Here is a 1,035,714-nt window from a genome sequence, read left to right on the forward strand (position 1 = left end):
CTAGACTGGCTTGGTTGCTGCTATAGTCAGTAGCAGAGCTCATCACATGGCACCTCTTCCAGTTTTATCCCCTTTGTATTTTCTGCTCAAAAAATGATGCTGAAAACTTCCAGCTGGCACTCGATCTCCCTGCAGGTTGCAGCTGAGTGTGCAGAGAAGTTGCTGTTCCCTGTCACTGTCAGGGAGAGTTGCTGCTGGCAATGCCACCAGCCGTCCCGTGCTGTCTTGTCTGCCCCTGGGCTTGTGGGCTGTTGCAGCTTAGGGGGATTAGATCCTTTGTGCTGAGTCCCCCACTTCAATAGGTGACATCGGACATCTGTCCTCCTTAGGTTTCAGGTCACCAGGTTTTCAAGAGGGGCTCTTGAAGATTTGAGAGCTAATTCCTTATGTCACTCCTGCACCTCAGCATAATCACTGCGAGAGTCAATCCCTGCCGCATCCTCTGGTTTCTTTTCACCTTCTGTATTTTAAGTAAAATCCTCAAAAGCAGACAGAGCTAAACTCTGCTTTTCTGGATCCATGGATTGTTGCCAAATATAATGTTAGTCTCCTTTCCTACTTGCCTTTCTGGGTCACAGATAAAAGCCTCAAAACTAAACTGGTCATCTCCGTCAGAGGAGGAATTTCCTTGAGAGAAATCTAAGCCCTCTAAGATCTGGTGCTTTTTGGCAAAACCTTTGAGAACAAGCAAAGAAAGCAAGGACATTCTACATCTCATGCAATAGGGCGCAGCCAGTAGCACTTGTGTGTACAGCAATCAACCACGTATCTTGTATGATTTTCCTATCACTGCTTAAAAAGTAGAAAACCAGCCTTGAAGAGCTACAGTAGAAGCTTTCCCTTCAGAAAGCTGCTCGCCTCGCTGATGGAAAGGTCACCTGGATCCATACAGCTGACAGGTGGGTGAGCTTCTGTTGGCTTGGAATTTCTTTCTGAGATCCCAGGCTCCTTGCACTGCTCTGAGTGATTTTTTTTTATCACCTTAACTCCCTGTAAGACCGTGGTTCAAATGCTAGCAAGAAAGCTGAGTAGTACGGTTATAAAAACAAGTTTATGTTATAGGTTTAAGATAAGAAATTAGATAGCTTTCACATCATTAAGCACCAAATCTGCTGCATAAACACACTCTAACTCACTGCAAGGCTTCATTTAAAAGACAGAGAAGCAGCACATGCCTCAGCCCTTGAGGTGGAGGAGATGACTTTTCTGGTTTGCACCTGAGATCTTGCAGCCTCTGGAAACACAACCGAGCAGACAGCTGATGGAGCCACAGCACTCTGCAGGAAAGGTGGGTCCCAGAGAAATATCAGAGTTCCTAGAGCAGTGTCTGTAATGTCTTTTCTAAAGGCATAGAATCAGAAGTAAGATTTAGGTTTTCAGGAAGTTCTTGCCTGGCTTTCTCTCTTCCGTACTGCTGCATTCTGTACAGGTGGTTTGGACTGTGTGGGACTGATACTTGTTCAGCTTCACCTGATGGAGATACGCCTTGAAGCCCCACATCCTACCCCTGCCTCTTTGACTTTGCTGGTGCCCCTGCAATCACTCACCTGCAGCAAGGGATCAATGGGATTTCCTTCACAGCTTTGTAGGCTCCATCCTCTCTTTTACCTAGAGAATGTTTTTACCTAGAGATTACCTTTTCACCCTCGTATCCATTCAGGCCACCAGCTTGTCCAGCACCAGGCTTACAATGGCTGACCAGCTGTTTTTGTTTGGTTTTTGTTCTGCCCAAATAAGCTGATGTCTGTAAGAATTTCCATTACCAAAACAAACTCACCCATCATTGAGAAGACTCTGCACATTGCCACCAGCCTCAGCTGCAGCAGTTCCACCAATGCAGGCCGCCCTGTCAGATTCTCTTGGCAGCTTTTAGCTCTGCTGTACCTTTAATATCATATTTTGTGGGCAGACGATTGATGACGGCGGCTAAATTTCCAAATAGGCAATAAAAAAGAGATTATGTTATTCCAGAGGCAGCAGCTCCAATTCCATAATCTCATCACTCAATTCCTTCTCACAGTTAAGTGGCACTGAAAGCCCGATAAACCGCTTAATGTGACCGTGCTTTAATTTTATGGCTAGCAATCTTGGATTACTGTGTTGTTCTGGTGCTGCAATCCACGCTACATAAACCTGTGCCATGTTCTGAATTTCACTGTTTCCTCTCTTGCTACAAAGGCAGTAGAACCTTTTTCTGGCACAGCAGTGCCTCACCTGCTGCTGAGCAGCATTCACACAGCATCAAGGCTTTCCTTTCTTCCCACTTTCTGCCCGGTAAGAAGGCTGGGTCATCAAAGGGACATTCCATTCCACACCATGCCACGCTCAACAATAAAAGCTGGGGGAAAAGAATGAAGGTGGGAGAATGTTTGGCATTATATGGAGTTCAATTTCCCACGTACTCATTAAGCACAATGACACTCTGCTTGCCCCCAAAGCTGCTGGAGATCTGCCCACTGATGGGAAGTACTGAATTAACTCCTTGTTCTGCTTTGCTTGCACACACAGCAATGCTCTGCTAACTTTTTCAACTGTTTCTGTCTCAACTCACGAGTCTCTCCTCAGTTTGTCTCTCCTCAGTTTTACCCTTCTGACTGTCTGCCAGTTTGGACCAACTGACCCCTCGACACCTCCACATGTGACAGTCACTTCCCCAAAGTCACACTGCAAGTAAATGTGGGCACAGGCGGGACAGAATGTCTCACCTCCATGCGGTAAAGACCTTCTACATGACCCTACGTTGGCCTAACTCCCTACATCTGAACCTTACAGCCTCATCTGACTCCAGTGCAAAACCAGCTGCATTCTGCTGGATGCAGCATCTTCCCCCTTCTGAATAAGAATGCGATATTTCAGGATCTGACAGAAGTGAGAAAGTGAGGATGAACACCGTGTTTTCACAGATGTCTAAGTTTACTATTATCTAAAAACATTTACGATTATCTAAAAACACCAACATACTAAAGAGTAGGATCACAGCTTCAGCTCTGCAGCTTGTAAGAACTTCTATCTCCAATCACTGATACAAATAACTGGCATACAATGCAAGAGGCATATTATAAAACACGGCTCAGTATAAAATCAAAAAGCTAAGGTTTCCAAGGACCAAATAAATAACTTACAGCGACGGTGAGCAATGACAGAAATCCAACAGAGGTTTGAGACAGACCTTCATTTAGAATTTGCAGTCCTCAGCTGTAAGTTCAGGAGTCTCCTACGGTAAGACAGGCACTACGAAATCAATGTCCAAAGTTACATTTTACTGCTGGGCTGCTCAGAAGGACTGCTGCCATCCAAAGCCTTGGAGGAGCAATCTCGGAGAACTTCCAAGGAGCTGGTGATATCCAGGCTTTCAGAAGCAGCATGTCTGCAGCCTTCTGTGGAACTGATGATGTCCAAAGTCTTGGAGGATCGGGCACTGTAGCCTTTCATACTGGCATCTCTCACAACCACCTCCTGCATGGGCGTAAACGTCAATGGGACAAAGCCCTCGCTGTCTGCTGTGAGAACGATCCAAGATGAACCTGTGGAGATAGACAAGCACCTGTTCATAACCGCCCCTGTAATTAGGTATATTGATAGTATACAAAACCCATTTCGTCTCAAATGGAATGTTCAACACTTCTGTATGCTTACAGCTTTTGTAGCGCTAAAAGGGATGGGGAGATGCAGGTTGTGTAATCTCAAAACCAGAGGACTGATAGCAACCATGCAGAATTCAGCTTCCTGAATTCCTTGCCTGTGTTTCAAGTGTTTATTTGATTGGATCATTACAACGTACCATGCTGCATCTCCACCAGAGAGAGGCTGAAGATCTGCTGGACTACGCTTAGACAAAGTTTACCCTCACAAAGAAGAACAGATCGCCTCTCATCTGAATCATTTCTGGAAAGCTGCTTCTGCAAAGGCAAGAAAGACTCATAGATACAGCAATCTATTATTTGAGCAGAGATATTAAAGTAACGTCCATCAGAACCCAATCAGAAGTCTGTGAAGCAGCAAGTTCTCTCCCTCCCCCCCCTCCCTGATCCTCATCTTATGAAAAGGTAAGAACTCCCGTGCACAAACAGGGATGAGGCTGGTGAACCTGCACATAGCAGGGGGTTGAAACTACACGATGATTGTGGTCCTTTTCAATGCAGGCCATTCTATGATTCCATCCAACGAGGAACAGGCCAACAAATCAGCAGTACTTGTCTTTCTCACCTGTGATCACCACTGCTCTAAGCCTGAGATGCCAGCAAAGAATATCCCCCCCACGGCACAAAGCAAAGCAATTCTAAAAACAACAGAAACAAAGTGAACCCTGACTCCTCTTCCATGTCATGCACAGAGCTACCCATCCACCAGGAAGACATATGGTTTAACTTTACACCAATGATGTCCTGTCCTTTTTGCATATAATCCCACAGGAGCTTTAGTCCCGTTCTTTACAAAGACCACATATCCATACACAGATATTGCCACTAATGCTTCCAGCGTTAGAGTTACCTGATAGGTGATGTTAATAAAAGGAGGTTCCTGAGAAGATGGGTACATTGGAAGATTTCTCTTCCCCGCTTTTAGCAGCTCGGTTAATTCACAGACATGATGCTGTAGTTGAGTAAAGTTACCAGACAGTTTTTCTACATTTTTTGAAAAGTAACTTGCTTCCTTTTCACTTAATAGATTATTTTTGTAAGAATTTGGTATTTTGGAAGCTGTCTCTATCTGTCTTTTTGGAGACGTTGGCTTGTTAGAGAATGCCAGCGACGTGGACAGTGATGAAGACTGATTAAGCGGTTCAGCATTGAGAGACTCGACAGCCAGAGGAAAATTCAAGGACACCTTCTTTTCTTTGAGGTCACTTGTGTTCAACAAACAGCTTTGCTCATAACCAGGACTCTTAATTTCTTCAATAAGTTTTCTTCTGCTGGTAGGAGACTGGAGGGCAGCACGATCTGGTATCAGGAGTCCGCGACTGAGAGGGTGAACATCCATAGAGACATCGTGGGGTATGTTTGAAAGGTTCAAACTCCCATTGACTGACGCACAGCTCCCATTAACTGATGCAGATGTTGAAGGAGCTGCTTCAAATATCAGCTCCTTTATCATCAACCTGATCATATACTTGTCTGATTTTGAAGATGGAAGAAAAGCGGGATCGGTGAATTTCTGTTTCCCAACCATTATCAGTAACAATTTATTGGTCAAGAAGCACAAACCTTTGGGTTTTTCATTTTTCTCTAGCTGAATTTGTTGAATATTCGGCAAATTGGACGAAGTCAGCGAATAGACTAAAATAACGTTACAGGTATTTGAGGCGACCGATACGGTTTGAGTTTTGAGGTCAAAAGCCATTATGTCAGGAACCAGAATGCCCGGGATGCTGACTTTTTTGGTAGAGGTCACCTTTTTTTCAAACGTCACCAAAATGAGATGTGAAGAATCTTGGCCGCTTCCCGTTAAATAGTCCTTGGGCCTCAGATGAAGCAGAGGGCTGGAATCAGCACCCGGCTTGTTAGAGAGTATGTGGGTCAGATCCACGGGAGATGTAACCGCAGACATGGGCTTCTCAGCATCCAGCACCTTCTTCCCCCCATCCATGGAATACTCTTCCTCACCACATAAGCTGGACTGCGAGGGAAAGGATTCCGTTTCAATGCTAGCTGGGACTTCAAAAGCCACACCGGCATTTAAGCCACAGATCTTGTCCAGAGGAAGCTCAGTAGTGACAGCAATCTGAAAATTCAAAGTAGCTTCTACAGCACAGATGTATCCTCCCACATCAAAGATTGGGCAAAAAGTACAAGCATTGAGAGTCTTCTGAGTGTCATCCCAAATATAAGAATGAAGGGCACTGCCTACACCAACCACTAAGCGATTGCCTTCCTTAGTCCAACAAGCACAATGGATGAGACCGCTGCCTTTAATATCTGCTTTAATTCTACAGTTGTTGAGATGAACAGAGTGCAGGACCGAGGCATCCCGCGTCGTCAGCACGGCCAAGATCTCCTTATTTGGATGCCACACGCAACCTTGGGGGAGCACTGGAAACGACTCACTGATGTCACAGATCTGAGAAACCAAGAGCTTATTTCTGTCTGCAGCGTTAAAGCAGAGCTGCCAAACAGTGATATGCTTTTTGTGTTGAACAGCAAGCAGGGCTGGGGCATCAGGGGGACCCGGGCCCCAGTAGAGTCCATGGACGTGTTCAAACTGACCAATGACGCTCGAGTCACCAAATTTTGGCTCTCCATTCTGAAGGTGTAAGGAAGTTAATATGACCTGTTTCCCATCAGTCCAGGCAATCCCATGCACGGGGTGAATTGTTTGGTGTAAGGCATTAAGGCCTGTTCTCAGAAGCTTTGCCTTTCCAAGCTCCATGTCTTTTTGATACGAGACATCTAAACAAATTAAAGAATAAAAATGATTGCTTCTTTCAGCCAAGTCAATACGCACAATACTCATCTATGCTTAATCCACAACCCTACTTTTGTTATGGTTTTAATGTCTCCACAGTGAAATGCAATTTTAAAAGAAAGAGGTTATGGTATTTATATAGGTCCAGGCTGCTTCACTTTCATCACAAAAACAGTTTGCTCCTTCTAACTGATGGGTTGCTGCTTCTCAGAATATTTTCTAACAACTTCTAGCATTCCACATGTTCAAAATATTGCCCCTCGTTCTCAGCTTCATCAACCATTTGTGATCACATAAAGTAATCCCTTACAAGTATAACAGAGCATTAACGTATTATTTATAAATCTGACCCTGCATTAAGTGGGTAAGTAAGAGGCACTTGCCTAGTTATTTCAAAAACCTCCATAAAAGAGCAAGTGTAATTGTGAAGGAAGATAGTATCAAAGCAGATTTCTCTGAGGAAATATATGACAAAGAACTTAAAATATAACTTTACGAGAGGTGCCATACAGCAGGGAGATAATTACCCCATTACCCCTGAGCAAGCAATATCTCCACTGGCGTTTTGTGCCCAGTTCTGAGCTTCACAGTCCAATGTCAATGGAAAGGCTTTGTAGAGATCAAGGACCAGAGAAGGGTAAGAAATGGGTTCAGCTAGTTTGGAGAAGACCGCGAGACTAAACTTGCAAACACAAGCCAGGTTGTTGGTGAGAGAGCACTTATCAATTTTCTCCAAGTCCACTGTGCAAGGTAATAATCAGCTTAGTGTTAACAAAGGAGATTTAGGTCAGCTATGAAGGAAAAACTAAAAATGACAGCTCAGCACAGAAGCAGGTTACCTTGGAGAGAAGGTGCTCCGTGAATTTGATAATCCTGAAGAGCTACTAGGTAAATGTCTGTCAAGGACAAGTCCAAGTGGGCAAGTCTGGTGCTGGGTGGATGATAATCTACTTGATGATTTACTTGGTGACTATCTGATGATCTTAGAGGTCTTTTCCACCTTTAATGATTGTGAGATTCTAAGTATGCTGGATGTTTCCTCATGGTAAAAGAACAGCTGGAGGACCTGGGCTGTACCTCACCACCAACCTGGCTCTCCTCTAAGCTCCAACCACTGACCTCAATCAGAAACACCAAAGTTGATCACTGTAAGTAACATGAACAACCCCCTGCGGGCAGTACTTACTTAGGGAAAGGAGATGACAACTCCCCTCATGGGATACATCGAGACACTGAGCCTTGTGGCCATCTGGGCTCCTTCCTCCACCACGACAGAGGCTTCACAGCAGACCTGGGAAAGGAAAACGAGGCACAAGGGCCGGCGTGTTCACACTGTACCACACCCCCAGCCCACCACAAGGGCTCATACAACCCTTGGGACGCCGATTAGGCCGGGTCTCCCTGCAACCACCCGGCCTTCAGCTCTTACCCCAGCAGCCTCCAATCGCCCATAAGTCGTTGTGAGGAGCGCAGTTGTGTTGCGAGGCGGGGCTGTAAACGCGCTAAGAAAGAACACCAAAACGCGCCCGCCCGCCCCACAGCCCCAACGCCCCGCCAATCCTGCTCGGGCCCGCCCGCACCGATTTTCCCCCGTCTCCCTCAGCGATCCACTCGCCACAACCGGCAGCCTCACCCGCTCTGCGGCTCATACCGGCTCCGGTGAGGCGGTACCGGCGGTAAATCACGCCGTACCCGGTGTAGGACACCTTCAACCCCAGCTCGGTCCCGCCCTCCCACCGGCCCCGCCTGAGCCCCGTGACGCAGCGGGCGGCGCCTCCACAGGGAGGGCGCCTCCACAGGCAGCGGGGCGGGCTGTGACGTCATCAGCGCTCCACCAATCCCGCGCGAGGGCGGGAGTGGTCTCTTCCCTTCTCCCCAACGGTCGTTGTTCCACAGGGGGCGAGTTTAGACTCAGTGAAGGAAACACCTTTTATAGCACTAATGATGCTGTGACTTTGGTAGATTTTAGGGAATAAAACTTTTGGGACACATTACAGCACTGTGGTGGCCATCTGGTGTTGTACATCACGCCCAGCACCCAAGGGCTGCACTGTTCTCTCAGAGCTGGGCCAGCAGAGGGCTATAGCAGACATTGCTGCAGAGGAGCTGAGTTTATCAGTGCCGTTATAAAAACCCTGATTTCATTGTTTTCTCTATCTGTTTGAGTGTATCAGGTGTCAGGAGGAAAGACCACGTTGAAAAATGCCTTAGAAGATATTTTCGCATTAATAGAATCATAAAATATCCCAATTGGGACCTAGTCTTAACTAAGTTCTACAAACAAGCCAAAGACATATAAATATTGTAAGGGAAAAATAATAATTTGAAGATACTTGCTATTAACTTCATAACTATGTTTTATGAGATCTGCTTAATCCAGGCGATGGACGTTACTGAATGAGCAAGAAGATCTCATTATTTTTTAATAGGAAAGGTCAGTGAGGCACTGCTGTGTAATTTAGACCCTTAAACCAGATGTGGTAAAAGCCTAAGATCAGTAATTAAAATGCACACACGTTTGAACTGCTTTTTGCTATGACGGTAAGAAGATGCTTTGGTTACTTCTTACTTTTGGGAAGCGATTAGTAATAAAGGTTATAAAAGATGAGCAGTTTTGCAGAAAATGACCAAGACCTGGCTGAATATCACACTGTTACAAGAAGGCAGACATCACTGTGGGATGTGTGAACAGGATCATTGTGTGCAGTGAGTGAGATATGAGTAACTTGGGCTGTTCTGCTTAGCTGCTTGAAGCCAGAAGGGCTCATTCTGTGTTTCCAAATGCAGGAAAAATTGAATGTTTCTGCTCCATAGTGAAAGGACTTGCAAGGAGTTCCATGTGGCTCCAGCCTTTAGAAGAATAATGAGGGTTGGTGAAAGTTTGGGGGGATTAAAACAGCGACAAAGTGAGATGGAATTGCTGCCTTTTTCTTCAACAGTAGATACCAGCCATGTCTCTGCTGAGATTCTCTGATGGGAACTGTTCTGTTTTATAACTGAATTGGTTAAAACAATTATTTTTACATCATGATATGGCAGCATTCCTTTGGAATAATCTCTCTAAGGGTATCTGTAGACAAACTTCTCCAGAATCATTGTGTTTGCTTAAGTCAGACACGTCACTTGACCTGTGAAAGTGCTGTTTTCATCTTTGCTATGCTGTAGATTAATCCTGCTTTTCAGGCACCCATCTCATGAAGTTTTCTTTTATGTTCATTACAGGTACAAGCGTTTTGAGATCAATGGAGATCAGCCTAGATCCATTTTGTGTTGATAACAGTGCAGCACAGATGTGCTGCTTTTGTCTCCAGACATCTGATCACACCTGGCTGTTGACACACATGTGTCCAATAATAGTGGAGGAAAGGTAAAGTTCAAGGACAGCATTGACTTGATACAGACCAAGGCTGAGCTGCAGCAAGCACTTTGGACACAGCTGAGGCACCCAAATGCCATTAGCAGGGCAGGCAGCCCCCTGTTAGATAACAGCACCAGCAAGGACCACAAAGTGCATTTAACACAGAGATGGTGAAACTGCCTCAATCTGGCAGAAAGCTGAAGCAATAGTATCCACTAATTAACATATATAAACATATATAATAGCTAATGCTAATACAGAAGCTCATTTCTGCTGTGTGGGACAATAGGAAATAAGTTCATCACTTCAAATGAGATACTGAATAACCTCTGAGATTCACCTTGCCTGAATTCACATGCTTTGAAGTTAGGTCACATGAGCCTGAAGGACCAAAGTGTTTCATTTTAGCAATCCAGTACTATATGGTGGAGGTTTTTAAGAATAAATTAGGTAAACTGTTTATTTAGTGTTGCATCTTAGAATCAGAGAATCATTACAGTTGGAAAAGACCTCTAAGAAGACCAAGTCTGGAGCTTTATTCAAGGGTACCCAGGTCTTTAGTAATAGCAGAGGAAGAAGGGGAACTAATTGATTGAGGGTCTTGCAGGGTTCACTTCATACACCTACAGCGAACTCTGACTTTTTAGTAGTTGTGAAGAATACCAAGGAAATATTTAACTGTGCAAAGTCAGCATCACTGATTGGCCAACAGACATTGGCCACTGAACAGAGCCTGGTCCCATCTGCTTGACTTCTGCCCTTCAGCTTTTTGTAAGCATTGATCAGATCATCAGCCTTCTGTTTGACCAAGCACTTCCACGTGCCTTGTTCATTATTTGTGCAAAAATCTTCTGTACAGCTTGTGCTTAATAGAACAGCCTTCTATCTCTCTACTTCACTGATTCTCCATCTGTTCTCCATCCAAACCAAAGCTGAACATTTATCCTCTGCTTTGCATGAATCCCTTCTGCACTTCCTCCAGCGTTTTCATCACTTTCAATTGTGATCAAGATGTTGTTCAATGTGATCAAGAATGTTGTTCAAATACACTGTGCTTTTTCAAAGTACATTCCATCACCGAGAAAGCTGGCAGTACAAATACACCCAGCTACATCGCACACCTGAGCTTGCAGGCTTGTTAGAATGATGATCTCTTAGTCTCTGGGAAGACATTTGCATGAGAAGGACATATTACTTATTTCAATGAATGGAAACTGTTCTCAGAGTGAGGTTCATCCAAATAAATGTGAATGTCTGTATTCACAGCAGTCACACCAGCTTGCTTTGCAGCCAGTAGAAGGGAATAGGCACTTAATTACGTATTTAATAGGGATAGCTCACAAAGACCAGCATTAGAAGCTATGGTAGGACACAAATAATCTGCTATAGGAATGCTTTCCTTTATTTGTCTGATCATACAGGTGCCTGGATGGAAAGTTCAGCACAGACATCTGCATTTAGCCAAATGACATTTACACTCAACGTCTTTGATCTCTAATTTACGTGTCAAGTTGTGCTTTTTCCTTTCTTTTCAGTGTGCGTGTATAAATCTCCACGCAGTGTGAGACAGTGACAGGAGACAGTGACGCAGCCGTATTTGTAGCTGAACATTTTCATGTTGGAGTTATGCATTTCTGAAAATGCTGCAGGTTTCCATGGGACCCATAGGAACTCCATATAGAGCCAAGAAGTGCTTTCCCTTCTCTTTATGCAATTTTCCTTAGCATAAATGCTCGTTAGTAGCACTTTCTCCAGCTTTTGTGTAGGCTGTATTGGTTTGGCTGGTTTTTACTGCATGATTTTTAGCATACTGTTGTTTCAGAACATCCTGACCACAATTAGAGGCTTGTCACTGCTCCATTCTGCCAGCAGTCATTAATAACAAAACATTGTTAGTAACAATAACAGCGGCAAACTCCATTCTAGGTCTGATCATTCTGAAGAAATCGTAAGGGTGTAGTCAACCCTGGGACTCAGCTACTGTGTGACCGTGCCACAGATTTTAGTCCAAGTATATTGAAAGTAGTGAAGACAACTTTCTAATCACTCAGTGTCTGATACCACAGAACATCTCTGTATTGCTTTAGTTAAAAAAAACCCCACGATTATTGGTGTTCCTTGGTGAGCACTTATGTCACTCTGCTCGGTGGCTGCATTAAACTGCCCTTTTTGTAGGGGTGACGACCGCAGACTTCAGAACTGTCAGTTCCATCCCTTATGATCACGTCTTGTCTTGCTTTGAATATTAATGGCACAAAGCCATCCTTGTCTGCAGTGAGCACGATCCAAGAAGAGCCTACAAAAATTAAGCAAAAAAGGCAAATGAGTGTACTGCTCTGGTTATATATATGGTTATATATACAGAGATGTTTTAAAACAGTCAGCTGCCACACGAGCAGAGCAGGCTTCCTTTTGCACTAAGCCTCATTACCTAATGGCATTAAGGCCTGGCAGCCTGTGCTAAACACACCTTTGTGTAAATACAAGGGGAGGTGAAATGAAAGCCCTTGAAAGTTTTGAGGCATTTTGTCCCTTATGGAACTTAAGTGGAAAAAACAAACATATCTTTGCTAGTTCTGATAAACAATGAGTATCTCCATTTTCTGACACCCCAGACAACCTTTCCATGCCAGCTTTGATCCACCCCTGCTTCTCCCATTTGCTCATCTGCTGTACCCAAACAAGGAATCACAGACTTGCTGGGATTGGAATTCTTTAGCTATACACCACTGAAAAGAGCCTGGCCTCATCCAATCGCCTCCCACACTTTAGGTATTTATGAGCATTGATCAGATCCCCTCTCAACCTTCCCTTCAGATCCAGGTCTCCCAGCCTTTCCTCATACAGGAGATGCTCCAGGCCCTCTACCATCTTTGTCTCCCTCCACTGGACTCCTTCTAGGAGATAGTAAAGAAATTGTACTGTATTTATTCCAGAGGGAAATAGGAGTTTTCTTCTGCACTAAGCCAAGGTTGTGCAGTATGCTTACAAATCCATATAGCAAATGGAAGGAAGTTACATCTCAACAATTTACAGAATTGATACTATCACATTTTCTGTCCTTTAATTATTAATCAGAACTTTTCATAGATAAGAGAATGAACAAAATTCAAATGATGTTTTTAATGTTGTTGTTTTGGGGTTTTTTTCCCCTGAAAAAAAAAAAAAAAAAAAGAGACAAGATTACATGAAAAATACATCAAAATCATTCAGGTTTACTTTCTGTATTGCAGAGAAACAAACTTAACCCTTCGATTTTACCTTCCTTTGAACTCAAGTTTGAAACAGAAGCATCATGAACTATCTTTTCTCTTGTGATTTGTTTCCTGTTGGAGTGGATATTGCAGCTGCTACAGAAAATTCTGTCTGTTGTTCAGTTTGACACTTTGTGGAAAGGAAAAAAACTGAAAACAAACAGTAGCAGCTGGTAAGCACTGCGGGAGCCTTCATGTCACACACTGTTCTTAGAGAGTATGATCCTGTCATCTCTGGGTGCTGGCATTAGCTGGGATTTGAGGTAAAGAAACCCTTGTTACAGCTGTTGTTCAGATTTTTACTTTGGGGACATAAAACTGGTCTTAAAAAGGATGTGGAATAAGAGAATGCAGGGGGTATAAGCTTCATTTTTGTCATTCATAATGAACCGTGTTACTGGACTAAGCAAATCTCTCTTCCTTATACCATTAACAGAGCACCTTTCCAGGCTGCTGCACTATTCCATTCAGTCATGTCACCTGTTACATCATAAGAAGATTGTCATTCCAAACCATGAATCTTTAATCTTCTGCTCTTAATACTTTCTTATTCTGGACTGTCTTCAGATTCTGAAAACAATGGGCCTAGAGGTGGAAATTCTGCCATCCAAACTGGTAGTTACATTGGTGGTCAAGTTGATACAGCATATTCTTTCTGTCATACTTTTAGGACTTTTTATTTTCACCTGTTGAAACATTTGAACTTCTCTGTGTAATTGGTAACGCTTGCTTTGAAGCATGACCCACATAATATACATATTGAAGGTAGGAAAATCTTGTGCTGAATGCATTTTCCTCCTGTTATGCAAAGTTCTTACCATGATAACCTTCAGAAAATAGTGACTTAACGTGTGCTAATGCCAGGGCTCTATATGGCAGGTTATATTTAGTACAGGTAATGTTATTATAGTTCCTGGACTTAACATCCGCATGATGAGGCCAAGTTCACTGCTCTTATAACTGTTATGATCTTAATGGCTTTGCTGTGGGTATGAACTTGGTCTGCAGTTACTGGCTTCTTTATTTCGATATGTTCAAGTTGAAGAGTATATTCATAGTTAAAAAAATGCAGGACTGTCTCTGCAGTATAAGCACACTCTTGATTACATCCCTTTTAATTGCAAACTGTTAAAGGATGGGAGTGACATTTTTAAACACCAAATGTGATATTCAGGCCTAGTGGCAAAGGAAAGGTTTCGGAATTTAAACCTCTACTGGTCATAAGTGAATGAAGAGATACATAACAACCTCTGCCCAGAACCTGATAGTGCTTCAGGATTATGGTGAGTTTCAGAGTGATTCTAGATTCATTCTTTCTTTCTGCTGTCAACGGATTTGATTCCTGAAACACCGAGGATTCTGAAATCCAACTCAGGAGATTGTAGGGGTGAGTTCTACTAACTTAATATTCAGTCATCCCATAAAGCTGAAAACAGACATTCTCCATCACATCATTTTTCATTTCCATACTGAAAATCTGCAGCAAGTGAAGGTTTTTTATCATAGAGTCATGGAATGGCCTGAGTTGAAACGAACCACGGTTCCTTGATCTGTAGCCTATATGCAGCCTTCCCATCAATTAGCCTATTACACACCAGTCATTACTGATAACTGTCATCATTTGGAAAATTGCAGTGTATTATTACTGTCCCTTTCATTTTGCTTTCACCAAGAGACAAATTCAGTTCTCGTGAGACGGGGTGTAGTGATTAAGTGTCTCAGTCTGTCAGGGGCTCAGGGTCAAGACAATGAGCTATTTGTGGATCTCTCCATGTGGAAACAATGCAAGCAGATCACAATTACAGACAATACTTTGTACCTCAAGATCAAGATCTATCTAGGCTGAGATGAGAAAAGCCATTAGAAGTATTATGGAGAAGTGGCTAAGAAAAATAATCTGTATATTGCTGAGAAAGTAGAACGCATGAATAGACAGGGACAAGGTCATTCAGCGACCAGTATGGGGATAGGTTTTCTTTAGTGGTGTCTGCATTTAAAAGTTAATCAGTGGTGGTGGTAAACGTGTGATGGGAAAATTACAACACTGAGCTTTACTGTTTGTCTTAGCTTAAAATAATCTCAAACACTACATGATATACATGTCTGTCACGTTCTGAGAGTGAATTTTCCTCCAGCCCCTTCTGTATTGTCAGGTGTGGGACATGTTGTGAAGATAGAAAAGGCAGAATGCCAAAAGGTCTCATAAGGAAGAATTGCTATTTCCATATATCACAGCGGTCTGATTATTTTCTCAGCCTTCCTCTGCAGAAGCATTCAACATATCACTCTGGTAATAGGTAGTTCTGCAGTTACTTAGCATTTAAGGGAATTTAGCTATCACCACTTGCTACAGTATGGGATAATTACCACAACTGCCTCATTTACGCTAAAAATCTCAGTCAAAACCAGATACTAGAAATAGAAAGAACATACCAAATTTCATTTCAATAATGGTCAGGTCAAACAGCTGCTGGACTAAATTCAAATGGATCTTGCCATCACAGAGGAGAACATCCTTTGTTTCTTCAGTAATTGCTCCACTTGAAAAATTTTTCTTCAAACGCAGATATGTAAAAGAAAAGATCTTGTTAAAGGCTTAGATATTTTACCAGAGTTCTTTTAACCATTCCTCTCCTCACAGCCCTTTCAGTTCTTTAATATTTTTGCCTTTTTTTCCTCTGTCATTGCTACAGTTTATCAGTCACAGAATCACAGAATGACCCGGGTTGGAAGGGACCTCAAGGATCATGTAGTTCCAACCCCCCTGCCTGGCAGGGCCACCAAACATACACCTTTACTAGATCAGGTTGCCCATGGCCCCGTCCAACCTGGTCTTGAACACCTCCAAGGACGGGGCATCCACAACCTCCCTGGGCAGCCTGTTCCAGGGCCTAACCACTCTCCTAGTGAAGAACTTCCCCCTAACATCCAACCTAAATCTTCCCTCTTTTAACTTAAAACCATTTCCCCATGTCCTGCTATTGTCAGCCCTTTCCAAGAGTTTACTCCCCTCCTGGCAGTAAGTTCCCTTCAGGTATTGAAAGGCTGCAATGAGGTCACCCCGCAACCTTCTCTTCTCCAGGCTGAACAAACCCAACTCCCTCAGCCTGTCCTCATAGTGGAGGTGCTCCAGCCCCCTGATCATCTTCGTGGCCCTCCTCTGGACCCTTTCCAAAATCTCCATGTCTTTCTTGTACTGAGGGCTCCACACCTGGACACAGTACAACAGATGGGGCCTCACAAGAGCCGAGTAGAGAGGGACAATCACCTCCCTATCCCTGCTGACCACCCCTCTCCTGATGGAGCCCAGGATCCCATTTGCTTTCCGAGCTGCCAGAGCGCACTGCTGGCTCATGTTGAGTCCTTTGTCCATCAGGACCCCCAGGTCCTTCTCTGCCGAGCTGCTCTCAAGGACCACTCCTCCCAGCCTGTACAGGTGCCTGGGGTTCTTCCTCTTCAATGGCACAATCCCACGTGAAGAGGCATTTGCCTCCTTGCTTTTTGTGCTAACACAATTCAAAACTGCATGGTCTGTGATATGTGATGTATTAGGCCACGTCTACTTGAGTCCATTGGGCCCTTCTGCCCTAATGGTCAATCCAGGGAGAAGGAATTTATGATAACTAGTAGAAAGTCGCTTCGATCTCACATTGCCAAAGCGAGTGCTTTGCTCAGTATCAGTGCTATGTGTGGGTGTTTATGATAATCATCTTTCAGCTATTCCACCCCAGTAAAATCCCCCATTTCTGGCACAGAGAGAATTTCATGGAGACAATCTCTTTGAAAAGCTGTCACAGCAAGGTAGCTTGGAAACTACAGCTTTTTTTTTTTTTTAGAGAGAATATATGGGTTAACTTCCCTGGAAGCTGCTCTAACATTCACTAAAAAATACGCTTTAAAGAGAAAGGTGGCATAGTTGAGGTGGCATTCGTGATGTTTATCTGGTCTTGAGGATTGACACCATTGTGTTCTGTCATTCAGATTACTACCAAGTGCACCACAGGATAGCTGAGTTAATATGAGTACAAAATGAATATATATTTGCATTTACAATTTCCTGCTGTCTTTTGAAAGTCAGTCTTAACATTAATTTTCTCCAATGACTTAATGCCACTATAAAAACATTTGAGTCAGCCATTTGCGTCTAAATAATCTTGCTCTACTTTTGTTCTGCCAGTTCCATTTGGATCTTTCCACTGTCCATCAATATAACAGAACTTCTTTGTCGTTTTTATGTCTCTCCAAATTATATTCTGTTGAACGCAGGTACAGTTAAAATTCAGCGGACAGAACTTTCAGCACAAGCACATGCATTGCATTTGCACTCCAAAGATGCTATTTGCCTGTTCAGGTATTTCACTGTTACAAAGCTTTTTATCACTGCATAAAGTAGATCAGTATATCTAACAACTACTTCATTTTCTTAATCTCAAGATGAAATACCAGAGTTTATTCAGACTTGTACCTCAGTTAATGAATTATGAAAAGAGGTGGGCTTCAACTGAGATAGGTACCCAAGTGGTGTTTTTTTTCATTACAAATGAATCAGCTCAAAAATAATCAGAAAATGATCTAGCTGTGCCTCCACTGACTTGAAAGCAGTTGAATGGACATGGATGACTTTGTTCTAGTATGATTTCTACTTAACCATGCAAGTTATTTTAATGGCCTTTAGATCTGGAAGACATTTTTGCATATACAAAACTACACGGTCTCTCTTTTTTATCCTTTCCTGTGGTTTTACAGTTTTTCAAGTTTTTCAACATCAGAGCTCACATTTCAGAAGTGCTTGTCTTTCATCACTTTGGGGCTTTCATATTGTCTCTTCTTTCTTTGTAAAGCACTCCTGCTCATCACATTAAGCTTGATCACGTTTACATGTTATTTTTGTCTGCTGACAAATTCTCTCAGCTCAAGATTTCTTCTTTTTCCCTCTTCTTCTTTGTTAGTTTCTTTTGTTTAATGTTTGGTTTAAGTGATGGTAACATTTCACCTTGAGGAATATGTTCACACACGTGTGTTTTCTTGAGAGCTGGGTAACTGCTTTTATTCTCTTTTTATAGACGATCAAACTATTACACCAGAGGATTAAGAGATTTACTCAAGGTCATGCAGGTAATTTGTGACAAAGTTAGAAGCACAAATGAAATCTCACTTTAGTACCTGCCATTTTCATGCCTTTACCCAACAACAATTTTCTAGTCAAATCTAAATTCAATCATCCACTTCCTAAAATATGTATCTGTTTTGCAGTGCTGCTATTGGTCTCCAGCAGAAGCCAGAGGACTTGCAAATTTGACATGAAAAGCCCTTACTGTTGGTTGTTTCACTCTAAACCGAAGTTTATTGGTGTACTTAGCACACATTAACCACAGAATAAACAAATATATTTCCACATACTTGAGCAGATACTTTCAGATAAAGTTTCTGTAGCCAAATTCCTGTAGTCTCTCAGGTCCAACTCTCCCTCAACAAAAATCCAACAGAAACAAACCATCAATTCAACAATTGTTTTCCTTCATCTGTGTCAGCCTGTCCCTTGATCACTTTTTATAGCCTACAAAGGATCTTCTGGGCAGCAGCCAGCTGGTCACAGCGTTGCCAATCTGTCTTTCGGAATTCTTGTTTTGGAATACAAATATATATGTGAAAAATAATTTACTAAGGCAAAAAAAAGACAAAAATGTTCCTGGATTAGGTGATGCACACTATATGACTGCACAATAAATAACCTACTTTTATAATGTTTTTGCATCCTGCTGAGCAGCCAGCTGGTTCTGCCTCCAGGGCCTTCTCTCTAGATACCTTTTGTTTTCTAACAGCCTACAGTTACCTGGATGCAAAGATCATCTTTTAAATTCAATGACTGACAAAACTGTGATATACTTCATGATACATTACCAACCAAAAACGTTTTGTACTAACATTGAGTTAGTAATTGCACACAGTTTGAATGTGTTTTTCTCCTACATGGATGTCTAGAAATGGAAACTGGCCTCACACTGAATTTCTTTCTGTATGTACCTCCCCAGTGTATCAAAAAACTGCCTTTAATCTTTTCATAAACTTATAACCTTCCTGATTGATACTTGTCTTGTATTCACGTAACGCATGCAAGCCTTTTTCTTTCTCAGCTCCCAGCCTGTGAGTATCCAGTTTACAGCAGCTATTTTTGCTCTTAATACTGGTATTTCCACTATGCACTTCAAACTAGTTCATTTGAATCCATTTTTATTATTCTAGATATTAAGGTCATCAAATTACAGATGTGATATCTCGATCCTCTATTGAAATAAGTACCGACATTAGGCCATAAAGAGATTTTAATAGCTTATCTCAACAGTGGTTGATGTGGATGATGTGTGACCCTGCACATATCAGGGGGTTGAAAGTAGATGATCGCCGTGGTTCTTTTCAACCCAGGCCATTCCATGATTCTATGATTCTATGAAACTTTTAGATTAGCCTGAAGGTCAATCAGAGGCAAATCCACAAGTAAATCTGTTCCATTTTCTTTTATATTACCACAGTCATCTTTCCAGCCAGTTTTTAACCATAGAATCACAGAATTACAGGGGTTGGAAAAGACCTTGTGAGGTCAGAGTCCAAGCCCCCTGCTAAAGCAGGTTACCATCTTACACTTCTCCTGTTAATCCCAGTTCTTTGCTGTCAAACCAATAATTTTCCCTATGGCACAATTTTGAGTGCTGTGTTGAATCACAGGTATTTTAAATATTCTTCATATCTTTTGTGTTAATAATCTTTTTATAAAGGAAAAGCATCAGGTTAGTCAATCCTATCTATGCACTGTTAGATGAAGAAAGGTTGTAGTTGCCTAGAACTCTGTTTTCTTTTTCTCACACCCTTGATTTCAGCTCTTTGGTTTGTATTTCATTGTAATTTCAGTTGTGATGACTTAATGCCTCTTAGTCAGCTCACTCTTGCTTTGCCCCCACACTCATTGTGTGGGATGCAAGACAACTGTCAGATCATGTAGACATGAGGGATCTGACCAAGAAGAAAATGGAAGAACACTGAATTTCTGAGGAAGAGCACTGAAGAGGAATAAGAATTGTGATTTCTGAAATTCAGGTACTGCCTGTCTGGAAGCTTTGTGCAGCATTGCTACAGGTACCACCCATGAAGCTCAGCAGCCTGGACTGCTTCCCTTTCCTGTCATGGGTTCCAATTTGTTGGATCCTGATTTTATTTTGGTGTAGTTCTCAGTATCCCCACAAGCCCTTAAGTGGGACATTCCAACTGCAACCCTAATTAACCTGTGAGAGAAGTATAAGCCTGTCAAATGTTTAAGTTAGAAGAGATTTGAAGGTGCTCAGGGGTGCTTAAATCGCAGTGCAGTTTGCATTTATAGCACACAGAAGGACTTCTCTGCTCTTCCAATGATACAATGCTAGGACTTCTCTGCTCTTGGGCCCCTGTTGATAATTCTGCAATTAATGTGTTGGGCATCTCGTTATCTAAGATACACCTTATTCCCTCACACATGTGCTTCTGTGATCTTCCAGTACTGTCTTTTTAAGAAAAGAAAAATCCTGAATCTTAACTTTCTTTCAGTACGAAAACTAGACTGCATTTTTGACATTACATATTCCTTTATCTTTTGTGTTTATGTTTCTGACAACCAAATGATCTGGCCAAATAAGAAGTGTCCGCATCTCCTGTGCAGACCCTGCTTGTCTGCTATTGATCACTTTCACAGCAGTGTCGTCAGAATTTGTTCTTAACAGATTCTTCAACCTTTGCTCAAAATGTTTTCAGTGCATTGATCACACCTCGGCTTGACTACTGCAGGTCTTTTATGGTCATCCTAAATCTCTCCCTTCAAGATGCCTGTTCTCACTCTGGGGAGCAGTAAGACCACCTTCCTCTTCCATCATTTTCATGATTTTCTATTGCTCAAGTCGAGTCAAAATTGCCCTTTGGTTTTCATGAGGTTCATGCTCTTCTTACAACTGATCACTGAAGTCTGTTTTCTCTTTATGTCTTTGGCTCACTTCATTGTCACTATTATACAGTCCTTCTCCTTTATCTCTACTCCATATATTTGTATATATAAAAAAATAGTTGGTGTGTTTGGACCCCTTCTATTCATCTCCCAGCTCTGCATAAAAATTGTTTATTTCATAGCTGACCTTGTTAATAAAATTTCCTGTAGTGAATTATAGAAAGCCATTAGAAAAGGACAAATTGGTGTGTATACAATTGTTGGCCAAGGTTAAGAAAGGGAAATCCTGGTGACTAATTGCTGCAAAGAAATCTATTTCCGGTGTAATCATCAAATATATGCTTTTGGTGGTACAGATCTTTGACATAATACTGCTTGTGAGCAAAATGTAGGAGTTTTACGATACTCCTCAGATGAAAAAAGAATCTTCTTCCTTCTGGAGAGATTTGCCTAAATGCCATCATTTTCAAATCCAGATTGGCTTTATTTCCACTGTAATTAGCTTTTGAATGAGGCTAGTTTAAATATTCTGCAGCTGTTTCTTTTCTGGGAGATGGATGAGAAAATGGATAAGAAAAGTATCTTTTTTTTTTCTTTTTTTTTTTTTTCCCCAAAATGAAACAGAAATAAATTCTCTCTCTTCTTTTTTTTCTTGTTAAATAATATCTTCTTATTGCATCTGTCTGTCTGCCCTCCCACGCTAGCCTGAATCACAAGTCTGTATATGATGAAAGAGCAATAATATTTGCTTTTCAGGGTTGAATGATCAAATCACCTCTGGTGGCTGGATGTTATTACACAAGTGATAGTGCAGTGACATTTCCAAACTGTGAGTGATCATGTTTTTCTTTTATGGCCATAGGCTACAAAGCATATAAATTCTGGTGGTACTGCACGGACATGAATTCAGAGAAGTTATGGGCAGGCTAGCATTAACAGGATAAACAAAGGTTGTGAAGACTATTTAGTAAGCCAACGTTATGAATTATTAAGTAACGTACATCCTGGTTTATGCTCGGGTCTTCTAAGCAGAATCTTTCTCTGTGTCAGTGCTGCTTCTACACAGCAGTGTTCATAACTGACTGTTCATTATTGCTGCTTTTATATATATATACATATAAACTGTTTTAAACTTTTATGTTTGTAATGTTTAAATGTGGTTATGTAGTACTGATCATTATATCTTATAGCACAAAAGATTTCTTAGTCAAGATTGGGCCTCTGCTGTGCTTGGGATTATGCAAACACTTAAGAAGATGCAGACCTGGCACAAAAAGTTGACAGATAATGGCCATATTATTGACTGGACTGCAGTGTTCCTGAAGTTTAGAATGTTTTTCACTGCCTGATATTTATATCATAAGGCAATAAAGCTATTTCCTGACTCTGCACTGTGAACAGCTCCTGGCTGGAACCCACAGCCCAGCTGCTCTCTGAGCTCCCGGAGTGCTAATCAACTCCTGGAGGAGAATCAAGGTTCAGATGTCTCAATCCAAACTAATCAAAACAACTATTTTCTGGAAAAAAAATATTAGCTGCCTACGAAGCAAATATTTCCTTCTCTGTCTGGAGACCTTTCTGCCATCAGTCTATTTTTCATTATCTTTTGGCATCATTTTGTAATCCTGTTATAGTTCAGAAGAGGAGCGGAGCTATGCAAAGCATTAAAAGTGAGGCTCCAACAGAAAAGCTATGTGTTTTGGAAAGCCATGAAGTGGCACTTTTTCTGAGTCATTATTATGTAGTACTAGAGGGGCTTTCTTCACACTCAATGAGAAATTAACCTGCTTAGATAAATAAGTCTGCTTTTCTCAGTGCAGTTAGTCTGGCAGTGTCTTAGGCCCACTGGTTTTATTATCTTTGTCTCATTCCCAAAGAGAAAAACCGGAAAATTATTTCTCAACACGTGCACAGTGACTTCAGATCTTGGATTAATGTTAGGTGTCACAACCAGAACTTCTCTTGGGAGAGGTTAATCTTATCGAATCCAAGTGATAGAGCTGCTTGTAAAATGAATAAGTTGATTTATATTAAGAAAACAGAATTAATTTGAACAAGCTGGAGAATAGAAGAGCACACATCTTGGCAAACAAAATCCTAAATTATTTTCAAAAGGCATCTTGCTTTTTCAACTAGAATTCATATAATATACATATATAATAAGGTTACGATACTAACTCAGATCAAAAGCTTTGCTTTTATCCAGTCAACTTACTAGAATCTACTAAAATGCCTAACAAACAAGTGCGAAGAACTGATGAATATTTTCAAATGGAGTCACGATTCCCTTAATGAGTGCTTAAGGAAGGATATTTAGATGTCTGTATTGCCCCTCCAAGTGAAAGGAGGCTGTATAGCTGTGAGTCAAATCTGTTTAAGAAACAGGTACTTTGGCATCATCACTATGAAATAAATGTATCACTTGACATAATTCTGCTTATCTTGTAATAGATAAGAATCCATTTGAAACTGGCATCAACATCCTTGAAAGGAACCCCAGTTCTAGCAGCAACACAACTAGTATTAGCAAGACCAAAACTATTATCAGTATAATGTCAGTATTACTGCAAATAATAAGAATTATTATAGCAGGAAATAATTATACAGTCTATGTTCCCAAGTTGAAATTCTTATTGGAGCCAGTAGGAATGTTGCCAAAACAAGGGTGGGGTAGGAACATGGTGATTTGACATTTATATCTTCATTTAATGAAATGATAATTGCACACTGACAGATTTTTTTTTATTTTTTTTCCTGAAAATTTGAAGTGGTAATACTTGCAAATTGATTATGTCCAGCTGTGTAAAGATCAGCAGTGAGACAAGTAGAAATAAGCCAACTTGTATCATCTGTGTCTGAATTGTCCAGGAATTGAGATTCACTACTTTGTTTCAAACTTCATGAGAGTCTAGAGCTACCTTCAAATTCTGGATTTGCAATGATCAGGTTTCTAGTGGAGATGCCTAATTTTGGCTACTTGCAGGCTCATCTCTACACTAAATTAGCACATAAATCTTTTTTCTACATCAGTAACTGCATGCCTGTTCTTTTATTTGACCAAAATCAGCTACTATGCAAGACTGTTTTGCTTAGAAGTTGTGCAAAGAAGACACAGACTTCCTGTGTGAAATATCCTTTAAGTCACTCACATCATCCTTAGTTACTGTTTCAATAATAAATTATAATACCATTTTAAACTAAGCTTGATGCCAAACTAGGTTTACTTTTATCATGAGTTGACAAGAATCAAACTGCATCCTCTTGTTTTTAAGTGACACAAATAAAAGATAGTTTAAAACTTCGGTGCCCCACCACAGAGTTTTTAAGTTGATGAAAAATTTACCTGGTAAGTGATATGAATGACCGGTGGTTCTTGTGAACTTGGGTAGGCTAAAGATACCCTTCTCCCATTTTTAGCCAAGTCTGTTATTTCAGAAAGACTCAGTTGTAAGTCATTGAAACTGCCACAGAGCCTCTCTAAATTTCTAGATATGTGACTCATGCCTCTTTCACTTGGCAAATTGTTGTTTTTTGGAGAACTTGATGTTTCTTCAATTACATTGAACTGCACTTTAGGAGAAGCCGGTCTGCTGGAAAGCCTGGTAGCCGTTCCAAAACCAAGAAGAGCCATTGAACGATTGGTAGGTTCAGCATCCAAAGTTTCCAAGGCAACAGAGGGGTCACCTGGGAGCTTTTTCTCATCCAAGTCACTAACACTTGATGAAGAGCTCTGCTCATAACTAGGGCTCTTCACTTCTTCTATGAGTCTTCTCCTGCCGCTGGGAGACTGAATAACTGTACTTCTTGGTATTAACAGGTCTCTGCTCTGATGTTGGTCTTCTGTGGCAAGGTTTTCAAAGAACTTTCTTTTTCCAGGTATGTTCACAGACGATACAAAGTTATAAAGCATATGCTGCTTAGTGTCTGGCAGCGTTGAAGCATCTTCTTCCAGCATCAGTTCTTTGATCATCAAGCGCATTACATACCTGTCCGAACTTGAAGATGGAATGAGATTCGACTCAGGGCACTTTTGCTTCCCAATTAATATCAATAGGAGTTTATCTGTCAAAAAGCATAAGCCTTTTGGTCTTTCATTTTTTTCCAGCTGGATTTGTTGAATATGGGGCATGCAGGAAGAGGTTACTGAATACACCAAAACAATGTTAGAAGTATTAGAGGCTACTGCCACGATCTGAGCTCTGAGGTCAAAAGCCATTATATCAGGAACGAGAATACCTGGGATGTTGACTTTTCTGGTGGTGGTTACCTTCCTTTCAAAAGTCACCAAGATCAGGTAAGAAGAATCTTGACCATTTGTTGCTGCAGAGTCTTTGCGTTTCAGAGTAATGAGAGGACTGGGATCAGACCGACGGTGGTTTGCAAGGATGTGGGTTAAATCCAAAGGACCTGATGAAGAAGAAGCTACTGAATCAACAGTGCCTGATCTATCAGAGTCTGTGGACTTTCTTCGCAGGTCCATGGAGTATTCTTCATCACCAAGTGCTGTAGTGGACTGTGAGGTTAAAGAACTAGTTTCAGCACCAGATGGCATGTCAAATGCAATGCCCGCGTTCAAACCACAGATATTATCTAAAGGAAGCTCAGTAGCTACAGCAATTTGGAAATCCAGTGTGGCTTCTATAGCACAGATATAGCCTCCCACATCAAAGACTGGGCAGAAGGAGCAGGCATTTAGAGTTTTTTGAGCATCATCCCATATATAGGAATGCAGGGCACTGCCTATAGCGACTACTAAGCGATTACCGTCCTTAGTCCAGCAAGCACAATGAATAAGCCCGCTGCTTTTGATATCTGCCTTAACTCTGGTATTGTCCGTTCGAACAGTGTGCAAGACTGAAGCATCTCTTTTTGTAAGGACAGCCAAGACCTCCTTTTTTGGATGCCACACACAGCCCTGGGAAAGCAATGGGAACGGCTCACCGATTTCACAAGTCTGAGAAATCAAGGGTTTGTTTTTCTCCGCAGTGCTGTGGCCCAGCCGCCAAACGCTAACATGCTTTTTATGCTGAACAGCAAGCAGAGCTGGGGCCTCTGTAGAGCAACACGGGCCCCAGTAAAGCCCATGCACATGTTCAAATTGACCGACAACACTCGAGTCTCCAAACTTCAGCTCTCCATTATGATAGTATAAAGCAGTCAGTATCACTTGCTTCCCGTCTGTCCAGGCAATTCCGTGCACAGGATGGATGGCTTGGTATAAAGCATTGAGGCCGGTTCTCAACAGTTTTGCCTTTCCCAGCTCCATATTTTTAGGCTCTCTGTCTATTGGTGATTGTTCCAAAGATGAGAATCCATGGAATTCATTTGCAGATCATGAGGAAGAAAAAAAATATGACTTTTATTTCCTTCCTTTCCCCTGCAGAATGATGCTGTTTTGTTTTTTCCTTTTCTGCTAGCTGTCGAAGAGCCTGTCTTGTGAGCTCCTTCCCAGTAAGCCTGCAGCTGCTCTTCTATGTATAAATCCATGTCAAAGCTGCTTTTGCTACGTCTTTTCCTGGGAGGAGTTATCATCTTCATGTGATGCCTAACAAGGTTTAACCAATTACTGGACGTTTTTGTAGGTGTCTATTTTTAACTCTTTACTGCTGGGTGTATCTTTAAAAATAGCGTTCTAATACCTTGACCTTCACTGCATGAAGGTCTTTGGTGAACAGTGGAGAGAGATCATATACTGTTAACCCCAAGCATTAAGCTACAGCCTGAAATAATGACCTAACACTTCTTTCAACCAGACTTTGAAGGGTAAAAGAAGATTTAAATATATCCGAGCTGCACAAAGAAGATTGCAATCTCCAGTGGATAGTACCTGTCAGATATCTAAGACCTCAGTGGCTATGAAACGAAGGTAGAAAAGAGAAATTACATTCTGTTCTGCTAGTAATTACAGGAAGATGAAGAAAGGTGAAATTAAAGGGAAAAAAAAAATTAAAGGGCGTATATTCTCAAAGCAGACATCTGATGAATGTTCATTTTACTGGGTCAGATTCTGCAGCTGCAAAGAAACACTGATTTTGACTAATGTGAATACATTACACCTGGGCAAAGGTTTTCAGCTGGCAGATGTAATAACTACAGCTAGAGGTTTCAGACAACTATATGCATTCTGTATCTTTGTCTGAAATCTAGTACCATAGAGTCATTCAGGTTGGAAAAGACGTCTCAAATCATCTAATCCAACCATCCACCTACCGCCAACATTGCCCACAAATACTTCATATTTGAAGACAATTTGAAGACAAAGTCTCATTTCAGATACAGCCGGGGAGGGGGACTTCATACCATTCATCTATTTTGCTGGAAATGGGTAAAACATTATAATAATATTCCTGTGTCACCCTGGCATGCATAGATCGATATAATGCATGAAATAAAGGCTGGTAATTGAAAGCTGCCCTGGCAATACTTTAGTTTCCTTTGAGACTGAAGAAAGCAGCAAGAAGAGTAATCCATTAGTAATCTGAGTCGTTCATTGAGCAGTCACAGTCTCTGTGCTGGTACTGAGCTAGATTCTGATCCTACTCACATAACTATGCCTCTGATTAGCTTTGCTTTAACTAAGGTGTTCCAGCTGCTGGCACCTTTGCTGGCTCTGTCTACATCAGTGGTTGTCAGAAGTACCACACAAAGACTAAGACTGAGCAGTCCACTGATGGTGTGTTCGTTAACAGTTAATAGCACATAGCTGTTGAAGAGCTGGGTTAAGTTCCCATAGTTCACAATGAGTGCTGGAAAACCAAATCCAGCCCTCACAGTTACAAAGGTCACTATACTCTTTATATAGTTGTGATTTTACAGCGCTGTTTTCTCACATTGCTGTACCCATTATTCACCTTTCTCTCCTGGGAAATGGTGAATACTTTTTGTATTCAATACGCATCAGAGCTAATGAGATGCGGGCTCTTAAATATACCTACTTGCCTTTTTCCTGTCTAGGAAGGTACCTATGGTATCTAAGTATCTCTGTGGACTGGAGTTCAGTGCCTTGCTGGAAAAGCTGTGACTCCAGACTTCATTTTCTCCTTTATTCATGGTTAAAATTCCTTCTGGGCTAAATCTTGCTTCAAGTTAATTAAATTGATGTTAATATTCCTGGTGACTTCAAAAGAAGACAGATCCAGCTCAATATGTAATGAAAACATAACAGTAATATTTTTTCTAATATTAATTTAACTCAAATGTATAAAATATCTGATGCTTTGTGATATTTCTACTTCAAAAACATTTCTATTTAAAGCTACCCACCATGATTTCACCAATTTAAGCTGATGTGTCACTGAGTTCAATACTTTCAAGAAGCTTGAGTAATGTATTTATTTTTCCACACTGACATTTCTTTTCCTCGAGATCTGATTCTAAAAAACAGTTATCTGTCACAAGCTGACTGGAACAGAATGTGAAAATGATGTGCAGTTAATAAAGATACAGAATACGTAATCCATCAGAGCAGATCTACTGATCGCACTTTGTAAATCAGCATCCTTCTGACAATGCTTTGCCGGGGTGCTGTTACTGCTCTCCAAACAGGATTTCAGCTGCACTTTTTCTGCTAGCAAGGTACATGTCAGGTAGAGTGGGAAAGAGCTAATGAGCAACCACTCATTAATTTGTTCAAGCAAACCATTCAGAAGCCTGGTTAATTTCAAAACATTATGTAAATTATTATTTAAACTAAAACCCTGAGCTTTTCTATGCAGGCTATATTCAAACTAAGGAGACTCCAGGCAGGGGTCCCACCCAGAATGTCGGGCTCAAGTTCTTTTTCTGCCTTTCACAATGCTAAAGCAAAATAGATGAGGGATTAAGAAGGAAGGCTCTTAGAGGGTAGTTGTGCAAACACAATCACAGAGAATGATATTCAGCTCATTTTTAATTGTAGGGATGGGATTCATCTCCCAAATTAACATGCTGAAGTTGAGGTATACACATATAGCTGCCTACAAGAAAGTAGTCCCCAAGCTCCTATGGGGCAATTGAGCTGGGCCTCACCTTTCTGACAAAACTACTGCCATAAACAGCGTGATTGTCTGAGTCTGACCCTCTGCTTACTGACTCATTTAGAGATTAATAGTGAGAAATTGACGCTTTTAGGGCATGATTCATTCCACTCTAAAGTATCTAAGATAGACAAATGATTCTTGCTTTATGAGTCTAGCTGATGTACTTAGATAGGACATGGTTATGGGCAGATGAATGCCCAGACGTGGTTCAGTAGGTATTACATACATGCCTGTTACAGCTAACTTATTATATACAGCTATATATTATATACAGCTAACATACATGTCTGTTTGCTAACTTATCAGCAATCAGCCCAGAGCTGCAATGTTCGTGTGGAATAGAATCTCAAAGAAAGTGATAGAAACTCCAGAACTTATGTTATTAAAATTAGAGTGGGGAGAAGAGTATGAAATGTTCTTTAGAAAACATCCCTGTCTTGGCAAAGAGAGGGAAGGAATGATCTAATAGGTCTTTCCATCTGTAAGTCAGCATTCAGCTTCCAAATAGTGCCAGTCTTTTTCTTTCACAAGCATTACATCTATTTATTCTCAAGGAAATATCCATTAATATTTTCCATTGCACACAATGAAGCAAACAGAAGGTATATACTGGTCCTAGCTTGGTAATTTGTAAAGGCCTTTTAGAACGTGTCTGTATTGGAAAAGCAATTTATGGTCGTAACAGGACTCGGGACAGCAGGACTCTGATATAACCCTGTATCAAAAATGCTCCATTGACATTGCAGACCAACTCAAAGAAGGATGTGAACAAAGCTTCCTCCCAGCTGTATTTGGAAACCCTTGTAACAAATCACCTTTGGCGTGGTCTTCCCTAGAAAAGTTCCTGCTAATTCATCATAATGGGATTTCCCTATTTCTCCCAATCAACGCAGACAAATAGGTCAGTGAATGTCATCGAATACAAGCATAATAATTAAAGAGTGCTGACATCCTGCTGCTATCTATCTGTGCTGTTTGGACACAGGTCTGTGATAGACCTGGTGGGTCCACCTTTCTGCTTCCGGGCCTTTTCTTTATAACTTCAAATCACTTTGGTCTGGAGGTTCTAGAAGCTCATTAAACAGTGTTATAATTTCACATGCAGAATGAAGGAAAACAAATAGAGCCTTAATTTTCTGAATCCATTATTCATCTCCCTTGATTCATTTATCTGGAGGACTGAGAATGCCAGTTAATTTCTTTTCCTCGGTTACATTTTCCAGAATCATCAGAAGACTAATCAGGAGTTTGTAGCTAATATTTGCGGTTTGCTTGGTTTTCTCCTGTTGTTTGAACTGCTTCCAGCACGTCTAGCCAGTGACATTTCCTCACAATGCAGAATAAATACCAAAACTATAGAGAAAAGAGTTCTACTGGGAGAAAGCAGTAAATGTATTGCATTGTAAATACAAAGATCCTCGGTGATCCTTCTGTCGCTTCCATGGCAAGGAAATGGCAGATCTGGAATAACTGGTGTACTGTTTATAGATAGGATTCCAGTTCTGTTTTGTTCAGCGTGAAAGATAGACTTACATTTCTTTTTATCCCTTTTTATTTCTTGTTATGAAAGATTGGATGAAAGAGAAATGTTAATCCCCTCCCAGCCTGTCTGCTTGTGATATTGCTATTATGAGAAATTTTATCTGTGAGAGCACACTGCATGACCCCGGGTTTAGTCTTTGGGCCCCAAGCCGTTCCATTTATTTATTATAAAAGGGGACCTCTGCTCTTCAACTCTTTGCAATCTAAACAGACCAGGCAGAATTATCATCCTCATTCTATAAGGGGGATACGGTGGCACAAAGCAACTCGGAGTAGAACTTCAGTTCAGCGTGCTGGCTTCCAAATGGCAGGCAGTGAAGCACATCCATGCAACAGTCTACATGGTGCTAATTAGCTGGATGGATGCTGCAATTTCATAGTTATATGGTATCTGAAATGCCCACTACTTTTTACACGTACCATTGTACGTTGCCCAATAGACATATTAGCCAGTTTGGAGTATTATGCACTGCAAATATAACCAAAGTGATTTAGTGATGCAGTCGGTCTGTTCCAGAGCTGTGAGTTGTAATTGCATTTCTTCAGACTAAGATTAACGCCGTGCAGTTCATCTCACTACCACTGCTCTTCTTCCTCATTCTATAGGAAGAGCATTACGGGCTCATACAGCAGTTGAAGGGAAGGGATCTTTGGAGGCCATACGGTGCAACAGCTAGTTCCAAGGTTTGGTCAGGTTCCCCAAAGCTTTGTATGGTAACTCACAATGTGAAGACTTCCCTGGTGTTGGAAATTCCCTTGTGATTCGTGTCCATTACCTCTTGCTGTGCGCTTCCACCCACATGAGGGAGCTGCAGACAGCAGCAGAAGCCCTCCCTTAGCTTTGTCTTATGCAGAACAGCCCCAGATCCTCGTCCCCTCCACCTATTACATGTTGGTGGCCCGTTACTGAACTGGGTCTGCCATGTCAGGGTCTTGCATTGGGGAGACAGAAGCTTGGGAGAGAGTGAGTTCAGCTCAAGACATTAATCTTAAACCAACGTTTTTTGGAAGCGGTAAATTGTATTGACCTCTTCTCTCCCTTAGGTCCTGGTGGCGAGGGATATTTGCCTCCATTTCTAAGCACATACTATCAAATTCATTGCTCTAGAAACCAGTATGTCAAGCACTGAGAGCCTTGAAAGCTGAGGCTAGAGGGCTTTATGCTTGAGACACAGACCTCTGAGCAGAGGAGGAGGTGGATGTAATGCAATAGCTTTGAAAGAGCATTCTTTAAAACATTAATCCCCTATAACTTGGTTTTAGCCGTTCTCTTGGTCATTCAAACACTTTCCATGTTGGCCCTGTTGTTCTTTTTGCCTCTCCTCCAATCCTCTGCCAATACTAAGCCATTTTCTCTTGTATTTCAGAGGCTTTCCTGAAGATATGTGGCATTCATTGCTTCAGCCTTCTCTTCCGAGCTCTTCATCTGCTGTGCAATTGTTAACACCAGTATCTTCAAGGGCCTCTATAGCACTGTGTGAGTACCGTAAGGTGAGAAACAACAGCACTGTCTGCTGTTTGATATCTGTGACAACAATTTGTGCCCACAGGAGGTTCAGGTTGGATATTAGGGAACATTTCTACTCAAGCTGGTTTGATATTGGAGTGGGCTGCCCAGGGAGGTGGTGGATCGCCATCCCTGGAGGTGTTCAAGAACAACAGAGATGTGGCAGTGAGGGCAGCCCCAGGCACAGCCGGACTAAGCTGACCTTGGTGGTCCTTCCCACCTTAATGATTCTACCAGCACCAGCTGCAGTTCTCGCACAGGCAAATGAACTGGCGATCTCACATCACGGGAGCAGCTACGGAATACATACACACATCTTCATCTTTAAAGCTGAGGGCGGTACCTGAGGGCGGGGGTGCCGCTGCCCTCCCCGAGCTGAGGGGGCCGCGCTGCTGGCGGCCTAGCATAGCATGGCATAGCATAGCATAGCATTGCATTGCATTGTATTGCATAGCATAGCGTACCACCGCACTGCATTGCACTGCACAGCAGCCCCGCGTCCCCGGGGAGCTGCGGGCGGAGGCTGGCGGCCCCCCTCCCCTCCCCTGCCTCCCCGCCCCTGCCCTGCATTGGCTGCGGGCTGCTGACGGGCAGCCGGGGAGGCCCCTGTCAGCCGGCCGCGGAGGGGCGTGCCTGCACTGGGGGTCCGGCAGCGCCGAGCCGAGCCGTGCCCAGGGCTGCCGATCGGAGCCCAGCGCCGAGATGGGGGTGGAGATCGAGACCATCTCTCCGGGAGACGGTACGAGCCGCAGCGGGGAACGGGCGGCAGGGCAGCCCTGCGGGGTGGGGGGGTGGCGGTGCCCGGCTGCGGGGTGCTGCCGTCGGACGGAGCTCCGACAGCGGGGAGCGGCCGTACCCGGAGCGCCGGGTCCCGGGAGGAGAGCGGAGGGGGCGGCGCGGGGGCCGGGGATTTTGCTGTGGTATCCGCCGACAGCTGCACGACGCCGGGAGCTGGCAGTCAATGGGGATCGTGAGGCCGGCACCGCCCCGCCGCAAACTTTGCCCGGCGCTCTGCCGGCTCCCCCGGGGGCGGGCGGCCATTTGGGGCAGCATCCATCCCTCCTCCGGTACCCGGCTGGGAGCGGCATCGCCCTGCGGAGCCTCGCGGTCAGGCTGCTGTGTCGTTTCATGGCTCTGCTTTTTGTTGCCATGATTTCTACGAGCCCGCAGCCCCCAAGATCCCACCATCCCCATCCGCCTCCAGCCCACATTCACCCTCAGCTCAACGCAATTCGCCGAAGTCCGTCCCTGTGTAACTTTCTCGGCCCGTTCTCTCTGCTTCCTCCGTGTGTACCTTTAAACTGCCCTCTCTCTCCGTGCTCTTGTCCGCGGGCATCTCGCTGTGCCCCTGGATGGGCGCTCAGATGTGGGCTCAGAACACCGTGTGGGTACCTGGGCTCCCAGTGCAGCACTGCGTGTGAGCTCTTAGATCTTTGGAAGCCATCAGCTATCCCAAATAAGGAGATATCGATCATTTCTCTTGCTTGACTGTTGCACCCACAGCTGGAGGGGCTGCAGCCACACACAGGCTGATGCTCAGGGTGTTCCAGTGATGCTCGGAAGCACCATCTTCTCCATTGCATGACACAGATCTCTGTTTGTGGTAGCCTGTTCTCCCGCAGCTTGTTTGGTGCTTTGGGCATACGAGTCCTGAATGCACAGCTTGTATTGTTAGCCGATGATTTACACACGATTTTGCATAACTTGCTCTCCTGTTAAGTCAGACTAAGGAGGCCAGAGATCCAAGATACAAACAAACCTTAGTTTCTATCTGAATCCCTATTTCCTGCCCTTATGACAATGCTGTTCATTAATCATTTGTATCATTCATACTTCCTAAGTTCTTGAGTCTCCCCTTGCTGACCCTCCCCTGGCCAGCACTGCTTTAGAGATCAAGGTTAGCTGAGCCAGTGTGCAGCCAACACCTCTATGAGCCCAGCAGATCTTCCCCCAGCCTGCAGTGCCTGGAGCAGGTAATATGAAAACAGTAATTCCATCTTTCATTGAGGAAATAAGCTAAGCCTTCATTTCGGGGTGAACGTTTTAGGGGGAGCTGCCAGGCTCTCATAAGGATTCATGATCTCTCTGTTCTACCATTGCTCAATACTAGAACATTAACATTGTTAACTGAAGGAAAAGAGAAAATATACAATAACCCGTTATCCTTTTAACAGGGCGGACGTTCCCGAAGAAGGGGCAGACGTGTGTGGTGCACTACACAGGTAAGGCATGTTCTGGTTGTTGTGTCCATGCCAGCTGCATTATGCCCAACAGTGTTGTATCAGTTCAGTTGTGGCTGTTGCTTTGTGCTGCCGTTCACAATCGATTTAATTGTGTTGTGATGGATTTCCTGAATGTTTGACTTGTAGTTCAGGCTGCAGTATCGAGATGCGCGCGCCAGTGAATTTGTCAAGAGTGGTGTTTAGTGGGGACAAGTTGGCAGATGAATCTGCACACCTGATTCTTTAAGTCATTCCATGAGCAAATGAAATCGAGCATGAAGCAGTGCAAATGCCAGGTTCGTATTTTTCCAGCCTCTGACCTTGATACAGACAATTCATGATTGTTTATATCTTAAAAGAATCTGCGTGCTGCTGGTAGAATTCATTCCAGTTTGAAGAGATCCATTCAAGGTCTGGTTAACACCTGCTTTGTGGGTATGCATGAATCTCAAGCAGTGAGTTTGCTGGTGGAGCTGGTTGTGCTGTACCTTTGCACGGAGGGAAAATGTCCTTTAAGTCAGTTTGCAATGTTGTCTTGTGTATTTAGTTATGTAAATTGTCATAAGAATGCAGAGACTTCTGCAGCCTGAGTCCTCGGTTGTGACGTTTGCATCAAGAGCTGCCATTTCAGGAGGTTTTCTCCTTAGAATGTAAAACATCACCATTTTCACTAGATACAGTTAATGAAGTTATATGCATTTATATATATAAATATATACATTTGTATTTCCAAGAAGCTTTTTAACATGGTTTGAATAATCTTTCTCCTCAGAGGGAGCACTGTTAGCACACTGGCTTAGGATATGAGGGGTTGGGGTTTGCTCTTGTATACATTTATATGTTCAGAGTATTTTTATCTAGGGTTTCTAATAGGAGTTAGAACAGTGTGGAAGTTAAACACATGGATCTCCCATGCCAGCTTCAGCTCTTGCAGACATTTCCTTGCACCTTGGATCTGAAAATGGGTGTTTTGAAGCTGTTTTTGTGAAGGTGCTGAAAGATACATTTCTATTCCAGCCCCAAATTCAGAAGTTTTCCTGCAAGAAAACTGTCACCTCCCACCTCCAGTTGGATTTAGACATGTGAGTGTCAGAGGTGAAAGAGGCAAACTTTGCAGAGGTGGCAGTGCATAGCGGTGGTGGCAGTGGTCTATGGCAGCCACAGTGTGCTGGGTAACTTCAGAGGGAGTGCAGACAATGAGTGTGGAAAGAGAACAAGGTGCTGCATGCTGTTCTTGGCATTAGATAGATGACTTAGTTGAGGCTTTCGTAACTTGGCTTTTGATATAGAAGACTTTATGACAACTTATTAAATCAATCCCTGGCCTAAACTTTGCTTCCTCCATGCATGTTGCTGTTGGTGCTGTGCTCTCTAACTCCCAGATTAGAACAACACCAAATGAAGGGAACCCACAATTCATGGATAAGGTGTTTCCTTCCAATGGACTGCAAAATGCTAGGCCTCTTCTTGGATGTAACTAGAGATAGGATGAGAGGCGATGGCCTCAAGTTGTGTGCCAGGGGAGGTTCATGTTGGATGTTGGGAAACATTTCTTCTACAGAAGAGCAGTGATGCAGTGGCACAGCTGCCCAGGGAGGTGGTGGGGTCACCGTCCATGGAGCTGTTCCAGAACCATGGGGATGTGGCACTGAGGGACATGGGCAGTGGGCGTGGGGGGTGGGTTGGCTTTGGACTTGGTGATCATTGAAGTCTTTTCCAACCTTAATAATTCTCTGATTCCATGTGGGAAAATATGAAATATAAATGTCAAGTTTTAACTCAAATAATTTTATCTGAATGCGATGTGACTTTGTACTGATGTCCAGATATGTCTGGGATTCATCTTGGAATGATCTGTCTTGTTTGTGCGATCTCATTAAGCCTCGTGGTTCTTCATGTTTATCCTCAGCACACTCATAGCAGTCCAGTTTTACCAGGCAGGTGGCTAAGTTGCAGAGGTATCTGGGAAGATAACCAGAACATACAGCAGTGAAGGGGCACAGGGGTCATGGGCAAGAGGGTGACAAATTGGTTCAGGCATTTGTGAGAGTGCTGGAAGAGTTGTATTGCAGTCTATAGGATTCGGTTTGTACTTCTTTTGGCCCTTGATTTTCCCACACAGTGGTGCATCATCTTGACAGCTTGGTTTGCCACGTATCTTATTGCATTGCCCATCAACACTCCTGTACCTGTGCACATATGACAGTGATGCAGCTCCTTGGCATGCTGTTGGTTCATTGCTTCCCTGAGGAGTTATTTTGAGCAGAACAAAGCATTGTCTGCTAGTTATTCATGTTTTTAGAGTTTCTTGCAAGGAGGAGGAGACCAAGAAGGGGCTTAAGTTATGAATTTCCAAGGAGAAGTGCCACCTCCTTGGAAGCATTCCAGGCCAGGCTGGATGGGGCTGTGAGCAACCTGGTATAGAGGGAGGTGTCCCTGCCTACAGCAGGGGGTTGGAACTACACGAACTTAAAGGTCCCTTCCAACCCAAACCATTGTATGATTCTATGAGACTCAAACAAAGGAATGGACTGTGGGCTCTCTTGCCTTCCCTCAAGTCCCGCAGGTGCCCATTCCCCTCAGGATGAGGAGTGATGGAAGAGAGAGTACAGGCAGGAGCAGACTGCTGCTGCAGGAGTGAAAGGACTGCAGATTGATTCTGAAACACATCTGGGAGAAGGGGTTATAGGAGCAAGCTGTCTCTGCATGAGTTATCCTGACAGCGCATCTGCAGCAGGTGAGAGCCTGAGCATCCCAGTGCAATGCAGCAGGTGTCCAGAGAGGACCACAGTCTGCTATCCTGCATATCTGGCAGAGCTTCAGAGTCCTGGCTGGTCACCCTCTGTATTGCTTGATTTGTGCACCTTCAAGGTAGGGATTCAGCAGTGGAGTTTCTAGTCTGACAACCCTGAGAAGTGGGAATTGAGAGCTGGAATCTCCTCCAGATGAGGGAGAACTGTGAGTTTTACACTTCTTCTGCCAGCGCTTCAGCTATCAGGCTGTTACATGTGGCAGCTTTGCCACTTTCTCTTCTTCTCCAATTAGATGCATAACCCCAGGAGCAGGCATTGCGGTCTGACTCACAAATCGATTTCATTGTGGTGCCTCAATGAACAAGACTAAGTTCCAGTGGCAGCAGGAGGTAAGGTGCAACTTCATTAGGGAACAGATTAGAAGGAACATCCAGTTTAAGCAAATATTTTTTTTCATCCTCCCTTAGGAGTAACTTCTGGCTGTGTTCAATTAGAGCAGGATTTTTGGATTACCCTTCAGGAGTACCTAATTGCCCGTCCATAAGGCGCCTTAAAGCCTAGCTTGGTACTGTAAATAACCTGCTAATTTTTCAGCTTGGCACAGACTTAGTTAAGTACACACATAGGTGATTAGATAGGAAGACTGGGAGAGAATATGAAACCCGGTCCTGATCTTAATTGGTGACAAGAATATAATCAGATCCCCATATGCTTGTTGAGAAATATAACTAACACAACCACTTTTTCTGATCATCCAGCATCTACGTTGCGTTTCAAAAGCAACCTGATAATGAGTAATGAGATTAGTGGATATGGCAGTGAGTTGGCACCGAAATGCATTTCCAGCAGCGATGGTTTATGTCATGCTTTTGTCATAGATTTCCTTGAGCAAGCTTCTGAAAGCTTTTGGCAGTCTGCTCACTCCTTCTGTTTTCTGTCTGCAAAATGATTGTTGTACTTTGTCTGCCTTGTGGAGATAGATTGCCAGCAATTTGGGGTATGGGCTGCCTCCTTTCTCGTGCCTAATGTAATGGCTTCCTAATCTTGATTGGGTCTTCGGGTTCTGTTGCAGCAGTGATAGCAATGCCAGTAAACAAATTACAGTATCATTAGTCCTGGAGTGGATCAACGGAGCTGAGCCATTTGCTGCAGTTTTTTTCCCTGTGATTTTTTTAATGTGTTGACTCTGGGAGCAGCGATCAGCAGTGCTGAGTTTTCAAAGGTGGGTGAAGGTGATGCAGCACATGGCCCTGAAGATGACAGAATCTTTGCTGAGCTTGTGAGTGCTTTGAATGTGTGGTCAAACCTTCATCCTGGGAAGGTGATTTCTGGCCCTCCCGCTCTTGGTGTTTTGCCCTCAATTAAGATGCGTGTGCGTAGCTCCTCAACCTGCAGCTTTTCTCTCATTACTCATAGAATCACAGAATCATAGAATGGCCTGGGTTGAAAAGGACCACACTGATCATCCACTTTCAACCCCCTGCTATGTGCAGGGTCACAACCAGCAGCCCAGGCTGCCCAGAGCCACATCCAGCCTGGCCTTGAATGCCTGCAGGGATGGGGCATCCACAGTCTCCTTGGGCAACCTGTTCCAGTGCATCACCACCCTCTGGGTGAAAAACTTCCTCTGATGTCCAAACTGAACCTCCACTGTCTCAGTTTAAAACCATTCCCTCTTGTCCTATCACTGTCCACCCTCATAAACAGCCATTCCCCTTCCTAAGCAGACATTATGTGGTAGTTTGTGGTAAAGGTAAATTTGTAACCTCATCGTTGTCATCCTTGCCCACATGTACATCTGTGGTAATACAATTACCCTCTTAAAGAAGAAACTGGACGTTCAGCATTTGTAGCTGCAACAGATCTCTTGGAGTAAGACCATCAAGGCACATTAAGTCATTAATTAATTTCTTAAACCAAACTTCTATAAGAGAAGATTTTCCTTGGACTTCTTAGGTCCAGGCAGTGACCACAAAATTACACTAGATATCAAGTAATTGATTTTATGTTACTCTCTATTGGAGTGTTAGAATACTACTCTATATATTTCAGATATGCTGTACAGATGGATTCTGTCTTAGGAAGCAGAACAAAAGATTACTTGTTCTTTTCCTAACCATCTGGGGACAGCCTCAGATCATCTTCTTTTTTCCACATATTACCAAATTGCTTTGTGTTATTTATTTTTGTTTCTTCAGCTTCGCCAGTGCTGCGATGCTGTGAGAGTTATGCCTGCATCTGTGTAGTTGAAAGCCTTTTCTTTTTAGTACTTTTTTCTTTAATAACAAAAGCAGACTGCATAGATTTATAGAACATGCCTGATTTACTGTGATGTAAAATGCGTCTCCATTTAACTCGATACAAACATAATGCAATTCCTCTGCAATAACACTTGCCAAAAAGAAAAGAGATCTGCCTATATTTCTTGGATTGAAATCAACGCAGCGTAAAGCGTATGCAGTAATAGCCAGACATTTGCCAAAATGCTCTCAACGAGACTGATGTAAATCCAGGATAACGCTGTAGAGTGTCATGTTCTCATCTATGAACCTGGGTATCCGCATGGCTGGTGTACACCAGCTCATTGTGGGAGTGCTTTGTGTGAGGTGGGCACAGGGCTGTGCCATTTCCCTGGTCTCATGAAAATCTGCACAACTTCGGTGAGAGCCAAAGAGATCTGCGAGGAAACGACAGAAGGAATTCAATCAGAATTATTTGTCTCCAAAAAACTGTCGTGGTGGTTTTGGAAGGGAACAATGAACAACGCAATTAAGAGCTATCATTAAGAAGAACTTGTTTTTTAACAGACATTATAATTGAGTCTTGAATTAGAGCCAGCTAAATCTTGCTTACCTAGAAAGAATGTAATTGTTTCATCGAGCACGTTCACCAGATGCATTCTTCCAGGAGAGTGAGATGTCTGTCCATCCTTTGGGGCCTGCCAATGCCTGCAAGTTTTTGACTTGAAGCAATCTCTCCAAATTGCCCTGGTTTAAAAGATGAAAGCCTTTTACATCTATAAAGATCTCTGTGGCAGCCGAGCACTTAAAAACATGTTGGGTTTTTTTTTTCCCCTCAGTAAATCATAACTGCAAGAAGTAGGTTTGACTCTTCAGTAAAGAGCGTGTTCTTTTGATGTCCCGCAGACACGATTTGCAAGTCTTAAAGCTCTTGATAAAAGGAGTAAAATGTTCATCTTTGCTTATTTGTTGCAGATTGGTTACCTTTGGAAATACTTCAGTGGCATGTTCAGGCTGATAGCGATTGGAGAACTGAAGAGGGCAAATTTCTCTGAAGCATTTTGCTGCCAGCTGAGTGACTGCTTCCAGACACGTTACTTGCACCTTCAGTTTTGCAGTCTGACAGGAAAAGGGCCCTGCCTCCCAGAATGGTCTTGACATTAATGCTTACAAGTGCTGTGAGGCTGTCTATGAGAAGAGAATATTGATGTGAAAAAATGGTTTGATGGGGAGGGGAAAGGGTTCCACCATTTGTGAGGAGAAATGCGGTTGCTTCGGCAGTTAAATTAGTGGGTTTAAATTAAGCACATCAGATTATTGTGTGATGGAAAAGGATTGGCATACTAGCCTTGTGCTTCCTGGTTCCTCCTCTGCCATGAACACACATTGTGCCCATTGGTTTCAATGAAATTCCTTGTACTATTGGATGCTATTTAATATGGATTCATAAACAGCTTGAAATTATCCACTGCATTCTCACAGGCAACCTCAACAGCACAGCTATGTTTTCATAGAATGGCGTGGGTTGGAAGGGACCTTAAAGATCATTGAACCTTAAAGATCATTGAGTTCCAATATTCCTGCCTTAGGTTGGTTGCTGTCCACCAGCTCAGGTTCTTGCAGAGTATAGATTATAAAGAGACTTCTTTATGAAACCATGCACAGGTGCTTTCCTCACTGACAGACACTCTTCTATCAGTATGAGAGAAGCTGAATAACTTTGACAGCTGGCTTCTATAGGATTTCTTTTCATGGACACACTGTAGTATCATGCTCTATTCCTACTGTATGTAGAAATGAAATTGCTAGCAAATCAGATTTCATAGTTTAACAAAACTAGTAGCCACAGAGCATAGAGTTCTTAAAAGCTCACAACGGTCCCAAACACTTCTGTCTTTAAAATAAACAAATAATAATGGCTATTTTCAAACAAAGTATTTTTGCCCCATCCTCTTCACATGAAAATAGTGCTGCCTTTCTTACAGCTTGTGCATATATGCAATGACCAGGACCTGAAAAGTTTGCGTCAGCCCTCGATAATTAGAATTCCTGATCCTCACAAGGCTGAGATTTAAATTATTTTGCACGATTTATTAGAAATCAAAGAATTCTTCAAACAGTTGTTGGATAGTGGACTAAATAGTTAGTTCCTGTAAATGGACAAATGGTTACATCGTAATTAAATGAGAAACTCTATCAGCTGGCAACAACATTGATAGGCTTGTCTCCCTTTATTGACAAAATAGACCTGACATCACCGTATTTACCTAATTAAGAAGTCTAAATTGAGAGCTTAGTTACCTTATGCTACCTAAATATTTAGCCTTTGGACGTGCCTCTCTCTGTCTCAATTAGATAAAGAGCTTAATCAGGTTCCTAAGCCAGACAGCTCAGCCAGGCAGGGCTTGTGGAAAGGGGTGGTAATTTTAATTAGACAAGATGCAGTGTCATCGCTCTGAGGGGCACAGACAGCACCCACACTTCAAGTGGAACCCACCCGGCTACTGCATGGCCAAAGCCATCTGCAGGTTGGTGATGATCTGGGCTCTATGGGCTGCAGTCTAAGGGAGGATCACTGCCCAGGAGCTCGTGGGGTGTGATGGATCAGGAGGCCATGGAGGAGCCCCACACTGCTGCAGGAAGCAGTGACTGGGCTCTGGCAATGAGTTCTGCTGAGCCTCGCTGAACCAACGCCAGGGCCCTGCCGAGTGGGCTCAGTATTGAAAGTGATGTCTCACAATGGAGATATATTCTTGAGCTTCCTTTACTCCAGGGCACTGTAAATCTTACTTAATTTTTTTCATGAGCCTGCTGGCTGCAGAAGGTTGTACTCCCTCCAGTGCAGATGACATGGCCGTGGTGGGTCCTCATCACTGGGGCAGCAGCAGGTCCAGGCAGTCAGCAGAGTCCTCCAGCTGCCATCCAGCATCCCAGGGCTCCTAAAACTCAGTGTTGCAGCGCTGACTTGTAACTTTCCCTCTGTTTCTGTGCATGATATTCCAAGTCTGGTTTCCTCTCCCAGACCTTTCCTGTTAATCCTGTGTAGTTTTTGGTTCTCAACGCCTTGCTGCTCTAAATCACTTCCCTTTTAATGATGTGGCTACACTGATTTACCAAGACTGACCACTTCCACATGAAGAGTTCTTCTGATTGAAGAATTTTGTTTTGAAAAGGGAGAATTCTTCTTGGAGAGAGACTAACCTAACGTGTTATTCCAATCCTACTGTTGCTGTATGCTGTACACTCTCTAACACATTGGTTGTCTGCTTTTAAATGACTGAAGTGATAATGCTATTTCTGCTACATTAGTCATAGAATCACAGAATCATAGAACAGCCTGGGTTGAAAAGGGCCACAATGATCATCCACTTTCAACCCCCTGCTGTGTGCAGGGTCACAACCAGCAGCCCAGGCTGCCCAGAGCCACATCCAGCCTGGCCTTCAATGCCTGCAGGGATGGGGCATCCACAGCCTCCTTGGGCAACCTGTTCCAGTGCATCACCACCCTTCAGCTTTGTTTTAACTTCAGAAAACACACACACAGAACAATAACAAAGGATGGTCATTCGGAAAATAGGCTGTAGTACCACATAGGGATTGTAGTTACAGTAATTTACATTTTCATTCTTCTCCGTGAATAAGTTTCTCCTTATTCTACAAGCAGGATTTCCAGTAGAAGGGGAGGGTTTGGTACTTTAGGAGATGGAATTTAGCAATATCTGGGACGCATGAAAGGAAATAGGAGATGAGTCACACAGTTCCTGAGAAGTTCCCGAGGCATCACCATGATGTATCGCCATTTCCAGACTGGGATGCATAATTTTCAGCTTACAGAACTGGAGAGATATTTTGTTGTTGCTGCTGCAAAAACTGTAATTTTGGTTGAAAAAGCTTTTCCCACAAGTTTTATTTCGAAGGTTGAGGATCTGAGACTGAAATTCATAGGCTAACTGCCAAGTCTATATTGGTTTGAGCTGAAGTGTTGGATATTAACAGAAGTATGTGGCAGAATTTAAAGATGTGGAGCTGAATTTTACAGCTCAGGCTTTAATTCAGATCACAACTCAAGTTGTCTTGGTGGGTTCTCCCTATTTTCACTGCAGGATAAGAACATTCTTTCTTATTAAGGGCTTATTCATTCTGACCCTGCTGTACCCCATCCTGATCTTTCTTGCTTGAAAGTTATGCTGCATGTTGGTCAGGTTACTACTGTCCTGTACCACATTAGGAGCATGAAGCCATAGCTTTTGCAGGTATGGTGACTGATTGCTATCCAAACATGCTTTAATTACTGAGTAGAAGCAGAATTGCATGCAGTGTTTTTTTCAGTATGAAACTGTTCTCCCTTTTAATGGAAGAGAGTAGAACAGTGATCACGATGACTTTAACCCCCAGGAGAGAAGTCTTCCTATAGGATGCATGTCATTAATGGAGAAGAGCAGGCTTGACAACCTGACTTTGGCGTCAGCTTGAGGTCCCCATCTGGCAGTGTGTTTCCACTGACCAGGACAGGAGATGCTCCTGTCATGCTGCCCTATGACTTGCTCTCCCAGCCCAATGGTGGCCAGCTGGCAAGAGCTCTGTCACAGCACTGACTGCACCTGTGCCACCTTGCCAGGGGAATTTCTGAGTGCCAAGCCAAACCCATCAGGTAGCTTTCTGCTTATTCTCTGCTTTCCATTTTCTTCTGCTGTCATTTGTACCTTGTCTTCAGCCAAATAAATAGCAAGGGAAGCTTCACAGCTCCTGCTCTGTTCCTTAGGTCACTCAGCAGCGTTTCTGCACAGCACAGCTGAGGGATATCGTGTCGCTGGGGCTGAGCCCCTTCTGCAGTGTCCTGCCTTTTCCTGGCTCCAACTCAGAAGTCATGACCTTGTATCCAAACCCTGAGCACTTCTGAGGCTTTAACTGCAAGAAGAGATGTTGAAAGGGCAGTGAATCAGATTGGAAATGCCTCATTAAAAAATTACACTCACTTTTGCTGTTAAGACTTATTCCATGTGAGACCTTTTATACAGCTCACCTCCTTTTCAACATTTATTCCCATTCCTGGCTGGGAACGTAGGAGTGTCAGACACCTGCGAGTCAAATGCAAATTTATGCTTGATACCATAATAAAGAACTGCCATTATTGAACCCCTGTGGATAATTGTTAAAGTTGAGTCTGATCAAAATTCTATACCCTTCACTCATAGATCACTTTGGGAATGTCAAAGCATTGTTTACTCCACTGTAAAAGACAGGAAAATTCAGGAGGGAAATGATTTATCCGGAGAACACAGCAAGTCTTTGATAAAACTGGGGACAGAAATTTATTTCAAGTCCTTATCTATTATGTTTTCCACTAGGCTGTATCAACTCTGGAAGAGCTGTTTTTCTCCAGATCCAAAAAGTGCTTAACTTTTGAGAACAAACTATATCCGCTCAGCTAAATGTCAGAAAATCACACAGTACTGTGGTCTTTTATTAGGTTCTCTGTCTTTCTCCAACCAGTCCTGATTTCATTGGTTATACAAGCATTGTAAACAGATTAAGAGCTCAACCCCTCCTTGCTGTAAAGAATAGTAGGGGATGTAATGCTAACTCTAACTCAGCAAAGAAACTAAAGCTTGCCATGTGTTGGTTGGATAAAACTGCAGAGCCATTTTGAAGGGCTTTCATAAGGAAAGCACCTCTCCTGTGAAGAATGGTTGAGGGAACTGGGATTAAACTGGTTTTAAACTGAAACAGGGGAAGTTTGGGTTGGATATTAGGCGGAAATTTTTCACCCATAGGATGGTGACACACTGGAACAGGTTGCCCAAGGAGGCTGTGGATGCCCCATCCCTGCAGGCATTCAAGGCCAGGCTGGATGTGGCTCTGGGCAGCCTGGGCTGCTGGTTGGTGACCCTGCACACAGCAGGGGGTTGAAAGTGGATGATCAGTGTGTCCTTTTCAACCCAGGCCATGCTATGATTCCATGATAGGAATCATAGGACTGTAGGACTGGCCCATGTCTAGAGCACAAAGCATTTAAATGATGACAGCTGTATTAGGGAGTAATGTGCACAGTTATCCCACTGTGTTAATAGAGGGCAGTAAGATAAGAATAACTACCGGTCTTCAGTGCTTCCCACGTTTATTTTAGTTTTCAGACACCTCTGTACGTTTTGTGGACAAGTAGCTGAGTTGAAAAAGGTGGGGAAACCACAGCAATGGTTATCTTAGCTCTTGTTTTCCTTTGAGAAACTGATGTACAACACAGACCAAGAGGGTGTTGGCTGATAAAAGCCAGGCTGATGTGAAGTGTTGCTTGGATTTGATGTCAGGTCAAGGAGCTGAGAAAAACCGAACGGTGTCTGGAAGCACAAGGAATGAATGAATGAGTGAGTGAGTGAATGAATGAATGAATATCCTCACTCTGCCCTTCCACTGCACCCTCCTGCTGGCCTGGGCTCTCATTATGCACAGGAGCTCTTGTTTTAATTCAGCACATTGAGGTTATAATAGACTCTTGGAAAATTTTTCTAGCTTACTGCATACTTAGATATAATTTCACCTTCACAGTTCACTGAATTACTTCACATATCTTTGGAATTTTAACTGAATATTCATAGAGCTGTAGAGTCACGGAAGGATTTGAGTTGGAAGGGACCTTAAAGCCCATCCATTTCCACCCTCCTGCCATCAGCAGGGACTCCTCCCACCAGACCAGGTTACCCAAAGCCCCATCCTGCCTGGTGTTGGGCACTGCCAGGGGTAGGGCATCCACCACCTCTCTGGGCAGCATGTGCCAGCGTTCTTTACTGAGGTGCTGGAACAGGTTGCTCAGAGAGGCTGTGGATGCCCCATCCCTGGAGGTGTTTAAGGCCAGGTTGGATGGGGCCCTGGGCAATCTGATCTAGAGCTTGATCTAGTGATTGGCAACCCTGTCTGTGACAGGGACTCTGGGATTTCATGGTCCTTGAGGTCCTTTCTAACCCAAGCCATTCTGTGATTCTGTGGTCATGCAATCAGACTGATGCGTGTTTTCTCATTGCCACTTCAGAGGGAGAGGTGTGTGCTATGAAGTGTTTAACCCATCCGAAGTGTTAATCTGAACCTGAATTCCAGACTGGGTTCCTTAATGCAGACCAAACCTTGGCTCTTAAAACTTAGAACAGCCCTGCATTTCCAAGAACTTCTTATCTGCATCTCAATTTTGTAGCTTATTTGTTTGTAAATAGCCAGAATCGAAGTAAAGTGGGAGGAAAAAGGGACTGGAAGGCGTGAGTGTCTCAAGCAGCGCTCTGGGAATGTGTGATGTTCATCTTCTGTCCCTGATCTCAGGTACATCACCTGGCTGTGTTTCCTTGTTCATAACATCACAGAATCAGGAATCATAGAAATGGGAACTTGACACATGAAGAAGAGATTGAATGCAGGACAGTCAATTTCACGTGTATTTTGTGTTAGTAAATTGAAAACTATGTAAGCTCTGCAAGGCTTTGTGTTAGTAAATTAAAAACTATGTAAACTTTGAAAGGCTTGGGGCAAAAAAGAATGAGGTCATTGAGTAAGAGCAAAGCTTAGAAGAAGAATCACCAGGCCAGCAGTTGCAAACTGCAGGCTTTCTGCCCTCCACATTCCTCAACTCACGACACCCCTGCTTACATGAAGCTGTTTTGACTTTGGGGCAAATGCCTGAATTCATAGAGAAACTAAGTAGGAGAAACAAAGTCTGACAGTGAGCAGTACAGCGTTTCTTTTCTCATTTAGCCCTTCCAACAGAATCAGAGACCTAATTTTAGATAGTATCAGGGTAAATGTCAAGTCAGAGAGGGCAGCCTATTCTTCTGTTGTCAGTGGAGTCGGGGGTATCAATGAGAGCGTGTTATGCTTCTACCTCAAAAAAAGCAAGCAAGGAACCCCATGAGTGCACCCTGCATTTGCAGATGCTGCTTGCAGTGTAGCACAGTGGGTTCCCAATAGGTTCCAGGGGTGCTGGGATAAAGGTATTTAATCAGTGTGAGGCTAAAACAGGGCTGGCCAGAGCCATTTCTTGTGCCTTTGCACTGCTCTTTTCTGTGCACACAGACACTTTGCGGGCTGCAATGTGAGCTGCGCTAAGGATCTGACGCAACATCTGCGACAGAATTATTGTTACTAATGTGTTTATTAATACTGCATACACTGCTGTTTTTGGAGGACATGGTGCTGCCCTTCTACTGAGTGACTGCAAATTTAAAGCTTTATAATTAGCTTCTTATCAGAAAATAAATCAATGTCACTAGCTGAGGACGCTTCTGAACTTGACTTGCATAAACCTGTCATTGAGGAGGATCCACCACTTGTTCCCTATCAAAGAACAGCAGCAGAATGGACGTGACAGGTCCTACCAGGGTGAAGGATTTAAAGACCCCCACCTTACCCTGAAATGCTGCTCTTACAGCCCAGGAGCTGCTGGTGGAGTCAGTTGTCAGCAGGTTTGCTTGAGAAACGTTTGAGCTGAGTAAGAATGGACTCCATGACTGCCCACGCATATGAGGAAGAGACTTGGGGCCTTCCTACCATGAGAAGGAACAATTCATACACAGTCTTCTACTGCTGCTTGCCAAAGAGGGAGTGAGACATCTTAGAGCAGGTTTGGGGTGTATGGATAGCAGTTGTTGTCAAGATGGCTTTCCAGGAACAGGTATATGGACAACCAGACAATATCTCCAGAGATATAAAGTTTTCCATCATGCCCTGCACGGGACTTGCAATGCTTTGAGTAAGACACTGAAAAGATAGAAAATAAATATGCCAGTGGATGTAACATTGGCTTTTAGAGTAGGCGGCTTTCTGTTGGATATTAAAACGGACTGTAAGTGACACTGTAATAGTGGGAAAAGATGTAAAAAAGACTACAGGTGATAAGAAGAAATAAATACTTCCTAAATAAGGGATCTCATCCACATCGACACACAATAATAGGGATCACTACCTAAAACGGTCACAAGCAAATAATGTAGTTATTTCTATTTCTGTGAAACCTTTTGCTCTTACACATAGGACATTATAAAGAAGGTAGTCTGCACATATAGATAAGAGGATTTTGTCAGAGAAGCAACAACACTGACAATATCCTGGAGAGTGGTGGCTGATTATCAACTGAATGCAAACCCCAGAGCAGCTTTTATGCCAAAAAGCTGACTACAGTCCATGAGCATACATAAACATGAGGAACAGGGAGGAGGTTCAGGGCATCACACTCCTATGACTGTTTTGAAAACAAGTGGCTTAGTTTTGTAATCCACAATTCAGGAAAGAGACATGAGAGTGGTGGAGGGGTTGGGAAACTGGTTTGTTCAGAAGAGGTGAAGGGGTGTTTTGGGGAACACGGGGAACAAAAAACTCATAGGATGACTAAATTGTTCTGTTAGTTAACCAGGGTATCTTAAAAAGTCATGGCTGGAAAGTGATATTTTACAAGTTCACCTTATAATAAGGCATTTGTTTGAACAGGTAATAACGATTTATAATTGAGCATCGGTCAATAACTGTAGCCAGTTCATCACCCCAAAACATACTTAAATCAGCACTAGTTCAAGCAGGTGTTCTTTACTGAAAATCCTACAGCCTACTCTAAAGTAGGAAACCAGATGAAGAGATTGCAAGGAGCGTTTCTAGTATATAAGAATTGATAGCTTTGTCATGTACTTTGGAAGCATTGGTTGCATGCTCTTTTAATGCTCTTTTCCTTATGTAGGTCATTCCTGAAAGATTCAGACTTCCTGGATACATGGCTTTTAGGGATGGGCTGACAATTAGTCTGACTTCCCCAATAATACTGACATTGGAGCTTGAAATCATTTGCTTCTCTAGGCTTAATCAAGTCAATTATTTTTCCTTTATTGTGTTTCATTTTTTGCTTCTCCAGAGGATTGATGTACTTTTCTGTATAGCGATGCAGGTAAACCACAAAATGGAGTTGATAAATGTTATCTGCTTTTTCAGCTTCTCCTTGGCTTTATAATGGTCAGAAAAATGCTCTGGTGAAATTTACTGTCAGCAGAGGACAGTCAGTGCTCTGCAGGGGATGCTCCGTATCATGAAAATGAGTTGATACATAGCTCTAAAGCTGTTGGCCTCCTCATGTATTCTGGTTACCAGCCTGCACCAGGCACCCTTAGAATTGGTCACTTCCCTAAAAAGAACTCAGAGCATATTAAAAAGTGATTAACAAGATGGTTAATCGATTCTAGGATATAGTATTATGATACCCTCGAAGCCATTTTCTGTATGTAGCCAGAGGGCTTAATTAAGTTTTTACTTCCACTTTGGGTGTTGTATTAGGCGACGTAAAGCCTTCGTTTGGGTGATATGATTTTTATTAGATAGCTCTTCACGTGCATAAAAACCAAAATGATTGCATTCAAACAGATGGGTACATAATGTCAGGGTCCTTCAGTGCAGAGATCACTCAGCAGAAACCTTTGTGCTGTAGATGTGGCCAGGTCGTTCCTTTGGTAAGCACTGGTGAGCGTTAGAAACACCCAGCATAAGACTGCAGCCACCACTGGAGGGGAGGCTCTGTGTCACCGTCTGCAACGCACATAAATATTTGCAGTTCAGACTGACAAGCCAACATGCTGCATGGGGTAACTAAAGCCCTTTGCATAAATCCCCTTGCTGCAATCACGTCTTGTTTAATTGACCTCTTGCGGTTTTTGGTTGTTGGTTTTGTTTCTTTCTTTCCTCTAAAATTTGACTGAGCTCGCTGGAAAACCCTGCATTACCAATTCTAACACTTCTGCTGTGTTCAGGAGCTAATTTTAGCCTGGTGAGGCATTGTCCTGCCTTCAGTCCTGCCCTGTGCGTCACTGCATGCCCAGCCCTGGGCTCCCGTGTGCCGCGGGCCGTATCGCGTTACCAGAAAACCCTGCGTTGGCAAAAGGCTTTCACAGCTTATGCTGGTAAGTGTACCTCAAGGCCATCTGTGTATGGTAAAAATAACAACAGCCATGGGGCTGCAGAGCTGTGCAGAGGTGCAGCAGAAACAAACAGAGCCACAATGTCATTGGGTGCGTGGTTGCGCATCCAGCAGTGTTGAGTAGGAGAGGTGCAGGCCATGTAAGCCTGTGGAAATGCTAAGCCTAATAATGCCTACACATCTTCCCCAGCGTAGGCGTGCAGAATAAACAGCACAAAAAGTGAATTTCTTCCTCATCTCTAATCTCAAACTATCTTTCCTTAGTTTAGAACCGTTGAAATACTAAGTTCAAGCTTGGGGTGAGCACAAATATCTTGGAGTCCAGTCATAAAATGCAGCCTTGTCCTGTTAATAGTTTGGGTATCAGATTTTTCAACTGTAGTATTTTAAGCAGACAAAAATGCCTTTCTTGAATATTTAGAGGGGGAGGGGGGCTAGCGATCAAACTAAATGTACAGCAACATGTCTGTGAAAGATCATGGACTCTTAGAATGGTTTGAGTTGGAAGGGACCTTCAGAGACCACCTGGTTCAACTCCCTGCAGTGAGCAGTGACACCCACAGCTCCATCAGTGCTCAGAGCCCATCCAGCCTGACCTTGGCTGTCTGCAGGGACATCCAGCACCTCTATGGACTATGCTAGTGCTTCTCTACTCCTATTGTAAAAAAAACCTTCCTTCTATCCAATCTAAATCACACCTCTTTTAGTTTGAAACCATTCCCACCTTTCCTGTTACAACAGACCCTTTTCCCTTTCTTCTTACATCCCCCTTTCAGGTACTGCAAGGTTGCTCTCAGGGTTTCCTGCAACCTTCTCTTCTACAGGCTGAACAGCCCCAGCTCTCAGCCTGTCCTTTCAGGGGAGGAGTTCTATCTTGTGGATCATTTTTGTCTCTTATCTGTAATGTCATGCAATGATAACTCTCAGAGAGTTATCTCTCAGAATCATAAGCATGAACCCACCAGTATGCCCTGATTTTACTGTTCATCAGTCATGTTTTGCCTTCAGTAATTGTATTCTTCAAGTATATATTTGTCATTATTTTCCACACAATGCAATCATCCTTTATTTGTGTTACAGTAACCCCTAAAGGTCCCAATGGAAGGTTTCATCATGCTACTTACAACTGACATAATAAGGGTCGTTTTATTTAGTGTCTGTGGTTGTTTGTACCCCAGTGTTCATGATTCATCATTTCTTTTGTCAGTGAATAGTGAGATAGTGAGCTAGGAGGCTGACAAGGGCAGAAATAAATTCAGATTTACAATAACTGATGTGCCTTGTGAGCAAGTTCAGCTAAGGAGGACCTCCATCTGTTCGATGGGCATTGCTAGGTCAAAGCTGACTCAGAATCAGTATTTATGAATACTCTTTCAAAAGGTAAGCATAAATAATGACAAATGTCTTACTAATACACACATTAACTGATGGTTTCCACTTACCAATATGTTTTTAAACATCTATACCCTGGCATTGAAAAGAATAGTACTTTAAATATTGGCTCAGGATTACAGCTGCCTCTTGTGATGCACTGTGTTCTTCATTTGAGACAATCAGATTATGTGTATGTAGACATGATAGGATTTGCAATGTTCCTGCCTGTCCGTTTCCTCATTTTTAAGAACTGGGTTTTAAGTGATAAATGTTGTGGGGGTTTCCACACACTATTGCAGCTCAAGTTGCTGACCTTTCTTAATGAAGTGTAGGAGGTTGTGGTATTTATGTAGTCGAAAGCTGAAGAAAATGCTCGGAGCTGAACTGCCTTAAGAGTAATTTAGTTGAAATCAAAGAAAATAAATGCTCAGGTGCATTTGAAATTCCTGCAGTGTGGCCACTGTGTCTTTAGACATCTAAGTATCTTCAAATAGCTGCATGTTATGCTGTGCTTACATGCAAAAAAATGATGCTGTTTGTCATTAGTGTTGCGTTTTCTGGCATGAGCATCTTAATATATGTCATGTGATTATTCATAGAGTCATAGAATGGCCTGGGCTGAAACGGACTACAGTGACCATCCAGTTCCAACCCCCTGCTATGTTCAGGGTTGCCAACCACCAGACCATTATTGCAGAGCTATCGAGAGGAACTTCTATACTCAACCAGGGTTTTTGTATGATAGGAAGTGTGTGTGAGACCAGGTGTTGAGTTCTCCTATCCTAGTAGAGGGCAGGTTTTTAATCTAGTTGATACATGTGGCATTCTGTATACATTTGTGTTGAAGAGAAGGTCACATGATGCTCTATTGCAGTGTTTCTCAGCTTTTACTGGGCATTCAGTGCTATGAGTCATGGAGATGGGAGTATATAGCATTTCTGGCTACATTAAATGAACATTGCTCCCATTTGGCTTGCAACTTGAAGTACTTATTAGTTTATCTAATAAAGATTTTGACTGGCCCTTATTATGCCTATGCGTGCGTTTCACAGGCTTAGGAGACACGGCACGTTCAGCCTCCAGCTCCAGAGATCTACAGAGCAGGAGACAAGACAAACACATTGCAGCTCCTGAGCAACACCCGGGGCCATTTCCACCTTTCAGCAGAGGAGCCCAGGAGGGGCTGGGAGCAGGACGGCTGCATGAGCCATCGCTGCTGATCACAGCTTTGCCCTGCAGGCAGTCTGCAGACAGCGGGGTCAGGTGCACTGAGTTGCCTGGCAGAATATTAAAGTGCCAGACAGATTCAGACATAGAGTCCCTCGGGTTGTGCCGGGGGTTGCTTCGCCATCTGAATATAGAGTAAGCCTGATCCAGAGGGCAGCCTTTGGGTGACCCTGGAGTGTGATGTGAAAATACCCATGGTTTCAGAGAGCAGACAGCTCTCTAAGCTGGAAAGTCAGGTCGAAGATACACTGCTGTGAAGGAGAGAGAGAGAGAGCAAGCCATTTCAGCTGAGGAAACATCCATGACCTCTATACGCCCCAGCTACAATTCCGTAGCTCTCCACTGGTGATAATCCATGTTGGCTCAGACCCCAGCTGGGATCAGACAGGTCAGCTCTTGCTTCAAGACTTTTGACCGGGGAGCAGAAATACAGCTCTGAGCACAAGGAAACGAATGAAAAGCTTTAGAATGAGGCTGAGCGAGGTGACATGTGGCTTGGCAGTAGCGGTGCCGTGCATGCACACAGCTTGAGAGCAGCTTCCTGACCGCACCGCCTGTGTTGGTGCAGCAGAATCCAGGCTGCGTATCAGAGCATTTACAAATCTCCACTTGGCTCTAGAGCCAGCTGTAGAGTTTGCTACTGGTCTCACAGGGCAAATTATAGTTTCTTTTATTTGCTCTTACGTTAGACATAGGGAGAGCTTGATGACAAGAATGTCCAGGGCATGATTTAACTTCTGCAGATGGTCAGGACATTCCAGTCGAACTTGTTACACATAGGTGCCAAGGAGAGAGAAAGCAAAGAATTTAGTGTGCACTGTAGAGCAGTGGCAAGGAACACCCCGCTGGTGCTCTGCAGTGTAACCTCAGAGCTGCACCAGGCAAGTGTTGCTTTGTCTGTGAGGGCTCTGGGTTGTGTTTGCGTTATGGATTTCCTTGGGCCAATGTAGTAAGAGTATTTCCATGCCTTCTGAAGGCTGAGCATTGCTGCAGGTTGGGAGGTTTTTGTCAGTTATGCTGTTGATTTTATTTTTTTAGGAGAAACGGGTATAGAAATGGGTATGTAGGAAGAAGAGCCCAAGCTGCTTTTGAAATGGTTAAAAATAATGCAATTAAACCCCTGCTCCAAGGTACAGCTTGTGACCATTCTTTTCAAGGTCCTTTATGCTGTCCTGCTGCTGCCATCAACTGGAGGCAGTTCATGGGCTTTGGACATACATATTAGGGCAGGGACATCAGGATGGATCTTTTGAGTGAATTTAACTGCTTATCAGTGCTCAGAAAGTAAGGAATGAGGCAGCTGTTTGTAGCTGCTATCACAAATAACAACAATTTTAAAGATCCTTTCTTTGATTTCATGGCGAGTGCTATGAAGGGCAAGTTCTGCCCTCAGATATACCCCCATACTGTAGACATTCCCACTTTTTTTTTCTGATAGCATCATCATTTCCGGGAACAGAGAAAAGAGAATTTGATTATATTGGTATCATAGCGTCATTCAAGAGCTCCATTGTGCTTAACTCTGCACAAACAGATTAAGACAAACTGTTATTCCCAGACAGCTGAGGGAGGTGAACAGCAAAGAAGAAAGAAAGGATGCAGTCAGAGACATGCATCTATTATATTTACTGCCTATTTCAAAGCTATGCAAGGTAAAGGGCCAAGTCAGCCCCTTATATCTCATTTCTTTTTGATGTTAGGACACGTTTGAGTGCTGAGGGGAGCGGAGGTGGCCTTAGAGAGATGCTCAGAGAGAAAGAGAGCATTCAAGGCATGGATTGCAAGAATCAACCCCTTCCACAAGGTCTCCAAGATCGTCTTGTTTATTTTGAAAGCATTTTAGCCCACTGGCAGCCTCACCTTTGCAAGCTACAGAGGGAGATGGTTACACTGGAGTGCGTACAGTATGAACCGCTGCTATTAATACACCGCTGGGGAGAGGGAGGGCTGCCCAGTACAGTGTGTGTGAAAAGACATCTTGTGCCGGCAGCAGCACCGTTGAGTCATCCCAGCCCGTCTGCAAGGAGCACCCAGAGCTGTAAAGCCGCCGCCGTAATCATTATTAGAAGCACTTCAGGCACGGGCTGTTCTCCCCCTTCAGTCTCCAGCCACTCCAGGTCTGTAAATATTTGTGCTGTCCACACATCTATTGTTGGCACAGACGCATCAGAAGAAAGTTCTCTTCAGTCTTTGCTTGCATATTTGGCTTTGGGCCGGTGCAAGTTAAACCCTCTGCCTCTTGCTGCCCCTGCTCATTCTTTTTTCCAGTAGTCAATGACTCTCTTGAAGATAGGCTGGCATTTCCTGAGGGTGGGCTGGCACTCCCCCAAGCCGTCCTCATTTCATAGTATGTGCCAGCACAAGTCAACAGAGGGACGGAAGGGTTTTTCTTCCTTTTGTTCACACCATCCAATTTGTTCCTTGGCACTTTCCCCACTCCCAGGGAAGGATGGCTGTCTCTCTATGCAAGCCAGGGTTGGAATTTCTTATCTTTCTGTAACTATCTGCAGCAGGCGCACCACATCTCCAAAAAGGAAGGTGTTGATACAAGTATCTCTCACTGCCCCTGTCATGACATTGATCCCACTGTTATTTGCACGCTCCCCAAAATGAGAGGAGCAATTTGAATGAGTCAGGAGATCACTCTTACTCACATTGACGTGGGAGCATCTCAGGGTCATATATATTTCTATTAATACAGGGTCAAACTTGAGTAGGGAGCTCTGGTTTGATGTGCCTATTTTTAGCAAGGGCATGGCAATGCAGCAAAACCAGCCAAATTCAACGTAGCTGCAGTTTGCTTTCAGTTTGAGTGAATCAAAGGGACATGAGTTAGTGGGAATGGTGGGGATGGGTGAATAGTAGGACTAAATGATTGTAGAGGTCTTTTCCAACCTTAGTGAGACTATGAATCTATAAAATAAAATAAAATAAGCCAACAGAGTCCTTAAGATCTGGAGGCATTCACTTTATTCTGCGCTCAGCCAGCACACTCACCTAATGGCTGTGGTGAGGAGTTCTGTACAAAGCCTTCTTTCCTCCTTGCAGCTCCTGTCTGATGTGACCATCCAGCACCAGATGTGCTGCTTTCACAGTGACAGATGCTGAAAGAGACTTGTTTTTCTTCCTTCACAAACCACAGATCTCTGTGCTGAACTCTTCTGCTTCAAAAGTGTTTATGCAACGATACCAAGAGAGGTTAAATCTTTTTCTTTCCCTTCAGAAGGCACTTGATGCAAGGACAGATGAAGAAACCCAGCAAGAAATTTAGATACAAAATCCGGAAAGCTGAGGAAATTCTGTTTAGAAGAGTAGAAAATGGTTGTAGGAACTTGTGTGGTGGGAAAATACCTGTATCTGGAAACTCCTATCTCTGGAATGGCTCGCTCAGAATTCCTCCCAGGCTGGGGCAGATTGCAGTGCTCTTTTGACCTTCCCAGGGTTCAGCTGATTTACCCTGGTTTAAAATCTGCCCTTTTGTGTCCAGATAGCAAGGTGACGTAGAACTGGAAGAGCTCAGAGCAACACTTCCTAATCTCCATGGAGGGTTCTGAAGCAGATAAAAAGGTAACAATCCTGCTTTGCATTCTTTAACACTTTAGCAGAGCAAGAGGGATGTTGAAGTTGCTCTGAATGGGCAATGATTAGAAAATCTTATCACCGTAAATTGCAGGTGATGCTGATTTGTGGAAGCAGCCAAACTGAGATGTTGTCCATCGCCCTTAGTCTGGTAGCACTGCAAAGATCATATCTAATGGGGTTCTATGGATCGCTGAACACATTATAGGTCAGGTATGGTGTTCTGCTGGCCACTGGAACAAAGCTGTTTGCCTCAGAGTAAAAACAGAGTCAGCACTCTTGGAGCTCACCCAGAGGATGTTTGCTGTTCAATTTGAACATCCATAGCACATCTCTGAAATTCAGACTTGACATAGAGGCCAAGACAAATCCATTCAGGCAGACAGCCTGGACCTGCAGTCTGTGTTGTGACAGCCTGGTGTCCTGCTTTTAGCCTGTGCAGCGTTTGTAGCACGGCATTTGGAGCAGCCATCATCCTTGCAGCATCAGAAGCAAGAGCTTTCTGTTGATTTTTAATGCTAGGGCTTAATCTGCAGCCACTGTTAGATTATTTGATAAAGAACCTGACACAGAGCTCAAGCTAATGTGAGAAGATACAGCTGTATGGCTCTGCACATGCAGCACTTCTGAAGAATTGATATTGCTCATGTGCTTATTGGGGATAGATAGTCACGGTTCACCTTTATGCTGCACTGCAGCAATATGTGCATTTCTTCCTTTCCAAATGCAGTGTTGCAGTTCAAACAAAGCTGGTTTATAAGGCACTTGTCACTACTTTCTTTTAAACCCCCAAGAAAGCCCCGATGAATTTCAGATGTGCTGTGCAGGAGTCTGGTGTGATAATCTACAGAGTCAAGAGTTCAGGTTTTTGCAGAAGAGGCTGTTTACATTCAGGAAGCCACCGCTGTGCTAAGTACAACTCTCTGGGGGGTTTGCTGATTCATTTGCAAGCTGTGCAGAAATTTAGATGTAGATTTTGCCTGAAGAATTGGCTCCTAAATACCAAGCAGATTGGTCTCGGAAACACGTGACCACCTCTCTAAGAAGGCCATGAGAAATGAGTGAAAAAGTAGAGTTCTGCAGGGACAAGTAGAGTTCTACTGGGAGAAGTTAAACCCTGGGGCATGCACTGCATATGCAAAGCAAATGATGCTTTGACTTGTAATGGCAGTGTGCAGACAATGTAGAAATACGCATGGTTCTCATCGGTGTACTGTGTTCTGGGCAGGTTATTAAGGTGAAAGCAATGCGGTGATTCCAGAAGCAGCATTGGGTGAAAATGGTGGTTTTACTACCCAGTGCTGTTTCTTGTGCTGGGTGGGACACTTATAAGAGTATATGGTGCGCCATGTCTCTAGGATAATGCCTGAGCCCACAGGATACAGAGCATGCTTTCATGTGGTTCGTTCCTGTTAAAAGATAGTTATGGATTAAGAGTGCCCAGCTGTGTCCTTGGATCTTTGGACAGGTGAGCAGGCAGAAGCCCATAGATGTTCAGCTGTGTTAAAAGAACATGGATTACATATACCAAGAAATTTATATTCTCTTACCTTCTTTCTTGAAAAAAAAAAAAAAAAATAACAGTCCTACGAACAAACTTGTTTTTCCAGGAGACGGATTTGTACCTGTGTCAGTTTGGGGTCAAACCAGCAGTAGTTTTATAATTGTTTGAAAGTCAGATTACTTAAGTTCATTGGTTTTATCCGATTTATTTCCTTTCTTTCCTGGCAACTCTTTGCTAACACAAAATACTTAAGAGTTCTGATGAATGACTTCCAAAGACTGGGCAGTCTGGGTGATCATTGCTCCTGCGAGCTGGATGACTCCCAACTACCTTCACAGGCAGCCAGTAAATCTGCAGACTTGTCTTTAAGCACTGAAATGATACACAAAACTAAGATAGATTAACTCCCACAAACCTTTTTCTTTGCTCTGCAAAGCAGGAAAATGGGAAAAGTAGCGCAAAGTAATGGAGCTTTGCTGTCATAGAATAGTCATAGAATATCCCAAGTTGGAAGGGACCCATGAGGATCATTGAGTCTCCGACTCCTCCCTCCCTCCCTCCCTCCCTCCCTCCCTTCCTTCCCTCCTTCCTTCCTTCCTTCCTTCCTTCCTTCCTTCCTTCCTTCCTTCCTTCCTTCCTTCCTTCCTTCCTTCCTTCCTTCCTTCCTTCCTTCCTGCCTCCCTTCCTGCCTCCCTTCCTGCCTCCCTTCCTCCCTTATTCCTTCCTTCCTCCCTCCCTCTCTTTCTTTTTTTTCTCCTTATGGGTTCTGGTATCTTGTAGATTGGATGTGGCTTAAGCAGTATGTCATGTTAAATAACTGGAAAGGAGATGTTGTTCAAGAACTCCCCAGGCCTCATAGGAGTTGAATTTAAATAGTTCCTAAGAGTAATCTGAAAACAAAGCAGCGTACTCTCAGTGGAAGGAAACATTTCAGATAATCAGAAGGCACTTCTTTCATTTTTGAAAGCATAGTATTTAACTTTTTCATTCCATTTAAGCCTGAACTGTATTTTCTTTAGTGTTTTGCATAAAATTGAACAAGACAACCCCTTATTTTACTGCAGAAAAAGACTGTGGTTATGATGTGTGTATTTTGGCTATTGGATCGCTAGGAACAGATATTTACGTACTTCATATCCTAAGTTACTCACATAGGATGCTATTTTTTCAGTTCTATTTACTAGGATGATGAAAGATGGCCTGGCTTGTGACAGAAAGCTGTTTGGTCTGTAACAATTGCTGTGAGTTATGCTATATATTTAGCAGCTCTGTTTTTGCTTTTACAGATGAAGATATTGCATGTTTCACCGTAGTGTCTGAAAGCATTGCTGGCGTGATAATATATTTGTTTATGTAACGGTTCACAGTTAGGTAGTCTCGCGACTTGTATGTCTTGCTTTCCACTCTTGCGCTGTTGAGGCATTCTCGCCAGTGTTTGCTTTTGTTATTTGTGTCTATGGACTGTCTACTATTTTTATTCCTGGCGTCCAACCTGGTTTAATTTACAGTGTCTTTTGTTTGCAGCATTCCTAAGCATGAAAATGCTTCTTGGAAAAGTGCTATAGCCTATGCAGTCCATTGTCGCACTCCTACTGAAGTCAAGAACATTAGGTAAACAAAGTAAGGGCAAACTCTATACAAGGTTGCTACAGTCGATCTAACAAGTCCTGGCAACAAGGATCCAGGTCTTTGCCTTTCCCACATACCTCCTTACTTATTATTTCCTTACTCTTCTCTTGGCTTCATCATACTCTGTGCTCTTCCACCATATGGGTTCAAGTGAAGGTGTAGAGAGTGACTCTGTTGGGTGATTGATTGTCTGATGATGAAAATACCATCGGAGAAGGTGAAGAACATGATTTTATATCCAGACCTGAGGTGGAGTTGAACATGTGGTGCTTTAGGCAAGTGCTCGAGGTGGAAAAGGTGGGCAGAAATATGCTTTCTACCAACTACCCTTCAAAAACAATGAACCCTTCTCAGTTTTGTCGGTAAAATTGGATTCAAAACTCCACCTCCAAAGCAGATGATGATGCTAAATGCTATGAAGAGCAGAAAGTTGAGAATCTCCCTTGTACTCATCTTGCCCTACTGGTTGACTGCAAGCACTCAGTGCACAGGCTTTCTGTACCTCACCTACAAGTGTGTGTTTGTCTCCACTGCGTCTATAATAACCTTCTAGTTATTTGTCTGTCATGTCTGTTAACTCTACAGGGGGGCTCACAAATAGGCGATACTTGTCTGATTCTCACCTTATTCCTTGAGATGTTTCCCCAGAGACATTTATTTTGTGTTCTCCTCACTTCTTCCCTTCACTAGTCCAAGACTTGAGTGGCTTGTCAAGTAGATGAAAATAGATACAGGCACTTGGAAATTCCTATTGTTCTTCATAGAGACGACTGTCTAATGTCCAGCAGAGCAATGCCTGAGACCCATCTGTCAAGACAGCAGCTGTCACTTTTTCCATGGTTTGTTTGTAAGATTGTAGGGATCAAAACTTAGAGATGGAAAAGACCTATTTATAATAACAAACCGTGCTGTTAATAGCTCCTTTCCACTGCAGCTATGAAGATATTTTAAAGGCTTACTGAATGAAGCCTTTCAGGATTCCTAAGGCAAAGTATATTAATTAATAATATTATTCTTGGATATGCCAGCGACTGTCTGACCTTTGGGAAACCGCAGCCATCATTTCACAGGGAGTAAAATCAATCTAAGTTATACTTACGTAGCTGCCCAGTGGTTGAACCTATTTTTTTGACTTAGAGCTTTTTGTGCTGATCACAAATCAACACCACTCTGTTTTCACACAGGATTCTGCTCTGGAGAGCAGTTCCAAGTGCATCATTCAAATTACCTTTAAATTAATGTGATCCAGGTCTTAACCTGCGAGATATATTTTTGTACTTTCATTAACATCGGGACAACTGTCCCAACTTAACACCACTGGTGATCAGCAGCAATGGAAAGGATGGGCAAAATCAGGAAACAAACGTGACAAAAGAAGAATTTCATGGCTAATGTTTTTGCAGAGCACTCTCAGAGTTTACAACCAGGGCCAATTTGTGACCCTGCTGTGGTCTGCCTTGGAGCCCACAAAGCTGTTGACACTGAAAACAGTACTATAAAAATACTATTTTTTTGTGAAAGAAGGTACATATTAGTGAGAAGAGCAAACTATACTTCTATGGACAGCTCTGTTCCTTTGATGAGTGTTGCTCATAAACCTTTCGACAAGAAAGCCTAGAAAAATAACAGTGTCTGAATAAGATGTTCTTCACTGGAGTGCTGCAGCAAATGATAAAGGCTGTTTGCCAAAATGCTGTTTTTATCTGATCTTAATTGTAGGCTGCACTCTGACAACATAATGAGGGTTACCGAATACATAACTTGTTAATAAATCCTTTCCTGTGTTCACTTACAGGCTAGAACTGACTTCTGTCTCCTAATATTTATACAGTGTGTTTACTGCATGTGTTACTATACAGTAGGAGGCTTCAGGTAGATCTGCAGTCACTGAATCTAATGGAGTGTGGGCATCAGAATCCATGGGAAGGAGTTTGGTGTACAAAGCAAAATCAGCTTGGGTTCAGTTGGACTGGATGATCTTCTAGGTCTTTTCCAACGTGGATAATTCTGTGATTGATAATTCTGTGATTCAGACTGCATTTTCTCACTTATTTTGACTGTGATTAAATCATTTTGGGTGGAATCCACAGCAGCTGCCTTTAGCTACCTAAATCCATGATCTGTGTACACCAGTAGAGAGCAAGCAGCACGTAGATAGCTGTCCTTACCCACTCTTGACCGGGGTTTCTGTTTGCTGAGTGAAACCGCAATGTGTTTCACCTGACCACCCTGCAGAATGCCCCTGGTGTGGTGAGCCCCACTGAGCCCTGTTATCAAATTGGTGCCAGTGAAGTCATGTCTCATTTTCCCACGTGGAATCACAGTCGGGAGGAGACGATTCCTCAGGAGTTCTCCGAACACTTGTGAAGGGAAAGGTCATTACATAATGCCAGCCAGGAATGTCACGCCACACCTCGAAAATGAGACGCATTACAGAAATGTCTGGCCAGTCTGGATCAAAAAGTCTCAATGCCAAAAAAACCATTTGACTTTGGCGTCATGTATGTTTTGTGGACACACGAGATGGGGGTAGAACCGCGCTGTCTGCCTCTGACTTATTTAGAGTAAATGTAATCGTGGCGTATTGACCATTCCTTCTTACATGGCATAGTCAGCAACCATTTCAATAAACAGTGTTTATAAATATACTTCTTCATGTTCAAATTTGCTGTTTCAAGGTGTGTACAGACTCTTAATGCCATGCCCTACCAGAGATGGGTAGATATGTTACTACCTGTAGCCAAGGAAACCCAGAATCACAGGATATCCAAAGTTGGAAGGCACCCACATGGACCAAAGGTCCAACTCCTGGCTCCACACAGGGCCACCCAAAAATCAGTGTGTTCTTTGTGTTTATCAGCATTGCACTGAAAAATTAGGATTTCAGAGCTGATTTTATTCAGCGTGAAATACAGGCACATGCTGGAAATCTAGATAGTTTAAAATCAAAGAATGTCCAGTCTGGAAACAGTGGGACATGAAGACCACTGCTGATGGAGTGTTGTTAGTGGTCTGTGCTGGAGTGGTTGGCAAAGTGGTCCTAAGGGAGGAATTAACCCCATATGGAAAGTGGTCATTTATTCCCTGCTTCCTTCAGGAAACACTTGACCCAAAATCTTTCCCTCATGTGATCTCAGAACTGTGTTCAGAGCTTTCCCAGTCAATGTCTAAGATAGGACATAGATAGGACAAGAGGGAACGGCCTCAAGATGTACCAGGGGAGATTCAGGTTGGATATTAGGAGACATTTCTTCTCCAAAAGAGTGGTCAGAACACGCTGCCCAGGGAGGTGGTAGAGTCACTGTCCTTGGCGGTGTTCAGGGAACATGTAGATATGGTACTAAGGGACATGGTTTAGTGGGCAATGTTGGTGGTAGGTGGATGGTTGGAATAGATGATCTTGGAGGTCTTTTCCAACCTCTGTGATTCTATGATTCCACTTTATTAATTTTACTGTCCTAATACACTAGACTTGCCATAACATATTTTTTTTACCAAGTTGTACTTTATGTGTTTGGGTGGAAAAATATCTTCACATTCCAGTCATGCTCTTGATTTGCTCTTTGTGCATCTTGGCCGGTGCCAGAAGGCAGTGGCAGAAAGACGTAGCCTGGCCAGGAACAGTCCCTGTCCTTCCTGTGTTGCAGGATGTGGTGCTGAGGGGCAGAGATGCAGGAGGGGCCAAGGATTTCTGTAGTGACGTGTTCTTTCCAAAACACTACTTTAGACATCTGCTGTCTCAGTCATTAGTGTAGCCAGACTGGCCTGATTCTGCTATGCCTATTCAAATGAAATTTTCCTTCTGCTGCAGAGCACGTATATTTTACAGCTCAGTTCTATAACGGTAACAGAATCAGAGCCTAAAGTGAAACGTCTGTGTTAAAGCAATGGGGTACCAGAGGAATTGTTTTGGTCTCCTTACAATTCACATAGAATATGCTTATTGAACCTTATAGCTGCCTTGAGGGTAAGCCTACTTTTCTCTTTTAAAAGTATGCAAATCCATAAAGCCACTAGGACAGAATGATGCCTTTCAGTAGAGTGAGATAGACAATTGCATGCAACTTTGCTTGGCTGTGAAGTCAAGCTAAGTGCAAGGCTCAGTCATACTGTCTTGTAGTTGCACGCAGCGCTGACATATAGTTCACGGTAATGCATTATTGAGCAGTTGTCTGTTGTGTCTTCATTGCATGGTGTCAGCTGTGTAATAAATAATGGATAACATTGCTCTTACTCCACATTAAAGATATATGAGTATATAATACATGAAGAAAATGCAGCAGTAAGGCATCCTGTGCTGAAAAGATCACCCGTTCCAAAGTACTCTGCGGCAACTGGAACCGCAAAGTGACCACCACCACCATTTCCCATTTCTATACTTTGAGTCGATGATGGTTTGTCATGGCAACAAATGGCACGCTCAGACCATTGCTGTTGCTTTCTAAATGGAAGAAAAGAGAAGAGCTGATGTGCTGCAGTGCTGCATACCCAGGTCTCTCCAGTTATTATCCCTGTAGACTGAAAATTCCCTTAGAAAGATCTTTTCTCTCTTAAGTGGCTGTAAACTGTCAGAAAAATACAGTCTAAGCAAATCCTTTTTCCTCAGAAGACCATTTTTTGGGTTAAGGATAGGAAAAGTTTAGGGGGAAAAACTGAGTTTGTATCCACAGTGATGTTAAACCACCGATGTTGAACTGCTCCCCTGGAAAGACACACTCCCCTCCTTAAATCAGTGCCAAGGTCCTGTACACGACACGGTAAGATGTCTCGCTATGCAGACATCCTGTAAGAAGCAGAAGCTTTCTTCAGCTTACATTCAACACTCTTTTACTTCCATTACAAGAATAATCATTTCTGATGATAAGTTTTTTAATCAGTAAAACTGATGAGACAGATTTGTTTGGGAAAGGTGAGTCTGTGAGTCAGATCAAGGAGATCAGAAAGGAATGGGCTGTGTGGTTGTTTGGAAGGAGGCACAGAGCCAAGGGAAAACTACAGGTTACTGGAAGCTGTTATTATGGCAGAAAGGTGTAAAATAGAGTACTGTGTGTTGGGGTAATAACAAAACAACAATTGGAGATGCAGGAGGTGTGAGATACCCGGCTTGCACTGTGAATTCTGATGGAATGATCTGAGGAGCCAGAGGCATGTTAGCTCCTCCAGGCATGTCCCTGTGGATGGGAACAAGGCACCAACTGTTTTGACCCAGATAAGCATTGCCCAGTACTCTTCCTTTAACACTAAGGCACAAAGACAGAGAGAAACTGATAGAAAACTGCAAGTTTTCCAAGTGCATTAGACATGAGCTGCAACCACAAGGTAGGGGGAAAACCACTGAACACAGTGGAGCTGTTCTGCTTTACTGCAGTGTGTCAGAACAGAATAGTAAAGAAAACTGATCTATTATAACATGGAAATGTGAAAAACATCAGTAAAATCAGCAGAGTTCTGCTGGTGTAATCCAACCAGGGGTGTGATTCGTGCCTTTATGGATGTGTTTTTTCTGCTATTATATGTTTGTGCTGAACTCCACTTTGCTGAACTGCATCCACCTCTATATGCTGAGAAGGCCGTATGTGTATAACACTGTATATGTTGATGTGGTTTCCGTGCAGTTTCTAGAAACATCCCAGTAAATAACATCTTTCAGACTAAAAGTTTGTTTCAATGATGTTCACAGACTATAAATGGGAAAAATCAGAATTTCCAGCCTGTGTGGAATCGTCCTGACAGCTTATTGACATGTTTTGACATTAGAAACAATATATTTTAGGCAAAAAGAAATAAACTTGAGATTATAAATTCTTAGCCCACAGCAATACTAACTAGAGGAAACGCTGCTTCCAACAGTCCCACTTGTTTAAGTCTCTGTAAACCAACTAAAGGGTATGTTTATAGTAGCACAGATTTATCACAAGGCATAATTGGAGAGGTGATCGCATTAAGAGGCATCAGAATATAGTCCCTGTCCTGAAGAACCCCTGGTCTACATAAAAGGAAACAGGACAGCATCCTAGAAACACCTTCTAAATATCTGTCCTTCCTTCTGATACCAACAAATATACAGAAGATTACTGTCTTCAAGTACATGCATCAAGCTTACTTTCTGTATTGGTAATTGCAGAAGAGTAAGGGAATTCATTACATCTGTTTTTTGGAAGTCACTTGTTCAGGTCATCCCCTTAATACTGTTGTCAGGTAAGTGAATCCCATTGTAGATGCATAGTAAAACCAAGGGATTTGTCCTGGATTACAATCTCAGATTCCCAGAACATGACAACACTTTAAAGAAAACTCAGCAAACACTGGAGCTGTGGAAGCCTGGGATGCAATTTGGTCTGCTTTGTGTAGAAGGATGTGTAAGTTAATGCCTCCTCCCTTGGGCCCTCATGAGTTAATTCCTTAAAATTCATGTTGTCAACTTCTTAACTTTTTTTAAAGCTACACGAGAATATCCTGCAATTCCAGGAGGTCATTGCAGTCGTAAGATACATTTCTAGGTGATAGCAACATGTCTTGGTGATAGCAAGGCTGGATGTGGCTCTGGGCAACCTGGTCTGGTGGTTGGAGACCCTGCACACAGCAGGGGGTTGAAACTGGGTGATCATTGTGCTCCTTCAACTCAGGCCATTCTATAATTCTATACCACTCTTTCTCCACTGACTGTAGAAGTAGCCCAAGTGGCCAGCCGAGACACAGCTTCTGTCTCTGAGATGGCTGATATAAGCAATAGAATTAATTGTGCCTCAGTTACACCTCTGTTAACTAGCTTTAGGCTCTAGATTTGACATGGTATCATGGAGGGCTTTCTGTTCCCTCCATCTGTCTAATTTGTAGATAACAGTCTGCGCGTAGCTTTGGGCATGGCTTTGTTGGAACTATAGGTATAAATCAGGTGCCTAAGTAGCTTCCAAATCCAGATGAAATTCTGACAGATGAGTTTGTACAATTAATTATTCTTGTAGAGTAGATGTTACCTTTCAGAATCAAAAGTGAGGTAACTATAACAAGCATATAAGCTTCTTGGCGTCCTTGCTCAATGCAGCCTCTTGTTGATTGCCAAGGGAGTTTTGACTTCACAAAACCATGCTGTTGTTCATTCCTGAGTGTGGTTTTCTTTACCTCCCTGTTGTTAGCTAGAAAAATACAGGTGCTTCCAGGCTGAAGATGGGCATCCATCTTTGTTGAGGAATATTAACCGAATCAATTTTTTCATAGAAAGAGAGTCAATTGATATATATTTACAAGAGAGAAAACAAAACAAAGTGCTGTTTTAGCACCCAGGAGACCAAAGAGCCAGTTCTTAACTTTCAGGAATAGAGAGATAAAAAAGATAGGCTTCAAAGTTCAGATCTAAATTCAGATCAGAACTCCTCCAGGACATGTGGAGAGTCTGACTCATTTCTAATCTCGATGTACGTTTAAAGGGCTGTCATATAAAAATTGACCCTCTTGTATTCAATGAATACAGATACACCTGACTGCCTGAATCCCGATTTGCAAAGAGGTGGGGAGGTGGCAGGGGAGGTTGCATTTTTTGATTCATTGCTTGATGAACTTTTATCCATTGCTGACCACTGGATGTTGCTGTAAACAAACTTCTTTCCCTCTAAAGCCTTCTTTGATAGGCTTTTGATGGGGAAACAAGTCAGGTTTATTATGCTATGCATTAGACTAGGAAGCTCTCCAAAGAGTGTATTCTGGTTCAGTTTAATGTGTGGTATACAGTAATGCATCAGACCTTTAAGCTAAGTATTTTAGTAGGATATAGTTTCAAAAGAGACTAAAAACATACCAGAGTTTTGTGGAACTTTGCATCTGAGCTGAACTTCCATAGTAAGGCTATTTTACAATATCTTTTTCTACCTCCTTGGGCTGCTGGGGAGAACAGTTAATGTTTGCATACTACTTTGAACTTGCAGAATGTAATGACAGCACTAAGATTTAATATTTAAACTGTTAAATATTGAAATTCTCTAATAGTCTCCTTCCATTTCATAGAAACACAAGATTTTCAGGTGCATTTAAAATTGCTGTAAGAAAGGACTGCTATTAAATGTGAGATCAAATAGTTCAGAAAGGATTATATGACATGCCCTAGAGTTCTCCTTGAGCTGCTTCTTCCTGCCTGCCCTTCTCCATACGCATGCTGTTTTTCCACCATACAAATGAGCTTGTGTTTGTTTGTAACTGGATGGCCTCATGCCATAGGCATGGCTAGGATACAATTCCTTATGTCCTATTGTAGATCCCAAGATTTGGTTGGATGAATTGCCCCCCCAAAGTACTTTTTCTTCTGACTTAGTTATAGAGGGAAGCAGAGTAATTAGCTCAGAAGCAGCAAGATACATCTTAGCAGAAGAAAGATAGGGAAGATGGATCCTACCCTTCAGGTCTTTGGTTTTTATTCTGGCACATCTCTTTATATTTACATTCTTTAAATAAGACACGTGTTCCTTTTTTTAGTTGTTTGAACAATAATGAATGATTTTCACTAGGAAAAAAACTGTAAAAAAAAACTGTATCATGCTGGTCTATTAATGTAACAGCTTTAATTAGAAGGAACCAGAAAGACTGTATGTTTCATATTGAATCGTAAGGGTGGTATTTCTCAGCATTTTCTGTCAAAGCTGTGCTTTATAAAATTATTTGCAACTGGAAACCATCTCAAATATTAGCTTATTCACAGGCATTTCTTTTTACAGCACCTTGTACAGTAGAGTCATGGTACGTATCCAGAAAACTCTGGCATTACAACATTACAAAGAAGGTATTTATTCTCACATGGAAATATCTGCTCAGCCTTGCAATATTCAAAATGTAACGTTTGGAAAAAGCAATTATCAGTTACCCTTAAGGTTCAAGTTGTTATAAAAATCCCTTGCTTGAAACAATAATGAGAATACCTCAGGATACAGAGCTCTGTGAAAGCTTATCCATTTGCTGTAGAACCTGTGTACACATAGGTAAGTTGAAACAGTGTTTTGTGTTCATCAAAATGTAAGGTGTTCCTGTGGCTGTCTTGTGACTGGATGACAAGGGAAGGAAATACCATTTCTAACGACTCCTAATGGCAGAGAGTTGGTTTCATGACCTCTGGATAATAACTTGTGGTGATGATGGTCCTGCACATCAGCCCTCTCCCTGCGCTGATGTTTTCTCTCTGTTCCCTTTCACCGTTTTAAAGTGAAAATGGACATATACTTGTGACCAAGACATTAATCTTTCACTTCTTTCTCCCATACCCCCAGCACTTAAGTTTAGATGTAGCTCAGATTGAAACTGTGTCTCTTCTTTTGGCAGGAATGCTACAGAATGGAAAGAAGTTTGATTCCTCCAGAGACAGAAACAAGCCTTTCAGGTTCAAGATTGGCAGGCAAGAAGTCATTAAAGGATTTGAAGAAGGTGTTACACAGGTACAAAGACATTGTATTTCCAACTGGGTGAATGATGTACTAGGGCTTAGTGTCCAGTGCAATGTTGACGAGAGCAAGTGGAAATCACAGTGTCGAATCCTAAGTGGTTTTCTTAATGGTCTTAAGTTCTCTAGGGAAAGTTTAGATTGGATAATGGGGGAAGTGTATTTATGAGAAAGAAGGTCAAGAATTGGAACAGGCCGCCCACTGCAGTGGTGGTGTCCTTATCCCAATTGAAGAGATGTGGACATGGCACTGAGAGACATGATTCAGTGATGGGGCTCAGTAGGTGAGGTTGGTGGTTGGAATTGATGTTCTTGAAGGTCTTCTCCAACCTGGATAATTCTGTGGTTCTGTTCTGTGAAAACATGGCCCGTTCAAGGGCAGTATTTGCTGTAGTCCTCCACTAGCTGACTAAGACACCTCTTGCTCACAAGTCTTTACCATTGAGAAAGGAGAGGCAAGATCCTCTTGCCAGGTGTCACTGTGCATATAAGTCTTGCTTCTTCCAGGGCTAACTACTGCACATAAACCACAGCGACCTCTAAAACGATCCAGGTGGTGGTATTTTATGAAGTGGCCTCTATTCAGCTACTCAATAAAAAGCCAGGCTGTCGTTTTTGACAACATCTACGACTGTGCTGCAGATTTTGACCTTTACTGAGTAGGGCACCGTACTGCACTGTTAAACTTTTATGACTTCATACTCTCAGCTACAAAACTTAACATTCAGCAAGCAGCCCTAAGACATGAAAAAGGAAACTGCCCTCCGTTAATTACAGCTTGAGTGCCAGCACAGTAAAACCCTGAAAGAGCCACACAGAACAACTCCATGCCACCTCTATGTCGTTTCGTCTGCAGTGCTTGTGAGGACCCACAGTGTGAGGAGTGCAGTCAAGGTGCTCAGGTGCAAGTTACTCCGTTTCTGACTTCTGAAGCTCAGAATAGGAGGAAATGGCTTCAATGTTATTGACAGGAGCAAATTCTTACACTTAAATACAGAGAAGGAAAGGATGCAAAATGAGAAACAATCCAGTGATGAATGATGCAGCCAGGCTTGCTTGGAGAGGAAAGGAAAAGAACGTGGTTTCCAGCTCCAGGAGAAAGCAACACAAGCTTCTCTCCAAGCAGAGAAGGGAACAGGTCCATCTGAGGAACCCTGGAGTCTGATAAATATCCACCTTCTGCTCTAACATTTAGGTGGCACCCTTTGCTATTTGTTTTGCAATAATACCCAAGGAGAGCTCAGGGCCCCCATGTGCTGAGTGCTTGTAATGCAGAATCGCTGGTCTGAATAGAGGAGAACAACAAAAGGGTTTCAAGAGGGCCAGCAGCAGGACTGCTTGCAAATAGTTCCATGATTTTTCATCCACCTCTTGTTGACAAGGAGCCCTACAAAGGGAAGGAACCCAAAAGTGCATTTAAGTTCACTTGGGCTTGCTTTTATCCTATTCAGAAGCCAGTACAGGTAAAGCTCTGGCAGCAAGCTCTGTGTGAACTGGTCTTGTCTCTGCCTTGAATAGACTCTCACCAACCTCCTGTCTCTTCATTACTCTGGCCTAACTCTATTCCAGCAGTGTGGCCACATGCTGCCCTCCTGCTCCTCCTAGTGGATCACTACGTTAAACTCGTGGCTGTCTCCTTCCACCTCAGAGTTTTTGAGTCTTTGGGGAGCGTGACTGACACAAGGCATGTGGGAAAAGGTTAATTCACTGCATTGAGCATTTCAGTTTTCCAGACCTTGGTTTAGACCTTGGTGAGATGGCGGCAGCAGCTGCTATTCTGTGCTCAACTTCTGACAGCTCAAGGTTGCCCCGTGCTTAAGGTCTATTGGTGATGTACCAGCTATCTTATTGGTAGGGACCCACCAGAGCACCAGAGACCAGTGCCAAACCCTGCAGAGACCAGTGAGGTTATCTACTCTCACAACTTCAGCTGCATTCTGCAAATGCTGCCTTAGTGTGATGGAGGTTGGTGGCCCTGTCCGTGCAGTGGGGTTGGAATGTGATCCTTTCTTGAAGTGCTAAAAGATGAATTTGACCATCCTGAATATCCTCAGTTTTGTAAGTCTGCCACGTAGTGCTCTGTTCTGTCTACCTGCTAATACTGTGTTTTATCTTGTCTTCTTCTATCTCCACCATCCAAAAACCAGATGAGCTTAGGACAAAGAGCAAAGCTGACCTGCACACCTGAGATGGCCTACGGAGCCACAGGCCACCCTGGGGTCATCCCTCCCAATGCCACGCTCCTCTTTGATGTGGAGCTTCTCAGGTTGGAGTGAGTCTTCTAGTGGGAACTGGCTTGGAGGCACCTCTCCATAACCATCCCTTCCTTCTCACCCTCCCAGCAGCGGGGGAGATCTTCACTGGAATCCTAATCTTCCTGCTCAAGCTGTCATATCAGTAGCGCCTGCCATTAGGTTTCTTAAGCCTTTCTTTCTCCTTTCTTCTTAGACTTTGTGGTGTCCATATTTGCCTTTCATTGGAAGCTTTGCTTTGGGCAAGATGTCTGCTGTTGTAACATTCTCAAGTTGTACATTTTATTTAATCTGCATGTGATGAGAATTCACAGTGATGATTGAAAATATATATAAATATAAATATATATATATATACATATATTCCTTATTGAAAAACCACTGCCTTACTGTACACTTAAACCAAGAAAAAGAAAACAAAACACAAAAGGTGCTCAAAAACTCCAGTGTACGCCTTGTACATGAACGGGCATTAGCCAAACAGAGTTACCTGCGCTGCCACTTTTCTCAACTTGTACGTTCTGCTTGCTGCTGTTTTAAACAATACTGTCTCATTTAAGAATGACGTATATATATAAACAATAAAACCTTGATACTTTACAGTTTCTGTTTTCTTTCTTCCTGCTTTCCGTCGGCCATCGCAATTCGTTTTGGTGAAAGTTCTCCAGATAAACGTGAAGAGAGGTTGAGGGAACTGGGCTTGTTTAGCTTGGAGAAGAGAAGGCTCTGGGGAGACCTCATTGTGGCTTTCCAGTACTTGAAAGGAGCGTATAAACAAGAGAGGGAATGGCTGTTTGTGAGTGTGGACAGTGATAGGACAAGGGGGAATGGTTTTAAATGAGGGCATCGCTCTCCATTTCCACTTCTGCTGGGCTTCTGATCAGTGAGCATTGCGTTCCTGATGGGCTGTAAGAGCTGATCACAGCCCTTTCACCTCCATCCATAGAGCTGCTATGCACTCACCTTTCCCGTTGCCCTCAGCTTTGCAACGCTGTCATCAGGAGTCTGTAAAACCCTTGTAACAGCTGCTTGATGAAGCTCTCTCCTTCATCACTCTCTCCCTTCAGAGACCTTTGTTGGAAGCAGAGATTATTACATCTTTCCTGCCAAATTCATTAAAAAAAAAAAAAATGTGAAAGGAAAACTAATTGTGCTTTGTGATACTCGGGGAAATTAAGTCTTCAAGGAAATGTAATCTCCAGCTCTTCATTTGACTGCAAATGTGTTAATTTATTTAATTGTATCATCGATCAACACTGTACATATAATTATTGCCGCCATATAATGGATTGGGAAAAAATTTACAGTTGCCGCCTGTGTAATCAGATCTGCTCTTGTTACTGGTTTCTAAACAAGATAAATGGGTAAAAAATGACCTTCCAGGCTTAATTTCATGCCCTACTTCCTGAAAAATTAAATAGAAAGTGAGCACACACAAAAAACCAGCACAGATGCAGACTGTGAGGCTGGTAACATCTGCCTTATTTGCTGCCCCTTCTGCCATTCATATAACTGAACTCATTTCCTCATCCTTTGATATTACATTTCAAACAAAATCTTGAGCAGACCTCATCAAAACAATCCTCCGGGCATTCCATTTCCATTCCCTCTGTCTTGCAGGTACAAATTATGATTTCATTTTCCACGTATAGGGAAATCGAAAGCCCCAAACAGACACTAGAAGGAAAAGTATGAAATGGAATATTTAATGAAAGGCAGCAGCTGAGCTCTCGGAGATATCAAAAGCTGCTGATCTTGAGGATTCATTGAAGGAATTTTTATTAATCTTATTACCCTATAGAATTGCTTTTTAGATGTATTTTTTCAAGCAGCACCAAATCCTCATCAAAACAGGCGCTACAGAGCAGGCAACACGCTGTGTGCTATTGACAGATGGAATGCGCTATTTGCACATGATTTTAAACAAGGCCGACAGAACGGGTTCCCTTATTAGCACTTCAGTGGGTTATTACCAGCATTTATCATTATTTATTAAAGCATCAATCCAGTTCTTGTTACAGCCAAGAGCCGTCTAAACACCCAACAGCTTGTGTAAAGCACGTGTTCATGGGCCTCCCTCCAACCTTTACCAAGCTGTGGCAGGTCACACAGAAGTCTCCCATAAGATTTCATTCATTTAAACATTTTAAGGCGAGCTGGTTTTGCCTGAACAACTTAAGATTTGTGTTAACCTCACGGGTTGGACCACTTAACCAAGCTGACACAGGAGAAGTAACCAATTGTGTAAGTATGAAGCAGATGAAACAGATCGCTGCCCCTTCACAGTTAAACACATGCACATCACAGATGCATCGGGTGGGGAAGCAGGAGAGAGTTGAGCAAGTCAGAAAGCCACAGTGGCAGCAGGGATTTAGAATGAATGGCAGGATGGCTTGGGTTGGCAGGGACCATCCAATGAATGCTGATATTTCGAGAAATAATTAAATCCCCATTTATTTTCCCCCTGCTGGCTACTACAACCCTTCTACTCCACCTGAACTTTATTAGTCACATTTCATGTTATCTTAAGTTACCACCATTATCTACCGCCTTGCTTTGGTCCTGTGTTCTCTACTTAATATTGAAGGCATTAACTTCATTCCAGTTGCTCTGACTTCAGTGCAGAGCTGGTACACTTCCAAATCTCTTCCAGCATCCTCAGCCACACAGCAACGAGAGCTGTTAGAGCAGGAGTATCTCACAGCAGCTCACCTGCTCTGGCCTTATCACTGGGAACAAGGTAACTTGACAGACATCACCTAAACAGTTGGATTCCTTCACATGGCCACTCACTTTGCATTTGTAGATGAATATCCATTATAAATGTAGATTTAGCTTTGTTTCTAGCAAACAGCAGCCTAACAGGCTAAGCCTCCTTGTCTTGGTTTCAGCTGGAACAAAATTGATCTCTTCATAGGGTCTGGTATGATGCTGTGGTTTTGTTCTAGGAGAAAAACAAGCACTGATAACACACTGATGTTTATAGTCACTGCTAAGCAACACTGTACAGAGCCAAAGCCCTTCTCAGTGAAGGACCCAAGGAGCTGGGAGGGAACAGATCAATGACAGCTGACTGAATCCAAAGGGATTTCCATACCCTGGAACATCACACAGATGGAGTTCTGAAGGGGTTGGGAGTTTATCTTGCTCTCTGCCGCTGCTCAGAGGACCAGCTGGGCCTTGGTTGGCAGGTAGTGGACAATTGCTTGTGCATCACTTGTTATGTAAGTGCACATCTATGTATTTATCATAACTATTATCCTTTTCTGCAGCTTAGGATATACTTTTACCTCAATCCATGAGTTTTTCCTTTCGATTCTCCCCCTCATGTCACTGGGAAGCAGGGGGTGAGGGAACAACTGTGGTGCTCAGCCACCTGCTGGGTTAAACCTCAACGCTCCATCAAACATTTCCAGGAAGAAAAAGGCACCTTGAGTTGTATACAATATGTAAATATGAAGAAGAATCAAACCATACACAAACAGCAAGCAAAAAAGCAGGGTCCTGTTTACTTGCATTTAATCCATTTTTAGAAGTAGCAAGTGAAATACAGAGAGAGTTCATACAGAGCCCTTGAAACTCTTCTGCATCAGCTGGCTACCATGTTTAAAAAGTCAGCCCTGGAGGCTGGGGAGCAGCAGGTCAGAACTGCTTGATTTGGTCCCATCTTACAAGGCCCTGCCCTAAACAGGACTGTGGTTACACAGCAATTACCCATCCAAGCCCTTACAACACAGGGAAAGTTGTGTCCCATCAGGGGATTTAATCTTATAGCAGATGTTGTGATGTTTCACATCTATTCAACTGATCTAAAGATTCATATTACAGCCTATTAAAAACAGTAAGTTATGCTTCAATGGGAAACCTTACTTGGAAACCTTACTTAGTTTCAAAGCACAGCAGAAGGTCTGGAGAACAGTTTTTCAAGAACATCAGTTTATTTCGGTGGGTCTGTATTTATTCCATATTTTTCTTTGAGAAGTTTAAGCTGTTCTTCTTTCTTCTTTGTGTCCATCTTCTGGAATGCCTGTAAATTAAGGGAAATGATAAAATACATATGAAAAACTGCATCTTAAGGCATGTTATTTCCCATCAACTGCTGAACATCTTCAAAGGTAACAAAGAAAATCCAGTGCACTTACCCTGTTTGCATTATAGTACAAAACGACAAGGTATCTGTTGCACACGTTGAATCCCGACAGGTGATCACAAGCATTTTTGGCATCAAAGATGTCTTCATAGACTACATAGGCTGTTCCTCTCGTTTCTGGAGTGTTTCCACTGCAGAGCAAGTGTTAACAAGCATTAATATCAAACTCTATGAGAGAATGAACAGGACTCTATTAATATTCAGCACTGACTGAGACAGAACAGTTCTTAGCACAGTACAGATACACTGATGCAAGCTGGTTCAGCTGCACCACCATCACTTATCATCAGCCCATCAATTCAATTTCCTTTGCCTGAAGAGCAGGAGACACGTCTGGGCACATCACACTAACCAGCTCTGAGAAATGACAGAGCTTACACAGCCACAGGATCTCAGCTAAAAGACAGTTACAGCCAAGTCAGGAATCACAAGAACCTTTTCTTAGAAGCTGACTTAGGAATGAACCTCAACAAACAACATCACATGCCCACACCATGGTGTGTATGCAAACCAAAAGGATAAAAACTGCACAAAGGAGAAGAAGAATTACAAAGAGAGTTCACTACCAATAATAGGGAAAGAAATGATTGAGCACAGCCCTGCTGAAGGAGCCCAGAGGATACTGGTGGATGGCAGCTGCCCTCACAGCCCAAATCCCACCTATTTAGCCAAGCAAAATAATTAAGCTCTCTCTCTCTCATTCTTTCACCCTTCCCCAGGCCCTTTTCCTGTTCTTCCCTGTATTAATAAGACCCCACCAGCTTCATGTTCCAATACAGCATGCAGGAGCACACCCCAGTACTGCCCTCTGTTCATGCTTAATGAGACTAACTCTACACAGAGAACTCACTTTGTCCTTTGCACTGAGCCATCACTTTCTGCCTGAAACTTGGAACACAGCATTAACCACATCAAAGTACAGTTAGATCCATGGCACAGTGCTCAGGAGAGCAAGGAATATCAGAGCTCAGCTCATTCAGACAAGGTTTAAGCTTTTCCAACATACCTACCAGGACCATTCTGTCCACCAACAAACTGATGCACAACAGAAACACTATTACGTGCCCCTTCAGCACACAGGGATGCTGCTGAAGCCCACTCAGCTTCTTCAGCTATAAAAACCACTTGTAATAGGAATACTGACACCTGACAGCTCTCCCAAAGCTTTGGGATAAGTTAAATCCTCAACTTCTCAAAGAAAACTAACATTACTTACACTCTGATTTGCCGAATGGGCCCGTATTTCCCAAAAATATCATACATCTCCTCCGCGGTGATTTTATACGGCAAATTCCTGATGTAGAGGATCCGATTGACCTCTGGTGGCAGCCGGATCTGAAGCAGAAACAACACACGTTACATTACACACACAGAACTCACTTCAAGCCTTAACAGCCTACCTACCACATCTCAGCCCTATTGCCCATCACCTATAGGCTTTACGTTACTTTACCAAGCGAGAGCTCGGCCCAGAAGGGCCGCCCCCCTCCCACACCCCTCGACTGAGCACTCACGTTGGCTCGTTTAGCCGCTTGCATCGCCATGGCGCCGGGATAACGAGGGGCCTCGGGCCTGAGAGAGAAACAACAGCCCGCCCTGAGACGCCACAGTCCTTAGCGGGAGACCCGGATGTTGCGCGCCCTCCCGGAAGTGCTGCCTGCCCCTCCTCCCGCCCAAGGCCCCGCCCTCATTCCCGCCTTCTGTGGTGTGAGGGGAGCGGTGGTGGCCGCCATTTTGTTGAGGCGGAGCTGGCTTTGTGCCTTATGAATAGTAGAAATCGTGGGACTTGGAAAGCTGTGGAAAAACAGAATTGAGCCCAAAATTAGGAGTGGAGATGGATGTGTGGTGGTTTTTCCCTGTGTAAAGATGTCATACGCTGTTATCTGCGGTGTGAAATTCTTTATTCACGTATCTCATAATTATGGCTTTCCTTTAGCCCTCATTTTTTGACACTGACCACAGTAAATCATTTCCAGTTTGGAAGCAGGAATTGCAGAATCCCTGCTTTTAAGGCACCTGTGGTGCACCTGTGTGTCGAGCAACTACAGTAGGGAGCCTTTCTTTAGGGTGATTTCACTGGCATTTCGATGACAATTTTGCCAATGTTCTTGTTTTCTTCCATTTTCCTGTGTGCCTCCACAATCTCGTGCAGGGGGTAAACGCTGTCAACAAGTGGCTGAAGACGTGGGGAGGCTCCTCCGGAGAAATATGGCAGCACGTTTTCTATGAAGGCTTTCACCAGCTGCTCCTTATACTGGAGAAAGATAAAGAATTTTGCAGATCTCATTCACATTCACTGAACAGACTTAAGTCATCAGATCACGAGTTCTATTTCTTAGAACAAATCTTTACTCATTACTTTAATATACTCATTAAGTATATTTAAAAGTCCCAGGTATGCCCAATGTATCCCTCTGGTGCTCTAGTTACTGAAACAATGTGCTTCATAGAGGTAGAAAAAGGAAACTAATGTAATTTTGCACTGTTCTCTAAATTATGTAATAACAATTAAAGATGGTACTCTTTTTTTCTGCTTTAGAGCCAGTATCAAAAGAAAACTCTCAAAAATGTCACATATTTTAAGGTGAAACTATATACACGTTGATCATCATTACTTGCCTCCTTGTCTCGTGATCTTAATAGACTTGTATGGATGCTCCCTCTTTTGGAAAGCAGCCTTGCAAGCAAATCTCCGTGAACTTCACCTCCACTCAGTAGTCCATAAATAACCCACCGGCCATCAGTTCTTAAGCAGCTGAGATTCTTCTCCCAGTAAGAGCCACCGACACAATCTAAAATAATATCTACTCCAGAACCTCAAGTAGAAACAGAAAGAAAAAAAGAAACAGCAATATCATTGAGCTGTATTAAAGGTAGGATTACCTCAGGCAAGCAAAAGTAAAACACCTTTCTCTCTTTAGGTACAGAATTATTCTTGCAGGTCTTACAGCCTGAACAGGATGTTATGTTACCTGCAGTAACTCATGAGTAGTAAAGCAGATTTGATACCACTGGATTCCCAACCTCTCCAGCACCAAAGAGAGCACAGAAGATTGGCATGTTTCTTTTTGAAAAGATGATGGAAACTCCCAGTTGAAACTGAGTGTATGTACACACGCTTTAGAAGATACACCCTATTTCTTAACTGTGTCTTTCACTCAGAGGTTCTTACCTTGGGTGAAAGCCAAGACCTTTTCACTAAAGTCTTCATTCTTGTAGTTGAACCCTACAGCTGCTCCAGCGTTTGTTGTTGCTTTGAGTTTCTCCTCAGTTCCTGCTGTCACGATGGGAATAGCATTTGCCAGTCTGACCAGCTGAATGGCTGCCATACCAACCCCGCTAGCTCCAGCGTGGATCAACACTGTTTCCCCTTTCTGTATTTTACCTGAAGGAGGATATAAAGGAAACGATTACCCTTTGGGCATTATCTGTCAAGTAAAACATGATCAAAGTGGCAAAAACTGAATAGATAACAATAGTGAAATCTTACAGAGATGCCCTTGTTCACCGAGTCCTATTTACAACCTCATGTCCTTTATTAAAGCAATAAATCCAGAATGAACACAACTCCCAGTGTGCAAATAGGACTCCATTTTACTGACTTTGGTAAACTGCTGCCAACAGAAAACACGCTCACTGAACATTAATGTTGAGAAATTGGGCACTCAGAAGTGGAGAAATTCCTCAAGTTTTGGGTAACAAGGATTGGTTCTACTGAAGTCAGCAGATTATGGTGTTACGGGTCAGCATTTCAGCATGTGAGTTCATACCTTATTCTGACCAGATAGGTAAAATGTGAGTGGAATGACAGCGAAAAGACTTTTTGAAGGCAAACAACATTCAGATGGAGGCAACAATCGGTGGATTTAACAGCAGAAATGAAGGTGAGCTATTTTGACAGGATGGATTCACAAGTACACCTCTCACCTACAAAATGCAGCAGCTGAAAAGCTGTTAACCAGGCCTCAGGAATGGCTGCAGCCTGAATAAAAGTCATATCTTTGGGAACTGGCATAATGTGGCCTTCAGGTACTGTAACATATTCAGCTTGGCCGCCTCCAGAGAGCAGAGCCATCACTGCATCACCAATCTTCCACCGCCCGGTGCAGCCAGGTCCAAGCCCAGCCACACTCCCAGCTGCTTCTAAGCCTAAAATATCACTTGATCCTTTGGGGGGAGGGTACTTCCCTCTCCTCTAAAACAAAACAGAAGAGAGGGTAGGGAAGAAAAAGCCACACATCAGTGAGTATAACAACCTGTGGTATTTTATTTGCATACTTCCTACCTACATGCCTTTTTATTTTATCCTGAGTTTGGACTGGGCAAATGTTTCAGTAATTTAAGGACCTTTTGCAACACTTTTTCCTTAGTAAGTATATTTGATTCTTAAAACTGTGCAAATATGATTTGTTGCAAGCTCCCTTTGTCCACCCCAATCCATATTGGGGGTGGCTTTCAGTTCCTGATCACGGTTTTCTGCTCAAATTAGGGAACGGTCTATGCATCCAGGAAGACCAGAGCTCTCATTGTCTTGAAAGACAGCTGTCTTTCCATGTCTCCATGCATTGCAGGGACCAAAATAAAAGCATTCATCTACTCAGTCAACGCCTCTTCTTTCAGCCCTGTGAGCATTTCCTTGTAAGAACTGCCCATCCGCATTTTCACTGGGGCCAATCACTCTTAACTCTTCTGATCTGTCAAGACTTCAAATGGGGACTTCAGAAGTTGGTGTTTTCAGGTGCATAAACCCACTTAACATACACATACCTGGAGTAAATCAGCCCTATTCAGAGCACTGGCAGAGACCTTCACAAGAACTTCTCCTTCTCCTGGATGTGGTTTCATCACTTCTTTCACATAGAGATTTTCTGGGCCTCCTGGGCAATCAAAGTGGACTGCCAGCATCTTCCCTAAAAACCAGTGATGTCAACGTCATCATGAATGCAGGTATACTGTGTAGGTGGGATATCTCTACAATCAGTACAGCTAAGCTCCTATAACTCTGAAAGGCAGAGGCATGTGCTGGAGTGCAGATGGACAACACAAACTGTGAAGCCGTTTGAAGGTGAAAGACTTGCCTGAGGAAATGTTGAGTTAGCATGACTGAAAGATAAGAGATGCTTTGAAAACCTCCTGCTTATGTTCCCTGCCTCCTTGAGCAGGTGATTCCTGACTGCTGCATGCAAGATTCACTCCTGCAAAGGGTCCTACTATTGCAGAGCTTTTTAGGTAACACCTCACAGTTTTGCCACCAGCAGCTGTTGAGATGGGCTGAGATGTCAAGCCTGTTTCAGTCAAACTGGAGTAATCATCCCTCTGGGTACCGGGTGGAAGCAGAAGAGGAAAGAATTGAAAAATCTGTGTTATTTCCTGTACTTTGCAGCACATAAATGCAGTACAGATCTGCTGCACAAACATGCGCAGGATGCGCTGCAAGGTAAGTAGAGTTTCTACTCTACTCTTCAGGTAAGTAGAGTTGTCCAGATCTACTCTACTCTTCAGGTAAGTAGAGTTGTGTGATAGGGCTGCATGCCCTCTGCAAAGTCAATTGCATTACATTATCTGCACCACTAAAGTGCTTACTTAAACACTGGTTTTAAAGCTGGAAATGTGGAATGATAAACCTTAAAGCCCAGGGATGTAATTCCCCACAGGGTGGTGCTCTGTGGCTGCTTTATGGTGAGTTGAAAACTGTTACCAATCATTGGCATAAAATGTAACTTTAAGGTTTCTTGTTCTGAGACTGGCTGGTTTTTTGTTTGTTTTGTTTTCAGCTAAACCACTCAGTCCAGTCTGACAGCTTTCATCTGTCAGCATAGAAATGTAATGGGAAGGCCCCTAGATAGCACGCTATACACGTTTCTCCCCTCTTAACCTGTTCCACTATAATCAATTAAAAATCAGATGGTAAAGAAGTTTTCATCCCTCTTCCGACAGTCCACCAAACCCATTTGTATGACTGCTCTGTTGCTGGAAGCAGGTCCACCAAAATAAGCATGCATATAGATTTTAAAATGCATAGCAGAGATATGAATACCTACGTTGCTTTCAAATGCAGCACCTTCAAACGATCAGATCTGCCAGCGGTGGCCTGAAACAACAGTTCAGGGGTGCGTGGTTCCTGGCCGAGGTTTGTGACCCTCTTTTTCCTTCGAGGAAGAGGAGTTGTGCAATGGGAACAGTCAGCTCTGGTTCCCTCCTCCCAGGCCCTGCCTTTGCAATCAGCTATTCCCCAAGGGGTGCGATCAGATGAGGTCGTGTTTTACTTGGAGGGAAAGACCTGAACAGAGTCAGCAATATTAGCACATTTTGCTATTATTTCTCCCCATAGATCTGCTTTGTTCCATGGATTGAAGCAGAATTTGCTTTTCCGTTTGACATCGATGTAGAGATTCCACACACGCCCCCAGCGTGCAGGGAGGTTTGATGCCTTTACCCTGCTGCTGCTCTTCATTGATTGGCTGGTTGTGCGCATTCGGAGCTTCCTGGGCAAAGCACTTAAGTGCTCTTTGGATTTCTGAACTGTGAATAGCACAGACTGGATTTACTCACACTGTGTGAAGGGTACATGAACTGTGACAGCCCTTAATGATATAGATCTGTCTCTAGCTCCTGTGGGACTGTAGCTCTCAGAGCTTACTGGCTCACTTCCATCCACCCACTGCATTTCTACCTGCTGGTTCAGCCACCTTATCTCACCTCTCAGCTGAGCTTTGCCATTTCCCACAGTGGGAGATGCCTCAGATTATGTCTTTATCCACATCCCACCTGCCAGCTCCTGATTATGTGGGAGTTGTCAGGAAATAAAACTGTCATTTCAAAGTATTTAGATACAGTATCATTTTTCATGTCAGTTTGTGTGTGGAGTTATTCTGTGAGGCTTTTTTTTTTCATATTGATTGAAATTTTGGGATTTGGACACTTAAACATTTATTTGAAACTAAAAAATACATGTATAGTTAAAAAATTGTTTGAATCATAGAATCATAGAATGGCCTGGGTCGAAAAGAACCACAATGATCATTGAGTTTCAACCCCCTGCTGTTTGCAAGGTCACCAACCAGCAGACCAGGCTGCCCAGAGCCACATCCAGCCTGGCCTTGAATGCCTGCAGGGATGGGGCATCCACAGCTTCCTTGGGCAGCCTGTCTCAGTGTGTCACCACCCTCTGGGTGGAAAAAAATCCTCCTAATATCTAACCTAAACTTCAGTTAAAAACCATTCCCCTTGTCCTATCATTATCCATGTGTTTATTCTCACATGACTCCAAGAGCTATAAAATATTTGCTTCTGCAGATGAGAAGATCACGGGACCTGATCTTCAGCCTGTTCTTCATCTGGTAATACAGCCACAGCCTCAGTTGTCTTCTGTACCATTCAAGAACTGTGGAGATGTGGCACTGAGGGACAGGGTGGGATGGGTTGTGGTTGGACTAGATGATCTTAGTGGTCTTTTCCAACCTGAATGATTCTCCTCCTGAGTCTTCACAGAACTTCACAACCCACTGCAGGTTAAAGTATATTGTATAGCAGTCAGTGACAGTGCAAACAGACATGAAAAATGTGTACTGTTTTTAATATTCAGAGATGTACAGAGCAATCTGAAAGTCTGTGATGCTGTAGAGAAACACTATGAGTGAAGTTATTTTGCACAGGAAGATTCATAACCCTCTTATCTGGAAACAAACTAAAAGACAGCATCCAAGAGACTAAGGAAAGCATCTTAAGCCAAATCCTGTGGACATAACTCTAAACTCTGTTCAGAAACTTGGATGACACATGCAGAGGGTGCTCCTCTGGGGAGCTGTGAACCTTCAGGAGTTCTTGAAAGAAAAACAGAAGGAAAGGGCCTCCACTCTGCAGCTGGAATGAAGTAAAACAGCAGGTGCTTTATAAGTTGGAATTGGACAATATGTCAGATTTCTGCACTGGTTGTCCTGGTGAACAGTCCTTCCGAGCTTGATGGAGTTGGAGTTTTCTGCTGATTCATCTCCCCTTCTCCCTTAAGTAATCCGCTATAAAAACACAAGGAGATAAATTCAAAAAGAAACAATCAACAACGATGAAAATCACACACAGAACTGCTGTAATGAAAATGCTTCTTTCAAGTCCAAGCCCACCTCAGACTTTATTTGAAAGAACAGACTATTTATAACTGCACAGTCAAAATCCTAATGCCTGTAAAGATGTGGTATTTGTTCTACAAAATAAACACTGACCACTGCATACCTAAATCATCTGCAAAAATAAGATACAAGCAAAAGCTAATGCTGCTTTGTTTTCACAAAGAAATCATCCAGAAGAGAAAGAATAAACTCATGTTGTCAAAACCGCAGGAAATCTGGCCCTGGAAACACGTCATGAAAGTTTGATGAAGAATTTGTTACTGTCAGTCTTACAGCTCATGGCAGACTAAACAGCTTAGGCTCCAAAACACAAATTAATTCCACTTACATGTAGGCACCTAGACAAGAAACAGCGCTGATCACAATAGATCTGGAATCTCATTCCTATTCAGTGAAAAGAGATGGCTGTACTCATAGGTATAGAAATACCTTTCTTTCCATGATGAACATCAGGGCCACCCTGGGATCTGCTCTTTGGCATCTGATCCATCTGGATGATGTGATAAAATCATTTTATCCCTGATAGTCAGCCATACACTACAGCAATAGGATGTGCATCTGTTATTTATCTCCCTGGCATAATCCTTGCCAGCACCTCCACACGGTGAAAAAACTACATCTGAGGTGGAGAAAACTTGTCTGTGAAGGGCTATGTTTTGCTGTATTCTCAAATGGGGAACAAAGTATGAGATTTTAACCCCAAGTCTTTGAAATACTGAACCTGATAGAGGGGAATGTAAGAGGAGTCCCACAAAGGGAACTCTGGCAGAAGAGGGAAGAAAATAGGCATTGTTGTTAGAGGTGTTTTGAAGCTGTGAAACAAAACATGAGAGGAAGCAGCTGAATGATGCCTTCAGATCCATACAGACATGGAAGGAAAGTCTGAAACCTTTGGGGAAACTCATGGTTCTCTGAAGAAGTGGAATGTGAATCAGAGTATCGAAGATGATGCTCTTATGATGTGCATTAAGACACGGGCTTAGCATTAATTATATGAGGTCAAGGAAATGCGACTGCTGGGTTCCATTGTGTCTAAGAGTAACAAACAAAAAACATGTGCCACAAAGACCAAGGCAAGAGACAGTCCTGCAGCCTGTCTGTACCCATGAAGGCTTTGGATCATGGTGGGATGTCTGGAGAACAGTAACCCATGGCTGCATTCAAGTCACCAAGATGTTGAGGATTGATGCGCTGTCAGATACATTTTTGAAGCAAGAGCAGAGCCAGTCAATGGCTCCACTGACACACAAACACACAGGTACAGCTGTTTGTCTTACCGAGTTTCTCCACAGCCTCCACACACACACTGGCATGCATGCCCGCTCTGTACGTAGCAATCAGGATGAAAGCATTTGTCTTCACCGCTATGAGGCCTCCATCTGCCTAGTTAACACAGACAGCAGAGACAAAGTTAGGTGCATGCATGTACATATTGCCTTAAAATTTACTACTCATAGACATTCCCTTTGCCAATATACATGAGGGGAAAAAAAGACAAATACTCTCAAATCCTAAGAAAGGATGCAGACAGAACAGTAGCTGTGCATGTTCTGAAGACTGCTGCTCATTAAAGCAGGTCACTCAGATGCTGTAATGCCCAGTGTTGCTCCCAGTGATTAACGTATCATTGCACAGCAATGTCACTAAGTTTCCCCAACCCGCTGGGAAAGTGATACCAGGAGAAAGAAGGAAAGAAACACACGTGAAAGCAACTAGCCAGTAAAAGAAGGAAACAGGAGGCTTCCAAGCTTCTCAGGACTGCGGTAGCTGTCAACATACATTTTTAAGATAGATGGAATCCTCATCTGCTCGGACACACTTATAGTGCTTCTGCATGAAGTAGAGGCCTTCCTTTCTAACTTGCAGCAAGTTCTTGTAGAAAGCATAGATGAGGTTTATAGCGTTCTCTGGTGGCACCTGTGTGCAAACAGCACAGTGTTACGGACCGAAAACGTGTCTTCACAGTGATGAGCTGCTCTTCACCCACCCACTTACTTCGATAGGGGGGCTATGTTAGCAAGTCTTCTGACCACATCCTTCTGAGCATCCCAAGGGTAACTGTACATACCCTTGTAAGAACTGTTTGGCGGTGGTGCTGTCACAGACATTAGGAAAGCACGGCTCAGAGCCACACATGTGCTATCCTAGCACAGCACAGCTCCCAGCCCAGACCACTGCCTTGACCAGCCATCACCCCGCAGGTCGCTCCCATCTCTTACATGGAAGCCAGAGGTGGAAGCGCAGACTTCCCTTTCACAGATGCTGATGGCAGCTGCGTTCTCCACATGCTTTGTTCTGATGAGGCCTTCCCTCAGCAAAACCTGAAGTTGGAACATTTCGCCTTCAGTTCTGCGAGAAGAAACAGCTGTATAAATAACGTTCGTCCTCTTTTAAACTGGAAACCCAAATTCTGCGTGGGGAATTTAGGCACAATTAACGCTAACCCTCAAGGTAAGCCAACAAAAATCCCAAACCTCAGAGCAGCAGAATAGACCAGCAGTAGAAGGACCCTCTTTGCAAGCCTGTCAAACCCCTCTGAAGTTACTTGTACTTCTGGGTTCTGTTCCTCACAACCGCAGGAGGCGGGCCGTGCTCGGCTCCCGATTGGCTCACTCAGCAAGGCGCTCCCATTCTGATTGGTGGAAGGTCCTCCTGTTGCTATGTGTTGCCCTGGGTAGCAGGCGGTGTGTGCGGAGGGATCTGGTCGTTCTTCTGCCCCGCCTTGTCCTCTCCGGACCGGGGGACAGCCAGTGTGCCTGCCCTGCGGACGGGGACCCGAATTGCTGTCCCGAGGGGGTTCCCTCCTCTTCCGAGAGGCTGGAGGTAGTGGGGAGGGACTATTTTGTCAGGCGGAAGGACACACGGAAGGGGTGGTGTGATGAGAACGAGAGGGGCGGTGCCATTTTCAACCGCCCCAGCTCTACTACAGTTGAGGTGGTGCTGTGGTGGGGCCATTGCTGAGTCCTTCAGTGAAAGGTTTTAGAGGAAAGACTGTCATAGAACTTCATATGTTTTAAATATAGCGAAGTTCTCATGCCAGTGGGTTTGAATACATAAAGTTTTCTCCGTATAAGGAGTGTTTCTTTTCTCAGGGGGGTAAAAAATATACTTGAGCATGGCAGATTTTTAACCAGCAAATCCCCTTCTGTGTGAGGATTTGGCGGGTACACCCAAACACAAGTAATCTTACTTTACCACATGAGCAGTTATGTGTCAGGTTGTAAGTTGAATTCTTAATCCTCTATCTTCCTTTGCGTGGCTGACAGAATTCAGTGCATTGCTAACAAGTGTATATATGGTTTTTATAACGTATATCAAATGTGTTGTGGCTGGCCTTGATCTTAAGGGGTTTGGTCCAACCTAGACCATTCAATGGCTGTTTGTGAGCCTGCAGGTAGGTAAAGGCTTTTATGAGGATGGGCTTTTGAGAGAACTGAACCTCATGTATAAGGGAATTTGGGCAGAACTCCTGAAGCAAGAGGCAATTTATTAGTAGGAAATATTGGTGATAGGTGGATGGTTGGACTGGCTGAACTTTGATGCTTCTTGCAGCCTCCCCCAGCAATGCGTACTGCGGATTGCTCAGAGAAAACTCCCCGAGCTACGGGTCCATTACCTGTAGCAGAACTCGGTCAGCGAAAGCTGTGCAAGGTGAGCAACTCTGCATTCCCTCAGCTGTGAATTCTAATGCAAAGAACCAAAGTGAAACATGAAACCCGTGCATAACTGAGAAGCCAAGGCTGGGATATCCCTATCGCCAGTACTTCTGTTTCATGTGTATGAAATGATCTCTTCTGAAGTACTGCAGAGAACTGCTAGAATGATGTTTTCTTGTAGCTCCTGTCCTGGCAGAATGAGGTTTGCAAGGCAGTATGGTGTTCCTGTAGTCTGGAACCTAGATAAGAACCTGATCTTTATGAAGCAGGTAGATGTTTTTCATGCAGACCTTTTTATTATTATTATTTATTTATCCAGAGGTGCCCCACAGCACCAGCAAGGAGCAACACAGCAAATACTTTTGACTGCAGTAGATTCTTTGGGAAGACAAATACTAGCAGATACTGGCTGACACAGAAGGACTTCTATCGCGGGAAGGTATGAGTGGAGGAGTGGAACAGAATGGAAGGGATGAAGGGAGAAATAAAAGATGGTTGTTTGCAGAGCTCTGTATATCTGAGTTACGTTTGTCATGGGAGAGAACAAATAACTGAAAATATGAATCTGGTGGGTTTTACTGAGCACTTTGAGACAGCTTTATTGAGTCCCATGACATTCAGAAAGCTTTCACATGAAACCTACATTTTGGGGTTTATTTGATTTTGGGTTTTTTGTTGTTTGTTTTGGACACACTTGAGGAAGTGACCTGGATCAAGTGGTGGTGCAGCCCCAGTGAGGAGCATCCAAAGAGGTGTATGGGCTGATCACAATGAACATGAGCACTTTAGTCCTTCCAAAACATAACTTGAGTTTAATCTATCTGTTCAGAGCAAGGTTCACAGAGATCTGTGCTGTTCTGCCAGCAGTGGTAGGGTGTAACATGCCTTAAATCCCAGCACCAGTAATTATTTTGATCTGAGGTAATTCTGACTGCTGCTGTAACTCCTGCTTTTACTTCATGTGTTTTTGTGTTGTTCTGTCAGGTGGCTCCTGATGAAAGCAGAGACATTATCACTTCTGCTCAGTCCATCTTAGACAGAGAAAACTACTTTGTGAGAGTAAGAAATGAACTCTTTTCTCTTGCTTGCTGTTGGTTTTCTGTATGTAAAAGCCTTTATCTCCATCAGTGAATTATGATAAAATGTCTACATTCTCAGAAAACTAAATTCAGAAATACATCTTTCTGACTTCCTGAAGACAGGACTCCTAAATAGGAGTTTCGCAGTTGTCTCTTCAGTGGCTGAGTGCCTGTTTGCACCTAACTTTCGTTTTGTGGATGAGATGGATGGTGGTGAGACTGTAAATGATGGATAGCAGGGCTGACCCGATCCAGCAGACTGACTGCCACTGCTGGAGGAAGAAAATCCTTTTCCCAATAACCTGGTGGAAAAAGAAAAAAAGAAAAAAAAAAAAAAGAATAGTTTTCAGCCAGTACTGCATAATGGTTAAATAAACACAGAGTGTGGCTGCTGGAGCCCATGCAAGGAAGGGGTTGGAGCCAAGAGGAGAGAGGGAGGAGCAGAAGGGAGGGCTGGCAAGGAAGGCAGCAGCGCCCAATCCGATCAGGTCGGCCATGCTGCATAACTTTATCCATGGACTCATTAAGGTGTTTGTTTGGCTGATGTGTTGTGTGCTTATTTTTACACTTTTCATACAGGAGGTGGACAGCTATTTGAGGCACCAGGATTTCTTACATCTAAGAAAGAAGGAGCTTCTATACAAGAAGTGGCTTGAGGATGTTTCAGAGCCGTTGCTGTGGAAAATCAAGGACAAAATGGATAGGCAGTCGAGGAAAGAAATACAGAAGAGGATGGACGAACAACTTTCTCTCTATTTAAACTACTGTAAAAAGAAGGTACCAAGATACAAATTTCTGCCATGGGATGGGTTGTGGACAATACTGGGGCCATGGCAGCTATTTGCTATTAGTTGACCAGCTTGGTGTTCCACTGTGCCTTATTTATAACGCTGCCTGAGGATCTCTAATTGTGGCATACATCATTCCAGCCAGCTGTTCAAATTCACCATCAGATAAAAGCAATCGCTGTGCTCCGTGCACTGAGCACACACTGGGTTCTGAGAATGGTGAAACTGGATTTCATTCCATCAAAGCAAAGGCCAGCAGTCACTGTAGGAAATGCTTCTTCTTGTTGCTCCGAATTTCATATAATTCTTTAAGAGATTTCACGACTCAGCTTTCTGCATCTCCGACTTGGATATCAAGAGCAATAAGGGCAGTCAGATCATCTACCACAAATAGTGTAGTATTTTATATAGGGCAGGCTTTTGTTGTCAGTGGAAACCAGTGCACGGTGGATTTATGAGACAGTAAACAAGCTTTCTATCCAGAAATGAGAACACTGTGAGAGCTGTGGTGTTGAAATGAGAGCAAACAACCTATTCTTCAGAAGTCTGATGTGAAAGATCCATGCATTTAAACTGCGCTTAATGATGAGAGGCTGAATCAGTCTTTCAGCCCAAGTCCTGGTACTTGGATCTGTTAGGTGTACTGTGCACATCTGGCATCAGTGCATCTTGCAAACCCCTGTGTTGGGTCAGGACTTTGCTGGGAGACCTTTGAACACAGTGGCTGTTGCACTGGAGTGTTTTTTACCCCAAACAATCACATCACCAATGACCAAAAGTGATATACAGTAATTAACCAAGGGGTGGCACTAAAACTTCGCAAATCAAGGCATGTTAGGCCTTAAAGTTTTGCAGAAGGTGAGAGAAGCTGCTGTGTGACATGCCTGAGCAGTGTTTGCTTTCAGCAGCAGCTCAGGCCCCATGGGGCTGCCCAGGTGCTCAGTGAGTGCCTGGAGCAGCAGACCTGATGGCCTGATTCACTTGAACACTGCAGGGGCTTCAATACAGTGATTTCTTACACTTATTCTAGATCCCAGGGCTTTGGGGTGGTTGGTTGGTTTGGTTTGGTCTTACATTGCAGCCCCACTGACCTGTTCCAAGCATGACCTCCAAAAAGAAGTGTATAGGGCAGAGATCCAGAGAGCCAAAGGCTGCATCCCTTCCTTGCTGTGACCCCTGGCAAACTGCATCCACAGGAAAGCTGGAAACCTTCATTTAAAGGGAAAAATGAGGCTGGTGGGGCTTAGTCACTTTCTTTTTACTTTTTTTTCCCCTTAAGATCCATTTCCTCCTCTTGTCAAAACCTGTCCTTGAACAGAATTTCCACTACCTGGACTGCCCTAGTAATAATTAACCTTTTAGTTTGTAAATATGTCTGGATGCTTCATGAAAGTACTTATAATGTATGTATGCCCGCATTCAGTTAAAATGGATGGAGGTATTGCCTGTTACACTACAATGTAACCTGCTTCTCCTGCAGGGCTATGTGGCTTTGGAAACTTACGACCCATCAGAATATGACCCATTGTTCCTGAAGACGTGCACAGACTGCTGGAAGGTGGGGTGGTTTATGCTATAAAGATCATATCAGATGCACCAAAGCCTTGTGTACCGGGTGGGAGAGGTAGGAAGGACTCAGACACAAATCCACATCATGCAACTCTAAATCCTTCCTGGCTGCTGTGAGCCCCCAGGACCACCTGCATCTCATTGTTGGTGACAGTGCAGACTGTGATGTGGTCTGCACGAGGAGCTGCAATGCTCAGCATTTCTAAGAACTAGGCCTGTGCCTCATCTTTTTGTTCATAAAAACTGAAGTTGATGCTTCTCCCTGGTAACCAACAGTATCTCGAAGTTTACATTTGTCTGACTTTGGTCTTTGAGACACTCATAAAATCCTCGTCTAAGTGCTTAAACTTGAAATTTTTGTCTCTGTCACAGGTTTCAATCCCAGCTTTACAGGATCCTCTGTTACAAGATGTTCAGAAAAAGTTTATTGAGGCAGGCATTGTCAAGCGGTGTGAGACAGGTATGTTACATCATCAGTATCCCTTGGGAACTTTTCACACTGGGGGAAGCTCCCCCTCCCTTAGTGAGTATCTTCTGTTCCATCAGGGAGACCGTGCTCTATCAGAGAGCTGCAGGAGCTGCCCCTGCTTCCCCTGGGCCGGCAGCAAATGAATGCGATCGAATGGCTGAAGGTTCCATACAACTACATTGCTAGTGAGTTCCACCGAAAGAGGTAAGAGCTGGTGTGTTCTTGAGAGGAGTTACATCAGGCAAAGCCTCTCTTGTTTGGCCGCATAGTAAAGTATTTGACAAAACAGTGCCAGTGCTCTGATTCACCTCCTTTTGAAAGCTCTCTGGGCCTGCTGGTGCAGTGCACAACAGTTAAAGGAAGTCCTGCTCCACAGTGACAATAACATCAAAGCTCAGCTGGGAGCCAGATGTCCTTGAAGCGGGCTCACTCTCTCCCCTGAGCCCATGATGTGGAGCTTTATGCCTCTTGCTGGCCTGAGCCTTTGTCCAGCATAATTGTTAGAGCAGTTATGGGCTAACAGCAAGTTCTAGAAAGGAAACCCGTCACAAAGACAAACATTTCCTGGAGTAACTCAGTGTGGGAAAGAGCTACTGCAGGAAGCTGTGCTGGGCGATGGCAGCCTTGCTCTTATGTTGACTGACAATAGTTTTTATTTCTGTTTGAAGAGTCATGGACCACCACAAAGACAGCGAGAGCAAATGACATCGCCTGTCCTCCAGCTCACTGCAGTGGCAAGCACAGCCATCAGAAGGTACTGCCTGCAAAACACACTTCTGCCAAAGCAAGTGACAGTGAGCCAAGTCTTACTGCAGAACTGCAATAAACTCATTGTCTTAAAGCAGTGCTTCTGCAGTACTGTTACCCAGCAGTCAAAGAAATGTATGAGATACTGCTACTGTTACTTCCAGCAGTGGGCAGAGGAATGGCAAAGCCTGCATTTAGCTTCACGTGTTGCAATACTGCAAGGAGCTGCTGGTGCCCTAAAGATGCACGTACTGTTCTGCTGTGGTCCCCACCTCCCCATTGCTGTGACTGCACAGGAGCTCTGATGTCAAAGCCTGAGAACAGCAGCAGCTCGCTCTCCCACAGCACAGACAGGATCTCTCAAGCGTTGCCAAGATATAATTTTATTTAGGATTAGAAATACTGAACCACAGAAAACTGTTAAAAGTAACAGAGGTTGACTCAGCTCTGTAACAGGAGGGTACACAGATGGCAGTCAAGTGTAGAACTGTCAGACACCGGGAGGTATTGCGGCACCCACAGAAAACAAGGGCACCTGCTGTTGAGAATTGCATGCTGTGCTTTTTCAACAAAGCAACTGGAGGAGGCAGTACAATGGTTACCATGTATCAAACCCTTTACAAACAATCTTTAAATCAGCCCTCGTTTTGGTGCCCCCAAGGAGGTTTTTGCTTGCAGCCAGTCTCATCTTGCAGATGAACGCTGTGCTAACGCTTCCTCAGAGCAAACATTTTAAACTTTTAACAAACTTCTCTTGAATTTAATTCCATAAGTAAGTTTTTTTCTCATTATTTCACATTCCCTTGTACAATAAAATATACTTTTTAAAAGTCACTATGCATCAATAGACATCTGTAGACAAATTACATTAATAAACTTATATTTTACTCTCTATATACAATGTTGGCAATGTCAAAGCTTCAAGATTCACATGGAGGTCTGCAAAACCAAGGAACTGTACACAAATAACTTAGATTTAGGAAAACCAAAAGCTGGAAAGTATTTTTCCACCTTCTTGTGGGTCACAGTATTTAAGACATTGTTTCCAGTTATTTTCTTTACAATGACATTGTCTCAGCAGAGAACCGTTCATCCAACTGAAGCGGAAAGAAAAATCAAGTCGCAGTTACTGATTTCAGTGCAGAACTAAGTCAAGTGAAGAACTACACTTGATTCTTAAAGAATATACAATAAATTGGAGAACTCTCCAGTGCTAAGGCTTCATCAGCATTTCATCTTTATCATCCTGAGTCAGGAAGATTCCAGTGGATATCACTTTTCAGATTTCAAACAGAATGATTCTAGTGCAAAACTAAACCATTCCTCAGTCTGCGCGTTAGACTACCTGGTAAAATACACATATGTTTTGATGCCACATTTCTACCTAATACTTTTTATGGCCCTGAAAATGAAAACATTGGCATCCAAAAACAATATATTCCAAAGTAATAAAAAGGCACTGAGCTATAGTACTGTATACACAGTAACGTCTGTGTTTGCATAGATCAACGACAGCTTTGAACGCAGCAAGGAGCTAAATGCAACCAGTGACTGAGGGAATCGGAAAGCAGCAGGTATCTTGCTTAATGAGGAGCTTAGGGCAAGGAGTCTTATCCCAAAGTTCAATCCGTCAGTTTCATTTGTCCTTCATAAATTAAAGAAGTGCTTTCAGAGGAGTGTTTTCTGGTCAAAGAGCTGCAGGTCAAAACGGACCCAGACCTCGCCGGTTGGCACTTCATGCAGCAGTAAGTGCTTCGTTGTGGGGCCTTTGCTCTCCTGTTCTGTTCGGATTTTTGCTACCGGAATTTCAGTGCGACCCAAAAAATCTGTTGTACAAAAACAAGCACGAAATGTCATTAAGCACAGACACAAAGCCCAGGAAACCTGAAAGCACAACGTTAATCAGCAGCGCTACGTGCTGCACAAGGCAGCACCATGCGGCACCTGAAGGGGAAGCCTGTCAGAGGAGCTCAGGGCTGTGCAGCAGTTTTTCAGCATCACACAGATTCCTTACTGCGCAGACTTTGATTTCAGGCACTACTTTGGGTTATTCAGTTGTTACTTCCAGTGTTAACGTTTCTGTACTATCACACTTGAAATGTAATATCTGTAACATCTAAAATTTATGACAAGTTTCAACCTCAAGGTCAGAACTAAGTGACGGCACCTTTTTACATGTCAGCTGCACTGCTAGAAAGACCATAAAGAAATGAAGTACTCTGGCTCAGCCAGCTTTTATTTACGCTTCTGTATCACTTCACCTTTTAAAGGCTACCAAAACAACGTCTGGTTTCCAAGCAAAAGAAAGCTTATCAAGTGACTGCTGTGCAAACATAACCAAGCACTTTATTTTCAGGCACTCCCTACAATGACAGACAGAAACTTCCTTCAGTTTCTTCCCAGCTTGACAAAAAATAATTCTGTTCTTGATACAAAAGCCCAAGTGGGATCAAATCTGACTGTTGGCTCTGTGCAGCTATTCAGCTTCTTCAGTATGGAAGCATTCCTTTTTACACAACATTTTGCAGAAAGCAATTGTATCTGCAGACTGTTGGTGAAGATCCATGCATCCCAAGTCACAAGAATGCTTTATGTTCCTAAAAGGAATGTTCACGCACTTACCGTCAGGAGAGAACTGATCCCTGTCAAACATGGTGATACAGAGGACATCCTGATACAGATCCTTAATGAAGAACTGGCAGTTAAAGTTCCACTTGGGGTTCAAGGTGTCCTGCATGGTCCTCGTTGTGTAGCTCTGAGAGCCCATGCTGATTTCACAGTACGGGTTGCTCTTCCCTAAGCACAGAAGCAGCAGTGAAACACACCAGCAGCGCCAAAACCTCCCTCCCTGTCCACAGGCTGCTCAGACACACATATATGCTGCCGTCCAGAAGATGTGGGGTTACATATCCCTAGATCCTATAGCAGCACAGAGCTGTTTCTCCATTCATTCTTCTAAAGCTAAATACTGGCTGATTTGTCCAGGAGCTGCTGCTGTAACCACATTTCCCACATTGCCAGACTGCTCCCAATGAGCCTTTCCAAACCCTACAGGAATGTGAAATTATTTCCATCACTTACCATTGGGTTTACAGGCCTTCAGCTCTGTTGCTTCGATCACGTGCACCATCAAACGTCCTATTCCTGAGGTCTTCTGAGAGCGAGCTGGAAACAAAGAAGTCAGAAATTGGCTGCAACCATAAAAACTCGCAGTTTTTGAAGAGAGGACCCCCCCAGAGACATGCAGCGTCCTTCAGAACACACTGGTGTCTGGGTATGTGAGGGAAGAAGGCAGAACTCAGTACCTTGATATGCTTTTTCACGTTTCTTCTTCTCAGTTTCAATGTACTGCTCGGACGCTGCTTTGATTTTCTGGACCCAGGCAGTGCTGCAAAGAGCAATCCCAACATAAGAGTTGTACCATAGGCAGGAAATCCCTCAGCAGCAGCAACTCTGCCCCATCCTCTTTTGCCATTTTTTATTTACTGGATTTCAGAGGCATCACAAGTCAAGTTCACTTAGGGACTAAAGCTGCAGAGGTTTCACATTAATTTGTATGGCATGCTTCTATATGAATCTAAATGAAATTGGAATGGCAGTTTTATAACAAATTGCAGGGTCACATGGAAGACTGACCAGGACTGGGGAAGAATCCTAAGGGATGCAGGACATGGCAGCCCTAAACTATTCTTCTATACAGCCACAACATCTGGGAGCAGTAGATGCAATGCTATATTCAGCTGTGAGAGTTCTGCTCACCAAGCAGAACAAAGCCAAAGAAGACTTGTAATTCACAAGAGTTAGAGGAGTTCATGTCCTGATGGGGAAGCTAACGGAGCACAGCCCCCAGCCACGTTCAGATGTTCAGAAAGGTTCATTGCAAATTTGCATTTGCTCTACTCACCGCTCATTAATGTTGTCAGTTTTAAGTGTGTAAACTCTGTCAATGTGTGATATGTGGAAAACTGGCTCATCACTTGAAGGATCCGTGGGCAATTTCACTAGGACTTCATTAAGGAAAACAGGCTGAAAGAAAAGCAAACCTTGCATCATGGCCCCAACATTCAGCTGAAACTCTACAAAGATACTTAAGTACATGTTTTTTCTGCAGGGTGTTTGACAGTTGAAGGATACAAGAACAACCAGATCACCATGTAAAGGAAGCAACAAAGGACTGAAAGAAAAACTACTCCGTATCAACAGGACCACGGAGCACCACCTGCACTCACCATTTTGTACATTTTGAACTGGGAGTTGGACTTGGGGCTGAACAGTTTATCAGTGCCAGAAGAGACAAACTGTTTGACCATGTAGGTAAGCAGCAGGAAGTCGTTGAACAGGAAGCCATACAGCTCCTTGCTGCTCTTCGCCTTGTAGAGCTTGCCGCTGTGCAGGAGCTTCCGCGGTCCCAAGCAGTTTGTGAGGGAATTGAATACAGGTTGCTAGGAAAGACAATAAATGCTCAAGTCTGGACCAGCATTCACCTCATGGCTGCCTTTCTACCATCCAGAAGCTGTGTTTAAGAAGAATCCATCAAGTCTGCAGTCAGGTCACCTCTTATGGCTGCTGCACAGGGACACAAAGGCACCAGGACAGACCTGCTGGGCTCTGTTCTCTGTCCAACCCTGGCTCCTTATACAGTCAGTGAGAACTGGCACCGTACTTCATTTTGAAGGCTGTCTCAAAGTGTGCACCTGATTGCTAAAGGCAATCAAAGGCAGCACGAGCAGAACTTCAGGGCTGGGAGTTACTTGTTTGTTTAACTGTTTGAATGGCATTAATTATACATTAGTAAATGGAGATTCCCCACTGCTAAATAATACTTGGACAGTGGGTGCTCATCATAATACAGCTGTGATCTCTCTGCCAAGAGATCAGCAGTGGATCACATCCCAGTATGGGATATGGGCAAGTACTCTCATTTCACTGTATCACAGAGCTGTAGTGAATGGAAGGGACCTCTGGAGCTCCTCTAGTCTAACCCCCTTCTAAAGTAGCTTCTCTGCAGTAGGGTACACAATAAAGCATCCAGGCAGGTTATAAGTATCTCCAGAGAAGGAGACTCCCCTGTTCTGGACATCCCAAACCCAAAACAAACTGACACTGTCTCTGCCACAGAGCACTGCAGCTCAGCTACCTCAGCAAGGCCTTCACACTGCACGTGGGACTGTATCCATTCCAGCCGGTCCGAGTTCTCTTTCTCACGCACCCCTTCGTTCACCTGAGAACACAGCTCTTCTGCACGCTCCAAGGCAAGCTTGAGGTTACTGTGATCGGGGTGATTTTCTGGAGTGTTCTCTAGAATCTGGTGCAGAACAAAGTGAGGAGAAACCAACACAAAAGCAGAGGTAAGCACAGGAAACAGTTCTCCACACTCTTCCAGAAATCCCCATAAAGAGATAAGGGTTGTTTTTCTTTTGCTACAGAGACCAAAATCAAAAGCATTCTCATACAAGACATCACTCAGGGTACTTACACTCTTTATAAGCAGAGGATAGCGCGTTATTCTTTGCATGGGTTTCAGGAGGAAACTGGAGAGGGGCATTCCTTTGCAGCGAGGATCCAGAGCAAGTTTCTACAGTGCAATTCAGAGACATCACATTACTCATCAAGAAACAGCTGCTTCACTGCACTGAAAAGGGTCTGATTAATTTTTTCAGGCTTTCCAAGAAATCTCAGACTTTTAGGTTAGGAAACAATACAGTCCACTTGTATCTAGAACAAACAGGAAAGCCAGCACTGTCATTGCACCCAGATGCTTTGCCAGCACAGCACTGTAGCATCGTTGCCCATGCAGATCTGAGCATACAAAGCCATTCTAGCTTTTATTCTGACATAATATGCTCCACTCAGGTTGGAAAAAAAGAAAAGAATAAAAAAGAAGCAATGAAAGAAGCAAATGCCTGTTGTCAGCAGCTCTGGCATTTCTCCTTTCATGGCTTCAAATGCACAGAATCAGCTGCAATACAGCAGCGATCCCTCATTTATTTCTGCAGCTGCCTGTGACATTCACAATGCACAACTGAAGGCTCAGCCCCTGCTGCAACCTCAGCACAACAGCTTTCTTATTTTAACTCCAGAGACTCCACCCCCTTCCAACCACAGGGATTTGGGGAAGGTGCAGACAGGCTCTGCAGCTTCCTAAGGTTAACCACAACACCAAAGGAATGAGGGACAGAGTGGGAAATGGAGTAAATACTTGCTGAAGATGCATATAAACCTGCATTCCTTGGAAGACTCTTGCTTTATTTTTGCAAGATTTACTCCTCTGATCTGGTCGATGCTGGTTAGACAGGCTTCTGTCAGTGAAGAAAGGCAAAGGTACAAAGGCTGCTGAACAAGATACCTTTAAGTAGTCTTTGAAATCAGCTTCTTCATCAGTTTTCTGCTGCAGCAACGAAGCCCCGTTAAGCTGGCAGCTGCAGAACCGAATGTAGGCCTGCATGTGTGACAGCTCTGCTGCCAAGATGTCCCCAATCATCTGCACCGGCATTTTTTCTCCTCCCGTTTTCTTACGCACTCGCAAGGCTCTAAAGAGAAAAGAAATTATCGTCCAGCTTTGTATTCAGCTGTTCTGAATGCACACGTTGCACACACAGTGCATAATGAAGACACCAGCACTCACTTCAGTAACTTGGTATTTGACATGATGAGTTCCTTCCAGTTAACAAAGATCAGCCCCATTTCCCCTTCTGTGAGACAACCCGAATCAGCCATTGGCTTCTGGAAAACCTGCAATCAAAACCATCAGAAAGGTGAGCAGCTCTTTGGAGAAGACCCTTGGTCAGGTCAGTTTTGATTTTGCTTTGTCTTTCACATGATTTTTTAGGCCGTTGGACAACCACGCAACATTGACAAGGAGAGGGAGGTGCTCACACAACCTCCCTGCATTCCTCCAGCATTTCACAGTTCTTAAGCATCTCTTCACTGCTATTCTTAAGGACAAAGGTGGTGTTTTTGCAAAGACTTCCACACAAAGACATCTCACCTCCAGGACAAGCTGAAGATCATCCATATACCTTTCTTCTGTCTGAATGAGTTCGTGGATGTAGCCCTGCCTCTTCCTTTCCATGGGCTGCATGGTATCGAGGCTTTGGAGATCAGCGCACCCTACAAGAAGCAAGCCAGCAGTTCAGATACCATTCAAGCCTTCAGATGTGATGAATTCACAAAGCTACATCAACATACACCAGCCCAAGGGTCACACTACACACAGCACTTCCTCCTAAAGCCTCTGTCCACAGCAGCACTGGGTTTCAACTGATTGTGGTTTGCACCCTGCTCTCTTCATGGCAGTTTGGAGTCTGACACCTTTTCATTCCTGCAAGCTTCCCTTCTTGCCATGCTGTGATGCAGAATAAGGATTCCTGACTTCCTGTAACTTCCTACATCTCTTCTGCAGCAGTTTTTGAAGTCGTATTTTCCTCTTACCTTACACAACCTGTGCTGTGAGATGAAGTCATCTAGGATGTGTCTGGTGCTGATTTATAGCACGGCACCTTTAATCTCAACCCCGTTTCTCAAGTGCCTCAGCTATTAATTTATCATACAAACCAAAATCTGCAAAGCTGTGATGCATAGTTCTACATTTATTTTCTACTTTAGAAACCAAACAAGCCAGAGGTACATTGAATTATTCTGATGCGCTGAGTACCAACAATCCAAACCATGCATGAGGACACAGAGGACATTCGATGACACACATCCAGTTCTCTGTGGTAACATGCGGACTCTACGGTTTCACACTTGTTCTCCTCATTCTATGTGTTAGTGAACACGACAGCAGCATTTGAGGTTTAGTAACCAACCAAAAAGTGGCAAAAACGAAGCGATAAGTATGATTAGATGGGTAAAGGAGAGGATGTAAAGAGAAACTCTGATCCACCTGTTGGCCGTCATGTGCTAGCAGAGCACTGCAAGGAAGCGAGGGGTCCCTTGGAAAGGGTCCCTTGAAAAGAAACAATTACAGTTTATTTAAGAGTAGGCATCGATCACTTGATGCAGCTGCATCCAATTTTAATAAAGGCTACACCAGAAAAGGCAACAGCCAGATGTAAAATGAGGGCTTTTCAGTTCTGCTACCTACATCCAGAAGAGTCTTGAACTTTAAGCTTCCTAACAAGAACTATATAAATACTACTTCATACACAGAGCTCTGGGATTGCAGCTCTTCCAGCTGCAGAGAATGCTGCTTCGAGCCTTGGTTTCTTCCAAAGTTATAATGAGGATAGAATTAGAAGAAAAAAAGGAGTGAAATTTTAGCCTGCTGTGATTTCAATGAAGTCCGGTACTGACTTCATAACCCATCAAGACTGACTCTGGTCAATGTGTGCTGCTTCTGTTCTAGTGCCATTCACATACATAGCTGGATGTAAGCTGGTTCCTGACATGCTGCATTTTAGGACACAGCTTGTACAGTAACTGTACTTTGTTTGCCCACACTCAGACCTCAGATCTCAGCTTTGACAAAGTGCTTCTTTTTTCTATTGCAACATGCAGCCCTACAACAGGGACAGCAAAATACTGAAGCTCCTGTTGCTGTCTGCTTGTATCGTAACTGTTAGAAACACACGCGCTCTTGCATTTGTGTCTGTCTTGTTCCATATACATCAAGCTGAAGCAAACTCTGGGAGGCAAACACACCTTTCATACCACAGGATAGGTGTGGTTTATAAAGCTTACTGCCAGATACAGAACAACAGCTGATTCAGATGGCTGTGCAGTAACCCTGCACCTGGACCGTCACAGCTTTTGGCATCAGAGGATGAGTGCTGGTTTACATTTAAATCATCACTGCCCAAAAAGCTCTGACTTGGGATGGGTCTGATGATACCGGCATGAAAACATAGTGAGGAATCCATTTATCTGATTTCAAAAGGCCTGCGTAGGCACTGGGATCTGAAGGGAGGAAAAGCAAAGGAGAGAACAGATCAGCCTACCTAACATACTTGCCAATGTTTTCTACAGCAGCCACAGTAACCGCCTGGCTCCCTGGCACAGAATGGCGAGCCTACATCTCTGCCTGTTCTCCCACATTCCTGCTGCCCCTCTCCCTGCACCAGCTCTGGTACTCAGCTCACACCTGGCACAAAATGAACCGGGACTTTTCTGCTAGTTTAACAGCCAGGAGCTTCCTTCCTTGGCAGCAGAAAGCTTTTGCTTTGGCTTCTGGCTTGCAACTGCAAAGCAACACCAGGCTGTCCAAGGAACCCGGGGCAGGTTTGCCTTGTTCCCTCCTGAGCACATCTACAGAGCTGCTGTGGGCCCAGCACCTCTGAGACATGGACCCTAACAACAGAGCAGCGCACTACTGACATCTTTAAGATTTGAGGTAAGTTCTAGGGGAAGGAGACAAGCCAGATCTAAGCAAACCCAACAGTGAAGACCACATAGTGGTGGTCAATGCATAAACTGCACATGTAAGAAGTTTGGTTTGTTTAGGGCTGTGGGTTTGCTCAGTTTTGCGGTGTGCTGAATAGAGTGCGCTTTGCTGGTTGGTTTGTTCTTTCTGTGTGTGTCCGTATTATCTTTTTCTCCTCGGCTACCACAGCAAAAAATGCATCTTGTCACAAGTGCCACGGACCAGCATTCAGCAGTGCCTTCATTCCAGGCTGAGCACAGACAGGATGGTGTTGAACAGCACCCACACCTGCTGGCACAGCACAGCACTGTCCTCCTGCCAAACCTGAGGCGGTCGGACGCCTCTGTGCCTCCTGCAGACCATGAAAAGGTCAGTTTCCATCAGGCCCTGGGAAACACCACCAGAATTTTGCCCAAGCTCCCCTAACTGCTGAGAGCAGCGGCTCTTTCCACTGCAACAGCGGCAACTTAGGACTCATTCTGCAAGAGGTGAAAGAGCTCAGTCACTGTGTTGCATACCCAGGCAGCGTAAGGCAGTACCTGGTTATTCAGATGGGAAAAAGATGTCCCCGGGTGAACAAAAAACCACAACAGACAAGCTGGGTCCTTTTACGTGTCCCTTTAATAAAGTACATTTGCATAGTTATCTTACAACTTGGTTTCAACCCAAAGATGAACAATTGCCTCATGCTAAGCACAGCCTGCATTTGCATGTCCAGACAGTCATCCTTGCACATTAATACTCCAGCTCCAAGAGAACAACAGAAGATACTTTAAGGCAGCACACACCGTTCAGCAGCAGTTTATTGGTTCATTACATGGAAGCAGCGTCGCCCCACAGCAGCTCCCAACTGCAGGACACAGTTTGCCAGCGTTCCTACGAGCAGATCTATGCACAGGTGAACCCCATTCAGAAACATCACACAGGGATACAATCTGACAAAGCATCGGGATGGAATAAACGTTGGCTGGTAGGACACCCAGTTACACAACGGCCCCCATTTTCATAGCAAACAGCACTAGGTAAGTACTGCGCTGCAGGCAATGCCACCTTTTGCTCTCCTGGATGGCTTCAAATTTAACTGTTAATGCCTGGTTGCTCTGAGAAGCATTTGGGCTCTAAGGGCCAAAGGGGGGATCGGCAGTTCAGCCGGTATCTCTTGTTTTCAACCTGTCCTCAGCTGCTCAAAAATTCTTCCCCCAGATTAATACTGCTTCTATAGCTACACCTTGTTTTAAAACCCAGCCATTAATATACCCTCAGCACAGCCTTTCCTACTGATAACCTGATGTATTTGTCCAGCTCTTTCTGCTCCAGCACACGACAAGAACAGACAAGAGCTCTCAGGTGACTGCACCTGATGTGCACAAGGGCAGGGGCTGCGGTTTCTCCAGTCAGCATTAGAAAAGTCTGCTATTATAATCAGTAATAGAAGATCTGGGGTGTACTCAGGTAATACTGAAACATCAGGAGAAGCTGTGAAAGCCCCCAGTGCTTCATGGCAATGCTCAGCAGTTTAAAGTAGAGGGGCAGCTGTTTCAATGGTTATAACCACCTACATACCCAAACACGGGGCTGCTTGTGTGAGATGGTCCTCATACACCCCGACTGTACCACCCAACAATGGGTGCAAGGCCAGCTGCTTTTACCCAGTGCCGTAATGCTACAATTCCTGCATCATTCCAGATGGGAATGTAGTCTTCCTTTCCTGCCCTCCAAATTAGCAGCAGTTTGGCACTGAAGGAAAGCACTGAACGTTGGGGAGAATCAGCTGAGCTCCGATCCCACAGGAGAGCAGTGCCTTGTGGACATGGGGCAATCTGTAAGACCACCAGATAATTCAACCATAGGGAGGGATTGCTTGATACCATTCAGCAGCTTTTAGCAGAAATACTGAATAAAGTAGCTTCAAAAGGAAATCAAGCCAGGCAGAACACTGCAGAAATGACTGAGCACATCATCCTCCTACAGCAACGTGATCTCATCCCATAGCAAAGTACTGGCTGAGACAAAATACACCCAGAGTAAAAACCCACCTGTAGTTTTCTGTAGGCACATTGCCATGGTCAATATTGCACAAAAGAGATAACTTTGACCTAAAGGGCACATCCACACCATTGGATAAAGCATATTAAATACATTACATTCCGCTCTTTCAATAGAGAAAGGCTGTTACATCTCTGCAGTTTGATCTGATCGTACCTTCCCAACATTCACAGATACGTATGTGTAGGGTTGTAAACATTTCTGATTGCATAAGTGACCTTTGCTGTTTTGTTACCGAGTTCAGAAACCAACTAAATTAAATAGATTAATTAAATTACCTACATCTCTCCCACCCCTCAGACAAGCAGCCTGCTGCTGCCAACTCCTTTCATCCAGAGGGGCATTGGGGTTACAGCCCTCCAGTTCTGCTCCCTCCCTCCTCACACCAACAGTGGTATCATAGTGTAACTGTGCCCTCTGCCTTAAACCCAGATTCTCTGCCTTCAGGCTCCGGGTGTCTCTTAGTGTTCCTTTTCTGCCAGCGCCAGAGGGAGGGGGCTGACAGCACAGAGGCTGTGTAAGCGCTTACTGCATTAACCACTACGATTTGCTGTTGGCCAAAACTGAAAGCATCAGTGAGCTGTCAGAATAAAATGCTTAAAGGACGTTGGTTAAGGATAGGGCATATCGAGCCTAAACAACCTGAATTCCTGCCATAGGGCTACTGTGAAGGAAGATAACGAATACATATCTTCCATTCTATGCTTAATACCTCTTTCTCTGATATAAAGGTTACTTAAGAGGCACAGCTGCCCCAGACCCAACAGATCTCAACCTTGGATCATGTGGTATATTTGGAATCACAGTGACCACCAGCAAACAGGGAAGGTTTGTTTTCTGGGTGCACCCTACAGGCTGTCAATTTTATAGCTCAATATGTTATACATGAAATCAAGTAAATTAAAACAGCAACCAGCAAACATTTTAATTCTGCAAAGTATGTACATTACAACATCAAAAGAACACAGCTCCCCGTTCAAAGCAGATAAACTGTGCAAATAGTGGGTCTTTGTGTGCCTGCAATCCCACCACGCAAACGATAACTGGATATGCATGCTAATGATTATTAGCTAAGGATTATCAACGCCAAAGAAAAACGCTAAAGGAAACGAGAATGAGCAGCAGTGAAAGCCACACAAAGACCCACTATCCTTTCTTTTACAAATCAGTGGTAACTGTAGATAAGAAAACCCACGATAACCTAATTTCTTGACTGGATCTAGCATTCAAGCGAAGCGAAAGGATTGTTTCATTGATACGTGAGCAGGGCTGGCCACCCTGCCGCCACGCTACAGTCAAACTCGGATAGTGGGTCTCTGAGGTGCTTTCACACTGGAAGACAACATTGGGTCCTAAAAAAAAACAAAACAAAAACAAAAACAAAATGAAGGATAAAATGGACGTAAATTTGAAGAGTGAAACATGAGTTCTACGGACAGACAACAAGGAACGACCAACACAGCTTTCTGCAAACAGCCATCATGCACTTCTGCTCTGTAAGGCGGCAAGTTATAAACACGCACAGCACTGAGCAGCTGTGATGCTCATCACTGACTCAGAGACACGCTGCAGTGACTCAGCTGAAGAAAGCTCCTTCCCAAGGAAGCCTTCTGTTACCGCACCAAGCCGAGCCCTGGGCTCCTTGTAAAAGGCAAGGCAACATTCCCTGAGACTTCAACAAAGCCAGGATTCCTCCTAAAAAAAAACTTGTGGTGAGGCGTTAGGAAAGCAGAGTGTGGACTTGTAATGAAAAATCAAACGGTTCAACCTGCTCTACTCTGTGCTAAGGCTGGGATGACAAAATCGTGTCTCTGCTATTTGTTAAGATGATCCCCATCACTCAATTCTGATTCCCATCAGAAACCCAAAGCTGTGAGATCTAAGAGCAGGCACTGCTATGTCAGGGTAAAAGCTGGGTATGCCCTGGATTTATGGGCTCTCCTTCAGCCCACAGCCCAGATTCGGAAGCTTGAAAGACCTGACTGAGATTCACCGCGTCTTTTTAAACACACGGAATGACAACGTGACAACAGGGACTGATCTCACATTTGTTTCCTGGTAAAGAGGGGGAATGTTCTGTTGAACAAAACCTTACAGTGTCCTGGAACCCTCACATGTTAGAAAGTGCACTCAGATCTGTGGCATGCAGTGCTTCAAAGCCACTGATCCCGTCAGCTCTTAGTGCCGAACCAAAAAGAGATGTTCCTCAGCAATAACTTTGTTTTGACGTGTTGTCCATACACAGACACTCAAACACAGCCACCCCAAGCACATCAGTGCAGAACCCAGCTCTTCCCTATGAAACATCCTCAAAAATGGGTCAGCTTCACTAATCAGAGGATGGTGGGCAGGAATTATGAACTTCAATGCACAGAGAAGCTTCTAGGAAGGCAGCTCCTTGTTGAAAGGACAAGACTCAGCTCATCTCTCCAATATGTCACGTGTAGATGGAAGGTTTTAGCGGGGAGGGGGTGGAAATTGGGTTCTCCAGTGGTGTTACTAAAAACATCCAGGAAATTCACACTGCTGCCCTATGTGTGCCAAGAGCAGGAAGAACACGTGGCAGGCCTGCACCAAGGAGATAGCAGACGTGCATAAGATCTCACCCTGGATGGATCAACGAGCACTCAAAGAACAGAAGGGAACATATTCCTTTAGGTAAATCTACAACTACGTATGCTTTAAAGCCTCCTCTTCTTTATGTGGATGACTTGGGGCAGACATTAGAAAAAGGGCTAATGTTACTGAAACATGAACAACTCTTACTGACAACAAGGTCACTGAGAGCACAACCCAGTATTTTCTGGTCTGCAATGACCAAGGCCTGGGTTGTAGTAAAAGATGCTGGCAGAGCTACAGCACACTGAATTGTTTTTCCTCCTTGCAGAGTCCTATGCCAGAACGCAACCCAAAAAGAGGTTACCCTTGTCAGCATCATTTCTTCTGCCCAGAGAGCTACTGACACAGCTTGAGAGAAGAACTACCTAAGGAGAACCTTGTTAGGGAGGTCTGCCTCATGGGGATGACCAGTGAGCCCCAGGAGTACAAAAGGTGGTCCATATAACAGAGTTTACATTTGAGGGGAAAGCAGAATTGTCACAAGCCTCAAACCTCTGTGAGTAAACCCAATTTGTTCCCATTCAAATACCCTTACATTCAACTGGCCAGGAGAGACAGTGGGAGATGTGTTTGTCAACAGAAGCACTGCAATATTCACGCCAACCAAGTAGGGGTGACACCTGCTCTTCAGTGACTGCTGCTGGCTGGCCCTGTCAATGCAATCTCAAAGGACAACTCTCGTCACACAGCCACAATCCGAAGGCTGAGAACAAGACAACCTAATGATCTATCAGCAAACAAAGAGAAAGACTATCACGTCAAATGTTTCCAATTGCAGTTTGATCTCAGGACTGCTTCTGTTGAAAACTGATGTGCAACCATCCTGCACTCATCACATCCAGCTACTCAAGTCACTGATGTGATAAGCAAAGATCCTCCTCATTTTTGAAAAATTCTGGAGTGTTTAATCACAGAATGGCCTGGGTTGAAAAGGACCACAATGATCATCCAGTTTCAACCCCCTGCTGTGTGCAGGGTCGCCAACCTGCAGACCAGGCTGCCCAGAGCCACATCCAGCCTGGCCTTGAATGCCTGCAGGGATGGGGCATCCACAGCCTCCTTGGGCAACCTGTTCAGTGTGTCACCACCCTCTGGGTGAAAAACTCAGCCAGAACCTTAATTTCATGGCCTGGCTGGATGCAGTCCGTGCTATTTTATCCAAATTGTAAGCAAACAAAAGATTTCTAAAGAAATAGATCAATCTTTAGATGAGCCCAATCAAAAGTTGTTTAGGTTCAGTCTAAATGCAGCATTTTTTGACATCATCAAAAACATTTAGAATACATGAAATAAGAATGCGTTACCTGGAACATTAGCACAGATGTAATTTAACTACAAATAAAACCTGAATAGGGCATTCTAGCCAGGTACGACAGCTACTGGGGGGACAACCCAAGCTGGACCTACATCATCACACCTGGGAATTCTTCTCTAACAACCACACTAAGTTCATCTAATCTCAAGCGCAAGCTGCTCCCACAGACCAGCTGCAGGTTTTTAAGGGTATACCTCAACCAGAATTCCAGATGTATGCTTTTATACTGCAAAAAATGCGCATGATGCCTAGTGGAAAAAACAGCAAGGGAAAGGATGTGGCTTGCTAAGTGAAAGGGACAACTTTCACATCACCTACCCAAACCCTAAATGGGGCTCCGAAAGCCACGAATGTCGCGGGCTGATGGAACGCTGATTTAATTCAAGTGCCCAAGGATGGAAAGCTGAAGGAGGAGTAAGAGCAGAGCTCATTTTCTCTGAGGAAAGCTGACAAAAGAAACGGCAACTAAAAACACCCAAACGGGTGGGTGAGGAACCAGAAACATTTCCTATATTTACATGCAAAAAAAGATCTGACCTTCAGACAGGCAAATGTTCTGGAATTACAGAATATTCCTACAATGAAGCATAATACACCTGCACTGGCTTCTGGTCAGTACAAGCTATCAAACACGAGATAGCTGTACACCAGCTGCTCTTTAGGTGGACACCTACTGGATGTTTTGCTCCAGCTCACCCTCACACTCTCACTACTGCAGTCTGGCTGGTTGGTAATCTGATGGTTATTTGTAGGTTAAATAGAGTAATAAAGTATTTAAAAGAGCATTTAAAATCCCAATAACTTTGGTTGGTGCTCCAAGCTGAAAGCAAAAAAAACAGTAATGCACTTTGGAAAGAAAGAAGCAAAATGGTTTTTAATAAAATAGTTGCTTACACTGCTGACTCGGATCAGAATCTGTGGTCATCTTCACGTAGTTGGAAGGGAAGAGACCTGTCACACCATTGATTTCTCCTTGCCACCAGTCAGCATCATCTTTGCTCAGCACGTTGATGAGCTGCCCTTTGGAGAAGCTGAGCTCGTCTTCATTGTTTGCCATGTAATCATACATTGCTATTACTTGGCACACTACGAAGAAAAAGCAGAGTTAGCAGAATGCTGTGACATGAAGCATTAAGGCAGTTTTTCAGTATTTTGTGTAGATATGGCAAAGAAACAACAACTTCACATCAAGTGCTACAGAAAAACACCAGACATGATCACAGCTTGCTATGGAATCAAATGGCAAGAAGGGGCTTCCAAGCGAGGTGAGTGTGGCTCTGCAACGCAGGCAGAAAAGTTTAAAAGCTTTATAAAGTAGTATAAGGTGGGGCAGGGAGCCCATGAAGGACTGCTGAAAGCAAATGGGAGATTCTCCCTTTTGTGGACAGAAATAATATCTGAATGGACACATATGCCAAAAGACTCGGATTTGGACTAGGACTTCACCTTGTACAGCAAAGCACAGTCAGATAAGGCTATGAAACACAGTGTTAATTCAAATTAGTATGTGAACAAAGTAGTTCAATAATATACTCTAAACGAAATACAAATAAGACCATTTTTTTTTCACCTGAGTGGGCAGCAGATGTGGTTCGCTCGCTGCTCGGACCCAGTAACTTCACATGGCTGGCAGGGAACCATCCTTTCTGTCTCTTTTTCCCTCTTGCCTGTTGAAATGGGTATAATACAGTCAAGAAACAAAACAGCATAAGGACTGGAAAAGCACAACAGATGTATCACACAGTTCTGCCTAAGGAAAACAAAGCTGGTCTTCCAACAGCAATTAAGCACTAAGTATCTCAGAAGGTAAGATCTGACTGAAGGATGAAACAACCAAACTCAAATAAAGCTGCGTCTCGACTTGCTCTGACAAATACGTACATTCAAAGGTTTTAAGAGCAGCTAATCATTTCACAGTAGGGCTGCACATCTGCTCTAAGAAAATTCCACTTGCACATCAATTTAAGAGTCTCTAACGAGGAACTGCAGCTTTCCAAGCAGCTTTCAGTGTGCTCTACTCACTTGTTCATTTCAAGTTAAACCAAAGAACCCCTCAATGCTGCTTGTCAAGTCAGGATTCCTGTTCCTCCAACCACTCACCTGCAGCTCTCCTTGCCACCATCCACTAGCATTTTTCTTCAGGATAAGAATGAGCTGCCCGGGAGCAAGACTAAGTTGTTCACTTCCTGATGCAGCATAAGCAGTAGTTACCTGAGCAATTTCTGAAAAGAAGGGATATTAATTGTCTTTGGTATATTTTCACTACAATAAGAGCTATTTCTAAAGAAGAAAGTTGGTATTTATCTTGCAGGTAAGCACACTGGCAGACCTTAAAACACTTCCATGAACACACGTGCTTTATTAATCACTTCAAACACAGTCCAAAACGTTGAGAAGTTATAATGTACTCACCAGGTTTCTTATTTATTGTTCCAGCTTTGCCAGCATTACTAGAACCCTGTAACAAAGACACAACAATATTCTTTGCATGTTTAATAAAACCAGCAGAGTTTATTCAGGCTGTTTATAAGCACGTGGCATGTACATACATTGCAACTCTGAGCCCTAATTTAACAGAACACCAAGATCCAGCTGTGAGACCAACAGTGGGACACCGTGGTTACAGCACTGATCTGGAAGTCAAGTCCCCTAGGATTCTCTTTCCTGTCAAGCAATTTTATCTCTGCTTAAAATCAGCGTTTAACAGACAGGTATCAATAACAGAAATATACCAAAACAGAGAAAAAGCATCGTTATGCAAGACTCAAAGTAAGAACTCACTTCTTGATCCTTTGGTCTGACATAATTGGAGGGGAAGATCCCAGTTCTGTCATCGATGCTCCCTGTCCACCATTCCCCTTCTTTCTGGGTCACCAGGATTTCCTCGCCTTCAGTGAAAGTCAAGTCTCCAGGCTCAGAGCTTGAATATGAATACAGCGCAACGTACTCTGCACAAACAGTACATATAAAGGTGGAGAGAACATCTTCAGATGGGAAGATTAAAGTCCATCAGACACAAGAATCTTGGATGTCTGCACCCCTCATGGTGTCTGTAGTGTGGATCATGTCATAGAATCGTGGAATGGCCTGGGCTGAAAAGTTCCACAGTGACCACCTGGGTTCAACCCCCTGCTGTGTGCAGGGTTGCCAATCAGAAGCCCAGGCTGCCCAGAGCCACATCCAGCCTGGCCTTGAATGCCTGCAGGGATGGGGCATCCACAGCCTCCTTGGGCAACCTGTTCCAGTGCATCACCACCCTCTGGGTATAAAACTTCCTCCTAAGATCCAACCTAAACCTGCCCTGAATGTCCTAGCAAGCCTGTGAAACAACCCACCTTACAGCCTGCCATCACAGCTTGTCTCATGCTCACACCTCTGAGTTAAGGATGCACAACGTTCTACAGATACGAATTTGGCAGTGAGTTACCACACTTGGAACACACTGCAGATAAGCAGAAGCCTGAAGAACTTACACCCAATTGTACAAAGCAAAAAAAAAACCAACAAACAAAAAAACCCAAGCAAAGAAAATCAAACCCAACCAAACACCACCAACGCGCCTACGCTCAACCTGAATTAGTTACAAATATTACCTAAGTTCTCATTCTCAGATTCTCCTAACTATAGCTCAGCACTTGCACAGTATTTTCTGGTCAAGCACTAAAGGAATTGTTCAGACACGTCTCACATATTTCAGCTCCATCACGCACTGTTATGCTCTCTTACCCTCTCCTGCTGGGTAGGGCTGTGCACCGGACTTCTTCACTGCTGCATAAACAGCTTCTGGTCTGGAGACATGAAAAAGGACATTTGAATAATCAAAATGCTGACCAACGCATCCCTTTATTAGGATGAGCCTAAGCTCGCTCCAGTGTCTCCAAGTTGCTATTTCTTCATTATAAAAGCTCCCTCCCCTTTCAACAAGTGACATATCACTGGTTTTAAGAGCTGAGCAGCAGCCAAGAGCACACCACACCACACCACACTTCAAAAACAATGTCAGACTATATGACTGGAAGGTATTATTCACACCCATAAAGATTTCTGCCCAATCTTCTCGTTCTGAACTATTTCTAACAACTTTCATCACAACACGATGAGAACAATTCACACACAGCAGCGCAGCCACTCAAGCATTGATAAGACTTAAGTAACCACCCTAAGGAATAATCAGCCATCGCTGACTTCTCACAGGACTCACCTTGGAAGCCTGTTCATTTACACAGCCGTGAGCCCAACATTAATTGGCTTCCAAGAATGAAGTAATAAAAGCCTAAAACTGTACGGTGTAAATCAAAGAGCATCCAGGATCTTCACTGCAATCCTTTGGCACTCCGGAACACCTCTCTTTGATAACTACCAAATACAATAGCAGTCAAAGTTACACTTACTCCTCTTTCTTCTCACTTCCAGGTAAGAGCTTGACGTAAGACTTGGGAAACCAACCCCTTCCTCCATGCACCTCCCCAAACCACCAGTTTTCCTGCTGCTCCAGGACAGAAATGATATCGTTTTTGGAGAAGTTCAAGTGGTTATCTTTTTTTGCAGTCCAAGAGCAAAGTGCTTGTGCTTTCAAGTTCTCAACGGGCTGCCCCTGGTAAGACAGAAGCAGAGGTGTGTTAGCAGTCCCCTTCACTGGTGTGAGTGTTAAACATTCACTGACACTTCACTTATTGCAGTCTAAGCGAGTTCATTCCTAACTGCTGGATGCTTTTTTGTCATCTAGACAATGTTTTACAGAAGTGACTAAGAAACAATCTCCACTGTTTCCTATCTGTTACAAATATAAAGTGTTTAATTACAGATGAAAACTATCATGACTCAGAAATGCACTGCACGTGTCCTCTCGGTCCACAGTCCACTGGTGGATGGAGTCACATCAGAACACACAACGTACCTGTCCATGAATGGGTGACACAGACCCAGGGGACACAGTGCGGGTAAAAGCTGACTTCTGTTGCCACGCTGCATTAACGTTCAGGCTGGAGAAATGCACGTTCTGGTAATCTGACTCTTCTACAGATTTGCTTGGTGAAAGCGGTCTGCAAATCGAAGACAGACATAATAAAGACACAGCACTTTTTATTCTAAAAGCACTTCACACAGAATCACTACTTTTTAGAACACAGATACAAAACAAGGAATACTACAGTTGTGGATGCCCCATCCCTGCAGGCATTCAAGGCCAGGCTGGATGTGGCTCTGGGCAGCCTGGTCTGCTGGTTGGTGACCTGCACACAGCAGGAGGTTGAAACCAGATGAGCAGTGTGGTCCTTTTCAACCCAGGCCATACCATACAGCATGTTACCTTAACTTTGAACAAGCAATCTGAACACAAATACAACAGAACTCACTCTGAAGCAGCTGAGGTAGTAGACAAAGATACTGTAGGAGGAAGTAAGGCCTTCTTAGGAGATAAAGCTTTTTCTCCTTCTGGCATTCTTTCCACATAATTGCATGGAAACCAACCAATACGCCCATGGAAGCTCCCATAAAGCCAGCCAGGCTCTCCAACATTTTTTTCATCAACCTACAGACAGGAGGATAAACACAAAGAAAACACAATTTGCTGTGTGGAACAACAGGATATCTATCACATGTCAGCATCTGTTGGTAGAGCAAACAGCACAGGCAGCACTCGCAGGGTCAGCATTTGCAATTCTCTCTCCTTCCAGAATTGAGCGGATTACACACTGGTGGTGACACAGTTGTATTGTGCCTCCTGCAGCTCCTCCCCAGGTAACAAACCAACTCAGTGACTTGTGGAGGCCAGCAGAGACAGCCTTGGGTTGTGTGCTCCTCAAATAGGACACAAATCATGTGACACTGAGGGACAGATAACACCAGAAGCAATTCTGGCTTGCCCAAATTACAATGACTTGTGTTGCATTTCATTGACTGCATGGCCAAGAAGCAGAGGCTGGGTAGAGCAGCACGTGAAAACTAACACAGTTTTAAGAGCTGTGCTGCTCTTAAATGAGGAAGCCCAAATCTCTCTCAGTAATCTTAGTTTTTATTAAAAGACAAAACGTGCTGAGCCTCCAATTAACTTTGTTCACAACTCATCCAAAAATGTTATTTACTGTAACGATTAAGGGCGGAGCATTTGTGCTACACATCTATGTCAGTACAGAAGCTTCCATCATGCTGCATATCATCAAAGGCAGAGGAAGAAAAAACGGGCTAAAATTAGCAGCTAATCAAGTCCCAGCAGCCAGTTTAGCTTAGTTGAGGTTGGGGGTAGAAAAGGAGGTGGTGGCTGCTGGCGTATTTTTAAAATAAGACAGGAGCAGTTCAATGAGAAAGCCAGTTCTATCTGAAAAGGAAGCCAAAACAACACCAGCCTCTTTTGTTTCCTCTCAGGGTCAGAAGAAAGGAGCTGTTTTGTGACAAGCTAAATACAAATGGCAAATCTCACCTGAATTATATCTCCAGCATTAAAGCTCATCTCATCATGATTCCTTGCTTCAAACGGATATAAAGCTCTGTAATTTACAAAGGCAACAGAATTCCTGGATTCTGAATTACTGACGGCATTGCCTGAAATGATAAGAAAACACATCAGCATTGAAGGCCAGGCTGGATGTGGCTCTGGGCAGCCTGGGCTGCTGGTTGGTGACCCTGAACACAGCAGGGGGTTGAAACTGGATGAGCACTGCAGTCCTTTTCAACCCAGACCATTCTATGGTTCTATCTTTCTGCACCCCAGCTGGTTCTCATTTAACTCAGCAATTAAACCAGCTGATCAGAACTGGCACTAAAGAAAGCTGAATTAAAGACAAGTCATCTTTTGGGAAAATACTGTTAAATGAGGATTTCTGAAGACCACTGGAGAAAGTCAAGCTGACTTCAGTTCTACTTTTGTTAATCAGAGGTACTGAGTGGTGCAAAAATAAGTGGATTTCAGTGTTAATAAACCACTGAGGATTACCCTGTGCATCCACTCATCACCTGACAAAGCCGCTCCATGTTGGCCTTCTGCTTTAATGACAGAAAGATCAGATCTTACAGAGCACTACAGTATTTCTGTTTCCAACACCTACAATTTGTCAGCCATGATCACTGGAGGATTTGCCACTGGGGCCACAGGTGGTAAAAACTTATAAGAGACAAACTAAACCAATAGGATGATTTACAGCTAACTGAAGACACAGAACAGTGTTTTGTTCATAATAAGAGGCAGTAAGTCTGCCACAGAGTCACACTAACACACCTAAAGAATGAGAAATGACTTAGAAAAGCAAGAACCACCAAGGCAACATCCTAACTAAGAGTACCTTCGTTTGTCCAGGGTGGCTTAAGACTTTTGCCCTCTGCTGGTTTCAACAGATCTCCAAACTTGTCACTTATGTTTAATTTAGCAGCGTGTTTCTCTGTCTCGTGAGAGTTGGTGACTTCTTTCATCTTCTTTATTTCTTCATTCTGCTTACGCTTCCCCTCAGCTTCTTTAGCAATTTGTTCTTGCTTTCTTCTCTCTTCTTCCAGTTGTCTCTGCCGTTGCTCTGTTTCTCTCAAGATCCCGGCTTGCCTGTTTTTCTCCTCCTCTTCATGAAGCTTTTCCTGCACCTTTTCCTGCATTCTCTCTTCTTCTAATCGCTTCTTTTTCTCCTCCTCTTCCCTTCGGATATTTTCCTGCCATTGGTTCTCTTTCTCCCGTTTTGCTTTCCTAAAAAGAACAAAATGAGAGAGGGGTAGAACATTCATCTGAAAACGAAACAGTGACATCTTAGAACAGCAAGTATAAAAACTACTGCTTCTTAATCAGCAACACAAGAGAAACTATACTTGTTTGGAATGAGACCATGAGAAAGCAAGAGGCAACAACTGAAAAGCTTAATTTCTTGATACAAGCTGAGCAGTGCAAAACCAGCACCTCATACACGAATCATGATTAGCTCAAAGATGTAGTTCAACATTCTGGTCCTCATCCTCAAACAGGAATCAAACTTGCAGTTCAAAACCAGCTCACTTATTGAGCTCCCAAGATTAACACAAGCAGTGACACAGCTGCCCAGGGAGGTGGTGGGGTCACCGTCCATGGAGCTGTTCCAGAACCGTGGGGATGTGGCACTGAGGGACGCGGGCAGTGGGCATGGGGGGGTGGGATGGGGTTGGACTTGGGGGTCTTAGAAGTCTTTTCCAACCTGAATGATTTGAAGAATCAATACGTCAATGTCCTTCCTACTGTCTAAGTACCTATTCCACAAGTGAATTAATATACACGACAAAGAACTAGCAGCTATTCAAGAAGCATTTAAGGAGATATTTAAGAACTTATCAAAGGTAACAACAGAAATAGAAAACATGAGGGATTTTAGAAGTGTGAGAATTAATAACTGCAGTGCTGCACCAAGGCCTGGGGCCCTCAATACAGGAAGGACGTGGAGATCTTGGAACAGGAGCACAGGAGACCACTAAGATAATCAGAAGGAGGGAGCACCTCTCTTATGAGGAAAGGTTGAGGGAACTGGGCTTGTTTAGCTCAGAGAAGAGAAGGCTCTGGGGAGATCTCATTGCAGCCTTCCAATACTTCAAGGGAGCTTATAAACAGGAGGTGGGACAGCTGTTTATGAGGGTGGGTAGAGATAAACAAGGGGGAATGGTTTTAAACTGAGACAGAGGAGATTTAGGTTAGATATTAGGAGGAAGTTTTTCACCCAGAGGCGGTTACGCACTGGAACAGGTTGCCCAAGGAAGCTGTGGATGCCCCATCCCTGCAGGCATTCAAGGCCAGGCTGGATGTGGCTCTGGGCAGCCTGGGCTGCTGGTTGGTGACCCTGCAAACAGCAGGGGGGGTTGAAAGTAGATGGGCATTGTGGTCCTTTTTCAATCCCGGTCATTCCGTGATTATGATAAAAAGAAGCCAAAAATACTAATAGAAAGTGTTGCTTGGCTTATTTGCTCTTGAAACTTGAGTTTCTAAATTACACGAAAAGACAAAAATAGATCAGAAAAAGGAAATGCAGAACACCTTGTATCAGTGGTACTCCATTTAAACTGCTTTCTCAAGGCAGCAAACCAGGATGTATTTTTGCCATTCTACTTCCTGTCTATTAAAACCAGGATCTTTAAGACATCACGGCTCTCGTTTGCTTTAAAAGCTGCAATGCTGATGATTTAAGATATGGTACCTTGCAGCCTCATCTTCCAGCCGCTTTTTCTGCACAAGTTCAGCTCTTCTTTTCTCTACCTCTCTGATCTTGCTCTGTTTGATCTTATGAAGCTGCTCCAAGGCTAATTGCTGTGTGCTGTAGCTTTCTCTCAGGTCCTAATAAGGAAACACAACGAAGTACATCAAAAGAAATGAACCCAATCTTTTGGGAGAAACACCCAAGCACTGTAACACTTTGTGAGCCCAAGTACAATTTTATCCATACAAACGAACAACGTAACACTGAGTTATTAACAATCCCTGAAGGTCACTGTAGAGTCAGGTTTGCAAGTCCTTTCTTAGAACTTAGGCTTTCAAAGAGCCCTTCAGACGTACACCTGCTGGAAACAACAAACGTGACAGGAAACAGGAAAAGATAAAACTTCATGTATAAATACAACACATTGTAAGGACAAAGATGACAATGAAGCACACTCTGAAAAACCACAGAACACACCATTGAAGAGGCAGACTTCAACTGAAAGCCAACACAGTGGTTTATGATTCTATGAACACATAAAGCTGAGAATACATCCCCTGTGCTCCCCTCTGCAATGTTTCTGTTCATTCCCAATTGTAAAATACAACCACAAATTGCTGCATGGAAATGGAAGACTGAAATTATTCGAGCAGAATAAGAAGGAGCAGTTCCTTAACTCCATCAAAAACCTTAAGAACATCCTCATTAGGTTTACCACTGCAGGCAGCTACAGCCTAACACACCCACACCGCCTTCTTCCTCCTACTTTTTGGGGCACATTCTTCAGTTCCTATTCCACCTCCCTCTGATTATGGATATTTTCACAGGACATGAGCATGAATCTTTGGGATAATTACATTTACAGGAGACAAAACCAGCAATAATTCCAATACTTTGAGAACTTACTTTGTCACAGTACAAAGCTGGATGCCACGCTACTATGAGGCATCCCACTGGCACACACTGAGCTACGTGGTGTATTCTGACTTTCTGTATCTGATATGAAACGCAAATAAAGCAGTTATGAACGATCTGTTCCCACCACAGTAAACACCGCCAACAACAATCACAGTTCCTGCAATAAGGGCAAGGTAACAAGACTTCCATGCTAGTGAACGTCTCAAACAGATGCATTTGCTACTGTTCTTTCCCCCTAATGTGTTCAGTTGAAAACATTTTCTCATGCTACACGAAAACTGAGGATTACTATGGAAACAAACTCTCATTTCTTTGATTTAAGAAGGAAAAAAACCCAAGCCAGATTTCTGACACCAGCAGACAAAAGCAGCGTGGAGGAAAAACAGGAAGCAAGCTTTAGTAGGGGGTTAATCTAGAGGTTTCAAAGGATGGCCGCTGCTGTGCCATATGTCATCATCTGGGCACTGATACCATTTCAGTCTCAAATTCAGAATTCATATACCTGACTCCATATACCTGATGAGGTCCAGAGCACCTCCCCTACAACGACAGGCTGAGGGAGCTGGGCTTGTTCAGCCTAGAGAAACAAAGGCTGCGGGGTGACCTCACTGCAGCCTTCCAGTACCTAAAGGGAGCCTATAAACAGGAGGGGAGTCGACTCTTTACAGAGGTTAATGGCAGGAGAAGGGGAAGAGGTTTTAAGTTGAAGGAGGAAAGATTTAGGTTGAATGTCAGGGGGAAGTTCTTTACTATGAGAGTGGTGAGGTGCTGGAACAGCTGCCCAGAGAGGCTGTGGATGCCCCGTCCATCCCTGGAGGTGTTCAAGGCCAGGTTGGATGGGGCCCTGGGCAGCCTGAGCTGGTATTAAATGTGGAGGTTGTGTGGCCCTGCCTGTGGAAGGGGCTGGAGCTTTGCGATCTTTGAGGTCCCTTCCAACCCAACCATTCTATGACTCTATGATTCCCAGCTTCAGGTGTATGAACGTAGGCACAGTCAGACACATAGAGAGCAACAGATGGAAAGCTGGGAGAAGACACCATTTCCATCTTAGACAGTGCTCTTTTTGTTGATGTTACCTTAACTAAAAAGAAAATGTCGAATAAAACAATTTAAACACAGCCCATTAAGAACAAAAATAGCGATCATCACTTTGCAGTTTGGCCTTATAAGCAGGTAAACAAAATTGTACGTCTTTATGAGGATTTAAAAGCTAGCAGGAAGAGCAAAACTACTGGTTTTGTTTTAGGAAAATGTCTTTAACGTAAGTTATACATCCAAACAGAAAAGGTGAGCAGAGGAAAAAAAAAACACAAGTGAAGTAATTCAAAAAGCAAAAGAGCCAAAGATTAGAAAATAACCTTAAGTAAGAGGAAGAGGTGGTTGAGACAGCTTAGCAGAGACAAAAGGCACTGAAGAACAGAATCATCCATACTGTCACACTGTAAGATAAGGCAGATAAAAAGCTAATTAATCTTTGCACCGTATTTCAGAAAACATTTCAGGGAAGACTAAAGAGCGGATGCAGCCACTGAACACGGCAAGCCATGCAAGCACACAAGGAACTAAAAATGCACATGGCCAATGTTTCGTGCAGCCCGTTCTTTTGGCAAGAAAAGAAACTTAGAAATGCTTACAAATTCATCCCTGTTCTTTTCAATGGCGAGCGTAGAGCCCTCACATTGGCCCAGCACAAATGCATTGCACAGGAATACAGCTCACATCACTGCCACTGAGAGTAGGCCAGGAAATAAAGTTAAGCAGATGCATGCCTGAGCGCTGTACGCATTGTTAGGTACATTGAGAGTTGCTGCTGAAACAAAAATAGTTTTAGGGCCAGCAGTCAACATTTACCACCTTATCCTCAAAGAAGCAGCCTATGCTGACTTACAAACAGCAGCCAAGTCTGCTACTGGATCCTGTGTGATATACTGTAAAACCCTGCATTCCTTTCAACAAGAATTAAATGTTCACAAGTCAGAAATTGAAGCCCCATAAGAAAACTGTATAACCCCATAAGTAAAGAACCTCCAAGAGCCTAAGCAACCTCAGTTCCAAAGCAAAGGTTGAGAGTGAGCAACAGTCGATTCATGCAAAGCAACGATCAGCAAGATGTGGATACTTTAGTACATGAGCGATAGCTTTGAATGGGTTGTTCCTGTGCTACAAGACTTCTGGTAATTCTTATGTGACACTAAAAGTTGGGTATGACCTTTTGGAAGCGCCACACACCTTCACACAGGGATGAAGAAATTACTGGATGTATTGAGAGAACACACATACCTTAAGCTGACTGTTAAACGCATCCATTTCAGCAAGTTTAGAAGCAGTTTCCTTCTCAAGGGCATCTAATTGTTCCTTCAGTCTTTGGCACAGTTCTTCCTTTTCTAGAGACTTCTTTTGCACTGAAGCAACTCCTGCATCTGCATTAGAAGAAAGATAAGCAACCTGACAAGGATTTTTGCTCTCAGATTTTCTCCCCAATGTACATACATACATTCCCAGATCCATTCCTTACAAAAATCATTTGACTTACCCTCGTGTTGGCATACAGCACAAAGAAGGGGGCCAACAGCTACCTGACACGTACAGGCGTTACATGTAATACGGAATACTTAACAAATGGTTTTTCATATCATGTTAGATCAATTCACAACAAGCTTCAAAAGGCAGGAATTTGCAGTGTGCTTTGATACAACGTTCAGTGTAAACTTTTAATGACCCCCCCCCAAATTAATGCTATCAAGAACCCACTGTGTAGTAAGGATCACAGCGTCTGAGGATTGTACAGTCTACAGAAATGAATTTTTAAGCAAAAACGTGCTTATTTGCTCCTTATTTACAACATGGCAGAAGTAATGGAACGCAGATACAACAACTCTTAGGCAGTTCTCACTGAAAAAGATATTAAAACAAAGGTAGGACTGGCCCCCCTATACTCTACAGCTTGTTTTTTTCCAACAGTATGGTGTAAAATGACAAACACCCAGCAATGTGAACCACACAGAACTCATCTGCACGAACTTACTTTGAGCGCTGTCGAGTTGAACGTTTTTAATTCTTTCATTTAACAGCTGCTTCTCAGGAACTAAACAGGTCAGCTTGTTCTGATACTCCTGTAGAGATTGAAGAGAGCATAACAAATGTTTAATCCTGTTCATACAGCTGTGTGCAAGAACTGTCAGACATAACCCCAAGTCACTTTAATGAAGCATGGATGCAAGTTACCACTACAGGGCAGAGGAAAAACTACTTTTATACTCATTGTATGAACAACATTAACACCAAATACTTCTTAATCTTTAAATCTTTTCGCAGTTGGAAGAAAAAAAAAATTAACAGATTTATTAAAAGTAGAAACTATCATGAGAACTGAGCTACAGGCTCCTTAGAACTTTTTACATGTTCTGACAGGGATAGGTCAAAGGGGAATAGCTTTACACTAAAAAAGGTGAGATTTAGGTTAGATGTCAAATTATTTGCTCAGAGAGCGGTGAGGCACTGGCACAGTCTCTCCAGAGAAGCTGTGGTTGCCCCATCCCTGAAGACGTTCAAGGCCAGGTTGGATGGGGCACTGAGCAGCCTGAGCTGGTGGGTGACAACCTTGCCTACAGCAGAAGGTTGGAAGTGGAAGGGCTTTAAGGTCCCTTCCAATCTAAGCCATTCTATTCACTGCCTCAAGTCTAACACAAAAACCCTCACAAAAAAACTGAGGCTGGAACCATCACAGTAACGATTAAAATGTCGTCACTATTATCAGTTCAAAACAGTTCTGACTACTGTCTGCATTCAATTATCAGCTTCTTGTTGTACGTGCAATCAATTCTTTCGCACCAAAAATAAGCCTAAAAAACCTCTGCAGTGCTGACGGCCTTGCAGACTCAAACTGATACACTATTCCTCCCTGTTGGAGCACATAAAATTACTGAAACACAAAGCAGGAAATAAAGGAGAATTAAAAGCTTATCAGAAAGTGATCTACCTGAAGTTGCTGTTGTAGTTGCTTGACTTCCATAATTCCTTGGTCACATTTTCTATCTAAAGCCTCCAGCTCAGCCTTCCGAATCTGCTTTTTGCTTCGAATATCTTGCAATCTGCCTGAAATTTGCTGATGTTTGTCTGTCTAGAAAGAAATCAGAGTAATTACATATAGCAACAAAGCCTTTCTTTACTACATCCGCAGGCATGTTACTACACAATCAACTTCCTACAAGAACTCAAAAATACCTGGTTTAGATTGCTCATCCAAAGCAGAGTGAAGCTCCTAGCACACCATTCTCTATACTCTAAGATTGGCATACTTCAAAATATCACATTTCATTTCAAGTTGGCCAGTAAAATGCATATCTTACCAGAGCTTCTAATTCAAGGTTAAGGCTCTTCTTCTTAGAGGTCAACTTGATAATTTCTTCTTGTTCCCTGTTACGTTGATTAAGAAGTTCTTGGCGGCGAATTCTCTCCCATTCCAAACGCCGCTGGCGCTCAAGTTCTTGCTTTGCTGCCTACGGAAAAGTTACACTGCTTTAAATCACCACACAGATACAGAACACTAAGATCATGTTTTAATACAATGTGCAGCAACATAATGGATTGCTTTTCTCAAAATGATCTTGTAACTTCAGCATCGAAGAATGGAGGAAGCGATCCTCTAAGATCCTGTATGCCATGCTCCTATCCCTTATAAAGCTATTTGAAGAAAGATGCACAATTCAGAGAGGGGGAAAAAATTCAGCTTAGAAAACTGACAATAAACGAGCACACTGCATTACTCTTAACCCCTTCTGAGTATTTCACAGAACTCTATAAAACATGAAACGCTTACATATGCATTGAGACCCCAGCTAGAAGTAAATCTGCCTGAAGTTCAAAGAGCAAATTATTATCAATGATGAATTCGGTAGAGTCTTGTTAGGAATATAGATTTTTTTTCTTATTAAATCTAAGAAAACTGTCCAACAAGTCTCATCTGTTCTTTGAAGAATGTGAACGTCTTTGACTTACAACACCACTTTGTTCATTTATAATGGACACAATATTTTCAGACAGAAATGCCACTGGCCCCTCAATGAGTCAAAGTCAGTGCCCAAACCCTGAGTGCTCCATCAAGTGAATACCACATGTACATACATATTCCTTAAAACATTACAAAAATAATGTCAAGAAAACAACCTCCCGCCTTTCTATTTCTTTCCTCCTTTCTTCTTCCCTTTGCCTTTCCAGCTCTCGTTGTCTCTCCAGCTGCCTTTCCAATTCAAGTTGTTTTTTCCGTTCCTGCTCCTGCCGTTCCCTCTCTCTTCGTTCTTGTTCTTCTCTTTCCTTCTGAGCCTTACGTTCTGCCTCTCTCTGCTGCTGTTCCAACAGGACCTGGCGACGTTTTTCCAGCTCCACATTTCCTCTCTCATAGTTTGCTTTTCTTTTGTCCTCAAACGTCACTAAAACAAGGAAAAGTAGTTATTTCTGCCCTGTGCTAAACACTGCTCTCAAATAAGTGCCTCAGTTGTGCCACTAAAGATAGGTATCCTCTCTTTGGCAAGTTCAGGTACTTAGGTCATGGACGATGAGCACATTTTTTTTCTAGTATTATTTTTCTTCTCCAAAATACCCTGAAACTTTCCTAAGTCTATTCCAACTACAAAAACATTGCAATTTAAAACTGACCAAGAAAATGGTTTCAATTTTAGAGGTAACACAAAGGAACAGCTCCTACAAGCTGAGAGAAGTCAATATTTTGCTACAGAGGTTTTCCACTGAGCAAGAAATGCTAACACACACAGAATTAGCCTTAAAGGGCGTTCCCTGTAAGATCTCTTGGAGTTAAAAACAGCAGAAAACAAAACAGGATTAAGCTGAACTACAGCAGGGTAAAAGGAGTTTGAAAGGAATGACTCAGTTTCCCAGTAACCACTCTTTAAAAAGAGAGGCACATTGCTGCACACACAACAGACCTTTGCTTGTTGCATCAGGTAGCCAACAGCAGAATTTACTTCTGTGTGCAAATCATATCTCGTTTTTAGATAATTAAACAACACTGGGATCTCCTGTTTTCAGAATGTCCAGAACAAAGTACTGCCAGTAACACTCCACTGCAAAAAATTGTGCAGTAGCATTGCAGTAGTTGGAAATGAAAGATTTGTTTTCCAAAATACATTATTAATCAGCACATTTTTCCATTCCTACAGCTAATAATAGCTCTGTCTTCTCAATTTTATTAGATGTAATAGGCTGACTACATCCACTTAACAACCTTCCTACCATCCAAGTTAAAAGGGATGTAGCTCTTGAAATGAACCCCCCAGGGATTTGATTATGTCTTCCACTTTCTAACTGTTCCATAGTCCTTGCAAGACAGCTTTATTTACCAGCAACGAAACCATGAACTTAGTTTTACCTGGCTGTTTTTTCTGTGGCTCCTCCTCTTGCACAGGCTGGTAAGATGGCAGAGTCCCATTAATATTTTCAGTGTACTTTCCACTCCTGGAGATGGCAAAAAAAACAAAACAAAAAACCCCCAAAACACAAAACCCCATTAGACAAATAATAGTCACCTTGTTTGCACAAAAAAAATTCTGTTGAAGGTACAGTCATGTTTCATTGCCCTCAGCAGTTTACCTGAAGGAAGGTGGTACCAGCTCTAGAGGCAGAGTTAGTGGCAGAGGTTGCCCAGCTTTGGCCATATCAGTGAGGTGCATGGCCAGCACAAACTCATCTGCTTTCAGCTGTCCATCTCCATCAATATCCGCCAGTGACCTGCATAGTTTTAATGGTAATAATAATTAGAACTGAACAGCATGACCACTCACAAGCAATAGCTGAAGACTTTCACACCTGGAACTGTGAAATAAAACTGAAAACTCCTCTGAAATGATCTGGCAAAAATAATTAAAATTAGTAATACAAACCATGGATGGAAGGAGAGATTATTCTCCAAGAACCAGATATGGAGCACGTCCTTCGACACACTTAGACTGGACTTATGTGAGATGCTTAATAGGTGCCTGTGCTGTATTTTGTACTCAGAGTTGGACACACAAGAAAGAATTGAGCCATTTTAAAAAAGAATCAAAGAGGAAGCAAACAAAAAATCCACCACCCACTCACACACCACAGGGAAAACAAAAGCAGGAGATGATGAAATGAGCTTTTTATTGTGTTGACAGACCAGCACTATTCACACACTACTGTTATTTATTATCACATTGTTACTATTATATTACAGTAATTAAGAACATAATGCCAGTAGAAATATCAGTAATTCCTTACGTTGGGCAAAACTGTAACTTGGTCTGTTAATCGTCTACACGTGCACAGAGACAACCCTGCATTGGCTACTGATCCATTCAGGCCAGGCACCCAGGAGGAAAGCAGTAACTGTGTACCTGCTTTATTTCTCACACTCCAAAGTGGATGAACACAACCACAAACTCCATTTTCACCCTCACTGAATGCAATCAAATTAGTTGAACTAGTAGGAATAATGTTTCGGGTCACTGCTGATAATACAAACAAATGTCTGCCCCCCAAGACAACAGTGGAACTTCAGAAAGATCTATGAAGCACAATATTAATGTAAATTCCTCTGGAACAGTGAAGTTCAAGCACAACATCCAAGTTATGACTGAAAGCAAAGCCCAAACTATCATATCTAGAAGGTTAAAGGCAGATCATTCAAGCCTTCAGACAACTGTAACAACTTCCATCTCCACAGCAAAGACAAATCTTAAGAGCTGTTTGATATTCGAGTACCTTGATGGGCTGCTCCTTCCTTAAACTCTCCATATTCAAAAACTAACAAGATCATAGAATTATCACAGAACAGCTTGGGTTGGAAGGGACCTCAAGGATCACGAAGCTCCAACCTCCCTGTCCTCATGTAGGGCCACCAACCTCCATTTCTAATTCTAGACCAGGCTGCCCAAGGGCCCCATCCAACCTGGCCTTGAACACCTCCAGGGACTCACAACCTCTCTGGGCAGCCTGTTCCAAGGTGAGATGGTCTTTTGCTTTGCAACCCTGCTTTTTAAACCAACGAACCCTTCCCTCAGGTTAAGTAGCTCACCACTGAAATGGAAACTGAAATTAACATCTGTACTACTCTATGGAGCTCAAAAAACAAAGCGCGGATAGAATAGAATCATAGAATCCTTAGAGTTGGAAGAGACCCGTGGGGGTCTTCTAGTCCAAAAAGTGAGAAGTTTATTATGTTAAGTTGAAGTGTCTTTTCAAAATGCATCAAACACCAAACAAGTTTAAGCAGTAACTTAGTTTCTGGTTACAGTGTTAGATCTATGGTGTCCTTTCATCACTTCTCATTAAATAAAAATTACCTCTATTTTAACACCATAAACGTATTGGATGCATCATCAGTAACTCAACTTACCAAATAGTAGCCAGCTGAGTCTGTGAGAGGTTTGATTGCAGAAGGGCATTCCTTGCTTGAAATCCTTCATGCAAAAACACAAAAGAGATTAATAAATGCTATGAACAAAGATTCACATGTAGCAAAAATGGGTCATGAACCGGGGCATGTTTATTTCTGATGTTAATCTAATCCATTTTCATTAATCGCTGACAGTTGGCATTACTTCCAGGCTTAACAAAAGGCATTTCAATCTGAACACAATGAAGATGGAAGTATTTTTGTGTAATTCTCTTTTCATTCAAAGGTCAAAAGAGGAAAAACTGACATTAAAAAGGGGGTATTTATGGTAATCCCCACAGCTGTTTCAAGAGCACAGCTGATTGTCTGCTGAAGTTTGAGCTGGTAAGCTGGAAAACAGCCAGGTTTTTTAGGTTAACAGAGAACCATACACCTTTTTCAGGCAAGTCAATGAAACCTTCAGCTCAAAAATCAACCAAACAAGATAAAACGCAAAGAGTCCCTTTCAGGAAAGAAACAATTCTCCCTTTTTGTGTACTAAAAAACTGAGGCAAAGGGTTGGCAAGCAGTCCATCACAATGAGAAATCTGCTCAGCTACAGGGATACATTCTGACTCCAAACCTGCCTCCTGCTTTTTCAGCGTTCCACTCAGCGGATTACAGTTCATAATCCAGTTTTACAAGCACTTTCATTCATTTCAAATTCTGCTCTTGTGCTAAGTTGGTGGGAAGTCTTTCAAAACCACCACAATGCTGTAGCACAGCACGAATGTCACTGGAAGTCAATGAAGAATTACTCCCTTAAATTACTTTCCAGAAGTTACAAATCCATGCCTGCAGTACTGCCACAACCTTTCTCAACTGCTTTCTTTATGAAGAAGACAAAGCCCGAATAGCAAAGCAATTACTGATGGATATACACAGAAATGGAGCACATGGCACAAAAACAACTGTGTAGATGTCTCTCATTTTCACAGAAAGCACTGCTCCACTGCTTTCTCCCCTCTGTACCAAATGCCATACTCACCCGATAAATATCCACTCATACTTTTATCAAGGCTGTTAAATTTCTGTCTGTATTTTAATCTGGAAGCCTGAGGAACTGCCCAGTCTGAAGGTGCAATCTTTGGTGAATTCCCAGCTAGTGAAGCACTGGAGGAAGAATTCGAACTGTTCCAAAAAAGAAAGATCTCTATGTTAATCGCTTGGCTTAACAAACAGGCATTGGAATAGAAGATATACAGAATCATGTATATCTTGTGCCCAGATGAGGAGCCCAAAGCTGGACATGCATTCACAAACACTTCTGAGTCACCTTCTGGAACTGAGAACCCTCTGCACTGTCCTTTGGGAAACTGTTCCCTCAAAGCCCAACTGTACAGCAGGTAAACCCAAACCCTTCCTTCTGTCCATGACAAAGCTCTAAAATCAGCAAATAGAGCAGCTGATGACAAAGATTAGTAATCTTCTATTATTCATAAAACAAATTCACAGATAAACATTTACAACAAATGCTTTTCTTATGTGTCTGTTGGTGTTATCTATAATGAATGAGCACATCAATCCATAAACACTGCTTTTACAACCACTTGTTGTGCTTCTATTTGCTAATGCTGTACATTCCACTCTTTTTGGCACTGCTTTTTCTTTTTTGAGCTTTCTCATCTACTTCAGAAAGCTTTGTTAGAGTTAAAATATTAATTAGCCTATATAAAAACTATTTACTTTCAGATATGGTAGGCTGTTATTAATGAATAATACCTTAAAGATGTAAGTGCTTCATGTTTCTTATAAAGTGTACTACTCGAGACTAAGACATCGCCATTGTAAACTTAACTTTCATACCTGCTAGATCCTAAATCGATTAGTGACTGTGCCTTCTGCATGTTAGATCCACCAAACCCTCCTGCCACGGGACCTAAGGAACCAGTATGAGGCTGCACTGAAACAAAGAAAAACAAAAGCTGTAAAGAAAACAGGTACATGGTAGTGAAGTTACCTAAGTGTTTGAGAGAAATAAGAGAAGCTAACCAGCACCTTGCTTTTAAGGTTATTTAGCTATGAAAGATGTGATGAACACAAACTTTGGAAAGAATATGTGTGTACTGGGTGGCCAGAAGGGAGAGGGAGGTGACTGTCCTCCTCTGCTCAGCTCTTGTGAGGCTCTATCTGCAGTACTGCATCCAGGCCTGGGGCCCCCAGCACAGGAAGGATGTGGAGATCTTGGAGTGGATTCAGGAGGCCACTAAGATGGTCAGAGGGCTGGAGCACTTCTCCTATGAGTAAAAGTTGAGGGAACTGGGCTTGTTTAGCTTGGAGAAAAGAAGGCTCTGGGAAGACCTCATTGTGGCCTATAAGCATATAAACAGGAGGAGGAACAGCTGATTACAGGGATGGACAGTGATAGGACAAGGGGGAATGGTTTTAACCTGAGACAAGGAACACTTAGGTTGGATCTTAGGAGGAAGCTTTTCATACACAGGGTGGCAACGCACTGGAACAGGCTGCCCAAGGAGGCTGTGGATGCCCCATCCCTAGAGGAAACGAAGGCCAGGCTGGATGTGGCTCTGGGCAGCCTGAGCTGCTGGTTGGCAGCCCTGCACACAGCAGGGGGGTTGAAACTGGATGACCACTGTGGTCCTTTTCAACCCAGGCCATTCTATGATTATACGATTACGATGCTATACATATTTCTTTGTTTTTAAATTGCACATAGCATCAGTTTTGTCTCTGAAATTAGCCACAGAGAAAATGAGGTTCACATATCAAACTGAGCCATGGACTGCACTGTACTTACTTGAAGAGAAAGGTATGGCCAAAGGCTGCAGAAGGCTGGATGTTCCATTTGGCAGTGATGAGGTACTGACAGAAGGCACCAGGGGAGCAGAAATAACCAAAGGAGGAATGGATGTCATTGAGGTCAGAGACATTGGAGCTAATGGTGTGATCGTAGACATGGATGTTGGCATGGACAAATTTGGCATACTACCCATTCCTAGAGCAAAAACAAACAATGCATGATTTTGCATTGCAGAGACTCCAGCAAGAAATGAAATCCACTATGCTAAGTAAAAACTACACAAAGCAGCCTGCATCCAACAATGCAATAAATTAAATAGATGCTTGTGTAAAATATTTACTTTTCCACTCACACAACGCAGCTAACAGAAGGAAATATACCAAAGCAGATGAATTTTCAAAATGAAACCCAAACCCTGCTCCTTACAATTCATTCTCCAGGTTGACCTGGCAGATATTTCACAAAAGGATTAAGATGTCATTTTCTATAATTATCAACATAACTCACTTTTTAACAAGCCTTTCTGTGTCTGCCCCCTGAGACAGAACTAGAACAGGAAACCTGCAACAATTCTTTACAAAGAACAGCTCATGATATTTCTGAACTAAGTCTCTTCCTAATCTTGGTCCTGGAAGAATGTACAAGGGTGAAATCCATATTTAGGGGCCCATGCCCAGCACAAGGGCTTCTTTAAGGTAGTTTTTTGATTAGGACACTCAAATTACTGACTAAATCTTGCGGAGGAAAACAGGATGCAGATGAGGTGATGAAAGGTTAATAGTAAGTATTAATTTGCCAACCACAGCTATATATAAATGCATGCATTGGTATGCAAACACAAGGTTTACAGTTGGGCAGACATTTAAAATCACACGTGCAATTAATACACGCATACATTTAGCTGTATAAACACCAAAAGAAGTACATGCTGAATTTCGTAGCCTAGCTGAAACCAGGTGTATAGTTTCTCCTACAAAATACCCATCAGCAGACATGCACTGACACACATTCAATTTTAAAACATAGCAGAAAAGTTAAAAACAATTATATTTTGTTAATGATCGAGTAAACAATCTGATTCATCCTATATAAGTATTATATATAACTGATGTTAAAACTTTGACCGCTGGCTAAGTTTGACTTAAAAGGAAGAAAGTTAGGAGTGTAATCTCATGAGTGAATAGAGGGAGACAGAAAAAGGCCTTCAGTATGACAGCCTGCAAGTCAAAGGGCAGATGTGAAGGGCCCTCCTGAACCTCAAAATTCAATAGATGCTGCTTCTTTATTATTAAACGTCTCCAGAGAATGAAGTCATCAAAAAGGCCATTTGCTCTGCCTAAGTAAGAGGCTTCATGGATTTCTTGCATGGTGGTTTTTTGGTTTGAACTGACTCCCTCAGTGATGTGGTCAGATTAATGATACTCGTATTTGAATGCAGAACAACTGTGTGTTTTCTCTTTGAACACTAATTAACAATATATTAATAAGTACCGAAGCGAGCTGACATTAGAGGTGAAAGTACTGGAGTTTGTTTCATGACAGGAGGGAGAACCATAGGCAAGTGCTGTCCTTGTAATTTCAGCTTGATGAGTTTCATGGCTATAGAGAACTCCAGTTGATCCATTTTTCCATCTTTGTTCAAGTCTGACAGTGCCCTTAAGGAAAAAACAAAGAAAGAAAGAGTCCACATGAGAGAAATGTAACTTAAAGTTTTTCATAAATGAGAAGATTTATCATCAATTTTACATATTTTTATACAAGAAAACAACACACTGCAACCATCTATATGCTTTCTACTTATGACAACATTTAAATTCTCGTAAGTTTGCATCATTTCAAAGTATAATGCCTAACTGCATCCAATTTAATTCACTTGGTAGACTTCTCCTTACTTCAGTTTTAAAGTTACTGTGTATTAAATACTTAAAAGAGTAGGAAGATATTTGGGAAAATAGTCATCTCCTGCTTACTTGTTGCTACAGCAATGCTTCTTTCCACAATTATTTTAAATGAGCATGTCATAGCATAAGGAATTACTGCAAAAAAACATTACAATACATAAACCTGCTACAGGCATTAAAAGCCACTTTGAAAACTGCATTACTTCATGAATTCTAAAATCTTATTAATAATTAAATGTCTATGAACAGGCACAGGAATATGGATAAAATTAGTAGAAAATGCTGAGGTTAATAATGAGCTGCATGTTCCACTCCCAGCTTTGTTCTCTTACTACTCAGAACAAATCAGGGCTGATCTGTGCTGTCAAGTGTCAGAAGAAGAAATTAACTTCGTATTAGATCGAAATACATCCTTTCACGCTGTCCACTAGTGAGTTCCTCTTTATTATTATGGTCTGCTCTGACTTTCAGCACGCACACATCTTGATAACAACACCCACTGCAGCACCATGGATGAAGACTGAAGAGTTACAGAGAAGAAACGCTATCTTTTAAGTCTTGCAACTACCACATACGTGTTGCAAATAACAGAACTTTGTCCCATTCCTATGTTACAGATCCAGGTTGGTATCTCACAGTCCATTATAACTACTATGGAGCTTCAGATTGTTGTTTGTTTTAGTAGTTGGATGCTATGCACTTCCCATCTTAAGACAGAAAAATCAAATTAAAGCAAGAACCCCTTACCATATGTCAGCGAGGACTGAAGATGGTAGACCTGATTGCAAAAAAAAGGTACGTGCTTGATCACCTATGACAAACATGAAAGAAAGAGGATTTAAAACTAGAGATGTGGATATCGACAAGCATCAGGCATCTCAGATAACCTCAGCGCTCTCCTGTGGGAGCAGATCCTCAAAAGGAATCACCACACTTCATCTTTTCAGTCATGTGTCACTTAGCTCCTTCCTCTGTGACATCTATTATCAGATGGTCTTCTTGTAATCTTGAATCTGCTCCCTGAAGCACAGCTTCAAATAGCAGTAAGAAGCTTTAAAATGTGGGAGTAAAAAAGAAACCAAAAGGCTGCCAACAGTTTAACAAATGTACCATTTCAACAGATGTCGTACAAGTATAAATGGCCAAAAATGTAATCCTGACCTAATTAATTACAGAGGAAAGGATGAGCACACCATTTCTTTCCTTCTCCTTTATCAAACCTAACCAACTGACATTGACTGTGCTGTTAAACAAAGATACAATAAAACACTGACAGTGGTGGTTCTACTTCTCTACGAGCAATTTATAAATGCTTAAATCTAAGGCCTCAGGTTATTTTTTCAGCACCTTCTTCCCCTTCTATTCACATACAGTCTTTAATTTCAAGCACTCAACAGATAAATAACGAAGCCTGCAGACACGCATGTGACAGCCATGACATGGCCTCAAGGTAGTCCCTGGGACTGCACGCTTTCCAGCTGGTGCTAAAATAGCAGCGAGACATCAGTATTTGTTTGGTCAATGCAGGAGATAGTTATTCCCTTAGCCAACAGAAGGGCATACTCCCCACAGACAACTTCCCACTCTTTGTCCTTTTCAGACCAAAAAGAGGAAAAATAGGAGCACCAGAGTTAACAGACAGGGTACAGACTCAGCAGATAGTTAGGCAGGCAGGAGTGAGGGTTAATAAACTATAAGCAGCCATTAATGAGTTGTCAGCATCTCTCTCCCCTGCCTCCTACTCCAGAACAAAGATATCTAACAGCACAGTGTTCTCCAGCCCTTTTCAGACAGAAGAGAGCACTTCTTGTGTCCCTGACATCGCCTGCCACAATAGCTACTACAAGTGTTTTGTTGGCAGCTTCCCATCTCAATGCAGATTCAGCCCCTGATTCTGTTTTCTGAAGCCAGACAGAGTGACAGCACTTGACTGCTGGCTGCAGAAGTGATGGGGTTAATAACTGTGTGCTTCTGTGCCAGACTTCGACCCAAAGCTTGTACAAGTTTAGTAATAACCTGTGGCTGTTTGCCCGAAGTCTGCTTATTAGTCACACCACAAAGGCCTGAAATAGGATGTAGTTTTCAATCCGTTTCACAACACTACTTATGTGTACCCAGAAGTTAATGTGTAATGCAGAATCCCAGACTAACCTGTAATGTAGCCTCCCGTGGGCTTAAGGCTATCGAACTGCTTGTCGTGCTTGGCCCGCTCTTCTGCGGTGATCGCCCATATGTTTGGCCCTCCTAAAACAACAACACAACGAAAGCTTGAAGACTTTGACAAATCAAGCACGTCACTTCTAAAAGCAAAGCTTGGCTTCCCAAAGGACAACACAAAATCGAGGCACACCCAGCTCCTACCAGTTTGGCAAGGGCATTATGAAATGCAAACCTGCTTCCCAGATGTGAAAGTGGCAGCTGTAACAACTCCTCAGCCCTGCTGCTTTTTGCTCTGCTTTCAAACAAGCTGTCTTGTCTTTCCAAGGCAGTGCAAAGTAGTTGCCTGTGGCTGCTGTCAGCTTGCAGCTCGGGCAGGAAACATGCCAACCACAGAACTCTGTGTGAACCAACACTCCCCTGCTCCACCGGTGAACAAACAGGATTCAGTGTCAACTAAAGGGTCTCGTAGAGGAGGCTCACATCCTAAAGCTGCCCAAAAGACTTGCGCTTCATCTCACTGATGCTCTAAAATCAACATTGGGGCTGCTAGTAAAAACAGTCTGGTTTTGTATGGTAAAGGAGTAACATTCTGGATTTATGTCTTAAAATAGCGTGTGATTTCAATTGAGCTTTTTCAGTATTTACAAGGAAAGTGTTTAAAATATTATAGCCTCAAGGTAACATGGAGAAATAGCAAAGAATAATCATGTGCATAGAGATGTTCTGGTATACTAAATAGAATCAGGAGTGACTTCAGAATCACTGTATGAAGGTCTGGGCGTGTGCCTGGGCAGGAAAAGCAGCTTCCAAGTAACAGCTGATTTGGGATTCATGCAAGAGAAGTTTTAACTGGGAAGCCTTTAACAAAATCTCACCTTCTAATCAGTGAATATAAGAATGTGCCATAATTTTCAATGGAACCCCCAGTAGTAACGTTAAAAACTTATTAAAAACATCTCCAGCAAAGTCTAATCAGCATTACCACTTCCAAAGAACTCTTACAGCATCCTCCAAGGAATGGTATCACTCAGCAAAAAGCAGCCAAGGAAACAAATAATTCTTTTAATCGGATATTTACAAGGTTCTCTAAGGGCTATCATTCTCCTCCCATGGTTACACATTGACTTCTTTATGCTGTTGTTTTATATGGAAAGACAAATAGTCAGAAAGCAAACAAATAAGAGGAACTCAATGGAGATATGAATGACAAAATGGTGGAAGAATGTTAGGATATAACCTTGAAGCACCTGAATTTGGAGTTCCACCTCCCCATCCAGCAGCAGTTACCAAGGGTCTATGCTGAAGCAGCTGTTTCACACAGAGGAGACCTCATTTAGAGGAAGGAGAATGAAGATGGGACAAGGAACCTTTCAACTCTTTGAAAGGGTAGGTAACAGCGAGTCAAGAGGAAATGGTTTTAAGTTGAAGAAGGGAAGATTTAGGTTGGATGTCAGGGGGAAATTCTTTACTATGAGAGTGATGAGGTGCTGGAACAGCTGCCCTGAGAGGCTGTGGATGCTCCGTCCATCCCTGGAGGTGTTCAAAACCAGGTTGGATGGGGCGCTGGGCAGCCTGGGCTGGTATTAAATGTGGAGGTTGGTGGCCCTGCCTGTGGAAGGGGGATGAGTTGGAGCTTCATGATCTTTGAGGTCCCTTCCAACCCAACCGTTCTGTGATCCTGTGAAATGGAGAAAATACGTATCCTGAAAATAATAAATACGTATACCTGCCAATAATTCATTTTCCAAGGTAAGAATTTCAGATTTTCCCTGTGCCTGAGAGAGAAACCATAAATCCTTCATAACTCGTTCCATAAAGATACGCTCTCATCTACTGAGGGCTTTTGCAGGCACCAAAGAAAGTAATGCAATAGATCTTAAAACCCAAAGCCCAACCCCAGGTAACCTCAATATTCCACTCATAAGGAAACGTATAAAAATATACATTCATTATTCAAAGAAAACATTCACTTTCAATAATTTTAGCAGTATCCCTCCAGACTTGCCAACACTAAAGACGTTTAAGAAGAGATAATAAAGCACCTTGTAATTTAGAAGGTTGCAGGAAAACATGCCATAAATTCCAAATAGAACTGAGATAAGCAGGGTGGAGCAAGGAATACCCAAACAAAGTCCTCCCGGGGCTGTGATTCTTTACAAGCTAAGAAACAAAATTAATGGCAAAGCACATGAGGGAAGGTGAAAGTGTTGTGAGGGCTCGTTTTCAGCTTACCCAGGTGTCTGTGAGTCTTTTGATGTTCCACTTTGGAGATAAGAATAATGAGAACAAAAAAGCTTGTACTGAAAGCGTCATTAAAAATAAGATCCCTCCAAGCAAAGATACCAAATCAGCCTATCTGAAATCAACAGGGTTGAACACAAGGCCTTGGCAAGTCCACAAAGCGCCTCATGAAACCATTCTTCAAAGGAATTACCATGTTTATTTACGGTACAAATGAAACCATCACAATAAAGACTCATCACAGATGGTAATATTAGTTTGAAACTCAGCCCCCCTGCAAAATCACTATCAAAGCCTGATATGATCCTCAGGAATACTATGGTCATTATTCACTTCCCACTATTCAAGACCCACCTGGACGCCTACCTGTGCAATGTGGTGTAGGGAGCCTGCTTTGGCAGGGGGGTTGGACTCAATGATCTCTAGAGGTCCCTTCCAACCCCTACAATTCTGTGATTCTGTCATCTCCCAAAGCAACCATAAGCTAAAACTGACCTGTCAGCATTGCCTGGTAGACAAACTATCAAGTTTGTTGGGCCACCAAACGTCTTCCTAAGAGAACTTTAGGGTCTGTTTATGACAGGAACATAGACCTTGTTAGGGACAGTCTGTTTTCTTCAGAAGGTTATCAGCCTGACGCAGAGTCCTAATGGCATTTCTAAAGGGACTTGCTTTGATGGGCTGCCAACACAAAGCAGAAACAAACACTTCTTTCCTTAAAAGGGCGAGCTGCAAATGTAAAAGAGGGGAAGAAAGAAAGCGCAGTTCCAGAAGAGCAGAAAACAGCCTTCAAAATGTTGCTGTGAAACTACTGCCACTGGTTACCATTACCTATAGGTAAATGCAGCCGTGCATACTGGCGTTATTAGCAAAGCAACTTCTTCACTTGCAGAACAGTGCAAGGCATTATCACATTCTACAGAGAACTGTGTGTTTTTCACTGGTTGGTGCTGCTTGTTTGGTAATCTCTAAGAAAAACTATGCTCCTACGTGCTACAAAGTTAATTAACCGCACTGAGATAATAAAACTAAATTGGAAGAGCACTCCCTGCATATGTAAGTCATGAAGATGAGTGATTACACACCATTTTTTTAACCATCCAAAGAGAACTAGCAGTAAACTTCATAATGACCCTAAATAAATATTTATCCCTGTGTTTAAAAAGGGGGAAATTTCAGGCAGCAGCTTGTCTACAGCTTCATAACTAGGGACTTTCCACAGCTCAACCACGCAGAGCATCCATTGCTGCCTCCCATCAAGAGAACTGCTTGGTGTACAACAGGATGGGATAACTCTACTACAAATACAAACATAGGGAGACTGGAATTCAGCTCACCAAAGAAATATTCACTACTGATCAAACTGAACGACCCCAACTGAGGCAAACAAAGTGCGGAATCATACTTTTCATTTCTCTTTGGTATTGGATAAACATGCTAAGAGACTCAAGCACACAATACTTCAGCATTATTATGAATTCCCAGAGTCCCTATCAGCATTTCTAAGATTTTCAGTACTTGTTTCTCTTATTTTTTTTTGTTGATCTTTCTTTATTTTTGTAGCTTCTCTTCCCACCCCAAACACTACCTGCTCATCTTTGGCTCCCAGCTCCCCTAACCTTGGACCACAGCATGACCCACGCTCAACCTCCCTTCCCAACACACGCATTAACCCCACTACTACTTGTCCTACCCAAAAAGCACCACAGAGGCTCTGGGAGTGTGAGGCAACACTACAACGACTGCCAGAGGAAAAGGCCATGTCTGTGCTTAAGGACAACTCGAGCAGTTCCTTTAACACATGAGCTGTTACAAAGGAAACACCTGTAGCTGAAGCTCATTCAACAGTAGGAAAAAGCTCCTTCCATTTCATATTTTCACTGAAGTTCTCTGAATTGCATCCACTGAAGCCAAGAGTCGTTTCATTTTATTTTCTTGTAAGATTTTTTTTTAAAGTCTCTGATGTGCTGTCCAAAAATAACTGCTCCGCACAGCGAGGCTGTTAACAGATCTGGCCAAGAAACGCCTGCTTAACTCAAGGGCACGCTCACAGAAACGTGAAGGAAGAAGCAGCAGATGTTGCATTGCGAGGTATAATTCATACTCCCCCTGTTTTGTGCAGGGCTTCCACATATTGCGATGCATTAGAAATCCTCAGCTTCAGTAGTTCGCTAAAATTAAATACTGGGGTTGTTGACGCACGTGCCCTGTAAACAGGATCTCAATTAGAAATGAACTCCTTTTAGAATGAGTATAATCCCTACCACAACTTAAAGACACATCGCCTCGTGAAGTGTAAGATACATCACAGGATCACAGAATGGCTTGGGTTGGAAAGGACCCCAAAGATCCCAGGTTGGCCCCATCCAACCTGGCCTTGAACACCTCCAGGGATGGACAGGGCAGCCTACAACCCCTCTAGACAGCCTATAGCTGATGCTTACAGTGACGATCCACTTGTTATCTGAATTTAACAGTCCAACTTGATGATTCCAAATCACTTAAACTATCAAGTTATAACAACGGGATATGACTATACTTACACAATCGCAGTGTCATTTAGCTGATTGTGGCTATCCATTTTTAGAAGCTCATTTTTAATTCAATTATATCCAAACTCCACTGAAACACGATGCAATGCACCCAACAAAACATTTTAAAAGAAACAAATAAAGCATACAGAGCAAAGTGCATCAATTTCCTTTTTAAAATGTGTAAATGAAGATCCTTTTGGAGTTCTGTCAGAGCTCCACTAATGCGAGAATGGATGACAACATGAGTATAAACGTGATCATGCTCTTTAAGTGCACACTGGTGTGCTGCCTTTTATGATAGCTGGTTCTAGCATTTGTGTCAGCTCATCCAATGGTGTTTTATGAAGTTTTAACAAGATGAGATATTTTGAATAGCCTTCCCCAAATCTCAGCTCAATAGCAGCAATAACTACCAAGTACTTCTCAGTGGAAGGTATTTGAACATCTCATTGCAGCTTTTCAATACCTGGGAACTTACTCCCAGGAGGGGAGTAAACTCTTGGAAAGGGCTGACAATAGCAGGACACGGGGAAATGGTTTTAAGTTAAAAGAGGGAAGATTTAGGTTGGATGTTAGGGGGAAGTTCTTCACTAGGAGAGTGGTTAGGCCCTGGAACAGGCTGCCCAGGGAGGTTGTGGATGCCCCGTCCTTGGAGGTGTTCAAGGCCAGGTTGGACGGGGCCCTGGGCAACCTGATCTAGTAAAGGTGTATGTTTGGTGGCCCTGCCAGGCAGGGGGGTTGGAACTACATGATCCTTGAGGTCCCTTCCAACCCAGGTCATTCTGTGATTCTGTGAAATGCGATCACAACGTAAAATGGAGGGTCCTCTGCCACATTCTCCCATACCCTGGGAGGCAAAGCCTGCCTCCATCTGTTGCTGGTGTAAGCATACTTGCAGCTGGCAGCCTCTTCAACCTTCCTTGGCGCAACATGACACACAAGTTGGAAGATATGCTTATCCTTCAGTTTAGGGTAAGCCAGCAGCTCTTCTGGGTGAACTGCCATCAACCTGTAGACTCAAAGTGCTTAATAAGGAAAATAAAAGCTTTTCATCAGCACTGTTCAGAGGGAAAACCTGTCGGTGCTTAGATTAAAGCCTTTCATTACTCAAGGTGGATTCTTTTTATACTGCTGCCCACCAGCATTCAGAAAAACCCTACTAATTAATTGAAAAGTTACAAAAGGACAATTTGTTTAATCATTGTCTAGCAAATCTCTGTGGAATGCAGCAAAACTAATAAGATTCAGGTCAGTAGAAGATGCAAAACGATCCTTGAAATTAGGTTGAGGAAAGGAAACGATCCCCTTACAACAACAGGAGCTGACATCAAATGAGAGCAGGACTTTGTTCAAATAATATTATATCCTTTACAGCAACTTCTGTAGCTATTATCTTCATATTTCCAGTTTCTCAGACTGGAAGAGGAAGTGTGAGACTAAGAGGAAAAAAGAACCACCACCAAATTGAAAAAAAAAAACCCAGACAGGAAGGGTGAGACAGAAGGAAAAATGAAGAGGCATTTCCTGAGCAATCTGTGGAATAAAACAAATTAGGAGGTAATTTAAGAAACAAGCCATGGTAACGACTGCCAGCTCAGACCAACTATTCACCTCGCTAAGCAGCCAGCTCCCAAGCCCAACACCTGGCATGGAAGGAAAGCATGGAATGAGCCTGTGGTGGCATTTCCTCACTGTATTTTCTCAGTGTAGCCCCTGATCCAGTCGTGTACGGGATGAAATGGGATGAAAACGCATCTGTATCTAATCACAAGTAGAATCCAAGTCACCTTTTGGCATCCACAGCTTTCAGTGCTTAACTGACGCTGTACTAAGTGCTCTGTTTCATAGCTGCCTATGGTGTTTTCATTTGATATTGGTTAATTCTTCTATTATGAGAGATCAATTAACACTCTCTTGTCACCTTCCCAAGGTCATTCACCATTCTATACATATTTACTGTATCCATCACTCCAAGCTGGAAAGTCCCAGTCAATATAATTACTCCTCATATGGAAGCTGCTCTAACCATTCTTCCTACCCTCTTCTTTCTAAGTTCTAGTCATGGTACACAGCTAACATGCAAGGAAAGCTGGAAAAAAAACCAGAAAGGTAACAAAAGCAAGAACACAAGTTTGCTTAAGCTGTACTCATTAGTATGGTAATTAATAATTAGCAGCATCTTCAGCTACAGTCAGTATAAATAATGGTTTCTGGGCATGCTAGAGTTTGATTTTAAATATAATACATTTTAAAATGTCTAAATTAAGAACTTAAGACTTTCAGTACCTGATTATATCACAGTCCCTAATCATGTTTCCGTGGTGGCTCACGTTCACTGAAAGAAGAGAATCAGGAACAGAGTCCTTCCTTGGGCATTGTGCTCTGTTAGCTTTTAGATATCAGCAATCTGGGAGACTTCTGGAGCCAAAAGCCCACAAGTTTTGGTTCCAAGCACTTGGAGATTTGGGTTCCCTGGTGTTTTGAGACAATGAGTCCTCACCAAAAAGGAAAAAAAAAGAAATAACCACATCTTCTGAACTATAAGCTCAATAATTTCATTGTGAACTGGTAAGAAACTCAGTCCCACAAACATTTCTTGTTTAAGATCTCCAGCATTTCACTCCTTCCAGCTGTCTCGATTATGATTGAAGGCTGTTGTTCAATTGTAAGAAAAACAGCAGATGTCCTCAGCAACTGATCCAAGATACTGAAAAGCCCAAACCTAAAGCATCCCTAATTAAAGTAACACTGCAGCATTGTATAAATGCATTTGACAGACTATGGACAACGTCTAAAAATGGTTTATTCTTGCTATTATGATTAGGGGGCTAAACCTGAACTCATTCTGCCAATACCAATTAATATTATCTCCGGCCTGTTCAAAGTCCATAGGCCACAACAACTACAAGAAGACACAGTATTTAGCAGATGCTAAAAAGGCAGTTTGTCATAGTGTGAAATACAACCCCACGTTGTACCAACCATATGAAGTAGTTTATCAGAGTAGGAGTGCAATTCCCAAAATGCTGGAGCTCATCTTTCTATCAAGATGAGTGAAACATTCAATAGTCAAAGCCCCCTGAAGTTCTGCCATGTGGTTGATTGATGTTTGAGTCCCTATAGTGAAGCCTTCGGGTTCTAGCTTCATTTTGGGGAAGTATTTGTTGATGTCCTTACATTTTCTGCTTTGTCTTTTTAAGTATATGCTCTGAGGAACAACAGAACCACGAGGAAGTCTCACCGGCATCCAAAATGATTAAAGCAGCCTGAATTATAGACATATTACAGATGATGAATCCCCTGGTCCCCCACGCAGCGCAGTCTTACCTTACAGAAACTAACACGGTCCTAAAAGTAAAACCTCATCAAGGCAAGGTAGCTTAAAGTAACTCAGTGGATGATATTTGTCAAGTTACCAACTAAAGCTGAAGGCTGGTTTAGGACCACAAGAGACTTCAACATCATCATGTCCGGACTGCAGCTACTCTGAGGAGGTACAACACAGAACTCCTTCCCAAAAACCAAGCACTGTCTCATGGTGTTCAGATTCTGTTCAGATTCCTCCCTGACTACAGGGACCAGAACATCCCAGATCCATTCTGATTTCCATCCCAAAGCACTAACAGCTGATTCATAGGAGGTTGGAGCTTCATGATCCTTGAGGTCCCTTCCAACCCAGCTACTCTGTGATCAATATTGATCTTTGTGCTACCACTAAGATCACCAAGTCCAACCCCAACCCACCCCACTGTGCCCACTGTCCATGGTTCTGGAACACCTCCCTTGGACAGCCTTACTGCACTGCATTATGCAACAGCACACAGCGTCACCTATTTCACCATCCCATTCTACGATGCATTTCCTTTCCCTCAAATTACATAACTATTACACGACCATTGAAGACATCCGGTTATCTTCCCCCTTAGTCACAGCTGAACCCTGAGCTCCCAGCACACAGCAGAAATTCTTCCAGCTTACAGCAGCATGACTAAAAAGCCACTTGAGGAAGCACAACGGAAACGTGATGGAAGTGAACCAACGATATGCAGCGTTTCCTGAATAATCCTCCCTGGAAAATGACTCCTACATTTGTGTCATCAGAAAATCTAACCAGCGTACAAGTGCTTTGTATTAATGATGTTTCCATAAATAATAAACAAGTTAGTTCGGTCCCAGGATAACAGTCCACAGAGAACATCCAAGTCTAGTACTTCCATTTTCTCTCAGCCAGTTCTCTCTGTAATAAACTCCAAAGACAAGACTTGCTTGACCCTACCCATGGTATTCAGAGACTAAAGAAAAGCATGGGATGCCACCTTCATTAAAGCCTAGTTCCTTTTATTGTGTTAACATTTACCTCCACATCTCACTACTTTCAGCTTCCAAAATTACATACGAAGAAGATACTTCTGCAAGTCTACAGAAGCATTTCTCACTTCTTAGAGCTATAGTACACATCTGATACAGGACGTGCAACTGGAAACCTAATGTTCTGCTGTTTGATAGTGAAACATGTAAGTCCATCTGACTTCAATGCATGAAGTTTGTCCTGCATCAAGCAAAACCAGTGCAGAATCCAGGGATTAATTTACAAACATAAGTCAGTAAAGCCATGGAATATTTGTCCTTTTGTCTTTGAATTTCCCTTGTGTCCTTTGCCTTACTTGAGGTGGAAGAACAAGTTCTGATGCTTCCTTTGCAAGTTGTAATTCAGCCCAGTATCTTTATCTACACTTGCTGATATCCAAGTCTACAGTTTCCGCGTCTGCAGTGCACACAAGGTTAAGAGTCATGTTGCACCCATTAAGGTTTTAATTGAACTGCAATAACCAATTCCAAGAAATTTCAGACCAGGGATCTTGAGATAGACTTTTTAAATAGAGAAGACAATCTGTGAGTGCATTATTCTTCACAACAGTGGAACCAGAACCCCACTCTGCACTGAATTCACTAACAGGGCAAAACCCAGCTTGAATTATTAAGCTTAAAAAGAAAGTGAAATTGTGTTATGAGCATTACTTTTTACATTTCAGCTTATCAGAGGTATTTTCCTGTTGGACCACTACACATTATATCAAAGGAAACAGGTGGTAGGAGGGAAGAGGAAGGACAAATAAAAACATAAACAGGAAAACCACACTCCCAAAACTCCCATGGTACTTAAGGAAACTGTGAGATACTGATCAGCAAAGACCGCCTTCCTCATTCCTGCTGGACTGTCAAGATTCAATCTCCCCAAACCAAGATCCAGCCCCAGTCTGAAAAGTTCTAACCAACAGAAGAAGAGGAGTTAGGAGAACAGCAACTAATTGTAACAGAAAACACCCCTTGGAAGGGAAAGCTGCTTTATGACAGATACAGCAATCAGAAAGAAAAATTACGTGGAAATGCATTTTAATCTGTTTCAGTTCCTATCCTATTTTTAACTGCTAACACATTATTTAGAAATGTAATTTTGAAAGTACTTGATGTTTAGTTTAACTAAATGCCACTTTTACAGGATTTGAGATGAGATTAGACCTGGATCTCACCATAGACTCCAATGTTTGTGATCTATCTGGTGCTCTATGCATGCTTTGCAACTTGCAGCCTCTCCACAGAAGGGCATCACTTGGTCTTGCCTGTTCATATATAAAGTCATCACAACCTTTACATTTATCCTAAGTTTGTCAGACCTGGCAGATGCATCATGAGTTCCATGAAGTCTTCAAGTCCTGCTTTTCCTCTTCACATTCCCAGCCTGTTTGTAACGCACCCACAAAGGTCACCTTGGACAGAAATGGAAGGTCAAAGGGAACTCCTCTGTAGATGTTTACTGTGTACTTGTGTATTTATAGAGAGGAAAGGTTAGTGGTTTAGCAAGCGTGTGTGTCCCAGGAGCACAGAAGGCCCCACCAAGCTAAAGTTTATGTGCAACCACAGAATTAGAAAATAATATGACAGTTCTCAGCCCAATATGCAGCTTGGCTGTCAGCCACGTGCTCAGGCTGCAGAGTCTTTTCAACCTGTTCTCAGAGAGCACCCAAGGTGCCCTCCATGAATTCAAGCCTCTGAACTGGAACTCCAGCAGTTGAGTTAACCTTCTTCCCTTTCTCTGCTCAGATGGAAAACAAGGTGCCGCAGCCTCTTCTCACATTGTTTGAGATTATCTAAGTACCTCACCTTGTCACTTGAACCCAACAGTTCTCAAACCCGGTGTCATCCTGTACCATGTAATTAGTCACCTGCATACACACACACACAGTCTGCTCACTTTTAACACCAAACAACAAAAATAGTTCTGAAACAGAAACTACTTCTGTAATTAATAATCTAAAAACTAAGACTTTGCACCCTGATAAGAACACGAGGTTCTTCCCCCAGAAGAAAAACCACAATATTCCCCTAGTAGAGAACAAAACAAAGGGTCAGTGCCCCATGGCAGGCAGCCAGTGCTCTCCACGTGGGCTGCAGAACTGCCTACAGGTTTTATTGCCTCATGCATAACCTCATTCTTCATCCAATGCTTGAAGTCATTACCAATGTCTAATGCCATAATTAGAGGTTTGCAGTGAGTGTTAAATGTAGGTGATCTACTTCGAATGCAAACAGTAGTAGGAAGTAGCAGGGAAGAGGAATACAGATTACAGAACAGTTTCAGCACTAAGAATTGCTCAATATTTATCCAGAAAACACATTAAAACAACTCCTTTTTTCCTGCCTTATTTGTTTCAAATTTCATCAATTCTCATGAGAAATATCATTGCAAAACCACACACAGTCATTCAAATACACTAGGAGCTTAACTGCTGCCTGCTGTATCATTTTCTTACTAAGTATTTCAACATAGTGCAACTCATGCCTTGACACAACAAAACTGCACCTTTTGGCCAAGTTCCCTTTTGAGCTGATGGGAAGAACCGTGCAAGGGATTCCAGATGAAGAGCACCACACTCTCCCAAATTAACATCTTTCTGAGTTCAAGTCATGCACGTGATCGCTGCTGTCAAATACCTGCAGTCCTCCACCAGAACCAAAGAGGAAAGAGCCAAACCAAAAAGCCCATATGTAAATCAACCACAGGGATGGACAAGAGCACAAATCTACGTCTTCTCTAAAGAGCATTTTGTGTTTAAGTTGGGGAGCAAAGAGCACACAATAAGAAAACCGTTTTTCCATGATGCCCAAGAAGTGGAAGTGATACATAGGTTTTTTGCTATAATATGCAATATGTTGACTCCTTTTACTTCTCTTTTTAAGGCCGTGGAACAAAGTCCAGATCAGACTGCAACTGTCTGTATAAAAAAAGGTGTTTTATGCACATATGAAACATGTAAAGCAGCTGAGTTCTGAGCACTTTCCTTTGGCTAAGAAACACCTTGCTTTCTCTACTTCATTCATTTTAGCAGCAATGATTTTCTAAGCTGGTTAAGTGAAGACACCCCCTCCCCCACCCCAGTCCTGCATTAACCTTCAAAGAGAGAGAAGAAACACCTTTATCATTCAACTCCCTCTCTAGAATATCTGAAGCACAAAGCATTGTTCCTATATTTGTCTTTCCATTTAGGCCAGCTCTGCAAACAACAGCACATAAACATAACATTTCTTTTCTCAGCAGCCAGCTGCAACTTTTGCCTCCACAAAATGCTTTAGAATTAATGAGCTCCACCATATATATATATATATATATATACACACAAACAATTGTAAACTCTGGTCTCTCATCCATCTTTAAAAGAGAATCATCTAGAAACAAACCCACAAGTTTCCACAGAGCACAGAATCAAGAGGAAGGTACTTAAGTTAGACTTATTATTTTTAAAGAAAGATTATTTTAGTTAACACAGTAAACTGATTAATGTATTCAACTATTTCAGCTTAAGCAGTATACTATAATGAAACAAATTTTCTGCTGCATTACATAACATAAAAGGTATGCAAGCCAAATCTACTATTACTTTGCATATTCCCCCATGCAATCAGTCAGTGCTCACAACACAAGACCCACATCCCTCACCCCTTTGAATGATCTGAGATTTCTAGATGCTCCAGGCAGTTCTGTATCTAAATCATGCCACAATCACACTGGCAGCCAATTTATCCCAGCGTTACAAGGTAACCTGAAGTACAGGAAACAGTCTGCAGCAAACTATAACGCTGCAGCTCTTTTCTCATTTCAACAAGAAATAAAAACAAACGCTCCCACCCCTACCCAAAGAACCAGAACTGAACTACTCACCGTTCACAGCCATGGGAAACTGAGCCATCATGGTCCTGAAAGTGCCTTGCTAGCTCTCAGCCATCTGCAACATAAAAACATCGTGCCATTAATAATGCAACAAGGGCAAAACGTCGCTGCGTGCTCCCACTGAGCAGGGGGAACGGCTGTCCCCTTCAGCTCCCACTTCCGACAGCAAACAATGCAGGGCTTCACGCTGCTGCTGAACAAGCTGAATTTACATTTGGGAGGGGGTGGGGGATTGTTTGATTTTTTTTTTTTATTATTTCTTGCAGTCTTGAACCTAGCGGCACATTCTTAAAGGCAAACAGTCCCGACTGCTTAGCAGCCCCCATGAACAGATGCTTCAGGGCATACAGTGTGGGGTGCAGCCCTCTCTTGGCAAGGGGAAGGCCTGCATGCCCTAAGCATGGTCCCTGGTGTTACTTGTGCCTATCACTATAAGGTTCACCTGCAGCTCCATATGGAATGCTTCTGTACTGCACGGTACAGAAAACCTGCACGGGGTCCAATGTTAACAATCCTGCCTCTGTATGTTTACACGCCGTTATTTGTAAATCCGCTTTAATACCTATTATTCATATGCTTATGCACCCTCAAAATGACATGTGAAATCAGGTGACCGTGATGGGATGCCATCCATTCATTCCCACTAGGTCACTTACAAACATCCCAGCCATGTGTATGCCGGGCTGCCCCAAAATGAGCTAAGAAGATACTGCATCCAAAGTTAACTCGCTCTGCATTGCTCATATAACTGCCCAGCAAGGGAAGAACAACATATCCACGTTTTAAATGTGACACATTACAGAATAGTTTCATTAGGAGATTTGAAAATACCCACGAATGTCAAGTATCCTCATGATGCCACTCTGCAGTGTGTTATATTTATATATATATATACATAGATACATACATATTATGTATATAAAATGTCACTTATGTAGGATATATGTAAGATACACAACTGGGTATGTATGCACACATAGAGAATGCACACACACATACACAGAAATGGAAACAGCAGACGAGTCCAAGTGATCTCTCAGGGTCACATTTGGCATCAGCTGCAGAAAGATGAAAAAAGGAAGCCTGGATCTATTCCAAGAGAGGAATTCTAAAATGAATTTGGGTATTTTTAGGCTGCTTGCAGCAACCCTTCCTAGGCCCTACCAGGAAGAGACACTTGAGATCTATGAATAGCTCTCCTGACAAATGCTTCCAATGTTATTAAACACTGCTACAGCACGCCTTGCTGCAGAAGCTGCTCTGCCAGGAGGGCCAGGGGAGAACCTGAAGGCAGGAGAGCAGCAGGATGCTGAGCAACACCCCCCAGGAGCTGCAGAGCAAAGCACAGCACAGCAGCACAGATTCACTTCTAAAGCCCAGAAATCTCATGATAGATTTTCTTCAAGTCAGCTGCAGAGACTTTACAGCCCTTGGGTCAGATGATGCATATGAGTGGCTCACATACATTGAGCTTCCTACACTCTCAGCTGCGAGTGGGAAAAGCAAGCTGGATTGTTAATGGGCTTAAATGAGCAAAGCTTCTCTGCCATGCTCTGATGCTCCTGGAATCTCAACTATACCTTACCTTAAAAGCTAATTTTAATTGATAATTGTTGCTTTGAGACAGCAGGCCTGCACTAGGCTCCTCTGCATGCACACGTGGATGGTGATCAGTAGCCTAAACAGACCATAAAGATGAGAAAAGCGCAGCTTCTGCTCCCTTCCTCAATACAAGAAGGGAAACCACAGGTGCATGGTTTCAGCTGGAATTAAGGTCTGGAAGTACCTGGTTCAGTCAACCCAGGTGTTAATGGAAGGCAGCAAACACTACAGAAGCAACACATCTGGATACCTCTACTGCTTTTCTGCCTTTCTCAAGGGCTGCAGGAAGCTGTACTGCACATTTCTGCTGTAAGAACAATTAGGAAATATTGCATCTGATGAGTATTTTCTGCAAAAAAAGCATAATTACAGCTATTTGCTACTGAGCTAATTACATATCATTTCCCGTGCCTACTGTTCTGTACTTTCTGGTTTACACCCTCCCTGCAGTAGCAGGATCCCAGTATAGTCATCGTGATGGCGAAACATAACTGCAATGGGTTTGCTATTTTCTTTACCATTATTAATAGGTATTTTTACCCATAGGTTTTCAGAAGCCATTCAAAATAACAAGACTCAGCTCAGCTCTGTCTGGAGAGACATAAAGCCACTCTCAGACACTCCCACATTTTATTGCACTGGCATTTAAGGAAGCCCGTGCACAGAGTTCAGAGGAGCAACGTAAGCTCAGGACTTCACCTTGCTATGTGAATACCTGTGTCACTAAGCTAAGAAGACACAGCTCTCCGTCTCCTCATGCTGTCTCAGCTTTGATTCTTCTTTGCAAAGATGCTTTGAAGGAAATCCAGGCTGTCGGTTGAAGCCATCGCAGAGAACTGAAAGTGATACATTTGCTCCTGAATGGGTGGTAACTTAAAATACACTCCTCTTTCTCGCTTCCTACTTCCTCATTTGCATGACTGCACTCAGTACGCTGCCTCTTGCAGATCCCATTTTGAGATGCTGTTTTCAGCTTTAATTCCCTACCAGCACACAGTGGAACAGGTTGCCCAAGGAGGCTGTGGATGCCCCATCCCTGCAGGCATTCAAGGCCAGGCTGGATGTGGCTCAGGGCATCTTGGTCTGCTGGTTGGTGACCCTGTACATGGCAGAGAGGTTGAAACTGGATGATCATTGTGGGTCTTTTCAACCCAGGCCATTCTATGATTCATCTCAACGTTGGGTGAAGACCCAATGAACTAAACCATACGTAGTTAGAAAGACAGTTTGATCTTACTAAATTCTTATTAACATGAATGCATTAACAGTGTAGATGGAAAGAAAAAAGACTTAAATATTTAATGTTAAAATTCTCGACCTCTGAGAACTAAGGTAGAGTCGCATCATTGGAAATCAGCTCCAATTTTTAGTATAGCCATAATAGGTCATTCTTTTACACTGCAATTGGCGTATTTATAGAAACAAAGAGGAGTAACTCCCATTTCCTGTTCTTCCCAAGCGTTGCTTCACATACTGTTGAATCACAAGCACTCAGGACTGAGGCCACAGTGTTTCAGAAGCTCTACTTGCATCAGCACCAAAACTTATTACTAGAGGAGTAAACTCTGAGCTGAAGGAACAACCCCTGACAACACCAACATTCTTCCCATCCCATTTGCTTCCCTTGGTACTTCAATCCCAAAGCAGCGCTGGCCCAACAATGCTTTTTCTACACCTTGTAACTGCAAAGCAAAATTTAATATAGCTCTCATATAGCAGGACACGGGGAAATGGTTTTAAGTTAAAAGAGGGAAGATTTAGGTTGGATGTTAGGGGGAAGTTCTTCACTAGGAGAGTGGTTAGGCCCTGGAACAGGCTGCCCAGGGAGGTTGTGGATGCCCCGTCCTTGAAGGTGTTCAAGGCCAGGTTGGACGGGGCCATGAGCAACCTGATCTATGGGGTCTCTATGGGGATCTATGGGGTCTCTATGGGGATCTATGGGGTCTCCTGGGCAACCTGATCTAGTAAATGTGTATGTTTGGTGGCCCTGCTAGGCAGGGGGGTTGGAACTACATCATCCTTGAGGTCTCTTCCAACCCGGGTCAATCTGTGATTCACAGATAATTGTTCCCTATTAAGCAATTCCAGTGAATTACTCCATCATCACGTTACGTCATCTGAATTTCACGTGGTATTTTGGAGTGCAAGAATTACACAAGGCAGCGCTCACTGCACACAACCAGCTCAACCCATCCCAATAGCAGCCAGCCCTGCCAGACTGAGCTGACCAAAACAAAGCATCAAACATACTGAAGTTCAGCAGAAATGAAGCTGCATCAGCTTCACGTTTCTTTCCTGATTTCTATCTTATGTGTCTTATCAATATTTGGTGCTAAAGGCACCAGGAAAGCGAGTCATTGCAGCATCATGCTGCAATATGCAATGCAGCAATGTGGGACTGTGTAAGGAATCAAAAATGCCTTATGAAATAAAATCAGCTCCCTTAGTTTCTAGAGAAAGGTTGAGAATAAATTAAAACCCTGATAGATGGGTTCGTCAGTGACCAAAAGCACAACGTGCCAGCGAAATAAGTCATAGAAAAGGTAATACAGAAGATGCTATGCATGGAACAGAGCTGGGCCCAGTGCTGCCAATAACATGAGCTGAGGTCACAGCAAGACTTTGTGGCTTTGGAAAGGTTCTGGTGCCTGGAAAAAGACAAGTATCACACCCACCTTCCACATGGGCAAGAGGTACAATGCAGCCATGTAAAAGGCTGCAATTCTGACTTCAGTCCTTTGAAAGATTAAGGAGGATATCCTATTGTAGCCATGTATAGATGCTTGACCAAAAAGGTGACCGCAAACAGCTACTCCTGGTCCACCTGACTGCCTTCTGTTCTGATCTGAGTGCTCTGTGGATGAGAGAGCAGCAAGTGCTGCTCATTTTGACTCTCCAACAGCTTTTATGAGGTTGAGGATCTCCACCCCAGAGGCATTTCCGACATGGCTGGATGCTGAGCTGAGCTGGCCCTGCTTCTAGCTGGCGTTGGACAGCACCACCTCCACCTCCAGAAGTCAGTTCCAAACTAAATTCTTCTGCGATGACATTTGAGGGAAACAGAAGCAAATGGAAGCAGTTTAAAGGTATTTAAATCAAAAGATATCTGAGGTATTTCCTTCCAAGTGAAAACAGGCCAGAAACAAGCATTAAAAAATGAGGATGTACGGTTTAACTTCATTTTTGATGGCTGCTACTTTGGTCCAGAACACAATCAATTTGCTTTTTGCTATTAAAAGACCACAAAGAGAATTATCTGTAAATAAACCTGTGAGACTCGCTATGGTCCCCTTTGCTGTAATACCTGGAAGTGAATAAAGCTTTTCCTCAGCAACACAGTTCAAAGTCATTAAGAACTCAGTTCTGCCTTGAACTTAATCACACTCTGCTCACAATCAGAGTGGTAAGAAAGCCCATAAGGCACAGACAGTGTGAAATACCTGCAATGGACAACCCCACAAACAATAACGCTATGGGAACATTACGTCCCACACTGAGCTGCTACTCTGATATATCTCATATCCTTGATCCTGTACAGACAGGAGAAGGAAGACAAAAAATACATTCAGTTCCCTCAGGGTAGTAATTAAAAGGAAAATCGTACTCACTTGATCTAATTCTGGCACCTAATTGAGGAGATGGGCCAAAAGTCTCTCCATAGCAAAGAGCAGCACGAACCTTATACCTGTGGGGATGCTCTTCATACCCTGAACGTCACATAGGGCCTGAGATCCAACCAAGGACCCGGAGTGGTGTGAAACACCATAATTTAGTCGGGGGAGGAATAAAAAACAACCACCAAACAACCGAAACCCAAAGGGAAGTAAAGCAAGAGCACAAAAATGAAGCTTAGCACAAGAATGAAGCCCAGCCAGCACCCAATTTACCCAATTAGCTGCTACGGCTCATTACTTCTAACCATCACTGACGGATTCAGGTGTTTATCACGGGTGAAGCCTTATGAATTTCCAAGCAAACTACGTCGCTTTTTCTTCCGCCCACACGACGAACTGCCACCAACTTCAGTCCCCCCGAGCTGCAGCTTCTCACAGCAGCGACACAACACAGCGCCCCGTCCAACTCACCTCCCACCCCACGCTACCTCAGATCGGCTCCCGGCCCCTCCGTGCTGACATCCCCGCCGCTCACCCCCCTCGGTCCCCCCGGTCCACACAGGATCAGCCGCCGGTACCTGTTGCTCCTCCCGGGAGCGCCCGCTCCGCACCGCGCCGCCTCCTCCTTGGCCGCCCCACAACATGGCGGCGGGGGCGGGGGCCGCCCGCTGTGGGTTGAGGGCGCCGCCGGGCGCTCGGCTTGGAGTAGTTCCCCACAGGGAGCTGTGGGTGCCTTGTGCTGCTGACCGAGGGACGGCAGAGCTCTGAGACTCCCTAATGTATAATATAACCCCCTAATCCCAACCTCCTGCCGGTCTTTAGGAGCTGTGTGCAGTGGTAGGCTTCATTCTACGGCTTCCCTATCATGTGTAACTTGCTACGTACCAAAGATGAGCGTCTTCCTGCTGCTTTTTTGCTTTGTGGATAATTACATACCATAGCCGAGAACTGATTTTTCAGGTGACTCATTCGTTCAGGTTCTCCACTTTGTGGCACCTTGTGCAATTCATCCCCATCCCGCTCAGTCATGTTATTGCACCATGTTTGGTTACAAAGCAGGACAGAATCACAGAATCAATGACCCGGGTTGGAAGGGACCTCAAGGATCATGTAGTTCCAACCCCCCTGCCTGGCAGGGCCACCAAACATACACCTTTACTAGATCAGGTTGCCCAGGGCCCCGTCCAACCTGGCCTTGAACACCTCCAAGGTCGGGGCATCCACAACCTCCCTGGGCAGCCTGTTCCAGGGCCTAACCACTCTCCTAGTGAAGAACTTCCCCCTAACATCCAACCTAAATCTTCCCTCTTTTAACTTAAAACCATTTCCCCTAGTCCTGGAGAACACCCTCTCTATGCTGTATTTCTTCAGTGTTTTACCTTACATGTTTGATTGCTGCTCCAGCTGCCACGTGGCATTGCCAGCTTAATACATTTACCCTCCCAATCTCCTCAGCCTTATTCTAATATAATGCTCTCAAAGAGACAGCGTTTCCCTTCCTTACTGGCAGCCCCAAAGTACACAATGTGACTTGGATGCGTAGATATTTGTTGTGGAGGTGGATGAAAACACGTGTTCAAGCAGCACTTGCTCACTTGGTGACTTAAATTGCTGTGGCTGTGCCGTTATCTACATCTTCAGCTGTGTAATTTGTGCGAGCTGAGCTTCATTTCACTCCAAAGGATGGGCTGAGGTAAGGGAACAGCACTGGGTCAGGCACAGATTCCTCTGGAGCCTCCCTGATGGTAATTTCTCATTTAAATTAATTTCTAATATCTCTTATAAAGCAGCCTTTAATCCCTCTAGGATATTACAGTGATATTGCCTGGTTCTCAATGTGACTTTGCTGCATAGGCGATACCCGCAGTCTTCATTGCATTTAAGATAAATGCTTATACCGGATAGAACAGCATTCAGATTCTCTCTTGTAGAGAAGTTAAAAATAACAGCAAGAGAAAGCAGCAGTGTAATGCAGCAAGGTAACGACTAATCACAAGCTATGATACAGAATTTAAGCAGGAAGCAAACTGCAATAATATGAGCTTTGTTGCTTGGGATGGAACCAGAGAGAAATCAAAATCCAACTGACTCCCTCGAAAAGAAAACCTTGGGCGTGGAATTAGCATATCAAAGCTTTATGTGTTATTGTAGACAAGTTGAATGCTGTTTCATCTTCATTATCACCAGATAATCAGAGCTACTAGAACAATACATATCTGTAAGATTAATTAGCCAGCAGGAAGAGGAGCAGAACTCACAGGCTGCTGTGAATACACAGCAACCCTCCAATCATTTTTCCTTGTAATTAGAGCAAAGTTTAGCGTGAACTAGAAAAACTGCATCCTTGAAATGAACTCTTACCAAGCTTGAGAAGGTTCTTGCAGAGGCATCTCAGAATCAGTGCACCTTTTGCAAGCTTCAATGTGGTTTTGGGAAGAAATATCAAGTATTGGGTGAGATAAAAGATTTTTCTTGCAGTAGTTGGTACCCTCTGGGCAAGGAGTAGGCAGTGAAAAAACAGCTTAAAGCTGCAGGAATAAGTTTGTTGGTCCTAGAGGACCATTAAGGTGAAGAAAATTACTGATGAGTAAGGAATGTCAGCTGAAAGGAGAAATTAATTGTATGATTGTATAAACCTGTGCAGACACTGGGGCAGAGTTTCAGCATATTATCTACCCAAAAGAGACCAATTAAGATGAAACGTGTGGGAGAAATAGAAAAGAAGCAGGATATCCTGTAAGCAGCAGTAATGTTACTGCTAGCATTTATTATCCTGCAAGCCCTTGTCATATCTGAGCCAAAAACAACTTACAGAAGCAAAAGCTACCAAGATCTTATGAAGGCAGGTAAAGTAACAAGGAATACTTTGCTGTCTTTAGTGTGATGTGGGAATATAGAATAACAGAATAATCTGAGTTGGAAGGGGCCTTCAAAGGCCATCTAGTCCATACAAATTTCAGCTTTTATGTACTGGCAATAACTAATTAATAGCATTAAGCAAGGTTATTCCTTGCTATTTGTAATCCTTAATCTCTAATTAGTAAATAATACTTTGGAAGCCAGAGTTGCAAGTTCTTTTCAAGCGCCTTTGTTTCTCTGCTCTCGTGTATTATGGCCAAGAAGCCAGTTCAATCCCAACAGGTTGCCATCCTTAAGTTATGTTTGACATCAATTGATTCTCTTTTTGCCCAGCACCTTCAATTTTAGCTGCTAGACAGATACTATTAGGTTTGTATTGTAAAAGAGCCAATGGTGTGAGGGCACAGTGGATGTCCAATTAGTGCATCATCCCACTGCTCCCAGGCCCCTCACAGGAGATGCAGCCCATCCAAGGTCCATCTCTGGAAGCAAGAAGGCAATGGATAACCTGAATTATAGTTGGTGATCACTGGTCTATACCAATAGCTGCAAGGGGACAGTGGTTTCATGGGCTCCAATGTTTGGGTACAGCAATGAGTGAGACTAGAATCCAGGGAGCAGATTACTTTTAAGAAGTCCCAAAGTGCCTCTTAGCAGAATTTTGTGACACCCTGTAGAATTCTAAGGTGTTTTTCAAGGATGAATGATTTAAGAACCGACTTTTGAAGTAATTCCTCTCTGATTTTTTACAGTGTTTTTCGAGTTGCTGTGAAAAGGAATGTTTTCCAGATTCAGAGAGATCTGTAAAGATGCAGGCACACTAAGAGTAAACTAAAGACAGCTGCAAAGAAAGGCAAAACATTGCGAGAGTGAATTCAATGCATGATTAGTAACATAATTAATACAATCGGGCATTAATCCACAAGCCAAACAAATCACTCTGGTTTTAAACCTATTGATATAATCTACACTGCCCTATTGCCAGTGCTCATGGCTCTGGGTTTTAGATACAATGCTGAGAGTTTGAGGTGCTGCTGCCACCCTCTGTTTGCCTCACATTCTGCAGTATTTTCCCTACACAGACAACAGAAGCAAGCAGGAATTGGTCTCTCAGGTGCTCCAAATAATAACTGTGTCTTGAAATCCAGATGCTGGAGGTCAAGAAGTTGTTGCATTCAGAGGGTTGGATCTGTTTTCCAATCTTCAGCCAGAATGGAGTTGGCTTTTAGCTTCTGGGTTTGTCTGCACTTGAAACTTGTTTTTGAAGAGTGAAGTCCAAGCAAGTCACTTCGTAACTTAGATGGACACGAAAGTTTAACAGAGTTCAGGTCAGAGCTGAAGTTCAGGGAGCACAAGAAGAGACCATATTATCACTCACTGCTGCTTCACTTCAATTTCTGTGCAAGATTTGTTTTGCTTTTAAGCTGCTTCTTGCTTTGATAAGGGAAGCCTACAGCAAGTTGCTGCTCTGCTTCATTGATTTCCATAGAGGCCTTCTCAAAATTCATTTTCCTCAATAAAGGGGTAATGGTGAGACTCCAGAGTTACTAAAACAGTGATTGTTGTTGAATAACCCGTGATTCTAATATTTCTGTCCAATAATTCTCACCTATCCATTACTTTAATCTCCAGTTCTAAATTATTTAAGGCAAAATCCTTTCTGTTCTGTGTCAGCAGTGTCAGGAAACGAGCTTTTGGTGCCTAATAAAATCAATCTATTGGCACTTGTGCTGGAGTCCTTCCAGAACAATATGATTCTGCTTTGCTGCACCTGAATTTGCCTTTTCTCTTTTGCACCAGGATCATCTTGATTAAATACAACTACTTTGACTAATATCATAGCACCGGGTGAGTGTATTAAGTGCAGTGACAGCTGCAAACTGCAGTTTCTCCCTGCTAGAAATACCAAGTGTACCGTAGCTCTGCTCCATGTTTCTGCCACACTGAAGTCCTGGATCTTACAAGCAACCAGCTCAGCTCTGCCTGAAAAGCACTCTTTGGATCACCTTTATTAAAGAAATTAAAATCAGATGAGAGAGGAGAAACATTCCGGGCTTCCTATAGGACCCCTGAAAAGGAAAGGTGCTATTAAAACAATGTCAGAGGAAAAACAGGCTCCTAGGAAAACTAAATATCTGTTCAGCATCACGAAACATCAGTGCTGGAACGGCACATAAGAAGTAAGAAACTTCATCAGCATCATTCCAGGTTGCTCAGTGTCAGCAGACTGCATTGTATTCAAGTGCAGGGGATACAATCAGCGCACCTGCACATCCCCCACTGCCATCTCTTGTAGTAGCTTGGCTCAGGCAGACCATACATAGGTCAAGAAGGATTGAAATAGAAAGAACAAAGTACTCAGACATTTTAAGCTTAAATATGTATACGTATATAATTAAAAAATATGCAACTGTTTTAGCTGGAATAATTTTGGTGTAATTGTTTTAAATTTCTAGAGGATTAAGGAGGAAAGGAGATCTCAGTATAGACCACAAAATAATTCTTTATCCTCATTTAAGTATAACTGTTTTTACCTACAAGTGGAGAACCAGAAGTGAACCCGCCCTTTGCAAAGATGCCGTTTCCATGTACATGCCTAATAGTGCCTGGAGGACCTTTCATCATTGAGACTGGTGGCATAAAGTGGCTGCAGCAGTTTAAGCCACTTCCGTATTCCAACACGCATGCGTGTTGCTCATGAAAGATGACTTCATTAGCGGACCTGGTGGTTCAGAGTGGCTTCAGCAAGATGCATGTTAAGGACTGAAGGGCCGATGACATCAAGTCCTGGAGGACCAGCGGAGCAGAGCAGTTACATTCAAATCCATTGCTGGATCTGATCAGTGCTCATTGGTATCTGAAGAGTGGGGGTCAATGGATGGGGCTCTGTTCAGAGCTGCCCAGCAACAGGACAAGGGGCAACGAGCACGAGAGAAAACAGAAGTTCCATACAAACATCAGAAACTTCTTTACTGTGAGGTTGGCAGAGCTCTGAACAGGCTGCCCAGAGAGGTGGTGGAGTCTCCTTGAGATAACCAGACCCACCTGGATGCTTTCCTGTGCGACCTGCTCTAGGGAACTTGCTTCAGCAGGGCTTGGACTGGGGGATCTCCAGGGGTCCCTTCCAACTCCCAGTGTTCCGTGATTTTGTAGCAGACAGCCAAATGTGCAGTCAGTTGGGTAGAAAACCCTCCACTCATACGACCAACATATACTGCAGGAAGGTACAATATATCAGAGGAAGCTGTTCAGAGACTTCACACTTCAAGCATGTTTCCATGCAGCTTTCTTTATGATGTTCCTTTACTGTTAATTCCATTCCAAGGAATTTCAAGCCATTTATTTCTGGGTGTCTCATTCATTCTCATTGCTTTTTCTCTGGTATCTCATCCGTGTTTCCTGCATAAAGTTTTTGAAGGCCGGTTCTTCATGACTCTCCTCAGTAACTGGGAGGAAAAAAAATATCCACAATTCAACACCATTTCAGCATTTGTTCTGTTTGTGTTCCTGAGGAAAGCTAGAAAGATGCTAGTCTGAGCAACACCACAGTCCCTTTTGTCTTCAACTTCTGAGCACTGCAGCTGGGCTTCTGCTACAGATTCAGACACCTTTATTTAGGTGACTGAATGTTTGCTTTTCTCTTAGGCTCTCATTACAGTCAATACAGTTAATACAAAGGACATGTCATGCCTAGATGAGCAGCTTTTAGATCACATAACATCTCTCATTCCCTTACCTTCATGGTCAATATCGTCAGTATCACTCTCTTCTCTCTCTTCTTCATCCTCATCAAGATTTCCTCGTGTTAGGATCAGCTCAGAGGGACCCATTGCAGAAGCATCATCAGACCCTTAAAAGGAACAGAAATGGTTATAGACAAAACATCACACTAACAAATAAGTTAGAAATGGTCAGGGCATGAGCTATGTGCATACTATAAATGCCTACTCTAAAGGAAATCTGTAAGATTCAGGACAGACTACATCAGCACTAAACTGAACTTCACATAAGGCAACAGCTCAATCAACAGTTTTCTCATATTCTAATCTTACTGTTTCATCTTTTCTCAAATATTTCATTACTCTGAGTACATGCACTGCTTTATCTACACACCAGGCTTTCTTCTTTGCATGTCTGTGACTGACATATAGTAGAGCTAAGTCTGATCCATCTCGCAGGGACTGAAGTCCCATACCACAAAGATGAACACACTTGCATGTTTTTGCAGAGGAAAGCTCTATGCGATTTGTCAAGGCAGGCTCTTCAGAGAACTTCATTTTCAATCCTGAGAGAATACCTGCAAGTGTGTTGCCCTGCATACACACAGGGCCCATGTCCTTCCGAAGGCGCTCCAGCTGATCTCTCTTGTGTTTATTTTCAGCCTTCTCCTGTGGGTAGAGTTACAAGTGGCTTCTGAAAACATTTAAAATATATCTCCCACAATACTCTGTCCCAGGGGCAAAAAAAAAAGAACAACAACCCAGAAAACACGAGTCAACAAGCAGGTCTTACATTGCAGCTGAAGTTACATGAAAGAGCCAGAACTCCACGTGAGCAGAGTTACTCATTCTGGCATTCCAATTCAGTCTTCATTATGAATTATCAAAGTCAAAACTGTGCATTCGACTAGTGCAGAAATACGCCCCAGTATGCTTGAATTATTTAGCACTAGAACAGAGAGCAACATCTCTTCTACAAAACATCCCTGTTTTTGTGAAGATGTGCTCCACCAAATCTAGGGGAAAAGGTCAGATTGGGAGCTTCGGGGCAAGACTTTTTCCACACTTAATATTAAATGTAACGTTACAGCCTCACAATGTAGAGTCAATTCGGCACATAAAAGTGACTCTAATATACACCGCTCCAGGCTACAGCAGTTAAAAGTACGTACCAATGTTTTCCTCAGGCGCTCATATTCTGGACGATATTCCCTGCGAAGATAAATGTACACAGTGCATTCACTCTCAGCTAATAGTTTGATTATATTAAGAAGGGATCACTTTGGAGGCTTGTTTCTATCCCAAACTAAGGGTATTTCTTACCAAATGTCTTCTGAAACTAAAGGATGCAAAATAAGTGAATATATACCATTAAAGTGCCAAACCTTTCTCATGCAGTCTGGTTAGATTAAAAAATAAACATTGGAAAAAAAACCCCAACAACCTAGCTCTATAGAAGGAGTCATTACACTGCCATAACCAGCAGATCACTCACTCTGACTAAACTAAAAGAGGGGAAAATTAGATGTTAGAAAGTAATTATTTTCTCAGAAAGTGGTGAGACTCTGGCATAGGTTGCTCAAAGAAGCTGTACATGCCCCATCCTTGGAGGCATTCAAGACCAGACTGGATGGGGCCCTGGGCAGCCTGATCTACCAGGTGGCAACTTGATCTAGTGCATGACAACCCTATTCAAGGCAATGGGGTTGAAACTGGATGATCTTTAAGATCCCTAAGCCATTCTACTATTCTGTGAAGTTCACAATAAGCTCTCTGTGAATCCATCTAATCTGTGTGGCTGGCTCTATACATACATAACATCCATTCTCCCTATTAGTTTGATTTGGGGAGCATAAAGTTACAGCAGCCTTTCTCAGACTGCCTGATCCAGCATGATGTATTCTCCTCTAAAAATAATATACAGTCTGTCTCAGCTATCTCCACGTAATCTAAACTCCTAGATTTTCTTTCTAATGTCACAGAGCAATTTAGCAAAATTTCATGAGGAAGAATCCAGTAAATCCATCAAGTTCTCAAAGAATTCTTGAATTTCAGCTCACTCACCTGCTCTGCCTACCTCTTTATGAGGACAATTCAAAGCTTGATCATTGTACAGAACCAGGCCAAAAAACTGACTTCAGAATTTGCAAGCACAGTTGGCTTTTACTTTTTTTTCCCATTGAATAGCACAAAAAAGTTCACCACTCTCTTACATTTCGGTTTATTAGAAAGCTTATTACCTTGGCTTGAAAAGTGAACACTTCTTCAAATCAAAGGAGTAGTTTAGCGAATCAGTTATTTCAGCAAGTATTTGGAGGGTCAGGAATCAAATGTTATCAACTTACCTCTCATATTCTTCTACAGCTTTAGAGAGCTGAACAAAAAAGTCATCCAGTCCTGTGCCTAACACAGCAGAAACGCCAACCACCTGTAAAAGAAAACCATGCATTAGAACTCAAAGGTAACTGAAGTGAGTTTTTAGGTCACTGACAGAGCTGGAAAGGCCAAACAATGTCTTTGAAAAAATACCTGTGGGAATCCGGTGATACCCATTTCCTCCCCCACTCTCTGCTTTTAAATAAGGCAGGGAACTGAGTTTTCCTTCCCATTCTATAAAATTGAACACATCACATAAAAATGAGCAAGATGGGGCAATTGTGATAGTTTCACACTGATGGAGCTCCATCACTCCGCTCTCTCTCCCATCTCAAAGGAACTGAGGAAAAGTATAATGATAAAAAAGGGCTCAAAGGCTGAAAATGACAAGGAGGTTAAAGCAGCAGACAGAACAGACTCAGCATGAGGACATTAATGTAACTTATTACCAACTACTAACAGATGACAGCTGTGAGAAACTGGTCTTCTTGGTCACAAGGGCACTCTGCTGGCTCACAGGCAACGTGTTATCCCCCAGGACACTCCACTCCAGCAGTTCAACTCCTAACCTGTTCTGGTGCATGTGGTTATTCCTCCCCAGGTGTAGGACTCTACACGTGCCATCATTGAACCTCATCAGGTTCCTCTGCCAAACTCTCAACCTGTCCACATCTCACTGAACGGCAGCATGGCCTTCTTGTGTGTCAGCCTCTCCTTCCAGCTCTGTATCATCAGCAAACTTGCTGAGGGTGGACTCTATCCCTGCATCCAGGTCACTGATGTAGATGTTGAACAAGATCAGGGAACGGTGCTACTTGCAGACCTCCAGCTGGACCCTGAGAATAAATTGCTCCAGCCTGTCGAGAACCTTCTGAAAGGCAGCAGAGCACTCCACACAGTTTGACAGCAACAGCAAACTTGCTGAGGAGGCACCCTATCCTTTCATACAACTCAGTGATGGATAACTTAAATATTACTGGACCCACGGGGGACTCCACTATACACCAGCCACCAACTAGACTCCTTGAGCTTTTACTTCTCCAGGCTTTTGTGAGAGGTATTTACAATTAAAGATAAAATTTAAAAAACAAAGAGAGAGAGAAAACTTACCTTCAATGAACTGTAAAACTCATCCAGCACTAAGCTCATAGAACGAGTCAGGTTACTGACGTAGGAAGTCTCTTGATTCAGTGCATCCTGAAAAGTCTCAAAGTCCTGCATCCATTCTACTGCAAAACTGTGATCAATTATGTCTGTCTGGAAGGAGAAGTCAGAGTTTTCACGAGGAAAACAGAAAAAGGAAGTATGTCCTTGTATTCAAACTACTTGTGACAGAACTGAATCCATCAAGGATCCAAACACTGACAGTTTAGAAATGCTCTGATTGAGTTCTGTAAGTAAAATTGAACCATCTCTGAAAGTTGGTATATTTTGTCCTCTGCAAATCCAGTATTTCTTAAATCTACGTCACAGAATGAGTTGGGTTTGAGGGAACCTTAAAGATCACGTAGTCCCAACCTCCCTGCTGTGGAGTGGGGGAGATGAACATTCCAAGCATGATGTCTAATTTGAATGTTTGGGTCTAACTGCCTGTCCCTGTTTTTTCTCACTCCTTCTTTTGACTTGTTAAAGATCTTTTCTAGATTCAGGTTTCAGCCCGTAGCTCCTTCCCAGCCTTTCTTTTCCAAAAAAAGCCTGGTCTGGTGGTTGGTGACCCTGCACTTAGCAGGGGGTTGAAACGAGATGATCATTAGGGTCTTTTTCAACCCAGGCCATTCTATGATTCTATGATTCCAGCAAAAGATGAAGACACTATAATAAAACAAGCTGAAGAGAACAATGCTGTACTGGAACTTAGAATCCATAGCTTTCACTTACCTTGTTCATGACAACAATAAAAGGTAGCTTCGTCTTGTATAGAATACTGAAAGTTTAACAACAAAAAAAGAACTGTTAAAAAATACGTTAATACTCATTAGAACAGATACAAATATTAAGCACAAAGCAGGCAAGACTTATGCAAAACATTCCAAGATGACTTTACAAGATCTTTTCTGATACCTAAACTATTTTGTGCATCCAGTAGGGAAACATGAAAGACTATAATAACTAGGTAATAACTAAGAGAGCAGATATTAGTGCTGTTGCGATAAAGTAACTTTTAAGACACTGCAAAATACTGAAGAAAGATATAGTATGAATTCTACCAAGATTTATCAGCTAGGATGCTTATAACCAAGAACCACATTCAGTCCTGACTAGGAAAACTGAATGGTTTCACATCCAGTTTGCCTGAAGAGTCTAGTAACGCTGCCAGAAAGAGCAAGTAAAAGCCACAGACTGTAAGATGTTAGAGCAAAAATGGGGTTTTTTCAATATATAATATCTTGTTGATAAAAGAAATGTTGTAGATTTTACTAGACAAGCTACAGTAAGTCATAAACTCCAAGAACTGCTGAATATGTTTGGATGAAATTCTCAGTACTCCAATTAGATTCAGTAGCATGAGATGCTATAATGATACAGTGCTGTCTGATTTGTGTAACAATTTGGGAACAAAAGAAAATTCAAAACGAGCTTATGAACAATCACATAAGCTTGAAGTGATACATTTTTCTTACTTCTACACTGATTTCTCCTGCTGGGATTTGTCCCCACTAGTATATTCATTAGGTGCAAACAAAACACCGCAGCACTATAGTAGTGTGCTCAAACAAGTACAAACCACAGTATGAAAAGCATCAGAAAGTTCCACGGCTGCACACAGCCCTATATGTTGTCATAACAACACCTTTAAATCTCTTTGGAAACTTTCTAGTTCAGTAGATTTTGTAAATGAAGAGATTACTATGAAGAATGGTTGAGGCAAGTGGGCTTGTTTAGCTTGGAGAAGGCTCCAGGGAAACCTCATTGTGGCCTTCCAATACTTGAAGGGAGCGTATAAACAGGAGGGGGAACGGCTGTTGAAGAGGGTGGACAGTGACAGGACAAGGGGGAATGGTCTTAAACTGAGACAGAGGAGATTTATCTTAGATATTAGGAGGAAGTTTTTCACCCAGAGGGTGGTGACACACTGGAACAGGTTGCCCAAGGAAGTTGTGGATGCCCCATCCCTGCAGGCATTCAAGGCCAGGCTGGATGTGGCTCTGGGCAACCTCTTCTGGTAGTTAGAGACCCAGCAAACAGCAGGGGGTTGAAACTGGATGATCATTGTGGTCCTTTTCAACCTTTTCAACCCAGGCCATTCTGTGAATCTAGAAATCCAAAATGCTAAGCCCCGACCTGCCAGAAATTTAAGTTAGAACCATCATTTCTCAGAGACAGGAAGAAAACTGAACTACAGTCAACATCTGGAAGAAGTGCATTAAAAGGATTGGGATTCACGTACTTAATAATTTGTCAGCTCCATTATTTATTGTAGCAACAGAAATCCCTTATTCAAGTCAGCAAACAGACTGAATATAGCCACAACAACATTCAAACTACACTGTAAGCCCTGGTCCTTCCTATCAGCCAAATTCCCAAGAAATGAGTTGGACATATTCTCCTCAACTGAAAAGCTCTCTGGATGAAGTCTAAACAAATAGTCATTCTTTCACCTCACCAAATAATATCAAGGACACAAAGCACTGAAAAGAGATGGTTTGCATATTCAGCTTTTCTTACCTGCAGGCATACAGCATGTTGGACATAAAGGTGATAGGGTTGGTACTGCGAGAGGTGTCCATCACATAAACAACGACTGAAGGAAAAGAGGAAGCCTGGAAAAAGATGGCAAAAGGCATCTTGATTAGAAGAAGGCAGGACCATTTTTCACACAGCCTCAATGTCAAGTCACATAGGATACACTTACCAGTGCCTCAGTTATGATGGTCCCTGATGCTGACCATGTGAACACCTCGATCTGTCCAGGTGTGTCAATGATAACATACCTGTTGAGAAGTCACCACCAACAAAAAACACAGGGAACATTAGTCAGGCACACGGTGCTGCTGTGACCAGATTACTACATGCAGGGAACAGCAAATCACATTCTTATTGTATTACAAATCAGAAAAGCTGTTCCCAAATAGTGATGAGATTTATGAGCATAGCTGAAAAATCCCTGTGTGACTTTTCTGAGAAGCACTCGCTCTCTTAAGATTATGTTAGAGGCAAAGGCATTAATTTCACACATACTATCTCCAGAACCGAAACTAACTGCTGCCTGTTTAAGGAGTACATGAGGAAAAACAATAAAAGTCTGATGCAGGATGAGAAAAGCAGATCTAAAATCAGTAGATATTTCTTTGTAATATGTATTGGAAAAAAAAGACCAATAATCTGTTCTAATTCTATGCCGTTTTTCCAGATAAAATTTCCTCCAAGGCAGAAGAACAACTAGGAAACACACAGAGATCCTTATTGTGGATGTCACATATCTTCCCACATCGATTCAGAACAGTAAAACCTGGTAGAAGATACTCACTTGGATGCGTTTTGCCGTTTCTCGATAAACTTCATCACCTGATTGAAAAGCAGCAGAACACCTTGTAGTTAGGCTCCAAACAGGGAACTTCAATAATCATTTTGTAACAGAAGCCTCAACCTTAGCTTGTACGGCTACTAGAGCTATTAGACATTGATATTAGAGCTATTAGACATTGATATGTCTCTAAATCTGAAGATGGAAACAGATAGCAAATACTCGGATACTGTGAAACCTTCCAAAAACAGCCTTGATGTTAGCTGTGTTCTAGTACCTGGTGAAACAAATGATATAATGATGTAATGCAGCTGTTCTCCACCTATTTCCTAAGAGATCTGGCACTTCTTTAACATCTCAAATAAGGTTACCAACCCAGTGCTGATTAACACTTAAGAGAAGATAAGGTTATCAAATAAGATCAGGGAAACTTGATCAATCTCCAAAAGTGACTTCCCTACTTCAAAGTCAGAGCTATAACGTACAAGTTTTCACAGCAAACACAGAAACAGAAGTTATATGACTTAAAGTTCTGTGCATGAGGCCTCTACATTTCACATTGCAAAAAACAATAGGAAAAGAATAAGGATAGATTTCACTTAATTAAGAGCTACTGCAGTTTGGCTGCTTTGCAGAATAGGGAGAATGCACTGACTCTAAATAAATATTAGAAGGTTAAACAGGACTTTCTCTAGATAAACAAAAAGGCACCTACAGCCTCCAGGCACAGTATTCATAGCACAGTATCACATAGGAGCAAACTCATACCTGATCAAATCTTGTAGCAAAAAGATTGAGAGAGGTCACTATTCCACCGTTCGGGCCCAGCCCATACCTAAATGCTTCATTCAGGAAAGCAGATGATCACGCAGACCTCAGAGAGCTTACTTTTAACATTCTGATAGTTGGCCTTTTGCAACGTACACTGCATACCTTACAGAAAAAGACAATGCTCCACATACACAATTAAGTCTTCTAAGTGCTGCTGAGAAAGAATGGGAATGAACCCTGTAGAGGCACTGTGAGCATCCTGAAGATGAAGACCTGAAAATTCCTTTCTGTGCATATGGATCAGGCTACTGATTATGTTCACAGACACAAATACTCTTTTATTACGTCATCTAGTTTCTTTACTGCATAAGAACTAGCAGTGACTTGCCATTACACGCAGTACTCAGGGTCATATTAGTCACACTACTATGTCGAATCCAAACACTGTACACAACATAAACCTGCAAAACCTATGACTTAAGCTTTGTGGGGGTGATGAGACACTGAGCAGGTTGCCCAGCGAGGCTGTGGATGCCCCCTCCATGGAAGCACTCAAGGCAAAGCCAGGCTGGATGAGGCTGTGAGCAACCTGGGCTAGAGGGAGGTGTCCCTGCCTACAGCAGGGCGTTGGAACTACATGAGCTTAGAGGTCCCTTCCAACCCAAACTGTTCTATGATTCTATAACTCATACTATGTGTAAAAGCATACTACTAGGCAGAAACACCTGTAGCACATGAGAAGAAAATGACCCAAGGTGCACAAAAATCTTGCTCCCGAGATTTCAAAGATCATTGTAAGACCAAAAGAAAGGATACTGCTTCATGACTTCTTTGTACTTCACAGTGTCCCGGATATCTAGAATGGGAGCAAGCATAAATTGTTTCAGTACACTTAGTTTGAAACAGTCGCCTTTAAAGCATCTTTGTTTTTAAGGTATTATATCCAAAATTCACGTCTTTTACACTGCTTAAGAAGTTATTTGTTAGCATACAACCACTGCACAGCTCTGAGGATAGGAAACCTAATCAGACCTGCTAAAATGTTCACTATCAATGACAAGGAGAAGAAAAAATAAAAGCCATGTGCATTAAATCGCACTCCAACTCCAATACTGGGACAGTTCTTATTAACATCTTACTAAATGACTTGGATTTAGGACGAGGAGGTGCTTTCAGCATCTTTCCTGATGATACTAAACTGGGAGGACTCTGTCAAGAGCAGAGACACCTTGCAGAGATCTAAGCAAACTAAGAAAGCTGAGCAATCACCAGCTGCATGAAATTTAACAAGAGCAGGTGCCAGATTCTGCAACCAGGAAGGGACACCCCTGGCTAAACATACAGCCTGGGGGATAAGATGCTGAGGAGTAACCCTGCTGAAAGAGATTTGGGGAATGTGGTCTATAGCAAAGCAAACATGAGCCAACAGTGTGCTCAGGCAACCCAAAAAGGCAGCCATACCCTAGGGCACATCTAGCCCTGCACTATCATCCAGGCAAGGGAAGAGACTGTCCTGCTCTGCTCTACCTGGTGTGGACTCACCTCAAGCACTGTACACAGGTTTGGGTACCACAATATAAGGATATAAAAGTAAGATATTGTCTAAAGGAAGGCTACGAAATGATGAAGGGTCTGTAGAGGAAGATACATGAGGTGCTGCTCATGTGTGTTCAGCCCAGAGCAGAGGAGACTGAGAGGACTCACTGTGGCCTACAGGTCCTCACAGGGTGCAGAGCAGCAGCACTGAGCTCTGCTCTCTGCTGACAGTGAAAGAACCTGATAGAATGGCATAGAGCTTCATCAGGGGAGGGTCAGGCTGGATATCAGGTTCTGTACCAGCGTGTGGTTGAGCGTGGAACAGGCTCCCCAGGGCAGTGAGCGCAGCCCTGAGCTGCCAGAGATCGAGGAGCATTTGGATACTGCCCTCAAACACATGGTTTGATATTTTGGGTGGTTGGACTTGATGGTCCTCAGGGGTTCCTTCCAACTCAAAATATGATTCTAAATAGACCAAAAACAATTCAGCACCCACAACAACTTACGGTCCTCCTCAATTTAGGCCTTGGCACCTTTTAAAGAGAACAAACAGCCTAACAGAGTGTGTGCTGAAATACCACCTCCTCTTCACAGAGTACAAGGAAACTTAGGTTGGATATTAGGAAGCACTTCTTTACAGAAAGGGTAGTTAGGTACTAGAATAGGCTCCCCAGGGAGGTGGTTGAATCGCCATCCCTGGATGTGTTTAAGAGCTGTTTGGATGCGGCGCTCAGGGATATGATTTAGCAGAGGGTTGTTAGAGTTAGGGTATATGGTTTGGCTGTGGTTGAACTTGATAATCTTCAAGGTCTTTTCCAACCTGGGTAATTCTACGATTCTCTTCACAGAGCACAAGGAAAGCAGCACATCAGAACAGCTTTACCTCGTTCACAGCACAAGGGACCCGCTCCCTTCCTGCAGACCCTACAAACGCGACCCAAACCCCACCCCGTTCTCCCACCCCATCCCATTCCTTCTCACCGATGTTGGCCGGGAATGGCAGCTCATGCACGGCGGGGTCCAGGTTGATGACATACGGGGGGCAGCGCTGGCCGTGCAGGTGGGCAGCGAGGCACTGCGGGGACACAAGATGGCGTCAGGCCCCATAAGGCTGGAGGTAACACATCATTACCCGGCACCACAATTACCTGCACGAAGGTGGTTTTCCCGGAGCCGGCCATTCCCAGCACCAACACACACACCGGCGCCGCCGAACCTCCCGCAGCCGCCATCTTTCCCAGCAACCCCTTTGTGTTTCCGGGGCGAGATCCGCAGCTTTCCGTTACAGGCCGGTAACGTCCGGTGAGTTGCCCGTAGCTTCCGGGGTGTGGCCGGCAGTTGGCGGCCTGCTCCGTGCTCGGTTCGGTGTTGTCCCCTCGGGCTGGGAGCTGGCAGACGGTTGGAGGTGACCGGGAGGTCGTTTGAGGGGCCTTGTGGTGGCGTCGCCATGCCGGGCAGCGCAGTGAGTGCTTGGTGGAGCCCCGTTGTGGTGTTGGAGAACCGGGGGGTGGGGAGGGGGAACGGATCGCGGTGATTCGGGCCTTGTTCATCCGATTAACAACGATAGGGCATGGGGGGGTGGGCTTCAGTTAGTTCAGTTGGATCTCTTAGCAAAGTAATGCAAACACGAGCCTTCAACTGGTTTTTCATCTAGAGGAGAAGGGGGAAGTGTGAACTATTGTCTGCTCCTATACATGTGTTAGAAGCCAGGAGCATGGAAGGCAGATTGATGGTCATTTTTCCAGTAGGTTTTTTTAATGGTGAATTGCTTTTGCCTTGAAATTGCCTATTGTAGAATCACAGAATTGTAGGGGTTGGAAGGGACCTCTAGAGATCATCGAGTCCAACCCCCCTGCCAAAGCAGCTCCCTACACCATGTCACACAGGTAGGCGTCCAGGCGGGTCTTGAATATCTCCAGAGAAGGAGACTCCACCACCTCCCTGTGCAGCCTGTTCCAGTGCTCCGTCACCCTCACTGTAAAAAGGAACTTCCTATGCTGTACTTTCATCCCATTACCCCTAGTCCTGTCCCCACGCACTACTGAAAAGAGACCAGCCTCACCACTATGGCTCCCACACCTCAGGTATTTATAAACCTGGATCAGGTCCCCTCTCAGCCTTCTTTTCTCAATGCTAAACAGACCCGGTTCCCTAAGTCTCTCCTCATAGGGAAGATGCTCCAGGCCCTTCACCATCTTAGTGGCCCTCCGCTGGACTCTTTCCAAGAGATCCCTGTCTTTTTTGTACTGGGGAGCCCAGAACTGGACACAATATTCCAGATGAGGCCTCACCAGGGCAGAGTAGAGGGGGAGGATCACCTCCTTTGACCTGCTGGACACGCTCTTTTTTATACACCCCAGTATGCCATTGGCTTTTCTGGCTACAAGGGCACACTGCTGGCTCATGGTCAATCTGTCGTCCACCAGGACGCCCAGGTCCCTCTCTGCAGAGCTCCTCTCCAGCAGCTCTTCCCCCAGCCTGTACTGGTGCATGCAATTATTTCTACCCAGGTGCAAGTCTCTACACTTGCTTTTGTTAAACCTCATCTGGTTTCTTACTGCCCAGCTCTCCAGCCTGTCCAGGTCTCACTGAATTCCATGAGTTTCCAGGTCTCACCTATTCCCTGAGTTGTTGCAGCACCTGAAGTTTCTCTGCGTATTTGTCGTATTTTTATGTGTTCTTCACATTCTGTTCCTCTCCTGTTAGTTAGTTGTAACATTTATTTCTAGTAACAAACGTAATAGTATGGTCTAATTTGCAGCGTCTCAGGCACAGACTCAGATGTGAACGATCCAAATCGTTTATTATGAGTTCTCACATCCCTTATATACCTTCACACGTCGTTATTTCCTAACTTTCCCATCCTCCCTTAAAACTTTCCGAAACACCTTATATGTCAACAAAGCATTCTACAAAACACTTTTCAACTGTCCATGCAGGCACATATCCAATCAGAGCTGTGAGACTCTTCTCCTTGCAGAGGTGTCCTTGATTCTCATGCTGTTTATCTTGCTCCACAGCTGGTGCTCTGAACAGCTTTTCTTGTATTCCCACACTAATTGATAGGTAGAAATAGTTACATATAAGGAAAACAAGGTAACTTATCCATCATTGAGGCAGGAAAAGACCCAGAAGATCTTTAGGCCCAACCATTGCTTAATGTTACCAAGTCCCCCACAAAGCTCCAAGTGCCACATAAGTAGCTTCAGGGATGATGACTCCACCATTTCCATGGGCAACATGTTTCATAGAATCACAGAATGACCCGGGTTGGAAGGGACCTCAAGGATCATGTAGTTCCAACCCCCCTGCCTGGCAGGGCCACCAAACATCCACATTTACTAGATCAGGTTGCCCAGGGCCCCGTCCATGTCTTAATAGGAGCATAAGAAGCAGCAAGTGATAAATGACCAAAAATCTATATTAAAAAAAAAGTTTTTATATGATGTGAATAAAGGTGACAGCTGAGCAACTTGTGGAGTGTGACAAAATAATTGAGGTGAAGAATGAAAAAAGAACTCAAAGGGCACAGGGACAGCATTCTTGGCATGGAAAATGCAATGATTATTATGGAAAAAGGCACCAGTAGGTTACAATCTAAAATACTTGTCATTATGTGATAAGATATGGGCATAAAGCAGGTACTGCTGAATTAGAGACAAAGAAAAACTCCATCATGCCCCAGTGCAAGGAGAATGTTTGGATTTCATATGGGAAGTGGAGGGGGGCTCAGCACTGTTCTGATTGGAGTTTTACTTTAGCTGGAATTGAAAAGGTTCCTTGTTTAAAGGATGGTGTGCGCATCCTCAAAGTGCAAATGATTGTGTTTGACTGGAAAGAATTAACTATACTGTTGATGTAAATTGTTCTGTTTTGCCAGGATACCAGAGCTGCGCATCATGGACAGCGGAAGGGCAGGAGGCCACGGTCTATGGAAAACAAAAAGTATGTAATTGTCATGGAGTTCCCTCTAGAGCTCACTCCGGGACAGTGGGCACAAACCCGGGGCAGCAGGAACAAACCCCCCCCCCCCCCTTTTCTCTATCGGCACAGCGCGGCGCAGCCCGGCCACGTGCGTTTCGGGAGAGGGGAAGGGAAGGGAGATTGCGATTAGGTCTAACAAAAAATGAAGGAGAAAAAAAGGTGATCTGAGAACGAATGGCAGTTTAATAACCTAATAACGCTAAACAACAAGAGAGTTTCAACAAAGAAAATACCAAGTCCCCAATCTCACCGATGGAGCTGTGGAAGGCAGGAAGCTCTGACCACGTTGTCTCCTTGCAGGGAGCCGGCCAGCAACCCCGTCCCCTTCCTCACTTCCCTTCTGGTGCCCCACCCCACATGCCCATTAAGGCAGCCCACAGAAAAAAAAACTTGTCCCCTTTACTCCCATTATGAGGCATGGTGTTCTGATGTGGAATACCAACACCAACCAAATTACAAAACCATAACAGTAATATTTTGCGTAGACTCTGAGGGCCAAAGTAAAAAGTTGGGATTTGTGTTGGAAAACTGCATCTGACTTTTATATAATAATCTAAACATTAAGAGCTGCACTGATTTTTGTTCGTTTGATGGAATCTCAGATGAGATCCACACTGGCCCCTGATGGCTTAAAGAGAATAGTTTATTTTTACACTGTGATGAACTTGTGATTGCTCCTTTCATTGAAGTGCTGAGGTAGGATGAGTATCTTACAAACTCTATATTTCTTCACTAGGAGAGTGGTTTCTTCACTAGGAGGGTGGTTAGGCCCTGGAACAGGCTGCCCAGGGAGGTTGTGGATGCCCCGTCCTTGGAGGTGTTCAAGGCCAGGTTGGACGGGGCCCTGGGCAACCTGATCTAGTAAAGGTGTATGTTTGGTGGCCCTGCCAGGCAGGGGGGTTGGAACTACATGATCCTTGAGGTCCCTTCCAACCCGGGTCATTCTGTGATTCTGTGTGTGATTCCTAGTATTCAACTCAAACTCTTACAGATATGTTGAATAATAATAGTGTTTAGGATGTTTTGCTTTGGTGGCGTCTTCCAGTTCATAATGAGATTTCAAATTGATGTTTTCCAGGACTAAACAATTTGAGAAGATGGAAACGACTCCCCTAGGATTGAACAGTAACTACAAAGAGACAGCCAGCAACATTTCTTCTGGCTCTCAGAAGAGTCCAGTGAATGGAAGAGCAGAGTCCAGAAGCAAGCGGGCCATTCGCCGGCCTGCTTACTGGCTGGAAATGAGGGGCATAAAGAACGATGTGAAAAAATCATCAGATGAAAAAGGTACTCGCTACTCTTGGCTCAATGCAAAACTGTTTTTCCTCTTCCGTTCTTTTACGAGAGATGTAAACACCTGATGATTTCTGAAAGCCATGGTGCAGTTCAATCACTAATTACAAGCTTGATAGTGATGCTTATACATTAGGAGAGGCAAACTTCCTCCACTTCAGAAGTTTAGGTTTAAATTCTCTGGTGTTATGCAGTTCCTTTTAAGTGACTTGTCTCTTAAAATTAATGATTCTATGAGTGATAACAGTTTTATCTGTAGAAGTACGTAGGGCATCTGCCAATTATTTCAGCATTATACCGTAATAACTTGAAAAATAGAACAAGTAATGCTAAAAATGTACAGCAGCAAATCAGTATGCAGCATTCTGGTTTAGACCAGCCAGCCATACAGATCAACAGAAATAGATGTGCTCAGCACTCACACCAACATCACTGATGGCATCCATCCCATTTCCCTCTCTGGCTGATCAGCATGGAGATATGTTTGTGTGAAATAAAAAGGTGTATATACACCTATATTTCAAATATATATATGTATCTGTTTGTACATCTGAGTGCAGTGTGAATCCCTCTGTACCTAATCAATGAGGCTGATGGGTTTCACAGGAAGAATGTATCTGTTTCTTTGAATCCCTATCATGGTGCTGCTGTGCTTGTCTGCACTCATAGAGGGTCATAAGACAATATTCTGAGTACATAAGGAGGAGTAAGTGCTGCAGCTTTCTGGGTCTTTGGTAAGCCTGCAAATAGTAGGACAGACAGAACGTTATCCATGTTTTCCCACCTGTCCTTGTCTCTCTGTGCTCCTTGTTGTATGTGTAGATGAGCTTTTTATGATATAAGCTAGCAGCTTCTAGCTCTCTACCAGACCATGGAGTACCTAATGTGAATGGGTCATAAAGCTGTGTACGTAGCTTACTGACATCCAGGCACCTCACGAAAACTACTTTCTTTCCTTTAAAAGTACAAGGAGAAACTGAGGTATCAGACGGACACAAAGCTGTTATCCAGACCAAGTTTAATAAGACTGAAGCATTTCTTTTCTTGTTTGTTAGCAGAAGTGATTTTGAAAGGCAAGAGGAAATCTGAGCACAGGGAAGGTGAAGATCTTAAAGGCTCCCCCAAGAAGAAGCAGAAGATTTCTGGTAATATTAAATAACTTTTCATTTCTAGTTACAGGCATACAGGTACTTCAGACTTCTGTCCAAATGCTGTTCTCCATGTCTTATTTCTGATTCTTTGTATCCTGTTGGAAGCTGCTGAATAGTGTTTGCGTTATGGTGGGGGGTAATTATTCTTATTTAAATCTCTCTTAAAGTTGAGCAGAGGGAGGGAAAAGGGTAATAGGGTAAGAACAATCTGGTCAAGTTCATTTTAGTTTCCCAAAAGATTGTGAACTAAATAATCAGGCAAATTACTTATATATACGTGTGATGGAACATGGAGCTGCATCAAAGGAAGGTCATGTAGGGGTTAGGAAGAGGTTCTGCACAAAAGGGTAGTGGGTGTGGAATGGGCCCTGAACTGCTGGAGCTGGAGAAGTGTTTGGACAATGCTTTCAGACATAGGGCCATCCAAAAATCAAACCCTATGTGGAGCCAGGTGAAATCAAGGATCCTTCTGGGTCTCTTCTAGCTCAAGTTATTCTATGATTCTGTTCTCTGAACCCTCTTTGCAGGCTCCTGTAAGATCTATAGTGAGATAAAAGCAGGTGTTATACTGAGGTGTTTGAGCAGGAGTGTAGACTTCCAGGCGTGACATAACTTTTTTATTCTGCTGCATGGTCTCTTCAAGTACTGTTTCTAGCAAGCAGTTCAGGAAACTTGTAGATCAAATGAAGAAAATATGGAGAGAAAATAAGGGTAGAAAATGTAACCCATGGGAAAATATTGAAACAATAAGAGTTGTTTAGTCTAAAGAAAACAGGAACAAGTAGAGAAACAGGTCTGTCCGTTTTGTTGCTATCAAGTTATTAAATTGCCTTATCTATGCTGTGAACTGATGATTATGTTTTGGTGTAAAGAGTTCCCATCTTATGAGCTTTGCGTATGAACAGCCAGATAAATTTGTGAATGAGACTAATTTGAGACTAATGCCTGCAGCTGCAAACAAATGTGGATTTTTGAGAGAGAGGAGAGATTATAACCTTTAAGTTCCTTTTCAAAAGTAAAATGGAATATTTCTGAATGAGCAGTCTTGATACAGAAGGCTGACTTAGCAGCTTCCTAGCCAAGCTCTGCTTTTTGTGTGACAAGGCTCACAGAATTAAATCTCTTGGTCTTCCTTAGTTGTTAAAACAGGAAAAAAGCGGCAGTCTGGAACACAACAAAACTCCAAAACAAAAAGCCACAGTGTTCGGAAGGAACCAGAAACCTACAGCACAGGTAAGGAGGAGGAGCGGGTGCTTACAATTGTTTATAGAGCAGGTAAGAGGTAACTGTGATTCTGCAAGTTCACTCTGAGCAACATCTGATGTTTCCATTTTGTCTTTCACTGTTGAGTGGCTGCTGTCTTGTTGGAATATTGCAGAGCAGCGTTGAAGGGACAGCATGCTGTCTGTAGTTTCACAAGGTTTAACCCTAAAAACAGTGCATAATGGGATAGTGAAGGGGGAATAATTCCACTTAGGCAAAAGCCTGTTAAAATAGTTTCGGTGTAAAACTCATAGAAAGATGTCTACTTTTTTACTCAGCAGAACGTATTTGGAGGAAAAACTGTCACACTTACTGTCATATCTCTTCTGGTTACCTGATAGCCAGAGACCTAAACAGTCTATGCTTGAGAATTAGTGTTGTGGCCTTGATTCAGCCTTGGCTTGGTATGTGTAGCTCACAGCACTCATTAATTACTTGTTTTCTAGCAAGTGCACTTTGATTAACGGGTTTTTCTGCTGACTACTCAAGGAGAGACAAACCCTTCCTGTTATGACTGGGCAAAGAGAGCCTGTTTTTATAATAAGATACTTTTATGGTAAGAATTAAAGCAGGTGGCTTTTAAGCCACTTTCTTCCCAGAATTCAATTCAGTAATTTATAATCCTTGTGGATAGAGCTTCTCCTTTGCATTGCAAAAGTGGCCAGACACTGAAAATCATGCCTCACAGGATGCTTTTTCCTGGCTGTTGAGAGGGTTGGTGTAGTGGTGCAGCTCTTTTCATTTATGGTGCCAAAATCCCTGTCTGACATAAGTGAAGTTCTGAAGGTTTGTTTGATAGAATCGAGCCATGAACGTTGTCCCAAAAACTCTTCAGTCACATCTGTCACCACTTTTAACAAGTGTTTTTCCAGAAGTGCATGCTGAAGTAATTCAGTAATGAAAATGAATGAAGGAAAAATCTCTGCTGAGCAACTAGAACTCTTCTCACAAGAAGAAAGCAGTGTGGAGGGTTCTTACCCATCTTCCTAAGGGTGTGATGTGTGCCTTGTCACATTTAAAGCTGGTGATGAGCTGAAACTCCTTAAGTAGAGCAGGATACGAGTTTGGTGGCATGTGATTCATTTCCTCCAGGGATACGTTGTACACAGAATCACTGAATCACAGAATTGTAGGGGTTGGAAGGGACCTCTAGAGATCATCGAGTCCAACCCCCAACACATGGATGGAAAAAAGAGAACTTGTGTTTCCAGTTTTATTACAACTGCTTTGTTTTGACAGGTAGTATAGAAGAGCAGTGGTCTTTGGAAATTCAGGACAAAGGTCGAGTTACTTGTCCTACATGCCGGGCTGTGGTGAGAAAGACTGTAGAAGGACTGAAGAAACATATGGCGAATTGCAGACAGGTGAGGAAAAAGAGAGATGTTTGCTGTGCTCTCTTCTGCCTGCACGTGGATTTTTGTTGCAGTTAAAACCGCTTTTGTCTCATTGTGTCTCTAAGCAAGAGGCTTTTATGTCTCTAGAGGCTGCAGGTGGTTCTTCTGTTGCTGGAGTTTTGGCGTAGTGACTAAAGAGCTGCCTATTTCATGGCTTCTTGAATTGTACTCTCCATAAAATATGTTTTATTTTTAATGGGCAGTTACCAGGCCTATATACAATGTTCCACTCTCGTGCTCCTTTCACCCAGAGATTTTCCCACAGCTTTGGTTAATTTGCAGTTACACACACGGTGTCCTTATTTCTTCATAGGAAACATTCACATGTCATTATTGTGGGAAACAGCTGAAGTCCTTGGGAGGAATGAAATACCATGTCATGGCAGACCACAGCAGTCAGGTAAAGTAATTACTCTACGTCTGAAAGTCTTACAGAGGGGGTGGTCTTTTAATCCCTCCCTGATACACACAGAAAGTGAATATTGTGGATTCTATCAAGTGTAGCTGCTCAGATATCATTTCACATGTATTTTCATTATTTTAAGGTTGGAGATCTGGAAAAAATAGTAGTAGGTTGGCAGAGATGGGAGGAGTGCTGCATCTTTAAAACAGCAGCTGAATTTTATGCTGGTTATATGTCATGCATAAAGGGCATTCCGAATCAGAAGTTCATTGTTCCTTAGACTGCACTTTTCAGTCCTTTGCTAGAAAGTAGCTTTTCCTCTTTGCTATTGCTTTAGAGAAGGGGATGTCTGCTGTTGTCACTGTGAAGCATTAGGACTTCATTTCTTTGGGAAGTTTGGATAATATTTGGAGAAACACATCACTGTCGTATTTTAGCAGTACATGTTGAAGATGTGGGATAAAGGTGAGTTAGTGCTTTCCACAGGCAGGAGGGGTGCAAAGAAATGCACACCCATATCCTTCCTAGAAGCTGTGGTTTGAAAGTACATGCTGTCAAGGCTCTGTTCCAACACAGCTATCTGCAAAGTGGTTTTCAGACTGTTCACTCCTTTTAAACACAGTTTGGTTTTCCTGGGGTACAGACAAGGGTCACTGTATGGAATCCATTCCTGTAAAATCACAGTGCTGAGCATCCTGCATTTTTCTTTCATCCTTCTGCTGTCCTTTAGACAGTTGTGAAGGAAGGAGGAGAACTGGATGAGCAGCTTGAGCGAAGCCGCCTTCGGAAGGTTTTGAAGCGTATGGGAAAGCTGAAGTGTACAAGGGAGGTAAGCTGCATTGTCTTAATCATCCTAAATTGAACAGCAGGAGATGGCATGAACATGTCATACTGTGAAATACATTCTGCTGGATGTACTTTTGGTGCTGGTAAAAGATGACTTTGTTTTTATATCCAGCTATACTTTAAAGACAGGATCATCTCTTGAGAGACTTTGAAGGAATGCTGTGTTACCAGGAAATCAGTAGGAGGCACTGAGAATTTCCTCTAAACAATTATGAAGCGCTGAGCTCAGAGAACAAATTATAACATAACTGATGCTTGATGAGAACATTCTGAGCTGAAAAACTAGGAGTCTAATGAATGCTGGTTGAATTAACTAGCAGTGTTAGTACTTCTGTTCTTTCCTTCCTTAGTTGTTTTAATAGCTGTAAAGATGTAAGTGACATCTGCATGAACTGTTGGGGTTTATTGCCCTCCTCTGCAGTTTGAGATGTGATCTATATTCTAGGAACAGCTGAAAGTTTTATTTACAATTCCATAGTGCTGCATTCTAGATATTTCAACCACCCAACCAAGTGTTGGCTCTTTCTCTACCCACGTCCTCCATTTGTATCTTGAGATCTTTGTTTTGTGCTGATTGTCTCAGGTTTGTCAGGAAAGCTGGTGGCACTTTTATCAGCAGTGCCCTTATAATCAGTTGGAGAGCATTTGATCCATGTGTTTTTCTTCCATGTTGACAGGGCTGCACAGGCAGCTTCACTAGCCTAATGGGATACCTGTATCACATTAAAAAATGTGGGAAGACTGCTTCTGAGCTGGAGAAAATAGCCATGAAGTGCCATCATTGTGATAAAGCATACAGATCAAAGGCAGGACTTGTGTACCATCTCCGAGCTAAGCATGGGCCGGTAAGTGCTAACTGCTGTAGTTATCAGAATATTGATGTGATATTTCAGGCCAGTGTGTCCGGAGAAGGGCCACAAAAATAATCCAAGGGATGGAACAGCTCTCCTAGGAAGACAGACTGAAAGAGCTGGAGCTGTGCAGCCTGGAGAAGAGAAAACTGCTGGGAAACCTGAGAGTGGCCTGTCAGTATCTAAAGGGGAGCTACAAGAAAGAAAGGGACAGACTCTTTAGCAGGGGCTGTGGTGACAGAATAACGGGAAATGGCTTCAAGCTTGAGGAGGGTAGAGTGAGGCACTGGAACAGGTTGCCCAGAGATGTAGTGAATACCCCGTCCTTGGAGACTTTCAATGCTGGATGGGCTCTGAGCACCTGATTGAGTGTAGATGTCCCTGTTCATTGCAGGGGGAGTTGGAGTAGATGACCTTTGAAGGTCCCTTCCTACTCAAACAATTCTATGAAAGCACTAGCTGTGTACAGAAGTAAAACCAAATACAGAATTCATTCACTACTTCCCATCAGTAGGCAAGTATTTAGCCATTTCCAGGAAAGCACAGCTTCATCATCTGTAGTAGTGACTTGAGAAGACAAATGCCATAGCTCTGAACAGTCACCCCTTCCTCCTCCCTTTTATTGCTGAACATGTTATGCAGCACAGAATATCACTTTGGTCAGTTAGGGTCAGCTGCCCTGGCTGTATTCCCTCCAGCTTCCTGTGCACCCCCAGCCTACTCACTGGTGGGTTAGCATGAGAAACAGAAAAGGCCTTGCTGCTGTGTAAGCACTGTTTAGCAATAGCCAAAACACTGGTGTCTTATCAAAACTGCTGTTTTGATAAACATAATACCCTACAAGCTACTGTGAAAAAAATTGTCCCAGCCAAAACCAGTGCATGTGTAACCTTGTGGGGCTTCCTATTATGTTGTTTGCTCTTAGAAGAGTCATCACTGGAACAGAACAAGCAACACTATTCTTGTTGTCCATGTGGCTTTTACAGTAAAGATGTGGTATCTTTTCAAGATAGTGGCTGTGTGAAACTCTCTGCTTGAGCCCTACTGCTGTGTCGCTGGGTAGATCTGGGGATCTGTCTTGGTAGGTAGTGGGATGCACCTCTGTCAATGAAACATGGCTGCTGCAGCATTTCTGTGAGGGATTTGGTTGAGTATTTATTCACAGTATTTAGCCTAATTGAAATAGGAAGTGTTGAGGGAGGCTTAGCTTTTTTTTCTCTTTGTTTTTTTTAACCTTCATTGTAGGTCACCTTCCTCCATGAAGAAAGAAAAGAGAACCTGAAAGATGCAAAATGGGAGCAAAGTAGTACTGGTAGAGTTCAGAGGAGATCTGCAAAGGTGGCAGTCTACTATCTCCATGAATTAGCTGGAGAAGAACTGGCCAAAGAGTGGCCCAAGAGAAGAGTGCTGCAAGACTTGATTCCAGATGATAGGAAGGTACAAAACCTTAAAAATGCTATACAGTGTTTGAGTCTTTCTCCTTATCAAATGAGTCTTGTAATGGCATCTTTCCAGTGCTGGCAGTGTTTAGTGGCCCTTGGAATTTAACACTGAGGAAATAATATCTTGTGGAAGAGATGAAGTTTTGCACTCTCCCTGATATCAGATTAAGCTGTAACTACATTAGCAGTTACTGTGGTGTGTTTTATTCAGGTAGGCTCTAATGACTTTACAGCTACTATAGCAGTAGCACTTTCATTTCCAGTATTCTCAAGTACAAAAGCAGTTATAGTCAGTATGTTGCTTGCAAGTTAGAAGTGTAGTATTTTATCTGGTATTTATCTAGTATTTAGTTCCAGATTCAGTTATGTTTGTAGATGGGTGGGAGAAAATCGTTTATTGAGTGTCTGGCTTTTAGAAGTGCTATTTCACTTTCTAACCTGTCACAAAAACAGGGAGAGGAAAGGGATATGCTTGTCACAATATATAGCTAGCTTTGCTTCCAGCTGTCAATTCCATCTCTTTATCTCAGCTGAAATATACCCGCCCTGGACTGCCCACGTTTAGTCAAGATGTGCTGTGCAAATGGAAAACAGAAATAAAGATGTACCGAAAAGTCCACTGTCCAAATGAGGTAATTCATTCTGAAGGTTCAAAGGGGGGATGATTTCAGGTCTATATAAGCCAACAACTTTCCATAGCCTTGAAACTGCAGTTTCTGTCTTTCTGCAGAAAGGAATTCTGCTCTATCTCTGTCTGGTTGTTCACTGTAACTAAAACCCTGATTGATCCCTTTGAGTATGCATTTGTCCTCTTCAGAGCTAGTAACTTCCAGAATTAGGCAGCTTTAGGTTCATCTGGGTGCTGGTCCATGTGGAGGTGTGATTGAGTAAAGGAAAAGTGGCAGGTGTACTAAATCTTAATCTTAGAGGAAAGAGGAAACAAAAATGAAAGTCTGAGAGTGAAAGGACTTTCAAAGTAAAACTGACGTGTTGTACCAAAGCTTGAAATGGCCATTGAAAGGCACACACGTGGCATCCTGGTCTTGGGTTGTTTGTGCATGTGCACGTAGTTTCTTACAACTCCATGCAGTGGTTGCCAGTCACATCCAGTGAAAAGAAATGGCTCCGTTGGCGGAACTATTTTGGTGCTGCATGTGATGCGGTGACAAGGGTCAGTGGTGCATTTCATCTGGAATTTGTACAGAGACAGACTTCCCCCTCCCTGTCCCACTCACAGCGCTCTCCTCAGTTTTCAGGCTCGTGTCATTACCAACTATAAGAATTGCAATGTGATATCTTATATTCATTTACCTCCAGAAGCAGCTGTCCTAGTTCACCAGGCAGTAACCCAGAATCATGCCTTGCACTTAACCTCCTGTTTCAGGTTCTGAGCTGCCAGCTGAGCATAATCTAGTATGCTGAGACTGATGCCTACAGCTCCATGTGGGGTAGGCCTTAAAGCTGCCTTTTAACTGGGACTGTTGATGTCACATGCAGCTCTCTGCCACTAGATACAAAGTCAGGAGAGATCATAGTGTCACCCTCTTGTGACATGTGCTTCATTCAGAACAAGTCTATGATCTTACTCAGGCTTTTGGCAGGGGGTGCTGTAACACACTGAAATCTTAAGTGCCTTGTGAAGGTCTTTACCAGAAGTTTTCTGGCTCTCTACGACTTGCTATCTCCTTTCCTCTTCCTGTCTTATCCCTTTGGGGATTGTGTTCCAGAGGATAAAACTCTCTTACCTGGGAAGAAATAATTTCTAACCAGAGTTTTGCTGACACAGACATTTTTTTGCTGTTTCAGGGTTGCGAATCTGTGTACGGCACGCTCTCAGGACTCAAATCCCACCTCGGCACATGTACATTGGTTGGTAGCATCTTTCATACCAATATCCTGACTGTGCCTGTCCATCTGATATATCTTTGTTCAACCCACTGTCCTAAGCAGAATTTCTGATAACTTAAGTGCTTCTCTACATGCCAGTGGGGTTGTCATTGCAAATACTGTTTGAAGGAAGGAGGGAGCATCTTAATGGTATGCGTTTTAGTGAAGCTGCAATCCTACCTTTAGATTCAAAAATGCAAGAGCATTTTTCTACAGCTACAGCATCTCACAGGGCTGTTCTGTGCTTTGTGGATGTAGCTGGTCAATCATGTCACTGCTTCTGTACAGATTGTCTGTTATGAATAAGAGATTCTGCTTCTTGCTGCTATGTTGCATCTATACAAGGCAGACGTACAATATAAGGTGTATCAGCCTTCTGAGGAACAATTGGTGATGTATTTCTTTGTTTTGATGCCAGGGAGATTTTGTGGCTGGCAAATACAAGTGTCTCCTGTGTGAGAAAGAATTCATTTCAGAGAGTGGAGTCAAGTATCACATCAACTCTGCACACGCTGAGGTAAGTCAAGCAGAATCAAAGTCCTCAAGCCTTAGTTTGTGGGGAAGGAGTCTTGGGAAGGAAATGCTCACTGCCTGCCCGATTTTACTCTGTCCTTGCTTACTGTTGGCAGCGGGGCACTGAGCTCAAGTGGGTTTTGGTCGCTTAAACAAAGCTATTCTTATTTGTTGGTCAGGGGAGTAAATGTTGTGTCATGTCACAGGTCTTGTCCCAGGTGGCTGCTGTTCAGTTTAGTTTTTCACCATTTTCCCTGCCTTTAGTCAGCCAATTGCTACATCAGATCTGACTGTTCTGAGACGGGGTGACACCTGATGAGGAGCTTCAAAGAGCAAAGCTTTGTTAGTCACTTGCTTTTCTAAATCTCACGTTTCAGCAAACGTTTGTCCCACGGATTCAGCTTTCATTATAAGCTCTGTTAACCTTTGTGTGGTATTTCTACCGCCAGTACCAACCTGTTGCCTTCTAACCCTCCAGGACTGGTTTGATATGAACACAAATACCACCAAAAGCTTTGAGAAACTAATGAAAATCCGCCAAAGAGAGGAGCAGAGGAAGCAACGGAAGAAACATCCCTTGACCCAGGGCAAAAAGAAGAGAACTGGGTCCTTGGCTACTAAGAAACTCCCCAGTGCTGGAGCTGAGAAAAAGAGAAGTAAGAGAGGCCGTCCAAAGCAAGTGGGCAATGAAAATGAGAGAAGTGAGGAAATGAAACCTCAAGCTGCACGGAGAGACAAATATCCAAAATCCAGCCACAAGCGAGGCCGGAAATAAACCCTAACAGAAGGGAAGGGGTAATCCGAAATCTTTTCACTTACAAGCTCCATTTCTATCAGTCTCATAACCCACAGGATTCAAGATGCTACATATCTACAGTTGCAGCGTTGGTAATGCTGCAGCCTAGAACCCACAGAGCTGCCTTGCCCCAGTGCAACGTGCTTTGTCATACTCACATGTCCATAGTGTCCTTTGCTCTGCAAGTGAGTACTGTAGATGCCTTCTTTGTTACATTACATATTTATTTTCAATACTACTTCTGTTACATGGATGAGATATTTTAGCGGTGGCTTCCCTGGATGGGAAAGAACAGAAGAAGGGGATTCACTTTTTTTTTTATTAAGTCACGTGTTGGTATTGAATTCTAGGTCGTAGGGAGTATCTTCTTATGCTCCAGAAAAGCACCAGGTATGATAGAAACGAGCACGAAGCAGCAGCATGGGCATTGCCGCTCTGTCAGAGAATGTATTTTCCAGAACCTCTGTTATCCAAAGACCCATTATCCCAGCAAGCTGCAAAATTCGACCTTTTTCTTGCAGGTTTGCCAGCAGGAGAATAGACAGGTGGCTCCATGCTGTTTTCCTGTGAGTTTTCCCAGGCTAACAAAGCAGGCAGCTGGTGCTGACGTTCACAGGGAAGCCATTGCAGTACCTGGTGAACAGGCAGATTTATACATGCATGTTTCTAGCTCCTACTTATTTCCTTTGCTGTGCACATTGGTACAGTGGCACTTCAGCCTGGCTACTGGCCTCATTGCCTTCCCGGAGGAGCCCTCCCTGCTACCTCCAGGACAAGTCTGGGGTTTTCCCTTACTGCCTCCCAAGGTGACAGCATTTCTGCGTGCTTCTCTGTCACCGAATAAACCCTTTCCCCCATTATGTCTAGTTTAAAGCCCTGCTAACCATTTGCAAAGCCATTCATTCAGCATGTCCACCTTCCTCCTCTTGTGTGGATCCCAGTCACCACCTGAGAGGACGAAGGAGAACACAGCTTGCTCTCCTGATCCCTTCAGAAGTCTTTCCAGAGCCCTGAAGTCCCTTTTGATTACCCAATAACTTCTTTTGCCTACCTCTTCATTTCCAATGTGGAAAACTAGTAATGGGTAATAATTGGAAGGCTTAACCAGGTGAGTGATGTTCACTGGCCTTGGCACATTGGCCCTGGTAATGGGAAGCTTCATGGCCAGGGTGTTCTTGAGAGCCGCAAAGCAGTAGTGAGGCAGCACACAGTTCTCCGTTGTGATCGATGTAGCGGTTACACTGCTTCTCTTCTTTAAACCAGTTGTCACTCTGGTTGCAGTACTGCACCAAAAGCATTAATATGTGGGCTTCTGTGCAGCCAGAGGGGCAAAATAAAGATGACAGAAGAGACGAGCAGGTCACTGAGTAGTTGCTCCTGTGCTTCATTACTCCAAAAGCAATGTGCCTTACTTCTCATTGGGATTGTTTTCAGCTTCGGCATCTCCTCTTGTTCCACCCTAGTAAGTTCAATAGCCTTTACAGTATGGGAAGTTTCTTCCTGCCTGTTTTCAGTCATAAATAACTCCATGTAATTTCCTATATGAGCTGAAGAGGTTCTTTAGTCTCAGCCAAAACAGTTTTCTTTTGCTGTTGCTCTGACTGTTGCTGTTGGTTTAAGCATTTGGCAATGTAGGGACAGGAAACAGAAACCAAACGAAGTATTCTGTGTCAGTCTTTCTAAGGTAGAATGCAGTGATGATATTGCCCTGTTCTCAGCTATCGTTTTTTTCACCCCCACAACTGTTTCATTACGCCGTTTATGTTCACTTTGCAATCTGCTCTATCAAATATCGATTTCGGTTCTGGATTTTGGTTGGAGGGTCTGTTTCTGTCCTCTGTACGACACTACAGTAGGTCTCACTGCATAACAGAGGCCGTAATTCTGTCTGGTTTTGCTTGAGCCACTCTGAGATAGCTCGGTTGCATTATTTCTCTTCTCACAGCTTTCATTTTCCACCAGCTTTTCTTTTTACCCTGCAGATTTGCATTGTAATTGTTTTATCTTTTCATTAGCCTTGTTGTTAAAAACTATATCAGATAGCTGCAGACTCTGGCAATCTGTGGAACAAATCCTTATTTACAAGTATTTAGTAACTAGCGTTTAAGATACAACACGGATACTTGTATAGCGTATGGGCAAGAACAATGCCTTACAGAAGCTGACTGTGTCAACAGTTACTTTTACCAACCCAGACTTGTAATTTAATTAAAAAATGTTTACAGAAATCTCTTCTCTGAAGCCACGTTGGTTGCTTTTCCTTACGACGTCGTTCAGTGTCAGTTGTGATGTTGGTTTGGTGAGAGATTTCAGACTGTGAGCGCTGTTTGCCGTTGTTTGAATATCGGTACAGGGCTGAAGTTGTGGTTTGTTCCTTGTCCTGGAGAGGGGAAGAGAAAACACTGAGGGTTGTTTTTTTGTTGTTCTGTTTTGATTGAATGGCAGTGAGCTCATGGAATCACAGAATGGTTGGGTTGGAAGGGACCTCAAAGATCTTGAAGCTCCAACCCCCTGCTATAGGCAGGGCCGCCAGCCTCCACATTTAATACCAGCCCAGGCTGCTCAGGGCCCCATCCAACCTGGCCTTGAACACCTCCAGGGATGGACGGGGCATCCACAGCCTCTCAGGGCAGCTGTTCCAGCACCTCACCACTCTCATAGTAAAGAACTTCCCCCTGACATCCAACCTAAACCTTCCCTCCTTCAATTTAAAACCATTTAATGGCAGCACACTATGCCATACAGGCTCTTACACGGGTCCCTCACAGAGGCACTATGTATAACCTGGATGTTTCACTGTGCTCTGTCACGGGGAGCAGTTATTGAATCAGTGTGGACCTCAGTGATGGCACTGACCTGCACAGCAAGTGGCTGGAGGGATGATGTCACCCTGGGATGCTGCCTGGCTGGAATGATGGGCATAAAACCAACACCACTAAGCACGACACCATCAATTTCTCAAAGTGTTGCTTGTCTGAAGGCCAGCTTTCTTCAAAATCAAGTGGGTCAATTTTGTAATTAAAATACAGCAAGATTAACAAAGATTTGGGTGGGGTGGGAGGGATAAATTCAACAGCTCTGCTTATTAATTAGCGTAGTGTCTCTTTATGTAGGTTGTATCAGTTCCAAACATCCATCTGAGCTACCCTCAAAGGTTTCCTAAATCACAGAATCGTGGAATCATTTTGGGTTGGAAGGGACCTTTAGAGGTCATCTTGTCCCACTCCAATGAACGGGACATGAGAGAGGCAGTGCAATGGTGCTGAGCCACCTGCCAACGTTAAAGCACCACACCAGGAGGTGCTCCTGACCAGTGCTGGGAATGAATCCTTTTCAGCCAAGAGTTAACGTCATACCTAGTTTCTAACTGGGACACCTTTGATTTTATTCCCAGCTCTTCAATCTTACGCAACCTCCCTCCATAGACCAAAGGGGCCTTTCACCTTCAGCACATTTTCCCAGCTCTGTGTATGAGAACCTTTAGGTTTCTTTTTTAAGAATAGAACTTTTTTAAGATAGAACTCTTTCTATCTCCCCCTGAGACGTTTCCTGGTCTGCAGCTCATTGTCTTCTCCTCGCTCCCCAAACGTTTGTGTTCTTTTCAGGTGAGGCTCCAGGTCAGTTTCTACATCTGCCATGCCTGTTTTTCCCATCTACAGACAGAACAATCTTCTTCACAGTTTACATAACCACGGAGGACGACGTGTGTCCCTGCTGCCCTTGAATCCCTTTCAGCTGCTGCTTTGCAGTACAGCCTGCTTTAAACACGTCACCTATGCCTACACTAAGAGATTGGAGAAGGCCAGCGACCATTTTCAGGCTCAGAACTCTGACCATCCTGGCTGTTTAATTGGGGTTTAGCCCCATCGATGCTTTCCCACACTCTCCAGGCACTCTTCAAGACAGGCTCCTCTGTCATCAAGAATGCCCCAGAGCAACATGTACACAGTTAGAATGTGGGCATCAGAAGCTGGAAGCAATGATGGCCCAGGTGGCAAAGAAGGCCAATGGTATCCTGGCTTGTATCAGGAATGGTGAGCAGGACTAGGGAAGTCATCCTGCCCCTGTACTTGGCATTGGTAAGACCTCACCTCGAGTGCTGTGCTCAGTTTTGGGCACCTCAGTACAGAAAGGACATGGAGGTGCTGGAGCAGGTCCAGAGAAGGGCAATGAGGCTGCGGAAAGGCTTGGAGAGTATGGCCTATGAGGATACACTGACGGAGCTGTTCAGTGCAATGAGCAGGGACACCTACAGCTCCCATTAAGTTGCTCAGAGCCCGATCCAGGCTTGCCTTGAAAGCCTCCAGGCATGGTGCATCCACCACATCCCTTCTTTTCTTTTTCCTTTTTGCTTTGCCGTTGTGTTCGGAGCTCAAGATCGCAACGAAGAGGTTGTTATTCACTCTGCGTTGCAATTAAGCTTTCAATGAAAGCAATGCATTGAATTGAACGCGTCGAATTTTGGCACGTATGCAATTGAATGTTTAAAGGCTTATTTTAGAACATGCACAGTTGAAAAGGGGCTTGATAGCCATTAGAAGTGCTCAGTCACCCCTGTCTTTGCAGTCTTTGAGTACTTAAAAGTGCAGTGGGATAACCCCCTCCTGTTTGATAATAATGCTTTCCAAATAATACTTCCCTGTCAAATTGCTTTGCATTTTATCAGGCTCTGGGCTTCAATGCCTTCATGTGGCGTAAATGCATCTAAAGAACGGATGTAAGAAAGAAGGGAACAGGTTCTTGGACAGGGTCTATTGTGGCAAGACGCAGGGAAACCGTTTCAAACTAAAAGAGGGGAGATTTAGACTGGATATAAAGAAGTTTTTTACAATATCATCATATCACAGAATGGCCTGGGCTGAAAAGGACCACAGTGATCATTTGGTTTCAACCCCCTGCTGTGTGCAGGGTCACCAACCAGCAGCCCAGGCTGCCCAGAGCCACATCCAGCCTGGCCTTGAATGCCTCTGAGATGGGGATGGGGCTCTGAGCACTGATGGAGCTGTGGGTGTCCCTGCTCACTGCAGGGAGTGGGACCAGGTGGCCTTTAAGGGTCCCTTCCAATTCAAACCATGAAACAATCTGGGAAGGGGTGAGTGGTAACAGTATTCACCTGGGACCAACATACCATAAGGCATCTTGTGGACTGGACTTACACTGTCCAGTTGTCCCATCTTTAAAAGGATGGAAATATGGTAAGGAGCTACGGTGACACAAATGGTGCAGTGTGCACGCATAGAGAATAATTATTAACTATCTCTTACTACAGAAACTGGGAAGCACCAGAAGAAGTAATTGGGCAGCTGGTCTAAACCCAACAGAATAAATTACTTTTCACATTGCACATAATTACATAGCAAAACTCTTGGCTTCACCGTACCCTGTGATAATAAAAAGTATTGATGTCTGTTCTTGGGCAGCACTGAACATCCCCCAAGCCAATTATGGTAAAAAATTACCATCTCCAAATGAACAAAGAGGAAGATCAGGAGTTATTAGCAGCTTGCGGGGGGACTTCACATCTCATAAAGATTATAATCGCAAAACGTCGCTATCTACAACCTGGTGATGGAGTTGAGCCACACGTTTGAATCATAGACTCGTTCAGGTTGGAAAAGACATCGGAGACCCCCAAATCCAACCCCAGCCCACCCCCCCCCATGCCCACAGCCCACAGTGCCACATCCCCACGGTTATGGAACAGCTCCATGGACGGTGACGAGCGGTGACCCCCAGGGGTCCGCCTTGGGACGGGACACGCTGGGGCAGCGGACCCACGGGCAGATAACGAGGCAACCACAGACACGAAGGTTTGAGAAGCGGGGAACGACGCCGGAGGGCGCTGCGGTGCCGCTCGGGGCTGCGGGGCGGAGCCGGGCCGGGGAGGGAGGACCGACCCGCCCCAACACCCCCGCGCTGCGGTCGGGGCTCGGCCCCGCTCCGTCCCCCCGGCGCAGGGAGCGGGCCGGTGCCAGGGCTGCCGCCCCGGGTAGGGCTGCGGTCCGGGGCCGGCCCCGCCGCCATGGCCCGTTTCTCGGCGTACCTTAACCCCGTGCTGGTGCTTTTCAGCTGCGACCTGTGCCTGGTGAGAGCCAGTAAGTGCCGCCGGGGGACGGGATGGGGATGGGATGGGATGGGATGGGATGGGGATGGGGATGGGGATGGGACAGATATAGCGGGTAGCCGGGGCTGTCCCGTGAGCTGTTCCCCGTGGCTGCCGTGCCTTCATCCCTCCGGGCGTTGCTGCCCGGCTGTCCCCGCGCTGCTGTGGGTTCAGACCGAGGTGATGCGCTTTAAGCCGGGCGCTGCTCTCCTTCCTTCCCGTCTCACCTCCATGGCAATGCCTGCCGCTCTCTGTTGGCTCCTTCTGCATTGCTACGTTCCGGTAACCCGTCACGGCAGAACGGGCTGCTTCGTTCTGAGCTCGGCCTGGTGTCCGTCCCCTGTTGTCCCCTGGCAGCCGTGTTGCACAACAGGAACTCCGTGGCCCGTGGCATTAGACAAGAAATGCAGTTAAAAAGTGACCCCTCGTCTTCAGGTGCGTGGTACGAGGCTGGCTGCCCTGCTGCGGGGATGGGTGGCTGGGACCAACATCTGTGCCCTTGAGCAGCGGTGCCAAGGGCACAGGTCCTCCTCCAGAGACACAGCAGGACGGGGAGAGAGCGCGTGGGGCTGTGCCCCATCCCTGTGCCCAGCCATGTCCTCCAGTGCTGCTGTTGAGGTGCATCCATCCAACACCTCCATGGTAGCAGGAAAGGGTGCTCCAGGCCATCAGCCTCTTTCTGTGGTGCTGCCCCATTCTTTAGTAGGGTTTTAATCAGAAGTGAAGCTGGATGGCTTATAAATGATGCAGGATCATTAGCTCTGAATGCATTGTATGGGGCTGAGCTCTGGGAAAAGCATGCCAAAGAGCCCAGCATCTTGGAGGAGCTTGGCTTTATAGAGGTGTTTTCAACAGTCGTATCAGAGTGTAGATGTTTTGCAGCCCAGGCACTTGGATGTTTATGACACAGGACTGCTCTGACTGGAGAACATGGGTTTGATGTGGGGATCGTTCTGTGATGAGAGCTCTCCTTTAGAGGTCTTGTCCTGATGACATTCATCTTGTGTATCCTTGAGGTTGAACGTTGTCCCCGTGTTTCCAGAGTGAACTTGTAGAGTCATGGAATCATTCAGGTTGGAAAAGACCTCAGAGATCCCCAAGTCCAACCCCAGCCCACCCCCCCATGCCCACAGCCCACGTCCCTCAGTGCCACATCCCCACAGTTCTGGAACAGCTCCATGGATGGTGACCCCACCACCTCCATGGGCAGTTTCCTAATACCCAACCTGAACCTCCCCACGCACAACTTGAGGCCATCACCTCTCATCCTATTCTCTGGTTCCAACAGCTGACTCTTTCTGTCCTCACTCTTCCTGCTAGGCGAGCAAATCTCACACGCTCATTGTATGTTCTCTACAGCAACCAACCAAGAGCCATGTCCCAGTCCACGTGGACCCAGCAGCGTGGATCAGGGATCACTGCAGTGACCTTGCTCTCAAACTGTAGTGACTCAGTCCAATGTCTCAGCATCCCCGGCGTGATGCTGGGCTGGGTCGTGCTGCCTTCCTGCAGAACCTAGAACATTCTGCAGGCTCCACACATGGACTTTTGCAGTGCCAAGATGTCAGACCTTTAATTTCTCTGCAAATACGTTGGGCACGTTCAGCCCTTCCCTCATTCTGTTAGATGTAAAAGTCCACCTAATTTATTACTGTGGTAAAACACCAGGTCATGTTCTCGGCCCGAGGCCAGATGGCAGCAGGATGTGGTCACATCCATAGTACTCAGCTCACACGTTCCAAAGAGCATAGAGTACATCAGGGCTATGTGCTGGGAATGGCCCATGGCTCGTGCTGAATCCTGAGCCGTGTCCCTGAAGGGTTTGGGCACATGCTGCCCAGTTTGGACCTCAGTAGTTCCAGGGGCTGAAATGAGACAACAGCAGTGGTGCAGCCTGTGGGTCAATCCAAAGGATGGTAGTGGCTCAGCATTGCTGTCAGCTTTACAGCCGATGGCACTGCACTGTCAAAGTCAGCTCTGCTCTCTGCACTGGGCTTTCCTCCCCATTTTGGAGCAGGGAGCAGTGCCAGGCAGATGAGGTGCCCAGGCTGAGCTCTGTAGTGTGTTTATTCCAAGCTGCCCCATTTTTCTGTCACAGTTGATATATAAATACTGTGTCTGTGCTGCTTCCTACGCAGCCCTGGGTGGTGTGCCAGGCATTCATGATGTGCACATGCACAGGGCAGCCCCAGAGATTGGAGGATCCTCGTCTCACTGTCACAGTTGTGATTGAAGTGCTGCATTAATGTAGGGCTTGTTTGGACTCAGAACCCTGCAGAAGCGTGGGACTTTACTACCAAGAAGCTGCTGTGTCTGGGCTGAGCAGCAGCACACCATGCCAGGCAGCTCTGCTGCTACTCTGCAGGATGCTTTCCAACAGATGAAAAGCTGAGCTGCAGTGAGCGAATGCTGGAGAAAACCCCCGTGGTTGGAGGGAAAGGGAGAGAGATGAGTGCCTTTTCTGACAGATCTTTTGCCTCTCTCCCGTGCCTCCCCTCGGTCCACCCCTGCTCACCCAGACAGGCCGCCGTCCCCCGTCAACGTGACTGTGACGCAGCTGAAGGCGAACTCTGCCACCGTCTCTTGGGATGTGCCAGAAGGAGACGTGGTCATCGGCTATGCCATCCTGCAGCAGGTACCCAGGCCGTGTCCCCGGGGGTCCCTCTGGCTGCATAGGGATGCTGTAAAGCGAGGTGCCAGCCCACCCCAGGGGTGGAGGATTGCCTGGGAAGGGAGGAGTGAGGGCGCTGCACTCAGCAGAGCCCTGCAGGAAGGGTGCAGCTGGGATCAGCTCCCTGGGGATGACAGCTGTTCACTTTGGCAGCGGCAGGACGGTCAGATGCAGCGCTTCATCCGGGAGGTGAACACCACCAACCGGGCCTGCGTGCTGTGGGACCTGGCAGAAGATGCTGATTACATCATCCAGGTGCAGAGCATTGGCCTCTACGGGGAAAGTCAGGCCAGTAAACGTGTCCACTTCCGGACCCTGAAGGAGACTGACCGCCTCCCCTCCAACAGCTCCAACCAAGGTGAGGGCATTGCCCAAGTGCCACCCGTGGGGCTGTCTCCTTTCCACTTTGCAGCCACGCTGTGCTGGTTGCCTGGTGGTTGCCTAAATGCTGGCCATGAATCCAAGGGAGATGATGTGCAGCGTGGGTCTTTATGGAAAGCTGTAGGCTTCTTCCCAGTCAACATTTGTTTGTCAGGGGGAGGTGGGTCTCCCCTCGTGGTTCCTCAGATCCTTGAATGATGCTGGTCATGAGGTGGGTTCTGCTGGGAGGGTGACCACTGCCAGCCCTGCCCGGCTGCTCTTCTCCACAGGTGACATCACCATGGAAGGGTTGGACAAAGACAGGCAACTGCAGACAGGGGAGATCATCATCATCGTGGCCGTGCTGCTCATGTGGGCAGGTGAGTGCCACTAACAGCGTTCCAGCAGGCTGGGACAGAGGCACAGTCTTGGGTCCACATAGAGGATGGGGCTCAGAGAGCGCAGAGGAATACTGGCACAGTCCTGGCAACCCCCTTCCTTGCAAGTCTATTGGGACTGGTTCTTCTGGGTGCCTCTGGCTCCATTTTAATAGAATCATTAAGGCTAGAAGAGACCTCTAAGGTCATCATTCCAACCATCACCCCAACCCCTGGGCCTGGCTGCTCTCCTGCTGTGATGATTGGGGAGGGGAGCAGGGGGCAGCCGGTGTGAGGGAGTCCTTCATCCCTCCTCTTTCTGCAGCGGTGATCGCCCTCTTCTGCAGACAGTATGACATCATCAAGGACAACGACTCCAACAACAACAAGGAGAAGACGAAACCATCCTCGGAACACAGCACTCCAGAACGACCTAGTGGAGGACTGCTGCGGAGCAAGGTGAGGGGAAGGGCTGACAGGAGGGCTGGCATGTGACATCTGCTGTTCCTTAGTGTCTGGACAGGTTCTTGTTCGCTCCAGAAATAGAAAACACCCCATTTTGTGTCCTCACCCTAAAAGCTGAGGACTTGTAGTGAGCCCTGGGGCAGTTTGTGTGCCCCATGTGTGAGTACAGGAGAAACACACATAGTGATGGCAGAACACCTCTGCTGGGATGGCTCCCACATTACAGGATGGTAGCTGTCCTCCTGACTTATTCTTTGTTACTCACCAAAGGGTGATTTATAACGCTGACTGCAGGTGCTCTAATGGGACGTTGCAGTAGTTTATTCCCTTGGGTCTCATCTTCTTTCTCTGTCCATGGTGCTGACTCCATTCACGTGTTGCCCACTGGCCTGTTTCTGTCTCCTTGGTTTCCAGGACTTTGAGGGCCAAGTTCTCTTTCCTCTTCCGTATCTCCCATCCCAAGGTCTCCACAAAGCATGGCCTCAAAGTGTGCTTTTTTTTTTCTCCCATAGAAGAAGTCTCCTTCTGTCAATATAATCGAGGTGTAAGTGTAGCACCAGCTCTGCATCTGGGCTCCTGGGCATTGTGTCAGAGCTAAAAACAGGCCTTGGAAGAGGAGGCAGCACCAGGCAGCCAGCCTGGAACTCTGCATGCGAAGATCCACGTATCCGAACTTAACGCTTTCCCAAGGGCACCTGTCTGGGGATGTGCATGGAGTTGGCTCCCGGCCGTGCATGCATGCCTCGCCCCGCTTCCCTGCCGCTACGGAGCGTGGAGCTGAGTGATGGAGTGGGGGGTCTGCCAGCAGCCTGTGGGGGAGCGGACGGGCTGCTGCCCTGTCCTACACACAGCCCTATGGGGAGGCAGCATCCCAGAGCCCAGGCTTGGCCAAGGTGCAGCTGTGTGGCACCACACTCCTGCCCAGATGTTCTGAGGCAGACCTGGCTCTCTCTGCTGTGCTGGGGGTGGAAAGATCTGCACCCTTTTGGCCCCAAAGCTGAGGGGAGGGTGCAGTGCAGGTGCTGGTCCCAGTGCTGCCAGCGAGGTCTGTGAGGGTGGGCTGTGAGAGCAGGTCCCTGCTGGAGGATGGGGCCCACTGCACCCCGTCACTGCAGGCTTCCCACACCTCGCCCTGCTGCAGGGGACAAAAATACAAATGAGAGCTTGAGGAGTTAGTGCTGCTGCAGTGCCTGGCTGGACTGCAGCAGGGCAGGGAGCATCAGTCCCATGGGTGAGGTAAGGCTCACAGAGCTATGAGAATGGGTCTGGCCATCACACTGCTGTGGCTCTGCTACTTCCCCATCAGGGCTCACTGTACGCATGCACTGCATGCATAATGCAGCCAGCCCGGCTGGATCGGTGGGATGCGTGCTGTGTCTGAGGCTGAGGTCTGGCCCAGCCATGCTCTCTTGCCAGAGGAAGGGTGACACAAGGAGCCCCGCTGCCACAGAGGCTGTGCCCGGTGCCCTGGCTGCTGCTCTTCCCTCCGTGCTCTGTGGCTGGTCACCGAGCTGGGCGCTGGCTCTGCAGCCCTGGACTCGAGCATCACAGGATCCAGCGTCTTCCAGGAATAAACCTCCCAGCAAAGCACTTTCAGAACTCTCACTTCCAGGTGCTGTTCAGCTCCTGCTGCAGGACTGGATTGGGAAGGGACAGGGTAAGCAACTCCCTGTGGCAGGGTCTTTTCAATAAAAGCATCCTGGCTCAAAAGCAGCGTCGTCCCTGCAGTATCGCAGGTGGGGGAAGGAGGGGCAAGCACATCCAATCACTTCTTGCACTGATGTGTATGGCCCTGTTCTTGACAGCACATGCTCTGCAGCAGGTCTTCTAAGGCCATCTTGCAATTCTTTCTGGCCTTTGAGATAGTGGAGACTGGCCTGTCATGATTTAGGACACGCAGCTGCGGAAGGAAGATGATGCCAGAGCTCAGCAGGCTGCTGGCAGGAGGCCGTGATGCTCCCCATCAGGTGAGAAGAGCAGAATACAAAAGCTGCGGCCAAATTAAAAAGGAACACAACGTCTCTCATGTTATACAGAGAAGGCACAGCAACTGTTCCAGGATGACACAAGGAGCTGGAAGCTGCTCACTGCAGCAGCAGCAGCTGCTAAAACTCAGGATTAACTGCAGATCTGAGACCCACCAAGAAGTCACACGGGGCTGCAGTGTCAGTAGAGACTGAGGCAGTTACACTGCCTGGAGTGTGACAGCTCCCAGGCAACAGGCACAGCCCACTGCCTTCCCCAGTGGCAGGAGATGGTGAAGCAGAATTATTCACAGTGAGAACAGCAATCGGCTGCAAACCTGGCTGGAGAAACCAGGCACGCTGCTGGCCGTGGCTCCACACCACAGACCAAGTGCAGCAGGACAGCAGCAGCAGAGCAGGCATAAGGTTGAAGTGGGTGGAGAGCTGCTGATCCAGGGGATATTATGCCATCTCTGCAGGGGTCTGCTGCCAGCTCCTGCTGTTTAAATATGTGCTGGTTTACAAGGAGCTCCCAAAGCTCCTTGGCATCCCTCTGACACAGCACCAGCTAAACCTTCCTGCATGTAGTGCAGTGGACGCAGTGCTTCACACACTTGCACCAGGCCCCCACTGAAAACTTAGAAACAAATGGACAACTGTTATAAAAAACAACAACCAGCCCTTGGTTTATTTCCCTACAAATGCAGAGCTTTCCTTTCAAAAACAGCTCACTTCACTTGTGGGAGGGTGCAGGGCTGAACTGCAGGGGCAAAGCCCCTCCAGGCTGAGAGCTATGGCTTCCCAAGGGTCATATGCACCTTCAATTTGCTGAGCAAGCCCCGTGCCCAGCTGGCTGCTCTGCCTCAGCTGCTCCCTGGTGCCACTAGAAGGAGTAAAGTCAGATCAGCACAGCTCTGGGTGCACCGCCTACATCCTGCAGGCTGAGGGCACATGGGGTGGCTATGCCTGCACCAGCAGCAGGCAGAGCAATGAGCACCAGTCCATCAGCCTTAAAGGGGAGCAGGGAGCAACTGCAGTTTGAGGCGGTTCATGCAGGTGGGCAGCAGGACAAGGAGTGGGCATCGTAATCCATGAGCTGCACAGCAGCGCTGCCAACAGTCCCTGTGCCTGTGAGCAGAGCAGGAACTGACCAGCCTGGGTGCAGGCACAGGGTGAATCCTGAGTGGCTGCTCCATTGCTGCAGAGATGTGGCTCAGCTCAGGGGATTCTTGGGGCAATCAGCTGTGGGGGGGCCTCCAGCTCCTCCTGGATCCTTCCTGCTTGGGGGCTGCCCCAGGCGGGGCCAGCTCAGCGGCAGCTGTGCAGCAGATGAGCTTGTTCTGGGCACAGGAGGTGCCAACTCTGAAAAGCAAGAGGGAAGGAAATCTGGTTCATAACATTTGTGGTTGGGAACCCAATATGGACAGGGAGGGGAAGCAGACCTCCCCCAGAGAGCCATCAACATCTTTCCTCTGCAGAGGCCATGCTGGGGGAGGTAGAAAAGCAATAGAGAGAGCTTACCTGTTGGTCCATGGGCTCCCCTCCCCAGCTCCTCCATGCAGCTTTGGAAGAGAACAGAGCACTCATCATCTCCAAGCAAGCACCTGCTGAGAGACCCATGCTCATGACCCTGCCAACTTAGGCTCAGCAGTACCAGGCACTCAGCCTGGTAACCCTAACCTACTTGCTACCAAACCCTTTCCCCAGGCCATCCTGCCCTGATGCTGCAAAGCTACACCTCCTCCCATCAAGAATCCCCCCAGGAACAAGTGGCCACATCAGAGAGAGAGACACACACACACCTTCACACTTTGCATGTGCTGATCCCCAGATGACACCTGCTTAGAGCAGTCTCAGCCTGCTGGCATTGCCAGACCCATCAGGCACTGGCTTCACAGGTGCATGAGAACAGCATAGTGGAACAGGCTCAGCAAGCCCACCACCACCCACACCTCTGCAAAGACCTGTGGGTTAATACTCCACTTCTGGCCTCCTCCTAAGTTCAGTCCCAGCTCCTAGTCCACACTGTCAGCATAACTGGGCACCCAACCTGGCCTAAGCCCATAGAAGTCAGGGTGAGGAGAGGGCCAGTTTTGGGTTCAATGAGAGAAGTACATCTGGATGGGCTGTCCTCAGCAAAGAGCAACAGAAACACACTCAGATGTCTCTTATTCTGTTGTGTGGGTAAGTATCAACCCCCCACTGCAAGAGCTGAACTGCAAAATCCATCCCTCCACAACTCAGCCCCTTGTACATTCAACCTCAGCTGACACAGAGAAAGCAGCACGAAGCTCCCCCACAGATTTCATCTGAGCTCCCACAAAGCTCATGGCTACAGCAGTACCCCTTGCTTGGGACATGGAGAAGGAAACAAAACAGGCTCCATGCACACAAGCAGCAGCTCACCACCTACCCAGATAAAGTTTCATCGAGGTTTTCATCTTCCTCCTCCTCTTCCTCCTCCTTGCAAGCAAGCAAACAAACAGAAAAGTAGGTCTCTACCACGATCCAGTCTGGGATGCCCAGAGCCTCTTCTGGGGCAGCAGGGCTGTCCCCAGCACCTTCACAAGACAGTCACCCACCAGGCACGACAAGGACAAGACTCGTCTACAAGCAGGAAGGGGAAAAATGGCACCTGCAGTACTGGGTTGATGAAATCCTTGGAGCTCAGACACAGCCACACAAAGGAAGAGACAGACCAAGGTTCTCCTCACATTCCCCAAGCCAGCAGAGCACCAAACACAGGGCGTGAACTGGGGATGAGCCACCAAGCTGAGATAGCTGCTGCACACAGCACACCTTTGCCTAGAGACTGGAGCAGGGTGAGCATGTCCCAGCTGGATGGCCAGGCAGAGAACCACCTGGAGCACGCTGCAAGCAATGATGGCCCCAACCACTGCCAGGCTGGGCCAATGCTGGAAGCACGAAGTCAAGAAGCAAGCATTCAGAGGCTCCTGGGCAGGGACACAATGACAACAGAGACTTGCAACACTAGAAATGCTGTGACTGGCTCGGGACATTCATTGGGTGTGCAGATGGGCAGGGCTGAGCCTTATCCCAGGCTGGTAAGATGATGACCACACAAAGGTTCCTCTCCTTAAGAGAGGCTGTCTCACCCCAAACCATGGCACCAAGTACACTGAGCAGGTTTCAGCTCCCTGTGCAACAGGGCTGGCTGCTTCAGTGCTGGGCCTGACAGGAGAGCTCCTAAAGCAAAGATCACCTGCAGCTCCTGCCTTGTGAGCCAGACAGAGAACAGAGTGCTCCCTGTCATGTCAAGTCCGCACATACATGGGGGGCTGTGCAGACACCAACAAGAGCCTGAAAGGCCAGGAGGAGGGAGCTGCAAAAGGGTTACTCTTCTCCTGCCCTAATGCATGACAGCCCTGGGCATGGGCCAGACTTGCACATACTGTACCCCAAACTGGTGTCTGAAGGGAGGGCTCCCCGGGGGAGCTGGCTCACTTGCTCTGCTGGGTTCACTGCGCTCCAAGACGCATGGAGGGTGAAGGGGCTGTTCCTGCCTAGAGCCTGGGACAGGGCAAAAGCAGCAGAGTTAGCACCTGGAACTTGAACAAGGCTCAGCAGGGGATGTACAGGCAGGACTGTAGGCAAGAGACAGATGCCCCTGCTGTGCTTGGGGGACAGTGCAAACAAACACGGGGGACGCTGCTCAGGGCAGGTCCCACAGGGCCCTGAGCTGTGCAATAGCTCAGCAGTGCAGAGGAGGTCAGCATGGATAGCAGGGACACCTCCAGCCAGAGACAGGGCAGGCTCCCCTCACAAGGAAGCAGCAGAGAGCACGACAGCAAGGACAGTGCCCTGGCTGGTGCATTTCACCACCCAAGCAGCAAGCCATCTCTCCTCCATACAGCCCAAAACAGGATCTGGCAATGTAGACCCCAATCCCAGGACTAGGTAGAGGGAAACATCAGAGAAATTCCTCCTACCTGCGTTTGCTGCTTCCCAGAGATCCAGTGCCATCTGGAAGGCCTGGGCCACTGTCAGAGTCACAGCCTGGGCCTGTGTACAAGAAAGAGGGGGAATGTCTACTTCCATCTCTGCCCCCAAACCATGGCAATAGTGCTGCCCAAGAACAGAGTTGCAATGCTTCCATGGAAGGCCAGGGCTCAGTGCTCTGCCAGTCCATGCCTATAAGCCAGTCCTTCCCAAGAGGAGATCCCAGATGAGCTGGGACAGAAGAATTTCCTGTTGCTCACCATCTACCTCTGCACAGTGTGAGGAAACCTGAATTCCCTGGCTCTATTTCAAGCTAGGGTCACAGAAGTAAGGGTCTGCTATCTCTGAAGGGGAAGAAGAAAGGGCTTCATACCCACCCTTACCTCAAAGAACCAAGAGCCAAAGAAAAGTGCTTACAATCTTCTTCTTGGGTGACAGGAAGGCATGGCACTCCAGCGCCCCACTCTCCTGGCTCTGCGCAACGTAAGCAAAGACTTTGTTCTGCAGCTTGTCTGTTGTGCAGTAGGAGATCCTATGGGCAGAGAGGAGCTGCTCAGAGAAACAGGGGAACCCAGCACAGGTTTGCTGCGCTCCCAGCACACCAACAAACAGGAGACAGCCTGAGACTGAACCAAAAGGAGCATAGAAAAGCAAAAGCAAAAATGGAGGCCAGGCAATAGGATGCTCTACTTTGGTGTGTCAGCTCTTGTGCTGAGTCCCAACGTTTGCACCAAGGACAATCCTGACTCCCCTTCTCATCTAGCAATCAGCCCTCAGCCATGCTCCCCTCCCACAAACACACAGCCAAAGTACAACTGGCAGCAGTAAGAAGGGAACAAACGAACAAGAAAACAGCTCTTTAAACTGCCTTTAGCCAGCTCAAGTGAACTGCAGACCAAAGCACACTCAGGCCATTGCAGCCAGAAGGCAGAAGGGTGGTCCTCCGGTCCTTCATCAGCAAAAAAAGGTAGGCATCCAACTCTTGCCCTACCTGAGGGGGCCTTCTATCCATCAGCCCCAGTCTGACATCCTGCTGAACACAGGACGCAGAAGAGATAAGCAGGGTCCACAGAAAAGGCCAGAGACTGATGGAGAACACAAGGTGGCCCAGGTCCCTGCATGCATTCAGACCTAGACAGTGCTATGGGGACCAGCACAAGGACCAGCTCACCTTGCTGCTCAGGATCCCACCAATCTCCTGCTGGTTGCTGGGGAACACCCAGAACCATAGAATCATCTAGGATCACCTCCCTTACCCAGGCCCTCTTGCATGCCATGCCCACCTGTAGATGGAGATGTTCTCAACCATCTCTTTGGTGTCAGCATCCTGCAGTGAGATGCCCCTTGGAGACACTGTCAGAATCACCTTCTGGAACTTGCGAGCTCCCACTCGTGCCTGGAAGTGAAGAGACACCAGACACCCCTGAAGACCCAGTGGGGGCCCTCATCCCACCCTGCTGCCAGCAACCCTCAGATTCTGCACAGAATGTCACTCACTTGGATCCCAGGCTGCCACAGATGGAGATCAGCCTGTCACTTGCAATCCACCCTCCCCTTGGGAACAGCACAGTACCCAGATCAAGCTCAAGACTGTGATGTCGATGCTTCCTAAGTCTACTTGCCATCTCCAAACTGGCTCTTTTCTACAACAGCACAGAGCTGGCTCTCACCGTGGCGACAATCCGGCGGATGGCAGCAGCTGCCATGTCTTCCCCTTTGGGTTTCTCTACCAGTGTCATGCCTAGATACTTCAGAGTGAAGCACATCCCCTCAAGCAGCGGTTCCTGCATGTCAGCCCAGCTCTCAGGAAGTTCTGTGAAGACAAAATGATTTAGAAGCAGAAGCCATATGCCAGCAGCCCTGTGGCCAGTCCCAGCAGAGCCACCTCACCTCACTGCAGCTTCAGTGCTGCTGCCTGCTCTCACCACAGCACCCTCCTGGTTCTGAGACTATCTTGTAAGAACAAAGTGAGAGGAGAGCTCAGCCTCGAAGCTCGTATCCCTGGAGATATAAGCTCTATCAGCAAAGACAGTAAGCTCCTGCATATCTGCACAGGGCCTCAGATCTGCATAGTGCTCAGTGCTATCCACCAAAACCTAATATTTCTGAGGCCTCACCCCTTCAATGCAAGCAGTACGTGCTATGTATTGCATTCACCTCATCCACTTCAGGTGCTGTCGCATCTCAGGAACAGCAGTTTTTGCTGCCCCACTCAGACTGAAATCCCCAAGCTGTCTCAGCACAAGCAAAGCCAAACTATGATCTGCTGTTATCTGCAGCAGCAGGCTGCCAGGAAAGGGGTAGAACAGCCAGCATTCACAGCTGAAGCAGAGGTGACTGGGAAGCAATCACCCTATATAGGCTCTATGTTACAGAACAGCTTAGATTGGCATTTAAAGAGTGCAAGCTTGCTTCCAGAAGAATGTGCTTTATGGATGAATTCCAATGAACAGAGGGAAGAGAACTCCATGTGCATTACTGGTCTATTAGAAAAATAAAGGACAAAGAGCATCTGTTCAAAAACTACCCTCATTAGTGAGGAATTTCTTCCTAATGTCTCATCTCAATCTCCCCTTTTAGTTTAAAGCTGTTACCATCACTGCAACCTCTGACAAAGGATTGTTTGAGATGGAAGGGACCTTTTAAGGTCATCTGGCCCAACTCCCTGCACCAAACAGGGACACCCACAGCTTCATTAAGTGTTCAGAGCCCCATCCAGCCTGACCTTGGGTGTCTGCAGGGACATTCACCACCTCTTCGGGCAACCTGTGTCAGTACATCACTAAGAATCCCGTAGGCCTCCAGGTATAGGAAGGCAATAAAGAGGTCATCCTGGAGCCTTCCCTTCTCCAGCTGTTCTCATAGGGAGGTATTCCAGCCCCCTGAGCATCCTCATGGTCTTCTCTGAACCCAATCCAACATCTTTCTTACGTTGGGATTCTCAGCACTTTAGGTGGGCTCTCATTAGAGCAGAGCAGAGGTGGACAATTAGCTCCTCAATCTCCTCAGATTCCCTAAGGAGGATCCTCAGCACGTTCAGTTTCCTTCAGAAACCAATTTACTTCACATTCTGCATGTGCTGGTAGAAGAAGGAGCCCTCACACCACTGTTACTAATAGAGGACACACAAAAGAAGCACAGTAAAAGCATCCCTACAAGCTCTGCTCCCAGCAGATAATGCTGAAACTCATCAAAGACAAAAACTGCTTATGAGATCAGCGCTATACACAAAGGCACACTTCTCTCATACCAACTGCTTCCTCTGGGGACGCTTTTCAAGGACAGATGTAGCAGAACTGAGCACACGTTTACCTTCTCAAACCTCAGAGAGCAGAAGGATGGTGACGGAAGAGTCTGTGGAATCATCATGGAATCACTGAGGTTGGAAAAGATCTCTAAGATCACTGAGTCCTCTCATCCAACCCACCCCCCCATGGCCATGTCCCTTAGTGCCATATTTACCCACTTAAAGGGATGGTGACCCCACCACCTCCCTGGGCAGCTGTGCCACTGCATCACTGCTCCTTACGAGAACAAATGCTTCCTAATACCCAACCTGGCACAACATGAGGCAACTACCTCTTGTTATACAGCAGTTACCTAGAAGAATCCAATCCCCACCTCATTACATCTTTTCAGATATAGAGAACCATGAGATCTCCCTCGAGCCTCCTGAGCTGCTCCAAATAACACTTGTGCTCCACAACCCCTCGGAGTCTCAATGTCATTCTATCCACATGCTCCAGGGCCTCAATGTCTTGTAGTAAGGAGCCCAGAACACAGCACTGAAGGTACAGCCTCACCTGTATTGCATAGGATGGGAAGGGTTAAGGTAATGGGAATCAGTCTGTCAATTCAGCCATAGAGGAGGGAGGGACAAGGACCAGTCACAGAATCACAGAATGACCCGGGTTGGAAGGGACCTCAAGGATCATGTAGTTCCAATCCCCCTGCATGGCAGGGCCACCAAACATAAACATTTAATAGATCAGGTTGCCCAGGAGACCCCATAGATCCCCATAGAGACCCCATAGACCCCCATAGAGACCCCATAGATCAGGTTGCCCATGGCCCCGTCCAACCTGGCCTTGAACACCTCCAAGGACGGGGCATCCACAACCTCCCTGGGCAGCCTGTTCCAGGGCCTAACCACTCTCCTAGTGAAGAACTTCCCCCTAACATCCAACCTAAATCTTCCCTCTTTTAACTTCAAACCATTTCCCCGTGTCCTGCTATTGTCACAGCAGGATTGCCATAAAGGATTCTATACGCCATTAGAAGCACCAGATTGAAATGCCTCCATGGGAACGACCTCAGCATCTCACGTAACGCTTCTCAAGGTTATTTTCCACCTCTTTCCTGGGCTTAGCTCCCAGAACGTTCCCGTTACGCTTATAGAATGCCCTGACCCATAATTGAAGCAGCCTGAATCCACAGGGAAATCAGCCGTCGTCTGTATAGATATATATCGGTATGTCATAAGGCTGCAGCCAGCACGGATCTATCAGGCCACGACAGAACCTCGCTCCAACCTCTAAGCGCCACTTCAGCCCCACAGCCACATCCAGGCCCACGGACCCCGCTTTATCCCAAGGCCTGAGGGGCCCATATGAGCGTTTCCAACCCTATAACCCCGCACAGACCCTCAGCCCTCCCTCCTCCCCCGTCCCGCACTCACTGCGCCGCCTGCAGAGCCCCAGGCCGTGCCGGGCGAGACGCGGGCTGCGCAGCACAGCGCGACCAGCCGCACGGAGCGCCTCCATGACAGCACTGAGAGCGGGCGGAACCGGAAGTCGATGTGGTGATAACGGAAGGGGCGGGGCTTAGTGTTATAAAAGACGGACGCGTAGTGATGACGTCATCTGTAGTGCTTAGCAACGGGTGCGGGTTGGAGCTGCTCCCTCGGGCCGTCCCGGATCATGAAGCTGCGGCGTGTGAGGACCCTGCTGGCACCGCAGGTACTTTAGGGCCGGGGGGAGCAGGAGGGAGCAGGAGGCAGTACTGTGTCCAGGTGTGGAGCCCTCAATACAAAACAGACATGGAGATTTTGGAAAGGGTCCAGAGGAGGGCCACGAAGATGATCAGGGGGCTGGAGCACCTCCCCTATGAGGACAGGCTGAGGGAGTTGGGTTTGTTCAGCCTGGAGAAGAGAAGGTTGCGGGGTGACCTCATTGCAGCCTTTCAGTACCTGAAGGGAACTTACTCCCAGGAGGGGAGTAAACTCTTGGAAAGGGCTGACAATAGCAGGACACGGGGAAATGGTTTTAAGTTGAAGGAGGGAAGATTTAGGTTGGATGTTAGGGGGAAGTTCTTCACTAGGGGAGTGGTTAGGCCCTGGAACAGGCTGCCCAGGGAGGTTGTGGATGCCCCGTCCTTGGAGGTGTTCAAGGCCAGGTTGGACGGGGCCCTGGGCAACCTGATGCATGGGGTCTCTATGGGGGATCTATGGGGTCTCTATGGGGATCTATGGGGTCTCCTGGGCAACCTGATCTAGTAAAGGTGTATGTTTGGTGGCCCTGCCAGGCAGGGGGGTTGGAACTACATGATCCTTGAGGTCCCTTCCAACCCTGGTCATTCTGTGATTCTGTGAGGGAGCAGGAGGGGGCTGGAGGGAGTCGGAGGGGGGAGGTCTGGGCCACTCTTGGTGCTGAAGTTGTATATGTGTGTGTCCCATAGGATGGCACAGCTCGTGTGACCTGCATGGCCTGGTCGGCCAACAGCGGCCGTTTTGCCGTGTGCACCGCGGAGCGTGTGGTGCTGCTGTATGATGAGCACGGAGAGAGGAGGGATAAGTTCTCCACCAAGCCAGCAGATGCCAAGGTGAGGGGAGAGGATGTGGGTTGTGTGAATGGGACGTGGTGGCCTTCACCTGGTGCTGAAGAGTGAGAAAAGGCCCGAAATGGAGGCATGGTAACACTTTGCTATAGAAAGGGAAAGGAGAACATCACGGAAACCAATACGAAGGGGAACTGTAGATAGTTTACATTTAAAGGGTAGGGAAAAGGGGAATTACAGACACTTAGTCAAAAGAAAATCAGAGAAGAGGGCAATAAAGGTAAGAAGAAATTGTCTGGAGACCTCTGACAAGAAGAAGGATTAGATACCCCCGGACAAGATGATGCCGACATGGGAGAATGATACCAGCAGATAACACCAAGAAGAAAACAGAAGAAGAATTTCACCCCAAAACAACGGCAAGGGTCACAGGGAATGGGGTCGGGGGAATGAGGGAATGGGGTTGTGGTGAATGGGGTCATAGGGAATGTAATGAATATGTAATCAAACTGAGGAGGAGAGTATTGATTATGTATTAGCTTGACCTATGTCTGTAACATGCTTTTCTCCTTACGGTGTGCAAGTTTGGTGGAGCTATCATCCCCCTTGCACCTGGCGCTGCACAACTCTGGAATAAACATACCTGCTTTATAACCCATCTTTGGATTATAGAGTTTGATTCTGTAACTCAGTGCTAAGCCTGCCCTCTGCCCACAGTACGGCAGGAAGAGCTACGTGGTGAAAGGAATGGCCTTCTCCCCAGACTCCACCAAAATTGCCATTGGCCAAACAGACAACATTGTCTACGTCTACAGGATCGGGGAGGAGTGGTGAGTCTTGGGGCAGTGGCCAGTGTTGCACCTACAAGGAGGATTTAGGGGTCCTGGTGTGAGAAGGCCAGGCCTGAGAAGGTCAATGGTGTCCTCATTGACCACAGGTTGGCCATGAGCCTGTAGTGTGTCCTTGTGTCCAAGAAGACCAGTGGGCCGGTGGTATCTTGGGGTGTGCTGCAGAGAGCATGGCTAGTAGGGGAAGGGAGGTGATCTTCTCCCTTCGCTCTGCCCTGGTGAGGCCACATCTGGAGCACTGTGTCCAGTTCTGGGCTCCCCAGTTCAAAAAAGACACGGATCTCCTAATGGGAGTCCTGTAGAAGGCCACAGAGATAATCAGATCCTGGAGCACCTCCTACACGACTCCTATACCTCCTGGGACTCTTTTCCCTTTTTTACCTGGGACTCTTTTACCTCTTCCAAGCCTGATCATGAGCATAGATGCAAATGATAGAACATGCAGTGATACAGATCATCCAACCTGCAGTGATTCACTCAGATCTTTCCATGGTGAGCAACAGATAGGATTTCCTTGAACACAGTGGAATCCGGTGGGAGTATGTACCAGCTTCTGTGGAGCTGTAGTTGTAAAGCTGAAAATATTCTGCCTAAAATTGGCTTTCAGTAGAACATCAGCATACAGAACTTAAACAACCCATGCTCAGCAATATTAAAATGGGCTAAATATAAAGGGTGGGGTTGCCAGAATAGGCAGTTTTACCAGCTTCACCAATAGGCTTTTTTTGTCTGCCTTTTTCTGCAGGGGTGACAAGAAGGTGATATGCAACAAGTTCATCCAAATGGTGAGACACAGGCTCCTGTTCAACTCCATTTTCTCCACAGGTGTAGGACAGGGACAACAATTGGATGTCTCTCTGCTCATACTCAGAGACATATGTAGGCAAACTGTCAGTGATATCTGATTACTCAAAGACATGGATAGAAGCTAAGATAAACTCTATATTTTGAGACATGGGGATAGATGGGTAGCCAAGTTTTGCACTGTCACAGGATTGCAGATGGAATACTGATAGCCTGTGCATGAAGTTCTGGGCTCTTGGGCTCACCCAGTTTAACTTGCAGTTCTGCAGGCAGCAATATGTTCCTACCCTGACATGTTAAAAGGCCTGGTAGTGTGACCTGGTTACCTTATAGCATGTCAGACTTGGACTGGATTTACGTTAGCATCCAAATTTGCTTTGCTTTTTCCATATGGTTCATAATTTTAGGGTGCATCATTACCCCAAGGTTACCCATTAACCAAAATGTTAACCATGCAGAATTCAGTCAAAATGCAGTTTTCACATGTTCTAATACCACTTAGGTTTGTACTTTCAGTCAGGCTATGTCCTTGGCCTTTTTAGTGTTCTGCTTCTCTAGTTCTACCTGCGTATGTCAGTGATCACTCCATCCAAACTTGTGTCAGTTTAAATGTGAAGCGGTTGAACTCTCTTTGGCCCTCTCTTACAATTAGGTTTCATGGTCAGATTTGTTCACCTGATCCCCACACCTCGGTTTCTGAGAATTCCTTTGATTTGGGTTTAGTAAACCTGTTTCTGCCTGGCCTACTTGATATCATCTGATTACTAACTTGCTTGTAAATGAAAAAATACATATGAATAAATACCATTTAATGCTTAGCTTTAACTTTTCTTAGCCTCTAGCTGTACCCTAGCTCACTGTTACCTAGTTCAGACATCAGTATGGAGTACCTTCATCCCATATTCCAGTGCCCACATCTCTTGATCTGAATGGTCTTACTTTTCATGAGCTGCCTTATGTAGCAGTGGGACGAGAAGCTTTCTGAGTAGGGTGGAGCTTTTACTTCTTTTTTCTTCCTCTTTGGCAGAGTGCTGTGACCTGCTTATTGTGGCCAGCGGAGAACAGTATCGTCTTTGGTCTTGCTGAAGGAAAGGTAGATAAACTTGTTACTTACCTGATTTTCTCTTCCACAGAAGGCCTATGAAAGCCTGCAAGCACCTGTGCTTCAAAGTAGAAAACATTACTGTGTGGGCTTAGGACACTGATCAGCAATGAAGGGATTACACCACTGGCATAAATGTCCTGATTTTGGTTCCCAGCTAGTCATAGAATGGCCTGGGTTGAAAAGGACCACAATGACCATCCAGTTTCATCCCCCCTGTTGTGTGCAGGGTCGCCAACCATCAGACAAGGCTGCCCAGAGCCACATCCAGCCTGGCCTTGAATGCCTGCAGGGATGGGGCATCCACAGCCTCCTTGGGTAACATGTTCCAGTGCGTCACCACCCTCTGGGTGAAAAGTCCTTGGAGGTTGTCCTGGATCCTTATGTCCTTTTCCTGTGCTGTCTTAGAAATGTGGAAGTGTGAATGCAGCACTAGTTTTTCCACTTGTTCTCTATCCTACCAGAAACAAATGAGCTTCCTACTATTAGGTTATATAAACTTAGTCCTTATAAACTGGGAAGCCTCTGGGGATATTACAGTGCAGGAAGTCCACTGTTCTGTATGGGGCCAGGAACAACACAGACCCTTCTCTTTTTCAGGTTCGTTTAGCAAATACAAAGAACAACAAGTCTTCCACCATTTATGGGACAGATTCCTATGTGGTCTCGCTAGCTTCCAAGTGAGTATGGAATTGCTTTAGTTTTGCTGCTTTGGCTCATTCTCCTGCCCAGCTGTTGGCCCTAGCAAAACTTGTGGCAATATGGGGTGTTGGCAGTGTGTCTTTATGCTGTTGGTTCCTATCAAGATGATAAAATTCACCGCTTTCCAGAAGAAACTGCTTTCTAAAATCTGACACCTGGCCTCTCCACAACCTCTTCATTCCCTTCTTTCCTCCCCAGTCCCGCTCCTCCCCCTCCCACCCTCTTTTCCACATTTTTCTAAACACATCTCATACTGTTATTGATTTAGCAATTCTATGTACATCACATTAAGCCTTTTTCCTCTCCCTTACTCCTCCCTTTTTGCATAGAGAAATACATGATATAATAATGGTTTTAGTCTTGGAGTGTTTGTCCAGATGTTTTCTTTCCAGCTGTTGTTGCTTTTAGGGATTAGGGGTGTTACAATACCCAGCCTCATTTCCAGGGGAGTTTCAATGAAAAGATTGTTTGAAACACCTTGTTATAAGAAGTTTTTATTATTATTTCACTTAAGTTTCCTTAGCTTCTCTGTGTTTTAGTAATGTAGTATGTTACAGTAAGTTAGTTATTGTGCTTTTATGTGATGAAGATACTTAATTGCCCACTCTCCTCTCTATATGTCTTTGTCAGCTCTCTTTTTACAAACACTGGTACAGTACTACATTTCCTTGTGTTCACCACCCTACTTATGTTTGGTGAAGGCTCCTTTGATGAGGAACCACAGCCCTGTCCCTGGGACTGGCTTCTTTAGGGAGGGATAGAAAAAACAAAGGTGCAAGTCTTCCTGCAGCTTCACATCATCTTGACTGTTCCTTTACAGTGTGTCGGGGAAGGGAATCCTGTCTGGCCATGCAGATGGAACCATAGTACGCTACTTCTTTGATGATGAGGGCTCAGGTGAATCACAGGTATCAAAGATCCTTATTCAGTGAGCAGAATTCCTGTCTACGCAATTTAATCCCCAGCTCAAGAGCTCTGTAAAGTGATCAGGTTGTAGAGGGAATGCAAGTCTGGAGAGAAGCAGTCTGTGTTTGCTGGAATAGGTTTTGTGCAGCACCGATATAGATGGAGCAGTAATGAGGTACTTGAAACTACTCTTGAGTGTAGTGGTAAGAGAGGCATTTCTTCTGTGTGTGAGACATGAGGTTTTTCAGGACTCTGGGAAGGTCTCATTTTAGACTGTCTTTAAGAATGATGCCTGAATGGATAGGATTTTCAGGGAACAGTCCCAAGTTCACATTGTGTCTCTGGACAGGATACTGTGAGCACCCAGCATTTCTCCAAGCCTCCTTTTTCTCTCCTTAAGTCTCACTGTTTTAAGCTGTGGTGAAGAAATGCTATTCCTACTCAGATCTTTTCTTTTTAACTGAAGCAATTTGAGCACATCTGCCTTTTAGCATGATAAACTGAAAGGCCCAAAATGTACTCTGCCAGGTTAATAATGCATCCCAGTCTAGTTGATATTATTGATCTTCTTACTGACGTCGGCAATCTTCTCTCCTAGTTAAATGAGTGGAATAGTTCGTATATCTCAGCTCTGGTCTCTGTCTGCCTTCCTACAGCCTAGGGAGTGCAGGCAAAGCAACACCCATGAACTGGTGTTTATGGAAAGGCATCATACTGGTCTCATTCTGGTAGACTACAGAGCTCAGCTGAGGGCTAAATCCAACGGTGTGTTCAAGGTCTTTATCTCCTTTCTTATGTAGGGTAAGCTGGTGGTGCATCCTTGTCCTCCTTATGCCCTTGCCTGGGCTTTGAACAGCATCGTGGCTGCAGGATGCGATAAGAAGATTGTGGCTTATGGGAAAGAGGGCAACGTGATTCAAACCTTTGACTATAGCCGAGACTCCTCAGAGAAGGAATTCACCGCAGCAGCTGCCAGTCCTGGTGGCCAGGCTGTTGTCATTGGAAGCTATGATAGGTGCGATGGCTGATGGTAAAGTCTCCCCTTTGTAGTGCTTTCTCCTTCAACTGTGTTCATTTCTTCATTGTTTTTTTTTCTCTTCTCATAGGCTGAGGGTTTTGAACTGGAGCCCACGCCGTGGTGCTTGGGAGGAAGCCAAGCCCAAAGAAATACCTCACCTCTATACCATCACATCTTTAGCGTGGAAGAGGGATGGTTCAAAGATCTGTGCGGTTTGTATCACAAATTAGTAGCCTTGAGCCAATGAATCAAATGCCACATGTAGTCTCAGGCATTCCCTTGAGATCAGAGTTATGTGGTACAAAGGGGGCTCGTCAGATTAGTCAGCATCAACTAGGACTGTGATACAAGGTGCCTAGGATGAGGCCTTGTGAAGGGGATGCTGCTAAAATCAGATGTGCATATGCCCAGTGAGAGGACAAGAGGCAGTGGGCACAAACTGAAACACAAGAAGTTCCATCAGGAGAAATTTCTTCCCTGTGCAGGAGGCTGAGACATGAAATAGGTTGGTCTAGAGGGTTTGGGAATCTTCTTCCTCGGAGATCTTCAGAAATCATCTGGATGTGGTCATGGGCAACCTGCTCTAGATGATTCTTGCTTTAGCAGGGGAGTTAGACCAGGTGACCTCCAGAGTTCTCTGCCAGCCCTGACTATTCTGTGATTCTGTGATATTTTCAATGAACCTGGAAAATACCATGAATGGTTGTATAATGACTCAGAGGTAGCAACCCCCTTTTTGGCAAAAGCTGAATAATCTCAGCATAGCTTCTCTAGGGCAGTCTCATGAGCACTTGTTCCAGAAAAACTGAACTGTTTCTTATTCTCTGTGTGCCATTTTCAGTTCAGAGCGGCCTTTTTTCTACTTGCAGCCTATGGGCTCTGGTCTGCCTTTCTCTATTAAGTAATTCTTTAAAGCTCTTATAGTTGAGTTTTCAGTTGCATTGGACTCAGTGAACTTCATGGGTCCCTTCCAACTCAGAATATTCTATTATTCTAAATTAGTCTTTCTTTAAACATTACTTTATTAAGCTAAATATCTCCCTACATCATTTGATTAATTTTAAAAGATCGCAATTTACAACTTCTTTTTGGTAGTTTATGCATCTTTTTATGTTCAACAAAGTCAAGAACCTTTCAAATCTTTTCAGAGAATTAGTTGAGTAAAGACTAATATTTGCGGAGGAGGGGAAGGAAATAAGAGATATGTGAATGCTGGAAGGAATGGAGATGTTATAAAGAAAAGGATAAAGGAGGAAGGATTCTGTTGGAAGGGAAGAGTGTTTGGGAGGGTAGAAGAGGGGTTGTGGGAAGTAGCGACAGTGGGGAATAAAGGAAATGAAGATAAAGATGAGGATAAAAAGTTATTTTTTATCGCTCTCTCTGTTGTGTGTGTGTGCCAATGTTTGGAAAGCTCCATTTCTCTAGAATATTTTCCTGTTTTTTTAAGAAAGTCAGAATAGGGCTAGTCCTTATGCATCTGGAGGCTGGTTCTGCAGAGGAGTAAAGATGTGTGGGTTTCTGTTGCACCTCTGACCTTCTTTGCATGAGTAAGGTCTGAATATACCTCCCCTTAAAGCAATTCACTGACCAAGAAGTGTGTTTGTTTCCCCAGGGCACTCTGTGTGGAGGTGTTGAACAGTTTGACTGCTGCCTTCGTAGAAGCATTTACAAGAATAAATTTGAAATGACATATGTGGGACCAAGCCAGGTAAGTGAAGGTCCAATAAGATCATAGAATTAGACGAGAGATAACGTCTCTTGGTGAAAATGACACCTTCACTAAAACTAAATGTGTTTTAAGTTATTTGTGCCGTCAGCTTCTTTCCTGCCCATAAACTGTCTCTGGTCCTTGTCCCAAACATTGAGATTCCTCATAATCTGCAGAGGGAATTCTGTAAATTCATATTTTTCCTTCTTTCTGTAGGTCATTGTGAAAAACCTCTCAACAGGAACTCGTGTTGTATTGAAATCCCACTATGGTTATGAGATCGATGAGGTGAAGATCTTAGGGAAAGACAGATATCTGGTGGCCCATACATCAGACACGTTACTGCTGGGTGACATCAACTCCAACAAGCTCAGTGAGGTAATGGAAAATGTTTCATGAATGTCAAATAATTAACTTTGCAACTCACAAGATACGTTGTCTGCATGGAAAAAATACATTTATTTTCAAAGACTCAAAGAATGACTTAGGTTGGAAGGGATTTGGGGATGTATCTTATCAAACTACGTATGCAAATAGGGTTCATCTTCATAGGTGTTTCCTAAGGTTTCCCTTCTCTAAGTTGAAAAAGACCAATTCCTTTAGCTTCTGCTTGTAGTGTAAGTGTCCCAGCCCCAAACACCTTGATGGCTTTCTGCTGAATTTGCTCCAGATTGCTCTTAGCAAAGAGAAAATTCAAGACCAGCTGATGTGAGTGAATGTGTCCAAATCAATGGGAATCAATGACATGCATCCCAGAGACCTGAAGGAACTGGCTGATGTTGTTGCCAGGCTACTCTGTCATACTTGAGAAGTCATGGCTGTCAGGTGAAGCCTAGATTAAACGTTAGGAGGAAAGTCTTCACTATTAGGATGGTGAGGCCCTGGTACAGCTGCCCAGAGAAGTGTGGGTGCTCTATCTCTGGAGGTGCTTAAGGCTGGATGGGGTCATGGGCAGCCTGAGCTGGTGGGGGACAATAAGCCCATGGCAGGGAGATCAGGACTAGATAATCTTTAAAGTCCCTTCCAACCCAATCCATTCTATGATTCTATTATTTATCAGTGTTTTCACTGTTGGGTACTGGGAGAGTGGAGAGGGGAGGGCAGTACTGGATGAACATCTGTACATTCCAGATGTGAATGTATGAATTCTATTGTGCTTTTTCTTAAAAAAAAATAAAAAATATACGTTAAAAATGCATTCATGAGTACCACAGCTTGTGCCAGTACCATTTCCAGTACAGAACAATCCAGACTAAACTGCCCAATGCCTTGAACCTGTGCGCAGAGTGATGAGACTATATGCCAAGCCTGGAAAACGTGGGCAGTAGGTAAATGTGTGGCAAAAGTATTAACAACACCCCAGGACATTTTTTTTGTTTGCACAAGTGTATGATTATATTCAGACCAATGATATGCTCACAAATCTGTCTGGGGATGGTAGTTCCCAATTATAGATTTGAGTTGGAATATACTGCTGAAAACTTAGACAGACTAAACCTCTGTCTCAGATTTCTGACCACTTGCCTGTTGTAATCACAGCAACTATTGCATTACCTCGTACTCTTCTCAAATTCCAGGTGAACAACAGTGTTGGCAGCTGAAGGTCTGGAATGTGATCACTTGTGCAGTGTAGTTCTTGTTATCTCTCCTGGGAGATCAGAGCTTACCACAGACCACACTATTTCCATCCAAAAGCTGTCAGCCTGGACTGCTCACCCTGTGTCATTCATTGTAGGTAGCCTGGCAAGGATCTGGAGGGAATGAGAAGTTCTTCTTCGACAATGAGAACGTGAGTTGGATGGAGCAGGGTGCTACTGTAAATGCTGGGTAAAGAAGTGTATGCTCTGGCAGAAAAAGTGACAAGCACATTCATGGGAAGTAGTGTTTTTCATCTGGTTTCTGGATTGATCCTCTCTGTGTGCATCCCAATCTGCTTCTTCACTGTGATCCCAATCTGCTTCTTCGCTGTGCGTTCCTTTTCCACATTTTGCCACGTTTGTCAGGTATAGAGCAAATCCATTGTGAAGACTGTGTAAGCAATAATCATGTAGGAGAGAGGAGAAATAAAAGAAAAATAGCCAGAGAGGATGTTAGAGGTACAGCGAACAAAATGTGTTAACTGTCTGGAATCCTGTCCTGTTTGGCAAGGCAGGAAGATATGGACAAGTTTAGATTTATTGTCTGATAGCTCTCAGAATGACAGCTTGCCTCCTCCTGTGGGAATTATAGGCCTAGAATTAAACTTACCAGCCTTGAAACAGTCACAAGAAGAAGACAAGAACAGTTCCTTGCTCATTCTAGGGGGTTTGAATTTGTACTTGTCTGCAGCAGTCTTTTGCTGCTCACCTCACTGGTAGGTATTTGTGCTTACCTGGCTTTTCTGCAACAGTGCATTCACCTCTCTCTTATAGGTCTGCATGATCTTTAATGCAGGCGAGCTGACACTGGTGGAATATGGAAGCAATGACATCTTAGGGTCTGTTCGCACGGAGTTTGTGAATCCTCATCTGGTCAGGTAAGTGTGATACCTGCCTGTGTAGCCAGTGGGAGCTCCCACCTGCACTTTTGGGAGCGATCTCAGTTATGTACACTTGGAAGTGTACCACTCTATAGAATGTAGCTTACAGGCACTGGGACCTGACCACACATTGCTGCATGTTTTCTGTAGTCATCTGGCAGTGACCAACGTCAGGGTTTAATTGTTGTGTTGTGATTAAGGGTTGTAACATTTTGGAAGCACTTGTGAAGCCCATTTTCTTCTTTGTTTATTCAAACCTGACTTGGTTATTGCCTGAAAAGGAATCTGTACTCAGGCATCTGTGTATCCAGCTGATCCTAGCACAACATTGCTGGAGACTTCAGGTGCAAGTGGGAACTCCTCTGTCTCTCTAAAATATCATATTCCCTCTACTAATTCAGGAGGAGAAAAGGGAAGATCATGGGCTGCTCAGAGGTGGAAGCATCATAACTGATTTGCTATAGGGAACTGTAGATCCAAAGGGGCAGCTTTGGAATGAAGCCATGAATCAGAGGCACTGTTCTTATTTGAGGCAGCCATAGGTATTATACAAGAGTCACAGGTCAAAGGACTGCAAGAGGCTCCATGTGTTGAGGGTAACTGCAAGTAAGTCTTGCAGGGGGAGGATGGGATTTGATCCTTTTAATTTAGAGAGCAGTTAAGGTAACAGTTCTCATTCCTTTCAAATAATAGTGTCCGTATCAATGAGAGACAACAGAGAGGCATGGAGGATAACAAGAGACTGGCTTATTTGATAGACATCAAGACTATAGCAACAGGTAAATGTAAACATCACTCACTCCCCTGTATTTTGCTGGCCTTCCCAATTCCTTTGCATGCACCATGCCAGGCAGCATATCCCTGGAGGCCCTCTTTGCATTCACACTATAAGGCAGCAGATTCCTGAAGGCTCATTTCACATTCACTCTGCCTGTCTGCAGATCACTAGACACCAGGCTTGGAAGGTTAACTGCCTTGTGTGGGCACAGCTATGGAGTGGCTGTCACTGTGTCTAGGACCCAAGGTTCTTCACTGCTTGCGATGTGTGCATGCTCATAGAAGGATGGATGGAATTACTGTTGTTGATAAGGCTCCAAGATAAATGTCACTGCAGTTGCTTTTCATGTTGAAATGTGTTTGCTAGTGGGTCCTGCAGTAGTTAAATCCCAGATACCTGATCCCTGTAGCGCAACACTGAGTGTTCAGCACCCTAGGGCCCATTAGTGGTGAGGTCCTGGAACAGGCTGCCCAGGGAGGTTGTGGATGCCCCGTCCTTGGAGGTGTTCAAGGCCAGGTTGGATGGGGCCCTGGGCAACCTGATCTAGTAAATTTGGAAGTTTGGTGGCCCTGCCAGGCAGGGGGGTTGGAACTTCATGATCCTTGAGGTCCCTTCCAACCCAGGTGATTCTGTGATTAGGTTCTTAACACTGTGTTTTCTTGTTCTTTCCCAAGTGGACCTTGTTGGTAACTACAGTGTTGGCACTGTCAGCCATGACAGCAAGATTGATTGGCTGGAGCTGAATGAAACAGGCCACAAACTACTCTTCAGGGACAAGAAGATGAGGGTAAGGCCGGGCAGGGGAGTGTGGTGAGGTGGCACACTTTGGGTAGAGACAGGTATGCCTGAGTGCAGGGAGAGAAATGGGAAACATGAAGTACTTATGACTTTTTGACCACTCCTTAGGAAAACCAGACCATGTTCAGATTGCATGAGCTGGCAGCATCGTATGTTTGGATTTTAGTCATATCTAACTCTGAAGTTAGTTACTTGACATCTTCCTTCATCTCATTACTCCGTAAAATACGGATCATAGACTCTTCTGCTGGGTGAGGGATGCAATTGAGTGAATCTCAGGATGAGGACTCCAATGTTGTTCTCACGCATCAGTTTAAAAAGGCTTTCTCTGCTTGAGTTACATCTGCAAGATGAACTCTTAATTCTCTAAAACAGCTTAGCCACAACCAAATATCAGGTCCAGTATGACCTTTGGCTTGTGCTGATTCCCAGACTGAGACTGAACATAGCCTGGGAGAGTACTAGTAAGCCCAGGACAAAGCTATGCCCAAAATAATGGTAACAGTTTCACAAGCAAACACCATCCCAGCTTGTTGGCAGCAGTTCTTGCAGTAAGATTTTACCTAGGATGGACAGTTCAGCACAGAATTTCACAGTAAGGCTTTCTTGGCCCCCTAGCCTGTTTGCATGGAGGATTTAGAAGACCATTCTCCTGTTAGAGATCTATTCTGGTTTGGTTATGAGCTTATTAAGAAGGAAGGCAGGATCTGAGCATGCTGCTTCAAATATGCAAGTATTAAAAAAGATCTGAAGTCTTGAACAGTAATATGTATAAATAAAACGGTGTGAAAGTTCAAGCAACATACCTTGGAAAACGTTTAACTCTGGGTGGGTGATATCTGTTTACAATATGCTTGCTCAGATGTTCCTACCAAGCTCATGTGAGCTAGCAGCCCAGCCATGAGCCATACTGAGCCTTTTTCTCCACTTTCCCCATCTAGTTGCAGCTGTATGACATTGGAAGCAGCACCAAGACTACCATTTTGAACTATTGCTCCTATGTGCAATGGGTCCCAGGCAGTGATGTGGTGGTGGCTCAGAGCAGAAACAACCTCTGCATTTGGTATAACATAGATGCTCCTGAGCGAGTCACCATGTTTCCTCTGAAGGTAAAACTCTGGAGTCTTTGATTTCCTCCATCACTTTCTGTTGTATCTTGCTTACATGTATGGGAATAGGCAGGACGGTATTGTAGAAAGTGGACAGAAGGGGACTGCTGGTTTCTCCTGGACAAAATACGGGCTTATCTGTCTCATATTGCTCAGTTAGAAATGCTCTGGTAGAGCTTTCACAGTTGGTAGAACTGTCCTCATGTCATCTTTACCCTACATACCCCCAGACAACATGGGAGTGTTGACAGCTGGTACTCTTTTTAGGGAGATGTTGTAAACTTGGAACGGAATGATGGAAAGACTGAAGTGATCGTGTCTGAAGGGGTGAACACTGTGTCCTACACGCTAGATGAAGGTCTCATAGAGTTTGGAACTGCTATTGACGATGAGGATTATCACAGGTAAGTGCTTGATAAGCCATGTGGTTGTACATGGTTTTCTTCAGAGCTCATCATGCCCATCTGTTTTCAGTGCAACTCCTGTTAGGGAGCTCTAGTCTCAGCTTAAAGAGCTCTTCTGTTCTGTCACTGAAAGTCTGCAAATCTCATTGTCTCAAGGGCTACTGCATTTTTGGAGACACTGGAAATGTCAACAGAGACTGAAGCCATGTGGAAGACCTTAAGCAAACTAGCTTTGGAAGCTAAACAGCTGCACATAGCAGAGAGGTATGGGGAAAAGCTAAATCATCTTCCTAGTGTGAACATTCTCTTTGCTGAATCGCTCACAGAATCAAGGGCCTGAATTGTGTGGCCTGGAAAGCTTACTGCATCAAAGAATGATGTGTTCTTATCATGGGTACCCATGATGAGAAGCAAGGCTACCCATCTCTACACCTTGCACTGCGTGATTTTGCTGCAGAGGTTCTGACAAACCCATTAGTGACTTAACTGCTTTGTTTTTTCAAAGGTGCTTTGCAGCTCTGGGCAATGTGGCAAAGGCTCGATTTCTACATGAAACCAATGCTATTGCTGACCAGGCAGCTCGAGAGCATGTGAGTCAAACCTTTTCTGCTGTTCAGGGTAGTCACATCCCTGTAAATACTTGCATACATATTATCTGGTGGCCAAGTCCCGCAGTATTCTGTGACAGACCAGGACTTGGTCTTCTGGGATCTGCTGATGTAATTCATCATCTTAGTCTGTCAGAACCCTCTTCTAGCTGGCCACTGCATATTGTGCTGCTCCTATCTTCTCACATCTGTGATTCACATCCATCTTCTTCAGTTTCTGTAGTGACACAGACTCTTACCTGCATTCCCTTCCCTTGTACCATATCCAGAGCCTTTTCTTCCCCCCACTATAACAACTGAGCTAACTGTAACTGCCTGCAGGGTGGGGATGGTACAGACCATTACCTGGTGCGTGCCCGCTTGGCCATGCTAGACAAGAACTACAAGCTGGCAGAGATGATCTTCCTGGAACAGGTGAGTAAAGGAACAAGGAGCAGAAAAGATCTCACTTATTTCTGAGCAGGATGATCTGTGATCTGAGAGTGATTTCTGAGAAGAAAGAGAATGATTGTTCCTGGGAGAAAGTTTTTTGCCCTGAAATAGAAGGAGATGTTCTGTCTTCCAAGATATAGAGTGTAGGACTGCTGGAAGAGAGCAAGGAAGGATCAGTATCCATGTAAAGAATGTGGTTCACGTGTTCAAATGTATCCTACACATCTGACCCTACCTGCTGTGAGAGTTCAATGGCAATATATCTGCTACTGGACCCTTCAGCTTGACACTTTGCTCTTTAACACAGAATGCCACGGAAGAAGCCATGGACATGTACCAGGAGCTGCACATGTGGGATGAATGCATTGTAGTTGCTGAGGCCAAGGTACAGAATATAGTTTTACTGGACTGTGGTCTGTGCTTATTTGGCAAGTCTGCTGGTTCAGAGTCCAGTCAGGGTCTAGGTGCACTTCATCTGATCCCTCAGGACTTCACATCTGCTTTGAGAGGCTCCCATAGTGAGTCTGAGCTTGCCTTGGAGGTCCTCCATCTGATTCAACTCCAGATGGTGGGATTGCTGTACAAAGGAGCCTTGTTTGCTAAAGAAATGAGGAATTCATGCCATCAGAGAGTCCAGAGCAGGTCATAGAACTGGGAAAACAAGGCACAAGTGTGGAGGCTTGGATACTGAGAGAATTAATTATAGTGCTAGGTAGGAAGTGATGTCTCTTAGAGCAAGTGCAGAAATCAGCACAATAGCTGCTAATGGCAGAAAGACATGGTTTGGGGATGGATAGATCTTTGTTCCAACACCAAACACGTGCTTTTATTTTCAAGAGTACAGTGTTGCATAGCTAGAGGGCCAGGGTGCATTAGAGATGCAGTTTAGAGAAGGTTACACTAGCTCAATTTGTCCTCAAGAAAGAACACAAGAATAAAATCAGTGGGTTAGAATCACAGAATCACCAAGGTTGGAAAAGACCTAAAAGATCATCCAGTCCAACCGTTCACCTATTACTAATAGCTCCCACTAAACCATGTCCCTCAACACAACATCCAGTCTTTCCTTGAACTTGGTTCTTCATGATCACGTAACTGACAGTCAAGGAATAAAATAGCAAGGAATGTCTCAGTGTACTAAAAGAGGAATCTAAGGGGAGGTTGCTTTGATGGAGTTACAAACTTGGTGAATAGTGAGGAAGAAAGGATAATGAGATGAATTTAGGAGTAGCTGGAGCTTTGCAAAAGAATGAGCAATGCAGTGGTACACTGGGCTTGTCTTTTGGTTTCTGCTCACTGCAGTTACTTAGTTTAGCTGAGCAGCAAGATTGCTGGGACCACGAGCTATTCAGAGCCTGCAGGAGGAGCAGGACAACATTTGTTCAGATAACCAATGATACATTTTTCTACAGGGACACCCGATGCTGGATAAGCTACGTCGAGGTTACTACCAATGGCTGCTGGATACCCAACAGGAAGAGAAAGCTGGGGAGGTTCAGGAGGAACAGGGAGATTATCTGGCAGCTGTCAGCTTGTACCTGCGGGCAGGGCTGCCAGCTAAGGCAGCACGGCTGGCCATGAACAGAGATGAACTCATGACTAATGGGGATGTCATCAATAGGATCTCCACAGCACTGATCAGAGGAGAACTGTTCGAGCAGGTAAGTGGTCCTCCCCACTGGGCCTTCTTCTTAATTAGTAGTATGAAAGCTCTTACCCTGTCCTCTGCATCTGTGAGATAGAAAGAACTGTAGCAGATGCAATTCTGTGTTGATAAATTCACCTTTGACATTTAGTAGGAAATCCTAACTGCATCCACCATACACAGATGAAGTCTGAAACAAGTGCTGTTATTAGTTAGGAAAAAGATCACAACTCACTGATGGCACATCTCCAAAGCTGAGTGTTCAGTAACAGCCAAGGAGGCCTCAGGGAAACCAGGAACCAACTGGAAAAGGAGTTGGCAGTGAAACAGAAAACTTGATATCACTACAGACACATGCAGTGCTTTCTCACAGCAGAATGAAAAAGCGATGGTCCAGCTTTCATATAAAAATAGCCTAAATGAAAAAGCTAAAGAAGAAAACCAAAGGAGATTGTGAAGACACTCCAGCACTATGAATGTCAGAGAAGGGTAGTGGTTATGTCTAATAACACAAGAAATTGGTAACTACTTGTCATTGAGACAAAAAGACCATCAATCCAACTCCCCTGCAGTGAACAGGGACATCTACAGCTAGATCAGGTTGCTCAGAGTCTTGTCCTGCCTGACTTAGAATTTCTTCAGGGATGGGACACCCACCATGTCTCATCAGCATGCAGAGAGAAGTTAGCTCATAAAAATGATCTTATCGATAGGTGATGCAATCTTTCCTCAAAGTCCTCTTTGTCTAGGTTAGTCTTGGTTAGTGAGATTAACCATGGTCTGGGTTAGTGAGGAAGGCATAAATGATGGAGAAGTCCATGTGGCAAGGTCTAGTAAGACTAACAGCTCTGTAGGTGGGGTGGTAGGGTGGATCCTGTGGGGAGACAGGAGCTCTGGAAACTGGCAGTCTGTGTTTAACATTAGTTTGTTTGTCATTAGGCAGGAGACCTGTTTGAGAAGGTTGGGAACACACGGAAGGCTCTGGAGTGCTATTGCAAGGGCAATGCCTTCCTGAAAGGTACTGTGCTAATTACCTTCTACCCCCAGCCCCACCTTTTCCCAGCTGGATCCTGAGTACTCCAGACTGGTGGCAGAAGGAGCTTTTTGCCCTGGAGCTCCACATATCACCTCATTCAGTGCATATATTTTCACATAGTCACACACACAACTCAACAACAAAAGCCTCTTCCCCAAGGCCTTGATCAGGCCAATTGCACCAGCATAGGTTTGATCCAGCCTTCCATAGGGTCCAGATTGCTGGGCAGCCCATTGGAGCTGGATTGGTCTAGGGAGTCACCATCCCCATACCCCCTATCCAAGGCCTTTATTTGCCTCACTGTTCTGCTTCCTTGCTGGTTTCAGCATGTCAGATTTCATGTCCCCTTACAGCGGTGGAGCTGGCTCGCCTGGCATTTCCTGCAGAAGTTGTGAAGCTGGAGGAGACATGGGGAGACCATCTGGTGCAGCAGAAACAGCTGGATGCTGCCATTAACCATTATATTGAAGCCAGGTGGGGGAAGGTGATGGCTGTAAAACTAGCAGCAGCATAACCTAGCAGGTTGTTTGCTTTGCCAGTGCCCCTGGTACTTGTGCAGTCTCTGCTGGCCCCAGCCATGGATTCCTCACTTTCTTTCAAGATCTCTCAGCCCTAATTAGTCTTCTCTGATGTCCCAGTTCTTAATTATTTCCCCTAGATTTGTCAGTACACCAGACCTTTGTTCTCATGCTTCCTGAAGACTGCTTTCTTCTCTGCTGATACTGTGAAGTTATTCAGGTCCTTTTTGCTGCTCTAACCCTGGAAGAAGAATCAAGCAGCAGACTGCTTTGGTCTCCCTGGCTCAGTTGTAGGAGATGACTGCTGGCTGACTGTAAAAAGTAATGTTTCTGTTGCTAGGTGCTCCATTAAGGCCATAGAGGCAGCTTTGGGAGCCCGGCAGTGGAAGAAAGCCATCTACATTTTGGACTTGCAGGACAAACAGACGGCAGCTAAATATTATCCCAAGATTGCCCAGCACTATGCAGCCCTGCAGGAGTATCAGGTGAGGCCACAGAACACAATCACTGCTGCTCTGTATACGTTGAGACTGCTGACTATAGTCATCTCACTACAGATCGCAGAGGAGCTGTACATCAAAGGAGACCAGACCAAAGATGCCATTGACATGTACACGCAGGCTGGGCTGTGGGAACAGGCTCACAAGGTAAAATCAGAAGCCAGAGTTTCTAGGGACCTCATCCTGCTTAGTGAATTGTCCTTCATCAGCAGGTGGCCTCGCGTGCCAGCATCAGCAAGCACTGTTTCTAAAGGATTGGTGCAGGGGCATCTGAAAGCAAGAAAGAATTCAGTCCCTTGTATCCACAATCACTTTACTTCATCAGCCCCATGGTGGGTGCACTTGTGACAAATAGTGCTCTCCAAAGGGCCTGGTCTTGTGTACTTTGATCACAGTGATAAATGACAACCAGTTCTTGCAGAGCATGTAGTGTACACACCTGTATGGAGTGGGAAGGAGATTCATTTTCACCTTCTACTTCAGTGCTCTGTACCAAGAAATTGCTTGTTCCACGTGTTTTTGTTTTGGCAGCTGGCAGTCAAGTGTATGAGCCAGGAAGATGTGTCTGTTCTCTACATAACCCAAGCCCAAGAGATGGAGAAGCAGGGCAAGTACAAAGAAGCGGAGAGGTGAGCATTATTATGATCAATGCTAGTCCAAGATAGAGCTCTGAAAGTTTGGCTTCAGTGAGAAGGAGCCCTTTACTTGAATAGGAGCAGAGTTTGGGACTGAGATTTGGAGAGATCCCATGTACTATCACCACATTTGGAGCCCTTGAACTGATATTTCAGAAGTTGTAGGAAGAGAAGTCAGGGAACTATTAACAAATGCCAGTACATGAAAGGATGGACTACAACTGTAAAGGTCACACAGAGTTTAATCCTTTTGGTGGCATATATGAGTAAGTTGAGCTGACGTTTTCATGTCACCATTCCACTAGAACTGACAACCTAAAGTTGGAGGCCGAGGTGAAGGCAGGTCACAGAAGCTCAGAGGGTCCATCCAAGTCAGGACACAGGGTGACCATTGAGGACAGAGGAAATAACATTACCCTTCAGCAGACAATGGTGGTATAACAGAAGGGCCCTGTCTAAGCAGTGCTCAGCCATGCATTCTGCAACAGCCATGCTGTATACCAATGCTATATATCAGCTATATGCTATGCCGTATACCAGCATGGTGCTGGGCCTGATGTACCCCAATGTACAGTCAGTCCTTTTAGCTGCAGAAAGCTTTGCTGAAATCCAAAAGGACTGCATCAGCTTTAGTCAAGCTTCCCTTAGTCAATTAGACAGGTAACCAAAGAAAGTCATACAACAGGACTTTCTCTCCACAAACCAGTGTTGATACAGAGAGAATACAGGGGCTGAGTATGTCTTCAGCTGAGTCTTGTGAATGTGTTTGTGTTCCCAGGCTGTACATCACTGTGGATGAACCTGATTTGGCCATCACTATGTACAAGAAGTGTAAGATGTATGATGAGATGGTTCGCTTGGTAGCCAAGTACCACAAGGACTTACTCAGTGACACCCATCTACACCTGGGCAAGGTGAATGCATCTCATGGCCAGGGATCAGGTAGGGCAAGCAAGGGTAAGTGTCACTAATTCATTGCTTCTAATTGCAGGAACTGGAGGTAGAGGGACGTTTACAGGAGGCTGAGTACCACTACCTAGAAGCTAAGGACTGGAAGGCGACAGTGAACATGTACAGAATGAATGACATGTGGGAAGAAGCCTACAGGGTAATGATGACAGCTGTCCTGCCTTGCAGGGTTGCAGGATCCCAGTAGGAATTACCCTGTCCATATTCACCATAAAATATGCTGACTTGATGTGGACCACACCAACATGTGGCACAGCAACGAAGGCCCTTGTGCCACTGCTCTGCCTCTAACTGCTCTGCAGTACTGCACACCAAAAGCAGGCCTGGACTATTAGCCACTGTGCAGTGCTGCCATTTAAGCCTTTGTCTCATTCTCTGTGGCCCAGTGGTGGCTACAGAAAGGCTCCTCAGGAGAAAGCAGTTGGTGCAAGAGGGTAAGTCTTGGCCCAGCGTGCTGAAGTAGAAATTGATGCATTGCATTTTTTCTGCTTTCTTTGCTTTGGATAGGTGGCCAAGGCACATGGTGGGGCGAACTCCTATAAGCACGTGGCCTATATGTGGGCAAAGAGCCTGGGTGGAGAGGCAGCTGTGAAACTCCTCAGTAAATTCGGACTTCTGGAGATGGCCATTGACCATGCAGCTGACAGTGGGTAAGCAGGTCCTTCAGCCCAATACTTCTACCTTCGTGACCTGAGAAAGATGGAATGGCCCAAGATAAATCACTGTATGTGTGTGATAGCTACAGGACAAGGCGTATCTTCCCTTCTCCTCCCTTCATGTTTTCCTCTGCCCATACCTTGTGCTTCCTCACACTGTGTCCATGGCACAGAGGACTTAGCAAACAAGTCTTGTCCACCTGTTAGTCTCATAAATGTGAAATCTGAGGTGGGCAGACAAAAGAAATCTTCCCTTTAACTTGAATAGGGAGATCTTGTGAGAATCGCTGAACATGGGGGAATGTATTCCCCATGCTTTCCAGAAGTGTTTTGGCCCCACTCTGCGTCTGCCCAGGCCTGCGCCTGCGCTGCCATCCACAGTGCTGCTTTGCCTCAGCTCTCCCACTTTTCTGGGCTCCTGGGAGCTTTATGACCCCCCTTTAGGGCTGAACAAAGGGCCTCTGGCCCTTAGAGTGAGTGTGAAGGAGCCGAATCTCCTTAGTGGGAGCCAGAAAAGTTCCTCGGTTTTGATCAAGAACAGGAGTAGTGGCCATTCACTTGAAATCCCCCATCTTCCCCCCTCTCCTCTCCCTATGTCTTGTGCTCTGTTTGATGTCTCAGTCTTGGTGAAAGCATGCTCTCACAATGCACGGTCCTGCTGTGACCCCTTTTTCTCTTTCATTTCAGTGTCTTTGAATTTGCTTTTGAACTGGCTCGCCTCTCCATGAAGCAGAAGATGCCAGAGATCCACTTAAAATACGCCATGTTCCTAGAAGATGAGGTAATTTTACCCCTTGGAATAGGTAGAAGCTCCCTGGCCACTCAGGTAATGGAAGAGTTCTCATGAAGGGCTGCTGCAGAAGGCACTTTTGTGGCTGCAGACCCTGCTCACCTCCTCAACTATAGCCCCAAGCTCCCACGCACCTCTCTGTTTCATAAATCCACTCTGCTTCATGGTAAGTAGAGGAGGTAATGTTCTGTTATCAGGAGAGAAAAGAATGCACATAAATTCCTTCTTTCCTAGGGCAAATTTGAAGAGGCTGAAGCAGAATTTATTAAAGCTGGAAAACCCAAGGAGGCAGTGCTAATGTATGTAGTCTTCTTGCTTTTGGAAAGCTGCATCTCCCCGTATGGTGCCAGCCTGATTGCTTCCCCAGCACTGCTCTGCCTCCCGCTGTGCCTCTTATTACATCTCCTGTCGATCCTTCTAGGTTTGTGCATAACCAGAACTGGGATGCTGCACAGCGTGTGGCTGAGGCTCATGACCCAGACAGCGTTGCTGATGTGCTTGTGGGACAAGCACGTTTTGCTTTTGAGCATCGAGAGTTCCAGAAAGCAGAGGCCTTCCTCCTGCGAGCACAGAGACCTGAGCTGGCAATAAAGTACTACAAGGTGAGCCTGGGTGAGTGGTGCTGTTTCAGCTAGCATAGGAATTGGATGACATTGCCATGGTTGTTCCTCCCAGCGAATCCTCTGGCAAGATGACACGAGAGGCGAGATATGTTGTCGTGTCAGGAGAGCAGAGAACCCTGGCGAGATGGTGAAAGTTTCTCCTCTCTGCTGTGCCTCTGCAGGAGGCTGACATGTGGAGTGAAGCCTTACGGATCTGCAAGGAATATGTGCCTGCTCGGCTGGAGGAGTTACAGAAGGAGTGTGGCAGGGAGGCTGCCAAGAAGGGCTCTGGGTAAGTATTGTGCTCATGCTGCAGGGAGCAGACTGCTTGCTCTTTCCCTAGGCCATTGAACTGCCAGGTCTCTAGTGCTGCCTCAGGTTCTTTAATCAGTACTCAGTGTTATCTATGTGCATTCCTTGACACACACACGGCCCCCTCTCCCTTCTCAGGTCTCTGACTTACCTCTGCTTGCACCTCCCTGCCAGTGCACTACACACTAACTGCAGGATTTCCATGGCAGTGTCACGGTCTTGTTCACAGCCTGTATTTCTCCCTACAGAGGAACAGAAGGGCTGCTGGAGCAGGCACGGGAGTGGGAACAGGCAGGGGAATATGCCAGGGCAGTGGACTGCTATCTGAAGGTGCAGGATTCCAGCAACAGTGCCCTGATGGAGAAATGTTTGCTGAAGGTGTGATTCCCTTCATCTGCTCTACTATCTAGGAAGCTTCCAAGAACCCACAGTGCATCCCTCAGATACCTCAGTCACTGCAGGACACAAGAGAGCCATCAGTGACCATTCTCTTGAGTCCAAATGGGCTGTTCTCTTACCTCATGCTGTGCTGACTTTCTTGCTGTGGCACTACTTTCAGTAGCATGACATAATCTTTGTGCCTGTATCTCCCTGCACAATGAAGCTAGTCTTTATGACATAGATCTTAGCTAACTGAGCACCCTTTCTTGGGACACATCCACCAGCCTTTGAGTTACGTTCTTGTTTATACTTTTCACTATATGTCTTCATATCCACTTCAGTAACAACTGTGTCCATGTCTGAGCTTCTCTGAATCACTAAATTGGGCTATCATTTCTCCTCCTCTTCTTCTGCAGAGTTCAAGTGCAGCTGACTCTATGTTTAGCTGGGACTGAGCTCTTCGCAGCTTCATCCCTTTCTCAAACAGCTCTTATTGCTGCTGATGGTTTCTCTTCACAGGCTGCTGAGCTGGCCATTAAGTTCTTGAGTCAGTCACAGAGCATGGAGGTCACACGGACTGTGGCTCCTCAGCTGGTGGCCATGAAGAAATACAGTTCGGTGAGGGCTGGTGCCTGACACTGCAGAAACAGTGACATAGAGAGCTGTATCCAAGGGGAGGAGGGCAAATCACAACCTGGGGTGATGGGTGGGTGGCCAACTTCATAGTGAGGCAGTGCTGAGCCATCAGTAAGAAGGAAGGGAGGGGAAGGGATCAAGTCCTGGAATGGTGTGAGAGCCTCAGGCCTTGGGAGGAGACAGAGAAGGGGGTTATCTTTTGGGAAGAGACTTTTTGTTGCTGCTGTGCGTTTGGCACTTCCAACAGTGCCAGCTCCAGGGCTTCAGGGTGTCTTTGGAGTTTTGTTCCTCATGAGCCTCTCTCTGCCCTTGCAGGCAGCAGAGCTCTACCTCAACATGGACCTCATCCGAGAAGCTATCGATGCTTTCATTGAAGGGGAAGAATGGAGCAAAGCCAAACGTGTGGCCAAGGAGTTGGACCCCAGGTATGGGCTTGGACTCTTTCCACTTCCTCTCCCACACCAGCATGGTCCCTTGCCCTGTCCTGTCCTGCTGCCCCTGGGTATTCTGGATTCTCCCCACGATATTCCCAGCTTTGACAGGGGACGTTCCCTACATCTGCCCTTCCATCTCCACCATCCATTTACCACCCTGACTCTTTTCTGTTACCCCATTGGCATACACCCCATGGAAATCTTCATTTTCTTTTGTCATATGCCTGTCTTCCCTCTTCTTGTTGTATTCCTGTGCACATACTTCCTTCTGAAAGGCCTGTCATCCCTTTCCTCACACATGTTGGAAAGAGCTGCCCAGACTCCTCCTCCCTATGTACATAGCTGCAGACCTGAAAGATGTGAAAATCCTCTTTAATCTCAAAGCAGACAAAGTTGAACCCAGCCTCTGCGCTGATCCAAAGCACTGTTAGTCCTGCTGTCTGTGCAGATCCTTTCTACCCTGCAGGTCAGAGGAGTACGTGGACCAGCGTTACAAGGAGTATTTGAAGAACCAAGGAAAGGTAGATTCGGTATGTATTTGGGATGCCCCATAGGGCAGTCCCCAGGGTCTTCGTTATGGGGCTTTTGCCTAAATATCCATAGGAGGGGATTCTGTATATGCCTGAATCATGGCTTCTGCTTGCCAGATGGGTCACACTGGATCTCTGCTTCTGTAAGGAGGGAGGGACTGTGTGTATGTGAAGAAAAGATGGAGGTGGATCGGAAACCTTGCCTTCACAGTGATTTTGTGCTGTTTCCATCCTCAGCTGGTGGGAGTCGACGTCATGGCTGCTTTGGATATGTATGCAGAGCAGGAGCAATGGCAGAAGTGTCTGGAGGTTGCAGCTCAGCAGGTGAGTGAGTACCTGTGTGAGCCCTCAGGAGGCAGCCTGGGGGTCCTGACTCTCTAAAGCAGGGACAGCAGGAACGAATGGGCAGCATCTGAAACCATCACTACCAAGCGGCCAAGCATTCAGCACCTTCATCTTATGCTTTCAGTTCTTATGTTTTCTGTGTGCCTTCTCCAGAACTATAAAGTCTTGCAGAAGTATGTAGCTCTGTATGCATCCCACCTCATCCGGGAGGGCAGCTGGGACAAAGCCCTGAGCCTGTATGTACATCATGGAGCCCCTGTCAACCCACAGGTAATGAGGACAGCTTAATGTCTCTGTGGGAGCTGCCAGAGAGCAGAGCTGCCCTTTGCTTAGCAGCAGAAGGGCTCCAAACTTCTGCCACCGAGATTTCACTCTTTTCTCTTGCAGAACTTCAACATTTACAAGCGTCTGTTTGTGGAGATGGTGAATGCACCTGGCATGAACTGTGCCGAGGCTTATTCCACCTGGGCTGACCTGCGTGATTTCCTCTTCAGCCTGGTGAGTGTTGGCCACGGCCACCACTGCCTGTTAAAGTCTGAACTGCCCGCTTCTCACCCACTACCTGTATTCAGCAGCCCAGGTGAGGGAAGGACCCAGAAAAAGCACAGAACTGCTGAGCCTGGAAACTCTCTTCCAAACTTGTCCCAGTTTTTCCACAGTCTCAAGCAGATGCAAAGTGCCCCCATGCTCACGTGGTCCTTATTATTCTCTTCTTCAGTGTGAAAACTTAGTAAAGTCAAGTGAGGTGAACACTCCAGCACATGCAGAGTTTGAGACTATGCTGCTGATATCTCACTACTACGCCACCCGCTCCGCTGCTCAGGGCGTGAAGCAACTGGTAAGGCTCTCAAAGTTCCTTTTTCAAGTCAGCACTGTGAGTGCAGAGCTGGGGACGTGCAGGTTCAGGGCGTGATGACCCAGAGGTGGTTCATAGGGAGCAGGACTTGGTCCTCAACTCAGTGAGGCTTCAGCAAGTGAAAAAGAAAGGCAGCCAGAAGGAGGCCAGAGAACAGCAAAGATGGGAAGGATAGGCCTGGAGGTACACAGTCAGAGTCTGTTTTCCTAATCTTTGTGTGCATTGGATAATTAAGGAATCTCATTATTGCAAGGGAGGGGCAGCTTAGATAGGGGGATGTGCTTTCTAGATTTCCAGTTTGGGATGACCATGGATAAAAACTCTAAGAGTTCCTTCAATGAAGGCTTTTAGGATAGACAGGTATGTCAGGAAAGGTGGTTGCAGAGCTCTGCTACGAGGCTGTGGTTATACGATCTCATGAGATCTCTTCCAGCCTGGTTCTTTTCTATGCTGACTGTTGTGGTTTTACTGTCCCCTGTGTCTACAGGACACTGTGGCTGCCAGGTTGTCCATTTCTCTGCTGCGTCACACTGATCTCCTTCCTGCAGACAAAGCCTTCTATGAAGCTGGGTTAGCAGCCAAGGTGAGAGTGGCTCAGGGATTCCAGGCTTTATCTTCCATGGTCTCCCCCAGCTGCACTGGCACGTGAGCAGCCAGATGCCGGCTCTGGTGGCCTTTCCTCAAACATCTTGTGTTTTATTGTGATGTGGTGGAAAGGCAAACGTAAAGTAGTAAAGGGACATGAGCTGCAGACCCAGAGTTCTGTTTTGTGGCTCTGCTATTGCAGATGCAGGACTCTTCATTGGTCCACCTTGCTCTGGGTCACCTAATTGTTACCACCTAACTGTTATGTAATGACTACAGGCTGTGACCTCCTGCCCAGACGTAATGACACACAGCAAACATAGCAGCATGTTCTTACTGTTTGGTGCTGGCTTTCCAGCCCATCACTCACACGGGAGAGTTGTGGCTGGGAACATAATCCATCCGCTGCCTGGTCTCACTTGTGGTTTCTCTCAACACCAGGCAGTCAACTGGGAGAACATGGCCTTCATCTTCCTCAACCACTTCCTGGACTTCTCAGATGTGCGTATCTTCTGCTGGGGGAGAGGCTGTGGATGCCCCATCCCTGCAGGCATTCAAGGCCAGGCTGGATGTGGCTCTGGGCAGCCTGGGCTGCTGGTTGGTGACCCTGCACACAGCCGGGGGTTGGAACTGGATGATCTTTGAGATTCATTTCAACCCAGGCCATTCTGTGATTCTATGCCTGTCGTGTGGGCTGTAGGGCTGTGCAGACCCAGCATATGCTCAGCCTGGCCAGGGGATGCCTGAGGCTGAATGGGGCAACACATGTGAGCTGGTACTGATGGAGAATGCAGTGCCCTGAACGACACAGACTGTAGTGTGAATGCCAAGGATGGCACTGCCTTGAGATCCACCACTTCTCCTTTCACAGGCCATTGAAGAAGGGAACCTGGATGCTCTGGACCACTCAGATTTCCGAAGCACAGACATTCCCTTTGAAGTTCCCCTCCCAGCCTATCAGCACGTACCTGTGAGTATCATCCCCTTCTGTTAGCTGCCTAGAAATGCTGCCCGAAGGCCCACTTCTTGTACTTCAGTACCCCTATCCTTGCCCCGCAGGAGGAGAAGCGGGAGGAGGTGAGGGACTGGGTGCTCACCATGTCCATGGACCAGCGGCTGGAGCAGGTGCTGCCACAGGACGAGCGTGACACGTACGAAGCCTCCTTGGTGGCTGCAGGCACAGGGGTGCGCTCCCTGCCCTGTGTGCTCACAGGTGAGCTCTGGGCCAGCTCACAGCTACATGGACATGGAGCATTTTACACATTGATTTGAGAGGGGTCGGGCAGTGCTGTGGGCTTTGGCTGGTTGGTGATGGTGTCACTGTGTGGCCAGGGTACCCTGTGCTAAGGAACAAGATCGAGTTCAAGCGGCCGGGACGAGAAGCCAACAAGGACACGTGGAACAAGTTCCTGATGGCTGTCAAGGTGAGCCAGCCACTCATCCCTCCATGCTGATAATTAATCATTGTCCCACTGGCAGAGCTACACCAACCCAGGCGCGTTTCATTGTACCTCCATTGAATTCATCTCACAGTACCGGGGCACAACACGCCCTGCAGGTGCAGCTCTGCCAGCTCCCAGGTGCCAGCAGGGAGAAGGCAGCTGTGCTGCCCCAGTGCTGGTGCCATGGACCCCTCTTTTACCCTGTAGACATCCCACAGCCCCGCGTGCCAAGATGTGCTCAAGTTCCTCAGCCAGTGGTGTGGGGGGCTCCCAAGCACCAGCTTCTCCTTCCAGTGATCCGGACCGCCCTGTTCCTCAGCCCCCTTTGCTTCTACCCTCCAATAAACACCTCTCAACCTTTCTGTGCTCCCGTTTGTCAGGGGATGCAGTGCCCAGGGACACGTAGCTCCTAGAGGCCAGAGCCGTAGCCCTTCCTCTCAATTCCTTGCCCTTGATATGGCTGCTAACCACGCAGCCTCCACGCTGAGGGGTGAAGCATCACCCTGCAAGCATCCACCCTGAGGCCGGGGCAGTGTAAGAATGAAAACTTTTATTTACTCAAGGAAACAACAGAGGTTTACAAAGAAAGGGGTTCTTTGCCTTGTGTTCATCGACCTGCTTCTGAGCACCAGCTCTGCAGGTGGAGCACCAGCACCAAGGCCAACGCTGGGCCTCAGCATTTCTTCCTGCCCCCACCCGGTCCCTCTACCTCCCCACAGCTCTGCATGTAAGAGGCTGACAGCTTTCAGTGCAGCTGGAGGAGCCTTGTGGCCCAGGGAGGGGAAGGGAGAGAGTTCATGAAACACAGCACCTGCGGGGTGAAAGCTGCTGGTGCTTCTGGGCCATTCATGGCTGGGACCAGCAGGGTTTGTCCTGAGGAGGGTGGTGGGGTCACGGGGAGGAGCACAGCCCCATCCCTACACCTGGTGCAGCATCACCCCGCTGTGTGACAGCACTTGTGCATCACCTGCAAGGAAAGAGGGTGTGTGTGAGCCCAGTGCTGCACTGCAGGCCGTGCCCACACGACTGCACTCACCTCTCCCGCTATGTGCACGTCTCAGCCAGCCCCACCAGCAGCTGCTTCTCCTTCGCTGTACCCGGCCGGGCCGCCTGGAAGCAAAGAGATGGAGGGTTGCAAGGAGTGCTGGAGGGGCAGGGAGCCCTCAGTCCAGCTGTGAGAGTCCAGGCCTGGCCCGCAGTGGTGGTGGTTAGGACATACCTGGCTCTTGCTGTAGCTGCGTGCCCAAGGGCCGATGCCCTGCAGGACCAGGGCTGCCAACGAGCACCTTCCAGACAGCACGGCTTCTGTGGCTGCCAGCAGCATGGAGGGGAACCAGAGCGCCAGGGCCGTGTCCTGCAGAGCAGAAAGGGGTTGGGGGGTCCTTGGGGGGCACAGAGCTGAGAGGGGCCCATACGAACCAATGGGGGCTGGGATGGTGGGAAGAGAAGGAGAAAAAAGGCAGAAAATAGAGAAAGCAGAAGGACTCACATAGATGCGTGTGGTGTTGAAGGGGCAGTCGTTGGTGGCTATGGCTGCGCGGGCATCAGCCGGCAGCGCGGGGCTGTTGCAGCCGGTGACCAGGCGCATCCCGCGGCTGTGGATGGTGAGTGCGATGGCCAAGGCCAGCCCCACGCTGCAGGCTGTGGACAGCAGGCAGTTCAACAGGGACACGCTCAGCAGGGCCCAGTGCTGCCAGCATAAGGAGAACGTGTGAGAGGGACGGGGTAAGACATGGGGCTGGGCACAACGTGGCTCTGCATGGGGTCACTGGGAACCCTGCAGAGGTCTGTGCCGCATAGATACATGCTGTGCACATCCCCCCTCTTGGTGGGCTTCAGCCACCCTCTGTGCTGTGCCTCACACTGCTCCACCTGACCCATAGAATGGCCTGGGTTGAAAAGGACCACAATGACCATCCAGCTCCAACCCCCTGCTGTGTGCAGGGTCACCAACCAGCAGCCCAGGCTGCCCAGAGCCACATCCAGCCTGGCCTTGAATGTCTGCAGGGATGGGGCATCCACCTTGGGCAACCTGTTCCAGTGCGTCACCACCCTCTGGGTGAAAACCTTCCTCCCGATATCCAACCCGAACCTCCCCTGTCTCAGTTTAAGCCCACTCCCCCCATCCCCACGAACCACAGCGGCTCCCCCAGCACCTGCAGCCCCAGGCGCTGCCGCAGCCCGAGCAGCAGAGGCGGAAGGAGCTGCTGGGTCCAAGGTCCGAGGGAGCGGCTGCCCGCAGTCCCCGGGGCGCAGCGAGGCACCGACCCCCGCTCAGCTCCATCCCCCCCATGTCCCACCCCGCAGCCCCGCACTCACCAGGGCAGCCCGGGCAAGGTTGCGCGACACCAGGATGGCGACGATGCCCACAGCGATGCTCTGCGGGTTACAGACCCTCACTCAACACCCCGCAGCCTTTCCCCGCTCCCACCCACCCCCTGCGGACCCAGCTCGGGGTCCCACCAGCATCGCACGGCGCTCACCAGCAGCCCGGACACCACGGACACGATGTTGACCACGGCGTACTCGGGGGTGACGGCGCCTTTGGCCCGAGCGACGTGGCGCAGGACGGAGCCGTGCACGATGGCTCCCAGCACCAGGTTGCTGTGGCCCAGCACGATCAGAGCCAGCCCGGCCCGCATCAGCCGCTGCGGTTCAGCCAGGGGTCCCGGCCACCGCGGCCCCGCACGCCCGCCCGCCATGGCCGCCCGAAGCTGGAGCCGCCCCGAGGCGGAGCCCCGCTCCTCCCCAGCCCCGGAAAAGAGGCAGCAGCAGCAGTTGAGGTTTATTTACAAAACAGTTTATTAAAAATAGGAAATGATAGAAATGAGATGCGGGAGCAGCGCCGCGCTCAGCCCCGAAGCCGCATGCAGGGCTCAGCCCCTCCGAGCACCACCGGGCTACAAAGGAGGGAGCCGAGCACCGGAGCACCCGGCAGAGCCCGGGCTGACAGCACAGAGCTCCAGGCTGACAGCACAGAGCTCCAGGCTGACAGCACAGAGCTCCAGGCTGACAGCACAGAGCTCCAGGCTGACAGCACAGAGCTCCAGGCTGACAGAGCACAGAGCTCCAGGCTGACAGCACAGAGCTCCAGGCTGACAGCACAGAGCTCCAGGCTGACAGCACAGAGCTCCAGGCTGACAGCACAGAGCTCCAGGCTGCCCGTAGGGGCCCGCAGCAGCACGCAGCAGCAGCAGGGCAGGAGGACCAAGCTCGGCTCCGGGATGCTGCAGCAGGGGACACAGCCCAAGGGAGCGCACAGCACGGCCCTGCACCTGCAGCACAGGGCGACGTGTTGCACAGGAGCCGCGGGGCTGTGCAAAACAAGTAAACAAAGTGCAGCCAAAGGGGAGCAAAGGGGATGGAGCTGGAAGGGGACGAGGAGAGTTGGAGGGTGGGGGGGGTACAGAGAGGGAATGGGGGTTAAAGGGCTCCCCTCTGCTTACCTTTAAATTAAAATAAAAACAAAAACAACCAAAAAAAATCAAAGAAAATGAAAAAAAAAACAACCATTTCTGTGCTGTGCAAAAAAAAAAGACACTTGGTACAATCCAAACAGAACCAATTCCATGCACGTGAATGGGGCTGTAGAACAGCACCCAGCCAGGACCCGGCTCCCCAGCAGCACCTGGCAAAATCCCAACATAAAACAGGGCTGGAAATAATACTGATGCGCAAAGTCCCCTTTAATAGGCGGGCAGGGATGAGCTGCTGGGCCCAGCCACAGCACATGCAGGACGAGCTTCCAAGCACTGCAGCTGGGGGCTTGTTGATGCCCTATGGTGATGGACAGACACACAAGGGGTGACAGGCAACAAAGCTGCACCGGCCGCCCTGGAGCCAAGGGATGCTACGATGACACCGTCACTGCCGTCAGAGCCCCGTTCCGGGTGTAGTAGAACTTGCTGAACGCCTCTTCAAGTAAACAGGTAAGTCTGCTCTGGTCAGCCTGGGAGGGGGAACAAGTCGGAGTGAGGGGGGGTGTGAAGCTGAGAGCTGGGTTAGAGCCTGTATGGGGACGTGGGCAGGAACATGGGGCTACTTCTGTCTCCCCACACAGACGAGGACAGGTAAGTATGAGACGAGACAATTAAGAAGGGAACACAGAGCTGCATCCCTGCTTGGGACTCAAGGCTGCTCACCTCACTGATGAATCCAAGCTGGACCAATTCAGCTGCCAGTTCCTGGATATTATCATCTGCAACACAGGGAACTGTGTAAATCCCAGGCCCAGACTGCACCGCTGACTGCAGTGCACAGGAGTAGAGGAGGAGAGGCACTTACTGGGCTGCAGGTCACAACTCAAGTGTCGATTCAACTTGTCTTCCAGTTTCAGCAGCAGTGTTAACTGTGGGTCAGTTAAGGGTAGAGAAGTTCTCGTGAGCACAGGCAGTTTTACAGGCCAGGAATGTTCCCTGCCCCCCTTAAGCCCCCCCCAAGCCCCCACTGGGATGATGGGAATCACCCTCTCCTGGCCCTGCAGAGCTCCACTGGAGTCTAAGAGTATAAAACACACCCAGTTCCATTATTCCCAAGCCCTGCCAGCTCACAACCACATGGAAGGAGTGCCCTGAGGCTGTATCTTATGAGGATAAGCCATAAATGCTAACTAAGCACAGACCACCTACAGGCACAGGCTGTAGAGGTCACTGTTCATCCCAGGACTGTGTGACCTTTAAGGTCCCTTCCAACCCAAGGTGGGTCTCAATGTGGCTTTGTGCCCCAAGGACTGTGCTCAGCACCACCCCCACCACACACACAGCATGTTCAGCCACAAGGTGGGACCTACATGATGCTTCACTCCCTCCTCTACTGACTCGATGTTGCACTGCATCAGCACCACCTGAAAGAGAAGCAGAGACGCCCCGTGACCCACTGCCGCTCACAGCACAGCTGCACAGGGAGCAATGGAGGTGCTGTGTTCTCACCTTGCGGGTTTCCACCTCCGCTGGCTCCGGAGTTGGGGTTTTTACTGATGGTGGAGCAATGGGAGACTTCACCACCACCTGCTGGGGCTGCTGAGGTCGCGGCATCCCAAAAGCCGTGAGTGGGTAGATACCATTCCTACAAAGAATCCGGATCTGAGGTTATGCCTGTCCTAAAAACCACCCCAGTCTCATGCACGGTAAAAGAGGTACTTAAAAACATACACACACCATTCCAAAACCAAATGGAGACACCAAGAAATGAGCTCTCTTACCTGACGTCCTCCAGGAACTTGTCCAGCTCCAGTGCTGGAGACTGGGAGAAGCTGGAAGGAAAGAAGCAGTGCAGTTAGAAGCCATTCACAGAACCATGTTAACATCCACTCGAGTCCATTTGGATGCAGTTTCAAGTCCCTGTAGCCCAGATTGCAGCTACATAAGCAGGCAGGAGAAGCACAGTCAGAGTCAGCTCACAGCAAGGCAACGTTTTAAGGGTGGGTACTAAACAGGCAGTGCTTTCCTTTAGAGAGCTGTGCAGTGCTGAGCATTATTTGGCAGGTGCTTCCCCTAATGGTTCTCATCAGATTTTCCTATTGCTGGACATGCTGTAGCTGCATTTCCCTCCCATTGGCCTGGGAGCGAAGCACATCTCAGCTGCGTGGGATCTGTTTGTGCAAGTTCTCCTCCCATTGGGCAGAGAGCAGCAGGAGATGGTCCAGCACTCAGCCATACCCAGAGCAGACCCCTGTGAGCCCACCCGGGGTTACTCACATCATTTTGACTCCTTCCCTATCGGCGTGGTTGATCTCTGCCAGCACTGCGCTCATGTCGAGGTTTTTGGTCATTTCTTCTAATGCGTTTTCAGGAATCATATCTATTCAAAAAATGGAAAGGTAAACCTGAACAACTGCATTTCCACCACCCCTAGAGTTGCAGTGGTAACTCAGCGAGCCGTTATGGAACACTACGTGGCACCCTGGCACCCTGTACTCACGTTGATGGCCAACAATGCAGTGAGCGGCGAGCAGCTTTAGGGATGGCACCTCAAACAATGCCTGATGGAAAAGGAGCTCCCGGGCCGTAGGGCGTTTGCCTGGGTCCTGTTCTAGACACTTCTGAATGAACTCCTATGAGATAAAGACAGTATGAGACCACGCACGAGGCCCACAGCTCCACGTGGGTGCTAACCTTTCCATGCTCACCCTCTGCAAGGGGTCCTCCAGCAGCTGGATGGCACTGTTAATGGCCTCCTGGGGCACGTAAGATGACTCTCCATTACCCTGTATTTCCAGCACGGCCATCTGCAAGAACAAAGCAGCGTGTTGGACCTCGCTAAGAAGTGATTAAGATCACTGCTGGCAAGTATGAGATCCTAACAGCAAAGTTGATTGGTGTTATTTAAGGTGACGGTTTGTGGAGGCAGAGAGAATAACTGCTTCATTACGATAGCTTGGTTCCAGCACCTCCACACATTGCCAAGAAGCCCTTAAAACTCTGCCAGAGCCTCCTTAGACAGACAGCCTCTCTGTTTTGAATTTCATGGTCCATTGGCCTCTAGTTCTGCTTGACAATTCCCATCCTCTAATGAAGCTCTAAGTGGATGGCTGCCAGAACCTGGCAGTGCCCTCCTGGCTGCATGAATAGCTCTGGTTTAGGAGCAGAAAAGCACACAATGCCACCCAGAACTCACTCCAGCCAACACACATCCACAAGTTTCCAATAAAGAAAGGCTGGCAGAAGATTCTAGACCATGTCTGAAGACTCAGCAAGGCAAAGCACCTTGGGCTCAGAAAATAAAGAGCTCCCGTTACCAAACTAACATACACCCGTAACCACAGCGACTCCATACAGCCACAGCCTTCCCTTGAATTCATTCTCCCTGTCCCATAATCAGAGCGTTCCCAACTCACCTCCAGGGCACACATCCCAAAGGAATAAATATCCACAGCAGTGGTAACATTGGCAACTTCTGCAACATAGAAACAACGCTGCTGTCAGTCTTTTCCTGCACTCAATGGCAGGGCAACCTCAGCATCAGGCTGTGACAACCTGCAGCCTTCTCTCCCTCCTGTACCTCCATATTCCGGAGCAAAGAAGTGCAGGTTCTTCTGTTCCTCCCGACACGTCTTCACGTGGTTGTTTATCGTGTCTGGTGCCACTGGAAGAAAGTAACAAATGCTCAGGATACGAGAAATCTTAACCCATCCCCACACATGTACTAAGGAACGCCCTGTTGAAATGCAGGCCCCGAAAGCACCTCACTTAAATCAGATTTGTGGTGTTCGTTGCAAGCAGCCCAGCTGTAACAGCAGCCCTATGGACAGGCAGGATCACTGCAGTTACAGTCACAACTTTGCTTTACAGATACAAACAAGTTTCTTTCACATTAATTCACAGGATTAAGGAGAGAGAGTTAAATTCTTGATCTTGCTTTTAAAACCTGCTCTGTATTTTCCTAGCAACACTGACTGATGTAGATGAGCAGGGCCACAGAGCCCACATCCTCTTTAGTTCCCAAATGATGAGCTCAGAGCTTCTGTATTTTACATTACTGACCCACCTGCCCCTGTATTAGCCCAGTCATGGAATGAATCATAGCACGGCCTGGGTTGAAAAGGACCACAATGACCATCCAGTTCCAACCCCCTGCTGTGTGCAGGGTGACCAACCAGCAGCCCAGGCTGCCCAGAGCCACATCCAGCCTGGCCTTGAATGCCTGCAGGGATGGGGCATCCACAGCCTTCTTGGGCAAAGTCCTCTAACTGCAGTCAGAAATGTGATACAGAGCTCTTCACTTTGTCTCAGTTCTCATACAACCCTACTGTAAGGAACCTGTTTTTAGCAGGGGGTTGGACTTAACCCTAAGAGATCCCCTCCAAACCCAACGATTCTGTGACAGTGTTGCAGGACTTCAGCACAGAGAATCATTCAGCTCATCTCAAGGGTCTTTTCCAGCTAAACCCAACCATCAGCCAGACCCACTGAGTCTTAATGCACAACCTAAACCTTCCATGGTGCAACCTGAGGCCACTTCATGTCCTAACGCTTGTCAGCTGAGACAATGAGACCAACACCTCCTCACTGCAACCTTCTTTCAGGTCATCACTGAGCACAGTGAGGTCTCCCCTCAGTCTCCTTCTCCAGACTGAACCATCTCGCTTCCATCAAGCAGAGAAGCCATCAAGCATTGGACCTATGTCCTCAGACAAGAGATGTGGTGTGTTTCTACCCCAGGGAACACTTTCCTGCCCAAAGCAAAGCAGAATCAGCCACGTACAAAGCATCTTCCCAAACAATCCTTAGATAAGTTTTGTTTTCCTGTTTGTCTTGCCTGGTAGGAAAGGGCCAGTCATCCATCCACCATCCCATCCTTGTTGCTCAGCCATACGTAAGAAGGAGAGAAAGGCAGGGACCGATCACCAAAAGCTGGTTATTAACAACAGAAAACCTCCACCAGAGATGCCAGGTAGGAACTTTCATATGAGACAAGAAAACTTCTGTGCAATCCTAGCCCAATTTGAACCAATAATCACAGAATCACTCAGGTTGGAAGAGACCTTCAAGACCCTCAAGCCCAACCATCCACCAAACATTACAATCCCACCACTAAACCACGTCCTTAAGCCTCACAATACAAGAGGAACCATGGTTCCATAAGTCAATATATGAAAGGTTGGGGGGGAAAAAGGAAGTGGCTGTCTGTTAATACAGCTTCTGCTGTTTCAGAAGCTACTGCAAGTCTATCACCTTGGTATATATGCAACCCAGCACAAAGGTAGGCTTGAGAAGAGCTCCACCTGTATCAAACATTCATAGCCATAGAAGATAAGAGTGCAGACTTTAAGATACCTCTGATACAAGCTCTTCTGAACGATTTCCACGTCATTTCTACTGCCATCCACTGCCAAATAAAGCAATGACTTAATGATGTCAAGAATCAGACGTGTGACGGCTAGGGAAAAATCATGATAAGGAAGCCAAACAATGAAGGTCAAAGATGAAAGTCAGACTGCAAGGAGTGTGCCTTTGTCAGTCACAAGGAAGGGGAAGGCAGTGAAGGACAGGCTGTAGGACAGTGCCACACACAATTAATAAGTGTGGCAGGGAGTCAGTGGAGCAGAAAATGGATTTTAGGGAAGGATTCAGCCAAATATGGCATCCTTGAAGAGCAGGTGATAAGAAGAGACATCAAGTGCTGTAGAAAGGCAAGCTGAGATCAAACTGACAAGAAAAATGGAATGATGTGCATCACTACGGGGACACATAGAGCTTGCTGGACTTGTTAGACCCTCAGGGATAAGCTGCTGTGAACACAGGCAGCTCATCAGATAGGCAGACATAAGGAGTGCCAGCCAACAACTCACTTGGTCGCATTACTTCCCAGCTGTCACCGATGTCAAGCTGTAGCAGATGCCCAGTCTCACAGTGACCTGCCTTTTTAAGCACTACATGCTGCTGAAGACATTTTCTTCTGACAGTTCACACCCACTTGTCCTGCGTTCACCCCTTCCTTCCCTTCTGGCATGTAGGAAAGAATCTGGACAGCTGCCCTTCCTTTCCCTGTTGAAAATACAGGGGTTGGAGGAGGAACTGAACCACTCAGCCATCAGTTGCACACGTCTAAGTATCCACTGAAGCAGGAATGTTATCCCACTACTCCAGTACAGTGCTTGAGTACACAGCACTGCAGATTTCAGCAGGCTTAGGAAGCAAAAGAAAACAAGATGATATCCAGAAGGACCAACTACTAACCTTTTAGGTTAGGCACAGGCTTGCTAAGCAACCCAGTGACAGAGGATACAGCCTTACCTTTGTCACACTGCATCAGCATCACAGATCTTCAACTGAATACAAGAGCACCTGCTTGCAGCTGCAAGGGATGGTGATGGGGCCAGGATGGGAATCAGAATGTGTTATCTTCTCCTTCACTGCTGTAAAGAGCTACCAGGCTACAGAAAACTGCACTTCATTGGTATACTAAGATGACAAATGTGTTTCTATTAGGGAGGACACAACCCAGAGCAGATGGGAACAATGGCATCTCTTGACCTGCTGGTAGCAGTCCTCTTAATGCAGCCCAGGATACCATAGGCCTTCTTAAATGCAAGAGTGCCATCACATGGATGCAGGAAATATCATCCACCTCTTGAGTGAAAAATCATTCAGGGTTTTAAAAGGTCACATCTGACTATATCCAATTCATGGACGTAGAAAGTGAAAGCTGGAGGAACAGAAAGCACAGAACAGTAGGCATAGAGCTGATAAGGAAGGTCTGGAAGATGAATACTTGAGCACTACCCACCTGCAGGCAGGCTCTGAAGCAGGTACTTAAAGGCTTATCAGCACTTTATCTGAAGAAGTCTGTGGACTTCTCTAAAATGCTTATTTTCCATGTGCCTTCAAAGGGCTCCAGAAGGAAGCTATGTGCAACTGTTGTACCCACACTAAGATGGGTCAACAAAGACCTGACTGACTAGGAAAGCCTATTTGACAGACCTCCCCTTTCCACCACTGCTGACTGATGGTTGATATGCTTGACTGATGACTGATATGTTCCCAACCATTCAGCAGAAACAAGCTCTAACAACCCTGATGGCAAAAATAATACTCACTTGGAATGTAAGTACAGATATCTAGTTAACGGGGTTATAGATTTCAGCACTCAAATCCTTCTCTAGTCTCTGCAGCCCAACACCCTCCTCACACACCCAGGTTTCTCCAAGAATCAGAGCTCTCCCTGGGGAAAGCAATAGGGAACCTCATGTCACAACCAGGGGTTGGTTTGGGTGGCAGATCTCTGGCCACCAGGAGCCAGGCATCAAAGTGAGACATTCATCTTAAACAAAACATCTAAGGAGTTAGAACTACAAAGCAAGCAATTGGATATCCAAGCACAAAGCAAAGGCTAGCCCAGGTTGGGTGCTCAGCCAAGTCTAGCAGAGCAGTAGCAGGAAACAGCCTAATGTTGGTGGCAAGTTCAGCCAGGAGAGCTCAGAAGAATGCATCCCATTGGCTTGACATGCAGGAGCCAGCATGCACTAGGATCCATCGACTAGCAGCTAAGAACGAGGAGAGGAAGAGAACCAACAACCAGGAGACTTCACAAAGGGCAGTGCTCCCTCTCTGTAAGGCTCAGGGTAAGATTTCCATCCCAGCACAAAGCACGTGGTCTCAAAGTAGGACTCACCTCAACCAAACAGTTTTACACGTCAGCCTTATAGCAAGGGAACACCTTCTTTATAAAGTATAACGTGTGTGCGCGCATGTGTAGGACAAATATATATATATATATACATATATACACACATATATAAATATATATATACACACACACAAGTCATGTACATTACATATAGAGTGGCAGTCACATCACAGGAGCGGAGAAGTTTGCTCACCATTAGCAAATATCCTATGAAAGACTGTTGGTAACAGAGCAGCCCGTGAGCGGGGAGTAAAACAAGATAGAAGTCAATGAGTTGATGAAACAGCAAGCACTTCACATTGATACAGACAGCTAGGTCAGAGTCATTGCAAAACACAGACAGCTCCTGTCAAGTAGGAAATCACAGCTAAGGTAAAGAAGGTGGAAGTTCTCTTGTTTCTGTGGGTGCTCTCCTGTTCCTGGCTCTTACACTCCCAGTGATAGGAGACGTGGCTCAGCAGCGGTAATGCAAGCTCAAAGGCTCAAGAAAGAATCATAAAATCACAGAATGGTTGGGTTGGAAGGGACCTCAAGGATCATGAAGCTCCAACCCCTCTGCCACAAGCAGAACTGCCAAACTCCACATCTAATACCAGCCCAAGCTGCCCAGGGCCCCATCCAACCTGGCCTTGAACACCTCCAGGGATGGACGGGGCATCCACAGCCTCTCTGGGCAGCTGTTCCAGCACCTCACCACTCTCATAGTAAAAAAACTTCCCCTGATATCCAACCTAAATCTTCCCTCCTTCAACTTAAAACCACTTCCCCTTGTCCTGCTGTTATCTACCCTTGTAAAGACTTGACTCCCCTCCTGTTTATAGGCTCTCTTTAGGTACTGGAAGGCTGCAATGAGGTCACCCCACAGCCTTCTCTTCTCCGGGCTGAATAAGCCCAGCTCCCTCAGCCTGTCTTTGTATTGGAGGTGCTCCAGCCCCCTGATTATCTTCGTGGCCCTCCTCTGGACCCTCTCCAACTGCTCCCTGTCTCTCTTGTACTGGGAGCCCTACAAAGCATTCCTATCCCCAGAACACCAGTGACAAGGTCTTCCTCATCCCCGTCACGAGCTCTCAAAGGCACTCTGCTCATGTAAGGCTTTCTCCTTAACTTTACTAACCTTGCACTTCAGGCTGCTGAGAAGTAGTCCGTAAACAAATGGCTCATCGATGGCTTTGCATTAAGATGTACGAGACATCCTCTTTCCAGCTCTTTTTATTCCACAGATGACATAAAGATTTCAGCCAAATCCCCAAAACTCCATGTGTCTCACTCCTAAAATCAGTCTTTTTTTCCTCTTTACAAGGCACAGGTGGCATCCTAATAGTAACACATGCTTCTGCAATCTGATGTAGCAGCAGGATGTGACAGAAGTGCTACAGGAGAGCAAGTACCACGCATCCATAAGGCAACTACTTGCTGCCATCACCTACTCCTTCACCTAACAGAGGGGTGAGCGTTCTGTGGGATTCACCTGGCAGCTGCCTTGCCCCAGATTTCTGCCCACAACCTGCTTTGTGAAAAGCAAAGGGAAGGAGAGCTTTCAGAAGGCCTCGGTGCTGCTGGGGACAGAGGCAGCACTAAAGAGAAGATCGTAGTGATCTGAATCACATACTGAATCACTGTTTCCTTTAAATCCATGAGGATTACTGCCCCACTTCTTATAAGCACACATAGAACTCTTCAGATATCAACCAGCTCTGAGAAGTAATTACATGAAGCAATAAAGATGGGCTTAATGTTGTCAGTGACCCCACAACAACACTCTCTAAGGCCTGAACGTGGAAGCAGCCTGCCTGGTTACTGCACAGCCAGCAGGGATAGAGTCACAAGCATCCGATGACAAGAGTTCTGCCTTTTGAAGCTTGGTGTGTACCACAGCAATGGGAATACATTCTTGCCTATGCTGGAATCGTAGTCGATACACTTTGAGGACTGTCTTCTGATCACAAGACCACGCGTGCTCACTTCATTTTTCCTCAAGTTTAGGGAAGGATCAAATCTCCTACATAATTCATTTCTGACACAGAAAGAATAGGGATGTCTACAGCTGTAGAGTTAAACCAGCTGGGATAGAGTTGATTTTCTTCAGAGTAAGTGACATGGTTCTGTGCCTGGGATTTGAGGCTGTGACAGAACTAATGGCACACCAATGTTTTAGCTATCATTGAAAAGCACTAACATGGAGACAAGGCCTTTTCTCTCTCCTGCTACCCCATCAGCAAGTGGCTGGAGTTACCTCAGAAGCCGAGGTGGGCATAGTGAGAACAGCTGATCTCAACTGACCAAAGGGATATTTCATGCCATATGACATCACGCTGAGCAATAAAAGCTGAGACGAGGAAGGTGAGCACAGGAGACACTCAGAGTTATGGCATTTGTCTTTCCAAGCAGCTGTTATGTGCCCTGCTTTCCTGCAAGTGGCTGAGCATCTGTATGTTGGTAAGAAGCAAATCACAGAATCAATTGAGTTGGAAAGGAACTTCAAGGCTGCCTGATCCAAGTCCCCTGCACTGAGCAGGGACACCTAACAGCTCCACTAGGTGCTTGGAGCCACATCTAGCTTGACCTTGGGTGTCTGCAGGGCCATCCATCACCTCTTTGAGACCCTTACTATAAGAAAGGTTTTCTTTATACCCAGTCTACTACTAGTCCAGAAGTGACTGAATTCCTTGTTTCTGTTTCCTGAGGAGTAACATGGAGTCCTGCTGAGGACACAGCTGCTACAGCACACAGACACCCCCTGCTCCTTGAAAGAGGCACATCAGTCCCACTGCCTCTGTTCCTTCCACGATGAAACAAAGCTGATAAATTGAGAGAGTAGGCAACTGTGTCACCACTGAGGCAACCGTGTGTGACCTACACTCGAAGAACCACCTTTCTCAACAGCCTCTGAGTGGCACTGCTGACAGTTGGAGTGCTCCTGAGAACACCATGCTCATGATCTGCAGAACAACCCTCTGCTAAAGCCTCAGCTCCAGATACCAATTTAAGGTAGTTTGCTTCTATGAACAAAGTGTTGGCTACCAGTCAGAAAGATTCTAGTTAATCTAGTTAATTGAGAGCTGATGAATCCATTTTCAAACTCAAGCAGAAAGAAAAGGATCCCTTACCTGCTCCTTGAATAGAACCTGCAATAGGCTTCCCACAGGAGGCCTGAATCTAATGCCAGAGAGCCAGCTGCCTGCCAGCAGCCAGGTATGAGTTATGTACAACTCTTAGCAACTCCTCCTACCTGAACAACTTCAGAAAAAGATAAAGCAAATCCCACAATGAGATCAGTCTGCATGAAGAGTAAGATGTTAACCAGAGTACAGGCAGATAGCTGAGTGTTCTTTCTGTCCTGGCTCACCCTCCCTGGGTAGGAGTACAAATCCGAGAACAAAGACCTCAATTCTGTAACGAAGAGACAACATAAGAGCTCTTTGGTGGAAAGAAAAAGCTACAGAGGCTTACAGTTTATGAAGAGTGTGTTTTAGATGACAGGTAAAGCACTGCATTCTTTCCTGTGGAGGGTAAGTGCCCATCCCTCAGGGTTAAGAGCACTCACAGCAGCCAGACTGCTGTCGCTTGGAAGTGTATGTCAAGGTACCAGAGAATGCACCTGAACTGCAAGCATTTTTAGAGACACAAGAATAGCAACAAATGGAAAAAATAAAATAAAACTGAATAAGCAAGGATGCACTGCACTGCTAGCAAAACCATATCTCAGGTCTGAAATAAAGCACTTTGGCACAAGCCTGAATGGGACATGTCTTTGCCACACAGGCACAATGTGAGCTAGCATCCTGAAGTCCAAGCTAAAGCAAGTGACGTTGGGTGAGGGTGCCAAGACTAGCAGCTTGCTGGAAACAGAGCCTATAGCTTTGATGCACTGGCTGGTACAAGAAGCTCTCAGCACACACAGCTCTCCAGACAGCTCTCAGTGCTTCCCAACACAAACTCCATGTGTGTTAACCAATAAATAAATACATAAAATTGCAGAGCTGATGAATCCAAGTACAGTGCACGTACAAAACTTGAAAGCTGCAACATCTTTTCTGATATCAGACCCTTGAGATTGAAAACTGGGAGGGGGGGGACAAACATGAGAAACTGTACTCAGTATCAGCCCATCCTATGCCTAAAGGTGGTGCAGCCAAGGGTGAATTTGACTGCCAGTCCCCAGCCCAAACAATGCAGAGGTGGAGGAACGTGTACACACATGCCTATCATGCCAAATGGAACTGAAAGGATTAGATGCCCTGTTCTGATTGAGCAGTTTGCCCCATAGGCAAGGGGTACCTCCAAAAAGCCTTACCTGACCCAATTTTGATCAATCCGTTGTGCTGAATGAAGATGGTGTCGCAGGTCAGGTTGCCGTGGATGATTGGAGGGTCACAGGAATGGAGGTAGCTGGATATTCAGAAAGAACAGTGGTCAGGAAACAATCCCAGACTGAGGCAAGAATCCCCTCCCCTCATCCCTTCCCTGGAATACATCAGAAGAAAACAGGGATTCAAAGGATAACATGCCAAGGATAGCAGGGAGGTACAATTCTGTGATGGTACATCAGTATTCAGGCTAGGATTGAACAACAACCTCCAAAACTGGGGGCGGAGGGAAAAGAAAGAAAAGAAAGAAAGCTGCTTCTGACCAGATCTTACAAATCCAGGATACCAGATCTGCATTATCCACCTGATTACTGCTAAGTGAGTGCTAAAAGGGTTAAGATTTTATACCAAAAGATCGAAGCTTTATTCTGCCCTCCTTTACAGGGCATCACAAAAGTGCCCAGTTCCATACAAACATGATCAGTCATGTTTTCCACCGTGCACAAATAGAACTTTTCAGTGCTGGGGCTCCAGGTACAGTTGAGGATGGTCTCATATTTCACTCTGCACAATTAAAGCCTGTCAGCTCCCCAAAGTTTATTACAATGCCAGATATTCCTCAGCAGCTATACTTAGCTATATGAAAACAGAACTTTCTCTATGGAGGGGGAGTCTTGCTCTGACATAAGGGTTATCATTTCTTTCAAGGCTGTTTTTAGCCACACACCAGATCTGACTCACATAGGGAAGACTCTTTAAGACAAAACAAACTCTCTCCATATTTCATTAATTGACTGCAGATCTGCATTTGCTGGGATCCAAAACTTACATTGCACCTGTTTCTTTATTATAGAAGCTTTAGTATTATCTGACTGATCTGGCTGGCTGGGGCTACGGGCAACCTGATCTCATGGGTGGCAACCCTGCCCACAGCAGGGCTTGGAACTGGTTTTAAGGGCTTTTCCAGCCTAAGCCATTCTATGAACTGCACAGTCTCTGGGATGTCTCTGATTCTCCTCTGTTGTAGGGAGTGCAGTTGACCCTATGCAGAGTCAGACTGGGATAAGAATCGGGCTGGGTAACCAAAAGTGCTCTCCTGGCTCCGTTCAGTGAAGTTTGCTTTTATTTAACAGCACATATATTTAAAGCCTTTGCAGTTAAACAGACGGCTAGACCTTGAGATCAGCAACTCACATACCTGAGAGCAGAAAGGATCTGGGTACACCATCGCTTCCAGGCCTACAGAAAGGAGCAAGGAGGATAGAAGTCATTCAAGGAAGAAGAACTAATCCATACTTCTGTGATTCAGAGCCCACCCACACAGAAGATTATACCCTCCATTCAGCGATAGCTTCTAACCAATAAAGGTGTGAAGGAAGTAAAAACTGTAAGGATCAGTACTCTCAGACTCTGTTTAGTTTCTACTTAGTCATATGCCCTCCCTCCCAACTCCTCTTTTGAACAGACCACCTCCTTCTTTCCTGCACACACACATGGAATGAGGACACGCTGTCACACCATTCAGACAAAGCTGCATGGAAACAAAGTAAGCAGCATAGAAAAAACATCCCAGAACACCTGCAAATCAAACTAGCTTACAGTAACAAGAAAGAATGCCAGCAATGTGTTATCACCAGGTTTCTATCTCATTAGGAACCTTTGCTGAAAGGCCTTTTGGAAGCTGAAGGCACCAAGTGAAAATATACATAGAGGAAAAAAACAGGTTACCTTTTCATTCATAGTTTTGTGGTTTTTCTTTGTCTTCTTCAGAAACTGTTTCAAGCTCCCTGAAGACATATATTCAGTGATGAAGATCACCTGTGGGGCAGCATAAGATATTATTTGCTGCTTCACCAATTGCCTACAGAATACACAGCAAGAAAACCCAGCAGGCTGCTTGTTTTACTTACTCTGGCTTTATTCTCCTTCACGTCAGCCCAGTATTTGTGAAACTTTACGATGTTCAGATGTTCCAACTGAATTAAGTTGTCAAACACTGCTTTAACTTTCTCCTGCAACATAAAGACAAAGCCATGTTACACTAGTGACCATGTTGGCCCACACTTTACCTTCTTCTTGGGTCTGAGACCCCAGAAACAAAGAAATACACTTTAAGTTTCTATGCCAAGAACAAATAGCATCTGAGTTCATCTTACATTGCCTTGTTTGATCACCAAGACTAAGGCAACAGATCTCAGTTACATTTTCTGCAGAGGTCAGACTTAAGCTGAATATGCTACATTTGGAGTGCTATGCTGCTTATACTGGAAGAGTTACTGATCCAGCCAACAACCCATATGAACCAATGTACAAAACTCCACCCTGATGGAAAGCACATCACCCTGATGAAACATATGTTAACTGGTGATGGGGCATTGGAATAGGTTGCCAAGAAAGGAAGCTGACTGCTCTTCATCAGACATCTTCAGAAGCCCCATGGACACGGTCCTGGGCAATCAGTTGTAGGTATCCCTGCTTGAGCAGTGGGGTGCAACTACATGACTCAAGGCCAAGTGGGATGGGGCCCTGGGCAACCTGATCTAGTAATTGTGGAAGTTTGGTGGCCCTGCCAAGCAGGGGAGATGGAACTTCATGATCCTTGAGGCCCCTTCCAACCCAGGTCATTCTGTGTGTGACCAAACATGGCCTCCAGAGATTTCTCCCAACCTCAACCACACTGATTCTGTGGCTTTTCCCATATCATGTTGGGTCAACGTACCTCCTGAAGTTTAAAGTTCTTCCGCTCAGAAAACTGAACCTCATTCCAAACAACTTCCACACCTTCCTCTGTATCCATAGCCAGGTAGGCACTATCAATGCCTGGCACATTGCGTTGATTCACCTGAATGGGAAGGAGGGAAACAGATACAAGTTAGCACATTAGATCATCATCTCACATCCTTCACTTGAAGTATTAAGAAATTTGTTAATTACCTGTTAGTTATATTAGCAATACACCATCAGCTGGCTTACCTAACTTGGAACAATACAGATTGCTCAGTGAACTGAGCCATAAACTGTGATGCAACGGAGTGATGTGGATAGGAGTAAAGAATATAGTTCATAATTATATAAGGACTGTTATGTTCCACTGCCAAATAAAACGTGGGGTCATGGGTGACATGGGTTAGTGAACACGGTGGTGATGGATCACAGTTGGACTTGACAATCTCAGGGGCCTCTTCCTATTTTAATGATTCTACCAATGCTGAAAGATTGAAGACTATAAGAATAAAATTCAGTATTTAATGGAAGAAAACTCTCAGGCATGACAACAGAGTATCAACCGTACTATGTGTTCCTCCATAGTTGAATGCCTAAAGGCTTTAGCTTTAGGAAGCTTAAGACCCCAGTCAACATAACGTTAGTATTACAGCAACAAGATACTGCCATGATTCCGACACCAAATGACATGCCTCAATATTCTCTTATTTTGTTATATTCACTTCCTACACAGAGCTCCTGACTACTGGATTCATTACTGCAGCCCTCAAGTATTGACAACTACTCAAAATCTGCCTCAATAAGGCAGACAGCGGAACTTGATGTAACTTCTTTTCTGGGCACCTTATCTAGAGCAAATCATTGTTATGACTCATAGGTAACATTCCAGGGCATCACCTATGACTCATGACACCAAACCCATATGACATCACTGAGGATAATCCTCAGTGCAAGCTTAACGAGTTAGAAGCAACAAGGCAGTTAATAATGTTGTAGGCAGATGTAGCTGTAGGAATATAACGTTCAACTTCTCTACAAACTTAGCCAAGCAGAAATAAAAAGGGTAAACCCAAGATGATGTCTTCCATGAGTTGCTCTGAAGGGTATGGAGTGCATGGGCATTAACACTGGATGAAGGGGATGGAAGTTCTCTCTCTGCAAGATTTGTCAAGTAACCCAATACTACTTTAACTTGTTCCATTTTCGGCAGCCTTCTCATGACCCAAACCAAAGACAAGTGCTTGTGAACTACATCAGTGAAACAACAAGACCTGCTCAAGCACAATATATGACCTATCAGATCTTAAAGCAATAACATACTGCCTTTGGGCACAGGAGGTGTGATGTGCTCCCTACTTTCTCTCAGCTACACTGAATCAGCTCTCTATCCTAAGCGACAAAGAGCCTGGGTTCCCTCACCCTACAGGTAGTAAAGGTGAAAAACAGATTTGTTACCATTGGTTTTAAGGCAAACCCCAACCTGTTCAAGGAGTGAGTTAGTAGGGTCCCTTGGGAATCTGCCTCCAAGGGCTGAGAGGTCAACAAGACTTGGTCACTTCTTCAGAATCACCATAGAAGAGCATAGGGATAGGCAGCCCCACTGTATCCTGAATCAAGCACAAGCAGCATAAGACCAGCTTGGCTGAAGAGGGAAAGGAAGAAGCATTTAATGACTCTTTTACCTCAGTCTTTAATGCTAAGCTTTGGGTTGCCCAGTCCTGCAAGAAGTTGGAGGAGCGCAACATGGAGAACAAGGGCTTTCCAATCTTTGACATCAAAATGTAAGGAACCAGTTGTGTCAGTTGAGCACATATATAAGTCCATTGGTCCTGAAAGTATTCAGCTGAGAGTGTTGAAGGAGGTTCTGTACTAACAAATGTCTAGACATTCCCGTCTGCAGCAGAATTCAGAACCATTTATTTCAAACTGGAAGGGTATAAACTCCAAGCTATTCAAAAAGCAATTGCATCAGTAATCAGAACCACCACAACAGAGGGAGGAACACAGACAACCTAGTCAATGGCGAGTGCAACACTGAACCCAAGGCCTTGCATGGCTGGAAAGGTGAGCAATGAAGTCATTTCAGCCTAGAGAAGAGAAGGTTACGGGGTGACCTCATTGCAGCCTTTCAATACCTGAAGGGAACTTACTCCCGGGAGGGGAGTAAACTCTTGGAAAGGGCTGACAATAGCAGGACACGGGGAAATGGTTTTAAGTTAAAAGAGGGAAGATTTAGGTTGGATGTAAGGGGGAAGTTCTTCACTAGGAGAGTGGTTAGGCCCTGGAACAGGCTGCCCAGGGAGGATGTGGATGCCCCGTCCTTGGAGGTGTTCAAGACCTCAAGGTTGGACGGGGCCCTGGGCAACCTGATCTAGTAAAGGTGTATGTTTGGTGGCCCTGCCAGGCAGGGGGGTTGGAACTACATGATCCTTGAGGTCCCTTCCAACCTGGGTCATTCTGTGATCACCCATCAGCACACTGACCTAATCAGTCCAGTGGGAGAAACGCCTTTAGCAATATGCTCTCTACTCTTTCTGCAGCACAGATCTGAACAGAGCAAGGCTGCGATGCTACCAATAAGCTACATGGGATGCATTTTATTCTATGTTTTACAAGAGCTCTTTCAAGAATGCAAAGCAAACCTTATACCTTAGCCATGGGCAGCTGGAGTGTAACTAGCACTACTAACCACCATGGAAAGCTGGGCAAGCAGCAGACAGCTGCTCTGGCTGTGCCTGCTCCCCCACTGAGGCAGCATAAAGGCTGAGAGGTGCTGCAGGCTGATGAGGCACTCAGGAAGCTGCCAGCTGTCACTTACAGTCAATAAGCAAGAACACAATGGCTCTGTAGACAACAGGCCCCAGACAAAGGCACAGTTCCCTCTACTTTCCCTCTACTGCACAGTTCTGCAGTGCCTCTGTTCTCATTCAAGCGTATCTCAAAGTGAACTTTGAGATACTCAAAGGTTCACTCCCTTCCAGGGCATCCTTAAATGAGACAAAAAAGGTGGTAAAGGGCTGCGCAATACAATCCCAATGGCCAAGTAAAACCATAACAACTATAGCATGGCAGTTGTTTTTTTCCATCCACTGCCAAAGCCAATCATAAAGCTGGCAGCCCTCCTCATACCAACTTGAAGACCTCTAGTACCCTTCCTCTCTCCAATAGCAAAGGCAGAGCTCACCTGAAATGCCACCTGAGGATGGTGCCCCACTTTCCATTGTATAGAAACTCAGTACAGCGGGCTCAAGGGTGATGAGCTGTTGGTTGGACTTGGGCAGCCTAAAGCTGGAAGGGGCACCCAGCAGGACCCACAGCAGAGGGTTGGAACCGGATGATAATTCCAACCCAAGCCTTGATTGAGTGCAGTTCTGAGCTCCACAACATAAAGAGGCTCCTAAGGTCCTTCTGTGTGCCCATAGGAGGGCACAGAGCTGGCAGCAGGGCTGGGAGGAGAGGGGTCTATATGAAAGAAAGGAGGCCCAGAGGCAGCTATGCTGTAGGAAGGGAAGAGCAGATGGTAGCACAGCATTCTCTATTAAGTGTCCCTTGAGGAACTAAGTGTGCAATAGAAGCTCCCTGTCCCTAGAACTAACAGCCTCGTTTGCTCACCCTGGACACGGAGCACATGAAGTGCCATGTGAACGCACCATTGGCATAGAACAAAGACTGAATGAATGAATGGAGGGTGAGCTGGGAAAGCTTCCAGCGTGATACAGGCGGGATCGGAACAACTTCTGCCTGACCTACGAGCACAAGGCCCCGATCCGCACCGACCGCAACGGGACAACGAGCAGAGCCAATCGGAAGCGGCTGTGAAGGGGGCGGGACCGCAAGCAACCAATGGGGAAGCCGAACACCGCCATCAGGAAGGGGGGCGGGGCAGCACGCAACCAATAGGAGCTCGTGTAGATGATGTAATGCTCCTACTCCGCAAACCATTGGCTGGAGCAGCTGTCACTCCGGGGCCGGGCTCAGCATTGCATCACGGCGGTAGGGGAGGCCGCAGCATTCCTTCCCTATGGAGTAACCCCATTAAGTCTGTATGGGCACACGGACCGGTATAACCAGAGCTGGGTGATCAGCCCCACTCACAGCCCCCATAGGGACAGTGCTGTAACGTAGCACTGCACGTGGGGATGTGTAGAATGTAAAGGTGTTGCTATAGGATATCACAGCGGGACATGGCAGGGGGGTATTTAAGGTCCCTTCCATCCAAGACCATTGGCAGGGCTTGGAATGAGGGGGTATTTAAGGTCCCTTCTATCCAAGATCAAGGTGGGGTTATGGGGTTCATTCATTCCTAAGCCTCTATGGTGCATTGAGTCAGCACAGATCATAAGGGGGGATAAAGAACAGTGCTTCTATCAATAGCTTCAAGTTGTCATAAGGAACGTGATCCAGAGAACACAATTAGAGCCTGACATAGAAGCCTCCCAACCCACATCCTTAACACACAATACAGCACAGCCTTCAAATAAGTCAAGGAAAGGAGTTAGAGGGAGTCCTCGACCTTATTCTGACCATCATTTCCATCAGAACAAGCAGCTCTTTCAGCACCACAGAGCTGGCATTGCTCTGTGGATGGAGCTGTTAACGCACACTGTGCTGGCATTGAGTACCAAGCAGGAAGCCATCTCTGCAGGGAGCCCCATGAGACAACACTGAGAACACAAAGAGCCCTGAAAGAGTCAGATCTAATCTACCTGTGCCGTGGTCCCAATACGTGTGTATAGAAACGAAAGCAAAGCAGACAGAGCCTGAAGGCTGCGTGAAGCAGCCGTGCTTTGTCCTAATTGAAGGCTTCAAAGCAAACCCGTATCACTCATCAAGCTGATGAGTGATCAGCTTTATGAGTGACAGCGGATCCCATTGCATTCACCAGGCACTGCACTTTGCTATTCCCCGAGCACGAGAGAAACGAGCCACGCCAACAAACGAGCCCTTAATCAACGCAGCAGCAAAGCCGGCTGAGATCCCAACCGTTCGGAAGGGCCCTCAGTGCTATAGAAGGAGAATAGACAGATCTCAGCCCAGAAAGGCCGTTCCCGAACCCCACACGAACAGCTGAGGGAGGTGCCCATCCCACCGAGGCCCAACCCCACCTGCCAGTACCGACCTCCTCACGCCGCTTCTGCCATCGGCCGCATGGGGATTCCTCGAGGATCTCGGACTCGTCTTCACTCTCTTCCTCTTCCTCCTCCTCCTCCGGGGGCGCCGAGGAAGTCACGGGAGCAGACACCGAGGTCATCCCCGGTCCTGACGAAGCGGATTCCGGTTTCGGGTCGGAGCCACTGCTCGGCGCCTGTTTGGCCTCACCCTCCGACATGATGAGTCGAAGCACCTGCGGGCGGCAGGCCGAGCTCAAAGCAGGCCCTCACCCACACACACAGCAGGCCTCGCTCAGAGCAGGCCCTCACCCACCCAGCAGGCCCTCACCCGCACACAGCCAGGCCCTCACGCTCAGCAAGCCCTCACCCACAGCCAGGCCTCGCTCACAGCAGGCCCTCACCCACATAGCAGGCCCTCACCCACCCAGCAGGCCCACACTCACAGCCGGGCCCTCACCCCCACACAGGCCCTCACACACAGCCAGGCCCAGGAGGCCGGAGCGGGCCGTACCAGCCGACTAAAGCCGCTCCCCCAACCTACAGCAGGTCCCCGATGCTGTCCCAGCTGTTGAAGGCCGCTATTGCCGCTATTCCCGAGCACGGGCCGCTCCTGCCGGGCCCAGCCGGCACCTCCCGGTCCCCGAACGCTCCGCCGACGGCCGCCCCAACCGCCGCGCTGCGTAACGCGCCGTCAGAGGCGGGGCCGACCGCTCGCCAGCCAATCAGAACGCGGACGCTTCCCTTCGTCCTGCTCTGATTGGTCGGTGGGAGGAGCTCGGGGTATGAGGCGCGATAGAGGGCGCCCGCGCACCTGTGTGGCAGGATGGGGCGGGAGCGGGGGGCTCGGCGGCCAATCAGAGCGCAGCAGCGGGATGCCGGCGTCCGCTGATTGGTCGGCAGCGGGGGCCTGGGGTATATAAGGCGGGGGAGAGAGTGCAGCGGGCAGAGGCCCTGTGGTGGGCCGTTAAGGCGAAGGAGTGGTTTTATTTGTGGAGTGATGTCGTGTGGGATCCCGTTAACGCTATAGTGTTATCTGTTTTCAGTTCTCAATGCACGTACAAACGAAGCACCGCCTCCGAGGGGCTGCTGCAGCCGGGCGGTGTGACGGCCGGCAGTCCCAGGGCTGCGGCCTATGGACCTCCGAGAGGCCTGAGTCCTCCGAGCCGGAGCGCTTCCCCGGCCGCGCCGCTCTAGGCGCCACCCAACTCTATGCTCCTCACTTCCGGTCCCCGTGCCTCGGCCGCGCGGGTTGAGCTCCCCCCTCCCCCAACCTCCCCGTGGCGACTCTCTAGCCCTCACTTCCGGCCGCGCTACTTCCGCTGGGCGGCTCGTTGGTGGGTGGTTCCGCCGCCCTCGCCGCTTTGCCGCCCTCTCGTCTCCCCCATCAGGTGCCGCCCGTTCCGTTCCGCTCCGGCCTCCTCAGCGTCCGCCTCCCCCAGCCGCCCCTCAGCGCAAGGCCGCCGCGCCGAGGGCTGCCACCGCGGCGGCCTCCGCCATGGGCGCGTATCTCTCGCAGCCCAACACGGTGAAGAGCTCCGGGGATGGGGCCGGGCTCGGGCCGCGCCCGCTGCACTTCGGTTTTAGCGCTATGCAGGGTTGGCGCGTCTCCATGGAGGTAAGCGGGGTCCTCCATCCATCCCATCCCCTTGTGCCACCCCCGGCCCTGTGCCGTTCTACGGGGGGACCCCGCCCGGTGGGAGCCCGGAGATAAGGGCTAAGGAGGGTTAGCAACTCTATACCCAGGTCTAAATCGATAGGGCCGGAGGAAACGGCTTTAAACTGATAGAGGTTTGTATTGAGGTCTCTTGGAAGATCGTCACTCAGAGGGTATTAAGGCACTGGCAGCGCTGCCCCATCGCTAGAGGTGTTAAGGGCCACGGGTGGGCACTGGGCTGGTGCTGCTTCTTTACTAGGAGAGTGGTTAGGCCCTGGAACGGGCTGCACAGGGAGGCTGTGGATGCCCCGTCCTTGGAGGTGTTCAAGGCCAGGTTGGACGGGGCCATGGGCAACCTGATCTATGGGGTCTCTATGGGGATCTATGGGGTCTGTATGGGGATCTATGGGGTCTCCATGGGGATCTGTGGGGGCTATGGGGTCTCCATGGGGAACTATGGGGTCTATGGGGATCTATGGGGTCTCCTGGGCAACCTGATCTAGTCAAGGTGTATGTTTGGTGGCCCTGCCAGGCAGGGGTGTTGGAACTACATGATCCTTGAGGTCCCTTCCAACCCGGGTCATTCTGTGTGACTCTGTGTGATGCAGTGGCTGGCAACCCAGCCTAGAGCAGCAGGTTGCATCTACATGGTGTTTAAGGCTCCAACCCAGTGAGTGTAAGAACACCATTCACGTCCTGGTTAATTCTCCCTTACAGGCAGCTTGCAAACAAGGGGAGCTACAGAAGGACCAACACTGGGCCCTGCAGCCTCAGGGTTGCATCTCTGAATGTGGAGAAGCACCTTCTTGTTTGCAGCCCTTTGGATGGCCCATTCACAGCATGAGGGATTGGGTTCTGTCTGTATGATTCCACAAGTCACAGTGGGACACTAGATCGCTTCTGAAATGCTTTAGTGGTTTCATTGGTGGCAAAGCAATGACTGAGTTTGCCCTTCTTTCTGTGTGCACCAGAGCTTTCTGAAGCTGCGGGGCATGGTTTCTAGAGCAGATAGAGGCAAAAAGGAGAATTGGTGCCTGTGTTCCTAAGGTGAACTCAGTGTTTTTGTGCTCACTCGGCTGTGACCGATAGCATCTCCATTGTGTTGACCTTTGCCTGGGTGGAATGGTGGCACAGCTGGAGTACTAGGGTGAAATCCAGCCATTAGCTCGTGGCAAAAGGCTGAATGTGGGCAGTGTTCTGCTGCACTGAGGCTGGAAACATGTGGGCTCGGATGGTTGATAACAGAGAACCTACAACACTGCTAGTGGGCCACCATAGTCCTCCCACAGGTGGGCTCAGTTTGGCTGTTTTGAAGCCTGTTCTCACTGCTGTTGACCTTTCTGGAGATTGGATGAGAGCCAGAGCTCACAGCTGTGTGTTTTTTGTGCCCTAACCAACATCTTTGGCATATCTCCCCACTGGGAAAAGCAACGCTGAGGCCATCGGTGTGAACATAGTTCAGTTACGTTATCACAAGAAATGAGATGGTGGGAGTGCTGTGGTACAAACTGAACCTCCCAAGTGTTTGGTGGGGCTTTTTTGGGGTGGGTTTTTACCCCTTTTTTCACATTTAATTGTACTTTTCCTTAAAGCTTGGAGAAAGTTCTGAGCAGAAAGTGTGTTCTTTTGCTTAATACCAAGGATCTTAGGCATGGTTTTGGTTAGTGAAGCTTAACAGCACGTACATAAGTAGTAGGAGGGGGGTAAACTCTTGGAAAGGGCTGACAATAGCAGGACACGGGGAAATGGTTCTAAGTTAAAAGAGGGAAGATTTAGGTTGGATGTTAGGGGGAAGTTCTTCACTAGGAGAGTGGTTAGGCCCTGGAACAGGCTGCCCAGGGAGAATGTGGATGCCCCGTCCTTGGAGGTGTTCAAGGCCAGGTTGGACGGGGCCCTGGGCAACCTGATCTAGTAAAGGTGTATGTTTGGTGGCCCTGCCAGGCAGGGGGGTTGGAACTACATGATCCTTGAGGTCCCTTCCAGCCCGGGTCATTCTGTGATAGGAGAATACTGACCTTTCAAGTTCTGTTTGCTTCCTCAACAGTGCTGCCCCGGTTCAGGATCAGGACGTGTTGCAGTTGTACAAATGGAGTAGAAAGCTCATTTTTGCTGCCAGCTTTGGGTTTCCTCCCATTTGCGTTACTTGCTCTAATTAAGCTGCTGCTTAGTCACCAGGGACTTATCCCACTTACTTTATTGTGGTTTTGCTATCTCTCAGGCTTCTGTAAATGCAATGAGAAGTGAGGCTGAGAGCAGAACAGCTCCTCAGCTTGCTCAGCTGTGCAGCAATCCAACGTGGCTGAGTGTACGTCTAGAACTGTTTGGGGCTGGCTGGCAGTGGAACCAGCTGACTTGGAGCAAGTGCTTTTCTTTTGGGGCATCTGGAGCACAGTGAGCTTCGAGGTGAAGAGCTTCAACCACAGCAAGGAGGCAAGATCACATGGTTTAAACAATCCCATGCATGTTTGGTTTGTTCACAGGGTGAAAGAGGTCGCACTGGCTGTAAGATCTGGGCAATGTCTTTCAGGTCTGCTGCTGCTGTGACCGTGTGGAGATAGATCCCTGTGTATGCACTCTGTGTATCAGTCATCTTTGTAGTCTGGGAGCATGTACAGGCTGGTAGGATTCTGACACTCCTACGCCAAAGCCCCAGGGACAAACTTTTCCTTCCTTTTTGTCCATGGAGTGCCAGGGTTTTTGGACAGCTGGCAGAACAGAGATGTCTGTCTTACCTTAAGAAGTGATACCTGGTTCTGTACTTCAGTTTGAGCACTCCTTTGCTTTGCTGCTGTAAAGTTGCTTGGCAGATGCTTGGCTCCTTCCCTTGCTGTTAGGAGCATCCCGTGTGATGGAAGCAGGAAGGAACCTGTGTGCCAACAGGAGGTTTTCCAGCCCAGTTCTTTGTTCTTGGTGGGTGCAGTAATCCCGTGCTTAGCAAGGCTGCCTTTCCTTGGTCTGCTGGGATAGACAGCTGCTGTCATCTGTGGTTGCATTCACAGGACGAGTTAAGGCAAAGCCTGTGGTTGTGTGAGAGGCATAAGCTCGGGAGGTTCCGTATATGTGACCTTCTCGGTTCACTCATGTATCAGAGCAGCTTTTCACTTTGCACACAACTTGTTTGGCAAGAGGAAGGGTAGAGGGCGACTGCAGTAACACAGCCCTGACAGGTACCTTGAAAAGAGGGAACTGATTCTGCCTTGAAGCTGGCAATATCTAGAGTCGTATTGAGGAATTAAAGCAGTATACAGCATGGTTTCATTGTAAAGAGGCTGAGCTGCTCTAGCACATGGAACACCACTGTGTTAAATATCTGTGTTCCTTCTCTGAAGATGAGTTCTGAGGTAAGGTAAGCTCTTGGGAATATGTTCTCATTCTTCCTCCAGCTTTGAGACCCTGTGTCAGTGCTCACGGCCTCTCCTCACCTTTCTATACAAGTGCCCAGTGCAACCCATCTCATCCCAGACTTCTGCTCTCTCTTTCAGGATGCACACAACTGCATACCAGAACTGGACAGCGAAACAGCCATGTTCTCAGTCTACGATGGACACGGAGGTAACTGCACCCAGAATCACAGAATGACTCGGGTTGGAAGGGACCTCAAGGATCATGTAGTTCCAACCCCCCTGCCTGGCAGGGCCACCAAACATACACCTTTACTAGATCAGGTTGCCCAGAGCCCCATCCAACCTGGTCTTGAACACCTCCAAGGACGGGGCATCCACAACCTCCCTGGGCAGCCTGTTCCAGGGCCTAACCACTCTCCTAGTGAAGAACTTCCCCCTAACATCCAACCTAAATCTTCCCTTTTTCAACTTAAAACCATTTCCCCGTGTCCTGCTATTGTCAGTCCTTTTGAAGAGTTTACTCCCTCCTGGGAGTAAGTTTCCTTCAGGTACTGAAAGGCTGCAATGAGGTCACCCTGCAGCCTTCTGTTCTCTAGGCTGAACAAGCCCAAGCTGAACAACACCCCTGCTCTCCCCAGAGTTCTTTGCTATGGTGGCTTGGTAAAAGTGGCTCCTGGCATTGCAGATGGAGCCAGCATCTGCCCAGCTTTAGAAATCCTTCCTTCTTAGGAAGCACTTTCTTAGGTAGATCGACTAAGGCTCTGAAAGACGCTTAGGGTTTCTAGAAGGAAGGTCATGGGTTGACACAAAACTGCGAGGAGATTTACATTCCAGCTTCTAAACCTCAGTTCAGAATGCCTATTGATTTTCTTGTTGGCTAAGTTAGGATAATCACTTGAGTGCTAACTGGCTTATGCTAAAAGTGCACCATGAATTATTCCATTTTTAGCCCAGGTGATGAAACACCAGGGCCAAGCATTGCCTATAGCTTTGAAGATACAGATGGACCATCAATTTATTATGACATAAGTGTTGTCTGCTTTGATCTCAGTTCCTTTCCTACCAAATTTCCAACCTCTGCCATGGGGTGGGACACCTCCCAGCAGCCTAGGCTTCTCAGGGCTCTATCCAGGCTGGCTTTGGGCACTACCAGAGATGGAGCACCCACAGCTTCTAAGGGCACTGTGCCACCATCTCATCACCTTCATAGTGAAGAATTTCTTCCTAATATCTAGTCTAAATCTCTAAGTTTAAAGCTGTTACCCCTTGTTCTATTGCTACAGTCCCTGACAGAGTCCTCCCCCAGCTTCCCTGTAGGCCTTTGGGCACAGGAAGGCATAAAGTTCTCCCCTGAGCCTTCTCTTCTGCAGGCTGAGCAACCTCAGCTGTCTCAGCCTGTCATACTCTGAGACCGGGTATATAACATCAGTTGCTCTTCCCTTATCTACTGATGCTTTAAACCTGTTATAGAAGGCAACCAAATTTCTCAGGGACTCTTTGCCCTTATTGAAGCCATCTTGGCTTTCCCCAGTTGCCTCTTTGTTCCCTGTGTACCTTAGCATGGTTCCCAGGATCTGCTCCACAAATTACTATTAGTGTATGTCAATGAGGAATTTCATCTGCCAATATAATGTATTTGCAGGGCTCAGATACCAGATGTGCTGGTCCATACTTCTGCAAACCCAGTTTCCTCTGCATTCTGAAGCTCTTTAATAGATGGTTTTTTTGTATCATGTGTGTGCCTTTCCTGTCTTTGATAGTGGAGCGAATGGAGGAGGTGGTTACCTGCTCCCCTGCTTGGCATCTCACTTTCATGTGTGATTGCCTTTAGAATCAAGTTATCTAAATCTGACAGTCTGTAAATAAGAGTTTAAGGCTTATCTGTAGTGATAGTACTTCTACAAAGGTTGGTCTGAGTCAGTAACTGACAGATAGTTACCCAGAAGAGATGGTATCGGTCTGAAGTGTTGAGATTGAATGTTTTGAAACTCTCTCCCTCTTGAACTTGATTCCAGAGCATGAAGAGAACAGGGCAGGGCACCTGCTTGTGTCCCTAAGATTATCTTTAAGAGCATCTGAGTGATGGATTGGTTCTGAAAGGCAGAGAAGGACAAAGAAGAGGACTTAGCAACTATAAAGCTTAATGGGTTTTCTTACATACATTCAGAAACCATTTGTAAGCATCTAACAAGTAAGAAGATAAAGTAACAATTCAACATTCAAATTGAATGTGTCTAAATAAAGATCAGATCTTACAGTCAGATCTACTTTCAGTCTTACGAAGGTGAGAGGGAATGGGTTTGTGCACGTCCATGTACTGACAATGATTTCATCTAGGAACCTTGATCTCCGGAGGCCTTTGCCTTGCCTGGGCTTCCATGTTCCTGCCTGAGGCTGCTGCCTGCTCCTGTCTTCACACGTCCTGTTCAGGCCCATGATCCTGGAGATGGAGCAATCATACTGCAGCACGATTCTTGTTGGCTCTTGGGTACCTGAACTGCCAAGGATAAATGGGGTTTGCTCCATGTTTTGTCTGAGTGAGACTTAGCTGGATGCTTCTCTGTTAGAACCCAGCAGTAAGATTAATGGAGACTTGAGAGTTGTGCTGAGGGATTCATAGCACAGACATGGATGCAATGTTGGCTTATATATGAATAATTCTGTTCTCCGTGTATTCAGCCCCTGAAGGCTTTTGAGGATGCTTCCAGATGAAGGTACTGCACATGAGATGATGGTGATAAAGAGCACCCAACAGGACAGAGGTTTCTGCATCAGCTTTCTCTTCCGCTCTGCTCTTGCTGCCCTCATCCCTCCATGGGCATGAGCATTCAGAGGGAAAGTGCTTGATAGTGAGGGTGAGATGTTGGTAAAACATGGTGAGTAGGCTGATATTTGACATGTAACCGAAGCCAGGAGTGTGATACCCAACGAACTGAAAGGATCCATTAGCAGCCAGTAGGGTAGTGCTGCTGACTGCACCTCAGCACAAATGTGGAAAGCTTCCCTTGGCACAACTTGACACCAGTGCCCACTCAGTGCTCTGGTCAGGATCTGGCTTCTCGACTGCATTCTCAGGAAGGCTTTTTCAATGAGAAAGATCTGATGAGTTTCTTGCTGTTGACAGGTCCAGAAATGCTGATGCAGAGTATTTGAGTGCACGTGCCTGCATCTAAAAGATGAGTTCCTTGAGCCAGCTCAGTTTCTCTGGCCACGTTGGCAGCGCTGTGCTTTGAGGTACTGATTCAGCTTATAAAAACCATTAGACCTCCCTGGGCTTGCTGTGCAAGCAATTGGATCTGTGATCTGTGTGTGCTGGGCTGCTGGCTGCCTCCTGTGCACCAAAGGGATGCACAGCTTTGGATTGAAGAACTTGATTTGTTAAATCATCTTCCATGGGTGGAAGACCTTAAAGAAGAATCTTATTTTTCTGGACATTTTGATGAAAACACTATAAGTGAGTACCTTTTTCCTACAGTATGGGCACCAGCCCATGCCTTGTCTGCTTACAGAGGCAGTATGGAGGTGCTGAGCCCATCACTGTGAAGCTGTTGTGACTTAACTCAGATCAAACTACCTGTTACTTTGAAGAGAATTCCTTGTCCCTCGCTCTGGTGCAAATATTGCACTGTTCAATCATCTCCATCTGGCAGAGGATCAGATGTCCATGCTGGTATTATTAGATCTGTCAGCTGCTTCCAGCAGCACATACACCCCAGTGTACTGGGCAGGAGTGGAGCTTCACCGGAGCATCCAAACAAGATTAGAAAGTAGATAAGTCAGATGTCAGGGCTGTCGTGCTGATTGAGTTGGAAGAGAAACTGGAGGAAACTATTGATGTCAGGCAATCATGTAAACACGTTCAGGTGTGATTCTCTGCTCAGTTTGTTTCATGGCACTTCTTTAACCTATTTGCTGTGTGGCATCTTGAGAGTTTAATTTTTTGAGCATAGTGCTTCTATACCTTACCTAAATTGCTCTGGTCTTGTGGTTGATGACTACCCGTAGCAGGGGGGTAGCAACCAGCTGATCATTGAGGTCCTTTTCAACCCAGACCATTCTATGAAATCATAGAATCATTCAGGTTGGAAAAGACTTCCAAAATCACCAAGTCCCAACCATCAGCCCATCTCCACCATGACCACCATGGGACCGTGTGAGCTCCAGCCAATCCTTTATTTCCCTGCCAGGTCTGTTGTTGTCAAGTTGCCTTCCAAGTTCTCATTAAAAGCACTGGGGTCATTTCTTGCATCATTTATTTTCCTGTGACCTGCCAGCTTTTTCTCCCCTCTTCCTTCCACCACATTTTTGAGAGTACAGAGTAGAGCTCAGTCTCACAGCGTTGAACTTTTCAGTGCTATTTTAACAGCAGCTGTTTTGCAAGGTTTCTGTTCTTTGTCAATGGCCACTTAATCCCTTTTCAGCAAGCACATTTAAAAAGTCCCTTGTCTGCTGTTTCTTTTTTCCTCCAATCTCATTCCCTCTTTATTTCTTGCTGTGTTCCCTTTGCACAGAATGGGCCTATATGGAACAGTTGTCCTGTAGACAGAATAGGCCCCGTCCCTTCCTGGGAGCTTACGGTGTTGCCTAACTCTGAGGGGTGAGAATGTACTGAGGTTTCCCAGGGATCATCAGCAAATCAAAGTGGACATGAGAAGCACAGCAGGCTGCTCTGTGTGATTTCTTTCTCCACACCTGTATTGATTCTGATTGTGTCCCAAGATCTGCCTCAGGAATTCAGTTGCTTATGCATACGTTCTGCTTCTGGGAGAACCAGCATCTTTAAATGATTTCTGCTATCTTTCAGGAGAAGAAGTTGCCCTGTACTGTGCCAAGTATCTTCCTGAGATCATCAAGGATCAGAAGGCCTATAAGGAAGGCAAATTGCAAAAGGTATGAGTGAAGCACTGCCCTGGAACAAGCATGAATACCATTGCAGCAGAAAGCCCTTGTTTGGTACCTAGGGCTTACATAGTTCCCCATCCCTCCAGGACCTGTCTGCCCCACCTTCCTCTATTGTAGTTCTCTTTGGTGGTGCTGATCTAACATTGGGTATCCCCAGGGTTGGTACTGGGATCTGATTTGGACCAGATGGACCCAGAGATACACCTGCCTTGACCAGTTTGGTCTCCACTTCTGCGTGGTGTGTTCTGGAAGAGGTTTGATCACAGCAGGTATCCTATAGGGAAGATGAAACTGTGCATCCTGATTGTCTGTGTTCATATCTAGGCCTTGGAAGATGCTTTCTTAGCCATAGATGCCAAGCTCACCACTGAGGAGGTGATAAAAGAGCTCTCTCAGATGGCTGGGCGACCCCAGGATGATGAAGATGAGAAGGAGAAAGTTGCTGATGAAGATGATGGTAAGTCAGATGCCATGGACAAGATGAGACTGCAGCTCCAGGCCAGGGACTGAGAGCAGTTGGACCAGGTCTCTGTTAGAAGGTTTGTTTGTTCAAGTCAACCAGTTTAGTTTCAGGTGAAGCTGCCACCTTTCTCCATTGCTTCGAGCTGGTTCTAGGAGAACGCTGATTCATTTGGTAGCTTAATCCTCTGGACAGCAAACCAACCTTGTAGCAGTTTTCCATAGGATATCATCCATGTGCAGACTTTTAGGATGTGGCGGAAATCATTGAGCTGGGAAGTGGGCTATAAGTTGTAAAAGCAAAATGTGTGGTGCTTATCTCTGCCTGGTTGCTGCCAGACAAACTGTAGGCAGGACTGAATGAGATTCCTGTCTCTTTTAGCAATTCTTTGTTGCCAAGAAGTGAGTGTGCTTTTCTATGAGCAAGTAGTTGCCAGATCGTGAAGCCAGCTTAGAAGGTGAATCCCAGGGTGGGATCCTGAATCCAGTTCATGAGAAGCCATCCTATTTTCTGTCTAGCATCCTTCATACCTAAAGCTTTATGACCTGATTTAAATGTCTAGATCCCAAATGCTTGGGATCTCTGTGCATAAGCCTTGTGGAGCAACTGCTGTACCAAAAACTTGTTCGCAGTCGCAGTGTTAATGAGCAAATGTGCACATGAAAGTGGTGTGTCTGCTTTCCCCCACAGCTTCATTTGAGCTCAAATACAAGGCTCCTTACTCCCCATCCTTTACATGTAATTTAAATGCTTCTGTGCTGCTTACAAGCCAGTCAGATAGCATCAGCAGCCCAAGGCGGTACGATAAGTTGCAGACTGCTTGCCTCGGCCGTGGGTAGGAGCCCTTCCCTTGCCATCTGCATATGGTTCATCAGCAGCGCCTGGAAGTGGTGGGACGGTGCAGGCCTGGCTGCATTTGTCCGTGCCTGCTGGTGAGCAGCAAGCATGCTGAGCATTGCTGAAACACGTCTGCAAATAGCAACCTCCAGTCACGGCAACTCGCCGCTGAGCACAGATGCTGCTATGGTGATGTGTCCTGCTTTTTGACACTCTTTGTCCTCACCCCTCTCCCCCTTTTCCGTTTTTAGTGGATAATGAGGAAGCTGCTCTTCTGCACGAAGAAGCCACAATGACCATTGAGGAACTTCTTACACGTTATGGACAAAACTGCACCAAGAACCTCAAACACAAGTCCTTAGCTCCAGCTGGGGACAATGCTGCGGAGGGGACAGGCAAACAGCATGATGGGGAGTCAAATATGAATGGAGAGGCTGACCCAGGGGACCTTATCGACCACAAGGAGAGGAAGAATGGGAAGCCAGATGAAGAATTCACGGGTATTTCCTCCACCTCAGACAAAGCCAGCACTGGAGGCAACAGCCCTGCTCTGCAGAAGCCTGAACTAGGCAAAGGTGACGAGGCCGTCACCTCTTCTACTGGGGAGGCCGGGCCCTCCTGCTCCTCCACGGGAAAGCCCCAACGCACAACCAAATCCAAATTTTTTGAGGACAGTGAGGATGAGTCAGATGAGGTTGAGGAAGAGGAGGAAGACAGTGAGGTAGGAAACGGCACTGGGACAGAGTGGCCTTCTGGCTGGGCAGAATGCATTGCTTGCTGTGGTACTTGAGCGACGAGGCTCACCCTAGGTGTAGGTTTTTCAGGCTGATACTTTGAGGCCATCTCATTGGGGATTGTTTAGATAATTCTGAGGGCAGCGTACCCTCACCTGCACAGCAGCCATAGTGGATGATCATCAGTCTTGCTGCATGCACCATCCCTCCATTCACCGTTGTAGTTGAAACTAGCTGCTCTTGTTTGTAGACATCAGGTTTGGGGAACAGCGACCAGGTCATTTCACTCTTCTGGGGGCAAAGTGATCCTCTGTCCCTGGGGTGGAGGGACCAGCTGACTGGGGAGGGCACTGAGGGTGTCCTGCGTGACTCCTGGTGGTATCTCTTGTCTCTCATAGGAATGCAGTGAAGATGAGGATGGTTACAGCAGTGAAGAGGCAGAGAATGAAGATGATGAAGATGACACTGAAGAAGCAGAGGAGGATGAGGATGAAGAGGAGGAAATGTTGTTACCAGGCATGGAGGGGAAAGAGGAGGTGCACACCTTGTTCCTGTGTTCTGCAGCATAGTGTGGAGCCAAGGGCACATGGCAAGGGGTTGGGGAGGGATGAGGCTCAGCAGGGGGCTTTCCATGCAGCTAAGAATATTCCTTCTGTTCTCCCAAGGTTCAACACAGCTACTGACAGCTTGACTCAAGGCAAAAGATGGAGGGGTAGAGCATGTATCTGGGCAGCAGGTTGAGACTTTGCTGCAGGGTTTAGAAGGGTGTTTAGAAATGCTGTGGGAGCTGGCATGGGAGGGGCACATGTGACAGTAGCAGGATAGTTGGTCTCAAGCAGAGCATTGCCCTTTGCTAGGCCAAGGCTGTGGTTCTGCATGCTCATGAGAAGAAGGGTTGAGATGAGTTTGGGGCAGTGCTGAGCCTGCAGCTGTTAGTGTTGCTTATGATCGGATCTAGAGCAACGGGAAGAATTCTGAGCAAAAATGTTTTTCTTGCAGCCTGGCTCTGACAGTGGGACGACTGCTGTCGTGGCCCTCATCCGAGGCAAGCAGCTGATCGTGGCTAACGCTGGAGACTCACGCTGCGTGGTGTCAGAAGGTGGCAAAGCTGTCGACATGTCGTATGACCACAAGCCAGAGGATGAGGTAGAACTGGCCAGGATAAAGAATGCTGGTGGCAAGGTCACCATGGATGGGAGAGTGAATGGTGGCCTCAACCTCTCCAGGGCAATCGGTGAGCAGAACCAGGGGTGAACAGCGGTGTGCCTGGCCTCAGGGCATCCGTGCTTCCAGCACTTGCCAACCACTAAGTTTAAGGAACAGTTTTCAATTTGGTGATGTTTAGAAGCTAGGGGTCTGTTTATCTAAGGAGACTCCTGCCTACTGTTCTGTGCTTGTGGTAGAAGTGTATTCCTGCAGTGTAATGTAAGATAAGCTCCTTAGAGCTGAGGATTGATTTTTTTCACGTGAGCTTTAGCTTACTGAGGATTGAGAAGACCCAAACCCAGCAATGCAATGTGGGCTGTCAGGTAGGGCATTGTACTGTCATATCTGGCCCTGAGTTGGTAAATGAGCATCTAATATCATCAGAGCAGAGCCAGGCTAGCACTCCTCTTTCCTATTATATGGTATCAGTATGGTGGGCTCACCTCGTGCCCTGAATGTGTGGCAGATTTCTCTGATGTCCCCACAGTCAAATCTGCTTTGTCAATGGGAGCACCGGTGTCAATTCTGTTAAGGCTGGGTAGTGTTCCTTGTTGCTCAGGGGTAGGCAGTGTTGCCAGTGCCCAGCAGCTGCATCAATCCACCCTCCTCTCCTCTCCAGGTGATCACTTCTACAAGCGGAACAAGAATCTGCCTCCAGAAGAACAGATGATCTCTGCCTTGCCTGACATCAAAGTACTGACAATAAACGACGACCATGACTTCATGGTCATTGCCTGTGATGGAATCTGGTAGGTAGTGAGAGAGCTGTGCCTCTTGGGTCATCGCTGCCCTGATTTTTCTCTCTTGGGACAGTGTGGTGTGACAGCTCCCATAGCTAATAACCCTTCTGACCTTCCCATTCTTCAGGAATGTGATGAGCAGCCAGGAGGTGGTGGATTTCATCCAGTCCAAGATCACCCAAAAGGATGAGAATGGAGTCCTGAGGCCGCTCTCCTCCATCGTAGAAGAGGTAAGGTCCAGAGCTCACCCCATCAGTGCCTTCACCATCCCATTGGCACGCGGTGATTCTGCACCCCAGCTCCATCAGGCCAGTTTGTTGAGAGCTTGAGTTATCTGGCAGCATGTGTGGGCTGCAACACTGGCTGTGTTATGGGAGCAGAGTCACATCTGAATTAGGGTCCACTTCCTTTGGCACCTTAATTAATGTCTTTGACCCGTAAGTTGCTGTCAAGCCAAAGGAGTTTTCCGTCCACTTTCAGGAAGCCAGGGATACCGAGGGCTGGTTCTGTCCCTTGTCTGGCTGTAAACACCATCTGAGCCCAGCCCATGCTCTTCTGGGCTGGCAGCCCCTATTTACCCTGCTATCAGAAGGGGCCCAATGTCTCAGACTATTCTAAGTGTCGCGCCTCTGCTACGTGCTAACCCATCCCGTCCCTCCTCAGCTGCTGGATCAGTGTTTGGCTCCAGACACTTCAGGGGACGGCACTGGCTGCGATAACATGACCTGCATCATTATCAGTTTTAAACCCCGCAATACACACCCACCTGCTGAAAGTGGGAAGAGGAAACTGGACGACGTGGCAGCACCGGCAGCACCAGCAGAGGAAAATGGCAGCGATAAGAAGAAGGCCAAGTTGGAATAACAAGCCTCGCACAGGGACTGTGCTGTGCACTCACCAGACTCTCGTTTCTTAAACATGCTGAACTCAAGACTCCACAAAGTCTTGTCCTTTTTTTAGCCTTAGCAGAGGCCTTGTTTGTCCGTGTCCGGGGTGGGGGGTGGGGGGTGGGTCTGGTTAGCGAGGGCATGTGGCGCTGTTCATCTGTAACCATTCCAAAGAGTGAAGCCAAGGGCAGAGCTGCACGCGGGAGCAGCCACCGGCCACGACGTGGGAGCCCACCATCAAGTGGCAGCTTCTTCTTAGCACAGAGCCCTGTGGTTAGAAGGATGGTCCCCCCTCCCTACCTCCCCATTGTCTCCATGTGGTTGTTGCCATTTCTGTGCCTGTGACTTTTCTGTTCCAGAGGGAAAGAACTTTTTTCACTTGTTGAGGTTTTTTAAAATCTGCACCCAATTATTTAAGGCCCTTTTCTGTTTTTATTTGTGAACCAATCCGGCTGTGGTGCTGCCGCCACACCTCATGCTGTTGTACACTTTCAATCAATACCTTTTTCAAACTAAAAAAAGCCTGGAAAACATGGTTGTACTTCTGGTCGTTGGTCCTTTCCTTGGTAGTTGGGGTGGGGGGAAGAAAAGGCAGGTGGGAAGGCAGGGAACTTCTCTTTCCCTGCGTCTCAAAGCACCGCGAGGGTCGCTGGGTTGTGGGCAGCTTTGTATGGCTTGTGTCAATGCTGCTGCTCCTATAGGAGTGAACTCTGCTGTCCCTTGCTGCTGTGTCCCTTCACCTCACACCCATCCTTCACCAGCACGGAGTACTCCCATCATTATGACAAGGTAAGCCCCTGCCCGAGTGGCCCTGACCCAAAGTGCTTCCATTAAGTGCCCAGTAATGACATGCCCAGAGCTGGAACTGCTTTAGTCCCTGTACCATCAAAGCAGGCTCCTGCAGCCCTGCTCAGGGTCGGTTGTTGTCTGTCTGGTTCCTGCAGTGAGGTATCGGTCTCAGGAGGGTCCATTTTCAGTTTTGGTGCTGATTGTTAAAGGTTGACATTGATCTCACGTTGGGAACTTGCGTTGAGATGGAACTGGTTTTAGAGCACTTACTGGGTGCTGTTGAGGTTTTATCTCAAGGACTTGGAATTAAAATGCTTTGTGGTAGTGTCACGTGCCATATCCAAGGCCTTGGGCTCTAATAATGAGTCTGCTATCGGGATAAGATCAGAGTTTTGCTAAGGCTGATGAGGAGTCAAAAGCACAGGACACAAAGTAATGGGTACAACACCACCTGTGCCCATTGTCCCTTGGCTGTGGAGGGGCCTGACCACCCTAAGCTCTGCCCAGCCTCATAGAGCCCCACAGATCAGAGCCTGCCGTGACACTTGGAGTCTTTTATTTCTCAGCAGCGCCAATGCTCAAGCCTGCCTTTGGGTAAGAGGTGCGATGGGATGGATACAACAGGGAGCAGGCAGTGCTGAGTGTGGGGTGAGGGTCTGCTGAGTCCGGGGACAGCCAGATCCAATCCCCAGGGCTGCTGATGGCACACAGAGGGCGTCCAGGGCCGCAAAGTGGGAGAGCGTGGGCTCTTCATATTGATGTGTGCTCTGCAGCTCAGGGCTCCCCCAGCTCACTGCCGTCCTCTTCACTCCGCTGGGCCGCCTGTGACGCTGCAGCTGTCGCTGGTGCCCCCCAGGGAGTCCCCTGAGAGAGACTGCCCTGACTGCGGGCTGCACAGGCTCTGCTCCCGGGTGGGATGCGGCACTGATTCAATTGCCACTTCCACCTCGATGTTGATGCCTTCTCTGCAGACAAACACGTTAGGGCAGCAGCCCAACAGGTGAACGCTGCTGAGTCCCCATCCAGCAATACAGTAAGCACGGGGATGGCTGTTAGGAAAGGGGCCTCGCTGTGCCAACCTCCCCCATCCCCAGGTCTCCTTCAGCTCACCTGTAGGACATATCACTCAGTGTGCTCCCTGCGAGGGCCACGGTGCTGGCTGAGTGGCCGTCCTGCTCCTTCCACATCACCCTGGGGTGTGGGCTGTGGCTGCTGCTGGGGAAAGAGTTGGCTGTGTCTTGGACTCCGTCCTCAACGGCCTTGGGGCTGGGCAGCACTGACCACAGCTCATTCACTAGCAGAGAGAGAGAGAGATGGTGCTGAACGCCCTGTGCAAGAGGAGCAGTTCAACATCAGGTGCAGAACAGCCCCCAAAGCTCATTGCAGGGAGGCACGTGAATGGGGCAAAGGCTGTGGGTGTTTTGGACAGCACCCACAGCCCCCCAGGATGCCAACCTGCAACCTCCCTGCTGCCACAGCTGCGGGATCACAGCCCATGCAGCACCATGCAGGGGTCCCCACTAGGGGAGAGCTGGCAGCGCAGGACTCACACTTGGTCAGGTTCTCCAGTTCCACCACACCAAGGTCCCCAGGTTGGCTGCGGCCACAGCTACTGCGGTTCCGACACAGAGACAGCACTACCACTCCATAGACATAGGTGAGCATCAGGGGCACGCCAATGCCTGTGGGCAGAAACAGCTACTGCCAGCCTGCATTGGCAGCCCTCACCACTGCCAAAAGTTCACTGCCACAGGTCTCTGACATCCCCTTAAAGCTGCTCCACCAGCCCTCGGGTGCACTTACCCACTGTGACAGCTGTTATGATGGGGGACACAAAGAGAGAGAGGAGGACGCCGCTGGTGACAGAGAAGCACTGCTGACACGGTGACAAGCTGCTCCTCCGGCTCTGGCCCAACACCTGGAGAAGACGCAACACAGGTGAACTGGCTCTGCAGATACGTGCCCCCGAGGCCAGGGGCTGTCAGATTCAGTGCAGAGCAAGACTACAGAGACCCCAGGACCAGTACCTTCCTACCCGTGTAGATGGGAAGCCCGATGATAATGACAGGCACAGCAATGCCTGCGACGAGGGAGATCACCATAGGTGCTCCCAGCACCATGCCCAGCTGCCACAGGATTTTCCGGGTTCTTGACCAGGGCCTCTTACCCCAGAAGGTGCATCCAGATGGGCTGCAAGGACAGCACGAGGCTGGGCCAACAGCACATACACAGGGACAGGCACCAGTTGCACTCCAGAGCAGCAGAAAGCCCTGTTAACTAGCAGAACATGGCCATGGCTCCCTGCAGGACCCCACTGCCCCCATAACTCCCAATGGCACCCCCAAGCCCCAGCACAAGCCACAGCCCCACACTGACCTCAGGAAGTGCACGTCAGAGATCTCCTGCAGGCAGAGCCAGCAGAACAGGCAGCCACACACTGTGCAGTTCATGCGGTTGCAGCTCCCGTCGTTGATCTTCATAATGAAGGCACTGCAGCGGGGACAGACCTTGATGTCCTCAGCCTCAGCTGGAAGGGGGAAGGCAGATGGATTGAGGACAGGGTAGGACACTGCAGCTCACCCCCAGCCCCTGCCATAGGGCTGCAGCCCAGCCCAAGGGTGTCTGGGTGAGCTGGGCACTGCCAGCACAAGGTCCTGCTCCAGAACCACAACCCAGGGGCTGCACACCTCCACACAGAGGCAGCTAGTTACCAGTGTCTCAGGGCAGGAAGACTCAATGTGTTAAATCCCTGCATTCCCATTCTGGATCAGGGTCTCACCGTTGGCAGAGTCCTCTGTGTAAACCAGCTGTGTGGAGGGGCTGGTGAGGCTGGAGGCCAGCGGCACTGCTGTGCAGGGCCCATCGGGGTGCCAGAGCTGCCGGCAGTGGTAGCAGAACTCGGTGCCACAGCCCTCACGCCCACAGGTGAGGCGAGGACACTCAGCAAAGCCATAGGCAATGACAGCATAACTGTGGGGAGAAAGCAGGTTGTTTGCTGGGGCCAGCTGTGTCTGTGGCCTCCCCCTGAGCCCTAGCATGGCATCCGGGCTGTGCATCAAGAGCTCCCAGCTCTGTGCTGGGGTGACCATAGTAAAACCTCCCCCACCCAGCACTCATAAAATCCCCCAGCCAGGCCCAGCACAGCCAAACAGCCCTAACTGACACACATAGCTGGCCAAGTTCTGCAGCCACAATCATCTCTCTGAACAGACCCAGCCAAGTCACAAGCCTTTAAAAGGTTCATATATGCAGGCACACCAGGAAGCCAGGAAGAAGAGATCCACCCCAGGAGCCAACAGTCACCTGCAGTCCGGTGCAGGACACCAGCGGGTGCCCGGCTCAGCTGCCAGCAGCCTCCGTAAGAGGAACTCCTCGTACTTATCCCGTAGTGCAGGCTCAGGCAGGAGGCTGTGGATGTCAGCAGGCTGCAGCGCGGCGGGGCAGTGCGGGCAGGCCACCCTGACACGGCTCTCAGTGATGGCGATACGCAGGTATTGCTGCAGGCAGCTCCGGCACGAGAGGTGGGAGCAGGAGATGAGGCTGGGAAAGGCTTCGGGCGGCTGGGGCAGCAGGCACAGGGGACACTCCAGCAGCTCCACGTCCTCTCCCATGGGCAGGGCAACGTGGGGATCCTCTGGCTCTTGCACTGGTGGCAGCTCCTGTACGGGCTCAGCCTTGTGCCCATAGGAGCCCTGTGTGTGTGGGGGCTGCTCCATGTTGGCAGCGATGTGCCCGTGTCGGGCTATGGGGGGCAGCGGGGTGCTGGCACCGCGGCCATAACGGGGCGGACACGTCCTACCTGCGCGTTGGGGCCGGTGCCTCCATAACCAGCGGCCGGCAGATCTCCGGCTGCGGCCCACACCGCGCCGTGCTGGGCAGGGCTCCCATAGTCCCCGATTCTACCCCTGGCTCATATCGGGCGCAGGTCCCGCTCCCCGCCGCCCCCCCCGCCTCATACCGGCACCGAGCCGGCGGGACGGGCGGGCAACGGACCGGGAGCGCACTTCCGGGTTCGCCATCTATTTCCGGGGCGTGGTTCCGACTTCCGGCGCCGGCCCCGTCCCGCGGCGGCCGGAAGCGGAAGTCGCCCGGTCGAGGCGGGGCGGCGGTGGCCGCCCCGGGGCTGGCGGGGGCGGCTGGGGGGGCGCGGGAAGGGCCGGGACCGAGCACGATGCCCCGGCGGAAGCAGAGCCACCCGCAGCCGGTGAAGGGTGAGTGCGCGGCGGGGCCGGGGCAAGGCGGTTCGGAGCCCGGTGCTCGGTGCCCGGCGGTGACCGGCGGCGCTCGGTGTGTTGCAGCGGAAGCCGAGGACGGGCCCGAGGACGCGGCGGGAGCGGCGCTGGTGCTGCCCGGTGAGCTGCTGCTGGGCCGCGGCCTGCCCTGCCACAAGGGACCGCCAGGTGCGTGCCGACGCTACCGGCCCCGCCGGGACAACCGGCAGCGGATCCGGTCGGTGGCCTCACGTCCCCACACACCGGGAACGCGGGGACCCCCCGGGGCCGCCACCTCCCGTTAACGCCCCCGGGCTCCGTGGCTGCGGGAAGCGCCGCCGACCCCCACCAGGTGTCTGGCAGCACGGAAAGCAAATGGGATCCTGGGCTCCATCAGGAGAGGGGTGGTCAGCAGGGATAGGGAGGTGATTGTCCCTCTCCACTCTGCTCTTGTGAGGCCCCATCTGTTGTACTGTGTCCAGGTGTGGAGCCCTCAGTACAAAAAAGACATGGGGATTTTGGAAAGGGTCCAGAGGAGGGACAGGAAGATGATCAGGGGGCTGGAGCACCTCCCCTATGAGGACAGGCTGAGGGAGTTGGGTTTGTTCAGCCTGGAGAAGAGAAGGTTGCAGGGTGACCTCATTGCAGCCTTTCAATACCTGAAGGGAACTTACTCCCAGGAGGGGAGTAAACTCTTGGAAAGGGCTGACAATAGCAGGACACGGGGAAATGGTTTTAAGTTAAAAGAGGGAAGATTTAGGTTGGATGTTAGGGGGAAGTTCTTCACTAGGAGAGTGGTTAGGCCCTGGAACAGGCTGCCCAGGGAGGTTGTGGATGCCCCGTCCTTGGAGGTGTTCAAGGCCAGGTTGGACGGGGCCCTGGGCAACCTGATCTAGTAAAGGTGTATGTTTGGTGGCCCTGCCAGGCAGGGGGGTTGGAACTACATGATCCTTGAGGTCCCTTCCAACCCGGGTCATTCTGTGATTCTGTGTCCTCAGAGCGGCACCGCTCTGCCCTGTGGGTACCAGATAGCACTGCTCCATCCAGGTGCCATTCGACCCAGCTCCGACCCAGGACATGGGGATATACCGCCACCCCCTGCGTGTGCCCAGGGTGGGGGAGCAGCACTGAGGGCTGTGTGTTCATGGTGCCTCGCAGGAGATCATGTAGTGCCGCACATGAGAGCGGCTCGCTGCCTTCGGATGCCAGGCAGGGAATGAGATGGGGATGTACTCAACAGAGCGACACAGCACCCAGCTCCTGCACCCCATGTGCTCCCACCAGGGCCGTGCTCTGGGTGCACGGTGCCATGCTCTGTGCTGAGGTTCAGCCCCAGCTGCCTGGCTGATGGGCTCTGCTCCGAGGGCTGCACCTCCCTGCAGCATGTGCTGTAAAAAGCTGTTCTCTGCAGCAGCTCTTTGCAAGTAGGAAAGCATCCCTTCCTGGCTGGGGAACAGCATCAGGCAGGTCTGGACTCCTGAAGAGCCAATATTGATTATGTTCTCAGCCCCACAGGCAGTGCTGTCCCAGCAGGGCAGTGCTGTAGGGATGCTGGGCTGCACCACCAAGCTTGCAGGAAGGGCCTTTGTCGTGGGGCTTAGGGTCAAGATGTTCCCCTAGCAATAGCAAGGCTGTAGCAGGATGCTCTGGTTTGGCATCAGATCTTCCTAGTGTTTATGAATCTGGGGCTAGGAAACACGAGGGACCTTGGGACATGGACCCTGCAGGGTGAGTGGCAGCAAAGGGGACAACCCAGGGCAGTAGCCAACTGATGGTTCTTGTGCAGCCTCTTACATGGACTCTGGGTTGGGCACAACACAAGAACAGATGGAGATGGCTTGAGGCTGATTGTGGTAAGGCTTTGCTGCCTGCCTGAGCTGTGCCCACCACCTGGCACAACTGGGTGAGGCCTTACAGCAGGACCTGGGGGCAGGTCAGGCATCCTCACCCTGCTGTCTGAATGCTGGGGGTGCAGTGGGCACTGGGTGCCAGTGGGGTGAGCACAGCTGCCTGACACCTCCTGGCTGTGGTCCCCTCATCCTCCTGGGATCGGTGGCACCAAAATGGGGCCGTGCATGAGCTAGCCGAGCTCCCGCTGCTATCCCATCCTCACGCTCTTCTCAGCAGAGGCACTGGTGGGGAAGATCGCCATCCCAGCGTATGCGCTGAGCGACGACGACTGCTCCTCTGGGTACCAGCAGCTGAGCGTGGACAGCGACCCCGAGGAGGGCGGCGAGCCCGGCCCCGCAGCGCTGCCCTGCCGCCAGTGTGGGCTGCAGCTGGCTGCCAGCCTGGGCCAGAGCTGCCTGCAGTGCGCCGGCACCGAGGGCGGCCGCAACCAGCGCATCGTGTACACCTGCCAGCTCTGCCCCTTCGCCTCCCACTACTCCAGCCACCTCAAGCGCCACATGAAGACACACAACGGGGAGAAGCCGTTTGCGTGCCCGCAGTGTGCCTACGCCTCGGCCCAGCTGGTGAACCTGACCCGCCACCTGCGCACGCACACCGGGGAGAAGCCCTATCGCTGCACAGGATGCAGCTTTGCCTGTAGCAGCCTGGGCAACCTCAAACGCCACGAACGGGTCCACAGCCAGGACAAGCCCTTCCAATGTGCTGCTTGCGACTACCGCTGCAACCAGAGCCGCAACCTGAAGCGGCACATGCTCAGCCACCGCCTGCCCGAAGGCGAGGGGCAGCACCAGCAGGACAAGGACGCAGGTAAGGCGGGGTTGGGAGGGACACTGCAATGGGAGAGCCCCAGAGCGCGGTCTGGAGATGGGCGAGGAGCACAACCTGCTGTCTTCTGTTGAGCCGATCCTGGTGTGCGTCCTCAGTTGGCACTATCACCTCAGAGCTAGGGCTGCTCGCAGGAGTTGCGCTCTGCCGGTGCTGTGCTGCCTGCTGACATCCCTGCTTCTCTTTGTCTCGCAGAGCCACTGCTGCCGGAGCTGAACCTGCACATGGGCAGTGGCAGCGGCCCCTTCCTGCCTGGTTGTGCGCGGCTGCGTGGCGAGGAGACAGCCGCGCTGCCCGAGCTGCTCTTCCCCTTTACGTGCCGCATGTGCGGGCTGGTGCTGGACGATGGGTTCGCTCAGGACGAGGGTCTGGCCGAGCAGGTCTGTGGGCGCTGCAGCCTGGCGGTGCTGGGCACCGAGCCGGGCGCCAGCCCTCGTAAAGGCACCGGGGACAAAGGCTTCGCTTGCAGCCTCTGCCCCTTTGTCACCCACTACCCCAACCACTTGGCACGGCACATGAAGACGCACAGCGGGGAGAAGCCGTTCGCCTGCCCGCTCTGCCCCTACGCCTCCGCCCACCTCGACAACCTGAAGCGGCACCAGCGCGTGCACACGGGTGAGAAGCCCTACAAGTGCCAGCTCTGTGACTACGCCTGCGGCAACCTGGCCAACCTCAAGCGCCACGGGCGCATCCACTCGGGCGACAAGCCCTTCCAGTGCAGCCTCTGCAGTTACAGCTGCAACCAGAGCATGAACCTGAAGCGGCACATGCTGCGACACACGGGCGAGAAGCCCTTCCAGTGCCGGGACTGCACCTACACCACTGGCCACTGGGACAACTACAAACGCCACCAGAAAATCCATGGCCACACGGCTGAGAATTGGGTCAACCCACGCAATGCCAAAGCCCTCCTGGCTCCTCCTGCCGTGGACACAGCCCTGCCCTGAACAGCACTTAGTCCAGCTGCAGGGGCTTGGCCCCATGCCGGGCCCTGGGGGGGGCACAGGGCACCCCGACCCCTTGCCAGCTGTGGCCCCTGCCCTCCCTGGGGGAGGGATGGGCAACAAGCTCCCCTGGGCTCAGGGCTGCCTTAAGCAGGGCCCGCTGCCCTGGGAGGGGCCTCTCGCAGCCCTATGCTGCCCATAGTGGGGTTATATCCTTGGCACCACACTGGGTGGCGCCAGCCTGTTCCTCCTGCCCATCAGAGCCTTCCTCCGCCAGCATATGGGGAAAGGGAGGAGGGGGTGGGGAACAGGACTGGTTCTGTGGCTGCTGCCATACCGGTCAGTGTAATTTATATTGTGTATAAAAGCATTAAACAGTCAGTTTTGTTATCCGGTATTCTCCCTAGGGACCTTGTTCTGCTTCAGGAGAGGATGTGGGGCTACCGAGGTGGGAGGGGAGCGATGGCTGCCACCCCACAAGAGACAGCCCAAGTACCAATCAGGATCCATTTTAATCATCATTGCAGTATGTAAACATTGGTTACTGTCCATTAATGCTCTGGTCGGTCTGAGCAGCAGGAGATAGGTGGTTACAAGCCTAGATTACACTGGAGTCTACGAGCGGGTTAGAGACAGGGCTCTGCGCAGAGCCCCACCGGAGACAGCTTACTGCACTCTGTCTCTGAGCAGAAACCTAAAGGCTAATTTGGCATTATGGAGCCTCGCGAGGGCCGCTCGGTGCCACCGGGCTGCTGCCAACACCCCCTGGGGCGGCCGCCTGCCCACACAGCGGGCCAGGCCTGATGTAGGCCCAGGTCCTCCCAGGGTGGGAGAAGGGGGGGCTCTGCCCCTCCAGAGCTGGGCTGGGCTCCGTGACACCTGCTCCAGGGCTCGGCACCAGCACAGGCTGCCCCGTGGGAAGCCGGCAGCAAAAGGAGCTCAGCTGCCCCCAGCCTTGAAGGCAATGGTGGGTTGGGGATGCACCCCCCAGCCCTTGGGGAGCAGGGGAAGGTGGATGGTAGCAGGTGAGAGGCACGTTGATTGCAACCTGTCTGCAGGTCGTACATTCCTCAGCGAAGGCCCTGGGGCCCTCAGGCCAGTGCTGTCCTAGGAGGGGGGAGCGGCTACAGATCTTCATCACCAATGCCCTCAAAGGCATAATTGCCATGGAAGTCGTTAGCGCCCACATCGTTAGCAGAGCTGGAGTGGCTGATCCCTCGCAGACTGACAGAGGTGAGTTTGCTCTGTGAAAAGAGATGTGATAAGGATCCCCTTCGTGCTCCAGCTCATCTCAGGGTGACAACACCTGCTGCACACACACACAACTCACCGAGAGTTTGGCCATCGGCTCCCGGGAGGCATCAGGCGAGTCCTGGGGGGACAGCACGGTCAGGCAGCCTTATGTGTCACCTCCCCGTGCTCACTGCTATTCACACCAGCCCTTGGCCAGCACTGCCAACCCTCAAGGTGAGGTCTGGGAGTGCCCAGCCATAATCGCCTCCCTCGCTCAGGGATGGCCCCAGGGCCAACTTTGTCTCATCCCAAGGCTACAGGAGCGACAGCCCTGCTCGTGGAACCTCTGTGGCTCTGGTACCTGACCTGCAGCACTCATCTCCCCACAGGGGCAGGAGTCACACTTACCAGCAATGGGGGTGACTTCACGGCTTGCTGGCTGTCTGAGCGCCGCAGGGCCCCGTTCACCCGCCGGCGGAACATCTGCAGGGGAGAAGCTCAACTCAGTAGCGGGGTCTCCATGGGTAGGTAGCTCCAGGAGCTGAGTTTCCTCCTGGGGATCCTTCAGCTGGCCCCATGCTGAGGAGGGCAAGCAAGGCCAAGCCTAGACCTCACAAACTCACAGGGATGAGATGGGACCCGCCTGGACAACATGCTTACCCAACCCTTACCTTGCGGATGCTGCCACCTGACTTTTTCACCATCAGTTCATCCACCATGGATTGCAGGCAGATGCTCAGCATGATGGCCTACAAGAGAGAAGTGTTATCAGACAACGGCCCCACACACCCCACGGCCTTCCCAACACACCATGCTGAGCCCAGACCTCTCCCTCAAGCTGCCCCTCATTCCCACCCTTTTCCACTGCTGGTGTGCAGGCAGCCCTACCTGTGGACTGGTGATGGTGACCCACTGCAGCCGGTCCTTGCTCATGAGATACTCAAAAGCCAGCTCCAGCTTCACCTCTGACTTCCCTGGGCTGCTCCCTGAGGGACCATTGCTCATGGGCACCTGCACAGACACAAGCTGAGGCACACAGGCCTTTCACCACTGCCAGTTCCCATGTCCCAAATGGCTGAGACCTTCCCCAGCCTTCTAGACTGGCCAGCAGGCTTCCTGCTGAGCTGTCACAGCCGGGTCCCAGCAGCCCTCCAGGGACTCACCGAGGACGTGACCCGCCAGCACCGCATGCGTGTAACCTTGAAGCTGCCTTCCTTGATCTGCTCACTCGGCAGCCGCACTTGGAAGTTGAGCTCATTGTTGCCGGCGCTGACGACGACGTGGCATCCCTTCTCGGGGAAGTCTGTGATGCAGGGATCGAACTTGAGATAGCCGTAGTACTTCAGGGTCTGCGCCAGTCGGATGAACTGTGGGCAGAGCCAGGGAAGGTCAGCACCCACAGGCAGCTCCATCAGTTGGAAAGTGGGCACCAAGCTCAGCCCTGGGGCTCTTATGGGGCAATGGGGCCAGTCAGGCACCTGCAACTACTCCAACCACAGCCTCACGCCCTCCCCTACCTCCTTCTTGGAGACTTTTTCCTGCAGAGACTTGAGCTGCCGGTGCTGCTCCTTGTTGACAAGGATCCATCCATGCTCGATGTCTGACACCGTCTATGAAGAAGCAGAGGCTGGTGAGCAGCTGGGCCCAAAGTCCTCAGAGCTGCAGAGCAGCCAACTGGGGAGTGTGGTGCCTCCCTCCTCACCCTGCTGGGCCACACAGACCCTCACCTGTGCATACAGCAAGTTGAGTCCCACACGATGCTCCATTACATCGTCATCATAGGAGGAGTCCCAGTAGCTGGAAGGGAACCACACGAGTCAGCTTCTTCCCCAGCTCCTGACAGCTGTGGGGAGAACACTGTCCTACATGCAGGGACGTGGAGCTGGGCTGCCCCCACAGCCTGCTCCCTTCAATAGCACTTAGCAGCCACATCCCTCTCACAGAACCATGGAGGGTCAAGAAGGAACCTCTGGAGATCATCCAGTCCAACTCCCTGCTAAAGCAGGTTTGCTACAGGACATTGCACAGGGTAGTTTTGAACTGGGCAGCTCAGATGCCCAGGGCATAACAGAGAAGAGGAGAACCCCTGCTGGCTCATGGTTAACCTTTGGTCAACTGCTGGTCAACCAGGACACCGTCAGCTTCCTGGGCCACAAAGGCACACTGCTGGCTCACAGTGACCTACTGGCCACCAGCACAGCCAGCTCCTTCTCTGCAGGGCTGCTACAGGCAGGCAGCACCACGCCTGGGAAAACAGACACAAGGACCAACCCCAGTAGGGCAGTCCAGGCCCAGCATCACTGGGGACACGCAGTGCATTCACAGGTGGGTCAATGGCAGAAGTGGAAGGGTCCTTCTGCATAGCAGGGAGTCCTGAAGGGCACCCCCAGATGCTGAGTTGCTGCAGCTCACCTCTTGCGCAGGATGATCCTGAACTCAGGGTTGTGCAGGCTGGTGACAGACACGTATGGCAGCTCAAATTCCTGCAGCTTCCGCACAACTGCAGGGAAACGGCAGCTCAGCAGAGGCTCAGGGCTGGGGGAGCCCACCAGGCCCTTGTGGGACTGAGTGCCCATAGCGTGCTCTACTCACATGAGAAAGCTCCATCCTTGGTCTCTCGCACCAGGAAGAGACTGAAGTAGCCTACCAGGTCATCGGGTAGATCCAACTTTGAGGCCACAGCCTATGAGTGAGAGCAGGAGGTCACCACTGAGAGCAACAGCACCTCTGTACATCACCCTGCAGCCCCCTGGTAGGATCCAGCCCAGGGATCTGCTAAATATGGGACAGGACAGGGGGAACAAATGGAGAAGCCAAGGGATCACAGCATCACAGAGCTCCACCGCTCCCCAGCCCCCTCCCAGGGACAACCCTGCTCTGGGGCAAGCACAAAGCACAAGAGCTCCGGCACCTCAAGGACGTCCTCCGTCTGGTCTGAAGTGAGGATGGTGACCTTGACCTTCTGGCCATTGGAAAGCAGCACTTCCAGCACCACCTCCTCCGTAGGGATCTGCTGCGTCTCCTGCAGAAAGAAGGGATTGGCAGCCCGGCCCCATCTGCCAACCCACTCCTGGCTCATATCACCCCAGCCTGGCAGCTCCTTCCCACCTGCTGGGCCTTGCGTAGAAAGCTGTTGAAGGTCTCACTGCCTCCCAGCGTTGGGTCCTGCCGCACTGGGGTGGAAGACAAGCAATGAGAAGCGTTAGTTGGGAAGGCACAGGGACCCACATCAACTCCCACCTGCTCTGCAGCCCCTCAGTGTTTGCACCCAGACAAAGCATGTGCTGAGTGCAGGGTGTGTGCATGGACAGCCCTGGGTTCCCTGCAGATGGGAGCATGGAGGGGTGCACCTTTGTTGGTGCAGGGAAAGGGAAGAGGCTTTGGACTGAGAAGCAGCACTGGCGGTGCTGTGTATTGCAGGCCGACGTTCAGGGAACGATGCCAGCTATTATCAGAGCACAGCCAGGAACACCGAGACCGACTGCTGCAAGCTCAGCACTGCAGGAGGAAGGGGCCAGCGCTGAGCCTGGGTGGCCACAGGAAGGTAACCTGGGCAGAGCCACCGTGGGTGGACGTGGCTGGCCCTGTGCTGCAGTCCCCCGCTTACCAGCCTGCATGTATTTCTCCAGCTGCTCCCTCCGCTGCTCTACCTCCGCTGGGGTGAGCGTGAAGATCTTCTTTGGGGGAAAGGCCGGTACCACGTTCGTGCCATATTCTTTCCTTAGCTGGGAAGAGAGCAGAGCGCTGTGAGAGCCCCCGGAGAGACAGGGATGGCAATGACACCCAACCACGGCTCTGATGAGCAGACAGCTCATCATCGCCTGCTCCCAGGCAGCAGGAGCCAAGGCAGGATGGCACATAGCAGGCAAGAGCTGCGTTCTGCCCTGCTCCCTACCTGCTCGTGCAGCCCCAGCAGCTGGCTGTAGCGCACCCGGCAGTGCAGCACCCCGTTCACGTGGATGTTGTAGGCCTGCAGTGAGGAGAGGAGCGGGTCGGAACCGAGCAGCAGCACCCACAGAGTCATCATTCAGGTCGGAGAGGACCTCGATGTTCACCCAGCCCAACCCCAACCCCATCCCAACCCAACCCAACCCCATCCCAACCCCATCCCATCCCATCCCATCAGCTCCGTGACCCTCCGTGCCACATCCCCGTGTTCCCCGAACGCTTCTGCTGTCGGTGTCCCCGCCGCCTCCCCGTGCAGTCCCGCAGCCCGGCTCCTTCCCGGTGCAAACAGCCCGTGAGATCCAACCCTCACTCGGATCTCGTCCCGGCTGTCCCCCATCTCTCAGCCGCTCGGGGCTCCCCAGCAATGCGGCTCTTAGGGGCTCGGCCGACCCCGGGCCCATCCCCGCTTCGTTCCCGGTCAGTCCCGCGGCTCCGAGGGCAAAGTCTGCGGGCAGCTCCGGGCCCGCACCGACCGCAGCACGGCTCCGGGCCCCGCAGCGGGGCGGGAGGGCGTTCACCCGCACGGAGCACAACAGGAAGCGGGTCGGTCTGTCGGTCGGTCTGTCGGTCTGTCTGTCGGTCGCTCGGTCGGTCGGTCGGTCTGTCGGTCGCTCGGTCGCTCGGTCGCTCGGTCGCTCGGTCGGGCCGCGGCTCCCCGGTCCCCCCCCCCGATCCCCGGGCGGGGCCGAGCAGCGCCGCGCGGCGCCCCCGACGGCTGCGACCCCCCCCCGGCCCCGCGGCCGCCCCCGCTCACCACGTAGGCGGCGCCGCCGTCTCCGGAGCGGGTCTCGGTCTCGGGGATGGAGAAGTGCATGGCGGGGCCGCGGCACCGGGCAGGGGGCGTCGTGTGCGCCCACCGCTACCGGCCGCGCTCCGCCGCCATGTCGGGCCCGGCGCTGCGCGGCGCCGCCCCGCGGGGCACAACGCGATGGCGCTGCCCGGGATCCGCCCCGCAACGCCCCGCAGCGCCACGGAACCGCCGCCCCGCCGTGAGCCGCCGCCTCCGGCCGCCAGGGGGCGCTGCCAGCGGGAGGAGCCGCAATGTCCGGCCCGGAGGTGGAAGGGGCGGGGCGGGGTGTCATGGCGGAGCGGGACGAGACGGGACGGGAGTGCGGGACGGGGCGGGAGCGTGGGGCCGAACCGGGACGGGACATGGATCACGGCGGACACGTTCCGGGTGCGGGCACGGCGGTACCGGCTGTAGTGCAGGTGAGTGGGCTTAAAGCATCGGGGAGGGGGAGGCGTGGGGCCGGGGCTGCTTCACCGTGTGCCCGCAGGGCCCCGAGCTGTCCCGGGAGGAGAAACTGCAGCTGCGGAAGGAGAAGAAGCAGCAGAAGAAGAAGAAGCGGAGCGAGAAGGGAGCGGAGCCAGAACACACGGAGCCGGGCACGGCGTTGGACAACGCACAGCAACGCGGTGAGGGATCGACCGGGGGAACAGGCTGGGATGTGTCAGCGATAGAGGATGGGCACAGGCCAACCCTCAATGTCTCCTACAGCTGCTCCTCACCCCGCGGCCCCTCCAGCCAATGTCCCCAACGACAGCGAGAAGGGGGGCAAGAGCAAAGCGGAGCTGCGAGCAGAGCGCAGGGCCAAGCAGGAGGCAGAGCGGGCACAGAAACAGGCCAAGAAAGCAGAGATGGGGCAGGGAGCTGTGCCTGCCAAGGCCAGGCTGACCCCCACTGAGCCTCCATCAGGTAAAGATAGCACTGCTGGGTGGGTGGGTTGGGGCCTTGCAGGCTGCCCAGGGAGGTTGTGGATGCCCCGTCCTTGGAGGTGTTCAGGGCCAGGTTGGACAGGGCCCTGGGCAACCTGATCTATGGGACTCTATGGAGATCTATGGGGTCTCAATGGGTCTCAATGGGGATCTATGGGGTCTATGGGGATCTATGGGGTCTCCTGGGCAACCTGATCTAGTAAAGGTGTATGTTTGGTGGCCCTGCCAGGCAGGGGGGTTGGAACTACATCATCCTTGAGGTCCCTTCCAACCCAGGTCATTCTGTGATTCAGTGCTATGCCTTGCCATTGGGGTGTGGGCTGCAGCAGTTCACTGCTGCCACCCTCTTTGTTATTCTCGCAGTGGTAAAGCGGTTGCCAGAGCACGTGCAGGTGGATGACCCCGCTGCCCAGAGGAAGCTGGCCAAGAAGCTGGAGCGGCAGCAGGTAGGAGGAGGGTTGTGCAGCAGTATATGAGCTGCAGGATGGTTCTGCCTCGGTTCTGTGTGCTGGGTGTCACGTTCAGGCATGGCAGAGGGAACCTTTGATGTAGCCCAGCCAGTAGGTGTGGGATGAAATGAGTGGTGTTGGAACAAGAAGGGCTGGGTGGTAGCTTTGGACAAGTCATCATTGATGCTGTTTGGCGTTAGGTACCTCTGAGGCAGGACTATGGTACCAAGGTCAACCTGTTCTCCCACTTGCACCAGTACAGCCGGAAGAAGCCACTGACACAGCAGATGAGGTATGTGGCCTCCTCAGCCCAAACCCATGGCTCTGCTTTAGCCTCTCTGTCTATAACATGGCCACGGAGCAAGTAGGGCTGGGCTGACATGTTTCCTTAGTGCATCCTTTGGGTTGCTTGTGGAGGAACCTGAGCGTGCCTTGGCCTTTCCTGAGCTCTGGAGCACCAGAGCTGACAGCTCTGTCACCTTTGTCCCTGCAGCATCCCCTCCACAGTAATTCACCCAGCTGTAGTGCGCCTCGGCCTCCAGTACTCCCAGGGTATCATCAATGGTTCCAATGCCCGTTGTATCGCTCTGCTGGAAGTCTTCAAACAGGTATGGGAGCTGCCTGAGCCCACCAGGCAGTAGAGATGTTACACCAGCATCTCTTTCTGTCCCCCAGCTACTGGGACTGTGGTTCTGCTCAGTGCCCTCCACACCTCTTTGCTCTGGCCTCAAGCATCCGTCCTGCTGGGCTCCTGTTCTAGTTGTGCAGATTCGAAGCCCAGAGCTCCCTATTTCCCTTCCTGCAAAGATTCATCAGGCTGTGTAGTGCCTGGGCTGCGAGCTCCTGGGGGAGGCTGGGCACGTGCAATGCCTGGCCAAACTCACGCTTGTCCTTCTTGTTTCAGCTGATTCGGGATTATTCTACACCCCCTAATGAGGAGCTATCGAGAGACCTAGTGGCCAAGCTGAAGCCACACATCAGGTGAGGGGACCCAGTGCCAGAGTAGAGACTGTTGTGGTCCATCAACCACCTCCAGCTTTCTGTTCCACTGGAGCTTCACTGGGGCTTTGGTTCTGTCTCTCTGGCTGCCATCCCCAGCCCAGCTGCATCTTCCTGTTTTCTATTCTTGTCCTCCAGGCTACTCTGGAGCTAAGCACATTTCCTCTCTGCAGCTTCCTGAACCAGTGCCGGCCCCTCTCAGTCAGCATGGGCAATGCCATTAAGTTCCTCAAGAAGGAGATTTCATGTCTCCCTGACACCCTGAGAGAGGAGGAGGTGAGTGTCTGCACACAAACTGCAGGCTCCAACCAGGCTGCCCTATCTGTAGGCTGATGGGCTGGAGTTTGTCAAGAGCAGGGGTGTAAAATGGGGGGAGCCAGCAATCAGAGGGTGATGATGCACTGGAACAGGTTGCCCAAGGAGACTCTGGATGCCCCATCCCTGCAGGCATTCAAGGCCAGGCTGGATGTGGCTCTGGACAGCCTGGGCTGCTGGTTGGTGACCGTGCACACAGCAGGGGGTTGAAAGTGGATGATCACTGTGGTCCTTTTCAACCCAGGCCATTCTATGATTCTCTGAAGCTGCAGCAGAAAGAGCACATGTGGTGCACAGTGAGGCACCATGGTGTGCTGGCAGCCCTGTGCTGGGATAGGAACTGGCCCTGTGTGTTCTGTCTGTTCTTCCCTGTTGGAAGCAGAGGTGCCACTCAGCAAACAGGCTGGGAGCAGGATGGGGCTCACGGGCAGTGCTGAGCTCACAGTCATCCCAGGTGGCAAAGGACAAAGGACAAAAGTGATGCTGTTTCTTGTGGTACCACCCTCCCCACCCCCAGGCAAAGGAGAAGCTGCAGGGCACCATTGACAACTACCTGCGAGAGAAGATCGTTCTGGCAGCTGAAGCCATTTCGAAATCTGCCTTTGAGAAGATAAATGACAACGATGTGATCCTGGTTTATGGATGGTAAGAGTGCAGGTGGGGGGGTGACACTGCTCCTAGTGAGGGCAGACCTCAGCCCTACCCCGATTGGGGTGGATGGGGGGCAGGTTTGTGGGTCGGAAGGGAAGGGAAGGGAAGGGAAGGGAAGGGAAGGGAAGGGAAGGGAAGGGAAGGGAAGGGAAGGGAAGGGAAGGGAAGGGAAGGGAAGGCAGCTCCATAGTTACCCAACAGCTCGTCCCTGGTGAACCGCACGCTGTGCGACGCACACAAGCAGACGGACCGGAGCTTCCGTGTGATCGTGGTGGACAGCCGGCCGCGGCTGGAGGGCCGGGAGACGCTGCGGCGCCTGGTGCGCCACGGCATCCACTGCACCTATGTGATGATCAACGCCATTTCTTACGTGCTGCCCGAGGTGAGGAGCGAACGGGGCCGGGATGGGAGGCTGCAATGTGATCACTGGGAGCTGATGGGTGCCTCCCATGTTTCTCTTGCAGGTGTCCAAAGTGCTGCTGGGAGCCCACGCGCTGCTGGCCAATGGCTCCGTCATGTCCAGAGTGGGGACGTCGCAGATCGCGTTGGTCTCCAAGGCTCACAACGTGCCTGTGCTGGTGTGCTGCGAGACATACAAGTTCTGTGAGCGGGTGCAGACAGACTCGTTTGTCTCCAACGAGCTGGGTATGGCTCTACCCCCTCCTTCCCACTTGGGGCTCTGCACCCTCCTCCTCCTCTGGGTCAGGATGTGTTGAGCTGTTGTGCCATTCCCCTACATGGGGGTTCTGACCCCTTCTCTCTGCAGATGACCCCGATGACCTGATAGTGCTGCGCAAGGGGCAGGCCCAGCTGGGCGGCTGGACAGAGAACAAGTCCTTGCGTCTCCTTAACTTGGTGTATGATGTGACACCGCCTGACCTGGTGGATCTGGTCATCACGGACCTGGGCATGATCCCCTGCACCTCGGTGCCTGTGGTCCTGCGGGTCAAGAACGTGGATCAGCAGTAGGGAGCGGCTGCGTGGACACTAATAAACAGAGCCCCGTGGTTGTAACTTGTCTCGTTGTTTATTGTGGCAGCCTGGGCTCAGTTCTGTGCCATTCTGGGGTGTGCAGCACTGGGAGCTGCTGGCACAGTGCGTGATGGAGCTGCTGCAGGAGCACCCCAACGCCGCTGTCAGCAGAGCAGCCATGGGGTGGGAGCATGGACTGGAGGTGTAGGGGGCGCCTATCTATGGCCACACGGAGCTGGGAGGGCACAAGGGAGCAGGGATGGGGGCACAGGAGGCCCCTGAGCCGGGCAGAGGCACATTGCACTGCGCAGAGCGGGAGTAAAACCAGCAGCAAAGTGAGGGAGGGGGCGGGGCGGGGCCATGCAAATGAGGCAGCTAAAAACCGGGGCGGGGAGTGATGGTGAGGCGGGGCTATGCAAATCAGAGTGAGCGCGGGGCATGACGGGAGCGCATGAACGCAGGAGCGGAGCTGTGGTGGGCAGCCGTGGGTCCGTTGTGGGTGTGGGCGTGGGCAGCCCGGAGGGGCGGAGCGGGCCGGAGCAGGTGGGATGTTTGTGAGGCGGGTCGGCGTGTGGTGCGGGCTGGTGTCGGGGCGTGGGGAGCGGGGCGGGTTGAGAGCAGGGCATACTTACCTGGCAGGGGAGACACCATGATCAGGCAGGTGGTTTTCCCAGGGCGAGGCTCATCCCCTGCACTCCGGGTGTGCTGACCCCTGCGATTTCCCCAAATGCGGGAAACTCGACTGCATAATTTGTGGTAGTGGGGGACTGCGTTCGCGCTCTCCCCTGGTTTGATGGTTCAAAGACAGAATAAACCCAGTTGGAGTCCAGTCATTAGTTGTGTTCCCCAGGGGTGTATCAGTGCTGGGACCTGTCCTCTTCAACATCTTTATTGATGACTTGGATGAGGGCATTGAGTGCAGCCTCAGTAAGTTCGCGGATGACACCAAGTTGGCAGGGAGTGCGGATCTGCCTGAGGGTAGAGAGACCCTGCAGAGGGATCTGGATGGGATGGAGAGCTGGGCCAAAGCCAACGGGATGAGGTTCAACAAGACCAAATGCCGGGTTCTGCACTTTGGCCACAACAACCCCAGGCAGCGCTATAGGCTTGAGAGGCCCCTCACTGCAAGAAAGACATCGCGGCCCTGGAACGTGTTTAGAGGAGGGCTACAAAGCTGATGAGGGGTCTGGAGCACAGGACGTATGAGGAGCGGCTGAGGGAGCTGGGATTGTTCAGCCTGGAGAAGAGGAGGCTCAGGGGAGACCTTACAGCTCTCTATAACTTCCTGAAGGGAGGTTGTAGTGAGCTGGGGGTTGGCCTCTTCTCTCGTGTAATCAGTGATAGAACTAGAGGGAATGGTTTTAAGCTGCACCAGGGGAGATTCAGGCTGGACATTAGGAAGTATTACTTCTCGGAAAGGGTGGTCAGGCATTGGAATGCACTGCCCAGGGAGGTGGTGGAGTCACCGGCCATGGGAGTGTTCAAGAAACGTCTGGATGTTGTGTTGAGGAATATGATTTAGCCGGGTATCGACGGGGAGAGCAACGCTCAGGGGTCACGAGCGGAGCTTGAGAAGGGGGAGTAGGAGAAGGGAAGGAACTCCGCATTCTGTCTTTAAACCATCAAACCAGGGGAGAGCGCGAACGCAGTCCCCCACTACCACAAATTATGCAGTCGAGTTTCCCGCATTTGGGGAAATCGCAGGGGTCAGCACACCCGGAGTGCAGGGGATGAGCCTCGCCCTGGGAAAACCACCTGCCTGATCATGGTGTCTCCCCTGCCAGGTAAGTATGCCCTGCTCTCAACCCGCCCCGCTCCCCACGCCCCGACACCAGCCCGCACCACACGCCGACCCGCCTCACAAACATCCCACCTGCTCCGGCCCGCTCCGCCCCTCCGGGCTGCCCACGCCCACACCCACAACGGACCCACGGCTGCCCACCACAGCTCCGCTCCTGCCTTAATGCGCTCCCGTCATGCCGCGCCAGGAGCGATCTGCCGCCTCATCTGCATCTGATCTGCATCTCATTTGCATGGACACGCCCCCTCCGTCACACCACCTCTCCTCCCAACGCCGCCTCTGCTTTAGCGCTGTTCTCATCCCGCCCGCACTTTGCGGTCCATCTCCTCAGCGAATCAAACCGACGTGTCGCTGCCGCTGCTGATGCTGCAGGGAGCACGAGGGAGGTTCGGGTTGGAGCTGAGCAGGAAGGTTTTCACCCACAGCTGCTGACGCACTGAACACGTTGCACAAGGAGCCTCGTTCCCTGCGGGAGCGGGATGGTGCAGCTCACACACGACTCAATGTGCGCTAACAACTCAGCGCCGCTTTCCTGCTCCACAAAATGGCGCCCGAACGGGACCCTGGTCATCAACGAGGTGAGGGCCAGGCGGCCCCATAACTTGGGCTGGAAACTGCTGCAGCACGTAGGAAATATGGCTGCACAGAACGGGTTGCAGCCTGAAGCAGACAGGTTCTTTGTGGTGCTCTGTGGGTCCCAGCTCACTGGGCTCACCATTAACAACCTCCTGTTGCCCAGTCAGACAGGTGCAACCATTCACAACATGGAGCCTCGCATGAATGTCTGGTAACATGGGCCAGTTCAGCTACCGGTCACATTTCTGTCTCAGCCCACAGTCTGAGCTGGGTACTAGTCTTGCGTCACCACCGACATCGAGCAACAGAGACGATCGCTCCCTTCTGCCTGTAATGACCGGGTTCAACTCTGGTCTCTCACTGCTACAACCTTTGCATCACTCCTGTGGCCTGGTTTCGTTGCTGGACGTGCCATGAAGCAGATTGAGAGACTTGTTTGTTGGGCTGAAAAACGAGCCAGTGTGACTATGGCTGCCCTTATGGAACTGCTGATGGACCCATCCAGCCTCCGTCATGCAGCCCTTCAGGACTGTGCTGCTGTCGACTTTCTGCTTCTGGCACAAGGCCACGGCTGGGATGACTCTGACAGAATGTGTTGTTTCAGTTTATCTGATCACAGTGAATCCGTGCACAAACAATTGCATTGGCTAAGAAATCATACACAGGATATTGCTCAAAATCATAACCCGTCTGACGACTTTCTTAACAGAATAGGTATAAGTGGATGGTTAAAAGAATTGGTCTTGGACAGAATGAGATGGCTGTTCATCATCTTGGGACTTATAATTGGATTCAAAATAGTGATCAGTATGATTTGATGCACACTACATAACATGATTCCCACTGTATTTATAGCCCAGAAAGAAAAAGGGGGAATTGTTGGGATGTGGTTGAGAGAACAGGGAGGACATGATGGCTTCGAGGAGATTACGACCTTGTGAGGAGTCTTGGTGAGCAAGAGGGGCAGAGGGGAGGGGACGAGGCAGCGCGGGTCCCGAGTTGTCACAGTGTCAGGGTATTGTTCAGCTGTTTAGTTGAGTGGAAGGCAGCCAATCATTTGTTGTGCCATGTCTGGGTTATCCAATCGTATTATGCCGTGACTGCAGTTGGGGTATAAAAGGTTGTTTGTGTCATAATAAACTAGTACTCAGTTAACTCATATTGAGTCGTCTTTGCGTTCCACAATCCCACTTGTGCAGTTAACAGAGAAGATCTGGTGGGGGATGTAAAGGCTGGAGGCCGTCTCAGTCACAGAGATCATGAGATGCCAGATTGCTCAACCCTTGTGGAGCCACGGAGGGGAGTCAGAAGAATTGCCACCTTGGACTTCCAGAGTGCAGACCTTAGCCTCTTTAGGACCATGGTTGGGTCCCTTGCTGGACACCGAGGGCAACTTGGTGACCAAGCATCAGGATAAGGCTGAGGTGCTTAATGCCTTCTCTACCTCAGTTCTTAATAGTAACACATGTTGCTCCCTGAAAACACAGCCCCCTGCGCTGGTGCAAGGGAATGAGGAACAGAATAAGCCCTGCATGATCCATGATTAGGTGTTTTTGGACCTGCTCTGAAAGCTGGATGCTCACAAGTCCATGGGGCTGGATGGATTGCATCACGGAGTGCTGAGGGCGCTGGTGGGTGTGGTTGCCAAATGACTCTTCATCATCCTTTGGCAGTCCTGGCTGACCGCGGATGTGCCGGCAGATTGGAGACTGACAAATGTGACAGCCATCTTCAGAAAGGGCCGGAGAGATGATCCTGGTAGCTACAGGCCCATCAGTCTCACCTTGGCGCCAGGGAAGGTTATGGAATGGATCATCTCAGGAGCCATCATTGACCAATTAAAAGTCAACCAGGGGATCAAGCCCAGTCAGCTGGGGTTTAGGAACGGCAGATCCTGTCTGACAAACCTGATTCCATTCAATGACAAAGTGACCTACTTAGTGGATGAAGGTAAGGCTGTCAGTGTGGTCTACTGGACTTCAGCAAGGCCTTTGGCACTGTCCCCCACAACATCCTCATGGAGAAGCTGACTGCCCATGGTCTGGATGGGCATATGCTCCGCCGGGTGAAGCACTGGCTGGATGGCCAGGCCCAAAGTGTTGTGGTCTGTGGAGTGGAATCCAGTTGGCAGCCAGTCATGAGTGGCAACCCCAGGGCTCAGTGCTGGGACCAGTTCTGTTTTACATCTTCACTGATGATCTGGATGAGGGCACCGAGTGCACCTTCAGTACGTTTGTGGATGGCACCAAGTTGGGAGGGAATGTTGATCTGCCTGAAGATACAAGGGCACTACAGAGGGACCTGGTTAGACTGGATCGATGGGCCAAGGTCAATGGCACGAGATTCAGTAGGGCCAAGTGTCGGGTCCTGCATTTTGGTCACAACAACCCCAGGCAGATCGCTCCACGTGCAGCGGGAAACTCAACTGCATCATTTGTGGTAGTGGGTGACTGCGTTCGCGCTCTCCTCTGGCTTCTATGGTTTAATGAGAGAACGCAAAGGGATTCACGGAGATCAAGTCGGTCTTGACTCTGCAAGTAGAGGTTGGGTTTGAGACCACAGAAGGAACCTGGCAGTGCATGAGTCAGTGTGGCCCAACGACATGGCATCTCACTGGCCCAACTTGATGCCATCTCCAGACAACTGGGAGATAAGGAGGTTATCAGGAGTACTCAGCATGGGTTCACCAAGGGGAGGTCGTGCTCGACCAACCTGGTGGCCTTTTATGAAGATGTCACTAGCTGGGTGGATGGGGGAGGGCGGTAGATGTAGTCTACCTTGATTTCAGTAAGGCTTTTGATACTGTCCCCCATGACATCCTTATAACAAAGCTGAGGAAGTATGGGATAGATGAGCAGACAGTGAAGTGGGTCTAGAATTGGCTGACTGGCAGAGTGCAGAGGGTTGTCGTTGGCGGTGCGGTGTCTGGCTGGAGGCCTGTAACTAGCGGCGTCCCCCAGGGGTCTGTGCTGGGTCCGGTCTTGTTCAACATCTTCAGCGACCTTGATGAGGGGATAGTGACCACCCTCAGCAAGTTTGTGATGACACGAAGTTGGGAGGATTGGCTGACACGCCTGAAGGCTGTGCTGCCATTCAGCGAGACCTGGACAGGCTGGAGAGCTGGGTGTTGGAAGTAACCGCGGGAGACAAGTCTCATGCTATCATGGTCAACAAGCCTCGTTTATTAGGTGTTACAGCATCTCATTTATACAATCAGTAATAAGTTCATGCATATTGCAAAAGTTAAGCTCAATGGTGAATTAGACATTACTTCATCTGACCTTTGTGGTTAGTCTTATAGATACTTTTTCTTTGCAGCTTTGTCTACACCTTGCTACACATCTTGCTTTTCCCTTAGGCCGTCCTTGCTTCTAGATACATATTTCATCTTTAGCTACATACCCTGTCTTTTCACATACTGATTTCTCCACAGCTGCTTAGCCCGTGACCGTCCCTAGGATAAACCGTCTTTGTCTTTTATCACATTCATTCTTTTACAATTTAACTAGTGGAATCTCTTCATGTCCTTTCTCATGAAGCCATTCTGCATTAACACTCTCCACATTTCCCCCGTTTTCTTTTAAAATGAAAAGGCTCAGTTCAACGACCGATTAATCATATTTAACAAGCAGTTCAGTTCAATTGTTCAATTAGTTCTCATGTAGTTTTATCCTGCTCCATAGCTGCTGCTCTGTGAACTCCTTATCTCGATCCATGGCTGCTGCTCCATAAAATTCTTCTTGTATTACAACAATTCCAAGATTCTGCCTATAGAGTAACAACACTACTTAAATTAATAACGTAACTATTATAACTCAATCAAGACCTCGATTGGCAATACTCTAAAAGTGAAAAAAGAGACAAATCAAATACAACACAACAACATTACTGTTAAACCTACTAAAAAGAACAAACATGTTTGTACTGCAACCTAAGTTTCTGCAACCTAAAAATAAATCCGTGAGGGTTCCATTGTGTTAATCTGTAACTGATCAGGAAAAGTCTTCAATTTTTATATACTCTGATATATTGATTTTAATCACCACTAAAATTTGTGCAGTAAATGCTTTTAAGATGCTCATAACCATGCTCTACCAACTGAGTTATCCGGGCTAATAATTGATTAATGATCGCACAATTTAATGGAATATCATGTCAAAAAGAACCAATTTTAGAGGACAAATGTACTAGAGTATCACTAGGGGCATTAATACTTATTGACCCTTGAGAAACAGCAAGCCATGTTGGTGGTGGATGTGACAGGTAGTGCCAGCAGGGCGTCCCCTGCTTCAAGGTGCACGTTTCCTCTCTCACCCATCACAGATTCTCTCCTGCATTCAGGGTCTGAAGGATTTCTTCCAGTTGTACACCACATCCGCATGGCCAGTGCGTGATATAGAGCCCAAGTGGAACACCTGCTTGGAAAACAGAATAAACCATCAAATTTAGTTCTATTAGCGTGCACTTTTGTCTAAAATGATGCATGGTTATATTTTCAGATCCCAATTAATTGGATGTAAAATAGGTATCCGTTATATGATACAGGGTCATCTCTTTGTCTGGAATTCCTTTCCAGGTTTTGTCTTTGCAAATTAAGAAAAGCTAATTAATAGGCTAATAATATCATAACCAAACAGTACTAAAACATTAAAAGAGCTATTCCAGTAGATTCTAGCATTGATTACATCAAATCCTGTTTAATACACATCTGATCTATTACTAAAATAGAAGAAGCACACAACATCCTAGCTAATGCCTTAAGCTCTAAATCTTGAGACTGCATTGGTAAAACAGAAAATCACACACTATGTCAAACTATTACTAATATTATCTATAACACAGCAAGTTACAAAGCAATACCACTAAGTAAGAAACACACAATCACAATTACTATAAAGGCTGGATGCTATTTTCTGCCTTCAGATGAGACCGAAGATATCATGCTGGAACCCACATAGGGCCAGTCCCTGTGGAAATACGAGCATATTCACGACCCCAAGTTGTCAGTGATAGGGGACAGTCCCAAAGTCCTGTGGCCATATTCCAAAACATTAACCATAGGCTGTTCTTTTAGCACCGGGGAAGCCTCAAAATGACGATCCACATAAGCTGTATCTGTATGAACATGATTCAAAAAATTCAGCACAAACAAAACAAGCAAAACCTTACATAATATTTCTTGTAGTGTGCCTCCCATATTCCCCCTTTTTTGTTTATTAATAAGAATGGATTTCAATGTTTGATAAATGTGATCAGTGATAGCTTGTCCAGTGGGAGAATGAGCAATGGCTGTAGTATGTTTAACACACCTTTCTTGGAGGAAAGTTTGAGTGGCCTTAGAGGTATACGCAGGCCCATTATCTGTTTTTGTAGTATGTGGGATTCCCATAGCAGCATAAGCAGATAACCAGTGTTTATGGGTGTCATGACTGCATTCACCTGTATGTGCTGTGGCAAATATGTAAGAAGAATGAATATCTATTGTTACATGTGCATATTTTACACGGCCAAATTCAGGAATGTGAGTGACATTTGTCTGACACAGTTGAAGAGGTGCTGTGCCACATGGATTTGTCCGAGTCTGAGGCAAAGAGCTATCAGTCAAATTATGTAGCTGATATTCAGTCATAAACACGGTGTATTGCATAGGAGAGAGGATCATTCTTAACACAGTTTTCCAATCGTGAGGGGTCATAGCGTAAGTGTCACTGTTTGTAACCAAAAGATTGTATGTAAAGGCTGACTGAACTCCGAATGTTCTCACTGACTCCCTTAGCTCCTTCACTGCCTCACAAGGCAGGGATTCCAAATGGGGGACCTGATTAGGAAAGGTTTGCAACGTGTCAGCATCACCCCTTAATATTGTTTCTTCTCTGCAATGCTCTAAGACATCACAGTACGCTGTAGGGAAATTTGTCATTCCTGCTCCAAACAAAGTATCAAGAGGAAATGCGTCCGATTCGCTTTCTGGATCTACTGGACCGGGGTCACAACGATCCCCTGGTTTCAGTCCATCCGTGTCTTTAACCACGTTACACACGGGCTGCACAGACACAGCCGCGCAGGACGAGGGAGGGGCGGCACGGCGAGGTGCAGAGAACGACGTGGGCAGAGCAGAGGGCGGGGGTGCTGTAGAGACCGACAACGCGACGAGCGACGTGTGCGGGGGGGCAGGCGGCCGCTGGCTGGGAACGGCAGCTTGTATCGGAGCGCGGCCGCTGTTCTTTCGTGCGCTGCTTCTCACGTTTCCCGACTTCCTATAGCATACAGCAGCGTTGTGGGTGTTGGATTGACACTTGCTGCGCCAAATCCCAGCGGCTTGGCACTCGTGACGGATGTGGCCAGTTTTTTCACAACGGAAACATTTCATGCGGGAGCTGTTCTGCGAGCGTGGGCTTGTAGCGACTGCAGCTTGGAGGGGTGCAAGGGCTGCTAACACTTGATTCTGAGAAGCCTCAGACTGTGCCTTTAATCCTGCCCCTAGCTCTTTAATAGTCTCAACTATGAAAGCCTGAGCCCCCGTGGGCACGCTCGATAGTCTGTCTAACGCCTCCTCTATTGTCCAGTTACTCCTCAAAGTACTTAGAATGCCACGAGCTGTAGCATTACAATTCTGAAGTGCACAATGTTTTAGCATTATTTCCCTCATGTACTCTGGTACTCCAGCCTTCTCTATGGCTCCAGCTACCTTATCTAGAAACACTCCAAAATCCTCATTTCTTCCTTGCTGGATTCCTATATGAGACAACAACCCACCTGGTGCCTTGATCTTATCCATAGCCTGCATGGCCAGATACATTGACTCTCTACATTTAGCTGGTCCTAATAAAGCCTGGGCCTCCGTCCGGATGAAAGGACCCACCCCTAAAAGTTCTTCAACGGTGACATTATACAAGGGATCTCCAGGCTGCCTAACTATCGCAACGCTCTGTTGGCACATCTCTTCCCAATAAGCATTAAATAGCAGTTGTTCGTGCTGCGAAAAAATCAACCTAGCTATAGCCCGACAATCAGATGGCAACAAAACCTGAGTACTCCAGATATAATCCAGTATCTGTCTCGCTGGCTCACTTTTTACTCCAAGCTGACTGACCGTAGACCGCAATTGTGACAACAACTTCCAATCTAAAGCACTGATAGCAGCCTGTGTCCCGCCTGCAGCATTAGGCGAATACCCCACCGACAGCACCGCCTGTCGCACCGCTTCCAACCCCTCACCGTCTCCCACCTTTAAACAAGCCCGCGCCAGCGCAGCCCAAGCCCCCCCCCGCTCCCGCGCGACGGCCTCCGCCAGGTCACTGTGTGCCCCAGGGAGCGGCTCATTGCAAAGGGGGGTCGAGGGGGCCGGCTGTAGCGCCATGGTCGATGCAGGCGGCTCGTCTGATACGGACGTGCAGGGAGACGGAGACGGGGCACTCGGCTCCACAGCCACTGGCAACTCAGGCTCGGCGGCCGGCAGCAACTTTACGGTGGACACAGCAGGGGGCCCCGGGCAATCTGACCATTCATTATAATTCTTATTCCTCCCCTGCGCAGCACTAGCTTGCTCTACCGCTTCCTTTTCTGCCTGATATTGCAACAAATCATTATAAACTACACGCCACCACTTCCCACATTTTTTAGCCATCTTCTCCCCATCTATCATTCCCTGAAAAATTGTATCCCCAAATTTACACCATTCAGCAAGATCATGCATTCAATGTGGATTCTGAAATAACCCTTTAGCATACCCATACGCTAATAACTTAGGGAGTTCCTTTTCCAAGTCTATCCCCTTAAACTGTCTCTGCTTAAGAAAAGCGGTAAATAAATTATATGCTGCTTGCCTGTCCATCACGTCGGTACCGTTGCAGCCCTCCAGGCTTCGGCAGCACGTATCGGTCGAGCCCACCTGTGTGGTCACTCGAGACGCGGAGCTCCAAGTTTAGCTCTTTCGTCGTCCGTCGAGCTGCGGGACCCGAACCCAACGCAGTTCTTCGCTCGTGGCAGCCCTTTTTTCCTTATCACGTCGACGGTCACCATTTGTTGGAAGTAACCGCGGGAGACAAGTCTCATGCTATCATGGTCAACAAGCCTCGTTTATTAGGTGTTACAGCATCTCATTTATACAATCAGTAATAAGTTCATGCATATTGCAAAAGTTAAGCTCAGGATTGGTGAATTAGACATTACTTCATCTGACCTTTGTGGTTAGTCTTATAGATACTTTTTCTTTGCAGCTTTGTCTACACCTTGCTACACATCTTGCTTTTCCCTTAGGCCGTCCTTGCTTCTAGATACATATTTCATCTTTAGCTACATACCCTGTCTTTTCACATCCTGATTTCTCCACAGCTGCTTAGCCCGTGACCGTCCCTAGGATAAACCGTCTTTGTCTTTAATCACATTCATTCTTTTACAATTTAACTAGTGGAATCTCTTCATGTCCTTTCTCATGAAGCCATTCTGCATTAACACTCTCCACAGCTGGGCAGTAAGAAACCGGATGAGGTTTAACAAAAGCAAGTGTAAAGTCTTGCACCTGGGTAGAAATAATTGCATGCACCAGTACAGGCTGGGGGAAGAGCTGCTGGAGAGGAGCTCTGCTGAGAGGGACCTGGGTGTCCTGGTGGACGACAGATTGACCATGAGCCAGCAGTGTGCCCTTGTGGCCAGAAAAGCCAATGGCATCCTGGGGTGTATTAAAAAGAGCATGTCCAGCAGGTCGAGGGAGGTGATCCTCCCCATCTACTCTGCCCTGGTGAGGCCTCATCTGGAATATTGTGTCCAGTTCTGGGCTCCCCAGTACTAAAAAGACAGGGATCTCTTGGAAAGAGTCCAGCGGAGGGACACAAAGATGGTGAAGGGCCTGGAGCATCTCCACTATGAGGAGAGACTTAGGGAACTGGGTCTGTTTAGCCTTGAGAAAAGAAGGCTGAGAGGGGATTTGATCCAGGTTTATAAATACCTGAGGTGTGGGAGCCATAGTGGTGAGGCTGGTCTCTTTTCAGTAGTGCATGGGGACAGGACTAGGGGTAATAGGATGAAAGTACAGCATAGCAAGTTCCTTTTAACAGTGAGGGTGACGGAGCACTGGAACAGGCTGCCCAGGGAGGTGGTGGAGTCTCCTTCTCTGGAGATATTCAAGACCCGCCTGGACGCCTACCTGTGTGACGTGGTGTAGGGAGCTGCTTTGGCAGGGGGTTGGACTCGATGATCTCTGTAGGTCCCTTCCAACCCCTACAGTTCTGTGACTCTGTGATCCACCCGCGGGCTCTGAGCGCTGCAGCAGATGAAGCTGCCCAGCCGCCATCCGCTGGATCTGAAGGTGCGGCCACTTCGGTCCAGTTCTCACCGGGCCGCTCAGTCCCAGCGCTGTGCACGGCGGGACCGTGGAGCGGATCCTCCCGAAGACCCGAATAGGGCACGATCCGAGCCCACATCGGGAAACTGGAAAGAAAGAGGAACTCCACAGTCTGTCATTAAACCCTAAAGCCAGGGGAGAGCGCGAACGCAGTCCCCCACTACCACAAATTATGCAGTCGAGTTTCCCGCATTTGGGGAAATCGCAGGGGTCAGCACACCCAGAGTGCAGGGGATGAGCCTCGCCCTGGGAAAACCACCTGCCTGATCATGGTGTCTCCCCTGCCAGGTAAGTATGCCCTGCTCTCAACCCGCCCCGCTCCCCACGCCCCGACACCAGCCCGCACCACACGCCGACCCGCCTCACAAACATCCCACCTGCTCCGGCCCGCTCCGCCCCTCCGGGCTGCCCACGCCCACACCCACAACGGACCCACGGCTGCCCACCACAGCTCCGCTCCTGCGTTCATGCGCTCCCGTCATGCCGCGCGAGGAGCGATCTGCCGCCTGATCTGCGTGTGATCTGCATCTCATTTGCATGGACACGCCCCCTCCGTCACACCACCTCTCCTCCCAACGCCGCCTCTGCTTTAGCGCTGTTCTCATCCCGCCCGCACTTTGCGGTCCATCTCCTCAGCGAATCAAACCGACGTGTCGCTGCCGCTGCTGATGCTGCAGGGAGCACGAGGGAGGTTCGGGTTGGAGCTGAGCAGGAAGGTTTTCACCCACAGCTGCTGACGCACTGAACACGTTGCACAAGGAGGCTGTGGATGCCCCATCTGGGCATCATTCAAGGCCGGGCTGGATGTGGCTCTGGGCAGCCTGTGCTGGTTGCTGACCCTGCACATAACAGGGGGTTGAACTGGACACCGCCCTGCAGTGCATCAAAGCGCTGTGAACCATCGCTGCCATGGCTGCACCCAGCACTTACACACTGACACGGCCCAGGACATGGAGCTGCACGCACCGCTCAGGCCCCTCCAGGCCTTCACCCTCTTTAAGCACATGAAGCCGCCCCTTCAAGCTCTGATGTCCGCACTCCACAACAGCCCGGTCGGTGCTATTGCCAGCGATAATGAAGGTGTGTTTAATGCCCCGAGCTGCGCAGCCGCGTCCAACATGCACCGCTACATCCTGGGCCATGGTCACAGAATCACAGAGTGACCCGGGTTGGAAGGGACCTCAAGGATCATGTAGTTCCAACCCCCCTGCCTGGCAGGGCCACCAAACATACACATTTACTAGATCAGGTTGCCCAGGGCCCCGTCCAACCTGGTCTTGAACACCTCCAAGGACGGGGCATCCACAACCTCCCTGGGCAGCCTGTTCCAGGGCCTAACCACTCTCCTAGTGAAGAACTTCCCCCCTAACATCCAACCTAAATCTTCCCTCTTTTAACTTAAAACCATTTCCCCTAGTCCTGCTATTATCAGCCCTCTTGAAGAGTTTACTCCCCTCCCGGGTGTAAGTTCCCTTCAGGTATTGAAAGGCTGCAATGAGGTCACCCCGCAACCTTCTCTTCTCCAGGCTGAACAAACCCAACTCCCTCAGCCTGTCCTCATAGGGGAGGTGCTCCAGCCCCCTGATCATCTTCCTGTCCCTCCTCTGGACCCTTTCCAAAATCTCCATATCTTTTTTGTACTGAGGGCTCCACACCTGGACACAGTACAACAGATGGGGCCTCACAAGAGCAGAGTAGAGAGGGACAATCACCTCCCTATCCCTGCTGACCACCCCTCTCCTGATGGAGCCCAGGATCCCATTTGCTTTCCGGGCTGCCAGAGCGCACTGCTGGCTCATGTTAAGTTTCTCATCTATCAGGACCCCCAGGTCCTTCTCTGCCGAGCTGCTCTCAAGGACCACTCCTCCCAGCCTGTACAGGTGCCTGGGGTTCTTCCGGCCCAAGTGCAAAACCTTGCACTTTGCCGTGTTGAACCTCATTAGGTTCACCCGAGCCCAGCTTTCCAGCCTGTCAAGGTCCCTCTGAATGGCATCCGTTCCCTCCACCGTATCGACCGCACCACTCAGCTTGGTGTCATCAGCAAACTTGCTGAGGGTGCACTCCATTCCCTCATCAATGTCATTAATAAAGATGTTAAAGAGCACCGGTCCCAAGACAGACCCTTGAGGGACACCGCTCGTTACCGGCCTCCACCTGGACATAGACCCATTGACCACCACCCTCTGTCTGCGGCCTTTCAACCAATTGCTTATCCATCTAGTTGTCCACCCATCAAATCCACTTCCCTCCAATTTGGAGATGAGGAGGTGGGGGACCATGTCAAAGGCCTTGCTCAGGTCCTGGTAAACTACATCAGTCGCCTTCCCTTCATCCACCAACACTGTCACTCCATCATAGAAGGCCACAAGATTAGTTAAGCATGACCTTCCCCTGGTGAAGCCATGCTGGCTGTCTCGGATCACATGCTCATTCTTTATGTGATTGAGCATGTTGTCCAGGAGGATCTGTTCCATCATCTTCCCAGGCACGGAGGTGAGACTCACCAGCCTGTAGTTCCCCAGGTCCTCCCTGCTCCCCTTCTTGTAAATGGGGGTGACACAGAGACAGCCTCACAACCACACACGCTTTATTAACCCCTTGCCCCACAGTCCGGCCCCGTCCCACATCTGAGCTCCTGGTTGCAGTCACATCCCTGCAGCGTGTCGGCGCTGGGTGCCCCACAGCGCGATGCTCAGCGCTGCCGTCACCGTGCCCAGCACGCTGCAGAACAGCGGCACGGGGAAGGAGCCCTGTAAGGTGAGCACGGTGAGATCATCAGATCGCTGACCCCTCCGAGCCCCCTCTGCCCCCCCAGCCCCACACCCACCTGTCGCAGGCACTTGTAGCCATGGAAGGGGCTGGCACAAAGGCACTGGGAGAGGCCGGGTCCGTCCGGGGCACAGACGGCGTTCTCAGGGCACAGCGGGGCTGGTGGGCAGCACAGGGTCACGGGCCGCCCTGCCCGGTGCCACGCAGGGCTACAGTGGGAGCAGGGAGAGCCCCAACGTACCGAGCTCATCGGAGCTGTTGCAGGGGTTCCTCTGGCCCTGGCACAGGCGGCTGCTGCCATTCGTCGTCACCTCCTCCCACGCTTTGCTGCCACCTGGGCACGGCACTGCCAGCGGCACCGCGCTGCAAACACAGCTCAGCACCGGGCACAGGGCTCAGCCCACAGCCCGGCACGGCTCAGCCCCACACTCACAGTTGTTGCAGCTGCGTGAAGCCCAAGAAGGAATCATCGGGGAGCGCCAGCAGGGGGTTGTCCGTCAGGTCCCTACCAACGCATCACACCGGCTGCACCCCGGGGCCAGCACTGACTGACAGCACAGGGTGGGATGGGCAGCCGAGCCCCCCCGCACACCTCCCCCTTCCCTCAGCACTCACAGCACGACGGCAGCCGCGGCCTCACTGAATTCACTGGGGAGGGTCTGCAGGGAACAGTTGCTGAGGTCCAACCTGGAGGGGCAGCACCGGGAGCCCCATGTTTCCCTGTTCTGCTCCCATAAACCCACAGCCTGTGACCCACAACACACCCACACCACAGCCGTGCCCTGTACTGTACCCAATAACCACAGCACACCCCAAACCCGTACCCATTACCCCATCCCCATCCCATCTCCATCCCCATCCCCATCCCATCTCCATCCCCATCACATCCCATCCCATCCCTATATCCCCATCCCATTCCATCCCCATCCCATCCAATCCCCATCCCATTCCTATCCCATCCCCATCCCATTTCTATATCCCCATCCTATCCCCATCACCATCCCCATTCCTATCCAATCCCCATCCCATCTCTATATCCCCATTCCTATCCCATCCCCATCCCATCCCTATATCCCTATCCCATCCCCATCACTATGCAATCCCCATCCCCATTCCTATCCAATCCCCATACCATTCCTATATCCCCATCCCATCCCTATATCCCCATCTCATCCCTATATCCCCATCCCATCCCCATTCCTATCCAATCCCTAAATCCCCATCCCATCTCCATCCCCATCACATCCCATCCCATCCCTATATCCCCATCCCATTCCATCCCCATCCCATCCAATCCCCATCCCATTCCTATCCCATCCCCATCCCATTTCTATATCCCCATCCTATCCCCATCACCATCCCCATTCCTATCCAATCCCCATCCCATCTCTATATCCCCATTCCTATCCCATCCCCATCCCATCCCTATATCCCTATCCCATCCCCATCACTATGCAATCCCCATCCCCATTCCTATCCAATCCCCATACCATTCCTATATCCCCATCCCATCCCTATATCCCCATCTCATCCCTATATCCCCATCCCATCCCCATTCCTATCCAATCCCTAAATCCCCATCCCATACCCATCCCCATCCATTCCCATCTCCATCCCCATCCCATCCCTATATCCCCATCCCCATCCAATCCCCATCCCTATATCCCCAACCCCATCCTATCCCCATCCCTATATCCCCAACCCCATCCTATCCCCATCACTATCCCATCCCCATCCCATGCCCATCCCTATATCCCCATCCCCATCCCTATCCCATCCCCATCCAATCCCATCCTATCCCTATATCCCCATCCTACCCCTATATCCCCATCCCATCCCCCTCCCCATCCCATATCCATCCCATCCCCATCCTATCCAATCCAATCCCCATCCCCATTCCTATCCAATCCCCATCCCTATATGCCCACCCCTATCTCCATCCCGTCCCTATATCCCCTATATCCCCATATCCCCTATACCCTTATATCCCCATATCCCCTATACCCCTATATCCCCATATCCCCTATACCCCTATACCCCCATATCCCCTATACCCCTATATCCCCATATCCCCTATATCCCTATACCCCTATATCCCCATATCCCCTATACCCCCATATCCCCTATACCCCTATATCCCATATATCCCCATATCCCCTATACCCCTATATCCCCTATACCCCTATATCCCCTATATCCCCATATCCCCTATATCCCCATATCCCCTATATCCCTATACCCCTATACCCCCATATCCCCTATACCCCTATATCCCCATATCCCCTATACCCCGCTATACTCCTCCATACCCCAGCAGTTGCTGTCCCGCTCCCCGCACACAGCACCGCCCGTTGATGTTCCCGTGGCCGTTCCCGCAGTACAGTGTCACAATGGACCCGTTTCTCGCCGTTCCCGGGCACGTCCCGCACAGCGGCGGGGCGGTTCGGCCGGTACCGGGCTCCGGTACCAACAGCAGCAGGAGGAGGAGGAAGGACCCCACGGCTCCGCTTCCGGCAGCGCCGCCCCGCCCCGGTCGGGCTCGTCCTGTTGTCGGGGCGGAACGGCCGCAGTGTGCGCGCAATGGTTCAGCCATTAACGGGCCATTAACGGGCCGCGCGCACCGGGAACAGCGCGGACAGAGGGAGCCGAGGCGCGACGACCCGACCCCGGAGCAGCCACGTGACGAGATCCGCGCACGGGATTGGACGGCGGGGCGATGACGGCATCGGGGCGCGCGGAGAGCTGGGCTGGAGGTGAGGGCGATGCTCGGCGTCGTGACGTCATCAGAGCGCGCCTCAGCGTTGTCAGGTGCACGTGGGCTGAGCCGAGAGAGCGGCCGGTGAGTGGAGGAGGAACCGGAACGTGTGTGGGAACGGGACACACGGGTGGGGAGCGACGGAACGGGAGGGTGCGGGAACGCGGGGCGGGGAGCGGGAACGGGGACACGGCGGGAATCGGGGCGGCCTTCGGGCTGCGGACGGCGGGGAAACAACGAGGGGAGCGGGGAGTTGGTGTGGGGACACCGGGACATGGGGACACCGGGACACCGGGATAACGGGACATGGGGAGCGGGGACACCAGGACACCGGGATACCAGGACATGGGGAGCGGGGACACCGAGACATGGGGACACCGGGATACCGGGACACCGGGATAACGGGACATGGGGAGCGGGGACACCAGGACATCGGGACATCGGGAGCGGGGACACCGGGACACGGGGACACCGGGACATGGGGAGCGGGAACACCGGGACACGGGGAGCGGGGACACCAGGACACCGGGATACCAGGACATGGGGAAATGGGGAGTGGGGACACCGGGACATGGGGACACCGGGATACCGGGACATGGGGACATGGGGAGTGGGGAGAACGGGACATGGGGAGCGGGGACACCGGGACATGGGGAGCGGGGACACCGGGACACTTGGATACCGGGACATGGGGACATGGGGAGTGGGGACAACGGGACATGGGGACACCGGGATACCGGGACACAGGGAGCGGAGATGGGACGTGGGACATGGGGGGGCAACGAGGGGACCGGGAACACGGCGGCACCGGGAGTGGAGCCTTGAGGTCAAGGGGGCACCGGGACACGGGGCAGGAGCACCGGGGGGGAACGCCGGGCACGGGGCCAGGAGGGGGGGGGGGGGATCGCCCCGTGTTGTGTCTCGGAGCGCGGTGGGTGACCTTGGACCGTGCCCGCCGTGCGGGCGGGGCGGGCAGCGCTGCCCTCTCGCCTCCTTTCGGCACCGCCAACCCCCGCTCCTCGCTCCGGGCACCGGGGGCCGATCCAGAGCCGCATTCCTGCGCGGATCAGCGCCGCCCGCCCCGTCGTAGCGCGGCCCCAGGTGGGGGTTGCGCCTTAACGAGTGCGGGAGGAGCGGCGGGTTCGGCCGCACGGAGCCCGACCGCGTCACGCCGAGCCCGTCCGTCCCGCTCCGGCCGTGCCGGTCTCGCCGGCTGCGGGGCCGGGGTCGGCGTCGGGCGGGGCCGCCCCCGTTCGCCTTTGGCCCGGAGACGAGCTGCGGGGGAGCGGGGCGGGGAAGGCTGCGGTGACCCCTCCCGGGTGCGTCGTTCCCCCCCCCCAGGTCCTTGAGGCGGGCCGACAACTCCGGAGCGAAGGTCCCCGCGAGGACGAGCGGGGCCGGATCCGCCGTCGCCACCTCCCGCAGCGCCGGGCGCTGCCGGCCGGGCCCCTCCGCCCATGAACCGGAAAAGTGGGGGCGGCGGCGGGGCGGCGGAGGACACTCGCCATGGAGTTCTCGACGGCGGACTACAGCATCTTCGTGCTGCTGCTGGTGCTGTCGGCGGCCATCGGGCTGTTCTACGCCCTGAGCGGCGGGCGGCAGCGCACGGTGCAGGAATTCCTGCTGGCCAACCGCAGCATGAGCTTCCTGCCCGTCGCCCTGTCCCTGCTGGCCACTTTCCAGTCGGCGGTGGCCATCCTGGGGGTGCCGGCCGAGATCTATCGCTTCGGCACCGAGTACTGGTTCCTGGGCTGCTCCTATTTCCTGGGGCTGCTCATCCCCGCGCACGTCTTCATCCCCGTCTTCTACCGCCTGCAGATCACCAGCACTTACGAGGTGAGTTCAGCGGGGGTCCCGTGCCCCTCCTCGTGCCCCGCTCCGGGGTGGGGATGCACCCCTGACCCGGCCCTTTCTTTCCCTCCCCCCTCCAGTACTTGGAGCTGCGCTTCAACAAGACCGTGCGCATCCTTGGCACCGTCACCTTCATCTTCCAGATGGTGAGTGCCGGGTTTGGGGCCCCGGGGATGGGGCACACAGGGGGGCTGCAGCACTCTGTCCCCGCAGGTCATCTACATGGGAGTGGTGCTCTACGCGCCCGCGCTGGCACTCAATGCAGGTGAGGGCTCAGGAGGGTGGCGAGGGGCCCGTGTGGCGTGGGGGGCTACCATCCTCATCCCTCCTTAATGGCACCCAGTGACGGGCTTTGACCTCTGGAGCGCGGTGCTCACCATCGGGTTGGTCTGCACGCTGTACACTACATTGGTGAGTGCTGTCACTGTGCCTCGTGGCCTCTCATTGTGCCCACCCCCTAAAGGGGCAGCGGTGACAGCTGTGTCCCTCTGCAGGGGGGGCTGAAGGCCGTCATCTGGACAGACGTGTTCCAGACGCTGGTGATGTTTGCGGGGCAGCTGGCCGTCATCGTGGTGGGCGCACGGCGCGTGGGGGGCATGGCCCGCGTGTGGCACCTGGCCGAGCAGCAGGGCAAGATCTCCGGCATTGAGTGAGCCGCACTGCAGGGCTGGGATGGGGACAGCAGCACGGCTGGGAGACAAGAAAGGGAGGGGGATGGGACGCTGGCACGGCCATGACTGTTATGTGTCCCTGCAGCCTGGACCCCGACCCCTACGTGCGGCACACCTTCTGGACACTGGCTTTCGGGGGGGTCTTCATGATGCTGTCGCTGTACGGTGTGAACCAGGCGCAGGTGCAGCGCTACCTGAGCTCCCGCAGCGAGAGGCAGGCGGTGCTGTGAGTGGGGCGGGGGTGTGTGGGGATCCCACCCCCCTCTCTACCCACCTCTGACGCTCCCCTGGCACCCGCAGCTCCTGCTACGCCGTGTTCCCCTGCCAGCAGATCGTGCTGTGCCTCAGCTGCCTCACCGGCCTCGTCATGTTTGTCTATGACCGCGAGCACCCGCTGGTCCCCAGTGGCACCCACATCACCTCCGACCAGGTGGGCGCAGCACTCCCCCACCCTGGCAGCCCCCTCCCCCTCCAGTGCCACACTTACCCCGCACCCCCTGCAGCTGGTGCTGTACTTTGTGATGGATGTGCTGCGGGACCTGCCAGGGCTGCCCGGCCTCTTTGTTGCCTGTCTCTTCAGCGGCTCCCTCAGGTAGGTGCCATAACGGGGGACAGTGGGCCGAGGGCCCAGCCAAGCCCTCCTGGTGCTCCTTTCCCTCTCCCTCCCCCCAGCACCATCTCCTCTGCCTTCAACTCGCTGGCGACGGTGACGATGGAGGACCTGGTGCGGCCGCACTGCCCTGGGCTGTCAGAGTCGCGTGCCACGCTGCTCTCCAAGCTCCTGGGTGAGCGGGGGGCATGGGAGGTGGGAGGGGGCAGCAGGGTCCTGGCAGGGCCTTGAACCCCCTCCATCCATCCGTCCATCCCCAGCTTTTGGCTATGGGCTGCTGTGCCTGGGGATGGCCTACGTGTCCTCCATGCTGGGCCCTGTGCTGCAGGTAGGTGATGGGGTGCTGGGGTCATCCCCGGCCTCACAGTCCCTATTTCCCCCATTCGACCCCAAAATGGTACCATCCCCCCGCAGGCGGCCATCAGTATCTTCGGCATGGTGGGGGGGCCGCTGCTGGGGCTCTTCTGCCTGGGGATGTTCTTCCCCTGTGCCAACCCCACAGTGAGTACCCCTGACACCTCCCCCCCACCACAGCCACCCTGTCGGTGCCACCAAGTGGCTGAGTGCCTGTCCCCCCGCAGGGTGCGGTGGTGGGGCTGCTGGCCGGGCTGGCCATGGCCTTCTGGGTGGGCATCGGCAGCCTGGTGGCCAGCGCTGGGGGGGCCACCCCTATGGCCAACAGCACCGTGCCCCTCCCCATCAACGTGACCACACCAGCCGTGCTCACCACCACGCTGCTCACCCCCACGACGCCCCCCCCGAGGTGAGCACCTTGGGGCTGATGGGGGTGGTCTGTGAGGGTCTGACTTGCACCCCCCCCTCACCACCTATCCCCCCCCCCAGCCCCACAGGCCTGCAGAAGTTCTACCGCCTCTCGTACATGTGGTACAGCGCCCACAACTCCACCACCGTCATCGCGGTGGGGCTCCTGGTCAGCCTGCTCACCGGTGGGTGCCGGGTGTGGGGCCGGCTGCTCCTCCCCCCCCAGCATCCCTCTCACCCCTATGACCCTCCAGGCCCCACACCGCCCTCTGCCGTGGATCCCCGCACCATTTTCCCGGTGCTGCCGCGGCTGCTGCGCTGTCTGCCCGCCCGTTACCGGCAGCGGCTGTGCTGCGGGGTGCGCTTCCCCACGCAGGTGAGCGGCTCGCAGCGGGACGGGGGGCAGCGGGTTGTGGGGCGGGGGGTGTCTGTGCATAACCCTAATGCCCCCATCGCCACGTGCCCGCAGGACGCCCCCCAGCCGTCACCCGCAGCCGAGAAGCGCGTTCCCAACGGGCTGGGAGCCGCGCCACGGGACGACACGGAGGAGCGGGGCTACGGGCCGCCCGCATACACGGTGCAGGAGACGGCGTTCTGAGCGGGACGAGGGACCCCCGGGGCCGGTGCTGCCTGGGGGGGGGCGCGGGTGGGAGCACGATGCGGAGCGGTGCCGTGCTGTTATCTCCCTACCTGCACCTCAATAAACCGTTATGGACAGCGACGGGTCCGGCGGGGCTGGGGGGGTGAGGGACCCACGGGGCTGCGGCATCGTGCGGTACGTGGGGCCGCGGGCCACGCGTGGGGCTGGTACCGAGCAGGGGGCGGGGCCGTGGGTCCAGGGGGCGGGGCTTGATGTGCGGAAGCGGCGGCGATCGGTGGGCGGTACCGGCGGGGTGCGGGGCGGTACCGGCGCTGTGCGGGGCGGGGCTGCGCTGTGCGGGGTGGTACCGGCGCTGCGCGGGGCGCTGACGCGTCGCGCCGTTCCCGCAATGGCGCCGCGCCCGACCGAGCTGTACCGGGCGCCGTTCCCTCTCTACACCGTCCGGCTGCACCCGCGCCGCGGACTCGCCATCACCGCTGGAGGCGGAGGAGCGGCCAAGACCGGGATCGGCAATGGAGTGGTGCGGTGCGGGGTTTAGGGCCGGGGGGTGAACGAGCGCGGGGCTCCCGGTTTCGGTGCTGAGCGGCGCCGTCCCGCAGCACTTCCTGCAGCTGGAGCAGATCGGGGGGCGGCTGAGCGCGTCGCTGCTGCACTGCCACGACACCGAGACCCGCGCCACCATGAGCATGGCCATCAGCGGGGACTTCATCGCGGCGGGGCAGGACCACAGCTGCCATATCCTGCGGCTCTGCGTGCCAACGGCCGGCAAGGGAGGCGGCGACGGTGAGCGGGGCCGCGGGGCGACGGGGCCGGTGTGCGGGCTGCGGGGTGGGCATTACCCTGCGGGGTGGGCATTACCCTGCGGGGTGGGCATTACCCTGCGGGGCGCTCACACGGCCGGTCTCCGTCCCCGCAGCCGCGGAGGAGAAAGGGCCGCGCAGGAGGAAGGGAGGAACCGGCCCCGCGGAGCGCGGCGAGACGCGGAGCGACGGCGGGGAGGTGTCGGTGGAGAGTCTGCACCGCGTGCGCACCGACTTCAGCCCCGACGCGCTGCAGAAGGCCGTGCGCTTCAGCGCCGACGGCACCGTGCTCGTCACCGGAGGCGCCGACGGATTCGTGCGGCTCTGGGAGGTGGGAGCGGAGCGGGAGGGGCCGGGAGGGGTCGCCTGTCGGGGATCCGCTGACGGTCGCCGCAGTTCCCCAGCATGAAGAAGGCGCTGGAGTTCAAGGCGCACGACGGGGAGATCGAGGACATCACGCTGGGCCCCGACAATAAGGTGGGTGGGGGGCGAGGGCCGGGGGACCCCTAATGAGCGGCAGAACGAGCCGCAGCCGGCGTGTGCCCGGCAGGTGGTGACGGCCGGACGGGACCTGCAGTGCCGAGTGTGGCAGCGGGACCAGCTGGTGACCGGGCTGCAATGGAACGAGAACCTGCCCGGCGTCCCCGGCACCGCGTACCGCTACCAGGCCTGCCGGTGGGTGCGGGGCTGGGCCGTGCTGTAGGACAGCAGTGGTGACCCCATTGGGCCGCCCCCCGGCAGCACGGGCTCAGCTCCCCTTTGCTACCCCATACCAGCTTCGGGGCGGTGGAGGACAACTGCGGGGTGCTGCGGCTCTACACGGTGCAGGTGCCCCACAAGCGGGAGCGCCGCCCCCCACCCTGCTACCTGACCAAGTGGGACGGGGGCACCTTCCTGCCGCTGCTGACACGGCCCTGCGGCTCCGAGGTCATCTCCTGCCTCTCCGTCAGGTAAGTGAGGAGGTTCCCCACCGCCCCCATCCACTCCCAGCCCTGCTCACCGCCCCCCTCCCCACAGTGATTCAGGCACCTTCCTGGGGCTGGGCACCGTCACCGGCTCCGTCGCTGTGCACATCGCATTCTCGCTGCAGGTGAGTGTGGCACAGGGAGGGTACAGTGAGCAACAGGGCAACCCTCACCTCACGTGTGTCCCCCTTCAGAGGCTGTACTACGTGAAGGAGGCACATGGCATCGTCGTCACGGATGTGGCCTTCGTGCCTGAGAGCGAGCAAGGACGGGAGTTGCTGGCGGGGAACGAGGCAGCACTGCTCAGCGTGGCCGTGGACAGCCGCTGCAAGCTGCACCTGCTGCCTGCCCGCAGTATGTGCGTGGGGCTGTGGGGCCGGGACACCCTGCAGGACCCCACCTCTCAGCCTCCTTTCTCCCCCCACCCCCAGGGTCGCTGCCCATCTGGCTGTTGCTGCTGCTGTGTGCCGCGCTCATCGTGGGCAGCATCGTGCTGCTGCAGATCGCCTTCCCTGGCTTCCTCTAGACACCCACCCTGCTGTATCGGGGGATGGATGGACCCAGCTGCGGGAGTGGGACTGCTTTGGGATGCAGCGCCAGCAAGGCAATGGAATGCAGCATGCCAGTAGCTGGGCTGGAGCTGCTCCTTGTCCCCACCATTAAACCCAGAGCGTGAAGGTGTTGTCTGTGCTGAGGCTGTAAGGGTCTGCCGGCCTCCCTGTCCTCCATGCCCCCCTGCTGGGGTGGGAAAGGGACAGGAGTGGGGCCGTAGGGGTGGGAGAGGGCTCGGTGGGGATGGGAACGGGTTTATTGGGACTTGGAGGGGGTTCACGGGGGGCAGCAGGCGCTGACCTCCTCCACAGCCCCCTCATCCTGCAGCCCCTGCAGCTCCTCCCCGTGCTGGAACACGGCAGTGACAAACTGCAGGAAGAGGCGCTCCATGAGACCACCGTGCCACGGCAGCAGCCCCTCCAGGAACCCGATGTGGCCTCCACACGACGTCACCAGCAATGCTACGTGGGGCAGGTGCCAGGCGGCCGCCACGGGGATGGCTGCGAGGGGACACGCGGGTCAGCTGCCGGCCCTACAACACCATAGGGCTGGGCACGGCCCCACTCACCGTGCATGGGGGAGAAGGGGTCATCGGCGGCGTTGAGGCACAGCGTGGGCACACGGATGTTCTGCAGGCTGCTGGCAGGGCTGGCGGCACGGTAATACTCCGTGCAGGAGCTGTACCCGAAGGCAGGAGCGGTGTAACGCTCATCGAACTCCCGGATGGTGCGAGCCTGGGGGCGAGGGGAGGAGTAAAGGGGGGTGGGTGGCACTGGGTGCAGGGGGCGGGGAATGGGGGGTGGTGGGTGCTACCTTCAGGATGTGCTCCACGTCCACCGTGTCCCCGATCACGGCGCGGTGCCTGCAACAACCCCGTGTCAGAGCAGGGTAATGCCCGCCCCCCAGCCTGCAGACCCCATCCAGGTGTGCCCCCACCTGCGGACGAGCTGTCTCAGCCCCGCAGCCAGGCGGCGGTTAAAGAGCCACGTATTGAGCGGCTGCTCCAGCGACGCCGTCGTCTCCATGGGGTCCCAGCTCGGGGAAATGGCCATGGCAGCCACCAGCCCCGCCGCGTGTCCTGCCCGTGCCAGGTAGTTCAGCACCTGCATCCTGCAAGGGAGCGGGCAGGGATGGGGATGGGGGGATCTCCTGTGCTATCCCCCCCCCTCAGTGCCGTACCCTCCCAGTGATACGCCGGCAGCCAGCAGCGGGGCGTGCGGGTACTGGGAGCAGATGTGCGTGATGGCCGTCTCCAGGTCCTCGGTGTTGCTGGCACAGAATGTCCTGGGGGTCTGGGGGAGGCAGAGCCGTTTGAGGCCCCGCCGTGCCCAGCTATGGGGCAGGCACATGGGTAGGAGTGAGGGGAGGGTCTCACCAGCAGCTCCTCGCCGCGGCAGCCCCGGTTGTTGAGCACGACGGCCCTATAGGGAGGAGAGAGGCGGCAGCGAGGGCGGTGTGTTGATCCTCCCCCCGCCCCCAGCACTCACCTGTAGCCGGCTCCGCACGCTTCCCGCACCAGGTGCAGCATGTAGGCGGCCTGGCTGTTCCCCGTCAGCCCCGGCAGCAACAGAACCGTGGGACATTCGGCGGCGCTGCCGTCATCGGCCCAATCCAGGATGAGCTGCCCGCCGTCGGGCGTGCGGATGGCCTCGCTGCGGGGCGGGGATGCGGGCAGGGTCGTACCGGCCGCGGTACCAGCCGTCCCGTCCCGTTGTCGCCCGCTCTATCCCACCTCCAGTCCCCGTTCCCACCCGTCCCAACCCCAGCCCCCGTCTCCCCCGGTCCCGTCCCCATCCCGCCCCACCTGCGGTACCGGACGCGGGGCCGGCTTTGCAGCAGCGCTCTGCTCACGGTCTGCAGCCGCCCGCCCCGGCACCAGGCGGTGGGTCGGAACGGCTCCCGCACGGCCGGGCAGCGCCGCCGCAGGAACGAGCGGATCCGCGTCCCGCCGGCCAGAAGCGGCGGCTGCGGGGAGCGGCGCGGGGAGCGCGCCCACAGGCAACCGAGCAGAGCGGCGGCCAACAGCAGCACCAACAGCGGCACCGGGAGCAGCGCTGCGCCACGAGGAACCTCCGCGCTCATCGCAGCCGGTACCGGGAGCGACAGGACGCGCCCCCCGACGTGAACACGCCCGCAACCGGGCGGTGACGGCGGCGGCCATCTTGGTGCCGGGCAGAGCCGGTTAACCCTTGCGCTGCCGGTGCAAGTGAAGTCTCCGGGCGCGGCGAGGCGGGGCCGGCGACGTGGCCCGGGGCGGGGCGGGGGGGGAGACACCGCCGCGTGTGCGTGACGTGGGGCGGCCGGGGCCTGGAAAACATCCCCGAGTGGGCACGGCTGGACGTTCCACGCGTGGGGATGGGAGCCCCGAGGGCGGCACCGCCGTCACCGACGCTGCTGCTGCTGCTGCTGCTCGGCCCCGCGGTGCGGGCGGCTCCCAGGGACGGGGCGCTGCGGTACGGGGAGAGGGAGAGGGGACGGGGGTGCGGAGCTGTGAGCGGACACAGTGCGGGGGAAGGGTGACAAGGTGCGGGGATCACACCGGTGCGGGAATCACACCCGTGCGGGGATCACGAGGGTTGCACGCAGGTGCGGGATCGCACAGCGGCACGGTTGCACGTAGGTGCGGGGTGACACCATTGCGGAGCTGCACGCAGGTGCTGAGGGTCGAGGCCGGGGGACGGGGGTTGGAGGCGGCCCGGTAACCCCCTTTTCCTATTCCATATCCAGACCTGAGCCCCCCGCGGCCGTGGGGATGCAGCCCGGCCCCGACCCTCTGAGCCCGGAGCCCGCCGCTCTGCAGTGAGTGCCCGACCCTGGGGCTGGGGGGCACGGGGATACCGGGAGGAGGGGTGGGGGGGCATACGGGATACTTGGGCACCCCGGGAATGGCTGCAGAGCAGTGGGGATGCGGGGCTGGGTAGCTGCGGGGCGGTGATCCGGATCTGGTCATGGGGCGGGAGCGGTGCGTGCCCCCTCCCCTGCCCCGCTGTCCCCAGGTTGCTGCGAAGCGCCGTGAGGAGTTTGGGACCGGCACAGCGGGACGCGGACGAGATGAGCCGGGATCAGGGTAAGGCCGTGCGGAGGGACGGGGGAGAGGAGGGCGGCCGTTTTTTGGGGGGCTGAGTGAGTGTCAGCCCCACGCCGCTCGCCTCGTGCCCGCAGCTCTGCTCTTCCTCTTCGCGATGCACGACCACGACCGGAGCGGGCAGCTGGACGGACTGGAGCTGCTGCAGCTGCTGGGGGCGGTGCTGACCCAGGGGGGCGAGGGGCGGCCCAGCCCCGAGGCGGTGCGTGCGGGGGGTCGCGCCCCGCGGGGTCCCTGCGTTGAGCGCCGCTCTCATCGCGTCCCCATCCGCTCCCGTCCCCGCAGGTGGCCGCGCTGGTGGACCGAGCTCTGGAGCAGCGGGACCGCAGCGGGGACGGACTGCTGGACCCCCCCGAGCTGCTGCTGCCCGCCCCGGCACGGGAACCCCCGCGAGGAGGCGGCGCTGCCCTCGAGGGGACGGTGGGGGGGCACGTCGGGGAGCAGGAAGGGATGCCCGCTGTGGGGGAGGAGGCGCCGGGGGTGGACGCGGGGAAGAGCAGCCCCCCAGAGGGGCAGAGTCTGCCGGGGGACGGCGGTATCCAGGGAAACCCCGAGGCCGGGACCCCCTTGGAAGAGAACGAGACGGCGGAACTGGAGACGGCCATTGAGGACAGAGAGCTCCGGGCTGAGCCCCCCGAGGCGCCGGCATCCCCCTTCTTGGAAGACCCCGGGGAGATGTAGGCGCTGCAAGGGGCTGCAGCGGTTCCCTGCCCCACGGCTGTGGGGGCTGAGGGACCCCCACGTACCTCCCCCGCCGCAGCGGGCCCGGTGGGATGGGGGGGGGGTCGGGACGCTCGAGTTGGCGCTGTAACGCGGGTGGAGGAATACAGCCGCTGAACCCCACGGTGTGAACAGAGCGGGGGGGGCACGCGGGGGCTCCGGCAGGAGGCGGCGGTGGGGGGGTCCGCGAGCTTTATTGGGCGCGGGGCGGGGGGCACCGAGCGGCTCAGACGATGCCGTCGTAGCCGTGGATCCCGCACTTCTTCCCCGCGATGCGGCAGCCGAAGGTGAGCGCGTCCCGCAGGCTCTGCCCTGGGAAGGGAGACACGGACACGGGGCAGAGCCGTGAGGCGCCGCGGGGAGGTGCGGGGCCGTGCCGGGCAGTGCCGAACCGGAGGGTCCGTGCCCACCTCCCGACAGCGCGAAGATGACGGCGGCGTTGAAGGTGTCTCCGGCCCCCAACGTGTCCACCAGCCGCTCCGGTGGGAACGCGTCGGCGTGCACCAGGGTCCCGTCCGGCTCCAGCGCGTCGGCGCCCTCCTCGGCCCACGCGCAGATCATGGTCGCGCTGCGGGGCTACAGCTGGGACGGGGGCGGCCGGAGCCCCACCCGCAGCCGGGCCCCACCATTCCCACCCCGCGCTATCGCCCTCCCGTCCCCACGCCTTACCCCGGCCGCACGCGGCCCCGCAGCCCCCGCAGCGCCTCGGCCGCCGTCCCGTAGCCGAAGTGCTTGGCCAGGTCCTTGCTGATGAACACCTGCGGGGGGGGTCGGCGTTTCTCCGCGCTCTCCGGGACCCCCCCCCGACTCGCTCTGCCCCCGCCCCCTCTCGAGCCACACCCGTGCGTGTCCCCGGCCCTTCGCCCCTCGGACCAATCCCCGTCGGGGCGTGTCCGTCCGTACCACGTCTCCGTGCGCCAGGAGCGGCAGCAGCTCGTCCCGCGGCTTCTCCACCTCCACCGACGTGCGGATGCGCTGCGCGGGCGGCAGCGCGTTGTTGTGTCGCTCCACGCGGAGCATCATCCGCTCCTGCTCCGCCGCGTTGCGGGCCTGGAAGGGAAAGGGAGCGTGGGCACGGCGGGACACGGCGAGACAGGGCCCCCCCCCCCCCTCCCCCCCTCGGGGTCCGCCTCGCGTCGCCCCGCACCTCCCAGTGGATCCACTTGTACTGAGCCAGGTCGACCCGCTCGAAGTCGCGCTCGGTGACGTCGGGCAGGTTCCTGAGGGCGAAGGGCAGCCCTGCGCCTCACCTCTGCCCCGGGCACCGGGCGAGGGGGCCCCGGGCGAGCGGGGAATGATTAACGGGGGATCGCCCTCCGGCCGTCCCGCTGCCCTGCGGGAGCTCCGCCGAGCACGGCGGGGCCGGGGATCCCGGGGGGAGGGGACCCACGTGTCGTGCAGCACGATGGTCCGCGAGCCGCTGGCGGCGCTGACCACGCAGCAGGCGCAGGGCACGTCCCCGTGGGGCTGCCAGGCCACGTGTGTCACGTCCACGCCGCGGCGCCGAAAATCCGCCACGATGAAGCTGGAGGCACGGACGGGGTCGGGGGGGGGGGACGGAGCGCGGCGGGGCCGCGGGCTCCCGGCACCGCGTCCTCTCTGCCCCCCGCCCGCCCCGTCGTCCCCACTCACTCTGCCGCGTGCCCGGGTGCCAGGGAGCCCATGAAGGAGCAGGGAGCGCCCAGCAGCGCCAGCACCGTGCACGAGTTGGACGCGTTGCCCCCGCGCTGCCACCGCTGCGACAGGCACCTGCGGGGCGCGGGGTCAGCGTGCGGGGCGCCGAGCGGGACGGCGTGCGGGATCGGCGCGATGCGGGGCGGTACCTCGTGTCGCTGTCCTCGGCCGGGTACGAGTCCACCACGCTGATCACGTCGAGGCACACCAGCCCCACGCACAGGATCCGCTTCTCGCCCGCCGCCCGCTGTGCCGCCATGGCCGCGATCCTCGCAGCGCTCCGCTCCCACCGACGCGCGGGGCTCGGGTCGGCACGTGCCCGGGGAGAGGCGGGGCGGGTTAATGTGTCACCGCGCGGGGTGCGGGGCGGTGCGGGGTCCCGCGGGCCGGAGGAGTCGGCGCTCAACGCGGGGCCGGAGGTGGGGACGGGCCGTGCGGGCGGGGGGCGCGGGGCTGCGGCTGCGGCCGGTGCGGGAGGGAGGGGGCGGCGGTGCCGGTAGCCGCGAAAGGGGGATGAGCGCCGGGTCTCTGCCCGTCTCGTCCTTTACCGGCGGGGCGACCTTTGCTCGGGCGCAGAGCTCGCTCGGAGCCCTCCCCGCAGCGCGGAGCTGTGCAGACGCCGCCGGTGCCAGGTGGCTCCGTGCCCGGAACTACCGTTCCCCGCGCCGTGCCGCGGGGCCGTCCCGCGTCGTCCCGCAGCCGCTACCCCGGGAGCGGCGCCGGCTGATCCCGCATCTCCGCCGTCCGGCAGCCGCGGGGACACGCGATGGAGCGGCGGCTGCGGGAGCTGAGGCTGCGGGAGGAGCGCGACTTCCTGCAACGCGCCGCGCGGGGACCGGACGACGACGGGGACCCCCCTGACGCCGAGCCGCCCCCCGGCTCCCCGCACCGCCGCGCCCCCGCCATCGTGCCCGAGCCCCTCCCGGGAGACAACGCCGCGGCCCCGCCGCCCCCCGGCCCCGACTCGCAGCGGTACCGGAGGGAAGCGGGGAGGGGTGGGGGGGAGCCGGGGGTCGGGGCCGCTTCACCGCCGTCCCCGCTCCCGCAGCGATGTGATGCTGATGGCGGAGGCCGTGCGGCGCAGCGACTTCCTGCGGCGTTTGGGCGAGGGCTGCCCCGAGGCTTTGGCCAGGAGCTTCGAGACCGTGCGACGCGAGGCCGGAGACACGGTGGTGGCCGAGGGCGACGAGGGGACCGCGATGTACATCGTGGCAGGTGAGGGAGGGCTGCGAGAGCCGGGCCCCGTGGCCGCGCGATCGCCCACGTGCGAGGCCGCCGCCCGCTCGCCCGCAGCCCCGCAGCCCCGGGCGCGAGTGTGCGAGGCCGCCCGCACCCCGCAGAGGGAAACCTGAGCGTGACCCAGCGGGGCCGGCAGCTCCGCACCTTGGGGCCCGGGGACGTGTTCGGAGAGTTGGCCATCCTGTACCACTGCCGCCGCACCGCCACCGTGCGAGGTAAGCGCGATCCTGCCCGCGTAGCCCCGGCGTCCGGCTCCGCTTCACCCCCGGCATCTCGCTCGTTCCGCTCTGCCCCAGCGCTCGGCCCCGTGCGTCTCTGGGCCATTGACCGGCAGCGGTTCCGTGCCATCACGACCGGCAACGCCCGGCAGCGGCGGGCCGATGTGCTGCGGGTCCTGAGAACGTGAGTCCGGCCTCGGCCCGTGGGGAGGGGCACCGAGAGCGGGAGGGGTGAGGGAGAGATGTAGGGGGGTGCGGGGGAGGCACAGGAGGATGCAGAGGGGATGCAGGGGGATGCAGGGGGATGCAGGGGGGATGTAGGTGGGATGCAGGAGGGATGGAGGGGGTATGGAGGAGGGATGCAGGAGGTATGGAGGGGGATGCAGGGGGGATGGAGGGGGATGCAGGGGGGATGGAGGAGGGATGGAAGGGGGATGGAGGGGGGATGCAGGTGGGCTGCAGCATGCACAGGAGCTTTGCCCTCACACAGGGTGCACTGGCTGCAGGAGCTGTCGGACAGCCACCTCTCCAAGCTGCTTGACGCCATGGAGGAGGTAAAGATGCAGGTGGGGGCTACGGGACAGGGCCCCCCACACAGCACAGCTCTGAACTCCTCTGTGCCCATAGTGCTCCTTCGCACCCGGACACATCATTATCCGTGAGGGCGACGAGGGACAGAACTTCTACATCATCCTGAAGGGCGAGGTGGGTGCTGTGCCGTGGTGCAGCACCGTGGGGCAGCACTGGGTCTCTCCCATCGCTCTCAGCCTCACGTCCCCACAGGTGCGGGTCAGCCGGCGTGAGGATGGGCAGGAGAAGCTGCTGCGGGTGCTGGGTGCTGGCGAGCACTTTGGGGAGCTCTCACTGCTGCAGTAGGTGCTCTGCAGGGCTGCGGGGCAGCACCTTGTGCATGCAGCTCTCGTGCACACACATGCATGTGCCTCTCACGTGCACAGAGCTTTTGCACACCCACTCCTCCACACAGGAACGTGCGCCGCACAGCGTCATGCCAAGCACAAGGACATGTCACCTGCATCACCGTGGCCAAGGAGTGGGTGTCCCTGTGTTCTCACATCCCCGTGTCCTTATGGCCCTATGTACCCATCTCCTCTGATTGCCATGTCCCCATGTCCCTATGTCCCTGCATGGCACTGACTCTTGCTCTGCCCCACAGGGACTTCCTGGAGATCATCCCCTTCTGCCCCCGCCACGACTCAGACGTGTGAGTGTCCTTGTGGGGACTCTCTGGCCCCAAGGTCCCCATGCCCATTGTTGCCCGGGTGGGTGCTGGGCACGGTGACGTGGCACCAGCAGCAGGTCCTGGACTCTGCCCTGGGAACACAGCACGGCCCTGGCACATGCTCAGCACGGCCTGTGTGCTGCCCTGTATGATGGGTCCAGAACTCCAGATCCCAGAACCCACCCTGTGACCATCCCAATCACGTTGTGTGGGCCTGGGGGCCGGGAGGGCTGAGCTGGGGCTGCTTCCATTTGCAGAAATGTGTCTGCAACAGAGGTGCCCACCCTGACAGAACCCAGGCGGTCAGTGTGGGATGGATGGGGTGGGGGTGGGATGGGCTGGGAGCAGGAATAGGGATGGGGTGGGGGTGGGATAGGAATGGGATGGGAGTGGGGATGGGGATGGGATGGGGAAGGGAATGGGATGGGATGGGATGGGATGGGATGGGATGGGATGGGATGGGATGGGATGGGGTGGGATAGGAATGGGATGGGATGGGAATCGGGATAGGGAAGGGAATGGGATGGGATGGGATGGGGATGGAAATGAAGGGATGAGATGGGAATGGGATGAGGGTGGGAATGGGGATGGGATGGGATGGGATGGTATGGGATGGGATGGGATGGGATGGGATGGGATGGGATGGGGAAAGGATGGGATGGGATGGGGGTGGGATGGGAAAGGGATGGGATGGAAATGGGGGTGGGAATAGGGATAGGGAATGGAAATGGGGTGGGGATGAGGTGGGATGGGGGTAGTAATGGGGATGGGGAAAGGATGGGATGGAAATGGGCTTGGGATTGGGGTAGGAATGGGGGTGGTAATGGGGATGAAAATGGGATGGGGATGGGATGGGGTTGGGAATGGGGATGGGATGGGGATGGGGATGGAAATGAAGGGATGAGATGGGGATGGGATGGGGGTGGGAATGGGGATGGGATGGGAATGGGGAAGGGATGGGATGGGATGGGAATGGAGAAGGGATGGGATGGGAATGGGGAAGGGATGGGATGGGAATGGGAAAGGGATGGGATGGGATGGGATGGGGGTGGGATGGGGAAGGGATGGGATGGAAATGGGGGTGGGAATAGGGATAGGGAATGGAAATGGGGTGGGGATGAGGTGGGATGGGGGTAGTAATGGGGATGGGGAAAGGATGGGATGGAAATGGGCTTGGGATTGGGGTAGGAATGGGGGCGGTAATGGGGATGAAAATGGGATGGGGATGGGATGAGATGGGGATGGGATAGAAATGGGGATGGGAATACGGATGGCATGGTAATGAGATGGGGTGGGGATGGAGACAAGGGTTGGGGTGGGAATGGGATGAGATAGTGATGGGGATGGGGACAGGCGCTCTGGGTGCAGGCTCTGCAGGGCAGTGCTCTCCCCACAGGAGCTGGGGTTCCCCCCACTTGCCTCGGCCCTGCCCAGCGGTGCAGCTGGAGGAGCTGGCAGCCGTGCACTACGAGGAGGGGCAGAAACAGGGGCAGCGCGTCGTGCTGGGCACCGGCGGCTTCGGCAGAGTGGAGCTGGTGAGAGCCGTGCCTGACCCACGTGCTCCCCGCTGTGCCATCCCTGTCCCCATCCCGGTGCCCTCTGCCAGGTGCGCTGCCGCGAGCAGCTCTTTGCGCTGAAGCGGATCCGCAAGGACTGGGTGGTGCGGACACGGCAGCAGGAGCACATGCGCACCGAGAGGAGGGTGCTGGCCCGCAGCCACTGCCCCTTCATTGTGGGGTGAGTGTAGGGCCGGGGGGGCTGTGTGGGGCCGGGGGGGCTGTATGGGGCCGGGGGGGTGTTGTGCAGGGCACTGAGCTGCTCCCACCCTCAGGTTCTTTGGCTCCTTCCGTGACGCGCAGCACATCTACCTGCTGCTGGAGTTCTGCCAGGGCGGAGAGCTGTGGACCAAGCTGCGCGAGGTGTACGGGGCTGGGGCACGGGGTGGGCACACAGGGTGCTGCAGTGCCAGGCGATGCTGTGCCGAGCTGAATGCTGGTCCCGCTCTGCAGGCGCTGCTTTGAGGAGCCGCTGGCTGTGTTCTGCTCTGCCTGTGTGGTGGAGGGCCTGGAGTACCTGCATGGCCACGGCATCATCTACCGGGACCTGAAGCCTGAGAACCTGATGCTGGACCAGCTGGGTTATGTCAAGCTGGTACCAAGGCGTGGGGGCAGAGCTCTGGGTCCTGACACTTGTGAATGGACCTGGGCTTGGGGGCTGAGGGCTGCTGTGCTGCAGGTGGACTTTGGCTTTGCCAAGGAGCTGGAGCGTGGGGAGAAGACCTTCTCCTTCTGTGGGACACCTGAGTACCTGGCGCCCGAGATGCTGCGCCACGAGGGCCACGACTTCGCAGTCGACTTCTGGATGCTGGGCATCCTGGTGTTTGAGATGCTCGTGGGCAGGTGAGCGTGTGCCTTGGGGCCGAGCCTGACACACCCTCCTGGCCAGCTGTGACCCCCTGTGCCGTGCAGGCCCCCCTTCCACAGCGCTGACCCACAGAAGATCTACAGCCGCATCCTGGATGGCATTTTCTCCTTCCCTGCTTTCCTCAGTGAGGCTGCCTGCTCTCTCATTGCCAAGCTCTGCAGGTCTGGCTTCATCCCCATCCCCATCCCCATCCCCATCCCCATCCCCATCCCTATCCCCACTGCCACCCCACCCCCACCCCCACCCCACCCCACCCCACCCCACCCCATCCCATCCCACCCCACCCCACCCCACCCCACCCCACCCCACCCCATCCCACCCCACCCCACCCCACTCCATCCCATCCCATCCCATCCCATCCCATCCCATCCCATCCCATCCCATCCCATCCCATCCCATCCCATCCCATCCCATCCCATCCCCATCCCATCCCTTCACAGGAGGCGCCCAGGGCAGCGCCTGGGAAACACAGCCAGTGGTATCCGTGGCATTAAGAAGCACAGGTGAGGGGGCACAGAGGTAGAGGGGGTTATCCCATGCCACCTCCCTCCGAGGCCTTTCCTGCAGCCCTCCTGTCCCCAGGTGGTTTGGGGCCATCCGATGGAAGCGACTTGCGCTGCGGCAGATGGAGGCACCCACTATGCAGCTACTGAAAGAGGTGGGGATGGGATAGGGGGTGGGGGGCACTGGGGAGGCCGGGCCCGGTGCTGACCCCACCCCCCAGGGCCCTCCCTATGCCAACTTCAAGAGGTTCTCGGTCGATTCGACGCCGGCAGAGGATGAGCTTTCAGGATGGGATGAGGAGTTCTGATGGCAACGGGATGATGCTGGGGCCCCCTCTGGAAGGGCAATAAAGTGACGGGGCAAGAAGGAGGCAGGAGACAGGGGTACAAAACCCGGTGTCGCATCTTTATTGGGTGGGATGGGGTGTGGGGGGGGGGAGGCGCGGGGCACGTGGCAGCGTGGGCGCAGGGATGGGGGGTGCCGATAAATAAGGGGGTGTGGGGGGGTCTGCGTGGCAGGGGTCCCTACAGGGTGTCGTAGAGCAGCGCGGCGCTGAACACAGTGAGGGGCTCGTCGGGCGCGTGGGCCAAGCGCCCCGCCACCAGATCGACGCACAGCGTCTCGCCCGCCTCCAGCGGCACGATGAGGCTGAAGACCCCCAGTGCTCCGGGGCTGGGCTGCAGCTCGGCTATGGGTTGGTTCTCCAGACCCTCGGGCTGGAAGCCCCCCGAGTCCAGGCGCGCTATGCCCTGGTTGGAACGCGACAGCACCGCCTCCAGCTTCTCGCCCTTGTGCCCCGTCAGCACCGCGCTCACCAGGTAGCGCCCGCTCACCGGTGCCGTGAAGGTCCCTGGGGGGCAATGGCAGTGGGTGGCGGTCCCCACGGTGCCACAGGGACAGGCTCAGCCCCGTGGCCTTAATATGCTTCTAACCCCCCCTACCCCACTCACCTGTCTCGGGGTCGTAGGCTCCGCCGTCGTTGAGCAGCACCCTGTCGAAGGGCACGGTGCCCGGCTCCGTGCGCTGAGTGCTCAGGGCGGCCGAGAAGGCGATGTGGGGCACAGAACCCGGCTCTCCCACCGGGCCTGGGCACTGTGTCAGCATGGGGCCCTCAGCGGCCTCCACCCCCATCCCCACCCAACCCATGCCCCCATACCTCTCTCTCCTGGCAGACCTGTAAGAGAAGAGATAGAACAACATTGTGGGCATGGCCACACCAGCACTGGACTGCGGGGGCACAGGGGCTGCTCCCTACCTGGGGGGCCCACAGGGCCCTGCTCCCCATCCTTGCCAGGTGGCCCGGAGGGGCCGGAAGGGCCCATCTCCCCTGGGGGGCCCATGGGGCCCGGGGGCCCTGGGGGACCTAAGGAAAAGGGGGAGTGTTAGGGCTCTTCATTCCCACTGTGTCCCCACAGCTTGTGTCCCACACCCCCCACACCCACAGGCCTCTGCTTCCCATCCCAGTGCTCTCACGTCCCCCGGCTCCCAATGCCCCCAGCCGTGCCCGCGTCCCTCAGCCCCACACCCACAAGCTCTGCGACCGTCTCCACGCTCTGCCCTCAAAACCATAAACCCCCACGCACGACACGCCCCGCTTCCACCCAACCCCGCCTCCTTCACGTTCTTTTCCCCATCCCGGTGCCCACCTCTTCCCTCCCCACGTTCCCATCCTCCCATCCCCGCACCCCTTCTCCTCCCTCCCCCACCTACGTCCCCTCTCCCCCCCCCTCCCCGCACCCCTTTCCCCGCACACCCCGCACCCACCGGGCTCCTGCCGCCTCCCTCCGCCGAGCACGTCGTTTCGCAGCTGCTGCACGCTGCCGTCGAGAGCCGCGAACCGACGCGGGAGCTGCGCCTGCAGCTTCTCCAGCAGCGCCTCGTGGGTGCGGCCGGTGCCGTTCAGCTCCCGCACCGCCTCCCATAGCCCCGCTACGTGCCGGCCCAGCCCCTCCCGCACGGCCCGCAGCCCCCCGGCCACCGCCTCCAACTGCTCGCAGACTCCCTCCAGTTTGGCCACGCGCGGTTCCAGCGTTTCCCCGCACTCTGCCGCGGTCTCCCCGCGTTCCTCGCTCCGGGCCGCGCGTTCCGCCGCTTCGGCCACCAGTCGGTCGAGCTCGGCGGTGAGGCTCAGCCTGGCGCCGTTCAGGTCCCGCAGCCTGGCGTCGTGCTGCTCGGCGGTGTCCTGCAGGTCCCGCACGGTGCCGTTCAGCGCCCCGAAGGCCAGCAGCGCGTCCGCCAGCTCCGCCCGCAGCTCCCGCAGCTCCCACGGGGCGGCGGCGCCTCCGAACACGCTGAATCCGTCCAGCGGCTCCTCGTCGTCGCCGAGGCCGTCGGGCTCCCGCAGCCGCGCTTCGTGCTCCCGCAGCCGCCCCTCCAGCCCCTCCAGCGCTCGGCTCAGGTTGGCCACTCGGCCCCGGAGCGACGGATCCCCGTCGGGCGGCCCGGCGGCGCGGGACGCGTTCAGCCGCCCCTCCAGCTCCGTCAGCCGCCGCGCCAGCGTCGGGCCCGGCCCCGGCCCCGCTCCTCGTGCCGTCTCCAGCGCAGCCACGCGTCGCTCCAGCTCTGCCGTGCGCCGGAGCAGCTCGTCGTGGGGCGCGGGGGGGGCCAGGCGGGCGCTCAGGGCGCTGACGTGCCGCTGCACCGTCTCCACCGCGTCGCGGTTGCGCTGGTCCACCGAGCCCACCAGCTTCTCCAGCGCCCGCATGCGCTCGCGGTCCTCCGCCTGCTGCCGCCGCAGCCCCTCGGTGCCGGCCGCGCACGCCGCGCACATCTCCCGCAGCCGCTCCTCCTCCTCCGGCGACGTGATTTCCCCCGGGACCTTCTCTCCGCCGGCTCCGTCCCTCGCCGCCTCCAGGCGCTGCAGCCGCCGCTGGATGTGGACGAGCGCCTCCCGCACGTCGGGGGGTTCGGCGTCGGCCGGGGGGGTCCCGCCGTCGGCCCCGCGACGCGCGTCCAGCAGCTGCTTCTGCTGCTCCTCCAGCTGCCGGCTCAGCCGCTGCACCGCCTCCTCCAGCCGCCGCACCTTCTCGGCCTCGTCCGGGCTCCTCGGGGCCGCCGCTCCACCCCGCCCCCCCCCGCCCCCTCCCCCGCCGCCGGCGCCGCCCTCGCCCCCCAGCCCGCTCAGCGCGCTGCCGAAACCGGACAGCGTGGGGCGGCCGGGCCGGGGCCGAGGGTGGGCGGTGGGTTGGGGGGGGCCCGGCAGCGGCCCCTCGGAGCAGTCCTCCCCCGAGTAGCCCTGGCAGCACCGCCACTCCAGGTCCGACACCGTCTTCTGGGCCACTTTGTAACGGGGCCTCAGGAAGCTGCGGTACCTGAGGGCAGAGCGGGGCGGGGGGACGGGATTCCAGCGGCCGCGCGGACCACCCCGCACGGCGCCGGGCTGGGAAGAACGCGAAGCTACCGGAGGCTACGGGGCCGTGAGGCAGCAGGACGGGATGCCTCCGACATCGCCTCCCCCTGTGTGGTCTGGACGCCCCCCCTCACGCCACCCGGCCGCCCCATAAACGAGGGCGCCTCTCCCCGAGGCCCCGCATCTTTGCGGTGCGGGAAGAGCCGGGTCGGGGCAGGTCAGGCGCCGCCGCGACCGCGTTCTTGCGAAAAAGTAAACAGCGTTCCCGGAGTGGGTAAACACGGCGGCCGGCTCCGAGCACCCCCCGCCCTCCCCCGGCCCCGCGGCACTCACGCCAGGACGCGGGGACACTGCAGCTGCCCCCAGGCGCACGGCTGGAAGTCGGCCTTAACGAAGCTCTCCACGCCGTCCTCCACCACGCAGCTCACCGTGCGCGTCACCACGAAGGCGCACCAGTTCCTGCGGGGAGGGGGTCGGCAGCGTAACGGCAACACCGGGCTCCGCATCCCACCCCCCCTCCGCTTCTCCCCTTTCCTCCCCCGGTAGAGCCGTCACGGCCCGATGCCGCGGGTTAATGGGCCGCATCCCGCCCCGCCGACGCCCTCTCCCGCCGGTGCCGACCCCGCAATCCCAAGGGCGCACCGCAGCCGCATCGCGGCCTCGTGCGGGGTCGGGGATGAGAATTCAGAGGGGCCCGACCCCGAGGTGCCCCCAGGTGAGGCCGAGGCGCCGCGGGGACCCGCTGCCATAACACAGAGCCGCGCGGTGCGGGCATCCCTCGGTGCCGTCCCGCATCGGGCTTTGGCCTCCCCGCGGCCGTTTCCCAGGGGCTCTCCCCTCCCCGGAGCCCGAGAGCAGCGGGCACGGCCCCCGCCCCATCCATCCCGACGGCGCAGAGCCGGGATGAGACCCGCGCCCCACCTCCCACCCTGCTCGAGCGGTGAGGCGGGGCTCGGCCCCCCACCCCCTCCCCGCCCCGGCTCCGGGCAGGGCCCCCCGCCCGCCCCCCGCCGCAAGACCCCGGCCCGGCCCCGCGCTGCGCACAGCCATATATGGTCCGAGCCGTGCGCGGCCCCCCCGCCTCCCCCGGGCCTCCCCACGGCCCCGCGGCCGTTCCCGGCAGCCCGGCTGGTTCCCCTCAGCCCGCGGCCGGATTCCAGCTCCTCCCCGGGGGCCGCCGGGAATTCCTGCGCCGAGGGCCCCCCCGCTTCCCCCGCACCTCCCCCCCATCCCGGGCCGACGCCGCCCGCGGGGCCGTGGCCGCACCCCGGAGCGGCGGGGACGGGGCTCCGCATCCCGCAGGTGAACGTTGCCCCGGTGCGGTGCGGGGCCGGGGAGGCCGAGTCCCCCCTTCCCCTCCCCCGGCTCAGCCCCGCACCCATTTCCCGCGTGGAAAAGGGTCCCGCGTGTCCCCGCTCATCCGAGGGGCCGGGGCCGGAGCGCGGTGCGGCACCACCGACCCCCTCCGCTCCCGCACGGCTCCGCGGCTGCGGTGCTGATGTGGCTGCGGGAGCGGAGGACCGCAGCTCCGCAGCTCCGCTCCGCCGGACCCCGCAGCGGCCCCGTGCCCGCACGGAGACCCCGCGGTGCGGCGAGAGGACGGGACCTCCCGGCGCCCCGCAGCCCGCAGCCCCCAGCCCGCTGCCCGCAGCCCGCCCCTCCACGTGCTCGTCCGCCGCGGGAGGACCGGACCGAGCCCCGCACCGCCCGTCGGAGCGGCGCCGCTCGGGACGGCTCGTACCTGTGCCTGCTGGCGGCCCGAGCGGGGCCGTGCGGGGCGGCCCCCCCGGTGTAGAGGCTGTAGCGAGGGGGGAAGTTGGCGGCCAGGGCCTGGGCGGCCACGAGCCACGGCCACAGCCACGGGGCCATGCCGTCCCGTCCGGTGCCGTCCCGTCCCTGGGCTCTGCCCCCCGCTCCTCTCGCCGCTCCCCTCCCCTCGGCCAACCCCCGCCGCGGGGCCGCCCCGCCGCAGCCGCCCGACGGCGTCCCCGGGGCCCCCCGCTTCCTGCCCGCCCCGCGCCGCCGCTCCGCCGGGCACCGCGCACCGCCCCCGCCCACGCCGCCCCCGCCGCCGCCGCCGCCGCCGCCGCCGCCGCACATCTGGTCCTCGTTATGGCCCCGCCGGGGGGGGCGAGGGGCCGGGCAGGGGGCAGCGCCGCGCTCGGCTCCGGGCGGCCCCGCAACGCCCCGCGTCGCCCCGTTGTGGTGGCTGCCCCGCACCGCGGGACGTGGCACCGCTCTGCTCCCCCCCGTTATCCCCCGTTATCCCCCGTTATGCCCCGTTAACCCCCCCCGGTCCCACCCGCGCGGCGCCACGTCCCCACGGTGACCCCGCCGTGACGTCACGGGCAGCCCCGGCCCCGCCGTGACACGGCGCTGCCCCCGGGCGCCGGCGGGCGGTGACGTCACGCCTCGGGCCCGCTGTGACGTCACGGCGCGGGGGCGCGGAGCCCCAAGGGCGGAGGTTCCCCCGTTCCTTCGTTCCCCGTCCCATCCCGCGCTATTTGCGGCACGAGTGGGACGGGGCTGGATGCCACACCGCGGCCGTGACGTCACCGCGGGGCCGTGACGTCACGGCGGGATCGTGACGTCACGAACGATCCGCGTCCCGCCCCCTCGCTGTCCCGCCGTGCCCCGCGGCCGGAAGTGGCGACCGGAAGTGGCGCGGGGCGACGTGGAGCCGGCGGAGGAACCGGGGGAACCGAGCGGCAGCGCGTGAGCGGAGGGACCGGACCGGACGGGGCGGGCTGTGGGTTCCGGTACCGGGGGGTTTCGGGCTGTGGGTTCCGGTACCGGGGGGTTTCGGGCTGTGGGTTCCGGTACCGGGGGGTTTCGGGCTGTGGGTTCCGGTACCGGGGGGTTCTGGTCCCGGTGCCCATGTCCGCTGCCCGCAGGATGGTGACGGACGTGCAGCTCGCCATCTTCGCCAACATGCTGGGCGTGTCGCTGTTCCTGCTCGTCGTGCTGTACCACTACGTGGCCGTTAACAACCCCAAGCGCCAGGACTGACCGGGACCCGCCACCACCGGCTCCGGTACCGGACCCGCTCCCCGCCCTCCCCTCGCCCCGCTCCCCATCACGTCCCCGTCGTGATCCCCGTTGTCCCCGTGTCCCCATTTCCGACGTGACTCTCATCCCGACCCCCGCTCCTCTTATCTCTGTTCTAGCCCACCTCATTCCCATCCCTGTCACGCGTGTCCCCATCTCCATCATGTCCCCATTCCAATCACACACCTTTCCTTTATCACCGTCTTCATCCCTGTTCCCATCCTGATCCCCCCTTTGTCCCCATTCTGCTTCCCAGCCCCAGCCCCATCCTGATCCTATTCCTGTCCCCATCCCCATCCTCATCCTGTCCCTATTCCTGTCACACGTGCCCCCATCCCATCCCATCCCATCCCATCCCATCCCATCCCATCCCATCCCATCCCCATCCTGTCCCTATTCCTGTCACACATGCTCCCATCTTGTCCCCATCCCATCCCTGTTCCTGTCCCCATCCCATCCCCATCCTGTCCCTATTCCTGTCCCCATCCCCATCCTGTCCCTATTCCTATCACACATGTCCCCATCCCATCCCCATCCTGTCCCTATTCCTGTCCCCATCCCATCCCCATCCTGTCCCTATTCCTGTCCCCATCCCATCCCCATCCTTGTCCCCATCCCCCCCAGCTCACAGTGCTCTCTCCCCACAGGGCCGCACTGCACAGATCCACACAGAGCAGCACCCCACCATGGCGGCTGTGGAATCCTACCCTCACCCTCACCCCCCCCCCACCACCGTGTTGGCTCCGATCGGGCTGTGACAGAAACATGATATTAGTCAAAACCGTGTTATGTAAAAATGCCTCGTGGCCTCAGTGCTGAGCAGGGCGGCCCCCAGCCCCGCACACAGCACTCGATGCAGCGCTGACGGCGGCTGCGGCTTTGCCGTGCTGTGGCTGCCACGTCGGGCACACAGCGGTGACACGTGCGGGTCCCGTGGGCACGGTCAGGCCTCAGCACAGAAGGAGAGGAGCTGGCGGTAGGAGCGCAGCACGGGGCGGGCGGTGGCGAGGCTGGGTGGGCACTGCAAAGCAGGACACGGGGTGGAGGGAGGCCAGGAGTGGAGCCCCCAGCTCGTGCCACGCGCCCCTACCACCCCCTGGGATGTACCTGGGGGTGCAGACCGTCGCCCAGCAGCTCCTCCACGCTGGGTGCCCTGGTGCTGGGGGTCTCCGAGTGGGGCGCTGGGGGTGCAGGGAGTGGGGGCAGGGCTGGTGCTGAGTCACTGTCCTCCTGTACCGGGGCGGTCGGGGCAGCTCCGCCTGGGGTGGATTGCGTGGTGCAGAGCGCAGCACAGCTGTGCACGGGGGCTTGGAGGGCTGCGGTGCTGCTGGAGCTGAGTGCCGGCAGGCTCAGGGCTGCTGCCGCCTTCCTCCGCACCGGGATCCTGCTGGGGCGGCTGGTCAGCCCTCCCGGGCTGCAGGAAACCACACAGGGTAGTGAGGGGCTCAGCGGTGCGCCGGGCCTGCTGTGGGGACGAGGGGTTCCTGTGGGCGTCGTGGCCATGCCGGCACCTACCCGGGCTGCTCCAGGGCCCTCCTGGCATTCGGCTTCCTTGGGAACGCCTGCGGGGAAGAGCAGAACGTGAGGCCCCGTCCCTTCCCAGCACTGAGCCCCAGCCCCTCATCCTTCAGACCCAGCAGGTCCCTCGCTCCCCTTTGCGCAGCCGTACCTGCAGCAGCACGGTGCCGTGCGTGGCCCCTGCTTTGCTGCCAGCACCGTGCGGAGCCTCCTGCAGTCTGCAGCTGGCACCCAGCACCGACCCCGCACAGGGAGCTGCCGGCAGGGACCCTGTGGGACAAAGGAGATGGCTCATTGCAGAGAGCTCAGTCTGGTGCTGCACAGCAATGAGGCCACATCCCTCTGCTGCACGGAGAGCACAGGGTGAGCTCAGATCCCTCAGCACAAGGCACAGGGAAGGCTTTGGCACAGGATCAGCCCCTTGTGCCCAGAGGACTTTTGGCATTAGAGCTGCACTGGCTGCTGCCAAAGCTTTACAGCTGCTGGAACGCCAGCAGCAGGAGGGCGGTAACCAGCACGGCCTGGCTAATGGGAAACAGGATGCTGGAGGGAGAAGAAAGAGCTGCAGCCACGCGGCCCCGCACCGCAGGGACAGGCTGCGGCCGCAGACAAAGCCCTGAGCCTGCGCTGCATGTCGGCAGCCCTGATGGAGGAGGGCTGCTAATGAGGGCCTGCAGGGGACACAGCACGAGCACAGTGTGTGCCACAGCAGAGCTGAGGTCTGCAGGACACAGCCCTGAGGTAAGGGCTGGGCTGGGAGCGGGGCACAAGGGAACAGCATGGGGCTGTGGAGACAACATAGGGAGCTGAGGGCGTGCAGGAAGCCTGACAAGAGCAGGACCAATGCTGTGGGGGTCTCAGTGCAGCTAGTGGGGAGTTCTGGGTGTGCAGCAGCCAGATGCCATGTGCTGGTGCTCAGGGGCAGCAATACTCAACCTTGGGCTCATCCCAGCACCAGAGAGCTCTGCAATGAGGTCCCCTCAAGTTCGGCTGGACCGGAGCAGGAGCTCCATGTCTGGCTCTAAGGAAGCAGCTGAGATGAGGCTGCTGGGGGTCAGGGCCAGCGGTGCAGGATGTCCCCATAGGTTGTGGCACAGGACATGCAGCACAGCCAGGCCTGAGCACTGACCCCACGTCCTGTGCAGGTGGCAGCGTCTGGCCCCATTCTGCACAACACACAGAAGGAGATGTGCCAGGGCAGCACCCTCATCCTGTGCAGCCCCACGCCATGGGATCCGAGTGCTTCCGTTCTCCAGCTGCACGGGGAAGGAAGAGGGAGCAGAACCATCCCGGTGCCACAAGGGAACAGCAGCAAGGAAGGGGGGGTTCTGGGGGTTCACAATGGCACAGCCAGGGGGTCGGGCAGCCTACAGCCACACTTCCAACATGCTGCATAAACACCATGGCTGGGATGGCACGACTGCAGCCTGCTGTGGGTGGGCAGCCTGTGCACGGCAGAAGGAACAGACGCCACAACGTGCCCACGGGAACACAAACCTTTTATTTCCTCCCTGCTGTGCCCTCGAGGCGGAGAAGAACCACTACCCAACACCGGGAAGGAACCGCGCAGGAGGAAGCCAAGTACAGGGACACACCGACAGTCAGAAACATGGCAGCACAAAGCCTGGACCCGAGCACAGCTCCACGCACACCCAGCAGCACCCACAGCCCTCTGCTCCGAGCCCCACTGCTGCTTATTCACAGTGCAACGCCTGTGGGGCTGGGAGCCCTGCAGCAGCCTGGGGCTGCAGCCAAGCCCTGCTATGCTGTGCACTGCTGCAGCCTTCCTGCAGCACCGTGGCTGTGCCCACCTCTGGGCTGTGCCCTGCAGTGAGGGGTACAGCCACCGCCTTGCTTTGTCAGCCCGTGGCAGGGCTGTGGTTGTGCCTGTGCAGGTAGCATGGCACACACCTGCAGCACCCTCAGCCGCTGTGCAGAAAGGCACTTTGGTGTATTCCCAGCAACAATCTGGGTGGCAGAGGCTGCGGGGTAAGAGGTTTTCACACTGCTCTGCCCTCCACACAGTGATGCTTCAGACCCAGGGCACACTGCAGCAGTGGGCAGCGAGCACAGCCCAGATGTGGGGCCGGGCACTGTGCCGGCCCTGCAGCCCCAATGGATGCTGCCATCAGGGGTCTCTTGCCACGTGTCCGGGGCCCTTTCGAGAGGACGGGGCGGCCGCTCTCACACGCACTTCTTCCACACAGTCCCACTTTTGTCACATCAAACCAAAGCATTACACCAGCACCAAGTGCTCCTTGGGTCAGGGCTGTGGCTCGGCACAGCAGCTCGGCAGGCACTGCAGCATGTGTGCCAGTGGCCCCCAGCCCGGCTTACCTCGCAGCGGTGCTGGGGGTTGCACGCCACCCTTCTGTAGGCCCGGAGCATCCACAGCAGCACCAGGGAAGCTGGGTGAGGCTCTGACACGGGGCGAGTCCTGCTGGCTGCCGTGGCTGAAGCTGCGCAGGCGGGACAGGGCGCTCTCTGAGGCCGAGGTTGGGAGCCCGCTGCCAAGGGAGGAGAAATGAACCTCAGTGTGACGCCAGCGGCTCAGCCCTGCCCTCCCAATACACAGTACAACCCCCCGACCCTCACCCGGTGCTCCTGGGGGGGCTGCGGCCTCCTCTCCTCCGCACGCAGGATGGGTTGCCCCGCATGCTGCGCACGTGCTTCAGCATCCAGGCCCGCAGGTTGCTGAGGCAGCTGTGCTCCGACAGCACGATGCGCGGCCACGGGTTGCACTCTGCCATGTCCAGAGCAGCCACGGCCAGAGCTCTGCCGACCTGTGGGGTGAGGGGTGGCAGTGAGATGTGGCCCCACGGTGCGGCTCCACTGCCCTGCGGCAGCTCTTACCTGCTCAAACAGCTCCACCGTGTATCTGGAAGGGAAGGTGGGTGGTGGCGGGGGGCTGGCGCGCCCGTTGTCGTGGCAGGCCAGAGGGATGCTGTTCACAGAGCGGCCTGTGTTGTAGTTGCACTCCAGTGTGTAGCTGTGGGGTAGAAGGAAACGCTGCCATTAGTAACGATGGCCACAACAAGGGAGCTCGGGATCCTGACACAAGGGAGCAGAGCAGATGGCACGAGCACAGCATGGGAACAGGACGGAGCAGCATCTGTACTGGGGACACCCTGAACCTCAGCCAGGACAGGAGGGGTCCAGGAGGTGGTTTGTTCTGGGGATCGTCACGCTCAAGAACAGGACAGCAGATACACAAAAGCACAGGCAAGGAGGAGGCCTGGGGGTGGGCACGGGGCTCCTGACACAACACAGAGGAATTCTCTCCTTCCATGCAGCCTTTGGCCTTGCTGCACCACAGGCAGCAGCGGTGCAAACACAACTGTGGCACTTACTCCTCCTCTGTGACCCGGGGGCAGCACACGAGGCCTGCCTGACATTACACAATGTCCTTCTACACCAGTGCTGCTGTGCCACTGTCCGCTGCTCTAATCTCTGCTCTAAGATGATCAAGGTTATGTTTCCCTTTTGAGCAGATACGGAGGAATGAGCGTGGCTCTTCCCATAGCAGGGAATAGAATGGATGACTTGACGGTGAGGCTCCCATGGAATCACTGGAACTTAGAATGGCCTGGGTTGAAAAGGATCACAGTGATCATCCAGTTCCAACCCCCTGCTATGTGCAACCAACCAACCAACCAGCAGCCCAGGCTGCCCAGAGCCACATCCAGCCTGGCCTTGAATGCCTGCAGGGATGGGGCATCCACAGCCTCCTTGGGTGACCTGTTCAGTGCATCACCACCCTCTGGGTGAAAAATTTACTCCTAAACTCCAACCTGAACCTTCCCCTGTCTCAGTTTGAAACCATTGCCCCTTGTCCTATCACTGCCCACCCTTGTAAACAGTTGCTCCCCCTCCTGTTTACACACATCCTTCAAGGCCACAATGAGGTTTCTTTCCCTGAAGCCTTCTCTTCTCCAAGCCAAACAAATCCAGCTCCCTGAACCCTTCTTCACAGTGCTTTCCTACATCCTCTGCCTCTCTCTGTACGCTCAAGCAGTCTGTGAGAACTTTTCCATTTGCCACATTATCGTTCTTTGTTTCAACATTCGACCTTTCTCTGCCCTCAGCTTTTCCAAGCTGCGTGTAAAAGCAATGGCTTTTCAGATCAATGATTAACGTGGCCACAGGCAGCGCTCTGTGCATCCCTGCTCCAGGTACAGGAAATTAATTCGTGCTCAGGAGCGACTGAGAAAAATGACTGTGATAGAAACACTCAGGGAGCACTGCTTGTGTCCCAGGAGAAGGCACTGCTGTCTAAGGGGGCTGCAAACACCTGCCTGGGGTGGTTGCAGAGGGTTGGTGGGCCACCCCAGGTGATGCACTAACAAGAAGAGGCTCATTAGCTCTAATACCTGGGAAGTGGGGGATCTGCTAAGGAAGTGCTGCACACCCGACTTCTTAGTGCCCTTCCCTGTTGGCTCCCAGCTGCCCTCCCTCTGTTCCCAGCAACCAGAGCAAAAACAGTCCTAAAATACCACATTGCTGCTGAACAGAGGCATGCGGCTGCTGCAGAGCGGGAGAATGCCCTCAACTTGCATACCACAGCAATCTTGTGCGTGAGATTTGCAAAGCTGAACCTCCCTAAGAAGTTTTAATCACTGCTAAATGCAAACATGTCTATTTGGGAAAGAGCTCTCAGTCTGCAAAGCAGCAAACATAGACCACAAGTGCTTAGACAAGAGCTGGGTAACCTCTGTGCTTCTTCCCAGCTGAAGTTACGCTGTAGAAAGTCAGAAGTGCTGCAGGAGGGACACAAAGGCAAAGAGAAACTGCAGAGGCTGTGGGTAGGATGCACCTGCATTGAGATGGAGCTCCCACATCTGCCTCCAGCACACCCAGCTCCTTGCCTGGGTCTGGGCCCAGATCCATCTGCTGGATGCCAGCCAGGCTGGCACAGCGCGGCGTGATGTGGAGCTCTGCCTACCTGTGGATGATCCCCAGTGCTTTGTAGATGGCCACACGCCCGCTGCCCTCCTTGGACTGCCCGTCCCGCTTGTCTTTGGCATACATGTTCTTCTCTGAGAAGTTGCAGCTCGTGAAGTCAAAGTAAGGTGAGTTCAAGGAGATGAGCTTAGGGAACAGCATGTTCTCCACCTGCGGCACAGAGGGTGAGAGGTGACGCTGTGCCCCAGCAGCACCCCAGGGATGTGGTATCCCTGCAGTATCCCTGCAGGGCCTGCATCCCCTGCTCACAGCCAGCAGCAGGCACGGCTCACCAGGCTACTCATGTCCATTATGGGACGAAGGGGCAGTTCCCATCCTTCCCACACCAGGGCCAGGACCGGCTGCAGATCCCAGCGCCACGAGTGGAGAGCTCGTGGTCTCAGACCACAGCCCCGAGGCAGCACTCCTGCCCTCACCTGATCGTTCTCATCGCTGAAGCTGTTGCCATACATGAAGCAGCCACGCTTGGAGGCATGGCCGTGCAGGTCGACGTAGTAGGCCAGCCCGCTGTGCTGGGGCGGGATGGCTTCGGGAAGCGGCGGTGGCTGCCCGGCTTCCTCCTCGCAGTGCTGCTGAGCTGGGAGGATCAGCTCCACAGGGGGCTCCTGAGAAGGGCCGAGGCCTTGGCTCCATGTGCTGGGTGTGTTGTGGAGGTTATTTGTTTTCTCCAGCTCTGGCAGCACTGCCTCTGGAACAGGCTGGTTGGCAGACCTGGTGCTGAGCACGCTGCTGCTGAGCGGTGACACGTAGGTCCTCCAGTCGGGGCTGCCCGGCAGCACACGGCTGTGCACGTGGTGGTACAGCAGCAGCGCTTTGGCCCCGTACACGGCGGGGTGCAGCTCGGCATCAGGGTTGAGGTACTGCCGGTTCAGGTTGACCCCACGCGAGTCAGTCCTGCAATGGGCAACCCCATGCTCACCTGGAGGTCATCGCTGAGCCTGGAGCCCATCGGTGCAGCTCCTCCTGCAAACAGCTGGGCTGCATGAACCCCACACCAGCAGCGAGCTGCTCACCGGTAGTGGCCTCGCAGCACTCCGTCTGGGTTCAGCATGGGAATGAGCTTAAAAACAAACATGCGGCGCAGCATCTGGGCACGGGGATCCTCCTCGCGCAGGATGAAGTGCAGGAAGCCGTTGAAGACGAAGCTGGACGGCGTCTCCCCCGGGTGCACGCGGCTGCTCAGGAAGAACACCTGGGGGCGAGCAGATGGGCAGTGCTCCCAGCAGGGCCCCACGCCGCTCCAATGCTGAGCCCACATATGGGGCAGCAGAGACGCCCCGGGGTCCCCGTGCAGCCGCTCACCCTCTTCCCCGTGAAACAGTGTGGCCGTGGTGTGTCTGTGTCTGGGAAGAGCTTGTCCAGCCGGGGCTCGCGCCGCTCCTGCATCCCGTGGCAGGAGGTGATGGTCAGCAGGTCCACGCGCAGCTTGTCCAGGGAATGGCACAGCAGCTCCCGGTGGTAATAGACCGAATCCAGGGGGCTGCGGGGAGAGAGGAGCTCAGGGGATGTTGCCCTAAATCCTCAGCATCAGGCTGGGCTCTCAGGGTCATCAGTCATAACTTCCAGATGAGCCTCATTGGGACGGGAATCAGAACCATGGGAAGGGGAGGATGTTAGGGGGAAGTTCTTTACTAGGAGAGTGGTTAGGCCCTGGAACAGGCTGCCCAGGGAGGTTGTGGATGCCCCGTCCTTGGAGGTGTTCAAGACCAGGTTGGACGGGGCCCTGGGCAACCTGATCTAGTAAATGTGTATGTTTGGTGGCCCTGCTGGGCAGGGGGGTTGGAACTACATGATCCTTGAGGTCCCTTCCAACCCGGGTCATTCTGTGATTCTGTGGCAGGGGGGAAAAGGAGACGAGCAAACGATCCCGCAGGCAGGAAGCAGAAAGGAAGCAGAATAGAAGCAGAATGGAAGCAGAATGGAAGCGGGGCTTTGCAGGGCAGCACTCAGCACTCTAAGAAGCCCTTCTCCTTCCAACTAAGGAAGTAGTTCTGTCCCAGCCCATCCCTGAAGCGAAGCTCTGAGCCATAAGGATTGACCCCCATACCCTCCCTATACAGCTCCCCCTGTGAGCGCATGCAGGGCACATAGGGCACATAAGGCACACAGGGCACATAGTGCACACAGGGAACATAGGGCACATAGGGCACGCAGGGCACATAGGGCACGCAGGGCACATAGGGCACGCAGGGCACATAGTGCACACAGGGCACACAGGGCACATAGTGCACACAGGGCACACAGGGCATACAAAGCACACAGGGCACACAGGGCATACAAAGCACACAGGGCACACAAAGCACACAGGGCACACAAAGCACACAGGGCACACAGGGCACACAGGGCACACAAAGCACACAGGGCACACAGTGCACACAGGGCACACAGTGCACACAGGGCACACAAAGCACACAGGGCACACAAAGCACACAGGGCACACAAAGCACACAGGGCACACAGTGCACATAAAGCATACATTGCACACAGGGCACACAGGGCACATAGTGCACATAGGGCACACAGGGCACACAAAGCACATAGTGTACACAGGACACACAGGGCATATAGTGCACACAAAGCACACAGGGCACATAGGGCACACAGGGCACATAGTGCACATAGTGCACACAGGGCATATAGTGCATACAGGGCACACGGGGCACACAGGGCACATAATGCATATAGGGCACACAGGGCACATAGTGCACACAGGGCACAAAGGGCACATAGTGCACACAGGGCACAAAGGGCACACAGGGCATATAGCGCACACAGGGCACACGGGGCACACAGGGCACATAATGCATATAGGGCACACAGGGCACATAGTGCACACAGGGCACACAAAGCACATAGTGCACACAGGGCACACAGGGCACATAGTGCACACAGGGCACACAGGGCACATAGGGCATATAGTGCACACAAAGCACACATTGCACACAGGGCACATAGGGCACACATTGCACACAAAGCACACATTGCACACAAAGCACCCATTGCACACATTGCACACAGTGTCAGCCGGGCTGTGTCGCACCTGCCGGGCGCCATATGTCGGCAGTGTTGGTAGCGGCCGTCCAGCTGTGCCAGCATGTCCTGGCACTGTCCGTACGAGAAGGGGTAGCAGAACGCAAAGTACGTGGTGCTGCCGCGCTGCTCCAGGAAGCGGTGCACAAAGGACAGCACGAACTGGGCGTCCACCACCTGTTACACGGTGCAGTTACACGGTGCAGTTACACGGTGCAGTTACACACGGTGCCGTTACACACGGTGCCGTTACACACGGTGCCGTTACACGGTGCCGTTACACACACACGTTGCAGTGTTAGCGCAGCGCTCAGCCATGCACAGCCGTTCCGCCGCCGTTTCCCGTACCTGGAAGCAGGGCCGTTCCCGCACTCTCTCCCATCGCGGCCTGCCGGGCACGGTTCTGACGAAGGGCGCCATGCCGTGCGCGTACAGCCGGCTCTGCCGGTTCATGTTCACGATGTGCAGCTTCAGCAGCTTCCCGGGCGCGCCGCCGCGCACGCTGAAGTAGAACCACGACCTGCGGGACGCAGCGTCACGCACGGTGGTACCCGGTGCTGTCCGGTGCTGTCCGGTGTCCGCCCGGTGATACCCACCGGTGATACCCGCCCGTTACCTGTTGCCGTTCTCGTACTGTGTGTGCGCGCAGTCGGGCCGTGTCCACACGTTGAACTCGTAGTCGGCCGGTGGCAGCTCGGCGCAGCCCGGCGCCGTGCCGCCGTTCCCGTCGTTAGGCCCCACCTGCTCCACTCGCTCCAGGTTCCCCGAGTCGAACCGGGAGCTGAACAGCAGCCCGCCGCAACGCACCTCCATGGCCGCGCCGCCGCCACGCAGCAACGCGGCCGCCCGTTGAACGCCGCACCCAGCAACGCGGGCGGCTATTGGACGGCGCCACGGCAACGGCGACGCGCGAGGCCGGGCTGTGCGCGCCGCCGTCGCTCCCCGGGGATTCCGCCGGGCGCGCGCACCAAACGGGAGCGCGTCCCCGCGGGAAAGTGCGCGAGCACTGAGTATAACGGGAGTATAACGGAGTAATAGGGGAGTACTAATAGGTGAGTACTAATAGGTGAGTACTACGGGCTGCGGCAAAACTGGAGGATGCGGGCATCGATCCCGCTACCTCTCGCATGCTAAGCGAGCGCTCTACCATTTGAGCTAATCCCCCGCTCCGTACGCACAGCGCTGCGCTGCCGCCCTTATCGCGGTGCTGCGGGGGCGGGGCGGATCCAAATCCACCCTCCTTATCTGCACCGCCAAACCGGCCCCGGGGATGGGAACGGGGCACCCAGTCACCCGCCCACCCATCGGCCCTGCCACCCAGCCCATATTTCCCTCCCCCAGCCGCAACGCAGCACAAAGACACACACACACACACACATAGAGCTGGAGGTGCACAGCTTGTTCATTGAGCCACCCCGACAGCGCTGCCCCACACCGGGACACCCCGGAACAGCCGGACACCCGTAATGACCCCGCGGGGACAGCAGGGCCACAACCCGCTGGTGGCAGTGGTGGGGATGGCTGCACTGCGTCCCCCCAGCAGCTCAATGTCCAGAGATCATGGCCAGGGCCCAGTTCTTAAGGGCGAGGGTCGTGTTCTGCAGGTACAGCCAGGAGGAATAGGTGAAGTTGCTCAGGTTGTCCCTCACGCAGTCCCACAGCGCTTCTCCACTGGCAAAGAGAGGAGAATAGTTACATGCGTGGCAGAGCCTGAGCCACGGGCAGCAGCCCCTCACCACACTGAGCCCAATAGCGCTGGCTGAGAGCCGGCTGGGACCCCACACAGCCCCAGTGGGCACAACATATGGGACCAAAAGGTGATGCTCACTTGCAGGCGTCCACGCAGTGCTTCCATCCGCGCTGCAGGGCAGCAGCCACGTGCTCCAGCAGCGGCAGCAGGCAGCTCTGCAGCAGGAAGAGCAGCAGCTCCCGCATGCACTCAGCCACGTGCAGGACAGTGTCGGGGACCTGGGACTGGAGCTGCATGGAGAGAGAAAGGAGGTAGGGAGCTCAGACCGGGGCTGGGAGCAGAGCAGCCTCACACACCCCCACTTTTGTGCACCGTTCCCATCCTCACCCATTCCAGCAGCCAGGGCAGGCGCTCCCCAGCCCATGCGATGAACGTGGAGCACTGCTTGCTGATGTGCAGGGCCAGCTCGGCCGCCTTCGCCCAGAGCGGCTGCAGCGTGGGCTGCAGGAGAGCTGTGATACGGGAGCAGCAGGCGGGCACGGTCCTTTCCAACCACCTGCAAGGGAACGCAGGCTGAGGCCGCGCCGGGCGCGCCGGCACCGACGGCAAAGCCACGGGAGCACACGTGTACCTGCAGACCGCCGCCGCAGCCAAGGGAACGGGAGAACTCAAGAGCTGAGCGGAAAAGCACTTCCAGGAGCAGCCGGGGAACGCTGCCCGAGCTAAAAGGGCTCCCTACAGAAATCACTTGGTGCTGCGTTAGCCACTTCACGCCGCTCAAGTGGCAGCGCTGCCGATTGCTGGGGACACTGACCTGTAGCCCTCCAGGGAGAAGTGGGCTGCTTTGTGCCAGGCGTGCTGCCAAGCGGGCAGGATGCCGGAGGAACGGAGCGCGTGGGCACAGGAGGAGGCTGCAAGAACAGAGCGGCACTGAGCACAATGCAGGGCACCCCCGGGTAGATTCTCTCTGGGGCAACTCAGAGGGGCCACGGAGGCTGCCGTACCCTGCAGAGAACCGTGTGTCCGGACATCGTGTATGAGGAAACCAACGGCAAACGCCAGCAGGACGAGCAGCAGCCGGGACCAGGGGAAGCCCCGGCCCTTCATCTTCTGCAGCAGCAGCTGGGAAGAAGCAGAACGGCCCCATCACACCGTGCCCATGGCCTCGGTAAGGAGGAGCAGCCCCAGCCCGGCACGGAGGCACTCACCTTGCAGGCAGCGTCACATGCAGCCACGTCCTGCTGGCTGCCGGGTCCCTTCGCAACCAGCTCCTCGTTGGTCACCTTGAAGGAGCGGACGGTCTCCTGCAGGGCCTGGCGTGTCTGGGGACAGCAGAGCTGCAGCGGTCGGAGGGAGCTCAGCGCTGGGCACCCAGCCCCTCACGGCTCACTCCTACCTTCCTGCTGCTGCTGTCCCAGGACTCCAGCAGATGGCTCAGGAGCAAGCTGCGGGGCAGAATAAAGCAGGGCATGGTTGGCGCTCAGCAGCAATGCATGTGCTCCCCAGCGCTGTGCCAAAGCACACCCGGCAGCCAGACCAGACACGGCGACAGCCTGGAGCACTGCCTGCTGCACCCACCTGGACTGGGAGAGGTGCTTGGTGTAGAGCTGCCTCCAGACGCTGAAGCTCAGCGGATCCACGCTCAGGCACTGGCTCATAGAGATGAGGAGCTGCAGGGAGAACCAGACCTGCTGCCACCACGCCGCCCACAGGATGCACAGAGACCCGGCACCCCCAGCCCCCCCTTCTCACCTCTTTCTTCATGGCATCTGGGCAGCTCGGTGTGGCTCGGGACAGGAAGGAGGGGAAGTAAGTGTGCAGCGTTGTCTCCGGCCTCGCGCCCAGCGCCAGCACCTTCAGGCGTGGGTACAGCCGCCGCAGCTGCTCCTGCAGGCTGGGAGAGGCGCTGCCTGTAGCTGCTGGCCCCATCCCCACAGTGCCCCATGTGCTCCCTGCAGTGACTCGTCTGAGCTGCCCCTGAGTCCACAGTGTGACAGAACAGCACAACGTTCCCATCTCACCCTGCCCCGAGCAGCTCCAGGAGCACCTGATGTACTATGAATGCTGCAGTGGCAGACTAAGGGTTGGCTGGGGACAGCTGCCTCCTGCACGTACAGTGAGCTGCCAGCTCCTCCCTCCCTGATGCCAATAGGTTTTCTCCTACCCCCTTGATTTCTCCACTACCACCTCATGACCCCCTCCTCAATCTCACTGTGCCTTTCCCCAGGGGCACCAGGAGCTGCGTATCCCACAAGATACAGAGAAGCACCAGGATTGGGATGCTGTCCCCACACCACACGGGGCTCTGCACGCTGCCGGGTGGCACAGCCCTACCTAGGTGCCAGTGAATTGTTGGGCATGAAGGCGAAGTCCAGGAGGGGAAAGAAATCCTTGGGTCCAATCATGCCAAAGCCTTTGGTCAGATTTGAGTGCACCCTGCAAAGCAGAGGGCGCACAAACACGCTCCATGAGCACAATGCAGGTGAAAGGACACCACGGCCCAGCAGGTTCTGCCCATGTCCAGGCACACACCCGAGGGGCAACTCACGTCAACAGACGGTCCAGGTAGGAGACAGCGTATGGGGAGAGCGCCTTGATGCCGAGCACGGGGAGCATCACACCGAGCCACACTGTGGAGAGAAGCATCAGCTCCGGGACTGCGGCCAGCATAAGAACCAGGCATGTTCCAGGGAGCCAGAAATGGGCTCTGCTGGCTGAGCTCCAGCAGGAGAAAATAATAAAGCACTTCCCAGTGTTTACAGTGGTGACACTGAAATAGCTCTGTGTGTTTACACATCTATAAACATACTCCCTCCCTAATGGCGGTAGCAGCTCATGTTTGACGTATACGGCCAAGACGTAGACACAACACACGATAGATGAGCAGTTCATGGGAGCCACTCTAGGCAGACAGGACCCCATTGGGGCACACATATGCTCTCACCTCTCAAGCCCTCAGTCAGGTCGGTGAAGCCAGCTTGCCCCAGAGCCCATAGGATGGTCAGGCACTTGGCCGGCCGGTTCTGGTGTGAGCGCAGCAGCTCCAGGTACTGGGGAAGCAAAGAGGGGTGGCTCGATGGGCCGTCTGTCCATCTGTCCCACCCCAGCACCATGCTGTGACACTTGGGGACGTGGCCACAGGGACTCATGGAAGCAGGAAGAGCTGAACTGCCTGGGTTCCCAGGTGAGCAGCATGAGCCCAGCTCACCTTGCCCAGGTTGGTGGTAGCAATTTTAGGCCGTTCCAGCAGCACGGCCTGGATGCAGATCCTGTACCCATGTAGGGACTCCCCTGGAACAGCAATGGGATGAGGTCAGGCTTCTCCCTAGTTGTCATCCACAGCCCCATTGCACCACTAGGAACACTGCAGCTGCTCCAGGCACTGCCTGAATCCCACCAGGCACCAGGATGGTGACTATGGTGATACTGCCCCAAAGCAACTTCAGAAAGCATCTGTGCCAAGATCTCTATAACAACACTGTGGGGCCCCCATCTTGCACTCACTGTGCCTGAGCCAACAAGGCTGACCTACAGCTTCCTTCCACACCCCACCCTGAGTGCTGCTCTCAGCACAGGCAGCAAGCAATGAAAGCATTCCCACATCAGAACCCACCACCAGCACTGGGCTGCTCTGCAGCAACTGTGCTCACCGGGCGTCTTGTCCAGCTCCTGCAGCATGGTATAAATGCAGTGATCGAAGAAGAGCTCCAGCACGCCAGAAGACTTTCCCAGCAGGGATCTGATGGTGCTCTTCAGCTCTTTGCTCACCAGGCAGTAAGGATAATCTGCAGGCAGTCCAACAGGTAAAGAGGAACACAGTGAGCACAGACTGTACCACTGGGTGATGCATAAAAGGAAGACCCAGCAAAACAAACATCCCAGCATCATTGAAATGCTATATTGTATTTCTGCAGCTCAGAGCACCACAAAGGAGCCGTGCAGCACACGGAGTCCCAGCCACCTCCCCCCATGGCAGCACTGACCGTGGCTGTGCTGGCTGAGCACCGGGTCACTCTTGGGCGCCTGCAGCTTGTAGTTGAGGCAGCCGGCCAGGTCCTTCACCCACACTGAGGGGTTCTCTGGGAACATGCTCTGACTCTTATCCAGCTCCTTCTGCAGGTCGGCCACGTTGAGCTGCAATGAGAGATGGCTCTGAGATGTGTCTATCACCTGCACTGCCCATCACCTGCACTGCCCATCACCTGCACTGTCTATCTATTACCTGCATTGCCCATCACCTGCACTATCTATCACCTGCATTGCCCATCACCTGCGCGGTCTATCTATTACCTGCACTGCCCATCACCTGCGCGGTCTATCTATTACCTGCATTGCCCATCACCTGCACTGTCTATTACCCGCATTGCCCATCACCTGCACTATCTATTACCTGCACTGCCTATCACCTGAACTGTCTATCTATTACCTGCATTGCCATCCCCTGCACTATCACCTGCACTGCCCTGCATTGCCCATTGCTGCCCATCCCCTGCTCTCAGCGCTGCTCCGTGTGCAGTTATTTCCCATTCCCCCCATTGATGCGGTGTATCCCGATCCCGTCCATTCAATCCCCGCCCCACTCACGGCTTTTAGCGCCTCCTCCAGTGTCCGGTACCGCCCGTTCTTGGTCCCTCCATCCCCGGTTCCTTTCCGTGCTCCCTTTCCCGGTTGCTGTCTCCGCTGTTGTTGCTGTTGTTGCGGTTCGGCCGCCTCCCGTCCCGCCCGTTTCGTTGCTCTCTCGAACCCGAGCTCGAACAGTGTCTCGGTGGTGGCGATGTTCGCCCCGGGAGCCGTTGGGAGCTGCCGTGTCCGCCCCGGGTGCCGCCTCCCCCTCCGCACCACCTCCCAGCGCCCGCCGCCCCCACACACCGGGCCCAGCGCCGCCATGGAGCCCACGGCCACGGGAACGGCCGGCACCGCGCGTGCGCACACGGCGCCCGCCGATTGGCTGAGCGCGAACACACGTGCGCCGCGCGCCGCTCGCCACGTCTGCGCCGGCCACGCTGCCGAGTCACGTGATCACGTAGACGGCGCTAAAGGGGCGGGGCCTGGACGGAGGGGGCGGAGCTATGCAAATTAATTGGGGCGGCACTGCTTCACTTTCGGTCCGACCCAATTCTACCGCTGCTTTGTGGTGCTGTTACACCGCCCGGCCGCTGGGGGCGCTGCGGGGCCGGGTGTTACCGCGGGATCGACGTACGGCAGCCAATGGGCAGCACGGTAGAGGTGGCGTGTCCATGCAAATGAGATGCAGATCACATGCAGATCAGGCGGCAGATCGCTCCTCGCGCGGCATGACGGGAGCGCATGAACGCAGGAGCGGAGCTGTGGTGGGCAGCCGTGGGTCCGTTGTGGGTGTGGGCGTGGGCAGCCCGGAGGGGCGGAGCGGGCCGGAGCAGGTGGGATGTTTGTGAGGCGGGTCGGCGTGTGGTGCGGGCTGGTGTCGGGGCGTGGGGAGCGGGGCGGGTTGAGAGCAGGGCATACTTACCTGGCAGGGGAGACACCATGATCAGGCAGGTGGTTTTCCCAGGGCGAGGCTCATCCCCTGCACTCCGGGTGTGCTGACCCCTGCGATTTCCCCAAATGCGGGAAACTCGACTGCATCATTTGTGGTAGTGGGGGACTGCGTTCGCGCTCTCCCCTGGCTTTAGGGTTCCAATATCAGACCGATCTCTACATCCCCTCCCTTCCTCCATCCTTTACCCGTTCCCCATTCTGTCGCGCCACTCGCTCCCGCCCGCGCCCTATTCCCAGCCAGCCGCGCGCTGATTGGTCGCTGTGTGTCCTGGCCCCGCCCCCTCTGTTCCTGGCCCCGCCCCCTCTCCCATCCCGGTTCCCGCCCCTCCCGTCCCGCACTCCCCGCTCTGTTCCGCCGCCTCCCGCCGTTTCCCGCACGTGTTCCCGCCATGGGCCGCCTGGTGCTGCAGGACGGTTCGGTGCTGCTCGGTCGAGCCTTCGGGGCTACGGGCACGGCCGCCAGCGGGGAAGTGGGTGAGTGCGGCGGGGCCGGATGCGGGCATGGCGCGGGGATGCGCATCGATCCGCGTCGATCCGCCGCCGCTCGGTGCTCGTATCCCCGCAGTGTTCCAGACCGGAGTGGTGGGTTACCCCGAGGCGCTCACCGACCCCTCGTACGCGGCGCAGATCCTGGTGCTCACGTACCCGCTGGTGGGCAACTACGGCGTGCCCCGGGAGCGCCGGGGCCCCTTCGAGCTGGGCACGGTGAGCGCGGGGCCCCACGACCCCCACGACCGACCCCGACCCCCGGGGCAGAGTCCTGCTCCTCCTCCTCCTCCTCCTTCTCCCCCGCCCCCCCGGCGGCTCCCGCTCTCGGGTGGGAGCGCCCCGCCGTGGGGCCGCGGGTGGGGGCGGGGCCGCCTCGTGCCGCTCCGTGGGGCTGCCGGGGCCGTGGGGCTGCCCGGGCACGGGGCGGGGCTGGGGATGCGCGGGGACACGCGGCGTGGGGCGGCGGGGCCGCTGTTGTGCTCCGGGGGTCCCCGGCCGGCAGCTCCCCCAGCCCCACCCGCGGCTCCGGGGGATTCCTGGGCTTCCTGGGTGTGTGAGCAAGTCCCGTCCCATCTCCCCGCAGTGGTTTGAGTCCAACAAGATCCACGTGGCCGCGCTGGTGGTGGGCGAGTGCTCGGAGACCCCCAGCCACTGGAGCGCCGCTCAGTCCCTCGATCAATGGCTCAAGGAGCACAACGTCCCCGGGCTGGAAGGTGGGGATGAGGGTCAGGGCCGGGGGCACCCGGGAGTGGTGGGTTTGGAGCAGAGCTAAACTTGCATTGGGATCCGTGAGGCTGTGCCCTGCAGGGGGGGTTGGTAAAGGTGCCGTGGGGCCCTGAGGCTCCATATCGCCATACATCCATAGGGGTGGACACCAGAGCCCTGACCAAGAAGATCCGTGAGAAGGGCACGTTGCTGGGCAGGCTGCTGCCAGATGAGGCCCCGGAGCTGAACATCCCCTTCCAGGACCCAAACGAGCGGCACCTGGTGCAGGAGGTGTCCCTGAAGGTAAGAAGCAGCTGGTCCCAGGTTATGGGGTGGTGATGGGCCGGATCCCCACTCACCCTCTCTGCAGGAGCCGCGTGTCTTTAACCCCGGTGGATCCCTGCGCATCACTGCTGTGGACTGTGGCCTGAAGTACAACCAGGTGCGGTGCCTCTGTGAGCGGGGGGCGGCCGTCACTGTGGTGCCGTGGGATCATCCTCTGGACCCTGCTGGTAGGGGGCCTCTGGGGTTGGAGAGGGGACGTGGGGTAGGATCAGTGCAGGGGGCCTTGGGGAGCCCCATTGTGGGGATTTGGGGCATTGCAGTGTTATTCTTACTGGGGTTTATAAGGGAGGCGTGGGGTGCTCGCTGTAACCTGATGTGGGACATAGTGGTGTGCTGTGAGTGGTAGGGTCAGTGACCCTTGTGCAAACCCATTTGGGAGCTGTGGGGCTACGGTCCTCACTGTGACCCCCTAAAGTGGGGGGAGCTATGGGGGTCCCCATCCTAACACTGCTGTCTGTGTGCAGACTTCGATGGGCTCTTCCTCAGCAATGGCCCCGGGGACCCACGGCTGTGCCAGCAGACAGTGGCCAACCTGCGTGCCGTGCTGGCTGCCGACCATCCCAAGCCCATCTTCGGGGTGTGCCTGGGCCACCAGCTGCTGGCTCTGGCCCTGGGTGCCCACACCTACAAGATGAAGTGAGCAGGGTTCCAGCTCCGGGGGGGTCCTGGTATTCAGTTGGGTGAGTGACATTCTGTGCTCACCCCCATTACCCTCAGGTATGGGAACCGTGGGCACAACCAGCCGTGTGTGCACGAGGACACGCAGCGCTGCTTCATCACGGCACAGAACCACGGCTTTGCGGTGGAGGCAGCCAGTCTGCCTCCCGGCTGGGCACCGCTCTTCACCAATGCCAACGATGGCTCCAATGAGGGGCTGGTGCATGAGCACAAACCCTTCTTCAGGTGGGCAAGGGGTCACCGAGGTGTGGGGCTGGGGACGTGGGGCTGTGTCTCACCAGATGCCCCTGCAGTGTGCAGTTCCACCCTGAGCACCGCGCTGGCCCCACAGACCTGGAGGGACTCTTTGATGTCTTTGTGGAGGCGGCACTGGATCTGCAGAGAGGGAACAATGACAAAACAGGTGAGTGTGGGGCTGGGGGAGATATGAGCCCCACAGGGTTGGGGGCTGTGTGTGGGGTGCTGTGCTTGAGGTCAAGGCTTGGGGCTGGGGCTGTGCATGGGATTCTGTACTCAAGGTCCTGGGGCAGGGGGAGATGCTTGGGGCCAAGGTTGGAGATTGCTCAGGGCCGGTGTTGGTGCTCAGGGACTGGGCTGTGGTTGGTGCTCAGGGCTAGGGTTGTACACAAGTGGCTGTAGAACTGCATTTGGTGCTGGGGCATCGTGCTGTGTTTGCACCGTTGTGCTGGGTGCTGTGCAGAGCTATACACAGGGCTTATAGCATCCCTGCTCTGCCTCATTCCATCCCATCCCTGCAGTGCGGCAGCGCCTGAGGGATCTCCTGGCGTACAACGAGGTGCCGGCAGCGGGGCAGGAGGCAGCACGACCCCGCAAGGTGCTGATCCTGGGCTCCGGAGGGCTCTCCATAGGACAGGCGGGCGAGTTTGATTATTCAGGGTCACAGGTGAGCATCCCTCAGAGAGTTGACAAATAGGGGGCTCTACATAGAGCTGATGTCACTGCCACCCTGATCTCCAGGCCATCAAAGCGCTGAAAGAGGAGAACATTCAAACGGTGCTCATCAACCCCAACATCGCCACAGTGCAGACCTCCAAGGGGCTGGCAGACAAGGTGTACTTCCTGCCCATCACCCCTGAGTACGTCACCCAGGTGAGTGCTGTGGGGATGGTGGGGGCGGCTGTGGGTCTGTACCTCACTGCCCCGGCTGTACCTCACTGCCCCGACCCCCATCCTGTAGGTGATCCGCAACGAGCGCCCCGATGGCGTGCTGCTGACCTTTGGGGGGCAGACAGCCCTTAACTGTGGCGTGGAGCTGACCAAGAGCGGCGTGCTGCAGCGCTACCACGTGCGTGTGCTGGGCACCCCCGTGGCTTCCATTGAGATGACGGAGGACCGCAAGGTCTTTGTGGAGAAGATGGAGGAGATCGGCGAGCACGTGGCGCCCAGCGAAGCCGCTGCTTCCCTGGAGCAGGTCTGGGGCTGTGGTGTGGCGTGGGGCAGGATGGGGGCTGTCCCCAAGGGGTGCCACCCCTACACTCACTCTGTGCTCTGCAGGCACAGGCGGCGGCGGAGCGGCTGGGGTACCCGGTGCTGGTGCGCTCGGCGTATGCCCTGGGGGGCCTGGGCTCCGGCTTTGCCTCCAGCCGGGAGGAGCTGGCGGCCCTGGTGAGCCAGGCCTTCACCCACACCTCCCAGGTGCTGGTGGACAAGTCGCTGAAGGGCTGGAAGGAGATTGAGTACGAGGTGGTGCGCGATGCCTACAACAACTGTGTCACGGTACAGCAGCGGTGCTGGGGGGTAGCAGGGCTTCCCTAGGCCCTTTCCTTGTGTCAGCACAACTGCTATATGCTGGCAGCAAGACCCTAGTGTGCCCTCTATGGGCATGGTGCCACGCTCATGTTGTGGCGGTGTGGGCAGCCCTGGTGGTCTCTGGGGCAGGGGAGGATGTGGGAACCACCAGTGAGGCCATTCTGACATAGAGTGGAATGGGGAGCACAGGTGATAGACAGCCAGTGCCCCCCTGCCCCAGGTGTGCAATATGGAGAACCTGGACCCGCTGGGCATCCACACGGGTGAGTCCATCGTGGTGGCACCCAGCCAGACCCTCAACGACACCGAGTACTTCATGCTGCGCCACACGGCCATCAAGGTGGTGCAGCACCTGGGCATCGTGGGCGAGTGCAACATCCAGTTTGCCTTGAACCCTGAGTCAGAGCAGGTGGGTGCAGTGTGTCCCCCGTGTGCTCCCCTCTAGTGGAGGTGGGATCCTATCTGTGCTCATGGCGCATTGCTCCTTGCAGTACTACATCATCGAGGTGAACGCGCGGCTCTCCCGCAGCTCAGCGCTGGCCAGCAAGGCCACAGGGTACCCGCTGGCCTACGTGGCAGCTAAGCTGGCACTGGGCATCCCGCTGCCCGTCCTCAGGTAACCGTGTCACCATGGGGGCACTGGGTGCAGCTCAGCTGTGCTGTGGGTTCTGTGTGCCAACACTGTCCCATGCGCTGTGCAGGAACTCTGTCACCAACTCCACCACCGCCAACTTCGAGCCCAGCCTGGACTACTGTGTGGTGAAGATCCCACGCTGGGACCTCAGCAAGTTCCTGCGTGTCAGCACCAAGATTGGCAGCTCCATGAAGAGCGTGGGTGAGCGCAGCGGGGCAGCGTGGCGCGGCGTGGGGCAGCCCATGGGGCTCCATCTGCTCACAGCCTCCCGCAGGGGAGGTGATGGCCATCGGCAGGAACTTCGAGGAGGCCTTCCAGAAGGCGCTGCGGATGGTGGATGAGAACTGCGTGGGCTTTGACCACACGGTGAAGCCGGCATCGGACGTGGTGAGCACTGGGTCTCGGCATGGCGTGTGTGTCAGCTGTGGGAGGCTGTGCCCCGCTCACCCCCCTTGGCACCCCAGGAGCTGGAAACGCCGACAGACAAGCGCATCTTTGTGCTGGCGGCCGCGCTACGTGCTGGATATTCCATCGAGCGCCTCTACGAGCTGACCAAGATCGACCGGTGGTTCCTGCACAAGATGAAGAACATCACAGACCACGCAGTGCGGCTGGAGGCGTTCCGTGGCGAGCAGAGCTCCATGCCGCCCGCCGTGCTGCGCCGTGCCAAGCAGCTCGGCTTCTCCGACAAGCAGGTGGCCTTGGCTGTGCTTAGGTGAGGTGGGGGGCGGCCCCCACCCTGCTGCTGCCCCACGGCCGGCGCTCACCCTGCCCTTTGCAGCACCGAGCTGGCTGTGCGGAAGATGCGGCGCGACCTGGGCATCCTGCCGGTGGTGAAGCAGATCGACACGGTGGCAGCCGAGTGGCCGGCACAGACCAACTACCTCTACCTGACCTACAATGGTGCCGAGCACGACCTGCCCTTCCGCCAGCCCCACGTCATGGTCATCGGCTCCGGCGTTTACCGCATCGGCAGCTCTGTTGAGTTCGACTGGTGCGCTGTCGGCTGTATCCAGGAGCTGCGCAAGGTGGGCTGGGGTTGGTGGGGTGCAGGGATGTGGGGAGGAGCAAGGCTGGGGACATCCCTGGCCTCACGGCATTGCTCTGCCCTACAGATGGGCTTTAAGACCATCATGGTGAATTACAACCCTGAGACTGTGAGCACTGACTATGACATGTGTGACCGCCTCTACTTTGATGAGATCTCATTTGAGGTGAGTGGGTGAGGGCTGCATGCTGCAGGGCAGGGAGTCTCTGAAGCTGCCACAAAGGGTTAGGGGCTGCGTGGCACCCTCCCAGCCAGCCCCATGCTGCAGGTGGTGATGGACATCTATGAGCTGGAGAACCCCGAGGGTGTCATCCTGTCCATGGGCGGGCAGCTGCCCAACAACATCGCCATGGCGCTGCACCGGCAGCAGTGCCGCATCCTGGGCACCTCCCCTGAGGCCATTGACTCAGCCGAGAACCGCTTCAAGTTCTCGCGCCTGCTGGACACCATCGGCATCAGCCAGCCGCTCTGGAAGGAGCTCTCTGACATGGAGGTGGGTGCAAGGCTGCCCGGGGCTGTGCCCCCCACCTACCACCCGCTGAGCTGTGTGTCTCTTTGCAGTCAGCCAAGCACTTCTGCTGCACGGTGGGTTACCCCTGTGTGGTGCGGCCCTCCTACGTGCTGAGCGGTGCTGCCATGAACGTCGCCTACTCGGACAGTGACCTGGAGAAGTTTCTCAGCAATGCTGTGGCCGTGTCCAAGGAGCAGCCCGTTGTCATCTCCAAGTTCATTCAGGAGGCCAAGGTTGAACGTGGCTCCCGCGCTGCTCCAGAGCTGTGGCAGGATGGAGCTGTGACCGTGTGCCTGTTCACAGGAGATCGATGTGGATGCGGTGGCCTGTGACGGCGTGGTGGTGGCCATTGCCATCTCTGAGCATGTGGAGAATGCTGGAGTGCACTCGGGCGATGCCACGCTGGTGACCCCCCCGCAGGACATCACGCCCAAGACACTGGAGCGCATCAAGGCCATCGTGCATGCCATTGGGCAGGAGCTGCAGGTCACCGGGCCCTTCAACCTGCAGCTTATCGCCAAGGTACTGGGGAGGGCAGAGCCACGCTGGGGGGCACTGAGCGCCCTGCAGCCTCGGGATGTGCCTCACACCATCCCCTCTCTGCAGGACGACCAGCTGAAGGTGATTGAGTGCAACGTGCGTGTGTCGCGCTCCTTCCCTTTTGTCTCCAAGACACTGGGGGTGGACCTGGTAGCCCTGGCCAGCCAGGTGATCATGGGTGAGGATGTGCAGCCCGTAGGGCTGATGACGGGTACAGGCATCGTCGGCGTCAAGGTGAGCTGGGGCCAGCGGTGGGGTGGGGGCTGTGTTGGGTGGCTGCTGACCCCCTGTGCCTGCAGGTGCCACAGTTCTCCTTCTCACGCCTGGCGGGTGCTGATGTGGTGCTGGGTGTGGAGATGACGAGCACAGGAGAGGTGGCGTGCTTTGGGGAGAACCGCTGCGAGGCGTACCTCAAGGCCATGCTCAGCACCGGCTTCAAGATCCCCAAGAAGAACATCCTGCTGACCATCGGCAGCTATAAGGTGAGGGGGGTGCCGGGGTTGGGTTGGCTATCCCAAATGCTCTTTGACCCCTGCAGTGCTCTTGCAGAACAAGAGTGAGCTGCTGCCCACCGTGCGGACACTGGAGAGCCTTGGCTACAATCTGTATGCCAGTCTTGGCACTGCTGACTTCTACACTGAGCATGGCATCAAGGTGGGGGCTCAGGGTTTGGTGGGGAGATCCGTGGTGCCAGCACGGAGTGGTGACTGTGGCATTGCTGCAGGTGATGGCAGTGGATTGGCACTTCGAGGAGGCAGACAGCTCTGAAGCAGGTGCCCGTGAGACACAGCGCAGCATCCTGGACTACCTGGCAGAGAACCACTTTGAGATGGTCATCAACCTCTCCATGCGCAACTCCGGGGGCCGCCGGCTCTCCTCCTTTGTCACCAAAGGGTACCGCACGCGGCGCCTGGCTGTCGACTACTCCGTGCCGCTCATCATTGACATCAAGTGCACCAAGCTCTTTGTGGAGGTGGGATGGGTGCAGCATGGAGAGCTCCACTGCGTGATGCGGTGGGGTCTGGGCAGGCATCCTCCTGGCCCTGCCATGGTGGATGTGCCCAGCCTGATGATGGCTGTGCCCGCAGGCACTGGGCCAGATTGGGGCAGCCCCGCCACTCAAGATGCACGTGGACTGTATGACATCCCAGAAGCTGATCCGCCTGCCAGGTTGGAGGGCTGGGGCTGATACGGGCTGGGGCTGTGCCTGGAGTAACTGTGGGGTCAGAGATGTTACACTCCGCTGTATCCTCTCTGTGTCTGCCGTATCCCCGTACCCCAGCCACTTCCCCAGTGCTCCCACACTGATGCTTGCTCTCCCCAGGGCTGATTGATGTCCACGTGCACCTACGTGAGCCGGGTGCCACGCACAAGGAGGACTTCTCCTCGGGCACCGCAGCCGCCTTGGCCGGGGGTGTCACCATGGTGTGTGCCATGCCCAACACCAGCCCTGCCATCACCGATGCTACCTCCTTTGCCCTGGCACAGAAGGTGAGTGGGGAGCTGGTGTGGCCACGTCCCCTCCCCATGAGGCCCGCAGGAGGTCAGCCTGTGCCGTGCTGAGCCCACTGCATCCCCCTCCCCGCAGCTGGCCGAGGCCGGGGCGCGCTGTGACTTCGCCCTGTTCCTGGGTGCATCGGCGGAGAACGCGGGCTCACTGGGTGCACTGGCAGCAGCAGCGGCAGGGCTGAAGCTGTACCTCAACGACACCTTCTCCAGCCTGCGCATGGATGACGTGTCGCTGTGGATGGAGGTGAGCTGCTGCTGTGGAGGGTGGGAGCCACAGGGGGGCCTGGCCTGGTGCTTGCCCCAGCACTCATGGCTCTGTGTCCCCACAGCACTTCCAGCAGTGGCCACAGCATTTGCCCATCGTGGCCCACGCGGAGGGGCAGACGGTGGCTGCCGTCCTGATGGTGGCACAGCTGCACCAGCGCCCTGTGCACATCTGCCATGTGGCACGCAAGGAGGAGGTGAGCAGAGGGCTGGGACCCCCTCCCATGGCTGGTGAGGCGTGTTGAGGGGCTGCCCCTCACTGTGCACCCTCCAGATCCTCCTCATCAAGGCGGCCAAGCAGAAGGGGATCCCAGTGACATGTGAGGTGGCCCCACACCATCTCTTCCTGTGCCAAGATGACCTGGGGCGTCTTGGGGAGGGTTGTGGAGCTGTGCGCCCAGCACTGGGCACCTCCCAGGACCTCGAGGCTCTCTGGGAGAACATGGACACCATTGACTGCTTTGCCACTGACCATGGTAAGTGCTTGGGAGCACAGGGTGGAGATGGGTGAGGCCAAGCAATGTGGTAACGATCCCCACCCTGCAGCCCCACACACACTGGAGGAGAAGCAGGGCCCCAAGCCACCTCCTGGCTTCCCTGGGCTGGAGACCATGCTGCCTCTGCTGCTGACTGCTGTCTCTGAGGGGCGGCTGACAGTGGAGGATATCATCCTGCGCCTCTACGAGAACCCCCGCAAGATCTTTGGGCTGCCAGCACAGGAGGACACCTACGTGGAGGTGGGTCGCTGCCCCACTGCCCACCCCACAGCCAGCCCTGGACTCTGACCAGTGTCCCTGCAGGTGGACTTGGAGCAAGAGTGGGTCATCCCTAAGCACACTGCGTTCTCCAAAGCGCAATGGACACCCTTTGAGGGCAGGAATGTGAAGGGGACAGTGCGCAGGGTGGTGCTGCGCGGAGAGGTCGCCTACATCGATGGGCAGGTGGGAACCAAGTGCCACACACTGTGCTGCTCCCCTACATCCAGGAGTCCCTGGGCACCAACTCCCCTCAGCTAAGGGTCTCTGAGCACTGATCCCCTCTGTCTGTGGCCACAGGTCCTGGTACCCCCTGGCTACGGGCAGGATGTGAGGAAGTGGCCCATGGGAGCTGTGCTGGCACCGCTCGTGGCCCCCAACAAGGAGATTGTGAAGGTAATGGGGTGCAGGGTGCCACGGGGGCACAACCTGTGCCCTGCTCCAGCTCATCCTCTCTCTGCAGACCCCTGAGCGGCCCCGGCACACAGCAGTGGGTGAGACGCTGCGCAGCCGAGCCTCCAGCCCACGCCGTGCCGGCCCCATGCCCGAGGGCCGCTTCCACCTCCCACCCCGCATCCACCGTGCCTCTGACCCTGGTCTGCCAGGTGAGGGGGGGGCACAGCACGGCGCATGGGGACAGCGTGCATGTGGCCGTGTGGGAGCTGCGTCGGGGCTGGGCAACGCGCTGACCCTGCCCTTGTGTCCCGTTCAGTGTTCCGGAGGCTGGGAGCCGTGCACCGCCCGGGCGCCCGAGGCACCGGTAATGTTGGGGGGGACTCACTCAGCCCCGCGTTATGGCACTATAAGCACAGCCAATGAGTGCAGCCCCCCCCAGGTGCCGTGCCAGCCCCGGGCCCCTGTGCTGCCCCTGCGAGGGGCTGAGTCTTTGGGATGGGGCACGGCGGTGCTCCCTTCCTGCTCAGCCCCAGCCTGCCCGGCACCTCGGGGCCCTGTGCCTCCCAGGATCAGGGCTGTGTCCCATTGGGTTCCATGGGGTGCATGTGGAGCATGGCATGGGGGCTTGACCCAGCTCGTTTTGGGGCAAGCATCTCTGTAGCGTCGCGTCTGCGGTGCTGAGGGTGCCGGGAGTGCTGCGCTCTGACACTGCATTCCCCTCTCATGCTCAGCTGAGGACATGCGGGACAAGGCCGGCAGGAGGATGGCAGAAGGAGGTGAGTAATGGGGGGCTGAGAATTCTGCATGCATCAATGTGGGTTCACTGTATGTTCCTGGTGCCACAGATGCGACGGCCGCTCAGGACAGCCACCCCCACTTGTCGGGCCCCTTCCCACGCCAGGCATCCCCCCAAGGTGTTCCCCACTTCCCCACCTCACCTCTGCTGCACCCCCTGGTCGGGCAGCACATCCTTTCCGTGCGGCAGTTCTCCAAGGAGCAGGTGGGTGCCAGGTGGGCACAGGGAGGGGGTGGTCTTGGTGCCGGGTGCCCGTCCTGAGCCGCTTCTCCCCACAGATGTCACATCTCTTCAACGTGGCGCACACCCTGCGCATGCTGGTGCAAAAGGAGCGCAGTTTGGACATCCTCAAGGTGAGTAGGGAACGAACGCTGCGTGCCCCTCACCTCGCCCCACGCCTGACACCACATCCTGCAGGGCAAAGTGATGGCATCGATGTTCTACGAGGCAAGCACGCGCACCAGCAGCTCCTTCGCGGCCGCCATGTGCCGGCTGGGCGGCTCTGTGGTGTCATTCTCCGAGGCCACCTCCTCGGTGCAGAAGGGCGAGTCGTTGGCTGACTCTGTGCAGACCATGTGCTGCTACGCCGACGTCCTGGTGCTGCGGCACCCCCAGCCTGGAGCTGTGGAGGTGAGCGGGGCAGGGCTGTGTCCTGCCCTGGTGCCATCAGGGTATGTGTGGGGGTTTCACTCTTGGCCCATTCTATGCCCAGCTGGCCGCTACGCACTGCCGCAAGCCCGTGATCAATGCTGGTGATGGGGTGGGCGAGCACCCGACGCAGGCACTGCTGGACATCTTCACCATCCGTGAGGAGCTGGGCACTGTCAATGGCATGACGGTGAGATGTACGCTGTGCCGCGGGGCGGTGGGTGCTGTGCCGTGGGTTGTGCTGACGGCTCTCCCTGCAGATCACCATGGTGGGTGACCTGAAGCACGGGCGCACGGTGCACTCGCTGGCCCGCCTGCTCACACAGTATCGTGTCCACCTGCGCTATGTCACGCCCCGTGGCCTCGGCATGCCGCCCGACATCGCTGCCTTCGTGGCTTCCAAGGGCATCTCGCAGGTGAGGGACGGGGCTGGGGCTGCAGGGCTGTGACCACCCCATGGCCCTGCTGATGGTGCTGTCCCAGGAGGAGTTTGGGAGCATCGAGGAGGCGCTGCCCGACACCGACGTGCTCTATATGACCCGCATCCAGCGGGAGCGCTTTGAGAGTGCTGAGGAGTACGAGGCTGTGAGTACAGGCTGGGTATAGGGTGGGATGGAGGGCTGGGAGGGTCCCCATTCCCTTGCTGATGGCTGTGGCCCTGCAGTGCTTTGGACAGTTCATCCTCACACCACACATCATGACGAGGGCCAAGGAAAAGATGGTGGTGATGCACCCCATGCCTCGTGTCAACGAGATCAGGTGGGGCTGGGGTGAGCTGTCTTTTGGGGGGGGGGGGATGGAGGGTTATGGAGTCCAGCTGGAGGGGGAGGAATGGTGGGGAGATAGAGGCTTTGGCGGGGGAGAAAAGGGGATGCGAGGGGGGGGTGCTATGCAGGTGAGGAGGGAAATGGGAGCCTGGGGGGGCTGCAAGCAGGAGGGGGGGTCCTGGGGGCAGAGGTTTGAGGGCACAGGGACGGGGCCTGTCCTGGTGAGGAGGGAGATCTGAGGTGATGGGGATAAATGGGGTCTGAATGGGGGTAGGTGGGGTCTGGATGGTGGTTAATGGGATCTGAATGGGGATAAGTGGGGTCTGGATGGGGGTAAATGGGGCCTGAGTGGGGGTAAATGGGGTCTGGATGGGGGTAGATGGGGTCTGATGGGGGTAGATGGGGTCTGATGGGGGTAAATGGGGTCTGAATGGGGGTAAATGGGGTCTGGATGGGGGTAGATGGGGTCTGATGGGGGTAGATGGGGTCTGGATGGGGGTAAATGGGGTCTGAGTGGGGGTAGATGGGGTCTGAGTGGGGGTGAATGGGGTCTGAGTGGGGGTAAATGGGGTCTGAGTGGGGGTGAATGGGGTCTGAGTGGGGGGTGCCTCCAGTTTGTGGTCTGGGGGTTGGGGCTGTGTCCTGGCCTCCTCCGTTCTGAGGGTGGTTGGGGGTTGTGCTGTGTCTGGGTGCTGACGTCCCGCCCGCAGCGTGGAGGTGGACTCGGACCCTCGCGCCGCGTACTTCCGCCAGGCGGAGCAGGGCATGTACGTGCGGATGGCGCTGCTGGCCACTGTGCTGGGCCGCTACTGACGACAATAAACTGCGACGGCGCGTCTCTTCATTTCAGCCAATCGTTTGCCTTGCTGGCACCGCGTCATCACTCCGCGCCGTCTCACGTGGCGGTGGGGGCGGCATGGCGGCGTTGCGGCGGCTCCTGGCTCGGCGGCCCGGGGCCGTTGAGGCGCTGACCGCCGGTAAGGGCCCGGCCTGCCCCCATGCACCGCGACACCACCCTGTGGGCGGGGGGTGGTGGGGTAATGGGGGGCCGTGGTGACTTGCGAGTGTGAGTATTGCTCACTCTTCAGTGGGGATGGGAGGAGCTGTGTCCCTCCGTGTCCGGGGCGGGCGGTGTCCCCGTTCCCATCCCCCCGTTCCCTACGGTGACGTTACGGTGCGTGTGTCCAGCCGCTGTTTGAGGCTGTTGGTTCCATCCCCGCCCCGCTGTTATATTTGATCCGCCGGGATGCCGCTCACCGCCTGGCAGCCGCTGTTTGCTGCGCCCGCCCCGTGTGCCGCCGTGTCCTGAGGGGCCGGGCTGGGCCGGGGGGGTGGAGCTGGGAACACACTGTTACAGACTTACCTCCCCCACCGTCGCTGCTCCCCGCTGGAGCCCATGGGCCAGCAGCCCTCAGTGCTCAGTGGCATTGGGTGGCCAAGGAGGGGCTGTGCCTGGGCTCACCTGAAGCGCTGCAGCCCCCCACGCTCCAGCCCTGAGCTCCGGTCCTACTGCGCAGCTCCGCTGTTCACCCAACACGGAGCTGCAGCCGGGGCCAGGCTGGGGATGTTCCTGGCAGCCGCTTGCTCTGGGGGCAGCCAGCAGCGGTGAGAGCTGCGGGGCAGCACTTTACCTCCCGCAGCTCGGGCTGGGGGCCAGGATGCCAGCAGAGCCTGAGCCCGGCAGCAGCAGCACGTGCCTGCAATGGTGACCTCGTGGCCTCTGCCTGCAGCGAGCGGCCCTGCAGCCAGCGAGGCCCACGGGGGCTGCCTACACTGTGCCCTACTTAGGCTTGAGTGCGCTCCAGGGCCCTTGGCTGCAATGCGTGGGAGCGACGGACTCAGCAAGCAGGACCTGCAGGGGCTGGGGAACACGGAGCTCCAGTACTGGGTTATGTTTTAGGGTCAGGATCACCCGACCCTCCTGGGCCACCCCAGCTTCACAGTCTGGCCCTTGTCCATCAAGGTGGGAGCGCATGCTGGGGGTTGCATCTCCCTGTGGGTGAATTCGGGGTGCTGGGTGCACAGTGCCGTGGCTGTGCCCTTAGACTGGAGTCTGTTCTGTGAGGGCCTGCGGGGGCTGATGGGGCTTCTCCAAGTTCTCAAGAAGGGAGCAGAAGCGTGTGGGCTGGACACTGCCTGGGAAGCAGAGTGCTGGGAGTGAGCATGGAGCCCACAAGGGCTGGAGCACGGAGCGCTGAGCCAAGGGAGTTGCGTCGAAGAGGTCAGGAGGGCAGGACGGGGCGGGGGCTGCCAAAGACCTGCTGAGCTGCACCCCGCCGAGGGTGTGGGCATGCAGACTGATATGCAAACACTGCTCCGAGCTGTGCCAACAGCCGGGAGGAACCAGGAGTGGTCCTGGCACCGAGCGAGGAACGGCACAACTGGGGATCAGCTGCTTGTGGGGCTGGGGGCTGTGCTGGGGCAGGACCCCCACCCTGTGCCCGCTGCCCTCCTCACCTCCATGCCGGTTGCAGGGGCACTGATGGGAGCTGGGGATGTGATCGCACAGCAGCTGGTGGAGCAGCGCGGGCTGCGTGGGCACCAAAGCCAACGCACCCTGAAAATGACGGCCATTGGATTCTGCTTTGTGGTGAGTGCTGATGTTTGGGCACACGTGCTGAGCTGCTCCTGTGGGCACCTCACAGCACACAGCTCTCGCAGGGCCCCGTTGTTGGCAGGTGGTACAGGATCCTGGACCGGCTCGTCCCAGGGACCACGAAAGTGGTGGCTGTAAAGAAGATGGTGCTGGACCAGGTCAGTGCTACGTGGGGGTGGGGATGGGGCAGCAGGGTGGTGCTGCTTCCCTCCTGCTACTGCTCTCGGGTGCTCCCAGATTTGCAGACCGCATCCCTGCAGCTGGGGGCTCTGGGAACTGCAGGGCCTCAGTCAGACTGCTGCTTCTCTCTTGCAGGGCGCCTTTGCACCTTGTTTCCTTGGCTGCTTCCTCGCCATCACCGGGGCGTTGAATGGGCTGTCGGTGGAGCAGAACTGGGCTAAGATCCAGCAGGTGGGTGCCTGCCCTCAGTGGTGTGGGGCTGTTGGGGCCGGGATACACGCTTGACTCTAACATCCGTGGTGCTGCCCTGGTGCTGGGTTTGCCCCTGACCTGCCTGTTCCCTCCTGCCCCCGTGGCTGTTGTTGTCCCCAGCCCAGAGCTGGCTGCTGCTGCAGCCCCACTGCTGGGATGGGGTGATGACGGCCGTGGGACACAGAACAGCCACTGCAGGGACAGACCCAGGTCAGTGCTTTGGTGCAGCCTTTTACAGGAGGCAACAAGTATAGGAGTGGGACACGCTCTGGGGTCCCACATGGGCTGGATGTGATGCCCCGAGCTCCCCGTGTGTCATCTGTCCCCTCTCCTGGCCACGTCTCAGAGCCATTAATGAGATGGTTCCCATTAGCAGCGATTGCTGGAACCCAGCACAGGCGCTGAGTCAGCGCGGCCAGAGGGTGACTCACCGGGGAGCGGGTGCCCACCGAGCATGGGATGCAGCACGAGGGGACAAGGGGATCTCACCCATCTGTTGGGGTGCAGCACATGGAGTAGCAGGGTTGTAGATGAGGTCCCCACCCCACAGGCTGTAACTGGAGTCGGGTGCCCCAGGTGGGCTGGGTGCCCCAGGCTCCGTTCTGGGGACATCTTCACCCCCACTTGGGGCACATCCGCCTCTCCCCACGTAGAGGGAGCGTCACAGCGCATCCATCACCCCAGCGCTTGCTCTCCCCGTTCTGGGCCGCCGGCCAGTGCCGGGATGAGGCCGGATCCTGGCTGAGTCACAGCCAGGCTGGGCAAGGGGATGGGTTGCGTGCTACGTTCCCCTCTTGTCCCTGACATTTGTGACCCCAGGGGGCTGCACCAGGGCTGGTGACAGGAGCTGTGCCCCAGACCTGCTGCAGGGCTCCTGGCTGCCTTCTGCCCTCACGCTGCTGCCCTTTATGGGCACATTCCCATGCAGGGGAAGGGGGACCTGCCCTGTGCCCAGCTTGGGGAGACTGCAGTCCCTGCCTGCTGCGTGCGGGGTCACAGCTGTCCCTGCACTGTTCCTCTGCCCCCAACTGGGCCAGGCTGTGTGTGGGGTGGGGTGGTTGCAGGGCTGCTCCCTGCGCTCACGGCCTCTACCTTCCCCAGGACTACATGGACGCGCTGCTCACCAACTACTGTGTAAGTGCTGAGGATGGAATCCTGGGTTGGATTCCCTGATCCCGTGGCACAGAGCTGCCTGCGGCCCCTCATATCGCTCCTCCCCTCTGCCCAGATTTGGCCGCCGGTGCAGATCGCCAACTTCTACTTCATCCCTCTGGCCCACAGGTAGCAGCACAACCCCATGGCCCCACAGCTCCCGCTGCCCATGGCTGTGTCTGCTGAGCCATCCTTCGCTCTGTTCCCAGGCTGGCTGTCGTGCAGTGTGTTGCCATTGTCTGGAACTGCTACCTGTCCTGGAAAGCAAACCGGCTGTGAGGGGCAGCTGTGCTCCAGGTGCCCCCACCCACCAGCTCTGGAGCCTCAGTCGGGGACTGTGTGTGGGGCTGGAGTGCCGTGCTGTCCATCACGGGGATGCTATGGCAGCGATGACCCCGTGGGGCTGTGGGACCGCTCTGTCTGTTCTCTGTGCCCTGCCCAGCACAGGAGATGCTCCGTCCTTCCCCAGCCTCACTGCTGGCTCACACCCCACGTGTGACAGTGCCCTCCAGTACCTCCACTGGGACTCGGGTCGGGCCCTTCAGGAGCACCCAATAAAAGCTCCGCTCCGCTGCCCCTGTAACGCGTGAATTATCGCCCCCCCGTCACCCTGGGCCTTTTGGGGCCGGGGATTCAGCCCTCGGCCCGTCGTTTCCCATCGTCGCCGGGCGCGGTGCCGCGGTGCCGTATCCCCGAGCCGCATGGCACCGCGCTCGTCTCTATGAGTCACGCCTTTGGCCACCGCCGCTTCCTCGGGGCCGTCTGCAGCGCTTGGCCGCGGCGTGCTGGACCGGCGCGGTGCCATGGGGGGTGCACCGGGGGGGAGGAGGAGGACGGGGGGTGACGTCGCGTGGGTGCGGGGTTCCGGCACCCCAGCTCCGACGGGGAACGCGGCCCCGACGGCGCAGAGCCCCGCACCGCCCCTTCAGCACCACGGACAGCGGCACCGGGATCGGGGTGCGGTGTAAGAGCTGTGCGGGGTGCGGGACGAGAACGGGCACCGGAGAGATGCGGGTCCCGAGGGGCCGCTCCCGGTCCCGGTGCGCTCCGAATCCGCCGTCCCCCGTAGCCCCGCACCCCCCGCCCCCGCCCTGTGCGTCCCCGCCGCTGACGTCAGCCCCGCTCCGGGCCCCATATAAAGTCCCGAGCGCGGCTCCGGCTCAGCCCCGCGGGGACGGACGGAGCTCCGCGCAGCGCACGGCGCCCAGAGCTCGGAGCAGCGGTACGGGCGGTGCGGAGCGGTGCGGGACGGGGCAGTGCCGGGCGGTGCGGGACGGGACGGGACGGGGAGCGTTCGGCTTCGGGGAAGCCCCGTCGGGTGCGGACCCCGCGCTGACCCGCAGCCCCGCAGGTGCGGACGAGCCGAGATGCGGCGGGCGCTGCTCACCGTTCTGCTGCTGCTGTGCCGCCCGTTCCCCGCCGCCCCCCGTCCCGCCCGCCCCGACGGCCTCGACGGCCCCGGCTCGGGAGTCCCCGCGGCGGAAGTGCGGACCGAAGCGCTGTGGCCGCCGCTGCCCGCAGAGCCGTGGAGGGCGCGGAGGGACGAGCCGCCGCTCTCCATCGACCTCACGTTCCATCTCCTGCGGCACCTCCTGCTGCTCGCCCGCGCCCAGAGCCAGCGCGCCCGCGCCGACAACAACCGCCGCATCCTCGACGCCGTGGGACGCTGAGCCCCGCGCCGGGACCGCTCCGACGGGTGCGCGGCTGCCGGACCCCCCCCGGGACGGCTCCGCTCCGATTTTGTAATAAAACACTGCAGAAAAGCCGTAGTGCGGACCTGAGTGTGGGGAACCGTCTCCATCTCCGCTGCGTCCCCACCTTGCCATACTTGCAGCCCATGGTAAGACCCTCCCCGAGCACCCCCCGTTCCAGGCTGAGCATCCCCGGTTGTGCCCCCATCCCCACCCCGCAGCCGTCACTGCCCCCCGTCCCCTTCTGCTGCTGAAGGCCCAACGGCTTTGGGTACGGCACTCGGGCTGCACACTGAGCTGGGGGCTGTGGGGCACAGAGACACCCAGTCCCCATCCTCGTGCATCAGCAGTGACGTGGGGTGACTGACGTGGGGTGACTGACGTGGGGTGACTGACGTGGGGTGACTGACGTGGGGGGCTGACGCAGCGCGGTGCAGCAGTGGGGTGGGGGCACAGGCCGTGACCCACCGGTAATTGAGGCTCTGTGTGCTCAGCCCAGCGCTGTTTGCTCGGTGCACCCAAGGGACGGTGCTGCCAGACGGAGCTGCGGGGGTGGCAGACGTGGGTGCTCCCCCCAGACATGGGGCTGCAGGCAGAGCACAAAGCCCTGGTACAAGGGAACCCCGCAAGCACCTCATCCCCACACACCACACCTCACAGTGTCCACTCGCTCAGTTTAATGAGGGCTGGGGGCAGCCCCACCACGTGGGGCTTCATAGCAGTCGTAGGGCTGTAGGGTTTGCTGGTGTCAGTGCTGTGCCGTGAGTCCAGCTCAGTGCTGACCTGCACCGAACATTGGCCTCAGTGCCAGCACAAAGTCTCCATCTCAGCCTCATCTTATCCCCATCTCATCTCATCCCCATTTCATCCCCATCCCATCTCTATCCCCATCCCCATCCTATCCCCATCTTCCCTCCATCCCTCTCCTCATCCTCACCCCATCCCCTGCCACCCCATCCCTATCCTATCCCCATCCTCACTTCCTCCCTCCCCACTCATCCTCACCCCATCTCCTGCTACCCCATCCCCATCCCATCCCTGTCATATCCCCATCCTCACTCCCCCCCTCCCCACCCATCCTCATCCCCATTCATCCTCACCCCATCCCCACCCATCCTCATCCCATCCCCTGCCACTCCATCTCTATCCCATCCCCATCCCATCCCTACACCCTGCTCATCCCCACAGAGCATCTCACCATGGGGAGAGCTCAATGGCTTCTGCCTTGGCCCCACATCTGTAGAGAAAAAGCATTGGACAGGTGGAGAGAGGGACACATGGTGAGACCATGCACCGTACATGGCCACGCCGCAGCCACGGCAGCACCGTGGTGACTGCGGCACAGCATAGCACGGCACAGCACAACACACTCTCACCTTCAGCAGCCTCAGGTGCCTCCAGGCTCTCCTCATCCCCTGCACCTTCACTGCTGTCTGTGGGTCCATCTCCATCATCCTCACCCAGCGCTTCTGTGGGGCAGAGGCACATCTCAGTGTGAGGACATCCCTGCTGCAGTCCCCTCCCCAAGGCAGCGCCCGCCCCATGCTGGCACCTGGCTGGAAGTCGATGGTGCGCAGCATCTCAGCCACATGGTCCACATTGATGGAGAAGTGGTCCATGCTCTCATAGCCGGGCTCAGGGCGGCTGCTCATCGACACCTTGGACATGTCTGTGATCCTGGGGGTACAGCAAGCAGCATCAGCCCTGCCCACCCACCCCCCCATGCCATCCTCATCTCATCCCCCTCCCCATCCCATCCCATCCCATCCCATCCCATCCCATCCCATCCCATCCCATCCCATCCCATCCCATCTCACCCTACCCCACTCACTTCTTCAGGAGCTCCTTGGAGTGCTGTGGGGGAAAGCAGAGTGCCGTCAGCATCCCAGGAGCAGCGCACCAAGCCGCAGGGCGCCCCGCACACAGCCCCCCCCAGGCACCTGCAGGTACACGGCCATCTGAGGTTCCTCCATGGCCTGGATGGCCGTCTCCACCAGCTTGGAGGAGGCCTCCAGGTGGTCCCCGTACTGTCGGATGAGGCCGCGCACGCGCTGCACCTTCCCCTCCTGCTCGCGGGCGATGCTCTGCAGCAGCTCCTTCTTGCGCTCCTCCAGGATGCTGCAGAGCGAGTCGAAGCGCAGCCCCACGTGCTGCTTCTGCCGCCGGCCGTTCTCCTGTAGGATCCCCCCCCGGGGGCTCAGGGGGCTGCCACGCTCCCAGCCCGGCCCCACAGGACACCCCTGTGTCACTGTGCCCTGGGGACACCCGCGTTCCATGGCTGCAGTGGGGATTTCCCTCCCAGGAGCATCCCACCATGTGGGCACAATACACCGGGTGGGGGTCCCGAACCACGCAGACCCCACACGCGGGGCCTGGGGGGGGGGTGTGGGGGGGAAGGCACACACAGGGCAGCCCCACCTCGATGGTGCGGCAGATCTCCTCCATCTGCGTGATGATGGCCTGGATGCGGTCGTTCCCTGCCACCAGCATGGCGATGCCGTCGCTCAGTTCGCTCTGGGGGGCGGAGCGGCGTCGGGGGTCGCACCGGGAAACCCCTCCCACCGCGCCCGCTCCATTGACCCCCCCCCCGGCTCTGGGGGTCACCCACCTTCTGGCGCTGGTACACGGCGGGCAGAGGGGCGACCTCGCAGTCCTTGTGAGCGCCGAACACCTTGCAGAGCGAGCAGGTGGGCGCCTCGCAGCGCAGGCAGTAGATGTTGATGCGCTCGTCCTCGTGCTCCTCGCACATCAGCTGCTGCTCCGCCTTGGCGTGCAGGGGGCTGCGACGGGAGGGAGAGGGCGCTGCGCCCCACGGCACGGCCCCACGGCACGGCCCCACGGCACGGCCCCACGGCACGGCCCCACGGCACGGCCCCACGGCACGGCACACGGCACGGCCCCACGGCACGGCCCCACGGCACGGCACACCTCTGCCCCGTAGCATCCCCCGCCTCACTGCACCCCCAGCCCCACAAGTTTAGCCCCAATACCCCCCCACCCAGGCTCATTCCCCCTCGTGTCCCCTGCACAGCCCTCCATACCACACAAGCCACGGCATCCCCCGCCCCACCTCACCCCACGGTGCCCTTGAGCCCCTTTAGCCCCAATCACCCCCCCCCCCCCATCCCCACGGGCTCCCTCCCACGCGTGTCCCGCCCCGCACCGCGCCGACTCCTGCTTGTAGATGTCGATGATGTTCTCCACCAGCAGGTTCCGCTGCAGCCCGTACACCCCGTGCCGGTCCAGCACCACCTCGTGGCGGCACGACGGGCACCGGAACCGCCCCCCGGACGGCCCCGCGCCGGAACCCCGGGACTGCCACAGCGGGTTGGAGGCCTGGGGGGGCAGGGGGGAAAGGAGAGAGCAGGGCAGGGGGGGAAGGAGGGGTTAGCGAACCGCTCCGAGACAGAGATCCCCCCTCCTCCCGTGTACGGAGCCCCCAACCCCGGGCACAGCCCGGTCCCTGCGCCCCGCACCTGGAAGACGTCGTTGGCGCACTTGCGGCAGAGGTTGTGCTGGCAGGGCAGGATGACCACGGGCTTGGTGAACATCTCCAGGCAGATGGGGCAGATGAGCTGCTTCTCCAGGCTCTCCATGCTTCGCGCTTCCGCCAGCAGCGGCTTCAGCCCCACGGCGAAGTTCATCGCCGCGGTCCCGGTACCTCTCCGGTACCGCTCCGGCCCCTCACTGCCCCGCTCCGGCCCCGCAGCGCTAATTTTAGCCGCCCCCGCCCCGTCGGGGCCGCGCAGCTGTCGGCGGCGTCGGGTGACACTGAGTCACGGCGGGCGGCCGTCCCACCGCCGGGGTCACTCCGTCCCGACGCCCCCCGGGAGCGGCACGGCGCTGCCCCCCCCCAGCCCGGCTCCACAGCCGCCGCTCCGAGACGAGAGAGCGACACCGCCGAGCTCCCCCCCATCATCCTTTAATGGTGCCCATATAACATATACAAACCCACGGAAAGTGCCTGAAGGGTCCCAGCCCCATAACGAGCGCGGTGCGGCCCCACGGCGAGGCAGAGTGGGGCGCGACGGGAGGCCCCTCTCCGACCCCTCCTCCTCCCCCCCCATACCAGCCCCAGAGCAGCGTTTGGCACCCAGCTCCCGTCAGGGGGGTCCGGCCCCGGGGTTACAGTGCTACCGGTCTCAGTCACAGCGCTGTAGGACGGTTTCACCTGAGATTGTACACCCCCCTCCCCACCCCACGATGGGGTCTTGGGAAGCGGCGGTGGTCCCGGAGGAGGCTTTACCCCCCACCCCCCTCCGGCACATAGGTGGCCCTATGCCTCGCTCCTGGCTCCGGCAGCAGGCAGGGGCTGGGCGTTGCTTGCGGGGGGCTGCGCTTCCACCGGGACCTGTGGGTCTGGAAAGAAAATGTGTGGGTCAGTGGAACCAGGAGGGAGTCCTGGGGTCCTGGCAGCGATCCGGGGCTGCCCCTGGCACCAGCACGGCCCTCATGTCTCTGTTCCTCTGTTAAGGAAACCGAGAGAGCCCCCAACCCACGTGTCCCACCAGCCCCCGAGCCCGGTGCAGCCCCCCCTGCAGGTCTCTGTGAGCCGGGAGCATCGTGGGGGGGGTCACCATTTTGGACCCCAACTCACCGCCACCATCGTCCGCCTCCAGGTCCTTGGGGTCGACGTACTTATAGGACTCGTCCTCGCGGGGTGGGCAGCACTTCCCGCAGCAGAAGAAGCAGCAGCAAAAACAGCAGCAGCAGGTCAGCAAACCACAGCACAGCGCCAGGGCCTGCGGGATGGGATGTCACAGCCTGAGGCTTCCCAGAGACCCCCGAGGCTTCCCCGAGACCCCCAATATGCCCTAAGAGCTTGGGATTGCCATGAGACCCATGGGGCTGCTCTGAGACCACAGGGCCCAGCTGCCATGGAGATCCCCTGGGCCACTATCAGACCCCAGGGCCACCTGAGACCCCAGACCCAGACATTGTGAGACCCCAGGGCTGCCTTGAGACCTTTGGGGCCACATAGAGACCTCAGTGTCCTGCTGCCATGAGAATCCCAGGGCCACTGTAGGATGCCTGGAGCCACCCTAAGACCTTGGGGTCCTCCTGAGACCCCAGACCCAAGCACTGGGAGACACCAGGCTGCCCTGAGTCCCCTGTGGCCTCACTGAGACCCCTGGGGCTGCCCTGAGGCCCCAGTGTCCAGCTGCCCTGAGAATCCAGGGCCACTGTGAGACTCCAGGGCCCTCCTGAGACCCCACACCCAGATACTGTGAGACCCCAGGGCTGACTTGAAACCCCTGGGGCTGTACACTGAGACCCCTGAGGCCACCCTGAGACTCCCAGGGTCACCCTGAGACCTCAGCATCCAGCTGCCATGAAATCCCAGGGCCACTATAATTCCCCAGTTCCATCCTAAGACCACAGACCCAGGCACTGTGAGACCCCAGAGCTACCTTGAGACCCCTGGAACCTCACTGAGACCCCTGGGGCCACCCTGAGAATCCAGTGTCTGTCTGCCCTGATATCCCCAGGTCTACTCTGTGACTCCTGGAGCCACCGTGAGACCCCAGAGCCCTCCTGAGACCACAGACCCGGGCACTGCGAGACACCAGGGCTGCCTTGAGACCCCTGGAGCCTCATGGACACCCTTGAGGCCACCCTGAGACCCCAGTGTCCAGCTGCTATGAGAATCCTAGGGCCACTGGAGGACACTTGGAGCCACCATAAGACCTCGGGGCCTTTTTCAGACCCCACACCCAGGCACTGCGAAACCCCAGAGCTGCCCCGAGACCCCTGGAGCCTCACTGAGGCCCCAGTGTCCATCTGCCTTGGGATCCCCAAAGGTCACCATAGGACCCCCGGGGCCACCATAATGTCACCATAAGACCCCACCCCGTGCCCGGCTCCCACCTGGAACCACCACTGGGACATGAGGAAGTAGTGACGGACGGCATCGTCTCCGAACTGCTCGGCCACGTAGAGGCCCAGCGACCCGTACTGGTCGTACAGCTGCCTCCGGTCGGCGTCGCTGAGCGTGGCGTGAGCGCTGTTGATCTCCTTGAAGCGTTCGGCGGCCGCCGGATCGTCCGGGTTCTTATCGGGGTGGTAACGCAGCGCCAGCTTCCTGCGGGCACACGGGGATACGCTACGGTACGGCACCGCCGCTACGGAGCGCTACGGCCGCCCCATGCCCGCCGTACCGGTACCGGTACCGAGCAGCACGGCCCGCCCCATGCCTACAGTACCGGTACCGAGCAGCACGGCCCGCCCCATGCCCGCCGTACCGGTACCGAGCAGCACGGCCCGCCCCATGCCCGCCGTACCGGTACCGAGCAGCACGGCCCGCCCCATGCCCGCCGTGCCGGTACCGAGCAGCACGGCCCGCCCCATGCCCGCCGTACCGGTACCGAGCAGCACGGCCCGGCCCATGCCCGCCGTACCGGTACCGAGCAGCACGGCCCGCCCCATGCCCGCCGTACCGGTACGCCCGCTTGATCTCCTCGGGCGAGCTGCCCTTCTCCAGCCCCAGGACGCGGTACAGACTCTCTCCGACCCTCGACAGTTTCCGCTGCGGCCTGCCCGGCTCCGCCATGGCCTCGGCAACCGCCGGGGGGCAGCGGGCGCGGGGCAGAGCCCGGCCGGGCCGGCAGGGAGCGCGGAGCCGCGGCCGCTTCCGTCCGTCCGTCCGTCCGACACCGCCCCGAGCGGGCGGAGCCTGGGCTGCGGGGCGGCACGGCGGGATGCGAGCACCGCAGCGCCAGCCACCAGCTCCAGCCTCCCCTATTAGCCCCCAGCCCCAGCCCCAGCCTTCCGGACTAGCCCCTGGGGCCCAGCACTGACCCCCCATCCCCTAGTCTCCTACATTACCCCCAGCCCCGCACACTGAGCCACAAGCAGCAGGTTCCAGCTGGTGCCCACCCCACTGGGCCGCCCTCGAACTTCACCCAGAGCCGCCCCTGTGCCCCCAGCCCGGACCCCCACCTCCCCCCCATCGCTCTGAGCCATCGGCGGTGGCCGCGCTGCTCCTTTATTCCAGTACAAAACGAAGGCGGCCGCGTACAGTACGGAGCGGGCGGAAAAGCTGAGGGGGAAGGGGGCCCGCTGCCCCCATGGCCCCCGGCCCGAAGAACCTGAGCAAGAAGCATGGCACGGCCCAGCCCCGGGGGATGGGGGGCCCGAGGAGCAGCCCCTGCGCCAGCGTGGTCCCCTTCCCCCCCAAAAAGGATCTCCAGGGGTTACAGTACGGCCCCACCGCCACGGGGCTGGAATGCAAAGGAGTGTTTGAATATCAAACCCCCCGCCCCGTGCCACGCGGGGGTGATGGAGTGCAAGGAGGAGCCCCCCCCCTCCCCTTCCCCCATCCCTGATGGTCCGCAGCAGCACCGAGGGGGCGGCTGCTCAGAATAAATACAAATAAATACAGATTCCAGCAACGCAGGACCCGAGCCGGGACCCCGCTGGGTGGGTGGGGGGACTGGTGGCACTGCGACCCCCTACCACCCACCCCCCCGGGGCCGTCGGGCTCAGCAGTTCATGGCTTCGCTGTCGGTGCAGGCGGGCGGCGCATCGGTGCCAAAGTACCTGTCCCCAAAGTTCCCTGTGGGAGATAGGGAGGAGTCGAGTGGGGTGACCGAACAGGAGCAGCCCCCTTCCCTCCGCCCCCCCACGGCCCCCTCCTGCCCTCACCGATGCCGGGGATGATGTGGAACTCCTCGTTGATCCTCTTGTCCACAGCCGTGGTGATGATGCGGACGCGGGGGAAGGCGTAGGCCACCGAGTGCACCCCCATCTCGGCCATCAGCAGCGACAGCAGGAAGATGCGCTCCTCTGGCACGTCGTGGTCCTGCAGCACGGCACCATCAGAGCCTGGCCCTGCTCCCCATTGAGCTGTGAGCCCCCCACACACCCTGCCCGGCCCCTCACCAGCAGCACGCGCACGGCCATCATGGCAGCGGCGCCGGTGGACACGGTGCTGTCCATGAGGATGACGTAGTCCTCGCTGATCTCCTTGGGCAGGCGCAGGTAGTGCAGCTGGGGAGGGAGGACAGGAGGTCAGGCAGGGAGGGGGCACCTGGGGGCTCAGCCCGGGGGCTGCAGGTGCTGCTCACCTCAGGCTCCCCCGTGTCATGGTTGGTCTGGATCAGGATCTTGCCCAGGCGGATGTCCTTGCAGACGGCGGTCAACGCTTGCTCCATGGTCTCCCCGGCCCTCAGGATGGACACGCCGGTGATCTAGGATGGGAAAGGAGCCCTGCGTCATGGCCGCATCCTCAGCACTGTGTTCCCCTGCCCAGCCCTGTTGAGCCTCTGTCCGCCTCGCTCTGAACCCAGCTGCTCTCTGGGGGCTCCCATGGGACCTGGTGGGACCCACAACTACCCCTCGGGGCTCGTCAGCCCCTCTTGCAGCTGACCAATGGTTGGCCAGCAGCTGAGTTGGTCAATGGTTGAACAAGCAATGGCTGACCAATGGTTGGCCAACAGCTGAGTTGGCCAATGGTTGACCAAGCAATGGCTGACCAGCGGCTGACCAGCAGCTGAACAACAGTTGGCCAACAGCTGCCTGACAGCTGACTACTGGTTGCCCAATGGTTGACCATTGCACTGTCCCACTTGGTACCCAGTGGATAAGGGGATCAGTACATCTCACCCGCTGCCTATGGAACCGCTTCCCCTCATAGGTTGTCCCTTGCGGCGTCTCCACTGTGACTGACTGCAGAAAGGAAAGGTGAAGAGAGTGTGGGAAAAGCCGTCCCCCACGTGGCCCCGCTGCCTCTGGGGCGATGGGGATAGAGGGTCAGGGCCGTACCTTCAGTGGGAGGAAGGAGAGCGCGTGCTCAATCAGCAGCCGCATCAGGCGCTTGGAGTAGAAGATGAACTCGTCCCTGGTGGTGTCCTTGTTCCTGTGGGAGGACGGGTGCTCAGCAGCCGTGCTGCCAACAAGGGATGTGAGCATGGAGCAGCCCTTGTGGCTGGAGCCTGGGGACACGCTGACAACGTGGGAGGAAGCCTACGGAGGTGGAGGGGGCTTGGAGCATCCCAATGGGGAATGGCTGACAGCCCTGAGACCATTCAGCCTGGGGGAGGGAAGGCACAGAACTGTGGGATTCTGTGAGATTCTGAGGTGTGGCGAGACTGTGCCAACACTGCTGTGCTGAGGGAGGAGAGAGAGAAAGCAAACAAACAGCCCACAGCACGTTACTTTCTTGAGAACACAAGGGAGACAGAGGAGCCCTAACAGCTCTCAGCTGGTCAGCAGATGGAAGTGGTGGCGTTGGCAGCGGGCCCCAAGAGGCAGAAGGATATTGGGTATTTTTATCCTGTATTTTGGGACATCATCTCCCACTTCTCGCCATCGCATGGCGCAGATGACAGACAGCCCACCAACGGCAGCAAAGCAATTGCTTCTATCTCAGGGGTATTTCTGCGCTCAGATCCAGGTACCCTACAGCCAGGAGCTCTGTGAGGACCAGGAAAGCCCAACAAGCTTTAGCACAAAGCAGGCACTGCATCCTGCCAGGGCACAAAGTCCAGGAGCTCGGGGCAGGGCTGACCCAAGCCGTGTGGCCTCAGCTGCCAGCACACATCCTGGAGCCCTTCCATGTGTACACAGGGACTGGCATGCAAACAACGGCAGGGCAATGCCGCTCTGTGTCCACACAGGGCTACTTGCTGCTCCCCAGCTCTGCACAGGAGCTGAGGATTGCCCTGGAATCTCCTTCTCCACGAGATGCCAAGCCTGGATTTGCCATGACGCAGCGAGCTGCTCATCTGCTGCCAGCCTGCAGTGCTACAGACGGCTTGCAGAATGGGGAGCCCCAGCACCATCCAACGGGGCTGCCAGCACCCAGCGAGTGGGAAGGCAGACCCAAAAGAGGAAGGCTGAGCACCTACGAGCACCAAAGACACTGAGCCGCCCCCAAACGCAGCGCCCTTCCACCATGGGATTCTCAGCTCAGGTTCCTAAGAACCGCGTTGCTTCAGCTTTCCTCCCTTCCTGTGGGCTGCTGTAGGATGTGAGGGGGTGGCCAATGGGCCAAGCCAACGCCCCTCATAAATGTGGTGTTTTTGCATTTACCATCTGGAAGAGGCAAAGTCCGCCTCCCCACAGCCCAGGCTGCAATGCACAGCGCTGCCGGTGAAGGGAGATTAGCGGGGCTGATCCCTTCCTCCCGGGCAGCTGAGCCAGCGCCCAGCTCTGAGCAGATTAAGGTTATCAGACACTTGTGGCCTGGGAACAGGAGGGCAAAGCAACATGTCACAGGTCCCACAGGATTAGGTCTCGACCTTACGAGGGAGCTATTGCCACCTAGAGAAAGCAGAGTGTTGGGCAGGGAACAAAAAGCAGAGTGAGGGCAAAGCTGTGGGGTAGAAGCCAAGTCCTGCTGGAAGCACTAAGGGGTGGGATAGGCAAAGTGACAGCAGTGTTAGTACGGTCACAGCACAGCCCCCATGGGAGGGACTCACCTGATGATGGTGTGCATGCCCCGCACCTGCGGCGTGTTCTCCAGCACGCTCAGTGTCGCCGGCAGAGGCTGCCCCTGGTGGGCTGAGGCCAGAGCTGCCCTGCAGCAGAGAGCAGTGATCAGAGCTGTGAGGTGCACACAGACTGCAAGGGTCTGCCAGCATCTGGGCAGTGGGGAAGCAGCTCTATGTGAGCAAGGCATGTTGGGTGCTGCTCTGGGACAGTGCAAATCAGCGTGAGGACTGCCCTGCTGCAGGTGTCCACGTGATGGACCAAAAACCAGGAGAACCTGCAGCTTCCTTCTATGGGAGCAACTTCCAACCTTCAGGGCAGGAATTGTGCTCCAGAGAAGGATAACAGCAGCACGTGGAGGCAGCCCCACAGCTGCATGCACCTCAAATGAGCTGCACGCACAGCATCCACCCCTGAGGCTGAGGAACAGCACTCAGACAACTCCACAGAGCTTCAGCCAGCAGGGATGGGGAAGAAGGAGAACAAAAGGACAGCGGTTGCTGGCAGCCATTCCCCCCCAGAGCTGCCATAGCCCAGCCAGCAGGTCCACAACGTACCTGACAGTGATTTCGCGCTGGGTGGGACAGCGGACATCAGTGTGATAAAAGGGAAAAGGAAAAAAAAGAAGGGACATTTGGTCACTGTGCCAACAGCACTGGCCCAGCTCCCATCCCATCTCCTGGGGCTGCACAAGGAAGGGGAAAACCCTGCTGGGACCAAGACTGGTGACACCGGGGACAAGTGGGATGGCAAGAGCTGCTTGGGATACACCAGGAGGATGACACCGCAGCACCAGCAGGGTGCCACCCCATCCCAGCCCTTGTCTGCCTTGAGTCACGTACAGGGGCGATGCTGAGATGCACAGGGTACAGAGCAGTGAGCAGCCCCCTCCTCACCCAGCTCTGCCAGCCCCTCACCTTTTCCAGCTGGCTGTGCACGTGCTGCACAATCAGGTCCAGCGCCACGGAGTTCTCCCCACCTGCCCACAGAGCAGAGATACGGGGTGAGGGTGAGAATGCACACCCAGCACCGTGGTGGGGTCGGGTACGAGCAGCGGGTCTCACCCCGGGGCACCACGATGTCTGCCACCTGCACGCTGGGCTCAATGTACTGCTCGAAGGCCGGCTTCACAAACTTGTGGTACTGCTTGATGACGCCCACAATATCACGCCCACGCTCCATGATGTCGCGTTGCAGCCGCCGCACCAACCTTATGTCCGAGTCCGTGTCCACAAACACCTTCATGTCCAGGAGCTGGAACACTGGGAGGGGTGAGCACCCCCTATGCAGACCCCTCCCCCCGATACCCTTAATGCAGCATTGGGATCCCCCTCGCAGCAATACCTTCAGCAGCTCCTTGTTGGCAAACGCCAGGATGCCCTCAAACACGATGACGTTGGCCCCATAGACAGTTTTCTGTGGGGAGAAAGGTGCTGAGCTCACCCTGCCCCTCGACTGCTGCATCCCACCCCCTTCTCCACCGTGTCTTAGCCCCAGAGCCGGGCTGGGGGCACGCAGCCACCAGGGGCCATTGCGGTCACTGCATATCTCAGCCTTCAGCACAAAACCACAGGCCTTGCCCCTGTGCCCGCTGCCAGCCCCACACCCCCATGGCACACACCCACTCTCGGCGCCGGCTGTGCGTGGTGAAGTCGTACACGGGCACCTTCACGCTCTTGCCCTTCTTCAGCTTGCGCAGGACGCTGACGAGCAGCTCGAAGTCAAAGGCATCGGGGTGGTCAAAGTTGTAATCGCTGCGGGCTGCCAGCGCCTGCTGCCCCTCGTCCAGCACCTGGGAACGGCAGCGCTCAGCACCACGCCATGCTGCGCCAGCACACAGCACACGGCCCTCACCTTGTAGAAGGAATCCATGGACAGCAGCACCACCCAGGGCACGTCCAGCGCCTCGATGATCCGCGTGGCCACCGTCGTCTTACCCGAGGCGCTGCCACCACACAGCCCTGGGGGGAGAGGGCATCGTCAGCACAGCCCAGAGCCACAGCACAGAGTTAAAGCACAGAGCTAAAGCACAGAGCTAAAGCACAGAGCTACAGCATAGAGCCACAGCACAGAGCTATACAGCACAGAGCTATACAGCACAGAGCTATACAGCACAGAGCTATACAGCACAGAGCTATACAGCACAGAGCCACAGCACAGTCCAGGATGAGGTCCACGATCCAGGATGCGGCCCAGATCGAGACTGAAACCGCAGCCCTTGGTCCCACGTGCCAGCCCTGGCCCAGCCTCCAGAATGCAAACCTGAACCTCACATCCCAGGCCCTGAACAGGCCCAGCCCATCTCCATCCCCCGGCCCATCTCCATCCCCCGGCCCGGCTCCATCCCCCATCCCTCCCCCTCCATCCCCATCCCCAGCCCAGGTCCCACCCCCGCCCCGCTTCCCCCCGCCCCGCACCGATGACGAAGGCCTCTCCCACGGGCGCCCCGGTCTCGCTGTACCATGGCGGCCGCCCCGCCGTGTAGATGGTCCGCTTGCTGGTGCGCAGCAGCGGCGGTTCGGGCGGGCCCTGCCCTTGGCTGGCGGTGCGGCGGCGCGGCGGGGCCAGCGGGAGGCGGCTGAGCAGCGAGCCCAGAGAGCCGGCACCGGGACCGGGACCGCGCTCGGTCCCCGCCGCGCCCCACGGCCCGCAGCGCTCACCAGCGCCCAACGCCGCCATCACCGCGCGGCGCCCGCGGGGCCTGAAGGGAACGGGCGGGGCCAACGGCGGGGACACGCCCACGGGTGGGGCCAGGAACGGACACGGCCCCGGGGCGGGATGGGGCGGGGACACGGGAACGGGCGGGGCTGCGGGGTGCCGGCAGCGAGCGGGGCTGCCCGGTATGGAGAGACCGGCGGAGAACGGCACCGAGAGCGCCAGGCTGCTGGCAGCGCGGGGACACAGGTACCGACCGCACCGCGACATCGCCAGACCCGGACCGGCATCGGCACCGCATCACCGGCATCCCATCACCGGCATCCCATCAACGGCATTGGCATCCCATCACCGGCACCACATCACCGGTACTGGCATCCCATCACCAGCACCGCATCACCGGCACCACATCACCGGCACCACATCACCGGCACTGGCATCCCATCACCAGCACCGCATCACCGGCATCCCACCACGGGCACTGGCATCCCATCACCGGCACCATATAACCGGCACCGCATCACCGGCATCCCCATACCGACACCGGCACCCTCAGCACCAGCACTCCATCACCGGCATCATCACAACACCGGCACTCACTCCATCACCGGCATCATCACAACACCGGCACTCACTCCATCACCGGCATCTCAACACCGGCATCACAACACCGGCACTCACTCCATCACCAGCATCTAAACACCGGCACTCACTCCATCACCGGCACCCGCATCCCATCGCTTGCACCCCCCCACCCCAGCACTCCATTACCAGCACGTCCACACCGACACCTGCCCCCCCAGCCCCACCACCCCCATATCCCCATCACTCCCAGCTCCCCCCCCACCCTCATGCCGTTCCCATTCCACTGTCACCCCCACCTCCGTGCCACCCTCGGGTCCCCCCACGGGTGTCCATCTGACGGCAGCACCCCGCTGCCACCCCCCGCACTGCTACCATCCATCCATCACCCCGTACCGGTACCACCCCCCACCCCTACACCGGTACTGCCCCCGCCCCAGTCTGTTCCCAGGCCCCCAGGACGCCCCAGCCCTGCTGCCCCCCAGGAAGGACACGCAGGAGCCGGGGGGGGTCCCACTGTGCCCCTGCGGCCCGGCCCCCCCCGGCCCCATCCCAGAGAGGCTCCAAGCACGGAGGCAGCTGAGCATCGCCTGCAGCGTCTGCTGTGTCTTCATGGTTGGGGAGGTGATAGGTAAGGGGATGGGGGAATGGGATGGGGAAGAATAGGACATAATGGGGTGAGATGACGTGTGACAGGATGAGGAAGAATAGGACAGAATGGGGAAGGACATAATGAGACAGAATGGGACATGATGGGATGAGGTGGGACATAGTGAAATGGAATGGGATGGGATATAATGGGATGGGATATAATGGGACATGGTAGGATGGGACAGGATGGGAAGACATGGGACATGGGATGGGGCAGGATGGGATGGGATGGGACATGGTAGGATGGACAGGATGGGATGGGACACAGTGGGATGGAACATGGTGGGATGGGATGGGACATAATGGGATGGGATGGAATATGTTGGGATGGGATATGATGGGATGGGACATAATGGGATGAGATGGGACATGGTGGGATGAGATGGGATGTGGTGAGATGAGACATGATGGGATGGGACATTATGGGATGAGATGGGTCATGGTGGGATGGGACACGATGGTATGAAGTGGGACATGGTGGGATGGGGTAGGATGGGACATAATAGGATGGGACATGGTAGGGATGGGACATGATGGTATGATGTTGGACATGGTGGGATGGGGCAGGATGGAACATAACAGGATGAGACATAATGGAGAGTTGAGATGGAACAGGAATGGGATGTGATGGGGTGAGATGAGATGTGATGGAATGGGGAGACTGGATTGGGACAGGATGGGATACAATGGGATGGGGAGATGGGACAAGATGGAACACGATGGGATGGGGAGCTGGGGTGGAACAGGATGAAAAATAACAGGGCAGGATGGGATGGGGCGAAATGGGAAATGACATAATGGGACAGGATGCAACATGACGGGATGGGACAAGGAGTTGGGCTGGGACATAATGAGGTAGGACACGATGGGATGGAGAGTTGGGAAGGGATGGAAATGGGATGAGATACCATGGGATGAGATACGATGGGTTGAGATACAATGGGATGAGATACGATGGGATGAGATACAATGGGATGAGATACGATGGGATGAGATACAATGGGATGAGGAGTCAGACTGGGACACGGTGGGATGCAGTGGGATGGGATGCTGTGCCAGAGCCCGGTGCCACCCACAGGTGGGTACCTGGCACACAGCCTGGCCATCATGACGGACGCAGCCCACCTGCTGACAGACGTGGGCAGCATGGCTGTCAGCCTCTTCTCACTTTGGGTGTCCACCCGCCCGCCCACCGCCACCATGACCTTCGGCTGGCACCGCTCGGGTGAGGAGGGCTCAGCTCTGGGGCTGCCCATGGTGAAGGGTCCCGCTGACCCCCCCCACACCCTGCAGAGACGCTGGGTGCGCTGGCCTCCGTGCTGTCCATCTGGGTGGTGACCGCAGTGCTGCTCTACCTGGCGGCCGCCCGCATCCTCAGCGCTGACTATGAGATCGAGGCACGCACCATGCTGGCCACCTCTGCCTGTGCCGTGGGTGCCAACCTGGTGTACGTCCCCCCCATCCACCCCCAGCCCCAGATGTGCCCCACGGCCCCGGTGCTGAGCGATGCCCTCCCTGCAGCATGGCCTACGTCCTGCACCAGGGCCACGGGCACGGCATGGGGGGCTATGAGCAGCTGGAGGGGGGCTGCCTGCCCGGCCGTGCCCCCCTGCCTGGCAGCACCAGCGTCCGTGCCGCCTTCGTGCACGTGGTGGGGGACCTGCTGCAGAGCGTCGGTGTCCTGCTGGCTGCCACCATCATCTACTTCAAGGTACAGGGCTGGGCTCTGCCCTACATGGGGGGCACTGCAGCCCCATGTCAGTCCTCTTCTATCCTTCCACAGCCCCAGTGCAAGATTGCAGACCCCATCAGCACCCTCTTCTTCTCCATCTTTGTCCTGGGCTCCACCATCACCATCCTCAGGGACGTCTTCAGGGTTCTCATGGAAGGTGAGGGGGAGGTGGGGGTTCCTCGAGGCTGCAGCCCCAACCCGACAGCCCTTCCCTGTCCCTCCCAGCCCTATGGGGAGAAGCTGTCCCCAGCCCCAGCCCCAAATGGAGGAAGGGGCTGGGGGTGACCCCTTGGCACAGGAGCCCCACGAGGAATGACAGTGACTGCAGTGACGGAGGAGCTGCTGGCAGTCAATGGGGTGAGGGCCATCCATGACCTACACGTGTGGGCGCTGACACCGAGCCACCCCCTGATGTCTGTGCACGTGGCTGTGGGTGAGTGCCCCACACACTGCGCACATCCCACAGCACAGCCAGGCCCTGTGGGGCTGAGCCACGGTGCCTACTACCCGCAGATGCCACTGCTGACCCTGAGACGGTGCTGCGGGATGCCACGGGGCGGCTGCAACAGAAGTTTGGCTTCACCGCATGCACAGTGCAGGTGGAGCGGTACCTGGAGGGGGTAGGAGGCTGCCCACACGGCCACAGCCCTCTGGCATGAGCCCCCCATGTGTTGCGGGGCTGGGGAAGTGCCTGGGGGCCACAGCTGCACCTTCTCCTCCTGCTGCCCCCACTGTAGGGCAGGGAGCAGGGCAGCGTGGGGATGGAGCTCGGCCCCTTCCCCTCTTTGTGTGTCAGTGTCTGTGTCTGTCTGTGTTTGTCCCATCGCGTGGGGCCGCAGCCCCAATAAAAGTGTTGGAGAGCAGCCGAGGGCTCAGCACAGGGGAACTCCAGTGACACCACCATTACAAAACGCACCACTTTACTGCACTGCTGCCACCACAGCTCAATGTGAGCGATTCCAGAGCCCCCAGCACCAGGGTGGAGGGTGAGGAGCACAAGCGCAGCCCCACACACGGCCTCAGCCCAGGGCAGGGACACAGCTGCGGTCCCACTGCCCGCCCCGCACCAGCACAAAGCACAGAGCACAGCACAGAGCCCTCTGGGCCCCGAGGGGACAGCGGGAGCACCGGGTCCCTGGGGAAGGAGCACCAAGGGGGGGCAACACAGCCCCCACAGCCGCAGTGAGGGGCCAGGGTTACTCGGAGGGGGGGCTGACAGGAGGGCCAGGCTGGGAGCTGTAGCGGGCACGGCTCCGTGGCAGCAGCTGTGGGTCCACGGCAGCTGCCAGCCCTGCCAGGCAGTGCAGGCGCACGATGCCAGCCTGTCCCCCTGACACCAGCCAGCCACACACCTCCAGGTTGGGGCTGAAGCGCACCTGCAGGAAGGGGGGTGTCAGGAGGATGGGGGGGGTCCCACACCCTGGAGATGGCACAGGGATGAGGTGGGGGGGGGGGGGTAGTAAATTGCCTCACCTTGTGTAGGGCTTCCAGTTGCAGGCGGTCGAGGCTCAGCTCTGCCTTCCCCTCCTGCTTGTGCATCCGGCGCATGGGCTCACGGCTGGGGAAGTTCTTGAAGCTGCGCTGTGGGTGGGGGTTGGGGGAGGCAGGCTGTGGGCACACCGTGAGGTGCACAGGGTGGCACCCCCAGAGCCAGCCACAGCCCCCAGGCTCCGCCCTGGTGCTGGTGAGCTGACTGCCCCCCATCCACACACCCCTCTCCCCTGAGGTCTGTTCTGCCCCATACTCAAAGCTCTAAGACTGAGCAAGGGCTGGGAGCCACACCATCACCCCCAGTCCCATGGCTCCCAGCCAGGAAAGCTCAGCTCCCCCCTAACCCTCATACCAGATCAGTGTCCCGAAACTGCACGTAGGCTGTGGCCACCATCTCACTGTAGTGCCGGGTCCTGGGCAGCACCGGCTCACTGCTCCCTGGCACTGCAGGGCTGCAGGGCAGCAGGTCAGCTTTGTACACCGGCTGGGGAAGAGAGGAGGCTGAGGGGCAGGAGTCCACACCCCTCTGAAGGGACTGTGCCCAACACTGAGGCACGTCAGGCTGAAGGGCAGAGGACAGGGAGGGGAATCCAGCCCCAACATCCCACTGTAGTGCCCAGATGGGAACACAGAGCAGCACTTTTCCATTGGCACAGCAGCCGCCTCCCAGCCCAGTTCCTTACAAATCTGCGGTCTGAGGTACGCTTCACACTGAGTGGGTTGACAGCCAGGTCGGGCAGCACCGCAGCCACCAGCTCTCCTGTGATGTCCCCAGCAGCCACCGTGTTCAGCCAGTCCGAGCCCGAGATGCTCTGTGGGAACAGAGGAGCTGGGGAGCAGCTCCCAGCAGTGATGGTGCCGTGCCCCAGCGATCTCTGGGACTGCTGCACTGCACGGAGCTGTGTCTGCCCCTTACCCACACAGTCCCCTTGCGAGGAGCCACAAAATATGCCTTGTAGCCCAGGTACCCAGCGTCGATGTAGTGGATCCCACAGAGACCATAACTACAACACAAAAGGGTGAGGGCTGAGCTCAGAGCAGGGCTGTGTCCCAGCTCTCCTGCCCTCAGAGCATTGCCTCCTGGAGGGCAGGAGCCCACCCACGCCCTGGAGACCTCCCAGCACTCACGAGGCATAGCAGTTGTCCTGGGCCACGGTGACACCGTTGTAGGGCAGCAGCCAGGCCACCTCAGTGCTGAGGAAACGCTTGATGCTGTTGATGGGTTCATAAAGGCGCCGCAGGTCCCAGAATTTGATCTTTCGATCGTTCCCTACCGTGACCAGGAAGTTGCTGAGAACCAGGAGAGAGGCGGCACTGAGACCCCAGCGCTGAGCTGTGCCACCGGCTGCACACCACGGAGCCTTCAATCCCCAAACCATCCAGCGTCTCGGGCACTGTTAGCACCGAGCCCCAACCAGCAGGAGCACAGCCCTGCCAACTAGCAGCTCCACGCTCCACTTACCTGTTGGCTTTGCACCACTCGATGCTGCGCACGGCATGGTCGTGGGCCAGGAAGCACTGAAAAGGGTACAGCTGCAGGGAGCCGTTGGCGTAGGACACACGCTGCAGCGGGGATGCGGTCAGCAGGTTCCAGATGGCCACTGTGCCTGCAGACAGAGGTGTGCTGCTATAGTGAGCTGCCCCAGCACCACAGGTTGGAGCACAAAAGGTGCGAGCTGCTCCCTGAAAGCAGGGACTCACCGTCATAAAACCCAGCCGCAAGGTGCTGGTGGGGCCGGGAGGGCATCCAGGAGAGGCTGAAGCACTGCCCGCACTCAGTTGCGCTCCCCGCTTGGATGGAGCCCACCTGCAGGGTGGTGGTGGGCTGCACCTGCAGGGAGACAGAGCAAAGGTAAAGCCATTTTCCAGCACTGCCTGTCCTGGGAGTGGGAGACACACAGGGCTGGGAGCACAGTGCTGGGGGCAGCAAGCTCTGCGGGCTTCCTGGTGCCCCCCAGCTCTACCCACAGCAGGGACACTGACCTTGCAGATCATGTGCTTGTGTGGGGGCCCATCTGGAAGAGAGCAGAAGGGGGTCAGGGCAGGAGCTGCCGGCAGCCTTGAGCTTGGCACAGTGCTCCCACATCCCCACCCCTCCTGCTCAGGGCAGCGTCCCCACTGCAGCCCAGCACTGCTCTCCTGCACCCCAACATCACACACACACACACACGGGTGCCCACAGGATCCCCAGCACCAGCTGAGAGCCCATCCAGCAACACCACGAGTGCTGGGGGGGGGACAAGCTCCATGCCCTGCACTCAGCAGGAATCCAGGCACGTCAGCACCCCGCGCACCGCAGCGGAGGCGGGAAGATGCAGAGAGCCATGCAGAGAGCCATGCATCATCCCCGGCACCGCAATCACTGCGGGGTCACCGAGCAGGGAGGACCGAAGCCCCGCACTGCACCAAGCCCACGGCAGCAGATGGACGCGACGTGCGAGGATGGGACGTGATGCCGCAGCACGGCCGCACCCGGCTGGGGAAGGATCCGACCCACCCCCACGTGGGGCTGCGGCAGCAGCGCAACCCATCCGGAACCAGCACACGGATTGGGGCTGGGGACACGGGAAACCCATTTCCCATTGTCGGAGGCGAGCGGATGGATGGGGGCTGTCAGCTGCGGCTGAGCGGCCCCGAGAAGCTCATCAATCTCACGTGGCTGCCGGCAGATGGGAGCATTACAAGGACCATTGGGCAGCACCAGACCTGATCGGAGCTCCGGTCCCAGCCACAACACACAGCTCCCAGCCGGGAGGAATGAACATGCAGCTCTGCCTCAACGCAGCTGCAGCCATGCTCCAGCTCCAGGCTTCCCAGAGCTCTGGGCACAAAGGGATGAGGGCGGCGTGGCTCTTCCTACCTTTTACCTGGGTTCTCGTGCAGCTCTGTAGCGCACCAGGGTGCGGGAGGGCGTACAGCACCACACTGCCATCCGAGAAAGCAGCAGCCAGGAGGCCGAGCCGGCTCATCCGCGGGTGCTGTAGGACAGGCACAGGCTCTCAGCCTCCCCCTGGTTTTTGAAAGGAGCCTCGGGATCACCGCGCTCTGCCTAGGGAAGGCAGCGCTTTGGCACAGACGCGAGCAGGGAAAACCCAAGGCCGACCTGCACACCCACCTTTGTGGAGCTGCTAGGGGGCTCCCAAGCACCGCTGGGGCAGAACTTCATGTCCCACACACAACCGTGGTCAGCAGCGATGGCGTAGGCCAGTCCAGCCCTGTCAGCAGAGCTGTGGGTGGAACTGTGAGTAACACTGGAGCTGGAGAGCGGCAGCCCCACCATGGGGACACTACGGCCCCGTGCTGTCCCTCTTCTTTACCACTCACCCCTCCTGCAGCGTGCCCAGGCCCCAGAGCTGCAGCAGCGCGGGGCCCTGGTGCAGCCCCTCCACGCTGTGCGTCTCCTCCATGGTTCGGTGGCAGTACAGAGCCACGTACTGCGCAGCCACTGCTCCCTCTGGCGTCGGGCACCACTCCATGGCCCAGATGGGGCCGCCCACAAAGAAGGCCGTATCCCGACGCTCCTCGTGGGGCTGCAGGGAGTTGAACCTGTGGCAAGGAAAGGTCAGGGCAGCAGGCAACGGGGGCTGCACGTGGCGGGACCCCAAGATCACCCACTGACCTGTTCAACCGGTACAAAGCACCACCATCCTCAAGGCCCTCCCGCTGGATGGAGAAGAGCGGAGACTTCTCCTCCACCGGCAGGTATGGGGCAGCTTCACTGGAGAGGAACAAGTGTGAAAGGTGCGTCCCGCCCCTACCAAGGGGTGACCTATGCCATGGCCACCCCCCAGCACTGCGCTGCCCACAGTACCTTTCAGAGAGACACATCCAGTTGTGTGCCAAGGGGATCCAGTCAGGGAATTCCCACTGCGAGTGCACCTGCTCCCGCCTGCAGGAGATGCCACAGACATCAGCACTGACTGTGCTGAGCCCAGCAGCCAGGTCCTGCCCCACACGCGGACCCTGGGAGGGGCCGCCCTGATGTGGGGATGTCCCCATGCCGTCCCTATGCCCACGGTGCTGCACAGGATGCCCCCACGGCCCTCCCACCCCCACTCACAGGCTGAAGGTGAGGCTGGAGCATTTCTCCACCGGGGCCATGATGGAGTTGTGGAAGCCATTGGGAGCAACACCACGGCACAGGGGCTTGGATCTCTGGGAATGAGAGCAGAGTCAGAGGAAGATTTAGCCACAGGGCTGCCCCCACCCACCCAAACATCCCAGGATGAATCTCTCTATAACCACCCAACACCGCGTCACTGTGCTAAGAAGCCTGACATCAGCTCCAGCAGCAGCCCAGGAACACACTCACTCTCTTCCCGCCCACTCTCACTCCCAGTTGCCTCTCCTGGAGCTCACACCCACCCTCACACTGTACACAGCACTACATTACCCCTACAGAATCCTGTTTCAGGGCAGATCTGCCCCAAAGAGATGGAGCGAGAGGGGGACATACACACACACACACAGCCAGTGACAGCTCACTTTGTGACACTTAGAGCACACCAAGCAAGCAGCAGTAGAGGAAGAGCACTTCTCCTTACCCCTCCTGATGACGTCCTCACACTGTGCCCCCAGAGTGGCTCCATTTCAGACTCCTCACTGAGATCTGCTTCACTTTCCTCCTCCTCCTCCTCCTCTTCCTGCAGCAGTACATCCTTAGAGGGCACAAAGTCGGCGTCCTGGGTAGGGTCATCACTGTCGTCATCCTCCTTCTCCTTCTTCCTCCGACGTTTCCTCTGGACACGCTGGGGCTCCTGGGGGCTCTCGGTGGGAGCTGGTTGCTGGCACACAGACGTCAGCTCTTCCGCCAGCTCCTGGAGGTACAGCAGCGCCCTGTCACAGAAAGGCAGCACCCAGCAGTAAGCAGAGGAGCACCAGCAGCACATGGCTGTGTAGCACATGGCACCCAGCCCAACTGCGGGGTCTGCGGGCACCATTGGGAAGGACCAACACAGACACGGAGCTCCTTGCAGGCTCAGCGTGTCCTCAGCACCGAGGGGCCTCACAGGGCTGCGTGGCTCCAACTCTGTATCAGTTCACAGAATGACCCGGGTTGGAAGGGACCTGAAGGATCATGTAGTTCCAACCCCCCTGCCCAGCAGGGCCACCACACATACACAAGTTCACAGAGCGCTGCTGGATGCATCACACACAGCCACCCAGGCACCTCACGGCCCACCCCTGTCTCCGTGGTGCTCACACGGGTCTCCATCTCTCCCCACCCGCTGACCCACCGCATTGATCCCGCATTGATCCCCGCAGCCCCGGCCCCGCTCACACAATGGCCGCCCTCCGCCGTGGCCGTCCTCCCGGGGGTGTGTCGGTGCCATCGGGCCCGTCCCGCAGCACGGCGGGTCCCTGCAGGCCCCGGGACAGCCGCAGCAGCACCTCGGCCTCGGGGCTCCGCGACGCCTCCCCGCCACCATCCGCCTCCTCCGGGCCCTGGGGGCCGCTCGTTGCCTTCGTGCCGCGGACGGGCCTTTGCCGGGGCTTCGCTCCCGCCTCCCCGGGAGCCGGGGGCGATGGAAGCTCCCGGGAAGAGCCACGACCGCGGCAGCGCGGCCCACGGGGCCCGGCGGGGCTGGAGGCCATGCGGGGCTGGACCGGAGCCGATATCGGGGCGCTCAGGCCGGAGCCGCCCGCATGGCGAACAACCACCCACCGGGAGCAGCGGCCACCACGAGCACCGGGACCGGATCACTAAACATGGCGGAACACGGCGCGCGGAGATGACGTCATGAGGCCGAGGTGTCCCGACACGTGACGGGAGGAAGGAAAACTCGGAGCGTCAATGAGACCGAGAGTGGGGCGTGGTTATGCAAATAGAGGGCGGGGATATGTAAATCAGAGCGCGCTGCATGACGGGAGAGCAGCAGAACGCACAGAGAGACCGCGTGGAACCGCGTGGGACTCGGTGTGTGAGACGGTGTGAGGGGTGTGTGGGGTGGGGAACGGGGCGGACCGGAGAGGGACGGAGAGGGATGTGGGGTGCGTATCGCCGTGTGGTGCGGGCTGGTGTCGGGGCGTGGGGAGCGGGGCGGGTTGAGAGCAGGGCATACTTACCTGGCAGGGGAGACACCATGATCAGGCAGGTGGTTTTCCCAGGGCGAGGCTCATCCCCTGCACTCCGGGTGTGCTGACCCCTGCGATTTCCCCAAATGCGGGAAACTCGACTGCATAATTTGTGGTAGTGGGGGACTGCGTTCGCGCTCTCCCCTGGCTTTGTGGTTCAAAGACAGAATAAATCCAGTTGGAGTCCAGTCATTAGTTGTGTTCCCCAGGGGTCTATTGGTGCTGGGACCTGTCTTCTTCAACATCTTTATTGATGACTCGGATGAGGGCATTGAGTGCACCCTCAATAAGTTCGCGGATGACACCAAGTTGGCAGGGAGTGTGGATCTGCCTGAGGGTAGAGAGACCCTGCAGAGGGATCTGGATGGGATGGAGAGCTGGGCCAAAGCCAACGGGATGAGGTTCAACAAGACCAAATGCCGGGTTCTGCACTTTGGCCACAACAACCCCAGGCGGCGCTATAGGCTTGGGGCAAAGTGGCTGGACGACTGTGTTGAGGAAACGGATCTGGGGGTATTGATTGATGCTCGGCTGAACATGAGCCGACAGTGTGCCCGGGTGGCCAAGAAGGCCAGCGGCATCCTGGCTTGCATCAAAAACAGTGTTACTAGCAGCAACAGAGAGGTAATTGTCCCCCTGTACTCGGCATTGGTGTGGCCGCACCTCGAGTACTGTGTTCAGTTTTGGGCCCCTCACTGCAAGACATTGAGGCCCTGGAACGTGTTCAGAGGAGGGCTACAAAGCTGGTGAGGGGTCTGGAGCACAGGATGTATGAGGAGAGGCTGAGGGAGCTGGGAATGTTCAGCCTGAAGAAGAGGAGGCTCAGGGGAGACCTCATTGCTCTCTATAACTTCCTGAGGGGAGGCTGTAGTGAGCTGGGGGTTGGCCTCTTCTATTGTGTACTCAGTGATAGAACTAGAGGGAATGGTTTTAAGCTGCGCCAGGGGAGATTCAGGCTGGACATTAGGAAGTATTACTTCTCAGAAAGGGTATTCAGGCATTGGAATGCACTGCCCAGGGAGGTGGTGGAGTCACCGACCATGGGAGTGTTCAAGAAACGTTTGGATGTTGTGTTGATGAATATGATTTAGCCGGGTATCGACGGGGAGAGCAACGCTCAGGGGTCACCAGCGGAGCTGTACAGGGGAGTTGAGAAGAAGAAATACGAGAGGAAAAGGAGCTCCGCATTCTGTCTTTGAACCATCAAACCAGGGGAGAGCGCGAACGCAGTCCCCCACTACCACAAATTATGCAGTCGAGTTTCCCGCATTTGGGGAAATCGCAGGGGTCAGCACACCCGGAGTGCAGGGGATGAGCCTCGCCCTGGGAAAACCACCTGCCTGATCATGGTGTCTCCCCTGCCAGGTAAGTATGCCCTGCTCTCAACCCGCCCCGCTCCCCACGCCCCGACACCAGCCCGCACCACACGCCGACCCGCCTCACAAACATCCCACCTGCTCCGGCCCGCTCCGCCCCTCCGGGCTGCCCACGCCCACACCCACAACGGACCCACGGCTGCCCACCACAGCTCCGCTCCTGCGTTCATGCGCTCCCGTCATGCCGCGCGAGGAGCGATCTGCCGCCTCATCTGCATGTGATCTGCATACTGATCTGCATAGCCCCGCCCCTCCCGCGCCGTGCCCAATCCCCGCATCCCTTACCCGCTGCTCACGCCGCTCCTTCAGTTGGGCGGTCCCGGTACCGGAGGTCACCGCGCCGTGCAGACACTGCGGGGCGATCGGGGACCCGGGTAAAACCCGCATCATGGAATCGCTGCGGTCGGAAACACCTTCAGCTCATCGAGTCCGACCGCAGCCTGAGCGTCCTGTTCACTGACAGCGCGTGATACATCGTGTCTCTGAGCACCGCATCAAACGGCACTTAAACATCCCGGGACGGGACTCAACCACGTCCCTGTGCAGCACATTAAAGAGCTGAACTGTCCTTAACGACCCAAAGAAGTGTTTGCTCATGTCCAACCTAAGGAGTGTGGACATCAGAGCTTGAAGGGGCGGCTTCATGTGCTTACAGAGGGGGCAAGGGTGGAGTGGCCTGAGCTGTGTGTGCAGCTCTATGACCTGGGCCGTGTCAGTGTGTAAGTGCTGGGTGCAGCCATGGCAGCGATGGTGCACAGCGCTTTGATGCACTGCAGGGCGGCGTGCAGGCTGTGCACAGCCCAGAGGAAAGCGCTGCGTGTGTCAGGTGTGACGTGCAAGGGATGGAAACACACAAACTCTGGGAAACCTGTGACATCCATCTGCCAAACCTCGTTTGGTCTCAAACCTCTGGTCTCCCCCTGCAGGACACAGGTTAGCTGAATGGCACCCTGAGCTATTCTGTACCATGTCGCATGTGACAGCAACGGGAATGTGAAACATCCTGTGCAGTGACAGTGCTGACTGATGGAACCGCTTACGTGACATTTCGGCAGCAGAACACAGACCAACTGTGTCTGTCATGTAGCAAGTGGCATCAGATACCGATTCCCTTCCACAGCCCTGGACGCTGTGCTGCCCACCCCTCCCACAAGCTGCACTGTTGGTTCCAGTGGCAATTTTCTCAGCCAAGACTGCAATGGGTCTAATGGCTGTACCACAAGAGCGCGAGGATGCCTCACTACCTGAGGCTGACGGCTTTGTTATCTGCGGGAACTCTGTTTCACCAGTCGAGGAAAACAGATAAAACCTCTGCCCCCCATACCCCATGTTGGAATATCCTCAATAATTTTTAGTCAGGATGATATCTCTGATGAAAGCAGGTTTTATTTGCTATTGCAATGGCGGGCGCCCCGATGGCAGAAGCGCACCTATGGACACGATGTTACAGTTTCTATACCTTGTCTCCCATACATTTTCCCCTCCTGTTTCCCCTTTGATCGGGTATTCCAGGTTACAATTTTACTCGAGGTTTGCATTAGTTAATTACACTCTGGCACTAGTTAATTCCCGTGCTATCTTGTGTCAGTCGGTCGCCATCCTGTTTCTGTTTCCAAGATATCTCGGTATCTTATCGCATTGATATGTTGATTTCCTTCAAAGCTTCTTCCATTCTGTCCCAGAATGTTAAACAAAGAGCCGGGGGAGGGCGGGTGGTTCCAGTCCTTCCCCATATCTCTTCAGGCACATCCTTAGGTATGTCATGACTCGTATGTTTTTACAGTGTATACAACAAAACATTAAAACATACATTATTACTAGTTTATACGGGTATATTGTTATTTTAACTTCTCCTCTTTGGATCTTTTATCACCCAGGCCCTGTCTGTCCAGCACCAAAAATAGTTTTTATTTCAGATAGCTGGACAGACAGGAGCTGCAGTCTTTGTAAACTACGATTTTTAACTAATAACTACAAATTTCTTCACTTATATATTCATAGTTTGTTCTAAATGCAGAAACAACATTTGATTCCCACAACCAGCCCCTGGGGGAGCGCTCAGCGCTCACAGGGAAACTACGGGTCACAGAGACAGAGCAGAGGGGGTTCCATGAGCGGGACAATTCCTGACCGGGAATCGAACCCGGGGCTGGGAGAGGTGATGTAACAGAGGGGGCGTGTCCATGCAAATGAGATGCAGATCAGATGCAGATGATGCGGCAGATCGCTCCTCGCGCGGCATGACGGGAGCGCATGAACGCAGGAGCGGAGCTGTGGTGGGCAGCCGTGGGTCCGTTGTGGGTGTGGGCGTGGGCAGCCCGGAGGGGCGGAGCGGGCCGGAGCAGGTGGGATGTTTGTGAGGCGGGTCGGCGTGTGGTGCGGGCTGGTGTCGGGGCGTGGGGAGCGGGGCGGGTTGAGAGCAGGGCATACTTACCTGGCAGGGGAGACACCATGATCAGGCAGGTGGTTTTCCCAGGGCGAGGCTCATCCCCTGCACTCCGGGTGTGCTGACCCCTGCGATTTCCCCAAATGCGGGAAACTCGACTGCATAATTTGTGGTAGTGGGGGACTGCGTTCGCGCTCTCCCCTGGCTTTTATGGTTCAATGACAGAACGAGGAGTTCCTCTTTCTCTCCGCTTTACTCCGCTGTTCGCATCTCTCGGCGGCGATGTGGGCCCGGATCGTGCCCTATTCGGGTCTTCGGGAGGATCCGCTCCACGGTCCCGCCGTGCACAGCGCTGGGACTGAGCGGCCCGGTGAGAACTGGACCGAAGTGGCCGCACCTTCAGATCCAGCGGATGGCGGCTGGGCAGCTTCATCTGCTGCAGCGCTCAGAGCCCGCGGATGGATCACAGAGTCACAGAACTGTAGGGGTTGGAAGGGACCTACAGAGATCATCGAGTCCAACCCCCCTGCCAAAGCAGCTCCCTACACCATGTCACACAGGTAGGCGTCCAGGCGGGTCTTGAATATCTCCAGAGAAGGAGACTCCACCACCTCCCTGGGCAGCCTGTTCCAGTGCTCCATCACCCTCACTGTAAAAAGGAACTTCTTATGCTGTACTTTCATCCCATTACCCCTAGTCCTATCCCCATGCACTACTGAAAAGAGACCAGCCTCACCACTATGGCTCCCACACCTCAGGTATTTATAAACCTGGATCAAGTCCCCTCTCAGCCTTCTTTTCTCAAGGCTAAACAGACCCAGTTCCCTAAGTCTCTCCTCATAGGGGAGATGCTCCAGGCCCTTCACCATCTTTGTGTCCCTCCACTGGACTCTTTCCAAGAGATCCCTGTCTTTTGTACTGGGGAGCCCAGAACTGGACACAATATTCCAGATGAGGCCTCACCAGGGCAGAGTAGAGGGGGAGGATCACCTCCTTTGACCTGCTGGACATGCTCTTTTTAATACACCCCAGTATGCCATTGGCTTTTTTGGCTACAAGGGCACACTGCTGGCTCATGGTCAATCTGTGTCCACCAGGACGCCCAGGTCCCTCTCAGCAGAGCTCCTCTCCAGCAGCTCTTCCCCCAGCCTGTACTGGTGCATGCAATTATTTCTACCCAGGTGCAAGACTCTACACTTGCTTTTGTTAAACCTCATCCGGTTTCTTACTGCCCAGCTGTGGAGAGTGTTAATGCAGAATGGCTTCATGAGAAAGGACATGAAGAGATTCCACTAGTTAAATTGTAAAAGAATGAATGTGATTAAAGACAAAGACGGTTTATCCTAGGGACGGTCACGGGCTAAGCAGCTGTGGAGAAATCAGTATGTGAAAGGACAGGGTATGTAGCTAAAGATGAAATATGTATCTAGAAGCAAGGACGGCCTAAGGGAAAAGCAAGATGTGTAGCAAGGTGTAGACAAAGCTGCAAAGAAAAAGTATCTATAAGACTAACCACAAAGGTCAGATGAAGTAATGTCTAATTCACCAATCCTGAGCTTAACTTTTGCAATATGCATGAACTTATTACTGATTGTATAAATGAGATGCTGTAACACCTAATAAACGAGGCTTGTTGACCATGATAGCATGAGACTTGTCTCCCGCGGTTACTTCCAACAAATGGTGACCCTCGACGTGATAAGGAAAAAAGGGCGGCCACGAGCGAAGAACTGCGTTGGGTTCGGGTCCCGCAGCTCGACGGACGACGAAAGAGCTGAACTTGGAGCTCCGCGTCTCGAGTGACCACACAGGTGGGCTCGACCGATACGTGCTGCCGAAGCCTGGAGGGCTGCAACGGTACCGACGTGATGGACAGGCAAGCAGCATATAATTTATTTACCGCTTTTCTTAGGCGGAGACAGTTTAAGGGGATAGACTTGGAAAAGGAACTCCCTAAGTTATTAGCGTATGGGTATGCTAAAGGGTTATTTCAGAATCCGCATTTAGTGCATGATCTTGCTGAATGGTGTAAATTTGGGGATACAATTTTTCAGGGAATGATAGATGGGGAGAAAATGGCTAAAAAATGCGGGAAGTGGTGGCGTGTAGTTTATAATGATTTGTTGCAATATCAGGCAGAAAAGGAAGCGGTAGAGCAAGCTAGTGCTGCGCAGGGGAGGAATAAGAATTATAATGAATGGTCAGATTGCCCGGGGCCCCCTGCAGTGTCCACCGTAAAGTTGCCGCCGGCCGCCGAGCCTGAGTTGCCAGTGGCTGCGGAGCCGAGTGCCCCGTCTCCGTCTCCCTGCACGTCGGTATCAGACGAGCCGCCTGCATCGACCATGGCGCTACAGCCGGCCCCCTCGACCCCCCTTTGCAATGAGCCGCTCCCTGGGGCACACAGTGACCTGGCGGAGGCCGTCGCGCGGGAGCGGGGGGGGGCTTGGGCTGCGCTGGCGCGGGCTTGTTTAGAGGCGGGAGACGGTGAGGGGTTGGAAGCGGTGAGACAGGCGGTGCTGCCGGGGGGGTATTCGCCTGATCCTGCAGGCGGGACACAGGCTGCTATCAGTGCTTTAGACTGGAAGTTGTTGTTACAATTGCGGTCTACGGTCAGTCAGCTTGGAGTAAAAAGTGAGCCAGCGAGACAGACACTGGATTATATCTGGAGTACTCAGGTTTTGTTGCCATCTGATTGTCGGGCTATAGCTAGGTTGATTTTTTCGCAGCACCAACAACTGCTATTTAATGCTTATTGGGAAGAGATGTGCCAACAGAGCGTTGTGATAGTTAGGCAGCCCGGAGATCCGCTGTATAATGTCACCGTTGAAGAACTTTTAGGGGTGGGTCCTTTCATCCGGACGGAGGCCCAGGCTTTATTAGGACCAGCTAAATGTAGAGAGTCAATGTATCTGGCCATGCAGGCTATGGATAAGATCAAGGCACCAGGTGGGTTGTTGTCTCATATGAGAATCCAGCAAGGAAGAAATGAGGATTTTGGAGTGTTTCTAGATAAGGTAGCTGGAGCCATAGAGAAGGCTGGAGTACCAGAGTACATGAGGGAAATAATGCTAAAACATTGTGCACTTCAGAATTGTAATGCTACAGCTCGTGGCATTCTAAGTACTTTGAGGAGTAACTGGACAATAGAGGAGGCGTTAGACAGACTATCGAGCGTGCCCACGGGGGCTCAGGCTTTCATAGTTGAGGCTATTAAAGAGCTAGGGGCAGGATTAAAGGCACAGGCTGAGGCTTCTCAGAATCAAGTGTTAGCAGCCCTTGCACCCCTCCAAGCTGCAGTCGCTACAAGCCCACGCTCGCAGAACAGCTCCCTCATGAAATGTTTCCGTTGTGAAAAAACTGGCCACATCCGTCACGAGTGCCAAGCCACTGGGATTTGGCGCAGCAAGTGTCAATCCAACACCCACAACGCTGCTGTATGCTATAGGAAGTCGGGAAACGTGAGAAGCAGCGCACGAAAGAACAGCGGCCGCGCTCCGATACAAGCTGCCGTTCCCAGCCAGCGGCCGCCTGCCCCCCCGCACACGTCGCTCGCCGCGTTGTCGGTCTCTACAGCACCCCCGCCCTCTGCTTCGCCCACGTCGTTCTCTGCGCCTCGCCGTGCCGCCCCTCCCTCGTCCTGCGCGGCTGTGTCTGTGCAGCCCGTGTGTAACGTGGTTAAAGACACGGATGGACTGAAACCAGGGGATCGTTATGACCCAGGTCCTGTAGATCCAGAAAGAGAATCGGACGCATTTCCTCCTGATGATACTTTGAAGGAAGCAGAAATGACAAATTTCCCTACAGCGTACTGTGATGTCTTAGAGCATTGCAGAGAAGAAACAATATTAAGGGGTGATGCTGACACGTTGCAAACCTTTCCTAATCAGGTCCCCCATTTGGAATCCCTGCCTTATGAGGCAGTGAAGGAGCTAAGGGAGTCAGTGAGAACATTCGGACTTCAGTCAGCCTTTACATACAATCTTTTGGTTACAAACAGTGACACTTACACTATGACCCCTCACGATTGGAAAACTGCGTTAAGAATGATCCTCTCTGCTATGCAATATGCTGTGTTTATGATTGAATATCAGCTACATAATTTGACTGATAGCTCTTTGCCTCAGACTCGGACAAATCCATGTGGCACAGCACCTCTTCAACTGTGTCAGACAAATGTCACTCACATTCCTGAATTTGGCCATGTAAAATATGCACATGTAACAATAGATATTCATTCTTCTTACATATTTGCCACAGCACATACAGGTGAATGCAGTCATGACACCCGTAAACACTGGTTATCTGCTTATGCTGCTATGGGAATCCCACATACTACAAAAACAGATATTGGGCCTGCGTATACCTCTAAGGCCACTCAAACTTTCCTCCAAGAAGGGTGTGTTAAACATACTACAGCCATTGCTCATTCTCCCACTGAACAAGCTATCACTGATCACATTTATCAAACATTGAAATCCATTCTTATTAATAAACAAAAAAGGGGGAATATGGGAGGCACACTACAAGAAATATTATGTAAGGTTTTGCTTGTTTTGCTTGTGCTGAAGTTTTTGAATTGTGTTCATACAGATACAGCTTATGTGGATCGTCATTTTGAGGCTTCCCCGGTGCTAAAGGAACAGCCTATGGTTAATGTTTTGGAATATGGCCACAGGACTTTGGGACTGTCCCCTATCACTGACAACTTGGGGTCGTGAATATGCTCATATTTCCACAGGGACTGGCCCTATGTGGGTTCCAGCATGATATCTTCGGTCTCATCTGAAGGCAGAAAATAGCATCCAGCCTTTATAGTAATTGTGATTGTGTGTTTCTTACTTAGTGGTATTGCTTTGTAACTTGCTGTGTTATAGATAATATTAGTAATAGTTTGACATAGTGTGTGATTTTCTGTTTTACCAATGCAGTCTCAAGATTTAGAGTTTAAGGCATTAGCTAGGATGTTGTGTGCTTCTTCTATTTTAGTAATAGATCAGATGTGTATTAAACAGGATTTGATGTAATCAATGCTAGAATCTACAGGAATAGCTCTTTTAATGTTTTAGTACTGTTTGGTTATGATGTTACTAGCCTATTAATTAGCTTTTCTTAATTTGCAAAGACAAAACCTGGAAAGGAATCCCAGACAAAGAGATGACCCTGTATCATATAACGGATACCTATTTTACATCCAATTAATTGGGATCTGAAAATATAACCATGCATCATTTTAGACAAAAGTGCACGCTAATAGAACTGAATTTGATGGTTTATTCTGTTTTCCAAGCAGGTGTTCCACTTGGGCTCTATATCACGCACTGGCCATGCGGATGTGGTGTACAACTGGAAGAAATCCTTCAGACCCTGAATGCAGGAGAGAATCTGTGATGGGTGAGAGAGGAAATGTGCACCTTGAAGCAGGGGACGCCCTGCTGGCACTACCTGTCGCATCCACCACCAACATGGCTTGCTGTTTCTCAAGGGTCAATAAGTATTAATGCCCCTAGTGATACTCTAGTACATTTGTCCTCTAAAATTGGTTCTATTTGACATGATATTCCATTAAATTGCACGATCATTAATCAATTATTAGCCCGGATAACTCAGTTGGTAGAGCATGGTTATGAGCATCTTAAAAGCATTTACTGCACAAATTTTAGTGGTCATTAAAATCAATATATCAGAGTATATAAAAATTGAAGACTTTTCCTGATCAGTTACAGATTAACACAATGGAACCCTCACGGATTTATTTTCAGGTTGCAGAAACTTAGGTTGCAGTACAAACATGTTTGTTCTTTTTAGTAGGTTTAACAGTAATGTTGTTGTGTTGTATTTGACTTGTCTCTTTTTTCACTTTTAGAGTATTGTCAATCGAGGTCTTGATTGAGTTATAATAGTTATGTTATTAATTTAAGTAGTGTTGTTACTCTATAGGCAGAATCTTGGAATTGTTGTAATACAAGAAGAATTTTATGGAGCAGCAGCCATGGATCGAGATAAGGAGTTCACAGAGCAGCAGCTATGGAGCAGGATAAAACTACATGAGAACTAATTGAACAATTGAACTGAATTGCTTGTTAAATATGATTAATCGGTCGTTGAACTGAGCCTTTTCATTTTAAAAGAAAACGGGGGAAATGTGGAGAGTGTTAATGCAGAATGGCTTCATGAGAAAGGACATGAAGAGATTCCACTAGTTAAATTGTAAAAGAATGAATGTGATTAAAGACAAAGACGGTTTATCCTAGGGACGGTCACGGGCTAAGCAGCTGTGGAGAAATCAGTATGTGAAAAGACAGGGTATGTAGCTAAAGATGAAATATGTATCTAGAAGCAAGGACGGCCTAAGGGAAAAGCAAGATGTGTAGCAAGGTGTAGACAAAGCTGCAAAGAAAAAGTATCTATAAGACTAACCACAAAGGTCAGATGAAGTAATGTCTAATTCACCAATCCTGAGCTTAACTTTTGCAAAATGCATGAACTTATTACTGATTGTATAAATGAGATGCTGTAACACCTAATAAACGAGGCTTGTTGACCATGATAGCATGAGACTTGTCTCCCGCGGTTACTTCCAACACCCAGCTCCCCAGCCTGTCCAGGTCTCGCTGAATGGCAGCACAGCCTTCAGGCGTGTCAGCCAATCCTCCCAACTTCGTGTCATCACAAACTTGCTGAGGGTGGTCACTATCCCCTCATCAAGGTCGTTGATGAAGATGATGAACAAGACCGGACCCAGCACAGACCCCTGGGGGACGCCGCTAGTTACAGGCCTCCAGCCAGACACCGCACCGCCAACAACAACCCTCTGCACTCTGCCAGTCAGCCAATTCTAGACCCACTTCACTGTCTGCTCATCTATCCCATACTTCCTCAGCTTTGTTATAAGGATGTCATGGGGGACAGTATCAAAAGCCTTACTGAAATCAAGGTAGACTACATCTACCGCCCTCCCCCGTCCACCCAGCTAGTGACATCTTCATAAAAGGCCACCAGGTTGGTCGAGCACGACCTCCCCTTGGTGAATCCATGCTGAGTACTCCTGATAACCTCCTTATCTCCCAGTTGTCTGGAGATGGCATCAAGTTGGGCCAGTGAGATGCCATGTCGTTGGGCCACACTGACTCACGCACTGCCAGGTTCCTGCTGTGGTCTCAAACCCAACCTCTACTTGCAGAGTCAAGACCGACTTGATCTCCGTGAATCCCTTTGCGTTCTCCCATTAAACCATAGAAGCCAGGGGAGAGCGCGAACGCAGTCACCCACTGCCACAAATGATGCAGTTGAGTTTCCCGCTGCACGTGGAGCGATCTGCCTGGGTTTGTTGTGACCAAAATGCAGGACCCGACACTTGGCCCTACTGAATCTCGTGCCGTTGACCTTGGCCCATCGATCCAGTCTAACCAGGTCCCTCTGTAGTGCCCTTGTATCTTCAGGCACATCAACATTCCCTCCCAACTTGGTGCCATCCACAAACGTACTGAAGGTGCACTCGGTGCCCTCATCCAGATCATCAGTGAAGATGTAAAACAGAACTGGTCCCAGCACTGAGCCCTGGGGTCGCCACTCATGATTGGCTGCCAACTGGATTCCACTCCACCGACCACAACACTTTGGGCCTGGCCATCCAGCCAGTGCTTCACCCGGCGGAGCATATGCCCATCCAGACCATGGGCAGTCAGCTTCTCCATGAGGATGTTGTGGGGGACAGTGCCAAAGGCCTTGCTGAAGTCCAGTAGACCACATTGACAGCCTTACCTTCATCCACTAAGTAGGTCACTTTGTCATAGAATGGAATCAGGTTTGTCAGACAGGATCTGCTGTTCCTAAACCCCAGCTGACTGGGCTTGATCCCCTGGTTGACTTTTAATTGGTCAATGATGGCTCCTGAGATGATCCATTCCATAACCTTCCCTGGCGCCAAGGTGAGACTGATGGGCCTGTAGCTACCAGGATCATCTCTCCAGCCCTTTCTGAAGATGGCTGTCACATTTGTCAGTCTCCAATCTGCCGGCACATCCGCGGTCAGCCAGGACTGCCAAAGGATGATGAAGAGTCATTTGGCAACCACATCCACCAGCGCCCTCAGCACTCCGTGATGCAATCCATCCAGCCCCATGGACTTGTGAGCATCCAGCTTTCAGAGCAGGTCCAAAAACACCTCATCATGGATCATGCAGGGCTTATTCTGTTCCTCATTCCCTTGCACCAGCGCAGGGGGCTGTGTTTTCAGGGAGCAACATGTGTTACTATTAAGGACTGAGGTAGAGAAGGCATTAAGCACCTCAGCCTTATCCTGATCCTTGGTCACCAAGTTGCCCTCGGTGACCAGCAAGGGACCCAACCATGGTCCTAAAGAGGCTAAGGTCTGCACTCTGGAAGTCCAAGGTGGCAATTCTTCTGACTCCCCTCCGTGGCTCCACAAGGGTTGAGCAATCTGGCATCTCATGATCTCTGTGACTGAGACGGCCTCCAGCCTTTACATCCCCCACCAGATCTTCTCTGTTAACTGCACAAGTGGGATTGTGGAACGCAAAGACGACTCAATAAGAGTTAACTGAGTACAACTTTATTATGACACAAACAACCTTTTATACCCCAACTGCAGTCACGGCATAATACGATTGGATAACCCAGACATGGCACAACAAATGATTGGCTGCCTTCCACTCAACTAAACAGCTGAACAATACCCTGACACCGTGACAACTCGGGACCCGCGCTGCCTCGTCCCCTCCCCTCTGCCCCTCTTGCTCACCAAGACTTCTCACAAGGTCGTAATGTCCTCGAAGCCATCATGTCCTCCCTGTTCTCTCAACCACCTCCCAACAATCCCCCGTTTTTCTTTCTGGGCTATAAATACAGTGGGAATCATGTTATGTAGTGTGCATCAAATCAAACTGATCACTATTTTGAATCCAATTATAAGTCCCATGATGATGAACAGCCATCTCATTCTGTCCAAGACCCATTCTTTTAACCATCCACTTATACTTATTCTGTTAAGAAAGTCGTCAGACGGGTTATGATTTTGAGCAATAGCCTGTGTATGATTTCTTAGCCAATGCAATTGTTTGTGCACGGATTCACTGTGATCAGATAAACTGAAACAACACATTCTGTCAGAGTCATCCCAGCCGTGGCCTTGTGCCAGAAGCAGAAAGTCGACAGCAGCACAGTCCTGAAGGGCTGCATGACGGAGGCTGGATGGGTCCATCAGCAGTTCCATAAGGGCAGCCATAGTCACACTGGCTCGTTTTTCAGCCCAACAAGCAAGTCTCTCAATCTGCTTCATGGCACGTCCAGCAACGAAACCAGGCCACAGGAGTGATGCAAAGGTTGTAGCAGTGAGAGACCAGAGTTGAACCCGGTCATTACAGGCAGAAGGGAGCGATCGTCTCTGTCGGCTCGATGTCGGTGGTGACGCAAGACTAGTACCCAGCTCAGACTGTGGGCTGAGACAGAAATGTGACCGGTAGCTGAACTGGCCCATGTTACCAGACATTCATGCGAGGCTCCATGTTGTGAATGGTTGCACCTGTCTGACTGGGCAACAGGAGGTTGTTAATGGTGAGCCCAGTGAGCTGGGACCCACAGAGCACCACAAAGAACCTGTCTGCTTCAGGCTGCAACCCGTTCTGTGCAGCCATATTTCCTACGTGCTGCAGCAGTTTCCAACCCAAGTTATGGGGCCGCCTGGCCCTCACCTCGTTGATGACCAGGGTCCCGTTCGGGCGCCATTTTGTGGAGCAGGAAAGCGGCGCTGAGTTGTTAGCGCACATTGAGTCGTGTGTGAGCTGCACCATCCCGCTCCCGCAGGGAACGAGGCTCCTTGTGCAACGTGTTCAGTGCGTCAGCAGCTGTGGGTGAAAACGTTCCTGCTCAGCTCCAACCCGAACCTCCCTCGTGCTCCCTGCAGCATCAGCAGCGGCAGCGACACGTCGGTTTGATTCGCTGAGGAGATGGACCGCAAAGTGCGGGCGGGATGAGAACAGCGCTAAAGCAGAGGCGGCGTTGGGAGGAGAGGTGGTGTGACGGAGGGGGCGTGTCCATGCAAATGAGATGCAGATCACATGCAGATGAGGCGGCAGATCGCTCCTCGCGCGGCATGACGGGAGCGCATGAACGCAGGAGCGGAGCTGTGGTGGGCAGCCGTGGGTCCGTTGTGGGTGTGGGCGTGGGCAGCCCGGAGGGGCGGAGCGGGCCGGAGCAGGTGGGATGTTTGTGAGGCGGGTCGGCGTGTGGTGCGGGCTGGTGTCGGGGCGTGGGGAGCGGGGCGGGTTGAGAGCAGGGCATACTTACCTGGCAGGGGAGACACCATGATCAGGCAGGTGGTTTTCCCAGGGCGAGGCTCATCCCCTGCACTCCGGGTGTGCTGACCCCTGCGATTTCCCCAAATGCGGGAAACTCGACTGCATAATTTGTGGTAGTGGGGGACTGCGTTCGCGCTCTCCCCTGGCTTTGTGGTTCAAAGACAGAATAAACCCAGTTGGAGTCCAGTCATTAGTTGTGTTCCCCAGGGGTCTATCGGTGCTGGACCTGTCCTCTTTAACATCTTTATTGATGACTTGGATGAGGGCATTGAGTGCAGCCTCAGTAAGTTCGCGGATGACACCAAATTGGCAGGGAGTGCGGATCTGCCTGAGGGTAGAGAGACCCTGCAGAGGGATCTGGATAGGCTGGAGAACTGGGCCGAAGCCAACGGGATGAGGTTCAACAAGACCAAATGCCGGGTTCTGCACTTTGGCCACAACAACCCCAGGCAGCGCTATAGGCTTGGGGCGGAGTGGCTGGAGGATTGTGTTGAGGAAACAGACCTGGGGGTACTGATTGATGCTCGGCTGAACATGAGCCGACAGTGTGCCCGGGTGGCCCAGAAGGCCAACGGCATCCTGGCTTGCATCAAAAACAGTGTTACTAGCAGGAACAGGGAGGTAATTGTCCCCCTGTACTCGGCATTGGTGCAGCCGCACCTCGAGTACTGTGTTCAGTTTTGGGCCCCTCACTGCAAGAAAGACATTGCGGCCCTGGAACGTGTTCAGAGGAGGGCTACAAAGCTGGTGAGGGGTCTGGAGCACAGGACGTATGAGGAGAGGCTGAGGGAGCTGGGATTGTTCAGCCTGGAGAAGAGGAGGCTCAGGAGAGACCTTATAGCTCTCTATAACTTCCTGAAGGGAGGTTGTAGTGAGCTGGGGGTTGGCCTCTTCTCTCGTAGAGGGAATGGTTTTAAGCTGCACCAGGGGAGATTCAGGCTGGACATTAGGGAGTATTACTTCTCAAAAAGGGTAGTCATGCATTGGAATGCACTGCCCAGGGAGGTGGTGGAGTCACCGACCATGGGAGTGTTCAAGAAACGTCTGGATGTTGTGTTGATGAATATGATTTAGCCGGGAATCGACGGGGAGAGCAACGCTCAGGGGTCACGAGCGGAGCTGTACGGGAGAGTTGAGAAGAGGGAATAAGAAGGAAACGGAGCTCTACATTCTGTCTTTGAACCATCAAACCAGGGGAGAGCGCGAACGCAGTGCCCCACTACCACAAATTATGCAGTCGAGTTTCCCGCATTTGGGGAAATCGCAGGGGTCAGCACACCCGGAGTGCAGGGGATGAGCCTCGCCCTGGGAAAACCACCTGCCTGATCATGGTGTCTCCCCTGCCAGGTAAGTATGCCCTGCTCTCAACCCGCCCCGCTCCCCACGCCCCGACACCAGCCCGTACCACACGCCGACCCGCCTCACAAACATCCCACCTGCTCCGGCCCGCTCCGCCCCTCCGGGCTGCCCACGCCCACACCCACAACGGACCCACGGCTGCCCACCACAGCTCCGCTCCTGCGTTCATGCGCTCCCGTCATGCCCCGCGCTCAGGTTAATTTGCATAGCACCGCCCCATGCCGTCCATTTCCCGCGCACTCCTCCCTTTAGCCCCGCCCACATCCGCTCGGCCGCTTCCTCCCCGCTGCTGTTCCGCTCCGTGTCCCATAGGGGGCGCTGTATCCCGTCCCGTCGCGGTATCGGTCCCGGTCCCGGTATCGTTACGGCTCCGCACAGCGTTGTACCACGCGAAGTTTATTTAAATAAACCCGAACGAACACAGATGCGCGCTGTGCGACCGCGGTGACGGCGCTGTAAGCGATGCAGCGAGGGGCAATGCCGGGCCGGGCCGGGCCGCTCTCGGTTCCCCCCCTCCCCCCGTTCCCATCGCCCGGTCCCGCTGCCCCCCCCGGTACCGGGCCCTCCATCCATCCTCCATCCATCCTCCTCCTGTCTCAGTGCTGCGGCCCCGCTCGGTTCCCCCGGCTCAGGGTGGGGGCCCAGCTCGCCCCCCTCCCCCCCTATTTCCAAAGCCATGGCACAGTGTGGGGCGGAGAGGAACTGCAATAAATATGGGGTGAAAAAGGGGGCGACGATGGGGCTGGGGGGAGCGTCCCCCCCCGGCAGACGCACGGCCCCGCTCCGCTGTGCGGTGACATCGGTTTATTGTGGAGAGCGGCGCCGTCCCACGTTGCTGCGATGGCGGTGGGTGCAGGGGATCACACCTCAATGTCTATGGAGGGGTCGGACGTGGGGTGGGACGCGGCGGGTTCAATACTCGTCCTGCTCCGTCTGCTGCTCCTCCAGCTCGTCGTCCTCCGGCGGGGCAAAGCCCTCCTGCATTGAGACAGCGGGACCGTCAGCATCACCGCCACGTGTTGGATTGAATGGGGATTGAATGGGGATTGAATGGGACCAGGCTTCAGGGCACGCACCTCGGTGGCGTAGAGCACGCTGACGATGCCGCTGATGATGGGGCTGTTCTCGTTCTCGTGCTCCTGGCAGATGAGTTCGATGTCCCGCAGTTTGCTGAAGTAGAAATCCCTCTCCTTCTCCAGGCCGTCCACCGTCAGCTTCAGGTCCATCAGCTGCAGGCGGGTCCGATGGGGCTGTTAGCACTGCTCTGTGTGTGTGTGTTCCCTTCGTTCCATGCTCCCCCACGTACCTGCTGGTTGAGCTCCAGGATCTGTGCGTCAGCCTCGGAGCCCCCATTGCGGGTGGCGGGTGAGTTTTTCCTCAGGATGCCGCTGGGGACGTTGCCCAGACGTGCCGGGTGCTGCGTGTTCTTGGGGCCCGTGGGGGAGGTCCTCTGTGGGACTTGGTGTATGGGGGGGGACACAGAGAGCAGCGTTAATGCTGGAGAATCCCCCCCATTGGCTGCAGGCACCCCCGTGCCTCAGTTTCCCCAGGCAGAGCCCTCCCTGCGCCCCCCGCAGCCCCTTATGCAGGTGGTTGTGACCGGGTAGGGGGGGCTTTGCCATGCAGGCAGCCAGCAGGCACTCAGCCATGGTTGGGCACCGGCCCTGTGTCGTGGCACTGGCCCTAAGTTGTGTTAATGCACAGCCCTGCATCGTGGCACCGTCCCCGATGGCTGCAGGCAGCAGAGCGCAGGCAGGGCAGGGTGGGGGGCACACACTGAGAGCGATGTGGGGTGCGGGAGGCCGGGGGTCCCGGGCATTACCTGCAGTGCCAATGAGTTTCTTGGGTTTGTTGAAGCTGTGATCACCTGGGTTAGGGGCGGGCGCCGCGTCCTGGCCCTGCCGCGCCAGCAGAGGGTTGTATTCCTTCCCGTCATAGTTGGCATCAAAGAACTTCTTGAACCATTGGATGAACTCAAAGTTGTCCTGGAACTTGCCCTTCACCAGCCTCTCCACTGCGATGATCTGGGGGGACACACGGGCTGGGGGCCGCCCTCCCCACTCAAGACCCCCCCCTATATGCCCCCCACCCCACCCCAGGACCCACCTTATCCACTCCCATCTTCTTGAAGGCTGCTTGCAGCACCTTGAAGTTGTGGATGTACTCGTGCTCCAGCTTGGCCTGGAACTTCACCTTCCGCAGGTGCACGCAGCCGGGGAACAGCATGTCCATGAACTGGCAGTAAGCAGCCCCTAATGGGGGGGGGTGGGGGGGAGAACGTGTGTCAGGTGGCTGTGACACCCTCAAGGGGACACTACGGGGTGGTGGCACGTCCCCACCTGAGCAGAGCTGCTCGATCTTGGTGTAGTTGAGCTGCAGAGAGTCGTTGACCCAGGCCAGCATGTCATGCCGGCTCAGGTTCTCGCTGGTCACCGAGGTGGAGTACACATTGACGGCCATGCCCCAGCTGCGGAGAGATGGGGAGTCATGTAGGATCCCCCCCCAGCTTTCTGTGGGGCAGCAAGCAGCCCTTCTCCATCAGGAACCCCCCCTCTATGGGGCAGGATGTGGTCCTCTCCAAGGGGATCCCCCTCTGTGGGGCAGTTACCCTCCCTGCTGAGTACTGAGCTGCTGCCATTGGGACCTCTGTCTTCTGGGGGCACAGCTATAGGGCAGGATGCAGCCCTTTGCCATCGGGACCCCCACTCTGAGGGTCATGGATGTGGGGCAGGACGCAGCCTGGTGCCACAGGGACCTCCCTCTGGTCACAGCCTGCTCCCCATCTCCCACAGCTGTGCCCCTCCCTATTGGGATGCTCCATCCATGGGGCTGTGGGGCAGAGGCTGCATTACGCAGCCGGGTACCATCATGATGCCCCAAGCACAGGCATGATGCTGGGGGGCTGAGTGTGCCACCAACCCCATAAGCAGCTTACAGCCCCTCCGGCCCGGCCCAGCCCTCGATTGCATCCTAATCTGCCTGGGGTACACAGCAGCAGGGCTTATAGGGGCAACATCTGCCAACAGATCCCGTGCCCAGATGGCGATGGGATGTGGGGCAGGGCACAGCCCCCAGCCCCACAGCGCAGCACTGGAGGTGGGGGGGGATGGGATAGGTGGGGGGGGGGTGGGATGGGGGGTGGCTGTAGTGCTGCACTCACCCCACACCTAGTGCTGGGGGTTGGGCACACAGCGATCACCCCACTGCCTGTGCCCAAAGGCGTTTGGGGAGCGACCCTACTGTACTAGGGGGGTCGTGGGGGGGGGTCGTGGGGGTCCCACCTCCCCTTAGAGCCCCCATCCATAGGCATTAATCCGCTTTCACTGCGGCGCACATCAGAGATCACGGCTTAGGGAGCAGCTGCGAGCCGAGCTACGGGGGGAGGGAGGAGCGGGATGGGGGTAAAACCATCTCACCCCCCCCTCAATTAAATGGGGGCCGCAGCCGCCACGCTGGGTCCCCCCGGCCCGGAGCCGTCGGTGCGGGGGGAGCGGAGCTGAGTCATGCGCGTTGCCGAGCCACGCACTGCGGTGCCGCCGGTAACACGGGGAGCCACGGGGCCACCGGGCAGCGCGGGGCCGCTCCGCGTCGGAACGAGGCGAGGACTTTGATCGCGACCGAATCCAGGTCAACCCCGCGCCTGACGCGGTGCCACGTGTGGCGGCCCGGGCTGGCACCGCCGCTCACGGGGCTCGTTCAACCGGCAGCCACCGGGTAACGGGGTTCGGAGGCTGCATTGAGAGAACCCTGCGGCGGGGGAGCAGCGGGGATCAAGGGGCGGGGGGGGATCACGGGTCCCGTTATGCGGCCCCGATCCCTTATTAACACCCCGCATCATCCCCCATCATCCCTGCGGCAGCGCTGCGTAACGGAGGGACCGGGAGGGTGAGGGATGGAGGGATGGAGGGATGGAGGGATACATGGATGGATGGATGGATGGATGGATGGATGGATGGATGGATGGATGGATGGATGGATGGATGGATGGATGATGGGATGGATGATGTGATGGATGGATGGATGGATGGATGGATGGATGATGGGATGGATACATGGATGATGTGCTGGCTGTGCCGGCCCGGGGCCGCCCCTCCCGCCCGGTGTCTGGCTCGCTGCTATTTCGGGAGCCGGGTCCCGGTGACAAACAACGTGCGGGGCCACAGCGCGTCACGGCGCTGCCCCGGGACCGGGCGGGGCCGGTGGGGCCGGGTCCACACAGCGGGTACGGGGCTGGGCCGCCACAACCGGGGGGGGCAATGCCGTGTCATCACCGTGTCAGCACCGTATCATCACCATATCACCGTATCACCATATCACTGCCATATCATCACCGTATCCCCGCCGTATCCCCCGGTACCGGCGCAGCCCTGCTCCCACCCCCCCCCTCCCCCCGCCCCGCCACAACGGCCGCCCCGTTCCCCCTTTGCCGCTCCATCCCGTATGTCCGTTCGCCCCCCCGGCCGCTCCCGGTTCCTCACACCGTACAAGGCCGTACCGACCCCGCTCCCCCCCCCCTTTACCGCCCGGTTCCCCCCGTTCCCGTCCCTGTCTCTCACCGCTCGGGCCGCCCCCGCCGTTCTCCGCCGCCCGCAGCGCTCAGGGGACCGGGCCGGCACCGGGCGGGCACTGCGCATGCGCCGCCGCCGCTTCCCCGCTGCGGGGTGGGGCCGCGCTGAGCACGCCCCCGCGGAACCACGGCAACGGGCAGAGGGACAGAGCGGCCCCTGCTCTCTAGCGCCGCTTCCGGCACAGCGCCCCCTGGCGGCCGGCGGCGCTGGAGGACTGTGCGGCCATCGGGGGTCCGCCGGGGGGGGGCCCACCCGTGTCCACGCGTGTCAGGGATCCCCATCTCCATGTCCCCATGTCCCTATTTCTCCATCCCCACCTCCCTGCGTTCCCACCTCCCCATGTCCCCATCCCTACAACTCCATCATCCCCATGCCACGTTCCCATCTGTATCCCCACACCCCCCCTGCTGTGTCCCTACATCCCCACATCCATGTCCCCATATCCCCACATCCTCCTGTCTGTATCCCCATATATCCCTGTTTTCCCATATCCCCATCCCTGTGTCTCCATCGGCCCCATGTCCCCCCCCTGCTCTATGTCCCTCCATCCCCACGTCCTTGTGTCTCTGTGTCCCCCATCCCTGTGTCCCCACACTCCCATGTCCCCATTTCCATGTCTCCATGTCCCTGTATCCCTATGTCCCCATCCCTGTGTCTCCATCGGCCCCATGTCCATCTCCATGTCCCCATGTCCCTGTGTCCCCATGTCTTCACTTCCAAGCCCCCATCTCCCCACCTCCCTGCGTCCCCATGCCCCATTTGTGTCCCCATCTCCCCACCTCCCTATGTCCCCATGCCATATCCCCATCTGTGTCCCCACCTCCATGTCCCTATATCCTCATTACTGGCCCCTTATCCCCACATCCCTGTGTCCCCATGTCCCCACCTCCCTCTATCCCCACGCCAGATCCCCATTGTGTCCCCATGTCCCCACACCCCATGTCCCCATTTGTGTCCCCATGTCCCCATCCCTGTGTTTCCATCATCCCTCTGTCACATTCCCATTTACATCCCCATATCCCCCTGCTCTGTGTCCCTACATCCCCACATCCTTATGCCTGTCTCCACATCCCCATGTCCCCTTCTCCATGTCCCTGTGTCCCCATGTCTTCATTTCCAAGCCTCCATCTCCCCACCTCCCTGCATCCCCATGCCATGTCCCCATTTGTGTCCCCATGTCCCCACATCCCCATGTCCCTTTATCCCAATGTCCCCATCCCTGTGTCTCCATCGTCCCCATGTCACATTCCCATTTATGTCCCCATATCCCCCCGCTCTGTGTCCCTACATCCCCACATCCTTGTGCCTCTGTCTCCACATCCCCATGTCCCCATCTCCATGCCCCCATGTCCCCACATCATCATTTCCAAGCCCCCATCTTCCCACCTCCCTGTGTCCCCAAGCCATATCCCCATCTGTGTCCCCATGTCCCCACCTCCATGTCCCCATATCTTCATTACTGGCCCCTTATCCCCCCATCCCTGTATCCCCATGTCCCCACCTACCTCTGTCCCCACACCACGTCCCCATTTATGTCCCCATGTCCCCACACCCCCATGTCCCCCCGTCCTTATTGCTGCCCCTTTAGCCCCACATCCCTGTATCCCCACGCCACGTCCCTATTTGTGTGTCCCCCACCCGGCTGATGGTGCCGTTGTGCCCCCCCCTCCGTCCCCCTCCCATCACACAACGCTGCGGTGAGAACAGTTTTAATGTGCGACGGGAGCGACCCCCCCTCGCCTACCGGGACATCTACGGGGACAAAGTGCACGAAGCCACATTTCACATCTCACACTACCCCGGGGAAAGGGGGGGGGACGGGGGGGGCGGGGGCAGGGTCGGCCCCATAGCACCATGGTGTGTGTGTGTGTGGGGGAGGAGCTGTGGGGGGGTGTTGGGGGGGGGGGGTTCCTGCGGTGTGTCCCCCTCCCGCTATCAACACGAACCATTATTGGGGGCATTTCCACGCGATGCACAAAAGGAGGCAAAAAAATGCTCACTGATCCAAACCCGACGTGCAAACAGAAAAGGGACGGGAACGGGGACGGGGGATGGGGGGCCCTCCTCCTGCCCCCCCCACACCCCCACTCCTCTCAGCCCCGGCTCCATCGCTGGGGCTCGGAGCCACGACCCTACGGCACAGCTCCAGGGGGTCCCCCCCCATCCACCGGGGCACCCCCCCCCCCACGGGAGGGGCCACGTCTCGGCTGAGCCGGGGGGCTCGGGGCGTGGGGGGGCCCCGCCGGAGGGCTGCCTGCATCCTCACTTGGGGGGCAGCCCCTCGGCGTTACCAAATGCCGCTCGATCGTCCTCCGGGGGGGGCGAGGATCCGGGCCGAGGCGCGTTTGGGGACGTGATCATCGATCTGCGAACCTGTGGGGGGGGGACAGACGGACGGACACGGGGATGGATGGATGGGGACCCGTAGAGCAGCCCCCCCCCCCCCCATCTCAGAACCACTGCAGCCAATTCAACACTATGGGATGGGGATGGGGATGGGATGAGGGTGGGGTCAGCCCCTGCCCGGCCCATGGGGAGCTGTGGGGGCTGCATACAGGGGAGGGGGGCTGAGGGGGGGATATAGGGGGCGCATGGGGGGTACATTGGGATGCACTGCGATGCTCAGGGCTGTACGGGGTTGTTTATGGGGGGGTGGCTGGGGAGGCACTGGGAAGCCCAGATCACTCCTGGGTTACAATGGGGTGCCCTGGGGGTGCCGGACCCCTCTTACCGGACAGGCTGAAGCTGGACTCGTGCAGGTCCCTCATGCCCCCGTGGCGCGTTGCGGGTCGGGTGGGTGTATCGGCCAGGGGCGTCCCCGTCTCTTTTTTCCCCGCGTGGACAACTGCTGCCACGTCCCCCAGGTACGGGCTGCGGTCCACGGCCCTCGGCTTTAAGCTCTGCCGGGAGATGGGGTTGGAGGGGGAGAAGCACAGAGCGGGGGGGGGGGGAACTGTGAGTTGAGCCCGTCTGGGGGGCTATGGGGTGGGTGCGGGGTTATGGGGTGAGCGTGGGGCTGGGGGTGGCTGTGGGGCTGCGGGCAGTGGGGTGGGTGTGGGGATGTGGGGTGGGCGTGGGGTCTCCCTGCAGCCATGGGGTGGGCATGGGGTGCCCCTCGGTGTGGGATGGAGATGGGGGGTGGTCTGTGGTTTATGAGGAGGAGGTGAACAGCCCGTGCCCCCCCCCTCACTGCCATCCCTCAGAACAACACCAACCCGCATCCCCCAGCAATGGTGCCATGGTGGGGGGACACACTGGGGAGGGGGGTGGGGATGGGGATGGAATGGACATGGGGGTGCGGATGGGGATGAAGGTGGGGATGGGTCTGTGCCATCCAGGTCACTGCTGCCCACCCATCCCTGTGCCTCCCACCTTCTCACGCTGCACCAGCTTCTTGTACACGCAGTCGGGGAAGGAGCGCAGCGGGCAGAAGCGCCCGGTTCCCTCTGCACACATGAAGACCCCGTTCTCATAGACCACGCGCCCGCGGCTGATGGTGACCAGCGGCACGCCGTGGCACCGCATGTTCTCATACAGGTTGACGTCCCCTCCCTGCACTTGGGTGCTGGCCGAGATGGTCCTGGTGGGTGAGAAGTAGGGGGCTGAGCGGTGCCCTGTGGTTACCATCCCAGCTGCCGTGCCCCACACCCACCTGGTGGCCTCAGGGTCCCACACCACCACGTCAGCATCGGCGCCGGGCACGATGCGGCCCTTGCGGGGGTACAGGTTGTGCAGCTTGGCCGCGTTGGAGCTGGTGACGGCCACAAAGCGGTTCTCATCCATTTTGCCCCCAACCTGTGGGGTGGGAGCGGGGTGAGGACGCGCCTCCCCAATAGACAGGGGCTCAGTGCCACCCCTATGGGGCTGCAGGCAGCGCACGCACCACGCCGCGCTCCCAGATGATGTTCATGCGGTCCTGCACCCCGCTGACGCCGTGCGGGATCTTGGTGAAGTCCTCGCGGCCCATCGCCTTCTGCTTGGCGCTGAACGGGCGGTGATCCGAGGCCACCACGTTCAGGGTGTCACTGCGGGGAATGGGGATGGCAGGGATGGGGGTCATCGCTGACTGGGGGGTGGGCATGGGGAGGAAGGGTTCTGTGCAATGGGGCACGGTGCAGAGGGGTGGCTGTGGGCTGTGGGCTTGGAGAAGGGGACATCCATGCATTGAGGTGCTCGGAGAGTGGGGATTCCATGCAGTGGGGTGCTCAGGACCCATGGAGTGAGGTGCTTGGGGAGCTGGGCACCCACACAGTGGGGTTCTTGTGGAGAGGGACATTCATGCAGTGGGGTACTTGGGGAGGAGGACACCTGTGGGGTGCTTGGGGAGCAGGGTGATTGGACAGTGGGGTAGCTGTGCAATGGGGTGCTTGATTAGTGGGGTGCTCATTGACTGGGACACACACACGTTGAGATGCTCAGGGAGTGGGGCTTCCATGTAATGGGGTGCTCAGGACCCACAGAGCAGGGTGCCTGGGGGGTGAGCACCCACATAGTGGGGTCCTTGAGGAGTGGGGCACTCATGCAGCGGGGTGCTTGGAGAGCCGGGTGCTTGTGGCCTTGGACACCCATGCACTGAGGTGCTCAGAGAGTGAGGATTCCATGCAATGGGGTGCTCAGGAACCATGGGGTAGGGTGCTTGGGGAGCTGGGCACCCATGCAGGGGGGGCTCTTGGGAGTGGGACACTCAAGCAATGGGGTTCTTCAGGAGGGGTACACTCATGGAGGGGGGTGCTTGGGGAGCAGGGTGCCTGGGGAGCTGGGCACCTGTGCTCGGAGGGTGGGGTGCCCATACAGTGGGGTGCTCAGCAGTGGGACAACCACGGAGCAGGGTGTTTGGGCAGCAGGGTACCCAGGGGCTGGGGATGGGGTCGGGGCACCCCGAGGTACCCGTGTGGGGGTACCCGTGTGGGGGTACCTGGCGAGGAGGCTGAGGAGGTGAGCGGAGGTGTTGGTGTCGAGGCGCAGCGGGGGCACGGTGACGTAGGCAGCAGCGTGGAACCAGTCCTGGTGGTAGTAGTGCAGCCCCGTCAGCGTGGCGTGCGCTGTCGTTGTCTCAGCGTACACCGCCTTCCCTGCAGGATGGGCACGGTGTGGGGATGGGATGCAGACCATGTGCCCATGCCACGTCCCCACACACATCCCCGCAGCCCCCCGGCGTACCCTGCATCTTGGCAGCCGCGATGACGTCCCCCGCCGCCATGCTGGAGACGTTCACCAGGTACACGGGGCAGTGCGTCTGCGGGCAGTGCCGCCATGGGGTGACACGGGGACACGGGGACCCCCAAGTCGGGGGCACCACCCGCAGCCCCCCTGGCACACAGCACTCACCCTGTTGGCGATGGTGATGGCGCGATGCGTGGCCTCCGCCTCCAGCTGTGGGGAGAAAGAGCAGGGGACGGCACCAAGAGGGGGGCAATGGGGCAGGGCATGGAGTGGGGACAGCCCTTGCCCCCTCCCCATCCCTGCACCCACCTCCTCAGGCCGGCTGATCTCGATGCCCTCAGGCCCGGTGATGCCCAGCTCCAGTGCTTCCTTTGCTCCCTGCAGGGCACAGCACAGTGCTGTGGTGTCACCATGTCACTGTGCCACCCCATCCCAGCGGCCCCTCGCCCACCTCAGCCACCAGGTCCCCATTCTCAGCGTGCACGCGGGCGATGGCCCCGATGTCCCTGCAGGCACGCAGGGCCTGGTACAGCTCCCCATCCCGCAGCATGTACAGCTCCTTGTAGGCCAGGAACATCTGGAAGGAGTTCACTCCCTTCTCCCGCACCAGCGTCTCCATCTCCGCCTTCACCTGCAGTGGGGGCACAGCGGCTGCGGGCACTGCCGTATGGAGCAGGGCCCACATGTCACCCCATAGGATGGGGGCAGAGTGGTTACGGGGCACACGGAGCTATGGGGGGGTGCAATGGGGATCCATAGCTGGGGGTGCCGGCTGGGGGGCAGGAATGCAGGTGCCCCCTGCTACACCACTGGGTGTCCCTCTCCATGGGGTGAGCGCAATGGGGACCCGTGTCATCCTTGGCACTGGGCTCACGGTGGCACCAGGGGCCGGCGCAGACGGGCACACGGGGGGCTCAGTGGGGAGGATCCCACCCACCCACCCACCCCATGGGGGGGGTGTCACCCACCTGCGGCGCCCACCAGGTGACGCCCACGTGCAGGGCGTAGTCGCAGCACACCTGGGGGTCTGCGAGAGCGCGGCACCGCTCGAAGGCGTCCACCAACGAGCGCTCCTTGGCGGGCAGCACGTGGCCCAGCACCATCGTCGTGCCCCCCACCAGCGCCGCCTGCGGGAACACGGTGGGGAGCTGATGGGGCGATGGCCCCGCGTCACCCCGCAGAGCTAAGCCACAAAGCCACAAAGCTGCTTTGGCCGTGGCACCGCGCCGGGTGTCACCGCTGTCATTGTGTGTTGTGGGGATAGGGACAGGGACAGACGGCGCTGCCCCACACAATGGAGCTCTGTGCAGGGGATGGGGCTGTGGATGTGTTGGGAGGAGTGGGGCTGGGGGTGGGAGCCAGAGCACAGCTGAGATTTATGGCATGGATGGAATCTAAAGCAAGGCTGGGACCCACGGCATGGCCGGGACCTGTGGCATGGCTGGGACCTACGGTATGCCTGGGACCCATGGCATGGCTGGGACCCATGGCATGGCTGGGACCCATGGCATGACTGGAACCCGTGACACAAATGAGACCCACGGCATGGCATAACTGGGACCCATGGCATGCCTGGTACTTGTAGCGTAGCTGAGACCCACAGCATGGCCAGGACACAGGGTATGACCAAGACCTACAACACAGCCAGGTGCTAGATCCAGTAGTGACATGTATGGGGCTATGACCCACATGGCTCTAACCCAACCCCCCAACCCCACCCTGCCCCCTTCAGCCCCACGGTGCAGCCCACCTTGGTGCCGTGGTAGAAGTCATCGAGGCAGGTGGCGTTCATAAAGGTCTGGTGGAAGTGGGTGCTGGTGTCGATGCCGCCGGGGATGACCAGCTTCCCGCTGGCATCGATCACCTTGGCACCACCGGGGATCATCAGCTCGCGCCCCACTTGCTGGATGATGCCGTTCTCGATGTAGACGTCGGCCTCCATGGAGCAGTCGTCGTTCACCACCTTCCCCCCCTTGATCAGGATCCTCACCGAGGCCGCGTTGGCGAGCATGGTGCTGCGGGCACGGCGTGGGGCAGCAGGGTGCCATGGGGGGTCAATGGGGCGCTCCATAGGGCCGGTACTACCCGCACGCAGCCGCAGCCCCACGCTAAGCCCGTAACCCACAGCCCCACGTGCAATGGGGTGGCTCTGCCTCCTGCTATGGGGACGCAGCCCCACGGCCCACAGCAGCTGAGCATCCCAGCACCGTGGCTCGGGCAGCTGCCCGGGGTGGGGCCACGGGTCTGACCCACGCCCCGTAGCACCGGGAATGCCATTATCCACATAGCCACAGTGCTCCAGCCCCGTGTGATGGGAATGAAGGGTCAGAGCCCTACAGGGACAGACCTATAGGGGCAAAGCCATAGGGGCAGATCTATAGGGGCAGAGCCACAGGGGCAGACCTATAGGGGCAGACCTATAGGGGCAGAGCCACAGGGGCAGACCTATAGGGGCAGACCTATAGGGGCAGAGCCACAGGGGCAGATCTATAGGGGCAGACCTATAGGGGCAGAGCCATAGGGGCAGACCTATATGGGCAGAGCCCCGCGGTGTGGATGTGTGGGGCCGTGGGGATGCTGGGGTCGGCAGCGTCTATTGCGTCTCACCCCGCTGATGAAAGAGCCAACGGTGACGGATTTGGGGCGCCGTGTATCGGCCCCGCCCTGCAGCAGCACGGCGCGATGGGGCCGAGCGCCCCACGGGGAGCGCCGGGATCCGCCCGGCGGGTGTCGGGGGTTGGCGGCGCATCCCTCAGCATCCCCCCATTTATCCCATTTATCCCCATTTATCCCCATTCATTTATCCCCATTTATCCCCGCCCGGTTCCCCACACACCGGCACCTCCCGACCCAAATCCCACGCGGCCCCGCCCGCCCCCCCCCCCCCATCCCCGCTTTGTGCTACGGGAGGACAAAGAGGCGGCGGCGCCGCGGCCACGCCCGGAGGGTCCCGGTCCCAGTCCCGGTCCCCATCCCCGTCCTGGTCCCGGTCCCCATCCCGTTCCCGGTTCCGTTCCCCATCGCTCCGGTTCCGCCGCTCCCCGCCCGGTTCCGCCCCGCAGACAAAGCCCCATTGTTCCCCGCCCTATCGCGATACCCCGCTCCCCCCCCGGTCTCTATCGCGACCCCGACACCCGAGCGACGGGCTGAACGCGGAGCTGACGGCGGCGATATCGCGACAGACAGCCCCCCCCCATCGCGATACAAGCACCTGTCGCGATGGGGACCGGCGTATCGCGATATGAACGTGTCCCATCGGGAGCGGCAATGCCGTTCCCCCCCTTATCCCATAGCACCCCCCGTCCATCCCATAACACCCCGCTCCCCCCGTTCCCGTTCCCGTTACCTCCGTTCTCGGCTCGCTCCGCTCCCGCCGCACCCTCCGCTCCGCTCCGCTATCCCCGCAAGCCACGCCCACAGGGGCGGGGCTAACAGAGCGCTCGTCCAATCACCGCCCTCGTTTCCCATTTGTGGGCGGGGCCTCCTGATGGGCAGGTGTAGTGGGCGGGGCTTAAAGGTGAGGCCACGCCCACCCGGCGGCACCTGTCGTTACCGTGGGGACGCCCCGCCCACAGGGCTCTACGTGAATTGCCATTGGCTGATGGCTGCGCCCCGTGGAATCTCATTGGCTGGTCGCTGCTCTCCCGATATCTCATTGGCTGAGCTCAGCACCCATTGGTCACTCTGCCCCGGAAGGCCCAGTGGCTTTGCGCCATAGACAAATGTATTCTCAATATACCCTATAGAATCTATAGATCCTATAGACCCTAAGGACCGTATAATCCCCTATAGTCCCCGCAGCTCCCTATAGCCCCCTACAGTCCCCTATAGACCCCTATATACCCTCTAAACCCCCACTGATCCTATAGTTTCCTATTGTCCCTATAGACTCTGTTGCCCCCCGTAGACCCTACAGTCCCCTATGACACCCTGTACATCCCCCATACCTCCCTATAGCTTCCATATCCCTTATAGATCCTCTGTAGACTTGTACAACCCCTACAGCTGCTGTAGACCTTGATAGCCCCCTACAGCCCTACACAGACCCTGTAGTTCCCTGTAGACCCTATAGAGGCAGGTGCTGTGGCAATGGGTTTCTGACCCACAGATCATGGGGAGAAAGTGCAAGGCCCCACAGTCTTGTGCTGCAAGAGCAGAGCTCTGACATACGCTCCTCATCTCCCATGAGGACCCCATAGGTTATTGGGATCCCATCATCCGCTGAGGTCCCTGTCACCCATTGGAAATCCCATCACCTACAGTAACCTCACCATCCATTAGCATTCTGTCATCTACAGAGACCTCGCCACCCATTGGGAATGCCATCACCCATGGAGGTCTCCATAACCCATTGGAATCCCGTAATCAGTTGGGATACCTGCACCCATTGAAGACCCATCACCCACTTAGGTCCCACCATCTATTGGGACCTGACCACCCATAGGGACTCCACCACTCATTGCGATCTCATTGAGATTCCAGCATCCACTGGGTTCCCATCACCCACTGAGATCCCATAACCTACTGAGACCTCACCATCCATTGGGATCTCATTACCCACTGAGATCCCATCATCCACTTGGAGTCTATCACCCACTGAAGTCCCCGTCATCCATTGAGATCCCATCAGCAATGGGATCTGTAGATACTACCCAATAGTACCCATCACTCATTGTCCACTGAGGTCTCCCTCACTCATTATGGTCTCCTTCACTTACTAGGATCCTGTCACCCACCGGGACCCCATCACCCACTTAAGTTCTCCATCACCCATCTGGATCCCATCATCTGTTGAAGTCCCATTACCCACTGAGGTATCCATTGCTTATTGAGATCCCATCATCTACTGGGACCCTGCCACCCATTGGAACACCATCACCTACTGGGGCCCTATCACCAAAGTGGATGCCACTACTTAATTGGACCCACTGAGACTCCACTTCCCATGGGAATCTATCACCTGCTAAGAGCCTGCCACTCATTGGGATCTCACTATCCAATGGCAATATATTACCTACTGAGCATCCATAGGGCCCCACCACCCACTGGGGCCTCATCACCCATTGGGATCCCATCATCTATTGAGGTTTCCATCACCCACTGGGATCCCATCACCCACTGAGAACCCATCACCTACTGAGACCCTGCCATCCAGTGGGATTTCATCAACCACTGAGGTATCTATCACCCACTAGAACCCCATCAGCCACTGAGGTACCCTACTAGGGGACCCAGTAGGACTCCATCACCCACTGAGATCCATTAAGGTCCCATCACCCACTGGGATCTCATCACCCATTCGGACCCCATCACCAATGGGAATGTCACTACCCAATGGGATCCCATCACCCACTGAAACCTCATCACCCATTGGGACCCAGCAACCATTGGGATCCCAATACCTATTGAAATTTCTATCACCCATTGGGACCCCATCACCAGTGGGAAACAGAGAACTCGTCACCCAGTGTTATCCCCATCACTCACTGAGATCTCACCATCCATTTAGATCCCTCCACCCACTGGGACTCCACACTCACTGGGATCCTGCCGCCTACTGGGATCTCACCACCCATCAGGTTCCCATCACCTATTGAGATCCCATTGCTTACTGAGACCCCACCATCCATTAGGATATCATCACCCACTGAGGTCTCCATTACCCACTGGGACTCCATTAGTTACCAAGATTGGGGGACCCAATAGGACCCCATCACCCACTGAGATCTCCATCACTCATTGTATTCCAGCCACCCACTGGGATCCTGTCACCCAGTGGGACCCCATTGTCAACAGGGTTGCCACTACTCAGTATGATCCCATGACCCTTTGAGAACCCAGAACCCACTGTGGTTTTCATCATTCACTGAGGTTCCATCACAGAATCACAGAATCACATTTACTAGATCAGGTTGCCCAGGGCCCCGTCCAACCTGGTCCTGAACACCTCCAAGGACGGGGCATCCACAACCTCCCTGGGCAGCCTGTTCCAGGGCCTAACCACTCTCCTAGTGAAGAACTTCCCCCTTACATCCAACCTAAATCTTCCCTCTTTTAACTTAAAACCATTTCCCTGTGTCCTGCTATTGTCAGCCCTTTTGAAGAGTTTACTCCCCTCCTGGGAGTAAGTTCCCTTCAGGTATTGAAAGGCTGCAATGAGGTCACCCCGCAACCTTCTCTTCTCCAGGCTGAACAAACCCAACTCCCTCAGCCTGTCCTCATAGGGGAGGTGCTCCAGCCCCCTGATCATCTTCCTGTCCCTCCTCTGGACCCTTTCCAAAATCTCCATGTCTTTTTTGTACTGAGGGCTCCACACCTGGACACGGTACAACAGATGGGGCCTCACAAGAGCCGAGTAGAGAGGGACAATCACCTCCCTATCCCTGCTGACCACCCCTCTCCTGATGGAGCCCAGGATCCCATTTGCTTTCCAGGCTGCCAGAGCGCACTGCTGGCTCATGTTGAGTCTCTCGTCCATCAGGACCCCCAGGTCTTTTTCAGCCGAGCTGCTCTCAAGGACCACTCCTCCCAGCCTGTACAGGTGCCTGGGGTTCTTCCGGCCCAAGTGCAAAACCTTGCACTTTGCCGTGTTGAACCTCATTAGGTTCACCCGAACCCAGCTTTCCAGCCTGTCAAGGTCCCTCTGAATGGCATCCGTTCCCTCCACCGTATCGACCGCACCACTCAGCTTGGTGTCATCAGCAAACTTGCTGAGGGTGCACTCCATTCCCTCATCGATGTCATTAATAAAGATGTTAAAGAGCACCGGTCCCAAGACAGACCCTTGAGGGACACCGCTCGTTACCGGCCTCCACCTGGACATAGAGCCATTGACCACCACCCTCTGTCTGAGGCCTTTCAACCAATTGTTATCCATCGAGTTGTCCACCCATCAAATCCACTTCTCTCCAATTTGGAGATGAGGATGTGATGGGGGACCATGTCAAAGGCCTTGCTCAGGTCCAGGTAAATGATATCGGTCGCCTTCCCTTCGTCCACCAACGCCGTCACTCCATCATAGAAGGCCACAAGATTAGTTAAGCATGACCTTCCCCTGGTGAAGCTGTGCTGGCTGTCTCGGATCACACGCTCATTCTTTATGACCCCATCACCCATGGGAGTGCCACTACCCACTGAGATCCAACCATTGCATTGTGGGATCCCATCACCCACGGAGGTCTCCATCATTGAGGTACCATCAACCATCGGGACCCCATAACCAACAGGAACACCACGACTTATGGGGGCCCCATCACCCACTGGGATTCCACCACCCACATCCATTGAGGTCTCCATCACTCACTGGGACCCCATTACCCACTGAAATCCCATTACCCCATTGGGATCCCACTACACAGTGGGATCCCACTAAAGTCTCCATCACTCACTGAGGTCCCCCATCACCCACTGGGATCCTATCACCCATTTGGACACCACCACTAGTGGGAATGCCTCTACGCATTGGGTCCGCATCACCCATTGGGATCCCATTACCTGTTGAGATCTCCATCACTCACTGAAATCCACCATCACCCATCAGGACCCATCACCAACAGGAACAACACAAATTGAAACCCCATCACCCATTGAGATCCCACTACCCACACCCACTGAGGTCTGCATCACCCAAAGGGACCCCATCACCTGTGGTAATACCATTACCCATTGGGATCCCATCATTCATTGGGATCCTATTACTTGTTGAGATCTCCATCACCCACTGATCTCCCATCGCCCATTGAGGTCCCACTACACATTGGGACCTCATCACCCACTGGGATGCCATCACCCTCTGAGATCTCATAACCCGTTTTGATATTCATTACTTATCGAGGCTCCCTAATTACCATTGGGTCTCCATCACCAACAGGAACACCATGACTTATTGGGACCCCATCACCCATTGGGATCCCACTCCCCACCCCTCACCTACTGATTTCTTGCCCCATCACCATTGGGTCCCCATCACCAAAAGGAACACCAGTACTCATTGGGACCCCATCACCCATTGGGACCTCATCACCCATTGAGGTGTGCATCACTCATTGTGGTCCCCCATCACCCATTTGGACCCCATCATCAACGTGAGTGCCACTACCCATTAGGACTGCATCACCCATTGAGGATCCCACCACTCACATCCACTGATTTCTCCATCATCCATTGTGATCTTTGTTACTCATTGAGGTTCCCCCATCACCAACAGGAACACCATGACTTATTGAGACCCCATCATCCACTGGGATCCCACCACCCACACCCACTGATTTCTCCATCACTCATTGTAGTCCCCCATCACCCACTGGGACCCCATCACCAATCTGAGAGCCACTACCCATTGGGACCCCATTACCCATTAGGATCCCACCACCTACATGCACAGATTTATTGCCCCATCACCCATTGGGATCTTCATTACTCATCGAGGTTCCCTCATCAGCCAATGGGTCCCCATCACCAACAGGAATGCTACGACACACTAGGACCCCATCACCCATTGGGATCCCACCACCCTCACCCACTGAGGTCTCTACCACCCTTTGGGATGCCACCATCTACTGGGATCCAATTACCTATTGAGATCTTCATTACTCACTGAGGTTCCCCCATCACCCATTGGGTCCCCATCATGAAGAGGAACAACACGACACATTGGGACCCCATCACCCATTGGGATTCCTCCACCTGCACCCACTGAGTTCTCTACCACCCATTGGGACGTTATCACCCACTGGGATCCCGTTACCCATTGAGATCTCCACCGCCCACTGAGATCCCACCAGCCATTGAAACCCCACCACCTATTAATCTCTCCATCACCAACAGGACCCCACACCCAATGGGCCGCATCCCACTGACGCCACAGAAAACCACGCGGAGAGCAATTTTTCTCTTTTTTTTTCCTCTTTTTTTTCTCCTTTTTTGTTTTGTTTTTTTTGTCTGTTTTTTTGTTTCATTTTTTTGTTGTTTTTTTTTGTCTTTTTTTTTCTTCTTTTTTTTGCACAAAAACAGTACATTTATTCAAGTGTTCTCCAGCACAAGTACATTAGAAAGGAGCTCGTCTTTTATGGTAATTCTTCTGGGCACCAGAGAAAATAAAATAAAAAGGCGGATGGGATGGGAGCGGGACGGACAGACTTCCTACACCTGCTGCACGCATTTGACCTCTTAATTAGTTCAGAACAGCAATGTCACGAGCAATACTCACACAGATACAACAGAGCGCCGGGCAGCGGCCGCGGGCGAACCGTACGGTGAAATGTACACAGCTCCCGGCAATAAATAGAGAAGCGACCCTAACATAAAAAAAAAAAAAAAAAAGCCAACAACAACAAAATAAAAAGAAAAACAACCCCAAAAATCCGAAAAAAAATATTAAAAAAACAACCCCCCAAAAAACCCTCCCCCCCAAAAAACCTGGAACAACAACAACAACAACGAAATAAACCAACCCCAAAACAACGCGAAAACAAAAGGAACGAACCGAGAGAAAGAGAGAGAGAAAGAGAGAAAGAGAGAGAGAGGAGGATGAGGAGGAGGAAGGGCGCGGGGCGGAATGTGGCGCGGGCGGTGGCGCCCGCTGGAGGAGCGGTCCCAACTCGACGCGGTGATCCCTCGTGGTGAGCACACGGCGCGGCACAATACGGCACTGCAGCGGCTTCCACGGCGCGGGGCGGAAACACGCGAGCGCGGCTGGCTTCAAGTACAAAGTTACAACGCAAAGTTACAACGCCTTGTGGTTTGCTTTTTTTTCCCTCTTTTTCTCTTTTTTTCCACATTTTTTTCTTTTTTTTCTATTTTCCTTCTTTGTTTTTATTCCTCTCTTTTTTTCCCCCTCTCATTCATTCCTTTCTCCCGTTGCTTTTGTTGTTTTTTCCCCTCCATCTTTTATTATTTTTTTATCCATGGTTTTCTTTTTTTTTGTCTTTTCCTTTTTTTTTTTTTTTTTTTTTTTTTTTTTCCATAATAATATATCAGAGTAAAATTATAGTATTATAGTGCTCTTTGAAACTCCACTACGAGAAAACGAAACAAACAGTCATTGTCCGGACAGCAGACTTAAGTTAACAATATATATTCTTAATAAAATGTTTTAGCACCGTGTTTGTTTGTCACCTATCCCTCGGCAGATCTTAAGGAATTTAGGTTTCTTTTTTTTTTTTTTTCTTTTTAAAAATTTTTTTTATTCTTTTTTTTCTTTATTTTTGATTTTTTTCTTTATTTTTTATTTTTTTTATTTTTTTTTCTTAAACCTAGGGCTGTGCAACAAAAGGTGTCTGTTTCTCTTTAAAAAAAAGCTGTGGGTCAGGGACGTTAAAAACGGAACTCTTTCCCCAAGCATCCCCCATAGTGGGGGCCGCTGCCGCGGGCGCCTTCCAGTTGTGCTGCAATGGAGGAGCTGCTGCTTCCCTGTGCTGCATTGCAACGCGTGCTGCAGGGCTGTGCATCGCTTGCTCTGCAGCTGCAGGGCCATGAAGGACCTGCACAGTTTGCACCCTACACTGCAGGGCCGTGCGCAGCTTGCACCAGGTGTTGCAACGCCATGCACGACCCACAAGCAGTGCTGCAGAGCTGTGCAAAGAGCGCACCCTCTGCTGCTGGGCCATGCAGGGCCTGCAACCTGTGCTGCAGGGCCATGCAAAGTTTGGAGCCTACGCTGCAGGGCTACGCACTGCTTTGCACCTGGTGTGGCAGGACCATGCACAACCGGCAAACAGCGCTGCAGCACCATGCAAAGTTTGTACCCAATGCTGCTGGGCTATGCCAGGTTTGCATCTGGTGCTGCAGGGCTGTGCAGGACCTGCAATCACTGCTGCAGGACCCTGCAAAATTGGCACCCTATGCTGCAGGGCCATGCACAGCTTGCACCTGGTGCTGCAGTGCCATGCGGGATGGACAAGCAGTGCTTACAGGGCCATGCAAAGTTTGCACACTGTGCTGCAGGGCTGTGCAGGGTTTGCATTCAGTGCTTTAGGATTTGCACCCAGCATTGCAGAGTGGCGCAGAATTTGCACCCAGCACTGCAGGGTCATGAGGGCTTTGCAGCCATGCTGCAGCACGCACCGTGCAGGCCCTGCACCCAGCACCACACAGGACCCACAGCACTGCCCCCTCCTAGCACCATGGGGACCCCCTGCCCCAAGCACCTCTCCAAGCACCCCACAACGCCGCCAGCTGGCTCACTGCGCATTAGCCAGCACCCTGCACCGAGCTGCCGGCGGCGGCGGTGGCACGGGGGGATCGGGGGTGTCCAGGCCCCCACCCTGCACACGGGACCCCCCCTTTCACAGTTACAGGAAGAGATGGCAACGGGGCCCCCCGTGCCTTAGCACCAGTCCCTGCGCTCCCCCCACGCACCGAACCCCAAGCGCTGAGCACCATCTGCACCGCAGCACCGCTGAATGCACCCGGCTCCGGAACTCTGCCACCAGGCTGTCGTCCTCGCCACTGTCACTGCCACTGTGACTGTCACCACGACCATCACCATCATCATGACTGTCACAGCCACAATCACCATGACCACCATCACAACTGTCATGATGACCACGACCACCAGCGCGATCACGACTACAACCATGACTATTGCTGTCAACATCACTGTTACCATGACCCATCAACAAGTTCTTGACCGTTACCATGATCGTCATTATTCCCTTGACCACCAGGACTGTCTCCGACACGATGACTGTCACTGTGACCAAAACCATGACCACAACTGTGACCACAACCATCACTGTCATCAGCATTATCACCATGAGCATGACCAGCACTGCGACTGTTATTGTCACCATAACCATCAATCACCGTGACCGCCACCATGACCATCACCATGACCGTCATTGTCTCTGTCACCATGACTGTCACTGTGACCATAACCATGATCATGGCCGTAACTACCCTTGTCACCATGACCATGATCACCACCAACACCACGACCATCACCATGACCGTCATTGTCTCTGTCATCGTGACTGCCACTGTGACCATAACCATGATCATGACCATCATTGTCACCATGACTGTGACCATCACTATGACCATCATTGTCTCTGTCACCATGTCCGCCACTGTGACCACAACCATGACCCTGACCGTTGCTGTCACTGTGACCATGACTGCCACCAAGACCATGACCGCCGCTGTCTCCATCACCGTGACCATCACAATGACCATGACCTACAACCACGATGGTCACCATCGCCATCATGCCACCGCAGCATCCCCACGCTCAGCACAGCACCAGCCACCCCGCACCCTCCTGCAGCTGCCACTGCCACGGTTGCACCATGGACACATTGTGGTGCCCACCAAAGGGACCGCTGGAGCCCATCGCTCCAAAAAAAGACACCGGCACCAGGGTGGGCTCCAGCCCTGTCCCAACCCAGCGTTAGCACCAGGGTCCAAGCACCGTTCCGGCACCGCCTCCGCGCCAAAACCTCCGCCCGCTCGGGGCCACGTACACAGAACAGCACCAGCACGTCGGGCGGGACGGCGCCGCTTCCTTTTGGGACAGAAAAAGGTTATTGCATGAGTCGGGGTGGGGGCTCCCCCCCGGCCCCGCCGGCCCCCTCCACGCGGCTCCAGAAAGGCGCAGCGCGTAAGGCAACGTGGAAGCTGATGTCTCGACTCCCCCCGCTGTTTAAAAGCACCATTATGAAGTCGGGTTGTACAGTAGTAACAGTACCTTTTATATATATATATATCTATATCTCATATCTATCATATATATATAAACTGTAAACAAGAGGTAACAGCGGCTTCTAGGATTTGCTTTCTTCAAGGTTTCCTGTGTGGTAGGCACCCAAAATATTGTAGAAAAGGTGTGAGTGTGGCGTGCGCGTTGTCCGCCGCGTCCCCGCCGGTGCTTCTGCTCCGTGTCACCGCACGCGGCGCTGCTGGCAAGGAGGGAGGGAGGCGCGGGTGGCGCAGCTCCGAGCAGCAGGGACCCAACGAACGGAAAAACCCAGCCAGAAAAGAGCGGAAAACGGAAAAGGTTACCCCGAAAAAAAATTAAAAACCCTTTTGGTTGGTCATCTTTTGCTTTGTTTTGTTTTGTTTTTTTCCTCCTCTTTTGTGTTTTTTTTTTTCCTTTCGTTTTTCTTTTTCTTTTTGTTTTTTTTTTTTGCCTTTTTCGCTTCGCTTTTTATTGTTTCCTTGCTTTGTTGTTTTCTTCTTTCGCGTCGTTTTTTTCCCCACATTTCCTTTTTAGGCGCTTTGATTCCCCCATTGGGTTTGGTTTCTTTTTTTCCTCATGTTTTGCATTTCCTTGCATTTTTTTTCCTTTTGTTATTCCACATTTCGGTGTCAGGTTTTTTTTCCCCCTTTGTTTTGCTTTTTCCCCCCCCACGCTTTTTACTCCCATTTTTGTTTTCCCATCTTCTGTTTTTCCGCATTTTGCCTCTATTTTTTTTTTCCCCCCTGTTGTTTTGTTTCCTTCCCGCATTTTGTTTGGCCACAATTTGGTGTTTTCCCACCTTTTGTTTTTTTCCTTTTGGTTCCTATTTCCGTATTTTGTTTTTTTCCTTCCATTTATTTTTCCATTTTGATTTCCCATGTTGCGTTTTTATCCGTATTTTCTTGTTTTCTTTTTCCTTCTGTTTTGTGGGCTTTTTTTCTTTCTTTTAGTTTTCCTTTGTTTTCTTTTTTTTTCTTTCTTTTTTTTTTTTTTTTCCTTTTTTTTCCTCTGTGTCCTGGTGCAATTTATTTCTGATTTTTTTAAAATTTTTTTTTAATTTTTTTTTTTCTCCTGGTTTTAAATAGGCTGAAAGCTGATCGTTGGGGATGGGGAGGCCCCGAGCCCTGCGCTCGGGGAGGCGCGTGCCGGCGGCCGCCGCGCCGTGCTCCCGTCTCTCTGCTGGGTGCTGGCTCTTCTCTCGCTCCGCATTTTCTCTTCTCTTGGCATGGATGGTTTGGTTCCGACGCGCTCCGTGGCACAGTCCCCGTCCGGCTCTCCTAAACGCAGGCGAAGTACTCCTTGAGGGGCGCAAAGAGGTGGCGGATCACCGGCACGCTCCAGGATCTGCCGAGCAGTCTCTGCCTGGCCAGGCGGCTCATGTTGGACACATCCGTGTAGTGCACTGGGAAGCCGAACACCCTGCGGGACAGGGGACACAGGGTCAGCTGGGTGGCAGTGGGCAGACATGGAGGTCCCATGTGCCATGGAGGCACAGCGCATGGAGGTGTGCCATGGAGCCCTGGCATGCAGAGCCGTGCTACGGAGATACGGCACGTGGAGCATCACCACGCAGAACTGTGCCATAGAGGTTTGGCTCGTGCCATGGAGGCACTCAGGACGTGGAGCTGTGTTGTGGAACCACAGTGTGCAGAACTGCACCATGGAGGCATGGCACAGCACATAGAGGCCCAGCTTGGCACATGGAGCTGTGCCATGAGGGTTTGGTATGTGTTGTGGATGTTCAGCATGTAGAACTGCACCATGGAGGCTCAGTGTGCAGAACAGTGCCCCAGGGGCTCCGCAGTGTGGAGCTGTGCCATGGAGGCTCAGCACATGGAGATGACTCCCACCGCCCCCCACCCACAGTACCTCTCCATCTCCGTGCACCACAGGATGTCTTCCTTCTCGTTCATGAAGACGGGGAAGTGCTGGTCTTTGCCCTGCTTGATGGAGTTGGAGCGAGTGGTGATGGTTCTCACTTTGCTGAACTGCAAGAGGCACAGGCTCATTATCACCAGGTGTGGCACCCAAAGGCTATGCCATCCCCACGGGCACAGCCGGGCACCAAAACCCCCAGGGGATGTGGCAAAGCCCCTGTGACCCCCATGGGCTGACCTTGGCTATCCTGCCATGCTCCAGGCACTCCTGGAGTTCCAGCTTGTCATTGACCGTGGACGCCAGCGGCCTGAGAAGGACAGAGGTTGGAATACTGGAATAGCAGTATTATGTCTCCACTTTCCCATGTGGGGGCTTTCCAAAAGAGTTTGTTGGGTACCCCTGTCCCCATGTGGTGACTCCTCAGGATGAGTTTGTTGAGTCCCCATGTCCCCACATCTCATGTCCCCCACATCACTGCCCATGGGGATTTTGGGGACTCCAGGGGCCAAAGCCATGTTGGCACCCAGAATTAGATCCAAGCCCTGTGGGCTGCCATTAACACACACACACACACACACACACACACACACAGGATTGGGGGGCTCTCACCAACCTGTTCATACCAGGAAGGTTACCCCAGAAGTACCGGGCCCGGTGTGCCGCAGACACCTCTTTGGCATCAATCATGACAGGGTTAGACTGGCAGAACAGAGAGAGGTTGAGGGTTACCGGGGGCTCTGCAGGGTCCAGAGTGCCCTATAAGATGGTGATATGGGGAGGCACTGACCTCGAGGAAGCGCGAGATGTCCCTTTTGTCGCTCACCCCCATGGCCACCACGTTCTCAAAGAGCCAGAAGAAGGGTCGGTCGTCACCCTCCTTGGGCCGTGCTTCATGCAGGAGGCGATAGAACTCAAAGAAGAGGCGCCCAGTGCCCTCTGGGCAGGAAAGAGAAGCATCAGCAGAGAAGCTGAGGGGAGTGATGGGGGGGTGTGGTGAGGGGACACTGATGGAGACACACTAACAAGGAAATGGCAAAGAAATGCGGAGGGGACATAGCAAGGGGATACAGTGATGGGGACATGGAGCAGACATGGTAAGGGGATGCAGAGGGGCCACAGTGATGGGGACACTATGAAGGGACATGATGAGAGGACACAATAAGGGGACCTGGCAAGGGATGCAGCAAGGAAACATAATGAGGTGAGGAGACAAAGGGATGCAGTGATGGTGATGCAGTGAAGGGACATGGAGAGGAGATGCGGAGAGGACATGGCCTTACCATACAGCCCTTTCCTGGCTGGGTTCACTATAGAGAGGTCGTTGCAGGGGCTGCCCCCGATGACCAGGTCGAAGGGACCCCACTCCTGTATCTGGGGGAGGAAGCATGTGGTGAGCTATGGGATGCCCCATAATGTGGGGATGCCATGGGACAGGGAGATAGGGGTGTGGACCTGGGATCTGTACTGTATTGGAGGGGACGTACGTGTTTCTGGGTGACATTTCGGACATCACCGACGTACATGATCTTGCCCTGGTGCCTCACCATGCCCACAGTGATAGAGTCCTCGCACACCTCGGAGGCAATATAGCGGTCCACCTGGATGCCCAGGTCCTTCAGCACCAGCAGGCCTGTGGGCAGTGGGGCCAGGTTGGCAAGCAGCAGGATGGGGGCCTCAGCACACCTCTGTGTCCCATGGGTCCTGCCCCATCCACTCCCACCTCCCCATCCCATTCCATTCCGTCTCATCCCGTGTCAATTCCTTGTTCTATCCCATTCCATCCCAATATCTCCCATCCCGTCCCATCTCATTCCCAACCAATCATGTCCCATCCCATTATGTTCCATCCAGACCCATCTCAACTCATCACATTCCACTCCCTTCCATCCTGACCCATTTCCTCCCATTAGGTCCCAGCCCATGCCATAATGTCCCATCCCATTACATTACATCCAGCCTCATCCTGTCCTGTCCAATCCCACTTTATCCTGTCCTGTTGTATGTTCAATCTCATCCCATTACGTCCCACCCCATCCCACCCAGACCCATCCCACTCTGTCCCCTTATGTCTCACATCCTGTCTCTTCCCATCATGTTCCATCCCACATCACCTGCCCATCCCATTCTGCTCCATTCAGTCCCATTCCAACCTATGACATTATGTCCCATCCCACTTTCTTCCCTTATATTCCACCCCACCTCCCCATCCTGTTCCACCCCAACCCCCCAGCTCATCCCATTCTCCCAGGGAGTGGATGCCACCATCCAGCTGCTCCCAACCCCATAGACCCACCAGTGGCGATGCCATCGAACAGTGACAGCACACGGATGGGCTTCCTCTTCTCAGCGGGGACAGGCGGGTACACCTTTGGCGGATCCTACAAACAATGGGGCACAGATATGAGGCTGGGGCAGCAGAGCCACAGGATGGGGGGGGGTCTACAGGGTCATGGGGGGCACTCACAAACTCCTGGTCGTGGTTGTTGGCGAAGAACATCTGGAGGCGCGATGGCCAATCTTCACGCCGCCGCAGTAGCCCATAGACACCCTTATGGCCGCACATGTAGCAGTTCCAAGGGTCCTCCTTGATGGCCGCCTGTGCAGCCCCTGGCCCCACCAACAGGTCCACACACTCCACACAGAAACACCTGGGGTGGGGGGCACATGTCAGGGTGGGAGTCCCAGTACCACCCACACACATTATGCTGGTGAGAGTCCCCGTGTGCCATCACCTCCACCTCATCCCTATTGGACAACCCTTTTGCAATGCAAGTCCCCCACACTTTGTGGTGCCCCTCCAGCCCCAGAGAAGCACCCCCCAGCTGCTCCCCCCACCTGCAGCAGTTGTTGTTGCCACACATGAGCACCTCACGCCCACCACAGCAGATGGTGCAGTAGGACTGGTATCCGTCGTCGTCGTATTGGTACGCGCACTCCAGAAAGCAGTTCTGGGGATGGGGGGCACAGAGTCAGTGTGGACCCCCCACCCCACAGCCCCATGTGGGGCTGTGAGACCTCCACCTCCCTGCACATACCTTGCAGTTTTGGCACATTCCCCCAATGAAGAGAGGGTGCTCCAGGGTGACGTTGAGGCTCCCACAGGAGATGCAGATATCTGGGGTGGCACACAGGGAGGGGAGGGCAGTAAACCACAGCCCCCAACCCCAGCATCCCCAGAGCCCAAAAGGACTGCCCCACTTCTTGCCAAGACTCAGCCATGCCCACACTGGAGAACCCCAAGGACCCAGAGATGGCAGTCCTGGGGGCTGGGGGGAACAGTGCCCCAAAGAACCCCCTGACCATGTGTTGGAGGCTGTTCAGGGTCCACCCAGCCCCACCACTGTCAGGAGGTGTGAGAGGCTGTGCACAGTGCTCACCTTCAATGTTTCTGCATTTCTGCCGCACCTCGTAGACCAGTCGCTCTGTAGGGGGAGAGGTACTCAGGGTTGGGGGTTAGGGGTGAGGGAGGAACCCCTCTGTGCCCCCAGCCCTGCTTGAGGGGTCTCCAGGGTGAAGGGACCCCATTATGGGCACTCCATCATGGGCATCCCACTACAAGCACCTCACTATGGGCACTTCACCAGGGGCTCTCCATTATGGCCACTCTCCATTGTGGGCACCCCACCATGGTCAGCCCCACAGACATAGGGCAACCCCAGAACACATCCCATTGCAGACCCAGGGGGACCTGTGGGTACCTCGGGTGCGCTCATCAATGATCTCCTTGACCTTGGGTTTCTCTGTTGTGCTTTTCCGGGGCTTTTTGGCGGGTGGGGGTGGCGCGTAGGCAGCGGCTTCTGGCTCGACCCACATCTCTGTGTAAACTTCTTTGTAGGGGTTGCGCTCCTCTGTGAGGCAATAGGGGGCTGTGAGCAGGCACCGTGGATGGAGATGGACTCCTTGTCCCCATGCCTGTCCCACCGCTCACCCTCGGGGGGCTCCAGGCCCTTGGGGCCAGAGGGCTGGAAACCACCCAGCGCCCACTCGATCATCTGCTTGTTCTGGATCTCCACCACCTTGGAGGTGTCGGTCTCATCATTCTCGGGGCACGCTGGGAAGATCTTCCCTGCTCTGCTGCTTGCCACCTGTGTGGGAGCACCCAGTATTATGTCACCTTTTGTATCCCTTCCTGGTGCCACCCCGCAGATGCCAACCCTCAGAGACACACACACTGAGTGCCATGTCCTCAGCAGTGACAGGTCTTTGTGTCCCCTCCTGCTTTCACTCCATAGATGCTGGCTCCCACCTACCCCAGCCACATGTGCACCGAATGCCATGCCCTCAGCAGTGCCACGTCCCTGCTGTCCCCTCCCAGTGCCACCAGTGCTCACCTGTAGCACCTCATAGATGGCTTTGCGGTACATGGGCTGCTTGTTGTAGGTGGCCTGGTGGAAGGCGCTGGAGAAGGAGCTGAGAGGCAGGAGCTTCTCCACACAGACCTGCGGGAGGGGACGTGGTGGCCATCACCCAAACAGGGACATAGCAAGGTCGGTGTGCACGGAGCAGGGCTGCCACTCACCACTGAGAACTTGCCATCCCCGAACCACATCACCCAGCGGGTGCCCTCGGCTGCACGGCTGCGTCCCGTCATCCACCAGGACACGATGCGCCCCGGCCACCAGGAGAAGCCACGCAGCTTGCCCCACACCAGCTCACCGATGCCAAAGCCCCGACCATCCTGGGGACAGGGGGAACACAAGGAAGGGACACAGTAAGGGCTGCCCTTGAGTCAAACCTAGTTCCGCACGGTGCTGGTGGTGTGGGATGTGCTCACCTCATACTCAGGCTCGTCATCTGCTGACTTGGATGTGTTCTTGTCGACAGCGTCGGCCACCACAGGCTCAGGCGTGGTGGCCACGTTTGGCGAGGCAGGGTCTGTGGGCTGCTGTGAGGCAGGGGGGCTGGCCTCCTCCTCCTTCTGCGGCTCGGCCCGCGGCGTCTCCTCCACCACGTTCATCACGGCGATCACTTTTGCCTTCTTCTCCGCCTGGTGGAAGAGCGGTGTCAAGGCAGCCCAGGAAGCCTCATCCCATCCCACTGCACGCATATCCCACTACATCCTCATCCCATCCGATCCTCATCTCATTGTGTTACATCACACCCCATCCCACTGCGGCCCTGCTCAGCCCCGTTGCACTCCATCCACATCCTAACCAGCTGCAACTGATCCTCACCCCACTGCATCCCATCCCACCCCCATTGCATCACACTGCATCCTCATTTCACCCCCATCCTCACCTCTATTTGTGTCCCCACCCTTATTTCCATCCCTTTCCTTCTCCCTGGGCACGGCTGCCCCCTAAACCTGCCCTTGGGGGGCCGTGCCATGTGCCACAAGCTGCTCCCCCTTGTTCCCATGCCTCAGTTTCCCCCCGCACTGTTTACACCCCAATACTTGGCCAAGCTGTGCTAAACTCAGCTGAGCTGGACCAGACCTGGGCCAAACCACACCAAACTCAAGAGAAGCTGATCTGGATTGTGCCAAACTGTGCTAAACTCAGCAGAACTGGACCAAATGGTGCAGAACTCAGCCAAGATGGACTGGACCGTGCCAAACTGTGACAAAATCCACTAAGCTGGACCACACCGTGCCAAGCTCTGCCAAACTGAACCAGAACCAAAGCCAAGCCGTGTCACACTGAGCCAAGTTGGACCACACTGGACCAAACCATGCCAGACTCAGCTCAATACGGCCCAGACTGGATTAAAACACCCCGAACTCTGCCGACCTGGCCAACCCGTACCAAACTCCGCCGAGCCGGCCCACGACCAATCCAACCTGTGCCAAACTACACCACGCGGAGTGCGGCCCAAACCGTGCCAAACTCAACCGAACCGGTCCGAGCTGCGCCAGGCCGAGCCGTGCCACCCCCGCGCCCACCCCACGAAGCCACCTACCCATGCGGGCTGAGCGCTGCGGCCGGACCGAACCGAGCCGAGCCGAGCCGAGCCGTGCCGAGCCGGGGGCACGGCCGGCGGTTCTTTGTCTGGGAACTCCGGGTCACATGTTCCCAATCGGCCCGGCTGGTTGGCTGCGGGGCACCCGGCTCGGCCCGCCCCCCCCGCACGACTCGGTCCGGCCCGGCCCGGCCCGGCGCTGCCCTTTGTCCCGGCGGTGCGCTCCTGCCATGGACAAAGGGGGCCGGCTCTGCAGCCCGGGAGTGGGGTGGCACGGGGGGGTCGGCTCTGCTCGGCGCTGCACCCCAAAGCGGCTGCGTCCCGGCAGCACCGTGTCCCACGCGTGTCCCCGGAGAGCCGCGTGTCCCCACATGAACCCATCTCAGCAGCACCCCGAAGGAACTCCGGGTACCTCACAGTCTCACCAAACGTTCCCTGCGTGCCCCCAAAGAGCCGCGTGTCCCCACTGCATCCACCTAAGCATCACCCCAGAGTCCATCCCCCAAACACCCCGAAGCACATTTCCCAACACCCAGATGTCCCCAAGGCGCAGGGTGTCCCCAAAGGCACCCAACAGAGCAGCACTCCGAAGCACACCTGGACAACCCAAACGGGCTCGCAGCCCCACACCGTGCCCTCACCTCTGTCTTAAGGCGTGGGGACCCCCAGAGCTGATGCAGCCCTGGCACCCCAAGCATTGAACCCACAGCAGGGTCCCGTTGGGGCAGAGAACCCCACAGTGGCGGCACCCACCATGCCATGCACCCACCATGCCATGCACCCACCATGCCATGCACCCACCGGGCTGCGCCACGCGTATCCATTCCCACCCATGCCCACTCCCACGCGTGGCACCGCCACGTTTCCATTGCCACGCGTGCCATCTCCACGCTCCCATCCCCATCCCACTCCCACGCATCCCCTCCCCACACACCCATCTCCGCACGCCCACCCCCACGCGTGCCCGTCCCCGGTCCATGCCTGCTTCCACACGATCCCACTCGTGAGCCCCCCGCTGCGGCCGCGCCGTCTCTGCATGGAGTCTCGACGGGGCCGCAGCGTGCGCTTGGTGGTGGCACCGCCGGGGATGGGCTTTGCCATGCGGCACCGCGCCATGCTGCGAGCAGAGCCTTCGTCGGATGCGGGATGAGCGAGGAGATGGACACGGCACGGCTCTGGGATGGGACTGACGCGATGAGCTCGGGGTGCCAGCACCCAGCCCAGCGCCCACCCCCCTCCAGTGCCCCCAGCGCGGGGCTGAGTCACTCAGGGCCCCTTTGTGTTGCAGATGGAAGGGACAAAGGGAATGGCCGTGGGCCCCGGGCAATGCAATGAGGTGAGGTGAGGTGGGGGTGGCAGCAGGGCCCCTGGTCCAGACCCCATCCCCATCGCCGGCTGCCTGCTACCCCCACTCTTCCCAAGAGTTTGGAACTCTTAAGATCCCCACGGCGCAGGAATTCCACGGTAAGGGGACCCAAATGGCACAGGGACCCTGTGACATTGGGATCCTCATGGCATGAGAATCCACTGCACGCAGATTACTATGGCACAGGGACTCCTATGGCATTTGGATCCTCACAACACAGAAATCCTATTCCTATTCAGCATGGGAACCCCATAGCATGGAGACATTACAGCACTGGGACCCACTTGGCATAGGGACACCATGGCACAAGGACTTCCATGGCACAGGAATGCCATGGCATAGGGACATCACAGCACAAGAACCCTCATGGCATGGGAATTCCACAGCACAAGGACCCCCAGGCATGGGAATTCCATGGGACATCATGGCACAAGGACCCCCACTGCACAGGGACCACCATGACACAGGATCCCCCATGGCATTGGGATCCCCACAGCACAGAAACTGTATGGCACGGGGAATCCATAGCATGGGGAATCTCATGGCAAAGGGACCCCTGTAGCATGGGAACATAAAGGTACAGGGACCCACATGATACTGGGATTCTCATGGCATAGGAATTGCACAGTATGGGGACTCCTATGGCACTAGGATCCCTATGGTACAAAGACTCCCATGGCACTGAAATCCCCATGGCATGGAAATTCCATGGCATGCACACCCCATGGCACAGAGATGCTCATGGATACCCCAAGCACTGGGACCCACAAGGCAGAGGGGCTGTTTCTTGGGTAAAATCTCTCAGGTCCTGTAAAGCACATGGGAAACCCAAGAGAACTTGGGCAACCACGGCATGCAGCACAGTGGGAGGATCTGCACTGCCGGTACTTGGGTGGGGGGGCCCCAGGATCCAGGAGTGACACAAAAAGTACCCAAGAAAAGCTTCTGTCAGGGGTGAGCACACTGCTAATTCTGCTTGGGGCTGTTCCGCCTTTGTCTTGGGAAGGAGCAGGGCAGCAGAGGGAGGAAATGTCCCATCCGCTGACTATTAACGCGGAGATAAGCAGAGATTGGCACATCCCTGCGACTGGCAGACTGGCCTTCCTGCCCTCGGGTCACAGACATCCTGTCCCCATCCCAAGCCATCCCATCCTATCACATCCCTGTCGCCATCACTGTTACTACTACCAACATAGTCGCTATCTCCCTTGCCATCCCATCCCAATCAAACCCAACATGACTTACCCCAACCTCATCCCCTTACCATCACCACTGCCACTGTCATCTCTATTCCCATTGCCATTGCCATGCTGTCACGGGTTACCCCATCCCATCTCTGTCCTATCTCCATTTTATCCCCATCCAATCCAAGCCCGATCTGACTCACTCCATCCCCATCATATAGCCACATCCCACATGCACCCATGTCCTATCCTATCCCCATCCTATTGTGTCTCCACCTCCATGCTATCCCTGTCCCATCACCAGTGACCTCTCCATGGCAGTCATCACGGCCACCCCCACTGCCACCCCACCCCCATCCTAACCTCATCCTTGTCCTGTCCCATCCCATCTTATTCCCATCGCATCCCATCCCATCCCATCCCACAGCCGGCACAGCGTTATCACAGCATACCAATGTCAGGCAGTGGCAGTCCCCAGCCCTGAGCTGAGCCCTCTCCACACCCTAAATCAAGCAAACCCCATGGGAGCTGAAAGGGGACACTGTCCCCTTGGCTGTGGGCACCTCCTGTTCCCGCTGCCACCAGCACAGGGTAACAACAGGCAGCCAGGCTGTGGGAGCCATGGGAAGCACACTGAGTGCGGCTCAGCCTTTCTCCCTGCCATGAAAACACTTGGTCTGGTTAGAAAAATAAAAGAATTACACGTGGCCAAAATCGGGATTGTTTGAGGAAGAGGAACAGCTGAAAAGATGTATTTTGCTTTTTTTTTTTTTTCCCTTTTCTTTTTTTTTTTAAAGCATTTTTCCCCAATTATTTTTGGCCGCTGAGCGCTGCTGGCTGACCTGAATCTGCGTTTATTTGGCGAGGGAACGATGCGCTGGGAATGTGGTGCTTGGTGCAAGAACTGCACTGGGACAGAGCCAAGTCCCACGCAGGACAAAGAGCATGGGGAGCCACTGCCGCCAGCGTCCTCACAGTGCAGAGGGGCTGAGACCCCTCCAGAACACCCGCAGGGCAATCAGCCACGGCCTGACCTTGCTGTGCCTGTGGGGACACCAAGGCCGTGCCAGCTGTGCCCTGCGGGAATGCAGGGACGTGGAGACACCATGGCTGTGCCCCATCTCCACCACCCCCAGACCTGGTCCCTGGAGAGACACAGCACGGTCCCTGTACCCACACCACAGCACCGTCCCGCTGTCCCCATGGCTGGTATTGCCTGGCTGTCACCACGTCCTCACCTCCCTCTTCCAGCGTGCCAGCCACTCGTCGCGCTTCCTCTTGCTGATGTAGTAGGGGTCCCCTGCCTGGAAGGTGTGCCGCTGCATGGGGCGCTGCCGCAGGCTCGACTCCCAGCCCAGCCCACCCCGCAGCCGCCCGCGGGAGCCCTGTGGGGAGAGAGTGGGGTGAGGAAGGGCAGTGGGGGCTGCGGCACCATCACCCCCTCCTTGTGAGCACACTCACATGCACGTGCAAACATGTACACGACGTGCACTCACACGCACAAAGGGCTGCACACACTCACGCCTCCACTTCTGTGCCCACAGACACACACACAGCTGTGTGCCTACACACGCAGATGCTCACACACAAACACACATGCTCACATCTATGTGCACTCTCACACGCAGTCATTCACATCACAAACACACATGTGCACACACGGAAGCACACGCAGTTACGTGCACACACACTTGCCTCCATTTTCAGGCTGTCGAAGTTGTTTTCCTCCTTCTCCTCCTTGCCTGCACACAGAGCAGAGCAGCCATCAGTGCTGTGCCATGGGGTGGGACGCGGGCAGGGCCGGGGGGCAGCCCTGGCTGTAGGGGGGGCCTTGGGGCACGCAGGGGAAGTGGGGCTGGGGTGGTTTCCTGCTCTCTCGGCCCCTTGCGCAGAGCTGCAGGTACGCACAGAGCCGCTGCCGGGAAAGCAGCTAAAAATAACCCCACTGTTTCTGGGGCTGCAAAACCGCCGGGTGACGCGGCTGCGGGGAGGGGGGAGCGGTGACACCGGCTGGGCACCGGCACCGTGTCCCTGCGGGTCCTTGGTGCTGCACACCCGGCTCACTTGTCCTGCCTGTGGACGGTGTGGGGCTGCGGGTGGGGAAACTGAGGCACGGGGTTGGGGATTGACTGTGGGGAAACTGAAGCCCCCACAGGCCTGCGTCCTCAGCACGGGGACAGAGCAAGCGCCAGCACGGGGTGGCATGGAGGGGACAGTGCGGTGGGCTTCTTGCCGCAGAGCTTGAGCTGCAGGGTATGAAAGGGCTCTTTAATGCAGAGGGGAAAGGGCGGAGGAATATGAGCCCCCGGCAGGGAGGTGAAACCCGAGCGCAGCCGCTGGCAGCCACCCCATTCCCTGCAGAGGGTGAGTCACGGGCTGGCCCTGCAGCCAGGTGCAGCAAAGGACTGCGCGGCTCCGGGCCTCCGGAGCAGCCTGCAGGCTCAGCAGGGGATGCAGGTAGCTTCCCTGGCCTGTGTGCGGATGGCTCATCCCCAGATCACTCATCTCCATCTTATTCAGCCCCTTCCCAATCTGGCTCATCCCCACCTCACTCATCTCCGTTCTCATCTCGCTCATATCCATCCCCATCACTCATTTCCATCTGCATCCCCACTTCCATCTCCATCTCCATCCCCATTCCCATCTCACTTGTCTCCATCTCTACCTCAATTACCTCCGTTCCCATCTTGCTCATCTCCCTCTCTATCACTCACCCATATTTGCATCCCCACTTCCATCTCCATCCCCATCTCCATCTCACTCCATCCCTATCCCAATCACCTCTGTCCTCATCTCGCTCATCTCTGCACCCATTTTGCTCATCTCCATCCCCATCTTGCTCAACCCCATGTCCATTTTGCTTATCTTCATCCCCATCCTGAACTCTACCTCCATCCCCATCTCATTGATCCGCCTCTCCGCCTCTCCATCCCATCTTGTTCATCTCCATTCATCTCTATTTATCTCCACCTCCATCCTCAACCCCATCTTTACCTCTACTTCCATCTCCATCACCATTCCTATCCCATTCCCAACCCTACTCCAACCCACCCCATCTCATCCCCATTCCCACCTTGTTCAGCTCCATTTCTATTTCCATCCTCATCTCCATCTCTACCTCCACTTCCATATCCATTTCTAACCCCATCCCCATCTCCATATCCATCCCCATCTCCATATCCATCCCCATCTTGCTCATCTCCACCTCCATCTCCACCTTCACCTCCATCTTGTTCATCTTCACCTTGATCTTTACCTTCACCTCCATCTCCATCCCGTTCAACTCCACTTCCATCTTGCTCATCTCTACCATTTTTGCTTCCCTCTATCCCAATCTCGCTCAGGGTGCCCAGCCCACATCCTGGCTCATTGTGAGATCCCCAAGAAGACCCCCTGGTCTTGGTGTCCCCATGCCCAGGTGTGTCCCATCCCATCCATGTGCCTCCCACCAGCACCAAGGGTGTGGGCACCAGGATGGGACCCCAGCACCGCATCCCACCATGCACAACACCTCCATGGCACATGCGGGACTGCCCATGCAAAGCAGCACAAGGATGCAGGACACGTGTGGGCACATGCAGGAGGACAGTCCCTCTAACCCTCCTGTCCCTTTCCCTCCCATGAGGCATGGAGCCCTTCTTCCTCCTCCTCTTCCTCCTCTGGTGCTGCCGCCCGTACCCCAGCAGGATGGGCAAGGGCCGGGGGTGCCCGGGGGCGCAGTGGGTGCCCCTGAACGCTCAGATCTTACTTTTCTCTGTGGCCTCCAGGAGTTTCCTCCTCCCGCGTTTCTTCTGGGGGTCGGAAGGGGCCAGCTCACCCTCATCGGCCGGGGCGTCCATGCCCTCCTTGGGGGTGCAGCGGCCGTTCTCCAGCGCCCGGCCCGTCTCTCCATCCGCCAGGCTCTCCGTCTCGTCCTCCTCGGGGCGCCCGCTTTTGGGGCTCGTGCCGCCCTCCTCTGTGCCCTTCCACTGGGCTCCGTCCGCCTCCAGGTCCCCGTTGGGTAGCGGCTCGGCAGGGCTGGCCTCTGGGCAGGGAGGGGGGCACTTGGGGATGGCCGCCGTGTCTTTGGGTGTGTCACTGCTTTCCACCTGCAAAAGAGAAGGGAAAGGATCGATGATGGGCACAGGGATGACACTGCCTGTGTGGGGGCTGAGGTCCCCATCCCCTGGCTGCTGTGTCTAAAGAGATGAGGAGCTGCAGTGATAATCTGGGGACAAAAAGTTGACTGTGCCAAAACAAAACACCCAAGTCCCAGCTCCTGCACGAGGCTGACAGGTACTGACAGGGCACCATGAGGACCAGGACACATGAGCATGACATAGTCAGACCCAGGATGTAGGACCTCCTACATCCTCAGGGCCCAGACATGCTGTCACGGAAACTGTAAGACCAGGACACACCAATATGGCACCCCTAGGACCAGGAGATGCTGCCACGGAACCATCAGGTGAAGGACACACCAATATGGTGCCTTAAGGACAATGACATGGTGCCACAGAACCATCAGAAGAATGACACCACGAAGATCAGGACACATAGACTTTGTACCATAAGGTCTAGGACACATGGACATGGCACCACCAAGACCAGGATACGTGGAGGTGACACCACCAAGTCCAGGACATGGGGTTTAGAAATCAGCCATCTTTGTGCTCAGGAACTGGCTGGGCACCTGTGGGAGGTGGTGGGTGAGCATCTTTGCATCACTTCTTTGCTTTTCTTTCTCTTCTCTTCCACATCTCCTCTGTTTGTTAAACAATTTCTATCTGACTCATAGGATTTCTTGCTTTTACTCTTCCTTTTCTCTTCCCCCATCCCACTGTGTTGTGTTGAGCTCCTTAAAGCTATCAGCCCACAACACTCTATAGGCATTATTCCACAACACCATTAACCCATGCTACCACAATACCCCCAGACATTGTGTGGACCTCAATATGCTGCCATGACACCCTGAGGACCAGGTGCCCCTACAATGGCAACCTCAGGACACACAGGGGGTGGTGACGCACTGGAACAGGTTGCCCAAGGAGGCTGTGGATGCCCCATCCCTGCAGGCATTCAAGGCCAGGCTGGATGTGGCTCTGGGCAGCCTGGGCTGCTGGTTGGTGACCCTGCACACAGCAGGGGGTTGGGGCTGGATGGTCATTGTGTTCCTTTTCAACCCAGGCCGTTCTATGCTTCCATGATTCTGTGGTCCCCTCAGGACAAGCACACAGTGCAGTAGTGCCCTCAGGACCAGGACACACCAGGATGGCACCACCATTACCAGGACACATGGGGATAACCCAAGCAAAGGGGACACCGTCCTGCCCAGCTGGGTGCTGTCAGGACCCTCTGTACTGTCACAGAGGACAGTGTTGTGTGTGCTTGTGCAAGAGACAGGTGGAAATGGGGGCATGCACGTGCGTGTGACAGGCACAGACAGTGACTGTGGTGTGTGTGTGTGTGCATGTGACAGGAAGAGACGGGGCATGTGACAGCAGGACGTGTGACAACTGCGCTTGTGTGTGTGTGCATGATGGTCTGAATCCGCCCGTGACGTCTGTGTGTGGGTGTTCATACGTGTGTGTGCACACAGGGCAGGCAGAACCCTGCAGCAGCCTGATGTGCACACGTGTGTCACGCTAAGCAGGCACAACCAAAGCGTGCAACGTGTGCCAGTGTCAGGGTGACAGCACCAACACTGCCAGCAGGGTCTGTATGTGAGTCAGCTGGTGGAGGTGAAACACCAGCATCAAGGTGACAGCACCGACACCTCCGGCGGGGTGTGAGTGCACATCAGTCGGCTCAGAGCACGGCACACAGCCGGTTAGCGGGGCTGCAGGGGTCCAAGCGGCCACGGTGACAGTCAGAGCGAAAGGGCCGAGCCCGGCACGGCGGTTTCCGTGGCGAAGGAGAGTGAAAGTGCCGCTGCGTCACTGCGCCATCGCGGCGCTGCGCCGTGCTCGTCCTCCCCCCCGACACCCCCCGGTTACTGCCGTAACCCCGGTGCCACGGGACGGCCCGGAACGCACAAACCCGGCTGAGCCCTGTGCCATCGCCGTACGCTGTGCCATCTCCGTGCCCTGTGCCATCGCTGTGCCCTGTGCCATGGCTGTGCCCTGTGCCATCGCCGTACGCTGTGCCATCTCCGTGCCCTGTACCATCGCCGTGCCCTGTGCCATCTCCGTGCCTTGTGCCATCGCCGTGCCCTGTGCCATCGCTGTGCCCTGTGCCATCGCCGTGCGCTCCCTCCCCCGTCCCCGTCAAACTACACGTCCCAGGATGCACCGTACGGTGGCACGGAGCCAGCGACCGCCGCGCTGCCAGCGGGGCTCGGCGTGAGTGGGGGTCCGGGGGGGCGGAAAGCGACCCGTCCCGGCCTCGCCCCACGGACACCGGGTTCCGGAGGACCCCCTGCCCTCCTCCGCTCGCCACATCTGCCCATCCGTTCGCCCGCTCCCCCCTCTCCGGGCGTGCCGGGGGGGTCCCGCTGCCGCTTACCATGGCGCATCCCCCGAGGGTGGGCAGCGGACCCCGGAGCCCTTATGGGGCCGTCTCGTCCCGGTGCTGTTGCAGTGTCCCCACGGCGCTTCCTGCTCGCCCGACCGCGCTCACTTCCTCCGCTGGCGGCTGGGGAAGGCCGGGGCAGGCGGGCAGCAGCTGCGCACGGGGCCGGGAAGGAGGGGACGCGACGCACGGGGGGAGGAACGGGGCTGGAGAGGGGAGGGACGTCGGGTGACGGATGGGGGTCCGGCAGTGCCAACCCAACCGTGGCACCGGGACGTGGGGCACCGAGCCCCGGCTCCATCCCGGCGGCACCCAACGCCGCCCCTCTGGCAGCGCAGCCCCGTGCCCCCCATGGCCCCCGCTCTCCTGGGGGCACGGCACGGCACGGCACGGCACGGCACGGCACGGCACGGCACGGCACGGCACGGCACGGCACGGCACGGTACGGCACGGGGCTCTGCAGGCTGCGTGGGGCGCGTGGACAATGCCAGGAAGCAGGGGTGGGTGTGGGACGTGCACTGCGTCCCCGTGCACGATGGCCCTGCCTTGCACAACAGCTCACCACTGCACGCTGGACTGCCCTGCACGACATCCGACCCTTGCAGAACGGTGCCCCTTGCATGACAACCTTCCTTGCGTGACAGCCTCCCCTTCATGACAGCTCCGTGCTGCATGCTGGGCTGCCTTGCATGATGTCCTCCCTCACACAACTGTCTCCCTTCCACCATGGCCTTCCTTCCACGACAAACTCCCTTCCACGATAACCTCCCTTGCACGGCGGCTCTGTTGCACGCTGAGCTGTCTTGCAGGATGGCCTCCCTCGCACGATGTCTGTCCCTTGTATATCCATCCCTCGCACACCAGCAGGGGAAGGGGCTGTGAATCCACCCTTGCGCCCATCCCTGTCCCAGGGGAAGGCCTGGCTCGCCTGCTGCTGCCTTCCTTCCCACCCACCCTCTTCCTCTGCGCTGCTGGCTCTGGGAACAAGCACTGCCTTCTTCCGCACTCCCCTCCCCGCAGGGCCCCCGCCAAGGACTCTGTGTGCCCGCAGGGGGACCAGGGTGCGCCATGACCAGGATGGTGCTGGGCTCCTGCCTGCTCTGTAGTGCCAAAGCATCATAGGGCAGAACCACCGCCGTGCATGGCATCAATTGCGAGGCCACCGGCTGGGGGTGGCCTCAGGGCCACAGCTTGGCATGGCACAACACGGCTTAAGGTGACTTGGCACGGCATGGCACAGCTCGTGGTGACTTGGTGGCCCTGGGGTTACTGGTCTCAGGGCCATGGCATGACACAGCTTGGCATGGCATGGCTTGAAGTGACTTGGCATGGCACGGCTCAGCACAGCGTGGCATGGTGCTGCCATCAACACCCTGCAGCTCCTCGTCCCCACAGGGTCCCCAGGTGCAGGGGCAGAGCCGCCCTGCCCCAGGCCCTGCTCACCTGGCTGACGTCACCCCTCAGGATACATACCTTGGAACACCTGGAAAAACAAATGGTCCTGTTACAGCCGTGCCGGAGGGCTGCCCGCCCCCTCCCCAGCTGGGGGTCCCCATCTCTGCACCCTCGTTCCCTCCAAACCCTGGGGCTGGAGAAAAGCTCCTTGCCCCGTGGGTCCCCAGCGTCTCCATGTGTCCCCATGCTGAGAGGACAGAGCTGCCATCTCTGCAACACAAGCCCTCGGTGGCACAATCCTAGTGTCCCCACACCAAGTGTCCTCCTCTCTGCCTGGGTCCTGTCCCTCCTATACCTGGTGGTACAGGGCAAGCACGGCACACGGTACCTAGGAAGGATGGGGGTCACACTTCCCTGTGCCCCCTCCAGCACCAGGAGGTGCCACCACTGCCACTGCTGAATTCCAGCCCCAGTGTGGGGACCCCAGAGCTGCCCTTCAGAGGGTCAGAGCCCTCCAGGCTTCCCAGCTTGCTCCGTTCCTGGATAACTTCTCCCCACTTGTTCTTGTGCCAGCATTGTTCTCGCACTGAAATAGCTCCCGCCCTCCGTGCTCACCTCCCGTCCCGCTGTATTGATAGCCCCACTGTGCCCCGGGGCTGCTCTCCTCATCACCGGAGTCCCCTCATCCCAATGCCATCCCATCACACAATGCCACTGCCGCAACGTTCCTGTCCCACCGAGACATGTCCAAGTGCAGAATTAACCCTTACTGCAGCCACAAACTTTCGTAGAATTAACCCTTATTTCAGCTGTAAGCTTTTGCAAAGAGGTTGCTTGGTGTCCCACGGAGCCGACGGCGCCAATGCTTATTGCAGCCACAAACTTTTGCCAAAAGGTTTTTGGTGTCCCATGGAGAAGACAGTGCCAACGTGCCCGACTATGGCCATGCGCCCAACCTTGGCAATGGCCAATGCTGCTGGGGGTCCCCTCCTGCTCAGCACTGTCCCCACTGTCAGCATGTATCCCCGTGCCAGGAGGATGAATCCACCTCCACTGAAAGCTTTGCCAAAAACAGTACCCAAAGTCAAAAGCCACATCCCCAAAGCTAGTGCCACACTGGGGTCTGTGCTCTCCTATGCCATGCCCTGTGCCAGCAGCTCTGTGCTGCTCTATGGGGGAACCATTTCCACCACTTATGAGCAGCAGATATCCCCACTTTGGGTGGCAGTGGGCTGTGATTCCAGCTTGAGAGCCAGGGAAAGGGGACATGGGGGACGGCCATCCCACTGGGCCCCACTGCTCACCTGGGCGTGTTTGCGCTTCCGCCCGGGCCGCCCGGCCTTCCTCATGGGCGTCCCTGGCTCCTGCTTCTCCTCCTTGCTCGGGTGCTCCTCCTGCTCCTCTTCCCCCTGTGTGACAGAGACAACAGCATGGTTATGGGGTTGCAGCTTAGGCCTGGCTCCCGCTCAGCACCCACGGGGCAGCATGGTGGCACCCCACACCCCCCCATTTCCATAGACAGGTGGCGGTGGGCACTCACCCCAAATCCCCACGCTCCAGGGGGCTCCAAGGCCGAGCGCGGCCTACTGCAAGGCCTGAAGCCTGCGGTTGCCATGGCGAAGCCACACTGCCACCACCGCGCGTGTGGCCGAGGCCTACACCTCCACGTACCCCACGGAGCCGGTGCCTGAGCCTCCGTGCCCCAAACACAGGGCTGGGGCCTACACCTCCATGCCCCCCTGCAGGGCCGGGCCCCCCCCAGCACCGCCTGCCCCACAGCGGGAACGGCACCGGCTCCGGTCCTATGGGCACAAGGGCCGAGCCTACAGCCGAGGCCTATGGCGTTGGGGAGCGCTCCACCTGAGCCCCAGAAGATCGCGGTGGTGGCGGCAGCAGAGGCCCAAGGCAGGAAGAGGCCGCGGAGGGGGGAGCGGGGAAGGCGGGGAGGCCGGCGGGGGGGCGGCGAGGGAGAGGCCGGGGAGGGGACGGGAGCTGGCAGGCAGACAGCGCTGAGCCCAGCCGCCATAGCCAGAGTGGGGCTGGCCTGTGGGGAGACAGCAGGGAGACGGGGGTGCCATGTAGGGGGTGACGTGGATGGGAAACCAGGGCTGAGAAGCAGGGGCACGGCAGAGCATTATGGCAGCAGGGCTCGGCCTCCAAGAGGCCCCAATTTCAGGTGGGTGTTTGGGAGGAGGGGTCTGCAGACGTGCTGCCTGCTGCCCCTCTTCTGGCAGAGGGCATGACTCCAAACACCCCATGGTTAGGCCCTGGAACAGGCTGCCCAGGGAGGTTGTGGATGCCCCGTCCTTGGAGGTGTTCAAGACCAGGTTGGACGGGGCCCTGGGCAACCTGATCTAGTAAAGGTGTATGTTTGGTGGCCCTGCCAGGCAGGGGGGTTGGAACTACGTGATCCTTGAGGTCCCTTCCAACCCGGGTCATTCTGTGATTCTGTGTGATTCTGTGATTCATGGTGCTTGTGGAGGGGGTCTTTGTGCTTCCCCCTCTCCATGTACCACTGCCATTCCCCTCATGTCCCGGCTGGGTGTGACCCTGGGGGCTCTGATCTCAGATCCGCAGTATGGCATGCCTTGGGATAGCTTGAGATGACAGGGTAGCCCTGGAGGCACTGATGTCCAGGGCACAATGTGGCACAGCATGTCATGGCTCAAGGTCACTTAGTGTAGCATGGCATCTCATGGCCTGAGGTGACTTGGTGGCCCTGAGGACACTGGTCTTGGGGCCACAGCGTGCCAGGGCTTGGCACGGTGTGATGTGGGACCACTAGGGCTGTGTAGCACAGGGAGGAGGTGGCACGGCATTGGAGAGCTGGGGGACATTCTGGGATGCCTAGAGCTTCACACAGCCCCCAGAACTCCACGTAGCCCCAGAGCTCCATGCAACCCCTGGAGCTCCGTGTAACCCCCAGAGCTCCACAAAAACCCCCAGAGCTCCATGCAGCCCCCGGAGCTCCATCCAGACCCTGGAGCTCCATGCAGACCCTGGAGCTCCATGCAGCCCCCGGAGCTCCATCCAGACCCTGGAGCTCTCTGTGATCCCTGCACTGAGCCCCAGGCTGTGCTGCACCCACATGCATCCCACATGCAGGATGGAGCTCGGGGCACTTTGCAGGGTGATGCTCCCCATGTGCCCCCTATGGGGCTCAGCACCTCCCTGCAGCACGGAGCTGGGGCACACCACCAGGAACCCCCAAAATGTGGCAGATGGAAACAGGCACAGGGCTGCAGCCACCAAGCCCCCCCCAACAATGTTGCATCCCCTTGCTGGGAGCTGAGTCACCTCCCCATAAATCACCCCTGCCTCTGCTCCCTGGGGCTCGACTATGAGCCTGGCGCGTCCCTGCAGCACCACTGCTGCCAAGCAACAGCCCAGAGGGAAACCACCTCCGAGGGGAGAGCTGTGAGCTGTGAGCTGTGAGCTGTGAGCTGCTGCTGCTGCTGCATGACGCAGTGCCGGCGCCGCGCCCGATGCCAGGTCCTTACTCCTGACTGAAGCAGGGCTGTGGGTGTGAGGCTGGGACCCCCGTGCTGAGCTGTTGTCATCAGTGTGACCCACAGTGATGGAGAATATGTCCCTTATGCAGAGGTGATTCAGTGTGTAATGACACGTCCCAGTGGGGTCAGGCTGGGACAGAGCAGTGTGGTGAGGTGATGTCCAGATCCAGGCACCAGGACCCCAAGCACTGAGACTCCAAGCATCAATCCCCAGGCACTGGTGATGGGCACAGGGACCCTGGGCATGGACCCCAAGCAATGGGACCCCACTAGGACTCCAGGCACCAAGATCCCAAGCACTGGGGCCCCAGGCACCCACACTGTGGGGTCCAGCTCATGAGACAGAGTCCTATTGCACCTCTGCCATCCCTATGGGATGAGAGACAGCTGTGGGCACAGCAAGGCACGTGCCATGGAAGACCACACCATATATATCCCAGCAACAGAATGAGACCTCAGTGTGCCCCTGTGGAGTGTCCTGCACCGAAACAGCCCCCAGCTGATGGGCACAGGGACTGACACGGCCTGGAGAAACCCGTGTGACCCCATCCCTGTGCTGCTCATGGCAGGCTGGCATCCAGCTGGCAGCGTCCCCGGTCCCCACGCCGTGACCGGGCCATGCTGTGTCCCCTGTGTGTTGGGGACAAACCTCCCCAAGGAAAGGGCAATGCCTTCTGGTAAAGAGAGTGGGCACTTGGCTTTGGGTTTGTCTTCACGTTGTGAGGACATGTAGAGGCTGGTGGGGGGTGGCCCAGCGCTGCCACTGGGGTCAGGGGCTGTGTGTGCCACATAGGGATGGGGACAGATGTTGCGTTGTCACCAGGTCCCACAGTGGGGGACACCTTTTCCCACCCCATCCCAGCCCCATTGCAGGGGTCACCCTGCGTCCCCACAGCAGCAGCCGGCGCGGTGCCCCCTCCCCACTGCCCCCACTGCCAGAAATAGCTCAATCCCCACTAATCCCCATGCAGCTCAGCCTCTCTCCCCCCTCCCTGCTGCCGCCTCGCTCTGGGGGTAGTGTAGCCATGGGGTCCCCCCAGTCCCAGAACGGGGCTGTACCTTGTGCGTGTCGTGCGCCTCGCGGTCAGGCGCGGGGCTGCTGGCGTCGAGGGCTCCGCTGGAGGGCATGGTGCCGAGGGGGGGGCACGGGGGGGGGGGCTTGGCACCGCGAGGGGCCCCGCTGCCACCACCACCACCGCCGCCGCTGCGCTCCGGCTCCGAGGAGGGCTCCGGGAGGGGTCAGCCAGCCCTCGTGTGGGTCCCTGAGGGATGCAAAGGGATGGGGTGAGGGGGGAGCAGCGGCCCCCAGCCCCCCGCCGCGCCCCCGAGCGTGGCAATGATTAACATGGCACAGCCTTGACACGGCTGCGCTGCGCCCTGCCTGCGCCCTGGCACGTGGGGTGAGCGGTGTGGGGTGTTGCAGGATGCACGGCGTTGGGTGTGGGATGCACAGCGTGGGGTGTGCAGGGTGCAGGATGCACAGTGTGGGGTGTGTGGGGTGCAGGATGCACAGCGTGGGGTGCAGGATGCACAGCGTGGGGTGCAGGATGCACAGCGTGGGGTGCGGGATGTACAGTGTGGGGTGTGGGATGCACAGTGTGGGGTGCGGGATGCACAGTGTGGGGTGCGGGATGCACAATGTGGGGTGTGGGATGCACAGTGTGGGGTGCGGGATGCACAGTGTGGGGTGCGGGATGCACAATGTGGGGTGTGGGATGCACAGTGTGGGGTGCGGGATGCACAGTGTGGGGTGTGGGATGTACAGTGTGGGGTGTGGGATGCACAATGTGGGGTGTGGGATGCACAGTGTGGGGTGTGGGATGCACAATGTGGGGTGCGGGATGCACAGTGTGGGGTGTGGGATGCACAGTGTGGGGTGTGGGATGTACAGTGTGGGGTGTGGGATGCACAGTGTGGGGTGTGGGATGCACAGTGTGGGGTGTGGGATGCACGGTGTGGGGGGCACAGTGCATGATGTGGGGGCACAGTGTGGCACAGGGTGCACAAAGTGGGGTGCACGGTGCAAAGCGTGAGGTACCCAGGGCACAATGCGGGGTGCACAGAGCACAACGTGGGCTGCACTGAGCACTACCCAGTGGGTGCAGGGTGCACAACATGGGGTGCACAGAGCGTGGCACGAGCTGCGTGGTGCACGACGTGGGGGTGCACAGAGCACCGTGTGGGGCACAGGCTGCAGCAGGCAGGGTGCAGGGCGTGCGGTGCGGGGTGCAGGGTGCAGGAGGCGGGTGCGCGGCGCAGGCAGGGCCCCGCGGGGCTGCGGAGGAGGCGTCAGCCCCAGCACCTGTTGCTATGGAAAACGCTGCCTGCATTAGCCATGGCCGAGGCTGCTGTTGCCTTTGGCACCGGCGCTGCAATTTGTTTCTAGAGCTTTCCAGCCGCAGCTCGTTCCCAGCCAGCGGGGTGGGGGGCTGCCGGGCGGGCAGGGCCCTGCTTCTAGGAACACAAACTCGGAGCCCGGCACGTTCCTCCCGTCCCCTTGGCTGCCTGCAGCACGGGGCTGCTGCGGGGGGAGAGGGGGCCCCAACTGCTGCAGGGGCTGCAGCCATCCCTGGGGCCGCGGTGCATGGTGCATGGGGTGGGGGGCAGCGGGGGGAGGCGGTGGGTGCTGGGGGCTTCCATCCCTCCTTGGTGCTGTTTGCAAAGTGGGGGGTGGGGGGGGGGGACGAGCTGGGGGTGCAGGATGCAAGCTGGGGATGCAGGATGGGGAGCTGGACACGGGATTGGGGACTGTGGGGTGCAAGCTGGGGGTGCAGAATGCAACGTGGGGATGGGGGGTGCGAGATGTGGGTGCGAGCCGGGGGTGCAGGATGCAGGTGCAGGGTGTGGGATGCAGAGCAAGGCACAGAGCTGGGGAGCAGGGCTGCAGAATGGGGGGGCAGCACGCAATGTGGGGCTGTGGGCTCTGGGTGGTGAGTGCACAGGGCTGCGAGTACAGGACGTGGGCTGGGGTGCAGTGCCCCCCCCTCCCGTGCCCCCCCACTGTATATACAGCACAAGGGCTTTCCCCGGCCCCTCCCTCGCCAGCTGCTAGGGAGCCTCCATGGGGAACCCCGTCCCCATCCCTGTCCCATTGCTGTCCCCATTCCTGTCCCTGCAGCACAGAGCCTGCCATGCCCCACGCCTGCAGCTCTGGGGGATCCCACACTGGTGCATGGCCACACGTCACCGCTGCGGGTGCACGTCCCCAAGGTGCCACACGGGCAGGCACAGCATGGCACACATCTTGCTACACGGGCACCTCAGCCCCACAGCCCCCAGCAGGCGCTGCACCCCACTGGACCCCCCATAGCCACATCCGCTGTCACAGGAGGCCACGTGCTGCTGGAGGACATCTGGGGACACCTGGGGACACCCTGTGCCCCCCCCCACCCCGTATCCCCAGTGTCCCCGATGTCCCCTTGATGCAGCACCTCCATAATAACACAGCCCCCCAAGCTCCCATAGCCCCCCACAGCACACACTTGTGGGGCTACAGACCCCCCCCCCCCCCCCCCCGTGCTCGCCGTCACACTCAGCCCCGCGCCGAACCCCCCCCCCCCGGCTGCCGGAGCCCTTTGATTCCCTTCCAGCCAACATGGTCTCCAAACGCACTAAAAATAGTTGGGCTGCGTACAAAACCCTCCGCACCCGCAGGGCTGCGGGGAAAGGAGGAGGAGGGGTGGGGGGGACACGGAATGAACAAAGCCTGGAGGTGCTGGGGGGGGGGGGGGAAAGAACCCGACAGCACCCCAAAACCATCCCCCCCCCCCCCACCTCCCAGCCCCACAACACGCTCTTACCCCACGCTTAGGCCACCGTCACCGCTCTCCTCCAGCACAGCAGCGGGGCATTCCCTGTGCGGGTAGAACCGCGTCCCCTTCTTCTCCCTCCCTAATTCCCTCCTTCCCTCCCTTCTTTCCCTTCTGCTTTTCCCCCCCTATTTAACCGCCGGCGCTGACCTTACCCGGTGACGGCGGCGGCGGCGAAGCGGGGGGGAACGCGTCCGCCCCAAACCTCTCCGCTGCACGGAGTCACGCTCGGCGGCGGAGGCGGTGGAAGTAGGTTACCTGCGATGATGCACGGCGAGAAAAAAAGGGAAAATCATAGAGCTCATCTCCTTCCATCCAGCCAGCCAGCCACCCTCCTCGGATTTCGGGATGCCGACAGCCAAACTCCCCCCCCCCCCACCCCAAATCCCCCCCAGCCCCCCTCCCTACCACCCCGGAGCTACCCAACAGCCATTTTAGGTGACGGCAGCAGGGGATGGTTTTTTGGGTTCCCGCAGCCGTGGAAAAGGATGCGGGGAGGGAGGGAGGGACCTCCCCGGCTCCCCCCGCCCCGGTGTGCTCTGTCCTAAGGTGACCCGGGGACTGCAGCGTCCCCAGCGCAGGGACGGCTGCTGTGTTGGGAGGGGGTCCCTCCGTGCACACACAGCGCCTTCATCGCTCTCTTGCACGCTGCACCCCAGGGAGCAATGCACCGCACCGTGCTGCACCCCCTGGAGCAATGCACCACGCCATGCTTGCACCTAAGGGAGCCATGCACTGCCCAGCGCTGCAACAGACCTCACAGCACCCTGGGTGTGTGTGGGGGGATGCAATACACTGCACCACGTTCCACAGTGGGGAGCAATGCGATGCATTGCCTCGCACCCAAGGGAGCGATGTGCAGCGTTGTGCTGCACCCCGGGGAGCAGCGCACTGCACGGCACTGCAGGGAGACACGCACTGTGCCACGCTGCAACGCACCGCACTGCACCACAGGGGGCACTGCGCTGCATCCTGGGGACCAGTGCACTGCACTGCACTGTGCTGCAGGGGGCAATGCACTGTGCAACGCTGCGCCTCGCTGAGCAACACTGCACTGCCCTGAGCTGCACCCAAGGCAGTAATGATGCACCACAGCACATGCAATGCACTGCATCCTGGGGAGCGATGCACTGCACAGAGTGCAATGCTGCACTGCACCACGAGCAGAGATGTGCTGCCTGCGCTGCACACTGCAGAGCGCTGCACAGCCCAGCCCTGTGCTGCACTGCACCCCAAGGAGAGCGACGTGCTGTCCTGCACTGCACTGTGCAGCGAGAAGTGCTGCACTGCATCCCAGGCATCAACGCACTGCACTGCGCTGTGCTGTGCTGCAGCTGAGAGCAACGCTCTGTCCTGCACTGCACTGCACTGCATCCTGAGGAGCACTGCACTGTGCTTCACCCCAGGGCCTGCTGCACTGCCCTGCACTGCCCTGTGCCACACTGCACCCTGCAGCCCAATACACAGCACCACACTGCACTGCACTGCACTGCACTGCACTGTGCCACACTGCACCCTGCAGCCCAATACACAGCACCACACTGCACTGCACTGCACTGCACTGCACTGTGCCACACTGCACCCTGCGGCGCAATGCTCTGCACCACACTGCACCCCGCAGAGCACTGCACTGCTCTGCACTGCACTGCGCCACACTGCACCCTGCGGTGCACTGCACTGCACTGCACTGCACCCTGAGGAGCACTGCACTGTGCTTCACCCCAGGGCCTGCTGCACTGCCCCGCACTGCACTGTGCCACACTGCACCCTGCGGCCCAACACACTGCACGGCACTGCACCCTGGACAGCCTCTCACTGCACACACTGCACCCCGCACTGCAAAGCCACACTGCAAGCAAACCGAAAGCCAAGCTGCAGGCCTAAGCAAAGCCTGCAAAGCAGTGACACCGGCAAGGGCACAGACAGGGATGGGGACACCGGGATGGCCATGGGGACACCGGGAGGGCAATGGGGACACCGGGTGTGGGACACCAAGGTTTTGGGATTGGCTGTGTGGGATCCTTTGGGGCTGTGACCCGGAGCGGTGCCAGCCCTGGTGCCCGTCCCCACCGTGCACCCCACGGGGCCGCGCTCACCCCGCGGTGACACCGCCGACGTCACCCGGGGAGGGAAGGGACGGACAGAAAGAGGAACCGAGGCGGAGGAACGTTTCCTCGGCCCGCGGGGTTCGCGTGGAAAGAAAAGAGAATAAATAGGAAGGAATAAAATGCAAAGGGTCGGGGTGGGGTGGGGGGGGGGTCTGAAAGGAGTGAGGCACCGCGCTGGGTGACATTGGGGGCTGCCCCCCCTCCCCCCGTGCTGTGGGCTCCCAGCTTTAGCTGTCCTTTGGGTTGGGGGGTGCTTTGGGGCTTTGGGTCGCTTTTCCCTTTCTTGTTTTAGGGGTTTTTCTCCTTTGCTCGGAAAGTAACTTTCCGCGGGCGGTGAGCAAAGGGGTGAAGTTCGCTGCTGGGCCGGGGCTGTTGGGGAGAGGGCGGGGGGCAACGGGGGGGGGGGGCGAGCAGGGCATGGGGGCACGGCTGGGATCGTGGGGCGGGCAGGGGGCAGAGGGGGAGCGGGCAGGACCCTGGAAGGGGCTGAGGGTGCAGCAGGGGGCACAGGGTGCAGGCAGGGCACAGTGCTCAGCGCTCCCGCACCCGCAGTCCCCCCGAAACCCCGCATCACCCCCCCCCCCCACAACACAGAACCCCTTATAACCCCCCACCCAACCCCGGAAGCCCCCATCCCCTCCCGCACCCAGCCGCCCCCCCACAACCCGCTGCCCTTCAGCCGCCGTCGGGCGCTCAAGGACGCGGGGGGGGTTGGAGGGGGGGGAGGGCCGCTGCCATCTTTTCCTGCCCGGGGCGTTTAAGGGGGGGGGTTTGTGCGGGGTTACCTGGGGCGCTGCGGGGCCCGGCGGAGCGCTGCGGGGCGGTGCGGGGCGGTGCGGGGCCGAGCGGGGCCGAGCGGAGCCGAGCGGAGCCGGGCCGAGCCGAGCGGAGCCGAACCGCCCGGCGGGGCCCCTCCCGCAGCGCTCCGCCGCCACCGCCTCCACTGCCGCAAAGCGGAGCTGAACCGCCCGGCGGCCGCGTGCGGTCCTAATGCCCGTCAGCACCTATGGGCTGGGGTGGGGACGGGATGGGGACGTGGTGGGGATGGGGATGGCGGTGGAGTGGCCCCAAAGCGCTGCCCATGCGGTTGGAGCCTGAAGGTGCCGAGCCGTGCCGAGCTGTGCTGAGATGTGATGAGCTGCGCCGTGCTCAGTCCGAGCGCTGGGTTGTTGGTGCAGCGCCAAACCGAGCTGAGCCGTGCCAGGATGGACCGCACCGGGTCACGGCAATGCAGGACACACAGCGACCAGCCAGGCTGGGCTCAAGGTGTGCAGGGCCAGGCCGAGCCGTGCTGAGCCGTGCCATGTTGTGTTGGGCTGAGCTGGGCCGGGCCAAACTGGGCTCAATCCAACTGTGCCATGCAGTGCTGGGCCAAAGCCACGTCGAGCCCTGCTGCTGACCCTGAGCCCTAACCCTGAGTGAGCCCCTGACTGCTCAGTGCCCGCAGGAACGTGCTCAGGGAGGGCCCCGTGCTGGAAGGCGCTCAGTGCACATGGGGGCACTGTAAAATAAGGCATTAATTAATAATCATAATTAATGTTACGTTCCCCTGGCTTCATACCACTGTCTCACTCAGTGCTGCAGGGAAAACCACTCCCACTCTGATGGTGTTCTTGAATGTGGGGCTGGGCAGGGATGGTCCTCATCTCATCCCATCCCCATCCCATCCCATCCCCATCCCATCCCATCCCATCCCATCCCATCCCATCCCATCCCATCCCATCCCCATCCCATCCCATCCCATCCCATCCCATCCCATCCCCATCCCATCCCATCCCATCCCATCCCATCCCATCCCATCCCCATCCCCATCCCCATCCCCATCCCATCCCATCCCATCCCATCCCCATCCCATCCCATCCCCATCCCCATCCCCATCCCATCCCCATCCCCATCCCATCCCATCCCATCCCATCCCATCCCATCCCATCCCATCCCATCCCATCCCATCCCATCCCCATCCCATCCCATCCCATCCCATCCCCACTGAACCACTGTTTGCCTTCCCCATCTCAAAGCAGCTCTCCAGGCACAGCCCTATTTTTCATCACCCTCATTCTTGCTGATCCTGCTTGCTCCGGGAGTGCTTTCCCATATCCTGAAGCCATTCCCTAATTGCTCTCTCCTTGGCACACCCTTCCTCCCCTGAACACGGGCCCTGCGGCTTTTCCTCCTGGAGTCTTGCAAAAGCACAGGTGGGTGCCCTGGAGGTACGTGGAGATGTGGCTGCACGAGTATATTTACACACAGGTTTACACACGGCCACATTTGTACACGGGTGTGTTTGCACAAGCACGGATCTACCCACACCCATTTGTTGTAAGGCCTTTCCCCCCCCATCCTGGTTCCCGGAGGAGCAGCATTGGGGTGGGGGCATCTGTGCTGCAGCTGCCTCACATCTGGCTGTGCTCCCTGGCCGCGGTGCGGCTCCGTCTGCAGCGGCGTTGGCTGCTCCTCATCAAAACGCTTCCTGAGGCGCTCCCCTGCTCGTCAGAAGGCCTCACCCCTCGGCGTGCTTTGCTGACAGTTTTCAGGATGGAAAACATGACTCGTGCCAAAGACGGAGCCTTTTCCACCCGCTTTGAAACCCCCATGTGAAAGGAAATGTTGATGCAAAGAGCGTCGGTTGGGTTTTGCCTCCTCTTCCCATCACCCATTGGCCGCAGTGTTGGCTCTGGGGACAGGGACAGGGACACAACCAAGGAACCATCCAGGTTGGGTGAGACCTTGGAATCACAGAGTCGTAGAACCATGAAGGTTTGCCCATCCCCGCTGTGGTTTCCCATCTCCATTGGGGTTTCCAGCCTTCCCCATCCCCACTGAGGTTCCCCATCCCATTGGGATTCCCACCTTTCCCTATCCCCATTGGTGTTCCCCATCCGTGCTGGGATTCCTGTCTTGCCCTGTCCCCACTGGGGTTCCCAGCACTCCCCATCCCCTTTGGGATGCCTGTAAACCCTCATCCCGCTGGGGCACCCATTGGGATTTCTGCCTATCCCCTCTGTGGCTCCCCATCCCATTGGGGTCTGTACCACTGCTCTCCTTGGGCAGCCACAGGCACTCCCAGCCCAGCAGCTCCCTTTAGGTTAATGGATGCAATTATCCCAGGCTTAAATCTCTGTGTGACAGGAGAGGTCACTGTGGGCTGTGGGAGGGCAGCGGGCTCCTGGCAAGACATTTCCTATGGCCATAAATCTTCCACCCCACAGCACAGAGCAGCATCAGAGATGCAATGGGCAGCTCCATCCTCACTCCATCCCCAGCTGCAGCCCCATCATCTCCATCCCATCCCCATCTCCATCCCCATCCCACCCTCATATCCATCCCATCCTCATCCTCATCCTCATCCCATCCTCATCCCATCCCATCCCATCCCATCCCATCCCATCCCATCCCATCCCATCCCATCCCATCCCATCCCATCCCATCCCATCCCATCCCATCTTTCCCATCCCATCCCACTGACAGGTGCCAATTTGGAGGCAGCTCTCTGGGGGTTTGGGGATGGATTAATGCATCTCACTGAGTGTGTGGGAGCCAAATTAAGCCGGTGACACACGGTCAGCCGCTGACTCAGCCTTCGTCACGCTCCGGTGCATCTGCAGTGTGCGGGGCCGTGGGCACTGGGCTTCCCCCGTGGGGTGTGTCAGCCCCAAAGCCTCCGCAGCTCTAAGTGCTGAGTGTCTCTGCAGCAGAGCAGAGGGAGGGGAGGGGGGGGTCACAGCTGTAGACCCCCACGGTGCTGGTGGGTACCGTGCCATGCCCCTGTGCTGTGCTACTTCCTTGTGCCGTGTCACATCCCAGTGCTGTGCTGCATATGGTGCTGTGCCACATCCCATTAACATGCCCTATCCCAGTGCCACACCATGTCCCCAGAGTGGGGGCCGAGGACCAGGACCCCCACACCCTGGGGCTGTCCCCATGCCCATGGCTCCTGTGTGGTGTTTGCACTGTGATTGCCCCGATAACCCCACGGGCGCTCCCCATTCCTTCCCCATCAATCATTAATGCCAGCTGGGTGTGGGGCAGAGGAGGAGGAGGAGGAGGGCTGGAGGAAGGCTCGTGGCGTCTCCCAGCTCATGGCAGGGGAATTAATTTTACAGTGATGGATGAGAGTGGGAGCGGATAATGCAGCCCTGGGTGGTCATTAAATGCTGCAAACGAGCACAAATCCCATCCCTGGTGCCCCAGGGTCAGAGCGCTTACATCGAGGTCACCCAACCCTGCAATGGGGGGAGGCCAGGACCCCACCTTGCTCTGCTCACGGGTCTCCATGGGGTGCATGGGGTCTTCATGGGGTGAACGAGGTCTCCATTGGGCACATAGGAGTCCCTTAGTCTCCACAGAATGCGTGGGATCTTCATAGGGTGCATGGGGTCTTCATGGGGCACATGGGGTCCTTGTATCCCCATGGAGCATTTGGGGGTCCTTGAGTCTCCATGGGGTGCATGGGGTCTCTGTGGGGAACCTGGGATCTTCATGTAGCTCAAAGGGTTTCTATTGAGCATATGGGGGTCCCTGGATCTCTATGGAATGCATGAGGTTTCCATGGAACACACACTGGTCCCTGGGTCTCTATGGGGTGCATAGGGCCTGCATGGAGCACGTGGTGTCCTTGTGCCCCCGTGAATACCAGGGTCCGTGGGTCTCTGTGGGATTTATAGGGTCTCCATAGGACACATGGGGTGGGGGTGCAGCCTGGAGCAACGCGAAGCCCCCGAGCCGTGGCCCACCCCAGCCCCATCCAGATGTGCGGTGCGGCGGGCCAACATCTGGTGGGGCCGTGGCCCTGAACACAGGCTGCTCTGTCTGCTCCCAGCGACCCGCGCCCATGACCAACGCGGATAATCCCCAGCTCTGCCATTCCGTATGAATACGCAGTGAAGCATTGGCAGCTGCTTCCACGCTGTGCACCGATTTCCTAACTAAAACCCTTTTTTAACATTTATTTTTGCTCTTCCATGAATATCTTTGGGACGAGACACCCCGTAGGGATGAGATGAATTTATTCAGTATTTGGCAGATGACAGAACATGGCTTCCAGTTCACAGGTTCCTACCAATGGCACTCCCGTCTCCCCACCATGCGCTCTGGGCACTGGTGCTGATTGAGCCACCAAACCCCATGGTGTGCACAAGAAACAAACCCCAAACTAGAAAGGAAAGATGCACACAAGCTGGAGCCATGATGGCACAGCTCCCAGCTTGGGGAAAGCATGGTCTGCAGTCTCTTCCTGCAGGGGGTTAAGGCGGTGATGGTGAAGGCAAGCAGAAGGTTTGCAATGTTCCCAGTTAAACACAAGCAAGCTGTAGGGTTCGCTTCCCAGCATGGATGAAGGTTGGAAAGGCTGAGTCATCACGTCCAACTGTCAGCCCAGCACCACCACGGCTGCCTACGGAGCCACGGGATCATTCTGGTTGGGAAAGACCTCCACCATCACTGTGTCCAGCTGCCAACCCATCGCCACCGTGCCCACTAACCACATCCCTGAACAGAATCATAGAATCATTCTGATTGAAAAAGACCTCAAAGGTCACCAAACCCAACCCCACCCCACCATGCCCACTGACCCATGTCCCCCAAAGCAAGAAGGGGAAGTCGTGGAGTGAGCAATGATACAAAACAAAAAGGAGTAGTCGTGAGGGTGCCCTGTGGATCTGCATTTCACGCGCTGTGCGTGTGCTGAGCCAGGCTCTCATCACTCCTCTCCCCTCCCTGACAGCTCGCTCACAATATTTACACTTGGCTCAGGCTGTGGCCACCACGTCTGTTTATTTCTGCTCTCCCAACGGGCTGCAGGTACCCAACGAGTGCTCTCTCTGGTGCACTGGCTGCTGTTGGCTTCGGGCTTTATCGCTCCTTCCCATTCATCACCCCTGATAAATATTTATGGCTGCATTAGGGCACTCAGCTCCTTCCACTAAAAATAACATTCCGAAGCACTGAGGGGGGAAAAAAAAAACCACACCAAAATGGTGTGATTGGAACTGATTGCGATGTTTCCTAAGCACCCAGACGGCGGTGAGCTCCCAGCCTCAGACTACACAACTCTGCTCTTTCTCTTAATTTTAAACAAAACCCAACCCAGCTCTCAAGAATGAACACAGAGACGCTGATGCCAACCCAGAGCTGCTCGTCCCCAAATTCCCTGCCTGGAAGGGGACATTTGCTAACAGTTTAAAGAAGAGGCACTGGTCCGGGGTCCTCCCACTGCTCGTTCCTCCCCGACACACCATCACTTACAGAGGACAATGCAATATCAAATGCAACAGCAACCCGACAGCAGAGTGGTGCTTCTAGGTGGGTCTTAAGGGTCTGTCCTCAGAGTCCCCCCTACTTTACACACAAAAAGACCCCAATGGTGCAAACCTCATTTTTGTCATGCACAGCAAAGGGTGGGAGCCAAGAGGAAACAGCCAGCATTAGATGCGATGGTGCCGCTGTTGGGTGGGAAATCCAACAGATTGGAATGCGTAGCGGGAGTGGGGAGTATTGCCTTTTTCTTGAACCTCCCGCAAATGGCAGAGTTCGATGGGGCACTGTCTGATTATCGTTAGTAAACACATTGAGGAAAACAGTACATGCAATGGCCTAAGAAGCAAAGGCCCACGGGGAAAGCCCTCGGTCGGTTGGGAGAACGCCGGCACTGGTGGGAGGTCAACGCCGGTCACAGTTGCGCGATGGTGATGGGTCGGCCAGAACGTGCCTCTCCCAGCGGCGCGGGGACGTCTTCGGGGCATGAGCTCACTGAGAGCCCCCTGCGCCTGCACCGTGTGAGACAGAGATGGAGCCTGTTGGCATCGGACCATGCAATCACAGAATCATTGACTGGTTTGGGTTGGAGGGAAGGAACAACCATAGAGTGGTTTGGGTTGAAGTGACCCTAAGGAACACCCATAGAGTGGTTTGGGTTGAAGTGACCCTAAAGAACACCCAGAGTCATAGACTGGCTTAGGTTGGGTGGGAAGGGTCTCTAAAGACCATCCAATTCCAATGTTCCCCCCCATTCTTTCCCCTTCTGACTCATTCTGGAGGATAAAGGAGTCCGGTAATAGTCTCTTGCCTTTATTATCTCACTTCTCTCCATTTTGTGCTCCTCAGCACCATCCCTGACGCTTCAGCCCATGTCCTGTGGCAAGGGACAGCCACATCCCAGCTGCCCCCATACAGCAAAGTGCAGCACAGCCATTAGAGTCCAAGGGGCACAGAGGGACTGCCACGTACAGCCGACACAAAGAGCTCTGTGCTGCCAACGTCTCCTCTAATGGCATCATTTCTCTCCTTCTTCAGTTACCAGATTGTTTCCCAGCCGAGACAGGACTTGAATTTCTAATGTAAAAACTATCAGAGGAACTCTGAAGCTGCTTTCAGGTTATCTCTATCCATTACTAAAATGGCAGGGAGGCAGAAAGGGCAAAAGCTTTGTTTTTCTGCTTTGCAAATTACCTTCAGAGCACAACAGTGCTGGTTTTATCATGCAGAATTGTGTTTTGCAGCCATTGCGCTTAATTCTATTTGGCCAACATAAGCTGGATCCCAATGGACAATGTGAAGGTGGGATCCTTGTTCTGCTCTTTGGGTTTTGAACAAAGTACAAGCTTCCAGCACAGTGGAAGAAGACCCAAGAATGGGATCCCCATTGACCTCTGTGAACCCACGTGTGTGCCCACGCTGCATGTTTTGGCGGCAGGAACCCTCCTCCTTCCCACCACCATGCTCAGAGATCAGCACTGTGCATCAGGCAAATACTATGCGGCATGGAAACCCAACCCGGTGCCCTCCTACGTTTTTCAGTGTGGAGATGATAGGGATCTGCCCCAGGTGCCTCAGAGGCATTGTGAGTGCGGGGCTCAGCCTTTCCCCGCCGACACTGTCTCATGCTCCCCAGCACCTGTTTGTCTGTCCATCTGCTGTGCCTTATTATAACGCAAAGTGCTGGGTCTTTGAGGGTAGAGATTGTATTTTTAGTACATCTGGATAGCGTCCGTCGCAATAGACTCCGATTTCCTGGCGGAGGCCTCTCAGTGTAAAAGTAATGCTAATAAAAGAAGAGATAACGGCGGTAATTCTGCTTTCACTGAAGTTAATGATGTTTTCTCACTGTCTGTAGCAGGAGCTGAATTAGGTCATAACTAGGAAAACCCAGCACCCTTTGGAATAGGTGTGGAGTAGTGGGAGGGAAATGCTCCTTGTCTTGTACACAAGAAGAAAAGGAAGGAGAGAGGCAGAAGGTTGGCAGAGAAATGTCCAGGCTCACCTGAACTGCTGCACAGCCTGCGGTTGTCCCTCTAACCTGCAACACAGGAAGAAGATACATCCTTAAAACAGGCAACTGTATTTCTTGTGAAATGAAAAACCACTGAATCATAGAACTGTGAAGGTTGGAAAAGACATCCAAGATCATCCGGTCCAACCATCAACCCATCACCACCACCATGCCCACTAACCACGTCCCTAAACTGAATCACAGAACCACTCAGGTTGGAAAAGACCTCTCAGATCCCCAAGTCCAACCCCAGCCCACCCCCCGATACCCACTGCCCACGTCCCTCAGTGCCACATCCCCATGGTTATGGAACAGCTCCATGGATGGTGACCCTACCACTCCCTGGGCAGCTGTGCCACTGCATCACTGCTCTGTTTGGAGAAGAAATTTTCCTAATACCCAACACAGACCTCTCATGGAGCTGCTTGAAGCCATTAGCTCCTGTCCTAAACCCAACCACTCTATCTCCCATTGCTCTACTGAGCAGCTCTTCAGCTGCAAGCAGCTCTGAAGTCACTGGGATCAACTTCCAGCCCTCTGGAACACAGGAGAGGAGCCCCAGTTAAACCCTAAGCACGTTTCCCACAGCAACCCAAGAAATCCCAGAGAGAGGCTCCCCTGGCCACCAGCACTTGGAGTCTGGAGGTGCCTCCACCACTTCCTGGGCTGCAGGAGGATTGCGCCTTCAATATTGATCATTCCTTGATTTCTTGGCCAGCTTTTCATCTCGCTATCTCTGCGACATTAAAAAATCACTTAATTTCTGGCAGAGATAATATTTACATTCCACACAATGGCTTTTGGGCCAAGTCCTGCTTTGGGTTATGTCACCGTTCCCCAGTGCTGCTGCAGTGAGTAATAGGATTTGTCCTACCCATGTAGGATTTGTCTCCACCACATGTCCCATCTCAAAAACCCTCTTCTCCTTTATTCCCATTGCAAGATGGGATGCACATTTGGGAGGGGGGGGGGGGGGGAAAGAGAGAAAAAAAAAAGCAGAAGGGTCATCTGCTATGCATCTCAACTATTTAGCTTAAGAGGAATGTTCTAGGGCAGAGAGAGTCCTGTGATTTAGAGCCAACGCCACACTGCTTTGAAAGCTGAGATCAGACTCGGTGCATTTCTTCACGCATGCTGACAATGCCGAACGCTGATGGACAAAACATCAGGAAGCTGAGCATTCCCAGGCACCTGAAAGCGCTGCACTGGAAGACTCAGGAAAACAGGGAATTTTAGTGAGAAATGTGAGCCCCTTTGCTTCATCTCAGCCGGAAGGAAAATACACATAGAACAACAACAACAAGGAAAAAGATCAAAAGTCCAAGTTTGTCGCTGCTGGAATGAGGCTTGGCTCAACGAGACAGAAAAACCTCCGGGGTTGGTGGAGATGAAAGGGAGCCATGAGCAGCCCCGTGCTGCCCACGTGGGATCATTGCCTGTGGGCGATGCTGAGCGCCCGTCCGGCCAAGGTCGTACGAGGCGGTGCTGTGCCGGTACCCAGCCCACGCGTGGGGCTGTTGTTTCTGTATGTATTCACCCACAGCAGAGCTCCTGCAGCACTTGGAGCAGCTCTTCCTCCTCCTCTTACACATTTCAAATATCTGTGTGGGGTTTTGTTAAAGAAAAATGTTCCCTAAAGCTGGATGCACACTGCGGGGACAGCTGTGGTGGCACTGAGGCACCAAAAGTCATCTTTGGGGAATTAGAATGGAGAAAGCAAATTGACCCCTAGGGATGAGCAGATCCAGAAATGTGAGGTGGAGGATCAGAACTAGACAGTCTTCAAGATCCCTTCCAACCCAACCATTCTATGGCTCCATGACCTTTAAGGTCCCTTCCAGCCCAACCATTCTATGGCTCCATGACCTTTAAGGTCCCTTCCAGCCCAACCATTCTATGGCTCCATGACCTTTAAGGTCCCTTCCAGCCCAACCATTCTATGGCTCTATGACATTTAAGGTCCCTTCCAGTCCAACCATTCTATGGCTCTATGACGTTTAAGGTCCCTTCCAACCCAACCATTCTATGGCTCTATGACGTTTTAAGGTCCCTTCCAGCCTAACCATTCTATGGCTCTATGATGTTTAAGGTCCCTTCAAATCCAAACATTCTATGGCTCTATGACGTTTAAGGTCCCTTCCAGCCCAACCATTCTATGGCTCTATGATGTTTAAGGTCCCTTCCAATCCAAACATTCTATGGCTCTATGACGTTTAAGGTCCCTTCCAACCCAACCATTCTATGGCTCTATGATGTTTAAGGTCCCTTCCAACCCAACCATTCTATGGCTCTATGATCTTTAAGGTCCCTTCCAACCCAACCATTCTATCATTCTGCAATTCACAGCTCAGAGATACGATTTCTTTCCTTACCTCGATCCTTCCCGTTCTGTATTTTTTCCATTTCTTTTTCATCTTCTTCCTCTGCTTCAAGAAGAAAAAAACCAAGCATAGATGAGACGTACGTGAGAGAACTGAGACATACGGAAATCACAAGTTTTAAGCTAAAATCCAACCTAAAAAGTGGAAGTATTTTTATGTAAAAAGGGAATGGCTTTATGGAAGAAGGAAATGGCTTCATGTTGATCTGAGGTGGAAGCCCTGAGGTCCCTTCCTGGAACTGCTGTTTGCCTTTTTGTGCTCTCTGGACCCCAGGGCCAGGCTGTGCCCAAGGCTGGGTTTTTGCTCCATACCCATATCAGCAATATTTCAGCTGAAGAGAATTTAAGACAAAGCTCATATTTATATTGCAGAGCATAGGAACAGAAGGTCACATCCTTCTGTAGATGGTGGCTTGTATCTGTGTGCAACATCTCCCTGAGCCCTGGGCAAACAGGTGACAGTCATCACACGCAGCGCTGTCACTCCTGCCCACTTCACACACTGCTGAGTGCAAAGAGAGGCAGAAAGCTCCTCAATAAAGGGCACAATTTGAAGACCTTCCAATCAAAGTAGATCTTGATCTGCACACTGACATTTGCTTTACTTGCAAAACACCAGGAGCACCAGGAGGAGCACCAGGACCCATAAAGTCTCAAACCAGAGCCACACAGCATTCTGTGATTCCATTTAGGGACGTGGGTTAGTGGGCACGGTGGGGATGGGTTGATGGTTGAGCTTAATGATCTTGGCTATTCCAACCTTAATGATTCTATGAATGTACGATTCTTTATCATTAAGCAAGAGCACATAATTAATTTCCTTTTCACTTCCTCATGCCCCACAGCTGCATCACACGCCACATCTGCTGCTGGACCAGCACTGTCATTGCTCAGCAGCTCGTGCCCTGCTCAGGAGATCTGACCTTCAGGAATGCAGCATTCCCAGGCGGTGCCGAAGCCATGGGGAGCTCCTGCTATTGCACACACACAGACCAATAGCAGCAGGAGCACAGCAGCTAGGTGTTAGTCTGCTCCAAGAATCAGCAGCCAGGCTTCTATCTGCAGAACGTGACCTTAACCATCAGTGATAAAATCAATGGAAATCCTGTTCGGATGGCATTTGGAGTTCTCAACGACGTTAGCCATAAAACATGATTGTTTCATTTTATTGTTGAAGAAATGAACGGATCATCTTGCATTAAACCTTAAATAGAATTTTTATAAAAAATAAACCTAAAGACAAATCACTCTTACCTGAGTGCAGCTCCTTCACCAGCGATGACATCGTGTTGGTGATGGAGTCGGCGGCCACCAGCAGGTCATTCCGCAGGTTCCTCCTTGTACCTGGGAGCAGAGCAAACACACAGCGGGTACAGAAGCTGCTTCATGGACCCCGGCTCCATGGGGCTCAGCCCCACAGAGCTCAGCTCCACGCAGCAGAGCCCCACCAGGGACCCCTGCTTGGGAGGGCAGTAGTGCTGCACCCAGCTGCATTGGAGGGCCCTAAGAAGAGATCTGGATTTGCTCTGGAATGCTCCCACTCTGCCTGGCTGCCTATTGTTTGCTTGGCTAATTAGCTGCTGCTTTGCTTTTCTCCTTGATGAGGGCAGCGCTCCTACGTCAGCTGAGGGACAGATGTTATTCTGCTCAAGATGCTTGAAGTTGAGTGCCTGTCTTGTTCCAGACATTTCCCATCTCATCTCCCAAATGCTGCAATGGCTTCGAGGCCTCTGTGCGATTCTGTTATTAGCTGTGGTGCTGTGAAGTTGCCAGCTGCTATGCTCTGTGTTGGCTGTCAGCATGGTCCATGGATACCAACATGTGAATGTCAGCGTGGCCCATAGGAGTTAACGTGGCCCATGGATGGATGCCGAGACAACCAATGGATATCAACACAACCCATGGATATCAACACAACCCATAGACGGATGTCAACACCACACATGGATATCACCATGGACCATGGATATCAGCATGGTCAGCACCTTTCTTTGAGCCCACAAGTGTCCCGCCAACACATCTCTGTCCTTTGGGTTGGGCTGCCAGGTGACCAGCACTGTGCCCATGGCGTGATGCTCTGGTAGCTACACAAACAAACAAACACCAACTTTAATGAGCTCCTCTGGACACCCACTGCCACTGGGGGCCCTCCTGGCTGGTGGCATTAAATTACTTTATTACATGAACACACAGAAATTTTATCCTGCTTCCTGCATTCTCCACTTGCTTAGAATTTGTCTGATTTTGCATGATTGATTTGAAATAGCACTAATTGTGCAGATTGCCTTCCCGGAAGGATCATTCCCGGAAACTTATTACAGAGCCTGCTGACCATGTTCTCTTGCAAAAGGTTTTCCAGCTGTTGGGTTTTATTCTAACACTGCATTACTGCGTTCTCCCAGTGGAAGACCATGAGGGCACCATCAAAGGCAACATGTCCCATTGGGGTCCCTAAGATTTGGTTCTATAACATTTCCCCACTGGTGTGGGGTGGGAGTGATGATGTTGGCAGTGCTGGGCATGGCAATGTGAGAGCGAGCAGGACAGAGACCTTTACCCACTTTTTTTTCTTCTCTCTCATTTTATGAGATATGCAAGAGTTCACAGAGATAATTTTAATGGTTTTGTTAAAAAAAATAATAAAAAGTAAAATAAATGGAACCTTTCAAGAGGTTTTGTTCTAAAAGCATTGCCTATGGATAATTTGCTCCTGTGAGCCACCACCACCACTACCACACCATTGCGATGTGGGTGCCAGCCAAGCCCTTAGCACTACAACAGCCCTATGCAATACCTGTCATACATTGTATAGGGATTCTGAGGCATTAAAAACATGGAAAAAAAAAAGAAAACAAACGTTCACTTTGGGCAGTATTGACAGGGCCTACTGAAGACTGTGCTCCTATGAAGAAGGAATGAGCCCCTGTTCATTCCATGAGCTTGTACCAGAGCCAGGAGCTTGAAGCCTGCACACTGTGCAGAGGGAACATCGCTTCTTCTGTGTCTCCAAAAGCAGATGGATAGAAAGCATATTTCGATGCCAAAGCACTACTGTAAAATAAAAAGAATCAAGTAGGGCAGTTCCTGTACTACAACAATCTTGTGTTCATTACTCGTAGCTGCAGAAAGGAGATCATTTCGTCTCTTTGTGCTTTCCTCATTAAAAAACCAAAGGGGAAAATGATGAACCAGATACAGCAGATTTTCCCAGTGCCTGGTAGGACTCCCTGCACTGCTGCGTGCAGCCTGGAGAACAGAAAGCTGATCTGCAGGGGAAGGATGGGCAGCTGTTGAAGGAGTGGGATGAGTCTCTTGACTCGTTGGGGGGATGAAGAGGAGGCGCCAGGGCCACCCACAGCAGCAGATGGAGCCGTGCCGCTGGTGTTTGGCACTGCGCCTCCTGGAACGCGGCTCCTGCTTCGTCTCTGGAAGCGCTTAGAGAGATCAGAGAATCATAGAATGGTTGGGTTGGAAAGGACCTTAGAGATCACAGAACCATAGAATGGTTGGCTTGGAAGGGTCCTTTCAGCCCATTCAGTTCCAACTCCCTGCAGTGGGCTGGTTGCTGCTGAGCAGATCAGCCTGCCTGGGGCCTTGGGCACTTCTGGGGATGGAGCACCCACAGCTTCTCTAAGCTTGTTTCTGCTGATGGGGCCAGAAAAAGGCATTTCCTTCTCCAAGATGAGCACTGATGGGTTGACGGTTGGACTTGATTTTAGTGGTCTTTTCCAGTCTTAACGATTTTTCCATTCTATGAGCTGTAGATGCTTTGCACTTCCATTCTGGACTTCTTCCACCATCTGACCTACTCACCAGCTGAGCCTTTTCCTTTCACCAAGCACTGAGGGCTGAAGGCTTGTGGTCCTCACTGCATCCTGCACTGTGTTGGGGATTCAACATCCGTTAAGGTTGGAAAAGATCACTAAGATCATCAAGTCCAGACAATCCATCACCACCACGAACAGGAGAAATCTGTCTGACAAAATATCTGACATTAATATTCACCACCTCCCCTACTCAGCAAGAAATATGCTCATGAATGAGAAAATTCCACCTCCAGATAACGAAAGCATGAGATAGAAGTTGTCGTCTTTTATGGAACTGAACAGCTTCACCTCTGGGAGATGTAGAGAGATCATGGAGAAGGCAGGACTGAAGAATGAACTCCCTTGTTCTTTGCAGCGTGATGGCTCCCTAAAGGTAGAAAACCTCTTTGCCAGCCTTCTTGACATCAGACCCACATAACGCCTTTGGTTGCCTTTTCCCAACATCCTGAGGGTGGAACCTCCATTTTATTCCTTCTCCCCCCAGTGAGGAAGAGGGAGAGGTCTGGACTGAGTGCACAAGGTTTCTGTTTCATCTGGTTGTCTTTAAATCCCAAAGCACTTCTTGAGCCCACGGTGATGTCTGCAATGCATGACTGCAGAACTTTGTTTTTTTTAAACCAATAGCAGCCATGTATGAATTCACACTACCTACAGATGCTGGGGAGTAAAAATATCTGTCAACTGCTGCCCTGGTGCTCATCAAAGCACTCTAAGCTGAATTATTTAGAAATGGACAGCTAACCCATTTGATCCAACCATTCTGGTTTTACCAAAGGATTGGGGGATGAGGTGTACATAGGGAAATGCAGTTAAAACTACCCAACAACCTTAACCTCTACAATAAGCAGGGACATCTGCAGCTCAATCACACAATCATAAAATCACAGGATTCAACCACAGAATCATCTGAGTTGGAAGGAACCTCTAAAAGTCATCTTGTCCAACTCCACTGCAATGAGCAGGGACACCTTCAGCTCCATCAGGTTACCCAGATCAGGCTGTACCCGTACAGATTGGCACCAGTGAGCTTAGGCCAAAAACTGGTATTTTTCTTCCCAACACAAGTGATGTAACATCCAGAGAAGGGGCAAAGGAAGTAACAAGGAGCTCTGATCCTTTGTAAGGGCTGGAGAAAAGGAGCAAGAAAACGTTCAGTCCCATAACCAGTCAGCTAGGTTGGAAAGCACCTTCAAGTCCAATACTACTGTGTCCTTCTGCTTCTTTGCTATGATCCTCCCATCTTTCCTTTCCTGCTGGCATTAGTCTGATAGTGACAGGACAAGGAGAGATGGCCTCAAACAAAAGGAGGAAAGACTGAGGCTAGATTTTAGGGGGAAATTCTTTACCTAGAGGGCAGTGAGGCCCAGGCACACAGGATCTGTGGGTGCCCCATCCCTGCCAGTGCCCAAGGCCAGGCTGGAGGGGACTCTGGGCACCTGGTCAATGGATGTGTCTCCATGGCAGTGTCTGGGTTGGGAGGATTTTAAAGTGCCCTCCAACTCAAACCACTCCATTCCATGAGTCTACAATTATAGGATAACTTTCTAGGATGGGAGAACCCTTCAAGTTGTAAAGAATAACAACACGCCGCAGTCCCTTTGGTCTGGAGCACAGCAAAGGGGCCGGCACTGGGCTGCCCCATTCCCTGCTCCATGAGATGCTCACCTTGTGTGAAAGCTTCTTGCACGTCCCCGATGTCCTGTGGGCCGTGTGTCGGTGTGGAGCCAGCAGAGGTGGATCTGACGGGCATGGGCAGCGGGCGGCCGGCTCCGTGGGTGGGTGATGAGTGCGCCGAGCCCGCTGCTTGTGCCTGCATGGAGACACAGCGTGCACATCTTACACTTGTATTGGGTCAGCGTCTAAAAATAATGCTGTAAGGCATGCAGCCATGCTCTGCAACCTGCTCTGCACAGAGCTAACCGCTGTTGGACAGAGACATGAGGTTAGGAAACCAAACGCTTAGCTCTGCAGCATCCAGAAAGCAAACAGCAAATGCACGATGAGGGGCTGAGCAAGCCCACAAACACCATGCAGATTTATTAATACTTGTTCCTAAAAAAGGCATTGGAAACAAAACAAAAGAAAAGAACCTTTTCTGATTGGTCTTAAACTATCCAGAGCTGCCCTGATCATCCCAGTGCTCTGCGATCCTACAACCCGGGTGTTCTCTGCAGCAATTTCTCTCTCTCAGCACACACTACACCCCCTTGCTCAGTTCACGACCAGCTCTGCCATGCTTTGCTAGCCATGACTGACGACCTGAGCCTGCATTTCTATTTAAGCTGTGCTATCATGGATGAGGGGAAAACTACCCATTAAAAAAATCACATGAAAGCTGCACAACCCCTGACCAAACTCATTCTGTTCGTGCCATTCTGTTTGCTTCCCTTCCTCCGACCCGTGCATCCTTTGCTCCCTTTGACGTGCACCAGTTACCAGGGCAACCCTGCAACACCGCTGCACTGTGCCCAGCGCTCCGGGCACAAAAACCCACCAGCGTGCAAAACTGTTGGTTTGAAACCGCATTGATAACACATGGAGTGAAAGAAGCGAGTGAAATATTCTCATGGTGATGGCAGGGGAGACGGCTGCTGCAGGAGAGAAATGGTCTTGCAAAGATAAAATGGTTTGCAAATAAACACACAGGAAACGTCATCAGATCCATCTAGAGGATACGGCCATGTCCCTGCCCAAGCTGCCAGCTGCAGGGCCAGCTCCATGCATCTCCACATCTGGGCTGTGGTGCTCCCCAGATGTGCACTCACTGGGACTGCAATCACAGAACGACAGAATCGTTGGGTTGGAAGGAACCTTAAAGATCATAGGACAATAAAATGGGTTTGGTTGGAAGGACCTTAAAGATCACAGAGACACAGAATGGTTGGATTGGAAGGGACCTCACAGCCCCCTCAGCCCCACTCCCAGCCATGGGCTGGGTGCCCCCCACCAGCTCAGGCTGCACAGTGCCTTGAGCAACTCCATGGATGGGGCACCCACAGTTCACTGGCAGCAGCACCTGGGCATCACCAACCTTCAGAGTAAAGAACTTCCTCCTCACATCTAACCTACATCTCCCCTGAAGGACCCCCTAAGCTCCATGCCCCCAGCCCCAGCCCAGCCTCCAGCCCTGGGGACACCTGTATTCTACTGACACGTGTCTTTGGGACATGTCAACTAAATCTGCCTTCTTCGAGTAAGTGCCCAAGGAACTGAAATTGTTTTTCTCAATTGCTGGGCACGCAGATGGGCTGTGCCAATTTGCATACGGCAACAACTGGAGCGGAGGGGCTGGGAACGTCCCTCACTCTCGCAATGACGCAGTTCCTGGAAATCTGAGTGATTGTGAGAAAAGCTGGTGACAGCACGCAGCCATTGTGGCATGGAGAGCAGCCTGGGGGCAGCACCGTGCTTCCTGCTGCGAAGCGGCCCCAGTTGATGCGCCCTGCAGCACCTGTTGGCCCAAAGAGGATCTGAAAGCTCTTGGGCGCAAATCGCCTTCGTGAGGCTCTCAGGCAGTGAATCACAGAACTGTGGAATCATTGAGGTTGGAGAAGACCTCTCAGATCTCCAAGACCAACCCCAGCCCACCCCACATGCCCACTGCCCACAGTGCCACATCCCTATGGTTCTGGAACAGCTCCACGGATGGTGACCCCACCACCTCCCTGGGCAGCTGTGCCACTGCATCACTGCTCCTTATGAGAAGAAATTCTCTAATTCCAGACAAAATAAAACTATTCTAAGTATTGATCTCACCCTTCTTGTTCTTAATACAGAGAATGTAGTCTCATGCACGCTTGGGTGTTTCCACTCCTGTGGAATAATTACGTGTGTGGAAAAATATTTCATGACCTTTAGGCAACGTCTGTGATGCATAGCCATACAGCAAAGAGAAAGGAGAATGTGTGAGCTGTCTGCACACTGCTGTTGTTTGCTAACCATGAGCATGATCTGGGAGAACCAGAAACCCAGCGATGGGACCGTACAACTCGGTGTCCTAGAAAGCACATTACTGACTGAGAAAGCAAGAAAGACATCTGGTGCACGCAGACACATGCGGAAGCGGAAGGGAAGAGTGGAGGAGTCCCTCCAGCACGGGCGGTCGTAACGTGAACCGCAGGTGCTGGGCTGGGCCCCATAGGAGGAAGCGGTGGGCGGATGCGTGGGCAGGGGACGGGGATGGAGGAGGCACGGACAGATAATGGATGAGCTCAGGAGCTGCTCCCGAGGCGGAATGGGAAAGCAATAAATCACTCCTACAGCCTTCCTCCTCCTCCAAAAGCTGAAGGAAGGAACAGGGCACGTCGTAAATACGGAGCTGAGGCTGCTCTGAGGTTGTCGAAGCGAACCCAACGCAGGGCTGCTCTGAGCACAGCAAAGTGTGAACAGGAAGCTCTGGGGTTCGTTGCAGCAGAACCGTGAACAGGTTTTTAAGTTCCTCACTGATGCACTTGGGTTATAGGAAGAAGAATGCAGTGTTAAGCATCCTGGAATGCTTCTGGAAATTGGCTGCAGGAGATGGATTTCCATCAATAAAAACAGCCCAGGAAAGTCCTGACCCAGCTCCTGAAATGTTGGGGAGCTGACTCAGATAGACTGGCCCTGGTTTATCAAGACTCGCATAGAGCAGCTCTGAGGTTTAACCTGAAAAACCCTAAATATCTTCTGAAAAAAACCCAGCTCTGGGCTTTGCATCAGAACAAGAGGTGTGGGAAGAAGGGACAGTAACATCTCTCATTGAATGGAAAAGGGCCTCTGGAGGCGTCAGCTCCAACTGCTGTACCCATCAGCAGCTCTGCCTCCAGGGAAGCTGGGGTAGATGATCCCAGAAGGACCCACGTTTGTTTGTGTGGATCTGTGATCCTACTGAGAAGCTAAGGACGTTTGCTTTGCAAGGAATTTACGTTGACTTTAATGTGCTTTATCGTCTAACATATTCCCGTGAATAGATTAAAATAAAAGAGATCTCGTGTACCTATAAAAAGCTAACATTTTCTTAGAGGAGCAATTCAGACAAGTAAACAACTCATCATGCCCCAAATAACCAACTCCAGAAAATGCCGCAGAAATGGATCAAAAATGAAAAGAACGTAAATGTGTGGCCTACAACACTCATTTTTTGTTCTGCATCTTCGCTGTAGGAAATTAAGGAAATCAGACAATGTCAAATGGCATCTGAGAAAAAGCAGGAATCTTCATTAGAAAGTGAAATGGGAACAGGCTTTTCATCTGCATATCGTGCATGTTCACTTTCTAACTTGCATTTACTATAAAAGAGGGAAGATACAGGATAGAAGTTATAGGGCAAATTCTTCATTCAGAGGGCGGTGAGGCTTGGCACTGCCCAGCGCTGTGGGTGCAACATACCTGGAGGTGTCTGGGGAGGTGGATGAGCCCTGAGCAGCCTGAGCTGCTGGGGGGCACCCAGCCCATGGCAGGGGTAGAGCTGGAAGTGCTGTAAGGTCCCTTCCAAACCCAACCTTTTGTGGCTCTATGATCTTTAAGGTCCTTTCCAGCTGAACTATTCTGTGGCTCTATGACCTTAAAGGTTCTTTCCAACCCAACCATTCTTCTGTTCTATGATACCTCCCTCTCCTCTGTTTAAGAACTACACAGCAGCTCTTGAGCCTGATCTTCTCAGTATAGTTCCCAAGGTCCACACTGAGTGACTTCTACGACAGCCTCATGGCTTGCCCTGCACCGGATTTCCATTGCCCATAGCCTGAAGGTCCCATCCATCCCCTTTATTTCCCCAAAAAGCTGTCAAGTCGGAAATCAAGTTGCACTCTCTGCGGATGTATAGGTCACCAGCCTAGCCTACATCATCTGTGTTTAGAATTTCACACATACACAATCCAAACACTGCAGCGCCCTTGCATTCCTTTGCTCATTTTGGGACTGAGCCAAGGCAATAAATAGTGTCGGAAAGCCTGAAAGCAACGAGCTGAGACGCTCCCTGCACCGGGGTTAATTTTGTTTAGAAACGCCCTGAAATATTGGGGAAATTTATGAGAGCTGAAGAGTGCAAATATTTTACTGAAGTGAATATTATGGACTACCAAGGGCAGGTTAGCGAGTAATCCTTGACAAAACAATCAAGCTCACTCATGAAAGTAGTTCTTTTGTTTTGCTTTGTTTTGTTTTGTTTTAATGTTTTTCTCCTGTGAGCGGGTGCCAGAAAACTGGTTCGCTGCAAACAGGTCCTGCCATGTAAGTTTAGGTGTGGAGATGTGGTGATCAGGGCATGGTGGGATGGGCTGGGGATGGATTTGTGATCTCAGACATCTCCTCCAACCTGAATGGTTCTGTGGTTCTCTGAGTGGGCATGGTCATCATGATGGGCTGATGACCACATAGGTCTCGATGAGCTTCCTGGCTCTATGATTCTGTGATTTGACTTCTGCCCTTGAGAAGATGATGAATCTTACAGACAAGGCTCAATAAAAAAGATAACAGAAATCATCCATCCAAAGGGCACTGATTGATGCTTCCCATCCTTAGCCAAGAATCCCTCATAATTGTGAACTTGTTAACGAGCTTCCATGGGGTTGCTGGTGGTCTCAGCTCAGCCCTGGGCTGCCTGGGCCCTTTCAGCCGCCCCACTCCTGCGTCATAAGCAATGTGTGATGCCAGGCACTTTTGTACAGTTTAGAACTAATGGAAGCTGCTATTTGCAAAGGTGAGGTGCTGAGATTGGAGGTTACTTGCTGACACAGGCCTGACATGAATAGAATCACAAAAACACCTCTGTAAGGAGACAGCCCACTCACCATTCACTCTACAGCTGGACCAGCTCTCCAAAATCCCTTCCTGACAGATGTTTATCCAACATGCTCTCACAAACCTCTTCATTCACATTTTCCTATTGCCTAAATGAAATTCCTAAATGAAATTTTCAGCACCGTAACCTCCACCCCGAGGGATGAGGATGGTGGTGCTTCCTTTCTCCCTGGGTTGATCACCTGTGTACTCAAAGACTTCCAAAACCTGCTTTCAGTCCCATCTTCTCCGGACTAAAAACACAATTTCTCCTTTTATTATTATTTTTTTTTCCCTTCTCCAAATATTCCTGCCATTTTTCAGGATCATTTTGAATTCTCAACACGCTCTCTGAAGCCCTTGCAATCTTCTCCTGCTTGATGCCATGAGCAAATCCAAGTCCCTTGCAGGAAGACTGAACAGTAATTAATTCAGGGCAGAAATAATGAACTATAGAGGAATTTCAATTTACACGTCTCTCTGTTCTAACAGGAAAACCTTGACAAGTGACCTTGGAGAAAACTTCTGCAACCGAAGCTGCAGCTGCTGTTGCATGTGGCTCACCAGCTCCATGCTGCTTCAATGCTATAGAAAGGATTTGTTCTGGAGTTACCTGCAGCATTGCAGAGGAGAACTACAACAGCAATGCTTTCTTCTAACACAGATGTACCTGAATTGCTTTAACCTGTGATGAAAACTAGAATCCTATCAAGCTAATTTGGCACAGGGCCTTGTCCTCACCACTTTTACAAAATCACAGATTCAAAGAGGCATTCAGGTTGGAGAAGACCACTAAGATCCCCAAGCCCAACCCCAAGACATCCCCCCATGGCCACTGCCCATGGCCCCCAGTGCCACATCCCCACAGCTCCTGAACACCCCCAGGGATGGTGACCCCACCACCTCCCTGGGCAGCTGTGCCACTGCATCACTGCTCTTTCAGAGAAGAAAGTTTTGGTCTTGTTGGATCAGCACATCGATGCATCCTATCCAGATCCCCCTGCTGAACTTTCCTACCTTCAAACAGACCAGCACGTCTTTCCAACTTTGTGTCGCCTGCAAACTTACAATCAATCCCCTCACCCAGATGGTCATCAGTGATATTCCCCCTGGGGAACACCGCCAGAGAAACCAAGTGATGCAAGTGGGGACTGCTCTGTTTTGCCATGTGTGGTTTGCTTTCTTGCTATGACTTGAAAAACTGCTGATGTTAACCAGAAGTGGAGAAAAAACTCCTTTGGTGCTACAGGTGAAACCTGTGGTTGAGTTAACGCCACCCAGACCAAAATGTACACCAAAGAAAATTCACCCCTTTTCTCTGCAAATATTCTCTTAGAGAATAAAAACCAGAAAACAACGTTGCTAAGCTCAGACACCCCACCAATACGTCTTGTTAACCTTATTGGTGTAGGGAAATTAAATTCTACTGTCCTCTGTGGCACATTAGCCCAGCCGATCTGCTCGCGCACACTTCCTGCCTCCATTTTATGCATTACAGTAAAGCTGACACACACATCGAGGCACACTACAAAGCTCGTTAGCGCAGCCAGCCATAAAGCATGCACAAATATATATAGGAATATAGACACAGGTCTACAGAGGGCTCGCGGGGAGGGTGAACTGCACTGCAAACCCTCCAGCACAGCCCCCAGCCAGTGCTGCGCCGGACCCCTGTGTCGCAGCAGTGCGCAACCATTGCCCATGGAATTAGATCAGATGCACACAGACACAGCAACGCCTCACGGAGCATAGACCCGGCAGTGAAGCATTATACCCGGTGTTAATTAACAACGGTGGAACGCCCCGGAGCAGCAAATGCTGCAGTACAGGGCAGGACTCATCGCGTCCTGCTGCCAAGCTGGTAGATCTCCAGCCTCAGCGCTATTTCCACTGCTGTTCTGGCAACCTGATTGCATTACTCAGCTCTTTTTCCCATTTGCCTTTTCAGCGTTAATTGTAACGCACAGATAACCCGTTGCTTCAGGGCAACTGCTGTATACAGCTTCCCTGCTGCCAGGGGATGTGAATATTCCGTGCTGACTGTGGCAACAAGAGCACCGCATCCCATGGAACTGCAGCACCGCTGGATGGAAAGTCCCTCAGGGTCAAGTCCAACGTGACCAACACGTTCAACCATCAGGCCAACGCTGCCGAGGGCTCTGGGAGGTGAAGAGCAGCAAGGATGATCCTTGCTGTATCACAATAGAAGGAAGGGGGGAGGAGGAAGAGGAAACTCCATTCGTTTTTTTCCATGGGTCAGTAGGAAAACCCTCATTTTCTCCAGTCCCAAAGCACCGTCTGAGCTCCTCCATTCACCGAACGCTGTTTGTTTTCATTCCTCCCGATCCCCCCAGCTGTGGGATAGAGAGCAGGGATCAGGAAACAATAAAATCTTGGTTACCACACAGAATGCCTTCTTTCTCCTTGCTTCTTTCAAAGCCTGACATTTTTGCTTTCATCCACCATTTCCACAGTCGTGGGGCATGTGCCGTCCCCCCTTCCAGCAGGGCCTCACGCGGGGATTCAGTCCCTGCACTCAATATGTACCAGATTGTTCCCTTCACCGGCCTCGAGTGCTTCCCCGCTCCCGCCTGGCTCGCTCTCTCCTTGCAGCGTTCCCAGGGCTCTTACAGTTTCAGTTCCCATACAATCCCCCCGGCGGACTTGCATTACAAAGTCTAAAAGCAAGTGTTATCTTTCAAAATTATCCGCGCCGCGTTTCCAGCCATCTCAGCTGGCACTTTTACCCCGTTAACTCATCTGCAACCTAACACGGATGGAAAGATTTCCACCTCAGTTCTGCTCCGGTGCCTTCCCCCCACAGAAACCCGCAGGGGGTTCACCCCATAGCCTGGGCTGTGTCAGAGGCTCTGTTCTGGGGGCACCCAGAGAGCTCGGAGCAAGTGGGGGCTGCCAGCAATGCTTGTTCTTCACAGAATCAAAGAACTGCAAAGGCTGGAGAAGATCTCTCTTAAGGAAAAGCCAAGATCATCAAGAGCAACCATTAATCCACCCACCCTGCCCATCAACCACGTCTCTAAATAGAATCATAGAATCATTCAGGTTGGAAAAGACCCCTACAATCACCCAGTCCAACCTCCAGTCCAACCCCACCATGCCCCCCGATCCCCTGGTACCACACTGACACGTTTGTAGAACATATCCAGGGAGACAAGTATACACAAAGAGCCCAATTCCTCAACCATTAAAATGCCCAGGAATGCTCACCCAATATGAGCACGATCAGAGGGTGTAGCTCTGCTTGACTTCCAGCATGATTACACCATGGCAGCAGAGCACTGAGAGCTGCACTGATTGCTGCAGGCTGGACACAGGGGAGAAGTTGCCTGCCCTTAGAGAACTTCCAGGATGTGCATGGAACTGGTCCTCAACACAGCAAGTTGCTGTGGGCTCACCTCGATGAGCAGCAGGAAGGTGATGAGGTGGCACAGCACCTCCAGGACCAGAGAATCATAGAATAGTTTGAGTTGGAGGGGACCTTTAAAGATCACCTAATCTGACTCCCCTGCAATGAAGAGTGACTCGATTATCTTAGAGGTCTTTTCCAATCTTAATGATTCTATGATTCTATCCTGTGTGTCAGGAAACAAATCCAGAGGCTACAACAACCGACACATTGTAGGTGTCCCTGTTCATTGCAGGGGAGTCAGACTGGGTGACCTTTAAAGGTCCCCTCCAACTCAAACGGTTCTATGACTCTGAGAAAGCACATTAAAACACAAAACTCGTGCCCTGACATTTTGCTTGTGGATATCTGCTTCCCCCTCCATGCAGGCAGCCTATGGCTTAAGAGAAGAGCAGTGCCGGTAGCTGTTGGCCAGGAAATATGGACTACGATGATGGATGCCACCCAATTAAGGAGCTTAGGGGATAAGTACTAGAACTAATGGGGCTCTGAATACATCCAGCTTTTAAAGTCACTGATTAAATTCTTGGTAGCAAGAATATGAAGCTAAAAATACAGCATATAAACAAGTTTGCACATGAGTTTCTAAGCAGGCAAGGGCATGTGTCTTACAAGGAAGTTGTACACAAACCATAGTTCTGCCTCAATACTTGACAGACGTTGACAACAAAGAAGTACCTTTGTAATCCTGCATGAGCAGGGAAAAAGCTTCCAAAGCCTGCAACTTCCAACAAGATACACATCTTGAAGTGCCACCTTAATGCATCCAAAGAATAACGTCACGTTGGTCAGCCTGATGTGATGACCACTGCCAAAATACAACAAAAACTGGGGAAGTGAGCATGTGAGATGCTGCACAAATGGCTAGTCCATTTGTGAACATGAGGCAGACACCCGGAATCTGCCAGCTGGGAGCACAGAGTCGTTAGGTGATACTCAGCATCAAGGAATCTGCCTGAGGCACTGCACAATAACAGGTTACAGGAGATAAACGCGGTGTTTGGTTTTGCTCTCTGTAACAGTTGTCAGCACGGGTCAGCCAGCGAGGCAGAGCCATGATTTGTGGTTATCTGTTGCCACAGAAGAGAGAGAAGAGGAAGGGTTCTGCTGAAAGACGATCTGCAGGCTGGAGGATGCAAGTGATATGCAATAGATGAATCCTCAAGGATTCGTCTATTTAATATTCTAATTATGCGCACAAAAATAACCACGCTCTAATGAAACTTCCTGATGACATAAAGGTTAGGATGAATCATTAATACAGAGGAAGATCAGAGCACTGCAGATCAGGAATGGCTCAGAACAGCCGTGGCATGGAGAAGCCCTGGGAATGCAGATGGGAATTGGAGCTGGGTACCAGGTACATACTTGCCATAAATCACAATGCTGCTTCCTCCTTTATCAGAAAGAGGAATTCATGGCATAAAGGAGAAAAGAGGCGGGAAACACACACACACGTTACGTTTTCCAGCTCTGAAAAAGAGAAAATATTACTGCTACCTAATCACAGAATACCCTGAGATGGAAGGCACCCATAAGGAGCACAGAGACCAACTAAGGAAAATGGTGTTGTGAAAACCCAGACAGAAAGACACCAAAAGTTCTTTGGGTGCGTATCCCAAAGTAGGTGTCCAAAGAAGAAGCAAAAGATAAAGAAATGACGGTTAACGATAAAACTGGTTGCACCAGTGCTTTGATAGTGGAAATTTTGATGGTTGGACTTTGTAATCTTGGAGGTCCTGTCCAACATTAATGAGTCTACGAGTGGTCATGGTGGGAATGGGCTGATGGTTGGACTTGGTGATCTTGGATGTCTTTTGCAGTCTTAATGGTTCTATGGCTCTATGTTATGTGCTTGGAATCTTAAATCCAACTTTTTCCCACTCAGGAAAAGCGAAGAGCATAAAGAGGAAAAAATGTGTGTGGACAGTGGTGCCTCTCCTTAAGTATTTTTCCTGCAGAATACAGAACTGCAGGATCCTGACTACAAAGGATCAGTGAGATAACTGATACAAAGAGTGCTAACGCAATCAAATATCACAGCAAATGAAGGCTCAGAATGAGATGTTCTTTAAGCAACTGCTTGCTGAGCACAGAATTGAAGTTGCATGGTTTTGTTAGACTTGAATTGGAGATGGGTCTGTGAGGGTTCCGTAAGGAACACTGTGCCTTGAAGGGTTAGAAATGACAGTTTTCTTCTATAAAACAAACAGTGCTTCATCGTGGTGCACCAAGACAAAATGATTGATGCTGGGAACGCTGGCGCTTGTTCTGGGACCAGGCTTTATAACTTGATTCTGTACAGCGTTTTTGCTATTCAGCACATTGCTCTCTGAAGATACTTATCTTAAAGGCAGCAGGTTGGATGACTTGAACCCAAGAGTCCCCACAGAGCTGCTTGAAGAGGTTTTAGGTCTGCTGATATCCATTTTAATAAATCCTGAAGTGAGAGGGAAGCTCCAAGTGATGTATTAGCATTTTCCTCAATAGTACTAAAAAGGAAGAGAAGAATGACTGAATAGTTAAGAGCAGTTAGCCTCGGAGTCAGTCAGTGGGTGTCAATGGTGATGGCAGTGAAATACTTGAGCACAATAATTCTGGACACTACATTGCACAACAAAGAATGAGAGGGAGAAGGTGTTGTGAAGAGAAAAGCCAAACAGAGGCACTATTGCCAGATCTGTAACGATCGCTGATGGCAGCAGGCTGGGACGCCTCCCCCTTCCCAGCGTATCCTAAAGGTAATTAAGAGCTCACTTTGGGCGCGTGTATCCCCCAGATGGAAATACAGAACACCAGAGGTGTTTAATCTAGTCAGGAAAGGGAAAATCAAAGCCAGCTGGAAACTGAAGGCATGTACATTCATCCTGGAATGGAGACAACGTGTTTTTCACAGGGTGTGATGTACCGTGCAGATAACCCACAATGGACATCAATGGACCCTTCATATCATTAAATTTTGTCATAGAACCATAGAATGAAGATTGGAAAACACCTTAAGATCATCAAGTCCAACTTTAGAGACACTTGTAGCTAAACAAACTACCACATTTTATCTAGGAAATAGCCTGTCAGCTTGTCCTCAGAAGCAGGTGTCAAACATCAATGTATTAGCACCGCGAAATTCATACGTGCAACATTTCCAAATAGTTGAGAGCCTTTTGCTATGCAAATGTTTTCCAAACATAAAAGTATTCACTGGGAGGTGAATTTCCAAGTCTTGGAGATGTTTTATTTTTAAACAAAATTCATTTTCTACATTTAGACAACACAAACTTGGAGCGTATAAACAACAGTCGTAAGGGAACAGTAGCACTCCTCAGCAATTCAAACAGTTCAGACTTTTAAAATAGGCTTCTCTGTGGAAAAAGCACCTGCTTCAAGGAATAGACAAATGACTGAAATCCATTAACAGAGAAAACTGTTTCTTGCAGCACCGTGCAATTACTAAAATATCTGATTTCTTCGTGCTTGAAACACTTGTGTTATTCAATAAAGTTTGTGGGAATCCAACCAGGGTGAGTTAGAATCATAGAATGATTGAATCGTTTGAGTTGGAAAGGACCTTTAAAGGCCATCTGGTCCAACTCCCTGCTCTGAACAGGGACACCCACAGCTCCATTAGTGCTCAGAGCCCTATCATGCGTGATCTTTGGTGTCTCCTGGGATAGGGCACCCATCACCTCTCCAGGCAACCTCAACCTGGCAATTCTCAAGCCAGAAATCCTGCAGACTCAACAAATACCTGAATTCGAGTCACAGTGTGGGTCAGACTTTATCTGACCACTTCTGCTGCCAAATCCACGGTGGCAACCAGGTGATGAAAGAGAAGAGCAATCCCAGATCCAAACAGAGCCCCAGAGATTGGGCTGACGCATGCGGAGAAAGAGAGGAATAGAGCAGTCCCAAGGGGAGAGTGATGTCAGGGCAGTGATGGAAACAGTTACTCACTGGATGTGAGAATTAATCATTAATTAATGACACTCTGAAAAAGGAGAAAACCCCGGGTGGATTTACAAGGTCGCTCATCTGTTGTTTAAACGTGCGACCGCCGTGTTGGAGAGAAGTGTTAAAGCAACTGAGTGCTCAGGGCTTCTCCAGGACCATTAAAACGTGGCTCAAGGTTTGAATTTGTTGGCAAAAAACAAAGGGGGGAAGCCAATGAAGACCAAATGTGTGCGAGGACAGAAAACTCGGGAAAATACTTAAATTCTTCACGGCTTCCATAATTTCCTGGAATGCTCTCCAAGTATTTTATGAGATCCTCAAGGATACCAGTGACTGTGCTCAGGAAGCTGAATTGGTGACAGCAGCCAACACAGGTGTTGCCAGCCTGACCTGCTGCCAGAACCCAGTGCTGTGCCCTGCAATGGGTTGGAATGGGCACAGTTAGCTCAGAAACACAGACTGTGGGCTCTCCCATATGTATTCCAGTTCTGGCTTTGGGACAGAGGCACAGAGCACATCTGAGCCAGTGCAGTATGCAGCCTGCAGTGCAAAAGCAAAGAGCAGCCCGGAATGTGGAAAAATAATGCATTATTCACGAGAGGGATCGGCATTCAGCCTGGAACCAGCAGGGCTGACAAACTGCAGAGATGTTCCAGCAGCTGAACGAGGAAGGTTGCTGCCTACTTGAGCCTGAAAAGTTGAGACATGCAATGACTAAATGTGAGCCCCCTGGCGTGCTATTCTGAGTTGGATCTCAAATCAAATCTCACCTTTTTGGGGTGTTGCACGAAACTTTCTACCATAGCAGTGGTGGAGCCACTGTGTGATGGCAGTACAGCCACCGACACCAGGGGCTGGGTACTTCCAGAGCGCACCAATGGTGAGCAAGGACTCACATGCTCCTTCCTGCCCAGGAATGGACAACTGCAGCAAGGGAGCAGAGGCTTCAAAAAGGGCTTCAAACAGGAGGTGACCTTAGGAGCACAGGCTGCAGGCAAACACAAGCACCAGCTCCACCAGCTGAACCTGCATGTTCTGGTTTACCTATGGTTGACCAGTGGATGACAAATGGTTGACAAACGGTTGGCCATAAGCCAGCAGTGTGCCCTTGTGGCCAGGAAAGCCAATGGTGTTCTGGTTGACCAACAGTTGACCATGAGCCAGCACTGTGTCCCTTATGGCCAAGGAGGCCAGTGGGACCCTGGGGTGCATTGCACAGAGCGTGGCCAGTGGGGTGAAGAAGGTTCTCCTCCATTCTGCTCTGCCCTGGGGAGGCCACATCTGGAACACCAGCCTGTCCATCTCTCAGATCCACCCAAATGAAATGCAGAACAGTTCTGTGTTGGATGGCACGTTGTGCACAGTCTGGTCACACAAGGCTGTTGATGGAATATCATTAATATAAATTCCTGCAGAAAGCGAACAATGTACACTTTTAAAACTCATTTCAGAAATAGGAACAAATAGTTATATTGGGTCTGAGAAACACTGCTGTGCTATGATGAGAGCTGAGTTTCTCTGGATAAATCTATCTGTGCTTTTGCAGAAAATGAAAGTCTTGAGTCTCGCCCTTCACTAGCCATTTCCACACCCTCTGAAGCCATTTTCAGAGTTAAATAGCAACGGGTAACTTAGCAACTTTCACTACTTCTCTCAAGTGTACTACCTACAAAATACTCGAGGATCTGTCATCTTTTTTTAACATGCTTGGCTCTTAAAAAAAGCAATAATGAATGCAGATGAGTCGTCTACAAGGCTGGTGGTAGTCCAAGGATTCTGCAAGCACTATGCAAACAAATAACCTCACCCACGTGAGTAATGACATTATCTGCATGTGAGGGTGCCCTTGGTGGGTGCCTTGTAGATGATGGCCTACATGTGGACCAGAGAAGTTAAGGCCAGGTTATAGTCCTTGGTTGCAACAGTGATGACCAAGGGCCCTAGCAATACAACACCCAAAACTTTAAGGTATGAAGTACAGAGCAAGAAAGGACACCCACAGGCTCACAGAATCATTAAGGTTGGAAAAGACCTCTTAGACCATCTAGTCTATGGCAATGGCTTTCCAGGCAGGGAGGTTGGGCATGGTGGTGCCCAGTGCTTCTCTTGGTTCCTTTACCATAAGGCCGACAGAGTACTGGAATAACCTGCCTGCCCAGAGAGGCTGTGGAGTCTCCTTCTACGAACATATTAAAGACTTCCCTGGAAGCCTATGTGTGTGACCTACTGCAGGGTACCTGCTATAGCAGAGGAGCTGTACTCAATGATCTCCTGAGGTTCCTTCTGACCCCTGCAATTTTGTGATTCTCTGATTCTTTGCTTTTGCCAGAGGCTGCTCCTGTCCTGAAGGGAGATGATGATACCATGAGGAACCTCCTTACAGCACCGGGGATGTGTGGTCTGCTGCCATTCTTGATGATGACAGTAAGTCTTGAGATCAGACACTGACACTGAAGAGTCTTCCTCAGTTCATAGGACCGTCTACAGTATCACATACATGGAATTCAGAGGCTTCAGGTCTTCCACACTGAGGAGAAGGAATGCATGCAGGGATATAACCTACTGTAGGGAAACTGCTTTAGCAGGGGGTTGGACTGGATTATTTCTGGAGGTTCAAGTCCTACTGTTCTGGGATCCTGTGATATCTGTAATTTGGGCAAGACTGAACCCAACCATGGACATCCAGCTCAAAGACGTCATATGGAGCCCTGAGGCTGATGAGTAATGGATGAAAGAATACAGAAATCTTTAAGAGAAATGACTGAATCAGAGAACTCTATGCCCTCACGACACCAGGAGAGCACTGATCCCTTGTGCTGTTTGTATGTGCACCAGTAGCAGTGGTGCAACCCAACCAACACAATGTGGATCTCAGATTCTGCAGTTTATTTAATGTGATGAACTCATTAATGCTGTCAGAAACACGGAATTAAACTGTTAGTGTGCTGGAGCACCACCTTTCCTTAAGCTGCATCAGTCAAAATACTGAGATTTTCTCTTTCTCTGCTACTCTAATTTATTGCGGGTTTGAACACATCTGCTTTGGGCTTGCAGAATTGAAGAGCTATTTGCAGTAGTGACTAAATCACAAATACAAAACAAGCATTTCTCCCCAGAACCAACTTGAGTCACACAACAACGTTAGTAGTTAGAACCACTTTCACTCTGCTTTGATAAATAAAACCTCCAAGAGGTTTCTGTTTGAATGCATCGTGAAAGGCAAAGTGTGCAGCTGGAATGGATATTTCCTACCATTGGGCTCCAAGGTAAGGCTATTACGATCGAGCACTCTGGACAAATTGATTCCAGGCCCGGTGTTTCATTTCTGCAGCGTGGTGTACATTGACTACATCGATGCATTGTGATTTTTTTTTTGATGGGGGTGTTGTAAATACATGTTGTCACAGCACAGAAGCCATCACTCTAATGGCCAACATCACATCTGAGCAAGCAGATATCAAACCTCATCATTTCCGAGGTCTTGAATTCATAGTGTTTTCCTAATACTAAACAGCACTACACCTGTAATTTTGAGGTTTATCTTCTAGCATGCTTTGAATCAGCTCCAGCTACTAAGAAAAATAAAGGAAAATAAGGGTCACGCAATAAAGGTGACAAGAGGGAGGCAGACACTGAGCAGTGAAGGCAAAAACCCTTCCTCTGGATGCTCTGTGCTCTTCAAAAGCTGCTCACTTGCACACAACTCATTGGGGTACATCATTAAACGAGACTTGGGTGACACCAATGCTGGTTTGAGATGGCGCTTTATGCCGATGATGATGCGGCTGTGTCTCCTCATCTCTCTTTAATTTGCTCAAAGACAGAGTGCAAAAGTGTATTTGTGGGCTGGGGAAATAGAGAACAAATTGGAGAGGGGCCAATCAGCCAGAAGAAACTACCGACTTCAAAAAGATGGAAGTTTACAACACAGTGAGCAAAAGAGTGATTTATGCTCGGAGGGATTATTTTGTTGTATCAGCCCGTACCTAAACGCTCATGCTGCACATAACATGCTTTAACAAGATGTTTCGGGACTCCCTTTGAAAAAAGACAACTCTTAAAAAGAGAGGAGGTGGAAAAAGGGATAGCTCCTTACAAAGGAAAAGGGCAAAACCAAGCCATAAAGTCTGTGTAACAGATGATGAAATGAGCCCCAATTGCTGCCATCTGCTAGCAACCTTTGCCCAGCGAAATGAATTTCATGTGAGGTCAAGAAATCCCAAACTGCTATTTCCTCATTACTATTAATAAGGGCCAGGTGCCACACAAACCAGCGCTGGATCCAGATGTCCTTCATGTGGCTTTGATTACCCTCCTATGCCTGCATAATGATAGGAGGAAAAGCATTGCAAATGCACGCACAGAAACATATTTAATATTAATTTCTTTGCAATTGAATTACAGAGGATTAACACCACCGTACACCTTCCCTTCCACTAAGTGTCCAGAGTTCAGCCCTGTTGACATAACTCCTGCAACGTGCAGTCCCTAAGCATCAAGCTACAGCCTATGCAGCTGCTCTAAGGGCTTCTCCCATGCTTTTCATGACTGTGTACGAGAACCAATTCCTTATACAAGTGACAGCCAAGATGCAAGCAACCCTTCTCATTTGAATTTCATCAACAGCTTGTTGGGTAGACTTGAGTGTCTAAAGAAGGATCAGTTTTCCCTGTCTCTGAAATGGGTGCACTCACGTAGATCCAGGAAGACGTGAAGACATACAGCTGTATATTTTCATGGAATCGCTTGAGTTGGAAGGGACTCTTAAAGGTCATCTGGTCCAGCTCTCCTTTTGGTTAAGATCAGAATTCTACAGACAGGTGTATGCACAACATTTGGTACTGGTTGTTGTTTTGGGTGCCAACCCAATGCGCACACTGAGGCGGTATGCAGGCACTGTCTGCATCTCTACAAACTTGAGTAGTTTGTAGATAAATAAGCTTATCTGCAAACTAGATCAAGTCTTTGACTATAACATCAATCAAGATTTGTTGTAGAACCATCAGCATAGCTGTGAAATTTAGCTGGGGAGCACAGAGGCATTTCTCATCCTGGACTCTACACAGATATCATTTAACCAGTTGCAATCTATGCTTGAATAAACTATGGGAAGATAAATTATTCCTGAATTCTGTCTTCCGACTTTCAGTCTTGCCAAACCCATCATCAGCATCACATTTCCTACGGACAAAACAAGCAGCGCGTGAAACTCAATCTTGCCAAACAAATGCAAATCCTCGCAGCGTATCTCTGCAGTCATCTCAATGATAGCTCCACAACAAAACACAACCTCGAGAAGCTCATGAATATCCACCCCAAGTTGTGGCAACAAATGCTTTGGTGGAGACACGCATGCGAAATGAAAAATTCCACTGATGCACCACAAAGAATTCTCATGAACAAGAAGCACAGGATGGAAACACTCATTAGAGGGAGAATATCTGTCTCTAAAAAAAAACCCAGTCTGACTTTGCAAATGAGATGCTTTATGATGACCTATGAAACGTTCCTGCAGAATGAGCCTAAGCACTGACTGCACACTTCCAAATCAGCACTGACTCTGCAGGGACACTGTGTATCATCTTTGCAGCCCCTCTGATGTGCTGCAGAGCCTCTCCCAGCCTCTTTCAGCCCAGATCTGTACTTCTTGAAGATCTGACGCGAGGCCAATGAAGGTGTAGGTACAAGAATTTCCCGTTTCATCTTTTTTTTTCTAGGAACGCTGTCTTTAATTAGAAAGATGTCAGTGCTCTGATTTGGAGCACGGCCCCTCAGAAACAGCAAGAACATAACTGCTGGAGCAGGGAATGTTGGCACGGGAAAAGGAATGTCTCAAGCTGGCTTTGCTGTCAAAGTCAGCTCATTGTGCAGCTGAACCCTCCATCCAAGGCTCTGCTTTATCCAACTGCATCAGCCCAGTAAGGCAGTATGGCCTCTCCCTTTGCTTGCTTAGCAAAATATAAAGCCCTAGGAAGGAGGAAGCAAGCGCCCTGAGTGCAGGAAGAAGTTCCTGGGGCTCCTGGAGCCCCTCTGGCCACACATGAGCAAGAGTTGGCTCTCCTTGTCCGTCCATGGTGCACTGAAAGGAGTTGCTGTGTGTGCAAGGCTGTTCCAATTCTAATCCTCTTTTTGTAAATAAAGCATACTTCTGATCACCCTGATCAAGCTGTGAACATCCCCGCTCAATGCAGTTGGACTCAGAGACCTCTGAAGGTCCCTTCCAACTCAAAACGATTCCGCGATTCTAAAAAAGCAAGTAAGCAAACAAACAGAAACCTTGAGCGGAGCAAAACTGAAAATGCTCATGCTGGGCAGCCTCTCGACAGAGGATCTGTTTAGAAAATAGAAAACCCTTCAGCTGTTCCTGAAGTGCATTAGAATGAATAAGCATATTTTTTCCCCGAAGTCAAAAGCAAGTGCAGCCACAATGCTTTTGTGTGGAGCTTTGTTAGAAATGGTAGCGGCGAAAAGTTCAGACTTGGCATACGTGTCTTTCTCAGCTTGGAAAACATTAAACCGAACAAACTCCTGCCTGTTCCTGGCTGTGCAGTCCAAGATGTGATTAAGTACAGAGGAATGCGATTCAGGGAAGACATGAATGGAGTGAGTGCTCTGCATAAATGGTTCTACGCTATGGCAGTTCCCTCCTAATGGGGCAGCAGGAACACAGGAAAAATTGCACATCCCCGTGACAATTTTCTCAACTGCTATTTTTGAAAGTATCTATTTACTACGAGTCAGAAATAACCAAGAAAATATCCAAGTGCCACCCGCTGCCTTAGTTTGTCTCGCACATCTGAGAGCACTTTGTAGAATCATAGAACCACAGAATCATTTGAGTTGGAAGGGACCTTTAGAGGTCATCTGGTCCAACCCCCCGGCAATCAACAGGGACACCCACAGCTCTGTCAGGTGCTCAGAGCCACTCCCAGCCTGACCTTGGGTGTTCCCAGGGACCATCTACCACCTCCTGGGGTAACCTATTCCAATACTTCATAGAATAGAATTGTCAAATCATTAAGGTTGGAAAAGACCTCCAAGATCATCAAGCCCAACAATCAACTCACCATCATCATGCCTGCTCATAGAATCATTAAGGTTGGGAAAGACCTTGCTCCCAATACAGCGTCAAATGCTCAACATTTAAGTGTCTCTTCTGGAGTCTTTCTGTGTTTGACATCCTTTAGGAAGCCCATAAACATGGCTCGTGGCATGGAGGCACAAACTCAAAGCTTACTCTGAAGCTAAATCTGTCTATAGGAGTGAATTGAATCATGCCCAGGAGTGCTTCTGGCACTGCAACAAGGTAATTTACAGCAGTGAAGTGTGAGAAGGCTCCTTGGCACAGCTTTGACACATTTCAGCCATCACATTCCCCAGCACTCCCAAGCATGCTGCGGGGACCATCCCCAGTGCTGCATGCAGCCACCATGTCCTGCAGACCAAGGCGTTCCCGTGCCAGCTGGCTTCAGCATCACAGAACTTTTCCATGCACTCACTCAGACTTAGCCTGTGAGACTCAGGAACCTGCAATTCTTTTTAGCTTAATTGGGCAGGTAGAGCTGCCAGTGTGGTAGGCAACCAGATGTGCTCTTCTAAATTTCATAGAGTCATGAGGGTTGGAAAAGACCACTAAGGTCATTTAGTCCAGCAGTCAACCCATCACCACCATGCCCACTGACTGTGTCCTTAAATAGAGTCATAGAACCATTAAGGTTGTAGAAGACCTCTAGGATCATCAAGTCCAACAACCACCCATCCTCACTGTGCTCACTTTGGAGGATGCCAAGATATACACAGCAGTCTCAGGTTCAGATATCAGCACAGCGAGGCTTCTCCAGGGCTCTTCAAGGCTAGGAATTTCCCTCTCCCAGTTTTCTGCAGGAAAACTGGGGCTCCCAAGAGCCCATCTGTGGGGCTGAAGAACAACCCTCCCACGATGTCCATGACCTCACGAGCGTGGTTTGGTGACAGCGTGCCCACTTTTTCCATTTGGTAATACAACATTCATCAGTCTCATCTGCTCCGCAATGCTGTATGGTTCCCACCATCTTCTGAAAGGAAAAGATTTCCATTCCAGTCTTTAAACACTCCCATGTGAGCTCCTCTGCTGTGAGGCTGTTTCTGTGCCTGTTTGGCACCAGATCAGTTCTCTTGACGCTCTTCTGGATTTGTTGTATGTATTGTACTACATGCCAGAGACATGATACATGTGATGTACATCTCCATGAATTCCTTCAGCGTTCCTCTGAATATCGAACAGTACAGCTCCAATGGCTGTTTGTTTGACAATAAAACAAAGGTTTTAATATTTAGCAGATTATTTAAGTCTCTCACCAGCTGTGACATGAACATGGTCCTGTTGTAAATTAGGATCTATGCTGGAAAAGAACTTTATTAGCTAAGACACAACAATTTTAGCAGTGGGAGAGAATAGTGTGATGGGTTACGTCGCTCAATGCTCCATTACTGAAATAATCTCTCTACACAGTGTTTTTTCCTTCAGGATGTGTCCAGGACTGGCCCAACTCATTTGAAGGAGTTCCTTGGTGCCACATTTCCACGTTTCTTGAATACCTACAGTGAGTGAGCCCACCACCTCCCTATGTGGCCTGTTCCAGTGCCTGACCTCTCTTTTGAAGAAGGAACTGTTCCTAATATCCAGCCTGTCCATGCTAACCTGGGCACGTCCAGCCCTTGGAATGCATATATTGTTTGGGGAGGTGGTGGAGTCACTATCCCTGGAGGTGTTCAAGAAACACAGAGATATGGACATGGTTGGGATGGGTTGGACTTGGTGACCTGAGAGGTGTTCTCCAACCTGAATGATTCCATGATTTATGTATGTTGTCTTTAGAATAAACCAGACGGCATTTTTTTGGGGAAGTCTTTTTTTGTTGGCCATGACACTTGCTTGAATACAGCCAGGAAAACTGATCCTCTTTGACTCATCCCTGTAATTGCTGTTAGCAGTACTGAGAAGGTGGGATAAGATTTGCTGCTCTAGCAGAGAAGGGAAACCAGAAATTCCTGAAGCGGATGCTGATGCTACTGCTTTTGATGCGCGGCCAGTCCTGAATCTGAGACTGCTCCATTGATTTGTTTCTTACTAACCTTAATCCTTCATATAAATGGATGCCGTCACCACGTAATCGATCCATCTCATCAGGGGGTGAGAGGACCATCCCTTCAGATCACTGAGGCCTTCTCTTCCATGGGTCTCAGGCAGTGCACCACATTTCTCCCCATCTGTGCTTCAGCTGTTTCTGGACTAGACTGGAGCCCTTTGTGAAATACCAACCAGACCAGGCTTTTTTTCCACGCCTGATGGGCAGGGGAAGGGCTGGCTGAGCATGTGTTAGAGTGGGACCCTTTTCAAGATATTCTTCCACAGAGGGAAGATGCATCTCTATAACCACCAAAACTGGCAGAGGCTGTAAAGGGCGATGTGACGCTTGATAATAATTTTAATTAATAAAATAATAGATAAGAGTTTTAAAAACTCTTCAGTTGGCTTTAAGCAAAACTGCCACAGACAGTTCAGGTCCATCTTCTACTGGAGAAAATGCATGACATGAAGTTCTGAAGACATCTGGATGCTGGGGTATGGTTCAATGAATCCTACTGGACTTCAAACTGGAGATGTTCCATTGATGCCTTTCCAGATCAGTGCTGACACCAATCCACAGTGTGATGTATAGAGCTGCTAGTGGTGACACAAGTCCAGCTGGAGGACATTCACTGGTGGTGTGTTGCGAGGGTTGACAGTGGACCAGAACTATTTAGGATCTCCAGTAATGATTTAGATGAAAGGAGAGCACTCACCCCCAATGAGTGCAAAACTGTGAGAGCAACTGACACACCAGATGGTTGCAGTGCCATTAGAGGGACCTTGGTAGACCTCACCAAACTGGTCAGCATCCCATTCCTGCAGACAGCCGAGGTGAGGCTGGACGGGGCTCTGAGCACCTGATTCAGCTGTGGGTGTCTCTGTTCACTGCTGGGAGTTGGACCAGATAGCCTTTCAAGGTCCCTTCCAACTCTAACAATTCCGAATCTTACTCAGTGCCATACCACCTAGAGGATGAGGGAAAGGCTATGGACACAATATGCCTAGATTTCAGTACAGCCTTTGTCTCCCATGGTATTCCCCTGGAGAAGTTGGCAGGGAGCCATCATTGCTGAAGGTGTTCCAGAATCATGGAGATGTGGCACTGAGGAACACGGTTGGTGGGCACAGTGGGTTGGGCCGGGGTTGGACTTGGTGATGTCAGACATCTTTTCCAACCTGAAGGATTCTACAATCCTATCCAGTGAAAGGGCCAGATGCACTTTTATAGTTAGGAGAACAATTTCAGTCTATTTCAGCCTACGTAAACAGAAGGATGTAAATTTTCCACTCCTAATGATTAGTGGTGTGCCCTTTGGCTGGCCAAAATCTGCTTTCCTGAGTTTCAAATCCTTTTTGGCTCATTCATCATCGATTCCAACAGAACGGGACTGGCAGCACAACAATGTACTGACATTATTTTAGTGCTCAGTTTTGGCTCTCTTATCCTCTTACTAACACACTGCTCCAGGGATTGAGAGGAAGTAAAATTGGGCAAGTTATTCACTTGATCTCCTATTTACCCTTTTTCTATATTCATAATCAGGATGAACATCACAGTGGAAGAAAAAACAAGCTAATAACATGCAGCACTTCCGCGTAGAGCATTATTCCTAGCAAAGATGGTGGTTAAGAAAATGACATACGATACAGTATGAAGTAGGAGGACAGGGACTGAGGAATGTTGGCTCTTCCCTTTCCCCAGGAAATTCCTTAAGACTGGTGCCATGTGCTACAATCTGTCCCCTTCCCTAAGCCAAGGGATTTCTGCAAGGTGCCTCAGCAAGCCCAGGGATAGATACTGGAAGCATCACCTAAAGACAATCCGGGCTCCAACAGGAGATGCACACTTACCTCAATCTTAAGTTGACAGCAGAATTTTAATAAAAGGCCACCCCAAAATTACCAAAAGCTAATTTCAGCACAAGTAGCATTATGCATTTTCAGCTATCGAAGTTCCCCAGAAATATAGATTTCATTACAGAAAAAAAGTCACAAGAATTTCCAATTCATGTATCTGATAAGACGTAAAAGAAACCCCAGCAATTGGAAACACGGGATTGATCGCCATTAATGCTCTGCTTACAAGGAAAAAACATGCTCAAAAATGCTAGAGATTTGTTCTGCTGGAGGGAGACGCTGAACATCTGTCTGCTTCTGAGAAAAGCAAAAGGGCTCCCTCTGGAGTGGATTCCGAAATCAACACAGGACTCAGATTTTAAAAGGTGGGCAGCAGAAATGAGAATCAGTAACAAAGCGAACGCGTTCTTGCCTCTTCATTTGGTTTGCTCATCCTGTGTACAATGAGCACTCTGGGACTAATTCAAGGAGACTACACCGTGATTGAGTGATATGGATCCATGCCTAGAATATTAAGTCATTAATTAGTTTTCATGCATGGGCTTGTATGTGGCGAAGAGGCAAATTAAGGATACCTGAAGAGACAAGAAAGCTTTCTTAGCAAAGAAAACACTCCAAGGAGTTGCCAAGAAAACACATTACAAAGCCAGCTGAGAATCCAAAATTTCAACCCTGGATGGTCATGCACAATTCTATAGAAACCCAACAACGTGGCCATCGCTTGCGTGTTCACGGCAATCGACTTAATTTGAAAGGGACAGAGGAAGAGCTTTATGGATGTATACAAAAACATGCTCTGCTGAATAACCACGGGGGCTGCCTTCACATTCACCCATGAGGAAGACCCTTTCACCCCCGTGGCTTATTTGCACACAAGACAGCAAACAGAAATTTGTATTTTCATGCAGAAAGAAGAAAAGAGGTCACCTACAAACTGAAGTCCACTTACTGCCTGCTTTTGCTCTTCTTCCTATAATGGTTGGCAAAAGATAAAGGTGAAGAGAGAAACAGGATAGATTAATTACCATGTTACAAGGAAACACGCATACACATAATATACAACAGATCTAATGAGGGAAGAGAACGTGGCAAATGGTGGGAACATCTGTAGTCACAGACAGAAACAATGAAGTTGGGTGGAACAATGAAGTGGTGGGAACATAAAGGTGTAATTTGTCCCATTTTAAAAGACAGCTCTTGTCTAAAATGGCCACCAGCGTTTGGGAACGTTAAAAACATTGAAAGGATATCACTATGGTCTTGGAAGCAGAACCTCTGCTGGACTCTCTTACTGCCCTAGACTCAGAAATGACTCTCCAGACGACTTCAAGACAATCTTGCTTTCAGACTGAAAAGTTTGCCAACACCACCTGAGGCATGCAATCAATGCACTGCTCTTGGTTCTCTGCCATCACAAAGACTGAAAATGTCATAAGCTGAGAGGCAAAATATCACCTTGTTGATCACAGAGTGAGCACAGGGCCTGTAGTGAGCTCTGCAGGTTGGGTTTCAAAAAGGCAAATTTATGACAGGTGGGTTCTTTGGGGTTTGAACTAAATTATACCTACAGTGGGAGAAGAGGAACTGGGAGACACAAGAATCAAAGATGTGGAGTAGGTACAAAGATGGAGAGAATGACATTACTGTTGCAATTCAACTTTGATCAGTACCGAGCCAAAATGGTGAAATATGGACAAATTTATCCTCTTTTGGATCAGAGCAATGCATAATATGATCCTTCAAGGCCAGTGGGATCACACTCCAATGTCAGCTATACAAGCATTTCTCATGTCACAGTGCAAAATCATAGCAATCGCTGAAATATCACATAGTCGAGGGTTACTTTCTAAGTCAAATGCTATCACAGATTTTGTCCTTCCTTATATAACAACGGGCTCTGTAACAGTGGGCATACTGTGTTTGTTACACAAGTTCTCTTCCATGGAGGATGGCAGCAGCTGTGGTGGGGTAGCAGCAATGTGCATTAGCAGGAAAGGTTGGCAGTGTGAGATTTTTTTGTGTGTGCAGAATTAGAAGTTCCAGGGTTTTTTTGAGGGTAACAGCATTCATTCTCCCCAGTGGTGGCTTTGCACAAAGTGCAGAGAGCAGCAGGGCTGCTCCCCAGTGCATCTCCCCAGAAAGCAGTTCATGGAATTAAAGTTCATGGAATTAAAATTAATAGAATAAAGTTGCTTCTGACCTTGAAATCTGGGATCCCTTTATCAATCTCCTCTCATTTATGTCCTGTTTGAGGACGACCCCCAGAGCCTGATTTCAAATTTAGATTGGGTTCTTCTCACCATCCACTACCCCAAAAGATAGTGATGTGTTCCTGAGGGCACTGCAGAGTTGTATGGTAACACATAACCACAGAATTCCTCATTTCTGAGTGGATACTTCTGTTTTTCCTCCCCAGGCTTGGGGTTCAGGTGCACCTTTAGGTACTGATGCAGCAGAACATGGTGCTCATGAACCACTGAACCCCACCAGCTGCCAATGCCCTTCTCTCGCTCCCACATGTTTCCAGTTGTTGCTTCTCCCAGCGCAAGGACTCACAGGACCAGATGGTGAGTCAGGTCAGGGAAAAGATCTTAAACAATCTCCACTCTACAAAAAAAGTTGTTAGTTTGAAAAATGAGGCCTCAGCATTAACTACAGATGTGAAAAAAAAAAAAAAGCCAACCAAAAAAACTCAAGACACGCGGTGCTTTGCAAGAAGAACCAAACACTTGTGAGATAAATCATCAAATCAGCCAGTGAGGAAATTACCATTGAGGAAATAGAAAAAAGTGAAATGGGATCTGTCTGCTGAACATCCTCCTAGCTTAAGGCAAAAACCATGCAAGAAAGCAGACAATCATCACCACTGTCTGCTTATTACAAGAGTGCAGGCTAATGGCACTAGGTGATTACGTGAGAGAGACCTCAGGATAAAAATGGACAGCTAAGCCAACAGCCTGGATGAGGAAAAGAAGAGAAAAATGATTTGAACAGGGCAGCTGAGGGCACTGCGGGCAGATGAGAGGCATGCAGGCTGCTGAAGAGTTGGACTTTTTGATCCTTATAGAATCACAGAATCACGGAATGGCCTGGGTTGAAAAGGACCACAAAGACCATCTGGTTCCAACCCCCTGCTGTGTGCAGGGTCTCCAACCAGCAGCCCAGGCTGCCCAGAGCCACATCCAGCCTGGCCTTGAATGCCTGCAGGGATGGGGCATCCACAGCCTCCTTGGGCAACCTGTTCCAGTGCGTCACCACCTCTGGGTGAAAAACTTCTTCTTAACATCTAACCTAAATCTCCCCTGTCTCAGTTTAAAACCATTTCCCCTTGTCCTATCACTGCCCACCCTTGTAAACAGCAATTCCCCCTCCTGTTTATACACTCCCTTCAAGTATTGGAAGGCCGCAATGTGGTCTCCAATAGGTCCTTTCCAGTTTGGTACAGAATCATAGAATCATAGATTGACAGAATCACTGAGGTCAGAAAAGACCTCCAAGATCACCAAGTCCAATCCCAGTCCATTCCCACCATGCTCACCAACCACGTCCCTCAGTGCCACATCCACCCTTTTCTTGAACACCTCCCTTGGCAGCCCGTTCCAATGCCTGAACATTCTTTTGGACAAGATTTTTTTCCTAATACTCAACTTGGATACTCAATGATTCTATGAAACGAGCTTGTTGACAACTGGATGGAGCTTGGTGGTCGTCTGGAGATGAGTGTAAATTTGAGGAACACAATCTTGCCCTAAGGAACTGACAGTGTGCTTCAAGATGCATTGGACAGCACAACAAAATACCACTGCCAGCACTTAGAAAAGAGCTGAGTGCAACCAGAGCTTCTCCTCCAGGACAAACTCCAATACATGCCCACCATGGTGGAACCAAGCCCTCCTGATACCAAGTCACTGTCTGCACCACATGTAGGCAGAAGAACAAGGAAAGATGCGGAGCTCTGTGTGAAGAACAATCTGAATGCAGGCTGTAGCAGTGTGGGAAGATGGATTTCAGGTTGGACATTAAGAACAATTTCTTCCCATAAGGAGCAGTGATGCAGCGGCACAGATGCCCAGGGAGGTGGTGGGGTCACCATCCATGGAGGTGTTCAAAGAATGTGGGGATGTGGCATTGAGGGATGTGGGCAGTGGGCATGCGGGGGTGGGTTAACAGCTGGCCCATTCTGAGTGTTATATTGAGTCAGTTTTCAGTGTACAGAAGTTCACAAGTGAGAACAAAGAAAATGGCAGAGAGAAAAAAATAATCACCAGAAGAGGTGAAAAGGAGCTGTTACAAATAATGCTGGATAAATCATCAGGGTAGAGAGGAAACTCCTCATTTTCACTGTAACTAACAGCACCCAGTGAGAACTAAGATGGCCAACACCAGTTAATAACCTTGTCTCCTCTGTATTTAATGAAGAAAAAAAAAGATGAAACCCCAGAGAACAACAATGTCTTTCCTCCCTTCCCATTTACAGAGGGAGATGGGATACCAGACGTTCAGATAACCAAAGTTAAGATCAATCCAACTCTAAATGGTGAACTGAAGGCAGCATTAAAAATGCAGAAAATACTGTATAAGAAAATGGAAAAAACATAAAAGCTTAACAGCTGATCTAAATTATAAATGAAAACTTTTAAGAGCATCGAATGACAAGAGAAGATAAAACTTGAACTAAAAATTCACGTCTGATAGGGCTAAAACCACCAAAAAGGAGACTCTGAAATGAACACATCCTAGAAACAATACAACGCCGTGAAGTGGTGTGCACTGCTTCTTGATAGCAAAGATGGTTGAATTCTTAACACAGGAACAGGAATTACTGTTCCTTCTCTGTGTTTGAATAATAGGAGGATGAAGAACATCCCCCTTGGAGCCAGAGAAATGCTTTCCATCAATACTAAGAAGAGGTGCTAGAGAGGATCTGCTAGCACTTTTAGATCAACAGGGCTTTCAGTACATGAGGGGTTATCTGGTCCAGCCAAGGTAATTCTTAACAGACCCCAGAACACCAAGGATTGGGATGTGCTGTGGTACTGATATTCAAAAAGGAAGACAACTCGTGAAGTGTAAACATCTTGCCTTGACATTAATTCAATGAAGTGCTGATACAAGGCTCGAGTCATAAGCAATATATGAAGCTTTATAGCTTCATGAAAATGGATCTTGCCAAATAAACCTAATTTTGTTATTTGACTGTATTACAAGTTTGGCTTCTACAGGAGCTGCACAGATGTAATGTATTAGAATGTATAGTTTGTATGTATTAAAATAGTGAATTTATCAGAGAACTTACTGGTGGCATCCCATTAACCAGTTAGCACCATACACAACAAGCAAAGCACATCAGGTGCAGTAAGAATGGGACAACTACAGATTTCAGAGGAAAGATTGAAAAGGGCCATCAGTGAGGTGAGTATCTGCAAAGGGAAAAACCAGGGACACTAAGAACTCCTTCATTGAATGGAGGGAGAACCATACGGAATCATAGAATCATCATGGAAAAGATCTCTAAGATCATCAAATCCAACCATAATGCAACACATAAAACCAAGTAATGACAAAACAGACACAGGCTCTCAGGATAACTCAGGTTGGAGGGGAGCTCAGGGGGTCTCCAGTCCAACCTCCTCCCAGGGCAGGCTGCTAACACAACGCCATGCAGATTGCTACCAAATCTAACGCTTCTCCAAAACCTTCCAATGTTCTTAGCATTTCAACCCCAAAAGCAGCATATGAACCTGAAAAATCATTGCCCATTTGCACCCATGTGCAGAGCCCACAACGACATGACTTTTTGCAAATTCCTTCTATTCCTTATGAAATATTTATAAGGGTAAGACCAGCAATGCAGGAGTGTCAGAACAGTGAATCCCAGACAGTGGAGAGGATGCATTGCATTTCCAGCCCCCAGTGCCTTACTTTGAGTAGCTTCATCAGCCCCTCGAGCTGCACCATCAGCTCTCTTCTGCTTTCCTGAAGCGCTGACATCCTCTGTTCCAGCTCATCCTTTCTCTGCCTGTTCAGGAGATGGGAAAGAATTCAGGAAAGAAGCTCTGAGTATTTAGAAATTCAGGAAATACACAGATATAACCACTTTTTTTTGTCACTCCCTCCTGCTTTCAATTCATGAAAATACAGCAAAATGCTGCACAACGGCCACAAATCCCCTCCATAACCATCTTTCCACTTATCATCTAAAAATCTACAGTTAATGTCTTGGTAGTAGGAAGCCCTTTTATATTTATATATTTTCTTCTTTTCAGAGGGTTGCAGTTTAGAAAAAAAGGCAGCTTCCTTTTCAGAACACTCCGCACATCAGAGCCAGGCATCCTGCAGAGCCTTCAGAATGAGCTATGGGAGGAAAGAAAGAAAGGAAAAGAGCAGGGGAGAGCAGAAAAGGCTGCAGATGTTTGGATCTATCACCTCTCTGGATGGAGGCTCGGCAGAGCTATTTCTGCCCAGCAATGTGACACGCAATCTTCCAGCCCCAAACCCATGGACAAGAATAGGAGGCAATAAGTGTCTTTCCCTGTCCTTGGCATCAAAAAAACCACTGCATTTCTGCAGATGCCTATCTAGGGGAGATGTAAGGAAACGTGACCATATGGTTCTGTTTTATATGTTAAAAAAAATAGTGGCTAATATAAAGGGAAATTCAAAGACAAACTGTCAACACGTGTCAGAGGTTCCTTCTCTGATACGATTTAAGAAATGCCGGACCCCACAAATCACAGCCGCAGGTATTAATAAATAATGGTAAGGAAAAACAGATGGGGAAGGCTTATCCATTCACTCACAGTTATTTTTGTGAATACAATAACGTCTCACTCCAGAGTTAAAGGCACTGCATACTGCAGACTGAATTTTTGGATGTGTTTCCGTGTTCTTCCATAATGTGCAATGGATGCAGCATTCTGGGAATTCCAGTAAACCAATTGGGCATCAGAATCTGGAACTTGGACTGCATCAATCCATTGAGTTCAGGGAGCTTTTGTTATGGTGGCTGTGAGTGTGGCAAACACTCACCCCAGCCAGAAAACTGTTCAGATCACATTATAGAATTCTTTCTACACTGGTTCTTAAAAGTACAGAAAACTAAGTATTTGCAATTTCAGGCAATTAAAATATATATATATTGAAGAATGTGGTTACTAAATGCCCACACCTATCACAGAAATAAGGCAATGAGGAGATCACAGAATATCCCAAGTTGGAGGAGCCCCATAAGGGTCATTGAGCCCAAGTCCTCCATGATGGTACACGTGGAATATGAGCACCCGATGGAGCTGTGGGTGTCCCAGTTCACTGCAGGAGAGTGGGTGCAGAGGGCCTTTAAAGGTCCCTTCCAACTCAAGCCATTCTATGACTCCACAAATACCATAAAATCAACAGCTCTCTCACTGTAGTCATTAATTAAGAATCAATATCAATGCGTCTGTCTGACTTCAGCTGACATCGCCTGCTTTCTTTTTCGATGGCTTTTGGTGAAGAAAGAAGAGGAACTCTTTATCAATGACAAAAGATGTTCAGTGATATAAAATGACAGGTAATCCCCCAGAGACTTAAATGGAGAGACGCAGTCTGAGGCTCACGCCTGGAACAAACTGGCCATGGCACCTGTGTATAAATGAGCATCCTGAGTGCTCACAAGCAGAAGGAACAAAGAACATCAGGGCACTCATCCAAGGTTACGTTTGCCAGCAGTGTGGTAGAGCTGACTCATGCCCACGGGCTGCGCTGTCTGCAGGTTTTTCAACCTGGGACAAGTTGATTTTCCATGGATTAACGTTTTCATGCTTTTGTAGACTAAATTCTACACGGAAATTGAAATGATTTGGTAAACTGTGCTTAGATGAAATCAGGGGCAAAGTCAGCCCAGAAAAGGAGACAGAAGGTTTGGAAACAGCACTGGGCATGGGAAGGTCAGAAATAACACACAGACTTTAGTCCTCTGAGCACAGGCAGAGCACAGACACCAACTGGCAATCATGTTAAGGGTATCAAGGGATGTAGTATCCCCTCTAAAAGGGTAAACATGGCATGGAGGGACATAGTTGGTGGGCATGGTGGGATGGGGTGGGGTTGGAGTCGGTGATCTTAGAGGTTTTTTCCCACATTAATGATTCTTTTATTCTAAAATGAAAGCTTGAGTGTCTGTCTGACGTGGATGCTTCAGCCCAGTCAGAGAGGGTCTGGCAGGAGCACTAAGGGGAAAAAATTCTTACTCCATGTGATGCAGAAGGCCAGGCTGAAAAGTCACGATGGTTCTTGGCCATTTGTGTGTGCATTTTTATGTACATTCAACCTTCTGTTCTTTAGTGCATCTCCTATGTGACGACTGCGTTTATGAACTTGAAGGCCAGAAGTGGCTGCAATGACCATTCAGGTTTTTCTGTTAGCAAAATACAAGCCTAATTCCTCCCAGCTAGCTTTAAGAATACCTACAGAAGACTGAAATCTCACTGCTCTTGTGATTATTGCCTCACTTTAGAAAGCACGTGCTTTTATTGTGGTCTGAATGTGCCTTGTTTCCTATTTAAGCTCTTGGTTCTTATTACATCTTTCTCTGCTTGAGCAAACACACACCAAGCTGCCTCACAACATCCCTTTTTGCAGCTCTTGCTTAACGTCTGTTGACATCTTCCGCGTCCTCTCCAGTTTTTAAACATTTACAAAATACACACACAGCTACGAGAAGCCCATAGCTGGAAAATCTCTGTGCTGTTGTCATTAGGTAAGAGAACGAGAATATCAGTGAGATACGAAATGTAATAAAACATAGCAGGATCTGTATGAGAAACAAATGAAAGAAGCTGAAAGCTCTATGTTTTCCAGCACAGGACTGGAGTACACCATGCAGAAACTGCCTTTGGTTGCAGCAGCTCCATTCCAAGAGCTTTACGCTTTATGGAAAACCTACAGTTGTGCCATTTCATAAGCGGACAGAAAATAAACCCCACAACAACAACAGCAAATGGAATACAGTGTCATTTTCAAAGAGCTGCTGCTGCCAACAGCTTGAATTTCAGGACCTACTTTAGATTACAAATACAGTTCTTGAAGGTTCGGCTCTGAATTAACTCGTAGCAGAAGATGAAATAAAATACAGTTAGAGAGAACACCCTTGTGACTACCCGAACTACGCAACACTTTATTCTATAAATACCGTCAATTTCTCCCTGTCACTTAAAAATGTGAACTTAAAGAGGCTTAGGAGATTGTTCACCAACTGTGGGTGTACGTCTGAATATTTGTAGGCAGGAACTTTCAGAGTTCCACTGATTAATCTCACATTCATCTTCAACTCGACCCTTCTGAGCAATATATAATGAGCAATTAATACTATTTTTCTTCTCAGTTATTCTTTGCAGGCAGTTTTCTGAACTGTACAAAGAGAACTTGTGTTCAGAGACATTTTTATTTACTTGTAAATCCATTTCTAAAAGGGAAGACTGCAACATGCCACCACTCTCTGGAATTCAGCAGCTCAAAGCAAAGATTTGAGGTTACTGAAGACATGCTGATATTGTAGAATTGCAGAATCATGGTTGGAAAAGACCTCCAAGATGCTCAAGTCCAACCCCAACCCACCTTCATGCTGCCCACATCTCTCAGTGCCACATCCTCACATCTCTTGAATGCCTCTGGTGACAATGACTCCACCACCTGCCTTATGATGACCCTGATAAGAGTCAGCACTACCTGTGCTACAGAGCAGACCAATCAGCCAAGTGCACACCACCTTTCAGCCATTCCTATTTACCGTAGGAGCCGGAGCTCAGCCAGTAGTGTTGGGTTCTGCTGGGCTTTCTCCGGTGTGGGCTGTGATGCTTGCTCATGCTCCAGTCTCAGCCGCTGGATTTCCTGCAGTATCTCTCTATACAGACAAAAAGGGAAGATTACAGAGGAATAGTGACCCTCCATGCAGCTCTTAAAACACTGTTATAGCCCTTCAAGCACTCTTGCCATCGCTCTTCAGTCTGAGCACAGCAATTTTGTTCATATATGACTGGCACGGATCCGAATCCAGGACAGGTACATTAGCACAGTCTTATGAATTGCTGTAATACACACTGAAAATTTACTACTTAAGTTATAAGAAGTAGGAAATTGCTTGTGTGCTGTATGCTGGAAACGACTCTTCAAAGCCCTTCAAGTAGAATGGGTCTAAGAGGCAGCCAAGCTGCTCTCCTTGCACAGCTCCTCAACAGCACTGATTGAGATCTGCCTTATCTGGGATCTTGGTGAATTATTTCAAATACCTGCAGGCTCTCTTGTAAGTATAGCATTTACCTATTACCAACCCTCCAGGACCAGGACTCCTCTAAACAAACCTTCTTACATTCACTGGCAGCTCCCAAGACCACAGACAGGGTCACCTGGACACAGCTATGAGGCCAACATGGCATCGGGACCCAACACTGCACACTGTCTGCAGCTGCTGAGCAGCTTGCTTTTTAGAGCAGTACCCTTCTGTTTTCTCTTAGGCAGAGAGTTATTTCTTCTTAATGATCGCTCTGGAACAAGAGGAGGAAACCATCTACAGCCCATCTCCTCTTTTTTTCCAGGACTCCTAGTTTTCTCAGCTCACAGAGTCATTCAGGTTGGAAAAGACCTCTCAGATCCCCAAGTCCAACCCCAACCCACCCCCTCCCCCATGCCCACTGCCCACATCCCTCAGTGCCACATCAAACACCTCCAGGGACTGTGACTCCATCACTTCCCTGGGCCTGTTCCAAATTCTTCCTTCTTCCAGGGAAAACAAAATATATGAAACAAATCCTCATTCCTCCCAAGTCATACTCATCCACCCTACCTGCTCCACCACTTATACATGATTGGTTCTCATGCTGCCACATGAACTTATCCAGCCATGGGGTTTGCTTGGCTGGAGGGCAGCAATACAGAACTCCTGGTAATCAGTACTGATGAGTTTAAGGGGATTACTTAAGATCAGTTCAGAAGAACAATTTGCTTCCCAGGCACTGCAGCTGCATCAGAACTGAGCTCACTGGTTAATGAGACAGCTGCACCTTCCAACAAAAGATGTAGGAAAACAATCTGGTTGATATAATACAAAAGGTTAAACACTACAAAGCAAAACCCCAAATGTTGTTCTTAAAACACCACCAATTAAAGCTTGGTTTTCACCTGTTTTTGTTTTCCAGCTCTGCTATCAGCTGCCTTTGCTGTTTGTTGGCATCAAAGTTGAAACCCAGGTCTGTGGGTGGGCGAGGCTGGTGGATGGAGAACAAAGGAAAATCAGTCACAGCACACGTTACCTGCTAACCACATATAACACTGTTTGGATCCAGTCCCATATTTCCTGATTGACACAGTGCAATACCAACAGCTCTAATGCAAAGTTGTGCTGGGAGGGAACATTTGACCATGGAGCTTTTGGTTCTTTCCCTAAGTCCCATTTCTCCCCTTCTTCCAACTCATCACCTCAGTGTTGATGCTGGGGTTAAATTAAGTCTTTCAGTGCCTTTATCTTTAGAGATTCTCATGCTTCACTGTCCCTGTGTGCTTGGTACACTTTTCACCAGCTGGTATCACCACCACCAAGAAAAGTATTGGGCATTTAAAGAGGAATCTATGGTTCCTGGGAGAACCTATTGGCAGACGGGCTGTGAGATGAAGAAGCCAAATGCTTTGAATCACAGAATCATTCAAGCTGGAAAAGACCTGTGAGGACACCAAATTCAACCCTAACCCATCCCCACCGTGCCCACTGACCATGTTCACATCCCCACCATTCTTGAACACCTGCTTAGGAGGTCTCATGTGACTCATATCTGTCCTGGCCATCACACACAAAAGGTTCTCCTTGGGAGAACTTGGAGCTAGGGAGATGGCTTCCATCATGGTAGATATACAGCAGATGGATGGAAGAGTTGGGTATAGACCTCAGCTCCTGGGGAATGAATGGGAGGAGGGTGAATGAACCAGGACAAAGGGGAGAGAAACTCCTCAAACAGTCTTAAAGCTGATGCCGATGGTCTCTCCATGTCCTGCTTCCATCAAGACAAGCATGGGCCTGATCCATTTGCAGCCTCTTGGCCTTCCCCTGAAGCACTCGGTTCTGCTGCAAACCAGGAGGCTGCCTATAAAACAATCCCATCCTAAACCTCTTTCTTCAGGAATCCTGTACAAAGCCTGAAATCATCCTTAAGACTTAAGTCCTCAAGAGAAAAGGCAGCATTGCAGAGGAACTAAGCCCATGCTGCTCGCTTGATCATCAGATGTTAAAAGGTCATTAGGAAACTTCACAGTGGATATTTTGCATGTCAGATCAATGCTTTCTTGTTTGTTCTGTTGCTTCCAAGGGTCAGTTTAAAGTTTAAAGGTAGCTCCAAATTGCAGAGCTGCTGAGATTCAAAAGGACCTCTTGAGAGGGAATTATAGATTCATAGAATTGTTAAAGATGGAAGAGACCTCTAAGATCATCAAGCCCAACCATCAACTTGTTACCATTCCCATTAAATCTAAGTATCCCACTTGCTAGTTTCATGTTTTCATTACTGAGACAGTTAATGTGGAGTTTGCAAGAATAAATCATGTTAAAGTTACTTTCCTTACACCGCGATAATCAAATCCAATGTATAGGAGAGAAACCCTTAACATCCTGTGCTTTCATTTCAATGCTATAACATTCCCTTCACTCTTGAACTCAGTACAGCATTTGCTTCAGATCTGCACACTGCACCTCACTGTGACGAGCAGGCAGCACTCTTGAGGACAAGACTAAATACCAAATTATGTGAGAAATTCTAGAAATGGTTCGAAAAAATAGGCTGCATTCTATTAAGAAAAGTGCAACTGCTCGTATCTACTTCAAACACGTCAACTGCATTGACACCTGAAGGCAGCATTTCTGCAAAAAAGGACCTGTAAATACAAGTGGTTTGCAAACCATACAGAGTCAGTAATGTCACACTTCTGTGGAGCCACAGAGTCCTGAGAGAATTGGCTGATGTAGCCAACAAGCCACTCTCAACAATATCTGAAAAGTCGTGGCAGTCAGGTAAAGCCCCCGGTGACTGGAGAAAAGGCAACATCACACCCTTTTTGAACATAGGTAAAAAGGGAACTACCGACCTGCCAGCCTCACCTCTGTGCTGGACATGATCATGGAGCAGATGCTCCTGGAGCTGTGCTAAGGCACATGGAAGGCAGGGAGCTGGTACAGGAGAATCAACATGGCTTCACCAAGGGAAAGTCCTGCTTGACCAACCTAGTGGCCTTCTATGGTGGGGTCACTGCATCAATGGAAAAGGAAAGAGCTGCTGACATCATCTGTCTGGACTTTGGTAAGACTTTGACACAGTCCCCTACAACACCCCTCTCTCCAAATTGGAAAGATATGGATTTGATGGGCAGACTGTTGAACGGATGAGAAACTGGTTGTGAGATCGTTCCCAGACAGCAGCAGTCAATGGCTGCATCAGTGATGAGTGGTGTCCCTCAGGGGTCACTACTGGGACTGGTGCTCCTTGGTATCTTCATCAGTGATATCAACAGTGGGATTGAGTGCATCCTCAGCAATTCATGGGTGATACCAAGAGTGGAGTGCAGTCAATGCACCAGAGGGATGCAACGCCATCTAGAGAGACCCAGACAGTCTGATCAGTGGGCCCAGGAAGACCTTATGAGATTCAACAAAGCCAAGTACAAGGTCTGCACCTGGGTCACGACAACCCCCACTATCACCACAAGGTGGGGGGCAAAAGGATTAAGCACAGAACTGGAACAGATTGCCCAGAGATGTGGCAGATGCCCCATCACCAGAAACAGTCCAAGACAATATGCAAGGACTGAAAGACAGAAGAGAATAAACGAATAAGAGGAGACAACATAAAAAATCTGAAATACACTACGCTTACTGCCAAGAGGAAAGCCGTATATTATTCTTGATGTCCCCCGAGGCAGGAGAATGCAAACCAAGCAAGGAGTAATTAAGTTAGGATTCAGGAAAATCGTTTTACCAGTAGATGAATTTACAGATTGGCACAAATTGCCTCGATGTTCTTTATCCGGAGTGGACTGCAGTGTGTTGTGGTTTTTTTTTAAGTTCCATGGCTAAATGTCTGCCCAGAGCTGAACAGACCTAAAGTGGAGCATATCTGTTACTCCAAAACAGAGCAGTGCTGTAAACAGGAATGTCTCAGAACATTTCTTCCCTTGAAAATAAGTCAACCTTCCTCCAAAACACCCTCAGATATCCTATAACTCATCTTTCTATCACATCTAAGGAGATTAGAGATCTTCCCTGTTTTCAGGCTTCTGAACTTAATGGATGCAGTTTGAATAAACAACTTCCTAACTCTCCTGTTTTGATTCATTTCTAACTTCATCCTTTCAAGCCAGAAAAAAACCTGACTCCCAGACACTTTTCTGCTCCCATCACTTCTCAGGCTCTTTGATGAGGCTTTCTCTTCAACCTTCCTTTTTCCTCCTTTATCATTCTTGTTACCACTCTTCTTTCGGATTGATTTATAAACCTCCAAACACCTGTGCAGAAAATGGCATTATTTCACAGAAACTAAAGAAATCCCTGACTGTCACAATGTCATTAACAAAGAACTAATTTAAGCCATGATCTTAATTTCTTTTTTACTCCCCCCCACCCCCCAATATCTTTCTATGGTGGGAGGAAGTATTTGTGTTCAGGTTGCATTTTTGGGTGATTTTTCCAGCAGTAGCTCAAGCATTGAAAATATCTGAACTGAAAATGTCTTATCAGTTACTCTGCTTGCAGGATGAGTAGTCTGAATCTTTCCTTGAGTCATCTTTCCTTGAGTCATCACTGATCAATAATCCTCCAAACTGTTTTACAACCTACTCGAGACTTGCAACTATCTCCCTTGTAACAGGCAAGTATCCTGTTGCTAAAGCCCATGAAGAAAAATACAGCGTCATAAGGAAGGGAGTGAACAGCTTAATGAAGCTTGGCTCATCTTTTGCAGAAATCCCAGGATGCTGTTGCTCTTCTGAAAGCAGCAGATCGTGCAGGGAGAGAAACCTTTCTAATTAGTAGGAGATAATTTGAAAGTGTGAGATATCATAGAATCATGAAATCACTAAGGTTCAGCCTCTGGGATCACCAAGTCCAACCTTCAAGCTATCCCCACCATGCTCACTCACTCACAGTATCATGGAATCACTAAGGTTGGAAAATACTTCCAAGATCAGCAGGTTCAGCCATCAACTCATCCCCACCATGTCCACTCTTAGAATCACCAAGGTTGGAAAGACCTCCAAGATCATCAAGCCCAGTTGCTGACCCACCACCACCACGGTCACCACCATCCAAAGGTGCAGATACCCCTTTGGGTTTCATCCTGGACAGCCTGTACTTCTTCAGTGAGTGAATTCCTACAGAGCACAGGGGAGGAAACTTGTCCTTTGAGGCTTTCCTTGTCGGTGAGGAGTGAAAATACCATACAGATAGTAACCCCAGTTAATATGGCACAGAAGCAATAATGGAGATCTTTCCCTGTTGGACACAGCTTACCATTTCTGATCACAGGTTCCTAAGGCAATAATACAATATGGCCAAACCCTGATCCCTGCAGGTCCTCACAGAAACAATCTGCAGAGTTCATTCAGGGTAAGAGGACTCAGAAGTACAGTGGGGCTTGAAAAGTAAGAAGTCTTTCGATCCACTGAATCATAACACAGGTCTGCAGTTTCAAACCAAACAGCAGCAAGACCAAAGCCAAAGCTTTTCAAGCTGAAGACTCCAATTATAAAAAGTAAAATGTTAAATAAAAAGTTTTAATGTTATGCAAACATGGCTGAAAGTACAATTGTCATTATTTTCTGCTTTTCTCGTGCTCAGCCTGAATGCTGAAACCTTGAAAGTTCTGAGGATCACCCAAATGGCAAGCTCTGTCCTCTCCCAGCAATGATATCTATAAGAGGATGGTTATAAAATCTACTCCAAACCTTTCATATCATATAGGAACAGTGAAACCTTCTAGCACTGTGCTTCAGTTATTCTATGGCAGAGCATTAAGCTTGAGAGATGCCATGCTGGATCTCAAAGCTGGATCGAGATTCACCATAAGGAACTAGAGTATACTTTTTGGGGTAGAAGCAGAGGATTTAATTACACTTTTTAATCACGTTCCAAAAAAAGGTGAGCAGTTGCACTCCTCCATCAGCTGGATTTGGAAGAGCCTGTCAAAACCCACTAAAGCTTCCCGTAGGCATCAGCTTCCCATTTCCCTGCTGTAAGGACTGCACTGTGTGATGGAAGCCTGGAGCATTATTGCTCCTCTTCATCACTGCAGGGTCACAGAATTCTTTATAATCAAGACAGAGAAGCAGAAACAACAAGAAATGGTTCAGGTAAATCCTGTGTGCAGGAGAAGATCCAAGAATGAACCTGTAGATTTATCCTGAAAAGATGTACGACAGCAAATCTGATTTACTGTTCTTTACTTGTAAAAAAAAACCAAAAACCAACTAACAAACAAACAAAAACCCCATGTATGAAATATTACCTAATGCCTGAAATAAGAATAATTAGTTAAGGAGAATATTATGAACGTTATTTAGGTTGTAGGTACAGTAGCTTTAATGAGATGAGATGATGACAGGCTTTCAGTAGTGCTTAATGTTGAGGGAAGAAGGCAACCACACACTGTTTTCAAAAAAGAGCTGTGTGGGCAGGAACCTAATTATTGCTAACTCATCCACATAACTCAACCTAGTTAGCCACTCATCCATAATTGAGTATTTTCTCCTATTTATTAGGTGTTTGTGCTTTTCTCAGTAGCAAGGTCAGCAGAGCCCTGCCAGGAGCATGCTGGTGATCCCCCAAGAACCATCGAGCCCAACAATGTTCTCACATGGCACCACCCCAACCCAAACTCTCTGTCTAAGAGTGATGTCCTGATGCCCCCCGAGCTCCAGCAGCTTGGGGCCGAGCCCACTGTCCTAGGAGCTGTTCCACGTCCTCCGTCCTCTGGGGAAGAATCTTTCCCTAACTCCCACCTGACCTTGGAATAAGTGATTTCAGTGAACTCTGGTTTTCTTTCTGTTGATTTCTTCTCTTTATTCCCCTTGTCACCTTCTGCTTTTCTCTCTTTTGCTTTCCACCTCCTCAGTCTGTGGCCAACCTACAACGCACAGCACTCTGCTTGACCGAACTGGAAAGACCAAGCATAGCCCTGAGCAACTTGAACTCAACAAAAAGGAATCTGTCCTCCGAAGACTGGCTTGAAGAAAACAAGAGCAACCCAGTCAAAGCTTCTTCTGAGTGAACACAGACTGGACTGCTGCCTACTGGGGTGTAATTGCACTGGTTGCATGCCATGAGCCTCTGCTGCACTAGTGAGTAAGTAAATTACATGTATCGGGTGACAGATGATGCATTCTCCTTTATTCTCCTCTCTGCCCATTCATTTTTCTTCTTTAAGAAGAAACAGACTTGGATTTCAAGAATTGACTCTGAGATCCGCCTCAAATTATTTTGGCCAGTAAGACTTCAAGCGAAGATGGTTCCCCTAAAAAACATTAATGGAATGTATTTGCGTTCATATTACAAGTGACATTTATTATAATAACCAGCCTGCAGAAGGCAGCTTGAACATTTTATCTAATTTGAGAAAAAGCAGAAGCTGATGGACTGGGTCAGATCCATCACCACGTCGTCCACTGTACAATTTCCAGAAGCGATCACTGTCAGCCACTTCAAAGAGGAGAATAAGCAACCATGCCTCAGGCTGCTGCAGTATGAACAGCCTCTGCATCTGGAGCCCTCTTAATTTCTTGCAGTCAGGGTAAAAAAATAATGAGTATTATGTCAGAGAAGTGGGGCTGGAGAGGACATCAAGGAACGCCTTTGTACACATCAGTGTATCTCCAGTATTCCCAGCAGATACTGGTCTGTCTTGGTTTCAAAGTCTCCAAACACTTCACAGCTCCTTTACGGCACTTGGCCCCATCCCCTACTTTCATTAAGATTCACATTCATACAACAATTCAGGTGAGGAAGGATCTCGGGAGGTTTCTAGCCCAATCCATAGCATGTTGCTGGAGACCACTTCCAGATGAGCTCTGAGCATCTCCAAGGATAAGATACCACTCCTTCAATGGACAACCTCTTCCAATATCTGACCATCATCGTGGTGAAATGTTTTTCTTAAATACATCATTAGAATTTCCTTCTTGCAGCTTCTGCTTGTCTCTTCTTGTCATGATCAGTGATTATGTTTCTTTCACTGGATCTCTGAATGGGTGTTGGATTCAGGCTGTCCACTGACTATTCTGGCAGAGAATATCTCTCCTACAGAGAATATCTTACACGACCTTCAGCAGTAAAGGCAGATGCAAACAACTCTCTGCTTTGGTCTTACTATCCCTGACTACTCTGAAATACCTTGATTTTCAAAGAGCTTTGCTGACTCCCTGGTTATTATCCTACCTTTGACAGTACTGAAAATCTTTTTGCTATGGATTTCAGCCACCTTTAGAAAGTGCTTTTCCAGTTCCCCTCCTGTCTCTGAGTTTCTGGTTAACATTTAACCAGCCATGTTTATGGGCTTCTTGTTCTTTTCACTTGGGAGAGTTCTCCATTTCCTAACTGCCAACCTTAGGACATCCCCCTAGCTTTCTTATTAACCCAGAAAGAGAACTTCTTATATGGTTTTGTTTTCCTTCTGCTGCTTTCCTGGGCTTCCAAGAGAGCATTCTGAATGTTTTCCAGGCAGCTTATAGGTTTCCTGTTTTTCAGACTACTCATTTCAGATATTTTTTTTTTTTCCTCATAATTGTTTCATTTTTATACAGCTCCCCTTAATGAAACTGAGTATCTGCATCCTGGATTTACTTGATGATCTCCCTCCCGCTGCTAAACACACACATGTGATGGTTGCTCCCACTGACCAGCAGACACTGCCAACACCACACGAATTCATCCCGGTGCACCACTTGGGAACAAATCCCAGAGAGATTCTTTTTGCAGACTGCAAAACAAGCTGTTTGCAGAAATGCCATTTACTGCACCCAAATGAGCTTTTGCTTCTCCCTCTGAAAAGGCTCTGATTTAGTCTCTATGTGGGTAGCTGAAATCTCCCATTGTTACTTACCTATCTTACATTATTGTAATGTAATCAGGGGTCAGAATTTCTTTTCTAGCATTAAGAACCCGCAATTTCAGCTCGCAGGATTCTGCAGCTCTTCTCTTTTTCTGTGATATTTTTGAGCTGTCACACTGTTTCTTTCCTCTACTTATAACATCAGTCCCTTGCCTGCATGTCCTACTGGATCATGCCTGTAAAGCTGGCAGCTGTAAAATCAATGAATGGCTTTTGGACTGGGCTTGTCATTATTTCCCAGCCTCTGAGTAGCTCCCATCTCTTTGATATGATGTTATAAGAAGAATCTTAAAAGAAAGGAACGCAGATGGAAAATCTCAGCCATCCCATGTCCCACGCTATGAACTTTCCCCAGGATGCTCCTCCAGGGAGATCTCCCACTGGCAAGAAATGATCAGAAGCTGCCATGATACAGAGAGCATTTGAAAGAGCACCTGAAAATCTGATTTCTTCAGATAATGAAAAGTATGTCCCTTTTGGCTGTTTAGTAGTTTTTGACTGTGAATAAAACACTGGACTCAGTAAAGAACCTTAGGTTCCTTGCTATTAAGCTCTGGGCGCAAAGCAAACACCGTACCATGATTTTTACATCCTTCTTTCACCTCTACACTTCAGTCCCCAGTGGTGCTTTGCCATCACTCTACCAGATAACGTAGGGAATGCCAGAATGGATTGATGGAATGATGGAATGAAGGAGTAGTTTTTCAAAGGCCTTTGAAAAGTCTCCATAAGCTCTAAATGTTCCTTCCTTTACATCCAAAGAAGTCGCCTCATTTTTGATCTACGAAGTACACACAAACAGGTCGAGGTGATCAACAGATTCTTAAATATATAAATATTGTACCCATATTGTGACATTTTAGTTTCCATCAGTAGGACCAAAATAAATAAATAAATAAATAAAACTCAAGAGTAAGAATTCTTCCACCACTGGCTAGAGTAAAAGCAATTCAGCACAAACTTCCAGCAAGATGTAATGAAAAGATGAAGAAGATACTGACTTTGCATACTTACAAACATACAAATGCTTCCCTTCCTCTCTTTCAGGCTCTTTATGCATGAACACAGTCCATGACATTTCACAGTCCATGCACAATTTCTTTTCCTCGTGTGCCTGCATACTTCTCTCTTCTGCAGGCAGGGAGGACTGCCCTGTGCAGTCTCTCGTCTCCCATAGCTCATGGTGGTCAACCAGGTCAACTGTTGGTCCACCATTGGTCAACCACTGGTCAACTACTGGCCAACTGTTGGTCAACCCCTGATCAACTGTTGATCAACTGTTGGTCAACCAGGACCCCCATATCCTTTTCTGCAGAGCTCCTCTCCAGCAGCTCAGTCCCTAACCTGTACTGATGCATGTGGTTACTCCTCCCCAGGTGTAGGACTTGACACTTGCCCTTGTTGAACCTCATCAAGCTCCTCTCTGCCCAACTCTCAGCCTGTCTAGGCTTCACGGATGGCAGTACAGCCTTCTGGTATGTCAGCCGCTCCTCCCAGCTTTGAATCATTAGCAAACTCACTAAGGGTACATTCTATCCCTTCATTCAGGTCATTGATGAAGATGTCAAACAAGCTGCTAATTAAGTTCTGACCAACACCTCCTGCACAGCACACCAAGCAAAGCAGAGGAACACAGAGAGCGGGGCCAGCGTGTTTACTCACCGTGTTGCTGGCCTCAGCGGCCAGCCTGGCTGCGTAGCGGGCGATCAGGCGGTGCTCCTCGTCCAGCCGGCCTGGGCTGTCCAGAACACTGTGGGGACAAGGACAACCGTCAGCCTTGTGGGGACGGGCCACTGCCAGGATGTGCTCACAGCAAAGAGATGACGTGAACAACCTACTGCACACTCTTTGTCATCCCTCTTCCAAGCGGGGGTTGTTCTTGAGACTTTGAGTCTTGTAGCATTTCTTCCATGATTCATATACTCTGGTTTTCAGTGATAAAAATAATCGATCTTTACTAATTAAGAAATCAAAATAATCGTAATCATAGGATCATGTAATTGTTAAGGTTGGAAAAGATCTCTGAGATCATCAAGTCCAACCGTCGACCCATCACCACCATGCCCACTAAACCACGTTCCTAAATAGAATCACAGAATCATCAGGATTGGAAAAGACCTCTAAGGTCATCATGTCCAGAGGGAAGCTCAGGACAGCCAGTCTCCAAACAATGGGAATTGAATGCCAGCACCACGATCAGGCCAACACCCAGCTATGCAGGGACGTGGCCATGCAAGATGTGGTCATCACATCTTGGACTGCATCAGGCTGAACAACTCAGCAGCTGCTCGCTACCTCATTGCTGCACAAAGGTTTTCAGTACAGTCTCCCTTTAACAGGGAGCCAGCCAATTAGTTATGTAAACCAAAACATGGTTAGCTGAAAACCAGCATTAGCATGGAAATGAGCAATGTGTTTCGTGCTGCAGCACAGCCTTCCCAAAGCTGCTCCCAGTGTTTGATGTGGGATTCACCAACACCTCGTGGGCAGCCGTAAATAACGTGCAGCCCTACCTGGGTGCATTTGTAACCACACAGCAGAAAACAGAGCGCACAGATACATATCTAATGCACAACAACAGCTCCTTTCAGTCCCCATTTACTGCTTTACGAGATAATTTACATTTGTTTAAGCTCAATTTCACAGATTTATGTTGACGTTTAAAGAACCACATCTATACTGTATAAATCACATCTATATAAAAACACAGATTTATTTTTATAATGCCAAATTGAACAAATTGAACTCTTCTGAGATTCGGAGTCTCAGAATTAAGGGAAGGAAAACAGAGCCTCCACTCCAGGCCTGATGATCTCCTTACAGGTCCTCACACCAATTTTCTGACTTTTTTTTTTTTGGGTAAGGAAGAACAATTTTTCCCATTCCACTTACTGAATTTCATACCTGTTTTGGTCAGATTTCCTCTGTAATTTAGCCTGGTTGAGTCTTCCTGATTTACAGGAATGCAGGCCATTCCATCCCTTCCACCTTGTCCATCATCTGCTAATTACTCTCCTAATTACTCTCTCAGTTCCTGGAACAATTATTTGTTCATACCTAAGTGAATTAGGAAATAACTACTGACAATTTCTTACTTTCTTGGAGAAAAGTTGTAATTAAAAACAAAAAAGAAAAAGCATTTTGCATTTGCTTTTAGACCAGAAGCAGATTGGGAACACTGATGCAGCAGAACTTTGGAAAGGTAATGCTGGAGGTTTCCATGTCCTAAAAACATTGTGCCAAACTGGCAGCTTTGTGCTTGTTGCAGAGCACTGACAGTCGAACTGTGAGATCTCCCACTAATCCTCTGGAGACTCAGCCTGTCGATGACATCCTGGCAAAGCAGATGGAGAGGTCCGGTGAAGGCATACCCATGCTCTGTTGCCAAACACTAACACGAAAATGAGCCAAGAAAGCCAAATTATTGGCTAGGGCTGAGGGATGGGTAAATGATGTAAGAAAAGATGACAGGGCACGGTGGCTGCTTGGTGACCTCAGGAATCCATGATGCAGAGACGTGGCAGAGGGCAGCACACAAGGTCTGGTTTATTCTTCCAGCACTGAGTTGAAGGTGCAAGGAGTCAACCCAGATGAACTAGGTCCCAAGATGTACCAGAGGAAGTTTAGGTTGGATCTTAGGGATAATTTCTTCATGCAGATGGTAGCACTGGAAGGAGCTGCCCAGGGCAGTGGGGTCCTTGGAGAAACCTAAGAGGCATGTGGACGTGGCACTAAGGGACATGGTTTCACAGAACCACAGAATGGCTTGGGTTGGAAGGGACCCCATCTGCTTTCCAAGCTGCAAGAGCACACAGTTCACTCATATTAAGTTTTTCAGCCACCAGGATCCCCAGGTCCTTCTCTGCAGGGCTACTCTGGAGGAGTTCTTTTCCCAGACTGTCTACATATCTGGGATTACTCTGACCCACATGGTGGTGGCACTTGGTGCATCAGGCTGATGGTTACACTTGGCGATCTTGAAGGTCTCTTCCAACCTCGGTGAATGGATGTATCTATTCTATGATTCCAACGGTGACTGAAGAGTAAAATCTTGGGGACAGAATATCCTTAAGGAGAGTGATTTTCTCCTCGCACTCTGCACTGAAGATAATTGAAGTTTCAGGGTCAGGATTTTAAAAGGAAACAAAATCAGACCATCTGAGCAGCTAACCAGCCATCTGTCCACCTAGGTCAAGTGACCGCAGGTGAAACACACAGATCTTGTGTCCAACTACTCTGCAGGCAATGCAGAATAGAAAACGCATAAAAATAACAAAACTGTAGGTTAAAAAAAAAGAAGAAAAGGAAAAATAGATTGTTGTAAAACAAATGAAATCCACTGAGCTCTGTTTGCTCTAAGCTTTATGCAGCACGGGTAGATTTTTTTGGTTAGAGAACACAAGATGACAGAAGGGGAGTGATGGTCACTGCAGCCCGTCAGGACTGCCACACTTACACTTCAGCTCTTTTGGCCAAAAAAAAGGAGGAAATAAAAGATCAAAAGACGTGACAATGGAGTACAGATTTCACCAGGAATGTGGGGAAGCATTCTCTCGTTTTGACTTGGAACACTCCCTTGCACAAAGAGAGTGGGATTTAAATTATTTTCTTCGTATTTGGCTCCTTCCAGGAGTGCACTGTTACTCTGGTAACCATACCAAAGGCATTTTTTAATTTAAAGACCTAAATGAGTGAAAACCTCTACTGCAATGGGTTGCAACACGGCAGCTATTAGGCACGTCCAATATTTCACCGCCGTATTCCGCAAGATGCAGTAACTTCTTTGTATCTTAAATCTGGTGATTGCAGTAATTCCTTCAGTTTATTGTCATGTGAACAATATTATGGGCTTTCAGTTCAGCAGACAACAGTGACTCACTGTCAAGAAACAAACTGACTTTCTCCGGAGATCTGGAAAGCCAGAATGCACTCCATAAATACAGCAGTGGAATACAAATATCTACATGGCAGTGGTGAAATAAGGCTCTAAAAATGTTATCCATAGGATAAAAACATGGAGAGAGCCCCGAATCACTAAGCCTCCTATTCCCTTCCAGCACAATAACTCTGTCCCTGCAAAGGCAAAATCTAATTATGTCCAAAAGTGGAATATGGAAGCCCTTTGGCTATGTCCTGTGATGAAATGGAAGAACTCTGCTTTGGAGCTTTAGGGTAGAACTTTTCTACACAGATATGAAATATGAATGTGCACAAACACTAACACTGAAAAAAAATGAAATGAATTCTTCAAAGCATTTCATTGGAAGGGCACAAAAAGAATCACAGAGTCACAGGGTGGTTGGGGTGGAGGGGACCTTAAAGATCACCTAGTTTCAATACCCCTGCTGTTGGCTGGGTGCCCCCACCAGGCTGCCCAGGATCCCATCTAGCCTGGCCTTGGGCCCCTTCGGGAATGGGGTTCATGCATGCCCATTTTTTGAGCCTGTCCAGGTCCCTCTGGATGGTCTCCTCCCTTCTCTTGTGTCAGCAGCACCACTCTGCCTGGTGTCATCAGTAAACTGCTGAGGGTGCACTCGATCCCATTGACTATGATAAAGGTGTTGAAGAGCACTGGCCCTAAGATGGACACCTGGGAACAGCACTCATCACCGCCTCCACCTGGACATACAGCCACTGACAGCAACCCTCTGGCAGCAACCTTCCAATCAATTTTTATCCAAATATTCCAGCCTTCAAATCTGCATCTCCGCTGGGTAGAGATAAGGATGTGGTGCAGGACCATGTTAAAGACCATGCACAAGTCTGGGTGGAAAACACCAGCTGCCCTTCCTTTGTTCAACAATGACGTCAGTCCATCACAGAAAGCTACCAGGTGGGTCAGGCATGACCTTCCTTTGGTGAAGACATGAAGTTGTTGTATTATGCAGTTCACATCGATGAGACTAACAGAGTTTTAGCCCAGGTCAACAAAAGGTACAAGAGGGTGAAACAATGTCTATGGCTACACAAGGGATGCAGACGGATAACCATCAGGGAGAAGGAAGAGCAATTTGAGTAACAGAACAAGGTGGGCACAACAGCCATGAGCTAGCTGTGAAAAACCTGAAGGTGGAAATGAGAAGCTCTCCTAGCACTAACCGTGCCCCGCGCTGCAGCCGGCTCACATAGGTTGCAATCAGTGCATGCTCATCAGCTAATCGGCCAGCAGCGTCCGCCTTGCACTGCAACCTGGTGATGGTGGAGGCAAAAAGAGCAAACAAAACACAAGGTGAATACAAAGCAAATAATTAATGGGTTTTAACGAAACAAACAGTTAAACATTGAAACAAACAGTTAACAAATTAAAACAGTTAAAAATTAAAATAAATAGATGAGTAATTAAAAGGGTAAATATGAGTCACATGTAAAGGATACCCGGTGCAGTTAGAGATTAGAACAGGGAACCATCTGGTGCCCCTGTGTGCAGTGCACATGGTCACTGGTAATGCTTTCACCAGCACGGTGGTCTTCATGGAGCCACTCTGGAACTTGCTGTGGAACCAAGACTGGGCGAGATGTTGCCTCCTCATATAACTCACATAACCTGGGCAGGACTCATCCTACTGACCTGCTGCCATCCCCAGGATAAGCCCAACCCTGCAAGGCTGCAGCTCTACTAGTGTCTGGAATGGGAACTGGAAGCGCTCAGCTTCTTCTCTTTCTCTCATGTAACAAAAGGGCCAGCAAAGAGATAAGGAGTGTGATAGAAAACAAAAAGATGCAGTGGCTGGTACTATGAAAACTACCACCTGTCAGCGGGTCCTTACATAACACTGTATGCAGCCCAATGGGTACGTGATGCATTCCACCATAACAGCAGCATCTCAGAACCTCTGATATAACACAGCAAAATGGTTATTTCTTTGGTCCCAGGCACTGAACACAAAGTCAGCAGCAATTTTCCTACACTGGAGCTTCCCCACAGGCAGGTGAGCAATGCCCGCAGACCCAGCCTGCTGTCCCACCATCGTGTCACTCTTATCTGAACATAACAGGCATTTCTTCCCAAAATAGAAGCGTACAAGACATTCCATTCTTCATTTCTGTGTCAGGTATTCAAGCTGCTCTTTCAACTTACAAACCGCAGTTAATTCCTTCTCCGCACATGTCCAGGAAGTATTTGTCTCTAAGCTTTATAAACGCGGTATTTATTGCTTTTAGCATCAATATTCACATGCTATGAAAGCACAATTCTCGTTTTCCAGACATACAGACTCTTTTCTTCTCTGCTACGTGCAGCAACATGTCAGAGGAGTCTGCCAGAAGCAGAGTGAGACCTCGTAAAAAGGAGGAAAGTTGAATTACCTACATCACCCCCTCTGGGCAACGAGCAACCTCTGTAATAATGGGTTTGTAGCAAGAAAGAGACTTCACATTAACCACTGCACAGAGGAATTCTTAAGCAATCCACACTTTGTGAGGGCTGACTACAGCCAAGTGCTGAAAAGCTTTATTTTAGATGTGCACTATGGCTGACACATCGCTACAGCCACCAGAATTGAGATTCCGAGACCTTACTCATTATAACTCCACGCACGTGCTCCTGTGAAAAGAAAAAGCCCGGCAGAAATGGCCACATTTTGAACTCCAAACAGCTATAGCGTTAATGATGATTAGCATTTCTGCTTCTGAAAGGAGGAAAAAAGGAAGGGAGTTCAATTAACGCGAGACTGAACACCGTTCCTAGCATATCTCTGATTTCTTTCATCTGCATTTAGAAGTCACAGATTCACAGAATCATTCAGGTTGGAAAAGACCTCTCAGACCCCCAAGTCCAACCCCAGCCCACCCCCCCATGCCCACTACCCACGTCCCTCAGTGCCACATCCCCACGGTTATGGAACACCCCCAGGGATGGTGACCCCACCACCTCCCTGGGTAACTGTGCCACTGCATTGCCAGTCCTCCAGAGAAACACTTCCTGATGTCCAACCTGAACCTCCCCTGGTGCTCCAGACCCTTCCCCATCTTTGTTGCCCAACAAATGCATCACCACAACAAACAGATGCACCCTGGGAGGAATATATCACCGTGTTGGCAGGTGGTGCCAACTCCAGCACACAGACATCTACTCATCAAGGAGAACATCGACATGCGGTGGGCAGGAGGAAGTGTAGGGCTTAATGGCATCCTGTGGGTGGTGGTGATGGGTTGACAGTTGGACTTGATGATCCTAGAGATCTTGTCCAGCCTTAATGATTCTGTGATTATCTCTGAGTGTGTGTGATGGGGATGGGTTGATGGCTGGTCTCTGTGACCTTGGAGGTCTTGCCCAATGTTAACAAACTTAAGATGCCACGATTGTAAAATGTTATAGGTATGCACGCTGCTTTCAGAGAGCAGAAGTATTAAAATACAAAGCTGGTGCTGGGAATCCTGCGCTACGAAATGCACATACTTCAGATCTGGTTCAAACTAAAAGCAACTCAGCTTGTGCCCTCTCTCCTAGCAGCTCACATCAAATGCTGCCCTGTTTGCAGAGGGCACTCTGCGTTATCTCTCAGAGCAGAGCCCTCACGACTGCACCAGGAAAGCACATTTCAGTTCTGCTGACGTGCATCTTCCACTCTTGTTTCTGCAGAGTTTGCCTCTTCCTGAATTCAGCTCCTCAGGGAAAGCCTGAGATAGCTACAGACGAGCTTAATTCTTTGTAAACCTCATCAGTGTATCATCTCCTGAATGTCTGCACGGCAATCAGTGCCCATTCAGAGCAGCTGCAGTATGGTGGCTTGCAGCAAGGCAGCAGTGAGCAGAGCAGAGAGCAGCAGTGACACGTGACGGTGCTGCTGACACACAGCACAGTCATGGCACGTATGCCTGCTTCTCAAAAACCGACTTTGTGCTGGCCTTGGTTAAGGTGTAGCATCATTGCTATGGCCCTGGCTGCCCCATGCTCCCAGCCAGGCTGCTGTGTGTAGGTAGTCTCGACAGCGCTGATATCATCGGCATTCAGGTGGGTGAGTGAACATAACCCTCAGCCTCAGCATTTCTGCTGTTTTCAGGCTGAACTCCTCATAGAATCATTTAGGTGAGAGAAGATTGTTAAGATTATCAAATCCAACCACCAGCCTGACAATACCAAGCCCACCTAAGTAGCCTATGCAGTACTGCACCATGTTACAAATGCTCCAAGGATTTTCATTCCTTCAGATGACAAAGAGAAGAGCAATCTCTGCTCGTCTGCTCATCCCCACCCAGCTCTGTCCCTCCCCATCACCTCTGCAGCCCCATAGAGCCATGGTGCAGATCCTGGTCATCAGTAGTGGAACCCCAAGGAACTCCCATGGGTCTAAGTCCTGGCAAATAGGGTGATCAGGGTTTTGTTGAGGTCTCTGGCCTTGATAAATGCAGTCCCACTCCTTGTTTCTCTTGTCTCTGTTTTCAGTGAATCACTCATACGTCAAAAGGCAGCTCTGCTATAGCCCAAGCTATCAATAAATTGAACAGAAGTTGATAACTAAATTTAAACAAAAATTAGGGAAATCAGGAAGGTTTTCCAGCCCTGCAAAGCCAGGCTGATGGGTTTTGGATGGCCTGGGGTGGTGGAAGGAGGCCCTTTTTGGGACTGACTGTGCATCAGGGTCCCCTCCAAGCCAAACCACTTGGGATTCTACTGCTAATGAACACGAGGTGAATGTCTGCTGAAGTTGTTTCATATGAAACAACAAAGTTATTACTTATACCGACTTAAATCAGAATGATTCCACAGCTTGGTGTTGCTCCCTCCCACAAACGAGCACCTCACCAAGCCCTCACCATGGCTCTCCTACTGCTACAAACCCCAGTCACATCACTGGCTCTCATTTTTTGCGGTAATTTCGTTCATTTGCATTTGGCTGCTAATCCACCATAATTCCCCAGATATTTCTCAACAATAGGCCTGTCTCGTCAGCCATTCTCTTCTTATTCATGCATCTTATTTCATTTTCTGTCGCTTGAAGCTGTCTTTATCCATTTCACTCCACTGATTTACAGGGCCGTTCTGAATTAGAAGCTTGCCCTCTGAAGAATTTCCATAGTGTCAGTGGGAAATTTACGTACACGCGCTCACTATTTCATCATACGAGCTGTCAAGAAACACCCCGAGTAACGCCAAACACGGCACAGACCCCGTGGGATCCTTCCCGACACGTGCTCCCCCTTCAGTAGGAAAATATTGATATTTTCTTTCTCTGACTGGTTTTCCAACTGGTGTTGCACCCACTTAACAGTGGTTTCAACCAGTCCGCATTTACCTAGTTTATTTATGAAAATACCATATGGGATAGTGTCAAAAGCTTTATGAGTCAATGCATTTCAAATTAATGCTTCCTCCTCCTTCCTGAGGCCACCCACCCACCCAGAGCCATCCAATTTCCATTCTCTGACATGATTTGTTCCCAATATAGATGTGCCAACTATTTTTATTCCCCGGCTACGTGAGTACGAGATGATTGTTTTATAATGTATTCAGAAACCCAAAGGTATTCCTTCTACCTTCAGCCATGCATTTCAAGAAAAATACTTATTTACTTCATACAGCCCGAGTGCAAAGAAGCAGCGATGCCATCCCTTGGCACCACAAGGCCACTACTCCCCTTCTTTCACATTTTAATCATTAAAATAATGGAATTGGATCAGCTTGTGTCAGCACAGCAGCATCACTGTGAGCTCCTTTAAGGTCTGGTGTCAATTCTTCAGAAAATCTCCTTTAAGAATTGACTTCCTGTTGATTCTACCCTTTGATTCACACCTACCGGCTGTAGGTATCTACCATATCTACCTCTTTCATGACAACTTTTTGGTATCTTCCAGGATTACATCCGTCATTAACTGGGCCTGAGTTCAGATAGCAGTCATACACCACCGAGGGCTATTCTTGCTCTACTTTTATAAAAAAAAGAAATTAATATAAATCCGGTAGTAGAAACTCAAAAGTATGCTATAAGCATAGGATCAATAAAGTTGGAAAAGACTTCTAAGATCCCCAACCCCAACTCATCCCCACCATGAGCACTGACCATGTCCCTCAGTGCCACATCTCCACAGCTCCCTCCAAGGACGGGGATCCCACCACCTCCCTGGGCAGCCTAATCTGCTAGCTTTCAGAAGATGGCATCAAGGATAAAACATCACCCGTTTGTCCCTAAATTAACCACATGCTGTGACCAAGTTCTTCAAAGCAGAACTAAGATGTAACATCACCGCCTGTTTTCTCACGCTTTTCCTGTAACGACAGCCACCAGACACAACAATGGCTGACACCATGCAGAACAGCAGTCAAAGGCAGCAAGAAATAGAGTTAACTGGGCTACAAATAGTGAGCTAAGCTCTTTCTGGGGAAGAACTGTAGTGTTTGATGACTGGAGTGCTGCTCTGCAGCTTTAGAAGGGACTCCATAAATTACCAAGGCATTTAAATGGTGTCTCAAATTCATTTCTGTTCTGAAAATCTACAAGCAAATCCAAGTAAAATAGATGATCAGGATAAGAAATCCTGACATTTGCGTCAAGAAATCCCTGCAAATTTCTAATACGATGGCTCACAAATTTGAAAATCCTTACAAAATTGCTCACTGCTGCTCTGGCTGCTCTGTAGGGAAAGAGCTTTAAGAAAGAGCTGTCAGGACATGGTCTAGAGGGATCTCTTGTTTTCTGTCACGTTACTTTCCCCCATGATTGATTTAAATAGATGCTAAGGTCAAAAAGGATAATTACCACCACTCGCTGCATAATAGAGAAATGAAATTTAGCACAGCAATTTCTGAATCAAAGCCATATTTCCGACTGACCTACAGCACACTGTTCAGACAGTGATGTCATCTGTCTTAAAGTCAGAGGGGAACCACCATGCTGCCTGAAAACTGCACACAACCTTTTAATTTCTTCAGCCTACCTCCAGCTCTTGCAGGCCGGAGGGACAATGGGATGTATATCCAAGGTGAAAATCACACCTTAATACACAGGGAAACAGAACACAGCCCAACAACAGCAGCATGCTGGATGCTCATCATTAAGGCAGAGAATAGAGAGGGAAAAATAAAAGCGTTATCTGGTAACACTTGAATTTCAAGCAAATAAAGGAAGGGGTGAATGAACAGCCAGGAAAGTGGTTTCAGAAAGACGGTGATGTGACAAAAGCTGTTTGAATATGGATGCTGCTGCTAAGTTACTATAAAAAAAAAGTCAAAATCTTAATGGGCCCAAGTGTTTCCATGGACTGGAAGAAAAATGAAAGCATCAGAATGAGTTGGAGAAGGACCCAGAGAGGTGTGGGGTCTTCTTAGGATCTCCCACAGCCCCTGGCCGTGGTGCTGAGCATCCTGCTCTGAGCCAAGGGGGGACCAGAGGGACCCAGGGTCGTTGTGCCTATAAATTAAGTGCAGTCAAAATGGAGGAAAAAAAAAAAGAAGTGAGGAGAAATGATGGATTTGAATGTGATGAGAAAGGTGATGGAGAACAAATGTGAATCCTCAGCTGGAGTGCAGTGCTCTGGATCTGCTTTGCCTGCTGGGTGCTCCCAGTTTCCTTCCTTTCAGCACAGCACTGCTGTGTGGCAGCACTCAGACTGCAGTAATGTTATTGGAAAATTCATTGTGGGCTGCAGGGAGGAAGAGCTGAGTGAGAAATACAACTTCAGCAGCAGCATACACGATAAGCTGGTAAGTAGTACTTGAGAAAGGAGAAAAGATAAGTAGCTGAAGTGAGAAGTGGTGCAAATGAAGACTAAAGGTTTCACAACAGAAGTAGGTTAGCAGGCACCATAAAGCAGCACCAGGATTAAGCACAGCTCTCTTCCTGCAGGTCTCAGTGCCCATTCCCACACAGCAGTGCTTCCAGGTCCTGAGTTCTGCCCTAGTTGCCTGCCAACAGTAAGAAACAGCCTTCATAATTGGGGTCCATCACCAGGATTTCTTCCATATTTTATTCACACACTTCCTTCTTGATCTTGAATTTTATAATATACTCACTTATGTGTAGTGAATATATCTTCTAGTTATTTCCTTGCTGTTGCCTTTGGACTGTTTCTTCCTTCCCATCAAACTCCTCACACTCAACTAATGAATCTTCCTCATAACCCACATCCCACAGACTCCCAGCTGCACCCAAAGGATTTTAAACCATGGGTTAAAATAAATACATACAGGCATCTGGGTGTCAGTGTCAGTCTGAAATGCAAGACTTCTTTTTTATTTTTAGCCCTTTTCTAGAAAGAAAACCAATTTTGGTATTATGTAGGTAGACAGAAGGTGTCATGGGATGCGTTATGAAGCATGGTGCATGTCTACCCACCCCTAACATGATCTGCTCATGATGCTGACCTCTGAAACAGTGAGGCACAGGACCTACTGGAGAAGATCTGAATGACTTCTGGCCCAAGCTAGTTTGTAAAACATACCCAGAGACTGTCAATGGGAGTCAGACAGGGCCGAGGTCAAGCCAGGAACCATGACCAAGCCCCAGGACACCAGCTCCTGCCCCAGCGCTCCCCCAGCCCCAGCAGTGCCTGCAGACTGTGAACTGCCTGAGGATGGAACTATAGCTAAAGTGGCTCTAGAATCTCTAGATGTCACACACATCTAAGAAGCACAGTATAGGAAAATGAATGTACTGCACCTGTGTCAAAGAAAAATGGCAGAACGGACAAGAACAGTGGTCAGTCACTTTCAGGTGGAATTGGTGACTGGACAGCTAGAAGGAAATGTTGGAGAGATAAATGTGGACACAGCAACAAAGGAGAAAAAAAGGCACATTGGAAGTTGTCAGAAGATAAATTAAGCTAGCCAAGCAAATAAACATCACTCTGGGTTACAGAACTAAAAAACACAAACAACAAGGGACAGCGTCAATGACACAGATATAAAATACATCAACGCAGAGCTGACGGCAGAGGAAGGTTTCTGGAGGTCTGACCAAAAAGCTGGAAAGTGCCCAGTCATGCACACACTGAAGGACAGGATAATCAATGGCACTGGAGACAGCGGAGATAAACAAGGACAAACAAAATAAAGGCAGGAAGAGAGCAAGGGACCACAAAGAGCGGATAATAAGTGATCCTAGGAGAAGAGACTGCAGAACGCACATCGTTAAACAGGCTGAGGGCTGGCAGCCTCTGGGAAGGGAACTGCTGATGGAAGAACAGTGCACATGGACCTCAACAGAAAGAATCTATTCCTAAGGTAATATGAAATAAACCAGCAAAAAAAGACATGACATATTTTGCAGGCTTGGCCTCATCTTATAAACGAGGCGTAATCCTTTCCATCTATTTAGAAAGGTTCGTTGGCTGTAATGATGAGAGAAACACCGACTTTTGTTGTATCATAGGTCACAAATACAGGTAAAGTTGCGTTCAAATTTTCCCTCTGTAAATGTTTCACTCGATAAATGCACGGAATGTTTCCCTCCCTCATTTAAGAGAATGCTATCAAATGTAAACATGCCATTAAACCACTGATTTGAATTTGGAAATTTACATTCTGAGATGAAAAATAGCAAAATGGTACTATTAAATATTACATACCTAAATGTGGAAATGATCCAAAGCTGCAAGTGACCATCGCTACGATTCTGCTCCCAGAACTTCCCTCTTATTAGGACAAACTTTCTCTGACCTCATTCTGTCTGCGGTTTGTTACTGACTACAGAAAGCTCCTTGCAAAATACAGATACAGAAATCCTGGGATCCGCAGAGTTCACTGCCCCTCTGGATGCTTTCCCACTGAAAGCAGAGGATGAGGAGGGTGGAAAAGATAAAGGCTCCCTGAGATGTGAGCTGGCTGAGGGCAGCATTTGAGGAGGGCTGCTTTGGCTTGTTTGCTTTTCAATTTTCAGTTCATAAAAAAGCGAGCTCAGGCATTGAAATCCTGCTCTTTCAGCTCAGCCTTCTTCCCAACAAAGCAGCTGTCACACTGAGGTTATTTCCATGAAATAACAAAAGGACATTTCTTTTTCCATCCTGCCACGGTGACATCTGCCATAAGTGGATTAAAACTCAAATGAGGCAGTTCTTCACTAATAATTTAGAACAAATCACAATTATGACTGAACTCTTATTAAGGATATTAGTAGGAAATTCTTATTAAGAATTTTAGCAGGAAAAAGGCTTTTAAAACTATATACGTACATTTATCAACACGAACTTCCACTGAGATTCAGTGGCAGCTACAGCAAGCTCCACGCACAGCAGCATCCAAATGTGGGCACAGTGCAGATAAGCTGACAGATGGACTTGATCTTAGAGGTCTTTCCAACCTTCAAGATTCTACGACTGTAATGGATACAATCAGGAATGTGGATGTGATTACAAAATTGAAGAAGCAGTTTTCTTTTTCTAATAAAATCATGTGTATGTATTCATTTAGTGTTCCTTCTGACTTAACCTTCAAACCCACTTTTGCTCCGTCCTTTGGGGAAAGAAAGCAAAGCAAAACAAAAAATCCCATATATACATATGTAAGACATTAGGATAGGATATAAAGTAAGGGGAAGATAATGGAACATATCCTCCTGGAAGGGATGTAAAGGCACGTATGAGATGAGGAACAGCTTCATGGCTTCACCAAGGGCAGACCGTGCCTGACCCACCTGGTGGCCTTCTGTGATGGAGTGATAGCACTGGTGGACAAAGGGAAGGGCAACTGCTGTTGTCTGCCTGGACTTCTGGGAAGCCTTGGACATGGCCTCCAACCACATCCTATCTTTACATTGGAGAGATGTGGGTTTGAAGACTGGACTATTCGGTGGATAAAGAACTGCTTGGAAGGTCACAGCCAGAAGGTTGTGGTCAACAGCTCTGTCCATATGGAGGTGGTGATGAGTCGTGTACCCCACGGGTCTGTTTTGGGACTAGAGCTCTTCATCATCTTTATCAGTGGCACAGACAGTGGGATTGAGGGACCTGGACAAGCTCAAAAAGTGGGCACACAAAAAGACTAATGCAGTTTAACAAGGCCAAGTTGATGCATGTGGGTTGGGGCAATCCCAGACATGGGTACAGACTGGGAGAAGAACTCACTGAGAGCAGTCCTACAGAGATGGACTTGGGAGTTCTGATGGACAAAAAGCAGGTCAAGAGCCAGCTGTGTGCGCTTGCAGCCTGGAAGGCCAACAGCATCTTGGGCTGCATTCACAAAGGGGTGGCAGCGGGGCAGAGTGGGGGTTGTGCCCCTCTGCTACGCCAGCTGGATTACTGTAGCACATTAAAATGCAGCTAAGAATGGTGCTCAGCTTGTACCAAGCAGTCTCAGTGCCCCGATGAGTTCACTTCATGCTGCCAAGATGTGACAGTGTCTACAGCTGGAGAAATGAGCCCCTGAATTCTGTCAGTGATGTAGTCTCACATCAGGGATTAATCTAAGCAACGGGAACTGTAATAAATCCTAGGAAAAACATTCACAGAATGACACAGGTTGGAAAAGACCTCCAAGATCATCAAGTCCAACCGCCAACTCATCACCACCATGCCCACATTGGAATCAGACATATGTGAACTGCAAAACAGAAATAGAAGAAATTTCCACAGGGGAAAAAAACATTTCTCCTGCCTTCGCTCACTCTGTTACTAACTGCAAACACCTGTACATGTTCCAGGTTTAAAGAAACCTGTTTAAAGATAACACAGAGATGTGCTTTAAGTCCCTTACTAACCAGATGATAAACGAATGGATGCTCCAATGTACTCCGTGGTTCACTCAGCGCATTGCAACTCCCAAATACTCAGTATTTTATACCATATATGGATGGGCATATGCTGAGATGAGCACAGAGTCTTTTCCAAGCTGTGGCAAGAGCCAAGTGTTTCAGCTGTGATGCTAAAGCCCCCAGATCTGCAGCCATCTATAACTGGCTGTGTACTGAGGTTATGCAGAAGCCTTGTGGAGATGGAAATGGTCTGGATACAATTCAGATACAATCTGAATTGGTTTCCACTGATATTCCTCATAGAGCCTCACCTGAACCACCAGAGAAGCTCTGGTGAAGATCTTTTTTCCTCATTATGACGTGATGAAAACTAACCCAGCCCTGATTAGACTTGGACATATTTACACAGCCACCACAACTTCGCAAAGAACAAAGGCACAGCAGAGGCTGAATGTCAGTACCTGATGTGAGGTGGGTTTGGGTCCCACTGCAAGTCTCAGGTAGATCCCCAGGGGTTGTAGAGTGGTTATGGAGCAGCGTGCTGAGGGCCTGAAAAGCTGAAATGATGGAGGCAAACATTGCTACTGCCTTTCCCTCCAGGTTCAGGAAGAGATAAATAACCCCACTCATTCTTTGGAATAAGTAAGTACAGGGAGAAGAAGCCTCTTCCCACAGATTCTTCCAGAACCTGCTAGATGAAGTAACCTGTAATTCTGCAAGCGAGAATCCTTGAGGAAGGGTGAGCCGGGATCCTGGTAGAAAGGAAGGTATTAAAATAGCTATGGCAATCACAGAAGATGGCAGCTACCAGCTATTTGCTGCCTGTGAGCTCTCACAGTGCCTGACAGAAGATGATGCTTGAAAGTTAAGATGATTTATGGTTTTCTCACAAGTGCCTCTGGACTGGCATAATGCCCTTCTGTGCTTCAGCAAACGTCTTGCCTGTCAGAAAGAGCAAGCTGTGGACGAAGCATGACAATAACCACCACCCGTGGATTCTGGGAGTTCCTTTGGTGTTGATTCCAATTTCTTTTCTTAGCCTTTCCTGGGCACGGGATCTGTAAAGGATCTGTGCTATGAAGTCTTTATCTTGGAAGGTCTTGAATTGCGAAGGGATTTTTATCCATTTTTACTGGCTCCACACCTTTAAATGGGAAGTCAGCTACAGTTACATGTGTGTTTTTCAAAATACCTACTGAGTTCAGTTGACCTGTCTGTTGTAAAAGCGACAATAGCAACCGTGCCAAGGACCTGTCCCAATAGCTATTACCTACTGGCCATGTTCTTGTTAACATCCACCTTGGTGCCTCACTGTGCTACACACACACAAGGCCCAAGTCAGCAAATAATTGATTCTCATGAGGAACACTTTAAGCAAATCCTGGTGGTTGGTGATCGCAGGGTGTGTAGAGGCAGATGACGTGCTGTCTGTGTTCAAACTGTTCTGATTCTCAAAGTTTTTATTTCTGAATTCTTTGGTCTACCTGACATTGGACAGCAGGCAGCAACAGACTTGCTCCTTTATATAAACAGAACTATTCAGAGCTGAAGCGTGCCAGAGCTAATGATTCTATCATGTCACAGAGTCACAGAACCATCAAGGTTGGAAAAGGCCTCCAAGATCACCAAGTCCCCACCATGCTCACTGAACTGTGTCCCCAGCTGCCACATCTCCACAGTTCTTAAACATCACCAGGAACAAATGGTTAATGGGACTGCAGGCTTCCATGAGAAGAAACGGCATCTGCTGTGCCCACAGACCAGCACAGAAAACAGCCACGTGCTGGGAAGATGTGAAGCCTAAATAGAGGCTTAACACAAACACTGACGGCCTCGGCCAGGAGGTTACTTGCAACCCAATAAATGAGAAAGTGTCATGGGTTGTGTGGTTTAAAGACAGCCCGCATTAATATTCAGACTCAGCCTCTTCACTTCTAATTCAGCAAAAAGCAAATCTGAAGTCACAGGACGTACCACACTCTGTACAGAGTTTGCAGTCACTCAACTGAGGGACTCGCAGACAGTTCTGGAATTTTAACACAGTTGAAAACTGCAAACACAACTCACTTCATTTGTCTTGGAAACTGGAAGGAAACTATCTGGATCTGTGCTTAAGCCTTTCTGGGAGACTGCTGCTGGATCTGAGGGGTTTGGCTTGCTTCTTCAGCGCCATTTTGTCACTGAAATGTGAGAACATTTTTTCCAGTTTTGTTTCTCCTTCCCTGACGGGAACAGTTACTCATTTACAGCTTTGGGCCAGTGAAATCTTCAGCAGAACACCTTGCTATTTTCCCCTGCGTAACTTGACAAAAAGAAAACTGCAAATCCGCGATTCAATGTTTTTGCATGTTTACAAGTGAGCATTCATGCAATAATTTACATACATAAAAATAAGTATAGCCCAACTTTAGCTCTACCTTAATGCATTCAGTAGATACTGACAACTCAAAAGAACTTGGGTTGGTGCAGAGAATGCGTGTTAACAAAGATAATAAGGTAAACTTATTACGAGAAATGTCTCAAACTTATTACAAACTTATTACAAAGGTAATAAGGTAAACTTATTACGAGAAATCCTCTGTTTTGTGAGCAGTGCAGCCTATGATACAAGACCAGTCCTCCTCAGAACAGCTTTGAATGTAATGCTCTATTTAATAACAACAACAACAATTTCTTTAGTAATATTTGGATATTTCTTCAGTCACACTCACGTAACAGCACCTATTTCAATAGAAGAAAATCACTCCTTAGAGGGAAAAAAAAAGCAGCATTGCAAACAATTCCTCTTTTAATGTACGCTGTACACACACTTTGAAGTAGAAGTGTTATTCAAAACACATTAGAAGAGCTCTAGTGATACAAAACCCATGCTCTGTGTTCTACACCTCTCTGAGAAGCAAACGATAAATGCTGAGGTGTACACCTACCTCTTTGTTGGTGTCGGTGCTCCGGAAGACATGTGGGTCACCATGGCGTCATTCATGTTAGTCAGAGGTCGAGGGGGACTGAAATAGAAAGAGGAATTTGTTCCAGTTAGTGATTAAAAGAAATAAATTAGAAAACAAAAACCAATAGCAGGAAAAAGGGCATCAGTGTTTCCAGTGACACTATTCGGGCAAAGAGCAGCAGGATTTGCTTTGCACAAAGGTACTTAAAGAGCTCTGTCTGCTCTTCTCTAATTAGTTTTCATGATTTCTGCACTGCTTGAAGATGAAGGTGAAACATTTGTGATTACATAACTGACCTCTGGCACTGTACAATTCTTCAGAGAGACGTAGGAGACATTCAAGTTAGGGGAAATATCCGAAATGCCTGCGGAGGTGAGGCACTGACTTGTTGCAACAAACCTTCATTCTAACAATGACTGCATACACCTCCCGGATGGGTTTTATTTCTAGTGAGTTAAATCTAAGTTAGCTGGAGAAATCGTGGAAGCATTCAGGTTGGAGAAGACCTCTCAGATCTCCAAGTCCAACCCCAGCCCACCCCCTCAGTGCCACATCCCCATGGTTCTGGAACAGCTCCATGGATGGTGACCTCACCATCTCCCTGGGTAACTGTGCCACTGCATCACTGCTCTTTATGAGAGTAAGTCTTCCTTAACATCCAGCCTGAGCCCCCCCTGGAGCAACTGAAAGCCATTACACCTATCCTAAATCCAACCGTTGTTTAACTATCAACTAGTAATGCCTGGACTCAGGTCACTCTTTTAATAGGGATGGAATTAATAGGGATTACTGCATGACAGCTGTCACTCTTTTTTTGCTGTTTCCTTTTGACTGCATTTACTGTACTTACACACTTACAAGCTGAACAGAAATGGAGTCTTGAATACCACTGGTAACCTTACAGCTGAGTTTTGTTCTATAACCAGAACAGTCCTACGCTATTAAGATTTGTAAGGGATAATGTGAGCCCTTCTGGCACTGCTCAGGGCCCCTCTTGAAGCCCAGGCTGTATTTCCTTGTGAAGAGAGAATTACAGAGAATTACAATTAAAACAATCAATGCAGCCAGGCAGGCACAAACCAAAGGTAAGTATTAGATGCACAGAAATGTAAAAACATACTGATATTAACACACTTTACACTACAGAGAGTGGCTGACCTCTAACTATTATTATTCCATTTTACAGGCATGCTGACAGAAATTTAAAGGGACTTAAAAATAAACAGTTCTGTGGTTACCTACCTACATATATTTATGTAGGCAAAGGTTAACATAAAGCATTTCTAGGAGCGCAGCCAGCAGACACTGTGGTCAAGATCTTGATCCAAGAGAAATTTACATGAGGTTAAACAGAGAGCTAGTAACAAAGGAGTAGTACCCAAATCCATATGGAAACCCAGTTCAGTTTACTAATTAAAACAAAACACCACCGTACGTAATAACTAAGAGTTGGATATCCCGAGTTGGAAGGGACCCACAAGGACCGACTCCAATTCCTGATGGAACACAGTTGTACATAACTGTAAAAATAAAACCATCCCAGCTGGCATGAGAGCCCTTCCACTTCCCTCTGTAAGGTGTCAGCTGGAAAAAGCAGTGAAGCAAGACAGATTCCTCTTCCTGGGAGCTTTACTATTTGTCATACAGCAGGCTAGGAAAGGACAACTCAGTTTTCTTAATTCTTTCTATACTGCTTCACACTTTTTGTGTTGGCTTTTTTTTCAGATAAGAAAGACATTGACTATAAAATGCAATTTGATTTAATGAAATTCCTGCTTTCTATTGCACAATGTATCCACAGAAGCGAAGAAATAGCATTTCTTTGCTTAGCAGCCATCAGAAGTCCTCTGGGACACTTCCACGAATAGCGCTGTGCAAACTAATCTCTTTCTATTACAACCTATCAGGAAGGATTCAAAGCAAAACCAGTGTGACTCCCTTTCCTTGTATCTCATCCTTGGAAGAACTGTGTCAATACATTATGATAATAGCACAATAATGCACCCACTCAGCTTGGTTTCTCAGGGTAGACCAAAGAGAACTTCTCCATAGAACAGACGTGGCTGAGGTTACATACAGCCGGCACAACCCCAGCTCCCCACGAACACAAATGCTGTGATGGCTGAAGTGACACAAGCAAGGTTGTGCCCCCAGTACAGATTTCTTCTTTCCCACTGCCGCAGCTTTTGCTACTCTTGCATGTGTTGGCCACCTGCACATCACACTAATCGCCCAGTTTACCATGCTAACAAGGGACCAGGCCACATTTCAGCAGATCCATAGAACCATTCAGGTTGGAAAAGTTCTCTCAGATCCCCAAGTCCAACCCCAGCCCACCCCCCCATGCCCACTGCCCACATCCCTCAGTGTCACATCCCCATGGTTCTGGAACACTCCCATAGACGATGACGCCACCACCTCCCTGGGCAGCTGTGCCACTGCATCACTGCTCTTTATGAGAAGAAATGTTTCCTAATATCCAACCTGCATCAACCCATCCCCACCCTGCCCTCTCATAGAATCACTGAGGTTGGAAATGACCTTTAAGATCACTGACAATTGATGATAATTCAAAAGCCAAAGGAGGACATATTCTTCCAGGATAGGGCATAAAGTAAGATTGCTGGCTGGTGTTCCTAGTTGACTGAAAACTCAACCAAGCAGTAGAAAAGAAGACAGGAACACAAACTGGCATTTGCCTGCAAATCTTCCATCTGTATGAAACTTCTGCTGCAAAGCTGGCTGTATTCAGTGCAGCAAGGACAGCTGGCTGCAGGAGAGCTGGATGCCTCCCCAGCAGGCACCATGCCAGGCACTGCAATGGGACAGGAGGGACAGCAAACAGATCGCTCTGCTCGCTCCAGAAACCATCACCAGATCTCAGCAACTGAATGGAAGAGTGAAGCGGGGGGAGCACAAAAGAAGCATACTTCATTAGCAAGAGAGGATAAAGCAATTTTACTGTAGACACAGCATTCTGTAAGGATGTCATGAGCAATGCAATCCATCTCTTTCCCTGTCACACTGCAAACTTTCCAACAATTGTAATAAAAATGTGAGTTACCAAAAATGCGAAACATGGTCCTGAGCAGGTGGAAACTAACAGTATATGCAGCACTGTGGTTTGATCTAAAGCTCATTCCTGTATCTTCTTTGATATAAAAGCTCTGTGGTTTTTCATCATAAACCTGTTTGAGGAAGCAAGTTTGATTGTGATACCAAGCTACGTGGAGTGGCAGATACACCAGAGGACTGCATTGCCATTCAGCGACCTCAACGAGCTGACAGATGGGCAAAGAACATCAAGAAGTTCAATGAGGGCAAGTGTTGAGTCCTGCATCTTCGGGAGGAATAACCTCACCCATCAGGACAGGTTAACCTGCTGGAAGGGAACTCTGCTAAGAAGGACCTCGTTGCTCTGCTTGACCAATGGTTGACCAAAGGCTGGCCATGAGCCAGCAGTGTGTCCTTATGGCCAAGAAGGCCAATGGGAACATGGGGTGCATTGCATAGAGCATGGCCAGTGGGGTGAGGGAGCTGATCTTCCCCCTCTACTCTGCCCTGAGGAGGCCCCATCTGGAGCTCTGAACCTGATCCCTTCAATTCTATGGTTCTGTATCAATCTGTGAAAGTGGTTCCAGACTCCTTCCTTAGACACAGCCTTACTAAACTTCTCTATGCCTGAAGAATACAACAATTACCTGAGAAACTTCTGGAAATCAATTGTGCCAGGCCTATACTTGTTTCACAATCCATCAGCCAGGACATCAGTGGGTCACATCACAATCTGATGACAGCACCTGATGGAAAGAATTTTCTCTCTAGCATTCTCCTAACTGAACAAATTTGTTCTTCTATCTAAGAGGACAATTCTTTTACTATTATTTGCCACATAAAGTTTTATCCCCTGATTACTCAGTAAGAAGAAAGAAATGAAAGAATGACTTCTTTTGAACCACATATTATATGCGGCAAAGGCCATAAAGAAGGCCTGTTATTTATTATTCAAATCCAAATAATGATCTCCTGCTGCCTTCTGACTGCCTACGTGCTTGGCTAAGTAGAATATAAGATCGATACGACCAATTCAATAGCAAGCACTGAAGGCAGGCCGGTGAAGAAAAGGAAAACCTATTTAAAGATGCAATAGCTGGTAATGACAAGTGAAACTTCACAACAGAAAGCAAGGAAGAAAAACAGGAACAACTAAAAGCTGGAAAAGGTGTTTTGCACAGAGAAATCTCCAAACCTCCTACTTGGAGACAGATCTGTGGTGATTTCATGGTAACCTATGCATAAATGTATTGGTAATAAAAGCACGCAGCGGTACTTGAGCACAGATATATCAAAATCCAAAGGGCAGACAGCAACGGGAACAAACTCTGCTTGGAAGCATCCTTTCAAACTTCAAATAATGAGGGCAATAAAGCACACAAACCAATCTTGTGGCTGAGGCAAGTTCTTCCTGTTGGAAACATCCCTGTTTTTTACAAACTGCACCATTTCTTGTATTTTCTACCTCGCACAGGAAATAATTGAGAGAAATCTCCCAATCTCGGTTGTATTTGTGGTTCTGGTTAGAGGACTGTGATGACTCACTGGGAAGTCACAAACTCTGAGTTAGCAAATAACTGCAGTAGCATCTGTGCGTTTGTTTTCAGCTCTTCTGCCCCAAAACGTGAGGGGTAAAACTTCACAGCAAGATAAGTTGTGGAAACTTTGGGTTGTTGTATATACATACATGTAATTTCTTAGAATGCTTGGAGACAAATCCATCATTCAGAAGGAAAAGTTTTAAGGAGCTGCCCTGGAAACCAGGATATTTAAAACACAATGAGAAAATGTTAAAAAGAGTTGAATTGTTGAAGTTCTATTCCTGTTCTGGAACTCTTTCAGATTAGATTTCTTCAATTTCAAGTGAAAAGGACAACGTGAGTACAGCAGCTGCATCAAGCTCAAGGGAGGAAAAGACTGTGTTAAAGAAGTGATCAAATGCAGCTGGGATTGCACTGGGGCTGTGGAACACAAGCAAAGCTGAAGGCATGGGGTCAAGGTGCATAAAATGAGCACAGGACGTGCCACAACCAATAGCCTCAGTGGAAATCCATTCAAAAGGAGTTTACTCGTGTGCACTTCCCCTGCAGCTGTAGGCATGGGCAGAGGGCAACTGAATCTCAATCACTGCTCACCTCACCGTGACTTTAATCCAGGGCTCATTCATCACAGAACTGTTTGAGTTGGAAAGGACCCTTCAAGGTCATCTGGTCCCACTCCCTGCAATGAACAGGGACATCCACAGCTTCATCAGGTGCTCAAAGCCTCATCCAGCCTGACCTTGGGTACTGGCAGGGACATGCACCATCTCTCTGGGCAACCGGTGCCACTAGCACAGAATAACAATAGAATTATGAAGGTTGGAAAAGACCTCTAAGGTCTCCAAACCCAACCCCAGCCCACCCCCTTGCCCACTGCCCACAGTGCCACATACCCATGGTTCTGGAACAGCTCCATGGACAGTGACCCCACCACCTCCCTGGGCAGCTGTGCCAAAGGATCACCACTCTTTTGGAGGAGAGTTTTCTCCTGATATCCAACTTGAACTTCCCTGGCACTACTTAAGTCATTACCTCTTGCTCTACCTTTTTCATGAAAAGCTTTTTCCTGATATCCAATATAAACCTTTCCTCTTTTAGTCTGAAACCATTCCCCCTTGTCCTATCACAACAGATCTAGCTACAGAGCTGGTCCCTTTCTTTTCTATCTCACCTGGGAGGCAGGAGGGCAAGCACAGGCTTCTGTTCTGACCTACCTTCTGACCTTATCTTATCCTCAGGCTGGATACCAGGAAACATTTCCTTCTCCAGAAGAGCAGTGATGCAGTGGCACAGCTGCCCAGGGAGGTGGTGGGGTCACCATCCATGGAGCTGCTCCAGAACCATGGGGATATGACACTGAGGGACGTGGGCTGTGGGTATGGGGGGGTGGGCTGCGGTTGATGACCTTAAAAGTCTTTTCCAAACTTCATGATCCTGTGATTCTATTCTGTGATTTGAGATCCCCAATAAACTGAGCAAAACCCTCCAGCAGAAAGTTACTCATTATTACCTTTGTAAAAGAAAAGAAAGAGCTTCTTATCGAACTGCAACTTGCCCACAGCAAAGAATGGGGATCTACTTGTTCCATTTGCTTTCTGCACAGGTAACAGAGGAAAACAGACAGAGGAAGCCTGCATTTATGGGGCAAAGCATCTCTCTGCACAACTGAGCCAAACTTGGGGATGGAAGCACACCTGTGGTTACCCCAAAAGGCAAAGAATCAAAGAATCAGTTCCGTAAGGTATTCAGAAATATGGAAAGAATCTTTCTAACCATTATGCTGTAATTAAAACAACAGAATGGCAGCTCTCAGGTAGGCACTGAGAGCTGCCTTTGCACTTGGGATTGTGGGGAAGGCTGCGGGATGACTGTCAGCAGCTCCTCACTGTTCTGACGGTGCATTTGTATGAGGAAGGGAAAAAAAAAGAAGAGGAATTGTTTAAAAATAGCTGCCAACTCTCCTGCAATGAGAGCACCAAGGGCACAGGCACCCGCGGGTGTGCTGAGCCAACGCTTTCCCTATAGGAAGAGAAAGAAACTGTAGGATGGCATCGGGTCTCAGCGCTCCATCCCAGTGCAAATTAATGACTTCTGAAACAACAACCAAACGTCCTGTATGGATGACAGATCGACGGCTGCTTTGTTCTCTTTGTTATTTTAAGCCGAAAATGGCCAAGTGCTGTTCTGATGTTATTCAAAGTGTTGGGCTGGTTTTTTGTTGTTGTTTGTGATGAGGAATAATGTTTTAAGCTAAGTTTCCTACATCATCATACGCAGCTTTTATGTCTCTTTAACTAATTTTGCACCGTGCACCAAGCATGAAAGCTGCCTTGTGGCAGAGCACAGCACAAAACACAACAGAACTCCCTATAACACAGCACCGATTCAAGTTAAAGATGCATAGTCGTCTGTCCATGCCCCCCCAGAATAGCAGTGTTGCTCTCAGGACACACTGTGCAGACAATGATACGTATATATACATAAACAGCGCAATATAAGCATGTGCAACACAATATACCCACGTACGATGCTATACAGACACATAAAACATAACATATACATTAACGACCCCGAGCTCATCGCCGCGCTCATTCATCGCCGCTAATTAGGAATATGCAAACTACTCACCGCAACAAAGCATCGCTCTTAATGGTGCCGTTCTCCGCTCGGACGCCGCGTTTTAGGCATTCATTTCTTTAGGGTCCGTCTGTGCCAGCTGTCACCCGGCGCTGCTCCCGGCCCCGCCCCGCGCACCACCTCCGCTCCCCGCTCCGCTCCCCCCCCGGTCCCAGCGCTACCGACGGGGTCGGGACTCAGTGCGCCCCGGATGCGCCGCACGGAGGCGGTTACCGCGGCGACCACAGCCCGGTACACAATGATGCTCATGAGGTGTATCGGATTCGGTTTTGTCTTACAGTGAGAACTACGGCGGCGAATGCGTTGGAAAAAAAAAAAAAAAAATAGCGTTTTGTAGCTGGGGAGGTGCTCTATCAAAAAGGAATATTGTGCTCTGTGTAGCTGTTGTGCTTTCCATGGAAATTAAAATAGGAGGCATTACTTTTGGAGCAGCACAAGACAATTCCTCTTTGCTCAGTGTGGCCCAGGTTGGAAACACACGACCTCTGTCATTGATAAAGATGATGAAGAGCACCAGTCCCAATAGAGAGCCCAGGGGGACACAGCACCCATCACCGCCTCCAGCTGGACACAGCTGTCAACCACAACCCTCTGGCTGTGACCTTCCATGGTGGAGTGGATTTGGTCAATTTCAATAATCCATGGATCTGCTCCAGCAGCTCCATGCCCTTCTTGTGCTGGGGCTCCAGAACTGGACGCAGTACTCCAGGTGGGGTCTCAGCAGAGCAGAACAGAGCAGAGGGGCAGAATAACCTTCCTTGCCATGATGGTCATCTTTCTATTGATACAGCCCAGAATGCAGTTGGCCTTCTGGGCTGTGAGCACACATTGCCAGCTCATGTTGAGTCTTTCACCAACTGACACCCCAAATCCTCCTCCTCAGGGCTGCTCTCAAGCCATTCTCTGCCCAACCTGTACCCGTGGTTGCTCCAACCCACACACACAGCACCTCGCACTTGGCCTTGTTGAACTCCATGAGGTTGGCATGGGACCACCTCTCCATCCTGCCCAGGTCCCTCTGGACGGCATCCCTTCCCTCTAGCATGTCGGCTGCACCGCTCAGCTTGGTGTCACCTGCAAATGAGCTGAGGATGCACTTGATCCCGCTGTCCACATCACCTGCAAAGATGTTAAACAGCACTGGTTCCATCACCAATCCCTGGGGAATGCCTCTCGTCACCCATCTCCACTTGGACCAGCATCCATCCAACCAATTCCTCACCCATCCATCCGATCTATTTTTCTCCAGTGTCAAACACCTGCACAGCTCCAGGTAGATGACATCGTTTGCTCTTCTTTCATCCACTGACGCTGCAGTTCCATCATAAGGGCCATCAACTTTGTCAGGCTCGACTTGCCCTTGGCAAAGCCATGTTGGTTCCCGCCAATCACCCCATCTTTATTTTCTATGTGCCTTATTAGGGCCTTCAGGAGGATCTGCTCCATGATCCTGCCAGGCACAGCGGTGGGACTGACTGGCCTGTTGTTTCCTGGATCTTCTTTTTTTTCCCCTTCTTGAAAATGGGGGTTATGTTTCCCCTTTTCCAATCAGTGAGAACTTCACCAAAGTTCTGGCACCATCCTTCAAATACAACGAATGGTGGCTTGGCAACTTGATCTGCCATTTCCCTCAGAATCCAGGAATGAATCTCTTTGGGTTGCATGGACTCATGAACCTTCAGGCTCCTTAGATGGTCTTGAACCTGATCTTTACACAACAAGATGTGCCTTCTCCAAGTTCTCACCATTGCTTTCTGCAATTTGAACAGTGTGGCTACAGCCCTTGCCAGTGAAGACTGAGGCAAACAAGTCTTTGAGCACCTCAGCGTTCTCTGTATCCTTTGTGACCAAGTCTCTGATTTCCTTCTGGAGAGGGCTTACATCCTCCCTGATCTTCTTTTTCTCACTGATATATCGGTAGAATTCCTTCTTGTTCCTTTTATGTCCCTATCTAGATTTAATTCTGCCAGGGTTTTAGCTTTCCTAATCTGACCCCTGGTTGCTTGGACAACTTCTCTGTAGTCCTCCCAGGTTACCTGATCCTGCTTCCAGTCCCTATAGACTTTCTTTTTGAGCTTAAGTGAGTCCAGGAGCATCTTGGGTGATCCATGGAGGCCTCCTGGCATTCTTGCCTGCATTCCTTTTCTCAGGATGATCTTAGAGGTCTTTCCCAATCCAAGCCATTCTATGGTTCTATGAAAACGCGAGCTAAGTATCAACAAAGTCTTTTTGAATGGATTAAGGTCCTTTAGATACTAAAACCACTTGTCAGTTCATAATCTTTGAAATCAAATGGTCTTAGTGGATTTTTACAGCTACCATAGAAGACTGGAGACTTTTCATTACGTGGTACATACAAATTCATTAAGTAGTAGGTAATGCTGAAATGGTGATCACAAACAGTAATTCAGATCAACAAGCTAAGCTTGTTAAAACCAACTATTTCAATGGACCAAACACTACGTTACATCTCTATGACAGTTCTGATGTCACAGTTGGATGGGCCACGGGCCACTGGATCTAGTGTTGGCAATCCACCCATGGCAGGGGATTGGAACTGTGACATCTCTGATGTCATAAATGCAGAGAATAGAGCTGTGTCTCAGAGGGCACTGGCTACAAAAAGGATCGGGGATTGTAGTAGGCATGTAAGGCAATCTGCAGGCAGCAGAGTTAACCTGATCATGCAGCACAGACATGGAAATGTACTTGTGATTGGATGAGCAGAGAAGGGAAAAAAGAACAAGTGCTGGAAATGAAACACAGCTCAGGTGAGAAATATGAAATAAGACATAAATAAATGACCACTCCCTCAAACAGTTCCTCAATAACTGGCCACCTTTGTAACCTCTCAAAACCAAGGTGTGCCTTTTTGTTAGATAACCTTTCCTGAATGCTAATTACTGGGCTTGGAAGGGAAGGAATGTGGTGACATTTAATGATCAATGAGTACCAGGCGGTCAGAGAGGCTGGTTTAATATTTTCTGATCTTAACTTCTATGAAAAGTCATCTTTGATGTATGTTTGCAATAAATACCAGCAACCAAAGCATATCTCTGATTCCTTTGCTTTGTGTTGATGGGAATTTTATTGAATCTATTTAAGAAGCTGATTTGGACCAGCAAGCCCCACTTCTAAGAGAAAAGACTTGTACTGTCTCGGAGTCTTTTTGTAGTCCTTACATGAGGGTTTTCCTGGAGGCTTCCCTACACAGAAGGAAACCTGTGATCTGTTTGCAATTGTCACTGCAGTTCAGCAGCCTGATGAGGAAGCCTCAACTGGAGGATGAAGGAGCACAACAACGCTGTATCAGATCTGCTGCTACCCCCACCCAAAGCAAGGCAGTCTCAGCACTCTGTAATATTTTAGAGAAGTGTAAAATGACACCCTGATATGCAGGTTTCTCGGCACTGTGCTGCACACCAACCTCCTCCTCTTGGCAGGAGAGAGGAGCTTTTCTTCCCTCTCTGATCCTCGGAGCTTTTTGACAACTGCAAGATAAAGATTTTCACCAAAGGCAGACTCACTAACTTAGCTGAGGAGGTTTTAGCCCCCACTGTTCACAATGCAAAAGCAATAGGAATCTGGGTCAAGGAAAAGACAGGGTTGTAGGCATTTTCAGGGCAATGTTGTACCCCCAGAGGCAAACATGAGTGCAAGGAGAAGACCTCGCCCTTGGTGCTGGGTGGTGGAGAGGTCCCAGTCAGTTTGGCTTCTATTCATATTTCAAGCTTTACAGTAGCAGTAGATAAGGGGATCTGACCTTTGGGAGATCATTGCTCCCTCCAGGGCTTGAAGTTGAAGCAATGGCAGACACCCAACTCACTGATGCCTGGGGAAAAGTTCATGGGGAAAAGAAGGGAACAGTCAACAAAGATTTGGAATTGTCAAGATAAAATTCCTGGCCACGTACGTCTGATGGACTAGAAAGGTTTGTAACCCACAAACTGGCATTCTTACTGTAACACCTTCACAAAGATCTTACAAACCATGTTTAGCACTATCAGTCAATAGCACCAATATGAATGCATGGAGGAAAAGGATCTGGGAGGGGTGGTCAGTAGATGGCTGAACATGAGCCAGCAGTGTGCCCAGTTGGCCAAGAAGATCAAAGGCTTGTATCAGAATTAGTGTAGACAGATTGCCTTATGGAGCACATCCCTGGTGCTCCTTCAGTAGATTCTGTGAAGGTCCCACATGGAAATTGCTGTATGTGTTTTCTATAGATCATAGGGGTAGAAGGAAATACTGCAATAAAAGAGCTTCTGCCAAGCACAGAGCAAAACCAGACTGGAATTTGTGTTTGATGAAAAAAATACTCTCCTCTTGATTTTAAAGTTTCAGAAGAGGAGATTCCACCTCTTTCAATTTTGCTTATCTACTCTAACTACTAACTTACTATTAAAAACCTCGTTTTTATTTTCATTCTGAATTTGTTTAGCTTCATCTCCTGGTCAGTTGATGGATAAACCCATCTCTTAAAGCTCCCTGGATGATACTTCCATTTCCTAGGACAAATATTTCTAGAACTATCAAACCATTCCAATACCAATGCATTAAATACTGCATTACTTGAGCTATTGGAGTCTTTGAACTCAAGCTTGTGCAACTTCCAGTTGAATTCCTTGAATTCTTTTCACTGACCTTCTCAATCTTTCCATCTTTTTGGTCCTGCAGTATCTGTCTGTGGGTGCTCTCATCAGGTTGCTGACCAGGACCTCTCCATCACTCAACACCAAAGGTGAGGTCTTCTTCTTGCACTCATGTTAGCTCCTGGGGCTACAATATTGCCCTGAAAAGGCATATTCAACCACTCATACGCCATGACCTCCACAACTTTTGGAGTCATTTTTCATAGCATTCTGTCCTTTTAATCATCTTCATTCCTCCAACAGCTTTCTATTTTCATAGAATCGTAGAATCATTCAGAGCTCTCTCAGATCCCCAGGTCCAAGCCCAGCCCACCCTCCATACCCACAGCCCATGTCCCTCAGGGCCACATCCCCACATTCCTTGAACAGCTCCATGGATGGTGACCCCACCACCTCCCTGGGCAGCTGTGCCACTGCATCACTGCTCTTTATGAGAAGAAATGTTTCCTAACACCCAACCTGAACCTGCCCTGCTATAACTTAAGGCTGTTACCTCCCAAGCAATTCAGCTATAATTCAGCAATCTTCCTGTTCAGTTACCCCAAGAGCAACGAGCTCAGCACTTGGTTTTCAACCAGCTGTTTAACTGTTGACGATTGTTTTCTAAATTGTGCAACGCTCATTCTAAGTGCATGACTTCAACACTATCACTCCACTAATCAAAACTAATCTGATCAAGAAGATACAAACTGAGTCTGACTATATTACATTGCCAAAAGCCCGTGTATGCTGATTGGCACGAGTTAGGTTTCTATTTACTGATCAACAAATTAGCTTCTCTACTGCTCCATTAGTTTGTTTGCCATCAAAGTCATGTTGGTAAACTCAACGTGTCAGATTCTGCCCTGTGCAATTTCAATCTCCCTCCCTGGAAAAAGAAAGAACAGGCATTTTCCTCCTGCACTTTCCAATTGCTCCAAGACATCAACAACCAGCAGCAAGTGTCCAAATTAAGGAATTCTGCACCTGTTTCAGTTGGGACTGAAAACGTAGAAGATGCAATTCCAGATCCTTTTGGATTACCTCTGAAAGGGACCAACAGCACACCACACAACTGCTCGCCAGCCAAACCACAGCCTGGAAACTGCTCTGGAAACTCTCGTCAGCACTGATCAATCTTATTATTTTAAGACAGCAACAGGACAATTTCATTGTGTCCTTTATTATCTGTACTAACAACGTATGCCCATTTCTCTGTTCCCTCGGCAATCCTTTTCATCAAGTCCCTCTCCCATACTGCATAACTCACAGTTTGCATTCTTCCTACTAATCTTTTCTGGTTCTGGAGCAGTGCAGCTTTCTTCTTGCCACCCTTCCAAACCTTTCCTGCAGGGTGACACTTGGCCAAGTGTTCTTAGACAGCTCCTAGTTATTAATATCCCTATGTTCGCATTATTTACTCAGCTGACATTGATTCCAGCTTTGCGAGACAGACTGCTAAGCGCCGTTAGATGCTGATGTGCACCTCATTTACATGCAAGACCTGTAATCAGGTCATGATCACTTGCACCTAAATAATGACTCATTGTAGCCCTGAGCAATTTCTCTTTGTAAGCTGAATTCTAGCAAAGAATTCACCCTGGATATGTCCCTTTTCACCCTTAAAAACTCTTTCCTCTATTTTTATTTTCTATTCCTTTTAAGAAATTCCCACGGTGTCACTCATACAGAAAACCCAAAAACCAGAACCATCAGTGTAACCACTATCATGCACTGCACTTAGGGAATTGCATATTCTTTTATTTACTTGCTCTTTTATTTCCTGTGGGAGTGTTATATGTTGTTGCACTCCCAATTGCGAATGCTGGTGAGCTGCAGCCGGGCAGCAGCACAGACAATGTTAGGAGAAAAATGGGAACAGATTCAGGATGATTCACCACTTGAGAAAATTTAGAAGCACAAAATCCTTTTCTATGAGTCTGAACAGAACCTCACAACAGAAGATCTTAATGACAAACTGCACAGCGCATCCAAACCACAGCATAGAGGTAGGAAGTCTAATTCTGGAGACATCTAATATGCCTTTTGTTAAGGATAGCTCTGAAGAGAGAAGGCTTTGTTTTTAATTTATGAGTTGAATTACACAGCGAACATTAGAACAATGATACTCCACTGCACCACGTCCAACACCACTCAATGCACAGGACTGAAGAAAGTATAAATGATGGGAAATCTTCAGTGACACAAGAAGAAGAGAAAACAAACACATGGCTAATTACGAACTGGTAAAGCTCAGAGCTATGTTTTTAAGGAGTTTAGTACTGTAACTACTTTTTCAGATCGAGTTATGGATCTTTCATGCTTGATACAAAAGAAAACCACACCACGCTAAGCCTCGCTGCTCCACCCTCCTGATACCGTGACAAGCCACCCCTCTTAGTGACCCAGCTTTCTCTTAGTGAAAGGAGTTTATAAACAGCCCATAAAAATCATCCAGCACCAGGAAAGGTCACAGCAGCACATGCTCATATTAAACTTTCAGCAGTTCTGAGACATTCAGATTTGAGTCATTTGGGTTTCCATTCAGATATTGTGACACCAGTTCAAGAAGAACCTGATATCTATGACAACATGCAAAGGAAAACAGATAAGCACCAACTCTGCTTGCTCTCAGAACCACAAATTGCTGAATACTCCTGAACACGGGATTCCTCCATTTTGTATAAATTACATCTCTGCTTCTCTTTCCTCCCTCTTCTGTGTACCACGTGCTTAAATTTATCCACATGAGAAGACTGAGACTTTTCCCAAAGTCCTACAGATATTAAAATCACATAATCATAGAAACATAGAATGACCTGGGTTGAAAAGGACCACAATGCTCATTCCAACCCCCTGCTATATGCAGGGTCACCAACCAGCAGCCCAGGCTGCCCAGAGCCACATCCAGCCTGGCCTTGAATGCCTGCAGGGATGGGGCATCCACAGCCTCGTTGGGCAACCTGTTCCAGTGCGTCACCACCTCTGGGTGAAAAACCTCCTCCTGATATGCAACCTAAACCTCCCCTGTCTCAGTTTAAGACCATTCCCCCTTGTCCTATCACTATCCACCCTTGTAAGCAGCCAGTGAAATAGATCTATTTGGATGCTGTTTATTAAGAATAGAAAGCGCCAGAATTTGAGGATTTTCTCCAGTTTCCTGGCAAATCAGGAAGGCCGACTGATTTCAGGTGGGTTCAAACTAACACCAGTAACACAGTATTCCATCAAAATCATTCCACCAGTTTGACCTTAGAATTCTAACCCAAGTCCTCTTTCCAAAGTCCCAAACAACCCCGGAGACTTTAGTTCACATTGTTGATTATTCTGTATTGCTGATAAAGTGGAATTTCCATTACAATAACAAATACTCACACTATATGTGCAAGATCAAGTGGCTTCTCTGGCTGCTCAGGAAACACGGGACGAGGTGGTTCTCTGCTTGGTACACAGCCGAGTGATTTACTGATCGCATGGCTCAGCTTCTTCGCAGGCGATTTCTAGTTTGGGAAAGAGTGACCAAAATGAGTCCACTGTTACCAAGAGCAGGGCAATGTGTGCAATAAGATAACACAGAGACATGAAAAAGAGAGTTTTCAGAAACATTCCTTTATGCTACACCACAGCAAGGAACTGTAGAATCATACAACCACTGAGTTGGAAGGAACCTCCAAATGTCATCTGTTAGTACAGAAACTGCACAGATGAGAAAGTTGGGTTTTGTTGGCTTTTCTTGGTTTTGGCTGGTGGTTTGTTAGTTGCTTTTTCTTTTTTCTTTTCTTTCTTTTCGGTGTTATAATACTGAAAAATGAAAGTAGTTTAACAAAAATAGGTAACATCAAGAAATACGCTGCTTGGTGTTTGTGTCAGAACCGAGAACAGGGATTTCCCACGTGCTCTGACAAGGACCTTCTGGATATGGGTGTTGTGTTTTGGGGAAGGGTAAAGGAAGACATAAAGAACTGATGCAGGAGGAGGTCCAGCACCTATCTTAATATGTTGTTAACCTTGCTGAGCTCAAGTTTATGATGTGGAGGCCAAGAAATTCTCGTTCAGAAGTAACCCACCAGTGCTGTGCTTCCAATCAAACTCCCCACATGGATGCTGCAACCTTGTGGCTGACTGCTCCCCCCCCCCCCCAGTTCCTATTTCTGTAAGATGCTCCAGTGGGAAATTTGGTTCAATTCTGAATGCACTTTTAATCATAGAATCCATAAAGCTGGAAAAGACATCTGAGATCAAGAACAACTGTCAAGCCAACCCCATAATAGAATCACAGAATTGCTCAGGTTGGAAAAGACCACTAAGATCATTGAGTTCAAACACAACCTGACCAAACTACCCTAACTAACAGCCCTCTGCTAAATCACACCCACTGCCCATGTCCCTCAGTGCCACATCCCCACCTTCAGGGATGGTACACCCCACCTCCCTGGGCAGCTGTGCCACTGCATCACTGCTCTTTCAGAGCAAATATTGTTCCTAATATCCAACCTGAAACTACAGTTCAACTTAACACTGATTTAAAGAGAAGGCAAGACCACCCAGAACAGGATTACACACACACTTGCTATTAACATGAATTAGTACCTAGCAATTAATGACAATTACTAACAACAGATTACACAGTTAATAATCACTAACCAGTGAGATTCTTCATCTCTGGGTCTCTTGGCTTTAGCAAAATACAACAGGCAATGAAGGGTTTTAGAGTGGGGAATCTGTGTGTGAGAATGTCATTCCCTCTCTGAGTTTACATGGTTTGTAGCAGATCAGAATGCATTTCAAGTAGAACACTCAACTAAATTGGAAAATAATAAAAGAAGATAAAAATCACTGTCAAATTAGAAAAGAAGTATGAGTTGGATGCCTATAAGAATACATTAAGATTTCTGGTTCTTAACTGAAGTTTTATTACCTTCTCACATCCTCTTACAATTCAAGCCAGTGCTAAGTGAAAACTGTGAAAACCACAGAACCATAGAATCACTAAGGTTAGAAAAGACCTCCAAGATCAACAAGTCCAACCATCACCACCACACCCACTTAACATTTCTAATGGTAATTTCTTCCCATTAGTACAGGTGGCTCTGGATACAGCTGAAAAGGGCCACTTGCCCCTTCTATGCGTAGCCTTGGGCTCTGCAGACAGATCTTAGCCCCATCCAAGCACCAATGCAAAACTCCTCCACTAGATGTCTTATGGTTGAAGTGCACAGTGCTCTTGCCACAGAGGGTTCTACAGAGGAGCCTTTAATTGCTTTGAAAACTAATGAAAAATCACAATTCATGCTTGATTTCCTACCAAACCCACAGTAAAATTCAAACTATCATCTTCCATTTTGCTACCACATGCAATGATAGTAAAAAATTCTGGGTTTCCTTAATTCACCCTGCACGTTGAAAATTCCCACACAGATTTCTCTCTAAATGTTATCTGCCCCTAGTCTTGGTGTATTTCCGTCCTTACCCTTTATCATGTTCAGACCATCTATCTCACAGTGCCTTTTCTGTGACCTCTTTGCAGCACTTCAGCCTATTTTAGAAGTGTTTTTCCATTGTGGTAACAAGCACTACATCCTGTCGTGCTACACCACCATTTATACTGTCAAGCAAACGCGGTGCTGCCTAGAATGCAGGAACAGAGCAGCTTCACCTTGTGAAAATGATAGAGAAGATTTTCACCAACTTTTGGATAATGATTCTCAGCGTGGCTGAGGGTGAAAAAGGCAGAGTGTGCTGAAGTACCTGGTAGGGATAGCTGCTTTCCCTCAGAAATAGCTTTTTTCCCCCCCAATTATCTGAGTTTTACTTTTCTGTCTGACATCTTCATTAAGCATCTTTGAATCACAGAATCATTAAGGCTGAAAAAGACCTTCTAAGATCCCCAAGCCCAACCCCAATCCCTCCCACCATGCCCACTGCCCACATCCCTCAGTGCCTATGAACTGTGTTTCATGAACAACTGCAACTTCCCATCACACTGGATCTCAGTCAGCTGGGTACCTGGACATGTCACTGTGGTATCCCCAGTAGCCTCCAGGTTTCACACATCCTACAGTCCAATTTATGCTCTTCAGGTTTAGATAGAAACACAGCCAATGTGCTTTTAGTTTCAAATACTTTCAGCCATCACCCATTTCCTTGGGGCCCAAGGCAATTCTTCTTCACTCAGTGCAGCCCAAGCAGGACAAAAGGTTGGATATCTATGGTGAAGGAACCAAGGAGGCTTTTCAACAGTTAAATTTCAGTGTCTGGTTGCTGAACATCCCAGAGGTTCCTTTCTTTTCAGAATGGTTACTTCAGATGTGCAGTTATGGCTTCCTGCCCTCTGAACACCTCTGAAGTTCCCCATCTGAGGTGGACAACTGAATTATGGATAAACCAACTATCAGCTCCATAACTGTTTCTGTAACACCACTTCCAACATTACTTTTTAGATCATTCAAACTTTTTTTCTTTTTTTCAGTTCGAGGACTGAACAGAGCAAGTAAATATTATCAAACCCTTCTTTCAGCAAGCTCAGTACTGGCTGGCCTCAGGCTTTGTGCAGCTCTGGCAGCAGGAAGCAGCAAAACCATATTTCTCAGTGTCAAAGGTGGAGATTCTGAAGTGAGGTTTTTTTTCTTCTCCCCTGTTGGGCTCACAAGCCCTGCACTGTGGTGTGCCCTCAGTTAGTACTGTGTCCCCTCAGCCCCTGAGGACAGAATGGAACATGCTCCAGATGTTGTATTACTTTCAGGTAGTCTAAGTGGAAAATTAAACGAACTAGAAATATAGAAGCAATTTTGCAAACACAATCTTATTAACAACTACTTACAGTATTGCTAAACAATAACCTTGTAGATAACAGGGTCTGCCTGCTATTCTCCATTGGATTAGTGCTCAATGCATTGGCTTCCCAATGGAAGTCAAGATTTTATCCCTACTGACATTGAACATTTGCTGGGTTTACTGATAAGTCTTCCAAAGCCATTCACTGAAGGGTATTTATAACTAACAAAACACTATTATTTATAGAAGATCATGGAGCAGATTCTCCTGGAAGAGACGTTAAGCACATGTGAGATGAAGAGGTGATCAGAGACAAGGCAGCACAGCTTCACCAAGGGCAGACTATGCCTGACCCACCTGGTGGCCTTCTGTGATGGAGTGATGGCACTGGTGGTCAAAAGAAGGGCAACTGTTGTTGTCTGCCTGGACTTGTGGGAAGCCTTGGACATGGCCCCCAACCACATCCTAACTCTACACTGAAGAGATGTGGGTTTGAAGGCTGGACTATTCTGTGGATAAAGAATTGGTTGGATGGTCACAGTCAGAGGGTTGTAGTTAATGGTTCTATGTCCAGATGGAGGCAGTGATGAGTTGAGTCCCCCAGGGGTTGCTCATCTTGGGTCTGGTGCACTCCAACAGCTTTATCAGTGACAAGGACCTAGGTGAGTTTGTTGATGGCACCTAGCTGGGTGGTTAACATGAGAGAAAGGGGAGACGCCATCCAGAGGGACCTGGACAGGCACATATGAAGCTCATGAGGTCTAACAAGGCCAAGCGATGTTGCACTTGGGCCAGGGCAACCCCAGATTTGAGTACAGACTGGGAGAATTCATTGAGAGCAGCCCTGCATAGAAGGACTTGGGGGTTCTGGTGGATGAAAAACTGGGTATGAGCCAGCAGTGTGCACTTGCAGCCTGGAAGTACTGGCCCCCAGTACAGACAGATAAATAGATGCATAGATAGAAAATAATGGAAGATATTGGTCCTCTTTTAAAAAATGCCCTTCCATATTCATTTTACAGGGGACTACTAAGTGTGTAGTGGTACTTTATACATCACTGAACTTTGTAGTCCACTCAGAACACTTTGTTGCTTAAGAACCAACCAGTCAAAAAAGAAAAAAAGCCACAGCAAATCATCAGAAGGTTCAGATGTTTCTAGAGACAGAAAAAGAAATATTGCTTTAGGTTACAGGATCACACACGCTTGTTACGACTGCCTTACTGTTTACTGAAATCCCCTGACCTTCTCCATTTTGTCCTTGATTTCTACCTTCTGCCTTTGCTTCACCTGTAGGTAATCTTTAGTCTCTTGATTGAATCTCCCTTTGATTTGGATTCTGACTCTACCAAACCCCTCCTACCTTTTATTCCTTTAGCTCATGTCCCCCCGTATCTTTATATTTGTTCTACTTAATCTTCCTACAAACACAACATATGTACATAAGAATATCTTTTAAAAATGTTTCTTCCATTTCAGCTGCTGCTGCAATTTCCTACTAAGACAAGCTAACTCTTGTTTCTGAGCAATAAAACAGCATTTTCTGTTGCTAAAACTCCTTTCCTTCTACAGATTTCTCAGCAAATTGCCTTTAAGTATCAAAGTCTTTTTTAGACGATAGTTTAACTGCTGCCTGGTACTAAGCCCCAGCTTTCTAAATTAAAGTCATACCATAACCATTCTTCCTCATGGAGATAATTACTAATTATAATCCAGTCATCATCTGATCTCCTCTTTGAAAAAGTAAAAAATTAAGACTTAAATCTTTTGCCAGAAATTAAGTTTTTACATCTAGAATTGTCTTGTTACTTTAGATGTGATTATCATACAGCCCTTTTCTTTTAAAGAAATACTGTGCTTAAAGATGCCGCTTAGACACAGGTCATTCTTGAGACAGCATTCATGCCAATTGGTTTACCTTTCTGAGAAGGAAAGAGTTGCAAGCTTTAAGATTTCTTAAGCTAGAATAGAAGGAAAATAATAGTAGTATATAATAATATATAAAAATGTAGAACTGTGGTGAAGGGAGGAAGAAAACAATGTGTTAGGGCCTTGAAAAGGACTGTACTGTGTGCTTTAAACACCAGTGAATATGACAACCACTGATAAAGGATTAACGTTATGAATAAGTAAAAATAAAGCAATTTACCTATTTACACACTTTGACTATTTGAAAACCTTTAACATTCCTACTGTGCAGTTCTGTTACAAAAACAACTTTAGTACAGAAGAGGCTGACAAAGAAAGGCAAGTTACCCAAGAGGAATGCTCCTTCATCTGGTGCTGGTTGCTGTGAGGCCCACTGGCATGGCCACGCCAAAAGCAGTTTTGGCAAAGCTGGTAGTTGTGGCACTGTTGACACCGGTACCGGAACCCCATCATGCTCTCACACCGGCAATAGGAACACTCCACAGGATGGAAGACTTGGTGAAGATGGGGAGGAAAACAAACAAGAATGAAAAGTAATAAGCAAACCTTAAGCAAACTGCAATCATTACATTTCATGAAAGCTTCCAAAAAAAAAAAAACAAACCCAAACGCACCACAACCCAGGTTCTTAATCACTAGAAGAAATTATTACTCTGGCCAAGCCCTAAGAGAAGAAGAGATTATTTAGGAAGAATAGCTACATATGTGAGCTGATGATAACATATCAGCACCATCCAACAAGTTCAGTATTTCTTCTCCAGCTTCTTCCCCCTTTGGATTTCCTCAGAACCAGAAACCTCAATGCAAATTCAACAATAGATGTTGGATCAATAGAGAGAACACGAGAGGACAGGGAAAGCAATAGCATCGTATTCATATAATCATAGAATCACTAAAGCTTGAAATAACAAAGGTCATCAAGTCCAACCCCAACCCATTCCCACCACATCCCTAGACAGAATGATAGAATCACGAACATTGAAAAAGACCTCTAAAAAAGGTTCACAAAGGTTAATTTCTGCCTAAGGGCCCTGAGTCAAACAAGAGCTTCTCACTCAAATTCAGAGCAATGTGTTTCTGCTCTAAAGCCCTTTACTAGAGAACACTTCCCATAGACCAGGGGTTTGTCCAGCTCGACAGTGCAGAAACACCATGCAAAGAGAGGATGGGTGTGCCCAAGTCATTGGAAACATCAGGGTAATAACTACAGGGAAGACCACTTGAGTATCAACCTGGACAGCAATATCATAAGCCAAGGATCAGGTGGATGATGCACTTACTGTTATACAGGAACACCACATAAAAAAGTGATACATAGAAGACAGTCAACTTCAATGATACAAATGCCCATTGGAAATGGAAGCTGCTGTAGAGGAACTGCTGACCACATCTTTATCCAAAAGGTAGAGAAAGCAATGAAAAGGAAGTTCTACATTTATTTCAAATATAAGAAAAGAACTGGTGGGAAAAGTAATAAAAAAGGATGACAAGCAACCTTCAGTTAACACAGCAACAGAGAAATTTTCTGAATCTTAGGAAGCAGAGAAGAAGATTTCAGTGACTTCAGTAAATTCATATGAGAATTAGTGAGTATAATACGAGAAGACACAATTTAACAGGAAAAGTGAGTTCAGAGAATTGTCAGTTCCTTAAAGAAACAATGCTAAAGAAACAAGTATAAATATCTCTGGGCAGAGGAAGGAACAGACTGTCGTAAAAAGAGCAACTTGACTAAAATGATGAGCTCAATAACTTAACATTCAAAATGAAGCCTATAGAAGATGGTTAAAAGAATAATGCAGCATCCCAGGACAAAGACAGAAACAAAACAATGAGGGAAAATTAGCAAGTGATTTAAAAGAGGTATCACAAAACTTGTAATTATTTCTGATCCTTAAGAGAAGATGAAATTATACATATGTAGCTACAGCCTTTCCCGTGTTATCTTAACTTGTAGAGTACTTGAACAAATACTACAGCAATTTAAGCGCCTGAAGAACATGAACCACAAACAACATTTCCCAACTCAACTTTGAGTCTTTCCATGCCAGGTTAATTGACCTTGAACATAGAAAAAGGGCATTAAATGTCACCAATTTCCCATTTTACTTCAGTAATTCTTCCAAAACTGGTGTGCCGTGGTATGTGTCTAACAGAGGGAAATACTCAGCAGATGGAAGGACTGTAACTGTGATGTGAGTCTCATTGGAAAAGAGCAGAAAAGTATCAAAAGAGAACGATCTAATGAGAAGGGCTCCAAAGGGCTTTATTCCAGGTCAAGTGCTTCTCGCTGTTTTCATAAAAATATTGAAAAACTGACAAAATGCCCAATTTGGGGCATCATATTTCAACGAACAAGGAGACAGCTTAGCTAAGAGGTGACTGTGAGAAGGCACCAAACATGCAAGAGGTACTTACAGAAATACCAATGCATTCTGCAGAGCCAGCAGCCGAAACCCAGGGACCTGAGGATTTAAACTGCAGTAAGAAAAATCTATGCTAGAATATTAGGGAAAACTTTCTCACCCTAAGAATAATTAACACTGATCTCAGCCCAGCTTCTCATCCTCACCAACGCTGAAACCTTTGGACTGAACATTTTAAGCAGCTGCCGGGCAGATCTCCTGAGAACTTTTACATACATCCAGGTTTGCTTCTGGAAAGGGAAGCGGATGATATCATAGTTTCCCACGGCTTTTTGGTATCCACCTCCAAGAACCCTTCTGTCCACAGAGAGCGTCTGTCTCCTGCTGGGATCAAGCATGGGGCCACTACCTTAACGTGGAGTTCTGAACTGAAGAATGAAAAACTTGAAGCTGATGCACTCGACTTAAGGAAAGCAGTAACAGCATTCCAATGAACTAAACACCAGACAAAGTAACAGTGGTAACAGGGTTCTGAGCATACTACAAAAGCAAGCTCGAAATACGATGAGGAAAAAGACTGAAACAGCCGTTATTGGAGGTGATGAGGTCCTCCTTACCTGGTTACCGCCATGTGCTACAACAAAATCAGATACAGATGCTTTTTTTCCAACCTTTTGGAATACGTCAATGTGCCAATAAAGTGCGGCGTTGTAGACTTTAGTTGTCTCCTGTTCAGACTGCCTTCCATGCTTCCACCCACGCTAATCCATTCAGGACTGAGGTTGCCATGGTTCACCGACGATGATTCTAATACTGCTGACATGTCTGACTCCACATCATGCTTGAAGCACAAGGACCTCATCCCATCTCATTCTTCCTCTCCTTTCTGCTTCTGAAGCATTCACTGGTGTCATTGCTTATGCTTCATTTTCCCTGCCTTGGTGATCTGAACAAGTTCTTGCTATTGACATTTCCTCCTAGGAACGTGTCCCTTTACTCAAAGCTTCCAGTCGCGTACGGGAATGGGAGTTCTAAGCTTCTTTCTACTTTTCACTGCTTCCAAGACTTCAGTCATTCTCTTTCCTGATTGTCAGTGCTTCAAAAATTCAAGACTCCTCCTGGGTTCTTTTTGACAGGGACAACCAGTTCCTTCCTTCCTGCACTGGAACTGATGATCTCAGATGTCTTTTCCAACCTAAAGGATATTGTGATTCTCACCTCTTCTTTCAGCTCTGCCAGCCTCCAAAATTCTTCTGGTTAACTCTCAGCAGCAGACTGTTTCAGCCATCAGTGTACAAAACTGCCATCATCAATTGTCCAGTCGTTATTCATATCTCTCTTTTTATTCACATTTCTCCTCTGATCTGGACATGTTAAACTCTTCAAGTGGAAATGTGACGTGACCATTCTCCTCCTCCTTTTCTTCCCTCTGTTTCAAAGATCTCTCTCATTTGATCTCTTCTACAAAACTGTAATTTATTCAAAAACCTTCTTGTGCCACCTTGTGATCTACCTGAGACTCCTCTATATCCCCCTCCCCCCCCCCCCCCATTTCAGTGGTCTGCTTTTCTGACTCTCCAATATCATAATACATATAAAAAAAATCCTATGAATCCTATGAACACCCTGGAGGTGTTCCAGAACCGTGGAGATGAGGCATTGGGGGTTATGGTCAGGGGACATGGTGGGATGGGTTTGGGTTGGGCTTGATTATCTTAGAAGTCTTCTCCAACCACAATGGTTGGAATATATTGAATTAGGTTTTCAGATTATAAGGACACAAAAATTTGTCCATGTTTTCTTCTCTGACTCCTGAAGAAGAGGACATAAGTCCCTCTGCCTCATTACTACAAAAGCCATTCCTTTCAAAATCCCTCATTACTGCATCCCACCCAAATGGTAAATGTTACTCCACCACCAGTCTTTGAGCTACAACCCTCAAATCCCTGCCTTGAAATCTCTGTTTGCTGCCCTCCTTCTGTGCATCCATCTTCCATCTTACGCTTTCTCTGCTAATGCCAAAGCCACAGGTCTGTCTGAACAATGCATTTCCCACTGGGACATACGATAAGGGCCTCCAAAATACAGCAGTAATATACATGTTAGATTACTGAAAATGAAATAATGAGGAAAAGTTTTAGAGTAATTGTGGATCTGCATTTCAGATATATTATTTCAAAATACCGTTAATGTAAACATACATGAGACAGGTAAGATATATGCAGACTGGAGACTGGTCTGGAACTGAGAAGCATAGCGAGGTTGTCTGCATAGAGATGACAGAGTATTTCCATGGGAAGGATCTCAAGAACAAAACACAGACAGAAATAGGTAGGAGAAAAAAACAGAGCCTTTATAAAAGTGCGTAGGAGTAATCGAGAGGGATGTGAAGAAAAAAAACTAGCAGCTAAAGGAAAATGAAAATATAAGAACTTTAAAATACAAGAAAAGAAATCAAAGAGGAGATAATGAAAGTAGAAAGCTAAAGCAGGATGCAGATGAAGTAATATTTTTGTGTAAGAGTGCTGCAGAGAAGACGTGGAAAAACATATTGTTCAAAAACTCTGGCGAAGACAGAATTAGTGTTGGAAGAGAAACGCTTTGAAGAACTTGCCATGACTATAAATACAAACCTTTATTTAAACATCTGTCTTTATACCACTCTTTTTCATCTGGTACTAATAGCTACATCTGTAAGCTGACATACTGCTACATGACTGTGCTTTGTCCCTGTGGACCCAGGCCAGGAATACTGATGTGCACATCCAGAACATCTAAATTCTACTATTCCAAGGCAAAATACTTACCAACGATGATGTTAGCTCATCTGCTCAACTAAGCCATACATACCACAAAAATCCTACTGTTAACAAACTCATGCAAAATTAGCACAGAAATAATGCCCAGTATATAATGTATGTGTCAAGCTCCAGGTTCCAACTCTAGAGTTTTTCATTTTTCCATGGAATAGAATTCTACTATTCTAATAAGCAGAAAGAAAAGCCTTGAAGTCTTCCAGCAGATTAACATCCTCAGCCCAGCCCAATGGAGAGAGGTCTGCTCAAGTAGCAGTTCAACACAGGAACCCAAACTTCTCTATTGATTAAACAAGGAACCTGACCTCCTAACTCAATGAATTTGTGAATATGCCCAAATGGGTTCTGTATTCTTTTTCTGGAACTCAGTTTTCCTGTAGAAAGCACTACTAAGTATTAAAAATGTAATTTCTGGCAACTACAATGATGAATTCCTGTGATATATTAGATGTATAAAACCCATCAAAACAGAACTCAAATCATCTTCCGAGATAAGTTCTGACAAGTTACCATGCATGCACAGACATATCCTGAGTAGTATGGATGGAAGAAGAGGAAAGGCTTGTAAAGAAGGGACAAGGCACTGGCAGAATCTAGGGGCAGGAAGGAAGGTGTAGGTTGGTTGGGGTTCACCCGATTGGTTTGTCTTCCTCCTCTCCTGTGTTTTATAAAACTCTAGCAAAAACTAGCTGGGAAAAACCTGTGAAATTAAAGTCTGAGTGTGAGCTATGAAAGGAATGATAAAAATTCTCGAGCTTTGCCAAACCTTTACATAAAGCCTTCTCTTCGGATCTGCTTTCCACCTGACCCTGCAGATCAGATGGGCTCCTTGCACGGGATCAGCAGCTTCAGATGGACTGCGGCAGTCTGGCACGTGCCATGCAGCAGGCTATGAAGGATGGATGGCCTTTTGCAGAAATCTACATTCCACAGGAAAGCTTGGGGACCAGCAAGAGGAAAGGCTGAAAAGCATTACGTAATTTTTATCCAGGAAAATGATGGGTTTTAAACCTCCTGGAATTTCTTTCTTTTTGAAATGTGCTTCCGTATGTTCATCACTGGTACGTGTTAAGTGACATTATGCCTCTCAGAGGAGGACCAGACCAAAATGAAAGCATGGAGCTGCCACTGGAACTCCTTTGCTACTGTTAGGATATTTCTGAGTGGTTTTGTGGGACATCTGTGAGCTTATGGAAAGCTTTCTTAATGGAAATGAGAATTCCCAGTAGCCTGGGGGAGCACAGAGGCACGAATGGCATATTTCCCCAGGAAATCACCTTCTTCCCTTCAAAATACGTGGAGAACAAAAAGAAGAAAAATGGCATAAGCACTGCAGTTCTGTGGGTTTTTGAGCTTTTTATTATTTTTAGCTGTTTATTTCCAAAGAAAAGCTGAAAATGGAGTCCACTGCCAGGTTCTATCGGAATAAGATGATTTACTACAGGCAAGGCTGCTTAGCAGTTGCTAAACATGAATTGGGTCACTTCAGGAAAAGAGCAAGTAGCAATTCTCAATCCCTTACAGAAGTTATTGCAGTGATTTTGAGCTTCTGGGAAAGCCAAAGATTGATTTGCCACACAAAGCAGCCAAAACCCAACCAAAGAATGACCCGACACTATGAAAAAATGCAATGGGTTATTCTCTAATTAGGAACTCCTAAAGACAAACTGCATTGTCCTTAACCATACATACACTTGTTTTTCTGGCTCACTGTACAGTCCTTACCCTAGAGAGCAAATGAGCTAGCGAAGTATTTCTACCAGTGATAATGAAAGCTTAAGACAACACAAAGGGCAAATTCAAGAGCTGGATATTCAATATTTTCCTTTTAACATAGGAGGAAAGAGAGCACAGCCTGAAGACCCCTTCCATTTGCATTTCTCCAGGAACAAAACTAAAGGGATTAGAATGCCCACATGAAAACAATGCTGAATGTTGGCAGGCAAACTGAACTGATGGCTCTCCAAAATAAGGTGCTGACCCACCTTATACCACCAACCCAAGGCATCTGTCTGATGTGTTGAGAAAGAAGATTTAAGATTCAAAGGTAAGGAAAAAACCTATTTCTTAAATAGAACAAAGTCAGTTCACAGCCTAATTGCCTTTTCCTTGAAACAGAGCTGGAAAGACAGCCATAGAAATAGGAGGATTTTTAATTCAGACTGTCAGCTAAGGTGTTCAGGTGCCTCCGCAGTAACTTTGCCATGATTGCCACAGTAATTAATGAGAATCTTGACAAACCATGAAGGAGACAAGCATCTGCCTGGACGGAAAGATCAGGCAACAAAAAGCACTGACAAGGCACAATCCAGAGAAAATTGGAAAGAAACAACAGACTGCAGAACAAGGCTACCACTGATCAGGTAATGTCAGGAAATACGACCAAAATGGCTGCAGGAAAGACACAAAATTAAGGATGGATCTTCAGGGACTGAAGCCATTCTATCAGGGGAACATCACTTAATGACCGGAGCCACAAGATGAGAAGGCTACTTCCTAAATAAAGAACTTCAGGGAATGATTTAATGGAATTTCTACTGTAAAAATATATAGAATTACAGAATCATGGAGTAGCTGAGACTGGATAGAACCTCAGGACATCTGCTCAAGTAGGGCCAACTGGAGCTTGCTGCTGCATCACTACCAGGTTGGGTTTTGAGCGTCTCCAAGGATGGAGACTCCACAGCCTGGACAACCCCCAACCTGACAGCACAGGGCACTGATCACCTCTTCTAACCCAATGGCAAAGGTGCACTGACCACCTCTTCCATCCCAAAGACAGAAGGCACTGACCACCTCCCCCAACCTGATGGCAAAGGGCACTGTTCAGGACATCACTATTTTGGCTATCTAGTAATTTCTTCCAGGTAGTTTCAAGAAAAAAGCCCTGACTACTGGATTATCTCCAGATCTTTCCAACATTTCCCTTGTAGTTGGACCAGATGGTCAGTGAAAGTCCCTTCCAACTGAACTATTCCACTGTGTTTCAACATTTTACCCTTGTCTGAACTCTGTGAAATTCTACCCTGACCTATACTTCATATTAATTTTTTACTGCTTGTTCCCTTACTGTACTTATTCCGATCTGAGTGCTTTACTTGGAGTAAAAGCTTATAAATATAAGAGGATAAAGGAAAAAGAGCAAACAGTAGCTGTTGCCATTTCAACCTGTTACATAAGGGTGGGAAAGAGATTGGCAGTACCACAGTCTGCCTAACACTTCAATTAAATCAACCTTCTCAGCTCTTTCAAAAGTTTTCCCTTTCGGATCTGTTTCCATGACATTCCTCCTGCCAAAAAGTCCTTGATAAATCACTTTTTTTTCTTTACAATTGTCCACATAATTGTCAGAAAACCTTTGTAAACATACAGAGCAATTGGAAAATCAACCATCTCTTCTGTTGCAATAAACAAGGAAAAGCCCACTGAGCATTGCAGCTCTGCTCTTATTCAGCGCTGTACCAATGCAGATTAAAATCACAACCGGATGTGCTTTGCAAGAGGCTCAAGAAAAGACAATAAAATAAATGCCATAAAGGAGCATATTGAAATCACAGCAATATTGAACCACTTCACAGACATCGGGAAGCAGAGACAGGAATAAATCCTGAACACTCAGCTAGAGACACACAGACTGCTGGAGCTTTAAAGCTGTGCCTGGGCAATGATAAGAGGGAATTTATCTATGTCTTAAAAGGGAGAAATCTACACCGAGATGCTTATAAACACGCTAAGCTGAAGAAAAGGTAACATCTGGTAGGGCAGAGGTGTTGAAGAATGATAAGATGATTTTACTGCATGGTGAAGGAAATAAAAGACGACATTTAGTTTTCCCATCTCTTACTGCTCCTTGAATACATTCTGTAAGCAGTAAAAAAGGGAATTTTAGAAGAGGTCTGGAAGTGAGAGGAACTCAGCATTCATAGTGAGTGAATGAAGTGACCAGATGGAGCTAGACTCGATGATCCTTATGGGTCATGATATTCTGTGATTCTATGACTCATGTGCTCAAATGCTGCTCAAGACAGACATTTAAACTGTACCAACATCTTTGGAAGTTCACACTTGAAAGCATATGTTAAAGCATCATTCAAGTGAAGATTTACTTTAAAAAGTTTCAGAGTAAATGGGAGCATTGAGAGAATGTAATTTTTCTACTTTATTTTTTGTCTTTCACCACTAACAATACTAGAACCTTAACTTAAATACTAGTAACTGACTGACATTGTTGTTGGTTCCATCAGTTCTCCATTTTCCTCATAGAAATGCTGAGTATGTGTCACTCCAACAGAATCCTAAAGCCTAAGTGCTCTGAGACCTGGACAGTTACAGTGGGAACACACTCACTGAGAAAGGACAGCATACCAACGTACTGATCAATACACAGCTCTGCTCTGACAGATGTTTTGTACAAAATATTCCACTTACCGTTTTCAACATGGGCAAGTCTGTGCATGAGAGGCAGCCACACAAGGCACTGAGGAGGTGGATCAGCCATCAATGTGTCTAAAAACATGTTTAGCGTGATCTTTTTCTGCAAAGGAAAAAGAAACACAACTTAAGAAAATCATCCACTTTCATTTCAAAATTTCACCATCAAAAATAACTGCAGCTTTAACGTTTCTCTACTACTCTGCTTCCATCCACCAACAATATAACAAATGCTATAAAGGTAAGAGCAACATTTTGCTCAGGGAGCTTCAGTCTACACTGAGCAAACAGCATCACCCACAAAGAGGTTATCGGTACAGACACAGCATCATTGCATAGAAACTAAAGATACACAGATGAGCAGAAAATTCCAAGACACAAAGGAAAAGTCAGTCTGGATTAGCTCCCACATTGTAGCTCAACGAGGGATACAACAGATGTGAAGTGATCATTTAACACTGTAGGAAAAGGTGCTTCAACCATACGGGCAGCACTGAAAAAAAGGAGACGTTTAAGAAAAATAAAAGGTAATTACAACCAATATTCATACAGTATCCACACAGTAAATTACTTCAAAGAAATACAAAACAGGAGGCAAGGGGAGAATTATGCTAAGGCTTAGAAAATGTATTAACACCGGGGATGAAACTGGAATGAAATCATTAGAAGGAATGATTTAAGAGCAGTATTTTCATGTTTTAAGAGCAGTATTTTCTAAAGTTTCAAATTCAAGTGAGCAAGAGAAAATTTCTGCTGCAAATACAAACAGATGGAGACAATTGGTAACAAATTTGAGTGTTGCCAGCCAGTTGAGAGTGTTACGGATATAACACGAGAATACACTGGCTTTTGTATGCAGGCAGCTGGAGGATTAGGAATGCCTCCTAAGCAAATGACCATTTTTTCCTCACCTTACCCTTGTGGTGCTGCTACCTCAAATAGCATCCAAAGGGCAGGGCAAGCAGAGCTGGAGGAAAAGCCAGGCTGGGATCCCCAAGACCCTGGACTCATTTCATGGTTTGCAACCTTACTGATGGGAGGGGGTTGGAACTGGATTGGCTTTAAAGTCTCTTCCCACCCAAACCATTCCATGATTCTATTCTATGAACTGTTCACAGCATGCAGTGCCTGAAAACCCAATGCCCTGTTCACACAACAAGGTTCCATAAAAACAAGGAGTCATAGAATCATTCAGGTTGGAAAAGACCCTTAAGATCACCCAGTCCAACCCCAACCCACCCCCCCATGCCCACTGACCACATCCCTCAGTGCCACATCCCCATGGTTCTGGAAAAGCTCCAGGGATGGTGACTCCACCACTTCCCTGGATAACCACAGTGCTAATGGTGCTCAATGCCATCATTGCCCAGCATGCAAGTGGCGCATAAGACATCCTAACAGCCTTAACTAATTGCTCACTTGTATGGGTAGAATTGGTGTTCAGTGCCAGGTTGGGTGGAGCTTTGGGCAACCTGATCTGATGGATGGCAACCAGCCTATGGCAGGTGTTGAAACTGGCCTAAGGGTCCCTTCCAACCCAACCCATTTTATGATTCGATGATTCCATGACTGTATAGCATTACATACAAACTCCTCTAGGGCTCCCAGTTTTGCCTAACTCCCATCTCTCACCCTGTCTCATGCATGACAGCACATGAAACATTTTCTGGCTGTAATTCTTTGCCAGAGCTGAAGAAGGGCATGCAGCACCTGAGCCATACCAAGACGGCCTAGAGGCACTTTGGTTTTGATACAGTGCTTCCAATATAGAAAATAACAGAATCCTCATTAAATTGTTGGGTTGGAAGGTTCATTAAAGATCACAGAACCACAGAATGCTTGGGTTGGAAAGGACCTTAAAATTCAGAGACACAGAATGATAGAATGGCTTGGGTTGGAAGGGTCCTGAAAGCCCCCCCAGCACCAACCCCTGCCATGGGATGGTTGCCACCCACTAGATCAGGCTGCCCAGGGCCTCATCCAGCCTGGCCTTGAGCAAATCCAGAGATAAGGCATCCAAATGCATGCCAACATTTTGGGTCACTGCAACCCAACTAAGCTCATAGATAAGTTTGGGGGTTATTGCAACAGCAGGAGAACACAACAGAATAGCTTCACTTGAACAGGACCTGCTGTGTCCTACTGTCATGTTACTTCGGGGCTTACTCCAAATATCACTAAGAGTGCTACCCAGGTGCCTTTAGTATGACCTGTAGGTCTCACACGGGTACCAGACAGCTGAAGGCCATATGAACTTGCAACAGGAGGATTCATTGTGGCCGTAAGGATTATGAGGAGGAGCGAGAACCAGACAGAGCTGAGTACCAATGCACGCCCTAAGGTCAGATGTATGTTACTTTCTGTTAAAGTCAGAAACCTTGTATCTCAGAGGAGCCCTAGGTCCTTCCTCCTCCTGTGGGTTGCTCCAGGTCATACATAAATGTATCCTGGTGATAAAGATCTCTGTGCACAATATGCACAACTCACATTAGAAGTCAAATGTAATACAATAGCTTTTCTGCTGGAAATGTTTTCCTCAAGCAAATTAAACCTTCCAGGCCCTGCTGAAGCAATGTGACTTTGCTGCAGTGCACCAGAGGGCAGCACGGACCCAGGCCCTGGATTTTTGCACTGATACAGTGCAATGCTTCAAGCATGAACCTAACAAAACACAGCTTTGTTGCCACTGCAAGCATTCCTGGCAATGCAGCAAGCAGCTTCCTGCTGCTCCTGAAACTACAGTGCAGAGACTCAAAGTGGCTCTTTTGGAGCTGGGCTCAGAGGCTCACCATGAAGCAAGCAAAAACCTTACTCACCTGGCATTTCTAATGCAATTCAATCAGATAACCTGCCAACAGGGACCCAGCTCAAAGAACACAAACTGAAAATTAGCTAATTTTCACAGCACAGCCAGCCAGGAGAGTCCAACACCTCCCAGCATTTGCTGCATTGGTGTTTTCTGCAATGGGTGATGCTACATCCTTATGAGAAACACGCTGATCACAGCCAAGCAAACAGAAGCTTTAAGAAAAGTATGACATGATCTCATATCTGTGGCAGCACCCACTTGACCTTGAATAGTAAATTATAGCTGGAAGCTCTAAATGAATCTGGAAACCATCGTAAAGAAGGCAGCTCTTGTCGGAGTGTCCCAATAAAACCTATTTCCTGTGGACAACAAGACTGAGTTACTCCAGCTGTGACCCTGTGGGGCTTAAGTAAAACAGGGCAATGTTCCTGGCCCCAAGCTCAATAATGCATGGATTTACATTATTGTACCTGTGCCCAGTTTATCCACACAGTCTCACAAATGATTTCAGCATCCAGATATAGTGATCACATCAGCTAGGAATCACTTTCAATAAACTCCTTCCATGTAACCACACTAATTGGGGGAGGCTGAAGAAGACAACGTGAAGATGCATTCCAACAGCTCCATGTCTCTCCTGTACTGAGGACTCCACATCTGGATGCAGCACTCCAGGTGAGGCCTCACAGTACAGAGCAGAGGAGCAGGATCACCTCCCTCACCCTGCTGGCCATGCTGCTTTAGGTGCAGCCCAGGGTATGGTTGGCCATCTGGGCTGTGAGGGCACACACTAGCACTTTCCAGTCCTTTTTAGCAGGGCTGTGCTCAATTTTTTTGCCCCTCAGCTTATAGTGATAGTGGGGGTTGCCTCAACACAGGTGCAGACCTTGAACTTGGCTTTGTTGAACCTCCTGGGCCCACTGCTCACACAGTCTGGGTCTCTCTGTGTAGCATCCTGTCCCTTGGGTGTGTCAGCTGCATCCCACAGCTTGGTGCTGCCCATAAACTGCTGTAAGATGCACTCAGTCCCACTGTTGATGTCACTGATGAAGATATCAAAGAGCACCGGTCCCAGTAGTGACCCCTGAGGGACACCACTCATCACTGATCTCTATCCAGACATGCAGCCATTGACCACTGCTCTCATAACCAGTTCCTCATCCATTGAACAGTCTACCCATCAAATCCATGTCTTTCCAATTTGGAGAGAAGGATTTTGTGGGGAACTGTGTCAGTGGCCTCACTGAAGTCTAGATAGACAACATCAGTGGCTCTTCCCTTGTCCACAGTCACACCATCATAAAAAGACACCAGGTTGTTCAGGCAGCAATCTTGACAAAACTGAGGCAAGTCTCATATCTCTCCTTGTAGACAGAGCACGTACAGCTAAGAATCTGATGTTTGACTGGGTAGGTCTCAAATGAGTCCATGATTTGCCCCTTAAATGCAGTATCCATATCCCTACATACAGGAGTGGCTTGTGCAGCTTGAGAAGAAGAGTGGTATGATGTTGGGAATAAAGAATTACCCAAAGATGCCTCAGCAATTACAGGCCCTTTCTTTTTGTGTTCTATTTCAAATATATGAATTCCTAAGCAATATGAATTCAGCAAAAAATGACTACGAATTCTAAACCAAAACACTTTGAGAAATACTTAGAATGCAGTCACATTCACAGCCTAAACATCTAAGTTTAGGTCTAGGTTTATCTAGGCTTATGCTTACATTAGAATTAAGGCTTAATTAAGCTATTGCACATCTCAAATTAGAAGCAATTTCTTGGAACAATCAAATCATAACAAAAATGTTGACACTGCAGAAGTATTTATTTTGTGCAGACTAAACCAACTAACAATTGATTTGTTGAAAATAATACTCCTACTACTGGTAAGCCTAAAAAAACTCCAAGGTAGAAATGCTGTGCTTTCTGTTTTAGACAAAAATAGGTTATCCTTAATGTTCTTCCCATGTGTTCAAAGGTGCTCCTTGGAGAACACACTAAACGTGTGCAAAGTCCTTTATTTCCTTAAGACCTAGGTGGACTACTTTAAATTATTCAGGATTAAATCTGCTTATTTAACACACAGTATGTCACCAAATCCCCCTTCCTGCAAACCCCATACAAGCTATACCCAAAGATGTCAGGACTTCACGACTGCAGTAACAAGAAATGAAACTGCTTTGAATTAGCTCTTACTTGTTGTGGGAAACAAGTCCGTACAGAATGCTCCGTGTATCCAAAAGAAGGTCCCTCAAACACAGCAGTCGGAAGCTTCAGAACTTCTTTCAAGAACTGATCAAACTTGGAAAATATCATTAGTCCGTTTGAGTCTGATATTTGAGAGAAAATATCTGTAAGGAAATAAAATAAAACCTTTGAGTAAATGCATGCTTGCGACAGAAAAGCCTAATGATTTCAGTTCATTTGAACTGCAAAGCACTGCTCCTTTTGTTTAATCCTAAGCGCAATTTCTTCTTAGCTGATATCAAGATAAAATTTATCAATGACCAAGTTTCAGTGTGCTATAAATCCCTCTATTCCCACCATCCCATATGAAAAAGCACTGAGAAGAAAGAAAGTGCGGGACATCAGGGTTAGGGGGCAGGATGGGATGTGTTGGTGGTTGGACGTGGTGATCTTAGTAATCTGTTCCAATCTTAAGGATTCTATGAACCTTTTCACCTCTCCAGCCCCGCTGCCCTACCCATCCATGCTGCTAACACAGAGATTCCAAGTAAAAATATAGCTCTGAAAGTAAAAATATAGGAAAAGATGGATAGGGAGGGTTGGAGGAAAATTATGTCATGGGAAATGCTAAGACTGCTGCACGTAGATAAAGCAGAACTGTCCGCGGGGCAAAAATTTCTCTGGAAAATACACATTCTTGAACAGTAAAGCTTGGTCTCTGCTATAACTGCAGCCAGGTTACACTATAAAGAAAGATTTCTCTAATATTAGTAAGACCTAAAATGTCTGAAGACAAGACAGATACCAGAATGCTTCACTAAGCAGCCTCTGAATCATCTATGAGGTTATCTAAGACACCGTAAGTAATTAAACATCAAAAAGGATGCGCTGACAGAAGGTAAGCTTAGTTTAAGAGATCAAAGCCACGTCTGTAAAAAAGACGACTTCAGAAAGGTGTATTTCCAGTAAACTAAAGAAATGAAGGATTGAGCTCATGAAAAAGCCTACAGTGCTTCTTCCTATATGAAAAATTTCTCTGAAGAGTGACCAAGTATTGGGATATGTTGCCCTGGGAAGTGGTGGAGTCACCATCCCTGGAGATGTTCAAGGAATTTGGGGGATGTGGCACTGAGGGATGTGGTGGGCTGGGTTGGGCTTGGGGATCTTGGAGGTCTTTTCCAACCTGAATGATTCTGTGATACAACTGCTTGGGGTTTGTATCAGGCAAAATTTACAGGCTTGATGGGAAGGTCTGAAGTCCTTGCTAAACGGTCTTACAGGGCATACAAGAAATAAGGAAAAAACAACCAAACAAACAAGAAAGGGAGAAGGTAGATGAATAAAGAATGCTGTGTTTTAAAGAACTAATCCAATCAGAAAGATCAAGTTTCAATGGAAAATTTAACATGGAAGAGAAGCCGTGGAAATAAGTGGAACTAATGAGAGAGCAAAAGCTTCACAATCCTAAAATGCCGAAGATCAGATTCAGACCAGAACTGGCAGATGAACTTGGTCCAGTAATCAGTCTATTAAGGTGAGACTGGTAAAACATGACTGCAACATGACAGTACTTGTACTTAAAAAAAGCACAAGAATCATTTGGGTAAATACAATCTATTAATCTAATTTCAACAGTGAGCAGGATTTAAATGATTTTAAGGAGAAGGTAATTAAAGCTATGAAAGAAATGAAAAATGAGATAAAAATGAACAAGCTATATCAAGAATAAATTAAAAGAAACCCAAGTGGTTTTATAGTCAAAATGAAGTTGAAGTCATCTACATGGGGAAACTTTCACATGGGAAATTAGTGGTTGAAATTGGAAAAGATAAAGATTCATAGGATTTAATTAAATAGTCATCTTCCCTTTCAAAGGGCACTAAATTACCTTAAAAGAGAAAACCTCAAGCTAAACAGGAGCTAACAGGGTAATTTCTCCAGATCCCACCTTAAGGTCACATCATGCATGTACTAATTAAGTTTCCTGATGACAAGGTAATATACTTTAATTCTCATCCAAAGTTTCAGTTCAGTGCAACCACACTATAAACATATTTCTGCACTTTCTCATTTTACTAGAGAAAATAAAAAACGAACACCAAAACATTGCTCAATTCCAAAGATACCAACGTAAAATGGAGTAGAACTTGATGAACATTGTGAAAAAAAGCTCCTGTTGTATCATAGAATTGCAGAATGGCCTGGGTTGAAAAGGACCACAATGACCATCTAGTTCCCACTGCTGTGTGCAGGGTCGCCAACCAGCAGCCCAGGCTGCCCAGAGCCACATGCAGCCTGGCCTTGAATGCCTGCAGGGATTGCCCCTCAAAACCTATTACACTTCCTCCAAGCACTGTGTCCAGCTTTAAGACCACCAGAATCACAGAATATCCAAGAACCGCAGAATAAGAAGGACATACTGAAATGTAGAGGGCTACAAGGATGGCCAGCAGGTTGGAGCACTTATTCTGTGAGGACAGGCTGAGGAAACATTACTTGTTCAGCCTGGAAAAGACTGAGTTATTGGGAAGGCATAATAACAGTACACCAAAACCTACAAGCAGGCTGTGAAGGACACAGAGGAAGGTGCTATTTGATGAAGATGTAGTGATTTGCATTTGAGAACCTGGCATTGGAGAGGCCATCAGTCTGGTGCAGATAGTGCAGGCCTTCATCATCATTCACCCAGAGAGGGGAACAAACCCAGGTCACAAGACTGTCCACGTGGGTGCTCTCTGGTCCTGATGTTCCATGGAGCCATTATGATCCAACTGGGATGCAGGCCCTTGAAACAAGCAATGTTGGAATTTGTTTGAAGCCAGGTTCTGTTTGCAATTTACTTGCAGAAAGGACATGGAAGGAAACACTAATTACTTCACTATGGATCTGCTTGTATGCCAAAATGAAGTCACTCAAATCCACAAACTTCATCATCTTTATATGGTATTTCCCTAGCTTAAAAAACGTGATGCAAAAAAACTAAGCCCATAGCAACAGGCTGAGCTTATAACTCCTTCCTTGCACATCATGTAAAGCAACTTCTTCACAAGGAGTGTCAGTCACTGGAAATAATCTTCCCCACTGAAAGCAAAGCGGTATCATAGAACAACTCCATTCATATGTACTGTCAGACACTGTACGGTCTGGAAAAAGAACAACCTCAATTTGCTCACATTTTCAGAATGTTGAAAGAAAGCCTGTATGCATATGCAAGTACAGAGACCAAGCGACTACCACTTAAATTCAGAGAGGAGAACAAGAAATATTTACAACTTCCTGGATTTCCAGAAAGCCTCATGGTCCAGCTGAGCTGACAGCCTGCTCACTTAGTGCCTTCAGCCCTTGTCTTGGAAGGGGAACGGAGCAGCTGGTTTCTATTTACCACAAACGTGTTGTCAGAACACCGTCCCTTCACCACCATTTTGCTTCCCATCCAGGTTGAAGGTTCCTGTTCTCAGTCTAGTTGTTCCTTGTACAGAAAGCTTGCTCTGACTTCAGTGACTGCTGCTCTTCTCAGGAAAGATAAAGCAGATCTGGAGAGTAAGTGCGAGGTACCACAGCAGTGCTCATACGAAGCATAAACATACCATAGACTTATACAATGCTGTAATCTTCCTGTTTTATTCTTCATGTCCTTCCCTCTCGGTCACAACACTTCATTACTTTTTTAACCACTGCTAAATAGAACATCAGTCTTCCAGGAGAGGCTCCAAGATCTGTCTCAGCAGTAACAGCTTCCTGAGCTCACCTTTCTGTGCATGACATTAGGATGACACCTCACTCCTCCAGCACACACCACTTCACATAAATTCACACTGAATCTCAGCTACCGTTTCATTCACAGTTATTCAGCACTGCCAGATGATGCTACAACTCTTCACAGTCTATTTTGGCTTTTACTACACCAAAGTACTATACAAAAGACTGTCATCTTCCACTGTATTTTTCCAGACAATTTATGACACGTTAAAAACAGTTTAAGACCAGCACTATTCACCCACCTTTTTACTGCTCTTCTTTGGGCTCCTTTCAGCTAAAATCTTACACATGGAAAGGACCTTCCTTTCATCCCTTTCAAGACTTCAATGTTTTTATATGTTTGATAAGAGATACTTGAAGCCCTTTCAGAAACTCAAGAAGCCTGTATCAGTCAGAAATCCTTTGCATTTTTCTACTTTGTTGCCCTACTTTAAGAAACTCCTATGGTTTTATAAGACGTTCCTTCCAAAAGCCATCCCTGCTCCCTACCCAATAAATGATTTACCCATTAATCAACTAATTCTGTTCTTCATTACTACCACTGGAACAGGTTGCCCAAGGAGGCTGTGGATGCCCCATCCCTGCAGGCATTCAAGGCCAGGCTGGATGTGGCTCTGGGCAGCCTGGGCTGCTGGTTGGTGACCCTGCACACAGCAGGGGGTTGAAACTGGATGATCGTTGTGGTCCTTTTCAACTCAGGCCACTCTGTGATTCTATGATTCTATCCAGATAGTGCACAAAGAAAATAGGGAGTGCAGATAATGGAGGACAGATCCCAGCATTACAACATAAATTGGAGGGCAGCTGATAAAGTGCAAGAAAGAAGACATGACAACCAAAAATACAAAATAGCAGCACTTGGTGAAAGTAGTCAAAAGCCTTTCCTCCTACTTCAGCTGAACCTCAGCTAAGAATTTTTATAAAGAAGGAAATTACCGTAGTAAAGGGAATAGGACTCAACAGGATTAGCAAAAAGAAAAAGAAACTTTCACATGCTATGAAAAAAGCTGGGGTGGAGAAGAGAACATTAAATGCAAAACTGTCAAGTTTTAAGACATATTTGTGAAGGAAGACTATTGAATAAGGAGTCTTTCAGGTGAAGGCATCTTAATCAGCCACCTTCTGATTCAGCAACTTGCAGCCTAGTGTAACCTCCAGGATGGTGTCTGGGCTTTGTTTGAAAGCATCAATTCCTTTAACATCTAATTCCACATTTAATTGCCTTTTCCATTAAAAGGTCACTTTCTACCATTTGCTTGACATGTTTCAGTGTGGTCCTGCTTATGCATAAATGTAGATCTCCTTTTGTGTACCAAGTTTATACCAAACTGTTTACCTATTGTAACCTCTTCAGACCCTGAGGTAATGGGATCCAAAGTTGTGTAGTGTAATAGATCACACTGGTATTTTGTATCCTTGTTAGAGAAAATATATTTTAGAAATTTAATGCTGTGGAAAAGTGAGAAGAATTATTTAGAATAATAACCACAGAGGTCAGAAGGAATGAATTATTACAAAGCAACTTTCATAAAGGAAATTTAGGGGGAAGATGAAAACCATTGACACCAGAGCAGCAAAATCTGGCACGAGCAGTAAGGCCAGCTTCCAATCTTGTCAGGACAGGAAAGGAAAGAAAATCCCATAAACCACACTACAGCTCGCCTCTGAGAAGGATGGAAGAATTACACGTAAGTGCCAAAGCTTTTTAATATAAACACACGGCCTCATAAAAGCTACTCAGTAACACACTCAGGATGTTTGCTGTGTGACCAGCAGATGGCATGTGTTACAAAAAAACCCCACGAATGTGACAACATTGCCCACTCAGCAAAAATAAATATATAAATAAAATAGGAAAAAAAAAATAGTTGTGATTTTGATTGGAAATACTTACATCTTAGTTTGTCCAGTATTTTGCCACCACACATTGTTGCTAACATTGCTTTCACTGAAAACACCGTCAGCTTCCCATGGCCCTCGCTGTGGAAAAAAGTCTGTGGTAAGTAATTGCTGCAGGGTGAGAAGGAACACAAACACTGGAGTCATAGGTAGGGAATGCATAACTGTTAGCAACTAAGATCAAGCACAACTACTTAATATAATGTTAAACCAGTGCTAATATCTTGAATGTACCACACTGAACAGGAATAACGTGAACAGACAAAATTAAACTGATGGTATGTATGGGGAATTGTTGTCTAACATCAGTAAGAGAAAGTGAATTTGTCCATGTGGAAAGCACAATAAAGCCAACTGAGCACAGCATGATATGCAGAAACAGCAAGGTGTGTTATCTCTGTTATGAGGATGAAACTGGGGGGAAGCAAGTCACCAGCTCAGGACAGGTTGAGTGAAACACACTGCAGCTAATACTGGCAACAGATTCCAGTTGCACCAGCCTGGCCCAAGGCACAGATCCTTCCTCCCTCCTTCCCAATTTCAGTATAAGCTTCCATATCAATAAAGATAGAAGTCAGAGAACCTTCACTGTGCCATACTGGACAACTACATTTGCACTCAGAGGACCAGTACTTGGAAAATGTTAGAAAGGAATAAAAACACTGAAAGTAATTCTGCCTCATGGCACCAGAATGGTGGCAAAATTCTTATATTAAGCTGCATAAAGGCTATAAAGTTAACAAAACATTAAAGATAGCAGTTATCCTACTTCATTTCTGTCTTGTTGTTTCCTCAAAGGAAAAAGTTGGCACTCCCGCTATGCCAAACCACCAAGCCACAGAAATAATAACACCCAAAACCCAACAAGAAAGATTTCACTACATCTGAAATCTGAAGTCTGAATAGAACCATTCTCTTCAAACCTTGGTCTCTGATCTTGTCTTAGCAAACCTCAATAACCATTTAAGGTTTCTTTAAAGCAGAGTCTCAGCCCCTCTCTCCATTTGCTCTGTTATAGCCATTCTAATTAAAAGAAAGAATGAGTGACTGGAACCATCCACATCTCCTCACATGACACAATCTTATCCTTGAAAGATATCTCATGGTGCCTTCAGATATAGGCCTGCTTCTGCTGACATTCTATTGATTAATCAAGGATCTGGGTGTGCTGATGGCCAACAAGGCGATCATGAACCAGCAGCGCACCCTTGTGGCCACAAAGGCCAGTGGTGTCCTGGTTGACCGATGATAGGCCAACAGTAGACCAAAGGTTGACCATGAGCCAGAAACTTACCCATAATGGCCAAGGCGGCCAACGGGACTTTGGGGTGCATTGCACAGAGTGTGACCAGCAGGGCAAAGGAGGTGCCAGTCCCTTCTGCCCCTGGAAAAGCCACATCTGGAGCACTGAGCCCAGTGCTGGGCTCCCCAATTCAAATTGGGGACAGGGAACTGCTGGAGAGAGCCCAGAGGGCTGCAGAGATGGTGGATGGTGGGGGCCTGGAGCACCTCCTGATGGGAAGAGACTGAAAGCCATGGGGCTGTTCAGCCTGGGGAAGAGAAAGGGAGAGTCGATCTGATCATCAGTAACTGAAGGGTGGGGGTCAGGAGGATGGGGCTTTTTTGTGGCACCCAGCAACAGGACAATGGGCAACAGGCACAAACTGGAGCCCAGGGAATTCCATCTGAATGTGAGAAAGAACTTCTTTACCGCGAGGGTGCCAAAGCTCTGGAACAGGCTGCCCTGACAAGTAGTGGGAGTGGGGAGATCTCCAGAGGTTCCTTCCAGCCCCTACAGTTCTGGGATCCTGGAGGGAAAGAGGTGTGAGGAGCAGCTCAGATCCCTGGGTTTGCTCAGAGGAGCTGAGAAGAGGCCTCACGGCAGCCTACATACAATGGAGAGGCAGCTCTGAGTTCTGATCTCTGTTGACAGTGACAGGGACCAAGGGAAGAGCATGGAGCTGTGTTAGGGAAAGGTCAGGTGGGGGTTAGGAAAAGACTCTGCCCCAGAGAGCAGCAGGCACAGAACAGACTGCCCAGGGCAGCCAGCACCTTGAGCTCCTTGAGATGCTGGAGCTCAAGGAGTGCCTGGACACTGCTCTCAGTGATCTCAGTGATCTCTGCACAGGATCACGTTTGGGTGATCCTGTGCAGAGCCAGGAGTTGGGGTCTATTCCATGACTTCAGACCTGCAATTCCTATTGGGTATCTATTCCATGACTTCAGACCTGCAATTCCCCCTTTTTGTTCCCTATTCTGTGTGCAATAGAAGGCAGTCACTTCACAGAGACAGTCATAGAATCATAGAATGGCTTGGGTCGGAAGGGACCTCAAGGATCATCAAGCTCCAACTGCACTGCCACAGGCAGGGCTGCCAACCTCCACATTTAATACTAGACAAGGTCATATCAATTTCCCCAAAAAAGCCATCACAGCTTTCCTCATAGTGCTGCACTGTGGGTACTTCCCAATACACTGTGTGAGCTCCTTCCAGCTTTGCCAACTATGGGGTCCCTCCTGTTCATGCTGCTTGCCAACTCATTTCCTCACTTAACTGTTGGTCATCCTCTCCCTTCTCCTTACTGTGTGCTGCTGTTACAATATAAAAATAAAAAAAGAAATTGAAGCAACTAAAGCTGTTGCTAAACCAAATGCATTTCTAGGTGAAATCAGAAAGAATGGACCATTGCTCTGTGGTGCCAATAGTGAGTCAGGGATTCCAGAAAGCTGTAGAAAGCTACCAAGAAAAACAGGCTCTGGAATAAGCCACCACAACTTTCAAACACCCAGAGGCAAAGCTTCATGGGAGAAAGCAGCGAAGAGTATCATAACACAGCTACTCCTCCTCCCAGCTCACCACTGTACAGCCTATGAACCACCAGTTCTTCACCACAACTTGTTGTTCTGCAAGTCTTGGGGATGAGCTGATTGTGAGCTCAGCTCACCTCTCATTCTTGGCACTGCCACAGCACAACACAGTGCAGCATCACAGCTTCTCTCTCAACACCATGTGACAGATAGAGGGAGCTCAACAGAGCTGCTGTGGCACGCTAGGAGCAAGTAGGCTGCTTCTGCTGCAGAATTTGCAGGGTTGGGGCAGGGGGAGATAAACATGTCTCTAACTCAACATGTCTCAACCTTTTGAGCCCGTCCCCCCCAAAACACAACCACTTCTATTTTAAATTTTACATTTTCTAGTGTGACCTGACTCAGAATAAGGAAACTCATCGGTTACCCTTCACAACAACTCTCACAATCAATATCATATCAGACTAAAAAGAAAAATATAGAGGTTTGGTTCTGATCTTATAGCAGTATTCCTACTCTGAGCTCTGCACTGTTTTTAGCTGTCCTTAGTGAGACCAGGACTGCTCTGGACTTATGGGGAGGATAAATTTAGTTGCTCTTTGGTAACTTTAAGGAGGGGTCTTATTAAGAATGATTAAAACTTGGACATTACAAACACAGTAACTATTTGGCATAGTCAGTGGTCCAGGTTGCTTTAGATAAAACTCCTGCATCTCTGTGTCAACATCCTGGCCACAAGCAGTTTTCTACTGCTCAGAGAGAAGGCAAAAGCAGAAGAAAGACAAAACAGATAATAGCTGACTGTGAGAAAGATAAGAAAGAAAGAACTGATAAACAACAGGGAAAGATTTCCATTTACTACCCAAAGGACCCAGAGATAACTTTTACTCAGGATTAGCAGATTAACCCCTGTTGAAAGAGGTTGTGAAGGAAACTTAGTAAAGCTGGATGTAAGGGAGTATCTGGCAGTATTCTGAATAGGAAGGAAGTTTGTTTTCAGTGAACAAATGAGAGTTAGTCTTTATGTGGTCACAGTGTGTTATATAATAGGATCCGAGCTGAACATCCAAACAAAGCAGCCTTGTAAAATGGTCTTGTTGATCAAGAGTCAACAAAAAAAGCTTTCCCTTTTTAAAACACTGCTACAGCACCACTGAACATTAAGTCTAACATTAAATCCTATCACAGCTTGCAGAACACTACAGACATGCAGCTGGCAGCAGGCTGCCATTTCCAGAAGGCACTAACTCATCTTCCTGGAGAAAGCAATTGTTAACAAAAAGCATCGCTGCTGTGTAGATCTGTAAATCTCTGCAGGCACCACTATGATATTAAGTGTGTGTGCAACACACAACTCCACGACATTGAGAAATAGCATGCAGACACTTGGCCAGAGAATCGTGCAGTTGCTGGCTGAGTTCATCCAACTAAAAGAGCAAATCAGTTTAGGAGTACAACTAGAGGAGTTACTAGCCTGTCATATGCTGCTATCATGAAGTTGAGGAGAAGGCTGATGGATTGCTCTACACTGATTTGGTGAGTAGAAGGAAGGCGTTTGTTGAGCTGGTAGTAGATGGATGAGATGATGGTTTCTAGTCGAGACACGTTGATCTCTGTGTTATGATCCAAAGTGTTAAGGCCATTATCTCGGAAGGCTTCAATCATATTCCAGATATCAACAAGATGAACTGGAAATAAAGGAAAAAAATAATTAGCTTCTATTCTGCAATGCACACAATCTTACTTTTAAGGCACTACTTCTGAACACAACATTCACTTTGATTTTGGAATTAACCACTGCTTACTCATCTTCTAAGTGAGAGACAGTCTAGATACTCAGTTCACACCAGCCACTGTAAAGCAGCAGCAGTGCCCTGAGTCCGTGTGGGCCTTTTGTTCTGCTCCTCAATGAAGGGCTCTAAAGCAAAGCCACATGAGAGAGAAACGTGCTCCTCCACCATCACACAGTGCTGTAGCCACTGTAGCCACATTAGATATTTCCTTCTGCAAAGGACATCAGCCACATTCAACATCCACTACAAACTGGTTACTGTAACATTGGGATGAGGAACCTGATGTTCCAGTTAAATTGTAACTGCTTCCAGCTGGTGCCAAGAGAAAAATACTTTGTAAACATACGTCTTGAACTCCAAAGCCTGTCCCTAAATTATCCCACTGTACCTGTTCATGTATCTAACAGTTAACAACATAGTGAAAGTGTTCCTTAACTACACTAAGTGATCTGCAAAACCTCATTAAATTATGCTTGAAAATGTTTCGGTGTTTGAAAAGCATGCAGGGCAGTGGGTAAGACATCTAAGGACCAGCAAGAATCCATTGGTCCAGACCATCAACTCACACCAAACATACCCCTGGATCACTGCCTGGTGCAGACAAAGATCACAAAAGCACTCTGCTTTATGCACATATGTAAATGAAAGGTTACCTGAAGCATATGTATGGCACCAGTGAGTTAGGCCCTAAGTGTGTGTGCCACTATAATTAGCATATCTTAATATCTTGCTACTGATCAAGAGATCTTTTTAATTCAAAAGCATGGTTGGTGTTTTCTGTTTAGGGAAAGCATATCTCTTTTCCTAAGGCATGAAGAAGGTGTGGAGCTGCACTTTGCATCTGCACACATCTGCAGGACTCCTCAGCTGCTCTCCTGTTCTCTCCCACACCAGTTTCACACCATTGCAAAGACGCAGCTGCTCCATTAGTCTGCCAAGCATTTTGCTTGGTCCAGTTTAATAAAGGAAACAGAACCCCTGGGTTCACCCTTACTTTGGTGAGCTATTTAATGTGGAAGACTAGGGAAGAGAATGAGAAGACATGCAGTGAGTAGCGTGGCATAAACTTCAAGCGCTCTCTGAGGTTGCTATATATATGCCATGACGGTGAAATGCAGACACCTTCATGCTATCATCACCAAAGCTCACAGCTGCATCCAGCTGTCTGCTGGTTTCTGTTACACCACAGTGGAAAGGAGCTAAAACAGCCTGGGGCTGTCTGCAGGCAGCACTGAAGTATGTCAGTCCGGCCCAGGTACTTCAGGTTTTCCTTGAAGCATTAGAAACTAAAACTGAAGACACTATAAATACTGGTCGAAAATCACTGCCTCTTTAATTATCCCTATTTTTAAGTAATACCTTCCATTGTTGATCATTCCTGCTGTATTTAAAATTCACGTGGGAAGAATATTTGCATGAGAAACTGACAAAGAGTGATTATAACTTACGGTTACATCGCTTCTGCACAAACCGCAGCTTACAGGCTGTTCGATACGTTGAAAGTCTGATGACATCGAAGTTCTGGGCCCCTATGAATAAAAAAGAAGTTGGTGTTTTTCTTGCCTCTGTGACACTCAGCTCATTTGTTCACTTCGAAAGTGATGTTGATTGTTTCCCTGTTATGGGACAATGACCAAGGTTTTCATGTGGTATTTCATGAGGAAATGGGACCAGTGTATTACAAACTGATGGAAGCATCAGGCCGACATGAGAACTCTGAAGGCCCAAAATGGAATCAAGAATTGGGTCGAGTTGCAAGTGTGTACAGAGAGGAGCTCACTGCTGCTGGGTGGTGGGTACACAGAAGATAGGAGAAAAGGGGGGTGATGCTCCTACCACCATCCGCATTGCAGCCTCCCTAGGAGTTTGCTTTCCATTCCCCAGGCAGATCCACACCAGGCAAGAAGCAGAAGAAAAAGCACAGAGGAAAGAACCCCAACCTCACCAACAACCTCCCACTTCAAGATGTTTAAAGCTTTCATGGTACCTTCAACCAATCCCACATCATGAAAGATGCAAACTCTGTTATCTGTCACCTGTCTGCACCACATCTACCAGCTCCAGCCAGCACTGCAATTACTTTGAACATTACAAACCTGAGCAATCCCTGAAAGTTGTATTAATCCTCTGCCAAAGGCCAAACAGATCTGCGCATCTCCCAAGCTGATCAGATGAGATGATAAATGATGAGGGGGGATGATAAATGACACCGCTCTTAAGTCTGGTATCGATCATTTCAGATCTGGAAGAAGCCAACAACTGGTCCAAGCCTTGAAAATCTCATTAATCATAAACAGAAATGTCTTTTAACTGGCTCACATTCCAACAGCATGTGTGGCTACACCCTGTAATCAGTTGAGTTCTAAGAAGGAGCGTGAACAATCCGGATGCACAGCAGTGGGTGCATGTGGATCCTGCACCTCCCCTGTTCTCATAGGAGTGCAGCAGAGTAACATCTGTACAATCTTTCAGACCTCTGAAATGTCAGTGAGTCCATGAGGACTGCAGTGAGAAGCAGGGAAAACTGACTCATCGAATGCAGACCGCTAAAAGACACACACAGCAAAAAGAAACCCCAAAAGCAACAAACCCACATCCTCCTGCAGAAGGTATGTGGCTGCTCTATGGGGGTCATGCTCAAACGTGATCACATTTTTTTTTTCCTCCTACAGCATTCTGAATTCAGAAACCAATCTGCAAACCTTTGAGTCCACATTCACCAATTCACAACTGCAAATTTCAAAAGCCACCTTATTTGATCAGTACAGGAGATGTGCAGGTCTGTTTGGTCTTTATGGTTTTTGGGTATTTTGTAAGAAATCTGCAAATACAGCACCAAGGTCACTCTGCTTCAGCAGAGTCTGTTGTGATAGGACAATGAGAAATGGTTCCAAACTAAGAGGGGATATTTAGCATTGATATAGGGAAAAGGTTTTTTTTATGGTAAGCAAGGTGAAGCGCTGGAACAGGCTGCTCAAAGAGATGGTGGATGTCCCTGAAGAAACCCAAGGTCAGGCTGGACCTTGAGTGGAGAGCGACAGGACAAGGGGGAACAGTCTTAAACTGAGATGGGAGGTTTAGGTTGGATATAAGGAGGAAGTTTTTCACCCAGAGGGTGGTGACGCACTGGAACAGGTTGCCCAAGGAGGCTGTGGATGCCCCATCCCTGCAGGCATTCAAGACCAGGCTGGAGGTGGCTCTGGGCAGCCTGGGCTGCTGGTTGGTGACCCTGCACGCAGCAGGGGGAACTAGATGGTCACTGTGGTCCTTGTCAACCCAGGCCATTCTATGATGGGGCTCTTAGTAAACAATCAAGCCATAAGCATCCCTGTTCACTGCAGGGGAGTTGGAACAAATGGCCTTTAAAGGTCCCTTCCAACTCAAACAATTCCATAATATCACAGCAATATACGCTGTAAAGCTTTATCAGCCTCCATCTTCACTTCCAGCCCTGACAGCTTTGCTTGCATCTGGGACTAGAGCACACAAACACACTTGATGGCTTATCACCACCTCAAGATACATGCCTATAAAAAAGGTCAAAACCATGACAGTCAATTAGCAGCTACATGCAAAACCAAAGAAAAAAGTCCATTTTCTACTCCTCGCTTCCTGTGTCAAACTGTTGCATAAGTTTCAATGAGGTTCTTCTTCTAAAGCATGAGTGTCCAACCTTTTGGCTTGCCTGGGCAGCACTGAGTGAAAAGGAGTTGTCTTCATCCACATATAAGATATATAATATAATTCATAGCCACAGGACTGAAGAAAGCCTGACTCCATCCTCCTCACACCTTGACAATAAGAAACTTCCAGTTGCCCAGGGAGGCGGTGGTGAGGTCACCATCCCTGGAGGTGTTCCAGAACTGTGGGGATGTGGCAGCGAGGGATGTGGGCAATGCACATGGTAGGGTGGGTTGGGGTTGGACTGGGTGATCTTAGAGGTCTTCTCCAATCTGAATGATTCTGTAACTTTATATAGGTCAGAAAATTAGAATAGCTTACACAGATTTCTTGCAAGCTCCACAAATACAAAAATCAACAAACACACCCTTGGGTGGTGCATTCAATGTGGATGAGTGTCATAAAATCTACTTCTGCCTCATAAGAGGAATCCTCTAAATACCAACGAGCACCTGTGTACGAAGATCTCCTAGAAAGAAGAGCACTTCTGCATTCATCTTCACAAGGAAATACGTTGTCTTTCTCAGGACAGATGAAGACCTTCAGTCTGCCATCCAATGTTAGAGTGCCTTAGTGAGAAAAGCAGCACTTCCACTGACAAAAGCCAGTAAGAACCACAGCTGCAAAACCCAACAGAACACCTTCTATAAACAGATGATAGAAGAATTATCTACCCTATCTATTTATCTATAATTAGAGGAAATACAAATATTTTTTAGCAACTTAGCCCAAACTAAAAACAAGCAATTAGATTTCTGCTCCCCCTGCCTTGGGTGGCACATTCAAACACTGCCAGCAGAACTCTTTGAAGACAACACTATAATCAAACATGGGTGCTTCAGAAGAAATCTTTTGCTAAAGTAGCTTTAAAGGTTTCACCAATATGCAAGGTAATTAGAACATCAAAGCAGGAATTAGGTGACTCTGAGAATCTTCGTCGAATTAATACTGAAGAGAAACTGTATGGCTGCATATGGTTACTGATGAGATGCCAGTTACATGTAGAAACACAATCAGCTGTACCACCTGATCACCAGATGAATATTGGAGATACAAGACATGTAATACTCTGATGTATCAAAGGTCTTTTAACGGAGACATGATCCCAGTGAGATTCAGTTTGGGATTTCATGCACCAATCCAACAACCTTTGCTTAAGCAGAGCAAGGGCACAGAAAGAGACGAGGTGTGTAGACTAGAGAGTGCAAGCATTGGCTTAGGCCACATGCTGAGCATATAGAAAGCAATCTCACTATAACCTCAGACACAAACCAAGTTGGGAAGGCAGGGAGGAATATAACCAAGACAGCTCTCATGTGAAAGGAAGCAGATATAAATCATCCAGCAATGAAACTACTCTTGTAATTACAGGATGCTTATAACCACACTAAGAATGATGCTCTGGAAGTCTTCCAGCAAAACATTAGCACTGATATGTTACCTGGTTAAGAAACTCACCAGCCTAAATTCTGGATTATAGGATGTGCTGGCCTAACCCAAGGAGTTTCACTCAGTCCTGTGTTTCAGTAGGAAAGTAAAGTAATACAAAGACAAGCAAACACACAATCTTTTATTTGTAACTGCTCACAACTTTTTAAAACGCTGTGCATCATTCTTTAAATGAGATTACCTCCAGACAGGCACTTGATTTATACTAACAATTACAGCCTCTCTTTGGGCATCACAGTGTACCTTGAGGTGAAATACGCCCTTTCTGACTTCATTTATTTTAGTAGCTGTCTACAAACCTCAGAAGTCCCAACATATGGGAAACATGAATGCTCCTTCTAAAAGGAGCTTGGCAAAGCATAGCACTTCATGACTCCTCAGGCACTGTTACCCATCTCCTGCACTCTCCTCCTGACCAGCACCCAGGATGCCTTTCACCAGCTCAGGGAACAGTATTGAGGAAACCAGATGTAAATGATTGGGTGAAATCCCAAAAACAAAGCTCTGTGTAAAGAATACATGATGTTACCTTCCAATCTCTTACTTACTCATTTCCATGAACAGCTGTCTCTTCTCCGCCATTGTCCTCCTCCTCTTCCCACTCTCCTCAATCATTCTGAAGACAAAAATGGCAGTGAGTGTTTGTGCCAGAATTCCTGTTACAAGAGCAACTTACTGTGAACAATATCGTTACATTCCTCAACCAAAATGGTTTGGTTAGACTTGGAAAATGAAAAGAAGAGTCAAGAGTTGGACTTGATGAACCTTATGGGTCCCTTCCAATCTGGGATATTTTGTGATTAAGAGTAGAGAGAAACAAGCATCTCCCTGCAACTACAGCATTCCACAGCACAGGGAACTGTGTAATTCTTCTTAAAGCTGTGCATGCTATAGAAACAGTAATTCTGACATTTTAGTCTCTAACTTATACGTGAACTTAACTTATACTTAAACTGTATGGAGTTTGTAAAACTCAAAGAGTTCCTTACAAGCACGATGTTGGGTTCAGAGGTGCAGCAGGGGGTTGTCTTTAAATAAATGTTGTAAGACTAACACCCAACTTTGAAACAACCAACCAATTAAACATGTTTTCTAAATAGCTTAAACAATGAAACCAATAAACAAACAATAAAACAAGAAAATGCCTAACAATCATTCGACAGCCTCACCAGAAACCAACACCAAGGGAGCTGGCCAGCTCATCCTTATGCAGCACAATGGCAAGACAGATTTCATCAGGCTTAAATGTCACCCAAGAAAAAGAAGCTGTGTCTTGGCACTTAACATGTGCTCTGATTAACAGCATCCCTCAGCAGTCCTCCGCTCTCTGTTAATTATTTTCTGATAAAGAACCCAACATGCACTCATCCTGGAAGCCACCAAGACCTTTACACTGAGCAGTTCATAAAATGAAAATAACTGCACGGTGGTATCTGGGAATACACTTTGTTTCCTACTTCAGACAATCACAGACTTGGAACCAACGTGCTTCTTGCTATCTTCAAACGGTGCCCCAAGCTCAGGAGCTATTTTTCAGTGCTAACATTCCCTTTATCTCCATAGGCATGTCATCTTGAAGAATGCCAGTCGCTGTACCAGCCAGCAGCTTCATTTCAAATGCCAGCACCTCTCTAAATTCCACAACAGATGGACCCCATGGCTTGGGTTAATTACTTGGTCTTCTAAACAGCTTTAACAGAGACCATTTTATCAAGAGACGAGGCACGATACCACTGGATTTTCCACAACATCAAAACCCACCAGGATGAGATGACATTACAACTGCTGGCCTTGGTCCCTCCTTCCACCTCCCCAACACCCCGCTCCCATCTGCAGTGCTGGGACTGGTCCTGTGGAACCTTCCTCATGTCACAGCTGCATAGAATCACAGAACGGTTGGGTTGGAAGGGACCTCAAAGATCATGAACTCCAACTCCCCTGCTGTGTGCAGGGCCGCCAACCTCCCCATTTAATACCAGCCCAGGCTGCTCAGGGCCCCATCCAACCTGGCCTTGAACACCTCCGGGGATGGACAGGGCATCCACAGCCTCTCTGAGCAGCTGTTCCAGCAGGAACAGGTATTAGTGTACTAATCATTTCTTCTTCGAAAGAGCAGTGATGCAGTGGCACAGCTGCACAGGGAGGTGGTGGGGTCACCATCCATGGAGCTGTTCTAGAACCGTGGGGATGTGGCACTGAGGGACATGGGCAGAGGGCATGGAAGAGTGGGGGAGGGTTTGGACTTAGGGATCTTAGCGGTCTTTTCCACCCTGAATGATTTTCTATAATGTATAACCTTCTGCCTTTCTCAAGGGAGCAAAACACTTGAAGTGTTCAGCAGGTGAAGAGCTCAGCAATCACATAACCAAACAGGTTGGAAAAGACCTCCAAGATCATCAAGTCCAATGGTCAACCCATGCCCACCATGTCCACTAAACCAAGTCCCAAAGTGCTACATCTCCTGCACTTGCTTACCAAAAAACCCAACCAATAACCAACAAACCCTGCTTGTAAAGCTGGAATAAAGAGGTAAAGAAGGACCCGTGAGCCTCAGCAGAACCACAAACATCCAGGTCCCGAGAAGGGTCTTACAGCAAAGCCTCACTTGCCAGCAGAGGAAAGGCACTTCAACCTCTTGAAAACCAGTGACTGAGAAACAGGTAACGCTTCATGTTATTTGCATAATGCTAGAAGCCAAAACTCTGCAAATGTTACAGATCACGTGCTAACATTTCTAAATGCACTGTCCTGAAAAGCTAAACTTCACTTTAAAAGTCTGGGTTAAAACTGTAGTACTGAGTCCTGTCTTCAATATGGCTCTTCTGTATGAGTAGGAAACCTGCTAAGGACCACCAGGAGCTGATCTCTAACCCCTTTGTTGTATTTCACTTCTGCCCAACAATGTAACCTCACTCTTACAGTAAAGAGACAGTTTTCCTGCCTCTGCTCTATACTGATGTGTGCTTTGCAGCGAGACAATGAATTTAGTCTGGTTTTGTGTTGCTTTCCCCGCCCCAGTGCTTTTCCAATGGAAGATCTGTATCCTATGGTACAAAACAAACCTATTTCATTTTTCCTCTTGCTACTAAAAAGACACGGAAGTCCTGGCTGCAGTAAATACTGAAGACACAAATGAAACAAAAAGGAAATCGGAAGTCTGCAAATTGCTTCAGGTGCTAAGTGAGACCAGCAAGTTTTCAGAACTTATAGTATGGGTGCACAAAGAACTGGCCTTAGTTTCACGAGTTTAAATAACACCCAATTCAACCAAAGGCCAAAACGTCAGTGTTTGCAGAAACATGCTTGGATACAAATCATCTACACTACCATCAGCCTTTTAAGCATCATGGAAAACCTAAAAGGTGATAAAGATCTGAATTTCACACCCAGATGTGCTGCGCAATGAGCATCTGATCAGCTTTAGTTGTACTTGCAAAATGTTCCATTTCCCCTTAAAGCAGAAAAGCATTAAGACTACACAACCCACCCTGCTCCTAGTGATGGTGATGGGACAGTACATCCTGGATGGCTTCCATTGGCATTTCTTCCTCAACAAGCTGCTCTGTCACCTGTAGCAATCTGGAAAGGACACTTGCATTATGACAGCTCCTGTTTCACTTATGAGGAGGTTGGATCTCCAGAGGTCCCGTTCAACCCAAAGGACTCTATGAGGTTCAACCCAACGCATTTTTTTCCTTAAAGGCTTTTACAATCAAATGCAGTTGAATCTTCAGCCAACCTTTCTGGCTGGACAGCTCCCAGAGTTTCAAGGACTCTGCTCTCCATTGAAAGCTACAAGCTCGAGTATTCAAGGTTCTGGTCTTTGTATTGGTTCTTGCTCTGATAGCACGGGCTCAATTCACACTCCACACCAGTAGTGTAAGACGGAACATTTACAAGAGTGGACGCAGGTGCCCTGTTCAATTCCAACTCAGTGAAATAGAGAATATTCCCCCTGCAGCAGCAGAGCAGTGCTGACTTTAATGTAAGAATGGCGCTGGTTCAACACACTACCGCTCTGTTTGATGTCAAGATACAGTAACTTTGCTCAAGGAGGCAGATATGAGATCAGCAAGATGAACACGTTGCTGTCAAAGAGTTTACCTTCCACCTGGCAGAGAAGCCAGCAGAGGTACTGATGCTGACTGTGCTCTACACATCTTAAAGTCAAGCATGCTCAGGCATGCAAAGACACACGATAGTGACAATTATTTTTACTTATATATATATATAAGCTATATTTCACACTGTGATGGAAGAAGCAGCCCCACATCCTATGGAATATTTCAGCTCTTCCCATTTCTCCCTTTTTCCTTGCCTTTGAAAATTCTCTCTCATGTCCACAATACATACAAGAATTATTTAAGCCTGGCTGGATAAAAAACTAATGACGTAACAAAAAGCAAAGCCTGAATGCTGTCCTCCCCCACATGTGCTTCAACAGGCTCAGCCACTGATGGCACCACAGTGCTTCTTAATCACTCACAGCTCAAGCACAGAAGGAGCACATCAGGCCAATACTACAGGACCTATTTTACAAGGTTTCGCTCTTCTTGGAGCTCATCAGCTGTAGGTAACGGCCCAGACAAATGGCACTGCCTTATTCTATGGATGCCCCATCCCTGCAGGCATTAAAGCCCAGGGTGGATGAGGCTCTGGGCAGCCTGGTCTGCTGGTTAGCAACCCTGCACACAGCAGGGGAGTTGAAACCAGATTGTCACTGTGGTCCTTTTCAACCCAGGCCATTGTATGATTCTGTGATTCTATCAGTGGGAGGAGCCCATGGATTCAACTCCAGCTAAAGCCACAGTCCTTGCTCTTGCCCCAGCCACAGCCACCATCCCAAATCGCACCATCTGTTCTTCCCCAAGCACCACCACAGGCATCTCCTGCCACGTTATAAATCATAGCCTGAAATGCTGTCATCCTGGTTCCGTATCTGCAACTTCAGCTGTTGCCTCACTGCTTCCTAATTACTTTAATTTAGGGACTAAATAAATCAGCTTCTGAGCTATCAAAGGGACGTGCTGCTTTTTTCCTCTTGTTTTGGGCTTGTTTTTCAAATACTCCATTTGGTTTTATGTTGTAATTCCACTCGTGAGACATCCTCCAAAAAAAGCTCTGATACCCTGAAGATCTGATAACCACTATCAGGCGCTACTTATGACATGAATGCATGTAAACGATTAAAAGTACTCCACTAAAAGTACTCCATTAAAAGAAATCCATTAAAAGTTGGGTACAGGTTGCCCAAGGAGGCTGTGGATGCCCCATCCCTGCAGGCATTCAAGGCCAGGCTGGATGTGGCTCTGGGCAGCCTGGGCTGCTGGTTGGTGACCCTGCACATAACAGGGGGGCTGAAATCAGATGATCATTGTGATCCTTTTCAACCCAGGCCATTCTGTAATTAATTCTATTATTCTTTACTTCACTACACCTCTTACCAGGAAAAAGGAAGAGCTCTAGTAGTTATTTCATGGGCATACATTTAACAGGTTTAATGTCCCTTCCAACCCAAACCATTCAATGGAAACCCAAGGACAGAAAAAGAAGAGCCACTCACACTAACAGACCACCAACGCCTTCTTTCAAAGCATATTTTACACATTTCTGATCATTCTTCTAGTTCAACTACAATTTCAGACTCAGTTCCCAACCCTAAATGGGATTCATTAAAGCATAAGCAATGGTGTACAGAAGTATTAAGAATGCTTTGATATGTTACCTCAATACCTACACCAACCTGACAACAGAGCATCCATGAGGAACCGCATATACCTCCCGGTTCTACGGATCCCAAACAAAGCTCAAATGTTTGCTTAAGAACTTTACAAGCCATAATGAATGGCAGTTTAAAAGAGCATCATTAAGAAACTCCAGATCAAGACCAAGCCTGTATTGAATTACATTGCAAAGTCACAAGTTAGCGGTTTTTTGGTGTTGCTTTTACGTTTTGGGGGCTTTCTCTTGTGTTTGTTAATTTTCTTTTAAACACAGTGGATCAGGAGCTGCTTCTAAAGAAGGTTTTGTAAAAAGCACACAGATATGATACAGCACCTTTCCTTCCCTGCAGGCATTCAAGGCCAGGCTGGATGTGGCTCTGGGCAGCCTGGTCTGATGGTTGGTGACCCTGCACACAGCAGGGGGAACTGGATGATCACTGTGGTCCTTTTCAACCCAGGCCATTCTATGATTCATTCCATGACTGCAAGAGAGCCACGAAGCTAAGCTTAGGCACAAGTTATCAGCAGGAGCCTATCTATAAACACTAAACCAAATGTGCACCTTACAATCATGATTTCTCCACTTTGGCACTGAGAAAAAAACCCGAAACATAACTCAACATAAATGTTACAAATTTAAGTCCTTATCACCAAATCTCACCATCCCGAAAGCACAAAGTTAAAGAGCAGCAGTGATAAGGCTAAGAAAAGCAGGCTGCTTTCTATACCACTCACCACTGTTATTTATGTTAGTACTGACAAATAATGTGACGAACGAGAGGGCTAAGCTGGAACTACCCTACAGCGATTAATTCTTTCCATCTTCTCCAGTTGCTTGTCAGTAACAACACCCTTTTACCCAAACTCTCCACTAATCTAAAATATCCCTTGGAAACACAGAAAGCAACAGATGCTTCTGGATTACCTCCATTCCTTCGAGTGCACTCTGTAATATCAGCTGGCAGTACAGGATCACACACACTTACCAATGAAAGGCAGGAGGACAAATAAAAACCAACCCGAGTAATTCTTCAGGCCAACGTTTCTCACATTTCCCAACGTGGAAATGAGAATTTTAACTTCTTTTTTTTTGCCTGGAAAGCCACAGCAGCCAACAGCAGAACAAGGAAGCTGACGCACTGCACACTCAGTTTCAGGAACGTGAATAAGAAAACTGAAAGTACAAAGCGTTTTTAAAGAGCAGCACTGCACAGCTGATGACCAAACTCAAGGCAGTGGCTCGAGTGTTATCAGAGCGTTCTCAAGCAGCACACAAACCATTGGCAAAGGGCTCCCCAGTCTATCTAGGGCTTAACAATCACTTATGAATAAGAGGAGCGCTGCACAGAATCACAGAATTGTAGGGGTTGGAAGGGACCTCTAGAGATCATCGAGTCCAACCCCCCTGCCAAAGCAGCTCCCTACACCACGTCACACAGGTAGGCGTCCAGGCGAGTCTTAAATATCTCCAGAGAAGGAGACTCCACCACCTCCCTGGGCAGCCTGTTCCAGTGCTCCGTCACCCTCACTGTATAAAGGAACTTCCTATGCTGTACTTTCATCCCATTACCCCTAGTCCTATCCCCACGCACTACTGAAAAGAGACCAGCCTCACCACTATGACATATACGTATATAGCACTATGGCTCTCCAGGTCCATCAGGTTGCCTAGAGAGGTGCTGGATGTCCCTGCACACAGCCAAGGTCAGGCTGGATGGGCTGTGAGCACTGATGGAGCTGTGTGTCCCTGCTCAGTGGGACAGATGGTCTTTAAGGTTCCCTTCCAACCCTAAGGACGCTCTGCTGACCATGAACCCACAGACACAGCCTGTTTAGCTCCGTGCACATCAGCCCAGCCACAGTTCATTACCTGGATGGCACACGGAGCCTCTCAGGGCAGCAGCCACCTCAACTCCTTCTGCCAACATCGAAGGACGACCTGAAAAACAACCAACCACACGAGAAAAGAAAAAAAAAGAAAGAGCCACTATGACAAACAGCCGGTTATCGGCCCCGTTCAGCTCAAGCTAAGACCCAACTTCATGCTGCACCCTTAGCTGGAGGCTCCACGTCGGTACACGGACGGGCTGCCCATGTCACGGCCTGGAGGGCCCAGCACTCCCAGCACCGAGCTTGGGACGGGTCTCCTTCCTCAGCCCCACGCCGCCCTCCCCGTTTCTCGGCTCTCGCAGCCCGCCGCTATTAGCGCAGCCCAATACACAGACAATCCGACCGGTCCCATTGATGCCCGCAGCCCCCACACACCATAACCGTGTTGGCCGCCCCGCCCCGCTCCGCCCGGGCCGCATCCACCGCCGCTCCGCCTCACCGTCCCCACTCCAACGGTCCCCGGCCGCCTCACGGCGCGCAGCCAATCGCAAAGCGTCTCCGCGGGGGCGCGCACCCTCCGGCCAATCCCACCCCGCCCTCTGCCTCCGATAGCCAATGGTTGAGCGAGCCCTCGTGCCTCGCCCCGCCTCCTCACCTCCACAGCCAATCGGCGAGCGGACGCTTCTCCGGCGGCGGACGTGCGTGCGCTCGCCCCGCCCCTCCTCGGGAGCGCTCGTGCTCTCCAGCCAATCAACAGCCGGCGGGGCTTCGCGCGCTCCCGTCTCCTGCGCAGGCGCAGTGGGCGGTCAGCGCCTCTCCTCAGGGCGATGAGGGGACGTCGAGATGGCGGTAGTGAAGCTCCAACCCCCGCCACATCTAATACCAGCCCAGGCTGCTCAGGGCCACATCCAACCTGGCCATGAACACCTTCAAGGATGGACGGAGCATCCACAGCCTCATTGAGCAGCTGTTCCAGCACCTCATCGCTCTCACAGTAAATAACTTCCCCCTGACATCCAACCTCAACCTCCCCTCCTTGAGCTCTCTCTCAATAACACTTTAATTCAGCCCACTGTTATGTTTTCCTTTTACCCAACTGGGATGCTGTGTAAAACAATTCTACCTCTTCTCATCCAGCGCTGCTGCCTGCCCTGTGCCCCCACTGCATTGGAGCCATCCGCATCTGAATGGAATTACAAGTCTAAAACACCTCCTGGGACTCAGCTTCAGCACAGCTGCCATTTAAAGAGCTGTGGTTTGGCCCAGCTTCAGGGGGAGGTCAGCAAAGGGTCTCGGTAAGTGTGAAGGGAGAAGGCAAGCCCAAATTTAGCAGCAGGGAAGAAGAATTGAAAGCAGAAAAATAAAGCCTTGGGGTTGGTTAAGTGTTGTAGGGAGAAGTGGAGGACTTGGAATATCTCAGTGTATTTTTCAATTAATCTGAAGTAAAAGGAGATATTTTTCAACAGGCTGTGTATTGGTTTTCATGTGCCTGTGTTCTTTTTCTTTCTTTTCCCATAGTGATGCAAGAATACTAAAAGAACCACAAAGAAACCACAGAGACCCAAGGAAAGGGAGCAGCCCGAGGTCCCCAGCTGTGAGGTCTCACCAGCACTGAGGCAGCAAAGTCATTCCAAGGACAAACCTCTCCTCAATGATGAATGGTGCAAAATATGGCGCAGATTGGAGCCGCTGGCTGTCGGAAAGGTGAAGTGCAGGAGGACAGCACCACCTCAGGTCTGGTCTTACAACAGGAGAGATTTGTGCAGAATTGGCTGCTCCAAGGGGAGCTCTTGATGGCACATTGAAGAGCCAGAGCATGAAACTTACACAACCATCGCCTGTCTGAGCTCACTGCGTTGTGACAGCGGGTGAGCCGGACCCTCCTTCATACGGCATCTCCAAATGTGACGTGGTTCATGGAGTGATTAGAAATGTCAGACTGGAAGGAATCTCTCAGATCACCAAAAACATCTCCTTCGTATGACTGACTGCTTTTCACACAGAATTGTAGGGGTTGAAAGGGACCTCCAGAGATCATCGAGTCCAACCCCCCTGCCAAAGCAGGTTCCCTACACCAGGTTGCACAGGTAGGTGTCCAGGCAGGTCTTGAATATCTCCAGAGAAAGAGATATTTCCACCTCTGGTATTTTGCCATTTTCATCCCTTCTGGCATAGCATGTTTTTGCTCTATCCTTCGCCATTACAACAACTGCTCTTCCGCAGTTACACATTCACGCCCTTGAGCTCTCACAACCTCAGTGCCCGGTGTTCACAAGTTGGAAGGCTCTGAGTCTAAACTCACTTGGCTGTAATGAGATCAACCCAAAAGAAGCACGAGCAAAAGGTAAGGTTGAGAGTGGCCTCACCAAGACACCGGAGTAACACATATGCTGTCCCATTTTGCTTGACGTCGTAACTGAAGAACTTTAAATTCTGAAGGTAGGTGTTTTTCAGACGAGCAGCTGAGTACCAAAGAAGATCCCTGCAGCCTTTAATCTATATGTGTAGATAGAGGTACCTCCAGCTGTGTGTCCAGAGCTGCTCTTCCATCTCATGCATACCCCCACTTAACAGCCAACACAGCAACTGAGATAAAGCAGAAGCTGAGATCAGGAACGAGGAACAGCCTCCTTTTTGTTCCTTTCTGGTGTGACAAGATAATTGCTTTGCTTGAGCCATGGGTGTGCTTCTTCTCTATATTTAGACATTGATTCTGCAGCGTTTCTTTCACTCACAAGTTTTGGGTTGGTTGCAATTTGGCAGAGAACAAAACAAACCAGATGATGATGATTAAACTGAAAGCAGTCTGTTAAAGCAGAGATGAAATGTCCAAATGTAACAGGATGGCCTCTGCGCAGCTCCCTCCCAGGACACTTAGCACAGCAGGCTCAGTACTCTGAAGAGCTGAAGGAAAACCAGTGTAGGAAGGCACGGAGTGCTCAGGAAACGGGCACTCATTGGTGATAAACAGATAGGAGCAATAGCAGTTCTAGGGACAGCCCTTCAGAATTCATGCACAATGGCCTGGGTTGGAAGGGACTGGGTTGGAAATTCCAACCCCCCCCACCTGGTGGTTGGTGACCCTGCACATAGCAGGGGGTTGAAACCAGATGTTCATTGTGGTCATTTTCAACCCAGATGATTCTATGATTCTACGATCTTAAAGGTCCCTTCCAGCCCTGTGGGACTGAGATGGTACAGTAATAATGAGATATAACCATTAAAGAGTAGAACAAAACAGATGGAAAAGCAGTGCCAAGGACGTGACATCACCGCTGACACAGACAAGTCAGTGAAAGCAGTAATTTAAATTACTCATAAAAAATGCCTGGACTCCAAAAGTCTTTTCCTTACGCTAACAGATCCATCAAATGCTTCCTAGAGCACTAAGCCCACTGCCTTGGTAGAGCTGCACTATGATACCCTTATGTAGCTTCTGCTCTTTAACCTGCACTTTTTGGCTTCTTTCTTACCTGTCAGGGATTTGTCCTTTCCTGGTCACCTCCAAGTCCTTCAGCACATCTGTTGCAGTTTGAAGCAGTCATTCTTGGACACAGGGGAGCAGAGTCACACGCAGTAAGTGCTTCATTGCCTTGGGCAATGCACTGAGTCTATCTCTGCTGCCAATACACAAACTGGACTTTCAGACTCGTTTTTCCTTCCCTGTGGCCAAATCACACTGACAGCTTATAATTACAGGATATGATTAATTAGTATGTCAAGTTCCTGCCCATCCCATTAGTTCCAGTTACTGTGCACCCACTCCTGGAGCAGCAGGTTGTGTTGTTGCCCCCACTGTAAAAGGCTTTTTCCTTATATCTAACCCTGTAATATTTCAGTGAGAAGCAGTCCTAGGCTTTCTATGTGTTCCCAGGCACCCATTGACTGCACTGAGTTGTTAAGTGATTCCAGTTATAAGAGACGTGGCTCACCTTTGTTCACCGGGGTCCCTTAAAAAAACCAAGAGGTAATCACTGAAAAATCAACATTAGCAGCACTAACGGCCATAAAATCATAACGCCTTTTATTTAACATAAAATGAAACATGAAGATAAAATACACAGTTGCCCATGTGCTGAAGAACTATGGTATTTTACATTCATTTATAAAGCAGGTAGTTTTACATGACAAAAAGAAGTGAGAGGAAAAGGAACGGAATCTGCAGTAAGACAGAAGCCACGGGGCAGGCTTTTGCTTGTCCAAAGTGCTACTTCCTATGGGCACAGATCTTCGAGTGACAGGTTAGAAACTGGCCGTTCTTAGCACTCCTTTGATCCCTCTTAATGCTTCTGAGAAGCTAAGGTAGAAGTTTACAGAGCAAAATGAGTGACAACGTGTTGAGGAAACACCCTTGGCCAAGAGGCACAGCTGCAGCACAATGGACCATGTCTGTCCCTGCTGTCTTGCTCCTTTGCAGGAATGGGCCCACACTGTTTTAAATGCCTACAGCTTATATTACTTCATCCCCTCCCGCCCCCCTTCTTCTTTTCTTTCTCTATTGCCAGCTTTCTAAGTGAAATTTGACTTTTCAAGCAGACAGCAGGAGGGTGAGGGCTCACAGATACACAGATTTAGGGCAAAGGAAGGGAGCTACCACCCGTCAGTGAGGGTGGCTGCTGGCAGGCACATCCCTTGCACACCTCCAGACACACAGTAAAGGATTGTACCTGGAACCTCCGTCCCTGCTGCTTGAGACAAGGGAACAACACCTTCCACATCGCAGCCACAGGTGGGCCAAGAGCACAGCCCTGCCCTGAGCAATGCACACTGCAGTATCTGATAACTGAACGGTACAGGAGACAGACCAGGTAAGGTTTAAATCAGGGTAGGAAGGAATGGGAGATGCAGCAGTACCAGGGGAACAAGGAATGTTGGTTTTTCTTTTGTCAAAGTGCAGCAGATTGAAACATGTTTCTAGTATATATTTTGTCTACCCCATAAATATGAAAACAAACATGAAACAGCCCTAATTCCATCTCACATCTGTGGTGCTACCCAAGGTGTAACGTCAGCACAAGGCTGAGGTGGAGCTGGTCTTGCTACGTACACGTGGCCAACATGGCTGTGCACACCTATACAGCTGCACACACATCTGCACTGCCCCTGTACGCACACCCACCAGTGGGGCTTCCTGATAGTGCAACTGTTCAGAGTGGAAGCCCCACCAATGCTCAGACAGGGTTCCATCCTCTTGTTTTCAAGAGATCCCAATGACAACCAATGTGGTATAAAAACACCAGTTGCCCGCCTTTTCAGGTTTCAGATTTGTACTTTAAAACCTGACCTGTCAATCATTCTTCCTTCCCCACGTTCTTTCCTTCCCTGCTTTTAATCACCTCCAATTTATATACAGGAGTTACAGGAACACGTGGGTATAAATGTCACTGGAGATTCATCTAACCCAAATGGGCATTGCAGAGGTGGGACAAGACAGGGATGCTCTGGAGCTGTTTCTACCCTTATCTCTGGCAAATTTGTGTGCAGAACTGGGGCCAGCAGATCTCAGCCTGCAGTGCCCTCTTGTCCCTGCCATAGGGAATGCCCCATAGAATCATAGTATGGCCTGGGTTGAAAAGGCCCACAGCGATCATCTTGTTTCAGCCCCCTGGTGTGTGCAGTGCTACCAGCCACCACACCAGGCTGCCCAGAGCCACATCCAACCTGGGTGGATGTGCCCATAGGGCAGTACTGTGGCCTCCCCCATCCAGGGACATCTCAAGGATCCCACTCCAGTGCAGCCAAGTGGATTCACTCCGCTCCCAATAGCTGCAGGGATGTATTGTCCCTTACAGCAACACTTTCACCCCAGTTCCTACAAGCAGCTAGACCAATCTGCTTTGACAGTGCTCCCTTGAAATCACTGGACTTATGGTATGTTGTCTGAATTCCCCCTTGGCACCCTGTGGTGCTCACACAAGCAATGGAGCTACTGATTGCCATTCCATGGCACAGCAAAACTGAGTTGCTTCGGATTCTCTTTTGGTTGAGCAGCTTCTGTACCAACATGTCTCTTTGGCTATGAAGGTAGCATTGTTTATGGAAAGGATCCACCTCAACTTGTTTCCTTGTTCTGCTGGGTGGCCGTGAGGCAAAAGGAATGGATACCGATGGAAAGCAACAGGACACAGGACTGAAAAGGTTCTGTACGCTCCATCTGAAGCTGCAAAACTCTCCCAGATTCCTTCAGTGCTGAACTCCTGCTTTCCCTGCAGCCTCCCTCTTCGTGTCTTCCCTCCCTCTTCTCTTTTCTTCCCCTTTTAACATTATTACATGCTCAAATCCAACCAGCTCAAATACTTTTTAATACACTGAAAATGTAAAATAAAGAATATATGAAGTACATACAGTATATATATACATATTTCAAATACTTAAAATTCTTACGTAAAATATGATTTTTTCTATATTATTTGTGTAAAAATACATTTTAAAATGGTGTCAACTCGATTTTTCTGTACATACCCTCTATTCCAATTTAAGTCCCTTTTAAAAAGGCGAAAGACAGACAAAGGTTCAGCATCTCCGCGCTGCGTTTACAGGCCTGTTGTCAAAACCAGAAAAGCTCGTGGTAAACAGTACTGGATTCCTTCTCTTTAACAGCTCCCACATTTATTGCATCAAAGGACAAAACAGAATCTTTCCAGTTCTCCTGCTAGTGAAACTCCATGGCCTTGCTGAGAAACTGTGTGCTCTCCATACCCTGTTCTTCTAGTTCATAAATCATCCTTTGTCTTTGTGGTTTTTTTATGTTTTTTTTTGTTTTTTCACAGATACTAAAATATATATTACTTAAAATATATTACTGTAAGCTCTTAAAATTGATCTTCAGTTATATCAAAGGTATAGCATTAAAAAAAACAAACAACCCCAGTTAAGGAACAGAACTGCGGATGTTGTGATCGCAGCAGGCGCCTGAGATCGGTCGGACTCCGGTGCTGCACCAATGCAACTGCCAGCCCCATGGAGGGACTCCCTGCAGCCTCCTGCACACCCACAATGGGATCTGGGAAGCCTGAAAGCCCTGCGCAGAGCCCAGCATGCTCCTGGGCTGACCCAGCCATGACTGCATGGTGAAGGTTTTGGACAGCTGAGCCTGAGCTAATCCCAAGGAGAAGACAAGAGCCTCCCTAGGGCTTCAAGCATCCAACACAGAGCGACCACTGGTCTTCTGGGCACTTCCCCGAACAAAACCCAATATTTCCTTCACCAGGAGGTGGCAGAGCTCTGTGACAGCCCCCAAGCGGCTCAAAACCACCGTTGGACTGAGCATGGTTGGCACAGAAGAGCCAGCGCCCAGCTCGACCATGGCAGCTCCCATTGGGCAGGATGCAGCCCCAGGACATGAAGGTGCCCCCCTCAGTCCCAACCTGAGGGCTCAACTCCCAGCTGTGACCCAACGCTGTGCACTACGCAACTCCACTGACCATGCAGCTGCTCAGCACGTTGGCCTTCCCTTTTGATTTAAGAACAGCATCACAATTCCAAACAGATTTCCTTCCCTGTGCTCCCAACCCATACCCCACAGCCTCAGCTCATCTGTGGACTTGCATTATGCTCCTCCATTAAAACAGCTTGAACGAGGTGGGTTGGTTTTTAGCACTGGAAAGTTAAATGATGTTGCTTAGTTTGTATTTCTAGTTCTCATGCTGCAGGACTTGGATTGTGGCTCAAGAGGGAAAGTATAAACCTGAGCATCTCCTCCTACTCAAGCTGCTTCTACTGCCACAAAAAGTCTGACATCAGACGTCGTAAAATATTTAGTATCAGATCTTATCTGTTATAGAATCGTAAAATCATTAAGGTTGGAAAAGACCTCTGTGATATCAAATCCAACCATCAACCCGTCACCACCATAAACGGCAAAACTATGACATTTCCTGTAGAATGCCATTATTTAATACCTGGGCTCCAAAGTCTGTTGTTTTAAACTATGTTTAACACAGGTGAGGCCAGCAGGGAGCACTGCTACATGGGCTGCAGGATGTTCCCCTTCAAGAACACATTATTCAACAACCAGCACTGTGAAACAAGCAAAGCTTTGAAGGCTTCAGGCGGAACTGTGCTTCTGTTAGTTATTGTACTGAGCTCTGTTACTCCTAATGATTTCCTGTCTACTTCATACCCACTTGCAAACCTGTGGATGTTACTCCATCGAGTTCCACCTCATAGCTTGTAGCGTGTGATAAAACCAAAGACATGCAGTTGAAAGAATTTACTATCTGAAAAAGGAAAAGGGTAGAAGTAGCCCAGGAAAAGTGCTCATCTGTTAAAATAGAACTAAGGCACTGAACAGTTGTAAACTTCCAAGTTGTGGCATGAGATGCCCATGTTTCCCATCCAGCCTGGCAGCCTTGCACATCTCGGTGGTCACCCTGTGTCCAAACCTGGCCCAGCACCACTCGGTTCCTATTGCTGTATGTGTTGCAGAAACCAATCTGTGCTGCAGAGGAAAATGTAAACGTAAAGGCAGCAAGGAGCTGGAGCTGCAGGGGGGGCCAAGGGTGGCTTCAGGAAATGCTGAGCATGTGGATGCTCAAACACCAGGCAGCAACGTGTGCTGCTCCCTCAGCACCTCCCCTTCCCTGTTTGGAACAGCCTTGTTGGCCCTGAAGTGTTACACTGATGAATGTCGAGGTGTGAACAGAATCGATCCAATTTCTCCAGCAAAACCTCCTGGCTTTTATTTGCAGCAGAACTGGCTTTTTCAGTTTCTTTTGTAACCAGCTACAGCCTTCAGGCTGGGTTACTCTGGGGGATCTGCAGTAGAAGGGAATTAATGTGTCTCACGGAGGATCACATTGTCATAACGCTTCCCTTCAGGGCTCAAGTTAACAAGGCAAGGGAAGATCCTGCTCTGCCCAGGGTACCACATGGACCCACTTTAGGTGCCCATTGGAGAAGGAAGGAGGGATGTGGGCAGCAATGTGGCCAAGTCAGCGCTTCCATAGCAGCCAACCCAGCAAAGCAGCCATCCCTCTGCCATCGACACAGCCATCCAAAGCCATGGGGCTACAGCCATGGCCAACGCTTGTGCAGAACAACAGAACAACCAGGGGTAACTATTTTTTTTTTTTGAGATTTAAGTGGTTTCAAAGAAAATCCTGACTGTACTTCTCATATTTAAATCCTTTCCACCACTGGATGCCCAAGGAGAGATGTGCAGTTGGAAAACAGGGGTCCCCAGTCAACGTATGGTGAGCAAACCAAATCCCAGGACGTGCCAATCCTACGTTGGAGGATACCACGCTTTGTGGGGCAGGGAAGGAAATCTTTCTCTGCCAAGTGATTCAGCCTGCAACTCTCTTTATCATTACGCTCCCTGCAGAAACACTCAGTGCTCCCACATGTGGGAAATGGGGAAAGCAGCAGTGCAGTCCAATGGAAAGAAGGAAAAAGGCTTTAGGACCCCAGCTCATAAAACAGCCGTCACCTCTTTTGTTTATATTGCTTCATCATAAAAAGGCCTTTGGATTCAAAGTGAATTCAGTGCTTTTCCATCAAAAAGATACACAGATTTGTTACCTGACCAAGATCTCGTATGGCCCCCCTCCCTCCCCCAACAGTGACAACATGGGACTGGATGTGAACCTGATGTTTTCTGGGAAGAGGAGTAACCTACAGCTCCTCCATGCAATGCACGCTCGTTGCACTACATCAGAATGCAGACTGCAGTATGCTCCATCAGCCTGCCTGTTGAAAATCACTGCAGTTGAGTACCATGTAGTACCACTTTGTTAATTTGGAGTAATTGGAAATAATGGATTACGAACACTGGCACTGGGCCACAATAGAGCACAACCAGCAGCTGGGGCAGTCTAGTTTCAAAAAGACATGGAGATGCCCAGACAACAGTGAGGCCCAATGAAGAGGCTTGTTTTCCACACTTAGCTTCATATAAAATCTTCTATAGAAATGAGAGAAGTCTGACTACGTGGAGTTTTTAATGAGCCACAGTAAGCTTCCTAGAAAACGGCAGGACAGAGGGTGACATTTAGTGCACTTCACTTGCATAATGTGCTTTGATGGTTCTCAGTGGTGGGGATGGCACCTTCCAGCTTACTTGAAACAATGCTTAAGAAAGCAGGTTTCTGCCAAGTCCTGACAGTCCAGAAATGAAGTGCAGTTCAGCACATCTTTGTGATCTCTGCTTTAAATGGTTCCTGGGATTACCAATCATCACAGTTACTGAATTGGTTTAGTGATTTAAATTCAGGTATCCTATGGTTAGTATAGTTGCCTTTTTCAGCAGCAAAACCAAGATACTACTGCCCTTAAAACACGGTTACTGCAACTGATTCCTTGGAGAGGAGAGGATATGCAATCAAAACCACCAGCCAATATTGCACAACCCAGCATGCCTTCTGGGAACGGCCATGCCACGGGTGATGGGCGACTCTTGAAGGCTGGTGTAACGTCAGCACCTTCCAATTCTGACCAATTTGAACTGAAATTCAGAGCAACATGGCAGCCCACCGAGGGGCTGTGGGGCTCTGTCAGCACGGACATGTTGTGCCTTGATTGCCCAGCTCCTCTCCTTGCCAAGAGAAGACCAACAGCTGAGGTTTCGCTGGGGGACTGTTACCCCATCTAGAGCAGAGCTCAGCAAACATGCTGGATAGCAGGCTAGGGTTAATGGAACTGCAGTACAAGTCAAACACTATCTCCTAAAAGATTGAAAAAATATTTTTAAACAAAATAATGTGACATATTTACATAATTCCTTAAGTGCAAACTCTTGTCACGATTCACGTAGTTGAGCTCAATTTAGACTCACTGTACAAGAAGGTGCTCTTTCTTTAATGAAAGAAGAACTCTACTCTGTATTCCTGATTCAGTAACGTGTCTCTTGTGCAAGGCAGTAAATTTCCTGTTTCTTCCCAATGTGCTCCCAAAAGCAAACCCAACATGGAGCCTTCCTCTTCCCACGTCATGTCCTGGTTACCGCACAACCAGGCAGGAGACACAGAGCTTAGAGGGGCCAATGCAGTCATCATGGCAGAAGGCACCACAGCCCTTGCACATGATCATGGCTTTCAACCTGCAGTAACACTTGGAAGGGGAGTCCTCCATGCTGCTGTCTTCAGCAAAGGCCTGAACCGGGATGGTCTGGCTGTGGTTGCCAGAGTTCATGGCTTGGCTGGTGGGAATGGTGGTTACAGTCACAGAGAAGGACATGACGTTCCCCATGCTACTGGACAACTGATTGCACTCAGAGAGCCCGCTCATGAGGGAGCCCTGGTTCACGTCTGGGGAGGTGGAGACGTTTATTGTGCCGCTGTAGCTGGGCCCGATGAGCTGCGCTGCCGCAGCATCTCCTCCCAGCTTCAGAGGGTGGGGGTGAGAAAGCTGGGGAAGCTGCGGCTGTACAGAGTCTGAGGACGGTGCAGAAGAGCTGAAGAGCTCAGGGCTGCTGTGTGTTTTTCCCTTCACTGTGTGCACCATTTGCTCTTGAGTGGCCTGAATAAAATCTCGTGCCAACGCTGTTCCATCCAGCGCCTGAATGTTCTCCCTGCTGCCGGCTGCCTGCTGAGACACGGCTGCTTCCGCCTTCATGCCCTTCTTAGCAAGAATGCTGTAATCTGAGGAATTTGCACCGCGTGATACCTGTTCTTTTTCACACGGAGCAGGCACCTGGGAAGCCTGGGGCTCCTCTTTTACTCTGACGTGCTCACGTTCATCACCGGTGCTCTCATCGTCCACATCTCCTTCCTCGCTGCTGCTGCCATGGCCAGGCATCTCCTCACATTCCCCAAATTCTGCTTTTGGACCACCGGCTGGGCTGCTCAGACATGAGCGAGTTTCAGGGTTCAAGGAGAAGCCTCTCCTCAAACTCTCCGAACCGCGGCCATAGGTGGAAATGTTGAGCAGATAATGGCCAGACATAGCGGGTTTGGATGTCCTTCTGCCCATGAAACCCAGCACAAATCTCTGGCTGGTGGAGCTGTTTTCTATCTGGAAACCTGAGTGTGCAAGGTTCACTTGGGAAGGCTGAAGGACGGGGAGCAAATTCTGCCTCTGGACTTTCTTGATGAGTGTCTGAAGGATCTGCTCCTGCGTTGTTTTACTGAGCGCCTCTGTGTGCTGGTCAGCACTGGGCTCCTTTCCTCCAGGGAGCACAAATGTCCTTGGAATGTGAGGCAGAGGCCTGCTCTGGCAAAAGATCTTCCCGAGCTGCTGTGGGGATAACCCTGACTGCCTTTCACCACCCTCAGCTCCAGCACCACTCCCTGCTACACCAGGTGCTGCTGCCCCTTTCTCTTCATTAGAAGCTAATGGGACAGTTTTCATTTCTGCTTTGGTGACAGGTTTTGGCAGGATTTGCTCCAGGGGGACACTCTTGCCTTGAAGAAGTTGGGTGACCAAAGGGTTGTTGGCAGGAATACTGGAGTTTGCTTTTGGGAGGGCCCCGCTTGGACTCGGATGGGTTTTAAGGCTAGGTGCTGCTGACAAGGCGTTGGAGCATAGGGCAGATGGAGCTGACACCACCGCACCTCCAGCCTGGGCTTCCGAGCTAGTGGGGGTCAGTGAAGGCATCAGAGGGGAAGGAGATGTGCCTTTGGGGACATCTGAACTGGTCCCTCCTAAGGCCGCGGGTGCTCCCCTTGTGATGTTGGCGTTGCTATCTGCTGAGGACACAGTGACACAAGTTGTTCCATCCCTGACAGTTGATGCCCCGCAGGCCTGGCCGGGACCTGCTGGAGCAGAAGGTGCTTTCTCTTGTTTGTCACAGCCACCAGCACATGAGGAGCCCGAATCCTGATTTATAGCCATGTTTGGGGGGCTCTGTTTGATTCTGCTGACTTGCTCTATCGCTGATGCCGCTGGGGAGGAGCAGCTGGTACCTGTATTGCCAGCTGCACTTCTGGATTGCAACGTGGAAGTTTGCTGTAGTTGTGCTCTAGAAAGACTGGGGGCTGCTGGCTGCTCCTGGGTCTCCATTGGGGAATGGGTCCCTGGGCAGCGTGGAAGAAACCTTCTCGAACTTCCCCCGCTTCCAGTTCCTGCCAGTTCCAGTGCGTTTCCTCGTGTTCCAGTTTCACCAGCTCCGCTCGTCGCTGCGTTGCCTGTCCCTCCACCGCCCGCTGGGCCCCCACCGGGGCCCGGCCCTGGGACTGCTCCCCCCGAAGAAGCGGCTGCGGCGGCTGCGGCGGCCGCTGCCCTCTGAGCCCTGACCTGCTGGGCTTTGGCCTTGATGTCCGCCAAGGTTCTGGCGCCTGTTCTGGCTGGACTGATGAGTGAGGCTGGGAAACGTACCCTGGGAGAGACCTGGCCCGCAGGAAATGGCATGGGGGAGATTCGGGAAACAGGAATCTGTAAGAGAGGAGAAAAGTGGAATTGATATACAGGGAATGTTTGACCCACATCATTAAAGACAGTTTAGATAAATGCTTTCGGAGTTCTAACTTCTCATTTGAGAAGAATACAAAGAAGAAGGTCCACATCCTTTTGATGTCTGGCACACCTATTTTGGGTCTGTAATCACCTCATTAACTCAGGCTGGAAGCTCTTCCCTTGAGGTGCCCACTGTTCCAGCACACCCCATCACTACAAAGCCTACTGAGCTCCCTCAAAAGTGAACAAAACTCAACACCTCTCACCCCCTTAGTGTAGGTTTTGTGTTTAAAATTACATGTAAGCAACCCACATCCATTTGTACATCTGTGAATTGCTCTTCTACTCCTGCATGTCATTTCACTCCTTGGTGTCCTTTTATGAACTAATAATACTCTACTGTGCATCTTCACATAAAATGCCAAATTTTAGTCCTGTCTTCGAACATACGTTCTCCACTCCCCTCACCTTTGCAGTTTACTTTGTGTGATCCCCCCTTCTTCCTAAAATGGAAATGATGAGATCAGTGCACTCATAGTAGTGCTTTTCTCTTATCTGTAGCGACTTAAGCTTGTATCCCTTGAAGTCACATTTGTTTTCATACATTCACAATACTTCGCTGACTCCCAGTTACCTTCTAATCTTAATAAGAGATTAGAATTCTCAGAACATACAGAAATAGAGCAATTGAATCATTTTCCATGCACAGTTTCTGCCTAAGGCCCTGAACAAGGCAGCTGAGCTGGGAATTTCCTGGAAGCTCAATCGCAGGTGTGTTTCTTGTGGCCTATGTCTGAAGTATGAGAGAAGAGTGCTGTTCAGGCCAAAGCCTGGAACCCTTCTGTCACTCTCAAGCTTTGCTTCTGTTTTCCTTTCTGGGAATCTATTGCTTAATTCACAGAATCATGAAATCATAAAGGTTTGAAAGACCAATAAGATGATCTATTCCAACCATCAGTCCAAGCCTGTGACCACTCAAGACCATGTCATCTTTTCATATGTAGATTCCTGCTAAGATTCAGCAGATAAAAGGCTTTTGGAATTGAGATGTTCCCTAAAATAGTCCTCTGATACTTCACTGCATTCAGTACTAATGATAACCGCATCATTTTTGGATTTATTTTTAACACAGGCAAATAATTTACTTCCTGAGCTTGATATTGTAGAGCAAACTGCTGGCAGCATTCTTTCTAGACCTGTTCTTTTACCAATGGGACACCTACAAAGTTCCTTGTGTTCTTGAGCTGCAGCTCCCTTTGTGATTTCAGTCCTGTAATTGCTGGAGCTTCTGGTTAAGCAGGTCTCATAGCAGATGTGTGTGTCCAGGAGACTTCACTGAATTCAATTCCCTTCAGCAAACAGCTATGCTTTGCATTTTTGGATCAAACATTTCCATCACAGCAATAAGCAGGCAACATAACTTGCATGCAGAACCAGACCTGAGCTGACCCAGAAGCACTGACCAACATGAACCCATTCTGTGGATCTGCCTTCCTTTCTCCTTACCTTGAGTGGGGGCACGCGTGGCACGGGGGGCCCGGCAGCAGGAAAGGACTGCGTTTGGCTGCGAAATGCTGGCTGCTGCTGCTGGCACTTCTCCGCAATGCGAGGCTTCTTCTCAGGTGTAGTCGAAGCTCCTTCACTACTCTCTGACTTCCTCTTATGGCCTTCGACACTGACCTCCATTTCTTCATTTACAGGGGGTTTCTTTTCTGGCGTTGGTGGGGCGACCACTGGACTTGTCACCTTTGCCGCTGCTTCACCTGCTTCAGGGCTCTTTGGTTTGCTTGGGGCCAAGACCGGGGCACGTGCAGCCTCCTTCACTTCCTTTGATGCAGTGTGCTTCCTCTCTTCTTCCAGCTTTTGGCTCACAGCAGGCTGTGGTTTCTCTTGGATGGGTTCTGCTTGGATTCTCTCTTGGATTTGGGGCTCACTGGGCTTTGCTGCACACCCAGCTGGGGAAGCTGAGGCCTCGGCAGGTTTGGCTGCTTTGGGCTGCATCTCTTCTCTCCCCTCCTCTCCTCTTTTCTCCTCTCCTTTTTTCACCGCAGGTGCTTCATGGACCACTTGTGCTTTAAACTCCGATGGAGAAGTCATCTCTTCTTTGACTGGCATGCATTTTGGCTGTTCTGCCGCTGGCTTTTCAGCCTCTCTATCATCAGCGCTGGTGTTGGCTGTCAGTCTCTCAGACTCTTCGGGACTTAATCCAGAACTAACAAGAAAAGCAGAATTTTTGTTTCGTGAAACATCCTTGCACAAAGCACGCTATTCTTACAAACACAAAGAGGGCTGCCTAAATGCCATACCCAAAGTAAACAGAACTCGTACTGATTTGATGCCACAATCTTTGAAATCCTTCACTGCTGTTATTGCTTCCAAATGAAACAGAACTTGATAGCAGTGTTTAAAACCAACTAAACAAAGTACGTGAGCACGCATTAGATCGAGGCCTCTGCCCAAATACTCCCTTTCCAAGCTGCAAACCAAAAGAATTTGGCCAACAGTAAACATTTCCTTTCCTCGTCCCTGCAGGCCTATCTCTGCCATATGCAAAGTGCCTCACACAGCCCACATCTAGATTCAGCTCATATGGTGACACTTCCTGAAAGGGACTCCAGGCTCCTGAAAAACATCTCCCAGTTTTGGCCAGCAGCAGAACCACTGATGGACCCTCAGCTTAGAACCAAGACTGCCTGTCCCATTCATTCATCTTTATTTACAAAAGAAATGAACAAGTCGGGAATCTAATGAAGCTAGACCTTGTTGAGGGCTGATGAAAGGTAATGGTCTACTGGTGGGCAGCACATGAAATCCACAGGACTAAGTGTGCCCAGTGAGGCAGTGAGGAGGTAAAAAAGATGCTGAAGTTCCTTACCTTTGGCCATAGTAGCTCTCAAAGAAGTGTTCCTTCCACAGCTCAACCTTCTTTTCCTTTTCTATCTCTTGACGTATTCTTAGCTGCATTTCTGGTGTGAACTCACCTGCAAAATGCAGGAAGGGTCATGTACACAGCCCACGTCCCTCAGTGCCACATCCCCATTGGTTCCAGAACAGCTCCAGGGACGGTGATTCCACCACCCCCTAGGCAGCTGAGCCAAAAAGCTTAACTTAAGTTGATGTGAATGACACCTATTGATCTCTGCTTGTTCACAAATTCAGGGGTTTTATTTAGGCAGTTGAGCCATGCGGGCAAGAAATAAATCCTTGCTGAGTGTTCCCAATCACCTCCTTCACACACCCAGAAATGTCCTCCAAGAGGGCCTGCACCACGATGAAACTGAGACTGACCAGATTTGCATTTTCTCAGATAATCTTTTTGGTGCTTTTTGAAGGCGGGTGCAACATTTGCCTTTCTTAGTTGTGGGGAATTTCTGCCAGTCCTCACTTCCTTTTCAGGATGATGGGCAGGGGCCTTTCAGGCACTGGAAGTTCCCTTCGCTCCCTGAAACGCAGCCCATCTGCTCCAAAGTCATTTGATGCTCATTTCTACCATTTTATGCCTTGTAGAGTCTTACAATCATGAAGGTTGGAAAAGCTGTCCAAGATCATCAAGTCCAACTGCTGACCCACCCCCACCACTGCTCACGTCCCTCAGTGCCACATCCCCATGGTCCTAGAACACCTCCATGGATGGTGACCCCACCGCCTCCTTGGGCAGCTGTGCCACTGCATCACTGCTCTTTAAGATAAGTCGTTCTTATTATCCAACCTGAACCTCCTCTACAAATGAATCATGCTGCTGTATGGATAAAGATATCCTAAGCTTCACTTCAGATCTCAGCTCACAACTACCTGTATCTCTCCTCAGATACTGATGTCAATCTGGCAGGCTGTGCTGCTTCTATCTACAGTAATCATGTCTGACAATACATTCACATTTATTTGCACACTCTGTCAGGGCCCAAGTGCACTGGCTGCAGCCAAAGAAAACCTACAGGACTGTTTTGCTCACAGTGGCATCAAGCTTTGAGACCTGAGCAGTCTCAAAGGCATGAGCAGTTCACTTATTGTCTTGTCGTAAAGCCTTCAATGCTACTTGGTGAGAATGCTGCTTGGTGTCAGTGGACACCTCCAGACATCAGCCCAACTGCTGCAAGCTTTATCAGCACAGAAGGTTCTATAGCTGTCATGTATTTTAATCTGGTGATTAGACATCATTGTACCTTTTAGATGTGGAGTCATGAATGGTTGAAAGTTCTTCAGTAAAGCTTTAAAGGGAAACCATGACAGGGAATACAATTCTCAGCTGAGCTGAATTTGGCTAGAAAATAACAAACCTCTACTGTCATTTCACCAACATTTTAAAAGTGTTTTTTATCCTTTTGCCATTTCCTTCACAGCCCTGCTCGTTTTCCCACACAAGTTCAGAAGACAATTCCTTGTTACAGTCCTTACTATGACCTGCAGTTCATAAGATCACAGAATCACCAGGGTTGGAAGAGACCTCCAAAGGTCATCCAGTCCAACCGTCAGCCAACCACCAATATCTACCCACTAAGGGGAAACCTTTCCTACCAAGGGGAAATATATCTAGGCTTGCACTCGCTGTTACGGGCTACATTACCTACAGCTGTCTTTACCTAGGAACTGATGCAGCCTTTCAGTTTCTCCATCACATTTATTTTACACATTCCCCACAACACTGGTGAGCCAAAAGCCTTGAAACGCATCACTTATTTGCTAGGGGAAGTCTTACCTTCTGACAGCCTTTCCTTCCAGCCCTGGGCAGCTGAAGTGAAGAACTCATTGTTCAACGCCGAACCACTCAGCTTCATCAAACCATCTGCCCCAACCTGGAATACATCACAAAGCAAACAGTGATAATTAGCTGCAAAGACAAACATCACATGTTGTGTTGTCTGAAAATGGAGCAAGAGCTGCCACAAATCTCTCTAGAATCAGTCTTTATTTCTTTCAGAAGGGAAGAAACCAAGTTTGGGATCCAGTAGATTGTGGCCAATTTTGTTCTTCTTTGCTTCAGCCCAACCCTCTCCAGCTCTGCTGCTGCACAAACACACACAAACAGCACAAGATACAGGTGGCAAGGAGAAGTGCAAGGAAACAGGATGGCACAGCCCATGAACAGCTTCTTTAGATGCATTCTGCTCTGCAAAAATTAATGCAAGATATTGCCTTGAATCACTGTCCAGAGCAATAGCTCTGCTGTCTTCTGTGAAAAGCAAGGACATAAAAGTTATCAGGTTAAAGTAACTCCGAAATGCCTGTAATCATAATCACAGCTGCCTCTGGAAAAACAGGGACAAGTGAAGCTTGAAACTCATTCAGTCTTCAAAATGCAGTTAACCAAATAGGACAGCCAAGCTACAGTGTAAGACATAAACGCAACAGCATAAGGCTAAGGCTGGAACACAGCATGGTGGGAAATGATCAACACACGGAAATAAACTTGGACTTTTCTGTTAGAAACACAAAAAGATGCATTCAGTAGTTTACAGCTGCAGAGCCACTACAGAGATGTATCAAAACAGAGGTGCCTTTCCTAATCCAAAGCCGCACTGATCAGCCACTGAGCAGAACTCAAAAGATGATCCTCTGCTGCACGTATGGCGCTGCCCATACCTTATGCTGGGGCAGAGCCCTGGGCTGTGTCTCAGAAAGCACCCACCTTGTTTGATGGAAGCACTAAGCCATACAAACATAACACGTACAGGACCTTTTGCGTTTGGCACATGCAATGTCTTCACCTCTTCTGGTTACTACAGGAAGCTCTGACATTGCTATGGAGTCTATGGAATGTGTCACTGCGGGGTGGGAGATTTACTACAGTAAAATACAAAATGCTCTTAGGAGCTAAGCAGCATTATTTAGATAATCAAAATTCGTTCTCTGTCAAATTCTAATTGAATTCAAGGATAATTAAACTTAAGAGTCGGGACAGAATTCTCTTGCCATCTGCTGTGAGCTTCTTGCCAGTAAACTCCAGCTGCAAACTCCATCACATCGTACTTTGACATGTATCTCACTATTGCAAAGGCAACAAGACTAAGAAAACAAGCCCTCCAATTATTTATTGAACTAACAAGCCCCTGATGAGTGCTGATTGAAGACTAGAATTTATGACACAACATTACAACTCTTCCTAACTCCTAATGGATATGCTCAAGACGGCACGCTCTGCAAAGCAGACCTCAGTGCAGCTGTGTGACCCGTATGCATTATTAGTGCTCCGTGAGCTGCAGAAGAGCAGCACAGACACAAAGGCTTCATCCTGAAGCAGCTGGTTTGGCTGCACGCTGCTGACTGTACCAACTGGATTTCCACTTTCTATAGGTGCCTGCAGTAACTACAGCTGAGATGCAGACCCCTTGGGAGGTGAGTCCTCCCTTGCCTGAAGTGAGTCCCGATTGGCATCCAGCACTAATCTGAACAGACACAGTAAAATATATTAAAGGGACCCCCAGATCTGATACAGGATGTGCCAAAGCCAGCTGTGGTGTCTGCAGGATGTTCAGGTTGACTCTAGGCTGTATGTGAATACATCTGAATTAACACCCCTACAACTGATGTGGAAGCACAGTGCAGGATCCCATGTCTCCCAGGCACATTGAGGTAGGAATGCTGATGATCAACATGACATATTATGAAGGTAAAATGAAGTATCCTTGTTCTAGCTCTAACCTTTCTGGCACTCAGCACGAACAGACTGAACTTCACTGCCTGAGGGTGATGTTTGGTCTTATCTCCATCATCCCAGGATCCAGCTACTGAAGAAAACTGCTAAGATGTTAAGACTGATCCAAGCAGGTTGCTTTGTATCCCTCAGGATGGAATTCGTCAGATCCACCTGATGTGGATCCCATTCCTTCCCAATCAAGTACTCTTCTGGGTTTTCAAGCCCTTCTCTTCCCACACACACAGAGGTCTCAAGAACATCATCTGCAAAAAACAAACTGCCTCCATAGCTGCCTCCTATTGTGTGCCCGGCACCTTAAACCTGCTGCATGTTTCAGATCAGGACATCAACTCTGTAGAGTTTACTCTGCAATCCGGGCAGAAGAAAAATGCAATTGAAAACTCACTCCATTCTCAATTTACCAAATCCAGAATTTGACAGCGGCAAGACAAGATAATGAGAAACAGAAGAAGATGGAACTGAATTCCAGTGTCTGTTTAGGTATTGGGAAGGCACCGTGCTCCTACCACTGCCGGGTCTTGTGGAGCCTGATGTACCAGAAACACTTCTCTCACTGTAGCTGGGAACACAGAGTTGACTAAATGGAACTAAGCCACTGTTTTATCAAACTTGAATTCTTTTATCTGGTAGCAACAAATACCCAAAGGAAACAAAGAAAGGTACACAGAATAAGAAGCCTTCTCCATTAGAGATGAATGTAGTAGTTGGATGTCTCATCACATTTACTCCCTGCTGACACCAAGACCCTTCCCTCTGCCCCCAAACCACGACCCACCTGCCTGTCCACCTCTGGCAGCAGCAGCAGCAGGCGCTGCTGGCACTCTGTGGGCAGAACGGAGAACGTGTGCTTGTTGATCAGCGCCCGCAGGTTGGTGTTCACCAGGATGGAGTCAGGAGTTTCCACGTCAATTTCAGCACACTTTGTTCTCTTCAGCTGCCCTGCAAAGAACCAGAGAGAACCAAGTAGCATCTTATCTACGAGAGGCTCCCAACAAGCACTTCGGCGGTCCATTCCAAACCTTAACTTGAAATATACCATTTACCTTTGTAGAAGGTTATATATACAGTTAAAAACAGAATGTGGGAGGGCCTGAATGCTTCCTACTGCATCATACCCAGGATCAGTTCTCCCAGCTTTCCTAGGAAGCCTGGCTGTCTATTTGGGAGCTGGCAAGGACTGTTCTGAAAAGAAGGGTTTCTGCATGAGCTTTCAGCCACACCAGTTTTCTGTTTTAAGCCTCCAGTTAAGGTCACTTTGTTCTTAGGGACTTCTCCCTGGACTTTCCTACTTTATTCTTAATAAAAGCAGCTCATTCCGCTCGTGTTGAAACCGCAAGGCTGAACAAAGCAGCAAAAATGAGCAACCCTCTTTCCTTTTCTGTGTTTGGAAACCAAGAAATTCAGCATGAACTCTTATGCTACAGCCAGCTTCATGTACGTGCTGCAAGCTCAGAAAACAAAAGCAAAGGAAGCATTTGTATTGCATACATGACTCCCTCGGGAAACGCAGGTCTGTAATTTATCAGGAGCTGCAGTTTCCTGATCACAGGGTGAGATGAAGCTGGGCTGGAGAGCAGCATCTCAACCTGGCTGCATGGTTCCCATCTGATTGAGAGTTCATATCCAGAAGTGGCACCTGAGCATTCCTCTGCCTTATGTTTTTGTGAACACAATTCTGAACTGATGGGATTCGGGTCTGGTATGTAATGAGCACACACTGTCCTCCTTTCCTTGTGACTTGCAGAGGCAGGTCAAGGTGCCACTCATATAACAACACCCTATTTTATTCCACCAAATCTACAGAGATGTCTGACGTGCAGGGACTGGCACTTCAGGTAGCTGCTGAGGCTTCCCTAAGTCTGGGGTGTAAATCATCCCATGGGAAAGCAGAATCTAATGGAAGGCAAATGAAACATGCCCTCAAACTGCCTGTTCTTCACCAGTGATAAAGGAAATCTGGGATGATTAGCATGGATGGAGCAGCATTAACCAAGGCCAACCCCATCCTTGGTACATGCAGAAGAAAGTACAGGAGTTGAGGAAAGTTAGGAAAGATGAATGGGAAGGAAGCTAAGTAACACCGGGGCCTGAAGGATCTGGGAAGGAGTATTTTTTCCTCTTTGTATGTTACCAAAGCGTCTTAAATACATATGAAAAGCATTCAAAACAATGCAAATCCTTCACTGCTTCTCAAACCGAGCTCCAAATTCACAGGTAGAAATCCTTGATGATAAGAAATGAGCGAAGGTTTATTTGTATATGAAAGGTTTGAATTGTTTATCTTGGTTCATGTGGAATTCTGGGAGTGCCTTCCCCAAATCACTGTAGAAATGGAATTAATCGCGTGTTTTAGTCAATGCTGCTATTTTGGCTTTTGATTTGGCACCAGAACAACAAAATCTCCGTAATCAGAAAAAAATAAATGTCTTACTTGCATGGAGCCTGTCAGATCTCTGGAACGGTTTCTTGCCCAGCCCTGGCAAGGAGTTGTCAAGCTTAACAGAGGCAGAGGAACTGAAGGTGGAGTTCTGAGAGCTGTTTGAGTGTCCATCGGATTGCTTTCCTGCCCAAGCTGCACAGGAAATTGAAACAGTAAAACACGGAGATATACAAAGAAATATTATGCAAGACATCTGTTTGGACTGAAATAAAGGTTCTTTAACACGCTTGCTGCAGCTCTGGGACAAGCACTTCTATGATATTTAAGACACCCTTATTCCTGTAGCACTTATTTCCCAGCAGGCTGAGAGCAGAACAGCCCTCTGTTGCTCTCACATTATCACAAAACAAAAATAAAGAGACGGACACCCTTATTGGTTATGGTTTGAGTCCATTTTCCTGCTAGTCCCATTTGACTACATTCAGTCCACTCATGATCTTGTTAAAACCTCCTTTCAGACGCAGCTTTAATGTCTACCCGAGTTTTCACCATCACAAAAAATCCTTTCATACCTCATATGTATGTTCTAATTTTTTACCTTTTATTCTACACGTTCTTATTTGAGGCCAACCTCAGTAATTCCTCCTCTCCCTTCAAATACTCAGGAGATATTTTCATGTCCTCCCCCCACAGTCACTACTCAGCTGGTGATTTCACCACTACGACTTTGCCTTACAAAGCAGTGCCACCCACATTCCTTTTTGCACCACAGTATTATTTACTGCTGCTGGGAAGGATTTCTTCCCCAGATTCTCCCTGCCTGCCTCTCTCTCCTCTTTCTAAGTGAGATGAGTTAAGAACACTGAGAAAATACAGGCCAGTCATATTCATCCCTGTGAACGCCACAGAGTGAGCCCTCCTGGAGCACGTTTCTGTGCACACGAAGGAGATGGAAGCAGTCAGCGTGGATTTAGCAGGGGTAAATCATGCCTGAATAGCTTGATTACCTTCTGCCATCAAATGACCGGATTTGTGGATAAGAGAAGACAGGTGGATGCCAATTACCTCAATTTCAGCAAGACATTTGACACTGTGTCCTGAAATGCTGCAGGCAAGCTGAGACATTTGGTTTGGATGGGTAGACAAATGGAAGGGAACAATCACGAGATGATAGAACTGGAGCTGACTGGCTGGTGAGAGCTGGGGAGCAAAGCTTGACAGAATCACTGAAACAAACACCGAGGCTGGAAAAGACCTCTAAGATCAAGTCTGACCATCAACCCATCACCACCAGGCCAACCAAAGGTAACTGCACTGCAGGCTGCATGAGCAGGACCACAGCTTAGGACGAACATGAGATTAATGGTTTCCCCTTAACCTTTTAGAAAGGGTCTGAACTACAAAGCTGCCTGGGAACAACAGAAAACATCAAGTATTCAGTACCCACATCGCTTACTCTGCCATTAAATGATGCATGAAGTAGAGCTGATAAGTATGCCCATTTCTTTCAAATGGATGTACGGCACATGGCTGCAACCCTGTGTATGTCTGAACAGATGTTCAAGAAACATTTGGGCTGTATATAACCAGCAAGCCAGGACAGATTGGTCTAGTTTTGGTTTGGATTTCTTTAGGGCTATTTGGAAAGGGAGAATAAACAAACAAACTAAAACACAGGAAGAACTTCAAACTAAAGAAAATGAGCAAGAGATGAGGCAACATTTCCAGTTATGTGAAAGGCTGTAAGAGAGAAGAGATCCAACAACCAAATGATCAAATAACCTTCTATTTTTACAGTGGACAGCACTGGAGACCTTGGTTTTAAACCAAACCGAGGAAGGATTCTGATTGGAGACTGTTCAAAACAATTTAAGGACAGAGTTAACAGAGCAGGAAGGGAGTTTCTGGCCTTCACAAAGGCGTCTCTGAGAACAGAGTGAAGAAAACAGCTGTTGGGAAAGCACAGCAGATCCTGCCCTGAGGAAGGGATGTGGGCAAGATGAGCTCCCAGGGCTACTCCTAGTGCTGACTTCTGCTGCCTGTGGAATTTTTAACCTGACCAGTGGATTTCAGCACAATTCACAGAATTACACCAAGAAGATCCAACGGCAAACAGAAAATATCCACCCGACTATTGTATTACTGTTATGCCGTCCTCTATGGCTATTTCCATACTTGTAAACCAAGTGGTGTTGCTGGGCATTTCCCTGTCTGTAAGAAGGGCAAGAAGTTATTTTTAAGCAGACTAAGAATAGCTGAGGGTTTGAGATTGGAGAGGTAATTTTGCTGTGATCTTTTGTGTATTTTCTCTCTCATTCTTTGGGCAGCCATTCTCTCATGTAACTGGTAACAGAATGAGAAGTGATGGCCTCAAGTTGCACCAGGGGAGGTTCAGGTTGGATATTAGGAAACATTTCAACTCTGAAACAGTGGTCGGGCATTGGGGTGGGCTGCTTAGAGAGGTGCTGGGGTCTCCATCCCTGGAGCTGTTCCAGAACTGTGGGGATGTGGCACTGAGGGATGTGGGCAGTGGGAATGGTGGGGTGGGGTTGGACTTGGGTATTGTAGAGGTCTTTTCCAACCTGAATTTGAACCTATGATTCATGACTGCCAGTCTCAGTCACTTCATCTGTGACAGAAGCCTTTGACGGCGCTGCGTTTTTCTCAGTGGTTGTATTTTCATGGTCACCATCTTTCTGAGATGAATCAAGGTCAGCCATGTAAATCAAGGCCTAACGATGAAAAAACAGGGTCGTTATTAAGAGGGAAGGAATTTCCCACTCATTAAAGTGCTTGAGTTTGAAAGAGAGCACAGCAATTTACTCATAATAATGGGTGTAAGAGGGGGGTAAGAGTGGGGCTAAGAGCTGGGACTTCAGACAGGACCTGAGGATGTGCTGCAGGATCAGAATCAGCAGGACTGAACCAAAGGAGATCCTTGCTTTTTGGTAGAGATTCCAGTCCCCCATTGTTGCTGCAGGAGGACTTCATGCTGATAGATAACTGAGCGACAGAAGAACAGATGTGATTCACTGCACAGAAACATGAAGTGATGCCCAAAAAGAACAGCTCTCCTAACTTTACATATGCAGTGTTGGGCCCTCAAATAGAAAATAAGTCAGGAAAGAGTCTTGGAACTTCAGCAGTTCTAGGAAAATGCCTGCTCTTGGCCTGGTCAAGAACAGGTAAATCAAATGTTAGGAATGGTTAGTGAAGGAACAACATTTAGAATACCACGTGCACTGTACAAACTCAGAATGGATGCATACCCTGAATGTGCTGCAGGGTTTTAATTCTCTACATCAGAAGTAAGGAGGACAGCAGGACTCTTCCAGCTGAGAAAGAGATGTCTGCACCAGGGCCCAGCATGACCTTGGGCTTGGTACAAACCATGCAATAGAGACACAGAGCATTTGCTGCATCTGAACAACTTAAATGATGCCTACAGAACCAGGAGCTCATCCTGGAAAGCAGTTTTGACTAGAAGTGAGATAGAACTGGCCAGAAGTAACCACACACAACTGTGATGAGCAGTGAAAACCTGCTGTTGGTAAGGAAGCAAATGTGCTGCTGGATGAGAAAGAGAAGAGCAACTCTGTTCATGGCAGGAGGTTGAAACTGGGTGATCTTTCAGGTCTCTTCCAACCTAAGCCATTCTGTGATGATTCTATGATCGCATTCATTTCGCACGTAGTGTAATTTCAGGAAAGCACCTGAGAATCTTTCAGGTAAAACCATACATCTTTGGAACCTGACATGAAAGCCACACTACAGGATGAGAAGACAGTCTGGAAAAGAACGAATACTAAAAGAAACTCTGCCTAATTTTCTTAGCAGTGAGAAAGACCTGACTACAGTGCATAGGAAACTAAGGGGGCTGACATTTGTCATAGGAAGATGCTGAACAGGACGATGGAACAGTAAAACCCACTCAAGATCTTCTCTTAACAGAATGCACTCCTAATAAAATCCAAGCCAGGGAGAAAGGAACTAGAATATTTCAGAAACAAAACCATTTGAAAAGAGGAGTTTATTCTCTCCTCCCCTAAGAAAAAGCAATTTGCAGACAATAACAGTAACAGTGATCATGACAGGAGTGTTGCTGCCACGTACCAGGTTTTGTAGGTGTGGAGGTGCTGGCTGCCTTGACAGCCTTCAGCAGGGCGTGCTGATTAGAGGACACCGGCATGCCTGCTCTGCATTGCTGCTGCTGCTGCTTCTGCTGCTGCTGTTTCAAGGCCTGGGGAAGAGGAAACACAAAACACTCTCAGAAATCATTAATACATAGTACAAGCATCTTGATTTACAGCAGGTGACAGCTGGATTCTAACTATGAGCACATAAGAAGTCACCATTCATTTTGCACAGTACTACAGGTACACACGTTTCCTACCCTTGCACACACAGCCAAAAGTTAATGGTTGCAGAACATCTTAGGTTGAGTTAGATTAAAGAAAGATATCTCCTTTGGGCTCCTCACTACAGGAAAGACACTGAGGCCCTGGAATGTGCCCAGAGAAGGGCAACGAAACTTGTGAGGGGTCTGGAGCACAAGTCTTATGAGGAGCAGCTCAGGGAGCTGGGATTGTTTAGCCTGGAGAAGAGGAGGCTCGGGGGAGACCTCACTGCACTCTACAATTTCCTGGTCCAATAGCCTTGACATTGAGACTGTACCATCACAACCTGCACACACGGATGACTGTGTAGAGGAAATGGACCTGGGGGTATTGACTGATGCTCAGGCCCAACCAGCTCTGAAGCCTTCAAAGCTTCAGAGCCATCAAAGTACGGTTGTGAGCATGGGTTCAGACCCCAACCAGAGAATATGGGTTATGAATGGATTTCAAATTACGGATTATGAATTTCAGAATCTGAATGCCTTTTTTTCCTGTACCACCACATAATCACTGTAACCAAAGAGGGATCTCCCTGTGAGTGTTTCATCATTCCACTAGGATGAGTGCTGGCGTGCCTCTGTCCATTTAGATCGAGGTAATGCTAAACTCCAACTCACAGTTCTTCCAAAAGACTGTAAAGGACACTGTAAGCTTAAGCAGCAATAGGGTGTTCAAGGGTTAAACATCCTCACTTAGAAATCTGCTCTCTTCCCTGCAGTGATGTTATAATTACCCAGCACCGAGTCCAGCCAGCTGCCTCCTCCACTGCCTGCTAGCAAATAATCTGGGCGTACTTAAAAATACGAAAGCTTTCTTTAGGATTATGAGTGAAACAAGACTTATGGGTTTTTTTTCTGGTATAGTCATAACACCTTTGTCTCCCTCCTGCTATTGATGCTTGCTCATTCTATCTAATTTTCATGATTTTTCCTGTCTGCAGCAGGAATTGTGTTTAGGAAGAGGTGGCTGATGTGATAGTTGGACCAAATGGCAGAATTCCATCGGGACTACAATCAAGCATTGGATCGGGCACACAACATTCTTTGTTTGATCCAAAGCCACAGTGAGTTTTAGGCAGGTGGGTTAGAATGGTTTGAATGGCAGATGGTGGAGTCGCCATCCCTGGCAGTGTTGAAGCAGCATCTGGATAGGGAGCTAGGAGAGATGGTTTAGGGGTTTTCTGTAGGTATAGTAAAGGGAGGATGGTTGGACTAGATGATCTTATAGGTCCTTTCCAACCTTGTGATTCTATGGTTCTATGAATGATTACAGCACTCTTCAGCAAACCCTTTTTTCCAGTGTGCCCAGAAGATCAGATATCCCAGCACTACAATTCGATATGCTCTCTACTCTGGGAAGAAACTTCAGGGAGAAATGCTGCTGTGATGGAAGACAGCAACCACCAGGAACAGCTTTTGGCCCTATAGACAGCTGCATATTGGTGCAGTATGATCAAGGTATGCTACATGTCAAGGCCAACGTGTGCTTCCCCATTTCTCTTTCTTTCTGGTTTTTTTCCCCCAGCCCGAGAAGACTGAGAACAGTGAGACTGAGAACACCACCTAAAATTTGGACCTCACCAGGTCTGACATATTTCACTGCACACGGAGTCAGCGTTGGAACAGGAATGCTCCAGAGGTAAACAGCACAAGAAGAAAGGTGGGGTGAAGTGCGGGGAGAGAGCAGAGACGCAGGGGGCAGATGTAGAGTTGGAGAAGGCTGCTGGCAAGAGGAGCAGAGGGAATTCGGAGATGAAAAGTGGGCAAGAATTAGAAAGAAGAGAGGTTTGACATCCATCTAACTCCTGCTGGAAACAAAGCTCCAGTTCATTCCATTGCTCTATCTTCACCTGCAATGTTTTCCTAAACAGTATGTTCTAATTGAATCCTTATCTCTCGCTACAAATCCTTTTCCAAACACCACGGGCATCTCTAAGAGCTGAATACTATTCTGAGCGCTGGGAAAAGCTGGGAAAACCGGCTGGGAAAAGGTAAATCCCATCCAGAACACATCGGGATTTCATCTGTCTGTGACAAGCTTCCGTAATCCCTCGACTAGCACCTCCTCTGCAGCTTGACTCATAACTCCTTGCAGATTTTTGCTTGACTAAGGACTAAGTCTAACCCTATTATAGCACTTCCTTTCTAAGGATCACGGAAAACTAAACAATGCAGCTGGGGAAACACCTGCAAATAAGATGCTCAAGGGAATCATTCATCCTGCATTTTTTCATTAACAGAACAGGACCATGTGAGGTACAGTTATCTGTTCCATCCTGAGAGCACACAACAGCTTCTACAGATGAGCACACAAAACAACCGGCCCTGCTCCTTCTCTCATAATACCCAATAGAGGAGCCGTGCAAAGGCTCTGCTTCCCCTTTGTCACCTCCATAAATACAGAGGACTGAAGAATTCCTTGGAAGGGAAAGTATGCCCCTAATGAGGGGAAGAAGTGAAAGGATTTAATTCTTCTCTCAGAAAAACCTTCCTTTCTCTAAACCAGACTGTAGAAAGCTCAGCACATTGATCAAAAAGCTTGGGTGAAAATCAGTATCTCGTATTTATTCCCTACAATAACACCGATGAAAGTTCCAGGTGCTTTTTCATGCAATTCAGTATTCTGAATCTCCTTTAAAAGAGAGGGGTGATTTTTAGGACAAGAGGTGATGGCCTCAAGTTGTGCCAGAGGAGATTCAGGTTGGATATTAGGAAAGATTTTGTCTCCAGAAGAGCAGTGATGCAGTGGCACAGCTGCTCATAGTGGGGTCACTGTCCATGGAGGTGTTCCAGAACTGTGGGGATGTGGCACTGAGGGATGTGGGCAGTGGGGTGGGTTGGGGTTGGGGATCTGAGAGGTCTTCTCCAACCTGAATGATTCTATGGTTTAGCAAAGCCCTGTTATATGCAATAGGCAGGAAGTCTTGACTCTGACCCACAGAGTGCGTTTTCCCTTAGAAAGATGATCTACCAGAGAAATAAAATTACTGCAGCCATCCCCAAACTCAGTTCCAGACTGTGCCACTTACCTGTTTGAGTGCCTTCTTGCTGTGCTTCTGGGACGAAGAGATGACTTTGCCTGTCTGGATGGAAGGTGACTGGCAGCTTGTCTGAGGGGAGGATGTCTGTGACAGTCTTGATGACACTGGAAGGAAACAAAGCGTATGGAAAATTCAATCTTGATGCATTTGCCAGCAATGCACGAGCCAGGTCTCACCATTAAAGAACATCTCATGAGGCTCAGGAAAATTGCGCCTCTAGCAAGTGTTACTCATTGTGTAAAAGAAGAATCATTTCTATTTCCTATTTGTATATCAACAAGGCAGCTGCCTTCCTTGGAGACCCAACTGCAGTTCCTATAACTGACTTCAGATGTTCCATCTCTTCCCTATTCCTTTTTTATCGTGGAAGTAGCTTGAGAAAAAGTTCCACTGAAGTCTAAATGGAAACACAGACATGGGCGATGGTCTGCATTTGGGATGGCCTATGGTCAGGCACCTACCTGACAGCAGCTTCTCATCAGATTAAGTCTACATCCCAAGCAAGAGTTGGAGGATAAATGACATGGAAACGGGGCGGGCTGTGACTACTGTTTGTTCCTTTTCAAAGAGATATGTATGTGAGAATAGAGAGGCTATATATGAACACACACAGTCACTGACCAAACCCAGACAGACCTTAAATTAATCTGGTCCTAAAGCAAAGCTTCTTGTTCCATGTGACTGAGACTTTTGGACAGTCCCTTCAGCAAATCAGGGATGGCAATTAAACCACAGCTGCTCACATGGCTCGAATACGCCTATTTGGCACAGGACACTCAAGATATCTTGCTGTGGCCGCAGTGGTGATGCTGTGTGGCCAACCAGGGAACCCATTTGGCATCAGTCTCTCACAATCATGGTTTTCACTCCTTTGTCTTGGCAAATTTGTACTGTGTTGGCCAGCAGCCAGCGTTAACCCACCACATGTACAACAAGCCAGGTAAATCTGTGCCATTGGGATGCTCAAAGCTGGAAACAGAGCAACAAAAGAGACCAAAAAAGCACAGGGACATTAATTGGAATGCCTTGCATTGCGTGATGGCCGGAACAGAACAGACACTATGTATGTGTAGGCAAGAAGATCAGTGAGATGCTTCATATGCAATGCACTCTAAAGCTGGGAGCCTGACTGAAGCAGGCTGAAAAAAGAGAAAGTTAGCAAATTATATATATCTGCATATATATCTGGACAAGAATTAGTACAGATAGTAGTACCAGGCTGCACAATCAAGGGAAAAAAACAAAGTGCAGAAGAGTGTTTGAGCCCAGGGAGAAAGATGATCCCTGTTATAAAGAATAACCAGCCCTGCATGTTGGCTGTTGAAACTACTGCTTCCTGCAGCAATTACTGCAGATTAGATGAGGCTGAGCGAATCCTTTCTTAGCAGAAAGGAGTCAAGAGATAATAGCTCTCTTCATTAATGATTGCTGCAGTGTGACTCTGCTCAGTGCCACCAGAAAAGGGAAATTCCCAGAGATTTCCAGAGATTTTCAACGTGCTCCATGAGAAAGTGTTCTGAAAATCAGTTATCATAGAGTCATTCAGGTTGGAAAAGACCTCTCAGATCCCCAAGTCCAAGCCCAGTTCCCCCCATCATGCCCACAGCCCACGTCCCTCAGTGCCACATCCCCACATTCCTTGAACAGCTCCATGGATGGTGACCCCACCACCTCCCTGGGCAGCTGTGCCACTGCATCACTGCTTTTATGAGAAGAAATTGTGCCTAATATCCAACCTGAACCTCCCCTGGAACACTTGTTTCAAAATACAAATCCACACTGGCTGTCTCACACGCCATTGATCCCACATCATCAAAAAGATTTATTACAGAATGTGAGAGGATTCAGGAAAGCAAAGAAAACGGTGATGGGCATAGAAAAAATGAGGGATATTCTGCATGGAAGGAGCACGACTGAAGCACACAAACCCAGTTAAGCATCTTCAGGTCCAGGTGAGAGCCCCATGGGGAAGCACCACGCTTGTGGCCACCGACGCTGCTCAGCATGAAGCAAACACAAATGCAGCTTAACATCTGAAACCCATGCACAGCAACAGGCTGACTTACTGGCTTTGAGACATTTGAATAGCAGGAACACAAACCACATCCTCTCTAAAGCCCATCACTGCAGAAACTAAAGGTTCTGCATGAGGCAGAAAATTCACTCAAATAAAGGCTCCTTTGCTCTACTCTCACATTCAATCCCCATTTTAATTTTCATGCTGTCTTGCAACAAAGAAAACAAATCTTTCAGAACCAGTAATGGCAGAACAAGCTACAATCCACCCCTGGGAGGAGGACTCAGCCCATAAGCTGATGCCATAAAGAAACACTACAGCAATTTATGTATGCAAACCTTTGGTGCTACAATGGCTGCAGACTGACAGCTGTAACCACAACAGCTTCTCAAGAACAAAAGGAGAGCTCCAAAAGCTGAGCAAGGCACAGCTGCTTGAACTCAGTTGTAGGCCCAAAGTGAAGTGGTATGGATGGGGATAGAATCCTAGAGGCAATTCGGGTTGGAAAAGACCTCTAAGATCACTCAGTCCAGCCCCAACCCATCCCATCATGCCCAATGACCACATCCTTCAATGCTGCATCTCTGTGGTTCTCGAGTTCCATGCTCATTCACAGGTCAAAAAGCAAAGAGAGATGCAAAATGTGATGGAAAGGGATGAGCAAAAACATGTTAAATGATTAGAAAATAAAAGAGAAGGCATCATTCTGTATATCCCCAGAACAGGAATGCTTTGAACTGTGTTTCTACCCACCGGTCTTGGAAAAAGACATGGGAAAGCTGAAAAAAGATTCAGCACATGAAATAAAGATAGTTGGAAACTCCCTGCGAGGGCTAAGGGAAAAAGCAACACAAATTGCTCCCAAATGTATCCCTGGGTCCTTGGACCTGAAAACTCTCAGAAAGTTCACAGCCCTTTAAGGACTCAGCATGCAGCCAAGAGCAGGTATAAGGCACGGACGTGTGTGTACAGAGAAATGCTCTTGACTCCCACAGGACGAGGCTTGAGGAGCTAAGCTTGTTTCCTTTAGATTTAAAAAGAAGTTAAGCAAAGCGAGCTCTCTCTGCACTTCAGGCTTTCTTAATTGGAAAAATATGCGGAGCAAAGATTACACCTCTTGATGCCGTTAAATCCTAAGAGCACTTTTGGAGGGAAGCTGCAGAAATAATTACAGAATGCAAAGTGACACCTGGGAAAGCAATGAACCGAGCAAGGCGCTGCTGTTAAAACACTCCGGGAGCTGCTCTGCATTGTTTCTGCATAACCAAAGAAATATATTCTTCATCGGCTGAAGGATGGAGACAGGATCTGACCAAAAAGAATTTCAGTGGATTCAGGGATTCTTCTCATCCCAAAGAGAGATAAGGGATGGAGATGTCACCTGGATCACGGGTGGTGAGGACAGAGACACGACTGCATGGCGGTACCCAAAAAATCCCATAGGTACTGAAGAGTTCTACTTTAGAGCCATTAAACCCAAGCATGCATAGCCCAGAGAGCTCCAAAACGAATAACTCCGCACACTTGGCCCCAGATTTTAGGCCAGCTGGTTCATTCACAAGGTTTCAGAACTTCCTGCTGTTGGTTTGGCTGGGAGAGGAGCTCGCCAGGTGAAGTTTTAACAGTTCTCTTAGATTAAAGTTGAGGAGACAAAGTGGAACATGTGTCAGCCAAACCTCATGAAACCCAATTTGTTAGATAAACTGAGATTGGACCCAGCACAGCCCCATGTCCCAGCTGCAAGAATACTGGAGAAGATGCATCTGCAGTCAATTACCTCTGCAATCTGTGAAATAGAGGCTCCTTTACACCACTGTCTTCTTTAAATGTAATCGACACAGAAGTATTTCTTCTGAGAAACTATGCTGCAACAGAAGTTTAATTGTGCTAAAGGCCAAATGAAATAAGAAATTCTGTTCTGGCAGGATCTGATGACATTTTGCAAGGTGTCAGGTTCCTTCAAGATCTGCAAAACCTAAAATATCCATCAACCTTAGAATAACCTGAGATGGAAGGGACCCAGAAGGATCAAGGTTGCCCCTTGGCATTCAAGGCCAGGCTGGATGTGGCTCTGGGCAGCCTGGGCTGCTGGTTGGTGAACCTGCACACAGCAGGGGGTTGGAACCAGATGGTCGTTGTGGTTCTTTTCAACCCAGGCCATTCTGTGATTCTCTGACTACCGAGTCCAACTCTGATGCTGCCTCGTGCCTTGCCTTTGTAGAGTTCCAGCTCAGGCAGTACTAAGAACTCTGCCTGAAGCCCTGGGACAGAGGAATGTACTGATTAACCACAGCTCCAGACAATGAGACAGAATGGTTATCTGACGACGCGTCCATTCTGATGCCATACCACGCCATTTGCTTTTCCAGCATTGCCAAAGGCACTGCTGGGAGCGGATCTTGCTGACACCGCGGTGCTTGGGGCACTCCGTGATCTCTGCTGTCACCAGGTAGCATGAGACTGAACTCTGCCAACAGGCCATCCCGCTACCCAACAAGCACCATCAAGGCTCACAATTCTCATCTGGTGCCAAATATCAGCACATAGAAGTGAGACCAGCAGAAAGGTGAAGACATTTGAATCACTGACTCCCTTCTTCTTTTGCTCTTTTCCTGGATATCTCCTCTTAGACAAGTTATTTACTTTGTAGGGTGCGAATTTAGCAGGATGTCTCTCTGTTTGAGATCACAAACTCATAGAACCATAGGATGGTTTGGGTGGGAAATCCCTCTGGCTCCCAACGTACATCTGCTCCCTTTTCTAAAAGAAAATCTAGTAATAATCCTCCAGCTATGCTTCTCTTTCTCAACTAGTGCCGAATAAACAAGAAAACAGATGGATGTTGCTGATCCTGCTTTGGGAGAGCAAGATTAACTGCTTGGCTGCAACATCACTTTAAGCTCAGTAGTTGTGTATAACAGAACTACACAAATCTCAGCTCATTCAGGCAGTAGTTTGCTTTCTGATTTATTGCCTTCCCTTCCCTTGACACCGCGTGAAGTGCAGAAGTGCACTATGAGAGCACAATGGCTTAAGCCTATGCAGGAAAACACCTGGAGAATCACTGAGCTGGAAAGGAGGAAACAGGGAAGCATGGGGAGATCTTACAGGGAAACAATGGGGATGATGACAGAAATCAGATTTTCTTGGCCGGCGCTCAAGTAATTCCTAAATCAGGATCAAGATGAAGATTTCCTTACATTGATGTTGCAGAAAGAACTGGATGCTTTTTGCATCCCTCCTCCCCCAACCCAACCCCCCCAGTATTAGTAGTGTAACACTAGTAAAGGATCCTGCACCTTGGTAGTGCAACAGGCTCAGCAGTGTAAGCAGAGGGCTGCAGCCTTCTGAGCCATTCACATCACTGATAACTGGAAATTCAGGCTCTTACTGCACATCTCATCCTTCTTTTAAAGATCAGAGCAAATTAGTTTCAAATATAGCATGCAATAAAAGAAACTCTCAGCTTTTTAAGTGGAATCAAACTATTTTGGAGCAATGACTCCATCTACAAGCAGTACAGCAATCAGTGCCATCCTATGAATGGGTCACAGATCCCAATCATTCATTCCATCCAATAGGAATCCGCAATCTGTAATGTGCTGAGAGGGTGAATTGGATTTATTACTTGGCACAGAAGAAGCACTCTTCTGTATGGTCTCCAGGTACAAGACGCTCATTCTTTGCCTCTAAAAGGACCCAACTGCAGCACAGACCGAGTATGAGATGCATCCCAGCACACAGAGCAAGTACTCACCTCTCTTCCTGGCTGGAGCTCAGCTGTAGGAACTGTACTGTAGGAACTCTACTGGGGTTTTGTCTCTGCTTTTGTTTAGGCTTGGGAGAGTCTAACGTGAAAATAAATTGAAAGAGCAAAACCAGAGTTCCTGCTCAAGATTTGCATGTGTTTCCATGGGGTTTTCTGCCTTGAAATCAACACATTCAGAAAGAAAAGGCTGAACTTTTACTAATTTGGAAAGAAATTACAGTCAAGATGAACTAAAAATACAGTACTCCCCCCCTTTCAACTATGCGCAGTCACAAGCTTAAAATAACCCAATTTTAAACAGCTAATGGGATCCAGATGTACGGCACAAAAAAGTCCTAGTGAAAGTCATCAAACACGTTCTGAGAAGCACATAAACGCCTCCCGTTTGTCCAATGCCTTTTCTGTTTTACAGGTATGTATGCAGTCTGTCAGGAGAACGGGAACTCAAGCCAGAATTCATACCCAACCAAGACCAAAGGCACAAGGAAGACGGCCATTTCATGAGAATTCGCCACCACACAACAGCACTTTGCTAAAATCGAGGAGCAAAAAATGACCAAAAATATCTTCCAAGTGCGACTTTGCACAACTCCCACTCCTGCACTTTGCTCTGGGTGAAGCTGAGACTCTCGCTGCTGTGATGAGGATTACGCATTCCTAAAATCACATTCGGTTTTTACCAACGTAATAGAGATCGGCCATCTGCTTCATACAGAGGCTGGAGTGTATTTGGCACTGGCAGCTCTGAGAAAACAAGCTGAAGTTCTAAACAAGCGTTGGATCACTCACACATCCCCATGCTCCATTGATCGCACTGCACCCACTGTATCATCTTTTGGTCCCAATTCAAAGCTTTCTCAGATCCCTGTGGGATGGCAGTGGTATTCCTTGGCACAGGAGCACTCACCAGCACTATCCAAGTGTCATATGCCACGAGGCCACACCAACTATGGAGATCTCCCAGTCAAACCAACCCTAGGATTACCTAAATGACATAGGAGAAACTCTGGTTTTGGGAGGTGTACCCATAGGGAGGGCACACGACTACATTTCTCATTTGGTTCAGGCTGGATATTAGGAAAAAATATGCCTTGTAAAGAGCAGTGATGCAGTGGTACAGCTGCCCAGGGAGGTGGTGGGGTCACCGTCCATTGAGCTGTTCCAGAACCGTGGGGATGCGGCACTGAGGGATTCCAAAAGGAATGACAAGTCCTCAACCCAACACGCTCAGAACCTACGTATAAAACAAAGGGAATGAGGCGGTAATAAAAGACTGTTTGGCAATCTACATCCTTATCACTTCTGAAATTGATGTGATATCAAGCACTCTGGAGGATGCACAGCAATGACAGACAAAGTCACAGCTCCTCGTGTGCTTGTAAAAACAAAACCATGAGCATCAAAATGCTCTGAATTTGGAGATACTTGGAGCACTTTTTCAGCTGTTGAAACTTAAGGCAACTATTTCACATAAACACATTAGGAAATGACAGTGCTAATTACCTCAAATGACACCACATTAGCCAACACCAATGAGCTGTTCTGTTTTGTTAATAATATAGTATAGGAAAAAGTGAAGACCGTAAGAGGGATAAATCTAAGACTAATACATCTAAGTTGCTCATGAGACACACTTTGGCAGCCCAGGTATTTGATAGAAGCTGTCACTGCATCCACATCTCTGGGCAATTCTACTCCCTTAAAGCTTGAAGCCATTTCCCCTTGTTCTGTCACTATAGACCCTGCTGAAGTCTGTCCCATTTGTCCCATAGCTCCCCTTCAGATGCTGACAGGCCACTGTGTGGTGAGCAGTTATCAGGGAAGACCAAGGCAAAAAAAGTGGTTAAGTACCCCAGCCTTCTCCTTATCTGTTCTTAGCAGCCACAGAGGAGGTGTCTTATGCTACTTTGCAGCACCATTCAGCAACACATCGACTGTTTTGAGCATTACTTGCCGCTGCCTACTAATACCACAGCACACTGAGGACACAAGGGCTCATGAGCTGGCACAATGTATCTGGAGCACAGCAGGTCTCCTGAGGTTCATCAGCAACTGATCTGCACTATTGGTCTGTTGCCATCATAAAGAAGCTTTACTTCTCCCGCCCACCAGTCTGACATTCGTCTATACGTGAGATCTTACACCTCCCACCCATTCGTCTGACATCCATCCAAACACACGAGGTCTTACATCTCCCACCCACGAGTCTGACATCCATTCATACACACAAGGTCCCACCTACGCATACATGCATCATCTCCCACCTACAAGGCTGATATCCATCCATACACATGAGGTCTTATATCTCCCATCTGTGAGTCTTCCATCCAGCCATACACACAAGGTTCTCCATCTCCCACCTACAAGCCTGATATCCATCCATCCATCCATCCATCCATCCATCCATCCATCCATCCATCCATCCATCCATCCATCCATCCATCCAAGGCCCGACATCTCCCACATGCTTCACGTTTTGTTATGGGGTACCAGAACACGTTTCTAGGTTGCTGACTCAAACAGTGCAGATGAGAGGTGGCCAAACACGAACTGTGTAGGAAGCTACCGTAGGCGTTCAGAGAAGGGAAGATGTGGTCACGTTTCTTTGAACTCCCCTCCAGGTTCGTGCATCGCCGCAGTGCATAAGGCAGGCAGCACAGCTACCCTCTGCCTTGCATATGATGAGCTCTGTTACAGACAGGTAACTATTAATTCATCACCTCTCAGGTCTCTGATGATTTTTACTGCAGCTTATCTCTGCCAATACACATTCTAATAGAAAAATAGCAGTTTTAAACTCTTGGATCCTGACTACTGAGCACCTCCAGCTCTTTCTTAAACTAAAAGAGGGAAGATTTAGGTCAGATGTTAGGAAGAAATTCTTTACTCAGACAGTGAGGAGGTACTGGCACTGCTGCTCAGAGACCAGGTTACATGGAGCTCTGGGCAGACTGATCTTCTTAGTTGTGGAGCACTCAACTAAGTTATCTTAAAGTATCCCTCCAACCCAACCATTCTGTGGCTCTATGATCTTTAAGGACCCTTCCAACCCAACCATTCTGTGGCTCTATGATCTTTAAAGGACCCTTCCAACCCAACCATTCTGTGGCTCTATGATCTTTAAGGACCCTTCCAACTCAACCATTCCGTGGCTCTATGATCTTTAAAGGCCCTTCCAAACCAACCCATTCTGAAGTTCCGGGATTCTATGACTTGACTGCGAGCCCCCAAGGGAAGCAATCCCTTGTGCAGATCCAACCCAATGGTGCTCCAATGCAGTCCTATGACAGGGTTGTAATGTGTCCATGTTCTCTATAGAAGTGCAGGAAACTCAGCTCAGATTAGATTTAGTTTCTTCTTTGCTGCTGAGAGATCAGTTCCTAGAGACCACTATCAAAAACATCAAAATAAAGCCATTAGGGCTCTTCCTTGTACAGTTGTTTATGATTAACTCCTCTTCCCGATTCCCTCCAGATGTGAATGACCACTCAGGAGAGATTCACAAGTAGAATTAACTGGGAACAGATATTCCAGCTCACACCCCAAACTGATTTCCAATGGAGGTCAAGCGGTGTTTAAAAGCCCATCTCTGCTGACACCAAGATTGCACTCACTGTTCCTGCCCATGACCCATCCCACTGCTTCTTTCTGCAAACCAGCTTAAAAATGCAGGTGTAATGTCATGGAAATGGAAAATCGTTCTGCATTTACAGCAGGAATGTGAAGTCCTGGGCTGAGGCACTGCCTGGGCAGTGTATTACATTGTAAACTCAGGGCTTTTAAGTGGACAGAAAATCAATTTCCCTATACTACATTCTCAGCAGCAGCTGAAGTGATTTTGCTGCTATTAAAAGATACTCCCCGTTTCCCAGACAGACACCGAAAATGGAGAAACCAAGCCCCAAAAATAATGTTTGGCAAGTAAAATCAAGTCTTAAAAAGGTCACCTGAACTACCAGCACTGCCACTTCAGTGCCTGCCACCAGAACCACAGAGAAAATACCACTATGGACCTTGTTAGGATGAGTGCAAGGAGAAGAGGCGCTAAAAGCATCCGCAGCACAGGTGCGTTTTTATTCTGAGTTATCAGCTGTTTATGCATCAGGGTGTATTGCACATACAACAAGCACGAGCCATCAGACTGCTGCTGCTGAGGATTACGACTTCTGCCTTCAAAAAACCCTATTTAAGCAAAGCATGTTTTGCATGCAGACATGGAAAACACACAACCTCAGTATCACAGCACACGTGGTTCAGTATTGATTCAATGTAGAACAGCAAGCCTTAGCTTAAAGGCATAAGGAAAAACACAGATGCACACAGAGGTTAAAGGAGGAACCCATCACACTGATGAAATGGGAAGGTCAGACTATATTCAGAAACAGCTTCACATACATGTAAATCAAACCTCTAGAATATAATGGGGAAGGAATTCCATATATCACAGTACTGTTCATGTTCAAAAGACCTTGATGATCAAGTCGTCAACCCATTACCACTGTGCTCACTCACAGAATCATTCGGGTTCGAAAAGACATCTACGACCCCCATGACCAACCCCAACCCACCCACCATGCCCACGTCCCCCAGTGCTACACCCCCATGTTCCTTGAATACCTCTATGGATGGTGACCCCACCACTACATCACTGCTCTTTCAGAACAGAACTTGTTCCTAACATCCAACCTGAGCCTTGCAATTTAAGGCCATTGCATCTTAAATTTCATACAGATCCTTTAAAACACAAGCATTCCTGTTGTTTGTAGCACAGGCAGCAGCCCACACCCTATAGTTTCGAATGGGCTTTCCCTGAAAACCTGTATTTGCCTCTTGTCAGCTGGAGACTGATTGAATGAGTGCTGTGCCACCACCCACACAGCCCCTTCCTGCACAGCAGAAAAATAGCTCAGATTGCAACACAGTAGAGGTACAAGGTCTGGATGAAATGGAACAATACATCAATTTCCAATGGCTCTCAACAACCACACATGCAACAGATTGGTTTGGTCTTTAGCTGAGGGAAACCATTTGAGTGCAGGCAGAGCGTATCTGGGCACCAGGGCTCAGAGCTCAGCAAGGAGCAATGTCACCGCTCGCCTCGAGCAGCTGCATGCAGCAGTTTTCAGTTCCCCCTTGCTATGAGTGCTGCAATGTGCTCCTCACGTCAAATCCATGCCAAACTCACGCACAAAATCCTCTGCTGTAAAGCTTCAATTCATAACCCATCTTCCCGTGCGCCTGAATACCCACCAAGCACAGAGATCAAGCTGCTTGAGATCTCTGCCAATAGCTCCCGTGACCACAACATCTACAGAAATAAAACTGCTGGAGAATGAGCCTTGGATGTTTTACAGCTCGTTGTGTGCATAGCATGGCATAAAGCAGAGGATACCCCAACCTTATAAATAGGGAAAAGGGACATTTTTGGTGCTGCAGGTCTCTTGCTACACTGTATGTGACACTTGGGAAACAGCTTCCTCCTGAGTCACGAGCACAAACAGGAACTGGCTGCATTCAGAATAGCTGAGATATTTCAACCAAACCTTTAACAGGAAGAAACTAAATGACATAACCCAACACAGCTCTTTTGAATTCTCTATTTTTTGTTTTACTTTTTCCTCTGCATTTGTTGTGGGCTGGTGGCAGAAGGTGTCACTCAGAAGGTGACACAAAGAAGCTACACAAAATCCTCCTCCTTCTCCATCAGGATGACTTTGAGTAGAAAGTGGAACACCAGGAGCATCCAGCATGGCAGAAATTACAGGAAAATCCAATGTTGAATGCTCCTTTTTAACTAATATAAGTCACGAATGAAGTCTGGGCAGATCTGCAGTGCAATGAGATAGCTTTATTTGGGGTTAGAACCACATGACCCCTTAAGGTCCTTTCCAACCCAAGCCATCCTGTGATTCTATTTGCACCAGCCAGGTCTTTGCACTGCTCAAGTTGCACTTAAGTCAGCTGAAGTTTTGCAGCTGGTTGTAGAAACAAGACTTAGTTGCACATGTTTTATTTCCAGACTCCATAAGCACAGGCTACATTAATACAGTGGAGCTCAGAAACAGCCCCAGACATACAAATGAGGTGCAGCACGCGGACAGTAACACTGAGCTCACTGCATTTCTTGTTCGTGGAGTGCATTATAACAACAAATGGCAAGTTGCCCCAAAACCATAGCAAAAAAGATGATAAAAGCATCTGGAACTGAGGTATTGACACTTTGAGTTTCGGGATGATTTAAAAGAATGCGAAACCAAAGTGTTTTGGTGGCAGCCCTTTACAAGCGCCGCACCCCCAAAAGCTCTGCTTTTATTCTCAGTCTCAAAAGGCGACAGATGAGAAACCGTTTCCCATCAGGGCCAAATAAAAGCTATCTGTGTCTCACCGCCCAGCGTCACAGAGCCAAAACAGCCCCTGCTCCATCCCCTACAGTGCAAAGCCGCACAGCAGCTGCCTGCTGGAGCAGCACCCCCTTACCTTCCAGTGGAACTGCACGGAGCTGCTCCATGAACATGATTTCTTCTGCTTAAAAATCTGCAATCTCGTGGCTTCCTCCAGCCTTCTGCTTATGCACAGATGTACAGGCAATAATGCAGGAGGGTTGTTTTAAATTTTTTCCTCCGTGCTCCTGATTGGCTCAGCTCAATGCCCATGTGGGTCTACAAATGCGAGGTTTCTACCCTCTTTAAAAAATCAAAGTGTCAGGTTTTTTTTCGCTGCTGTCAGACCACTTTACTTTTGTGCATATAAGGAAGTGGCTGTTGATGTTATCTGAACGTGCTTCCTGTTTTATATGTATATGAGCAAGAGATGATGGCACGTAAAGCTGAGCCGCGGTTTCGGAGAGCTCAAGTCGAAGCCTCCGAGCAAAACGCGATAATGGGAGCACACCTCATCTGCTCGCTGTCCACCACGGTTTGCGCTCACTTCACTGACTCCCATCAGAGATCTGTGCCCTCCCAACAACACCCCTCCTCCCCTTGCAATAAGCTGCGTGAGCATCGCTTCTTAACGAGGTTCTGGGATGCTTCCAATGGCTCACAATACCTCAACTACCACGCAGGTAATAAAGCAGCCAGCAGCCAGGCAATGCCAGCAGAGCACCCTGTCTGAATTTGGGCTATTAGTTTGGTTTTTTAAAGCAGGAAGGAGTCCTCCAAGTGTTTGATGTAAGCATCCAGGAAGCGGCCGTGTAGGAGTGCTGCGTTCCAGAGCTGATGCTGTGGAACACAACGGGATGGGAACCTAATTGGAATTTCATGGTTTTTTGGGGTTATTTCAAAGCAGAGAAAACTAAATACAACTAAAAACTTGCTTTTGCGCAGAAATTCTTCCACTCCATCTCTTGGATATTAAACGCAAGTTATTTCTTGCATATATCAATACAATTAAACTGCAGGGTTTGCTGAATGAAGTCAAAAAGAAACCCTTTCAGACTCATGCAGTAGGTGAAACCTATGAGCTGAAAGCTATGGGATAAAACAACACCAAGAGCACAAGGTTTGGGTTGGAAGGGACCTCAAGGGTCATGAAGTTCCAACCCCCCCCTACCGCAGGCAGGGTCATCAACCTCCACACTTAATACCAGACCAGGCTGCCCAGGGCTGAGCCTCATTTCCAAACCTAAACTGCAGAGTATCAAGGATGCATCCAAAGGAGTAGGGCTGCTCAGTGGTAATGAGATGAGAGAGAGGAAGATCACAGAGAAAGCAAACACACCCTGCAAAACAAAAGGTACAGAGGTCACCAGTGCTCAGGGGAGGCCCCCACTGTGGTTGCTGACTTCCTACTGCTTATCGCTGACACAGCAGCACAAAAAGGCATCAAAAAAGGTAAATTTGTCAGGATGGTTTAATTTGTCCTTGTGTAGAAGGAATATAACATGTGGCCAGGCAATACAAATCTGTTTTCACACTGTGCCATAAGAGGGAGCTTACTAAGAGCCTGCACTCTCATAATAAAACCTTTGAAAGAAGAAAGTACCAGGGAACTTGTTTATGGCTTTAAGTGTTCTTTTGTGTAACATCAGCTTGAAAAAATGCTATTTTTGCATGGAGTTTCTGACTTCTGGTTAAGCAAAGTACAGGTTTTTGTGTTTATTAAAACACAAGCAGCGCATCTAAAAGGACAAAGTCAAAGCCAATGGCAAAGACATGGCTTATATTAACCATAATAGATTCCTGGAAGGAATGCTTATCAAATGTGACTCGTCTGGTTTAGCACCAGGGTGAAAGAGATTATTGCAGGGTGCCTGAGGAAGCACGTTCAACCCACACCATTCAACGTACACCAAATGAAAACTGGGCACAGGCAGTTTGTTGGTATAAAGAGTTCCTTTGAAGCACAGACTGAACTGCAAAAAACTGCAAAAGGAGCTCAGAGCACCACGGGAAGAGGCAATGAAATGAGGGATAACTCAGGCTGCACACAGCTCTGCAGGGCCCGGTAGCAGTTCCACACATCTGCAGCCCCAACAATTCATTGCATAGAAATGCCATCCCTGTTGCAGCACGGTGCTGTACAGAGATTTTCTTAAAGGGAAGCTCAAGGAAAACACCATTTCCGCTCAGAACCCGCGAATGCCTTTGTGTGACACTAAGAGGTGGGTTCATTAACAATTAAGAGCTGCTCAAACAAAGGAAAACAAACCTCAGGGGAACAGAAGGAAAATACCTGGCAGCGACACCACTGACCATAGCCACGCTTTTAATCATGAAGTTGTTGGCTTTGAGTGCATTTAAGCACCGTGATTCCTAGAAAGAAGAATAATCATTACCTGGCCACAAAAGAAGTGCAATATTCCCTTTGTTTATTAGTACTGGAATTGCTAACTTGAAATCTTCTGCTTCTCAGCTCCGGGTAACTTTTGCCATCCCTCTCAGCTTACAGATTCCCTTCCTTCTTCCTAAGTATTTCAGCCTGGCTACTTATACTTTTCCTTTCAAAGGATTAATTTGGAGTCAAGTCGCCTAAACCTTTAACAACACCTATTTTGTGACGTTCTAAATGCTCATAATTCTACCTAACAAGTTCTTCTGGGTTAGTTTACTTGCACTACACAGAAAACCCCACACACAGTGGGGTCCACACAACCCCAGCCGATCCAAATGCTCCGTTGCACGGCTCTAGTAGTGCCAAGAAAGCTGCTTATGCGCCTCCACCGCTGCAATGGAAATAAGCTTTTAATTTTGTTGCATGTCAGCCAGGAAATTCTGTGCATGACTGAGTAGAAAAGGAAAGGATCACATTAAAGGGTAAAACTGTACCAGCAGCAGCTGTGCTGAAAGACGCAGGAATACCCACAAGAGAAAGGTGCAGCCTCTGCTTAAAAGAGCAAAGGATTCATAGTAAACATTGCAACCTCAAATTCTATTACGACTTTTAATTAATTCAACATTTCAACAGATACTTGACCAGAATTCTGAAGGAGGAACGAAGGTTCAGACACCGATCAAATGAATAGGTTCTGGAACTAGACGTGGGCAAAGGGAACTGCAATGTATTACTAAGACATGACGCAACCACTGACAGCATCCAGCCAGACACCGTGTCAAGATACCAGGATTGAAAAGGGAGTGGAATGTATTATTTCCTCGGCTTGTTCCCCCACAACACCAGAGATGTTGTAGTGCTCAGGGATATGATTTAGCAGAGGGTTGTTAAAGTACTATGGTTAGGCTGCGGTTGGACTTGATGATCTTCAAGGTCTTTTCCAACCTGGGTAAGTTCAAGTCAGGAGCATAAACTGTAAATGATACTTCAGGCTCCTGTAATGCCCTGTCTCTATATGGCAACCTGTGTTACCATCTCTCCTGAACAGGAAAATTACCTTTCCTTTTCCATCTGCTTTTCTTCCCATCCTTGTTCGTGCACCCATCGCTGCTGCTGCTGCTGCTGCTGTTCTCAGAGCTCTGCGAGTCAGACTGTGCATCGCTGCTTTCCTCCGAGCCATCTGAGAGCTCCTTCAGCCCATCCGGAACGTCCTTCTGCAAATGGAGCCAACAGGTCAGTAAACCCATTCAGTGAGAAATTCCTCACTTAATATTTTTAAGTTGCAGTTTCCTTCGTTTAAACAGTGCCTGTCATTGACTTTTTATGCAGCAGAGACATGTCAGAATAGATCAGCTTCAGGCCTTCCAGTGCTTTCTGCTGGCCCACATAAAACACATGCCCTCTGGGGTGGCTCTTGCACTTCCCTGTCACCATCTCACACCTCCCTCCCTACATACCCACTATAGTCGTCTATCCCCAGTCACCATCTGTAACACACTGTAACACCCCACAGTGAACTGCAGTGCACTGCAGCACACTGTAAGGCACCTGCAGGTCCACCATTCCCACACACAGCATTTCAGGCTGATAACAGCCAGCCCTTGCTGCCTGTCCACATCTAAACCCAGGCTGCCCTCTAGCGATCACCACCACTCAGATTATAACCTACATTGCCATATTAGCGCTAATTAGCAACAACGCCTCGACTGCTGCAAGGAAGAATTCTGCTGGAATGACAGCTCTGTATTCTTAGATACACAGCTGCAGCTTCATTCGATTACAGTCCAAGCTGCACAAATTAGGGGTGTGTGTGCATTGGTGTGCCAGCATCCTTTTGTCAGCCATCAGCTGGACACTGGATGCTCAACATCCCAAGCATAGTTGGAAGAAGTCACAGCATCTCTCCCTTCTCCTGGAGGCAATTCACACACCACCCTTACTTGGAAGGTACAGCTGTGATTGGTCTTTGCTTATAGGTCCAAAATGTAATTCAGATGACACCAGTGCCACCAATTTCAATGATGCCAGACCTTTTTCCACCAGCGAGTTGACTATTAACTGGGTTGGATATTGAATATTTTCATCCTTCACTGCACAAACGCAGTTCTTCTGACTGCACAGAGAGAATTACTTGCAAGTCACAAGGGAAGAGAAAGCATAACGAGAAGCATGGAAAAAATCTATTTATACCAAGTGTCTCTTAAGCTGGTGAAGAGTACATTTCGGTGCTCAAAACATCACAGAATCATTAAAGCTGGAAAAGACTGTTTAGTCCAACTGCAAACCCACCCCCCCATGCCCACTGATCACATCCCTCAGTGCCACATCGCCATGATCCCTGAACACCTCCCGGGATGGTGACCCCACCATCTCCCTGGGCAGCCTGTTCTAATGCTTCACCACCCTTTGGAAGGAGAGATGTTTCCTAGAATTCAACCTGAATTTCCCCATGTGCAACTTGAGGCCAACACTTCTCATCCTTCTCACTGTTATCTGGGAGAAGAGGCCAGCCCCCACCTTGCTATAACCTCCTTTCAGGAGTAGTTGTAGGGAGTGATGAGGTCCCCCTTGAGCCTCCTCTGCTCTAGAAACAACAATCCCAGCTCCCTCAGCTGCTCTCCATCACATTTGTGCTCCAAGCAAGATGTCAATGCGTGGCCTTTATTAACATAAACTCCTCTAGGCACCTTCACCTCTCCCTATTGCACACTGTTTTCAAAGCAGAACTTCACTCTACACTATAGAAACACCTTCTCATTATAACTGTTCTTCTTTCAATAATAAAGCTTCCCCCATTTAGTGAACCATATGGAATAATCAAATACAATCTGGTCTTCCAACTAACACTCCTATAAATACTTCTGCAAGACGATGTGTTCTGTTTTTATCACCTGTGGTAAAAATGGAGCTTGCTGGACTTCTCCAAACATCAGCTTAGAAATATTCCTACAGACTGGAATCTTTTAGCCTACTGGTGAACAGGAAATCCAGTTGTGGGCCTTTCTGCTGTGAAGGGGATAATAAGTACAGGGGAAGCGATAAATATGAGCACATGGGGACACGAGCCAAATGGACAGAGGTACAGGGCAGTGCCAATCACCAAAAGGCTCCAGCCACCATCTGGGGGAAAACCAGGATGCTCCAGCACTAACTTCATTACTTGTATTCCATCCTATCACTTATAAGATGGGAAAATGGAGGAACAGAAGGGTTCAACTCATTTGCCTTGGTCTGAATTTCCAAGAAGATGAGGCACTTAAGGACATGGTTTAGTGGGCTCGGTGGTGATAGGTTGGACTACACAATCTTAGAGACCTTTTCCAACTTTAATGATTCAAATATTACAGGTTAAGACAAATATTACCTCAGAAGGTACCTCTCTGCTTTGGGTTCCTCACTATAAGAAAGACATTGAGGCCCTGGAACATGTCCAGAGAAGGGCAACAAAACTGGTGAGGGGTCTGGAGCACAAGTCTTATGAGGAGCAGCTCAGGGAGCTGGGATTGTTCAGCCTGGAGAAGAGGAGGCTCAGGGGAGACCTCATTGCTCTCTATAACTTCCTGAAGGGAGGTTGTGATGAGGAGGAGCTTGGCCACTTCTGCCAGGCAACAAACAGAATCTGAGGAAATGGCCACAAGTTGTATCAGAGGAGGGTTAGACTGGACATAAGAAGGAACTTTTTTCCCTCAGAGAGTGGTCAGGCACTGGAATGGCTGCACAGGGAGGTGGTGGAGTCACCATCCCTGGCAGTGCTCAAGAGGCGTCTTGATGAGGAGCTCCAAGATATGGCTTAGTGGTTTGCTGTAGGTACAGTAAAGGGAGGACAGTTGGACTTGATGATCTTGTAGGTCCTTTCCAACCTTGTGATTCTATGAAAATACCTGTGAAGGTACAAAAGCCACTGAGCACTTGAAGCCCAGCTGAGAAACTTACCTTCAGAGTGTACACTCCCATCCGCCCTGGGACCTTGTAGAAAATTCCCTCTTCCCCTCGGGAGTTTGTATGTAACATAGCATTGAGGCATGCGAGAGGAGAAGTCCCACTGAAAACAGAAGCACAGGATTAATTTTTGTATTTGGATGGACAGAATTAATCTTCACAACCACTCACCCAACGACCAAGCATGCACAGAGCACAGCCCCAATGGGTACTGCCACTGATATGACTTGAATCAGCCACAATGAGCAGTGGTGAAACCAGCCTGTGATAGATGGATAGTGATAGAATGAGGTGTGATGGCCTCAAGTTGCACATGGGGAGGTTCAGGTTGGATATTAGGACACATTTCTTCTCTAAAAGAGCAGTGATGCAGCGGCACAGCTGCCCAGGGAGGTGGTGGGGTCACCATCCATGGAGGTGTTTGAGACATGGAAACATGGCACTGAGAGATGTGTAATAGTGGTGATGGGTTCTATGATTCCATGATCCCCTGCCTATTTAGTTCCATTGTTTAACAGCCCTGCTCAGGTCTCACACCAGCAGACCCAGACCCTACTGAAAAACCCAAACCTCCTACCTGGAAAACACATTTCCAGCACAATGACACAGCTTAAGGCCATTACCACTCGTTCCCATTGCTGCACCACAGAACCAGCAGTTAGAAGCACTTGAAAGGAAAGATAGGTACCTGTACTGCTGCCATATGGGGCTGTGGTTGGTTGGGCACCACTGACTATGAGGTCCTGGTAACATCCAAGGTACTTCACAGGCCTCAAAGCAGGATTCAGCCTTCAGAATCATACAATTGAGTTGGAAGGAACCTTTAAAGGCCACCTAGACCAGCTCCCTGCAATGAAGGGAGACATGTCCCCATAGTGGACAACTACAGCTCCATCAGATGCTCAGAGCACCATCCAGCCTGACTTTGGGTGTCTGCAGGAATGGGGCATCCACCACCTCTCTGGGTAACCTGTGCCAGCTCATGAGTCAAAATGACCTTTTCTTTGGTAAGAACATTTGCACATACACGTTCCCTTATCAGACATTCATACAAAAAGCTTTCAGTTCATTAGCAAATTAAAACAGGCTTTAAAACCCAATAGATTCAGATCAAGCATCAGAGCAGGGAGGCACGGTAAGCAGATGCCACAGCACCAACTCAAAGCACGTTAAAACAAATTTGAGTATCAGAAGCAGCTCATTCTATGGATAAAGCGGATTCGATGCACAGACAAAGATGCACAAAGCCTTCATGCAAACCAAGTGCAAACCCAAGACTGCACAGCAATGTTAATTCGGTGAGACACTGAGCATTCTGTGCCATTAGCCTGACACTTCCACAACCTGCAAGCAGGCTTCATGTCTGTGTTATACTCAAACAGCATACAGGGAAGGCAGGTTAGTGCAACAACTTTGTTTCTAGGCCTGCATAAAACAAGCAGGGCTCTTCAATTAAGGCTTGTGCAGCTTGCGTTAATACAGAACAGCTTCACAACAATCAGCAGAGGTTCTTACCTTCTGGAATTGGAGTGCAACCCAAAAAAAGGAGAGAAACACCCCTTTAAAAACTTCAGCAAAACAATTTCTAATCATCAACATGAACCCTCCCTCCCCATCCACCAGAAACAATTGGTATTGATTTCTATTGAAAACGTTTAGGGCAGATCTGCAGTAATAATAAGACCAGGTTATATCATCAACACGAGCAGAGAACGGAACATGGTGCATCTGTTGGGCTTCTCAATTTATCTTCTACCAAGAAGATATCTTCTAGCAAGAGATATTGGCTTTGGAGGGCTTTTCTTTGGTAGGAGTAGGTTTAGCCAGAAGCTTCTTGTGCTATAAAGTTACACCCCACGTCCCCCCTTGCACAAGGGAATATATGCCATCATGGGAAAGTGCATGTAATTTTAAGGAAACAACAAGAACTCTCCTCCTGAGACTGCAGGAATAGCAAAGTGGAAGATGTGGTTACTCAGGGATTTGATACCTTTATCAAAACAACTGCTACAAACAGAGTCACACAGCAGAGCTGGGGAGAAATAACTGCGTGCACTAGTACAGGTCAGGGGCTGAGCTGCTGGAGAGGAGCTCTACAGAGAAGGACCTGGGTGCCCTGACTGACTAATAGTTGACCAAAGGTTGACTACGTGCCCTTAATGGCCAAGGAGGCTGATAGAACCCTGGGGTGCATTGCATAGAGCACAGCCAGCAGGGCGAGGGAGTTGCTCCTCCCCTCTGCTCCACCATGGAGAGGCCACATCTGGAGCATGGAGCCCAGTGCTGGGCTTCCCAGTTCAAGGAGAACAGGGAACTGCTGGAGCCCAGCAGAGGGATGCAGTGATGGTGAGGGGCTGGAGCATCTCTTGATGGGGAGAGGATGGGAGCCATGGGGCTGTTCAGCCTGGGGAAGAGAAAGGGAGAGGGGATCTGATCATCAGTATCTGAAGGGTGGGGGTCAAGAGGATGGGGCTCTTTCTGGTAGTGCTCAGCAACAGGACAATGGGCAACAGGCACAAACTGGAACTCGAGCTCTGTATAAGCATGAGAAAGAATCCCTTTAACTGTGAGGGTGGCAGAGCAGCAATGCACTGAAAGAAGCTGCCCTGAGAGATGGTGAGGTCTCCTTCTGTGGAGATACTCAAAACCCACCTGGATGCTTCCCTGTGTGACCTGCTCTAAGGAACCTGCTTTAGCCCCACACATAGCACCAAAGCTCCCTGAGAGCCACAGCCTTCACACTGCCCTAAACAGCTTCAGCCTGTGCTTTACAGCTGGGACATCATACGAATCCCCCCTTTGCTGAAGAGACATGGACACAGAATGTAATGTTCTGGTGACCTCCGGTTAAAAAATAAAAGCTGATAGTTGGTTATTTCCTCCAGAAAAAGCCAAATCCAACTTTTTAAACGAAAAACCACAAGAATTTCCTTTATCAGCATTTATTGCTCTGTTTCTGCCAGTCTTCCCTTTGAGCTTATATAGTAATGGATGGAAGAAAGCTGAAGAATCCCACACTTAAGATGAGCCTGTCAGTGTGTCTCGAAGGGCACCTTCCTCCAGCAAATAACCCTTTCCCATTGGAAAAGATCCCCCCAGTTCCAACTGAGAGTAAGAAGTCCTGCATGCAGTAACCCCAATGGGTCAAGTAAAACCCTAATGGATATTTCAGAATCTCAATCTTCTATCAGAACAGAAGTAATTAACAGGGAACAGTAGAGAGAGTAACTCAACCCTGATGGTTCCAAAGCACAGCGTGCACAAGCTCTTGTCCTTTCCCCCACTACGCACTCAATACTATCACATCTATACTACGTAGACTCAATATGTTTCAGCTCATTTGAAGATTAAATTCAAATAAAGCGTGGAATAAAGAATTTGTGAAGTAACTGGAAGTTTGTCAGGTTTCAGTTATTACAAAGCCATCCAAGCCAGCTCTAGACCTGCACACTGAAAGGGAGCAAAAACGAGAGCTGTCTGTACTAACATTTGGAGCACTGTGTCCCCAGTTGCACAAAGAAGCAGCAGCCCTTAACTCCAGACTTTCCATAAAGCCTAGGAAGCCTCTGACGCACTGCAATGACTCAATCTTACAGGAGGCACAGAAGCCAAAAACCACTTCACCTCCAGGGCATCAGGCTGGGAACCAGAAATTGAGCAACCGGGATGGGAGGAACTTTAGGATATCAGAGCCCAGCCTCCAGCTTGAGCCAACACCAGGGCTTTGTCCAGCCCCCTCTGGGCAGCTCTGAGAAAGGAGAAGCCTCTGGCCCTGCTCTAGTGGCCTATCACCTCAAGAATGGCATTTTTCTTATCTCATGGGAATTCACGTCCAGCAGTTTGAGCTCGTTGCCTCTCAGTCTGGCACTGGGCACCTCCCTTCACAGCATCCAGCTCTGTGCAGTGTGACCTACCTACAGAAACCAGCACTCACCAGAAATACAAACCAGCAATTCCCGAAAAGCAGCTTTGGTTGGACCAGTCTACAACAGAAGCTGCTGCCACCAATGTAATAACACACACTAGTCCTCCCTCTGATGTGCACGTGAAGGTGTTCACACAACAGGAATGGGTCGCCACTGGAACAAAATTGGCTGACAGTTTGTATTTAAGAAGCTGTATGGTTAGCAGAGATCAGATGGCTGTACAAACCAGTGAGGCATGGTCACTATGAGCAGGTCTGGAAGCCCTCTAGGTATGTCCTTCCCATCTCATCCACTCCATTTCAGCTGCAGCAGGAAAATACAATGTCAATTAGCTTGCTAGCTTCAGCACATTATTTTCTAGTTTCCCAGCTTCCTGCTGTCACAAGGAATCAAGTGGGAGACGCACTGCTTCAAGGTTCCTTCTGCTCTTTGCTTCATGGACCTTTCCCATCTCTGGTATACAGGGCATTTCTCAGCCACCTGCTCAGATCAGAGGACACTGGAGAAAAGCTAAAAATGAGCTCACCAAAATGATGATTGCCTAAAGGTCATGCAACCCTGAAGCTGGTGGTCATTTGGAGCATCCCTCTTTGGGGATCTCCCCAACCCCCAGCTGTGCTGCTGGGCACCCTGCACTGCTCTGCATGCCCCTGCTGGGGTAGCAGGGGGGTCAGAGGGACCCAAGGGTGCCTCCAGCCCCAAGGACCCTGGAATCAGCTGGGCTGCCAAACAGTTGCCAATTACCAAAGGCAAGGGCATCATCCATCACATGCAAATTGGTCATACTCTTCATTCTGACCAGACGGACTCCAGAAGTCCCTCCCAATCTCAGCCATTCTGAGCTGCCAGCTGTGGCTTGACCCAACTGTAAATATCAAAAGCTATTTTCATGAGAGCTTGCTCAGAAAGACATCAACACGCTCAGCGTTCTGGTTCTCCCCAGAGAACTTAATTAGATGTTTATATCACGCACTATAACGGCCACACCTCTAAGCTTAGAGCTGAGGAACGTCTAAACTGGAAACAGCAATTGCTATTTCTGTCTGTTTCCTCCATAAGAAAATGCCATGACAAATTCACACGTTAACACGCTGTATCTAGAAGGTGCCTAGTGGGCTATAAGTGTTCTTCAGCTGTAAGGTCATTTTGACAAGATTCAGAGCTGATGAAAAGCAAAAATAAACAACCAAAGTCATTAGGGAATGGCTTGAAGGCTGCAACTTACACTTGATATCCCCAGGACTTGTGAAAGCTCTGAAGAACTTCAGAACCTACAGATGGAATAAGTTATGAGATCTGCTATTCGGGAGCTAAAACTATCATAGGACTTGAAACCAAGATGTGGTCAGTGGGCACAGTGATGGTGGGCTGGGGTTGGACTGGATGAGGACTTTCCCAAACTCTATGATTCTATTGGAAGAAGACCTTCCTGCAAAAACAGGACGGAAAAAAAAACGAGTAAGAAACCCTTATGGAAGTCTAAAATTAGAGCCGGCAGCTCGTTCCTACAAACATCAGACTGAGCAGCTCCAGCCCTGCTCACACAACCACCCCCTTGTCAGGAAGGGAATCACCTCCCCAAGGCTGCCTGGAGCCAAACCTGCAGAGCATCTCAAAAGGAATTTGGGAGGAGAGACTTGTCAGTGAGGCACAGATGATCCACCCACAGAAGGGCAGGTGAAAGCCCTGAAGCCAAGCCACGATGACACACTCCTCTCTAATCTAAACAGGACCAGAGAAAAGTAAAACTTGGCTTTTATACATTGTTTCTTACCCCCCTAGAAGTGGTTTTAGTAGCTTTTTGGGTTTCTCCATAGAAGAAATCCAATGGATACTCCAGCTGCTTCTGTACCATGTTGTTACTTACATTGAAATTAGACATGCTTCCTTGTTCAAATACTGACTCAATCAGCATTTGGACAGAAGCATTACCACACATGGGCCGAGACCCACACCAGCATTGCCACAGAACCACCACTCTGAGAAAGCAGAACATTCATGGCTATGGAGAAAAGACCATGGAAGGTATCCAGATATCCTCCAAAGAAACCAATTCCTTGGGTGCTCTACCAGTGACCATTTCTAACAGACCAAAGGGGATTAAGATTCAAGGACTTCGTCCCCCTCCCCCCCATAAACAGCTACTCATGTTCAAACAAATGTTTGTTGCTGCCATCCAGCCCACGTATCCAGGTTTAGGGAGCATTCAAAGCTGTTGCTGTGTGAGTTAGGATCGATTCTGGGCATCTTCAAAGCCCTGTCTGGAAGTGCTCAGACTTGCCCACACTATATTGCCAACAGAGATAAGGCAAGCGGGATTCATTCATAAGGACGAAGCCTAGAGCCACGTATGGTTATGGTGCTGATTCACAGAGCACTTTTTCATATGGATTTTATTTTTGTTGTGTGCAAGCAGTGACCTGTAGGAAAACATCTCGTGGGACTTGGGTAGCCTGTCAAAATAGGCAAATAAAGAAAATCAGGATGACAGATCATGTAAGAAGTATAGGTCTGCCTTCAGGATGCCTTACATCTCCAGAACTGACAGTACTGGTCCTAGGCTGACCTTTAAAATCATGCAAATAAATGGCTTGTTTGAGTACTAGAATAAAATGACAAATACAGGAAAGATAATCAGCCAGAATCACTCAAGGTATCAGGTTGGAGACACTTGATCTTTAAGGCCCCTTCCAACCCAAGCCAGCCTGTGATTTAAGCTCTACATCTCACTTAGCATGATTTTTCCTTTAATGGACTTAACATAAATAAGCATCTATTTATCAAAAGCTATGACTTGTCAGAATCCCAATAATCCCAAATCTAGGTACCAACACACACACTAATGGCACACATTGAAATGGAATTGCTGCAGAACTGGTAATGTTTTAAGTCTTAACCTAAATAAAGCTTTATTATATTATTTTAACACTTAAGAGGAAGAACTACTACATGGTATTCAAACAAGGATGAGTCAGTAGGATGGACAGCTAAACTAGAGAAACTGAGTTTGGCATCTGATTGCTCCTACCAGCATCTTTTGGGATCTGGGCCACTGAGGAGTTCCAGGTCTCCTGATAGCCTGTCCAGAAGCATATTCTGAATTGCTAGAAGGGTTGATGACTGTTAAATACCTAATGTCGGATATCAGGAAGAATTTCTTCTTGGAAAGAGTGGTGACACGCTGGCACAGCCTGCCCAGAAAGTAGTACATCATCTCTAGAGGTATTCAAGACACATATAGATGTGGCCCTGAGGGACATGGTCAGTGGGCATGGTGGGGGTAAGGGTGGGGTTTAGCGAGCTTAGAGGTCACCAAAGCACCTTTCTGTTATCTACAGCTTGAGCAGAAGATCTTGTTATCAGCAGAGTTTTTACACTTGGGCCCTTCTGTACTTCCTGCAAAACATACATTGCTGCATTGAACTGGCAGAACAGAGAAAGGACATAATGAAGTCAAATCTAGGATGACTGTTTCCTCCCAAAATGGATGAGCTGGCATGCAATCCTTCTTCCCTGCTTCTTTACTATTAGAAGATAGATTGCAAGTGCCTTTATTAACATATAAACCAGTCCACCTCATGGGCCATACTCAAGCAAAGACTCAAGAATTAAGCTATGGTAACAGCATACAGTTCCAGATTTGATATCTGAGCTACTCTTTGTAAAGCAGATCAGGAGCATTTAAACACTCCTGATCAATTCAATAAGCTCCTTGTATGGAACAGGAAGATCTTTAAAGCTACTGCAGGCAATAGTAAAGAAAACAGCATAAGACAGTTTTCTAGATTAAGATTTGTAAGTGAAGATGCTTTTATTTTAAATTATTATTTCCTGAAGTGCTTCATGTTTTGTTTCGGATCATTTCCATTGAACTACAGTCACTTTTCCCTTTAAATAAAATTAAAGGGTAGTTAACTTTACCTATGTGATTGGCATCTGAACTACCTGATCAGATCCAGTTTGTGTCATGTGAGAGCTGCAGATGAGGTGGGTGCAGCATGTATCTGGAAGTTGTTATGACCCTCACCTACCTCTCTTGGTGAGAAACACCAGCAACCTAAAGGAGATCTATAGATATAGATATGTGTGTGTATATATATATATATATATTAGCAACTGGTATCAAGACTCCAGTTCACAGATGTTTAACATTTCATTTAACATTACACATGAGTAAGGAGTTAACGGTAAACTAAGTTGTAACCAAGATGTTAACCTGTTTTACTGCAATGGACGCTTAACTCACCTGATTTCTTTAAGTCCTTCCTTCTGGATAACCTGAAGAATTTCTTTATGGCTCATAGGTGTATTAGGATATTTCTCCAGGACCTGGTAAACAAAGTAGATAGAGAGTATGTTACTCATTTGTATTTCCATATTAGTGTTCTACAGAACAGAAAACTACATTTACAGGTTTAGACCTTGAGATACAACCAAGGAAGAACGACTGACTTGTGCCTGGTGACCAGCTCTCCCAGAAGACTTGCTCTAGAGTGATTTCCAAACAAAACCCATGCCCTGCAATGACAGAATGGCTTCGTCATCATCCCCTTCACATGGAGATTTTTGAGGACCCAATGAAGTACCACATATAAGGAACCTGTGAGAAACAAATCCTTAATGCACGCACGTATCTGAGCTACCAAAACCTGCTGAATTCCCAACAGATGCGATCGTGTAGTGCAGGCTCTGTCTTACATCAGTTAATGTCCCCCTAAAAAAGGTTCAGATCAAGTTGTAACAACTTAGAATCAAACTGATTATTATTTAGGCAAGTATGCTGTTCAATACTGGTAGAGTTCAATGAACATTTTTCCCATACAATTCAGGCTTAAATTTTGGAAATAGAGGCTCAGAAAATATTTCCTGCACTAAAATAGTCGAATACATTCCATCCTTCTCCCAGCCCATAGCAGGCACTGCCCTCAAGACACGAATACTTCTCCCTTCTGCTCAGCAGTGGACAGACGGATGCTTCTGGGGGAAAGATATCAGCTACTGCACAGGATTTGGATATTTTAAGCAATATTTGCACTGGGGAGGAGCAGGAAATGCCTCATTTCCTTCTTAATCATCCACTTTTGACCTGAACCCAGCATACCAACCCTCAAATCCTTGACGTATCTTTGACCAGAATCAGAAACACTGCAAATATGCACCAGCATGTTTGCTCGTCACTATTAACCTGCATGAAGTTCAAGCTGGCAGCAAGATGGCCTGAGTACTGCTACAAAACATTGAACCAAGCCTTCAGAGACATGGCTGGTTGATAGCACTCAGTTCTAAGGAGGAAAAAAGGAAGACTTGAAGCCGATAGGAGAGGAGGAGACTGCAAAACAAGTTGCTGCGGTGCTGTGATAGAGCAGGACATGGTTGGAGAACAAGAACAGAGAATGAAGGTGTAGGATCACAATGGTCTATGTAAACAGCTACATAGCAAGAAGGGAGGAGATCAGGTCTCAGATGAGCAGAAACACAAGGAAGATGGAGAGAAGGAGGCAGAAATGGAAGATCTCCGCATTCTCAAGTTGACTCTGCCATCACAATATATTGGAAGAAGAACCACATGAAGTTGCAAGAACAAAAAGATCTAATTGGGAAGTGAAGGACCCAATTAGGGTCCCTTCCCAAGTGAAGGACCCATTAGAAGCGTTAGGATTTTAGGCTCACATGACAGGTAAGGCACAACCCAAGAGAACATTCCTCAGTCATTGTTGCCTATGCCATGAATTTGGCACTGTATCATGATGACATCAACCAAGGGAAACTAAACACTGCCTTACTGCGAAAAGGAATGAGGTCCATTGTAAAAAGGCTTTTGGATGACTGAAAAATGCTATATCCCACGAGTACTATGCAATTAGGTACGGTTAAAAGAAAACAACAAAAAAATAACAAGAAGGGTTGAGGATTTCAGGAAATATGCCCAATGACTTAAACTCGGTCTAGACAAGCTCATCTGGAAAAACAACTCTGTTCCTCAGAGCAACACCAAGTTCACATGAAAACCAAGGGACTTATTTACAGCAGTCAGATGTTTCCCAAAAGCCTCCAAGCACATCTCGTGCACAGCCAGATCTAAGGGCAGGCCAGCAAGGAAGAGTCCAAGCAACCCACAATGAATATAGCCAACAGCCCAGTGCATTCATAGAATCATTCAGGTTGGAATGGGTCATCATGATCCTCAGCCCCACCCCACCATGCCTATAGCCCACGTCCCTTAGTACCACATCCCCATGGTTCTGGATCACCTCCATGGATGGTGACCCCACTACTCCTCTGGCAGCTCTGCCATTGCATCACTGCTCTTCTGGAGAAGAAATGTTTCCTCACATCCAACCTGAATCTCCCCAGGCACAACTTGAGGCCATTAAGCCTTAACCTAAGGGCACACAGCCCCATAAGGTAACCTCAAGCAGCATGCCAAATTGCAAGCGTTCCAAATCTCAGCCTATGTAGATAAGCAGAGCAGTCTGCATCTTGATATACAGAACAACTGCATGCTGCTTTACTGGCTGATCAAGAAGAACCAGGTACAGGGAGCTGGAAGAGACTTAAGGAGACAGATACACCTCAAGCAGCTTCTCTCCTTTGCCCTTTTAATGCCATACTGGATTAAGGCCTTTCTGATTACTGTGTGGGCTTGTTCAGCCTGGAGAAGAGATGGCTGAGGAGTGACCTCATTGCAGCCTTTCAGTAACTAAAGGGAACAAACAAGACTTCATCTCGTCTTCAGATGAAACCAATAGACTTCCCATCCCAAATCTAGTGATAAAGCATCCTGTTGGGAACTGTCCAGCCATTCCTCTGTGCTACACCGGACCGGCTATAACACACTTATGAGACCTTTTAATGAGACTAAAGACCATACACAAACAGTGAAGCTCTTTGGTACTGGCCATTGGTACAGTCAAGTTGCTCTGTAGACACACTGAACAATTATCTGCAAACCAATGAGTGCTACCATTGCTATTGACGGATGCAACAAATTAAATGACTGCTGCAGCATCTGCAAGATATGGGATATTGACCTCCTCTGCACTGCCCTCAAATGCTCTAGAGTGCATGGGAATCTTTGGGTAGAGATGAGTTTTGTATCTCCTCATTTTAGATTGTATTACTTTCCTCAATTCTTTGACAGAAGGAGGAGTGGAAACCACAGGAAGAGCATCCCTTCGAGCTTAAGGATCAGACAAAGCTATTATTATAGTGACTGACAACTAATTGCAAAGGAAAAAGAAAACCCACCTTAGGAATAAAGCAACGATATCTTCAATTGCTATTGCTTTGTGTTTAGTGAACAGATAGGCAGCATAATGAAATGTCAGGAGCAGCCTAACAGTTCTAATACAGAGCTGTGGGAATCAGGGACCTCCTTCCAGCAAGATAATGGAATATAGCACTTAATTATACATCCCTGAGTATCAACTGTTAGTGGATGCTTCTCAAACCAAACCAGTCAGAAGACAAGACTCTGGTACCAAGTGTCCCATCCACTCTTCTCCAAAGCCACCAGACTGCAGAATACATTGGAAAAAATGGCTCCTTCCTATTAGATCTGACTTCAGGGTTTCAGGAAACTCAGCAATGTCCACCAAATCCAATATTTGCTGCTGGCTGCTGGGCTGAAGAGCACTACAGGGAAGGTCCTGCACTCACCACAGGAAGCAAATCTACACAGACACATTCACAGGTGCCAAAGTTCAAGGCTGAGTGAGAGCTCCAGTGCACCAAATTAGCATTCACCTCACTAAAGTGCATTACACCACGAGCAGGCAGAGTCCTTAAAAGGCCGCAATGAATCATTCATGAATGAGGGAGCTAAAACCTTCCTTAAGGGAATTAAGAACAGGCCTCCCCTCCCCCAGGAGCTGCCCAGCACAAGCAGCTTACTGGACCAAACCATTAAGTTCTCTTCTAATAGTTTATTCTTTGCCACAAGACTTAGCCATAACTCTCAATTTAGCAGGGCTCTAAACGATTAGAGGAAGCTCTCCTCAAATAACTATGACAGCATGCCCTGCCTGCATTGAAAGGTAAGGGAAAAGCTTCATGGCAACTCATCAAGCAATGGCTTGGCTTCTTTTTCCTAGCAAACTACCCGTCATTCTCCAAGACCTGATAAGAAGGAACACCGTAATGGGCTAGAACCCAAACTCACCCCTAACCAGCAGCCCTCACCTCCCTTCATACAAGGACTCCAGCCACAGGAGCAACAGTGGCAATGTCCTTTTACACTCCTGCAGTGGGATAATATTGCTAAGCAAAGCAAAGTTCACAGCTAAATGAGCACGTGGATCCTTCCCAGGTGGTCAGGGGCAGAGGTAGCGGGCAGAGACAGAGGGACTTGACCTATATATTGCAGTGTCTCTCCTGCTCATCCAATTAGCCAAATGCTATTCATGGCTTGAACCAGAAACGAGGCCAAGATGGTATGGGCAATTCTATGCCATTAGAAACAGAGTGTCATTAAATATACCAGCACGTGTGGCCTTTCCTGCAGCATCTAAGACTGTAGCATAGCAGAACTGCATTTGGGGATGTTTCATTTTAAGGATATCACACAGTGGAAACCAAAGCACGGCTCCTAATAAACCATTTCTGGATCTGTGACCAGCTTTTCCCATCAGTAAGACAGCTGCACTTCCCTTCAGTGCCCACACTGCAAGCTGCCAGAGCTCCCACCTGGATGCAGATCCAAGAGAGGAAGCAGCGCTGGCAGCATTATATCAGCCTCAAACACTGGGAGAAGCCTGAGTCTGGGACGGATTCCTATGGGTAAAGCCAAAAACAATCAGCTCTGCAAGAAAAACTTAGAGCTTTCAGACCTAGTGCATACATACCTTAATTCAGAAAGCAGCAAACAAATGTGAAGGGGGCCAGAAGGGACAGAAGTCCATCAATGGAGACTAACAGAGCAACACTTGCATTAATACACTGCATGCTTAAGGCTTGGGAAGGCTGAAGTGTTACACAGAGCAATGAGAGGGGGAGGTCGTGTTATTAGCAAGAGAATTATTATGCAAGAGACTCGCTGAACTGCACCTGGCTGTGTGCTCTGGCTCTTCCACACAGCACAAAAAGTCAGAATTTGGATGAAAAACCACTATGAAGTTGTCAGCTTTACACGTATATACACTTTGAAATACAAGTGATCTCAGGCTCTCAGTATTTGTGGAAACAAAATACTTGAGCTTAAGCTCAAAGCGCGTTGTGCAAAGAGGAGCCTGAGCAGGCAGTGAGGCTCACTCAGTGCAGATCAATGGTGCCCAATATAACCTAAATCACAAAGCAAACAGCAGACAGGGCAGTGGGCCAGGAACTGCATGCAGCAGCCAGGGAAGGAAGCCTCAAAGCAAACAGACTTCAGAGGTCTGTGCTGCCTGGAGCAAAGAGCTGAATGCAGCCATGTCCAATGACACCCAGCCTGCCAGGGGAGCCCCCCAGTGCTGGTGTGAGAGCACGGACATGCTACAACCAACGTGATTAGCTCCCAAACTTCAACAAGTTAATTTACTTTGCTTACTGCCAAGAAACTGTGCGTCCAAGTGACCAAATGTGTTATTAACACATGGAGCTGCTGCTGACCCACTGCCCCGCGCCGCAGCTCCCCTCCTTCTGCCAGCGCGTGTGTCCATGCAGGCTAAGTGGGAAACAAGATTGGGGACCTAATCCAAGCTAAAAATACCTTTTGAAAGACCAAATCAGTTGTATCATTCTGTTTGTCAAGCGGCTTCAAATCAAGGGGCTCCATGGAAAAAGAAAAGGCAGTGCAAGGGCACAGAGTGACCCACAGCAGCAGCAGCTTGAGCTGCTGGTGAAGCAGCATCTGCTTTACACCCAACAAGCATCACAGGAGGCACAGGAAGCAGGGCCCTTCTCTGACAATAGGGCATGGGAGGAAAGGGAAGCACTCAGACCAGCATGTTACAGCCAGAATACAGCCAAGCTGCGTAGTGCAGTGTCACGGACTTGTCAGCCATGATCTGCAATACCATCCTTCTCTTAAGGCTTGCTGTTGCATACAGAACATCAGTGCATGCTCCCAGGCTGCTCATGCAGAGCACCCTCCCATTCACAGCAGCTCTTCTCACCCTGCTGTTATATCCTGGTACTCGTGCTGAGCTCAGTTCTGTGATGGAAGGGACCATTAAAGGCCATCTGGTCCCACTCCCCTGCAATGAGCAGGGACACCCACAGCTCCATGAGGTGCTCAGAGCCCCACCCAGCCTGACTTGGAACATCTCCACTAGAACAGTTATCATCTTTATGCTCTTTTATATGGGTTCCCATCCCTGTTTCAGCTTCCATACCAGGTAGAAATCCAAAGCAGAGGGACCTCAGGAAACCCACGGCCACTGACCTGAAGTGAGAACTAACATCAAGAGCCTTCCCTTGAGCTTGAAGAGCTGCTGACGAGACTGCCTGGCTGCAATGAACAGAAATATCTCAGAACAAACTCCTCAGTCTCACTCAAATCCAGCTGAGCAGCCCCTGAAATGCAAGAATCTCGTTACCATAAGAGAGTAGCTGGCAGGAGGCTCACAGTGCCTGCCAGAAAACCTCAATAGCTGTTCCGAAGTCGCTGCTCAGGCATGCCTGTCTTACCCAAACCACTGCATGCCTTCCATCTGGCTGGGTTCTAGCAGTGAGAGCTGGAAGGTTGCTGGGCTCTGCTGGTTTAAGTGGTTCTGTTTAGTTTTAAACACTGCAAGCGAGGCTTTGTATCTCACCGTATCCACTCTGCCTCTAGTAAAGGGAACAGGAGCAGCTTTCATCAAATCCTGCATGTTGAAAGTAGCAAACAAGCTTTGGAACAGACTCAACAGGAGACAGCAAAGCTTCTGCAGCTTTTGATATATCCATAGGATAAAGATACAACCCTGACAGCCAGTGCTGGAGCACGCGGATTCCACATGCAAACAGCCATGGAATATACAGGTAAGTAAGTTGAAGCAGGGAACTTCTCTTGCAGGATATTATTTTTCCACATTCCTTCCCCTTGCAGCAAAGAGGAAACCTTAACACTCATTCTTTCCTCTCAGGACTGGAAAACGTTGAGCAGCACGCAGCTCTAGAGCAGACATTAGGATGAAGAGACAGGAAGCCCCAGCAGCCTGAAACATCAAAATAAAAGCATCTGAGGTACGTTTACTGCTTAGTTAAGGGAAGCGTGATATTTGCGGGGAGCTGTGTAAATAAAGATTGTTGACTTTAATGAACAGAGTTTGGAGCTCAACTTCAAGTCCAAACCCTTGTCAGAAGAATTGGCTGCACAGCTCCCATTTCCCCACCATAGAGTTGAAAGCCTCCTATAGAAGCAAGGCTCTGCTAACAGACTCAATGGAGGACAAGTGTGGAAGGGGTTTTATAACCCAGCAGTACTCAGGGATTTAAGAGAGATGGGTGAGTTGGGGTATATGCCTTGTCCTATGTGGTTTTCAGGTTGTTAAGTACCTGCTTGAAGTAAATGAGAAGGTTGAAATGTGTTGAATTCACATGGTTTATTTAGGGAACAAGAACCTATCCAAGCTCAGGCATCAGCTTCCTGATGAAGGATAAACACATTATTGCCATTCCATCATTGCCATTTTCTTATGCTGCTCAGCTTTCAAGGCCTGGGATCTGCAGGTTAGCTGGACACCAGGGAGGCAAGCAGAGCACTGAGGGGTCCCTTCAAACCCAAATCATTCACACGATCCTCAAGAACCTACACGGAAGAAACAGAGCAGATCTGAAACGATGGTTCACACAAACACTTTAAAACAGGTAAAAGACTTGAATCTCAGCCCAAACCTATCAACTACACTATTCCAACCAGCAAACAACCTGCACTAAGTTCCATGCCTTCCTGCAAACCGACTGTGGAATGATGAATGAAGGGAGGTTATGACCGTACCAGGAAACAAACACCGACTCGGTGACAACAAGAATGGGATTTATGGCTCAGTGGAGGAGCAGAGAGAGCTCAACTAATCCTGGCTGATGCAATGAAGGACGTACTTGGAGAGGGCAAGGATTGCCATAGGAATAAAAAGGCATAAACCACAAGAGAAGGTGTTACTTGCTCTGTTAGTGGAGGGTCAGCGATGTCCACATCATAACGACAACCTGAACTTCACTTGCAGCATCTCCAAAGGTCCCTCGCTATTCCATAAGACAGTAGAGGGAGAAAGCAGAACTCACCACTCAACTTGATGGAGTCTTTATACTGCAAAAGGCTGCCAGCCTTCCTACTGCAGCCTTCCAGCCGACACAAATCCCTTGAAACACTTGGTTTGTGCATCGCATGCCAGAAAGCATGAGGGGAAATAAAGGAGTATGAGGGTTTACTGGATCTCAGGGGGATGATATATTGGGCAGGAGTCGAGAGGGAGCTTGAAAAGAGCTTCTGAACAGCCTAACTGGGAGCTGTAAGAGTGAATGTTCATTGCTGTGGCTTGTAAGAGGTTTGAGAGTTAGCTCAACTTTCCCCACATGGAAAGGGAGAGAAGAGAGAATTTGTCCTAGCAGAATTTGGGTTGCATAACTCGTCTGTAAAAGAACAGGGTGATTTGTTGAGGGAGTGATCTTATCAAATCAGCTTCTAGTCAGAATCCAGCAGAACATCAGACTGCAGCACAGTTTAGTGTATATAAACCCACTGCAAGGAGCTGGAGGAGGACACGTGGCCACCAACAGTGGCACTGAATTATTGTGTGCTCTTGGAAGTTCAGTCCCACCCCACAGGAGATGCATTAAAATACATCTGTGGGACCTCTTGGCTGGAAGTCAACTGTTGTCACAGCAGTTTCACTATTAACAAGAACTGAAATCCTCAGGTTTTAAACACAAGAAGCAGGGAAGCATGTAACCAAGCTGGCTCAATAACTACATGCATGTTTCCTGATGCTGCAGAGTCTATAGGTACATACATAGTTTTAAGCAAGAAAATAAGAACTCCACACTGATTTGAGGAGGAGCAGGAACTCTACATTCACAGTCCCATCGTGTACTTGATCAGAATGGCCAAACATTCCACTTCAGTATCAATAAAACACCTTGCGCCTGAACAACAGACTTGAAGGCTGTCACCGTATAAAGCCAGGAGAAGCATTTGAACACATTACATCTACCACATGCGACACAAATACAATCACGGAATCATTGAGCTTAGAAAAGACCTCTGAGACCACCAGGGCCAAGTGCTGAGCCACCCCCCTATGCCCATAGACCACTTCCTTCAGTGCCACATCTCCACTGCTCTTAAGTGATGGTGACCCCAGCACCTCCCTGGGCACCTTGTGCCAATACGTGACCACTCTTCTGGCTCATCTAATCCCTACTGCCACAGCTAATGAGCACTCAGCTTACACGGCTGCCACCTAAACTTCATTCTCCACCCAGCTCCACCCACCCCACGTACTTCACTGTTTCTATCCACAGCAATTCATGCTATCAGCAGACCATAAGCAACGGGCCTAATTCATTATCTGGCTTCTCACATTTTATTAGAGAGGCTATCAGACACAACCAAAGAGGATATTTCTAGTACTCCTCATGAAGCTGCTTCATTCAGGGCCTGAATTTGGACCAGACCTTTAAGAAACAGGAAAACTACACCAAGGGCTCTGTGTCTTTATTCCTCCCAACGTATCAAACTAACCACATCTGCAGAGAACCCCACAGTCACACAACGAAACAGATCAAGCATCCACTTCTTTTTATGCAACTGGTTTAACAGGAGTTGCAGGCAATCGATGCACAAACAGACCTGAACATCCCCCCTATGGAGGGAAGCAGAGGAGCACGAGTCCAGTGCACACCTCTACAGTTATACTGAAGAGCCCAAGCAAACATGTAGCTGAGCTCCTCTTTAAAATTACTATCTGTGACTGCATCTATTGCTTTAAATAAGGACAGAACCTTGGCAGTTTGCCTCTAGACCAGCTTTATGATGTTTTTATTGCCTTACCCAGTTTGATTTTGTACCGAAGCAGCAGCAGGCAGGGCCCTATAGCAACGCATGGGTTGACATTCCCAACTGGATCACTCTGCCACGGCTTGGGAATTAGTTTGTAGAAAGACAGGTAAATAACTGGATGGCTGAGTGGGAGAAGGTCAGGTTCTGTAACCTGTTTGCTTTCTAGAGGGGTTTCTTTTCCACCTCACCCCTTTCCAGCTCTACTGCCATATCGGCATCAACTTGAAGCTTCCACATGGGAAAAGCCATCTCTCCTAAGGATCCTCAAGAAGATCTGAGGCATCCAACACAGCCCAACCTACACTGGGTGCCATCACTTTGCATGTGCAGAGATCTTACAGGAAGCACCTTTCAAAAAAGCCCTGCCAGAACAAGAAGAAAATACATCTAAGTGCTAATGGTTGACAAGAGATGCAAAGAAAGCTGCAGTTCTGCACTAACACCTGATTAAAGTTGGCACATTTGCAGCTCAGGCTCGTGCAGCTACACAAGTTTTGCAGCCCTGCAGTACAACAGGAAGGGTTGCTGTGCTCCAAACCCTCCTCTTGTTTCCTCCTGGTTGATTTCAGCACTTCAACAGAGAACCCATCACTCAACCTCGGGCATCATGTGCATCTTATACCCAAGTACTATTTCCCTCTGAAAACCAATCTGTGAGCACAATCCAGCTCTGCTGACCTATAAATTGAAGAGCTGCAGCCGAGCAGCTGAAATAAGCAGCAGAAATCTATCTGTGCTGTCTGCCAGGCTGTCAGTCCCTTCCCATCAGCCTCAAATTAATGTTTTACAGAATCCCTCTGAACTCCTGGATATTTCTGCAGCAGGCTTTGAACCTTTGTAGATTTTCACTCTGGGAATAGGAATGAGTAAATGGAGCCAGTCACTTACAGACAAGGGGCTGCTCCGATAGCCTGAATCCATCTCTTCTGAACAGAAAGGGTGGCATCCAGATGCACTGGAACAGGTTGCCCAAGGAGGCTGTGGATGCCCCATCCCTGCAGGCATTCAAGGCCAGTCTGGATGTGGCTCTGGGCAGCCTGGGCTGCTGGTTGGTGACCCTGCACACAGCAGGGGGTTGGAACCAGATGGTCATTGCAACCCTTTTAAACCCAGGCCATTCTATGATTCTATAACCTTACTATATGCTGGGAGGGCTGCATCAGGCTGTGTGCTCCATGCTCCCCATCTCTGTGTTGACACGCTGTCTCATTCCTTAAGTTGATATCAGTAATCCAAGCAGACCCTGCAGCAGAAGATGGGTTCCCATGGTAGAGCTGAGAGCGCTGCAAAGAACTCCTACTCCAATGTCTTCGCCTTCATTATGGCTACACATAGGTGAGGACACTGGATTTCCACCCTCCAAAGCCAACAGGAGTCAGTGCGACTCAATAGGAAAAGCAAGAAAACACACTGTTGTAAGCAGCCTGAGCTCATGAAATAAGACATTTTGTGTTCACTACGGCCAAGCCAAAGGGGCATTCAGGAGAGACAAAGAGCCAGCCTGGAGCACCAGCACTCAGCCCCTGTCAGGTCACACAAGGGGTGGATTCCCCCCATCAAAAAGCAAACAGCAAATTTCTTTGAGCTTGGCACGAGTCAGCGTACACTTCCCTGCACACAAACAAAGCACTAAGATGACCTGCACGTGGCTCTTGGCCAACACCAGGATTCCTTGCCTTGGATTTCAGCAGGGCATTGACAGCAAACAGCAACTGAGGGGCTATCGGTGCAGCACAGCAGAAAGATATGCAGAGTATTCCGCTGCTCCGGGATCTTTGCTGGTTTATAAAGCTTTGTTAGAGGAATGGTGCTTAATATTAAGCAAGGGAACTGGCAATTTGGGTACCTCCACCATAATGCAGGGCTTCTTTACTGCACTACCCAAGTCCTGCTGCCTCATATAACATCATACCTGCACTCATGAACGTATTGGTGTGTTTGCAGTGCTGCTGCTTTACCAGAGGGCTGTAGGAAAGTATAGTCCAGGTTAGAGCCTTATTCACTGCATTTACCTTCCATGCAGCGTTGGCTGCCTACTTTAATAAAGCTTTATACCTTAATAACAGGGACTTCATAAGTCAACGCAGCCACTGGCCCAAGTTAACAGTCATCTGCAGCTGCAAGGTTACTGAATGAGCCAGGAAATAAGAAAGAGGTTGTTTATCAACACTGACTTCCTCCCTGAGCACTGCCCTCATGGGGCACCCTTCCCTCCCCTCATACTGTACTGCTGTTCCCATTAATAGCCCCAAAACGCAGAAAAACCAGCACGGTTTTAAGTCCCACTGAATTATAGTCATCTATACACCCACTGCCCACACTATGTAAGCAAGCAAAAAAGGCTGTGATGAAATACTGCAACAGATGCAGCTAGGTCAGCAACCTCCCCACACCCCCGGCCCCTGCTTTGCATGGATGGCAGCCACCTGATTCCAAGCAGCTCCTTAGGAGGACTAAGCTGGCCCAGAGCCACATCGACACCATAAGAACAGCAGCTTCCTGCTGCTTCAGCTCCATGAACTGCCAGTGATGCAAGAGCTGGAGCGAGGAGACAGAGCTGGGACAGACACAAACACCAGGATATGGGACATCACGCTGCCATCAATACTTGAAGCTCTATGACTCTGCCCTACCAGCTGTGACAGTCAGGGCCCCTTCCGCCCCACCTGGAGTCAGTTCAGTGTTAAACCTGCCCCAAAACTCAGCTCCGTGCACAAGCACGGAGAGCTAAACCACAACAGAAAGCAAAGAGAAGCTTGCCCATGTTTTACGATACCTTTCAGGAGCGGAACAGCCTATTTGAGAGCCATATGCGACTCCACAAGCTAAGACAAGAACCAATAGGCATCAGTTCGAACTGTAGACGATGCAGGGGAACTTTGTGAAGGCTGGAATTGGAGTTGGATCAGAATATTTTAACATACACAAATAGACCCATTTGCCAAAGGGGAGGTTTTGGCAAGTACTTGCTCATTTTGGCTCCCTCTGCCATGAGGTTGGATACGTGACCCAGGATAACACGCAACCTTCGGTGCTGAGAGCTCTCTGAGCAGCTTCAATACAGGCACGTTCAGCTTTTAAGTGGGTTTTGGAAGAGCTCGTTGGATGGAATAGCAACAGCAACACACACGGGGCTGGAATAGATCTGCACACACTTACAGCCTGGACTGGAAATTCAACCATCCTTATTAGGGAAAAAATAATTGAAATCCATAAATTAGTGTATACATTATATATAATGTATATATATACACACACATAACATACGCAGAGAAACCAACACCTGTGGGACACATCCTGCGTTCTTATAATAGTGATCTGCATCGTATCTCCTGACCCAAGAGCAACTATTCTGATGCCTTTCAAGCTGTAAATACAAGCTCCAAAGAAATTGCTGTTTATGAAGAGTTTGTGCTTGCAAGTCTCAACCACAGAGGCCTATTTACATTTGCTTTCTTGCCAGACTTTTCAAGTCTTGTTTTAACAGATACCTGTCAGGATGCTTGGGATTTAACCCAACTCCTTGCCCTCTCTCCCATTAGGTTGAATCGAAGCTGCACACACAGATAGCTCCCAAGTGTTGCTGTTATCACGCAGCCCTCCTGCCCAGCTCCCATAGACCCCAGTTATTCCATTTCCTTACTTAATATCCCTTTCTCTACACCCAACTCAACAGGCTCAGAGGAAATACATCAAATCCAGCCCCAAACCAGACTGAAACAAAGGAAATCAGCAGGCAGGAATCCCAGAACTGCAGGGACATCAGGATATCCCCCAGTCCCATCCCCTTAAGCAGGTTTCCTATAGCAGGTTGCACAGTGTCCAGTTGAGTTTGAATAGCTCCAGACATTCCACCACCTCCCTGGGCAGCCTGTTCAGTGCTGTCACACTCAAGTTCTCCTTCTGGGGTCAGCAACTTGTTCATATAACACAAGGCAACCTTGCTTGGCCCTTCCACAACTGAGGAAAGGCATTATTACAATGTAAATTACCACCACAACCACCTCCCCTATTAAACCACGTTCCTAACTGCCATAGGAAGAAGCAAGCTGACCAGCCTCCCACCTGGCCTTGCAGCACTCAAGCTGCTTTCACCTCCTGTCCATCCCAAACAGCTCCACCTGAGACTGCAAAAGCTCAGCTGAACTTCAGATGAGCAAAGGACAAGAGGCAAGGGGGCAGCTTCAAGTTGGATACCAGGAATGATTCCTGCTCTGAAGGAGCGGTGATGCAGTGATGGCACAGCTGCCCAGGGAGCTGGTGGGGTCACCGTCCATTGAGGTGTTCAAGGAACATGGGGATGTGGCATTGAGGGGCATGGGCTGTGGGCATTGACAGGCTGAGGGAGTTGGGTTTGTTCAGCCTGGAGAAGAGAAGGTTGCGGGGTGACCTCATTGCAGCCTTTCAATACCTGAAGGGAACTTACTGCCAGGAGGGGAGTAAACTCTTTGAAAGGGCTGACAATAGCAGGACACGGGGAAATGGTTCTAAGTTAAAAGAGGGAAGATTTAGGTTGGATGTTAGGGGGAAGTTCTTCACTAGGAGAGTGGTTAGGCCCTGGAACAGGCTGCCCAGGGAGGTTGTGGATGCCCCGTCCTTGGAGGTGTTCAAGGCCAGGTTGGACGGGGCCATGGGCAACCTGATCTATGGGGTCTCTATGGGGTCTATGGAGTCTCAATGGGATCTATGGAGCCTCTATGGGGATCTATGGGGTCTCCTGGGCAACCTGATATATTAAAGGTGTATGTTTGGTGGCCCTGCCAGGCAGGGGGGTTGGAACTACATGATCCTTGAGGTCCCTTCCAACCCGGGTCATTCTGTGTTGGGGGGTGGGTTGGGGTTGGTAACCTGGGGGGGGGGGGGTTGATAACCTGAGGGGTCTTTCGCAACCTCAGCGGCGCTATGACTCTAAAGAGCCTTAATATCAGCCTTCATAGCAATATACACGAATATATGACACACTTAAATATACACACAAAGTCTTTCCCCCTTCAACCTCCCCCCCTCAGACCCAGGCCGCCGCCCTCCCTCCTCAAGGCCCCACTTACCGTCCGGGCGGCCTCGGCCCATGTCCTTCCCTTCTTCCTTCGGCCCTTTTCCCTCATGTCTCTGGCTGTTTGGGGTGGGATATTGGGATTTTGTCGCTTTTTTTCTCCTTCCACCCGCCCCACGACCAGCGCCGTTGGCCTCAATGCAGAGCGCTCCCAACCCCGGCAGCCCCCGCGCCCGCCGCCGCTGCCATATTGGGACCCGACTGTACAGCGCCGCGGTCATGTGACCCCGCCGCGTGACCCCTCCTACTGGGCGGGTGGGCGGGGCTAAGAGAAGCCACGCCCCCTTCGAGTCGCGCATGCGCGGTGCTCCACCCCTCTGTGCCACCAACCATCTGCGGGTCCCCTCCCCCACCGTCACCCAGTGCCACCCAGTCACCGTCACCCAGTGCCATAGTCCTTGTCCCTCCCACAGCTCCCCTACACCATTGCTATCAAAGCATTCCGGCTCCACGACACACACACTGCCTCCAATTGCCATCATCTCCCTGCTGCTACCATTGGTCCCCCACTTGGCCACCACCATCATCATGGCGGTCACCAACCCATCATCATGGCGGCCACCGATCCTTCATCATGGTGGCAACCATCCCTTCATCATGGCGACCACCAGCCCTTCATCATGGTGGCAACCATCCCTTCATCATGGCGACCACCAACCCTTCATCGTGGTGGCCACAAGCCCTTCATCATGGTGGCAACCAATCCTTCATCATGGCGGCCACCACCATCATAGGGTGGCAACCCACCACCACCATTGTCTTGATAGGACGAGGGGAAATGGTTTTAAGTTGAAGGAGAGAAGGTTTAGATTGGATTTTGGGGGGAAGTTCTTTACTATGAGAGTGGTGAGGTGCTGGAACAGCTGCCCTGAGAGGCTGTGGATGCCCCGTCCATCCCTGGAGGTGTTCAAGGCCAGGTTGGATGGGGCCCTGGGCAGCCTGGGCTGGTATTAGATATGGAGGTTGGTGGCCCTGCCTATAGCAGGGGGTTGGAACTTGATCCTTTCCTTCCAACCCAAACTATTCTATGATTCTGTGATCTTATGATCTCTCCACCACCATCATCCCTCCACCACCACCATAATCGCCATCATCTCACTACCACTATTTCTCCACCCTTGTAATCTCCCCACCATCATCTTTCCACCACCATCGTCTCCACTGTTATCTCCACATGGTTATTTCTGCCTCTGGGATATTAATCATTGGGTTTTGGTTGACAAATGGCATTTGATTGACAAATCTCCATCATGCCTCAGCTTTGAAAACTCCTTTAAATACAGAGCAGTCCTGTCCATTGTCTGTTACCAACCCCTGGGGATCATTGCTCATGGCCAACCACCAGGTGAATGGAGCTCCTTTCATCACCACGATGCTTCCCAGTTCCTGAACCCAAAGAACCTGCTTGTGTAGAGCAGAACATCTTCTGTACTCCTTCAGAAGGAGCAAAGCCCTGAGATCAGGCAGGAGCTGCACTCATCTGGGTGCTATCTGAGGATGCTGCACCTCAGCACCTCTGCAGCTCTGTGCTGCTCCATCTTCTAAAGCAGCTGTGCAAGCCACAGACTCGAGCTGTTGGTGTTTATTGCAAAAAAATATTGCTCCATTTTCTTCTAATTGAGTCGTTATCGAAGCCACTACTGTGGCAGGAAGCGTTGCAGCTGAAGTGCACATTGCAGCTTGTTAGAGATGTTCCCCCAGCAAGGAGCTGGGCTGGCCAGCTGCTCTCAGAGGTCACTGTCCTCAGAGCTAATTTTATCTTGGAGCCGTACGTGAGGAAGCAAAGCAGGGTTCATTGTGAGTGCATCGCTTCATTGCTGATGGAGAAAGGAAAGACTGATCTCAGTGCGCACGAACCCAGCAGCATCCTGCTTTGGCAAAACGACAAGCAAGGTTGTTCGAACCATTAAGCTTTAATAACTCACATGTACGAAGCAGGAATTAATATTCAAGTACTGAATTGAGAGGACCGATTAAATCCTATTTCTGAACTCAGGTTCAAAGCAGGCAGTCGGCTGATTTCAGGTTGAGACTTCCAGCCAGGAAAATGAACATTCAAATGTCAGATTGTTGCTCAAACAAGGAGCAGATGGCTTCTTTAGGTGGGGGGTGGTTCTGTGGCTACCGCACAGCTTTGCAATGAGTATTTTAAGTTGTGAAAGCGATACAAAAACCAGGAACCCAAATCTTCCTGCAAAGCACTGCCTGCAATCTTAAAGGAACCTAAGAGACACAAGGCAATTTACAGGAGTGAGGTGCTGTCTTATTAGGATCATGGAATCAGTCAGCTTGGAAAAGACCTCTCAGATCCACAAATCCAACCCCAACCCACAGCCCCACGCCCACTGCCCACGTCCCTCAGTGCCACATCCCCATGGTTCTGGAGCACCTCCATGGATGGTGACCCCACCACCTTCCTTGGCAGCCCATCCCAATGTCTTAACCCGTGACAAGGGGTCAGTGGTGGGCTGTCAAAACCCTTAGTGTTTCCAGCAGCCCAAACCCCAGGCATGTTCGTAAACCAGTTGGAGAGAGGTTTGTGGGAGCTCTGAACTACGAATGGGCACATTACAGCCCATCTGCCATCTGCAGGGCAAAAGACAGAAGCATGGTCCTTCATTATGACATTTGGTTTACCCAGCGAGCCTCAGACTGTCATCTTGGCATGCATGACATCTCCTCTGCTGTCTGTTAATGCAATAAGAGCTCATGGGTCACCTGGAAGTACCTTTTTGAGCCCCCTTTACCACTTTTTTTTCCTAGCAGATACCTCTCCTTTCTTTGAGGTGAGTCACTAGGGAGGCTCTGGTGTCCTCGATGCATCATTCACTCCTGAGACTTGCAATCCTGGCAGGGTGATTAGGAATAGAAGCATAAGCATAAAGCCAGCAAGAGAAGCCTTCCATTTTCAGCCTCAGCAGACTTGCAGCCAGATGTTCTGTCTCCCTGATGAGTGCCTATGGAGGGTATCATATAAAGAAGAGGAAAGCATTCCTTTTGAAGGAAGGACTTTGTTTAGTACTGATAAGGGAGTTTGTTAACTCAGCTTTGAAGTCTCGGGCTATCTGAGGATCTCCTGGGCTCCTCCTTTTACCCTGCAGACATCTCAGCGTTGCTCACAGACCTTCCTACACCTCTCCCTGTTTGCCTCTTGATTTATACCAGGAGCTCCCAAATACATTGTGCCGCGGACAGAGGATGCAATGATGAGTTGACTGTGCCTTTGGTACTACAGGTGATTGAAGAGCAGTTGGAGATTGACACTGGCCTTAAGATGGCTGCAAATTGTTTAGATATTCAATCATTAAATAAAAAGAGTAAGAAGCAAAGAAGGATAGAAAGAAACATGACTGTGTTGGATTGATGGTCAGGCTGGATGACCTTGGAGGACTTTTCCAACCTTAGGGGCTCTATGATTCTGTGATTGGCTTGATGGTGGTGACAGCTGAACATGATGATCTCAAAGGTCTTTTCCAACCTTAATGATTCCATGATTGTATGAACCATTTAGCACTGGTCCCAGTGCTGCCTGTTGCCTCACACCGCAGTCCATCATGGAAAGGCACAGAGCAGAGAGGAGCAAGGACTTAAGAGACTGGATTGAATTTCAGCCTCAGGAAGGGGGAGACTGATTATTTCCCTAAGTGCTGGTTGAATTTCCAGTCTTACAGCTTTTCTCAGTCCCCACATCAGTAGAGAAAAGTGGCTGCTAGTTGGCAAATAATTAAACTGAGGGAAATTCCCAGTTGAAAGTGATCTCTTTTGGCAACTTCTTGACCTTTCTTCCTCAGGGATTTATTTCCCCTTAGCCGTGTGGTTGGTACAATGTCCTGCCATTCTGGTTGTTTGCAGAGTCAAGGATTTTCATACGAGCCATAGAATCCTACATAGGGTCATTCAGGTTGGAAAAGACCTCCAAGATCTCCAAGCCCAACCCCAGCCCAACTGGTTTAACTGGTAGTAAAGGTGTATGTTTGGTGGCCCTGCCAGGCAGGGGGGTTGGAACTACATGATCCTTGAGGTCCCTTCCAACCCGGGTCATTCTGTGATTCTGTGATTCTGTGATTGTCACGCATGATAACGCCAAACAATAAGACGGCTTTGTTCTATTTCCATGAAGAGGATGCAAGCTCTGTTTCCATTTCCTTGGGAAGTGATGCACAAAGCACCAGGTGCTCTCAGGCTGGATTCTGGGGCATGTTAATAGGTCGGTCACTGCACTGTGGTGTCTCCTCCAGCCAAAACCCTCCTCCTGCACAAGAGGAAGGGCCCTTCATGTGACTGCGTCCCCCTTTGCAAGGGAAGTTGCTCTGCTGCTTTTCTCTTCTGCTCCAAACTCAGCTGAAGGATACGGCAGTGAGCACTGTGAGTCATCCTATTGGGCTCTGTCGGTCCGAATTCACCGCTGGCTTTTGTTGCGGAGCTCTGAGATGGCTCAGCTCAGCCCATCACACTCGGTTGGGCTACATCTTATGACAGCTCACAGCAGGGTGCTGCATGCTCTCCAGTGCACAAAACATTCCAGTGGACACGTAACCGTGGGGGCTGGGCTTGGTTCCTGATGAGCATCCACCCCTTTCAATTCACTCACATCCCCATCCCTGGAGGTGCCCAAGGCCAGTTTGGATGGGGCCCTCAGCAATTTGAACTGGTGAGGGGGGCAACCAGCCCATAGCAGGAGGCTGGAACTCGATGATCTTCATGGTCCCTTCCAACCCACAGATCTCTGGGGCTAAAAGCACTCACGGGCTTCTTGCAGTGCTTTCAGGGGTTATATTTGCCTCCAGCCCACGGAAGAGTGCCCACCTCTTTTATTTCCTTTATGCCTTCCATGGTTTCCCCTCCTTACACAAAGTATTTCCCAATTTTTGAGCCCAATACTTTGCCTCTGAAATCATCAGTGCTCTATTCCAGTTGTTTGGTGGGTTCTACCTGGTGAATTCCAATGGAAGAAAGCACTCAGAGCATACAAAGGAGAAAGAATGTTTATGTCCTGCTTTATTTCCTTCCTTTCACGTCCCAACATTTCTTTGGAGGATGGGATGTAAAGCGCTGCCCATCCGCAGCATGGAATGCTATGGGAAGTTGATTGCTGGCAACACTCTGTGCTTGCTTAAGGGTCTGTCCCTGGAATGGAGGACACATGGGCAGCAAATGTAGAGGCAGAACAGTTTCAAGTAATCACACATATCCTTCTGCTGCCATAGAAATCTGCACTGAAGGGATGAAGAGGCACAGCAGTACAGGGAAAAGTCCACAGGGTGTCCTCAGAGTGTCAAGGAACAGGAAAAAACACAAAGAAACAAGAAAACTCAAACCTTTTTGATATAAGAAGGTTATAGAGTCAGTTATAGAGGAGCTGTGGGCACCTCTGCGCCGACGTGCTTCAAAATCTTCTTAACACTAAAAACGTTCTGCTCTTGAAACCTGATTGCAAAGTAAATGTCGGGGTACTCTATGAAGATGCTAATGGCTGTTTGCACTGTTTTGGTGGTAGGAAGGCTGGGACAAGGAGCAGCTCAGCACAGTGACTCAGGAGCAGCTCAGGAGCCCCAAAGGTCTTCATGCCCTCTCCATATGCTCTTGGGAGAACCTCTGACCATCACTCACAAGTGGGAGGGGAGGAGGGATTAGCTGTGGCTCTGTCATCAGTTACCCCTGTCCCAAAGCTGATTCTTATGTCTTCGGTCAGGGTTTGGGCTCAGGATGCTAAAACCATCTTGCAACAGCCTGAAAGCAGCAGCGGATGCTCCCCAGGGGGCTGTAATTGCTGGTAGCTTCTGCAGGATGTGCAGCTCTCCTTTGGAGCCATCTGCTCCATCACACCACACACACCCTCTGCTCCGGCCCTTGGGGACACGTGAGCTGCCTGTGGTTCCTCTGCAGCTGGTCTTGGAAGGGATTTCCATCCGTAGGGGAACCTGAATACCAAAGGCAATGCTGGGATTTAATGTAAGTGCAAGCTGGGTGAGCAAAGAGAGAGATCTTCCATACACTGTTGGGTGACCTCTTGGATGTGTTGAAGAGCAGGGACAGCACCATCCTTCACCTTCCGTAGGTTGCCCAAGGAGGCTGTGGATGCCCCATCCCTGCAGGCATTCAAGGCCAGGCTGGATGTGGCTCTGGGCAGCCTGGGCTGCTGGTTGTGACCCTGCAAACAGCAGGGGGTTGAAACTGGATGAGCATTGTGGTGTACCAACAATGGGCCTCTCTGTGCTCACAGAGCTCACACTTGGCCCTTTATAAAGCTCTCTTGCACAGCAAAACCATCACTTTGTCTGCTTTGACCATAGGTTGGATGGGACCCACAAGGACAATCGAGTCCAATGCCTACACACATCCTGGTGGCGTAGAGCTGGGGACGAAGGATGCGACAGACGCTCCGTGCAATGATGCTCATTCTTTTATTGGTGTCATTGCCAGTTTTTGGAGGAGTGCTGGAGCTTTGTGGTCACATCCAGCACCGAGTCAAAGCTACATTACAGAATATTGAAGAGGTGTCCATCCAAAGCCAGAAGGGGGGTGGTGAGATTCATGACCTCTCTCCATACAATTATGTATAATATATATATATTTATAATATGTCCTGTATATTCGTATGTATAGAGTGACAAGGATGGGCCACCATACAGTAAACTTTTGATTCCTAAATAGATCACCATAGCAACAGGCACAAAGATTTGGTCCTAATCAAGGCCCTCACCTTGTCAATCAATCCGAGACAGACCCCCCCCTTCCACCCCCCCCCCACCAAAAAAAGAACCTGAAACCAAAAATAACTAAGAAAAAAAAGCCCACCGACCCCCCCTGTACAGTCACTCACATCGAAGGTAAACAGATCCCTTGGCTACACACACGCGTGCGCGCACACCCACACACACCTACACACATTCATATGTAAATACACACGCACCAACATACAGAGAACAAAGAACATTACAAATATACATCTGAGGTTGCTGCAGCGACGCGGTGAGGCTGCGGGGTGGGGGAAGTGCCACAGCACTCTCACCCCTTCCCATCTCCGAGCCCTCCCTGGGGCTTTGTGTTGAAAGGCTGAGGTCGGAGCAATGCATGAAGACACAGAGTGAGGTTCTGGAGCTAAACATGCAATGGAGGCATCGAAGCAGTGCTTGGAGGTGGGCAGAATATGACAAAGCCAAAGCAGGGCAGCCCATAGCCACCAGCCCACTGGAAAGCCTCCAGGTGGAACCCAGTGTTCTCTGTTGGACCACTATGGGAGGCCCTGGTGTGCATTCCCCAAGATGTGAGCAGGTTCCCATAGGATTCCTTCTACCCAATGCTTGGGGTCAGCATGGTGGAAAGAGAACAGACGGCTCCCGAGCTCTTCTGGTTCTCCATCCCCAGGCTCAGTGAGCTGCTGGCCTGGCTGTCAAGGAACTTGGAACAACTGGAAAACAAGGAGGATGGGAGCCATGGAGGAGACCCAGCTTCCTAAACCTGCTTCATTGTGTGCCCTTGCACACAGTGTGGAAGGATGGGCAGAAGGATGGATGGGGATGGAAGCAGGTTGGACAGAAGGTTGGGCAGAAAGATAGGCAGAACGATGGGAAAAGGTTGGACACAAGGACAGGCATAAAGAAGACCAGAAGGTTGGACAAAAGGATAGTGCTGGATGCTTGACTGTCCTTCCCTATAATTTCTTCCCCTACCCAACTGGCAGCCTTCACTATTGAGTTCCTATCCACATACAGGATTTCAGGGCAGGCTCATGAGACATTTTATCACACTGCCCCAGACATTATCCCATGGTTCTTCTAACAGCAAAATTCTACAAGAACCCAGCTGGCCACTCAAAGGGAACACACCGAGTACTGTCAGCAACCCACAGCCCCTCAACTTGGCTGCTGCTTTCTGGGTTGGGGGATGAGACTTCAGCTATAAGACATAGGCAGGGAAGGGATGATGGCAGCAGAAGCAAAGATCAGAAAACACAAAACAGGGCAGCACAGGGCAAAGGGAGAAGACCTCAGCTGAAGAGGAGATGGGTCAGGAGAGGAGCACACCCCAGCCTGGCCTCGTTAGGTGGCACTTGGTCCAAAGCAGCTGCCCCCAGTGCTTCCCTCACATCAGTGCAAATTCCCCTCCCACCCTCCCTGGAAATTAGATGAGGTCCTGCATGCAGAAAACACTGCCCCCACCTGTAATCTCTTAGCTTGCCCACCAAGTGACTATCTCCAGCACCCGCCCCTTTGCAGACCCATGTCTTCACTCCTAGACCAGGAGGCTGCTCCCTCATTCATCGGGTTGCTGTAGCACAACTCAATCTCAACTGCAGATGCTGATTTGATGGGTTTCAAATGCTCTGTGCCAGTTAAAAGAGCCTCACTGCTCACCCCTCTCCTACCCATTACCCGTTTCACATCCATTAGCAATCCCTCCGCAACCCATAAAATCACCATATGTCCTCCAGACCCCATTTGACCTCGGTGCAGCACTATCCAGAGGAGAGCTGCACTGGGCTGACTTGGTTGGTGAATCTGTCAGCCCATCTGGTGCATGGAGCTGGCACTTGTGGAGCAACAGCCGTGTCCAGACATCAGTGAGATATCATTGCCACCAGCACCGATGCAGTCCAGAGTGTTCTTTGTGGTCTTGGACAAGCTCAGCACAAGGGTCTGCCATTGGGAAGTCTCTGAAGTCTTGTAGGAGTTGCCAAAAGCATGAATCATATGGCAAACATGGTGGGATCCAATGAACACAGCAAGGAATATCCGGAGCCACCTCATCTTGTGTCAAAGCCAATGGGGTCCCAGGGGGCTCAGAGCACCAGAGCTGACCCAGCTCGGTGTCCTGTGAGAGCACATTCCAGCCGCTCATCAACCACTTCATAAATAAATACATTAAATAAATAAAGTGACAGATCCAGACTTGGGAGGGGTGTGTTGGGGAAAAGAGGATGAAGAGGGCGGCTCCCACCATCTCAGAGCTGCTGGGAGCATCTCACACACATACAGTGCACATAAGTAGCTGAAGGCGGTGGGACGCTGCCGCTGGGGACACTGCACAGCCCTGGGGTGGAGGTGGCCACAGTCCTGAGGCCATAAAGTCCTGGTGTCGGGGGTCCTGGGGTTGGGGGTCCTGGGATTATGGGGTCCTGGGGCCATCACTCCTGTGCCGGTGTCACAGAGGTGCGTGGGGAGCCAGCAGCGAGGGACACGTGTGTAGTGGAGGATGGCAGCGACCGTGGTGTCTGGCACCTGGGGGTGGCACAAGCAGAAAAAGAAATGCTTTCCTTCTGCTTCCTCTTTCTTGATCTCCGCCCCCGAATCCTGCTGTTTTCTCAGTGACTTGCTATGTAGGCAGCACTGATGGAAATCCAGCGCTGAGCAGCACTGGATGTCGTATATGACCATCCTGAGCATATGTACATGGCGATATACCGTATCATCAACCTGTTTTTCAGAGAGCCAGAGAACAAGTCCAACCCCAACCCATCCCACCGTGCCACTGCCCTCTTAGTGCCACATCTCCATGGTCCTGGAACACCTCCAGGGATGGCAGCCTGTGCCAGTAGAACAGAATCCCAGAATCCCTGAGTGCTTTGAGTTGGAAGGGACCTGAGGGCCCACCCAGCCTCAACCCCTACCTTGAACCCCAAACCTGTCTCCAACTAAAGAACAGGGAACACTTCCAGGCTGCCCTGCACTCTTGCAGCTTCCCCTCGGCTGCAGTGTCTTCAACCCAGCACTGTCCCGTATCCAGTGTCTCAGCCCCAGCGCCCAAATATCCACATGTTCACTCACCAGGAGCGGGACTTCCTCACCCGGGAGGCTGCTGGTCTCTCCAGGATGCTGTCCAGGTGCATCAGCCTCTCCAGGTGCAGAGCCCGTGGGTCCTGCTCGGCTGGGTCCCGGCTCCGCTCAAACTCAAACACTGCTGGAGGGGAGACGTCCAGCTCCAGGAACATGATGTTCTCAGCCTGCAGCAGGATGGGGCAAAGGGAAAGTTAACACGTGGAGTTATGGCACAGTAAAGCACGGCACCATCTCGTGTAGGTCCACATGGCTGAGAGGCTGAATACGCTGAGGGACAGAGATCTTCTGGCTGCAGCTGGTTTACCTAAATTATCTCCAGTCTTCATGAGCTTATTTACCCCACATTCTCTACAGCTGCCTCGAGCTGTCACCCATCTACCCAGCCATTAACCTCATTCATCCACTCACTCCATCCATCCGTACACACTGTCCATCCATCTGCCTTATCTATTCATCCATCCACTCCAGACATCCAACCATTCCACCCATCCATCCCATACTATTAATCCATCCAGCCATCCACTCATCTGCCTACCTGTCCCATTCATCCAGTCACCCCATCTACCCACCCCAGTCATTCATATACAGAACCATACAATGGTTTGGGTTGGAAGGGACCTTTAAGATCATCTCATATGCCAGCTATCCATCTACCCTACCCACACATCCATCCATCCATCCACACATCCACCTATCCCATCCATTTGTCCCATCCACCCATCCTGTCCACCCCATTCATCCCTTGAACCCCATCATTCCATACATCTCAACTACCCATCCATCCACCCATCCTGTCCACCCCATCATCCCAGCAACCCTATTCTTACATGCATCCCAACCACACATCCACCCATCCACCCATCCATCCACCCATCCACCCATCCATCCATCCATCCATCCATCCATCCATCCATCCATCCATCCAACCATTCCATCCACTCCATCCATCCCATGCACCCCATCCATCCATCCATCCTTCCATCCATCCACCCACCCACCCATCCATCCATCCATCCATCCATCCATCCATCCATCCATCCATCCATCCACCCAACCCACTCATTCATCTCATCCATCCTCCCCGCTGACCCAACACCACCTTGTCCCCCAGCACATACCAGCAGCGTCCCCTCCCTTACCCGATACCGTGGATGTGATCCCATGGCCATGGCCACACGGGCATACTGGCTGATGGGTCTCTTATACCCCACTGCAGATGTTGGCCTCTTCTTCATTTGGTTACTGTTCCTGAAAGAGAGGAACACCCATTAGGCAACATGAATGACAGCACTGAGCTCCCCGAGCACAGGATGGGACCCAATAGAACACCCTGGTGCCACCCGTGGGCACCTCCATCATTTCCCCATGTCCCATGGGTGGTGACACTGCACTGCCCAACCCAGTGATGTCCCCAGCCCTTGCCCATGCCCACACGCACCCGCCGGCCGGCACCAATGGTTGGAACTTCCACTGGTCCTCCTCGCAGTCAAAGTAGAGGCGGTTCATGATCTTGTTCTTCTCCTCTGGTGGGATGAAGTTCTCGATGATCAGGTACCTGAGTGAGGGACAGGCCAGGAGAGAGGAGCGGCAGGTGGGACAGAGTGGAAAGGAGGGAGGTAACAGGACAGGGCACAGCGAGTGGAGCAAAGGGAGTGGAGAGGAGAGGTCAGGAGAGGAGCCAGGACACAGAGAGCAGATGGGGGGTGAAAACATGAATGGGGAGGAGAGGAAGACAGAGCGGGCAGGTAGGGGCCATGGATCCAGCAGAGGCAGGAGAGAAAGGGCAGAGGAAGACTGTCATTCAGAGAGGAGCAGAAGAAACATCATCAGCTCTGCATGCTGCCTTCAGGGTGTAACCCCACGGTCCTCTCCTTAGCAACCCCCAGGCAGTGTCTGCAATGCATGGTCTGCAAAGCAACCTGCAACTGTTTGAAATACACGGTCTGAAATGAAACTAAAATACATTCTGTGATGTACGGCCTACAATCTGCAAGGCACAATTTACAATGAGTTTTGAAACACAGACTGCAAGATACACCTCATAGTGCAGCTTGCACTGTTTGCAACCTTGCTTGCAATGCAGTTTGCAATGCATTTTGCACTGATTCACACAGGACCCCTCGGGAGCACCCCAAACCCAACCCCTTTGCTCAGTGGAATGGAAATCCAAACTGGCCCCACTGTTGCAGCAGCACAACACAGAAAGGTCTGCATGATCTCAGCCCACAGCAGAGCTGCCGGATGAGAAAATGAGAGGAAACACCTTAAAACTGACCCTGAAGGGATTTTTTTCCCCCTCTCTTTTTGCCATGTTGCTTTGGGGCAAATAAAGAAGCTGCAGAAAACGGTTTGGAATGGATGAGTTGCTGACTGAGGTTTTGCACGCTCTTAAAGCATTTTAATTACGTTCCAAAGGGTGTGGAGCAAAACTGGACACAAAATTGTGCTCCGAGCAGAATTTTAAATATTTTATCATGAAAACGTTAAAATATTTATACGTCTGGGTTGGTTGTGGTAAGATAGTGAAGAGAATGACTGCCTCCTCCATAGGGATCTCCTGCAGGCCCCAGGTGTGAGGCTGGATGCTCTGAGTGGCACTGCTGGGGGTGGGGTGGGGGGCAGGGGGACCTCAGCCTCACTGCCCACCTGATGGGACACCAATGGCACCTACTTGAGCTTGAGCTCCCGTGTCTGCTCGTTCTGTGCCTCCTCCAGGTCCTGCCGCACACGGATGTACTCGTCGTGCTGGTCCTGGATCTCTGCCTTCACAGCCTGCAGCTTGGCGTAAAGCTGTACCCAGAGAGAGATGGCATCAGCCCTGGTGGCATGGGTGTCCCCAGGGAGTGGTGCAATGGGTGACCCCAGTGGCACTGGAGCCGCCAGGACATGGTGGCATGACCTTATGGCACAGATGTCCCCAAAATATGGTGGTATGGCTGACCCCCAGGCACTGGTGTCCTCAGGGCATGGTGGCATATGCATCCCTGGTGGCACAGGTGACCCCAGGGCATGATGACATGAGTGTCTGCAGGGCACGGTGGCACAGGTGTCCCCAGTACCATGCCTGGAGCATCCTCCAGGGCATCATGTCCCCATGGATAGTGGGTAGGACATATGCCCCCAACTTTGAGACATGAGCCAAAGGCAACTCCACATCCCTCCCCACCCGAGTGAAGCCTCCCTGGTTCTCTCACCTTCTTCAGTTTCTTGGTCTTGATCTCCACCTCCTGTTGCAGGGATGTGTAGGTCTCCCGCAGCTCCATGGTCTCCTCGTCCCTCAGCAGCATCTCCTGCTGCATCTCCCTCTCACGGCGTTTCTGTAACCGAGGGGGGGTTGCTCAGTGTTGGGATGGGCACTGACCACCCCACGGACCCTCTAGCCCCACCATGGACATTCTGGCCTCATGGATGCTCCCAATCCATTGGTTCTGGGATGGATGGGGTACTACCTGCTCAGCTATCTCTTGCCGCTTCAGCTCCAGCATCTTCTGCTGCTCATTGGTGTGGTCCACGATGGTCCTGCCGCCGATCAGCAACTTGCTCTCCATGGCCTGGGGAGGGCAGATTGGGGGGGGTCAGTGCATCTCATGGAATCACTGAATCATAGAATGGCTTGGGTTGGAAGAGACCTCACAGATCATGAAGCTCCAACCCCTCTGCAGCATGCAGGGCCACCAACCTCCCCATTCAATACCAGCCCAGGCTGCCCAGGGCCCCATCCAACCTGGCCTTGAACACCTGCAGGGATGGACGGGGCATCCACAGCCCTTCTGGGCAGCTGTTCCAGCACCTCACCACTCTCTCTGCAAAGAACTTCCCCCTGATATCCAACCTAAATCTTCCCTCCCTCCTTGAACTTCAAACAAATTCCCCTTGTTGTTACTACCTACCCTTGTAAAGAGCTGACTCCCCTCCTGTTTATAGGCTCCCTTTAGGTACTGGAAGGCTGCAATGAGGTCACACCCCACAGCCTTCTCTTCTCCAGGCTGAACAAGCCCAGCTCCTTCAGCCTTTCTTCATAGTAGAGGTGCTCCAGCCCTCTGACCATCTTTGTGGCCTCCTCTGGACCCTCTCCAACAGCTCTTTATCTTTTACTGGGGGCTCCAGACCTGGACACAGCACTGCAGATGGGCCTCACAAGGGCAGAGAGAGACAATCACCTCCCAGTCTCTGCTGGCCACTCTTCTGATGGAGCCCAGGATACCATTTGCTTTCTAAGCCACAAGAACACACTGATGGCTCATGAGAAGTTTTGAATCCACCAGGTCCTTCTCTGCGGGGCTACTCTCAAGGAGAGCTCCTTCCAGTCTCTATATATGTCCAGGATTCCTCCATCATCTCTACAATGTACTGTCCAAGGGTTCAAAAACTCAGACACAGGGTTTGAGTGGTTCTGGTACAGCCAGGAGTTGAGCTGGATGGTCCTTAAGGGTCCCATCCAACTCAGGATACTATATAGTTTGGTGATTCTGAGCCCCCCTCCCAACCCCATCCTGCTCCCTGTACTGATGGATGCGGCGCCGTGGGGACGTGGCCGGGGCTGCTGGCTGCTGGCACAAACCCAGGGCTGCCTCACTCCCACTTCCTTCCGCACAGCTGCAAGCCCGCGGGGCGCCACGGATGTGCAGCAGCTGCCGGCAGTGCGGAACGGCGCCGGGCCATCCGCCCCAGCTGAGCTGAGCCAAGCCGAGCTGTGCCAAGCTGAGCTGAAAAGCGCATCCCAACCACAGTTTGCATCCCACGGTGCTCCTGATTTGAGCTCCCCACTCCAGCTCTGCCAGGATGCCTGAAGGATGGCACTGCGCTGGGTACAGGGGGCTGCCATTGATTTCTTTGTGACCATCCCAGCCTGAGCCCACACCCCACCCCATCCCATCACACCCAGCCCCACCCCATCCCATCCCATCCCATCCCATCCCATCCCATCCCATCCCATCCCATCCCATCCCATCCCATCTCATCCCTTCCCATCCCATCCCATCCCATCCCATCCCATCCCATCCCATCCCCATTCCCATCCCTATCCCCATCCCTATCCCCATCCCCATCCCTATCCCCATCCCTTCCCCATCCCATCCCATTCCATCCCATCTCATCCTGCCCCACCCCACCCCACCCCACCCCAGTCCATCCCATCCAACTACATCTCATCCCATCCCATCCCACCCCATCCCATCCCATATCACTCTGTCCTATCCCATCCCATCCCACCTCAACTTCATCTCATCCCCTCCCCCCATCCTACCCCACCCCATCCAACTCCATCTCACTTCATCCCAACACATCTCACCCCCCCCCTATCCCTTTCCATCCCATCCCATTTCATCCTACCCCACCCCATCCTACCCCTCCCAATTGCATTTCCCTTCCCCCTCCCCAGGGTAAACGTGCTCCCCATCACACAGCTGTGCACACACATCACTGAGCACACACACACACACACACACACACACACTCACACACACACACACATTTCTGCATGTCCACGACATTTGTGCACACATGAGCGCACGCTAATTTACACCGCTGCACGCATACATCCGCACGCCCACGTGTGCTGGCATTTGTGTGCATACACACACACATTTACACCCACACATCTGCACACACCCTTGGACCATGGGATGTGACAAAGGCTGTGCCCCCCCGGGACCCCTTCACTGCTGTTTCCAAGCAACCAGGAGACACGCGGGCGGTGACGTGGTGCAAAGGGGGGACAGCATCTCCTGGGCACGGAGGTTTCTGGGGCAAACCCACAGAGCTGCATGTAAATTATCTGGGGCAATACTGCATTTTCCCTATTATTCTCCTGGTTTTTTTTCTCCCTTCCCAGCTATTACATGGGTACTTTTGGCATGCAGCACCTGCAGTATGTGATGGTGAGCTGCTATGGGGTCGAGAGGGGCCATAAACCCCACAACCAGCTCTGCCCCACCCTGCTGCTGCAGGAATGGTCTTTTGGTCCTGTTGTTTTTCTCCCTGCAGAAGTGTTTGTTTACTGGGATGAAGACGACGCTCAATCTTCCTTAATACAGATGAACCCTTAAGCCTCTCACTGCAACCCATTTCCTGCCTCCAGATAACTCCTCCAGCACTGGTTTGTGCCCTGAGCTCCCAGGATTGTGGTGCTGACATTACAGCCCATGGCACCGTCCCTCTATGGCCACACCATGGATGTGGCAGATGCTGGGAGCTCTGCTTTGAGATGGAGGCTGCTGCCTCCTCTGGATGGAGTGCATCCGTCTGAGCAGGACAGTGCACATCTGTCTGCCTGCAACGGTGCACAACTGTCCGAGCAGGATGGTGCAACAGACCCCGTGTCCACATGGATGTGTACAGGTCTTGCATGTATCACCCATGCATGGGCAGCCCCCTGCATTGCTCCTGTCTTGCACCCATCAGGGCTTTGTCCCCTGGGTGATGCCCTCCCCACACCCCCTGGGCTGGCCCCCCATGACTGGAAGCTCTGAAGGCCAGGGAAGGGGATGCAGAGTCATCCTACCTCCATCCCTGCCTCATTACTCAGCAATTACTGGACAGGCTGTGGCCCTGAGCCAGACCCACTGTGCTGTGCCGGACAAGGAGACACTGCAGGAGAGCTGCCAGTGGTGCAGCACCATGGTTGGAGTGTGTCACGCACCCCTGGGCACAGCCACATGTCCCCAGGGCTGCTGGTCCCTGTCTCTGTGCTGTCACCACCCCTGTGAGGCAGGGACCCCTCCCTGTAGCCAGAGCACAGCAGGGAGCCCAGCACAGGCCCACAGCCCTGCCCCAGCATCCCTTCCTCCAATCCCCCAAATCCTGGCCATGTAACCCAAAGCATGACACAGGGCTGCTATGCTGTGGGTTGGGACAGCCAGGCTTCCTTCCCTTCCCAGCACTGGAGACCCATCCCTGCAGCCAGGTGCATCCCTGGGCATCCCTGAGCCCTGGGTGTGTTCCCGGCGCTGCTTGGAGGCAGCAGTCCCAACGTGCAGCATCACTCCCTCTCTCCACCGTGAGCTGCTTTGTTGTGCCGAGCAGCTGGAGCACAGCACAGCACGCTGGTGCCATCAGTGTGCATGGCTGGGTGGCCCTGCCTGCCCCACACCCTCAGCAGCCCCCACCTAAGGTCCCCCCACAATGCCAGGACGTGCCTGTGGGCAACCTCAGTCCAACACTGCCCAGGGGAATGGGGCTTCCCCTGAGCACTATGCTTGTGTACCTTGCTGGGCACTCTGACTGGGGACATTTCTTGGTCACCTTGCTTTGGGACCCTGCTTGGGTACCATGCTTGGGGACCCTGATAGCCACCTCACTTGGCCACCTTCCTTGGGGACACTATTTGGGCACGCTGAGTGCAGACCCTTCCTGGGGACCCTGCTAGCCACCTCACCTGGCTACCCTACTTAATCACCTTGGTTTGCAACCTTGCTTGGTCACTTTGCTTGGTCATCCTGCTTCATCACCCTACCTGCCCACCTCTCAAGCACCGTGTGACCTTACAAGCCGCCTCACTTAACTACCCCACTTGGTCATATTTCTTGGCCACCTTTCTTGGGAACATTGCTTGGACACCTCATGTGGGGACCCTGCAAGCCAACCCACCCCTTCCCTGCCTACCCTATTTGCCCAGCCTACTTGGTCAATCCATGTGGCCACCTCACTTGATCACCCTACTTGCTTACTTTACTTGGCCACTTTGCTTGGTGACCCTATTTGGTCACCCTGCTTGGTCACCTTGCTCAGTCATCCTGCTTGGTCACTCTGCTTGGTCATCCTCCATCACCACCCTACTTGGTCACCCTGCTTGGTCACCGCCATCCCACTTGGCCACCAACTCAAGCACTCCACAAGTGGCAAACCAGGTCCCACCCAGCAGCACCCAATGGAACCAGCACTACACAACACGTACCTTGTACTTGGTGGCCAGCAGCTCCGTGGCCTCTTGCTCCTTCCGCAGGTCCTCGATCATTTTCTCCTTCTCCTCCAGCAGCTTCTGCTTCTCCTCGCTCACCAGGCTGTGGTCATCACGGATAGCAGCCTTCTCCTCTTCCAGCCTCTCCTTCTGCTCCTGCAGGTAGTTCTCCATGTTCTTCTCCAGCCCATCCTCATTGTCGTCCTCCCCTTCATTCTCCGTCGCCGTCTCCCCATCCGCCGCCTTCTTCCTCCGGCTGCTCCTCCTCCTCTTCTTGCCCAGCATTCCGCGCCTCTCCAGCTGCGCCTTCAGCCTCACGATCTCCTCCTGGAACTCCCGCAGCAACGTGTCCTTGGGGTCCTCGTTCACCCGGGGTTTGTTCTTGATGTTCTTGGCCCTGTTGGCGAACCGGAGGGTGGAGAGGCTCTCCTCGTAACTGTGCGACGCCGGGCCCAAGGTGGCCACCATGATGGTCTTGGCGTTGCCTCCCAGCGAGTCTTGCAGCAGGCGGGTCAGCTTGGAGTCCCGGTATGGGACGTGTGTGCTCTTGCCATCCACCAGCGCCGAGATGACGTTGCCCAAAGCAGAGAGGGACAGGTTGATCTTGGAGGCTTCTTTGGGCCGCTCTCCGGGGCCGCCCGTTTTGCTCTGCCGCTCGCTGCCCGCCAGGTCCACCAGGTTGAGCTTCCCAACACGGATGTGCTCGTGGCCATCCGGCCCCGTCTCGCTGCACTCCACCGTGATGAGGAAGATGGCGTGCGAGCGGGAGCTGCGCTCGTTCATGTTGGTGCTGCCCACCGAGCGCGCCTGGCTGCCCAGGTTCATCACGTGCTCGATCTCCTTCACGTTCTTGGTGACGAAGGAGGAGAGGTCCTTGATGTAGACGCCCGTCTCGGGGTTCTCCTTCAGCTCCAACTTCTTGCTCTGGTCCTTGGCCAGCAGATCGCGGATCTCCTCCTGGTAGATCTCCAGGTAGGAGGCTCGCACCAGGTACTGCTGGTTCTGCGAGCGCGAGATGTGCGTGAAGATGTGCTCGAAGGAGCTGGGGATGATGCCGCGCGTCTCGGGGTCCCCCCATGCTCCCTGCATGGTGTATGTCTTGCCGGTGCCCGTCTGCCCGTAGGCCAGCACGGTGCCATTGAAGCCCCGCAGCACCGAGTCCACCAGCGGCCGCACGGTCTCGTCGTACAGATCCGCCTGCTTGGAGCTGGCGTCGTACACGGCGTCGAAGGTGAAAGTCTTGGGCAGCTCTCCGGGCGCGGCGCGGGGGTTGCGGATGGTCACCCGGCCCAGCTTCACCTCCAGCTCCAGGACTCGCTCGCAGCCCGCAGCCTCCTCCCGCCGGCTCATGGGGCGGCACCGAGCCACCACCCGCAGCGCTTCGCCGCTCCGTGTCCGACCGGCCATGGTGGCCGCAGCCCGGCTGCCCGCTGCCCGCTGCCCGCTGCCCACCGCGGCCCCGGGCGGAGGCAGCGGCGGCGGCGGCGGCGGCGGGGCGCGGGATCGCGGCGGCTGCGCGGGGCGGGCGGGACGGTGATTGGCTGCGAGGGGGCGCGGGCGCGGGTCCGCACGCGCACGAGAGCGCGCGCGCGCGAGTTGAGACGGTCGCGGTTGTGGATGGGGATGAGAACGTCGGGAGATGTAGTTCTGTACGGGGGGAATAGGGGGTGAGGGAATGGGATGAGGGATGGTGGACGGGATGTGGGAATGGGATGCAGGAATGGGGTGAGGGAATGGGATGTGGGAGTGGGATGCAGGATACTGAATGTGATCCAGGAATGGGATGCAGGAATGGGATGTGGAAATGGGATTGTGAGGTGATGAACATGATTTGGGGTTGGGATGCAGGAATGGGATTCAGGATGCTGAACATGAGGTGGGAATGGGATGCAGGGATGGGATGTGGGATGATGAACGTGATGTGGGAATGGGATGCAGGGAAGGGATGAGGGAATGGGGTGTGGGACTGGGTTGCAGGATGCTGAATGTGATCCAGGAATGGGATGCAAGGTTGGGATGTGGGAATGCGATGTGGGATGCTGAACACGATGTGGAATTGGGATTCAGGAATGGGATTCAGGAATGGGATGTGGGAATGGAATGTGACATGGGGTTGGGATGCAGGAATGGGATGCAGGATGCTGAACATGAGGTGGGAATGGGATGATGGGATGGGATGTGTGAATGGGAAGTGGGATGCTGAACATGATGTAGGATTGGGATGCATGAATGGGATGTGAGGATGGGATGTGGGATGATTAACATGATGTGGGGTTGGGATGCGGAATGGGATGTGAGGATGGGATGTGGGACTGGGATGCAGGATGCTGAACGTGATCCAGGAATGGGGTTTGGGAATGGGAAGTGGGACGCTAAACATGATGTGGAACTGGGATTCAGGAATGGGATTCAGGAATGGGATGCGGGATGATGAACGTGATGTGGGTTTGGGATGCAGGAAAGGGATGAGGGAATGGGGTGTGGGAATGGGATGTGGGATGATGAACGTGATTTGGGGTTGGAGTGCAGGAACGTGATGCAGGAATGGGGTGTGGGAATGGGATGTGGGATGATGAAAGTGATGTGGGGTTGGGATGCAGGAATGGGATGAGGGATGCTGAACATGAGGTGGGAATGGGATGCAGGGATGGGGTGTGGGAATGGTATGAGGGATGCTGAACATGATGTGGGATTGGGATGCAGGAAAGGGATGAAGGGATGGGATGTGGAAATGGGATGCAGGATAATGAATGTGATCCAGGAATGGGATGCAGGGATGGGATGTGGGAATGAGAAGTGGGATGGTGAACATGATGTAGGATTGGGATGTGGGGATGGGATGTGAGAACAGGATGTGGGACTGGGATGTAGGATGCTGAGCATGATGCAGGAATGGGATGTAGGATGTTGAACATGATGTAGGGTTGGGATGCAGGAAAGGAGTGTGGGATGCGTGGTATGGGATGTAGGCTGCTGGACACAGGATATAAAGCAGGAGTGGGATGTGAGATGCAGGACTGGGATGTGGGATTCAGAATATGGGATGCAGGAATGGGATGTGGGATACAGAACATGATACAGGAATAGGATACAGGGTTGGGATGTGGGTTGCAAGATGTGGGATTTGGGATATGGGATGCAGGCTAAAGGATGCAGCTTGTGGGATGCAGGATACAAGACTTGATGCAACATGTGGATGTGAGATGCAGGACTGGGTTGTAGAGTTGGGATTTAAGGTGCAGGATAGAGGATGAAGGGTATGGCCTGCAGGATGCAGGGTGCAAGAATGGGATGCAGGGTATGGCATATGGGATATGAGATATGGGCTGTGGGATATGGAATGCAGGATGTGATGCAGGATTGGGATACAGACTGGAAGGCTGGATACAGGATGCAAGATGTAGGATGCAGGCTGTGGGATGCAGGATGAAGGAATAGGATGTAGGAATGGGATGCAGGGTATGGGATGTAGGAATGGGATGCAGGGTATGGGATGTAGGAATGTGATGCAGGATATGGGATGTAGGCATGGGATATGGAACGTAAGCTTAGAATGCAGGCTGTGGGATGCAGGATGCAGCACAGGATTCAGGATTGGGATGCAGAACTGGGGTGTGGGGTCCAGGATACAGGATTTGGGATATGGGATGCAGCTTGTAGCATGCAGGATACCAGACACAATGCAGGATGGGGATGTGGGATGCAGGGTGCCTTATGTGGGACAGGACACTGGGGATATGGGATGTAAACTGCCTTCAGCCCCCAGCCCTGTGTATTCAGGAATCATCCCTGGCACCTCTGGGAGAGGCAGCCAGCAGCTTGGGGTGGGGATTAAACATTCTTGTGACTAATCAAGTCTCGGCAGCCGCCTGTTCCCTGGAAGCAGAGATTATCCCTTAATTAATTAATGAGGGTATTGGCTCCCAAAGGCAGAGCTGCCCGGTGTAATCCCAGTGCTTGTCTTCCTCCCTGAGGGCACAGCCCCAGTGGGGAAGAGGGGATGAAGGAGGGAGTGGGGGGATGTGGAGGAGGGAGGGTGGAGGAGGGATGGAGGGGATGATGGAGGGATTCAAGGGAGATTCAGGGCCCTTGTGCCCAAAACGGTGATGCTGGGGGGTCATGATGGGATTGGGGTCCCAGAGGATATGTAGGGGGGCATGATGTAAGGACAAGGTGACACAGGGGGACACGTCGGGAGGGGTGACATGTAGTGAGATGATGGGCGGGGACAGGATGACATGTTCAGATGGGGTGGTTTGTTGGGATAAAACGTTGTGTAGGGGCAAAGTGACATGAAGGGACACGGCGACACGCAGAGGCAGGTTGCCACTGAGGGACATGGTGACATACAGGGGCATGGTGACATTGTGGGACACGGTGACATGCAGGGACGCCTGCTCACCCGCAGGTGTCAGCAGGGACAAGGACACACTGCTGGTGGCCTGGTCTGGTGTCCTGGAACATCACAGACATTGCTGGGTCATGGCTGCTGTGGGGGCAGTGCGAATGTCCTTGGGGATCATACCCAGCCCTTAGAAATCTGATTGATGTTGGGTACCACAGTCAGCCCCGAGACACCTCTGCCATCCCTAAGACACCACGGTCATCTATGAGCCACCACAGTCATCTGTGGGATGCTGTGATCAACTCTAGGACCCCAAGGATGATCCTGGGACACTATATCCCCAGCACTGAGCTGGGTGGTTGGGTGTGATGGGCCGTGGCCTTGGCTATGGATGAACCTTTCAGGCTGAGGTCAGAGGGGGCTTTTTTGGGTGACTTTCCCCATGGATTTGCAGATGGGCTGGGCTCACATTGGGAACTGAGAGCAGAGCTCCCACAGCACACCATAGGGGCAAAAGGGGATGGATTTACCCCATATCATAAGCAGGGGGTTGGGGGGGGAGGGGGCAAGTATAGCTTAAACTAAGCCTGGATTTGAGATGGATCATTTTGCTGGCAGCTGACTCTTCTATTATTAGGCTTGGCTTCAGTAAAGGAGCCAACTTGGAACATCGAGCTCCAAGCTCTTCCAGCCTTTAGACGTACAGTTAAAGGAAGCTTCCCATTTCAGAAAGACCCCCAGATGCTGACAGCAGTGGGATGAACAGTGGGTTCATCTCCTGGTGGAGGGTAGAGGAGATCCTGCAATGCACAACTCCTTTGCAAAGGCCTTGGGATACCCTCAGAACACAACACAGCAGCTCTACACGGGATGAATCAGTTTAGATAGTAGGAAACATTTCTTCTCTGTAAGAGCAGTGATGCAGTGGCACAGCTGCCCAGGTAGGTGGTGGGGTCACCTGGAGCTGTTCCATAACTATGGGGATGTGGCACTGAGGGATGTGGGCTGTGGGCATGGATGGGGGTGGGCTGGGGTTGGATTTGAGGATCTGAGAGGTCTTTTCCAACCTGAACGAGTCTATGATTCTGTGATCCCATGGCTGGACAATCACCAAGATATGGGGTTCGGAGCTGTGACCCCTGTTCCTTTCCCATCTCTGCCACCACCCCAAGGGAGCAGGGACAGCAGGGAGGAGATGCTGACAGTCATGTGGGAGGCTCTGGGCTTTTATCTTGGGTTGGGGTTTCAACAGATGTGGTGTGAGCAATGTCTGTAAGGCAACTAGATTGGCGTCGTTGCTCAGAGATTAAAGGATTTAATAATCTGCCAGCAAGATGTAGTTTAAAGAGGCAGAGCTCTGGCTTTACAGTGCGCAATGTGTGCTGAGGATTTCCCATTCTTTCCTGAAATCCATCCAAACTTTCCTTTAAACTGAATAAACACCCTCAATGGAAGGAGCCACTTCTACCCAGCCCCAGGGAGCACCGTTTCGTCCTCATCTTAGATAACCACTGATTAATTGCTAACATGCTTCTACACAGCCTTCCACTCAGACCGACCCCACTGCCCACGTCGTGCAGGTTGCACTTGATGATCTCAGGGCTCATTTTCAGCCTAAATAAATCTGTAACGCTGTGACTGTATGATCTTATTCCGTCCATCGCCCCAGGCAGCCCCTTGTTCTCATTTCTGTGTCCCTCCCTGGTGGAAAACTCAGAAAACAAGGCGGTGACTGGCTCTGCAAAGCACTAGTGACAACAATGCTGAGCTGTTTGCTCCGGGAGAGGGATCATGACCCAGCATTACTGCAGAGGAGCAATGCAGTGAGGGCAGAAGCTTTGCTTCTCCCAGCAGACAGCATCTCAGAGAGGGGACGTGCCTGGGACTAGTTGGGAGCGCAGAGTGCACAAAGCTCAACATGTCCATGGCGGTCTGTGCCCCTCTGCTGCATGTTGGCTGGGCTCTGTGTGACTTCTGCATCCTTCCTGCTGCCTTCAAGTGCTGATGAAGCACTTCTGTACTTCTGCTCTTGATGCCAGGGGTGGTTGTGGGGGCAGAATTTGGGAAGAGACGGTCTCTTTTCAGAGGTATAGAGCTGGCTTTCATGTTCCTCTTCTTCTCTGGCCTTCCGCTGCAGCTGGGCTGGGGCACAGATGTGGGAAGAGGCAGGAAAGCAGGAACCCAGCTGGTCAAACCCTGATCCCACCAGCAGCCACGGCATCAGCCACAGTGAGCACCAGCCCATCCTCCAAACACTGGCACAGCGCTGCATGGCAGCAGGTAGAGTCATTTCAATTCCTTTCTGCTCCATGCTGAACATCTGGGGCTGTTACTGCCTGCCCCAAGGAGGATCCCGTCCTTGCTGAGTCACAGAAAACCAGGACGGTCTGGAAGAGATTGAAAAGGCCACCCAACCTCAACCCTTGCTATAGGGACACCTCCCACTAAACTAGGCTGCCCAAAGCACCATCTAGCCTGGCCTTGGGCACTGCCAGGGATTGGACATCCACAGCTTCTCTTTGTGGTTTCCCATTCTAGCAGTTGCCAAATGTGAGTGGGAGCTGCAGCCAACTCTGGGGGGTGGGGGGGGCAGAAACCACATCTGCCCCTGTCGCGACTGCAGAAAACAAAGCTGTGTACTGAGACCATGGGGCTGGTGATGCCTCCTGGATGACAAAGATCTTTCCCATCCCTGCATATATGCAGGGCCAAGCTTTGTAAGAGGATTTACTCACCAGCAAACCCAGAGAGTTGCAGCTCTATCTGAACAAACCTCCCCAAACACAAATAGCGTTGCACAACGTGTGATTCACTTTTCCCCTTCTCACAGCAAGACCTTGTGGGCATGAACCTTCAGTGCAGTGTTGCAACCTCTGCTGTTCAACTGAGGAGCGGCGGCTGAATCATGTTGGCTCTTGCTTTCATAGAATCATAGAATCAGGAAGGTTGGAAGAGGCTGAAAATCCTCAGGTTCAAGTCCATCCCACTCCATCACGTCCATTGACCTCATCCATCAGTGCTATACTCGCATCATTCTGAAACAGCTCCATGGATGGTGACCCCACCACCTCCATGGGCAGCTGTGCCACTGCATCACTGCTCTTTATGAGAAGATATTTCTTCACTAGGAGAGTGGTTAGGCCCTGGAACAGGCTGCCCAGGGAGGTTGTGGATGCCCCGTCCTTGGAGGTGTTCAAGACCAGGTTGGACGGGGCCATGGGCAACCTGATGTATGGGGTCTCTATGGGGATCTATGGGGTCTCCTGGGCAACCTGATCTAGTAAATGTGTGTGTTTGGTGGCCCTGCCAGGCAGGGGGGTTGGAACTACATGATCCTTGAGGTCCCTTCCAACCCAGGTCATTCTGTGATTCTGTGATATGTTTCCTAATATCCAACTTGAACCTCCCCTGGCTCAACTTGAGGCCATTACTTTTCATCCCGCCCTGTTCCACAGTTATCCCCTATCACATCAGACTGATACCCTCATAGGGTCAGGAAGGACCATCTTTGGAAGGCTGTGGTGTGGAGGGTTGTGAGAATAGCTTTACCTCTCATTGAATATACCCCAAATTCACCAGCCTTGTGCTGATGGCCACAATGCAATAAACAGGCACAGAGTGTGACTGACAGAATCACAGAATCACAGAATCACAGAATGACCTGGGTTGGAAGGGACCTCAAGGATCATGTAGTTCCAACCCCCCTGCCCAGCAGGGCCACCAAACATACACCTTTACTAGATCAGGTTGCCCAGGAGACCCCATAGAACCCCACAGAGACCCCATAGACCCCATAGATCCTCATAGAGACCCCATAGATCCTCATAGAGACCCCATAGACCCCCATAGAGACCCCATAGACCCCCATAGATCCCTATAGAGACCCCATAGATCCCCATAGAGACCCCATAGATCAGGTTGCCCAGGGCCCTGTCCAACCTGGTCTTGAACACCTCCAAGGACGGGACATCCACAAGCTCCCTGGGCAGCCTGTTCCAGGGCCTGACCACTCTCCTAGTGAAGAACTTCCCCCTAACATCCAACCTAAATCTTCCCTCTTTTAACTTAAAACCATTTCCCCGTGTCCTGCTTAACGACTGACCTTTATAGAGCGTCTTCTAACAGCTTATAGACCTCGTTCTTCACATAAGGAGTGGTGAGGCATTGGAACAAGGTGCTCAGAGGGGTGGTGGGATCTCTGTCCCTGGAGGTACTCAATAAATGAGTGTGTTTTGCCCTTCAGGACGTGGTCAATGGACACAGTGGAGGTGGGTTGGATGTGAGGCCTTGAGTAGGCCCCAGGCTGCAGAGCGCTGAGTCCTCCCCGCCAGCAGGGGGCGCACTCCTCCCCACCAACTCCAATATGGCGGCGTCGCCATAAAGGTGACGTATCACCTTTAGGGCGTGAGAGAAAAGATAGACAGTCTCAGCAGCCAATCACATCAACAGGGAGGTGGGACTTAGAGAGCGACGTGACGTCATCGCCTTTCAACCCATGGCCTGACACAAGGAAAGGCGTGGCTTGCGTGCGTCCTTACGTCCTTACGTGCGTGCTGACGTCACGGCCTCGCCTGGCGGCCTGCGCGGTTACCGAGCGCCGCTGAGGAGGAGCCGCCTCAGTGCGAGGGCCGGGCCGGGCCGCAGCCAACACAGCGGGGCCGCCGGGTTATGAGGCCGAGCTCCACCGCCTCCCCTTGAGTAGAAGCAGCAGAAAGGCTCCAGGAAGCCATTTTGTGGGCCTCCTCCTCGTCGTTCGGGGCGGCCGCTGGGTTGAGGGGTGGGGGGGAGCGAGCGGGAGGAGGAGGAGGAGGAGGAGGAGGAGGAGGAGGCCGCAGCCGCTCCCCATGGCGAAGAAAACCTACGACCTGCTGTTCAAACTGCTGCTCATCGGGGACTCGGGGGTCGGCAAGACCTGCGTGCTCTTCCGCTTCTCCGACGATGCCTTCAACACCACCTTCATCTCCACCATCGGTCAGTGCCCGTGTCCCCTCCCCCCCCCCCTGTATTTAGCCCCCCTGTGTTTAGCCCCCCTTTTTGGAGGGGTTTTGGGGTTAAAGAGCCTTTCTACCTGGTTTTTTTTTTGGTGTTTTGGGCTTTTGTTCGATGCCAGAAGGCTTTTACGCGGCTTCGTGAGGCTTTAGACTGAAAGAAGGGATGTTTAGGTTGAATATCAGCTGGCTTTTCTTTATTCAGAGGGTGTTGAGGCTCTATTAGAGGCTGCTTAGAGCTGTGGGTGGCCCAGCCCCAATAGGACACCTCTATGGCAGATCTTGGGGCTAAATGAGCTGTGGGTGGCCCAGCCCCAGAAGGAGGCGTCTCTATGGCAGATCTTGGGTTTTTTAAGCTTTTAAAGCCTTTTCCTACTAAAACCAATCTGGGATCCCCCTGACACCATCTTGTTGTGCGGATCAGGTGAGATGAGCAGCTTCAGTTCTTGGTAAGTGCTTCTGGTGGCAATCAGAGGGAATTAAAGCCATGGTGGTGTGATGGGTGTAGGCATCAACCACGTGTCGGGAGAGTGGTTAGGCCCTGGAACAGGCTGCCCAGGGAGGTTGTGGATGCCCCGTCCTTGGAGGTGTTCAAGACCTGGTTGGACGGGGCCATGGGCAACCTGATCTATGGGGTCTCCATGGGGATCTATGGGGTCTCTATGGGGATCTATGTGGTCTCCTGGGCAACCTGATCTAGTAAATGTGTATGTTTGGTGGCCCTGCTAGGCAGGGGGGTTGGAACTACATGATCCTTGAGGTCCCTTCCAACCCGGGTCATTCTGTGATTGATTCTGTCAGAAGCACAAGGAATGTTTCTGTTTGCTCGAATTGGGTCTGGCTTTGTGTGGTTGATAGAAATCCCATCCATGAGTGGCCAATACAGCTGTTGTCCAAGGGTAGTAGAACGCACAATGCCAATGCATCCCATTATGCTTCCATATTGGTGCCCAGATGTCACCATAGCTGGGATTACAGGGCATTCATAGACAGAACTTGAGTAATTCAAAGCGAAATAAACTATATACTGGGTTTCAAGGGCAACAAAATGCCAAGAGACAGTTGTCTAAAGACTCTTTAGGCTTCAATTTGCAGTCGTTTTGGTTGGGTCACTGAAATGGCTTTGTCTCGTCTCTTAACATCTCATACTTTTGGCTTTTGAAGGCTGGATTTCTTTTGCTGCCGGGGCCGTAGTGTTATTCTATGTTGCTTGTTATGTTGCTCGTCAAGTCCTGGCCCAGATCACATGGCGTGTGTTGCTTTTGGAGCTCTCTGGGAAGGCTCGTTTCCATTCTCAGTTAAAAATAGTTGGGTTGAGAAGTCAGCAGTGGCTGTTTGCTCCAGAGATCTGTGATTGTAGCCAGCGATTTGACTAATTAGCACTAATAATAGCACTGCAATTTCTGAGCTTTCAGGCTGAATATCACCAGGTTGATAGGCAGATGTGCACCAGGAGACTTCGGAAGCAAGATTGAAACCCACTGGTGTTTCTGGAGTAGGTAACTGCTTGTGGTATGTGTATGCTACAAATGGCTTTTATTTCCTCAGCTTTGAACAAGAAGTCTGGGTTTGGTGATATAGTGGCAATGGACGTGAGATAGGTCGTGTGCTTCCATCTTCATAGTGGAATTGAGCTGATTTTGGGGGGACAAATAGGTTTTCCATGTGTGTGAAGATATCTGAGTTCCTGACTCCTTGTGTATGCAGTTTAATGAGGAAACCTGATGGGAAGGTGTGCGTGCATGCAATGCCAGTTAAAATGGAGACTACACGAGCACCTTTAAAGGCAGCCCACTCATGAAGGAAGGATCGTGAACTCTTACAGTGGGTTAAATCACCTCTCCAGGTAGCAGTTCTCTTTGTGGTTACAGCAAAGTGATTGAGTAATGTGTCTGAAAACAGGTTCTCTCACACTGCTGCTTGTAGCCCTGGCAGATTTCATACTCTTGCAGTGGTAACAATGATGGTGGAGGTGACTGCTGTGACAGCTCCTAGTGCAGTAAGTGCACGGGGCTGGTTTTGCAGGAGTCTTTGACCTGTAGCAACGAGGAAATCCCACTTCTATATCACTTCTGCACACAGTATGTGACATTGAAGGTGAGTGGCTTAGTGGCGAATCCCTCTTTGTGTTTACAAATAAATGAGTAGCTTGTTAGCTCTGATTCATGCATGCTTTGGTGTCTTCAGAGAGCTCCACCAAGAACCTGAGATAGGGAAGGCTGTAAAAGGCATCTAGTACCAATGGCTGTGAGCAGGGGTTGGTTCAGCCTTTACAGGAAGGGGCAGATGACAAAGAATAATGAAACCTGCTTGTGTGTGCAGGGAGGGAATGTTTAACTCTATAAAAGGCTTGTCTATACTTAATAAATAAAGGCACAATAATATGCATTTCTGCTTCACCTTGGCAACTTGCAGATGCTTTCTTTCATCTATATACATCTTTAGAACTGTTTGGGCACGATGCTGGATGACACTTCGGGTATCATTTCTTAGAGCTGTGATTTGGTACCCTCTGATGTTTGGCTCCGAATCACTTCAGCCTAATATTTCCTGCAAAAAAATACAGCAGTTAAAGCTTCTGGGTGCCGTGAGGTGAGTGTGTGAATGATGACATTACCCTGCCTAGTGGCACTAGAAATAATCCACATGGCTCTTCTGCAAGAATCCCTAAGTCATCGTAACCTCCCTGATGAGAGCAGGGGCCTCGTCTCCGCTGCTACCTTGCTGTTGTCAGGGAGAAAGCAAGGAAATCAGAGTAGCCTTTGCCTATCTCACGCTGTGTTTGTTTTTAATGGCTCTTCAGTAATTGTGTGGTGCGTATATCTTTTCCAGTGTTTATTTGTAAGAAAGCTGCAGTTGGGTTCTGTGCATGGGTGCTTTGCAGCTGGGTTGGGTCAGTGAGAGCTGCTTCCTTGGCTGTGCTACTGCTCCCATCTATCCCCAGACACTATTGAACTCAATGCTTGCACTCCTGCCTCTTTGCTTTCTATTCATAAAACGTCAGTGTAAGTACCTTCCAATCGATACACGCTTGAGATCTTATTTCTTTTGTCAGTTTGATAGGATGAGAGACAACGGCCTCGTGTCGTGCCAGAGGAAGTTCAGGTTGGATATTAGGAACCATTGCTTCTTTGAATGAGTGATGATGCAGTGGCACAGCTGCCCAGGGAGGTGGTGGGGTCACCATCCATGGAGCTGTTCCAGAACCATGGGGATGTGGCACTAAGGGATGCAAGCAGTGGGTATAGGGGGGTGGGCTGGGGTTGGACTTGGGGATCTGAATGATCTTTTCCAAGCTGAATGACTGTCTGATTTTTATCAGCCTTCAACATGTCAGGTTGGAAGTGAGCCATTGTCAAGTGACCAGTCAGCTCTGCAGGAACACACTGAGAAATGCTTCGGGGGGCAGGAGGTGAAACATTGCCCTTCAGTTCTGCAGTAGAAGCAGGTGGAAAGGGCTCTTCTTTCAGGGATGGCCGTCTGAAGATTTGAATGTCAAAATCGAACTCAGGTGCATAATTGCAATTGTTTGATGAAGTAGAATGCAAATAGAGGTGAGTCACAAGCTATGTTTTCCCCTGAAGCCTGACTACTTCTAGTAAGAGAACAAAGAATATGTAGTCATTTTAGGTTTTCTCCCCTCAAATACTATTGATTTAAGTAAAACTTTAATGGATCGTAACCCACACTGAATGTGAAGCAAATAAAGAACCGAAACAGTGAACAGCAACTGCAACTTGTGGGGTGTAAGTGATCCTGCAAATCCAGAGATTGATTAGAAAACAATGTGATTTTGAGATCTGATCACTGCGTATCTTATTCTGAACAGGGGTAAGTCTTGATCCCAGATCGTGCAGACCTGTGTTGTTTGATACGCCCACTACATAATATATTAATGTTAGGAGTTACTGATAATAAATGGGGGATGAAGTTTGCTGTGCTCTCTCGCTGTCCCAGGATGGAAATGCTGAATGAAGGCTGAGAGTGCTGCTGAGCTCCTTGTTGATGCAAACCTCCTCTTGCTGCCTGTCCCTGTGCTGATGTGCTTGCCTGCAGCCTAAAGGTGTGAAGCGAAATGAGTAGACGTGCAGAAGCTGAGCTGTGGTTTCGGCAGGAAGGGCACATAGCAAATATTAATGCTTTCACTCTAGGGTGAAGCGTGTTTCAGATTTGGAACCTCTTGTGGCTTTGTGTAATCCATGGTCACTGGGTCATGAAATGGCTGTTGATGTTGGTAGAAAACTTGCTTAGGGCCAGGCGAGGAGGGATGGAGATGCTTTTAACTTAGAGACCAAGGAGGATTTTGTAGTGCCTTGCTGAGCGATGAGCACAGCTTGGGGGTTGCTTGCTTTGTGACTTCACCATTGCATCCAGAGAAGGACAAGGGAGCTGTGAAGGATCTGGAATACAAGATTTATGGGGAGGGAACTGGGATTGCTTAGTCTGGAGAAGAGGAGGCTCAGGGGGAACCTTATTGCTTTCAACATCTCCTGGAAAGGTTTCAAGTTTTGGGTCAGTCTTTTCTCCTGAATAACTACAGACAGGACAAGAGCTTTAAGTTGAGACAGGAGATGTTCAGGTTGGATACAGAGATATATTTCTTCCCTAAAAGAGTGGTGAGGTATTGGCACAGCTGCCCAGGGAAGTGGTGGGGTCACTATACCTGGAGGTGTTCAAGGACCATGGACAGGGACATGGTCAATGGTTATGGTGGGTTGGAGTGTCGGATTTGGTGATCTCGGAGGTCTTTTCCAACCTTAATGATTCTGTGATCTGCCAGTTTGAAAAGTAAGTCTGTTAGACCCCTCCTCTTTATCTCTTGGATATGGAAATGCTTAATCTTTACTCTCCTTGAATAAAGCTAAGAAGGCTAATTGAGATGAGAGCCCGTTGATAAACACTTGAAGAGTTTCCTCTGCTCCCTCTTTAACAGTGGGGAAACAGTAGCGGGGTTGGAGCTGCTGCAAGTCTTCCTCAGTGTTTGGTGCTTTGGTACAGCTTAGCTGTGGGGTGTTTTCTTCTCCATGTGGGTGTAGCTAGAAGCCTTGTGTGGGTTTAACTAGAAGTCTTGGCGTGTTTTTTGTTACTTTCTGTAGTTCAAACAACTCAAGGCTTTTTTCCCACTGGGATCGTGACTGTTTCATACTGCGTGACACGGAGCAATGTCTGCTTTTGTCTCGCATTTCCTAAGTAGACTTAACATTCCCTGAGTGGGGCCTGCTGCTGTTAAGGATGGAATACCCACACTCACATCCGTTCTTGCACAACTTTTTCCTTCAGGATGCTGCTCAAGCTGCTGTCTTACTCATATTCAGGCTGATGAGCATCTCTGCAGCCCCCAGGCCTGCTGAAGCACTAGGTGGAATGGAAACAAGACAAGAGAAAGCATATCCGAACTAAAAGAGAGGAGATTTAGCCTGGGTATAAGGAAATCTTTTTATGGTAAGGGAGGTGAAGCGGTGGCACAGGTTGCCCAGAAAGATGGTGGGTGCTCCATCCCTGGAAGCATTCAAGGTCAGACTGAATGTGTCTGTGAAGCTGTTGGACTATGTGGCCTTTGTGTTCATGTCCTGGTGTCTGGCAGCAGCTGAAGTACCAAGTGACATCTTTCTGCCTCCTGTTCTTCTGTCGTGGACTTGTCCCTTGGTCTTCTGCCCACCAAACCTCAATGGCAGCTGGCTTCCTTATAGTTAACAAATGTGTTAGTGCTTCTGGGGATACTTCACTACTACAAGCCTATAGTAAACGTCTGAACTTTCATAATTAAGAAGAAAATTGACTGTGCAGGCAGTAACATCTCGTTAGCAGTTCCTTAGGTAGCAGTCTTAATTTCACATGGCTCCTGATGCTTGTTACAAGCAGAGCTGTCAGCACAGGCTAAATGTCTGGGCTCCTCCTGTAACTGGGGCAAAGAAATGAGGACTCCCATCCATGGGAGCGTGGCACTGCATGTGCTTCTGTCACTGTAGAGGAGGCAGAGTTGTGTAGCTTAAATATAGCTGCAAACCAAGATTCTGTTGGCTACCTGGTTGGGTTTTGTACTTGCATTGGTATGCGTGGGACATCATGCACCAGCAGTGTGCTCAGTATTGCACTGAGGTGCCTGTTTGCAGAGTAGGTGTGGACTATGGGAGCTGCAATAATAGGCTTAGTGCAGGTGAGGTGTAACCAGCCTTGTTGCAGCACGCAGCAAGCTGCAGGATCCAAGGGAGTCTCATAGAATCATAGAATGGCCTGGGTTGAAAGGGACCACAATGACCAATTAGTTTCAACCCCCTGCTATGTGCAGGGTCACCAACCAGCAGCCCAGGCTGCCCAGAGCCACATCCAGCCTGGCCTTGAATGCCTGCAGGGATGGGGCATCTACAGCCTCCTTGGGCAACCTGTTCCAGTGCGTCACCACCCTCTGGGTGAAAAACTTCCTCCTAAGATCCAACCTAAATCTCCCCTGTCTCAGTTTAAAACCATTCCCCCTTGTCCTATTGTGATTCCCCCCTGTAAACAGCCATTCCCCCTCTCTTTTATATGCTCCCTTCAGGTATTGGAAGGCCACAATGAGGTCTCTGTGGTGCCTTCTCCAAGCTAAACAAGCCCAGTTCCTTCAGCCTTTCCTCATAGGGGAGAGTCTCATGGCCTCTGGTCTGCATTGGGTGAGCTTTGGTGATTCTCTGAACAGAATAAATGTATGAGCTGATATTCATCAGCTGGGAACATCCTCAATCCTGTGTCTGTCACATCCTCACTGACTGGTGCTGCTGCAATACAAGCAGTGAAGCTTCACAGTTTTTACATGCTATATTTAACACTAAACACAATGCTATTCTTTGCAGGCTGGGTAGGAAGCGATAGGCGTGTCCTCAAGCAGCGATCCTGCATTGAAAACTCATGCAGAAAGGTCTGGGTCACGGCTTATCTCCCACCCTGCTCTGTGGGACCGGTGCTTTTAGGCTGCAATGCTTCCTGCTGTAGGGATGGTAGTGTGTATGTGCCAACGAAGATCAAAACTGGCATGGGAATTATGGTGGAGTTTCTGGCTCGGTTTCGCTGTTGAGAGTTGGAAGGGCTGGCACGGTACCTGTACTTTGCTTCTGTGTGTTTTGTGACTTCCAACGGCTGGCATGGCTGAAAGCAATCGAATGTAGGTCAGTGGGTTCAGCTGGGAGAGCGCGCCGCACTCGGTCTGAGCACGTAAGCCATGGTCTCATGGCTTGGTTCGTTAGGCCTCGCAGTGGGGGGTTCTTAATTATTGAAACAAAAAGGAACCCGGCTTAGTTCCTGCCTTCAGTGAGTCACACTTAGAGAAGCTGGGAAGGCAGAGAGCTTCTGCTTCCTTCTTGAGCTCTTACTGCATTCAGTGGCTGGATCTTCTCATGACCTCAAAGCACTGAAACACTCTGCTTTGCCAAAGCTGCTCTTTCTGTAGCATACAAGACAAATCTACATGCCTTTATGCGTCAGCTTTCATGTCAATCTGATGAGTATAAATGAACCAGGGTAAGTGTTAACTTGAGTTTTGTTTGTATGTCACTTGAGGATAGCGTTACCATTATAGCAAGGAGTGAGAAATCTTGTGTTTCGTAAATGGAAGCAGTGGATGGGGAAGCAGATTTGCGTATCTGTTTATTTTTGAGCTCACAAATATAGCATAAGGAGGCCGAGACGCACATGGAAAGCAATTCAATATGATGCCATCAGACTTGACCACCTGTAGCACGTCTGCTTGGCTCTTTAGAGTAGAATTCCAATGAATTGCTGATATTTCCTTTGCTGGAGCCCTGCTGTGAATTCAGGTGTCACCCAATGGGATTTGCTGGCAACGCTTATGGTGAGAGATCATGTCTAGGTGGAGTGTCAGCAAGTGAAGGATGTCATGGCAGAGAATTAAATCAGCCCATGCAAATGACTGACACCAAGAGATTATTCCTGCATGGGAACAGCTCTGAAGGAAGTGCTATTTCTTGCTCAAGCTTTGTTTCCTTTATTCCTTACTACCTTGTGAATAAAAACCTTATTGTCTCCTTTGTCCCTCGGTATGCATAAAACATCACTAAAATAGGTCCTTTGTTCATTTGCTTTTGTGTCGTTTGTGGGAGCCCTGTGTAAGGTTTAGCCTCTGGAATAACAGAATGAGAAAGTTTTCTTTCTTCTGGAAGAAGTAACTGCTTGTTGATGCTGTTTGTGCTTTCACTGACTGAAGCAGCAGTGTAGGTGGTGTCAGCAGGAAGCTTTGCTTGCCTCTCTTCTATATGGCCATTGGAGCCGTGCTTGCATGTGAATCCCAGGAGGAATGTGCTGAGGTGAGTGGCTGTCCCCATTGCCACCATTCTCTATGGCCACTACAGGTTTTCCTGCACAACATGCTTTGCCAGCACAGAGTGTTGCAGACCTCACCAGGCAGAACTTGAGTGAACGCTTACAGGTGAGGTGAAGGCAGGAGGAGAGGATGAGAAGGCTTCATAACTGGGTCTGCCTTGGCGTCTGTCCTCATCTAATCTGACAAGATGCTTGCACCAAGGTGAGCTTTTGTCTGGGATCTCCAGGTTAGTGTATTTAGTATGAGTGTAGCCTTGCTGCACCTGACATTGGTGGCTGTCATGCTTTGAACTGTTTGCATCCTGCTCTATGGAACATGCTTTGAGAGGGCCGAGCCGCATAACATCTCCCCAGCTCTGGGGTTCTGTAACTGGATTAACACTTAGAAGTTAACAGTGACAGATTTAAGCTGTTGCTTGATATTCACAGCTCGGCATCTACATCCATTTTACTGGAAGGTGCTCCTTGCTCTGGTTATCTCCTGAACTTTGCCCAAGCCCAGATATGGATTGTGGCAACTCTCAGATCAAACTCATGAGATTAAATCTGTGCCATGAGCACCAAGTCCACTGGCTGCAGTTTTCACCTTCCCCTTTGGACATGGTGGGCATCACGCTTTGCATGTAGAGGTATAGTAGAGTATAGCTCCTGTAGATAACAGCTATACTTCAGTCAGAGATCTTTCCCTTCAGACCCACAGCGAGGCACCTCCGATTGATATTTTTAACCTCATAAATCTTAGTTCTTCCCCTTGCAGTGTCATTGTCCTTAGTTCACGGGCACATTGTGTTTAACACTAATCTTTGCAAATAAACTTAGCTGCTGCCTTTCTGTTTGCTGGGTGGTATTTGGTCAAGCATTGGCACAGCTGCCCAGGGAGGTGGTGGGGTCACCATCCATGGAGCTGTTCCAGAACCATGGGGTTGTGGCACTGAGGGATGTGGGCTGTGGGCATGGGGGGGTGGGCTGGGGTTGGACTTGGTCATTGGACTTGGATTTGGTCATTTAGGAGGTCATTACATGGAAGGTCACAGTTGCTGTGTAGGCATAGCATAAAGGTATATGGAAAACAGACAGCTCACAGCATCTTCTCCTTCACTTGATGTTTTTCACTTGAATATTGCACTCAAGTGCTCTTAAAGAGTTTCTGATGGCGATGTTGACTTTTGTTATGACATCCAGAATTACCACGTAGGTGTTAGCTTATGGTTCTTGTATATATCTCTGATTGTTGAGTAGAGAGAGAAGGTTTTGGTGCACTCAAAGTCTTGACCTAGTTTTCATATTCAGCCTTGAAACTGATGCACAAAGGAAGCTTGCAACTTGTCTGCCTGTTTGAAGGGAAACGGGAGCACTTCAAAGAGGGTTTCAAGTTAGGAAAGTAGCTGTCATTGACTCTCGTAGCTCTGAACTGTGTGATGCTGAACTTGGCTGCTTGTGTCTGAGCTCTGCCCAGTGTTTGAAGCCAGAACAAGAGGCAGACTGCTCCAAATGCTCCTCCAAGGCAACTGCAGGTGGGAAACAGCACTGAGCAAGGATCCCCTCTTCCTGGAAACTGTGAAGATGTGAATGAATTCAGAGGATGTGACAAATACCAAAGTCAACAATGTTAGTTACCAAGGTAAAATGTAAGTTAGCAGTATCAGCTACCAGGGTGTTGTGCGTTGGAGCTGCTGACCTCACGATAAGGGAGTGAATGTTTGCTTAAGTGAGGGAACTGAAATGAGGTGTTTAATTGGTTGTGTAAGCACTTAAGTAAGGTCCTTCCTGGAAGGAGAGGTCTCAAGTGGTGTAGATCCAGTCTGAAGATGGAAGGACTGCCAGCATATGTGGGAAAGAGGAGCAAAAAAAGGGTAAGTAATCACGTCACTGTTTGTGGCTGGTGGAGTTAATCTAATTAAATCACTTGTTTCTCTTGTTCTCACATATCCAGCCTGATCGAATCTGAACTCTCAAACAGGACACTGCCTTCATAGATATTTTCCCATACATGGTTGTTGTAGAACTATCTTAAAGTGCTAAAATTAATGTTTCCGAAGGCTTCATGTAAGATATTACTCATTTAGATGTGGCTTTTGGTAAATGTTAAGTTGTCATGACTTGAAACCTTGCAGAGCAGGAAGAGTGAGTTCTTGCTGCCCTTCCAGTTTGCACACTCTGCACTGGCAGAACCTCAGTGCGGGGAAGATGAAACAAATGAATTCACTGAGTGTTTTTACTGCCACATAAACCCTTCACCTGCTGATATATTTAGTGCTGAGTTGCATTCCTAGTCAGTGAACATACAAAAAATGATGGAATTAGATTTAGGAAAGAGCTGACAAGTGGTACAGCAAGTTAATTGTCTTGGACTGTGGTGGTCTTTGAGTTAGAATCATAGAATCACACAATGGTTTGGGTCGGAAGGGAGCTTTTAAGCTCATGTAGTTCCAACCCCCTGCTGTAGGCAGGGATATCTTCCTCTAGCTCAGGTTGCACACAGCCCCATCCAGCCTGGCCTTGAGTGCTTCCATGGAGGGGGCATCCACAGCTTTGTTGGGCAACCTGCTCAGTGTCTCACCACCCTCACTGTAAAGAATTCCTTCCTAATATCTAGTCTAAATCTGCCCTCTTCCAAATTAAAGCCATTTCCCCTTGTTCTGACTCTATCATCTTCAAGTTCTTATCCAACCTTAGTGATTCCATAAGAAGCGAGTCATCGTGGAGGCCACTTGTGGGCATGAAAGTGGTTGGGAATACTTAGCATGGGATTACCATGGGATTGCTCAGCCTGCTCTGGCTCTCCCCTTCTTCTGGGGCACTGAGCTCCTGGAGACTCTTCCATCTTAGCAAATCATACAAGATTTGACTTCAGTTATTGAATGCTTCTGTCCTAATAGTGAGTGAGTGTGCAGTGGGTACAGTAAGTTATTTATAGCTCGCTTTGTTTTGCAGCAGTTTGTTTGGAGTTATCTTAGGCCAACAGTAGAAATCAGACTGCTTGGCTCCAGGTATTTAGCGGGTAAGCGATACACGTCTGTCTTCTCTGTTCTCCATCTGCCTCTGTTGTTCTCATTGCACTATGGAAAGCAGCAAATAAACTTCTTGCAACGCTACAATACAAAAAACAGAAGGCAGTTACTGACTGATGGGTGCTACCTGGTGCCGTTTCCTTCACCCTTCTTCTTCTTTTCCTCCCCTCTTGTTCCCATTCCCAAACCAAAACAGTCTGGTTCAGAAACTTCCCTTCCTTTTCTATAGGCTCCGATGTGCTTCTGATGGCTTGGATTTCATCACTTGTTCTCTGTTGTGTTGCCTTTCCATCTTCCCACTTTGTTCCTTCCCCCCATAGCTGAGCATGCAATGCGTGATCAGGGCTAAAGACAAGCACAAAGTTGAAATGCAGCATAGTCCTTCTGCCGCTAAGTCTTCAGGTTGAAGAAAGTAGTCCTGACCTCAAGTACCAGCTCCTCACATGGATCTGCTGTTTCTCAATATTGCCTAAAAGTAACCAAGTCATGTGGGTGTTCAGGTTTCCTCTGATGATCTCATTCAGACTCAATGGAGTGAGCAAGAGTTTAAGACTTTGTCTAGTGAATCCTTTTATTGTTCTATTGCAATTATCCCTTGGGAAAGAAAACTTGATCATATAATGATGGGGTTACTAAGGTTGGAAGAGACCTATGAGATCATCAAGTCCAGCTGTCAACCCATCCCCACCATGCCTGCTGAACCCTTGGTGCCACGTCTACTGAAAGGAATTAATAGCCAGAGAGATTTACCTGTTGGCCAGATGGAGAAGCCCACGTGAGATTTAAGCTACAAGGTGGGAGGACGTGATTCCAGCGCACTCAAGAGACTGATGATTGAGTTTTGTCTCCTCTGTAGGTGAATGCATGGCAGATGTGTGTTTTAGAAGGAATCGCCGTGGGGCTGGAATCCTGTCTCAGCTCGCTGAGAGCTGCCTGCTGCTTCCTTTGTCAGCTGAATTTTGCTCTCGATGATAAAACTGATCCAAAGGATGAGCCTGAACAACTTAAGTTTCTTGGCCAGAATTAGTCTGTACACTCACTGATTCCTAAATACTCCTCCCTTGTAGGAGTTGCAAGGGACCTCTTGGAGATCATCTACTCCAACCCTCTGCTAAAGCAGGTTCCCTAGAGAAGCTTACAAAGGCAAATCTTAAGCTGACACACTACGGTGGGTGCTTCTTCCTCATCTATTGCTTGGACCAAGTGAAGTGGGACATGCCTTGGAACTTCGAGGAGTTGCTGTCTGTCAGGAAAAGGGGGAAGCCCTGTTGGGAATGGCTGCCCCATTCCTCTCCATGGGAAAAAGCCGTTCTTTGGGTTCTATTCTAGGGAATCAGAATTGAGATTGTTAAGCCATTGCAGTATCAAAGTGGAGTTTGACATAAGCTTTATGAAGAAGCACGGTTGTTGGGTTTTTAATAATAAATAATTATGTTTTTAATTATTCTTTAAAGATAAGATCCTTTAGAAGAAATTATACTCATGTAGAATCTGCGTGTACTTGTGCCCATCTGTTGAGATGGAATCAATTAGTGCCAATGTACCCAGGCAAAAAGTGATCATAGAATGGTTGGGGGTGGAAGGGACCTCAAAGATCATGTAGTCCAATCTCCTTGCCCTGGACAGGGCTGCTGTCTCCTAGATCAGGTTGCTTGAAGCTCTGTCTAACATGACTTTGAGATGTCCGTATCTACTTGGCATATCTTGATGCAGAAACATCCTGAAGCTGATACTCAGCAGAGATCAGGTTCCTTTGAAATCACAGCACTCCAGGGTATTTATGCAAAGAATATTACCAAGGCATCCCATAATGAGAAAGAAGATAGAGGAGAGTCCATGTACTGGGGTCACATGTGCCCCATACCTTCTTAGACAACATCAAGTCAGTTGAACCTTATCCTATATTGATACATTAAAGTTTATGGTTATAAATACAAGGTAGATCAGATGGCTTTTGTATTCTTCATGGCATGGAGTTTTGTTGCCATTCCTCTAAACTAACTGCAAAGGACTGTAACTCATTTAGTTAAAGCCTCTGAAAAAATCCTGTTTGCTCTTCTGATGCTGAGCGTGGTTGGGAATGTTGTACGTTCATCCTGTGTAGGTATGAGCACCTTGTAAATATTTTGAAAGACCTAAGTAATAACTGCGATCACAAAGAGTTTAATTAAAACCAGAACTCACATCTCTTGTCTGATCCTCTTTTATATCACACCAGTGGGTGGTTTGCAGATGGCTGCCGTGTGAGTCACTACACTTTTGCTTTCCTGCATTGCAAATGCACAGTGCAGCTGCAGTTGCGATGCAATTACTAACCAAGGAGACACGAAATGCACCGAGTGCTGCTCATGGTGGGATGCTGAGGGCACTGTGCTGTGGGTTGGCTGTCAGCATCCTTAGGGCTGCCCACTGGGGCTCAATGGTGGCTTTGTTGGGGAAGAATGCAGGCACAGTCCGTGCTGCCTGCGAGGGGCCGGCTTATTGCTTGCAGCTCTGACAGGGGGTGCAGAATGAATGTCTCCTTCCCTCATGCTGATGGCATCCTGCCTTTCAGTTTAGGTTTGTGATTTAACGTTGGCGGAGGGATAGCCGCAAAGTCTTGTTGGGGCTGGGAAATGCGTGAGGTGATATAGAGCTGCATGTTGTAATGATGCATTTCAAATACACTGTTCTGCTGTCACGATTCCCAGGCCTTCATTAATGTCTTTCATCTGAGAGCAGTAGAAGCCTCAAGCCAGTTCTGCATTCACCAAGACCATCAGGTACATAACCCTACACAACTACCATTGGAATGCTTTGTCCACAGTAGTGGCAGCAATGACCTCTGCTGATATAGGAGCTTCCTTGCAGTGGCCTGGTGCACTTCCAGACCCCCCTCCTGTCCTGCACCTTTCTAAACCTTGAGTCTGGTTCTTGGTGAGTCCAAGGCTCAAACCTCCAGGTCTTTGTGAATATTCCATCGTGCCCTGCTGAAGCTGATGAACATCTTAACAACACTTAACAAGGGAGTGATGCTCATCTTTAATTCATTAGCTCTGTCATTATCCCCCTGTGACATCAGCCTGTCTGTTCAGCGTGCTGTTCAGTCTTTGTGCCCGTTACTGCCTTAAAACTCCTTCCTGACCTACATGCTGCTGGTGTCACCTGGCTGCTTAGAGTGAGCAGGGGAACCTGTAACAGTGAGGCAAAAATCTCCCTTCTTTTCAGCTTGCTAAAACTACTCTGAAAGCAGTTGGAGGCAAATAGTCACTGCTATTTATAACGTTTGTTACGAAGGCTGAGCTAGTATTACAGTGTAATTGGAGTGGAAGCTGAGTATAACATGGAATTAGAGATTTGTTTTATCCCTGAATGCTGGAGTTAGCTAAATCCCTCTCAGGGAGGAGAATTAATTTGTTTGGGTAGGTTAACAGCTCGCTTTATCTCAACGCACGCTCCGAGTGGCTGTCGAACATCCTGCATTATCTGTACAGAGCCTGAAAGCAAATGGCACTGGGTGAAATACTCTTAAATAAGATCTTTTGGCAAATGCCAGGGGTGTTTGTCTGATAGCAGAGATGGTGTTGCTCTGGTGTGCTGCATCATAGCCAGCACCTTGGCCAAGGGCCCTGCGTGGTGAATGCCATTAACGTGGTGAATGTCATTAACGTTGACTAAGCCCTGCTTGGGGCAGCTCTGTTGGTTGGCTTTTGGTCATTCAGCAGATTGGTTTATCAATGATACTACTTGTATTGCTTCACAAATTTAGCTTAGTTAGCGGTTCCTTACTCATGATAGGTTGGAATTGCCAGCTCCCCAGTTGACTAACCAAGAAATGTGGCACGCTTACCTGAAATTGGAGTGTCTGCAGCCCAAGCTGCCATTGTAGCATTGGGCAACAACTACTTCATCACGGAACTGCTTAGAGTCCTTGGAAATGGGGAGTTCTGCTCCTTTATGCTCATCTTGGTGCTGATGGAAGACTTGCGTTGGGTGTTCATTCAAGACCCATTCTGCCTTATTGCTCTATGGCTGCTGTCTGTCCCTCAAGCACAGCCCTACTGGTGTGGGGAGGCTTTGTTGTCCTTGCTGAGAGGTAAAAGCCATTTCCTAGCTTATGTTGGGAAGTTACCATGAAAGACTGTGCGGTGTATTGGAGTGATAGGGGTTGAGTTGGAAGCAGGCTTCCCATGTAGACCCATTGCATAATGGTGCATTTCATAAATCCTGCTTAACTTTCCTTGGTACAAAATAACCTTGTAAAGCTGGGAGGGAAGTCTGTGCTTGCAAAAAGGTCCAAAAGAAAGCAGATATGGGGGAAGTATGAGAAGTTAGCAGCACTGATTTGGATATAAAGCCAGTCCTTGGCATCTGGCTGCTATTATGACATTGTGCTCCTGTTGTGCTGGCTGCAGGTTCCTATGAAGGAACAGATCCATGTGTTGTGTGTGGAGCTGCCGGGTGTCCCTTCACTTGGTCTGCTTTGTGTTGAAACCCATTTCGTCTGGGACAGAGTGAATTGTCCAGACATGCTCCAAAAAGGAGGTTTCACCCAGCTCTTGTGCAAGGTGTCTCCATTTCTCTGTCTCCAATGGATATTTCACACTGGGTGCACGTGGCTTTGCATTCACTTGTCTTAGAACATGTTCTAGGTTGTCTCTGTTGATCCGTGGAGATGGCTGTGATTAGTGTTATTTCTACAAGTGGATTACTTGAAAGAGATTAATAGGCAAATAAAAACCCCAACAAAACAGAAAGGTTACTGTTTTAGTTGAGATCTTGACATCTGTATCTACATTCCAACCTTTCTTCCTTTAGGAAGCTGTGTTTGTAGGCGCTCGCGCTCCACCTTCCTTGGTTACCCTTGGTTTACCTGGTGCTGCAAAAGAAGAGCTGTTTGTGTGTCTGAACGTGGAATTGCTTTTTGTAATCAAATACTAATGGTTTGTTTTATGTTGTTTATTGCAGGGATAGACTTCAAGATTAAAACCGTTGAATTGCAAGGAAAGAAGATCAAGCTACAGATATGGTGAGTAGTCAAGCCAAGATGCTGCATGGTGCCATCTTCTGGGAGGCTCCCTTCAGAACTGGATTTCCTTTCCAAGATTGGGGAATCTAATTTAGTTGGAGCTGTGTATTTGCAGAGGTGGTGAGGCTCCAAGTGTGAAATTCCCTTCTTTTTATCAATAAATAGGGAGGAGATGAGGTGCTGCGTTGATAGTCGCTGTTACTGGGCTGCTCAGTGGGACGGGCTGTTGGCACATGTCCTGGTTGGGATGACAGAATCCTTGTAGTCTGTGGTTTAGTGGGAAGTGTTTTAAAACGGGAACCCTTAAATTAAGAGTTGCCTCAAATCTCAAACTTGGCCTTGTCAAGTGGCCTTCCCTTGACTCAGCAATCCACTTCCATGCTTTGTATTCTCCCATAGTAAACTAAAGAGTTTCTAAGCTGATTGTTAGTGTAACAAAGTCTAACATGAAGCTGGACTTGCTTTATTTTCCCTCTATTCGTTCTGCATGTCTAACTTGCATAACTCCCCACTTTTTCCCCATTTAATAGCCCTGTAACAAGTCAGGTCAGGAAAGCTAATGGCTTCTAGCCTGTGTTTTTGCTTCAACTCCCCCTTCAGTCAACTGTGTATACTGCTGATGTGTTCTCTAGCTGTGCTGTTCACAGCTTGAATTTGCCCTTTTTTATCCCCAGTAATTAAAAAATCCATCTTGTTATTGCTGCTCAAAGCACACATCCCATCTCTCAGTTGCATCTGGCATTTCAGTCCTGCCAGCAGCTCCTTAGCAGAACTGGGGCAACTTAGTTATTTTGGTTTGTGTTCTGCGAGGGAAAAGAGTTCCTGGAGTTGATTTTCCTGTGTAAACTGGTCGATAATGAAGCACTTGGATGAAGTAGCTCTGTGCACTGGAATGCTTCATCAGGGAGCCACAAAGGGTAACCATCTTTGTAAAGGGCAACGTTTTAGATTGAGATATCTGCAGCAAGACGGGTATAGATCAACTGGGAGCTGAAAGCAGGGCAGTGAGGGGAGGCGGTGAGAGCATTAGCTAAAGAGGCATTCAGGTGTAATAGCTTCATCGATTGACATGCTTAGCATCTCTTGCTGTGTTATCAGTTCATTAGGCTGCATTCAGGCTTTCAATAAGATCAAATCACATTGTCGTGTGACTTACTTTTTTACCACAGCAGTCTGGGTGCTGGGAGTTACATGGCTTTAATGTGGACAGAGCGAAAACATTGATGCTGTATTTTCCAGCTTTGCCTATGTAAGAAGTTTAGCTCAGCAGCGGTTTGGCTTAGAACAGCAGTAACTCTGGGTGAAGATGCTTTGTGCAACACATCTATATTTAACTACTGCTTCCTGTGTTTAAACTCAACCTGCACTTCTAGTGGTTGTGTAACACGTTTCCAGCATTGCACTTCACCACTGCTGCAGTAATTTAGTAAGCAAGGGATGCTTTGAGTGAAACATTTCCCATAGAAGCTCAAAGCTGTACTGATAACCTTTTCCTTGTGTCCAGAATATGGGTTGTGTTTTACACAGGAGCTAACACAGCTGAATCAGAATAGATTTGTCTTCTCAGCTGTAGGAAGAACTTCCACTGGGACACAGCTCCACGCTTGAATGAGCATGAATAGAAGGAAAGACTGGCAAATAGAAAACAGTAGATTTCAGATAAGGGCAGAAGATAAAAGCACTGGGAACCTTTATGTTTCAAGTTAATATTTTGACTTGTTTCTCACTGCTGCATGGAATTCTCCATCTCCCTTGAATTAGATCCCTCTCTCCCTGCCTGCAGAGCTGTATCACTGGATCCCATTACCCTACAGTATCTCCAGAGTGTCAGTGGTTTGGAGTACAAGTGGCAAGCACTGGCTTTGCACTGCTTGGGGCGCAGCTGCAGTCTCAGTGGGCAAACAGATAAAAATGGCACTTTCTGATCCAGCTCTGTGCCTTTCCTGCAAAGCAGGGTAGTTACCTTCCTCAGGCATGGAAAATGAGCAGACGTGGCAGTACCTCAGTCATGCCTTGACCTCTGAAATATATATATAGAGAGAGCAAGAATATCAAGGTCAAGCTGAGTTAAACCTTGCCAGAGGTGATAAGCAACTCGATACCTCATTGCTATTAAAAAGTGGGGTTGCTGTTCAGTAAGGATCAAGCTAGGATTAGTGTGTTCACATTACATGTGGGACAAATGTGCCAAGCATTGAAGCGGTGAGCTTAGGAATAGAGGAAACAGAGTGGTGGGCCTGGTAGCAAGTGGGGCTGTGTTGGTGCGCAGGGAGCTGCTGGGTGGCCTTGGTTAGGCTGAGCAAGCCTTAAGCAGTGCTTGGGCTGCAAGGCAGGAGGATGGGGCAGAGCTCAGGGCTGGCTTTGAAGGAGCAACAGCAGGAGTCGAGGTATGACAACTTCTGGGTGGTGGCACATGATGGAGGGATCAGTGATCTTGGCTGGGCTGTTGAACTCCCCATCTGCTTAGAAATGCTGCTAGCTTCAAGTATCTGGTGGAAAGTCATGTAGAAAGCCACTGGTAGTGGCCCTGTTACAGAATGAGAGTACGAATACTTGAGTTGGGTGGCGTCTGAGAGGCCTGACACGAAGGAATGCCTTGAAAAATGTTCATATTTTCAGTGATCGTCATGAATACAGAGAAGGGAGGGAAAACAAAGGTGCCAGAAAATAGAGAGAATTGCTCTGGGGAGAGCTGTGTTTATTGCAGAAGAGATGAAATGCTTTTGAGAAATCATAGAGAAGCAGGGCTCAAAATTCAGCTGTTAAAACTAATAGTGTGCTCCCCAGGACTTGGGAAGAATAGCTTTGAAATGGAAACCACGATGCTTAAAGCATACTGTAATTCAGTAGCCTTAATAGGGTAGTGTAACAATTGAAAGATTGAATGTGATTTTTCTCATACAGTGGGTGAAATGGTTTCCAGTGGACAAGGAATTGTCACTGCAGTTCAGATCAGTATGTGTTAGGAAGGGCAAGTAGGATTGCAGAGGGGTGTAATAGCTGTACTGAAATGAACTGGGAAACATAGGATGCTTAGGAATGTGAGGAGGAAAAAAAGCAAAGCATGCTTTTGAAATAGTGGATATGGTGAAGGTGAGCAGGACTGGATTCAACTCATGTCCTTCTGCAATACAAAGGCATTACAAGGGCAGTCGTTGTAGCATGAAGCTGGAAGGCAGCATGTGCAAGGCATGAGGAAATGAGGTTAAGCTGTGGAACTCCCCATCACAAGATGCTGTGGTGGCTGTAAATGGGAATTAGAACAGCTTGTTTTCCACTGTTGTATATGCAGGTGTGATCTCTAGCTACGAAAATCCTGCAACTACAAAGGGCTGGGGGCTGTGGAACCTCTGGCCTGACCAGGTATGTACCTTTGTGTTAGGAGAACACATGCAGATCAGATCTGGCTTTTTCATCCTGTGAAATGAAGGAAATGAAGGCCGAAAGGAAATGCTGCTGTCATTCAGAAGTGCGTAGCAGTAGCAGATGCCAAAGAGGAGGGGAGGATTCATTAAGGTCAAGGACAGTGGAAATCGGAGTTGCTGGAAACCCACCAGCAGGGGTGAGAGACTTGGAGGAGATTCTGTTCAGCGTAATGGAAATAAGGCAGAGAAAGGAGAAGACGGAGGAAAAAAACACCCGGATCCACCAGGTATTTTGGAATAGAACTTGAAAAATAAGAGGATTGTGGTGCACCCTGTACTGCTATGGCAAAAGAATTTTACCAGGAGCCTCTCTTTGCAGTTATTGAAGAATACTCTGTGAATGTTGCTTGCAGAAAACACAACTGCTTGCTGGGCTCTGTTCACAGACTCTGAAGTGTGGGAAAACAACAAGGAGTTGTAAGAGCTAATCCGAAATGTGGATTTACAGGATGTTGATGTTGGGAAAGTGAACCGAAAGCTCAACAAGCCACATGAACTGATGTCAGGTAGAAGAAAGCAGCGTACTCAGAGAATGGAAGACATCTCATTTTTACTTTGGCTCAGCTCATTGCGAAAATAACCATCCTCAAGTGAAGGAAGTCGTAGCTGTAAATGTCCCTGTTCATTGCAGGGGAATTGAACTGGATGGCCTATAAAAGTCCCTTCCAACTCACACCAGGCTGTTATTCTATGAAGCGGTTACGTGTGGGAATTCCTTCTGAATCACAGGAATTTGCATCTAACAAGGGTGGTGGTGTCCAGCCAGAGCTGCAAACAGCTTCATTAACGAGAGTGCAGTTGGTCTCAGTCATGTTTGCAATTATCCTGGGGATGCTGAAAGGTTCGTTTTTGCTGCTGGCAGCTTTGGAGGCCATCCACCATGTAGGTAGCTCAAGGTGGACGAGTGTATTTTGGCATTTTCTGACTTCCTAGAAAACAAATTGATGCTTTTCTAGTTGTAGATCTCTATTATATACATATATATATATACATTACAAGAAGCAGCAATGGGACAGCCATGGGTCAACCCATTACTTTGGGTTATTTTCTGGATACGTTTTGGCTCAATGGGCTGGAGACCATTATTTCAAGCTGTGCCGACAAGACACATCTTCACAGCTCATCAGATACAATCTCCTCTTGTTGCATCCATGTCAACCTTTGGTAAACAAATCACGGTACATTTTAAGGTTTCTTTAGTCTCTGCTCGGTCAGCTGGAAAGCTGTCCCAGAAATTCCTTTCCCTGTTGGTTGGATTCTAATATGATACAGTTTATGCATACTTTAATATCAGCATGAGAATAATTTACATAGAATTTTTTCATTTTCCTTCTGTTTCTCCTTCCCCGATTCCCACAGGACAGCCTTCTTTGTCTTCATTTTGCAGTTAAACAAACCGAGTTCTGTCTCCTCTCACACAGCAGGGCCTCATTTCCTTTGGCTATCTTTATAGACTTGTCTACGTTTATTTTAGCTCGGAGAGCTAGCGAGCTTCCACAGATATCCTACCTGCATCAAGGATTTAACACGCTTATGGTTTCAAAGCGTGTTCTTCCACCATAGAGGTATGAACAAAAGAATGGGAACCCAGGGCAGAGAGCAAGACATGCAGCGTGCCATTGTGCTCTGCCATTTGCTCAGGGTGGATTCATCAGACTTGGGCAGTTAGGAAACCATAACTCACTTCCTCTGTTTGCACCAGTCACTTCTCTAATCTCACATCCATTAAGAGTTATCTTTGAATAATGAATGGAGCGATCCATTAAGGAGGAGAAAGGGCAAATAATGCTTTAAAATTAAAAATGATACAATGCAGGTTATTTGCATTTTCCCTCCCCGTCTTGATTCTCGTCCATTATCTTAGCTTCAATTGCCTGAGGAAATAATGGAGAAGTAAGTGAAGCAGGTTGGTGGTAGGTGTGTAGGGCTTGACAAGCGGTGAGTAACTCTTGAGATATTTTGATAGGATAAGGGGGAATGGTCTTAAACTGAGATGGGGAGGTTTAGATGGATATTAGGAGGAAGTTTTTCACCCAGATGCACTGGAACAGGTTGCCCAAGGAGGCTGTGGATGCCTCATCCCTGCAGGCATTCAAGGCCAGGCTGGATGTGGGGTGCATGACTAGATGTGCTGAAGCCTTTGAGAAACTTTTCTTGTATGATGCTGGAGCACGGTGTTGGGTTTTGCACCTCAGTGAGACATGGGTAAGTGCAAAGTAGTGCAGAGAGCAGAAAGTGAGGCTGTGTGGGTGAGACCTTCAGCCAGGGAATAAAGTCCACGGAGCTTGGGTTGGCTTGAGGGAATTCAGGGGAGGTGCAGGAGCTGTGTTTGATCTGTAATTGAGGCCAGAAGGGCAATGAACTCCTCTGCTTACCTGTGTAAAGTAAGATGAGGATTGAGCCTTAAACTGCGGGAGGGGAAACCTAAGTATGCCATGGGGAGAACCTTCCAAATGAAACAGAATGGAGAAGAGAGGGGGAGGGAGTTGTTGCCTTTGAAGCCAGCTGTTGACAGAGGTCTTCAGCAAAACCTCAGCCATCTTTTAACCCCATGTGGGCACCCCATGGTAGTTTTGGGGCCAGGGAGTGGAGTGTTAGATCAAACTGAAGCTTTATAAAGCTGATCAGAAAACAAGGTCTGAGTTCTGGAAGGTGTTGCACACTTACCTGGATGGCTGGAGGTGAAAAGGGACCTTTTCTATTGCTGCTGGGTCATTTCTTCTCCCAGTTCCAACCTGCCTCCCAAGAGCTTCGTTCCACTGAGACTCAGAAGTCTTTGGGATGCAGCCCAGAGATGAGAAACCTGGAAATCAAAGTTTCTTCTTTTGGGAGGGAGTTTGAAGCTGTCATTAAAAAGTTTATATTAACAGTTTCCTACTGTGACTCAGTATCAGGTTTGTTGATAGTGGTGAGACACCAGATGACCTGCCATTTTGCTCCACAGATAACTAAGAAGGCAGAAAATGAAGCTGTGTAAGCTCAGTTAAGCTGTCCCATGTCTTTTGTTCAGCTGAACCTGAAATGTGTCCTTTAAAAACAAAGAAAAATCCACCCCTAATCAGTAGTGGTGTAAAAAGGCACATACCGTGCCACGCACTCTTGTCTTTACAGGTAAATGCTGTTGGTTTCTTTACGTCTTGCCTCTGATGTTCACTCTTACCTGTTCTTTTTGCAGGGACACAGCAGGGCAAGAGCGATTTCACACCATCACCACCTCCTATTACAGAGGTGCCATGGGAATCATGCTAGTATATGACATCACCAATGCCAAGAGCTTTGAAAACATCAGCAAGTGGCTCAGAAACATAGATGAGGTGAGTAACATCTGTAAGATCCCGGAGTGAGCAGCCTGCTAGCTTGTGATGTCCCACAGAGCCCAGCTTCTGGTGTAACTAGATGCTGTTCTTACCCTCACTTATGTCCTGCACGAGCTCATCTCTCCCTGCAGTGCCATGGGGGGTTGCACTGGGGTTAGTGGTGTCCTGAAATGTCATATTCATGCACAAACAAACTTCATCTTTGCAGTGGAGCATGCTTGGAGGTAAGGAATACATGTTTGGTAACTGAGAATTGCTTTTTTAGGAGGAGCTACCACCACATGGTAGTGTGCAGAGGAGCAACACAAAGCAGTTAGCTGTGGAGTGGCTATGTAATATAACACCTCTGTTACTAAGCTGTCTTATTAGGCTGTGTAGTCCTCAAAGACATTTAAATATGCTCACCTCTGCTCCCTCTAAGCTGATGTCATGATGAAAGGTTCTTCCAGTGCACAGATATCACATTGGGCCTTCAGTTATGGCACGGCAGAGATTGAAGTGGGTACAGAAGTAAAAGCTGAGGAATAGAGCAGGCTAGGACAGGAAGAAACTCAGCAAAGAACCAAAGGTAAACTTGAAATCAAGGCCTTTATGTTCTGCAGTTGCTGTGTTTAAAACACTTGGTAGTATCCAGGAAGTGGAGCAATGAATGTAATTCATGCCATTGCGTCTGAGATAGTGAGGTTTTTTTTATCTGACCTCATGTTTTCAGATCTGTTGCACAGAGCTTTGCAGCTGATTTCAGGTGCGTGATGAGGGCTGCACGATTGCTGCGGTTTTATAAGGGATGTCTCACACCTTAGAAAGCTTTTTTGATTATGGAGGAGGCCCCCAAGTGGAGTGCATGTACACAAGTGATGGGTGAATTCTTCCTTCTGAGTTTCCAGCTCCAGCATTCAGGCTTCTTGCTAAAACATATGGTGGGTGTTTTCCCCTCGCCTACAGGATTACAGTGAAGGATAGCTGCAAATGAAACACTTAATCGCTTCTGTTTCACAAGGAGTTAATGTTGTCAAGGATATTCTGTGAGTAATGAAGATTTTAGATAAGGAAACTAGTGCAAATTGCTGCCCTGTGTGAAGGGGCTCTTCCATAGGATCAGTAAACCCTGATTTAGAAACAACCTTCTCCTTATGACCCGAAGGAGAAAGTTGGAGGTGGTTCTCTTCAGAAACGTGGAATGGGTTGTTACTATAAGCAGGAGTATTGGATACATGAATCTCTTGCCTCCGTAGTTCTGTTAGTAATTCAGCTGCAAAGTAGCATTAAGACTGCTGGAGTGAAAGTAAATGGAGATTAGGCTTCCCAAGAAGCTTCTCATGTCAGGCCTCAAAGCACTTCAGTTATCCACTTAAGTGATGCTTTGTACCGTGGCTGTTGGGACTTCTATACTAGTCTGATGCATGTCCTTGGTGTATTCTTTCTTTATTATGATGACTATTGGCAAGCTTTCAATAACAGAACAGCCAAGGTATATTTTGCTCCTGCAGCATTCCTGGAGAAGCCCTTGGTGCTCTGTTTTGCCTTACAGGGCTGATTCCCTGTGTACGGGGTCCTGCGTTTTGCTGGTTCCTTAGCATGGTGCTCACTCTGCTTCTCCCTTTATGATGCTTTTTGTTGTTAGGGAGACTTACCTGTCTACAATAAAGCTGTGTAGAGGGGTCCTGCAAACACCAAAGAAAATAACAGTGTCAGCTGGAGCCATTGCAGTGCATGGAGCTCGATGATTGGCAGCTGTAGTGTGGGGATTTGTTTTGTCCTCCAGTGGCTGGGCCTTTGTAGCATTGTTTCTATAAATGCGTTAATGCTGACATCTCCAAGCACCAGGCAGGAAGTCATTTATTTTCCCACATCTCTGAATGCAACCCAGCCAAGGTTTGACATGCTGGCGAAGGTAACTGGAAGAATCTGGGCTGGGAAACAGTGCTTAGTTCTTTTTGGAAAGGAAGACATCACACTTAAGACTGTACAAACAAAAAGGAAAGGGAAAAATAACTGACGTTGAGATGGTGAGTTCCATCTTGATGCTGTTGTTTCATTCTGCTTCCTGGATATGAGCTCTTTAGTCTGAAGGTGGAGAGATCTCAAGCAGCCTTTTCAGGGAAGTGTAGGTCCTGTAAGTGTTTGCCTGCACTTAGGCAGTCTGGAAGTAGAAGAGCACAACAGATACTTGCTGCTGGTTGGGGGAGATGTGTCAACCTGGTTCTTATCTCATTTTAGCATGCCAATGAAGATGTGGAGAGGATGCTGTTAGGAAACAAGTGTGACATGGAAGATAAAAGAGTCGTTCCTAAAGCAAAAGGTGAACAGGTAGGTGCTGAACACTAACTTGCTTTTCCAAGTAAGCAGAGCATTGCCAGGGGTTCCACTGTAGTTGGGTGGTTTGGATTCCACAGTAGGGTGTGAGATAGCTGGATTTACTGGTAGTGTGTGAGGCTAAGCAGCGTGTTCTTAGGAACTGCATTGTGTGCAACTACCATGAATGTAATGAATTCAGCTGCAGTTTCTTCTTTTTGGGTAGTTCGAATTCTGTGATTATTCTTTGTGAGGTTCGTGTGAAATCCATCTTCATGTGCTCACACGTTTACTTGTGGTTGAACACACTTGAATTTCTGATTCTGATGGTTATGTTCCAAATTGTTTATGTGACGGTCTGACTAGTAGTGCTGAGAGATGCTTATCGTGTGAGCAGCGCCACCTGAATAACCCCGCAGGGATAATAACCTTCCATTTCTCTTCTCTTTTCTGGTTTAGATTGCTAGGGAGCACGGTATTAGGTTTTTCGAAACTAGTGCAAAAGCAAATATAAACATTGAGAAGGCATTCCTCACATTAGCAGAAGACATTCTTCGAAAGGTAGGTGGTGATGGGATCTCTTTGGGGGATAATTGGAATCCTTAAATGCCAGCTCCTATTGCTTTGCATGTTCACCTGAATTGTTGTGGCTTTTTACTTCGGTATGCTAAGGTAAACAAGTCCCCAAAGGGGGACTGTTGTACTCTTAAAGCTTCAGAGCTTCTGAAGCCTGTTTGATGTTTCGTTGCTGTACAGGTGCTATCTAGAGGGAGCACTATACATCAAAGAGCCAGGGAATCTAAATTCAGCCCTTGAACTCATTTATGATTCACACGCAGTGCTTGAAGTTACAAACATTAGAATGAATTTTTGGAGGAGAATTGGCCCTTCCCTGACACCTTCATTTGTTCCTGCTCTGTGAACATGCCTGGTCACTGCTTCCCATCCCGGATGACTGAAGCTTATTTTAATCCTGAAGAGACCCAAAGTCACTGGAATCTGTAGGGGTGGAACCTGGCCTTGCTCTTCTGTGTTTCAGTCTCTGTGTCAGGTCGTCCTCAGATTCCTGTTCTGAGCAGACTGTAAAACTACAGCCAAAGGATTTTAATAGTTTGCAGTGGCAGAGAGTCCATTGGAACCCCAGTGATTCTGGTGGCTGTGCTTCAAAACTTCGTGCTTTAAAACAAGCACTTGATTTCTGGTGTGTTACAAAACATTTCACTTTAGAGATATAATTCTCACATAAGGGAATCCTCTGCCTTCTACTATATTTTTCCCTGTCACTTTTCTTCAGTTATGCCATTTTTATTTATTTTTTTTACATTTCAGTTTAAATCATTTTTATCAATACACAACATTGTCTAAAAGCTCTTCAGTATCTGCCAGGAAGGGTTTTGATGAGGTTGGTAGAACTGGATCTGTCCCTTCATAGAATCACAGAATGGTTGGGTTGGGAGGGACCTCAGGGATCATGAAGCTCCAACCCCCCACTACAGGCAGGGCCACCAAGCTCCCCATTCAGTACCAGCCCAGGCTGCCCAGGGCCCCATCCAACCTGGCCTTGAACACCTGCAGGGATGGACGGGGCATCCACAGCCTCTCTGGGCAGCTGTTCCATCACCTCACCACTCTCATAGTGAAGAACTTGCACCTGATATTCAATCTAAATCTTCCCTCCTTCAGCTTAAAACCATTTCCTCCCTACCTTGATTCAGTGATTGGCCCATTCTACCCTCTGCATTTCATGGGGAGTCTTGCTCAGAGAGTTAAATTGCAGCTGAGAGAGGAAAATGGCTCACCAGGTCTCCCTGGTGGCTGGTTCTTCCTCCTGAGTTGCACCAAGTGCCATCAAGAGGGCTGTCTTTCCTGAGAATCCCACTGCTGTGTTGCTGGACTGAGCTGGATATGGATCTGCAGGTGGCTCTGGGTTGATTTTCAGTCAGCTCGTGTTCTCCCATAGCCAAAGACTTGATTAACGCCTTCCTGCTTACCATCAGCTCCATCTCCAGCACTGCTGACCCTCCTGGCCTTTGCATTTTTACTTTGACCTCTGTTTAAAGAGGTAGGATGGGGAACGATTCTCTACTGCTTAGGCTTGAGGCAGAGAACAAGAACAGGAACAAAGGGTCTAAACTGCTGTAATCTCATGAGTGTATAGTTTCTAATAATCTGAAAATAGACACCAGCATCTTATAAGAACCACCAGGCCAAAGCTGTGCTTTGGTCTAACAAAGTTTTCATCCCATGGTGCAGATGAGCCTGTTGTGTACATGGCCTCAGAAACTGGCATCTCAATGGGTGGAAGGCAGATGCTTTTGAGAACCCCTTCTTTATCCATGTCCTTCTTTATCCTTACATTGCTGTGCCACTTTTGAGGTCATCAGTTCATATGACAGCCTATATTCGCCATGCGCTGTGATTTCCTTACTCTGAGTGTCAGTTCTAAAGGCAAGAGTCTGGAAATCATTCCCATTCACTTCGATCTGAGTTTGAAGGCTTTCCCCAGGCTTTCAAGTGTCAGTTTGGGATGACAGTGACAAAACCCCATCAACTCATTTTGCACAGTCATGCTAGCAAGGGGAGGGAAACACCCCTTGTGTTCTTCAGAGCATTTTGCCCATCGCTTATTCGGGATATGATGTTGCAACATCGGTCTGGATATAAGCCCCGGCCTCTTCTGCTCTGAACACTTGGCCTTCCAAACATCTCAGGAGCTCTCTAACCTTCTTGCTTGTTTCATTGCAGACGCCTGTAAAAGAGCCCAACAGCGAAAATGTAGATATCAGCAGTGGAGGTGGGGTGACGGGCTGGAAGAGCAAGTGTTGCTGAACGTTCTCCTTTATCACCAATCGCCATCCACCGCCTCTTTTTTCTCGCTGCAAAACAAACCACTCTGTCCGTTTTTAACCTTAAGCCAATGTTTTTGTTCCTCATCTTAACGAGCTCCTGTCTCCCTTTTGTTCTCCCACGTAGGACAGCTTGCGTGCTTATAATTTCCTCAACGTGTGTAGGAAAATCATCTCCGTGACTTCATGTTTTTATTTTTTTTTACTGTACCTGCTCCACTCACCACTACGTTTTGGTTGTATGATAGCCCCGCTCCTTCCGCCATTAAAACATAGAGTAATCGTATATTCGACTCTCTTCTGCAAATGGTATAAGAATAAAAGCTAGAATTAACGATTCCTTTTGTACAACAGTGGAATTTTCTGTCCTGGATAACGTGCTCGAGTCACCGTGTTCATTTAGATGCAGCAGCAAAAGAGCCAGGAAAACACTCAACGTTCGCCTTTGAGTGTGTGAATGGGGTTTCTTTTGTCCTGTGCCTTACGTGGAAAGGAACTTTTTATTTTCACTTTGATTTCCCTTCTGGTGGAAGCATGTGCAGGGGAGACACGGCATCCATCCCTGACCATTTCCAAGTACCCAGCTCTTTTGTGATTGCTTTCTGTAACCGTTGGTGTCGTGCATCGAGGACAAAGGGTGGTGCAAAAAAAAACAAACAAAGCAACTACTACTACTGCTACTGCTACTACTGCTGCTCCATTGAACGCGCCGCGTCTCCTTTTGGCGATCTGGCCATTCGGAACCGTTCCTGCTGCCGTTTTCTTTTCTCACTCGCAGCTCTTTCCTTTTTGCCTGCATGCCGCTTTGATTTGCTTTCCTCCATGGTGTGATGTGTTAATTAAAAAGGATGGCAACGTGGTATGTTTGCCAAAAAAACTTAATACAAAGCACTGAGTTAGCTTTCGAGGTAAGATGTTGACGATACCTACTAATTTCCCTCTAGCCAATGTCAGTTCACTAGTATATCCTCTCTCCTCCTGCATAGCCGTTGGGTTTTATGATATGGAAGAGTTATTTGCATGCACTAGTTTTCTATGGAGGGTGATGTGGTTGTCTACTTTATGTGTATGAATATAACACGCGATTCCCAAACTGACAGCGTTTTAACGTGAACTTCTTCAGTTCTCTCTCACCGTGAGCCGCTCCAACAACGAGCTGTTGGGTAGCCGAGCACGAGGCCGAGTCCAGCTAGGTTAGAAAGGAAGAAATAGCAACAAAAACCGAGACAAAAGTCGGCAGTTTAATTTATTACCTCCCCCTTCCCTCCCCCCCAAAACCTTCCACTTCCCGAGCCTCGCGTTCCTCTCCAAGCTCACTCTGGTCTGGTTGAGTTTTGGACTTTCTCCAGTCTCGATGACGCCGTGGGTAAACGCTGGTTGAATTTTAACACGATGACGGTGTTTGAACGCGGAGATCCCAGTTCTGAGAGCCGCCTCCCATGTAGGGATGTGGTCCCTGTCCCCATTAGGCTCCACCTTCCGCCTAAACTGCACTTTCGAACGTTACATCAAAAAGGGAAAACGGAGAAAACAGACACCTTGTCGTCGTCGTCGTTTTTTCTTTGATAGATAACCTTGCTTTGAAACGTGAGCTTTTTATTTGCTCCTGGGGCTTGGCTCCTTCTGCGTCAACCCGTCGGGACCCCCCTGTTGTAGGCGCTGTGCTGGCGGCTCCCACCCCTCACACCCAACCTCGGCATCGCCGTGACCTCGGCCGAGTCTTTAAACCCAAACATCTCTACAGGTTCTGCTTCCCTCTGTGCAAAGATACCTGAACATTGGCCGTGTGGCTTTGGCTTGGCTTGGCCTTTAGTGGAGCGCGAGGCCCAGCCGAGGAGGAGCGAGCGACCAGAGTCGGTTCAGATGCTAAAAACACACCAGATAATGGCGACGATCTTAAGGTTAAACCGCTTTAGCGTTAACTACGGCCTGGAGGTGGGGGTAAGGGGCAAAGCCAGCCTGGGGGCTGCTCCTTCTGGGCACGGCTCACTTAATTCAATTGGTCCCGATGAACCGAACCCCCTGAAGCTGATGGGTTGGTTGTGTGAGCGCCTCGAGCAGGTGGGGCCGGGCTGGAAGCCGCGCTTCGTCCCATTACATTTGATGGTGGGAAAGAGAAACAGAAACAGCATCGACTTCAGGTCTAGGAATTAAACTCCCATGCCTACAATTTTTTTACTTAATCTTTTAATATTTTTGCTACTCCACTCTGGCTTTTTATTTAAAACACATTCTTTTGTACCACTTAACTGTATCAAATTGTATAAAAGATCACTGTCCCATTCTTGGTCATACCAAGAGCAAATAAAAGCTTTTATAAACTTGAACCGCTTCCTTCCTGGGCCCCACGTGTCCCATTGCTTCCCCAATCCATCCCCCCAACAGGCTCCATGCTGTGACCGTGTGGATGTGGCAATAAAGCCTTCCTGCTCTAAGGAACGGTGTTTGGATGCGGACTTTGCTTGGTGTGATGTACAGGATCCAGCTCCCATTTGGGACCGTACAGCAACCCGATGTCCCCCACTGTGCCTGCAGTTGGTGGCTGAGTTGCTGCCCTCCCGCGGACCCCTATTGGCAGCAGCCCTGCTGGCTGCGTGGTGGGATGTGGATGTGGCCACACTTGGCCTCGTTTCCTCCACCTGCTGTGATGGGAGATGAAGGGCTTCGTGCTGAGGCTGTGGCAGCCGACAGTGCAGCCCTGCAGCCCAGAGGTGTCACTGTGCCACCATCGCGGTGCCGTCCGTGGGGAGGTGCTGGTTCTCCCTGCCCTGCTCCAGCTCATCGCGCTGTCTGTGATGGAACCTGCTCTGATGTGAATCCGATGGGCTCCCCGCTCCATCTCCGTTCCTTTCCCATCCCCATCCCCGCTCCAACCCCATCCTCGCTCCATCCTTCTCTTCTACATTCCTGCCCCGTTCCCATCTCCATCCCCTTCTCACCCCAAGGCTGATCCAACCCCAGTTCTGTTTCTTCCCCATCACACCTGCATCCCCATCTCCTTTCCTGCCCCATCCCCATCCATGCTCCTTTCCCTGCCCCATCCCCAACCGCTGCTCCATCCCCATTCCTTCCTTCTCCCCATCTCCATCCCTTCTCTTTCCCCATCCCATTTCTTCCACCAACTTCAGAGTCTCATACGATCACTAAGATATCCCGGCCCCAACAACACTCAGGGGGGGCTGTAACCCCCTCACCCCCCTCCCCGGTTCCGGCTCTGAGCGTGGGGGCTCGCAGCCCCCCGGGAAACCTTTAGGGGCCGCCCAAAGGAGGCGTCTCCCACCTCCAACCCTCCCCTCCTCCCCCTTCTCCATCCTTACTCCCCCTCCATCCCTTTCCCCACCCGGCTCCGGGTCCCGGTGAACGACACCGATGGGAAGCGGAGCGGTGGTGGCCGCCTCCCCCTCCCCTCACCGCGGCCTCGGGGCCTCCTGAGCCCGACGGCGGCGATGAAGCGGAGGAGATGGAGAAGCTGGCGGCGGGGCTGGCCCGGCTCCGCTGGAACCCCGCGGCTCTGCCCCTGGATGCCATCGTCAGCAAGTGCCGGCTGCCCACGTTGGTGTGCCTGGGGCAGGGTGAGAGCGGAGGGGGTAAAGGGGGAAGGATGGGGAGTGGTAGGGGTTGGGAACGAGGGGGCTGTGGGGGACGGAGGGATGGAGTGTGCAAGGGATGGGGATAGAGGGACGTAGGGTTGGGGATGGAGGGGTGAGAGCAGGGGGAGTGTGGGGCACGTGGATGGGGGCAGAGGGATGGAGGAGCGGGGAGGGGATGCTGGGGGTGTGGATGGGGACATGGGACGGGGACAGGGATGAGGGATGGGGACATGGGGATTGAGAGCACGAGGGGGATGACAGACATGGACAGGGAGAGAGGAATGGGGTCGGCAGCTGGGGAACATTGGGGTGGTGCAGGAAACAAGGATGGGGATAGAGGGATGGGGACATGGGGTGGAGACAGGGATGGGTACAGAGGTGAGGGGGATGTGGGGGATAGGGGTGAGGACAGCAGGACACGGGCAGAGGGGTGGGGAACATGGAGGAGATGCAGAGGGCAGGGATGGGGACAGAGGGACATGGACAGTGATGGGGAGAATGGAGATGTGGGGAATGGAGATGAGTGTAGGGACAGAAGGATGGGGAGCATGGAGGGGTGCAGGGGAGAGAGAGAAGGATGGGGGCAGAGGGATGGGAACAGGGACAGAGTGTGGGATGGAGGGATGGGGAGGTGGGAGGGATGGGGGGCAGTGGAAGGCTGTAAGAAATAGATGGGACAAAAGGGAGATGGGGAGGCAGGAAGGATGTGGGATGTAGGGATGGTGGAGACGGGGACAGAGATGGGGATACAGGGGGGATGGAGGGGCTGGAAAAGGAGGGGGGCTGGGAACAAGGAAGGGACAGGAACAGGATGGAGCCAGAGCAGCAAAGCAACGGAGGGGCAGGGGATAGGGGCTGTTTTATGGCCCTTTTGGGGTGTCCACAGGGGGGTCCCATCAATGCTACTTGCCTGGCACAGGCGCCTGGGGACACAAAGGGGCTGCATGTGCAGCATCGCGCAGCCAGAGGCGGCTTTGCCCATTGCCTGGGTAACTGTTGCTGAGATTCCGGGCTGGAAGTGCATGGCACGGCCGTGTCCACTGCCTGCACCCCCCACCTGCCCCACTGCTGCCCTGGTGTAGGGTGTAGGGTGCACATGGGGCTGTGCACAGTGATGGGTTTGTGCCTCCCAGGTGCAAAAGTGTTTGTGTGGGTGCAGGAATACACACGGCTACGGGTTTGTGCACCGAGAATGTGCATGAGTTTTGCACGGGTGCAGAGGTGCTGCAAGGTGTGTAGGGACAGAGGAGGGTGTGAGGGGTTGGGGTGCACCCTCCAAGCTTGGTGTGTCCCTGGAGATGCTGTGCTGGGGTGCCGGGGCCCCCTGAGCCGCCTTTCCCTGTGTCAATAAACTTGTTGTTGTTCAGCTGCTGCTGCTGCAGCCTTTCAAGAGGGACAAAGAAATTGTTTCCAGGGCAACTGGAGGTTCTTGGCAGCGGGCACCTGCTCAACCCTGCACCCGGCAGCTCCCGTCGTGGCTGTCCCTGGGCCCTCAGCTCAGTGCCCCATACCCACAGTGTCCCCATACTCACAGTGTCCCCATACCCACACTGTCTGTCCCCATTCCCTCATTATCTCCATTCACTCACTGTCCCCAAACTTATGCCATCCCCTTGCCTCCATTGTCTACGGGGCTGGTGGTACTTGAGGTGCATGGTGGGGACACCAATGGGACCGAACCTGGGGACTCAATGTGGTGGACACCTGCTGGTGGGTTGTGACCACGCTGTGTCCCCAATGGTCCCATCCCATCCCCGTCCCCTTGCAGGGGAGTCGGTGGAGGGGGTGAGTGCCCAGGATGTGCTGCTGATCCACTCGTGTCGCCAATGGACGACGGTGACGGCCCACAGCCTGGAGGAGGGTCACTACGTCATCGGCCCCAAAATCGACATCCCACTGCAGTACCCAGGTGGGGGAATGGGACTGGGGATGGGATGGGGATGGAGGTGGAGGCAGGGATGCATGGGGATAGGGACAGGGATGGGATGGTGGTGATGTGGATAGGGATGGGGACAAGGATGGGATGGGTTGGAATGGGGATGCAGGCAGAGGTGGGGATGGAGAAAGGGATATGGGTGAAGGTGGGGAGAGGGGTGGGGAAGGGACATGGGATGCAGAAAAGGATGGGATATGGACAGATAAGAGTGTGAGGGTGGAGATAGAGGCAAGGATGGGAGAGGGATGTGATGGAGACTGGATACAACTGGGAATGGGGTTAGTACTGGGATGGAATAGGGATGGAGACAGGGATGGGATAGGATACAATGGAGATGGAGACAGGGATAGGGACAGAAATGGAAGAAGGATGGGGATAGGGGTGGGTGGGATGAGAATGAAGACAAGGATGGGACGTGGGTGGAGACTGGGATGGGAAAGGGGACAGGGACAGAGATGAAGACAGGGATTGGGATGGATACAAGAATGGGATGGGGTTGGAAACAAAGATGTGATAGGATGGAATAGAGATGCAGACGGATAGAGAAAGAAACAGAGTAAGAATGTGGATGGGGATAGTAATGTATATGGAAATGGAGGTGGGATAGGGAGGGGATAGGGATGGAAACGGGGATGGGACATCAGTGGAGATGTGGGTGGGAATGGGGAGAGGGTTGGGGATGGGAATGGGGATGGAGATGGGACATGGATGGGGATGGAATGGTGACAGGGACGTGGACAGGAACAGGAAGGACAGGAATGGGATAGGGGTGGGTATGGAATAGGGATGGGGCACGCTGGGACCACCATAGCAGATGAAGGTGCTGAGATCACCACGGCCGCTGTAGCAGGAGCCTTAATGACCGCTCTAAGTGCTTGCCGTGGCAGTAATGAGTCCTGCTAATAAATAAATAATGGGAAATGCAGTGGGGGAGGAGCTGGGCGCCCACCCCAGGGAAGGGGATGAGTTAACCAGCTGGTGGGGCCCAGCTGTGCCACGGCTCCGTTCACACGGGCTTCTGTGCACCCCAAGCTTGTCCTGCAGCCTCTGCCCTCAGCTCAGCGCAGCACCCCGTCCTTGTCCTCCCTGGCTTTTCATGTCCCCTCCGTGCAGCCCGGCTCCGCAGCACTGAGTTAATATTCCCGTCAGGTCCCGTCCCTGCGACGCTTGTGCTAATGAAGGCAGCTTTGCTCCTCAGTGCTCCCTCGGGCTGCAGCTGCTCTGAGCCCCCATCACCCACCCTCACACCCCTGTCCTTGCATCCCCATGAGCCATGTGTGGGGCTGGGGGGGCTGTAGAGCTGGGACAGACACACAGGTACCTCTGAATGCTGCTTCCTCCACCCATGGGGCATTTCTGGGGTGCCTTTGGGGCATCCCCTTTAGCAATGGGGGACTCTGGAGGGACCCTGGTGAGGTGTCCTCAGAGGGTAAGTCTTGGGATGTCCTCAGAGTTGGATGGGGACTCAAGGACAGTTGCCTCAGTGACACGGTCCCCCCAGATTAGATGGGGACTCAATAGCAGCTGCCCCAGTGTACAGTTGTGCCAATGGCTTACAAGGTCCACGGGGTTCCCATTAAATTCTATGGGGTCGGGTGTGCCCTACAGGGAAGTTCAAGCTGCTGGACCAGGACCGGGACATCCGTGAGCCCGTGCAATATTTCAATAGCGTGGAAGAGGTGGCCAGCATCTTCCCAGACCGTGTCTTCGTTATGGAGGCCATCACATTCAGTGTGAAGGTTGGTGTGGGGACAGCAGGGGGTGGGACAGGAGGGGATGGGAGGGTGGGCAGTAGGGGACACCAGGGGACAGTGGTGGGACAGCAGATGAAGATCAGGGAATGGTGGTACAAGGGATGGCAGTGGGACATGAAGAGGTGATGATGGGGCGTTACAGGGTGGTGATGAGAAATCAGGGTTGGTGGTGAGTCATCAGATGATGGCAGTGGGACATCAAGGGACAGTGATGGGACAATGGATGAACATCAGAGAGCAGTGGTGAGGCAGAAGGAGCTGGTGGTGGGACATCAGCATGGTTGGTGGGATGCTATGGAATGGTAGTGGGACATCGGAGGGTGGTGGTGTGATATGAGGTGATTGGACATCGGGGTTGGTGATGGGACATCGGGGTTTGTGATGTGATGTTGTGGAATGGTGATGGGACACCAGAAAATGATGACAGTGGGACAATGAAGGGGCCAGCAGTTGCACAGCAGAGGATGGTGATGGGATGTTGGGGTTGGCGAAGTGACATTATAGGATGGTGATGGGACGTAAGAAGATGGTGGTGGAATGACTTGATGAGGTGGTGACGGGCAGGTGGTGTCGGGGGAGTTCAGCGAGGACAGCGAGGTGTACAACTTCACACTGCACGCGGGGGACGAGCTGACGCTGATGGGGCAGGCAGAGATCCTGTGCGCCAAGACAGTGAAGGAGAAGTCACGCCTCAACACCCTCCTGCGGAAGCTGGGCAAGGCAGCACCGGCGGCAGGAGCCAGGCAGGTGAAGGGCAAAATGCCCTGCCTGATCTGCATGAACCACCGCACCAACGAGAGCCTCAGCCTCCCCTTCCAGTGCAAGGGCCGCTTCAGCACCCGCAGCCCGCTGGAGCTGCGCCTGCAGGAGGGCGAGCACACCATCCGCAGCATCATCGAGAAGGTCCGGCTGCCCGTCAACGTGGCCGTGCCCAGCCGCCCGGCACGCAACCCTTACGACCTGCACGCCATCCGCGAGGGACACTGCTACAAGCTGGTGGGCATCATCTCCAAGACGGTGGTGCTGTGCTGCATCCTCCGGCGCGAACGCCTCGTGCCCTTCCACTTCTTGCTGCTGGCCGACATGCCGCGCTTCCAGCTGCCCGAGGGGCTGCTTGGGGGGGACCCTCAGCTGGAGAAGCTGCTGCGGGACAGCGCAGCATATTGTCATGAGCGCTTCAACCCCGATGAGTATTCGCGGGCTGTGCGGGAGGCCAAGCCGGATTTCTCGGAGGAATGTGCCAGCCCCCGGCGCCTGCGGCTCTGCCTGCCCAGCTGCGGCCGCGAGGAGCTCAGCCAACCCCTGCAGAGGCTCTCACTCTGCTTCTATGGTGGGGGGCTGCCCCGTGCACCCCCAGATTCAGCCACCCGCTGCCAGGATCCCCCTGATTTTACCGAGCCTGACAGGGAGTATGTGACACCCGACTGGGCTGAGCCTGAATTCAGGACTCAGGAGCCACTGGAGATCCCTTACGAAGAGCTCTGGAGCAACCAGGGCCTGGAGAGCTGCTCTTCCTCACAGCCCGGCACTGCGGGGCGGCCAGATCTCATCACCTTCGGGGCCACATCCCCGCTGCGACGCACCAGAGATGAGCCACTGGGGGATGCACCACCCCCGGTGCCACCCAAGTCAGAGGCGGTAAGGGGGACGCCGGGGTGGCACGTGTCAGCTCAGCCACCATGGCTTCATGGTGGAGCACCACCAGGTTGCCCAAATCCTCTAGGATCCATGGGGTGCTCACATCCTTTTATCCACATCCTTTGGGGATATCCATGCCACTGGCTCTGTCCAATGGGATGCCCACACCACAGGGTCCCTCCTTGCTCAGTGCGGCATCCATAGCTCTGTGCATTGGGCTGTATCATGTGGCTCCATCCTCAGGAGAGCCTTGAAGCCCACAAGCTGCACCATCAGCACCAGAATCCCCTGGGTCCCTTGTGAGTACCCAAATCCTTTGGGATCCCCACACCAAAACCTGCACCAAGGGAAAACCAAAATGCCTTGGGATCTCTGCACCAAACCCTTTGGGCTCCCTGCACCACACCTTGCCAAGTCCTTAGGGCACCATTGGGTACCCAGAATTTTCAGGGTCCCTTGCACCTTGGGCTACCCTGCATCTCCCCAACCCTGCATCCTTGTGTCTTGATAACTGAGGACCAGAGGGGCACCCCAGCACTTCGGGGGTCCTAAGGCAGATCCCTGACATCACTCATCCCATTGTAGGTGAAGGAGGAGTGCCGGCTGCTGAATGCCCCCCCTGTGCCACCCCGGGGTGACCGCCCCACGGCCCCCCGCAGTCCCCCGGCCCCACTGCGCTTCCCGAAGCTGGCACCAGCTCCCTCGCCCAGCCCCAGCCTCTCCTACTATTCCTCAGGGCTGCAGGATGGGTGAGTGGTTTGGGGACAAGGGGTAGCCAAGGCTTGGGGGCAGGCTTTGGGGTGACACTCACCTTCTCCTTGCAGGTCAGCCCCACGGAGTGGCAGCGGCTCGCCCTCACCTGATGCTTACTCCCTCTATTGCTACCCCTGTGCGTGGGGAGACTGCAAAGCTGGGGACCCTCCTGGCTGCCCGCTGCCCCCCGCTGCCCCACCAGCACCCACTGCCTGGTCTGATCCCTGGACCTACACCGAGGCAGGGGCTGGGGGGAACAGCGGCTGCTCCACTCCACTGCCAGCAACTGAGCCACCTCTGAAGCCTTTCCGGAGCTGCCCCCGCCTCAAACCCCCTCATCCCCAAAAACGCTTTGCACCCTTTGGGGCGCTCAACCCCTTTGCCGGTGCAACAGAGTGGCCCGAGAGCCCCGAGTGGCCCAAACCACCTTCAGCCCCAGCTGCGCCCTCCTCCTCCTCTTCACCAGAGCCCTTTGAGGTGCCGGAGCCTGTGGCCCCCCCACGGCCACCCAAGGGCTTCGATGGGGATGGCATCATCATCCGCGGCACGGCCCCGCTCTCTCCTGCCATGCTGAGAGGCACCGAGGGTGGCGTCACCCACCTCTACCTGGCACAGGGCGTCATCGAGGTGCCACCGGGGACATGGGGTGAAGGGGGGGGCCCGCCGGCTGCCCCCAGACCCAGTGGGGATGGTTCACCCTGGCTGCCCCCCGCTGACCTGTCGGCCCTGTCGGTGGAGGAGGTCTCCAAGTGCCTACGTTTCATTGGTCTCTCAGAGGACGTTGTCAGCTTCTTTGCGCGGGAGCGCATCGACGGCAGCATTTTCGTGCAGCTCAGCGAAGAGATCCTGGCTGATGATTTCCACCTCACTAAGCTCCAGGTGAAGAAAATTATGCAGTTCATCAAGGGCTGGCGCCCCAAAATCTAGCCTGATGATGGGGTACCCACGGGTGCCCCAACCCAGCAGTGCCTCTCCCCGCTTTCAGCTGTGGGGTTTCCTTCTTCCTGAGCCTCTCCCTTTCCTGTTGTAACACTGGACGGTTCATTTCGGCTCGAAAGGGCTGGAAAATATTGGGAGTTTGCATTGACTGGTTTAACTTAATCCTTGTGGATTAGTGTAATAAAACATACGGGAGAAAACGAGCTGCTGGAAGAGCCCCTTGCTTGGGGAGGAGGGGGACAGGGACCCTCAATGCAGAGGATGGAAGGGTGGCATAGCACACTTCACACTGTCCCTATGTCCCCTGTGGCTCTGCTCGGGCTGGGAGACAGACCTGGCACCATGGCAAGGTGGAGGCCAACAGGGCTCTGAAATCTGTGACAGGTGCAGAGATTTAAAGCCTTTTAGTTTAAATTGAGCTCTCCCCACGGGGGGACCCTTCTGGCCTTTGGCTGCTTGATTCGCAATTACAGGCGGGTCCATCTGCCAAGATAACACTGGCGGCAGCGCTCAGGGCCAGACAAAAGAGCCGGAGGCTCCTTGCAGGCACTGATGGATGGTGGAGGTGACAGAGCAGGGCTTTGTTCTGCACTGCCGGCCTTTTTCCACTCCCCCCCCAAACCCCCCTTGGTTGCTCTCACAGCTCAGCAGGCGGCCAGCAAGTGTGGGTGGCCCACAATGTACTGAGAGGAGCCCTGAGGATTGCCTGAACGCTTTATTTCCACCCCAGAGTGGGTCTGTTTCCTGGTGCTGAGGGGCTGAGCCCCAGGGAGAGCGGAGGAGAAGCAGGCATAGAGTCCAAACCCAAGAGATGGGGATTTATTGGTGGAGGTTCATAGAAAGGTAAGGCCTCAGGGCCAGTCGTGTGGAGGATGGCGCCTGCCAGGCCCCAGAAGCACTGGTAGGGTGCAACATGGAGGTAAATGTAGAAGGAATTCTCTCTCTCAGCCCCCAGGCTCACAGCGGCACAGGACGGATGTGCCCAATGCACAGTAACTGATAAGGCACTTGAAATGAATACAAGCAACAAGGCAATCTGCTGCCACCCTTCTTCCCTTTCTGCCTCTCCAGGGTGCCTTGCAGATTAACCTTAAAGAGAATCGGGTGTTGGTAGAGCTCTGGTGCCCCCGGGGCTCGGGCTGATGGTGTATCACAGGTGGGCATCGTGGGCCACGCTCACTGGTAGAACTTCTTGCCTGGGCTGTTGGTGTAGTCCAGCAGCAGCTGGCATGGTGTGAACTGGCAGCCATAGACGGCCTCGTACTTCCGCAGCTTGTCCACCAGCTGCTTGGCACCGTAGGAGTCCACAAACCTGAAAGGACCTGGGAGGACAGGAGGGGATGTGCTGAAGAAAGGAGGAGCACTAAGGCTACTGGAAAGGTGACAACACTGGATTTGGCCGATATGCCATGGAATCATAGAATCCTTAAAGATGGATGGGACCTCTGAAGGCCATCTAGTCCAACTCTCCTGCAGTGAACAGGGACACCACAGCTACATCAGGCAGCACAGGGCCTGGTCCAGCCTCACCTTGAGAGTCTCCAGGGATGGGGCATCAACCGCTCTCACTGTGAAAGGCTCCTTCCTTACATCTAACCTAAATTTACTCTTTTTAAGCTTAAAACCATCTCCCCCTACTCTATCACCACAGACCCTGCTAAAAGTTTGTCCCTCCTTTCCTGTTGCTCCCCTTTAGATACTCAAGGGTGTTGACTGCACCCCACACTTGGTGCCATCTTGCTGAGGGTGCACATAACCCCACTGTCAATGTCACTGAGGAAGGTACTAGAGCGTATCAGTCCCAGATAGGACATTCTCCAGAGGAGAAACCCAGCTGCTGACACAAGAAGCCAGCATCTCATCCTATGCACGAACCCAGCCCAGAGGGGAGCAGAAGCATCCTGCCATCTTTGTGCAGCCCTCTTTGTCAGACCAAACAAAAACAACAGTTGAAATGTGCAACCTAAGATTGGTAGCAAAGCTTTGAGTGTCCCTGCATGCCAGAGAACACCCTGGGGGTACAAGGCTACCTGCAGAGAAGGGGACAAGCAAATTACTTTGATTCCACTCCTAGTCTGAGATTGTGAGGAGGGATGTACCAGGTACCTGACACTTACCTCCCAAGTAAGGTGGGAAGCCCAAACCAAACACAGCACCAATGTCTCCCTCCACAGGACTGCTGAGGATCCCTTCCTGCAGGCACATGGCTGCCTCGTTCACAAACCTCGTCACCAAGCGCATCTGGATGTCCTCATCAGTACAGCTGTAAGGAAATAAATCTTTCAGGGCTGTGCAGCTTAAACAGTAGAGAGTAACAGAGAGTATATATAACAGAGAGTATGTGAAGAAAGAAGGGACAGGGAAAGGACTGGGGAGAAATCTTTTCTCATTGGAGTTGTCTCCAGCCATGTGAGGTCAAGGACTGCTGAGTTCTGTGCTATGACTCAAGGCAGGCACGTAAGAATGCAAGGAGTTGATCTGGCCAGATGGGAGCTGCTCCAGGAGACATTTCAGTCTCCGGCTGCACAACAGGTCTGACACATGAAGGCCATGGTTACCTACCTGCTCTGACAAACCCAGCCACCACAGGAAACCCTTCTGTAAAGGTGTTCAAGCAAGGACTGATGAATTCAAAGATGCTCTACTATAAGCACAGGCTCTCCCGAGCCAACAGCCTGCTCCCCTACATGGGAGCTGGTAACAGCCAACTGGCATTCAGAGTGACCCTGTGTTCAGTGCTGTCCTTCAAGGCTCCTGGTGCAGACATTGTGCTTGGAGCCAGGAGGAGCCAGGCAGTGCATGAGCCAGATCACAGAACCGCACAGCACTGCAGGTACTTACACTTCAGGTTTAGCTGGCAACTTGAACTGCGCCAAGACCTCATCCATGCCAGAATTCAAGCTCCTGTTTTTCACCCCCTCCTGGTAAACATAGAAACCCTTCCCTGCCTTGCGACCTGCCAGGGGGAAAAAAAAGACAGTTACACCTTGCCATTTGTCTCACATGCTCACAACACCTTGGCCTCTGACCTCGTGACTCCCACTTCTGTTAGTGTGAGCAGATTCTCTCAGCACAGGCAGCTTCTCTGCTCTTCACAGCAAGTCTGTTTGCTGCCTCACCATGGAGGGAGGGAAGGGGCTCACATCCAGCTGGCTCCTTGGCAAAATGCTGCCACTTGTGCCAGGCCCCAGTGCCTTCATTAGGTCCAGGGGACAGATACATAATGTCACCATTTGCATGGCTTTGGCAGTAAAAAAGATGCAGTCCTTGACCATAAGAGCAAAGGACAGAGATGACAAGAACAGTAACTCTAACTGCCAGATTCTGGTCACAGCAAGGGTTGTTTGGAGGGTGAGAGCTGCCATAGCCTAGACACAGGTCCCAATGCTGCACATAGCTCCATCCTGGCACACTCAGAGGCATGGCTGACTCTTGAACCAACATGAAACAGCCTTTACCACAAGGACAGAGCCATCACCTTCCCTCCAGTGGAGCTTCTATAAACCTCAGGTCAGAGCTTGCTTCATTTCAGCACATTCATTCCCAGACACTTGCTTCTAATGTCCCTGCACGTGCAGGTTCAATGAAAGAGCCAGACAGAGCTTCATGGCATCCTGCTTGCTGCTTTCAATCGCATCTCTGGCTGCAGAAGTCATTTCTAAAAGGAAGGTCCCAAGGCTTACTCAGGGTACAGCTTCCCATCCCTTTCCTAGGACTGTTCTGCCTGCTCTCACCTGAAGCAGAAGAGGCTGGTGGATGCAAAATACTTTTCCTTGAAAAAAAGGGGGAAAACGTTGGATCACAACAGCATAACATCTTACCTAAGAAGCCTTTCTGTACCATGAGCTTGAACAAACCGATGCTGCCACCTCCAAAGCGCTCGCCGAAGGCTTTGCCGAGATCCTCAGCCACATGTGTGGCCACGTCCACACCAACCTCATCAATCAATGTGGCAGCACCCACCGGAAAGCCAAAGGCTGTAGAGATGGCATCTATTTTCTTTGGGTCAATGCCCTCCTGCAGTGATAGAAGGGGAAGAAGTGACATCTCTGGAAACCCACTGTGGGGGTAGAAAGGGCTATCTGGCGTCACAGATGGTGACAACCCCTGTTAGCTGCTTGAGAACAGAAAGGAGCAGTGTAGTTGTGCTCCCAGAGCTCCCAGTTCTCCCCTGACTTTGTACAAAGAGGAAAACCCCAGGCACCACATCTCAGCAGACCACATTACAGCCAAGAAAAGGCTGAAGATAACCGCAGGCACCGAGGCTGGTGCCTCACTTCATTCATCCTTTGTAATCCTTGTAACTTGCAATGCAAACTCTGCCTCATGTGTTTCTTAAATGGTTTGAAATCTAAATCCAGCACTGCAACAATTGTCCAAACGAGCTTCCCAACCACTCTGGGTGAGAGGACACATATCTAGTAAGAGTCTGAGTAGAGGAACTGGGCCAATGGTTTGGAATCCTGTGGAAACCCATCATCAGACTTCAGTGGAATTTTATACCTTCTGAGTATTTCCAAGCCAGGATCTGGGGAGAAAACCCCTCCCTAGCGGACACTTGGAGGTATGGTTTATTAAGTGCTAATGGTTCAATGTGCAGCTTCAGCTTCCTGTCAGGGATGTAGTGAGACAACAGCCACTTTGTGGGTTTACCTTACACCATTAGTTCCCCTGTCTGGCAGGCTTACCCTATTTCCCTTCTCAGCCAGAACTTAGGCCAGGCTGACAGGGCAAGGAAGCAGCAGAATTTACACTACTGTTTGGTGGACACAGTTGCCAATGGGATACACACCTGGAGAACTCGGGCCACTTCTGCCAGCATTGGTGCCAGGCACCTCGTAGTGTAGAAACCAGGTCCATCCTAGGGAAGAAGAGCACATGAGGGAAGCAGGTGAGGAAAAAAACTGCAGGAATAAACCTCCTCTATCAGCAGCACAAGAACAGAGGCTACAATACCATTCTGGGAAGCATCCGATGTGGGGGAGATGGTTACAGAAGCAGCAATGTACTACACTGGCCTTTAGAGATGCCTGGAGCACTTTCTGACTGGCCAGTTTTCCCAGCATCGCCAGGGAGACCTGCTCTGCATTACTGGGAGCTTCACACACCAGTGAGACCAGTCCAAAACTACACTTACCCGACTACTCTAAGCCTACAGGCTAAACCTCCCATGCAGATGACACAGCACTGCTGATTGTTTTCCACTACAAGAGCGTGAGACAGTTCTGTTTTGAGGGCTGTGTGCTCAACAGAAGCCATCACTCCAACCTAATACTCCATGGTGGCTTTGATTCTCTTCTGCTTTCACCTATGAATCACAGCAGTTTGTTCTCAGGTCCTGCCTCTCTTCTCCCTCTGCTTTGCATAAGTCTTCCTCTGCACTCACACACATATCACACAGAATTTAAATCCAGGAAGAGGATGGTTACTGCTCATAGGCCCCTGTCCCTGCATCTACCCAGACAGAAGAGGTAGAGTGGTCCTGCCCACACTCTGTTCCATCCCTGATGCATCTACAGACTGCAGCCCCCTGGAAGCTGCTTAGAGCAGGGATGCAGCTTCTTATGCTGATCCACCAGACTTCTACTGCTTGTCTGGCCCTTCAAGGTCACTCCAAGAGACATGTGAAGGATCAGCTAGGCATCTGTCTTATTCTAACCTCCATTTTCACACAGTAGCTCATGTCATCTTATCCAAAGCCACGCGAGCCTTCTTTCAGTGCACAAGCCCACTCTTTTATTTATAATCCCAACATGTATTTTATGCAGCGTTCCCTCACCTTGACCACAATGACAACTTTGCCTTGTTTGAGGCCAAGAGCAACAACAGAAGCAGTTGTGTCCTGGGATGTTTTGTCTGTAGTGATGATTTCCAGCAGCTGCATTTTGTCAACAGGGGAGAAGTAGTGCATCCCAATCACCTAGGAAGAAGAGCTCAAGGTTAAGACACATTCTATGTCACACTGTAAACTACTGGACAAAAAAGTGAGGAGCCCAGCCACAGACTTTACTGTATCCCTTTCCAGTGGGAGGACACTTTTCCTCTCTCCTCAGCTTTCCCAAGGAAGCAGCACACGTCCCACAGCTCTTGCCTCAGTGAGGATTTAGATATGATGATTACAGGATTGAGAGCGTGGCTCAACCCTCTGCTAATGGTCTGGCAGCAAAACTTATTGACCTGTCTAGGAATCTCAGCTGAGCTCAGTCTCCAGGTGAAGCACAGGCACTGTGTGATCTGCAGGTGCTCTCTGACCTGACCTGGGAGAGCAGCATCATGCTTGGGTGGTGCTCCTTCAGGAGTCTGGATGTGGCAGAATCCCTGTGTACAGCTAGTAATTTTTTTTTCTTGGGGGAAGGAAAGCGGGGGGGGGGGGTGATGAAGCCTATCTAAGGACAAGAAGGCATGATTTCAGCAACTAATTACAGAGATAAGTAACAGCATTTAAGAGATGATTATTCATCTGCATGCCTCTTCCTCCTAATGTGGCCATGTAATCAGGATGTCACCTTCATTTGTCCTGGAAGCTACACTTGGCACTAAGACCTGCACAAGTCAGAGGCACCTTGGAGGACATTTGCAGTCTGCAAAACTAATCAAAGAAAATACCTTAATTAGTTAACTGATTTCCTATTCGTTTCCCCATAAAGAGTCATTATACAGGCAATTTATTCAGCAAGAGGATGTTATTTTCAAGTATGAACAACTCAGATGCAATTTGCATTTCCAATGCAACTACGGTCTGAACAACAAACCAAAAAGAGACTCATGAAGGTCACCGAATCCTCCAACGGTGGGGAGGGCACATTGTTACTCTATGACCCTTACAGGCATCCATGGAACTTGTACAGTAAGATGAGCCTCTCAGGCAATGCACTGCCCTGGGCAGCTTTTAAACCACTGCAAAATTGCCATGGGCAACTCTACATTTATATTTGTGGAATAATTTCCACCTGATCTCTACAGCTTCCCTTTCCTTCTCCTCAAGAACCTACTGCCTCCATATCCTACCTATCTAAAAAGCCTTGGCTGCCCCTTTGGTTTCAGCACCTCTGAATTCAGCCTTCCAGCCTGCAACTTTCCTTCTCTTTTTTGCTGCCAGATTAGTGCCTTCTCCCTGAGGAGGAACATTCCCACTGTGGTAAAGTCACTCCTACATCTAACCAGCCATTAAAATGACTTAGGTCTCCCTGTCTGAAGCATTTCTCAGCTTGAGATTAATGTAGTTTCTCTGCCCACTGTGAGCATTAACACATTCTGGGGAAAAAGCAGAAGATCCCAATGCTTGTCTACAGCAAAACCATTTTGTCACTACAGACAACACAGCACAGAGTAGACTCACAGGCTCTTTGGTACTGGTTACTCACCTTCTCTGGCCTCTGGCTAGCAGCAGCAATTTGTTTGATTGGGAGGGCAGATGTGTTACTGGCGAAGATACAGTGAGGAGGGGTTACCTGTGGCAGGGGGTAGAATAAACACTTTAAATGCACTGAAGTCAGACGTGATGTACAGAGTCTGAGAGAACAGTGCTAGCACAGAGCACTCCCAGCACCTGCTAATGCCTGAGGCATGAGGAAAAACTGATTTTCTCTGCCAGTGTTATAAGTTTATTCTAAGCAGCAGCTCAACTCAGCCAGGCCTGACTTCCACTGGGGGTCTGCAGTATCAGTCAGTTCCAGAGCTCCTGTGACTCTGCAGTCCACTATAATCACACTGGGTGCCAAAGTGAGGGACTTCAGAGGAGCACAGGCCAACTGCTTTAGCAAACAGTTATTTCCCCAAGTGTGCTCTTGAACAGAGAAGAGCAGTGGCAGCAAGCCAGGGATAGGTAAAGGACAAGCTGTGGAGACACCAAAGGACATTACTGTCATTCTGCGCTCAAAAGAATGCAAGATTTTCTGGAGTAGCTCCCAGGAGTCAGGGAATGTTGGAACTGACCCCGTTCAGCTTAGAGCTATTGACTCCTTATTCACAGAAAGGGAAGACTGGCCTTGACACTTGCCCATGTACTGAAATGAGCAACTTGCAGCATAAGATGTGAGAAACCCATTGGGCGAAATACCCTGAGTCTCCATCATACAGTGGCCATGTCTGGTGTAGCTGCTCAAAACCAATACTCACAGCCTCCACTTCCTTCAGCACTTTGTGCTTGATGTTAATGTCCTCGAACACAGCCTCAATCACCATGTCTGCTTTCTCAAAGCCCTTGTAGTCTAGCTGGCCTGTCAGGTTGCTGAGAATAGAGTCCCTCTCAAACGATGTTAGCCTCTTCTTCTTCACCTTGCCATTCAACCTAGGGAAGAACATCTATCAGAGAGCCTGCAGAGGCCAGCCCAGACTGCTGGATGTACACTGTGACATCAAGGATTTCCCTACCTCCTGGAACAGGCACCCAAAATACTATCTCCAATTCAGCAGGATTGTCATTGGACTATCCTGCCATCTGGAAAAAAGGAGAGCCCTGCTCACACAACTTGGTATATCAGCCAAGACTACTCCCTCCCACCTTACCTCTATAAGCTACTAATGAACCTAATAACAAAAGCAATCATCAGTTAGGCGGTCCACCTACTTAATGGGCTAAGGCTGAGTACTCTGGCTCTATTTCATAGCAACACCTCAGCTCACTGCATAGGGCAACCTTACATGAAAGCATTTCTGTGACAATTAATGGCAGAAGCTTCCAGAAGAACAGTGGTGTCACAAGTTTCTGACTGCCAGCAAACAAAGGAACATTGTGACTAAAAGAAGCCCCATCCCATGCAAACTCCTGCAAGCTCACATACCCTTTGAAGACTTGCTGCTGTCCTCTGTCCAAGCCTTTCTGCACTGTGTCTTTCAAAATGGTCTTCACACCTTTATCCACTGAAACCTGTGCAATCCCAGCTCCCATGAGCCCTGCTCCCAGCACTGCCAGGGTCCTGTAGAGAAAGCGTGTGTGGGGGGGAAGCATTAAAAGCTGGAAATAGCTGAATTTCCATTGCTGTGGTCAGACTCTCACAAGTAAGAGTCACAAAATCATTACGACTGGAAAAGACCTCCAAAACCATCAAGCCCAACCACCAACCCATCACCACCATACCCAATAAACCACGCCCTTAAGTGCCACATATACCTACTTCTTGAACAGCTCCATGGATGGTGACTCCACCACTCCCCTGGCCAGATTTCCAATGCTTAATCACTCCTTCAAAGAATCAATTTTTCCTAATATCCACCCCGAATGGTGTCCAAAAAGGCACTATTTTTAACGCAACATGATTTAATTTGCGGGTGAGACCTCCAAACTATGGAATATTAACATTCCCAAGGTTGGAAATCTCCCTTCGGCTTTTCAGAACTCTGGATCAAAAGCCTCTCAGCAGACGTCCTCCATCTCCCCCTTCACACACCCCACATTTGCACTTACTTGACCTCACGCTGAGGTGTTCCAAACTTGTTCTTCTTGCAGTGCACCTGCCCGTGGTAAAGTCCAATCAGAGCCTTGGATTCATTGGTCATTGCAAGTTCGCCAAAATTCTGGAAGAAAGGGAATAGGGAAGCAAAAATTTAAGTCCTTAACAAAGCTGTCACTCTTCCAAGCATGCACAATCAAAAACATGGCTATGGGTCAGCACCTACATAGATGAGTCATCTGGAAATGGACACACAGGGCTCACTTTGCATCATTACCTCCCACGCAGGCCAGCAGTAAGGAACTGCTCTGCTCAGTGTCATTTCCCATGAACAATAGATTGCAAGGAGTATATACACCTCTAAAACACAGAAGTGCCTGCAGGAGTGGGGGTCTGCCAGAGAGCAAAAGCAGCCATCATTTTTGTGTGCCCATCTCTTTCCTTCCCCACTAACGCATTCAAAACTCGTTTCCACTCATCCTGGGAACCTCCAAGCATAGCTCTGGGGAGGAGCATTCACTGGCAGGGTAAGCCAGAGGTGAAGCTGCTGCTTTGCCAGCTCTGAGGGCCTTATAGAGCAACACAGGAGCCACTTCTGCTTCCCCCAGTGATAATAATTGACAGACAAGAGACTAGAGTAAGAAGCGACCCTTTCTCTTCCATGTGCATCCTGCATTAGCTAGGACCATTGTCCCGGCTGCTTCCAAGTGAAAGGGTCCTGCACTCAGACTTTGAAAACAATCTCTGAACAGGCCAGTTCTCACTGACAGCAGGACTCTGATGCTATTTTCAGAGGATCACAAAGAGGCCACGAAATCAAAGGCCTGCATAATCTCTCAGCATTCAGCATGAAAGAGGAAAGGAGACAGGAAGACAAAAGACAGCCAGCCTACGGGGACTGCAAACTAATGATGTTGTCTGAGCCAAATCAGCTTGGGAAAACCATTGATATAATGGAGTGTGCAGCAGGCAGTATCTTCCCTCACTACTGTCCTCTGAGTTAAAGGCTTGTTAAAACATCAGAAATGAGAAGATTGGAAGAGAACCTGTAATTCTCCTATCCTAAAGGAAAGGAGGAGGCATTAGAAAAGGCACGACACGGACTCTTATTCTTTAGGGGTTCCTGGTAAGATCTTCATCCTGCTGCTATTCTCAGGAAATAAACCACTCATTCTTTTCTGTAAGGAACAGAATATCCCGAGTCTTTTATTCAGCATCAGATCAAATGTGGGTGGAATGAATAACTAGAACAGAAAGTTCTGGGTGGGGGGTTGCATCTAGGAGGTCACTGCTAAGGTACAAGGCAGACAGCTACATCTCAGACCAGGACTTCATCACCAGAAGAGAACAAAGTAACCTACTGACAAAGCATGAGAAACTGCTGGATGTGCCAGACAGCAGCATGAAAAGCCAATGAAGGCTGCAGGCAGCGCTATGTGAACGGGCTGCATTTCAGCAGTGAAGGGGCAGTGATGTGACAGATGGTCCGAATACACAGATAAACAGATGGGCATGTTGTGGATCTTCTGGGGATCCACAAGTTGCAATGCCAGCAGTGCTCAGGTAATGACATCAGAACTGCTGTGCAAGGCCAGGGTTACCTCATCTATATCAAAAATACTAAGTTACTAATTACTTAAGAGTTTTTGGTGATAAACTCAACAAACATGGCATGGAAGTAAAGAACTGAATGGAAAGGAAGGGCAAAACAGGGGTTTATTTCACAGAATCAATGAGTCACAGAATGGCTGAGATTGGGAGAGACCTGTGGAGACTGTCCTGTCCAACCCCATTGCTCAAAGCAGTCAACTGGGGCAGGCTGCTGCATTCAGCTGGGTTTTGAACACCACGGAAGATAACTCCATAGTCTCTGGCCAACCTGTGCCAGTGTTCAAACACTTCCATAAGCAGAAATAAGTCTCTCATGTTTCAGTGAAATTTATTGTGCTCTGGTTGTGCCCAGGACCTCCTATCCTGCTAGTGGATACCAAAGCATGCAGCTATTCCTTCTTTATTACTTCTGGTATTTATACACACTGGTAAGATCCCCCCTGAGCATTCTCTTCTCGAGGCTGAAGAATTCCAGCTCTCTCAGCCTCTCCTCATGTGTCAGATGCTCTGGGACTCCAATCATCTTTGTGACCTTCTTTTGGACTCATCTGCCTGTTGTGGAGACTAGAGCTGCTCCTCTCAAGGGGCAGAACTTGGCCCTTCCCTTTGCTGAACCTCACAAGGCTCCTGCCTGCCCAGCTCTCCTGGCCTGCTGAGGTCACTCTGAATGGCCAGTACTAGCAGTACTCCCACTGGAGTGGTTGCTAAATAAGGCCAGCTCCACTGAGGGATAAGGGAAGAGAAGCCCTGTTCTGTGTAGGGAAACCACTATTGAAAACAAACAAGAACATCACAAAAACATCACCTCTAGGTTACCCGTCCCACGTGTCAAACGGAACAAACAAATATTGCTCAGATACACAGAGAAACCAAACACAAAGTCCTGCTATGTGAAACCCAGATCAGTGAACTCAGCCTGCTTTTCCCAGCCCAGGAAGACTAAACAGATAGGAATGAGATGAAGCACAAGCTTTCACAGATGAAGAACCCTGAAAAAAGCCCCCCAAAACTAAACCAGAACAACAAGACCAGTTCTGTTGTTCAATATAGGCCTTTTCCACAGCCCCGCTTGCAGTAGAGTGGGCAGGGATCCAGGCACCATTTTAAGCAGCCTGTGGAGAATATTATCCTTTGTGTGTACGGTTAAACTCACCACACATCTATACAGCTTATTTATTGCTACCTGGGATCTCATCTTCTTACCTGGGATTCAGCGAGGTATCCGGTGTCATGCCCCTGATCAAGACCAGCCTTTACGACCTATTTAAAAACAACAATAAAGATTTCCCATGACTAAAGGCATGTCCACCAACAGCTGTGCTATCATAATTGCTTAGCTGCACCTCCCGTTTTCACCAGTGACCACTATTGAGTATTCAAAGGGCGCTTCAAACACTCTGGGTCCTGTTCATGCTGTTCAAAGCAAAGTTAGGAATCACCTTGTCCTAGCACAGAGTAAGTACCATGGCACTGAGTTTTCTGCCAGGTTGGTATTTACACACACCTTACGGATTCAGGAATTGTTTCAGCAGGACTCTGCTCCTGTAAGGTCAGAGCTCTCAGTTAGAGGGTGATGTTCACAGGTTTTAGAGGTGAAAAGTCACTTAAAAGAAACAAAAATCCAACCAAGGATAATGTCTGCAATACAATGCCTGTTTTAACCTTTTGTGGGGTTAGTGTTAGGAAAACAGCACTGGTTTTATTGACAAAGTTTTACAGACAAAGTATTCCAAGCTAAGCATTCCTTCACTTGGGTTTCATACAATCATAGAATGGCCTGGGTTGAAAAGGACCATAATGACCATCTGGTTCCAACTGCCCTGCTGTGAGAAGGGTCGCCAACCAGCAGAACAGGCTGCCCAGAGCCACATCCAGCCTGGCCTTAAATGCCTGCAGGGATGGGGCATCCACAGCCTCCTTGGGCAACCTGTTGTTCCATTACCATAGAAACTAACAATCATGTTCTGGGAAGCTATTCTGAATTTTACCATTTTTTGCTGGGCAGACCACACAACCAGCCCCCATCTTCTATAAAGATCAGTCACTACCCATGGCTTGGCTGAGAAGAAGGAAACACCAACCCTGTGCCCGTTGTCATGTTATTTACCCCAAAGATCCATCTTCATTTAGGTGGTTTTCTTATGTCTCACAGTGAGCATTACCTCAATGATTTTCAGTGGAGCAGGGTACAGTCCTTTGGTTTGCTTCTGAACTTTGGTCTCCACCGTCTTGTAGACTTGCTGCCTCACAAATGGAAGAGCCATTGCATAGTCTGTTAACCCTGCAAGATGGAACAAAGCATGTCTCAGCACAGTGGCCTGTAATCAGCCTTAAAATAACAAAACCAACAGTTAAATAGTAGAATCACAGAATCACTCAGGTTGGAATGGACCTTAAGGATCATTGAGCTCCAACCACTCTTCTGTGGGCAGGATTGCCAACCTCTAAACCAGGCTGTCTAGGGCTTGATGCAACCTGGAGGTGTGAATGTTGTGTAGCTGCAATATGAGTATGCACAAAAAACTCAGCTAATCACAGGTAGCATGATCTGCTCAGGAGGCATCTGTGGCTTTCTCTATGGATAAGTCTCTTCTAGGGCTAAGGTATCCTCCTAATGTAACTGCAAAGCAGAACTGAACAGAGGGATGTCAATTTCCAGGCTCTGTTAACTGTACAAGGGCATGACTAAAGAGGATCAGTTCAGGGCACACCACCATGTCACTCCTCACCTGATTACATAAGCTTTGTACAGAACCTGCAACTGCACAGCGACCTTCTAACCACCAACCCACCTGGCTCAGGAGACAATTTACAGCATCAAATAACTTTGCTTTGATGACAAAACTATGTAGGAGCATGACCTCTGAGCAAGGCTGGATTAATATTCACTACAGTTCTTCGGCTTGGGCTGTGGTGCCCAGACTTACTCTGTACTAGTCCTTTTGATCTCTTGGCAGACACAGTCTTGTTGGCTAACCCTCTGGCAAAGCCAATTGCTACCTCCTCCAAGTACTCAATTGTTCGTGCATCTGGAGCCTTCACACCTGGCCCTGTGAACAAAAGAAAAGTCTTGAGGAAACACAACAGAATTTACCATTGATGAGAGGGTGTGACAGTAACAGGATATTCCTTTTAACTGCTACCACTCTGCCCCCTGCCTGCTTGACTTTTCTTGATTCTGAAGGTCTCCAAGATATTTAGTGTTCATACTATTCATACAGAATTGCCAACATGTCAAATCCCAATGGCAGCCAATGGCTGTACACCAATTAAACACAAACACTCATTTCAGAGAACAACAGAAAAGCTTTAGTTGGATGGGAACAAGGCCAGACAGTCAGACCTACTGCTCAAAGCAAGGCCAAGTTCAAAGTCTGGTTTTAACTTGAGAATTCCATCAGGTTACTCAGGAATGGCCCTGAATATGTTTGGTCTGGCTCTGAATATCTCTGAGAATGAAGATCCCATCACCTCTCTAGATCCTTGTTTCACTGTCTGACTGTAAAGACCTTTTTCTAACACCTAACTATCATTTACCTTGTTGCTGTTTGTGCTCCTTCAAATAGCATTACCCCAGCTGAATGGCAATGTGAATACTCAGTAAGGAAGCCCCTTGACACTGGGTGCTATTTGAAGGAACAAGAACTGCCTCCAATGATTGCACATCACCTTTTTTTGTGTTCCTTCTATATTCTAATCTGGATTGAGTCAAGGGTGGTAAGTTAGCCCTTAAAGGTAATTCACACTTCATACACACAGCAGTAAAGCTTCATGAGCAGATTTAACTCAAGCCTGTGCACCATGGAGCTATTTTATAAGTGAGAACCGAGCTAATAACATCTCATCCAGCTGGTCTGAGACAAGGCACACGGGAGCTTCCCTTGCATTTCTCAGGGTAGACAGCAGCACTTTTAAAATAGGCACATATATTTTCTTTGCATTCAGGAGCACTTGGAAGTGCAATCTGCTCTGCAGCCTGCAAGGTTCATCTCCATTCAGCTGAAAGTCAGCAATTCAGACTGCCTAAGCTGTTGGGGGTTGGCCTCTTCTCAAGATCTTGCCACTGGAATTAACATCTGCAGGCTGCATAAGCATTATAGATTCCAGTCTGTTCCTCTGACATGATAAATGAGGAATGTAGGTTCTCAACTTTATTATTAGCTTAAGCGAGAGAGCCAACACTCCTGATGCCCTCTATGCTAACCTTCCCCTGTTCACTTAGCTTTACCCTGACATTTAAAGATCCTTGTACCCATGCTTCAGCAGTGGGAATGAAGATTATCCTGCAGAGAATGGTAACAACTTTGCAGTCTACATGCTCTGCTCCACCTAGATTGTGGCATTAATGGCTTTGCCCCCCATTAAGTTGGAGAGGTTCACCAACAGGCAGCAGATCAGCTTCCTAGCAACTGAAAGGCATAATGCCTGACCTAGTGGGTCCACCAGCTGGTCAACCAGACCCATCTTCTTTGCTCTGTCAGCATTGATGTTCCTCCCAGTCAGCATCATATCAAAGGCAGCAGGAAGTCCCACCTGGAAGCACAGAAAGTGGGTTTTAGAAAAGGGACTACATCATACAGAAGAAGAGTCTGCAAAGTAAAGTTTTCCTCCTCCTTACCATCTTTGGTAGGCGCTGAGTTCCCCCTGCCCCTGGCAGGAGTCCCAGTAATACTTCAGGTGCTCCCAAGACTGTTTTCCTGTCCTTTGTTGCTATTCTGTAGTGACAAGCAATGGCAACCTTAGGAAAAAAAAGGGAAAAGACAACTAAAGGTTTCCCTGGGAAAGATCACAGAAGAACTGGGCATCCATCAAAGATGTCTCTTGTGCACACTGCTTCGGCTTTCCTCCTAATTCTATTCTGAGTCCCTAAGTCAGCTGCTCAAATTCCTTCAGTGCTCATTCACGGCTTCTTCCAGCACACTCAAGGCTGACAGTAACAAGGAGCTACTGATGTGAACATGAGACTAACAATCTGAATCGAGCTGTTTTCAAACCTTGTTAATTTAAATCTCATCAAGACCTTTAAGGGCTAGAGTCACACAATGCATTTAAAGCATGGTCCCGTTTACTGATCAACCATGATATAATCACTTCATCATCAAATCCAGATCACTGTGCTTGTAAAAAGATGTGGTTACTTAAGAAGTATGCAAGCAACTCAAGACTATTCCTATGACATTGCTCCACTTTAGCAACAAATTTGCTCTACGAGTTACTGCAATCTTAGTTTACAATACACTGAGTGAAGATTATGAAGCAGATACTGCATCCAGCTGAAGGGGGAAGGGAGGGAGAAGGGCACACAGGCCAGGGTGGAGTCCAGCCAGGTTCCCCACACTCATCCCTCCCATAGGAACCTTTAAAAGAACAGAAGCTGGTGGGATGTGAGACTCATTTGCAGCCTGGACTCTGCCAGCAGTACTTATGTAAATACAATGCCTGCTGGAAACAGCCTGTTTGCCCCAGGATGCTCTCATCTAAATATTATTCTGGCCCACACACATCATATCTGACTAGATGTCTTCTGACAGAAGCAGGAAAATTAGCACGGCAGAGCTCTGAAGCTCCAAACCATTAGCTTGCCACAAACACATTTGAATGGATGTAATGAATCCATGTCAGGTCTCAAAACCCTCTCAGGGTAGACCTGCGGGTATCATGTGGATAACTTAGAGAACCAGTGCTACCAACTCCCCCTGCTGCTCAGCAGACTCAGAATTGCTCAATACCTCCAGTCCTCCTCCCAGGCAGGAACCACTGATGGCAGCAACTATGGGCTTTGGAGACTGCTCAATTTTTTCTAGCATCTTCTGTCCATCCTGAGAGAGCTGAGTCACTTCCTGAGAAGTCTTGCAGGCTGCAATCATGCTGCAGTGAGGCAGAAAGGCTGATCAGAACTGGAAAAGCACTGAGAAAACAGCAATAAAATCGAGAGTGCTCCAAGGAGTTTGCTCCCCTTATCCCAACAAAGCTCCAGTGACTGACAGACAGGCCAGAGCTATTCAGTCCCAAAGTCTTAGATTAACAGACAACGCAGGAAGACTACTAAATTCAGTGAGTTAAGTCACCACACGCTGACACTGGTTCATGCTTGCAGGCAGTGAATGAGTTTCCTTGTGTCAGGGCTTTGAAAGGCTTTGGGGGAGAAGAGGAAGGGGTCATAGAAAACCTCAAAGCACTTGCCAGAAAGGGTGTGGGGAGAATCCAGAATCACTTTTTAGAGAAGCAGATGGCCAAGGCTCTGATGCTGCACTCCGCCAATTAGAGACTCCCTCAGCCAATTATTCCCATGGAGGCTAGAACTGTTTGCCAGGCAGGCACAATTCAGCAGGCTCGTAGTGCTGAGGCCAGCAGGCACCTCTTAAATACAGCCTGTCCTTTTGCTCTGCTCTCGTTACTCCCTCCTTCCCACCATATCACATATCAAGTGCCCTGGCCTTATTCATGGGCAAAGCAAAAGGTAATACGTTTTTTGAAAGGCTGGTTTGTCATTTACCTTCCTGAAAGCTTAGAGCTTTCTGGCTTTTAATGTCTTTTAAACAATAATTCTGCCCTGCCTGAGGTCAGGACTAACAGCCAATTGCACTCCAGGTCCCAGTGAAAGCACCCACACACCCCGTGAGCTCCCCACAATGAATGGCCTGGGAGGCTGTTTGGATGCTTCACATGGCAGGAAGCCAAGTCCTGCCTCATTGAGGGGCCATACTGGCAGACAACCAGGCACTCAAACCCAGCTTAAATGAAGCTCTGCATGTAAATTATCTGCTCTTGTTGTGTCCCAGCCCAAAGCACAATGCTAACCCCGGAGCCAGGAAAGGAACTTTCCTTGGCTGCACTCCAGCATGCAGGAAGGAATGACCCAATGCTACAAGCAAATCAAGTTTAATGACGAGCTGTGCTCCTTTTTATCAAGGTCCTGACTTTGTCTGAGCAAGCTGCACATCCGGTGCACAAGGACTTCACACCCAGCCTCTGTCTCACCCCTGTGGAGATGTCGGTGACAAACTGCTCAGACTGCACAGCACACCAGGACTCTGACCCCGGTTACCAGACTCTGGGGGAAACACCATCAGCATCACTTGTAACACACCCAAACTTACTCAATATCTGCTCCGGCAATGAAAGAACCTGGCTTTGAAGAGATGAGGACGGCACTTCTGATGGCTTCATTGGTCCAAATCTCATTCATTACTTCAGTAAACTCTGCACTGAATTGTTTGGATAGAGTGTTCACCTGAAGGCAGCAAACAAACATTGTAAATAGGGACTGCAGGAGATGGTGGAGTTTAACCCCTGATTAAACACTGGACTGGGCCATTCAGGAACTTCCCCAGCACGATTATAATCATAGAATCATCAAGGTTAGAAAAAACCTCTAAGATCATGGAGCCCAATTGTCAACCCACCCCCACCGTGCTCAGTAAGCCACCTCCCTCAGTGCCACATCTCCATGCTTCCCAAACACCTCCATAGACAGTGACCCCACCTCCTCCCCAGGCAGCCTGTTCTAATGCTTCACTGCTCTTCCAGAGAAGAAATGTTTCCTAATATCCAACCTGAACCTCCCCTGTTGCAACTCAAGGCCATCACCTCTCATTAAATGTCCAAAAGCTCACTGTCCAATTTTTACTTTGTTCACAGCTTTGAAAGGCTGCAGGTTAGGGATGTTCTTGGTCTGAAATCACGGCATTTTCAGTGCCTCATCTGTACTGCAGTCGAAACAGTACCTTTGAATTTGGTGTGTGGAAGCGTACGACAGCAACATCTCCTTTGATATCACAGCTCATGTGGGTTCTAGCTGGAAACAAATGGAAACACGTTATCAGCTTACGTTCAGTGGGTTTTGGGAAAGGAGATGAACTCACATAGAAAATCTTCAAGCTTACCCTGAAGCGCAGTGGAAGTGGAGACATTACGGCAAGCATAGCCTAAAGAAAAGACATTGCAGATGTTAAAGGAATGCTCAGTAATCCCAGCCGCAGCGTCCCTTGTTCATGTACCCTTCTTGTGCCAAGCACTGTTACAGAAAACCCTAAACCCGCCTGCTCCCTCTTTAAGGCTCTGTGCTACCACCAGAGTTCAGCACACTCCATGCTATGGAAATGACCTTCACACACAGCTTCCAATACAGGAATGCCAAGCTGAGGGCACCAAAGCCTCATTGCTCAAACACTGAGGAGAGACAACAGGGGCAGCACATGGGGGTATTTTGCCATCAGGGCCCACAGTTCAACACAGTAACTTTCAGATCTTGTTGCACTTTGGGGAGTCTGAAGCCTTTAAGTTACATCCTCCAAAGATCAAATAAGTGCCTGACAATACTCAATGTATATGAGACTCAATGTATATAATTACATATACTGCAAAAATACACTTGTGCCTGTGACCTGTGCCAACACAAGCATTACTGCATAGACAGCAGGGAGTGCACCTGCTAACCAAAGCACACAATGTATATTCTCTCCTCTATCAACTAAATACCAGATCTATCCCTACTAATTGCAGGTGGAAGCACCCAGACAAACTCGTTATGTTTCAAGCACTCCAATAATAATCACACAAACAAGTTCTGTCTGCAAGTTAAATCCCAAATCTCCCTTTTTTCTTCTGCTGAGAAACTGTATTTTGTCCAATGACCTTTTGCTACACAAATGAACTCCAGATCCCTTCAAGTGACCTTGATCTGGACCAACAAGATCATCTTCTCCTGCAGACCTATGCATGAATCACTGCCAAAGCTGCTTTAAGTCTGCAATCTAGAAGCATTACTTCTTATATCATACTGCATACGTACCAATGGAAAACTTAGCTGGGGGAGGTGTATGATCAGGAGTGCTGATAGCAAATTCAAGAGGAAAACAATCCCTTTCCCATCAGTTTGGTAGGAAAGCTTGCAAACCCCACCAGCAGGTGATCTCCCCCCCCTCCATAACCCCATGACACAGCTCAGGGCTGCAGCTCCCCTGCACTTCGACCCTCCTTCCATCCCACTGCAGTGCTGGCAGCAGGCTGTGACCTTTGTGCTCCATTCCTCAGCTCCTACACACAGACAAGGCTGAGCTGCAGGATGGAAAGTGTGCGTCGCTCTGCACCCAAATGCCATCTAATAAACAACGAGTGAATGGATTTCCACTCCAAAGTGGCCACAGGTTGAAATGGCTGTGGCCAAACTCATCTTTCCCTTAACTTTTAGGGAACTTGAGGGAACAGGTTGCCCAGGGAGGTTGTGGATGCCCCGTCCTTGGAGGTGTTCAAGGCCAGGTTGGACGGGACCCTGGGCAACCTGATCTAGTAAAGGTGTATGTTTGGTGGCCCTGCCAGGCAGGGGGGTTGGAACTACATGATCCTTGAGGTCCCTTCCAACCCGGGTCATTCTGTTATCTGTGATTTAGTGAGCTGAAGACAGGTGTTTCTGAAACTAAGCACACAGTTGAGCACGGTTTGACATCAATCTCTTTGCCGGACAATGCTCCTCAGCATCACACTCTGCACTTAGAACTCAGCAATATTTTAACCTGGCAAAAAAACCATCACTGTTCTCGACGCCGTCTGAGTTGTTTCACTTTAATCCTGCGTTACTTCCAGGCATATCAGGAAGGAGAATGACATCAAACGAATCTGAGTTGCAAAGCAGATGATCGTGTTCTCCTTCCACACCCACAACCAGATTCTGGTAGAGCAGGGATACCAACATCTCTCCCCAGTGCTTACCAATAGCCTTCTCCATTGTACGTCCCCAATCCAAAGCAATAATAAGAAAAACCTGAAGAAATGAATTAGCCTTATCCTATGGCCAACCACTCTTTTCTTCTTTCCAATTCCTACACGCAGAACAGCTTATGAGAAAACCTGAAACCTCCAATTCGACTTTGCTTTCAGGTTTAGAAAAAGAAAAGATAGGAAGAGAGGGGGGAAAACATTCAAGAGAAAGGCTGAATGAATCTCACTATATTTTAAATACAAACTCTTTGGGAAATGGTAGTGACGTAAGAGTGAGAGCAGCTTAATAACCAAGCGAGGTTTTATCAGGCTTTTCTTTCAGATCCCAGCATGCTCGTGCTTTTAGTTTTGGATGTGGAAGCTATTTTCCACCTTTACTTGGTCACAGCCACAGCACATCTGCTTCAGGAGTCAGATCATTCAGCAGCAGTGTTGGTAACTTGCCTAGATCAGAGCCAGAAACCCCTCCTTCGTGATTCTGAAGGGAACAGCATCAGGCCAGATACACACTGCTGCCATTTCACTAACGAGTCACTCCAGTATTAAAACGTTTAAATACAGACCAATTTTGCCTACTTTACTCCAACTGAAAGACCGTCTGGAGAAAGAGTGCTCCATATGATTGCTCTCAGGACTCAAGACAGACCTTCAGATGCAGCAGAGATCAGAAAACACCTCTTTTCTGACAGCTACTCAGAACCCATTTCCTGCCACTTTCTTTTCTACTCCTTCCCTACCCCAGCACTTCCCCATGCTCACCCAGAGATGGCAGACCACTCAAGCTGGGAACGGGATCCATAGGTGGCTGAGAAAAGGTTCCTTGTGGTCCTGAGCTAAGCTGAGCAAAGCCAACGAGCTGCAGCACTTCCAGCCTCTCGTGTGAGCTGCAAGATGGGAAATGTCTGGCACACTGAGCCTCACTGTCCCCTCTGGGAAGCTGTCAGCACATGTAGCTGAGCAGGTACAGCTTGCTCCTGAGCTTTTCTTTAGTCTACTTACTGCCTTTTGCATGCTTTCTGGCCTGCCCTGGCTTGGTTTGCATGCTGCTTGATAAACGCTTTGTTCCTGCAGTATAACACTATTTAATTATGGTGATAGTAGCTCCAGGACTGTAATGAAGAACATAACTAGAAGAAACAAATCCACCAATGATGGCCCCAGAAACCTCTGGGGTTGCCACAGTTCTGCTCATTATCAACCCTGTAGCAACCGGGTCATGCACAAATCTGCTCCAACACCATATGAAGACAGGCATTAAGTTCCGGGAAACACTGCTTACTTCAGCTCCACATCCATAGAAGACTCTAAGGCCCTTCAGAGCGATAAAACTGGCTGCTTCCAACAGCCTGAGTTATGTCCCCAGATCTCACTTGGGGGTCCTAGTGACTTCTCTCTTTGGAACTTCTATAGGGGAAGCACTGTGAAATAGGTCAAGGAGCAAATGCATAAGGGAGAAATGTTTGTACACCAGAAATAGGGCAGACTGTGGGACAGCAGAGGCACTTCCCCAACCATCTGGGGACACCCTGTGAGTCCCAAAGACAAAGGTGTCCCCCCCCAAGGGGGGCAGGAACACTGAGGTACTATGAGAGCAGCTCAAGGACATAGAGACAACCCTCATACACACACTCAAGGACACAAGGACAGCCCCCAACAGGGGGGGATCCCTCCAAAGGGGTTGTCCAGAGTCTCAAAGGTGAGATCATGGGATGGCAGCTCCCTGAAGGAGGCAAACACCTAAGAGTGCCCCCCCCATACAGGGGCCCCCTCACCACATACCTCAGCAACTCCCATCCCCACCAGCCTCCACGATGACACACACAGAGCCCCTCACAAACCCCCTCCAATGACACATTTATACCTGTATACACCTACAGCCCCTTCACAACACCATCCCTACGACCCTTTACCCTTCAAAACCCCCTCCATTAACACCTTTATATGTGAATACACCTACAGCCCCTTCACAACACCATCCCTACGACCCTTTACCCCTCACAAACCCCCCACCATTAACACCTTTCTATATGGATACACCTACAGCCCCTTCACAACACCATCCATACGACCCATTACCCCACATAAACCCCCTCCATTGACACCTTTATACATGAATATACCTACAGCCCCTTCACAACACCATCCTTACGACACTTTACCCCTCACAAACTCCCTCCAATGACACCTTTATATCTGAATACACCTACAGCCCCTTCACAACACCATCCCTACAACCCTTTAACCCAAATAAACCCCCTCCAATGACACCTTTATATATGGATACACCTACACCCTTCACAACACCATCCCTAGGACCCTTTACCCCTCACAAACCCCCTCCATTAACACCTTTATATGTGAATACACCTACAGCCCCTTCACAACACCATCCTTATGACACTTTACCCCTCACAAACCCCCTCCATTAACACCTTTGTATATGAATACACCTACAGCCCCTTCACAACACCATCCCTACGACCCTTTACCTCTTATAACCCCCTCCATTGACACCTTTATATATGGATACACCTACAGCCTTCACAACACCATCCCTACGACCCTTTAACCCTCACAAACCCCCCACCATTGACACCTTTATATATGAATACACCTACAGCCCCTTCACAGCACCATACCTACGACCCTTTACCCCACATAAACCCCCTCCATTAACACCTTTATATGCGGATACACCTACAGCCCCTTCACAACGACCCTTTACCCCTCACAAACCCCCACCAATGGCACCTTTATATATGGATACACCTACAACCCCTTCACAACACCATCTCTACGACCCTTTACCCCTCACAAACCCCCCTTTACTAACACCTTTATATATGAATACACCTACAGCCCCTTCACAACCCCCCTTATAAGCCCTCCACACCCCCCTACCATCCAACCACCCGTCATTTCAGCACTGCCCCCCACCTCACCGACTCCATTACCACACCAGGCTGCCCCCCACCCATATCTCACCCTCAGCTCCCTGTCGACGAGGCGGGTAATACTTGGTAGCGGCCGCGAAGCGCCCCAAGCTGCCCATAGCGCGCACTGCGGCCGCCATCTTGTTGCGCGCGAGGTCGAATGAGGGAGAGGCCGCCAAGGGAGGGGGGGCTTCGATCCGCCCTTGAGGCTGCCTACATCAGTGCCTGTCTCCGAGCACGATTTGGTTTTGATTCCCTCTCTATTTCATATTATCCATAAAGCTTTAGTGGCTGTAGGTGATAAAGTAAAGGTGATATCAGTCTAGAGGAGGAGGAGGATGAAAGGGGGTGTGGGTGAGGCAGCCCTGGAGGCGGGGATGGGGGCCTTCATGAGGGCAGGCGGCGGCGCTGAGAGGACGGGGGTGCACAGGAGGAGGTGGGAGATTGTTGGGTTTATGAGGGAAAATTGCGATTTAATGGGGGAAATAATGGTTTATGTGGGGAAATAGGGGCTTGTGTGGGTTAAACAGCGTGGAATGTGTGGGGGATTGGGGTTAGTTGGCTTTTATGGGCATTTTGGGGGGGTTATTTGGGGGTGAGGCCTAGGAGGGGTGTGGGAGTGATGTGTGTGGTGTTATATGTGTGTATATATGGGGGTGTAGGGGCTGCTATGCAAGCAAAGCGGGTTCTGGGTCTCTATGGGCATTGAGGTGTTTTATTGGGGTCCCTGAGGGTTCCTGAGAGGGAAAAAAGGGAAAAAAAAAGAATAAAATTAGGTTTTTATGCGTTTGAGGCAATGAAATCCATGAATGCTGTGCTTGCGTTGGGTTGGGTATGTGAGAACTGCTCTGGGATATGGGCAGAGGTACAAGGGAGGAGGGGGGGAGGCAGAGAGGGGTGATAGAGAAGGGAGGAGGTTTAGTTTATGGGGTTTGGTTTATGGGGTCTTTATCTGTGTGAGGAGCTTGACATTGGCTTGTAGGATGCTGCTATAGCCAGAGAGAGTCATAGAACCTTTTAAATTGGAATGGACCTTTAAAGTGAAGTGCTGTGTGGGATATTCTGCTTATTGTGGGGATGCCCAATGAGGGTTATTGGGGTTAAAGTTAAAGGCCGTGGTGTGAAATGGTGCCAAGGTGAGTGCGTCAGGAGGATCACGCTGGTGGTGATGTTGGCTGGGCTCCGGGATGGTATTTCAAGGGGGAAGTGGTGGGATAGTTAGTGAGGGGGGAAGCTAAAACTGCCAGCTGCTGGCAGATCAGAGCTGGGTCCTCTGGGAGATAAGTGTTAATTTACAGGGGTATTAACAGGCCGCAGTCACAAGCCAGTCACTTCATCTGTTAGATGCTGTAACAGAAAGTAATCTCTGCTGCTCTTGGATCAGCTTCTGTTTCTTCCCTTTCTTTGGCTCTTGTGTGAAGCGATCAGGTTGTTTCCCTTGAAATTAATCCAGATAGGGCAGAGTGGATTATTAACAGTCTTTTTCCACTTCTAGATATCAAAATGACTTCTATGCTGAGCCATACCGTCCGAAACCTCCCTGCTTCTTCAGCATGGGCCATCAGGGTCTGTAAGTATGTTTATCATAATCATAAACATTTATCAGAACCTTGACGTGTCAGGTTGTTACCTGTGTTTAGGTTGGATGTTAGGGGGAAGTTCTTTACTAGGAGAGTGGTTGGGCCCTGGAACAGGCTGCTCAGGGAGGTTGTGGATGCCCCGTCCTTGGAGGTGTTCAAGACCAGGTTGGACGGGGCCCTGGGCAACCTGATCTAGTAAATGTGTATGTTTGGTGGCCCTGCCAGGCAGGGGGGTTGGAACTACACGATCCTTGAGGTCCCTTCCAACCCGGGTCATTCTGTGATTCTGTTACGTTCAGAAACCAGAAATGTTTTTGGCACTTAAGATTTGGCTGATCCTTTTCCTCCTTCTTTTGTTTTCCAGTTGCTCGATCTCTCAGCTGCTCTTCACAGTTACAAGCTCCAGGTAAAGTGAAAGTACCAGAGATCCCATTGGATCTGTGCTAGAAGGCTGTGCTACCCTTTTTGAAGCACAGATCTCAGATATGCAGTGCAGACAGCTGTAAATCACAGGTGCCCATCTAAAATTGCAAAGAAATAAAACTCCAAGCAAAACACCTTGGTGGAAGGCTACAAACACCTTAATGCCTCTCAACCCCAAATGCTGTACCCATCCTAGAGCTCACAGCACATCCTCACCTGATTTTCTAGGCTGAGAAGCTAAGCTAGGAAGTTACAAACTGGATATAACCAGGCCTTTTTCCCTGGAGAAGAGGGAATTGTCCTCGACTAGGAGGAGATTATGGAGTTAGCTCTGAAGTCCAGTGAGACTCAGGTCCCAGCAGAGCTGTTGAGAGCACACAGGGATTATTAGCTGTGGTTCTCACAGAGCAGTTGGGTACTGTAGGGCTCTAATATTGATTGTGTGCTTGCTCAAGTGACTAATGCTTTGAGCTGCCTGGATTTGGGAAGAGAACCTAAGTGGTAACTTCCATTACCCCCTTGGTTTTGCACAGAGAGCCTTGTAGAACAAACAACACATGAACATGCTGGAGTTGCATACCTGCGTGTTTACTCAGCATGCTATATAGCCAGATTTAATCTGGTTTTGTCCTTTCATGGTTTGCAAATGGAGTTACCCCATGCTGCTGTATATGCTCATTATGATTTGCACGTCTGAGTAGGTTAGGGAATTCTTCTTAACTCTGATCATTCTCACTCCAAAAGAGCTGTGGTGGCTTGTTGAATGGTGCTGTATTGTGACACTGCTTTATCTTGATCCTGAAATAATTGGATACCTTAAAGTAACAAGTTACCTGCAGCAACCATATACATCTTTTCTCCTGCTCTGCTTTGTGCAAGTTGTTTATTGGACTGTATATTGATTTATCATGAGCTATCTCACCTTTACTGTGCAGTGAGAGCACAGATATAAGTAGTTACTTTGCAAGGTGGATCGTTGTCAGCTGTTTCTTAGAGAGAGACTGTGAGATCTAACACTGTGTGAGGTTTAACTCTGGCTACAGGGCTTTCAATTTGTCCTACTTCATTACTGTAAGCTGTGCACCATTTTAAGTTGCATCTGCTCCTGCTCTCGCCAGTGTTCATGGAGACTAGGAGCTGCATGTATTATTCTCAGCAGTGCTGTTGCCTCAGCACTACAAATCTCTGTGTTAATAGGGGAAATAGTGAGTTGTTAAACTGTTTTTATACATCACCTGATTAACCAGAGACAAGATAACAACATGGGTGTTCTCCCTGCAACGCTATTGACTTACGCACCAAAAGAGAACATCTTCCCTAGTTTTCTCCTAGTTCTAACAGCTCTAAGCTTGCTTGTTAATAGTTAAGTATGCTTCCCTTTCAGCTGTTCAGCCTAAGAGCAAGAAGACCTTAGCCAAAAGTGGTGTGAAGAATATTGTTGTGGTGGAGGGCGTCCGTATTCCGTTCTTGCAGTCTGGCACCTCGTAAGTATAGCATGAGGAAACACATGCTCACGTGGTTGGTGGTGGAATCTTTCTGTGGGGAAAGAATGGGCTTGCTTGTTCATGTAGTTATTTCTTTAATGCCTCTAGTGCTATATCGTGCAGCTGATGTCTGCTTATGGTGTTTGGGTGAAGTCATTTTCTATGGCTTTCTGTCACTTAAATCTTTGCCTTTCTTTTTTGGCTTCCAGCTATGCAGATCTTATGCCCCATGACTTAGCCCGAGCAGCACTGCAGTAAGTAAACTGAATTTCCTTTTTATTTGGTCCTTGTAGTGCATTAAACTATGAATCCCACTATTCTTAACCACTGCCTACAATGGGGTTTCCTGTGTTGGTATATTTGCCATGATGTTTGGACAAGTTATGCAGTGTTTTCTTAATGAACTGTGGAAACAGACTGCTTGTTTTCTATGTCTCTTTATGGGAGCTTTACATGTTCCTATGCCAAAGGTAAATGGCTTTGTTATCTCTAAGGCATTCTTCCATTAATTTGATGTTGGAAGAGTCAAATTGGGGAATATAACAACCACTTCTGGAGTGAAATGGGAACTGCTTTCATGAAGTTATGTCACCATTTAACTTATGTTTATGAGGGTGGATACTGATAGGACAAGGGAGAAGGGTTTTAAACTGAGATGGGAGGTTTAGGTTGGATCTTAGGAGGAAGCTTTTCACCCAGAGGTGGTGACGCACTGGAACAGGTTGCCCAAGGAGGCTGTGGATGCCCCATCCCTGCAGGCATTCAAGGCCAGGCTGGATGTGGCTCTGGGCAGCCTGGGCTGCTGGTTGGTGACCCTGCACACAGCAGGGGGTTGGAACTGGATGATCATTGTGGTCCTTTCCAACACATTCTATGGCTATTTATAGTAGTGCTATTGCTATGATTTTTTTGCAGTCAATTGCACTTGTCATTAAGTACACATACAAGCAAGATTTCATATGAGTTGGTGCAGTAGGTGTAGCTCCACTGTTGCCTTGTCCTTCAGACAAGCTAGTGGAAGGTAGGAGCCTGATGGCAGAGGCAAAGTCATTACTCACATGCTGCAAATTCTACTTGTTTCTGTCTTCTCCTTAGGGGCTTACTGAACAGGACCAGTGTCCCAAAGGATGTTGTTGATTACATTGTATATGGCACAGTTATCCAGGAAGTGAAAACAAGCAATGTTGCCAGAGAGGTGGGTGATGTACAGCTTATCTCCTATAAGTTAGATTTCAGCAGCTAGTAAGAAAAAGATAAACCCCTTACAGAATGTTCTGGTACAGTGTGTTTGCAGTATAGGCTATTTGTGCAGTGTTGTCTTATCCAATAACTGCATGGGAATCTGCCATAGATCAAATGCATTCTGATGCTGTGAAGCCTCTGCTCGATTCTTCACTGAAATGACCAATTGGATTCAATTGCTGGCTTGTCAGAAGTACTTGAGAGGAGCAGAGCGTGCTGTGATACATTGCTTTGTATTTGTTTTAGTATTTAAATGAATTGAAACGGAGCAGCTTAGTTGCTCTTTTGTTTTTCTGGCAAGCAAAAAATGCCGCTTGCATATTAGACAGAGAGAAATTGGTCCACTGAAGGAACATTATGGAGGTGGCATGTGATTTTCAGTTATTCTCTGCAACCAGGCTAAGCCATTACATAACACGTACTGGAAACACTGATGAGATTGTGAGGCTCTGTGTTCCACCAGCAGTTTTATCCTTGTATATGCAAATACTTGCTTTGGTCACCTGCCAGTCAGATGGGACCGTGGTTTAATTTTAACTTGGAGCAACTGCTGAACTTTAAACTAGTTGGCCACGTCTCAACTAGGGAAGGTCATGGTGTGAGTAATTCTGTGCTAGGAGGTTGGGTCAGACGAGACAGAAAGCTTTCTGAACTGCAGGAAATGTTTTCTGTTCTGTTTAAAGCAACTCAGTGCCTTGTACTGAGGGTTCTCAATAATTCTTTTCATGTGCCGTGTTTGCAAATAGTGTCTATAAAGGACGATGCTGTGTATTCGAAAGCTCCTTTACATGGCTTGAGAGCCCTGAGGGGTGGGCAGCCGCCTTCTCCTGTTCCCAGGGAAGGTGGGGGAAAGTGCTGCTGCAGTAATTGGCTGAGTAGAAACTCGGTGTACTTGTTTTCAGCTTAGTCTGCAAAGGTGTGTTACTGGGCAGAAGGCAGCTCTGACCCTGTTGAGCAAAATGTTTTAACAGTCATTACTTGCTGTTCATAGGCTGCTTTGGGAGCTGGCTTCTCTGACAAAACTCCTGCCCATACAGTCACCATGGCTTGCATTTCTTCAAACCAGGCTATGACCACAGGTATGTTGGCTGGAGGAACAAGCTGTGGTTTGAGACTGAGCTTAGCAACTCCTCCATCCCTCGTCTGGCTTGTGGTGTTTAGTGTCTATAACGAAGGATCTGAAGGAATTCTGGAGTGGAAGGAAAGATTCTGAGCCAACAAAATGCAACACAAACTGAGTATGTGCAGTAGGCCTGCCAGCAGCTCAGCACTGTTTATATTCAGTCATAGTGTCTGTTCAGCATCCATGGGAGGAAAAGGCAGAATCTTGATGAGGAAGTTACTACCTTTCAGCCTGGGTAGAATGGGAGACAAAGATTGAGTTAGTATCTTGGTTTATTGGGGGCACTCATCTACCAGCTGCTGTGTGGAACAGAGAATTGGAAGCAAAGTGTGTTTGTTCATCATCTCATTAAGCACATGATGTATAACATGGCTGGAGAAGGAAATACAATGTAGTTTGGTAGTCGCCGATGGCTAAGCATTACTTCTGTAGCTCACATGGGAACCTCTCGTCCTACAGGCATAGGTATGATTGCAGCTGGGCAATGCGATGTCATTGTAGCAGGAGGTGTGGAGCTGATGTCAGATGTTCCCATTCGTCACAGCAGAAAGATGAGGAAGACTATGCTCACCCTGAACCGAGCCAAGACCATAGGCCAAAAGCTTGCCCTGATTTCCAAAATCCGCCCTGACTACTTTGCTCCTGAGGTAACGTTTTCAGGCACGTAGATACTAAAGCTGAACTATTTTACAGGGAGTTATAACACAAGGTGGCTCAGATATGTTTTAGGCTTCAGCAGAGAGCATAAATAATAAGGGCTAAGGTGATTGCCTTTCCCTTATCAGCTCTCTGTACTGTGATTTGAGTTAAAACTAAGTTGACTAGCGCAGCTTATAGCACTCGTGACTCTGCTTTGTTTTTACCTTGTCTCCTTATGCGTTGGACAATGTGTTGCTGAAATAACCCAGCTTATTTCAGTGTTTTGGACCTCCTCCTCTTTCTGCAGGTCGTAGCCAAGCTGTGTGCCCAGAGGCTATGAAATGGAAGCTTTATTCCATCAGTACAAAGATTATGAAAACTCCTCTGATGCTTTACAACCGTTTTATTTCTTAAATAAGACAAGTGACGTGCACAGAAAAGGAAACCCTTGGCATATTAATATGCTTATCATTTTGATAATGCATCTTAATTATGCCTTGTGCTTGCTGTTGCCATCCATATCCTGCTGGATGTGTTCAGCTTCCCTAATGGGAATTAGTAGCCTTCTGGTTAACGGCAGGAGCCACTCTAGTAGCCCTTTGTATGAGGTGAATTAAGGCATGACAGGGACAAGAAGGAGAAGCAGTTCCTTCCACCACCTCTGAATCTGTCATAAGAAAACTATTTGTATCCCTGCTGCTGGCCACCTTTGGTTGGATTGCAGGGAAGCACAGTGTAACTGTGGACTTAAATCCATGCAGGGATTTCTTGTGTGCTTTTGGAAGAGTAAAAGCTGAGCTGAACTCACCCCACATCTCTGACTTTGCTTATGGGAGCGTTAGATATGAAGTTGAAACATCCCAAAAAGGGGAGTCCTTGTTTGTATGTGTTTCATAAATTGCCTGTAACCACTGTAGGGGTGGCTGTGCTGTGTGCTGACTTTGTGTCTTGCTTTGTAGCTACCAGCTGTGGCAGAGTTCTCCACCAGTGAGACTATGGGGCACTCTGCTGACCGCTTGGCTGCTGCCTTTGCGATCTCCCGTGTGGAGCAAGATGAGTATGCCCTCCGTTCGCACACACTCGCCAAGAAAGCCCAGGATGAAGGCTTGCTCCTTGATGTGGTGCCCTTCAAAGTGCCAGGTGAAAGAGCACGTACTGCTAGCATGCGATAGTTTGGTAAAGAAATACTTCATTTAGAGGAGGAGATGAAGTGCTGAGGTTTGATTCTTCACATTCAGTATAGGTTTTGTGTTTTAACTCTTTGGTGGTTGACATCCCTGCACGCAGCAGGGGGGTTGAAACCAGGTGATAATTGTGGTCCCTTTCAACCCAGGCCATTCTATGATATGCCCTCTGTTGCTCTGTGGAAACCTACTGACTTAGAACCATACCGACATGTGTTTAAACATACATATCTCAACACAGAAATGCATCCCTACTTATCTAAATTTTGTAGTACCTATTTTGTATCCCTTCTAACATGATGATAAAGCAAGGAAAATCAGAACCAAACATTATATCCCAAGATAATAACAAATAGCTTAATAAAATACTGGTCTGATGAATCAGGGTTTGGTTAGGAAGGCCTGAAACTTGAACACCTGGTTTCACAGCATAGAATTAGAGAATGGTTTAGGTTGGAAGGGACCTCAGAGTTCATCTACTTCCAGCTCATTCCTGTGGCTCATCCTGGTCTGGTGCCCGCTGCCTCTCTCCAGTGTTGGGTGAGGCTGCTGTGTGCTTCCCACACTGATCTATGTAGGTACCTGAGGGCTTTACCCCGTGATGCAGGCAGAGATGGGCCCTTTCTACAGCTGATGGGGACAGGAGATGGAGAAGATGGAGGAGCCTGTTCCTATCCAAGTTCCTATACAATGCTTATATATTTCTTACTTAAAATCCATCCACAGGCAAGGATACAGTCACTAAAGACAATGGGATCCGTCCATCCTCCCTGGAGCAGATGAGCAAACTGAAGCCAGCTTTTGTCAAGCCCTATGGAACTGTTACAGCTGCCAATTCATCCTTCCTGGTGAGATGTGTGTGAAGCAGCAGGGTAAAGTGGTAGTCAAGAACTAAACCCTGAATCATCAAATCCAACCATCATCCACGCTAAAGTCCAAATTAGTTCATTAAATTAGGTGGGGTGTATCTGACTCCCAGTTCCTGAGACTTCATAGGATTCATTTAGGCTGGGATTCAATAGCAAAACCAGCTCTAGAGATCTTAGAGTGCTATGGCAGAGCCTGGAAGCTCTGGTTGCATTTGGGTACTCCTCAAGAGGTCTGTCAGGCTCATTCTGTGTGGTGTGTGCTTGCTCTTGGCACAGCAACCTTATGGGTTTGTCTGCCTCTTGTAGACGGACGGTGCCTCAGCGATGCTGCTCATGTCTGAAGAGAAGGCTTTGGCACTAGGATACAAACCCAAGGCCTACCTAAGGTAAAAGAAAGGGACTGCTGCTTTTGGGGTCTGAAACCCTCTTTTGCTTCTTTCTTCTCTTTCTGTTACTAAGAGCATTTGTTTTGTGCAGGGATTTTGTCTACGTGTCCCAGGATCCGAAGGACCAGCTGCTATTGGGGTAGGTGGCGCTGATGAAGAGCATCTCCTAACAGTTCATATAGAGGCACAGCAGCACAAAGGCTGTACTGTGCATCCTAGGGAGAAGGAATGTTACTTGGCTTGGAATAATCATGGGAAGAAACATATATGACTCCTGTTTCTTACTTCTTCTTCATCAGTCCAACGTATGCTACTCCCAAAGTGTTAGAGAAGGCTGGTCTGACCATGGCTGATATCGATGTGTTTGAATTCCACGAAGCTTTTGCTGTAAGTGATGCTGGAACACCAAAGCTGCCTCTAACTAAAATGTTTTGTGGCTGTGGGTGATCTCAGAGTATCTCAGGTTTATTAGCACTGTCTGCAGGCTTTCCTTAACATCTTGTCCTTTCCCTTTCAGGGGCAGATACTGGCTAACATGAAAGCTATGGATTCAGACTGGTTTGCACAGAACTACATGGGCAGGAAGTCAAAGGTAAGGACTGAGCCAGGATGTTTCTAACTTCAATTTCTACTCAAGATGGTTGGATTTCATGTTGTGGCTACTGCTTCTGTCGTGCTCCATGGGGAGAAGTCATAGAATCATAGCATGGTCTGGGCTGAAAAGGACCATAATGACCATCTGGTTCAACCCCCTGCTATGTGCAGGGTCACCAACCAGCAGCCCAGGCTGCCCAGAGCCACATCCAGCCTGGCCTTGAATGCCTGCAGGGATGGGGCATCCACAACCTCCTTGGGCAACCTGTTCCAGTGCGTCACCACCCTCTGGGTGAAAAACTTCCTCCTAAGATCCAACCTAAACCTCCCCTGTCTCAATTTAAAACCATTCCCCCTTGTCCTATCAGTATCAAATCATGTAAACATCCATTCTCCCTCCTGTTTGTGTGGTCCCTTCAAGTATTGGAAGGCCACAATGAGGTCTGCCCAGAGCCTTTGCGTCATGTTTCTTGAGCTCTAGGTTAGCAAATCCCAATCTGAACAGCTTCTGTGGGAGTGGTGGCATTCACCACGACAGCAGGAGGTGGAAACCTAGACACACTGTAGTGACTGTTGGCAATTAAGGCAGTGGATGAGGTCAGTCCTTTCGGATGCCTTCAAACAGCATAGGGTTCAGTGAAGCAGTAAAACCTTTTGTCATAGTTATGTGCTGTCACTTGTGCACGCTAAGAAACACTTACCAAGCCCACGTGCTGCCTTGTTGTGGTGAGGGCAGGCTGTCTCTACATGTGTCACTGTGTGTGTGTTCTTATAGGTCGGAGCCCCTCCCTTGGAGAAGTTCAACACCTGGGGTGGTTCCCTCTCCCTGGGACATCCATTCGGTGCCACTGGCTGTCGCCTGGCCATTACTGCTGCCCACAGGCTGAAGAAGGAGGGAGGGCAGTATGGGCTGATCGCTGCCTGCGCCGCAGGGGGACAGGTAATGGTGCCCCCCTTTGTCCTTTGTCCACTGTCCTTTGCTGTACCCTCAGTACAAGGGTTGTGGTTACATGAGGACAGCTGTCCTGTTACCATCAGTGATTCATCTGACATCTCCTTTTCTCTCTCCATTTCTAGGGGCACGCGATGTTGGTAGAGCTCTACCCTCAGTAGTGGCATGAGGGACTGCCAAAGGAAGTATTCACATATCCTGTGCCTGGCAATGCCATTTCAATGCACTAATGAAAACATACATACGGTCCTTCTTGGGAAGGGCCTTTTGGTGGCCTTTGTATATAGATCTTTTAGCTGTTCTTGCTGGTAATTGTCAGCTAACGAGCTCACTGTAAAGAAATATTCCACTTCTAGGAGAATAAAAGTTAATACAGCTCTTGGTGTCTCCAGTTTCCTTGTAGCCATGCTCATCTCAACTGTAATTCTTCAGTAATTGAGACTTGGTTTGAGGTTTCTTCTTTATTCCCAGAGGAAAAGAATGATTCCAAGGCGATGTACAAAGAGGATGGAGATGAGATGCGTGAAGTGCTGAATGTCAGCAGGCTGAGCTGAGAATGTGCTGCCCTTCTCAGAAGCGGCTTTAAACTCAAGTGACTGACCTGGTTCGAAGGCGAAGGTTTTACTGCAGTGTCTGAACAGCGTCGGGATGTGCAAATTGCTTCTGAGAAGTGAGTGTCACCGATGTTGGCCTCAATAAACCACACTGTAGATTGCTCTTCCTGTTCTGTTTGCATGAAGAGTTTCTGTGCGTGGGGTGATGGAGGGGGTTGTTTTGTGTTATAAAGGGGGGATGGCTTGGGTTACTCGCCAAGCAATACGGATTGATCCAAAACAATCCCTTGGGTCCCATGTATGGATGAAACCAATCCTGCAAGTCTCCCATGGGCTGAGATAAGAGATGGGTGGTGACTGTTTGTTCCTGGCTGTAAATGTTGTGCAATGCTGCTGGGTGGAACTGAAGACCTGGGGAGGAGCTCTTTGGTTTTGCATTTAAACCTGGTGTGTTTCTTGGCCCAGTGTGCACAGCAGCAGCAGAGGGAAAGTACGGTGGCGCCACACCAAGGCACCCTATGGGCAGGTGCTGTGTTTTGAGCTGCAATTGGACCTCACTGAGACTGAAAATCCATTCCTCTGCCCCCTGTTTAGGTAATGGGGCAAGTCCAAGCCATGAAATTCTGTACAGGTGACTCTTTGGAGTCTGCAGATGGGGGAGAAGATAAATGAAGAGCAGGAGCTGATCTATGCTGGCCATTCCGTGCCTCCATGCTGATGGTGGTAGGGCAGCTCTGCAATCCCTGGTGTTCCCATGCACGTAGGAGTGTGTTCCCACAGCTGTGGCAGCACACAAGTGCTAGAAGCTCTGCACCCACCTGGTTGCATGGGGGCATTTTTCTTCCAGCAGCTGCAAATTGCATAACTCTGTGCAATCCTACTTTGCAATGGGGGGAGCGAGCACTCCAACCATCCCAGCACAAACCCTATGGGGGCTGTTGCAGGCAGTGACAGGTTCCTACAAGCTCGGTGGGGCAGGGCTGCAGCCTTTGGGACGTGACTCATCCCTATGGCTCATCCTGGTCTGGTGCCCGCTGCCTCTCCCCAGTGTTGGGGTGAGGCTGCTGTGTGCTTCCCACACTGATCTATGCGGGTACCTGAGGGCTTTACCCCGTGATACAGGCAGAGATGGGCCCTTTCTACAGCTGATGGCGACAGGAGATGGAGGAGCCTTTGCAGCGCTCCCTCACCTGCTCACAAGTAAGGTTGGTGCCACGCTCTGTGCTCCTCTGGCCCTAGGAAACCCTGTGCTTGGGGCTGGTTGGGGTCTCAACAACCCCTGAGCTGCATGGGGAGGATGGAGCCAGGCAAAGGAGGAGGGGAGAAGCACGATGTGAGCTCACAGAGCAGCCGTGCCCCTGGCAGCTCTGCGGTGTGCCTGCAGAGGGAGTGCCCGGGCAAAGGTTCTTTTCGCTCTCCTAGTTTCATTGCTGCGGGTCTGTGCTCCACTTGGGGGGGGGGGAGGTGTATAGTGTGGTGGGGAGGGGGATGGAGGAGGGATCCAGGCTGGGCTGAGAGCATTGGAGCACGCTGGTGCTTTTCTTTATCACCAGGTTTGTGGAAAGGGTGTGGAGTTGGGGCTGATACCATTTCCTGGGTGCTCCGGGATCTGCTCCTCCACACCGAGCACCAGGATTTCATCCCAGCTTTGGCCCGGGGGACATGAATCGGGTAGTTTACACTGGGTGAGGGTGTCTGTGTTCATTGCAGTTCTCACAGCCCTGTTTGCAGGGAGCCCTGATACCTGACTGGATCCCCCCATGGAGCCCCGGGTACAGGATGGTGCCGAGGAGCTGCAAAAGGGATGTTTACACAAAGAGGTGAGCCAAGGGCAGCAGCTGCAGCCACCACAGTGGGTAAGTGGGGGACAGTATGGGGGTGTGAATGTAGTCGCTGATACAGGGATGGCAGAAGGGTCATGTTTCAGGATAGGTGATTGCAGCATGGAGGGGCCACCCTGACCCTATAACTCTCATGGGGATGGGGGTAAAGGGACACCCACAGCTCACTCCTCTCCTCTCAATACAGGTGTCCCCAGCGCAATGGACAGTGCCTGAGGTGTGTGCATGGCTGGGTGCACGACATGGGGACCTGGCACCTCTGGCAGCTGAGCATGCGATCACCGGGCGAGCCTTGCTGCGCTTGACAGAGGGGACACTGCAACGCATGGGGGTGGCACCGTGCAGCCGACGCTGGGAGCTGCTGCAGGAGCTGCTGGGCCTGCGGCTGCAGCAGGAGCTGGAGGAGCTGCTGTGCATCGTTGGGGAGGAGCAGCATCCACGAGGTCATGGTGATATCCCCACAGCTGGACCAAGGTCACCTCCATCCCCAGAGTGAAGGCTGTGGGCAGAGATGCTCATGACATGGCAGCAGTGCTGGAGGGAGTCCCGAGGCCACCATGTCCCCAGAATATCCCAAACACAGCTGGTGATGCAGGGATGCATAAGGAGAAGGTGGCTGCTGGGTGACACCAGTGGGTGCTCCTGCATTCTGCAGAGTTGGGGAAACCTGGTGACAATAATGCATTGGGGACTATCCCCATCCACCAGATCCTGCTGCAAGCCCGGGGTATAGCAACCCACACCATGGGACGTCTCTTAGTTGAGTACTGGACATCACTTGGGGTTGGCAGAATGAGTAGGGCACGGGACATGACTGTGGGCCTCAATAAATGTGGCTGGAGCTGTGAAACTGCTGAGTGGTTGTGCCTGAGAGAAATGCCGTCTCCTGGGCAGGCCGTGTAGGGCTATCACTTATTTTGCCCTATTTTCCCCTATCTATTTCCCCCCCTTTTTTTTCTCCTATTTGCAAAGGGAGACAGCAATCTTGACTCAGTGTTAACTTGGGTGGGATGGCTGTGCTGTCATTCAGTGAGATCTGGACAGGCTGAGAGTTGGGTGGAGAGGTGCTTGATGATGCTCAGCGAGGGCAAGTGTAGAGTTCTACAGCAGGGGAGGAATAACTGCATGCATCAGTATAGGTTAAGGGCTGAGCTGAAGGAGAGGAGCTCTGCAGAGAAGGACCTGGGGGTGTTGGTTGAACAGTGGTTGACCAGCAGTTGACCAAAGGTTAACCTTGAGCCAGCAGTGTGCCCTGGTGGCCAAAAAGGTCAATGGTACCCTGGGGTGCATTGCATAGAGCATGGCCAGCAGGGCAAGGAAGGTGATCCTCCCTTCTGCTCCACCATGGAGAGGCCACGTCTGGAGCACTGAACCCAGTGCTGGGCTCAGCAGTTCAAGGTGTCCAGGGAACTGCTGGAAAAAACCTAGAGGAGGGCTGCAGAGATGGTGTTGGCCTGGAGCACCCCCTGATGGGGAGAAGCTGAGAGCTCTGGAGCTGTTCAGCCTGGGGAATAAAATGGGAGAGGGGATCTGATCAGTGCTGATCAGTAACTAAACGATGGGGATCAAGTGGATGGCATGAGGATAACGTGAGGAATAACAGGCTGCCCAGAGAGGTGGTGGAGTCTCCTTTCCCAGAGATATTCAAACCCACCTGGATGCTTTCCTGTGCAACCTGCTCTGGGGATCCTCTTTAGAGGGACTTGGACTGGGGGATCCCTAGAGGTCCCTTCCAACCCCTATGGTTTAGATTATGTGAAATATACAGTAAAATTATCAGTTACTACAAATGTGTTACTAGTAAAGTGTCAAATATACTTGTGACAGATGACATATATGCATTTACATATACTCAACATATTGTGGGCACCAAGTGTTATCAAACTGATCCCAGCTGTGGGGCACTGGGTCAAGCAGACCTCCACAATGGGCTGATAAGGAAAACCAACCTCCAAAATGGATCAGAAATAACCTAAGTCCCAACAGCAGCCCAGCAGATCAGGAACCAAGTCCCAAATTGAAGGGTTCAGAGTCAACCAGGCGTCCCCACCTGAACAGGGCTGGTTTGGGGAATGCTGTGAGGAAAGGAGAAGCTCTGGCAGCATGGGAAGAGACTGTTCTGGGCACAGAATGGGTTATTTTTGTCAGGGACAAAAGAGGGTGCAGGACGCTCCTGCATCCAGCAGCTCTGCCTTGAGCCAAGCGCACTTTGCTTTGCAGAAACTCATCAGGTTCACAAGGGCCCACTTTCTGAGTTTATCAAGGTCCCTCTGGATGGCATCCCTTCCTTCTGCAGTGTAACTGCACTGCTCAGCTTGGTGTCATCAGCAAACTTGCTGAGGGTTCACTCCATCCCAGCACCTATGGCACAGGTAAAGGTGTTAGAGAGTACTGCTTCCAAGACTGACCTCTGGGGGACATTGCTTTCCATCAGCCTCCATCTGGACATGGAGCCACTTATGACCTGATCCTTGTCCACTGAATAGACCACCCTTGAAATCCATATCTCTCTAATTTAGAGATAATAACATGGTGCGGGACCACATCAAAGGCCTTGCAGAAGTCAAGGTAGAGACTCCTGGGCTCCACAGTTGCAACAAATGAATAAATAAGGGTTTCAGGGTAGCAGAAGCCATGTGCTTCCATGGTTCAACCACCCCCTGCCCTTAAGCTGGTGCCGTCCCCACACCAGGACCATCAGCCACACTCACGCCACTTTGATGGATGGCAAAAATGGCATTTATTGTGGCACAGTTAGCACCTTATATACTTTAATCACTTCGTCTACGCCCCTTGAGAAATTTGAAATACATGCCCAGTACACATCACAGGGTAGGGGACAGAACAGGGGAGGGCCCTGCCACATCACAACCCGAATCCTCGTTAACGCCTACAGCATCTCCCCCTCCCCATGCTTGATAAACTTTTGCCCTGTTACAGCACGACCGCTAAGTCCCGATAATAATCTTTCGCAAAGCTTATAGTATTCTATATGCTAATTGAAATACTTAAAGAATTCTAATTGAATTATATGTCTAATTATTTGCTAAAACTTAATAAACTATATATAACATAATAGCATAAGGCACAACAGTGTTAAGAAAAGCAGCACCACGATTGGATGGAGCAAATAATAGTCCTCTTGCTGTCGGGGACCATTCGAGAAGCACTTCCCATCAGTGATGTTCTCCATCCTTTTTCATTCTTCCTAGGACATGATGTATCTCCTCTGTATTATGGTGAACAATAATCAAAGTTTTCTGTCCATAGTCTCGAATGCGTCCATCATCTCGAACCACAGTGGTTGAGGTTTAGCACTGAGGGAATGACCTAACACAGTGGTGGCTCCAGCCTCACACCTGCAGACAGCTACTTCAAGGTTTTGGGTATGGTACCATCGCAAAAGCAATCTTTCCATGCAGCTCTATAAGATCTCTTGCCAAGCTGCAGCCATTTCATTAGAACAGTTCTCAGGGCTCCTTTGGGTCAGATCCCTTTAGCTGATCATAAAAGGGCTTCATCAATCGAGGGGGTATCCCCAAAGCGCCCCGAACACACTGGAGGGCTCCTACCAGTTTCTGCACATCCCATAACGTCTTAACATGTGGTTGAATATCAAGACTCACTGGCTGGACCATCTCAGGACCAAACTTATACCCCAAGTACTCAATTCCTGGGCCCCTCTGTAATTTTTTCTCTGAAATGGTAAATCCAGCGGTAGTTAAAGTGGCTACTACCTGTGACTCAAGTGTCTGTAGTCCTAACTCAGTAGGGGCCGCGAGCAAAAGGTCATCCATATAATGCAAAATTATATACTGAGGGAAGTCTCTCCTGGTCGTCTCCAATATTTTATCTACCACTAACTGACAGATCGTGGGGGAGCATGCCATTCCTTGTGGGAGGACACGCCGCTGAAATCTTTCAACGGGGCCTTGGTTGTTAGGTGTTGGCACTGTGAAAGCAGACACCTCCTGATCCTCTTACACAAGAGGAATGGAGAAAAAGCAGTCTTTAAGATCTATGACCACTAGCGGCCATCCCTTGGGTACAGCTGATAATACCAGTCCACCCTGCTGCACTGCTCCAAAAGGCACAAGCTGAGCATTGACCTCGTGCAAGTCATGCAACAGGCGGAAGGCACCGGAGTGCTTTCTTATGACAAAGATCCAGGTGTTCCATTGGCTAAGAGAAGGTTCTATATGGCCTAATTGAAGCTCTTGCCAGACTAATTGCTTGAGTGCTTTGAGTTTCTCATGAGGAAGGGGCCACTGATCTACCCAAATGGGGCATGCATCCCATTTCCACCACAATGGAATTGCATGTGCAGTAGATAGCTGGTAGACACTGGCCCTTATTATAAATTTGTAATGCGTACACCCACACTGTTCATGTGCCATTAGAATCTCCAGTGCGTTTAAAGCTATGGGTGATCTCAGCCCCTTCTTCTCTACCGCTTCTATGAGGCGTGCGACCCCTTTCAGATCAAAGGGAATCCATGCCAGGTTCCCATCCCCTGCTACAACCGGGAATACCTCCAGAGTCCCAGACAGGCCTTTGTCTTCCACCACCTCTCTAATCTTTGACCAATCCGTAATTGGACTACACCTATACCACCTGCCCTCCTGAGGCGGCACCATGCCCATACTCCCCACTCCCCGGTATGACACCACGCTCACACTCCCCACCCCCTGGCACAGCATCATGCCTGCACTCCCCACCCCCCAACACGGCAACATCCCTGCACTCCCCGCCCCCCGGGATGGCAAAGAGTTAATGCCTACAACAGGGTAGGAGGGCTGTGCATATAGATTGTGTGGCAGTGGGCACAGAAAGTTTGACTACAAAGAAGGGGAATGCTGTCTGGATGGAGCCCCACAGTTCCTTGGCAGTGAGGGCCACAAGGATGCTCAGAAGGCTGGAGCACCTCTCCTATGAAGATGGGTTGAAAGTTGGGCTTGTTTGACCCAGAGAAGAGTGGGCTCCAGGTAGACTTCTCTGTGGCCTTCCAGTACCTAAAGGTGTCTACAGGGAAGCTGGGAAGGACGATTTGTCAGGGACTGTCACATGGTTAAGAATGGTCTTAAACCAAATGAGTGGACATTTAGATTTCGATTTAGAAAATATGAAGAAATTCTTCAGTCAGAGGGTGCTGAGGCCCTGGCAGAGGCTGCCCAGAGAAGCAATGGGTGCCTCATGCCTGGAGGTGCTCGAGACCAAGCTGGATGGGGCTTCAGGCAGCCTGACCTGGTGAGCGGTGTTCTAGCCCAAAGCAGGGATTGAGACTGGGTGGGCTTTAAGGTCCCTTCCAAAGCAAACTATGCTAGGAATATATAATAATTGTGGCTTAAGAAGAAAGAAAGCATGCAGACACCAGTCCAGTCCAACTCTACCAGTTCATTAGCAAGGCTACAAATGCTTATAACGAACACCAACTCTCCAGGAGCATCAACAGTACTGCAGGAACTGTGCAGCAAACCCTACTGTTGCCTGAGCTGGTACAGGCAGAGCTGGTGAGATGTTCTACAGACCAGCACCCAGTTCCCGGCTGACTTCAAAACACAAATGCTAACATCACACACTGCTGATGCCTACTGAGGAAGCTGCAGAGATAACTAATTCTCTGTGTTGGTTCTACAATGGGCTTTTGCCCAGAATCTAAGCACACGCTAAGTGCAGTTGGATTGTCAGCGAGATAGAGGGAAGTTCAACAGGGGACTTGAGCAGGAGCTCGTGGAAATGTGGGCACATCTTAACATAGGAAGGATACCTAATGAATACTGAGATTAATCACTATCACTGAGCGGGGTACTAAGTTTAGCAAGAAGGGGTTTTTAAATGCCCACAAATGTTTACCTGCACTCAGACATCGCTGTCCTTTCTTTAAGCGTGATGATGATTTCCTGCAGGGAAACTGTTCTTTTGCCAATGTCATTTACTTTCACATAGCAGATACTTTGGTGCTTTCTAATGCTGCCTTGCTCTTAACCTTGCCTATATGAATGGCTGATGCAGAAATGTGCAGATTTTCCTTCATGTCAGCTTAGCCTACCTCAGTTCATCAAGTGCTTCCTGCTTTGTAACTTTGTGCCAAGAAGCAGGGATTTCTCCTCTGTCGTGGAATTTACCTTTGAAGAATTCTTCTAGCTGTTCCCTAAAATGACACACAAACCATTTCCAGTATTTTTGCATGGATGAATCAGGAAGAATGTTCCAAGTGGAAAAAGGAGGTCCTGCATCTCGGTATTTCTTGTAGGGTAACCACCGGTATTTGCTAACCCTGAAGAGCTTATCACTGGCAACACTGCTAGAGCAAATATCAGTGACAAAGATGTCTGTTTTATACACTCTCCATTTGCCCAAAACTTGTGGACGATGGAAGACAAGCTGGTGGTCTCCATCGTGGTTTGGTATAGTGTTTGTGCAAACTGACCCGCAAAATGGGCACTGCTCCTTGCACCCCGGAAACTGTTCCACCAGTATCCTGTGAGGCTGCTTTTCAAATGAGCTCAAATCAGCATGAGCAAACTCTTCCTTGAGACGATTCCTCAGAGGTGAAAGGGCCTTCATCATGGCGTCATTCAGAAACTCTATGTCAGTTATCTCCAGATGTTCAATGCCAACCAGGTCACCCCTGGGCAATCTTAGGACTCCTCCAAGTTCTCTGCAGAATTCATCCAGCCAAAGAGAGATGATCTTATTGCTGTCTCTTCTGCCTTTGACAACTGCGGTTGATGCAAAAACAGCTTTCTGAATGGTTTCATAGTACTGGGTAAGAGTTGTATTTAGAAACATCACCAGCCGTCTGTTCTGATCTAAACAGTATGTCTTAACATGTGTCTGAATGTAACTCTCCAAAAAGTCTACTGGGGAACAAAGGTAAAGCTTGTAGTTTTCAAACTTTTCTTCTTGTGCCAGGTATTTCAGTATGCAGACTTCCAGATTGGCTCTACTGCCACTGAAATCTGGTACTTCACTCCTCATATGCCCAGCTATGACAAGAGCTGTCTTGTCATAAATGGCCAGGCGAAGACCTGGGTCAATCTTGCTGCAGAGGAAATCAGCAAATGTTGTGATAGAAGTGGCTCCTTGGCAGGAAATCTGGAAACATTTGAAGAAATCTTCTCTCTTGCTCTCCAGGTAGGTAGCTGGGTCATTTGCTTTCCTGAAGGCCGCATGCATCTCCTTAAACCTGGCTGCTGCCATTCTGCACAGATACACCGAAAGATCTATTCGGTATTCTTTTGTAAAATGATGCTTTTCAGAGCTAAGTACAGTTTCCATACCTTCCTGTACTTCCTTTAGTATCTCATGAATAAAAGTGCAATTGTAATCCATTTTGTCCTTTTCCTTCTGGTCAATGTTTTCCTTCACACGCCTTATGATGCGGTCTGTAAGGTACTGTAAGCTGCTCACATTGCACTCACCAAAACCATAGCGAATAACACCCAAAACCTTTTTCTTGGATATGTGTTTCTTCACATCAAGTGTAAAGGTGGGCTGGTTAGAAAACTTCTCAATTCGTTCCGCTATATTAGGCTCCTTGAAATTTTCTATAAGGACATTTTCTATTTCCACATCAATGTTCACCTCTTCCAGACGGGGAGCATTAGAAGACACTTCAGTAACCCAGGTCACCCAGAGGAAATTGAAGTTCTTTCTCAATTCTCGTTCACTTAATTCCTGTCCTTTAAGAGACAGAGCCAGCTCCCTGCTCTTTTTCAGGAGCTCATTTTCATATTCAGATTTCCTCTCATCCAGTTTACTCTGATTCTTCTTTAGTTCTAGAAGTTTCTCACACTTCCTCCTGGTTTCATCCAGAAGGGACGCTTTTAGATCTCTCAGCTTCAGTTCTGTGTTACTTTTCCACTGAATCAATATCTCACAGTCTCTGTCTTCCCTGAAGAACTTCTCCACATCTTTGTTGATGGCATCACTTGTTTCTTGCACCTGTTCTTCAAGCTCATATGTTGAGATTTTCCCTAGCTCTCCATTCCGAATTTTATTGTCCAGTTTCATTTGCAAGTCCAAGATGTGCCTTCTCAGTTTCCAGGTCCAATGACTAAAGGATGTTTCCAGTTTCTTGTATGCAGCAATCTCCACTGAGTTCTTGAAGCTGAAGACGAAGTTTTCATTCCGCAAGGCGTTCCACAGGTCACTAATACGATCTTTCAAGCTGGACAGCCTCAGAACACTGCCCAGAGATTCCTTCTTGGCAGCTTGCAGAATTTTGCTCTTTAATTCCTGGACGTTCCGGCTGTAGGTGGGGTTGGGTGGTGCCATTGGTGGGTTACCCTCCCACAGGTGAGCAAAGTAATGAATGTGGGTGTTCACGTCAAAGCGGATGACATCACTGAAGCAGGTGACGTCACAGTATTCCTGCTGGGCTGCTATCACTGTCATTTCATCCAGCTTTTCCTGCAGATGTCTCGGTCCTTCCATGTTCTGTACCTTTGCTATTATTTCGCCTACATTTTGATGTACAAACAGGCAGCTTGGGGAAAGCTTGACTTGCTTCATCCTCAGAAAAGCCTGCACAGCAATCTGAAGGAAGTCTTGCATTTCGGAAGGGTTCTCTCCAAAGATGTTGATCAGAGTCATGTTGCCAATGCCAATGACAAAGGTGGCCAGCTCATTGTCATGATTCAGTGACCGCTTATTGGCCATCTCTATGGCACGAAGTCCTTCAGTGTCCACCACGAGAATGTAATCAAAGTTCACAACCTGCTGCAGCTTCCCATCCACTTTGATGAGCTGCATAAAAGCTCCCTGAGTGCATCTGCCAGCACTGACATTGAACTGGAGACCAAACATGGCGTTCAGTAGGGTTGATTTCCCTGTGCTCTGGATGCCAAGCACCGAGAGGACAAAGACTCGCTTGTCACCTAACTTCTCAATTAACCTGTCAAAGATTGCTGCAACCCACTGTAAGGGTATGTAAGAAGCATCACCATCCATCAGCTCAATGGGATACCCTGAAACCATCAGATCAGCTGCAATTTCAGGTAGTTTTTGTAAACGTTCATCTTTGGAGTCTGTTGATTCAAGAGCTTCATAAATCTGCCCTACCTCTCTCAAAATATGCTCAAGGCCAATGGACGCATTGTTGACTTCATTGGAAAGGGAATCTAATCTTGTCATCATTACAGTTTTGGAGTTGCTTTCTTCATTGCTTTTCTTCATTTCCAGGATCTGAGACCATAACTGATGATACTCTTTCTTCAATTCATCAAGGCGATCGGAGGTCAGGTCATCCATGAAGACCTTCATCCACTGCAGGAAGTATTTCTTGGTGTTGACTGGCTGGGACTGGAGAAAGCCAAGGACTGATTCCATCAGTGGGCTGAGACTGCGTACTTTGCTTACTTGCTCTCTTCTTATTGCAGCTTTGTCACTTTCAATTTGGCTCCGATGATGTTCTATGCTGTTGTTCCCCTTCTCCTGTAAGCGAGTGAGTTCTTTGTCCTTTTTACACCAATCGTACCACAGTTTTCCTTGAAGGGGCAGTAGCTTTGATTTGATCTCAGACAGCTTCTCTTCCTTGAGCAGCCTCACCAGCTCGTTTGCCCTCCCTTTGCCTATCACACACTCTTCTGCATCTTCATCAACTAAGAATCCGTGCTGGCGAGCTGTTCCCAGACACATATCAAGGCTATGGAGTGTGCTTGAGCCCTGCAGGAGATCTCGGATTGTTTTTGTCAGCTCGCCCATTAATTCTGCTTCGTTTCTGTTCTTGATACCTATTCTTACATTTTGGCTAGATCGGCCAGCTGCAATGTTCTCTTTCTCAGTGAAAAGACAAACCAAAGGCCTCTGAGACTGCCACAGGTCTTGCAAAATTTTCCTGCATTTCTTCTCACTCAGAATTGACTCAGAAAGGAGAACGACCACCACAGCAGAGATCTCCTGCAAGAAGCTCAGCTGTGGCTCGTGATCCCTGGCATCTCCGTGCAGGTTACAGAATGCAACACAGCTGTCAAAACTGTCATCGTCGCTACCACAGGGACAATACCAGGAGATCTCCACCACACCTTTCATCAGCAAACAGTCTTTGGTGCTGCCTTTGCAATGCCTGTGGAAAAATATGTCGTGTTTTTGTTTGCTCAGGAGAGCATTCAGGAGCTGTGACTTGGAAGAGGACGGTGAGCTGCCGATGCGTATGAAGGACACAATGGGTGTCTCTGCCTGATAAATGAGTTTGTTTGTGTAGCTGCTACTTTTCATCTGCTCTCCTGATTTTGCTGCTCCATTCCAGCTCTTTTTGATTTGGCTGAGGGACCAGAGAGGGAGCTCGATCTTTGTTGTGCATGGGTTGGGTACCAGGAGGGGGAGTGCAAACTGGCAGAAGGCAAGCTTTGAGGATATGTACTGCCTCATGAAATCATTGGCGCAATGAAAAATGGCCATCTGGATGTCCATAGGGTGCACGTGGCTCTCCCTGATTGCGGACTCAGAGGCTCCTTCATCCAACTGACGGAAAAAGTCATCAAAGGAATCAGAAGGCTCTTCCTCAGTGGCTTTTGGTGTGGGCAAGACTTCTGGCTTACTCTTGTCCTTGCAAGTCAGGTACCTCACCCTGTAGTCCACACACAGTAGCTTTTGCAGGAAGTAAAAAGGTAGTTCACTCTCCTCGCGGGGCTGGCTGTCATGTACAGATGTCTTGTGTATGATGTGGAAGTCTTCTGACCCCATTTTTCTTGGATAGTATCTCTCTAGCCCAAGGCGCTTAAGTAAGTTGAGGAACTCTGGGTTTGCACTGGCTTGATGAGTTTGGGATTTCATGTCATCTGATTTGTGTTTGGATGGACTGGGAGGCAGTGTTCCTTCCATGTCTTTGATTATGCCGTGTTTCATGAGATTGACAGAGGTGTTCTGCAATTGCCCGCTGATGTAGGACTGCAAGTCTCTTTCCAGCACCTTCCAGTCTCTGACCATGTTCTGTTTCTTGAGGAGATCTTCTATCTCAGAAGACCACGTGTTCTTCATCTTATCTTCCATGAAAGCAAAGCGGTCATTCTTCTGCTCAAAGGACACCTCGCTGCTTTTGGATGTTATGGTGAGACCCGTGAAGAGCAGGAAGGCCTCGGCTCTGTACACATCCTGCTCCTTCAGGCTCTGATACTCATCATATGCAGTTTTCATTTTCTTGACCATGAAGTTAATTTCTTCACAACCAAGGAGGTACTGAAAAGTGCTGCTTTCTACTCTGTATCCTATCGCAGTTGAAACTAAGAGCACTAAGAGTTCTATGTCTTTCTCTTCCCTTTCCTGCAGATACTGCAGGAAAGAGCAAACAGCCAGGCTTATAGTCTGGGTGGCTTCGATCTTTGCTTCATGAATGGCAGATTCAGAGGTGGCTGGTGAGTAGGTGACTTCCAGAATGTGCTCCTTCATTTGCAGCAGTGTCTGGATGAGGTCCCGAACTTCAGAAATACTGGGAGTTTTGGGAAACGTGTGCTCATTGCAGGTAACCCATTGCATAATGAAGGTAGCCTGGGGGAAGTCCTTAACAGAATAGATGTGAGGATCCAGCAGGAACTGAAGCAGTGATTTGATAGAGGTGATGTTTTCTGGAGGTGATTTCTGGCAAAACAGAACGGTATTCAGCAGGAACTCCTGCAGCGTCTTATCCGACAGGCATATGTTGATCCAGACATTGGGATTTTTTGCTTTTTCATTCAGAGCATGTTTGAAATCCATCAGCGTGAGCAGTTTCCTTTCATCCCTGGTCACCTCCCAGGTCTTCACTTGCTCCAGGAAAGCTCTGGCCTCTTCCACGGCACTGGCCAGTTCCTCTCCAAATACTGTGCCAACACTGTGTTTTGTGAGTGCTTCATACACAGCCCTGAGGCTGCTGCTCATCTGATAGGTGGATTTAAAGTCTTTACTGTGGTTGGACTGGATTATGTCCCACACTGGGATCATCTGATAGCCCCTATCGATTACAAACCAGGTTGTGTTACTGGCCACAAGCCCACACTTCCACTGGGCAAGGGAATCTGTCTCCGATGGACCCCCTGTGTTGGTCACCGAGAGCTGAATCGCTGTGTGGCTGCTGCTTCTATCACTTCTCCCAAGTGATGCCTGTGAGCTAGATTTGGAAACATCCACATTCCCTCCTGCAGTGCCAGCAAAGATGCCGAAACTCGCCCTGACAAAGGAGTTTAGTGCTTCAGATGCTTGTTGCTTCATCTCTTCCCTTTGCTCTTCCCTGAACCCTTCAGAAGATGCTTTCCACCAGAATATGCCCCCAAAGTGGAGGGGTCCCTGGCTGACGTGCGACCCAAACCTGCTGAAGAAGCTGGCACACCTGCTCTTCAGCATGTGGAGCCTGTCTGCCTCCTGGGTGACGCTCAGAAGGTCCTCGATGCATTGCAGCTCCCTCAGGGCCCCATCTGAGAGGCGAAGTTGGTCCCTTTGGAAGAAGCAGGAGGCAGTGGGGATGTAGTGGTACCTGCTGCTACAAATGTACGTCTGCTCTGAACGTGAGTGGCGAGTGTCTTCCTCCTCTGAGGAGCTGCTGTGATTTGTACCTCCTTCAATACTGAACCCCCAGAACGCGGCTTTGGCAGAAACGCTTAGGCTGAATCCCAGCTGCTCCATGGACCTGGTGAAATTGGCTTCTGCTGCAGAGTAGGAGAACTCCCTCCTCTCAAACTGTGACCTCTGCTCCGGACCAGCAAGCTTGAAACCCACGGGGACTCTGATGAGCTGCTCTCGCTTTGCCAGCACATCTGCCAGGTTGTTGGTTTGGTAAATGCCCTGCAGAGCCAGCCCTCCTGACGCCCGTCTCAGCACCTCCTCATCAGAGACATTCTCACTCCTGCCCAAGGACACCTCCTGCCGTTCCAGTTGCTGCTGGATGCTTGCAAGTACATCAGGCAAGGAGTTCTCTGGTGGTGGCCAGTACTCCTTGGGAATGTCCATGGCTTGCCATAGTGCCTCCACTTTCCGTGTCACCATCTCCTTGCTGTGACTGTGGCTGTCATGCATTTCTTTCAGCTCCTGCAGGGCCAGCTTGGCTTCTTCTTGCCTCTGCTTCAGCATTTCCAGGCGCGGATTCAGCTTCTCCTCAACAGTTGCCTTGCTGTCTGTAATTTGGAGAAGCTTTCGGAGTGCCCTTTTCTCCCAGGGGTACTGTACTTCACTCTCCAGCTTCAGGTAGTCTTCATATTGCAGATGTTTCAAAGCTTCTTTGGATTTCACACCTAATATGTTCATCAGCTTGGGAAGCCAGTATTCTTCATCCAGCCCTTCACTCTGAAATGTTTCTGCCAGCAGTTGTTTAGCAAGTTTTGCCTTTTCCACATCATCTGCTTCTTTCTCCTGGGACTCCATGGCTGTGGAAGAGTTAAAACAGACTTCAGTTAAAGGCATGTTAGAAGCGGCCGATGCCTTTTCTTTGAAGAGGCCTCTATGCAGCTCCAGGGATTCTTCCCACCCAGCTGTTGGAATCCTATTGTGGGTACCCCAGAAACAGGCAGATTTGGCCATGAGGAAGCTGCGGAACCTGGAGCAGCTCTGCTGGGAGGACAGCTGAGAGATCTGGGGCTGCTCGTCCCACAGCAGAGGAGGCTCAGGGGTGTCTCACCACAGCCACTAAAACTCATAGGAGGTACAACAGAGTGGAGCCAGGTTCTGCTCTGCAGTGCCCAGGCAGCCCAGGGGCACAGCTTGCAGCCCAGGAGCTGCCCATCAGCAGCACTGCAGTGCTGGGTGGCTGCCGTAGTCATGGCACAGGGAGCAGAGAGTGGTGGAGGCTCCTTCTGGCGGATTTCCCACAGCCCCCAGCCGTGGTGCTGGGCTCCCTGCTCTGGGAAGCCCTTCAGGGCCATGGGAGGACCAGACAGACTGGCAGTTGTAACCCTCCAGCCACAAGCACCCTGGGGTTCTGTGAACCCTGCAGGCTCTTTGTCACCGAGACCACAAGCGTGCTGGGAGATCCCAGGTTGCTGCTTCCTTCCAAGAGGTTACCAAGGCATTGCCTCTTAGCATCCGCCATCCTTAGTAAAGGTATGGAAACCAGCTGAGCCTTTAACAAACAAATCCGGAACTTAGGAGGTGTATTGGGCTTTCTCCTCTGAAAGCAAAATGTGCCTGAGATGCACTTTCAGTTTAAACACAGCTGGAGCCTCTTAGAATTGTAGCATCACAATGTTGGAAAGGACCTACAAGATCATCAAGTCCAAATGTCCTCCCTTTACCATACCTACAGAAATCCCATAAACCATATCTCCTAGCTCCCTATCCAGACACCTCTTGAACAGTGCCAGGGATGGCGACTCCACCACCTCCCTGGGCAGCTATTCCAGTGCCTGACCACTCTCTGAGAAACAAAGTTCCTTCTTATGTCCAGTCTAAACCTCATCTAATGCAAGTTGTGGCCATTTCCTCAGGTTCTGTTTGTTGCCTGGCAGAAGAGGCCAAGTCCTTCCTCATCACAACCTCCCTTCAGGAAGTTGTAGAGTGCAATGAGGTCTCCCCCAAGCCCTTTCTTCTCCAGGCTAAACAATCCCAGCTCCCTGAGCCGCTCCTCATAAGACTTGTGCTCCAGACCCCTCACCAGTTTTGTTGCCCTTCTCTGGACACGTTCCAGGGCCTTGATGTCTTTCTTGTAGTGAGGAGCCCAAAACTGAAGTCAGTATTCAAAAGATGCGGCCTCACCAGAGCTGAGTACAGAGGGATGATCACCTCTATGCTCCTGCTGGCCACACTATTTCTTATACAGGCCAGGATGTTATTGGCCTTCTTGGCCACCTGGGCACACTGTCGACTCATGTTCAGCCCAGCATCAACCAACACCCCCAGGTCCCTTTTCTCTTCTCAGTCATCCAGCCACTCTGCCCCAAGCCTATAGAGCTGCATGGTGTTATTGTGGCCAAAGTGTAGGATTCGGCACTTGGCCTTGTTGAACCTCATCCCATTAAGCTCAGCCCAGCGATTCAGCCTATCCAGATCCCTCTGGAGGGCCTCCGTACCCTCAGGCAGATCAACACCACCTCCCAACTTGGTTTCTCTTGCAAACTTACTGAGAGTACACTCAGTTCCCTCATCCAGGTCATCAATGAAGATGTAACAGAAGATGGGCCCTTGAACCGACATCTGGCAGACAACACTTGTAACGGGTTGCCAGCTGGACTTAACTCCATTAGCCACTACCCTCTGGGTACAACTCTCCATCCAGTTCCTTACCCAAAGATCGGTATACCCGTCTAGGCCACGGGCAGTCATTTTCCTTAGGAGGATACTGTGAGAGATCGTGTCAAAAGCCTTGCTGAAGTCCAGGTAGACTACATCAACTGCCTTACCCTCATCTACCAGCCTGGTCGCCCAATCATAGAAGGAGACAAGATTGTTTAAGCACAACCTGCCTACCATGAATCCATGCTGGCTAGGCCTGATCCCCCGGATGCCACGCACATGCCGTGTGGTCTCACCCAAGATGATTTGCTCCATAACTTTCCCTGCTACTGAGGTCAGTCTGACAGGCCTGTAGTTTCCTGGATCGTCCTTACGACCCTTCTTGTAGATGGGAATCACTTCGGCAAGCCTCCAACCCTCTGGGACCTCTCCAGTTAACCAGGAGCGCTGGTAGATGGCAGAGAGAGGCTCAGCAATCACCCCTGCCAGCTCCCTCAGCACCCGAGTGTGGAGCCCATCTTGTCCCATGGACTTGTGACAGTCCAGGTGGAGGAGGAGCTCTTTAACTGTCTCCACCTGAATCACTGGGGGTGTATTCTGCATTCCATCCCAGACTTTCAGATTAGGGCATGTAGTGCCCTGAGGACAACTGTTGTACCCATTAAAGGCAGATGTAAAGAAGGCATTGATGGCCTCAGCCTTCTCCTTATCCTCAGTGGTCACACTGGCTGCTGCATCAAGTAAGGGGGAGGGACATTTTCCTTGGTTCTCCTCTTACCATTGATACAATTGTAAGACGATCTTTTATTCTCTTTTACTGTCGTGGCCAATCTAGATTTGAGTTGGGCTTTTGCCGGTACCAATCAAAGCCTGACCTCAGGAAGTTTATTGGGTATTCATCTCCAAAAACTATTGAGCCTGTGGAGCACTTTCACTTTCACCAGGGCCTGAGCCTCTTCCAGGAATGGACCCGATTTCTGAGAAGCAGAGCAGCCAGGCACAGATCATGAAGAAAAATGAAACAACACTTAACTCCATCCCAGTGGTGTGCACAGAGCAGGGGCTGGATGAGCATAGGGCAGGACACTGTTTGCTGCCCATACTCCAGCAGCCAGCCTTCCCTTGGTCATTGATAGAGCTGTGGTTAATGGAGGCTGGAATGTATCCCGCTGGGGTGCAGAATGAGCAGGAAGAAGAAAGCAGCAGAGTGCCAGATAAGAGGAAAAGCTCAGCAATGAGAGAAATCCCTCTGTGAGGAGCCCCACCGAGAGAGAAGGTGGCAGGGAGAGATGCAGGCACAGCATGTTGCACAGACACAGCTGCCAGTTGTTGTCTCAAAGGGCTGCACACTGTGACACACAACCAGCACAGCTGCACCAAGCCCTTAGTGAGGAATGAGTGCAGCACAACAGCATTCAGAGCAGGGCCACAGGGCTGCAAATATCTGTGCAGGGCTTTGCTTTGCAGCTCCCCAAGCTCTTCCTCAGGGCTTTGCATCCCACTCACGCTTGCACAGCCTTTCCCCTCATCGTGTCCCTTGTGCTTCCACTCCTGCCATGCTTAGCCCCTGATCTGGGTGCTGAGTTCTTCATGCTTCCCCACTCCCCCTTGCCATCCAGTGCAGCCATTGCCACCACAGCCCACACAGCGCAGCCCCTTTGCCCCCTGCCACAATCCCCTCTTTCCTGCCGGCCCTCTCATCCCAGCACCATAACGTGAAGCACCAAGCAGGGGACCAAGGGGCTCCCATTGGTGCGAGTGCCCCTGTCCCACCCCATGGAACTGCAGCCAGGTCCTACCTGCACTTTCGGTGCTCTGCGGACCAGATGCTTTCTGAGCTTGGCTCTAACACTTCTGCTACGCAGCCCAGAACCTCTTCACAGTCTGCAGCTTCCTGTTGGTGGGGCAGCGGAAGCCTTCTCCTCCCTGAAGCCGAAGCTGCAAATGAAACTGGCATACCCAAAGCATTTCTGAAACTGTCAGCAATCATCTCAGGGAGCCCTCATAGCACAGAGAAAGCCCCAGGTCTATAGCAGGGCAAGCACAGCTCTATCAGAGGCACTGAGCCCCTTCTCTTTTCTATCAGTAGTTTCTCAACTGGACCAGCTCTGCACAGGAATTGAGGTCATTGGAATGTTCAGTGTTTGGTACAACCTGGTGAGAACCCAGAAAATGTGCTCTAGACTGGGTGGGCTTTAAGGTCCCTTCCAACTCAAACCATGCTAGGATTGTACAATAACTGTGGCTTAAGTGGAAAGAAAGCATGCAGAGACCATCATGGGACAAAGAAAGTCGTTACCTTGCAAGTGAGTAAACAAGTTTAGTAGCTACTTGGACCAGATGTAAACACACACGAGGCAGCTGGTTGGTACATGTGAGCAAGGGGTTGTTGCACAGGCATAAAAAGTTGTAAGCAACTGCAATAAAGATCTTCATTCAGCATCAGAAATGGAGTCCACGACTTTCCTGCCACGAATGGTGCCTGAACAGGTAACCTGTATCAGGGTCAGCCTTGGGAGAGAATCAGCTATCAAGCTGACCCGTGGCAAGGAGTTAGGGCGGCTGAAAGGAAGTTGTACTGAAAAAATTGCAGAAAGGAAGCAGAAATCAGGGGTGTTGAGAGGAAGCATGACCCAAGGACTGCTGAAAGGAAGCTGGACCCTGAAACTGCTGAGTTGAAGCAGGACCAGACTTCAGAGCCACAAGCACTTCTGCAGGCTGGAGGTGAGCAATGGGTAACAATGGCAACACTATGATGAAGCCACTATAAACGATGACAGTCATAAGGATGATGACCCTTTAGACCTCAGGCTAGTGAGCCTGAGGAAGGAACCAGCCTTTCACCCCCTGACCCACATGATGTTTGGTGTGCGATCTGCAAAGAAGTGGAGCAGGAGGGGGATTTTGACATGGTTCAGAAGTTGCATTCGGCTCTCACCTGCCCTGTAATTTACGAACCTAACAAGAGCCTGAGATGGGAGAGTATAAGCTTTCAGATTATAAAATGGCTCCCCCTATACCAGCAATCTGTTGAGTTCTGATATGAAAAATTATATCCTTTGTCCTCGTGATTGCAAGACGTTGGTACAGTTGATTTTAACAAGTACTCAGTTGCTGGTGAACCTGAAGGCAAAAGGTCAGCGCGCTCGGATAAACAGCCACACACCAATACGGTTAAATATGGATGTGTCCATTTATTCTCCGAAAAGCCATACTTTTATAACAGAAAGACGCGGGAGTCCAAAAATCACACACACTAATTGGAGGAAAGCTACTGCAGTAATAACCCCAGGACCCCCCTTCAAAGCTGCAAGCCATTCTTTTCCTAGTGCTGTCCTTGGTTCTCATGCTGTTTATCCTGCTCCACTGCTGCTGCACTGTGAAGTCCTTATCTTGATCCACAGCTGCTGCTCTGTAAAATTCTTCTTGTATTACAACACAAAATCATTGAGGCAGAAGATAAGAGTGCTCTATTATGTCACCAGTGTGAAATCATTGAGGAAAAACAAGACTGTACACACACGAAAGCTGAAATTTAGAGTTTTAGAACTATCACTTATCGATTCCTTTTGCTTAACTAATATATTGATGTTAAACTAATGTACCAATCCCTATTACTAAGCAAACCAACCTGTACCAAGACTAAAAATGCTTATAGCGAATCACCAACTCTCCAGGAGCATCAACAGTACTGCAGGAACTGTGCAGCAAACCCTGCTATTGTCTATGTTGGTACAGGCAGAGCTGGTGAGATGTTCTACAGACCAGCACCCAGTTCCCGGCTGCCTTCAAAACACAAATGCTAACATCACACACTGCTGATGCCTGCTGAGGAAGCTGCAGAGATAACTAATTCTCTGTGTTGGTTCTACAAGGGGCTTTTGACCAAAATCTAAGCACATGCTAAAAGTAGTTGGATTGTCAGCGAGAGAGAGGGAAGTTCAACAGGGGACTTGAGCAGGAGGAGCTCATGGAAATGTGGGCACATCTTAACATAGAAAGGATACCTAATGAATACTGAGATTAATCACTATCACTGAGTGGGGTACTAAGTTTAGCAAGAAGGGGTTTTTAGATCCACACAAATGTTTACCCGCACTCAGACATTGTTGTCCTTTCTTTAAGCGTGATGATGATTTCCTGCAGGGAAACTGTTCTTTTGCCAATGTCATTTATTTTCACATAGCAGATACTTTGGTACTTTCTAATGCTGCCTTGCTCTTAACCTTGTCTATATGAATGGCTGATGCAGAAACATTCTTTTTTTGCTCTAAGACAAACTATCTGATGCAAGCATGTATGGCAAGAAAGGAAGAGGAGTTTGACTTTATCATGAAGCAGGGGCATTTCTGAGGGGTGGTAGGAGTAGCACATCTCATTTGGCCAGGCTCTACACGCAGCTGGGTGCAGATCTTTTGACACTGTTGACGTCCATAATTGTTACAACAATATTTTGTGGATATTCTCATGTCACGTTCTTCTGAAATGCAAAGCAGGTGCAGATTTTCCTTCATGTCAACTTAGCCTACCTCAGTTCGTCAAGTGCTTCCTGCTTTGTAACTTTGTGCCAAGAATCAGGGATTCTTCCCCTGTCGTAGAATTTACCATTGAAGAATTTTTCTATCTGTGCCCTGAAATGACTCACAAACCATTTCCAGTATTTTTGCATGGATGAATCAGGAAGAATCTTCCAAGTGGAATAAGGAGGTCCTGCATCTCGGTATTTCTTGTAGGGGAACCACGAGCCAGTTTTAAGCCTGAAGATCTTATTGCTGGCAACACTGCTAGAGCAAATATCAATGACAAGTATGTCTGTTCTATACACTCTCCATCCGGCCAAAACTTGTGGACGATGGAAGACAAGCTGGTGGTCTCCATCGTGGTTTGGTATAGTGTTTGTGCAAACTGACCCACAAAATGGGCACTGCTCCTTGCACCCTGGGAACTGTTCCAACAGTATCCTGTGAGGCTGCTTTTCAAATGAGCTCAAATTAGCACATGCAAACTCTTCCTTGAGACGATTCCTCAGAGGTGAAAGGGCCTTCATCATGGCGTCATTCAGGAACTCTATGTCAGTTATCTCCAGATGTTCAATGCCAACCAGGTCACCCCTGGGCAATCTTAGGACTCCTCCAAGTTCTCTGCAGAATTCATCCAGCCAAAGAGAGATGATCTTATTGCTGTCTCTTCTGCCTTTGACAACTGCGGTTGATGCAAAAACAGCTTTCTGAATGGTTTCATAGTACTGGGTAAGAGTTGTATTTAGAAACATCACCAGCCGTCTGTTCTGATCTAAACAGTATGTCTCAACATGTGTCTGAATGTAGCTCTCCAAAAAGTCTACTGGGGAACTAAGGTAAAGCTTGTAGTTTTCAAACTTTTCTTCTTGTGCCAGGTATTTCAGTATGCAGACTTCCAGATTGGCTCTACTGCCACTAAAATCTGGTACTTCGCTCCTCATACGCTCAGCTATGACAAGAGCTGTCTTGTCATAAATGGCCAGGCGAAGACCTGGGTCAATCTTGCTGCAGAGGAAATCAGCAAATGTTGTGATAGAAGTGGCTCCTTGGCAGGAAATCTGGAAACATTTGAAGAAATCTTCTCTCTTGCTCTGCAGGTAGACAGCTGGGTCATTTGCTTTCCTGAAGGCCGCATGCATCTCCTTAAACCTGGCTGCTGCCATTCTGCACAGATACACCGAAAGATCTATTCGGTATTCTTTTGTAAAATGATATTTTTCAGAGCTAGGGACAGTTTCGATACCTTCCTGTACTTCCTTTAGTATTTCATGAATAAAAGTGCAACTGTAATCCATTTTGTCCTTTTCCTTCTGGTCAATGTTTTCCTTCACACGCCTTATGATGCGGTCTGTAAGGTACTGGAAGCTGCTCACATTGCACTCACCAAAAAGCTTATAATAAATCTTTTTCTCGGATATGTGTTTCTTCTTATCAAGTATAAAGGTGGACTGGTCAGAAAACTTCTTGATTCGTTCAGCTACATTAGGCTCCTTCAAGTGTTCTAAAAGGACAGTGTCTATTTCCGCATCAATGTTCACCTCTTCCAGCCGGGGAGCATTAGAAGACACTTCAGTAACCCAGGTCACCCAGAGGAAATTGAAGTTTTTTCTCAATTCTCGTTCACTTAATTCCTGTCCCTTTAGAGACAGAGCCAGCTCCCTGCTCTTTTTCAGGAGCTCATTTTCATATTCAGATTTCCTCTCATCCAGTTTACTCTGATTCTTCTTTAGTTCTAGAAGTTTCTCACACTTCCTCCTGGTTTCATCCAGAAGGGACGCTTTTAGCTCTCTCAGCTTCAGTTCCGTGTTACTTTTCCACTGAATCAATATCTCACAGTCTCTGTCTTCCCTGAAGAACTTCTCCACATCTTTGTTGATGGCATCACTTGTTTCTCGCACCTGTTCTTCAAGCTCATATGTTGTGATTTTCCCTAGCTCTCCATTCCGAATTTTATTGTCCAGCTTCATTTGCAAGTCCAAGATGTGCCTTCTCAGCTTCCAGGTCCACTGACTAAAGGATGTTTCCAGTTTCTTGTATGCAGCAATCTCTACTGAGTTCTTGAAGCTGAAGACAAAGTTTTCATTCCGCAAGGCGTTCCACAGGTCACTAATACGAACTTTCAAGCTGGACAGCCTCAGAACACTGCCCAGAGATTCCTTCTTGGCAGCCTGCAGAATTTTGCTCTTTAATTCCTGGACGTTCTGGCTGTAGGTGGGGTTGGGTGGTGCCATTGGTGGGTTACCCTCCCACAGGTGAGCAAAGTAATGAATGTGGGTGTTCACGTCAAAGCGGATGACATCACTGAAGCAGGTGACGTCACAGTACTCCTGCTGGGCTGCTATCACTGTCATTTCATCCAGCTTCTCCTGCAGACGCCTCTGTCCTTCCATGTTCTGTTCCTTTGCCGTTATTTCACCCACATTTTGGTGTACCAACAGGCAGCTTGGGGAAACCTTGACTTGCTTCATCCTCAGAAAAGCCTGCACAGCAATCTGAAGGAAGTCTTGCATTTCGGAAGGGTTCTCTCCAAAGATGTTGATCAGAGTCATGTTGCCAATGCCAATGACAAAGGTGGCCAGCTCATTGTCATGATTCAGTGACCGCTTATTGGCCATCTCTATGGCACGAAGTCCTTCAGTGTCCACCACGAGCATGTAATCAAAGTTCACAACCTGCTGCAGCTTCCAATCCACTTTGATGAGCTGCATAAAAGCTCCCTGAGTGCATCTGCCAGCACTGACATTGAACTGGAGACCAAACATGGCGTTCAGTAGGGTTGACTTCCCTGTGCTCTGGATGCCAAGCACCGAGAGGACAAAGACTCGCTTGTCACCTAACTTCTCAATTAACTTGTCAAAGATTGCTGCAACCCACTGTAAGGGTACGTAAGAAGCGTCACCATCCATCAGCTCAATAGGATACCCAGAAACCATCAGATCAGCTGCAATTTCAGGTAGTTTTTGTAAACGTTCATCTTTGGAGTCTGTTGATTCAAGAGCTTCATAGATCTGCCCTACCTCTCTGAAAATATGCTCAAGGCCAATGGACGAACTGTTGATTTCATTGGAAAGGGAATCTAATCTTGTCATCATTACAGTTTTGGAGTTGCTTTCTTCATTGCTTTTCTTCATTGCCAGGATTTGAGACCATAACTGATGATACTCTTTCTTCAATTCATCAAGGCGATCGGAGGACAGGTCATCGATGAAGACCTTCATCCACTGTAGGAAGTATTTCTTGGTGTTGACTGGCTGGGACTGGAGAAAGCCAAGGACTGATTTCATCAGCGGATTGAGGCTGCGTACTTTGCCTACTTGCTCTCTTCTTATTGCAGCTTTGTCACTTTCAATTTGGCTTCGATGATGTTCTATGCTGTTGTTCCCCTTCTCCTGTAAGCGAGTGAGTTCTTTGTCCTTTCTACACCAATCGTACCACAGTTTTCCTTGAAGAGGCAGTAGCTTTGTTTTGATCTCAGACAGCTTCTCTTCCTTGAGCAGACTCACCAGCTCTTTTGCCCTCCCTTTGGCTATCACACACGCTTCTGCATCTTCATCAACTAAGAATCCGTGCTGGCGAGCTGTTCCCAGACACATATCAAGGCTATGGAGTGTACTTGAGCCCTGCAGGAGATCTCGGATTGTTTTTGTCAGCTCGCCCATTAATTCTGCTTCGTTTCTGTTCTTGATACCTATTCTTACATTTTGGCTAGATCGGCCAGCTGCAATGTTCTCTTTCCCAGTGAAAAGACAAACCAAAGGCCTCTGAGACTGCCACAGGTCTTGCAAAATTTTCCTGCATTTCTTCTCCCTCTGATTTGACTCAGAAAGGAGAACGACGACCACAGCAGAGATCTCCTGCAAGAAGCTCAGCTGTGGCTCGTGATCCCTGGCATCTCCGTGCAGGTTACAGAATGCAACACAGCTGTCAAAACTGTCATCGTCGCTACCACGGGGACAATACCAGGAGATCTCCACCACACCTTTCATCAGCAAACAGTCTTTGGTGCTGCCTTTGCAATGCCTGTGGAAAAATATGTCGTGTTTTTGTTTGCTCAGGAGAGCGTTCAGGAGCTGCGACTTGGAAGAGGACGGAGAGCTGCCGATGCGTATGAAGGACACAATGGGTGTCTCTGCCTGATAAATGAGTTTGTTTGTGTAGCTGCTACTTTTCATCTGCTCTCCTGATTTTGCTGCTCCTTTCCAGCTCTTTTTGACTTGGCTGAGGGACCAGAGAGGGAACTCGATCTTTGTAGTGCATGGGTTGGGTACCAGGAGGGGGAGTGCAAACTGGCAGAAGGCAAGCTTTGAGGAAATGTACTGCCTCATGAAATCATTGGCGCAATGAAAAATGGCCATCTGGATGTCCATAGGGTGCACACGGCTCTCCCTGATTGCTGACTCAGAGGCTCCTTCATCCAACTCACAGAAAAAGTCATCAAAGGAATCAGAAGGCTCTTCTTCAGTCGCTTTTGGTGTTGGCATGACTTCTGGCTTACTCTTGTCCTTGCAAGTCAGGTACCTCACACTGTAGTCCACACACAGTAGCTTTTGCAGGAAGTAAAAAGGTAGTTCACTCTCCTCGCGGGGCTGGCTGTCATGTACAGATGTCTTGTGTATGATGTGAAAGTCTTCTGACCCCATTTTTCTTGGATAGTATCTCTCTAGCCCAAGGCGCTTAAGTAAGCTGAAGAACTCTGGGTTTGCACTGGCTTGATGAGTTTGGGATTTGCTGTCATCTGATTTGGGTTTGGATGGACTGGAAGGCGGTGTTCCTTGCAAAGTCTCTTCCGTGTCTTTGATTATGCCATGTTTCTTGAGATTGACAGAGGTGTTCTGCAATTGCCCGCTGATGTAGGACTGCAAGTCTCTTTCCAGCACCTTCCAGTCTCTGACCGTGTTCTGTTTCTTGAGGAGATCTTCTATCTCAGCAGACCACGTGTTCTTCATCTTATCTTCCATGAAAGCCAAGCGGTCGTTCTTCTGCTCAAAGGACACCTCGCTGCTTTTGGATGTTATGGTGAGACCTGTGAAGAGCAGGAAGGCCTCGGCTCTGTACGCATCCTGCTCCTTCAGGCTCTGATACTCATCATATGCAGTTTTCATTTTCTTGACCATGAAGTTAATTTCTTCACAACCAAGGAGGTACTGAAAAGTGCTGCTTTCAACTCGGTATCCTATCGCAGTTGAAACTAAGAGTACTAAGAGTTCTATGTCTTTCTCTTCCCTTTCCTGCAGATACTGCAGGAAAGAACAAACAGCCAGGCTTATAGTCAGGGTGGCTTCGATCTTTGCTTCATGAATGGCAGATTCAGAGGTGGCTGGTGAGTATGTGACTTCCAGAATGTGCTCCTTCATTTGCAGCAGTGTCTGGATGAGGTCCTGAAGCTCAGAAATACTGGGAACTTTGGGAAATGTGTGCTCAGTGCAGGTAACCCATTGCATAATGAAGGTAGCCTGGGGGAAGTCCTTAACAGAATGGATGTGAGGATCCAGCAGGAACTGAAGCAGAGATTTGATAGAGGTGATGTTTTCTGGAGGTGATTTCTGGCAAACCAGAACGGTATTCATCAGGAACTCCTGCAGCGTCTTATCTGACAGGCATATGTTGATCCAGACACTGGGATTTTTTGCTTTTTCATTCAGAGCATGTTTGAAATCAATCAGCGTGAGCAGTTTCCTTTCATCTGTGGTCACCTCCCAGGTCTTCACGTGCTCCAGGAAAGCTCTGGCCTCTTCCATGGCACTGACCAGTTCCTCTCCAAATACTGTGCCAACACTGTGTTTTGTGAGTGCTTCATATGCAGCCCTAAGGCCACTGCTCATCTGATAGGTGGATTTAAAATCTTTACTGTGGTTGGACTGGATTATGTCCCACACTGGGATCATCTGATAGCCCCTATCGATTACAAACCAGGTTGTGTTACTGGCCACAAGCCCACACTTCCACTGGGCAAGGGAATCTGTCTCCGATGGACCCCCTGTGTTGGTCACCGAGAGCTGAATCGCTGTGTGGCTGCTGCTTCTATCGCTTCTCCCAAGTGATGCCTGTGAGCTTGATTTGGAAACATCCACATTCCCTCCTGCAGTGCCAGCAAAGATGCTGAAACTCGCCCTGACAAAGGAGTTTAGTGCTTCAGATGCTTGTTGCTTCATCTCTTCCCTTTGCTCTTCCCTGAACCCTTCGGAAGACGCTTTCCACCAGAATATGCCCCCAAAGTGGAGGGGTCCCTGGCTGACGTGCGACCCAAACCTGCTGAAGAAGCTGGCACACCTGCTCTTCAGCATGTGGAGCCTGTCTGCCTCCTGGGTGATGCTCAGAAGTTCCTCGATGCATTGCAGCTCCCTCAGGGCCCCATCTGAGAGACGAAGTTGGTCCCTTTGGAAGAAGCAGGAGGCCGTGGGGATGTAGTGGTACCTGCTGCTACAAATGTACGTCTGCTCTGAACGTGAGTGGCGAGTGCCTTCCTTCTGTGAGGAGCTGCTGTGATCTGTACCTCCTTCAACACTGAACCCCCAGAACGCGGCTTTGGCAGAAACGCTTAGGCTGAATCCCAGCTGCTCCATGGACTTGGTGAAATTGGCTTCTGCTGCAGAGGAGGAGAACTCCCTCCTCTCAAACTGTGACTTCTGCTCTGGACCAGCAAGCTTGAAACCCACAGGGACTCTGATGAGCTGCTCTCGCTTTGCCAGCACATCTGCCAGGTTGTTGGTTTGGTAAATGCCCTGCAGAGCCAGCCCTCCTGACGCCCGTCTCAGCACCTCCTCATCAGAGACATTCTCACTCCTGCCCAAGGACACCTCCTGCCGTTCCAGTTGCTTCTGGATGCTTGCAAGCACATCTGGCAAGGCGTTCTCTGGTGGTGGCCAGTACTCCTTGGGAATGTCCATGGCTTGCCATAGTGCCTCCACTTTCCGTGTCACCATCTCCTTGCTGTGACTGTGGCTGTCATGCATTTCTTTCAGCTCCTGCAGGGCCAGCTTGGCTTCTTCTTGCCTCTGCTTCAGCATTTCCAGGCGCGGATTCAGCTTCTCCTCAACAGTTGCCTTGCTGTCTATAATTTGGAGAAGCTTTCGGAGTGCCCTTTTCTCCCAGGGGTACTGTACCTCACTCTCCAGCTTCAGGTAGTCTTCATATTGCAGATGTTTCAAAGCTTCTTTGGATTTCACACCTAATATGTTCATCAGCTTGGGAAGCCAGTATTCTTCATCCAGCCCTTCGCTCTGAAATGTTTCTGCCAGCAGTTGTTTAGCAAGTTTTGCCTTTTCCACATCATCTGCTTCTTTCTCCTGGGACTCCATGGCTGTGGAAGAGGTAAAACAGACTTCAGTTAAAGGCATGTTAGAAGAGGCCAATGCCTTTTCTTTGAAGAGGCCTCTATGCAGCTCCAGGGATTCTTTCCACCCAGCTGTTGGAATCCTACCATGGGTACCCCAGAAACAGGCAGATTTGGCCATGAGGAAGCTGCGGAACCTGGAGCAGCTCTGCTGGGAGGAGAGCTGAGAGATCTGGGGCTGCTCGTCTCACAGCAGGGGAGGCTCAGGGGTGTCCCACCACAGCCATTAAAACTCATAGGAGGTACAACAGAGTGGAGCCAGGTTCTGCTCTGTGGTGCCCAGGCAGCCCAGGGGCACAGCCTGCAGCCCAGGAGCTGCCCATCAGCAGCACTGCAGTGCTGGGTGGGTGCCGGAGCCCTGGCACAGGGAGCAGAGAGCGGTGGGGGCTCCTGCTGGGGGATCTCCCCCAGCCCCCAGCCGTGGTGCTGGGCTCCCTGCTCTGGGAGGCCCTTCAGGGCCATGGGAGGACCAGACTGACTGACAGTTGTAACCCTCCAGCCACAAGCACCCTGGGGTTCTGTGAACCCTGCAGCCTCTTTGTCACCGAGACCACAAGCGTGCTGGGAGATCCCAGGTTGCTGCTTCCTGCCAAGAGGTTATAAACGCATTGTATCTCAGCATCTGCCATCCTTAGTAAAGGTATGGAAGCCAGCTGGGCCTTTAACAAACAAATCCGGAACTTAGGAGGTGTATTGGGCTTTCTGCTCTGAAAGCAAAATGTGCCTGAGATGCACTTTCAGTTTCACCACGGCTTGAGCCTCTTAGAATCGTAGAATCACAAGGTTGGAAAGGACCTACAAGATCATCTAGTCCAAATGTCCTCCCTTTACCATACCTACAGAAATCCCCTAACCCATATCTCCTAGCTCCCTATCCAGACGCTTCTTGAACACTGCTATGGATGGCGACTCCATCACCTCCCTGGGCAGCTATTCTAGTGCCTGACCACTCTCTGAGAAAAGAAGTTCCTTCTTATGTCCAGTCTAAACCTCATCTAATGCAACTTGTGGCCATTTCCTCACGTCCTGTTTGTTGCCTGGCAGAAGAGGCCAAGCTCCTCCTCATCACAACCTCCCTTCAGGAAGTTGTAGAGTGCAATGAGGTCTTCTCTGAGTCTCCTCTTCTCCAGGCTAAACAATCCCAGCTCCCTGAGCCGCTCCTCATAAGACTTGTGCTCCAGACCCCTCACCAGTTTTGTTGCCTTTCTCTGGACACATTCCAGGGCCTTGATGTCTTTCTTGTAGTGAGGAGCCCAAAACTGAAGACAGTATTCAAGATGCGGCCTCACCAGAGCTGAGTACAGAGGGATGATCACCTCTCTGCTCCTGCTGGCCACACTATTTCTTATACAGACCAGGATGTTATTGGCCTCTTGGCCACCTGGGCACACTGTCGGCTCATGTCAGCCCAGCATCGAATAACACCCCCAGGTCCCTTTCATCTTCACAGTCATCCAGCCACTCCTCCCCAAGCCTATAGTGCTGCATGGGGTTATTGTGGCCAAAGTGCAGGACCTGGCACTTGGCCTTGTTGAACCTCATCCCATTAAGCTCAGCCCAGCGACTCAGCCTATCCAGATCCCTCTGGAGGGCCTCCCTATCCTCAGGGAGATCAACACCACCTCCCAGCTTGGTTTCTCTTGCAAACTTAGTGAGAGTACACTCAATTCCCTCATCCAGGTAATCACTGAAGATGTTAAACAAGATGGGCCCTAGAACCGACATCTGACAGCCACCACTTGTAACAGGTTGCCAGCTGGACTTAACTCCATTAGCTACTACCCTCTGGGCACGACTGTCCAGCCAGTCCCTTACCCAAAGAAGGGTATACCTGTCTAGGGCACGGGCAACCAGTTTCCTTAGGAGGATACTGTGAGAGACTGTGTCAAAGGCCTTGCTGAAATCCAGGTAGACTACATCAACTGCCTTACCGTCATCTACCAGCCTGGTCACCCAATCATAGAAGGAGACAAGATTGTTTAAGCACAACCTGCCTTTCATGAATCCATGCTGGCTAGGCCTGATCCCCCGGATGCCACGCACATGCCGTGTGATCTCACCCAAGATGATTTGCTCCATAACTTTCCCTGCTACTGAGGTCAGTCTGACAGGCCTGTAGTTCCCTGGATCGTCCTTACGACCCTTCTTGTAGATGGGAATCATATTGTGTCATGGTTTTGTAATTTTGTAATTTTGCTATCAGTATTCCACATCATAACATCATGTAAAGCATGGATACTTCTATTGAATGTGCAGTCCACAGAAGAAGACTACATATCCCAGAGAACAACACGGTCAGTGATAAGTCACGGGACCAGGACGCTATATAATCTTGTTCCCAGGCTGGAGTGTTCTTCTTCTCTCGAACTTCTCGGAGAGTGGGAAGCGTTCCATTCGTGTCGCCTAGAGTTCACAGTAGGCCTCTCGGTTTTCGAGGACTCTCTCTCTGTTTTGTTCGATTTATTAGCCTCAATTATATTATATTGTGTTATCTTGTATTTCGGTATCATATTTAGTAAAATAAGTATTTCCTCCTTAGATTGCCGCTGTTTTTATCCCATTCCCCTTTTCCCCCTCCTTTCTGGGCCCCGGGGAGGGCCCTATGGGGTGGCTTCCCCTGTCACGGGCATAGGTAAATCTAAGTAACCCGTGACAGATTTTTTGGTGGAGGATGCGGGCATAGAGCTTTTTAGCTTTTAGAAGGACTCTCTCTTTGCTCTCAAAGAGCTTCGTTAGCTTCGTTACGGGAGTGTTATCTTTTTGTAGCTGCTCACCGAGAACGTGACCTTGAAATACCAGACAAATTGTCAACATTAAGGGCAGCTGCACATTCTCAGCATTGCTAACTAACTTTTGTATAGAAAACAAAGGGATTTCTTTCTCCCTTAGAGCAAAGCTAGCTAGCCCTGACTTTTACAGAGCCTGCCAGCTATGAATCCACTCTCCATCCCATTTGCTCTGTTTAAGGGATTGAAAGCAATTATGATCTTCTCAAAGTATTGGTCAACTATTAACACCATACTTTGGTGTTGTGGAATTGTGTATGTATATGACCTAATAAGGTGGATACTGATGGAGACACCTGCCTGGTACTTATATGCGATGTGGTATGGTCCGAATTTTGGCATCTACATCCCAGATGGAATTGCTAATCTTACAGACACTTGCATCCTAGATGGAATAGGCAATTTTACAAACACCACCATGTTTAATACAGTGTACAGGCAAAAAAACCCTGCTTTTTTTAGGTTGTACTCTCAGATTTCCACACGCCTTTCAATAGCCAAGATAGGGTTCATACTTGTATCCACGTTATCAATATCAATGAATGTATATGTAATCCTATACATTCGTTCTATGTGGAAGTCTCCTCCAGAACCAGAGAATGATGACTGGCAGGGAATATGGAAAGGTTTAGGAAAAGTCTTAGAAGCATGGGGACCCGCAGTGTCATGGGATTTCACTCTTGAACACCTAAGGGACCCTGAGAAATTGAGTATTTGGGTCAGAGATCTAAGGAGGTAAACCTTATGTGGGGTTTGGCTTATGCATACCGTGCTTTGTATCATACTATTCTGGAGAGAGAGAGTTTCCGATCTGAGATTCAAGCCCAAGTTAATTCTGATCAGTCACAGGAGGCATCAGTAGCAATATCAGTTGCCCCTGTGGAAGGCAAGAAATGGAAACGGGTGTCCATGCGTCTAGAACAAAAAGAAGGAGAAGCAGAGGGGGGGGCAGCAGAAGACCCAGGTGCCGGGCATGGAGCAGTACTGAAAAAAGCAAAGGGAAAAACCAAGAGGCATGAAGAAGAGACTGATGATGAGGAGGAAATTACTTATTGTCGACCTCTGAAGCTGACTGAAATCCAAGGCTCAAGAAAGGAGTTTACACGGCGTCAAGATGAAGGTATATTCCTTTGGCCACAGAATGTAAGCCACAGTTTGCCTTCACCTGGAGGGGCATTCAGTATACTTGGAACCGTTTGCCCCAGGGGTGGAAACACAGCCCAACCATTTGCCATGGGTTGGTCCAAACTGTACTGGAACAAGGTGGTGCTCCTGAACACCTGCAGTACATTGATGACATTGTTGTGTGGGGTGATACAGCAGAAGAGGTTTTCACAAAAGGAGAGCAGATCATCCAAATTCTTCTACAAGCTGGCTTTGCTATTAAGCGAAGCAAAGTAAAAGGACCTGCCCAGGAAATTCAGTTCTTAGGTATAAAGTGGCAGGATGGACGTCGTCACATCCCAACAGATGTGATCGACAAAATCACTGCCATGTCTCCACCAACTAGCAAGAAAGAGACACAATCTTTCCTGGGTGCAGTGGGCTTTTGGAGGATGCACATTCCAAACTACAGCCTCATTGTAAGCCCCCTTTATCAGGTGACGCGGAAGAAGAACGATTTTGCATGGGGCCCTGAGCAGCAGCAGGCTTTTGAACAGATTAAACAAGAGATAGCCCGAGCTGTAGCTCTGGGGCCAGTACGGACTGGACAGGATGTAAAGAACATCCTCTATACTGCTGCTGGAGAGAAAGGCCCCACTTGGAGTTTGTGGCAAAGAGCCTCAGGAGAGACCCGAGGCCGACCCCTGGGATTCTGGAGTCGATCATATAAGGGGTCTGAAGAGTGCTACACTCCAACTGAGAAGGAGATCTTAGCCGCGTATGAGGGGGTTCGGGCTGCTTCCGAAGTAGTCGGGACTGAAACACAGCTCCTTTTGGCACCTCGACTGCCAGTGCTGAACTGGATGTTCAAAGGACAGGACACTCATCATGCTACCGATGTCACCTGGAGCAAGTGGATTACGCTGATTACACAGCGAGCGCGAATGGGAAACCTCAATTGTCCAGGAATCCTAGAGGTAATCATGGACTGGCCTGAAGATAAAAGGTTTGGAACATCACCAGCAGAAGAGGTATCACGTGCTAAAGAGGCCCCACCATACAACGAATTACCAGAAAATGAAAAGAAATATGCCCTATTCACAGACGGATCATGTCGCATTGTAGGGAAGCATCGCAAATGGAAAGCTGCTGTGTGGAGCCCCACACGACAGGTTGCAGAGGCCACCGAAGGTAAGGGAGAATCAAGTCAGTTTGCAGAGGTAAAAGCTGTCCAGCTGGCCTTAGATGTTGCTGAACGGGAGAGGTGGCCAATGCTGTATCTTTATACTGACTCATGGATGGTGGCAAATGCCTTATGGGGGTGGTTACAGAGGTGGGAACAAAACAACTGGCAACGGAAGGGTAAATCTGTTTGGGCCGCTGAATTATGGAAGGACATTGCTGCCCGAACAAAGAATATGGTTGTAAAGGTGCGTCATGTGGATGCACATGTGCCCAAAAGTCGGGCTACTGAAGAACAACAAAACAACCATCAGGTAGATAAAGCTGCCAAAATTGAGGTGGCTCAAATTGACTTGGACTGGCAGAATAAGGGTGAATTATTTCTAGCTCGATGGGCTCATGAGACCTCAGGTCATCAAGGAAGAGACGCGACATATAAGTGGGCCAGAGACCGAGGGGTGGACTTAACCATGGACGCTATTGCGCAGATTATTCATGATTGTGAAACATGTGCCATAATTAAACAAGCCAAAAGGATGAAACCTCTCTGGGAGGAAGGGCGGTGGCAAAAGTATAAATATGGGGAGGCGTGGCAGGTTGATTATATCACCTTGCCACGATCTCGCAGTGGTAAGTGTTACGTACTCACCATGGTAGAGGCAACCACTGGGTGGCTTGAAACATACGCAGTACCCCATGCTACTGCTCGAAACACCATATTAGGTCTTGAGAAACAAGTCCTGTGGCGACATGGCACCCCAGAAAGAATTGAATCTGATAATGGGACACATTTTAAAAATTCCCTTATAAATACTTGGGCCAAAGATCATGGCATTGAGTGGATTTATCATATTCCCTACCATGCACCAGCTTCTGGTAAAATTGAACGATATAATGGGTTGTTGAAAACTATGTTGAAAGCAATGGGTGGCGGAACATTTAAGCACTGGGAGAAGAATCTGGCAGAAGCCACTTGGTTGGTGAATACTAGAGGATCTGTCAATCGTGATGGTCCTAGTCAATCTAGCCCCCTACACACTGTAGAAGGAGATAAGGTCCCTGTTGTACATGTAAAGAACATGTTGGGAAAAGCTGTTTGGGTCCTTCCAGCTTCTGGAAAGGGCAAACCTATCCGTGGAACTGTCTTTGCCCAGGGACCTGGGTGCACTTGGTGGGTAATGCAGAAGGATGGGGATGTTCAATGTGTGCCACAAGGGAATTTGATGCTGGGGGAGTGCAGTCAATAATTTTATGTATTTATATGTATATATGTTTGCATGTGTAGTGTATTTTAGTTATTATAGTTGTACATTTAGTTATGTTACATGTAATTCTACTGTTTAGCTATCATAATTTTACATACGTGTATATATATGTATATATATATTTACCATGATGTAATAATGTAGAATAAGGGGTGGAATGTCATGGTTTTGTAATTTTGCTATCAGTATCAGTATTCCACATCATAACATCATGTAAAGTATGGATACTTCTATTGAATGTGCAGTCCACAGAAGAAGACTACATATCCCAGAGAACAACGGGGTTAATGATAAGTCACGGGACCAGGACGCTGTATAATCTCGTTCCCAGGCTGGAGTGCCCTCCTTCTTCTCTCGAACTTCTCGGAGAGTGGGAAGCGTTCCAGCCGTGTCGCCTAGAGTTCAGTAGGCCTCTCGGTTTTCGGGGACTCTCTCTCTCTGTTTCGTTCAATTTGTTAGCCTCAATTATATTATATTGTGTTATCTTGTATTTCGGTATCATATTTAGTAAAATAAGTTTTTCCTCCTTAGATTGTCGCTGTTTTATCCCACTCCCTTTTTCCCCTCCTTTCCGGGCCCCGGGAGGGGGGCCCACGGGGTGGCTTCCCCTGTCACGGGCATAGGTAAGTCTAAGTAACCCGTGACAACAACAGGGTTAGTGATAAGTCACGGGACCAGGACGCTATATAATCTTGTTCCCAGGCTGGAGTGTTCTTCTTCTCTCGAACTTCTCGGAGAGTGGGAAGCGTTCCATTCATGTCGCCTAGAGTTCACAGTAGGCCTCTCGGTTTTCGAGGACTCTCTCTCTGTTTTGTTCGATTTATTAGCCTCAATTATATTATATTGTGTTATCTTGTATTTCGATATCATATTTAGTAAAATAAGTATTTCCTCCTTAGATTGCCGCTGTTTTTATCCCATTCCCCTTTTCCCCCTCCTTTCCGGGCCCCGGGGAGGGCCCTATGGGGTGGCTTGCCCTGTCACGGGCATAGGTAAATCTAAGTAACCTGTGACACATTGACAAGCCTACAACCCTCTGGGACCTCTCCAGTTAACCAGGAGTGCTGGTAGATGGCAGAGAGAGGCTCAGCAATCACCCCTGCCAGCTCCCTCAGCACCCAAGGGTGGAGCCCATCTGGTCCCATGGACTTGTGACAGTCCAGGTGGAGGAGGAGCTTGTTAACTGTCTCCTCCTGAATCACTGGGGGTGTATTCTGCATTCCATCCCAGACTTTCAGATTAGGGCATGAAGTGCCCTGAGGACAACTGTTGTGCCCATTAAAGGCAGATGTAAAGAAGGCATTGATGGCCTCAGCCTTCTCCTTTTCCTCAGTGGTCACATTGGCTGCTGCATCAAGTAAGTGGGGGGGACATTTTCCTTGGTTCTCCTCTTACCACTGATATATTTGTAAAAAGATCTTTTATTCTCTTTTACTGTTGTTGCCAATCTAAATTCAAGCTGGGCTTTTGCCTTCCTAACTTCATCCCTGCATACTTTAGCAACCTCCTTGCAGTCTCCCCAAGTAGCCTATCCCTGCTTAAAGAAGACATAAACTCTCTTTTTCTTCCAGAGTCTCAACAATAGATCCCAGTTCATCCACACCGGTCTTCTTCCCCTATGGCTCGCTTTGTGGCATTCAGGGACAGCCTGTTCTTGTGTCTTTAAGATTTCCGTCTTGAGGAGCATCCAGGCTTCCTGGACCACTTTACCCTTGACAAACACAGTTTGGACATTTACCCATTATATGATCCTACCAGGTCCCCTCCTGGAAGCTACCGGGGATCTGTGAACCCCGCAGGCTCTTTGTCACCGAGACCACAAGTGTGCTGGGAGCTCCCAGGTTGCTGCTTCCTGCCAAGAGGTTACAAAAGCACTGTCTCTCAGAATCCGCTGTACTTAGTTAAGGCCTGGAAGCCAGCTGGGCCTTTAACAAACAAAACCTGAACTTAGGAGGCATATTGGGCTTTCTCCTATGAAAGCAAAATGTGCCTGAGAAGCACTTTCAGTTTCACCAGGGCCTGAGCCTGTTCCAGGAATGGCCTTGATTTCTGAGAAGCAGAGGAGTCAGGCACAGACATGAGGAAAAATGAAGCAACGCTTAACCCCTTCCCAATGGTGTGCACAGAGCAGGGGCTGGACAAGCAGAGGGCAGGACACTGTCTGCTGTCCATGCTCCAGCAGCCAGTCTACCCTTGGCCATTGATAGAGCTGTGGTTAATGGAGGCTGGAATGCATCCCGGTGGGTGCTGAACTGCAAGGAAGAGGAAAGCAGCAGAGTGCCAGATAAGAGGAAAAGCACAGCAATGAGAGAAATCCCTCTGTGAGGAGCCCCACCGAGAGAGAAGGTGGCAGGGAGAGATGCAGGCACAGCATGTTGCACAGACACAGCTGCCAGTTGTTGTCTCAAAGGGCTGCAATCAACCAGCACAGCTGCACCGAGCTCTTAGTGCAGGAATGAGTGCAGCACGCCAACTTGCAGCTGCAAGGATAGTGCTGGGCTTTGCTTTGCAGCTCCCCAAGCTCTTCCTCAGGGCTTTGCATCCCACTCACGCTTGCACAGCCTTTCCCCTCATCGTGTCCCTTGTGCTTCCACTCCTGCCATGCTCAGCCCCTGATCTGGGTGCTGAGTTCTTCATGCTTCCCCGCTCCTCCTTGCCATCCAGTGCAGCCATTGCCACCACAGCCCACACAGCGCAGCCCCTTTGCCCCCTGCCACAATCCCCTCTTTCCTGCCGGCCCTCTCATCCCAGCACCATAACATGAAGAACCAAGCAGGGGAACAAGGGGCTCCCATTGGTGCGAGTGCCCCTGTCCCATCCCATGGAACCACAGCCAGGTCCTACCTGCACTTTCGGTGCTCTGCAGACCAGATGCTTTCTGAGCTTGGCTCTAACACTTCTGCTACGCAGCCCAGAACCTCTTCACAGTCTGCAGCTTCCTGTTGGTGGGCCAGCGGAAGCCTTCTCCTCCCTGAAGCCGCAGCTGCAAATGAAACTAGCATTCCCAAAGCATTTCTGAAACTGTCAGCGATCATCTGAGGGAGTCCTGATAGCACAAGGAAAGCCCCAGCTCTTTATCAGGGCAAGCACAGCTCTATCAGAGGCACTGAGCCCCTTCTCTTTTCTATCAGTAGTTTCTCAACTGGACCAGCTCTGCACAGGAATTGAGGTCATTGGAATGTTCAGTGTTTGGTACAACCTGGTGAGAACCCAGAAAATGTGCTCTAGACTGGGTGGGCTTTAAGGTCCCTTCCAACTCAAACCATGCTAGGATTGTACAATAACTGTGGCTTAAGTGGAAAGAAAGCATGCAGAGACCAGCATGGGACAAAGAAAGCCGTTACCTTGCAAGTGAGTAAACAAGTTTAGTAGCTACTTGGACCAGATGTAAACACACATGAGGCGCCTGGTTGGTACATGTGAGCAAGGGGTTGTTGCACGGGCATAAAAAGTTGTAAGCACCTGCAATAAAGATCTTCATTCAGCAACAGAAATGGAGTCCACGACTTTCCTGCCACGAATGGTGCCTGAACAGGTAACCTGTATCAGGGTCAGCCTTGGGAGAGAATCAGCTATCAAGCTGACCCGTGGCAAGGAGTTAGGGCGGCTGAAAGGAAGTTGTACTGAAAAAATTGCAGAAAGGAAGCAGAAATCAGGGGTGTTGAGAGGAAGCATGACCCAAGGACTGCTGAAAGGAAGCTGGACCCTAAAAATGCTGAGAAGAAGCAGGACCAGACTTCAGAGCCACAAGCACTTCTGCAGGCTGGAGGTGAGCAATGAGTAACAATGGCAACACTATGATGAAGCCACTATAAATGACGACAGTCATAAGGATGATGACCCTTTAGACCTCAGGCTAGTGAGCCCGAGGAAGGAACCAGACTTGCATCCCCCTGACCCACATGACGTTTGATGTGCAATCTGCAAAGAAGCAGAGCAGGAGGTCGATTTTGACGTGGTTCAGATGTTGCATTCGGCTCTCACCTGCCCTGTAATTTATGAACCTAACAAGAGCCTGAGATGGGAGAGTATAAGCTTTCAGATTCTAAAATGGCTCCCCCTATACCAGTAATCTGTTGAGTTCTGATATGAAAAATTACATCCTTTGTCCTCGTGATTGCAAGACATTGGCACAGTTGATTTTAACAAGTACTCAATTGTTGGTGAACCTGAAGGCAAAAGGTCAGCGCGCACGGATAAACAGCCACACACCAATACGGTTAAATATGGCTGTGTCCATTTATTCTCCAAAAAGTCATACTTTTATAACAGAAAGACGCGGGAGTCCAAAAATCACACACACTAATTGGAGGAAAGCTACTGCAGTAATAACCCCAGGACCCCCCTTCAAAGCTGCAAGCCATTCTTTTCCTAGTGCTGTCCTTGGTTCTCATGCTGTTTATCCTGCTCCACTGATGCTGCACTGTGAAGTCCTTATCTTGATCCATGGCTGCTGCTCTGTAAAATTCTTCTTGTATTACAACACAAAATCATTGAGGCAGAAGATAAGAGTGCTCTATTATGTCACCAGTGTGAAATCATCGAGGAAAAACAAGACTGTACACACACGAAAGCTGAAATTTAGAGTTGCTGGCAACACTGCTAGAGCAAATATCAATGACAAGTATGTCTGTTCTATACACTCTCCATCCGGCCAAAACTTGTGGACGATGGAAGACAAGCTGGTGGTCTCCATCGTGGTTTGGTATAGTGTTTGTGCAAACTGACCCACAAAATGGGCACTGCTCCTTGCACCCCGGAAACTGTTCCAACAGTATCCTGTGAGGCTGCTTTTCAAATGAGCTCAAATCAGCACGAGCAAACTCTTTCTTGAGATGATTCCTCAGAGGTGAAAGGGCCTTCATCATGGCGTCATTCAGAAACTCTATGTCAGTTATCTCCAGATGTTCAATGCCAACCAGGTCACCCCTGGGCAATCTTAGGACTCCTCCAAGTTCTCTGCAGAATTCATCCAGCCAAAGAGAGATGATCTTATTGCTGTCTCTTCTGCCTTTGACAACTGCGGTTGATGCAAAAACAGCTTTCTGAATGGTTTCATAGTACTGGGTAAGAGTTGTATTTAGAAACATCACCAGCCGTCTGTTCTGATCTAAACAGTATGTCTTAACATGTGTCTGAATGTAACTCTCCAAAAGGTCTACTGGGGAACAAAGGTAAAGCTTGTAGTTTTCAAACTTTTCTTCTTGTGCCAGGTATTTCAGTATGCAGACTTCCAGATTGGCTCTACTGCCACTGAAATCTGGTACTTCGCTCCTCATACGCTCAGCTATGACAAGAGCTGTCTTGTTATAAATGGCCAGGCGAAGACCTGGGTCAATCTTGCTGCAGAGGAAATCAGCAAATGTTGTGATAGAAGTGGCTCCTTGGCAGGAAATCTGGAAACATTTGAAGAAATCTTCTCTCTTGCTCTCCAGGTAGATGGCTGGGTCATTTGCTTTCCTGAAGGCCGCATGCATCTCCTTAAACCTGGCTGCTGCCATTCTGCACAGATACACCGAAAGATCTATTCGGTATTCTTTTGTAAAATGATATTTTTCAGAGCTAGGGACAGTTTCGATACCTTCCTGTACTTCCTTTAGTATTTCATGAATAAAAGTGCAACTGTAATCCATTTTGTCCTTTTCCTTCTGGTCAATGTTTTCCTTCACACGCCTTATGATGCGGTCTGTAAGGTACTGGAAGCTGCTCACATTGCACTCACCAAAACCATAAGGAATAACGCCCAAAAGCTTTTTCTTGGATATGTGTTTCTTCTTATCAAGTATAAAGGTGGACTGGTTAGAAAACTTCTCGATTCGTTCAGCTACATTAGGCTCCTTCAAGTGTTCTAAAAGGACAGTGTCTATTTCCGCATCAATGTTCACCTCTTCCACTTGGGGAGCATTAGAAGACACTTCAGTAACCCAGGTCACCCAGAGGAAATTGAAGTTCTTTCTCAATTCTCGTTCACTTAATTCCTGTCCCTTTAGAGACAGAGCCAGCTCCCTGCTCTTTTTCAGGAGCTCATTTTCATATTCAGATTTCCTCTCATCCAGTTTACTCTGATTCTTCTTTAGTTCTAGAAGTTTCTCACACTTCCTCCTGGTTTCATCCAGAAGGGACGCTTTTAGCTCTCTCAGCTTCAGTTCCGTGTTACTTTTCCACTGAATCAATATCTCACAGTCTCTGTCTTCCCTGAAGAACTTCTCCACATCTTTGTTGATGGCATCACTTGTTTCTCGCACCTGTTCTTCAAGCTCATATGTTGTGATTTTCCCTAGCTTTCCGTTCCGAATTTTATTGTCCAGTTTCATTTGCAAGTCCAAGATGTGCCTTCTCAGCTTCCAGGTCCACTGACTAAAGGAGGTTTCCAGTTTCTTGTATGCAGCAATCTCCACCGAGTTCTTGAAGCTGAAGACGAAGTTTTCATTCCGCAAGGCGTTCCACAGGTCACTAATACGATCTTTCAAGCTGGAGAGCCTCAGAACACTGCCCGGAGATTCCTTCTTGGCAGCTTGCAAAATTTTGCTCTTTAATTCCTGGACGTTCTGGCTGTACGCGGGGTTGGGTGGTGCCATTGGTGGGTTACCCTCCCACAGGTGAGCAAAGTAATGAATGTGGGTGTTCATGTCAAAGCGGATGACATCACTGAAGCAGGTGACGTCACAGTATTCCTGCTGGGCTGCTATCACTGTCATTTCATCCAGCTTCTCCTGCAGACGCCTCTGTCCTTCCATGTTCTGTTCCTTTGCCGTTATTTCACCCACATTTTGGTGTACAAACAGGCAGCTTGGGGAAAGCTTGACTTGCTTCATCCTCAGAAAAGCCTGCACAGCAATCTGAAGGAAGTCTTGCATTTCAGAAGGGTTCTCTCCAAAGATGTTGATCAGAGTCATGTTGCCAATGCCAATGACAAAGGTGGCCAGCTCATTGTCATGATTCAGTGACCGCTTATTGGCCATCTCTATGGCACGAAGTCCTTCAGTGTCCACCACGAGAATGTAATCAAAGTTCACAACCTGCTGCAGCTTCCCATCCACTTTGATGAGCTGCATAAAAGCTCCCTGAGTGCATCTGCCAGCACTGACATTGAACTGGAGACCAAACATGGCGTTCAGTAGGGTTGACTTCCCTGTGCTCTGGATGCCAAGCACCGAGAGGACAAAGACTCGCTTGTCACCTAACTTCTCAATTAACCTGTCAAAGATTGCTGCAACCCACTGTAAGGGTACGTAAGAAGCATCACCATCCATCAGCTCAATGGGATACCCCGAAATCATCAGATCAGCTGCAATTTCAGGTAGTTTTTGCAAACGTTCATCTTTGGAGTCTGTTGATTCAAGAGCTTCATAAATCTGCCCTACCTCTCTGAAAATATGCTCAAGGCCAATGGATGAACTGTTGATTTCATTGGAAAGGGAATCTAATCTTGTCATCATTACAGTTTTGGAGTTGCTTTCTTCATTGCTTTTCTTAATTTCCAGGATCTGAGACCATAACTGATGATACTCTTTCTTCAGTTCATCAAGGCGATCGGAGGTCAGGTCATCCATGAAGACCTTCATCCACTGCAGGAAGTATTTCTTGGTGTTGACTGGCTGGGACTGGAGAAAGCCAAGGACTGATTTCATCAGCGGATTGAGGCTGCGTACTTTGCCTACTTGCTCTCTTCTTATTGCAGCTTTGTCACTTTCAATTTGGCTTCGATGATGTTCTATGCTGTTGTTCCCCTTCTCCTGTAAACGAGTGAGTTCTTTGTCCTTTTTACACCAATCGTACCACAGTTTTCCTTGAAGAGGCAGTAGCTTTGATTTGATCTCAGACAGCTTCTCTTCCTTGAGCAGCCTCACCAGCTCGTTTGCCCTCCCTTTGGCTATCACACACGCTTCTGCATCTTCATCAACTAAGAATCCGTGCTGGCGAGCTGTTCCCAGACACATATCAAGGCTATGGAGTGTGCTTGAGCCCTGCAGGAGATCTCGGATTGTTTTTGTCAGCTCGCCCATTAATTCTGCTTCGTTTCTGTTCTTGATACCTATTCTTACATTTTGGCTAGATCGGCCAGCTGCAATGTTCTCTTTCACAGTGAAAAGACAAACCAAAGGCCTCTGAGACTGCCACAGGTCTTGCAAAATTTTCCTGCATTTCTTCTCACTCAGAATTGACTCAGAAAGGAGAACGACCACCACAGCAGAGATCTCCTGCAAGAAGCTCAGCTGTGGCTCGTGATCCCTGGCATCTCCGTGCAGGTTACAGAATGCAACACAGCTGTCAAAACTGTCATCGTCGCTACCACGGGGACAATACCAGGAGATCTCCACCACACCTTTCATCAGCAAACAGTCTTTGGTGCTGCCTTTGCAATGCCTGTGGAAAAATATGTCATGTTTTTGTTTGCTCAGCAGAGTGTTCAGGAGTTGCGACTTGGAAGAGGACGGAGAGCTGCCGATGCGTATGAAGGACACAATGGGTGTCTCTGCCTGATAAATGAGTTTGTTTGTGTAGCTGCTACTTTTCATCTGATCTCCTGATTTTGCTGCTCCATTCCAGCTCTTTTTGACTTGGCTGAGGGACCAGAGAGGGAACTCGATCTTTGTAGTGCATGGGTTGGGTACCAGGAGGGGGAGTGCAAACTGGCAGAAGGCAAGCTTTGAGGAAATGTACTGTCTCATGAAATCATTGGCGCAATGAAAAATGGCCATCTGGATGTCCATAGGGTGCACACGGCTCTCCCTGATTGCTGACTCAGAGGCTCCTTCATCCAACTCACAGAAAAAGTCATCAAAGGAATCAGAAGGCTCTTCCTCAGTGGCTTTTGGTGTGGGCATGACTTCTGGCTTACTCTTGTCCTTGCAAGTCAGGTACCTCACCCTGTAGTCCACACACAGTAGCTTTTGCAGGAAGTAAAAAGGTAGTTCACTCTCCTCGCTGGGTTGGCTTTCATGTACAGATGTCTTGTGTATGATGTGGAAGTCTTCTGACCCCATTTTTCTTGGATAGTATCTCTCTAGCCCAAGGCGCTTAAGTAAGCTGAGGAACTCTGGGTTTGCACTGGCTTGATGAGTTTGGGATTTGCTGTCATCTGATTTGGGTTTGGATGGACTGGGAGGCGGTGTTCCATGCAAAGTCTCTTCCGTGTCTTTGATTATGCCGTGTTTCATGAGATTGACAGAGGTGTTCTGCAATTGCCCGCTGACGTAGGACTGCAAGTCTCTTTCCAGCACCTTCCAGTCTCTGACCGTGTTCTGTTTCTTGAGGAGATCTTCTATCTCAGCAGACCACGTGTTCTTCATCTTATCTTCCATGAAAGCCAAGCGGTCATTCTTCTGCTCAAAGGACACCTCGCTGCTTTTGGATGTTATGGTGAGACCTGTGAAGAGCAGGAAGGCCTCGGCTCTGTACACAACCTGCTCCTTCAGGCTCTGATACTCATCATATGCAGTTTTCATTTCCTTGACCATGAAGTTAATTTCTTCACAACCAAGGAGGTACTGAAAAGTGCTGCTTTCTACTCTGTATCCTATCGCAGTTGAAACTAAGAGCACTAAGAGTTCTATGTCTTTCTCTTCCCTTTCCTGCAGATACTGCAGGAAAGAACAAACAGCCAGGCTTATAGTCTGGGTGGCTTTGATCTTTGCTTCATGAATGGCAGATTCAGAGGTGGCTGGTGAGTAGGTGACTTCCTGAATGTGCTCCTTCATTTGCAGCAGTGTCTGGATGAGGTCCTGAACCTCAGAAATATTGGGAGTTTTGGGAAACGTGTGCTCAGTGCAGGTAACCCATTGCATAATGAAGGTAGCCTGGGGGAAGTCCTTAACAGAATAGATGTGAGGATCCAGCAGGAACTGAAGCAGAGATTTTAGAGAAGTGATGTTTTCTGGAGGTGATTTTTGGCAAAACAGAACGGTATTCAGCAGGAACTCCTGCAGCGTCTTATCCGACAGGCATATGTTGATCCAGACATTGGGATTTTTTGCTTTTTCATTCAGAGCCTGTTTGAAATCCATCAGCGTGAGCAGTTTCCTTTCATCCGTGGTCACCTCCCAGGTCTTCACGTGCTCCAGGAAAGCTCTGGCCTCTTCCACGGCACTGGCCAGTTCCTCTCCAAATACTGTGCCAACACTGTGTTTTGTGAGTGCTTCATACGCAGCCCTGAGGCCGCTGCTCATCTGATAGGTGGATTTAAAATCTTTACTGTGGTTGGACTGGATTATGTCCCACACTGGGATCATCTGATAGCCCCTATCGATTACAAACCAGGTTGTGTTACTTGCCACAAGCCCACACTTCCACTGGGCAAGGGAATCTGTCTCTGATGGACCCCCTGTGTTGGTCACCGAGAGCTGAATCGCTGTGTGGCTGCTGCTTCTATCACTTCTCCCAAGTGATGCCTGTAAGCTTGATTTGGAAACATCCACATTCCCTCCTGCAGTGCCAGCAAAGATGCTGAAACTCGCCCTGACAAAGGAGTTTAGTGCTTCAGATGCTTGTTGCTTCATCTCTTCCCTTTGCTCTTCCCTGAACCCTTCAGAAGACGCTTTCCACCAGAATATGCCCCCAAAGTGGAGGGGTCCCTGGCTGACGTGTGACCCAAACCTGCTGAAGAAGCTGGCACACCTGCTCTTCAGCATGTGGAGCCTGTCTGCCTCCTGGGTGACGCTCAGAAGGTCCTCGATGCATTGCAGCTCCCTCAGAGCCCCATCTGAGAGGCGAAGTTGGTCCCTTTGGAAGAAGCAGGAGGCCGTGGGGATGTAGTGGTACCTGCTGCTACAAATGTACGTCTGCTCTGAACATGAGTGGCGAGTGCCTTCCTTCTGTGAGGAGCTGCTGTGATCTGTACCTCCTTCAACACTGAACCCCCAGAACGCGGCTTTGGCAGAAACGCTTAGGCTGAATCCCAGCTGCTCCATGGACCTTGTGAAATTGGCTTCTGCTGCAGAGGAGGAGAACTCCCTCCTCTCAAACTGTGACTTCTGCTCTGGACCAGCAAGCTTGAAACCCACGGGGACTCTGATGAGCTGCTCTCGCTTTTCCAACACATCTGCCAGGTTGTTGGTTTGGTAAATGCCCTGCAGAGCCAGCCCTCCTGACGCCCGTCTCAGCACCTCCTCATCAGAGACATTCTCACTCCTGCCCAAGGACACCTCCTGCCGTTCCAGTTGCTTCTGGATGCTTGCAAGCACACCTGGCAAGGTGTTCTCTGGTGGTGGCCAGTACTCCTTGGGAATGTCCATGGCTTGCCATAGTGCCTCCACTTTCCGTGTCACCATCTCCTTGCTGTGACTGTGGCTGTCATGCATTTCTTTCAGCTCCTGCAGGGCCAGCTTGGCTTCTTCTTGCCTCTGCTTCAGCATTTCCAGGCGCGGTTTCTGCTGCTCCTCAACAGTTGCCTTGCTGTCTGTAATTTGGAGAAGCTTTCGGAGTGCCCTTTTCTCCCAGGGGTACTGTACCTCACTCTCCAGCTTCAGGTAGTCTTCATATTGCAGATGTTTCAAAGCTTCTTTGGATTTCACACCTAATATGTTCATCAGCTTGGGAAGCCAGTATTCTTCATCCAGCCCTTCGCTCTGAAATGTTTCTGCCAGCAGTTGTTTAGCAAGTTTTGCCTTTTCCAAATCATCTGCTTCTTTCTCCTGGGACTCCATGGCTGTGGAAGAGGTAAAACAGACTTCAGTTAAAGGCATGTTAGAAGCGGCCGATGCCTTTTCTTTGAAGAGGCGTCTATGCAGCTCCAGGGATTCTTCCCACCCAGCTGTTGGAATCCTACTTTGGGTACCTCAGAAACAGGCAGATATGGCCATGAGGAAGCTGCGGAACCTGGAGCAGCTCTGCTGGGAGGAGAGCTGAGAGATCTGGGGCTGCTTGTCCCACAGCAGGGGAGGCTCAAGGGTGTCCCACCACAGCCACTAAAATTCATAGGAGGTACAACAGAGTGGAGCCAGGTTCTGCTCTGTGGTTACCAGGCAGCCCAGAGTTCACAGCCTGCAGCCCAGGAGCTGCCCATCAGCAGCACTGCAGTGCTGGGTGGGTGCCAGAGCCCTGGCACAGGGAGCAGAGAGTGTTTGGGGCTCTTGCTGGGGGATCTCCCCCAGCCCCCAGCCGTGGTGCTGGGCTCCCTGCTCTGGGAGGCCCTTCAGGGCCATGGGAGGACCAGACAGACTGGCAGTTGTAACCCTCTAGCCCCAAGCACCCTGGGGTTCTGTGAACCCTGCAGCCTCTTTGTCACCAAGACCACAAGCGTGCTGGGAGCTCCCAGGTTGCTGCTTCCTGCCAAGAGGTTACCAAGGCATTGCCTCTCAGCATCTGCCATCTTTAGTAAAGGTATGGTAACCAGCTGAGCCTTTAACAAACAACTCCTGAACTTAGGAGGTGTATTGGGCTTTCTCCTCTGAAAGCAAAATGTGCCTGAGATGCACTTTCAGTTTAAACACAGCTGGAGCCTCTTAGAATTGTAGCATCACAATGTTGGAAAGGACCTACAAGATCATCAAGTCCAAATGTCCTCCCTTTACCATACCTACAGAAATCCCCTAACCCATATCTGCTAGCTCCCTATCCAGACGCTTCTTGAACACTACCAGTGGTGGCGACTCCACCACCTCCCTGGGCAGCTATTCCAGTGCCTGACCACTCTCTGAGAAAAAAAGTTCCTTCTTATGTCCAGTCTAAACCTCATCTAATGCAAGTTGTGGCCATTTCCTCAGGTCCTGTTTGTTGCCTGGTAGAAGAGGCCAAGCTCCTCCTCATCACAACCTCCCTTCAGGAAGTTGTAGAGTGCAATGATGTCTCCCCCAAGCCTTTTCTTCTCCAGGCTAAACAATCACAGCTCCCTGAGCCGCTCCTCATAAGACTTGTGCTCCAGACCCCTCACCAGTTTTGTTGCCTTTCTCTGGACACATTCCAGGGCCTCGATGTCTTTCTTGTAGTGAGGAGCCCAAAAATGAAGTCAGTATTCAAGATGCGGCCTCACCAGAGCTGAGTACAGAGGGATGATCACCTCTATGCTCCTGCTGGCCACACTATTTCTTATACTGGCCACGATGTTATTGGCCTTCTTGGCCACCTGGGCACACTGTCGGCTCATGTTCAGCCCAGCATTGAACAACACCCCCAGGTCCCTTTTCTCTTCACAGCCATCCAGCCACTCTGCCCCAAGCCTATAGAGCTGCATGGTGTTATTGTGGCCAAAGTGCAGGATCCGGCACTTGGCCTTGTTGAACCTCATCCCATTAAGCTCAGCCCAGTGATTCAGCCTATCCAGATCCCTCTGGAGGGCCTCCGTACCCTCAGGCAGATCAACACCACCTCCCAACTTGGTTTCTCTTGCAAACTTACTGAGAGTACACTCAGTTCCCTCATCCAGGTCATCAATGAAGATGTAACAGAAGATGGGCCCTTGAACCGACATCTGGCAGACAACACTTGTAACGGGTTGCCAGCTGGACTTAACTCCATTAGCCACTACCCTCTGGGTACAACTCTCCATCCAGTTCCTTACCCAAAGATCGGTATACCTGTCTAGGCCACGGGCAGTCATTTTCCTTAGGAGGATACTGTGAGAGATTGTGTCAAAAGCCTTGCTGAAGTCCAGGTAGACTACATCAACTGCCTTACCCTCATCTACCAGCCTGGTCGCCCAATCATAGAAGGAGACAAGATTGTTTAAGCACAACCTGCCTACCATGAATCCATGCTGGCTAGGCCTGATCCCCCGGATGCCACGCACATGCCGTGTGGTCTCACCCAAGATGATTTGCTCCATAACTTTCCCTGCTACTGAGGTCAGTCTGACAGGCCTGTAGTTTCCTGGATCGTCCTTACGACCCTTCTTGTAGATGGGAATCACTTCGGCAAGCCTCCAACCCTCTGGGACCTCTCCAGTTAACCAGGAGCGCTGGTAGATGGCAGAGAGAGGCTCAGCAATCACACCTGCCAGCTCCCTCAGCACCCGAGTGTGGAGCCCATCTTGTCCCATGGACTTGTGACAGTCCAGGTGGAGGAGGAGCTCTTTAACTGTCTCCGCCTGAATCACTGGGGGTGTATTCTGCATTCCATCCCAGACTTTCAGATCAGGGCATGAAGTGCCCTGAGGACAACTGTTGTACCCATTAAAGGCAGATGTAAAGAAGGCATTGTAAGAGGCCATGATTTTTTGTCTCTAATTTTGCTGAAATGGACTAGTTCAGGCAAGTCCTGGACAAGGTTCGAGAAATCCCTTTGTCTGAGAGGCACAGATGGACATGTCTAGGCAAGCCTTAGTCAAGGATTGAGAAGTCCTTTTTCTAAGGGTGACTGATGGACAAGTCCAGCAGCTACGAAAGGGAGATAAGATGCATATGAATGGCTGTAATGTGGTCTTTTTGTGTGGGCTTATCTCAAGGAAGATGGCCGTCTCAGGGGGACTCACATAACTCTGACCCAAGCCGCCAGGAATGTCATGTTGGCAGGAAAGAAGTAGGATAAAAAGAGCATGGACAAACCATGAGGTTAGCTTTTCTGACATCAAATGCCTCACTATGTGAACAAGGAGGTTTTGGGACATCAGATGCCTCACTATGTGAACACCTGCATGCCTGCATGCTGAAGAACTTTTAGGTATCTGGCCTCAGATTCATCTATTGTCGTCCTACTGCTGACAATGGACTTTCCTGGGCTTGCTGCTTGAAACTCTGTTCAAGACTCTGCTTCGTGAGACCTCGCTGCTCTTTCCACCACTTGCTCTGCGCTGCACTGGTCTGCTGCTCTGCCACTCTGCTGCTGCTCTCCCCTGCATCTATTTTGTCCCGGACCAACGAAACAACATGTGATGGGATGCTGCTGCATCCAGGAGGTGATTATTCCCCGCTTTTACGCAATTCTTGCCCTTTTCTTACCTTTTCTATCACCCACTTTCCTGTCCCCATCACCCTAATTTTGGTAGTTGCCTCTCTCCCTCCCTCATCCCCCCCATGACTATTTCTAATAAACTGGTCGGAACAACATTTGAACATTTTCTTCTTAATCTCACACTGGGCATAATATATCTAAAGAACCTTGCCTCCCTCCTGTAAATTGAAGTGACACAGGCATTGAGGACCTCAGCCTTGTCCTTATCCTCAGTGGTCACATTGGCTGCTGCATCAAGTAAGGGGTGGACATTTTCCTTGGTTCTCCTCTTACCATTGATATATTTGTAAAAAGATCTTTTATTCTCTTTTACTGTTGTTGCCAATCTAAATTAAAGCTGGGCTTTTGCCTTCCTAACTTCATCCCTGCATACTTTAGCAACCTCCTTGCAGTCTCCCCAAGTAGCCTATCCCTGCTTAAAGAGGACAAAAACTCTCTTTTTCTTCCGGAGTCTCAAGAATAGATCCCAGTTCATCCACCCCGGTCTTCTTCCCCTATGGCTCGCTTTGCGGCATTCAGGGACAGCCTGTTCTTGTGCCTTTAAGATTTCTGTCTTGAGGAGCATCCAGGCTTCCTGGACCACTTTACCCTTGACAAACACAGTTTGGACATTTACCCATTATATGATCCTACCAGGTCCCCTCCTGGAAGCTACCTGGGATCTTTGAACCCTGCAGGCTCTTTGTCACCGAGACCACAAGCGTGCTGGGAGCTCCCAGGTTGCTGCTTCCTGCCAAGAGGTTACAAAGGCGCTGTCTCTCAGAATCCGCTGTACTTAGTTAAGGCCTGGAAGCCAGCTGAGCCTTTAACAAACAAATCCTGAACTTAGGAGCCATACTGGGCTTTCTCCTCTGAAAGCAAAATGTGCCTGAGAAGCACTTTCAGTTTCACCAGGGCCTGAGCCTGTTCCAGGAATAAACCCGATTTCTGAGAAGCAGAGCAGCCAGGCACAGACATGAAGAAAAATGAAACAACGCTTAACCCCTTCCCAATGGTGTGCACAGAGCAGGGGCTGGACAAGCAGAGGGCAGGACACTGTCTGCTGCCCATGCTCCAGCAGCCAGTCTACCCTTGGCCATTGATAGAGCTGTGGTTAATGGAGGCTGGAATGCATCCCGGTAGGTGCTGAACTGCAAGGAAGAGGAAAGCAGCAGAGCGCCAGTTAAGAGGAAAGGCTCAGTAATGAGAGAAATCCCTCTGTGAGGAGCCCCACCGAGAGAGAAGGTGGCAGGAAGAGATGCAGGCACAGCATGTTGCACAGACACAGCTGCCAGTTGTTGTCTCAAAGGGCTGCACACTGTGACACACAACCAGCACAGTTGCACCGAGCTCTTAGTGCAGGAATGAGTGCAGCATGCCAACATGCAGCTGCAAGGATAGTGCTGGGCTTTGCTTTGCATCCCACTCACTCTTGCACAGCTTTTCCCCTCATCGTGTCCCTTGTGCTTCCACTCCTGCCATGTTCAGCCCCTGATCTGAGTGCTGAGTTCTTCATGCTTCCCCACTCCTCCTTGCCATCCAGTGCAGCCATTGCCACCACAGCCCCCGCAGCGCAGCCCCTTTGCCCCCTGCCACAATCCCCTCTTTCCTGCCGGCCCTCTCATCCCAGCACCATAACATGAAGCACCAAGCAGAGGACAAGGAGTTCCCAGAGGGTGTGAGTGCCCCTGTCCCACCCCATGGTACCGCCGCCAGGTCCTACCTGCACTGTCAGTGCTCCCCAAACCAGGTGCTCTCACAGCCCGACTCTGACTGCTCTTATACAGCACAGAACCTCTTCACAGCTTCCTGCTGGGGGGGCAGAGGAAACCTTCTCCTCCCTGAAGCTGCAGCTGCAAATGAAACTTGGCAGCTGCTGGAAAACTGAGCTGGTGACTTGAGCTCTCTAGATATGGCCATGCAGTCGATTCCTCATCCGGGTGACAGGAAAATGACCAAATCCACCTCTCTGGAAGGCTGAGATGCCCAAAACAATCCTGAAGCCATCAGCAGTCAGCTCAGGAGTTTGAGCAGCACATGGAAAGCACCAGGGCTGGAGCAGGACAAGCACAGCTGATTAGTGGCACTGAGCCCCTGCTCTTTCCTATCAGTAGTTTCTCAACTGGATTGGCTCTGCAAAGGAATTGGGATCTTTGGAATGCTTACAATGTTTGGGACAACCTGATGAGAGCCCATACAAAAGGCCATGAGGAAGGTGCAGTGCGTGGAGCAGCTCTGCTGGGAGGAAAGCTGGGAGAGCTGGTGCTGCTCGTCCCACAGCAGGGGAGGCTCAGGTGTGTCCCACCACAGCCATTAAAACTCATAGGAGGTACAACAGAGTAGAGCCGGGTTCTGCTCTGTGGTTACCAGGCAGCCCAGGAGCACAGCCTGCAGCCCAGGAGCTGCCCATCAGCAGCACTGCAGTGCTGGGTGGGTGCCGGAGCCCTGGCACAGGGAGCAGAGAGCGGTGGGGGCTCCTGCTGCGGGATCTCACAGAATCACAGAATTGTAGGGGTTGGAAGGGACCTCCAGAGATCATCAAGTCCAACCCCCCTGCCAAAGCAGCTCCCTACACCATGTCACACAGCTCGGCGTCCAGGCGGGTCTTGAATATCTCCAGAGAAGGAGACTCCACCACCTCCCTGGGCAGCCTGTTCCAGTGCTCCGTCACCCTCACTGTAAAAAGGAACTTCCTATGCTGTACTTTCATCCCATTACCCCTAGTCCTGTCCCCACACACTACTGAGAAGAGACCAGCCTCACCACTATGGCTCCCACACCTCAGGTATTTATAAACCTGGATCAAGTCCCCTCTCAGCCTTCTTTTCTCAATGCTAAACAGACCCAGTTCCCTAAGTCTCTCCTCATAGGGGAGATGCTACAGGCCCTTCACCATCTTTGTGTCCCTCCGCTGGACTCTTTCCAAGAGATCCCTGTCTTTTTTGTACTGGGGAGCCCAGAACTGGACACAGTATTGCAGATGGGGCCTCACCAGGGCAGAGTAGAGGGGGAGGATCACCTCCCTCAACCTGCTGGACACGCTCTTCTTAATGCACTCCAGGATGCCACTGGCCTTTTTGGCTACAAGGGCACACTGCTGGCTCACGGCCCTGAGGGAGCTGCAGGAATATGAACAGCACAGGGGTGGTGTTGGAGGAGCATCATGTCCAAAGGACAGTGGACCTGCCGGGGCAGTGGCGGCAGCAGAGGAACTCAGGGGAACAACAAGCATCCTAGGGTTCTGGTGCTGGGCTCCCTGCTCTGGGTGGCCCTTCAGGACCAGAGGAGGACCACATGGACCAATAGATGTAACCCTCCAGCCCCAAGAACCCCAGGGTTCTATGAACCCTTCAGCCTCTTTGTCACAGAGACCACAAGTGTGATGGGAGCTCCCAGGCTGCTGCTTCCTGCCAAGAGGTTACAAAGGCGTTGCCTCTCAGCATCCGCCATCCTCAGGAATGGTCAGGAAGCCAGCTGGGCCATTAGCAATCAAATCCTGACCTCAGGAAGTTTATCGGGTATTCATCTCCAAAAACAATTGAGCCTGAGGAGCACTTTCAGTTTCACCAGGGCCTGAGCCTCTTCCAGGAATGGCCCTGATTTCTGAGAAGCAGAGGAGTCAGGCACAGACCATGAGGAAAAATAAAGAACCTTTAACCCTGTCCTGTAAGTGTTTGCAGAACATGGGCTGGGAGAGCAGATGGCAGGATGCTGTTTGATGCCTACAAGACCATGTTGTCACGGAGTTCTCTCTATAGCTCACTCTGTGACAGCAGGAACAAACCCAGGGAGAGAAGGAACAAAATACCCCCTCTCTAACAGCTCAGTAAGGCACGATGCGGCCCGGCCACATGCGCTCCGGGACAGGGGAAGGGAAGGGAGAATGCGAATGGGTATAGGAGGGAAAAATTGAAAAAAAATGAATGATCTGAGAACGAACGGCAATTTAATGAACCCAATGACACTAAACAACAATGAGAGAGTTTCAAGAATGAGAATAAAACGTCCAAATCTCACTGAGGGGCTGTGGGAGGTGGGAAGTTCCAACCATGCCCCTTCCCCTTCTCGACCTCCCCTCTGGTTCCACCTCCTCCCCCCATGTCCATTTAAGGCAGTCCACAGAAAAGAAAAAAAATAAAATAAAAATTGTCTCCTTGACTTCCATTATCCCACATGACATTCTGATGTGGAATAGCAACACCGACCAAATTACAAAACCATAACACATGTGGTTCCTGAGGTCACAACCCCAAACCTACTGCCTCCCCGTCCCCAGTCAGTGTTGCGGCCAGGGATGGCACTGACATCAAGGAGTGAGCTTGGGAAGCGTTCCTGTAGGTGTGCATCCTTCACTTATTGGCTGCTAACAAAGCTAAACAAGTGATGCAAAGATAATCACTCACCAGTCTGTCCCTGAATGCTGCAAGGTGAGCCGTAGGGGAAGAAAACTGGTGTGGATGAACCGGGATCTATTCTTGGGTGCTGAGGGTGCTGGCAGGGGTGATTGCTGAGCATCTCTCTGCCATCTAACAGCGCTCCTGGTTAACTGGAGAGGTCCCATAGGGTTGGAGGCTTGTCAATGTGATTCCCATCTACAAGAAGGGTTGTAAGGACGGTCCAGGGAACTACAGGCCTGTCAGACTGACCTCGGTACCGGGGAAAGTTATGGAGCAAATCATCTTGGGTGAGACCACACGGCATGTGCGTGGCATCCGGGGGATCAGGCCTAGCCAACATGGATTCATGGTAGGCAGGTTGTGCTTAAACAATCTTGTCTCCTTCTATGATTGGGCGACCAGGCTGGTAGATGAGGGTAAGGCAGTTGATGTAGTCTACCTGGACTTCAGCAAGGCTTTTGACACGATCTCTCACAGTATCCTCCTAAGGAAACTGGCTGCCTGTGGCCTAGACAGGTATACCCATCTTTGGGTAAGGAACTGGATGGATGATTGTGCCCAGAGGGTAGTGGCTAATGGAATTACGTCCTGCTGGTAATCCATTACAAGTGGTGTCCCCCAGGGGTCGGTTTTAGGGCCCAGCTTGTTTAACATCTTCATTGATGACCTGGATGAGGGAATTGAGTGTACCCTCAGTAAGTCTGCAGATGTCACCAAGTTGAGAGGTGGTGTTGATCTACCTGAGGGTAGGGAGGCCCTCCAGAGGGATCTGGATAGGCTGAATCGCTGGGCTGAGCTTAATGGGATGAGGTTCAACAAGGCCACCCCTCTGATCCTACACCCAGCTCCTCCATCAATGCGCCCTCCCCGCCGCCAGGGGGCGCTCTTAGGTAACGCGGAGCCGCTCGATAGGAGGCGGCGCGGCGTGGTGACGTCACGGGCCACGCCGGGTGGGCCGATGCGGCGGCGGGAGGCGGCCTACGGCGGCCGGTGGGGGCCGAGCGGGCGCGGCGTGGGGCGGCTGTGGGGCGGCCGGGTCGGGTTGGTGTGGAAGCCATGGAGTACGTGACGGCCGAGCAGCTGGCCGGCTTCAGCAAGTATAAGGTAGTGAGGCCGACAGCGTGGCCTGGGGGTGTGTGGGAGCGTGCAGTGGGGAGAGTGGTGGGGGTCTGGTGCTTGGGGTCCTGATGCTGGGTGGGGGGCAATGTATGGGGTCGTTTGGATGGGGGGACGATGATGCTGTGGGGCCCTTTGGCCATTGTAGGGGGGGGACGATGACACTGAGGCCGTTTGGCTGTGGGGTGGGGATATTGTGGGGTCCTTTGGCTGAAGGGGGACGTTATGGGGTCCTTTGGCTAGGAAGGGAGTAGGACACTGTGGGGTCCTTTGGCTGAGGGGGACGTTATGGGATCCTTTGGCTAGGAAGGGAGTAGGATACTGGGGTCCATTGGCTGAAGGGGGTAGGGGGACGTAATGGGGTTCTTTGGCTAGGAAGGGAGTAGGACATTGTGGGGTCCTTTGGTTGAAGGGGGGAGGGAGATGTAATGGGGTCCTTTGGCTAGGAAGGGAGTAGGACACTGTGGGGTCCTTTGGTTGGAGGGGGATGTAATGGGGTCCTTTGGCTAGGAGGGGAGTAGGACACTGTGGGGTCCTTTGGTTGAAGGGGGAGGGGGGTGTAATGGGGTTTTTTGGCTAGGAATGGAGTAGGACACTGTGGGATCCTTTGGTTGAAGGGGGTAGGGGGATGTAATGGGGTTCTTTGGCTAGGAAGGGAGTAGGACACTGTGGGGTCCTTTGGTTGAAGGGGGACGTTATGGGGTTTTTGGGCTAGGAATGGAGTAGGACACTGTGGGTTCCTTTGGTTGAAAGGGGTAGGGGGACGTTATGGGGTCCTTTGGCTAGGAAGGGAGTAGGGCACTGTAGGGTCCTTTGGTTGAAGGGGGGAGGGAGATGTATTGGGGTTCTTTGGCTAGGAAGGGAGTAGGACACTGTATGGTCTTTTAGCTGGGAGGGGTGGAGTGCAGTGCACACTTTGGGGTCTTTTGGCTGGGGGAGGATGACACTTTGAGGTCCTTTAGCTGTGGGTCTTTGTGCCATGGAAGAGTCTTAATGCTGGGGGGGGTCTTGATGCTTTGGGGAGGGTGGGAGGTAGTTTCCATGGGGCTCTGCCCCACAAAGGGGGATGTGGTGGTCTTATAAAGTGTCACTTATGGTGCTGTTGTCCTTTTGGGGGCTCATGGGGTGTCAGGTTCACGTTGGATATTAAGGAGTATATGTTCTCTCAAAGTGTGGTCAGTCATTGGCACAGCTGTTCCAGAAGGTGATGGAGTCACCATCCATGGAGGTGTTAAGGAACCATGGAGATATGGCACTGAGGGACGTGGAATGGGCTGGGGTTGGACAACAAGGGAGGGTTGCCTCCCTGAGCAGCAATATATGAGCCTTGCTGGTATAGAGCTTCCATTCCCAGCTGGACCAAAGGGGCAGAAGCCAGCAGAGCTTGTGCTCCAGGGGCAGGATTGCGGTCTCGCTGGCAGGAATAGCCTTGCTCGAAAGATTGTGGTTTTATTGAGTCAATAAGGACTTTGATAAAAGCAGGCAGGTTCACAATTAGCTCTCAAAGCGCATCGTGTCTGCTGTATGATGCCTCTGGCTGCTTGGCAGGGCTCTGCTGGTCTTGTTTGCTCTGGGAGTTTGTTTTTCTATGCTATTTTAGCCTTGATGAAGCGGTGCAACTCTGTGATACTGAGTGGCGCGTTCCAGCCTTGCTGTGGGCATTGCACCGTATCCTCCCGTGCCCTTTCCTTACCTGCTGGCCCTGGGTCTGTCACTGCTGAGGCAAAGCTGGTTTCCCTTTTAGGTACAGCTTCTGTAAGAGTGTAAAATGCTCCTAAGGAGAGTATAGAGCGGGGTATGTGTGAATGGATGTCAATGCAAGATGTCAGGGGAGCAGTTTAGCTTTAGCTGCATGGCTTTCTTTGCATCCTGTGTTAAACCTCAGCCACGTAACTTGAGCGTGTACCCACAGCTGGAAAGTGGTGGGACCAGCCAAAAAGGGGATGCACAGCCAGAAGCAAACCTACAACCTACAGTTGTCCCTCTGTTCCTCTTGCTGCTTTGGCCAGCATGTTATGGGTTTGGAGAAAAGCCTGGAGGAGGCAAGAAGGACAGGAGCACATCCCTGCTTTCCCAGCAGTGCTGGTTGGTTTTCCTGGAGCAGAATTGCTTTCTGCAAGGTTGCTTCATCCAGCTCTTGCTCCTCCCGTGGCTGCCAGGAGTGCAGATGGTGAGTTGGGAGCCAGATGGCTTCAGCTTTGCAGCGTGCACGTTTCTGGCTGGGGGAGGTCGGTGTGTGTATTATGGCACAGGTTGGCTGGCTGCTGATGGGGCTGATGTGGAGGGAACCATCCTCTATCAGCCCCTCTGCTCTTGATGGGGCACTGAAGTGTTCTTGTATGCAAGGGGGTTGTGCAGCAAACCGTTCAGTGTTGGCTTAACCTTTAATTGTAGCTCTGTCACTTCTTCAGCAGGAGGTTGTACTGTTTGGGTACATACCTTAGGATATAACTTAAGCCATGGGACAGAAAGGTTTCTCTGCTGTACCAGATTTACCCCCTTGCCTGACAGTGCTGAAGCTTCCCCAAGGAGATGCTGCTCACAATGGTCAGAAAGCCAAACAGATCCTAAGTGAGTCTGCTCCAGTATTTCCTCCTGCTCATCAGGTTGGTGCAATGGGCTGATAGTTCTGGCAGATTCAAGGTCTTGTTATCAGGAATAAAGCTTGTTTTAAGGCTGCAGAGCAATACATGCTTTGACCTTCCTGTTTAAATACCGAATGTCTTCAGCCAAAACCAGGTGCTGTGTTACTGTTCAGCACCGGATGCCCTCAGCCAGGCTCTGCTGTTCAGGGCTGCAAACCTTGCAGTTGGATGCCAGAAGTCACGGCCTGTTTCTTCAAAGCCAGCTTGCAAATCACTTTCTGGCAAGCTTCTGTAATCTACTGAGCAAAGGGGAAAGTGGGTCCGTTTGGAACATTCACAGAGATGTCTGCTCCTGTTTTGCATTCTCGAGGAAAAAGACTTTTCTTCCTTCCAGGCTGCCCCCAAGTCCTGCTTTTTTTTCTTTGCAGTGCAACCCAAACAACTCGCCCTTGTGCAGGCTTTGTTGAGTGTGGTGCCTGGAGCTGGATGAGGAAGAGAGGGGAAGGACGCTTCGTGCATTGCATGCTGCGCTGGTATTGCTGCTCCTTGTGCATCTCGATGAGCTGCATGCAGTCTTTGGGCTCATTTCTTGGGGGCCGCCACAGTGCCAGGAGCAGCTGCAGGAAGGCAAAGTGAATGAGGGCAGAGCGCTGTAGCTTGATGATAATGCCAACTTCCATGGCTGGTCGCAGTGTTTTGGGGTCCCAGGGTTCCTGCAGACTTTCCTGGCCCAGTGTTATCTCTGCTAAGGGTGATTCATGCCCTGGGGGTGGGGAGACAGAGGAAAGCAGGGCATTGGAGCACTGCAGCTGCATGGCACAAGAGCTGCACCCCAAGAGGGGAGGTGATGACACGTGTCTTGCTTGGGTCCAAAGGTGGGATGGGAAACTTTGGGAGCAAGATCTGCAAGGAGAAAGTGAGCTGTGGGGTTGGGAAATGTTGCACCCTGAAATCCCTCCATGCCTGTGCCCATGCTTTGCACAGGGGGGCAGTGATAACAGCAGAGGAGGCTGGCAGCTGCCCGCTCACCCATGCTCTTGTGAAAGGCTTTTTGTCTCCTTACCTGCGTGGGCAGTGAAACAAAGCCTTCATAGGGTTGCTGTCATGTTTGCTGGGCTGAGGATGGCGACAGCACTACGAGTTGTGCCATTGTCCTGGTGTTGGGGCCTCAGTGGGTCCAAGCGTTGGTTGAGCACTTTGGGTGTACTCGTGCATGGAGAGCTCAAGCTGTGATGATGTCACATAGCAGATACTTTATGCCAGGAAGAGCTGGGCTGCTACCCCAGTGAGAAAGGTGCTCTGCAAGGTGCCACTTAAAATACTAATGTGATAGAATTGCCATAAGCTATTGTAAGCAATATTGTAATATTGTAAGCAATTCCTTATTTACAGAGCCATACAGAAGGATGCTCATTGGTGAGCATCACCCAGATAGAGGCACGGGCATGCAGGTACATGGGTGCTTTGAACATATTTGTCTTGCCCCAGGAAATCCTCTTCCCTTCAGATCCAAGGACCTCGGAGAGCAAGGCTGCAGATGCTGCACTGCAGGAAGCAGATGGCTGGGAGCTGTCCTGGCAGCCTCACACAGGCTCCTCTGGAAATACAAGCCCTGAAGAGATATCTGCAGACACCCAGATGTGTGCCAGTGGCTCTTCAGACCAATGGAACAGCAATGCAGCTGGTAGTCAGAGCACTGAGAGAGGCTTTTGATGTTAGCAACCTGGATGGGAGGCTTGAGGCTGCTGCTTGGCTTCTCCTGCAGGGTCCTTAGCAGACAGGGTGCGGTGCAGCAGAGAAGAGCCCTTTGAGCCCTGTTCTTGAATCACTTAACTCCTTCCCCAACAGTTCCTTTAATTGTTCTGAGGCTCTGCTTGTGCCAGCCTTTAAATGGCCACTTCCTAAAGTGCTGTGTTGCAAAGGGTGCCTGAAGCCCCAGAGTACTCCCAGGTTTCACAACTGTTGAGGTGAGCAGCTAGAAGACAGAGGTGCTTTTCTTCTTTCTTCTCTTTTTCTCATGTTAAATTCAGGATATTGAACCTCAGTCAAATTCAATACCACAGAATCACCAAGGTTGGAGAAGACCTACAAGATCATCCAGATCAACCATCCACCCATCACCAATAGTTCTCACTAAAGGTACTGAAGGTATCAAAGCACATTTTGGCTGTGGATTCCCATTCTGCCCATTTCTAACTTCACGGAGGTCACTTGGTGATCTCAGAGGTCTTTTCCAACCAGAATGATGCTGTGATTCTATTCCATGAAGCACTGGCACACATTGTCCAGACAGTTGGTAGATATCCCTGCAGACACCCAAGGTCAGGATGGGGCTCTGAGCACCTGATTGAGCTGTAGACATCTCTGTTCATTGCAGGGGAGTTGTAGCTTCCCTCCTGAAGTCTGAGAAACATTCCTGTTTGCTACGGAGGATCAGCCTACCTCTTGTCTTTTGAGTGGCACGGAAAGTCTGCTGTTAGGTGTGTTGTTGCTCATCGAATCTCAGCTGCAATGAACTCCATCATGAGAGTCACTCCCTGCTAATTAACAGCGAGCTCTTGGCTGCTGGGACTGCTTGGAAGAGAGAACCTTGTGGAAACTGACACCTCCCTTCCCATGGCTGGCTCACAAAATGGCTTCGTTATTAGGGCTTGTGTAACTGCCCCAACTCGCTGTGCTTGGAGCCCTGCACAAAGCAGCTGTCAGGGCTTGCAAAGTGGATGCATTTTTTGCTGTATTTTTGTTAACGATGAATTTCCTCTTTGCAGAAAGGAAGAAAAGAGACCGAGTAAGGTTTAGGTGCTTTGGGAAGGGAAAAAAGAAAGTGTTTTATTTGTCTCTTTCAACATGCCTCTGTTGAAACTTGAAGGTAGTCCTCCCCCTCCTTCCTAGCAATGCCTTGCTTCATCTGCAGCCATCTCCTGATGTGCGTGGGTTTGTGTTTTCCTTTGATAGGTACAGTTAAAAGTTGGGCTGACTTCTTTCTAGGGGAATCACAATGGATTCTCTGTCCACACCAACTCACCTTCTTCACCTTTCCTGCCTCTTGATCTGCAGGGAGAAACGAGCCTCTCCCCAGTGGTTGGCTTTGCTGCAAGAGCGGATCCTATGGGTGTGTTGAAGAAGGCAGGGATAGTCTCAGCAAGAGCTGTGGTTCTGACCATGAGAGTCTGTGGGTAGGGCAGAAATCCTGTTTTCCCAATATAAATTGCACAGCCCGTGGGGCTTGGGGGGTGTTGTAAGAAAGCAAGGCTTGTCAGTGTTGCAGGAAAAAGACTTTGATAGAATCCCTGTCTATTTAACCTGTACAGAATGAGGACCGAAAAATGGCCAAAGGAGGGATGTGGTGCCAGCATTGAGGCTTGTAGTGTTGGGTAAGGTTTGGTAATGCTGGCATCCCTCTATGCCAAACCCTCAGTTCACGCGACAGTCCTGTGCTCGACGTTGCCAACGTGCTCCACTCTTACACTGCCTGAGAACTGACCTTAGGGAAGATCAGCAGGACTCAAGTTAATAAGTACCATTAAAACACGATGCGGCTTGTAATGCACCAGCCGAGCGTGGGCATAGGGCAAACGTGGCTTGTTTGTGCTGGCACAGATCTACTCGATGACAGTTGCTGTGGATTGTTTGAGTTCACAGCCTCCTGGATTACCTCGGGCCCCATGGGAAGAGGCTCTTAGCCTTGTTCTCCCTTTGCACTTAAGGAGATTTGTAGGAAATGGCCTTATGGATGTGCTGGGGCTCCTTCTGCTTTGCTCTTGCCTGGGTGCTCCCCCAGCCCACCCCAAAGCCCTTTATGTGTTTGGCACCGGATGCCAGTGTGATGAAGTGCTTTCTGCTGTTCTTAGCTGGATTACTTCAAAGCTGCATTGTTTTATTGGTCAGGAGAGCTATTAGGAGAATCTGGGCTATAAATATACATCTCTTCCTTGAGCGTGTAATTGGATCTTCCAGAAATCACAGAATATATCATAGAATTGCTTGGATTGGAAGGGACCAACGCTTGCTGTGAGTAGGGAGGGATTCCTCCCATAGAGCAGGCTGCCCAAAGTCCCATCCATGGACTTGGGTGCTCACTGTGCATCAGTGCCAGGACCCCACTGCCCTCAGAGTAAAGAATGTCATCCTAACATCTAACTTAAGCCTCACCTCTTTTGGTTTAAAGCCATTACCCCTTGTCTTATCACTACCAGACCGTGTCTTTATATATAAGCTCCCTTTAAGTGCTGAAAGACCCCAATGACATTGCCCTAAAGCCTTTTGTTCTCCAGGCTGAACGACCCCAGCTCTCAGCCTTTCCTTATAGGAAAGAAATGTTCCACGTGCACAATTGATATTGGTTTTAAGCTGTAAGATCTGCTCCTCTCTCTCTAACTTCCATAATGATGGGCACCAGCTCAGTGCTGTGCCATAACAGCTGGGACCACTGTGGTGTCCTATGGGCTGTGCTGAGGTGCTGATTGTATTTACAGCCTTTCTTGTAGCTTCCTTTGTTTGGCAATGTTGTCCAGCAGAATTGGAGATGGGATGCAGTGGATGGGGGAAACCTCAGCCTGGAAGGGGTTTTTAAAGCAACTTTACTTGGAAAAAGCCTCCCAGAGGTAAATCCCATTTTAGCACTGATGGGAAATATCCCTGTGCTGTGTGGCTAGGGAATGTGTAGGTTAGAGAGCATGTGGATAAGGTGACTGGATACAAGGGGCTCAGCTGGCAGGGATGGAGCACAGGGAGGTGCTGACTGTGAGATTGATGCTGCAGAGTTGGCTGGGCTGTATTCTTATGAAGCTTAAAACCGAAACCCCATGGGAGCGGATCTTTCCTGCCATTGTAAGGAGAAGCAGTGTCTGTGTGCACGGTGCTATTTTAGAGCAGTGTCCATTACAGCCGTCTGTCTGCTTTCAATAGGAGCCTCTGGGGCATACGAAATTCCTTCCATTTGTCCTTCCCTCCCTGAAAATAAGGCAGAAATCTGAGTCCTGACTGCTGGCCCTGATGGAAAAATGACTCAGGGAAGGACAACTGGTGTATGTTAAGCCATTAGATGTGTAGGGGGTTCACAATGGAGAAGGAGATGTTGGTTTGCAGGTAGGCTGGGGCAGCTGGTATACGGCAGGTACATGTGTGGTAAGTGGAGCACTGCTGTGCTTAGAGCCTCATGGCCATCAGCCCCAACCTTCTGGAAAGGAAACCAGAGCATCAGTAAGACTCTGCAAAACAGCTGAGCATTACCCCCAACCAAAATCAGGTCATTGTGGATCTCTGAGCTCTGCATACAAGTCAGGAGCATGGGGAAAAGCTGCTTATTACCCCACTATATGGAGAAGGGACAGATGTGCTGGGATGTGTCCTGGAACCCTCCCCAGGGTCCTTCCCCTGCCTTGCTCCTGTTGAGGCATCTGTTTTCTTGTTCCAGGCTGTGACTGGGATAATGAGATTTAATCATACTCCAGCTCTCCTCCCCTAGTTGGTAGTTAGCCCAAATCCTATTATCTCATCAAGTGTTTGAAATTCTGTCCCCTGAAACTGCGCTAAGCTGGGATGGAAATTCCTCATGGCTTAGCCCTTGTCTCATACGATGGCAGGCTCAGGGTGTTGTTGCTCTGCTGCAGGCCCTGCAGGCTTGCTGGTGCTGTAAGACCAAGGGGAGCGTGTTAATAGTGCTTGGTTAGTGAAGCAGAGTGATCTGTCATAGGGTGGGAGCAGAAACGTCTGCTAAAGGTGGGATTGAGCCCACTGGGAATGTGGGAATGGAGTGATACAATCGCTTTGATGGCTGGGGAAAGTAGGTGGGCTTTCTTACACAGGTTTAAAGCCTGGAGGGGTTGTGCTTGAAGCTGCCCACGATGGATATAGTGGGAGATCGTATGAGATAAGTTGGGTGGGAGCTTGGATCACACTCCCTCCCATTGCACTTGAGCTTTCCCCTGCTGTGGGGTGACAGCAAGCACCAATACCCAACACTGTGTGGGCACTGTCCCAGGGTTCATTGCCTGGAGCACATGAGCTGAGCAATGTTGTAGTAAATGGAACTGTTTTCCTTGGGACGCTTATCAAAGTGATTTCTTGGGGAAGAGGACTTTAGACAGAGTGATGTTGGCTGGAAAAAGGGCCGTGAGTTGGAAAGCAGATAACAGCTTTGTGGTGCTTTGAGAGCCAAGTGATGGCGAAATGTAACTTATGAGCTGGAACCTGTTCCATTGTTTGTTTGGGTCTTTTATTTCCATGCCCCGTGTCTCCATCCAGCCCAGGTCAACTGTGCTGGGGGCTGCCAAATGACCCTTTGCTGCCTCAATTGTAATGGGGTGTGTAGGATTTGGTGGTGATCATGTATGTGGCATTCAATTAACATGGAGATGTGGCTCTTAAGGATGTAGTTTAGTGGTCATGGTGTGGATGGGTTGATGGTTGGACTTTATCTTAGAGCTCTTTTCCAACTGATGATTCTATGATTTATGTCCTGCAGAATGGGGGGGTGAGGGGTTGGAGCTCTTGCTTATAAACATCTTCTATATTTCTGGAAGGAGAAGTGCTCTTCCAAGTGTCTGGAGATGTGTGACAGCGAGAGCTGTCAGCTTGATGGGTTTAATCTGGACTGAAATGTAGCAGCTTTTACGTGGGACTTCTGTGATTGCTCACTGTCCTCTGTATGTAACTCCATTCCAGGCTCAAGCAAGTGAAGCCTTGACACTCAGGTTCTTTAACTTGCTACAAGAGGTCTTGGAGCACTAACTATGATTTGTTGTCTTTTATTTCCCCTCTCATTCACAGTACAGCGCCGTGGACAGCAACCCTCTGTCTGTGTACGTCATGCATCCCTTCTGGAACACGATAGTGAAGGTGAGACCTCCTCCTGTCCTGACTGGGACAGCAGAACACCACTTGCTGCCAAGGCTTCTGCAGCTGAAAGGCCCTGCTTGTATGGAAAGACCTGCTTCCTTTGGGGTGTGACTAATTAAGTGGGCACGACCTTCCAACTGGCAGTCTGCCCTGAGCACACTGCACTGCAGCCTGAAGCTTCGTGCTGCCCTGTGATGTTGGATGCAACCAAGCAGTGTTGTCTAACACCCGGATGATTGTAACGAGGTCTCCGTTGCAGCCTTGTTGCACGTTTTAACGAGCTTGTTTGTTCTTTTGCTGCTTTCCCATAGATCTTCCCTACTTGGCTGGCCCCAAATCTCATAACGTTTTCTGGCTTCCTGCTGCTTGTCTTCAACTTCTTCCTCATGGCATACTTCGACCCTGACTTTTACGCTTCTGGTAAGGCTGCCTTTTTCTATTTGGACAGTACATGGTGTCAGTCTACAGCATTTGTGGCATTGCTGTTGCTCATAGGAGACCTCCATTCATCCTCACCTGAGGCTGTGGCCAACAAGCAGCTTCCTGTTTATTCAGTTGTACCTTTGGGCTCCCAGAGTTGCTAACAGCTCAGCTGGCTGTCTGCTGAGAGTGCTGGAGGAGAGAAGGAGGACAAGGTTATTAGGGAAGAACTTAAGTTTCAATTGGCAGGGATGCAGGCTGGGATAGGATTCCCCATGTGTGGCTGCAGAGGCAGGGTATAACCCCATAGAGTCATGGAATCACATCCTTAAGAGGCTCTGCTTGGTGCACTGAGAGAGCAATGGAGGAGTACTTGATTGGCACACACTTCTATGGCATGCATTTGGGCCATATTTGCTAGCTGCCATCACAAGACTTTAGATCCTGTGACCGGGCACCTGAGGACAGAGGACAGATATGTCTTGGAAAGTGGAATAGCTCTGCTATCTCATCCTGCAGAGCTACCATCACTGCATTGTGTGGGTACTTTGTCCTGGTGACCTGCTGGTCTGTGTTCTGTGTGTCTTGTGCCAAAATAAACCCGCTGAACATACACACTGAGCTCTCTACTCCTGGATCTTTCTGATCCCTGCAGCTCCTGACCACCAGCACGTTCCAAATGGAGTATGGGTCGTTGTGGGTCTCCTCAACTTCATTGCCTACACATTAGGTAAGACTTCATCTGGCTGTCTGGGGGACTTGTGTTGGTTGTGTTCAGCTGTATGTTGGTTTATCTCTGAGCTCACTGTATCTTTGATTCTGAACTTCAGCCATGTCCTGCTCTAGGGCAGTTTCCAGGAAGTGCTTTGCAAAGAAACTCCTGTTTCTCCTTGCTCTCTTCCCAGATGGTGTCGATGGCAAACAAGCTCGCAGGACCAACTCCAGCACACCCCTGGGAGAGCTTTTTGACCATGGCCTGGACAGTTGGGCTTGTGTATACTTCGTTGTGACGGTCTACTCCACCTTTGGCCGGGGCTCAACGGGTGTCAGTGTCTTCGTTCTCTACCTCCTCTTATGGGTGGTGTTGTTTTCATTCATCCTCTCCCACTGGGAGAAGTATAACACAGGGATTCTCTTCCTGCCCTGGGGATATGACATCAGCCAGGTGGTAAGTATGCATCCCAACCACTGCTTGCCTTCAGCAGAAGCTCAGCAGGTTGCTGATGTGCCTGGAGTGTAGTGCTGATGTGTGAAAGGCCCAAAGCTTTCTAATGCCGTGCTCTGGGGAGGTTGTCTTCATTGCTTATGCTTTTGGACCTCTGCCTAGCGCAGGAAGGCAGGGGGTAGGGAACTTCACACAAGGGTTACCACTGCAATTGAAGGATCTTTCTGTAGCCTATTCCCAATAATGGCTTCAGCAGATGGATAACAGGAGTTCAGAGCTGGTCACTGCAATGTGTAATATAGAACACATCTCCATGCTACAGTTCAAGCTGTGTAAAGGCCTCTTATATACAAGGAGCGGATCCTGGTTGTGTTGCCCTGCAGCAGCAGCAGCAACACAAGGGATGCTTTAAAAAAGCACTTGTTGAGCTGCTATTCCTCTGAGCTACGTTCCGCTCACCTCTGCTTGTCCTCTGCTTTCTTTCAGACCATTTCAATTGTCTACATAGTGACAGCCATTGTAGGAGTAGAGGCCTGGTATGCACCTTTCCTGTTTAATTTCTTATATAGAGACCTATTCACTACAATGATTATTGGTAAGAAACTCCATGTTAAAGCCTGTCTTTTAAACAAAATCAACTTTTTTTTTTTTTTTTTTCCTTCCTAAAACCCAATGTCTTAATTATTTTATAATGATGTTCTGTTTGCTGGAATGAGAAAAACTGGGGCTGCTACAGAGAGGGAGGACGTAGTAACTATAGGGTGGGGAAAGCAGCTCTCTTTGGGGATCCTTGCCCTCTGTGCACCCATCTAAAAGTTCAATCCAAGGGTGCACAACCTTCCTGCAGAAGGGCTGGCTGCTCTTCCAAGAGGTATCAGAACAAAGCAGAGAATAATGCAGGTGGGAGCTATCTTTGGAGAGCAATCTCTGCTTAATGTAATTTGGCTTATTCAGAAGTCCTCCTCAGTGTAACTTGTCTCACTCTAGGCCCTTTTCTTTAGGTGCTAATTATTACTACGTAATTCCAAGTCGACGTGTCTTGGGGGTTGTTAAATTAAGAAAAGCTCAAACATCAGATTGAAGCAAGTGGATATTCTGAGCTTTCCTTTGGCAGATGCATACTTTCATATATGAATAATAAATGCACTTTTCCCTTGTGAAAAATAGGGCAGGATGTGTATGTGGACTGGATTTGTGTGTCTGAACAGGAGTTAAGTGATTAAAAGCAGGAAGATTTACAGCTGTGTTAAAATACCTTCTGCTGGATAAACAAGGAAGAGCTGTGATGCACCTTCATGGCTTTGACTGTAGGGTCCCATTGAAGACAATATCGTAATTAGACTTTGCAACTGCTCCAGGCGTAACACTGAGCTGCTTAATGCAGCTTTTAAGCATTGAAAGGTCATTTTGTTGAACTCAAATTGTGTTTGCAGCAGACCTCAGTGTATAAGTACAACTTCTGAACCAGAATCTCAAGTACCTGCTTGGAAACCTGCTGAGCTGCTCTTCCTGCACCTCTGAGCTGTTCTGCTTGCAAGCAGCTGAAACCAGAGCACAACCACATTGGTGTGCACATGGTAACATCCTCTGCACAGGCAGTAATGTGGCTCTTTCTCTTTCAGCTTGTGCTCTCACCGTGACGCTGCCGATGAGCCTGTATAACTTCTACAAGTAAGTTCTTCCTTCTCCACGTTAGCACCTTTACAAGAGCTCCCAGAGCCTTTTGCAGCTTCTTTTGTTCTCAGATGAATGTCTTCAGGATGTCATTGTGGTTTTTGTACATCAGAGGGTTCCACCTTGCAAGGTGGAGGCTGCTCAGCAGCTTGCTGAAGAACCCACAGCTTCTGCAGGCTTGTCCTGTTGTTCACAGCCCACATCATTCAGGAGTTTCTTGGGTTTGGGGTTACCAAAGAAGGTTTGCATCATCCCCACGTGACTGTGGTTATTGTCTGTTTGCCTTTCAGGGCCTATAAAAATAACACCTTGAAGCACCACTCTGTTTATGAGATCATGCTGCCACTGGTGTCCCCAGTGTTGCTTTTTGCTCTCTGCACCACTTGGATCTTTGTTTCTCCTATGGACATCCTGGAGGTCCATCCCAGGCTTTTCTATTTCATGGTTGGAACCGCCTTCGCTAACATTTCTGTAAGTGGCTTTGCTTTATGTTTCACTTTAGCCCCTGTGAAGTGTGAAACCTCCCATGACCAAGTAAAACACATTCCCCTGTGCTATGCACAGCTGTGGGTTTGTGGGGTTGGTGCTGGTGAGGGCTCTGACTTCTTTCTCTCCCTGCAGTGCCAGCTGATCGTCTGTCAAATGAGCAGCACTCGCTGCCAGCCTCTGAACTGGATGCTGCTGCCCATAGCCCTGGTGCTCTTCGTGGTGGTGTCTGGGTTTGCACCCAGCAGCGAGACGCTTCTCCTCTACCTGCTAACTGCATTCCTCACCTTGGCGCACATCCACTATGGAGTGATCGTGGTAGGTGAACCTGGCTCATGGGCATTGGGCTGAAGGCTCAGGAGCTGCTCCTTGGGGCAGAAAACGCTCTGCTTTAAAGTGGTGATGTCAGTGCACATAGCTCTCCATGAGGAACTTGAGCTGAGTGAGAGACTTGGGCTGTAGGCTGGGTTTAAAGCAAGCTTCAGGCAACATGGCTTGGGGCTCCTATGCCATCTAGGGGTCCGAAACAAATCCTTGCATCTCTGCTGCTGTTTCGCACACTGTAGCTGTGGTTTTAACCTAGAAACCAGCTCATACGTCTGCCCATCTGGGTGATCCACACCCTGAGGCAGTGGGAAGGGCTCCCGTAGATAGCCACAGCAGTGGATGTGATGTCTATATGGTGGATTTAAGTGTTTGTTTTGTGAGTTTTAGTATCAAAAGTTGATCTGCTGTGGGTGTCAATGTGGCTGAGCTCAATCTGGAGCCACAGGGGCACATAGCTGACATGGAGCACGGTGATGCTGTGGCTGTGTAGAGATCCAGGGACTGATTTGTTCCCTTTGGTCTGAGCAAACTGTGCCTGAATTTTGATCAAGAGAGAAAACAAATTCAGAGGAGGCCAAATCCAATTAGAAACACCCCAGGAAGCTGCTGAGGAAGTAGGGCAGGGGCCCCCATGGTGCTGCCATGTCACACACCCTCCTTGGGTAGCCCTGTGCCCTCAGTGCTGCATCACTAACGTAGAGCCTCCACGAGTGAAGTTTGAGCTGTAATTACAGCAAGGAAGTAATACCCACGTTGTCTTGTCTTTCTAATTAGCGTAATGAGACTTATGTGCGAGAAGGATTTGAATAGCTAAGAAGCTTTAAATAAATTTGGTCTTGGAGTCATTGTTGGAGTCGGGGCTGAGGACGGTGTAATCCCATCTACTCAGACTTACCCATCCCTGCAGTGAGTTTTCCAGCTCTCTACTCCCCCTGAGTTTATGTTGCCCCCACTTTGAGTTTTCCAGGGGTCCATCTGTGCCGTCTCTTCTCTCAGTACAGAAGAACCTCAGTAGTGATGTGGAGAGCTGTAGAACAGTGACAGTCCCAAGTTGTTATGAATCTGGGAGCACCCTTTTGGAATAGATGCTTTGCCCTGGCTTGCTGCTGGTCTCAGCTCTGTTTTCTGTTGGCTTTGCAATGACTGAACACTGATGGCACACTAGATTTTATCCTCTGTCTGCTGCACTGCTTCTGTGTGGTTCTACAGGTGTAGCTCTTACACCTTGATATTGAAAGGAGAGACTGAATACTTTCCTTCATAAAGCAGATTCCCTGCGTTCCCACTGCAGCTCTCAGCCCTTTGTGGTGTTCTCATTTCTTAGAAGACACAGTGAAAGCTCAGGCTGCTATAAAAGGGACCTGATGATCCAAAACTTGATATTGGGTACCTTCCTCTCTGCAACCCTGCTGTGTCAATGCCCAGCACTTGACCCCCACTCCTAACTGAATACATCCAGGAACTGCTGTGTTTGAGAAGGGCAGGATAGAAATAAAGGTGCTCCAGGGCAAGATGGGCTACTGAATCATAGAATCATTAAAAAAGACCTCTAAGATCATCAAGTTCTAAGATCAAAGCCGTGAGCTTTGCTAACTCTGTCCTTGTTTTCAGGTGAGCCAGCTGAGCAGACACTTCAATATACGACCCTTCTCATTAAAGAAACCCACTCCGGATTGACTAGGAATGGAAGAAGAGAAAATCAGCTTGCGGTCTGCAGAAGTACTGTAAATATCTGCTGCAAATACCTGTAAATAGTTCAACCATCACCACAGATCTAAACCTATCCTCTGGACAGACATCAGGGCAACGTACACACGGTATCCAGTGCAGCCAGGGCGGGACTGGTATGGGGCAGCATCTGCTGCTGTTCAACCAACACAAGCCTACGGTTTTGGGTGAAGCTGGACAAGCTTCAGGTCGCCTTCAGGTCACTACTACTGTATTTCAGACCAGCTGAATGTTCCCAGTACAACCTCAATCCCCAGCACTTGTTCAGGTAAAGCCTGTTGGGGATGCAAATGGCTTTACCTGAGCAAAGCACCTTGACCAAACCCAGCGTAACAGCTGATTTCTGTAAGGTCAGGGGGGCATCCTTGTGGTCGAGCTCCTGTCTTTCCCTTAACCCTCTTAGCCTTCGTCCTGGGCTGGTACTTGAGGAGCAGATGGTGACAGTTCTCTCACATTCATCTCTGTCCTGCCTTCTTGCACTCATTTATTTGTACAAATGCTCATACCCTTTATTTTTTAAAGCAGGGGTTAAAGCCACACCAAACTTACAGTAACGTTTTACTTAGGGGGCTTTAGGAATCAGGGCTCAGAGGAACATAGAAGTGGGAAGGCAGCTTTCCTCTCCCTTGCCCAAGTGGTGGGTACTGGGACCACGTTGCAGCTGTCTTTGTGCGCTCTCTGTCTGCGAGCTGGGCTTTCTGATGGCAGCAAAATGTGGCTTACATTAACCTGTATAACACAAAGCCAAACTCCATTCAGTGGGATGAACTTGCTGCTCCGGGTTGGCTCTGCTGGGTCCCTGAGCCTCTCCTTCCATAGCAGTGCAGCCAGGCTGCACATCGTCCTTCCCCCAGCTCACCGATAGGAGCAAATCACAGCTTGGAGAAGCACCTTAACGTGTGTCGTGTTGGTTCGGTGTGCGCTTTCAGAAAGCTCACAGGTGTTTGCGTGTGTGTATGTGGTGACTTTCCAAACATCACTTTGTTTTCAAGCTCGTTGTCCGCAGCGGCTGCATGTCTCATCCATTGGATATCTTTGTTTACTGTCCATTTGTACAAGGCACGTTTGCATTGATTTCTTTTTTTTTTTTTTTTTTAAAAGCATTTTTATAATTGAGTTAATTGAGTGGGGTGGTGAAGACTCGAACGCTGATTTTCTTTTCTGTTCAATTTATTTAATGAAGATCTGTGCTTGAATGAAGAGTGTAGCTTAAACCCAGGCTCTGGAAAGGCTGCATCCGGAAGCAAACAAGCACAGCAGATTGTGCATATGTAATCTACCATGGGAACAAAGTCTCTTACACACTGATCATTGTGCGGCGTGGTTCATGGACACCCCGTCACAGCATGTTTTCCTTCTGCAGGTGAAGTCCTTTCTTCCTGCTTTAGGGAACCTTCAAACTGTAACTACTATTTAATGCTTTTTATTTCATTTTTGGCGTGTTGTTGGGGTTTTTTTGTGTGTGTGTGTGAATTCAGATCATTGTCATGCAGACTTAACCCCCCCCCCCAGGCAGCACCCTGTGTGTCTGGCTCCGTGTCTGTGATGATGGCTCGCCTGGGAGGGGGGGGGAGGGGAATGGTTTTCAGAGTTACTAAATAAAGTAGCGTACACGGAATATTGTACTGACATTGTACAGGAAATAAGCAAAAACAAACCTGAAGTGCACAGAAAGAATTGGGCTGTGCTTGAATTTCTGATGCAAATGCAACGAAATACAATCAAGGAGGTACACGCAAGCCGTGCTGGGCCTTGTTCAGGTGGTAGCATTGTGCTGGCAGCACGGGGCAGAAGTGGAGGCTGGATGGTTGATTCTCTGCAGCTTGTGTTACCCTGGCTCTTCTCTCGTGCTGTTGGATGTCCCACCTCACCCCTGGGATGTCACTCGGTCTCCTTAGCACCTATGCAGCATCTGTTGGCTGTGAGCTGGTGCAGCCCATAAGAACATACCCTGAAGAACGAAATCAAAGTTACAAATACACGGAAGTAGGGCTTCCTCTCTTACCTTCTGCAACTACGTGTTGTGCTGGAGGAGAAAAACGCCTCTGAAAAAACTGGAACCAGTTCCTATCTGCACAGGCTTTATCTTTTGGAGAGTCCTGGGTTTTTGGTGCCTTAATGCGACGCACCTTGAAGCTAGAAAAATAGCTGCTTAAATCAGTGCTGGAAAGGAAGCTGGCTCATCTCTGCTGCCAGGCTTGTGGTTAAGCCAGGTGTGAGCAGCCCTGGTGTCAGTGTACGTCCAGTGCCGTTTCCAGCTCGTGCTGCTGTGAAGCTGGGTGGGTTTCTGTCTGAGCTGTTGGAAATGATGTGGTTGCTGATCCCAGCTTCTTGGGGGAGCGGAAACACTTGAATGGGGAAGACCAAACCATCTTGTCTTGCCATGGTGGGGTGTGGCATGCGGAGAAACAAATTATTTATTAAGAATAATGGTTTTAAGTCTTAAAAAAAAATAAATTTATTCCTTGCTAACTGCATCTGAGGGTGCTTGTGTTGTGGTGGCGGTGTCTCTTTGGGTTCTTGTGGCTGGTCCGCGTCACTGCTTTTTGAATAGATGCTTCTTCCTTTGCTGGTGGACACGCTGAGTTGATAAAAGGGATGGACTTGATGATCTTCAAGGTCTTTTCCAACCTGGGTAATTCTATGATTCTATGTCTTACGTGTCTTTAAATCTCTTCTGTCTCAATCCAGCCTGATAGCAGGAAGAAACCTGTTCAAGGTTCATTGCTAGGGCTGGTCCAGGAGAGCAGCTGCCTTGTGCTCGAGTTATCTAGTTATAATTGCCAAACATTCTTTCTCCAAACTGAGGCTCTATTTACTTCCCAACTCAAGGCTTCTCATGGACGGAGCCACAGGGTGGCACCAGCCCATACAGCATAAAAGGCTACAGATAGGAACAACTACTCTTATGTACTACTCTACTCGCTTTTCTACAAGAGTGAGTATAATGGTTGGGGAAGGATAGAGAGCCCAGCTGTGTGAGCCTGTAACAGTTGGGATATCTTGGGCATGTGGCCACAGGGCTGCTGCTGCTGCATGTGAGGATGCTCCAGATGCAGAGAGCAGGCAGAGATGCTGCATTTCACCCAGCAGCCTTTTCCTGCTCTCTCTCAAAGCACAGACGATACCCTGCTCTAACTGCACTGCCCAGATCCGCTTAGCAGAAGGAGACAAGTTAGGACGCAGCTCTGCGCCATCAGAGCTGCCTGAGCTCTCAGCGAGCTCTTAGCTGTTGGCTTCGGCGCTAATCGTGGTGATCCCCACCTTATCCTCATGCCAGCATGACAGGAGCTGTGTTCAAGGCAATAAGCTGCTCTCGGTGCTGCAGCCACCTGATTTAACCAGGGAGGTGCTGAGGCCAGGAAATAGGGAGATGCCTTGGTGAGGCCCAGCACAGGATTCTATCTATGGTCACCCATGTTTATGGAATCATAGAATCACAGAACCGTAGGGGTTGGAAAGGACTCCTAGAGATCACCAAGTCCAACCCTTTGCACAGCTGGTGCTCTATTATTAATGAGCACCATCTGGGGTTGCTGTGGCTCATCAGCCTGAGCAAGACTTATGTCGACTGCAGGAGATGAGCGTATCCACATGGGGCCGCCAGACTGCACCAAAGAAGAGCTGGATGCTGAGGTTTGAATCTCTGCTCTGCAGTTCTTCCATCAGGAAGGCTGATAGATCTGGAGCTACATGGGGAGAGATGGGCTGGTGGCAGCTCTGGCTGGGGCCAAGGGATGTTGCTCCCCCAACAATGGCTGGATCCCACCTGTGTACAGTATGGGATAAAGCCTTGAAGGAGCCCAAGAGCCCTGTGTCCTCTCCCCATGCCCTGGGCCCTGCTCTTTCCATCCAGACTAACACCCAGGTGTATTAAAACGACACCTTACCCTTTTGTCAGCCATCCCCACAGCTTCCACTAAGAGGATTGTTGCGGTAGGTGTAACATACTTAAGGGATCGTTAAGAACAATAGCACTTCAGCAGCGCTCTGCAGACGGGCGGCACAGGCTGTGAGGCTTGGGAAGTCCAGTTTGGCCACCCGTGGTACTGGAACTAGTCATATGGGTGCGTCTACCTCCTTTGGACTCTCTGATGTGGGTCTAGAACAGGGGGTCCAAGTTCTGGTGAGACCTGAGGACTGATAATCACGGTCTGCTTTATTGCTGGCGCAATACACCATACATGGCTCCCTACACCACAGCTGAGAACTCAGACTCAAGCAACAGAGGGGCGGACAGCAGCTGATCCCTTCCCACAGCGCCATCAGACGCTGATCTCTCTGCTGTCCTCGGCTGTCTCCACTTTCTTTCGGTTCTTCACTCTGCTCTTCATCCTCCGCCACCACAGGAGGCACAGCTCTGGGATGCCATGCCCTAACCCCCTGTACTCCACCTGGGGCATAGGCTCCATCCCTGCTCTCTGCAGCCGTTCCAGGGCATCTGGGGGGATTGGCTGTGCCCACGGGGGCAGGGGCCACACGGGGGTTGTGGTGGGAAGGGACCCCCCTTCTTGCATCTCCAAGTCTTTGGGCCTTCTGGACAGGGGCTCTCCGCACTCTTCGCAGTCTTCCTCGCTGCCACATTTGGGCAGCAACACGTTTTCCACCCATACATGCACTATAGTCTCACCCACGGACAACTCAAAGAGCAACCCAACCTTCAGCTTAACCTTTTCATCCCACAACATCATATCCACGGAGCAGAGCGAGGCAGTCAGCGTGGCCATGGCTGTGTTGGCTGAGGAGCTGCTGTGGTGTGGGCAGCTGTCATCCAGGCACCGACAGCACTGCATGCAGACGGGGTATTCACTCCAGTAGCCCCCACGGACCCTTTGAGCATCGTTGTCATTGTTTTTTCCCACTTTGGCCAGCAGGCTGAGGCAGATTTCTGTGGTATCCAAGGACTCCATCAGGGATTTGGAGAGGTCCTCCATGCTGATATTGGAGGATAAGTTCCTGTTGAGCTCTGAGCTGGCAGGTGGACTTGAAGTTCTTTCTTGTCTTTCCATTGGCAAACTTCTTCCAGAGGCTGATTTTTTTTGCGACCTGTTTCTGTGCTGTCTTTTCCGATGTGACCTCAACCAGCTGAATATGGAACTCTTGCGACGGTGGGTTCTGCTGTTGGATGGAGAAGGCATGGAACCATCACTCACGTCTTCTGACGGAATGCCCTGGCAGTGCTGGGATGCTGTGGCCCCCAAGGGCTCTTGGGGACATGGGGAGAGTCCATCCCTGTGGCATGAGGTGTGCAATGTGGGGCTAGACCCCTTCCTGCCACTCTGCTCCGTCCTCCTGTCCATCTTCTTGCTCTTTGTTGCTGACATGCCCTGAAACAGAAAGCAAACTTGGCTTTGTGGGGAGTGCCAGCCTTTGTGGCCATTGCTTGGGAAGCAAGGACCTGGGAAGGGGAATGGAGTCACAGGGATAGGAATGTCTTCAGCTTCAGCCTGGTGCAGAGCTGAACCCTCCACCTCACTCCATTTCATTCTGTTCTACTTAATTTTAGTCCTTTCCTCTTCCTCTTTCCACCCCATCCCCATCCCATCCCATCCCATCCCATCCCATCCCATCCCATCCCATCCCATCCCATCCCATCCCATCCCATCCCATCCTCCTTTATCAGTCTGTGTCCAGGCAGCATTTGGATGACACCAGCTGGCTCCTGCCTTGTCGTTGGTGTGGTGCCTCCTGGCCGTGAGGCCAATTGATGTGATGAGCAGCCTGTTCCTACCCACCTCCTCCTCCCAGCTGCTCTTCTGATAGATGGCCACCACATGGAGCCACTCAAAACAGGGTCATGTCTGTGACGTGATGGTGACATCCCTCAGACACACAATGGCTGCTGTTGCCCCAATCAGGGCACCCAGTCACCCCCCCTCCCCAGCAGGGGAAGCTCAGGGGCAGCCACTGCCCATCTTTACCTGACCTGATCCCTGGTGCATGCGAAGGAGAGGGTGCCTCATATATGGGCCCTGTGCAGTCTGATCTGCTGGGGGGCTCCCCACTTGCTCCCAGTGCTCCTCCATGCTCTGCACCCATAGTCCTGGCAGTGCTGCCCTGTGTCACGCTGCTCCAGGCCCTTGTCCTCTTGGTGGCCCTCTTCCTCTTCAGCACCGTGTGCTGGTGACATGTTGGATATGTGTGTATCCATGTAGATGCAAGAAATCAGTGATAAATCTATTTGCTGCTATACTGGCAGGGAGCTCATGTTCCTTGGGAGAGGTGATGTCGGTCCTAGCTTCAATGAGGAGGACATGGGGAGCTGTGGGCCAGTCCAACCACTGACACCTCACTGCAGGACATGGGGACGTGCTGGTGGCCCTGGCAGCAGCCCCCCATTCCCAACCTTCTCTTCTCTCCATGGCAACAGCAGAGACAAATACCATGGCAACCCCACGGCAACAGTGCAGGCGATGCCACTGGTTCCTACAACCCAGAGGCAAGAGGATGGCGGGGCATCCTGGAGCAGTCTTAGAACTGGGTTGGGTTGGAAGGGATCCCAGTGACCATGTAGGACCAACCCCCTGCCATGGGCTGGATGTCCACCAGCTCCTCCACCAGCAGCACAATGGGACATTGTGTCCTACCTGGCACCCAGGGATCCCCTTTCCAACAACAGGTGGTGGGAACCAGCTGTAACCAAAGGGCATCCTCCAAAGTGGATTTGGGGTTGCTCCAAACCCCTGCAGGGTCTCAGCTCAACTGGGCAGGGTGGGCCCATAGTAGCTGTCCCAAGGTACAAAGAGGAGGTGAGTTGGGCTGGGTGAAGGATGAGAGCCCAGGGTTTGTAGGCATGGGCTGAACGGGGTCAGTGATCAGAAGTAAAGCCAGTGGTTACTTTGTGGGGGGATGGATGGATGAGTGTCCCTGGGGGTGATAATGAACCATGGAGATGCGGCACTGATGTATGTGGTCAGTGGGTATGGGGGGTGGGCATGGTGGGTGATCTATGAGGAGTTTTCCAACATTAATCACAGCCATGCCATCATAGAACTCAGTTGGAAGGGACCTTAAAGGCCACCTGGCTGCAATGAGCCGAGACAGCCACAGCTCCATCAGTGCTCGGAGCCCCATCCTGCCTGACCTTGTCTGTCTGCAGGGACATCCAGCACCTCTCAGGGCAACCACTGCTCATAGCGACAGTCTTTCAAAGCCCATCTCAATCCTCGGTCCTTGAACTTGCTCTTAAGCACCCGACAGGTACCGGCTCCTCCAGCTGAGGTCGGTCAGCCTGCAGATGGCAGCAACCACCTGCAGCAACCCAGCCGGTGGGGACCGCTGCCACCCACCACCCTATAGCTCGGAGGACACCCCCAGCACCGCTCCTGGGAGTCTCCCTGCTCCTTCGGCATCACTTCTCCCTTCTCCATCCCAAGACCCCCCATCCCACACCGTCCGGACCCTCCAGCCCTCGACCAAAAGTAAGTTGGTGCCTTCTACCCTCCGGCAGCCGCTACTCGAAGCCTTTTCCCGAAGCGCCGCTCGTTCCCTAGTGATGGGAGAGGTGCTATTAATAAATCCGGGCAGCTTTTATCGCTTCTCTCTGTGCCAATGAAGAGGGCGGTTTGGGGAAGGGGGGAGGCGGAGTGGGGTTGGTGATGGGGGGGGGGGGAAACCTGTTTCTCTCCGGCGTTTCGTAGCTACGAGCTCGCCCTCGGCACAGGAGCATGGGATGGCTCAGCAGGCTGTTGAACCAGCTCTCCTGTGAGTCCGGGGCTGAAGGTGGGGAGGGAGGATTGGGGTGGATGTAGGGGGGGAGAAGGGTTGTTTGGTTTTTGGTTTGCAGGGTTCATTTTTAATGTGGTTTAAGCCAATCCAGCTCCATGGGGCTGTGATGGTCGGGGCACAGCAGCGGCATCGCAGTGTGTGTGTCTTAAACTTGAACCTCTTTGGGAGCGCATGGAGAGGGGAAGGTGCACGTGGAGCTGTGCGGAGTGATGCTCGGAGCTGCTGTCCCTGTTCCTGCTGGTGATGGGGCACCTATTGCCCACCTGCTGCCCCTTTGCTGGGAGATATTGGCCTATGTTGGAGCAGCCCTGTGATACTCAGCATTGGGATTGCTTGGGGTTGGGCTGTCAGTGTGGCTCTGTGTGTATGGGAGTGCCACAGGGGGACAGCGGTGCCCTCAGTGCTCCTGGTCCCTAAGTGGGGGGTTGCCATGCCCTGAAGCCTTCTGTTCCCTTGAGCCCTCCACTTCTTAGGTGTCCTCCAGCACCCGGCTGTGGGGTGCTTGGCTTGGGTCTGGCAGCTGCGTTGCACCTCGGGGGGAAGGGGGATCAGCAGGCAGCACTTCTATGCCCCACTGTGGGGCTGTGCAGCCAGCTGGGACCCTCCATGCACTGGGTAGGGGACCCCCAAAGGCTTCTGCTTCCAGCTATGGGGGATCCATATAGGAGCAGGGGTAGCATCACCTCTCCCCATGCTAACACCCAGCTTGCCTTCATGTAGGGAAACCACTATGGGGCAGGAGGTGGCCGTGGAGGGGAATTCCCAGTATGAACCCATTTGCCCCATGGCTGCTGCCTGCAGCTGTGCTGTGCCTGCGGTCTGCAGAGCCAAAGGCTGAGGGGAAGGTGCCTGCAGATGGGCTTTGGGGAACTGCCTGTCTGCGGCTTTGCCCTGCTGCTTCCCCCATCGTGCTCAGCTTCCTGCATGGAAACTGGCCCATGTGGCAGTGCCCACCGCCCCCATAGCACCCCACTGCTGGTACTGTGTTGTGGGGAGGGGGGAAGGGAGAGCACCCCACTGCTCCTGCTCCCCTTCTGCTCCTTCAGCCCTCAGTATCCAACACCCCCAGTGCCGTATTGTGGGGCTGTGTGCTGCTATGTGACCACAGAGAGCCTCAGGTAATGAGGAGTCCCCAATGCACCCCACAAACAGGGCTGTGTACTGAGGGTGGAGGTGCTGCCAAGAGCCCTCCCCGCTGCCCCGGACGTTGGCACAGCAGCTCTTGCACCATCCTCATTCCTTCCTCATCCCCTTGCACAGCGCCGGGCTCCATGGGGGCCGCTTGCCAGCTCTTCCCAGGTAGGAGAGGCCCCATAACGCTGGGCCCCATGCCCACATTCCCAACCTGTCCCAACCTGTTACAGGGTCAAGGCAGTGAGCAGGTGAGGGGTCCTGCTGCCTTCCTCACCTCCCGCCCTCCTCTTCCTTCCCGGCGTTGCCGTGGCCTCATCCGGAAGCGGGCGGTGGGGAGGAGTGGTTTCAATACCAGTTCCAGCACAGGACACGCTGCTCCAGGTCCAGTGGGGGTGAAGGCAGCGTCAAGGTGAGCAGCACTGCTCACTTTAGGGAGCACGGTGCAAGGAAAGAAGGGGGAAACATGGAGTTGAGGGCAGGAAGTGGGAGCGGGATGTTGCGTCGGGGTGAGCTGGGCCGCGGCAGGGCGGGAGGTGCTGTGATGTTTTCCCAAGGGTTGGGTGCTGTGTGCCAGCATCGCCGTCATGAGAAGGGGATGGGAGGGCGAGAGGGGCTGATGCAACACTGGGTGCCTGTGGGCTGCTCTGGGTGCTGCTCTGGGTGGAGTTTCTCCATCGCCGTTGGCTTTGGGATGGATCATCCAAGCGGGATGTGTTGATCCTCCAAAGCTGGCTGCACGCGGGTGGTGCTGTGGGGAACTGCCTGCATCTCATGGTGGGGATGCTCCTGTTGCTGGGTCCCCAAAGAGTGTCTGAGTGCTGAGCCAGGGCTGGGAGGATGTGTCCAAAGTAGAGTGTGGGATGGAGCACCAGGCATGGGGCTGTGGTGTTATGTGAGGGGTGGGGAAGGCTCAGCCAGGCTGGGTCAGGGGGTGTCCTAAGGCTTCCTAAGCAGGAGTGCTGTGATAGCCATCCTGAGTGGGGCAGGTCACCCTAGGAATGGTCCCATTTCCACCTACTGCACCTACAGCAGATGTGCATGGCATGGCTGTGTGATTCATAGGGCAGTATCCACCCTGGGTGCATGGGGATGGATGCATGGGGCAATGCAGGAGCACCCATATGTGATGCACAGCACAGAGGTGTCCATCCAGGAGCACCCAAGTGGGATGGGGGCTGCAGGCCTCCCAGTCTGCAAAGGACAGGGCAGGATGCACAAGCCCGTGGTGTTGTTGGTGCATGCGTGGGGTGCAGTGCTGCTGTCCCCAGGCTCCACATCTCCATCCCTTTGTGCTCAGCTGTTTTTCAGTGCTCTGTGCTCAGGCTCGTGCAGGCTGTGGGGGCTGGGGAAGCGCCATCTGAATCACGTTGCTTTTTCCTTGGCACACTTATTACTCACAAGGAATAGACGTGAACCTTCCGTGGGAAGCGTTGCTACGTTCCGTTCTGCAGCAGCGTGCCAAGCTCAGGTCCCCTTCTCTAAGGAACAGCGGGGGGCTCAGCCCCAAACCCACAAGGATATGTTTCCCTGTGGGCAAAAATTGGGGGTTTTTTGTTCATATAGGGGCAGCACAGTGTGGGAGGGAACGGCCACAGTGCTCTGTTTGGGGAAGAGGCTGTGAAGGGGGAAGAGGAACACGGTGATGGTGATGCGCTCATAGCGCAGCTCCCGTGAGCCACTGGGAAACCTCCCCGTCCCCATTGAAGCTTCAGTCAGCGGCCACAGCTGGGAGCTGAACAGCAATGGGCCCCTGCACCGCTTCCTGAGCATCCACACAGCGCTGAGCACCTGCAGTGCGCAACCGCCACAGTGTGCAACCACCACAATGCAGATCTGAGACAATGCACATCGAGCACTATGCACGACTAATGCAATGTGCATCTAATGACCACAGTGTGCAACCACCACCGTGTACAACCACCATGCAGACATGGCCATGTTGCGTCCAGCCCAGATTACACAAAGGGCAAAGCAAGATGTGATCCTACAAACATTGCACAAACATTTAGTGGTGCATTGTGGCCATTGAGAAGGAGAAATGGCTTTGGAAAGGGGAGAAGGGAAGGGAAGGGAAGGGAAGGGAAGGGAAGGGAAGGGAAGGGAAGGGAAGGGAAGGGAAGGGAAGGGAAGGGAAGGGAAGGGAAGGGAAGGGAAGGGAAGGGAAGGGAAGGGAAGGGAAGGGAAGGGAAGGGAAGGGAAGGGAAGGGAAGTGCCCCCCGTTCCCCCATTCCCTGCCCACTCCAAGGATGAAGGAGCAGCATCGTGTTCCTGCAGGTTGCCTGGCGACGGGGATGCCTAGCGACCGGTACCAGCCGTGCCAGCCAACCATGCTTCATAGCCCTTCATTTCCTTCTGGCACAGAAAGGTTACCGGGAAATACGCCCACCCTGTTCCTGGGGAGCTGCTCCCCTCCACAAGCTTTCAGTGCTGCTCGGGGTTATTTTTAGGCTGGAGGAGCTGCGGGAGCAGTGCTGGATAGGGAAGGCTGTGGCTGAACCCTGCTGCTGCCCTGATGCTGTTCTCAGCCCCTCTCATCCCCATGGATGCCCACACCCCCACAGCCCCATTCTGGGAGCTGCTGGTTTGCTCAGCCCTTGTATTCTGTGCTGTTGTGCCTTGGTTTGCTTGGCAAAATCCAAGAAATAGCCCAGTGGTAGCTGCGTTATTACTTGGCCAAGTGGTAATTGCATTGTTAATTGTGAGGATGAGTGAGAGCACTGGGATTCAGAGCAGGGTTAGGGCACACTTATGGGGCCCTGGGAGCGTGGTCCTGCAGGTCCCATAGACTGGAAACATTCAGCAGGGAAAATGATTGATTTTGCCTCATTTCACTCAAAGATTAGATGGAAAACTGCAGGTTCCACGTGATCACTGCTGATGGTGGAGGCTTTTAGGGGGGACTCTTGCAATGGGGTCAGGCTGGAGACCCCCGTAGGGGGAGACCTGGCAGCAGCTTACATTTTGCCTCCACACCCACGTTGTCCCCTCCTCATTGCCTTGCACTGAGGGGCGGGGGGAGCCTTGTAGGGAGCCCAGATGGCTCTGCCTTGTCCCCTTGCTGGGACAGAAGCACAGCACAGACCAGAACACGCAGATCTTTCCCCCATGCCTGAGTCACCTCTTCAGCGAGCTCCGGCCGTGGGCGTGATGGCAGCGCAGCGTCTCAGTTCTGGTTCCTCAGCAGCGCCGCTTGTGTCGCCGTACCCAGCTGCTTAGTGCAGATCTGGGGCTGGGGGGAGGGGGCTTCCTGAGCCACCCCTGCAGCCAGAAACGCCCGTAGCAGAGTTTTCCCACTTGGCAGATGGGATTGTATCTCTGAAAATGGGGATGGATCTCTGAAAATGGGGCGCATCTCTGAAAATCGGGGTGTCTCTCTGAAAATGGGGGCACATTTCTGAAATTGGGGTATGTATCTGGCTGGAAATGGGAGTGATTCTCTGAAAATGGGAGTACACCTCTGAAAATAGGAATAAATCTCTGAAAATGGGAGTACACCTCTGAAAATAGGAGTAAATCTCTGAAAATGGGGCGCATCTCTGAAAATTCACTTCTGAAAATGGGGTACGTGTCTGAAAATGGGGGTTCACCTCTGAAAATAGGAGCGTGTCTCTGAAAATAGGGGTGCACCTCTGAAAATGGGGGTTCATTTCTGAATATGAAGGACATGTCTGAAAGTGGGGGTGTATCTCTGAAAATGGGGGTGCGGCTCTGAAAATAGGAGTGCGTGCTGGTGGGATGCTTAATCCTTCCATAGGAGACACAATAAAGGGAGTTGTAGTTGTAGTAAGCAAAGCATCAAATGGGTGGTAATGTATTAGGAGCTCTCCTTGATGCTGAAGATGTCCAATGGACGATTGTTGTTGGAGCTGGTTGAGTTTTTGGTGTTTTGGGCCAGCATTTTGGGGGTCTACAAGGTGGTTTTGGGATCTGCTAATGGTTTTGGGGTCTGCAAGCAGAGAGGGCAGCCCTCCAACCCCCCTGGGGCAGCCTGTCCCACTGTTGCAGCATGTGTCACTTCCTTTGCTTTGCGAAACACATTCTTCCCCTGATGGGGCCTGTCACGTGGGGCCCAAACCCAGCACCCCAAACCCATCCAGTGGGCACCCAGCACCAACACTGACTGCTGAAGATGCTGCCAGGGCTCTCCTTCTCCTTACTGCCTTATTACAGGGCTGGGATGGATGCAGACCCCCAGATTTGGGGGTTGGATGCATGAAGAGGGGTTGATAGGTGGTGACATCCTGCTCCCTGCTGGGGATGGGGCTGAAGTGATGGATGGGAGCTGGGCAGATATGGGGAGCAGGCAGCTGAGATAAGGCAGGCGTGCCCTGGAGCGTTCCTTGGTGTCCAGATTCCTCTGCCCCAGGGCTGGCAGAAAGCAGGAGAAATTGAGGCACGCAGCCTGTGCTGTGGGGTCCACATAGGGTGGTGCAGCCCCTGCTATAGGGTGCAGCCTCCAGGTGTGGGTGCTGCAGTGCAGTGCTATAGGTGCCACTGCTTCAACCCCTGCAGGAGCCTCTCTCTGCTCCCCCGGAACCATAACAATCCACCATGAGTCATTGAAATACCTGCAGCCATGGGGCAGGGCTGGGGCGAGGAAGGCGGCTGTAGGGTCCCTATGTCTGTCCCACACCATGGCATGGAAACGAGACCCTGCTGAAAGGACAAGGTAAATAGTGGGGGAGGTCCTAGTTATCCCTGTGCTTGGGGAGGAGGGGGGCTTGCAGCCCCACAGCTGGCACTTAGGGGGTGGAAATGCAGCGGGTTGGGGGCAATGTGTGGGGGGTGGGGGGGGATTTTGAGGGGTTTGGGTGAGCCGTGCCTCAGTTTCCCCACCTACACCGTGGGCACATGCGTGAGCCGCCTGTTGGGTGCTATGCAAACGCCTCTGCACACAGCAGGAAGCAGCAGCAGCTCCGTCAGCTCGGGGTGGGGACAAGGGACGGCCACCTCGCCGTAAGTGCCTCTCGCCCCCTCCTACCCCTACCCTGGGTGCCCCATAGGGAGCAGTGGGGAACAGACCTTCACCTTTCGCAATGGTGTTGGGGTTGGGAGGCGAGATGAGGACGGGCAAACTCGTCACACCGAGCTGGTGTCCGGGGGGGTGGGGTCCAAACCATCCCCCCAATGCGTGAGGATGGGTCACTCCATGATGTGACCGAGATTTGGGGTAGGGTTGGAGGGAGAAGGGCCGAGCATGAAACTATTTTGTGTCTCAAGAGTGCGTGGGAGCACCCAGAGGGACTTCCTGGTATGGGGCAGAGCGTAGTGGGGTGTCCCAGCCTTGAGGGGATGGGAAGGGGCTATGGGGGCACAGGGCTTGATGGTGGAAGTGATGATGCTGTGAGATCAAACTGAGTGAGGGGAGAAGCCGAGGTTGGGAGGAGAGGCGATGCTTTTGTGCGCTGAGCTTTGGTGGCTAACCCCAAAAGGAAAGCTGAGGGCTGGGCTGAGGGTGGCTAATTCTGCTTAACGTGACGGCTGCTTTCAGCACGGTGGGCAGGAAGCCACCAGCCAGCACCGCAAGACCCTCCTGATGCAGTGAGAAATAACCCAGTGTGAATGCTTGTTGTACTGTGGCACCGCCAGACCCTGGGAAATGCTGCCTGTCTCCTGCTTGCATCCCTTGGGGCACCATGGGATGGTTGTCACCTTGTCCAGAGGGTGTCACAACCCCACGGTGCCATGGGGAGAGCACAGACCCTGCAGGTCCCCATGTCACCCATCTGCCTCCAGGTCCCGTTGTCACCTACCTGTTTTCCTCCAGATCCCCATGTCACCCGCTTGCTTGCAGGTCTCCATAAGACCTGCTGCAGGGCAGACCCCAAGCACCATCCCTGTCCTCTCTATGCCTTCCCAGCTCTTCTCACCCCCTTCACATGCCAAGGACTCCCTCCCTGAGGCCATTCCCTGCAGCAGACCTGGGCTGACCCGTGGGACACCCTTACTCCTGTTTTCAAACAGTTCTGATCCTGTTTAATGAGTAACTGGAGAGCTGAGCTCAGAGAGGGAGAGGCCCCCAGGCCGAGCTTCCATGTTGGCTGCTTCACAGCTAAGTGCCTTTTGGCTGCTGGTGAGATGTGTGCACTGAGTGTGCCTGGCCTCAGCCTAACTGCATGCAAAGGGATGGGCCAAGCTGTGCCTTTACCCTTGTGCCCAGCTCACAGCCCAGAAATCCCTACAAAATAAAGGAGGAAAACAGGGGTGTGCTTGGGATCTGTCAGATCAACGCAGGCTAAATGTGGTTTCCAGTTGTTCTCAGCAAAATGAATAAGCCAAACCACTTCTGTTCCGGCCCAAAGGGACGTTTCTGAGCAGGCTTTTAAGTTGTGTGCCCTCTAAAAATAAAAGAGCAGATCAATATAAATAACTATCGCCCTTCCGGGCGTGGATGAGTCCGAGCTGCTTGCCCTGTTTTGCTCTGATCTCTGCACTGTCCCACACTGCAGAGCACACATAGACATGCCTTGGATATTGGGGGTGAGTGAATGGCTGGATGTGGGATGCTGGAGCAGGAGGGATTCATTATTCCAGTTAATAGAGATGGGGATGTATGGGCACACTGCTCCGGAGGTGATGGGGATTAATAGGTGTTGTTTGTGAGGGGATGGGGTCGCAGAGGTGTTGCTCTGGAGGTGATGGGGATATATGGGTTCATTGCTTTTTGGGTTCTGGGGACATAGGGCATAGCTCCAGATGGGATGGGGACACAGAGCTGTTTGTTGCTCCAGAGGTAGAGAGACAGAGATGTCACTCTGGAAGTGACATGGACACATTGCTCCAGAGGGGCCCTCTGTTGCACTCCTTTGTCTCCATCATCTCCTCCATCATACCCCTCCTTTTCTCCCCACCCTCCCTATTTGTCCCCACCTGGCTGACGCAGCTCTTGTCTCCCCGCAGGGAAGGGATGCTCAGCCCCTAGCACCCCCCCGGCCATGAGCATGTCAGCCCTCCCTGAGCCTCTGAGCCGCCCAAGGAGCAGCTCCTTCCGCAGCCTGGCTGGGACGCTGGAGGCCAACCTGGGCATGGGGACCCTGGAGGTGGATAGGGAGGAGATGCGCATCCTCAAGGTGTGCTTCTACAGCAACAGCTTCAACATGGGCAAGAACTTCAAGCTGGTCAAGTGCCCCGTGACGACGGAGATCCGGGTATGTAGGCATAGAGCACATGGAGATGGGGTGGTGGTGGTGGTGGGGATCTTTTTGTCTATCTGGTGGCAGAGGGAACATGGCTGGAGGGCAAGGAGATGATCTTGATGCAACCAACAGCCCAGTTGGCCCTTTATGGCCAGCAAAGAGCAGTTCCCATGCCGTGGAGTAGAAATAGAATCAATGAACTTGGAAGACCTTTAAGATCAGCAAGTCCAACTGTCAACCCATCACCACCATGCGCACTCATAGAATCAGTGGGGTGGGTTGGAAAAAGACATTCAAGATCACCAGGTCCAACTGTTGGCCCACACCACATCCCTAAAGAGAATCATAGAATGACTGAGGCTGGAAAAGACCTCTAAGATCATCAAGTCCAACTGTTGACCTATCCCCACTAAACCATGACCCTGAATAGGATCATAGAATGACTAAGGCTGGAAAAGACCTCCAAGATCATCAAGTCCAACTGTAGCCCCACCATCACCACAGCCTCTAAACCACGTCCTGGGATGGTTGGAGGGTTGGGATGGTGTTGTAGCTCACTGGGAGGCTTGGATCCCAAAGACCCGGTGGAGAAGGGGTTGGAGATGTCTCAGTGTCTCCCCACAGACGTGGTGTGGTGTCTCCATGTCAAGAGCCACATCCATGGGGAGATGCTGAGACCTCCCTAGCCCCTTCTCCAGGGATGGACTCCACCACCTCCCTAGGCAGCCTATCCTGGTGCATCTCCACTCTTTTGGAGAAGAATATTTTCCTAATACCACACCTGAACCTCCCTTGGTGCAAGTTGAGGCCATCACCTCTTGTCCTAAAGTGTCCCTGCTGTCCCCACACCCTCCTGGGGATGCTCAGTGCTCCGCCATGCTGCAGCTGATGCTATGCATCCAAGGGTAGCTCTGCTGAGGTGCAAGGGTGGAAATGACCTGGTCAGGCTTTTACCCCTCACTGCAACACACCAGAGAGCTCAGGCGAGATGCATGCAGGCTGCAGGTTGGTGCAGAGCGGGCTGAAGGCATCTCAGGTGGAGGCTGCAGAGGCTGTGGTCTTGCAAAGGGACTGTGGGTTTGTAGCATTTCCTCCTCATTTTTGAGACCTGTTGGCTCATGCAGAATGTGAAGGCTTGGGATCGTGTCCCTTTCTCAGCTGCAGTTTGTACTTGAGAGGGTGTGTATGGGTGTACACGGTGCTTTGTAAGGGTGAACCCACAGCAACCGAGGGGACAGCTCTTAGCATCTGCAGGGCTCTGAGCCCCGCTCAGCTCATCCCTGTCCCCAGGAGGTGATCAGATCCATCCTGGTGAGCGGCCGCATTGGACCCGACATCCAGCTGGCCGAATGCTACGGGCTGCGCCTGAAGCACGTCAAGTCAGATGAGATCCACTGGCTGCACCCCGAGCTGACGGTGGGTGAGGTGCAGGAGAAATACGAGTGCCTGCACCTGGAGGCCGAGTGGAGGTAGGGGACAGGGAACTGGGCACAGGGTGGGGGGTCCCTCTGTGTTCCACCCCCCATAACTCAGCGGGATTGTGCTGTGCCCCCAGGTATGACCTGCAGATCCGCTATCTGCCTGAGGACTACATGGAGCGCTTCTTAGAGGACAGGACCACACTGCTCTACTTCTACCAGCAGGTTCTCCACAGCCCCTTCCCCTTTGCTGGGCTTCACCTCTTTCCCAGCCTATTGTACCCCAAGGAGGGATCCCAAAGCGCATGCACACCCCTGTGAGCATCCTCACCCACAATCCCTGAGCTCTGTTTCTCCCCATTAGCTCCGCAGCGAGTACATGCAGAACTACGCCAGCAAGGTGAGCGAGGGCATGGCCCTGCAGCTGGGCTGCCTCGAGCTCAGGTACGTGCTGCTGGGTGCTTGGGGAGCAGGAGGGGGCTTCCAGCACCCAGCTCAGGGGGCAGAGCCCTGGGGGGGGGGAAGCACACAGAGCAGGGATGCACGAGGATGCACAAACAGCTGTCTGACATCGCTCCCTTCCTGCAGGAGGTTTTACAAAGACATGCCCCAAAATGCACTGGATAAGAAATCCAACTTTGAGTTCCTGGAGTGAGTAGCCCCTGTGCTGGGAGCAGCCCTGCTGCACCGTGTGCCCCTTGCTTTGTTGCTGCAGCCCCTAACGTGTTATCAGTCTGCACGTGGCCCCTTGACATGTGCATGGTCTCTGCTCTGCAGGAAGGAGGTGGGCTTGGACCTGTTCTTCCCCAGCCAGATGCAGGAGAATCTGAAGGTGAGGGTTGTGCATGCGGGGATTACCTGCGAGCAGCTCTGGGTGCACGCTGGGTGTGCATGCAGATGCATGTCTATATCTGAGCTGAATGCATGCATATCTGCGTGCCTGCTTGCACCCCGTGGCACACACCACATCCTTGCTCTGCCCGCAGCCCAAGCAGTTCCGCAAGATGATCCAGCAGACGTTCCAGCAGTACGCGCTGCTGCGGGAGGAGGAATGCATCCTCAAGTTCCTGCATACACTCTCCACCTTTGCCAACATTGACCAGGAGAGCTATCGCTGCGAGCTCATTGTGAGTGCACGGAAAAGGGGGCAATGGGGGCTTTGGGGCCTGGGGGCACTGAGAGGGGCTGCTGCAGCACCCCATGCAATCACAGTGGGTGCGTGCTGCTTCTCCAGGGCATCACAGTGGGTAGGAGAGAGATGGATTTGGGGACCTCCCCCCCCAAAATGCTCATCCTTCCTCTGTCTCACACACAGCAAGGGTGGAACATCACGGTGGACCTGGTCATTGGGCCAAAGGGCATCCGGCAGATGACAAGCAAGGAAGCCAAGGTAGGGGGACACAAAGGGGTGAGGATACCCCCAGGGCAAATGCTGGGGTCTGACAGTACTTTTGCCTGCAGCCCACCTGCCTGGCTGAGTTCAAGCACATCAAATCCATCAAGTGCTCCAGCGTGGAAGAGGGTCGGGCTGTGCTGCAGCTGGGGCTCAGCGGCACCCCCCAGGTGAGGCAGCCCTGGCACTGGAGGGGACATTAGCAGGTTTTTGTAGGTGGGATGTGGATGGACATGGGATGGTGTCTTGTTCCTGCAACGGTCAGCTCCATTCCCACTGGTGGGCTAGGTTAGGGTTACTTAGGGTTAGGGTTAGGGCTCCTTCCTAAAGCCATGGCCATGGTGGTGCTTTGGCCTCAACCAAAGTGCCTGGGGTAGCTCTGCTGGGGGATGGGGTTGAGGATGGAATGCTGGCTGGGATGGTGCTGTGTGATGTGGGGAGGTGGTACCCAAATCATCCCCCGTGCTCCAGTTTTTGGAGGCCATGAACAGCCTCTTACTGATCCCTATTGCCTGCTCCAGTCCCTGGCCATCAAGACATCATCTCTGGCCGAGGCAGAGAACATGGCTGACCTCATCGATGGCTACTGCCGGCTGCAGGGGGGCCTGGACACATCCCTCATCGTCTTCCCCAGGAGAGGTGGGTCATTTATGGGTCCATACAGGTGCAGGCATCTCCCTGCTGTGAATGTCCCCACCAAACTCCATTGGCAACCCATCCATGCCCCATTCCATGCCTTCTTCCCCCACTCCAAGGGCTGCAGCATCATCCACAACTTCCCAGCCATTAGCCCAACCTGAGACCCTGCACACTTGCTTCATGCGTGCTTGCACCTGGTTCGACTCTAGCCAAGGGGTGGTGGCATTTCCATAGCAAGAAGTGCTATGGAGCAGGCACTCTTGCTCCATAGCTTCCATTGCTAATGCCTTCCCAAACAACATGGGGAGCTGCTGGGGAGCAGAGTCATGGCTGCCCCTTGTCTGCACTGTATGGGGGGACACAGAGGAGTCCATACCCCAGCTGGGGTGCATGGCACAGCTGGTATGTGACTGCCTGCTGTCCTCCCACAGAGAAGGAGAAGAGGAGCAGCCTTCCACGGATCCCCGTCCCGTGAGTATTGCAGGGGGTGCTGGGACCCCTGCCTTGCCCCACTGTGCCCTGCTTGCTGACCCCAATCTCCCCCTGCCCGCAGGCACCTGGAGGAGAGGCACTCTGCTGTGTCCGACAGCCTCAGTGTGGGTGAGTTGAGGATCCCCTTCTTCTCCACTGACTGTGGGTGGGGAGCTCTGGGATGGGCACTTTGCCTTTCCCTGACTACATCTCTGCCTTCTGCCTTTGTCTTGCCCCAGACTCTGAGATTTATGCTGAAATCCCTGATGAGACCTCACGCCCGAGATCCGGAGGTGGGTGTCACCCCTTGGGTGCCCTCCTGCTCATCTCCCTCCAGCTACCATCTCCCTATTCTCCCTTTCTTCCTGCCTCTCCCAGTTTTCCACCACATCCCCAACAGTGCCTAAAGTTGGTTGGGCCCATTCTGCCCAACTTACCCATCATCCCATCTCCCCGCGACCACTGTCCAGTCTCCTCCCTACATCCAACTCCCCCTTGCTCCCATTATACTTATTTCTTCTTCCTCCTGCCCATCAAAGTTTCCCACCCCATCCTCACCATTGCCTAAATTTGGGGGGTTGGTTTTGCCCAGTTTGCCCATCTTGCCCATCATCTTCTCTCCCTACACCCATTATCCCATCTCCCTGTGCCCACCATCTCCCTGTTTTCTCCTTCCTCCTGCCCACCCCCATTTCCTACCCCATCTCCAACAGTACCAAAATGTGGGGGCTAGGTTTTGCTCACCCTGCCCATGATCTCCAATCCCTATGTCTGTCATCTCCCTATGCCATAAATCTCATCTCCCTGTGTCCATCATCTCGTCTCCCTATGCCCACCATCTCCCTATGTCTACCCATGTCAGCCCAGCACTACGGGATCTGCCGGGAGGACGTCACACTGGGAAGGATCCTGGGGGAAGGTTTCTTTGGAGAGGTGTATGAGGGCACCTACACCAACCCGGTGGGTGTGCAGTGCTGCCTCCTCCCCACCCACCTCCTCTGTGTCGGAGGGGAGTGGGATTGAGCTGCCCCCATCTCTGCTTGCAGAAAGGGGAGAGGGTGAATGTGGCTGTGAAGACGTGCAAGAAGGACTGTAGCCCTGAGAACAAGGACAAGTTCCTGAGCGAGGCGGGTATATCATTGCAATGCAGAGCAGAGCAGGGTGGAATCTTGTGTGAGGGGAGGTGGGCACCATCTGTACATAAACCCATTGGAGTCCTGTTGTGAACAACAGGAGCACCCTAGCAGTTCTTGCTGCTCTGGTTGCATGGCACAGAGCTTCCCCTGCACTCCTAGTGGGGTTGGGGCTGCTGGAGGTTCCCATGTGATAGGGAACCTAAGGCAGGGTCTCCCCGCAGTGCTGATGAAGAAGTTGGACCACCCCCACATTGTGAAGCTCATTGGCATCGCAGAGGAAGAGCCCACCTGGATCATCATGGAGCTGTACCCCTATGGGGAGGTGAGGGGGCTGATATTGCTGGGGGCTGTTTCCCCCACCTTGGTGCTACCTTTCAGCCCTTGAACCCCCACATGTTTTCTTGCAGCTGGGCCAATACCTGGAGCAGAACAAGCACTGCCTCGCTGTGCCCACGCTCGTCCTGTATGCACTGCAGATCAGCAAAGCCTTGGCATACCTGGAGGCCATCAACTGTGTGCACAGGTGGGGTGGGAGCCGCAGGGCAGCAGCAGGGGCTGGTAGCACTCCTAGCAGATTTGATTTGCAGCCGGAGGAGCTTCTCTGGGTGTGATGGTCTAGCCCTCATTCCCAGTCAAAGTACTGTCCTTGCAGGGACATTGCAGTGAGGAATATCCTGGTGGCCTCCCCAGAGTGCGTGAAGCTGGGTGACTTTGGGCTCTCCAGGTACATTGAGGATGAGGAGTACTATAAAGGTAAAGCAGTGTGTGATGTGGGCTTGTGTCAGCCCATCTGCAGCCATGAGCATGGCTGCCATCTATCTGTCCCTCCAGCGTCCGTCACCCGCCTCCCCATCAAGTGGATGTCCCCTGAGTCCATCAACTTCCGACGCTTCACAACAGCCAGTGACGTCTGGATGTTTGGTAGGTAGTGGGATGGAGATGGGACAGATCCTGGGCACATCTGGGGCAGCATCATGGTGCACAGGGGCATATCCTGCTCTGTTGCGGCGGTGGTAGCTCAGCCTTGGGGGAAACCTTTTGGAGCAGAACCTTTGTGGTTCCAACTCCTGAATTTGGGATGCTCAACTGTCATTGAGAGCGTCCTGTATTCAAGATGTCAACTGCCAGTGGGGGCATCCCACATCCAAGATGCTCAACCGTCACTGGGGGTATCCCAAACTTGAGATGTTAAACCATCATTGGAAGCAACCCGCATTCAAAGTACTCAACCACCATTGTGGGCATCCTGCATTCAAGATGCTCAGCCGTCACTGAGGGCATACTGAATCTGAGATGCTCAGGGCTCTGGGTTAAACACTACTCCCTAAAAACACCCAGAGCCTGGCTCTGTCACCACATCCCCAAAACCCTGGGCAAGGGGATGGTCCCTAGAGTGGTAACTCTGGCATCATCTGTGATTTATCCCCTGTGCTTTGCAGCTGTGTGCATGTGGGAGATCCTGAGCTATGGCCGGCAGCCCTTCTTCTGGCTGGAGAACAAGGATGTGATCGGGGTGCTGGAGAGGGGTGACCGCCTGCCCAAGCCCGACCTCTGCCCACCCATCCTCTACACCCTGATGACGCGCTGCTGGGACTATGACCCCAGCGAGAGGCCCAAGTTCAAGGACCTGGTTTGCAGCTTGAGGTAATGGGAGAGATTTCAGGGCACCTTCCTCCTCTACCCATCCATCCCATTCATCTTATGGCACTGAGGTCCCCTCCCTCTCCCCCTGCAGCGACATTTACCTGATGGAGAAGGAGCTGGCCAAGGAGCAAGAGCGAAACAACCGCCATCGGCCTCCCAAAATCATGGAGCCACCAACCCTGCAGGAGCCACCCCCCAAGGTGGGACATGGACAGGATGCTGCAGGGCAAAATGGGATGTCTCCTTACTTGCAGCCCCCTCATCTTTCTTCCTCTGCTCCCACAGCCCAGCAGACCGAGGTACAAACCTCCACCCCAGAGCAACCTCCTGGCGCCCAAGCTGCAGTTCCAGGTAAGGCTGTGTGCCCCGAGCAACCCTTGGGAGACACTAGGGCAAGTGTAGCCCCAGGAAGCTGAACCCAGAGCTCCAGCCCTCAGAGCTGGTGACTTTTGGGACTCAGAGCCACTAAGTGCCAGCAGGACAGTGTGCTGCTTGTCTGCCTCAGAGCTCCGAGAACAGCTTTTGTCCCAGGGTAGGACAGTTGCAAAGCTCCCTCATCCCGCTGGCAATGCTCTTCCCGTCCTGTTATCAGTGCTCCTCCATTTTGCTGGCAGTGCTCTCACAGTCCCATGTACATGCACAGCTGCAAGGAGAGGAGGTCTGCTGTGCTCCAGTGCTGCCTGCAGCTGAGTTTGGCTGCAGTGCAGGAGTGCAGATCACCACGAGTTCATACCATTCCTTGGAGCATCCCTGCACTCTTGGATGCTTTTTGGAGCCAGACAAAGGTTTGGGTAGGAGCATAGTTTTGGGAGCAAGCCTCGTGGCGAAGAAGGTCCTATGCTGCTCCTCTGTGACGTCCTGCTGTGAAAGCTGCTGTCCCACACTCTTTGCTCTGTCCATGTGTCTGTCTGTCTGCCCGCTCCCATGGCTGTGTTCCGTGCCCGCCTTGCCACAGGTGCCCGAGGGTCTGTGTGCCAGCTCACCCACCCTCACCAGCCCCGCTGAGTACCAGTCTCCAGCCAACTCCCTGCACACCCCTCCGCTCCACCGCCACCAGGTCTTCAAGCGCCACAGCATGCGGGTAAGAGAAGGAGCCGAGGACGTCATGAGGACCACATCGAGGAAGGGGCTTGGTGGGGGGATGCTCTGTGCTTGGCAGTGCTGCCTGTGCTGCTTCCAGCTGTGTGCTCGATCCTGCGCTGCACTGCTTGAGGCTGGAAGTGCTGCTGTGATGTTTGCATGCATGCACACCAAAGTGGAGGTGTGGTGGTGGAGGAGATGCTGGCATGGAGTGCCCAAAATCAAGCTGGGGTTCTCTGGGGTTGGGTGGCTGCAGCATTATCGCCTGGTGTTTGGCTCCTGAGCACCACTGCATGGCCCCAAAATCAGGGGCAGGTGTTGCCTTGCATCTGGCAATGCTCTGCTGGTTGGTTTGGCACAATCCCAGCACCATGAGCACCTGCACTGTGGGCGCAATGCACTGCCCCAGTGCTGAGCTGCATGCCCACAGGCCTGGTGCATGGCTTTGCATGTGCAGAGCTGTACCAAAACCACATGGGGAGGCTCCTGGTGCTGAGCCCCCCCATCCCTGCCTGCTCCATGCATCAGGAGGAAGACTTCCTTCGTCCCAGCAGCAGGGAGGAGGCACAGAAGCTGTGGGAGATGGAGAGGCTGAAGATGCGGCAGGTGCTGGATAAGCAGCAGAAGCAGATGGTGGAGGACTACCAGTGGCTGCGACAGGAGGAGAAATCCCTGGTGGGTGACATCGGGATGGGGACAGACTTCGAGCTGGGTGCTCCCAGCTCTCACATTGCCACCAAGCACCAAGCTGCAGCTTGCTTCATACAGTATAACCACAATTGCAGCACGCCGCAGGTCTCACAGCAGGCTCGCAGCTCCAGCTGTTTGTGCACAGCTGGAGATGTCAGGGCAGCCCCCATCACCAACCCACTCACACCTCTCTGTGTTTTGCACCTCGCCGAGCTGCGATGGGAAGTGAACACTTTGACAACTGAGCAACATTTTAAATGCAATTGCGTCTTCGTGAGCTTTTATAATGCTTTTTAAAGCCGGCGTCAAGGTAGCTAATGTGTGACTAATGCACCAGCAGCAGTGAGATGGAAGATCTTTTATTAGCGCGACTGACGCAGCCATGGAGCAATGCCCGGCTCTGGTGCTGCAGCAGCATTTTGGGGAGTAGCAGCACTTTGAGGGGCAGCAGCTCTGGGTCCTGGTGACCTATGGAAGGAATGAGGACAGGGACAGGGCCATGAGGGGCTGTTGGGTTGCAGAGATGGGCCATGCTTCTGGGGTGTATATTTGGGGTCTCCTGGGGGCAGGAAAACCATGAAGGTCTCCAGAGGTCAAAGATGGGTTTTCCTGGATGATGTTGGGCAAAGTGAAGGAGGGAATGCTTCTTTTCTTGTTGGGAATTGGGGTGAAAGAATCAGGATTTGGGAAAGTTTTGCCATGGTGGGAGTAGAGGGGAGGGAACAGTTATCCGGAGTTCCCATCTTTCCTTTTCCCTCCCTTTTCCCTTATCTTTCCCTTTTCCCATCGCCTCTCACAAACCTTCTCCCCTTTTGCAGGACCCAACGGTGTTCATGAACAACAACACTGCTCTGGTGAGTGCTGCCAGCCCCAGGGAACCCTATCGAGTACATTCATCTGCAGAGGGGCTCTCCTCCTTGGGGTTGGGCAGGAGATTATGTACAGCTTGTGATGGTCCCAGCTGCCCTTCTTCCAGCCCTGCTCTTGGAAGCACTTAAGGATTGCTGGGCTCAAATCACTTTCAGTGGTCATGCTGGGAAAGCCTTGTACCCCCATTGCAGAAAACTTGTCCAAAACTCTTAATGGGGTACAATGCTTGTGGTCCAGACCTGCCCCCTGAGACCCCCTGCAATGGGGATACCTCCACCCTGAGGCAATGCCTCCTCTACTCTTGCTCCTCTGAACAGGATTTCCCACCTCTCATTTGCTGCTGTTTCTTCCCCTACAGCTGCTCCCGGAGAAGGAGACGGATTACAGTGAGTGTCCCTGCTGCCTTTTGCACCAGCCCTATTCCAGCAATCCCAGATCATCACCAGGAGCAGCTCCGCCTGCCCCAAGGGCTCTCTGCCTGTACCACATGCGGGGGGGCTGAGCTGCAGGCATCCCCTTTTCCTTGCCCTGATGGTGGAGGGGAGGTGGCATACAGCTGTGTCAAGCTGGGGTGTCCTGAGTGGTGTGGGGCATGAGGGACATGCACACACATCCAGGGAGCATCCAGAGTAACTCGCCTTCCTTTCCCTTACTGATGGTGTAGCAGAGTTCACGGCACCCCCACAGAAGCCTCCAAGACTTGGGGCACAGGTAAGACCTCCTCAGACAGCCACTATGGTCCAAGTCTTCCTCCACAACCATTTACTTCTGTTTGTTTGCAAGACAGGATTTCTTGGACCAAATAAGCAGTGTCCAAGTCATGGGTGGGATGTGGATGGATCTGGGGTGCAGAGACTGGCCAGGGTTCCCCACTGATGTAGGTTTATTCCCTCCTTTCTCCCTTGCTGTCCTGAGCCCACTGTGCTCCTGTTCTCCTCCAGTCCATCCAACCAGCCCCTACTGCCAACCTGGACCGCACAGATGACACAGTGTACAGCAACGTCATGGACCTGGTGAAGGCTGTCCTGCAGCTGAAGAATGAGATCAGCCTCCTGCCCCCAGAGGGGTACATCCTCGTGGTGAAGGTAAGGGATGCAAAGGGGTAGTGCCAGGCCTCCTGTGGGGGATCATGGAGGGAGTTGGGAATCAGTCTGCTGAGCTGCTCCCACCAAGAATCCTTTTTGGAAAGAATTATATGTATAGGAGGGAGCATTAGTATCACACCTTGGGTCCTTGGGTCAATGGTGGGAGCAATTCTAGGATGTCTTGCTCCTCCAGAGGATCCTAGGCTCAGTGACGGGAGGATTTCCAACATGCCCTGCTCCTTCCCCTTGGCCTTGTGTCAATAGAGGAGCATTTCCAACGTCTTGTTCCTCCGACGTGCCCTTGTGTCAATAGCAGGAAGAATTCCAACATGCCCTGCTTCTCCATTGAGTCTTTGGGTCAGTGGTAGGAGCAATTCCAGCATACTGTGCTCCTCCATTGGGTTCTTGGGTCAAGAGTGGGAGTGTTTCCAACATGTCTGGCTCCTCCTTTGGGTCCTTGGGTCGATGCATAGCATTTCCAATATATCCTGATCCTCTGTTGCATCCTTGGGTCAGTGATGGGAGCACTACCAATATATCCTGCTCCTTTTTGGGGTCAGTGGGAGAGCATTTCCAACATACCCCACTCTTCTCTTCTGTTGAGTCTTTGGACCAACAGAGAGTATTTCCAACACGTCCTTGTGTCCGTGTGTCAATTCCAGTATGCCCTGTTCCTCCATTGGGTCCAAGGGGAGCATTTCCCCCCATTCTTCTCTCCCCACTGGGATCCTTAAATCAGCATCAGGGGCTATGCACCGCTGTCCTGTGCTTGGAGCCATTCTAACCCTACCGCTTACCCCATAGAATGTGGGCCTGTCCCTCCGCAAGCTGATCGGCAGCGTGGATGAGATCCTCCCCATCCTGCCCGCCACTTCCCGCACCGAGGTAGGGCTGCAGCTTCTCCCATGGGGCTGGGGATGATGGAAGGGGCTTAGGGACATCCCCACATATAACCTATGCATGTCATCGCCAGATTGAAGGGACCCAGAAGTTGCTCAACAAGGACTTGGCTGAGCTCATCAACAAGATGCGCCTGGCACAGCAGAACGCCGTCACCTCGCTGAGCGAGGAGTGCAAGAAGCAGATGCTGACGGCCTCCCACACCCTGGCTGTGGATGCCAAGAACCTGCTGGACGCTGTGGACCAAGCCAAGGTCCAGGCCAACCTGGTGAAGCTGTGCTTGGAGTGAGGGAACGTGAATGGGTAGGGAAGGTGAAGAGGAGGAGAGGAAACACCACATGGGTTGGTGGCGATGGGAGGAGAGCGGTGTGGACGAGCTGGCTTCTGTGTGTCTCCTGTGGCCTCGCCACCCTGTCCTCCATGTCCCCCTCCTCCTGCTGCTTGTGTCTTTAGCATCATCTCGTCAGTCTTCTGAAGAAAGGAGGGGCCTGGTAACGCATCCCTCCAAAGGACTGGGGGTGGCCTGGCTGTCCCCAGGGGTGGATGAAGGTCCCTTTGGCTCGGTGGCCACCAGTGGGGCTGTGTGTCCATTCAGTCCATTCAATGGGGCTGTCCAGTGGGTCCATACGTCTATCTAGTGGGTCCCCATGTCCGTCCCATGGCCCATCCCAGGGGCAACACATCCAACTGGGGACCCGCATCCTGCTGCCCTGCGCCGAGAGCTGGAGACACAGTGATCAGGGGAGCTGGCTTCCCAGGAGGGGCTCACTGGAGGGACTGTTTGCATTTCCTTGTACATTATATAGAAGAGTTTATTTAATGATGGACGTGCGTCAGGTCAGTTCTCGCATCCAGCCTTAGCCTGGGGAGCGTGGGAGGGATGGGTCCCTGTACCCGCAGCCATCAGTGCCACAAACCAGCCGGGAGAATGGGGCCTCTTCCAGCTGAGTTTGCTCCAACCTGCTCTATGTAAACGACAGCAACAACAAAATCTTTGTTTGGTTTGTGCTTGAATTGGAAATCGTACGATTCGGGCTTTTCCCCAGCATCTTCCCACAACGCTGCTTGCGCTGGCTGAGATAAACCATGCACCAAGTCCTGCTGTGCCTTTGCTTGCTGATGTCCCCCTCTCCTGGAAGAGAATGCAGGTTGGATGCCAGAACCCTGCAGCAAGGGTGTCTCTCATTCACCTCTGGCTGTAAAACTATAGGATCATTCAGGTTGGAGAAGACCTCTCAGATCCCCAAGTCCAACCCCAACCTAACCCCTCCATGTCCACTGCTCACATCTCTCAGTGCCACATCCCCAAAGCTCTGGAACAGCTCCATGGATGGTGACCCCATCACCTCCCTGGGCAGCTGTGCCACTGCATCACCAGTGTATAAAAGAAATGTTTCCTAATATCCAACCTGAGTCTACCACCATAGGAGCCCCACTTGACTCCCAGATCCATGCAAGATGCCACTCTCCCTGTTCCCATCCCAGGTCTTGCTAAGCAGAATTGCTTTCAGATATTTGTGTTTTGCCTTTCAAAGAGCATCAGTGAGTTCAGGGTGGAGGCAGTTGGAAGAGGTTTTAAGGGACAGTACAGCCAAGAGAATGGGTTCCCCATAGGGAAGGTTGTTTAAGGTTCCTGCTGTGTCATGCTGGGGTTCACCACAGAGCTGCTGCTCCACCCCCAGCCAGGCAGAGCTTTGCTGAAAGGGGGAATTTGCTGCTGAATGCAACCAACATGGGGTTTAGGAGAACTGATGTGGGGATGAGATGAACACTCAGGTTACTGCAGTGATGTGTTGGGTCAGATGCACACATAGACCCATGCGTACATCCAGCTTGCTGCCTTGTACATCCCTTATCTCAGCCCTGTGTGCACACACCAGAGGATGTGTGAGCAGCTGCAACACCCTTGGGATGTGCATTTTTCTCAGTGGCATCATTTATTCCAGCCCATTTCACTCCTGATAGCACAAAGTGTTTTCTGAAACCTGTCAGGTCACATCCAGCTCCTGGGTTGGTGTCCTGGAGGAAAAGCCCCACAGAGGAAGCCTGGCTTCAGGGCACAGACAAGGCTATAGATCTTTGCAAGCACGGTTCCTTTAGGGTGCATGGAAGATAGAAATTAAAGCTGGGTTGCAGCAATCATCAGAACGAAGGGGCTTGGGGTCTGCTTGCTGTCACGGATATGGGATGGAGAGGACAATTTGACCAGGATCCCTGTGTTGATGAACCCACCAGCACACATGTGGGCTGGTGCAGCATGATCGCTTGTGCTGTTGAGCTTTGCTGAGCAGAGCAGAGCCCCTGAGCTGTGCAGTGTGAGCAGGGACCCCCTGCCCCCTCCTGCTGTCACACCCCAAAGCACTGTGTCCTGCCCCGTGTTGTGATGGCTGTGGTCCTGAGGCAGGATGCATCCTCTCTTGGAGTCACAACCAGACGTGTCCCTTGGGTTCCAGATGGAACCTGCAGCAGTTGGATACCTCTTCTAGATGCCTTCATCCCACTTTTGGTTGGTGGAGTGACTGTACTGAGTTTTTCTTGAGGCCAGAATGGCCACCACCATGAGCAGGACAGAAAGGAGCAGGGCACTCCAAGCACAACTTTTGCTTCCCTCCCCACTGCTGCGCATCCCACCCAAGGGTCCCCCATGGTCATGATGCTGTGAGAGGTACCCACATCACCCCCTGATCCTTAAATCATCCCTGCCAGGTAGGGTGGGAGGAAGAGCCCCACGGTTCCCAGCAAGCAGACGATGATGAACATCCAGAGGAAGATGCGATCGATCACCATGGCCACGTACTTCCAGTCCTCCTTCACCTGCCGGGAGGAGAGGGGCTGTGAGCTGCAGGTGGAGGGTGAAGCCTCCAAGGGTTAGGAGATGTCTCAAGCATAAGATGCGGGGATGGATCTCTACAGGGAGGCTGCTGGAGGCACAGCAAACTTTGGGGTGCAGGCTCTGAGCTGGGTGATGGATACTGATTGAATGTAGGGCATTGCAGCTGGGAGAGGGGCTTTCAGCACCCTGCAGCCTGAGGAACACTGGGATGACCTGGTGAAACCCGTATTTCATAGAATCATAGAATCATTAAGGTTGGAAAGGCCACTAAGATCATCAAGCCCAACCATCAACCCACGCCTGTGACTGCTGTGAGTGCTGTAGACCATGTTGCTCAGTACAACATCTACCCTTGCTTCCCAGGAGGTGATCATAGATCCCCTGAACTGAGGCCCTCAGCATGCATAGATAAAACTGGATATGCCCATCACTGATCCCCGTGGAGGGAAGCACTGGGTTGGGGAATCCCCTTCACCCCCAGATCTCAGTTGCCCCCCACTCACCGAGAAGTCAGCATCCTCGGCTCGCAGGTGGTCCGCGATGTACTGCACACCCTCCAGGGCCCTCAGGATGCTGGGTGACAGCGTCAGCCCCTGATCGGAGCCCACCTCCTCCCCCTTGAGGGGCACCTGGGGGGCTGGGCCCCCTGATGCTTTGCCTGCTTGACGTCCACAGCTGTAGCGGCATTGAGTGCCCTGGGATCCCACTGAGGGCACACGGCTGGGATACGCCTTCTCCTCCTCTTCCTCTTCCTCCTCTTCCTCTTCTTCCTCCTCCTCCTCCTCCTCCTCCCACTTGTCATCCACATCAGTCTCCAGCCAGCAGCGGGATGTGCTGAGCCTTGTCCCCGGAGGGTCATATTGTCCCGTTGTCCCCTCAGCAGGGAGCAGCACCGGGGGCCGCTTCATGAAAAGCCAACGGGGGATGAAGCCAAGGAAGAAGCTACGCACCCAGTGGGGCATGGTGTGGGTGCTGGGGGTGCGGTGGTGCACGTTGAGGACGAAGACAGTGATGATGATGGAGAGCGTGACAAAGATCATGGTGAAGAGGAGATACTCGCCGATGAGTGGGATGACCAGAGAGGTGGAGGGGATGATTTCGGTGATGAGCAGCAAGAAGACGGTGAGGGACAGAAGGACAGAGATACAGAGTGTGATCTTCTCACCGCAGTCAGAGGGCAGGTAGAAGACCAGCACAGTGAGGCAGGAGATGAGCAGGCAGGGGATGATGAGGTTGATGGTGTAGAAGAGAGGAAGGCGGCGGATGACGAAGTAGAAGGTGATGTCGGGGTAGATCTCAGTGCAGCAGTCGTACTTCTTGGAGTTGTACCTGCCAATGGCATTTATGATAGCCCACTCGCCGCTCTCCCAGTAGTCCTTGAGGTCCACGTGGTGGTCCATGTTCTCCAAGTCGATCTTGGCCTTATCATAGGTCCAGGAGCCAAATTTCATCTTGCAGTTCTGCTGGTCGAAGGGGAAGTAGGTGACGTCGATGCTGCACGAGCTCTTGTAGATGGCAGGTGGCACCCACTTCACTTTCCCATTGGAGAAGAGGTGGGCCTTTGTCATGTGTGTCACAGCAAACTCCCCATCGGCACTACAGGGACAGAGAAGGTGAAGGATTCCCCCCAGTAAACAGAGGCAGGAGCTCCATCCATGTGGAATGGGATGAGTTTTGTTGGGATGGGTTGGGTTGGGGTAGGGTGGGATGGGAGGAGATAGAAATGGGATACAGTGGGATGGGATATGATGAAATGGGATGGGATAGGATGAGTTGGGATGGAATGTGGTGTGATAGGATGTGATATTATGGAATGGGTTGGGATGTAATGCCATGGGATTGGATGTAATGCCATGGGATGTGATACTACAGAATGCGATGAGATATGATGGGATGGGATGAATGTGATGGAGATGAGGTAGAATGATAGGAATGGTCCTAGGGATGCATCGTCTCACTTGTTGTAGAGCACAATGTCGGGGATCCAGATCATCTCAGAGGGCACCCTGATGGAGGTGACATTGTCAAAGTCCTCTGGGTTCCAGCGCAGCTTGTAGTCACTCCACTCCTGGAAGGAGGCAAGGAGGGAACCAGGTGATCCTGGGTCTAGTGGGATTGAGCTGCCCAATACCATCCTCCTCCTTCTTTTATTCTCTCCAGCCCAGTCCCCATGGAGGGCACAGACTCCTACCTGCTTCAGCCAAACGTTTGTGGTCATCATTTGGTTCTTCTCATCCTGCAGTGGGAAATAGAGAGATGAGAGAAGGACAGAGGAGGCATCACTGCATCAGTCCCCATATCACCCTTCTGCCTGGCCTGCTCTTGCCGTCGAGCTCCCGTTCTCCCTCTGGGGTTCAGTTCCTTAAAGAAACTGATACCAGCACAAGATACAGGAGAAATAGGATATTTGCTCACTAGATGGCAGCAAACAATAGTATATTGTGGCTGCAAGCTCGGAGAAGTTACAGTGGGTACAGTGTACAAAGCCGCGGATAAATGGGCAGATGGATGGATAGAAGAGTATATAAATAGACGAATGGGTAGATAGATGATGGATTTGTCTAGGCACTATGAAGCAGATATAGATAGGCTATAGGTAGTAGAGAGTGGCTGGGTACCCTGCTCTGGGTGACTCCTCTAGGACAAGAGGGGAGGGGGGGCGGGGATCAGAGGAACCCAAGGGTACTTTCAATGCTAAGCACCTTGGATGGATGGATGGATGGATGGATGGATGGATGGATGGATGGATGGATGGATGGATGGATGGATGGAGGGATGGATGGATGGATATGTGGACAGATGTGTGTGTGTGACAGTAACAAGGATGAAAAAACAAGCCCAGGGATAGCCCCATAGCAGCATGAGGGCAAAAGAAATGGCTCAGAGGTGCTAGGCTGGGATCCCCATCTGGGCTCCTTACCACATCGATCAGCTGTGCTATGGACAGCCCGAATTTCACTATGACCACATCGGAGGTGTTGGGCACCGGCCGTGACCACCGGTTGTATCCAGTGAAGAGATGCTTGAAGAGACGGTCCTCAGCAAAGCCGTGGGGCTGCTTCTGCTCCCGGGCAGCTGTGGAGACATAAAGCAGGTGCAGAACCTCCTTGCACTACCCAAAGAGGGACTGTGCACATCACAGGACACCCCAAAATAAAAGCAATTATAAATGTCACTCTCTTTCTCCCATTCCCTGCAGTGGGGGCTTTCCACTCTCTGCCTCCTTACTGCTCCATCTCAGCACTGCTTGAGAAAGAGGGAAGGATCTGATCCCACAAATCTCTGGGTGAGGATTTGGGGTCCTCTGCTCCACTTGGGAAAGGGCATGGAGGTGGGAAGAGAGGAAATGGCCTCTGCAACTGTACCCTATGCTTGCTGGGCAGTGCAAGGTCAACTTGGCAATGTTAGATTGGAAGTTGGTGAGAAAATCCTGCTCCTGAATGGCCAAGGGTCACCTCACAGCCCCCTTCCAGCAGCTCTTAATGGTGTGAACTGGTTGGGCTTTGCAATCTGGAGGCTGCAGCTGGTGGAGAGATTGGGACCAGCGCAGACTTCCCAGAGAGAAGCCATTGGGCTCAACTGGAGGATAGAGAATAGCGATTGAAGGGTGGAGGCTGGAGGATGGAGACTGAAGGAAGGATGGGAAATAGAGGGTGGAGGATGGGAGATAGAGGATGGAAGCTCATTGCTACGTAGAACAATCATTGGCATTGCTCTCTGATGCCACCAGCCAGCCCACGTGTTTGTGCTGCATCGCTCAGCATCGCTCGCATCTGTCCTTGCTTGCTGCGGAGCCCCATAAATTTCTTCTGTGGAGCGTTTTACATAGCAAAGCACAGCCAAAAAGGCATTGTATGGGTGGCTGTACCCAGCAGCAAGATGGATGTACAGCTCCACAGCTGGAGCATCCCCTGTGCCCTGTGCAAGCTCTCCCTACTGCTCAGCTTGGGGCAGACAAACCCAACAAGGGGCTTTGGTTTTCCCTTGCACTCTGCTGGGGATAGAGCATAGAGCAGCAGTGGTGTATGGGGAGGAATGCTGCTGGATGAGGGAAGAAGTGAGGTACCCAGCTCCTAGGAGATCTAATACTGATGGGAGATTGGGACCCGGGGGAAGGCTGGGAGGAAGGAAAGAGCATTCTGGTACCCCAGGGAAAGAAAGGAGAGCTCTTACCTGCCTGGAAAGTGATGAAGCACCACATGAGGAGGGGTACGATGATGCTGCACGGCCACTCCATGCTCCCTGCAGCGTGAGCCCAGATGTGGGCACAGCGATGGACTCAGTAGGAAAACCCATCATGGGGCAGCTCCAGCAGGGTGTGCTGCGTGTCCCCACCACCAGCAAGCTCCAGAGGAGCCATGGACAGAGCTGGGTAGTGTGGCCAAGCTTCTTGACCAAGATTTCTTCCCTTTGTGGCTGTGGAAAAACAGCAGAGCGTGACACTGTTACTGTGATGTCACCCCAATGCACTTCTGGGAGGTGGAGTGGTCCCACTCTTCCTGAAGCCAAATGAGAAATCAGTTTCTGACTTGTATTGGGGCCAGGGGAAAATGTCTCCAGAGCATCCTCTTCTCATTCAGTGAGTGTGGTGTGGGTTGTAGGGTTCCTCTGGGGAGCTCCATCGCTTTGCAGTTGCTGGACCCTGCGATTTAAAGCCATGGGAATGTGGCAAAGCCAAAGCAGAATTGAAAAGAGATCCTTTGCAGGGACATTGAGGGCATGGGTGAGCTTTAAGGGAATCTGATTGTATGCCTTGATGCAAAACTTCAGAGCACCCATTCTCAGGCCCCCTGCCCATGGATGTGGGAATGTGGATCCATGTGCCTCATGGATGGCCTCAGTGACCCTGTCAGGACCCCTAGGAAAGGCTCTGGGAGCATTGGGACACCTGTCTCGAAGCTGGATATTCATTCATCCACCATCCATCTATCTACACACACATCTATCCATCCACCCACCATCCATCCATCCATCCATCCATCCATCCATCCATCCATCCATCCATCCATCCATCCATCCTGAAGCAATGGAGCAATGGATCTTCACAGACCAGCACTGACTTTGATGAGCGAGGAAATCCTTTGAATTCCCACCTGGTCAAACCAAGGAGCTTTCATTAACTTGTCATTTCTTTTTTGCGCAGTTTTCAACCTGTGGCCGTGCTGATTAATACATGGATGGTGGTGGGGGTGGGAAACAGGAGGAGAAACAACAGCTGCTGAGATAGGAGTTACAGACGTGGCTGAGATATCTAACAGCACAGGAGAGAACCGGGCTGCTGGGGAGCTGCTCCTTGGGCTTGACTGCAGAGTGTGATGTGAGAGGAAGTTGAAGGTTTAGGGGTTCTCCCAAGGATACATGCTGGAGAGGGGAAAAAGGTGACCAAGCTGATGATGCAGGGAATAGCCAATACCTGGCAGGGATGGGGGGTTCTGCAGGGAGCATGAGGTTGGGACTGTGCATGCATATGTTGTGGTTTGGTTGGGGACAGGAAAAGTGAGAAGGGGGGGCTGCACCCCTAAAAGCACACTGTGTGATACCCGCATCCCCACAGCACCCCTATCTCCATCACTGCCCCTCCGGCATCTCCATCACTACCCTTAATGCAACCCCATCCCATCCCTGCCCCTCCTGCAGCCCCATCCCTGCCATTAACACAGTCCCATCCCATCACAGACCCTCCTGCATCCCCATCACTGTCCTTCCTGCGTCTCCAACACTACCCTTAATGCATCCCCATCCCATCACTGCCCCTCCTGCAGCCCCATCACTGCCCCTCCTGCATCTCCATCACTACCCTTAATGCATCCCCATCCCATCACTGCCCCTCCTGCAGCCCCATCCCTGCCATTAACGCAGTCCCATCCCATCACAGACCCTCCTGCCTCTTCATCACTACCCTTAATGCATCCCCATCCCATCACAGACCCTCCTGCATCCCCATCGCTGCCCCTCCTGCGTCCCCATCCCTCCTCACCCCATGTCCAAATGATTTCCCCGATGGATTTGCCATCTCTCCATGACACCAAGTGCACTGACCCCTCTGCAGCAGTGCCCCGGGGGACACGAAATGCTCACTCTGACTGTGCCAGCCTCATTCCCCCAGGGCTCCAGCAGCCGCTCAAAGCTGAACCTTGGGATGCCTGCGGGCGATCTCGGCTGAACCCTCAGCAAACAACAGTGCAGTCAGGGCAGCAGAGGGAATAAATAACTTCCAGAGAGCTCGTTGCTTTTGTGCTCTTCTGCTTTGTTTTAAAGGGAGAGCATGAAGGGGGATTTTCAGATGGGAACTTCACGTGCAGATGGGAAACTTTCCCTGCTGCTCCGAGCACTGAGTCAACGCTCTGCATTTAAACAGGAGGATTTCCAAGGGAAAAACCGAGTCTCTCCTCCCCCACCCAACCCATCTCCTTACCTGGAGAGAGGTCCCGTGCTCCTTTCCCTTTGCTGAGCTCAGGCACAGGGTAGGGATGCTGTGCTTCGGAGGCTCCGGCGTGCAATGGGCTCCAGTGGAGGATGTTCTGCTGTCCTCAGAGCGGTGACGAAAGGGGAGGAGGGAGGAGGGTGAGCCCAGAGCGCTGCGAGGAGGAGGAGGAGGAGGAGGAGGAGAGGGGAGGAAGGCTTTCTGTGCCCCCCTGACCCTCCTTGTCCTCCTGGATGTGCAGCAGGGCAGTAGGGCTGCAGCATGGCATGGTCTCTGCGTGGGATACTGCAATGGGCATTGCACAGGGTATTGCAAGGGACATTGCATGGGGTGCTGTGGTTGCACTGCACAGGGCATATTGCATGGGGTATAGCAGGGAGACATTGCATGAGGGTATTGAATAGGACATTGCATGGGGTGCCTCCCTTGTGTACTGTGAGGGGCACTGCATGGAGTATTGAATGGGGTGTTATAGGGGAAATTGCATGAAGTATTCCAAAGGGACACAGGTCCCTGCAGGACCATTTTCCCTTCCACCTACAGCCAGACTGAGATGTCCATAGGTTGCAAATGGAAGGATGGGGATAGAGCTTTGACAGAGACAGGCTCTCCATCTGCAGGAGGATGGGAAACCCTGATCTCACCCTTCTCACTTCTCTCCCTGAGCAAAGCTCAGCCCTGACCCAGACCACTCTCCCTCCTTCCTTCCTGTTAGGAAATGTACAGCACAACCTTCCTGCTTCTGACGCCCAGGACTGCAATTTCCAGCCCTGGGGGACCTGGAGAACAGTTTGCATCCTTTCCCTTGGGAGGCAAACAAGGAGGCAGAGCCAGGCTTGGGGGGCACCAGGATGTGCTTCTCTCCCCATTCTGCAGCCCAATGTTGGACCCCAGCCCACCTGCACAGACTGAAATCAAGGCAGTTGGGTGCTGAGCACCCAAAATACCTGAGGAGAGGATCACCGAGGTGGTGCCACCACTCCTCTGGTTGCTGTCCTTAGTGATGGAAGGAGATAAAGCAGACGTGGAATAACGCTGACGCCTGGCAGAACGCAATGCATCTTTATTGTGCTGCCTGCAGCTCCTGGAGACGTGTTCACTGCTGCTGCCCAGGGTGTTCCTATTGCCCAGCACCAGGGCTGTGCAGTGCACACCTATGGTGGCCCCAGGCCCCGTGAGATGGTGTGGTTAGGACATGTCCTCCTTGTGTTTGAACAAATCAGAGTGTTCTGCCTCCAGCTATTTTCCTAATGCCCAAACCTCTGTAGGTTCAGTGCACTCCAGTTGCCAGCTTCAATTTACTGCTGGGCTGCTTGTGCTCATCTCTCGCAGCTCCAAACCAGCACTTCTCTGCCTGTGTGTGTGCAGCCACCCCATTACCATCCCCATCTCTATCACCATCCCCATACTCACCCCCATCCCCATCCCCATCCCCATCCCCATCCCATCTCATCCCATCTCATCCCATCCCATCCCCATCTCTATGCCCATCCCCATTCCCATCCCATCCCATGCCCATCCCCACCCAATCCCGATCTCCATGCCCATCCCATCTCACCCCCATCCCCATCTCTATCACCATCCCCATCCCCATCCCCATCCCCATCCCCATCCCCATCCCCATCCCCATCCCCATCTCATCCCATCCCATCCCCATCCCCACCCAATCCCCATCTCCATCCCCATCTCCTTCCCCGTCCCATCCCCAACCCCATCCCATTCCCATTCCCATCCCCAACCCCATCCCAATCCCCATCTCATCTCATCCCCTTCCACCCCCCCCATACAGAGGCAGAGCTCCTATCACACTAATGTATTAAATACTCGGAGTGATGGGCATCACGTGGATGAGGTCTTGCACAGCACGCTGCAGCCCCCCACCCCACCCAGTGCCCACCTTGCTTTGCAAACACCCTCTGCAAAAGGACTCCTTGAAAGCAGCACAAATGATCCAGCGTGGGTGCAAAGCAGCATCCTACCAGCAAGCGAGGATGTACGGAGAGCAGAGGCAGAGCCCTGCCCATGTCCTATGGCTGGGCAGCAGCAACACGGGCGGTTGAGCGCTGCAGGAGGTGGCTCAGCTCATCCTGGAGGCGCTGGGAGGAGGCGTCGAGGATGTGGGCAAGGTGAGAGGTGAGATTCAGCACGTGGGCCACCAGGCGGATGTCCTTGCGCAGCCTGCGGGTTCAATGCAGGGACATGGGTGGATATCAATGGCATGAGCCAATGGCTGATCCTGGGGGTTCAGGCAAGGGATATACGTCTGGATATCAGTGGCATGAGACATGGTGGGGATGGATCAATGGTTGGGCTTGAAGATCTTGGAGGTCTTTTGAACCCCCAGTGATTCTATGATGCTCTATCAGTGGTGTGGGCTGGTGGAGCCTCCATACCTCACCTGAGACCCACCAACCAACTATATGTGCTCACCAACAGCACTGAGCATCCTTAGGGCCATGCAGAGCAGCACCCAGACCTGGGTGCCTGTAATGCCCACCTGTGTGTGGAGTTTGGGTGATGCTTCTCCCTAACCCCATCACCTGTAAGGAGCATCTCCCCTACTTCCCCCTACCAGATGTCAGCAGAACTCCCCAAGAACCATCCATTATTCCACACTTAAAAGAATGGGAATGGGAATGGGAATCCACTTTAGGGATGTGGGGCTCAGGGTGCTGCTCACTTACTTCTCCCTCTTCTCCACCACCTGTGGGTGATCGCTCTGGGCCATATGAGCCTCCAGCTCCCTGCGCACGTTGTCCAGGCTCTCCCCAAACTCCTGGTTGGCCCCACGGATGGCGGGCAGTGCCTCATTGATCACATCCTGGTAGCGGGTTTGGGGTTCCTCCAGCACCGCTGCTGCCTCCACATCCTGCAGCGTAGCCCTGTTCTGCTGCAGGAGGCTCTGCAGATGTTCCAGCTCCTCGCGGGATGCAAGAGAGGATGACACATGGGGTGGACGGCAGGGGTCTGGGGCATGGAAGGTGATGCCACAGCGCTCAGGGTCCCCATGGGGGTCATGCTGGGGGGTGGCATGAGGGAGCAGCACATACAGCCCCACCAACAAGCAGCAGGCCCGCAGGACCATGGTGTCCTATGGGGAGAGGTGGGAGTCAGCACCCTGCTGTGGGGCTGGGATGCTCCTGGGGACCCTTCTGCATCCCACCAGGGACCCTCAGATTTCAGTTTGCATCAGCAAAATCCCTCAGAGATGTTTCTTTTCCTATAAGGGATGGAAAACTTTCCGACTGCTGGGATTTAGGATCTGGGGGGGGGGGGGGGTGCTGTGCCCCAAAGTGTAAAGGTGGGAACACTGAGGCACAAAGGGGCTGGAGCTGATTCTGCCCCTCCAACTCCCCTCCATGGAGGAGAAAGGGGCCTCGGTGGGGAACAGCAGACAGCTCGGCTCTTCCAAAACCACCATTGGAAACCTCTGGCAGCTGGGCTGGAAGGGCGGAGAGCAGAACAAAGAGCCCTGAAGCATTGGGGAAGGACCGGAGATGCCATTCGGAGACCGCAGAGCTGTGGCATCCAGCCCTGCCATGAGCTGGCTGGGACTCAGCACAACGTCTGCTGGCAGAGAGAGTCAAGTTCCATCCTGACCAAAGTCTTCTTTCCTTCTCCTTCCTCCTTCAAATGCATTTGGATTTTTACTTTGGGGAACTCTCTCTGCCCATCAGGGGTCCGGGCTGTGCCAGATGTTGGGTAAGGAGCTTTAATCCGGGTGGAGCACGGGGGTAAGTGGGGGACAATGAGCAAAGCAACTGGATGCCCGTAGCTGGGAATGGCACAGCTCGAGGGGGGCTCAGATCCCACCCAGAGCAACTCATCCTCTCAACCCAAAGCAATTCCCACCCCCCCTTCGTACAGAATATGGCCCCTACCCCCCCTGCACTTAGTTTACAATGCTTCAATAACCTCCCCCCCCCCAACACACACCCTGCAACCCCTATTTGTCCCACATTTCAGCCCCACTGCTCATCTTGCAATAGGGGAAACTGAGGCACCGGGGTGGCACCGCTCCCTTCCCACCTCCCATCACCTTCCCCCCCCCCCATCCCACTCACTGCAAGGCGAGGCGACGCTCCTGCAATGTGGGCACTGTGCTCTGGGAGGCTGGGCCAGCCCACGTTCATGTGCACACACGCATGTGCACACACACACACACACTGTGCTCAGCAATGAGCTTGGAGGGCTGAGGGGGGATGTATGGGGTCGTGCATGTATTGGGGGGGGGGTCTGAGTGTGTTATAAAGCTGGGAGGGATACAGCTATGAGCAGCATGGCTTGACAGTGTGCATATGTGTGCATGTATGTGCTAAGCGTGTGGATGTGCATGCAGGTGTGCGTGCATGGATGTGCTGCACGTATATACGTGTGTATACGTATGCAAACCCAAGGGGTGCAGCAGGAGCCGAGATAGCTGCAGGATCAACTCATTAATACCCCCCCCAAAACGCAACGTGGGGCAAAAGCCACCACATTTGCCCATTCGTGAGGATCTGGGAGACCACTACCCTAAACCCATGGGGAAGCGGGGACCCCATAGATTCAGTAGGGCGATGGTTGGGCCGTTCCTGTGTCGGGATGCCCCCCAAAAGGACTATATAGGGGAGGGTCTATGTGCTGAGTGGAGCGGACGGGCGGCGCTAGGACCTGCGCGGCGCTGCAGGGCAAGGGGGCGTGGCCAAGACCCATAAGGGGGCGTGGCTATGGGAAGGGGGAGTGGCTTAGGGCGCGGCCTTTGGAGGTCACGGGTTCGAGACCCGGGGGTGGAAGCTGTCATGGCTCGTAGGTTTGCGTTGTTCGATTTAGGTGGTGTGCTCTTCGGACCCGGCCTGCAGCACTTTTTGGGCTCCTGCGAACGGAATTACGCCTTGCCCAGGTAACGGTTCGGTACCGCTTTCTAGGTTCCGTTTCGGAGTTTTAAAAGCCGCCCGCCCGCTTGTAAACGGGGCGCCTCTCAGACAGAGACACGTGGAAACAAAGCGGCGATGTTGTGTGTGCGGTCGCCGCCCGCGCGGACTCAGCGATAGACCCCCCCTATGGGACGGGAGGGGGAGGGGGATGCGGATTAACCCCCCACCCCTATTTGGAAGGGGTGGGGGGGGGCATTAGCCCCCTCCTCAATGCCTTCAATGGGGCTGAGCTGCTTGAGACCCGCCGTAGGTCCTTGCACCCCGTGTCAGCCTTCAGACTGCCCGAGAATTGGGGTATTTCGCCCCATTCTGATCCCAAAGACCATTGGGAACCCATTTGTCCTATTTAGGAACTTCCCAACACCATGAGTAGAACGGGTTGGGGCTGTTTGCACCACCCCATGTGTCCAATGGGGGAATAACAGCGTTATTTCAGCACAGCGATGCATTTCGGTGCAATATACAGAGCTGGAAGCAACGAGTTAAGCAATATAGATGCAGAGGAGCAGATGGAGCAATAAATTCCTCCATTATCAGCCGATGAAATAGTTCATCCTTCACCTCATTACGAAAAGAAATGGGTGACACCGATCTCGCTGGCACAGGGATGAAATCGACCCGAAGGAATTCTGTCCCATTGCCAAGCGCTTTGCTTTTGTTTTATTGCCTCCTGAGAAAGCCCTTTTGTGATTCTGATAGGGGCAATTATTTTCCTTGAGCTGCAGCTTTGCACATTTCCTCCTTCTCGGCTGTTTTCTCTTCTCCTTGGCCGATCAGCCCCGAGTCGTACTCGAGATGCGAAGTAATTGAGCTGCCAGCGGGGATGGATGGGCGGCCGCCCCGCTCCCCTATGATGGGGGATGGAGGGGGGTTGGTGCTCAGAGCCACCTCTATCTAATGCATCTCTTGCCCATCAGTCTTGGGATGCCCACTCTTCAGTCCTGGGCTGCCCCCTTGCAGGTTTTGGGGTGCTCTCCCCTTGGTATTGGGATACTTCCCTTGGTATTGGGGTTCCCCTTCTTGGCTTTGGGATACCCCTTCTTGGTTTTGGGATGCCCTCTCTTGGTTTTGAGGGTCATCTCTTCCAAGTTTGGGCTACTCCTCCCAGTCTCTGAGGTACCTCCCTTGGTTTTGGGTTGTCCCCATTGGTATAGTGGCACCAAACCTTTGGGATTTGGGAGCTCCCCCAGGCTTTGGGATGCCTCCCCCCTTTGGTATTGGGGTATCGACCCTTTGGTTTTGAGGAGCTCCCTTTGGTTTTGAGGTGGCCCTCCAGGATTTGGGATTCCCTCTTCTAGGCTTTGGGGTATCCTCCGCTCCATTTGGTCATGGCGTGTCCCACCATTTGGTTTTGCAGTGCCTACCCCTTGGTTTTGGGGTACCCCCCAGGCTTGGGGGTACCATCCCCACGCTTTGAGGTTCCCCCCTTGGTTTTGGTCTTAACCTCCAGATCTTGGGGTGCCCATTGACCACAGCACCCCCCTCTCTTTCCTTTGTAGGAATTTCTTGCGGATGTCCTGTTTGCAGGTGGCTCTGACAGCCCCCATAACAAGGTGATGCGGGGGCAGATCACCCTGTCCCAGGTGAGTGGTGAGCAATGGGGAGGGGTCCATCAGTTGCCCCTGTATGGATTTGAGGGGCCAGGGGTTTTGGGTTGAACCCTTTGGTTTTGGGATGGAGCCATTGAAAGTGAGGTGCGAGGCTGCGGGTACTGCCTCGCCACAGGGCTATCTCTGATGGGATCTGGGGGTGTTTTCCAGCTCTTCTTGGAGGTGGACGAGGGTTGCAGGCAGCACGCCTCCACTTCAGGCATCACGTTACCAACCACCTTTTCTATCGCCCATGTGTTTGAGGAGATGGCAGCCAAGGGCACCCTCAATGCCCAACTGCTGCAGGCTGCCAGCACGCTCCGGAGGAACGGTGGGTGCCAGGGAGCTGTGGGGTATCCCAGCTCATTCAGGATGGAAGAGACCTCTAGGTCCCCAAGTCCAAAGATAGCCCATCCCACCATGCCCACTGCCCACATCCCTCAGTGCCACATCCCCAAAGCTCTGGAATACCTCCATGTACAATGGCCCCACCACCTCCCTGGGCAGCTGTGCCACTGCATCACTGCTTTTTGGAGAAGAAATTGTTCCTAATATCCAACCTGAACCTCCCCAGGTGCATATTTGAGGCCATCACCTTTCAGCCCTTGGGGACAGGAAGGGCTGTAACTCCTGGGTGGTGTTGAGGTGTGCCTGGTTTGTTACCAAGCAAAGCCTCGATGATCTTGGAGGTCTTTCTCAACCTTAGTCAATCTATGGCTTTATTTAGGGACATGGCTTAGTGGGAATAGTGGGAATGGGTCTGTGATTGGACTTGATGTTCTTAGGAGTCTTCTGTGATTCTTGAAGTAGGCATGGTGGTAAAGGATTGCCAGATGGACTTGATGATCTTGATGGTCTTTTTGAACCTTAACAATTCTGTGATTCTATTTAGGGACATGGTCACTAAGCTTTCCCCCATCTCTGCCTTTCCCCAGGGTTTAAGACCTGTGTCTTCACCAACAACTGGGTGGATGACAGCACGGGGCGGCTCTTCACCTCCTCTCTGCTGACCGTCCTGCAGCGGCATTTTGACCTGCTCATTGAATCATGCCGTGTGGGGCTGCACAAGCCAGACCCCCGCATATACACATATGCCCTGGAGGTGCTGCAGGCACGACCACAGGAGGTATGGGGTCACCATCATCCCCTACAGCTTCCAAGATGGTGATGATGCCCAGAGGGGCTGTAGGGTCTCCTCCATTGGGAACTCCAAAGCCCTTGTCCATGGTGCTGGGCACCCTACTATGGGTGGGGAAGAGGGGGACCCAGGGGTGCCTCTATCCCCAAGCATCCTGGGGATCTCTGGATCCCTTTGTCTGGGATCTGCTCCAGGTGATCGTTCTGGATGACATTGGGGAGAACCTGAAGCCAGCCCGAGAGATGGGCATGGCCACCATACTCGTCAGGGACACCGACACCGTCCTGAAGGAGCTGCAGGAGCTGTCAGGCGTGCAGGTATGTAGTGGTGCCATAGGGACACCCTGACCCCCACTGGGTCAGGATCTGGGTAAAGGTTGGATTGCTGTTCTCAGATATAGGATCAGCAATGTCAGGGTGGAGGCACAGCTGTGGGTGTCCAGTGCTGATGGGAAGAGGAAGCAGGCACAGCTTCTCCATCCATGTGAAGCATTGTGCTGTGACCTTGCATCCAGTGCCACAGTGTCTGCATGGCACTGCTGGGTGACACTGGAAGCTCAGCACTAACAGGTGCTGTGCTCCACCTTAGGAGCTCTCCTTATCCCATAGCTTCTCCAGCAAGAGGAACCATTGCCAACCTCCTGTGATCCAGCCACCATGAGCCATGGATATGTGCCCATCCGGGTAAGGGGGGCAGCAAATCTTGGTGGGGACAAATGTTCTACTCAGAGCATTGGGACAAAGGCAAGGATTTGACATCATGCTGTGCTGGAGGGACTGTGCTGCACGATGTTCCCCATCCATCCCATGGCCAAATGCCTTGCACGTGGCTCAGGAGCACCCAGGGGGCTCTGAGGGTGCTGGGTGCTGAGGTCTCTCTGTCCCCACAGCCTGGCGTGCAGCTGCACTTTGTGGAGATGGGGCATGGCCCCACTATCTGCCTGTGTCACGGCTTCCCTGAGTCCTGGCTCTCCTGGCGCTACCAGGTAAGGGGATGGGGAGATGGGATGGCCATGTTGGTGTGGTGACACACCAGGCATTGCATCCTTCCATGTTTTTTTACTGCTTGCTTTCCCAGATTCCTGCTCTGGCTGATGCTGGCTTCCGTGTCATTGCTTTGGAGATGAAAGGCTACGGCGAGTCCACAGCACCACCAGGTGAGCAGTACCCCTCCTTCCCCATGGGACCAAGATGTAGCCATGAGCATCCTAAGGTTTTCCCCATCCCTTTGCTCTGGATAAGGGGCTCAGAGCATGTTGTCTGCTGTTGCTTGTCCCCAGCTGGGTGGTGTTTGACACAAGGTTCCTTCACTCTGGGGAGACAGAGGAGCTTTTGTGATCCCTTTAGATAAATGGGAACGCTGAAATGATAGGAATTCTGTCTTTTGCACAGAGATAGAAGAGTATTCCCAGGAGCAGATCTGTAAGGTGAGGAGCTGTGGTGCCAAATGGAGGTGGGAGGGCTAGAGCTGGAAACCTGGGCTTGGCTCTTGCATATGGGTGAGATTCATGGGGGGAACCTCAGCCTCTGCTTGACACTGGGATGTGGGACCCTCTGACCCCAATCTCCTCCATCTGCAGGACCTGACTGTTTTTCTGGACAAACTGGTAAGAGTCCCCCTCCCCACCCCCACCTGCCACCATGTCTGAGCAGTTCATGCCCTCCCTGTATACTGTAGATGTGAACTTCAGGACAGGGATGCTCATGCCCCTCAAAGATTTATAGGGATATCCTTATAGGGTCTGTCAACCCCTGTTCTGTGTTGCCACCTCCAGTCCTTGGCTGAGTATGTGGATATGGTGCCCACCTCCATGGGAGCCTCATCCCATGGCAAATCCTTTGGAATCACAGTAGATCCCAGAGTGCTCAACTTGGCAGCCTCCATCCCCTTTTTGTGGGGTTTTGGCTCCCATCCCCCTATTGGGAAAGGGTTAAACCACAGCACAGAGCCTCACCATCCCTAGCTTCCCCCCTTGCCATCCTCAGGGAGCTCTTGCTGCTGGAAGGGAGTTTTAATTATATTTCTAAACATCGGCTAATTACAGACCGTCTGCTTCGTTGTTATGAGCTGGTGTTTTAATTGGATTTGTTTGTAGGAGCCCGTGGGGGTCAGTAAGAAGGAAGGACAGCTGGGGAGCGGAGCACTGGGTGTAGGATCTGGCTGCCCTGCAGGGTGCTGCCAGCCCTTCCCGACCCTATATCCCACTGGACTGGTGGCTGGTCCCCATAGGTCCCCCTTCAGGACCCCATGCTCTACCTTTTCCTCCATCCCCATGCCACTGGTAGCAAAAGGCCCCCCCAGAAGAAAGAGAAGTCTTTTTTTAATGCTTTTTGGGGAAGGCAAAGCTCTCCATGTTCAGTGCTTAGGATTCCAATCTCTGCTTTTGAGTGTGGAGGTTCATTGGGCTTAATGGGATGTTCACCTTGGGGTTGCGCTTACTGGAGTGCTCTCCTTAGGGACATACTCAGTGGGATGCTCACCTTGGGCCTGTGCTCATTGGGATGTTCTCTTTTTGGATTGTAGTCACTGGGATGCTGACCATGGGGGTGAACTCAATGGGATTCTCTCCTTGGGTTTGTGCTCATTGGGATGCTCTCCTTTGGGTTGTAGTCACTGGGATGCTCTCCTTGGGGATGCTGTCCTTGGGGTTATACTCAGTGGGATGCTGTCCTTGGGTTTGTGCTCATTGGGATGCTCTCCTTTGGGTTGTAGTCACTGGGATGCTCTCCTTGGGGATGCTGTCCTTGGGGTCATACTCAGTGGGGTGCTGTCCTTGGGTTTGTACTCATCGGGATGCTCTCCTTTGGGTTGTAGTCACTGGGTGGGATGCTGGCCATGGGGGTGAGCTCAATGGGATGCTGTCCTTGGGGATGCTGTCCTTGGGGACACGCTCACTGGGATGCTCGCCATGAGGATGAGCTCAATGGGATTTTCTGTTGGGAGTGCACTCGATGAGATGCCCTCCTTGGGGCTGTGCTCAGTAGGATGCTCTTGTTGGTGTTGCACTCAGTGAAATGCTCTCCATGGGGATGCACTCATGGTCCCCCTCCCTGTCCCTGTCCTGCAGGGCATCCCACAAGCTGTGTTCATCGGCCATGACTGGGGTGGTGCAGTGGTCTGGAACATGGCCCTCTTCTACCCCGAGAGAGTGAGGTGAGTTCATACCTCACTGCCCTTTTAGGGCCAGCAGCCATCCCTGCAGGGAGCGCCCTGTTGCCTTTCACCCTTCAGGGCTTGCCTGGCTTTGCTCCCCATGGTAACTTTGCTCCCCACGTTGTCCCAGGGCTGTGGCCTCACTGAACACCCCATACCGACCAGCAGACCCCACAGTGGATGTTGTGGAGAAGCTGAAAAGCTTCCCTATGTTTGATTACCAGTTCTACTTCCAAGAGCTGGTGAGTCAAGGATGGGGGACCTGCCCATGTTGGGGTCCCCAGCTTGCATGGTTTTTGCCTACCCCATGGCTGGACTCCCATCCTGATGCCATGGGGTGCCCAATATCATCCCACTGCCCCATCCTACATTGCAGGGTGTTGCAGAGGCTGAGCTGGAGAAGGACATTGGCCGTACCCTGAAAGCCCTTATCCGTTCCACCCGCCCAGAGGTAGGAGAGGAGCTCGGAGGGAAAAGGGTAGACCTGGGTGGGGGAAGCAAAGGAATTTGGGGATGGCTTTATACTGCCTACAGTGCTCTTCAGGCATACTCCACCTTTGTTTGCTGCCCCTTTTGCCTGCAGCACAGCCTGCATTGAGCTGCCATCAGTAGGGACCAGAGTGAACGCAGCTCTGTGAGCAGTGCAGGGCTTACAGCCCTGTAGAGCAATAAGACCCTGCAAAGCTTTGCTTTGAGAAAGGGGATGCACTTCTGCATCCTGTGGGGTGCAGCAATGCTTGGTGCTGGCTCATGGCAAGGAGGGGCTCGCAGCTCCACATTGGCTATGGGTGACCCCACCAGCACTGTGCCATCTCTTCAAGGACCGCCTACACTCGGTGCCCGGCCTGCTTGGTGTCCAGGAGCGAGGTATGGGGCTGCTGGGGGGCACAGCTCTGCAGTGGGGCTGAGTTGAGGGGTGGCCATGCTCCCATTGCCCTGCTTTGTGTTGTAGGGGGGCTGCTGGTTGGCTTCCCAGAGGACATTCCTGAGAGCCTCATCCTGCACGGTGCTGAGCTGCAGTACTACATCGAGCGCTTCCAGAGGTCTGGCTTCAGGTAGGAGCAGTGCTGTGCCCCTTTAAGGCTGTGTTATGGGCTGAGCAATGGGATCGGTGGAACTGAACCCCAATTCCCCATTCCCTTTCCCCAAGGGGTCCGCTGAATTGGTATCGGAACATGAGACCCAACTGGCACTGGGCACTCTCAGCAAAGGACAGGAAGGTAGGCATGGGGGATCATCTTTAATGGGAGCAATGTATGGGGCTACCACCACATGGACAAGTGTCACCGATGTCCCTGTGTGTTCCCTACAGATCCTCATGCCAGCACTGATGGTGACAGCAGGGAAGGATGTGGTGTTGCTCCCCAGCATGAGCAAGGGCATGGAGGAGTGGGTACGAATGGCCCCATCCCAAAGGCATTGGGGCGGAGATAGTTCTGAGGGAGCTCCAATGGGAGTGGAGCTCAGGGGGTGGGAATGGTGCTGGGATATGGGCTGGGGTGTGGGATGTGTGGATTAAAGGAGGGTTAAAGGGGGTTACGAAGGGGAGGAATAAAGGGGAAGGGGGTAAGGGGAGGAATAAAGGGTGGGGAGAAATAAAGGTGGAATGAGGGAGGAATAAATAAAGAATAAGAGGAGGATGAGGAGGGAATAAGGAAGGAATAAGGGGAGGATAAGGAGTGAATAAGGAGTGAATAAGGAAGGAATAAGGGGAGGATAAGGAGTGAATAAGGAAGGAATAAGGAAGAATAAGAGAGGGATAAGGGAGGTATAAGGGAAGAATAAAGGGATAATAAAAGAAGTATTAAGGGGGGTAATAAGGGAGGGATAGGGAGGACTGAAACAGTAATAAGGAAGGGATAAGAGGGAAATTAGAAGGTAAGTCAGGAGGGAATAAGGGGAAAGGGTAAGGAAGGGAATGAGGGAGGGTGAAGGGAATATGGGAAGAATAAAGGGGGATAAGAAGATAGGGATATAAAGGGAGAAGTAAGAAACAGGTAAGGGAAGGAGAAGGGGGAAATAAGGGGAAGGGGTAAGGGGAATATGGGAAAGATAAGGGGGATAAGGAGGTGATGGGGGATAAGGGTGGGATAAGGAGGCAGGAGGGGGTCTGTTCCTGGCCCAACCTCCCCTGCCTCCCCCCCCCAAAGATCCCACAGCTGCGCCGGGGGCACCTGGAGGCTTGTGGCCATTGGACCCAGATGGAGAGGTGAGAGCTGGGAGTGGGAACCTGGGACTGGGCCCCTACTCTATGCCAGCTCCAATTGTACTCTGTGCATCCCCCCAGGCCCGCGGCTCTGAACAAGATCCTGGTGGAGTGGTTGGAGGGGCTGCCCCCAGATGGGGCCGTGCTGAAGGCATCTCGGCTGTGAGCATCCCTGAAGCTCCATCCCAGGGCTCCCCTCACCCTGGGGTTATGCTGGGAATGGGGGATTTTGTAGGGAAGCCTGGATGCACTGACACTGCTGCTGCTTCAGAAATCACCTTCTTGCCTTTATAACATAGAGAAATAAAGCACGCGTGGGGTTCAGTCCCCTACTGCTTCTCCTATGGGGTCTCCGGGACTTGGCTTGGTGCTGCATCCCTGCAGTGCCAGGGTTCATCCTATTCCTATTTGCTGAGCTCCAGGCCCTTGCTGCGGCCTCAAAAGCTTGGGAGCAGCCAGCCAGGATGGTGGAAGGGCTGGGCAAACATGCCTGGTATTTCCCCTCCTTTCCACCCCCCCCTTCCCCCGACTCTTCCCCAGCCCTCAGATATTTTCAGCCTGGGATTTGTGGTTTGTCTGTCTGCAGGAAGGGTTGCACAACCGTCTGCTTCTGTCATTTGTTTTTATTGGAGGTGGGCAGGAGTGGGAGGATCCCATTGCACCTCCAGCACCTCGTACTCACTGCAGGGCTGCTAAGTGTGGTGTCCCCACTCCCTGCAGCACCCCTGGGGGTGGCTTTCACAGGGGGCTCTCAATCCCCTTTCCCTCATTTCATGCCCTATAAACCACATGCAATGCCATAGCAGGACATTGCTCCAGCAGGACACTGCTCCAGCAGCCCCTGACCCCGATCCCCATCCCATGACCCCTCCCCTGCAGCCCCCATCAGCTTCTTCAGCTCCATTATCCCATGCATGTCCATCCTCTGTCCCTTGGCTGCAACCCCAAGGGTACACACATCCTTGGCCCCTTGGGTGCACGCATCCTGGTTCCTTTGAGCTCACGCATCCTTGTTGCGTTGGGTGCATGAATCTTAGGATTATTATCGAGAGGAAAAATCATTACCTGGCCCTAAAGCGAGTGGGGAGTCAGCAGTTTGGCTTTGGCAAAGCATAAGTCAAGGCTGATGTGTTTCTGGGCTGCTGGCAGTGTTTAGGTGCTGGCTGGCACCCACAGCAGCAGCAGCAGCGGGTTAATGAGTGTTTGCTGCAAAGTGCAAAGGTCTCTCTGGGCCCTACACGTTTTGCTCAGCACCAAAGTGCTGCTTTGTGAGCTGGATTATGGGGCAGCACCCTCTGCTTTTAATGGGGTCTGCTCCAACCCCACCCCCCCTTCCAAGGCTGCAGGGCCATGCAGTGAGGACATGGGGGGCTCCCCCCCTCCCCCCTGCAGGCCCTATTGGCTGTGGGAATGGAAGCAATTAACAGGGTGAAGGGGGGGAAAAAAGCCCTTGGAGACTTGAGAAGCAAAAGTAAAGGATAAAAGCTGCTTGTAATTAAATCCTGTCTATTCTTTTTTAAATGGAAGAGAAAAAGAAAGGAACTGGTTTCTGGCTGGATGGGGCAGTGCTCAGATCATTCCTGACTCTCAGATATTCAGAAAGCTGTAGCAAAATACCACTGCCCCATATATCCCTGTTTGTCCATCTGTTCTAAGGGCAATGGTGGCTCTTGTGGTCCCATCCATTGTACCTGGCCCTGGGGAGGCAGCAATATGGGCAGACCCTGCAGGTGTGGGGCAGAGCTTGGGCTGGGATCCTTGCAGTTTAGGAAGGGCATTGCAACTTAGGAAGGCATTGCAGCTGGAGAACACACTGCAATTGGGGAATGCGTTGCGATGTGACGGTGAGGAGAATGGCTGCAAAGGTGCGATATTCATGCAGGTTTCACAAACATAATGTTCTGCAGAGAGGCAAAATCAGTTCTGTCACAACCAGGGGTCAGCTGCAACCTCAGCTCAGCCCTGGTTGGCACCAAATAGCTGTGCTTCAGCAATGGGTGCAGCCAAGAGCCTGCAGACACCCAGCTGGCAAATGGGGGGGAGAAGGAGAGGGCTGCTGCACCTCTGCTGTTAATTAGTAATTTCTGGGCTATGTTTGGAGCTCTGCTGACCTTTGTGCACCCGAAGCTGTGAGCAGGGCGGGTGAGGAGGTGGCTGACCCCAATCAGCCCCATAGCTGCCTAATTACTCATTAATTCGCTGTGGTGCAGTGAGGGAAACCTCAGCTGGGGGGGTTCAGGGTGGTCAGTGAGCCAAGGAGCTTTGGAGGTGGGTGGGAGGAGAGGTGGAGAGCTCTGAGGGAGGTGGTGGAGAAGGAAAGGCCCTTCAGGCTTATGCTGTACAGTTAACATCAATTAGTGACTGCACTGTGTCCTGCTCCCCATGGGACAGCAGGGCGCATTGTGGGTGCCAAGTGAGCATGCGAAACCACGGAGCATCCCTAGTGCATCCCAGTGCCCTTGTGCACACCCAACCTGAACCCCTTTGTGTGCATGCAACCCCCAAACCTGGTAGGGCTGTTCCCATTTGATGTCCCCTTCAGGGACCCTTCTGACAGGAGATCTCCTCCCCACAACCCCAGGGTTTGCAGCATCCCCTCCCCTAACCTGGGGCAAAGGGCACAGCCCCTCTGCTCCTCCTGCAGAGTTGGCAGGGCTGTTACTCATTACATCCCACCCCCCCTTGGGCCTGGGGAGGGGCTGCTTGCTGAGCCAGCCAGCCCCACATCACTCCACATCATCGCCCCACGTCGTCCTGCACTGATCTGCTTTGTGCTGCATCACACCCCACGTTTTCCATCCAGCAACATGGTAAGGGGGAGGGGGCACCCCGTTGTGGGGCAGTATAATGGGTGGAGAGGGAACCGGGACTGGTGGGGTTATATTTATTGTGACTTTCAATAAGGGTCGGATAACAAATTAAACGGTGGGGTGAGAAACCAGAAAGGTTTATCATAAGGAAGGAGGCAGCAGATTCTCTTTATGGGATAGGATCGGGCTGTGGCTGCTTAACAGGATTTTCTGACCACCAAACACCTCCTTTCCACAATTTTGTTCCTTTTTTCCCCCCCATATATATCTTAAAGTCTCCTTCTTACCCTGACTGTGCCTTTAAACTCATCTCACCTCCCCCTCACCCTCAGGGCTGTGAGCTGTGGGATCAGCATTGCTCCTGATAGCCCTGTCCCCAGGCAGTGTCTCCTTCCCAGTTGGGATAATGGGCCATCAGGCAGTGTCCCTGCCCTGCCCTGGGGGAGCTGGGATGGGAGCATTGGGGTGATGGGGATAGAGGGGCTGGGGTACCTCTGCCGGTCTGATCAGGTTTAGGGTGTCCTCTTATGGGGTCTGCTTTTTGCATAGCCCACCTATGGGAATACCACACCTCCAGGAATGGTGACCCCATCGCCCCCCTGGGCAGCTGTGTCAATTCCCAGCCACTATTTTAGTGGATAAATATTTCCTACTACCCCAACCTGAACCTCCCATGGCACAACTTGAGGCCATTACTTCTTGTACTGTTCTTCTCTGCTTTACGTCTTGGTTTTGACCCAGGTCCATGGCCAAGGAGGAGTCAGGTTCCAGAACTGGGCCAAGACATATGGCTCTACCCCAGAGCTGTACTTCCAACCCACCTCAGTGGAGGAGATCCGGGAGGTAAGGAGGAGCTCTTAGAGCCTCTTAAGAACTAGGGAGGAATGGCCAGTGAGGGCTGTGCCACTCCATTGTGTTCAGATGGCTCCCAGCCATGACAGCAATGGGTCCTTCCCTTGGCTCCAAGTTGTGGCCCAACCTTCTGAGCCACAAATATGGGCACTGCCAATTTAGGGGTGATCCCAAGGGCTGTGCTGGGAGGAGACTTGGTTCCAGGGGTGGCTTTGAGCCTGGATGGTGGATTAACTGTGTAAAGGTGGGTAAAGCTTGAGGTTGCAATGTGCCTCCATCAGCATCCATGGTGTGTTGGGTGCTCAGGGGCAGTGTGTTGCCCCCACAGATCCTGGATATGGCCCGGCAGAGGAACAAGAGGGTGAAGGTGGTGGGGGGCGGCCACTCGCCCTCTGACATCGCCTGCACTGATGACTTCATGATCCAGATGGGGAAGATGAACAAGGTCCTAAAGGTGAGGTGTGGTGGCTCTGGGATATGGTGGCACTTGCCTTGTTGTGGGGGTGGATAGTATGGCGCCGGTATGGCTCATACATGCATGTCTGCATATTTGCGTGTGTGTGTGCAATAGAGGGTGAAGAAATCCTGACTATAGCAGAAAACTCTTGAGAGTTGTATAATTGCTGGTAGTTAGGGAGCAGTTCTTGCAAGCTGTCCCATCCTTTGCAGGTAGACAAGGAGAAGCAGCAGGTGACGGTGGAAGGTGGGATCTTCCTTTCGGATCTGAACGTGGAGCTGAACAAGCATGGGCTGGCACTGGCCAAGTGAGTAGGACACATGTGTTGGGCCATCCCTGGGTGTCTGCAGGGTGCTAACACAGAGGGTCATCGTACAGCTCAGTAGGCTGTACCCCATGCCGTGTCCCACATACTCAGGTCCTCACCCAACTTCATCTGCCCACAGCTTAGGAGCCGTTTCTGAGGTGGCAGCAGCTGGTGTGATTGGGACGGGGACACACAACACTGGGATCAAACATGGCATCCTCCCCACCCAGGTGAGTCAAGGTGTCAATGTGTTGGGTTTTGAGAGCTATAGGGGATGTGTCCCATTATCCCATCTCCTGGTAGGGGGGTTAGCATGTCCCATGAAGGACTCTGACCCCAAATCCACCATGGGTCAGTCCAACTCACCCCCTGGGCACAATGAAGCCTAAAACATGATCCAGCCCTGGACTCCTCTGTCCCTATGCTTTATTGTCTTGTAATCCGATGAAACTGGTGGGGATGCGTTGATGGTTGGACTTGGTTGTCTTAGTGCTCTTTTCCAATCTCTGGGATCCTATGAAATAGGAGAAAGCACGTCGTTCTTCTCTTATTGAAGCCCTCCCACAATGAACCTTTGCAGGGCCCAGGTCTGTTGTTAACTGGATGGTTATGAAAATGCTCCACTCCTATCTCAAAGCCTTCATGGGGATCCCACCAATGGCTGTGGAGATGTGAAATCATTTGGGGGACGCTTACTTCTTTAATCAATGTCTTTTCCCAGTGCCCTTATGGGACAGAAGGGTCCTTTTATGTCAGCACACCGAAGGTGGCAGGAGAAGGAGATGTGGGTCTGGGACACCAGGTTGGGTACTCACTGATGCCTGTTTTTGCTCCCGGCAGGTTGTAGGGCTGTCACTTCTGACAGCCTCAGGGGACATCCTGGAGTGCTCTGAGTCCATCAATGCAGATATCTTCCAAGCTGCCCGCCTGCATCTTGGCTGCCTGGGTGTTGTGCTCACCGTCACCTTCCAGTGCGTGCCCCAGTTCCACCTGCACGAGGTGACCTTTCCATCCACCCTGACTGAGGTATGGTGTTGGTTGTGTTCCCAAAGCCTCCTTGGGGCTAAGCAGAGTTCCTGGCAGAACTGGTTGGAGGAAGGTTGTGGGAAGTGGTAGGAAATGCCGTGAGTGTGCTTAGGTTGTACCCATCATGCAGGCTGTTACTGTTGTGTAGGTTGTACCTGTTGTGTGTCTTTATGTTGTGCTTTGTGGTGTCCTTTAAGCTGGGAACTGATCAGGTTGGCCAAGGAGAGATCGGCCAAGGAGAGAAATGCCATTTTAACTTCCCTATGAGTGGGAATAGCATCTTCTGGGCCTGGGACCAGAGTGGTGTATAGTCTCCATCTTGGAGAGCCTTCTTGGCCAAGCCCCTTGTCCATGGTGCTGGGCACCCTGATCTAGGTGGCCAGAGGCTGTTACCTCTAACCACAAGCACCCTGGGCTCTGGGGTTCTGCTTTCAGCACTGAATCTGTCCCAGGACAGTCCAGTGGTATAAAGAAAACCTCATCTTCATCACTGTAATGACATTTCACCTTTCAGCCATTCCCAGGCTCTTCTTTTGAAACTGGTTTGGGCTGTTGAGGATATTTAATATATTTATATATATATATATATTGCATTTACCCAGTTTGAGATCCAAATATTTGGTTTTACCATCCTGGACAAGCATCTGTGCAGTCCCAGGGCTGTGTCTCTGCCTCTCAGCATTAGCTGTCCCCTGCCTGACTCAGCATGGAGGTGGCAGAGGGGGGACCCAGGTTTCCTGGCTCACAGCCCCCATCCCTTATGCATGACCCTGTTGGGTTTTAAGTCATTTCCACACCTGGTAGGTTTAAATCACTCCCACATCTTGTGGATTTCAATCACTCCCATATCTTATGAGCAATGCCTGATGCAGATTTAATATTCCAGCTGGAGAAAATTGTCCTGGCTGGAAATCCCAGCCTGGCAAGCCAGTGTGCTGGCCAGTATAAGCAAGAAGAGGGGGAGAAGTTTGTGCCTGCACTGCCCTGCATCCCTGGGAAGCAGCAATGCCTGCAGGTACCATGAGGTGCTCCAGGGATGGGCTGCCTCCATTGTGTTGCCTCCTGTGAACCAGAACTTTGCTTTTCCCAGTGACAGATGGGCCACCTAAAATAGTCTGAGAGCAGCTTGGTCCCAACTTGGTCCCTTCTTATGTGCAAGTTCTGGGGAACTTGGGAGCTTCGATCTGCTCCAGTCACTGATTATCTGTGTCCTTCTAGGAGGTCTGACATCCCTGCTGGTGTACAAACCTCAGCAGCATCTTCTTCTCTCGTCCCATCTAAGTCTCATGGGTCCAGTTCCAGCCTTGGCTAACACCAGTGCAGAGCTTTGTTAAGCTGAGCTCATGAAAAATGAAAACTTCTTGGACACAGCAGCAGAATTTGTTGCAGGATTGATCAGAGCCGCAGTGATGGTAAAGCTCTGAGAAATGCTGTCCTTAATTTAAGGACTGAATTATTTAGTGCCCCGTTGGGGTGGCTCGAGCACCACCAGCAATGTGAACTGAACGTGGTTGTGGGATCATCTTTGCAAGCCCTGATATAAAGCAGCCTGGAGGTCTCTGAGTTGTGCTATGGGTGGTTGGGCTGAGCTGGAATGAGGGCAGAAAGGTCCATGCACACCACTGCAGCACATGTGGCATCTCCATCAATCAGAGCTGTAGCACTATGGACACCCCTGGAGATGTTCCCTCTTGGCCAGCACTCAGCTCCTTGCAGGTGTTTCCAGTTGCAGAGGGGATGAGTTTGCGTTGAATAATTCACCCTGCAGCTTCCCTGGTGTCCTGTGGCAGAGTTGCCTGCTTTAAACGCATTGAAGTGTGGTAGGATCTGCTGGCTCCTTATGGCTTGATCCTCATCCACTCTACAGGACCACTCAGACCTTCACCTCAACTGGCATTACCTTTGCCAAAAGGACCCCAAAGTGATTGGGGTTGGAAGGGACCTTTGGTTGTCATCTGGTCAACCCCCTGCTCATGAGGTGTCTTTCTAGTGCCCTCTGCCAGGTTTCTGTCCCTGGTGCTGAGCATCCTCATCTACCCCCATGGGATGGGGGTCTCATCCTCAGGGATCTCCCAAATCTGTTGGCTGTGGTGCCGGGTGTGATGCAGGCAGAGCAGCACTGCTCAGGCTTAGCAGTGCACTGAACCTTCCCTAACAGCAGATCTGCCCTTGAAGGTGCCAGTCACTTTACACCTCCTAATCTGCCTTTTAGCAAGGAGCGCCGTGCTGAGCAGTTGTGTTTGGGACATGCCTGCAGCCCCATAGGGCTGGAGTGTCATTCCCTGTCCCTCGGGGCTAGGAGGGCAAAGCAGGGATGCACCCTATGAATATTAATGCCATTATCAATCCTCAGTTGTCGCTGCTGCTCGCTTGCTTCCAGATCTCCAGCTTTCATGTCGAGTGGCCCAGCGAGGCGGAAGAGAATAATGGCAAGGGAGCAGGCTGCTTGAAATATTTAAGCCCGAGTTATCTAAGACGTTGCAAATAATATATGTGTCAGAGGAGCCGGGCTTGGATTTGTGGTTATGTAAGATCTGCTTGCCTTCTTTTCTGGCCTCGTGATTGTCTTTATCACTGGAATATGCTCAGCTGCGCTGGCTGCTGATGGTGACTGGGAACAAAGCACAGATAGAGAGGGTTCACAGCACAGCTGAGGTCACCTGAGCCCCATAGTATGTGCTGGGGTAGTGATGGGGCTGAGCTCAGCCAACTCAACCCAACCCAATGGGAGGCTGAAAAGGGTGAGGGTGGGCTAGAATAAGATGCTTGTTCCACTGATGGCTCTCCCAGTTTGTGGCACTGGAATTTTTGAAGTTGGAGGGCTGAAGAAGTTGGGCTCTGAGCCCACCACTGCTGAACCCAAACCCAAAACCCTTGTGAGATGGAAGGATAGTGATGGAAGAAGAAGGGACTGCTTTAAACTAAAAAGGGGAGGTTTAGGTTAGATGTTATAGGGAAATTCTGTCCTCAGAGGGCAATGAGACCCTGACACGGTTGCCCAGAAAGCTGTGGGTGCCCCCATGCCTGGAAGTGCCCAAGGCCTGGGCAGCCTGAGCTGATGGGGCCCCCAGCCCACTGCAGGGATTGGGGGTGTTTTAAGGACTCTTCCAACTGAGATTCTATGATCTTTAAGGTTCCTTCTAGCTCAGTCCATTCAGTGTCTCTATGATCGTTAAATACTCTTCTAATCCAACTGTCCTCTGACTCTATGATCCTTGAGATCCCTTCCATCCCAACTCATACTATGTGCCCCAGGCCCTTTGAGTGCAGGTACCCAAACCTCATTGTGCACCTCATCCTGATCCCTCCTGCCCACCAACGCTGAGGTTGCCTTTAGTACGCAGATGCAGTTCTTCCCATTGGACACACTGGCACAGGGCAACATTTAGCACCAACATCCTCTCCCAAAACACAAGCTCTCCATGCTTCTTGGCTCTGATGGACCTGGAGGACGTGTACCAGTGACTTCACGCTCCTTATCCCCTAAGGCCTGTTTTAACCCAGCCTTTATGCAGCGAAGTGATTTGTTCTGGGCAGTGCAATGAAGCTGAGCCCAACTCCTCTGGGGCTCAGTGTGCTCCTGGGCCATCTTCATTGCGTGCAAGAAGATTTCAGCCGTGCGTCCTCTGCCTCTGACCAAGGCAACGTCCCCAAGGACTCCCACTGCTCCCGCCTGCTCTGCAATTATCCTACAAAGCCTCCAGCTGATTTCCTTCGGGCTGATCTGGCTCTATCAGAGGGATCAAAGGCGCACATTGAAGAGGTCGGCCACGCTGGCGATTTGCTTGCGCTCTCAGGAAGAGGAGAGAGTGCTGCAAGATCACCTTGAGAGCTGCTGCCTCTGCACACTTCTTTCCCCAACTTGTTTTAGCTCCTTGGTGCACTTGTTCCTAATACAGACCAGTGAATGCATGGGGTCATGGCTTTCGCCCTGTTTCTGTTTGCACAATCATTGACTGCTTCCTTGGGGAGACATGGAGTTGCAAACAAGGGGTTTTCCAGCCAGAAAATGGGAATTTCTCCATGAGGTTTCACGGCTCAGTGTGCCCTGTGAATGTGTAGTTAATGACAGCAGCGTGAGGTCATTAATTCCCACTAACAGCAAGAATGGCTGTTTGCTGTGCTGTCCACCACTGAGGTTACAGTACCACGTGACCATGCCATGGCCTTAACCTCATGGTGAGGTCACAGCAAAATGCTCGATGCTGAAGCAGCCCAGCCTGGTGATTAATGGCTAATTAGTACAAATAACCCAAATGGCCCATCTGGAAGCGAACAGCCATGACCTCCCTAGGGTTGTGACCATGGGTCACCTCACCCTGAATGCTTCTCTTGCGTCAAGCAAACCCTGTGGGTTTTCTTTAAGCCTTCCTGCAAAGCCATAGGGGGATCTCTGCTGGGAGGAGCTGGGGATGCTGTTTGCAAGGGTGGCAGAGCACTGTGCTCAGGGTGAGCACAAGTTCTTGCACACGCAGGCATGGAGCAGGAACAAGGACTGATGTATCCTCTCATTTTTGCAGTGGGATTTCCTCAGAGGAGCACTTGGACAAGACCCTGTGTCCCTAGGAACAGGCTGTCCTGGGGCTGCAGCCACCCCCATCCCCACCTGCATTATCCCTGCTGTCTCTGTGCCTGGCTGTCCTCAGCTGCTGGCAGGCAGCTCATCCTCTTTAAAGCTCTGCCTTTCCTAAAGCTCTTTTTTGTGTCTTGATGAATAATTTGTCGATTCTGCATTTGGAGCAGGGTGCATCTCTGGGATGGGACTGTATTGTGCATCCTGGCTGCATCCAGCATTGTGCTGAGCTGTGGAGACCTGGGAGGATGGATGTGCTGTGCTACCCTTATGGGGTTCAGTCATCCCCATAAGCTCTGCCCTGCAACCCTGGACCTTGGCACTGTGAGAGGTTTCTTCTTCTTATGGTTACAATCTCCTCCCAGCCCTATTTCCTCTTGTTGTTGCAGGTCCTCAATCACCTTGATGACCACCTGAAGAGATCCCAATACTTTCGATTCTTGTGGTTCCCGCACAGTGAGAACGTCACTGTCATCTACCAGGACCCCACCAACAAGGCAAGTACCACTGGGGCCCCCCAAGAGGAAGGCAGAAGGGCCATCACCAAAACTGCATCCCAAAGCCTGGTCCCTTCCCAGGTCTGAATGTGACCCTACTTCATCGTGGGAGAGAGATGCGGGAGGTCCTGGGGTATACTGCTCCAAACTCTCACTCCAAAGTGAGATGGAAAAAGCTGCAATCCCCGCCAATCCCTAATGACCATCATCTTCCTCTGCTTGGCTTTGCAGCCCCCCTCTTCCTCTGCTAACTGGTTTTGGGATTATGCTGTTGGGTACTACTTGCTGGAGTTTCTCCTCTGGATCAGGTAGGAGCATGGGGAGGGTTTGGGCAGCCTCTGCACTTGGGGATGTGGTGGCAGGGGGGAGGATGTGACCCAGAAACCCTCATACCCTTGGGAAGAGGTGACTGCCCACTGCCTTCCATGCAGAAGCAGTGCTTTGGGGCTGATGGCTGGGGCTGCACTGCCCTCGTGTGCACAGAGCTGGAGCAGCCTGAAGGTTTGCAAAGGGAAAAATAAATAAATAAAAAAGGAACTTTTTGAGGACGTGAGACCCTGGGGCGAATAGAATTTATGCAGCCCCTTCAGAGGGCATCTCCTCACCCAGCATCCCTGGGTTGAGGCTTGGGCTCCATGAGCCCTGAGCACTGCCCCATTGAGTTCTCACCTCCTGCTCTTTCCCTGCAGCACCTTCGTGCCCAGCTTGGTGCGCTGGATCAACCGCTTCTTCTTCTGGCTCCTCTTCAGCTCCCGGGTGGAGAACATCAACGTCAGCTACAAGATCTTCAACTACGAGTGCCGCTTCAAGCAGCATGTGCAAGACTGGGCCATCCCCATGTAAATGGCCCTGCAGAACCCTGGCCCATCCCAAAGATACACTCTGTCCCCTGTGCTCTGCCCAGCCAAGCTTGCTTGGAGCAGGAGCAAAGCCATGGGGAAAGGGACCAGGCTAACACGCACTATTGCCACCTGCAAGCATAGCGTGGTGACCCTTCTGCACCCATATGCTGGGGTACTGACACCATGTCACAAGATAGTCTTTGGTTGATTGGGTGCCCCATCTCTGGAGGTGCTCAAGGCCAGGTTGGATGGGGCCCTGGGCATGCTGATCTAGTGGGGGGCACTCGTCACACAGCAGGGGATTGTAGCTTCGTGATCCTTAAGGATCCTTAAGGTCCCCTCCAATGTAAGCACTCTATCGTCTTGGGTCTTGGTGATCCCAAAGTGATATGCTGGAATATGTCACAGAAACATGGTGAATTGGTATAGGAATGGAGCTATGGGGCATTTAAACCCAAAGGGAGCTGTGTGGGTCCATGCTGACATTAACTGAGCTGCTCTTGGGCAGTGAGAAGACAAAGGAAGCGCTGTTGGAGCTGAAGGCTGCCCTGGAGAACAACCCCAAGATGGTGGCCCACTACCCCGTGGAGGTGCGCTTTGCTCGAGCAGATGAGATCTGGCTGAGCCCCTGCTTCCAGCGGGACAGCTGCTACATGAACATCATCATGTACAGGTGAGCAGCCTTCTCCCCTCTGTTTAGGATCTATACTCATAGGAACACCAGCAGCAGTGCACATCTCAACCACCTCTGGCTCTACAGCTGCCCCTGTAGAGCTTCTGCACCTTTTCTTACTTACCCCACTTGGTGCTGGGAAAGCATGAGTGGCATAGAAACACAAAACCATAGAATGGTTTGGGTTGGAAGGAACCCTAAAGCCCATTAATTCCCAGCCCTTTTTTTAGGAGCAACTCCCACCAGCTCAGGCTGCCCACAGCCTTGTCTGGTCCAGCCTTGGCCATTGCCATGATGGTTCCTAGAGGGTTTCCACCACCTGGTTCTGGTCAAAGAGTCCATTATGCCCCCCTGGGCTTGCCATGCTCCCCCTAGTGTGGGTTTCTCAGTGAGTGTGCAAAAATTCCCCTACAGCCCCAATTAATGCCTCCTTGTTTGGCCCCCCCAGGCCCTATGGGAAGAATGTGCCCCGGCTCAACTACTGGCTGACCTACGAAGGCATCATGAAGAAGTATGGTGGGAGACCACACTGGGCAAAGGTACTTGTAGCTACGTTCTTCTAGGGGTCCTTTCCCCTTCTTCATCACGGCTCTTCTTGGTGGGGGCTTTGTGGCTGGGAGAGGGCCAGAGAAGGGCTCCCACATCAGATTGCTCCTTTGCAGGGGGGCTGAGCATGGGCATCCCATCAGTGTATTCCCTAGTCATGGTCAGCCCCCCACCATTTCCTTTCCTGCAGGCCCACAGCTGTACCCGCAAGGATTTTGAGAAGATGTATCCGGCCTTCTCCAAATTCTGCTCCATCCGGGATAAGCTGGACCCTACAGGGATGTTCCTGAACACCTACCTGGAAAAGGTGTTCTACTGACAGCACAGGGATGGGGCAGTGCAGGGGATGGAAGAGAAATCAGCTCGTTCTCAGGACACCCCAAAGCTCATGGTCCTTGCTGGCCCCAAAATGCTGTATTCCCAGCTGTTGCAATGGCAGGCAGCGTGGGCTGGCCTTGGGGATGGGGCTGTGTGCTGGCCATCACTTCTGCTGGGTCCCTGAGATGTGCAGAGCCCCAAACATTTCCTGTCTAAGCCAACATTTGAATAAAGACCTTGCTAACCAAGCCAGCCTTAGTGTGTACTTTCAAGTGGGTGTGGTGTGCCCAGCTCTGGGGACCGGAGAATGGGCTTTGTGTCCCTGAGTCAGGGCTGGATATGGGAACCAGAGCCCATTGCACAGCCCAGGCTGGTGCCATCCAGGTCCTTGGGCTGAAGCCATTGCCCCTTGTTGAGGAACGCAGGCAGATATTAGAGGAAGTTGCATCTCAGGTCCATAGCATCCCAGTTTGTATTGGTGTAAGAGAAGCCATTCGTGTACAGATGGACTGTGTCTTTTCCCAAAAACCATGGGAGATGCTCCTCAGGATCCAGCAGGGCAGACTGCAATGCTGCAGTCCCTCTGCTAGGAATTGTCCCCACTGAAGCAACCCAAATGGCACTGGCCTGGGCCCCACTTCTGTTACCATGAGATGGGAAAGTGGACATGAGATTGTAGAGAGGAGCAGGAGGATTCCCCACTAAGATCAGGGTAGATGGGCAGGTGGTCAAAAATGCATTTAGTGCCCTGTAGGGTCAAGTAGAAAATGTTTGCAGGGTTTGAAATTGGGCTCAGTGATCCTTATAGGTCTCTTCCAACTCAGGATATTATAGGTCAGTTGAGCTTTGGCTTTTGGAGCCATCAGCTGGCACAGGGTGGACCTTGTCCTCTACATCTTGCTTGCTTCAGCTTCCCTCGACCTCAGGTGGTTAAAAAATTGGCCAAACTGAAACACGTGCAGTTTGTGTCCAACTTCTCAGCTTGTTCCCAGCCCAATGCGCAATAGCCAAGACTCCAATGGAAAAGATTAAGGCAGGGTGAAAGTGCTCTTGGGTGCCCAATGAGTTGAGTCAGTAAACAGGGAGAGGCCGGAAGCAGCGTGATACCTTGGGCAAAAAACAAAGGCTAGGTAACTCCTTCACACTGATGTTTCTGAGAGTTTCCCCACGTTCCTGCCTGCTGGATCCTCACCTGAGATCCAGCCCTTGGAGCCTCATGCCTTGAGCTGGAAACTCAACCTGAAGATAGGTGCGTTGTGGCTTAGGGTGTCGTAGATGCAGCCAAGCAGGAAGGAGGTGAAGACTTAGTGGGGGTTGGCCTCCGTCCAGGGGGAGGAGTTCCGCCAGGTTTCGTTTCTGCTGCAAAAAGTGAGTTCCCACAAAGCCTTCAAATCCGAAGATAAAAGGTTGGATTTGTTTAAATTGCTTTTGTAACAGATTTCTTTTGCTGTCTGAATAACATGCTTTCAGCTTTTAACCTCTTTGATTCCTTCTATGTCTATTTATTGCAATGCCGGGGAAGGTTTCTATCCGAGGAGAGATCTCAATCCTTCCGTGCCTCGGTTGCTCATTGTTAGACTCAGTTTCCTTATAGAAGCTCCGGTTTCACTCAGCTCCAAAAACCTCTGAATTCTTGAAAAAAGCAAATTAATGTGATTATCAGCTCAACCTTTGCACTTTGTGTGCTGCAACAGACCTCTCTGGTTTGGTGGCACGCAAGGGGTCGATACTGCTTTGTTTTTTCTCTGCAAATTCTTCCACCTTTGACACCTGCTCCTAAGGCTGGCTGTTGTCACCCATGACATTGCTGGCAGGTCTCTGTCCTCTGCCACCCTCACATTAATCACATAGCCCTGTTCCTAAGGACACCTTAAGGTTAAGCCATGGTGTGCTGTGAAGAAGCCAGAAGTGTGAATCCTTGTGGATGTCCTGCTGTGACCCCCAAGGAGGCAGCGGTGGCATCCGCAAATCACAGTGATGGAGGAGGCGACCATGCTCTTCTCTCCCTCAGGTGGCTCTTCTGGTGCTTCCATCTCCATCCTGGGCCACCGTCTTCTGAGCTGCTGAGATCTGGTTCCACTAAGGGACAGCACCCCTCTGCTTAGCTGAGGTCAGCCCTGGTTTGGCATTACTCCTTTACGATGGCAGAAGGAAGTTCCAGACAGTTTGGTGAGTTTGAGGGGTTCCTGTGCTGTGTCCTCTCTTGCTGTGAACATCACTGAACCTGTAATGATAGAATTAGTATGGTTGGAAAGACCTCCATGATCACCAAGTCCAACTTCAACCCATCCCCACCATGCCCACTTACTGTGCTCCTAGATGCTGCCCTCTCCGAGGTTCAAGCAATGGAGAAGAGGCCCAGATCCACTCTCAATATCTATGACCACCCTGAGATGGAACTTCACCGTGGCCTTCCTGAAGGGGGATATAGGGAGGGACTCTTTGTCAGGGCTCTTTGTCTGCCTAGAAAGCTGTGTGTTCCTTATCCCTGTAGGTGCCCAAGGTCATGGATGGGGCTTTGGTCTGTGGGAGGCATCCCCATGGCGGTGTTGGGGCTGGGTGGGCTTTAAGAAGCCCTTCCGACACAAACCACTCTGGGATTCTGTAGTTCAGTCTCATGGGCTTTAAAGAGATGCTCCCCCAACGCTGCCAAGAATGATCTTCAGTTCACAAACCCTCTAGCGAGATCTTGAGAGCAGAAGCACTCACCAGAAATCCCCTTTCCTCTGACAAGGTGGCAATGATGATTTACTGGAAGAGATTCCCAAGAAAAAATGCAGGAGAGACCAAATTCCTGAGGATGGGGAGCAAGAGAGTCTCAAGAACTGTAAGTAAGGAAAAGGAACAGTGCCTACTGACCTTGGGCTTGGAACGTTCCTCTCTTCAGCCTTGACCTCAGTGTCCTCCCTGCAGGTAAAAGGATGCAAAGTGAGCTAAAGGCCATCCTGGAGAGGTCCTCCCAGAAGCTGTCACAATTCCTCCCTCTACTCAGCCAACCGGGGGCAAGAGAGGGGATCTTATACCTCAGGTGAGTTGATGGACATTTTATTTCTTTAAAGGGCATCTTCTGATTCTTATGTAGAAAGGGGCTGCACAGAGCTTTTGCCTCGTAGAGTCATCCATATTGGAAAAGACCTCCAAGATCCCTAAGTCCAGTTCCAACCCACTGATGTCCAACGTGCCATCCTTAGAAAGGCACAAACCAACTGAACTTATTTAATTTTTAATTAGGGTGGGGAGGCCCTGGCACTGATGCCCAGAAAACTGTGGGTGTCCCATCCATGGATGGACCTTGGGCAGCCTGGGCCGGTGAGGGGCTCCCAGCTCATGGCATGGAGTGGGGCTGGGAGGAGCTTTGAGGTCCTTTCCAACCCAACTATGATGTGTTTCTGTGATCCTATGAGATGGTCCTCTTTCTCTCTCTCTGTGCTCAGGAACCGCCTCACAAGCTTGAAGCCCGACATTCTGATGGACCCCATTTACATCGGTCTCTTCGGCAGCACTGGGGCAGGGAAAAGCACATTGCTGAATGCCATCATAGACAAAAACTTCTTCTTACCAGTGTCGGGGAGCAGCGCCTGCACATCCTGTGTGGTGCAGATCAACACAAGCCGCAGTAAACAGCACGAGGCCAAAATTCACCTGCTCACAGATGAGGCATGGATCATAGCTCTATGTTTCTTGAATGTCTCCCTGGAGGCACTCAGGATTGGGCTGGGTGGAGCTCTTAGCACCTGATGGAGCTGTAGGTGTCCCTGGTTATTGTGGGAAGTTGGACCAAATGACCTTTAAAAGTCCCTTCCAACTCAAATGATTTTGTGATTCAATGTTTTCCTTTAGAGGAGAGAGGAAAGAGGCTTAGCTGGCTTCTCCAGAGGGAATCATGACCTGCTGGAAGAATGTGGGGTGGGGAGGATGTGACCAGTGTGGCCCTAAAGTAGTGATGGGCGCTGGCACTGGTTCCTGCTGGTTTAGGTGTGCCAGGAAGAAGGAAGAGATGGGATTTCTTGCAGGCATCCGTGCTGTAACTTCTGTGCATCTAATGTTTCCTGCCAGGAGTGGAGGGATGAGCTGAGGGGTCTGGTGGCACTTGTGGACCCTGGTGAAGACAGCGAGGACAACAATGAAAGAAGTGAAGTTGCTTCGAAGATCTCTGCTATCTATGGGAGAGGAGCTGAAACTAGGAGTTATGAAGAGTTGTGCAGAATGAGACCCATTGTCTCCATTCCCCCTTCAAGATGTATCATCTTCAGGGAAGCAACTGTGAGTATTTCATGGAATCCCAGAATTCATGGAATCATAGAATCACACGGTTGGTAAGGACCTATAAGATCATCTAGTCCAACCGTCCTCCCTTTACCATACCTACAGGAAACCCCTAAACTATGTCTCCTAGCTCCCTATCCAGGTGCTTCTTGAACACTGCCAGGGATGAATTGCACTATCATCTGGGTTGGAAGGGAAGTTAAATCCCATCCAGTTCCAATCCATGGGCACAGACACCTCCTATAGACCAGGGTGCCCAAACCTCATCCAACCCTGGTGGGGTTCTGGTGTCTCTGAGGTTCTTTGCTAAGGGGGTCACTGCTTTAATTACTTGCTATGCCCCAGGCAGAAGAACTTTCGGACAAAATGTGCCCATATATCCGGAGTCCGACTATTGCAAGAGGAGAAACAGAAGAAGAAGATGGAGAAATGGAAGAAGAAGACAGAAAAACGCGGATCTGGCCCCTGATCAAAAATGTGGAAGTGACTCTCCCATATTCACAAGTGATTCCAGAAGGTGTTGTCTTTGTGGACATTCCAGGGACAGGTGATTTCAACAGCAAAAGGGATGAGATGTGGAAAGAGGTGAGTGCGAGCCGTCCCATGAGGAGGGCAGGAATACTTGCTTCTCTGCATGTGGCATGCTCCTGTTTTCTAAGGATCAGTGATGGAGAAGTCTGGGAGCCTCCGTGGGGCTGTAGGGAACAGGGATGCCTTTAGCAGAAGGTTCAGGGTAGCATTCTGGTATGGCATGTCTGAGTTAATGGGAATAAAAAGTGCTCGGCATCTCACGTTGATTTATCACATCCTTTATTTCTGGCCCTCCTTCCCCTCCTGTCCCTTGCAGAACATCAACAAGTGCTCCGTCATTTGGGTGGTCAACTCCTTCCAGCGGATCCTGGGAGAGAAAATCCATGAGATGCTGCTGAGAGAGGGCATGAAGGCTTTCCAGAGTGGGATGTGCAGGGACATCTCCTTGGTGGCCACCAAGTCTGATGACTTGAATCTAGACGAATACAGATGGTAATGGAACAAGCAGGGTGGGTGATGCAGGGTGTCCCTTTTCCTTGCAGGATCTGGGTACTGCTAAAATCATTCAAATGTGTAATTTCTACCTTGTTTTTATCCTTTCAGGGAAAAAAAGAAAAAAAATGTGAGTATTTTTCAGCCTTACATTTCTTCGTCCCTTTCATAGAATCATAGAGTCATTAAGGTTGCATAAAAACAGTAAGATCACCAAGTCCAACCATCAGCCCATTACCACCATGCCCAGTTATAGAATGATAGAATCACGAAGGTTGGAAAAGACCTCCAAAATCACCAACCCAACCCCAACCCAACCCCAACCCAACCCCACTGTGCCCACTGACCATGTCCCCAAGTGCCACATCTCCATCATTCTTGAACAACTCCAGGAACAGTGATTCCATTTAAGGAAATTGGAGAATTTCCTATATGAATTGGTGTGAATTGAGCAGAACTGATGGGCTTGATAAAGAAATTGGGAACTCTAGGCAATTCTTTGTTAAGAGAGTCCTTCATTAAAGAGAAACTGTTCTGGATGGTCCACTTGGCCTTACAAGTTCAGGATCCCTAAAGCGTTACTGGGAAATGTCAGTAGTAATTCCTATCCTTTCTCCCAATGTAGATAAATAAACATGATGCTATCCTGGAAAGGAATGAAGCTGTGAAGCAGGAGAAGAGTAGAATGATAAAGAAAAAGCTCAAGGTAATATTCCTTGGAGAACCTGGTTGGCATGTGTCTGTATGGCACTGTTCATCTGGGAGTGTATTAACAGATGCCTTCCATGATGTCTGGTCACTGTCTAGCAGCCTCTGCTTGCTTTCTTTGCTCTGTGTTTGGTCCATTTGGTCTTCCTGGTCATCTCCAGTTTAATTCTCCACCATCTATTAAAGAAACGCGTGGAATTTGATGGTGGAGATGTCCTCTGAACCAGCACTTGCTTCATGAAAAAGAAGAACCCAGCTCTCATTGCGCTGCAGAAACGAGCTGGGGGTGTTCATGTCTTACAGGAAAAGCTTCCGAATGACTTGGAGGTGGTGCACAAGGCTGACCTCGTGTACACTGTCAGCGCCCGCGAGTACTGGAATGAGGAGACACTCAGCAAGGAGGAAACAGGTGATGGCTGGGTTTTCTGGCTGCAGGTAGCAGTGATGCAATATGGAGCTGTCATATAGTCATAGAATTATAGAAGATCCTGGGTTGCGAAGGACCTCAATACTCATCCAATTTCAACTCCCTGCTATGTGCAGGGTCGCCAACCACCAGACCAGGCTGCCCAGAGCCACATCCAGCCTGGTTTTGAATGCCTCCAGTGATGGGGCATCCATGCTCACCCAACCCCTCTCCCACTCACAGAGATCCCAAAGCTGAGGGACTACATCCGCAAGTTTCACGTCAAGCAGAAGAGGAACGTGCTGATGGATCACACCGTGGAGGCCATCACCATTTTCTCTCTCATCGAGAGTCTCCAGGCCAACAAACATGCTCAGGTTTGCCCTGAGCAGATTTAGGGAACAGCTAAAGGGAATGGTGGAGAGGTAGTTTGGCTCTGATGGGGTTATTTATGGCTCTGTTGTGATCTTATTATTATTTCTTTCTGTTGTCCATTGATTTCAGTATCAGCTTGCAAAAAGAAATCACTTGAGAGAGATCATCGTGCAGAAGATTGCTGATCTGGAGAAAGATATTAGCAAGTGCTTTCTGCCCATCGAGCAGTCACTCAAGGAAGGTGTAGAGGAAGCAAAGAAGTCCTATAAGGCAGCTATCCGAACTATCCTCAGTGTGCGTACAAAGCAGTTCTCTGCTCTCTATTGACAGTGGCAAGGCTTGAGGAAACAGCATGGAGCTGTGTCAGGGGAGGGTCAGGTGGGGGATAGGGAAAGGCTGTGCCCCAGAGGGCAGCGGACATGGAACAGCTCCCCAGGGCAGTGGGCAAGGCTCAGAGCTCTGGGTGGTCCTATGTGGAGCCAGGAGTGGGACTCCTTTTGGGTCTCTTCCAACCATGACCAGGCTGTACCTCATCACGTTCCTTTCTGCCTTGCAGCGCAGCCAAGGGTACCAAGGCTACCACCGGACCCTGAGGGCTGTGTGCCTCAAGAGGGGGGTCTATGCCTCCCGCACCTTCTACCGGATAGACATCAACAGCTCCTTGGCACAGCCCATCTACGAAAAGATTGACATGAATTTTGGGAATGTGTTCAGGTGAGAGCCTGCCTGTATTCCCCCTCCACTTTCCATAGAATCCTAGAATAACTTGAGTTGGAAGGGACCCTTAAAGGCCATCTGATCCAACTCCCTTGCACTGAACAGGGACACCTACAGCTCCATCAGGTGCTCAGAGCCCCATCCAGCCTGACTTAGGGAGTCTGCAGGGACATTCACCACCTCTGGGCAACTGTGCCAGTGCTTCTTAGAATGGAATCATAGAATCATGAGAGTGGGGAGGCCATGGACAGTATAGTTTCATTGCCATTGTCCTCTTCGATGAATTTCCTACCTTGACAGGATCCAGATGGGCACCTGCTCCACATTGAAAACCTGCCTTGATGCTTTCAAAGGGGCCGTGCAGCAGAAACTACAGGAAGCCCAGATCAAACTGATGGCTGACAGTGAGCACAAGCTGGCGTTCCTCAAGCAAGAGGTACACTTGAGAGGAGATGGAAAGGGGGAAAGCACTGCTTATGTAGGACCTGTGGAGATAACTTGCTCTGTTTGAAGTTCCTGGAGAAGACACAGAGGGAGATATGAATATTTCCACCTGGTCTTCAGCAAACATGATCTTCAGCAGGGTCAGGAGTTCTTGCGCTCTTTCTTGAGTCCTGGAATAAAACTTCCCAGTTTTCCAGGGCATTGGGAGATGGGCTGGGGTTGGACTTGGAGATCTTGGAGATCTTTCCCAACCTGAAAGATTCTCTGGTTGTATGTCTGTTGTGCTGGTGGGCAAGCATTTGAACTTATTCTTGTAGACAGACTTCATCGTCAGTGAGGCTGAGAAACTCATCCTTCAGAGGAAAGCAAATATCTACCAGTCCCTTGTCGTATCCATTCAGAATGACCTGCTGCTCTGCTATGAAGGTATGACCATCACCTTTCTCCTGAAGGTTCTTTTGATTTTAACAGAGTGACCCCATTAAGGGCTGAGCAAAAGGGTGCAGACTTACAACCTGCCTATAGAAAGGCTGGGAAGAAATCCACAGGGGAAAGGATCGTCTGTTAGGTTGTCATCAATGCACAGAGATTTTGGAAGTCCAAAGCAGCTCATGCTCAAATATGGAAATTTACCTGCCCGATTTACTCCAGTTTGTTAATTTTTGTAATCTACAGACATTTTCTACTGCTGATTCATTCCTATTTGTGTCTCTGAAGGAAGAAGCAAAAGTAATAAGCTCCCGAATCTGTTTCTTCCTTCCTTTCCTATCAGTAGGTGGCATACTTTGGAAGCAAAAAAGTTAAAATCCAGCTAGGTTAATGCAGGTCCCTGGCATGAGCAGAGGCAAATGGGTCTCCTGCTGTAGGAAACCATAGCTGTGACTTTGTGACCCTTTCCTAAACCAAAGCACTACCCCTGCTCCACTTGGGCTGGACCCCAATGTGACAATGACCCCTTTGCCACAGAGACTGCTGCAGTGAGAGGACAACAAGCCTACCAGAAGATGCAAACCATCCTTAGCAATGGTATCATGAAAGCGGTGGAAAGTGGGATGTTCGAGAGAGCTGAGAACAGCATGAGAGAGCACCTGCAGGGCATGAAGGTACGTTGGGTGCCTTTGTTTTCCTTGGGGCAGCACTTTGCAGGTAGAGGACAATGTCCCCAGAAGGACAGTGCTCTGCCGCTGTCACTGTAAAGAAGTTATTCCTCATGTTTGTATGGAACTCCCTGGGTTTCAGTTTATGCCAATTTCTCCTTGTCCTGTTGCTGAGCACTACTGAGAAGACCCCCATCCTTCTGATCCCCACTTTTCAGATAATGATCAACACTGATCAGATCCCCTCTCCCCTTCTCTTCCCCAGGCTGAACAGCCCCAGGGCTCTCAGCTTCTCCCCATCAGGAGATGCTCCAGGCCCCCACCATCTCTGCAGCTGGGCTCCAGCTGTTCCCTGTCCTCCTTGAACTGGGGAGCCCAGCACTGGGCTCCATGCTCCAGATGTGGCACAGAGAGGAGGATCACCTCCCTCCCCCTGCTGACCACACTCTATGTAATGCACCCCAGGGTTCTATTGGCCTTCTTGGTCATTAGGATGCACTGCTGGCTCATGGTCAACCATTGGTTGACTGTCAGTCAACCTGGAGACTGCTCTGGAAATATTTAACCCCTATAAAACATTCAGCTCTATCAGAACAGCCACGCTCCGTTCTGAACTGTTGGCTTGTGCTGCAAACCAACCTCTCCTTCTTGTGCAACAACACCAGGGAGCAGACCAGGAAAAGATGGGTGGTGGCTGCTCCTGTGCTTCCCCTGCTGGGAGGCGGCCAGGTGCACTGACTGGGACTGGGGGGGGGAAGGTGAGGAACTCCACTCCTCTCCCCTACTGATGTGCTTGGGCATGTGCTGGCTGCAGGATCAGATCACCAGGAAGCTGGAGGAGGACTTCTCCAATATGCTTAGCCTCGCCTTTTGCCCCTGGGACCAACTGGATGGCAAGCTACCAGGTACAGCCCCATACATGGACTGGGGGCTCTGGGTCCCACATCCCCTCCCTGAGGGGTGGGTGACATGGTGATGCGGACACTTGCAGTCCCACCATGGAGTGCTTTCCTTGGGTCCCAGCAGGCATTGGAGGGACGTGCCATAAAGCAAGCAGGGTGCCCACATCCCAACCAGAACCTCAGGACTTTCCATCTTGCCCCAGATCTCTGCAATCTATAATCCCCAGATCCATAAACATCCATATGGGCACAGGTTTAGCGATAGGGACAAGTAAATCCCATCAGTATACCGACTTCTCGAGCACTTGCGTGGAGGAATCTCCCCAGTTCCCCAGAAGAAGATGGCCAGCTGACTCTAACAGGCTCCTCTGTTTTGCAGACCTGCAGAATGAATTCTTGAACATCAGAATCATTCACAAGACCCTGCAATCAGCCAAAATGTCCTAGAGAGATGCAGGAATTGCCCCTGGTGGTGCAGTCCTATTACTCGTGGTGGTGCTTTGTTCTCTTTATCCTTTGACTTCGTAGGGAATCATCTCCAGTGGTTTTTGTTTCCTTGTAAAGAACATTTGTGAGATATTTTGTATGCATTTTATAAAGCTGATGAAGTAAGAGTCCTGGACAATGCTCAGTACCCCTTCCCTGTGTGCTTACACACCAAACATATCCTGCTTTTACCAGCCAGGCTTATATTGCTCTTAATGCTTCAGATTTTTTTCTAATAAAATAAAACTGTTGTAAACAAACCTGTGTATACTTAATGGGCTCTCATAAAAGCCAGGCTTGGGTAAAACCAGCCCCAAAAAGCTGCTGTGGAATTACTTCCTTCTGCAGAATGATCCAATGTAAAGCAGAGGCGATTGGTTTGCATGGGGCACAGGTACTAAAGGTGTGCTGGGCTCAGGGGGAGGATAGAGGTGTCTCAGCAGCTCCAAACTCCACCCAGAAATAGAAGATGCCTTCCATGTGAGAATCATAGAGTTGGAATCTTCGAATGATTCAGGTTGGGAAAGACCTCTCAGATCACCCAGTCCAACCCCAGCCCACCCCGCCACCTGCATTTGCACAGTGCAGAACTTGCTCCAGCGTGCGAGAGTGTTGTCACTGCTGTGAGTGGGTACAGCCATCGAAACCATGGCACGAAGAGAAACTGGCTCAGCCCCAAAGGGGCGGCGCATGGCACGGGCAGGGCTTCTTGTGTAAGACATTTTTGTTCTTGAGAGACGAGCAAGAGGAAGTGAAAGCAAGACTGCAAAATTTAATTTCCTGGTTGCTTGTGGATGACTTCGGAGACAAGCCTTTGGCCACCTCTCTCCTGTCTGAACACACCTGGAGGTTGGAAGTCTTTGCAGAGCACAGGTGAGAGAAGCTGCTCGTAGCAGGAGGGACTGTTTCCATCCATGGGTGCTCTCAGAGTGTGAATCTGAGCAGCCCATCGAGGTGTTCTCAGCTGCAACATCCATGGAGGCAAACACTTGGGGTGCAGCTGGGGCAGTGGGCTGGTGCTGGTGCCCAAGTGAGGGGGAGATGCTCCTTGTGATAGATGGCCCTCCAAGGACAGCTGGCATAGGCACTGCAGTTTAAGCATCAGCTCCGCTTCGCTGGTGTGTGTGGGTTGATAATTAACCCAAAGCATCATAAAAACTAGTGCATGGAGTTTCTTTTTTGATACCCAGAGCAACCTCTGGACGAGTGAATCGATCAGTGGCACGGCTGTGTTCAGGTGTGAGTAAGACACCTGGGACTGTGTTAGGCGTGAGGGTATGACACCAGTGGCACAGGCTGCATGATTCATAGTTATCTCTTTGTTTTCTCCTCCAGGTGGCTCAGAGCTGGTTGTTACCAGCACATCCCGGTGGTGGAAAGGCAATGGAGGGGTCCCATGTAGAGGTAGATTCCAATGGTGAGTGCATATCCATTCCCACCAGCTCAGAACAAACTCTGCTTTCACTTCCTTGCAGGCTGCACGGTGGAGTGGGCAGGGGTTGGACTTGGGGATCTTGGAGGTCTTTTCCAACCTGTATGGTTCTGTGATTCTATCAGCACAGGGGAGTAGGGAAAGGCTCTGTCCAAAGGCGTGTGCCTTCACTTCAACACACATTTCACGGACTTAGCTTTGTGGCACTGTTTCCTGCAAAACCTGAAGCTGTACACCAGAAAAAGAAAGGTAGAAAATGAAAAGGGGGAGTCAGTGAAAACAGTGCACATAGCAATGAGTCACCTGGAAGCAGGCTTTGGGGCTTTGGTCTATGGAAGGTGTCCCTGTGGCAGGGGTTGAGGCTGGGTGGGCCCTAAGGTCCTTTCTGACCCAAACCATTGTGGGGTTCTACGGTTCTATGTATCCCATTCTCTCATAGACTTGTGACCTAATGCTGGTGTATCTATCACACCAGCCCTGCTCTGCTCCTTCTGTTCCTTCTGTTGATGTCCAACACAAACCTCATCCATCTACCTGGCCAAGGGGATCTGGGGGCTGATGTGAGGTTTGCTGTTGTGTCCTCACTTGGGTTGTTCTTGGGGTAATGGAAACACAGATTCACATCTCTGTCCTTTCAGGTCCCTTCAGTGTACATGGGGACCGTGCAGATGTGACTCCTCGGAAACAACCACGCTTGCAGCTGTCTTTCCAGCAGGAGGAACAGATGATTCTCAGGAACTGTGAGTGCAGGGAGCCGTGTGCATGGCACCGGAGCTGGCCCAAAGTTCAGAGAGGGGCTTCAGCCCTGTTCCTTCAACCTGGAATGATCACATAACCACCTCTCCCTTCTACCAGATGAGAACATTGAGAGCAAGGCCAGAAAAATTCTGGGCACCTCTTGTCAGAAGATGACCCATCTCTTTCTGATGAAGGACATGCCTGAGCACTTGGCCTATCTCCGGTGAGTCTGTGGCCAAAGAGGCTTCACCAAACTTGCTTTCCTTTGGAGATGCCCAGCTCCCAAGCTCAGCTCAGCTCTGAGGCTTTGGCAGGCATCAGTTACTAGGGAGAAAACTGGAAGCGGGAATCGATGTCGGGATCCCTCTGGAGTGTGGACTCCCAAAAGCAAAGCAGGTTGTGCCCTGATGGCTTTGTGCCATGGGGAGGCTGAAAGCTCCTTGCTGGTATCCCCTGGAGGTGTCAGGGATGGATTACTGGAGATCCTGGAGCTGCTCCTGTTTTGGCATGGGCTCTCCAGGGTTTGTGGTGGGGAAATGAGAGAAGTTGGAGAGCATGGGTTGTGCCTTAGTAATAAGTCCTTTCGTTGGGGATACTGCATTTTTCAAGGTGAAAACTGCCTCAATATTTGCATCTGCTTCAGTGGTCAGAATTTCTTGTGCACCCCTTCCCCCAGGGACCGCATCACCACTCTCAACTCCAGGCCTGCCTTGGAACCCCTCTACATTGGGCTCTTTGGGAGCAGTGGTGCGGGGAAGAGCACTCTGCTCAACACTATCCTGGGCAAACGCTTCTTCCTCCCAGTGTCAGGGACCCGCACGTGCACCTCCTGCCAGGTCCATGTCAGTGTCTGCAGGAGCAAGCATTATGAAGCCAAGATTTTTCTCCTCTCAGATGAGGTAAGGCTGTATTCCAGGCCCTGGCATGGAAAGGTGCCCAGCACCACAGCCAGGGGTTGGGGACATCCTCTCAAGAGGATCCCCTGCAGCTCTCTGCTCCCTGTACCAGGGCTCTGGTACCCACCAAGCACTGCATTGCTGCTGATGGGGCTCCAGACTGTGCCCATTGCACCTGGGCTGCCCTGGGCACTGCAGAGCAGAGCCCAGTTCCATTCCCTTGCACCTCCTATGGAGATGTCTGGCTGTGGGTCTTTGGCCATGCTTGCAGATGTGGGGGAGCCTTGCAGCACCTGCACTGCTGCACCCCATTTCTCCCCACAACTGAAGCCACTCCTACCCCATCAAAATGGAACTGTGCTGCTGCATAATGTGCTCCTCACTGTAGGAGTGGAGGGAGGAGGTGAAGAACCTGGTCATGCTCCTGGAGAACAGGCATGAGAACAGTGAGGCTGATGGTGATCTGGAACATGCCATTAAAGTGCTGAAGGCTGTCTACGGGGAAGGAGCAGATGAAAAGTCTTACGAAGAACTCGTGAAAACCAAGCCTGTGATCGCTATTCCTCCCACAAGAGTTATCACTCTGAGAAAGACAGAGGTGAGCACAGCGCACAGCACTTCCCATATCTTTGTTTCCCTTGTCATGCTGCTTTGGTGGTTTATCTCTATAGAGAATCTGAGACTCATTAGGTTGGAAGAGTACTTTAAGTTCACCAAGTCCAACCATCGCCCCGACAACCACCAAGCCATGTTCCTTAGTTCCACATCCACACATCTCTTAGATACCTCCAGGGGTGGGGACCCCAGCACCACCCCTTCTGGTGACTCCTCACCATCTCCACAAAGAAATTCTCCATAAGATCCAACCTAAACCTCCCCCTGGCACAACTGGAGACCATTAATGAGGTGCAAACATTGAATTGCTCATGGTATCCCCAGGCAGACGACCTTGGCAATGAGCTGGATCCATACATCCGCAACCAGGATGGCCTCGAGGGGACTGAGGAGGGGGACAACTCCCAGCGCAGTGAGCAGATGCGGCTCTGGCCCCTCATCAAGCAGGTGCATGTGACTATCCCCCCATCCGAGCTGGTGCCTGAAGGTGTCGTCTTTGTAGACATCCCAGGGATAGGTGATGCCAATAAGAAGAGGGATGAGATGTGGAAAGAGGTGAGTGGCACTGGGGGCAATGCAGTGCGATGGGAAGCACTGGAGTTCTAACATAAGGGAGGTACCCTCAGGGCTCATGAATCCTGCCTGATTTTTCTCCTCTTGTTCCCCCAAGAGCATCCTGCAGTGCACATCCATTTGGATCGTCGCTGATGTTGAGCGCGTTTTTGGGGCTAAAGCACATGAAATCATGGTGAAAGAGGCAATTAAAGCTTGCCAGGTTGGCAAGTGCAGCGATATCACCTTCGTGATCACCAAGATAGATAAGATTGATGTGGATGAGTATTTGAGGTAAGGATTGGCTGGTTCTGGGTTGCAGAAGGACAGCCTGCCTCATCCCCAATGCCTGCTGCCTGTCCAGCTGCATTCCCTGCCAATAGATCTCCTTTTATAATCATCACACATTCAAAAGCTTGGGTGCCCAGATCTGTGTCTGGAGCTTAATGTAGGACCTCATCACTATACATCCCCTGTGCTTTTATTGTGGTCTTTCTGACCACCCTCCTCCTTTGGCACAGTGGTAGTGCTGTGGGCTGGCACCTTGCTGCCAACTGAAGCCAACACGTGCTATAGGGTTCAACTTCACTGTATCTGCTAAAAGCCTTTTTTTTTTTTCTTCTTTTCATTTCCCAGGAGCCACCCAGGGGCCTCAGTGAGTATCTGCTGGTTGCTTTCAGAGGTTGAAACCCACATCCCTTTTCTAACTGAGTATTTCCATAGAGCAAAAGTGCACAGTCTCTCTTTGGAGGATTGGTGCTGTCTCCCGTGGATGTAATGGGGGGAGCACAGGTCCCTTGCTGGGAGGCTCTGCACTGGGGCTGCACCAGGCTTCCTGACAGCTTTGCCTTGGTGCAGAGGGGATGTTCTCCTTGTAAAACTTGCTACCATTTGCCATCTAGAGGGATGTGAGCAATCGTGATGCCATTCTGGGGACCAAACAAGAACTGAAAACAAGAAAGACCAGAACACTAAGGGAGAAGATGAAGGTAGAGTCATTCTATAGTTTTCTGGCTTTGAAATATCATTTAGTCTTTATTTTGGTAACAAAAACATCAGTTACAGTGCTGATGTTTATGCACGTGTCTTTTCCCAAGAAATACATTAGCCCCCCTTACAAAGATGTTTGCCTGGGACAGGATTGGGTGCACCCTGAGTAAGTTTGCAGATGACACCAAAATGGGAGGAAGGGTCAACCTGCCTGAGAGTGGGAAGGCCCTGCAGGGTGATGTGGACAGGCTGGGTCATTGGGCTGAGGCCAATGGGATGAAGTTTATCAAGACCAAGTGCTGGGTCCTGCCTTTTGGTCACAACAACCCCACGCAATGCTACTCAGAAAGAGCAGTGATGCATTGGCACAGCTGCCCAGGGAGGTGGTGGGGTCAACATCCCTGAAGTTGTTTGAGAACCATGGGGATGTGACACGGAGGGATATGGCCAATGGGTATGGTGGGGTGGGTTGAGATTGGAGAGGTCTTTACCAACCTGAATGATTCTATGATTCATGTTGCACATTGGTGTTGCATGTTTGCATGTTTCAGAGGAGTCTACCCAGTGATGCAGAGATCCTGCAGAAGCAGGATCTGGTTTTCCCTGTCAGTGCCAAGGAGTATTGGGACCTCACAGTCCTCACTAGGGAGGATACAGGTACTGGGTGGGCTGGGGGTCTGCTGCAATCCTGCTGCCTGTGTACTGATATCTGATAGCAATGAGAAATAAGCATAAGTTGCAATTCTTTTACCTTTCAGAAATCAATGGGCTGAGAGCCCATGTCAGGAAGCTCTACTTGGACACAAAGCGAAGTCAGTTACAAGATTACATGAAAGAAATCCTTGTTGTCTTCTCTCTGGTGGATGTTTATCACTCCACGCAGCTCAACCCGGTACGTCTGGTTGCAGCTGGAGGCAGCAGCACTAATGTTGGCAAAACAAGTGTTCCCCACTGCTCTCATGGTTGACATTCAAGCTACCCAAGAGTGGCCAGGGACGGCAATGCTGGAGCCTGTTGACTTTATAATCAACAGCTGTGGCAAGGTTTATGCCATCTTCTTCTTGCAGAATCCTGTGTATAAAGATGAACTCAGCACATTCATGTCAGAGAAGATCAAGACTCTGAAGGAGTCGACTGAGGTCTCTTTTGGACTTATGGATGAACCTCTCATCAACGGGGTGAAGTCTGCCCGAAACAAGTACAAGAAAAACATTGAGAAGGTCTTCATGGTGAGTGGCACACGTCTACCCCTTTCTCTGAGGCTGAATAGAATTATTACATTTTCTGTCCTGCAATTGCCATCACATCCAGTAACAGGTTGCCCAGAGAAAGTGCTGATGCTCCACCCCTGGGGGTTTTCACAGGCAGGTTGGATGGGGCTTTGGGCACCCTGATCTGGTGGGAGTTGTCCCTGCCCATAGAAGGGGTTGGAACTGGATGGTCTTTAAGATGCCTTCCTGTTCTAGCCATTCTATGATTCTTTGGTTCTATGATTCTTCAGGTTCAGGGCAAAGGAAAATGGTTTTAAGTTGAAGGAGGGAAGATTTAGTTTGGGTGTCAACACAATATGAGAGTGGTCATGTTCTGGAACAGCTGCCCAGAGAGGCTGTGGATGCCCCATCCATCCCTGGAGGTGTTCAAGGCCAGGTTGGATGGGGCCCTGAGCAGACTGGTCTAGTATTAAATGTAGAGGTTGGTGGCCCTGCCTTTGGCAGGGGTGGGTTGAAGCTTCATGATCCTTGAGGCCCCTTCCAAACTGGGTCATTCTATGTGTGTGATTCTGTGTGTGTGGTTCTAGGTTCTATTGTTCTTTGATTCTGTAGTTCTATGATTCAGTGACTATTGTCAGCTGAGTTTCTCTTGCTCACTGATCACTGGCAAATGTTTTGAAGTCTGTGGGTAAGAGATAAGCTATGTTCTTGCCGCTGTTCAGTGTTACTTTAGCTTAGCAATGAGAGTTTGAGAAAGAAACATGAACATGTTAAGGAGATGCCGTGCCTATAGGCAATAGCCAGTTGCCTGCCCAAGTTGCTCCATGGCTACATGCCACAGGACTGGCCAGGTCTTGGGTGTGCAATGGATGGGGTTGGATCCCATGGTGGAGCCATGGGATAGCTGGGATGGCTTGGCTGTCCTGCTGGGACATGGAGTGGCATGGGAGGCCCACCGTCTGATTGTGGGTTTCTCCTACATCTAGTGAAGGGAGTAGTTTCAGGAGGTAGTATTGGCCTTATTTGTTTCAGTTCAGGAAGCTCTGCTCTGCAGTTACATGAGAAGAGCTTGGCCATGGGGGCAGCACTGCTGCTGGGGGCTCTATTCATGCCAGCTGGTTTTCTCCCTCTGCAGCAAGGCAAAACGTCCTCTGGCTTCCACAGGACCCTGAAAGCTGTATGTGTGAGGAAGGGTGTGTATGTGTCCCGTGTCTTCAGTCGCATTGACATCAACAACTGCCTGGCTGAGCCCATCTATGCAGAAATTGAGGCCACGTTTGCGAAAATATTCAGGTGAGAGTGGTGGGTGAGCTTGTGGTGATTCATGTTTTCATGGAAACTCAAAGAAAAGAGATTTCCTGGAAAGTCATCTGCAGACAACCTGGTTTGGGAAGCACAAGGGGTCTATATTTCTTCCTCGCCAAGAAACCCGAGATAGCATTATGTTGTCCGTTCCCTTAGCAACCTAAAGATGCCTCACTGTAATTCACCTACTTACACAAAATACTTGATGGACTTGCCTTGGAATCATTACAACTGGGAAAGACCTCTACAATCATCAAGCTCAACCATCAACCCAACCTCACCATGCCCACTAACCATGTCCATAAATCAAATCACAGAACCATTCAGGTTGGAGAAGACCTTTAAGACCATCATAACCAACCCCAGCCCATTCCCACCCTGCCCACTGACCACGTCAGTGCCACAGCAGCTTGCTTCTCTCTCCACCACTGTATACCTTATCTCAGGACTCCCTAGCTGCCCTGCCCCATGGATCCTGCTGTTTCTTTCCAAGCATGAGGGACAGCAAGGCGGGGAAAGCCTGCTGGGATCTAACAATCATTGTGGTCTTGTGCACACAGAAAACAGGCACTCACAAGGTTCAGCCTGCAGGCCTCCATCAATAAGTTCAGCCAGGAGGTAAAAAACAAATTTGAGGATTTGGAAAAGGTTACAGACTTGAACAGGTCCAAGCTCAACTTTCTCAAGCAAGAGGTGAGTTTACAATGGGGGAAGCTTAATGCAGTATCCTTGTGTAGCTGGCACAGACCTGGGGGTGGGCAGCAGCCCCTTGGCAGGGACTCAGGGGATGCCACATAGGGCAAAATAAGAGCTGCAGTGTGTAAGCAACTTTGGATGGAGGTCTGGAGCACCCTCTAACAACCAGCATCGGGGGCAGCAGAATTGTTTTTCATGCTGATCCAGTGAGCTTCATCCTCAGAATGACAGACTGTGGTTTGGCAGATGCCCTGCCTGTAGGTAGTGGAAAATAAACGGGAACCCCAGGTGAGCAGATCAGGATGGATCTGATGCCAAGCTGCAGAACTGATAACAAAGCCCCAGGCTGCAGGATGCTCCTGGGGAGAGAGACCATCTTGGGTACAAGTTCAAGGTGTGATACACACCTTGGAGGCCATGCTATTGAAATAACAGCTTGAAGATGGGCTCACTGTTTACTCCTGCTTCTGGCCACTGAAGCTTTGGAGATGCTGGTAAATGCTCTGCATTAATTCCTGCAGACTGACATCATCATGAGGGCTATAGACAGAGAAATTCTTTTGAAAAAGAAGACTATCTATGAATCCCTTGAGGTGACCATCCAAAGCATCCTGTCACCATGTTATGAAGGTAGGACTGGGTCTCCAGCTGACTGACTCTGTGTTTGAGGCTGTGAGTTCACTGTATGGCTATGGACATGTTTTCCCAGCTCAGATGAGACGTCTCAATACAGAGCCTAAATTCTCTGAAGGAGGCTGTGTAAATCTGCCAATGTGTGGTGCACTCAGCAGGTCATCCTAGCAGGGAAGAAAACATTTGAGTGCCAAACTCAATTGCAGCCATTCCTTATATTCTTGGTACCTTTGTCCCATCCCACAATGGGTATGGCCTGAAGGGCTGTGGAAGGAGGTTTTGCTGTTGGGTATAGGAATATATTAGTGTATATATTAGGGCACATGTAGCTCTGGGAAGAGGGAGAACGAGAGATAGAAGTCTACCAACAGAGGGTTCATGGGCTTTAACGCATGCTTTACATCTGAATACAACTCCAGCTCCTCTTTAAAGGCCTTCTATATATTATGAGACAGTTCTTTTCCAAACAGAGCAGTGATGCAGTGGCACAGCTGCCCATGGAGGTGGTGGGGTCACCATCCCTTGAGCTGTTCCAGAACCATGGGGATGTGGACTGAGGGATGTGGGCAGTGGGCATGGGGGTTGGGCTGGGGTTGGACTTGGGGATCTGAGAGATCTTTTCCAACCTGAATGATCTGATGATTCTGTGATTTTGATGTTTCCCACCATTGCGTACCAGAGGCTGCTAATATACGTGGGAAGGATTCCTGTGCGCGGATCAAAGCCACGCTGATGCAGAACATTGAGCTGGAGGTGCAGAGGGCAATGTTTGAAAAAGCAAAGGAGCAGATGATGAGTCAGTTCCAGAATCTGACGGTGAGTCGTACTGAAACAATTGCTGTTGGAAGTCCAGGCTGTGTGAGCAGAAATTGGGATGGATGAGCAATGGTATGGGGGGCACGGTGGTGATGGGTCGATGGTTGGACTTGGTCATCGTAGAGGTCTTCTCCAACCTCAGTGGTTCTATGATGCCTTGATCCCCTTGTTTCCTGTGAGTTCCTGCTTTGTTCCCTTTATTTCATAGAATCATAGAGTCATAGAATCATAGAGTCATAGAATCATGGAATCATAGAGTCATAGAATCATAGAGTCATAGAATCATAGAATCATAGAGTCATAGAATCATAGAGTCATAGAATCATAGAGTCATAGAATCATGGAATCATAGTCATAGAATCATAGAATCATAGAGTCATAGAGTCATAGAGTCATAGAGTCATAGAATCATAGAGTCGTAGAGTCATAGAGTCATAGAGTCATAGAGTCATAGAGTCATGGAGTCATAGAATCATAGAATCACCAAGGTTGGAAAAGACCTAAAAGATCATCCAGTCCAACTGTTCACCCATTACCAATAGCTCCCACTAAACCATGTCCCTCAACACAACATCCAGTCGTTCCTTGAATACCCCCAGGGTCAGTGACTCCACCACCTCCATTCCAGTGCCTGACCACCCTTTCTGAGAAGTAATACTTCCTAATGTCCAGCTTGAATCTCCCTTGGTTTCTGCCTCTAAATAGCTCTCTTCCATCTTACCATGCTTCCCCAGCAAGCTTCTTGGCCACGGCAGCGCCATCGCTCCCATTCCCCCATTGGCCATCCCAGCAGAATCACTCTCTCATGCTCTCTGATTGCAGGAGGAGATCACCACCAAGCTCAGCAAGGACTTTCTCAGCATGCTGGGCATCACGTTCTGCCAGAACGACCAACTGATGGGCGCACTGCCGGGTATGGGCCGGGTTCTGATTGGGCCACAAATGCTGGGATGGATGTGGGATGCTCATGCTGGCGCCTTGCATCTCTCCATTCACCCGCGCTTCACATGTCAGCATTCCATGAAGAAAAACATCTTACACTGACTTTTTGCCTTTCAGATTTTAAGGAAGAATGCCAAGAAATCCAGAATATGCTGAGGCAACTGGAATGACCAGAAAGGCCCAACCAGATGAAGCTCTCTTCCCACTTCTTTGTTTAAGCTTTTATTTTTTATTATCATTTTTTTAAATTGCTTTTTAATCTGTTCGTTGCTTTTCTATGGCGACCAGTTTGCAAAGGGGGGGATTTAAAAGGACTTATGGGTTCAGTGGGGTGGGCTCTTAAGAGGCAGATGTGGCTCTTCTTTATGTCCATGGTACATCCCAGCCCTCCTTGGTCTTTCCCCCTCGCTGACCTTGGTGCTTGCTGGAGGTGCATGCGGATACATGTCAGGGAATAGGACAACCAATTAACATGTATGCGATTAATTACATTTGTATGAAACATTCATTGTAGGCTGGGCATTGTTTTTTATACCTATTTTTTGTCCTATGTCAGGGAATAGGACAACCAATTAACATGTATGCGATTAATTACATTTGTATGAAACATTCATTGTAGGTTGGGCATTGTTTTTTATACCTATTTTTGTGAATGCCTTTTCCCAGTGCCTTTCAGTTCTCAGGTAGAATCCAGCAGAGACAGACTGATACGTATCTGAAGCAACACTGATGCCATGCCCACCCGCTAAAGTACAACTCTGCTGTGAGCTCTTTTCCTGAGATCTAATAAAACATATAACACAATAAAAGATACAGCACGGTGTGCGTTGGTGCCACAGCAGCTCTGGAGGGACCAGCAGTGCCATAGCACAGTGTACAGCAGCGACATAGAGCACGGCAGAGCCATAGCACAGAGTAGTGCCATGGCACAGAGCGGTGCTGTCGAACAAGGCAATGCCAATAGCACAGAGCTGTATCACCGCACACAGCGCTGCCCCCGCCCCACGGCCTCTCCCTCTTATTGCCCCCCTCCCCTCCGTTGCCCGCCCCGGGGCGGGGACGGCTCCGACCCGGCTTCTCCCCCCCCGCTCCATCCCCACACGCCCCTATCCTAACAAAACACGCCCGGCCCGACCCGGCTCAGCTCAGCTCTCGCTCCGCTCCGCCGCAGTCGTTGCCGGCCGGGAGCCCATGGGAGGCGGCTGGAGGGGTTGGGGGGGTTCGGGTGGGTGGTGGGGAGAGGTCGCCGGGCCCTCGCTGTCTTTTCCTATCCCGACTATCGCGTTGCGGCGGAGGTGTTGAAAGCCACGGGAATTCCGTCCTGTGTGGGTGAGTGGGGGACTGCACGGGAATGGGAAGGGGGCGGGTGAGGGGGGAGAAGAAGGATGGACCGCCCGGGGAGATGTGTAGGGATCCATGTGTGCTCGCAGCTTCCCGTGCCTCCATCCCGAGCATCCCTCCCGGCTTGGTTTGGTTCCCCTTGGGGATGCTGTCGGGTGAGAACCGCTGTGCTGGGACATATGTATGCGATGCTCCCACCTCCAGCCCTCCTCACTCTGCCCCTCGTGCCCCGCAGGCAGCGGGAGGATGGAGAACAAGGCCATGTACCTGCACACCTTCAGCGAGAGGGAGAACGGCTCCATCTTCGAGGAGACCTTCGAGGGCAGGAACCTCTCCAAGCTGAACCTCTGCGAGGATGGTAAGTGTTCGTGCTGCGTTTGGGGGCAGGAATCCAACCCGAGAAGGGAACTCCCACTGCAGTTCAGTGCTCAGGGAATCCCACTGCACATTGCTCCTTGTGTCTCCTCCGTTGTTCTGTCTGCCCTTTCTGGTCCCATCTGGGGATGAGCACTCGTGTAGGATTTCAACAGGTTCTGCTGCCAACCAGGGATGTGCTCCAGGTGCTCCTTTTACTTTGGAAAGATTGAACTTCCAGCTTTCCTGCATGTATTTGCCCAGGGATGCCCTTTTCCTTTCCTCTTGGCACACAAAGTGCTATCCACTTAGTCCTGGCTTGATCCCCATCACAAGATCATGTACCAAGAAACAACCTCCCTTGAAGGAGGCAGAACATTATTAATGTCACTGGTGCCTTCCCAAGCTCACACATGTGGGACAGCCCCTGGATGTGATGGGGAGCCTGGGCAGGCTGCATCCAGGCACTGCCAAATTGCTATTTGGATGCTCACAGTGTGTAGGTGGCTCAAGGCAAGAGGTGCTGTGGTGTTCCTATGGTGTTCTGCCCTCCAGCCCTTGGGATGGGCACAGCTTTGGGTCTGTGGGTTGTTTCTCATGGCAGTGCATGCTGAGATGCTGTGTTGCTACCTACGCCTGATGTCACCCTGCAATGCCCCCCCTGACCCTGCAGCACATGGACCACCCCAGCAGAGCTCAGTGCTGGCACAGAGCAGGAGCTGGAAGGGTTGGAGCTCTCTGCAGCCAAGCCCTGGCTGTTGCACTGTGCAGCAGCGTGCTGCCCCATGTGCTGATCAACAACCCCTGCGTCTCCAGGGCCAAAACCTCTCCTCCCTTGCTTGCCCTATGCACAGAGCTCGCTGCAAAGAACCCCATCCCCACCCACTGTTGTGGGGTCAAGGGGGTTGTGTTCACTCCGGAGCCACATGAGATGATTCCCCAGGCAGACACAAGGTCAGTCCTGAGCCTGTGAGGCTTTGGCACAAGGCAGAGCTCATCCCACAGTGAGGATGAGGAGGAATGCATGCAAACACTGCTCCCCTACTTCAAGGTAGCAACACAGGGAACTCCAAATGGGACCGGGGATCAACCCTGCTCTCAGTCCCCACCTTCTTCTGCAGCAGGGCAGAGCACACAGCTCGACTCCCCCGGGGATGGGCAGGGGAGAAATATTTGCTTTTCCCCTTGGTTACGAGCCGGAGCACAGCCCTGGGCTGCTCGTGTGGCGAGCAGGGAGGAGTGGGTGGTTCGGGGCTCAGGGCCAGCTCCTCGCTGAGCCTCCCAGGACCTGATATAAGTGTTAATGTCAGAAAAATATTGCAGCTTTGCTCATTATGAAACCCTCGGCTCCATCTGTTTGGCCAGTGACAGCATGCCCCGAGCAGCAAATGGGAACCGCATGCGGGTAATGAGCTGCACGTTACAGGGAAGGAGGCTGCTGGGAGGTGAGAGCTGCCCTTGCACCTTCCGCTGCTCCGGGCGCCCTCAGACCTGGGATCCCATGGGTTCCTGGGGTCAGCCAGCAGGACCGTAGCAGTTCATCAGCTCAGAGCCTGCCTGCTGACCTCTCTCTGCCATAAAATTGCACAGTGTTGAGCCCTATACCCAATGTTACCCTTCGCTGACTGGAGGGTTTCATGAGACCCCTGAACCTGGGCAGGAGGGACATATCTCCCATGGCTGGGGAAGGCCTGGGTGCAATGGGATCACAGAATGATACAATTGTTAGGGTTAGAGAACAGCTCTAGGAGAAGGGGACAACTCAACCCTTTGTCCCTTGTATCCCCATCTCGGTCCCATTGAGTGCCCATTGAATGGGATGGGGTGGGCTCCCCATCTGCTGGATGCAGGCATTACTCATGGGCATGGATGAGTGTGGTCTCCTCCCCATTGGGTTTGGCTCTGGGGCCACCGTGCTTCACCCACTTCAGGCTTAATGCTGGATGCATCCAGTTGGGTGCACCAGAGGGCTGAGATGGGGCCAGATCCAACCAGATCCACCTGCTGCATTGCTGACAACATCGTGACAGCTGAGATGTTGGCAGATGGGCTCCTGGAGATGATGGACCTGCACCCACTCTGTCCCCAGGTGCCGGGCACAGGATGAAGGCAGCTGGGCGCTGCGGGCGGCTGGGTTCCCTGGCAGCACTCAAGTATGCTGTGCTGGGGCTCTACCTCCTCGTCTTCCTCATCCTCGTTGGTGTCTTCATCCTTGCAGGTAAGGGCTGAGTGAGGGGCCAACAGTCCCATGAGTGGGATGGGATGGGATGGGATGGGATGGGATGGGATGGGATGGGATGGGATGGGATGGGATGGGATGGGATGGGATGGGGACCTGCTGACGGCATCCCTGCAGGGGAGAGGGGACGGGGATGGCAATTGCTGTTTGTGAGGCAGGGACTGGAGGAGCACGAGGCCAGGTCTGATGGGCCTGTGGGCAGCTTGGTCAATGGGAGGTGGCACAGAATGGACTCCCCAGGGCAGTGAGCATGGCTCCCAAGGAGTGCTCTCAGACACAGGGTTTGATTTTGGGTGGTGCTGTGTGGAGCTGGGGTTTGGACAATCACCTCCATGGGTTCCTTCCTTCTTGCTCTGTTCTGTGGAGCGAGCATGGACTTCAGGCTCCCTCCCCATGCTGCAACCTCAGCCCCACACACACATCCCATGAGGTTGGCTCTGCCCTGTGTCACTACTACACTTTGTCCTCCCTTGTCCCAGTGTCCTGGATGCAGTTTGGGCAGCAGTCCGTATCCCTTTCCATGGCCTTGCAGGGCAGGGTCCCCCCAACAGCCATCATACAATCAGAGAATGGCTTGGGTTAGAAGGGACCTCAGAGATCATCCAGCTCCAACCCCCCAACAGGCGCAGGACTGCTCCAGGACACAGACAGGAGATGCCACCCCAAGGACCATCCCTTTGCAAAGGGTTGATTTCACTTTCCTTGGGCTGAGGAAGGGGGAGTTTTTTTGCTGGAATTTTGAAGTCTCTCCCACTGATTTCTTGCATTACATTGTTTTCATGTTGTTGTTGGACCGAGAAACCCCGCGCTGGGGATGCCATGAATTGTGCAAAGGGCTCAGGGCAGGCACGCTCATCCTTGTCTGAGCTGCAGCTGTTTGCTGAAAGCAGCTCCAGCAATAACAGGAATGGGGATCGTGGTGTCCGATAGGGGCAGGGAGGGCTGCACCTGGGGCATCTTCATGGCCTGATGTCCTGCAGCCCTATGAGGGCACTGAGATCCCGCAAACCAAGTCACAGTTACCTATAAAGGGGGGGAGATCCAAGCCCTCCAGCCCTAATTGCATGCCTTAGGGTGCCCAGGATCAGGTTCAGCCCTGCAGCATCTCACTGAGCTGTGTGCATGTCCGGAGCTGGCAAAGCACAGAACACGAATAAACCACAAAAACAAAACAAAGCAAAAACCTTCAACCGCTTAAGAACTGAGGAAACAGGATGTTTTGGGTGCAAAAAATAAAGTGTGTGTGTGGGGGGGGGAGAGGGGGGGTGGAAAAAGAAGAGACACGGTGCTTTAAATGCAGCCTGCTTTTAATATCCTCTTTTGCAAGAGTTTGTTGTAGCGGTTTTCTGGCTGCGCCCCTGGGATGCACACTCCCTCCTGCTTGGCTCTTCTATGTACCGTCAGAAAGGAGATGTGGAAGGGAGAGATCAGCGGGGCTGCCAAGGGGAAATGGATTGCAGGGTGGGATCGGCCCGCAGGCACGCGCTGGGGTTGGGGGCACGTGGTTGGGGAACACAAAGCTCGGGGTTATGGGGTTGGAAACACAGCTGAGCCCTCCTCGTGCCCTAAAACATCACAGAGCCTGTGCTGGTTGTGCTCTGATGGGCTCTGCTCTCAGCTTTTTTGCTGGTTGTATCCCAGCACTGCAGCTGACTTCTGCATGCACAGATCTGTGACCTCAGTATGGGAAGGCAAATGCAACCACTTCAATAATCTCCTTCTTCCACCTTCTTGCCCTCACTTCAATTGCTGAACACGATGCCACGGAGCATCCCTTTGGCTCCTTGGGGTCAGCTCTGCTGGCTGTGCTCCCTCCCAGCTCCTCATGCACCCCCTCCACGTTGCACCTTTCTGTGTGCTTGCACGTGTGCGTGGGGTGAGAGTGCAAGCATTGTGCAGCTTGCAGCTGCAGCAGTGCTTGGGGAAGGACTTGCAATTCCTTGGGACAGAGCAGGGCACAGCAGCACATGGGTGCTCCCAGTGCAGGACCTCGGGTTGGGGAGCTGAGCCAGGAGATGCTGGGGACAGCAGCCAGAAGGACGGCATGTCCCAACAACACAATAGCAGGGAGGGAGCAGCTGCTCGTTGAGCCCTTTGGGGACCATGAGCTCAGCCCTGGCGCTGCCAGGCCTCGTGCTGGAGCTGGCGGCAGGGTGGTATTCGGGGTGGCTTTGCCAGGTGCTGTGTGCACTTGTACCGTTGCATGTGTGGGTCTGTGCTTCGTGCATCTGTGTGCATGCCCTATAAATGAGCGTGTTTGCATGCACGCGTGCATTAGTGCATCTGTGTGTGCACATGTATAGGCTGTGTGTGTGCAGTTGTGTGCATGCTGCAGGCTCCTGGCGGCTCTAATAAACACCCGCCAGCTCCCAGGTCCAGCCTTCAAGCAAACAAAAGCAAGCAAGGAGGGGGCTGTGGGACCAACACACCCATGTTGTGCTCCTCTGGCTCAGTCCAACGCCTGCAGCTTTGCCTGATGAGTGGTGTCACATCCATCCTCATTACTCACAGCCATTCCCCTCCCTTCCGATGGGTCAGGATGAGGACTTGCCCTGTGTTATCAGGCTCAGTATTTCATGCCTTTTCTTGGGACAAAGATTTTTCTTTCCCATCTGTTTCTCAACACCAGGGGAGGAGCAGCAGCAATGGGACCGTACTGGCAGCGGTGGCTGATGACACTGGGGTTGTGGGGGCACAGGGCTACTGGCATGGGGCTGCGTGCATGGAGAGGTGGGATGGGAACTGCACACAGGACACAAGGGACATGTAACCTCCAGCTGCCTGTGGGCTCCAGGGCTTCTCATTGCTTCCCTCATTGCTGGAGGGAGATGTGGGACCTGAGGGTGGATGGAGTTCCCAGCTGGATGGTTTCCTTCCCTCTATCGCTATCTCCATCTCTCCATCCTTCCTTCTGTCCCTTTCTCTCTCCTTCCATCCTCCCCTCCATTTCTCTCTCCATCTTTCTATCCCTTCAGGCTTCCATCCTTCCCTCCAGCTCTTCATCCTTCCTTACAGCTCTTTCTCCATTCATCCTTCTCTCCATCTCTCTATGCTTCCCTCCAGTTCTCCATCTCTCCCTCCACCTCTCTATCCTTCCATTTCCTTCCTTCCATCCCTTTCCTTCTTTCCATCCCTTTCTCTCTCCCTCCATCCTTCCCTTCATCCCTATCCTTCCCTCCATTTCTTCATCTCTCCTTCCATCTCTCTATCCTTCCTCAATCCCTTTGTCTCTGCCTCCCTCCATCCCTCCATCTTTCCTTCTACCTCCCTCCCTACCTCCATTCCTCCCTCCCTCCCTCCTCCTCCACAGGGACCACAGAGCGAACCCGCTGGGCTGCATCACAAAGCAGAGCTTTGTGTTCCAGCCAGGAGAGAAACCTGGTTGTTAAATTAAAATTAAAGCCTCTGCTGTGGAAGAAGCAATTTGGAGATCTGTGTCTGGGGAGGCATCTGTGTGTGCAAAGGGAAGTGGGCCTTTTTAGCAGCCAGTTGGCTACAGGGAAAGGCACAGGATGAAACTGCTCAGCCTAGAGCAGGGAGGTTCAGGGGGATCCCACCATGGACATAAATCCCTACAGGAGGTGCAAAGGGAATGAACGGGTGGATGAGTGGTGGATGGTTTGATGGATGGATGGATGGGTGAATAGATATGTGGATGGATGGATGGGGTGGATGGGTGAATGAGTAGAGGGTGGATGAGTAGAGCACCACAGAATGGGGAATGCCCAGGTGCTATATGCACACCTCTGCCAGGCCCCATCTCCTTCGGGTGCTCCCTGATGCCCCTCTTCCTTCTCTCCCTTGCAGTCTCCCGGCCTCAGACTTCACCTGAGGACCTGAAGGTGTTGATGGGGAACGTGAATCGCCTCAACGAGAGTTTCCGGGACATGCAACTGAAGCTGCTGCACCTCCCTCTGAAGGGGGATGTGATGGATCACATCTGGAGGCTCCAAGACCTCCTCCAGAACCACTCGGACTCCTTGTTCCTCATGACAGGCTCGTTGCAGAAGCTGGAAGGCCTCCTGTGGAGCCTGCAGACCCAGGCTGGCCAAACCGATAGGGCCGTGGCCAACCTATGGGACAGCCTGGCCCAGCAGGGTGATGCAGCCCAGCAGGAGCTCTACAAGCTCTCGGTGGAAAGCAACAACAGCCGGCTGCTGCTGCAACACCATGAGCACCTCTTGAGCCACTTGGGCAGCCGGCTGGATGGCCTGAGCGAGCAGGTGACGGCCGTCAGTGGAGCTGCCGATGCCATGAACAGGACCTTCTCCTATGATGTCAATGTCCACCATAGCCGCATCCAGGACCTGCAGGTACTGATCAGTAACGCCACCGAGGACGCCCGGCGGATGCGGCTCATCCACATCGCTATGGAGGAGCAGCTGAAGCATGAGCTGGCCATCCTCGGCAACGTGACTGAGGACCTGAGGCTCAAGGACTGGGAACACTCTATTGCACTGAAGAACATTTCCATCATACAGGGTAGGTCGAGGTCCTTTTGTAAGCAACATCCTGGTTGATGCTGAGAATCATATGGTATGGCAACAATATATGCACAACCAGCACAGGGTGACCCTCCTCTTGCTGCACATCAGGGATGGATGAGTATTCATTTGCTGAAATATAAGCAGGTTCAGTGGAATCCAGTTCACACCAGCTTCCAATTCCAATGCCTTCAGTTGATGATGAGCATTTTCCTGGTGCCCCTTGCCAAAATAACAGATGAGTAGTGTGGGGGCTGCCAAGGCACTGGATCTGCCTGGCTGTCAGCTGAGCCAGGAGGGGATAAATGTGGCTTTGCAGCACCTGGAACTGCAGCAGCTTCAGCCTCCTAGCAGTGGAATCATAGAACCATAGAGTCATAGGATGACTGGGCTGGAAGGAACCTTAAAGATCTTAGAACAACAGAATGGATTGTGTTGGAAGGGGCCTTAAAGGTCATAGAGCCATAGAATGTTTGGGTTGGAAGGGACCTTAAAGGTCATAGAGCCATAGAATGTTTGGGTTGGAAGGGACCTTAACTGTCATAGAGCCATAGAATGGTTGGGTTGGAAGAGACCTTAAACGTCATAGAGCCATAGAATGGTTGGGTTGGAAGGGACCTTAAACATCATAGAGCCATAGAATGTTTGGGTTGGAAGGGACCTTAAACATCATAGAGCCATAGAACGGTTGGGTTGGAAGGGACCTTAAAGGTCATAGAGCCATAGAATGTTTGGGTTGGAAGAGATCTTAAAGGTCATAGAGCCATAGAAAGGTTGGGTTGGAAATGTCTTTAAAAGTCAAAGAGACATAGAATCATAGAATCATAAAATGGTTGGGATGGAAGGGATATCAAAGATCATCTAGTCCCAGCCTGCTGGGAGCAGGATGCCATCCACAAGATCAGGTTGTCCTCTAGGATCTGCTGTGTTGGCTGATGGACCACTGGACTCATTGTGGTGGGAACAGCTTTGAAGCATAGGTAAACCTTGGAGCCAGCTAACAGATCTGCTGTCCCTGGGACTGTGTGTGACCCCTGCTGTTAGGGAAAGGGTATGTGGGACAAGTGCAGCACGTCCTATCCCTGGCTGTATTTTCCAGTCCCCAACTATTATGGAGCAGATGTGTTTGATAGTTGCCCATGGTCATCTTCCATGAAACCTCCTGCTGTCTTCATCTGTCTATGCCCTTAGCCTCCCTGATGTTCCGTGGAAGGCTATCTAGGATGGGGGAGGAGAGGGTGGGAGGGGAGGGGATAGAATAGGATGGGATGGTGTAGGATAGGATAGGATGAGATGGGATAGGAAAGGATGAGATAAGATGAGATAGGATGGGTGAGATGGGAAGGAATGAGTTGATAATGATGAGATAATGCTGAGATGATGAAGGTAAGGAAGAGGAGAAGGGTTGCATTGCAACAGCTACAACCACCCCATGAAGAGCTGCCTATGATGGGTGCACGAACAGGACTTGGCCTTCCTCTTGCTCCCTCCCTCAGGGGACAGAAAATCAATGGCTGCACATAGCACCACCCATTCATGCATCCATATCCTTCCTATTTCTTAGGGTTTTTTTGCCCATCTGTTCAGTTTTCCCATGAGATCTACACCATGGCAGGGTGTCAATGTTGCTGCATCACTCCCTGCATCCCTCTGCCAACCCCACCACGTGTCACCCCCATGGCAAACCACAGGGCACCGCTCTTAACTTCTTAATTCCTTAATTTCTTAGTTTCATAATTCCTTGATGTTATTTCAGATTGCGGAGTGCCCCCCTTCGCCCAATCCTGGCCCTAAGGGACGTGGTTAGTGGGCACAGTGATGATGGGTCAGCGGTTGGACTTGGTGATCTTAGAGGTCTTTTCCAACCTTAATCACTCTATGATTCTGTGATCCCACATCACTGCCCTGGCTGGCTGTTAGTTTTCTGCACAACAGTCAGACTGTGGCTTTTTGGGTTTCTAGGAAAACAGAGTTTTATGGTTTCCAGTTATCACTCAGGCGTGGTAGGACACTGACCAAATGACCCTCCAGGCCTCTCTCTGCCCTATTCTCAGTTATCCCATGAATCATTTCTTTTCTGGCCAAATTCTTCCAAGCAGATTCAGTCCATCCTTGTTTACAGCTTCACGGAGTTGGCTTCTCACAGGCTCTGTCAGACTTTCTGCTCACTCACAACAAAAGCCATCACTAATGGCTCATTCCCAGCCAGGGGTGATGTCTGTGCTGTAAATCCACTCCTAAAGGCTCATCTCAGTATTTCCAAAGAGCTTTTATCGGTTCAGTGTTGTTGTTGTTTTTTTTTTTTTTTTTAAATAAGATATATTATATAATATTATTATTACTATTATTATTATTTATTATTTCTTTCCTGGAAGATATTTCAATGAAGATGTCACAGATTTTGCTGGAAAGGAAATTCCAGCAAAGCAGAGTTTCCTTTCAGGTCACATTCAGTTGGAAATATGAGGTGAAGGAAGAGGAAAAACAGGATGATATTACAATAATTATATACACATACATATATATGCACAAATCAGCTGAGGTTGATGGAGTTACTATGGTCCTTTAACATGCACAGAGCAGGGGACAGGGCAGCTGGCAGTGCCCCCCGCTGTCCTGTAGCCAGAGCTAAGGGACTCCATATGGACAAAGCAAGCGTCACTGCAACCATCCCCATTGTATTCCAGGACCCCCAGGACCCAAGGGAGATCCTGGCCATGAAGGGATGGAGGGGGAGCCTGGCCGGCCCGGCCTACCTGGCCTGCGAGGTAAGAACTTATGGATCAGCCCCATGGGCTCTTCCTTCTGTGGGGCACTGATACTTAGGGACTTTCCATAGGATGATTTCTTCAGCGCCAAGAATGCTTTCTTTTTATTTTCTCCTTAATTCAAACCATTGTTTTCGAGACAAATTCAATTTAAAATACAAGAGAAGACCCTCACATACCCTGAGAAACCAGACTTGATGTGAGCCTGCTTCTCATTTGCAGCCCAACCCAGAAGTGGTGGGTTTGCATCCAGGATGCAGACGCACAGCAGTGCCAGGATCCCATCACCCCGACCCACATGGGGCTGCCAGCATCGCAGCAGAGGGGCTCAGAGCCCCGGATCTCCCCCCTGTTTTAATGCCCTATATCCCAATGCTGGTGGAAACCCAGCTGCTCTCTGCAGCGTTGGCTGCCCACACTCCTTTCACCAACAGATATATATTTTTTTATGTGCTGACAGATTCATGGCTGTTTTTCTTGGGCGTTACAAGCATCAGAAAATACATCATCTGGTTTCTTTCCTTTGTTTTTTTTTCTTTCTTTTTTTTTTCTTTAAACAGCAAAACAAAACAATCTCTGGAGGGTTCACCTTTGGGAAGAGCTTTTTATCGGTGCATTTTTGGTTGTAGTTGGGGTAAATCCCCATAGCACTCCCCATAGCACAGCACAGAATTCAGTCCCCATGTCCTACGGAACCCAAGTTCCTCTCGTTGCCTTTTCCTTCTTCAAACCCTGGGATTCCCAAAAAGTTCAGCCCAAGAGGGGCACAGCTCGGTGCCGAGGGTGGGGGGCACTCATGGAATGGTCTCTGTGCTGCAACATGACCCCTTTGCTTCTGTCCTTGCTCCAGGGATGCCTGGGGAGAGAGGGCTACCAGGACCACGTGGCTTGAAGGGGGACAAAGGAGACTTTGGCCCTATGGGTCCAGCTGGGATGCGGGGATTCAAAGGTAAGGATCAACAGGACTAGGATCAAGGCTCTGGTATGGGTGGGACATAGAATTATCGGGTCATTAAAGACTGCTGAGATCACCAAGTCCAACCATCAACCCATCACCACCAACACACTAAACCATGGAGCCATTGGGTTGGAAAGATTTTCAGGTTGACCAAACCATCATCTTGACTTTAACCCACATCTCTTTGTGCCATGAGGGTGATGGGACATACTGGGGGCTTCTTGGATGTGGAGGGTCTCTGGAAAGCACTGCTATAGGGACACAGAACCTCTGCTTTGGGATGGGTGAAAATGGGGGTGCTCTGGGAGTGTTCACTTGGTGTGTGTGTGAGCATCTTCCCTACAGAGACCGATAGGAGGGAAGAGCTTTATATTTGCTCTTCCTTTCTGACTCGCTGTGGTTTGAGCACTGAAGGCGCCCACACACAGCAAGGCAAGGCACACCCAGGGGACCTTTTAAAAGAAACTCCTCAGTGCTGCAAAGCCTAAATCAGGATGGGTGATGCCAGCTCCCAAAACAGGATCTTTCCATCCCAAAATGGGGGAGGCAGGAAGAGCCCAGCCCAGAGATGTGGCACCGCCCTGGCTCCAGCTGTTCCTTCTTGGGGATGTCTCCATCCATGTTGTTTGTCTCTTCCAGCAGTTTTCTACACCAGTTTCCTTTGGTGAAACACCCACAGTCTGCTCCTGGTCCTCTGGAGCATCTCTATGGTGATGGTGGTTGGGGCAGGGCTTGGAGCCAGGCCATCTGGAAGGTTCCTTCCAACCTAAACTATCCTGGGATTCTGGGACTTTCTGGATCTATGACAGCAGGGAGAGCCACAACCGCTCCTCAGCAGCAGTAAGACTTGATGATCTTAAAGGTCTCTTCCAAACTTAGCGATACTGTGACTCTATGAGCAGCCGCGGTGTTGATAGGTTGACTTTGGGATCGATGATCCTGAAGGTCTTTTCCAACTTTAATGATTCTACGATTCCCCTGTTAGCTCTCCAACCCATTTCCAAAGCCATTCTTCATCTCACGTTCCCTTCACCAGGGAGACTGAGCAGTTCTGCTCTTGACTCTGGGAAGCAGAAAGTTGGATAGCCCCAAAGACAGAGGTGAAGTCTTTAATTGTACCTATATGTATGTGTAAATGGGCGTATATTGATTCTAGCTGGCATCTCCGTGATGCTGTGGAGCAATCCCTGTATCCAGGGATGCCACTGCTGCAGGGTCCCTCCTGTCCCATCAGGACAGATATGTCCCACACTGTGGCAGCCCCAGGTCCCAGTGAAATCCCAAATCTTTCAGGGTCAGGGGGCTTCACGAAAACCCTTCTCCAATGAATCACAAAACAAGCGTAGAATTTCTACAGTTTATGGGATTCTCTGAACTTTATAGGAAGCAGACCCAGGGTGAGGCAGTGCTCCAAGCCAGGGCTTCAAGCAGAGGCATACACCCCTATCACGTCCCTTACCCTATAACAGGAAGGGTGAGAAACAAGGCTCTCCCCCATAATCCCAGCTATCCCCACTGTAGGAGGTTCTCCCCCAAATTCCTGGGTCACAGCACTGGAGAAAAATGGACCAAACACTGCAGACACCCTGAGGGATGGCTTTCCTTTCCTGCCTATTTCTTCTCATCACTATTTTCCTGTCCTCGATGTATTTTCCCTCCAAATCACCCCAGGAAGGGATTATTTCCCTCATTGCCAAATGGGAAAAGCCATTCTGGAAAGTGAGCATAAATCAGTTTGTCTTTATGCTGTCTCAGGGAATGCTGTGTGGGGAGTGTGCTTGGGAGGGAAAGCAGTAAATTAACCAGAGGTGGGGGGAGATTTGGGGCAATGGGAGATTCCTCTTCATGCAGGCAAGGCAGGAGGTTCTGACTGGGACTGGATTTAAAGGGTAGCAAGAGCTGCATCCATCAAGGCACCCTAACAGCATCCCTTCCTCCATACGGACCACTGAGGGCCATGGTCAGTGGGCATGATGGGGGTGGCTTGGACTTGGACTTGGTGATCTTGGAGGAATTTATCTACCTTAGTGATTCCATGATTCTATGACTCTATGGGTGGGAAATGGCCGTGACCATGGGTGGGATCCCCCTGAGCCTCCTTGGCAGCAAGGACTCATGGTGGCCTATGTCCATTTTGGTATCCACCATGACCCAGCTCTTATTCTGCATTGATCTTCCTATTCTGCAAGTTGATCATCAAATGATGGAATCATTCCAGTTGGAAAAGCCCTCTGAGATCCCCAGGTCCAACCCCAACCCACCCCACCATGCCCACATCCCTCAATGCCACATCCCCACGTTCCTTAAACACCTCCGTGGACGGTGACCCCACCACCTCCCTGGGAACCCCTTTGCCACCCCCTACAATAGGGTGACAAACAGTATGGCACTGTGTGGCTGTGTCCATCCACCATCCCATGCTGCCATGTCCCACCCCCTCCTCTATCCTGCTGCCATCTGGTTCCCATCAGCAGAGCGGGCTGCAGGCAGCCTTCCTCCAGCTGACACAGCTGGGACTGCCCGGGGGAGCCATCTCAGCTTCCCAAAGCCTCCAAGTTAAAGGGCAAGAATTTCCTGCATGCTTTTTTTCCCTCTTTTATTATTATTATTATTATTATTCTCCGAGCGTGCGTTGCGCGTTGGTTGTTGTTCCTACAGGCAGATGAGAGAGGAGGGCTTCTTGTTTTGGGGAGCAATTCCAGCACCTCATTATCTTTATCTTATGCTTTAAGTTCCCATTATCCCAAGGGGCAGTTGGAGCATCGTAGTCCCAACCCTTCACTCCTGGGGTCCCCTCTGCCTCTCATCCTTTAGCTGCTGTGCGTGGCCACAAAGCAGCTGGTGCAGTTGTTTTAAAGCCGTTTCACGTGGATTTGGGGCTCCCTGTGTCTGGGCATTAAGGGGGGGGGGGTTCACAGAGTCACAGAGTTTTTGATTGAAATTGGATTTGCAAAGGACCCAAAGGATCATCTCGTTACAACCCCAGTGAGAAACCTTGCGCCAAGCTGGGGAGGCAAAACAACTTCTGCTTGGGAAGGGATAGAAAGATCTGTTTTCCTCCCAGATTTTCCACCCACACCACCAAGGGAAGGGATCTCAGCAAATTGCTCATTCCCCAAGAGCAGCTCCGTGCTCAGCAGCCACTGCCTTGCTAGAGGCTGACACGCATCTCCTTTCAGCAAGGCCGATGGCCCATACTTCTTTCTCTTCCCAGGTGATCGAGGACCAAAGGGAGAGAAGGGGGACCGAGGCAGTGACATGGGTGAGTGTCCATGGATGTGCCCTGCTGCTTTCTCCCCACAGGACATGCTGAAAATGGTCCCTCTGCTCTTGGTTTTGATGCTGTTTGCTCCTGATCCTCAGCATTAGCCAAATAGTTTGGCAAACCAAGGCAACAAGCCTGGGGCGTCAGGGGCTGGGAAAGCATCACTGTGATGAATCACAGAGTCATTAAGGCTGGAAAAGACCTCCAAGGTCACCAAGTGCAACCACTGACTTGTCCCCATTATGCCCACATATAGAATCTTTGAGGTTAGGACAAGACCTCCAAGGTCACCAAATGCATTGACCCAACCCCCATTGACCCAACCCCCATTGACTCAACCCCACTATACCCAATGTCTCATGCCCCTAAAATCAAACATGGGTACATGGGATGGGTGCATACCACATAGACCCGACTGGGAGCTGGATGCATGCATCCTTATCCCAAACAAAAGGGATCTGCATGGCCCTTGGGGTGGCTTTACATCCTGTCCCCCCTCCTCACCGGGCAGATGTTCTCTATTAGAGCAGAGATATCTCGGTGCAGCTGCAAAGACTCAGCCCTTGTTTTCACAGCCACCAGGATTTGGTTCTCCCCTTCAAGTTTTCCTTTCTTGTTTTGCTTTTGCTTCGCTGGGGAGGGAAGGTCAGAGGGGGGCATTGGGGGGTCGGAAGGAATTGGTGCAGGGAAAGCAAACACACACAGGAAAGAATGAGAAATGATGATTTGGGGGCTTATTGAGTATGAGGCACTTGGATGATACAAGGGGTGATGACTTTAAGTGAAAAGAGAGAGATTTAGGTTAAATATTAGGAGGAAATTCTTCACAATGAGGCCCTGGCACCGCTGCCCAAAGAAGCATGGGTGCCCCATCCCTTGGAGATGGCCAAGGCTGTGGATGGAGCTTTGGTCTATAAAAGGTGCCCCTATGGCAGGGGTTGAGGCTGGGTTGGTCCCTTCTGACCCAAACCACTCTGGGATTCTGGGTCCACGAGATGCTATTGGGGCACTCTGGGGGTTCCATACAGATCCACAGGGTTCTACAGGGATCACACAGAGATTCATGGGGGGGCTATTGGGATGCTGTAGGGTGCCATAGGAGTCCTTGGAGGCCCTGGGGTTCCATAGTGTGCTATTTGTGTTCTATTGGGGTGCTACTGTGGGTCCTGAGAGACTATTGGGGTCTCATAGGGTGCTACTGGGGGGTTCTTGGGTTCTGGGGGTCCTTATGGAGCTGTTTGGATGCTACTGGGGTCCATGCGGTGCTCATTTGGGGTGCATAGGGTGCTACTGGTGTACCTCTGAGGTGCTATTGGGGTGCTTTGGGAATCCCATAGAGATCCACAGGGCTCTACTGAGATCCCAGAGAAATCCAGCAATGAGCTACTGGGATACTGTAGGGTTCCACAAGGTTCCTGGGAGACTATGGGTCCCATAGTGTGCTATTAAAGGGCTGCTGGGTCTAAAATAGACTATAGGTATCCACAGAGCGTTATTGGGGTGCTGCTGAGGTGCTATTAGGATCCATGGGATGCTTATATGGGGTGCTTCTGGGTGTCTGTGGGGTGATATGGGGTGGTATTGGGGATCCTGAGTGGCTCATGGTGTTATAGGGGTGCTATTAAGGCCCAGTAGGTGTCCATGGGGTGCTACTGGGATGCCATAGGAGAGTCCCATAGAGATCCATAGGGTTCTATTAGGATCCCATTGAGATCCATGAGGGGCTATTGAGATACTGTAGTGCGCCATAGGGGTCCTGGGGTGCTCTTACATCCCATGGTGTGCTATTGGGGTGCTACTGTGGGTACTGGAAGCTATTGGTGTCCCATAGGGTGCTATTGGGATGCTGTAGGGTTCTCATGGGGTGCCATAGGAGTCCATGGGGTGTAACTGGGGTGTTGTAGGATGCTACTGGGGTCCATGGAGTTCTACTGGGCTGCTGTAGGGCTCCATGAGGTGCCGCTGGGTCTATTGTGTGACACTGGGGTCCTCAGCCACGCAGCCTGGGGACAAAGGGTGACAACCACAGTGATTTTAGTGGAACATCTCAGACACCACATTGCACGGTGACCCCCCACCAACCTCCCTATCACCCCTGTGTCCCACCATGGACCCCATGTCCCCTGATGTCCCCTCTGTCCCCAGCAGCTGCCGCCGAGGAGGGGTTGATCCGTTTGGCCAATGGCTCAGGACCCCACGAGGGCCGAGTGGAGGTTTTCCATGACCGCCGGTGGGGCACGGTGTGTGACGATGGCTGGGACAAGAAGGATGGGGACGTGGTGTGCCGGATGCTGGGCTTCCGAGGCGCCGAGGAGGTTTATCGTATGGCCCGCTTCGGCCAAGGTGAGTAGGTGGCATTGGGTGACAGTGAGTGACAACACTGGGATGGCAATGCTGGACAGCACCACCCCCGGGGCTGTGGGAGTTTGGGTTGGAAACCAACCCTCATGGGAACATCCTGAGCATCTTATGTAGAACAAAGGGTGCCCCTGCAGGTAGTGCTGTGCCTTGGTGCCACAGCTGGAGAGAGTGCAGGGCATGGGGAGCCAGCTCTGCCCCATTGCTGTCCCCTCCCCATCTCTGTCTCTATTCATCACCCCAACTTTGACCTCATCCCCATCCTGGTTTCTGTCTCCATCTTGGACCCCCCAGTCCCATCTCTGTTCCTGTCCCCATCCCTGACTATAGCTGTGTCCTCGTCCCCATCCCAGCTTCAATCCTCATCCTTGTCCCCAGCCCAGCTCCATCCCTGGCCCCATCCCCATTCCTTCCCCATCCCTGACTACATCTATGTCACCATCCCTGTCCCTATCTTCATCCCCAACTCCATCCCCAGTCCCATCCCTGTCCATCCTCATCCCCAGCTCCATTCCTATTCCTCTCCTATCCTCATCCCTATCTCTGTTCCTGTCCCCATCCCTGTCCATCCTCATCCCCAACTCCATTCCTATTCCTCTCCTATCCTCAACCCTATTCCTGTTCCTGTCCCCATCCCTGACCATCTATCCTCATCCCCATTCCAATTTTGATCCTCATCTCTGTCCCCATCTTCATCTCCATCACCACCCCTGACCCCATTCCCATCCCTAACTCCATCCCTATCCCCATTCCATCTCCATCTCTGATCCCATTCCCATCCCCATCTCTGTCTCCATCCGTGACCACATCCCTGTCCCCATCCTCATCCCCAGCCCCATCCCTATCTCTGTCCTCATCCCCATCTCCACTCCTGTCCCTTTCCCATCCCCACCTCTATCTCATCCCATCTCTGTCCCTACATCTGTCCCTGTTCTCGACCCCATCCCACCTCATCCCCATCCCCTCAGCTGACCCCTCCCCATCCCACAGGCACAGGCAGGATCTGGATGGACGACGTCTCCTGCAAGGGGACCGAGGACAGTCTGCTGCTCTGCAGCTTCTCCAGCTGGGGCAAAACCAATTGCGGCCATGCAGAGGACGCGGGAGTCAAGTGTATGACACCGTGACACCATCACTGGGGACACCCGGCGCTCCTCCTCACCTGCACTTCCCTAAAGGTTTTATTTGGAGAAATAAATGCTTTTTTATTATTCTCTATTATGCTTCTCTATTATGGTTTCCTATTAGGGTTCCCTGTTGGAGTTCCCTTTTAGGGTTCTGTAGCCCAGCGCTTGGGATGATGGTTGCTGGGGTTTGGGGTGGGATTATGGGCTTGTGTTGGGGATCCACACAGTCCTGATCCAAATGGGATTTGGGGACAGATAGTAGGGAAGGCATTGAGGTGGTGGCTGGATGGGGTCCCAAGAGGAGAGGAGGGAGGTGCTGTAGGGTTTGGGGGGAACAAGGGGGGGTTTGCATAAGGGCAGGGCACATCCAGGCTATGACACCTTCAGGGTTTGGGGAGCTACTGCCCCCATGTGGCACCTTTATAGGGACACGGTGCCCCAGGGATCTGAGGACACCACAACCCCATAAAGCTGGGGATCATTCGAAAGGCTGAGAATCCTATGGAGAATCCCTTCAGGGGCTTGGAACTCTATGGAAATCCCCCCCAAAGGGCTTAGGAACCCCATAGGGATCCCCTTTAGATGTTGGAGACCCCACTTGGGACCCACCCAGAGACCCACATTGACCACCCAAAAGATTTGGGGACCCCGTGAAGACACACCACCCTAAAGGGCTTTGGGACCCCAAAAAGGGTCTGGGAGACACCATGGGAACGCCCACAGGCTTTGGAACACCATTGAGACTATGAGAAATGGCCCCAAAAGGGCTTGGAGACCCCACATTGACCTTCCCCATAAAGTCTGGAGAAGCCATAGGATCCCATAGAACCCCATAGACCCCATTGAGGGCGCTCTGCAGGCTCCGCCCACCTATAAACCACGCCCACATGCGGAGCCACGCCCCCTTCCGCCTTCTTAGATATTTTGTCCCTTCGCGGCCGCTGTAGCCGAGGCTTGAAAAGGGGCGGAGCTCCCGCGCGCGCCACATTCAAACGACGGCGGCGGAGTTGAGAGGTAGCGGGCGCTGCGCTGCGGCGGGTCCCATAGGCCTCACCTAGGCCTCGCCTAGGCCTCGCTTTGGCCTCGCTTTGGCCTCTTCCTTCTGCCCTATGGGTTCAACAGCGGCTGGGGCTTTGGGGGCTGGGGGAGGCCCTGGGGGCTGGGAGAGACCCTGGGTGAGGGTTGGGGTGGATTAATCTCGTTGTAGGGAGGGGGTGGATGGATGTCAGGCATTGAAGGCCCTTGAGGGATACGGATTGAGGCCTAAGGCCCGGCGCTGTGTGTGTGTGTGAAGGCCTCTCTTTGTGTTGGTTGTGTGATGCGATCTCTGCTTTCTGCTATAGTAATCAATGGTGTTTTATAAGCCATGGAAGCCAGCAAATCACAGTGCGGCCTGAAGGAGCAGAAGGAGAAAGCTGGTGAGTTGTGGAAGCAAAGAAACAGACACGTTGGTGTAGGTCTCTAGAGAGTGTAGAATGGTTATGGGTTGGAAGGGGACTTAAAGATCGTGTTTATAGCCCTATCTGCAGTAGGGGGGGGTGGAGCTACAACTTAACCTTCCCAGGATGGAGCATCCTCAGCCTCTCTGGGCAGCCTGTACCAGCATCTCATTGACCTCTGAGTGCTCCCTCAGCCTTCATGTCTTCATAGGGTTGATGTTTGTGACCTGTACAGGCTGGGGGGTGAGCTGCTGGAGAGGAGCTCTGCTGAGAGGGACCTGGGCGTCCTGGTGGACGACAGATTGACCATGAGCCAGCAGTGTGCTCTTGTAGCCAAGAAGGCCAATGGCATAATGGGGTGTATTAAAAAGAGCGTGTCCAGCAGGTCGAGGGAGGTGATCCTCCCCCTCTACTCTGCCCTGGTGAGGCCTCATCTGGAATATTGTGTCCAGTTCTGGGCTCCCCAGTACAAAAAAGACAGGGATCTCTTGGAAAGAGTCCAGCGGAGGGACACTAAGATGGTGAAGGGCCTGGAGCATCTCCCCTATGAGGAGAGACTTAGGGAACTGGGTCTGTTTAGCATTGAGAAAAGAAGGCTGAGAGGGGACTTGATCCAGGTTTATAAATACCTGAGGTGTGGGAGCCATAGTGGTGAGGCTGGTCTCTTTTCAGCAGTGCATGGGGACAGGACTAGGGGTAATGGGATGAAAGTACAGCATAGGAAGTTCCTTTTCACAGTGAGGGTGACGGAGCACTGGAACAGGCTGCACAGGGAGGTGGTGGATTCTCCTTCTCTGGAGATATTCAAGACCCGCCTGGACGCCTACCTGTGTGACATGGTGTAGGGAGCTGCTTTGGCAGGGGGGTTGGACTCGATGATCTCTGTAGGTCCCTTCCAACCCCTACAGTTCTGTGATTCTGTGACCCTCTTTTGGATTCCCGTATCTTTCCTGAGCTGGGTGCCCAGGCTTGGATGTGGTACTTCAGGTTGGGGCCTCATGAAGGCGGAGTAGGAAGGGATATAGTCCAGCACCAAAATGGGTTTCTATGCTTGACTTCAGGCCCTGAACTTCAGTGTCCAGTTCCATCAAGGTGGGTTAGTCCGGAGAATAAACAGGAATCAAAAAGCTGTGTCTTGTTGTGGATGCCCCACAAGGGCCCAAAGAGGAGCCCAAGGCCATGGATGGGGCTGTGGGCAGCAACCAACACAGAATCACAGAATGACCCAGGTTGGAGGGGACCTCAAGGATCATGTAGTTCCAACCCCCCTGCCTGGCAGGGCCACCAAACATACACCTTTACTAGATCAGGTTGCCCAGGGCCCCGTCCAACCTGGCCTTGAACACCTCCAAGGACGGGGCATCCACAACCTCCCTGGGCAGCCTGTTCCAGGGCCTAACCACTCTCCTAATGAAGAACTTCCCCCTAACATCCAACCTAAATCTTCCCTCTTTTAACTTCAAACCATTTCCCCATGTCCTGCTATTGTCAGCCCTATGGCACAGGTTGGGACTGGATGAGCTTTAAGGTCTTTTCTAACCTAAGCCATTCTGTTCTGCTCTAACACAGGGCCGGCTTCGATCACTATTCCTGCCTCCCCCTCCATGCAGAAGCTTGGATACGGCACTGGGGTGAATGTCTACTTGATGAAAAGGTATGTGAAAGAGGGACGTGGTGCTCAGAGTGGGCCTGGCATCTTCCTGCTCTATAATTCAGGGGCCAGGAAGCAATTGGGTTCTGTCATAAGAAAATATAGGCTGGAATGGGAAGAATTAAGGTAAAAATTCATTGTAAGAGTGATGTACGTGGGCAAAACGTTACTATGTGCTTCTTGTTTGTAGAGTCTGAGAGCAGTTTGGGTTGGAAGGGACCTTCAAGCCCACCCAGTCCCAACCCCTGCCATGGGGACACCTCCTTTTGGGGCTGCCCAGGGCCCACCCATGGCCTTGGGCACTGCAAGGGATGGGGCACCCATAGCTCTGGGCAGCAATACCAATGTCTCATTGCCTTCTGAGTACAGAATTCCCCCCTAAACCTTAAATCTCTGTTAGACTTTAAAGCTATTCCCCCTTGTCCTGTCACTACAGGCTGGGTTGGCAGGCTGTAGTTTATTTTAGTGTCCTTTTTCCCCCCCCTCCTTTTTTGGGTGCTCTTTGGAGTAGCTCCTTGGGCAGCATTCACTGTGCTGCTTATGGTTCTGATTGAAACAAATGGGTTTCCCCCCATACAGATCTCCCAGAGGTTTATCACGGTCCCCGTGGGCTGTGAAGAAAATTAACTCCAAATGCAGTAAGAATCAGCAAAACATCTATCAGACCAGACTGAACGAAGAAGCCAAGATCTTAAAAAGCCTCAAACATCCCAACATTGTGGGTAAGTTTCCAGCATGTCCTGTGTTGCTCCTACTGCAAATCAAGCTGTTGGGGCTGATGGATCAGAGGATCTCAGAATGGTTTGGGTTGAAAGAGACCTTTGAGACCCACCCAATGCCATGGGCTTGGTGCCCTCCACCAGATCAGGCTTCATTCAGCCTGGCCTTGGGATGGAGCACTGCAGCTTTGTCTGATGTACCTGATGGAGACTTGGGAGTGTCCCTGGGCATCAGTTTTGGAGCAGAAAATACCCTTTGATGTTCCTCTGGCTCTTGAGATCAATGTCAGCTGCTGGCATGGCTCTGCGTTACCCCACAGGAGCAGCACCTGTAGCAAAGCTTTGCTTACTGAAGTCTTATAACCTCAGGGAACAGAGAGGGCACAGTGTTAGAGGAGAGGACAGTGCTATGTGTGGAATTGGGCTCTGGGTTCCACCCTTATGACACACCTTTGTTCCAGGCTAGGGGTGACAATCGAGGCTCTGTCAAGTTCTTGGCTGTTAGGGGTAGGAATATTTTGAGAACCACTTTGGTCTGTTGTTTAATTTCTTCCCTTATCTCGTGTAACATCTCTGCTTGCAGTCGGGGACAGCAGCTTTGTTTAACTTCGCTTTTATTTGTGCTTGAAACCACCTCAGCGTGGCCACTTGAGTTACAGATGCCGTTAGCTACGAGGAATTTTGTTTGTACCACTTGAAATAACGTGCCATGATCCTGGCAGGAATTTAAAAGCAAAGGTATTCTTGACCTTTCACGTTGCAAACAGGGTGAGACTTCTGTACTGCTGCTCCAAACTAACACATCACTTGTTGTTGGGTGGGAGTGAGAAGTGGAAGAAGAAGGGTTTACACACCCATAGTTTTACCTTGTGAAGTAGTCCCTGTGAGAGGAGGGCTTGGCTTTCCCCAAACCTCCCCATGCCCCTTGTTTTGCTCTCTGACTCCTCATAGTCCAACTGCAGGTGGGTTTGCTGTGCTCCTCCCTCCCTGCTTTCAGTTCTTTATCTTGTGGGCATCAGGGTGAATCCCTTGCCCTGTCATGGGGTGCAAAGCTGAGCTGGGAATTAGAAGTCTGCAGGACCTTTCCTTCCCTCCATACATGAAATCTGAGGCTCCTGTCCCTACTTGAGGCCACAGAGCTCTCCATGGATGCTCCTGTGGCTTCGCCTCCAAGAAGCTGCCACACAAAGACGTGCTGTGAGGGTGTGAATTTCATCGAGTCACAGCATGGTTTGGGTTAGAAGGGCCCTTAGTGCCCACTCAGCCCCAAGCCCTACCATAGGGACACCTCCCATAGAGCCCAAATCCCTACCCAGCTCACTAACAAACACAGTCTCTTTTGGAAGGTTACCGTGCGTTCACCGAAGCCAATGATGGAAGCATGTGTCTCGCCATGGAGTTTGGAGGAGAAAAATCTCTCAATGATTTAATTGAAGAAAGAAATGCAGCTCGTTTGGGCCCTTTCCCTGCTGCCACTATATCCAAAGTTGCCTTGAGCATGGCAAGGGGGCTGAAGGTACGTTTAGCATTAACCACAGCTGTTCCACGTGGGGTTGTATCTACCAGAGCAATAAATGAATGCAATGTGCAAGGAGGCCAAGTGCCAGCAGATGGAGAGCAGATGCTGTAATGCTTCATATAAGGCATCAGAGCTTTTCTAACTAAGGATCGTACCTGCCCTTCACAAGCCCAGCAATTGATTTCCTTCTGTTATCCTCTATAGCAGCAGCCCTATATAACTGAGAACTGCAATGGAGCAGCAAGGTTGGATGATACCTGTAAGCTGCCAGGGCAGAATATAGTATTTTATGTCAGGCTGGACACAAGGAGCAAAGACTTGGGATTGCTTATTGATGAATTGTAGCATCCATCCCAGCTTTGCCCAACCTGGAATGCTTTGGGGAAGCCTATAAAGCAAGCAGAGGGTCTGGGTGGTCTCAGTGCAGCATTCTCCCCATAGGCAGGTTCTTTAAGGTTTAGTAGGCATGGTGGTGATGGGTTAATGTTTGGATTTAATGAGGTTGGGGAGGGTCTTTTCCAACCTTAATGGGTCTGTGATCCTGCAAGTGGGTATGGTAGTACTGGGTCAATGGTTGGATTTGATCTTTGATGTATTCTCTATCCTTAATGATTCTATGAATGTCTATAGGTGTTAACTGCATCACTTTTCTTCCTAGTACCTTCACAACGACAAGAAGCTGCTCCATGGAGATATCAAGTCTTCCAACGTTGTTGTTAAAGGCGACTTTGAAACCATCAAGATCTGTGATGTAGGAGTATCCCTGCCCCTAGATGAGAACTTGACAGGTAGGTTGGACTATGGGGAAGAGCACCTGGCAGCTGGGTGGCTGCCACAGCAGCAGCACCAATACAACCTTATGGGTCCTTGAGAGGGGTGCTGGGTGCCCTGTGTGGGAGTGAAGGAGCTCTCACAAGGCCCAGATTTCATCCTCCAAGCTTGATGTCTGCCCTGTACCCTTCCATGTTCACCCCATGGACAGCAGTGTTGTGTGTGGGATGCTGGATGAGGCCCTGCTGGACTCTGCTAAGGCAATGCTGTTGCCAGAGAATAAACTAAATGAATGTTTCTCGTAGGGCTGGAAGGAAGCACGAGCCAAACGCAAGCGTTATAAAGACTTCATGTAAACGAGAAGCAGATGTCTAATGGCGTCGCAGCTTGGCTGTGAACAGCAGGAATGTGTTTGGGTTAATTACAAGAACGCTTTTCTACGCTGCTTTACGCAGTGCTTGAGCCTTGTAACATATAAAGCTGCTCTATTACGTTTTTATTAGTAGCTGTTCCTTTTTATAAGGAGTGAGAGAGCTGGAGGCAGCGCCCCTGTGTAATCTTCCAGAGAGCAGCGTGGTTAAAGTATCGATTTCTGGGCTGATTTAACCATCCTCTTGTTCAGCCCTGATCTTGGCTTTGCCTCCTCCTGGTCTAGAGAAGACAGCATACACTGCCAGCAATAGGATGCTGGTCCTGATCCATGTGGCTGCCAGGGTTCAGCACGCATCAGGCTGTGAAGTGCTGAGGGATTTCAGCATTCCCTTGTGGTTACAGGCAGGGCTTGGAAGATGAGAACTGAAAAGAGAGGTTGTGGAGCAGCTGAGATTGCTGGCAGCACAGGAATTTGGTAGGGAAAGCTGAGGGAAGTGTGGCACTATCCTATTTGTAGTTAACAAATAGGCTTGACCGACGTCAATGGGGTGTGAGGGATCAAGTCAGAGCCAGCGCTTCCTTCTTCAGGTTGAAGTGAGCATTTCAGCTCTCCTGAGGCTACTTATGATCACCGAGGCATTAAATTGAACAAAGTGGTGGGAAAAGGATTGATGTTTGAGTAAACTAAACCCAATGGCGTGGCTGATGGAGCCTGGTGAGCTCCCAAGGGTTGCCTTTGTCCCCTGGATGAGGTCAGTGTGGCCAAAAGCGAAGGGGAGAGTTGACCTGGGAGTGCTGTCTCCTTGGCCTGCTCCTTCCCCAGGGGTGCCAGGCTGAGGAAGGGAAACAACCAGGTAGAAATGATGTAAAACCTCTTCCTTGCAGGGCTTTTTATGGCAGGGCTAAGCTGCAGAGCACAGCCATGACCCTCAGTGCTTCTCCCCTGTGTGCTATTACAAGCTCCTCCATGACATCCCCATGGGAGAGGTCTCTGCAGTCACTCTGCAGTGTCAGGTGCTGAGCAGAGCAAGCCATGGGTTACAGGCTGCTTTTAGCTGTGTCAATCCCAGCAGCAACCCCAAAACTGCATTGATTCCTTGCAGTGAGTGACCCTACAGTACACTACATCGGCACCGAGCCTTGGAAGCCCAAGGAAGCTCTGAGTGATGATGGTGTGATCACCGACAAGGCCGACATGTTCTCTTTTGGGCTGACTATCTGGGAAATGATGACCCTGTCTGTGCCTCACCTCAACCTGGATGGCAGCACTGATGATGAAGGTTTGTTTCTACATATCCCACAATGGTTGCATTTGAGGTAGCTGGAAAAGACAAAACTAGAGCACGTGGAGACTTGTTTTTCTTCTGACAAAGCAAAGGGTGAAGCAGTTGGAGTTGATTTGGGCACTTCTTGCTCCAGTGAGGTTAGTGCCCTTGTTCAGTTACATGAGTGTGGGAGGGCCAGATCTGAGATAGCAGCCCCAAAGCTAAATCCCATGTGGGTTAGGGCAGGAGAATCCTCACATTGCTGGTGTCAGAGCCCAGCCAGTCCCATAATCCAGCATCTTCTTTCCTAATCCCTATAGAAAGGGTAAGAGCTGGGCTCTGAGTTCTCAGCTTCATGCAGCTCACAGCATTACACCCTTCTTGATGTGTGCTTTTTTTTTGGCCAGATGAGTCTTTTGATGAGGATGACTTTGACGAAGAAGCTTATTATGCAGCTTTGGGAACCCGTCCAGCCCTGAACATGGATGAGCTGGACTCATCCTACCAGCAGGTGATCGAGCTCTTCTCTATCTGCACCAGTGAGGACCCAAAGAAACGTCCTTCAGCTGCTCATGTGGTGGCAGTCCTGGAAGCAAATCTGCCCCCAGAGCTCAAAGTCTGAACTCAAGAGTCAGGCTGCATCTGTAGTTTATATCCTTCTAGTTCATGAGACCCGCTCTGTGTACTTAAAAACGGAGCCTAAACATGTTCAGTGATGACCCATCTTAGCACTGGAGAGAGCAGGGATTGCTGGCTCTAAAGCAAATCCCCCCCCAGCCTGCACTTTAGTTTGCAATAAGCTAAATACTGTGCTGCACTCTATGTTCTTGCCCTGTTTGTTAGCAGTTTAAAAACCGTTTCTGTGCTTGTGTTGATTCAGCCGTCTTTCAGTTGGTGTTTTTATGACAGGTGTCAAATCTAATCCTTTCTTTACCTTGGTGTGGAAGTGATGCTCTTTCTTCATAGGCTGGGAGTTGAGGTGCTGTAGAGCTGAGGCCTTGGGGTGGTGATAGGCAGCACCCTCAGCTAATAGTAAGGCCATAAACAAGCTGCAGGCTCACATAAGGAGAAAGGTAAGGAAAAACACTGCATGTTTAGGATATACCTGCACTTAGCTGGAGGTGGCAGCTGTACCACAGCTGGTCCTGCTCCCATATGCAGCCATTGGCAGGCTGAAGCTACTGCTATTTCCTCCTCTGAACTGTCATTAGGAGAGCTTTGGAAATGTTTCCGTGCCCCTCTGTGCACAGAAATGAGTTCAAGCAGCACCATTTTGAACACTTTATTATTGAACAAGCAAATCACAGCAGCACAACACTGCAAAGGTTCCAGACCTCAGGCACTGGAGGCTGAGGGAAAATCCTGCCCCGTGTTCTTCTCATTGTAACACATCAGCACAAGTTTAGGGATGGATTCCCACCTCTGCCCCAGCCCTTTACATTCAGCAGCCAGTTCCAAGCAGCTTTCTTACAACAGTGCACATCAGGATGGTTTTCCATAGCAAGTGCATGGAGAACTCAAACACCCGAATACCAAGGGGGGGGGGAGGGAGAAACAATTAGCTTTATATTAATGAATTCAAACTCTTCAAGAAATTAAGTTATCTGTCATAAAACTTCAGATTTAGAAAGCAAACTATCTGCAATCCAAGCAAGCTTCCTTGCATTCACAGCATCCACCACCACCACCGTATAAAAGGTGATGCCTTCCCACAAAGAGCAGGAAGGAGCGAGTGCTCAGCAAGAAACCAGAGTTCACCAGACCCTTAAACATGAAAAGCGTTACTTGTAAAGCAACACAGTCATTGGAAGCGGATTGGAACTACTCACAACTCGTGGTTAATCCAAGTGCAGTCAGTTGCCATAAACAAAGTTGTAGACGAGGAAGGTGGGTGTTTGGCAGTACTCGGCTGCAAACTGTTTGCCATCCGGTGTGGGGTCAGAGAAGGCAATGTCCTCGGTGCTCAGGTAGCTGCCATACATGAATGTGCTCCTGGAATAGAATAGAGCTGTCAGAACCACACTGTGACCCATAGGAGCATCATCCCAGCCCCTCTCTGTAAGTAGCTGACGCTGAACCTAAAGGGGGTGTGAGAGCCTTGTTATGCAGCTCTGCTTTCAAACAGCAGAGGACGGTTCTGATGCCACTTCGAAGCACGGTTTAATTAGGAATCAGGAAGCAATTAAAGACTGGGAATAAGGAGAATATAATACTGAATACAGGTCACCATGGCTCAGGGCAACACCGCCCACAGAGGGAGTGGGAACTGATTGATTTTCATAATACTGAACTATAATGGAATAGCTTTATATATACATATAAATACAGGCAGATGTATGCATATACTTTCTGTGCACCTATATGTACTGTGAGTATATGTATATTAATGGCTGTGTATTACTATGAACAGACCGAGGGGATGCTTGGTTGGTTTATTTTCTTTTACTCCTCCTCCATGTTTTGCCTGAGCCAAACACATTTGAAAAGTTCACAATTTCCTGCTTGGAAAACACTTGGTAAGTTTGGGCCCCAACTTATCAAGTACAATAACATCAAAAATATTCTTTCCTAACAAGCAGAGTTTCCCTTGGAAATTCCAGTCCTTGGAGCTGTGTGTTCCAGTTATACTCAGCCATAACAGTTTGGCTAAGTTTGGCCATAGGGCTGACAAATAGCAGGACACGGGGAAATGGTTTTAAGTTAAAAGAGTTAAGTTAAAAGATTTAGGTTGGATGTTAGGGGGAAGTTCTTCACTAGGAGAGTGGTTAGGCCCTGGAACAGGCTGCCCAGGGAGGTTGTGGATGCCCCGTCCTTGGAGGTGTTCAAGACCAGGTTGGACGGGGCCCTGGGCAACCTGATCTAGTAAATGTGTATGTTTGGTGGCCCTGCCAGGCAGGGGGGTTGGAACTACATGATCCTTGAAGTCCCTTCCAACCCGGGTCATTCTGTGACTCTGTGACTAAGATACACACAACCACCCTTTGCTTCAATCCCTTCCTCCCTCTCCCAACTCCAACCCCGTTGTGGCTCCATACCTGACCACATCCACCAAGCGCCGTGCGATGCCCCTCCTGCGCGTGGGGCCGAACACCCAGATCCTGCTGACACCACACACTGCAGGCTCTGGTTCTGTGGAGCAGCGCCATGCTCGGTGCTGCTGCAGGGCATCCTGCCCAGGGCTCTGCATAGTGCTGGGCTCAGCCAGCACCCTGAAGGCCTGCAGAGACAAAGAGAAGCCATTGAGCTGTTCTCTTCAGGGACACAGAGCCACCGATACCAGCTTAACCTTCTACTGGCAGCCTGGTCTGGTGGTTGGCAACCCTGCAAACAGGAGGGGGTTGAAACTGGATGATCATTGTGGTCCTTTTCAACCCAGGCCATTCTTAACACCAGCCATGCAAACCCTACTCCTGTTAGCAACGTTACAAGCTGATACAAGCACGAGCTTTCCTCCTTCCCCATCCTGCCAGAGGTTAAGATTTCCAAAACACAAAGAGTCCCAGCTACCAGCCTGTAGTTCCTTCTCCTCACACAATTAACACACACCTGTTTGATTGATTCAGCCACCAGACACCCAACAATCATCTTCTCGTTGGACACAAACAAGTAGGTTTTAGTTTTGGCTGGGCAACTCAAGGCAACTTGCTTGAAGCCCAGTTCATTATCTACGATCTCTCGCACGTCTTCTGCCTGAAACATAATGAGGGATGCATTAGGTACCAGCATTCTTCAGCTCAGCAGGACAAAAGGAGGCTGTGGATGCCCCATCCCTGCAGGCATTCAAGGCCAGGCTGGATGTGGCTCTGGGCAGCCTGGGCTGCTGGTTGGTGACCCTGCACATGACAGAGGGTTGGAACCAGATGGTCATTGTGGCCCTTTTCAATCCAGGCCATTCTGTGATTCCATAACCCTGCTCTGCTCTCCTGTAGGCCTTCTGCATTCCAAGCAATGTATGACTGTGTGAACCGAAGCATTCAGGGATCCGAGCCATGAAAAAAAAAAACAACCTCATCTACAACACAAACCCCCAAAATAAACAAACATGTACCTTCTTGACTGCATATTTTGGGTCATCTGGAAGAATCAATACGATTTTCCCATCCCAGAACTCTGCCACAACCCGTTCTTTCTTCCAACACTGCCACAGAGAGGGAGGGGGGGAAAAAAAAAACAAGTCAGTGGTTTAGCAAGAGAGGAAGTGATTCAGTGAAGATTCTGGCAGATGAAGCTGTAATTTGAACCACCTCAGCTTTCAGGAATAAAGTCAAATCACATTCATCAAACTGATGAACACAGTTGCTGGCACTGCACGCTACTTAAACTTTAACCTCCCATCTGGCTGACAAAACATTTGCCTGCAGCTGTCTCAACTTAATACCTGGATGATATGTGCTGTTTCCTCTTTACTCAGAGGGCAGTGAGGCCCAGCTGCTCAAAGAGCCGTGGGTGCCCCATCCTTGGTGACACACAAGGCCATGGGTGGGCTCTGAGCAGCCTGGATTGGTGGGAGAGTAACCAGCTCACAACAGGGTTTGGAACTAAATGATCTTTAAGCTCCCTTCCAAAACTCTGGGATTCTCCTGTGTCCTTCAGAGATGTGAATGCAGCCGTGGCCTTACCACGTATCTGAGGCACTCGAGGAATCTCTCGTGGTATTGGATGTGCTGGGCTTCGTCCTCAGGGCTGGCAGCTGTGTATATCATGCCACATGATTTGCAGGCGACGGTACCAAAATGCTTCTGTCCAGCATCCTAGTGAGAAGCAGAGCTGGTTAAGCATGAATGACACGTGCTCAGAAGGTCAAGACCACATTTAGTTGAAAGGAACGAGGTTAGGAATTGGTTATAGCGACAATGGTGACATGAAATGAAGGCCCATTTGTTTAGAGCTTCTATTTCCCTGTGCAGGCTGCTTGCCCTTCCCTGTATCTCAGTGTGGGCATCTCCTTGTCCCTCAGCACCTGCTGTCCACCCCCTCTCCATCACGGTCCCATACACTGGCTGGGCTGGAGCTCGTGGCCCACAAACCACATTCAGGACAATGAGTGCAGTGGAAATGCTGCAGCTGTCCTCACAGTGCTGCTCTCATCTGGGTTTCTCTCTTCCATGCAGCCACCCAGCACTCAGATCAGTGCTCCACCCCACACAGCAGCAGCAGCAGGAAGGCAGATGTACTTCACAGTGCTGGGTTATACATTTCCATGCTGCCTTGGCTGCTATTTGCTGTTATAGCAGACACAGTGTGGTTTGTTTGAGGTTTACACGTAAGGAAATCTGCTTATTGCTTAACCTCAAGACACGTCTTATATCCTTGTCACTGTGTCACGAGCCACCCCACGGACCCAGCATCCTTACAATGATCATCTGATCGCTGGATTGCTTGCACAGCTCTCTTGCTTTCTTGCTTTTCTGCACACCGTGAGGCAATTTTGCAGGCGGACTGGATCCAAAGGGAGAACTCAGTTCATCCAACGCCCTAAAAATCATTACAGAAAGATGTCAGCTGGTCATTCACACATCAGACAGCCAGGGCAGGGTTGGGACTTTTATAACAGAACACCCCAAAACTGAGATACAGTTGTTGACAACTATGATGACAGCTGCTGTTTGGAGAGTGAGGAGGGCTCAAGGCAAAACAGGAGCTGCACAGCTATCAAGCTCATGATTAAGCAGCCCCTTATCATCCTACCTCCAGCATACTGGGACACTGCCATTAGCTGGAACTCAGCAGTCTCTTGAACAGCCAAAGGGATACAACAGAGGAGATAAGGCCAGATCTATGAAGCACAGGGACTGGAGGTGAAGAAATATATACCCAAGTCCAGCGCTCCAGCCTCAAACCATGGCTTACTTGGAGCTAGGCAGTCCCACACAGGCTGGAAACCTCACCCCCAAGTCTGGGATCCAAAGGAACAAAACCTCCCCCTAAAGAGTCTCTTTGATATACTCCTATTAAATTTAATACATAAACTTATGGCTGTAATCATGCTTTCAAAAACATGCATGAAGAAAAGCCCTCCTTATTATAGATGTGAAAGAAGAGTTCATCACCAACTGTACCTGGGGCAAAGCACACCAAAGCCACAGTCTTTGGATGGTGAACTCAGCACTCTAGTAGCAGAACAAGGCATGGAAAGCCTCTGTGTGCTCAATCACAGATAGGACTAGGAAACTCCATGCCAAAGATGTGAGCGGAGAGCACAAGGCTGATGTATGGAGCTTGGTGGGTTTATAACATACCCAGCAGAGCTCAGGGAGATGAGCAGGAGGGATGCAGCCCTGAATGCCTGTGATTTTAAATGCAGCTGGCAGAGGGAACTCATGTCTCAGTGCACAACTGGGTGAGCCCTGGTGTGAGGGCTCAGTGTGTGCAGCTCAGGACAGCTGACCCAAGCTTGATTTGGGCACAAAGCAAGGACAAAGGGTTCTATTGTGCCATCTCAGCAGGAGTGGCATCATCATCTGAGATTACCTTACACAGCTTCAAATATTCCTGTGCTGTGAGGAAAGCTGACTATGAATCACACACAGCATCAGCAACGCTTCCCTCTCAAGGAGAAAGATTATCTCTAGTTACCGATGGGTTTCGATCTAGATGGAGAAGCTTTAGCTGAGACCCACTGCACCCTGTTATTAACTGCACAGTTTTCCTTCAGACTTCCATAGCGTGGCATTTCTTAAGCAATCTCGGAGTGGGAAACTCTTAGTGTCGTGCAATGAACCTTAACGTGGAACTGAGAGATACACCAAACTATTTTATAGATTTGGGTACTAAGGAGAATTTCCAAAGCAAAAACTTCACATAGGAAAAGCTTGTGTACATCAGCTCCCCCAAGAGACAACGGCAGATCCAAAGCTGATGAGCAGTTAATCGCAAACACCAGGCTTTGCACATATTCCAGGGTTCCACTTGCACCACGGAAGGTATTTGAAAAGCCACATGAGGAAGGAAAGCAAATATTGCAATCAGATCTTGCTTTCAACACTCTACTGTGGCGAAGAACTACCGTAGCTCGACAAGTTGTGGAAGGTTTGTTTTGGCTCCATCTAAAATGATTTCGAGTGTTGGGGGTTGCGTGCGTGTTAATGGCCACAATAAACTAAGCTTAGAATGTTTTGATCGTTAACAAAATATATCAAGGAGCTGAGTCAGTGTGCAAGGGGGAACAGCAGCTTTTCTCTCTAAAAGACCCATTCAGGTGGGAAAGGAAGAGGAGAGGAGAGGAGAGGAGAGGAGAGGAGAGGAGAGGAGAGGAGAGGAGAGGAGAGGAGAGGAGAGGAGAGGAGAGGAGAGGAGAGGAGAGGAGAGGAGAGGAGAGGAGAGGAGAGGAGAGGAGAGGAGAGGAGAGGAGAGGAGAGGAGAGGAGAGGAGAGGAGAGGAGAGGAGAGGAGAGGAGAGGAGAGGAGAGGAGAGGAGAGGAGAGGAGAGGAGAGGAGAGGAGAGGAGAGGAGAGGAGAGGAGAGGAGAGGAGAGGAGAGGAGAGGAGAGGAGAGGAGAGGAGAGGAGAGGAGAGGAGAGGAGAGGAGAGGAGAGGAGAGGAAGAGAAGCAGACGCAGGGCAGAAGTTTGAGTGCTGCTCCATGGGAGCTTATCAACCACAAGCACCTGAGTGAAGCAGCTAATAGGTTCACCTCTGAAGCAGATGCTTCCCTGAGCCAACAAGCATTATCGCACTGCACCAAGACAGAAGGTTGGACTTTTAGAATGATTACGTGCATATTTCAACAATTATTCCATCAATACAACACTTCTGATAGACAGCAAAGATGAACATACCTCTTCTTGCTGGTAGGGGGCCCACTGAATATGGGGTAGACAAGTGCATTCGAAGATGCTGGAAAAGATAAGTGATATTATAGTGGCTCAGAGCAATATTTAGTCACAGAACACGTTGATACATGGAAACAGAAGAAGTTGGAAGCTCAGTTAAATCACATCCAATGACTATTGGCAGTAATTCGCTGGCAAAAGAAGCCAGAGGGGAGATTCCTAGGTCACCATCAGGCATAAACTTCATGCATATAACCTTGTGGATATTTAGCTAGCAGACAGGAACATGTAAGAGACTGGAGTTACCCCATCTCCTTCAAACCAGAAGCATCTCCCAAAAGCATTTCCCATGTACTGTGCACACCAGCTGCACGAGAAGACTAAGATACATAGAATTCAGCTCACCCTTCTTACTGCCTTTGCTTGGAGATTGGCTGGAAGGAATGCAATCGTCTGACTCGCAGGTTGTGGAAGGACTAATCCCACCATCATCCTGTAAATTAAGACAGTCTTTTAGGGTAAATACTCCCCAGCTCTCAGATAGCAGTTATAGAACCACACACAGTTCAGGCTCCCTTACCTTTCCCCACCTAACACTTATGTAGGTCTTGGTCAGCATCACACACACACAGAAATAACAAGGGGGGATGGTTCTAAACAGAGACAGGGGAAATTTAGGTTGGATCTAAGGAGGAAGTTTTTCACCCAGAGGTGGTGACGCACTGGAGCAGGTTGCCCAAGGAGGCTGTGGATGCCCCATCCCTGCAGGCATTCAAGGCCAGGCTGGATGTGGCTCTGGGCAGCCTGGGCTGCTGGTTGGTGACCCTGCACATAGCAGGGGGTTGGAACTGGATGGTCATTGTGGTCCTTTTCAACCCAAGCTACTCTATGATGATAACACAGCTTTCTTCTCAGCCATCCTATTCAGGGCATTTCACTGCAGCACACAGGGATGAAAACAAACTGGGATTTTACCACTGTTTTGTGCCTTCCTAACACACCAGTAAAATAAAAGCAAAATCTAATTAAACACCTGGGCTGAATAATTAGAGCATACGTGAGACCCAGCAAACTCAGTGCATGTCACCTGAACACGAGACAGGCCCCGCTGACACCTCTACTCACCGTGCTCCCTGCATGGCTGCACTCTGCAGCCTCAGAAGGCTGAGAGGCAACATCAGGGCTGCCTGCACTTTGCTGCTGAGACGTCTTCCCTTCATGTGCAGTATTCCTCTCTTGATTTACACAGCTCTGGAAGCTCTCTCTGTTGTTGTTTTCTCTCTTCTGAGGCACATTAGTACTTCTCATTGCACCACCTGCATCGAGGCTTTTGTTGGCATCAGCTGAACGAGAGCTAGGGGGACTCTGGACAGGCTTGAGGTCTAAGGGTTGTTTCTTGTGTGACTTCTTGCTGGCAGAAAAGAAGGCTGCTCCCAACTGAAGCCTCAGAGCCGGCTTCACTGTCATGCTGAGGACTCTGAAGGGTGAATCCATTTTCTTCTTAATTAAACAAGGAGTATTCTCTTTCCCCACGCTTGGTTTTTTAGGGGGTACGTCTGCTTTTACCTTCTTAAGGGGTTTGGGGGCAGTTTTGCTGTGCTTGGAATTGGCCACAGGCTTGGCTGGCTTCGAACTTGTGCTCCTGCTGACATTCACATTAACCTTCTCAGTCCTGCTGGCAGCCAAGGGACTCTTACAACTGCTTATCTCCCCAGAAGCTCCGTTCTCACTCAGCTGTTTCCTCTCTATAATACTAAGGTATCGCTTCTCCTTGCTATAAAAGGACAGCACAGGCACGGTGGGCTGGTACGAAGCAGCCGGCTTAGGGGATAACTGGGGGGATAACTCCCTGCTTGCAGCAGTGGGGATGCTGGCAGCCTGCAACGGGGACACATCCAACCTCCTCACTGGTGCTGGCTTCACAGAGACAGCTCCACTTTCCTCATCGCTGGAGCCAGGTGACCATTTGATCTCAGAAGAGAACCAGCGAATTCTTGATTTCTTGAGGCTTTCGGCAAAACCCAGCTCCCTTCTCTTCACAGGAGTCTCAAAAGCCCTATGAAAACAACAAGGCAAAATGTCACATATACTAATGACAGCTTGGCAGTTATGCTTAAGTAATGCTCCAGGTCCAGCCAGCCCAGCTGCCTACACCAGCATATACCCTTTAACAAACACAGACTCAAGGCTGCCTTGCTGTTTTCCAACAGCAAACCAATTACCCTTGTTAGAGCACACATCGACAGCCACTTTCCTTTCTGCTTTCAGTGGGGGGGATGCAAAAATCCCACAGTGTTTCAAACCAGATTCCAAAAGTCACACGCTGAACTCACAATGTATTTCAGAGCCTGTCAGCATTGCACTAAGGGCCTAAAGGGGATTCACTTACACAAAGACCACATTCAGCAGTAACATATTTGCTTGCTGTAAATATTTACCGAGGGAAAAACCTCACTATCTCAGGAATTTGTCTGTCCAGTTCAGAAGTAAAACTTCACCCTTGGTCTCTCCCCTCCCCTGATATATTTTTTGCGGGTGAAAGATAAAAGGAGCATGAGAAAAACCTCTTGCTGTGACAAAGTTACAAAGGGAAAGGAACAGCCTGTTCTCACTCCAACAGCTCCATGTCTCTCCTCTACTGATGACTCCACATCTGGATGCAGCACTCCAGGTGAGGCCTCATAGTGCAGAGCAGAGGGGCAGGATCCTCTCTCTGACCCTGCTGGCCACGTCCAGCTGCCATCAGCACAGAATCACAGAATGACCCGGGTTGGAACGGACCTCAAGGATCATGTAGTTCCAACCCCCCTGCCTGGCAGGGCCACCAAACATACACATTTACTAGATCAGGTTGCCCATGGCCCCGTCCAACCTGGTCTTGAACACCTCCAAGGACGGGGCATCCACAACCTCCCTGGGCAGCCTGTTCCAGGGCCTAACCACTCTCCTAGTGAAGAACTTCCCCCTAACATCCAACCTAAATCCACCTGTACCTTCATGTCTTTCTCATCTGAAGACAAAGAACTCAATGGGAGCAGTCCTGAAGAGAAGGACTTGGTGGCCCTGATGTGCTCCTGCAGCCTGGAAGGCCTGAAATGCATCAACAGAGTGGTGCCAGCAGGGGCAGGGAGGTGACTGTCCCACTCTATTCTGCCCTTGTGGGGTCCCAGATGGAACCGTGCCCAGGCCTGAACTATAAGGATGCAGAACCAGAGGTGGGCTATGAAGATGTTCAAAGGGATGGAGAGCCTCTCCTATAAAGGCAAGTTGATGGAGTTGGGCTTGTTCAGCTCGGACAAGAGAAGACACTGGGGAGACCTCACTGAGACCTCCTAGTAGCTGAGTGGAGCTCACAGAATCACAGAATTGTAGGGGTTGGAAGGGACCTACAGAGATCATCGAGTCCAACCCCCCTGCCAAAGCAGCTCCCTACACCATGTCTCACAGGTCGGCGTCCAGGAGGGTCTTGAATATCTCCAGAGAAGGAGACTCCACCACCTCCCTGTGCAGCCTGTTCCAGTGCTCTGTCACCCTCACAGTGCTCACGTCACCCTCACCGGACCTGTTCTTTCACCTCACCACTATGGCTCCCACACCTCAGGTATTTATAAACCTGGATCGAGTCCCCTCTCAGCCTTCTTTTCTCAAGGCTCAACAGACCCAGTTCCCTAAGTCTCTCCTCACAGGGGAGATGCTCCAGGCCCTTCACCATCTTAGTGGCCCTCCTCTTAGTAGCTCACAAGCAGAAGGCAGTCTGATGTTATGCAGAGCAATAGGACAAAGGGGAACGAGCTTAAACCAATTCAGATTAAAGAGGTAATTCTTTATTCAGATGGAGGTCAGGCCTTGGCATTGCTACCCAGGGCTGTGGGTACCCCATCTTTGGAGCTGCCCAATGCCATAGATGGGGGGGGGGGGGGGGGGCACCCAACCTATGGCAGCAGGGGTTTATAAGATCCCTTCCAACCCAACCAAGCTGTGATCCTATAGACACCATAAAGAAGGAAGATTTATAAGCAATTCACATACGTCTCAGCGGGGCTCTGGCTCCTCTTCTGTGAGCTCACAGCAGCCATGTCAGTCAGCACCTGCAGGAAGGCATTTAGAGTCGGGTGAAACCCATTGTAATTAAAAGCTTTCGGTTAACGAAGGAAGAGAAGCTGAGGGTGGAATTAACGACCAATGGAAGCGGTTTGAAGCCAGGGTATAGGCCGCAATGTCTTAATTGAGCATAAACAAACGACACAGAGGAAATTTCTGCTTCTTGCCTGCCATACCCAAAGGGGGGGCGATAAGAAATAAGGGGAGAAGCCCCCAGGTCCTATTAGGAAGGTTCCAGACCCCCATAGACCCCACAGACCCCGCACCCCCCCTACCTCACTCCCCCTCACCTCAGCGCCGCCTCAGTCACCGCCACCAACGCTCCCGCGCCTTCCAACCCGCGCGCATTCAACCGCCACACAGCCCAGCTGCTTCTCATTGGCCGAACGCCTTGCCGCTCAATGCACCTCGCAAGGCCATTGGTCTGCTCGCTGCCCGCCGCTCGCTTTTCAGCCAATCAGACGGCTGTTCCCACCCCCTTAGCGGATACTTCAACTCCCAGCATGCCTCGCGATTACTGAGCAGCCTATGTGTGGGGGCAATACCGGGGTATGCTGGGAGCTGTAGTTCGCAATGCACGCTGGGACTTGGAGGCTGAGGAAGCAAGCAGCTCCCTACCACAGAATTCCCCTTCCGGGAGACTCGACGCATATTGATGACGTATGCGTGCCTATCGGTGCGCATGCGCACTGGCTCTTTGCGGCCTACCGTAGCCAGGAGCGAGGAACCGGACCTGTGTGGAGCTCGGGTCGGGGTAGGCCGCGACCGCCGCTATGGTGTTCTACTTCACCTCCAGCGGTGAGTCCGCGCCGGGGCTGGGTTGGTTCAGGGCCGGTTCTAGGCAGGTTCTGGGCCTGTTCTAAGCCGGTTCTGGGCTGGTTCTAGGCCGGTTCTGGGCTTGTTCTGGGCCGGTTCTAAGCCGGTTCTGGGCCGTTTCTAGGCTGGTTCTGGGCCAGTTCTAAGCCGGCTCTAAACCGGTTCTGGGCAGGTTCTAAGCCAGTTCTAGGCAGGTTCTAGGCTGGTTATGGGTTGGTTCTGGGCCGGTTATGTGCTGGTTCTGGGCCAGTTCTAAGCCCGTTCTAGGCCGTTTCTAGCCCTGTTCTAGTGCCGGTTCTAGGCTGGTTCTGGGCTGGTTCTAAGCCGATTCTAGGCCTCTTGTGGGTCACTGTGGGAATGGACGGCGATAGGGCACCTCGGCCTTCACTGTGGTGTTCTCTATGGAGGCCTCAGTCTGTGGTGTTTCCTCCTCACGTCTGTCCTCTTAATGTGCTGAAATGTGTCTTTTTAAGCACCGAAAGGCTCCTTTATTTCGTGTGCCCCGGCTCCTTTCACAGGTATATCACCTCACTGTGTTCTCCATGCGTTAGGCCCTGGAACAGGCTGCCCAGGGAGGTTGTGGATGCCCCGTCCTTGGAGGTGTTCAAGGCCAGGTTGGACGGGGCCCTGGGCAACCTGATCTAGTAAAGGTGTATGTTTGGTGGCCCTGCCAGGCAGGTGGGTTGGAACTACATGATCCTTGAGGTCCCTTCCAACTCGGGTCATTCTGTGATTCTGTGCTGATGGTGTAAACCATCCTCCTGTATTGAGTCTAATAGAAGATATCTTTTGTGTTTTAAAAGTCATAGAAGAGGACGCAGTGAGGAAGCCGCTGTGGTTTGTTTAAGCTGTGTTGCACTGTTACTGATGTGTACACTGAGTTTAATTGCCTTCACAGCTCAGAAAGCCATCTGGACCAAAAGCAGCACGACCAGCAGCCTCAGGGAGGGGATCCTGCTCCTCTGTTCTGTTCTATGGGACCTCACCTGGAGTGCTGCATCCAGATGTGGAGTCCTCAGTACAGGAGAGACATGGAGCTGTTGGAGTGAGTTCAGGCGAGGGCCACAGAGATGATCCCAGGGATGGAACAGCTCTCCTATGAGGACAGGCTGAGAGAGCTGGGGCTGTGCAGCCTGGAGAAGAGAAGGCTGTGAGGTGACCTGATAGTGCCCTGTCAGTATCTAAAGTGGAGCTGTAAGAAGGAAGGGGACAGAGTGAAGATATCCATGGTTGGGTTGGGCAGGGCTCTGAGCACCCTACTGAGCTATAGATGGCCCATCTCATTGCAGAAGGGTCGGATGAGATATCCTTGAAAGGCTGCTTCCAATTCAATTGATTCTATGTTTCTAAATGATATGAGCTGGAAGCATTGTCTTGCTAAGGTGAAGGTAGTACTTTTGGGATTCATGATCATGATATCACTTGATATCTGAGCATTGAATTTTATGTTTCTGTGCAGTGTCTACGTCCATAATGTTGAAGTAGGGACGTGTTTCACCTTATTGGTGAAAGCCAAAGTTCAGTGTCTCATTGATGGCTGGCTCCGTCATCTGCTCAGAAAGCAGAATAGTTAAAGCTGTGACAATGGTAGATAGGTTTTTTCCCACTGAGGAACTGGGATTTCCCTGCTGCTATATACAATGGCAGAGCATCATAAGCAGGTTGCAGCAGGACTTCCTCTTACTGCAGCCTCTCTCTGCTGTGCTGACTGTTAGTTCAGCTTTGCCAGACCTGGAAATGCCTTTCTTGCATTATGGAATGAGCCCTGAAGAAGAGAACAGAACATCATTGCTCCAAGTGCCCTGAGGGGATGCAGACAGGACAAATGAGTCTCTGTCTGGTGTTTGGATAGCTTAGGGCTTTCAGTTATCTTGCAGATCTTAATTCAGCTCCCCGAGGGAGGTGAGCATTGTGCTACTGCTTTGGGGAAGCGAGTTTGTTTCGCTTGACCACACAGAGTTAACACCAGACTGTAAACACAGCATTGGCATTCCTGGCTCAGGGCCTTGTGTGCTTAATTGGACAGATTGTATCTGTGTAATTGAATAATCCAAACCACATGGGTGCTGAGGGTGTTTTGCCCAAGAGCTGTTCTTTGCTGGATAATCTTCAGTGGAAACTGCTGGAAAGAGAGTCCCCAAAGATCTCTGAAGCATTTGGGATGAGGTCTGGAGGAGCCACAAAACAATCCCTCAGCCCCAAGGAAAACAGTTCTCAGTGTAATTTCTGTGGCCAAGGCCAATGCGTGGCTCATTCCTTGCACTGTTTGTCCTAAGCCCTTTTGATTTATTTTCCTCTTTCTCTTCCTCAGTTGTCCCGACTGTTTACACCATTTACATGGGAAAAGACAAGTATGAAAGTAAGTATGCTGAAAGTAAGTATGCTGATAGATGAGGCAACAGGCTCAGGCCTGTGTGTGCCCAAGGTTCTTATGAAAGGATGTCTCTTCATTTGTTAATTTGATGTACTTGAAACCCTGCAAATCGTTCTGAGTTACCCCCCCTGAAATCCACTGTGCTGCTTTTAGCTTGGATGGATAAACTTTAGACACAATAACTGGCTTCAAAACAACTGAATACCAAACTAGCTGAAAAAATGAGCCAAGACAGCATTTTCAGATCATATCTGATGGCTTCCTTCAAGTCAGCTTCCCCCTCCTCTGCTCCCCTCTGTATTATTCCTCACCCCACTGAACACTGGTAGCCCAGAGGCTCCCTGAGCCTGTCCTTCCCCTCAAGGTGAAGGTTCTGCTTCTGCTGCATCTCCTGTTTCCACATCAAGAGGCAGCGTAAAGCCACAGTGCTCACCATTCAAAGTGTGTGGCTGTGTCTTTCCCTGAAAGTCTCCTTTTTAGATTGAGATTTGGAGAGAAACATTTTCACATAAAACTGTCCACATGTGATATAAGGAGAAGAAGGGATGGAAGCTGGGGATCCTCAGTCTCACATCTCACAGACACTGTGTGTTCTCAGCATACTGGTTCCTGGCATAGCTACATGCAGCTGGGTGTAGCACTAAACCCTCTCTGCTTCTACTTGATCCCTGTGCTCTGGCTGATCAATAGAGATTGATTTCTGCTCTGGTCAGGTCTCTGCAGACATTGTGATTTATTAGTGATGAAGTCCTGTGTTTTGCTCATTGCTGTTTTTCTTCTTGCAGATGAAGATCTAATAAAATATGGCTGGCCTGAAGATATCTGGTAAGTCCCGGAGCTCTGTGCACACCTTCATATATCACACTGCCTCTCTTGGTGCTGCTGCAATTCAAATCCCAACCCTTGTGCTGCCACGGGCACTTGCAGAGTCCCTTTTCTCCCAAAGCACTGAGCAGTTTAAATGCATTCCCAAGGTGAAGATGGATTGAAGCTGCTTCAGGTGCAGATGCTGGGATGCTGTTTTGAATTCATTTTCCTACATCTCCCCTGCTTTGTCCATTGGAAGAACTTGACTCCCGGGGTGGGGTTTCTGGGAGTTTGGTGAATGCAGCCAGAGCTTCCCAAGCAATAGTGAATGCTGTGCCTATAGAATGCTATCTTGTTCCTTAGAGTCTGTTCCTCTGCACATGCTTAATGTCACCTCTGTGCACACAGTTGATTTCTGCTGTCCTTTCCTGCACAGCAGCCAAGGATTTTGGTTCTGTGAGCAAGAGACTCTTGACATTTTTATTCTCCTCTACTAAGAGCTGTGTCAGCTCTCAGCACACCCACAGGGCTGTGGTCAGGCTGGCGAGAGGAAGCACTCCGTCGCACGTAGGTTGGTTTTGGCTCACAAGATCTCATTAGAAAAGAAAAACAAGATCAGGGGAGTTCCCAGTCCTGGCAGCAGCAGTGGGTGGCATCTCTGCTGGCTGATTCAGACCCCTGCTTGTGCCTACTCCCTGTACTGACAGCATGGTAGCCAACAAGCTCTGCAGATGATATGTTGTCAGCAGCAAGCTAAGTGGCATGGGAATATATTTCTAGCAGAAAAAGGTTTTGCTTTGGTTGGGTAACACGGTGGTGGAGCAGCATCACGTGATGTGTAGTCAGGAGAGACATGGATCTGTTGGAGCATGTTCAAAAGGGGGAACGTTGTTATTTAGACTTTTGTCTGCGGAGAAGCTGCTCTTCCAATATTTAGGAAGAAATCTTTGACTGCAATCTCTTACCTCCTGCTAAACGTCTGGGTTTCTTTTAATCTGTAGGTTTCATGTGGATAAGCTCTCTTCTGCACACGTGTATCTTCGGTTGCACAAGGTAAACCTGTGATGTGTCTTTAAAAAGCCCTAAATGGCATTCACCTGCGTAGAACTATGCAGTCCCATCTTGCAGTAGGCCCTGTGGGTTGAGACTGGCTGTACTCACATGAACACTGAGGCTCACAGGCTCCTGAAGGGTGCAGAGGAGGCTGAATTACAGCTTCCATCACCAAATAACTGGTGGAAGGAGAGGGAAGCTTCACGTGGCCCAACAGAACAAATGGCTTCTGACCTAACACCGAGAGTGTGTCTCAGAGATAAAAACCAGAGTGCACATCACTTGTTTCCCTCCTTAAAAATACTGTGAAAGATGCAATAAAATGTCAAGAGGAGAAGGTGCTGGGAATGTTTTGTGGAGCATCGTGTCCTGCTCCTGGCTGTGGTGTGCTCTTTTGTGTGCTCCTCAGTCCCTGCAGCCCCTTCTCACTTGCATGGCTGACACTATATGCTCTGTCACAGGGGCAGACGGTGGATGACATTCCTAAAGAGGTTCTGATAGACTGTGCCCACCTGGTGAAGGCGAACAGCATCCAAGGTGGGTCTACTTCCCATTGGGGCTGGGTGTAAGGTGTTTGTGGTGGGTGTTTTTGCTCCACCCAAGAGTGTGTGTGAACAAACATCTGTGAAAGCTGCTGCTCTGTTCTCTGTTAAGTCAATGCCTGCTGGTCTTATGGGAAGCAGATGTCACTTACAGCTGCCGAAGCTGCTTGTTAGGCTTTCAGAAGGAGGAGTTTTAAATCTCTGCAATTCCTGTTTGTGCCTCCACGCTGCTGCCTGAGCCAGAGAGTCCTTGCAGGCTCTTCCCTCACACCACCTTGGGGCCCCCTTCCATAGCAGTCGCTCTTCTGGCAAAGACAGCCTCCATCTGGAGTTGGTTAGCACTGCTTGCAGCGCTCGTGTTACTGCAGAAATTGATGTTGTGGTGGTTTTTGTTTCACTGTAACACTGGAAGGGCTTCTCCTTTTTCTTCTTTTTTGCCTCGTTAGTAATGTTGGTGACAACAATCACTGTCGGAGTTTGCATTCGCACAGAAGTCTTTCAGCAGGGAGAGAATAGAAATGTTTCCTTCCTTTCTCCTCTGCTCCCTAGGTTGCAAGATGAACAATGTCAACGTGGTGTACACGCCATGGACCAACCTGAAGAAGACTGCTGACATGGATGTGGGGCAGATTGGGTTTCACAGGCAGAAGGATGTAAGTGTTTGCTGCAAGCCAGCAAGAGTGACCCAGTGACAGACTGTCATACTTCCAGTTAGCAGTGGGTTGGGTTGTCTTCTGTATTTGCCCTGAAGGAAGAGAATCATCTAATTCCTGAGGCTTGAGAGAGATCCCTGGGACATGTTTAAACTTACCATCAGCTGGGAATGCATGCTCTTTGTTAGCCTATGGCAGAGTGTAGCCTGTATGGGATGTTTGCAAAGAGCAATGCAGTGTAGCTGATTGGTCTCTGCTAAACCCGAATGCTATCACATGTCTGTTCTATTGGCTTGAATTTATCTGCACTGCAATCATCTCTGTATGAGCAGTCAGTTTGGATCAGCTCCAATTGAACACCAATGTGATCAGATGGCTGGAAGGGCTCACATGAGCTTGCTGTGCAGTTAAGGACTCAGTGGCATCCCCGAGATCCCCATTGCAGTGATGGCTGTGCTGTCTCTGCTTTGGGCAGTGTCTCACCACAATGCTACCTCTGAATTTGTTAAACCTGTTATAAGACAGAGTTGCTTGGCTTTGTTGTGGGGTCAGTCCAGCGCACTGAGCTGTTCCCAGGCCTGAGCTGTGTCCCCTAGTGATGTTAAACATAAACTGTGTATATATAGCTTGGCTGCTGGGATAGAAAGCTCTCTAGAGGTGCAGCTGTTTGACTCAAACAGGTCCATACTGGGGCAGGAAATGCAGAAAGCATTGAAAACTACAGAATTAACAGCATGTGAGTTTCCCTTCCCCAAATGGTCAATGGAGACCTGCTGCCACCTCCTCAGGAATCAGCAGAGACCAGTTTTTATCTCTTGGCTTCTTTGTAAAGGCATATGCCAAGAAAACAAATTAGACACGCTTACGTACTCAGCGATGCTTGTGCTTGTTAGTTGTGGGCCTTCATTTGCTGTTACACAACACATTGAATAGGACAAGGTGGCTGTGATTTCCCTTTGCATCTGTTTTTGTGGGATTCAGCCACGTGTAAAGTCGAAATAGGGCATTTTCTTTCCATACACAAAGTGCCAGAGTAAAAGTATTCTTTTTATAAGGATCATAGTTCTTTGCACTCCAAAGGTGAAAATGCTGACGGTGGAGAAGAAGGTGAATGAGATACTGAACCGATTAGAGAAGACAAAAGTGGAGCGTTTCCCAGACCTGGCTGCTGAGAAGGAAGCCCGTGACAGAGAAGAGAGGAATGAGAAGAAAGCCCAAATCCAGGAGATGAAGCGGAAGGAAAAGGAAGAGATGAAGAAGAAGAAAGAGCTGGAAGAACTTAGGTAAGTCATAAATTGCAGTGCCAATGTTGAGTTTCTGTGGTTTTCATCAGCGCAAGGGGAGAGTCATGGGTCAGCAGTTTCTGTGTAATGATTGGCCCAGCATTACTCAGTGTTCAGCTGACCTGCTCTAGCATAGATGTCTGCATGGCCCAGCGATTTCCTTTGTCTTTACAATATAAATGCATTTTCCCCCTTTTTTTTCCTAAAATAAACCTGGATGTTAAACCACTGTGAAAAGAAAGGACGGTGTCTTTTGAAATCTGTCTTTGGGAGAAATTGGGTGAGCCACTTGTCTCTGTGGGATGAGAGCAATCTATTGGGTTCCAGCTTTCAGCTTTGTGTAAGTCTTGGGAAGCACTGAGCCACAGGCTGAGTTCTTTTTCTTCCTGTTGCATCACCGTTGTTAATGAAACGTGTGATTCCTCAGTTTTCCTCTGTAAGCAATTGCATGCTCCTTTGAACACAGAACGAATGGTGCTTTACAATGTCATATTGACCTTTCTGTCATCCAGCTACCAAACCTTCAGCGGCATGGGGGAGCTCATTCCTCCCTCCTGCCTGTCCTGTACAGACCTGGATGTGCCAACTGACCAAAGGCTTGCTTTGAAGTACAACATACTTTATTGTAGTAAGCTGCATTTATATGGGAATGATTGTGAGACTGGAATTTGAAAAACTCAAGGACTCAATATGTGTAAAGATCCTAATAAGGGGCACATCTGTGCTGTTGAGGAAGGGCTCTGCCTTCCTGATGAGCCTTGCTCCAGAGCTGCCTCTTCAACCCCCAGAATGAAGGATTTTCTGCCTTGTGGTGCTATGTAGTAGCTTCTGAACAAAGCTGTAGAGGCTGTGGAGATGAGTCTGCATAGCACCCGTGCTTTCTTCTGTTGTTTTAAATAGCTAAAGAGAGTAAGATAACCAATAAGATCTTAGAATCATACAATGGCTTGGGTTGAAAAGGACCACAATGACCATATAGTTTCAACCCCCTGCTATGTGCAGGGTCACCAACCAGCAGACCAGGCTGCCCAGAGCCACATCCAGCCTGGCCTTGAATGCCTGCAGGGATGGGGTATCCACAGCCTCCTTGGGATAACCCTGAGTTCAGAAAGGAATTATTGGGTTGGTTTTTTTTTTTGGTACTTGATCCTACTTCATCAAAGTGCCTGTCTGTGTTGGTGGCTTTTGAAAACATATTGTGTAAGATGATATCATTTCCCTTTCAGGAGCTACTCATCGTTAATGAAGGCTGAGAACATGTCCTCCAATCAGGTGAGAGCTGAGCGATGACCACAGAAACCTTTCAGAGGCAGCTGAAATTCAATGCAGGATTGTGACGGTCCAGCTGCGCATTGCGGTCTGGTTTTAGTGACTCCCACATGACAGTGCACATCTCATTTGCCCCTTCTCATTGAAGGGCACTGCCACTCTCCTTGGCTTTCAGAGAAGGCCCTAATGCTTGTATGTCTCCCATGTGGAGCCTGGTGATGTGTACAGAGCCCTCCCAGTCCCCTTCCACCTGAATGAAGGAGCAGGGAGAGCTTTAAGTGGGGCTCCAGGCTTGTCTGTCCTTGCCTGGGACAAATGCATATAACAAACAAACTGTAGATACAAGGATGACAGTTCAGGAAGGGGTGAGTATAGGTTCTGAGGAGCAGAGGGGAAGCTTAAAGTGATGTGCTTATAGAGAAGTGCCACAACTGGGAGGAGCACAGGAGGGAAATGAAGTAGATCACAGGATGGCTTGGGGCTGAAGTCGAGCAGAGGTCCTGATGTGCACTGAGCATGTCTGTGCTTTGCCTGAGGTCTGGCTTTTGTGCAGCTTCCCCTTTGTGAGGTCCTGGGCAAGGAGGTCTTGCAGCTTATCTCAGTGACCTTCAGTTGAAAATGTGCCTTTTGTAAACTGCTAAAGGAGTTTGTGGTTTTCATGAACTCTTCATTTTCCTCCTGGCCAGCATGCACGTCCCCTCTGAGAATTAAGTGTTGAAATGTGAGTGCCTCCTGACGCTCTGTTAGGGAGAGGAGCAGTGGAAATGGAACACCAGGGGGTCTCCTCCTCTCAGCTTCTGAGCCCTGCTTGGTGCCAGCCTGCTTTCCTTCTACTGGGTCATGAAGTGGGACTGCCCACGAGGCTGCTCATGAGAGCTCCATCTCTGATTCCTCCCAAACCGCAGCAGATGGGCTGCAGCTTCAGGGACAGCAAAGAGCAGCGGGTATTTCACAATGCAGAGCTTCTCTTGGTTCTCTTCCCATTCCAGAGCTGCTCTTGGGTGTTTGTACTGGGATGGGAGGAAGCCAGAATAAATGGCAACAGTGAAATCCTGCTGAATACACCACTTCACCATTTTCCGCTTTGCTATGGTCCTGATTGTCTCTTTCTTCCCACAGGATGGCAACGATTCTGATGACTTTATGTAAATCAAGTCACTCTCCTTTCTCAATCCGAGGTGGTTTGGGATGTCTTAAATGTCACCATCGCTAAGAATGCCAAAAAATCAAACCAAATAAGTGAACTCTGACTCCATTTCTTCAGAAGCTGATAGATTCTCCTGGTGTCCCAACCAACCCTGAGCCATGGGCAACTTCTGGATGGAGAAGATCTCTATGTCTGCACGTACATCTCTTTTTATCAGGGACGTAGGTGTAAGGAAGCAAAATTAAGTTTCAGTCCTACAAAGACGATGCTATTTATTCTAGGAAAGGAGTTGCTGTAGCTTTTAATTGGATGAGATTGAAAGAAATTGTGCTGTCTCACTGCTGTCCTGGCAGCCTCGTGCTTCTGAAAGAGATGCCATTAATTTGGCATCACTGATGAGCCCCAAAGCCACATTGCTGACTGCACAGCTCTTCTCTCTGTGGTGGTGAAAGGCAGCATAGCCAGAATTCCCCCAGGGCTGGGGGTTTCCCTCTTTGACAAGCACACAGCTGCTCTGCAGACCCACCTGGCAATAAGTGTGGCCGTTGGTTGCTGCTTTTTAACCACGGAGCTGCAGCTGGTCGAGGCTCCCAGCTGAGCTGATGGTGCAACCTACAAGAGCGTGTCATCGTCGGCTGTGATACGTGCCTTCAGCACAGGATGAGAACGGCCTCACGGTGTCATTCTTTTGAATTACACTTTATTTCTGGGCTGTTTTCTTGGAAACCTCTGCAGAGAGAAGCTAACAAAGAAGGGTTTTACTCAGCCTGTCCTGTTCAGAGCTCTCTGTAAGGTTTTGTGAATAAGCCTGTCCGAACCTGTATATATGTTATGATTAAATTCATACCAGGCTGCTAAAACGTGCTGGTGGATGAGGGAAATGGGAGAGTGGAACTGTGGGAGGGGGGGGGGGGGGTGAATTTGCTTGGGGGTCCTTAGTGAGGGGCCGTGTGTGCAGCTTTTCCCCCAGAGCTGAGCCCTGCTGGTTGTTTTGCCCCCTTTGGAGCTGCTGCCTGACTTTCCCAGGCTCTGCTTGAGGGATGTTTTCTGTCCCTCCCAGCTCTGTTTATCTTTCCTTTCGTTCCACACCAGGGTGAGAAGAAAAGCTGCTGGCAGACAGAGCTCAGCTCCTCCTGGGCTGAGTTGCAGCCCCCGCTCCATCCCGCATCCCGTCCTGTGGCGGCTGTAGGAGGCGGATGTCTCCTCCCAAACAGCTCCAAACTTTGGAAGAGAGCCTGAGCTGTGTGTTACAGGACTGTGAGAAGGTTGGTGGGGTCCCAGGGCATGTATTTGGGATGTGCCTTTGGGTGCCTTTCAGCCTGGGTAGGGCAGGAGCATCCTCCAGCAGTGTGTCTCTCCAGGACATGTCCACAGGGCTGGGTTTGATGGGAAGAGCAGAAGGGAAGAGCCCTTGGACCCACACAGAGAGGAGTTTATTGTTACTGTAACTGAAATGTTAACCAGAGAATTACACTTAATCCAAATGGATTTAATACAAGGAGAAAAAAAAAACCACACCCTTGCTACAAGTTCCAGTGAATAACCGGGCTGGGCAGAGTGCAAGGAGCCCAGACGGGGGGGGAACGTGGGTGTTTGTCCCCCACCCTTCCCTGAGCAGCTGTCCTGCTGCTGCCATCAATGGGGTCATTCACAGGATGGGGGTGTTGGCCAGGGCTCACCAGCGGTGCTGCAGCTGCTGACTGTTGTGCTTGGCACCAGTGCCTGCCAACGGCTCCAGTGTCCTTGGGAGCTTAGGGTTGGGCAGTGTTCCCGTGGGCATCACCAGCCATGGGCTGTGTGTCACCGTCATCTGTGTCAGGATGATATCCAGATGGGGAAACTGAGGCACGGAGGTGTTCGGGGCTGTGGCTCTTTGTTATCCATGCCTGGGATGCTCAGGTGGGAAGAAGAGATTCTGGGTTGCCTGCGTTAAGCAGCAGCGTCATAGCTCTGTAGCTCTGCAGCTGTTAATTCTGAGATGAAAACAGGAAGCCGCCCTGCCAACAGCAATAAACGGCCCCATGGGCTGGGACCTGCGCCCCAGGCAGGGCTGGTGGGGATGGTATGGGGCTCCCTGAGATGTGGGCTATAGAGGGTGGCAGGGGTGGAGATGGAATGGGAATGGAAACAGTAATGGTAATGGTCAGAGGATGGAGATGGGGATGAGATCAGGAATGAGGATGAAACAGGATAGGAAACGGGATGAGGTGGGGATGATGATGGAGCTGGGAATGCAGTGAAGGTGGAACTAGGATGAGATGGGATGAGGAGGAGGGAGGGGTGAGAGATGAGGGATGAGGATGGGAATGGGATGAAGGTTGGGATGGGAACAGGGACAGAGATGGGATGAAATGGAACAGGGATGAGGATAGAATAGGAACTGGAGTGGGAACAAGGACAGGGAGAGCTGTGGCCTGAACAAGCCCCTGGAAAACAAAGTCAGAGCTGCTGTTGGCAAAGACCTGTTTCACCCAGGAGCAGGCAGTGAAGCAGAGCTTGTGTGTGCAGGTGTGTGCAGGCTGGAGGGGGTACTGCAGCCCCACAGTGAGGCTGGGGAGAGCCCAAGGTGGGGCTGGGAGTGAGGCTGGATGTTTTCCTCAGCTCTGTGTTGCTCTTGGCACCAAGGCACCAGCTCGGGTACCTGGGGCCTCCAGCTGCCCCCTCCCTGCCCTCCGCCAGGGAAAAACAACCCACGCCCTGCTCACCAGCCTGGGACATGGGGACAGCTTCCAGGGGCCCATCTCACCTCACCATCTGTACCATGTCAATGCTCACAGGTTAGATCTGGGCTCCTCCCCTGCCCCCCCTACACCCCCCTTCATCCCAATGTTTCCAAGGCAGGAACCACTTGTCCCCATACAGATTTATTGTGCTGGGATTACATTGCTGGTGCAGCCAGGGGAGGAGGGGTGAAGGTGGCTGGAAATAGAGCACAAGCCAGCTGTGCCCCAGCCCGTACAGGTCCTCGTCCTGCGGGGACCCAACGTCCCAGGAGTCTGCAGCCCACTCAAGAACCAGGGACCAGCCCTGTGCACCCCAAAAAGGCATCATGCTGGGGGATCTGGACCCCCTTAGGGTCCTTCCTGCCCTGTCCCCAGGGTCTGGCAGCAGCAGCAGGGGATATTCTCAGAGCTGGGAGGGGTTCCTCCATCCCATGGCCCCAAGGCTGCATCATGGGCCAAGAGGACCAGGGGGGCCTGGGGGGCCTGGGGGTCCCCTTAAGCCGGGGTCTCCTTTGGGACCTGTGGGGCCAATCTGTCCCACAGCCCCGGGGTTCCCAGGAAGCCCCAGTTTTCCTTGAGGACCAGGGGGTCCTGTTGGTCCTGGCCTCCCCTCTGGCCCTGGGGGACCCATATCTCCCTTGGGTCCCATCTGTCCCTTGGAGCCAGACTGCCCAAAGCTGCCTTTAGAGCCCTTGAGGCCAGGAAAACCCTTTGTGCCCAGGGGTCCCCTTTCCCCTTGGGGACCAGGGAGACCAGGGGGTCCGGGGGAGCCAGGTGGACCTGGTGAGCCCAGGCTGCCCATGTCACCCTTCTCTCCTTTGCTTCCTGCGGGACCCTTGATGCCAACATCACCCTTGAGGCCGCGGGGACCCGGGAGGCCTGGCACACCTGCAGGAGGAAAAGGGAGGGGTGAGTGTGATGCATCAGGTGTGGAGGGCTGAATTTGGTGCTCTTGGCACTGCAGGATGCCCTGGGCAGGATTGGGAGCAGTGGGTCCCTGCCACCATATTTGGGGATGCGGGTTGATGAATGTCCCCAGGCTACCAAAGTCCCCATGGGAAGTTTCAGGTGTCCTTGTCCTGAGGTGTCCATACCCAGGACTAGCTGTGGGGTTACCTGCTTTAAAGGGAAAGCTGAAGAGTGCAGAAACATAGAAACTTGGGGACATGGTTTGGTTAACAGGCACGATGGGGATGGGTTGGAGATGGACTTGGGGATCTTAGGGGTCTTCTCTAGCTGGAATGATTACATGATTCTATGGGTGGGCATAGTGGAGGTGGGTTGACAGTTGGACTTGATGATCCTGGAAGCGTTGTCCAACTTTCATGACTCTTATGATTCCAAAACCCAGCCTCCAAACCTGCCTTCCCCCATCAGGCACAGCCCCCAAAACCCAACAGACCCAACCCAAGCTAAGATGCTCCTCACCTCTTAAGATGGTGATGTTCTTCAGCATCTCCCCATGCCGGACATCCACCACCTTCATCTCTTCCATCACCATGGACAGGTTGCGGATGTCAAAGTCAAGCCGTGCGCTGAGCAGGCCGAAGCGCTCCCGCAGGAGGTCCGTAGTGCCTTGGACCAGGCTGAGGGACTTGTTCAGGTAGTAGAGCTCCTCAGCGTGGGCATGGAAACCCAAGGTGCAGGAGAGCCGCACGTCGTCCAGGTAGCGCAGCATGCTGTGCACGTGGCTGTCGGTGGCGTTGATGTTGGTGAAGATGGTGCCAATCTCAATCTCATGCGAAGCCATGCGACCTTCCAGCGTCTCAAAGCGCTCAGCCGTGCGGTTCTGGGCATACTTGGCGTGATAGCGCAGGTCGTTCATGTTCTCCTCATGGTCATCCAAGAAGGAGGAGATGTTGTCCAGCTGCAGCTGCAGCCCCATCACCTGCAGTACCAGGTCGTGCATGCCCTCAGCATTCTGGCCCACTTGCCTGGCTGCAGTGCCCACGCCAGCCTGGATGCTCCTGACCAGCTCACCCGTATCGGCAGAGGCAGCCCGCAGCCCCGCAAAGAGCCGCGTGTAGTTCTTCCACTCGGTGACCATCTTCTGCAGCGTCAACGTCTCCTCGTCCGTCTTCCTCTGGATGAGCTGGATCCAATCGGAGGTTTGCCCCAAGGTGAAGTTGAGCTGCTGCATGGCCGCCCTCACGTCAAAGCGCTCCTGTTCCAGGCCCTTGAGCGAACCATCAAGCTGGGAGGTGATGGCTCTCCAGCCCCCTAACTGGGCCACCAGTTGCCCCATGCTCTCGTTCAGCTGTCGGGTGGAGGAGGAGCAGTCGGCCACCTCGCTGCTGATCTCAGTGCTGCTGGATGAGAGCGTGTTGTGGGTGCGGGAGGTGCGGTCAAGGAGGACCTCCTGAACCAAGAGCATCTTCTGGATCTCCTCCAGCTCGCCTTGCAGCTTGCCAAGCTCTTGGCCCAGCTGCCCTGTCTCCAGGCAGAGGGAGCAGTTGCCTGAGCTCTTCTCATCTGAAGGGAGGACAGAGAGAGGTCCTGCACCTCAATGCCAACCGTGGAACCCCATAGCTCACCCCACACCCCATCCCCATATCGCCAACCATGGGGACCACCCCAATACCCACCCTCTGCTCCCTCCCTGCACCGCCAACCATGGGACCCACACCATAGCCCACACACCATCCCTACAGACCATGCAGCCCCATGGCTGGGGAGAAGCCGCGCAGACTCACCCAACTCTCGGAGGTCCCCCTGGATGGACAAGATCTTCTCTTCATAGTACATCTGGGCCGAGCTGATATCTCCAGAGATGGAGTTGACTTTCTTGAACACTGTGGAGGGGTGGTGGGCAGTGAGGGGACAGCACAGCCATCACTATTCATACCAAAGGGCTGCAATGTCTCCAAAGGCTTGCTGATCCTCAGCAGGGTCAATTGGGACCCCCAGTGTTATACAGGACCCCCCACCTCCCTCACTTAAACATCCCCATAGATAGGGTCCCTTCAGTTTGCCACTTTGGGAGCTTGGGATTTGGGGCTGCTTCAGTCCCTCTCCATGGAGCCCAACTATTCCCCATGAAAGGGAGGAGGGAGGGAAGGAGCTCTGCCTTGTGCTCACCCAGGGCAGCCAGCACGGTCACAGCCACAATGAGCAGCACGGAGAAGACGTAGAGGACTTTGACAGCTGTCTGCAGGGACAGGTTCTTCTGGCACTGGCTGCAGCCACCCCGTGCCCTGCCTGAGCAAGAGAGGGATAGATAAGGGTTGTACCACAGGATGGATTGGGAAGGGAAGGGGGATGGATCAGGGATAGATCAGAGGTGGATCAGGGATGGACTGGGGATGGATCAGGGATGGACAAGGGGATGCAATCAGGTCTTTGTCCCTGCCTACCCCATGGATGGGGCTGGCAGGGTGGCCTTGCTCCTTACCGTTTGGTCGGTAGCAGAAGGATGGCATTTCCTCCTCCTCTCCTCCCACCAGGTCCCCTGCTGAAAGGCAATATGAGGAGCAGGTCGGTGACACCACAGCCCCAGCAGGGCCAAAGGGAGAGCCTGACTGCAGTGACACCCTCCTGGATCAAAATCCCTTCCAAGGATTCACCAAACCCTTGCATGGGGCATGGAGCGGATCCAAGCCCCAAAAGGAAAGCGGTGGCTCCCCAAAAGGTGCTGCAGTCCAATGTCACCACAGCTGTCAACATGGCTCTGGAGATATCACCCAAGCATGATGGCAGCTCTGAGCCTGCTTCATTACCAACAGTATCATTTCTGAGCTGCCCCAACCCTGTATTCTATTTGGAAAGCATAAAAGTAGATACAGAACCATCCTCCAGCCCAAAGGGCTTTGTCACAACCCAATGGGCAGCTGGGCCATAACATGGGGGGCAGTGAGTCCAGGATCCCCCTCTTCCCCCACCCCAAGCACCCTGCATGCAAGGCAAGCACCACAGATCCCCAGTGTCTTGCCGATACCCATCTGAGGACTGCACACAACCAGCCCCACAGCTCTGCAGCCTCCCCCCCTGCCCAAGTACCCCTGACCTGCCCCACAGCCAGCCCTCAGCACTGAGGTTGCTGCAGCAAGGATGCCGCGAGGGGCCGCGTCCCATGGCCGGAGTGCTGCACAGCCAGCATCCCCTGCTTATAAACCCTGCCTCCCCCACGGAAACCCGGGGCGGTGGTGCTGGGGGGGCCTCCCTCTGCCCTCCGCGTCCTTCCTGCCTAATGTCCTATGTTTGCTTTTCTGCCCAGCGCTGGGCTGTAAGGAGGAGGTCTGCCCTGTCCCTACCCCCCCCTACCACCATGGGTGACTTCAGAGTTGGGAAAACACCCCAGAGGGCTTTGGGTTCCCCTTGTCTCTTCCTATCTCCGCAGATAATAACAGGGACCCCCTAGTCGGGCACTGCTGTGCCACCAGCCCCACTCCTCATCCCACATCTCCCCATGGCTCCGACCCTCACTCACCTCTCATCGCCCCGAACAGCCTGGATGAGAGCAGGGATGCACTGGGGGGGTCCTCACCACCCCGATCCCCACAGCCGTCCCTTCACATCCCCTCCCGCTGTGCTGCTGAGCATGGCCGGGGAACCCCGCTGCCTTTCCTCGTCCTGATTAAAAGCCTTTAGGATCCTTCAGAAGCAACCCCGTTGGCTGGGGGGCACCCCAAGGGCCAGTCGCTCACCCATGGCCTCTGCGGGATGGGGTGCGGGGAGCGCAGCCACTCTTGGCTGCCGTCCACCCAAGAGTGAGGCGCCGGGATGTGAGCTGTGAGCTGGAGAAGAAAGGCTGCTCCTGCGCCTGCCTCCTTCCCTCTGGCCCTAATGACTACCAAATGTCCCACATAACGCTGCTGTGCCGGCCAAGGGGAGGGATGGGGTGGGGAGGAGGTTGGGGAACACTAGGGAGGTGGATGGGGATGTGTTCAGGGGGCTTTGGGGTCTGGGAATAGGGGATTGGACTTGGAATGGGGTCGTGGTGTATGTGAATAGGGTCCTGGACTGGTGATGGGGTCCTCGTTATGGCCACAGGGAGATGGGGTTTGGGATTTAGGGTCCGAGGGTGGGATTTGTCTCGTTCTTTATAGGATCTTAGTCTAGGGATGGGATTCTGGTGCATGGGGTCTGGCTGAAGGGTTTGGAATTGGGTCCTGATCAAGGCACAGCACCCACATTTGGATCGGGGACATGAGTTGCTACGCTTTGGGTTCTGGGGTCCCTGTAGCATCTGCTTTGCCTTTGTTCACTCTACACCCCCTTGCCTAGTTCATAATGAAGTGAAATGCCATTCTGAGATCATTCAAAAGTATTATGTCCCACATCACTGCTTTGAGCCCGTGGTTCAGGCTGGGGCTGTGGGTGCTGTGGTTTGGTGCTGTGGTCGTGGCTCAGAGGAGGGTCTCACATGGCTTGGGTACATTTGGGATGCCTCATCCCCGCAATGCTGGGGACCACTGAGACATCACCAGCAGCTTTGGAAAGGAGGGAACAAAGAAGATGCTGGGAGGAGAAATCCCAGCACTAGGAGGGAGTGCGAGGGGCTTCCAAGACCCTGCTTGCTATGTAGGCTTTCTGCAGGGCTGCTGCTGCCCTCTGGCGAGACCCTGCTGGAGGACCACCATCCTCCCTGCAAGGCCACCTTCCTCTTTGCATGGGCCACCATCCTGCCCTCACAGCCACCATCTTCCCTGCATGGCCACGAGTGGGACATGGAGGCCATCAGCACCTGCCTGGATGGCCCCATCCCCCTTTTTGAGGGTCTCAGCTCTTCTCTTAGAGCCCCTCCAATATTTTTAGGTCTCTCTGCTATTTTCTCCCTCCCAGGTCAGGGGAGGAAGGAACAGGTGAACACACCAAACCCAACTACTACCACAACGTAAAGGCTGTGAGCCCCACATGAGGTGATGTCCCCTGCCCAGCACTGAGCTCAGTCACAGGAGGTGGTTTTATGGACACATACCATTGTCACCCTATGGCTGGAGGGGAAAGATGCCCAGTCCCTGCACTGGGACCCCCGTAGCTTTGCCCCCAGTGATGTCCACCCCCTTCTGCCCTATCCACACACACACAATGGATGCATGGAGATACTCACACTGCACACTTGTGGGATGGAGAGCGTGAATGCACAGATGTGATTTAGAAAAGACTTTAATAAAAGATTACAAGATAAGACAGACTTCAGTGACCTGCCCCAGATAACAGAACAGACAACAGCTTCTGGTCCCATTTCACACACAGCTTATCCCTTCCTGCTCTTCTCCCTCTCCCAAGCCCTGTCCATTGGTGACTGTGTAGGTTGGGCTCCCAGCACTGCCTTCCTTCATTGGACAGGATCAGAAGAGAAGAGAAAGCTCTGGGGAAACCTCACTGTGGCCTTCCAGTACTTGAAGGGAGTGTATAAACAGGAGGGGGAAAGGCTGCTTACATGAGTTGATAGAGACAGGACAAGGGGTGCTTTAAAACTGAGACAGGGGAGGTTTAGGTTGGATATTAAGAGGAAGTTTTTCACACAGGGATGTGACGCACTGAACAGGTTGCCCAAGGAGGCTGTGGATGCCCCATCCCTGCAGGCATTCAAGGCCAGGCTGGATGTGGCTCTGGGCAGCCTGGTCCGGCAGTTGACAACCCTGCACATAGCAGGGGGTTGAAACTGGATGATCATTGTGGCCCTTTTCAACCCAGGCCATTCTATGGTTCTATGCCAATGGCATGGGCCACAGTTACTGGGCACATTGTGGATAGGTTGGAGTTGGACTTGATGATCTTAGAGGTCTTCTCCAACCTGAATGGTTCTCTAATTCTACAACAGGAGCAATGCCATCCTGTGACCTCTGAGCCCTACTCAGCGTCCCAGGCTACACTCTCCATGGCCTCCTCCACCCTCTGCTTGTACTCAGCCCTGTCCTCCTGCAGCCGTGCCAGCCAGAGCAGGAGGGGCTCAGTGGGGCCGGGCGCTGCTTCTCCCTCACGGGCGTTGACCCTGAGGACCAGCGGGAGATGGAAGCAGAGCTGATAGGGGCCGAGCACCTCGCTACGCACACACGTGGCCCTAAGGGTGGCCACAATGAGCGACAAGCTGTCAGCCCAATGTTTGCCCGCGCTCTGGACCAGCCGCCGCAGGCTGGTGGTGATGGCTGTGACCTGGTTGGGTGATGGGTGTTGCACGTTCACAGGCATTTGCAGCCCCATCTGCACCGCGTCCTGCAGGATACGCTCACAGTGCCCCACACTGATACGGCACGGCATCCCCAACCGCTGCACCTGCGCTTGCAGCAGCGTCACCATCTCCTCTGTGTTGCCTTTCTGCATCGGAAAGGCATCTACCCACCCCGAGAACTCATCCAGCAGTACGAGCAGGGAGGAGTAGTCCTCTGAGGAGCGGGGCAGGTCACTGACATGGGCCAGCTGCAGATGTGACCATGGCCCCTCGGTGCGCTGGGGCTGCGGGGGGCTGCTGGTGCAGCTGCAGCACTGCACCCACTGCTCCACTTGCTCTTGGTCCCCTTCCCAGTGTGCCACCTGCCAGACCCTCTTCAGCATCTTCCTCACCCCCGTGTGCCCCATATGGCTGCGGGCAACGATCTCCTGCCTCTCATGCTTGGACGGCTCCCACACCCGCTGGCCATGAGCAGACAACACCCACGCTTGGATGTTCTGTGCTCTCTCCTCTACCTTCTGGTTCCATTCCAGCTGCTCCCCATCCCTGCTGTGCCCAACATGCAGCACCCCTGGGTTGGTACGCACCCACTGCAGGATGCTCTGCCACAACTGCTCATCACCCACCCTTCTATCCTCGTTGTCCCCATCCCACAGCCCTTGCACCACGCTCTGGGTGTTGGCATAGACATACAAGGGCTTGGAGCTCCGGTGCTCCTGCAGCAGCACCCTGATGGCCTCCAGCTCCACGTCCTCCAGCGAGCCACGCTGCATCAACCCCAGCAGCCAGCGCTCCTCCAGGTTGGTGGCAGCAAAGCCGAAGGCTGCCTCACAGGCCCAGGTCCCCGCTGTGAACCAAACATTGCTGTGGGGCACACTGGATGGCAGCTCTTGTAGGGGACATGCGCGGCGCACCAGCACACCTGAGAGCTGTGGAGATGCAGGGATGTTTTCCCCCCCATTGACCAGCAGCAGGTTCCATTGCTTCTTGCCGGGGGTCGGCCAGCAGAAGGTCTTGGTGTCACCCCAAAGAAGGTACTTCCAAGGGGAACCGGGCATTTGGATCACAATGGGAGCTGACCCTGTGAGGTCCTGGAATGCATGCATTGCTCTGAGCACCGCCACGCAGTGCTTCTCCTCGGGCGAATAGGACATCTGGTGCTTCTCCAGCACCTTGGACTTGAACCAAACGGGGACCATCTGCCCCTTCTCATTCTCCTGCAGCAGAGCAGCCCCCGTTGTCTTGCTGCTCGCCGTCGTCTTGATGATGAGCGGCTGCGACCGATCGACGAAGCGCAACACCGGCTCTGTCAGGATGGCCTGTTTCAGCCTCTGCAGCGCCTCCTGCTGCTTCTTGCCCCACTGCCACTTCTCATTCTTCAGCTGCTCCAGGGGCCACACCAGCTCCTCGTAGTCCTCCACGTGGTCCTGATGAAAGCGCATCTTCCCCAGCAGCGAGCGGAGGCTTTTCAGGTTCGATGGGGTCGGGGTGTTTGCAATGTCCTTCCGTTTGCTCTCCTGTACCTCCCAGCCACGTGCCGACAGCTTCAGCCCCAGGTAGTCCACCTCAGGCTTCACCAGCTGCGCCTTCCGCAGCTTGACTTTAAAACCAGTGGATCTGATCAGCTGCAGAACCTCCTTGGTGCGGGACTCGGTCTCCTCTTGGGTTCTCCCAGCGATGACAATATCATCTACATAAGAAGACACCCAGCCTTTGTACTCTGGGGACAGCTGGGCCAGCATGCGGGTCACGCGGCGGTGCAAGATGCTGCTGGTGAGATAGAAGTCTGGTGGCAGGCGGTTGAACAGATACTGCCTCCCTCGGAAGGTAAAGGCGAACCTGAGCTTGGAAGCAGCCGTCAGCGGGATGGCGAAGGAGCAGCAGGACAGATCGAGGTAGGAGAAATAGCGGCTGCGAGGGCTGAGCACCTTCGCCACCTCCTTCGGGTCCAGGGACTCTGTTGGCTGCCGGTGGTTGACGCTGTTGATACCCTTGAAGTCGAGCGTCAGCCGCAACGTCGCCCCGTTGTCCTTGATGAAGAGGCGCAGAGGGCTGTTGGAGGGCGACCTGCCCGGCTCCACGATGCCCTCCTTCAGCATCTGATCCAACAGCGGGGCCATCCTTCTTTCCAAGTCTGGTGGGATTTCATCTTCTTGGTACGGCGCTGGATCCTCACCCACCTCCACCTCCTCCTTCACCTTCCCACAGTCCATATCGTACTTTGCCCACACCTCTTTGAACTCCTCCACCCATGGATTATTGTGCTCACCCTGGAACTCCATCATCCCATGGTACCTTTCCATCCGTGGCCTGATGCTCCTGTTCCGGAACTCCATTGAGCCCACAGATATGCACTGGGGGCTCAGAAACTGATAGAAAGAGAAGAAATGCCTCCGGGTCTGCACCTCAAAGGAGGAGGATGAGGAAAAGGGAAGGTGAAGAAGGTGGTGCTTCTGCCCACAGCGCAGTAAGCTCACCCGACGTCCACTCCTACTGCAGCTGGTACTGAGGTCTGTGGGAGAAGAGCAGAGCTGCTATGAGAGCAGAACTGATAGCGAAACCCTCCCCCGCATTAACCTTGAGCACTGAGCACAGCACACAGAAATAGGAACACAAAGTGCAGCTGCAGCATCCCCCCCCCCACACACAGCATCCCATGCATGGCCCTGCACCCCTACGAACTTCTGTGCACTTCTATATGACCCTATGGACAAGTATCCCATATGCAGCCCTGCACTCCCCATGCACCCCTATGCATGAGTGTCCCATTTATGGCCCTGCATCCCTATGAACTCCTGTGTACCCCTATACAACCCTACGGACAAGTATCCCATATGCAACCCTGCACTCCAATGCACCCTATGCACGAGTGACACGTTCAGCCCCATGCACACCCCCATGGATGAGCAGCCCTGCAGCCATATGCAAACCCATGCACCTCTGTACAAGTGTCCCACACATGAACCTGCACCTCCATGCATCCCTATGCACGCCAATGCACAAGTTCCCTACTCATCCCCATGCACCTCTTGCAGCCCTATACATGAGTGTCCCATTCACTCCATGCATAACTGTCTCATTCATGACCCTACACACCCCATACACCTCACGAACCCCCATGCACCCCTATGCACAGTGTCCCACTCACAACCTTGCACCCCCAAACACCGCTGTGCAATGCCCCATACACAGCCCCACACCCCCCTATGTACAGCATCCCACTCACAGCCCCACACCCCTAAACACTCCTATGCAGTGTCCCATATACACCCCCCATGCACAGCGCCCCACTCCACCCCACACCCCCACGCACCCCTATGCACAGCGTCCCACACACAACCCCACACCCATATGCAGTGTCCCACTCACAGCCCCATACCCCAATGCACCCCCATGTGTACAACATCCCATACACCCCTACAAACACAAACACCCCATATACACGTGCATCCCCACGCACCTCTATGCACAGAGTCCCGTACTCCACGCACCCCTATGCACAACCACCCCATACACCCCAAGAACCCCCACTCATCCCTCCGTACGACCATCCCACCCCATCCCCCACGTACAGCGACCCACACACAGCCCCTATACACCCCTATACACCCCCCAAGCCCCCCCCCAAGGTGCCCGCACCGTTCAGCCGCAGCCTCGCTCTCTCCGTACCTTCGTTTCGCTTTCGCGGAGCCTCTCTCCACCCTCCCCCCGCACCCCCCCATCCGCCGTGGCCGCTCCTCCCACTGCCCGTCTCCGCTCCGACCCCGTTGTTCCCCCCCCACACCCCACCTCCCACCCCGGGGTTGCTTTATCCCCTTGGTCCCCGCTCGCTTATCGCTGCGGGGGATGCGCTGGGCACTTTTGAGATTCTTTACAATGGGATTCTTTCCTTTGCTTCTCGTTTCGAGGGGTGGGGGTTTGGTGGCACGTCCCCTATGCTGGAGGCATGGAGTGGAAACAGGGACTACGTGCCTCAGTTTCCCCAATAAAGGGGGAGGGTTAAAGGGGAAGCGAAGCCGCGCCCATCCCCGCTGCGTCGGGGAGACGGCGGATATCGGGGGGAGGGGGGGGAACGACACAGGGGGGCCGGTTCCAGAAAGCTCCGGGCTGGGAGCTGGGCGGACCCGCAGCGGCCGGCCGGATAAAAGGGGGCGGGTGGGGGCGGGCAGTGGAGCTCCCGGGGTAGCCGGCACTGAGCGCAGGTAGGATCTTCCCTTCCCTTCCCTTCCCTTCCCTTCCCTTCCCTTCCCTTCCCTTCCCTTCCCTTCCCTTCCCTTCCCTTCCCTTCCCTTCCCTTCCCTTCCCTTCCCTTCCCTTCCCTTCCCTTCCCTTCCCTTCCCTTCCCTTCCCTTCCCTTCCCTTCCCTTCCCTTCCCTTCCCTTCCCTTCCCTTCCCTTCCCTTCCCTTCCCTTCCCTTCCCTTCCCTTCCCTTCCCTTCCCTTCCCTTCCCTTCCCTTCCCTTCCCTTCCCTTCCCCATAGGGACCCACTATGGAGGCAGAGCTATGTCCCCCTATAGTTGCCCTCTGTCTGTGCCAAGGGCTGTGATGCACCAAGCAGGAGTTTCCCACAATGCTGTGTGCAGGATGGGAGGGCATCACTTTTCTCTCTGGGGGAGGACATCAGTTGTTTTCTCTGGGGGGAGGAGGGCAGTTATTTTGGGGGATGATCAGCATTTTGGGGGGGGGGTGTTAATAGGGTTTTTTGGGGGGAGGTAGCAGTATCTTTGTGGGGCAGCAATGGGGCCATGCAGCAGCAATGCTGCTGCAGTGGGGGCACGGGGCCAGGACCCCCCTCCCCCCAAGGGAAGGCCTGAGCCCAGGGACGGTGCTGGAGCCCCACTGTGCAGCTGATTGCACAACTCTTTCTTACTGGGGCATTTAGTAGCCACACACTGCAGCTGAGCTATTGCACAACGCTCTTTATTTTGTTGGGGGGCTGCCCCATAGCGGCTTTGCCTCCCCCCAGCCCTTCCCGATATCCTTCCCTCCTCTCCCTCCCTCCCCCCCCCCCCCCGTGTGAACACAGGGAGAAGAAAAAGAGGAGAAGAAAGTCCTGCTCGGTGCTTTGGCTGCATTGGAGTTTGGCACAGCCCTACCCGATGCTGTGCCCACGGCGGTGGCCCGGTGCCCGCTGCTGACTCACGGCCCCGTGCCCGGATCCCAATCCCTCTCATTGCCTTCACCCACGCAGGTCCGAGCTGCTCTGGGACTGGACCATGGAGCTGCCGCTGCTCGCCCTGCTCGGCCTGGGGCTCGTCTGCCAGGGGGGGCAAGGCCTTGTGCCCCCCAATGAGCTGAAACGTAAGTGGGGGGGCTTTGGGTACGTGGGACTGGATGCTTGAAGGTGGCTACTGGACGGGGGTGGGGGTAACCCATGGGTGATGCTGCCCAAATACTGTCTGCAGAGGGCAGTGGGATGCAGCCCCAGCTGGGTTAAGGTTTGGTTTCTAAGTCACTTTTCTCTGTGAACTTGACTATTGTGAGCAAATGTTTGCATGCACTGGGGGAAATTCAGTTTGTCTTGGGAGCAGTGAGATACTCATCCCTCCCTCCCATTCTTCCTCCTTCCCTCCCTTCCATCCTCCTATCCTTTCTTCCTCCCTCTCTCCCATCCTGCTTTTCTCTCTCCATCCTTCCCATCCACCCTCCCTTCCTTTCATCCTCCCTCCCTTCCATCCCTCCTTCCTTCCTCCCTCTCTTCTCCCCTCCCTCCCTTCCTTCCTATCCATCCATTCTTCCTACCTTCCTCTCTCTCTTCCTCACTCCTTTCCATCCCTCCCTCCTCCCTCCCTCCCTTTCATCCTCCCTCTCTCCCTTCCCTCCCTTCCTTCCTCCCTCCCTCCCTCCCTCCCTCCCTTCCTCCCATCCTTTCTTCCTCCCCCCCTCCCATCCATCCATCTCTCCTCCCTCCCTTTTATCCTCCTATCCATCCATCCTTCCTCCCTTCCCCTCTCCATTCCTCCCTCCCTCCCATCCCTCCTTCCTCCTCCCTTCCATCTTTCCATCCTCCCTCCCTCCCATCCTTCCTTCTTCCCTCTCTCCCATCCATCCATCCATCCATCCATCCATCCATCCATCCATCCATCCATCCATCCATCCATCCATCTCTCCTCCCTCCCTCCCGTCCTTCCTTCCTCCCTCTCTCCCATCCATCCATCTCTCCTCCCTCCCTCCTTTCCATCCTTCCATCCATCCTCCCTCCCATCCATCCTCCCTCCCTCCCTCCCTCCCTCCCTTCCATCCATCCCCCCATCCACCCTCCCCACAGAGCTCTCAGCAGCTGGCAGCAAATACATTGACGCTGAAGTGGAGAACGCCATCAATGGGGTGAAGCAGATGAAGACACTGATGGACAAGACCAGCAAGGAGCACCAGGCCATGCTGCACACACTGGAAGAGACCAAGAAGAAGAAGGAGGTGGGTGAGGTGGGGAGGGCTGGTGGAGCAGGGCTGCAGGGAGCTGATCTGGGGGGGTTGTGTGCTGTGCCATGCAGGAAGCAGTGAAGCTGGCCTTGGAGAAGGAGAAGCAGCTGGCAGAGAAGCAGGAGGTTTGCAATGAGACGATGCTGTCGCTGTGGGAGGAGTGCAAGCCCTGCCTCAAACACACCTGCATGCGCGTCTACTCCAAGATGTGCCACAGCGGCTCAGGGCTGGTGGGCCGCCAGGTGAGCTGTGTTGGGGGTATCATAGCGGGCACTGGGACTTCTGGGCTCTGAGCTGACCCCAATCCCACTGCAGCTGGAGGAGTTCCTCAACCGCTCCTCGCCCTTCTCCATCTGGGTGAACGGCGAGCGCATCGATGATCTGCTGGATCGGGAGCAGCGGCAGGAGCGGCGCTTTGAGGACCTGGAGGAGCGCTTTGGGCTGATGGAGGATGGAGTGGAGGACATCTTCCAGGACAGCACGCAGCTCTATGGGCCCGCCTTCCCCTTCTTCCGAACGCCTCCCTTTGGTGGTTTCCGTGAAGCTTTCGTCCCACCCGTGCAACGTGTCCACCTGGTGCCACGCAGGAGGCTGTCCCGAGAGCTGCACCCTTTCTTTCAGCACCCAATGCATGGCTTCCATCGCCTCTTCCAGCCGCTCTTTGAGATGACGCAGCACATGCTGGATGGGGGGCACGGCGCCTGGGAGCACCCGCTGGGGGGCTTTGCGACAGGTAGGAGCGCAGCACCACCACGGTTCCCCCTCCTTGTCAGCGTGGAGGATGAGCTCAACCCTAATATGAGACAGCGGAGAATCCACGTGGAAACCTGGGAGTCTTAGGTTCTGCCATTAGCAGAACTGGGATGGGTTTTGAGGTGGTTTTTGCCTATAGTTGCACTTCATGGGGGTTAGATGCCAAAGGGATGAGTTGGTGTTGGGTTTGGATGTGCTCATTGGGGGCTGTCCCCATGTTGCCACCATCCCTGCGTTGTCACCTCCGTCACTGTCTGCTGGGCCAGAGCCATGGCTCCACGCAGGGCAGCTGGGAACAGGGCTGATTGCAAAACAGAGGTTGGCACAGAGTGCTCTGGTCCGGAAAACATCTCGTTTGGGGCCAGGAAATGTTTTTAGGTGAAGTCAAACTTCCCTGGAAAAAGTCCTTGAATGAATCACAAAAGCCCTGCCGTGCAATCTGGGCTCGTTGGACCATGGCCTGAATAGGGGATATCCCACATCTATGTCCCCCATCTATCCATTATGCCCATCCTCCCATGGTTGCCCAATCCATGGGTCCCCCATCTATCCTTTGGTCCCCCATCCATCCATGGTTCCCCACCATTGGTCCCCTATCCATTGTTCCCATCCATCCATGGTCTCCCATCCATCCATTGGTTCTTTATCCATTGTTCCCATCCACCTACTGCCCCCAGTTATATTCCCCCATTCATCCATCCATCGGTCTCCTATCCATGGTCCCCCATCCAACCCACCATGGTTCCCATCCAACCCACCATGGTTCCCCATCCATCCATCAATCTGGGCAATGCTGTCCTTTCTGTGGCCACATTTTCGGCCACGTTTAGGTGTGGGGAGCTCCCTAATGTGTTGCTCTCTTCAGAGTCCCGTAACTTCAGCACTGATCGCATGGTGTGCCGTGAGATCCGGCGCAACTCAGCTGGCTGCCTGAGGATGAGGGATGAGTGCGAGAAGTGCCGTGAGATCTTGGCTGTAGGTGGGTAGGGGGCGGGGAGGGGGGGCAAGATGGGAGCTGTGCCTGGCTGTGGAGGTGTGGGGTGAGGTGGGGAGAGGGCTGTGAAGGGGTGTGGGGCATGGGAATGGGGTTGTAGGGGGTGGGATGCAAGGGATGAGAGTGGGAACGCAGGGGTTGGGATGAAGGAGATGCAGGAGTTGGGGATAGGGGTGCAGGGAGTGGGGATGCAGGGGGTGGGATGTAGAGGATGTAAAGGATGGGGATGCAGAGCGGGGGAATGGGCAATGGAGAGGATGGGGACAGAGAGGATGCAGGGGATGGGGATGTAGAATGATATGCAACAGATACAAGGGGTAGGGATACAGGGGATGGGGCTGCAGGAGATGGGAAGGGGGATGAAGGAGAGAGGTGCAGGGGATGCAGTGGATGGGGATTTAGAGGATGGAGGTGCAGGGGATGTAGAGAATGCAGGGGAGGGGGATGCATGGGATAGATAGGGGTGCAGGGGACGCAGGGGATGAGGATGCTGCAGTGCTGTTTGACCCCCATGCATGCCCTGCAGACTGCTCCCAGACAGACCCGGTGCAGAGCCAGCTGAGGGAGCAGTTTGAGGACGCCCTGCGCCTGGCCGAGCGCTTCACCCGCCGCTACGATGACCTCCTCAGCGCCTTCCAGGCCGAGATGCTCAACACCAGCAGCCTCCTGGACCAGCTCAACCGCCAGTTCGGTTGGGTCTCACGCCTGGGCAACCTCACACAGGGCAATGATGGGTTCCTGCAGGTCACCACGGTGCGTTCCTATTGTCCCCAGGGCTCTGCCAAAGGCTCCGGGCCCCCCCTCCGTGGCTGAGGGAAAGTGGGTCAGGGGGAGAAAGAAGCGATTGTGTGGTCCCCTCTGCACAATAGTGGCCATGGGGCCGGGTGCCAGAGCTGGGAGAGCAGCATGGGGGTGTGATAGGGGCTGAGCCTTCTCTCTGTGCTTCCTTCATCACAGGTGTTCTCCAAAACTCCCAACCTTGAGGACCCGTCAGCCCCTGCCGACACGCAGGTGACGGTGCAGCTCTTTGACTCGGAGCCGCTGTCGCTCACCGTGCCCGGGGACATCTCCTGGGATGATCCACGCTTCATGGAGATCGTAGCCGAGCAGGCGCTGCAGCACTACAAGCAGAACAACACCATGTGAGTCCCGGTCCTTGTATCCCCTGCTTCCCCATCCTCTGCATCCCCTATGGGTGTATGCAGCAAGTTGGAGCTGATCTGAAGCATTAAAACCCTTCAGCTGAGCCTGGGCTGAGCGCTCAGCCTGCTTAGGCTGGGGGCTGTTGTATCTCACCCCACTCCCTTCCTTCCTCTGGCAGAGAGTAGCTGTCCCTCCTGCTGCCCCATCCCCACATCAGTGGGTCAAACGCCGTCACCACTGCTCCCTGCTGGGCCCCCCAGAGCCTGAACCAGACAATAAAGGTAGAGTGAACCCCCACCGTCGGCTGCGCTCTCCTCCTGTGCCTTCTTGGGCTGTGGCCCAGCACAAATAAACCTTGTGGTAAAAGCAGCTGTGCAATGCTGGGATGAGTCGTTGGGTGTTGCGAAAGGGGAGAAAGCTGAGAGCTGCCACCACTGACACCTTCCTGTTCCTGTGCTGGGGTGAGGAGTTGGCCTCCCCAGAGCCAGCACAGCAGGAGTGGAGCTGCTGTGGGGCCAATGCATGGGCCCCCCAAGGCTCACTGCCTTCTCTTCCCCATGGCAGCTGCGAAATGTGGCTGCTTGGGACTGGCACACACAGATGCTGCACACATACAGGTGATCTCATCCTGCAGGGATGGAGGGAACACAAGGATGGAGGCACACAAGGAACACACCACCCTAAGGGCAAACCCCAGCACCTTGGTGGGCTCTCCCTTCTGCCAGGACACCACAGAGCGAGCCATGGGCAGGAGCACTTTATTTGGCAGCAACACAGGTTGTGGATCAGTGGGGCCAGCCCCATTGTGGGCCGGGCTGGCCCCCTCTGTGCCAGTGAAGGGCAGGCAGGCACAGCCCAGCAGTGTCCTCCCCACACCCCCATACAGTGAGGCAGCAGAAAATGTCCACAAGTCCCACAGGGCACAGTGCTCAGCGTTCACTGTTGATGGCAGCATTCTCTGCATGCAGCAATCCCTCCCGCTCGGCTTCGCTGCCGTCAGCTCCTCTCCGGGTCAGGCGGGCGAGCACAGGGCGATGCAGCCCATTATAGAGGGCAGCACCCAGCAGTAGGATGGCAAAACCCAAGATCTGAAGGCCGTGGAAAAGCTCCCAACCCAGCGCCAGGCTGACGGCCCAGATGACGACGGTGCGGAGGCTGTCCAGCACCATGCGGGTGGTGGCACTGATCTCTTTGGTGACGCTGATGCCGGCGAAATTGAAGAAGGCGATGCTGCTGATGTTACCCAACAGGGCCAGGGCGATGAGGGGTTGTCGGCCTATCTGGCAAAAGGCATCGAGGGCGTCCTCCAGCACCTGCCGGGGGTTGCCACTGAAGCTGCCTGCTGGAATGTAGTACATGGGGACCAGCAGCAGGGCCAGGATGATGAAACCAAAGAAACCTGGGGAAGGAAGGAGTGATGTGAGACAGGAGCTGGCTTCAAGCACAACCCAAAGTTCCCCCTGTGCCAAGCATTCCTGTACTATAGTATCCAGCCCCCAACCCACATCAGCGCTCCTTGCCCCCCACATAAAGCAGCTCTCCCCACACTGCAAAGGTTCTTCCCAAAGAAGCCCCCAACCCAGCCCCATAGAGCAGCAAACCTTCAGTGCCCACAGCCCGCAGTGGGTGCACATCGTGTTTGTAGACAAACTTCTCCTCCAGCACCATCTGGATGGCAACAATCACCTGTGCCATGATGATTAACAGATCACCTGTGGGGAGAAGAGGGAAAGGTTGAGCCCTGCAGAGTGGCTGACCTGGAGCCATGCATGCACAGAGAGGTGGTCAGGGTTATTTCCTTGCAGGCACCCCGCAGGGCCACCACGTACCAGTTATCACCTCACTGAGCTTGTGCTTCTGGTCGTGGCTGCTGTGTAGGTCAGCCAACCCCACAACTACCAGCCCCACGATGGTGACCAGGATGCCCAGCCACTGGCTCAGCTCCAGCTTACGGCCTAGGAAGGCCACAGAGAGGAGCCCAGTGAAGATGATGACGGATCCTCTCAGCATCTGAAAGCTGGAGGCGCTGGTCATGTTCAGGGCTGTGTGAGGAGAAAGCATCCTTGAGTCATCAGGGCTCAGGGGTCTGCACCCACCCCAAATGCCACCGAGGTCTCAGAGAGGCAGAGCCCATCCCCAGCACTCACCCACATACATGATGCTGGTCCCAGTCATGTCACAGAGCGCAGGGGGCAGGAAAAGCAGTGGGCTGAAGGGCTGTGATGGTGCCATGCTGGGCTCCGGCCTCCGCCGGTCCCTCCATAGCAGCAAGTAAAACACAGCCAGGCAGGAGAACTCACCAAGGAACATGCCCACGGCCTATGGGAGAGGTGGGTCAGGGTGGTCGGACCCAGTGGGATTCACTACAGCCCTGGGCTGGGGTCTCACCTGCAGGAAGGGGTGTTGGAAGCTGTGCTCCTCCGTTCCACCACAGCCAGCAGCGCTGAAGTTATCAGCCCATCTATGAAGGAAAGCAGCACGGTTAGGGAAGGAGATAAAGCATAACCTAATGCACACCCAGCACTGTCTGGAGTTGTGAGCAGAGTTGGATCTCCACTTGGATCACCATGGGGCCAATCTAGAGAACAGAGGGGTGGCCAAGAGCACTCCTGGCTCTAACTCGCTGCTCCCACTGATGCTTTCAGGTGACAAAACCACAAGCAGCCCCTGAGCTGGAGGAAAGCAGCATCCGAGCGACAGCTCTGGGGTCAGGGTACAGCACTGCTTATGTGTCCCAGGTGCTGGGGTGAAACTACATTGCTGGCCCTGCTCCCAGCCCTGAGTGACAGGTGAGGAAATGGACACCGCTGTGTCACGCACCATCGCTGTGTCACGCACTACTGCAATCCACTGTCCCTGATCCAGCCATGCAGTGAGGACAGCAGATTGTGGGGGGTGATATCCTGATATCCTCCCTTTACCCGTATGTCACCAACTTTGGGGGCTATGGGACAAATGGCCCCGAATGGAGGCTGGATTGCAGGCTGTGGAGGCAGCAGCTCCCACTCAGCCGCAGTGTTTTAGGGGTGCAGCGTATAAAACCCCTCTTTTAGGTCTTCCAAGCCAAAATATTGTCCATGCTGGGTAGAATAGCACTGTCTCCACGGCATCACCCCTATGCAGGGCTGGACCCCAGCCTCTTGGTGACACCTTAGCGCTACCTCTGTGAGCAGATGACACGTGCCCAGCTCTATTGCATGCCACAGAGCTGCTGAGCTCAGGGGAACAGGCAACAGGAAGGCTGAGAGCTGCCGTCCCGTGGCTGCACCAGGGGCTTTGCAGCCAGGCCAGCAAGATTTCAGCATGACTCATCCCCCTCTGACCGCTGCAGCCCCACTGTGTGTTTCGCAATGGCAGCTCAGTGCTATCTTCTCCCATGCCTCAGTCTCCGCACCTATGGACGTTGTTTGTTGTGATCAAGGCTAAGCAGAGTCTTAATGTCACCCCTGCAGTGCTGTGCTGAGCTGGACAGGCGGGTCCATCCTGCTTGGGCAGCTCTCAGCAGCACCCAACTCATCCTGCACACACATAGGACTCCCTGGGGGGAGGGCTCAATCCAGCCCTGCGGCACAGAGCACGTGAAAGGAAGCCGGGTTGTGGGGTGCAAGCATCTGCAATGGGGCCAAAGCAATCCCCAAGCCTCACATTCTCCATTCCCTGCCCCATCAGCAGAGCTCTCAGCTCAGGCCTGACCCTCCCCTCCCAGTGCTATGCAGCCCCTATACAATGCCTTGCCCAGCTGGGGGTACACAGTGGGGGCTTGAGGTGTTGGGGAGGGCTGGAGGAAGTGCCCTAACAGCCAGGGGTAGAAGCAGGAAGCCTGGGCGTTAGGTGGGCCTTGGGGTCTGGGCCTGGGGTCTGTAACTGAGTTTTGGTATGGGGTCTGAGTATGGGTATGGGGGCTGGGTATGGGCCTGGGTATGGGGCATGGGTATGGGTATGGGCCTGGGGCTGGGTAGAGGTATGGGGCCTGGGTATGGATATGGGGCTGGGTATGGATATGGGTCTGGGGCTGGGGCCTGGGTATGGGGCTGGGTATGGGTATAGGGCTGGGTATGGGTATGGGGTCGGGTATGGGTATGGGGCCTGGGTATGGATATGGGGCTGGGTATGGGTATCAGTCTGGGTAAGGGGCCTGGGTATGGGTATGGGCCTGGGTATGGGGTTGGGTATGGGTATGGGGCCTGGGTCTGGGTCTGGGTATCGGTCTGGGTATGGGGCCTGGGTATGGATATGGGGCTGGGTATGGGTATGGGGCTGGGGCTGAGTATGGGTCTGGGCCTGGGTCTGGGCCTGGGTATGGATATAGGGCTGGGTATGGGTCTGGGTCTGGATACAGGGCTGGGTATGGGCCTGGGTCTGGGTCTGGGCCTGGGTATGGGGCTGGGTATGGGTATGGGGCTGGGGTCTGTGCCTGGGGAAGCCCCTCAATACCCAGGCAGCAGGGAGGACTCACTTGGCCGCCAGCGTGTTGATGGAGCCGGTGATCAACATGAGGGCAGCCAGGCCCAGCTGGTACCGAGACCACGCCATGACCCACCGCCGGCACCGCCACCTCCCGCCCTGCAATGGGGCGGACGAAGCCCCGCCCCTATCCGCCATAGCCATATACCTCCGTGCTGCCCCCTGTCCCCATGTCCCCCTGCCCTCTTACCCCATAGCAATCCCTTTTCCTTTCGTCCCCCTGTCCCCACGTCCCCATATCCCCGTGATGCTCCCATGTCCCCTTATCTCCCCCCACCCCATATCCCCTTTATCCCCACTCTGTCCCCATATCTCACCCCCCAGATGCCACCAGATGGCGCCGATGCAGCATCGTCGCCATTCATGTGCCCCCCCCCTTAGTGGTGGTCATCCTCCAACCCCCCTCCCACCCCATCAGTCTCTCTCTGTATCCCGAGTGGGCTCCTCGCCCCCCTTTACACCCCCCCAACATCATCCCCGACAGCAGGAGACGAATTGTTTTTCCATCCGACGTCGGGGCCGTGACCCATAGGATGGGGGGAGATGAGAGAAAAGAGAAACCCGAAGGAGACCGAGTGGTGTTAACCCTTCCTTTGCTGGGACCTGTGGACATCATCTCCAATGGGGATGGAGCATCCCAAGGGGGGCTCTTCACCCTCATACTTGAGCTGCCAATCACCGAGCGAGGCCCTGGTGTAATTAACAAGGATGTGATGTCCGTCCCCTTATTAAGAGCACGCTCTGCTCATTTCAATCCCTAATCTGATTTCCTGCCGGACGGACAGGAGGATGGGGATGGGCAGAGGATGGCACTGCCAGATGGAGGTTTTCCATCCGTTCCTGTTTGCTGTGCTTTGTTTGCCACAGCTTCAAACACGCACTTTGCCCTCCAGCGCTGTTGGGATAGGAATGGAGGTGGCACAGACACTGCCACGTGCCTCCATCCACCTCTCATCCATGTGGTCCCAATGCTGGATGAAGGATGGGTTTGGGGTGAGCTCTTGGGGCATCCCACTTCGGGGCTCCGGGCAAGCAGGGAGCAGAAACAATGTTAGGAAGAGAGAGACATCATGGCAGGTGACATCAGCATGCAGAGGGCACAGGGATGTCAACCAAGGAGACATCAAACACGGAGGTGTCAACCTTGGAGATGCCAACCATGGAGATAACAACCATGGAGATGCCAACTATGGAGATGCCAACCATGGAGATGTCAACCTTGGAGATATCTACCATGGAGGTCTCAACCTTGGAGATGCCAACCTTGGAGATGCCAACCATGGAGATGCCAACCATGGAGATGTCAACCATGGAGATGTCAACCAAGGAGATTACAACCATAGTGATATCAACCATGGAGATGCCAGCCATAGAGACACCAGAAGTGGAAAGGGATTCACATGGAGCCCCACCGTCAAAGGTGGCTGCCCCCTGCCAGAACCCAAGGGTTCCTCCAGCCCCTGAAGCCCCCCCTTGAGTCACCCCAATGTCTCCTTTGGTGGCCATCACCCCCAGCATCATGTGTACATGGCACAGCTCAGCCATGTCCATCCCTCTCTCCTCTTCTTCTTTGCAGGCCCCGTGCTGGGTACCCATAGGAAAAGGCCACACTGCTTAATATCAGCCAGGAATTTTAAGTCTCTCCAATGCACTGTAAATATTTGGGTCTATGAATGACACGGAAATATAAATACTCTGAGAGGTGGAAAAAAAAAATCACTCGTCCAAAGGAGGATGGCAGATATGGGGAGGGAGTAACCTCTTTGCAGGGATTTATGGCCATGGATGGGATCCCCCTGATCCTCCCCTACTTCAGGCTGATCAGCCCCATCTCTCTCAGCACTTCTCCCAGCAGAGTTTCAGCCCCTGTGTTGGGCTCTTTCCATGTCCCACTTGCACTGGGTGGGGGAGGAGGGGGCAATAATGGTCCCAGTATCCAGGTACAGCCTCACCAGTGCTGAGTAGGGTGAAAAGTGCTGATGGAAAAGCATTATCCCCATTGACTGCTGCAAGCCGGATCTGCTCTTTGCAAGCTTAGCATGATTAGATTAGGTGCTGGGTTTGAATGAAGCCCGTTTGATCCACTTAAAGGCAGGAGAGCAGCTCTGAGCTCCACTGATGACCCATGGAGACTCGGATGACCCTGGCTATGAGATATCCTCATAGCCATCAGCACAAGAACCCACCCAGAGAGACTTGGAGTGAGGCGCCCCAAGTGGTGCCGAGATTCCAATCAGCCTTTATTTCTCTCTATATTGAAAGTAAATCAGCAGTACAAATATACTTTGGCATGAGAAACCGAGAAACCTCTTTGGGGAGATTCTGTTCCCCTTCAGTGTCCTAAGGATGAGACAGATGCAGAGAGCAAAAAGAAGTTCCCTGGAGTCATCAGCAAGGTTCCCACAAGACTCTCTTACAATAGATATTTATAGATTTCTATAGATACGATTATAGCGTCATTTATAATAAATATCCTCTCTGATATCTAACAGTATGTACACGTCATCAAGTATTAGAAATACCTAGTTTTTTCTTCTGTTAAAAGTTGAGAAAAGAAATGCCTCGCTGGGGACAGGCACGCTGGGTTGTCCCCTGAGTCCTGGTGGCCCCCAGATGGGGTTTTGGGGGGTGTCAAAGAGGGGTTCTGCTCTCCTGGTGTCCCCCCTGCCCCCAGTGACCTGTGCTTTCTTTGCTGGGGGATGACGGGTGATGGGGAATGTGAGTCATAGGGCAGGGAGAAATGGGGGCACCCCATAAGCTGGGTGCCATGGGGTGCCTTATAGCACTGGTTTGGAGGTGCAGCTTGGAAGGTGTGAAGGTGAAAACCTTCCCTGTACCTCAGGCTGTCTCCTCCCCAAGTTCTTTGCCCAAGGTGACAGCTCCAGCCCCACAGCTGCTATTGAGTGCAAAGGGTCAGGGTGCTGAGGACACCCTGTGCACCACCAGCTCTGGATAGAACACTGAATTTCTGGGTCATGGGTGACCTGATTTGTTGTGTGCACACCACAGCAGCCTGGCTCCCACCCTGCCCCATGGAGCCCATGTTACCCATATACACCTTCCTCGTGCCTTACACACATGGGTAGGGGGACTCTTTGGGCTCCCCAGCATCCCAGACAGAAGTGTGTATGTATATCTGAGCTGTCCCCATTCTTGTTCCCCCCCAGCAACTTTCCATCAGGTTAACACACTCTCCAGGTCTTCAAGTTTCACATTTTGAGGAGTGGTTTGCAAAATAAAACAGAACAAAATAAAATAAAATGAAATTAAATTACAATAAAAGAAACTGGTGGCCCCTGCTTCTTTCTCCGGTCACAACTGGTGAAGACTTGGACAGGCCAAGGGCTCCTGAGGCCATACTGATTCCCCAGGGTCCTGCAGTTGTCCTGACATCCCAAGGTCCCAGCTCACTTGGAGCCTGCAGTCCCTCCTGCATCAGACCCCAGATATCCTGAGGCATAAGGAAGTTCCTCATGCTGTGGCCCAGATGAGATCTTGGCCAATGTGTCCATGGTACACAGGGAGTAACAGAGTGGGATCTACGTGGAGATTCATGAAGCATGGTGTACATGGGGGTGATGCGACATGGCCTAAATGGAGCTTCATGAAGTCTGGGTCATGCACGGGAGGTGATGGAGCAGGGTTATGCTGAACTTTGTGGGACTTGAGGTCCATGGGAGGTGATGGATTGAGGTCTACACAGGGCTCAATGAAGGCTGGCGTGCACAGGAGTGATGGAGTAGGGCCTACACTATTTCAGGTTGGATATTAGGAACAATTTCTTCTCCAAAAGAGTGGTCAGGCACTGGCACAGGCTGTCTGGGGAGATGGTGGAATCACCATCCTTGGAGGTGCCCAAGAAATGTGGAGATGTGGCACTCGGGGATATGGTCAGTGAGCGTGGTGAGGATGGGTGGCAGCTGGACTTGGTGATCTTGGAGGTCTTTTCCAATCTGAATGATTCTATGATACATGGAGCTTCATGAGGCTTGGAGTGCATGGGGGTGACGGAGTGAGGTCTACGTGAAGCTTTATGTAGACTGGGACATGTGGAGGTGGTGGAATGGGGTCTACATAAAGCTTTGTGAGGCCTGAAAACCACAAGGGGCGGTAAGGAAAGGACTACACGGAGCTTTGTGAACAGTGGGGCACATTGGGAGTGAGGCCTACATGGAGCTTTACAAAGCTTGGGGAACACATAGGGGCAATGGAGTGAGGTCTACACGGAGCTGCGGCGCTTCATGAGGCCCTGGAAGGCTGAGAGACTATGGAGGCCAGTGGAGACGGAGCTGATGGCCGACCGGCGGGCGTTGCAGAAGCATCGGTTGGAAGGGGTCTCAGGGCAGCGGCCAGGAGAGGAGTGACTCTGCTCCACGCAGGTGTCCGAGGTGGACAGGTCCCTGGGGATGATCATGGGGATGGAATACTGCAGCTTCTCCCTGCTCTTATACCACAAGCACGAGCACATAGACTGGAAGTGCAGCACCTCAGCGTAGACATTACGGAGGCCACCTCCACCACCTCCTGCTGCCACCGCTGTGGGTGCGGATGAGGCCGTGTCCGTGGTGTGCACACTGCTGGCCTGCCCATTGCGGGTGAGCAGAGCCCGGTGCTCAGCGTCCCGCTTCTCATCCTCGGCGTTCATGGTCATGAAACGCAGCACCACCAGGTTGAGGAAGGCCCCGATGACCGTCAGCCCCGTCAGGATGTAGACGAAGCTGAAGGCCACGTACTGAGGATTGTTCTGCAGGGCCTCATCCTTCTGCAGGGCCACGTAGTCCCCGAAGCCGATGGTGGTGAGCGTGATGAAGCAGTAATAATAGGCATGGAAGAAGCTCCAGTGCTCGTAGTAGGAGAATGCGGCCGCCCCGATGCACAGGGTGCTGATGCAGGAGAAGAACCCGATGGTGACCATGTTGGCCATGGAGACCTCTGCCCGTCTCATGCCCAGGCACTTCTTGATGCGGTGCAGGAGGTACCTGACGAAGGTGTTGATCCGCTCACCCAGGCTCTGGAACATGACGAGGGTGAGCGGGATGCCCAGCAAGGCGTACACCATGCAGAAAACCTTCCCTCCATCTGTGCTTGGGGCTGCATGGCCGTACCCTGGGGAGTGAAGCCAAAGAGAGGTTGGCATTGTCACCATGCAACTGGTGTCCCTTCCTTGGCCACCTGTCCTGGAGCTGGGGCAACTGGAATGGGCCCTGTATGGGGTTGCATGGTCCCTTTGTTTGGGGGATTTGGCCACTACGTATGTTATCACCAAGGGGCTGGAGATAGCTGTCCTCAAATGCACCTCCCAGGACAGTCTCAGAATGGCCAGGTGGGGAGGCAAATGAGAACAGTAGAAAAGGGATTTTTAAGGAATCAAGAGTTGAAGGTGGATTGTTCTCCTCTGTTACCACATCCCTGCATCCCTGCATCTCTGCCTCTTTGTTTTCCCATGTCTCTGTGTCTCTGCATCCCACTGAATCCCATCCAGGAGCTGGGGACCCTGCATCCACGTGTATAGCCCTGCAGGGAGCATCTGGACTTCAATTAATCTCCTGCCTGCACAGAACACATGCAAATGGGACTTATTCTCTCCCTGTGGTGGCGGATTATTTGCTTGTAATGGATCCCAGATCCAGGCATCTGAGCTTGTGGAGTGTGGGGATGCCTGCCCAGCTGGCATGCTCAGGGACTGTGTGCTGCCAAGAGGAGCCCTTGCCACCAGGCATCCACCATTTGCTTTTCCCCGTCTTTTTTGTTTTCCTTCTTTCCCTTCCCTTCCCTTCCCTTCCCTTCCCTTCCCTTCCCTTCCCTTCCCTTCCCTTCCCTTCCCTTCCCTTCCCTTCCCTTCCCTTCCCTTCCCTTCCCTTCCCTTCCCTTCCCTTCCCTTCCCTTCCCTTCCCTTCCCTTCCCTTCCCTTCCCTTCCCTTCCCTTCCCTTCCCTTCCCTTCCCTTCCCTTCCCTTCCCTTCCCTTCCCTTCCCTTCCCTTCCCTTCCCCTTCCCTTCCCCTTCCCTTCCCCTTCCCTTCCCCTTCCCTTCCCCTTCCCTTCCCCTTCCCTTCCCCTTCCCTTCCCCTTCCCTTCCCCTTCCCTTCCCCTTCCCTTTCCCTTCCCTTTCCCTTCCCTTTCCCTTCCCTTCCCTTCCCTTCCCTTCCCTTCCCTTCCCTTCCCTTCCCTTCCCTTCCCTTCCCTTCCCTTCCCTTCCCTTCCCTTCCCTTCCCTTCCCTTCCCTTCCCTTCCCTTCCCTTCCCTTCCCTTCCCTTCCCTTCCCTTCCCTTCCCTTCCCTTCCCTTCCCTTCCTTTCCCTTTCCATCCTTCCTTTCCCCTTTCCTCCCCCCCTCCCTATTCCTCTTCCCACTTCCCCCTTTTTCCTTTCTACTCTTACCCTTCTTAATTTTCCCCTTTCCCTTTCCCTTCCTCTTTCCCTTCCCCTTTCCCTTTCCCCTCCCCCTTCCCCTTCCCCTTTCTGTACTTTCCATTTTCTTTTCCCTTCCCCTTTCCACTGCCCATCACACCTAGTCTTGTATTTATAGCGCTGCCCTCCTGAATTATTAAACATCTCCCAAACTACACTTGACATAAAAGATTAAGCGGTGTTCACCTACGTGTGGACAACATTTTGACATGACACAATTATAAAGGGACAAAGGCAGGGAATGCTTTGAGCTCAATCTCAGGATGGTTATGGGAAAAGCTCAAAGCTTTGGTGCAAATTTGCCCTGCAAAAGAAATAAAGCTTTGCTCCTTCAAGGGTCCAGAGCTGCCCCACAGGGAGCCTTGAAAAGCAAAGCGAGGTGGGGAGATTTCCACTGTCCTTCCCTCCAACCTGACTCCATCTGAACACTTTCCCAATGCTTTGATCCAGCGTGGGAATCCCGCCCTGCCCCAGCTCTGTTTAATCCCCGCTCGGCTGAGGCAGGTGGCCTCTCTCCCCGCCACCCTTTGCTGGCAGCTTCCTCGAGGCCAAGGATTAAGCCGTGCTGGGGCGAGGCGAAATCACTGCTTGTCAGATCTCAGGCCAAGCTGTCCCCAGAGCTGGGCTGCGGGGAGGGCTTCGGCGAACCCTGAGCATCACTGCTGTGCCTTCATGGGCACCATGGAGAGCTGAGCGTGGTGATCCCACAGGTATCTCCAGCCCCCTTCAAACAGCCCAACCTCCTTTATTCCTTCAGCATCCATCCAGCTGAGGTTGGGATTTTAGGATCCCAGCCTCCATCCGTGCTGACAGCTGCACTGAGCACTTTCCCTCCTGCCCGAGGTGCAGCCTCTCCGGGCTATATTTAGCCCCATTTCTCCATTGGGAAGGGAGTTTATGAGCTCTGGCAGAGTGGCCAAGTGTCCATCAATCCACCAGCCCCCCCAGACCCCCCCAGCCAGTGTCAGTACGCATTGCCTGATCTCCATCACGTTTACGGCCAGAATGAAGGTCGTGGGGTATTAAATCCCCCATGCATGGCTGGGGGAAAGACAGCCAACAGGGGGAGAGTTCCTGGGAAGCTGAGCCCCCTAAGCCCCTCTTGCACCAATCCATCATGGAAATGTGCAGGAGATGCTGACCAAGCTCCTGACTCACTGGGGCTCCCCATTAGAGACCCCAAAGTTTTCTCCTTACTCTCCCCACCTTCTGCAAAAGGAGCATCCCTGCTCCTCTCCTGCATCCCTCCTACAGCCCCAAAACCTCCTCAATGGCTTCTGGAAGGAGTCAGGTCCCTGTAGGTTGGGGTGCTGCAAGCAGGCAGGGAGCACAGCGTGTGTCCCCCTGGAGAAAACATGACATGTCCCAGAGGAACGCGGACCACTCGTCGCCTTTTTAGGGCTGCAGAGGAGCAGGGGTGGATCTGGCTGAGGCTGTATGGAGCAGGTGCAGAGTTTGCTTGGCCCCATCCTGGAGCAGATCCCGGGGGCTGTCGGGAGCAATGGATGGAGGGGATTAGTGAGCAGCTGGCGCCAGAGCTTGAGAGAAGGGTGGAAAATAAATGGGGTGATTCAAGGCTTGGGGGTGCAAAGGGCTGGTGGGGCAGGGAGAGGGAGGTGGTTTGGGGTGCTGGAAGGCATGGGAAGGGGCTGAGGGTCGTGTCCAGGAATGTGCAGGGCATAGGGTTGCAGGGAGCCAGGGCAGGGATAGGGACACAGGGATTAAAGAGAGGAGGATGCAGGGTAAAAGGATTCTGTGTCATTCCCAGGGCAGGGCATGGGGTGTCCCAGGTGACAAGAGAAGCTTGAGCTGGGGCAAGATGTGAGGGGTATGAAGAAGGCAGTACACCATGGGGGTGCTCACGGGGCCCACAGTGGGCATAAAGTGGGTTTCTGAATGCACACCCTTGTCCCTGTGTCCATCAGGTAGGTCTGGGGATGGTTTACCCCTTCCTCTTCCAAGGCAGTTCTGGCTGCAGCAGGTGCTGGGTGGGAAGTGGCATTGCCCTTTATTGAGTGATGATGTGATGAGGAACCCAGCAGACCCTGACCATGCGAGGGATGACCAACATTCAGATCTCACACGGACACAGCTCTGCTCCTTTCAAGCTTGGTTTTCTCCTCCTTACCCTGGGCTCAGGGAGGTTCAGCAGCAGCCACTAGAGTCAGCTGGGTTAGTGGCACGTGAGCTCTACCATGCTCCAGGTACCCCCTGATTTTTGTGAAAGCTTGGGTAGAGTGTGGGTTGCCCTTGGGATCTACCCAGGAAATGTGTTTACAGAGTGAGCAAACAAGCGGGCAGAGAGTGGCTGGGAAAGGCAGCACATGGCAGCAGCACCTGCCTGCTCTGAGCAAACATGGCCATGGGAGAGCCCAGTGCAGGGGCACAGTGCTTGCCTGCACTGCTGCTTGTGCCACTGATTGCACTACTGTCATTGCACCCCTCAAAGCCCTGCATGGGGTCACATTCTCTGTCCTTCCCAGAGTGGGGTTTCATGGAGCACAGAGATGAAGGATGTGGGGACACCTCTTGGGCAATGCACGGTAAGTGGTAGCTTCAGAATAGGGACCAGATTTGGGCAGCAGTGCCTCAGAGATGAGGTGAATTTGGGTAATGCAATGTTGGGCAAGCTCTGGTACCTACACTGCCCCATCCTAGATGGATACTAATTCTGAAGCAGTCTTCAGTGTGCCTTCATTAGGACAGGTGAAGGGTGCGGATACCCCCACATAGTACCACCACCCACCCATGCAACCATTTATCACTCATCCATCCATCCATCCATCCATCCATCCATCCATCCATCCATCCATCCATCCATCCACCCATCCATCCATCCATCCATCCATCCATCCATCCATCCATCCATCCATCCATCCATCCATTCTCCACCCACCAACCACTCCAGATCTCTGTCTACCCCCACTCACCTCTCTTACCACCTATCTCTCCATCTTCCTTCTGATCTCCATGCACCCATGGAGCAAACTCATCACTCAGTTCCCCAGGAGCTGCCCTGGCATGGGGGGAACCCATTGGGCAGAGGGTGCTGAGCCTGGTTGGGGGCTCATGTGCTCTTGTACCAGTGGGGCAGGTGGGGTAGAGATGGGGTCACCCCACACCACGCCATGCCCTGGGCTCCCCCTGCACTTGCAGCACACACTGGGGTACTCCTACCCTCTGCAGCAACTTTTGCACTGTTACCCCCTGCACTTCTATGCCCCAAATCTCCCCGAATCTCTCCTTTGCAGCACTGAGGGGTGTTGCCCCCAAAGGGACTCAGAGGCTCAAAGAAAGAAGCTCTGCACCCCCACCCATCTCAGCAGTGTTCAGGAGAGGGGGGCACAGCCGCTGCCCTGCCCAGGACAGCCCCAGCAGCAGCAGTGGGGCCCCGCCACAGCGGGGGCAGCGGGGGCTGATGCTGTCATGGAAAATCCCTGCGCCAGCCAAGGGCTGTGTTTGCGCCGACCCGAAACTGGCAATTTTTCGCTGCTCTTTGGGGCCCCGCCAGGCCCCTTCCTGGCTCCCTCTCTCCCCAGACCTACAGATCTTCCCCTCCTTCTCCCTTCTCCCATTTGGGGCACAATTGGGACCCCCAAGAATGGGGCTGAATGCTGGTGGGGCACTGAGTCTGCTGGGGGTGGAGGGGGAGTCTGAGCTTATCCCTGTGCACACCACATCCTGTTTCCATGGTGGGAAAGGGGAGTCTGTGGGGGTGGAATTAAAGGGGAGCACAGCCTGGGGAGCCACCTGCTACCTCCTCTTGGGTGATACATCTTGGAGGGGGGGGAGTTAGTACTGTGGCTGCTATGGAAAGCTGCACTGTGTGTCCTTTTCCCCCTATATAGCATGCATTACAGCCCAGCACCATGCACTGTGCTGGTGCATCCAACAGCAGCCTCCAGCATCACGTGCAGTGCTGTTCACCCTGCATCCTGTGCCAAGAACCAACAGCCAGTACCATGCACCAGCACCTGCTACACAGCACCAGTGCCCAGCACTACGACACCCTGCACCCAGCACTTTGTGCTGAACACAAGCACCACATGCATTGCCATGCACCAGCACTCAGCCTCTTGTCCCATTATCCAGCGCTATGTGCAATGCCATATACCATGTGCAATGCAGAACTGTGCCCTGGCATCACGACCATCATCCAGAAGTGTGTAGTACCACGCACAAGCCCCTAGCACCTTGCACCAGCACTGTGTGTGCAGTTGCGTGCACCATGAGCAATGCCACGCACCAGCAGCCTATGCTGAATACCAGCACCCAGCAAGGTGCCCCAGCATCCAGAACTGCTTGCAGCACCAGCACAGCCCCTCTGCCCCACAGCAGCTCTCCCCAGAGAGCTCCAGCCCCATCGTAGCTGCGTGTCTCACTTGTTCCATTAACCCCCCTGCTTGTCCGGCCAGGATTTATTCAAGGTAGCGATGCCTGCTATAAATCCTGCGTGCTGCAGTCACTTCAGCCTGAGAGCTGGGTGATAAATATCACAGCCAGGCTGTAAATCACACGCTGGGTCAGAGCGGGCTCTCCTGCAGCTCCTCCATGGGTCCAGCTTCACAGCACTGGACCCACTCCCAGCTGAGTGCCAAGGTTTGGTGATAGGAAAGCCAACAGGACAGATAGAAATGGGTGTGGGGCACTGACCCCCACCCTGCAGCATTGCTGCCCCAGCACGGATTGTTTGTGCTCGTCTGAGTCAGTCGTTTGCTGGAGGGTTTAATGAGGCATCAGCTGGGAAGGAACGGGCATTAATTGCTCTTATCTCTCCAGGACAGAGATGAGCAGAACATTTATAGCCTGGGCGGGATGGGAGGAGGGGGCAGCAGCAAACAGAGCTCAGAGGGTCTTGGGTCTGGCTTGGGATGTGCACAATAAATGTGCCGTCATTAGGTTTCTGAGTGAACACAACAAACAGTAACCACAGAGAACCACGACAGTGGGAGCAAGGGTTGGCCCTCTGCCTGCAATGGGCATAGAGCTGTGCACTGGGAACCCCCTCTTGGAGGTATCTGGGGTGAGGAGAGTTGAACCCTAGCCCCAAAACAGTGTCATAAGTTCATTCCCTCCAGTGTGTTCACTCTGAAGCCTACTGAAGGCGTGCCCGGAGCTGCCAACACTCATTTCCACAGTGATCGTTGTCAGCGGGCACAGAGAGTGCAGAACAGAAATGTCCTGAGGGCTCAGAGGGAGCTGTGATCCATCCCCAGCCTTCCTCCATCCCCATCCCTTTCTATGAAACCTGCCCTCATCCTGGGCATGTCTGTGTGTGCGCTGTGTCCCCCAACCAGACCACGGCCCCTTTCCTCCTCTTGCTCGTGGCCGTCCCCTCCAGCCGCCCCCTTCCCTGCTATGTCCCTTCCTTAGAGCCTCAGGAGTGGGACTGAATCAGAGATGAAAATAGCAGCAGGGCAGCCGGCGGGGAGCGCGTTATTCATCCTGGCTCTGAGTCAGGGCTGGACCTGCCAGCGCGGCGGGAGGAGCTGCTGCGGGGCAGAGGGGGCCAGGGTGGGGGGGGAAGGAGGATGCATGGGGTGTGGGGCTTGGGGAGCACCCAGGAGGGATGGAGGGGATGTGGTGATGGCCACAGGGGAGAGTCACAGCGCCCTGCAGACACCCCATGGTGTCACCTGCTGCTGCCACAGCCCTGTCCCAAGAGGGAGGTGGCAGATGGTGGCACTGCAGTTGGCATTCACCACCTGCCGCAGACCAAATGGCTGAGCACAGGCAAGGGATACAGGCTGGCTCCATCCCTGCAGGGACAGTGCTGTCCCCAACCTCATGGCCCCATGGTACGTCTGGGAGCACCCAGCACAGGGTTTGGGTTTTCTGAGCTGGGGTGCATGGACAGGGACAGTCCGCGGGTCACCATCCACAACCAATGTGCCACATGGTGCAGCTGACCCGTCCTTGCTGCAGGGACAGAGATGGAGGTGCCAGGGACATGTCCAACAGCTCCCCTTGCCCCTGGTGTTGTGGAAGATGAGAGGGCACATCTAAATGTGATCCCGCTCTACAGCCACAAGCCTCAACCCCCTGCATGCATCCAGCTGCCTATGGTGCTGTCCCTGTGGGTGTCACTTACCCTGAGGGTCACATCCTGCCCCACTGACCCTGCTGTCAGCACACAGATCCCTCATGACGTCCAGCTCAGGGCACCCCAACCCCAAATGGACCCAGAGCCGATGTTTAAGGTCATGCCAAAAGATCTGTCCCCAGTGCTGCAGGATCCATCCCACACAGTGCCCCAAGCCAGCTGTGATGCTCCCAGCAAAGTCACCCTGTGTCAACCAAGGGACCCGTACAGTGCAACCCGAGTGACCCCCACAGGCTGTCCCCAAGGCCATCATCCTAAGGGAGAAGGCAATGGGATGTGACAGGGGACAGCCACAGCCCTGGGAAACAGGCACCGTGTCCCTGTTAGAGCAAAGCCAGTGGGCAGCGAGCAGAGATGTCCCCTTGTCGCCTGCTCTTAGCAGATCATACATGGCACTTCTGAGTGCAAGCAGAGAGGTTGGTGAGTTCCTAAAAGAAGCTTTTTTCTTTCCTATTTCTTTCTTTCTTTTTTTTTTTTCCTTGCTGGAAAATCCCATTTCATAGAAACAGACACTGACAGATTGATAACAACAGGGTTGAGTTACACATCCGTGTCCGTGCAGCTTCCCCAGCACACGGCCTCGGACATGGCAGAACGGGGCTGAATTACACACCCTACAGGGAAATCCCTTCTGTATTCCCCTTGTGCTCTGAATGTGTGGCTTTGGGGCTGGGTAACATCAGGAGAACCCCCTTTAAAACCTCATCTGGGGTGTGACAACCGCATCTCCCTGCTCCATCTGTGGGCACCCGGGGGGGAACTGTTAGAGGACCTGGTGGCCCTGGGGTGCCACGGGGAGCTGAATAGGACTGTGCACTCTGGGTTGGCTTTGTCTCACGTCCAAGGCACTGCAGCATCCTTTGTGTGTGCTGAGGATATTGGCTGGGGACATCGATCCTGCTCCCTGGCACCCCCTCCTCCTGCCCCCCTCTCTCTCACGTCAAACATAAGCTGCTTGTCTCTGCTTCTCAAGCCTGTCCCAGCTGCTCTGCCAGCTGATAGAGCTCAGTCCCAGCCCCAAAACCCACATCTCAGCCCCAAAACCCCGGTACCCCCCCCTTTCAGGACCACCCTGTGACCCACAGTTCACAGGCAGCTGGGGTGGATTGGGGAATATGGGGCATTTTGGGGATCAGGGGACAATAGATAAGAAGATTTGGGGTCGTGCATCCTTGCACAGAGCCAAACTCAGTGCTGTTTGCTCCTTACTGTGGGGGGAGGATGCAGCCGTCAAGCTGTGCGTGTCCCTGGTTCAGGGGACAGTGGTGGTGGGGACACTGAGGGGATCCTGAACAGGGGACATTGGTTGAAGGTGCCCCGAGGATATTTGTGGTGACAGCATAACCAGGTGAGTGCACCACAGCATGAAATGGACATGGTGGCAATTTGGGGTGACCCCGATGTCTCCTGCATTCCCTCTCCCCACCCCAGGAACAGAGATGGCTTTCCCTGGGGACTTTTGGTTACTGGGAGCATGAGATGAGTCAGATTGGATCGGGATGGGGTAGGGATACCGCCTTGAGCATTAAGGCACCATACCCTTCCCCACCCCCCTAGTAGGGTCAAGGCACCCAGACTGAGGATCCCACCGTGCTCTTGCATGGGAAGGATCTGCAAGGAAATCTTGTCCCCAGAAAACCTTCCCCCCTGCCCTACTTCTCCTCCAGGGAAGGAGTGAGCTGATGGAAAGCCGTCCCTGGAGGGGGATACTGGGAGGGGAAGCTCCCCATGGCCCCCAGTTCTCATCTCCAGGGCTGGGGACAGGACACGATGCATAGGGATGGTACCCTCACACAGTCCTCCCCCGATCTGTCCCACAACGGGACCCTCATATCACCTCCCTACCCACACCGAGCCCTGAAAGACGGGGGACCTGCTCCAAGGAACATCCCAGCCTCCCGCCCTCCCCATACACCGTGGTGCTGTAGGGTGGAAGTGGGGGTGAGAAACCCCCGAGGCTGGGAGAACAGAGACTACGGGGATAGGCAGAGAACGGAACCCAAGGAGGCACAGCCCTGACGCTACGGGGATGGACACATTTGGGACGAGCCGGTGGAGACAGTGGAGGGGGCCGCCCCGATGCCACGGGAATGGGCGGAGGGGGCAGAGAGAGAGAGGGGGGTGGGGGGTTCCCGATGGTGGAGTGTTGGGTGGGTAAGCCTTGACGCTGCAGGGATGGGCGTTATGGGGAAGGGGATCCCGAGGGGTCAAGGGGAACGGTTTGCCCCGACACCGTGGGGATGGGCGGAGGGGTTCCCAAGCGTCGGCGGCAGCAGCCGGGCAGAATGATTCGCCCCGACACCTCAGGGACGGGCAAAGCAAGGGTTATTCACACGGGGACCCCCAGAGCTTTTTCGGAAGGGCTTTGGGGCTGAGGTCGGGGGGGTTGCCCGGTACCTATGGTCGTGATGACGGTGATGGCGAAGTAGAAAGAGCCGGCGAATTTCCACTGGACGCCGGCCTTATGCGGCTTCAGCTTGAGGACGACCCACTCTAGCTCTCGGTAGCTCTCGGCGCTCAGGTTGTATTTGTTCTTCAGCTCTTGGCTCTTCGCTTCCAACCTCCTCCTCTCCGCCGTTTCCTCTTCGGATTCGAGAGCGTCGAAGACGGCGGCTCCCACCAGCAGGTAAGTGAAGGTGCACATGATGAGAGCCAACGTCCGCACGTTCTGCCGCTTCATGGTGCGGCGGCGGAGGAAGGAGGCGGCGGAGGGGCCGTCTGGGGCATGGCGGCGGCCGGGGATCGTGGAGGGCCCGGCTCCGGGCGGCGGCGGCGGCGGAGGAGACGGTGCTGGAGGAGAACGGAGGGCGGCGGCGGCGGCGGCGGGGGCGGGCGGGGGCGGAGCTGTCCTTCAGCACCACCGCCCCGAGTCGGAACCGGTACCGGAGCCGGGATTCGGACCAGCACCGGGACCGGGAATGGGATCCGTGCTTTGCATTGTGCACCCTGCACACCTATGCATTGCGAACCGTGCATCCATCTGGATTAGCATCCAGGCTGCCACTGGGACACGCAGCATGAACTGAGAGCGCTGAGCTCTGTGCGAAGTATACAGAGCACTGGGATCGAGAGTGGGATCGTGCACTGGGGTCAGGAGTGGGACCAACACTGGGGTTGGCACTGTGAACTCCTAAAAGTGTATCGTGCCATGGGTCTGCTGCCCAGACTGATAGCGGGACTCACTGAGCGCTGCACGCCATGCTCCATGCACTTGGATTGACAGAGTGCATTATGCATCATTTACCATCCACCAGAACTGGCACCAAGAGCACCATGCATTGTGCACTGTGAGCTGGGATGGCATTCAGACTGAGAATGGGACTGGTTCTGTGCATTGTGCACTATGTGCCATTGACTGGGATAGAGACTGGCACCATGTGTAGAGCACTGTGCGCAGTGTACCATGCAATGGGCCTGGCACCATGCAATCTTCATTATGTACCGTGCTCTGGGACTGGCACTGTGTGCCATGCACTGTGCTCCACGCACCAGGACTGGCACCAAGATATCATGCACCATAGATCAGTACTCAGAACTAACACCATGCACCATACACCAGAATGGTACTGTGCACCTGCAGCACCACTGTGCCACACACCAGCCCACGCTCTACGCTGTGCACCAACACAAGCTCACCATGCACCAATACACCGTGCTAATATAGACAGCGCCGGGACATGCACTGTGCACTGGTGCTTCAGTGATGAATCGTGCAAAAGGCAGAGTGATTTCCCATTCAGAAAAGGCAAAATAATGATTTCGGGGGTGCTCGGATGCTGTTGTGGTGCTGCTTCCTCAGCATGAGATTTGCTCTTTGCCAGCGGGAGCCACGAGGTGTGATCCAACAGAGCACAAACACAAGCTGTTGCTTTCAGCTGCTTCATCACCCACCAACGCAGCCCCAGGCAGGAAAAGGCAGAGGCAGCCCCTCCTCCTGGGGAGCACCCAGCAGCTCTGTGCTCCCCCATTGCTCCCTGCTGAGCCCCAGGAACAGCCCAGCTTATCACTGCAGCTGCATCTCCAGGATCTCTTGCTTTGCATGCAGAAAACAAGCAACAAAGAGTTGAGAGGGGATGAGCCCCGTTTATCAAACCCCAGAAGTCAAGGTGCATCATTTGGTCCCACATTCAGGGTGAGAGCAACAGGAAGAAGAGGATAAAGGGACCGAGGAAGGGAAGCAGAGGCAGACCAAGCAGAGACAAGAAGGGTGTGAGCACGTCTTCACTTCTGGCATCAGAGCAATGAGGGCTCATGCAATGTCCCTGTCCCTTTTTTCCTCCTCAGTGTGTGGGAAGAGAGGTATCTCATGTGCTTTGCTGAGGTGCCCCCAGTGAAGGGCTTTGTGGGTTGGACAGCATGTCTCTCTGAATTGGTGCTGGGATATGGCCACATGCCCTTGACACTGTACTCACCCATCCCTGCATCCTGCCCTTCCACCCATGAACCCTACTACTACATCCCAACAATCTGCTCCTCCATCCCTCTTTCTGCATCCCAGCACTCTGCTCCTGCATCTTTGTTCTTCCATCCCCTAACTCTGCTCCTGCATCCCACCATCCTGCCTGTCCACCCCAGCATCCTGCATCTCTCCTCCTCCATCCCGGAACCCTTCTCTTCCATCCCCACACACCGATGGGCTCTCAACCTTTCTTCTTCCCTCCCTTCCCACCCAGCCCCGTTGCGTGGCCGTGACTCATGCCCTCTATAACACAGAGTATCTCAAACTCCGGACACTTCTGCCTTTTGAAAGCCACAAATGCATCCGGACTCAAGCAAGGCCATTTACTCCCTCCCTGCTACCATCATTGCTGCCAAAACTAAAATAAAACTGTTTTAAAGAAGACAGAAGCCAAGAAGACCTCCTGAAAAGAAAACTGTGCTGCCTCTCTTCCGGCTGCGCTGCCGAGTCACTCCCCAAAGACTTTTTATTTTGTCTTTGTGGGATCCGTGCTGGCATTAATGCGTTTCCATCCCGACAGCCAGACTGCAGCCGGTGGGGAAGGGGCTGTTGGGGCCATCTCTGGAGCAGAAATGGGCTTTGTGCCACTGCTTGAATGGGGATGGTTCCTGGGGAGAGGGTTTGGGTCCCATGGTCCCTCTGCAGGAGTGGGGATGTGCAGAGGGGGCAGAGTGGTCTGGGGCTGTCCCACATGTCCTCCCTTGGGCAGCAACTCCCTGGCCTTCCTGCAGCTGGACAGCAAGGAGCTGTGTTCTTCTGCAAAGCTGAGGTTGGGAGAGCAATTGGCTACGGATGGGGTGGGCTGGGGTGGGTTGGATGGAATGAGATGGAGTGGGATTGGGTGGATGGAATGGGATGGGATGGATTGAATGGGATGGGACACATTGGATGGAGCAGTATGGGTTGGATAGAATGGGAATTGGTGGATGGGTTGGGATGGGATGGGATGGGATGGGATGGGATGGGATAGGATAGGATAGGATAGGATAGGATAGGATAGGATAGGATAGGATAGGATAGGATAGGATAGGATAGGATAGGATAGGATAGGATAGGATAGGATAGGATAGGATAGGATAGGATAGGATAGGATGAATTTTGTTAGAATGGGATTGGGTAGGATGAGATGAGTTGAATGGGATAAGGTAGGGTGGGATTGGCTGAACAGAATGGGGTGGGGTGAAATGGGTTGAGGTGGTACAGAATGTATTAGGATGTGCTGGGATGAGAAGTACTGGGATAGAGTGAGGTGGTATGGAGTGGGATGGGGTGGTTTCTCCAGGCAGTAACCAGCACAGGGAATCATAGAATCATAGAATCACAAGGTTGGAAAGGACCTATAAGATCATCTAGTCCAAAAGTAGCCAAGAGTCCCCTGGGACCCCAGACCTCATCCTTGTGCATCTCTGGTCAGCAGCACTCAGATGGACTAGTGCCACTCACTGAGTGCAGCATACTCCAACCACCCTCTCCCCATGCACCATGATGGTCTGACTTGTTTCAATTCTTTCTTGGATGCTTTGTATGCTGAAGAAGCCTGGCATGCCCTGCACAAGACCTTGGGCTCAAAATCTGAATGTGTCCATCCACTGAAGGCTCCTCCACCTCAAACAGAGTGCTCTGATCCCTTCCCTATGGTAGGTGAAGGGCTGCCCAGCCGCATTTCTTCTTTGGAGACTTTTTCTGTAGTATTTCAGCCCTTTCCTTCTGCTGAGTTTGGCATAGGTGTCCCAGGGTTACGCATCTGCACCACACTCCGTGCTGCAAAACATTTTGCTAACGAAATGCAGAACTTGGATATCTGCACAGGGTCACTGAGCTGGAAGGTTCCCACAACACATCTCTGTCTCATTGAGCTGTTCATGTGGAAAACAGCAGCAGAGTGGAACTGACACAAAATCCTCTCAGTGCTTCACATCTCACTTTTGGGTTGGGACTGGGACTCCAGCTCAAACTCTGTGTGTTACCCCAGGTTCTCTGGGGTCACCAAATGTGGTTGGGATGGGCAGGCAAATTGGGTGTCCTCAGTGTCCCCTGGGTCAGCAGAAGGTTAGAAAGGTGGCAGTGTGAACGTCTGAAATGAGAGAGTGGCACCCTGAGTTCCTGCTGAGCTGGGATTCCCAAGAAAGGGATGGTGGGGATAAAACTATGGGGGGAGAGGATATTGAGGATGGGACAATGGGGACAGAAAGGTGGGAATGGGATATTGAGGATGGGATTGTGAGGGTGGGATGATGGGGATAGGATGGTGAGGATAGGATAGTGGGGACAGGATGGCAAGGATAGGATAGTGGGGAAAGGATGGTGGGAATGGGATGGTGAGGGTGGGATGGTGGGGACAGGATGGTGAGGATGGGATGGTGAGGGTGGGATGGTGGGGATAGGATGGAATGATGGGGATGGAATGCTGGGGTCATGATGGTGTGGACAGACTCTGGCACGTCCTACATCCCTGCTTGCACTTTCTGCTCTCGAACACATTGTCCTCCCCAGTCAGCTCTGCTCAGTGCCGGCGGATGGCTTGGCTCCCTGATGTGATGGCTGCTGACACCGAACTGTTCCTGACCTGTGAGCTGCTCTGCCTCTGCAGCAGCAGGGGCACTGACAAGGGTCTAAGGGGTGGGCGACCCCTTTCCCTCTCCAAAAACCCACCACGACACCCAGTGTATTATGTGGGATGCAAGGACCCTCCCCAATGCCCTCCTGCACCCCAGAACAAACCCTGCCCAGCAGGAGCCGCGTGATCCCTTAAAAACCCAATGAAAACACCAAAACGGTTGTTCGTGCCATCTGGAGCAAAAGAAAATGGAATTTTAATTAAAAACTCATGAGCTCGTTGCTATAAATACATCGTCTTGCTGTAAGTTATTCACCCATCAGGAACACAGAGGTCTGATCCCGGGCACAGCCGGAGGAGCAGGGTTGTTTTCTCGTTGCTGTTTTGCTTTGCTTTGCTTGTCCCAGGGCTGCGACGAGCAGCAGGAATCATCCTGCAGCCCATGGGGCTTTTAGGGGCAGACAAAGAAGTGCGGGGTCCTCTTCCCAAGTGCTCAGATTGGAGCTGCTCCCAAAGAGGAGATGCTGGGACAAGTGCTTGGATCGAAGCAGCATCACCGAGCAAGCAGCTGCCTTGGAGAAGCAGCAAAGGGAGGAAAGCTGTTAATCCTGGAGCCTAACGATGGAGATAGAGTGGCAGCAGGAAAGGAGAAGCTCTCTGACAGCAGCGCAGGGTTGGATCGAATGTTTCTGGCTCAGAATCCCATCTCAATTTGTTGGGAGCAAGGACAGCCAGAGTTTGGGATGGGGCGAAGCAGACAGCCCCTATCTGGATGCTTCCACCACAGGAATTTACAGCCATCCCACAGTGCAAACTGCATCTGAAATGCTGTTTTTAGTAGCCACGGGTGGATATTTGCAGTGTGAATTTCACTATTCTCCCTTTGGGCTCCCACAGCCTCTGGTTCCACATAGCAATTACTTCACGTTTGTTAGGAACCATGGGGCTACACTTTGGTCCTGGGTTTTCCTCAGGTGTGGGGTTTGTTTGGGTCCCTCTTAGGCTCTGATGCTGGAAATGAGTTATTTCCAGTGGGGCAGAAGGAGAAAGGGATGCCAGTACTGTTCTCAACCCTGAGTAATGGAATAGGGCTGCCTTGGGGGTCCCTTGCAAGACAGAGAAGTGTCCACCTCCTCTTGCATGGTTGCAACCCTACAGGGTAGTGGGATGGGGATGAAGGGCTGGCCTGATGGAAGAGATGGAATCCCACATGGTTGCACATGACAAACCCTGCCCCAAAAAAGAGCCCAGGCTGAGCATGCCCCCAGCCCCAGCTAAACAGGGTGCTCTTATGGACAGAGGGTCTTTTTCCAACCTTAATGAGTCTATGATTCCATTTGGAGCCACTCGATCCCACCCGGGGATAAGGTAACCATGTGGCCATGGAGTGCAGAGATGGAATAAGTTGGGGTTTTTTTAATGCTTTGACAGGCAAAACATTTTCCTGGCTCAAGTTTGCACGCCTCAGCTCTCACTTATGAGCACTGCTGATAAATCACTGCTGCTCTGCTGACCCCAACCCAGCACAGCCCTCCACAGCCCATGGAAAGGGAGGATCCTACAGACGAGGCCTCCTTGTTCTTGAAATAAACCCAAGTTATTCGGCTTAAAAAGGAGGCAGAGCTCCTTGAAGCTGATCCGAGGAGCTCTCACGTTTTGCACTCGGGCAGAGCTGGGGAGCAGAGGGATCCTGCGTGCTTTCAATATCACACGGGCTGATGGCAGGACACGAGATCAAACCCAGCAGAAAGCTGGAAGCCACCGGAGAGCTCTCCCAGTTGTGATTCATTTGAAGTACATACTTCTGCTGTCACAAAAAGAAAAGGAAAGAAAGAGAGAGAACCAAGAATGCTAATAAAGTAAAAGCAATGTAAATATAGAGCGATGCAGTCAAAACAACAGAGCCCCACGTTTGCACTCGTTTTTAAGCAGTGATGCAGACAACAGCCCCGTGCTCAGAAATGGGACACAAGGAGAGCTTTGGGATGGCTGATGGGGACACAGGCACAATGGGTGCTCCCATAGCCAGGTTATTCCTGGGATGTGGACAGTGGGGTATGGTGGGACCACGGTGATTTATGCTCCCATCCATGGGTGTAAATCTCTGATAGGACATTGATGGGTTAAGGAGGAATGATTTCAAACTAAAAGAGGGAAAATGAGGTTAGACATTAGGAGGAAATCTTTATTCAGATAGCACTGATGCCCAGAGAACTGTGGATCCCCAATCACACCCTTGGGTGGTGCCCAAAGCCATGGATGGGGCCCTGGGCAGCATGTGCTGGTAGGGGACAACCAGCCTACAGCAATGATTGGAACTGGATGATATTTAAACTCCTCTCCAACCTAAGCCATTCTGTTTATGGCACCTGCCATCCCAATTCTCAATGATTTGGACTACCTACGTCAGGTATATTGGACAAGCCAACCCTGATGAAGAAGCTGGCAGAGTATTTAACCATGCTCAGCTGCGAAGCCCTTCCCACCAGCCTGGAAGCAGGCACAAGGCCACACAGCTGGCTGCAATTCAGCCTTACTTGGACAGCCAAGGATTGCACTGAAAAGGCAGAGAAAGGGGGAGGAGAGTGGTGTGGTTGTGGATTTGGGTTGGGTGGGTTCTTTGCCTATTCAGCAATAAGACTTGCACTGGTGTTACCAGATGGTTGTGGGTCCCTGTGTTTATGGGCACAGGAGTAGGGCTCAGCACTGCTAAGATGTTCATGCTCTAAGCCACCTGCAGCAAACCTGACCCTAAAAACAGCCTGCTGCTGCTTGAGGCAAGCAGAGAACACTGCTGGGAGTCCACAAAAGCCACCAGCTCCTGATATGACAGCAGAGGAATGAAATCAGAGTAAATCCAATTTCCACCAGTGAGCAAGAATCAACCCTGACAGGCAAGGGAACAGCATGATCTACAGCCACTGCTCTTGGGGCGGGTGCAATGGGTCCCAGTGCACATCCTTCAGCCCTGTACCATGGGTAGGGGTGGGTGCTGCCATCCCCAGAGGCCATGGGGACCCTGAGCTGTTCTCTGCAGCCAGATCCTGTGCAGCCCTTCCCCTTCCTGAGGCTGTGGGTCCCACTGAGCTCATTACTCGTCAGGCAGCTTTGTGTGCTGCTTGGGGTCATAAACCCCTCTAGGTGTGATGCTAAACAAGCTGATGGGCTCACGTCAGCCTGGTGATGGTGGGGACCTCAGGGTATCCAGATGGTCTTTATGCGTCAACCAAAATGGGGTGCTCAGTTTGCTTTGCAGGGGTGACACAAGGGCAGCTCTTTGCTATGGAGCAGCACTGACTCTGGAGCTCAGCAAGCCCTTGGGCAGAGCCTTTCCCTGCATTTTGCTGGGGAATAAATCAGGCACAAAGCTCTTGGGGGGGAGAAACACGGGGAGATGCAGCATGCTGCCTATCCTTATGCTATTGCCAGCTCCAGCCGGTGCCTCTTACATCAAACGAAGGAAATCGGATCTGGTCACGGTGCAGAAGCACAGCTGCATTTTGGAGGATCTGGGCAGGGCTGATTGCATTACAGCATAAGCAGCCTGCACAGATGGAGCCTGGGGAGCAGAGAGAGCAGGAGGGCAACAAGGCAGCATGGCTCTGCATCCCAGCTCAGGAGGGGCACAGTCAGAGTGCCGGTGTTGTGATGGATTGCTGGGCAGTGCATAGGGATGGAGGGCTGCTCATGGCTGCTCCTTGCCTGCCTTCTCTCTGCTGTTTTCTATCCTAATCCACGTTTTTCCCACAAAATTTAGGCTGTCGTTTTGTGTTTTCCCATCCAATTACACAACAAACAGAATGCAGCCAGCACTCAGCAAGTAGCAGGTACTGTGCCAGTAGGTATAAGCACTGCCAGGACTTCCTTCCATGCCTTTAGGGCTGTAGGAGACACCCTCCTCCTTAGGGGGACTTCTTCCACTTGTGGACTAGAAAACCAGTGTAATTCATCCCCAGAGCCTGCAGGCTGCTTCTCACCCCTGCAGATGGTGCCTCCCATGGAACCAACCAAGCACTGGGTGTGCTTAGCCCTGATACTCACCCCAAGCCAGACCTGGTCCCATCCTCACACAGGCATCCCCTATGGACAGGGGGTCTCCTACAGGTGTCCCATTGCTTCCCTAAACCTATGTCCTTCTGCTTCTCCATCACACTGGTTGGAAGAACATCACACCTGAGGATGCTCTACCTCCCTCTGATAGATGCTGGCTGTGCACCCATGGACTCCCACCCCAATCCACTGCCCTGCTGCAGTGCACTGAGCCCTCCCATGTTCCTAGGAAGATGTTTTGGGGTATATTCAATCTTCATAGAAAGGCTGGCATGGGCAAATTCACCCCCTGGTAGTGAGTGCCCATCCAAGCACAGCCATATTTCAGAGCCATCCTGTGCCAACTGCATCTGGCCCTCCCTTTCTTTCTTTATTGTTTCAAAGGAAAGGGCTCTGGATAACACCACGCCAACAGCTATTTTAAGGGGAACAACCTAATGCGCAAAAAAGGCCACATTTCTGCCAAAATGGCATCGCAGCACGGCAGAGCTCTCGGCTCCTCCCGACGCCGAGCCCCATGCCCAATTTAGGCTAAACTATTTTCCATGGGATGCCGGTGTCGCGGGGCTCCCCTGGACCCATCCCATTGGATTATCATCGTGGTGGTGGCCCCTGTGTGCTGTCCCATTTCTATGTGAGCAGGGCAGGCGCAGGGGTCTGCTCTCCTTCACCTTGAGAGCAAAGCAAGTGAAGGCACATCAAATATTTATGCCTTCCATCTTCCGTTTACAGCATTGTGGTCGGTGGAGGGCAGGACGATGCTCTGCATCTCCTCTGGGGTCCCACAGACGATCAATGGTGGTGCTGGGAATGAAGCCCGAGGTGTCACAGTGCCCTTGTCTCTGGTAAGCCATCAGGGAGCTGGGGATGTGTCTCTCCTTGTTCTTGCAGCTTCCCATCTTGTTGCTTAGTAGCTTGGGAGCCTCCTTCCCCAGCGTACATCTCCAGCTGCATCCCTGGGTGCAATGGGTGGATGCTCCATAGGAAAAGTACTGAGTGCCAGGGCTGCTCCATGGGGTGGGAATGTCCCAGAAACTCACACAACGAGGGTGGTTGAGGCTGGAAGCACCTCTAGATCCCCACCCTGCTCCAGCCCTGACCCCCTTGAGACCCCTCCTTGGCATCCCTGTTATTGCCCTACTGTGAGATACGGTGTTTGGAGCATCAAGGGAATTTCAGAGTGCCAAGATAGAGCATCCTTCAGCCATCCCTCCTCCAACCCAGGACATATGCAATGTGCATGCAGCATTTGGACAACGCTCTCAGACATATGGTTTGATTTTCAGGTGGTCCTGCCTGGAGCCAGGAGCTGGACACAGTGATCCTTCCAACTGAATCACGTGCACTCAGGCTGTCACCTTGCTCCCTCCGCACTGGGATTTGCTAAGGGGATGTGCTGTGGATGGGGGGATTGGATGCTCGCTGGCTTTGGACAGGGGAGATAAGCTGGGGAGCCCAAGGTGGGTCAGATCAGCCTGGTCCCTCCTCACTGACAGGTCTGAATGACACAGCCAATGACAAGGAACAGCACCCACCTCTGCTTAGGGGCAGGCATGGTCTTTTGTCCCACACCCCAAGGACCACCGGGGCCCCTGGGGACGTGAGGACTGTAGCTGTGACCCCACATGGATGCCGAGGTTGCAATGTGGCTTCACCCACATTAGTGCATTATATGGGGTTTTTTCCACACCATGAGGGAGTCACCAGTGAGCTCTGCTTGAGACATGTACTGAATATCCCAAATCCCATCATGTCGTGCTTGTTGGGGTGTTGTTTTCTCACGCCTGCCATCTGCCAACATCCCTTCACTCCAGGCCCTGCTGAGCATTTGGAAGGGCCATAAAAACACTGGGCGAGGAATAAATAATTCATTGGGCACAGTTACTGAGTGCAGCATCCAGTGCCTGGGACACGGCAGGAGTTAAGCAGCCCCACTGCAGCACCGAGGCTGAATCACATCACTGGCCCCACTGCTGGGATCTCCAGAGCTCAGAGTGTGGGGTACCTGGTGCTGTAACCCAATGTGTTACAGTGGGTCCAGTCCCATCATGAGAGCTGGGATTCCTGGCATTGGGAAGGACAGGGAGAAATGGGTTTTGAGTAAGCTGGGATGGGATAAGGTGGGATGGGATACTGGTGGCTGAGGGGAAGCAGGGAGGTGGCATCGCTCCTTCTTCCTTATCCTTCCTCCTACTCCTTTTCCTTCTCCTCCTTTTGCCTCTTTCTCCTCTTCCTCCTCCTCCTTCTCCCCCTACCTTCTACTCCCCCACATTCTTCTTCTCCTCCCCCTCCATCCTCCTCTTTCCTTCTTTTCATCCTCCTTCCTCATTTTCCTCCTTCTTAGAATCATAGAATCATCAAGGTTGGAAGAGACCTCTAAGATCATCCATTCCAACCATCCACCTATTGCCAATATTTCCCACTAAACCACATCCTTTAGTACAACATCTAAACATTCTTTGAACACCTCTAGGGACAAAGACTCCACTACATCCCTGGGCAACTCATTCCAGTGTCTGACCACCCTCTCAGAGAAGTATTTCCTAGTGAATCTCTGGTGCAACTTGAGGCCATTCCCATTCATCCTACTGCTAGTTACGTGAGAGAAAAGGCTGACTCCCACCTCACCACAACCTCTGTTCAGGTAACCCTTCCTCCTCTTCTTCTTCCTCCTCCCACTCCCATAGGGCTGCAGTGATCCAGGATGGGGAGATCACCCCTCAATCCATCAAAACCTATGGGGAGACACCACCTGGTGCAGGCCATATGTTTCATGCAGTCCCTAGAGCAGGCTGAGCAGATCACTCAGTGGTGCCAAGGTTTTCTTTGGTCCCTAATACAGGAGTGGCTCAGCTGTGTTTATTTACCAGCTCTGACCTCCTGTTGGGTTTTTCCTTCAGCATTTTGGCTTTCTTTCCAGTGAACGGTGGCTGGTCAGGTCTTTGCTTCTTTGTCAGGGGGTGTAGCTCACAGTTCCACCCCTCCTCCTCTTGTTGCGGAACCTGCCTTTTATTTTGGGGTGGAAGAGGGAAAGGACAAGTGGGATGCACACAGCCCATGCTTGCTGACCACTGTCACAGGCTTGTTTTAGCTCAGGGCACTGTCAGCAAAGGAGCAAGAGACATTTTGGGGGCAACATTCACAGCCAGGGTTGGCTGCTGCTGGGCATCCCTGACTCACTGCGCAGGAATCTGCGCTGCACAGAGACTGTTCCTGCTGTCCCTTCCACGTCCATTACTAGAACAAAGTAACCCTGGCTCATCTGCAGCTCAGGACACAATTCCTATCATTGGGAGCAGCCAGACCCTGCTCAAAACGGAGCTCCGAGTAGGGATGCTGCAGCCCTTGGGCTGCATTATGACAGTAAGGAGGTTTTTCTTCAGTGCTTGGGAAATATTCCTGAGGATGGACCCAAAAAGCAAGGCCGGTGTGCAGGGCTGTGCTTAAGGCTTTATATAAATCACAGCAACACTATCTGCCTGTGTCAGGTTCTGTGTCCAGCTGCTGCTGCTTGTTTTGCTGCCTGTGTGAGACAAAGAAAAAGGGTCATGGACACCGAAATGGGACACCTCGTGTCCCATCAAGGGGGGGAATAAACATCTCTGGGCAGTCAGGGCATGGCACACTGCCTGCTATTCCCAGCACTATGTCCAGTGTCCAGCTGGGCTTTGCATTTCCATGGCAAGGAAGGGCGCTCTGCAAAATAATGAGCAAGAAAACTCTGCCTTATCCAAACAAAGTGTTGGTATTTATCCTTGTTAGAGTTCCAGTCACATGGCTGTGGCTGTGCACACGGCTGTGCATCACCCTATAGACTCTGTGCTGCAGACGAGGATGCTTGTGACAGCAAACCCCATTGGGGGGTGCACCAGCGTTTATCCTCATAATGCTTAAGTCTGGACGTCTGTGCCCACACATGGCCAATCCCTCTGGCTGCTCATTATCTTATTGACCCTATTTAGCAGGATCTTGCTTTCTCATTTATCACTGAGAACCTGAGCAGTGTGGTGAGCTGTGCTCCAAACATCTCCCTCCAGATTAATCCCTCCCACCCTTTGGAATAGATCTGAGATAGCAGCCTTCCTATGAGAAACCAAGGCACATGATTGCACCGTCATGCTGCTTGCCTCCTCCCTGCTCAGCCCCTGTCGGCCAGTAAATGGATGAAAATGGTTCAGTGTCACAGAACCATGAAATGTGTGGGGCTGTAAGGACTTGAAAGATAATAGAATCATCACATGGGTTGGGTTGGAAGGGACCTTAATGATCACAGAATCAAGGAATGGTTTGAGTTGGAAGGGACCTTTGAGGTGAGCAATGGGTGAATAATGGGAGGAGAACCAGTATTGGTCCCTCTCAGCTGATTCCTGCTGTTGCAAAGCCTCGTCTTGAGGCTCAGAGCAGGATTTGGCCTGCAGAGAGAAGTGCTAAGCAACGTGGAGGCTGTTGTGGGGTTGGAGGAAGCATCTTCTGTAGAACCCAAATTAAAAGCCTGAGCCAGGACATCCCTGCCCTGAGGGTATCACATGCAAAGGCACAGCTTCTGGATCTGCCGTGATACAAGTGCAGGGTGACTGGTCATGCCCGGTGTTTGTCTGATGGAAAAGAGAGATTGCAGCAAGAGGTCCCCAAAATGCAATTAGTGCCCTTAAAACAGCAGCCAAGTCCATGTCCAGATTCCAAGAGCAACGTGCTTTATGGATAAATCATGCAGGTAATGCCCCTGAGGTGTCACTGTGAAATGTTTTGCAAGGGAAAGGAAGATCTGAGAGCCAAAACCAAGCACAGCTCAGGTAAAGACCCACTGAAGAGAAAATGAGGTCACTCAGACATGCACAGAGGCAAGCAGCCAAAACTCAGCCCCTCAACGTGCCCCACCTCCCCCTGCACTCCTCTTTCCCCATGCATGGCTCAGATGGGGGAGCAGGGAGGGAGCAGGAGGGTCCACATGTTCTACCACCTCTTGGATGGAAGAAAATCAGGGCACAAAGCATTCTCCTGCTTCTCTCCCCTGTGAGAGAGCTCTCCCTCTCCCTCTCCCTTCCCGTTCCCATGCTGCGCTTCATAGCAAGGCGCATCGCTCTGGGTCCGCGTGGCTCTAATTGGCATCTCAGTTCTGTGTCAGCTCTTGGCTGCTCTCAAGAGTGACTAGGAATTGATTATATATTTTTTACCTTTTTTTCCCTTGCCTTTGAAGTACTCACAGGGCTTATTTTTAAACTCTAAAGAATCCCATTTGTTTTTTTTTTTCTCCTTGCAGAATGTAGATCCTTGGATAAACACGATCTGTGAGCACAGATGATATTTCTGACCCCTCTTCACTGCAGGTTTGTGGCACAGCGGCTCCTGTTTGGCTGCACGGGGAGAATAATTAATGCTCACACTGCAGAAATGTGGGACATCAACCCTGGAAGATGGAAGGGGCTGTGAGATCTCAAGGTTAAAACAAGGAGAAGTTTAAAGACCAGGAGCTGTCACCACAGTGGGGATGTGTGGGTCAGTGTTGAGGCTCTGCCAGGTGGGCTTGGTCCCCAAACTGCAGCTTGGGCAGTAGGATCTGGCTGGCAAAAGGCAGGGGATGATGCTTGTTAACTTTGCTTTCCCACTGCTGTAGGTATTGCATCAGCACAGCATAGGCTGTCCTATTGGCATAATAATACCATGGACTTATAAGATGGCCTCAGTTGGAAAGGACCACAACTATCATCTAGTTTTAACCCCTCTGCTATGTGCAGGGTTGCCAACCAGCAGCCCAGGCTGCCCAGAGCCACATCCAGCCTGGCCTTGAATGCCTGCAGGGATGGGGCATCCACAGCCTCCTTGGGCAACCTGTTCCAGTGCGTCACCACCCTCAATAAAAATCATTATCAGCGCTGAGAGTAAAGTGGGAGTGGGATACGTGGGTACAAACCACCTCCTTCCCACAGCAGTGCTAAAGAGCTGCCCCTGGGTAGTGTCTTCCTCCACCTGGAGATCCCCAGTCTTTTTCTGAGCTGTATTTGCTTTGCCCTGGGGGATCCTGGACTTTGGAGTACCCAAAGTGCTTTATTTTGAGCCAGACCTCCATCAGCTTTTATTATCCCATTGTCATTATTCTGTTATTACCGCTTAAAACTTGGTTGCTTACCAAGAAACAGTTCCTGATAAGGATGACAAGCAGTCACCAGCTCTCAGAAATGCCAACTCCTGCATCCCGAGGGCAGTGCGGATGTCACAGCTGTCAGCAAATCAGCATGGCCACCATCCCAGCACTCCATAAGCTCTGCGGGGATGATGCAGGGTGAGATCCTAAAACCACAGAACCCCAGGGCAGGGTGCCCAGCATCATGACCAGGGGCTGTGAGAGATCCCCAAGGAGGAGCCCCCACCGCTCTCTGCTCCGTATGCCAGGGCTCTGGCACCCACCCAGTGCAGGAGTGCTGCTCATAGCAGTAGACAAGCTCTGGAGTCAGGGAGAGTTGTTATAGGAACCAGGACCACAGAGCCATAGATTCATTAAGGTTGGAGAAGAACTCTAAGGCCACCAAGTCCAACCCCAACCCATCCACACCATGACCAGTAACCACATTCCTCAGTGCCACATGCATAGAACTTCAGAGCCTGAGCCAAAGAGAAGCCCCTGAGACAGGATCCCCAAGGTAATGAGCATGGTTTAGTTTTACTATCTCCTTGTTCCTCTATGTCTTTTGGCAGCAAAACTACATATAATACACACAGAGATGACAATGTGTGAGCTGCTTCCATAGCAGTCTTCTCTCTCCACCATGGTCAGAGGGAGGATCGTGGTGCAGGACAGAGACTGCAATACTGTGTTTGTACCCAGAGTTGGGTCACTTCACATGGTGCCATTCTGCACAGGGTCCATTTCCATTCTCCAGGACGCGGTGGAGGCTGATGTACTTCTTTCTGCCCACATTACTTGGTGCTTCTTGTGCATTGAAGTGAAGGGTAGCATCACTGTTGGCACCAGGAGGGGATTAGTGCTGTTTCCACTGCTTCATAAGGCTGTTCTGAGTGGGAGAACAGTGTGTCTGAAGAGGAAAGGTCCAGGACTGCTGGTATAGATGTAGGGCTTTGTGTCATGACTTCTTGCATGTGTTACCAGGACAGTTAGTGCTGCTCATGTGGTTTTGTTGGGGACCTTATCCCATACATTCTTCTCCTACCTCTTCTCTTCTACTCCTGGCCAAGTGCAGCCAAAGAGACCCAGAGGACTCCAACTCTTCCAAGTGAAGAGCAGGGGGAGATGCAGAGACAGTACACCCAACCTGATAGCCCAGAAGTTGTTCAGGTCTACATACCCATCTGCTGGTTAAGAGAAGATAAGATACAGCAGAGGAAGGAACCACATTCATCTGCTGTCTGCCCTAAGACATTGATGGGATCCAGATTAGTGAAACATGAGCACACATCTTTGTGTTAGCAGTCTGGAGAGTGGCAGACCCATGAACCAAGTTCTTCCCAGCCCCAGGCTGGTTTTAACCTTGGGTTTCACCTTGATTACATCTTTGCATTCTTGCACACAAAGCAACGTTGTCCACTCCTGTTTGATCTGGTCTCCCAGGTGCCATAGTAAATGGCAAGTTTGCTTCGCGAACCAATCGATAATAAGCTACTTAAACAGTGTTGTGTTGAGGTAATAGCATTAAGGAGTCTGGAGGGAATTAAGGAAATAACAACTGGCTTTATTAAGGAGCTTAATTCAATTACATAGGCAGGATGGTTTAAGCTTCAGTCCTGAGCTCTTGGAACGAGGTGCTCAGCAGCAATGAGCACACAGCCGGAACCATCTCAGAACTCCCTGGAAAACTACAGCACAGCATCGTGATGGAGCCAGCAGGACCTGCCTGGATGTCAATGCCATTTGCTTGGGGCTTTCTCAGAACACAGAGGGCTTCTGGAGACTCTTCTGCTTTCTAGAATCACAGCACAGCTTCTGCTCCATAGGCTGAGAGACAAGTAGAGTCATGGAGTGGCTTGAGTTGAAAAAGACCATAATGATCATCCAGTTTCAACCCCACTGCTATGTGCAGGGTCACCAACCACCAGACCAGGCTGCCCAGAGCCACATCCAGTGAGGAAATGATGTGTCCTGAAGAGTTTGGGATGGAAGCCCAACCCACAGCATTTGGGAGAATCTCTGTGAGCTCTGCAGAGGGAGCAGAGATCAGGGTTTCCATGAAGAAATGCACCTGCAAAGTATTTTTTTTTCTAAGCCCTGGGCACACAGTTAAGCAAGCACAGGGCTAAGGCACAGCAAAACCAAAGACGCCCTGTACCCAGTGCATCCCAACGAGGATGATGGTGGCAGAGCAAGGAGGAACACCTGGCACAGCTGTCTGCTCCATGAACAAGGCTCAGCCACTCTCCAACCTCAGACAGCAACAAGGAAGTTGCTTTGTCGCCAGGACACCAGGGGAGAGAGCTAAAGTGCTCACCCTCAGCAGCAAGAGCAGTTTAATAAACACTTTAGCAGGAGCAGTGAGGGACATCTGCCTTAGACACGTAATTGAATTTCGCGGTAGCAAGTGGATTAAGGGATCTGAAACAGGGCAGTTTTGAAATCATAAGCAAGAGACATTGCGCAATTTGATTCTGCTGCAGAGAATGGAAACAAACAGATTAATCCCCGGGAGGACAGGAACAAAAATATCTGGGAGGCAGCAAGTGGGGGTCATGTTTGTACAGCTCTGACTACACTGCCTGGCTCTCCCGCCTCCATGGCAGGAGATGAAAAACCCATTTGGGATCATCTAAGCCATTCTCTACCTCATTTGACAAGGGATGCCGTTTCAGCAGCTTGCCAGCACCCTTTGAGTCCTTCCAGAGGAAGGAGCCAGGTGTTGATGCACATTGCAATGACCAACCACTTAGGATCCACAGATCAGTCTGGCTCTGTTCTGAAACCATGGATGGTTTTGACATCTTTGACACCATGTGATGACAGATGTGCAGTACTTCCTTGTATGTGTTTGCAGTCTGTTATCTTTTTCCTGGGTTCAAAGTACATTCACTTTAGATGACACTGGAACATGCATCTGTCAGACAATTCATCTGGGTCAAAGTACTGACTAGAGGACAGGAAAGGAAACTGCAAGATAAAGGGGCTGAGATAGGAGTCCTCTGTAAATGCATGGTACTGAGTAAAAGGGGTCCAAACACAAGTTAATGGAGATAAGCTGTTAATGAACAAACTAAGCCAATGAATTACCCAGGGTTACTGCAAGAAAGGCCATTTGCAGCCCATATTTATCTCATCCGAACCTGCCCCAGCCGATATCAGTAGTGATTGCTCAGGGAAAGCACAGAAGACACAGTTGTCAGCTGGTGTCTCCTCCATCCCTTTAACATCGTTCAGTGGAAGGTGGGTAAAAGCACCAGGGGAACATCACCATGCCCTGGTTCTCAGAGATCTGCTCCTGCTGACAGAACTGGGCACGTGGATCCCATTCCTACACCATCATCCATTATTCTGTTCCAATACAGTGTAAGAGAGCTGTCCATTGGAAAGCCTCCATCCATTGGATGTGATCTTACATCTGCCTGCATCATGAGGCACACTGGCGTCATTTATACAAGAGTCCTGTAAAGAGAATCCCCTCACACCTTGAACTTCTTTACTGTTTCAAGAAGAGAGGACCTGCATAGGTCTGTGGTGCTGGATGGTGAAGCAGTTCTTCCAGTTGGTTTCACAGCTCCCATTTGATCGTTTCACAGGGAGATTGTCTTCCTTCTTCAAACAGAATGGTTCTGCAGAAAGGAATCAAAACGGTGCTTTTAAGCCTGAATTAGTTTATATTCTGGAGATGAGGTGGGATGAATTGACGTGGGATGAGTTCATATGGGGTGAGACGAAAGGAAATGAGATGAGGTGGGATGATGAGATGAGAGGGTGATGTGAGACGGTGTATGGGAACACAGGGCCCTTGAGTAGATGACCTAACATAGCCCATGGCATCCTTTATCAACCCCCTAAAGAGACAGAAACCACAGCAGCTAAAGGAGGAAGCACTTGCTTTGAGCAGCAGCAACAGTTTCTGCACTCAGTGTTCAACAGGCAGCGGTGATGTCTTCACTCTGCTGCTTTCTGGAGTTCTGCTTCAGTAAAGAGGGGAGTTTAATTGTTTCATTACGGAAACTGGATGAAAAAAATAATAGCCCTGCACAGTTTCATTCCCCTGAATGAAAACATCTCAGGGAAGCTGCAACCTATTTCATTTTTTCTTTCACACTCTTCAGTGGCTCATACATCTGCCCAACAACAACTTAATTAGGAGAGCCTTTGCTTCCTTTCATGCATGAAAGAGCAGCAAAACAGAAGAGAACAACAGTTGTATGAAATTATCTCATCCCAGCTTGTTCAAGATGGAGAAAACCAAGAGAGTGCTTTCCTCCTTGGGCTTTGTACTGTGGGGAGGTGTGGTGTGCATCAGTGTATGCTGGGTGCAAACTCTGTGATGCTTACTTAGTTATCCTCCTTAATTCCAAATATACTTCTTATCCTACTCCAGCACCAGGCTGAAAGGACATTGCTCACAGTTCCCAAGCATAGTTTGGCCTTAAATCTGCTGGCAATTCTACCAGTGACCCCCAAGTCTCTATTTGAAGGACACCATCCAAGTCTCTCCTTGCTGCTCCCTGGAGCCCACATGGCAGAAGCTCATTCTGCACCATTGGGGTGGGCACACGTGGACCTACACATCTGCATGGGATGGTCCCAATAAGCCTTTTCCCATCACTGAGCTCTGCCTGGCACCGTCTTCCGGTGAGGACAGCTGTGAGTCATGATGTGAGCAGAGACAACGTCTGTAAGTGCCCGGAGTTCTCATGTGACCCAGCTCCTCTTAGCTTTCATCTCCAACACAACATGAAATGGAGTCTCTAAGGAGCAGTTTATTACATTTTCTTGGAAATTTCACTACCCAAATGTGTTTGATGATTGAGTGGATGCTGGCAGGCTAAGTCTGAGCCAGAGAGGACGAAGAGCGCCAACGAGTCCAAGTAACACACTAAAAGGGCAATAATTATCCATCCAGTCCCCCAGAGAAAGTGATTCCTCCAAGTATAGCACTTGCAATGTATTACTCAGACTACTGCCGCTTTCCACGCACAACCATTGAGGAGAGTGCTTGGAACAAGGCTGGCAGAAGGACCATCCTTCCACACTCTTTGAACCACTTCCTTTTGCAGACTCTCCCTCCCTTGCTGGGGGGAGGCTGGGATGCCAGGTCTCATAAAATGGGATGGTGCCCATGTGGGGCTGGAGCGGCTTAAGCGAGAGCTCTGCTTTTGGACTTTGGGATTGAGAACAGAGCGATTAACAAGTATAGGATCTATCAGATTTCTCTGGGACCAGATGGGCTGCATTAGGAGCATGTATGGGATGCAGTCTGGGACTCAGTTTTGGATGTGACTGTTGCCCCAAAGATAAGTCCCAGCTTGGAATGTTATTTTTAGGAGGATGCTGCTAGCATTCCTTCCTTGTTGTTTTCAAGCACTTGCTGGAAACAACTCAGCACACACCAGCCCATCCATCAGACTGTCCTCCAGCCACCCAAGGAGGAAATGGATGTAGTGGGGTGAAGTCTGTTTAGGTTTGTTAAAAGCCTATCCATCTTCCAGCCTCTCTCACTGTTTGCGAAAGGGGACAGGGTGAGGGATAAGACTGGAATCAGTGCTGGAGACGCTGATGAGAGCTCTTTTCATAGAACCATAGTATGCCTTAATTTGGAAGGGACCCCCAAGGATCATCAAATCCAACTCTTGGCTTCACAGAGCATCACCCAAACCCTATGGCCGAGAGTGCTGTCCCATTGCCCCCTGAGCTATGGCAGCTCAGGGCTGTGCCCATGGCCCTGGGCAGCCTGTACCATGCCTACCATCCTCTGGGTGAGAGCCCTGCCCTAACCCACACCTGACCCTCCCTGATGCAGCTCCATGCCATTCCCTTAGGTTTTACTGTTGAGCACACAACAGTTTTCCATTGGCAGCCTCCAGTGGTCTCCCAGTTGGGGATCAACACAGTGTGGTGAAGATGCAACTCCCTCAGACACCTCAGAGCAGCCATGCAAGAGACCACTTACTACAGAGCTCAAGGAGGTGTCAGGCATGTAACTGTCTCCCATTAAGAAAGAGATTGAGTGTCCATGGTAAACACCAGCAGAGGTACCACAAAGAGCAAACTGGTTTGTGTGGGGAGCCATTCCTCCTTGTGGGAGTAACATTTTGTGCCCATCCTCAGTCCTGCATTGCCATTGCCATTCTCTTCCCATGAGCAGAGCCCCTCATTATGACACGAAGCCACCTCCCTGCCCTTATAACATCTCCTATATCCAGCGCAACCCCAGAGGCTGGTGTTGGACCCAATGATCTCTGGACGTCCCTCCCAATCCCTTCAGTTCTGTGATTCTCTGATACTGTGATCCCATACAAGTGGGGTTGTTTTATCTGCAGTTCCAGCCCAGGGACACTTAGGATGGATGTTCCCTTTGAACAACACCGCTGCACATCCTGATTTGTATTTAGGATAAGTGCGATCCACAGCTCTTGTTCATTACTTACCTCCCACGGGTAGCAGGCGTGAGGGAAACAAATGGCTCATTTTGTTCACATCTAATCCACTGCGCCTGGAAACCCACTGATCTCTGTAGCTATCCTAATTGAGAGGAGGCTGCTAACGAGAGCGGTGCTCAGCAGAGCAGGGCAAGAATAAAGGGATCGTTTGGTTCAGTGGCTGAGCCAAGAGCTGAAGTTATTCCATTAACAAGGAAAATCATTAAGCCCCAGAACAACCCCAGTAGTGCACAACTGGGCTGCCCAGGAACACATCTGTCCCATCATCAGAGCCACAAGGGGAGCCTCATAGCACAGCACCAACACTGTGTCAATGCTTCCCACATCCAGCCTGGGCTTTAACACATCTTCCACTGCCCAGAAAGAGAAGTATCTCGCATGCAGACATCCTGATGAGTGCAGGAGAACTGTGTGCCTCTGAAGGGAGGATTACATATGCACAGCATGCAGCCACGACTTCCTTTTTGCGTTCTTTATTTATTTCTCTTTGATTTCCCCCTTTGCCGTTTCCCGTTTTAATCGTTTCTCATGCTTTAGGGATTAAACGCCTTGTTAGAAGATTCCCATTACACACACCTCGTGGTCCTGAAAGAGACGACGCAACGCCACCCGTTATAATAATAATGCCAGTATTTGATTAACAGGGAAGCTACACGCGGTAAGATTAGAGAGAAAAACTGCTGCTGCTGTTGTGCCTGGCGGGAAGGAAAGCTCTGGCTCCTGCAGTATGGCTGATGGATTGCTCCCAGCCTGAAGCTGCTCAGTATTCCTGTCAGAGCTCAAAGGAAGTGTTAAATCCTCCCAGAGGGATTTTGCCTGTGACACAGTGATCAATGGGGGGACACGCGGCTGGGTCACTTTGAGCAAGTAGGGATGATTAAGCTGTTCAAGGTTTAAGGTGGCTGAGCGTCAGGCTGCACAGCTTGAGGATTGCCACCACCATGTGGGCACCACCTTGGGGTCACCAACAATGCCACCACCTTGGGAGCAGCACTTTGGGAACATCACCTGTGCCGCCACCTCATGGCAACTGCTGGGCAGGGGACACAACCAGGGCATTCCCTGGGCTCTGGCTGTGGCGTGGTCCCAAGCCTACAGGAGAGGCTCTGGGTGGGTAAACAGGAGCAGGGGGTTTGCTGGTGGAGAGGAATCTCAACAGATGTTTGAGCTGGGATCTTCTGATCCTGTTGGTATCCCCCACTGCAGTGGGTTAGCTGAGCAGTCTGGCTTGGTGCTGGCTGCGAAGCTCCCTTCTGATAATTTCATTCAATTCCCTTCATGTTCTTCCACACGTCATAATAAAGGCGAGGGAGAAAGCTTGTCGCAGAGTATAATTGCCCCTCCTGGGACAGAATGGCTGGTAGCAGCAGCTTTGTAGCCATGCAGGGAAAAGCAGGTTGGAAGGGCTGGAAGCCAGTGCTGCAGTGATGATGGGAGGAATGAGATCAGAGCTCTCCAGCAGGACCCTTCCTGTGGGTCCAGGCTGGCCCTGGGTATGAAGCTAGAATGAAGCTTTCCCCCTTACATATATCACAGAATCACAGAATCACAGAATTACCCAGGTTGGAAGGGACCTCAAGGATCATATAGTTCCAACCCCCCTGCCTAGCAGGGCCATCAAACATACACCTTTACTAGATCAGGCTGCCCAGGGCCCCATCCAACCTGGCCTTGAACACCTCCAAGGACGGGGCATCCACAACCTCACTGGGCAGCCTGTTCCAGGACCTAACCACTCTTCTAGTAAAGAACTTTCCCCTAACATCCAACCTAAATCTTCCCTCCTTCAACTTAAAACCATTTCCCCTAGTCCTGCTATTATCAGCCCTTTCGAAGAGTATACTCCCCTCCTGGGAGTAAGTTCCCTTCAGGTACTGAAAGGCTGCAATGAGGTCACCCCGCAACCTTCTCTTCTCCAGGCTGAACAAACCCAACTCCCTCAGCCTTTCCTCATAGGGGAGGTGCTCCAGCCCCCTGATCATCTTTGTGGCCCTCCTCTGGACCCTTTCCAAAATCTCTATATCTTTTTTGTACTGAGGGCTCCACACCTGGACACAGTACTCCAGATGGGGCCTCACAAGAGCAGAGTAGAGAGGGACGATCACCTCCCTATCCCTGCTGACCACCCCTCTCCTGATGGAGCCCAGGATCCCATTTGCTTTCCTATGCTATATATGCATATATATATATATATATGTACATAATGTATGTGTCATTTGCTCCTGCAGACCGTTTGGATATCATTCTAGCACAGCTGAATTTATTGTCCAGGGCTGAATGCTGCTCAGCTCTTCCCATAGATGGGGACGCAGTCCTGCTTGGGATACGTGCCGTTGGCCCTAAACAACAGCTGTTTTCCTAAGCACATCTTCGTGACTTTCATGCAAAACTGCAAAGCTCATCATTCGAAGACAAATCCCTGCTGCAAGCAGCTCAGGACCATGCTGGAGCAGTGCTGCCTGCAGCCCTGGCAAAGCATAAGGGCATGAAAGCAGCACCCACATGTGCTGCTTCAAATAACAGTGGGGCAGAGGAAGAAAGAGATTAGGCAGAGGATGGCAATGGGTGAGAAAATGGCTCCAGAGTTTCCACCTGTACCCAGTGTGTCCCCAGCCTGTGCCACGCTCAGTGCTTCTGCACCCCATCCCTTCCCCAGACAAAGCGAAGGACACTTTAATGGGCAGCCTGGTGTAATTCCTTCCCCTTGGCAGCGCAGATGGCAGCGGGCAGGAGACAGATGCTCACCACAGCCCGAGGTGGGGGCTCACAGCAGCCCCGGCTGCGTCACTGCAGGGATTACAGAGAGAACAGCACGTGCGAGGGGAAGGAGACGTGTTGTACTCCACGCTGCATCTGGGGACAAATCCCCTGTGGGCTGGAGAACCCACCTGGGGCAGATGGATGAGCTGAGGTCCCTACGAGGGTTTCGGTTTCATCCCTTGAGATCATTGAAACAAGAAATGAAATATGAAAAAAAAGGTTTATTGGAAAGCAAAAATAACGAGTAATTCCACCATTTCTACCAGGTGTTTGGGAGGTGTGGAGATGTGGCACATAGAGGCATGGTTTGGTGGTCATGGTAGGGGGTGGGTTGGGGTTGGATTTGATGATCTTAGAGTCTTTTCCAACCTTAATAACCCTATGATTCTTTTTAGGAACATGAGTTAGTGGGCATGGTAGAGATGGGTTGGGGTTGGACTTGATGATCTTAGAGTCCTTTTCAACCTTAGTGACTCTATGATTCTACTTGAGCACATGCACCAGTGGGTATGGTGGTGAAGGGTTTGGGTTGGACTTGATGATCTTAAAGTCTTTTCCAACCTTAATGATTCCATGAGTCTATTTAGGAACTTGGGTTAGTGAGCATGGTAGGGATGGATTGGGGTTGGAGTTGATTCTAGATGTCTTTTCCAACCTGAATCATTTTATACCTCTGTGACCAACCCAGGTTTCCTCCCAATGTGGCCAGCATCTCCTGTTCAGTGTTTTAAACACAGGAAACGATATGAATGGAAATAGCTGTGCAAGGATTGTTCCTTCGTCCCAAGAAAGGGCAAAAAAATAAAGAGGGAAAGGACTGAGTGGTGCTTATGGAATCAAGTGATAGCTCTGGAGGACTTAATTAAAACCCGAGAACTAAGAGTATTTAGATACACTGTCAGGCTGAATTACACCGCGTGTGTTTGACTTTCACATGTTTAATTGAAGCTCTCTGCGTGAAGGACTGTACAAATCTCACCGCTCAGCTTTACAAGCTCCTGGAAAAAATGTTGTAAGAGCAAAGAGCTGTCGCAGGAGCTACAAGTTAAGACAAAAAACACAACTGGAACATAAAAGGAGAAGCACGGGTGGTACCCAGCTGGTGATACCCAGCCTGCAACCCCAATGTCTCACATCCCATCCCCATGCCCACAGTGCTGCCAGAGAGCACGCACCTATTCTTCTGCCTCCTAACATCCCTCTGCCCTGTTCTCACATTCACCACCTGGCATTTAGAGCTATGTAAACATGCCCAGCCTCTGACGCCTCCCTGCATTTTTCCATTTGGTGACACCTTGAGCATCTCTTTCTCACCAGTGCATTGTGACCGTGCCCTACTCCCTGTCCCCCAGTTCACTCCAAGTCACACCATAGGGCTGTTTTCTTGTCGAGGAACCCCAAGCCTTATCCTCAGAGTGAGAGACCAGAGGACAATGGGGCAGAGGACTTCCAGGTGCCTCAGGGATGTCCCATGGGCATGGAGACCTCCAATGGGCCACCAAGCATCCCCTGTGTCCTCCACTTCATTTCAGAAATGGTAACTCAACCATTTGCAACTATGGTTTCACTTTGTGTTTGCGTCTCCAAACCAAACAAGCTGAAGATACTTTATAAAGTAAAGCTTGCCCATCACCTCTCAAATCTGTGCTCCTCTGCAGGATCTGTGATCAACACTCAGCACCTGAAAGCAATAAAGGTCTTTGTGCAAAAAAGGAACCATTTAGGGCTGAACCTCCCTGAGCTGATCAGAGCCCATCACCATGGTTATGTCTCCCAGTCCCCATATCTACACCTCAAAGAGATTTGTCCCTATGTTTCCGGCAGGATCTGTTACATAGAGTCATAGAATCACTGTCTTATAGAATGGCATTGGTTGGAAGAGACCTTCAAAAGCTCCATCAAGCTACAACCCTCTGCTGTGGGCTACCAGCACTCCCAGGGTGTGCTTCTGGACCAATTTAAGGGTGTTCATATCATTGTTGGGGTCAGGGATGGGAACAGCACCTCAGTGGGCCACCTGCTGGAAACTCCTTTGGTGTTTGCTTAATGGAAACACAGCTGCTCCTATTGTACATGCATGACCCCATTCATCTCTTTTTAGATGACTTTGGACACACGATGGGTAATTTTGGAATCACGATGGATCAATTGAATGCATGATGGAATACTTTGGATGCACGATAGGTCATTCTCGTTGCCCGATGGGTCATTTTGGATACATAGTGGTTCATTTGGATGCATGATGGATCACTTTGGAATCATGACGGATCATTTGGATGCATGTTGGGTCATTTTGGATACACCAAGGATCACTCTGGACGCACAGTGGGTCAATTTAGATGCACAACAGGTCATTTTGGTTGCACAGTGTGGCATTTTGGATGCACAGTAGACCACTTTGGATGCACCAAGGATCACTTTGGATGCACAGTGGGTCATTTGGATACACTCCGTATTATTTCAGATGCATGGTGGATCATTTGGATGCACGACGTATCATTTCAGATGCACGCATTGCATTTCGGGAGGGCCATAAACACTCAAGCAGCTGTCCCCAGGCTGCCATTATGTGCAGAGCAGACAATAAAGGAGACACAGCCGTGCACGGGCACATAATTACAGGACGGAGGTCTGCAGCAGGCAGCTCACGCTCGCCTGCCTTGGTTATTTATGCAGACAACCCAGCACCAAAAGCAGGGAAGGGCTCTGTTTTGCCTTTGTACAAACACACTTTGAGCGGAGCCGTGGGGTAGCAGAGAGGGGTTTGGTTTTCTTCACATAAAGTCAGAAAACAAACATTTTATGATTATGGATCATCTGTTTTATGCAAGCATCTAACAGCCCTGCCTTAACGCCAGCCGTTGCACTGCTTGCCCAAATGAATACACAATAAAACACATCCCCAGGCTGAAGGACTCACAGTTTAAACACAGGGAGGTGGGAAGGACCAGCATTGCTGGCTCAGGCAGCTGCAGCACGGGACATTAAACAAGTTGTCAGGGCACTGAAAGCAGCCCATAAACACCCACCTGCAGGCTGCTCCACCAGGGAAGCAGCAGTCGGACTGAGGCTACAGGTGCAAGGATGGCCATGAGGGGTCCCCAGTTTTGGGGTGTAATGAGCATGCTCGTAGTCCTGCACCCTGAGCTGGCAGTGACCTCCAGTCTGCAGTCTTTGAGGGTCTCAATGGCCTCCACTTCCAGGCTTGGGCTGAGCTATGAAGGACGATCCCTTCCCACTGGACCAGGAGATGTGAGCAGCCTTGGAGATGGGTTGTAATCCTGATAAGCCATTCTGGTCTCCAGATGGTTCAAGCCCCAGGCTCCTTCTATCACCTGTCCCCAAGCACTTTGCAGCTATCCCTTCTCCCCAAGCAAACCCTGCCAGCTCCGACTGCTGAGAGCAGCTGCAAAAGCAGCTGGAGAATGCAGGCAGCTCTTGCAGACATCAGCACTTTCCCCTGCTAGAAGTAAGCCTGTCCCTTCCTGGCTGTGCTACTGAGGCAGAAAGCACTGCAGGGGACGTTTGACCCCTTTCCATTCACCTTGACCCTGTGCTGGGAGTGGAGTTTGGACAGGAGGGATGCTCAGATGTAGGTCCCATATGAAGTGCAGCACCTGCACAAAGCACACAGCCACCCAGTGGGGAGAGCTGAACACAGGACGTGGGGAAGGAGAGATGAGAGAGCTGGGGCTGCCCAGCCTTGAGCAGGGGAGGCTCAGGGGGATCCCCCCACAGCTATAAATCCTTACAGGAGGTGCAAGAGAAGGGAGCTCTGCTCTGCGGTGCCCTGGGGCACAGCCTGGAGCCCAGGAGCTGCCCATCAGCAGCACTGCAGTGCTGGGTGGGTGCTGGAGCCCTGGCACAGGGAGCAGAGAGCGGTGGGGGCTCCTGCTGGGGGATCTCATACAGCCCCCGGCTTTGGTGCTGAGGATCAGGACCAGGACCGGGATCGCATCTCTATGCCCGTATCCTGCGGGGCTGCGCTGCCCTCTAACGGAGGAAAGCCCCAGCAGGCTGCAGCACTCGGCTCCCCCTCCTTCTCCTACCCATTTTCGAGGTGGAAGACCCCTCCCCTTTTTGCTACTTCCCTTTAAAATAAAGTTGAGAGGGCCGTGGGTATCCTTGGAGGGGTTCAGGTGTGCTGAAAACACATGGAGTCATAGAGTGATTTAAGCTGGAAGGGACCCTTCAAATCCACCACATCCAACTCGCCTGCAATGAACAGAGACACCCACAGCTCCACCGTGTTATCAGAACCCCATTCAGCCTGACCTTGGCTGTTTCCATGGGCGAGGCACCCACCAGCTCTCTGCTGTTCTATGCTTCACTACCTTCTCCACTGGACACCCTCGGGGCTGTTCTTCCTTTCCCTGGTGTATTCAGCCCCCCCTTTCCCTGCCATGCACTAAGGCTGCCCTGAGCCCTCTGCATCCCATAGCTTTGCATCTGAGGATATGCTGGCTGGGGCCTCTGCATCCCATGGCAAAGCATACCCAAATGCTTGGAGGGTGTTTGTGTGGATGAATCTGTCTTGGATATTTTGGCCAGAGTGAAGGAAAAAGAGAGATTTCCTTGCTCTGGTGTCTCAAGGATGGGTTACAGAACTGCAGTGTCACCAGGGGTGATGCTGAAGGGCTCAGGTTGACAGCAATGAGGTGCAGAGGGTCCATAAAAAGCAATAAGAGGGTAAAAATGGTCCTCATCTGGTGTACCAAACAATCTCTGAGCTGGCTGTGGGATCTTCTGATCCCCACACAGCCTACGTTATGGGTCTCAAACCATTCATCGGAGATCCTTTCTATAAAGCATCCAGTGAGACCCTCCCAGGACTCCTCATCTGCCAGTTCAGGATTAGTCTGCAAAGTCCCTCCAGGGAGCAAATTCCACCTGGAGATGCACTAAAATACATGAGAACTTTTCTCAATGCGTTAACCATACACTCAGAAGTGCTGCAGGTGTGGGTCCCCATCAGCTTGCCCTGATAGGATGAAATGTGCTGGCGGGGGGGGAGTGATGATCAGATGAGGGTAAAAGGGTTATTTCACTTCAGATGTCAGCGAGTGGAGAAGAAATCAATAACAAGGCACTAAAAGCCATTTCTGGGCTCCGGAGTGAGCAGACATCACCCCCAGGGGAGCATTCATTTCCCTCCCGGGCAGGCTGTCCTGCTACAGAGTGAACACTGGGAACAGTCCTTGATTTGGGATGGATGAATGTGCTCTACAGGAGCCCTCCCAGAGCCCTTCCTACTGGAAAAGCACCTCTCCCCCATATTCAAACTAAGTGGAATATTCCCAAGCATGTCTTCCTTCCTTTTATTTCCCCTGTAGCTTTAAAAATCAGCTTTAAAAACCCCATAAAAGCCCTTTTGGACCTATGAGGACTCAACTGGACCCATCCCTTGCCCATACTCAACCCTGATGAACAACCAGCCCCTTCCCTTGGGGGGCCCATGCACAGACACACACCAGCACTCAATTCCCTCTCCTTTATCTCAGCTTTATTAACCATCACACCCTCCCCAGCTGGGAAACCAGCTTTCTACTAAAGGATGCTGTCGCTTATCCCCTGTACTCAAAGAAGCTGTCGCGGACCACTCTCTCCTCAGCAGTGACCCTCTTGCCTGATGGGAATGTCTGGTAGGTGTGCAGGTTCTCTGGGGACACACGCTCTAAGTGCCATCGTGTCTTTGCACTGGGTTCAGGCCTGGGGGACAGATATAAGGAAGGAATTATGTATGAAGGTGGTAAGGTGCCAACACAGGACCCAGAGAAGCCGTGGGTGCCCCATCTCTGGAGGTGACCAAGGCTGTAAATGGGGCTCTGTGCAGCCTGACCTATAGGAGGGGTCCCGCTGCTTTTAGCAGCTTCCATCAGCTCCAAACGTTAAACTTCATTGCAGTGGCAATTCGTGACCACCTGAACGGTCCGACAGTGAGGGCATGAATGTAGATCCGGGGTAAGGGAGCTCTCCCAGCCCCGGCTGGGCACTAGAGGGCCCCCGAGCGTTTCTGCTGCCCGTGCTGGTGCCCCCCACCCTGCCATGGGGATACTCCCAGCCCCGCAGCCAAAGGGGCTCCTTGCGTTTGCTGCTGTGCATCCCCATGGTAGGATAACAGAGCGCTCTGTCTTGGGTTGATATGAGTGAGGAGATGGGACAGGATTGCTGCTCCAGTACAGCAGCTCCTGTGAGGGCTAATGGAATAAGCTAACACGCAGGATTTCAAATGTACAGCCAGGAGGATGTTTGCTTTTAGAATGTACTGGTAATTCTCAGTTGGACAGAGACCCCAAAGCCTGGCACTGCCCAGCTGGCTGGGGGATAAGACAGGATGGGATGGGATGGAATGGGATGGGATGGGATGGGATGGGATGGGATGGGATGGGATGGGATGGGATGGGATGTGGTGGGATGGGATGGGATGTGGTGGGATGGGATGGGATGGGATGGGATGGGATGGGATGGGATGGGATGGGATGGGATGGGATGGGATGGGATGGGATGGGATGGGATGGGATGGGATGGGATAGGATGGGATGGGATGTGGTGGGACTGGAGGGGATGGGACTGGAGGGGATGGGATGGGATGGGATGGGATGGGATGGGATGGGACGGGATGGGATGGGATGGGGAAGGAGTGCCTGCTGTGTACTCACAGGTCCAGTGGGTGTGGATATTTCTCCTCTTCCTCCTTAGGCAGCAAGAAGTAGGGAATGGGGTGAAGTGTCCCAGTCTTGTCCTGGTAAAACTTGCGTTGCTTCTGGGCCAGCTGCAGTGAAAGGCAAAGAGGATTGGGCCAGCAGCCTTTCCCAGCCCTGCACAGCCACTGCCTGCAGGATGCTGCTCAGCACACTGCATCCATTGAGCTCAAGCCCCTCAGCAAGATCCCATGGATACAGTGATTTGGGGAAAGGCAGCAGAGGAGGCATCACTGTCTCCATCCCATCCCCACCTCGTAAAACTTGTTCAGCTCCAGGGACCGCTGTTTTTCCAGGCTCAGAGGGGTGTGTGTGGAGGTGTAGTGTCTATGCAGCTCTCCTGAGTACTTCCTTGAGGTCTGGGGACTCTGCGGCCTCATCATGGTGGGGTTTCTTAGAGGAAAAGTGCTGCGCTCGGGATGTGCTCTGCAATAACTGCAAGGGAAACGTGGGGTTAGTTTTCATTTCCCCCTATTCAGCATCACAGTTTGCATTTTAAGGTTTCCTTGGGTAAGGCAATGCTGCTGACAGATCCACCATGCTGCAGAGGGACTGCTCCTACCCAGCCCTCACGGTGCATCTGGAACCAGAAGCATTGATTTGCACGGTGCACACTGAACCCCTTGATAGTATCTGAGCGAGGTTCTGCACCAGGGCTTTGCTCATTGAAGCACAAAGCTGATCATTTTCAAAAGGAGAGGTCATTAATACATATATCTCAGTTAGGTGCCCTGTCTGTTCCCACTGCTGCACCTTTTCCTTGCTTTTATCTGGCCACAATTTGCTGTTTACCAGAGCAGCTGGATGGAAAGGAATGGGAGAGATTTGGCAGCAAATCAGCTCCAGGGGTGAAAGCACTGAGAGCCCTTCAGACACAAACGAGCAGCGAGCTGTCAGTGGGATGCCTCAAAATGATGCTCTCAAATGAGCAGAGGAGAATTATTTCTATAGATATGTATCCTACAACCACAGCTCTGCCTACAAGCGAGAATGAGCAGGAGCTCAGTGGTGCTCGCAGGGGTGAGGGGTGTTTTGGGTCCATGTACAGGACCTATGTAGGGTGCAGGGTGCAAGGTGACCATGCTCAGCCCTTACCCAGCTCCAGCAGAATCCTGATTGCAGAGTGTCCCTGAGCTGTCGTTACCTCAACCCAACCTGAAACTGTCCCGTTCCGTTCTGTCTCCACCTCAGTTGGCTCACAAACACCGTCACCAGGCAACAGGGAGAACTCAACCCCAGCACCCATTGTGAACGTCACCTACTCCCACTGCCTGCACCCCAACGACCCCCATACCCTGCCCTCACCCAACCTTCTGTGGGTGAAATGTCTCCACGCTGGCATTTTTTTATGTGTTTTTTCTTCTTTCTTCTTTTTCCTTTTAATCAACTCTTTCTGTAAGAGGAACTGTGGGCTCTTCTCCTGCCCCAACAGTGTAACCATGGACCTGCCTCATGCTGTGCCAAGGTAACTTTAGGGTGGATGTTAGGAAACACTTCTTTATAGAAGGGGTAGTTAAACACTGGAATGGGCTGCACAGGGAGGTGGTTAAGTCGCCATCCCTGGTCAGAGATACGATTTATCAGAGGGCTGTTAGAGTTAGGGTACTATGGTTAGGCTGTGGTTGGACTTGATGATCTTGGAGGTCTTTTCCAACCTGGGTAATTCTATGATTCTATGATTTTCCACCTTGCCCCATTCAGCCAATGCAGGACTGGTGGGAAATGTGGATGGAGTCTGCACATAGTCTTTGGTATGGGAGATCTCTCCTTGGAAAGCATTGCTTCTGGATTAGGAAAGTTGGGTTCATTGAATTGTAAAATAATGGAGGTTGGAAAAGACCTCTAAGATCATTGTGTCCTATCATCAGTCCATCACCATCATGCTCATGTTGGTTGTACTGAATTGAAGAGAAAGGGAGATCCTCTGTGTCAAAATTTGCATGAAAAAAAAGGAGAAAAATAATAAATCCACCCACTGAGGAAGCTACTGCACTACTATGGCTGTTGAGTAACAAGTGCAGCTCTGGCATTTATGAAAGTCTGGAAGGCTGTTAGGCTTGCAACCATGGCTTTCCAAATGGCCTCAGAGGATACCAGAGGCAGAAGAGAAAGAAAATGAAAAATGATGCAAAAGGCCAAATGGATTTACCAAGAGACACAGCTGGGCTGTGCTCCTCAAAGCATCTGTCTGGGAGGGGACCAAGGTTCTTATAGCCAGGGTGGGAAGGCCAAGGTCTGCTGGCCATGGCAGCTCTACACTGCAGCAAATAAAGTGCTGTAGACTCCGCTGGAGAGCCTGAGACTCCAATGCAGCAGTCCCAGAGCAGCTCTTCCCAGAAGATGTTTCCACTTCTCTGGAGCTCCCTGAAGGTTTTGCCATCTCTGCAATAGTGATGAAGGGTGCAGGGGCGTATGGCTGCACTCAGCGGGATGCATGGTCTGCAGAACTCAAGGGGACACATGGCAAACACTGACTTCCTTTAGAGAGGTTTTTTTTCTCAATCCCTTGCATTCTCTCACCCTTCTGCTTACATACAGAAACTGCCTCCACAGCATTTCCCCCTTTTCTTCCCAAGACCGACACACACATGCAAGAGCCGCCCACTGCAGAGCTCACAATTACAGATGATGCTGTGATAAGCACTTATCCCACAACGCCTCACTCATGACAGTTGCATCCCCCAAACCCTTCAGCGTGAAGGAACTTCAGTGCAGAGGGGACAGCAGTTTGCAGCAGCTCGGAAAGAGGTGTGGACTGGGAATGGAGCAATGGAGCAATGCTCGCCTGCAGGGATAAGGTGCTGGTGCTGCCCACAACAACAGGGAACAGAAAAACACAGCAACCCACTGTAATTAGTATCAAGGCT

At 50.5% G+C, this 1,035,714-nt stretch overlaps 72 protein-coding genes, 4 long non-coding RNA genes and 10 other non-coding genes across 323 annotated transcripts; 41 read left to right on the forward strand and 45 right to left on the reverse strand.

Annotated features, from left to right (window-relative positions):
* Positions 1–2,894: 2,894 nt before the first annotated feature.
* Positions 2,895–8,150, reverse strand: LOC107312272 (WD repeat and coiled-coil-containing protein). Of its 3 annotated transcripts, none has more exons than XM_015859552.3 (5): positions 8,054–8,150; positions 7,589–7,693; positions 4,492–6,386; positions 3,782–3,899; positions 2,895–3,524 (listed from the first exon to the last, which is right to left on the reverse strand). In XM_015859552.3, the coding sequence occupies exons 3-5, from the start codon at positions 6,364–6,366 to the stop codon at positions 3,253–3,255; spliced, it is 2,265 nt and encodes a 754-aa protein (XP_015715038.1). In that variant the 5' UTR covers positions 6,367–6,386; positions 7,589–7,693; positions 8,054–8,150; the 3' UTR covers positions 2,895–3,252. The 3 variants fall into 3 exon arrangements, with proteins under 3 accessions (XP_015715038.1, XP_015715036.1, XP_015715037.1); XM_015859550.3 differs by having other exon boundaries at positions 8,036–8,150; XM_015859551.3 differs by having other exon boundaries at positions 7,832–8,150.
* A 2,989-nt stretch (positions 8,151–11,139) lies between these two features.
* On the reverse strand, positions 11,140–26,687 carry LOC107312273 (WD repeat and coiled-coil-containing protein-like). Its single transcript, XM_015859553.3, has 3 exons — positions 24,324–26,687; positions 15,448–15,568; positions 11,140–12,056 (listed from the first exon to the last, which is right to left on the reverse strand). The coding sequence occupies exons 1-3, from the start codon at positions 26,244–26,246 to the stop codon at positions 11,890–11,892; spliced, it is 2,211 nt and encodes a 736-aa protein (XP_015715039.1). The 5' UTR covers positions 26,247–26,687; the 3' UTR covers positions 11,140–11,889.
* A 5,956-nt stretch (positions 26,688–32,643) lies between these two features.
* FKBP1B (FKBP prolyl isomerase 1B) lies at positions 32,644–71,781 on the forward strand. The gene is made up of 4 exons (XM_015859563.3): positions 32,644–32,786; positions 34,222–34,269; positions 68,812–68,924; positions 71,077–71,781. Exons 1-4 carry the CDS (start codon positions 32,750–32,752, stop codon positions 71,203–71,205), a joined length of 327 nt encoding a protein of 108 aa, XP_015715049.1. The 5' UTR covers positions 32,644–32,749; the 3' UTR covers positions 71,206–71,781.
* A 2,902-nt stretch (positions 71,782–74,683) lies between these two features.
* On the reverse strand, positions 74,684–76,949 carry SF3B6 (splicing factor 3b subunit 6). Its single transcript, XM_015859562.2, has 4 exons — positions 76,846–76,949; positions 76,548–76,666; positions 75,324–75,462; positions 74,684–75,208 (listed from the first exon to the last, which is right to left on the reverse strand). The coding sequence occupies exons 1-4, from the start codon at positions 76,873–76,875 to the stop codon at positions 75,119–75,121; spliced, it is 378 nt and encodes a 125-aa protein (XP_015715048.1). The 5' UTR covers positions 76,876–76,949; the 3' UTR covers positions 74,684–75,118.
* A 266-nt stretch (positions 76,950–77,215) lies between these two features.
* On the reverse strand, positions 77,216–81,505 carry TP53I3 (tumor protein p53 inducible protein 3). 5 transcript variants are annotated; one of them, XM_015859559.3, is made up of 6 exons: positions 81,373–81,505; positions 80,099–80,241; positions 79,259–79,526; positions 78,504–78,716; positions 77,951–78,147; positions 77,216–77,585 (listed from the first exon to the last, which is right to left on the reverse strand). In XM_015859559.3, the coding sequence occupies exons 2-6, from the start codon at positions 80,234–80,236 to the stop codon at positions 77,394–77,396; spliced, it is 1,008 nt and encodes a 335-aa protein (XP_015715045.1). In that variant the 5' UTR covers positions 80,237–80,241; positions 81,373–81,505; the 3' UTR covers positions 77,216–77,393. The 5 variants fall into 5 exon arrangements, with proteins under 5 accessions (XP_015715045.1, XP_015715046.1, XP_085400142.1 ...); XM_015859560.3 differs by having other exon boundaries at positions 81,369–81,505; XM_085544016.1 differs by lacking the exon at positions 79,259–79,526.
* Positions 81,506–82,886: 1,381 nt separating this feature from the next.
* Positions 82,887–86,012, reverse strand: PFN4 (profilin family member 4). The gene is made up of 5 exons (XM_015859544.3): positions 85,932–86,012; positions 85,677–85,806; positions 85,237–85,374; positions 84,735–84,840; positions 82,887–83,346 (listed from the first exon to the last, which is right to left on the reverse strand). The coding sequence occupies exons 2-5, from the start codon at positions 85,791–85,793 to the stop codon at positions 83,318–83,320; spliced, it is 390 nt and encodes a 129-aa protein (XP_015715030.1). The 5' UTR covers positions 85,794–85,806; positions 85,932–86,012; the 3' UTR covers positions 82,887–83,317.
* FAM228B (family with sequence similarity 228 member B) lies at positions 85,973–92,659 on the forward strand. The gene is made up of 9 exons (XM_015859543.3): positions 85,973–86,280; positions 87,010–87,108; positions 87,433–87,552; positions 88,098–88,172; positions 88,772–88,969; positions 90,461–90,538; positions 90,922–91,009; positions 91,096–91,222; positions 91,687–92,659. Exons 2-9 carry the CDS (start codon positions 87,022–87,024, stop codon positions 91,721–91,723), a joined length of 810 nt encoding a protein of 269 aa, XP_015715029.1. The 5' UTR covers positions 85,973–86,280; positions 87,010–87,021; the 3' UTR covers positions 91,724–92,659.
* Positions 92,133–151,250, reverse strand: ITSN2 (intersectin 2). Of its 17 annotated transcripts, none has more exons than XM_015859536.3 (40): positions 151,187–151,250; positions 145,384–145,447; positions 132,382–132,474; positions 130,978–131,041; positions 129,821–129,984; positions 128,327–128,524; positions 127,375–127,471; positions 126,557–126,699; positions 125,530–125,593; positions 123,762–123,899; positions 123,541–123,626; positions 122,322–122,584; positions 121,505–121,654; positions 121,135–121,275; positions 120,181–120,268; positions 119,436–119,575; positions 118,514–118,594; positions 116,238–116,374; positions 114,384–114,772; positions 113,525–113,646; positions 112,461–112,636; positions 112,004–112,148; positions 111,498–111,700; positions 110,833–110,894; positions 109,888–110,054; positions 109,519–109,564; positions 109,207–109,328; positions 108,677–108,773; positions 108,001–108,192; positions 98,754–98,875; positions 98,391–98,497; positions 98,112–98,295; positions 97,242–97,340; positions 96,903–97,070; positions 95,995–96,207; positions 95,670–95,791; positions 95,071–95,153; positions 94,847–94,930; positions 94,388–94,561; positions 92,133–93,591 (listed from the first exon to the last, which is right to left on the reverse strand). In XM_015859536.3, the coding sequence occupies exons 2-40, from the start codon at positions 145,412–145,414 to the stop codon at positions 93,434–93,436; spliced, it is 5,313 nt and encodes a 1,770-aa protein (XP_015715022.2). In that variant the 5' UTR covers positions 145,415–145,447; positions 151,187–151,250; the 3' UTR covers positions 92,133–93,433. The 17 variants fall into 17 exon arrangements, with proteins under 17 accessions (XP_015715022.2, XP_015715023.2, XP_015715025.2 ...); XM_015859537.3 differs by having other exon boundaries at positions 151,144–151,250; XM_015859539.3 differs by having other exon boundaries at positions 151,097–151,250.
* A 4,197-nt stretch (positions 151,251–155,447) lies between these two features.
* GPN1 (GPN-loop GTPase 1) lies at positions 155,448–167,573 on the reverse strand. The gene is made up of 14 exons (XM_015859507.3): positions 167,483–167,573; positions 167,316–167,409; positions 165,615–165,654; positions 164,796–164,862; positions 164,031–164,068; positions 163,416–163,494; positions 163,229–163,323; positions 161,441–161,486; positions 160,673–160,819; positions 159,532–159,614; positions 158,359–158,398; positions 157,765–157,855; positions 157,204–157,317; positions 155,448–156,913 (listed from the first exon to the last, which is right to left on the reverse strand). Exons 1-14 carry the CDS (start codon positions 167,564–167,566, stop codon positions 156,822–156,824), a joined length of 1,110 nt encoding a protein of 369 aa, XP_015714993.2. The 5' UTR covers positions 167,567–167,573; the 3' UTR covers positions 155,448–156,821.
* Positions 167,574–167,647: 74 nt separating this feature from the next.
* ZNF512 (zinc finger protein 512) lies at positions 167,648–184,385 on the forward strand. Of its 6 annotated transcripts, none has more exons than XR_014944935.1 (14): positions 167,648–167,796; positions 170,215–170,279; positions 171,397–171,605; positions 172,667–172,756; positions 173,900–173,995; positions 175,265–175,389; positions 175,733–175,819; positions 176,553–176,651; positions 177,346–177,513; positions 178,765–178,956; positions 179,492–179,593; positions 180,768–180,998; positions 181,267–181,365; positions 181,840–184,385. XR_014944935.1 is itself a non-coding variant. In XM_015859501.3 (14 exons), exons 1-14 carry the CDS (start codon positions 167,782–167,784, stop codon positions 182,134–182,136), a joined length of 1,707 nt encoding a protein of 568 aa, XP_015714987.2. In that variant the 5' UTR covers positions 167,648–167,781; the 3' UTR covers positions 182,137–184,385. The 6 variants fall into 6 exon arrangements, 4 of the variants coding, with proteins under 4 accessions (XP_015714987.2, XP_015714988.2, XP_015714989.2 ...); XR_014944936.1 differs by having other exon boundaries at positions 172,670–172,756; XM_015859501.3 differs by having other exon boundaries at positions 180,768–180,830.
* Positions 184,335–202,829, reverse strand: LOC107312260 (low density lipoprotein receptor adapter protein 1-like). 35 transcript variants are annotated; one of them, XM_085544026.1, is made up of 10 exons: positions 202,736–202,829; positions 201,370–201,411; positions 199,728–199,870; positions 199,341–199,453; positions 198,475–198,589; positions 198,048–198,120; positions 197,516–197,628; positions 196,511–196,560; positions 195,619–195,704; positions 194,757–195,459 (listed from the first exon to the last, which is right to left on the reverse strand). In XM_085544026.1, the coding sequence occupies exons 3-10, from the start codon at positions 199,845–199,847 to the stop codon at positions 195,311–195,313; spliced, it is 819 nt and encodes a 272-aa protein (XP_085400152.1). In that variant the 5' UTR covers positions 199,848–199,870; positions 201,370–201,411; positions 202,736–202,829; the 3' UTR covers positions 194,757–195,310. The 35 variants fall into 35 exon arrangements, 20 of the variants coding, with proteins under 20 accessions (XP_085400159.1, XP_085400152.1, XP_085400148.1 ...); XM_085544022.1 differs by having other exon boundaries at positions 201,308–201,411; XM_085544025.1 differs by having other exon boundaries at positions 201,370–201,433.
* Positions 188,015–193,843, forward strand: FNDC4 (fibronectin type III domain containing 4). 4 transcript variants are annotated; one of them, XM_015859524.3, is made up of 6 exons: positions 188,015–188,252; positions 190,780–190,895; positions 191,085–191,289; positions 191,582–191,671; positions 191,994–192,127; positions 192,646–193,843. In XM_015859524.3, exons 1-6 carry the CDS (start codon positions 188,180–188,182, stop codon positions 192,679–192,681), a joined length of 654 nt encoding a protein of 217 aa, XP_015715010.1. In that variant the 5' UTR covers positions 188,015–188,179; the 3' UTR covers positions 192,682–193,843. The 4 variants fall into 4 exon arrangements, with proteins under 4 accessions (XP_015715010.1, XP_085400161.1, XP_085400163.1 ...); XM_085544035.1 differs by having other exon boundaries at positions 188,039–188,252; positions 192,016–192,127; XM_085544037.1 differs by having other exon boundaries at positions 188,072–188,252; positions 190,784–190,895.
* An 88-nt stretch (positions 202,830–202,917) lies between the features above and the next one.
* IFT172 (intraflagellar transport 172) lies at positions 202,918–230,799 on the forward strand. Of its 6 annotated transcripts, none has more exons than XR_014944932.1 (48): positions 202,918–203,015; positions 203,734–203,877; positions 204,550–204,662; positions 205,426–205,465; positions 206,512–206,577; positions 207,187–207,266; positions 208,109–208,196; positions 208,995–209,209; positions 209,301–209,424; positions 210,825–210,920; positions 211,137–211,298; positions 212,656–212,709; positions 213,332–213,435; positions 214,132–214,217; positions 214,891–215,003; positions 215,956–216,123; positions 216,391–216,527; positions 216,684–216,791; positions 217,033–217,117; positions 217,457–217,549; positions 217,875–217,952; positions 218,980–219,228; positions 220,152–220,230; positions 220,602–220,722; positions 221,107–221,251; positions 221,324–221,413; positions 221,798–221,895; positions 222,680–222,815; positions 222,893–223,009; positions 223,378–223,520; positions 224,214–224,307; positions 224,551–224,615; positions 224,738–224,918; positions 225,101–225,210; positions 225,479–225,608; positions 226,131–226,229; positions 226,563–226,672; positions 227,148–227,211; positions 227,449–227,535; positions 227,710–227,826; positions 227,944–228,136; positions 228,275–228,394; positions 228,900–228,995; positions 229,439–229,498; positions 229,869–229,967; positions 230,057–230,210; positions 230,330–230,421; positions 230,647–230,799. XR_014944932.1 is itself a non-coding variant. In XM_015859500.3 (48 exons), exons 1-48 carry the CDS (start codon positions 202,977–202,979, stop codon positions 230,734–230,736), a joined length of 5,250 nt encoding a protein of 1,749 aa, XP_015714986.2. In that variant the 5' UTR covers positions 202,918–202,976; the 3' UTR covers positions 230,737–230,799. The 6 variants fall into 6 exon arrangements, 3 of the variants coding, with proteins under 3 accessions (XP_015714986.2, XP_085400115.1, XP_085400116.1); XM_015859500.3 differs by having other exon boundaries at positions 227,944–228,054; XR_014944934.1 differs by lacking the exon at positions 222,893–223,009 and having other exon boundaries at positions 222,680–222,858; positions 227,944–228,054.
* A 170-nt stretch (positions 230,800–230,969) lies between these two features.
* KRTCAP3 (keratinocyte associated protein 3) lies at positions 230,970–233,157 on the reverse strand. Of its 2 annotated transcripts, XM_015859523.3 has the most exons (6): positions 232,923–233,157; positions 232,759–232,818; positions 231,929–232,129; positions 231,659–231,793; positions 231,476–231,549; positions 230,970–231,406 (listed from the first exon to the last, which is right to left on the reverse strand). In XM_015859523.3, the coding sequence occupies exons 1-5, from the start codon at positions 233,139–233,141 to the stop codon at positions 231,484–231,486; spliced, it is 681 nt and encodes a 226-aa protein (XP_015715009.2). In that variant the 5' UTR covers positions 233,142–233,157; the 3' UTR covers positions 230,970–231,406; positions 231,476–231,483. The 2 variants fall into 2 exon arrangements, with proteins under 2 accessions (XP_015715009.2, XP_032299305.2); XM_032443414.2 differs by lacking the exon at positions 232,759–232,818.
* Positions 233,158–233,223: 66 nt separating this feature from the next.
* NRBP1 (nuclear receptor binding protein 1) lies at positions 233,224–254,374 on the reverse strand. 4 transcript variants are annotated; one of them, XM_015859504.3, is made up of 19 exons: positions 254,250–254,374; positions 253,717–253,941; positions 248,593–248,715; positions 247,784–247,885; positions 247,602–247,691; positions 247,072–247,112; positions 245,861–245,955; positions 241,760–241,783; positions 237,439–237,522; positions 237,275–237,333; positions 236,567–236,665; positions 236,359–236,491; positions 236,136–236,238; positions 235,640–235,690; positions 235,368–235,503; positions 235,229–235,282; positions 234,724–234,787; positions 234,582–234,637; positions 233,224–234,388 (listed from the first exon to the last, which is right to left on the reverse strand). In XM_015859504.3, the coding sequence occupies exons 2-19, from the start codon at positions 253,924–253,926 to the stop codon at positions 234,290–234,292; spliced, it is 1,623 nt and encodes a 540-aa protein (XP_015714990.2). In that variant the 5' UTR covers positions 253,927–253,941; positions 254,250–254,374; the 3' UTR covers positions 233,224–234,289. The 4 variants fall into 4 exon arrangements, with proteins under 4 accessions (XP_015714990.2, XP_015714991.2, XP_015714992.2 ...); XM_015859505.3 differs by having other exon boundaries at positions 254,220–254,374; XM_015859506.3 differs by lacking the exon at positions 241,760–241,783.
* A 659-nt stretch (positions 254,375–255,033) lies between these two features.
* On the forward strand, positions 255,034–269,005 carry PPM1G (protein phosphatase, Mg2+/Mn2+ dependent 1G). Of its 2 annotated transcripts, XM_015859556.3 has the most exons (10): positions 255,034–255,323; positions 258,845–258,914; positions 263,511–263,596; positions 263,933–264,065; positions 265,157–265,626; positions 266,038–266,175; positions 266,639–266,873; positions 267,465–267,594; positions 267,713–267,815; positions 268,249–269,005. In XM_015859556.3, exons 1-10 carry the CDS (start codon positions 255,204–255,206, stop codon positions 268,447–268,449), a joined length of 1,686 nt encoding a protein of 561 aa, XP_015715042.1. In that variant the 5' UTR covers positions 255,034–255,203; the 3' UTR covers positions 268,450–269,005. The 2 variants fall into 2 exon arrangements, with proteins under 2 accessions (XP_015715042.1, XP_085400119.1); XM_085543993.1 differs by lacking the exon at positions 258,845–258,914.
* Positions 259,705–273,281, reverse strand: LOC107312278 (E3 ubiquitin-protein ligase RNF19B-like). Of its 8 annotated transcripts, none has more exons than XM_085544004.1 (8): positions 272,565–273,281; positions 272,041–272,231; positions 271,638–271,788; positions 271,289–271,451; positions 271,065–271,179; positions 270,812–270,943; positions 270,372–270,555; positions 259,705–260,799 (listed from the first exon to the last, which is right to left on the reverse strand). In XM_085544004.1, exons 1-8 carry the CDS (start codon positions 272,975–272,977, stop codon positions 260,772–260,774), a joined length of 1,377 nt encoding a protein of 458 aa, XP_085400130.1. In that variant the 5' UTR covers positions 272,978–273,281; the 3' UTR covers positions 259,705–260,771. The 8 variants fall into 8 exon arrangements, 5 of the variants coding, with proteins under 5 accessions (XP_085400130.1, XP_015715044.2, XP_015715043.2 ...); XM_015859558.3 differs by lacking the exon at positions 259,705–260,799 and adding an exon at positions 269,801–270,221; XM_015859557.3 differs by lacking the exon at positions 259,705–260,799 and adding an exon at positions 269,801–270,226.
* Positions 273,282–273,317: 36 nt separating this feature from the next.
* On the forward strand, positions 273,318–277,542 carry ZNF513 (zinc finger protein 513). Of its 5 annotated transcripts, none has more exons than XM_015859565.3 (4): positions 273,318–273,472; positions 273,560–273,661; positions 275,597–276,190; positions 276,404–277,542. In XM_015859565.3, exons 1-4 carry the CDS (start codon positions 273,433–273,435, stop codon positions 277,153–277,155), a joined length of 1,488 nt encoding a protein of 495 aa, XP_015715051.1. In that variant the 5' UTR covers positions 273,318–273,432; the 3' UTR covers positions 277,156–277,542. The 5 variants fall into 5 exon arrangements, with proteins under 5 accessions (XP_015715051.1, XP_015715052.1, XP_015715053.1 ...); XM_015859566.3 differs by having other exon boundaries at positions 275,600–276,190; XM_015859567.2 differs by lacking the exon at positions 273,560–273,661 and having other exon boundaries at positions 273,320–273,472.
* Positions 277,543–277,645: 103 nt separating this feature from the next.
* On the reverse strand, positions 277,646–283,246 carry SNX17 (sorting nexin 17). Of its 2 annotated transcripts, none has more exons than XM_015859571.3 (15): positions 283,088–283,246; positions 282,281–282,355; positions 281,993–282,110; positions 281,494–281,558; positions 281,297–281,407; positions 280,978–281,068; positions 280,798–280,885; positions 280,113–280,182; positions 279,903–279,995; positions 279,549–279,752; positions 279,274–279,396; positions 279,057–279,134; positions 278,794–278,868; positions 278,483–278,524; positions 277,646–278,396 (listed from the first exon to the last, which is right to left on the reverse strand). In XM_015859571.3, the coding sequence occupies exons 1-15, from the start codon at positions 283,145–283,147 to the stop codon at positions 278,277–278,279; spliced, it is 1,413 nt and encodes a 470-aa protein (XP_015715057.2). In that variant the 5' UTR covers positions 283,148–283,246; the 3' UTR covers positions 277,646–278,276. The 2 variants fall into 2 exon arrangements, with proteins under 2 accessions (XP_015715057.2, XP_015715056.2); XM_015859570.3 differs by having other exon boundaries at positions 279,274–279,411.
* An 88-nt stretch (positions 283,247–283,334) lies between these two features.
* On the forward strand, positions 283,335–287,477 carry EIF2B4 (eukaryotic translation initiation factor 2B subunit delta). Of its 2 annotated transcripts, none has more exons than XR_014944937.1 (12): positions 283,335–283,542; positions 283,611–283,749; positions 283,832–284,029; positions 284,413–284,495; positions 284,699–284,790; positions 284,992–285,106; positions 285,403–285,479; positions 285,636–285,773; positions 286,330–286,457; positions 286,665–286,845; positions 286,928–287,108; positions 287,230–287,477. XR_014944937.1 is itself a non-coding variant. In XM_015859564.2 (12 exons), exons 1-12 carry the CDS (start codon positions 283,414–283,416, stop codon positions 287,430–287,432), a joined length of 1,629 nt encoding a protein of 542 aa, XP_015715050.2. In that variant the 5' UTR covers positions 283,401–283,413; the 3' UTR covers positions 287,433–287,477. The 2 variants fall into 2 exon arrangements, 1 of the variants encoding a protein (XP_015715050.2); XM_015859564.2 differs by having other exon boundaries at positions 283,401–283,542; positions 285,671–285,773.
* A 582-nt stretch (positions 287,478–288,059) lies between these two features.
* LOC116653284 (U1 spliceosomal RNA) lies at positions 288,060–288,223 on the forward strand. The gene has a single exon (XR_004306853.2). It is a non-coding gene; the product is annotated as a U1 spliceosomal RNA (small nuclear RNA).
* Positions 288,224–289,063: 840 nt separating this feature from the next.
* LOC116653295 (U1 spliceosomal RNA) lies at positions 289,064–289,227 on the reverse strand. Its single transcript, XR_004306864.2, has one exon. It is a non-coding gene; the product is annotated as a U1 spliceosomal RNA (small nuclear RNA).
* A 10,060-nt stretch (positions 289,228–299,287) lies between these two features.
* Positions 299,288–299,451, reverse strand: LOC146761595 (U1 spliceosomal RNA). The gene has a single exon (XR_014945011.1). It is a non-coding gene; the product is annotated as a U1 spliceosomal RNA (small nuclear RNA).
* Positions 299,452–301,725: 2,274 nt separating this feature from the next.
* ATRAID (all-trans retinoic acid induced differentiation factor) lies at positions 301,726–306,519 on the reverse strand. The gene is made up of 6 exons (XM_015859638.3): positions 304,234–306,519; positions 302,540–302,611; positions 302,358–302,429; positions 302,166–302,287; positions 301,983–302,083; positions 301,726–301,905 (listed from the first exon to the last, which is right to left on the reverse strand). Exons 1-6 carry the CDS (start codon positions 305,367–305,369, stop codon positions 301,801–301,803), a joined length of 1,608 nt encoding a protein of 535 aa, XP_015715124.2. The 5' UTR covers positions 305,370–306,519; the 3' UTR covers positions 301,726–301,800.
* SLC5A6 (solute carrier family 5 member 6) lies at positions 304,710–309,290 on the forward strand. Of its 2 annotated transcripts, none has more exons than XM_085544045.1 (16): positions 304,710–304,809; positions 306,021–306,515; positions 306,611–306,676; positions 306,744–306,795; positions 306,874–306,941; positions 307,025–307,179; positions 307,287–307,427; positions 307,502–307,631; positions 307,705–307,793; positions 307,874–307,986; positions 308,072–308,139; positions 308,226–308,312; positions 308,393–308,574; positions 308,655–308,758; positions 308,828–308,949; positions 309,043–309,290. In XM_085544045.1, exons 2-16 carry the CDS (start codon positions 306,186–306,188, stop codon positions 309,169–309,171), a joined length of 1,836 nt encoding a protein of 611 aa, XP_085400171.1. In that variant the 5' UTR covers positions 304,710–304,809; positions 306,021–306,185; the 3' UTR covers positions 309,172–309,290. The 2 variants fall into 2 exon arrangements, with proteins under 2 accessions (XP_085400171.1, XP_015715123.2); XM_015859637.3 differs by having other exon boundaries at positions 304,710–304,763.
* Positions 309,291–309,490: 200 nt separating this feature from the next.
* Positions 309,491–311,616, forward strand: PREB (prolactin regulatory element binding). The gene is given in 9 exon segments (XM_085544050.1): positions 309,491–309,694; positions 309,774–309,957; positions 310,091–310,305; positions 310,371–310,462; positions 310,464–310,649; positions 310,751–310,924; positions 310,992–311,064; positions 311,134–311,293; positions 311,371–311,616. Coding segments are annotated over 9 exon segments (1,311 nt in total). The 5' UTR covers positions 309,491–309,562; the 3' UTR covers positions 311,466–311,616.
* A 109-nt stretch (positions 311,617–311,725) lies between these two features.
* Positions 311,726–313,592, reverse strand: ABHD1 (abhydrolase domain containing 1). Its single transcript, XM_015859626.3, has 8 exons — positions 313,296–313,592; positions 312,979–313,143; positions 312,867–312,912; positions 312,671–312,783; positions 312,428–312,601; positions 312,305–312,353; positions 312,060–312,225; positions 311,726–311,991 (listed from the first exon to the last, which is right to left on the reverse strand). The coding sequence occupies exons 1-8, from the start codon at positions 313,571–313,573 to the stop codon at positions 311,768–311,770; spliced, it is 1,215 nt and encodes a 404-aa protein (XP_015715112.3). The 5' UTR covers positions 313,574–313,592; the 3' UTR covers positions 311,726–311,767.
* Positions 313,593–313,722: 130 nt separating this feature from the next.
* Positions 313,723–315,419, forward strand: CGREF1 (cell growth regulator with EF-hand domain 1). The gene is made up of 5 exons (XM_032443415.2): positions 313,723–313,944; positions 314,219–314,290; positions 314,488–314,558; positions 314,654–314,778; positions 314,862–315,419. The coding sequence occupies exons 1-5, from the start codon at positions 313,847–313,849 to the stop codon at positions 315,255–315,257; spliced, it is 762 nt and encodes a 253-aa protein (XP_032299306.2). The 5' UTR covers positions 313,723–313,846; the 3' UTR covers positions 315,258–315,419.
* A 52-nt stretch (positions 315,420–315,471) lies between these two features.
* On the reverse strand, positions 315,472–317,253 carry KHK (ketohexokinase). Its single transcript, XM_015859629.3, has 8 exons — positions 317,120–317,253; positions 316,929–317,045; positions 316,687–316,821; positions 316,444–316,516; positions 316,200–316,346; positions 315,966–316,054; positions 315,707–315,864; positions 315,472–315,608 (listed from the first exon to the last, which is right to left on the reverse strand). Exons 1-8 carry the CDS (start codon positions 317,227–317,229, stop codon positions 315,523–315,525), a joined length of 915 nt encoding a protein of 304 aa, XP_015715115.2. The 5' UTR covers positions 317,230–317,253; the 3' UTR covers positions 315,472–315,522.
* LOC107312321 (cGMP-dependent protein kinase 1-like) lies at positions 317,221–322,986 on the forward strand. 2 transcript variants are annotated; one of them, XM_085544043.1, is made up of 20 exons: positions 317,221–317,389; positions 317,722–317,942; positions 318,019–318,185; positions 318,311–318,424; positions 318,506–318,611; positions 318,918–318,981; positions 319,055–319,132; positions 319,211–319,299; positions 319,413–319,478; positions 319,602–319,649; positions 319,925–319,969; positions 321,064–321,202; positions 321,274–321,404; positions 321,499–321,588; positions 321,677–321,818; positions 321,903–322,066; positions 322,136–322,252; positions 322,532–322,594; positions 322,674–322,749; positions 322,816–322,986. In XM_085544043.1, exons 1-20 carry the CDS (start codon positions 317,228–317,230, stop codon positions 322,900–322,902), a joined length of 2,169 nt encoding a protein of 722 aa, XP_085400169.1. In that variant the 5' UTR covers positions 317,221–317,227; the 3' UTR covers positions 322,903–322,986. The 2 variants fall into 2 exon arrangements, with proteins under 2 accessions (XP_085400169.1, XP_085400170.1); XM_085544044.1 differs by lacking the exons at positions 321,903–322,066; positions 322,136–322,252; positions 322,532–322,594; positions 322,674–322,749; positions 322,816–322,986 and having other exon boundaries at positions 317,228–317,389; positions 321,499–321,586; positions 321,677–321,814.
* On the reverse strand, positions 322,980–339,334 carry LOC107312306 (AGBL carboxypeptidase 5). Its single transcript, XM_085542626.1, has 24 exons — positions 339,119–339,334; positions 338,851–339,022; positions 338,513–338,679; positions 336,775–336,952; positions 336,486–336,664; positions 335,889–336,366; positions 335,453–335,622; positions 333,364–333,499; positions 333,106–333,293; positions 332,848–333,017; positions 330,662–330,780; positions 330,508–330,554; positions 330,100–330,406; positions 329,942–330,013; positions 329,622–329,744; positions 328,543–328,916; positions 328,247–328,444; positions 327,686–328,198; positions 326,278–326,403; positions 324,360–325,906; positions 323,851–323,958; positions 323,752–323,769; positions 323,546–323,680; positions 322,980–323,445 (listed from the first exon to the last, which is right to left on the reverse strand). The coding sequence occupies exons 1-24, from the start codon at positions 339,313–339,315 to the stop codon at positions 323,120–323,122; spliced, it is 6,048 nt and encodes a 2,015-aa protein (XP_085398752.1). The 5' UTR covers positions 339,316–339,334; the 3' UTR covers positions 322,980–323,119.
* Positions 328,600–329,789, forward strand: OST4 (oligosaccharyltransferase complex subunit 4, non-catalytic). Of its 3 annotated transcripts, none has more exons than XM_015859621.3 (3): positions 328,600–328,703; positions 328,839–328,978; positions 329,640–329,789. In XM_015859621.3, exon 2 carries the CDS (start codon positions 328,840–328,842, stop codon positions 328,951–328,953), a length of 114 nt encoding a protein of 37 aa, XP_015715107.1. In that variant the 5' UTR covers positions 328,600–328,703; position 328,839; the 3' UTR covers positions 328,954–328,978; positions 329,640–329,789. The 3 variants fall into 3 exon arrangements, with proteins under 3 accessions (XP_015715107.1, XP_015715106.1, XP_015715105.1); XM_015859620.3 differs by having other exon boundaries at positions 328,600–328,693; XM_015859619.3 differs by having other exon boundaries at positions 328,600–328,659.
* A 95-nt stretch (positions 339,335–339,429) lies between the features above and the next one.
* On the forward strand, positions 339,430–342,970 carry LOC116653150 (uncharacterized). Its single transcript, XR_014944969.1, has 2 exons — positions 339,430–339,554; positions 342,420–342,970. It is a non-coding gene; the product is annotated as an uncharacterized LOC116653150 (long non-coding RNA).
* On the reverse strand, positions 339,595–339,667 carry TRNAA-AGC (transfer RNA alanine (anticodon AGC)). The gene has a single exon. It is a non-coding gene; the product is annotated as a tRNA-Ala (tRNA).
* Positions 339,887–345,114, reverse strand: TMEM214 (transmembrane protein 214). 5 transcript variants are annotated; one of them, XR_014944965.1, is made up of 17 exons: positions 344,777–345,114; positions 344,176–344,326; positions 343,843–343,977; positions 343,401–343,483; positions 343,137–343,242; positions 342,741–342,822; positions 342,527–342,628; positions 341,945–342,086; positions 341,771–341,862; positions 341,589–341,637; positions 341,401–341,514; positions 341,197–341,314; positions 341,007–341,103; positions 340,824–340,927; positions 340,580–340,748; positions 340,331–340,482; positions 339,887–340,173 (listed from the first exon to the last, which is right to left on the reverse strand). XR_014944965.1 is itself a non-coding variant. In XM_015859613.3 (16 exons), the coding sequence occupies exons 1-16, from the start codon at positions 345,077–345,079 to the stop codon at positions 340,047–340,049; spliced, it is 2,022 nt and encodes a 673-aa protein (XP_015715099.1). In that variant the 5' UTR covers positions 345,080–345,114; the 3' UTR covers positions 339,887–340,046. The 5 variants fall into 5 exon arrangements, 2 of the variants coding, with proteins under 2 accessions (XP_015715099.1, XP_085400167.1); XM_015859613.3 differs by lacking the exon at positions 340,824–340,927; XM_085544041.1 differs by lacking the exon at positions 340,824–340,927 and having other exon boundaries at positions 340,580–340,823.
* A 558-nt stretch (positions 345,115–345,672) lies between these two features.
* LOC116653293 (U1 spliceosomal RNA) lies at positions 345,673–345,836 on the forward strand. Its single transcript, XR_004306862.2, has one exon. It is a non-coding gene; the product is annotated as a U1 spliceosomal RNA (small nuclear RNA).
* A 112-nt stretch (positions 345,837–345,948) lies between these two features.
* On the forward strand, positions 345,949–358,413 carry CAD (carbamoyl-phosphate synthetase 2, aspartate transcarbamylase, and dihydroorotase). 2 transcript variants are annotated; one of them, XM_015859608.3, is made up of 45 exons: positions 345,949–346,183; positions 346,275–346,414; positions 346,782–346,911; positions 347,064–347,206; positions 347,274–347,415; positions 347,713–347,884; positions 347,966–348,151; positions 348,220–348,329; positions 348,685–348,830; positions 348,905–349,036; positions 349,125–349,358; positions 349,442–349,663; positions 349,917–350,105; positions 350,188–350,312; positions 350,398–350,531; positions 350,605–350,717; positions 350,795–351,045; positions 351,112–351,358; positions 351,446–351,544; positions 351,647–351,871; positions 351,940–352,122; positions 352,193–352,411; positions 352,496–352,663; positions 352,729–352,911; positions 352,979–353,083; positions 353,154–353,402; positions 353,518–353,599; positions 353,754–353,920; positions 354,018–354,182; positions 354,268–354,399; positions 354,477–354,678; positions 354,749–354,939; positions 355,003–355,143; positions 355,258–355,353; positions 355,421–355,562; positions 355,670–355,717; positions 356,085–356,129; positions 356,199–356,353; positions 356,428–356,502; positions 356,567–356,779; positions 356,862–356,987; positions 357,058–357,213; positions 357,281–357,382; positions 357,462–357,556; positions 358,275–358,413. In XM_015859608.3, the coding sequence occupies exons 1-45, from the start codon at positions 346,099–346,101 to the stop codon at positions 358,375–358,377; spliced, it is 6,768 nt and encodes a 2,255-aa protein (XP_015715094.1). In that variant the 5' UTR covers positions 345,949–346,098; the 3' UTR covers positions 358,378–358,413. The 2 variants fall into 2 exon arrangements, with proteins under 2 accessions (XP_015715094.1, XP_015715095.1); XM_015859609.3 differs by lacking the exon at positions 355,670–355,717 and having other exon boundaries at positions 346,005–346,183.
* A 40-nt stretch (positions 358,414–358,453) lies between these two features.
* On the forward strand, positions 358,454–362,335 carry MPV17 (mitochondrial inner membrane protein MPV17). Of its 7 annotated transcripts, none has more exons than XM_015859617.2 (7): positions 358,454–358,541; positions 360,039–360,154; positions 360,226–360,318; positions 360,476–360,571; positions 361,694–361,726; positions 361,821–361,873; positions 361,954–362,317. In XM_015859617.2, exons 1-7 carry the CDS (start codon positions 358,481–358,483, stop codon positions 362,021–362,023), a joined length of 522 nt encoding a protein of 173 aa, XP_015715103.1. In that variant the 5' UTR covers positions 358,454–358,480; the 3' UTR covers positions 362,024–362,317. The 7 variants fall into 7 exon arrangements, with proteins under 7 accessions (XP_015715103.1, XP_085400183.1, XP_032299307.1 ...); XM_085544057.1 differs by having other exon boundaries at positions 360,243–360,318; XM_032443416.2 differs by lacking the exon at positions 361,821–361,873 and having other exon boundaries at positions 361,954–362,335.
* A 562-nt stretch (positions 362,336–362,897) lies between these two features.
* Positions 362,898–363,507, forward strand: UCN (urocortin). Its single transcript, XM_015859618.3, has 2 exons — positions 362,898–362,966; positions 363,096–363,507. The coding sequence occupies exon 2, from the start codon at positions 363,112–363,114 to the stop codon at positions 363,412–363,414; it is 303 nt and encodes a 100-aa protein (XP_015715104.1). The 5' UTR covers positions 362,898–362,966; positions 363,096–363,111; the 3' UTR covers positions 363,415–363,507.
* Positions 363,508–364,097: 590 nt separating this feature from the next.
* On the reverse strand, positions 364,098–367,124 carry TRIM54 (tripartite motif containing 54). The gene is made up of 10 exons (XM_015859622.3): positions 366,912–367,124; positions 366,599–366,771; positions 366,044–366,215; positions 365,854–365,949; positions 365,376–365,609; positions 365,267–365,289; positions 364,988–365,112; positions 364,812–364,904; positions 364,634–364,672; positions 364,098–364,218 (listed from the first exon to the last, which is right to left on the reverse strand). Exons 1-10 carry the CDS (start codon positions 367,077–367,079, stop codon positions 364,208–364,210), a joined length of 1,134 nt encoding a protein of 377 aa, XP_015715108.2. The 5' UTR covers positions 367,080–367,124; the 3' UTR covers positions 364,098–364,207.
* Positions 367,125–367,341: 217 nt separating this feature from the next.
* On the reverse strand, positions 367,342–370,090 carry DNAJC5G (DnaJ heat shock protein family (Hsp40) member C5 gamma). Its single transcript, XM_015859614.3, has 4 exons — positions 369,873–370,090; positions 369,304–369,517; positions 368,033–368,177; positions 367,342–367,794 (listed from the first exon to the last, which is right to left on the reverse strand). Exons 1-4 carry the CDS (start codon positions 369,983–369,985, stop codon positions 367,712–367,714), a joined length of 555 nt encoding a protein of 184 aa, XP_015715100.1. The 5' UTR covers positions 369,986–370,090; the 3' UTR covers positions 367,342–367,711.
* A 312-nt stretch (positions 370,091–370,402) lies between these two features.
* LOC107312323 (uridine-cytidine kinase-like 1) lies at positions 370,403–381,067 on the reverse strand. 4 transcript variants are annotated; one of them, XM_085544046.1, is made up of 14 exons: positions 380,960–381,067; positions 375,721–375,827; positions 375,488–375,658; positions 375,211–375,282; positions 374,931–375,120; positions 374,784–374,845; positions 374,424–374,440; positions 373,857–373,955; positions 372,199–372,292; positions 372,040–372,102; positions 371,502–371,624; positions 371,317–371,424; positions 371,080–371,236; positions 370,403–370,990 (listed from the first exon to the last, which is right to left on the reverse strand). In XM_085544046.1, the coding sequence occupies exons 2-14, from the start codon at positions 375,736–375,738 to the stop codon at positions 370,917–370,919; spliced, it is 1,248 nt and encodes a 415-aa protein (XP_085400172.1). In that variant the 5' UTR covers positions 375,739–375,827; positions 380,960–381,067; the 3' UTR covers positions 370,403–370,916. The 4 variants fall into 4 exon arrangements, with proteins under 4 accessions (XP_085400172.1, XP_085400173.1, XP_015715120.2 ...); XM_085544047.1 differs by lacking the exon at positions 380,960–381,067 and adding an exon at positions 376,328–376,569; XM_015859634.3 differs by lacking the exon at positions 380,960–381,067 and adding an exon at positions 376,284–376,569.
* On the forward strand, positions 378,680–380,349 carry SLC30A3 (solute carrier family 30 member 3). Its single transcript, XM_085544051.1, has 6 exons — positions 378,680–378,979; positions 379,048–379,201; positions 379,276–379,465; positions 379,538–379,643; positions 379,785–379,919; positions 380,000–380,349. The coding sequence occupies exons 1-6, from the start codon at positions 378,787–378,789 to the stop codon at positions 380,143–380,145; spliced, it is 924 nt and encodes a 307-aa protein (XP_085400177.1). The 5' UTR covers positions 378,680–378,786; the 3' UTR covers positions 380,146–380,349.
* GTF3C2 (general transcription factor IIIC subunit 2) lies at positions 380,390–386,721 on the reverse strand. 7 transcript variants are annotated; one of them, XM_015859632.3, is made up of 17 exons: positions 386,259–386,721; positions 385,522–385,813; positions 385,038–385,132; positions 384,789–384,866; positions 384,597–384,695; positions 384,302–384,523; positions 384,093–384,204; positions 383,838–383,955; positions 382,961–382,992; positions 382,679–382,808; positions 382,440–382,584; positions 382,106–382,267; positions 381,894–381,981; positions 381,661–381,789; positions 381,330–381,461; positions 380,960–381,067; positions 380,390–380,862 (listed from the first exon to the last, which is right to left on the reverse strand). In XM_015859632.3, exons 1-17 carry the CDS (start codon positions 386,570–386,572, stop codon positions 380,683–380,685), a joined length of 2,436 nt encoding a protein of 811 aa, XP_015715118.1. In that variant the 5' UTR covers positions 386,573–386,721; the 3' UTR covers positions 380,390–380,682. The 7 variants fall into 7 exon arrangements, 2 of the variants coding, with proteins under 2 accessions (XP_015715118.1, XP_085400166.1); XM_085544040.1 differs by having other exon boundaries at positions 384,093–384,216; XR_014944960.1 differs by lacking the exons at positions 380,390–380,862; positions 380,960–381,067; positions 381,330–381,461; positions 381,661–381,789; positions 381,894–381,981 and having other exon boundaries at positions 383,845–383,955; positions 384,093–384,216.
* A 314-nt stretch (positions 386,722–387,035) lies between these two features.
* On the forward strand, positions 387,036–387,199 carry LOC116653294 (U1 spliceosomal RNA). The gene has a single exon (XR_004306863.2). It is a non-coding gene; the product is annotated as a U1 spliceosomal RNA (small nuclear RNA).
* Positions 387,200–388,261: 1,062 nt separating this feature from the next.
* LOC116653273 (U1 spliceosomal RNA) lies at positions 388,262–388,425 on the reverse strand. The gene has a single exon (XR_004306843.1). It is a non-coding gene; the product is annotated as a U1 spliceosomal RNA (small nuclear RNA).
* A 2,429-nt stretch (positions 388,426–390,854) lies between these two features.
* LOC146761596 (U1 spliceosomal RNA) lies at positions 390,855–391,018 on the forward strand. The gene has a single exon (XR_014945016.1). It is a non-coding gene; the product is annotated as a U1 spliceosomal RNA (small nuclear RNA).
* LOC146761597 (uncharacterized) lies at positions 390,857–396,245 on the forward strand. The gene is made up of 3 exons (XM_085544064.1): positions 390,857–391,374; positions 392,461–392,679; positions 396,105–396,245. The coding sequence occupies exons 1-2, from the start codon at positions 391,097–391,099 to the stop codon at positions 392,615–392,617; spliced, it is 435 nt and encodes a 144-aa protein (XP_085400190.1). The 5' UTR covers positions 390,857–391,096; the 3' UTR covers positions 392,618–392,679; positions 396,105–396,245.
* Positions 396,246–401,111: 4,866 nt separating this feature from the next.
* On the forward strand, positions 401,112–401,275 carry LOC116653274 (U1 spliceosomal RNA). The gene has a single exon (XR_004306844.2). It is a non-coding gene; the product is annotated as a U1 spliceosomal RNA (small nuclear RNA).
* A 1,046-nt stretch (positions 401,276–402,321) lies between these two features.
* LOC146761598 (U1 spliceosomal RNA) lies at positions 402,322–402,485 on the reverse strand. Its single transcript, XR_014945012.1, has one exon. It is a non-coding gene; the product is annotated as a U1 spliceosomal RNA (small nuclear RNA).
* A 384-nt stretch (positions 402,486–402,869) lies between these two features.
* On the reverse strand, positions 402,870–407,128 carry MAPRE3 (microtubule associated protein RP/EB family member 3). Of its 2 annotated transcripts, none has more exons than XM_085544062.1 (7): positions 407,046–407,128; positions 404,829–404,956; positions 404,596–404,741; positions 404,357–404,513; positions 403,796–403,947; positions 403,566–403,718; positions 402,870–403,467 (listed from the first exon to the last, which is right to left on the reverse strand). In XM_085544062.1, exons 2-7 carry the CDS (start codon positions 404,947–404,949, stop codon positions 403,402–403,404), a joined length of 795 nt encoding a protein of 264 aa, XP_085400188.1. In that variant the 5' UTR covers positions 404,950–404,956; positions 407,046–407,128; the 3' UTR covers positions 402,870–403,401. The 2 variants fall into 2 exon arrangements, with proteins under 2 accessions (XP_085400188.1, XP_085400187.1); XM_085544061.1 differs by having other exon boundaries at positions 404,312–404,513.
* A 1,622-nt stretch (positions 407,129–408,750) lies between these two features.
* DPYSL5 (dihydropyrimidinase like 5) lies at positions 408,751–415,701 on the reverse strand. 2 transcript variants are annotated; one of them, XM_015859878.3, is made up of 13 exons: positions 415,567–415,701; positions 413,971–414,235; positions 413,189–413,347; positions 412,672–412,851; positions 412,530–412,598; positions 412,386–412,430; positions 412,218–412,293; positions 411,973–412,129; positions 410,941–411,082; positions 410,710–410,852; positions 410,430–410,637; positions 409,789–409,957; positions 408,751–409,430 (listed from the first exon to the last, which is right to left on the reverse strand). In XM_015859878.3, exons 1-13 carry the CDS (start codon positions 415,686–415,688, stop codon positions 409,345–409,347), a joined length of 1,821 nt encoding a protein of 606 aa, XP_015715364.2. In that variant the 5' UTR covers positions 415,689–415,701; the 3' UTR covers positions 408,751–409,344. The 2 variants fall into 2 exon arrangements, with proteins under 2 accessions (XP_015715364.2, XP_015715365.2); XM_015859879.3 differs by lacking the exon at positions 409,789–409,957.
* Positions 415,702–425,215: 9,514 nt separating this feature from the next.
* DNMT3A (DNA methyltransferase 3 alpha) lies at positions 425,216–453,524 on the reverse strand. Of its 9 annotated transcripts, none has more exons than XM_015859806.3 (24): positions 453,321–453,524; positions 450,583–450,685; positions 447,678–447,880; positions 444,411–444,515; positions 438,971–439,310; positions 436,918–436,964; positions 436,461–436,607; positions 431,549–431,761; positions 431,294–431,452; positions 431,106–431,213; positions 430,703–430,859; positions 430,473–430,622; positions 430,152–430,196; positions 429,810–429,889; positions 429,610–429,722; positions 429,239–429,422; positions 429,068–429,152; positions 428,259–428,404; positions 428,055–428,145; positions 427,562–427,710; positions 427,388–427,473; positions 427,012–427,081; positions 426,766–426,884; positions 425,216–426,315 (listed from the first exon to the last, which is right to left on the reverse strand). In XM_015859806.3, exons 3-24 carry the CDS (start codon positions 447,744–447,746, stop codon positions 426,174–426,176), a joined length of 2,805 nt encoding a protein of 934 aa, XP_015715292.1. In that variant the 5' UTR covers positions 447,747–447,880; positions 450,583–450,685; positions 453,321–453,524; the 3' UTR covers positions 425,216–426,173. The 9 variants fall into 9 exon arrangements, with proteins under 9 accessions (XP_015715292.1, XP_085400185.1, XP_015715287.2 ...); XM_085544059.1 differs by having other exon boundaries at positions 439,040–439,310; positions 453,321–453,471; XM_015859801.2 differs by lacking the exon at positions 453,321–453,524 and adding an exon at positions 450,850–450,963.
* Positions 453,525–457,524: 4,000 nt separating this feature from the next.
* On the reverse strand, positions 457,525–589,460 carry DTNB (dystrobrevin beta). 50 transcript variants are annotated; one of them, XM_085544076.1, is made up of 23 exons: positions 589,347–589,460; positions 588,952–589,020; positions 587,416–587,563; positions 581,907–581,974; positions 577,677–577,757; positions 575,910–576,123; positions 571,623–571,708; positions 565,979–566,133; positions 560,970–561,075; positions 551,687–551,853; positions 546,032–546,156; positions 530,773–530,850; positions 517,323–517,412; positions 512,886–512,973; positions 503,266–503,351; positions 501,878–501,991; positions 498,034–498,130; positions 493,061–493,081; positions 468,674–468,818; positions 464,436–464,525; positions 463,174–463,224; positions 460,793–460,828; positions 457,525–459,299 (listed from the first exon to the last, which is right to left on the reverse strand). In XM_085544076.1, the coding sequence occupies exons 3-22, from the start codon at positions 587,433–587,435 to the stop codon at positions 460,824–460,826; spliced, it is 1,887 nt and encodes a 628-aa protein (XP_085400202.1). In that variant the 5' UTR covers positions 587,436–587,563; positions 588,952–589,020; positions 589,347–589,460; the 3' UTR covers positions 457,525–459,299; positions 460,793–460,823. The 50 variants fall into 50 exon arrangements, with proteins under 50 accessions (XP_085400202.1, XP_085400199.1, XP_032299314.2 ...); XM_085544073.1 differs by having other exon boundaries at positions 463,174–463,227; XM_032443423.2 differs by having other exon boundaries at positions 493,043–493,081.
* Positions 589,461–589,670: 210 nt separating this feature from the next.
* LOC107312373 (uncharacterized) lies at positions 589,671–625,789 on the forward strand. 3 transcript variants are annotated; one of them, XM_085544119.1, is made up of 5 exons: positions 589,674–589,905; positions 590,049–590,206; positions 590,430–590,998; positions 592,392–592,487; positions 624,914–625,789. In XM_085544119.1, the coding sequence occupies exons 1-3, from the start codon at positions 589,831–589,833 to the stop codon at positions 590,524–590,526; spliced, it is 330 nt and encodes a 109-aa protein (XP_085400245.1). In that variant the 5' UTR covers positions 589,674–589,830; the 3' UTR covers positions 590,527–590,998; positions 592,392–592,487; positions 624,914–625,789. The 3 variants fall into 3 exon arrangements, with proteins under 3 accessions (XP_085400243.1, XP_085400245.1, XP_085400244.1); XM_085544118.1 differs by lacking the exon at positions 624,914–625,789 and adding an exon at positions 606,584–606,941; XM_085544117.1 differs by lacking the exon at positions 624,914–625,789 and having other exon boundaries at positions 589,671–589,905; positions 592,392–595,776.
* ASXL2 (ASXL transcriptional regulator 2) lies at positions 598,324–660,361 on the reverse strand. Of its 3 annotated transcripts, XM_015859723.3 has the most exons (12): positions 660,150–660,361; positions 645,385–645,467; positions 637,207–637,315; positions 634,331–634,487; positions 618,704–618,819; positions 615,392–615,518; positions 611,330–611,470; positions 609,674–609,837; positions 606,940–607,036; positions 605,119–605,224; positions 603,750–604,455; positions 598,324–602,222 (listed from the first exon to the last, which is right to left on the reverse strand). In XM_015859723.3, exons 1-12 carry the CDS (start codon positions 660,204–660,206, stop codon positions 599,850–599,852), a joined length of 4,236 nt encoding a protein of 1,411 aa, XP_015715209.2. In that variant the 5' UTR covers positions 660,207–660,361; the 3' UTR covers positions 598,324–599,849. The 3 variants fall into 3 exon arrangements, with proteins under 3 accessions (XP_015715209.2, XP_085400191.1, XP_032299312.2); XM_085544065.1 differs by lacking the exon at positions 611,330–611,470; XM_032443421.2 differs by lacking the exons at positions 634,331–634,487; positions 637,207–637,315; positions 645,385–645,467; positions 660,150–660,361 and adding an exon at positions 630,979–631,100.
* On the reverse strand, positions 643,484–644,301 carry LOC146761599 (uncharacterized). The gene is made up of 2 exons (XR_014944971.1): positions 644,167–644,301; positions 643,484–643,591 (listed from the first exon to the last, which is right to left on the reverse strand). It is a non-coding gene; the product is annotated as an uncharacterized LOC146761599 (long non-coding RNA).
* Positions 660,362–666,539: 6,178 nt separating the features above from the next.
* On the reverse strand, positions 666,540–679,358 carry KIF3C (kinesin family member 3C). Its single transcript, XM_015859847.2, has 8 exons — positions 677,828–679,358; positions 673,383–673,484; positions 673,128–673,250; positions 672,605–672,723; positions 671,372–671,488; positions 671,073–671,181; positions 669,922–670,097; positions 666,540–669,375 (listed from the first exon to the last, which is right to left on the reverse strand). The coding sequence occupies exons 1-8, from the start codon at positions 679,235–679,237 to the stop codon at positions 669,282–669,284; spliced, it is 2,250 nt and encodes a 749-aa protein (XP_015715333.2). The 5' UTR covers positions 679,238–679,358; the 3' UTR covers positions 666,540–669,281.
* Positions 679,359–686,727: 7,369 nt separating this feature from the next.
* On the forward strand, positions 686,728–717,705 carry RAB10 (RAB10, member RAS oncogene family). Of its 2 annotated transcripts, XM_085544126.1 has the most exons (7): positions 686,992–687,146; positions 701,178–701,249; positions 703,435–703,495; positions 710,096–710,234; positions 712,458–712,547; positions 712,992–713,093; positions 715,278–717,705. In XM_085544126.1, the coding sequence occupies exons 4-7, from the start codon at positions 710,154–710,156 to the stop codon at positions 715,359–715,361; spliced, it is 357 nt and encodes a 118-aa protein (XP_085400252.1). In that variant the 5' UTR covers positions 686,992–687,146; positions 701,178–701,249; positions 703,435–703,495; positions 710,096–710,153; the 3' UTR covers positions 715,362–717,705. The 2 variants fall into 2 exon arrangements, with proteins under 2 accessions (XP_085400251.1, XP_085400252.1); XM_085544125.1 differs by lacking the exon at positions 701,178–701,249 and having other exon boundaries at positions 686,728–687,146.
* Positions 689,617–690,618, forward strand: LOC146761600 (uncharacterized). Its single transcript, XR_014944972.1, has 3 exons — positions 689,617–689,755; positions 690,219–690,268; positions 690,486–690,618. It is a non-coding gene; the product is annotated as an uncharacterized LOC146761600 (long non-coding RNA).
* A 986-nt stretch (positions 717,706–718,691) lies between the features above and the next one.
* Positions 718,692–726,191, forward strand: GAREM2 (GRB2 associated regulator of MAPK1 subtype 2). 2 transcript variants are annotated; one of them, XM_015859743.3, is made up of 6 exons: positions 718,692–718,950; positions 720,737–720,877; positions 722,513–722,643; positions 723,223–724,296; positions 724,882–725,045; positions 725,121–726,191. In XM_015859743.3, the coding sequence occupies exons 1-6, from the start codon at positions 718,839–718,841 to the stop codon at positions 725,974–725,976; spliced, it is 2,478 nt and encodes an 825-aa protein (XP_015715229.2). In that variant the 5' UTR covers positions 718,692–718,838; the 3' UTR covers positions 725,977–726,191. The 2 variants fall into 2 exon arrangements, with proteins under 2 accessions (XP_015715229.2, XP_085400248.1); XM_085544122.1 differs by lacking the exon at positions 720,737–720,877.
* A 589-nt stretch (positions 726,192–726,780) lies between these two features.
* Positions 726,781–749,806, reverse strand: HADHA (hydroxyacyl-CoA dehydrogenase trifunctional multienzyme complex subunit alpha). The gene is made up of 20 exons (XM_015859744.3): positions 749,697–749,806; positions 744,878–744,919; positions 744,719–744,789; positions 744,092–744,225; positions 742,721–742,859; positions 741,610–741,729; positions 741,422–741,524; positions 739,919–740,041; positions 739,154–739,272; positions 738,195–738,251; positions 735,395–735,504; positions 734,772–734,906; positions 734,107–734,278; positions 733,353–733,439; positions 731,768–731,908; positions 730,781–730,849; positions 729,810–730,005; positions 728,830–728,944; positions 728,106–728,251; positions 726,781–727,310 (listed from the first exon to the last, which is right to left on the reverse strand). Exons 1-20 carry the CDS (start codon positions 749,782–749,784, stop codon positions 727,165–727,167), a joined length of 2,313 nt encoding a protein of 770 aa, XP_015715230.1. The 5' UTR covers positions 749,785–749,806; the 3' UTR covers positions 726,781–727,164.
* Positions 749,807–750,033: 227 nt separating this feature from the next.
* On the forward strand, positions 750,034–760,834 carry HADHB (hydroxyacyl-CoA dehydrogenase trifunctional multienzyme complex subunit beta). Of its 5 annotated transcripts, none has more exons than XM_015859745.3 (16): positions 750,034–750,780; positions 751,140–751,214; positions 751,589–751,630; positions 753,032–753,131; positions 753,341–753,385; positions 754,227–754,326; positions 755,365–755,452; positions 755,956–756,143; positions 757,095–757,275; positions 758,046–758,167; positions 758,495–758,574; positions 758,666–758,713; positions 758,874–758,961; positions 759,092–759,166; positions 759,944–760,108; positions 760,246–760,834. In XM_015859745.3, exons 1-16 carry the CDS (start codon positions 750,729–750,731, stop codon positions 760,279–760,281), a joined length of 1,485 nt encoding a protein of 494 aa, XP_015715231.1. In that variant the 5' UTR covers positions 750,034–750,728; the 3' UTR covers positions 760,282–760,834. The 5 variants fall into 5 exon arrangements, with proteins under 5 accessions (XP_015715231.1, XP_015715232.1, XP_085400250.1 ...); XM_015859746.3 differs by having other exon boundaries at positions 750,034–750,080; XM_085544124.1 differs by having other exon boundaries at positions 750,034–750,066.
* LOC107312381 (sterile alpha motif domain-containing protein 12-like) lies at positions 760,652–763,365 on the forward strand. 24 transcript variants are annotated; one of them, XM_085544150.1, is made up of 5 exons: positions 760,659–760,790; positions 761,269–761,305; positions 761,797–761,879; positions 762,385–762,494; positions 762,703–763,365. In XM_085544150.1, the coding sequence occupies exons 2-5, from the start codon at positions 761,272–761,274 to the stop codon at positions 762,818–762,820; spliced, it is 345 nt and encodes a 114-aa protein (XP_085400276.1). In that variant the 5' UTR covers positions 760,659–760,790; positions 761,269–761,271; the 3' UTR covers positions 762,821–763,365. The 24 variants fall into 24 exon arrangements, with proteins under 24 accessions (XP_085400262.1, XP_085400270.1, XP_085400276.1 ...); XM_085544149.1 differs by having other exon boundaries at positions 760,679–760,790; positions 761,269–761,397; XM_085544151.1 differs by lacking the exon at positions 761,797–761,879 and having other exon boundaries at positions 760,679–760,790; positions 761,269–761,397.
* Positions 763,366–768,420: 5,055 nt separating this feature from the next.
* LOC107312331 (interferon-induced very large GTPase 1-like) lies at positions 768,421–779,589 on the reverse strand. The gene is made up of 2 exons (XM_085544121.1): positions 779,453–779,589; positions 768,421–775,852 (listed from the first exon to the last, which is right to left on the reverse strand). Exon 2 carries the CDS (start codon positions 775,848–775,850, stop codon positions 768,561–768,563), a length of 7,290 nt encoding a protein of 2,429 aa, XP_085400247.1. The 5' UTR covers positions 775,851–775,852; positions 779,453–779,589; the 3' UTR covers positions 768,421–768,560.
* A 1,233-nt stretch (positions 779,590–780,822) lies between these two features.
* Positions 780,823–798,857, reverse strand: LOC146761601 (interferon-induced very large GTPase 1-like). Its single transcript, XM_085542274.1, has 2 exons — positions 798,688–798,857; positions 780,823–789,473 (listed from the first exon to the last, which is right to left on the reverse strand). The coding sequence occupies exon 2, from the start codon at positions 789,469–789,471 to the stop codon at positions 782,179–782,181; it is 7,293 nt and encodes a 2,430-aa protein (XP_085398400.1). The 5' UTR covers positions 789,472–789,473; positions 798,688–798,857; the 3' UTR covers positions 780,823–782,178.
* Positions 798,858–800,058: 1,201 nt separating this feature from the next.
* Positions 800,059–812,568, reverse strand: LOC146761602 (interferon-induced very large GTPase 1-like). The gene is made up of 2 exons (XM_085542275.1): positions 812,432–812,568; positions 800,059–807,490 (listed from the first exon to the last, which is right to left on the reverse strand). The coding sequence occupies exon 2, from the start codon at positions 807,486–807,488 to the stop codon at positions 800,382–800,384; it is 7,107 nt and encodes a 2,368-aa protein (XP_085398401.1). The 5' UTR covers positions 807,489–807,490; positions 812,432–812,568; the 3' UTR covers positions 800,059–800,381.
* A 3,517-nt stretch (positions 812,569–816,085) lies between these two features.
* On the forward strand, positions 816,086–833,923 carry SELENOI (selenoprotein I). Of its 6 annotated transcripts, none has more exons than XR_014944974.1 (10): positions 816,086–816,209; positions 825,578–825,646; positions 825,958–826,066; positions 826,722–826,796; positions 826,972–827,234; positions 827,718–827,767; positions 828,854–828,902; positions 829,196–829,376; positions 829,527–829,709; positions 831,330–833,923. XR_014944974.1 is itself a non-coding variant. In XM_015859781.3 (10 exons), the coding sequence occupies exons 1-10, from the start codon at positions 816,162–816,164 to the stop codon at positions 831,444–831,446; spliced, it is 1,203 nt and encodes a 400-aa protein (XP_015715267.1). In that variant the 5' UTR covers positions 816,086–816,161; the 3' UTR covers positions 831,447–833,923. The 6 variants fall into 6 exon arrangements, 4 of the variants coding, with proteins under 4 accessions (XP_015715267.1, XP_085400286.1, XP_085400287.1 ...); XM_015859781.3 differs by having other exon boundaries at positions 827,718–827,826; XR_014944973.1 differs by lacking the exon at positions 816,086–816,209 and adding an exon at positions 817,328–818,391.
* A 1,661-nt stretch (positions 833,924–835,584) lies between these two features.
* Positions 835,585–837,590, reverse strand: LOC107312390 (uncharacterized). 2 transcript variants are annotated; one of them, XM_085544163.1, is made up of 2 exons: positions 837,368–837,590; positions 835,585–836,773 (listed from the first exon to the last, which is right to left on the reverse strand). In XM_085544163.1, the coding sequence occupies exons 1-2, from the start codon at positions 837,470–837,472 to the stop codon at positions 835,712–835,714; spliced, it is 1,167 nt and encodes a 388-aa protein (XP_085400289.1). In that variant the 5' UTR covers positions 837,473–837,590; the 3' UTR covers positions 835,585–835,711. The 2 variants fall into 2 exon arrangements, with proteins under 2 accessions (XP_085400289.1, XP_015715268.2); XM_015859782.3 differs by lacking the exon at positions 837,368–837,590 and adding an exon at positions 837,182–837,259.
* Positions 837,591–838,668: 1,078 nt separating this feature from the next.
* PTK2B (protein tyrosine kinase 2 beta) lies at positions 838,669–859,868 on the forward strand. 15 transcript variants are annotated; one of them, XM_015859767.3, is made up of 31 exons: positions 838,669–838,867; positions 847,209–847,456; positions 848,735–848,913; positions 849,000–849,087; positions 849,227–849,306; positions 849,451–849,513; positions 849,640–849,694; positions 849,849–849,989; positions 850,178–850,252; positions 850,324–850,425; positions 850,777–850,894; positions 851,326–851,365; positions 851,448–851,494; positions 851,605–851,658; positions 852,228–852,325; positions 852,412–852,496; positions 852,723–852,823; positions 852,909–853,024; positions 853,154–853,254; positions 853,333–853,422; positions 853,941–854,145; positions 854,237–854,345; positions 854,431–854,496; positions 855,101–855,226; positions 855,754–855,900; positions 856,734–856,769; positions 857,144–857,171; positions 857,441–857,496; positions 857,727–857,870; positions 858,675–858,755; positions 858,844–859,868. In XM_015859767.3, the coding sequence occupies exons 1-31, from the start codon at positions 838,684–838,686 to the stop codon at positions 859,057–859,059; spliced, it is 3,279 nt and encodes a 1,092-aa protein (XP_015715253.2). In that variant the 5' UTR covers positions 838,669–838,683; the 3' UTR covers positions 859,060–859,868. The 15 variants fall into 15 exon arrangements, with proteins under 15 accessions (XP_015715253.2, XP_015715254.2, XP_015715255.2 ...); XM_015859768.3 differs by having other exon boundaries at positions 857,450–857,496; XM_015859769.3 differs by having other exon boundaries at positions 857,453–857,496.
* An 816-nt stretch (positions 859,869–860,684) lies between these two features.
* On the reverse strand, positions 860,685–868,154 carry CHRNA2 (cholinergic receptor nicotinic alpha 2 subunit). The gene is made up of 7 exons (XM_015859780.3): positions 868,019–868,154; positions 865,777–866,019; positions 864,524–864,678; positions 863,795–863,839; positions 863,562–863,671; positions 862,107–863,199; positions 860,685–861,584 (listed from the first exon to the last, which is right to left on the reverse strand). Exons 2-7 carry the CDS (start codon positions 865,838–865,840, stop codon positions 861,459–861,461), a joined length of 1,593 nt encoding a protein of 530 aa, XP_015715266.2. The 5' UTR covers positions 865,841–866,019; positions 868,019–868,154; the 3' UTR covers positions 860,685–861,458.
* A 1,671-nt stretch (positions 868,155–869,825) lies between these two features.
* Positions 869,826–872,618, reverse strand: LOC107312336 (uncharacterized). 2 transcript variants are annotated; one of them, XM_015859647.3, is made up of 3 exons: positions 872,092–872,618; positions 870,712–871,118; positions 869,826–870,205 (listed from the first exon to the last, which is right to left on the reverse strand). In XM_015859647.3, the coding sequence occupies exons 1-3, from the start codon at positions 872,158–872,160 to the stop codon at positions 870,055–870,057; spliced, it is 627 nt and encodes a 208-aa protein (XP_015715133.2). In that variant the 5' UTR covers positions 872,161–872,618; the 3' UTR covers positions 869,826–870,054. The 2 variants fall into 2 exon arrangements, with proteins under 2 accessions (XP_015715133.2, XP_085400297.1); XM_085544171.1 differs by having other exon boundaries at positions 870,712–870,947; positions 872,092–872,207.
* On the forward strand, positions 871,522–881,373 carry EPHX2 (epoxide hydrolase 2). Of its 4 annotated transcripts, XM_085544169.1 has the most exons (20): positions 872,752–872,909; position 874,017; positions 874,443–874,526; positions 874,704–874,863; positions 875,468–875,658; positions 875,865–875,987; positions 876,279–876,353; positions 876,560–876,655; positions 876,748–876,826; positions 877,062–877,096; positions 877,250–877,276; positions 878,738–878,823; positions 878,954–879,065; positions 879,200–879,274; positions 879,645–879,690; positions 879,776–879,878; positions 879,974–880,043; positions 880,136–880,216; positions 880,974–881,032; positions 881,111–881,373. In XM_085544169.1, the coding sequence occupies exons 1-20, from the start codon at positions 872,809–872,811 to the stop codon at positions 881,193–881,195; spliced, it is 1,689 nt and encodes a 562-aa protein (XP_085400295.1). In that variant the 5' UTR covers positions 872,752–872,808; the 3' UTR covers positions 881,196–881,373. The 4 variants fall into 4 exon arrangements, with proteins under 4 accessions (XP_085400293.1, XP_085400295.1, XP_015715328.2 ...); XM_085544167.1 differs by lacking the exons at positions 872,752–872,909; position 874,017 and adding an exon at positions 871,522–871,729; XM_015859842.3 differs by lacking the exon at position 874,017.
* A 2,384-nt stretch (positions 881,374–883,757) lies between these two features.
* On the forward strand, positions 883,758–894,176 carry LOC107312420 (L-gulonolactone oxidase-like). The gene is made up of 12 exons (XM_015859843.3): positions 883,758–883,839; positions 884,581–884,682; positions 885,020–885,145; positions 885,361–885,455; positions 885,595–885,685; positions 886,296–886,481; positions 891,444–891,551; positions 891,783–891,859; positions 892,241–892,390; positions 892,902–893,066; positions 893,515–893,605; positions 893,803–894,176. The coding sequence occupies exons 1-12, from the start codon at positions 883,837–883,839 to the stop codon at positions 893,929–893,931; spliced, it is 1,323 nt and encodes a 440-aa protein (XP_015715329.1). The 5' UTR covers positions 883,758–883,836; the 3' UTR covers positions 893,932–894,176.
* Positions 894,177–895,939: 1,763 nt separating this feature from the next.
* Positions 895,940–904,614, forward strand: LOC107312404 (nuclear GTPase SLIP-GC-like). 2 transcript variants are annotated; one of them, XM_015859809.3, is made up of 18 exons: positions 895,940–896,099; positions 896,665–896,757; positions 896,844–896,958; positions 897,365–897,587; positions 897,987–898,193; positions 898,542–898,781; positions 899,044–899,219; positions 899,331–899,349; positions 899,845–899,925; positions 900,231–900,336; positions 900,577–900,710; positions 900,838–901,002; positions 901,265–901,422; positions 901,726–901,861; positions 902,187–902,295; positions 902,836–902,972; positions 903,781–903,871; positions 904,248–904,614. In XM_015859809.3, exons 1-18 carry the CDS (start codon positions 896,072–896,074, stop codon positions 904,313–904,315), a joined length of 2,286 nt encoding a protein of 761 aa, XP_015715295.2. In that variant the 5' UTR covers positions 895,940–896,071; the 3' UTR covers positions 904,316–904,614. The 2 variants fall into 2 exon arrangements, with proteins under 2 accessions (XP_015715295.2, XP_085400290.1); XM_085544164.1 differs by having other exon boundaries at positions 895,952–896,099; positions 896,830–896,958.
* Positions 904,615–905,093: 479 nt separating this feature from the next.
* Positions 905,094–915,791, forward strand: LOC107312405 (nuclear GTPase SLIP-GC-like). The gene is made up of 19 exons (XM_015859812.3): positions 905,094–905,227; positions 905,690–905,771; positions 906,425–906,526; positions 906,642–906,747; positions 907,201–907,423; positions 907,809–908,018; positions 908,360–908,590; positions 908,706–908,881; positions 909,224–909,242; positions 909,490–909,576; positions 910,129–910,234; positions 910,336–910,469; positions 910,645–910,806; positions 911,924–912,081; positions 912,654–912,786; positions 913,311–913,419; positions 914,102–914,238; positions 915,061–915,151; positions 915,298–915,791. Exons 2-19 carry the CDS (start codon positions 905,738–905,740, stop codon positions 915,348–915,350), a joined length of 2,271 nt encoding a protein of 756 aa, XP_015715298.2. The 5' UTR covers positions 905,094–905,227; positions 905,690–905,737; the 3' UTR covers positions 915,351–915,791.
* Positions 915,792–916,230: 439 nt separating this feature from the next.
* SCARA5 (scavenger receptor class A member 5) lies at positions 916,231–934,165 on the forward strand. 2 transcript variants are annotated; one of them, XM_032443542.2, is made up of 9 exons: positions 916,231–916,509; positions 916,757–916,879; positions 918,965–919,093; positions 922,922–923,596; positions 926,286–926,366; positions 927,217–927,315; positions 930,539–930,586; positions 932,738–932,932; positions 933,938–934,165. In XM_032443542.2, exons 2-9 carry the CDS (start codon positions 916,768–916,770, stop codon positions 934,072–934,074), a joined length of 1,476 nt encoding a protein of 491 aa, XP_032299433.2. In that variant the 5' UTR covers positions 916,231–916,509; positions 916,757–916,767; the 3' UTR covers positions 934,075–934,165. The 2 variants fall into 2 exon arrangements, with proteins under 2 accessions (XP_032299433.2, XP_015715303.2); XM_015859817.3 differs by having other exon boundaries at positions 916,283–916,509; positions 932,735–932,932.
* Positions 934,166–935,058: 893 nt separating this feature from the next.
* Positions 935,059–942,743, forward strand: PBK (PDZ binding kinase). 2 transcript variants are annotated; one of them, XM_015859706.3, is made up of 8 exons: positions 935,059–935,088; positions 935,418–935,492; positions 937,083–937,167; positions 937,744–937,886; positions 939,230–939,399; positions 940,061–940,190; positions 941,649–941,825; positions 942,218–942,743. In XM_015859706.3, exons 2-8 carry the CDS (start codon positions 935,441–935,443, stop codon positions 942,430–942,432), a joined length of 972 nt encoding a protein of 323 aa, XP_015715192.2. In that variant the 5' UTR covers positions 935,059–935,088; positions 935,418–935,440; the 3' UTR covers positions 942,433–942,743. The 2 variants fall into 2 exon arrangements, with proteins under 2 accessions (XP_015715192.2, XP_015715194.2); XM_015859708.3 differs by having other exon boundaries at positions 935,439–935,492.
* A 334-nt stretch (positions 942,744–943,077) lies between these two features.
* ESCO2 (establishment of sister chromatid cohesion N-acetyltransferase 2) lies at positions 943,078–954,039 on the reverse strand. Of its 3 annotated transcripts, none has more exons than XM_015859698.3 (11): positions 953,971–954,039; positions 953,609–953,667; positions 950,705–951,635; positions 949,985–950,072; positions 949,586–949,643; positions 947,165–947,285; positions 946,430–946,561; positions 945,859–945,948; positions 945,357–945,500; positions 944,846–945,027; positions 943,078–943,802 (listed from the first exon to the last, which is right to left on the reverse strand). In XM_015859698.3, the coding sequence occupies exons 2-11, from the start codon at positions 953,653–953,655 to the stop codon at positions 943,664–943,666; spliced, it is 1,932 nt and encodes a 643-aa protein (XP_015715184.2). In that variant the 5' UTR covers positions 953,656–953,667; positions 953,971–954,039; the 3' UTR covers positions 943,078–943,663. The 3 variants fall into 3 exon arrangements, with proteins under 3 accessions (XP_015715184.2, XP_085400291.1, XP_085400292.1); XM_085544165.1 differs by having other exon boundaries at positions 953,609–953,660; positions 953,968–954,039; XM_085544166.1 differs by lacking the exons at positions 953,609–953,667; positions 953,971–954,039 and adding an exon at positions 951,802–951,830.
* Positions 954,040–954,366: 327 nt separating this feature from the next.
* Positions 954,367–964,484, forward strand: CCDC25 (coiled-coil domain containing 25). 2 transcript variants are annotated; one of them, XM_015859709.3, is made up of 9 exons: positions 954,367–954,478; positions 956,808–956,870; positions 957,656–957,695; positions 958,679–958,730; positions 959,192–959,267; positions 959,822–959,925; positions 961,006–961,208; positions 962,435–962,480; positions 963,597–964,484. In XM_015859709.3, the coding sequence occupies exons 1-9, from the start codon at positions 954,454–954,456 to the stop codon at positions 963,624–963,626; spliced, it is 639 nt and encodes a 212-aa protein (XP_015715195.1). In that variant the 5' UTR covers positions 954,367–954,453; the 3' UTR covers positions 963,627–964,484. The 2 variants fall into 2 exon arrangements, with proteins under 2 accessions (XP_015715195.1, XP_015715196.1); XM_015859710.3 differs by having other exon boundaries at positions 956,808–956,855.
* Positions 964,485–965,035: 551 nt separating this feature from the next.
* Positions 965,036–971,145, reverse strand: SCARA3 (scavenger receptor class A member 3). 2 transcript variants are annotated; one of them, XM_015859700.3, is made up of 6 exons: positions 970,774–971,145; positions 969,739–969,798; positions 969,426–969,545; positions 969,041–969,139; positions 967,776–968,819; positions 965,036–967,235 (listed from the first exon to the last, which is right to left on the reverse strand). In XM_015859700.3, the coding sequence occupies exons 1-6, from the start codon at positions 970,778–970,780 to the stop codon at positions 966,796–966,798; spliced, it is 1,770 nt and encodes a 589-aa protein (XP_015715186.2). In that variant the 5' UTR covers positions 970,781–971,145; the 3' UTR covers positions 965,036–966,795. The 2 variants fall into 2 exon arrangements, with proteins under 2 accessions (XP_015715186.2, XP_015715187.2); XM_015859701.3 differs by having other exon boundaries at positions 969,739–969,795; positions 970,774–971,123.
* A 6,486-nt stretch (positions 971,146–977,631) lies between these two features.
* CLU (clusterin) lies at positions 977,632–983,143 on the forward strand. 2 transcript variants are annotated; one of them, XM_085544172.1, is made up of 9 exons: positions 977,632–977,663; positions 978,488–978,762; positions 979,730–979,878; positions 979,956–980,126; positions 980,200–980,617; positions 981,503–981,616; positions 982,158–982,384; positions 982,589–982,773; positions 982,953–983,143. In XM_085544172.1, the coding sequence occupies exons 2-9, from the start codon at positions 978,678–978,680 to the stop codon at positions 982,957–982,959; spliced, it is 1,356 nt and encodes a 451-aa protein (XP_085400298.1). In that variant the 5' UTR covers positions 977,632–977,663; positions 978,488–978,677; the 3' UTR covers positions 982,960–983,143. The 2 variants fall into 2 exon arrangements, with proteins under 2 accessions (XP_085400298.1, XP_015715190.2); XM_015859704.2 differs by having other exon boundaries at positions 978,653–978,762.
* Positions 983,144–983,516: 373 nt separating this feature from the next.
* SLC35F6 (solute carrier family 35 member F6) lies at positions 983,517–987,344 on the reverse strand. Of its 2 annotated transcripts, XM_015859705.2 has the most exons (6): positions 987,231–987,344; positions 985,163–985,235; positions 984,922–985,093; positions 984,604–984,816; positions 984,376–984,486; positions 983,517–984,173 (listed from the first exon to the last, which is right to left on the reverse strand). In XM_015859705.2, exons 1-6 carry the CDS (start codon positions 987,305–987,307, stop codon positions 983,704–983,706), a joined length of 1,116 nt encoding a protein of 371 aa, XP_015715191.2. In that variant the 5' UTR covers positions 987,308–987,344; the 3' UTR covers positions 983,517–983,703. The 2 variants fall into 2 exon arrangements, with proteins under 2 accessions (XP_015715191.2, XP_085400299.1); XM_085544173.1 differs by lacking the exons at positions 984,604–984,816; positions 984,922–985,093.
* A 2,110-nt stretch (positions 987,345–989,454) lies between these two features.
* On the reverse strand, positions 989,455–1,003,719 carry KCNK3 (potassium two pore domain channel subfamily K member 3). The gene is made up of 2 exons (XM_015859846.3): positions 1,002,145–1,003,719; positions 989,455–992,344 (listed from the first exon to the last, which is right to left on the reverse strand). The coding sequence occupies exons 1-2, from the start codon at positions 1,002,425–1,002,427 to the stop codon at positions 991,458–991,460; spliced, it is 1,170 nt and encodes a 389-aa protein (XP_015715332.2). The 5' UTR covers positions 1,002,428–1,003,719; the 3' UTR covers positions 989,455–991,457.
* On the forward strand, positions 1,002,260–1,007,052 carry LOC146761603 (uncharacterized). 2 transcript variants are annotated; one of them, XR_014944976.1, is made up of 3 exons: positions 1,002,274–1,002,373; positions 1,005,740–1,005,843; positions 1,006,700–1,007,052. It is a non-coding gene; the product is annotated as an uncharacterized LOC146761603 (long non-coding RNA). The 2 variants fall into 2 exon arrangements; XR_014944975.1 differs by lacking the exon at positions 1,005,740–1,005,843 and having other exon boundaries at positions 1,002,260–1,002,373.
* A 24,575-nt stretch (positions 1,007,053–1,031,627) lies between these two features.
* CIMIP2C (ciliary microtubule inner protein 2C) lies at positions 1,031,628–1,034,047 on the reverse strand. The gene is made up of 4 exons (XM_015859650.3): positions 1,033,943–1,034,047; positions 1,033,102–1,033,282; positions 1,032,806–1,032,918; positions 1,031,628–1,031,855 (listed from the first exon to the last, which is right to left on the reverse strand). Exons 2-4 carry the CDS (start codon positions 1,033,228–1,033,230, stop codon positions 1,031,711–1,031,713), a joined length of 387 nt encoding a protein of 128 aa, XP_015715136.2. The 5' UTR covers positions 1,033,231–1,033,282; positions 1,033,943–1,034,047; the 3' UTR covers positions 1,031,628–1,031,710.
* Positions 1,034,048–1,035,714: the final 1,667 nt, after the last annotated feature.

Source organism: Coturnix japonica, chromosome 3 (assembly GCF_054131305.1).
Source record: "Coturnix japonica strain WE chromosome 3, WE-NBRP24, whole genome shotgun sequence".
In the NCBI taxonomy this organism is placed as follows: Eukaryota; Metazoa; Chordata; class Aves; order Galliformes; family Phasianidae; genus Coturnix; species Coturnix japonica.

Excerpts from the sequence above, each read along its gene's own strand:
- LOC107312272 (XM_015859552.3), bottom strand. The coding sequence starts at position 6,366 with ATGGAGCTTGGAAAGGCAAAGCTTCTGAGAACAGGCCTTAATGCCTTA. Across the intron at positions 3,900-4,491 it reads TTATTAACATCACCTATCAG|AAGCAGCTTTCCAGAAATGA; the intron begins GTAACTCTAACG and ends TTGCCTTTGCAG. Across the intron at positions 3,525-3,781 it reads TCTGGTGGAGATGCAGCATG|GTTCATCTTGGATCGTTCTC; the intron begins GTACGTTGTAAT and ends CTATCTCCACAG.
- LOC107312273 (XM_015859553.3), bottom strand. The coding sequence starts at position 26,246 with ATGGAGCTGGGAAAGGCAAAACTGTTGAGAACCGGCCTCAATGCTTTA. Across the intron at positions 15,569-24,323 it reads TCATTCATATCACTTACCAG|AAAAATTTTTCAAGTGGAGC; the intron begins GTAAATTTTTCA and ends CTGCGTTTGAAG. Across the intron at positions 12,057-15,447 it reads CATTATTGAAATGAAATTTG|GCTCTTCTTGGATCGTGCTC; the intron begins GTATGTTCTTTC and ends TAATTTTTGTAG.
- FKBP1B (XM_015859563.3), top strand. The coding sequence starts at position 32,750 with ATGGGGGTGGAGATCGAGACCATCTCTCCGGGAGACG. Across the intron at positions 32,787-34,221 it reads GACCATCTCTCCGGGAGACG|GGCGGACGTTCCCGAAGAAG; the intron begins GTACGAGCCGCA and ends TCCTTTTAACAG. Across the intron at positions 68,925-71,076 it reads TTGAAGAAGGTGTTACACAG|ATGAGCTTAGGACAAAGAGC; the intron begins GTACAAAGACAT and ends TCCAAAAACCAG.
- SF3B6 (XM_015859562.2), bottom strand. The coding sequence starts at position 76,875 with ATGGCGATGCAAGCGGCTAAACGAGCCAAC. Across the intron at positions 76,667-76,845 it reads AAGCGGCTAAACGAGCCAAC|ATCCGGCTGCCACCAGAGGT; the intron begins GTGAGTGCTCAG and ends TTTCTGCTTCAG. Across the intron at positions 75,463-76,547 it reads CCCATTCGGCAAATCAGAGT|TGGAAACACTCCAGAAACGA; the intron begins GTAAGTAATGTT and ends CTTGCTCTGCAG.
- TP53I3 (XM_015859559.3), bottom strand. The coding sequence starts at position 80,236 with ATGCTGGCAGTCCACTTTGATTGCCCAGGAGGCCCAGAAAATCTCTAT. Across the intron at positions 79,527-80,098 it reads ATAGGGCTGATTTACTCCAG|AGGAGAGGGAAGTACCCTCC; the intron begins GTATGTGTATGT and ends GTTTTGTTTTAG. Across the intron at positions 77,586-77,950 it reads TAAGATCACGAGACAAGGAG|TATAAGGAGCAGCTGGTGAA; the intron begins GCAAGTAATGAT and ends ATCTTTCTCCAG.
- PFN4 (XM_015859544.3), bottom strand. The coding sequence starts at position 85,793 with ATGTTCCAACTTCAGGTTTTGCTGAGGGAAGGCCTCATCAGAACAAAG. Across the intron at positions 85,375-85,676 it reads CTTCCACCTCTGGCTTCCAT|GTGCCACCAGAGAACGCTAT; the intron begins GTAAGAGATGGG and ends GTTTGCACACAG. Across the intron at positions 84,841-85,236 it reads ATTCCATCTATCTTAAAAAT|GCAGATGGAGGCCTCATAGC; the intron begins GTATGTTGACAG and ends TGTGTTAACTAG.
- FAM228B (XM_015859543.3), top strand. The coding sequence starts at position 87,022 with ATGCGTACTGCGGATTGCTCAGAGAAAACTCCCCGAGCTACGGGTCCA. Across the intron at positions 90,539-90,921 it reads CGTGCACAGACTGCTGGAAG|GTTTCAATCCCAGCTTTACA; the intron begins GTGGGGTGGTTT and ends TCTCTGTCACAG. Across the intron at positions 91,223-91,686 it reads AGTGAGTTCCACCGAAAGAG|AGTCATGGACCACCACAAAG; the intron begins GTAAGAGCTGGT and ends TTCTGTTTGAAG.
- ITSN2 (XM_015859536.3), bottom strand. The coding sequence starts at position 145,414 with ATGATGGCTCAGTTTCCCATGGCTGTGAACG. Across the intron at positions 131,042-132,381 it reads CACGGGAGGCTACATTACAG|GTGATCAAGCACGTACCTTT; the intron begins GTTAGTCTGGGA and ends TGTTTGTCATAG. Across the intron at positions 121,276-121,504 it reads ACCTTGAATTAGAAGCTCTG|ACAGACAAACATCAGCAAAT; the intron begins GTAAGATATGCA and ends ATTTCTTTCTAG.
- GPN1 (XM_015859507.3), bottom strand. The coding sequence starts at position 167,566 with ATGGCGGCTGCGGGAGGTTCGGCGGCGCCGGTGTGTGTGTTGGTGCTG. Across the intron at positions 164,863-165,614 it reads TACAAAGAAGTCATGAAGCA|GTATGGGCTGGGCCCGAACG; the intron begins GTATCCTTTCTT and ends TGAAGCATTTAG. Across the intron at positions 157,318-157,764 it reads GCAGGGCAACACACTTGCAG|GGTCTGATGATGCTTCTGCA; the intron begins GTATTCTCTCAG and ends GTTCCTTTTAAG.
- ZNF512 (XM_015859501.3), top strand. Across the intron at positions 173,996-175,264 it reads ACCAGAAACCTACAGCACAG|GTAGTATAGAAGAGCAGTGG; the intron begins GTAAGGAGGAGG and ends TTGTTTTGACAG. Across the intron at positions 180,831-181,266 it reads ACCTCGGCACATGTACATTG|GGAGATTTTGTGGCTGGCAA; the intron begins GTTGGTAGCATC and ends TTTTGATGCCAG.
- FNDC4 (XM_015859524.3), top strand. The coding sequence starts at position 188,180 with ATGGCCCGTTTCTCGGCGTACCTTAACCCCGTGCTGGTGCTTTTCAGC. Across the intron at positions 188,253-190,779 it reads CCTGTGCCTGGTGAGAGCCA|ACAGGCCGCCGTCCCCCGTC; the intron begins GTAAGTGCCGCC and ends CTGCTCACCCAG. Across the intron at positions 190,896-191,084 it reads GCTATGCCATCCTGCAGCAG|CGGCAGGACGGTCAGATGCA; the intron begins GTACCCAGGCCG and ends TCACTTTGGCAG.
- LOC107312260 (XM_015859512.3), bottom strand. The coding sequence starts at position 202,820 with ATGGAGGCGCTCCGTGCGGCTGGTCGCGCTGTGCTGCGCAGCCCGCGT. Across the intron at positions 197,629-198,047 it reads CTGGGAAGCAGCAAACGCAG|GCTCTAGGCAGGAACAGCCC; the intron begins GTAGGAGGAATT and ends GCCCTGTCCCAG. Across the intron at positions 196,561-197,515 it reads CCTTCAGACACCAGTTTGGG|GAGGAGGAAGAGGAGGAGGA; the intron begins GTACAGTATGTG and ends CTTGCTTGCAAG.
- IFT172 (XM_015859500.3), top strand. The coding sequence starts at position 202,977 with ATGAAGCTGCGGCGTGTGAGGACCCTGCTGGCACCGCAG. Across the intron at positions 212,710-213,331 it reads TCTTCTTCGACAATGAGAAC|GTCTGCATGATCTTTAATGC; the intron begins GTGAGTTGGATG and ends TCTCTCTTATAG. Across the intron at positions 220,723-221,106 it reads AACCATTATATTGAAGCCAG|GTGCTCCATTAAGGCCATAG; the intron begins GTGGGGGAAGGT and ends TTCTGTTGCTAG.
- KRTCAP3 (XM_015859523.3), bottom strand. The coding sequence starts at position 233,141 with ATGGCGGGCGGGCGTGCGGGGCCGCGGTGGCCGGGACCCCTGGCTGAA. Across the intron at positions 232,819-232,922 it reads CCGTGGTGTCCGGGCTGCTG|AGCATCGCTGTGGGCATCGT; the intron begins GTGAGCGCCGTG and ends TGTAACCCGCAG. Across the intron at positions 231,550-231,658 it reads GCAGCTACAGCAAGAGCCAG|GCGGCCCGGCCGGGTACAGC; the intron begins GTATGTCCTAAC and ends CTTTGCTTCCAG.
- NRBP1 (XM_015859504.3), bottom strand. The coding sequence starts at position 253,926 with ATGTCGGAGGGTGAGGCCAAACAGGCGCCGAGCAGTGGCTCCGACCCG. Across the intron at positions 247,113-247,601 it reads ACAAAACTATGAATGAAAAG|GCCTGGAAGCGATGGTGTAC; the intron begins GTAACCTGTTTT and ends TCCTTTCTGTAG. Across the intron at positions 235,504-235,639 it reads AAGTTCCTGGAGGACGTCAG|GAATGGTATCTACCCACTCA; the intron begins GTAAGAGAGCTC and ends GATTCTTTGTAG.
- PPM1G (XM_015859556.3), top strand. The coding sequence starts at position 255,204 with ATGGGCGCGTATCTCTCGCAGCCCAACACGGTGAAGAGCTCCGGGGAT. Across the intron at positions 255,324-258,844 it reads GTTGGCGCGTCTCCATGGAG|GATGCACACAACTGCATACC; the intron begins GTAAGCGGGGTC and ends TCTCTCTTTCAG. Across the intron at positions 267,816-268,248 it reads TCTCCTCCATCGTAGAAGAG|CTGCTGGATCAGTGTTTGGC; the intron begins GTAAGGTCCAGA and ends GTCCCTCCTCAG.
- LOC107312278 (XM_085544002.1), bottom strand. The coding sequence starts at position 272,977 with ATGGAGCAGCCCCCACACACACAGGGCTCCTATGGGCACAAGGCTGAG. Across the intron at positions 271,789-272,040 it reads CACAGAGGACTCTGCCAACG|CTGAGGCTGAGGACATCAAG; the intron begins GTGAGACCCTGA and ends TCCCCCTTCCAG. Across the intron at positions 270,944-271,064 it reads CATAACAGCTGTCACAGTGG|GCATTGGCGTGCCCCTGATG; the intron begins GTAAGTGCACCC and ends TTCTGCCCACAG.
- ZNF513 (XM_085544005.1), top strand. The coding sequence starts at position 273,433 with ATGCCCCGGCGGAAGCAGAGCCACCCGCAGCCGGTGAAGGGTGAGTGC. Across the intron at positions 273,662-275,596 it reads CTGCCACAAGGGACCGCCAG|CAGAGGCACTGGTGGGGAAG; the intron begins GTGCGTGCCGAC and ends CGCTCTTCTCAG. Across the intron at positions 276,191-276,403 it reads CCAGCAGGACAAGGACGCAG|AGCCACTGCTGCCGGAGCTG; the intron begins GTAAGGCGGGGT and ends TTTGTCTCGCAG.
- SNX17 (XM_015859570.3), bottom strand. The coding sequence starts at position 283,147 with ATGCACTTCTCCATCCCCGAGACCGAGACCCGCTCCGGAGACGGCGGC. Across the intron at positions 281,408-281,493 it reads TTCTACGCAAGGCCCAGCAG|GAGACGCAGCAGATCCCTAC; the intron begins GTGGGAAGGAGC and ends TTCTTTCTGCAG. Across the intron at positions 280,886-280,977 it reads CAAGGATGGAGCTTTCTCAT|TTGTGCGGAAGCTGCAGGAA; the intron begins GTGAGTAGAGCA and ends GTTTCCCTGCAG.
- EIF2B4 (XM_015859564.2), top strand. The coding sequence starts at position 283,414 with ATGGCGGAGCGGGACGAGACGGGACGGGAGTGCGGGACGGGGCGGGAG. Across the intron at positions 283,543-283,610 it reads CGGTACCGGCTGTAGTGCAG|GGCCCCGAGCTGTCCCGGGA; the intron begins GTGAGTGGGCTT and ends GTGTGCCCGCAG. Across the intron at positions 286,458-286,664 it reads GTGATCCTGGTTTATGGATG|CTCGTCCCTGGTGAACCGCA; the intron begins GTAAGAGTGCAG and ends GTTACCCAACAG.
- ATRAID (XM_015859638.3), bottom strand. The coding sequence starts at position 305,369 with ATGTCCCGGTATCCAAGTGTCCCGGTGTCCCCGCTCCCCATGTCCCGG. Across the intron at positions 302,084-302,165 it reads CAACAGCTCCGATGAGCTCG|CCCCGCTGTGCCCTGAGAAC; the intron begins GTACGTTGGGGC and ends GCTGCCCACCAG. Across the intron at positions 301,906-301,982 it reads GCTACAAGTGCCTGCGACAG|GGCTCCTTCCCCGTGCCGCT; the intron begins GTGGGTGTGGGG and ends CTCACCTTACAG.
- SLC5A6 (XM_085544045.1), top strand. The coding sequence starts at position 306,186 with ATGGAGTTCTCGACGGCGGACTACAGCATCTTCGTGCTGCTGCTGGTG. Across the intron at positions 306,516-306,610 it reads AGATCACCAGCACTTACGAG|TACTTGGAGCTGCGCTTCAA; the intron begins GTGAGTTCAGCG and ends TCCCCCCTCCAG. Across the intron at positions 306,677-306,743 it reads TCACCTTCATCTTCCAGATG|GTCATCTACATGGGAGTGGT; the intron begins GTGAGTGCCGGG and ends CTGTCCCCGCAG.
- ABHD1 (XM_015859626.3), bottom strand. The coding sequence starts at position 313,573 with ATGAGCGCGGAGGTTCCTCGTGGCGCAGCGCTGCTCCCGGTGCCGCTG. Across the intron at positions 313,144-313,295 it reads CCCCGCGTCCGGTACCGCAG|CGAGGCCATCCGCACGCCCG; the intron begins GTGGGGCGGGAT and ends CCCGCCCCGCAG. Across the intron at positions 312,226-312,304 it reads ACGTGGAGCACATCCTGAAG|GCTCGCACCATCCGGGAGTT; the intron begins GTAGCACCCACC and ends CCTCGCCCCCAG.
- CGREF1 (XM_032443415.2), top strand. The coding sequence starts at position 313,847 with ATGGGAGCCCCGAGGGCGGCACCGCCGTCACCGACGCTGCTGCTGCTG. Across the intron at positions 313,945-314,218 it reads CCCAGGGACGGGGCGCTGCG|ACCTGAGCCCCCCGCGGCCG; the intron begins GTACGGGGAGAG and ends TTCCATATCCAG. Across the intron at positions 314,559-314,653 it reads CGAGATGAGCCGGGATCAGG|CTCTGCTCTTCCTCTTCGCG; the intron begins GTAAGGCCGTGC and ends TCGTGCCCGCAG.
- LOC107312321 (XM_085544043.1), top strand. The coding sequence starts at position 317,228 with ATGGCCGCGATCCTCGCAGCGCTCCGCTCCCACCGACGCGCGGGGCTC. Across the intron at positions 319,133-319,210 it reads ACATCATCCTGAAGGGCGAG|GTGCGGGTCAGCCGGCGTGA; the intron begins GTGGGTGCTGTG and ends ACGTCCCCACAG. Across the intron at positions 319,970-321,063 it reads ACCCTGACAGAACCCAGGCG|GAGCTGGGGTTCCCCCCACT; the intron begins GTCAGTGTGGGA and ends CTCTCCCCACAG.
- KHK (XM_015859629.3), bottom strand. The coding sequence starts at position 317,229 with ATGGCGGCACAGCGGGCGGCGGGCGAGAAGCGGATCCTGTGCGTGGGG. Across the intron at positions 317,046-317,119 it reads GCCGAGGACAGCGACACGAG|GTGCCTGTCGCAGCGGTGGC; the intron begins GTACCGCCCCGC and ends CGCGCCCCGCAG. Across the intron at positions 316,822-316,928 it reads GCACCCGGGCACGCGGCAGA|CTTCATCGTGGCGGATTTTC; the intron begins GTGAGTGGGGAC and ends CCGTGCCTCCAG.
- OST4 (XM_015859621.3), top strand. The coding sequence starts at position 328,840 with ATGGTGACGGACGTGCAGCTCGCCATCTTCGCCAACATGCTGGGCGTG.
- LOC107312306 (XM_085542626.1), bottom strand. The coding sequence starts at position 339,315 with ATGGAGGTGCGTTGCGGCGGGCTGCTGTTCAGCTCCCGGTTCGACTCG. Across the intron at positions 330,407-330,507 it reads AGGGCCCTGGAGCAGCCCGG|CCCGGGAGGGCTGACCAGCC; the intron begins GTAGGTGCCGGC and ends GGTTTCCTGCAG. Across the intron at positions 328,445-328,542 it reads GAGGGGGCGGGACGCGGATC|CGCGGGATGGGACGGGGAAC; the intron begins GTTCGTGACGTC and ends TGCCGCAAATAG.
- TMEM214 (XM_085544041.1), bottom strand. The coding sequence starts at position 345,079 with ATGGCGGCGCTGGGCCCGGTGTGTGGGGGCGGCGGGCGCTGGGAGGTG. Across the intron at positions 342,629-342,740 it reads TACCTGGACCGTCTGTTGAC|GGTGCACTCAAATCTGACCA; the intron begins GTGAGTTGCCCC and ends TCTGCTTTGCAG. Across the intron at positions 341,863-341,944 it reads CAGATGCCATGAAGAAAGAG|CTCCTCATCTCTATGAGCCA; the intron begins GTGAGAAGGGGG and ends TTCTCCCTGCAG.
- CAD (XM_015859608.3), top strand. The coding sequence starts at position 346,099 with ATGGGCCGCCTGGTGCTGCAGGACGGTTCGGTGCTGCTCGGTCGAGCC. Across the intron at positions 347,207-347,273 it reads TGCAGGAGGTGTCCCTGAAG|GAGCCGCGTGTCTTTAACCC; the intron begins GTAAGAAGCAGC and ends CCCTCTCTGCAG. Across the intron at positions 353,921-354,017 it reads CCTTTGCCCTGGCACAGAAG|CTGGCCGAGGCCGGGGCGCG; the intron begins GTGAGTGGGGAG and ends CCCTCCCCGCAG.
- MPV17 (XM_032443416.2), top strand. The coding sequence starts at position 358,481 with ATGGCGGCGTTGCGGCGGCTCCTGGCTCGGCGGCCCGGGGCCGTTGAG. Across the intron at positions 358,542-360,038 it reads CGTTGAGGCGCTGACCGCCG|GGGCACTGATGGGAGCTGGG; the intron begins GTAAGGGCCCGG and ends TGCCGGTTGCAG. Across the intron at positions 361,727-361,953 it reads CGCTGCTCACCAACTACTGT|GCTGGCTGTCGTGCAGTGTG; the intron begins GTAAGTGCTGAG and ends CTCTGTTCCCAG.
- UCN (XM_015859618.3), top strand. The coding sequence starts at position 363,112 with ATGCGGCGGGCGCTGCTCACCGTTCTGCTGCTGCTGTGCCGCCCGTTC.
- TRIM54 (XM_015859622.3), bottom strand. The coding sequence starts at position 367,079 with ATGAACTTCGCCGTGGGGCTGAAGCCGCTGCTGGCGGAAGCGCGAAGC. Across the intron at positions 365,290-365,375 it reads AGATGGCCGTGTACCTGCAG|CACTCCAAGGAGCTCCTGAA; the intron begins GTGCCTGGGGGG and ends TTTCCCCCACAG. Across the intron at positions 364,905-364,987 it reads CACCATCGACTTCCAGCCAG|AAGCGCTGGGTGAGGATGAT; the intron begins GTGCCAGCATGG and ends TCTGCCCCACAG.
- DNAJC5G (XM_015859614.3), bottom strand. The coding sequence starts at position 369,985 with ATGGCGGAGCCGGGCAGGCCGCAGCGGAAACTGTCGAGGGTCGGAGAG. Across the intron at positions 368,178-369,303 it reads TGTCCCAGTGGTGGTTCCAG|GCCCTGGCGCTGTGCTGTGG; the intron begins GTGGGAGCCGGG and ends CCCATCCCGCAG. Across the intron at positions 367,795-368,032 it reads GGAGGCGGACGATGGTGGCG|ACCCACAGGTCCCGGTGGAA; the intron begins GTGAGTTGGGGT and ends TTTTCTTTCCAG.
- LOC107312323 (XM_015859634.3), bottom strand. The coding sequence starts at position 376,545 with ATGGCGGCGTTGGGCGCTGGTGAGCGCTGCGGGCCGTGGGGCGCGGCG. Across the intron at positions 375,121-375,210 it reads CCAACAAGGAGCTGCTGAAG|CTCCTGGACATGAAGGTGTT; the intron begins GTATTGCTGCGA and ends CCAGTGTTCCAG. Across the intron at positions 372,293-373,856 it reads GGCATGCACACCATCATCAG|GAACAAGGACACCACCAGGG; the intron begins GTGAGTCCCTCC and ends GTCCTCCCACAG.
- SLC30A3 (XM_085544051.1), top strand. The coding sequence starts at position 378,787 with ATGCAGTGGGATGGGATGCTGTGCCAGAGCCCGGTGCCACCCACAGGT. Across the intron at positions 378,980-379,047 it reads CTTCGGCTGGCACCGCTCGG|AGACGCTGGGTGCGCTGGCC; the intron begins GTGAGGAGGGCT and ends CACACCCTGCAG. Across the intron at positions 379,644-379,784 it reads CTTCAGGGTTCTCATGGAAG|GAGCCCCACGAGGAATGACA; the intron begins GTGAGGGGGAGG and ends CCCTTGGCACAG.
- GTF3C2 (XM_085544040.1), bottom strand. The coding sequence starts at position 386,572 with ATGGCCTCCAGCCCCGCCGGGCCCCGTGGGCCGCGCTGCCGCGGTCGT. Across the intron at positions 382,993-383,837 it reads CACGAGAACCCAGGTAAAAG|ATGGGCCCCCACACAAGCAC; the intron begins GTAGGAAGAGCC and ends GCTCTCTTCCAG. Across the intron at positions 380,863-380,959 it reads AACTGGAAGCCCTACACAAG|GTGCGCTTCAGCCCCAACCT; the intron begins GTGAGGCAATTT and ends CCCTTCCTGCAG.
- LOC146761597 (XM_085544064.1), top strand. The coding sequence starts at position 391,097 with ATGTGGGCCCGGATCGTGCCCTATTCGGGTCTTCGGGAGGATCCGCTC. Across the intron at positions 391,375-392,460 it reads CCCTACACCATGTCACACAG|CATGAGACTTGTCTCCCGCG; the intron begins GTAGGCGTCCAG and ends TGACCATGATAG.
- MAPRE3 (XM_085544061.1), bottom strand. The coding sequence starts at position 404,949 with ATGGCCGTCAATGTGTACTCCACCTCGGTGACCAGCGAGAACCTGAGC. Across the intron at positions 404,742-404,828 it reads GATCGAGCAGCTCTGCTCAG|GGGCTGCTTACTGCCAGTTC; the intron begins GTGGGGACGTGC and ends CCCCCCCATTAG. Across the intron at positions 403,468-403,565 it reads GCGTGCTCTACGCCACCGAG|GAGGGCTTTGCCCCGCCGGA; the intron begins GTGCGTGCCCTG and ends GTCTCAATGCAG.
- DPYSL5 (XM_015859878.3), bottom strand. The coding sequence starts at position 415,688 with ATGGGAAACGAGGGCGGTGATTGGACGAGCGCTCTGTTAGCCCCGCCC. Across the intron at positions 413,348-413,970 it reads ACTTCTACCACGGCACCAAG|GCGGCGCTGGTGGGGGGCAC; the intron begins GTGGGCTGCACC and ends GTGTTCCCGCAG. Across the intron at positions 412,852-413,188 it reads TCACCTGGTGGGCGCCGCAG|GTGAAGGCGGAGATGGAGAC; the intron begins GTGGGTGACACC and ends CCCCCACTGCAG.
- DNMT3A (XM_015859803.3), bottom strand. The coding sequence starts at position 444,721 with ATGGCAACCGCAGGCTTCAGGCCTTGCAGTAGGCCGCGCTCGGCCTTG. Across the intron at positions 431,214-431,293 it reads GGGATGGCAAGTTCTCAGTG|GTCTGTGTGGAGAAGCTCCT; the intron begins GTGAGTGGCAGC and ends CCCCTCCCGCAG. Across the intron at positions 427,082-427,387 it reads AACCTTCCTGGTATGAACAG|GCCGCTGGCGTCCACGGTCA; the intron begins GTTGGTGAGAGC and ends TGTCCTTCTCAG.
- DTNB (XM_085544066.1), bottom strand. The coding sequence starts at position 587,435 with ATGCCTGCAGGGAAGGAAAG. Across the intron at positions 551,854-560,969 it reads ACTTGCCCATGTTGAAAACG|TCTTCCATCCTGTGGAGTGT; the intron begins GTAAGTGGAATA and ends ATCTTCACCAAG. Across the intron at positions 464,526-468,673 it reads GCAAGAAGCTTTCACACAAG|GTACAAGGAGGAACCTGCGG; the intron begins GTGAGCATCTCA and ends CTCTGCTCCCAG.
- LOC107312373 (XM_085544117.1), top strand. The coding sequence starts at position 589,831 with ATGAACACCTTCAAGGATGGACGGAGCATCCACAGCCTCATTGAGCAG. Across the intron at positions 589,906-590,048 it reads AGCACCTCATCGCTCTCACA|CGCTGCTGCCTGCCCTGTGC; the intron begins GTAAATAACTTC and ends CTTCTCATCCAG. Across the intron at positions 590,207-590,429 it reads GAGGTCAGCAAAGGGTCTCG|TGATGCAAGAATACTAAAAG; the intron begins GTAAGTGTGAAG and ends CTTTTCCCATAG.
- ASXL2 (XM_015859723.3), bottom strand. The coding sequence starts at position 660,206 with ATGAGGGAAAAGGGCCGAAGGAAGAAGGGAAGGACATGGGCCGAGGCC. Across the intron at positions 645,468-660,149 it reads GGGCCGAGGCCGCCCGGACG|GTCCTGGAGAAATATCCTAA; the intron begins GTAAGTGGGGCC and ends TTTGTTTACCAG. Across the intron at positions 637,316-645,384 it reads GAAGGACTTAAAGAAATCAG|TGGGACTTCTCCTCTCGCAT; the intron begins GTGAGTTAAGCG and ends TTCTGTTTTCAG.
- KIF3C (XM_015859847.2), bottom strand. The coding sequence starts at position 679,237 with ATGGCCGGTCGGACACGGAGCGGCGAAGCGCTGCGGGTGGTGGCTCGG. Across the intron at positions 673,485-677,827 it reads TGCTGGCCACCAAGTACAAG|GCCATGGAGAGCAAGTTGCT; the intron begins GTACGTGTTGTG and ends TGCCCTCCCCAG. Across the intron at positions 671,182-671,371 it reads CCATTGGTGCCGGCCGGCGG|GAACAGTAACCAAATGAAGA; the intron begins GTGCGTGTGGGC and ends CCTCTCTTTCAG.
- RAB10 (XM_085544125.1), top strand. The coding sequence starts at position 687,020 with ATGGCGAAGAAAACCTACGACCTGCTGTTCAAACTGCTGCTCATCGGG. Across the intron at positions 687,147-703,434 it reads CACCTTCATCTCCACCATCG|GGATAGACTTCAAGATTAAA; the intron begins GTCAGTGCCCGT and ends TGTTTATTGCAG. Across the intron at positions 710,235-712,457 it reads GGCTCAGAAACATAGATGAG|CATGCCAATGAAGATGTGGA; the intron begins GTGAGTAACATC and ends ATCTCATTTTAG.
- GAREM2 (XM_015859743.3), top strand. The coding sequence starts at position 718,839 with ATGGAGAAGCTGGCGGCGGGGCTGGCCCGGCTCCGCTGGAACCCCGCG. Across the intron at positions 718,951-720,736 it reads GTTGGTGTGCCTGGGGCAGG|GGGAGTCGGTGGAGGGGGTG; the intron begins GTGAGAGCGGAG and ends GTCCCCTTGCAG. Across the intron at positions 725,046-725,120 it reads TCCTCAGGGCTGCAGGATGG|GTCAGCCCCACGGAGTGGCA; the intron begins GTGAGTGGTTTG and ends TTCTCCTTGCAG.
- HADHA (XM_015859744.3), bottom strand. The coding sequence starts at position 749,784 with ATGGCGGCCGCAGTGCGCGCTATGGGCAGCTTGGGGCGCTTCGCGGCC. Across the intron at positions 733,440-734,106 it reads TGCTGAAGGAAGTGGAGGCT|GTAACCCCTCCTCACTGTAT; the intron begins GTGAGTATTGGT and ends CCCCTGCCACAG. Across the intron at positions 731,909-733,352 it reads CTAGCCAGAGGCCAGAGAAG|GTGATTGGGATGCACTACTT; the intron begins GTGAGTAACCAG and ends TCTTCTTCCTAG.
- HADHB (XM_015859745.3), top strand. The coding sequence starts at position 750,729 with ATGAGGGTTATTGGGGTTAAAGTTAAAGGCCGTGGTGTGAAATGGTGC. Across the intron at positions 751,631-753,031 it reads TTCACAGTTACAAGCTCCAG|CTGTTCAGCCTAAGAGCAAG; the intron begins GTAAAGTGAAAG and ends CTTCCCTTTCAG. Across the intron at positions 756,144-757,094 it reads CTGACTACTTTGCTCCTGAG|CTACCAGCTGTGGCAGAGTT; the intron begins GTAACGTTTTCA and ends CTTGCTTTGTAG.
- LOC107312381 (XM_085544128.1), top strand. The coding sequence starts at position 761,562 with ATGGGGGGAGCGAGCACTCCAACCATCCCAGCACAAACCCTATGGGGG. Across the intron at positions 761,880-762,384 it reads CTCACCTGCTCACAAGTAAG|TTCTCACAGCCCTGTTTGCA; the intron begins GTTGGTGCCACG and ends TGTTCATTGCAG. Across the intron at positions 762,495-762,702 it reads AGGGATGTTTACACAAAGAG|GTGTCCCCAGCGCAATGGAC; the intron begins GTGAGCCAAGGG and ends CTCTCAATACAG.
- LOC107312331 (XM_085544121.1), bottom strand. The coding sequence starts at position 775,850 with ATGGAGTCCCAGGAGAAAGAAGCAGATGATGTGGAAAAGGCAAAACTT.
- LOC146761601 (XM_085542274.1), bottom strand. The coding sequence starts at position 789,471 with ATGGAGTCCCAGGAGAAAGAAGCAGATGATGTGGAAAAGGCAAAACTT.
- LOC146761602 (XM_085542275.1), bottom strand. The coding sequence starts at position 807,488 with ATGGAGTCCCAGGAGAAAGAAGCAGATGATTTGGAAAAGGCAAAACTT.
- LOC107312390 (XM_085544163.1), bottom strand. The coding sequence starts at position 837,472 with ATGGAGGAGCACTGGGAGCAAGTGGGGAGCCCCCCAGCAGATCAGACT. Across the intron at positions 836,774-837,367 it reads TGCACCAGGGATCAGGTCAG|GGCATGTCAGCAACAAAGAG; the intron begins GTAAAGATGGGC and ends TTTCTGTTTCAG.
- PTK2B (XM_015859767.3), top strand. The coding sequence starts at position 838,684 with ATGGCAGCAACCACCTGCAGCAACCCAGCCGGTGGGGACCGCTGCCAC. Across the intron at positions 849,088-849,226 it reads TGCTCTACTTCTACCAGCAG|CTCCGCAGCGAGTACATGCA; the intron begins GTTCTCCACAGC and ends TCTCCCCATTAG. Across the intron at positions 849,307-849,450 it reads CTGGGCTGCCTCGAGCTCAG|GAGGTTTTACAAAGACATGC; the intron begins GTACGTGCTGCT and ends CCCTTCCTGCAG.
- CHRNA2 (XM_015859780.3), bottom strand. The coding sequence starts at position 865,840 with ATGGAGTGGCCGTGCAGCATCATCGTACCCCTCCTCATGTGGTGCTTC. Across the intron at positions 864,679-865,776 it reads CTTCATCACTTTCCAGGCAG|CTGCCCGGGAGCAGAAGCAG; the intron begins GTAAGAGCTCTC and ends ATGTCTCCACAG. Across the intron at positions 863,200-863,561 it reads GACATTGTGCTCTACAACAA|TGCCGATGGGGAGTTTGCTG; the intron begins GTGAGACGATGC and ends CTGTCCCTGTAG.
- LOC107312336 (XM_015859647.3), bottom strand. The coding sequence starts at position 872,160 with ATGAACGTGGGCTGGCCCAGCCTCCCAGAGCACAGTGCCCACATTGCA. Across the intron at positions 871,119-872,091 it reads GAGCGTCGCCTCGCCTTGCA|GACACCATGGTCCTGCGGGC; the intron begins GTGAGTGGGATG and ends CTCTCCCCATAG. Across the intron at positions 870,206-870,711 it reads GTGGTGGAGAAGAGGGAGAA|GCTGCGCAAGGACATCCGCC; the intron begins GTAAGTGAGCAG and ends TTGAACCCGCAG.
- EPHX2 (XM_085544169.1), top strand. The coding sequence starts at position 872,809 with ATGGCTCGTAGGTTTGCGTTGTTCGATTTAGGTGGTGTGCTCTTCGGA. Across the intron at positions 874,527-874,703 it reads GGCAGATCACCCTGTCCCAG|CTCTTCTTGGAGGTGGACGA; the intron begins GTGAGTGGTGAG and ends GGTGTTTTCCAG. Across the intron at positions 879,879-879,973 it reads TTCCAGAGGTCTGGCTTCAG|GGGTCCGCTGAATTGGTATC; the intron begins GTAGGAGCAGTG and ends CCTTTCCCCAAG.
- LOC107312420 (XM_015859843.3), top strand. Across the intron at positions 891,552-891,782 it reads ACCAGGACCCCACCAACAAG|CCCCCCTCTTCCTCTGCTAA; the intron begins GCAAGTACCACT and ends TTGGCTTTGCAG. Across the intron at positions 891,860-892,240 it reads GAGTTTCTCCTCTGGATCAG|CACCTTCGTGCCCAGCTTGG; the intron begins GTAGGAGCATGG and ends CTTTCCCTGCAG.
- LOC107312404 (XM_015859809.3), top strand. The coding sequence starts at position 896,072 with ATGGCAGAAGGAAGTTCCAGACAGTTTG. Across the intron at positions 896,100-896,664 it reads AGGAAGTTCCAGACAGTTTG|GTGGCAATGATGATTTACTG; the intron begins GTGAGTTTGAGG and ends TCCTCTGACAAG. Across the intron at positions 901,423-901,725 it reads AATTTTGGGAATGTGTTCAG|GATCCAGATGGGCACCTGCT; the intron begins GTGAGAGCCTGC and ends CTACCTTGACAG.
- LOC107312405 (XM_015859812.3), top strand. The coding sequence starts at position 905,738 with ATGGAGGGGTCCCATGTAGAGGTAGATTCCAATG. Across the intron at positions 909,577-910,128 it reads CACTAAGGGAGAAGATGAAG|AGGAGTCTACCCAGTGATGC; the intron begins GTAGAGTCATTC and ends TGCATGTTTCAG. Across the intron at positions 910,235-910,335 it reads CCTCACTAGGGAGGATACAG|AAATCAATGGGCTGAGAGCC; the intron begins GTACTGGGTGGG and ends TTTACCTTTCAG.
- SCARA5 (XM_015859817.3), top strand. The coding sequence starts at position 916,768 with ATGGAGAACAAGGCCATGTACCTGCACACCTTCAGCGAGAGGGAGAAC. Across the intron at positions 916,880-918,964 it reads GCTGAACCTCTGCGAGGATG|GTGCCGGGCACAGGATGAAG; the intron begins GTAAGTGTTCGT and ends CTCTGTCCCCAG. Across the intron at positions 919,094-922,921 it reads TGGTGTCTTCATCCTTGCAG|TCTCCCGGCCTCAGACTTCA; the intron begins GTAAGGGCTGAG and ends TCTCCCTTGCAG.
- PBK (XM_015859706.3), top strand. The coding sequence starts at position 935,441 with ATGGAAGCCAGCAAATCACAGTGCGGCCTGAAGGAGCAGAAGGAGAAA. Across the intron at positions 935,493-937,082 it reads GGAGCAGAAGGAGAAAGCTG|GGCCGGCTTCGATCACTATT; the intron begins GTGAGTTGTGGA and ends GCTCTAACACAG. Across the intron at positions 937,887-939,229 it reads CAAACATCCCAACATTGTGG|GTTACCGTGCGTTCACCGAA; the intron begins GTAAGTTTCCAG and ends CTCTTTTGGAAG.
- ESCO2 (XM_015859698.3), bottom strand. The coding sequence starts at position 953,655 with ATGGCTGCTGTGAGCTCACAGAAGAGGAGCCAGAGCCCCGCTGAGAC. Across the intron at positions 946,562-947,164 it reads CCAGCGATCAGATGATCATT|GATGCTGGACAGAAGCATTT; the intron begins GTAAGGATGCTG and ends GCTTCTCACTAG. Across the intron at positions 945,501-945,858 it reads CAAAATATGCAGTCAAGAAG|GCAGAAGACGTGCGAGAGAT; the intron begins GTACATGTTTGT and ends ATTATGTTTCAG.
- CCDC25 (XM_015859709.3), top strand. The coding sequence starts at position 954,454 with ATGGTGTTCTACTTCACCTCCAGCG. Across the intron at positions 956,871-957,655 it reads TGAAAGTAAGTATGCTGAAA|ATGAAGATCTAATAAAATAT; the intron begins GTAAGTATGCTG and ends TTCTTCTTGCAG. Across the intron at positions 957,696-958,678 it reads GGCTGGCCTGAAGATATCTG|GTTTCATGTGGATAAGCTCT; the intron begins GTAAGTCCCGGA and ends TTTAATCTGTAG.
- SCARA3 (XM_015859700.3), bottom strand. Across the intron at positions 969,140-969,425 it reads GACCGTGCTGGCTGCCCTGG|TGTTCAAGAAAGTCAACTCC; the intron begins GTGAGCACAAGG and ends ACCCCTCCACAG. Across the intron at positions 968,820-969,040 it reads GGGGGACCTCCGAGAGTTGG|ATGAGAAGAGCTCAGGCAAC; the intron begins GTGAGTCTGCGC and ends TCCTCCCTTCAG.
- CLU (XM_085544172.1), top strand. The coding sequence starts at position 978,678 with ATGGAGCTGCCGCTGCTCGCCCTGCTCGGCCTGGGGCTCGTCTGCCAG. Across the intron at positions 979,879-979,955 it reads AGACCAAGAAGAAGAAGGAG|GAAGCAGTGAAGCTGGCCTT; the intron begins GTGGGTGAGGTG and ends TGTGCCATGCAG. Across the intron at positions 980,127-980,199 it reads CAGGGCTGGTGGGCCGCCAG|CTGGAGGAGTTCCTCAACCG; the intron begins GTGAGCTGTGTT and ends ATCCCACTGCAG.
- SLC35F6 (XM_015859705.2), bottom strand. The coding sequence starts at position 987,307 with ATGGCGTGGTCTCGGTACCAGCTGGGCCTGGCTGCCCTCATGTTGATC. Across the intron at positions 985,236-987,230 it reads ATCAACACGCTGGCGGCCAA|ATGGGCTGATAACTTCAGCG; the intron begins GTGAGTCCTCCC and ends TTTCCTTCATAG. Across the intron at positions 984,174-984,375 it reads GCGGGCTGTGGGCACTGAAG|GTTTCTTTGGTTTCATCATC; the intron begins GTTTGCTGCTCT and ends TTCCTTCCCCAG.
- KCNK3 (XM_015859846.3), bottom strand. The coding sequence starts at position 1,002,427 with ATGAAGCGGCAGAACGTGCGGACGTTGGCTCTCATCATGTGCACCTTC. Across the intron at positions 992,345-1,002,144 it reads CACCGTCATCACGACCATAG|GGTACGGCCATGCAGCCCCA; the intron begins GTACCGGGCAAC and ends TTCACTCCCCAG.
- CIMIP2C (XM_015859650.3), bottom strand. The coding sequence starts at position 1,033,230 with ATGATGAGGCCGCAGAGTCCCCAGACCTCAAGGAAGTACTCAGGAGAG. Across the intron at positions 1,032,919-1,033,101 it reads AGCTGAACAAGTTTTACGAG|CTGGCCCAGAAGCAACGCAA; the intron begins GTGGGGATGGGA and ends CTTTCACTGCAG. Across the intron at positions 1,031,856-1,032,805 it reads TATCCACACCCACTGGACCT|GCCTGAACCCAGTGCAAAGA; the intron begins GTGAGTACACAG and ends TCTGTCCCCCAG.